Below are 1,153,433 nucleotides of genomic sequence, written 5' to 3'. Positions count from 1 at the left end.
TATTCGCCAGAGAGGTAAGGGCTGATGCCAACTCAGAACTCTCACTCTTCACTGTGATCGAGGACTAATTAGGCATTTCAAATCGAACCACTCCTTCCCCTCGCTCCTCAGAAACGATAGAACCCTGTGTTAGAAGTCTCCGGCCCCAGCTACAGGAAACTTGACTTATGATTCGGCCCGCTCCACGACACTCTCCTCCTCCCTAAAAGTATGGACAGCCCACGGCCCCCCATCACCTGTGACGCTGATAGCAGCAGGCAGTTCCACTGTCGTTACATTAGCGCTCGTCTGCAGTAAAACGAGGTCTGTGCCCATCATTTTATCAAACCTCTTCCCCGTAATCGTAATTTTGCTGACAACTTTAACAGTACTTAACAGGCGCATTAACAATTCATCCGGAGTACGAATATCTATCCCACTCAACACGCACGCGTTAGTTACCGGTAACCCCGTGTATGCACACCCCCACTCCACCCTGGCAGCATCCACACTAGCACAGACATAGACACACAACCCACTGGCCAATGCTCAGGGCAATCACACAGCATCCAACTAAATCAATCCCAGAATGATACCCACACAATTGTAACCCTCAGGTTCGGCTGACAGCATTAGTCTAGGGAAGACAGTCTCTGGCCCCGCCAAACGTGCGAAATTTTGTTTGTGTGGAGGTTGCGTGATGCGTTACCCTGTTACAAATCATTACCACGACATATCAGACAGTACACCATATGCAATTAAGCGATTGAGCTTTATAATTCTTAATTTGACTATAGGGTTAGCAAAGAAAACAAAAAGAAAAAGGGCCCATTTCAATGAAACAATCTGATGTGCACATTGGAGCTCACGGTTTTTCATCCATTAGTCCTCCATCGATTTCCTCCGAGCGTCAATGACTCCCAGACCCTCATTTCAAGTCCACTTCTTCCTGCGGTCTATGAGCTCTCTCTTCCCGCATCTTTTCTCTTCCTCTCTCGCTGACAAAAGACTGTTAGTACCTCCTCTTAGGCACACAAGAAAGCAAAAGACTCTCCTCATTGGACGGTGCATACTCCAAAGCCCCCGTTATCTCTAGTCGTAACCCAAACACTGTTGCTGCAGGAAAACCATTACATTAGCAGTGAAACCTTTTCCAGGGCATTACAGTAGCAATGAGAAGAGGTTGTGTACTGGGTGATGTGGGTCCTTCTTCCCTGGATACCGCCCTTTTGAGGCAATGCCTTTTGAAGATATCCTCACTGTTGGGGAAGCCAGTGCCCATGATGAAGCTGGCTGAGTATACAACTTTCTGTAGCTTTTTCAGATCTTTCCTCCATATTAGACAGTATTATGCTCTACACAGTATACCTGTAGAAATTTCTGAGTGTCTTTGGTGACATACCGAGTCTCCGCAAACACGTAATGATATATAAACACGGTCATGTCTTCTTTGTAATTGGATCAATATGTTTAACCCAGGATAGATCTTTGAGACACTGACACCCAGGAACTTGAAACTGCTCACAGTTTCCACTGCTGATTCCTCAATGAGGATTGGTGTGTTGTCCCTCAACTTCCCCTCCCTGAAGTCCACAATCAGTTCCTTGACCTCACTGAGACTGAGTGCAAGACGGGTGTTGCGATACCACTCACTTTTGTACGCCTTCCCATCATCATTTGAAATTCTGCCAACAATAGTTTTGTTATCAGCAGATTTATAGATGGTGCTTGACCTGTGCCTAGACACACAGTGATGAGTGTAGAGAGAGTAGATCCGTGGGCTAGGCATGCATCCCTGAGGTGAGCAGTGTTGATGGTCAGTGAGGAGATCCTATTTTCGATCTGCACTGACTGTAGTCTCCCAATGAGGAAATCCAAGGTCCAGTTGCAGAGGGAGCTACAGAGGCACAGGTTTTGGAATTTGTTGATTAAAACTAATGGTATGATAGTGTTGAACACCGGGTTACAATCAATAAGTAGCAGGCTGACATAGGTATTGTTGTTGTCCAGGTGATCTAAGATCAAGTGGACAGCCAGTTCAATTTCACCCATTGTAGACCTATTGTGGCAATAGGCAAATTGCAGCAGACCAGGTCTTTCCTTAGGTAGGAGTTGATTCTGGCCTTGACTAACCTCTAAAAGCACTTATCACAGTAGATGTGAGTACCACAATGAGGCAGCTCATCCTGCTCTTCATGTGCTCTGGTATGATTGTCACCCTTTTAAAGCAGGTAGGAACCTCCAACTGCAGCAGTGAGATATTGAAGATGGCCTTGAACACACCCACCAGTTGCTTGGCACATGTTTCCAGTGCCCTAGGTACACCATCAGGACCTGACACCTTGCAAGGGTTCACATTTAGCACCTCTAGCAAAACGTGCATTTCCATGCCAAAGTTGTGGTATAAATAAATCTTTATTACGTAAAACTAGCATTATATGAAAATAGTGGGGGTGCAGAGGGAACAGACAGAAGGTGCTTTGCAACAAAGACCAAGCTGAAATTACCTTCCTTTCCACTGAGATCCTGCAACAACATGATGATTTGGCAGGAGAGGAGGATGAATTTTTTTAATTGAAGGAATGAGAGGAAAACCATTGCCTGCAAGACTGGGGTGTGGAAAGTTATGGTTCTATAAAAGACTATGGAAATAAACATGGATTTATCATTGCCAGCAGATGCTATTGTGTGAAATCTAGCCCAATATTCAACAGGCCAAAGAGGAAAAGGAACAAGTGAAAAGTTCTTACACAGGCTGGGAACGGCAATGCAGAACAATGACCTAGACCTCCCATTCCTGCCACTTCCTCACTATAATGATCTCAACATCCATCCAATGATATATTTTCACAGAGCCCAATATCATGAAATATAGTTTGAAACAACTCATTCTTCTTAAAGGGAAAGTGCAGGACGGCTGCAGCTGGTAATCAAAATTATTGAGGCGATGATTAGTATTTGTCAAGTAACTCAGGGCCCAGCATGCGTGAGAAAGCTTCTGTCATTTTCCAGTGGGGTACAATAGGCTTTGGTGGAGGAGGTGGAAAGAAAGAGAGATTCTCTAAATCTGGAACAAGCCAGGAACATCTCTAGACACAATGAATGCATGAAAATAGGAGCAGGATCAGGTCACCTGGCCTCTCAAGCCTGCCCCACTCTTCGGTATGATCATGTTTGATACTCACTGGCTTCAATACATAATGAGAAGGAAAAGAGAAGATACAGTAATGGGGGTCAATGCTCAGCATCAAGATCCAAGGACCTCAGTGTCCTGTTGCAAATAATTAAATGGACATCTCACTGCCAAAGTTAATAAGTGAATTTTCAAATGCTATATCCCACCAGCTCCACTATTAGTTTAAGAATCATAGAGTCATAATGTAATACAGCATAGAAACAGGCCCTTCGGCCCATCAGGCAGGTCCCATTTGCCCATGTTTGGACAGTATCCCTCTAAACCTCTTCTGTCCATGTATTAATCCAAACATCTTTTAAGTGTTGTATTGAAAACACACATTATCTCAGACACTGCTCAATGAACAAACACTTCCCCACTGCTCACCTGTCATCAATATTTATTAACCAGGACTTGTACCTAAAAGTCATATGCTTTGCACACCATCACATTGCTGGAGCAAGCTGAGACTAACGAGGAGGCAGGCATGGCTCCACTTTAACTCAAGGGAAGAAATGGTGATTACCATGACTAGAGAATCCCTTCAGAGCTCATGGCATCAGCAAGGCTGGGTACTTAATGGATTCTCTAGTTATGGTAATCACCATCAGTGGGCCATGAAGTAAGATGACTACCAGCTCCGTGGGCAGCTTGGTTGGCAAGCAGCAGTAACAACTCAGAGAGCATGGCAATGAATGTATCACAAAAGCTGTCTCCTATGTGTCACGTGTCCAGCAACAATAGATATGAAATTGAGTCAGGTTTTATAAACAAACAACGATATTTATTAACCTCTACACAAAAACATAGAAAAGTAAACAAACTAGCTTAACCGGAAGTTAACCGTTATGCGGCTATATCAAACAAATAGTCGAACTTCGAAATAGGTCTTAAAGTAGTAAATTCGAACACAGTCTTAACGTGGTAAATTCAAAAGTCCAAGAGATTTTTACAGTCTTTAAGGAGAGACTTTACTGCAGCAACGATTCCTCCAAAGAAAATGACGAATTTATCGATCACAGTCGAGAGATGATTTGTTGAAACAATCACGAAGAAATAAAGGAACTGACCTTTTGGATGGATGGTGGACTTGCAGGGGTTTAACTCAAATGTACATACCACAATTTCCCGGATGATTCCGATTCCAAACAGTTGATCACTACCAAAACACCGAATGTCGTTAACTTTACCCAATCCTTTGGGTTCCCATACATTGGTAAGGTCTTCACTCTCCAATACTAGACTGTAAAAGTAAAACAAATGTGCAACAAACAAAAACTGGCAACGATTGGCAAAACTGCTGGCAACAACGTGTTTGCACCTTAAAATAGAAAGTAAAAACTGCGTCACACTTTGGCGGGCTTCCTTAAATACCGTAGGGAACATGCTATCACGTGACGTAACATCACCTCACAGTCATGAGACAATTACATCATCTCATTGTCCCATGATCAAACTGTGGGCATGTAACATATGCAAGAGCCCAGTAATCAGCGACTGGACCTCATCAGCAACTTTTTTTCCCCCACAGCTCAGCAGGCTGCTGGACAACAAAGACATCATTAATATGGACATGATGACCTGCCTTGACCTGGAAAATAGGGAAGTGGAGTGACTTCTAGTCGTGGAAGACCCTGAAGTCAATAGGAGATGTTCAGCATACAGTGAGAATGCAGCTCATGACTCCACACTCTGCAAATGCGGCAGATCTCATTCACCTGATGCTCTCCTTCTCCATCTTCCTGTAGTTTGTCCTGCTCCTCTTGCCCTTGTAGTAAATCTAAAACTGATGTGAACATAATTGTCTTTTTAAGTCCTCCACTTCTTTAAGAACTTCAGTCTTTAAAGATGATGACATGTGAGTAACAGCTCCCTGGGTGGCAACTTGTGTTGTAAATTCCAGAGGCACAGTACAAACCTTAAAATTCTCTTTGAGGTCCTCATGTTTCAAACGTATAAAACTGTACACACTGCAATAAACTTCAGTGCACTCTATTTTATATGGGCAATAAGGATCGTCAAGAATATCAATTATCCAAAGCGACAAAGTTATTGAGGATATTGAAACATTATTGCTTTGAAAGACAATACAAAAGGCAGTCCATTCTGGTTACATTAGACAACTCAATACTTAAAACAATCCATCACAACCTTTCCATCCAAATATGGAACAGGCAGAAATCTGAAAAACATCATTAAAGTAGATAGAGTGAGCACAAAATTGCTTAGAATGTTGCTATACATCAAAACAAGAAGTCAATCCTGTTGGTAGGTAGTACCGTACAAAGCCAGATAATTTTGGCAAACTTATATATTGATGTCCCATTTAACAAATTAATTAAAAAAATTAGCTACAAAACCAATGCACCCCAGTACTGCCAGTAATTGTAAAGAATCTATAATCGGAGATCTGAAAAGATAATTACTCATTACATATTTTCTCTAAAAGAATCTGTCATGGGAATGAAAGTTCTGCACATTCCTGGATCTTGCGCCATGGAGTGGTTTGTGTTTGAATAAACAGCCTGAAACGTCGTTTGTTTATTCCTTTCCACAGATGCTGCCTGACCTGTTGAGGTCCTCCGCCACTGTGTATGTGTTACTACGGATTTCCAGCATCTGCAGAATCTCTTGTGTTTATGAGGAAAGATAAGAAGTTTCGGACTGATGCCAGGTAGGGGGTAGACAGGATTATGAGAGGGCTAGATATCAAAGGCCTTAGCAGGGTCTGTTGGTCGGCTGTGGTGCCAGCCTGTGGGAGATTTGCACCTTGTTGCAGGGGATGGGAAGTGGAAATCAGGATATTGCTCTGATGACAGGAAAGTCGGAAGGTTGTAGGACTGGAGAAAGTGGGAAATCGGTGAATTAGGAGAAATAGAAAGTCGGAGTCAAGAAATCAGCGAGGCTGCAGTTTGGGGTGAACGATTAGTTAAAGCAATCTGGGAATCAAGGAGTCAGAATAATTGATGTGAGGCATTTTCCAAGGCAAATTTGATTGCATGCTACAATTTAATTGTCGCTCACCTCTCTTCCACTAGCAGAGTTAACATCAAGGGCAGAGGTCCCTGGGAATACTTCACTTGATCCATTATAAATGGATTTGATGAAAACACAAATGAGATTTGTAGTAGGGATTTTGCCAATGGCATTTACAAAGTTCCAGGTAGGATTTATTTCTGGTAATAAATATATAAATCTGACCATGAATTTAAAATAAACATACCACAAATACACTGAGTCATTAAAAAAAATGATTACTTGACTTTTACTGTTAGTTTTCCAGCACCAACGGACATATATACTACAATAACAATTAAAGATTGCTTTTAACAAATTAGATTAATAGTTGAGGGAAGGCAATTCTCAATGCTAAGCTTGAATCCAATGGTGTCACGTTCAATTAACTCCTTTGAAAATTAAGTGGAGAGACATCTAATCGCAAAAGAAAGGGACATTTATTAGAACTGATATAGGGATAGATATTTAAAGTTCCTTCAAAGTGCTGAGGCCTCGAATAATGGGTGGGATGTTAATATAAAAGGCTGATTGCATTTGTCTGAAAGTCATTTCTCAACAATTGGAGCAGAGGCATTAACACAATTATCTTAAAAATGTCAGCACCTTCATGAATATAGCAGAAAGAAGCATTTCAGAGAGAAGAGTTAGACTGATGGGATTGCAGGCCAATGATATGTGAATATAACTTAATGAGAATCTGTGACCAAAGGAGATCATGATTCATAATTTAAATAAAAATATCCACTGTAGTTACATTTGGATATTAGAATGAACATTTTCCTTGGAGTCTATATTTGTCCTTACTTGCTCTTAACTACTGTCCCCAGGACAATATAAAAAATATTTTAAAAAACTGCAGATGCGGGAAATCTGAAATAAAACAGAAGTGTTGGAATTAGTAAACTGATCAGACTGCATCTGTAGAATGAGAAAGACACAGATAACCACTTAAATCTGAGATCTTTCATCAAAACCAAGCTGCTGAGTATTTCCAGCATTTTCTGTTTCTTTTTATTTTCTGACAATGTCTTCATTCACAGCTCATTTGAATAAACAGAAAGAATAGATAAGATGTCTTCCCAGAAGAAAGCTACATCTAAAAAAAATCTTTCATCTATTCTTAAAATATTAACCCCCGGTTTGACTATAATGTCACTTATGCTGCAAGATGTCTTTATCCATGTATGACCTTAGATTGTTCTTGGAACTTAGTGTTGTAAAAATTTCTCATGTCTTTAACAAATGTCCACAGGAGAGTGAACTGAATAATAAAATAATAATGAAGATTAGAAGCACCATTGTCATATTATCGTCTATAGCTTTATAAACTGAATTCTCTACAGCCTGATGAGATTATCCCTTTCAGCCTTGGATCTTTCTAAGCTGGTGTCTGTTGCTTATATATATAGACCTATATATTTTCCATTCTAATGAGTTTCAACACTGTTGGTTGTCTGCAGTTACCTTTAACAGTAAGCAGGACTTCAGCAAGGCCTCACAATGATTCACAAAGAGGTAGTAAGGCTGCCTGTCTCAAGCAGCATAAGCCCTGTTCTAAATTGAATCATCCAATTACAAAGGAGATCTGATGGTAACAACCCAGACATGCACAGTGCAATCCAACAGGTTTTTGGTTTAGAGGTTCTCACTTATCACTGAGTAATGTGCAAATAAAGGTCACTCCAGGTTATGAATTTTTTTTTTATTAAGTGCAATCATAAACAATAGCCAGATCAGAAATGCTGATCAAGTCAACTGGCTCCCAAAGAGAACTCTAATAGGCCAATCTGATGGTTCACTGCTGCTCAGTACATAGAACAGGCACAAGGGTCGCTCGCCCCTGTGCCCCAGAAACACACCTGAGCAGTGCGGCAGAGGTATGTGCTACGCATGACCTGATCTGAAAGCATCATGTTGACTCACAACAGATCGTGTTTACGGTGGAACAGTTTAGTCAAGGATGGGGTGATCAGCACAGATGGACAAATTATACCTCCACACATATACCTTCACACACATTCATAAATCAGAGGTGTTACCATATCAGAAGATTTGTCCTGTGACCAGCCCGTAAGTGCCATCACAAGGAAGGCATGACAGCATCTCTACTTTCTTAGAACTTTGTGCAGACTCGACATGCCATCTAAAACTTCGACAAGCTCCAAGAGATACACAGTGGAGAGTATCCTGACTGGTTACTTCACAGCCTGGCATGGAAACACCAATGCCCAAGAACAGAATGGTCTACAAAAAGTGGTGGATAGAGTCTGGTCGATCACAGGCAAAGCCTTTCCTATCTTTGAGCACATCTACATGGAGCGCTGCCGCTAGAAAGCAGTACCTGTCATCAAGGACTTCCACCATAAGGCGATTCTTCTCACTGCTGCCATGGGCAAGGTGCTACAGGAGACTTAGGTCCCACGCATCCAGGTTTAGGAACAGTTATTACCCTTCAACCATCAAGCTCCTGAACCTCTGTAACTAACCTCAACTCTGAACTGATTCTACAATCTATGCACTCACTTTCAAGGATGCCATAATTCATGTTCTTAATATTATTTATTTACTAATTTATTATGATTTTTATTATTATTAGACTTTTTTGCATTTGCACAGTTTGTTCTCTTTGGCATATTTGTTGTTTGTCAGCCTTTGTGTGGAATTTTGCATTGAATACATTGTATATTTTTGTTCTACTGTGAATACCTGCAAGAAAATGAACTTCATTGTAGTACATGATGACATATACCTACTTTGATAATAAATTTACCTTGAAAATTGAACTTTGAACTTTGAACTGTCTGAAAATATGTCCATACATACAGAAAATTACCTGTTATGGTAATCTTATCTCCTTTGCACAGTACTGAGGGAAAACCAAATGGTTCTAGGGACACTGCTGAGATGGAGGCAATTGGTTCTGATTTACTCTCAAACTTTTTTAAAGATATAACAAGTGAAGATTGAATGTTGTTTTTCTCTTTTCTTCTGAAAGGTCTTTGTGGCATTGAAAAACCTCATTGTCATTGTAATGTATGGACCTATTTCTTTTAGAGCAATGCCCCCCCGCCCTAGCACTACATATTGATCTGTTGTCTACACATGTGCATTTTTCTTTCTCTCTCTCATTGCAATGTGCATACACCAGTTAAAGCCATCTCCTGCGAGCGTCCTTTTATTTAATCGATATGTAGTTGTGCACAGACACAATAAATTGGTGGCAAGTATGAAACTGAATGTCAGAGAATATCACCAACTACACCGTCAGTTACGGGACAAAACAGCGAGAGTTAAACAGCATGAAAAGGCCATTACAGACGCTAACAAAGGAATGCGTGAGTAACAGTGAAAGACGCGCTGAATTTAAAATGAAAATAACGTTGTGATGGCTTCGGTCAGGAAAGCTGACAAATTTGATAGCGCTAATGAATGTTGGGAGTCATATATCAAAAGGGTTGACATTTATTGTAACACAAGCAATGTGGAGGAGCAAAAGAAAGCCCCTACACTTCTTAGCTTAATGGGTCCAAGAACGTACAGTCTCTTATGCAACTTAGTAAACCCTGCAAATCCAGCAAGCAAGACATTTGATGAAATTGTTATAATTTTACGAAATCACATGAACCCTAAACCGCTAGCAATAGCTGAGAGATTTAGATTTTACGAAAGGAACCAGTCAAAAGGTGAAAGCATTTCTGAATACTTTAGAGATGGTCTTTCTGAAGCATTAAACAACAGGCATGCATTAAGTGGCATGCATAGTCAAAGCACTCAAAGAAGGCTACTATCCGAAAGAGACCTAACCTTAGAATGAGCATGGACCATTGCAATATTGTTAGAGACCACAGCAAAGGATACAGCAGAACTACAAAAAAGAAGGTTAGAACGTGAAATACGCAATATGTCCCTGAATGATGCAAAAAGCCAAAGATGTTATTGATGTGGCAAATCCTCCCGTGAAGCAAATGACCATGGGTTCAATGAAGATATCTGCAGAAAGTGTCACAGACAAGATCACATAGAGAGAATGTGCAAGACAAACAAAAATAGCAACTGTAAAAAATATCAAACACAACACTAAGCAAATGCATAAAGTTACCAAATAAAACAGAATCAAACAACATAGAGTCTGACAAAGCTGAACTGCCATGCCTAAACTACATAGTATAACTGGATCACAACAGACGTGTCTGGTGTAAAACTGAAAATGGAGCTGGATACAGGGTCAGCTTTGGCTATATTCTCGAGGCTGGCTACAACAGACTGTTTTCTAAGATACCATAAGAAAAGACCTCAGTGATGCTCAGTGAAAGGTGAAGAAGCATTTCCCAAAGGCAAACTGGAGGTAAATGTGATGTATGGAGCCCAAACACAGCAGTTAGAGCTTTACGTATTGAAAAGTGGAGGGCCAGCACTATTGGAACATAAATGGCTGAGAAAAATCAACTAGACTAGCACTCAATCAAAGTTCTCAGTGTGACATCAACAGGCAACAACAGCCCAAATGGCAGCACTAACCAGAGACTGACACAGCTGCTTAATGCTAAGCAATGCTAATGGGAAGGTGCTTGAGAAAGGTACTGGTAAACTCAAAGTCATGAAGGCCAGAATTGAATCGAATGAAGCAACAACACCAAGATACCATGAAGTGCATCCAGTGCCTTAAGCATTATGTCCTAAAGTGGATGCTGAACTTCAGAACTGGAGGCGTCTGGAATTTTCTCCATGATTGAGTGGAATTATTTGGCCGTACTCATTGACCTGGTGATCAAGAAAGGAAAGGCCTGAGCAGTTTGCATATGTGGGCATTTCAAAGTGAGCATCAACCCAGTACTGTGTACAGTGCGGTATGCCCTGTCATGAATAGACAATATTTTTGCATCTTTGACAGGCAGGGAGAGGTTTTCAAAGATTGACTTGTCACAAGCATATCTGCAAATGAAGACTGAGGAATCAAGCAAGAAGCTCCTCACAACCCACACTCACAAGGGTCTGTTCCTGTATAATTGTCTTGTCTTTGGCATTCGATCAGCTCCAGTAATTTGGCAAAGAGCAGTGGACCAAGTGCTCCAAGGTATCCCAGGAACACAATGTTACCCTGATGACATCATCGTGACTGGCAAGAATGAAGAAGAGCACCTCCAGATCCTTGGTAAAGTGCTTCTCAAGCTGAGTGAGCATGGTCAGCACGCAAAGAGAGAGTAATGTGAGTTTTTCAAGAATGAAATCTCATATTGTGGACATGTGAAGATCATGGCTTACACAAGTCACAAGAGAAGACTGAAGCAGTGCTATAGGCACCTAAACTGGAAAATGTGTCATAACTCAGGTGATACTTGCCTTGTAAACTACTACCACCGGCTTCTCCCAAATTTTGTTGCAGTGCTGCATCCATTGAACGCACTGTTGCAGACAGGAGCAAAGTGGGAATGGTCAGAAAGATTTGAAAAAGCATTCAAGGAAACAGAGTAATAACATCCAATGAACTGCTCACCTATTATGACCCGACCCTTCCCTGCCCATCAGACTGGGGTGCAATGCATCCCCTTATGGCATTGGAGACATTTTGTTACACAGTATGAAAGATAGATCTGAATGCTTGATTGTGTTTGCTTCATGATCACTGACAAGCACAGAACACAACTACTAGTATGGGAAATAATGAGGTTCCACCACTTCCTCTGCAGTCAAAATTTTATGCAAGTAACAGTTCACCAGCCCCTGGTGTCCATTTCCAACCCCAGGAAGGGAACTCCAGTGATGATAGCTACCTGATTACAATGTTGGGCTCTATTACTTGGAGCCCACTTTTATGACATAGAGTTCGAAGATACCAAACAACACTGCAATTCTGATGGCTTGTCACATCTTCCACTATTGGCAACTGAAGAAGAAAAGTCTTCATACTGTGACCCAACAGAAGTGTTCCACACCACATTGGTGGACCAGTTGCTGGTAACCAATTCCAAAATACAAAAGGAAACAAGGAAGAACCTGACTGTCAAAAGTCTATGAAATCACAATGCAAGGATGGCCGGCTCAAGGTAACCCTTTGTTTCAGAGTTCTCAGTGAGATGAGACCAACTGCTGGTATGTCAAAAACATTGATCTGTGGATCTTTTTAAATTGCAACACCAGAGTGTTAGAAAATCTGCATGAAGGACACCTTGTACAGCAAAGGTGAAGAGTCTTGCCTGGAGCTATGCGTGGTGGCCAGGAGTAGATAAACAGGCTGAAAACTTGACTAAGATCTGTTTGGGATGCCAAAAAATTCAAAATACATCCCCACAGGAACCATTACACATATGGGAGTGGCTGTCTTCACCATGGCAAAGAGTACATATTGATTTTACAGGGCCATGTTTCTGAATGCTGTGGATGCTCATTCGAAGTAGCCAGAGTTTATACCAATGAAGTCAACCACGTCAGCAAAGACTGTCGCTATTCTGTGGACTATCTTCACTAGAAACGGCTTACCAGAACAAATTGTGAGTGACAATGGACCACAATACATGTCAGAAGAATTCCAACTGTTCATGAATAAAAATGGCATCAGACATTTCAAGTCAGCTCCTCACTATCCAGCAATGAATAGGTTAGCTGAAAGGTTTATCCAAACCTTCAAGAAGGCCACTGAAGTGATGGACAAGGAGGATATTTCTCGACAGACTGGTGGGCAACTTCCTTTTTGCATATCGGAACTTTGTTCATGCCATAGCAAATCAAATACTTGCAATGCTCTTCATGAACAGGAACCTAAGATCTCACATAGACCTCCTGAAACCAGATATATGGAGGGAAGTGTAGAATAACCAGTTCAGCCAGTTGCCAAGTGAAGCAGCAAGGAGCTTTGAGATTGGACAGGAAATCCTAGTGCATGATTACTAAGAAGACACCTGGTAAGATAGCTACAAATACTGATGTAGCTGATGGACACAGTGGATGTTGGAGATCAGACATGGAGGCATCATGGACCAGATTCTGGATGCTCAACCAAAGAACACACCTGAGTCAACTATATCCAACAAAATGGACACATTACAGCCACCGGACTTACCTCTCAGTGATGATCATGTCACTGACAGCAACGTAACACCAGCAACTGAGAATGTTGGCTTTGACAAGACACCTGCCAAACCTGATGCCACTCTGCTGGTCAAGAGTCATTATCCTGAAAGAAACACAGCACCACTCAAAAGACTGAATCTTTAGAACTGTAATGTTTGTTGTGGACTGTTATTGTGAAAGCATGTTTATTTGGAATATGGGTTTATGAAAGGGAAATTGAATGTTTCATACATATACAGTTTTATGTTGCATTAATCTAAAGGGGGGAGGAAGTGTAATGTACAGATCTATTTCTTTTAGAGCAATGACACCCCCCCACCACCACCACTATGTATTGATCTGTTGTCTGCGCATGCATTGTTGTCTATGCATGCACAATTATCTTCCCGTCTGTCTCATTGCAATGTGAATACACCGGTTAAAGCCATCTCCTGCATACGTGCTTTTTTCATTAATACGGAGTTGTGAACACCAACACAATATTCATCAACACAGGCTTGGTGTATCTTGTTAATCTGCCAAATCACCAGCAGTTTATAACATCTCAGTTATCAAACCACTGCTTTGTAATGTTGGCGGCCTGCATTGGGACCCTTTGTGTGTTCAAGGCTGGTCGCTACATTCTTTTTGCTGGTAATGACTATTAAAAACTGAAACTTAACATTTTGCCAATTTTTAATGTTGCTTCTCCCTTGTCTGATCAATTAATTATATCCATTTCAACGTCCATTGTGATGATTTTCAATTCCATAGATGTAGTACCATCAAATGCATTTAGGGGGGTATGGTAATGATAAAGATACTTTAAGGAATTATACAGCGCAGCATTTGTATGGAATCACAAACACTGCTCTCCAGTCTAAAGATGACTGGTGTTCCTGTGAGGCTTGAATTGTATTCTCATTGCCTGATGATTAAAGGAAGCTAGTTCTGCTGCTCATAGGAGCAAATCATGTACACATACCAGTCTAAAAAAGTTCTACAAGCTCATTTCAATGTACAAGGTTCCTTAAATCGGACATTAATAACTTGAGGATGACCGGCAGCTAAAAAAAATGCAAGGAAGGAAAAGACAAAAGCTTGTGTGTGCATCTTTCTTTTTTATTTTACATGCTTCAGTTATTGTTATCGTTGGATGCATAACAGAATATTATTAATTGCACTATTTTGACGTAATTACATTAAACTACTGTCCCACATAATGAATAAGTAGCACTTCATGGCATACACCACATTTTATCAGCCAGGGCACTGCTCAAATTAAATTGCTTAGTCATTAAACAGGAAAAGGCATACAATTTAATACCTCTGTCTGTCGTCTGAAGGACAGAAGTTTCAGGGCACACAGCTCTATTTCATCTGTTTGTTGGAAGCTCCATTCGCAAGCTCAGCATTTATTGTCCATCCCTAATTGCCCTTGAGAAGATAACAGTAACCTGCTTTGTTGAACTGCTTCAGGCTTAATGCTGAAGGTACTCCATAGAAGTGAACTGCCAAATTTAAATCAGCAAATTGGACCAAAGGTGATTCAATTTCAGTTTTGAAAGGAACTTAACATATACCAGTTAACTTTCTTCATCTAATTAGGGGAGCCAGTGAGTTTGGAAGTTTCTATCAAAGAAGACTTTGTGACTTGCACTGGTGCATCTTGTGCATGATACCTTGCAGTTGTGTTGTCCTAGTGGAGGGTGAAATGATTCTTTCACTGCAGTTTTGGCTAATGGCAATAGCAGATGTGATAATCCATCTTCTTCTGGGTTCTGCCTGCCTGGAGAATGGAAGCATTATCTGAATCTCCTGCATCCACTGGCTGTTTAATATATATCTCACTATTCACTCCTGGTTGCGGGAGACTGCAGTGTATAGGTCTAATCCATTGATTAAAATTCCCAGCCTATAGTGTTAGTTCCTTTCATGTTTTTTTCAAGAGTTTTTTAACATGGAGAAGAATGAATCGACAGTGAGGGAGGGTGAAGGATGATAATCAGAAGGAGGCGATCTTGCCTGTACATGAAATTTAATTCAACATGCAGTCATGTTAAAAAGACCCAGGACAGATTTCTTCTGATTACACGTCATGGTGTATGACTGCTGCGAGGTTTCTTCTATCATGAGGATTCTCCAATGTATCTGTAGGCCACTCTTCCCAATTTAAGTTCAATTGCCCAAATGTTCAGAGAGAATAATTTTGTACTATCTGGATCTAGTGCCCTATTCCATAATGGGTATTCCATCTACTTATATGGTAAAAAGGTTTGGATGTAGTATTTTGGTGCAGCAATTTCATACAACTAGCATATCAACTATATCATATTGAGTCTGGAGTTACATATGGGACAAACCAAGTAAGAACGGTGGATGAGATTTTTTACAAAATATATTTTCTCAGTTACTACAATAAAACAAAGGTGTTATTGCAGTTATTTAAAATTCTTGAAGTCCCAACAAGTATGATTGGATCTGATGATGCTACTCTGGATACTTTTCACATGGAGCACATTGGAGCCATGTAATCCTTAGCCTAATAATTTAACTAGCACATCACCATGCCCTTAAAAAAGTATTATCTCAGAATGTATTTTCTGACTGCCACACTACTTTTAACTTGCTTCTAAGGAGAACTCGCTGAAGAGACTGGGGAAGAGGAGGTTGGCTCACAAATAGAGAAAGCTTGTAGACAGTGCGAGAGGGAGGATAGGCAGGTGATAGAGAAGGGACACGCTCAGACTGAAGGTTTGAGATGTGTCTATTTTAACGCAAGGAGTGTTGTGAACAAAACGGATGAGCTTAGAGCATGGATCAGTACTTGGAGATATGATGTTGTGGCCATTACAAAGACTTGGATTGCTCAGGGACAGGAATGGTTACTTCAAGTGCCGGGTTTTAGATGTTTCAGAAAGGATAAGGAGGGAGGCAAAAGAGGTGGGGCCTGGTATTCCTCATCAAACAGTGTCACGGCTGCAGAAAAGGTAGCTGCCATGGAGGGATTGTCTACAGAGTCTCTGTGGGTGGAAGTTAGGAACAGGAAGGGGTCAATAACTTAACTGGGTGTTTTTTATAGGCCGCCCAATAGTAATAGGGATATCGAGGAGCAGGTAGGGAAACAGATCCTGGAAAGGTGTAATAATAACAGAGTTGTCATGATGGGAGTTTTTAATTTCCTAAATATCAATTGGCATCTCCCTAGAGCAAGGGGTTTAGATGGGGTAGGTTTTGTTAGGTCTGTTCAGGAAGGTTTCTTTACACAATATGCACGTTTGTAGATAAGCTACAAGAGGAGAGGCTGTACTTGATTTGGTGTTGGGAAATGAACCTGATCAGGTGTCAGATCTCTCAGTGGGAGAGCATTTTGGAGGTAGTTATCATAATTCTTTCTCCTTTACAATAGCATTGGAGAGAGGTAGGAACAGACAAGTTAAAAAAAGCATTTAATTGGAGTAAGGGGAATTATGAGGCTATCAGGCAGGAAATTGGAGGCTTAAATTGGAAACAGATGTTCTCAGGGAAAAGTATGGAAGAAGTGTGGCAAATATTCAGGGGATATTTGTGTGGAGTTCTGTATAGGTATGTTCCAATGAGACAGGGAAGTTATGGTAAGGTACAGGAACCGTGGTGTACAAAGGCTGTAATAAATCTAGTCAAGAAGAAAAAAGAAGCTTACAAAAGGTTCAGAGAGCTAAGTAATGTTAGAGATCTAGAAGATTATAAGGCTAATAGAAAGGAGCTTAAGAAGGAAATTAGGAGAGGCAGAAGGGTCCATGAGAAGACCTTGATGGGCAGGATTAAGGAAAACCCCAAGGCATTCTACAAGTATTTGAAGAGCAAGAGGATAAGATGTGAAAGAATAGAACCTATCAAGTGTGACAGTGGGAAAGTGTGTATGGAACTGGAGGAAATAGCAAAGGTACTTAATGAATACTTCAGTATTCACTATGGAAAAGGATCTTGGTGATTGTAGTGATGACTTACAGCAGACTGAAAAGCTTGAGCATGTAGATATTAAGAAAGAGGATGTGCTGGAGCTTTTGGAAAGCATCAAGTTGGATAAGTCCCCGGGACCGGATGAGGTGTACCCCAGGCTACTGCGGGAGGCGAGGGAGGAGATTGCTGAGACTCTGGCATCATCAATGGTGACGGGAGAAGTTCTGGAGGATTGGAAGGTTGTGAATGTTGTTCCTTTATTCAAAAAAGGGAGAGAGATAGCCCAGGAAATTATAGACCAGTGAGTCTTACCTCAGTGGTTGGTAAGTTGATGGAGAAGATCCTGAAAGGCAGGATTTATAAATATTTGGAGAGGTATAATATGATTAGGAGTAGTCAGCATGGCTTTGTCAAGGGCAGGTCATGCCTTAAGAGCCTGATTGAAATTTTTGAGGATGTGACTAAACAAATCGATGAAGGAAGAGCAGTAGATGTAGTGTATATGGATTTCAGCAAGGCATTTGATAAGGTACCCCATGCAAGGCTTATTGAGAAAGTAAGAAGGCATGGGATTCAAGGGGACATTGCTTTGTGGATCCAAAACTGGCTTGCCCACAGAAGGCAAAGAGTGGTTGTAGATGGGTCATAATCTGCATGGAGGTCGGTGACCAGTGGTGTGCCTCAAGGATCTGTTCTGGATCCTTTCTCTTCATGATTTTTATAAATGACCTGGATGAGGAAGTGAAGGGATGGGTTAGTAAGTTTGCTGATGACACAAAGGTTGGAGGTGTTGTGGATAGTGTGGAGTGCTGTCAGAGGTTACAGCGAGACATTGATAGGATGCAAACCTGGGCTGAGAAGTGGCAGATGGAGTCAGATAAGTGTGAAGTGGTTCATTTTGGTAGGTCAAATATGATGGCAGAATATAGTATTAATGGTAAGACTCTTGGCAGTGTGGAGGATAAGAGGGATCTTGGGGTCCGAGTCCATAGGACACTCAAAGCAGCTGCTCAAGTTGACTCTGTGGTTAAGAAGGCATATAGTGTATTGGCCTTCATCAATCGTGGAATTGAACTTAGGAGCCGAGAGGTAATGTTGCAGCTATATAGGACCCTGGTTAGACCCCACTTGGAGAACTGTGTTCAGTTCTGGTCGCCACACTACAAGAAGGATGTGGAAACCATAGAAAGGGTGCAGAGGAGATTTACAAGGATGTTGCCTGGATTGGGGAGCATGCCTTATGATAATAGGTTGAGTGAACTCAACCTTTTCTCCTTGGAGCAACGGAGGATGAGAGGTGACCTGATAGAGCTCAATAAGATGATGAAAGGCATTGATCATGTGGATAGTCAGAAGCTTTTTCCAAAGGCTGAAATGGTTGCCACAAGAGGACACAGGTTTAAGGTGCTGGGGAGTAGATACAGAGGAGATGTCAGGGGTAAGTTTTTTACTCAGAGAGTGGTGAGTGCGTGGAATAGGCTGTCGTCAACGGTGGTGGAGGTAGATACGATAGAGTCTTCTAAGAGACTTTCAGATATGTTCATGGAGCTTAGTAAAATAGAGGGCTATAGGTAAGCCTAGTAATTTCTAAGGTAAGGACATGTTCGGCACAACTTTGTGGGCTGAAGGGCCTGTATTGTGCTGTAGGTTTTCAATGTTTCTATGTTTCTATGAGAACCTGCACATTGTTCCTTTTATCCAGTTTTTAAAGCACCCGATCCCAATTTAAGACCCGTTGAGGCTTTCAGGACATTAAAAAGAAACTGAGTTTGACATTGAACTTCCATCAATATAAGAATGCCAGAAACACTCTGCAGGCCAGGGAGCATCATTCCACAGATGTCACGTCACCTATGTGTCAAGTGTTTGCAGCATTGTCTATTTTTATTTCAGATTTCCAGTGTCTGCAGGTCTTATTAAGGTTAACATATGAGGAACGTTTGTCTGCTCTTGGACTGTATTCCTTGGAGTTTAGAAGAATGAGGGGAGACCTCATAGAAACATTTCAAATGTTGAAAGGCATGGACAGAGTGGATGTGGCAAAGTTGTTTCCCATGATGGCAGAGTCTAGTACGAGAGGGCATGACTTAAGGATTGAAGGGTGCCCATTCAGAACAGAAATGCGAAGAAATTTTTTTAGTCAGAGGGTGGTGAATCTATGGAATTTGTTGCCACGGGCAGCAGTGGAGGCCAAGTCATTGGGTGTATTTAAGGCAGAGATTGATAGGTATCTGAGTAGCCAGGGCATCAAAGGTTATGGTGAGAAGGCGGGGGAGTGGGACTAAATGGGAGAATGGATCAGCTCATGATAAAATGGCAGAGCAGACTCGATGGGCTGAATGGCCGACTTCTGCTCCTTTGTCTTATGGTCTTATGGTCTTATTTTTATTTATCTTCTGAATGTTTTTAAACTGTTTAAAGATTTACAATAATGAATAACTGACATTCAGATTACATGGCAGAATTTCTCTTGTTACTTCAGGCAATGCATTATGTAAGTTTTAAACCTGCTGCTTAAAGAACCTGTTAACTGGAAATTTACACAGGAAGTTAATTTTAACATCATCTGAGTAATTTATCTTTCCCTGCATCACTAGAATTTCTATTCACATATAAGAAGCATTTTTAAAACATAACATTCTCATTCAGGCAGGGTCTTGACCTAAAACATCACTTACTGTCAGGCATACATGTGCAGATTCCTCCCAGTCTCTATCCAGCTAATAGGGGCCAACGTTCTAACTCATTACCTGCAGCCCATTTAAACCCATTTCTCATCCAAAGTCCTTGTTCACCCATCGAACCAGATACTCTTTGCCTTCAGTTATCTTGTTGCCTGATGTGTTAAGTTTCTGTTCTTTCTTGTCTTGTGGCCCCAATGGCTTATTGCAGTCTATTATTAAAGTTATTGTTCATCGCTGAATCATCTCTGCTGCTTCGTTTTTGGGTCAAGCCTCGTCTACATTTCCTGACACTTACTCCTCTCCAAGGACGCTGCCTGTCCCAATAAGACAGTAATGCTGTCTTCCAGCATTTTTTTTTTTGGTTTCGTATCCCCATTTTCTGCCCCCTTTTCCCTGCCAAAATTATTAAATACTACATTACCTGTAGGTGTTCATCTTAAGTTCTCAGGAATAAAGTTCTAACATATCAAACATTTTCCTATAACCAATGTCCTCATGCCCCAGAAATATCTTTGTAAATTTTCTGTTCACTCTTTCTATTTGTTTACATCATTCCTGTGGATAGGTGACCAAAACTGCACACAATACTCCAAATTAGGCATCACCAGTATCTTATACAATTTCAACATAACATCCCATCACTTGTACTCAAAACATTGATTTATGAAGGTCAATGTGCCAAAAGCTTTCTTGATGACCCTATGTACCTATGACATCACCTTCAAGGAATTATGGATCAGTATTCCCAGATGTCTCTGTTCTACCACACTCCTCAGTGCCCTATCACTCACAGTGTAAGACCTACACTGGTTGGTCCACCCAAATTGGAACACCTCACACTTGTCTGCATTAAATTCCATCTGATACTTTTCAGCCCATTTTTCTGGCTGGTCCAGATCTCGCTGAGCTTTGATAGTCTTCCTCACTATCTACTACATCCCAATTTTGGTGTCACCTGCAAATTTGCTGATATAGTTTACCACATTATTATTCAGGTTGTTGATATAGATGACAAACAACAATAGACCCTGCACCGATTCAGTGCAACACACTATTAATCACAGGCCTCCAGTCAGAAAGGCAATCATTTACAACCATTGTCTAGCTCTTTCCACAAAACCAATACTTAATCCAATTTACTAACTCATCTCAGCATTAAAAAGGGCTAAGAGAGTTGTAAAAGAGTGCCTGAAGGCTTTATGTGTCAATGCAAGGAGCATTCGTAATAAGGTGGATGAATTGAAAGTGCAGATTGTTATTAATGATTATGATATAGTTGGGATCACAGAGACATGGCTCCAGGGTGACCAGGGATGGGAGCTCAACGTTCAGGGATATTCAATATTCAGGAGGGATAGACACGAAGGAAGGGGAGGTGGGGTGGCGTTGCTGGTTAAAAAAGAGATTAACGCAATAGAAAGGAAGGACATAAGCCGGGAAGATGTGGAATCGATATGGGTAGAGCTGCGTAACACTAAGGGGCAGAAGACGCTGGTGGGAGTTGTGTACAGGCCACCTAACAGTAGTAGTGAGGTCGGAGATGGTATTAAACAGGAAATTAGAAATGTGTGCAATAAAGGAACAGCAGTTATAATGGGTGACTTCAATCTACATGTAGACTGGGTGAACCAAATTGGTAAAGGTGCTGAGGAAGAGGATTTCTTGGAATGTATGCGGGATGGTTTTTTGAACCAACATGTCGAGGAACCGACTAGAGAGCAGGCTATTCTGGACTGGGTTTTGAGCAATGAGGAAGGGTTAATTAGCGATCTTGTCGTGAGAGGCCCCTTGGGTAAGAGTGACCATAATATGGTGGAATTCTTCATTAACATGGAGAGTGACGTAGTTAATTCAGAAACAAAGGTTCTGAACTTAAAGAGGGGTAACTTTGAAGGTATGAGACATGAATTAGCTAAGATAGACTGGCAAATGACACTTCAAGGATTGACGGTGGATATGCAATGGCAGGCATTTAAAGGTTGCATGGATGAACTACAACAATTGTTCATCCCAGTTTGGCAAAAGAATAAATCAAGGAAGGTAGTGCACCCGTGGCTGACAAGAGAAATTAGGGATAGTATCAATTCCAAAGAAGTAGCATACAAATTAGCCAGAGAAAGTGGCTCACCTGAGGACTGGGAGAAATTCAGAGTTCAGCAGAGGAGGACAAAGGGCTTAATTAGGAAGGGGAAAAAAGATTATGAGAGAAAACTGGCAGAGAACATAAAAACGGACTGTAAAAGCTTTTATAGATATGTAAAAAGGAAAAGACTGATAAAGACAAATGTAGGTCCCCTGCAAACAGAAACAGGTGAATTGATTATGGGGAGCAAGGACATGGCAGACCAATTGAATAATTACTTTGGTTCTGTCTTCACTAAGGAGGACATAAATAATCTTCCAGAAATAGTAAGGGACAGAGGGTCCAGTGAGATGGAGGAACTGAGCGAAATACATGTTAGTAGGGAAGTGGTGTTAGGTAAATTGAAGGGATTGAAGGCAGATAAATCCCCAGGGCCAGATGGTCTGCATCCCAGAGTGCTTAAGGAAGTGGCCCAAGAAATAGTGGATGCATTAGTGATAATTTTTCAAAACTCGTTAGATTCTGGACTAGTTCCTGAGGATTGGAGGGTGGCTAATGTAACCCCACTTTTTAAAAAAGGAGGGAGAGAGAAACCGGGGAATTATAGGCCGGTTAGCCTAACGTCGGTGGTGGGGAAACTGCTGGAGTCAGTTATCAAGGATGTGATAACAGCACATTTGGAAAGCGGTGAAATCATCGGACAAAGTCAGCATGGATTTGTGAAAGGAAAATCATGTCTGACGAATCTCATAGAATTTTTTGAGGATGTAACTAGTAGAGTGGATAGGGGAGAACCAGTGGATGTGGTATATTTGGATTTTCAAAAGGCTTTTGACAAGGTCCCACATAGGAGATTAGTGTGCAAACTTAAAGCACACGGTATTGGGGGTAAGGTATTGGTGTGGGTGGAGAATTGGTTAGCAGACAGGAAGCAAAGAGTGGGAATAAACGGGACCTTTTCAGAATGGCAGGCGGTGACTAGTGGGGTACCGCAAGGCTCAGTGCTGGGACCCCAGTTGTTTACAATATATATTAATGACTTGGATGAGGGAATTAAATGCAGCATCTCCAAGTTTGCGGATGACACGAAGCTGGGTGGCAGTGTTAGCAGTGAGGAGGATGCTAAGAGGATGCAGGGTGACTTGGATAGGTTGGGTGAGTGGGCAAACTCATGGCAGATGCAATTTAATGTGGATAAATGTGAAGTTATCCACTTTGGTGGCAAAAATAGGAAAACAGATTATTATCTGAATGGTGGCCGATTAGGAAAAGGGGAGGTGCAATGGGACCTGGGTGTCATTATACACCAGTCATTGAAAGTGGGCATGCAGGTACAGCAGGCGGTGAAAAAGGCGAACGGTATGCTGGCATTTATAGCGAGAGGATTCGAGTACAGGAGCAGGGAGGTACTACTGCAGTTGTACAAGGCCTTGGTGAGACCACACCTGGAGTATTGTGTGCAGTTTTGGTCCCCTAATCTGAGGAAAGACATCTTTGCCATAGAGGGAGTACAAAGAAGGTTCACCAGATTGATTCCTGGGATGGCAGGTCTTTCATATGAAGAAAGACTGGATGAACTGGGCTTGTACTCGTTGGAATTTAGAAGATTGAGGGGGGATCTGATTGAAACGTATAAGATCCTAAAGGGATTGGACAGGCTAGATGCAGGAAGATTGTTCCCGATGTTGGGGAGGTCTAGAACGAGGGGTCACAGTTTGAGGATAGAGGGGAAGCCTTTTAGGACCGAGGTTAGGAAAAACTTCTTCACACAGAGAGTGGTGAATCTGTAGAATTCTCTGCCACAGCAAACTGTTGAGGCCAGTTCATTAGCTATGTTTAAAAGGAAGTTAGATATGGCCCTTGTGGCTACAGGGGTCAGGGGGTATGGAGGGAAGGCTGGGTTCTGAGTTGGATGATCAGCCATGATCATAATAAATGGCGGTGCAGGCTCGAAGGGCCGAATGGCCTACTCCTGCACCTATTTTCTATGTTTCTATGTTTCTATCTTGAATGCCAAGTGGCTGAACATTCTTAATCAACCTTCCATGTGAGAGCTTGTCAAATGCCCTGCTAAAGTCCATGCAGACAATATCCACTGCCTTGCCTTCATCAATTTCCTCAGAAACTTCCTTGAAAAACTCTATAAGATTGATTAGACACAAATTACCATACACAAAGTCAAGTTGACTATCCCTAATCAGTCCCTGCCTATCCAAATACTTAAACAGTCAGACCCCGCTTAATGCTGATGATGGAGCTCTATGTAAAACAGCACTATGTGGGGTCATTATAACATTGCGTAAATGCACATGTGTGGCTGATGAAAAAGAATCAAACCTAAGATATATGATATATTATTTCATGTACACACAATAATTTGTGGAGTAACTAACGCACAAATAGGGCTAACCTGTACATCAGTGGATCAGTAACACATCGCAGCAGCAATGGAGGAAAGCGGGTGGTGGTTACATTTTAGAGGAGGAACTAGGCTGAATCCTCCTCTAACTTTGGCTGCTTCTTCAAGTAGGCATCGAGATTAGATTGCCTTTTCTTAAGTTTCCTCTCATGAAGCATTTCTCAGTAGCAGGAAATCATGTCAAGAACACCTCTCTTTGCCATATTGCTTTGCTCCCTGTCAGGGTCATTATTGATGAACTGTTTCATGATTTGTGTGATTGTGGTGATATTAATACTGAGGAATTTTGTGGTGAGGTTTCTTGTTGGTGTTTCCTCTTCTCCATCCATGTCTTCAGATTCACCCAGGATGTGTTGCCCTGCCAATTCTCAAGGTTCTTCATTATTAAGGCTCTCACCATGAGAATACAGTAACGCTTCAACATTACCATCATTAACATCATCTAATCCCGCTTCATTAGCCAGTTCAATGATGTTTTGGGTGACTGGTTCTGCCTGAAATACTAGGTTGTCATTCCATGCTTCTGGCCATAGCTTCTTCCACACTGTTTATGAAGGTTGAGGTTATTTAATCCCAGGCTGCTCTGATATTGTCTACAGCTTTCATGACGTTGCAGGTTTTCCAAAATTGCTTGATGGTTTGTTTGTCTTGACCTTTTGCTTCCTCTACAAGTTGCTTGAATGTATGACAAAGGTAGTGAACTTTAAGATTCGATATTACTCCTTGGTCCATTGGTTGGAGTAATGAAGTGGTGTTGGGTGGAAGGTAAACCAGTTCTACACAAATGCAGGTCCAAAGCATGTCAGGATTATCAGGGTGACCTGGGGCATTATCAAGTACCAACAATACTTTAGGTTCTAGGTCATGCTCCTCACAATACAGCTTCACTGCTGGACAAAAAGGTGGGAAACAAAACAATTTTGGAAAACATCGTCACCCAGGGTTTTTTGATTGATTTCCAAATCACTGGTAGACTTGACTTTGAAATGCCTTTCATTGTTCGTGGTGTTTCAGAATGATAAATAATCATAGGCTTTAACTTAAAGCCACCTTTAGCATTACCTCCTAGCAGAGGAGTTAATTGGTCCTTTGTAGCCTTGAACCTAGATGCATGTTTCTCTTCCTAGGAGATGAAAATTCTTTTCCAAAATAGGCCTGTTTCATCCACATTGAAGACAAGTTTGGGAAGATAATCGTCCGTCAGTGTTGCAAAAACATCCTGGGCTGCCTTGCTGCTGCTCTAGCCACTTCACCAGAGATGCTATAGAGGCTACTGTGCTGTTTAAATCTATCAAACCAACCTCCGCTGGCTGTGAATATCACCAACATATCTTCTTCTTCTTCTTGAAAATGATTGACGATGCTTCTTGCCTTTTCCATTATTATCAACTGGCTGAGGGGCATGTTTCACTCTGTTTGGTCATTCCCCCATATATTTAGTCTATTTTCCATTGTTTCAAGAAAATGGCTCCTTGAACGAGTCACCTTCATTGATGATAACTTTGAGGTCATTACTGGAAAAGCTTCTATCTTGTCTGTAATATTCATACTTGCTCTGATTGTCAAAGTAGCCAATTTCAAAGAGGAGCCAACATCTACCTGACGCTTCCAAATGCCATATCACTTGCAGTCTCACACCTATGCTAATGCTTTTCCTAGACATCTTAAATACGAGGGGTGATTGATAGGTTCGTGGCCTAAGATAGAAGCAAATGAGTTATTAACTTCAAACTTTCTGCATTATCACTCAAAGGGTTGACCTGCATGTGCACTTAACAAGAGCTGTATAACTCATCTACTTCTACTTTAGGCCATGAACTTATCCATCACCCATCTGCGGACACTTTCTGGAGGTCCAATATCCGTATGCTAAGCAACAGCTGGACTAATTGTGTAAATGTAGGAGGGGACTATGTTGAAAAATAAATGTGCTAGGTTTTCTAAAATTGACTCCTTCTACCTTAGGCCACGAACATATCAATCACCCCTTGTATACTACTCTCACTAGAAATCTCAGGATGTTTACCAGACAATATGGCTGAAAAAAATGGCATAAATTGGCAAAGAGCAAGAGCATTTATACACGCGGGGGAGGTAGAGCATGAACTAATATGTGATTGTCTGCGAGTGGCTCAGAGCGTCCTTGGTTGATTGAATGGCCGTTCTTGAGAAGTTTTATGTAATGTTTATAATGAATTTTTGTAATTTGTAAACGTTTCCATAAAGAATTGAATAACCATGTTGGAATGAATCAGCGCTATGCAGGGTCTGAGTGTATATCTGGTCCCTTAGAATACCTTCCAATAACTTTCCCACTACTGATGTCAGGCTCACCCGCCTATAATTTCCTGGTTTATTCTTAGAGTCTTTCTTAAACAACTGAACAACATCAGCTATCTTTCAACCCTTCACATCCTTCTATCTTTCCACCTTACCCATGGCTAAGGCTGTTTTAAACATCTCTGCCAAGCCCCCTGCAATTTCTGTACTAACCTCCCAAGGGGTCCGAGGGAACATATTGTCAGGTCCTGAGCATTTATCCACTCTAATTTGCCTCAAGGTAGCAAAATTCTCCTACTCTGTAATCTTTTAAGGTCCATGACCTCGCTGCTGCATTTCCTCTTATCTACAGAGTTTGTGTTTTTTCCCAAGAAAATAGATATGCAAAAAAAATCAATTTTAAATCTCCCCTGTCTCTTTCAGCTCTATTCATAGATTACCAACCTGATCTTCCAGAGGACCAATTTTGTCCCTCGCTATCTTTTTGCTCTTAATATATCTGTGGATCTCCTTCAATTTCTCAGAGCCATCTCATTTCTTCTTTTAGCCCTCCTGATTTCCTTTTTAAGTGTTCTGTTTTATTTCTTATACTCCTCAAGTACCTCATTTGTTCCTGTCCGCATATACCTCCTAAGAACCTCCTTCAATATCTCTCAAAAACTAAGATACCATAAACTTGTTATCCTTGCCTTTTATTCTGACAGGATCTCTATACTCTCAAAATTTCACTTTTGAAGTCTTCCACTTACTAAGTATACCTTTGCCAGAAAACAACCTATCCCAGTCCACACTTGCCATATCCTTTCTAATAACATCAAAATTGGCCTTTCTCCGATTTAGAATCTCAACCCAAGGACCAGAACTATCCTTTTCTATGAATATTTTGAAACTAATGGTATTATGATCACTAGATGCAGTGTTCCCCTATGCAAATTTCTGCCACCTGCCCTGTCTCATTCCCTAATAGGAGATCTAGTATCACACTCTCTTTATTTGTGACTTCTATGTACTGATTAAGAAAACTTCCCTGAACACAGTTGACAAAGTCTTTCCCATCCAGCCATTTTAAAGTATGGGAGTCCTAGTGAATATGTGGAAAGTTAAAATCACTTACTTTAACAACCTTGTGTTTCTTGCAACAGTGTGCAATTTCTCTACAGATTTGTTCCTCTAAATCCCATTGACTGTTGAGTGGTCAATAATACAATCCCATTAATGTGCTCAAACCTTTATTATTCCTCAGTGCAGTTCCACCCACAAATAATCACTAAACGAACTCCAGTCTGTCCTGACTGAGCACTGCCATTACATCTTCCCTGGCTAATAATGCCACCCCTCCCCCTTTAATCTCTCCCATTCTATCACAGACTGCTGGAGCATTGAGCTGCCAGTCCTGTCCCTCCTGCAACCAAGTCTCGCTAATGGCTACAATGTCATAATTCCACCTGCTGTTCCATGCCCTAAGCTCAGCCAGCTTTCCCACAATACTCCTTGCATTGATACATACACAACTCAGAAGATTAGTCCCACCACACTCGACCTTTTGATTCCTGGGTTTATATGAAGGATCTTGTTCCTATCCCCCTGCCCTGCAACTCTAACTTAAACCTCACTTGTGCAGCACTAGCAAACCTTCCCACTAGGACACTAGTCCTCCTTCAGTTCAGATGCAAACCGTCACTTCTATACTGATCAAAACTTCTCTGAAAGAGAGTCCAGTAATCCTAAAATCTGAAGCCCTTCCTCTTGCATCAACTCCTTAGCAACGTGTTAAACTGAATGATCTTCCCATTTCTGGGTTCACTAGCCCGTGGCATGGGTATCAATCCTGAAATCACAACCCTGGAGGTCCTGTCCTTTACTTGCAGGACATTGTTACCCATCCTACCCACGTCATTGGTGCCGATGTGGACCACAACCTCTGGCTGCTCACTCTCCCACTTAAGAATGCTGTGGACTTGATCCGAGATGTCCCTCACCCTGGCACCTGGAAGGCAAAAAAGTATCCAGGAACCTTGTTGCTGTCCACAAAATCTCCTTAGTAAATAACTAATCCTCTATCACTAGAGCTCGCCTCTTCTTCCCCCTTCCCTTCTGAGCCACAGAGCCAGACTCAGTGCCAGAGACCTGATCACTGTGGTTTCCTCTGCTAGGTCATTCCCCCCAGCACTATCCAAAGCAGTATCCCTTTTGTTGAGGGGAACAGCCACAAGAGTGCTCTACACTAGCTGCCCATCCCCTTTCTCCCTCCTGAATGTCACCCAGTTACTTGTGTCCTGCACCTTGGGTGTAACTGCGACCCTGTATGTCCTGTCTATCAACTCCTCAGCCCCTGGAAAGTTTTGGAGCTCATCCATTTCCAGCTCCAACTCACTAACACGGTCTGTTAGAAGTTGCAGCAGGAGGAACTTCTTGCAGGTATAGTCACCAGGGACACTGGAGGTCTAAGTGCTAAGTGCCTAATTATGTGCAATCCAGTGTCTCCTTGAGAACTGTGACACAAAAAATAGTATCAACTGCCCCAGTTCGCTTCTTTTAAACTCTCCTACGCAATTCAGTATCTCCTCGGGACTGTAGTGCACAAAATGTCAAAACATCAGTTTATTTTCAGCATAATTCATCCAAAACCAGTCAAACCAGCACAAAAGATCAGGGAATGTTGAGCTTAAGTTGCAAAAAAGCAAAAAAAAACATTTCCACGATCTTTTGTGATCACTTAGCAAGTATTGTGCAAAACTCTATCTCTTCTCATCATTTGGCCACTCTCTGAAACTGCCAATGTGCCCACTGGCACTTTGACTAGGGCCAAAAATTTATGCAATAGTACATTTAATAAAAAGGTTTCAAGTATCAAAAAATATTATCTACAAGAAATAAATGATAACACTTCACCCTTTAAGTAGATGTAAGTAGATTTTCTTCAAATTACTTTCACTTTTTGACATAAAAATGTTTAACTTCTAGAAATGATTACTTTCTCTGATTAACTCAGTTTGAGTTTATTAAATTGCACCATCAGTCAATTAATGCAAATGAAAGAAAATGCCATCTAAAACTCTGCCCATTTATGTTGGTTCATGCATGATTTTACATTTGCAATTATTCAAAAAGGTTTGAGCATTATCTTGAACCATAAAATCAATTTTGAATACAATTTGTGTCTGAATTGCTAATTGTGTCCAAGGCAGCAACACCATCCCTAACATTCTTTCTTAGAGAATCATAGTACTGCTTCTGCAAATATGGCACAGCTGGTAGGTGCATAAAATCGCAGTCACAAAAGGAAATAAAGTAACTTTGGAATATATTGTTTACTAAAGTTCAATTTCATAAGAAATTGACATAACACAAACGGCAGATTTAATTGGTATGTAGGCAACAAGAATATGGTACTCAAAATCCTTTATGGCTATGAGGTCAACAAGGCACATTAACATTTAGGGTAAAGATTATTTAAAAGGATAAATACAAGGGGAAAGTTCATCCTTGTCTGTCAAGTAAATCTAACATCAGCAGACATACAACATGGTCTTGCAAATATTGACCACTAGAAACAGAGGACAGATTTTCAATAGTGAGCAGTGCCACTGACTGACAGTCTCAGGAATATCAAGGGTACTGGCTGTGTGGAATTTGCGTGCTCTTTCTGTGACGGAATATGCTTTCCCCACTTGCCCAAGTTTTCACCTGCATCCTGAAGACATGTGGCTGAGTAGATTCATTGGCCTCTGTAAATTACACCAGTCTGTGGCTGAGTGGTTGAGTCTGGCTGGAATTTAATAGGATGTGGGGTGAATAAACAAATAGGATTAGTGTTAGATTGATAAAGTTAGTATTTCTGTGTTCTATGACTATGAAAATGAAAGGTTTTCCAAGAATCAAAAAAGATCTGTTATTAACCCTCAATATTGTAAATCTTGTAATCAATATTAGGACCAAAGTTCACATCAACTGGTCAACAAGGTTATAGTGGACAGTATATTTTGATTATTTTGTGCCATCTGTTGTAAGGACACCAGCAGCAAGTCCATGTCTAAAATGGCATCTAATGCTTGACAAGTTCTATTCTCATTCTATTCTTTTACTCTTCACTTGTTTTCAGAAGTTTGCTCACATCAGCAGAATGAATCTGTATTTTTCAAAAAAGTTATTCATCAATAAGATGCTGCTAGTGCTGGCAGGACACTTACCGTCATGCCTAATTGCCCTTGAGAAGGTAGTGGTGATGCATCTCCTTGAAATGCTGCAGTCGTCCACATGAGAGCGCTTCCACATTTGATACTGGAGAGTTCCAAGATTCAGTGCAATGGTGGATTTCTCACATAGTTAGAATGATGTGTGATTTGAAGGGAAACTTTCAAGTGGTGCTACCTGCTGTGCATGTCTTTCTTAGGTTAAATGTTATAGGTTTGGATGGTGCTGAAACAGTAACAGAGGCAGAGTGCTGCAATTAATGTTACTGATTGTATACTTTACAGTCATGATGCATAGTAGATTAAAATATTCTTCGCAATAGGTCAGGTGCCAGAGGTTTGGAGGATAGCTAATGTTGTTTAAGAAAGGCTCTAATAATAAGTCAGGAATTGATAGGCTGTTGAACTTGACATCTGTAGTGGGTAAGTTATTCGAAGCTCTTCTAAGGAACCAGATATATAAGTATTTGGATAGACAGAGACTGGTTAGGGATAGTCAACATGGTAGGTTGTGTCTAACCAATCTTATAGAGTTTTTTTGAGGATGTTAGCAGGAAAGTTGTTGAAAGCAAGGCAATGGATGCTGACAAGGACGTTTGACAAGGTCCCGCATTGGAAGTTGGTCAAAAAAGTTTTGTTGGCTGGCATTCAGGATGAGGTAGTAAATTGGCTTTGTGAAGAAGTGAAAGAATGGTAGTAGATGGCTTCCTCTCTGACTGGAGACCTGTGACTAGTGGGTCACAGAGATCAGTACTCAGTCCGTTGTTGTTTATCACCTAAAACAGTTTGTGTGATAATGTAGTAAACTGGAACAGCAACTTTGCAGATGACGCCAAGGTCATGGGTGTAGTGAACAGCAAGGAAGGGTATTAAATCTTGCAGCGGGATATGGACCAGCTGGAAAAATGGTCTGAAAAATAGCGTATGGAATTTAATGCAGGTAAGTGTGAGATGTTGCAATTTGGGAGGGCCAACCAGGGTAGGTCTTACACAGTGATAGTAGGGCACTGACGAGTGTTGTAGAACAAAGGGGTCTGGGAATACAGATCCATTATTCCTTGAAAGTGGCAGCACAGAGAGATAGGGTCGTAAAGAAATCTTTCGGCATGTTAGCCTTCATAAAACAAAGTATTGAGTACAGGGGATGGGTTGTTACATTGCAGTTGTAGAAGACTTTGGTAAGGCCTAGTTTGGAGTATTGTGTGCGGTTTTGGTCACCTACCCACAGGAAAGATGTAGGGTGCCCTGGTAACATAGTGGTTAGCACAACACTATTACGGCTCAGGGCGTCGGAGTTCAGGGTGCAGCTCTGGTGCTGTCTGTAAGGAGTTTCTGTATGTCTCACCTGTGAAATGTGTTGGTTTTCCCCAGATACTCTGATTTCATCACACAGTCCAAAGACGCACTGTGTTGATTAATCAGTCATAGTAAATTGTTCTGTGAATAGGTTAAGGTTAATTGGGCTGTCGGGGGTTGCTGGGGAGGTGTGGCTCAATGAGCCGGAGGGGCCTATTCTATGCTGGATTGATAAATAGATAAATTAAATTGAAAGCGCAGAGAAAATTTGTTCTGAGGACTTGAGGACCTGAGTTATCGGGAAAGGTTGAATAAATTCAGACTTTATTCCCTCGAGTGTTGGAGAACATGGAGAGATTTGATACAACAGTATAAGGGGTATACATAGGACATAGGGCAAATGTGAGAGGGCTTTTTCCACTGCTGTTGGGTGAGACTAAAACTAGAGGTCATGGGTTTGAGTGATAGCTTGAAAGTTTAAGAGACACATGAGGGGAAACTTCCTTCCCTCAAAGGGTGGTGAGAGTATGAAATAAACTGCTGGCTTAAGAGTGGATGTGGGATTTATTTCAACTTTTAAGAGAAATTTGGATAGTACATGGATGGAAAGGCTTTAGAGGGCTATGGTCCAGGTGCAAGTTGATAGGATTAGGCAGATTAATAGTTCGATGGGGTCTGCCTCTGAGCTCTAGTGTTCTGTGATTCTATGACTGTAAGATGAAGTGAGTCAATGTTTAGTGCAATAGCTGGGTTCCAATCAGACCTGTTACTTTGCCTTGATTGATGTCGTGATGCACTCATCCAAGCACAGAGTTTGTAGTCCTTTGAAAAGAGAAAAACTGCCAGGGATCTGAAATAAAAACAGAAAGTGCTGGAAACACCCAGAAGGTCAGGCCATCGCTACTGTGAGAGACATAGAGATAATGTTTTTGGATAACAACCTTCCCTGGGGCTAGGAGAAGTTAGAAATCAAACATGTTTTAAGCTGCAGAAAAGAGGAAATATCAGTGCTTGGCCCTAATGAGCTGCTATCTATGTAGATGATTTGATAAAGAGATATTAATGTTACATTTCCAAGTTTGCTGATGACCTGCAGGATTGTGGGCAATGAAGAGGTTGTGAACAGGCATTCAAGTATATGCTCTGAGTGAGAATATGGCAAATGAAAAATAATGTTATGTAACTTGGGTGCACAAAATAGAAGAGCAGGGTGATTTTTAATGGTGACATATTTGGCAAAGTTGATGTTCAACAATTCCTCATCGTCCTTCTACATAAGGAACCGAAAGTGTGCAGGTAGAGGGCAAGAAATATTTTGTCATCTTTTGTGAGAGGATTTGACATGAGGAATGAAAATATTTTCCTGCAACATGCAGGGGCTGGCTAAAATTATTCAAGAATATTGTGTAATTTTTTAAAAGTTTATTGCAGATTAATCTCAAAGTGTCAGCACTGAAGGGCCATTCAGCCCATTGAATCCATGCAGGCTCTCAGAGCAATTCCATCAATCTCATTCCCCCACATTTAAGAAAGAAATTGATATTTGAGAGGAGAGGGCATTTTTGATTGCCCAGGATGTGGACAAGTTGAGTTCACCTCACAATGTACATTGTTATTTGTTCTGGAGTTTGGTTTGCTACCTTATAAATTGTAGACCTTTTTCTATTTTGTTTTGAAATGAGGAAAAATTATTTTTCTGGAATACAGACAATCCCTGGGTTACTTAAATGTTCAATTCCCAGGAACTGTCCATAATTCGATTCCCAAGTCAGAAGTATCTATTTCTATAACTACCCATATCATATCACTGTAATTCTACATGCACTTGCTATAATTCTTTTATTGCATTAAATAATGACACATAATTCACTTAATGGAATATACTGTATGCAGTCATTAATGAATAGGATAAAATGTTGAAAAATGGTTAAACATATGTGGGTGAATTTGTGTAAAGTTGGACTTACATGTCAGGTCATTTGTAACCCGGGGGGGGGGGCTGTAATTAGAAATACCTATAGTAGGGAAATTAGTAACAATAGATCTGAACATTTTTTCCTTCTTTTTCTATCTTTCATGATAAGATTCTCAAATATCTGTAATTTTCGATTTACTTTTGGAAGCTATCATTGATATTTCTCTGGTAATTAACACATATCCCATAGGGAACAATTTGTTAGTGTATTGTAGATCTGAGTGGGAATTATTTCCCATTCTTAATATGGAAATCTTAATATATCAGAACATACCTTGGGATTTGCAGTATGTTTTGAAAAGTTTTCCACTCTTCATAAGTGGCAAATATACAGTTCTATACATTCCTAAAAGGAACTTCTTGTAGGGAGAATGCACAAATACGCTTTCAAATTTTTAAATTAGGGAATTGTTGGCTGTCTTTTTCAGTTCGAATAACAAGTTAATTTTCTCCTTTAGCAAATGCATTGGAAACCTCAAGAACTTTTATATTCAGCAGAGAGCCACAAATGACAAAGGATCCCAGCTTTATAGCTACCTACAGCTCAAATTATTTGCCACAATGAATTTTAATAACCACATTAGGTACTAATTCATGAATTTGATTTTGGAACTACTAGGTTTCCAGCAATAAAAAACACAATCAAGATTCAGCAGGGAAAAAGAGATAATTTACATAAAATGTAACATTATGTACATAAAATATGGATGATGTGTTTTACATTTGTTGAGCAGATCTTTCTTTGCCCATCGTCCTCAGACTACATTGTTCCTTTCTGTGTGGTGTAGGTTTTCATAAGTAAAATGGCAGAGGTGAATTTCGTTCAACAGAAACTGTAACGACTCACTTTACTGTCAACCAAACACAGAACAAAGCGCGGTAACAGCTTCACATCATTAAATCATCACGTCAGACCAGCCTCTTAAAGTGAACCCCAGCTCAATGTTGGTGGTTGTGAATTATGCCTATATTTCCACCCCTTACATTACCCCACAGAATTCAACAAAACCGGCAGTGGGAGCCTGCCTGGAGCTCTGATAAGCTGCCTGGCTCAGATCTTGTGTTCCAAGCGTGGAGGAACAGCAGGTGCCTCTGGCTTGTCCAGAGGTGTGTTGTCACACTCATGGTCACGTCGCAGTGCCAGGGGCATGTTAGCGTAATTCTCCAACTTTTGGTGGCCGGTTTAAGGCAATCTACTGAAAAACATTCAGGTCTACCCCTCCGATCTATGATAAAAGTCTTTTCTCTCTGTTCCAAAATGCAGAACGTGCTATCATAAGGGGACCTAAGGGGACGTTGATGTGCATCATGGTGGACAAAAATGAACAAGGCAGAATGTAGGCCAACAGGAACCCAAGAGTGTTGTATGCCATGATGAGAAGTAGAATAGGCAAAGGAATTGAATTTACTGAGGAGGGTGGAATGCTGGTGAGTACCAGGAATAAAATCACCTGACACTTATAACAGCTGCCCATATACCAATTCAGCTGCAGACAAATGCAGATTCTCCTTTGGAACTATTCTGAGCCCCAGCAGGACCCATGGGAGATGATCATAGGTCAGGGAAGACCTCAGAGCAGCCTTTAAGGAGCAGGGATACTACTCGCACAGGCCAACGGACTGTGGGTGATATGCTGTGATGTGACGTAGCCTAACACTGAAGTTCTGGACCATCACAACCCAGAGATCTGATTTGAATTGGGGACCGCGGTCAGAGGAAATATTAGACGAGGTGACAAACCGAGCAACTCAGGTGCTGATGAATGCCTAAGCCATGTCAACAGCCATTGCCGATGCTAGAGGGACGACCTCTGGCCACCTGGTGGTACAGTCCACCATGGTAAGGAGGTGCATGAAACTGCGGGAAGGGGAAGAGGAACAACTCGGTCCACAGTGACATGGTGGGATCTCAAAAAGTGCCAGTGGCACTTGAACATGATGGTTAATTTTTGCCCGCTGGCACTCAGCACAGACTGCACTCCAATCACGCAAGTCCTTTCTGAGGCCACCTCACACAAATTTTATTGCAACCTGACAGCCTTCCAATCCGGATGCAAGAAGCCTTGAATGGAGTTAAAAACAGTACGTCTCCAGTTTGAGGGCACGATGGGGCGAGAGTGACCAGTTGAGACATCACACAAGAGAGATAACGCAGCTTCCCCGAACTTAATGTCCACCAACCACAGGCACATGACTGCTGTTCCATAAGCCTGGACCTCTGGGTCAGTAGCTTGATTGGCTGTCATACCAGTATAGTCAACCACTATGTGTATGGCCTCAACACCTGGCAACGAGAGGCAATCAGCCACGGCATTATATTTCCCCTTGAAATGTTGCACACTAGTTGTGAACTCGGATATGTAGGCCAACAGGCACTACTGCCGTACAGACCAAGGGTCTGATATTTTGGCCGTCACATGCAGAAGGGGTTTGTGGTCAACGAATGCTGTGAAATGGCAACTCTCTGGTGGAAAATGAAAATGGAAGACAGTCAGATAGAGACCGAGAAGCTCATGGTCAAATGTGCTGTATTTCCTTTCGAGGGAATGAAGCTGATGTCTGAGGAAGGTGAGCAGCTTCTGCACTCCTCTGGCTAACTGTTTGTGCACAGTACCCACAGCACAGTCTAAAGTGTCAGTAGTAATGGCTATAGGTCTGCCAGGGAGCTGGTGCACCAGTGGGGTGGCGTTGGAAAGAGCTCATTTAGTGTCATCAAATTCTCTGATCATATTTGCTGACCAGTCAAACATGCGATTAGGGGCATTGCTTTTAAGGGCACTATACAAGGGGAGCATAAGCTCAGTGGAGATAGAAATTCACCAAACCTAAAAACTCTTGTCATTTTTCAATAGTGCAAGACGATGGGAAATCCATCATAGTGGTGACTTCTAATATGGAGGTGGGGTTTGCACCTTATGTGGAGATGCAGTGTCTGAGGAAGTCAAAGGTTGACAACCCAAGCTTGCATTTAGCAAGATTAATAATAAACCCATGTTGGTTTAAGAGCTCGAAAAGTATGCAGAGACATGATACACATTCAGATTTAGGTGCACTGGTGATAAGTATGTCATCCAGGTAAACAAAAAGAAAATCTAAGTCTTTTAATCCAGAATCCATCAGCCATTAGAAAGTCTGTTCTGCATCTTTCAGCCCACACTGCATGCGCAGAATCTCAGAAGTTAAATGGGGTTATCACAGTAATTTTGGGAATGTCCCCCAAGCACACAGGCACCTGATGGTAGCCCCTAACTAAGTCAGCCTGAGAAAAAATTGTTACTGGTTAAATGTGCTAAAATGTCTTGGATGTGTGGGACTGGGTAATGATTGGGACTGGTGACCTTGTTAAAACGTGGGTAACTGCCACTTGGACGGTAAGCACCATTGTGCTTAACGACCATGTGGAAGTGTAAAGCCCAGGGACTATTCGACCTGCATGCAATGCCAAGTCTTTCCATGTTGGCAAACTCAGCCTTTGTGGTGCCAGCTTTTCTGGATCCAATCTACATGAGTGGGCATGGACCAGCAGGCCAGTTGGGGAAATGTGGTGCTCCAGCCCATGTTTTGTGGCTGTAGTGGAGAACGTGGGCTTGGTGATATTTGAAGATTCACCAAGCAGTCGAGTGAACTCACATGTGGCGGTGTATGCGCTTCACAGAGTCGTTGTGGGGAACTTACTGGATGAGCAAGGTAATGACCACAATCCGTGACATCTACAAGCCGACAGTATTTAACATCAATCAACAGTCCTTGGACACAACAGGAAATCTGCGCCGAGCAAAGTTCTAGCACGTTAGCCAGGAAAAAGCCACATGTGTAATGTTGCCCACTGAAGCAGAGCGTCCTCTGTTATGTCCCATAAGTCTGGATCCAGCTGCTGTAGGTGGCCTCCAGTGAAGTTTTGTCACTCTTTGCCTTCTGATCAATAGGCGGTCAGCACTTCCTAGCATTCATACCAAAGTGAGATGTGGGAAGAGCACAGACCTGGCATTATCTGTTTCGGAGTAGCGGGCATGCATGTGTTGGAGACCCTGCTAACTGGGCTCATTGAGGCACGGAAAAGAGGAGGAGGTGTTATGCACCTCTACCTGGCTGAGTGTAGACTATAAGCCATTTTAGCAAGATCCCTATAGTCCTACACAGGTGATTTAGCAAGGGCTATGCATACTTGTTCAGGCATTTGCTACATAAAGAATTCTTTAAAAATAAAACAAGGATGATGATCTCTCAGGAGAGGCAGCATGTGGTCCATTAGCTCTGAAGGCCTAGCATCCCCCAGGCCAGGCAAAGAGATCAACTGTTCAGCTTGGCCAGACTCTGATAGTCCAAAAGTGTGAAATAAGTGAGTTTTCAGTGTGCCATATTTATCATGTTCAAGCAGACTCACCACTCTCACTGCTGTGGAACTACTGAGCAATACTATTAATGTCATCCGCGGAGATATGTCACAGCATGAATTGGGCCTTGGCTTGTACAAACCAAGTGACGGCATTTTGATCCTGAAGCTTTGGCAGTTTCAAAGCAACTGCATTGGCCAACATGTTGAATAACTCTGGAATTCTCCTGGAGCATCGGGGTCACCAGTGTAGGTTTTTGTAAATAAAACAGCAGAGGCATTTTAAATTTAGGGGAAACCGTAACAACTCTTTTATTGTCCACTAAACACAGAATATAAAGCATGGTAAAACCTTCACATCATTACGTCACCATTACAGACTAGCCTCTTAAAGTGAACCCCAACTCAATTCAAGTTTAATTGTCATTTAACAATGTATGAATACTGATGATCGCATTACTACAGGGTCAAGGTGCAAGGACACATTACCAATAGTCACAAACAGTAAGCACACACATGATCATAATCGCATATTAAGAGTCCTGAGGCCCAGCTCCCCCCTCCCTCCCCACAACGCCATAGCTTGATGCATACAAGTCAACAAACCCATCTTGAACATCAGTAAAATACAATGCGGAAATCCAGACCTCTCCAGCCCACCAATGTTATCTGTCGACTGGCCCCCGACTCTCACCAGGTGCTTTAAGGCCCAATCCTCCTCACCTGGAAGCCTGACTCCCGCAAAGTGAACCTGTTGTTTTGTGGCTCAGTCCTCGCATTTACAAGCACATACAGAATATTAGTAAAAGCACAAACAGACAAATATATATGTATATAGTCCAGCCCCTCAGTCCATTTGCAATCTTCCGTTGCCACAACTGCACTACACCGCCCGTGGTAGAGCATAATGGCTCAGACGCCTCTCCCGGCGGTTGAAAAGCAAGCAACCCCACAGCTTGAGGCCTGAGTCCATTGAATGCAGCTAGCCACAAAAGAGCTTGTCTTCTGTAGAGCGAAACCCTGGGAGGGCAGCTCTGACCCGGTTCTGGACGCCATGCCGCATCGCCCCGGTGAAGCTCAGCTCCAGGTGGCTGCACACGGGCAACACCATGGCATCAGGCCTAGTCCTAAACTATGACTAAGGACTAGGCCCCTTCCATCCGCCCCTGCTTGCATCCAATAAATCAGCAAATCGAACCTAAGGCATACCAGATTAACAATGTCCAAAGGTGTCTTGCGATCATAAGAAAAGTGACCATGATGACCGCTCGCTATTTGACTGCAGGCCTCCATTGACTCAAGCAGCAGCATATTGCACAGCTCCTTCATTATCTCCGGCAGCAAGCAACTCACTGACGGCGTGGTCCTGCAGTCCTTTGAGTTCTTAATGTAAAACAGGATCTTGCAATCATTAGACGTACCTTTAAGTAGAACGGTAGCACCTTTTGTTGACCCCGTAAAAGCTGCTGTGACCAGTTACACTGGCGTTTTGCTGGATTATCCCAGTGGTTGTGAATTATACATATGTTTCCACCCCTTACATTACTGGGGTATGGTCATGGACAATGAAGTCAACTCTCAACTAGTCACGGAAGTTCTGTGTGCTGCGGTGCAGGGCTTCTCTCGAAAGCCTTTGAGTGTCAGCCAGTATGTCCCTGTCTCCAGACCAACCAGCCAAACGAATGTCAAAAACATCAGTGAACCTTAGAGCATAAAAATAAAATTTAGAAATTAATTTTTGGATGATACAACATAGCATATACAATTAAAACAATTAAACATATTAAACTAATTACTTTAAATCAAATAAATGTGTCTGCTACCTATTCTTCCAGCAGATATTTCTCCCTTTCACATCAATGGAATTGTTGCTTCTGCACCTAGTTTCACGTGGTACAGGCTAAGCAAGCAGATTTTCTACTGTGCTGACAGGGTAGTCTGTGGACATTTGTACAGTCCCTCAGGACTCTATGAGATGTCCACCAGCATAGCACGGCACAGCCAGGCAAAAGGTACCAACACTGGTGTAAATCCGCACCAGCTCAAGGCCTCACGACTCCCATAGGGAATCATGGCCAAATCCCAACAGAAGGGCAAGCAAAGAATGAAAAAAATTTCCCCCATATGTCCTTCGGTACCTGTATCTCAGTCATACCCAATAATATATAAATACTGGAGTCAACAGGACCAGTCTTATTGCAACATAAACAAACTATTGTTTGGTGCTTGTTGAGGATAGTATACCTGCTCTAGTTCATTATTTGTGTATTGTAAACGTGAATAAAATACTATGACAGAATCACAATAGCTGTATCAGACTTTGGCTTTACTGATTATTGTGATTTTGCATAGTGCCTCAGTCACTGATTAATGATATGAAACATAATGTTGCATATGGACAATATATAGCAGTGTTTAAGGAGCTCTTGAAACACAAAACTAGTTGTTTATTTAAAATGCAACACTGACGGATGGTGTCAACAAGTGCTCCTGAATATGATGGATATTGTTACCATGGCAACAGTCTGTTACCCGTGTAGCATTTAGGTACTTCAACACATCAATAGCCCTGCAGTTATTTATTAGTATGGATCACTGGCTGCAGCTAAACATCCCAGAGAAATTATTGCTGTGGGAATTTGTTCTGAGTTGTTGGCCAGCATTATTTCCATGTTTTATTATAACAATTGTTATAATTACAAGAATTGTAAGGTGAAATTACACTGGCAGCATACGTAAAAAGCAGTTTATATTCTAAGCCCTGAATTTAGGGTGGTTGATAAAGTCAGCAGTTTCATTGTGCACACTTCATCAGACTAAAGATTTTCACATGCATTTATTAAATGGCCATTAAACTTAAACCACTCTGTGACAATGGATTATCTGAGAAGGGAAGCAGACAACCATTCGGGATTATATACGAACTATGCTACGCTAATGGAGAGATTAGTGCAAAGATCGAGGATGAGCTACAGGGATTAGTAGCGGATATTGTAATAATTACCGGATAGTTAAACTAAATGATCTGAAGTTTTGATGACATCTAATGATTGAAATCCTGATGAGGGCTTGTTGTCTAGGCAGAAGCTTTGTCATAACCATACGCAAGCTTAACAGGACTTCACCCTCCACTTTTTTGCCATAAATACTATCATGCTCAGTGAGTGCCAAGCTTAATCTAGTCGAATTTAACCAATGAAACTACAGCAGTTGTGAAAAGGAGGTCACAAAGAAATTTGGGTAGAAATTATTATAATAATTTAGGTATTGGGCAGATCGGGAAAGGAATGGCTTGAAGATCGAGAATACTAGACGCGTGCTGAGTAAGTAACAGTGGAATGGCTGAGCCATTCCATTTGTTTCTGAGCTGTAACCTCTATATACTTTGACTTATGCTTTACTTTTCTATTTTTGTGGCACATTTCCCGATTGCTGAATCGAAAGGTGACAACAGCTATGATTGAATAGCGGAACACACTTGCTGAGCCGATCAGCCCAATTCTGTTTTAATGGGCTTATGGTCAATAGGGTTGCAGTAAACAGTCTAATAGAGTAGAATACGGTCTAATACAATCAAGGATTCCTTCTGGACTTAATCAATGTATGATTCAGAGATGCTTCAGTTAGCTATCCTATACAATTAATTGGAATAATTTCTGAGAATCGTTTTATAGAGGGCTAGTAATCAATAGGCACCATGAAAGTATAGTCCAGATATTTTATAAGTAGATAATATCCCTTCAAACACTCAGACCAAGTTTTCGTGAGGATGTGGGAAGCTTTTGATGTAAAGGACTCATTTTAGATTATTTGGTAATGTTGGCTTATTTTTATATAAACAATAAAAGATCAATGGAATATTACTGATGGATTGCAAAATCAATTCCTTATATCAATACCTTGCAGTGGAGCTAGGCTCAATTTTGAGATGTCTACACCTACATGCACCCTGTGCTTATAGATGCAAGCTAATGCAATTATGTTTATTTTACCCACTTATTGCTTGGTGCTTATACACTTTATTGGGTACTGCCCGTAGTTATAAAATGGCTACTGAGTGCATGTTTGTGGTCTTCTACTGCTACCGTGGCCCATCCAGTTCAAGATTTGATGTGCTGTGCATTCAGAGATGCTCTTCTGCACACCGCTGTTGTAACACATGATTGTTTGAGTTACTGTCACCTTCCTGTCAGCATGAACCGGTCTGGCTACTCTCCTCAGACCCCTTTCTGTCACTCACTGAATTTTTTTTTCTCTTGCACCATTCTTTGTAAACCCTAGAGACTGATGTGCATGAAAAACCCAGGAGATCAGCAGTTTCTGTGATACTCTAAACACTAATAATAATTCCTTGGTCAAAGTCACAGTGGATACCATTTCACTGGCTCTTCGTTCAATGCTGGAACAACTGGACAGCAAAGATGCATACATCAGGATGCCCCTTATCAGCTACAGCTTGGCATTCAATACTATCATCCCCTCAAAACTAATTAAAAAGCTTCAACATCTTGGCCCCAATACCTCCTTGTGCAATTACATCCTTGATTTCCTCATTTACAGACACCAGTCAGTTCAAATTGGCAACAACATCTCCTCCACAATAGACATCAGCACAGGTGCACTACAAAGCTGTGTGCTTAGAACCCTGCTATACTTACTTATAATTATGACTGTGACGCAAAGCACAAGCCCAATGTTTTACCTAAGTTTGCTGACGACACCACTGTCATTGGCTGAATTAAAGGCAGTTGCAAATCAGCATACAGGAGGGAGAGTGAAAATGTGGTTGACCAGTGCCACAATAACAACCTCTCACTCAATGTTAGCAAACCTAAAGGATTTGATTATTAATTTCGGGATGAGGAAACGAGAGGTTAATGAGCCATTCCTCATTAGAGGATTAGAGTTAGAGAGGGTCAGCAACTTTAAATTCCTGGGTGTTATCATTTCAGAAGATCTGTCCTGGGCCCAGTACGCACTGTAAGTGCCAGCATGGGGAAAGCACAGTAGCAGTTCTATTTTCTTAAAAGTTTGAGAAGAAAACTTCTATAGATATGTGGTGGAGATAATATTGATTGGTTGCATCTCGGCCAGGAATGGAAACACCAATACCCTTGAACAGAAAAGCCTCGAAAAAGTAGTGGATATGACCCTGTCCATCCCAGGTAAAGCCCTCCCAACCACTAAGCCCATCCATACGAGGCTATATCACAGGAAAGTGTCATCCATCATCAAGGACTTCACCCCCCCCCCCACCCTACCATCACTCAGGACAGTCTCTTTTCCCATTGCTGTCATCAGGAAGAAGGTACGAGCATCAGCAGCCATACCACCGGGTTCAGCAACAGTTAATACTCTTCAACCATCAGGCTCTAGCACCAGAGGGAATAACTTCACTCACTCCCATCACTGATCAGTTCCTCAACCTATGGACTCACTTTATTTCAGGTTCTCAATATTTATTGTTTATTTATTTATTAATTTTTCCCATTATAGTTGCACAGTTTATTGCCTTTCACATTGGTTGTTTGTCTGTCCTGTTGAGTACAGTGTTTCATTGATTCTATTGTGTTTCTTGGATTTACAGTGTAGGCTCATGAGAAAAAGAATCTTAGGATTGTATATAGTGAATATATGTACTTTGATAATAAATATACTTCTGAACTTTTTTTAAGTCTCTTAGATCACAGTTTTCCCCAATCTGATGTTTGGTCCGAACAACAACTGAACCTCTTGACCATGTATGCATGATAATTAGATACTTGCATTAATGAGCAGGTCTACAGTTGTACCTACACTGAGTGTAAATGAGAATCAAATTTCCATTTTTGACTTGAAAATTTTTAAATATTAAAACCTGGCTGTGCAGTCTTCATTGGTCAAGACCAAGAAACTTGCCCGTTTTGAATGAGCAATCATCATGAGCAAAATATAAATTTAGTTCAAGCTTAAGATGGATCAGGCTTCACACGGGAGCTTCTGGGTCAGCCATCTGTCTGTTCTCAATCAGGAGTTAAAATTCGTTCTCAAAAATTTTGTAGAGGTAACTTACTTCCCTAAAATTAATGTGGCTGAGTTATAACTACTATTTGAAATGAATGACTCCAGAATCTGTTTGCCTGAACTTTTGAAACACAAGTCTAGAAAGGTCAGGTGAAAGTGCATATTCACACATCTTTGCACCACAATGTATGTAATCATGCTTTCACCGGTTAAATCTAAAATTGCAGAAACTACTTAAAAGGCACTTCAGACAACAGTAATCATCCGTTTCAAGACATCCGCTCTCTGAGTGCTTGTTGATTGCAGGTTTATTATTGAAAAATGCATAATGAGGAAATACAGTGTGCTTGATTTTGGAATTATACTTGCTTGTTCATGTTCAGGTATAGCGTTATTTTCTAACAGGATACAGCATGTATTTATGTGCAGTGTAACTTCAGTAACCTTGTTAAATGAGTCACAGTTTTTTTTTAAAAAATGTGTAAGTTAAAGCTACAAACAATATCGAACTGAGATGCTGAAAGCCCAGGATAATGAGGAGAGAGAGGACCAGATATCCTCCCCTCAGTCTTTTGGCTGAGCACGTGAAATGATGTCCTTGGAACAACTTGGCCTCCAGTGAGACTTGAACTCCATTTGGATTTGGCATTTCGTTCAAGCTGGGAGCAAGAGGTTAGACACTGCTTTCACAGTTTAAAGCTTCTTGCTCTCCAAAAATATTGGAAATCTAATCTAATGTCGGTTAACACTCAGTACACCTTTTCCTAACAGACCTCTGTATCAGGAAGCTGGAAAGGTAAAAACCACTTTCCACGTGTAGGAATCCTGCTGCTCCTTTGAAGACCTTTGATCTGATGGTGCAGCTTCACATCACTTGTGGTTGTATTAGCGGCTGTGATCTGCTAGATAGATTTCCTTTAAAAAATTGTGTGTGAGTTCATACTGTGCCTCTTCTATGCTGCTCTGTGGGATTGAGAGTTCTCATGCCCATTTCTCCAGCTCAGGAAACGCGTGTAAATGAAGTGCTATGCTCCAGAAATTAGTGCATCTGGGACATTTGGCAGAATGAGCTCAGTTCGGCTTACAGCCTTTGTCTCAGAACTAGTGGGGGAGAAAAATGATAAATATAAATCACAAGATCAGTTATCACTGAACTCAGATGGAAAGTTTTTGATGTTAAATATCAATTCTGTTTCTCTCTGTACAGGTGCTGTCCGTTCTGCTGAGGATTTCTGCTGCTTTCGGCTTCCTGCAGTATTTTGAGTGACTGCAGATGCCGGAATCTGGAGAAACAAAAAAAAAATCTGCTAGGTTGAGCAGCATCCGTGAGGAGAAAGGGGCTGTTGACAATTCAATCAAAACCCTGTATCATGACTGAGAATGGAGAGCGAAGGTATAAAGTGGAGAGGGGAAATTGTCTGACAGAGTCCAGAAGTGATTGGTGGGCAGAAGAGGTGTGTCTGCTGAAGGATTTCCAGCAGATCGAGCCATGTATGAGGGGAAAGGTGAGGTGAGGTGGAGATGGGAGATATGATAGCTTGAGGCAGACAATTTAAAAGAATGAAGATGGAGCCAGGAGCGGGAGGGTGAAGGCTGAGCTATCTGCTGCAGATGAGAAGTGGGAACACAAAGACTAACAATGTACTAAGGCACCAGGGTTGCCAAAGGCTACAAGTGAACATCAGGTACCCTGTGCAGATCTTGGATTCCTTCACCAGAAGTAGGTTGGAAAAGTAGTCACGAAGAAATCTGCAGATGCTGGAATTTCAAGCAACACACACAAAAACTGCTGGTGAACGCAGCAGGCCAGGCAGCATCTCTAGGAAGAGGTACAGTCGACGTTTCGGGCCGAGACCCTTCGACAGGACTAACTGAAATAAGAGCTAGTAAGAGATTTGAAAGTGGGAGGGGGAGGGGGAGATCCAAAATGATAGGAGAAGTACAGGAGGGGGAGGGATGGAGCCAAGAGCTGGAAAGTTGATTGGCAAGAGGGATATGAGAGGATCATGGGATGGGAGGCCTAGGGAGAAAGAAAGGGGGAGGGGGAAGCCCAGAGGATGGGCAAGGGGTATAGTGAGAGGGACAGAGGGAGAAAAAGGAGAGAGAGAGAGAAAAAAATTAATAATAATTAATAAATAAATAAATAAATAAATAACAATTGGGGTACGAAGGGGAGGTGGGGCATTAACGGAAGTTAGAGAAGTCGGTGGAGGCTACTCAGACAGAATATAAGGTGTTGTTCCTCCAACCTGAGTGTGGCTTCATCTTGGCAGTAGAAGAGGCCATGGATAGACATATCAGAATGGGAATGGGATGTGGAATTAAAATGTGTGGCCACTGGGAGATCCTGCTTTCTCTGGCAGACAGAGCATAGGTGTTCAGTGAAACGGTCTCCCACCCCGCGTCGGGTCTCACCAATATATAGAAGGCTTCATCGGGAGCACCGGATGCAGTATATCACCCCAGCCGACTCACAGGTGAAGTGTCGCCTCACCTGGAAGGACTGTCTGGGGCCTTGAATTGTGGTGAGGGAGGAAGTGTAAGGGCATGTGTAGCGCTTGTTCCGCTTACAAGGATAAGTGTCGGGAGGGAGATTGGTGGGAAGGGATGGGGGGACGAATGGACAAGGGAATCACATAGGGAGCAATCCCTGCGGAAAGCAGAGAAGGGGGGAAGGGAAAGATGTGCTTGGTGGTAGGATCCTGTTGGAGGTGGCGGAAGTTACGGAGAATTATATGTTGGACCCGGAGGCTGGTGGGGTGGTAGGTGAGGACAAGGGGAACCCTATTCCTAGTGGGGTGGCAGGAGGATGGGGTGAGAGCAGATGTGCGTGAAATGGGAGAGATGCATTTGAGAGCAGAGTTGATGGTGGAGGAAGGGATGCCCCCTTCTTTAAAAAAGGACGACATCTCCTTCGTCCTGGAATGAAAAGCCTCATCCTGAGAGCAGATGCGGCGGAGACGGAAGAATTGCGAGAAGGGGATGGCATATTTGCAAGAGACAGGGTGGGAAGAGGAATAGTCCAGGTAGCTGTGAGAGTCAGTAGGCTTATAGTAGACATCAGTAGATAAGCTGTCTCCAGAGATAGAGACAGAAAGATCAAGAAAGGGGAGGGAGGTGTCAGAAATGGACCAGGTAAACTTGAGGGCAGGGTGAAAGTTGGAGGCAAAGTTAATGAAGTCAACAAGCTCACCTTTAGTTTGGAGGAAGTAGGAGGAGCCAAAGGAAAATTATTAAGAGTAAGGATTAATTCCACTAGACGGAGCAGAGTGGTGGTAGAGGGGAACTGATTAGGTCTGGAATCCAAAAAGAAGTGGAGAGCTTTGAGACCTTCCTGGTGGGGAATGGAGGTATATAAGGACTGGACATCCATGGTGAAAATAAAGCGGTGGGGGCCAGGGAACTTAAAATCATTGAAAAAATTCAGAGCATGAGAAGTGTCACGAACATAGGTAGGAAGGGATTGAACAAGGGGGGATAAAACAGTGTCGAGGTATGCAGAAATGAGTTTGGTGAGGCAGGAGCAAGCTGAGACAATGAGTCTACCTGGACAGGGAGGTTTGTGGATCTTGGATAGGAGGTAGAAATGGGAAGTGCGGGGTGTGGGATCTATAAGGTTGGTAGCAGTGGATGGGAGATCCCCTGAGCTGATAAAGTCGGTGATGGTGTGGGAGACAATGGCCTGGTGCTCCTTAGTGGGGTCATGATCGAGGGGTAAATAAGAGGAGGTATCCTCGAGTTGTTGCTGTGGCTCGGCAAGGTAGAGGTCAGTACACCAGACTATGGCAGCACCCCCCCCCCCCCATCGGCGGGTTTTATAGTAAGGTTAGGATTAGTGCGGAGGGAGTGGAGAGCAGAGCATTTGGAAGGAGTGAGGTTGGAATGGGAACAAGGTTTGGTGAAGTTGAGACAGTTGATGTCCCATCGGCAATTAGCGATAAAGAGATCCAGAGCAGGCAGAAGACAAGAGCGGGGTGTCCATGAAGAAGAGGAGGGTTGAAGATGGGAGAAGGGGTCATCGGTGGGGAAGGAAGAGTCCTTGCCTACTTCTTCCTATAGATGCTGCCTGGCCTGCTGCGTTCACCAGCAATTTTTGTGCGTGTGGTTGGAAAAGTAGTCTTGGCTTCCAGCCTGACATGCAGCAATGGCACTGTTGTCCTAGAAGCACATCTCATCCAACTGTTAGAAACCCTGGTCTGATTAGTATGTGGTAGATTTAGATTACCAGAAGAATCCACATTCACTCAATAGCCACTTTATTAGGTGCCCCTGTACATCTACTCGTTAATGTAAGTATCTAATCAGCCAATCATATGACAGCAGCTCAATGCACAGAAGCATGCAGAAGTCAAGAGGATCAGTTGTTATTCAGACCAAACATCAGAATACAGAGGAAAGGTGACCTAAGTGACTTTGACTGAGGAATGATTGTTGGTGCCAGACAGGACAGTTGTAGTATCTCACTAAGTACTGATCTCCTGGGATTTTCTGCACAGCAGTCTCTAGAGTTTACAGAGAATTGTGCAAATAACAAAATACATCTAATAAGTGGCAGGTCTGTGGGAGAAAACGCTTTGTTAATGAGGGAGGTCAGAGGAGAATGGCAAGACGGGTTGAAGCTGACAGGAAAGAACAGTATCTCACATAACCACGCATTACAGTAGTAGTGTGCAGAAGAGTATCTCTGAATGACACATCGAACCTTGAAATGAATGGGCTACAAAAACAAAAAGCCACAAACATACATATAGTGACTACTTTATTACATACAGGAAGTACCTGATAAAGTGACCACTGGTATATGTAGTAATGAGTCACAGTACAAAAATGCTTGGAAACACATGGTGTAATGTATTTGCTTCAGGAGAATCACTATAAATCACAATAAATCACTATAAAACCAATGGCTATATCTTTTGCTGTAAAGGTCAAGACTATTATATTTCCTCCCTCAAGCGCCTAGGTATGTGTGCTTTATTTTAAGTTCTAAATAATTACGACTGGTTGAATGTTTCAGACATGCAAGTATGAATTCCTTGACAAAAAACAATACAGTATGTAGCACAATTTCTCGAGATTTAAGAGTCATTTAGTAGTCTAGTAGCAGGCACTGTAGTCGTATTTGTGGTCTCTGTGATTCTTGATTGATAACAATGGATTTTGTAAGAGAAGTAACTATTTCTTTTCATTCCTTAAAAGTTCTAAAACCTAAACAAGGCAAGAATAAGAAACAAACTTCTATTTCCTCCTGAAACTATAATTTGTGAATATTTCACATAATTGAAAAATAGAGAGAAATGTTTGCTTTCCATGTGATGATTGGATCAGAGAGTATAAATAATGAAGAAAGGCAAAAATCTTTTTTTTTACTCAAAGCAAATCATTTCAATGATCATATAATGAATAAAATATTCTAAACCTAGGGTGAAAATAAGCTATTGAAATTCTGGCACCAGACAGATGTAAAGTGAAACACCTATAAACTATGTCACTCTTGCCTGTCCTGCTAATACCAATAACTCTATTTCCAGATAGAGGATTCCTCTCATCTTTCCACTTCCAATGTCTCATCTAAAGGTCTACCATTGTTTTCACCTCTGCTGCAAAAAAGCCAACCTCCCGCTGTCCTGGTAGATATGTTGGAACCAATATAAACACTGAGTTGTGAAATCAATATTTTCGCTGTGGTCTGAAACAGCCACCCCAGGCAATGTCATTTCTAATGTGCTACAGTTCAGTTATTCAGGGAATAGGAAGCAGACATCCATGTAAATCATCTATCAGCAATGAATACATCCACAGTGGATCATAGACCAGACAGTATTTCTGTAACTTACAAATATGACCAACATAGTATCTGGCAACAATCCAGAGGATCGATTTGGATGTATGGGCATTTCTAATTCTCACCCAAAGCAAATATTCAGAAGAAAAGGATAGGACAGGTGACGGTAGAGGGTGCATGGTGTAGCAACAAAGATTATGGGAGGGGCAGCTGTTAGCAGGAAGACTCCTGATGCTCCAAGCTCCAGATTCAAGTAGATTTTCACTTTTCACTTCATTCACAAAGGTACCTAGATTTATGTATTCTGGCATTATTGTCACAGTCTGCCAGGCTAACCCAAATGGCCGAGAGAGTATTAAAAATGTTGGAACTCTTACTTCGTGTATGCCAAAGACCTAACACCTATTTCAGGTATGAAATCTACACATTGATATTTTGACTTTCATTAATATGGTGGCTGAATGCACTCCAGATGTGAAACCATGAGCACCCGAACCAGCTGCCAGACGGGGTGGGGGGGAGGTGGTGACAGGAAGTTTAACGTCCACATAACGTGTTCTAAAGGGCTTAATTTCTGTACCACTATATTTTTCATTCTATGGCTCTTGAATAACACATTAAGGACCAACCAAATTAACAATTTAAATTAATGAGATAGAACCACATTAAATCTGCTAAAGAAGTCTCAGTTAATTAACTTACAGGCATCAATAACATTTAAATATGCATTGAAATAATTGTGAAGAATTCCAGAATTAGAATTTTGTCAATGGTGTAGCTAAATATCATAGCAGATTAAAATTGTTCAGCATAAAATGTATAAAGTAGCCTGTCTGTAAAAATTTCAATTTCCATACACAATAGCTGGATTTATATGGAAAACAGAGAAATGCAGGAAATCCCTCAGGATGCCAGGGAGTATCTGTGGAACGGATGGAGGAATTAGGATTTCCATTTTGCTCATTTCTCACAAGAATTCCTTACTCTTGGTGCTTAACCATGCAGGTTATGGTATTTCAGGCATTGAGCCCCAAACTTCTAGGAGGGACATTGTTTCTACAGATTCCATATAATTGTTTTACTGAATAACTTATATTAATGCCTCCCGAAATCTCTATCGGAAGGGAAAAAGAACTTTCCTTTTCATCGTCTCTCAACTTCTCATAATTTTTATACATCTCAAGGTATGAATGATAGGAAATCTACAATTTTGGAAACATTATTAATAATTTGCACACTTTTTAAAATTTATTCATTTTTGGGGAAAGGACATTGATAGCAAGGCTAGAATTTATTACCCATCCTTGGGTTTGGTTGAGGTAAAGATGGTGAATCACTTCATTGAACAACCATCGCCCTTCTAGTGAAAGCACTCCAGCTGTGCCACAGGAAAGAGAATCCCAGTGTTCAGAGCTAGCAACAATGAAGGATTCCTAAGCCAAGGTGGCTTGTGACTTGGAGTGAAACATCAAATTGTAATGGATTAAAATCACCTTCCTTTTCAGTCCTGATGAAGGGGTCTCAACTCAAAGCAACTGTTTAGTCCCCTCCACAGATGCTGCCTGTCTTGCTGGGTTGCAAGTGCTACTCGGGATTTCTAGCATATGCAGCATCTCTTGTGTTTATGCTCATGGAAAAAAGAAGTATTTAAAAATGTAGGTCATATGTAGCATTAGCCAGACACAGTGAACAATAAAATATATGGCATGAGGCAAGTTATGTAGAAAGCTATTTCTTGTAAAAATTGCTATTTTGAAGATAAGGATGATTTGTAATTGGAAAAGTGGTTTTTTACAGAAGATTTCAAATGACATAATATAAACTGCAAACACTCAAGGCAACTGGAGTCAGCATTAGTAGATTAAATTGATGATGTTCTTGTCTCGGTATGTAAGAGGATCCATGAGAGGTTGTTCACATCATGACCTGGTATTCATAAAAGAGCGAATAATAAACAAGAAAGGGAAGCTGCAGCAGCTCAGGAAAATAGAACATGTTGAAATTATTTGATCCAGAACCCAATTACACCGAATACTAGGAACCATATTCACTATTTTAATAAGTCTGAGTAAATAAAAGATGAGAGCAAACTTGAGACAAAGGGATTAGAAAGTGATGTTTATCTATTTTTCAGTCATACATTTAAAATTAATGCTTGCCCATGTGATCAACTACACATCCAAGCTCAACAAGCGAACGTTTGCCTTGAATTCTGGATAAATGTATTGTTTATAATGTCCTGACAGACTCATAAGTTATTGATATAATGCTATTTTTTAATTTAGAGATAGAGCATGTAACAGGCCCTTCCAGCCCACCTAGCCCACACTAGCCATTGACACCCATGTGACCAACTAACCTATTAACCTGTACATCTTCGGAATGTGGGAGGATACCAGAGCACCTGGAGGAAACCCAAGGAGTCATGGGGTGAAGGTATTACAATCTCCTTCCAGACAGTGGTAAAATTTTACCTAAGTTGCAGGCACTGTAATAGCATTACGCTAACCACTATGCTACCACATTGCTCATGTTTGGAAAAGTTAAGGCCTGAGTTGATACCAGTCATAAGAACAAACGTAATTCTAAATTTCTACCATAGATAGTCTACACAGTGCACTTTCCACGTAAAGGACAGTCAAGTTTTGTGCTTCATCAGGTACCAATGAACATCTGCAGGATCTACTTAATTACAGTAATTTGCTAAGCCTTGTGAATTCAAAATTATGAATCCAATGAAGTAGTGGTTTTTGAAAGTATTTTTAAATGAAACATTTTATTATGCAATTATCAATTGATGGCAGTATTAAATGTTTCTTACACTATGAATCAAATATATAATGCTTTGCATCTCTGTAAAGGAAATTGTTCCTTCTGCTACAAACTTTGCTTTATATTAACCACTGAGAGAATGAAATCTTTAATGAGAGCCCTGTAAAGTGATTATACCTTCCCACGGTGAACATTTTTGTCCATTCATTAAAGGTACAAGTCAATCCTATCTCAATGAATAATAGGCACATTCTAACTAGAATCTAAATTCTCATTTATAATTTGACCTTCTATAACTACAGACCCTATATGTTGATTAAAATTATATAGTTTAGTACTATCTCAATAATCCAGCTAGCAATTTTAAACATCCAATTACCTAGATATCAATCGTAAGTAGATCAAGAACAGACAATGCTATCTGAATTGAGAATCTTATTAAAATAAACCTAAGATTAAAAAAAATCCAAGTAGAAGATAAATCTCAAAATATATTATTAAGGGAAAAGGGGATTATGGAGGAGCAAGGCAGGCAGACAAGTGAATTCCATTGTTAGAAACAGAAAGATTTTTAGCAGAAAGCAATAGAAATGCCAGATAGACAAAGATTATGATGCATCAGCAATAATCAACTGTTACAGACACGTGGCAAGATAAAGCAGCTGCAGGTGCTTTGGTCGAGAAAATTAAGTACAAGGATAATGAGTGGGAAAGTAAAAAACACTGGTATGTTTGGCCTCCACCTGCAATAAAGCTTCCCTGAGCTTTGGATTCTTTCTTTTCTGCTGCTGCAGTTCATAGCATGCGAGCACAGAGAGTGGCTTGGATTTTGGTCTGTGGAAAAGTCATGACTGTGAATGAGCTTTCCAAAAGATGATCCAAATGGTACTGGTCAAGCAGGTACGGCAACTATAAGCAGATGAAGGTTCATTGCCGTGGCCAGAAGTGAGGCAGGAGGGGAGGGCTTCAAGCCAGGCTGAAACTCCGTGAGATGAGGCCCCTTCTACCCAGCATCTTGTTAGCAAATACGAGGAATTCTGCGGAGGCTGGAAATTCAAGCAACACACATCAAAGTTGCTGGTGAACACAGCAGGCCAGGCAGCATCTCTAGGAAGAGGTACAGTCGACGTTTCGGGCTGAGACCCTTCGTCAGGACTAACTGAAAGAAGAGCTAGTAAGAGATTTGAAAGTGGGAGGGGGAGGGGGAGATCCAAAATGATAGGAGAAGACAGGAGGGGGAGGGATGGAGCCAATAGCTGGACAGTTGATTGGCAAAAGGGATACGAGAGGATCATGGGACTGGAAGCTTTGGGAGAAAGAAAGGGGGAGAGGAGAAGCCCAGAGGATGGGCAAGGAGTATAGTGAGAGGGACAGAGGGAGAAAAAGGAGAGAGAGAAAAAGAATATATATATACAAACCCCATTTCCAGAAAAGTTGGGATATTTTCCAAAATGCAATAAAAACAAAACTCTGTGATGTTAATTCACATGGCCACACAATTTAATTTCACATCCCATTCCCATTCTGATATGTCTATCCACGGCCTCCTCTACTATAAAGATGAAGCCATACTCAGGTTGGAGGAACAACATCTTATATTCCGTTTGGGTAGCCTCCAACCTGATGGCATGAACATTGACTTCCCTAACTTCCGCTAATGCCCCTCCTCCTCCTCGTACCCCATCCGTTATTTATATGCACACATTCTTTCCCTTACTCTCCTTTTACTCCCTCTGTCCCTCTGACTATACCCCTTGCTTATCCTTTGGGTCCCCCCCACCCTCTTTTCCTTCTCCCTGGGCCTCCTGTCCCATGATCCTCTCATACCCCTTTTGCAAATCACCTGTCCAGCTCTTGGCTACATCCTTCCGCCTCCTGTCTTCTCCTATCATTTTGGATCTCCCCCTCCCCCTCCCACTTTCAAATCTCTTACTAGCTCTTCTTTCAGTTAGTCCTGACGAAGGGCCCAAAACGTCAACTGTACCTCTTCCTAGAGATGCTGCCTGGCCTGTTGCGTTCACCAGCAACTTTGATCTTGTCAGCAAATGTGCAGTTGCTGGACAACAAAACTGAGGACCTAGGGGAAAGATTACTGAATCGCAAGGAAATGAGGAATTGTTGCGATCTATGTGTTATGTACCCCTAGGGGTCATATATTTATGGATGTATCTTTAAAAAGAGAGAGAGAGGTGTACAACATAAACATCTTGTTATTAAGAGAGAGAGGTGAAGACTGCTTTGAGATGGTGTTACGGTTTCTCTGCAGCATGTTTACACTTTTGCAAGGACACTGCCAGCTTTCGTGTTCTGACAGAGAGAGAAGGGAGGAGCTACTTGATGGACAGTTGGTGTTCAGCATGGTGAGATAAATAGAAGGTCACCTGATAGACTCAGGGACACATGGTTCTGGACACTGGATGAGCTTTGTTGTGCCCACAGAACGGTGGGTTTTGGAGGATCAATCAGGAGAATTGATCAGTGGCTCTCGCAGTGTGGAAAAGGTGTGACTACTTGGGAGTTACTCGTGTGTCCAATCTTCACCTGGGTTGATTATTCCAACACAGAAGAATGGTCCCCTTTGTTATGGTCACATTCTGTGACTTCTAAAGGGTTTTGCAGGACAATGGGAAGATCGACGGCATCAGTTCACCTGAAGAACTAAACACCTTCCTCTCTCTCCACCACTACTCAACTCAAAACCACAAACTGAACTGAACTTTACTCATCACCGTAAGACTGTATCTATTTACCCCTAGGCTTGAAGAAGCTTGGTTTCTATATTACCACGCTTATATACATATAGTATCTGCTAACCTGTTTAATTTATCTGATTTTATATTACTGTATTGCGTAGTTAGTAATAAATAGTACTAGTGAATAGCAATACCAGACTCCAAAGTGTTTTCTATTTCTGCTAGTTCTTTAACCCGTCACGGGGTATGTGACATGTGTTTTACTGAGAAGTGGCTTATTCTGAGTATGCCAGTCACAGCAATCAAACCTCAATACACAGGATAGACCAAACTGCTGATTCAGAAAAGGCAAAAGGTGGGGGTGTGTGTTTCATGATAAACTCTCTGTGATGCTCTGTTGTGGCAATTTTGTCATAGTTATGTTCTCCTGACCTTGAACGCCTAACAATCTAATACCAAGCATTCTATTTACCAAGAGAATTCTCCTCTGTGATCCTGACCACAGTTTACATACCACCAGTGGTCGATTGTAATCAAGCATTTGAGATACCACATGATGACATCACCAAACAAGAAACAAAGCTATTTCAATTAGACTTGTTTGAAGAAATCCCTGCCCAATTACCATCAGCACATAACCTGTAGCACCAGAGGTCCCAATACGAGACCACTACTATACTAAGATAAGGAATGCCTACTATTCCATGGCCAGACCACATTTTGGGAAATCTGATCACTTGGTTGTCCTCCTCCTACCTGAATATAGGCAGAGACTAAACAGCAAGGTACTAAAGATTAGGACAACAGAGAGATGGTCACGTGAGGCAGAGGAGCATTTGCAGGATTGCTTTGAGTTGGTGGACTGGGCCGTATTTAAGGACTCCTCTGGGAATCTGAATTAATACACCAGAGTTTCCATGGACTTCATAATCATAGATGAGTGTGTCCTCACAAAATCATTCAGAGCATTCCTCCAACCAGACACCTTGGATGAAACATGAGATCCGCAACCTGCTGAGGGCCAGATCGAAGGCATCCAAGTCTTGATGATCAAAAAAAATTATAAGATGTTCAGGTATGATCTCCGGAAAGCCCTCTCATAGACAAAACTTGAATCAATGAAAGATGCTCGACTGTTGTGACAGAGCTTGAACGTTATCACCTCTGAAAAGTGAAATCAAGCAATAACAGGGCTTCACTTCCAGATGAACTCAATACCTTCTATGCTCACCTTGACCGGCAAAAGATGGAAGAACCATCACATACTCCCATAGCCCCCAGAGACACTGTGATTTCAGTTTGAGGCTGATGTGAGAGCATCTTTCAGGAGTGTGAAGCCATGGTGAGTATCCAGCCTAGATGGGTACCTGGCCAAGTACTAAAGACTTGTGCTGATCAACTGGATGAGTGTTCACTGAGATCTTTAACCTCTCATTTCGGCAGTCAGAGGTATTCCTGTGCTTCAAGTAGACTTCAATTTTACCAGTGCCTGGCAAGAAAGTGGTAACCTGCTTCAATGATTGTCATCCATTAGCACTTACATCCACAATGATGAAGTGCTTTGAGAGTTTAGTGGTGAAACATATCAATTCCTGTCTGAAAAGTGAGTTGGATCACCTGAAATTTGCCTACTGGCACAATAGGTCAACAGCAGATGCTATTTCATTGGTTTTCACTCAACCCTGTAACATCTGGACAGCAAAAATGCATACATCAGGATGTTCTTTATCGACTACAGCTCAGCATTCAATACTTTCATCCCTTCAGATCTAATCAATAAGCTTGAAGACTCTGGCCTCAATACCTTCTTGTGCAATTGGATCCCTGAGTTCCTCACTTGCACTCCCCAGTCAGTTTAGATTGGGAACAACATCTACTCCACAATCTCCATCAGCACAGCTGCAATGCTATATCTGCTGACACCAGTGTCGTTAGCCTAGTCAAAGGTGATGATGAATCAGCAAAAAGGAGGAAGGTTGAAAATGTGCCACAACAACAACACTTTTCTCAATGGCAGCAAGACCAAGGAGCTGATTATCGACTTCAGGAAGAGGAAACCAGAGGTCCATGAGCCAATCCTTATCGCATGATCCGAGGTGGAGAGGGTCAGCAACTCCTCATTCCAGAGGACCTGTCCAGCGTTCAGCACACAAGTGAAATTACAGAGAAAGCAAGGCAGTGCCTCTGACACCTAGAACTTTGGCAAACCTCTACAGATGTGTGGTGGAGAGTATAGTGATTGGTTGCATCACAGCTTGGTATAGAAATACCTATAACCTTGAATCGAAAATGCTATGAAAAGTAGTGGATACAGCCTTGTCCATCATGGGTAAAGCCCTCCCTATTTTGAGCAATTTACAGAGGAAAGCAGCATCCATCATCAGGGACCCCCACCAGACAGGTTATGCTCTCTTCTTGCTGTTGCCATAGGAAGAAGGTACAGGAACCTTAGGGCTCATACCACCAGGTTCAGGAACACTTATTACCCATCAATCATGAGGGTCTTGAAGCAGAGGGGATAACTTCACTCAACCGCACTTGCCCCACCACCAAACTGTTCCCACAACCTATGGATTCACTTTCAAGGACTCTTTATCTCATATTTTCAAAATTTATTATTCCAAACACTGGCACCTCCTGGACTACATCTTGGTGCGCCAAAAGGATGTGTCAGATCTTCAACACACCAGGGTCATGCCAAGTGCAGACTGTAATACGGATCACAGACTGGTCAGACTGGCTATCAAGCCAGCAATAAGACTCCAGGTGGATAAGCTCTTTGGCCTCCAAGATGTGTTCCAGATCAAACTAAGGGAGATACTAGACTACAAAGGTACCCCAAGGGCAGACTCTGACACAGGAAAGAAATGGGAGCACCTGAAGGCTGCCAACCAAGATGTGGCTGTCGAGGTAGTCAGGAACTCCTCAAGAAGAAATGAGGACTGGATTGATGAAAATGACATTGACATCCAGAAGGAATACTACTCCCATCAAGTGGTGCTGTCTAGACTCGACAACCAAGCAGCTGCCTCCAAGACAAACTGAGACAGATGCAAAATGATTGGTGGACCACCCAGCAGAATGAACACTGCACCATGCAGACAATGGCAACACTTGAACCTTCTACGAATTGCTGCTGTTTGAAGTGCAGGTTCAAGCCGTTCTACACTCATCCATCGGCTCCAGCCTGCTGACAGACAAGGAAGCCATCATGAGGTGATGGACAGAGCACTAAGAGAGCCTTTTCGGGGATAAGTACAAGAAGCATCCATTGAAATGATCCCCCAGCATGAGGTCAGGCTTAAGCTTGATGGCTCGTCAACTCTGGACAAGGTCAAAGTCGCAATTTCCAAACTGAAATGTCATAAAGCCCCTGGCATTGATGGGATCCCAGTGGAAGCGTACAAAATGGGCAGTGACATTCTCCTGAGCAAACTCACAAACCCGTTCACACTCTGTTGGAAGAAAGGTTCAATCCCAAATGACCCATGCGAAACTGTAATCATCTCCGTGTAAAAGAAGATAGGGGAGGGATCGGATTGCTCAGACTATGAGGAGTTACCCTGCTGTCCACTACTGGCAAGATCCTCACCAGAATTCTCATGAACAGAACCATCCCTACCATTGCGAAAGGTAACCTTGTAGAGAGTCATTGTGGATTCGGAGTGAACAGAGGCACATCATAAATGGTACATGATCTTTGTCATACACCAGATACAGGAGAAGTGTCATGAACAGAACATGGGACAGTACATGGCATTCATTGACCTGAACAAGGCCTTTGACACAGTCAGCTGCCAAGGTCTCTGGAAGATTCTGTTGAAGCTCTGCTGTCCCCCAAAATTCCACACCATCCTGCAGCAGCTCCACGAAGGCCAAAGCTGTCAGTTTAAACATAATGGTGACCTGTCTGATGCAGTTCCCATCAGTACCGGCGTGAAACAAGGCTATGTTTTGACATCAATGCTTTTTGCCATCTTTTTCAGCATGATGTTATGGGAAGCAAAAGAGACCACCCTTGGCAAAAGAGACTACATTTGCTTCCATACTTATCTTCAACCTCCACCATATTCTCGCCTGAACAAAAACCATGCAAGAGCCCATTCTCGAGATACTATATGTGGATGACTGTGGTCTTCTCAGGTAAATAGAGGATGCGCTACTGGCTGCAGTCACTCAGTTCGCCAAGGCTGCGATCAGTCTGAAGAAAACAGTGACCTTCCATCAGAAGCCCCCTCGTGGCATTTACAACTCACCTCGGATCACCATTTATGACCACCCTCTCACCACGGTTAAGCAGTTCACCTACCTGGGCAGCATCATCTCCAACGATACTACGGTAGTAAGGGACTTTGACAATCGACTCACCAGAGCTAGCAGTACCTTCGGGTGCCTCCAGAAACGTGTGTGGATGAACCACCAGCAGTATCTCTCCACAAAAATCCAAATGTACAGGACTGCCGTTGTCACAACACTGCTATACGGCTCCAAAGCCTGGGTCTTGTACCACAAGCAAATCCAGTTGCTCAAGTGCTTCCATCAGCGCTGCCTCTGCTCCATCATGGGTATCAGCTGACAGGATCATGTCTCCAATGATGAAGTCCTGGAGAAGGCTCAACTTCCAAGCACTGAAGCCACTTTGCTGCTCAAGCAGCTCTACTGGCCAGGCCACATGTCTCACATGGTCAACTCCAGGTTACCTGAAGCAGTACTCTACGGAGAACTCTCTCAGGGCAAGAGACATCATGGTGCCCACACAAGAGGTACAAAGATCAACATACGCAGCAGCTCTCTCAGACAAATATCGAGGTCAATGGGTGGCAGCAGCTGGGGAACGCTGATCCACAGAGTAGCCAAGAAGTTTGATGTATCCAGAAGACAGACTGGTGAAAAGAAGAGGGGATGCAGGAAGGATCCAACTACCCAAGGACCCACATCCCAGTTGTTCCCATGTCCCTACTGCTCCAGAGTCTGCAGATCCAGAAATGGCATCAACAGTCACCAACGATCGTGGCATCTCTCCTAAGAACTCTTCTTCCCTCCTGATTTTCGCAAGCAAAGAACCAGCTATATCATCATCACCTATTATTATTATTATTATTTATGTTCTTTCTTTTTGTATTTGCAGTTTGTTGTCGTTTGCATGGCGGCTGTCTGCCCTGTTGGGTGTGATGATTCTCTTATGGTTACTGGATTTACTGACTGTGCCCATAAGAAAACGAACCTCATGTTCGCAGATTTACTTTGAACTTTGCACACTGGGCATCAGTGCTGCTCACAATAGGAAGCAGTGACAGCAAACTCTTTCCTGAGTTCTTTGGAGGAAGAGGGTGGAGTGGGTGTAGAATAGATAATATCAGGCAAAAGGGTGTGGATAGATAATAGCCAGCAAAATTGTAGGTTTTATTGCCTCACTTACAACAGGAGGTGAAATCCTCAGGCGGGAGTAAACAGAATTTCCTGACTACCTAAATGAAAAATTCTGAGAATCTGGTAATTTTATAAAAATCCTTCCAGCAGATGGATGCTTCAGCACTCATTTCCTATCCTTTGCTGAGCTGAGGAAATAATGAAAGGCGTCAATCATCAGCCACATGGGCAGTGAATAGCCCATCAGGCCACTTCAGAGGAAAGAGTCGACCGTGGTGGTGTCACACGTGTTTATCAAAGGGAACAGCAATGTGACAGACGAGTTGCTGCATGGAAGGAGGTAATTTGACCTATCAAGTTCTATGTAAATGCCATCCATTCAGCTGGTCCCACCTCCTACCTGCAGCTCATAGCCCTACAAATCCTTATCTCGTTCCATTTTAGACACCACTACTGAAGCTGCTTCACTGCTACTACTGCCGATACATTCCACACTCTAGCTGCTCTTACCCACTGACCTTATCTCCTCAAACCTTGATTTTATCCCATCTTCCCTTGTCCATCTATATCTGCGATACCTCGCATACAGATGAAGACAGACATGAGAAGCAGAGGAACATCTGGAGAAATTTCTGAAATGCCTGGTGGTTTTGCTGCCGTTGTTACTGTGCGATCGAGAATCTCTGGAGGGGAGGCCCCAAAATCCCCGGCTTTGCCTGCTGCTGGCGACCGAGGCTGAGGGCAAAGCGTTCAGATAGAGATGGTCCTCGGTACTCGGTGTCGGAGGGCTGATCAGATCTCGAAGTTTTCGGATGACTCAGAGCCAGACTGTGGTCGGGCATGGCAGGGAGAGTTTTCTTCCTTCTCCCGTCTGAGTGAGATGTGGGATTTTCGAGAGACTTTAAACTTTTTTACTGTGCCATGGACTGTTCTTCATCAAGTTATGATATTGTTGCACTGTTGTAACTATATGTTATAATTATGTGGTTTTGTTAGTTTTTTCAGTCTTGGTCTGTCCTGTGTTTCTGTGATATTACACTGGAGCGATATTGTATCATTTCTTAATGCATGCATTACTAAATAACAATGAAATAGGACTGTGTGTCCTCATAATCTAACCTAATCTAATCTAATACCCTTCTCCAGTTTCACTACTTCCGACTCCCTGATCCTCAGTGCCCTGTCTTCCCTATGGATGTTCAGTTTTTATATGCCTCCACTCCTCATCAAGAAAGTCTTAAAGTGCTCTTGCTTCTTTCTGCAAGAAAGATCCAACCAGTCCCACACACCAATACTCTCAACTGCCTTGCTGGACTTGCTGAACGTAGCAGTGGATCTGTCCTGGATCCAGCAGGTAAGTTTCATCAAAAATATGTCACTACACCACTTTATTTTCTTCGAGAAAGCAGCATCCATCGTCAAAGACCCCCACCACACAGGCCATGGACAGGTAGTACAGCAGCCTTATGTCCCACAGCACCAGGTTCAGGAACAGTTATTAACCAACAACCATTAGACTCCTGAACTGGCGTGGATTACTTCAATCATCACTGTTCTGAACTGATTATAGAACTGACAGACTTGTTTTTCAACAACTCCCTACAACTCATGTTTCCAGTATTTTTTTTATTTTCACAGTTTGTCTTCTTTTGTCATTGGTGTTTGTCATTCTTTCTATGTTTATATATAAACAGTTTTTCATAAATCCTGTTATATTTCTTTTTTCCTTGTAAATGTCTGCAAGAAAATGAATCTCAATGTCAATATGTATTCTCGTAATAAATTTACTTAGAACTTTGAACTTTCTAACCATAAAATCTTCTACTTTGACTCCTCTCACTTCCGACAACTCAAATGTGTAGCCATGGATACCTACATAGAACTCAGCCACAACTGTCTTTCTGAAGGCTGCATGGAAAAATCCTTGTTCCAACCCTTCTCTGGTACCACTCCTCAACTCATTCTCTGTTACATCAGTGAATGCATTGGTGCTACTTGTCATCTTTTATTCCTACTAAATTCCATTCTGCTCTCAAATAGACATGGACTATTTCTGATGCCTCTCTCCTCTTTCTATATCTCTGTCTTCTCCATCTCAGGAGAAAAACCTATCTACCAATATTTACTATAAACCAATTAACTGCCATAGCTTCCTAGACTACACTTCCTCGCACCCTGTCTCTTGCAGAAGTGCCATCCTTTTCTTCCAGTCTCTCCATTTCCCCTGCAGCTGCTCTCATGATGAGGCCTTCCACTTCAGAACTGAAATGCCTTCCCTTCTCCTGTGGTTGATGGAGCTGTCTCTCACATTTCCCCTATTTCTAAACTTGAGTCCATTTCACTACAAAGAGAAAAGAGCAAAAGTAACCCTTTGTCATTACTATTCACCCTACGAGCCTTCGCATCCAGAATATCATCCTTCATCATTTCTGCCAGCCGCAATGAGATCCCAGCACCAGCCGCATCTTCTCCTTCCCACCCCTTTCTGATTTCCGCAAGGACCACTTTCTCTGTGGCTCACTGGTCCATTCATCCGTCCAAACCATCCTTCCCTGACCCTTGTTACTTCCCTCTGTCCTCGCAATAGATGTAGTATGTTCTTACACCTCCTCTCTCTCTACTCTCGAGAGATCCAGGCATCCTTTACAGGTGAGGCAAAGAGTACATGCACCTCCTCTAACCGTATCTAATGCAATCAGTAATCCTAATGTGGTTTTATCTTTAAATGACACCAAGCACAGGCAAGCCGACCTTGTTTTGCGAGTGTCCCAAGTTCCCACTTGCATGCCATTTTAACTCCCCTTTCCACTCCACCCTGGGCCTTCTGCTCAACACATTTCGCTGGGGTGTGCAACCCAATGGTTCTTCTTATCGTGTCCACCGACTGAACTGGACATATTTTTGTGCCTTGTTGTTGAATTCAGCAAGATCTGCAACAGTACAGGGTTCCGCTAGTGATGGGCATTGCAGGAGATGTTGCATAGTTTGTGGCTCAGTTCCACATTCACAAATTGTCCCGCTGGTTGTATATCCCCATTTGCTTCTTGACACCTTTGAACGACCTACACCAGTCCTAAGTCTGTGAAGGCACTTCTAGGTTGCCCAGTTGCAATTAGCTCCTGGGGGAAGGCTTTCACCTGGTAGAATTTCCATCGTTGGGGGTTGTTTGAGACTGGCGAGCTAGTCTTTCCACAAGGCGATGCGGGCTTCAGACGAGGTTGATTGTAATGGAACAACACTGTTCATGATGCTTTTCCTTGACTTTAGGCGGCTGGGTGTAGGTATATGACCATGTAGAAGGTGCCTCTCATCTGATGTTTGACGGAGTCATTCTTTCTTGCTGGCTACCGTTCTTCTTATATCAGGGGGAGTGATACCCACCAGGATATGTAGGCTGTTGGTGTTGGTTGATTTTAAACAACCTGTGATAAGTCGGCAGCTTGCATTCAGAATGGCATCCATCTTCCTAGCAGGAGTAGATCTTTCCCATGCAGGGCAGGCGTATTCAGCAGTGGAATAGCAAAGAGCAAGTGCACTGGGTTGCAATGTTTTCGAGCTTGTTCCCCATTTTGTGCTAGTGAGCTTATTCAGGATGTTGTTTCGTGCACTCACTTTTGCCTTTGTCTTATTGATGTGGTTCTTGAAAGTGAGGCATCTGTCAAGGGTGACTCCTAAGTAGATAGGGTGCTCGCAATGCCTCAGTGTTGCTCCACACCAAGTTACTTTAAGCTGTCGTTTGGCTTCACGGTTCCTGAGGTGGAATGCACCTGTTACCATCCTCAATGGTATGAACATTGAATATTTCACTTTTAAGTAACCTATTCCTCTGGTGTTTATCCTTGCCACCATCCATTTCCCACCCACAACCCACCTCTAGTCATCTCATTTGAGTCCCATTTCCTATGCTCCATCACCCATTTTCATTGCCCTCCCCCATCTGGTTTCATCTTATTCTGTCCCTTAATGGCTTCTATTATCAACGTCCTTACTTACCCATTTCCATTTCTGATAGTCTTTATGTTCCTACTTACCCTCCTCCTTGTTGTCTCCATCTTCTCCTCTCCTCTCCTCCCTCCACCTTTCTACTTTTGAAGCTTTTTTGACCGCTACATACCATCCATAGTCTCCCAATTCCACCCCTCTTTCCTCCCCCCCTCCCCACCATTCATTTGGTTCCAGCTGGGTCTATCAATCACCTACTGGCCACTGTTTCACCACTCCTCTCTTCCTCTTCCCTCTCTGCTCACAATCCTGGTACACAGTTTCGACCCAAAGTGTTGACATTTCCTTTCACCCTTGACCCTGCTTGACCCCTGAGTTCTTCTGTCAGATTGCCTACTATTCCACACCCTAACCAGTTCCTGGGTAAAAAGATTCTGCTTCATTTGACAACTGTCTTCATTCTGTGTACTTTGATTCTTCATCATTTTGCCAAAAGAGGGATAATTTCATTCTTTCATAATTTTAAATACCTCATTTAAACCCCTGTTCCAGTCATTTATGATCTCAGTAATTTTCAATGTAAGCTTTGGAGACTGAATGTCCCTGTTCTAGTCCAAATTTGTATGTCTATAAGTAACTCCAACTTCTCTGATCCTTGGAAGCACCAAACCAGACACACTAGCTCAGTTACAGGTGGACAACTGACTAGTTTAAACCAAATTTGGTACAGCTGGAAACTTTCCTTTCTTGGCCACTGGTGACCAGTTGGGCTTCCAACAAAAGTGGAACAGCTTCATTACCTGATTTACTGGATTACTGGTTAAATTAAAGTTAACTGTTGAAAGTGCCTTGGCAGTACTGGAAGTTATGTTCTTTGGACTCTTATTATAGGCAACCGAGTGAATTCCACTTCAGTAAAATAACCCACTGGAAACAAGCCAGCAATCCACGTCAAGTCAAGTCAAGTCACTTTTTATTGTCATTTTGACCATAACTGCTGGTACAGTACACAGTAAAAATGAGACAACGTTTTCCAGGACCATGGTGCTACATGAAACAATACAAAAACTACACTGAACTACGTAAAACAACACACAAACTACGCTAGACTACAGACCTACTCAGGACTACATAAAGTGCACAAAACAGTGCAGGCATTACAATAAATAATAAACAAGACAATATACACAGTAGAGGGCAGTAGGTTGGTGTCAGTCCAGTCTCTGGGTATTGAGGAGTCCGATGGCTTGGGGGAAGAAACTGTTACATAGTCTGGCCGTGAGAGCCCGAATACTTTGGTGCCTTTTGTCAGATGGCAGGAGAGAGAAAAGTTTGTATGAGGTGTGCGTGGGGTCCTTCATAATGCTGTTTGCTTTACAGATGCAACGTGTGGTGTAAATGTCTGTAATGGTGAGAAGAGAGACCCCAGTGATCTTCTCAGCTGACCTCACTATCCGCTGCAGGGTCTTGCGATCCAAGATGGTGCAATTTCCGAACCAGGCAGTGATGCAACTGCTCAGGATGCTCTCCATACAACCTCTGTAGAATGTGGTGAGGATGGGGGGTGGGAGATGGACTTTTCTCAACCTTCACAGAAAGTAGAGATGCTGCTGGGCTTTCTTTGCTATGGAGCTGGTGTGGAGGGACCAGGTGAGACTCTCTGCCAGGCGAACACCAAGAAATTTGGTGTTCTTAACGATCCCTACAGAGGAGTCATTGATGTTCAGCGGAGAGTGGTCGCTCCGTGTCCTCCTGAAGTCAACAACCATCTCTTTTGTTTTATTCACACAGAGACAATCCCCAGGCAATATATGTATATATATATATATATATATATTCTTTTTCCCTCTCTCCTTTTTCTCCCTCTGTCCCTCTCACTATACTCCTTGCCCATCCTCTGGGCTTCCCCCCTCCCCCTTTCTTTCTCCCTAGACCTCCTGTCCCATGATCCTCTCATATCCCCTTTGCCAATCACCTGTCCAGCTCTTGGCTCCATCCCTCCCCCTCCTGTCTTCTCCTATCATTTTGGATCTCCCCCTTCCCCTCCCACTTTCAAATCTCTTACTAGCTCTTCTTTCAGTTAGTCCTGGCGAAGGGTCTCGGCCCGAAATGTCGACTGTACCTCTTCCTAGAGATGCTGCCTGGCCTGCTGCATTCACCAGCAACTTTTATGTGTGTTCCTCAAAATCTTTTCCTTCTGCTGGTATTTTGTAAAAAAACCACCAGAGGGCACCCTGATGGGAGCAAACATTATGCGATTTTCATAATTCCAAAATATATCATTCTGTAATGGGTTGAGTTATCCAAAAAAACCCTATTGAATAAACTGCCATCCATTATGCTGCCTGGGCAATGGAATATTTAATTGGTAAAGAATGTGTGAATTTGAAGAATACAGTGGGAGATCCACTTCACCTGTCAGATCCAGTGTCAAATACATTGACTAATTCCACAATATACTTCATTGATTTCATACCGAAAATGCATATGCAAAACAAATCAAAATCATCAAAGGATTGTCAGTTCACGGAGTGTAGGAGACATATTGAGTGGCATTTCTTTGTGTCAGCAGCAGTAAGTTTAGACTGTTGTTTGTACAGAGGCAAAGGCAGCAAAAACAGATCTGTATAAACTGGCCTGATTACTATGTAAATATATGCAGACCCTAGTTCTAAAATATACCACAGAGGTGCTTATGTCTGTCAGTTATTGATCAGCAACTTCTTTTATGTCGTATTTCTGAGGCTTAAAATTTAAATTTTTTTCTGAAATAAATATGAGGGATGCATGGGAGCAGGACACTGCTTAGATATTGCTTAAACGTGTATGAAGAAAGAGCATTTTAAAAGATTATTGAGGGAAAGCCTACTGGGCTTTTCATGGATTCACTTGTTTACTTTCATACCAGAGTAGAAGCCTCTTTTCAGAAGTATCCAAGCAAGGAAAATATTCCTTAACTCTAAGATCTTTGTTCAGACAAAGAAGGAAATGACAACTAGAATTCAAAATGTTTGAGCAGGATTCTTTCTTCCAAGGTAATCAATTAGGTTTCCTTCACTATCATACAAATGAAAGGTAATGATCAACAGTGCAGCAATCACAATTGACAATCTCACAAATCATGTCCAAAAAATCCAGCTTTACAATGGACTTACCCAGCAGCAACAAAAGGTGTAATCATTATACCACTACATTTTCTTCTACCAGCAATGACGAACAATAACTTGTATCAACATCTCGGGAAAGTAAATTTGGCCTTACTGAATCCACCAAAAGAAAGAAATGCAGGCTAATGAGGAAGAAAGCATAAATGATTGGCAATTGGATCGAAGTACGAGAGAAAGAAGAACTAAGATAAGAAAGGGAAAGCTTAGTGGCCACATTGTTAGGTACACCTGCTCGTTAATCCAAATATCAAATCAGCCAATCATGTGGCAGCAACTCAATGCATGAAAGCAAGCAGACATGGTCAAGAGGTTCAGTTTGTCCCGACATAGTTATTGAGATTCTCTTAGTGTTGTTTAGAGTAGGGAAGATGGGTTGTGCAGTTAGATTTTCATGGATACCTGAGCATGCTGGGGTGGAGGGAAATGAAATTATGGATGGCATTGCAAAGTCTTCCTTACAGAGCAGGCAAGTAGAAATTAGGGTTCCCCAAGGCAGAGCAGAATTGAGAAGTAGGATTTAAAAAGGTATAGAGAAGAAGTGGCAGGAGGATTGGAAAAATGAATTAAGGGGCAGGCATTATTTTTCTAGTCACCCTCTAGTTAAAAAAGTTTCACACTGTTACCTTTTAAGTCGTAGAGATATGGTGAAATTTACAAGACTTAGGTTGGGGCATTATGGGCTAAACTACTATTTAAAGATAATGGGAAAACATCCTACTGGATTATGTGACTGTGGTAGTCCAGAGACAGTCCAGCATGTTTTGCTGAGCTGTAATCGATACAAAATTGAAAGAAGCATGTTGTTCAAGAGACTATCTGGCTTAAATTTATTTTGGTTTTCTATTAAATCTCTGTTTGGCTATCAAGAGAACCAACATCTGATTGAAGAGTCTATTATTCAGTTTATAGGTGAGACTAGGTTGTATTTGATCATTTGAGTTCCTTGAAGTTCTATAATTAATTATACATCCTGCAGAGGGCTGTAATACGCCTAGATGCGTCTAAACAGCCGTAAATAGAAGAAGAAGAAGAAGAAGAAGAAGAAAAAGAAGAGGTTCAGTTGTTGTTCAGAATGGGGAAGAAATGTGATCTAAGTAACTGACTGGGAAACAATTGCTGGTTTGAGTATCTCAGAATCTACTGATCTCCTGGGATTTTCACGCACAGCTGTTTCTGAAGTTTATGGAGAATGGTGTGAAAAACACAAGAAGAACATCTAGTGAGTAACAGTTCAATGAGTGAAAATGCCTTGTTAATGAAAGAAGTCAGAGGAGAATGGCCAGACTGGTTTATGTTAAGAGGAAGGTGACAGTAACTTAAATAACAATGTGGTACAACAATGGTGTGCAGAAGAATATCTCTGAACACACAACACCGAACTTTGTAGTGGATAGACTATAGCACCACAAACATACACTTAGTGGCCACTTTATTAGGTGCAGGAGGTACCTAATTAAGTAGCCAGTGAGTGTATATGGGGTATATCATGTTTTATGCAAAACATTTTGAAGTGCTTTATATTCAGTATTTAAGTTACAATAAAGAAATACCATCTAACTTGACAAAGCTAATTGTATTTACTATTTTTTAACTAATTTGAGATTTTGTATTCAAAATATAGTGACTTTACCAAAGTTATTTATGTCAGTTGTTTTAATTTCATTTATATTCCACTTTTGAAAGTAATAAACCCAAATGCAGTTTATTGATTGTCTATGTTCAGGAAGGTGCTTCTGAACCTTACATACACTGTAACGAAATAGAGAGACAGTACTATGTGACATATGTGACCTTGATGACTGTTAGAAACTCGGGGAGAAATTGTGAAGACCAAGTTCTTCTCAAGCTGTTTTACGTTTGTCAGTGGTCCAAAGCAAATAGGCTATCAGGCATCATTTGGACAAATAATATCGTGGCTGTCAAATGGGCACCATAGCAACAAATTGACCCACGCTAAATTCTGGATCATTTCAGGGCCAAACTGACTGCTGGTTGGGCGAGGTAAAGCCAAAAGAATAAAGCCCACATCGGAATAAATTATATCACTGAAGTGTAATGGGAAGTGCCCGGCATCTTTTGTAAGGCAGCCTCCAGGACACCTAGTCTGCTCTGGATCCAGTCAGATAAAGCTTTGGACAGACGTACCTCAACTAGACAACTGCTTGATGTGGGCAGTAGTTCCCAACTCCCAGCTGGAATTTTTCACACTTTATTCCATGACCTCAACATTCCTTTGAGTTCTTGGGACTTATAGGCTTTGATAGATTAGTTACGAGTTTTTCAAATGATTCAGGTTTGACTGGCAGCTCTGGATTTTGTGAGGAGGAGAATATAATTCAGACTTTTCTCTGAGCTGCAAAAGGAATGAAGAGAAAAAACTATTGGTCAAAGAAATTGCTAACAGTGGGAAATGAAAAGAAATATAAGAACTCATCCAGGTCTGAACAAAGCAAAAACAAAATATGAGACAGACTTTGATCATTGAGAATACAATGGTACTTTGCAGGAGCAAGCCCTTCAGTCAACAATGTCTGTGCCAACCACACATCTGTTTGAACTGCACATCTGCCCGCACATTGTCTATATCCCTCAATTCTCTGCCTGCTTGTGTGCCATCTAAATACCTTTTAAATATTGTATCTGCTTTTACCACCTCCCCTGGCAGTGAGGTCCTGGCATTTACCAATCGCTATATATAAAAAATGTGCCTTGCTACCAGTAAATTGGCAACAGCCAAACATTGAGACAATGGGTTGTGTTAAATGGCTTGCATCAAGCCAGGCAACATGGCTAAGTCATTTGCACCATGGTGTAAATAACTTTGCCATTTAGCCTGGCATGTGCAAAACAATTAACACAGCCAATTGTCTTAATGTTAGGCTGTTGCATATGCAATGTCTTAGTCTGTGGGCCAATTTAACTTCAATTTGCTGCTTGCAATTTACAATAAGAATCGAAGGCTAATTGCAAACTGCCTGAATGTATTTACATTTACAATAAGAACTGAAGCTGCTTCTTATTTGAATTAATATCTTCTATCTTCACATAATTCCAGAATCCTTCCTAACACAGGTCTGATGTTCCAGAGAAGATGATCCAAGTTTGACGAGCCTTTCCTTGCAGCTCATAATCTCAACCTAGGCAACATCATGGTGAACTTCTCCTGCACCCTCCCCAAAGTCTCCAACATTTTTCCTGTAACGTAGTTACCAGAACTGCACACATTATATGTTTGAACATATAAGCAGAAGGAGTTAATGAATAATCCTTTTGTGTTTGGAAAAGGGAACTGAGTATTGGAGAGGTAAGGATTAGTAGTCTTTGGAAGCTCTTGTGTTTTTGTAGGACTGTTTTCAGAATAAGTGAAATATGCACTCCAGATTGGACCCCCAAAGTCATAAAGAAATTAATACTGAGATAAATTAACCAAATCCTTCAGTACCACCTCTCCAAAAAACACATCCCCAATATTGAACCTATTTTCCACAAATCCCCTCTAGTTCTTAAAAAGTTGCAGTAATTAGGCACTAATTTTGGTGGGAAACAAACTGGAAAGATTGGGTATAACTTCTCCCTTTCCTTCCCAGTCCTGAAGAAGACTCTCAGCTCAAAATGTTCACTGTTTACTCTTTTCCATAGATGTTGCCAGGCCCGCTGCATTCCTCCAGCATCTTGTGTTTGCTGCTCTGGATTTCCAACATCTGCAGATTTTCTCATGTTTGTATTGCCTCTTGATCTAATTTGCATTGGACTTTAATGTATATTGCCAATTTTATTTGCAAGAGAAATACAAAGGCATACTGTTATGGAAGGAGCTGCTGCTTGGATTGCTAATTGCTCCAAATCTAAGCAAATCTGGTATGATTCAGAGGAACATCTGGGCTGTTATTCACACAGTGCCAGTACCACATGTAAATACAAATATCCCCAAGTTTTCAACACTACTTATCCTCATTAATCTTCCAATTCTGTCTTAACTGGATGCTCATCCACATCAGTTAATCAATATTAGGTATTAACTTCTTTTGATGTTATTCTATTGCACACATATTGTTCTTCAGAGAGAAAAAGAAACATCTTATCTCCACTCTTGCTTAAGGCATGTTAATTTTGGAGAATTTATACATATGTCCTCTAAGTCTGAGATCAAGGTAAGCTGAATAACTTCCTTTCATCTACACTATCCATGTCTGTCAAAATGTTTAAAAACCTAGCATGTCCTACTTTCAATGTCATTTTCATCAGAGGGAATAAATTTAGTGTTTCAGTATTTTATGCAGAGAGTGCATAAGACATAAGTGCAGAATTACACTAGTCGGCCCATCGAGTCTGCTCTGCCATTCATCATGGTTGATTTATTATCCCTCTCAGCCCCATTCTCCTGCCTTTTTCCCGTAACCTTTGCTGCCCTGACTAATTAAGAATCTATCATCCTCTACTTTAAATCCGCCCAATGACTTTCCCTTTACATCCACCTGTGGCAATGAACTCCACATATTTACTACCCTCTGGCTCAAGAAATTCCTCTTCATCTCTGTTCTAAATGAACATCCCATTATTCTAAGGATGTGCTTTAGCCATAAACTCCACCATTATAGGAAACATCCACTCTACATTCACTCTATCTAGGCCCTTCAATGGTCAATAGGTTTCAATGAGGTCTCCACTCCTTACCCCCACCCCATTCTTTTAAACTCCAGTGAATTTAGGCCCAGAGGATTCAAACACTCCTCAAAAGTTAACCCTTTCGTTCCTGGGATCATTCTCATGAATCTCCTCCAGACCCACTCCGATGCCAGCACGTATTTTCTTAGATAAGATGCCCAAAACTGCTCTCAATACTCCAAGTGCAGTCTGATCAATGCCTTATAAAGCCTGAGTATTACCCATCCTTGCTTTTGTATTCAAGTCCTCTTGAAATGAATGCGAATATTGCATTTCCCTTCTGACTCAACCTGCAAGTTAATCTTTAGGAAATCCAACACGAAGACTCCTATATTCCCTTTTACTCTCTTTTTTGAATTTGGAAAATAGTGTACACCGTTATTTCTTCTACCAAAATGCATGATCATACACTTCCCTACACTTCCATCTTCCACTTCTTTGCTAATTCTCCCAATTTGACATAGTCAGGCTGCAGATTCCCTATTTCCTCAACACTACCTGTCCCTCCACCTATCTTTGTATCATATGCAACTTGACCATAAAGCAATCAAATCCATCATCCAAATCATTGACATATAACATAACAAGAAGCAGTCCCAACACCGACCCCTGTGGAACATCACTAGTTACCAGCAGCCAATCAGAAAAGGCCACCCTTTATTCCCTCCCTTTGCTGTGTGCCAATCAGTGAATCTTCTATTTGCCTTAGTATCTTTCCTTTTCAATGAGCTTTTATCTTGTTAAGCAGTCTCATGTGCAGTACCTTGTCAAAGGCCTTCTGAAAATCCAAGTAGACAACATCCACTGACTCTCTTTTGTCTATCCCATTTGTTATTTCCTCAAAGAATTCCAACAGATTTGTCAGCCAAGATCTCCCCTTATGGAAACCATGCTGACTTTGGCCTATTTTATCATGTGAATCCAAGACCCTGAAACATCATTCTTAATAATGGTTTTGAACATGTTCCCAGCAACTCAGGCTGACTAGCCAATAAATTCCTTTCTTCTGCATCTCTCCCTTCTTAAATAGTGGAGTGAAATTTGCAATTTTCCATTCCTTCGGTTACATGCCAGAATCGAATGATTCTTGAAAGATCAATACTAGTGCCTCCATAATCTCTTCAGCCACCTCTTTCAGAACCCTGGGGTGTACACCATCTGGTCCAGGTGACTTATCTACCTTCAGTTCCTTCAACTTCCCAAGCACCTTCTCCTTTGTAATAGCAACTACACTCACTTCTGTCCCCTGATAGTCCCGAACTTCTAGCATGCTACTAGTGTCTTCCACAGTGAAGACTGATGCAAAATACACAAAGTTCATCCGCCATTTCTTTGTTTCCCCCATTACTACCTGTTCACCATCATTTTTCAGTGGTCCGCTATTCACCCTCGCCTCTCTTTTATTCTTCATATATCTGTAAAAGAACACCTGGTACCCTTTTTATATTATTGTCTAGCTGGCCTTCATATTTCATCTTTTCTCTCTTTATAGCTTCTGTTAGTTTTTAAATGCTTCCCAATCCTCTAACTTCTCATGAATTTTTGCTTTATTTTATGCCCTCCCTTTTGCTTTTATGCTGTCTTTGAATTCACTTGCCAGCCTCAGTTGCCTCCCGTTAGAATACTGCTTCATCTCTGGATGTATCTTGGCTGCGCCTTCCAAATTGCTCCTAGGAAATCCAGCACTGCTGTTCTGCTGTAACCCCTGCTAGTGCCCCCTTCCAATCAACTTTGGCCAGCTCCTCTCTTTTGCCTCTGTAGTTCCCTTCACTGTAATACTGATACATCTGACTTTATCTTCTCCCTTTCAATTGCAGAGTGAATTCTAGCAGATTGTAAGCGCTGTCTCCAAAAGGTTCCTTTAGCTTAAGCTCCATAATCAAATCAGGTTCACTACACAACACCCAATACAGAATTACCTTCTCCCTAGTGGATTCTATCACAAAGTGCTCTAAAAATCCATCTCATAGGTATTCTACAAATTTCCTCTCTTGGTATCCAGCACCAACTGGATTTTCTTAATCTACCTGCATATTGAAACACCCCATGACTATCATAACATTGCTTTTTTTAATATGCCTTTTCTCTCTACCCCACATCCTGGCCACTATTCGGATGCCTGTATATAACTCCCATCAGGGTCTTTTTTTATCTTTGCAATTATTAACTTCAGTAAACACTTCCTGAAAGGATGAAAAAGGCACTTTCAATGACAACATTTGAAAGAGAATTGGATAAGTACATGTATTTCTTCAGGGTAACATAGAAAGCCCAGAAGAATGGGATGAATTAGATAGCTCTTTCAAGCCCAGGTGTTCACAAGATGGATAGAATATTTTTCCTCTTTGAGAACCTTATCTCCAACTCAGGAATTCCTGATTTTTTATATGTTGATCTATATTCATTTTCTGAAGTTCCCTCAGTTTCTGGTGCCCTTCTAAGATAGCTAACCTAAAAGTGTACCCAAAGTGGCACGTTTTCGTCTATTTATAAATTCCAATGTGGAGAGCTTTAAAGAAAGAGCCAAAGGAGGAGTGAATTGAGATTGAGCAGACAATGTTATTACTTCACCAACCCTTACCCATAAATCTGCTGGTAAAATTGAACACAGGGCTGACCAATGCAAACCTGTGCTGATCAACTGACTGGAGTGTTTACTGAGATCTTTAATCTCTCGCTTTGGCAGTCTGAAGTACCCACCTGCTTCAAGCAGGTTCAATTATACAGGTACTTAAGAAGAATGTCATAACCTGCCGAATGACTATTGGCCAGTAGCACTTACGTCACAGTGATTAAGTGTTTTGAAACATTTCAACTCCTGCCTGAGAAGAGATTTGGATCCACTCCGATTTGCCTACTGGAGCAAATGTCATCTCACTGGCTCTTCACTCAACCCTGAACATCTGGACAGCGAAGATGGATACATCAGGGTGCTCTTTATCAGCTACAGCTCAGCATTCAATACCATTAACCTCTCAAAGCTAATCATAAGCTCCAAGGTCTTGGCTTCAATATCTCCTTGTGCAATTGGATCCCTAATTTCCGCACTTGTGGACCCCAGTCAATTCGTATTAGCAACAGCATCTCCTCCATGACTTCCATCAGCACAGGTGCACCACAAGGCTGTGTGCTTAGTCCCCCGTTCTACTCACTTTATACTCAAGAATGTGCGGCTATGCACAGCTCCAATGCTATATTCAGGTTTGCCGATGACACCACTGTTGTAGACAGTGATGATCAGCATCTAGGAGGGAGATTGAAAATCTAGCTGAATGGTACCATTATAATATCATCTTACTCAATGTCAACAAGGCCAAGAAGCTGATTATTAATTTCAGGAGAAGGAAACCAGAGGTCCATGAGCCAGTCCTCATCGGAGGATCAGAGGAGGAGAGGGTCAGCAACTTTAAATTCCGCAGTGTTATTATTTTAGAGAACCTGTCCTGGGCCTAGCACATAAGTGTATTTACAAAGAAAGCACGATAACGCCTCTACTTCCTTCGGAATTTGGGAAGATTTGTCATAACGTCTAAAACTTTGACAAACTTCTATAGATGTGTAGTGGAGAAGATCACAGCCTGGTATGGAAGCACCAACATCCTTGAACGGAAAATCCTGCAAAATGTAGTGGATATATCAGGAGTTTAATCCTCTCTATCACTGAGCACATCTACATGAATAGCTGTTGTCAGAAAGCCACATCCATCATCAGGGACCCCCCACTGCCCAGGACATGCTCTCTTCTCGCTGCTGTCTTCAGGAAGAAGGTACTGGAGCCCCAGGACTCAGACCACCAGATTCAGGAACAGATATTACCCCTCAGCCATCTCAGGCTCTTGAATCAAAGGGGATAACTTCACTGAACTTCACTCATCCCATCACTAAACTGCTTCCACAACCAATGAGCTCACTTTCAAGGACTTCTTATCTCATGTTCTCAATAATTAATGCTTATTTAATTCATTTATTTTTGTATATGCACAGTTTGTTGTCTTTTGCAAATTGGTTGAATACCTAAGTTGCTGCGGTCTTTCATTGATTCTATTATGGTTATAATTCTATTATAGATTTACTGAGTATGCCTGCAAAAAAATAAATTCTCAGTGTTGTATATGGTGACATATATGTACTTTGATAATAAATATACTTTGAACTTTTGAACTTTGAACACAGAAGAGATAGAGGGGTGATTTGTAGGGAATATGCACATTATTATTTATGTAGTTGACTGATCTCACCTGGACAGACAAAGTTATAGACGGGGTGCTTCACCTCTTTATCCTTCTGTGGCCTGAAAACGAGTTCACAGATTCATTCTGTAATAACAGCTGCACAAGTAGCTCTTCACACTGCTCCAGTTAAGAAAACATTCACTGAGAACCTTCTTTACTGCTATCTCTCTCCTTAAGATCAGTTAAATACATGTGCAACTCCATAAACTGTCTTCTAATTTATTACTAGAATAACCTTTATGCCAGCTTTCCATGACACTTGCCACATATTAAAACAGAAGTGGAAAATGCTGAAAATACTCAGCAGGTCAGGCCACATCTGTAGGAAGAGAAACAAAATCAATATTTCAGGTTGGAGTCCCTACGGTAGAACTGATAAAGAAACAACAAAAGCTTGTTTTTTTTTGTTTTACTTTTTTTCTTCCTTCCTTTATTCACTCTCTCTAGGATTGGAGGACATGCCCAGGCTGAGCTCTTGGGCTTGTCCCCTGCCCTGCATTTTGCAAGTCCCACATTCTCACTTGCTAGCAGGTCGCACTTACTCATTCACCAGAAAATCTTGTTTATAGTTTCTCCCTGCGACCACCCTGTTTCTACTCAATCAGAGCCAGCTCCTCTCCTCCACCACAGCACCCACCAGCACTTCTGCAGCTTCACAAACGTCTGTCTCCTTTTCAATTCAGATGAATGGTGTCTGACTTGAAACTGTGACTCCTTTTTCTCCTTTCAAAAGCTGCCTGACCCGCTGAATCTCTCCAACATTTTCTGATTTTGCTTTAGATTTCTCACAATATGCAGTTTTTGATTTTCATATTTGGTGCATAGCATTTTAACTATTAAGGTAATTACAAGGATTTTCCTGTTCTCCGTCAAAGGTACTATATTTACAGCCCTCTAAAAAGTATAACATGTTTACTTAGTGAGATCCATAAAAATTTTGCGGTGTACTTCAACTGCAAGTGCTTTTTGGACATGTCAGAGTAGTTCAGATTTCTAGAAACATCAAACTGAATGTTTTTACACCTATTCCATTGGTCCAGGTGCTGTAAAAATGTATCATGACACTAATAAACACCTGCCATGTAGACGTCCTTGTGTCCTTCCACTATCTGCCCCTTCCATCAACACTGTCAGTTTCAGATGACTAAATATTTAACTCACAATTAATTACAGAACTTGCTCTGCAGCCCTCAATAATACATGTCACTATAAGCATGGCCATTGCAACTTACTATGTGTGAGGAGCTTTGAAGCATTTTGAGAGCAATTATAAAATGTTACGCAAATAAAACTCATTACCTGTTCACACCTTCAACCTGATTCCCACACTGGTTTAAATTCACTATAATACTCCTGTGGTAATTAAATTAATTCATAGCAAGAAAAATACAAGGTGAGCTAATGGCTTCCTGCCAGATAAACAACATATTAATACGGTACAGACAGAATTGAGTCAGCTATGAAAGCTAACTAGGTTTGTAGCTTGTCTAGTTAGCTGTGATGTTCTGGAAGGTGCTAAATGTAGTCACTAACAAATATAGAAACAGAGAATCGTTAGACAGATAAAGGAGGCTAATCAGCCCACGGAGACTGGCTGCTCACAGTACTCCTATCAGTCGTATACCCCTGCTCGTTCTCCGGAGCCTTGCAAATTATTCTCTCTTGAGTCCCTAACCAATTCTTCTTTGAAGACAATGGCGAATTTTGTTTTCACCATCTCTGCAGGGTAGTGAGATGCTGATTAGAATTGCCCTGAGTGAAAAAAAAGATGTTTACCTCCACTTGCTCCTTTTTTCCCAAAATGTGTCTCTGGTAACTGAAGATTCTCTGAATGAGAATATTTATCTCAATTGAACCAGTCGTAAGATCTCAAACACCCTCCAGAGATAACCTGGAGCCCATGTTGGCCAGCAGAAACACAATGGGCTGAATGGCCTCCTTCTAAGCTATACCAAATCTAAATAATAATTGCACCATAATTATGGAGTAAGAACCAGATAAGTTCTTTCGTATGGAACGAGCAGAAACCTCTCAAAGAAATGAAGACAGAGTGGTTAACTCCAATAATCTGGACCAGACGATATTTTATGCTTTGCAAAATTAATACCACCAATGGGCCTTCCACGTTATTGAGAACAGCCATTACTAACATCTAGAGCTTTTATAACAAATGGATGAGCCACATTGGTCAGAATTGTCTGTTCAAATTCCAACTTTCATTTTGGGTTAGAATGAAATTATGTAACCTGCTTCACTTAAATTTCTAAGAAGCAATTCCAAACATTCTCATTTGTCACTGGAACTAAAACCAAAGGGAGGTCAGGATGGCAAGGATTAGCAATTAGCTGCAGGAAAGGAACCAATGCATGCTGAATAGACAAATGATGTTGGGTGGGTTACTGCTGACAAGGGTCTCCAGAGACCAAACTGGTCTCTAATCTGCAGTAATAGTTTAGATTCAGAATCCCAATGCACTGTCAAATTTACAGATAGGGTTAAAATGGGAGAAGGAAGGAAATCAGACAGGATAATTGGAACAGAATTAAAGTCTGCAAACGGATTTTGGATTTAATACATTGCAAATTGTCTTTTTAGTGCAGTTAAATGATATTATATGTAGATTAAAATAAAAATGGATGTGATAAGCATAAATGATTATGTAGAACAATTAAAGCGAAGGCAAAAAGAAATCAGAGAGTGACAATTGATTTGGCACTCAGCAGCACATACTGTAAATAGAAAGCTGAGATATCAGATGAATTTAATACAGGTTAGTATGAAACCATTCAATTCCTTTGGTGAAAGGTAGCAGATTCTGCTTTGTTTAGCAAAAAATGTTTGAACAACTCAGGGCTGTGTAAAGTGAGTGTAAGAAATTTATCATGAAAACATGCACCAAAATTAGCTACTTTTTCCAGTTTGCACCAGTGCTGTGCGTGCAGGGTCTCATTGTGTGCACCTCACCCAAAGGGTCTTGCAATAATCAGAATGATTTTCCCATCTGAATCAATAAAAGTGAGTAATTTCAGAAGTCCTGTGCGGGAGCTGAAACCATGCCCTATTGACTGATGCCCTGATGGGGAGATGAGAACTGATTCCAACTACTGCAAGTTCACTGTACAGCTTAGATAATCCTGTACAGGAAGATGGAGCCACAGATAGGCAGCAGGCAGAATCACTATTCCAATCAGGTTTATTACCACTGGCATATGTCACTAAATGTGTTGCTTTGCGGCAGCAATACAGTACTATACATAAAATGTACTACAGTTTACGATAAATAAATATATATAAAAAATCTGGGATTACCTGGAAGGACAGAAGCAAGAGAGACTGCCAAAATCTGCAGAGGAACCGTGGCAAGTTTTCCAAGTTATTTGGAACAGCCAACCAGCCATTTTTCTTATAAAACTGCAAGAAAGAGAATTGATTCAGTTTTAAAGGCAAGAGGGAGGTTACACCAAATATTGATTTGATTTAGTTTTTTTTTACTGTTTACTGCTCTTTATAGTAATTCTATTGATATTTAGAGACCTTTTCATTACTTTTGATAGCATCTTTGCTTTACAGAGTATTTTTACACGTGCATAAGACTTTTGCACAGTACTGTATCTACACATGTATATACATACATATTTGGCATAACTGATGCATTACCTGATAGATGATGATGAACATCATCATACTCTGTTTCTCTATTTACAGCTACTTCCACTGAGGTAGCTACACAGCAGTAGTACTTTTGTAGCTGCTGGACCCTCGTTATTGTCCCACACTCTGTAAAGAAAATAATGTAATAACGGAGCCTATCATTTCCAAGATGATGTTCTGAAATTTTCAGCTGGTTAAATTCACTATCATAAGATGTTTGTTCATTTATGATAAGGCTCTGATAGGTAGTCTTTTTTGTCCTTCTGATATTTGCCAATATTCACAAATCCAGTTTTGAAGCAAGGAATTCCTACAGCAGTGTGAAAACAATTCATTTCAACAAATGTCATTTCAGGGCAAATCTGTCTACAGAGACCAGTTTGGATTTAAGAGTGACTTAATTCGAAATTGCCAGATACAATTTCTGAACCAGGAAGTGATTATTTCTCAAAGGAAAAAGAATGTTTAATCAAATAACAACGTCCCCATTGAACTTTCAGGCAGTTACTACACAAAGAAATCCTCTTTGCTAAAGATAGGGCAAAGATAGAGCAAAAATTAGTGGGAAGTTAGAGGATTTGGAAGCTTTTAATAAGCAATGGAAGGCAACTAAAAAAATCATTACGCAGGAAAGGATGGAATGTAAAAGTAACCTAGCTTATAATATTTAAAAGGATACTAAAGTTTCATCGGGTATATAAAGTGTTAAAGAGAGGCTACAGTGGATATCGGACCACAAGAAAATAATGCTGGAGGGGTAGTAATGGAGGACAATGAAATGGTGGATGTACTGAATAAGTATTTTGCATCAGTCTTCACTGTGGAAGACACTAGCAGTATACCAGAAGTTCAAGGGTGTCGAACAGGCAGAAGTGTGTGAAGTTGCCATTACTAGAGAAAGGTTTTTGGGAAACTGAAAGGTCTGAAGGTAGATAAGTCACCTGGACCAGATGGTATCAACCCAGGGTTCTGAAAGAGATGGCTGAAGAGATTTGGAGGCATTAGTACTGATCCTTCAAGAATCTATTGATTCTAGCATGGTTCTGAAGGAATGGAAAATTGCAAATGTCACTCTGCCCTTCAAGAAGGAGGAGAGGTAGAAGAAAGGATATTATAGGCCAGTTAGTCTGCCCTCAGAGATTGGTAAGATGTTGGGGTCGATTTAAGGATGTAGTTTCAGGGTACTTGGAGGCACATGATAAAATAGGCCATAGTCAGCATGGCTTCCTCAAAGGAAGATCTTGCCCGATGAATCTGTTGGAATTCTTAGAAGAAATAACAAGCAGGATATACAGGGGGGAATCGGTGGCTGTTGTGTACTTGGATTTGCGGAAGGCTTTTGACAATGTGCCACACATGAGGCTGCTTAACAAGTTAATAGTCCATGGTATTACAGGAAAGATACTAGCATGGATGGAACACTGGCAGATTGGCAGGAAGCAGAGTGGGAATAAAGGGAGCCTTTTCAGGTTGGCAGCCGGTTTCACAGAGGTCTGTGTTGGTCTGTGTTATGTTTTATTTCATTGACTTGGATGGCGGTATTGATGGCCTTGTTGTAAAATTTGCAGATGATACGAAAATAGGTGAAGGGGCAGGTAGCTTTTGAGGAAGTAGAAAGGCTACAGAAAGACTTAGACGGATTAATGGAATGGGCAAAGAAGTGGCAGATGGAATACAGTGATTGAAAAATATGGTCATGCACTTTGATAGAAGAAATAAAAGTATGGCCTAGTTTCTAAATGGAGAGATAATTCAACAATCTGAGGTGCAAAGGGACTTGGGAGTCCTTGTGCAGGTTAATTAATCTAAAGGTTAATTTTCAGGTTGAACCAGTGGTAAGGAAGGCATTCATTTCAAGAGGAATAGAATATAAAAGCAAGGATGTAATGTTGAGGCTTTGTAAAGCACTGGTGAGGCTTCACTTGGAGTATTGTGAGTAGTTTTGGGCCCCTAATATAAAAGATGTGCTGACATTGGAGAACACTCAAAGGAGGTTCACAAAAATAATTCTATAATTGAACAGTTTGTCATACAAAGAGCATTTGATGGCTCTGGGCCTCTACTGAATGGAATTCAGAAGAATGAGGGGCGACCTCATTGAAACCTATGTAAATGTTGAAGTGCTCCCTACGGTGGGACAGCCTAGGACAAGAGGGCACAGCCTCAGGATAGAGGGGCGTCCATTCAAAACAGAGATGTAGAGAAATTTCTTTAGGCAGAGGGTGGTGAATTTGTGGAATTTGTTGCCGTGTACAGCTATGGAAGCCAGGTCGTTGTGTGTATTTAAGGCAGAGATTGATAGGTTCTTGGTTGGACATGGCATCAAAGATTACGGGGAGAAGGTGGGAAATGGAGTTGAGGAGGAGAAAAAAAAGGACCAGCCATGATTGAATGGCGGAGCAGACTCGATGGGCCAAATGGCCTGATTCTTCTACTGCATCTTATGGTCTTATGGTCTCTACACAAGGAAGTTTCCCAGGGAAGACTCACCCAGAAAGTCATGAGGCATGGGATCCATGGAAACTTGGCAGCATGAGGCAGACGGTGGTAGTAGATAGAGTGTATTAGGCCTGCAGGTTGGTGACCAGTGTTGTTCTGCCAAAACCTGTTCTGGGACACATGCTGTTTTGTGATTTTTATAAATGACTGGGCTTGAAGAAGGAGAAGTGTGTGTTCGTAAGTCTGCAGATGACGCAGAGGTTGGTGATATTCCAAATAACATAGAAAGTTGTTGTACATTACAATGGGACAGAAGGCCGAGCTAGGCTGAGAAATGGCAGACAGAGTTCAATCCAGTAAAGTGTGAAGTGATGGATACACCTGAGAAAATTGAGATTCAAGACAGAACATCAAGTTAATAGCAGCAGTCTTGGCAGTATGGAGGAACAGAGGGATCTTAAAGTTCAAGTCCATAGATCCTTCAAATTTGCTGTGTAGATTGATAGGGTGGTTAAGAAGGTATATAGTGTGTTGGCTTCATTAGTCTGGGAATTGAGTTCTATAAAACTCTGGTTAGACCAGACTGACAGTATTGTGTTCAGTTCTTGTCAAAGGATGTGGAAGTTTCAGAGACCATGCAGTGAAAATTTACCAGGATGCTACCTGGATTAACAAACCTGGCTTAAGGGGAAAAGTTGACTGAGTTAGGACTTCTCACTATGGAGCAAAGGAGGATGAAAGTTACAGTAACTTGACAGAGGTGTACAAGGTGAAACGAGGTATAGAATTTGTAGAGAGCTAGAGACTTTTTCCCAACATGGCAATGAACATCCTTTTAAGGTATGTGGAGGAATGTGGAGGATGTCAGGGACGGATATTTTTTAACACAGAGAGTGGTAACTGCCTGGAATTCACCACAGAGGGTAATAGTTAAGGCCAATACATTAGGAATAACTAAGAAATTCTTAGAGAGGTATATGGATGAATAAAAAATGGAGAGGTTAGCGGTTATGTAGGAAGGATGGGTTATATTGATCATAGAATAGGTTTAGAAAAGCTGGCACAACGTCATGTACTGAAGTGTCCATATTGTGATTTACAGTTCCGCATTCTATGTTTAAAGGGAAATAAACTCTATTGCTTCAATCTGGCATTATTCAACACTGAACCCCCTATACTCACTTATACTCACAAATGCAAAATTATACCTGGGTTAATGATACAGGATCAGTCCTAACATAGTTCACCTCCCATCAGGGGCTAATGTTATGGACAGTGTGCTAGCCAAATTAAGGTTTCTTAGAAAATTGCACACACATATAAGTTAAAAGGTAAATTGTTTTATAACCCGAGGTATCTTGGTATTCTCTCAAATATTAAATTAGTATATGGAAAAGTTAGTAATTAAAAATTAAAAATTAGTAATTGGAGGCCATAATATAAATAACATCAGATATGCTGATGACATCGTACTAATAGCTGACTCAGAAACAAAACTTCAAGAACTACTCACTATAGTGGCAGCAGAAAGTAATCGCAGAGGCCACTCAATCAACACCAAGAAGATAGAAAGCATGGTCACCTCCAGAAGGACAAACATCCCACAATGTGTGATCAAGATCGGAAATACAAACATCAAACAAGTCAACAAATTCAAATATCTTGGCAGCCTAATAACAAGTAATGGCAGGTGTGACACGGATATCAAATACAGAATAGCAATGGCGAAAGAAGCTTTCCAAAAAATGAAGACCATATTAACAGACAGAAAGATGAGCACGTACACTAAAAACAGAATACTGCAGTGCTACATTTATTCTATCCTGACTTATGGAAGTGAATGCTGGGCCATTTCTCCAGCAATGGAAAAGACACTAGAAGCAGCTGAATTATGGTTGTACAGGAGTATGTTAAAAATATCATTGTCCACACACACATCAGATGAAGAAGTTCTCAGAAGAGCCCAAGCAGTTCGATCACTCATACCAACAATAAGAGAAAGACAACTCAGATTCCTAGGTCACATCATGCAGAAAGATGAACTAGAAAAACTCTTACTCTCTGGAAAGATTGTAAACCTAGAGGAAGACCTCGGCTTATGTGTACATCAAAAGCATAACCAGGTGGCTACACATCGAGGAAATGGAAGTCATCCATAAAACGACGGATGGATCTATATGGAAAACCATGGTCCCCAAAGTCTGCATCGGATATGGTACCTAGACAGACAGACATATGGAAAAGAAGTTTCACTCCACCTCAAAGATTGATGTATAGAATGCAGAACTCCTCAGACTATATTCTCATTACGTACCCTGAGTTTGGCATATTCACAGGAATATAAATGCTTCTTGAAACTTGTGCTATGCCTTTGACACTTTGATTTTTAAAACCGATAGTCCAGCAATAATTCTTTAATCTGATTTGCTGGGGTTAGAAAATCAAGTTCATGGCCCTGATAAAAGGTGACAGCAAGCATGGTCAAAATATGTGCATAATAAAGGCCTGCATTTTAAAGCATTTTTTTTGCTATTTAAGTCAGTAACAATTTATTTCTGGTTATTTTCTTCTTGAGTGAATTCGCACCAGTTGCAGAGTATATACTCTTCTTTTCCTTAATCTAATTTCCTGTTGCCTGTAACTGCAATAAATTTATTCACAATGAAATTTTCCATCAGTAAACAATATGCCCGACTCTAGCAGGTCCATATTAATACAGCTCAAGGCAATAGCTGCAATAGGAACTAGATGTTCTTATTTTTGCTCTTTATTTGAATGACGGAGGGACATTGATAATGGGCACCATGGCCGCATAGCAGTCAATGTGAGTGTGATGCTACTACAGCTGGGTCTTCCTGGAGTTCAGAGTTCAATTCCAGCACCATCTGTAAGGAGTCTCTGTATGTCCTCCCTGTGGAATGTGTGTGTTTTTCCTGGGTGCTCCAGTTTCCTCCTACAGTCCAACGATGTACAGGGTAGATTAATTGGTCATTGTAAATCGTCCTGTCATTAGGTTAGGGTGAATCCGGTCTGTCAAGGGTTGCTGGGACGACATGAGCCAAAGGGCCAGAAGGGCCTAATCCGCAATGCATTGTGAAATAAATAAATAAGTAAACAATCATTTAGAGGGTTTTATGTCACTTACAGAAATAAGGAACCAACATAATTATGGAGTTCCGGAGGTAGAGACTGAAAGTAGAGTCTATGTATCCAGTCAATTGTAAAAGGAGTACTGGAAGTTCCTGAGAATCTAATAGCCTGCAGCTGTTCCTATTTCTTATTTAAAACTCCCTAGCGTTTTTTTGAAAATCTCAACAATTCTTATATGTAGGGGAAGAAACAAATTTGTAAGTTGTTCTTCATTATGTTTGCATCATTTCCAAATGCTGGTAGTGAAAAGCACGTTTGTAGGGTAATGTAATTGGTGGAAATGTACTGTACCTAATTCACAACCACTAACTCTGATTTGGGGTTTCACTTTAAGAGGCTGGTCTGATGTGAAGACGTAATCATGTGAAGGATTTTAAGGACGCTTTTATGTTCAGATATCGGAGTTCAATAAAATGTGTTATGGTTCTCCTTAAACGTAAAATGCCTGACTTCATATTATGAAAACCTACACTGGTGACCCCGATGCTCTAGGATGCCCCAGAGTTATTGAACACGTCGACCAGTGCAGTTACCTTGAAACAGCTGGAGTTTTGGGAACAAAATGCCTTTGTTTAGTTTGTACGAGCCAAGACCTAATTTGCGCTGAGAAATTTCCACCAACAACACCAAATATTTTTAAATGGTAGCCTTGCTCGGAAACTCCACAACCATGACAGTGGTGAGTCTACTAGAACACCTGTCTGAGTGTGATCAATACCAAACACTGAAGACTCACCTTTTACAGTCTTTTGGACTATCAGAGCCTGAGCGCGCCAGACAGTTGCTCTCCTTTCCTAGCCTCGGTGATACTAGGTCATCGGAGCTAATAGACAACATGCTGTCTCTCCTGGGAAATCACCATCCTTGCTTTATTTTTAAAGAACTCTTCATGCAGTAAATGCGTGATCAAGTTCAGATAGCCCTCGCAAAAGTACACTTGAAGGACTATAGTGAGCTTGCTAAAATGGCTGATAGTCTACACTCTGCTAGGCAACGATGCGGAATTCCTCCTCCTTTCTCTACCTCAATAAGCCTGGTCAGTAAGGCCCCCAACACAAGGATGCCTGCTGCTGTGAAACTGATAAGGCTGGGCCTGTGTTTTTGCCACGCTTGCATTGGTATGAACACAAGGAAGTGTCGACCGCCTTGCTTCGATGGTGCCAGCGCATCAGGACATCAGAGGTCTGTGAACACCATAGGTTCCAGATGCCAGGGTCATCTACTGTTCATTACCAACACCCTTTCAGGGAGACACTTCTTGTGTGACGCAGGAGCTCAACTGATATGCTGCCAACATTGCCTATTCATGAGAAGGCAAACAGCAATGAAATCTCGCTGGAGACTGCCAAAGGCAGTAGGATCTAGATGTATGGGACATGACAGGTGATGCTCTTGCGCAGGTTTCCTGTGTGCCCAAGGACTGTTAGTTGATCTTTTGAACTGCCAGCTTGTGGATATCAAGGACTTGTGGTCATTACCCTGTTCCCCCAGTAAGTTCCCTACAACAATTCTGTCAAGCACATGCAGCATCGTGAATTTCCAAACCTCACCAAGCTTACCTTCTCCGTGACAGTCACAAAACATGGAATCGAGCACCATATTTCTACAACTGGCCTGCCAGTTCATCCCAAAGATAGATTGGACCCAGAAAAGTTGGCAACTGCAAAGGCCGAGTTTGCCAACAAGGAAAGACTTGGCATTGCACACTGGTTGAATAGCCCCGGTCTTCACCCCTCCATATGGTCCCTATTTCCAATGATGGTTGCTGCCCATGTGGCAACTACCAATGCCTTAATGAGGCCAACACCAGCGAGTGTTACCCAGTCCCACACATCCAGGACTTTTCGACACATTCAACCAAAAAGTTCATTTTTTCCAAAGTTGATCTTGTTAGGGGCTACCATCAGAGGCCTGAGTGCTCAGAGACATTCCCAAAACGGCTGTGTTAACCCCATTTGGCCTCTTTGAGTTTCTGCACATGTCATTTGGGCTGAAAATGCAGCACCAACTTTCCAATAGTTGATGGACTCTGTATTAAAAGAGTTAGATTGGATTACCTGGATGACATACTTGTCACCAGTACATCCAAATCCAAACACATATCTCATCTCTGCACACTTTCGAGTGCTTAGGCAAACATGGGTTGATTAGTAATCTTGCTAAGTGCTACCTTGGGTTGTCAACCATTGACATTCTTGGCCATTTCATCTCCGCAGAAGGTGCAAAACCCCTCCCATCACAAGTAGCCGCCATTATGAATTTCCATCACTCCACACTACTAAAAAACGACAGGAGTTTTTAGGCATTGTGAATTTCTAACACTACTTCATTTTGTGAGCTGCTGAATCTGTGCTTCCCCTGTTACTGACTTTAAAGTCAATACCCCCTTATCGTGTGCTTGACTGGTCAGCAAGATAACCAGGCCATGGGATGATACCAAACAAGCTCTTTTCAATGTGATCCTACTGGCACACCAGCTCCCCAGCGTACCCATAGCCATTACTACTGACGCTTCAGACGATGTTGTGGGCGTCGTGCATGAACAGCTGGTCAGAGTGCATGGCAGCCACCTGCTGCCTTCAGCCGGAAGCTCCATCCACCTGAAAGGAAATACAGCACGTTTGACTGAGCTTCTCAGTCTCCATCTGGCCATCTGCCATTTTACTTTTCTTTGAGAGGGTTACCACTTCACAGTGTTTGTTGACCACAAACCCCTTGTGCACACAATGGCCAAAATATTAGACCCTTGGTCTGCACAGCAGCAACGCCAACTGGCCTACATATCAGAGCTCACTACTGATATACAACAAACAAAAGGGGAAAATAGTGCCGTGTCTGACTGCCTCTTATGGCCAGCCATTGAGGCCATCCATTTAGTGGTTGACTATGCTGGCATGGCAGCTGACCAAGCTATAGACACAGTGGTCCAGGCTTACCATACAGTAATCATGGGCTTGCGGTTGGCTGACATTAAGTTCAAGAAAGCTGGAGGTTCTCTCCTGTGCGATGTCTCAACCGGTTGCCCTTGCCTCATAGTGTCCGCAAATTGGAGGTGTACTGTTTTTAACTCCATCCATAGCTTCTTACATCCAGGCTAGAAGGCCTCACAGAAAATGGATACACTAAAGTATGTGCGGCACATCCTTAGTAAAGATATGCATGATCAGGCTGCAGTTTGTGTAAAGTGCCAGCAGGCAAAAATTAACCATCATGCCCAGGCACCATTGGCACCTTTTCAGGTCCCTGAGTGACGATTTAACCATATTAATGTTCCCCCCTCCCCTTGTTTCATGACCTCCTTACCACAGTGGATCGTACCACCAGGTGGCCAGAGGTTGTCCCTTTAGCTTCGATGATGGCCGCAGACGTGGCTCGGGCATTCATCAGCACCTGGGTTGCCCGGTTTGTCATCCCATCTGATATTTCCTACCTGACCGTGGTCCCCAATTCATTTCAGACCATTAGGCTGCGATGGCCCAGAATCCCGGCATTAGGCTACATCGCACCACGGTGTATCACCTGCACTCTAATGGCCTGTGCGAATGGTTTCACCGCTCTTTAAAGGCTGCTCTGAGGGTTCCTCTGAAATATGAGTGTTGGTGTGAATGTCTCCCGTGGGTCCTGCTGGGGCTCAGGACAGCTCCAAAGTAGGAGTTGCAGTTGTCCGTGACTGAGTTGGTATACGGTCAGCCATTACAGGTGCCAGGTGATTTCACTCCTGATGCCATGATGCCAGGTTGGCCTCTCAACAGTACTCCACCCTCCTCAGTAAACCCAATTCCTTTCACCTATTTCTACCTTCCATCATCGCGTACAGCATGCTTGGGCTCCTGTTGACCTAGATACCGCCTCATTTGTTTCATCTGCCATGATGCACACCAACATCCCCTTAGGGCCAACACACCTCTGGTTGAGCCAGAGGCAGCTATGTTTCCTCCACTCATGGAACATAGAACCCAACCCAGATGGCCCATCCAATCTCCAGGCAGACTCACAAAACCGGTTTTAGTGAATTCTGGGGGTGAGGGGCCTGTGTAGGCTAACGTAATTGATGGAAATGTACCTAGTTCATAACCAATAATGATGAGTTGGGGTTTCACTTTATGAGGCTGGTCTGAAGTGATGATGTAATTATGTAAGTGGCTTTTAACACACTTTTATGTTCAGGTTTTGGAGTTCAATAACGGTTTTCCTTGAATGTAAAATGCCTCACTTCATTTTAAGCAACATACATCAAAGTTGCTGGTGAACGCAGCAGGCCAAGCAGCATCTGTAGGAAGAGGTGCAGTCGACGTTTCAGGCCGAGACCCTTCATCAGGACTAACTGAAGGAAGAGTGAGTAAGGGATTTGAAAGTTGGAGGGGGAGAGGGAGATCCAAAATGATAGGAGAAGACAGGAGGGGGAGGGATGGAGCCAAGAGCTGGACAGGTGATAGGCAAAAGGGATATGAGACGATCATGGGACAGGAGGTCCGGGAAGAAAGACAAGGAGGGGAGGGGTGACCCAGAGGATGGGCAAGAGGTATATTCAGAGGGACAGAGGGAGAAAAAGGAGAGTGAGAGAAAGAATGTGTGCATAAAAATGAGTAACAGATGGGGTACGAGGGGGAGGTGGGGCATTAGCGGAAGTTAGAGAAGTCGATGTTCATGCCATCAGGTTGGAGGCTACCCAGATGGAATATAAGGTGTTGTTCCTCCAACCTGAGTGTGGCTTCATCTTTACAGTAGAGGAGGCCGTGGATAGACATGTCAGAATGGGAATGGGATGTGGAATTAAAATGTGTGGTCACTGGGAGATCCTGCTTTCTCTGGCGGACAGAGCGTAGATGTTCAGCAAAGCGGTCTCCCAGTCTGCGTCGGGTCTCGCCAATATATAAAAGGCCACATCGGGAGCACCGGACGCAGTATATCACCCCAGTCGACTCACAGGTGAAGTGATGCCTCACCTGGAAGGACTGTTTGGGGCCCTGAATGATGGTAAGGGAGGAAGTGTAAGGGCATGTGTAGCACTTGTTCCACTTACACGGATAAGTGCCAGGAGGGAGATCAGTGGGGAGGGATGCGGGGGACGAATGGACAAGGGAGTTGTGTAGGGAGCGATCCCTGCGGAATGCAGAGAGAGGGGGGAGGGAAAGATGTGCTTAGTGGTGGGATCCCGTTGGAGGTGGCGGAAGTTACGGAGAATAATATGTTGGACCCGGAGGCTGGTGGGGTGGTAGGTGAGGACCAGGGGAACCCTATTCCTAGTGGGGTGGCGGGAGGATGGAGTGAGAGCAGATGTACGTGAAATGGGGGAGATGCGTTTAAGAGCAGAGTTGATAGTGGAGGAAGGGAAGCCCCTTTCTTTAAAAAAGGAAGACATCTCCCTCGTCCTAGAATGAAAAGCCTCATCCTGAGAGCAGATGCGGCGGAGACTGAGGAATTGCGAGAAGGGGATGGCATTTTTGCAAGAGACAGGGTGAGAAGAGGAAAAGTCCAGATAGCTGTGAGAGTCAGTAGGCTTATAGTAGACATCAGTGGATAAGCTGTCTCCAGAGACAGAGACAGAAAGATCTAGAAAGGGGAGGGAGGTGTCGGAAATGGACCAGGTAAACTTGAGGGCAGGGTGAAAGTTCGAGGCAAAGTTAATAAAGTCAACGAGTTCTGCATGCGTGCAGGAAGCAGCGCCAATGCAGTCATCGATGTAGCAAAGGAAAAGTGGGGGACAGATACTAGAATAGGCACGGAACATAGATTGTTCCACAAACCCAACAAAAAGGCAGGCATAGCTAGGACCCATACGGGTGCCCATAGCTACACCTTTAGTTTGGAGGAAGTGGGAGGAGCCAAAGGAGAAATTATTAAGAGTAAGGACTAATTCCGCTAGACGGAGCAGAGTGGTGGTAGAGGGGAACTGATTAGGTCTGGAATCCAAAAGGAAGCGTAGAGCTTTGAGACCTTCCTGATGGGGGATGGAAGTATATAAGGACTGGACATCCATGGTGAAAATAAAGCGGTGGGGGCCAGGGAACTTAAAATCATCGAAAAGTTTAAGAGCGTGAGAAGTGTCACGAACATAGGTAGGAAGGGATTGAACAAGGGATGATAAAACAGTGTCGAGGTATGCAGAAATGAGTTCGGTGGGGCAGGAGCAAGCTGAGACAATAGGTTGGCCATGACAGGCAGGTTTGTGGACCTTGGGTAGGAGGTAGAAACGGGAAGTGCGGGGTGTGGGAACTATAAGGTTGGTAGCAGTGGATGGGAGATCTCCTGAGCAGATAAAGTCGGTGATGGTGTGGGAGACAATGGCCTGGTGCTCCTTAGTGGGGTGACGATCGAGGGGTAAATAAGAGGAGGTATCCGCTAGTTGTCGCTGTGCCTCGGCAAGGTAGAGGTCAGTACGCCAGACTACAACAGCACCCCCCTTATCGGCGGGTTTAATAATAAGGTTAGGATTAGTGCGGAGGGAGTGGAGAGCAGAGCGTTCAGAAGGAGTGTGGTTGGAATGGGGACAAGGTGCGGTGAAGTCGAGACGGTTGATGTCCCGTCGGCAGTTAGCAATAAAGAGATCCAGAGCAGGCAGAAGACCAGAGCGGGGTGTCCATGAAGAAGAGGAGGGTTGAAGACGGGAGAAGGGGTCATCGGGGGGGGGGGTGGAAGAGTCCTTGCCGAAGAAGTAGGCTCGGAGACGGAGACAGCGGAAGAAAAGTTCTGCATCGTGGCGAGCACAGAACTCGCTGAGGTGTGGGCGAAAGGGAACAAACGTGAGGTCCTTACTGAGTACAGAGCGTTCTGCCTCCGACAGTTGAAGGTCGGAGGGGATGGTAAAGACCCGGCACGGATGAGAGCTGGGATCAGAGGGGGGAGGGGGGAGGCTGGGGGTGTCAATGGAGAGGGGAGGGTTGGGGTGAGAGGAAGATGGAGCCTCTGAGGGCCCAGGAGTTGACGGTGGGATCTGAGGAAGACGGGGCTGCGGAGTGGTGGTGGGGGAAGGGAAGACGGGAGTCACTTCATTTTATTTATGGAAACTTACACTTTAATTATTTAGGGCTTTGCAGTATTAGTTTCTGTTTTCTTGGAGAGTAAGACTAATTCATGAAGCATTAGGGCAAAATAAACCACCTAGTTTGTAAGAATTTGCTGAGAATATTTTCTATAAATTTTTATCAACTTTCTGATGTAGCCAAGTCATTTTGTCAACATCGCAATGAGGGATATCCTTCTGACACAAACTGACCAGATATCTGTCCTGAACTCAGGACAGATAAGAAAACATTGATTCTGCCTGAAGAAATAATAAATTCTCTCTGTCACAGCCTTTTCTATGATTAGTAAGATATCTTTAGAAGCCATCAGGAAAGCTCACGAATGCCTCTGCTTTCTGAGGAGGCTGAAGACGACTAGAGTATGCACATGTACAATCTTGTCATTCCACAGATGCACAGTAGAGAGCATCCAAACAAGCTGCATCACTGCATGGTACAGAAACCAGACTACGGAGGATAGGAACGCCCTACAACAGGTAATCAGAACTGCCCAACGCATCACTGGCAACAGCAAGGACATATCTACCAAAACGTGTTGGAACAGGGCCAATAATGTTACGTACTTCCACCCACTAACCCAAACCACCACCACTACTTTATCATTTGCTGTCAGTCACATTATCTACAGTGCCTATAAAAGGTATTCACCCCCACTTGAGAGTTTTCATGTTTTATTGTTTTACAACGTTGAATCACAATGGATTTAATTTGACTTTCTTGACATTGAGCAACAGAAAAAGACTTTACCATCTAAAAATAAAATCAGATCTCTACAAAGTGATATAAATTAATTACAAGAATAAAACACAAAATAATTGATCGCATAAGTATTCACCCTCCTTTAAGATGACACATCAAATCATCACCGGTGCAGCCAGTTGGTTTTAGAAGTCACATAATCAGTTAAATGGAAATCTATTTTTGGAGACCTGTGTTCAGTCAAAGTGTTTCAATTGACAGGAGTAAAAATGTATCTGGAAGGTTTAATGGCTGGTGAGTCAGTATCCTGGCAAAAACTACACCATGAAGATAAAAATACACTCCAAGCAACTATGCAAAAGAAGTTATTGAAAAGCACAAGTCAGGAGATTGATACAAGAAAATTTCCAAGTCACTGAATATCCCTTGGAGTACAGTTAAATCGATCATCAAGAAATGGAAGGAATATGGCACAGCTGTAAACCTGCCTAGAGCAGGCCGTCCTCAAAAACTGAGTGACTGTACAAGAAGGGGACTAGTGAGGGTGGTCACCAAGAAACCTATGACAGCTCTGTGGGAGTTACAAGCTTCAGTGGCTGAGATGGGAGAGACTGTACATACAACAACTGTTGCCCAGGTGTTTCACCAGTCGCAGCTTTATGGGAGAGTGGCAAAGAGAAAGCCACTGTTGGAAAAAATTCACATGATATCTTGGCAAGGGTTTGCCAGAAGGCATGCGGGAGACTCTGAAATCAGCTGGAAGAAGGTTCTGTGGTCTGATGAAACCAAAATTGAGCTTTTTGGCCATTAAACTAAATGCTACATTTGGTGTAAGCCAAACCTCACACATCATCAAAAACACACTATCTTTACTGACATGGTAGCAGCTGCATGGGAATGTTTCACTGCAGCAGGCCCTGGAAGGCTCGTGAAGGTAGAGGGTAAAATGAATGCAGCAAAATACAGGGAAACCCTGATGCAGTCTGCAAGAGAACTACAACTTAGGAGAAGATTTGTTTTCCAGCAAGACAACGACCCCAAGCATAAAGCCAAGGCTACACAGGAATGGCTTAAAGACAACAAAGTTAATGTCCTGGGGTGGCCAGGTCAGAGTCCAGACCTCAATCCATTTGAGAATTTGTGGCTGGATGTGAAAAGGGTTGTTCATTCACGATCCCTTTGCAGTCTGACAGAGCTTGAGCAGATTTGTAAAGAAGAATGGGGAAAAATGGCCATGCCCAGACGTGCAAAGCTGATAGAGACCTATCTACACAGACTCAAGGCTGTAATTGCTGTCCAAGGTGCATCTACTAAATACTGACTTGAAGAGGATGAATACTTCTGCAATCCATTATTTTGTGTTTTATATTTGTAATTAATTTAGTTCACTTTGTAAAGATCTGTTTTCACTTTGACTCAAGAGTCTTTTTCTATTCATCAGTCTCAAAGAAAGCCAAATTAAATCCACTTTGATTCAATGTTGTAAAACAATAAGACATGCAAACTTCCAAGGAGGGGAATACTTTTTATAAGAACTGTACGGACACTTCTGTGCCTTTGTCACTCTATGGACGTACAATCCATCTATGTATACAAGCTGAATTATGTCATAGAGTCATAGAAGAGTACAGCACAGAAACAGGTCATTCTTCCCATCTAGTCCATGCTGAACCATTTGAACTGCCTACTCCCATCGACATGAACTGCGACCATAGCACTCCACATCACTACCATCCGTGTACCTGTCCTAACTTCCCTTAAATGTTGAAATCAAGCTTGCATGCACCACTTGTGCTACCAGCTTGTTCCACTTTCTCATGACCTTCTGAAAAAAAAAGTTTCCCATAATGTTCCTATTAAACTTTACACCTTTCACCCTTAACCATGACCTCTGGTTGTAGTCCCATCCAGCCTCAGTGGAAAAAGCCTGCTTGCATTTACCTTTTCTATACCCCTCATAATTTTGTATACTTCTATCAAATCTCCTCTCAAACTTCTATGTTCCAAACAATAAAGTCCAATCTATTCAAGCTTTCTTTATTACCCAGGTCCTCCAGACCTGGCCACATCCTTGTACATTTTCTTAGTACTCTTTCAACCTTATTTCCATCTTTCCTATAGGTAGGTGACCAAAACTGCACACAATACTCCAAGTTAGTCTTCTCCAATGTCTTATACGGCTTCAGCATAACAATACCATCTTCTATACGCAATAATTTGTTTTATCAAGGCCAATGTGCTAAAAGCATTCTTGATGACCTTATCTAACTGTGATGCCACTTTCAATAAATTATGGACCTGCATTCCCAGAACCATTTGTTCTCCTACACTACTCAGTGGCCTACCATTCACTGTGTAAGACCTGTCATTGTTGGTTCTAACAAAGTGCAACACCTCATACTTGTCTGCAATAGTTTCTATCTGCCATTTTTCAGACAAGTTTTTCAGCTGGTTCAGATCCCAGTGCAAGCCGTGATAGCCTTCCTCGCTGTCCACTACACCCCCAATCTCGGCGTCATCCGCAAATTTGTTGATCCAGTTAACTACATTATCATCTAGATCATTGATATAGATGACAAATAACAAAGGACACAGCACTAGTCACAGGCTTCCAGTCAGAGAAGTTACCATCTACTACCACCTTCTAGCTTCTCCGGCAAAACCAATGTCTCATCCAATTTAATACCTCAACTTGAATGGTGAGTGATTGAGCCTTCTTGACCAACCTCCACTGCGGAACCTTGTCAAATGCCTTGCAAAACCCATGTAGAGATTATCCACTGCCTTGCCTCCATCCCCTTTCTGGAAAAACTGTATAAGATTTGTTAGACATGACCTACCATGTACAAAGCCAAGCTGACTACAATGTCATAATTGCAGGTGTTGATCCAGGCCCTGAGCTCATCTGCCTTTTCTGCAATACTTCTTGCATTGAAATATACGCAGCTCAGAATATTCATCACACCATGCTCAATCTTTTGAATCCTGACTTTGTCTGAGGTTTTATTAACATCTGTCTCAACAAACTTTTCTGTCACTCTGGTTCCCACCCCACTGTACCTCTAGTTTATATTTATATTAAGGTGTTTTAAAATTTTTCTTATTGTACCTTTTTTTGGCTGCATCAGAACCGGAGTAACAATGATTTTGTTCACCTTTACACTTATACTGGAAATGATATTAAACAATCTTGAATGTTGAATTTGAATTCTTGAATTACTGTGCACAAATATATTTGTAATTGCTGCACAGTCGAGAATCTGCTGATGGCTATGACTCACACCAAAATATTGTTTGAAATTCACCACATCATCACAGCCTTCTTCATGATTTGAGAGACCAGACAACATATACAAGTAAAAGGTGGCTATGGGAGCTCAGTCACGTCCTCCTCTTTTACTTCAGTTTGACGTTCTGTAGCATGGGTTACTGGTTAACAAAGAAAAACAGGCTCTGCCTGGCTTAGCAACTTTTACCAGAGCAGACTCAATGGGCTGAATAGCCTAATTCTGCTCCAATGTCTGATGTTCTAATTACTGCCCAAAATACAGTGCAGAAGTTATGCATTATTGCTTATGGTACCAGTTTAATGAGAGTACAAGAGATTATCACCATTTTGTTCTGAGCAAACGAGCACAGATGCTGCAAAAGAAATTCAAAAAGGTTTTGCAACAGAACAGGTCAGGCAGTATCTAGAGGGAGAGAAAGAGTAAATGTTATAAGCACTGAACTCTCATCAGAACTGAGGAAAGTAGGAGTTAAAATTTTATTTCTAACTTTTTCTGGCCCGTTGAAGGATCATTAAAACATTATCTCAGACTTTATCTCCACAGATATTGCCTGACCAGTCAAGTATTACTAAAAACTTCTAGTCTTTTTCATTTATTGTGTGTTCTCTTTCTGTGTAAATTTCTACTTCTTACTTACCATGTTTTGCAAAACTATTTATGGATGGTATGCAAGATGATATCAGTACTTTGTGTGTGTTAATATGACTGACCGCATATAACCATGGAAAGGCAAGTTTTCAAGGGTAAAGGATTGTATTTATGTCAAGCAGAGTATTGGAAAAGGTAAGAGAGCCTCTGTATTTATATACAGCATAAGAACAACTGTATTACAAGTGGTTTTCAGTTCACTCAAGATGTACAGCATTGACCAGAAAGATTAATTAATGTTTCCTGATGACATAGTGGCACCTTAGTGATTACTTTTTCATCAGATGCAAAACCCTGTGAAGAGAAAGATTTGCCATTATGTGCTTATTACTCTAAGTCTTGTATCATTTGAAGTGAAACTATTATTAGACTTATTAATAAGTAACTTCCCCTTTAAGCGAGGCCTGTAAAGCTTTAAACTATAACTTACCTGTCCTCGTGTAAATATCTACTTGTAAATGTGACCAATAACACAAAATAATCTGCAGATGCTGGGGTCAAAGCAACACTCACAACACGCTGGAGGAGCTCAGCAGGTTGGGCAGCATCCGTGGAAACGATCAGTCAACTTTTCGAGCCGGAACCCTTCGTCAGGACTGAAGAGGGAAGGGGCAGAGGCCCTATAAAGAAGTTGGGGGGAGGGTGGGAAGGAGAAGGCTGGTAGGTTCCAGGTGAAAAACCAGTAAGGGGAAGGTGGTGGAGGGGAAGCAGGGAGGTGATAGGCAGGAAAGGTGAAGAAGGAATAGGGGAAAACACAATGGGTAGTAGAAGGAGGCGGAATCATGAGGGCAGTGATAGGCAGCTGGGGGAGGGGGCAGAGTGAAATAGAGATAGGGGAAGGGAGGGGGAAGGAATTACCTGAAGTTGGAGAATTCTATGTTCATACCAAGGGGCTGCAGACTACCTAGACGGTATATGAGGTATTGCTCCTCCATCCTGAGTTTAGCCTCATCATGGCAGTAGAGGAGGCCATATACGGACATATCCGAATGGGAATGGGAAGCAGAGTTGAAGTGGGTGGCTACTGGGAGATCCTGTCTGTTGTGGTGGACGGAGCGGAGGTGCTCGACGAAGCGGTCCCCCAATCTGCATCGGGTTTCAGCGATGTAGAGGAGGCCGCACCGTGAGCACCAGATGCAATAGATGACCCCAACAGACTCACAAGTGAAGTGTTGCCTCATCTGGAAGGACTGTTTGGGGCCCTGAATGGAGGCAAGAGAGGAGGTGTAGAGACAGGTGTAGCACTTACGCTTACAGGGGTAAGTGCCAGGTGGGAAATCCGTGGGGAGGGACATGTGGATCAAGGAGTCGCGGAGGGACCTATCCCTGCGGAAAGTGGAGAGCGGTGGAGAGGGAAAGATGTGCTTAGTGGTGGGGTCCTGCTGAAGGTGGCGGAAGTTGCGGAGGATAATGTGTTGGATCCGGAGGCTGGTGGGGAGCTAGGTGAGGACAAGGGGAATTCTGTCCCTGTTGTGGTGGCGGGAGGATGGGGTGAGGGCCGAAGTGCGGGAAATGGAGGAGATGCAGGTGAAACCATTATGGATGATGGCAGAAGGGAAACCAAGATCCTTAAAGAAAGAGGACATTTGAGATGTCCTGGAACGGAAAGCCTCATCCTGGGAGCAGATGCGGCGGAGACGGAGGAACTGGGAATAGGGAATGGCATTTCTGCATGTGGCGGGGTGGGAAGAGGTAAAGTCAAGGTAGTTATGAGAGTCAGTGGGCTTGTAGAAGATGTCAGTGGACAGTCTGTCTCCAGAGATGGAGACCGAGACATTGAGAAAGGAGAGAGAAGTGTTCGAGATAGACCAAGTGAATTTGAGAGCTGGGTGGAAGTTTGAAGTAAAGTCGATGAAATTGACGAGCTCAGCATGGGTGCAGGAAGCAGCACCAATGTACCGAAGTCAATGTACCAAAGGAAAAGTTGGGGAGCAGTACCAGAATAGGTTTGGAGCACAGACTGTTCCATATAACCAACGAAGAGGCAGGCATAGCTGGGGCCCATGCGAGTTCCCATAGCTACACCCTTAGTCTGAAGAAAGTGGGAAGAGCCAAAAGAGAAGTTATTAAGTGTGACTACCAGTTCCGCCAACCAGAGGAGGGTAGTGGTGGTGGGGAACTGGTGAGGTCTATTGTCCAGAAAGTAGCGGAGGGCTTTGAGGCCTTCTTGATGGGGAATGGAGGTGTATAAGAATTGGACATCCATAGTGAAAATGAAGCGGTTGGGACCAGGGAACTGGAAGTTATTGAAGAGGTGGAGGGCATGGGATGTATCCCGGATGTAGGTGGGGAGGGACTGAACTATGGGTGACAAAATGGAGTCCAGGTAGGCAGATGCAAGTTCGGTGGGACAGGAGCAGGCAGAAACTATGGGTCTACTGGGACAGTCAGGCTTATGGATCTTAGGGAGGAGGTAAAACCGAGCGGTACGGGGTGTGGGAACTATGAGTTTAGCGGCTGAGGATGGAAGGCCTCCGGAGTTGATAAGAGCGGTGATGGTATGGGAGACAATGGTTTGATGTATTTTGGTGGGGTTCTGTTCCAGGGTTAAGTAAGAGGAGGTGTCAGAGAGCTGCCGTTTGGCCTCAGAGGTAGAGGTCCGTCCGCCAGACTACTATGGCACCACCTTTGTCAGCGGGTTTGATGGTGAGGTTGGGATTAGTGTGGAGAGAGTGGGGGGCAGTGTGTTCAGAGGGAGTGAGGTTGGAACAGGACAGAGGAGTGGTGAAGTTGAGACGGTTGATGTCTCGGCGACAGTTGGAGATGAAAAGATGAAAAGATCAAGTGCAGGTCTAAGGCCTGGGCGGGGTGTCCAGGAAGAGGAGGAGGAGGAGGGTTGAAGACAGGAGAAGAAAAATGTGACCAATAACAAGCAGGATATTTCATTTGGATGAATGAAAGGCAATGAACTGATAAATTAGAAAAAAAAATAGAAGCTGATTTTTTTTAACAAGTCAGACAAATGTATCTATTTCTAACGCATTTCAGCTTGTCATAAAGATTCTGCATAAAATCCACCAGGTAATAGTGAACATTACGTTTTCTAGGGTCAACCTTGTTAGGGACATTAACACTGAAAGTAAATATTATTATTACATTTCAGAGTATAACAGTGATTTTACTAAAATATTAACCCAATAAATACTGAGTTGTGACAAAGGTGTTGAAAAAAAAGTACATCTGTTTTTGAGCGGGTATCCTGGTGACAGTCATTAATAAGGGACACTATTGCTTTTCTCTGAATGCTCCAGCTTCCTCTCACACCAACATTTTTTTTTTGTGTGATAGGTCATGTCTAACCAATCTTATAGAGATCTTCAAGGAAGTTACCAGGAAAGTTGCTGAGGGCAAGGCAGTGGATGTTGCTTACATGGACTTTACCAAAGCCTTTCACAAGGTCCTGCATGGGACTTGGCCACAAAGGCTTAATCATTTGGCATTCAAGATGAGGTGGTAAATTGGATTAGATATTGGCTTCATGAAAGAAACCAGAGAGCATTAGTACAACATTGGCTCTCTGACCTGAAGCATGTGGCTAGTGGTGTGCCACAAGGATTGGTGTTGGGCCCGTTTTCATTTATCATCTACTCCATATCAACGATTTGGATGATAACGTGGTGAAATAGATCACTAAATTTGTGGATGACACCAAGACTGGGGATGTAGTAGATAGTGAAGAAGACAATCAAAGCTTGCAGCGATATCTGGACCAGCTGGAATAATGGGCTGAAAAATAGCAGATGCAATTTAATGCAGACAAGTGTGAGGTGTTGGATTTTGGGAGGACAAACCAGCGCAGGACTTACACAGTGAGCAGTAGGGCACTGAGGAGTGCAGTAGAACAGAGGGATCTGGGAATACCAATCCTTAGATCCTTGAAAGTTGTGTCACAGGTAGATAGGATCGTAAAGAAAGCTTTTGGCACATTAGCCTTCATAAATCAAAGTATTGAGTACACCTGTTGGGATGTTATGTTGAAGTTACAGATGATATTGCTGGGGCCTAATTTGGAGTATTGTGTGCAGTTTTGGTCACCTACCTAGAGGAAAGATTTCAATAAGATTGAAAGTGTGCAGAGAAAACTTACAAGAATGTTGCCAGAACTTGAGGAATGAATTATAGGAAAAGATTAAATAGGCTGGGATTTTATTCCCTAGATCATAGGAGAAAGAGTAGAGATTTGATAAAAGTATAAAAAATTATGAGGGGTAGAGATAGGGTAACTGCAAGCAGGCTTTTTCCACTAAGATTGGATGAACTTATCAATAACATGAGAGGGCACAGTTTTAAAGGGCTTGGAAGTAGGTACAGAGAAGATGACAGGGGTAAGTTTTTTACACAGAGAATGGCGAGTGCGTGGAATGGGCTGCCGGCGACAGTGGTGGAGGCGGATACGATAGGATCTTTTAAGAGACTCCTGGAGAGGTACATGGAGCTTAGAAAAATAGAGGGGTATGAGTAATCCTAGGTAATTTCTAAGGTAAGGACATGTTCGGCACAGCATTGTGGGCTGAAGGGCCTGTATTGTGCTGTAGGTTTTCTATATTCTATGTTCTATGAACTAGAATTAGAGGTTATGGGTTAAGGGTGATGGGTGAAGGGTGAAATGTTTAAGGGGAACATGAGAGAGAACTTCTTCACTCTGAGGGTGGTGGATGGGAGGGATATGGAGGGCTATGATCTGAGTGCAGCTCAATGGCACTAGGGAGATTAATAGTTCAGCATGTACATGAGCCAAAAGGCCTGTTTCTGGGCTGTGGTGTTCTATGACTCCATCCCAAAATATGAGTGGGTTGGAATTTGAATGGCCACTGAAGGTTGCCCCTCATGTTGGTGGCTGGCAGAATCTGGGAAGAGGATGGGTTTCTGTGTTTGTTGATTGGTAAGGGGGGCATGGAGTTAATAGAAACAGATTACAAGGAAAATTAGCTGGCTGTATAGCCTTCTTCTCAAAATATGGAAATATTATAACTGAGACATTCATGTGTCCTGTTCAAACTGTGGATTTCCAAAATGATCAGAACTATAGGCAATTATGAAAGAAATGCATACATTATTTATTGCCTGTGAACCTGTCATGGGCAAAGAACCAAATACAGATTTATCTTAATTAAAGTATGAGTTAATACGACAGCAAAAATAGGCTTAAGAATGGATTGATTGCATTTATGTAACATTAGGCAATAGGGTCAGTTGTTACACTCAGTAAAATTGAAGCTTACAGAAGGAACACTCAAACTTTTGCAAATGAATGAAGTCCAATATTAGAACGCACACACAACAACAGTTAAGAGAGAAGTGAGTATGAGAGAGATTTGCTTTTGTCAGCTTTAATTGATTTTAATACTCTATAAATGTTTATATTCAGTTAACTGGCTAATTTTGATGCATATGGTTTCAGGGTCTTTTAACTTTTGTACTAAATGTGTCTTTTAACTTTTCTATGAAGTGTGAATATCTCACATGATTTATATACCTGTTCCCCAAATCTTTTACTAAGTTCATTAAAAGTTATAGTTTTTATTTAAAAATGTTGATTTTGACTAATTCCATTGGTAAGGAATTTATTTCAACTTTAACATATTCATCAGGTATTTACTTATAATTAAGAAATAGAACTGGTCTCTTTAGAAGTTACATTTTGTGATGCTTATGGATCTTCAGATGTTTATTCAAAATTTGTTTCTTTGAGCATTCATAACCTTGTGTGCCTAGTTCCAGCTCAATGATCAACTCTGCCTCAGTAAATTATGCTAGATTTTTTTGAAGTAACTGCCCTTTATAAACATGCTTTGTTCTAGTCGATTCTGATGAAGGAGTCTTCTATCTGAAACATTGCATCTGTTTTCTCTTCTCACAGATACAGTCAGTTCAGCTCAGAATTTCTAGCGTGTTTTGTTTTTTTTAATTATTGTTATTTTATTATAATCTGTAACTTTGTTTCTGTGGAAAATATTTATGGCTATGAAGCAAAGTAGGTGGACAAGGATGCCCAGAAGAACTGCAGCATACATACAAGAATGGAACTCCAAAGATCAATAAGCTGCCCCAGATGCAACCTCTGGACAGGTGGCTGGTATCAACAGCGCCTGCTCAGAGCAGGGTCTCGTCTGTCTGTCCATGGAACTCCACAATGGCTTCATCTGACCTGGAGAAGATGGTGGTGTGGTGGATAGGGGGTGGGGGAGAATTTGGGGAGGCTGAATGTTAGGAGGATTGGGAGATGCTTGAAATTCAAGATCAAGGAGCCATGAGTACAGGAGTGCTTGGGGAAGGTAGAGATCAGGAGGTTTGAGGGAGGAAGGAGTTTAGTTGGGCTTGCGGGGGGCAGTGGTTAGAGATTGGGAGTAGCGGGAGTGAGTGGAGTTCAGAAAGGGGAAGTAGACATTGATTTGCAAGGGTAGGGGAGCTGGAGTTCCCATAAACCTTGACTCGCTTATTATTCAAAAGCACCTCTCTGAATACTGTATGTTCACTGCTGCTCCACATTGGACAGGAAGGCAACACTGCAGCACGATATAAACGTGTGCCAATTTTAGAAATGTAACATATTGTGGCACTCCGGAAGTGATGCCAACAGTTCGCCTCAGCATTCCGAGCATCCAACATGACTTATTGTTCTTGTTTTTTAAAATGCGTTCAAGGTGCATATGTTCAGTAGAATTATGGTGAGATGTTCAAGTTCATTTCTTGTTAATTTTTTTCCTGGGTTATACATTTATTCAGATATGTGTTTGTGTGCCACCTTGAATGTAACTGAGATGTGTAATAATCACCTCCTCCATCTGTATGTGACTCAGTTAGTTCTCACCAAACCATTGCGCTCTGTCTGTTATTGTGCTTGTCACAATAAAAATGGCCATTGAGATAAACGAGTTTTTCTATCTATCATCATGGATCAAATGCTTGCTACAATATTTAAGACTCTACAAAAATGAATTCAACAAAAATGTCCATTTGAAAGTTACTTGTCTTAAATACTTCTCAAGCCATTAAATATTTGCATTGAAAAGAAATTATTTTTCCTCAGCTATTACATTAATAGAGTACAAATTATGACTATGGCTTTTAATTGAAAGTCTAAGTGTTTTTCATGCACACCAGAAACTCATTGCAATGAATATATACATAGGAACATTTGAGTAGTCTGACCTTCTGCAGCAAGAGCTACCACCCAACAAACTCCACTATTACCATGCCGCAGAGAAAAATCCATTACCACTACTGTTATCAGGATTTTCCTGTTAGAATTTGCATGTGTTTTCAAATGCTAAAATAAATCTTTGGATAAAATCATACCAGATATATTTCTACTTTAACCAATACACAATATATTGTTCCATAGGTTGTTCCATATTTAGGTTACAGAATATGTTTATAGTATACTCAAAAAATGATTATAGTTCCAGCTCTGTTCATGTCCAGTGACATAATGGAAGGTTCTCTGGTCCGTTGATGATAATTACATCCTATTTGCATTAATCTTCTTCTGATCTTATTTCAAGTGTTGGCAATGATTAATTTTAATAAGCGATATATATTGTAGTCTTGATTAAATATACCGGTAGCATCTCTAGAATTCACAGGAGAGCAAGTTCATTAATGTAGCTAAGCTTAATTTGAAATATGCAGAATTTGTTGGTCGCTAGTATATAGTGCTAGGAATTAAGTGGTCTCATCTTCCGACCCGTGGATATTGTCACTAATATTGTTCCAATTTACCTTCAATGAAAAAGAGTTGCTGATTTATTTTGCACTTTCAAACTATCTATGGATAAAATAATGTTGATATGGAAGGACATTTAGGAAATGATTTCACCTTTAATGAAGGTGCAAAACAAGCAGTGGCACTTAGCCCGCCAGTTATATATAGTACTTGGCCTTATTTTTCTACTGTTTTGCCACTCCCAGTTTTGTTTCATCCCATGCACAGACAGAATTACAATCCTTCAAGAGCCATATAAATAAAAATAAATTATTTACAATTCCATAATCCCTGTTACTAAATTTGCAACTGGTTTCACGTAAAATTCTAGGAAAATGCCCCTGGAACTTTACTCATAATACAGAAAGGCCTGAATCCCAGAGGAAGAGTATAATAAGCAAATGCTGATTTTCACCATACTTTAATTCCTGGGCAGAATGACAGTCAGGTAAATGATAATTGCTACTATTGCTTTTTGAACAGTGTCTAAGGCAGATCAGTAATATCTGTTGGCTGATAAATGTCCCTCTATATGGCGCTATCCACAAACATGATGGGTAAAATGCAGATTGCTTTTCCCTCCAACTAAAACATTGTTTACTTTGTTGCACTAGCAAGCTAGTAAACTTTGCCCTGACCAGCAGTAATATCAACGCCATCCAATAATGAACTCGTCTGCATTGACAGGTTTTCCTTTTGAAATATTGTTTACCCATGCTGATGCTTTGCACTGGAAGCTTGCCTGAGAGAAGGGGATAAGAAACCATGTGTCAGCAGCTCACTTGGAAAATTCAACAAATGCAGGAACATAAAAATGAATGGATAGACAATTATTTTATGCTTAGGAAGAGGTACTAAAAGGGAACTGCGCAGGGCTCACTTCCAGGTCCACAGAAGGATGTTTTTCATGTGAGCACTATATCTTAATGTAGAGCCTTTCAGCACATGTTCATGCAATGTCCAGTAAAGCAGCAGTTCTCAATCTGCTACAGCCTGATACATGGAAATAGTGATATTGCCACAGGAATAGGCATCATACTTCTCTAATGTACAATCCAATGTTGTGATGGAGATGTATAACCAGAAGCCATGATTAGTACAGTTGGCCTTCGTCATCAAAAGGACTGCCCCACATGCAAAGTAAGTAGATATATGACAGGCTGTGACTCATGGGTACTGCAGGGATCAGTGCTTAGGTCCCAGCTTTTGACAATATATATCAGGCATTTGGATGAAGGAACTAAATACCTTTTAATCATGCTCAGTACTGAGGGCAAGATATTTAATAGTTAATTTACTGGACTATTGTATGGAAGCCTGGACCACGATCCAGAATCAACCATTTAGACATCATCATAGCAGCAAGGAACGTTAAATTCAGGTTATTAAATAAATTCTTTTTTTTAACAAAAAGAAGAAACATAATAGTGGTGAAAGAAATAGCAGACTGTGTTTTTGTTTTTATGATGTCCTTCAGGAATGGGCATCTGATTTGCCTTTCTGATCTGGCTCACAGATAAATCTGGACCCATCAATGAAGTTGAATGTTAACTTCCCACTGAAGTGGCTTACAGAGGCAATTAGGGACAAGCAATCAATGATATTCATAGCAGGAAGCACTTATATCCCAACAAACAGCTCTGCATGATTTCACTTCTAGACTCTGGAGCCAAGTACCAGATTCTTCAAAGTGGTAACTACTTCCAATTAATATTTTGGCCTTGGCAGTTACAAAATGGGAAGAAATGGCTGGTAAAATATAATGGAGAATGTGGAGGATGCAGACACTGGGTGCGAACAAATGATAGAGTGCCAAGCAAAGCCCCATTTGGTAGCTGATGGTGCCTGAAGTGGGTGCAAGGAAAGCTCACATATTTCTAGAAGGCAGCAATGCTGCATGCCAGATGGAAGAAAAATATAGGAGCTGGCAAACATAATCAGCATTGGCATGTGCTGCTTCCATGTTTCAGCTTGGTTGCAAGGATCCATACAGCAGATGGTGAAGATCCATAAATAGTTGTGTGCTTCAGTATTACTCTGCTAGCAATCTGGGTAGCTTACACTCAGTTCTCATCCCTATTATCAATGTCATCCTTCAAGTCAATGTAGTTTCCAAATGATTGTTTACCTCATCACAGAAAGCAAAAAGTGTGAATAAACAGATCCTTCTCATATTGGTAGCCTGTGACTAGCGGGACATGCCGGGACCCCAGTAGTCACAGCTTCACAACCTAAGAATGACCAGGGGTGTGCCTTCACACAAGCCGACACGTAGGCACAACAGATGATTAGAAAGGTTAATGGTAGTTTGAATACAGGAGTAAGGAAGCCTTCTGGCAATTATATCGGGCATTGGTGAGGTTACCCCTGGAATACCGTGCACAGTTTTGGCGTCTTTATATAAGGATGTAATTGACATAGATGAGTTGCAGCAAGTGTTCACTAGATTGGTTTCTAGGATGGTAGGTTTTCAATATGCAGAAAGATTGAATAAACTGGGACTGTATTCTTGAGACAAAATCTGCAGATTATTTGTCATTGTATACTTGAGGTTTTAGAAGAATGAGACATCTCATCAAAACTAACAAAATTCTGAACGGCCTTGACATGCTTCATACAGGAGCGATCTTTCTCCTGGCTGAGCAGTCTAGAACTGGGGGCATAATTTCAGAATTACATTGGTAGAACGGGTGCTGTTTAGTTCTGAGACGAGGAGGAATTTCTTCGCTCAGCGTAGAGGGAACCTTTGGAATCTCTACACCAAAGGGCAGGAAAAGTTAATTAGTAGAGATTGGTAGATTCTGGAATCAAAGGCTATAGGGATAGTTCTGAAAGATAGCACTGAGGTTGATCAACTATGGTCTTAGAGAATGGCGGAACAGGTTTGAAGGGTTGGATGACCCGTTCTTGTTCCTATTTCTTCTGCGCTTATGAAAGTAAGAGTGCATACAAATCCAGGGTACTATTTGCACTTGGCTTCTGTTCAGTATAAAGCGGGGAAAACTAGAAATTGAAAGTTTACCTCGGATAGCTAACAAAATGAGCAGTACTGTACTGGCAGTATTTTTTATGCTCAGACTGACTTGCCTCCTGAGATCAAAACAAATTTTACAAGGAAAATCGCTCCAACTTACATTAAGTCAGCATTTTGGATCACTCTAATATTGCTTGCAAAAGTCAGATAAAAATCAATATCTCCAACAACGAGGCTCACAGAATGGTGTTATCTAGATTCTTAGTGTAGTATCACACTATGGCCATTTCAAAGTGGTGTTTTCTATTGATGTGTTACAGATTCTGTCCAGTACTAGCCTTTAGCCTTCAGGATTGAACTTGGCAGCCAGCTTTCACATAGATTTCCTTTAGCAGAAGCAGCACACATCCAGCTGCTGTTTTTTTTTTGCAATGAATGACTGGACGTTACAATGAAACAAGGTGCTTGGAGTTCTTCAAAGTGAGCCAGAGGCTTCTGGATATTCTGGTAAAAAGCAGTTTGTGTTCCTTGTGCAAAGGAGATATGAAGACCATTCAGGACTGTAACCAAGTGCTCCCAGTAGAAAATTGCTAGGGAGATCCCTCTAAGAACATGTGTGGTTAATCAATGCCTAAACATTATGGATGTCCGCAGGCTAAGTGCTGTGTCTGTGGGGGTTGAAAGACTAAATGTAGTCTCCCATCACTGAGTATGGAGTATTTGTGATTTCTCTATTTTCACAGCAAGAAGCAAAGTGGGATGTAGGAGGGATCAGCAGCAACAGCCTGGAATGATAATGAGATGAGAATGAATGTGACCCGGACCTTTAGAAGCAATGCAATCATGGCACAAATGTGGGGTTGTATTTCAGATCTAACATTTCTTGGGACTTTTAAATGGCATGGTCTTAGGAAAAAACAGGGTTAGAAATATCTGGCTATTCTGTGAGTAATTTAAAACTGATCTGTTCTCTATACTGTAATTGAGATTGCTCTACCGTTCAGTGTGATTTCAATTGGACAAATTGTGCCAGCAAAAGTACGTCACGGCCAATGTCAGGCATTACATGAAGGTGTCCAACACCTCCAGAAATGTGTGCAACATTTTTCAGCTCAATCTTCAGCCACAGTCCACCATTGTTTTGGACTTGTGAGGAAGAACTTCTGGAACCATAAATGATAAATCTGTGTCATTTCTGTGACAGCTCCAGATCACTGAGACAAATGAGCTTAAACACTCTGAGGTTTCTGAACACATTAATATTGTTTTCACTGGAATATCTAGAAACATTAATCTATCTTTGGAAATATTTGGTTTACTTTGGATTTCCAGAGCAAGTTGATTCAAGCCGTTTTATAATGATTCATATGCATATTATCCAGTAGTTGAAAACATTACCTTTCAATCCCACAACATGTAAGTGACCGTTTGCCCCACCAGAAAACACAATATGGACAGTAACATATATGGGTTGAGAAATGCATTGGGAAACAAATCTTGAAAATCAGAAAAAGCCACCAAAAAAAGAAATATGAAATAAAAACAGAAAAGGCTGGAAACACTCAGTAGGTTAGGCAGCATCTGAGGAAAGAGAAAAGAAGTTATTGATTTAGTTTGAGGACTTTTTGTAAATACTGGAGACCAAATCTTTTTGAATTGAGCAGGGTCATTAACAGAGACAGTAAGAGGCAAAAGAGACCGTTAAGATAATATCTAGCCAATCTATCAAGAGCTTAAGTTCACAAAACTTCAAGTATGAAGTATTGGATGAAATTCTCTGTAGGAATTATAAGTGATGGTAGGGCTCAGAAAGGGAGGTTTTAAGCAGCTGCCTTTGAGCAAGTTTGGTCTATTGGCAGAATCTGCCTAATAGCAATTACATTTTCTGGAAAAAAATTAATTAAAAATGGCACTTTCAATTTATTTCTGCCCTGACATTTTGCAAGAGGAATTGTATTTAATCCTTGAGTATGCATCCTGAAATTTAGTACAGATATCCTGAACATAACCCTGAAACAAAAGCTATTCAAACATGAAGAAATAAAGGTGTTATGAGCAAACAATACCTTTTGCTAAGCATGGATACGGCTTGTCTAATGCATTTGATGTTAAATATAAATTTTATTGTAACCAGAAGAGGCAGAAGTAAAATATAAATAGGAAAAACACCTCACTTGAGAAACAAGGTTTATTGACCATGTTCCTTCCTCAGGTTCCGTTTACAATATCCAATAATGATTTAATTTGGTAAAAATAATCTTTTAAAATGCATCCTAATTTTCAGAATTATTCAGTGAACATTTCAAAATACCCATTATTGTAAATAATATGAAAGTATGGAAATTTATGGCCGAAATGAGGACCATTCAGCCCAATATATCCTAGACTGCCAAAAAAAAGTTCAGCGTAGGTCCATTTTACTTCCCAGCTCATAGTCCATTTACATACCTTCAACTGTTCATCCTGTTACACTTTAGATAGCAAACTATCAATGTTAATGAGAAGTAGCAATTCCTCCGGCATGGGTCCGACCCAACAGTTCCTCCCAGTTTAAAGAGTATTACACAGTGTCCTGAGAGCACAAGTGTACTATGACATGGCCATGCTCATTTTTAGTGTGAATAGCAAGAAGGAATTGAAATAATGCACTATACCGAGTTTAGTTTTGAGCTGATTCTTTCTATAGCTGTTGTTACAATTCTATAAACATTTAATTCTTTCTATAGTTTATAATACAAGAGTCCACAGGGAGTGTTGTGTCAGATGCTGAATGTATCTTAGCTGACTTCAAATTTTCTGCACAAACCAGCTCCTTCAGGGATGATTACACTAAAAGGGGTTCCCTAGCAATAAAGCACCAATGGGAGCATGAGTAGAGAACTGGCAGAGGAGGAAAATCTATGGGAATTTCATGGAGGATTGGGGAAAAATATCGTGAGGGGGAATGCCAAGTCTACCAGGGGGCATCAGAGAACAGATTTCAGTAGGGTCAAGATGTGACATGTTTGTCTTTCCTCACTGAACTCGGCTAACTGTGGCAGCAGCACCAACCCTGTTAGAGCAGGACTAAGGCCGCATTGGTAGTGGTTTGCTAGATCAGACCAGTAACTAACTTCTGTGCATCGTCTCACTTCAGACTGGAGTTGCAGAAGTTTTGATACCTCACAATTTGATGTTCATCACAATGTAAGGGAGGTTACTGAATCAGAAACACAAGGATGTCTACAGATGCTGGAAATCCAAGCAACACACATGAAATGCTGGAGGAACTCAGCAGGCAAGGCAGCATCAATGGAAAAAAGTGAACAGTTGATGTTTTGGGCCCAGCCCCTTCATCAGGACGGAAAAAAAAGATGAGAAGTCAGAGCAAGAAGGTGGGGGAGAGGCGAGGAAGAAGTTCAAGGTGGGAGGTAATAGGTGAAACCGGGAGACAGGGAAGGGTGAAGTAAAGTTAATTGGTGAAAGAGATAAAAGGCTGAAGAAGGGGGAATCTGATAGGAGAGGGTAGAAGATCATGGAAGAAAAGGAAGGTGGAGGAGTACCAGAGAGAGGTGATGGGCGGGTAAGAAGATAAAGTAAGAGGGAAGTGGGAATGGGGAATGGTGAAGGAGAGGGGTGTGTTCAGTAACCATAAGTTCGAGAAGTCAATATTCATGCTATCAGGTTGGAGGCTACCCAGGTGGAATATAAGGTGCTGTTCCTCCATCTTGAGTGGGGTCTCATCGTAGCAGTAGAGGAGGTTACTGAATGATTGTTTTAAATGGAGCTAACCATTTTTCATTCTTCTTTCCCAGAAATCAGCAACGAAGAGTACGTATAAGGACTGGGGCTCTCAAAGATGCAGGCTGAGACTAACAATATACAGAGGGCATTGTGGACAGTACTTGTTAACTTTGCCATCAACTTTCAACTTAAAGGAACTCCATACTTTAACCTCCAGTTAATCTGTGATCTTGGGCAGCACATCATGCAGGCCAATGTCTTCATGCTGCTGCAGGTGTCTGGGCCAGTTGGTAAAAGCAATGCTTAGGTTTGTGACTCAGCATGCAATATGTGCATATCACATTCCAATTTATTTCATAGCTCATACCACAGTAGGTAAAAGGAAATGAACATGAAAATAGGTTTTATGTCAGCATAGTTTTGATGGGCCAAGTGGCCACTCTGTGTATCATCAGGAAATATAAGAAACACATCCTGCCTTCTGAGGGTATTTATCTGTCTTCATGCTCCTCCACAGCATTATCCATTATCATAGTGGATGCTGGAGGAAGGATTCAGGGTTTTATTGGAGCAGAAGCAGTTGATTATGAAGGATAATCAGGCGGTTCTGAGTATGATAGTCTGTTTGCGGATTGTACAATCTGACAGGCAACACAAAGTTTTGGCAAAGTGGATGGACAGGAGATCAGACGTACTTTCCCTAAGGGGTCAGTATTTGTGATCCACAAAGCCACGGTCACTCTCTGCGAGAATGCATTTGTAATACTCAAAATCTATTGGAGGACAGATTGCTAGACATCTGTGGCAACTGACAAGTCCCATTTGCACAAAGTAATCAACAGCAATGATGCCAACAAGCTGACAGCAGAGTGGGCTTCCATGATGGCACTCAGGCTATTTACTGCTCATCTTGTATTGGAAACTGCACTGTTTGACATCAGCGGCACGAGGAAAATGTGTGAACTGAGTTGTCCACCACTTTCAGACTGAAAGGAAATTCAAGCATAAATCAAAGCAATTCTCCTTGAATCTTCATGAGTTTTCTCTGGCAGGCTAGCTAATCCACCAAGCATTCCTTTGTTCTCATCTGAGTTCTCAGGGGCCCTCAATTAGTGTAATGTCAATGCATCCTCTCCCTTCTGGGAATAGGCACACTTGCTCCTTGCGCTGCCTTTTGCCACTTATGTCCAGTGACACATCGAGTTCAAGTGTTTTCTCTAAGTTGCAATCCAAGTTATACACATTTCTAGCATCTGAACTGATGGTTGTGAGTGTCAGATTGAGTGAGAGAATGCCTTCTGCTTCCTTGTTGTTCATCAGCTGGAGCCAAGCCAAGTGGAGAATTGTGCTTCGTAGTCCCAGTGCACATTTTCCAATTATGCCACACAGAACACTGCTGGCAATGACTGAAACAATAGCAAAACGGGGATGAAAATTCCACGGAATTTACATAAAAATTACAGTCAATATAAAATTAAAAAGCTGCAAAGTATCTACTACTAAGATGAGTAATAATTTACTGCAGAACAATCCCTTGCATGTTTAGCATGGAGGTTTCAAGCATCTTCCAACAATTACAAAAAATATGAGCCAGCACCATTAATACAGTAATTGTTTTCAGCATGGACAGCATCCCCTAAAACTAAACCAACAACTTTCAGTACTTCAATTTATATCTTCCAGAAATGAACCACAGTAAGAGTGTATGATAATCACCTGTTTAACTATATAAGTATTGTTTGCTCAATTCAGGTAGCTGTCACGGAAATAATTAAATCTGCACTGGGGAGAGTTAAGAAGGCAGTCAATTTCCCAAAGCAGCATCAATTCAGAATTATTCTACCTTCTATCTTAAATCTTTGAACATCTAGTAAATCCTCTTAGTATATTGCTTGGCCAAACAAGCCAGTTCCCGCACTGCTTAAGTGGAAAAATAACCTTCCACTCAATCACATTCTTCATCACTTAACAGATCAGATGAAAAAAAAACTTGTCATATAATCAATTATAACTATATGAAATGTCCATCTACCAATTTGACCAATGACATCATGACATGGCATTGTAGAATTCAGATAAATAATAAAACTCGGCATCTCTAATTTTAAAAGTATACCTAAATAGAGTCCCTGGTGCGCATTGAGTGGATTATATAGAGATATGAAAATATTATTAAGTAACTAAACATGGCTCTAACTAAAGACACCTGAGATATTTCCCAGAATTACTGTAAGCAATACCCATATTATAATTTATCTGATTACACAATGAATAATGATCAATATATCATGGAAAGCAATTGTGCATTTTGTTAAACCAGTAGTGAGGACAAGTTATTGCTGATCAGATAACATGATCATTTATAGCATTATCAGATAAAGCCATTTTAATATATGTGGGGTCTGACTGGAAAACTTATGTATTAAACACAATGAAGAAATTCAGCAAATGAAGAATAGAAAGGCAGGGAAAGGGTTATGGAGCCAGCAGAGTTAATTTTTGCAAAGAAATGCAATTGAAATGGTACTGTTACTCGAATGAATCTTTGTCGATGTGAACTTGACCTTAGCTGTCTTCAATTTTAATTCAGTTATCATTAAAATTTTACTGCAATGATTCATCGGCAGGCTCAGTCAAAATAAAATTTTATAAAGAAACTCCCAATTGATAGAGTAACAGACCCACTCCACAGAGGTCAAAGTCTGTTGATGAGGTTTCCTTGAAAGTATCCCCCAGGTGTCATTAGAGCAGTTGCCCAGATATTCAGGGTCTACAGTATAATTGTACTGTCATGATAGAAACTTCAAGAATATACCTAATTATCTCTTCAGTTGGAGCTGCTATATATGCCAACTGCTGGGAGTCTGCACACTGGGAGCAGGATTGCCCGCATTGTCAGTTTGCAGCATTCGCTTCAAATGTAATGAAAAAACTTAGAAGTGAAGAACTTAAAGTGAAGCTTCAGAACATTTGCCACATATAAAATTGATCTGAAAAGCAGCTTAGTTAATTGGTAGCACTTCCTTTTTCTGCCAGCAGCCTCTCAGTCATGGACAATGCAGTGTTGCAGCTAATAGAGCTGCTTCCACACAATGAACTACAACTGGTTCAATCCCATCGTCAGGCCCTGTCTGTATGAAGTTGGCACATTCTCCCTGTGATTGTCGGTGGGTCCTCCAGGTGCTGTTTCCTCTCAAAAGTCAAAGACATGGAGGTTGGTACATTAATCGGTCACTGTAAATTGCCCCTGGTGTGTAATGCAGGTGTGTGGTAGGATCCAGCAGAAGTTAGAGAAAATGTGGATAATTTAAAACTGGCATGAACGTTGTGTAAATGGGTGGCTAATGGTCAGTGTAGATTTAATGGACTGTTTCCATGTTGGATCTCTCTTTGGCTCTATGACTATGGCCCTCCGTTCCAGAGAGCTGTATGGCAGGCCTAGTAAGAAATGGAAATAAAAGTAACTAGCATTTATAGAACAGAGAACATAAAAAGGTGCAGCACAAAAACAGGCTGTTTGGCTCTCAAAGTTGTGCAAAACCAATTAAATTATTCATCAAATGGCAAACTAGACTAATCTCTTCGACTTACACAATGTCCATATCCTTCTATTTTCCTCACTTTTATGTGCCTATCTAAATGTTTATTTAAAGTCTCTAATGCTTCTGCCTCTACCATCACCCAGGCAGCACATTCCTGTCTGCAAACAACCAGTCAGTAAACAACTTCCACTCTGTGTAAAAAGCTTGCCCCTCACATCTCCTTTGAAATTACTCCCTCTCAACTGAAGTGAACGCTCTCTGGTATTATAAAAAGTTATTGTCCATCTACTCTATCTGTGCCTCTCAAAATCTTATAAACCTGGATTAGATCTCCCCTCAGCCTCCATCGCTCCAGAGAAAACAACCCAAGTTTAACCAACCTCTCATTATCGCACATGCCCTTGTATCAATGGAACATCCTGGTAAACTTCTTCTGTACCCTATCTAAAGCCTTGACATCCTTCTGATAATGGGGTGACCAGGAATGGATGCAATACTCCAGACGTGGCCTAACCAGAGTTTTATAAAGCTGCAGGATAATTTCCTGACTTCTGAACTCAATGCCTTGACTAATGAAGGCAAGCATACCATATGCCTTTTTAACCACCCTAGCAACCTGAGTAGCCACTTACAGGGAGCAATGAACTAGGACACCAAGATCCCTCTGCTCATCAACATTGCTAAGGATCTTACCCTTAACAATGTACTGTCTACTTGCACTTGATCTATCAAGGTGCAACACTTCACACTTGGCCAGGTTAAACTCCATCTGTCATTTCTCAGCCCATGTCCCCAATTGATCTATATCCTGTTGTATTATTTTCCAGTTCCTCTGACACTCATTCATCTGTATTATGATCATATTCCTGACCTGACTATCATGTGGCAATGAAAGTAATCCAGAGATTACTAACTTGGAGGTTCTGCTCTTCACCCTCTTTCCTAACTCCCTAGATTCACTGTCCAGGACCTCTTCCCCCTTTCTATCATGTCATTAGTGTCAATGTGCACCATGACCTCTAGCTGCTCACCCCCTCCTTCAGAACATCCTGCAGCCTCTCTGAGACATCCTTGAACTGTGCACCTGGGAGGTAACACACCATCCTGGCATTTCTTTTGTGGCCACAGTATCTCCTGTCCATCTCTCTAACTAATAAGTCTCCTATCACTGTCCCTCTATCTGAACTTACCATTCCCTGCTGAAGTTCCACTATCTTGGCTGCTACTGCTGTGCCCTGATAGGTTGTTACCCTACCACCCCTCCCCCCACCACTAGCAGTATCCAAAGGGGTACACTTGTTGCTGAGGGGAAAGGCCACAGTGGAACCCTGCAATGACTGCTTACTCCCCTTACTTCTCCTGGTGGTCACCCATATACTATCTGAAACCCACACTCTGAGTGTGACACCACAATAAAAGTCTCAGCTATGAGGTTTTCAGCCTCCTGGATGGTCCTGAATCACATGTTGAGGTGCAAGATAGATACTTGGGTATCATTCAAAATAATTCCAAAATTTCAACACTACTTCTTTACCTGCAGGACAAATTAGCACAAACAAAAGAAGGAAAATCTCTAGGAATAAGATTCAAGTATTCATAGTTCTGATTCTATACAAAAGGATGACACTAAATTACAGCAACACACATCAAAGTTGCTGGTGAACACAGCAGGCCAGGCAGCATCTCTAGGAAGAGGTACAGTCGACATTTCAGGCTGAGACCCTTCGTCAGGACTCGGCCTGAAACATCGACTGTACCTCTTCCTAGAGATGCTGCCTGGCCTGTTGCATTCACCAGCAACTTTGATGTGTGTTGCTTGAATTTCCAGCATTTGCAGAATTCCTGTTGTAAATTATAGATTCAGAGAGCAGATCGATGTATTAGAGGCCCAAATAAAATCCTTCTCCTTTGATCCACAGCAGGACACCTGACAGCATCTTCAATTGTTTTCTTTCAACCATGGGTGGACTGCCGGACAAGTAATCAGATCACACTGTGAGGAGGACCAGAGGCTACCTGGGAAATCAGTGACTGATTCGACCAACAGTCTACCTCATTAACCAATGAGATTTAAGGAATAAAAATGACACAAAAAGTTATGAACTGAACACAAATCAGAGTCAATTCAGAGGAGAAATAATAAAAGGGGAAGGAAAGTTGATTTAAGAAACCGAAAGGAATGAGTTTAATTTTTTCCCATTCTGCGTTGGATAGATTTACTAGAAATGTATGAATCTAAAGCAAGCCAATTAAAACAGACTTCACTTGTTAAGTAGTAACCCGAACTTTTAATAGAAAACTTAATTTCTATTAATGTGTGTGTGGTTCGTCCATCATTGTTGATGAAGACCTTGACACCATTAGTCACTTTGAGACTGGATGCGGTGTGTCCGAAGATGACTGGTCAGGCCAATTCGGGCACGGAATGTCCTGGCACATGTTGGGCAGACATGTGTAGGCACTGCAGTTGTTGTGCTGGTGGGTCTGGACTTGCGCAGCTCGCGCTTATGTTGTGCTTCAGCAATGCGCCTTGCTTCGTAAGCTTGACAGCCCTTATGGATGAGGCCGCGCCAGGTAGGGCGGTTTTGTGCCAGCATTTCCCAGGAGGTCGTGTCTATGTCAAATGACTTCAGGGAGACCTTTAATGTGTCTTTGTAATGTCTCTTCTGCCCTCCATGTGAGCGTCTTCCAGCAGAGAGTTCCCCAGAAAGGAGCTGCTTCGGGATGTGCTCGTCTGGCAGGCGGATGACATGACCTGCCCACCGGATCTGTGCTCTCATCAGCAGTGTGTGGACTGATGGTAGACTTGCTCTAGAGAGAACTTCAGTGTCTGGTACTTTATCTTGCCATCTGATGCCTAATATTCTGCGAAGACAGTCACGTGGAAATGGTTGAGCTGTCTTGCATGCCTTCAGTACACAGTCCATGTTTCACAGGCACACAGGAGGGTAGTGAGTACCACGGCTCTGTAGACCTTCAGTTTTGTTGCTGGGCTGATTCCTCGACATTCCCATACAGTGGAGCACAGTCTACCGAAAGCAGAACTTGCCTTCGCTATCCTGCAGTTAACTTCTGTATCAATAGTCGCTGCTCGGGAGAGGGTACTGCCAAGGTCAGTAAACTGGTCCACTGCCTGTAGTTTCTGTCCTTTGACTGTGATTTTGGGTCCTGTGTACGGTCATGAGGAGCAGGCTGGTGCATGACTTCGGTCTTTTTGATATTGATGGTGAGTCCAAAGTTGTCACAAGCTGTGGAGAATTTGTCCATATTGACTTGCATCTCTGGCTTCGAGCCAGCATACAGGGCGCAGTCATCGGCAAAGAGGAGGTCTCTCAGAACAGTCTCCTTCACTTTGGTAATAGCTTGAAGTCTCCTCAGGTTGAAGAGCTTCCCATCCACTCTGTACTTGAGGCTGATTCCAGCATCACTGTCCTGGAAGGCATCATTCAGCATGGCAGAAAACATCATGCTGAACAGTGTGGGTGTGAGCACACAGCCCTGTTTGACACCATTGGTGACTGGGAACGCCTCAGAGGATTCTCCGCTGTCCAGCACTCTGGCCATCATGCCATCATGCCATCATGGAACTGGCGAACCATCTGAATGAATTTGGTGGGGCAGCCGAACTTTGACATGATCCTCCACAGGCCAGTGTAGAAGGCTTTCGTGAGGTCAACAAAAGTTGTATAGAGTCCGCGATTCTGCTCCTGACACTTCTCCTGAAGTTAACGTGCAGCAAAAATCATGTCAACACACCATCATCATCTATTAATGTACATTTAACATGAAAACAACAATGAAGCTAATGGCAATTAAGGCTAGAGAGTGCCAAATGACAATAAACACAGATTTCACTGCTTTGCTCCACCTCTGGGACAACTCACAAATCATGAACTGCATTTAACATTAAACTCTCTGTACCAATAAATTCATCTCTGTCAGTTGATCTAATCTATCTCCAAAATGGATCTCAGTGAATCCAAAGCAATAAAGTTTGGGGGCGGTGCACAATGTGCTTACCTTACTAAATGGCGTATTTAGAGGCATTAACCAAGGATATATTTGTGGCTAGAGTTATGCAACAAACTATGGGCCTGCATCTCTCCCATAAACAATATCTTAATCTTTCTTAACATTATTATAATTAAACACATCAGCATGATATAACACATTGCACTGGCATTCAAGCTGCTGATGTGTACAGACACAGTTACCAGCTTAAAATGAACTAGTAATCTAATTATAAAATGTCATATCAGACTTGAGACTAGAAATCAGCTGTAAAGAAGGCAGCATCTAATAACACCTTCCATTTTTCACCCAACTTGCTGCAGTGTCAGCAGAGAAACATCTACCTCAGGAGATTTAGGTAGTGAGTTTGAAGAGGGCACAGGCACCCAATGAATCACAGCATTAGAAAGAATAAGGAAGTGGTGGTGATACTGGAACAGCAGGAATCTGCTGACTGGAAGGCATTGATACAGGCCTCAAAGGACCAAATCAAATGCTTAAAAAAGACTCTGGCCTAGAAATTCTATCATGTAGCCTAATGATTTTTTTTTTAGATTTAGCATAGAATTTTACCTAAAATCCAGTAAGATAAATGTAATCAAATACTAGTGTACTTTCAGATTTTTCTTCTTTACCCTGTGGGCCTTTGACATATGAACAAGCAACTTTGGGTGTGAGCAGTGGCATAAAGCAATGCACAGGTGTGTTTTGATGTCACCTGCATAAAGTTTTGCATACCAGTCACACAGATGGGAGTGGACTTTAATAGGAGCTCCATTTAGCAATGGTTAATGAAGATTGACCTTACCCTGGTCCCTGTCTGAAGAGCCAGATGTTCCCATTATCTTCCATGTGGACTCGTAATGCATTTAATACTTCAATAATCTTTGAGTAATGATTGTAAATATATTGTTTGATAAAGCATGTTTTGTTTGTTTACATAATTCATTATGGGTTAAAGGTATGAAGTATGTAAATGGCATGCATCATTACACCACTTCGTCAATGTAAATGTCTCAGTAAAAAAAGGAGAAAAAAATAAGTAGACAAGTATCCTGGCCATTGTGTTTTTACTTTGATTAGCTTCTGGAGTTACAAAAAATAATAGTGGTGACGAGGAAGTTTTAAAAGAAACCCAAGATGACAACCTACCTGTTGAAGCACGGCATATTTTTCTCCAGATAGGGAGAGGGACATTTGAGTTTTTTTTTAAAAAAGGCAGAAAATGCATGAAATTAACAAGCAATGAATATGGCCACAGGTTCATATGCAGTGAGTAGCAGGTGATAATAATAATTTTTAAAAAGCAGAAATGGTTCACTACATCAGAAAAGTAGAAGTGTTCGATTGCACAACAGCTAACTAGATGATGTATACTGAATGAATTGAGCAGTATTTTGAAACAAATGAAAGAGCTGGTCAAAAACAAGTGCCAAATTTGCTGAGTGCAATGGATGGAAAAGCACACAATTTGCTTAGAAATTTATCTGCTCCAACCAAACCAGCCAAAATGAGCTTTGCTGATATAATGAATATAATGCAGGAACTTTTAGAACCAAATCCATGATAGCAAAATGTTTTAGGTTTCATAGACAGAATCAAAAGGAAGGGGAATCCATTTCAGTTAACATGGCTAAATAGAAGAAATTGTCCAAGCATTGCCAGTTCGGTGATGGGTTTAATGAAGCACTGAGAGATCATTTAGTTTGTGGAATATTACAAGAGAACATTAAAAAATGACTCCAAACTGAAGCACAACTCACATTTAAAAGAGCAGTTGAAATCACAGTGTCAATGGAAACAGCAGCCAGATACGCAATTGAGTTGCAGTTAGGAATGAAAGTAAGCATGAACAAAATTGCAATGTCTAAACAGAAATCTGCCTAGCCAAATAAATTGTATTACTGTTGTGGCAGGGTCTCAGCAACCAATGCAGGTTTAAAGCTGAAGCTTGCAGAAAATACAACAAAGTAGGGCACATACAAAGAGCATATCTGGCAGAAAAAATAAGTGGATTGCGAAAGGAAGAGAAAAAGTTAAAACTTCAAGTTGTAGTTTCAAAAAGAACACTAATCTGCATGCTGTTGATGAAAATTCTGATAATAATGAGTGACAGAGAATGGAATAGCCTTGGATTTACAGCATAAAAACTAACAAGAGACAAACAATTCGGCTTACACCAGAAGTGAATGGCAACATATTTAAAATGGAATTGGACTCTGGCTCAGCTGTTCCAGTCATTCCACAAAATTAGTTTGAACGGATTTTCAAAGGTACTGAACTGAAGCCTGCAGATATCCAACTAAGAACTTATACTGGAGAAAAGATAACTTTTGTGGTAATGACATTCTTAACAACGATGTACGACAACCAACAAGCCTTAGTGGGTGTGTGTATGGTAAAAATAGGAGGGCCAACATTGTGGGTCCATAATTAGCTGAGACAATGACAACTTGACTGGAAATCCATCCATCATCTACATTCCAAATCCCCTGCAATAGAGTCAACTGAAAGCGAAGTAAGAAGGATACCGAGTGATGCCACAGCAGTGTTCAAGGATGGCATTGGAAAACTCAAACATATCAATGGTAAACTAGTGTTAAATGAAAATACCACACCCAAGTTTTTTAAAGCCCAGCTGGTTCCTTATACCATCCGTGATAAAATAGCTAGTGAACTAGTTCGCATGGAGGCTGACCCAATACCAGTGGTTCCAGTAACCAAGAAGGATGGGTCTGTCAGGATCTGTGGCACCAATACAGAAATGGTCTCTGTTTCTTGGAGGATACAATTACAGGACCAAATTCAAGAGGACAACTAATTATGGAAATGCTGATGGATTGTCGTGTTTACCATTGGAAAAGGGAAAAAACTGAAACCTTTACAAAAGAGGACACTGCTATTTACATATTATGTTCTTCCTAATGTAAAATTGAATGTGTCCCAATTATGGCAAGTATAATCCAAAGGAAAACCCAAAAATGACCTCACATTGTCTCCTTTCTCAGGTCTAGATGGCAACCCAAGACTAAAGGAATGTAGAGCTGAAATTTCATTTCCCCCATTTTTAATAGTGTCGGGATGAACTTGCCCTTGACAGAGGTTGCTTTGTGTGGGGTTTGAAATATTATGTACAATCCAAGCTGAGAGTTAAAGTATTGGAAGAGCTACATATCTAGGTGTGGTCAAAATGAAAGCATTGGCTCGAAGCTCTGTCTGGTGGACTGGGATAGATCAGCAGATCAAGCAGCTTGCCATGAACTGTTTGGGATGCTAACACATCCGGAAGGTGGCAAGGGCAGCACCTCTCCAACCCTGGAAATAGCTGACATTACATAGCAGAGGATGCATATGGATTTTGCTGGACCATTCATGGGCATAAATTTCTTGGTAGCTGTGGATACAGTAACAAAGTGGCCAGAAGTGTTCCCAATAGCTTCCACTACAGCCTTGCATGCTGTTGATGTGCTGAGAAGGACTGGTATTCCAGAACACTTAGTCAGTGACAATGGACAACAATTTGTTGTGGAACAGTTTCAGTCATTCCTGAAAATGAATGGAATAAAACATATTGCATCTGCACTATACCACCCATCTACAAATGGCTTGGTGGAAGGGTTTGTCCAGAGTCTAGAAGCTCACCAATTTTCTACTTGCAATTTGTAATGCAGCACACTCCACAACCAACAGCTCACCAGGTATGCTATTCCTGGGTAATCCCTTGCACTCACCCTTAGATCTCCTCAAACCCAAAATCAGAAGGAGTATGCAGTACAAACAGCTGAGACAAATTGGGGGTTTCTCAAACAAGGAGGTTTGATGTTTCACTCCTGGACAAACAGCTCTGGCAAGGAACTACAGAGATGATCAAAAGTAGGTACCTGGAAAGATTAAGGACAGAACTGAACCACTCTCCCAAACACTGGAGATTGTGTCTGATGTCATCTGAAGATGACACATCGATCAACTGAGGGGAGTAAAGTCATTTGTTAGATAAGAAAGGTGTCCAGACTATCTGAACCACTTCCTGCAGTACCAGAGTCAATTCCCACAACTACAATGGAGGAAGCCACAGAACCTGAGATTGTTTTGCAGCCACAAGTCTAACCTGTCAAGCAGAAGACTCCCCTCCCCCAGTTCCATTAGGAAAGATGTAATCCCACAAGAGTAAGAATCCTCCACAATGATTAAATCTTTCAATCTGAATGGGACAATTTAAAATTTACCATGCTGTGGATGACTATATAGTAGTGATTTATATATAAATATATATAAAATGACTAGAGAGCAACATATTATATATTTGAGTTGAGACGCATTCTATATTGAATTGTATATAGCTAAGCAAGGAAGAGTGTAGTGTATTTAATATTTCTGTAAAATTTGAGTAATATTGTAAATATATTGTTGATTAAGCATTCTTTGTTTGTTTACAGAATTCATTATGGGTTATGTGTGGGAAGTACATGAAAAGTATACATCATTATGTCACATGCAACCACCTCACTAAACCAAAGGAGAAAAAAAAAATCTAAGTAGACAAGTATCCTGGTTCCCACGTTTTTCTTTCGATTAGTTTCTAGAGTTACAAGGCATAACAGACCATCTTTTAAATTATTTCGGTTATGATTGCTTCCATACTTTGAGGGTATATTTCCCAGATTACCACACCCATCCTAGCCCAAGACAAACATCGGTCTTCTCTCCCAGACACCCAAACTCTCCCAATTGATTTCCAGTGGCATCCACAGCTTGGATCAGCCACCATGCCCTGATTATATCTCTACTCTCAAACAATCTTCTTTAATCAACCTATGCCACAATGATCAAAAGGTTACTTTATTTTTTTTGAACTAAAGATCTGATGTTGATTTGGAGCCTGTTAAACAACGATATGAATACTGAAGTTAAAATACAGACTAGTCACGATTTCACTAGATCCTATAGAAAAGAGCAAGGTCAAGGTTAAGCAAGGCATAAGAGTAGGAGGAGAAGGAAAGGACAAGGCTGATAGGAACAGATGAAAATGTCTAAAATGCTATTACAACATGAAGGGTGTGTACTGGTGGGTACTGGTTGCATCCACTTTCAAAATTCATTTCCCTTGATTTCAAGGACTAAAATTAAGGTGACATAGTCTCATTTCTCTTAATACTACGGTTATGAAGTTGTTCACAATTTTGCAGAATCTTTTCAAAATTAATTATTTAAATACTTTTAAACTGTTTAAAAACATGTCTGATTATCAGGGGCATTATATACAGTAAGCCATTGAGAATGAAGGGCAGTCTGGGGAGGACATGCAGATTTGTCACCTGAAACATTGATAGCATTTGCAGGTCACTAGACTTCACCCAATAGCTGTCTTAGCATGCCCTTGACGACCACTGGACCCACAAAATATAGGTACAGCTTCAAGAATAGTGCACAAGGCCAATGCAAGCAACAGTCTAGATTGAACATAATCGGACTCATAACTATCTTGAAGAACATGTCAGTCTGAATAGTCTGCAATACATACTCAAACTTCAGATTTCAAAAACATTTATGCTTTCATCAAGGCATGTCAAGGGCATGATGGAATATTCTCCCCTTGTGTGGATGAGTGCAGCAGTAATAACACCGAGAATATCCTCTCAGTTGCCTGGATAAGTGCGCATCAATAACATTGAAACATTTAGCATCATTCAAAATAAGACAACCCACATAATTAACTCCCTTATCAGCCGCAGTGAACATTTACCCTATGCACCTAGGCACACTATGGCTGCAGCGTGAAGCAGTTGAGATCCAAGAGTCATGCAAATCAATCACATATGAGCCAAAAACAAAATCTGCTGAAGGCAGCATCTTTGGGGGCAAAGGAATTGTCAATGTTTCGGGTCAAAACCCTGCAACATAAACCTGCATGATATATCTAATTCAGATGAAAACCAAGTAAACCAAAGTCAGCCCGTGTGCATACCTTTAGTTCTCACCTTCCAGCTGCGTTTTTCTGCCTAATATTTTCAGGCAAGTACTTCTCAAGTGCCTGCACCCAGTCTGGTAGAAGTTTGTACTCTTGCACATGATAAGGTTGCTCACGAGTGACTTTGCTAGCTCCTAGATAAATAAAAAGGATCACCTACAGAGTTAATTGCCTTGTGTTACAATGATAAACATGGCAAGCTTAAATAAGTGCAATCATGAAGCTACACAGGAGGTTTAAAAGATTCAGCTTTCAGTCAAATTTTTTGATGCATTGATTATCTTCATACATTCTGTTGGCTTGTATTATATTGGTAATGGGACACATAAATATCAACAACTTTTAATTGTTTTGCTGACACAAGAATATTGGTATATTATGAATATAACTAAGGTTTTTTTTTAATGTCAAACAGGATCAGAACCTGTAAGCACTTCAGAATAAAATGATTGAGTGAGTAAAGATAAAAATATTTGCTCAAGAAACAATATCAAAGTACATCCCTCTGTAAGAATTATATCAATGTGAATTTAGACCACTAATCAGTGTTAAGATGATAGCAATTGATCAAGCCTGTTTCTGAAATACAGCAATATGAGCCCCAGGCTGTTAAACCATTAGCAACAAAATGAAAATTTAAATAGTACCCTATCATTGAGAAAAGTTTTGTTCACACATTTAAAGACTGCTTAGCTCCCTTATTTCCTTTCCCAAGCATAATAATAATAATGAATGCTCAGCAGGGAAAATCTCAATAAATCATTAAGATGCCAATGGAAAGAATATAGAAAAACAAATAAAAGTAAAATAAAGAGTAGGAAGAGAGATTAAAAGGTTATTAACAGCCATGATGGGGAACATCTCAAGGTTCATTCAAGTAAAATGTCCACTAGGGGAAGAAACCATTTTTTTCTGCATGCAATGAGACATACTGTTGTAGCCAAAAGTGTATCTAAAAATTACACAGAAAAATCTGAAAATACCAGAGCATCAGAAGGATTCCCACGTTAACGCTGATTTACCACCTCACTCTATCTTAAGAAGATTCAAAAGGAAGTACGGTTAGCTAATACAGTTAGCACTAGTCACCTTTTGTAAACCTGCCTTAATTTTCATTCTCTTTACCGTTGAATAAAGAACTCTTGTAAAAAAAACTGTAATAAATATAGTTTGCTGCTGAAATTTTGTAAGCTAAATAAAATAAAATATATGGACAAGTTCTTTATAACAAATTTAGAAATAACGAATTGCTTGCTTTCTCTTCAGTAAGCTATGACCAGCTATAAAATGCAACCACAGGTATAGTTACATACAGATCTTCCAAGGGGATTCCTAACATTTCATTCAAAATCTATCCAACCATCTTTCCTGTTTGATTGTCTCAGCATAATCAAAATGATACCACCAAAATGTACAAATGGTGCTTTGTAATATAAATAATTGTAATGTAATGCCTTCATAAAATCACAAAGAGCATGTTAGACGTGATAACATGTCAGTTGTTCTTGCAATTATTATTTGGCATATTCTGTGTAATAATGATATAATAATCTAATTTATACTGAAGGAAATGCTGATACAACAACATAAATTTAACACCTTAAAATACCACTGAGGGGCATCATCAGACCTATTTTCTGTCCCGTAATGACTCTATTCCATAAGTACATAGGAAAAAGTGAATGTGTGCTTCCGCCAATGACATTAGAACAGGGATTTAGAATAGCTTCTTAGGGTCAAAGATTAAGGATTGGTGATGATATTATGAATATACAGGGACATCTTATTTTTTTCATAATGCACTCAATATTCCTTTATCATTGACCCACTGAGATTTTTCCACTTTCTATTACAAAATTAATTGGCTGTACCAGGCTCATTAAGTCGTGAAGAAAATAGGCAAGAGCCCAAGTTAACAGTTCCATTTGTCACAATTAACTTACAAGAACTCAGAGTAGGAGAACACTGAAAAAAAAACATAATTTTCTACCTTGAGTAAGAGTCTTTGGGATTCAATTCATGGCTGAAAAAATATATTGTGGAAGCAAGTGTTTCAATTTATCTAATCTCCATCTGGGAAATAAAGACATTCCATTTTATTTCATTTATTTACCACATGTACATCAAAACATACAGTGAAATGCGTCCTTTGCGCTAATAACCTACACACCCTAAGGATGTGCTAGGGGCAGCCTGCAAGTGTTGCCATTGTAGCATGCCCACCATGCTTACAGAACAACACAAGCAACAACAACGGAATAACTGGAACAAAACAACAACAGCAAAACCAGCCCTTTCCTTCCCTCCCACACACTCGCACACACAGTCCTCTAACCCCAGCACAGGCTGCCTCCTGGCCTCCAGTGGATTTGTAGACTCGCAGACAGGATGTTGGAATGAATAAACTGCTGCAAAATGAACTCAATGCTGAGGAAAGTGGCGTGCTAAATTTTGTAAGGAAGAATAGATTGGACATCTCACAAAGAGGCCAAAGTTCTAAAATGGGTATGTGAACATGAAATCTTTGATTTGATGTGCATAGTTCATTAAATCTGACAGAGCAAATTGAGCCAGTGGTTGGAAAAACCAGCAGTACCCTGGACTTTACACAATCAGAGTACAGCACCAAGAGAAAGGAAGTAATGACCTTTATTTATGAAACACTGTACACCCACAAATGTAATGTTGTACCCAGTTTTAGACAGCATGTACAGTATTTAAGAATTGTAAATGGGGAAGGTGGATACTGTTGCTATTGGTCAAGCATAAGGTGAAGAAAGTGACTGGCAAAAGAACTAATAGTGACATGAATTTAAAATGTTTTTATGTAAAGACTGGTTAAGAAATGGATTACACTGCTGATGTAGTAATAGAAGCAAACCCAATCTCATATTTAACAGGGAGCTGAATAGATATCTGAATGGAAGGAATTTTCAGGGCAGTGATATGCAAATGGCTGGGTTGTTCTTTCACCCAGGCAGTTTGGACATGCTGGCCACATAGCTCCTTCCACAGTCAAGTGATTTTGTGATTCAGTGATTACATGTAAAGACTCTTTTATATAAAAAAAGAACTTGTAATGGGCTGTGTTGTGCTGGATGTGCCCAGCACATCCATTTACAAAGGCAGGACATTTACAAAGACAAGTGTGTAAAAAGGGACCAAAGGATCACTGGGAAGCTAAGTCACCCCAACCACAAATTGTTCCAGCTGCTACCATCTGGGAAACAGTACCGCAGCATAAAAGCCAAGACCAACAGGTTCCGGGACAGCTTCTTCCACCAGGCCATCAGACTGATTAATTCATGCTGATACAATTGTATATCTATGTTATATTGACTGTCCTGTTGTACATACTATTTATTATAAATTACTATAAATTCCACATTGCACATTTAGACAGAGACATAACGTAAAGATTTTTACACCTCATGTATATGAAGAATGTAAGTAATAGAGTCAATTCAATTCTCTTCAGTGCAGTCTGTGATGCTTGGAACTGGACTTCCCCACCATTGTCTCAGACTCATCACCCAAGAGCCAGATTTCCTGCTCAGGCACATTCCAGCCTATTAAACATGAAATAAGTTTATTTCATTACAATACTTATGTTTTATGTGCTTTAATAATTTTTAAATGATAATTTAATAAATAATAACCATTTATTTACCTCCATGATGAGTATTTAAGTGAATTATTACTAACAGCTACCCTGTATGAGAGAGTACCACTGGTGGGAATGGCCAGTTAATATTGCAGGAAATACAGTTTGCTTACTATTTGTTTCTTCATGTACAGTAAATATGATGATGCAACATTACTAATAGTTATCTCATTTGGCCTAGTCAGTGTGGGCTTATATAACGGCGTAAGGAGAACTTAAAGATTGTAAACATTGCATGTCCCGGGGCATTTGGGCATAAGGAATATCGAGGCAAATAGAAATAAAGCATTGCCTTCTGAAGGACAAGACACTGAGACAGAGGGATCGTCTCTAAATCAGTAGATTAGATATAGGTACAGTCTGACTGCAATTTCATTGAGCACTTGGAAAACACATGCAGAGATAGCTTATGCAGCAAAATAAAATGGAAATAAATTTAATGCAGCTTGTGATATGTCCTTGTTCAATTACCCTTTGAATGGCATACCTCTCGTGTCCTCTGCACTCTCAGGTCATAATTTTCATGCTCTTGTTGCCTTAGCAGTTGCTACTAAATCTCCATATTATTCAGCTTTAACATTATCTTGTTGATGCCTTCAAATTATGCCATGCCTTTGTTTGTAAATGCTGTATTCTATTATCACATACATTCAAGAAACTGAGAAAAATATTATTGTCTTGCTTTGAGATCTTATCGGACCATTTTTCGACACACAATAGATTTGGAGGGGTGGGGAAGAAGAGAATAATTTTTAATGTTGAATTTCTTAAATCATAGATCTTGAAATCCCTCAGTAATCTGTGACATACATGTAGTGACCATTTTATTAGGGGTACCTCTTCAACCTCATGAAGAGGCCACTGAGTGTAGGTTTGTGGTCTTCTGCCGCTGCAGCCCAACCAGTTCAAGGTTGGACATGTTATGCACTCAGAGATGCTGTTCTGCACACCTCTGTTGTAACATGTAGTTAATTGAGTTACTGTTGCCTCCCTGTCAGCTTGAACCAGTTTGGCCATTCTCCTCTGACCTCTCTTATTAACAAGACATGTTTTCCCACAGAACTGCGGCTCACCTGATTTGCTTTTTGGCTTTTGCGTCATTCTCTGTAAACGCTAGAGACTGTTGTGTGTGAAAATCCCAGGCAATCAGCAGTTTCTGAGATACTCAAACCAATAACCATTGCACATTTCTTCCCCATTCTGATGTCTGGTCTTAACAACAACTGAACCTCCTGACCATGTCTGCATGCATTTATGCATTGACATGCTGCCACATGATTGGCTGATTAGATATTTGGATTAATGAGCAGGTGTACCTAATAAAGTGGCCACTGAGTGTAGAACAGTACAGGCCCTTCATTCCATCATGTCTGCGTCAACCATGCTGCCAATCTAGACTAGTCTGTCTTTCTGGACACAGCCCATATTCCCTGCCTGTTCAGGTGTCTGTCAAAATGCCTCTTACCACTGTGGTCATATATATTTCCCATCTTTCCCCTGGCAGCTACTACTCCCTGTGTTTAAAAAAAAAACACTTGCCCTGCAAATCTCCTTCAGATTTACACTATCTCAATTTAAACCCATGTTCACTAATACTTGAAAGAATCTGGGCAAAAGATTCTGATTATCTACCTATCTATACCACTTATTATTCCATATGCTTTTATCAGATCAACCTCTCATCCTCCAGGGTTCCAAAGAAAACAATCGAAATTTGTCTAAACTCTCCTTGCAGTTAATGCGCTCCAAAAGCTTGGAGGAATTTATGAGCCAAGACATTCCATGCACAAGGCCATGCTGACTATCCTATTAAGTCATAAACATGAAAAATTCTGCAGATACTGGAAATCGAAAGCAGCACACACAAAATGCTGGGAGAATTCAGCGGGTCAGACAGCATCTATGGGAATGAATTATCAGTTGACATTTTGGCCAAAGACTCAACTTCAAGATTGGTAAGGAAGGGTGAATACACCATTATAAAGAGGTGGGGAGAGGGGAAGGAGGAAGTTAGAAGGTGATAAATGAAGCCGAGTGGGTAGGAAAGGTAAAGGGGTAGAGAGGACGAAATGTGAGGAGAGTGGACCATAGAAGAAAGTGAAGGAAGAAGGAACCCGAAGGAGGTGATAAGCAAGTGAGAAGAGGTAAGGGGCCAGAGTGGGGAATAGAAGAAGAGGAGGAGGGTTTTTGTTTACCAGAAGGGGAGATCAATATTTATGCCATCAGGTTGGAGGCTACCCAGACGGAATATAAGATGTTGCTCCACCACCCTGAAGGTTTCATTTCCAAATGCAAGTAAATCTTGTCCCTAAGAATCTTCTTCAATGATTTCCCTATCACTGATGTAAGGCTCATTAATAAATCATATTTTGGTTATAGGATGAATACTGATTTAGAGGTGTTTAGTCATATTCCCATGGATCGGAGCTTCACACCATTGTCTCCAATTAAAGAAATGAATAATATCCAATGAATTCTGCTAAGGCCACAGCAATCTCCTCTCTTGCCTCCCTTAGTACCCTGGCATAGTTCCCATCAAGCCTTGGCGACATATTCACCTTACTATTTTTAAAGACACCCAACATCTCCTCCCTCTTAGCATCAGCATGTGCCCTTCCCTAATCTCTCCATTGCCCATGTCATTTTCCTTATTAAAAATCGATACAAAGTAATCACGAAGAACTTCACCCACTTTCAAGCTCCTTGAATTGTATTCATCTAAGCTCCTTGCCAGTGAGACGTTTACAATGATTTGTTGATAGGAATCTTAATTTGCCACTACCAAAGTTATCAAATATAAACTTAACAATTGCTTGAAATGAATTTGCCCTTTAACCAAAAGCACTTGCACGTATTCAGCCAGACAGCTGTGGGTATGATAGACTGCATTAAACTTTCCTTTACTGAATCTTCCTTTTGCATTCAACCCCTTTTATTAACTTATTCTTTTATCCTTTAGCATCCTCAAATATTATCTCAAAACACAGCATCTTTAAATATTCATTATTATATTCAAGCATGTTTAAAATTGTAGTCATGGGGTTTCTTACACACATGACTTTAATACATTTTGCTTCAATTCAACGAAAAAAAAATCCTTGCTCCATGATCTCACTTGCTCCATTAATTTGTCAGCCACCAGTTAAATCGATAACAATGATACCAGACCCGTGGTGTTGGAATGTGAAATAAGTTGAAGGAAAGCCGACACTTAATAGATATGACATTTAATAAGTCTAATAAAGAATATCAAAAGAGCTTATAGAAAGCTCAGCTTTAGGCAAAACAACAGAATTTAGCTCAGAGAATGCTGTCCGAGTCAAACTATATCCGTCGCATGAAAAGAGAATTGGAAGAACTCTGAAAGCAGAGAAGAACAACCAGTAGAGTCATTGATTTGACCAGCCCAAGAATGGGGTTTTTGGTCTCAAATGAAAATATCTCAAGCAGTGTGTTAACGGAAAAAAATCCATTACTTTGAAGTTGTTCAATACAGTAAGGGATGTCAGTAATTTCTTTTTTCATATAAAGTGTAATCAATATGTGAAATAACTTCCAGTTAGAATGATGGAGAAAATCATTTAAGAGACAATTAACTGCTACAATGTGGGGAATTGAGGATTTATCTGCCGAGATGAACTGTGATCAGCCCTATTACCTCATTATTTTTGCATTTGCACACAAGAACAAAGAACACGATCTTTGTGTGGAATGGCAAGAATAATGTGTTAAAAGGAAATACTTTATCTATCTGGCTGTTATTTTGTGGACTTTATGAATCTTGTAATCTTTCTGTGAAATGCATGAACAATGCATTAATAAGCATTGCTTAAGCTTTCTGATTGTTAATTTCTAGAAGTCAATGATGTGTCATTTTTAATTAGTACCACTAGGAATGATTTCTCTGACACAAAAATGTACAATATGTTCTGTATTGATCTACAGCTTGTGTAACAATCAGACATCAAATTAGTTAATTCTGAACTTGCCTAATTGATCTATGAATATAGAAATGAGGTTCAACACTTCCTAATTAATGTATTTTTTCCTCAGACCTTTGAAAACTACAAGCACTTGAGACTACTTTTGTGCTATGAAATAGCTATGTATTATTCAAATTTATTATTTTGGAAATCAAACATTCAAAGACAAGCAAACTGCATCACAAAGTCACATTTATAGTATTTTGTTTGATGGAATGTGACCAAAAACACAATGAAATATGCTTCAATGTAAGTTGATACTTTAACATACCCATGTGTGGAAACACTCAAGTCCAACTGCTTAATCTAACCTGACAAAGACCAGGCAGTTATCAAATCTGCAATACCTACTGAGAATTCATCAAAGAATATTATCTGCAAAGCATTGCCTTCATTTTACTATATTGCGAAGACTTCTATCTTTGTTACCACATTTTGTTTGTGACCTTTCTAATATAAAATAACAAATACTAAACTATTTACTCTCTCTGGGTGTTGTAATGGAATCAAAATGAACAAAGGGAGTTGTGCCTTAATGTACATCACGTTAACATACTTTACATACCCATCAGAACATTAAGGGTAAAGAATTACATCTTTAAAGGTACAAATGCACTTAAGTTAGCATGTAAGTTAAAAGAATATTGTTCCCTCCACAACCATAAAAAATATAGAGACAATAAAAGTGCAAACACGAGGAAGTCTGCAGATGCTGGAATTTCAAGCAACACACATCTAAGTTGCTGGTGAACGCAACAGGCCAGGCAGCATCGCTAGGAAGAAGTACAGTCGACGTTTCGGGCCAAGACCCTTCGTCAGGACTAACTGAAAGAACAGCTAGTAAGAGATTTGAAAGTGGGAGGGAGAGGGGGAGATCTGAAATGATAGGAGAAGACAGGTGGGGGAGGGATGCAGCCAAGAGCTGGACAGTGGATTGGCCCACCTCTCCCTCGTACCCCATCCGTTATTTATTTACATACACACATTCTTTTTCTCTCTCTCCTTTTTCTCCCTCTGTCCCTCTCTCTATACCCCTTGCCCATCCTCTGGGCTTTCCCCCCCTCCCCTTTTCTTTCTCCCTAGGCCTCCTGTCCCATGATCCTCTCATATCCCTTTTGTCAATCAACTGTCCAACTCTTGGCTCCATCCCTCCCCCTCCTGTCTTCTCCCTTAATTTGGCTCTCCCCCTCCTCCTCCCACTTTCAAATCTCTTACTAGCTCTTCTTTAAGTTAGTCCTGAGGAAGGGTCTCGGCCCAAAATGTCGACTGTACCTCTTCCTAGAGATGCTGCCTGGCCTGCTGCGTTCACCAGCAACTTTTATGTGTGTTGTGTGAGACAATAAAAGTGTTCTTTTTTTTTGGCATGGAACTTCTTGAGAGATCACAGCATCAGTACGTGGAAGAGTTGCTATTTCCTTCCACAACTGCTGGGAAGCTCAGCACTGCTGTGCTAGTGGTCTGAACATGAAACACTTGTACATCTTCACATCCATTCCAAATGTGCTGACGTTCAAATGCCAACTTTCTGCAGTTCCCCAGCAATCAGACTGGGAAAATCTGCCTGACAATCAACACTGGGTAACGTTGGCCAAGGATTCAGTAATTCCAATCATTTCACAAACAAAAGAAAATCTTCAGATGCTGGAAATCAAAGTAATGCACTCAAAATGCTGGAGGAACTCAGAAGGCCAGGCAGCATCTGTGAAAAAGAGTAAACAGTCAACACTTTGGGCTGAGACACTTCATCAGGGCTGGAAAAAAAGATGAGAAGTCAGATTGAGAAGGTGGGTTTTTCACTTAATGGATGGTTTTGAGAGAAAGGAGTTAATTTGTTTTTCTCACAAACAATGGCACCAATGAAAGTTTTAAGAGCAATATCAAAGAAGCTTAACCTCTGTAACAAGGGTAATCTTTGGAGCCTTAGAAATGCTCTGCAATTTATGGAAGATGACATATTAGCAAAATTAACTCCAATTTTATCCTGAATAACTGCTTAACATGGAAAAGCCTGTGGGCAAAGCTTCTTCAAGGATGGCATTAGCTGACCGAGAAACCTGAAGGGACTTTCAGACTGACTGCCTTTGAAACTCTCCACTAACCATTTCAAGAGTCGATCAGCCCACAACTCACTGGTGAAATATTCTCACTTTCTTAACACCATTCTTTGACAGAACTATATGATACATTTTTCAAGCTACTACTTACCCTAAAATATTGCTAGTTCTATTCGCTTCCCCAGGGAAAACTCAAAATAGCATGTAGGCTAAGCATTTCCCCATGGAGCAGGGGTGGGGGGAGGGATGGAGTGGTTCCAGAAAATAATATTTTAAACAAGCTGAAATCAAGTTGGTGATATCAAACTCACAGTCAAGGGTGGTGCTGTTGCAAAACATCAGCTGTCCATTTCCCTTCAATTATGCCATCTGACACATTGAGTTTCTTTACCTGTTCTTATTTTTCCCCTAATTCTGGCATCAGCAGCCTCTTGTGTCTCTCTGGCTTATGTTCTGTCAGATTATGTTTTATTTCAGGTGACATGATAAAGGACAGTCTGTTGAAACATCACATCAGACTTTTTTATCCCATATCAAGTAGATGAGGATAACTTATTTGTCACTTATTTGTACAGATCAAGACCAAATGTAGTCTTTCCTGTACCTCAATATTCTCAGGAAGTAGCCTGATTTAGTTCCTTAAGGAGCGGTTTGTGGGGATAAGCTTCCACTACCTATTAATTGCTCCCAATGGTGTGTGCCTCAAATAGCCTCTGTCAACCAAATCCAGCTCCGGACTTGCACCTGTGGCTTAGTTACTAAGCCCAGTGGGGCCATTTCTAGTGACAGGCCAAGAAGCAAAGGCAGGTTACTGGTGCCTTAAAACCAGACACTCCGAGCAGATGGGGCTTATCAGCTGTGGTTGGGAGCTCATCCAGTATAAGGAAAACTCAGATCTGAAGCCTCCACTGGCTTGTGGAGCTGTTGTGTTGAACGTTGACCGGCAATCCCTGCAGTGCCAGTGGTGCAATGGTCTCAACTGCATGGAGAGGGAGATCCTGCTACATGGAACCAGCTTGCTCTCCATGTCGTACTGCCCTGGCTTGCATACTGGAGTGTGTATCAATAACGTAGACAACTAGGCAGCAACATCCATTGTTGACCCTGACTACCGGAGTGTTTCAGCCATGATATATAGTATATAAATGCTATTTACTATATATCATATACCGTTTGTAGTATATAGTATATAAATGCTATTTATATACATATACTATAAATATACTACATAACATTACAAACCATTCATTGTTTTTTAAGATAAGGAAAGTTTAGACAAACTTCCCTTGGATCTCTGTATATCTTTTCTTTCTCTCTTAATGTCCCAAAATGAATAAAATCTCGATGTTATAGAAATCTATTCACTGCAGAGATTTTGAACAATTCATTTTACCCTAAGTCAATATACACCTATCATATGCAACTGGCATTGATTAGTGTTAATTGACTGCTCTCTACTGATAACGATTTGGATAATGAACAGTTAAAGAACATGATAAAATATTAACAAATGACACTACATGTATAATTCTGAATTGATTTTATAGTGTGTCTAAACTACAAGACAATGCTTGTATTGTTAATTCCAACAGCCGATGGCAAGGTATACAGAACACTGCTCATATCAACAACAGACACTCACAGGAATTCACATACCCTTGTTTTCTGCTTCAAACATGTGCAAAAGAGGTGGAGCAAGATGAGAAGGGAAAGGAATCCCATTTGGAAATGTCTCTAAAGGCACAGTTTTGAAACCCCTTGCCTCAGATAGAACTGAACCAGGTATCAAAATCAGAATCCGAATAAGGTTTAATATCACCAGCATATGTTGTGAAATTAGTTGTTTTTTGGGAGCAGTACAGTGCAATACATAGTAAATGTAAAAATAAAACTATACACTATACATTACAATCAGAAATATATATTAAATTTATCAGCCTTCTTGAAACTTTGGTATTTTGGCTTAATATTTGAGTCACAAATAGTGAATAAATGACCTCAAAATGGTTATTTGCAGGAAAGTATTAGTCAAATCCTGAAAATAACTGTAGATTACCTGTTCAGACATTTTCCTAAAAAAGCCAATAATTTCCCTTAAATTTCATAAACTTCAGCTAGATAACAGACTTTTAATATAGGGTTTATCAATTCCCTCTGGTCCATATGAACAAAACCATTATTATTCCTCCGGGTGATATTTATATCTCTTTTTTTAAAAACTGCACTACATCATCAAGCGTGGTCTACCCTATGCAGGTGTTCTTAGTTAATGTGAACATTTTCATGATGTTTAGTCACTTTAAACTGAATTATAGCCTCCACTAGTTTTCCTGACAGGTGTTAAGCTAACTGCTTTACACCTCCCTTATCACATCTTTCTTAAATGCAACTACAAGAACAAGCTAAAGGAAAAAAATCGCAATTACTTCCTGTTATGTGCAAAGACATCGGCACTGATCCTCTATGTTCTTGGTTTTATCACTTGTATTTCATGGGGTATTTTATACACCAAGCAGATCAAAACACATGGAAATCAACAACCACTTGCACAAACTGCAGCTGGATTTAAGAGTTAGTAAATGACCATTGATCATCAAGCTAGATTCTTATACAATGATATGTTTGAAATGGAATAAAATGCCATGATGTAAGCTGTAGATTGACAGAGAATAAACTCAAACATCATAGAAATGGGATCTCTGCCCCCCCACCCCTTGGCCACGCCACAATGTCTATCTATTCTAATCCAATTTGCCTTCATCAATTTTACTTAGTTATTTCCTCAAAAACTCAATCAGATTTGTGAGACATAACCTCCTGTACAAAACCAATGTGGACTCCTTCTAACCAGTGCCTGCCTTTCCAAATGAAGACAACTCTTGTCCCTCAGGATCTTCTCCAACTACTTCCCTGCCACTGATATAAAGCTCATCAGCTTGTCATTTTAGGTTCTTGCCCACTGCCCTTTTGGAGTAGGTGACAACATTAGCTATCCTTCACTTTGTAAGTAATTTATCTGGGGCTAACAGAGATGCAAAACCCTCTGTCAGAGCCTCACCAATTTCTGCCCTTGGTTCTCTTCGCATCCTCGGATAGATCTCATCAGCCCCCGAGGATTTATCCACCATAATGTTTGCCAATGTTTCTAACACTTCTGCACTCCAGAATATCAGCCTAATTCCCCCCCCCCTTAATTCTTCAGCCTCTATATCCTTCTCCCCAGAGAATACCAATCAGAGCTGCTACGCAGGTTAACTCTGTGGTTAAGAAGGCATACGGTGCATTGGTCTTCATCAATTGTGGGATTGAGTTTAAGAGCCAAGAGGTAATGTTGCAGCTATATAGGACCCTGGTCAGACCCTACTTGGAGTACTGTGTTCAGTTCTGGTAGCCTCACTATAGGAAGGACGTGAAAATCATAGAAAGGGTGCAGAGGAGATTTACAAGGATGTTGCCTGGATTGGGGAGCATGCCTTATGAGAATAGGTTGAGTGAACTCGGCCTTTTCTCCTTGGAACGACGGAGGATGAGAGGTGACTTGACAGAGGTGTACAAGATAATGAGAGGCATTGATCGTGTGGATAGTCAGAAGCTTTTCCCCAGGGCTGAATTGACTAACACAAAAGGACATAGCTTTAAGGTGCTTGGAAGTAGGTACAGAGGAGGTGTCAGGCATAAGTTTGTTATGCAGAGAGTGGTGAGTGCGTGGAATGGGCTGCTGGCAGCGGTGGTGGAGGCGGAAATGGTAGGATCTTTTAAAAAACTCCTAGATGGCTACATGGAGCTTAGAAAAATAGAGGGCTATGGGTAAAGCCTAGGTAGTTCTAAGGTAGGGACATGTTCGGCACAGCTTTGTGGGCCGAAGGGCCTGTATTGTGCTGTATGTTTCTAAGTATTAATTTAGTACTTCACTCCTAATCCCCTGGCTCCACACATAGATTATCACTCTGGATTCTGGAGGGAGTTACTCTTTCCTAAACTTCCTCCTTGCTCCTAATGCACTTTTAAAAGATTTTAGGATTCTTGTTAATCCTATTTGCTAGAGTCATTTCATGGCCCCTTTCAGCTCTTCTTACTATTTTTACTTTAGTTCTCTCTAACATCCCCATGTAAACATCAAAGGCCTCATTCAATATCAATTTCCTATACTTGGTATATGATTCCTTCTCTTCCTTGTTCAATATCCTTTGTTAACTGAAGTTCTCTAAATACAGTATCTCATCTTTGCTTTCACCCTTACAGGGACAGGCTATGTTTTATCTCTCACTATCTTGCATCCATTCATTGGATGTTGTTTTCACTTCTGGCAACTGCTCCCAATCATCTTCCACCCGGTTCTGTCTTACACTACTGAAATTTGCCTTCCTCTTATTTAGGGCCCGATCTTGAGCACCAACAGCCTGTTTTTCCATGCCAACCTTAACGTTTACCAGACTATGGCAACTGTTCCTGAAGGATTCCTACACATACACTTCCACCCTCGTTCTGACAAATAAAATTTAGTTAGCTCCCTGCCCACTTCAAAAAAACTCTCCTATTTTATGAATTCCACCCATCAAAGCCTCTTGCACTAGTATTGGAAAACTTAAAATTCCCTATTGCTACAAATTGTATTTGTTTTACACCATTCTGCCATCTGTCAACATTTCTCTTCTTCCAATTCCCACTGACGATTGAAGCCCATAGTACAACCTCAAAGAAGCAATGCCCCTTTCTTATTCCTGAATTCTATCCCTTTAACTTCACTGGCAATCTGCCTAAGTACTACCATAATGCTCTCTCTGAACAGCAGGCCAACAACCCCACACCCTACATGGTCACACCTGAATCTGCTATATCCAGAATACTGTGCTGCCAGCCCCAACCTTTTCTGAACCATGTGTCTGCAACAATATCATAATCACAGGTGCTGAAAATGTTTTCAGTTCATCATCTTACCTGTGAGGCTTCTAACATTAAATTAAATGTAATTAAGCTTAGCAGCCTTCTTGTGGTTCTTCTCCTGCCTCTGCCTACCCTTTCCATTTGTCCTGACTCTTCGACTTTCTGCATGTTAGTCTACATGCTGAACTGTCATTCTAGGTCGCACAACGCTGCCTCACGGGCTTAAACCCCCTCAAGTTGCACAAATAAACTTCCTTGCAAGGATAATGGTCTCCCCCAGTTCAGGTGCAACCCCTCCTTCTTGCCCAGATCATCTCTCCCCTGAGGAGATCCCAAAGATTCGAACATCTGATGCCTTCCCTCTGCACAAGCTCTTCAGCCACACTAATGGTATTGTATCTAGCTGTACAAGAGTTTAACATCTACTCAGCCACCCACTCCTTTGGTGACCTTCAGCTCGCAGGTTTGCAACAGCAAGAAACGTTCTCTTTGTGGAGGTTTTTCAATTTTTACCCTGCTGTTCTACATCCGGCCTTTCTCAGTGTGATGTGCAAAAGAGAGTAAGCCCCAAAGGTTCACATGGCACAAATTGAGCATTGGTAGCTGAGAAGACACTTGGATCAGAAAAGCCTGGTTTTTGAGAAGCAAACATTTGAGCTATTCATTCAACAAGAATGCAAGGCTGGAATGCACAGCCAGCACTGTTTCTGTATGGCCCTATGTAATACCTAGTGTGTGCCATTTAAGAAATAGGAATTACTCTATAAGAATCTATAATTCCATGTTTAATTAAAGTAAGTTCAATTATTTCTCAACATAAGATCAATAATTATTATTATTTCAATGAAGAAATTGATTGCTAAAGACACTTCAGCCAACAAATTGTAGTGTATCCAAAAATAATCAGCGCAGTAACACATAGCATATAAAAGTACATGTGACTGAGATTAGGTCTAAGGGGATGAAAGGGACCAGAAGGGCGATTGTGGTCTGAGCAAGGTCAGAAATCCAGTAAGTTCTGGGGTACGGGTGGTGATCACAAAAGGGAATCAACAAGCAAGTTAAAGGCTAGTTTGGGGGAGATCAAAGCCTTGGCCAATTTGAGAGGGATTATTACCTTAGCTTCTGACAATGAGAATAGTTGCTTGGGAGCCAAATAGCAAAGGTTTGTAGACACAAGAGACCAGGATGTTGGAATCTGCAGCAACAAACAATCTGCTGGAGGCATTCAGTGGGCTGAGTAGCATCTGTGGGAGGAAGGAAATTGTTGATGCTTTGGATTGAAACCCTGCAATGGGAAATGATGCCGAATTGATGCCGAATTGATGCCACTTTCCCTCCCACAGACACTTCTCGACCCACTGAGTTCTTTCAGCAGATTGTTTGTAGCTATCAAAGGAGTGTCAATGATATTACCATAGTAGGGTTATAATCCATTGTTGTACTGTGAAGGCTTAATGTAATGCAATTATCATCCAAGCTATCTTGCACTTTATGAAGAAATTGAAAGTGGATTGTGTCTGCAGAGATGCAAAATGCAGACGACAAAGGTAAGGCAGAACACGTACTCAACATGACTATAATCCAAATAACTACCTTCATGTGTAGTTTAATCAACATGTGAGTAGATTATAAATATACAAGCACCTGGTGTCTGTCACCTGGTGCTGTGGTTCTATCAATCCTATTTTCCATTGCACTGGGGGGGTGGTAAGGCCAAATGCAGCAGCAATGTACAGCCAAATCAGTGTTAAATTTTCCTGCGGCAGAACACTGACCATTTAGTGAGTCTTTGCTGATGCTATTCAGCTTTTTCACCATCAGCTCTGTTGGGCTTGTTTCCTCGGGACCATTATGTTAGAAATCAGACAAGGATGAAGCAAGGTGTTTCAAGCTAAAATAATTTCTGCTGGTGACATTAATCAATTAATTTTTAATGCACTTGGATGACATTGATTTGTTAGCTGTCGTAGTGATGATGTTAATTCATTTAATATATAAGTGCTACATCTGTATTAATGAGGGATGGTGAAATGGGTACACAATGATTAAAAATGTGTTCATAATTTGGCAAAGAATTGAAATACACAACTAGAGTAGCAAAGAGTGACATGAAATTAAATTATCAAGGAATATTAAAGAATACAATTTTACAGGCATGTACATAACAAGAAAAATGAGGTTCACAGTGAAGTCACTTGATCACCTCATAGGTAATAAAAGTAAAGTACCCCTATTTAAGAAAGTAGAGAAGCAGGTGTATAAATCTAGATAGAGAGTGTGAGAGTGAGAGTGAAAGGAAGAGTGAGAGCGAGTGAGAGAGAGAGAGAGAAAGAGAGGGAGCAAGAGAAAGAGAGAGAGAGAGAGAGAGAGAGAGAGAGAGAGAGAGAGAGAGAGAGAGAGAGAGAGAGAGAAGAAAATAGCATTGATTTGATTGATTAGGAGCAGGCAGCCTGTTGTAACAACGTAGAAGAGCCAAATATTGAAACCTGTTTACCCAGCAGCAGATATTTAGTTTGCATGTGTTAATGATTTATGTTCCAAACTGGATCATAATATTGTTGAGGTATTTTGTATTTGAAGTTCATGTAAATATGGCTGTTTATTTGTATTAAGTACCAGTCCAAAGAAGGTCAGAAAGGCCATCATTTACTTACAGAGATCAATAAAAATGAGATGACAAGTTTTGTTGGCTTATTCTAAATTGGGTTTGATACCAAGGACAAAACTAGTTCACAATTTTCAATAATAGCTAAGAATATCCAAGTGTATGAATTTAATAAAAGAAAAGTGTTTTTAATTTAATAGGAGAATATTTCACTATATCAGCTTCAAAGGTATATGAAAGTTTAGAAAAAATCTTTTAAAGTTTAGAACATGAAGGGCATAAAGTTTAAACATTAAAACTGCCCATTTTAACTTTATGTTAAAATGTTAGCACTGTTATTTAAAACCATGCAATTTCTCTTATTCAGTGATATCAGGTTAGTACAATGTAATAACTTATGTAAGTGATTTATTGCAAGATTAACTACAATTGATATTTCTAGTGGCAGCTCACAAATTTCAATGTAGATCTTACACAGCAACGTCATTTCAAAATAAGATATGAATGTAAAGGAACAAATGCAAATTATAAGTTTGAATCGAGAATAATGTTGAGAAAAAGCACACTCAATGATAAGTGTTTGCAATGATCAACAGAGCATAATTTTTGGTTAATCAAAGGCTGGGTAGATGAGATGCTGGAAAAAGAATATATCGGCGTTAGAGGTCGACTTCTTTTATCTGATGGTTAATTGAAATTAAAATACCAAATTGAACACCAGGGAGGTGCGGATAGTTAAACTACATTAAGAACTGCTAAACTGCATATTTCAAATTATGACATTGTGTACTCTGCTATTTTTGAATCCAGAAAGTCCATTTGAGAAACAACGCTAGTAAGAAGTTTTCTTTTGGAGGATAACAATCACAGCAAAGGCTGCTGACAGAATCTTATCAAAGGAAGAAATAGAGTCACACACATGTAAAATAAGAATAAATAACCTTCATTCAACACAGAAGTCCATATAATCCCGTGCGCTATTTAGACCTACCAGAGGACTAGAATATCCATTGGCGCAGGTGCTAATCAATGACTTCAATTACTTTGCTTACGGCTGTAACTATGACAGCAGCATTAGTTTGGTGGCTTTGGGGTATTCCAATCACAAGAGGTTGATTTCTCTGGCTTTCGACAAGGTACTCTATCCACCTGCATTCGAGAAGTGACAGATGCACTGTTTCATAAGGCTGGCAGGCTCATCCATTTCCACAAAATCCAAAGAAATAGTTGTGGAGACAGTAAACATAATCCAGTCAGAGCCTCTGGTGATCCCTTTAAATTGGTTTCCAGCATTGAATGTACCTTTGATAAAACCTCCCAAGAGACCTCAAACCATCGACTGCTGCTCTGATAGGTTGTAAAAGATCTATAGATTAGCTCCATCTCATGTTCCTCAAGCTCTTTGTGAAACCGGTCCTCCTCAGGTGCAAATGTGGTCAGTGTTTCATACAGTAAATAAAAGGGAAAATAATCCAGTTACTTGAAAAATAAGTAATTTTTAACCTTGATTCAAAAACAGACAAGTGAATGTCAGCAGCTAAGTAGAATATCTGCAAATTAATTTACATTAAACTTTCTTATTGCACATTAAGGAACTGACAATGGAAATGGCAGGACCTGAAGTGAGATTGGTAAATTGGCATTCAGGATGGAAATAAAGTGTTTTGCTAATTCAGGAATTCAATACACAAAGACATTTAAGATGAAAATATTTTTAATTGAATATTCTTCCAAAGTTAGGCTCCATGGATATCAATGTACCAATTAGGGCCAAAATATGTAACTGTGGAAATAGAATTTAATGGCATGTAGGCTGTGCCTTCTGTGTGTGGCTCCTAAAACTCTGCTTCACTCCCCACTTATCCCAATAAATATCCAAGCCTGATTCTCTCTTATTTTCAGAAGCTGAAATTTTATTAAGGAGAATAATGGCACAGTATGAAAGTATTGCACATTAAGTCCTATGCTGTAGAACTGCAAAAAGTCAGGGTTATAAACTACTTAGCAGTGAAGATTGAGACATAGAAACATAGAAACATAGAAACATAGAAAATAGGTGCAGGAGTAGGCCATTCGGCCCTTCGAGCCTGCACCGCCATTTATTATGATCATGGCTGATCATCCAACTCAGAACCCAGCCTTCCCTCCATACCCCCTGACCCCTGTAGCCACAAGGGCCATATCTAACTCCCTCTTAAACATAGCCAATGTACTGGCCTCAACAGTTTGCTGTGGCAGAGAATTCCACAGATTCACCACTCTCTGTGTGAAGAAGTTTTTCCTAATCTCAGACTATTTTATGATTGCCAGTACATGTTGCCAGAAACCGCAAGACTTTTCCCGAGTAAATCAATGCACTAATCTCTAATAAATTTGTAGATTACAACGAGACATTAGTAGGATACAGAACTGGCCAGAGAAATGCCAGATGGAGTTCAATCCAGATGAGTATGAAGTGATTCACTTTGGAAGATTGAATTTGAAGGCAGAATACAGAGTTAATAGCAGGATTTTTAGCAGTGTTGGGGAACAGAAGAAACTTAGGGTCCATGTCTGTGTATCCCTCAAAGTTTCCATGTAAATTGATGGTTATGTTAAGAATCCGTATGGTGTGCTAGCCTTCATTAATCGGGCAATTGAGAGCAGTGGGGTAATGTTGCAGTTCCATCAAATTCTCGTGAGACCATACTTGGTGTATTGTGCGCAGTTCTGGTCACCTCATTATAGGAAGGTTGTAGAAGCTTTAGAGGGGGTACAGAGGACATTTACCACAATGTTGCCTGGATTAGAGAGCAAGGTTTGTGAGGAAACCTTGAGTGAGCTAGGGCTTTTCTCTTTGGAGCAAAGGAGAATGAAAGATGACTTGATAGAGGCATGGATTGAGTCATTTATTGGATTTGTTTATTTGGTTTAACCTATTTACTAATTTATTTGGTTTCGCACAACGTTGTGGGCCAAAAGGCCAGTTCCTGTGATGTAGTGTTTTATGCTCTATGAGTGGACAGCCAGTGTCTTTTTCTGAATTCCCAGGGCAGAAATGGGTAGTATGAGACAGCATAATTTTTAAGATGATTGGGAGAAATATGGGGGGAATTTCAGAAGTAGGTTCTAACAAGGAAGTGGTGGATGCATAGAGCACGCTACCATGAGTGGTGATAGAAGTAGATACATTAGGAACATTTAAGAAAATTTCAGTAGGGGCATGGTTTAAGGTAAAATGGGGGGCTATATGGAAGGGATGCATTGGATTGATCTTGTACATTAAGAGGTTAGCATAACATTGTGGGCCAAATGGCCTATACAGTGTTGTACTGTTCTTTGTTCCAATTTCATCATTTTGTAGAAACTGAAAGCCCTATAATTTGTAGTACTTCTGTCGAATGTGCAACATAAATGTTTGAATTCAGAAGTATTGCTAACAGCAAAATCTCAGGATCCCTTTACTTTTCAGATTACAGGACAATGTTAGGATCAGTCAGGATCCTAACTTGTGTTGATAAAGAGATTAATGTGATTTATTTTAATGTATTTATTTGGTTAAAAGAAGTGAATATCTGTGGTTAGAGCAAATTTTATTAGCCTTCAGATTATACCTGGAGTGTTGTGCGCAGTTTTGATTTTCCTCACAGAAGGAAGAAGATATTTGCCTTGGAAATAACGTAAATAGATTTCCTAGTCAGATTCTGAGAAACAGGAGAGATTGAGTTATGTGGACTTATACTCACTGGATTTAAAAGAATAATAGGCAATCATTTTAATACAAATTTTTGAGAGGTTATTACAAATTAGATGCAAAGAGGTTGTTTCCTCAGGCAAAACAGCCTAGGAAGATGAATAAACTGAGAAGGGGAGAAAGTCTTTCCTCTGAGGCTTATAAATGCTGAAATTCTTTAATTCTGAGGATTACAAATGCTTCATAGTTATGCATTTACAAATCTGAGATTGAAAGACAGTAAGGAAATCAATATGTGTGAAGACAGGGGAGGATTATCCACAATAATATTGAATGGAACATTAGATCCTCCGGCAAGATGGCGCAAGAGTAACAGCAACATCTTGCGGACAGCTTACAAAATGAGTGGATAGTCTTCTTTTTCTAAATATATTCCTTCTTCTTCAGAACTCCAATTGATTGCAGCCAGTAATTTCCCTTTTAGGAATGTACTTTTTGGGCCGAGTGAATGATCTGGCACTTCTAAGTTCTCCTGGGGGATTCAGTGTGGACGAGATTCTGTGTTGATTCCTAATGGTGGAATACGAACCTGAGTTTGGCTCCATTACTCCATGCTGACTAAAGCGTCAAGCAACATTAAAATTATTGAGGACGAGAAAGGGAAACGTAAAGGCGCTCAGCATCATCTGCCTGTGCTTGACCAGTCTCTCTTGCCACTGTCAGTGGTTAGAAGGTGCCAGACTCTTGGGTCCCAAGCTGCTGGATCCAGGAGCGGCTGTTGCCTGAAACCATTGGGTTTCTGGATGGGCTCGCCTCAGCATTGAACACGCTCTGCTGTTTTGGATTTACTTCGGGGTCTCTGCAGCTCATGTTCCTTATGTTTTTTGTTCATTTCTTTTGACTATTTGTGTTACTTGGTTGGGGCACTTTAGTGCTGAACTACCTCTGCAGCTGAGGGCTGCGGCCATCGGCACAGCGCTGAGGACTCACTTTGGGAGACACTGCAGCTAACGTTATTTGTTTATGTTTTACTGTTTGCTTGATTTGTCTTTTTTGGTTTGATGGTCTTGTTGTGCTGGGTTTCCTTTGAATGGGTTTTATGGTGTTTCTTTGCTTTCTGGCTGCCTGCAAGAAGGTGAATCTCAAGGTTGTATACTGTATACATACTTTGATAATAAATTGCACTTTGAACTTTGTGACCAAAGTTCTGCTTCACATTTGCTTCCTTATTTCCCATTCCAAGATGCAGTTCCAAGGAATGAATCAAGCCTCCTTCTTGAACTGCACTATATCAGGCAGGGAGACAATTCTGAAATTGTTGTTGGGTGGAGTGCTCTTGAATATCTCATGAATCTCAATTCAGAATGGTGTGTGACTTGACAAGTGGGAGAATTCCATACATTCATATAACTTGTCCTTTGGAGTAATTGCAGGTTTGAGAGGTAGCACTGAAGATGACTAGACATATTTTAATTTATAGCTGGCATATATTGCAGCAATGGTAAGCCAGTGGGGAGGAAATGTTTGGGATGGAGACTTAATTTGCAATTAAGTAAACAGCTATGCTTTGTATGTTGTTGTGCTTCTTGTATATTGGAGTTGAACTGATTCCATGTGCCGCACAGAGGCTACAGGGAGTCAGGAAGTGAGCCAAATGTAATACTACCATTTAAGGAAAGAGATAAAGCAAAAAAAAACTATCAACCAGTTTGCCTTTGGATATATGCTGCAATCCATTATGAAGGAGAAAATTCCAAGATATTTAGAAAATCATAAGACAATTTAGGTTTAATTAATGGTAAATCGTGTTTGACAAATATGTTTGAGTTATTTCAGGATATAATAAATATGGTGGATAAGAGTATGTTTAGATTTGCATAAGGTTACTGCAGAAATTAAGAGCTATGAGGTTGGAAGTAATATTCTGTCATGGATAGGGAATTAAGTGAACACAAAGAAAACCATCAGAATTGGTAATCAGCAACTAATGGGGTGGCAATAGCAAGAGTGCTGGGTCCACAAATAGTTGTAATCTATAGCATATTAATGACTTGGATAAGGAACAAGTGCAGGATTGCTGATGAGATACAGGATGCAAGGATACGTGTGTGAATATGTGAAGTAAGTGGTTGAGAAACTGGCAAAAAGAATAATGTAGGAAATAAGAGTTTATTCACTCTAAAAGGAAGACTGAGAAAACAAGTTATTGTTTAAGCTGAGTAAGATTACAGTAGTATTGCCATACATGGTGACCTAATTGTTAAGGTAGGTGACACACAACATGTTGGTTTGCAGGTACAGAAGTAATTAGGAAGACTTATGAAAAGTTGATCTTAATTTCAAGGGGTATGGAGCATCAAGGAGATCTGACACAACTTTAAGTAGCACTCTTGGCAGCTGCACTGAAGTATCACATACAGCCTTTATTTCAGTATTTAAGAAAGAGTGTCGTTGCACAGTAGGGAGTGTCGAGAAGGTTCGCTAGGTTGATACTTGGGAAGAGAAGCATGATGTACGAGCAAAATATTGAATATGTGGGATCCATACGCATTGGAGTATAGAAGAATGTGAGGTAATTTCACTGAAACTAGAAGACTCTTTACCAGTTTTTCCATCATCAGTCCTTCAAGATCACTGGGTCTAAATTTTTGAATGCACTGCCTGGCAATTTGGTGGTATACTACATCAATAGAACTACAGCTACTCAAGCCAATGGCTCACCACCACCTTCTTAAGTCAGTCAGGATTTGAGCAATAAACACTGGCATTGGCAATGCTGACCAGATCCCGAAAGTGAATAGCTAAGGGTAGTTGGGCTCGAGAAGCCTTGGTAAAGACTGACCATCAACAAGCTGACCATTGTTCTCTGTGCCAGATACAATATGTATGACATCTGCCAGTGAAAGCTTCAACCTTTAATTCCTACTCACTTCCATTTTAGAAGGACTCCTGAATGCAGATCTGCAGCAGTTCAGGAGTAAACACTACACCAGTTTTGTTTTGTATCCATGTTGTCAGGCAATTCTTGTCACAACGTTAAATTAACTGTTGATTTTACGATTGTGATGATCTCAAAAGGGGCAGGATGGATCATACTTGAAAGATGATTGTGAATGCTTCCAGCCCCTTCAAAGCCCATTAGAATCCACATGATATAATAGCCCAAGATCAAACTTTAACGTGTTATTGCTGCTGAATGAAATGCATTATTTCCTTTAGTCAATTTTGCAAGTGTGCAGTTGAAATGCATATCTACCGTACATTTCCACAGGATTCAAAAAAGGACAATGACTAGTCTTTGTACAGCACCTCAAAATATCTCAGGGCTTTTTTCAGGATTATTACAAAATGAAGTTTGACAAAGTGCTACATAAGCTGAATTTAAGAGAGATGACAAAATATTAATCAAATGAATAAGGGTTCAGGACTATCTTGCAGCAGCAAGAAAAGCAGAGATAATGAGGGAGTGAATTTCAGAAATTTGATCACTTAATCACTGGTGAACATATATGGTTGTTTTCTGATCATTTATAAAAACCATGTCACATTAGTGTATTCTTTGCAGCTGTTTTCTTTACTGCAATGACATACGTTATAAGCATTAGTGCTTGGAGATACATTAACGTCCGGCTCTGTCATAACTGTTTTTAGTCTGGGCAATGACAGCTTAAAGAAAGCACCGACATGATTCAAAGAATCTTAAGTTTTTAAATTAACGTTTGCTTAACAATGACCATATGGAATCACCACCTGACTACTTGCTTCCAAGTAAACTAAGTGATGTTGTACGGACAATGAGGGGGAAAAAGGAGAGCTCAGAGAACAACTAGAGGCACAGAAAACTATCACTTTTAGAAGGACAAAATTGCTAAGCTATACCAACCCAATTTTCAGGCACTTTTATATCAACTTCTCATTGGCAGGGTTGCATCCATTTTATGATGCTAACTACAACTCCTCAAACACTTGAATAGACAACACAGGGGATACAGAGTTTTTATGACTTTTTGTGGACTGTAGAACTCGTCAAGGGATCATATCTTGCAGAACTTGATTATAAATAGAAAGTTTAGTTATTTGGTTCCAAATTGCCATTCCATTCCATTCAGAGAATTAATCAACACACATCAAAGTTGCTGGTGAACGCAGCAGGCCAGGCAGCATCTCTAGGAAGAGGTACAGTCGACATTTCAGGCCGAGACCCTTCGTCAGGACTAACTGAAGGAAGAGTGAGTAAGGGATATTTGAAAGTTGGAGGGGGAGGGGAGATCCAAAATGATAGGAGAAGACAGGAGGGGGAGGGATGGAGCCAAGAGCTGGACAAGTGATAGGCAAAAGGGATACGAGAGGATCATGGGACAGGAGGTCCGGGAAGAAAGACAAGGAGGGGTGGCGGGGGGGACCCAGAGGATGGGCAAGGGGTATATTCAGAGGGACAGAGGGAGAAAAAGGAGAGTGAGAGAAAGAATGTGTGTATAAAAATAAGTAACAGATGGGGTACGAGGGGGAGGTGGGGCATTAGCGGAAGTTAGAGAAGTCGATGTTCATGCCATCAGGTTGGAAGCTACCCAGACGGAATATAAGGTGTTGTTCCTCCAAACTGAGTGTGGCTTCATCTTTACAGTAGAGGAGGCCGTGGATAGACATGTCAGAATGGGAATGGGATGTGGAATTAAAATGTGTGGCCACTGGGAGATCCTGCTTTCTCTGGCGGACAGAGCGTAGGTGTTCAGCAAAGCGGTCTCCCAGTCTGCGTCGGGTCTCACCAATATATAAAAGGCCACATCGGGAGCACCGGACGCAGTATATCACCCCAGCCGACTCACAGGTGAAGTGTTGCCTCACCTGGAAGGACTGTTTGGGGCCCTGAATGGTGGTAAGGGAGGAAGTGTAAGGGCATGTGTAGCACTTGTTCCGCTTACACGGATAAGTGCCAGGAGGGAGATCAGTGGGGAGGGATTGGGGGGACGAATGGACAAGGGAGTCGCGTAGGGAGCAATCCCTGCGGAAAGCAGAGAGTGGGGGGAGGGAAAGATGTGCTTAGTGGTGGGATCCCGTTGGAGGTGGCAGACGTTACGGAGAGTAATATGTTGGACCCGGAGGCTGGTGGGGTGGTAGAATTAATCAGCCTTGATTTTCTGATCCTCCAGCATTACAAACATTCTCATAAACAGGTGTGCCTCACAGAGGCCTTTGTAGGTCATTATAAATTTAACAAATAGATATAATGATGATGGCTAGAAATGAGGGATGGCAATAGATCATGGGATAGCAGTTTGGGAAAAGGGGTTATAAAGGGAGAGTATGAGGTAGGCAGGAGGGTATGCAGAAAGTGTAGGCCAAGAAGCCACGTCAATATATCAAGCCTTTTTATAACAGAGTCAAGGAATGACTATGGGTGATCTAATGGACTGTTAATCCTAGGATTTCAGCACAAAAATCAATGACAAACTGCTTAGCTATTTACCAAGTAAGTTAATAATAGTTCACTGTTTCAGGTTAAGTGTAGTTTATGTTAAATAGGAGGTTGGGCAGTTTAAGTTAAATCCTTTCGAAGCATTTCACATTTCAACCTTCTTCCTTTTTAACAGGCAAGATAGCTAATGAATTTATACAACCATCCAAATATTCTAAACAGGTGTCAATGTAGTGAGGTAACACAACTCTCCTGCAATTAGCAAGTAAGATAGGTGTAAAGGTTGCCTTTCTGCAGCCTGGAAGCAGAGACTCCACCGTGGGAAAAAAAATCTATGTAGACTCTTCCATTTCCAAATTTGCTTTCCCAGCTGCTGGATCTGTTGCATAAATTACAGGACAACTGAAAATACTGGCACCTAATGGCACCAAGGAGTTTAAAGGTCTGAAGCCTCATATTTAAGTCAGTGTGTTTATTTCACATTCACTGTGCTATCTGCCCAACAGAAACCCATTCAGTATTAAAATTGAGCAATGCCCCACAATTACTTATTAACCTTCTATTTTCAGGTATAGCTCAATGAATCAGATTCTTGGCTGTTAATTATAAATTTAACAAAATGACTCCATTGAAAATTGGTGAAAGGAACATTACCTATCAAATCATAGACTGTGGGAGCTCTTTTAATGTGGGCTTGAATCAAGGAGAAGACACATATATAATTATTCCCTTTGTGGGGTTTTTTGAGTTCAATAATGAAATCGCTGAAATGAGGCTTTAAGAGGCTGATAGAAAATTATACCTAAATTGTTTCCAATGCATAAAAGAAAGAGATTTAGATTGATTTAGACTTATCTCAACTGAAGAAACATCTCTTGAAATTACTGTAGATTTGCAATAAGCTTATGTGACAGATACATTTTGTCTCATAGAATTAATGCACAAGTAATCCCAGATATAAATCACAATTATGCCATTCCGCCAGCCACACCAATAATATAATACAAATTTTAAAAGATGCATTGAACTTTTTAAGCAGTAAACTTATCTGTATTTCCAGTTCCATAATCTGTCTCCTTAGGTTCAGCAAGGATTTCATCAAGTAGGCTAAATTTCAAACATTGAAATAATGCCCCTATTTAATCAATAGTAGCAGAAATTACTTCATTTTTTTCTTAATTAGATCATTGTTTGGTGCAATGTATTAGGGAAGAGCTTTAGCTAATCTTTTGAATTCTGCAGAAGCATGACAAAATGGCGATGATCCTTTGGTTGTGAAAGTCCCTAACTTTTCCAGCAAACTCCTGATGTGTATGGAAGTATCATAAGTTAAGCCTACAACTGGATGCTTTGAGCCTTGAATATCCTTTCTTGTGAGCTTCCTGCCAATTCTTGTTGTACTTATAGGTGCTATTCAGCTCCATCTGGACCACAGAGACACAGAATTGGATGGTTGAAATGGGAAATCAGAGACCCATGTGTGGTTGGTGGCTTGCAGGTACATAGAAAGCTGCTACTTGTTTTAGACGATTTATATGGAAACAACATAGTTTCCCCCAAGAAATGCACTTCCCAGGCAGGCAAATTAATCGGAAAAGAGGCTTGATTTGGGTGTTTCTATATGTAATGCATAAGTTAAAGAACCAAATAATAATTTTCATACCATTTTACTAAACCTGTTATTCTGGGTACACGGATGCTTCAGTGAGTGTTTGTTTAAGTAAAATAGAGACGGTGGATACTAGTGAAGAACAAAAGCTGAACTTGGATCATAGCTCTTTATATTGCTGGAGTCAGTTATCAAGGATAACTGCTGGAGTCAGTTATCAAGGATGTGATAACAGCACATTTGGAAAACGGTGAAATGATCGGACAAAGTCAGCATGGATTTGTGAAAGGAAAATCATGTCTGACGAATCTCATAGAATTTTTTGAGGATGTAACTAGTAGAGTGGATAGGGGAGAACCAGTGGATGTGGTATATTTGGATTTTCAAAAGGTTTTTGACAAGGTCCCACACAGGAGATTAGTGTGCAAACTTAAAGCACACGGTATTGGGGGTAAGGTATTGGTGTGGGTGGAGAATTGGTTAGCAGACAGGAAGCAAAGAGTGGGAATAAACGGGACCTTTTCAGAATGGCAGGCGGTGACTAGTGGGGTACCGCAAGGCTCAGTGCTGGGACCCCAGTTGTTTACAATATATATTAATGACTTGGATGAGGGAATTAAATGCAGCATCTCCAAGTTTGCGGATGACACGAAGCTGGGTGGCAGTGTTAGCAGTGAGGAGGATGCTAAGAGGATGCAGGGTGACTTGGATAGGTTGGGTGAGTGGGCAAACTCATGGCAGATGCAATTTAATGTGGATAAATGTGAAGTTATCCACTTTGGTGGCAAAAATAGGAAAACAGATTATTATCTGAATGGTGGCCGATTAGGAAAAGGGGAGGTGCAATGGGACCTGGGTGTCATTATACACCAGTCATTGAAAGTGGGCATGCAGGTACAGCAGGCGGTGAAAAAGGCGAACGGTATGCTGGCATTTATAGCGAGAGGATTCGAGTACAGGAGCAGGGAGGTACTACTGCAGTTGTACAAGGCCTTGGTGAGACCACACCTGGAGTATTGTGTGCAGTTTTGGTCCCCTAATCTGAGGAAAGACATCTTTGCCATAGAGGGAGTACAAAGAAGGTTCACCAGATTGATTCCTGGGATGGCAGGTCTTTCATATGAAGAAAGACTGGATGAACTGGGCTTGTACTCGTTGGAATTTAGAAGATTGAGGGGGGATCTGATTGAAACGTATAAGATCCTAAAGGGATTGGACAGGCTAGATGCGGGAAGATTGTTCCCGATGTTGGGGAGGTCCAGAACGAGGGGTCACAGTTTGAGGATAGAGGGGAAGCCTTTTAGGACCGAGATTAGGAAAAACTTCTTCACACAGAGGGTGGTGAATCTGTGGAATTCTCTGCCACAGCAAACTGTTGAGGCCAGTTCATTGGCTATGTTTAAGAGGGAGTTAGATATGGCCCTTGTGGCTACAAGGGTCAGGGGGTATGGAGGGAAGGCTGGGTTCTGAGTTGGATGATCAGCCATGATCATAATAAATGGCGGTGCAGGCTCGAAGGGCCAAATGGTCTACTCCTGCACCTATTTTCTATGTTTCTATGTTTCTATGTATTGTATTGAATTGCTGCTGCTAAGTTAACAAATTTCACATCACACGCCGGTGATAATAAACCTGATTCTGGTTCTTTATTCTTCTTTTCTTACTTGTTCTTCAAAGTCTTTGCTTGTAATATGAGGACTGGCTTCTGAATGCAGGATTGCTACTCCTCCTGTATCAACCTCTCTCTCCTCTTTGACGTTTTATCCTGTACAGGCAAGTATTGCATTGTTGAATTTGAAGTTCTAATGTGTACTGTAAATGTGTTAAAATAGTATCCCTAGACATGAAGGCAGAGAAATGCTGAACATGAAATGAATTCTAAGGAACGATGACTGGCAAATTGTGTCCTTTATATTAACATCCATGACTCGTGGCTGAGAACTGGAGTAATGCTATATTCTAAAACATATGAACCAGATTCCCACCACACTTCCTGCTGTCTTCTAAAGCAGCAGTGTTCTGAGATGACATATTTAATTCAGTTCAGTTGCTGATCACCTCTCCAGCCCATTGGCAATCATGTTGGCAATTGGTCAGTCAGGAAAATTAAACAAAATACAAATTGTAATGAGATCCTTACTTTAAATTTGGCAAGACTTCTAGATTTTTGGTTTTGTTAATTTGTTTCTAGTCTGTAAAGTGCCATGCATTCCTTATCCCCTCTCCCAATGTCATCCCCCACCCCCCCCCCAAAATAACCTGTGTATCACCAGTCACAGAATGGTATAAAGCAAAACATCATTTTCATTTTATTGCTGGGAAACTGCAATGAGCCATGGTTTACCATTGTTGCAGCATGACAACCAAACAGAACATCTACAAATAAGTGCGATATGCATAAAGAAGAATCAAAATAATATTATATCCAGCTGAAAATACTTCACAAAAAATTCTGAGTTACCCGTTTCCTTGAGATGTTTTCATTCTGTCCTGCTGGTAAGATCAATATGTGAGGCAAAAGGAAAGCTTATTTGTTCTTCCATTGTAGTATGAGTTAAGTCAGGGAGGCCTACCAATTGAATGTTATACAGTGCTGGCACACTCTAGCAGTTCTAATTACAACTTTGTTTTGAGGAATAAGTTGTTGGAAAACACTCACAGTCTACCACATCCACTGTTGTTGGCAGAATCTCAGATGGTGACGAGGAACCATTCAGTAGTGAGTTAAATCAGATGGCTTAGCAGTGATGCAACAACTGCCTTTACTTATTAATCGTGGATTTCTGGAAGAGTAAGTCAAGAGAACATGCACCAATCCTCATTGAGGATTCTATTGTGGACCAACGCATTGATGCCATCATGATGAAGGCAGACCATCGGCTATACTTCATTGAGAGTTTGAGAAGATTTGGATTCTAGCATGGAGAGCATTTTGACTGGTTCCAGGTATGGCGGATGCAATGAACTGGATCAGAAGAAGCTGCAGATCTATGTAGACTCAGCTAGTTTCTCATGGGTGCAATCCTCTTTCCTCCCCCCACCCCCTGCCATCGAGGATATCTTTAAAAGGTGGTGCCTCAGGAAGGCATCAATTATTAAAGACCCTCACCATCAATGACATGCACTCTTCTCATTACTATCTCAGGGAAGAGGTACAGGAGCCTGAAGACTCAACATCCTAGAAACAGCTTCTTCCCCTCTCTCATCAGATTTCTAAATGGACCATGAAACAATGAGCACTACATTGCTATTTGTCTTTTGCACTTTTTTATGGTAAGAAATAGAAATTTTTGTTAGCATTTTGCACTGTACTGCTGCTTTAAACAACAAACTTCATGACATGTGCCAGTGATAATAAATTTGCTTCTGATTCTGCAAATAATTGAAAGCTTATTTTGCACGAATCTTAACCAATCCACAAAGGATTACAAAATAAAATTCACAGTGTAAATAAATAACAAAGTTTGAGAGAAGCAAAAAATCACCTAAATCTTAAGCAATTATTGGACTGAGATGGGCAGACTGAGTTGCAAATACATGAGTCAGTGATGTGATATGCTGTTTCGGTATTTTCCCTGTGTCACAGTGATATGCCCTCCTTCTCCACTTTGTGCAGATATGGGCCAGAGGTGGGAAGAAAGCTTGAAAGATGTACATGATTTATTTTTCCTTCTGACCACCTGGCAATGCCTTTTTATGACTGAACCCTGAAAAGAGTGGATGTGAATAATGTGCTCTGCTCACTACTGCTGAATATGTGCAACTGGGTTGCCCTGAGAGAAATTGCTGAGTGGGTCTGCCAACCCTTCCAGTGAATCTGAAGTATTTTGCCGAGGCAGCATTAGTTATATATTTTTTTCAGTTTCTTGCTGCAGGTGGTGCTGGAGTTGGAACCACATAGGAGGCTAGTGATCACTACTGCCCAGTGGACCATATATTTTGTGCCCAGTCCGAGGAATAAATTTTCAAGTACCTTTTCCTCATTCAACCAAAAGACAGTACTTGTGCATTGTAGATGATGGTGAATTTCATTATCAATGTCTGCTTGACTGAACAGAAGCAGTATAACAGCTTACTCAAAAAGGACATTAAATTTTTCCAGTATGAAAATGCTACTCAGCATTGCTCTTGTTCATGAAGCTATGATACACGTTCTTAATTTAAAATTATTTATTTATTGAGGAAGAACCCATGTGCTAAATTAGTTTGGCAAAACTTATTAAAACCGGGCCCACCCATGTTCTAAATTAGATTGGTCAAACATATTAAAACAGTTCCCAGCCAGTTACAAGGATCTGTGAATGTTATTGTGGTAACTTCTACTTTGAAAAAGGACCACTCGACAACTTCATGCCCAAAAGAAACAACGTTATCTGGGATGGCAAAATATTTACATACAGAGGCTTTCACTGAAATGTACTGCAAGGCAAGGAAGCTATGCACACTGGACAAGAAAACGGAAGTAAACCTTCCCCCCACCCCAAACCCCGGAACCAGCCTCTCTTTATAAACAGCTTCCCCAAGCGGGAGTATTGCTATATCACCATTATCCTAATTAGTATTAACTTATTTTTATAATGCTCACATTACAACACTTCTCCCCCTTTAAATTCAAACATTCCCCAAATGTAAAAGAACTGGGAAACAAAAACAGTGGTGTCATTAGCTTGCGTACCCCTGAAACTTATACTAGTGTCTCAGCAACAGTTTACCAATACAAAACACCTGAAAAACGTGGCAGATTCAACATTCAGGCTAAGACAAAAAAAAACTGTCCAGTCAAACATTCATTCTGTCAGGAGGTTTGCAAGTGCGCTATGATCTGTGCACTACCCCCGGTGACCCAGCAGGCACCGCTGGTGAGGGTGTTTTGGGTGGAACGAGTGTTGGGGGCATGAGAGGGGTCTGTGTGTCTGTGGGAGAATGTCCATCCTCTTCAGTGGATCCTGACCCCTCTGCCAGTGTCTCTCTCTCTCTCTCTGGCAAAGTCACTGGTGGACATGCTACCACAGTAGTCTGTCTCACCATTGGAAACTCTATGGAACTGTCTGCCTCTGAGCCTGTATCATGACACAAGCACACATGGTCCTGATGTCTGCAGAAAACATGTCAGTCAGTCAGTTTAACAACATAGGACCACTCTGCTTAAGAATAACCCCAGGTAGGCATTGCTGATTGTTGTTACTGCTGAAGTTTCTCACATAGACATTGTCATCTGGTTTTAACTGTCTCTCTCGCACAAGTCCCTCCTTTTGATCCTCCTGCTTTCTCTCCACTTTTGCCTTCATGTCCGGGCACAACAGCTCCAATCTTGACTTGGGCCTACGCTCCATCAGCATCTCTGCTGGAGTGCGTGCAGTTGTAGTCTGTGGTATGAGGTGGTACTTAAACAGGAAACGTGAAAGCCGAGCGCTAAGAAAGTCCTGTCATCCACTTCAGGCCTTCCTTCACTGTCTGAGCAGCCGGCTCAGTCAAGCCATCTGAGGCTGGGTAGAAAGGGGCCGTCCGAATGTGATGAATGCCATTCTGCTGCATGAACTCACTGAACAGCTCACTGGTGAACGTCGGGCCATTATCAGTGACCAGAGTGTCAGGCAACCCGTGGACTACAAACACTTGCCTGAGTTTGTCTATGGTTGAGGGGGCTGTGATTTTGCTCATGATATGAGCTTCGATCCACTTGGAGTGCGCATCCACTATTACAGGAAACATCTGCCCCATAAAGGGGCCAGCAAAGTCCAAATATAACCTAGACCAGGGGTGGTCTGGCCACTCCCATGGGTGCAAAGGAGCTGGTGGTGGCATACTCTGATTAGTCTGACATTGCGTGCAAGATTTCACCTTGTTCTCCAGGCCCTGATCCATTCTTGGCCACCAGACATAGGATCTTGCAAGTCTTTTCATCCGAGACACCCCTGGATGAGTCTCATGAGTTTCCTGCACAAGCTGTGAACGGCCAGGGTTTCTCTCCTTCCACGACACTGGGCCAACCTTGTAAAAGAAAAATCTTGACTTGGGACAGGACTGGGTCCCTCTCTGTCCACTGCTTGATTTGGCTCGTCTTTACAGGTGTCTCTGACAGCCTCTCCACTGAAAACACAGTCTCTGGAGGCACATATGTAGTAGCAGGTGTCTCAGGTAAAGGTAGTCGACTCAGCACATTGGCGTTTGCATTATCCCTACCCGCTCTGTACACTATAGTGTACTGGTAGGCTGACAATGTGAGAGCCCAATGCTGTATCCTGGCTGAGGCTAGCAGTGGGATGCATCTCGTCTCACTGAACAGGCTCATCAGTGGTTTATGGTCCATATAAATTGTGATTGCACATCCATAGAGGTACTGATGAAAGCGTTTGACCACAAAAACAATGGCCAGACCTTCTTTGTCTAGCTGTGAATATCCCTTCTCAGCAGCTGTCAGGGTACGCAAAGCAAAACCAGTAGGCTTCTCTGAACGACCCCCATTACATGTGAGAGAACTGCCCCGACTCCATAGGGCGAGGCATCGCATGCTAGGGTGATCTCCTTGTCTGGGTCACAGTGAACAAACAGCTTCGCCGAGTGGAGGAGTTCTTTCACTTCCTTGAAAACTTTCTCCTGCTCTTCACCCCACTGTCACTTCGTGTCACTGTGAAGCAGCTTATACAGTGGGGTCAAAACTTTTGAGAGGTCGGGAAGAAACTTGCCATAATAATTCACCTGAACCTGAATAATTCACCTGAGCATCACTGAACCTGAGTTCAGTGACACTCTTGGGGCTTGGGGCCTCTTTGATAGCTCTCACTTTGTCCTCCAATGAATAGAGCCCCTCAACTGTGATCTGGTCTCCCAGGTAGGTCACACTTGGTGCCAGGAACACATATTTGCTGTTTTCAATCACAGCCCTGCGTCTGAGAGCCTCTTCAGCACCCGTTCTAGATTAGCCAGATGCTCCACCTCCGTGGCCCCTATGATCAAAATATCATCAAGGTACACTGCTACGTGTGGAATCCCCTGCAGCAAAGTGTCCATTGTCCTTTGGAAAATGGCAGGGCTGGACGCCACTCCAAACACCAGGTGATTGTATTTGAATAATCCCTTGTGCATATTAATTGTGACACTCCTTTGAATCCTCGGTGAGCAGCAGTTGTTGGTAGGCGTGGCTCATGTCCAGCTTTGTGAACAGCTTACCCCCTGACAGGGTCGCAAACAGGTCATCCACCCGTAGCAACGGGTACTCCTCCAGCCTAGAGACCTGATTCACCGTAAGTTTATAATCCCCACATATCCTCACCATTTTGTCTGCCTTCAAAACTGGAAAGGTGGAGCCACCCACCTTGAAAACTGGACGGGCTCAATGATGCCCAGCCTCTGTAAACGTTCCAGCTCCTCCTCGACTTTGCCTTTCATGGCATAGGGCACCGACCTGGGCTTAAAAAAACGTGGTGTAGCCTCAGGGTCAACATGGAATTTCACTGTCACGCCCTTCAGTTCCTAGCTCGACCCTGAAAACGTCACTGCACCGCTGCAGAATGTCCTCCGTCGTGTGTGCATACTTAGTTTCATGCCAGTTTAGCCGGATTTTGCGAAGCCAATCACAACTCAAAAGACTGGGCCCCCTGCCCTTAGCTATCACCAGCCTGGCTTCAGCCTTCTGACCCCTGGCTGAAATGTCCACATATAACACCCCTAAATGAGGTATGGGCTGTCCCGTTGAGGTCCTGAGTTTGAGCTTTGACGGTCTAATGGGAGGCAGGTTGGACCCCCATGTCCTCCTGTAGGTCTCCTCACTAATGACCGATGCAGTAGCCCCTGAATCAATCTCAAACTTAATGTCCTTGACCCTGGCAGTGAATGTGGTATAATATGGTTCAGGTGGTTCCTCATCTGTTTCCACTCCAAACATGTTGTAGGCACACGCTGCCTCTTCATCTGCATCTTCTAGATGGTGTGTGGCTGCCTGATCCTGTGGTGCTTTCCCCTGCCCAGGCTTAATCTTACCCTTTGAACTCCTGCACTTTTTAGCTAAGCATCCCTTTTTGCTCCAAGCATGGCGGACAGTATCTTTGAATTTGCAATCATTTGCATAGTGTGTCTCTCCACACCGGAAACATTCGACCCGCTTTGCCTGTTTACCAGTCTCCCTCCTGACTTGTTGCACTGCCGCCGACTGCGACCCCCCCCATGTCTTTTCTGGATATCCTTGACATTACTAGCAGCTATCTTCATGCCTTGGGAAATCTCTAGGGCTTACTTGAAAGTCAACAGTGGGGCTTCCCCCAGCAGGCGGTGTTGTATGGCGTTATTATTAATGTCGCATACCAATCTGTCACAGAGCATGTCATCCAACACCGCTCCAAAATCACAATGCTCCAACACCTGCCGAAGCTCGGCCATGAAATTTGTCACAGACTGACCTGGCTTCCTGAAACGGTTGTGAAACTTAAACCGCTGGACTATCACAGAAAGTTTCGGATTGTGGTGGTTCCCCATGAGTTTGACCAGTTCATCATATGGAATTTCCCCTGATTTCCGCGGTGTGGCTAAGTTCCTTATCGGCTTGTAAGTCTTTGCCCCACACACACTCAGGAGAATAGAGCGTTTCTTAGCCTCCTCAGTAATTCCATTAGCACAGAAAAAGTGTCCCAACCTTTCCTCATACTCCGGCCAGTGCTCATTTCCCTCCACAAATTCACTGATAGTCCCAAACATAGCTATCTGAACGCGAGGTTCCTCGTTCTCCACACCCCCCCCCCACAGCTCCTGTTCAGACACTGGCGCCCTTTGCCTCTCGTCCCTTTGGCACTGCTACTCTAACGTAGCCGCCTAACTCGCTAGCACACTGTAGTTTAGCTAAAGCTAACAACAAAAATGAAACGGGATGACACGTGCAAAAAACCAGTTCATCTCATCGCCAAAAATATGTGGCATCTTCTTCTTTGAAAAAGGACCACTCGACAACTTCATGCCCAAAGGAAACAACTTTAACTGCAATGGCAAAACCGATATCTACATACAGAGGCTTTCACTGACCCATACTGCATGACAGAGAAACTATACACATGCACACTGGACAAGAAAACGGAAGGGAAAGACCCCTCTCCCCCATTGCTATATCACCACTATCCTAATTAGTACATATTAACTTATTTTTATAATGCTCACATTACAACAGTTATATTGGTTAAAGCAGTTTTCTGTAGTACCAGCACTTTAATGCAAGACTATCTTTGCCCAGTGGTACTTGAACTAATTCAAAGGAAGGAAAACAACCTTTCACAATATGTTATCTCTAAGGTAATATGTAAGCAAAAAGTTAATGATGGACTTCAATTCAACTTCAGGTAGATCTATAAACTAATTTGCTTGAACAATGGTGATAATCCAGTGACATGAATGCATGATACATAGAAATTAATTCAGAATATATCACAACAACAAAGGAACTTGCATTTCAATACTACAGAAGACATCAAAACAAATCTGAAAAAAAAGCATTGATTTTAGTCATGCTGTCTGTGAAACTGTTAGACTGTGTAAGTGCATAAACTCCATTGGTTCAGGGAAGGAAATCTGCTGTCCTTACCTAATCTGCCCTTCATGTTGACTATTAACTGTACCCTGTCACTAATTACCACCCAGTCCTGCCAAATTCTTGGAGTTTACTGGTTTTGAGGGGATGATGATTCAATGCTGAGCTGTAATCGATAAAAAGCATCATGATGTATGCATCTTTGCTGTCGAGATATTCCAGGGTTGAGTGAAGAGCCAATGAGATGGCATCTACTGAAGATCTATTGCTTTGGTAGGATAATTGGAGCAAGATCCAAGTTGCCACTCAGACAGGAACTGGTTCTTCAACACCAGCCTCTCAAAACATTCCATCTAAGTGCGTCTGGGCTATAGTCATTTAGACAGGTTACCTAACCCTTCTCGGATTCTGGTACAATTGAAGCCTGCTTGAAGCAAGGGGGTAACACACACAACTGGGGTGAAATGTTGAAGATATCTGTGAATACACCAGCCAGTTGGTCGGGTCAGGTCTTCAGTATTTGGCCAGGTGCTCTGTCTGGACCAGATGCTTTTCTTGGATTCACTCTTTTGAAGGCAGCCCGCATGTCACCGTCAGATACTGAGACCAAAGGGACATCAGGAGACATGGAGATGTGCAATGGTTCCTCCCTGTTCTGGTGATCAAAGTGAGCATAGAAGGCATTGAGCTCAACTGGAAGTGATGCTCTCCTGTCCCCTATATCAAAAGATTTAACTTTGTAGGAGGTTACGACATTCAAACCCTGCCACATCTGTCAAGCTCCCCTCGTTGATTCTAGTCTTGTCCGGAAACACCACTTCACCTGAGAGGTGGATTTCCGGAGATCATAACTGCACCTCTTTTAGCATTCTTGATTTCCAGAATTGAATGTCTCGGATCTTGCTCTCTATAGATTCCGGATTTCATTGTTCATCCAGGGGTCTAACTGGGGAAAACCCTGAATGATTTCACAGGGACACACTCAGTCACAGCTGTTTAATAAAGTCTGTAATGACCCTGGTGTGGTCATTCAGGTCCTCAGATGAGTCCTTGAATATGGCCCACCCCGCTAACTAAGGCAAGCCTGTAACTGTTCCTCTGCCTCCTGTGACCACATCTTTGTTGTCTTGATCTCTGGAGTCTTGCTCTTAGGCTCTATCTGTATGCAGGTAGTAGGAGTACAGCCAAATGATCCGACTTGCCAAAATGCAGTCTTGGTATCCCTTATCATAGTGTAGCAGTGGTCTACCAGACCACTGGCTGATTACACTTTATCACACTCGATCCTGACTTACAGACTTGTTTCCCTACACCAGCCTTTTCCTCCCCTTCTCACTCCCAACCCCATCTGGTTGTTCCCTGGTCACACTGTCTGCTCTTTCATTAGATGTATCAACTGTGAGCAGGCAAATTGCTACGGTCCATTTACACCCACACTAAAATTTAATTGTCCCTTCAAGATACTCAAACTGGCATTGATATTGATCATAAGTATTCATTAAATCATTAAATGACTTTTTTTAGACATTAAAAAGGTCCTTAATGATTCATTTTGAATGATTGTAACCTGAACTCTGAATGCTTATACATAAAGATAGAGCTGAGCGATTTCAGGCAGCATCTTCCTTTACTCTTCAGCAGTCCCTTGGGACTGAGAATAACCAGCTGTCAGCCTGGTTCTGTGCATTTTGCAGTGACTGATGAGGACAGGAAGATAGGAGTGCATAATAGAGTGAGTAGGCAGGAGGGGATATGCTTCTTCCGCCATTTACACTGCACCTTCAAGCACTTCTGATGAATGGAAGAGAGGTTTTCAGTACCATCCTGAATGCCCCCCCTTCATTCTGAGCAGTCAATCGTCGAGGGTTCTCTGAAATCAGAAAAAAAAAATGCATCCTTTAAAAGAAGTTTTCAGAATATCTTTTCCTGTGACAGAGCTTTGAATAGAGTGCCCATCTCGGGAATTTTCTGTTGGGCATGTGGCTCATCCAACAGAGCTAATTGAATGTGATTAAAGGATTTTTTGGACAGGAAGAGGATGTTGATATTGGTTTATTTATCCTTCCTGTGGATTTGGAGAATTTGAGTCACAGTTGGAGACCTCTCTCCAGAGCCTTAAGGCTGAGGGTAATCCATGGATCAGAGAGGTTTGGGAGAATAGGGATTACTACTGCTCAGTAGGCCATGTTATTATCATGATTGAGCTCTTGTTCTTCAACCATCCTTTTACTGAAATGCCCAAAGCCTGTGCCAACATATCAGAATCAGATATATTCTTACTGACATATGATGTGTTTGCAGGAGCAGTTCAATGAAAAATCATAAACATCTATAAGTTACAAAAACAAATACATGGTAGGAAAAAAAATGAATAGAGAGTCAGTGTGCGTGGGCCATTCAGAAATCTGATGGTGTAAGGTAGGAAGTTGTCCCTAAATTATTGAGCATGGATTTTCCGGTACGTTCCTGCATCTCCTCTCTGATAACAGTAATGAGATGAGTACATTTTTCTACATGGTGAGGGTCCTTAATGATGAGTGACACCTTCTTGAAGAGGTCATCAAAGGTGGGGATGGTTGTGCCTCTGATAGAACTGCCTGAGTCTATAACCCTCTGCAGCCCCTTGTGATCCTATGCACTGGAGGCTCCATACCAGGCTATGACGTAATCATGAACACAAGAGATTCCACAGATGCTGGAAATACAGAGCAACACACATAAAATGCTGTCAGGCAGCATCTATAGAAATTAATAAACAGTCAACATTTTGGCCCAAGACCCTTTATCAGGACTGGAAAGGAAGGGGGAAGAAGCCAGAATAAGAAGGTGTGGGTGGGGGGGGGGGAAGGAGTACAAGCTAGAAGGAGGTAGACAGATACATTATTGATCCCAAAGGAAATTACGGTGTCACCGAGGCATTACAAGTGATCAGATATAAATATTAGAAATAGAAAGAATAAAAAATAAGTGACCTCAAACAGTCTAACAGGAAGGTCATCACTTCCCTGGCTGTAGGCTGACTCACTTTAGAGCCGAGGGTAAGAATGTCCTCCTATAGCGCTCTTTGGAGCAGCGCAGTTGTCTTAGTCTATTACTAAAAGTGCTCCTCCGTCAGCCAAGGTGGCAGGCAGAGGGTGAGAAACATTCTCCAGAATTGCCAGGATTTTCCATAGGGTCCTTTGTTCCACCACAGCCTCCGGTGTGTCCAGTTTGACTCGTATAACAGAGCCACTCTTTCTCACCAGCTTACTGAGCCTGTTGGGATCAACTATGTTGACGCCATTGCCCCAGCATAGCACCACATAGAAGATTGTACTGGTGACAACAGACTGGTAGATCATGTGAAGGAGAGGCTTACATACCCCCAAGGACCTCAGTCTCCTCAAGAAATAGAGGTGACTCTGGCCTCTGGACTCCAGATAGGTAAAGACAAGTGGGTGAGGAAGGAAGTATGAAGCAGGGAGGTGATGTGTGGAAGAGATAAAGGGCTGAAGAAGGAATCTGATAGGAGAGTTCCATGAGAGGAAGTGAAGGAGAAGGGGGGCTAGGGGGAGGTGTGATAGGTAGCTGAGGAGAAGATGAGAGATGAAGGAAAAAGAAGAGAGAGCTAGATCCTCTAAGATGCCGGTGTCCAGGAACTTGAACTGCTCATCCCATTCGTGGTTGACCCCTCAACGAAGACTGGTATGTGTTCTCCTGATTTCACCTTCCTGAAGTCCACAACCAATTCCTTGGGCTTATTGACATTGAGTGCGAGGTTGCTGAGATTGAATCTGATCATAAGTTTCATCATTAACAACTGTCTTTGCTGAAAGGTGGCTCCTAACATATGAGAAATGGGGAGGGTCCATATTTTTCAGGATCTCACTGTGAAACCTTATTGTCAAAGAGAGAGCATTGTATAGCAGGGGTAGGTTGGTACAGGGCCTTTGTTTGGTGTATGTTGAATGCAAGGACTGTTCTCATGAATATAAGTAGACAATAAGTTGGAGTTCAGCATGCAAGTACATGCAATATATGCATACTACTTACTACAAACCAACCACTGAGATTCAGGTGACCTTGGTCCTGGAGTGGAAACCACATAGGCTGACCAATATCTCAATCTTGTGTCAGTTCAGTCCAGCAAGGAGTTTGTTGGATGTGAAATGCATCATTACACAGAGAGGGATATTGAGAAATTGTTGGGGTGATGAAGCTGTTTAATATGAGGTTCAGCCTATTGGGTATCTGTCACTTAGAGGAGTCTAACTTCCATGTCATCATATAGCAATGGTAAAATAGATTCAATCTCTCTGGTTAACCAGAAAAAAGACTGCTCTGCAGTACTTCCTGACTGACAGAGTCAATGCCTTTACTGACATCAAAGAAAGGCATTTTGAACTGGTTGCAGGTATTCCTTGTCATTTTCTTTAGAACTGGTGCACAATAATGATCATGTTGATTGTGTATCTGAATGGCTGAAATCAGCACCACAATTTATGAAGCAGTTTTTCAGCTCCCGAGCAGAGCTATTGGTGATGATCCTTGTGTTGACTTTCCCTGTGGCAGATAGCAGGGGGCCCCTTCAATAGTATTGCTACCCCTTTGTAATAGATTATGGAGCCAGTGACATACAACTTTGGTGATCACCAGAAACAAGAAGCTTTATAAGTAACCAACAGTAACATTAGATCAAAGCTACTGAAAAACATTAACCCCCATAAAATAAGAACACGGAAATAAAAGCAGGACAAGACAATTCAAATCCTTGTACCTGGCATTCAATAAAGTCACACTTGACTAACTCCTGCCTTATCCTACTAAATACTTAATTGTGTATTTTAAATGCAGAAATGCTAAATACCACTAAAGCAGAAATGAACATTCAATTTGATATATTGTGCTGGGCATAAATAGCATAATAATTACAAGAGCTTTGGAAAACATGGTTCACTCTTTTGTTGTGTGCATCTATGCTCTGTGCTTCCCTTTTGAAAACCTATTTTATATGGCTTCCTTTTTGTTAGATCTTAATTTTCTTCTTTTGAAAATGACTTGACAGCGTAGATTATTGAAGATTTTTGCAAAAGTGACTATATTCTCAAACATAATATGTTTCTCTTACACTTGCAATAACAATGTGTTAACAATAAGTTTCTCTTGCAATAAGCAAGGATAACAAAGATTAGTTCTCAAGTTCCAGGGTGTCAAGATCTCTGAGGTTTTAACCAGGACCCAATCTATTGATGCAGTGGCTATATTTCATTAGGAGTTTGAAGAGGCTTGGTTTGTCAACTTAAACACTCAAAAACTTCTATAGATGTACTGCAGAGAGCATTCTAATAGGCTGCATCACCCTCTGGTATGGTGGGGTGGCGGGGGGGAGGAGGGAAGCGCTACTGCACAGGACCGTTAGAAGCTACAGAAAGTTGTAAAATTAGTCAGCTCCATCTTGGGTACTAGCCTCCGTGGTATCCAAGACATCTTCAAGGAGCAATGCCTCAGAAAAACAACGTCCATTATTAAGGACCCCCATCACTCACGGTATGCCCTCTTTTCATTGTTACCATAAGGAAGGAGAACCAGAAGCCTAAAGGCACACATTCAACGACTCAGGAACAACTTCTTCCCCTTTGCCATATGATTCCTGAATGGACATTGAACCCATGAACACTCGCTCACTTCTTAAAAAACATATATTACTTCTGTTCTTGCACAATTTTTAATCTAATATATATATATATATATTTACTGTATTTCATTTACTTATTTTTTCTTTCTATATTTTTCATGTATTGCATTGTACTGCTACAGCTAAGTTAACAAATTTCACAATACATGCCAATGATAGCAAACTTGATTCTGATACAATTCACTATGAAACTGTAAGTGTCCTTAGTTCATGAAATGGCGCCAGTGAGCAGATGCACGGTCAATTGTATTCACACCCTCTTGGGACAAACCTGATTGGCTGTGAATTGAAAACCCAATACAAGTGTCCATAGAAAGCGGAGCAACACTCACAACATGCTGGAGGAACTCAGCAGGTCAGGCAGCATCAGTAGAAAAGATCGGTCGACGTTTCGGGCCGGAATCCTTTTATTTTGTGTCATAGAAAGCGGAACAAGCCCTAAACCAGTGAGCAATTTTGATCAGATGCCAGGGTTTCTAATATGGGAACTCTAACCTCTAGCTGATCACCCTGCTGAACCACACATGGCTACATAGGTGTAAAGCATCAGGAAGGTAGCCTCAGTGCTATTATTAATACAATTCTACAATTACATGATATTCTCTAAAGTTCTTTCAAACTAGGCAAGCAACAAGAGGTGTAGAAGCATATTTTGCTGATTTCAAGGGTTCTGTGCATACCATGACTAGTTGTCCCTGCTACATATGTAACATGACTGAGGAAGTGAGCAGGTGATACCCATGAAATGGACAAAATCCTAGAAGCGAGGTTTGGAAATGTACTTTGATCAGAAGACATATCTGTTCTGGGTGCACGTAACAATTACCTGTGAAACTCAGTGAGAAATAATAGGCAAGATACTGTATGTATCCTTCAGTAAGGGTACATTCATTGCCACTACAATGGCAACATTTGAGGATCACCTTCTGAGTGGCTGTGACTATAGCAACATATGTTGATATGTTTTGTTCCTTCCTGAAGATAATATGAATATCTTCCTGTTTGCGGACAATTGAGTGATTTATTTTGTGGCAATAATTTCGGATCCTTGCTGCTTCAGTTTAAACATTGATTTTTATCTTGTCTTGCAAAGGGGGAGAGGAACATATCCTTAAATCATTGTTCTCCAAAACAGTTTAAGTTAATGGACCTGCATATATATGGTAGTTCTGTATTGTTAAAACCATGCATAGTCCTCCAAACATCGGCAAATTTAAATTCTTATACATGTCCCAGGGGCCATCTGCTATCTGTTCCACTGTTCTCTGAATATGCATCTGATTGCATCTAATACCAATTGATGCAGAGCTAATAAGCTTAATTTCTTAAAACTAATTACTTTGCATCCTTTGGTCAAATATTAAAAAAGAATTATTTAGCTGATTGTTTTAGCTATTGAAAATAACACTTAATTCTAATTAGGTGCAAGAGGTTAATATGTTTTTAATTGCTTCTGATCAATATTAAATTTAAACTAAAGGTTGATAGACTCCGTTTTCTAGAGGCATGAACTGGTCACTCATTAGGGCTCCCTGTGCTTGGAGTAGGTTCCAAGGCAAATATATACCTGTGAAGCACAGTGGTAACTGGGCTCAAAAGCCATTAATTCAAATTAGCAGAAGAATGCATGGATCCTGCACTCTGTGACTTTCTGAAAAAAAATGCTGAAGTGATGATTGCAGAAGAATCCACATTTCAGATTTATCCAGCATGAAAACAACCAGCAACCAGCAACATGTATGTACTTAGCTTCACAACTGTAGACTTTGACTCTGTGTAAATCCGTGGACAACAATGTAGACGACAGTTTTACACTTCTCTCTCTTTTATTCTCATTGCCATCTCTGGAAATAAAAAAATGGGTAAGATCGAATACAGGCTGTTAATTTGCTTTCATCAGTTATACACTACTCCGGTGAGTGAGGTTTACAGTTCTCATCAGCAAATGCTTCCTGAGCGAAGGAGTGAAAACCAATTCATCAATCATAAACAACAGGAATTCTGCAGATGCTGGAAATTCAAGCAACACACATCAAAGTTGCTGGTGAATGCAGCAGGCCAGGCAGCATCTGTAGGAAGAGGTACAGTCGACGTTTCAGGCCGAGACCCTTCGTCAGGACTAACTGAAGGAAGAGTGAGTAAGGGATTTGAAAGTTGGAGGGGGAGGGGGAGATCCAAAATGATAGGAGAAGACAGGAGGGGGACGGATGGAGCCAAGAGCTGGACAGGTGATTGGCAAAAGGGGATACGAGAGGATCATGGGACAGGAGGTCCGGGAAAAAAGACAAAGGGGGGGGACCCAGAGGATGGGCATGAGGTATATTCAGAGGGACAGAGGGAGAAAAAGGAGAGTGAGAGAAAGAATGTGTGTATAAAAATAAGTAACAGATGGGGTACGAGGGGGAGGTGGGGCCTTAGCGGAAGTTCGAGAAGTCGATGTTCATGCCATCAGGTTGGAGGCTACCCAGACGGAATATAAGGTGTTGTTCCTCCAACCTGAGTGTGGCTTCATCTTTACAGTAGAGGAGGCCGTGGGTAGACATGTCAGAATGGGAATGGGATGTGGAATTAAAATGTGTGGCCACTGGGAGATCCTGCTTTTTCTGGCGGACAGAGCGTAGATGTTCAGCAAAGCAGTCTCCCAGTCTGCGTCGGGTCTCGCCAATATATAAAAGGCCATATCGGGAGCACCGGACGCAGTATATCACCCCAGTCGACTCACAGGTGAAGTGTTGCCTCACCTGGAAGGACTGTTTGGGGCCCTGAATGGTGGTGAGGGAGGAAGTGTAAGGGCATGTGTAGCACTTGTTCTGCTTACATGGATGAGTGCCAGGAGGGAGATCAGTGGGTCAGTGGGGAGGGATGGGGGGGACGAATGGACAAGGGAGTCGCGTAGGGAGCGATCCCTGCGGAATGCAGAGGGGGGGATGGAAAGATGTGCTTAATGGTGGGATCCCGTTGGAGGTGGCGGAAGTTACGGAGAGTAATATGTTGGACCCGGAGGCTGGTGGGGTGGTAGGTGAGGACCAGGGGAACCCTATTCCTAGTGGGGTGGCGGGAGGATGGAGTGAGCAATCATAAGCTGGATAGTCCTGGATACACCATTTTTCATCATACCTAAGCCATTCCCAGAATATAGATTTTGCTTGGTCAAAATTAATAGATTTACTAGCTTGATACAATGTTCTTTTGGTAGCTATAAAGTAATTTTATAACTAACTGTTTATTAGTTTCCTTTAAGTAAAAGGTGTGCATATACTGTATAACATACTGCACACCTATGAATGGGTAATAAGACTGTATCACCATGAAGGAGATCAAGTTACATTGTAGGCAATTTTGGTAAACCATGTATATATGTTGTAACTCGGTTACCTGTCTGGACACACACCTCTGCTGACTGCCCCTGTGGCTCCTCCCACAGAGTCCTGTATAAAGATGTTCGCCTTGCCCCTCCCCCTCAGTCCGGGGGCAGACACTCACTGTGGAGGTCGTATTGTACAGCGAATAAAAGCCTTTCAGTATTTTACCAAACCTCAGCCTTTTGGAGTAATTGAAGGTGCTTCAATTTTATTCGCTGTACCCTAAGTTCGGCGATCGAGCTGGCTGATACGTTGGAGGCCGCTCTGCATAACTCCGAGGCTCTCCAGGCACGCGATCCCCCGATGGCCTCATGGGCGCCGCAGACCCCGCAACCCACCGGCGAATCGACCTTGGCTGCAGTCAGTCGTGAGTCCGCGAAGTGCTACTTCTGCGGACTGGAGAAGCACCCCCGGAAACGCTGCCCGGCCCGACAAGCTACCTGTTCCAGCTGCGGAAAGAAGGGCCACTTCGCCAAGGTCTGTAAGTCAAAACCGCGAGCGGGATCGAGCAGCGCCACGTGCGAGACGTGGGGGTCGCCATCTTCCCTGCACGCCGCCACTACGTGTGAGACATGGGGGCGGCCATCTTGATCGGCGCCACCTCCCACCGCCTACGACCAACGGGTGCTCACGGGCCACCCCACCGCGCCGAACCAGGACAGCGACCCCACCCTGGCTTCCGTGACCCTCGACCAAAGCGCTCCGCCCCAGCTCGCAAGGTCAATGATGGACATCCTGGTGGAGGGGCACAGGACAAGCTGCCTGTTTGACACAGGCAGCACGGAGAGTTTTATCCACCCGGCTACGGTGCAGCATTGTGGACTCATGATACGGCCGGTAAGTCAGAGGGTCATCATGGCCTCCGGGTCGCATACAACAGACATCCGGGGGGGGGTTGTACAGTGACGCTAGTAGTGCAGGGCACAGAACATCGGGACTTTAAGTTACTGGTCTTGCCTCAACTGTGTGCCCCTGTGCTGTTGGGGTTGGACTTCCAGAGCCACCTGAAAAGCGTGACAATGAAGTATGATGGGCCCCTCCCGCCAATTACTGTCATAAATCCCCTGTTTTGTGGAGATATGTCACGTACCTCGCTACTGACCACACACACACACCGACCCACGCATCCCACCCAACATCATGCCAACTGCCACACTACCGACACCACTTGCGGCCTCTCCACCCTCAGGATCCCTCCCCCACCGCTGTTCGCCAACCTGACCCCCGACTGTAAACCTGTGGCAACTAAAAGCAGGAGGTACAGCGCGGGGGACAGAGCTTTCATTAAGTCGGAGGTACAGCGGCTGCTCAGGGAGGGGGTCATTGAGGCAAGCACAAGTCCTTGGAGGGGCAAGTGGTTGTTGTTCAGAACGGGGAGAAGAATAGGTTGGTCATGGACTATAGCCAGACCATCAATAGGTTCACGCAGCTCGACACATACCCTCTACCCCGCATCGCGGATATGGTCAATCAGATAGCACAGTACAAGGTGTACTCGACCATAGACCTAAAATCCGCTTACCATCAGCTCCCCATCCGCCAGGAGGATCGCCCTTACACTGCCTTCGAGGCGGACGGCAGGCTTTATCAATTCCTGCGCGTCCCCTTTGGTGTCACGAATGGTGTATCTGTCTTCCAGAGGGCAATGGACCAGATGGTGGACCAGTGCCAACTGAAGGCCACGTTCCCATATCTGGATAACATCACCAGCTGCGGTCACGACCAGCAGGATCACGACAACAACCTCCAAAAATTTCTCCAAGCGGCCAAATCTTTCAACCTCACTTATAACAAGGACAAGTGTGTATTTGGGACCACCCGATTTGCTATCCTTGGGTGTGTCGTGAAGAATGAAGTCATTGGCCCTGACCCCGACCATATGCGCCCCCTGTTGGAACTCCCTCTTCCCAATACCCTCAGAGCCCTCAAAAGGTGCCTGGGCTTCTTTTCATATTACGCCCAATGGGTCTGTAACTATGCAGACAAGGCCCACCCCCTGGTCAAGTCCACCACATTCCCCCTCTCTGCCGAGGCCCACGCGGCCTTCAACCACATAAAAAGGGACATTGCCAAAGCAGCAATGCATGCGGTGGATGAGGCCATTCCCTTCCAAGTAGAGAGTGACGCCTCCGACTTTGCGCTGGCTGCTACCCGCAACCAGGCGGGAAGGCCAGTGGCGTTCTTCTCCCGTACCCTTCAAGGCCCTGAAATTCGGCACTCTGCGGTAGCGAAAGAGGCCCAGGCCATAGTGGAAACTATAAGGCACTGGAGGCACTATCTTGACAGCAAAAGGTTCACCCTGCTAACTGACCAGCGCTCAGTCGCATTCATGTTTAATAATCAGCAGTGGAGCAAAATCAAAAATGATAAAATTCTGAGGTGGAGAATCGAACTCTCCACCTACAACTATGACATCATGTACAGGCCTGGGAAGCTCAACGAGCCCTCCGATGCCCCATCCCGGGGAACATGTGCCAGCACGCAGATCGACCGGCTATACGCCCTACATGTAGACCTTTGTCACCCGGGAGTCACCCGGCTTTTCCACTTCGTGAAAGCCCGGAACCTGCCTCACTCCCTTGAGGAGATCAGAATGATGACCAGGGACTGCCAAGTCTGCGCAGAGTGCAAACCGCACTTCTACCAACCCAAAAAGGCACCACTCATCAAGGCCACCCGTCCCTTTGAGCGACTGAGTGTTGACTTTAAGGGCCCCCTTCCCTCCACCGACCGCAATGTGTACTTTCTTAACGTAATTGACGAGTACTCGCGGTTCCCCTTCACCATCCCCTGCCCCAATACCACCACCATGTCAGTCATAAAAGCCCTGTGCAAGCTCTTCACTCTGTTCGGATACCCATGCTATATCCACAGTGACAGAGGGTCCTCGTTTATGAGTGACGAGCTGTGCCAATACCTACTGGCTAGGGGAATTGCGACCAGTAGGACCACGAGCTATAATCCCCGGGGGAATGGACAGGTAGAGAAGGAGAATGGCACAGTGTGGAAAGCCACACTCTTAGCCCTCAGGTCAAAGGGACTGCCGGTCTCCCGCTGGCAGGAGGTCCTTCCCGAGGCACTCCACTCCATCCGCTCCCTGTTATGCACAGCCACCAATGCCACCCCTCAAAAGCGGCTCTTTTCTTGTCCCAGAAAATCGACCACTGGAACCACCCTACCATCTTGGCTGACGTCCCCGGGGCCAGTGCTGCTCCGGAAACATGCGAGGAGCAATAAATACTCCCCGATAGTCGAGAGGGTTCACTTACTTCATGCGAACCCCCAGTATGCCTACGTGGTTTTACCTGATGGGCGGGAGGACACGGTCTCCATCCGCGACCTGGCGCCCACAGGAGCTCCGCGCCCCTACCCTGAACACTCCGTGGTGACTATTGACCCCGTACCCACCAATGTATGTACCTACAAGACACCGTGCACCCCAAACCCTATACAGACACCACACGACACTCCCATACCGGGCGTGACGCACACGCACGAGGGATTACCGACGCCTAACGTGCTGGCCCCTGAAGTCAGGCCGGAGCCAGCACAACCGCCATCGCCGGTGCTACGTAGATCACAGCGACGGACTCGACCGCCTGATAGACTTAACCTGTAAATATACTTCTTGTAAATATTGTCAGTCACTTCACCCCGCGGGACTCTTTTTAAAAAAAGGAGGGGTGAATGTGGTAAACCATGTATATATGTTGTAACTCGGTTACCTGTCTGGACACACACCTCTGCTGACTGCCCCTGTGGCTCCTCCCACAGAATCCTGTATAAAGGTGTTCACCTTGCCCCTCCCCCTCAGTCCGGGGGCAGACACTCACTGTGGAGGTTGTATTGTACAGCGAATAAAAGCCTTTCAGTATTTTACCAAACCTCAGTCTTTTGGAGTAATTGAAGGTGCTTCAGCAATAACACCAAAACAGCTGGAATTTAATAACCCCTGTGTCTCATCACTAACCTGATCAGGTACCAGTACAGTGAATAAGTTTCATCTGAAAGTGTTACTCAAATACAAATCTTCTTACAGAAGTAATTGGAAAGAAGGAACAAGAATAATGATTTCAGTGAAAATGTTTAAAGTATGATTTAAAAATATGGCGAGCTTATAATATAATCCTTGTGCCAGAGTCTAAGTAATATTAATGCAATAGGAAAAGAAAGTTTAAGCTGAAAATTAATGTTAAGTGTGTAGTCCAAAACTGTGGGAGGAAGATTCCTGGAACAGAGATGATATTTTTGATGACCTCCCTTTCAAAACAATTATTAGATTTAGGAAAGTGTGGCCTTTAGGGAAACAGACCAGTCTTGGATCGGCAAGAAAAGACCAATATTCAATTTTCAGACCAAACACATTTTACTGAGCGCACAAGATGCATCAATGACTATGCCCATCATTCCATTCTTTCTCATGATAGAGAGATTATGACAGATGCTGATGTACTTCCAACAGACCAGTGTAGATATATTGACACCAGGCCAGGAAACAACATTGTGAATCCAAAGATAATTTCTGGTCATTCCAGCATAGCTGTATTGAAGGTAGTTTTTAATCATTCCTGCATTGAAAGATACTTGCTATAAACTGTAATACATTTCATTGTCAGTAATTTGGTCTCAAATCATTCTACAGTGTAAAATCTTGCTGAGAGCAAAATGTACACTGTGGCCCTTTGACATAGATACTAAAGAGGGATTACTTCAGTTTGATGGTGTATTCTCACAAAATTGCCGGCTTCAATGCACATGTAGCAGTTTATAAATTTTGTATTAGGATAGTTAGTTCAAATGGCAGCTGCTTATTTTGTCGACCAATTGTTCACATTCAATTCAGTGCTATGGTACATTGGCTTTTTTGCTCTAGTATGTCCATTGGGAGTAACATTTGTTTTATGCCTGAAGGACAGCTGTAATTATTTTTCCTGATTCAAAAGGAGTGAAATATATGAGTGTTTCCAATCATGATGACTGGAATTTATTCATGTAGCCGTGTGATATTGTGATCATAGGAGCCATTTTTTTCTTTGCCAATCTGACACAAGTGTGTTCATTTTATCAATGCACCAAATGTTTGCTTAAAAATATTTTAAATTATAAACATGAGAAAGTCTGCAGATGCTGGAAAGCTAAAGCAACACACACAAAATTCTGGAGGAACTCAGTAGGTCAGGTAGTATCAATGGAAATGGAGAGATGATGGACATTTCAGGTAGACATCCTCCAGTGTTTTTTACACTACTGCTATGATTGCTTCTGATCAGAAAGTTACAGTATATGAAAACTGGACTTACTTTATGAATACATTGTCATTGCTTTAGTACAATCTTGAATTATATTGCAATTTTACATCCTATACTAATTAAATGTCATGGGATTTCTCACTTCCAGATTTGTGATGGTGTACTGCAGAAGAAAGATATTTTACAGAACTTTCTATAAAAGATTTAAGCCTTCAATAGGTAGATCAAGCTCAGTAATGCCAACAACGCTTGCTGCAAATGTTTTCAATAAAATATTCAGTGGTTGAATTTCAAAAGTATTTTAACTTCTTTAAGAAATGCAATCACATGGCAAAAACACATAGCTTAGTAAGTGCAGGATTAAGTGATATTTGGTACTAAAGTGCGGAAGAGGTTAACACTATAGCCTTAAATGTAAGAAAAAAAACAATAAACGGTCAACATGAATTTAGTCATCCATTCAATGAAACACCACAGTCAAATATTCATCATTGTTATTTGTCTGTTCCCCTTTTTCAATTTGAGAATCTTAATATTATTTATTACCTGTAGTCACTAATCCTCTGTCAGCTTCTCCAAGTGAAGCTACAGTATGGTTACACAAGCTAATAAAATGAAGGACCTGAAGATTAAATGTAATCATTACAATTGTCCACACAGGATTTATTTTAGTCATTGTCAAGTCAGAATCAGAATCAAATATATTATTTCTGACTTATAGGTCTGGAAATGTGTTGCTTTTTAGGCAGTTGTATAGTAGGAAGACATAAACATTACTATAAATTACTAAGTAAGTAGTGCAACAAAAATGAAATAACCAAATAGAATTCAAAACACCTATGTCAGGATGCTGTTCATTGATTATAGCTCAGCATTTAATACCATCGTTCCCACAATCCTGATTGGTAAGTTACAGGACCTGGGCCTCTGTACCTCCCTCTGCAATTGGATCCTCAGCTTCCTAAATGGAAAACCACAATCTGTGTGGTTTGGTGATAACATTTCCTCCTCGCTGATGATCAACACTGGCGCACCTCAGCGGTGTGTACTTAGCCCACTGCTCTGCTCTCTCTATACTCATCACTGAGTGGCTAGGCATAGCTCAAATACCATCTATAAGTTTGCTGATGATACAACCATTGTTGGTTGAATCTCAGATGGAGACAAGAGGACGCACAGGAGTGAGATATGCCAATTAGTGGAGTGGTGTCACAGCAACAACCTGGCACTCAACATCAGTAAGACGAAAGAGCTGATTGTGGACTTCAGGAAGGGTAAGACGAAGGAACACATACCAATCCTCACAGAGGGATCAGAAATACAGTGAGTGAGCAGTTTCAAGTTCCTGGGTGTCAAGATCTCTGAGGACCTAACCTGGTCCCAACATATCTATGTAGTCATAAAGAAGGCAAGACAGCGGCTATACTTTATTAGGAATTTGAAGAGATCTTGTATTTCAACAAATATACTCAAAAACTTCCATAGATATACTGTGTAGAGCATTCTGACAGGCCGCATCACTGTCTGGTATGGGGTGGGGGCTACTGCACAGGACCGAAAGAAGCTGCAGAGGGTTTTAAATCTAGTCAGCTCCATCTTGGGTACAAGCCTACAAAGTACCCAGGACATCTTCAAGCAGTGGTGTCTCAGAAGGCCAGCGTCCATTATTAAGAACCTTCAGCACCCAGGGCATGCCCTTTTCTCACTGTTACCATCACATAGGAGGTACAGAAGCCTGAAGGCACACACTCAGTGATTTAGGAACAGCTTCTTCCCCTCTTCAGTATTTTACCTCAGTGAATGGAGTCAAAAGCTTTGCGAAAATCGATGTAAGTAAGCACGACTAGTAGTTGTTCTTCTTGACTTCCTTGATGATTCTATGGAGAGCAAGTATTTGCATTACTGTTGTGCACTTGATTTCATTCACCAAGGTAAAACGTTGAAGATCCTGAAAGCTTACGGAGTGCCAGACTGTCTACTGAGAGCAAAAGAGTCCAGCTATACCAAAACCATGGCGAAAGTTGTATCACCAGATGTTGAAACAGCAGTGTTCAAGCTCCTAGCTGGTGTGCTGCAAGGAGACACTCTGGCACCCTACATCTGTACAATCGTCCTTGATTGTGCTCTGCGTCAAGCTACCAAAGATCATGACATGCTTGGTTTTACCATAAAACCAGGGCGAACCAACAGGATCAGACCAGTTACGCTCACAGATCTCGATTTTGCAGATGACGTAGTCCTGCTCTCTGACCAGATGGAGGAAGCACAGCAGCTACTGATAAAAGTGGAAACGGAGTGCATTAAAGTTGGACTTCATCTAAACGCTAAAAAGACAGAGTACATGGCATTTAACTGCGACGAAGGTACTCTCAAGACCGTAAAGAATGATACCATTAAGAAAGTCTTTGACTACAAGTACCTCGGGTCAAGAATGATGAGTTCGGTGAAGGACATAAAGATACGGAAGGCGCTGGCGTGGATGGCAATGAACGACATGACGGAAATCTGGAAGTCTAACCTGACCAGAGGGCTTAAAAAGAGGATCTTCATAGCAGTCATAAAGTCCATTCTCACGTACGGATGCGAGAGGTGTAGACATTCACCAAGACTATGCGAAAGTCTCTAGATGGTTGCTATACACGAATGCTTTGGATGGCTCTTGATGTGAGTTGGCAACAGCACAAGACGAATGTTGAGCTCTATAACCACCTACCGATGCTCACCTCTAAAATCAAGGTGAAAAGACTGCAACTAGCGGGGCACTGTTTATGCCACCCCGAGCTACCTGCCAGCCTAGTCATCATATGGGACCCCAAGCACGGGAGGATGAACCCTGGGCGCCCTCCCAAGACTATGGTCAACACGTTCCTAGAAGGAAGCGGCACAGCTAATGTAGATGAACTGAACACACTGGTGAGGGAGAGGGAGAAGTGGAGAGTCCATCATCGTGCCCGACACCGGCCCCCTAGTCCTGAGTTGACGTAGTAGTAGTTCTTCCCCTCTGCCATCTGATTCCTAAATGGACTTTGAACCCTTTAACGCTACCTCATATTTTTAATATATATTATTTCTGTTTTTTTCACGATTTATTTATTGCATTGAACTGTTGCTGCTAAGTTACCAAATTTCATGACACATGCCAGTGATAATCAACCTGATTCTGATGTGGGGAAAAAGTAGTTCCTAAGTTGTTAAGTGTGGATCTTCAGTCTCCTGTACCTGCTCCTCAATGGCAGTCACATGAACAGAGGAGACATAGAGGACACATGCTCATTGCAGAACCTGTGTGAGTTCTGCTTTATAGCTTCAGCTACCTCGCTTGGTAAATTTTACCAATATATACTTGTGCACAGATCTTGTTTAGGGGCTAAGTGTCATTGACAGAACTAAATGAAAATTATTATGTTCAACAGCGCTGCTTCATAATGTATGTTTCTAAATTAAGATAGAACCACTTCATAAAAGATTTATCTAATAAATGTTTTGAATGTTAATTTCTGTAAAAGCTATCTTTGCAAAATCTTCCCAACGTTTAATGGCGAAAAACTCCAACAGCCATCACAGAATTTCACCAACATTATATTTCATAATAGTCCCTCACGACTGGAAGTTACCATCAGCCCTGGATATTGATCTAATTGTTTCCTACTGATCCCTATGATTGAAAGTGTGGGGAGTGGCTCAAGCAGGGTTTCAGCTGAACCAACACCAGGTTAACTACACTCATTAGACTTACATCAGACATACAGCCACTGGGGGAAGAGGAGCTAATAGAACATTGCCAATGATATTCCATAAAAAGTGCAAGACTGCTGAACTGAAATTGAATTTCTATTAAATGGAACTAACATGGAGTCTATAGAATTATTCTACACAGAACCAGACTCGTTAATCCAGGATGACCATGCTGACTATTGTACTTATCTCTACTAGTCCCATTTACCCACATGCAATCCCTGTGGCTTCTGTGCCGACTTTTACACCAACAACTAATTAGTAATCACTATTTGGTTCTTGGCTTCCTTGAATCCAGAATTTACACTGGGGTAGTAAAGAGAAAATAGAATGCAGAATAAAGTGCTGCAGTTACAGCAAAAATGCAACACAGGTAGACAAATAGAGTGTAAGGGCAATGGTGAGGTCAATTGGGAGATCAAGAGTTCATCGTTTAGCTTATGACAGCTTCATTCAAGAGCATGATAACAGTGGAATAGAAGCTGTCTTTGAGTCTGGTGGTCCATGCTGTCAAAGTTTTGAAATGTGAGGGGTCCTTGATTACATTGGCTGCTTTCCTGAGGCAATGGGAATGTAGATAGCGTCAATTGAAGGAAGGCTGCTTTGAGTGATGGACGGGTCTAAGTTCACAATTGTCTGCAATTACTTGCAGCCTTGGGAGGAGCAGTTGCCCTACCAAGCTCTGATGCATACATATAGATTGATCCATCTGTAATAAGTGGCAGAGGGCCATCAGGGACATGCCAAATTTCCTTAGCGTTCTGCAGAATTAGAGGTGTGCTTTCTTAGCTGGATTAGGTCAAATTGTTGATGATATTTACACCAAGGAATGTCCTTGGCACTTGGTGCTCAGTGGCTGCCCTCCAGTGTTCACTCGGTGCTGCCCTCCGGTGTTCGCTCAGTGGAAGAACAGGTGGATCGAGACAACTTCCATAGTTCTACAGTCATGCCACTCAACAACTTAGGAAATATTATATTTTTTCTTTGTGTCTGTATGTTTTTCTGAAAATGTAGCCATGTGTGCCAAATTTGCTATTTGTGCTAAGTGCTATGTGGAATGTTTTGCACCTTGGCCTGGGAGGAATGCTGTTTCCTTTGGCTATATTCATGTATAGTTGAATGATAATTAAACATAAACTTGAAACTCTCAATCTGCTCCACCTCAGCACCAATGATAAAGTCGGGAGAATGTACTCCACCCACACCCTCCTGAAACACAACAGAATCAAAGATCACACCCAGCAAGATGGACAAACAACTAATATGCAAATGACAGACTGTGTAGATATAAAATAAAACAAAATAATAAATAAGCAATAAGTATTGTGAACATGAGATGAAGAGTCCTTGAAACTGAGTCCATAGGTTGTGGAACAGTTCAGTGATGGGGGAGAGGGAAGTAGAGTGAAGTTATCCTCTCTAGTTCAAGAGCCTGATATTTGAGTGGTAATAACTGTTTCTGAACCTGCTGGTGTGGGTTCTGAGGCTCCTGTACCTTCTTCCTGATGGCAGCAGCAAGAAAAAGAGCATGGCTTGGATGGTGAACCTCCTTTATGATGGATGCTGTTTTCCTGAAACAGTGCTCCTTGTAGATGTGCTCAATGGTGGGGTAAGGTCTACCCGTGATGGACTGGGCCATATCCATTAATTTTGTAGGAATTTTGGCATTCATGGGCATTGGTGTTTCCGTACCAGGCGGTGATGCAGCCAGTCAATATACTCTCCACCACACATCAGTAGAAGTTTGTCAAAGTTTCAGATAACATATCGAATCTTCACAAACTTCTAAGAAAGTAGGGGCACTGCCATGCTTTATTCACAATGGTACTTACTTGCTGGATGCTGGACAGACCCTGTGAAATGATAACACCAAGGAAAGGAATTTAAAGCTGCTGACCGTCTCCACCTCTGATTCTCCCAATGAGGACTGGCTAAGGTCTTCTGATTTCCTCCTCCTGTAGTCAATAATCAGCTCCTTGGTCTTGCTAACATTGAGTTAGAGGTCATTGTTGTGGCAGCACTCAGCTAGATTTTTAATTTCGTTCCTATATGTTGATACGACACCACCTTGGATTCGGCCAATGATAGCGGTGTCATCAGCAAACTTAAATATGGCATTGAAGCTGTGCTTAGTTTCACAGTCATAAGCATCAAGCAAGCAGAGCAGGGGGCTCAGCACACAGACCTGTGCTGCATCTGTGCTAATGGAGATTGTGGAGGAGATTTTGTTGCAATCCGAGCTAACAGGGGTCTGCAAGTGAGGAAATCCAGGATCCAATTGCACTAGGAGGCATTGAGGCCTTGAGGCTTATTGATTAGTTTTTAAGAGGATGAAAGTATTGAATGCTGGGCTGTAGTCAATAAAGAGCATCCTAGTGTGTGCAGCTTTGCTGTCCAGATGTTCCAAAACTGAGTGAAGAGACAATAAAATGGCATCTGCTTGGAGTGGATCCAAGTCCTTTTGAGGCAGGAGTTGAAACGTTTCATCAGCAACCTCTCAAAGCACTTCATCACAGTGGATGTAAGTGCTACTGGAAGACAGTCATTGAGGCAGGTTACTATGTTCTTCATAGGTATCTGTGTCATTGAACCCTGCTTGAAACAGGTTGGCACCACAGACTACTGAAGTAAGGGGTTATAGATGTTGAACAAGACCTCAGGGTTGTGGATAGTGCAGTATAGTGCAAGCTCCACATCTGCCTGGAGTGGAAATGTAGACTACTGTTAAGATAGCCAAAGTGACTTCCTGCACTAGGCTGTATTATATTTGATTCATAAAATCTCTCCAGGATAAAATTTGCTCTTTTTAAAGTGTGGAATTATTTTCATCAACTCTGCTTGAATCTGCGATTCATACGTGCAATTTTGAATCTCAAGTCTATATTTCAAAGTTATTATTTCAGTTAAAGATATTCTGAGCTTTAAAATTTGTATTTCAGAGTCCAAAGATGAGTTAAAATACCACAAAAAAAACCTGTGGTTCACCAGGAACTTCAAAATCCCTCTGTTCTTTGACATGTATGTGGCTTTGAATTGTGCTGATTATACACTTCATAAAGACAAAATGAAGGGAATAAATCATATGCAGACACTCCTTATTATATTGCACTTTCAGTTTCAATATAGATTATGGCATGGAGTAGTAATAGAATATTAGACCAAGAACACAACGTATTATTAATTCCAGAGATGATAACACATCGGTTATAAAAACAGAGTAGTTGACAGCATTTGGTTTAGTGTATGACATACAAATCATGCTGTTTAGTGAAAAGAACAAAAGAATTTTCTTAAGGCTTGAAATTAAAAGCCATTAAAAACAGTAATTGTCAAATATGCCAGCAATATTAAAAGCATCCAAATTTTCTATGCTGTGATAATTATTCTTAAATTGAGTGCATTTAAAGATATGAAGCCCAATGTATTTTTAGTCTATTAAATTTCAGTTTAATAAATTGACAATAGAATATTACAGTTGTGCAATTAAAATGGAAACTTCTGCAAAAGTAATACTATTCATGAAGGAGTTTAGATCATCAATGCTTAATGCTTAATACTTTCCTCTCTACAATTGCGACCTAACCTGCAAAGTATATCTAATGTTTTCAGTTGATATTTGCTTAGCACTTCTTAGCCACCAAAATGAATTTAATGCTTTCTTCTGACTTCACTGTATTAAATGACACTTAAAAATAGAAAGACAGCAAAATAAAAGTTGGTCAGTTCAGTATTCATACATATGTTACTGCCGTTGTGATAGATACAGATAGTTCTAGATAATTCAAGTTTGAAATTTTTGATGAATGCAGGCCATTGCAGAAGTATTGCATTAATTCTTAAAACGGAGGAAATAGCGGATTTGCATCTATGGTTGTTACAGCTTTGAACTGAAGTAACTTCTTAGCAACACCATTATTGCTGTTAAGTTCACAATCAGATTCATTAGTCATACAGCACAATACCACAAATGAAAATAAATGTCAGGATTCTGTAAAGTACAAAGAGCTGAAATAGCTCTGTCTGATTCTACACACAAATTTTATAACAATGGAAACAGGAAGATTTGAAAAATGGCAGATGCAACTTCAGTAAGGTCCCATCTTAATATGTAAAAGAAATAACCCTTGTCTCATCCATCTTTATGGTGACAAAAACTAAATGGTGACCACAAGCATTCCTACTGGAGTGTGATTGTGAAGAGTATTAACATGGCAACATCACCAGGATCATGGAAATATGGAATAAGAGAAAGCAATATAATTTATAAGCATTCAGGTGTCATCTCCACTAAAATAGTATGTTCATATGGTAAATTTCCTGAATAGAAACATAGAAACATAGAAACATAGGAAATAGGTGCAGGAGTAGGCCATTCGGCCCTTCGAGCCTGCACCGCCATTTATTATGATCATGGCTGATCATCCAACTCAGAACCCAGCCTTCCCTCAAAATGGAATGGAATAATAACAAGGACAAATATACCAATAATTAACCATTTTGAACACATTCCTGAACTAAAAGCAAAACCCTATTGAAATTTCAAACAAATAAAGTAAAATTCTTAGTAATATTTTTACCATTAATTTTATTCCAGAATATCTAACATGTCAAGGTAAAATTGAGTCTGGGCCACTTTCTACACCCACTTAGGATAGTACATGTATACTATGCAATTAGATAAAGAAATTCAGGAGAAATTGGTGCTAGTAAGTCATTTACTTTCCTTTGATGATATATTGGTACTGTGTAGATTTCTACAAGCACTTACTTTCATAAAGAAGATCCATTAAGTGACCAGTAATTTTGCTCGATCTGAATCCACTAGAATAAAATGTAAATTGTAGCGTGTTGATACGGACTACATGAGTATTATGAACAAACCCTGTATCCAAATGTCTCAATAACAGAGGGTAGGGGACATGTAAAATAATATGCATAATGAAATAAACAGAGAGAAAAAATAAACTCATTCAAATGTGTTATACTAGGAAAGACAAATAACTTCCCTCTTTCAGAAGTCATAAGGTAGAAATTGGTCTTCTGTACATACTTTTTTTGGTGCAGGAAACTAATGGAAAACAGCAACAATTTCACAAGGCTATGGCTAGGGTCCCATCCCAATTGCACCAGGCTACCTTCTAGGTATCTGTTTGCTTGCATTGTTGAAGGTATGCCGATAAATAGCTAAAACCATCAGAATGGATGGAGGCACACTTGCAGAGAGCACTGATCTCTCCTTATAAAGTAGGCTATTTACATGCCACGGTTTGCACATCCACGAAAAGTATCCACAGCTCTAGCTGCTCTTGGAAAATATCATCCATGGAAATGGATTACCAACTTCCACTTACCCCCTCTGTACAAAGTATCGTTACCTTTCAATCATATCTCCCAATACCTACAGTAGCTCTGTGCTGCTAGGCAGTGCTGTTTGCTAAGCCTAATTTGTCAGCACATGTGAAAGAATAGCTCAGTCCTAGGCTTCAATTGTTTTAGAATTCTGACCTCATAACATTTTCATCATAAAGACAACCTACTTCCATCGTAAAAATTCATATGGACCAACAATTTGCCCAGCACTTGTCAGCTTCAGCTGTATCATTGCTGAGGTTTGCCTGTTCCAATATTTTCTGGATTATGTTGCTATTGTCTACCCCAACTAATGCAAAAGATGGCAGAAATTCCTATCAGTTGATGCACATCAGAATGTGTTATGAAAATATTATCTACTGAAACCTCGTGGAAGGAATATACATGACTCAAACTCAGAATTTACACCTTAATTAATTGCCAGTTACTATTATAAAGCTTAAGAGAATGACATTACTTAAGCATTATTCAAAGGAACACAGATGAAATAGATAAAATTAGAAAACCACTATGTGCACCCAGTCCATGGACAATATGCGAATGTGAAATACAGAAAGCAAAGTTTCACAAATTCTTCTATGAAAGATGTGCACTCTATAAAGAGCCACAAAATTAACAACCTGAAAATTGAAATTGTATGATTTAATATCGCCATCCATGTTATTTTCCTGAGTTAGAGCTGGATTTGTGCCAGCTGTATTTCTTATCCTCATTAATTGTGCTGTATTGCTAAGTTTCAACTTTCTTCTGTAAATGCTGCTTTGGATTTGTGCATTTGTTGGTTAGGTGCTCGATCTAAGTAGCATTGAATTGGTTGAGGGAATGTTACATGTTGTTAATGTTTTAGCACAGTATTATCTGCCTTGGGTACTAAGGGTGATCTCCTTAGCTTGGTTCTTTTCTTTGATAAAAACAGGGATACACATATTAAATACTCATATGTGTGGCATCACATATGTCAAAGCCAGGGAATTATTTATGGAAAGAAAGAAACATGCATCAACAGAAAGCAAAAGGTTGCAACTGAGGGAGATAAAACTGGGCCCATGAAGTTTCACTTAATGGACAGTTTTTTAAAGCTGAGTGAATACTGTAGGATCACGGGAGAAGCACGGCTGTGACATATAACTCTGTAGTTCTAATTGCATTGCTTCTCTTGGTGTGGAGATGAATATTTTTCCAGCACTAATTCATCGACACATTTTCCTTAGCACCGACATAATTGTCAATTTTCTTTGAACTTCGAACTTTGATTATTCTAGCAAGTGTGCCAACTGTCTTCTGCAGTCCCAAGGTTACATTGGTGAACAAAAATTTTTCAAGCATCAGTTCAAAATTGCATGCTCTGCTTTTGAGCTGACTCAGTTTGTTCATTCTTTTGATGTCTGTTTTTCTCCCCCAAGTTTTCAACCAGAATTTCAGGGTTCCCATTTCAGTCATCACAGGCCTCTTGGACTTGGCACACAGGAGTGGATGACCCCCTCTACTGCATAGACAACCTTGAGTTTAAAGTTACAGTCCAACACACATGTAAAATGCAATAATGCTAATGGTAAACTGCCTTTGTGGCACAATGAAAACTGGCTCATTTCTGCAATATACAGAGCTACTGATGTATATCCCACAGATTGCTAATGGTAAATAAAGGCATTTTAAAAAACAAAACACTGTAAAAGGCTGAAAGTGGCTTCAGTTATCAAATTATCATTTACTAAAATAACTGTAATGGGCTCGTAAGCAGCCAGAAAAGAAAAGGAGGATGCTTTAGTCACACAAAGAAGGCACAGGAGAAATGTAAAATGATGCATTTACGTATTAGCATAAAATTAGGCATGATTATTTTGATGGCCAAAACCTTTCTTCTGCTTCATCAATGGCTTAGACTTCATGCCTTATAATAACAATTGTAAAGCAGGGACAGTGTAATATGCAAAGATTATCCAGTCACCAGCTGCTTTAGAATAATTAATGGAAAAGATGTCTTCTCAGTCTTTGCTTAGTAAGATTAAATTATTCCCACAGTGTGCATTCATTCCCTCTGGAACTATATGGGATAATTAAAAGAAATCATAAAACCTCTGAGATATAAAGCTGCCCATTGAGTGCATACCCAACAATTTAAGAAAACACAATGCAGTGTTAGTCAGCACAGGGTCAAAATTCCAATGGGTATAAATAACGCACATGGAAACCCACAAATATTCATGAAAATGAACAGAGAAAAATTGGTAGGGATTGACAAGCAAGCATCCTCATTAAGGATGCATCAGAAGCCTTGTTCCATTTGTCTACCGGAAGGCAAAGAGACAATCCTTCATCGAGGTAATAGCCAGGTCATAGGCACAGCTGCAGTGATGAATTCCAGCTTCAGCACGTTCACCAATTCTGCAAATTAAAATCTTATTGATCCCCTCTAGCTCTTGAAAATCAAGAATCATTTGATTCTTTAATACAAAGTTCTGGCTATATATTATTTTCATGTCCAGTATTCAGCATAATTTGGGACTTCAAAAGGGAAATAAGGTATACTTGCATGCATGCATCAAGTGCCATAGGTCAGTGTTGTTATTCTTGTCCCGTGTGAACATAAGAGTCATTGCAGTAACCCATACAGCATAACTCAGGAAAATATTTCTGTTGCCTTTGAGTCTAGAGAAGAACCTAGCACTATACCAGACTGCCAGCTGTTTAACTAAGAAATTCAACTTATTTTGATTATGGAAAATAAATACTAAGCATAAGAATTGATCCTTAAGCATATTTAAGACAAAATGTTTTAACTGAAAATGAAAGAATATTAATTCTACATTAATGAACACAAAGAGAATTATTGGGAAAAAAAATAATAACTTATGTATTCCAACCAAAGATTATGGATTAGGTTTTACATGGTTGAAGTCTAGAAGAGAAAAATAGGAAAAAATAGAACTTGCCTTGACACATGAAATGAAGTGTTTCCCACAATGTGGATTTACTTTTTCTCTAAGCTCACCAAGCACACCACAACCAGCAAAATTCTTGGACTGGAATTTTGTTGGTGGCTCAGATGGAAATTGAAATAAACCTCTGACATCGATGCAAGGAAATCCAGAGCTTAATGATAGATTTGGAAGATTGAATCTACCAGTTCAGTCCACTGCAAACTTCAAATTAAGTCTAATAATAGGGCCTGATCTTTCAGCAATAATGAGCATTATGCGAGGTCCAGGATGCAGACCCCCACTGCTTTCAATGGGATTGTAGCTGCAGGCAGGGGTGGGTCAAATGTATTGATTCTGCCCAAGAGACAGGGCTAGCAATGATTTGGACCAATCTGGGATCAGTAGCACTTGAAGAATTAGATGCTAACCATAAAATTGTATTTCCCTTTTCCGTCAAAGTTTTGATGTCCATCTCATCCACCATAACATAACAGTAGAAGATTTTTAATTGCAGCAGTAGTAGAAAACTGGCAGCAATTGATTGTCTATCTTCCATGCACTCTGTTCATTTTCTGTCACTGCCAAAACACAAAAACTTACTCCAGACTGTCCTTTGGAACAAACACATCTGTTAGTTTGTGTAGCAGATGCACTATCTCAGAATCTTGAGTCCTGTGACCTCTTTTCCTTGTTAACTTTTTAAATATATACTTTTAGGTATTTATCTCCTTAGCAGCCCTTTCAAATTCTTAATGGAAGCTTCATCTTAGTTTTACATACTTTTCCAAAATTAAAGGGAATACTTATTACACATCTCTGGTATTCCCTCAGATGGGTCCTTTCACTCTAAGTTGTCTCATCCCTTCTAAGACAACATTTTCCATTTTATTATGCTCATAGCATCTCTTGCCATTTCACTCATATTTTTGTCATTTCCTATTTTTACTTCCATGAAAATAAGTCTCTTCCTAATTAAGATTTGGAGTAAGTTCAGGATAATACATTTAGCAACTGTATAGGAAGCATACATGTTCCTTTACTAATTATTTTCTATCAAAAGCAATGTATATTGCAACTGCTTTTAAAAAGTTCTGTAATCTATGCAATACTCATTTTGTTTCCAGTGTGGTAAAAGGCCTAAATGGTCTTTTGGAGTAACCTATATGTTGTCCAATGTCAGCATTTTAAAATATATTTGGCCTTCACGTATTAAAAAGTCACTGATTAAATGATTCCTTTTCAATTTCCTATTTAATCGTTTGAAGTTGTTCCCAAGTCTTAAAAGCAGACCTTATTTTCAAAGAAATGATTGGTAAAGCATCTTTGGACAAGCAGTTCAAAATGGTAATGATATCTTAAATAACATAGAGAAAAGTCATTCCCTAATGACTGTGTAAAAGACCACTCCAAAATGCAAAATTTCAAACAATCATGCAGAATAATACATCTTCTTGCCATAAATCACATTTAAGCGTTTTAACCACTGTTGACAATGGAAGTTGCCAGGGACAGCAACAGAAACAACAAGATATGTCAGATGTTACTCATTGGCATTTGAAGTCTTGGACTTCATTTATGAAATCCTTGTATTGAGGAGTCATACAGATTCCTGATTATTTTAAAATGTGTAGCCAACTCCAAAGTCTATTTTCCAGTGTATATAAAAAGAAAAACAAAAACCAAAAAGCATTTCTAACTTGCTACTTTTGCCATGATATTCACATGGACAGATTTTAAAAAAGCCCATTGGTAATCACAGTGTGAAATGAATCTCATTTTCAATAACTAATAACTGAATATGAACACAGAAAACTTTCAGTGCAGTAACGTGGTATTTAATTTTATTTGGAAGTTATAATACAAATGCTGTATACTTAAATCTAACCTCCTTCCCCTTTTCACTGTCTAAAGAAGATTGGAGATCTGAAATGAAAATGGGTTTCAAGTGTTAAAGAATGGCCCATTTAAAACTAAAAAACACCTCACTCCTTGTCCCATAATAATTATTTAATGTGGTCTCATTAGCAAAATTAGTAATCAACCATCATACCTTTGTAACTCCTACTTCATCTATTTAAAAATAGAAAGACTCAAATACAAAAAAAATCAAAAATACTGCTATCGCCAGAAATCAGTAAAACAAAAGTTAAGTACTGTGAACACTCAATGTCCATAAAGATGACTGATCAGTTAATATTACGGGCATTTCAGCAATATTTATTTTTGATTTGTAGATTCTCCTTTATTATAGCAAACCAAATGAAAGTGTGCTAGTTCAAAGCAAATAACATGGAACAAAATTCCTAAAAGTCCATGAACCAGAGTACACTCTGACTCAATTTTATGAACAAAGATATACAACACAAGTACTTGATTGACATTTAAGAAATGATGACAAAATGAAACAATAGTTGAAAAGAAATAAATCAATGTAGCCAAACCAGAATAAATAAGATCTCAATTTGAAATTTTGTTGGTAAAAGAAAATGATGCTGAGTGATGACATGACTAATTGGATAGCAGCATCGAGAGCAACATAAGTGCCTTCCTTTAAACCCGGCCAAGAAATGGTTCAAAGTGTAAAGTCTGCAAGAAAGCAAATGAAAGTGTGATGGAAGCGTTAAAAAACAGGATGCTTGATTACTTTGCAAATCAAGTGAAATAAAAGTAGTAATGCATCATCAGAAAGGCATGAATGTGTGAACTTTGAGTGGCTTTAGAGCTATTCTGGAATGCAAATTGATGTGCATAACATAATAATTCATTGCATTTTCATTTTATATTTCATGGTATTAAATTATCAAACAAGTGTTTGGAATTTTCATCAGTGAATATTAAATACATTATTTACATTACGGAACACAGATTGATTAATTAAATAGTGAAGGAAGAAATGCCTAGAAATCGGCATCAAAATCTAGAATAACACATACAAAATGTTAGACAAACTCAGCAGGTCAGGCAGCATCTATGGAAATGAATAGACAGTCAACATTTTGGGCCGGGAGCCTCCATCAGGACTCGAAAGAGAAGTGAGCTGCAAATTGGTAAAAGCTGTAATCAGCTGAGCATGGTCCTGTCAGAACCTATTCAAGTCTCCGTCTAGCACATCTTTTATGGTTGTGAACTCTCTTAACACAATTACAAACTTTTTTTTAGCCTATTTCACTGTTAGGGTGACCAGTTAGACATTAGTAAAGCAAAGCCCTGGTATAGCACACTAGAAACAGGGGGAAGGTATCAGGCTCCTCAAGTCTATCCTACCATTCAATGTGATCATGACTGATCTTAGCTGCCCACAACTCCTCTTTCATACCAGTCTCCATAATTCCACAACTATCTATATTCTACAAATAACCATATTCTTTCAATTATCTGTCCATCTGCAGCTTACCTATATCTAATAATATGACCTCCACTACAATACATGGCACAGAATTCCAGAAAATAATGACTGCCCTCTGAGAAATGAGGTCAATGTTAAATTCTTGTTTTGTATCCATTTCCCCTTGTTTTTGACTCTCCCATTAGTGACAGTATCTCAATATCCATGTTGTCAAGCCCCTGAGGCACAGCTGTTTTAAATGTACACAATATATGCAAAGCATTTCATGCATCAGAGATTGTTGCAAGCAATGTAAACAACTAATTTTGCACCAATTCCAATTACAGAAGCTGTTGTTTACTTGAGGCAACAAATTATACAAATCAATGCAAACTGCTATTCATCAATTTTGAATTTGAAACACGCCATCAAAGTTTCATTTTTATTCATAAAGTGATCCCCAGTTAATTTGAATGTAATTTAAATTTGAAGCTGATTGGATCAGGTTCACCATAGCAGTTGTGTAAATATTCAGAGTATCTTCCATTTTGAAGCTGAAGTCTTCACCACCAAACACAGCACTCAAGTGCCAAGTTCAAAAGAGAAAATGCTGAAGATAGCAAGTCTCAGAAAGTATTTGCAGAAGGAGGAAGAATTCATGTATCAGGTCAATAATCTTTCATTCAGAACTTGAAGATTGAGAAAACGGAGTTGGAAAGGGGTGGGGCTGAGGGGGTATCAAGGAGAGGTCTGAAATAGGGTAATGACCAACATGATAAAGGTGACATAACTGTGCTGATGCTATCAGATATTGTGAAGAATTTGTGTTAATCATAGCTGATCTTTAGGAGTGCAGAGGAAGAGGAAAAAAACAAGAAATTTAGAAGTACAAATTTTTGAACACAATAGTTGCTAAAAACCTGAAATGAAAGATATGCTGGAAATACTCACCCAATCAGGCATCTGTGTCAAGAGAGAAACCAAGCTGATTGGGCTGTGTTAAATGCCAATAATTTATTGCTCTTAGATTGCTTTCCAGTAAATGGCACTTTTAAGCAGTCACGAGAAATGTTGAAGGATTCATTAGGCATTCATACATGAAATTTGCAGAATATAATTTTGGGTTATGTGTCCAGATAAAAGCATGATTAACCAATGATTAAATCTGGCAAAGTGATTTAGTATATTGGTAAATTGCAAGGCTGCATCATATTGATATTGGATCCGTTCTCCCACTCAATTAGTTCCAGTTCTGGACATATAATTCAGTTTGCATCTAGCAAAAACAAGTAAGAGAGAGTGGCTTTATTTGGCAACAATTTCTGGACTGCAATGTCACTGAGTGCATTTATTGGCTGATCAAAGCAGCAGTTGGGGACTGGTGCATGTGAAGGTAAAACCAAAACAATTGCATCAATAAAAAATCCCTCAGGCCAGTTTTACTTTTTAGCAGACATATATGAGCTGCTTAGAATGGTGACTGAAACTCTTCCATCAATATTCCGTCTGTCTTCCACGTCTTTCTCCTACGTACATACACCTTCTATGCTTGCTTTGACTGTCAAAGCATGAAAGAACCTTCACAAACACTGATGACCCTGTGATTTCATTTTCTGAGGCCAATGTGCAAGCAGCCTTCAGGAGGGTAAACCCACAGAAAGCATCTGGCCCACACGGGGTAACTGGCCAAGTACTAAAGACCTGTGCTGATCAACTGGTCAAAGTGTTCACTGACATTTTTAACCTCTCACTTCAGGAGTCTGAGGTACCCATGTGCTTCAAGCAGGCTTCAGTTATATCAGTGCCTAAGAAGAACATAATAACTTGCTTCTATGATCATCATCCAGTAGCACTTACAGCCATTGTGATGAAGTGCTTTGAGAGGTTGGTGACAAAACAACTCCTGCTTCAGAAACAACTTGGATCTGCTCCAGTTTACTTTCTGACACACCAGGTCTACAACGGATGCTATTTCTTTGGCTTCTCACTTCAACCTTGGACAGCAAAGATACAAACGTCAGATTGATCTTCAATGCCCACAGCTCAGCATTCACGACAATCATCCCCCTCAAAACTAATCAATAAATTTGAAGACCTTGGCCTCAATACCTCCTTCTGCAATTGGATTTCCTCACTTGCTCCCAGTCGGTACAGATTGGCAACAACATTTCCTACACAATTCCCATCAGCACAGGCGCACCACAAGGTTGTGTGCTCAGACCCCTGCTCTACTCACTTTATACTTACAACTGTGAGGCTAGGCACATCTCCAATACAAATATTTAAGTTTGCAGACAACATCACTGCCATTGGCTGACCCAAAGGAGGTGACAAATCAGCATACAGGAGGGAGATTGAAAATCTGGCTGAGTGGTGCCATAACAACAACCTCTCAGTTAATGCTAGCAAGACCAAGGAGCTGATTATTGACTTCAGTAAGAGAAAACAGAAGATCCACGAGCCAGTCCTTAGCGGGGTTTCAGATGTGGGGATGTCAGCAACATCAAATTATTCGGTGTTATCATTTCAGAGGATCCAGCACATAAGTGCCATGAAGAAGAAACAACAGCAGCACCTCTACTTCCCTAGAAGTTTGTAAAGATATGACTCAACATCTAAAACTTTAACAAATTTCCGTGTCATACGTCTAAACTTGCATACACGTATGCTGAAGAGTATATTGACTGGTTGCATATTTCAATAGTTCCATTTAATATCAGAGAATGTATACAATATACAACCTGAAATTTCTGTTCTTTACAGACATCCATGAAGTCAGAAGAGTGCCCCAATAAATGAGGGACAGTAAAAACATTAGAATCCCAAAGCCTCCTCACTCCACCGCCCCTCCAGCACAAGCAGCAGCGAAGCAACAACCCTGCTACTCCCCCACTTACTTCAGCGAAAAAAAAGCATGAGAACCCTCCACTCCTCAAGCAAGAAATAGCAAAGCACCCCCCCCAGAAAAAACCATCATCTGCAATACAACAAAGGCTAATCGTTCACCTGACAATTAAACTTATCACAGCCTCTTCTGTCCCTGATAAAGGGTCAGAGAGGTGTCACTCTTTCACTGCAACAAAAACAAACAGCTCGCTGATTTACAGTGAGCTGCGTCACTTTTTCTCCAGAGTTCTCTGACTCGAAAATCAGTAACAAACTCTCCCCCACAAATGTGAGAGAAAGAGAGAGAGGAGAGAGATGAGACAGACAAGAGAGACAAGAGAGATGAAAAGAGAAGAGAGAAAAGAGAAGAGAGAGAATAAAAGAGAGAGAAGAGAAGACAGAGGAGAGAAGAGAGAGGAGAGAAGAGAGAAGGGAGAAGAGAGCGAAGAGAGAGAATTCAAAGTACAGAGGCCCCGACAGTTGATCCGCTGTTCCAGATGTTCCGTTTTCACCTGCGACGCTTCCTTCGGCGAGTCCAGCATGGAATCGGCTCATCCCCAGGGTTGTAAAGCCTCAGAACCCCAAAGGCGCGCTCATCTTCCAGGCCATGTTCTTGGGATATCAAAAAACGGCTGGTCAGTGAGGCCCAGGAGTGCATCCCATCACCACAAAGAATCGGAGTTTGAGTGTAGCTCTAGGTCAGGGTATTCAACAGAACCTCAGCCTCCGTGAAAAGGAATAAGAGAGACATTAAAGGTAGAAATTAAGTTGTTTCCACAGATGAGCTCGAAGAAGTCGTTGTTGAGTGCCATGATAGATCCGCCCACTGCACCATGGCCTGGTATGTATGTTTACATAAACAGCAAAGCCTTTGAACGGAGAATCCTACAAAAAGTAGTGAATATGGCCCAGTCCATCATGGGTAAAGCCTTCCCCACCACAGAGCAAATCTGCACCGAGCGCTGTCGCAGGAAAGCAGAATCCATCATCAAGAACCCCCACCATCCAGGCCATGCTCTCTCCTCACTACTACCATCAGGAAGAAGGTACAGGAGCCTTAGGACTCACACCACCAGGTTTAGGAGCAGTTATTACCCCTCAACCATCAGGTTCTTGAACCAGATTTGATAACTTCACTCACCCCCAACACAGAAATGTTCCCTCAACTTATGGACTCGCTTTCAAGGATTTGTTAGTGCTATTCATTGCTTATTTATTTTTACAATTATTTACTCTTTTGTATTTGCACATTTTCTTAGATTTACTGTGTATGCCCACAAGAAAATGAATCTCAGGGTTTTATAAGGTGACATCTATGTACTTCAATAATAAATTTACTCTGAACTTTTTAAAAGAGTACCCTTTCATTTTGAATTGCAGTATTTTAGAAAGTCCTGGTAAATATGAATGGCTTGATAAAGAATAGTCCATTATCTTAAGCAACATATACAAAATGCTGGAGAAACTCAGCAGATGAGGCAGCATCTAAGTAAATGAATAGATAGTTGATGTTTCAGGCCAAGATCTTTCTTCAGGACTGAGAAGGAAGGGGGAAGATGCCAGAATAACAAGGCTGGAGAAGACGGAATATGATAGGACACGAGAGTGGATCATAGGAGAAAGGGAAGGAGGTGGGGCCCAGGAAGAAGTAATAGATAGGTGTGGAGAGGAAAAAGGTCAGAGAGAGGAATAGAGGAAGTGGTGGGGGGGTGGAATTTGTTCACTGAAAGGAGAAATTGATATTCATACCGTCAGGTAGGTGGCTTCCCAGTTGGAATATAAGGTGTTGCTCCTCCACCTCAGGGTCGCCTCATCTTGGCACAAGAAAAGGCCATGAGGCGACATGCCGGAACAGAAATGGGAATCAGAATTAACACAGTAGTGCTTTATCTTTCTCAAACAATGGATTCAATGGACCTGAATACTGATCAAAGAAGATAATATGAAAACTGATTCTGCTGGATTTACTATGCGCTCAAGCAGCTTCATATAAAACAGCAGGTGTCTCGATATCTTCTGTTTCTGGCTAGTATACTGCATGATATCTGATCATTTACATTTAAGAAAAGCTTTACTGGCCAAAAGACCCTGGAGAGAGGCATTTAGAAAGATTGGTTCCAGCAAGCTCCCTACCAACTAGGTACCAACAATGTTGCATAATGAAATTCTTAAAATGTCTTAAGTAAATATTAAACACAAGAGATTCTGCAGATTCTGGAAATTTAGAGCAACACACACAAAATACTGAAGGAGCTCAGCAGGCCAGGCAGCATCTATGGAAAAAGAATGTAGTCGATATTTTGGGCCAAGACCCTTCCCAAAAGGCAGAAGGGTCTCAGCCTGAAACATCGACTGTGGAAGGGTCTTGGAACTAAACATCGACTGTACCCTTTTCCAGAGATGCTCCCTGGCCTGCTGAGTTCCTCCAGCATTTTGTGTGTGTTGCTTGGATTTCCAGTATCTGCAGATTTTCTCTTCTTTGCTGGAGGAACTCAGCAGGTTAGGCAGCATTTATGAGAATTAATAAAGAATCGAAGTTTTGGGCTGAGACCCTTCATCAAGATTAGAAAGGAAGGGTAAGGCACCAGAATAAAAGGTGGGGAATGGGAAGGAGGACGTGAGGGAAAAAAAAGTGAACCATGGGAGAAAGGGAAAAAAGGGAAGGAGGAGGTGCATCCAGGACGGGATAATAGGCAGATGAAGAGGCCAGAGTGGGGAGGAGAAGAGGAGGGAAGGACGAGGGGAAAAGAAAAAAATGGAAAAAAAATTACCAGAAAGAGAAATCAATATTCATACCATTAGGTTGGAAGCCACCTATATGTCCTAGGATACACATTATATCGAAAGGATGGACAGGAAGGCAGAGGGGGTGGCATTGCTCTTTTGGTAAAAACATGAAATCAAATCAATAGAAAGAGGTGACATATGGTTGGAAGGTGTTGCATTATTGTGAATCATTGTGCAGCTAAGGAACTGCAAGGTAAAAAAATGACCCTGATGGGAGTTATATACAGACTCCCAAATAGTAGTAAGGATGTGGTCTACAAGTTACAACAGGAGGTAGAAAATACATGCAAAAGGGCCCTGTTACAATAGTCATGAGGGCTTTCAATATGCAGGTTAAATAGGTAAAATCAGGCTGACGCTGGATTCCAAGAGGGAGAATTTCTAGAATGCATATGAGATGGCTTTTTAGAGCAGCTTGTGTTTCAACCCACTGGGGGATCAGCTATTCTGGATTAGGTGGTGTGCAATTAACCAGAATTGAATAGAGAGCTTAAGGTAAAAGAACTCTTAGGGCAAGTGATCATTATATGACTGAATTCACCCTGAATTTTGAGGGGAAACTAAAGTCAGATGTATCAGTATTACAGTGGAGTAAAGGGAATTACAGACAGAGAAGAGTTGGCCGGAATTGTTTGGAAAAGAACACTGGCAGGGATGACAGCAGAGCAGCAATGGCTGGAATTTCTGGAAGCAATTCAGAAGGAATAGGATAAATCCTTCCCAAAGAGGAAGAAGTATTCTAAAGGCAAGATGACATAACAAGAGAAGTCAAAGCCAACATAAAAGCCAAAGAGAGGGCATATAATAGATCAAAAATTAGTGGGAAGTCAGAGGTTTGGGAAGCTTTGAAATACCACAGAAGGAAACTAAAAAAGTCATTAAGAAGGTAAAGATGGAATACAAAAGTAAGCTAGACAATAATATTAAAGAGGATACCAAAAGTTTCTTCAGATACATAAATTGCAAAAGAGAGGGGAGTGTTGACATTGGACTGCTGGAAAACAATGCTGGAGAGGTAGTGATGGGGAAAAAGGAAATGGTGGATGAACTGAATAAGTATATTGCACTAGTCTTCACTGTGGAAGACACTGGCATTGTGGTGAAAATTTCAGGTGTCGGGGTCATGAAATGTGTAAAGTTACCATTAATAGGGAGAAGGTTCTTGGGAAACTGAAAGGGCTGAAGTTACAGTGTTGCAAGAAAGTTTGTGAATCCTGTAGAATTGTCTTTATTTATGCATAAATATGACCTAAAATGTGATCAGATCTTCATCCAAGTCCTAAAACTAGATGAAGAGAACATTATACTTGTTAATTTATTTATTGTGAAAAATGATCCAATATTACATGTATTTGTTAGAAAAAGCATGTGAGCTTCTGGGGTAATGCCTTCTATGAAAGCTATTTGGAGTCAGCTGTTCCAATCAATGAGAGGAGATTGGAGATGTGGGTTATAGAGGTGCCCAGCCCTATAAGGAAGACACACAAAGTCATGTCACTGACAGCCCCGGCTCTTCCCAAGAAAGATCTGTTTATGTGCACCATGCCTTGATCAAAACAATTTTTGGAGGACCTTAGAAGAATTGTAGAGATGCATGAAGCTGGAAAAGGCTACATAAGCATTTCTAAAGACCTGGGTGTTCATCAGTCCACAGTAAGAGAAAGTGTCTACAAATGTTGGAAAGTCAGTACTGTTGCTACTCTCTCTTGGAGTGGGCATCCTGCAAAGATCTCGCCAAGAGCACCAGGTGCAATGCTGAAGGAGGTGAAAAAGAACTCAAGGATAACAGCAAAAGACCTGCAGCAACATCTAAAACTTGCTAAAGTCTCTGTGCATTTGTCCACTATAATAACACACTAAACAAGAATGGTATTCGTGGAAGGACACCACAGAGAAAACCACTACTCCCCCCAAAAAAATTGCTGCACATCTCAAGTTTGCAAAAGTTTGGATGCTCTACAATGCTTCTGGGATAACGTTCTGTGGACAGATCAGAAATGCACCTTGCTATGTTTGGAGAAAAAAAGGGCACTGCGCACCAACACTAAAACCACATCCCAACTGTAAAGCATGGTGGAAGGAACATTATGATTTGGGGCTGCTTTGCCTCCTCAGAGCCTGGACAACTTGCAATCATCAAGGGAACAATGAATTCAAAATTTTATCAAGACATTTTACAGGAGAATGTCAGGGTAGCAGTCCATCACCTGAAGCTTAATAGAAGTTGGATGATGCAACAAGACAAAAATCCAAAAGTCAAGAGTAAACAAACAACAGAATGGTTTAAAAAGAAGAAAATTTGTGTTTTGGAATGGCCAAGTCTAAGTCCTGAACTTAATCCTATATAAATTTTGCGGAAGGGCCTAAAGCAAGCAGCTCATGCAAGGAACCCCACCAACATCCCTGAGTTGAAGCAGTTTTGTAAGGAGGAATGGCCTAAAATTCCTCCAAGCCGATGTGCTGGACTGATCAACAGTTAGCGAAAATGTTTGGTTGAAGTTATTGCTGTACAAGGGAGGTTACACCAGTTACTGAAAGCAAAGGTTCACATACTTTTTCCAGCAAGTACATGTTATATTCGATCATTTTTCTCAATAAATAAAAGAAGAAGTATATTTGATTGCGAAGATCTGTCACATTTTAGGTCATATTTATGCAGAAATAGAGAAAATTCTACAGGATTCATAAACTTTCTAGCACTACTGTAGATAAGTCACCTGGACCAGATGGTGTACACCCCAGGGTTCTGAAAGAGGTGGTTGAAGAGATTGTGGAGGTATTAGTAATGATCATTCAAGAATAATTCAATTCTGAAATGGTTCCGGAAGACTGGAAAATTGCAAATGTCACACCACTCTTCAAGAAGGGAGAGAGGCAGAAGAAAGGAAATTATAGGCCAGTTAGTCTGACCTCAGTGGTTAGGAAGATGTTGCAGTCGATTGATAAGGATGTGGTTTTAGGATACTTGGAGGCACATGATAAAATTGAATTGAATTGACTTTATATCTTACATCTCATATACACGAGGAGTAAAAATCTTTATATTACATCTGAGCTGTAGTCAGCTTTGTTTCCTCAAGGGAAAACTTTGCCTGGCAGATCTGTTGGAATTCTTTGAATAAATAACAAGCAGGATAGACAAAGGAGAATACGTTGATGTTGTGTACTTGGATTTTCAGAAGGCCTTTGACAGGGTGCCACAGATGGGGCTGCTTAACAAGCTACGAGTCCATGGTTTTACAGGGAAGATTCTAGTCGGAATAAAGCAGTGGCGATTGGCAGGAGGCAAAGAGTGGAAATAAAGGGAGTCCTTCCTGATTAGTTACCAGTGACTAGTGGTGTTCCACAGGGGTCTGTGTTGGGACCGATTCTTTTTAAGCTATATGTTAATGATTTGGACAATGGAATTTATGGCTTTTTTGCAAAGTTTGCAGATGATACAAAGATAGGTGGGGGGCAGGTGGTTTTAAAGAAATAGAGAAGCTACAGAAGAACTTAAACATGAAAATGGGCAAAAAAAATGACAGATAGAATGCAGTGTCAAGAAGTATATGGTCATGGTCTTTGGTAGAACAAGGGTTGACTATTTTCTAAATGAACAGAAGATACAAAATTTGAGGTGTAAAGGGACCTGGGAGTGCTTGTGCAGGATTCCCTAAAGGTGAATTTGCAGGTTGAGTCTGGTGCGAAGGGCAAGTGCATACTAGCATTTATTTTGAGAGGACTCGACTATATAAAAGCAAGGATATAATGTTGAAACTTTATAAAGCACTGTTGAAGGCTCATTGGGGAGTATTGTGAGAAGTTTTGGGCCCCTTGTCTTAGAAAGGATGTGCTGAAATTGGAGAGGTTCACAAAAATGATTCCAGGATTGAACGGCTTGTCATATTAGATTAGATTAGATTAGATTATGAGGACATGCAGTCCTCTTTTATTGTCATTTAGTAATGCATGCATTAAGAAATGATACAATGTTCTTCCAGAATGATATCACAAAAACAAGTGACAAACCAAGACTGAAAAACTGACAAAACCACATAATTATAACATATAGTTACAACAGTGCAATGCAATACCGTAATTTGATAAGAACAGACCATGGGCATGGTAAAGTCTCAAAGTCTCTCGAAAGTCACATCATCTCATGCAGACGGTGAACCTCCAGCACCACAGACTTGCCGATGCAGCATCCCGGAAGCATCCGACCACAGTCTGACTCCAAGTCGGTCCTAAAACTCCGAGCCTCTGACCCCTTCTCCGACGCTGAGCACCGAGCACCATCTCTGCCGAGCGCTTCGACCCCAGCCCCAGCAACAGGCAATAGGCAAGGCCGAGGATTTGGGGCCTTCCCCTCCGGAGATTCTCAATCGCACAGTAGCAGCAGCAGCGAAGCAGGCATTTTAGAAGTTTCTCCAGATGTTCCTCCGTGCTTCTTCATGTCTGTCTCCATCAAATCAGGATTGTGCACGGCATCCTACTTCACAGATATGATATCATTCGGAACGGCCGCGCACACTGCGTTGCGCCACCATCTTCTCCTCCCTCCTTCTATGAAGAGCATTTGATGGCTCTGGGCCTGTATTCACTGGAATTTAGAAGAATGGTGGGGGGGGGTGGAATCTCATCGAAATGTATCGAATGTCGAAAGGCTGAGATAGAGTGGATGTGGACAGGATGTTTCCTATGGTGGCAGAGTCGAAGTGTAGAGGACCCAGCCTCAGAATAGAGGAGCATCCTTTTAGAACAGACTGGGGAGGTATTTCTTTAGCCAGAGTGTGATGAGTCTGTGAAATTCATTGCCACAGGCAGCTGTGGCCAAGACTTTACGTGTTGATAGGTTCTTGTTTAGTCAGGCCATGAAGGGATATAAGGAAAAGGCAGGAGATTGGGTCTGAGAGGAAAGATGGATTAGCTGTGATGAAATGGTGGTGCAGACTCGATGGAACAAATGGCCTAATTCTGCTCCTATATCTTATGGTCTTATCGAATATGAAGTGTTACTCCTTCACCTTAGGAGTGGTTTATTGTAGCAAAAGAGGTGTGACATGCCGAACAGGAATGGGGATAACAATTATAATGATTGTTGGCCTCTAGAAAATTATGCTTTGGGCAGATGGAGCAGATGTGCTTGATAAAGCAGTCCCTCAATTTAAATCAGGACTCAGCAAAGCAGAGGAGGCTGTATCGGGAACACCCGGGCAAGAGCAGGCAGAGACAATGGGCCTACCTGGACAGTCAGGAATGCAAATATTATATACCTTCTTTTAAATGATGAAATAAAATGAAAATGTCACATCCAAATCAGGACATACCAGGGTCATATCCAAAAAGTCACATCCAACCCAATCAGCGCAGAACCTTGCAGATAGGCAACCTCCATACAGAAGGAACTTTGTTTTCGACCACTCATGTTGCTGCCTGTAATACTTGCAAAATTCTAGGCTGAACATATTCTGCCTTTTGTCTTGCATTTCCCTATATATGGGATATTTTCTGCCATCCAACATGTCTAGCCTGACTTTGCATAGCATTGTAGCGGTGCATGTTCATCTTCATTTCAAATTTGTTCATTCATGAGCAAGTTCTTCAGTAACTACCTGCATTTCCATTAAGGAGATAATAGAGCAAATGCTGGAAATCTAAAATAGAAGTGGAAAATACTGGAAATGCTCAGCCAGTCAGGCAGCATCTGTAGAAACAGGAGAGTTAATGACCAGAAACAACAGCTGACGAAGGGTCTCGGCCCGAAACGTCGACTGTACCTCTTCCTGGAGACGCTGCTTGGCCTGCTGCGTTCACCAGCAACTTTGATGTGTGTTGCATGAATTTCCAGCATCTGCAGATTTCCTTGTGAAACATCAGCTCTTTCTCTGTTCATTGATGCTTTCTGACCTGATGACTGCTTCCAGCATTATCTCTTTTTTTATGCTTCATTTCTAATTTCAAGATTCAAAGTACATTTATTATCAAAGAATGTATAAATTATACAACTTTGAGATTTGTCTGCTTCTTTGCAGCAAAGCGAGAAACCCAAAAGAAGCCTATTAAAAAACTAAAGAAACCCCCAATGTGCAGAGAAAGAGAAAAAAAACCAAATCATGCGAACAATAGAAGCAAGCAACAACAACAGTATTCCGAACCAAACTGAGTCCTTACATCCAGATCTCCAGAGCAGCCAGAGTAGGCATAAAGCCTCGGTCTCAGTTCATCATATTAACACGACAAATCCCAGTGGATCGTGCCTCATGTTAGACCCCGGCCCCACCACAGCAAAACACTCCAGGCCTAGGCCACACCAGCCAGCCCAAAGCCATTCTTAACCTCTCCAAATTGGCTCGGCACTTACACCAATCCAACGTCATGATGCATTCTCTTGGCTCTCATTTGGGGGTTTGATGGAAAGTCACAATTCTCTCTCCTTGGGCAACTGTGATACAATCATGTCTATTCTTCTGTTCTGGTTTATCTGCTACAGCCAGTTCATTATGAAATGTGAACACTTTCCTCCATTGTCTTCACTTTTCAGGTGATCCGCCTGGAAATTCAGCCTGGCTATCTTTACTTTTTCCATGCGTACTAGCTCTATTGATTCACACGGTTCACTACTTGTCAGCACATGTCCAAGTGCTGTTTCAGTTGGGAAGGATGATGCCCAAAGTTCCATATTCACATTTTGGCACAGAATCTATATTTCATAGTTCAAGCCAGTGTTTCGAACACTGTGCTTCTGCCTTTCCTCACCTTCACACTGAAGTACTGGAGAAAACCCAGCAATTTAAACTAAATAAAATAAAAAATAAACAGCATTTCCTTTATGTGCCTAGTTGGCATTCTGGCAAGTTCTAAAATAACAGTATAAAAACAAGTCAGAGATCTGTTGGTCACATGCTTCAACTCTTAAAGATACCTACCAATATTATATGTTCACAGTATAGGCCACATACAGGAAATCCTTAACTCTCACATTTTTAAACTTCTGCGTTTATGTTATAAAGTTTCATTTGAAACCACCAGTAGCTGCCCTGGTGAGACTGTTGTGTAGCTATAGCATAACAAATGAACTACTGCAAGCAGCGTCCAACTTTATTCAACATCAACTGCCACCCACTCCCAGAATCTTTGCAGCCCCTGACATGGCCCCTATAACAGAGTGCATCTCAGGTGGCATCTTCATTACAGCTGATCCATGTGAAAGTTTCAGACAATGGCAATTTAAGTTTTGTGTAATAATTAGCTCATTATTTTGTATTTCAATGTTTTATATCATGCCTGATATCACTTTCCAATTACATCAAAGAAACAAATAAAACTTCAATAGTGCGTAAACCCACCCAACGTTTCACAAACTCCATCTATAAGGTTGGGTTATTCCCCAGTCTTCTTTTGTCACCTCATCATATTTTACCTCATCCTATTTATAATGTTTTTTTTAAAAAATGCAGTTGATATTTTCCATTCCAAGGAAGTTGTTAGATATTTCAAATGCTTACAGGGGTTTTCTCAGCAGATCGTGTCTAATTCACTGATCTCAAAAATAATATCAGTTGTTGTTCTGAAGGTGGTGAGTAAGGATGCTATTTTTAAGGCTCCATCATCCTCAACAGCATGCTTGGGTTGCTCTCTCATTACAGAACTGCAGATCAAGAAAAAGAGATTGAGAAGAAATCAGCGTGAAGAATATTGTTCAAAGTGTTCTTGCGGACAACAGACACTGAGCCATCAATTCACCTTTGGATACTTCTGTAGTGGGAGACTGTCAATGAAATGACTTTCAGATGAACTATCAGACTCAGGTTCAGTCTGCCTTGATAACACTATTTTTAAGACATAGGGAGTTACTCTCAATGTTGAGGAGTTTATCTCACTATTTCACAAATACAGATATCCTGGTTAAAATCACTTGCATTTCAGAGTTTGCTATACTGCAGCTGACAACCATATTTCCTATATTTTCCATTGACTCAACCTGCAAATGAACCTTTAGGAAAACCTGCAGGAAGACTCCCAAGTCTCTTTATACCTCGGATTTTTGAATTTTCACTCCACTTAGAAAACCATATCTGTTTTTATTCCTTCTATCAAAGTGCATGACCATACACTTCCTGACACTGTATTCCATTTGCCACTCCGTTGTCCATTCTCCTAATCTGTCTAAGTCCTGCTGCAGACTCCCTGCTTCCTCAGCACTACTTGCCCCTCTATCTATTTATGTATCGTCCGCCAGCTTGGTCACAAAGCTATCAATTCTGTCATCCAAACAATTGACATACAACGTAAAAAGAAGCAGTCCCAACACTGACCACTGTGGAACACCATTAGTCACCAGCAGCCAATCAGAAAAGGCTTCCCACTCTTTGCCTGCTGCAATCTGTCAATGCTTTATCCATGCTCGTATGTTTTCTGTAATACCATGAGATCTTAACTCATTAGGCAGCCTCATGTACGGCATTTTCTGAAAATCCAAGTACACAACATCCATTGATTCTCCCTTGTCTATCCTGCTTGTAATTTCCTCAAAGAATTCTAATTGATTTGTCAGACAAGATTTTCCCTTAAGGAAACCATGTTGACTTTGGCCTATTTTATCATGAGCCTCCAAGTATCCCAAAATCACATCTTTAACAATCTACTGCAACAACTTCCCAAGCACGGAGGTCAGGACAACTATCTTATAAAGTCCTTTCTTCTGCCTCCCTCTCGTCTTGAAGAGTTGAGTGGCATTTGCAATTTTCAAGTGTGCTGGAACCATGCCAGAATCCATTGATTCTTGAGAGGTCACTACTAGTGCCTCCACAATTTTGTCAGCTACCCTTTTAGAACCATGGGCCTCCCAAGTACTTTCTCTTTAGTAATAGCAACTGTACTCACTTCTACCCACTGACACTTTCAGACTTCCAGCTGGTGTCTTCTTCAGTGATGCAAAATACTTATTCAGTTCATCCGCAATTTATATGTCCTCCATTACAAACTCTTTAGTTTCATTTTTCAGTGGTCCAATATCTACTCTTACCTCTCTTTTATTCCTCAAACGGTATATCGGAAAATAAACTTTTACTATCCTCTTTGATATCGCTGGATGGAATTCTACTTCTTTTTTGGGATGTACTTATCCTGCGCCTTCCAAATTCCTCCAAGAAACTCCAGCCATTACTGCTACATCTTCTGATCCTATGTCAATTCTCTAAGGATTTGATTTCTTTTTTTTAACCAACAGCCACTCCATCCTCTCTGTCTACCTGCCTGTCCCTGTCCTGTATATCCTTGGATGTTAAGCTCCCATTCTTTTAACCACAACTCAGTGATGCCCACAAAGCCATACCTGCCAATCAAATATAGCACCTTGTATTTGTCACCCTTTTTGATTTTGTTCCATTTTACACTGCAGCTCATCCCACTGAATTCAGTTTTTCCCTATCACCTCACTACACATGCCTCTTTTTGTAAACCAACTACCCCATCCTCAGCTCTGTCACTCAGTTTCCTATTCCCCTGCCAAATTAGATTAAACCCTCCCCAACAGCTTTAAGACCTTAAGATCATAAGATATAGGAGCAGAAGTAGGCCATTCTGCTCCACCATTCAATCATGGGCTGATCCAATTCTTCCAGTCATCCCCACTCCCCTGCTTTCAGCCCATACCCCTTGATGCCCTAGCTAATCAAGGTCCTATCTATCGCTGCCTTAAATACACCCAATGACTTGGCCTCTACAGTCACACGTGGCAACACATTCCACAGATTTAACACCTTCTGACTAAAGTAATTTCTCTGCATCTCAGTTCTAAAAGGATGTCTTTCAATCCTGAAGTTATGTCCTCTTATCCTAGAATCCCCTACCATGAGAAATAACTTTGCCATATCTAATCTGTTCAGACCTTTTAACATTCGGAAGTTTCTATGAGATCCCCCCTCATTCTCCTGAACTCCAGAGAATACAGCCCAAGAACTGCCAGACATTCCTCATACAGTAACCCTTTCATTCCTGGAATCATTCTCGTGAATCTTCTCTGAACCATCTCCGATGTCAGTATATCCTTTCTAAAATAAGTAGCCCAAAACTGCACACAGTACTCCAAGTTTTGGTTAGCAAACCTGCCTGCAAGGATATTGGTCCCATTCGGGTTAAGGTGTAACCCATCCCTTTTGTACAGGTGATGCCCTACCCAGAAGAGATCCCAATGATCCAGAAATCTGAAACCTTGCCCCCTGCACCAGTTTCTCAGCCATGCATTCACCAACCAAACCATCCTATTCTTACCTTCACTGACGCATGGCACAGGCAGCAATGCAGAGTCTACTGCCCTAGAGATCCTGTTTTTCAGCTATCTAGCTAGCTCCCTAAATTCTCATCAGGACTTTTCCTACCGATGTCATTGGTACCAATATGTACAAACACATCTGGCTGCCCACCCTCCTCTTTTAGAATGTCATAGACACAACTCAACATGTCCCTGATCCTGACATCTCGGAAGCTACATACCATCCAGATGTCTCCATCACATCCACAGAATCTTGTGTCTACACCTCTAACTATGAAATCCTCTATCATGAATGCAGTCCTCCTCTTGCCCTTGCTGAGGTCTCTCTTGGAGTACTGTGAGCAGTTCTGGGCCCCTTATTTAATAAAAAGCATGTGCTGACATTGGAGAGGGTTATGAGGAGGTTCACGAGAAGGATTCCGGGAATGGAAAGCTTTTCATATGAGGAGCAATTGATGTCTCTGGGCCTTTAATTTAGAAGAATGGGGTGGGGGGGGGAGCTCATTGCAACTTATCAAATGTTGTAAGGGCTAGATAGAGTGGATGTGGAGAGGATATTTCCAAAGGTGGGGGAGTCTAGGACTAGAGGACACAGCCTCAGAATAGAGGGATGTCCATTTAGAATAGAGATGAGGAGGAATTTCTTTAGCTAAAGGGGGGTGAATCTGTGGAATTCGTTGCCACAGGCAGCTGTGGAAGTCAGATAATTGGTGTACTTAAGGCAGGGGTTGATAGGTTCTTGATTAGTTAGGGTGTGAAAGGTTAGGGGTGGAAGGTAGGAGAATGGGGTTGAGGGAGAAATGGATCAGCCAAGATGAAATGGCATGGCAAAGCAGACTCGATAGGCCAAATGGCCCAATTCTGCTCCTACGTCTTATGGTCTTGTATTATAACAGTGTACATCTTTTCAAGAAGATCTTTGATTAAACATACAGAATTTAGGAATGTCTAGAAATATTAATCCAAATCTTTCTTTTTACACTTCAAATTCCTCTACAATTATCTGATTAGGCCAACAAATGGCATTTTGGACTGAGACTCTTTATCAGGACTCCTGATAATTCTTATAAAGGACTTGGTCTGAAACATCAGCCGTGTATTTCCCTCCATGGATGCTGCCTGACCTGTTGAGTTCCTTCAGGATTGCGTATATTGTTCAAAACTTCCAGCAGCTGCAGAATCTCTTACAAGTCATCACGCATTTTCAGACTAACCTTGAGAATGAACAGTAAGATGATGTTTTTGATTATGTTTATTTTCATACTGAGACTACAGATTCACACCTCCAAGGCTACAGTCAACTTCCCTCTACTAACTATCTGTGCACATACCTTCCCAGTTCTCAGACATCCTCATATTCTGTGAATCACTTCATGCTATTGGTTGATGTACATTACTGAACCAAGAAATTGTTCTACATTGGGCTTTTTGTTATCTAACAGTATTCTAGGTCACCCAAATGCTGCTTGTGGAAGATAAATATCTAACAAGATGTTCAGCTGCAAAGCTCAAAGGCAGTGCCATTACATTGTCCTGTATGACATCTACTGTATCCGACATTATCTCATTCAACCAGAGACTTTTCCAGTTACAGGGGAGCATTCCCTCAATGGCTGTACACTACAACAAGGGGTTGAGACGGGAGGGTACTTTGAAGAAGTCAGACAACCTTAAGCCGGCTTGGAACAGTGTCTGCAATTCTCTTTTATGTTTTGGGCCAGGTACTTCTAGAGAAGTCCCAGTAGGGCCGAGAGTACAGTACGCTCTCTGGGATATTTGTACATAGGAAGAGCAGACATACTACCAATTCCCATCAGCAGAAAAGGTAGATGAAGTTTTCTCTGCTAGAATATAGAATTTGGTTGCTTTCTCTACTGCAGTTGTGAGCAGCAAATAATAAAATGCAGCAAAAATCGAACAGCATCAACCTGGAAAGTCCAGGGACGAGGATGCCAAGAGTGACAGTGGCCTGAATTCCACAGGCAAGGCTGTCAAAGTACTCCTGTGAGATGAATTCATGTCACAGGATGGCATGGATTCCAGTGAGGTCAAGAACTGCTTGAGTGGTCGCTGCTTAAACCACAGATTCATAAAGTCTAGTTAATAGCTGAGTAAGAAATGACTGTTTTAGACAGATAAAGATATCAGTCTCACTGCAAACAAATTTTGATTATTTCACGGCCGTTGCCATTACTTGGGAGAGTTTTACAAGAGGAAGTAAATGTTAGGGAGGAGGAAAATCCCACTAAAATATGGGACTTTCCAAAACTTTCTGTTAACTTGCTTTACCCTAGGCTAAATTGATTTTCAGCAGCACGATGCTGTTTTGTTTCAAGCTGTGTTCAAAAATTTCTAGCTCTACTTGCAACCAATCCTCCAGTTAGACAATGAAGCTCTGTGCAGGAGTGAGAAAACAAGGCAATATTATAGTGATCGTGCCAGTGCAACTGGAAATTCAGAGACTTCTGTATGACCTTCTCTTCAGTATTCTGCTGCTCATCATCATCATCATCTACCATTCACGTCAGAGCTGCAAGATCCTTGGCCAAATTAACGTTTTGGACAAAATTAGAAAATGAAGCAGCAGAACAAATGTAATTTTTAAATACAAGGGTATGGAGTTTCCACAGAGGCACAATTGGAAAAAAAATATGCTGGATGTTACCAGTTTCAGTCAAGGTGGTTTTGCACTGGTGGTCACACAAATTCAATAGAATGAACACAAAACGCAAAACCTCCATGAATTCAGCACTTACGCTGCATAATCAATTGTAATTGATTTGACACTAATATAGGGCATTCACCAGTATCACACAGATGAATGCAATTGCCAAGAAATGAGCCATTCTTCAACTGCCTGAGATAATACCTTTGGCCTTACTTTTTAATTGCCTTCAATTGACTGCCTTGGTCTGCCCTTGCACATAAGATCGGTGACTAGCAGTCAATTGAAGCCACACGTGTGTACTCCTCTGCTGCAACTGATTGAATTGAGTTTAATTTAAATTGAATGTAAAGTAATTTAAAGCAATTGTAGCAGCAGGAGGAGAAAGAGACCTGGTTCAAGCTTTGATTCACTGCTAGTCATTGAAGGTACAGGTGATTAACGTTGGCTTCACATGACTACAAATGCCTGCACAGCAAGGCAAGTACAGCCATGTGGTACACCTCATTCATAAGGAAGACATCACCAGTAATGTTATTGTCAGAGAAGGTCATTCAGCATTAAATGTGCTGAGGCTGAAGTCTATATGAAGAGAATTTCAAGGTAATTTTCTCTTGTATCATCTTCCTACAGAATCATATAGATCTTCCGCTCACAGAGCTCAGCACTCATTGGCTGCATTACAGTTCTATTTCTGAGATAATACTAATCCTTACCATTGCATTATAACTAAGTTTCCTCTTTTCAAATAATAACTCCAACATCTACCCCACTTCAGACTATTTTCTTAAAACCCCTACCTTCATCACCTTTAAATTCAATTGTCTAATCTTTCTTGGTTAAACACTTCTTCTTCACCCACTTTATATATTAGCATATTCCAAACCTCTGTCTATAACTCACTTTGCATTAAGTAACTTTTATCCAGTATTTAGTTTTTGCTGTACTGTGATGATTCCAATTTCATTGCAGCCTCAAACTCAAATTCACTTACAAACTAAATCCTTGGCTTTCTTTACTGATACAAAATCCTCCAGCCTTAGAAGGTATGTTGCAAACTATCTTTTCCTTTGTGTCCTTTGCTCATTCTCCATTTCCTAAGCACAGCACTGCTGCTTTGGAGTCTTTTTTTTACTGCTTGATATGGCCTATGCCTCTCCTTAATTCTAAGGCTTTTGTTTTAAGTCAAAGTTCATCACTCAAGTATTCATTTTTACATAAAAATGCAATGGACTTTTGCCAGAAAGTCAGAATGCCAGAATCAGGGCCATTCATTTCAGGATTTCACATTTGAATACTGAAATCCTGAATATGCTGGTGTTTCCTCTGCTGTGGTATATACTTGGAGAACCTGTAAGTTAGACCTAGAAAAAGACCAACAAATCCATTCTTTTGAATGAAGAGGAATAACTCTGAAGGACATAAGTATCAGATAAATCACATATCCTTAAAATATTTACTTTAATGTCTTTAATTAGAACATAGAACAATACAGCAGAAGAATAGCCTCTTTGGCCCACAAAATTGTGCTGAACCAATTACTAATCAGATGGCCAACTAATTTATTTTGCCTACACAATGTCTATATCTTTGCATTTTCCACACATTCATGTGTCTATCTAAACATCTCTTTAAAGAACCTTATGTTTCTCCCTTTACCACTACCCCAGGCAGTGCATTCCAGGCATCCATCATTCACTGTGTTTATATTTTTAAAAAAAAACAAACTTGCCCTCTCACATCTCCCTTGAAATTACCCCCTCTTACCTCAATCCATTCCCTCAGGTATTAGATATTTTAATCCTTGGAGAAAAGTATTGTATGTCTATTCTATCTATGCCTCCCAATCTTATAAACATCCCCTGATGAGATCAGATCTCCCCTGAGCCCCAGCTGTTCCAGAGAAAACAACTAAAGTTTATACAACCTCTTGTTATAGCACATGTACCCTAATACAAGCAACATCCTTGTTGACCTAGTCTGCACCCTCTGCAAAGTTTTGACATCTATCCATTAGGATAACCAGGACTGCATGCAATTCCCAGATGCAGCCTAACTAGAATTTTATAAAGCTGCAACATAACTTCCTGACTTTTGAACTAAATGCCTTGATTAATAAAGGCAAGCATGCCATATGCCTTCTTAACCATTTTTTGACTTGTGTAACCACTTACAGGGAGCAATGAACTAGGACCCCAAGATTCCTCTGCTCATCAACACTTAAGGATTTTGCCCTTAGTGTACATTTTCTGTACATTTGGCCTACCAAGGTGCCATACTTCACAGTAGGCTGGGTTAAACTTCATCTGCCATTCCTCTGCTCATCTCTGCAACTGATCACTTCCTTAACTGCTCACCCACTGAGAGGTCTGTCATCTGGCCAAGCTCATTATCCAACACCAGGTCCTGAAGAGCTCCTCCTCTTTTTGGACCGTCTACATATTGATTTAAGAAACCCTCCTGCTGTGTCTAACAAACTCAGCCCATCTAAATCTCTTGTGCTCAGTTGTATATTAGGGAAGTTGAAGCCCCCCCCCCATGACAACAATCATTTTGTTTTTGCACCTTTCCTTAGTCTGCCTACATATCTGTTCCTCAATGCACAGTGACTGTTATGGAGTCTGTAAAACAATTCCATTAAATTGATTGCACCCTTCCTATTTTTTTCAGTTTCACCCATACAGACTCAGTAGACAAACCCTCCATTATGTCCCCTCTGACAGCGGCTGTGATATTGTCTCTGATTAGTCATGCAACTTCCCTATTCAAACTTGTATCGTATATGCACCATTATTTGTTAATTTATTTGAGGTAATATTACTTTGTGTTACGTGTGTGAGTTATATGTAGTGTGTTGTGCACCTTAGTCTGGTGGAACATTGATATGTTTCTGATATACATGTGTACAGGTGAATGGCAATAAACTGACCTTGAACACTGACTACTCCACTTCCCGACTTGGTTCCCATACACCTGCCAAACTAGTTTAAGTCCTCCCAAATAGCACTAGAAACCATCCTGGCCAGGATATTGGTTCCCCTCCAGTTCAGCTGCAACCCGTCCTTCTTGCACAGGTCATCTCTGCCCCAGAAAATATTCCAATGCTCCAAGGAACTGAAACCCTGCCCCGTGTGCCAGTTCCTCAGCCACTCATTCATCTGTACTATCACTGGTAGTAATCCAGCGATTACTCCCTTGGAGGTCCTGTTCTTCAGCCAATTTCCTAAATCCCACTACTCTCCGTGAAAGATCTCTTCCTCCTTTCTACCTAGTCATTGTTGCCAATGGCACCATGACCTCTGGCTGTTCAACCTCCCCCTTGAGAATATTCTGTAGTCACTTTGATACATCCTTGTCTCAAGCACCTGGGAGGCAACTTACCATCGTGGCTTCTCTTTCATGGCCATAGAATTTCCTGTCTGTCTCCCCAGTTATCAAGCCTCCTATCACTATTGTTCTGCCTGACTAATCTGCCACTAGTCTAGCTGCTGCTGCTGTGACCTGATGGGTCATCCCCCCTCCCCTCCCCTCCCCTCCCAGCAAAATCCAAAGGAGTAAACTAGCTGAGGGGAATGGCTATGGGGTGGGGGTGGACCCTGCACTGACTGCTTGCTCCCCTTTCTTCCGCAGGTGGTCACCCATGTACGATACGAAGCCTGCATTCTGGGTGTGACCAACTCAATAAAAGTTTCATCAATGAGATTTTCAGTCTCCTGGCTGGTCCTGAGTACGGTCAGCTCCAGTTTTTTTTTGACCTTGTCATTCAGGAACTGATGTTGGATGCACTTCCTGCAGATGCAATCATCAGGGATACTGTTAGGTACCTGAATTCCCACATCTCACAGGAGGAGCATTCCACCAACTTAACCACCATTCTCTCTACCCTTGTTATACTTTTGTCTCTAAATACTTAATTTTAAGTTATACAATCAATTAAATACTTCCAAAAAAGAATCAGCACCTCAGCCTGTGCCTGTTTTTGCCAAAGCCTGTTGAGCCAAAGTCTGCCCACTCACACAATGGCTGCTCAACTTACACCTTGCTTCTTTTTATTGGCTCAAATAATACTCACTCCTGTCAAGACACATTTTTTTCCAAATGGCTCCTTCTTTTCTAAGATGTTGCTCTCTCACTCGCTCCTTCAAATTATAACTCACTCCCGACAAGACTCATTCTTTTCAAATAGCGCCTGCCTTACAACAATGTTGCTCTCACTAGCTCCTTCCTTAAAGTTGTTTAAAAATGCAAATTTGTCTTTTCTATCTTTTTTAAATAATCTTTTATAAAACCTAAAATCCTTTAATTCTCTCATTGACTGCTTGTTGCTTTTGAATATTTCTGACATTTACAGTTGGACAAGCCTATGGAAGTTGTTCAGCTGCTGTCCACACATTTCTTTCTTGTTTTTCTTGGGCTAAGTTTATTCTGGCTTGCCTACCGAAGGCTGTGTGGCCACCAAGGGCTAGAAAATTTTGGACTGAGATAACATCAGGAGCTTCTCAACTTAAGTGGATCCAGTAAAGATGAAATCAGTAATTGCCTTGGGTTACAAGTGAGTACAGTCAGCCAGTTCTTGCTATTTATTTTTGTATTCTACTGTCTTCACAACATTTGTATAATGTGGACAACTTCTTACTGGGTTAAAATAGTTTCATTATTTTCAACTATTTCTTTGGGTTCAGAAAATGTTTAGGTCTTATGATAACCTTTGTTCATAGCAATAATATGTAATACAGTTTTACTCACAAAATAAAATCTGAAGGAGAATTTCAATTAACAACTGATTACCACAATTTAATATTGGTAACCATTTGAGACATCTATTGGAATGCCTAGCCTTCATGACTGGGTAGGATGTATCCCCACACAATTGTACAAACTGACAGCTAACAGCTCAAAAATAGGATCATAATTTCATGAGGAATAGTTCAATTCACCACGATGCACACAGACTCAAAGCCAAGCTTCAGAGCATGCAGCAGCACTACAATAGCTAAATCCCTTCAGTTATTCTAATCTTCTAATTCCAGATGAAACAACTGAATCTCCCTTACCAGGCTTCTTACCAAAATAGATTTTTCTATTTATATTCATTGGCAATGCAGCAAAAGGAGTAAAAACATTTGATAAATGACTCAAAATGTAATGTTGTAGAATAGTGCATATTGGGTTAAACGTCTAGATAAACGTATAAAATTCTCCATTGTCATACTTCATCCATGTCAACCATCACTATGCTAATCCCATCTAACATTCTCTGGCCTGTAGCCTACTATGCCATGGTGATTCAACTACTTGCCCAGAAGTTTCTTAAATATTGTGAGAATCCCTGCCTCAATTACTTTCTCAGTCAGTGAGTTCTGCACCACCCTTGGGGTGAAAAAAAAATCTCAGACCCACTCTGAGCCTATTACTTTAAACCTATGACCTCTGCTGTAGGTTAAAGTTTCTTACTATCTACCCTATCAATGCCTTTTATAATTTTGCATAGCTCTATCATATTTTGCCTCTGCTCCATAAAAAACAAACCTACCTTATCCTGTCTCTCTTTATACCCCATCTATTCCAATAAAAAGACTCAAGTTATATATAAACATTTTGCCAGTAACATTCCATCTAAACTCTGAGCAATGTTTTGATAAAAACTCTGGTTTTATCCATTGGCATCTGATGATAAAAGGTTACATGATCGTAATATAATTAGGTGATAAAGTATTATGGAAATGAAGATATCAAAAATGTTAAAATGCAGACTGAACGCAAGACAACAATAGTGATTTCAGAGGAATCTAGCACAGCTGGGCAATAAGTAGAGATTAGTCAATAAAACTGCACAACTCTGGTGCGCTGGCTGAAAATGATTGTACAAAATGACTGGGGCAAAAATGCAGGGAGAATCATTGTAAATGGAACAGGGGAATGCAAAGAACGTTTGAGAAAAATAGGAACCCTAAATTCTCAAAGAACACAGAAAATGAAGTAAAAAAAGAGACTGATTTGGGAAAAAATAGAAATTCTCTGCTTGACGTAGACAACACGACTGTGGTACTGAATGAGTACCATCTTCATAAAATGGAATGGAGTGAATATCACAGTAGAGTATGCATTCTTGGTCAAGATTTGAAAAGACAGGAGGTGTTCACTAGGTTGGTTATTCAAAATTAACAGGTTGTTTGCTCCAAACGGGACACAAGAAGTAGAAGAAGAAAAAAACATACAATCTGACCACCAGTTTTAAATCCTCACTGAGCTTGGGAGTAGTGGCAGAGATCTGGAGAGCTACACAAGTTACATCCTTATTCACAAAGGGATATGATCAGCCTGCCAAATGAAGCTCAGTCAATCTAAACTCAATGTTGGGCAAACCCCTGGAGGCCAATGGCAATCATAACATGACAAATGTGAATTAGCATTAGAGGAGGCTGGTCCATGGAGTGTGGCAATACAAACATGGATTGACAAAGGGAATCTGACAAAGTACTACATCCAGACACATTCATAAAACAGAACCACGTGGGTAACATGGGTCCACATTTGACAATAGTAATAACAGAATATAATGCTGCAAACAAGAGAAAATCTGCAGATGCTGGAAATCAGAGCAACACACACAAAATGCTGGAGGAAGTCGGCAGATCAGGCAACATCTATGGAAAAAAGTACTGTCGATGTTTTGGGCTGAAACCTTTCGCCAGTCCTGCTGAAGAGTTTTGCCCCAAAACATCACTGTACAGCACTTCTTTCTCCATAGATGCTGCCTGGCCAGCTGAATTCCTCCAGCATCTTGAGAATGTTATACTGCATGGCAATGAGTAAGGGTTGACATCACCTAGATATCCATTATGACCAGAAAATATCTGGATTGGAGTTAGGAGTAATATTTTACAATACAAAATATGGGAAGTTCATCCTTCAAGGTCTCTTAATCAGATTGATGGGTCAAAGAGCCTCTTTCAGTATCATCAGATTTGATTTCCAATGCACCTTGACCAAACTATACTAAAACATAACTTGGTGCATTTTTATCTGTAGTACATGTACTTTCTGAATACACACAATTAATCATTATATTTTCATACACTGTGTAATGCTGTTATTTCAATATGACTAATCTCTTCGTTCACTGGTTGTGGCAAAAAAAATCAAAAATTGTTCTGTCTGTACAATGTATTTAGATGTCTGGTGTCACATACAGCTTCTTTCCGTTCCTTGAACGGAGAACAGTAGGAAACTACAGTGAATAAATAGATAACTTGCACTTCCACATATCATTAATAGTTAGCCAACTCAGTGAATAAAAAAAACTTACATTTTTATACTAATTTTCATGATCCAAGATCATTGAAAAACACTTCACCTGGACTTCAGTTGGACAACAGGATTATACCAGCTAAATGGCATAAATAGTGCAATTGGATAAACTATAAGGTGATGCATATTTTGTGATGCTTGTGGAGATAAAGGTTGCTCAAAACACAAGGGAAATGCCATTGTTTCTTATTAACTAATTCTATGAGATCTTTTATTCCATCCAATAGCTTCCTATTAATACTGTAGCCCAAATACAGCAGTTTGAGCACGGCAACACACATCTGTTACTTATTTTTATACAGACATTCTTTCTCTCACTCTCCTTTTTCTCCCTCTGTCCCTCTGAATATACCCTTTACCCATCCTCTAGGTCACCCCCCCCCCCGTCTTTCTTCCCGGACCTCCTGTCCCATGATCCTCTTGTATCCCTTCTGCCAATCACCTGTCCAGCTCTTGCCTCCACCCCTGCCCCTCCTGTCTTCTCCTATCATTTTGGATCTCCCCCTCCCCCTCCAACTTTCAAATCTCTTAGTCACTCTTCCTTCAGTTAGTCCTGACGAAGGGTCTCGGCCTGAAACGTCGACTGCACCTCTTCCTAGAGATGCTGCCTGGCCTGCTGCGGTCACCAGCAACTTTGATGGGTGTTGCTTGAATTTCCAGCATCTGCAGAATTCCTGTTGTTTGAGTTTGAGCACGGCAGTGTTCCATCTGTTCTACATGAGACTAAATCCAGATTAGATACTGTAGTTTCTGAAGAGGGCTTTAATCAAGAGGCAAGAATGCTTCCAATGAGCCAATAAGCATTAAGTGCATGTCAGTTTCTGGATAGCTACCTTAGGTAGTTGGAATCACATATCTGCATTTACATTCCTCATGTATATGCGTCTCCTTTAAAATATTACAGGAGAATAACAAACCTGCAGTTACACAGCATAGCTCTGAGACTGGCATAACCTAATGTTGTAACGTTACGCACTGAATCAACACAAGGGCATTTTGTCCAAGTATATTCCTTCCAGAACCCAGTGATACTCTCCTCACTTCTACCTTCAGCTGAGTAACCAGAGAGAAGGGGCAATTTTCACTATGAGCCAGAGCACCCACACGTCCAACATTAGGCAAACACGGTGAATATACTGAGTGCAAATGCACCACACAGAGTCTGTAAGCTATGGTTCAAATATAATTTTGTATGTAAATTTAATTCAGCATTGTGCTTGTGTACCAAAGTAATTAATGCAAGAAATTTCAATCAAGTTCCTCTGAAGAATATAGTAGGTATCAGGTACAGGAAATAACCACAGCTGACAATCAGGAAGTTCATGTTAACTGAACTCCTTAAAAAATATTACAGCAAAGAAATCCACTTAACATTGCCTTTTGAGGAATCCAACCAGATGTTCAAGGAGCCCAGCTCCCTCTTGCTTAAACGTATTTTCCATTGAACAAAGAAATTAATTGATTTTCACAGGCAAGTATAATATCTGAAGCTATCATGATGCAATTAGTGTATGCACTGCAAAGGAAGAATAGGGTTGTTGTTTAGTTAGACAGTAAAAGCAGTTCTTACCTAAACAGCCACTGTGCATATCCATGAACTGGAATTTATTTCCAAGGCCTGATTGAAGAGGCCTGTATACATCTGCGTATAGTGGCCTACGTTATTGATTTCCTGACCCTGAATGGCTCTTTTCATCTATCAGTCTGCCCAAAATATTACAGTTTCCATGTGTTCTCATAAATGTAAAAGAAATTAAAATAATATTATATAAATGTATGCACAAAAGAATTTAAAATCAACCTGGAAGGCTGTTTCAGTTTCATGTGGTCAATAAAGCTTAAGTTTAAGTAGTCTCCTTGATATGATTTAATTGATTTCTGAGAGTTTCAATTGCTGCTTGGTTTGTGGAATAGCTTCATAACATGAATGAATAGTACTAGGATAACAATAAGCTTGTTTACCAGTGTGTTGAGTCTAAATCTATATCTGTTCTACAGGAATTCATTATATTACACAGCTGATTTTAGATGTATTAGCCAAATAAAAGCATATCTGCACTTCTAAAACTTTTAATTGCAAATATATAGTAAAATATTTTGATTACTCACAATAAGGAATAAAGATTACTTACATTGGGCATCAGAATGGCACCATCTCATTTCAAGCATTATTATCCTAAATTCTAAACTGAATGCAACATATGAGATCCAAGGAAAGGTACCAAAACCCAATTCCAAAAGCACATAGCAACAAAATCATGATAAAGTGTTATATTCTAATAAAGATATTATACATCTTGCAGTTAAGGGTTATTTTTCAATAGCACTGTTATTTTATCAGAACTACTTATAAGACCAATGTCTATTGACAGATTTGTTCAATGACACATAGCATACTTAAAAATTCAATTGTTTACTTTTAACAGCAGTGTGACCCTTCTTTAAACAAACAGGTTATCCTCTAATTATGGAGAACAGAAGAAATACCCTAATATTGTCAGAGGCAGTTTCTAAAGTTGAAAAAACTACGATGGCTAACCAGAAATAAAACAAGTGATAAAATTAGGAGGAGAATAATGTCCAGAAGTACAACTATGATGAGGTCAGTGAACTTGACTTCCCGATGGATTATTTCCTTACAGCAAGCAGCCAATATGAAGGCAGCTCATTTGGCACAGTGAAGGCCCAAGTCACTCAGATTGAGACATTAATGTAGCTGTAGAGAGCAGTTTTGGCAGACAAACTGCACCAGTAAAACAAACCTCACAGACCACATAAGGTTACCGCTGAGTTGATGAAGTAAACTACTACCAAAATTTCCTGAAATGTTCTTCATCTTCTTCTCAAGCCCATCACCCCTAATGGAGCATAGGCCACCGGCAGCAGCTCACCAAAGTCCTTTATCCTGGGCCAGTGTTTCAAGTAGCCCCAGTTTTCGCCCATCTTCAAAAATCCTTCCTCTCCCAGGGACGAGGTATTAGGAGCTTCTGTTGGCATTTCTGTAGCTCTAGGATTTCACAGAATGGGGTTGCTAGACCCCTGCCCAACCTCCTCTTTTTGCAGCTGGGCTTGGGACCATCCACGGCAGAGTTCCCTGAAATTTTAGATGGAGGAATTTATTAACCTAGGTACATACTTTTATGAAAATCACTAAAGCAAGTAATGGGGAGGCAAACAATATCTTGTTCTATATTAGGTACTAAAGATGTTGACAGATTAGTTTTATTGGAAAGAAAGATGAGCATTATTTGTCAATTGAAACATCAAAACATACAGTGAAATGGCCCATTTGCCTAAACAACAGTTCAATGGCATGCTGGGGGCAGCCCACAACTGGTGCCATGCTTTAGTTGCTAAGATAGCAGCATGCCCTGAACTCACTAACCCAACCAACTTTGGATTATGGGAGGAAACTGACGCTGTCACAGGGAGACCGTACAAACTCGGAAGAGAAAAGGAGTGCAGTTGTGATAGGATATTCCATAGTTAGATGAGCAGACAGGAGGTTTTGTTGACATGAATGAGACACCTGGTTGACACATTGCCTCTCAGGTACCAGAGTCAGGGATGTCTCGGACTGGGTCCATAGCATTCGAAAGGGGAGAGTGAGCAGTTGAAAGTTGTGTTACGTACTAGTACATACTAGTTATGGCTCACCAGACCTGGAATATCTCTCAGTTAAGTGCCATCCATTTTACCTACCACAGAAGATTTCTGTGATAATTTTGGTAGTGGTATACATTCCATCTCAGGCCAGTATCAATCAGGCTTTAGACGATCTGAGCAATGGGATCAACATGCACGAAACAACACACCCTAAAAGCTTCACCATTGTTTTGGGGGATTTTAACTAGGCCAGTCTGGAAAAAAAAATCACTAAGCAGTTACCATCAACAGATCACTTGCAATATCAGAGGAAACAACACATTGGACCATTGTTACACATCCATCAAGAATGCCTACCGTGCTGTTCCACACCCTCACTTCAGGAATTCTGATCACCTGGCTGTACTTCTACTCCCTGAGTATAGGCAGAGACTGAAGACTGCAGCACCATAGTGAGGACCAAGAAGGTATGGACAAGGGACGCACAGGAGCACCTACAGGACTGCTTTGAATCGGTGGACTGGACTGTATTTAGGGATTCATCTTTGAACCTGGATGAGTATGCTGCAGTTGTTACCGACTTCATTAAAACCTGCGTGGATGAGTGTGTGCCTACAAAGAGTTGCTGTACATTCCCAAACCAAAAGCCATGGATGAATCAGGAGGTACATCGTCTGTTGAAGGCTAAATCTGTGGCATTCAAGGCTGGCATCCCAGGGCTGTACCAGAAAACCAGGTATGATTTGATGAAGAGACAATTTCAAATGAGGTTGGAGGTGACATCGGATGTATGACAACTTCGGCAGGGTTTGTAAGACAATACTTCCAACAAAGCGAAACCCAATAGTCTGAATGGCAGCAATGCTTCACTACCAGATGAACTCAAAGTATAAAGTATACCCGCTTTGAAAGAGAGAATATAACTACATCTGCAAAGATTCCTTCTGCACCCAGTGATTTCTGTCTCGAAGGCCGATGTTAGATTGTCTTTAAAGAAGATGAACCCTCGCAAGGCAGAAGGCCCCGATGGGTACCTGGTAAGCCACTGAAAATTTGTGCTAACCAACTGGCAGGATTATTCAAGGACATTTTCAACCTTTCACTGCTATGAGCGGAAGTTCCTACTTGCTTTAAAGAGGCAACAATTATACCACTGCCCAAGAAGAATAATGTGGGCTGCCTTACTAACTATTGCAGAGTAGCAATCACATATACAGTGATGAAATGCTTTGAGAGGTTGATCATGACTAGACTGAACTCCTACCTCAGCAAGAACCTGAGTCTATTGCAATTTGCCTATCGCCACAAGAGGTCAACGGCAGACACAATCTGAATGGTTCTTCACACGGCCTTAGATCACCTGGACAATACAAACACCTATGTCAGAATGATGTTCATCTATTATAGCTCAGCATTTAACACCATCATTCCCACAATCCTGATTGAGAAGTTACAGAACCTGGGCCTCTGTACCTCCCTCTGCAATTGGATGTTCATCTTCCAAACCGGAAGATCACAATCTGTGCGGATTGGTGATAACATCTCCTCCTCACTCCTGATCAATACTGGTGTACCTCAGGGGTGTATGCTTAGCCCACTGCTCTACTCTCTCTATACCCATGACTGTGTGACTAGTGATAGCTCAAATACTATCTATGAATTTGCTGATGCTATAACCATTGTTGGTAGAATTTCAGATGGAGACAAGAGGGCACACAGGAGTGAGATATACCAACTAATGGAGTGGTACTGCAGCAACAATCTTGAACTCAAGGCCAGTAAGACAAAAGAGCTAATTGTGGACTTCAGGGAGGGTAAAATGAGGGAACACACGCCAATCCTCATAGAGGGATCAGAAGTGGAAAGAGTGAGCAGTTTCAAGTTACTGGGTGTCAAGATCTCCGAGGACCTAACCTGGTCCCAACAATTCAATGCAGTTATAAAGAAGGCAAGACAGTGATTATACTTCATTAGGAGTTTGAAGAGATTTGGTATGTCAACAAAAACACTCAAAACCTTTTGTAGATGTACTGTGGGGAGCATTCTGACAGGCTGCATCACTGTCTGGTATGGGGGGTGGGGGCTACTGCACAGGACCAAAAGAAGCTGCGGAGGGTCATAAATTTAGTCGGCTTTACCTTGGGTACTAACCTAGAAAGTACAAGTAAATCTTCAAGGTGCGGTGTCTCAGAAAGGCAGCATCCAGTATTAAGGACCTCCAGCACCCACAGCATGCCCTTTTTCTCACTGTTACCATCAGGTATGAGGTACAGAAGCCTGAAGGCACACACTCAGCGATTCAGTAACAGCTTCTTCCCCTCTGCTATCTGATTCCTAAATGGACATTGAACCCGTGAACACTAGCTCACTTTTTTAATATATATTATTTCTGTTTTAGCATGATTTTTTGATCTTTCAACATACGTATACTGTAAATTTATTTATTATTATTATATTTCCTCTTCTATATTATGTATTGCATTGAACTGCTGCTGCCAAGTTAACAAATTTCATGACATATGTCGGTGATAATAAATCTGATTCTGATTCCAGTACCAACAACAGCGGTAGGAAAATGGAGGAGGGCCTGAAGAGAGAATATAGGAAGTTTGGTAGAAAGCTGTAATCTCTGGTTTGCTTCCTTTGCCATGTGCCAGTGAGGGCAAGAATAGGATGATTTGGCAGATGAATGCATGACTGAGGAACTGGTGCGGGGGGCAGGGTTTCATATTTCTGGATAATTGGGATCTCTTCTGGGGAAGATATGACCTTTAAAAAATGAATGGGTTACACCTGAACCTGAGGGACCAATATCTTTCTAAGCAGGTTTGCTAAAGCCGTTGGGGAGGATTTGAACTAATTTGGCAAGGGGAAGGAACCAAAGTGGAGGGCTGAGGATGAGGCAGTTGGTAAACAACTAAATGCAGTGTGTAGTGAGACTGTGAGGAAGGACAGGCAGATGATAGGGCTAAAATCGAAAACGGTGATGAATCCAGGTATTACATTTGAATGCATGCAGTATAAGGAAAAAGGTAGATGATCTTGAAGTGCACTTAGAAATTGGTAGGTATGACATCGTAGACATCTCTGGGTCACAGCTGAAAGAAGATCATAGTTGGGAGCTTAACATCCAAGGTTACACATTGTGTCAAAAGGATAGTAGGTAGGCAGAGGGGCTGGAGCGATTCTTGAAATCAAATCCTTAGAAAGAGGCGACACAAGATCAGAAGATGTAGAATCCTTGTGAGTACAGTTAAGAAAACGCATAGGTAAAAAGATCCAGATGGAAGTTATATACAAGCCTCGAAACAGTAGCCAGTATGTCGAGTACAAATTACAACGGGAGAAAGAAATAGGATGTAAAACAAAAGGCAATGTTATAGTCATTGGGAATTTCAATATGTAGGTAGATTAGGAAAATCATGTGGGTGCTGGATCCCAAGAGAAGGAATTTGTAGAATGCCTACGAGATGGCTTTTTAGAGCAGCCTGTAGTTGAGCCCACTAGGGGAAAGAGGGAAAAACTAAGTTAGATATATCAGTATTGCATTCAGCTATATCAGTACTGCAGTCGAGTAAAGTGAATTATAGAGGTGTAAGAGAGGAACTGGCCAAAGTTGATTGGAAGGGGACACTAGCAGGGATAATGGCAGAACAGCAACAGCTGAACTATCTGGGAGCAATTCAGAAGGCACATCTTATATACATCCCAAAGATCAAATAGTATTCTAAGGGATGAGGCAACCGTGGCTGACAAGAAAAGTTAAAGACGGCATTAAACTAAAAGAAGGTGCATATAAAATAGCAAAAATTAGAGGGTACTTAGAGGGTTGGAAAACTTTTAAATATCAACATAAGGCAACTAAAAAAGCCATAAGGAGAGAAAAGATTAAATATGACGGTAAGCTAGACAAAAATATAAAAGAGGATACCATTTTTTCTAGATACAAAAAAGTAAAAGAGAAGTGAGAGTGGACATCAGACCACGGGAAAATGATGCTGGAGAGTTAGTAAGGGAGGACAAAGAAACAGTGGACGAACATGTGTTTTGTGGTCACCGTGGACAACACTAGCAGTATGTCAGAAATTCAAGAGTGTCAGGGGAAGGTTTCTATTACTAAAAAGGTACTTGGGAAGGAAAAGGAAATTTAGCTACTACCCCATCAGCCTTCACATTCAACGCAGCATCCTCCAAAGGGATCCTATCTCTGAACAGATCTTTACCTCCACACCCCACCCACAGCTTTCTGCAGGGATTGCTCCCTCCGTGATTCCCTTGTCTTTTCATTTCGTCCCTCCCAGCAATTATCTCTGCAAACAGCCTAAATGCTACACCTGCCCATGCAGATCTTTCCTCACCTCTATTCAGAGCCCCAGGCAGTCCTTTCAGGTGAGGCAGCAGTTTACCTATGAATCTGCTGGGATCATCTACTATGTTTGGTGCTCCTGATGCAGCCTCCTCTACATTGGTGAGACCCATCATAAATTGGGGGGGGGGGGTGTTTAGTTGAGCACCTACACACCATGTGCCACAAGTGAGACTTACTAGTGCCCAAACATTTAAATTCCCATTCCAATTCCAGTTCTGACATGTTGCTCCATTGCCTCCTCTTGTACCAAGATGAGGCCACCCTCAGGGTAGAGGAGCCACACCTTATATTCCGTCCGGGTAGCCTCCAACCTGATGGCATGAATATCAATTTCTCCTTTGGTAAATAATCCCCTCTCCCCAACTCTATTCCCCTCTCTGACTTTTCACCTCCTCTCACCTACCTATTACTTCCCCCAGGTCGCCTCCTTCCCTTTCTTGATATTGTCTACTCTCCTCTATCAGATTTCTTCTTCTCCAGCCTTTGACATTTCCCACCCAACTGGCTACACCTATCACCTTCCAGCCAGCCTCCTTCCTCCCTACCTTTATATTTTGCCGTCTTCCACCTTCATTCTCAATCCTGAAGAACAGTCTTGGCCCAAAACATCGCTATCTGTTCATTTCCATAGATTCTGCCTGACCTGCTGAGTTCCTCCAACGTTTTGTGTGTGTTTGGCTTGAAAGGTCTGAAGGTAGATAAGTCACCTGGATCAGATGGACTATACCCAATTATTCTGAAAGAGGTGGCTGAATAGATTGTGGAGGCATTAGCAATGATCTTTCTGGTATGGTTCCAGAGGACTGGAAAATTGCAATTGTCACTCCACTCTTTAAGAAGGGTGGGAGATAGAAGAAAGGAAATAATAGGCCAGTTATACTGAGTAGTTGGGAAGATGTTGGAATCCATTATTAAAGCTGAAACTCCGGGACACTTAGAGGCAAATGATAAAATAGGCCAAAGCCAACATTGTTTCCTAAAAGGGAAATATTGCTTGACAAATCTGTTGGAATTCTTTGAGGAAATAACAAGCAGGATAGAGAAAGAAGAGTCAATGGATGTTGTTTACTTGGATTTGCTGAAGGCCTTTGACAAAGTGCTGCACAGGAGGCTGCTTAATAAGAGCACATTATATTACAGGAAAGATACTAGCATGGATAGAAGATTGGCTGACTGGCAGGAGGCAAAGCAAGGAAATAAAGGGGCTTTTCTAGTTGGCTGCTGGTGACTAGTGGTGATCTGCACGAGTCAGTGTTGGGGCTGTTTCTTTTCACATTATATGTAAACACTTTTGATGATGGAATTGATGACTTTGTGGCCAGTTTTGCAGGCAATATAAATATAGGTGGAGGGGCATGTATTGTTGGGGAATCGGGGAGTCTCAAAATCAGAATTAGTTTTAATATCACGAACATACAGTAAGTCTTGAAATTTGTTGTTCTGTGGCAGCAGTACATTGCAATACATAATATAAGAAATATATAAAAATTATGTAAGTAGTACAAAAAAAAACAAAAACAGTGAGATAATGTTTCATAAGTTCATCGTCCATTCGGAAACCTAATGGTGGAGGAGAAGTAGTTCAAAGTTCAAAAGTAAATTTATTCTCAAAGTACATATACTGTATGTCAACATATACAACTATGAGATGCATTTTGTTGCAGGCATACACAGAAAATCCAAGAGACATAATAGAATAAATGAAAGACCATACCCAATGGGACAGACACCCAGGGTGCAAAAGACAACAAACTGTGCAAAGAAAAAGAAATTATCATAATAAATTAATAAGCAATAGATATCAGGGACATGAGACGAAGAGTCCTTGAAAGTGAGTCCAAAGGTGGTGGAAACAGTTCAGTGATTGGACAAGTGAAGTTGTATTATCTCCACTGGTACAAGAGCCGAATAGTTGAGGGAGAATAACTGTTCATGAATGTGGTGGTGTGGTCCTGAGGCTCCTGTACCTTTTTCCTGATGGCAACAGTGAGGTGAGTGCATGGCCAAGGTGCTGGGGTTCCTTGATGATGGACGCTGCTTTCCCGTGATAGTGCTTCATCTGTATGTGCTCAATGCTGGGCAGAACTTACCTGTTATGAACTGGGCCATATCCAATACTTTTTGTAGGATTTTCCTGTTGAAGGGCATTGGTATTTCCAAGTCAGGCGTGATGCAACCAGTCAATATACTCTTCACCACACATCTACAGAAGTTTAGGTATCGTGCAGAATCTTTGCAAACTTTTAAGAAGTTTCAAAGTGCTGCTGTGCTTTCTTTGTAAAGGCACTTACTGGACGTGCTGGGCCCAGGACAGCTCCTCTGAAATGATAGCACCAAGGAATTTAAAGTTGCGGACCCTCTTCCACCTCTGAACCCCCGATGTGGACTGGCTCATGGACCCCTTGTTTCCTCCTCCGGAAGTCAATTATCAGCTCCTTGGTCTCACTGACAGTGATTAAGAGGTTGCTGTTGTGGCACCACTCAACCAGATTTTCAATCTCCCTCCTACATGCTGAATCATCACCATGTTTGATTCTGCCAGTGACAGTGGTGTCATCAGCAAACTTAAATATGGAATTGGAGCTGTGCTTGGCCTCACTGTCATAATTATAAAGTGAGTACTTACGGGGGCAGAAGTGACTGCCACTGCTATGACTAGAGAGGAGGAGATTGGGGAGCTGAAAGGTCTGTATGTAGGTAAGTCAACTCAACCAGATGGCCTACACCTCAGGGTTCTGAAAGAGGTGCTGAAGTGATTATGGAGGCATTGGTAATGATCTTTCAAGAATTATTAGTTTCTTGCTTGGTTCCAGAGGACTGGAAAATTGAAAATGGCTCTTCACTCTTCAAGGAGGGAGAGAGGCAAAAGGAAAGGTACTCATAGGCTAGTGGTTGGGAAGATGGTGAAATCAATTGTTAAGGATATGGTTTTGGGATACCTGGAGACAAATGATAAAACAGGCCAAACTGAGCATGATTTCCTTAAGGGAAAATCTAGGCTGGCTTTCTGTTGGAATTTTTTGAGGAAATAACAAGCAGGATCGACAAACGAGTCAGTGGATGTTATGTACTTGGATTTTCAAAAGGCCTTTGACAATGTGCCTTACATGAGGCTGCTTAGCAAAATAAGAGCCAATGGTATTACAGGAAAGATACTAGCATGGGATAGAGCATTGGCTGATTGACAGGAGGCAAAATGTGGGATTAAAGGGAGATTAGCTGCTGGTGACTAGTGGCATTCCATAGAGATCGGTGTCAGGACTGCTCTTTTAATGTTGTATATCAATGATTTGGATGATGGAATTGATGGTTTTGTGGCCAAGTTTGCAGATGATATGAAGATAGATGGAGGAACAGATAGTGTTGAGGAAGCAGAGAGGCTGCAAAAGGACTTGGATTAGGAGAATGGGCAAAGAAATGGCAGATGGAATACAGTGTCAGGATGTGTATGGTCATGCACTTTGGTAGAAGGAATAAAACAAAGACTATTTTCTCAATGTGGAGAAAATTCAAATATCTGAGGTGCAAAGGGACTAGGGAGTTCTCATGCAGGATTTCCTAAAGGTTAACTTGCAGGTTGAGTCAGTGGTGGGAAAGGCAAATGGAATTTTGAGAGGACTAGAAAATAAAAACATGGATGTAATGCTGAAGTTTTAAAGGGCACTGGTGAGGCCTCACTTGGAGCATTGTGAACAGTTTTCGGCACCTTATCCAAGAAAGGATGTGCTGGCATTGGAGAGGGTTCAAAGGAGGTTCACAAAAATGATTCTTGGATTGTAAGGCTTATCATACGAGGAACGTTTGATGGCTCTGGGACTGTATTCACTGGAATTTAGAAGAATGAGGGGGGGCATCTCATTGAAATGTATCGAATGTTGAAAGGCCGAGATAGAGTGGATGTGGAGACAATGTTTCCTATAGTGGGTGAGTCTAGGACCACAAGACATAGCCTCAGATTAGAGGAATGTCCTTTTAGAAAGATGAGGAGGTATTTCTTTAGCCAGAGCATGGTGAATCTGTGGAATTCTTTGCCACAGATGGCTGTGGAGTTCAGGTCATTGAGTGTAGTTTGAGGAAGGTTGATAGATTCTTGATAAGTCAGGGCATGAAAGGTTACTGGGTGAAGGCAGGAGAATGGAATTGAGAGGGAAGAGGATAACCATGATAAAATGGCAGAGCAGACACAATGGGCCAAATGGCCAAATTCTGCTCCCATGTCTTATTGCCTTATGGAGTAGAGCAGGAGGCTAAACACACCCCTTTGTGGTGCACTTGTGCTTATGGAGGTTGTGGAGGAGATGTTGTTGCCAATCCGAACAGAGCAGAGCCTGCAAGTAAGGAAATTGAGGATCTAATTGCACAAGAGTGTATAGAGACCAAAGTCTTGAAACTTATTTATGAGTTTGTGAAAGGGTGATGATTTTGAGTACCAAACTGTAGTTGATAAAGTGTATCCCAATATATGTATGCATCTTTGCTCTCCAGGTATTCCAGGGCTGTTTCCTATAACTTTGAGTATGTCTTTAGGTTTTCTCTACCAGGTAATTTTATATAATATCTATTTTGTATTGTAATTTATAGTTTTTATATAATGCAATGTACTGCTGCTACAAAATAATAAATTTCATGAAATATGTCAGTGATAATGAACCTGATACTGATATGTCCTTGAATGCTTCAGCTAGCTGACCAACACCTCAAAAGAATCTAACCCAAAAGTCCAAATTCCTAAACCAATGGTCCATTATATTGAATCAAAGGCTACACCATTATTGCAAGTATTCTTCCAGATATGTTCTTGAGATGGCTGCAGGTCTCAATTTCATTCTTCAGCAAATATGCACTTCTACACTAATTTACGATAAATAATTGGATGCTTGAGTATCAAAATTAAGCAGACTGAAAAATCCGAGGCTCAGACCCCAACCCTAACATTATGGGTACACCCTTCTTTACAGCTCTAAACTTGTGCTGCATTAACAGTCAAACCTTTTATGAAAAGTTGTGAAAGTCATCATTGGCAAGATGGTTTGGATTAAGAACAGTGCAGTCAGTGTTAATAATGTAGGATTTGAACAATTAAATATAAATACTGTACATAAGAAGTGAAACAAAAATGGCATTATTAAAGATAAGTGTAATTTTTAAACAAAAATAAAACACTAGAAACACAAAGCAGGCCATATAGCACACACTAAATGCTGAAGGATCTCAGCAGGTCAGGCAGCACCTATGGAAAAAGAGTGCAGTCAACATTTCAGGCCATGCAGCATTGCTTAAGTTCTGAATTGACCTTCATGTTAATGTCCTTGTTTGGGCTGAAACTAACATTTCTGGTTAATATCCTTGTTTAGAGCTAGGAAGGATCGTTGATCAGAAACATCAACATGGTTTCCCTTTGCACAGATGCTGCCTGACATGCTGTTTCCCGCATCATCTGTTTTTATTTCAGATTTCCAACATGTGCAGTTAAGTTTTCATTATTTGTTGTTTGCATTATTTTTTTTCAGTTATGCTTCTGAAGACACACACCATTCAGATCAGTTCTTGTTTAGGAGCAAATCACATCTTACAATGAGAATTGACAGTGGTGTGAAGCTGCTGGCTTTGTTGCAAATGGAGTTCCACACTGGTGTCACGACTGAGGTACACACTGAAGTAGCATGTCAGCAGCTAAAAGCTGACAGAGTTCCTTGTTAGTTTAAGTATATGCTATCATCTTGGGAGTTGTTTGAACAGTCTTTAGAGACTGTTAGGTCTCCTAATGTCAGCTATATCCCCTTAGGGAGACACAAATGCAGCAAGGTAATTCAATGTACACTTAGTTATGCTGTGAATGTGCAATGTTTATTGAAGTTTATTACTAAAATCTCCAATTTAGGATGCCAGTGGAGGAGTTGCTGTTTGGGATTTGTAATATTGGTAGATGCACTATCAATGATGGGAAAATATCAGCTCAGCTTAACTTAATTGCATATGGGCCAATTTCCCAAGCAGAGTTTCCTCCAGAATAATTATGATCCATATAGTTTAATTATCACTGTGTGATTTTCACAAAAGTTCATTGCTAATGCTAATGGATGGAATTTCTTGATATCCCTCGTTTTCAGAGCAGAACACCAGATGCAACAAGTGATATTGCTTCTGGTGAAGTCCTCTGCATTTTCAATTCTGAGCAACGATCTGATTAACAGAGCATGGAATCCTTGCAAGCGTGGGTAACAGCATCCCTGGATAATACTAGCTCTGCTGCAGGCTTTCTTGTGCATTAAGATAGAAAGCTTCTTTATCTGGCAGCTGGCAAAGTATTCCCCCAATACATTTCCAGGAATGACCATTCCCTAACGATGTGCAAGATCCAATGAATTTTTGCAGATGTAATGTAACATTTTCAACTCTATGACAGCAGAATTCCATGCTTCAGTACTACACAACCAGAATGTACTGACTTCATCAGAGACTCAGAAATTATGTAATGCACGATAATTGGTCCCATGACAATGTTTTGGATTTGTTCAGCAACAAGGATTCTGATTGCAGGGCACATGTGTAAAACAGGTGCAGAGAGACCTCCAAGCTTTGAACCAGAACATCATGACTTAAAGCAAGATTACTATATTTGTAAGCGTTGCACGTTGATTGCCATTTCTCATTTGATTGACTGAAGTTTGTTCCTTGCCAAGGTGCTACTTTTCCCCCCACCTAGTTCTTAATATCATGCATTTCTGCACACTTTTGGTTCACATCCGCACCAGCGATACTCTTGGTCAGTCAAATACGCCATCTTTCTGTTAATGATGAAAGAACTCAAGATGATGCAGCATTACTCCAAGGTGGTAGGATTCCCGAATGTGCTGGCATTTATAACTGCACGTATAGCAGCATCCAGCAGTCTTACAAAGTTACAGAGCTATACAATCCATTAGCACTGCTTGCCTATGTCAACCAAATTGCCTACTGCCTGTGTTTGGTCTATGTCTCCCTAAAATGCCTCTCCATCTCACCGTCCAAACATTTTAATATATTTTGGATCTGCTGGTCTAGAAGGAACCTAATCAATTAAGATTGAAACCATTCAATTACTGGAATAACAAGGGAGATAAGTAGTATCCATAATATTTTAACCTTTTGACAATGCACACTGTCAACATGAATGAACAATCATAATACAAATGAACCAGATGATCTGAGAGTCCTCCAGTGTCCTTCATCTAATTTGCCATTACCTTCTGATATCTGTATATATACTGTACATCTCCCCTTTTGTAGTAAGTCTTGAAAATTAGCTGGACAATGTATCATGTACAATTTCACCATTTATTGTGAATTGCAGCTTTAATGACAGTAAAAGAAGTTTGTAACCCAGTGAAAAAGAACAAAATCAGAAGTGCACATTAGAAAGGTGAAAGAACATTGCTTATTTGCAGCATACGGGCCGTAGCTCTGAAAGGTAACATCCACATCTCTTTTTAGCCATGCTTAGTTGTTGGCTTTCTCTTGCAGATTACAGGGATATGTAGAAACAGGTCATTATTCACCTTGAGTGGTCAGGCTTCAGCGAGAACAGGCGGAGGTTCTAAGTAAGTTCCTAGTTTTTCTTTGCCCATGAGTACATAGCTAGTGTGGTGAGAATGGGTCTATGGTTAGTGGTATGTCCTTTGTGTGAGATGTGGGAACTCTGGGAGATCTCCAGTCCCTCTGATAACTACATCCACATGAATTGCACAAGCTGCAGCTCCTCAGAGACAATGTGAGGGAACTGGAGCTGCAGCACATACAGAAAACGAGGAGGTAGCCACCCCCAAGTTGCGGGAGGCAGGTACCTGGGTGACTGTCAGGAAGGTGAAAGAGAATAGGCAGGCATTACCCATTAGCCATTTCTCTCAATATTAAGTATACTGCCTTGGATACTGTTGGGGGAGAATGTCCTATGAATGAGACTGAGGCACTGAGGCTCAGAAGGGAAGGAGTACAGTAATGATATGGGATTCCACAGTTAGGAAAGCCACAGAATCTCCTGTCTGATGTGAAAGAAACACCCAGATGGTAAGTCGCCTTCCAGGTGCCAGGGTCACAGTTGTCTCACATCAGGTCCACAGCATTCTAAAGTGGGAGGGTGAGCAGCCAGAAGACATGGTACGTATTGGTACCATGACATAGGAAAAAGGATGAGTTCCTGAAGAGAGAATATGGGGAGTTAAAGAAAAGCTGAAAAGCAGGATCTCCGGTGTTGTAATCTCTGTTTTGCTGTCTGTGTCACATGTCATTGAGGGTAAGAATAGGTTTATTTGACAGATGACTGTGTGGCTGAGGATCTGGTGCAGGGGACAGGCCTTCATATTTCTGCATCATTGGGATCTTTTTCGGGGAAGGTATGACCTGTACATAAAGGACAGGTTACATCTGAACCCAAGGGAGACAAATAACCTTGCAGGCAGGTTTTCTAGAGCTGTTGGGGAGGATTCAAAATAATTTGGTGGGGGATGAGAACCAGAGTGATAGGGCTGAAGATTGGGCCATTCGTATACAAGTAGATGCAGTGTCTATTGAGACTGTGAGAAAGAACAGGCAGATGATAGGGCAAAATTGCAGGTAATGGGATGAGTTGCAGTGTGACATGGAACAAAATCGAAGAGGGAGATGAATACAGGACTGAAGGTGTTATACAGAATAGGTAGATGATCTTGTAGCGCATTTAGTGAATGGCAGGTATGATGTTATGGGCATCACCAAGTCATGGCTGAAAGAAGATCATTGCTAGAAGCTCAACATCCAAGGATATGAATTGTACTGAAAGGACAGGTAGGTAGGCAAAGGAACTGGGATAGCTCTGTTGGCAAAAAATGAAATCAAATCCTTAGAAACAGGTGATAAAAGAATTGGAAGATCCTTGTGGGTAGTGTTGAAAAACTGCAAGGTTAAAAAGCCCCTGATGGGAAGCCACTTAACAGTAGCCAGGATGTGGGCTATAATTTACAGTGGGAGGTAGAAAAAGCATGTGAACAGGGTAATGTTACCATAGTCATGTGGATTTCAATAGGCAGGTAGGTTGGGAAAATAGGGCTTTTGCTGGATCCCAACAGAGAGAATTTGTAGAATGCTTACGAGATGCCTTTTTAGAGCAACTTGTGATTGGCCCACTAGGGGAAAGGCAATTCTGGATCAGGTCTTGTGTAATGAACCAGATTTGATTAGAGAGCTTAAGGTAAAGGAATCCTTATGAGACAGTGATCATAATATGATAGAATTCACCTTGCAGTTTGAGAGTGAGAAGCCAAAATCATATGTACCAGTACTACAGTGGAGTTAAGGGAATTACAGAGGCATGAGAGAGGAGATGGCCAAAGTTGATTGGAAGGGGATACTAGCAGGGATGATGGCAGAACAGCAATGGCTGGAGTTTCTGAAAGCAATTCAGATGGCGCAGGATAGAAACATCACTAAGATGAAGTAGTGTTCGAAAGGGAGGATGAGGCTAACAAGAGAAGTCACAGGCAGCATAAAAGCAAAAGAAAGGGCATATAATATAGCAAAAATTAATGGTAAATTGGAGGATTGGGAAGCTTTTAAAAACCAACAGAAGGCAATTGAAAAGTCATAAGGAGAGAACAGATGAAATATGAAGTTAAGCTGGCAAATAATATCAAAGACAATACTTCATAGATATAAAGATTAGGTGAGGATATTGGATCACTGGAAAATAACGCAGTAAAGATAGTAATGGGGGACAAAAAAAAAAGCAGACAAACTTAATAAATAGTTTGCATCAGTCATCACCATGGAAGACATTGGTAGTATGCCAGAAAATGAAGAGTGTCAGTGGGGCAGAAGTGAGCGTGGTTGTTACTATTAAGGATAAAGTGATTTGGAAGCTGAAAGCTCTGAAGATGGATAGGTCTCCTGGACCAGACAGACCACAACCCAGGGTCCTTAAAATGGTAGCTGAATAAATTGTGGAGGCATTAGTAATGATCTTTCAAGAATCACTAGATTCTGGAATGGTTCCAGAGGACTGGAAAATTGCAAATGTCACTGCGCTCTTTAAGAAAAGAGGGAGGTAGAAGAAAATAAATTATATGCCAGTTTTCTTGAAATCAGTGGTTGAAAAAATGTTGGTGTCCATTATGAAGGATGAGGCTTCAGGGTTTCTGGAGGCACATGATAAAATAGGCCAAAGTCAGCATGGGCTCCTTAAGGGAAAACCTTGCCTGACAAATCTGTTGGAATTCTTTGAGAAAATAACAAGCAAGATAGACAAAGGAGAGTCAGTGGGCAGTGCTTACTTGGATTTTCAGAAGGCTTTTGACAAGGTGCCACAAATGAGACTGCTTAACAAGACATGGTGGTTTATGAGAAAGATACTAGCTTGTATAGAAGATTAGCTGACTGGCTGGAGGCTAATGGTAGGAATAAAGGGGGCTTTTATGGTTGGCTGCCTGTGACTAGTGGTGTTCCACAGGGATTGGTGTTGGGTCCACTTGTTTTTACATAAAATGTCAATAACTTGGATGACAGAATTGATGGTTTGTTGGTCAAGTTTGTTGACAATATCAATGTAACACTCAGCTATATCGGCTTGTATTTATCTAGGGGAAACCCCATCCACTGCCCAACCGTGTCTCCAGGTTGCATCTGTTGCTGTGCAATGCCACCTGGTTCGACCTCAAACATCAAACATCAGACTGCACACAGTGTACACTTTACAGATTACATTTTATAAATCTTACTGGAACTATGAGATTAATAGAGATACAACATAAAAGAAAAAGGCACCAGACTTATCAAAGTTCAATTTCTTCGTGCACACCGTTGGAGCTCAAATACCTGGGGTCTTCTCTCTTCACCCTGCGATCCACTCCAACCCCCTTGACTCGCAGCTCGGGACCACCCTAGGTGATCGACCAGAGGGCTTCCAGCACGTCCGTCTTACTCCCGGACTCTCCTCCCAAAAGCCCGCCAAAAACAGTTTCCCAGCCACATGAGACAGAATATCACCCCAAAAAAGAATAACATGGACACCCATTGGTTCATTCGTTCTCTTATCAATAATATAACCCAAAGAAGCCGCTAGTGAGAGAACTTTCTCAGCATTTAACAAAGAAGGCATTTTGTTTAACATACGCAGTAACATAAAAGAGGAAACTCCTTACATCAATATAGGTGGAGGGGCAGGTATTGTTGAGGAAGCAAGGAGCCTGCAGATGGACTTAGACCAATTAGGAGAATGGGCAAAGAACTGACAGAAGGAATATAGTGTAGGGAAGTGTATGGTCACGCACTTTGGGAGAAGGAATAAAGTCATAGACTATTTTCTCAATGGAGAGAAAAACCAGAGTTGCAAAGGGGCTTGGGAGTCCTCATGCAGGACTACCTAAATGTTAACTTGTAGGGTGAGTCTTGGGTGAGGAAGGCAAATGCAATGTTGGCATTGATTTTGAGAACTAGATTATAAAACCAAGAATGTAATGTTGAGTCTTAATAAGGCATTGATTATTACAAAGTATTGTGAGCAGTTTTGAGCTCCAGAGGAGGTTCACGAGAATGATTCAGGAAATGAATGGTTTAACGTATGAAGAGTGTTTGAAAGCTCTGGACCTGGTAGTCACTGGAGTTTAAAACAATGCCGGGGGGGGGGGAGGGGGGGAATACACTGAAACTTAGCAAATTTTGAATGGCAAAATAGAGTGGATGTGGAGAGGATGTTTCCAAGAGTGAAGAAGACTGCTACCAGATAGACATCCACTTAGAATAGAGGGGAGAAGGAATTTCTTTATTCAGAGGGTATTGAATCTGTGGAATTCATTGCCACAGGTGGCAGTGGAGACCAGGTCATTGGGTATATTTAAAGTATAGGTTGAGAGGTTCTTGATTAGTAGGGTGTCAAGGGTTACAGGGACAAGGCAGGAGAATGAGTTTGAGAGAGATAATAAATGGACTATGATAGAAGGGTGCAGCAGACTTGATAGACTGAATGGTCTAATTCTGTTCCTATATCTTTTGGTCTTAGGAATGTGAAATCATTTAGGTGCTACCAGGCCAAATCCCCCAGCATCTATAAAATAATCCTTGTGTAGTTAAGCCCGAAGTTTTCTGCAGCAGCACATTAAATACTGGTTCTCAAATGTGTCCTCAAAATGGTCTAGCAGGGAACTTCAGAAATGACACCTGCTCCATGGATACTCCACGGGTTCCAATGTTCACTCATCTACCAATCAGCATAATTGTTCTCATTCTACTTTTCAGGCATTATGTTCTGAAAAAGCTCATACCGTTGACTGAGGAACTCCTGCAGGAGAGCATGTGCAGTTTTGGACTCAACTGCTGTTTGATACAAGCCTACCAGTCCCACAGCAGCCTCAGCCCCAGACCTCTGACTTCCTGTTCTGTACTAAACTCCCTCTGGATGTCAATCACTGCCTCTATCTGTATTTGATGCACTGTATGTTTCTCAACAGTTTCAGCTATTTGACCCCCCATTTCAAATGCATCTGCTTTGATCTGATAGGGGCTTAGCTGGGTTCAAGCTCAGCTGAACTCCTGTCCAGATGAGTAGATGAGTTAGTAAAAGGTAGGGGCCTGAAATTGGATAATGAAATTTGGCACAGTGATGATGATGGGTCATTAATCTGTATTAAGGAAATTGATGGTTATAAGGCACTGGTACAGAAAAGGCCACAGGCTGCCCATGAGGCCCGAGGCTGTCAACCATAATCATATTAAATTATACAGCAGGTTTGAGGGGTTGAGTAGTCTATTTCTGCTTCAATTATTCATTGCATTTCAACTTCAATGCATTTAATTTAATCTGTGCAACCAGCTAAGAGTTGCCAAGGTGCCCATTTGTTGCTTGCATCAGCTCAGGCCCAATATCGTAAGTAACACACAATGCCAGGCTACATTACTTGAAGCTTTCCTGCACTCTTTAAAAGGAGTTGCATTAGGCTTTGTACAGGTGCTGAGGTTATTAACTGATATTCAGAGGAACAAATCAACCATAGCTGATTGTGAGAGAGCAGAGGTGCCAATATTTCTGATGCTGTACTTTTGCTCTTCACTGAAGAAATGGGTCCTCAGAATGTCTGGTATCTCTTCCTGACATGTACAAACAAACCAGTTGCAAGAAATAATGCATTGAGGTCATAAATCTGAAATGATGCAGAAACAAACAGGAGCAGGAGGAGGTATTTAGCACTTTGAGCCTACTCCACTAATACGATCATGAATGATTCTCAGTCATAGAATCTTACTGTGCAGGTCCTTTGTTGCTCCAACATATCTGCATATAAACTACCCATCTACACTTATTTTCTCCAATTGGAATGCAGATAAGATGCCAATGTCATTTCTGCACGTGCGTTAATACACTTAGTGTACACAATAGAATTCTAAGCTGCATCTTTCTTGCAGAGAATGGAGCACAGCCTTTAAACAAGCAAGATGTATTTTGTGCAGACGTGTAACCCTGGTGAAAGCAGCACATGTGCCTCTTATGAAAAGACCAGTATGCTGGCTGCCAGCATGGCTGAAGCCAAAGACACAAGTACGGTCTATCCTAATCCTCCTCCTCCTGTCCCACTTATTCCCTCTTCCTAAGTCTTCTGACTGAGAAGGTTCCAAAAATGAGTATGCACTTCTTAAGCCATCTTTTTCTCCTCTTACCCTCTTATATAAAAGGCAGCAGAGAGAGAGCAAGGAGGCAGCAAAGATGGAGCTAGAGATTTGATCCTATTCCACACGGGTTCATAATATAGAGAATAGTTCATAGGTGATAGTAGGAACATTCAAATAGTCCCGATGAAGGGGCTCACCCCAAAACATCAACTGTTTATTTCCCTCCACAGATGCTGCCTTACCTGCTGATTTCCCCTGGCATTTTGTGTGTGTTTCTCACGATTTACAGCATCTGCAAAATCTCTTGCGTGCATGTGTGAGGTTTGCATGTAGTGAGGAATCAGGCATAAGTGTTCTGGTGAGAGAGTGAGATGGAAGGATAGTCCATAACAGCCAGTGGAAATTGGATCTCTAGCAGCATTGTGGCAGCAATCATATTGGAAAACATCACAGTTTATACAACAGTTCAAATGTCACCCTTCCAATCCATGGGTGCTGTCACTTAAAGTCATGTAATTTTCACTTCCACAGCTCTACAAATCACTGTTTATCATTACTTTCAAATTCAGTTGAACCACCAGCAGCTTTGCATTTACAGTACCTGCATGTAGACTACAATGGTGCTGTCTCTAACGAAGGACTTGAATGCACTGAGCTACTTCAGACTACCAACCAAGGCCACTGACAGCCTTTCCATAGAATCCTTCCACCAGCCATACTGTAGACATTGAGGAATAGTCCAGTGGGTACATTCAGATAGGCCTAGGCTAATGGGAGAGGGACCAAGATACCAAGGAAAGCACAAGAACAATTTTGTTAGTTTTGCCTGCACTTTGGCATAACTTCATTTACAAGTTTAAACAGGGTCCTTTTTTTTTGTTGTTGACTTTGTTATTCTGTACTGTTCAAAAAAAACTGGAGATGAAATGGGGAATTGGGATTAAGATCACTGGTACGCCTCATTAACTGTTGACAAGGTGCTCCGCCAGACCCAGGCTGCTTATGTTACAGAATTCTTTTCCCAAAAGCTGAGAATTCCCCTGGGCTCAACAGCCCATCCTCTAGAGATGAAAAAGAAGTGGCAGCAGGCTTTCAGCTGCATTGATCTTTTGGAATCCTTTAGTTCCTAAATCCGTGTACATGTGTCGCAAAGAAGCAAAATGTAATTTCTGTGTTCAAAAAAAAAGCAAGGAGTCCACTGCAGTCTCAGATGTTCACAATCCATATCAACGATTAGATCAGGAGATCACAAGTGATACATTCAACTTAACAGAGGATCCAAAGCTGGGTGGGAATAGAAACAGTCAATACACAGAATGGTTGCAAAGGGACAGGAAGCAGTTAAGTAGTTGGATACAATGGATGAGAATGCAGCAAGTAACAAAATTATTTTCCTTGGTAGAAATTGCAAGATTAATAAGTACCAGTATTCAGGAAGTTTATGTCCCTCCTACAGATCTCACCAATTTAAAATCAAAGGAAGCAACTATTGTTTATAAAGGACTTTATAAAGGAGTTAGAATGAGGACACTACTACTGCAGAGTTTTGCTGAGATCAGATTTGAAGTACTGTTTATATTTATAGAGTGCTTACCCAATGGTGGTCATCTATGTCCAGAGAAGATGCAATGAATATTCATTTGTTTGATTCCTTGGATTAGAGGACTACAAAACAAAGTAGTCAATCTATATTCCCTGGTTTTCAAAAAGTGAGAGGCAATTTCATTGAAATACATAATTTTATTACAGGGCTTGAAAGAATAAATATTTCTTCTGTTTGTGGTGAGCAGTACACAAAAGTACCAGGATGAGCAGTCAAGCAATTAAGACCAATGTCTTCCCTCAGGGTTGCAAATCTTTACATTTCTCTGCTCACCAAGCTGTGGAGATTGAATTAATGAGTATACTTAAGACTGAAATTGATCTTTGAAAAGAAAAGGAATGAAAGGTTATGGACATAGGCTAGGAAAATGGAATTGACTTCTGCAAGTTCAAAGAACTTTAAGGCAGAAGAGGTTCTCCTTATGCTGTCATTCCAATCTAAGGAGACCCCTAGTCAAAGAGCAAGAGAATACATGCTAATATTGTATATACAACCCACAGCTCTGCACACACCAGCATATTTAATAGGTGCAGAGCTGCCATGGGCCAGATGCAGTTTATTACTGAACAAACAAGAGAAATCTGTAAGTTTCACTCTTTTGGGCGAAGCCAAAATATCAAGTTCTCAACCAATAATGTTCCAAGCTGACTATGCTGCAAGCAATTTGGGTTTATTTCTGGTAGACTTGCTTCATCCTTTGAAGAATTGAAAGTGTCCTTTTAATACCAAAAAGCAATATGAAAGTCTCTCCAATAAACAGGCTACAGTTCTTCTAATATGGTTGAAAATTTAAGGAAGCATGCATCAAACAGACGAGAAAACTGAGTGGTGCAAGTTAAAGAAACAGTTGAAATGAAATTTTATAAAGTTTGAATAACAGATAATACCAGTACTTTACAGGTTGCATTCTAATACAGTAGGTAATTTAGTCCAAGTAGGTAATCCATTCACACTACAACTCCTCCTGGTTTAAGTGTGCCTATTAGACTTTTTCTCACTTGTCAATCTTCTCAATCCACAGCATTTTTTCTTCAACTGCTAAACTATCTGCTCATCATCTTAGCAAGTTATTACAGTTACGAAGCTTTGCAGAAACCTGAAATGTAATGAGATTCCTAAAATGGTTCTTTATTTTTTAATTTCTGAAATCCATGGATTCTAAAGGATTTAAATGAGCATATCAGCAATTGATTCCTGCATCTTTGGAAAATTGCTATAAGCAAATCTTACTCATATCTGTTGCTGAAGGTCATTGCAAAATTGTATGTAGCAGACTACATATGGTCTTAACAAAGCCGTGATGACAGAAGGCAAACCCAAACCAAGGAACAGTTCAATGTGATCTAATTACATACACGGAAGGCTGAAATTTCCACAAAATAGACGGAAAAATGAAGGCCATGGAGATGGCCATATTCCAAGACATATCTGCACTCACTATAGTTTCCTCTTCTAGCTTCGGTCCACTAGATGGCACAACCATCTCCTTGTATTATACAGTGTACACTGGTTTTAAGGTAGATCCTGTTAGTAGCTCCCAAGGTGGTGGATATGATTCTATGAGCATTTAGTGCACAGTCAACAATCCCTACAGTTCTCTGCCATCAGTACCTATGGACCAAAAAATATTGCTGATGCAGCTCATCTTGTAAAGTGCATTTTTGGCAGTATTGTTTAATTATCTTCAAATAATATTGAAGTTATTTAGAAGAGACAGGTGGAAAGAAATGCTGATAGAAGTAAAAGTGCAAAAAAAGTCTAATTAGTCGCACTAACAAGAAAAACAATATAAAATGCTCTATCTTCCATTGAGCGTTGGAATGCAGACCTCATATCTGGTGGTAATTATCACTAATTCAAATGCCTGCTCCTTACATTGCTTATTGCAATGTCGTTTAATATATAAACTATTAACCATCTATGGCTGCTTGGCATTTGTACTTAGTAATATTGATAATGGGCACTATTGTTGGGCTTGCAATCTGAATATTCATCTTTCATAGTATATGAGTATATGCTCACCTTAGTTTACATTATTAGCAAAATGGTATGGTATTAATTCAGGGATAAACTGTCATTATTTTTAGATTATATGAACTACATTTATCTGCTAAAATTAATCACGATGTATCAACAAGCCATAATATCAGAATAACAGAAGTAATATGGATTAAGAGGGGAACAGACAATGTGAACAGTTCAATCTACACGAATGTGCACTTAAGGAGAACAAAGTTAAGCAAGCTCATCCAATAACGGCCAGTGTAGTCTATCTTGTCATAGCAAAGGACAGGGAGATGGAAAAGAGGTCAGTGTTGAAATTTTATTTCCTTGGTTGATTTATTCTCAATAAAGTTAATAGAACTGAATTTTGGAAGGGCATGTGCAGACAGTTGGTACTATAATACTGTTTCAGCCAAGCAACCAGACAAATCACCAAAACCAGCAAATATAATAAAGAGTAATCAGCACAGTATTCAGGAGAAGTTTAGTTTTCCTCAAATTCAATGAAGTTGTTCATGCAATAGGAAAAATAAAAAGAGTTGATAAAGGTAATGAAACATATCAACTCCAGCCTGAGAAGTGACTTGGATACGCCCAATGGAGCAATAGGTCCACAGCAGATACCATTTCATTGGCTCTTCACTCCACTCTGGAACATCTAGATAGCAAAGATACATACATACGGATGCTCTTTATCGACTACAGCTCAGCATTCAACACCATCATCCCCTCAAAATTAATTAATAAGCTCCAAGACCTTGGCCTCCTTGTGCAATTGGATCCTCAATTTCCTTACTAGCAGACTGGAGTCAGTTCCGATTGACAACATCTCCATCAGCACAGGTGCACCATAAGGTTGTGTGCTTAGTCCCCTGCTCTACTCACTTTATACTTATGATGGTGTAGCTAAGCGCAGATCCAATCTCATACTCAAGTTTGCTGACGACATCACTGTTGTTGGCTGAATCAAAGGTGGGGATATATGAGGGAGATTGAAAATCTGGCTGAGTGGTGCCATAACAACAACCTCTCTCTCAATGTCAGCAAGACCAAGAAGATAATTATAGATTTTGGGAGAAGAAACCAGAGGTCCATGAGCCAGTCCTAATCAGAGGGGGAAAGGGTCAGCAACTTCCTTGGTGTTATTACTTTGGAGGACCTGCCCTGGGCCCAGCATGTAATTGCAATTATGCAGAAAGTACGGCAGTGCCTCTGCTTCCTTTGGAGCTTGTGAAGGTTCAGCAAGACAGCTAACACTTTGACAAACTTCTATAGATGTTTAGTGGAGAGTATATTGACTGGCTGTATCACTGCCTGCTATGGAAACACCAATGCCCTTGAATGGAAAATCCTACAAAAAGTGGTGGATCTGGTCCAGTCCATCACATGTAAATCCCTCTCCACAACTGAGCACATCTACACAAAATGCTGTTGCAGAAAAGCAGCATCTGTTATCAGGGAGCCCCGCCATGCAGGACACACGCTCTTCTCACTGCTGCCAGCAGGAAGGTGGGACAGGAGCCTCAGAACTCACACCACCACGTTCAGAAACATTTATTACCTCTCAACCATCAGGCTCTTGAAGCAAAAGAGATATCTTCACTCAACTTCACTTGCCCCATCATTGAAATGTTCCCACAACCTGCAGATTCACTTTCAAGGATTCTTTATCTCATGTTCTCAACAATTATTCCTTATTTATTATATTTATATCTCTTTTTTTGTACTTGCACAGTTCATTAACGTTTGCACACCAGTTGAATGCCCAAGTTGGTGCAATGTTTCAGTGATTCTGTTATGGTTATTATTCTGTTATGTATTTATTGAGTATGCCCACAAGAAAATAAATCTCAGGGTTGTATATAGTGACATATATGTACTTTGATAATAAATTTATTTTGGACTTTAACGTAGCAACTGTAATATCTGGATTTCCAAGAAGATTTTGTAAAGGCACTGCTTTGTGGACAATTGACTAAGAACAAAATATACTGATCAGCATGGTAGCATAGGAGCTTCATCATGCTTTACAGTCCCAACGGTAGGGGTTCAGTTCTCGCTGTTGTCTCTGTCACTGATATAGTTTGTCTTTGGCGTGACTATGTTTGCTTGCTCTGCTGAATGTGCTGTGTAAGTTTCACACCTTGGCCCTGGACAAGCTCTGTTTCACTCAGCTGTATTCATGTATGGTTAAATGATAATTAAACTTGATCTTGAAGGAGTTTGCACATTCTCCTCGTGACCACGAGGATTCTCCTATTTTATCTCACATTCCAAAAACCTAAGGGTTAGTAACTTGTTGGCATGCTATGTTGACACCAGAAACACGATGACACTTGCAGGTTGGCCCAAGAACACCCTTGGAATGTGTTGGTCATTGATGCAAACAACACATTTCACTGAATACTTCAAATTACTTGTGACAAATAAAGCTGATCTTTAGTAGTGGGATGGCCAAGAGGCAGCCCTGTATAATAAAATGTCAAAAATAGTATGCTTGAATTTTAGATTCAGAGTGAGGGGGAGAAGAATGGCTCCAAGACAATATTTTAAACTTAAATAGGGGGAATAATAAAGGTATAAAAATACTTGCTAAAATGAACTATCAAATTAGGGGTCAGTCAGACATATACAGTGGCAGATACTGAAGGAAATCTTAGAACTCAGAGGATAGATAGAAACCAACATTGAAAAAATCCAGGAGCAGGGCCACCATCTTTGGTGAACTAAAACAGGCAAATATATTACCAAGCCCAGTAAAAAATAGACAATAGACAATAGTTGCAGGAGTAGGCCATTCAGCCCTTCGAGCCAGCACCACAATTCACTGTGATCATGGCTGATCATCTACAATCCTTTTCCTGCCTTCTCCCCATATCCCTTCACTGCGCTATCTTTAAGAGCTCTACCTAACTCTTTCTTGAAAGAATCCAGAGAATTGGCCTCCACTGCCTTCTGAGGCAGAGCATTCCACAGAACCACAACCCTCTGTGTGAAAAAGTTTTTCCTCAACTCCGTTCTAAATTGTCTATCCTTTATTCTTAAACTGTGGCCTCTGGTTCTGGACTCCCCCAACATCGGGAACATGTTTCCTGCCTCTAGCGTGTCCAATCCCTTAATAATCTTATATGTTTCAATCAGATCCCCTCTTATCCTTCTAAATTCCAGTGTATACAACCCCAGTCGCTCCAATCTTTCAACATATGACAGTCCTGCCACCCCGGGAATTAACCTCGTGAACCTACGCTGCACTCCCTCAATAGCTAGAATGTCCTTCCTCAAATTTGGAGACCAAAACTATACACAATATTCCAGGTGTGGTCTCACCAGGGCCCTGTACAACTGCAGAAGGACCTCTTTGCTCCTATACTCAATTCCGCTTGTTATGAAGGCCAGCATGCCATTAGCTTTTTTCACTGCCTGCTGTACCTGCATGCTTACTTTCAGTGACTGATGAACAAGGACACCTAGATCTCATTGTATTTCCCCTTTTCCTAACTTAACACCATTCAGATAGTAATCTGCCTTCCTGTTCTTGCCACCAAAGTGGATAACCTCACATTTATCCACATTAAACTGCATCTGCCATGGATCTGCCCACTCACCCAACCTGTCCAAGTCACCCTGCATTCTCATAACATCCTCCTCACATTTCACACTGCTACCCAGCTTTATGTCATCTGCAAATTTGCTAATGTTACATTTAATCCCTTCAGCTGAATCATTAATGTATATTATAAATAGCTGCGGTCCCAGCACCGAGCCTTGCAGTACCCCACTAGTTACTGCCTGCCATTCTGAAAAAGACCCATTAATCCCTGCTCTTTGTTTCCTGTCTGCCAACCAATTTTCTATCCATGTCAGAAAATAGGAGATGAGTTATACAGCTCTCGTTACATGCACATGCAGTTCAACTCTTTGAGTGATTATGCAGGAAGTTTGAAGTTAATAACATCTCCTTCTACCTTAGGCCACAAACTTATCAATCACCCCTGCTGTGAACACTTTCTGGAGCTCCAAGATCCGTATGCTTCACGCCCGCTGGACTAAGTGTGTAAATGTATGAGGAGACTATGTTGAAAAATAAATGTGCTAGGCTTTCTAAAATGGACTGCTTCTACCTTAGGCCACGAACTTATCAACCACTCCTTGTATGTTTAGTCCATATTCTGCCAGCCTTTCTTATCTATGTATCTACCCTTATGTCTTTTAATTGTTGTATTTGTACCAGTTTCTGTCACTCTCTGTAAATCAGAAATCGGAAAGGCAGGAGAAATTTTGGAATATTAGTCACCGGGGAAGAGGCCCTGAGCAAATTGTTGGAACTGCATGCTGGAAGGTCTCTGATCCTGATGGACCTCATCCTAGCGTCTTAAAAGGAAGAATTGGTGAAAAAGTGGATTCATTAAATTCAATTTGCCATGCAAGCTTTCATTACATTGCAAAAGAACAAACACAATATTGTAAATGATATAGAGAAAAGGAGACAGAAAACAATAAAACTACAGACCATGTAGCATACCTTTCATCAGAGGGAAAATATTGAAAACTATTACTAATGACATTATAGCAAAAAATTTAGAAAAAATTAAGGCCATCAGACAATGTTGGCATAACTTTGAGAATAAAAAAAAACACATTTGACCAAGTTCTTTCAAGTAACAGTTACATTTGTTAAGGTGCTGCTGCAGAAAATAAATCTCAAGATATAAAAGGCAGCATGTTAGTGTGGATTGAAGAATGGCTGGCCTACAGGAAACAGACAGGAGGCATAAATGGGTCTCTTTTGATTGGTGAGATGTACAAACGGTGTGCAGAGATCATTATTGGGGTCTCAACTGGTTACAATTCATATAAATGACTCAGATATATGGTAAATAAGTTTGCTGAAGGCACAAAGGTAGTAAGGAAAGCAAGTTGTGAAATTATAAGGAGGTCAGAAAGGAATACGGATAGGTTAAGTGAGTGGGCAAGGATCTGCTAATGGCATATAATTTGGAAAAAAGAGAAACTGTCCATTTTGACAGAAAAATAGAGTGAAAAGTGCATTATCCAAATGGTTAGATATTGCAGAGTCCTCATGTATAGAGGGAGAAAGCTGTCTTAGTACATGTTTTGTAGAAGATTGATATGAAAATACATTATGCAATTAGCAAAGTTAACAGAAAGTCACATTACACATATCTGGTGAGACCATATTTGAAATGCTATGTACAATAATGATCCTCTAATTTAAGGAAAGATGTTAATATCTTGCGGAGGCTTAAAAAACTAACTCCCAAAATGGATCAGTTATCTTATGAGGAAAAAGTTGTATCTACTAACGGGGAAAATAATTGTTTCTGTTGCAGGAGAATTTGGGATCATCATCTAAAAAATAAATGAACACTCAGGACAAAGGTGATTTATTTTTTTCTCATTGAGTTGTGAGCTTTTGCTAGTCTTTTCCTCATAGGGCAGTTGAAGTAGAATCATTAAATATGTTTAGGTAGAAATGCTTCGAGATGTGTGAGGAGGGAATGGGCAGGGAATGCTGGGGATGAGAATGTCAAGTTTTTGAGGGGACTATTGTTCCATTATTGTATCCTATGTAAGGCCAAAGATACATTGTGTGGTGACCAGCAACACCGCACAAAGGTTTTTCATATACAATCTACGAAGGGTGGATAGAATCTATTTGAATCTAGGAGAGAACTGGTTGGAGGAGGGAATTGGAATGCAACAATGAGAATATAATTATTAGGGATGGGAGTAGTGGCAATAAAGTCTTATAGATGAATTAGCTTTAGTGCCCGATTAATACTTAATAGTCCCCTCGGTAAGCATGGGCACTTTGGCCAAAAAGACATCAGCAACCATGTTACAGCAAAACCATCATCCCCAAATTTTCTTGTATTTCCTTTCCCAACACTCTCACCCATATTTTGTCTTTTCTGGCATTGGGAAGATCTCAGAGGAAAACAAAGTAATTCTACAGAAAACTCTGTGGGGAAGTAAAGCCTTTGCTATTAAAACCTTAGAGATAAAGCCTACTCTCTAATAAAGATTAAAATTTATTAGTCACAAAAGGAACAAGTTTATTAATGAATCAAGTTCCCAGTAAGTTCAGCATTTTAGAAGTGAATTTAGGTTTCACGATTTATGAGGACACTGGTTCACAAAATCAATGATAGATTTAGCATTATAACAGTGTTACACCTCAATGCATACCCTCAATATAATCTTAGAACTCTGTGATGAGCACTATTGATTGGAAGAAACACAGAAAATAAGATGATTCATACATAGTTATTTAAAGCCTAATTACTCATAATGTTGTGGGTTAAAAATTAGATAAAATACAAGGTTCATTCACAGTCAAAATAATTTTCAAATTGTTTCTCCCCCTCCCCCAACAGAAAGCACAAACATTTTTAATGTTTAGAATATTCATTTGAAATTTTTTTTTCCCTTTCTCCCCAACAGGAATATACTTTTCTTAAAAAAATTGGATGCTAGATTATTTAGAAACCAAGCAAAAAAAAACTCCCAGAAAGTGAACTGAAAAAAATTCAAATACACTTCACAATGAATTGTTTTATTTAAATAGGTTAATACATCCTGTCAAATAATGGACAGATTTATTTCATAATATTTTGATTACTAATGTCACTCACTACAATTTATACCAGTATGAGCTGTCTGTCCAAAACATATTGCACATTGATTCCTTACTGTAACATTGAACTTTCATTTAGATTGCACCCTCTATGTTCAAATCTACCTCAAAGAAACAGAAACATCAATAAAAAAAAATTACTGTGCTGAAGAAAGAGATGATATGGGGAGAAAATAAAAGCAATAACATTAATGGTAACAAAAAAAATTGCATACAAATTACAACCAGTAATACAATCCATGAGTAGAGATGACATCGTAAAAATGAAACTGAACTTGTTGCCAATTTAACATCTGGATGCATTGGTAGAACTATTGTATATAATTTCATTTTTATTAAATATAAGCATGCCCGTGGTTATCCTATAATGGTGGCATTTGCTAAGAAATAGGAGCAATGCCATGCTGATATGACCCCATAATTATCGGGAAGTTCTGAATTCCTACACAAGGGCAGAAGTTATGAACTTGCAGACTGAGCCCACTACAAATTTCCCGGAGGCGCTCCCCGTAGAGTCCAGCAGTGGTGCAGAAATCTGTACAGCAATCTTTTCATTCAATCTGTCAGGTTAGGAACATTGAGCTATGGAGAGGAATGGCTGTGAGCAACAATGCAAGTATCATCTAATTCACATTTTGTTTAATCGAGATTGCTTTTATGATTTTTTTCCTTCAAAGAAAAGTTTGGCTGCACTGAAGTGATTTTCTTTTTCAACTCTATAGTAAATAGATTTTATGATTTAGTTTTAAATTGCTTTTAAATGTCTGTTGGTAAGACCCGAGGGCTTCTCGATACACCGGCTACACTGGACTGCTGATTCAGAGAAGGTAAAAGGTGCGGGTGTCCGTGACTCATGGTAAACTCATTGTGTTGCTCTGACACAGTGGTCTTGTCCCATTTGTTACCCCAACCTGAAACATCTACTGACTAAATGCCAATCATTCCACTTAGCAAGAGAGTTCACCTCCGAGATCCAGACCACAGTTTACATACGGTCAATGACCAATGCTAAGCAGGCACTGAAGGTATTGAGTGCTGCAATCAGCAAACAAGGAACAGTCTATCCGGAAATCTTTCCAATCATTGTTGGGGAATTCAATCAGAATTGTTTGAAGAAATCTCTGCCTAATTATCATCAACACATCACCTGTTGCACCAGGGCTCCCAACATCATAAGACAAAGGAGCAGAATTAGGCTATTTGGCCCATCGAGTCTGCTCCGCCATTCCATAGAACCATAGAACACTACAGCACAGAAAACAAGCAATTCGGCCCTTCTAGTCTGTGCCGAAACTTTATTCCGCTCGTCCCATTGACCTGCATCCAGTCCATAACCCTCCAGACCTCTCCCATCCATGTACCTATCCAATTTATTCTTAAAACTTAAGAGTGAGTCCGCATTTACCACGTCAGATGGCAGCTCATTCCACACTCCCGCTACTCTCTGGGTGAAGTTCCCCCTAATGTTCCATCTTTCACCCTAAAGCCATGTCCTCTCATATTTATCTCTCCTAATCTAAGTGAAAAGAGCCTATTCACATTTACTCTATCTATACCCCTTATAATTTTGTAAACCTCTATCAAATCTCCTCTCATTCTTCTACGCTCCAAGGAATAAAGTCCTAAACTGTTCAATCTTTCCCTGTAACTCAACTCCTGAAGACCCGGCAACATCCTAGTAAATCTTTTCTGCACTCTTCCATTCTTACTGATATCCTTTCTATAGTTAGGTGACCAGAACTGTACACAATACTCCAAATTTGGCCTCACCAATGTCTTATACAACTTCCCCATAACATCCCAACTCCTATACTCAATACTTTGATTAAATGAATGCCAGGATGCCAAATGCCTTCTTTATAACCCTGTCTACCTGTGACGCCACTTTCAGGGAATTATGTATCTGAACTCCCAGATCTCTTTGTTCCTCCGCACTCCTCGGTGCCCTACCATTTACTGTGTACGTCCTGCCTTGATTTGTCCTTCCAAAATGCAACACCTCACACTTGTCTGCATTAAATTCCATCTGCCATTTTCTGGCCCATTTTTCCAGTTGGTCCAGACCCCTCTGCAAGCTTTGAAAGGTCAACGCTTGACCATTGTCACACTACGATTAGGACTGTCAACCGTTCCATGCTTAGACCATATTTGGGAAATCTGATTACTTGACAGACCTCCTCCTATCTGCATACAGGCAAGAGTCTAAAGAGCAAGGCGACAGAGATGAGGATAACAAAGAGGTGGTCACGGGAGGCAGAGAAGCAGCTATCGGATTGCTTTGAGTCAGTGGACTGGACCGTATTCGAGGATTCAGAGAATACATCACAGTTTCACAAACGTTATAAGAACAGTTGTTGATGGGCGTGTTCCCACAAAATCATTCAGTCTTCCTCAGCCATGAACCATGATCTCCGCAAAATGCTGAGGGCCAGATCAGCGGCATTCAGGTCTGGCGACAATGTTAAATTAAATACAAGAGCTCTAGGTACAATCTCAGGAAAGTCATCACACTTGCAAAGTGGCAATTCCAAACTTGATTCAATGAAGAATGCCCAACAGCTGTGGTAGGGCTTGAATGCTATCACATCCTACAAAGTGAACCTAAGTGACATAGGTGACAACAAGACTTTGGTCTCAGATGTACTCAATGCTGTTTAAGAGTGTGAAGCCATGGAAAGCATCTAGCCCAGAAAGGATAACTGACCTGTACTGCTCTATCGGTGGATATCGGGAGAGTGTTCACTGATATGCTTAACCTCTCACTTTGGCAGTCTGAGGTACCTAACTTCTTCAAGCAGGCTTCAATTATACAAGTACCTCAGAAAGGCCTTAAAGCTTTCTACCTCTTTTTTGACAACAGACCCAACCAGTTCCCCTTCACCTCACCATCCTCCATCCAGCAGAACTGGTCCTCACCCTCAGCAATTTCTCCTTTGGCTCCTCCCACTTTTTCCAGGCTCGCGGGGTAGCCATGGGCTCCAGCTATGCCTACCTTTTCATTGGCTATGTAGAAAAGGGCATGTTCCAAACTTTCCACTCTAATGCTTCCCAACCCTTCCTCTGCTACATTGGCACTAGCACTGGCACTATTTTGTGCACCCATGCTCAGCTTGTCAATTTCATCAACTTTGCCTCCAACTTCCACCCTGCCCTTAAATTCAGTTGACCCATTTCTCAGTCCAGAGGATTCAAAGTGGTATACTTCCCCATCACCTCCATTTAGGGTGCCAAACAATGCTTCCAGGAGAGGCAACAATATACCTCTGAATCCTCTGGAGTCCCCTATTGTGTCTGGTGCAACCGATGTGGGCTCCTCTGCATTGGTGAGACCCATTTTAAATTGGGAGATCGCTTTGTCGAGCACCTCAGCTCCATCTTCCAAAGCAGCATTTCCCGGTGAGGAAACATTTTAATTACGATTGCCCTTCCTCTTCTGACATGTCAGTCCACGGCCTCCTCCCATGCCATGATGAGCCTGCCTCAGGATGGAGCAGCCACACCTTATATTCCAGTACAAAAATGTTTTCCTTCCGCCGCCCCTTTTCATCTGTTCCTCACTCTGGCCTCTTACCTCTTTTCACCTGCCTATTACCTCCCTCTAGTGCCTGCTCTATGTCTTTCATTATCTTATAAACCTCTATCAAATTTCCCCTTATCCTCCACCTCTAGAGAGAACACACCCCAATTTTTTCCAACCTCTCCTGATGGCACATGCCTTATAATCAAAGCTGCAACCTGATAAACCTCTTTTGTTCCCTCTCCAGAGCCTTGACACGCAACCCCGACAATTCTTCATACAAGGTCGAAATAGAGTTTTATAAAACTGCAACATATCTTCTCAACTCTATAACTCATTTCTTCAGTTGATGAAGGCAATCATGTTATATGCTGTCTTTACCACCCTAACGACCTATGTGGCCAATTTCAGGGATCTATGGCCTTGGACCCCCAAATTTTTCTGCACATTAGCAATGTACTGTCCCTTCTTCTTTCAGCTCACAAAATGGAGCATTTCACATCTGACCGGCGAAATTCCATCTACCACTTATCCCCATATCTGCAACTAATCTATATCCTTCTGCATCCTTTACTGATCTTCCATCCACAACACCACCAATCCCCATATCATCTGTAAACTTATTAAAGTGCATGCATTATAAAGAGCAGACATCCCAGGATGTACCCCTATAGAATCCAGCCACAACAAGTCTCATCGACCACAACCCTCTGTCCTCCATGGACAAGCCAATTTTGAATCCAAGTGACCATCACACTATGGGTCCCATGCATCTTAATTTTCTCAATGAGCCTCCTGTGAGGGACCTTGTAAGTTACTTATAAAAATCCAATGAATTTATTGTAAGAGCTTTCCACTATCTGCAGTCAGACTACTCACAGTAGGAACGTGGTAATATTTTTTGGATGCCAATAATTTCAGCTATAGGAATTTCACTGAGTAACATCTAGAGTCAAGTATCTTTATCAATGTTTTTTCCTCCATCACAAGGTCAGAGCTGACAATTTTTGTAAATGGTTGTGAGATTTTCAGTTTCATTTAGAATCCCTGAGGTCTTAGAAACAATCCAGGTCTACACGTAGCAGGGATGAGGCAACAATCAGACTTGGACTATTGAAGCAAATCTTTAGGACTACGGTTAAAGAGTGGTCAGGGCTACTATCTGGACAGTTCTATGGTGAGATGACCTGGTACACTAAAAGGCATCTTTTGTGATATAACAACTCTATAGTAATTATGCCATATGCACTAGATAATGTTAATCTCCAAGAGAAGTGTAGCCCAATCACTTAACTTTAACAACCATTTCATCACAATTGTCAGACACCCAACCCTAGCCCCCTTGTTAAACATAGAAGATTACAGCATAGTACAGGTCCTTCAGCCCACAATGTTGCACCACCCTTTTTACCTGGTCTATGATCAATCTAACCCTTCCCCCTACATAGCCCTCCATTTTTCTATCTCCTGTGTGTCTATCTAAGAGTTCCTTAAATGCTCCTATTGTATCTGAGTTTATCATTACTCAGGGCAGGGTGCGCCATGCACCCACCACTCTGTATAAAGAACTTGTCTTTGACATCCACCCCCTACACTTTGCTCCAATCACATTAAAATTATGCCCCCTCAAATGAGCCTGGGAAAATGTCTCTGACTCAATCGATGACTCTTATCATCTTGTACACCTCTATGAAATCACCTTTCATCTTCCTTCACTGCAAAGAAAAAAGCCCTAACTCAATCAACCTATTCTCTTAAGACACGCTCTCTAATCCAGGCAGCATCATGATAAATCTCCTGAGTAATGTAACTGGGTCAACTGCATAAACACTAGCACCACAAAAGGAGATACACGAGAGAATATACATGGTAGAAATTTGAAGCAACACACTAAAATGCTCCAGGAATTCAGCAGGTCAGGCAGAATTTATGAACTGAAATGAACAGTTAACGTTTTGGGCCAAGACCGTTTGTCAGGGCTGGAAAGAAAGAGGTAGAAGCAAGAGAAGGTTTGTCATTGCATTTCCAGCAGTGAGTGACTCACTGCCTGAAACCCCAAAGGTCCTTCCACCATATATAATGCACACATTCAGAATGTGATGGAATAATCCCTACGCCCTAGAGGTGCTATCCAGATAACTCCCATGAAGCTTAATCACAACTAGGCCTAAGCAGCCTGTGTACATGTGGCACCTCATCTACCATCCCAAACATCCATTTCCATTTGATCACAAGTCCCAAGGGCAGAGTTCGGCCATTCAGCCACTGAGTCTGCTCTGTCATTCGATCATGGTTGATTTATTTTGCCCCTCAACCCCATTCTCCTGTTTCTTCACACCCTTACCGATCAAGAATCTATCAATCTCCGCTTTAAATGTCTCAATGACTTAGCGTCCACAGCAGTCTGTTGCAATTAATTCCAAAGATTCACCACCTTGTGGCTAAGGAAACTCTGGCTAAGGCTCTGTTCTGTTGTATTCTGAGGCTGTGTCCTCCGGTCTTAGACTCTTTACTATTAGAAACATCCTCCCTACGTTCACTTGTCTAGGCTTTCAATATTTGGTAGGTTTCAATGAGATTCCCCCTTCATTCTTCTGTAGGCCCAGTGCCATCAAATACTCCTCATATGTTAACCCTTTCATTCCTGGAATCATTCTTGTAAACCTCCTGCAGACCCTCTCCAATCCCAACACATCTTTTCTTAGATAAAGAGTCCAAAAGCCTCACATGCTCCAAATGTGGTCTGACCATTGCTTTATATAGCCTCAGCATTACATCCTTGCTTTTATATTCTAGTCCTCTTGAAACAAATGCATTTGCTCTCCTTAGAATGAATCAATCTACGTGTTAACCATTGGCTCTTAACTGAATTGGCAGCCTCATGTGCAGCACCTTGTCAAAGTCCTTTTGAAAATCCAAGTAAACAATGTTCACTGACTCTCCTTTGTCTATCCTACCTGTTATTTCCCCAAAGAATTCCAACAGCTTTGTCAGGCAAAATTTCCCCTTCAAGAAACCATGCTGACTTTAGCCTATTTTATCATGTGCCTCCAAGTACCCCAAAACCTCATTCTTAATAATCTTGTCATCCAATGAAGTCAGGCTAACTGACCAATAATTTCCTGTATGTTGTCTCCCTCCCTTTCTAAAGAGTGGAGTAACATTTGTGAATTTCCAGTCCACCAGGTCCATTCAAGAATCCAGTGATTCTTGAAAGATCACAACTAATGGCTCCACAATCTCTTCAGCTACCTCTTTAAGAATCCTGGGGCATAGTCCACCTGGTCCAGTTGACTTTGCAGCTTCCCAAGTACCCAAGGATATCCTCAGACACTGGAATACAAAATAAACAACATTAAAGCATGTTGGGGTTGGAGTGTGCAAGTAACATGCATGTAAGCACCGTTACTTAACTACATAAGAGTAGCTTCAAAGGCACCCATGGAGCTCAATAGCATCCTGGAAAAAACGGGCTATTAACCTTGGTATCCAGTTCCTTCACCACTTTTACACCCAAACACACAATCCCTCTCACTAGGAGGTCTATGATAACAGGTGGTTGTGAATGACACTACTTGAACATTCTCCTCTACCATCCAAAAGAAAGCACATCACCACTGCCACATCATCAGTGTGTTTATATTCTTGCTCTCTACCTGACAGCACTTGTGGAGTATCTTCACCAGAAACTCCTATATTTAAGGAAGCTCAATTGGACCTTCGAGAGTAATTATGCATGAGCTTTCAAAATTGTTTTGCCAGCAACACCTACGTTAATAACTAAATAAAATTATTGTAATGATTTATCAACAAAGACCCTCTGGTCACTTTGCACTTCAACTGTAATCACCTTTTTGCCATATAGACTTTTTGATTCTAACCTTTTCTTAAAGTTGGATGTAAATCACATAGCATGTAGTTCAATGATGTGATTTATATCCAATTCTTCTCTGGCTCATTGTCCATGAATTTTCATTTGAGGGATGCATGTAAGTGTTACTGCATTCTGAAATAAAATGAATTACAAATCTGGTTTTTTCTGAGATTCACATGTACACATTTCCATGAGGATTGCCTGATACCAGTTGCTGCACCCTATTGCCCCAATTAAAATCCACAACTTTTGAGTGCACTGGCAAACAAGTTGCATTCATTAAGACTGTCAATCAATATCTATTTTTCTGCATGCTTCATTTACTCAATGAATAAATTTACTTGCAATCACTGGAGAAACCTGAATAAAGTGTAACCAGTTTAGCGCTTCAATGTGAAGAGTATAATATGAAACAATATCTTTACTAAGAGGTAATATATAATTTCTTTAGGATGTCCTTTTACAACACTATGAGGAGAATAATTCTATTACACTGAAACTCCAATAAATTCTATCTGATTATTCAGAAATTCAAGACATTCAGCATCTGGTAAAGCAGGCTCTGAGTCCCCTCCTCTCTCTAATACACTGGGTTCCAAGTTCTCAAAATTATTTTAAACTCACCTGGCTCCATTTCTGCTGCTCTGTTCAAAGTTACTTGTTTAAATGGAAAGTTTATTCTACCACTATTATACTACATCAAAAAAGTAAATTCGATCTATTAGTTAGGAATAATATCAAAAATCTGGGTAATCTGTCAATCTAGCACCAAATTTCCAAGCATGCTGAATTAAGAAATATATTATATTGATAACAAGATGCCTACAAAGCTACTTACATTGGAACAATTCTAAAAGTTTTACAAAGATTGTGCCAAGATCATTGAGTTTTGGATGAGTGGAAAGACTGGCTGAGGTCAGTGTTTGTTTTGTAACACCAGAGACAGGAAATATCAGAACCAGATTTTAATATCACTGGCATATGTCGTAAAATATTAAATAGAGTTATTAATTAGAGTTGAATAAAATTATGAAACAAATGGACAATGAACAGAATAGGTCCATTTCCCTTGGCACAGAAATCAAAAAGGAGACCAGGCTAGACTATAGATAGATGAGAGAGGGAAAAAAATGTTTTTGACTAAAAGAGCAGCGAGTGTCAGGAACTCTGCTTGTAAAGGCAGTGGAGATGATAAAACTCATCACATTTAAAAGGTACCTGGGTGAGCATAATCAGCAAGGCTATGGACCAAGTGTTGAAGCGTGCAAGCAGCCTAAATAACTTGTTCTGTTTGTTCACTCCGGCTACAATAGGTCCAATGAACACAAGGGATTAGGAGTTAACCATTCAGTTCCTAGTGCCAGTTCAACATTTAGTAAGATCTTCTATCTCTGTATCACATTCCTGTACTAATTTCATATTCCTTGATTATCTATTAATTAAACACTATTAACCTCTGCCTTCAACACACTTGGTAACTGAGCCTTCTAATGCCTTTTGCTTTCTCTACCCTCCAGATGAATCTCGAACATGAATGACTGAGGCTCTTACTTAGAGATGAATCAATGGTTCCGGACACATCAAGCAGAGGAAGCACTCTTCTAAACTCAAGAGGGCATCAGCTCAGACTTCTTAATCTCTCCTTACATGGCCAAGTTGCCAACCCAAGAATCGATTTTGTGAACCTCCGCTTCACTTCTGTCACAAACAAATTCGTCTAATGACAGGGAGACCGGCCATGTACATAATATTCCAGATGCAATCTCACTGGGACTCCATACATCTGAAGGAAAACATCTGTCTCTTATGACAAGGGGTTTTCATTTTAAAGGGCTAACATGCCATTTTCCTTTAGAGTGGCTTGCTGTGCTTGTGTTAAATTACAGTAGCATTTATACAAAAATGCCCAGGTTCCTACATCATTTAAAGAAATACTCTACTTTGCAATCTTTTCAACCAAAAGAACAACATATTATTTCCATTTAATATTCCATGCCCTTGCCCATTTTCCTCTTCTGTCAATATTTCCCAGCAGACTTTTTGCTTTGCACTAGTCCATCACCAAATAAGCAAGCTCGAATAAATTATACTTGACCCCTTCATCCAGTCACTGATTGAGATTGTGAAGAGTGGGAAGCCAGCATTAGTCCCCGCAGCACCAAGGAATAATTTATTACTACTCTATTTCTGTTCTTTTATTTACAATTTACCCTCAGTATTATCCTCAGCATATTACCTTCAGGACCACACTCTCCAGAGTTGTTCAATATTCTCTCATGGAACACCTTTCCAAAGGCTTTCAGGAAGTCTAAATACAACAAAATAACTAGCTTCTTATCTATTCTGCAAGTTACCACCCTGAGAATAAATGCTGACATTTTTCAAACATTATTTGTTTTTCATGAATCTATACTGTCAATTCCTGAATAAAATTTTCCAGCATTTTTCCTACTTTTGTTTTCAGGCTAAATGGAGATGGAATAATAATGATAAACTTATTTTTGCTATAAATAGTAAGAATCTTTTTTAAGTTCAAATAACAAGTTAAAGGACCAGATTTACAGTACAAAGAGAATACTGTAGTTAAATATCAAAATAGTCACTAATAAGAATGTAATTTCTCTTATTTTACTTGTTAATAACAAATGGTTCTTGAGTCTGAATGATACCAAATAGATTTTAGTCATGATAACAGTTACCATTTTGTATGATAGATTTTGAAAGGGTGGAAAATGCAATCACTTGGTTCTAGATACTTTGAGAAACTACATTTGCTATTATTCACATAGCCCATTATATCTTGGGAACCATTCAACTGAATTACTATTATGGAACTCCCTGACAAACATCTATTTTACTACCTTGTACTTAACTACCACTAAGCATCGGTGACTGACATAAGCTCATTTAGGCAGTAAGTGAGCTTTTGCCATTCATGAATTAAGGGAGGGGTAATACAATTACATGGCAATTATAATGAAATGATTTCTTTTGTAACGTTCAGCAAGCTCAGCAGACTGGTAACAATTAGTTGATTTTAGTGGGTAGTACCAGAGGAGAGATTTGACTCATTGCTATGCTAATAGTAGTGAAGCAGGCTTCAGAATTTAGATGATGTGATATAAGACAGGTGTCAGGAGGAATACAGTTCAGCTTAATGAGTTCTTAAGGATAGAATCACATTCTCTCCACATTCATACCTGTAATAAAAAGAAAGAAAAAAAGGACAGAAGAAAATACTTGAGTTTCCAAACACAAGTGGTCCATTTGGTAGCTCTTCATTGAAAACAATTACACCTTTTGTCACTATTGCAGTTTCTCATGACTGTTGACTTGTGGGATGATTGACATCTCTTGCACAGACACCTGAATGAAATAACCCATGACATTTACTTATCTTTCACTGTCCTGGTTATGATTTCTCCCCCATGAGATATCAAAGGTTAAGTTTATAATAACGATGCAAACTTGAACTTCCACTGGCAGCCTGTTACAGAATCTTCAGTTCCTGGCAAAGGCAAAAAGTCTTAAGGACTTAGGAACATCAAAAACAAGGCAACCATTAAATTTCTCAAAATTTCCAGGTCAAACTCCAGTCTATCCAGCTTGACATCTTGTTTTTTTGATTGATAGCTACATTGTTCTGCAAAACATTTGAGTTGCATCATCAGCTATGTGAGTTGCAAGTGTAAACAATATCAAAGTGACTCCAAAAAAGTATTACCACAGTAATATTGATCCAATGAAAACACCCTCAGATATTCTACTTATTAACCTAGCTGCCCAGCATACTGGTAATGTCCTGCAGACAGCATCCAAAACAGCCTAACTCACACTCTTTTTACTGAAAACAACAAACTCCAATTTTCATATCCTTAACAGATGAAAAATTGTAAAATCCAAGTTAAAGAAATTAGCTGTTGCTTGATGGAAGTTGTGTTAATGAGATTTAAGGAAGAAAGGGGAAGAGGGAGGGGAGGGAGAGACCTTGACATCATACAGTAGAAGGTGACGAACAAATTACAAACAGAAAGTGAACAACAAGCGACTTGGGTGAGACGTAAGGAGGTCAGGGGAAATTGGAGCTCTGACAAATGTTTGAGAGATAAGATGGAGATTTTAAAAAATCCAGATATTTAAACACAGAGATGAGAACTTGACATCCAACTTGTTGAGTGACTATTCAGAGATGACAAAGAAAATTAAGTTTGTATTGAAGATATGTAATAAGTCCATAGATCTCACTAACTTTTCCCTACAAAATGGTAACGAGTCACGGCAGCACAAAGAAAAATATCATCACATTGAAAAGTGGAAGAGAGGCAAAGTTAAATATCACAAAGATACCAATCCACAACAGTGATAAAAATCAATCCAAACTACCATAACAATCTCTTAAGTTGTTATATACCACTGACAAACGTAATCTATTTCACAGGCAAATTATATTGAACTAAACACACTACGTATGATATAGACAATGAAGTTTGTAACAAAGTTTTTCACATTTGAAAATTAGAAATAATATAACTTCCCATTATATTTTGTTCAAATAAGTAGATTTTCTTTACTGAGGAAGTTTGTGATCAACACTCTTACACAAAAATGTCTTAAATCTAAAAGTCAGAAAACACTGAAAGAACTTATTACTTTAGGTCAATGACCTGTCATCAGATATTCTTCAGCTTCTGTCTGCTTTGTGGTTTCTCAAATCTCAATGAAATCATAAAAAGAAAAATATTTTTAAGAATTTTGATTCACTGGCAACTATTTTCTCACTGTTTTCCTTCAAATTAATTATGATTAGATTAATAATTTCTTTCTCATTTACAAATGTAAGTGACTGATAGTCATTATTATCCTTCCTTGTTAAAAATACGATTTCATGCATTAAGTCACCAATTCCTCCTTGTTAAAAATATGACTTCATCAACTTATTCAATGCATTAAGTTGATAATTCCTCCACCTAATGAGTTTATACTTAATTTTATGTCTGATTGCTTGGTTTTGAATTTTACAATCTGTATCCCTACATTGACACAATCTGTTGCACCCCATTACAAGTTAGAATCTCATCCTCAATATCACATAGAGATAAAGCTACTCTCAATACCACCAATAAAATGTTAGTTCTTTCCAAAATTCATTATTGTCTTTAATCAATATTGGTCCATATTCCTCATATAGTTAATGAATTCTGCTGAAGGTTAAGAAAGAGATGGAAACGAGGAATCTGAAAACGTCCTTCAGAATTTCCAGTAATTGTTTCCAAGTGGGAGTTCATCACGAATTCGCCCAATTGGCAACAACTAGCAACAATTCACCTTACGTACGGCAATCAAACAATCAATAACGATGAAATGGGCGTGGTTTTTGGGAGGTTCTCGTAACCCGCACACTTACCTATACAGTAATACCCCATCATCGGCTTTGATTATCCAATATCACAATAATGACGACGCTGCGATTGTGATATTAATCTTTGAGATAGCTTTTTCTGTTTAGTATTTTTAATTCCAATTTTATTAATGATTTAGTGTTGATGTCTATAATGTTTCTAAAAAATCTGATATTTCTAAGCGTAATATATTTAATACAGGGAATGCTATAACTTGTTAAATGATCCAGCAAAATTTTTTTTTATCTTAAGCATTATTAACACGCCATAAATAGAGAGCGTGTCCGCTCTCCAATAGGGGCGTACGTCGTCACATAAAACTGTTAAAGAAATAAAAGTGGAACATGAACTTTGACGAATGGGTGAACGTGACAATGAAGTGAACAAATATTTTATGATGCGTGTAACAACAGGGCTGAGAAATGCAGTGTTTAAAAAGGCAGACAGCCTTATATCTGAACGTGCCGTCGACCAAACGTTAAAATCAGTTAAAACAGTTTATTTAGGTTCTCTCAGAATTCGTTCTGGCAATTTCTTCAACAAATGTCTACCTTGCCCGTTTAAAAACTCTCACAATCCATTCACCTACTTACATGATACCGTGTTAACTGCTCTTAAGGAGGTGAAATGTTTGCCGATCGTAAATGAAAGACTGCGCGATATAATCATGAGAGTACTGTCCCCTAACGGCAGCTGCCTTCAGAGTTTTTCACGGGCTCGCGCTTCCTTCGGCTTTTTACATGCCAGCAGAGTACCAGCGTCTCTACACATCAAGTATAAATCATACACTGGTTTATTCGCAAGATAAAGAGGCAAAGGAGAGTACAGTTAACGATAAATAGACGCATCCTTAAAACAATTACACCAACCACGAACTGGAGGTATCATATACATCCACGTTATGTTAAATCAAAGATCAAAAGGAATGATTAGCAAGAGCCTCATGGCTGATAGGTCAAGTGACTGAGTTGTTCTCTAAGACACTCATTGTAATTTCCACGGATCCTAGACAGAAAGTATTGCAGTCAAATGATTTAGTGTATTTACAACCGAAAATATAGATTTACAGTACTTAAAGTTATGAATTACAAATACGCAGAATTAATTTCGTCTATTAATAGAATAGGTGTGTGATCTTGTGTTACACCTCTGAAGCATTTTAAGATGTACATACATTTTCATGGCTTGTTCCACCTGCATGTGACTATAGTAATACTCCATCATTGTTTAACGTAATTTACACATTAAGAAATATGGTTGTAATTTTTATTTGGCTCCTAGTTAAGGAAAGCCTTGAATTTAAATATCTTTACCGTCTCACCTTATACAATCTCTGCGATCTCCGGCCCTTGGCTCAAATATCCCCAATGTAAATTATTCTATAATTGGAGGCACGACTTCTCTGACGAAGGCTTGGAGACGCTTTTTTAATGTTCTTTTTCTATGGATGCTGCTCGACGTGCGAGTTTTTCCGGCATTTTCTGCCTTTTTTCTCTGCTTCCCCCGCATTTAAGAAACATCCGAAGACTTGGTAAACTGTGATGTCCAAGCCTTTGGCTTCCCACCCAATTGCTCACTGTGTCACTTGGGACCGCAGAAGGCGTTGGGACATAATGAATATTGTTGCAATGTAGAATATTATTGACTGCTATTTGTCAGATATTCAGAACAGTTAATCTAATGAAATTGAAAGAGATAAAGTGAGCAAAACGATTATTAATTGTGCTATGACACCACTCAATACAGATCATATGGTGTAATTTCAAGCAAGGGTGAATGAAGAAGCTTATCATGAAAGGGTTTCCCTTCTCTTTCCATTTATTGTAAACTACACAATTGCACACAAATGAAATTTAGTTGATGAAACGGCATGTTTGAACAATGAGAATGAAGCTAGTTTAAGAATGGTGTTTGATCTCATACTAGTCACCTTAATCCAATTTGTAATTACTCTATCCTTTATAAATTGCCACAGGCCTAGAGGATGGTTAATATTTACCAATCAGAACCAAAATTGTGAACCCCGACTGCAAAATTCCCTTTGCGATTAATTTCAATTTAAATATTCCCTTTCCTCTACCCGGCATTATTTAGTTAGACAATTGGTAGTATTTTTTTTCTGGGGCCGGGGGAGCTGCCTGCGGTATTTTGTGCGAGATTGCACTTTCCTGTGCAACTGAACACCCAAAGAGCCGCTCGGGTGACCTCAGACCTGTGAAATAGTTTCCCCGCCCTACTTGGGTTTCCCAGTACGTTTGACCAATTGCGTGGACAAAGTCATCCGTGGTTACTGATTTAAAGCTGCCCGAGAGCCCTGCCAAAATACTCTCACTCGACCTTGTAAGAGTTGGGAACAAGCTGTATGTTTTGTTATTTAAGACCGGGAAGTGGCGTTGAGTGAAGCTGTTGTTGACACCCTCTGGTGCTCAACGTCAGCTTACTTGACCTGCCGGTGGCTCAGAGGCGCCCGTCCAGCTTTCCCGCGCATCCGCCTGGACACGCATTCGCCAGGGGCGTTTTATAAAGGCGCATCTCTGACTATCCTCCAAGGGGCAAGAATGCCAGCACCCGTCTTTCTGGTTTCTATCGCGATGCTGTATAAAAAATAGCAAGTTTTATCCAGTGTGAGCGGACTGGGCGAGCAAGCTGCCGAAAGTTGGCAATTTGTGGTGCGTTCGCATTTACTAGAAACAATCCCCGCCAAAGCCGGCTTCTTGTACCCTCCTTTGTCTGATTATTTTAAATATAATACTTTTCAAACCGGCGAGAGATAATTGGCGTTCGTAGTTATATTATGCAGCTACAAGCCGTCACTATAGAGGGAGGAGAATAATTAGTCCTGAGATTCACGAGGCCAGGCGGGGGTCTCTCCCACTCCCCCTTCCCAACGAATGGGGATTTTCGTGACCACTGTTGAAAGGAAGGGGGGTCTGACTGTGAAGTGACTGACTACCTGTCCGTCAGCTTAGAGACCAGAAGGATGCTGCTGTGTGCTTGGTGACTGCAATTCCCAGACGATGGCTCCCTCAGTTTGGACGTGAGCGGACGACCGGAGGAGGGCAGCCGCACTAACTCGCTTCTCCGGCTATTCCGCTCCTATTATTTTATTATTTTTTTTTCAAAATTTTGACAGTCGGAGGGCCTACCTGGTGCCTTCCTGTCTCAGCCACAGTGAGTTGAGCCGCTTCTCTTGGAGCCGGGACTGAGAAGGGTGTGTTTGAAGGATGATTTTGAGCGTGGGCTTCAGCGTCTTCCTGCTTCTCTCTCATCGGGTCCTCGGCGCCGAGAGTCACATTCCCACCGAAGGTAAGAGAGAGCGCCCCGGGGAAAGTGACAGCCACTCAACACCACCTTTAACTTTGGCAACCCCGCCAGTAGCCGCTTCGGCCCGGGGAGTGCCACTCTTGTTGCTGTCATCTGAAGTGGGCACAGAATTTAATGTTTACAAAATGGCAATGACAGCGGCGTTTAAAAATAAAATGCTTTTTTATTTTCCCCGATATCTCAGTAACCCAGCGCAGGAATGGACCCCGCGATGTTGTATCTGAAATAACACCTTCCATAAGTTGGAGCTAAACTGATGCAAAATGGTAATGAGTTACACTCGGGTTTAATAATGTTTGTGGAAAATCGTGGGCGCTTAGCTTATAACCATGAAAATCGCTATGGTCAAATATATTTGTGTTTTAACTTAAACGGTTGGTTGCTGGGGCCAGGTGTTGTTTTAAATATTGCAAAATTCATTTTGTAGCTATTTCCTTTAAAATTAACACATTGATGTGTTGTTATTCCAGTTTATTTTACAAAACATTCTATAATGTACAACATTGTCCTAGTTTATCATATTGCATTGTTCGTGGATCATATAACGTTGAAAGGGAAGCAGCTTTCCTTTTAAATATCTTTTCTAAACGGTTTTAAACTATTCTGGAATAATTTCACTTCCACTGCAATAACTTGCCAGTTTGATGGGAGATAATGAAATAGAAGATAGGAGTAACAGCAAATTTGAACTATGGTTGCCGGCCTTGGTTCCAAAGGCCCAGCCGAAGTACAGTACTTTCCGATTCAGTCTTCATCTGATTGAGCCATGATCCCTTTCCCGTAAATATTTAGAGACCAAGATCGACATCCATTGAGATTTTCAGGAGAGATAACCGACGGCGGTATCAAGCAGCTTTTCGTATAAGCCATACTGGGAACATGTCATGCCTGTACTAAGGACAATCGGGCTCTTTTTAAAGTTTATTATTTGGAAAGGACCGCTGCAAGGTTAAAGCAGTGACTGCAGCTGCTTTCGGGAAATAGGTGTACGTCATCATTCGGGTGCTTTCTGCTGGGACAATTGTAATAAAGTTGAGATTGGACTCTGCTAAAATTATCCATAATGTTGATGTCTAATGGGACAGTATGTGAACTAGAAGCAAGGTTTGCTACATGTTTATATGCAGTGTTGCAGAGATACGTTTGCAAAGAGGATAACTATTCCTCTTTTCATTTATGAGATAAGCCAATGCATTATTTAATGTCATTAGGGTGCTGCAACATATCAATGTTCTAAAGAAGATTGGGATTTTATGACTGCTTTAATATTTGAATCAAAGGATGTACCCAAGGTGCATAGAGCAATGCAACCGAAGGAAACATAATACTAACTGCGCAAACTATCTGGAGTTTTTAAGTATTCTGGTGGTGGTAGTTGCTTTCTGTTTCATCATTTGTTCACATGTTCAATGTGTAACTCCTTGCTAAATTTATAATTGAGTTATTTAACTCTGCCCATTAAATGTCTTTGGGTATCATTTCCCTTAACAGTTAAAATGAGTACTTTTTGAACTATAGTGTCAATTTATAGGGTTGTCAAAATCCTTTAAATTAAAAAATGTTGCTATTGCAATTTTAGTGGTCTGCTGATTTTGTTTTGGAAATTAATCCTTGGAACTAAAACTTCAGTCTGGTTGATTAAACATTTGCAACCATTTTTAATGCTTCATCCTGGGAGGCTTCAGTCTCTCTTCCACCCATCAGAAATATTTATCAAGAGCGCTGCGTACGCAGGGCCCTAAGCATTGTCAATAATTCCTCCCATCCATCCAACAATCTCTTTGACCCCCTATCATCAGGCAGGAGGTATCGCAGCATTAGGATAAGGACTATTAGAATGAAAACAAGCTTCTTCCCCCAGGCCGTAAAATTAATGAACCCCCGGCCACCACCCAGGTATCATGCATGATGTGCCACTAGCATTATACTGCTTACTTTTTAACTTGTGACATAAATGTGCCTTATTATTGGTTAATTTACTTGTAATATTCATATGTTGTGCACCTTGGTCCGGAGGAACATTGTTTCCTTTGGCGGTATACACATGTAGGGTTGAATGACAGTGAATTGAACTTGAACTTGGGAACATTTTGAATTTGTTTTCTCTTTCAACAAAAAGTTAACTTTATAGAGTCAACAAAGGTTCAGGAGGTGTAAAATATGTTTTAACCTAAACTTTCTGTATTCAGACCCTAATGTAAAATAAGTGATTTTATGGTTTAAAGCAAACATTTTATTATTGCATGGATCATCATTTGATTGCAATAAAACAGTACATCCTAAAGATTGGACAAGTGTGATGTATATAATAATCCGAATAGGATGAGAAGATATTGCTTGTTGAGCTTGTGGTAAAAGCATTGTTTGTTTTTCATAAGTTGCTTTAACAGTTCTATTACACAATCCCAGGATTTACGCAGGAATAGTATAACATATTAAGTCAGCAAATTCATAAGAATAAAATGTGTAATTATAACCAAATTATATGTAGTATTTGTGGACTTAATTTACATAGTTTTGTTTATTATATCCTATTACAGTTCTCTGTTAAAATAATGGTGAGGCTGGCAGTGCTTGCAGTTTCATATGTGAAGGTGGCAAAATAACTTCACATGGGGCACTCGCATGATTAAATTTAAAAGCCGGAGCTACTCTATTCTGTTAAATATTGCAATATCGACTTGCAAACTATTGCATATTAAAATAGTGCATAGTTGCCATATTTGTGTTCTAAAGGTGGAAAGACCAGTTGGTTCACGGCGTACCCATTTCAATCCAGCTACCAAGCCCAGTTAATTTACAGTCCTCCAAGAGGACCACAATCTTGTCATGGTTTGGAAGCTTGAGTTCCTCAATGACCTGGAGCACTCCATATGCTGGTAGGAGTCAGGGCCTTGTACTTTGGCTTTTGGTAGGGTCACCCATACCAAATAGGTCAAAGAATAGAGGCCAGACTAAGTTGTCCACTGGTCTTGCAGCTTTGGGGGTTCAGCTCAAGGCTAACAACCCTGACTGGTCAAACTAAACTGTTACGGAAACAGAAAGAAGAGAAAAAAAATCCTTCATTTCTGCCCTAAACGCCAGTGGTGTAATGCGCAGAGAGTAAGTATTAATTTTCAGTGCTAATTAACAAATAAAATAGTGGTGGCTTGTCTTTCATGATTTGAATTGTTGGAGGTAGCCTTTTCCTCAATGAAAATATTCTTTCTCTTTATTTTCTCTGAATCTGATTTAGCAATAATTTCATGCACTTCTGTTTACTTTTCATTTCCAAACCTTGATGTTAATTTCTTAGTCTTTTGTTGGATAAGGAAATCTATAGTTAGTTTTTCGATTCTGTCAGGCTCCAAAAGCCCCTTTTTTTTGTCCCGGCAGTGCTGTTGCTAGCTCATATTTTCAGCAACATGGAATACAAACACTGTATAGTTTCTATGCAAGGTCACGTATTAAATAGCCAGCCGCAACAAATAGTGGCTCAAGCTGTTAGAAATAAAATTAGTACATTTTCACATGCGGATGCAGAATATATAGAGTAATTGATATACTGCAGTCTTAAGGAACACTTTCGTACTTTATTCACAAGTCTTAGAGAAGATGCAGTTTTCATATGGGGTATTCTGCAAACTGGCTTATTCTTATGAATCACTTTGAATTTTGTCTGTGTTTAATATTTGTGATTAGTTGACTGGCTTAGAATAATGGCACAATGTCAGTCACCTCTTAGAGACTGGGGGAATATCTTAATCAGTTAAAAATTTAACAAAGTCAAGCTTGGAATTAGAATAGATTCAAATTGATCACTGAAATATGACATCCAATATTCTCCCACCGTATCTGAAAGAAAAATCACCATTCGGCTTTGCTGACTTAATTTTATAAAGGCAACTTTACTTGGGATAGAAGTAAAAACTTATTATATACAAAAATTCACTGGTTATGGTAGTTTTACATGTGGGTTTATAGAAGCTGGAAAAATTATTCTAAGGATTTATTTTGGTTGATTTAAGGGTGATATCTTTAATTTATTGTGTGGGTACAATGTAAATTTAGAATGCCAATGAAAATTCCCAAGCAAAATGCCCATAGCAGAGGAGATTCATCCAGATAAGTAAAGATGATTTTCCTAAATGTTTTTTATTGTCTCTGCTGCAGCGATCAGTTTTTGTTGGGTTTTCAATTAGGGCTCAAATGACTATAACTTGCAGGGAATTTGTATAGTTTTAAAACTTTGAGCCTATTAAACTGCTTCACCTAGTGTTTTTAATAATGTAGAAAGAATTAATTCAGTTCCTTGGAACAAAAGTTTTCAAAGCATTTTACATGAAAATTTGTTGATTTTGTTGAGTGTATTTGATTAAGGAAAACAGTTTATGTTCACTTATCAGCTTTTGTGCTCGGTGAAACTGGTATCTAAATTTAATCCTAGTTGAAGTAGAAGAGTCAAGTTCATCTTTGAATATTTGTTTGCTTTTTGTGCAGTATGTGCATGGAAGTAATCTATTTACTGAATTCAAAGAAAATCCTTGCGTAGCCATTGAACTTTACAATATCCTTTTTAATGCCTGTAAACTACTTTTTTTTGTATTCTGTTTGGCTTTTTGCTTACAGTTGTGTTGTCAATGCTTCTAAGCCAGGCAGCACCGGGAGCCAGGTATGAGTCCTTTTAATTATTGTTCGATCCTCTGCTGTGCAATTCTGAAAATTCCTAGAGACTTCATACTGTCCGGCAGAAGGGAGCTTATTTGCTCTGCATCATGAAACCTGTTACCCAAAATACTTGCAATTGCAATGTCCGATTACTATATTTTAACTTCATGGTTCTGTAACAGAATGCATTATTAAATGCCTGTATTCTTCTACTTGTTTCCGTCATGCAATTTTGAAAGTGGAAATTGTAGCTAATTAGCTTATGGTAGGCTCCCTATCAGGAGTTTCCCAGCCTTTTCTATGCCGTGGACTAATACTATTAAGCAAGCCGTCTGTGGACTCCAGGTTGGGAACCCCTCACCTAGTTCATCTTTGAGCCAAGTCACTTGTGAGAAATGAGCTAAAGTGGGAAAGGTGTATAGATAAATGCGTTTGTTAGCATTGGATTTAAAACATAAACAAATATCTACACTATGCAATTCTCTCTGCTTTGGATTTGTCTGGTCAGCAACTGTCAGCAGGCTGGATGGAGAGCAAGGTGTCTCCCAGTGGAGGTTGGTTGTAGGGGATTTGCAGCCTGTTCCCTAGTTAGAGCCTTCAGCAATTTGGGCATCGAGGGAGAGAGGAAGAGGAGAGCCATCCGCAGTACCACCGATGTGGCAGAGAGGGCCTCAAGATGGCTGTGGTTAAAAAGAGGGGAGACATTGAGTCTTAAGTAGCTAGCCATCTGGACACAAGCTGGGGTCTGATCAGCCCCGGCTGGGTCACCTGGAGGAGGCTGTATGATGTTGAAAGACCTGAAACACCCGATGATTCCAGGAACATCACTGAAGATGTGTCCAGAAGCATCAATAGATGTCTGTACACAGTCAAATGTACTTTATTTAATATTTAGCTGTAAACAAGTGTAACAGTTCAAAATGGCACATTCTTTAAATTCATCGATGAATGATTCAACTCTTATGATGCAAATTGTTAAGTATTTATTTTATTTAATTAAAATGTGAAATCAAATGGCGTAGCTGGTAGTTAAAAAGCAGGACATTCCAAACAAAATGGAAAATGGTAGAACTCCTAAGTACATTAGGCAGCATCTGTTCAGAGAACATTTAAGTCAATACTTCGTATTGACTTTCTACAACTTGCAATGTTGATTGAATTTATTTCTCTGCTTTTGTTTCCGATATTGGTGATAATATAGGTCAACGTTGGCCATCTTGAACTCTATCGGTGCAGAAATGATAGTGAAAGGGTTAACGTTGACGTGACAGTACTGCAGAACTCAACATTATAGCACACACTGAAGTGATAAGTGTGGTCACACTGAGCACATTGTTCATTATAGGTTGTACCCTACAAAGTAATAATGTGACAAAGATCTGTGTGCATTTCAGATTTATATTCAGTATCATTTCATAATGTATTTTAGAGACATTTTATTTTCTAGTTTAAAATGGACTAAGCTACTATTGGAAAATTAAACACTAAAATGTAAGGGAAGTAGAAAGGTTCATAAAGGTATTTCATTTTCAGTTGTATTGGTGCAGTTTTGCCTCAAATACAGATTTGTTTGGTTAGATATGTACAGGAACACTACAACAGGCAGACTTTTGGAGATGATAATATGGAATAAATTGAACAGAAACTTTCATTTTAAAGAAAACACAGCCAATATGGATTTATTAGACATGTTATGTCTGACAAATTTAGCAAGTGTTTAGTTGGAGGAAAAGCAGTGGGTGTTTAGTAGATGGACTTTCAAATGTTTGAAGTGGAGCATTAGAGGCACTCAGGATGAAAGTAGTTATAAAAGGAAATGCAGCGGCAAGGAAATGAAGTTGAATGGTAAGAGCTGATAAATGTAATTCTGGCTATGTATCTATACATTATATAGAATCATTCAATGTTGGATTTCTGTATTCTCAGGTACAAAGTGGTGTGCAAAAGTCCAATCCCAAAATTTGTTCAGAATAGTTCATGTAAAATGACTTAAGGACAAAGTTAACTTAATTATCTTTCAAATACACAGTGTAGTCACAAGAAAAAAAAATGTATCCTATGTTGTAAAATTCTTTTAAAGATATGCTATAAGGTCTCTTGCTCTATGGGTGAAATCTTATCCATTTGTGTTAATCATTCTTTATCATCTCAAACGTTCAGAACCCTCAGTTGAAATCAAGACTGCTGGCACTTTGAAAACATTCAAAAGTCAGGATGAAGCAAAAGCAAAGTAATGTTAAAGTGAATAAAATCTTTCATCATTGTTATCATCTCAGTGAAACTTCTACTGTGCATCTTCTATAATATCTTTACATAAAGTTCAAAGTAAATTTATTATCAAAGTACACATATGCCATCCTTTACTACCCTGAGATTTATTTCCTTGTGGGCATACTCAATAAATCGATGATAAAATGATTGCCATAACAGGATCAAAGAAAGACTGCACCAACATGGGTGTTCAATCAGTTTGAAAAGAGCAACGAGCTTTGCAAATACAAAAAGAAATAAATAGTAAAAAAACAAATGAGCAATAAATATTGAGAACGTGAAATGAAAAGTCCTTGAAAATGAGTCGATAGGTTGTGGGGCAAGTGAAGTTGGGTGAAGTTATCTCCTTTGGTTCAAGAGCCTGATGTTTAGAGGTAATAATAATTCCTCAACCTGGTGGTGTGAGTTCTGAGGCTCCTGTACCTTCATCCTGATACCAGCAACGAGAAGAGAGCTTGTCTAGGGTGGAAGGGGGTCCCTGATGATAGATGCTGCTTTTCTGTGACAGTGTTTTGTGCAGATGTGCTCAATGGTTTGCTATCAATCCAAACTAATTATCATATTCAATTCACTGAAATAAATCAATATATTTTCTCAAAATCTTTGATTACTTTAATTTACTGCTCTATAATGTTCATAGTTTAAAATCCTAGTTTATTACATAATGAAGCCAGGGTATCAAAGGGTATGGGGAGAAGGCAGGGGAGTGGGGATGACTGGAAAAATTGGATCAGCTCATGATTAAATGGCAGAGCAGACTCGATGGGCTGAATGGCCTGCTTCTGCTCCAATGTCTTATGGTCTAATTTAAATCAGATTTCAACTATTTTCTTTGAGAAAATTTAGAATAGAAATGGGTTAGTATGACATCTATTCAACATGTTAGTGTTTAACATTCTAGCATTTGATAGTAAGTGGAGAAATTGCTTCCATTGGAAAGAGACACTATAATTCACAATATGAGGAAAGAATTTACTGTGCATTACCTGTGAATTCTGGAAGCAGCATAACTTCCATAAGTAGGTGGGTATATAATTAAATTAGAATCTTGCGCTAGCTCCATGCCCCAGCTTTGAAATTGTATCTCTGCAAATTGGGTTTTTTTCTTGTATATATAATTATCTTTTGAATGTTCCAATAGAAACTGCTGCCATCAAATTTCAAATGTAACATTTCATGCAATGATAATTGAATGATGAGATTTTCCCTTATTTCTCCTCTAATTCTTCCACCAGTTAACATAAATTAGAAATTTCTTACCATTTAACTTGCCTGAAGAAACAGTTTCCCCTATTTGCTCTCTTAAAAACCTCAGTTTTGAGGACTCAAGTAGATTTCTATTTGGCCTTAACCATTCCTCCATCCCAAGTGGAAAAATAAAATTCTACTTTATTAGCCTCCAAAACCAATCCAGTTACTCAACCTAAGTATCATCTCAGTAATATACTCATATCCTTTCTAAATCCTTCCCAAGAGTGTTATGTTTAGAATTGTACAGAATAACCTAAGGTATGTAATGTTTAGAATGCTGCTTTTGCTTTTGTATTCAATATCTTATTTCTTATTAAAGCCAGGTAACTCTCAATTTCTTAACCAGGTGTATTGCCACTTCCAGAGTGTTGTGAATGTTCACCCCCTGGTGGTTCTATTCTTGCACTTCCTTCAAAACAGTCCCTTGTACAGAACTATCATGTTTTTTTTAAATCATGTAAGGGTATCTTCTGCAAAACTTTGGAAATCAGCTGTATTATTATTTATCTTTGAAATCTGATTAGAAATAACAATGAATGATATAAAAGTTTGCAAAAGTTATTTTTTTCTCTCTAAAAATGAAATCCTAAGAAAGTTCCTAAAAAATCTCTATTACAGAAAGCAGTTGACGGTGTTAACATTAGGTCACTAGACATGGCATCCTGTAATCAAAGATATTTTTGGATTATTAGAAATGCTTAAAAGGAGGTAAACATTGCATGGATCTTAGGGCCAGAGTTCTTTGTTTACTGAAATTAAACTGGTATCATGATTTTGGATGTTCATTATAATCCCCTCCTAGTATTCTGTTCCATTGTCCTTAAGTCTTTAGGAGGGGAAGCCAACAGATGACTTGTACTGTAGTGACCTTTTATTTCTAATGATTAAAAATTAATTTCAGTTACACAAAGGTTGTTCCACTTGACCTTTCAAAGATATTTTAGTCACAAAATCGAGTAGCCATTAGCAAATAATTGGAAAATGTGTTCATCTTGTTGCATGGCTCAGTGTGGAGTGACTGCTTTGACTGTAAAAGCTTCAAATTAAAGTGACCATGGTTCCAACTTTATGTAAAAGAAATCATTTACAGGTTAGTCATAACTGACGATTGCAGTCCGTGGCCTTGAGAAAGTACGGCAAGCTGCAGAGGTTCTGATGGAGTTGCTCAGTCAGTTCTAGGATTTGGATCAAACCATAGTGAAAGACTGGTGATCTGATAGAGTTCCCATGCACTAACAGCATGGGAATTGATCCTCCTTGGTATTAATGTTACCATGCTTCATGGGTATTTTGGGGATGGCCTACATTACTTATGAAGTACCTCTGTGGATAGGAGTGGATGTTCACCATGGTAGATAGCATACTAAATTCAGTTTTGCTCAAGGTGGTACCAAACCTCCTGAGTTGCTGGAGCTGTACTCACATAAATGATGGAAAAGCCCTGGGGAGATGAATAATGATATCCAGCTTCTAGCCTGTTTTTGTGGCCATAGTCATTATTTGTCCAATCCAGTTTTACCTCAAAAGTGATCAGAATTGCTAATGTTCAGTGGGATTATTATTGCCAAAATAGAGTCTGGAAGCCCAAAAAAACTTGTACTTCACAAATATTACAGCACAAGCCCAACGTGAAGATTGCAAGAAATCACACAGTTAATGATCTCCATTTGTCCGTGCAGGGTTATCTTTATATAATGGTTCAAAGTCAACAGACGTTGAAATGTAAAGTAGTATTCCTTTTTCCCTACGTAAACACTAATACTGTCTGAGACTCTAGTCAGTTAGTATGCAGATCATCCACAACAAAATCTAATCTTTCTACTTATTTAATTGTTTAACTAACTTAGATGTACACCATATGCTTATCCCAGTATAAAGATTAAAGGCTGACAATACATTTCAAACTCACTATTTTTAATTATTTATTTTCAATTTAACTTTGCAAGATTACTGTGGCATTATTATTTTAACACACGAAAAATACTCTATTTAACTTTTCATTATGTGTTCTATAGAATCTATTTAGGGAAGCATTGCTGCTTGCACTTGGCCTTGCCAGAATTGCTGAAAGCAATCCTATTGATGAGGCTAGTCCTATCTACCGGGTTTATACATGGCTCAGAGGTGACTGGAGTAGTGTATCTTCAAATGAGCACCGTAACTGGCTTTTCCCCTGGCCCTTCAATTTGTGTAATGTTTTACAATGCAGAATGCTAGTTATTTAATTTGATCATAGTACTAAAGGACATCTGGTTCATCTTGAACACCAAGTCCAAGAGATTATCAATTTTACCAATGGAATACAAAGGTACAGAAATAGAACTAATGCAAAATAGATAAATTAGACTGTTTTTGGATAAAGGCTCAAACAGGAAAATAGTTTAAAGATGAGAGTGTATTTCTTAAAAATTAAATATAGGGCAATTTCAAATATTCCATTTCCAGAGCACAGTAATAGAGACTTGTGGTAGAACTATAAATCACATCATTAATAGAAACCACAAGACATAAAACATGAAACCTAAATGGCTGTAAAGAGATGCACTTGCATTTGTGGCATAAATCCAATAATTTCTGACACTTATGAGAAGTTAACTGCTTTTGCACTTGTACGGCAGAGTAGAAGAACAAAACATACAACGACCATTTCTAACTATTCATACCTCTTGGCACATCTCTTGCTACAGTTTTATTTTATTACATATTAATTATGATTAATGCTGAGAACCCACTGTTATCTTCCCTGCATCAGCTCAGCCAGTGGTGCATTTTTCATGCCTTCTCTTTGAAAATCAAATTGTTAGCAGTTTTTAGCCCCACAGAATTAACAAAAGAAACTTAAATGGAGGATCTGATCTTGTACTGTATCAAGTTGCTAGAGTAAAGGTGCTGGTTTCCAATTCATGCAGCTAACCTTAAATTTGAAATGCAAGGCACAAAAGAAATTGACTGATAAGAAGCAAAATGGGGGTCATTGGATTTTGCATTAAAGTCTCTTGAATTGAGTTTCAGTCCATATGTAATGAATATTTATACACATTCAAAAGCACAAATGCTGGAAGTTGCCATCAAATGGTATACGATTTGCTTAGAAAATACTATATATGTTTAAATATTCTAGTGCAAATAATATGTATTTAAATTTATCCCACTGGAGGAGAAACCTGTTGTTTGCCATGCAGACAGCAGTGTTGTTCATGATAAACTTAGCAGCTGAAAAATCATCAATTATTATTTTCAGTGTAAAATGAACTTTTTCTCCTGGGACTTGAACAGAGCCTTGTCATTGTTGTAACCTCCTTGAAGGTCAGTGGTTTCAAGGGAATAAACACTGGGGCATTTGGTTTGCTAAAATCCTATTGTAGGTTGAAACCATGTTACTTATTCCCAACCCCTTTTACAAAAAGTTCTGAGAGGCAGCATTAGGAGCACCGTAGAGTTTTTAGATTATTAGACGAAAGATGTAAAGCTCGACCTTGATGGATCTCCATTTCACTTCACTGAACACTTATATTCAGGCATTTTCTGCAATTTTTGCTGAATGGATAAACTTGTAATGAAACTCCCGGGGCCATACAACCAATATTTGTATCTCAACCGATGGAATATATGGATTGAGGATTAAAAGGATGCAATGATGGAAATCAGTGGAATTTTAAATCAAACTGGGTATATAGAGTGTATGGTGAGGGAAAAAAAAATCAGAATTTTGAAAATGAATCTTACTGTGCCTCAGTCTGAGTTCTTTTCATTTTCAAAACAAATTGGAATTTGAATATCTTAAGACTAAAAATTGACACTTTAATTTACATGCAAGAAGTAGATGTGCTTTAACATGGAGCCTGTCACACCCCTTGTATGGTGTCCCAAAGTTCTTCACAACCTCTGTAGTACTTTACAAATACAGTTGCCACTGTAATGTGTGAAATGATCTGTTAGGTTTTTGAGAAGCAGTGTGATAATGGCCATGTGATCTGTTTCATTAATGTTGATTGAAAGATGAATTTTGGCTCCCTCACCTTGGACAACTTCCCTGCTCCTCGTCAAAATGTTTTCCTGAGATCTCAGATGGGGTCTTCAGTTAGCCTAAACATTTGTGTTCATGTCTGTAGAGAGATATTTGAAATCCCAGCCTTCTGACTTGGATGGGATTGACCACTTTAATCACAGCTGACAGGACTGGTGAAAACTACCAGTGCATTTTGTGACCGGAAACATTAAATAGCTTTGCATCTGCAGGAGTACTTGCGTTAATCCTATTTGATGTGGTTAAGCACCGTCTTCAGAAATTAAGCTTGCGTAGAATCAATTTCACTAGCCATTATTGTTAGATTGTGGATAGTTTTGTTTAGTGGACCGAGGGAGTGGATGGAAGCTGACAAAACTTGTTCATGATCATTTAGTGTGAGTGAGAAATCCTGGCAGGCAACTGAACACAGCCTCTGATCGGGATTGAATTCTCCTTTGATTGGGACTGGATTCACCTTTGAGGCACAGAATTAGAGCTGTGATGCAGCAATTAAATTGATTCAGATCAAATAAGGGAACAAACTCATTACTTTTTTATAATATAACTTAAATTACTCCAGTAGTTACAAAATGCTTTGGACATCATCCTAAGAGAGACATGTAATGCTCTAAATTCAGTAAAAACTTTGTGCTGAACATGGGGTTATTTGTTTTGGTTATTTATACATTGGATACAAGCATTTATGTTGATGCCCACATTCATTACCTGACCCCGATTGCTCACAGAATGGTGGCAAGGCATTACCTAAACTGCTATAATCTGTGGCTGTATTTCATAGTGAGGTAGAGTGCTTCAGATTTTACGGGATAAGGGAGAAGATGTACTTCTAAATCAAGATGGTGTATGACTTTGAGGCACTTCTGCTGGTTGTAGTCTACAAATACAGCAGATACTTTCAAAAAAAAAAGTCATGGTAAGTTCCTCGTGCAGAGATGATTTCTAGTGGCTATATGAGCTGCAAACCAATCATTCTGTTTTGTCTGTGTAATATTAAAGTTGCTAGTTGAAACATAATCTTTAATATTGAAAATGCATGAGCCAGTTTGGATAAAGCAAGCTCTCAGGAATTCCAATTGCCAAATAATAAGCTTTTTTGCAAAGTTAACTTGGAAAAATATCACACGGATCAACTATCCTGAAGAATGTCCACTCATGCAGCAGAATGGACAATATTTCACCTTGCTCCTGATATGCCGTGTGGAGAGGGGAATTGCTTAGCCGTCATGGATCAAGTCATTTGCTGCAGAATACCAGACTCAATTAACTTTCTAGCAAAATGAGCTCTCGGAGGTTGATGCTAGGGGATTTAGTGACGATACTTTTCAACACAATTGTGTGGGGGATGGACGTAATAAATGGTGATTGCTGTATGGTACTTTTTGTGAAGGAAAGGATACTTGGTATTTATCACCAATTTGTGAATGTTTATCAGTTGTTACTGGAAATGTGCATAGTTTGTTTTATTATCAGAGGCTTTACAAATAGAACAGAATATTCCATTCATAGAAAGAAAAAACCTCATCCCTCTCCATGTGGAGATAAGATCATTGCTGTAGCAGCAGGGTTGGCCTTGGGAAGCCAGGGTGTGAAGTGCTTAATCATTGGATACTTTGTTGTGAATCAGAGGTTGGATATTGGCCAGAGCAAGTACAAGTGTCATATTTCCTTCCTTAAAGAACATTAGTTTCCAAATATGATTTTCAACAATTCATTAGTTTCATTGTCGCCATTAGTAAACTTGCTTTATATTCCAGTTTTACATTAAATTCTGCAGCTGCTGCACTGCAAATTGAAACTCTTGTTTCCAGATCATTAGACCAGGTCCCTGGTTTACTAGTTCACTAATGTAACTGTTAAATCCCACTTCTTGCAAGTGACAAAGCATCAGTAATAACATTCGGTCATCTTTAAGGTCAGCTCAGCAATATATTTTGTGATTTTATTCTTGCTTGATCATCATGAAATCATATCAACAAAATACTACATAAAAGTTGTGATTTTTGTTTTGTATAATAAAATTGCATAATAAGTTTGTGATAGATGAAATCAGTGCTATTATAATGAAAAAAATGTTTATAATCTGATAAATTCCATTTAGTGTCATTGTTTGAGACCTAATTCGCAATACATGAGAGTTTAAATATAAATGAACTGAAAGGATGTTTGGTGAATTGATTTCTACATAGAGGACATAGGTGATTTATTGTTAATAAAACTAGGAAAATGTATTTTTAATACTATGATCTGTCATTGGTCTAAGTTTGCTGCACATGGGTTTGTCTAAAGTTGTATTACATCAAAAACTAATCTTTCTAGGAAAATCAGTGGCTAAGGAACCAGTTAAGTTTTTGTTCACTGAAAACCAACAACATATGAATTCTAAAATGCCTGGGTACTTGTATAGATATATATTATAGATTGTTGGTAAAGTATTGTAGAGAGCAGAGTTTCTGTAATGACCATCACTGCACATAAGATTAAGCTATTTGTCCACTGCCTGTGAGAAATATGGTTAGCTAATTTGTCACCTGATCCCGTTATGCTGATAAATCCAACAGGAGCATACCGATACTATACTTTCTGGAGTTTATTTGTCACTGACAATAATGGATTCTTTGAGACCTTAATAAAAAATTTCACAGGCACTGAAATCCACAAACAGCATTCATTGTAAAGGAAGTACATACAGTCTGGAAGGTTTAGTCCCTTTGAGATGGTCTCTATTGTCATTTTCCTGACTTGCCTTGAATGCTCCTTTGTCTTCATTTTGGTTTGGTCTGTTGAAAATCTACCATACTGTTGGACCTTACAGAGAGAGGGGGTACTTATTCAGGTGATCCTCCAATTTCCTACATCAACAAATTGGGTGAGTTGGTAACATAATGTACAATATTGCACCTGAGGAAAATCAGTGTTGTAATTAAAAAAAGAATGAGTAGTTTCTCAGCCTCCACTTTTAAAAAAATTTTTAGTTAATTGTTGACAGATTTTGACATTTTTCTTTTGATTTGACATGATGCACATTGTTTTGTAGATGAGCGATAAAAATTCTACTTCAATATATTTCAAATTTAGAAAATGAGACAGTAAAATGTGAAAATAGGTGTGTGCTGAATACTTTTTCAAGGTACTGTAAATTAGATTAGATTAGATTCAACTTTATTGTCATTGTGCTGAGTACAGATACAAAGCCAACGAAATGCATTTAGCATGAAATGCAAAGAATGGTGTTATTTACAAAATAACTGCGAATAAAAACAGTGCTACAGCACACAAATATAAAAGTACTGAGACAGTACAATATGGGTGCAATACTGCTTAGTGCTGTGATGAGAGGTTCAGCAGTGTCACAGCCTCAGGGAAGAAGCTCTTCCTGTGCCTGCTGGTGCGGGAGCGGAGGCTCCTGTAGCGCCTACCGGATGGGGGGGAAGAGTAAAAAGTCCATGGTTAGGGTGAGATGCATCCCTGATAATGCTTTTCGCCCTGCCCAGGCAGCGCTTATGGTAGATGTTCTCAATGGTGGGCAATTGGGTGCTGATAATCGGCTGGGCAGTTTTCACCACACGTTGGAGTGCTTTGCAGTCCGATATGGGACAATTGCCATACCACACCGAGATGAAGTTGGTGAGTATGCTCTCAACAGTACAGTGGTAAAAGTCTGTCAGTCTCCTGGGACAGAGGTGAGCTTTCTTCATGCTCCACAGGAAACAAAGGCACTGTTGCGCCTTTTTGATCAGGATGGAGGAGTTCGGGGACCAGGTGAGATCCTCGGAAATGTGGACACCAAGGAATTTGGACATTGATACACACTCCACTACAGTTCCGTTGATGTAGGTGGGGACATGAGTGTGACTCCTGGCATGCCTGAAGTCCACAATGATCTCCTTGGTCTTCTGGGTGTTAAGGGCCAGATTGTTGTCGGCACACCATGCAGTCAGGTGCTGGACCTCATCCCTGTAGGCCGTCTCGTCATTCCCTCTGATCAGACCAACCACCCTAGTGTCGTCTGCGAATTTGATTATGGAGTTAGAACCATGTATAGGAACGCAGTCATAGGTGAAAAGGGAGTACAGAAGAGGGCTCAGCACACAGCCTTGAGGCATGCCGGTGTTCAGGGTGAGAGTGGAGGAGGAGAGGTTGTGTAACTTAACTGATTGGGGTCTGTTAGTCAAAGTCCAAGGTTCAATTGCAGAGGGATACGCTGATACCAAGCTGGTGACGTTTGGTGATCAGCTTGGAGGAGATCACAGTATTGAATGCCGAACTAAAGTCAATGAACAGCATTCTGACGTAAGAGTTGGGGCTGTCCAGGTGGGTCAGGGCAGAGTGAAGTGCCATGGAGATGGCATCCTCTGTTGACCTGTTGGTGTGATAGGCAAATTAATGGGGGTCCAGGGTAGAGGGCAGGCAGGATTTCAGATGTGATAGAACCAGTCTGTCAAAGCACTTTGCAATGATGGGGATGGGTGCAACTGTACAGAAGTCATTCAGGCCCGTGGCAGTGGAATGCTTCAGCACTGGCACGATGGTAGCGATCTTGAAGCTTTGTGGGGACAACTGCCTGGGCTAGGGACAGATTATAAATGTCTGTGAAGACCCTGGCCAGCTGCCCTGCACAGACTCTGAGCACATGGCCAGGTATTCCATCCAGACCAGCTGCCTTCCGTACATTCACCCTGCTGAGGGAGGCGTAAATATCGGAGGTGGAAAGTGAGAGAGGCAGTTCACCAGGTGGGAGATCTGCTTTGAGGGTGACCTCCATGTTCCATAAGTCAAAGCGAGTATAGAAGTAATTGAGCTCATCAGGGAGGGAAGCAGAGCTGGAAGGGGGCACAGTACTAGATGGTTTGAAGTCTGTAATGACCTGTATGCCATGCCACATGCGCCGGGGCTCTGAGGAGTTGAAATGCTCCTCGATTCTCTGTTTGTATATGTGTTTAGCCTGAGAGATTCCCCTCCTCAGGTTGGCCCGGGCTGAGCTGTAAGCCTCCCGGTCTCCAGACCTGAAGGCTGAATCTCTGGCTTTGAGCAGGAGGTGAACTTCTCTGTTGACTTCATTAACTTTGCCTCCAACTTTCACCCTGCCCTCAAGTTTACCTGGTCCATTTCCGACACCTCCCTCCCCTTTCTAGATCTTTCTGTTTCTATCTCTGGAGACAGCTTATCTACTGATGTCTACCATAAGCCTACTGACTCTCACAGCTACCTGGACTATTCCTCTTCTCACCCTGTCTCTTGCAAAAATGCCATCCCCTTCTCGCAATTCCTCCGTCTCCGCCGCATCTACTCTCAGGATGAGGCTTTTCATTTCAGGACAAGGGAGGTGTCCTTTTTTTAAAGAAAGGGGCTCCCCTTCCTCCACCATCAACTCTGCTCTCAAACGCATCTCCCCCATTTCACGCACATCTGCTCTCACTCCATCCTTCCGTCACCCCACCAGCCTCCAGGTCCAATATATTATTCTCCGTAACTTCTGCCACCTACAAAGGGATCCCACCACTAAGCACATCTTTCCCTCCCCCCCCCCCACCGCTTTCCGCAGGGATCGCTCCCTACGCGACTCCCTTGTCCATTTGTCCCTTCCATCCCTCCCCACGGATCTCCCTCCTGGCACTTTTCCTTGTAAGCGGAACAAGTGCTACACATGCCCTTACACTTCCTCCCTTAACACCATTCAAGGCCCCAGACAGTCCTTCCAGGTGAGGCGACACTTCACCTGTGAGTCGACTGGGGTGATATACTGTATCCGGTGCTCCTGATGTGGCCTTCTGTATATTGGTGAGACCCGATGCAGACTGGGAGATCATTTTGCTGAACACCTGTGCTCTGTCCCCCAGAGAAAGCAGGATCTCCCAGTGGCCACACATTTTAATTCCACATCCCATTCACATTCTGATATGTCTATCCACGACCTCCTCTACTGTAAAGATGAAGCCACACTCAGGTTGGAGGAACACCACCTTATATTCCGTCTGGGTAGCCTCCAACCTGATGGCATGAACATTGACTTTTCTAACTTCTGCTAATGCCCCACCTCCCCCTCGTACCCCATCCGTTATTTATTTTTATACAACATTCTTTCTCTCACTCTTTTTCTCCCTCTGTCCCTCTGACTATACCCCTTGCCCATCCTCTGGGTTTCTCCCCCCTCCCCCTTTTCCTTCTCCCTAAGCCTCCTATCCCATGATCCTCTCGCATCCCTTTTGCCAATCAACTGTCCAGCTCTTGGCTCCATCCCTCCTCCTCCTGTCTTCTCCTGCTGCGTTCACCAGCAACTTTGTGTGCTGTTCTCTGTTCATCCATGGTTTTTGATTGGGGAAAACTTTGTTTTTGTGATGTCACTCTATCTACACACTTGTTGATGTGCTCAAGGACAGAGTTGGTATATAAATCAATGATGATCTGAGAGTCTGTGGTGGCGAGGGCAGCAAACGCGCTCCAGTCTTTGTGCTGGAATTGGTGCTGAAGAGCAGAGTCAGCACCCTCCAGCCAGATCTTAATAGTCTTCATTGTGGGTTTCGCACCTTTAATGACCAGGCTATACTTGGGAAGCAGAAACAATGAAAGATGGTGGGACTGTCTCAGGTGGGGGAGGGTAGTGGCTTTGTAAGCGTCAGCCACATTTGTGTAGACATGATCTAAGGTTTTATTACCCCTGGTGGTGCATAATACATTTTGGTAGAAGAACAGAATGGGGAATGCCACGGATAAATATAGTTTCTGGCTGTTGAGTGAACAATATTGTTGCTTTTTGGGAAATTAATGCCTTTTCTAACAGCTAAACATAATCAATCAGTACTATCAAGGTGATTGAAGCCTCTCAGGAGGAGGGCAGGGCATTTGAAACACTGTCAGGATGGCAGTGAAGGATCTTGATGAAGGGGAAATCCTTCAGTGGGGTTCTCTTTATTATGGAAGTCCTGACTGAGTGGTAAAGAGTATATCTTGCCTCCGGGATTCCCAGGTAACAGGCACTTTGTTGCTTTCAAGTACACAGTTGGACGGCAGAAGATACTACAGGACTTGCAGAAGAAGGGGAGTGAGGTTCTTTTCTCACTGCTGAAGTTACAACCACACTTCACCCTTTTATAAAAGAAGGAGGATGTGGTAATGGTGCACACATTCAACTTGCATGTGCCCTTTACATTGGGAGAGTAAGAGGCTGTGGAAATATCAAGGTCCTGTTTACAATCTGGGCCACAGAGCACCAGGTGAAAGTTAAGCTAAGAGTGGATGCTAATGGAGCCATCATTCACCCTCTGTGTTTGCTGTCGAAGGGTACTATGGGCACATGGTATATACAACAAATCTGGACATGTGACAGCCCAGAGTAGTGCAGTCATCTGCAAGAATTGAATGGAGGATGGACTGCAGAGGAAGAAAAAGTTGCAATCAGTGCAGAGAGGCAGACTATCTCTACAAATCTTGCCCAAAATGTGCCTATAATCTGTGCTCAGGCAATGAGAGGGGAAACTGACTCCAATACCTTTTAGGGGAATGCTGATATATCCCTTACTAGTACAGAAGCTTCAGAATAGACTGAGACCAGAACTGAGCAGGATGAGATGTGGTCATTTTTCTTCTTTTAAAAAGTTCACACTGCAAGTTCTGTGATCCACAGCCTTAAAGAGGAGGATGGCCAAGTAATGTCTTCACCGACAAACATATGGAGGATCTGCAGAACCTATACTGGTCTGTATGACAACTCCACAGACAGCACATACAACCTGTGTTCTATCACAGAGGCGCTTATCGATATCAAGGAGGAAAGTGTGAACCAACCTCTGAACCTGGGGAGCTTTCTAGCAGAAATAAAACTCCCAGAAGCAAGTTTGCCAGTTGAGTTCCACTCAGCTTGGTGGGATTTGATGGGCCCAAACCCGCTGGAAGTGTACAACACTGCGCTTCTGTCTGGCAGTCAGTTTGTAGACTGATCAGCATCTGTGGCCATACTCCATGAAGGGCATCATTACTTTCATCAGTGAGGAGAGGAGTAGAAGGTCACCAGAAATTGGAGTCCCACCTCACTGTATGTGTGGACTAAGATCCTGTCCAAGGCCATTGCCACAGATCAAGTTTGCTTTGGGATTGATGAGACACTCAGATCAATCCTGTGCTGAACCTGGCAGGAAAATCTCTAGCCTTGTGGTACCTGGGGATACCATCGCCTTAAGAGGACAGCAGTGTGGATGCCTGCCTGATCACCTTAGAACAAGAGTAGGCCTTCAGTATGATATCACACATGTACATTCCATGATGGATGTGCTCTCCAAAATGGGAATTTTGGAGGGAATTAGAAATAAGGTCCATCTGCTGTACACAGACATCCTTTGTGTGGACCAAATCAGTGGATGGGAGACCAACAGCTTCCCCATCAAATCTGGAGTCAGGCAGAGTTGCCCACTCTCCCCTGTCTTATGTGTGTTGTATAGAACCATTTGCTGAATCCATTAGGAAGGACAAGAACATGAGAGGGGTGACATTGCCAGGCAGTGGAGGCATGCAAGTTAAACCTCCCTGTATGTGGGCAATGTTGCCTTATTCTGCTTGGATCTACAGTCAGTTTGTAGATTGATCAGCATCTGTGACCAGTTTGTTCTGGACGGGACCCAAATCAATCACAAAGAATCAGGCCACGCTCTTTGGTAACTGGCACAACCAATCCGATGACCTGAAGGTGCTAAGTATCTGGTTTGCAGGGTCTGAGCTGTTTAACAAGAGCTAGCTGGTGCATATTGAGAATATAAACCAAAAATAGTTTGCAAATAGCTGGGAAGAATTTGGTTATCAAGTGTAATTTATGCTCTCAGGCCTCTGTGCTTGGTGCAGGTGTAGCTTGTTCCTTGAACCTCTGCCTTGGACATTTTCTAGTTTACCTGGGGGTCCACAATGGAGTAAGTCTGTCAAGTCATGTTGCACAAGTCACTACAGAATGGGGGCAAAAGCGTAACTAATGTTTCATCTCTGCCTGGTGACTGCCTTTATGTCTGTGGTGTGTGGACCAAAAGCACATGGGCATTGAGTGTCACCATGTGCTAAGGTTCTCTTGGTGTTGTGGAAGAAAGGTCTTGTGCAGTATCCCAGTCAGTTGGATGCATTCACAGGATCTGTCCTTTGCAGAAGAGTTTTCCCAAGTAAATACCTTTGACCACAAGTTCATCAGGTGGTGGTCTATTGAATGTACTACAGACACTGCAGGATAGGGACACTATGGACTCAGGGTTTATTCCTGAGCAAAGGTCCAAGTCATTGGCCAGAGTGCCTCATCACCAGATCTGACCAAGCAGTACCAAGATCTTCTCATGCATACACCCTCCCCTACCCCGCTCATGCACACTGTTCTCAAGATGGCTGAAGTGAGGAAGAGATGGTCACCTACCTCTTTGAACTCTGCAATTGCTAAGAGAGTGCAGTGAAGCATCATGTCCAGCAGCTGTGTATCAAAGGACTCTGCTCTACAGACTATTCCCTGCAACATACATCAGGGCAGATATCAAGTGCAGAGAAGGGATGAAGGGGCCAGTGGAATAAGCATAAATGAATTGGTGGGAGAGGGAGGCAAGAGGGGATTGCTTAACAGAAGTTAAAGGAAATTGATATTGATGCCATTAGGTTGGGGACTACCAGAATGGAATATGATATGCTGTTCCTCTAATCCACATCTTGTCCCGGCAGTAGAGGAGGCAGTGGAAAGACGTGCCATTGTGGGAATGGGAAGTGGAATTAAAAATGGTTGGCCAGGTGATCTAGACTGTTATGGCAGAGGGAGTAAAGGTGCTCAACAGAGCGACTCCCTCCCCCCCCCGAGTGTGGGATCTAACTGTGACTCTCAATTCAGCTAGCAGCTTAATCTAGGAGAAGACAGCGCTTGGCCCAGCCAAACTTAAGAAATCTTGTTTGGGTGGATGCTGCGCCATGTGTCTCCTGTTACAACTCAGTACCACGAAATAACAAAAAGTGATTAAATGATTAGACCATATATTTCGGGTATATACCTCAAGAATGGTTGAAAAGAGATAAATATTTAATGAATGTACTGCTGGCGGCTGGTAAAAAGACACTTACCAGGAAATGGTTATCACAGGAGAGCCTAACTTTAAATGTATGGATGGAAATTACAATGGACATTTACAAAATGGAGAAGATAACGGCATCTGTTAATCATAAGTTGGAACAATTTTATTCATACTGGAAAAAATGGTTTTAGCTACATAACACCTCATAGGCCTGATTTTATTCTCACAATCAATGAATATGTTGTTTAAAAAAAATCACTCCCTACTCTGTACATAGTTTTGTTCTTTCCCTTGTTCTCTCTTTCCTCTGCTTTCTATAAGCGTATACCGCTGATAAATATTATGTGGAGATTTGTGACAAATGATATGTACAGTATCTAAAATACATCTTATGGAAATGTTTGTTTGATGAAATTCAATAAAAAATAAATTACAAAATAAAAGGGGTCCATTCTCATGAGACAGTCTAATGCGCAATGTTGGAGCTCACAGTTCCATTCATTTGTTTCCCTGTTGACTTCCTCCGAGCGTAGCTGACCCTCGGACCCTCACACATCCTGCACTCCATCTGGCGGTCTGCCTACTCTCTTCATTCATGTTTACTTTCCTCCTCTCTCCCTGGCAAAAGACTGTGAAATCCCTGCTCCCAGTCCCACGAGAAAGAACAACATCCCGCTCATTGGCTAGTATACATTCCAAAGCCCCCATTATCTCTTGTCATAACCCAAACATTGCTGCTACAGAGAAACCATTACCTTAGCAGTGAAACATTACAGAGAGGCCATTACATTAGCAGTGAAACCTTACAATGCGTTACATAACCAATGCAGAGGAGTTTGTAACTGATTCAATAAATGATAGCACATGTGAAGTGCTGCTTCCTTAGATGCAATAAATGCTAGTTGCAATAACTGATAGCACATGGGATGTGCTTCTTCACCTGCATGGACTGCTTGGGGCCTTGAATTGTGAGGGAGGAGGTGTAGGGGCAGGAATAGCATTTAGCAATAGTTCCTGTAGGTGATTGGTAGAGAGATATGAGTGGACACGGGAGTTGTGGAGAGAACAGTTCCTGTAGAAATAAGAGGGAGGAGGGGAGGATGCCCCTGTTGGTTGTATCTCATTGGGGATGGTGGAAATTAGAGAGAATGATCTGTTGAATGCAAAGCCTCATGGGGTGGTAAGTGAGGACAAGGGGAACCCTCTCTTATTTATGACAGCTGGAATGAAATGGGGTGAGAGAGGAGATGCAGGTAAGGGCTGCATTGTTAGCAGTGGAGTGGAAACCCCATTCTCTGAAAAAAGAGTGGACCTCCCGTCTGTCATCGAATGAAAAGTTACGTCAAGTGCCCCTTGCACATATTTGATGATAAAGATTAGTGAATTTAATATACAGCTAAACTACTAATGTTCATTACAGCAATGGGCAATGCTGATAGGATTCAGAGTACAGACTCAACAAGAAAATGAGAAGACCAAGACCCCAGGGTTAGGTCCCAGTCACCCTAGATCAAAAATCTTGGGATTTTCTCCATAATACCATTATTAGAGTTATGTCACAAGATTCTGAGTTCCCTAAGATTTTTGAAAAATGCTATTTAGACATTTGCAATGGAAGCTGTCCAAGTTAAAAAGTTGCTGTATAATTGTGATCTCTTGTTGAAATTAATGATGTTTATAGCCAATCAAGGTCACTTCCTTAATAAAACCAAAAGCGAGCTGCAAGGCAGTTTAAGTAGCCTTCTGTCACCCAAGTTCTCTGCCAATATAAAGAAACAATCCAAGATTTATCATGTCTTGGGTTCCTTTAGGCAAATAGGCTTTTCAAATATATTATCCATGAAAATATATTAAGTGCAGCTGGCAATGGCTCCTAAATCAGACCTAGATTTGAGCCTTAAATCTCTTGATTAATGTATGACAAATAAGTAAGAATTATTCATTAAAGGGCATTGAACAAATCTTTCCTTATCTCAATACTTCTGCATTAGTGAATTGATTTCTGCCAATAAATTATTCACATGTGAAGTTTTATGATGTGAAAGGAACTCTCCTTTTAGATTGCATCTAATAACAATAACACAATGCATTATCTTACAGTAAGGTAATACAATGCAACACATTAGCTATGGATGAAGAACAAGACTGATACATCAACTCAACTAAAATGATAGCTGTATTTTCATGATAAAATGCATATTATTTATGGCCTTGAATTATTCTAAGGTGTATGTTGGTAGAAATACAGGAAATGCAGCAAATAATGTGCAAGAATTGGGATTCTATTTAAACTAATGTAGCAAGTTATTGATGGAGGATAAAATCAACATTGTTACAGGAATCACCCCTTATAATAATGATCAGGAAGGCACAGAGAGAATCTGTAATTACCGATTACCTTTATTGTCTCAATGGAAGAACACAGGAACTTACACAACCAAGTACCTGTGTGCACACCTTCTAAGTTTTCCCTGATCTTCTATGAACAGTCAAGGAATAGAAAATATAATACCAGTTTAAAAGGAGTTTCTGCTGCTGGCCAAGCGTTCCTTGTAGTCCCATTTTGAATCTCCACGTATCCATGGGGCACCTCACATCCACGATATTTGATCCCCTACAGAGTTACCACTGCCAGCACACTTAAAGTGTCTGCTTTTACTTTCATTCCTTACCAATTCAGATGTCACATTCTGATATCATTGGTTATAGGTCATGTCATGTACCTGACCTTTGAAACCTTTTTATTGGCTCTGCTCCAGGCCAGCAAGTGACAATTGTTAATTTATGGCTCTTTGTTCTCAATCAGATAACTTCTTATTTGGAAATGATCTTTAGTTCAGCAAAATACCTGAGGCATCATTCTATCAACTTTGAACACCAATCAAGCCAAGTGACTTCAACTCACAAAATGTCTTTTTCTAAAATGGCAGCCTCCATCTCTCTTTCGTGGCAAGAACAAAGGTAGTTGGTCTGTCTGTGTCCACTGTCCTTGATTCATTGGAATTCTCAGATTTGTAGACTGTAGTTCTTTCTGGCCAGTAGCTTCCCCCCACTCCCAATCCAAAAGATATTTTTCTTAGGATAACTGTCTTGCTCTATCCTATTGACTACTTGGTCTGCCATGAACCCCCAGCAGGTGTGTTACATTTGCATTATACAAAGATAAAGGTGCCACTTACTTACTGAATTCATACACTGTGTATACAGATAATCATCTCTATTATAAAAGCATCATCCTCTTCCTTTTGCACAAATTCACTGTTCCACCTTCTAGGGTGACACACATTGAACAATACCAGTGTCAGCGTATGTAGAATTGATACCACAGCATATAATACTATTCTCACGCATGGATGTATTTGAACATTTGATCCCCAATTCCAAAACGTATCCCAAGAGTCTTGAGTCATGCAATGTGTTATTTGCTTTATTAGCACATCTGAATAATTTTTGTATATTTAGTCCATTGATGGATTTCTTCTTTGCCTCCTCCACAACTCGTGTCCGGTCTGCATTCAAATAACGAATTGGCAGCAACTCAGTAACAACATAGTCCTACAAGTATCCTAATCATCACTTTCTCCTGGACTTAATTCTATGGGACTGAATTTTGAGTCAAAGTAGTTTTTATTCTGTTGCCTCGTCTTTTGTAATTGGTAGGCTGCCATAAAATTCGCCGCTTTCACTATCTTTACCCATAATTGTAAACGAGGAATTCTGCAGATGCTGGAAATTCAAGCAACACACATCAAAGTTGTTGGTGAACACAGCAGGCCAGGCAGCATCTCTAGGAAGAGGTACAGTCGACGTTTCAGGCTGAGACCCTTCGTCAGGATATAATTGTATCCACTTTTCTGACACAATCTCATCTAATTCGGGTTCTCTCAAGTCTAATCCCAACAACTCCTCCAACCCTCTCATGTCTCTTCTGGTCATGTTTATCAGAGGTGTAACCCATTGATTATGTAACTCTTTTCCTCAGTATCATCAATACACAAGGCAAAACTGTCTACCCTGTCGTTCCATGTTGTTGCACTATTTTGGCCATCTTTTGTTTAAACGTTCGGTTTGTCCTTTTCACAATTCCACTGGATTATTTTCTATAGGGTATATGAAATCTTTGCTTGATCCCTAAAAGCACCAAGATATCTTGTGTTATCTGGACTGTAAAATGTGTGCCTTGATCCGATTCTATACTATGAGTTAATCCCCAGTGAGTGAAGACCCTTTCCAATAAGATTTTTGCAGTGGCTTAGCCATGTTTGCCTTAATCGGAAAAGCTTCCATTCACTTGAAGTATCTACTACAACAAAATACTTTACCCTGCTGGTGTGGAAGGCAAACGTCCAATGTAGTATGTCCAAATTAGTCCAAGGCCCTTCCACTGGTCTGGAATATCAGAGGTCTTCTTTCTTTACATTTCTATCAGGATTGTATTGTGTACAAATCAAGCAATTCTTAATATAGTGCTCCATGTTGTGCTTAATCCTAAACCACCAACACCTCCTTTATCTTTTCCAGGGTGCTGTTCGCTCCCTAGTGTCCCCATAGATCATGGTACAAGTGGATCATTTGATTCTTCTGGGACAATAAGCTTCCCTTCATACAGGGCTACTCCATCCTTAACATATACACCCTAGTGCTCTTTGTACATTTCAGACTCTGCTCCTTTTATTAATTTTTTATAATTCCATTTCTTTATTCTGCTCCTTAATTAAATCCATAGCCTTAACCTGTTGCTCCTTCTGCCTTCCTATCTCCCCGATCTGCAGCTGCCATTCCTACCCATTTAAAGCACCTTGCTTCACTAACTCATCAGCCTTTTATCCCCCTCAGGGGATCATTTAGACTGGGGTTTCACCTTATAACTCCATATACTTTCCCTTTTGCTTCTTCAGGTATATACTCCAACAGAGTTGTAGATGGGAGGGGCTTTCTGTCAGCTGAAACAAACCCTTGTACTTCCCAAAGAGGCAAATGTTCTGTAAGCCTATTGCAAGTGTACATACAATAATGTATGACTGTAATTTATTTATTATTTTTTGTATATTATGTATTGCATTGAGCTGCTGCTGCTAAGTGAACAAATTTCACAACCTATGCTGGTGATAATAACCCTGATTCTGATCTGGGTAGGACACATTCTTGGTGGCTAATCACATACCACGGCTGCCATTTTTGCTACCTGTGCACTCATGGTGTTGGATAACTTTAAAGCTATACTTTACCTTTCCTGGCCATCTTCATCTTCTACATATATACTGCTTTCAGTTCTCCTCTCACCCATCTGTACTGATAAGGAACCACTACAAACATTTAAAATAGGTTTTTTTCCTTTGTGTTTTCCATTTGTTTGTGTCTTTGTTCTCTGGTATTTCTTTCTAATCTCCTTCCACCTCACCCCTTATTATTTTGATACAAGAGGTCCCTTGCATCATTTGCTATCATATGCTGAGGCCCATGAGATTCTCCAGTACAATGAAGATTGTTGTAGATTATTGTAGATCTGCAAGGAAGGTAGACTCTTTGATGCCCTTTACAGCTACATCTCAACCTTGCGGTGCTAAGGCTGACTGACCAAGATATTTTAATCTGAACATCCAGTAGTAGCTACTGATACATGCTGAAATGTTGTTTGGATCAGTCCAATGTTTAAATTGAACTTCCATTTGCACTTTGCACAACTAAACACTGGTAACTTCAAAACTATTTGTCTAAGGGATCTCAAACTCAAAATCAATATGTCAAAAGTCCTGAGCAACGTCTTTTATATTCTGTAAAAGGAAACAATTTTATTAGTAAAGGCAACTTTTAGGATTGCCCCCCAAAGTTCCAATCTTCCAAAAATGTTAAATTCAAATTCAAAATGTAACTGTCCACCAAGGCACTATTTCTCTGAGTGCCCATTTCCATCAGAAAGTCTGTTAAATTCTGCTCTGAGCCTTGTGGCCTATCAGGCCAGTGCTTATGCCGGTTTCTGTGGTGTGAAGTGACTGAGAGTACAAGACTCCCCCCCCCCCCCCCTCCCCGATAGGTGGCCAGTCTATTGCGAGGTTAACCCCCAGCATTTGCAGGCACCCATTTTCAGCTGGGTGGACTGGAGCAGTGTGTGGTTAAGTGCCTTGCTCAAAGAGCACAACACACTGCCTTGGCCGAGACTCGAACCCACGACCTTCAGATCGTGAACCCAATGTCCTAACGACTTGGCCACGTGCTACACTCATATCAGGAATAGAGATGCACAAATTTCATTCCCAACCCGGATTACACCTGGGCAATATGGCATCTGAGTTTCTCTAAATTCAAATCTGTATAAAACACAAGCAAAACTAAAGAAACACAAACCAAAAACATAGAGAGGACAAATAAAAATCCATGCTTGCACTATATTTCCTTTAGAAATTTCTCCAAGTAGCTGCAGAACTTCAAATAAAAGCTAATTAACTCCATGAAACTTGCACACATTTTTCAATGAACCAAGGAAGAGTGAAAAATTGGTGGTTGGGGGCCTCCCCAACGCAATAACATGGTTTATGCAACCTCTTAAAGGTCCTCTCTCCTACCCCTCTCCATGTATTTTCTTGGAGGAAAGACACTTTAGCTGCCTCTGGAGTATTTCTAAAGTTAAAATCTAGCACATACACTTCCTTCTCTCGTGCTCTAATCATTTTCCTCAGTCGGGTCACTGAGATAAGCAGTTCAACATTTTTTTTAGATTTGTTGGTGCTATGAGACCTTAATGTTCAAAACCTGCATGTTATATCCAACCAAAGAACAGCTCACAAGTAACCTCTTCTTTGGAAATTATCCCCAGACCAGCAGATTATCTGAGGCATCATTATGTCGACTTTAAATCACTGATAAAGCCAAGCCAAGTAACTCACAAAATAAGGAACACAGTCTCTTCATAAAATGGCAGCCACCACTCCTCCGTCATGGCAAGAACAAAGAAAGTTGGTCTATCTGCTTCCACTGTCCTTGATTCATTCAAATTCATTGACTTGTAGACTGTAGTTCTTTCTGGCCAACAGCATGGATGATAATTTATAGAGAAAAGATTACATTTCTGACAATGCACTACTAGGGAGATGGTTGTAATACTGCATTGATTGCTAGCATTCTCATTAGCAGGGCTAATTGCTGCAGTGTATTCTATGTACTGTAAATTGCATTTTGCAGTCACAGCACACCTGTGTAAAGGGGTGCTCTGAGTTCACTGTCTTTTGAGTGGACACGTGCTCCCAAACAGATCTACATCCAGTTGTGCTCCATGATCATAATGGGATCTGATAGGTTGAAGTCTGTAGTTCTTTGAGCAGCTGTTGCTGTAGCCTCCCAGCTGCAGGAACACAGGCTTGATTGTGACCTCCCATGCTGTTGGGATATTGCATGTTTTCCCTTTGCCAGTGCATTTCCCCATACATTACAAAGACCCACTGGTTGGTTACTTGACTGTAAATTACCTTTCAGTGTGGGTAACTGCCAAAAGTATGATAGAAATGGGAGTTTGTGGACAGAAAGAAATTAAGTTGCAGGCCACAGGAAAAATTAGGACTGGAGGAAATGGACTGATGGGATTTCTCTGCTGTCACAGGCCGAATGGTTCCCTATATGTCATAATAAATAGGAAAAGATTGTCTGTATAAATAAGCTTTCACATGCTAGCTCTGCTGACTGTGCTCCCTGGGGTTGGGCCTAGAAAAGAATTTGATTAATGAATGGGAAATCTACTGGAATATAAGAAATATTAATGAAAAGATATTGAACAAATCTTCTTCCTATTCTTCAATTTTCAATGTTAGAGAATTGAACTGGGGATTTATTATTCATGAGGTTTTAAGATGTGAAAGTATGTGATTGTCTTCCATTAGCTAGTCCAAAATACAATAAGTTAACTATATTCAATATCTGTCTCTTATCTTCGAAATTCAGGGTAAGAAAAAAGCTGGGTGTAACCTACAACCCCCTCCCCCCCATTATCCTGCTCTTACCCAAGTGAAGTCTGGAAGTTAAATTTGCAGATCATGTTCATTCTAAGTTTCAAGGCTGTGCGTAGCCCCAATTCTCCTGCAACTCCTAGAATGTTACTGAGCATGGCGGGGCATGACAGAGCAACCATCATCATCCAAAAAACGGAATACAAAAACCACACCCCTCAGGGTCAATTTGTTAAATAAAGAAACTTAATATCATACTGTGGCGACCCACTTTCTGGCACCCATGAACCGGCTCACAACAGCGCGCGCAGGCAGAGAGCCGGCCCCAAAAAGGGCACCAGGTCATCGTCACCAGAAGGGGGAAAATCCCGCGCGTGGAAAGGGTCTGGGAATATGCATTCCCCACAGCAATCCCGCCCAGGGAGGGCGGGAACGGGAAAGCTTTAAAGCGGGCTGCAAAGTTTGAATAAACCTCTTTCATCGCAACTCCAACTCACCGACTCCGTGTGGTTATTCTAGTGCTGTGTGTAGCACACCACTACATTTGGTGACCCCGACGGCCCAAACGATATTTGGGCCAGAGATGACCGACGCCGCATCTGTTCACGCAGTTTCGTTACAACTGCCAGGCTTTTGGCCGCTGAGACCCCGTCTGTGGTTGGAACAGGCAGAAGCACAATTCCACATTCGGCAGATAACCTCGGAGTCCACTTGCTACTACTACGTGCTGAGCTCCCTCGACCAAGAGACTGCTGCACAAGTTGAGGAGTTTATACAGTCGCCCCTGGAGAACGGCAAATACACAGCATTCAAAGCCCTGCTCATAAGGACTTTTGGACTCTCACGGCGCGAACGAGCTGCCCGGTTAATACACCTGGATGGTTTGGGAGACAGGCCGCCGTCAGCAGTAATGAACGAAATGCTGGCCCTGGCTGAAGGACACAAACCCTGCCTCATGTTTGAGCAGGCGTTCCTAGAGCAACTGCCCGAGGACATATGCCTGCTGCTGTCCGACGCAGATTTCAGTGACCCCCCCCGGAGGTGGCGGCCCGAGCAGATGTGTTGTGGAATGCCAAGAAGGAGAGAGGGGCATCCGTCGCACAGATCACCAAGCCGCATACCCAATGACAGACCAGACCAGGCCCGGCAGCAGAGCCCAACGAACAATGGTGCTTCTACCACCAGCGGTGGGGCACAGAGGCCCGCCGCTGTAGACCACCCTGCAAATTCCCGGGAAACGCCAAGGCCCAGCCGCCGCTGATGGCTACGGCGGCTGGCCATCAGGACAGCCTCCTGTACGTCTGGGACAAGCAGTCGGGACGCCGATTTTTGGTCGACACCGGAGCGGAGATCGGTGTTTTACCTCCAACGAGTTACGACACCCACAACAGAGAACCAGGACCCACGCTGAGGGCCGCAAATAGCAGCACAATACGAACCTACGGCACCCACACGGTGCGGCTACAGTTCAGCTCCAGCCGGTTCACGTGGGACTTCACACTAGCCGCTGTGGCCCAACCAGCTGAATTTCTCTAGTGCTTTGTTGATACTTGTTCTGCTGTCTCACTTACTTCGTACTATAATCTGTACAAAGCATTGAATCATTTGTTGAAACCATGATGTAAGAATAAGTAAATACACAAGTTACTGAGTCACATTTCAGAAAATCCTAACTGAATGGATGGAAAAATAAGTAAAACTTAGACATTCTTCTGTCACTCAGAGGTATGGATTTAGTTGATGTGAAATCTTGCCTGAGTGTCTGAATGGCAGACAATACCATTTACTATACTCAAAATATATTCTCCACAAAACAAAGCCATAAGGAGATAACTGAATGAGCAAGTGGAAATGAACAGTGTAGTAGCCATGTTAAGTCATTGCCTGAATTGTGGAGAGGGCATGCAAAGCATGCACAAGACCAGTTTATAGAAATATGGAGCCAAGACCATGCATCATTGTACATGAGATAGTCACTGACTGAGGACATACACAGGACAGGAAATGCAGCACCAGAGGATGTGAGTGTAACCTCTACAGCAATAGAAACAACTAGGACAGCATCTGTAAAACAGTAAAATCAATTCTTTACAGTTAAGAATGACTACAGTCAAGACGGCAAGATGACAGATATAATAGTTATATGCCTAAACAATACTTGGAACAGAAATTTCTGCAACAAGAACAATATATCACCCAAGTCAAACTGATGTTAATAGAATCCAAACAGCTGCAGGGATGTGGACTACAAATTACAACAGGAAATAGAAAAGGTTTGTCAGAAGGTCAGTGCTTTGATAATTGTGGGGGATTTTAACATGCTAGTGGTATGGGAAAATCAGGTCGGCACAGGATCTCAAGAGAGAGAATTTGTAGAATGCCTGCGAGATGGCTTTTTAGAACAGCTTGTTGTTGAGCCCACTAGGGGATCGGCTGTACTGGATTGGGTATTGTGTAATGAACTGGAGGTGATTAGAGAGATTGAAGTGAAGGAACCCTTAGGAGGCAGTGATCATAACATGATTGAGTTCACTGCGAGAGAAGCCAAAATCCGATGTGTCGGTATTTCAGTGGAGTAAAGGAAATTATAGTGGCATGAGAGAGGAGCTGGCCAAAGTTGACTGGAAAGGGACACTGGCAGGAAGGACAGCAGAGCAGCAGTGGCTGGAGTTTATGCGAGGAGTGAGGAAGGTGCAAGACAGGTATATTCCAAAAAAGAAGAAATTTTTGAATGGATAAAGGATGCAACCGTGGCTGACAAGAGAAGTCAAAGCCAAAGTTAAAGCAAAGGAGAGGGCATACAAGGAAGCAAAAATTAGTGGGAAGACAGAGGATTGGGAAGTTTATAAAAGCTTACAAAAGGAGACTAAGAAGGTCATTAAGAGTGAAAAGATTAACTACGAAAAGAAGCTAGCAAATAATATCAGAGGATATTAAAAGCTTTTTCAAGTATATAAAGAGTAAAAGACAGGTGAAAGTAGATATAGGACCGATAGAAAATGATGCTGGAGAAATTGTAATGGGAGATAAGGATATGGCGGAGGAACTGAATGAGTATTTTGCATCAGTCTTCACTGAGGAAGACATCAGCAGCATACCAGACACTCCAAGGTGGCAGGGAAGAGAAGTGTGCGCAGTAACAATTACAACAGAGAAAGTACTCAGGAAGCTGAATAGTCTAAAGGTACATAAATCTCCCGGACCAGATGGAATGCATCCTCGTGTTCTGAAGGAAGTAGCTGTGGAGATTGCGGAGGCATTAGGGATGATCTTTGAAAAGTTGATAGATTCTGGCATGGTTCTGGAGGAATGGAAGATGCAAATGTTACTCCGCTATTTAAGAAGGGGGCAAGGAAGCAAAAAGGAAATTATAGACCTGTTAGCTTGACATCGGTGGTTGGGAAGATGTTGGAGTCGATTGTTAAGGATGAGGTTATGGAGTACCTGGAGGCATATGACAAGATAGGCAGAACTCAGCATGGTTTCCTTCAAGAAAAATCCTGCCTGACAAACCTGTTGCAATTTTTTGAGGAAATTACCAGTAGGCTAGACGAGGGAGATGCAGTGGATGGTGTATATTTGGATTTTCAGAAGGCCTTTGACAAGGTGCCACACATGAGGCTGCTTAACAAGATAAGAGCCCATGGAATTACGGGAAAGTTACATACGTGGATAGAGCGTTGGCTGATTGGCAGGAAACAGTGGGAATAAAGGGATCCTATTCTGGTTGGCTGCCGGTTACCAGTGGTGTTCCACAGGGGTTTGTGTTGGGGCCGTTTCTTTTGACGTTGTACGTCAACGATTTGGATTATGGAATAGATGGCTTTGTGGCTAAGTTTGCTGACGATACGAAGATAGGTGGAGGGGCCGGTAGTGCTGAGGAAACGGAGAGTCTGCAGAGAGACTTGGAAGAATGGGCAAAGAAGTGGCAAATGAAATACAATGTTGGAAAGTGCATGGTTATGCACTTTGGCAGAAGAAATAAGCGGGCAGACTATTATTTAAATCGGGAGAGAATTCAAAGTTCTGAGATGCAACGGGACTTGGGAGTCCTCGTGCAGGATACCGTTAAGGTTAACCTTCAGGTTGAGTCGGTGGGGAAGAATGCGAATGCAATGTTAGCTTTCATTTCTAGAGGAATAGAGTATAGGAGCAGGGATATGATGTTGACGCTCTATAAGACGCTGGTAAGACCTCACTTGGAGTACTGTGGGCAGTTTTGGTCTCCTTATTTAAGAAAGGATGTGCTGACGTTGGAGAGGGTACAGAGAAGATTCACCAGAATGATTCCGGGAATGAGAGGGTTAACATATGAGGAACGTTTGTCCGCTCTTGGACTGTATTCCTTTGAGTTTAGAAGAATGAGGGGGGACCTCATAGAAACATTTCAAATGTTGAAAGGCATGGACAGAGTGGATGTGGCAAAGTTGTTTCCCGTGATGGGGGAGTCTAGTATGAGAGGGCATGACTTAAGGGTCGAAGGGCACCCATTCAGAACAGAGATGCAAAGAAATTTTTTTAGCCAGAGGGTGATGAATCTCTGGAATTTGTTGCCACGGGCGGCAGTGGAAGCCAAATCATTGGGTGTATTTAAGGCAGAGATTGATAGGTATCTGAGTAGCCAGGGCATCAAAGGTTTTGGTGAGAAGGCAGGGGAGTGGGACTAAATGGGAGAATGGATCAGCTCATGATAAAATGGCGGAGCAGACTCGACGGGCGGAATGGCCGACTTCTGCTCCTTTGTCTTATAGTCTAATAAATAGAGAATGGTACTGTTCATTGTTGGCAGACAACTAGTATTTCCTCAGTCACTAGTGCACCACATTTTTAATAAAGTGAATATATTGTATCATTTGCGAAGCACATGATATGAGTTTGGAAGAATGAATAAGTTTTTATAATCGTGGTCTGCAAATCTAATTAACAAACTATGATCTTGAAAGCAAGCAAAATATAATAGAAACATCTATCCTTTCTTCATTGCACCTATAAAATCCCTACTGAGATATAAGGCTTATAGATCCTGATCTAGGATCCATAAGGAGTAGTATTTACCCTGCTAAGCTCCGTCAGTAACTCCCTCTAAAGTACCCGTTCTGTACCTTTGCACTGTCTTTAGTAGCAGCTTATTCACCTTTACCTTGATTTCTAGAACTAACATTACTGCAACTCTTTCTGTGTCTTGTGCTGCATTTCTGGTAGCAGAAGACATTTTGATGCCATCCAAAGGACCAGTGTGAATGGCTTTTGGAATACCTTCTTTCCAAAACATCTTCATGAACCTCCTTTGAATCCTCTCCAATGCCAGCACATCCTCTCTTAGATAAGGGGCCTAAAAACTGGTCAGAATACTCCAAGTGAGGCTTTGCCAATGCCTTGTAAGGCCTCAGTATTACATCTTTGGTTTTTATATTCTAGTCCTCTTGAAATGAATGCTAACATTGTATTTACCTTCTTCACCACCGACTCATTCTGTAAGGTAACTTTTAGGGAATCCTGCATGAGGACTCCCAAGTCCCACTGCACCCCAGATTTTTGAATCTTCTCCCCATTTAGAACATTGTCTATGCTTTTATTTCTTCTACCAAAATGCATGACCAAACATTTCTTGACACTGTATACCATCTGCCACTTCTTTGGCCAATCTCCTACTCTGTTTGAGTCCTTCTGCAGCCTCCCTGCTTCCTTAACACTACCTGCCCCTCCAACTATCATCATTTCATCTGCAACCTTAGCCACAAAGACACCAATTCTATCATCCTAATCACTGAAATACAATGTAAAAGAAGTGGTCCTAAAGAACACCACTCATCACTGGCATTCTATCAGTAAAGGCTACATTTATTCGCACTCTTTGCCTCCTGCCAGCCAGCCAATGCTCTATCCATACTAGTGTCTTTCCTGTAATATCATGGGCTCTTATCTTGCTAAGTCTCATGTGAGCACCCTGTCAAAGGCCTTTTGAAAATCCAAGTACAAAATATCCACCGATTCTCCTTTGTCTGTCCTGCTTGTCATGCCCTCAAAGAATTCCAATAGATTTGTCAGGCAAGAGTTACCTTTAAAAACCATGCTGACTTTGGCCCATTTTATCAGGTACCTCCAAGGATCCTGAAACCACATCCTTAACAAGCGATTCCAACTTCTTCCCAACCACTGAGGTAAGGATAACTGGCCCATAATTTCTTTATTCTTCCTCTCTCCCTTCTTGAAGAGTGGAGTGACATTTTAATTTTTCACTCCTCTGGACCCATGCCAGAATCCAGTGATCCTTGAAGGATCAAAACTGAAGCATCCACAATTCCTTCACCGACCTCTTTCAGAACCCTGGGGTGCAGTCCATCTGATCCAGGTAACTTATCTAGCTCAGACCTTTCAGCTTCCTTCTTTCTAGTTTTAGCAGTGACTTCTGCCCCAGCCTCCTCAAATTTCCGGTGTACTGCAAGTGTCTTCCACAGTGAGGACAGATGCAAAATGCTTATTCAGTTTATGTCCCATTTCCTTGTTCCTCCATAACTACCTCTGCAGCATAATTTTTCTGCAGTCCAGGATCTACTCTCAACTCTCTTTTACTCTTTATATATCTTAAAAAAAAAGACTTCTGGTATCCTCTTTGATATCATTGGCTAGCTTACCTTCACATTTCATCCTTTCACTCCTTATGGCATTTTTAGTTCTCTCCTATTGATTTTTAATATAGCTTCCCAGTCCTCTAACTTCCCACTAATTAAGATTTCCCTTTTGCTTTTCTGTTGGCTTTGACTTCCCTTGTTGGACATGGTGGGGTCACCCGACCTTCGTCTTTGGGATGTTAAATATCCTGCACCCTCCAAATTGCTCCCAGAAACTCTAGCCATTGCTGTTCTGCTGCCATCCCTACTGTTGCTCCTTCAGGCAACTTCGGCCAGCTCCTCTCTCATGCCTCTGTATTTTTTCCCCGTTAAGTCCACTGTAATACTGGTACATATGACCTTAGCTTCTCCATCTTAAATTGCAGGGTGAATTTTAACACTTTATGATTACTGCCTCAAAAGGCTCCTTTACCTTAAGCTCCCTAATCAAATCTTTCCCATCACATAACACCCATTTCACAATACCTGATCACCAAGTCTGCTCAACCACAAGTTGCTCTAAAAAGCTAACACATAGCTTTTCTACAAATTTTCTGTCTTGGGATCTAAAGTCAGCACCAACCTGAATTTCCCACTCTACCTGCATATTGAAATCCCCCATAACATTGCCCTTTTGGCATGCATTTTCTGTGTCCTATTGTTATTTGTAGCCCACAGCCTGGCTACTGTTTGGAGGCCTGTATATATCTCCCATCAGGGTCTTTTTAACCTTGCAGTTTCTTGACCCTACCCACAACAACTCTACATCTCCAATCCAATGTCACTTCCCTCTAAGGCTTTGATATAATTTTTTACCAACAGAGCTACACCACCCCTCTGCCTACCTGCCTGTCCATTTGATATAATGTGTTCCTTAGGCATTAAGCCTCCCCTCTGCCATCCAATTCCTAAATGAACATTGAACCCTTGGACACCACCTCACTTTTATTAATATACAGTATTTCTGGTTTTTGCACATTTAAAAAAAATCTATTCAATACACATATACAGTAATTGATTTATTTATTTTTTCTCTTCTATATTTATGTATTGCATTGAACTGCTGCTGCTAAATTAACAAATTTCACATCACATGCCGGTGATAATAAACCTGATTCTGATTTTGATTGCAGGCAACAGATGAGTTGATAGCAGAATTGAACATGGGCCTTTGTCCCATATATGGAACATGGGTTGAGACATAAAAGATGTTCTTAGATGGGATATGAACATACATTGAATGGAGGGATATGGACAATGTGCAGACAGAGGAGATCAAAGGGCATGAGCTTAATTACTTTCGTAAAACATTGTGAGCCTGTGGGCCTGTTTCTGTGCTGTACTGCTCTATGATCTAAAAAAATATTGTTACAAGTAATTGAGTCACAGACAGATGAAATGTTGGTGAGTCTATTCAGGCCATGATCTACTGTTGAGTGTACAAGGGCATGGTAAAGTCCTTGAAGGGATCTTGCAGTCTAACATCAGAACGTGTCAGGAGAATTTTGGTAAAACAGTTTAATGCCAGGAACCTAAAGGGTGGCAGAGCATGTGGGCATGCCTACAGAATGGAGATGGCACTTCAGAATGCGGCCAGTTTCTCTAGAGCTTACGTAAGTAAGAAGATGGGGGCAGGTATTGCAGAACAGCCATGACGAGCGTAAATCCTCAAACGTGTCCTCAAACATGATAACGTACACAACACTGCAAATCCTTAGAAGAGAGTAAAGAGTGTTAGATATAGTAGTCTGCTCACGATACAGAAGAAGGAAGGCAATGCCACAGAATGGACCTGCTGGGGTACCAAACATAAGGCAGAGTCTGAGACAATCATAAGAAGATTGATTTTGTGCTGTGTGCGAGATGTGGGTATTCTGAGAAACCTCCAGTGTCCCAGATAAACACATCTGCACCAGGTGCACCGAGCTACAACTCCTGAGAGAACGTATTAAGGAAATGGAGCTGCAGCTCGATGACCTTTGGCTCATATGGGAGAATGAGGAGGTTTATGGAAAGGAGCTATGGGGGGTAGTCACCCTTAGGTTGCAGGAGACATTTAACTGTTAGGACTGTCAGGAGAAGGAAGGAAAATACACAGCCAGTGCAGAGTTATCCTGTGGCCATTACGCTCAATATTAAGTATACCACTTTAGATACTGTTGAGGGGAGACGATCTACCAGAGGGGAACCACAGTGAATGGGTCTCTGGCACAGAGTCTGGTGCTGTGGCTCAGAAGAGCAGAGGATTGAAATTCCGTAGTCAAAGGAACAGAGACGAGATTCTGTGGGCACAATAGAGACCCCTGGCTGGTATGTTGCTTCCCAGGTGTCAGGGTAAGGGATGTCTTGGATTTGGTCCATGGCATTCTCAAAGGGAGAACCAAAATTAGAGCCAATGACATAGATAGATGAGGTGAGGAGATCCTGAAGAGAGATTTAAGGGAGCTAGGTGGAAAGCTGAAAAATAGAACTTCCAGGGTAGTAATCACTGGATCACTGCCTATGCCCTGCACCAGTATGGGTAAGAACAGAATGATTTGGCAGGTGAATGCATGGCTGAGGAATTGGTGCAGAGGCAGGGGTTCAGATTTCTGGATTATTAGGATCTCTGATGGGGAAGGTACAATCTGTACAAACGGGTTACATCTGAACCTGAGGGGGTCCAATATCCTTGCAGGCAGGTTTGCTAAAGTTGTTTGGAAGGGTTTAAACTAATTTGACGGGGATGGGACCCAGCGTGCTAATGCTGAAGATTAAATAGTGGTTTACAATCAAAGGCAATGTGTAGTGAGTGTCCTAGCAAAGAGAGGCTGCTGTCAATAGGATGAGTTGCAATGTAAAAGGCAGACATAATCGAAAGGGGTGACAAATGCAGCATTAAAGGTGTTATATTTGAATGCATGCAGTTTATGGAATAGGGTAGAATGACTTGTAACACAGTTACATTTTGGCATGTATGATGTTGTAGGCATCACTGAATCATGGCTGAAAGAAGATTATAGCTGGGAGCTTAACATCCAAAGATACACAGTGTATCAAAAGGACAGGCAGGAAGGCAGAGGTGGTGGCATGGCTCTGTTGGTTAAAAAAAAAGAATTCACATCATTAGAAAGAGGTGGCATAGGGTAAGAGGGTGTTGAATCATTGTGGTTAGAGCTAAGGAACTGCAACGGTAAAAAGACTATGATGGGAATTATATACAGACCCCCAAACAGGTCTACAAACTACAATAGGAGTTAGAGAAAGCATGCCCAAAATGCAATGTTATAATAGTCATGGGTGATTTCAATATGCAAGTAAATTTGGAAAATTAGGTTGGGACTAGATCCCAAGATAGGGAATTTCTAGAAAGCCCATGAAATGGCTTTTTAGAGCACTTTGTGGTTGAGCCCATGAAGGGGCTAGCATTTCTGGTTTGGGAATTGTCCAATGAACTGAAATTAATTAGAGAGCTTAAGATAAAAGAACCCTGTGGGAAAAGTGATCATAATATGATCGAATTCACCCTGAAATTTGAGAAGGAGAAGCGACATATGTGGATTCAGCGTTGGCTGATTGGCACGAAACAGAGAGTGGGAATAAAGGGATCTCATTCTGGTTGGCTGGCAGTTACCAGTGGTTTTCCACAGGGGTCTGTGTTGGGGCTGCTTCTTTTTATGTTGTACATCAAAGATTTTGATTATGGAATAGATGGCTTTGTGGCTAAGTTTGCTGACGATACGAAGATAGGTGGAGGGGCCGGTAGTGCTGAGGAAACAGAGAGTCTGCAGAGAGACTTGGATAGATTGGGAGAATGGGCAAAGAAGTGGCAAATGAAATACAATGTTGGAAAGTGTATGGTTATGCACTTTGGTAGAAGAAATAAATGGGCAGACTATTATTTAAATAGGGAGAGAATTCAAAGTTCTGAGATGCAACGGGACTTGGGAATCCTTGTGCAGGATACCCTTAAAGTTAACCTCCAGGTTGAGTTGGTGGTGAAAAAGGCGAATGCAATGTTGGCATTCATTTCTAGAGGAATAGAGTATAGGAGCAGGGATGTGACGTTGAAGCTCTATAAGGCACTGGTAAGACCTCACGGAGTACTGTGTGCCGTTTTGGGCTCTTTATTTAAGAAAGGATGTGCTGACGTTGGAGAGGGTTCAGTGAAGATTCACTAGAATGATTCTGGGAATGAGAGGGTTAACATATAAGGAACGTTTCACCACTCTTGGACTGTACACCTTGGAGTTTAGAAGAATGAGGGGGGACCTCATAGAAACATTTCAAATGTTGAAAAGCATGGACGGAGTGGATGTGGCAAAGTTGTTTCCCATGGTGGGGGAGTCTAGTACGAAAGGGCATGACTTAAGGATTGAAGGGCGCCCATTCAGAGCAGAGATGCGAAGAAATTTTTTTAGCCAGAGAGTGGTGAATCTGTGGAATTTGTTGCCACGGGCGGCATTGGAGGTCAAGTCATTGGGTGTATTTAAGGCAGAGATTGATAGGTATCTGAGTATCCAGGGCATCAAAGGTTATGGTGAGAAGGCAGGGGAGTGGGACTAAATGGGAGAATGGATCAGCTCATGATAAAATGGCAGAGCAGACTCGATGGGCTGAATGGCTGACTTCTGCTCCTTTGTCTTATGGTCTTATGGTCTAAAGTCAGATGGAGTAAAGGGGGTTATAGAGGCACGAGAGAGGAGTTGGCCAGAATTGTTTGGAAAAGAACACTGGCAGGGATGACGGCAGAGCAGCAACGGATGGAATTTCTGGAAGCAGTTTGGAAGGTATAGGATATACGTATACATCCCTAAAAGCAAGATGTATTCTAAACAACATACTCATATTCTAAAGGCAGGATGATAACTATAGCTAACAAGGAGAGTCAAAGCCAACATAAAAACCAAAGAGAGAGAATATAATAGTGCAAAAATTACTGGGAACTTAGAACATTGGGAAGCTTTTAAAAAGCAACAGAATGCAACAAAAAATCATTAAGAAGGATATGGTGGAATACAAAAGTAAGATAGCCAATAACTTTAAAAAGAATACTAAATGTTTCTTCAGATACACAAAGTGTAAAAGAGAGGCAAGAGTGGATATCAGACCACTGGAAGATGTTGTTGGACAAGTAGTAATAGGGGACAAGGAAATGGCGGATGAACTGAATAAGTATTTTGCCTCAGTCTTCACTGTGAAAGATACAAGCAGTATGCTGGAAGTTCGGGATCATCAGGGGTCAGAAGTGTGTGAAATTGCCATTACAAGAGAGAAGCTGGAAGATCTGAAGGTAGATCAGTCACCTGGACAAGATGGTATACACCCTAGGGACCAAAAAAGGTGGCTGAAGAGATTCTGGAGGCATTAGTAATGATCTGTCAAGAATTGATTGCTAAGGATGTGGTTTTAGAGTCCTTGGAGGCACGTGATAAAATAGGCCATGGTCAGTATAGTTTCCTCAAGGGAAAATCTTGCCTGACAAATTCTGTTGGAATTTTTTGAAGAAATAACAAGCAAGATAGACATAGGAGAATTGGTGGATGCTGTGTACTGTACTTGGATTTTCAGAAAACCTTTAACAAGATGCCATACATAAGGCTTCTTAATAAGTTAGGAGTGAATGCTGTTGCAGGGAAGATACTAGTGTGGGTGAAACAGTGGCTGATTTGAAGGAGGCAAAGAGTGGGAATAAAAGGAACTTTTTGTGGTTGGCTGCTGGTGACTAGTGGTGTTCCACAGGGGTTTGTGTTGGGATCACTTCTTTTTGCGCCATATGTCAATGATTTGGATGATGGAATTGATGGCTTTGTTGCAAAGTTTGTGGACAATACAAAGATCGGCAGAGAGGCAGGTAGTTTTGAGGAAGTAGAGTGACTAAAGAAGAATGTAAACAGATTACAAAAATGGACAGATTAGGAGAATGGGCTAAGATCAGCCCATTAGGAGAATAGCTTGTTATAAGAAGAGTGTTTGATGGCTCTGGGTCTGTACTCACTGGAATTTAGAAGAATGAGAAGGAAACCTATCAAATATTGAAACACAGCGACATAGTGGATGTAGAGAGGATGATTTCTATAGCGGGGGAGTCTAATACCAGAGAGCACAACCTCAGAATAGAGGGATGTCCATTTAGAATGGAGATGAGGAGGAATTTCTTCAGCCTGATGGTAGTGAATCTCTGGATTTCATTGCCACAGATGGCTGTGGAGGCCAAGTCGTTGAGTCTATTTAAAGGGAGGTTGATAGATTTTTGATAAGTCAGGGTGTGAAAGGTTACAGGGAGAATAGAGGAGAATGGGCTTGAGAGAGAAATGGATCAGCTCATGGTCAAAAGGTGGAGCAGACTGAATAGGCCAAATAGCTTCGTTCTGCTCCAATATCTTATGGTGGTAGGAGGTCAAAGAGATTGTGGGACAGATGGGAGGGGTCCGTAACAAAGCTGAGGGCTCTGCGAATGCAGTGGTTCTGTTATTTATCTTTGATGGGGTGGGGTGGATAGAGAGACCCTGATGCTCACAATCTATTGCAGGGTATTGCAGTCTGATGTCGTTCAGTTCCCATAGCAGACATTGATGCAGCTGGTCCAGATACTCTCAATGGTGCTCCAGTAGAATGGGGTGTGGAATCTCACTCACGTCCATCTCCTCAGGAAGTGAAGGTGCTGCTGTGCTTTCTTGACTAAGGGAGTGGTGTTGAGGGTCCAGGTGAGATCATATGTGATATACAGTCCAAGAAACTTAGTATTCCTGATCTCCTTGGAGGAGCCGTTCACATGCAGTAAAGAGTGGTCAGCCTGCACACACTCTCATCTCTTCAGTCTTGTACATGTTAAGATTCAAGTTGTCTTTGCACCACTCCACAAGCCACTCTATCTCCCCTCTGATTTGAATCCTATCACCTCCTAAAAGTAATTCCTGAAAGTACCATTTGCATTTGCATGGCACATCTGTGCATATATCCGCACAAGATGGCAAACCGGGAAAGAGCCCTGGCAATTAGACTAGATACGTGCAAAAGATTTTGAAGTTGGAACAATACCAGTATATAAAGGTTTAAACTATGAGGGCTGACTGCGTAAACTTGTCTAGTGCTCCCTAGAGTGCAGTAGATCTGTGGTGATTTCATTCAAGACAAAATAAAAATTCTTCAATACAGTAGGTACTGAGGAGCTATTTCATCTGGCAGAGATCTTTGGAACTGCAGACAAAAGACTATCCTCTAATTCTCTTCCAAGAGTCATATACCCACATTCAACTATATGAATGTGCGAACTTGGTCATTTAGAAGTGAAAACTGTAAGCACAAAGCATAGTGGAAATTCAGATTTCTCTCACTCCCCAAAAGGCTGTGTAGGTGTTAGATCAATTGAATTTTTTTGCACTAAGGTTAATAGGGACATTAAAAGATCTAAAGCAACAATGGATTACTACAAATAAGTCATAGTACTTTGAAATTTAGAATGTAAATGTGTTGAAGCAATGGGATGGTGCTAACTTTGAGAAATAAACTTCTTGAGAAATATTTCAGTACAGTTACTTTTCCAGTACTGAACCTTTTAGTTTTGGATATGAAGGTTTAAAAGCAAATTTATATGCAGCTAATTTACAGTATGTGCTGATAGCTATGAAGAAGCAACACCCCAATAGTTTCCCTAAAATAAAACTGAGAAATTATGGCCATTGTTTTTTGAGTTCTCAACAAATTTTGCTCAATCTTTTTTATACTACAATTCTTATCAGATATGAAAACTTGGAAATAGTCCAGACTTTTGATCTAGCCATCATCGAATTATTGATTTTAAATTTAAAATATTCACTCATTAAATCGAACTTTGATTATTGAAACAAAACAAATTCAGTAGGTGCTTTCTGAGAATTAGTCTGATGCAATATTTCTGGTACACAGTTTTGTGAAGATTGTGTTTAATTTGTAACTAGACATATCACTGCTTCAGGATTTTTATCAGTGTTCTCACTGTGCTGGTTTAGATTTACTTGAGGTTCAGTAGTGAAAAGGCAGAAGGAGGACTAAAGATAATAAAGATAACTAAACTTTGTGCCTTTCTGCCAGAGTTTTGGAGACTTGACTGAGTCATGAGCATTGAAGAAATTGAGCAAATTTTTTTCTCAGTATTCAGTGCAAAGTGAGGTAGAACTTAGTGAAAATGGCATGACAGATTACTTGGCGTAATGGTAAAAAGAACAATTTAGGTTGCTAGACAGATTGTGTCTGTGAAAGCGGAACATAAGCTTTGCTCTTTGGCGAGCAACGTGCAACATTGCATTATTCTGTTCCATACTTGCACCTGCTCTTGATCAATTGCCAGTGAACAGACTCTCATAAGGATAATCGGGAGTCATAGAGTCAAGCTGAATGGAAACAGTATTTAGCCCAAATGTACATCCTGCTCACAGACAAAGGGAGCGAGAAGTTAAAGTGTATCCATGAACGGGAGAAACAGTAGGGTTAATAAGGTCATCTTTCAAAGACAAATCATATGGATTGATTCATAGAGGGATATTGAAAAGACGGCTGTAATTCCAAACTTGCACCAAATATGGACAAGACAACTTGAAAACTCCAGGGGCTGTGTTGTGTTTTTTTGTGTGAGATGTGGGAATTCTAGGAGACCTCCAGCCTCTCAGATAACCACATATGCACGCGATGCACTGACTGCAGCTCCTCAGAGAACATGTTAAGGAACTGGAGCTGCAGCTCGATGACCTTCAGCTCATATGGGAAACTGAGGAGATGATAGTTAGGAGCTACAGGAAGGTTGTCACCCCTAAGTTGCAGGAGCAGGTACAGGATGACTGTCAGGAGAGGAAAAGGACATGGGCAGCCAGGGTAGAGTACCCCTGTGGCCGTTCCCCTCATAATAAGGGTAGAGTACCTCTGTGGCCGTTCCCCTCATAATAAGGGTAGAGTACCCCTGTGGCCGTTCCCCTCATAATAAGGGTAGAGTACCCCTGTGGCCGTTCCCCTCATAATAAGTAGACACAGGAATGTTTGGACCGATGGAGGCACCCAGATGGTATGTTGCCTCCCAGATGCCAGGGTCAGGGACATTTTGGATCAGCTCCACAGCATTCTAAAGGGGAAGGGTGAGCAGCCAGAAGCCTTGGTATGTATTGGCAACAGCACACATACAACATAGGTAGGAAAAGGGAGGAGATCCTGAACAGAGAATTTAGGGAGCGAGGTAGAATGATGAATAGCAGGCTCTCCCGGGTAGTAATCTCTGGATTGCTGCCTGTGTCACATGCCAGTGAGGGTAAAAATAGAATGATTTGGCAGATGAGTGTGTGGCTGACATACTGGTGCAGAAGGGTCTCGGCCTGAAACGTCGACTGCGCCTCTTCCTATAGATGCTGCTTGGCCTGCTGCGTTCACCAGCAACTTTGATGTATGTCACTGGTGCAGGAGACTGGGTTTCTGATTTCTGGCTCATTGGGATCTCTTCTGGGGAAGATATGACCTGTACTAAAGGGATGGGTTACATCTGAACCTGCAGGGAACAAATATCCTTGGGGATAGGTTCGCGAGAACTTTTGGGGAGATTTTAAATTAATTTGGCAGGAGATTGTGGAACTGAGTGATAGGGCTAAGGTTGGGGCAGTTGGTATACATACAGAAGCAGTGTGTAATGTGACTGTCAAGAAGAACAGGCAGATGATGGAGCAAAATTGCAGGCAGTAGAGTGAGTGTCAAATACAGGACTGAAGCTGTTGTTATATTTGAATGCATACAGTGTATAAAATAAGGTCAATAATCCTTTAGCACAGTTAGAAATTGGCAAGAATGACAATGTGCCCATCTCTGAGTTGTGACTGAAAGGAGATTATAGTTGGGAGCTTAACATCCAAGGATACATGTTGTATCAAAAGGGCAGGCATGTAGGCAGGGTGGGTGACGTGGCTTTGTAGATAAAAAATGAAATCAAGTCCTTAGGAGGAGGTGACATAGGATCGGAAGATGTAGAATCATTGTGGGTAGATTTACGGAACTGCAAGGGCTAAAAGACCCTGATGGGAAATATATACAGGCCTCCGAACAGTAGCCAGGATGTGGGCTACAGGTTACAACAAGGGATAGAAAATGCATGTCAAAAGGGCAAACTTACGATTGTCATGGGGGATTTAAATACGTAGGTAGATTGGGAAAATCTGCTTGGTGCTGATTTTGGATGTCAAGAGAGAGGATTTGTAGAATGCCTACAAGATGGCTTTTTAGAGCAGGTTGTGGTTGAGACCACCAGGGGATCAGGTAATCAGTATTAGGTGTTGTGTAATGAACCAGATTTGATTGGGGGTTTAAGGTAAATAAACACTTAGGAGTAATGATGATAATATGATAGAATTCACCTTTCAATTTGAGAGGGAGAATCTAAAAGCAGATGTATCAATATTGAGGTGGAGGTATGAGAGAGTAGTTGGCCAATGTTGATCGGAAGAGGACACTAGCAGGGATGGTGGCAGTGCAGCAATAGCTAGAGTAGTTGGAACTATTCAGAAGCCACAGGATAAATATATTCCAAAGAAGAATAAAGATAGGACGGCACAACCATGGCTGTCAAGGGAAGTCAAAGCTAACATAAAATCAAAAAGGGAGAGCATATAATAGAGCAAACATTAGTGGGAAATTAGAGGATTGGGAAGCTTTTAAAAACCAACAGAAGGCCATAAAGAGTGAAAAGATTAAACATGAATGTAAGCTAGCCAATAATATCAAAGAAGATTAACAAGAGTTTTTTTCAGATATATGAAGAAAAAAAATGAGAGGCAAGAGTAGATATTGGACCACGGGAAAATAATGCTGGAGCGATAGCAATGGTGAGTTTGGGGGGCGGGGTGGAGAAATGGCTGACAATAAGTATTTTGCATCAGTCTTCACTGTGGAAGACACTAGCAGTATGCTGGAAGTTGGAGCATATCGGGGGGCAGAAATGAGTGTAGTTGTTATTTCTAGGGAGAAGGTGCTTGGGAAACTGAAAGGTCTGAATGTAGATAAGTCACCCGGACCAAATGAACTGCTCTCGATGGTTCTGACAAAGGTGGTTGAAAAGGGTGTGGAGGCATTAGTGATGATCCTTCAAGAATCATTAGATTCTGGCATGATTCCGGAAGACTGGAAAATTGCTAATGTCACTCTACTATTCAAGACAGGAGGGAGACAGAAGGAAGGAAATTAGAAACCAGATAGCCCAAATTCGGTGCCTGGGAAGATGTTGGAATCAATTGTTAAGGGTATGGTTTGGGGTACTTGGAGGTGCATGATAAAATGGGCCAAAGTCACCATGATTTCCTTAAGGAAAAATTTTGCCTGACAAATCTGTGGAAATTCTTTGGGAAAATAACAAGCAGGATAGATAAAGGAGAATTGGTGGATGTTGTGTACTTGGATTTTCAAAAGGCCTTTGACAAGGTGCCACATATGAGACTGCTTAGCAAGATAAGGGCCCATGGTATTACAGGAAAGACACTAGTGTGGACGGAGCATTGACTGATTGCCAAGGGGCAAAGAGTGGCAATAAAGGGAGCTTTTTCTGATTGGCTGCTGGTGAATAGTCGTGTTCCGCAGGGGTTGGTGTTGAGATTGCTTCTTTTTACATTGTATATCAATAATGTAGATGACAGAATTGTTGGCTTTGTGGGCAAGTTTGTGGATGATATGAAGATAGGTGGTGGGGCAGGTGATGTTGAGAAAGCAGGGAGGCTGCAGAAGGACTTAAACAGGTTAGGAGAATGGATAAAGAAATGGAAGATGGAATGCAGTATAGGAGAAAATCTGCAGATGCTAGAAATCTGAGCAACACACACACCACGCTGGAGGAACTCAGCAGGCCAGACGGTATCTATGGAAAAAAAGTACAGTTGGTGTTTCGGGCAGAATAGAATGCAGTGTTGGAAAGTGTATGCATATGCTTTTTGATAGAAGGAATAAAAGCAGATACTATTTTCTAAACGGGGGAAAATTTAAAAATCCGAGGTGTAAAGGGACCTCATGAAGGACTCCCTAAAAGTTCATTTGCAGATTGAGTCAGTGGTGAGGAAGGCAGATGTGATGTTAGCATTCATTTCAAGAGGTCTAATATATAAAAACAAGGATATAATGCTGAGGCTTTATAAGACACTGGTGAGGCCTTACTTGGACTATTGTGAGCAGTTTTGGGTCCCTGATCTAAGAAAGATTGTGCTGACATTGAAGAGGATTCAACGGAGGTTCATGAAAATGATTCCGGGAATGAAAGGGTTATTATATGAGAAGCGTTTGATGGCCTCTGGGCCTGTACTCACTGGTATTTAAAAGAGTGACAAGGGGAGGGATCTCATTGAAACCTTTTGAATGTTGAAAGGCCTAGACAGAGTGGGTGTGGAAAGGATGCTTGCTATAGTGAAGGAGTCTAGGACTAGAGGGCCAACCACAGAATAAAGGAAGATGAGGAGGAATTTCTCTAGCTGGAGGGTGAGAGTCTATGGAATTCATTGCCACAGGCATTGTGGAGGCCAGGTCATTGAGTGTATTTAAAGTGTCTTCAAACTATAAGATAAAAGAGATGTAAAATAACTAGAGAACATACATAAAATAAATCATGAATGACACTGGAATATAACATTAAATGTATAAATGACTAAACAGGACAGGTTACCTCCTTTTCTGAAACAAGAATGTGGAAGTCAGATATTTTTAAATAAAAGAATTAAAATTCATCTTCCATTACATGATGTAAGTCTGATGTTGTTGTTTATGCCCATAATCCGCTTCTGAAAATCAATTCCATTGCTGAAATTAGAATCAAATTTTGGAAGCTATATCTGGGTACTACCATGTGGGATATTTAATACGCGCAACCAAGGATGAATTTCTATCTCAATGCTTCCGCATGAGGGCGAACAAAACCCGAGATCATCAATATGAGATAGTCCTCAAGAAATCTAGCAGCGGATTCAAAATAAATTTCTAAGTGTTAAGAATATAGAACATAACCCAGGGAGAGATTTTAAGCCAAATTTCTTGGTAAGTCTCTCTTTTGTATATTGTATTGCATTGTATTAAAATGACGATGCATTCGTGAGGGAAGTGGGGAGTTGAGGGCTCTTCTAATGGAGTTAGGTGAAGAACCTCAGGTGGTACTCAGGAATGACCGAGTGTAGTTCTTTATCTGTTGCACATTTTAGGCCAGACAGAATTGTGGTGCAGAACAGCTTGAGATAACAGAACGCAGAGCAATCTCAAGCAAATGAATAGCTGATGCCATTTTCTTTGTGAGTGTTGATGACGTAGCTGTGGCTATTAATAGTAATTGTCAGATTGTCTCAAGTATTGAATTGAGACCTGATGCTTGCAAACTTTCAGACAGGGCAACACTCAAAACACGCTGGTGGAACTCAGCAGGCCAGGCAGCATCAGTGGAAAAGATCGGTCGACGTTTCGGGCCGGAACCTGTTGCTTTGACCCCAGCATCTGCAGATTATTTTGTCTTTCAGACAGGGCTTTGGTGGAGCCTTCCTACAATTAATCTTTCATGTATTTTGGAAATCGTACGCTCTACCCAGTGCAAAATGACCCATATTAGATAGGTAAGTAATTGTTATAAATTCCATTGTGGAAGGTAATGTTTCAGAAAGCTACTGCAAAATTGAAAACATGCCTCTCCTCAAGCTTTCTCCTCTTATCCAGCTGTCTCCTTGTTCAAAATCAACTCTACTGGCTCAAAATTCTCTCCAGCACCTTTGCTTGACATGAGCTGTTGGGTCCGAGATAAAGCCAAATGTTATTGAATGCCAACACGAGAAAATCTGCAGATGCTGGAGATTCAGGCAACACACACAAAATGCTGGTGGAACGCAGCAGAACAGGCAGGATCTATAGGAAGATGAACACCTACGCTCTGTCCGCCAGAGAAAGCAGGATCTCCCAGTAGCCACACATTTTAATTCCACATCCCATTCCCATTCTAATATGTCAATCCATGGCCTCCTCTACTGTCGTGATGAAGCCACTCTCAGGCTGGAGGAACAATACCTTATATTCCGTCTGGGTAGCTTCCAACCTGATGGCATGAACATTGATATCTCTAACTTCTGCTAATGCCCCTCCTCCCCTTCATACCTCATCCTTCCTTCCTTCCTTCCTTTATTTATTTATTTATTTATTTATTTATTCATTCATTCATTCATTCATTCATTCTCTCTGTCTGTCTCTCTCTCTTTTTCCCTCTCACAATAACTCCTTGCCTGTTCTCCATCTTCCTTTGGTGTTCCCCTCCCCTTTTCTTTCTTCCAACTACCATGATACTCCCCCTTCTCCAGCCTTGTATCCCTTTTGCCAATCAACTTTCCAGCTCTTGGCTTCATCCCTCTCCTATCATTTCGAGTCTCCCCCTCCCACTTTCAAATCTCTTACTATCTCTTTTTTTCTGTTAGTCCTGACGAAGGGTCTCGACTCGAGATGTCGACTGTACTTCTTCCTACAGATGCTGCTTGGCTTGCTGTGTTCCACCAGCATTTTGTGTGTGTTGCTTGTTATTGAATGCCAGCCCAGTGGTAGATGCATCATATGTTGACACCCAAAGATTGCAATTTGCATTCTCTGTGGCAATGATTCCAGTTAAACAACAATCTAGAAAATGAATCATTCATAAACACTCCTGCACTGATGAGTGGGGCTTGTTAACATCCTGTTCCATTAGCCTGCATTTTGATGAAACCTGAATTAATATCGCTACCAATAAGTTTCACTGCACAATTTTAATGCCCTGCAGTGAATTGGCTTTGGAAATAATGATTATAATTTTTCAATTTAAATCTCCAGATCTTGATTTTTTAAAAAACAATTTCTAGCTTTTACTTCCAATTTCTGATTGCAATCGTAGCAGCCTTCACCTTCTCTTGATTCACTTAAGTGGCTTGTGGAATTATTTTAGTTAATATGAATTCTCTTATAGGGGTCTGCTGAATCCATCTCATACAGGCATGTAATTTTCTTGTTTTATGAACATAATTGCTAGGTGTTAGCTTTTTAAAATGCTGTCCCATTTTTATTCTGCAGTTTTGCAGAAATCTGATCTTAGTATGAATTCTATCTCAATTAAAGCAATATTTCTCCGATATGATCACTTAACTGATACAATCGTTCTGCATACGTTACATTGCTAAGCAGCAGCGCAAAGACAAAAAAACATACAGAAAATTATTAAACCATTTGTCCAAACAAGTTTATCTACCCAAACTGCTCTCTTTAAGGATGCTTATATTTGTACACCAAGTTGATTCTGTGATTTCCTTTACATCACCCCATCTCTATTTTAATTTACCTTTAATTATTTAAATACTTACAAATAAGACTTAAGGGGCTGTCATTAATTTTGTCTCTTGTTTACTTTAATTTGTATTTGGCCTGTTGTTTTCAACATGCATGTACTAATGCAATTGCATGCAGGATTTCCTTGGTGGGAGTTTTGAAAGTTTTTACATCAAAGACTCAGAAGATTCTAGAATTCAAAGTGCATTTGTTATCAAAGTAAATATACAGTATACAGCCCTGAGATTCATCTTCCACAGGCAGCCACGAAACAAAGAAACACCATGGAACAACAATTTCAACGCTCCGTTCTCAAGCTTGCCAACTTTCCCAGAGACAGCAAATGCACCAGACTGCCCAGTCAGCCCAAAACACACCATCAAAATGTAAACTATAGGCTCCCTTTGCACACAGTTCAGTGGAAGAAGCACAGCATGTTTAAAAGGAGTAGTTGTTTAGTGAACTGTCTGTTGGATGTCACTGTTGGTCATTGCCACCATCAGCTAGATCCACTGACGTGCAAAAGCTTTGGTTGTGGCATTTAGTCCAACAATATGCAAAGCTGTCCCAGTTTCTGAATCACGCTTGTAAATGCTCCTTATTCTTGTAATATAAATCTTCTCACCATAATCCATAACCTTACAACAGAATTTCGCCACACAGATAACTCTGCTCTATCCCAAAAGAAATTACATTGTATTTTACATTAATAATTAACCCAATTTTTATTCCAGGAACATACTGGATTCAAATATGTTCTTAATTCTGTACTCTGCCTATTTTATTGTATAGATGTTCTACTCGCTGTCCAATTCATTTGGGAGAAGGATGTAAGCTGGAATCCCATGCCCACTGGGTGGAAGGGCCATAAGGTGATGTGGAAAGGATGTCTTCTCTTATGGCAGTGGTTCCCAAACTGTTTTGGATTACTGTTCCCTTGGCTCCTAGACCACATCCTCAGCAACTCCTCCTCTCCTTTCCGGCCATTACATAAAAACTATGAAGAATTTTGATTTACAATGCACAGTAATAGAAAGTAGGATCTGCAAATTCAAAGCAGTGAGAAATAATTGCAAAAATTATTGAAATCTAGTTAGTTACAAATAAAATTATGTCTTTATTTAATTACAGTAAAAACAATTTTCAGCAAAGATCTTTGAGTATACGTTAGTCTAACTATTCACTATTTCATTGCTTTTCACCTTTCAATGGGATGGATGGGCTTGGTGCAGTGATATCAGCTCAACATCAAGTTTATTGTTATTTAACTATATACATGTGTATAATGTATATAACCATAAAATGCATATAGAAACAAGATGTTTCTTTGAACCAGGGTGTAAAGCATAATACACATAGCACATGATAACTTATGGAGGTAAGGATAAAATCTACAGATGAATCACTCATAAATAACAAACTAAAGTACATTAATATTAAATATTGTAAGGTACGAAACAGATTAACCAGTGGCACTTCGAATATGATGTGGTAGGGAGTTCAGAAGCCTAATGGCTTGAGGGAAGAATCTTCCAATTCTGACTGTTCTTGTTTTTAGAAAGTCATAGAGGATGCTGGATAGACGAGTGGGATCCTTATTAATATTAAAGTCCCTCCATACGATACACTCCTGATAAATGTCCCTGACGGATGGTAGGGAGAGACTATGATCCTCTCAGCTGTTCTCATGGTCCATTGTAGGGATTTCTGGTCCGATGCTCAGCTGCTCCCATATCAGATGGAGATGCAAATTCTCAGGACGCTCTCCATGGTGCTGCTGTAAAATGCAGTTAAGATGGAGGAGGGGGAGCCATTGCTTTCCTCCATCTTCTTAGGAAGTGGAGGCACAGCTGTGCCTTCCTGTTCAGGGAGGTGATATCAAGGGACTGGGCGAGGTCATCCGTGATGTGAACTCTCAGGAATTTGGTGCACTTAACTCTCTCTACGGAGGAGCCATGTGTTCGTAGAGGAGGATGGATCATCTGCACCTTCCTGAAGTCCATGCTGATTTCCTTTATCTTCTCCGTGTTCAGGCTTAGGTTGTTACTCTTACATGAATCCACCAGCTGCTCTACATCCTCTGTATACTCCATCTCATCATCACTCTTGATAAGATCAATCACTGTTGTGTCATCTACAAACTTGATGACACGGTTTGAGCTGGATCCTGCGATACAGTCAGGCCTCAGCAATGTGAACAGCAGCAGGCTGAACACACAGCCCTGGGGGGTGCCAGTGCTTAGTTTAATGGGGCAAGAGATGTTGCTGCCCACAAAAACTGACTGTGGCCTTACTACTAAAAAGTCCAGTATCCAATGCAGAGGGAGGTGTTGAGACCCAGCAAGGACAATTTCTCCACCATTTTCTGGGCTAGGATTGTGTTGAACGCTGAACTGAAGTCTATAAACAACAGTCTGGCATATGAGACCCCATTTTCCAGCTGGGACAGGACAGAGTGGAGGGCAGAGGCTGTTGCATTGTCAGTGGATCAATTTAAGAGATTAACGAATTGGAAAGGGTCCAATGTAGTTGGGAGAAAGGCTTTAATGCACTCCATGACCAGTCGCTCAAAGCATTTCATAATGGTTGGTGTTAATGCATGAGACGATAGTCACTTAGACAGATTACTGTCGCCTTCTTTGATGATGGTTGACGGTTGCCGCCTTGAAAACCAAGGGGACAATGAATTGTTCCAGAGAGATGTTGAATATAGCTGTCAGCTGGGCTGCACAGTCCCTCAGAACCCAACCTGGTCTATTATCAGGCCTTTGCGTGGGTTAATTCTGGCCAACGTCTTCCTCACCTCAGTTTCAGCCAGATGGAGTGTCTGCTCCCCTGGGTGGAAGGGTGCCACCTTCACCAGTACTTAGTTTTGTGCATCACACTGGGCTTAGAAGACATTCAGCCTGTTAGGGAATGAAGCATCCTGATCAATGATGTACAGGGTAGACTTGTAGTCTGTAATCCTCTGAATTCCCTGCCACAATCGCCTCATGTCTGTGCTATTACAGAAGTGGCTGTAAATTCTCTGAGAATGCTCCCATTTTGCCGTCCTGATGGAACGGGAAGGCACAGTTCTTGCTCCCCTTTGAGCTGTTGCATCATCTGATCTAAAGGCCTCATCACGATCACTCAGCCTGGCACAGAACTCTGCAGTAAGCCATGGCTTCTGATTTGCCCTCACCTGGATGTGTCTCGTGACGCTAACATCTTCAGTACACTTCTTTAGGTAGATGGTCACAGAATCCACTTATTCCTCAATGTTAACATGGTTGCCATAGGTAACAGCCTCCAGTTCGTATTATCAAAGCAGTCCTGCAGTGCAGAGGTTGCACCCTCAGGTTTTCTCATCTTTAGAACTGGTTTGACCCATTTGATCACTGGTTTGTATGCTGGAATTAACATTACAGATAAACGAGCTGAGACTCCAAAGTGAGGTCAAGGAACTGCTTTATAGGCATCTGGTATGTAAACCAGGTCGAGTGTATCTTCGCCTCTGGTAGCAAAATCAACATGCTGGTGGAATTTAGGCTGGTCTGTCTTTAGGTTTACATGGTTAAAATTGCCTGTGGTAATGAAGAGACCATTGGGGTGTTTGGTCTGAAAGTCACTGATGGCACTGTAGAGCTCACACAGTGCCTTGCTGGCATTAGTGGGGGCGGGGGCGGGATATATACATCTAACAACACAATTAGAGTGAACTCCGTCATTATATAAAATGGTCTGTACTTCAAAAAAATGAACTCAATCATTGGAGAACAGTGGTGCTTATTTTTGTAAATACAGATACTGCCACATCGGGTCTTGCCTAGAATGACTTTTTGAATCTTGGCTTCAGGTCAAAGTTATTTTGTAGCAAGATCAGTTCTTGCTCTAGCCTTCCTGTAAATTCACCGTTGCAAGTGTTCAAGAATGAATTTATTCCCCAATCTGGAAATTGGATCGAGAAAAGATCCTGAAATCTCTCTGACATATCTTTATGCAGCTCATCCATGTGGGCACAGTATACTTAGAGATCATCATCTGGTATTTTGTCTTTCTCTTCCAACTCAGGGAGGAAATTGGAGAAGGTCACGACAGCCAATATTGCACTTAAATAGGGTTAACTTGGACAGAAATATAGAAGTGATTGATTTGACTATGATAAAATTCATTTCATTTCCTTGCAATTGAAGATTGATTTAATTAAACTTTGCAAATAATTCTGACAAATAAGCAAAGTCATGCCTAATGTTTACGAGTTCATTTCTGAATAAAGCATTTGTCTTCAAAGAATTTTATCAGAGTTTTAAAAAGTGTAATAAAGTTTCTCGGGCACTTTTCTTTTGAGAGCCATCTGACATCTGTGTGCAACAGCAAGTAATCAAACTGTTCATCATTCTCAATACAAAGCTCTCAAAATAATCAAGAATTGAGAGCATAGCGTTTGATTTTACTTACTGCTGTGATAACAGCATTTAATGATGTGTGCAGCTGATCACAGGTTTTTTTTGCAACAAGATGTTGTCTGTGAATTACACAGTGAACAGTAAATATGTTAGGTACAGCTTTTTTTAAAGAAAGTTATATAAGTTATATCACCCGCCCCCGCCCCCCCCGGCCACTGGTGGCATCCTGTCATTGATGGTGCCCCATCTGTTGCACAAGCAAGAATGTTGATGAGCGGAATGTCCTTCTCTTTGAAAAATTGCTCAACCACCTGAAATATTAACTCTCCCTTCATATGTCTCCTAGCCCCCTTGCAAATAACAACCATGCTTTGATCTTTTATGAAGTGAACATTACCAAGAAGCAAAGATTTGTTGCCTGGCAAGGTTGACTTACCCAATTGCAGAGCTATTTTTCTAGCCCTAAGTATGTTGCACAAAGTGTCTTCCACATTCTCAGACTTTTTATCTGTTTGATTTTGAGTAGAATTGTTGCTGAGCAGAATCGCTTTAATTATTTGGTCTGATGATTTATGCAAAACTGTACTCAGAACGTCCCTTACTGCTGGCAGAATCAGTTTTTCTCCAGTTGTATGGGGCTTTTCAGATTTAGCAATGAGCAATACAATGTTAGTAGGGGTTCTTTTTTCCAAAAAATAATAGTTTTTTTTACATTTTGTTTTTTCTTATTATTATTGGTATACTGTTTAGCTTGGTTAATCAGTTATTTAATAGGTTAACTCTTATTGTATATATTGATATGTTGGTTTGACTATAATGTATTTTGTTTGTTGATTTTCAATAATAATTAATAAAAAGATTTAAAATGAGCAATACAATGTTGTACGAAGCACAGAAACCATTACTGTTTTGTTGTGATGTTCTGGCAGACGTGTTTTGAAGTATTTTCCATTTCTGAAAGTTTTCATGAAGTGACTGAACTAAGCCAAGTTCTTATCCAGGCAGCCATCTCAAGCGCGGCAATCAATAAAGGGGAAAGTCATAATAGCTCAGGCAAAACCTGACTCTAATTGAAGGTACAGTACATAAAATAGGGCAGTGATATCTCAGTTGGTCCGTGGGCTAGAGAAATGCAGTTAAGACCAATCAAAAGGACAGATTCTGAACTTTACCCCATTGAATGCCATACCCTAATTCACAGGAAACACGTTACTTTGGGATTAGAGTATGGGAATCATATTAGCTAACTCTGTACTACAGTAATGAATGGCAATAATGTGCAGGCTTGACCCTGAAATAACACAAATTCTTTATTCCAGATTTCTCATGCTATGGCAAATATAGAAATATCACATTGCTTTCAACAACTATAACACGCTTTGAGCAAAGTCTAAGAGAATGGTGGGTTAGCAAGTGATAACGTGATTACATGATCATTGTAATCAATTTTCTGAGACACTGAAGATCAAATACTTTTAATAAGTAATTAATTTCTTAAATTAAGCCAGTAATCTCTCAGCTGCCCCCTTACTAATGAATGCCATCCCCATTGCCCCCTTTATCTTTATCCCTCCCGTAGAAAGTCCCTCCACTCCCAGTGGCATGATATTGCCCACTATTGGAACCACTGTCTTAGAGCATAGAAAATAGAACATTGGAAGTAAAGCACAGGAACAAGAGGTTTAGCTCACAATGTTATGCTGAACTAATTGAACTAGTAATTAAATACCTAACTGAATTAATCCTTTCTGCCTACGCAATGAACATACTTTATACTCTATGCTTTATACTTTATTGTCGCCAAACAATTGTTACTAGAACGTACAATCATCACAGCGATATTTGATTCTGCGCTTCCCGCTCCCTGGAATACAAATCAATAGTAAATATTAAAAATTTAAATTATAAATCATAAATAGAAAATGGAAAGTAAGGTAGTGCAAAACAAAAACCCCTCCATTCTCTATCTAAGAGCTTCTTAAATGACTCTATTGTATCTGCCTCCACTACCGCCCCAGGCATCCACCACTCTGTATGTAAAAAAAGAGCAACTTGCTCTGTGCATCTCCTTTGAACTTACTCCCTCTCACCTTAAATGCATGCACTGTCTTGTTAAAATACTTCAACCCTGGGGGAAAAAATATCCAGACTGCTCACTCTATGTATGCCTTTTATACCCTTATAAACTTCTATCAGGTCACCTTTCACCTTCTATGTATGCGCATGCGCCAGTCGTGCATGCAGGCGGTTACAGTTGCTCGGAATTTCTTACTTTTAAACTTTTTAACTTAGTTATTTGTTGTTTTTTTTCTTACGGTAACACGTTGAAGCTGCACCCTCTCTAACATGCTGGTGGAGAGAGTTTTATTTGTTTTTTAACCAATTTCCCCCGGGATCAATGAAGAATGACTATGACTGTTCCAAAGAAAAACAATTCAAGTTCGTCCAACCTTTCATTCTGGCACAATCCCTTTTATCCAGGCAGCATCATCTCCGAAACCTCCGCATTCTTCCAATAATGGGGTGACCAGAAATGAATGCAATCATCCAGATGTGGTTGAACTAGATCTTAATAAAGCTGCTAGATTGCTTCCTGACTTGAACTCAAGGACTGTAATAATAAATGCAAGCATCCCAGATGCCTTCTTAACCATCTAATTAACCTGTTCAACCACTTACAGGGAGCTATGGACTTTGACTGCAAGATCTCTTTGTACATCAACACTATCAAGCACTCTGCCATTAACTTTGTACCGTTCCTTTTGATTTCCCAAAGTGCAACACCTCACACTTGGCCAGAATAAACTCCATCTACCATTTTTTTCATCCACATCTGCAGATGATCTTTATCTCACTCTATTCTTTGTCAACCTTCTCCACTATAAACAGAACACAACCATTCATGAACCTCCAATCAGAATAAGACCATTCCCCTCCACTACTACTTTCTAAGGACAAGCCAATTCTATGTCTAATCAACCAAGTCACACATCTGGATGAAACTACTATGAGCAACTTTGTCAAACACTTTAATAAAATCCATGTAGGCAACAAGTCAACCATCATTGATCACCTTTGCTACCTCTTCAAAACTCTCTTTCAAGTTAGTAAGAAAATACATGCCCTTTAGAAAGCCATAGTGATTGTCCCTAATTAGGCTGTATTATTCCAAATATTCATAAATCCTCATCCGAAGGATCCTCTCCAGTTACCTCCTTACCACTGATATAAGGCTCACCAATCTATATTTGCTAAGATGATTCTCATTTCTATTCTTCAATAACTGATTGATTTGTGGGAGAGTTTCTGCTGAAATTTGAAAATTAGAGGCCACCCACTTAGGACAAACTTGAGGTAGAGTTTTGTTTTCATTTGAGGGCCAAATATTTTTGGAACTATGTTTCTCAGGACAGTGGAGGGAGAGTCTTTGAATATTTTTAAGGCAAAGGCAGATAGACTTTTAAAAGTAAGGTCATCCTGAGTATTTGGGAATACAAAGTTACTGAACATGTTATGATGCTACTAACTGACGGAGCAGTCACATCGACCAATAGTAGGCTGCTATTTGTATGTGACGATATTGTTTTTTAGAGTTAGAGACATGTCATGTCAGGAGATTGCTCCACACCTGGTAATTATAGAGTCGCTGCCTGCAGCAGTCATTTGATTGGAGTGGCCAGATGTCAAGGATGAGAATGCTGGTTAAAAACAAGCCATTTCTGTTGTAGCTCTACTTTGAGATAATCCCTCAACCTACATCAGGATCTGTGTCAGATTAGCTCACTGGCACTGGTGAGATATCTAAAGTCTTGTTATCAAGTTCCCTGCTGAAGTAGACCATTAGAATGCTGCTGACAGTCCAGGGCCAAAGTCAAAGCCTTTGTGATGCACGATACGCTTGAGTTTGGAACTATGCTGGAAGGGACTCTATAGTGGAAAATGGTCTCTGCAGCTACTAAAGTTTGCAGGTACAGCAATTAATCATTAAGTATCACAATGCCTGGCTCATTTCTAACTGCCTACTGCACTCCACACCCAAATTCTCCCTTCTGCAAGCCACCATTTCACCACCTTGTGGCTGAATGGACATGCAAGAAACTATAGAATCTGGAATCTGGAGCAAAAAAGAAACACTGGAGGAACACAGCAAGTTAGGCAAAACTTATAGAGGGAAATAGACAATCAATATTCTAGGTTGACACCTACTCTTCATTTTACTTGCTTTATGAGCCTGGATGTCACTGCTGTGCTTGCACGAATGGATGATGCCAGGTTCTCTGAGAGGCATTTTGTGCTTAACCACTTACTCTCAGGCATTTAGCCTGGCAAAAGAACAATTGAAAAAAGCTGGTGATTCCCTTTACGTAACTTATACGACAAAGTGTTCTTGAGTCCAATAGCATTTTATTTGTTTGTACATGCGCAAGGAAATCTTCAGATGAATAAAAATAATGAAGCAAGCAATGACATTGTGCTAGCCTACTTTTTCTTGCACACTATCAGCAATTTCCTTTTCAATTTGAAATGGATTCGTGTATAAATTTCATTAAAGCAAAAATTGCAGCTATGCAGTTGTAGCGTGGATGAAATCACCGGAGAGACAGTGTCACTGGTAGATACAAAGCAGCTTCTTTATTCGACACAACGAGGTACAGCAGGCATCTTAACGGATGGAGACACTTTCCGTAGAAAGGTCTGCTAGTCCAATGTGGGCTCGATATTTATATGCTAAACACAAAGGCAATCGCTACTTAAAAAGTTATAGACAATGCTTCCTATTGAAGCTACATACAAAATATCACACCACCCTTTCCTTCCGATGCCAACATGTCTGGGTTGGTATTCACAGCCTTTAGGAATGTAAGTTAAGTCTACGATACATTTATTTGGCATTTCCTGTGCTAACATAGAAGACGATTAATATTTATAAAGTATAGATAATACTGTCCTCGAAACTACAGCATCTGGTCAAACTACAGCGCCAGAAGCATCTAGTATTCACACCTTTTTAAGAAGCACATGGTTGTGGACTGGACTCAATCCATAGTATTTTGTCAAATAGAAGTCTGGTGGCCAAAGTCATTTAAGTGTAAACAAATCATCTACCCAAAAAATTCAGTCTAACTGTTCCTCCTCTTGGCCCTCCTGGACAAAATTAAATTTGTATCAGGAAAGACCAATCTAGGAGGATCTGCTCAAATAGGGTAGCAAAAATGCCCTGTCTTGAAATTCCCCCCCAATTTTATGTACCTCTATCTATCCTAGCATTGCCTAATCGCTACCTACCAAATGTTAAGCAGAGAGGCTGTTCCAAGTCTTTAGGAATGCAGCTCTTTTCATGTGCCTGCAGGCTGACTGCATCTTAATCACATTGCTTTGTCTTCAGTCCTTTATCCTCTGGTCACCGAAACTCTCCTTCCAGGAGCACCCACAGGCTCTCTCATCGATGTACAGGAAGGGGTTGGGGTTGTCTCTATGTAAATGTCTGCACGGACCTCTCCCCGGTGGCACCCCCTTCCGAACTGTCCGGTCGATCACTGGCCCAACTGCTGAATAAGGCCCAGCTCCTCAGACTCGGGGTGACTGCTTTCAGATGCCGTGTGCAGTCTGAAATGCCATCGAAGTGGTGGAACTTGCCGTCTCTGCTTTAACTCAAAAATCCCTCCCTGTCTATTTCCCAATAAATTTCTATAGTATGCTATAAAATTAATCATCTACCTTCAGCAACCAGCATTCTTTACAAAGTACCATCATCATCACACTTTAGCAGGCTATTCATGGTTTTCTAACATGTTCTTAGTGTCTTCTGCCACGCTCTCGGTGTTTTCTGCCCTTGCATTTTCTCCGGATATGTTTTCATCAGCTGTGGCCAGGTCTGGCATGGCCGGCTGGTGTTCCTCTCTGAAGTTATCTGTAATTACATGGTTACTGGGTACACTTGGTTCCCCACTCTGTGGGAGCAACAAGAGGGTGAGTTGTATGCTTTAACCTGAGTCCAGTGTTTCCACTGGCTGCCTCGCCGAGTCTGTACACAGACACACGTATCTTTCGTTAAGAGTACCGTCTGTGGTCCTGTCCACCTGGGGGCAAACCCTGGCCTTTCTGGCAGCACCCTCACCATAACTTGGTCGCCGGGCTGTGAAAGAACTATCCCCTTTCCCTCTGGCTATTTCTGATCAGCGATTCGCTGCTGTTGTTTCGCTCGGTCCTTTAATACTTTAAGTTGGTTACAAAGGTCTTTCACATTTTGGGTCATTGTATCCCTGTAAGCCCCAGGCTCCCCGCAACCCATAATTACCCCGTAAGGGAGTCGCATTGCTCGCCCCATCAATAATTCGTAGAGGCTGAGACCCAAAGTGCGGTTCAGGGTTGCGCGCAATCTCATCAAGATTCCTGGTAATACACCAACCCATGTCTTTCCTATCTCAGCTATAGCTTTGGCTAACACATTCTTGATTGTTCGGTTCATCCCTTCTACCATCCCTGAACTCTGGGGGTGGTAGGGTACGTGGAACCATTGTCGAATCCCTAGCAGTCGGTACATTTCCTTCACTTTCCCGTGAAATGTGCTCCCTGATCTGAATCCACCTGAAATGGGGTTCCCCACCTTGGGAGGATTTCCTGAACTATGATCCATGCAGCGGTGCGGGTGGTGCAGTCCCTTGTTGGGAAAGCCTCTACCTGCCGAGTGAAGTGATCCATAATTACTAGACAGTAGCTTTTCCACTGCTTTTTGGCAGGGGCCCTGTGAAGTCTATCTGGATGTTTTCCCAGGGTCCCCTCGGCCGAGGCTGATTTGCCAGCTGTAGCTTTCTGCCCTTACCACGGTTATGCTGGGCACAAATGATACAACGGCGGCAGAATTTCTCAACATCCCTGCCCATCCCTGGCCACCACTCTGCCTTCCCTGATGCATCGCACCATGATATAACTTTAGTAGTATCTGTCTAATACCAGGTGGGGCACCCCGACTCTTTCATCCCTGTGTATCCAGCACCCACCTGGTCCCTCCTTTGCTCCTTTTCTCCTCCATTTTTCCTTCTCTTCTGTCTCTACCTCTTCATATAATTTTACTGAGCTGGCATCTGTCGTTTCCTCCTGCACACTTGCAATTTCAGTTGCCTCTTGTTCCTCTGCTGCCTTCTTCACAGTAATTTCTGCCCTCGGAGGAACTGGGAAAACTTTACGTTCTGGAGTGGCCGCAGTCTCTCTGAGTATCCCCTGGTGTTTTTGTTCCTTCGCTATACCCTGAACAGCGGTCAGTGTGTCAGTTTGTATAGGGTCCTGCTTAGGGGGTTTATACAGACCCTGCTCTATTTTAACTTGGGTCTATCTTTACTCGACCACAACCTTACTTGTGTATTCTGTTGGTTGTATGCGTTCGCTGCCTCTGACTCGTCCATATTATTTCTCCCTTTCCAGAATCTATAACAGCTCCTGCTTCCCTTAGGATGTCTATTCCAAGGATTGTGCCCTCATTATTTGGACATATCCAGAAATACACTGGAAGCTGCACTCCCCCGATTTCTAGTATTTGCTTCTCGCTTCTTTCTGCTTTTACTGTTCTCCCTCCTACACCCCTGATATAACTGGCCTGTCCGGTTGTTGGTAAGGGTAAGTCTGTTATCGATACCGATGCCCCTGTGTCTACTAACATATTGCATTGCTGTCCCCCTAACAGTGCCGTTGTGTACATCCGTGAGTCATCAGAGCTGGCAGTGGAGCCCGCTGCTGCATCTTTTTCTGCCTTCAGAGGCGCTGTCACTAACTCTTTGATCTGATCGAGAGTCAGACTGGTTGCTGATGGGGTGAATGACTGGGTGTCTGCCGTGACCTTCGCCTGGGATTTCCCCTTCCCTTTCGGACATTGTCTCCAGCCATGTCCCGATAGGCCACAGCTGTAGCATGTCAACTCCTTCACTGCCTTATACCTGGTCCGACAGTACTTTGCTAAGTGCCCCAGCTGCTGGCAAGCAAAACAAACTCTCTGGGACATCACAGCAGCTGCATCCACTACACACGCTTTACGATTTCTCTTGCCTTTTCTTTGGTCTATCTCACTGGCCTATGAAACTACCTCAGAATAGTTGGACCCTACCATTATGCCTAAATCTAAAACTTCTTGGTGGGCTGAGCTCAGGCCTTTCTTCAGCATTTTTAGGAAGACTGGGTCGTCCCTCCCTGGATTATCCAACCCTGAATACTCCTCATACACTCAATATTTACGTTTTGCATAATCCATGGCTGTCTCATCAGCTTTTTGAATAACTGCCATTATCATTCCCCAGCTACTCTCGCCTCCCCCCAGCTGCTGCCTCACTTCTCCTTTAAAAGAGCAATATCTTTCTTCATTGCTGGCGCTCCTGGTAGTTGCCCATGTACCATCCCGCACTCCCTGGGCCATACTGTCCCACATATTCCTCGGGCACTTGGCTCTTACTAACAGATGTATATCTTTAGGGTGCATCTGGTGAATTTCAACCATTTCCTCAAGCTTACGCCAGAATTCTGAATTCCCACAGGCGACTTTAAGTGAGGGCAACTCGGACAAAATGCTCTGTTTCTCCCTAGGGGTGAAGAGCTTATGAATAGCCGTAATCAAGGTAAAGGGCTGGCTCGGATCATCAGGGTTCTTAACCTGATGTTACCTGACCTCAATAGGTGCCATTCTGGTAGATCTACCTGGGTAAAACCTCTCCCTGACATATCTCCATACTAATTCTCACACTATGCAAAATATCATAGACGGGTAGCAGTTAAAACCACAGAGTATGTATTCCACAATTTGCCACTTTTGAGTCCCTGAACTCATGATGCCCACGTATTTCCTTGCATCACACTTGCAAACACATACACTAAAATGCAGCTTCCTGAACGAGTATACATGCTCCTACTCTGTCGTCTCAACCCGTACCGTTGGTTACCACCTTTCGCAACTGGTGGTCCAAGTCTCACCAAGTTAACATGCAAAGATTCCTCACATACATAAACACCCATGCACACACATACACTACTTTTATATCTACCAGCTCTTCTGTCCACGTTCGTGTACCTCGTGGCCCGTTCACCACCGACCGAACAGATCCAAGTGTGAGTGTATTTTAGAAAAATACTCACCAACTTAGACTGCTAGTAACGGTGGCCACATGACAGGTCATGAAGTATCCCACTTCTGACACCAAATGTTGTAGCGTGGTTGAAATCACCGGAGAGACAGTGTCACTGGTAGATACAAAGCAGCTTCTTTATTCGACACAACGAGGTACAGCAGGCATCTTAATGGATGGAGACGCTTTCCGTAGAAAGGTCTGCTAGTCCAATGTGGGCTTGATATTTATATGCTAAACACAAAGGCAATCTCTACTTAAAAAGTTATAGACAATGCATAGACAATGCTTCCTATTGAAGCTACATACAAAATATCACACCATCCTTTCCTTCCGACGCCAACATGTCTGGGTTAGTATTCACAGCCTTTAGGAATGTAAATTAAATCTACGATACATTTATTTGGCATTTCCTATGCCAACATAGAAGACAATTAATATTTATAATGTATAGATAATACTGTCTTTGAAACTACAGCATCAGGTCAAACTACGGCACCAGAAACATCTGGTATTCACACCTTTGTAGGAAGCGCATTGTTGTGGACTCTACTCAATCCACAGTACTTTGTCAAATAGAAGTCTGCTGACCAAAGTCACTTAACAAATCATCTGCCCAAAAAAATTCATTCTTTCAATATACGAGAAAATTCAAATTTTAGTCACTGGAATATACTGGCTCATGGGGAGAATCGCTGCAGCCAAACCTCTCTGAGTGTGAAAGTCATAAATTATGGCCCCTCCCATTGCATGTGCTATTTTTAATTATTCCTGGGTTTCTTCCACAGGGAAAATAAAGCTTGAACAGGAATTTGGGATTAGTGCCATCCAATTGACCATACCAACACCTATTTGACTTGGCAGTGTTTGATTTTTTTTTTGTTGCTTGCATATTAACAGGTCATAGGGCAAACAGATTGCCTTATTGCAATACACAGTGGCCTGGGAAGCAATAAATGTATATGTTGATTAGAAAAATTTCTATGCACACCACCAAGGAGCAGCATGCTTCTACTTTATTGTCTGGAAGTTCCAAGTATGTGGTGAATAGAGCAGAACAGGAGTAAAAGCAACTTGAGATGGATTTTTATCTGTAAAATGAAATGCAACTTGGACCAACTCCAATTTATTATCTTTTCGCACTCAACTTGGATTGCTCACAGACGATTTGACAAATTGAACTTCCTTCTGCAAAGCTTCTAGCAGATTAGGAAGTCAATGTTCCTGTAACAATTTTTCTGTGCAGGCAATTGTTTCATTGTACTTCTTGACACTGAAGAATCTGTTTTCAATAAACAAGCATTTGATTGAATTCTACTTTTTAATAGGGGACTGTGAATGTCTTTGCCATCAGGATATTGCTGTCTCATCTGTGCTTAGATAATCCACTGACGTCTGCAGTGAAGAAAGATCCACAGAAAAAACTGTAGTTAGAACTAAAAAGTACGGTGAATTAACTACTTAGGATAATCAACCACTCTTTCCATTTGATATTGTCAGCATTTGCTTCCCTTGGATAAGGGTTATCTCTTGTTTATGAAAATCTGCATTTGAGACTAATCTCTTAAAATGAATCTAAAAATAATTAGGTAGATAGATACTTTATTGATCCCAAAGGAAATTAGTGTTGCAGTAGCATTACAAGTACACAGATGTAAATATTAGAAGAGAAATAGAAAGAATAAAAAATAAGTTACTACTAAAAGTCTAATAGGAGGGGGCCATTACTTCCTCGGCTATAGGTTGACTCAGTATAGAGCCTAATGGCCAAGGGTAAGAATGACCTCATATAGCGCAGTTGTCTTAGTCTTTTACTAAAAGTGCTCCTCTGTTCAGCCAAGGTGGCATGCAGAGTGTGAGAAACATTCTCCAGAATTGCCAGGATTTTCCGTAGGGTCCTATGTTGTACCACAGCCTCTAGTGTGTCCAGTTTGACTCTTATAACAGAGCAAGCCTTTCTAGTCAGTTTATTGAACCTGTTGGCATCACCCCTGTTGATGCCATTGTCCCAGCATACCACCGCATTGAAATTGTACTGGCGGTGACAGACTGGTAGAATATGTAAAGGAGAGTTCTGCATACTCCAAAGGACTTCATTCTCCTCAGGAAGTAGAGGTGGCTCTGGCCCTTCTTGTACATAGCCTCTGTTTTGGTGCTACACTCAAGTCTGTCATTCAAGTACACCCCCAGGTACTTGTAGGTCCTCACCACATCCAGGTTCTCACCATCAATAGTAACAAGGAGCAATGTATGCTTAGTCTTCCTAAAGTCTATCACCATCTCCTTTGTCATACTAATGTTGAGCTGCAGATGATTCAGTTTGCAGCTTTTGATGACAAAATCCTCAACCAGCGCCATGTATTTATCCTCCTGTCTTCCAGTCATACACCCAATTATTGCTGAGCCATCAGAGAATTTCTGCAGATGACATGACTCAAACTGTTGTATCTAAAGTCCAAGTTATACAGGGTAAACAGGACGGGAGCCAATACAGTCCCCTGTGGGGCCACAGTGCTGCTTATAACCACGTCTGACAGGCAACTCTGCTGCCCTACATACTGTGGTCTGCCAGTCAGGTAGTCCATTACCCAGGATACAATGGAAAGGCCAGCCTGATTTTCCCTCAGCAATGAGGGCTGTATGGCCCTCTGCATTTGAAACTAATCTGTGAAAATGAATCTAAAAATCATTATTGATTACAGTATTTTTGTCAAGGATAATAGTAATCCTGTGTATTTTTAACAGAAAATTGCAATACTAAATGATAGAACTGATGAATAAATCATAAAGCGTCAACATGAAACCCAAATAGCCCTATCAGCTGAAGCAGTGATTCACTGGTGCTTCTTCCACTCCAGTCCATTGCATTTAGTGGTCACAATGTGATCTTCAGAAAATGCAGGTTGCCTAATCACTGTCCAGCATACCTATTCAATCCACAAGGGTAACTTGCAGTTTCTAGTCTCCATCCTGCTTCCACTCAAACCTTTTTGTGTACAGTCTTCTATGTTATTCCAAACATGCATTAGAATGAGCGAGAAGAACTGTACCTTGTATTCTAATTAGGCATATGACAGTTTTAAGAACTTAATATTGAGTTTATCCATATCCAGAAAGCCTTATTATTCTATCCAGAGGTGTGACTGCACCAACCTACTTAAACTTTAGAATTGTTTTTGCAGTATTTTGCTCTCACTTCTATTTATTATTTAAAGTAATTGTTACTCTGACAACTTTGGTATACATTATTTCACAGAAATTCCCTCTGCTCTTTCCATCTTTCTCTTTCTGCAACTTAAAGTGCATTTGCCTTACTTTTCCAATTCTGCTGAAGGGTCCTTGACCCAAAACATGAACTTTCTTCCCTTGGATGTAACTTGACTATTAATCTCTTTTAGCACTGTTTTGGATTTCCAGTATCTCCAGTTCTTTGCACCAAGTAAATTTTAACATGTCTTTAAACATACATCTGATATTACGTAATGTATTGATTTAATGCTGTCCATTCTCAGTGAACTTAGGCATCTATTTGTTAAATTCTACTTGGTCAGAATGTTATTATTGAAATGGCAAAAACTCCTTATTGATATTTTCAGTGAGGGCATTGCAAAGCTATCTTACAATAGTTATCTTTTGTGTGATAAATTTCCAGCATTTGAAATGGTCAAACGACATTGCCAAGTTTAAATAAGATTTCTTAAGATTCTAATACTGATTGACTGTAACAATAATAAATATTTTTAATATCTTTTAAATGATTTTCAGATCAAATTTATTTGTTTTTGCTTAACTTGATAATGCTTCTGCTCTGTCTGACCCAGAGATGTCCAGAGAAAAAAGTATTTTCTATTAAAATTGGAAGAATTTTATTATATTCAAAATTTGTCATATATACCCGTCAGATTATTGCTGCACATACTATAAAAGTTGTTACTGTATTTTATTTAGAGATACAACACAGTAACAAGCCTACTAACCTATAGGTCTTTGGGATAGGGGAGGAAACCAGAACACCTAGAGGAAACGCATGTTCAAAAATTCAAAGTTCAAAGTTGATTAATTATCAATATACATATTTGTCACCATATACTACCCTGAGATTCATTTTCCTGTGGGCATACTCAATAAATCCAAAATAGAATAATGACCATAATAGAATCAATGAAAGATTGAACTAACTTGGGCCTTCAATCAGTGTGCAAAAGACAACAAAACTATGCAAATACAATGTTGTAATATGAGCGTAATTAAAAGTAAGTTAATACTAATTAGGATATCATGGGGGGGGGGTCTACTTCCGTTTGTTGTTCTTCCGGTGGCCCTCGTGTACATAGTGTTCCTGCCACGCCGTACGGTTTGTGAAACCCTCTGTATATACGTAACGTTTTGAAGCTCGAGATAAAGTTGTTTCTTTGGCATGAAGTTGTCGACTGTGACTTTTTCAAAGTAGAAGTTACCACATACAAAAAGAAAGAAATAATTATAATAATAAAATTGCATTTATGTGCTGGGCCCAGGACAGGTCCTCCAAAATAATAATATTGAGGAATTTAAAGTTGTTGACCCCCTTCATCTCCGATCGTCTGATGAGGACTGGCTCGTGGATATTTGGTTTCTTCCTCCTGAAGTCAATAATTGACTCCTTGGTCTTGCTGACATTGAGTAAGAGGTTGCTGTTAAGGCACCACTCAGGCAGATATTCAACCACGTGGTCACAGGAAAACTGTACGAACTCTTTACAGACGGCAACAGGAATTCAACCCAGGTTGCTTGTACTGTAATAGCGTTATGCTAACCACTACGTAGCTATGCCTCCGTGGAGCAGACTTGATGGACCAAATGGACTAATTCTGCTCTTAAGTCTTATGGTCTTTTGGTTGTCTTGAGAGACAAACATCTTTTTAAAAAGTTAAGCAGTGTCTTTATTATAAAATCTAGTAGGATGCCTCATATTACATATTGGAAAGGACGTATCTTGCATCAAACTAATGAGAAACTGCATCAGAAATTAAAAACTGTGCAGACATTGCAGAATCTAGCTTTCCAACTGCAGTGACTGGTGAAGGTCTCCTTATGCCTATGCCTGGTCTAGGCCAGAGGCAGAAGGCCAGTCTCTGTATCCTTTGCACTGAGGCAACATGAGTCAGACAGTGAGAAGGCTCCAGACAATGTGGTGCAGAGGTTCTATTCCAAGAATACACTATACTACATAAACCAAGGACACACCTCATATTTTGTCAAAATTACTGAGTAATAACAGTTTTTAAAGAAGTGATATAACTTAAGGTAATTTGTTAAATGAGTTACATTGAAATACTTGAAGTTAATTAAAGCAGAAAAATATTTTGTTTTAATTGGACATATAAAAGAAACCCCTTTGTCTTGTAATTTGCAGGATTATAATCCACAATGAAGTCCTTGAAATTTCAGAGCCAGTGCCAGATCTGACTGGTGTAATACTGGGGAATCCCAATGAGACCAGGCTCCATGTAGAATCCAGTGGCAGATGCTGTTGCATCTGCCACTCAGTACATATCACATTCTAAGCATGTTACATAAATCCCGCACTTACGTTCAGATGGCTGCATTTGAAGTTAGCTGCTGGCCACAGACAACAACTTGACCTTTTGTTTATTATTATTTAGAGACACTGTGTTCGTTTAAAATGCATTGGGAGTTTGAGTTCTATAGTAATTTTAACCTCCTTCCTTTTGACTAATTGAAGGCATATAGATCTGCCGATCAGCATCTGGCCTCCCTCAGCACCTCCGGCACTCATTCCATGAAATAGCTACTCTGCCTGAAAAATTTACCCCTCAGATCTCTCTTCTGTTCTCTCACTTTAACCTATGCCTTCAAGTTCTAGACAATGGCTGCTTATCTGCTTTATCTGTGTCACTCATAATTTTATAGACCTCTATCATTTAAATTCACTTCTCATTCTCCTACACTCCAGGGAAATCAGTTCCAGCCTATTCAATCTCCACTGATTACTCAACCTCCAATCCAGGCAGTATCCTTGAAAATCTTTTCTGCACTTAATCACATACTTCCTGTAGTATGGTGACAAGAACTGTACATAATACTCCAAGTGTGGCCTAACCAACATTTTGGACAATTGTAACATAACAACGCAATTCTTATACTCACTACCTTGGCTGATGAAAGCAAGCATACTGTACATCTTCCTCAGTACATTATTTTCAGTAAACTATTTATCTGTACCCCAGTGTCTCTATTCAATAACATCCCCCAAAGTCCTACCATCTACTGTGTATGTCTTGCCCTGGTTTAACTTTCCAAAATGCATCATGCTGTACTTTCCTACTTTCCTGATTAATCCTCTTGGTCATTATCATCATCATCATTATGGGCCATGTCATGTGATGTGGGTGCTCATGACCTATGACCATGATTGTTCTTGGCAAATTCTACAGAAGTGGCTTGCCATTTCTTCCTTCTGGACAGTGTCCTTACATGAGGGGCGACTCCAGCCAGTATCTATACTCTTTAGAGATTGTCTGCCTAAGGTCAGTGGTCGCTTAACCAGGATTTGTGATATGCACTGGCTGCTCATACGGCCATCCGCCACTTGCCCTCATGGCTTCGTATGATCCTGATTGTGGGCTAAGCAGGTGCTAGACCCTGCCCAAGGGTGACCTGCAAGCTCGCAGAAGGAAGGAGCAGCTTACCCCTTCTTTGGAAGAGACGGATCTCTACCCCGCCACCCTCAGTCAAATTCATGATATGTGATATCCCAGGCACAAAGCGATGCTGACTGTTGGTAGTCAGTCCTTGCCTTTCCAAATACAAATAAATCCTGTCCCTCAGAATCCCTTCCAATAAGTTTGCCACTGCTCTGTAGTTTCCTTTTTTTCCCTGCTGCCTTTCTTAAAAGAAAAGCACAACATTAGTTATCTTCCAGTCTACCCGTATCTTGCCTGTGGCTCTGCCAAGGCCCAAGCAATCTCCTTGTTGCTTCCCATAACATCTAGGGACACACTCAGTCAGGCCCAGGGGAATTTATCTATTTTATGCATTTAAAGACTTCCAACACCTCCTGCTTTGTAATATTGAAATCCTCCAGGATATCACTGTTCCCTTGCCTGAACTCACAAGATACTGTGTCCTTCCCCCATGTCCTTAGTCCCTACCATATTCTTTATTTGATCTCTGCAATACATCCGGGAAGGATTGATGCTAACTCAATAAAATAAAAGTGATAAATGGTCCTTTGCTGTGCATTGATGCATTCAACCTTGATGAGCAAAAATATTCACACTGGGAGGAAATGCTTTTTTTTCCCTTGCAGTTTCACTATAGTTCAGAACAAAACTCAGTCACATAAATAATGATATCGAGTTTTCTTTTTTTTTCACGTGTACCTTGGGTCTCATTACACGAACAGGGAAAATGTTCTGTTTAAATTCAATTCTGCTGAGATCCTTACAGCAGGTATCTGCAAGGTAGGATAAAAATAGAGAAATAGAGCCATTTTGTCCACATAGCGTTTTATATCATTGATGCATTCCATCAGAAGAGCAACTTGGCATTAACCTAATAAGCTGCCAAGAAACATATTAAGCCACATTTGTAAATAACTGAGATGAATATTGTGATAACTACATTCAAGGAATCAAATATACAGTTGGAATGTTTCAAGATTATTATTTTCTTTTTGCAGTATTTTTGATTATGTACTGTAGCAGTGGAGATGATATTCGAGAGTTTATATTTTCACCAGCTGTATTTACCCTATGGTTAGAATTTTGTGCAGCATTTTAAATAAATGAGGATATATGTTGTTAAATTAGACATTGGGGAATTCAATAAAAATGTGGTACGCTATCACGTATCTCGGCAAGTTTATTGGAAATCTGGATAAATGAATGGGTATTACAATTAGCTCCCAGTAATTCACTTGTGTGAGCTTCATTTGGGGAAAATTGCAGTTTGTTTTACAATACATTTTGGTTGCACACCTGCTGTTTGGTGCCTTGCCCAGGAGTGTTTCAATAAATAATGAGTTGCTGCCTGCATGCACGCATTGCAACTAAGTTCAAGAATCTGATTTTACAGCATATAAAGGTGACCCATTTGGTTGTTGTGCTATTTAGCAAGTGTGCTGCTGTTCAACAAAAAGGTGACGATCGTGCATAAAACTGTCATGTTTAATTTATGAAGGTCATAATTTTTTTTCAGTGGATAAATTATTAAATACTGTGTCACACTGTGCACACAGCAACTCTTTAATAGATACAAAGCACTGAGAAGGAACAGTGTGCTTCCATAAGCATTTGAACTACTGAAGACACCTACGTATATGCTAGGCATCCAACTATGGAAATATAGTAATATGTGCATTTTTGAATCAAAGATCTGAGCTTTAAGTCCAAAAGGATAAGTGGGTCTCCAAGCATCTATTAACAATGTGCTGTGTCAGTTCCTCAGTAACCATTCTCATTCATAATAGAGAGAGACTTGGCCAGATTTATTCATTGTGCATCATTTTTGATCATTCCTGACTGATGTTTTTGCAGAGGGATTGTGTACAGATTAAATGCTGCATTGTTTATTGTACAATATTAATGTTTCAAAAGTAGTTCATTGGCATTTAAGTGCTTTGGGATATTCTGAGCATTCTAAAGGTCCAAATCTTAATTTTAGGATCTCTAGGTTGGGGACAGCATGTGGATAGAATGGATGACTGACCCACACGTTTTCCCCACACTTGCTCAGCCAGCTTCACCTGTGAGTGTACCCCATGATGATCTTTGGCAGGGAAGGCTCATACCAACTTTTCAGTTGGAAAGTAATGTAGTATTAGGCATTCAATGAAGTGACAATAAATGAGCAAATCATGCTAATTCTGTTATTTTACTTGTTTCCAGTTGTGCTGCTGGACACAACAGCTGCACTCGGAGAACCTGGATGGAAGGCATACCCAGTAAATGGGGTGAGTTGCAAATGTTATTCATTTACTTTGTGCTTAGAACTGGCGGGTCATAAATGGCAGCTTAACTAACAAAGAAATCAGACCTTCACATTTGTAACTCTGGTCATTGTCATGGCTTGTTTTGCTTTTACAGAGTTTTTATTATGTATGGAATAAACCTATAACATAATTGCTCAAGAGTGAGTATGGTGAATATTCTAAAGTCATTAATGATAGAACCTTGGATAAAACCACATTAAGATGTCACAGTGGAAAAGATGATATCAATGTGATCTTTTTAAACTGATTATTTATCCTTTTGCTAATTAAATTATTGGAGTGCTAAGAAGTGTATGGCTGATGCTGTTGTTACCATCACATTTACCTACTTCATTGCTACTGTGGTTGATGTTACGTGAAGTGCCAATGAAGCCACAAATTCCACTTTGTTGCATTTCTGATATATTCCCACTGAGATCACTCCAGAAAATGGTCTGATGCAGTATTGTCACGTAATGGTCTGACAAATCCACGTAGAGCTCTGTTCTAAGCGCAGATTTTATTTTCCTCCTGGAAGCTTCAGTACGACAGCATGTGAATACAGTTTTTAACAGCAATAAATTTGTGAAAAAATGCAGTAAGCACTGTGTAAAAGATTAAACATATTGCAGCAAGGTCTGTACATTGTATAATACCTGACACTTCTTGCCCACTCACAATCTATCTGTTCCCCTCGGCAGACTCTGTGTCTTCCTTCTCCACTCAGCTCTGTGATATCGGTAAATTTCTATACATTATGCACTGCCCTTTTATTTAAGCCATTAAGTCATTTCAACCAGGTGGTGCCTCTGCCTAGATTTGATGCTGAGCTTGGATGCTGTAAGTGTGGAGTTTGTGCAATGTTCCTGTGACTATGTGTGTTTCTCCTGGAGATTCCATTTCCCTCCTATATTCCAAACATGTGTAGATGGTAGGCTAATTCGCCACTGTAAAGGGTCCATGAAGAATCAGAGAGGAGTTGATAGGCATGAAAGGGAAAATAGATTATTGAGAAATAAGTGAATAGGATTAAGTTGATCACCCTGAGAACTGGCAGGGACTCAATGGCTGAATAGTCTGCCTTGTCATAAGAAAATATTAAAGTATTAAGATAAATTGTACATAGGTGAAGGCCCAGCACTAATCACTTTGCCCTTAACTGGTTATAGACACATTTAACCTTTTTAAATTTTTTAATCAATCTTATCTCCATGCTAATTTATTGTCATCAATCCCACAAACATCTACTTTACATAACAAACATGTCTGAAGCTTGACCAAAATGCCTTATAATCATCCAGATATAAGACATCCACTGGGAGCTATCATCTCCTTGGCTATTTTCATTTTCATAAAAAACTATTAATTTTTTTAAACATGATTTAAATTTATTGAAACTATTTTGAATATACACTCCTCACCAAGTTTAGGATTCCTGGGTAGAAGACCTGAGCTCTGCTGTTTCCTCTTCCTTGGGGTTTTGCCGCCCGCACTTCAATCAGGGTTTTTTAAAATCTCTTAAAACAGGGATCTGCCAACTGAATCTGTACAGAGTTCAGCTGACTTTTGAAGCCGAACACCATTCAGTTCGATGCTAATGAAATGTATTAGAGACAGAAGTACGTATTATTAGGCAGAGATAGTTTTTATTTCTGAAATAATTTAGTGAACTCAGTTGTAAGTTAAAATAGTAAATTGATATTATCTTTAGAATTGGCAAAACCACTTAAAAAAAAGATTCTGAACATCAAGACAGTCCCAAACCAGTGGCTTGACAGCCAGGTAAATCTGTGGATCTGATATAGTTGGCTGAAAGTGTTTCTAAGCTGTTAGGTGGACAAGTTTGTAGTCACCAACTTGTGTTGATATTGTCATGCCACCAAGCAGGGTTTTGCCGTTCATGAGCAGCAAGATGAGCGTTCGGAGGGTGCAAAGAAGGGTGCTTGACCACAAGTACCAGTTCCTTATGATGTCCAAGTGCCCATTAGCATTAACTTAATAATGGATTTAAGCAATGTCCTGGTAACTAGCATTAAACTAACCCTATTTTTTGAAAGCAGTATTGCACATGATAACTTCAAATCTATTGTGAGCAATCCAGATACTAAGGAATTTTGGAAGATCATTCATGCATTTATTTCCTCTATAGGCAGCTTTTTCACAGTCTTGTAATGTAGGTCATCTGATCCAAGAGACTTCATCATTTTAATTTCTCCAGGGCATTCACTTTATTAATTCTGATTACTCTAAATTCCTCAGTCTCATCACATTATTTCCCCAACATTTCTGGTAAGTTCATTAGTTCCTATTGTAACAGCAACTGAAAAATATTAGTTTAATATCTGAGCTCTCCTTATTCGACATTATAATTTCTCCTTCCTCTGCCTCAAAGATCATATTTACTTTTTCTTTTCATTTACATATTTATGAAAGCTCAAAGTATTTTATATCTCTTGCTAATTGATTTATTTTTATTATCATATTTATCTATTGTTGGCCACCTTTTGCAGCCTTCTAAAACTACTAGTACTCTCAGCAACAGTGTAAACCATTTTAATCAAATCTTACCCCTAATCTCTTTAATTAGTCACAGATGGGTTTCTCTTCCAATAGAGATTTTATTTTTCAACAGATTGTTTACCTGCTCAGAGAAAAGAAATTAGAGATGGGCAATAACTGAGGTGGTTATACCTCAGAAAAGAAAATGATGAAATATTTTAAATAGTTGTCAGATTGTTTCCACTGTAAAATATTTTAATTCAATGTCCTGATCAATTATAATAAATTCTTTCCTCATAACTATATAATACTATTTGATATCCTAGTGTATATATCCTAGTCCTGACGAAGGGTCCCAGCCCGAAACGTCGACTGTACCTCTTCCTATAGATGCCGCCTGGCCTGCTGCGCTCACTAGCAATTTTTATGTGTGTTGCTTAATACTATTTGAATTAAGTTTGTCACTCATAAAGTCTGTAAAATTATATCATTTTGCTGTCACACTTCCCTAAATTATCGCTTATCAAGATTAACCATATTAAAACCATATTTACCTTATTAAAATGGCATAACATTAAAAAGCCTGTTTTCTAGTTGTTAAATGACCTTTGATCCTGAGGCATATTTGAACATTTTGTATGTACTCACTCCCCAGGCTACTTTTGTTAGTTGATTTGTCAAGTCTATATACTTGACTTTTATTTGGTGTTTCACTTATTTTTTAATTATCAGTGCCCTCTCCAAGAGTGTGGTTATTAATATCATACCTCTAATAGCATTATTGCCTATGCTACCCTTTATGGCATTTGCTTACTGATTGTATTTCCTATTCGGAGCCAAGATTATTGCTTGCTGTTGCGGCCATGTAATATAGATTGGAGAGTTGACTGCCAGTGGGATCGATGTCTCTTGAAAAGTTCAGATTCTAGTCATCTTGCAGCAGGCAGCTCAGTTCTGCTTTATTGCCGAGTGTTACTGCTGCTGTGCAAGCATTTACTGACGAGTGTTCTTGACTCTCTGAATGCAATTGATAACAAACGCAAATATTAATGTCCAGAATACTGCACTGATGTACTGTATTTGACTATATTCATTCAATAGCATGAAATCCTGATATGTAGAACCTTTAATCATGTTCCTTGTACTTTGAAATGGCAAACACATTTGGGAACATGTGGAGAAGTTAGGGGAAAGAACGGAACTGTTCTTCATACCTTTGTCCCACAAGTTAGCAAGTTCCATGCTGCATGACTTTATGACTCTAAGTTCTTCCAATGTTGTGTGCAAGAGTACGGATGGCAAACGATACCTTCACCAACATAAGTATAGGCACTGTGTTTTCTGTAGTGTGTAAATTTATAAGTACCCAGCAGTTCAATGTCTGACGAGCTGACCAAACAGTTACCTCTCTCTCCTAAACTGGGCAGCAGCACTAGTTTATAAGCAGGAAATAAATTTCTTTACAGCAATGTTTTCTCCCAACATTGAATAGGAAGCTCTTGTTTTAAAGTACAGCTAATTGAAATTAATATTAAATTTGCACCTGGAGCCCTATTGAAAACATTTGAAGTGTCGCTCCACTGTTACAGCAGCAATGTAACAATTGCAACTCAAAGATTACTGTGTTAGTTAAAGCATGTATTGCTGTGATATGTAATCCTGCTCAAAGAAACTAAATACACAGATCTGATTAGAAACTAAAATTAAAGATAAAGTGTCGTATTAAATAAGAATCTGTACAGCTGTATATATCTGTACATGATTGTTTGTTTAGTACATTTGAGGAATGGAGAGATTTAAATCTAAAGGTAAGTGAATTGTTTAACTCATACAATTAAAGACAAATCAGTAATGACAATGCAAATTAAATCTTTTGTTCTACAGAGACCCTCAGTGAAACCTCTCAAGACTGCTAAATGCAACATCTGTGTTTTCATAAGAGATTTTGTGCATAAACATTCAGCACATCACTGATATTACTTCTAAATCCCATCAGAACATGTGTATCAGACTGTAGTGTGCTAGTAGTGGAGCGAGTGACAGTCTTCACTGCAACATCAGGCTTTCTTGATTTGCTGAAGCAAACTATAAAGAAATTTATAATGAAGCTGAATCATTGCATGAAGATTCTTCTTGATGACTGTTGAAAATAATGTCTGAAAATTGGCAACCCTTTTGTGCTTTCTTTTAGTCACTCGTGCAAAGATTGTTATTTCATAAATATGTTGTCAGAAAATTGATCTTTGTTACAGGTTTTCTTATCGTCATATCTCATCAGGTTGTTAATTCACTGCCAACATAAACCATGTGACATTTAGTTAAGTGCTGTCAGCCTGCACTTGCTCAAATACACTTTATGCAAGACTATTATAGTCAACAGGGAAAGGATACAGTATTTCATCTTATTACCTTGGACTAAATTTAATCCTTGGTTCCAGCTAATTTCAGCTAGAATGTCACAGAAGTGCCACAGTTAGTGCAGCTGTCTTGCAATTACAGGAACCCAGTTTCAATCCTGACCTCAGGCACTGTCAGTGGGAAATGTGCGTGTTTCTCCAGGATAATGTGGAATTCCTCTGGGACTTGAATTTCCTTCCACATCCCAAAAAAATGTTGGTTGGCCATTGAACTACTATAACTTGTCCTTTGGTGTTAGTCCTTGGCAAAAAGAACCTAAGGGGAATTGGTGGGCGTGTGTGAGAGAAAATACATCAATCAGGATTACAGGGAAATAAGAAGAGAGGCAATGGGACTGATGGAATTGCTCTTTCGGGAGCCAGTGTGCACATGATTGGGCAAATGGCATCCTGTTTTGTTAGGAGTATAAACATAATTTATCACGTTACTTGTTAAGGAGACAATGATATATCGAAGAGGTAACCCAGTATTTATTAAGTTTAATACACCTTCATGTGAATGATGGTCTTTAAATTTGGGAACTATGTCCAAGGTCTTGAATGGATAGAGAAATCTATTTAATTTTAAAGCATATCTCTTTATATTCGTCAGTCTAGTTGGGATTTGCCTAGTTAATCTAAATTTATGACCATGAGCTCTGTATTGAATTGTTAACTGCATGCTTCTAGTGATGTACGTAATATCTGATGTGCAAAATGTCACTTAAAAAAAAACAACTTGAAAGATAGCGGGGATAGAATTACTTAATAATGGGCAGAAAAATTAATTTTTGTACCACAGTGAATATCATAATTTGATTTGTTTTTCAACCTTTCCTTTTAGTATGCATAAAACTTAGGACAAAGAACAGCACGGCACAGTACAGGTCCTTCATCTCATGATGTATGCCAACCTTTTAACGGACTCCAAAATCAATTTAACTGTTTCTTCCATATAGCCTTCCTTTTTTTTTCCATCCACCTGCCTATCTAAGAGTCTCTTAAATATCCCTAATATATTTGCTTCTACCACTATTCCTGGTAGTGCATTCCATGCACCTACAGCTCTGAGCGAAAAAACTATCTCTGGCATTCCACCCCCCCCCCGCCCCCGGATACTGTCCTCCGAACATATTATAGTTATACACCCTCATAATAGTAATTTCTGCTCTGGGAAAAGGGTGCTGGCTGTCTACTGTTACCCTCTCATCATCTTAGCCCCCTAACTATGCCTCTTATCATCTTGTACACCACTATCAAGTCACCTCACATCCTCCTACTCTCCAAAGACCAAAGTCCTAACCAAGTCAACCTATCTTCATAGGATATGCAATGTACAAGATTTTCTAGTCAGTGGTGAGTCACCCAGACTTACTGATGATCTACTTACTAAGAATGCAGTTCTCTAAGTTGCAGCGCAGACATGCTGGATAGTCTCCTAGATCTTTAATGGTGAAGTATTAAACTTCACAATATAAATGAAACATCACAGCATTGCCTTGGACGAGGTCTCAAATGTGAACCAGATGTTTTTTGGGGGAAGCAAAAATTGATAGCAGGCTAAGAAATATCCTGGGGATTCACAACAGAATCCCAAATTTGATACTTTAGCATGTCAAATTTGTTATTTTAACTTTACCCTTTCCAATATCCAGGTAAAACAACAATTCATTTGCAATACTTCCAATTTTCTATATTGTTCACCATGCAATTCATCTAATTTCAACAAAACAAAGTCAGTTTGTATGATTGCTTTGCAGAATTTATCAGTTCTGTCTACAAGAGCAACCTTGAGCTACCAGAAATATGTTCCTTAGTTTCTGTAACCTATTCTCTCCCATCGCTATCTATAAGGAGTTTGTATGTTCGCCCCATGACCGTGTGAATTTCCTCTGGGTGATAGTTTTCTCCCATATTCCAAAGATGTACTAGCTATGGTTAGTGAGCTGAATGCAGTGTATAGGCATCGGAAGAGTGATACTTGGGGTCTGCTCCCAGCGTAATCCCTGGACTGTGTTGGTTGTTGTGCAAAATGACACATTTCACTGTATGTTTCAATGCACATGTGACAAATATTCTGTTCAAAAATGTTTCTTCTTCAAACTCAGCTTGCTGCAGCCCTTGGAACACTTTTTTCTTCTCACAGATGTTACTGGATATTTCAGTTTGAATTTGTTCCTTTTTTATTCATTCTTCTGATTGTCAGCCTTTATTTAAATGCTGCTTTGTTGACAACAGTTGGCAGCTTATCACAGGTAATTCATCTTTTTTTTGTCTCGGCCATTCCTTAAGACATAGGAGAAGAATTAGGCCATTTGAACCATTCAATAATGGCTGCTTTATTTTCCCTCTCAACTGCCTTCTCTTGCTGTCTCTCCATAACATTTGATGGCTTTAGTAACTGAGAACCTATCAAATCCCACTTTAAATATTTGCAATGACTTGACTTCCACTGCCAAATATGACAATGAATTCCACAGATTCACCACCCTTTGGCTAAAATTCCTCCACACAGTGGGGAGGGTTGAATGGACAAGTGAGTCTCTGAGAGCAGGTGGAAAGCAGAGAGTGGGGAGTAGGTAAAGATGTCTTTTATGGTAGGATCCCGTTGAAGATGACGGGAGTTGCGGAGAATGATGTGCTTGACTCAGAGGCTCGTGGGGCAACAAGTAAAGACGAGGAAATCTATTCCTGATAAGCTAATGCAAAGATGGGGTGAGGGCAGCTATCTGGGAAATGGAGGAGATATGGGTGAGGGAATCATCAGTGGTGGAGGAACATCAATGTATGTTTTACTCAGATTTCTAGCATTTGCTGAATGTCTTGTGTTACTGTATTTGATCTGCCACTTCTTTGCTAATTCTCCTAATCTGTCCAAGTCCTTCTGCAGACTCCCTACTTCCTCAGCTCTACTTCCCCATCCACTCTTGTTTACCAGCCTCATGTGAGGCACTTTGCCAAGGTACTTCTGAGAATTCAAGTAAACATCCACTGACCCTCCTTTGTCTATCTTGCCTGTTATTTGCTCAATGAATTCTAACAGATTTTTTAGGCAAGATTTCCCTTTTAAAAAAAAGTGTTGACCTAATTTTCCCAATCTACCTGCATATTGAAATCCCTCATGATCATTGCAAATTATCCTTTTTACATGCCTTTTCTATATTGTGCTGTAATTTGTACCCTGCATCCTGGCTACTGTTCAGAGACCTGAATATAATTCCCATCAGGGTCTTAGTACCCTTGCAGTTTCTTAACTCCCTCCACAAGGATTCCATCAAATGATCCTATGTCACTTCTTTGAAAGCTTTCAATTTAATTTTTTTAACCAGCAAGGCCTCAGTTCAATGTGTAGCCTTGGATGTTAAGCTCCCTCCTGTGATCTTCTATCATCCACATCTTAATGGATGCCCAAAGTGTCATACCTGCCAATTTCTAACTGCGTGACAAGATCATTTACCTAATTTCATATACAGCGTGCATATAACATCTTCAGTCCTGTTTTCACCATCCTTATATTTATTTTTGCCTCCATGTTGCCTGAAGTTACATTTTTTCTGAACTTTTGTCATATTGTTTATTCTGGAGACTTCAGTAAACTTGCCTGCACTCTGTCAAACCTCCACCCACCACGCTATTTAGTTTAAAACCCTATCTACCCTGTTACGTGGTACTCACCTCTGCCTCCTTGCTGAAGCCTCAGTCTTCAGTCTCCAGTCTCCTACACTGGCCCACTCACGCAATGGCCAATCTAAAATGGGGTCTAGGTCAATGGCTTTTCTGTACATCAAATTAACACTCTTGTTCTCACTTTTCCGATCTCTGACCTGAATCATTGGACTGCTCTGTGCGTGCAACATTTTCAATTTGTTTTGGACTCCAGCATCTGAAGTTTTTGGCTCCAATTACACCATCAGATGTGCGTGTGTGATCCCAGCACACATGAAGAATGACAGAGAAGTCTGCCTGGAGTCCAAGCTAACATCTGATTGTCAAACAAGTAAACAATCAATAATTATAAACAAAGTAGGAAAAAGTCATAAAACTTTTAGCTGCCTTTTTGCGAAAATGCTTTATCAAAAGACTCCACTTAAAGTGGATGTAATTGCAGTAAACGCATTAGCTTGAAAATGGTAAAAGTTCCACATACATTTGCTAACTTTTATCTATTTATACAGTTTAGCAGAGAGTAGAGGTGGAGGGTTAGTTAAAATATTCAATAGTACATTTTATGAAAAACAATGGTGCAGGATGATAAATGTAGTTTTAATTAAAAGTAACATGTTTAAGAAATGTTACGGGCCAATTCCTTGAAGTGCTAAATTTCTCTGAATGTGGCTTTAATAGCTGAGATAGGTACAGTAGCTGGGATCAGGAAAGGAAGGGGTGCTTTACAAATAGATATTTCAACAAGATGCCTCAGAAAGTTGGTGTCCATTATTAAGGACCCCATCACCCTGGACATGCCCTCTTCTTATTGTTACCATCAGGATCTCTCACAGGATGTTAGGGATAAATTTGTATCTCTTGCAGGATGCTAGGGATGTTAGGGATAAATTTGTCCCAGTGAGGAAGATAAAGAATGGTAGGGTGAAGGAACCAAGGGTGACAAGTGAGGTGGAAAATCTAGTCAGGTGGAAGAAGGCAGCATTCATGAGGTTTAGGAAGCAAGGATCAGATGGGTCTATTGAGGAATATAGGGTAGCAAGAAAGCAGCTTAAGAAGGGGCTGAGGAGAGCAAGGAGGAGGCATGAAAAGGCCTTGATGAGTAGGGTAAAGGAAAACCCCAAGGCATTCTTCCATTATGTGAAGAACAAAAGGATGACAGGTGTGAATGTAAGACCGATTAGAGATAAAGGTGAGAAGATGTGCTTGGAGGCTGTGGAAGTGAGTGAGGTCCTCAATGAATACTTCTCTTCGGTATTCACCAATGAGAGGGAACTTGATGATAGTGAGGACAATATGAGTAAGGTTGATGTTCTGGAGCATGTTGATATTAAGGGAGAGGAGGCGTTGGAGTTGTTAAAATACATAAGGATGGATAAGTCCCCGGGGCCTGACGGAATATTCCCCAGGCTGCTCCACGAGGCGAGGGAAGAGATTGCTGAGCCTCTGGCTAGGATCTTTATGTCCTCGTTGTCCACGGGAATGGTACCGGAGGATTGGAGGGAGGTGAATGTTGTTCCCTTGTTCAAAAAAGGTGATAGGGATAGTCCGGGTAATTATAGACCTGTGAGCCTTACACCTGTGGTGGGAAAGCTGTTGGAAAGGATTCTTAGAGATAGGATCTATGGGCATTTAGAGAATCATGGTCTGATCAGGGACAGTCAGCATGGCTTTGTGAAGGGCAGATCGTGTCTAACAAGCCTGATAGAGTTCTTTGAGGAGGTGACTAGGCATATAGATGAGGGTAGTGCAGTGGATGTGATCTACGTGGATTTTATTAAGGCATTTGACAAGGTTCCACACGGTAGGCTTATTCAGAAAGTTAGAAGGCATGGGATCCAGGGAAGTTTGGCCAGGTGGATACAGAATTGGCTTGCTTGCAGAATGCAGAGGGCCGTGGTGGAGGGAGTACATTCAGATTGGAGGGTTGTGACTAGTGGTGTCCCACAAGGATCGGTTCTGGGACCTTTACTTTGTGATTTTTATTAACAATCTGGATGTGGGGGTAGAAGGGTGGGTTGGCAAGTTTACAGACGACATAAAGGTTGGTGGTGTTGTAGATAGTGTAGAGGACTGTCGAAGATTGCAGAGAGACATTGATAGGATGCAGAAGTGGGCTGAGAGGTGGCAGATGGAGTTCAACCTGGAGAAGTGTGAGGTGGTACACTTTGGAAGGACAAACTCCAAGGCAGAGTACAAAGTAAATGGCAGGATAATTGGTAGTCTGGAGGAGCAGAAGGATCTGGGGGTACATGTCCCCAGATCCCTGAAAGTTGCCTCACAGGTAGATAGAGTAGTTAAGAAAGTTTATGGGGTGTTAGCTTTCATAAATCGAGGGACAGAGTTTAAGAGTTGCGAGGTAATGATGCAGCTCTATAAAACCCTGGTTAGGCCACACTTGGAGTACTGTGTCCAGTTCTGGTCGCCTCACTATAGGAAGGATGTGGAAGCATTGGAAAGGGTACAGAGGAGATTTATCAGGATGCTGCTTGGTTTAGGGAGTATGGATTATGATCAGAGATTAAGGGAGCTAGGGCTTTACTCTGTGGAGAGAAGGAGGATGAGAGGAGACATGATAGAGGTGCACAAGATAATAAGAGGAATAGATAGAGTGGATAGCCAGCACCTCTTCCCCAGGGCACCACTGCTCAATACAAGAGGACATGGGTTTAAGGTAAGGGGTGGGAAGTTCAAGGGGGATATTAGAGGAAGGTTTTTTTTACTCAGAGTGTGGTTGGTTTGTGGAATGCACTGCCTGAGTCAGTGGTGGGGGCAGGTACACTAGTGAAATTTAAGAGACTACTAGACAGGTATATGGAGGAATTTAAGGTGGGGGGGGGGTTTATATGGGAGGCAGGGTTTGAGGGTCAGCACAACATTGTGGGCCGAAGGGCCTGTACTGTGCTGTATTATTCTATGAAGGAGGTACAGAAGCCTGAAGGCACACACTCAGCGATTCAGGAACAGCTTCTGCCCCTCTGCCATCCGCTTTCTAAATGGACATTGATCCCATGAACACTACCTCACTTTATTTTATTATTTGTTTTACAGTATTTTGAATTAACTATTTAATATACCTATGTTTACTTATTGTAATTGATTTTCTTATTTTATATATCATATATTGCATTGTACTACTGCTAAGTTAACAAATTTCACGACATATGCTGGTGATTCTAAACCTGATTCTTAAAAAGGTTGAAGGGAAAGGTTATATTTTAATAACAAAGGTTTTCTCCAAACATAACTGAATAATCACAATATATTTCTACCTATTCCCACATTCAGCTCCTGCCTTTAATTTCAATTGTTCCTTTCAATGACTTAATCCCAATATTATCTGCACAGTAACGTAGCAGTTAGCTTTACAGTAACAGAGATCTGCGTTCAATTCCCACCCCTGTCCATAAGGAGTTTGCATGTTCTCCCTATGAACCCATGGGTTTCCTCTGGGTGCTCCGATTTCCTCCCACAGTTCAAAGGTGTACTGGTTGGTACGTTAATTGGTCATTGTAAGTTGTACTATGATGAGGCAAGGGTTAAATTAGGGCAAAGCTGGGCCTATTCCACACTATATCTCAATAAATAAATGAATAAATAACTAAATAGATAAAAGGGCAGACTCAGTTCCATATTCCAGACTCCCAATACTTCGGACCTGGGGCTCAATGAGATAGAGAATTAGGTTTATCAATTGAAACTTCACAAAGATAAGAGTTCAAAAAAATCTTTCTAACCGGAAAGAAAAGTTTACTCTTCTCCAAAAATTTACAACATAAGCAAAATGGATCAGTTAGCAGGAAGACCTCTAGCAAATAAATCTACAGAGGTTTCAATTTCTTTACTAGTGTGAGGAGATAGAAGGCAGGCAGCAGGCTTTGCAGGCTTTGGCATGTAGGAGAGAGTAGACCTGTTAGATTACTTCATGATCCAGTTACTGGCCTTGAGCACATTTTTTGTGACAGAAGTTAATCCTTGGGAATGTGATTCTATATTTGCCTACCCATCTCTGGTAATTTAACATCAACAAGGTTTGATATCATGACAGTAATCTGATGGAGTCATGGAGTAACACAGCATGGAAACAAGCACTTCAGACTAATTTGTCCAGGACAATTAAGATGCCTATCTGAGACCCATTAGCTCATATCCCTCTGAACTTTTCCTGTCCAAATGTTTTTAAAATGTTGTTATTATACTCCCTCAGGCAGCTTGTTCTATGTTTTCATGACCACCTGTGTGAAGTTAATGGCTCAGGTCCCTTTTAAAACTTTCCCCTCTCACCTTCAACTTGTGCTTTCTAGGTTGTGATTCCTTTTTCCTGGGAAAACATATTGTGTGTTCAACCTATTTATGCCCTTCACCATTTCATATGGTCATGGAACAGTTTCAGCCACAAAACTGAAAAGTTTTATTTTTTGAAGCAAACATTGGTTTCACGTTTCTAATTTATGAAATATGTATAGATATCTATATGTATTATATTAGATTCAATATAATTATGGAGAAGGATAGGACTGGACCCAGGGTTGAGATTTTTGATTGGAGAAAGGCCAACTTTGAGGAGATGTGAAAGGATTTAGAAGGAGTGGATTGGGACAATTTGTTTTATGGGAAGGATGTAAGAAAGAAATGGAGGTCATTTAAAGGTGAAATTTTGAGGGTACAGGATCTTTATGTTCCTGTTAGGTTGAAAGGAAAGGTTAAATGTTTGAGAGAGCCATGGTTTTCAATGGATATTGGAAACTTGGTTCAGAAAAAAAGAGAGATATCTACAATAAATATAGGCAGCTTGGAGTAAATGAGGTTGCTCGAGGAATATAAAGAATGTAAAAAAAATCTTAAGAAAGAAATTAGAAAAACTAAAAGAAGATACGAGGCTGCTTTGACAAGTAAGCTGAAAATAAATCCAAAGGGTTTCTACAGTTATATTAATAGCAAAAGGATAGTGAGGGAAAAAATTGGTCCCTGAGAGAATCAGAGTGGACACTATGTGCGGAGCCAAAAGAGATGGGGGAGATTTTGAACAATTTCTTTTCTTCGGTATTCACTAAGGAGAAGGATACTGAATTATGTAAGGTAAGGGAAACAAGTAGGGTAGCTATGGAAACTATGATGATTAAAGAAGAGGAAGTACTGGCACTTTTAAGGAATATAAAAGTGGATAAGTCTCTGGGTCCTGACAGGATATTCCCTAGGACCTTGAGGGAAGTTAGTGTAGAAATAGCAGGGGCTCTGACAGAAATATTTCAAATGTCATTAGAAACAGGGATGGTGCCGGACGATTGGCATACTGCTCATTTAGTTTCATTGTTTAAAAAGGGTTCTAAGAGTAAACCTAGCAATTATCAGCCTGTAAGTTTGATGTCAGTGGTGGGTAAATTGATGGAAAGTATTCTTAGAGATGATATATATAATTATCTGGATAGACAGGGTCTGCTTAGGAACAGTCAACACGGATTTGTGCGTGGAAGGTCATGTTTGACAAATCTTATTGAACTTTTTGAAGAAGTTACTTGGAAAATTGACGAGGGTAAATTGATGGATGTTGTCTATGTGGACTTCAGTAAGGCCTTTGACAAGATTCCACACGGAAGGTTGGTTAGGAAGGTTCAATCGTTAGGTATTAATATTGAAGTAGTAAAATGGATTCAACTGTGGCTGGATGGGAGATGCCAGAGAGTAGTGGTGCATAACTGGTTTTCAGGTTGGAGGCCGGTGATTAGTGGTGTGCCTCAGGGATCTGTACTGGGTCCAATGTTGTTTGTCATATACATTAATGATCTGGATGATGGGGTGGTAAATTGGATTAGTAAGTATGCAGATGATACCAAGATAGGTACCGTTGTGGATAATGAGGTAGGTTTTCAAAGCTTGCAGAGAGATTTAGGGCAGTTAGAAGAGTTAGAAAGATGGCAGATGGAGTTTAATGTTGATAAGTGTGAGGTGCTACATTTTGGTAGGACTGATCAAAATAGGACATACATGGTAAATGGTAGGGCATTGAAGAATGCAGTAGAACAGAGGGATCCAGGAATAATGGTGCATAGTTCCCTGAAGATGGAATTTCATGTGGATAGGGTGGGGGTGGCCTTTATAAATCAGAGCATTGAGTATAGGAGTTGGGTTGTAATGTTAAAATTGTACAAAGCATTGGTGAGGCCAAATTTGGAGTATTGTGTACAGTTCTGGTCATCGAATTATAGGAAAGATGTCAACAAAATAGAAAGAGTACAGAGGAGATTTACTAGAATGCTGCCTGGGTTTCATCTCCTAAGTTACAGAGAAAGGTTGAACAAGTTAGGTCTTTATTCTTTGGAGCGTAGAAGGTTGAGGGGGGACTTGATAGAAGTTTTTAAAATTATGAGGGGGATAGATAAAGTTGACGTGGATAGGCTTTTTCCATTGAGAGTGGGGGAGATTCAAATGAGGACATGAGCGAGAGTTAAGGGGCAAAAGTTTAGGGGTAACACGAGGGGGAACTTCTTTACTCAAAGAGTGGTAGCTGTGTGGAACGATCTTCCAGTAGAAGTGGTAGAGGCAGGTTCAATTATGTCATTTAAAAAAAAAATTGGATAGGTATATGGACAGGAAAGGAATGGAGGGTTATGGGCTGAGTGCAGGTAGATGGGACTAGGTGAGAGTAAGCATTCGGCACAGACTAGAACGGCCAAGATAGCCTGTTTCCATGCTGTAATTGTTATATGGTTATATCTAATCTCTGAGGTTGTCTATGGTTAGTATATGTGTTGAGTGTGATTAGAGTGTGTAATTAGTTAATACAAGCTTCAAGACCATCACACTTTCTGGTACTTCTGCTACCTTCTTCCTGCTTAACTGTACTGAAATGTGATGATGGCAGGTGATTTCCAAGAACTTTTATTTTTGTGAAATGTCTAATATGAAGAATGAAACACCAAAGTGATTTTGTGATGAGACTGGCTTTTCTTATAGAGGTACAATTTCCTGCTTGTGAGCCCTGCTTTACTTGTCAAGATTGAAATGGGAGACACTTGATATTTGATTCAGAGGGCTGTGCATTCAAGGCCTGCTGTGGGACTTGAGCACTTAATCTAGGCTGACACTTTGACAAGACAGAACTCCTTTGGAGACATTAAACTGAAGCTGTCTGCTGTAAATCAGCAAAAATAATTCTGTTGTATTTTTCCCAAAATTTGGATCTCCCATCAATCTCGGAAAATAATCATTCTTCAACATCACTAAAATGTATTAATATCATAATTAAAAATAAAGAAAACAAAAACTACTTGAAATATTCAGTAGTGCTTGCATGAAAAGGATAGTTGTTAATGTTCAGGAGAAAAGACAAGCCAGATAATTCAGTAATATTGTGCGGTCTTCTATGCAAAAAAAAAACTATCTTCACCTACAAAGCAATTAATGCTTCAATTTCTCAGCAGAGCCTCTGTTTATTTCCTCCCTTGCTTTTCTCAATAGCATGAGATGTATTTTATCTGATCTGATCTTCTTTCAAAGATACCAATTCCCTTAAATTTCCCCTCAGTAATTTATCATTCCTGTAATGTCACAGTCTTGCTGCTTAACCACACAATTTAGAGCATCCCTTTCTTCTACGAAGATAACCATTCAGCATTCATTTACACCAGCCCATATCACTTACCACATGTTAACTTTTTAATCTCCAGTAGACACATTCATTTACCTTTCTGCCCTTTAAAAATATTTTGGCTGTCCTTGATTTTCTTTTTGATATTATTCCTTGGATTATCTTTACCACCTGAATTCCATCCTGGCACTTTCTATACTCCTTTCAGCATTCTATAGTATTGAGCTGTTGTTATCTTACATAAGCTCCTTTTTATGCCTTATCCCTAGCTTATATGCTGCTTGACATTGCTACATTTGGTAGTCCAATGTCTTATCTTGGTAGTAACACATTTGCTCTGAAAACTTGTCATTTCTGTAGTTGCCTCCAACCTTTCTAAATCACCTTCAGATATTTTCAGTCCACTCTTGTTGTAGCTCATCCTAGTAAACTTGGCCTTGCCTGTAATGTGCCAAGACCAGAGTGGCATTTTGTACTTATAGTTTACTCAAATTATAGGCACCACTCAAAGATTAATGCTTAATTCAGGATGAGGGTGCCTTTGTGGTTAAATAATAAATCTCAATGAGTCAGACTAGTCGACAGTATACCAAAATCACATCAACTGATGGAGGCTCACCCACACCATCACTTGGCAGAGGGTTCTGTGGTCACTAAGGACTTCGGATTCTTTTGTGGTTATGGTTCAATGATGGTTCCATGTGTATCTGTCTATTTATGTATTATGTTTTGAAAATTGTTCAATTCTCATGTTAGTTATTTCCACTAATTCTTCCGGTTGCACAATTGTATGAGGATATTCATACAAATCATGATCTTTTAAGTTCATGCTCCAGCCTTGAAGTTTCTATGAACAAAATTTCACTAACTCTTTCTGGACAATTAGTCTGGAATGAAGCCTTCATGAATCCTTTGATGCCCTGACCAATCAAGAACATATCAACCTCGTTTTAAGTACGCTCAATGACTTGGGCCTCCATAGCTGTCCATGGTAAACAATTCCACAGATTCAATGCCCTCTGGCTAAAGAAATTCTTCACCTCTGTTCTAAGTGAATGTTCCTTGATTCTGAAGCTGTGTCCTCTGGTCCTGGAATCCCCCACTATAGGAAACATTATCTCCACATCCACTCTATCTAGGCCTTTCATTATATGATGTTTCAATGAGATCCCCCCCTCCCCAACTCATTCTTCTATATTCCAAGGAGTACAGGCCTAGAATCATCACATTAACCCTTTCATTCCCAGAATCATTCTCGTGAATCTCCTCTGGGTCCTCTTTTAGATAAGGGCCCAAACCTGCTCACAATGGTCCAGATGAGGTTGTGATTATGATACATGGGAGGGGCTCTTAAACTGCAAAAGTATTGTAATCTCCACTTTGCTTTGTATGCCAATGAGCTAAACTCTTCTTGTTCTGTGTTTAATAAATCCAACATAGTTTGAGGAAACGTGATCAAATCAGAGGAATTAAAGGGCTCATAATAAACTTAGCTATTTCTTGCACTATACTGCTGTACTTTTAGTTCTGGCTTCCTACCAGTTTCTGCTTGGAAACCAACTTGATAATCACCAGCACCCCATTTAGACAGGCAGACAAATACAAAGCAACATGGATGCAGACCAGTTTCAAGCAATGGCGCTTAATTGACCACGTCATTGGTCACAGATGAGACACTCATGATTTCAAGATCACTAGAGCCATGTATAAAACGAAGTGCTGGACTGATCATCACCCGAATAGATCAATCCTCTCACTGCACATTGTCCAACTGCACCAAAAGAAACCAAAAGTATTCCAACAACGTCTTGATAGAGACAAGTTGCAGCACCCTAAACATCAGGGGCGATGGGCAGACAGTCTCGATGCACCGGCGTCCCATAGGCTCCTGAATGGGTGTAGCACAGAAGTAGGATGAACGCAGGACACCAGTGATGAAATCAGCAAAGTCAGCCCTCGAACCAATAAAGAGCTCATCAGGATTGGTTTGAAGAAAATGAAAATATCAGCAGGATACTGGAAGAGAAGGCGACATTTCTTGCTTGGCAGAATGATCTTTCTTCTATCTCAAAAAGCAAACACTTCAAACATCTTCAGAGGCAAGCACAGACTGCGAACTGAATGGGGGGAGAGAAAGCCAGAGAAAATCTACACTGACACCAAAAAACTTTAAGATGCTCTTCAATACCATCAAAGCAATCTATGGACCACACAAGCTACACACCACACCCCTTCTGTCAGCAGTAGGCACAGTGCTGCTCAGAGGTAAAGAGCATTAACAACAGGTGGAGAGAGCACTTCAGCAACTTGTTCAACAGGCCCCCTACTACAGACCAGGCTGCAAGTAACCAGATCTTCCAGAAACCATTGCCGACAGCCTCGATCTCCTTTCTGCAATTGTTGAGGTTAATCAACCATTGCTTACTTAAAATCTGGAAAAGCCTCTGGGAAGGGCAGAATACTTGCCAACGTCTTCACATCAGTGGGTCCAGTTGCACTAAGAGACTTCCATGACATTCTGATGAGCATCTGGGAAGCTGAGGACATGCCCAATGAATTCGATCGTACCTCTTCTCAAGAACGGAGGCAGCAAAACTGACTGCGGTAACTACCGCAGCATCTCCTTGCTGTCAATTGCCAGGAAGATCATGGCCCAATACATTCTCAACCACCCGATTACCACAATTTCAGAGAAGAACCTGCCTGAGACACTGTGCGATTTCTGCCCTGGAAGAAACACCATTGATTTGCTGTCCCTCAGGTTCAAGAAAAATGTATTGAACAGAACCTGGATCTGTACATTGTCTTTAAAGGTTTAACTAAAGCCTTTGACACGGTTAAGAGAGAAGAGCTCTGGACAAGCTGGTCAGAGTTGTGATGCCCACGCAAGTTCATCAGTTTTACTCACCTTTTCCACGATATGACTGGCATTATCCTCTCAACTCGGGAAGCCTCAGAGCCATTCAATGTTCCAAATGGTGTAAAGCATGGTGAAATATATGCAGCCCAGAACATTTGCTCTGCCATGCTCAAACAATTGATTCCTGAATTCATCTGAGGTCTTAACAACATTCATCTCCACAATCTCTCCACTGTCTGTTCTGGCGCTCTGGTCCCCATCCCCCTGCAACTCTATTTTAAGCTACTCTGTGTAGTACGAGTAAACATTCCTGCTCAGGTAATAATCCCCTTTCAATTTAGGTGCAAACTGCCTCTTCTGTACAGGTCCCACCTTCCCTAGAAGAGAGCCCAATGATCCTAAGTTCTGAAGCCCTCCCTCCTGTAGCAACTCCTTAGCTACATATTAGGTTCTATGAACTTCCTATTTCTAGCCTCACAAGCATGTGGCAAGGGTAGCCTGAGATCACAACCCTGGAGGTCCCGTCCTTTAAATTTAGCACCTAACTCCCTGAACCAACTTTGTAGAGCCTCATCCCTCTTCCTACCTCTGTCATTGGTAACTACATGGACCACACCCTCTGGCTGCTCACCCTCCCACTTAAGAATGCTAAGGACTTGATTGAAGATGTCCCAGACCTCATCAACCGAGAGGAATTTTTGTTCTCAGCCACAGAAACTCCATTCTGTTCCCCTAACTAACAAATCTCCTGTCGCCACAGCTCAACTCTTCTCCCCACTTCCCTTCTGGGCCACAGAGCCAGAGTCATTGCCAGAGACATGACTTCTGTGATTTTCCTCTTCTAGGTCACCCCCACCCCAATAGTAACCAAAGTATACCTGCTGTTGAGGGGGAATGGCCACAGGGGTAGTCTGCACTAAATGTTTAACCCCTTTCACTCTCTTGACTGTTACCCAGTTTCCTGTCTCCTGCACCTTGTGTGTAACTACCTCTCTATCTGTCCTGTCTATCACCCCCTCATCCTCCCAAATGATCTGGAGTTCATCCAGTTCCAGATCCAGCTCCTTAATGTGGAGTGTTAGAAGCTACAGTTGGATGCACTTCTTGGAGGTGAACTCATCAGGGACACTGGAGGTCTTGCTGCCTTCCCACATCCTGCAAGAGGAGCATTCAGCTATCCTGCCTGGCATCACTACTGCTCTAACTATGCAATTAAAAGAAAGAAACAATAAATAAACTGGAAAAAAATCCACCTGCAGCTTTTCCCCTTCTCCCACTCAAGCCTTTCTTCACTAAAGCCTCAAATCTAAATCAAAACAAAGGCATCTCTGCTTGCCCCTGCCTTATTTTTATTTGCCCTGGCTAATGAATCCAGATTTCTAATTGGCCGGTATTCAAATGCTGGAACTCCCATGAAGTGCTGCTTTTTAATGCACACTTACTGACCTATGGCACATCTTGGTCTCTGATTGGCCACTGTTCAAATGGCTATTGAAGCCTTGATCCTGAACCCACAACAATGTTAGACTGAACATGTTATACGCATGGAGGATTGTAGGCTCCCTAAGCAGTTGCTCTCTGGCCAATTGCCACGGGGAAGCAGAAACCGTGGTAGACCTCAAAAGAGGTAAAAAGACTGTGTGAAAACCAGCATTGCTTCTAACTTGCGCTAATGCCCCACCTCCCCCTCGTACCCCATCTGTTACTTATTTTTATACACACATTCATTCTCTCACTCTCCTTTTTCTCCCTCTGTCCCTCTGAATATACCCCTTGCCCATCCTCTGGGTTCCCGCCCCCTTGTCTTTCTTCCCGGACCTCCTGTCCCATGATCCTCTCGTATCCCTTTTGCCTATCACCTGTCCAGCTCTCGGCTCCATCCCTCCCCCTCCTGTCTTCTCCTATCATTTTGGATCCCCCCCCCCACCAACTTTCAAGTCTCTTACTCACTCTTCCTTCAGTTAGTCCTGACGAAGGGTCTTGGCCTGAAACGTCGACTGCACCTCTTCCTACAGATGCTGCCTGGCCTGCTGCGTTCACCAGCAACTTTTATGTGTGTTGCATGAAATGGGCTTTACTCCCTGGCTTCTGGAACAAAGGACATGAGACAGAACTAGTTGTCGTGCCTTGACTAAACTTGTTCACTGCAACTGAGAAGATAAGCATTATGCACACCTGGACATTGCTTGACAGAAAAGGAAAATAGCAGCAACAGCCTTGCCTAGGGAATTAGGAGAACTCCCTTGTCCCCCTGTGAACGTCTATGCCGTTGAAGAAATTAGTTCCACAGTCACCTGCAAACACTCATCAGATGAGCTGCACAAACGCAATCATGAAATCAATGGATAGCCAACGTGCATAGAGTAGCACTAGTATGTCCTGCAACTGGGTATGCTATGTGTAGGAAGGCACCAGTGCATTCTACAGCATCACAGGCAAAATGCCAGAAGCAACATCCATGGAAGGGAATAAACAGTCAACATTTCAGGCCAAGACGCTTCATCAGAACTGGAAAGGAAGGAGACAGAATAAGAAGGTGGGGCCAGGGGAAGGCGTACAAGTTAGCAGGTGATGGGGGAGACCAGGTGAGGGGGAAGGTGGATGCGTGAGTATTTCCGCTGGGTGTAGCTTGCAAAAACTGCTCTGGGGAAATTTTGTGGCTATGTTATGTTGGGATATAGTAGGCATGAACTGGTGCTGATGCTCTCTGGATTAATTTCTCATTAAGAGAATTTGTTCATGAACCCCGAATAATTAGACAAAGCTGACAACTTTCTTTGTGACTTCTGCAGGTCCCACACGTTCACTTCTAGAATTCAGTCTTTACTACAAATAAACTCTTCTCAGACTTCCAGCTCGGTTCAGGTATTGACTTTAACCAACATTTCAATGATAAACTCTGCCATCTTTATCAGGGATGATGCTTGGGCATGTCTAGTCTAGTGGTATTTATAGCCCGTTTTCTGTCCCTCCTGATCGGTTGGTCTTCATCCAATCTGGTTTCCACTGAACCACCTTATTTACAATAGAATTCCAGTTCTTAATTAGAGTGAGACCTTTGTCTTTGTTTTATTTCAATGGCTTTCTTCATGAGGTAGTCTCAAAAGCTATCGGCACAGCACAGTAGTTTGATGGCTTCAAAGTTCTATGGCCATTGCAAATGCAAAGGTCTGCAAATTTGATTGTCCTTCAAAATAGGCTGCCAAAGAACTTTTTATTGAGACCTAGTATGGACCTGCAGAAATGACTTGTACTGATGGTCTGACTGGTGCAAGCACATACATTTAGAGAGTGTGTTTAGAGATGGGAAAAGGAAGAACCTTGCTGTTACTTGCTGCAGCTGCACCCACTGTGGAGATCACAAGTGACTTTTAACACAAACTACTCTTTCTCAGTAACACATGCTGGAATAGGGTTAGTTTGAAGATATGATCATGAGAGCGGAAAGAGGTAGAATGAGCAGAAATTATATTCAATTTATGGCGCCTACTTTTTTTTCTGCATAAACACTTCAAATGTACTTTAAAGCACAACTTCAGTTTGGAATGATTTGTAAAGAGCTTCAGCTAAGCAAAGCCAAAATACATTACTGTCAAATAATAATTAAAAATGTTTCTGTACCACTTACTAATCACTGACACAATGAAAGTTCTGGCAAATGTCAGTTAATTCTGCAAGTATTTTAGTAATTGGTCTGTCAAAATTGCATCTTATTGTCTTTTTAAGCTGAAGGCAGCTAAAAACTCTTATTTCACGGCCTAGTTTTTAATGGTAAAAATATGAAAGGCAGCAGATGCACTGAGAACTAATCAAGTAGCTGATCCCCTTGCCTATTCTTGGTATCAGTTACAATTTTTTTTTGTTAGTGTGTGTCCACAGGTAATAGGCTGTGTTGATCAGACCCAGACAATCCAAGTGTCCAGGAGATGTACGAATAAGTGTTCAAGCACAACAAAGTAACTTAAGCCTAATTTATTGTCATGAAGTAGAGAGCACAAATAAACCACACAAAATACTACATGGCAAGACACAATTACTTTCACAAAGGTTTCAGGGCTCACATTTCTTAGCCACACTTGATTGTTGCTGTTGTCAGGGGAGGTCTGAACTCTGAATTCCGACTCTCACATGTTTTGTAGCCTGGGGAAAAGTACACACTCAGGACAACAAATACTTTTTCGGGTTTTAATTCCTTTATCTGTTTTAGATGCTTTAGTGCCGGAAGAGGGTCTCAAAACAAAACAAACGAATTTACAACCAGTTCCTGCCATTACAATCTCAGTTTAACTTTCGATCCACACTGTTGTGTAGTATTGACGAATTAAAAATACATAAAGCAAACTGCACAAAACTAATATGGTAGTGGCAATTCTGAAGGAACACAATACAAGCAACATTAGAATCCCACCAACCCTGTACTTTATACATAGCAATGAAAATGTAAGCGAATACATCTTACCTAAGACGTCTACTCCCTTTTAGTACACACGTGCTAAGCTTCCAAACAGAGACTAAACATTCACGTTACGCTGTTACATTCACTATCAGTCATGATACAATAAAGTTAGACAAAAGGTACTACACTTCGGCACAACCTTTACAAGATATTGCCTGGTAGTTTAATTACAGGAAGGCTGACCTACTTGGCCAGTAAGGAACTTTGCACAAGCCACGCTATCCAGCGCCGATGCCTTCACTCGTGAAAATCTAAAGCATCCACATGGAAAACATGTCAAATTAACAATATTCTCGATTCGCCAACAAGCATAAATGAATTCACATGGATATCATCAGTTAATACTCACCTTTCCTCACCATGCCCAGTATTTCTGGGAGGAACTTAATCCCAAAGCCCCACCAGCTTCTTCTGCAGAAAACAAAAATGGTCTCCCACTATCCCACGCGTGAGTAATGACACCATCGTCTCCACTTAAAGGCACAGATGACTACTCTAGCATTACCCGGATGGATGCCTACATACACTTTTAACGATAATGAATAAGATTCGACGGTCACCCGGTTACATTCTCCCCTGCATTCAAGTAATAGTCCTCGATTACTCGCTCACTACAAGGGTACTTTTAACCTCCTTAACTGCTTCTCTAAAGAGAACTGAACTAATACTAGCCAGTGTATCAGACATTGCTGTCGGACTTACGGAAGCCTCATCAAGGACTGACCTTGGTTCGCGATGTGGGTTGGAGTGTTGTCCAGCATTTACTCATTTACTCCTGTGGGGTGCTGCTACAAGAGGGCTACCGACCTCCACCCCTGCATTAGCCGTCGTCGGCTCCCCCGTCTCAGTTCCAGAAGGTGTCATATTTTCGGAAGATATGCTGTCTAGGCTAGGATCAAGACTCTGTACCCCCTGTTCTGACACATCTTCTACCACTATCACACCATTCCCTGAATCCTCAGAATCTGATTCATGCCCCAGGGGTGAGCTGGCCTGAGTTACTGGAGTTTGCAGTCTCCTTTGGGTGGCTGGAGTAGGATGTTTCTCGCAGGGCCTGATGGCTACCCTGTTCACCCTCTTGCTAGGCCCACCCTCCCATGGTTCGACCGTGCAGGTGTTGCCCAGTACCTGTACTACCCCGTAGACAGTTGAGTTCCAAGCATCCTGGATCTTATTGCAGCCTAATGGTCTGTTCCTCAGGTAAATCAGCACATCCACATCAACTTTGGGACAGTAAACTTTGTCCTCCTGCCAGGCAATGCGTTCTGCCGCCTTCTGTTCAGAGTATTCTTTTGCTCTGGCATGCGCATCCCTCAGTCAGCTCTGGTGTACAGCTAGCCAGTCATGTTTCTGGTCCACCGTCTGTTCTTGCCCCAGCAGAGCATCCATGGGCAAGTGGGGATCCACCTAAACAACAGATAGTAAGGTGAATCCTCGGTGGTTGCATGAGGTGTCGCATTATATGCATCCACCAACTCGGGTAGATGTTCTGGCCATCTGCACTTCTTTTCTGGAGGCAACGTACGCAACAATCATGCATCGTCCTGTTGAAACACTGGCACTGTGCGTTGCCAGTAGGATGATGAGGTGTAGTACGGCTCTTCTTTACCCTGTATAGTTTGCAAAGCTCAGCTATGACCTCACTTTCAAAGTTACAGCCCTGGTGAGAATGCAAACTCTCAGGGACACCGAGCTTCATGAACCATTCCCTCAAGAGCACCCTTGCTGTGGTATCTGCCTTTTGATCCCGAGTCGGAAATGCTTGAGTGAATTTAGTGAAAACGTCCGTGACCACTAAGACATTCACACGCCCGTCAGTTGCCGGCTCCAACACAGTGAAATCTACAGCTACAACTTCAAGCGGCCTAGAAGCCAGAAATGACTTCATGGGGGAACGGATCCTAGGTTGCAGCAACTTAGTTAGCACACAACATGGACAATTTTTGATCCACCGTGCCACATCCTCGTGTATGCCCACCCAAAAACATCAGCTTCTCAACAACTGCACAGTATGTTCTATGCCTTGATGGCCCATAGAGTCATGTACATACTTTAACACTTTGCTCCTCAAGCTGTTAACTATCAGAACCTGGTAACACTCCCCAAGCTTCTCATCCTTAACTAGCCTCTACAGTAACCCTTTACGCTCCCTGATACTGTCCCAGTGCTTTAACAGAGACAAAACAGGTTTAGGCAGAGTTTTACGCTCCTGGCCACTCAGCATTCTTTTCTGATCCCATAAGTCTCTTAGGACACTTAACACAGGGTCCTGCTGCTGAAAAGTACGCAAGTCCCTATTAGAATAATCTGGGATGTTTGGAGTGTTCCCTTGCATCGGACCACTTACATCAGTAGTACCAGCTTCCCAGGCTTGAATTTACTTAACCCTATAGTTGTTAAGACCAGCGGTAACCAGTGCCCGGTCAAGAGCAGTGCCGCGATTGATCAAACTACAGATCGCCACAGACACATCAAACTCTGCATCCTCTGAGACAGGCTCAGACTCCCCTGCAAATGGCTGCCTAGAGAGTGCATCAGCCATGGCATTGACTGCAGAAAATGACACTTCTCCAATTTTACCTTCAGACCAGTCTCCTGGAGGTGCTTAAGCACAGTGTTGAGCCCCTCCAAGTGTTCCTGGAAAGTCTGTGAATACACCACAATATCATCCAAGTACACAAGCATGATTTGGAGGGCTAAGTCATTCATGGTTGCCTGCATGAGCCTTTGAAAAGTCGTTGGTCCATTGCAGACCCCAACCAGCATGTGAAGATATTCATACAGACCAAACGGGGTTGAAAAAGCAGTCTTATGCCTATCACGCTCCTCTACCGCCACTTGGTGGTAACCACTCGCGAGGTCTATTGTTGAGAAAAATTGCGCTCCCCGCAGGGCATCAAAATTCTCATTCCTCAATATGCGGGAGCAGGAACGCGTCCTTTCTGGTCTTAAGATTCAGTCTCCGATAATCTACACACAGTCTTATACTACTATCAGCCTTCCAGAACAACACCACAGGTCAGGTAACGCACTATTGCTCTCCTGAATCATACCCTTCTTCAACAACTTTGAGATGTGCTCTTTCACTTGATTGTACTGATTCGGCGGAACGTGACGGTATGGCTGTGAAACATCAATTAACTGAATTTCATGCTTGACCTTGTCAGTGTACCCAAGGTCTTCCTCTTCAACTGCAAAGATATCCAGGTACGTAACCAGTAAAGCTCTTAGCTGAGCTTGTTGTCCTTCACGACCCCCAATGCCGAGCTTGTATAGAATTGACTTTAACTTGTGATTACTACACTCCTCCTTTAAACCCACTGTCACGTGATCAATGCCAGCTGAGATCCGCTGAAATCTTACTGCCTATTGTTAATCACTATCCACACACTCCACCTTTGACAGGATACCCAGCTGGGTCCTAGGTGCGAGCCATACATCCTCTCGAGAGAGGTTTAAAATCTGTACTGGCACTATACGATTACCAGAGTCAATGAGCGTAGGAATGACTACGATACCTCCTGGTAAAGGGGTGTTAAATGGCTCAAGTAACATTTTATGGTCACTACCAGCATCGCCAGTGGCCTTGCTAGCGGCAATGGTGACTACAGATCCAGCAGGTATGTGCTCAGTATCTTTTCCCAAAACTCGGACTACTGCTTTCTTTTCAGTAGTGTGCATCTGCACTTTCTGGAAAACATCTCTCCAATCAGAATCCAACTTCCCCTCTAGGGTTGTGGCAAACTCTGCGTAGACAAGTTGCCTACACTGGCTGATAATGTTCATGCCTACAATACATGGGATAGGTGGTTCAGTGCTAACAGGATCCCTAACTACTAGAAAGCCACAATTTCATATCTTCATGTCCATTGCTTGAACCTCTACCTCTAGATACCCAAAGTAAGGAATAACAAAACCATTTGCAGCTGTTAGCCTAAGCCAGCCAGCAGTGGACAACATATCCTTGTCCTTTCCATTCAAGTGTTCTCGAACAAACTGCTTGGTCAGGGTGCTTACCTGACTACCTGTGTCCAACAGGCAACGGACAGTGACGCCTGATATTTCAAGCTCCACAACTGGACATGTCCCTATGGCGCATTGCAGCAACTGGTCACGGGATAGCTGTACATTATCTGTATCTATGAGGTTCCACCGAATTGCCCGACTTCCAACCTCTTGAGGGCAGGAGGATGCAGGCTCCACTTCCCTTGCACCCCGCTTCCGTGGGCAATTCCTGGCCAAATGCCCTCCCACCTGACACTTGAAACATATTGGTTGCCCATCTTCTGTGAACCTAGGCTGTAACTTATGTCTACTGCTAGTAGCACGTGTAAAATCCCTCTGTACAGTGAGATCTTTCACTGCTTGAGTCAATTCACAAAGGGCTTTGCCCTGCTCTGTGACTACTTTAAGGACGTCATCTAGTGTGACAGATTCAGATTCCTGAGCTTGAAGAATTGAGCACTGTGCCTGGCTACTGCTACACTTCGACTTTCCAGACTTTGTATTTCCCAGGGGCTCTTCTACGAGCCACAGACAAGCCTCCTCTCTCACTTCTATCATTGAGTTCTCAGGGTGGTCCCACACGAACCCCTCTATAAATTGATCTCTTAGCACCACCTTCTCATTGGTCATGGCATTAGGGGGGTGCTTCAGTATCAAGTTAAGAGCTTGGGCTGGGGCATGTGAAATCTCTCTTACGTCTTCACCCTCACGCTGTTTGCGACTGTAGAAGCTATGCAACAGCTGGGGTGCACTACGCTTGTCTCTAAAAGCTTCCCTGAGATAGGTGAACAAGTCATCAGCCCGGTCTTCCCCAGCATCACTGCGTATACATGCTTCCTCTAAGGCTGCACCCTTGAGCAGGGACATAACAAAGTCATACTGATCCTGGTCAGACTGATTTCTAGTATGAAGTGCACGTTGTATTTCTTCAATAAAGTCATCAACAGACCTCCCATCTTTCTCAACATCCCCCGTAAATGGAACAATGTGTCTTTCCCTTGGGACATGTACATTGGACCTTTTGCATAATTTATCTATGGTTGCCATGGCTTCATCATATCTACTTTGCAATTCCCTAATTTGTTCATTCAATCGTTCAAACGCTGTGTCCTCTGAGTGTAACATAGTAAAAGCTCAAGTCTTTAAAGTTTTCACAACAAGCCTGCAAAAGGAGTTGCTGCCGTCCTTTGCTGCAAACGTGATGGCTTCATGGCCCGCAGTTCCCTGGCTCCGCATCTCCATTCTGTGTCCTGATGTCAATCGCTGACATCCCGGCCCATTCCCAAGGCTCTACTGTGCTCTCCACGCGGCAACAGGCGCTCTCTTCTTCTGCCCGACGGGAACAGCGGTCCTGGTTTTCACCAGTACCGTATAAGGTATATTATACTGCATACAACAATCAGAGACCCTCTAAACTGGCTTGGAATTAACCCCACTTCTGGTACCAAATTTTGTAGCCTGGGAAAAGTACACACTCAGGACAACAAATACTTTTTCGGGTTTTAATTCCTTTATCTGTTTTAGATGTTTTAGTACTGGAAGAGGGTCTCAAAACAAAACGAATGAATTTACAACCAGTTCCTGCCATTACAATCTCAGTTCCTGCCATTACAATCCACATCCTTGTGTATCGACAAATTGCTTATGCAGTATAAAAATACATAAAGCAAACTGCACAAAACTAATACAAAACTAATATGGTAGTGGCAATTCTGAAGGAACACAACACAAACAACATTAGAATCCCACCAACCCTGTACTTTATACATAACAATGAAAATGTAAGTGAATACATCTCACCTAAGATGTCTACTCCCTTCTAGTACACACGTGCTAAGCTTCCAAACAGAGTCACGTTACGCTGTTACATTCACTATCAGTCATGATACAATGATACAATAAAGTTAGACAAAACGTATACTTTGGCACAACTTTTACAAGATATTGCCTGGTAGTTTAATTACAGGAAGACTGACCTACTTGGCCAGTAAGGAACTTTGTACAAGCCACGCTATCCAGCACTGATGCCTTCACTCGTGAAAATCTAAAGCATCCACATGGAAAACATGTCAAATTACCGATGTTCTCGATTTGCCAACAAGCATAAATGAATTCACATGGATATCGTCAATTAACACTCATCTTTCCTCACCATGCCCAGTATCTCTGGGAGGAACTTAATCCCAAAGCCCCACCAGCTTCTTCTGCAGAAAACAAAAATGGTCTCCCCACTATCCCGCGCATGCATAATGACATCACCGTCTCCACTTAGAGGCACAGACAACTATTCCAGCATTACCCGGATGGATTCCTACGTACACTTTTAACGATAATGAATAAGATTCGACAGTCACCTGGTTACACATGAAACCACCTCTGAGTCCTAGTCACTGATCACGTTCTTGGTTGAAGTCCAACAAAACTGGGAAAGGCACCCCAATAAGTATGAGTTTCACAAGTGCAGAGCAACCATGAGACAGACAAACACCTTGACCTTACATTAACTCAGCCTGGTTTCCATTCAAACAACAGATGTTTTCATTAATACAGTGTTCAGCATATCTTCATCAATCAATGAGACATTTTAGTAGTCACTCTGCCGTAGCTTGTAGCACATAATATTCCTTTGGACTTACAAAAGGGCATTAAGATTTACACGCATGAACAATTAGCTTGAATGTAGACATTAAGAAAGAGTCTGTCAGCCTAGCTGTCAAAGTGGCCAACTGCCATTAACAGACCCACAGTGTCCACTCACTAACAAACATACAGACCCCACGTGCTAAGAGTTCAGAAAGAGTTAAAATATCATTTCACCCTTTGACATTCATCCAGTATTTTACAAAATTATTATGACATGTTCCTGCCCTTGGATGTCTGGTAGGTTAAAGACACATGGAACTTTTCCTTCTGCTTAAATTAAATAAACCTTTAGATGATTAAAACTGATATTATCATGATTATTAAAATGTGAAAAATTGTACAGATCCAATGATAAACCTCAATATTTACATTAATATATATAAGTTAAAAGCTTATGTCAAAAAGCCAAAGAAGAATGGTTAAACCAGAAATGTGAGAAAATAGAAAAAATCCCTATTACTGATCCAAAAAGATTACATCAACAAATCAAGAATATCACTGGTAAATAGCTCCTCTATTCTTCAGGTGGATGTTTGAAAGCAAAGGACGGTACCATCGTCATGGAAAAAGGTGAGATTATGAACAGATGGACTGAGTATATTCAGGAAATTGTTTGAAGACAATTGAAGCGAAAAACCAGAAATTACGAAAAACATTGAAGGTCCAAGTATTTTAAAATCTGAAGTTCGTAATGCAATAAATAAGATGAAGAAAGGAAAGACAGCAGGTGCTGTTGAATTAGTAATAGAACAAATTATTGCCCTTGAAGATTGTGGAATTGAAAAACTTACTGATTTAATCAATGACATTTATGAGACTGGAATAATACCAGAGGAGTTGAAAAAATCAGTATTTATCACTCTTCCTAAGAAACCTGGAGCAATAGAATGTGGATTACATAGGACCATAAGTTTAATGAGTCATATCACCAAGATACTTCTGAGAATTTTGATGACAAGAGCTAAAAGTAAGATACAAGCTGAAATAGGTAAAGAATAATGTGGTTTTGTGAAAGACAAAGGTACAAGAAACGCGTTAAGGATACTATCAGAACGAGCTATTCAAGTGCAAAAAGATTTATTTATTTGTTTTATCGACTACACAAAAGCATTTGATAAAGTGAAGCACAATAAGTGATTTGAAATATTACAGTAAACTCTAGATCTAGATTCGAAAGACCTCTGCCTAATCTGAAATCTGTACTGGGAACAATCTGCCGCTGTAAGAATAGATAGAGAAGTGAGTCAGTTTATGAAAATCAAGAGATGTGTAAGACAAGGGTGTGTTTTCTCCCCTGATTTATTTAATGTGTACAGTGAAACAATATTTCAAAAAAAAGAGACATTTTAGGAATCAAAGTTGGCAGTGAAAACATCAATAATTTCAGATATGCAGATGACACTGTGTTAATTGCAAGTACGGAGGAAGAACTACAAAACTTAATGGATATAATTGTTGAAGAAAGTGCAAAAATGGGACTATCTATCAATTGCAAAAAGACAGAATGTATGGTGATATCCAAAAAGAAAGAGACTCCTATCTGCAGGCTGAGAATAAATGGGGAAGACATAAAACAAGTACAGAACTTGTGCTACTTAGGAAGCTGGGTGACATCAGATGGCAGGTGCAACATGGACATCAAAAGAAGAATAGGGATGGCAAAATACACCTTTATGAGAATGAATCTCGAGGAGACTCTGATTGGTATAAAGAAGAATAAAAATCACAAAAGGTTTGATTAATCCCCACATGATCCAATATCAATCGATCATTTTGGTTATAAATCTGATTGATTTGAGATTTAACATAATTAGATTTCAATTGATTAGCCAGCAGCTTGCCAATTTTATCACTGTGAACATAAAAATCACTTCTTGTTTTCTTTAATTGGTTTACAATCGAGGACGAGAGTAGTAAACTGTGTTCCATTTGAAGTTCAGTTCTTTGTTTGTATAGCTCCTCAGAAGGAGCCATAACATATTTCTTATCAATTTCTTTAATCTTGTCCACAATTACCATCTCCTCCTGCTTCTGTTTCTTCCTCAAAGCAACGGAATACGAAATAATCTGACCCCGAATATAGGCTTTAAAAGTGTCCCAAAGAGTGTTAACCGAAATATCTTCTGTATGGTTAATTGTAAAAAAAAGCTCAATCTGTTCATTCATAAAATTAACAAAGTCCGAGTCCTGAAGCAACAGCGAATTAAAACGCCATTGTCTATTGTTTGGTATATTGGCCATAATTTTAATAGAAAGCTTAAGTGGAGCATGATCCGAAATGGTTATAGAATCATAATCACATTTAATCACTGAAGGAATGAGACGAGAATCAATGAAAAAATAATCAATTCTTGAATAGGAATGATGAACATGTGAAAAGAAGGAAAAATCTTTTTCCTGAGGATGCAGAAAACGCCAAATGTCCGTCGACCCAGAATCAGAAAGGAAAAAATTAATCAAATTTGCAGATTTATTAGGTAAAGTCCGTAAAGGAGCCGAACGGTCCAAAGCTGGAGATAAACAGGTATTAAGATCTCCGCCCCAAATCAATGAAAACTCGTTCAAATTCGGAAACTGATCAAACAATGATTTATAAAATTCCGGACAATCCATATTAGGAGCATAAACATTAACCAAAACTACTTTTTTATTAAATAATAAACCACTAACCAATAAAAATCTACCATTCGGATCAGAGATAATATCCTGTTGTATAAAACCTTTATGAGAATGAAGAGTGTACTGACCAATACCAAACTAGGCATGACAACCCGTCTCAGAGTACTGAAATGTTACATTTATCCAGTTATGTTATATGGCTCAGAATATTGGACAATATCTAGTAACATGAGGAAATGAATTGTAGCAGCAGAGAAGTGGATTTTGAGGAGGATGCAATGAATATCATGGATGAAACGAATATCTAACGAGGATGTCATGAACAGAGCAAACACAAAACGAGTAATTATGAGATCATGAAAAGGCAACGTAACTTCATTGCACATGTGATTAGGAAAGAGGAGTTAGAATGCAGTGTAATTATGGGAAAGATTGAAGGGAAGAAAGCAAGAGGAAGACAAAGACAAATGATGATGGAGACAGCAGCCAGAGAACTGGAAATGAATACCAATGAATTGATCCATTGGTAACAACACCTTGTTGACAATTTGAACAGAATGGGTAAGATGTATAAACACTATGTTGTGATCAAGGATGTAAGAGTGAAATTACAATCACTTGTGCACTGGTTTCACAGAAAAAAGTCATATGCGGTCAGTTACGCTAGGTTTATAACATTCCCTCACACTTATGGGCCCCCACTTACCACATATCACATATTGTACCTATTTTCCCAAAACAATGTTTTCACAAATCGCAAGGTTATCAGTGGCTTGTCGGGTCTCAATAGAAATCCAGAATCCAACAAAACACAAGGCAAGCATTAAAACAGAACAAAGCAACACTCAGGCAGGAATCTTTAAAAACAAAAGTGGAGAGATCATAGAAATGTTTCATTCCCTCTTAGTCAGTTTACTCCTATCCAAACATACAGGATGGGTCTGTCCTCATGCCATCACCCAGTATGTATTTCCTTGTCCGTCAGCTATAATCTCACCCTCCACTGGAGAGGAAGACGGGTTTGTCACAAACACTTTACCCCCCCGCTTGCAGAACTGAATTGGCTCTTTATCAGCACAAACAGTTGTGGCATCAAGAACAAAAAGGAATAGATTGTCCTGTCATTAATAAAAAGGGAGTATCTCCTTTTAAAGGGCGGTTGTTTGAATTATACAAAGCACTGTGAAGAACAGGTTACCTTATAGATAAGGTGTGGGCTGGAGTAAGTCAAATAATTTGATGCTTTAATGGCCATTCATTTGTTCAATCAGCAACTGGCCTGAGGATAATATGAGACATGGAAGACCCATTAGAGACAGCCCACTCTTGTACCCTGGACCCCAAAAAGTGCAACTTATTATTGGATTGAATTTTAAGAGGATCACCATATTCAGAAGCAAGATGGTACTCTTCAGATTTTAGAACATCTTGATTAGGTTTAACAATAGAAATTGCCTCAAAACACCAGATTAAGTGTCCCCCATAGTGAAGAGACACTGAAATCACTTCTGTAAAGGAAAGGATCCAGCATAATCTATTTGCCAAATCTGAGCTGGGGCACGCCCATGGTGAATGGCAGCTAAGGGTCGTTTTTAAAGCTATCAATCCTTAATTTCTAAATGTAGCCCACAATTCCCTACCGCTATGAGCTAGATGGGTGTGAGGGAATAATCCCTGATGCTTCTTCCAGTCCATGGTACCCTGTATCCCCAAATAACAGAAGCCTCATGGGCCCAACAGTAAGAGACAATAACACTATTTGAGGCTGGGAACTAGATGTCACTGTGTCAACAGAAGCAAGTTAGTTCGCAATGTTGCAATGTTGCTAAATCTTGTCATTGGTGAATCATCTTTCAAATGGGTGTCAACTTGGGAACTATAATGATAACATGCGATGATTGGTTTTAAATGTCTTTCAATAGCTCAACTCCCCATAAGGGACACCCTATAATAGTATAAGTCTGGTGGTTTCACCGAGGCAACCAGAGAGCAAGTCTATTAGCAACAGACCAAGAATTGGTATAAATATGGCTTCTTAGATTTCATGCATAATAACTGTGTGTACTGCCACAAGCTCTATAATTGAGATGCTCTGCATCAGAGCCTTGCTTCTTCAGAACTTGTTTGGTGAGAGTATTAATAAGGCAGCAGCTTCCAACAGCAATGACTATTCTTCCATATCGCAGAACCATCGGTGAACCAGTTGTGCTGCTGTTGAGCAGGAGGAAGAAGATCAAAGGGAATGCCCCACACAACAGGCAAGACTTCAGGCATGGGTGACAAAGCCTGTCGGGATTCAGCAACCAGTTCATGTATTTTATTGCATAGGGTCGCTTTGATGCTCATTTAGAAAGATACCACTTCCATTTGATAATGGAATTCTGTTGTGCACACCGTACCGTATGGGTGAGAGTGTCAGAGAGTACCCATCCCATAGTGGGAAGGACAGGCCAGAGAGAGATACGAGAATCTCCCATCTCTATTTCAGTCTCTATCAAAGCCCAGTAACAGGAAAGTAGTTGTTTCTCAAACACAATGTGTCTGGTGGCAACATCAGGAAGCCTTTGGGACCTGAAACCCAGAGGCATATTCTTTCCACCATACTTCTGTCAGAGACTCTGGACAGCCACGTCATCTTTAACAGAAACCTACAGCTCAAAGGGGTGGCGTTCTCAACAACAAGAAGAGGGCAAGGCCACAGCAATGGCCTCCTTTGTAGCCTCAAAAGCTTGATTTTGTATGGAGCCCCATACAAAACTAAATTTCTATCTGGTCACAGTGTACAAGGGTCGAAGGAGTATAGTCAAATGGGGTACATGGCGTTTCCATTTTTGTTGCAGGGGATGCTACATCTAGGATCTTACTTCTGACCTTATCGGGAGTTATCCTGAAACCCTTCATCCACTGTATTCCTAGAGAATGAACAGTCATAGCTGGGCCCTGTACCTTTTCAGGGTTAATTTCCCATCCCCTCAATCGCATGTGATCGATCAAAGCTTCAGAGACCTCCTCTTCAGAGGATCCCCACAATAGCATCATCAGCTGTATAGTGAGCTACTTTAATGTTGGGGGATAGGACATGTTTGTACAAATCCTGTGCCACCACACTATGGCAAATAGCAGGACTATGGACATATCTCTGTGGAAGCCTGTAAAGGTGTACTGAAGGCCATTCCATGTGAAAACAAACTGATCTGGGAACTGCTCAGCAACACGGATAGAGAAGAAAGTATTAACCAAATCAATAAAAGCATAATAATTGTCAGTCCCTCTAGAAAGGTCCTCAATCAGGGTCACAACGTCTGGAACAGTTGTGACCAGCGCAAGGGGCAGACCAATTTAACCAATGATCGTCAGTGGTCATAAGCCATGAACCATCAGGTTTCCAAACTGACCACACAGGACTATTGTAAGGAGATGAGACAGGACAGAGAACCACCAGGTTTAAAGGGGACTCGACTGTCTCATTGATTTCCTTATGCCCTTCTGGATCCAATGTTGGTTGATAACTACTATTTGTGATGGCAAGGATATAAAGACAGGTTCCCATTTTGCCTTTCCAACCAGAATAGACCCCTTCCTAATACGAAAAGCAAATAAGCCAAAGGGTGTTGTGAAGGAATTTCCTGCTAACAAATCAGTTCCCAAAATTTTTCAACTACCTGGGAGATGAGCACAGGGACAGACTGAGAAGGTCTCTTGCCAATAGCGAGACAGACATTTTTTAGAACGGCATTGATAACTAATCCCCTATATCCCTGAATACACACTTGCTCCCTTGTATATTGATCCAGATTCCCATGTTATAGGGAACCTCAGCTTCCGTGTCCACCAGTGCCGCTTATTACGTGTGACCACCAAAGGTAATAGATACGTATGGCCTCTGGGATGCTGGAAATATAAGTTGCCATAGCAACAGTGGCGGTCCTGGAGCCGTAGCCATATCCCTAGGTGATGGGTCAAGAAACCAGCTATCCAGGGTCCAATTCATCGAAATCTGGTTCTATCAGGGGAACGTCCTGCTTTTTTGGATTAATGTTACGTTCTGGTGTAAAGGCCCAGTCCCTTTGTCTGGGCTATTGAATACAACCCACCTGGGTCACAATGCTCAGGGTATAACGCATAAAGAACAGCAGAAGATACACCGTCATTTTCTTCCTTATCCAGCCCTGCCTTCAGCAGGAACAGAAACATTTCACTTCTGCTAAGAGGTGCTCTTTGTGACCGACTGCTAAGGCACGCTTGTTGGCTGATTTGGGGCATTCCTAGTTCCATTCATCGTGCACTCAGATTGCCCCTGCTGCAGCCTTCACCTGCACTCCTCCCCAATTTACATCTGACCTTTCAAGTTGGCCCCATGAACTGCTAGACTCTGCAACAGTCCAACCCTCAGCTGGTCCTAACTGAGCCAGCAAGGCACCTCTGCACCTCGAGGGTCCCCATTCCATCATTCGGGTGCTTACACCAAGGGAAAAGAGGACAGCCTCAGGGCCATTAAAAACATTATTACTATAAATGGAAAATTGTGTGGCCATGTCACAGGCGTGTGAAATAGCCTCCAAGTGTGATTTCTAGGGACAAGGAGATGCATCCCAATTCAAAGGGGCATGGAATGAACATGAACACCTTGTATAACCACTGCCTGCAGGAGCATTCAGTTCTGTCAGACTGACCAGCCCACAATTCAATGAACAATAGACAATAGGTGCAGGAATAGGCCATTCAGCCCTTTGAGCCAGCACCACCATTCACTGTGATCATGGCTGATCATCCACAATCAGTACCCTTTTCCTGCCTTCTCCACATATCCCTTCACTCCACTATCTTTAAGAGCTCTATCTAACTCTTTTTTGAAAGAATCCAGAGAAGTGGCCTCCACTGCCTCCTGAGGCAGAGCACTCCACAGATCCACAAACATCTGTGTGAAAAAGTTTTTCCTCAACTCCGTTCTAAATTGTCTACCACTTATTCTTAAACTGTGGCCTCTGGTTCTGGACTCCTCTAACATCGGGAACATGTTTCCTGCCTCTAGCGTGTCCAATCCCTTAATAATCTTATATGTTTCAATCAGATCTCCTCTCATCCTTCTAAATTCCAGTGTACACAACCCCAGTCACTCCAATCTTTCAACATATGACAGTCCCACCATCCCGGGAATTAACCTGGTGAACCTACGCTGCACTCCCTCAATAGCTAGAATGTCCTTCCTCAAATTTGGAGACCAAAACTCTACACAATATTCCAGGTGTGGTCTCACCAGGGCCCTGTACAACTGTAGAAGGACCTCTTTGCTCCTATACTCAATTCCCCTTGTTATGAAGGCCAGCATGCCATTAGCTTTCTTCACTGCCTGCTGTACCTGTATGCTTACTTTCAGTGACTGATGAACAAGGACACCTAGATCTCGTTGTACTTCCCCTTTTCCTAACTTGACACCAGTCAGATAGTAATCTGCCTTCCTGTTCTTGCCACCAAAGTGGATAACCTCACATTTATCCACATTAAACTGTACCTGCCATGCATCTGCCCACTCACCCAACCTGTCCAAGTCACCCTGCATTCTCATAACATCTCCTCACCTTTCACACTGCCACCCAGCTTTGTGTCATCTCCAAATTTGCTAATGTTACTTTTAATCCCTTCATCTAAATCATTAATGTATATTGTAAATAGCTGTGGTCCCAGCACCGAGCCTTGTGGTACCCCACTAGTCACTGCCTGCCATTCTGAAAAGGACCCATTAATCCCTACTCTTTGTTTCCAAATTAGCCAAGACCAATTGGTCCATCGTTAATGACCCTAAGTGAATCAATTCATGCAAGTTACAAATAAGTTGAGAGGTTCCTAAATCCTCTAGGTGGGTGAGCCACCTGGGCAAGGATTCCCCAGCCGCCAATGCAGCCTTTGGGCTAAGTTCTGTAACTTGGTGTTAGTGTAGTCACGAATGGTGATCTCAGGAGAGGTTGGGACGGCTGCTGCAGCTTGATTTTGTTCATCAGCCTTCTGGCATTCCTTTTTAACTTTTCCATGTCTGAGGATTGCTTCTCGATTATATTGTTCTCATCCCCATCGGAATCAACATTATTCCACATATCCCCATCAGCCATGGTAGTCTATTAAGGCTCGGAGCGTTTGGAATGTTACTGCCCTGCCTGTGGCATGTCACATAAAACAGTTTTCTGAGAATTCAAAGAGTCCAACTTGCACTGCATTCACTTGATTTCCTCAGAGAGTTCAACTGTTTCGATACTCAAATGCCACAATACGGTCATAAGAATCCACCTTACCTGTGGCAGAGAATCCCTCAGAGAGGGAAAAGCAATATGCTCGAGGCATTGTAATACTACACGTGGAAACATAACATCAGACAATTCAGCAAATTTCATCTTCCAACATCTGGGAGGACCCCATTTACTCAGAATATTAGCCAGCAATCCAAAACCCTCTGAGTTATCCATCCATCCAGGAACCTGAGAAATCTTGGATATGGTATCTCTCAACTTGCTTGTCTACCTCCACATTTTCTGGATCCCATTTGCAGTGCCAAAGTGTAATGGGCTGGCTTGATCAGACCTAAACTATTTTAGTGTTTAGAAAATGTGGTAATAGGTGTACAAGCACAAAAGTAACTCAAGCCTAATTTATTATCATAAAATTGATAGCACAAATAAACCGCATGAAATACTACATAGCAAGTCACAAATATTTCAGGGCTCATGATTTTTAGTCACCACTTGATTGTTGCTGTTGTTGAATTCTGACTCTCTCTTGAAACCACCCCGGATCCAAGGCACTGATTGTCATTTCTAGTTGTTGGTTGAAGTCCAACAAAATGGGGAAAGGCACTCCAATAAATACAAGTTTCACAAATGCAGAGCAACCATGAGACAGACAAACACCTTGATCTTACATTAACTCAGCCTGGTTTCTTTCAATTAAAAAGTACATATTCATTAACACAGTGTTCAGTATAATCCTCATAAATTAATTAGACACTTTAATGGTCACTCCCTATTATCTTGTAGCACACTAAATTCCTTTGCACTTATGAAAGGGCATTAAAGTATACATACATAAACAATAAGCTCGATTGCAGACACTGAGAAAGAATCCATCAACCCAGCTCTCAGAGTGACCAATTGTCATTAACAGTCCTACAGTGTTCACTCATTAACAAACATACAGACCCCATGTGCTAAGAGTTCAGAAAGAGTTAAGTTGTCATTTCACCCTCCAGACATTCAGTCAATGTTTTAAAAAATTTAATATGACACACCACACATTAGATGTTTCAATGTCCAAAAATAATATTGCTTTTGAAACAGACAAAGCCTCCACACAGCAATTAGGGAGGTAAGTGGAATGTTGGCCTTTATTGAAAATGTTGCTCCTCTACTCTATCAAAAGTCACTATAGCTATAGAGCAACTCTTTTCTTGTCTTAAAAAAAGGATCTTTTGTTATGGAAGCAATGCAACAGAATTTCACAAGATTAATTCTGAGGATGATGAGAGATTAAGTAGGGCCCAACTCAAGAGTTTGGAAGAATAAAAGATGCTCACATTGAAATGTACAAAGATGTTTTGGGTCGCCTGTCCTTGTCCATCTTCAGTCACCCACAAAACACACACACTCACACTCACATACTCTTTTCTAGATAGCGTGATTCTGAAGCCTGCACAAGATCAAGAATCACAGCCCAGTATACCATAAGCTTTGAGCCTGGCTTGATATGGCTAAACACAATTTCCTCAGCTTGTCAAAGACTGGACTGATGTATTGAAGGTGATGATAAAACTCACCCTCTATTATCCTTTTTTTTGAAGGATATCACTTGACAATGAATGATCAAAAGAAATTGCATCCTTTTCTCTTTATTGCTTTATTGCTGCTTACCAGTGCCTATTGAATCACTCCACACACCCACCACATATGGATGAGTCAGTTTATCAATGCAAATTGCTGCACCAATGCAAAAGTGACCCGGACACTACTGGATAACAACTCAACATGCGTATATAAACGATCTGGAGCATATATTTGGATCCAGATTTTGTATTTATATATAGGGGAAGAAACTGTACTAGAGGGGCAAGACATACATAAATCAATGTGATTGAGGGGTATCCTGTTCTATTTGCATATAGAATAAGAGTTACCTTAAATATAGAAGACTCAAATGTCACACTTGTTATTTCTGAGCAGGTTTAGCCTTAGTGCTCTCCAGAGTAACTGTTGTCAAGCCTGGAAGAAACTTGACATCGTAAAGATAGATATGTAATGTTTCAGGTCTATGACCCTTCATCAGAACAAATGAAAGGTCTTCAACCTGAAATTGTAACTCTTGATTCTTATTCCATAGATGCTATCTCATCTGCTGAATGTTTCCAGCACTCTCTGTATTTCCGACACAAGCCGTTGCAAGATTTGTCTTTCTTTTAACCATGGAAAGGCCACAGCTTTTATTTAGTATTATGAAATGAAACTTTTTAGTCCCATTAGTATTTCCAGTTCATTAATTTATCAATCTGTAGATTTGCATATTTGGCCCACCATAAACTTGCAGAACCTTTCGGTGAAAAATAAAGATGCTGGAAATACTTAGCAGATGAAAAAGCACCTGTGGAGAGACAAGGAGAATTAACATTTCATCAGAACCATTATTATGCCCCTTTATACATTCTTGGTTTTACATCTTGGTTTTAAACACTTTTATTAAGATGAATGTTAAAAAAAACTAACATTGCTTTGGTATTTGGCCTTTCGTCTACAATGTGGCATTCTTGAGTGAAATCTTTCAAGTGTCACAGCTGTTATTTTAAGTGCATGTGTACTTCTGGTACATTTATCAGAACTATTTATAAAGTGAATTTAGTCTAAAAGTAAATAGAGTTGTCTTAAGCCTTTACTTTTAATGGTCAGATTATAAATCAATCCCTGTATTTCTTGTTGACCTATTCAATTATATATACACTTAGTGGCTACCTCTTGTACTTAATTAAGTGACAACTGAATGTATGCTTGTGGTCTTCTGCTGCTGTAGCCAATCTACTTTAAGGTTGATGAGATGCTCTTCTGCACATCATTGTTGTAACACATGGTTATTCGAGTTACTGTCACCTTCCTGTCAGCTTCAACCAGTCTGGCTATTTTCTGCTGACCTCTTTCATTAACAATTCATTCTTCATCCACATAACTGCCGCTCACTGGACATTTTTTTTTGCTTTCCACTCCATTCTCTGTAAATTCTAGAAACTATTGTATATGAAAATCCTGGGAGATCAGCCATTTTGTTCAAACCTCACTGTCTAGCATCAATAATCATTCCACAGTCAAAGTCATTTAGATCACATTTCTTCCCCATTCTGATGTTTGCTCTGAACAACGACTGAGCTTTTTGACCATGCTTCCATGCTTTTATGCATTGAGTTGCTACCACATGCTTGGGTGATTAAATATTTGCATTAACAAGCAGGTGTACCTAATAAAGTGGTCACTGACATTATATGTTGAATCACTATCTAATGGACTATTGGATATTCTGTGGCAAATGAGTCACGTTTTGTTTTATTACTGTCACGTGTGTTGAGGTACAGTGGCAAAATATTCCTCTGCATAATGTTTATACAGATCAATTCATTATGGCAGTGCATTGAGGTACTACAAGGTAAAACAAACACAGAGGGTAGAATAAAATGTTGCAGCTACAGAGAAAGTGCAGTGCAGAGAGGCAATAAGGTGCAAGGCCATAACAAGCTAGACTGTGAGGCAAGAGCCTATCTCAGCATACTAGGTAATCAATTGATAGTCTTATCATTGTGGGATAGAAGCTGTCCTCAAGCCTGTTTGTACATGCTTTTCAGCTTTGATATTATCTACTTGATGGGAGGGGGAAGAGCAGAGAATGCCTGGGGTGAGGGTGGCGTTTGATTATGCTTGCCATTTTACAGAGACAGGGAGAAGCACAGAATCCATAAAGGACAGGCTGTTTTTTGTGATGTGCTGTGTCCACAGCTCTCTGTAGTTACTTGCAGTCATGGGAAGAGTAGTTCTATATGAAGTTCCATATCAGGATAGGATGCTTTCTGTGGTGCATCAATAAAATGGGTAAGGGTCAAAATGGACATTTCAAATTTCTTCAGCCTCCTGAGAAATTAGAGATGCTATTCAGTTTTCTTGGCCAAGGCATCAATATGGTTGGACTAAGTCAGGCTAAGAACTTGAAGTTCTCAGCTCTCTTAACCTTGTTGATGTGAACAGAAGTAGGTGCAGCATTACCCCACCCAATGACCAACACTTTTGAACACAAAATAATCTGCAGATGCTGGGGTCAAAGCAACACTCACAACACGCTGGAGGAACTCAGCAGGTCGGGCAGCATCCGTGGAAAAGATCGGTCGACATTTCAGGCCAGAACCCTTCGTCAGGACTGTAGAGGGAAGGGGCAGAGGCCCTATAAAGAAGGTGGGGGGAGGGTGGGAAGGAGAAGGCTGGTAGGTTCCAGGTGAAAAACCAGTAAGGGGAAAGATAAAGGGGTGGGGGAGGGGAGGCAGGGAGGTGATAGGCAGGATTGGTGAAGAAAGAATAGGGGAAAACACAATAGGTAGTAGAAGGAGGCAGAACCATGAGAGAGGTGGTAGGCAGCTGGGGGAGGGGGCAGAGTGACATAGGGATAGGGGAAGGGAGGGGAAGGGAATTACTGGAAGTTGGAGAATTTTATGTTCATATCAAGGGGCTGGAGACTACCTAGACAGTATATGAGGTGTTGCTCCTCCAAGCTGAGTTTAGCCTCATCACGGCAGTAGAGGAGGCCATGTATGGACATATCTGAATGGGAGTGGGAAGCAGAGTTGAAGTGGGTGGCTACTGGGAGATCCTGTCTCCTTTGGTGGACGGAGTGGAGGTGCTCGACGAAGCGGTCCCCCAGTCTGCATCGGGTTTCACCAATGTAGAGGAGGCTGCACCAGGAGCACCGGATGCAATAGATGACCCCAACAGACTCACAAGTGAAGTGTTGCCTCACTTGGAAAGACTGTTTGGGGCCCTGAATGGTGGCAAGAGAGGAGGTGTAGGGACAGGTGTAGCACTTGCGCTTACAGGGATAAGTGCCAGGTGGGAGATCCGTGGGGAGGGACATGTGGACCAGGGAGTCGCGGAGGGACCGATCTCTGCGGAAGGCGGAGAGGGGTGGAGACGGAAAGATGTGCTTAGTGGTGGGGTCCTGTTGAAGGTGGTGGAAGTTGCAGAGGATAATGTGCTGGATCCGGAGGCTGATGGGGTGGTAGCTGAAGACAAGGGGAGCTCTTTCCTGTTGTGGTGGCGGGAGGATGGGGTGAGAGCCGAAGTGCGGGAAATGGAGGAGATGCGGGTGAGGGCATCATTGATGACAGCAGAAGGGAAACCATGATCCTTAAAGAACGAGGACATTTGAGTTGTCCTAGAACAGAAAACCTCATCCTCGGAGCAGATGCAGTGGAGACGGAGGAACTGGGAATAGGGAATGGCATTTTTGCATGTGGCGGGGTGGGAAGAGGTATAGTCGAGGTAGTTATGAGAGTCAGTGGGCTTGTAGAAGATGTCAGTGGACAGTCTGTCTCCAGAGATGGAGACAGAGATCGAGGAAGGGGAGAGAAGTGTCCGAGATAGACCAAGTGAATTTGAGAGCTGGGTGGAAGTTAGAAGTAAAGTCAATGAAATTGATGAGCTCAGCATGGGTGCAGGAAGCAGCACCAATGTAGTCATCAATGTACCGAAGGAAAAGTTGGGGAGCAATACCAGACTAGGTTTGGAGCACAGACTGTTCCACATAACCAACAAAGAGGCAGGCGTAGCTAGGGCCCATGCGAGTGCCCATAGCTACATCCTTAGTCTGAAGAAAGTGGGAAGAGCCAAAAGAGAAGTTATTGAGTGTGAGAACCAGTTCCGCCAACCGGGGGAGGGTAGTGGTGGTGGGGAACTGGTGAGGTCTATTATCCAGAAAGTAACGGAGGGCTTTCTCAGGTCCCCACGTCCCTCCCCACAGATCTCCCACTTGGCACTTATCCCTGTAAGTGCAAGTGCTACACCTGTCCCTACACCTCTCTTGCCACCATTCAGGGCCCCAAACAGTCCTTCCAAGTGAGGCAACACTTCACTTGTGAGTCTGTTGGGGTCATCCATTGCGTCTGGTGCTCCCGGTGCAGCCTCCTCTACATCGGTGAAACCCAACGCAGATTGGGGGACCGCTTCGTCGAGCACCTCCACTCCATCCGCCATAATAGACATGATCTCCCGGTAGCCACCCACTTCAACTCTGCTTCCCATTCCCATTCAGATATGTCCACACATGGCCTCCTCTACTGCCATGATGAGGCTAAACTCAGGTTGGAAGAGCAACACCTTATATACTGTCTAGGTAGTCTCCAGCCCCTTGGTATGAACATAAAATTCTCCAACTTCCAGTAATTCCCTCCCCCTCCCTTCCCCTATCCCTATGTCACTCTGCCCGCTCCCCCAGCTGCCTATCACCTCCCTCATGGTTCTGCCTCCTTCTACTACCTATTGTGTTTTCCCCTATTCTTTCTTCATCTTTCCTGCCTATCACCTCCCTGCCTCCCCTCCTCCACCCCTTTATCTTTCCCTTACTGGTTTTTCTCCTGGAACCCACCAGCCTCTCCCCACCTTCTTTATAGGGCCTCTGCCCCTTCCCTCTACAGTCCTGACGAAGGGTTCCGGCCCGAAACGTCAACTGATCTTTTCCATGGATGCTGCCCGACCTGCTGAGTTCCTCCAGCGTGTTGTGAGACCAACACTTTTGTTTTGCTGACATTAAGGAAGGATTGTTGTCACCTTACCATGTCTCTATCTCCTTCCTATACTCTGATTCATCATTATTTGATGTATAGCCCACTACAGTATCAACTGCGATGGAGCTGGAGCAGAATCTTGCCATGCAGTTGTGGTGAGCATATAGGGAGTAGAGTAGGGGACTGTGGATGCAGCCTTGCAAGCCACTAGTGTTAAGGAAAATTGCGGTGGAGACAGTGCTACCTTACTAAGGAGGTATTCCCAGAAAGATCACCTCGCAATTTAAGTCCGGGCAGTCACGGGAATAGAAACTATTGGAAGTTCAGGACTCCTAGCAGGGAGAGCCCAAACCTCTGTGTAGTTATTGGCTGCTATAATGTACTGTTGGGAGTGCAGTGATGAAATGCAAACATCCAAAACTGTTCATTAGGGAGGTTGGGAGTCCTGTCTGCTGCTCTCTGTCCAATGGGACATTGGGATTAATGAAGAAGATTGGCTGGAGAGATATGGGTGACAGCAAGCTAAATTTTCTCTTTGATTTGATTTGCTTGATTTAAATGGTGCTTTCTGGTGATTTGAATATTTATTACTTTTATAAATATTAAAACTTTAAATTTTCATAGTGTTTTTGGAGGTAAGCGGATATTAGAGTAATGAATTTTTGATCAATTTATCAGCCTATAAACCTGAAGACAGGATATATTTTGGCCTCAAAGCAATTCGGGGGGGGGGGGGCTTCCCTGTATTGATCACAATGGGCCTTGACAATTAGCTCGGAGATGGCTTCCTGGAGGAAGATTTTCTTGGGGTGCTGCAACGGATATTGAGGCCAGATGACAACTGAACTTTGATATTTTTCTGGTCTGTAGAAGATTCAAATTATTCTTTTCTCAGTAACCAGAGCTCCCAAGTCATCCAACACCTATGCTGAGTACAGGAAATAATTGATTATTATGTTTACCTGTGCCAATGTAAAAATGAGTAAAATGGGTTAAACTGAACATTTCCAGTTGTGAAATACCGAAGCACAGAGATGACAAATCCACAACTGATGTGGAAACAGAAACTCTGAATGGGTAAACATATGGACTACAGTCCTTTTACAAATTCACTATCATATCTTTTCAGTTGCATGGCTTTCCATTATAAATTATATTTTAGTTTTATTTATATCTCACTTTCATCCAGACAGTTTCAAAACTTTGTTAAAATTCTAATTGTGTACAGGTCACTCCTGTATTATGGCCTTTGAGGTAAAAGAAATTCAATCTGGTGGAATTAACAAATCACTGTCCAAAAAAAATTAGGTTAGAGAGTAAAATTCATTCGTGTGGAATCTTGTGGGTAAAAAGTAAATACTTTTTTCCCCCCAGTTCTCATTTCTTGATCCATGCGTAGATGACTCAGCTCCACCTTTTCCCATAATACCTGGGTTGCCATCATTTGCTTTCCCTCACCTCCCACTCTCACCCTGTTTGTGATGCCCCAGAAGGCTGCGTTATCGGTGAGATCCAAACAACTGACACTAATCGAACCGCATCTCTGCTGGCAATTTTCAGCAGCTCAGGCAGGAACCGCGGAGAGACAAACAGCTAATGTTTTAGAAGATTGATTTTCTTTTCATAATTGCCTTTTAAATATTTTGAGCAACAAGTTGTGGCCATCAAAACGCCTGAGACAGCAGAGTCATCTGCAGGATTTGGGCCCTGTAAAAGTAGGAAATGTAATGCCATAATTTTCAACCAATAAAACTCAATAAAAAGTTGATCCAATAAAAAGTGCACTGGATTCAAATTCAAAATCAGAATGAATGAAAAGTAAACATCTTAATTGCGTGATAAGGCTTAATTATACCTGGATGCTGAAAAATGAAGCTCATTTAAATGGACAAATGCTTTTAAAAGGACTCTCTGTAAAGGATGGCTATGATAAATTCTCACCTATTTCTATAGTCCTTATATAAACAAGTTACTAACGAAGCACTATTTGTGAAAAAATAGGACAAATTGGAAGGCAACACACAAAATGCTGGAGGAACTCAGCAGGTCAGGCAGCATTAATGGAAAGGAGTAAACAGTTGCTGTTTTGGGCTGAGACACTTTAGGACTAAAATTAGAAAGCACTGTTGGATTTCATTGCTTTATTGTGGATTTTTTAAAGCACCACTTCAGCCCCAGCTGGATTGGAGAATTCTGTGCAATTTTGGTCATAGCTGATTAGGATGGCTTTTGGAAGATGACAAAGCTGTTTCCTTGGAATTGTTCTGTTGCTTAGGGAATTAGTTTTACATGGATAGGCTGGGAAAACTGGGAGCGTTCTTGTATTGGAGAAGATGAAAAGGGAATACTGATGGGTCAATTAAAAATTCAGATATTGTAAAAGAGGCCAAGAGCCCAATAACATAGTGAGATAAGATGAATGACAAAGGAACTAGAGATGCTGTGATGATCTTTTTTTTTACAGTGCAGCATTTGGAAAGCATCGCATAAGAATCATTATATCAATTCAGTAGTAGCAGGAGTCCGTGGTAGCTAGCAAAATAGAATTGAGTGTATAAGAACAAAAAAATAAATACTGCTAAGCTTTTAGTGGAAAACCAAAAAATCAACTTCATAAATTTAGTTCAGAGAACTTCTCGCAAGAACCATGTTTTTCTGAAAGGGTTTTGCATTTGGTTCTTCATGTAAAAGAGATTTTCTTTGAGAAAAACAAAGAATATTTTTATCACCAATATCTCCAAAATCCTGTTAATTGTGTGCTCGCACATGTGCTTTGTAAAGCATATAATTTGATCAAAATTGTATCATCAGAATAATATTGTGCAGTAGAAGATTAATTAATTTATTGAAATATGAAGGAAATGTTTCACAAATCCCCATTTAGTTTAGAGGCTTTAGCTGTGGCTCTTAAATGTTCCTCAAGAGAAACGCTAAATTTACACAATGGTGTTGTTTTTGGTAAACATTTTTATTTGATCAGTGTTTAAATGGACCGTGTGAGGCATCCAAGAAGTCTTGTGAGGAGCTGTGGGGAAAAATTAGCATGATTTTTATTTTCAGAACATACCAGCTATCAAGCAAAGAAACAACATTTAAAGACTTTCAAGAGACTCATGTGGATCTAAGTGAAATACTCAAATCACCAGTGCCTTAAATTCCAACAATCTATGAAGGTTCTTTCCATGCCCTGCAGAGGTGTTGTCTTAGTGTTACAGACAGATACAGTAACTGGAAGGTGGTGAATTGATCTGGATTAATTTAGATGACGGTTATTCGAATTTGTATGAAACCAAGTATGCAGTGTATTGCTGAACCCTGCACACACATCTGATACTGGAACAGATATGGCCGTGTGCAATGCAGAAAAATGCAGGGGTATAAATAATCCTATGATAGCAAAGATTTAGAAATGGTTCAGTTTAGATGGTGAGGCAGTCCTTTTGATTCAATAATTTAGACGTCAGACTGGATATCTGCTGAGAGGTTGAGAGAGATGCTTCTCGATTTCGTACATTTTAATTTACTGTTTCCTTTACTGAAGAGCCGTTTGTAGGAATTCAAACAAAAATTCTTTTGTGCCCTGGTGGGTCATGTTAAAAGTTTAGTTTTGCCCACAGCTGAGTGGCATTTGCACATTCTTGTCAAAGTAAATGTGTTGCCCGGGTCAGAGCTGGCTGAGAATGCGGGCATTTCTGAGCTCAGTCAAGGCCTGTAGTCAGGTTTGAGTTCAGATAAGGTGTCAAATGGGGGGAAATGGACTACGTACTGTGAACAGGTCTGCCGCTAGTGAGCAGAGAGTGGTGATCAATAGTGAGGTAAATAGCTGCTGAGAGAGGTAGAGAAATTAATGAATGAAGGGTGTTTTGTTTGACCAGGGATTGTGTGGTGAGAAGTGGACACAGTGTTTTGGATTTAGGGCCTTTCGTGAGCAGATTTGAGGGCAGTGTGTGATAAGCAGCATTGAATATGACCTGCATAGTAGAAAGTGAGTATGGATATGCAAGCTGGATTGCAGTTCATTGTGTTCTATAAAGACATCTTTGGTTTAGGGGTGCCCAATAATAGTTGGACTAAGGAGAACATAAAGTTTCTTCTGCTTTTCTAGGAAGTGCTGGGTTATATTTCAGGGTTGATGCAAAAAGGCCCAGGGAAATGATCATTATTGCATGTTTCTCTGAGGTAAACAAGTTTTCAATCCATACCTCCAAATTAAACAGCTTTACACAATCTGATTTCTACGTAAAGTTGTTTATTGACTAGTTAATGCTTTGAGACTCAGAATGTCTTGAGGATTCATGAACTTTGTAGTTGTAGTAATACGCAGGAGGCTAACAAAGTCATTATAGCTTCTATATAAACTCAGCAGTGAATTACTGTAAAATTATTCCTTGAGTTTGAAGAGACTTGTGGCAGGTTCATCTTATAGCTGTGCCACTAGAAGCAGCCAATATTAAGAGGAGGAAAACTAAACCAGAAATTCAGTGTTTACAGAAAGAGAAAACATTTATTTTTCAGGACAATAACCTTTCAGTAGCACTGGGAAAAGCTAGAGAAAATAAATTTTAAATTGCAGAGAAAAGGACTCCTGTTTAAGGCGCGAGAAGGACAAAGAGGAGGGGATAGGGTGAAGGTAAGAAAAGAGTCTGATGGTTTGCAGGCTGAAAAAGGATCATTAAGGCAAATAAGTGAAAAAAAAGTATTGCATTCATGAATAAAATTATGAACTAGGGGAAAGAGAATTGAAGACTGGAAATGGAGTCGACTTGAAATGATGACCCTAACTTTCCAGTTGCCTGTCACTGAGCACGCCACACTGATCACTGTCCTTTGCCACAGAGGCACAATGACATTTTTTTTTGGATTAAATAAGTAATTTGGATTTAATGTTTGCAGATAATCATCCAGTTTGACCTTCTGTCTGGAATTTCCAGCTTTGTCTTTCTTCTTCTCTCCTCTTTAGGTGCTTTTGTATTTAATATGATTTCTCCTACTGACACTGCCTGCAGACATCTCTTCTATTATCCTCTTTCAGCCAGCACCACCAGCCCTTGTGTCATGATATCTCTCCGCATCTCCAGCCTATAACTATCTTTTCATTTTGTATTCTCTGCCACTTCTCAATTTTCACTGCATCTTGAAGTTTATTTTACCTCTAACTGTTCCCAGTTATGATAAAAAAAATTGAGTCTGCTTATTTTTCCAAAGATGCTGCCTGTACATTAGCACAATTGTTATCTCTTTTTGATTTTTTAATTCATTTTAACACATATTCCAAGAATTAAGGAAATATTGCTCATAAGTTATGTTGCTGGATAATTGAAGTGGTCAATATATTTGTAAGGAACTTATCATGGAAAATCTAAAGCTGAGAATACAATTTTACCTTCTGAAAATATCTTTAATGGATTTGGGGTAACGTAATATAGTAGGAAAAATCTTCTCACTAATATAAATGTTGTGTTCTAATAAAAATAAATATTCCTGAAAACAGATCAAAAATATTAATTGCAGCTAAGTTTAAAATGCCTTTTAGTGAGATGTGACTACCAGGCTTATCAACGAAACGTCAAAGAAGGAGGGTGCCCACTTGATGACCCCGATGATGTACCTACCCTCCCTCCTTGTCATCACTCCAAGCACACTGCCGACATCGAGAGTGCCGCCTTACCATAGCGATTGAAACATCAAGTCCTAGTAGCTCTACTACTATATAGAAAATGAATTATCTGGAATCTAATTGTTATGCAATTATCTTTACATGCAATTTTATAGAAAAAACACAATAGGTTTTTACAGGAAAATATAAAAGTTTAACCTAACAACAATTATGCTGTGCCCGCATATAATTCTGTTAGTTGTATGTAGTATAAGTTATGTTAATTGATTAAGTATTCAAAGTCGAGGCTTATTTACCTCAATATCAATGTTCTTGGGTATAAAGGAATTGAGCAGATAATAGTTTGTCGAAAACTGCTACAAAAATATTCCTGTCATTTATGTGCTTAACAATTGCTTAATATCAAATTTAATGTGAAATATGATAAACTGATACCGTAAAACCTTACTCAAGCATTTAGCTTTAGAAGGGCTAATTTGCAGGCAATTTCAGATGTTTAGAATCAATTAAGATGTGGATTAAATACGGGGAGAGTTCATTTCAGACTAAAAGAAATATTTTAGGGCAAATATTCAGCATGTAGAAAAGTAAAAAACAAGCAGGAAAACAAAGTCTGTCCCAAGTGGAATTGGGTAGAGTGAAGAGTGAAACAAAGGAATTGCCACTCTCATATCAACCACATCTCATCAAAAGTTGTCAAAGAGTACCGAAGGAACTTGAAATAAGAATAGATGCAGCAAGTAATTTTTTTTTGTTTGCAGAGGTGTAACTGAGTTATGAAAGTGTTAAGCAGCATTATTAAAGGCTCTTAGGTGTGCATATTATACTAAGTGCAAGTAAACGAAATATTAAATTATTACTTCCAGGAAGCATTTAGGAGAACCAAACTACCAATATATACTTGTCATATGAGTTTGTACTGCAGGAAGAGGAGTTCTTCAGACCCAAATGCATTACAACTGTTGGACATCTTAGATGTTGGATTATGCTATGCATTATGGGTGGTTGATCGCCATCTCCTTTGCAGATAAATTGCAAATGTAAAGTAAATTTGAAACTGTTTTCCTTCTGAGTTTAAGAAACATTAGCAAGTCAAATTATCAAGCTGAATACCAAACTGAAAGATAAACTTAAGTAGAGGAGGCCACAGGCTTTGTGCTGGGTGGTCATGAGGGCTGCAGTCTTTGTTCTACATTTCTCTCATTGTATCAGGGCAGGTAAGACAATGAGGGAAGTATAGCCTACTCTGGCAGAAAGATAAAATCTTATCTGTCGGAATTTTAAAGAAATGTTCAAAAAACTTAGATTGTAGCTTTTTTTTAGGTAACAGTACATCCAGGAGTCTTATTAAAGTACTCAAAGAAGATCCACAAACATATCAATAAAGTATTCAGAGTGCTGGAAACTCTAAATAGAGAATGGGAGAAAATAGTTGAGGCAATAATGTTATTGATCTGAGGGCTGAGGTCCTGGCAATTTCAGATGGATGCTACTTTGTTCACTTTGTGGTTCCAGGGCACCATATTTGGCTTGGTCTTGGATGCAGAATGAAAAATAGCTACTGCACTGCAAGCATAATTCATAAGTTTCATATTTACAAAAACATGTCTTTGTAACTGATTTTATAATCTAAACTCTGTATAGCTAATGCTGCTACCTCACTACTCTGTCTTCCTTTTGGATTGCGATTCTCTCTGTGTTTGCATGGGTTTCCCTCCAGTGCTCCGACTACCCCCCACATCATGAAGCCATCTACCTAGATAGGTTAAAAGTTCAAAGTACATTTATTATCAAAGTATGTATATTACTTTGTTAATAAACATACAACCTTAGTCTCCTTACAGCAGCCACAAAACAAAAAGAACTTGTTAAAGAAGAAGACTGTCAAACACGCGATGTGCAGAGGAAAACTTAGAGCAAACAATAAAAGTAAGCAAATAACATTCAGAACAAAAGTTCACAAAAGTGAGTTCACATCCACAAAACTCATCACAGCCGATCCAGGAGCCCGCTAGTTGCAAGCCACACCCTCAGTTCAGTGCAGAGACGTGGAGCAGCGAGCTCAAATCTGGCCCGTTCCTCACCTCCAACCCCAGCACGCTGACTATTTCAATCTAGTCTGCTGCTTAAATTGGCCAAACACCACTTTCAGACCTGAGCCTTGCTGCTTTGATACCTCTCAGTTCCGGTTTGGTGCTTAAATCAGTCAAGCATTAGCTGGTTCCTCACTCTCAGGCCTGGGTCCCACCTCGGCTCCGTCACTTCGAATCGCCTCTGAGTAGGCTTCAACAGCCAACATTAACTCGTTCCTCACTCTCGGACCCGGGCCCCATTGCCTCCATTCACCCATACACACCACATTGCAACCATCCTGCACCTTCGAGACTTCAGTTCACAAGGCAAAAATGTCAGGTCATACAGGTGGTTCAAAAGCTCATCTTCGAAAGGGAAGTTACAGGCTATTGATTGCAGTGGTTTACCAGAAAAAGTGTGGGTAATAGACAATAGACAGTAGGTGCAGGAGTAGGCCATTCGGCCCTTCAAGCCAGCACCGCCATTCACTGTGATCTTGGCTGATCATCCACTATCAGTATCCAGTTCCTGCCTTATCCCCATAACCTTTGATTCCACTATCTTTAAGAGCTCTATCCAATTCTTTTTTGAAAGCATCCAGAGACTTGGCCTCCACAGCCTTCTGGGGCAGAGCATTCCATATATCCACCACTCTCTGGGTGAAAAAGTTTTTCCTCAACTCGGTTCTAAATGGCCTACCCCTAATTCTTAAACTGTGGCCTCTGGTTCTGGGCTCACCCATCAGCAGGAACATGCTTCCTGTCTGCAGCGTATCCAATCCCTTAATAATCTTATATGTTTCAATAAGATCCCCTCTCAGCCTTCTAAATTCCAGAGTATACAAGCCCAGTCACTCCAATCTTTCGACATATGACAATGAAGTAGATAATAGTTGTGTTTGCTGTCAGCAAGTCATCACTATGCTTCACCAGCACCATCTTAAACTGTATTAAAAGGCTGCTATATATTATTTCTTGTATTATAGATAATGAAAGAATCAAAAGCATGACAACAGGCATGTAGCTTGCAGGAAAATAAAAGATGGAATGGGACTGATAGGATGTCTTTGCTGAGAGCTAGCGCAGATACAATGGGCTGAATGGCCTTCTTCTGTATCATAAGTATTCTGGATGTAACTCATTGAAGAAATTTAACACCTAAAGAAAGATGGAGGAAGTCTGTGTGACTTACTAAATGTAGTTCGCAGTAATATCTCTAATTCTGTGCATGCTTTAATTTGCAATTTGTATTTATAGAAATCAATAAAAGTAATGGGTTACTGTATCATTTTATCATAATATATCAATTTACAAATTATCAAATAAGTTTACACTGCACATAAGATTGAATTGAAGTTTCTACATAATTGTCAATCAGATTAGCTTTTGATTAGAAGAACACAATCAATTTGAACAGAAAGTGGAATTTGAGCCATTAAGTTGCGTCTAAAATTATTTCACAATCGAGTAACAGCACTGTTTTACTTTGGTTAAATAAGCTTTGCATTCAAAGCAGTCCCTACCTACGAAATGGTCCAGGAGTGTCTGCTTTCTGCTTATACATTTATTCAAGGGAATTCATCATCACAATGAGCCCAGATCCTCAGGCACACACACACTTGTGATGACATGAATTCAACATTAATTACCTGACCAGTCAGTTGAAGCCACCAACCAGATTTGCCCTATTCCTGCAGTAATTAGTTAAAAAGCAAGTCTCGAGGGTACTAAATCAGCCAACTATTCAAGCGATTCACATTGAATTACAGGATAAAAAATTTAATTTTAATCCTCACCAAGATAAGTTTGTTTCTTTCCTTGTGGTTTCCAGCCTTGCTCAAGCAGATTTTGTTTCTCTTGCCTTCAACGCTCTCTGAGGCCTGTACCTTAAAATCCCTTTGGCTTTATTCCAAACAGGATTCAGTTACATCAGATTGTACAAGCTTCTTTGCAGACCAGCCAATTTGGTCTCGTTTTCCGAAAGTGTGGTAGGTCAAACGTGTTTGGGAAAATTCAGTTGTCACCAGTTAATTATCTCAAAATGTCAAGCCATTTTGACATATTGATTTTTTAGAATTGAAATAGTGAATCTAGGTAATTGACTGAAAGTGCTGCACTGAGGGAGGTAAGTATGGCCATCTGAAATGTCCAAGCATTTCAAATCCGATTTCTGACAACCCAGGAATGATAATACATAACGGAAGGAAGGAATAAAAAGGAACGTTATTTCAGTAAGATTTCTTCTTGCTTGAAGCTGCCAGTCCCATTAAACCCAGCCAAATAAAACCAAACCAAGTAATTATTTCATTTATGCATGTAAGCTATCAAACATGATGTGTGACATTTGCACATTCTCCATGCAATGACTGTGTAGCTTTCCCCTGGTGCTCTGGTTACCTCCTCCATGCCCGCCATGTGCTGGTAATTTAATTGGTCACTGTGAGTTGCTCCTCGTGTAGGTAAGTGGCAAAAGAATGGAAGATGAGTGGATGTGCATGTATGTTACAGGAAATAGGGCAGCGCATGCTCTTTGGGCCGGAAGGGACTTTTGTTGCATTATATCTGTAACTAAATAAAACGTAGGAGGGAGGGGGAATTGGAGTGATAGGATTGCAATTCTGGAAGCCGGCATTGGTCTCAGTATTCAGTGTTTCACTGAGTCTGAAATCTTAAACTGTTAAGCCAGAAAAACTTTATACTTTATACAACACAATAATCAAAATATCAAGAGTATGTTTTTAAATGTACACAAAACTAATCCAAATTCTCTTCAAGTTCAAGTTTAATTGTCAATACCCATGAATACAGCCAGACAAAACAGTGTTACTCTGGGGCCTAGGTACGAAACACGGTAGCAACAGTCACAAACAGCACATTTATTTTATAGCAAGCACGTGTAAGATGTCAGTAAAAAAGTGGTCCAAGATCCTGAATCCATGCCTGCTGTCGAACAGAATACAGCTTGTCTTCTGCCAAGCGAACATTGGGGCACAGCACCAACTGCAGCTTGGATGCCACACCACTCCAACTTTGACACCTCTCTTCTGGGCAGCAGTCAACAGGCAACACCGCGGCTTGAGGCCTAGTCCTCATTTTAACTGAGGCCACACAGCTCCCCCACCCCTGTCTGCCAATAAATCAGTGAATCAGACTTGCAGCATTCCACATTATCAATGCCCCACAGAGTCTAGCAATCTCAAGAAAAGCAACTGAAAAACGATCAAGTTTTCTTTGAAAATAATTATAAATGAATAACTTTTTATTGTCAAGGAACCACTTGCATTCACCTGAGATGTATCGCATCTTCAAAATGTCCTAAAATGTTTCACAAATAACAAATGGTCAAGAGCTTCTTGGGGAAATCATGAGCAGCTCTGCAAAACTTCAGCCTTACTATGCATAATTGGCACCAAGTTCAGAATTCCCACAGCACTGTGCATGTCCCAAGCTTGCTGGTTGCTCTTGGACGGCCTCTGGCTGTACTCCAATGTTAGATTGCAGGAGAGAAGGAACTTTCGGCAATGATCTGGAAAGAATTAGGCACTTACTTGTTTACTTCTGTTTTCTGGTAGTTTCAAGTATTTTTTGTTTGAATTTAAAACCTGCTTTCGTCCCCCATTGCCAATCTTATTCAGGACATGGATGGGAACTGCAGATCAATGTTCGATCTGATCCGGTACTATTTGAGCAAAGCTCATTCTAACTTGTTATGGGATCAGCAGATAGATTTCCCTTCATAATTCCCTTCATAATGAGGAAATTATAAGGTGTTAGTGCTCAGTTTATAAATTGTATTGGAGCGCCAAATATGTGACACATATACAGGAATTCTGAACTGACAGTGATATGAGAAATGCTGACAAATGCACACAATTACTGGCATTTCTCAGAAACAACATTCCATAAACAACAGCTATGTTAACCGCTAGGCCCCACCTCCCCCTCGTACCCCATCTGTTACTTATTTTTATGCACACATTCTTTCTCTCACTCTCCTTTTTCTCCCTCTGTCCCTCTGAATATACCTCTTGCCCCCCCCCTTGTCTTTCTTCCCAGACCTCCTGTCCCATGATCCTCTCGTATCCCCTTTTGCCTATCACCTGTCCAGCTCTTGGCTCCATCCCTCCCCCTCCTGTTTTCTCCTATCATTTTGGATCTCCCCCTCCCCCTCCAACTTTCAAATCCCTTACTCACTCTTCCTTCAGTTAGTCCTGACGAAGGGTCTCGGCCTGAAACGTCGACTGCATCTCTTCCTAGAGATGCTGCCTGGCCTGCTGCGTTCACCAGCAACTTTGATGTGTGTTGGATGTTAACTTGCTATGTGTTTTTTTTTATTATGGTGATTTGGGGGAAATATTTGCCAGAATGATGGGAGAAAGTATTAATTTTCTGCAAATAATGTAATTCTTACTGAAACTGTCCCACCTGAATGTATCAGCAAAATGGAAGGTTTTGAAGGTTCTGAAACAGGATAGTTGGTATGAAATATGAGCCCCTATTTGCCTTTAAGTGTTATTTAATCAGGACATTCAAAAACACAAAACAAACCCCAAGACTACTGCCAGATGTATTAGTTGTGACTTTGATAGCCAACAGGGTGCTTCACTAAAGTGTGACTACCGACTGCTGCTAGAACCATGCCATTTTGGAAGTAGGCTTTGGCAAGTTTGCATTGCTGAAGTTGTGTATTCTGCTGTTGGCAAATACTGTTTTAATAGTTTTGCTTCCAATGTGGCTTTCAGGGTTGAATGTGACTCATGAGGCCAATGTGGGAACAGCAGACTCCTATGCGGATGGGCAGAAGTGGCTTATAGAGTGGGTAGTTTGTGAAGTTGTCCACTCCTGCTGCCTGTACAGGGCTTCTGTATGCTCCTGATGTATGGCTTCGCAATTTGTAATGACATTCTGAATGTTCCTTCCCTCCTCTGAGTAGTTATATCCCAGCATTTCCCAAGAGTCAGCAGGAATGGTGAACCTCTTCAAGGACGCTTCAATCATATACTTCCTGAAAATGTCCTCCCAAAAAAGAGCTCAGAAAAGACTTTCTGTTTCAGGGTTCTGGGGTTTGGTGGGTGAACAATATGATCAGTACAGTGTAAATTAATGCATGGCCTCAGTTTTGCAGACATTGGCCTGGGAGAGAATGCTCACGTTGGCTCATTTGTCCTTCCAGTAAATTTAGAGAATTTTGAAGAGAGAGCATCAGTGATATTTTTTTCAGTGTTCTGAGGTGCCTATTGTTGATTGACCAGGCATTATGAAAACCTCTGCAGGGCTGAAACATAGAAACTAAACCAGTGTAAAGAACGTCTCTTATAGCTAGTATTACAGAATATAACACATCAAATAATGGTTTTACAATAAAAACATTGAATTAACAATTAATGTAAATAATAAAACTGAATAACCTCTAATTATACCTCTCAGTTGTTTTAAGAGGCCAAAGGAAAATTCAGTCTATTCAAAGTCGGTATGTTCTGCCTGTCCTATTACTAAATTTGCAACAGGATAACAAGAAACATTTTTTCTGATCCACTTTTTTATTTTATGTCTCCTGATTAATTATTCATAGCAGTGAACAAGACTTGCCTGTAAATTACTTGGGAAGTCTACTGGGTACTTAAATCTTTATTCAGGCATCTCCTCTCTGTTAGACGAATATGTTAAAATTATTTTAATTTGAGAAAGCTCAACCTGATTAAAAATATTACCCTGGAAAAGAAAACATTTTGACACATTCTGGAGCAAGGGATGTGGGATCATGGGATCAATATTTTGGAAGGAGAAAAGAATAAGCATCTTCTTCAACTTGAAGTGCCCTGCAGCCTTTGGAAAACAAGTTTTATTACTTGTATTTCCGCTGAAACAACAGTAAACTAAATATCAAAAGCTTAAAGCTCACGGTTCTAAATGCTGAAACCTCAGCTTTATTTCTTTGCTGTTATTCCAACCAATGAGTGAACGCTTAATCTCTCAACTTGCAATGGCAGGGAGAGGTGAAGTGGTCCTATGTCACAGTGGTCTGAAGGGAACTTTGTACAGTATCTAATATTTTTGATCAAGGTCACTTGTTAAAAGAACCCAGAAATGATGGGGAAAAGGGAACAAGGACCAAGCACTTTGAGCAGGTTAGCAGCACTAGAGGTGAGTGTGATTGAGAGGTACTGGCCAGCAAAAAAAAGAGACAAATTAGAGTTAAACTGAAGATGTGCATATTGCATTAGATACAAACAGGTTTTGTTTTTCCGCAATAAAATATCAACAGTAAGGTAGAGAACTTCATCAGATAATGCTTTTAATTACAGTGGATTCCAGTTAGTTAGGACACATTGGGACCCAATTATGTGGCAGTACTATTAGCTAAAGTTTCATGGAAATTGTTAAAATGTTATAAAAAAGACAAGCTACCATTTACTTAGTAACAAATTATGCACTTAATACAGAACAAACTAGAACACTATCAATATGACTACAGTATTATAAAACTTGTGTATTAGTTCCTAATATTCATCAATAGAGGAACTCATCCGGTGTACGGTGCCCTGTTCTTTTGATTGACTGCAAATAAACAAAATCAGCACAGGTACCTAATGGACTGCCTTGATGATTGCATCCTCCAAATCTTCATTTACATTGTAACATTTAAGATGATTGTCAATATCTTCAAATTCTTCATAATTCCAAACTTGTTGAAGAAGTGAAATAATTTCATTGTTACTAAGTGTTGCATTTCCAAGCCGGACTGGTTGAAACCACAGTGAGTGAGCAAAGAAATTCCGAATTGTCTTAATGCTTATTTCTTGCCAACTACCAGTGAGAAAAATCACTGCTCTTTGAACACAAACACACAGCAAACGACAATATTTAAAAACTGTTAACTCTTAGCAAGGTGTAGTGTCTAACAAAACAGAAAATCACAGAACTGACGCTATTTAGCAACTGTTCGGCAACAGTCTCCGGTCCCAATTAAATAAAAGGAATAGTGTCCCAAATAAATAAAAGGAATAGTTTCTTGATCAGTTTTTGTTCTTTAAGAGACGTCCCAAATAAGAAGGGGCTTGCTCGGTTACTGATATCCCATTTAACTGGAATCCACTGTGCTTTATCACAAAGAAGCATCTCTGGTATATTACTTCTATGCATGATATTTACCATTTCTATTTAATGCCTTGAAAATATGTTTGTTATGATATAATCTATGTTTGAAATGTTTTTGAATAAGTGCACTAACACGTTGACAGCTTTGCCAAGGTATTAAGGCTACAAAACAAACTTGTGTTTGTTTGAGAATAAAAGACTTGAATTTGTACAGGGATGTACTTTCATATCCAAAGTGTTTAATTATTTTTGATGTTTAGTCAAAGTTATAACATGGGAAATACAACAACCAATTGTGCACTGCAAGATCGCACAAATGAATCAGAAAGGCCATCAGATAATGAGAAACTTCAGTAAGGCCTTTGACAAGGTCCCGCATGGGAGGTTAGTTAGGAAAATTCAGTCGCTAGGTATACATGGAGAGGTGGTAAATTGGATCAGACATTGGCTCAATGGAAGAAGCCAAAGAGTGGTAGCAGAGAATTGCTTCTCCGAGTGGAGGCCTGTGACCAGTGGTGTGCCACAGGGATCAGTGCTGGGTCCATTGTTATTTGTCATCTATATCAATGATCTGGATGATAATGTGGTAAATTGGATCAGCAAATTTGCTGATAATACAAAGATTGGAGGTGTAGTAGACAGCGAGCAAGGTTTTCAGAGCCTGCAGAGGGACTTGGACCAGCTGGAAAAATGGGCTGAAAAATGGCAGATGGAGTTTAATGCAGACAAGTGTGAGGTATTGCACGTTGGAAGGACAACCCAAGGTAGAACATACAGGGTTAATGGTAAGGCACTGAGGAGTGCAGTGGAACAGAGGGATCTGGGAATACAGATACAAAATTCCCTAAAAGTGGCGTCACAGGTAGATAGGGTCATAAAGAGAGCTTTTGGTACATTGGCCTTTATTAATCGAAGTATTGAGTATAAGAGCTGGAATGTTATGATGAGGTTGTATAAGGCATTGGTGAGGCCAAATCTGGAGTATTGTGTTCAGTTTTGGTCACCAAATTACAGGAAGGATATAAATAGGGTTGAAAGAGTGCGGAGAAGGTTTACAAGGTTGTTGCCGGGACTTGAGAAACTCAGTTACAGAGAAAGGTTGAATAGGTTAGGACTTTATTCCCTGGAGCGTAGAAGAATGAGGGGAGATTTGATAGAGGTATATAAAATTATGATGGGTATAGATAGAGTGAATGCAAGCAGGCTTTTTCCACTGAGGCAAGGGGAGAAAAAAACCAGAGGACAAGGGTTAAGGGTGAGGGGGGGAAAGTTTAAAGGGAACATTAGGGGGGGCTTCTTCACCCAGAGAGTAGTGGGAGTTTGGAATGAGCTGCCAGACGAGGTGGTAAATGCGGGTTATTTTTTAACATTTAAGAATAAATTGGACAGATACATGGATGGGAGGTGTATGGAGGGATATGGTCCGTGTGCAGGTCAGTGGGACTAGGCAGAAAATGGTTCGGCACAGCCAAGAAGGGCCAAAAGGCCTGTTTCTGTGCTGTAGTTTCTATGGTTCTATGGTTCTAATTAGGATCAGGTTTGTTATTTTTGCCTCATATGATTGAAATGTGTTGCTTCACAGCAGCAGTATGTTATAGAGACATAAAATTACTATAAATTACAAAAAAATACAGACCAACAGAGGAATAACAAGGTAGTGCTCGTAGGTCATGGACCATTCAGAAATCAGATAGCAGAGAGGAAATTTTACGTTTTTTGAAAATTAATTGAAAGGAAATCACAGGGAGACTGGAAGAACATGTATACTTTGTTTTTACTTTCAATGAGGTGCACACTTGTGGTGTGGTTGTGTAGTGACATATGCCATTCACGCACTTTATCATATAACCCATAATAAATTATATAAACAACAAAGAATGCTTAATCAAACAGTATATCTATAATATTGCTCAAATATTACTGAAATATTAAATACTTAACGCTCCTCTCTGCTTAGCTATAAACTCCAACTCAATATAGAATGCATCTTCACTATGTACACGGGATACTATTCAATACAACTACTATGCATACATATCCACAGCATAATAAATTTTAAATTGTCCCATTTTGGCCTAAAGATTTAATCGCTGTGGAGGATTTCTTACTCTTGTGGGATGAAGTCTTTTCTGACAAGGGGGATCACTCTGTTTGGCATGTGAGACTTGTGGCTGTGAAACAATCTCAGGTTCTGGGCCCTACTTCATGGTGGTTGTAGGAGTTAACTCTAGGACTGCAGGATGTGCTTCTGACAGCTCTGGACACACTTCTTCCGGATGTGTTGGAATTTTGAAGAGTGCATGGCAAGCTGCTCGACCTGCTGATCTGTCCCATCATGTAGCTCCTCCAACACATTAGCTCACAGCTTGAATGGTACGACTCTCAATCCTCACAAAAGACAGCCTCCGACAAAGACAAGTTCATCCCAGCACTAGTAAAAGTGGAGGAACTGGAGTTTTGCTGCATCTTCCAACCATTTTCGGTTGCCACGTAGACCTGAGGCAGTGGTTTCTGGCCTTTTCTGGTTTTGCTTTAGATCATTTCTGCTATAATAGAGAATCTTTCAATTTGCATTTTGGAGAATATGTAGAGAGGAGTGTACTCTTTCATAAATTTTTCAGGCACTTCCTTTTCCATGGGTATATGAGACAATCTTAAGATCTCAAGATGTGAGTCTGGGAGCCTTTAATATTGGATGCGGCCTTTTTTGAGTTATCGCTTTTATAAGGTGCCCTCAACACTGGGGAGTCTAGTGCCCATGATGGAACTGGCTGATCTTACAACTCTTTGCAGCTTTTCCGATCCTGTGCAGTGACCCCTCCATACTAGTTCATGATGCAACTAACTCGAGTGCTTTCCACTGCACATCTGTAGAAATTTGCAAGTGTCTTTGGTGACATACCAAGTCTACTCAAACTCTTAATGAGTTTGTAATCGCATCAATACGTTGGGCCCAGGACAGATCTTCATCGATGTTGACACCCAGGAACTTGAAACTGCTCACCCTTTCTGCCTCTGATCCCTCGATGAGGACTGGTGTGTTCCCTCGGCTTCCACTTCCCAAAGTCCACAATCAATTCCTTGGTCTTACTGACATTGGTTACAAGGTTGTTGTTGCAACACCACTCTACCAGCTGATTTATCTCGCCCCTGTGCACCTCTTCATCACCATCTGACACTCTGCCGATAATAGTTGCATTGCTGGCAAATTCATAGACGGCATTTGAGATGTGCCTAGCTACACAGTCATTGCTTTAGTCAGAGTAGAACAGTTGGTTAAGCACGCATCTGTGAGGCGCATCAGTGCTGATTGTCAGCAAGGAAAAGATGTTATTTCTGATCTGCACAGACTGTGGTCTCGTGGTGAGGAAATTAAAATAGAATGGAAAATAAAAGGGTTGATTGTTGACATCAGGAAGGGGAAGGAGGACTAACACAGGCCAGTCTACACTGGGGCACATCAGTGATGAAGAGAGTTCACAGCTTTAACATATTGGATAACATGCCCAGCAGATAGATCCAATCACAAGGGACACACAGCAACTTTGCGAAGAGACTATGGTTATTCAGCTTGTCACTGAATTCTCTGACAAATCTACACAGATGCACCATTGATAGCATCCTAACTGGTTGCATCGTGGTCTGGTATGGCAATTTGAATGTGCAGAACATAAGAAGCTGCAGAGTAGTGAACTCTGCCTAAAACATTATGAGCACATTCCTCCCTGCCATCAGTAGTACCTATAGGAGGTGATGCCTCAAGAAGGCAACATCTGTGATCAAAAGATTCTCACAATCCAGGCTGTGCTACATTCTCACAGGTACCTTCAGATAGGGGACACAGAAGCCTAACTCCCGTACCAAGATCCCATTTCTCATACCAAGGTTCAAGAACAATGCTGACTTCTCCTGCTGACCTTCTCACTGATGAAATGTTGTATTTACTCGAGTCTTAACAAGCATTTAAAGAAACGTCCAGTGGATCTTGGGAACTTGCAACAAATTCGACCATTAAGTAACAACCTACTGTAAATTCTAATTCCCCTTCCAGTGACTTTGTAAAAGTAACTGCTTCTCACAGGCAAGGAATGGACAAATCTATAGAGCCAGTTTTAGATCTCAGAATAACTGATAATTTCTAAGCAGTTCATGCTAAAGCAAATGTCAATACATGTACATGGCATGCAGTTTAAATATATAGGATTTATAGATATAAACGTCATGCTGTGTGTTGAATGCAAATGATTCTAACTTAATTTGTTATTCAAATGTAATTACTTCTGTAATCTTTTTAAACTACAAGGTGATTTTTTTAATTAATGTGCAATGCAAGGCATTCTTATTTAGTGTATAACAAAAATATTGTATGTGTTGTAAAGGATCATTACACTAATATAAAAATTCTACCTTTAGTATTAGAGAACTGTATTAAATTTTGCAGAACAAAAACTTTATAGCTTCACTATTTATAGCTTTTAATTTGTTAAATGTCCACCGAAAGTAGATTATAAAATTAACAATTTCAATTGTCTGAAATACAACCAAACTATTTTTTTCAATTAAAAACAACTATGGAAAAGTCTGAACCATAATTTTTCAGCCAAATATACCACTACTATAGAGCAAAATAATAGCTTGTTTTATTACAGCAAACATGGCATTTTATTAACTCTTGCTTTATACGAGGGGTGATCGATAAGTTCATGGCCTGGGGTGGAAAGAGTCAATTTTAGAAAACCTAGCACATTTATTTTTCAAAATAGTTCCTCCTACATTTACACACTTAGTTCAGCGGTCGTGGAGCATATGGATCTTGGACCTCCAGAAAGTGCCCATAGCAAAGGTGATTGATAAATTCGTGGCCTAAGGTAGAAGGAGATAAGTTATACAACTCTCGTTACATGCACATGCAGTTCAACTCTTTGAGTGATTATGCAGAAAGTTTGAAGTTAATAATTCATCAGGGGTGACTGATAAGTTTGTGGCCTAAGGTAGAAGGAGATGAGTTATTAACATCAAACTTTCTGCATAATCACTCAAAGAGTTGAACTGCATGTGCATGAAACGAGAGCTGTATAACTGATCTCCTACCTTAGGCCACGAGCTTATCAATCACCCCTGCTGTGAACCGCCTCTAGAGGTCCAAGAAGCCGACTTCTACAAAGAAGGGATCCGTATGCTCCACGACCGCTGGACTAAGTGTGTACATGTAGGAGGGGACAATGTTGAAAAGTAAATGTGCTAGGTTTTCTAAAATTGACTCCTTCTACCTTAGGCCATGAACTTATCAATCACCCCTTGTATATTATTTAAAGAGTCATGGAGAAACTTAGTCTTTATAAAATACAAAACAATTCCCAAGGTCATTTCATTTGTTTAGGTGAGTTTTAGTTGAAATTATCTTTGTAGGATTGTTTGGTGTTTAGTTCATTTCATGTCAACAATGGGCAAAAATAAGATTTGTGATCAATTTGGGCCCATGGGATTGGTTTAGCGGTTATCTGTATGGGCTAAAATAACTGTCCAGGTGCCTGCCCCTGCCACATAGCTCAATTATCTTGGGATGCAGATGTTACTGGTACCAATGCATACATACATACATCTCCACATGAAGAGACAATAGTGTTTTGTGATATAATCTGCTCAGGAGTATGTCAATGCCAAGGTTAGGTTTTTGTTCCCTTTCTCCATGGAGATTGATCTGTCCTCCACTTATGCTGCTTTGATGTTACTTTTCAGATTAGTCACTTTTACTATGTGGAATAACTGGTATTCAAGTTGATTTTGACATTATATTGAAATATTGTACTGGGTCTCTACATTATCTCTTGAAAGCATTAGCTTAGACTCTCCATGATGTATTTCATTGATTGGACCTTCACCTTTCCACTTCCCTACTATTTCATTGATTGATAGTTCCATCTTTGCAGCCTATATAGAAATGCAGACATCACACCGCTGACTGTACATGTATATTAATTTGAAATAATGAATTTAGTGCCCTTTAAGTTAAAATATTACAGTAATGAAAGATGTTATTCTGACTTTCATCTTGACTCCATCATCATCTGTTTGGTTAGGTCGGTTACTGAAATGGAGGCCATTGTTAATTGTACCTCAAAAAACCCCGATAAACTTTAAAATATGCACAAGTGAACCAATAAAACAAATTCTCTTTAGTGAGAATAGATTCTCGCTAATTTTCATCAGTGAGAACTTTTTTAATAATCAGTACCATTTCTCATTACACAAACCACACCCTAAAGTTACTAAATTGGCTCAAGTAAGCCAGGGCAGATTGGTAATGTGAAAGAACTGCATGCAGTCAAGTGTGCGTGAGAACCATGTTGTACCCATATTGTAGCTATGCATGAATGCATTTTCCACACTTGCCTCTTAAAAGCTAGGAACATTCTATGGAGTCCAGCAATAGTAAAGTTCAAAATATATTTTATTATCAACGTACATATTTGTCCCATATACAACCCTGAGATTGTGGGCATACTCAATAAATCTATAAAACAATAACTATGACAGAATCAATGAAAGATTGCCCAAGTAGGGCATTCAGCCATTGTGTAGAAGAAACAAAAAGAAGAAATCATTAATAATAAATAAATAAGTGATAAATATTGAGAACGTGAGATAAAGAGCCCTTAAAACTATGTCCATTGGTTGTGGGAACATTTCAAAAATAGGGCAAGTGAAGTTATCCCCTTTGTTTCAAGAGCCTAATGGTTGAGGTTAGTAACTGTTCATGAATCTGCTGGTGTGAGTCCTGAGGCTATTGTACCTTCTTCCTGATGGCAGCAGCATGAAGAGAGCATGACCTGGATGGTTGGGGTTCCTGATGATTGGTTCCTGCAACATACATTTCATATAGATGTGCTCAATAGTTGGGAAAGCTTTTACTTGTACTGGACTGGGCCATATCCACTACTTTTTGTAGGATTTTCCATTCAAGGGGATTGGTGTTTGCCTACCAGGCTGTGATGCAGCCAGTCAATATACTCTCCACTACACATCTATAGAAGTTCGTCATAGTTTTAGATATCATGTCAGATCTCCGCAAACCCCGAAGAAAGTAGAGGCATTGTCGTGCTTTCTCTGTAATTGCACTTACATGCTGGGGCTAGGACAGGTCCTCTGAAATAATAACACCTAGGAATTTAAAGTTGCCAACTCTCTCCACCTCTTATTCTCTCATGAGAACTGGCTCGTGGACCTCTGGTTTCCTTCTCCTGAAGTCTATAATCAACTCCTTGGTCTTGCTGACATTGAGTATGGGTTGTTGTTATGACACAGATTTTCAATCTCTCTCCAATATTCTGATTCATCACTCCCTTTGATATAGCCAACAACAGTGGTGTCATCAGCAAACTTGAACATGGTATTGGTGCTGTGCTTAGCCACACAGAATATGTGCAAATGAATATGAGCAGGGAACTAAGCTCACAGCCTTGTAATGTACCTGTGCTGATGGAGATTGTGGAGGAGATGTTGGTCCAATCCAGACTGACCGGGGTCTGTAAGTAAAGAAATCCATGATCCAATTGCACAAGCAGGTATTGAAGCCAAGGTCTAAGAGCTTATTGATTAATTTTGAGGGGACGATGGTATTGAATGCTGAGCTGTAGACGATAAAGAGCATCCTGATATATGCAGTTTTGCTGTCCAGATGTTCCAGGGTTGAGTGGAGAACCAATGAGAGGGCATCTGCTCTGGATCTGTTGCTCCAGTAGGAGTTGATATGTTTCGTCAGTAAACTCTCAAAACACTTCATCACTGTGGATGTAGCTGCATCCATTTGGACAGAAAAAGCTAAAATAATCCATTTATCTTTTGCGAGTACTTTAATATCAGAACTATCTAGTTTTGTTTGCAGTTGAAAGAGGAGTGTGTATGTCTAAATCAGTTATTTCACCCAAATATCTACTCACTTTGTTGAAAGTCTGCTTTAATAGTAGTGCTGTGTGTGTATGTGCTATTTAGTGCTATGGTACAAAGGTTTGTTGATTGATAATTAGGAATCCAGTTGGATGTTTGCCATGGTGTGGCAGCTACCTTTATGGAAAATCAATTACAGGCTGGAGCCTGATCATTGCTAACACATTTTATAATTATAGCTGGAGCTTCTATAGAGCAAATGTAAGTAGGAGTATACCATTAGGTTAATGTAACAATATTAGCATAGTTGTGGCTTCATTGCCATTGTGTGTTAGCTGAAATGTGAAACCATAAATCCATTTTAATGCACATATTGTTTTTACTTCCATATTATTTTAATGATCTGGTTAGATTGTTACCCTGAGTTACTTTCTTTCCTATTTTCCAGATACTTAATTACCATAAGACCATAAGATCATGAGACATAGGAGAAGAATTAGGCGTTGAGCCCATTGAGTCTGATCTGCCATTCCGTCATCCCTCTCAACCCCATTTTCCTGCCTTTTCCCCATAACCTTTGATGCCCTTGCTAATCAAGAACCTATCAACCTTCACTATAAATATACCCATTGGCTTGGCCTCCACAGCCATATGTGGCAACAAATTCCACAGATTCACCACTCTCTGGCCTAAGAAATTCCTCCTCATCTCTGTTCGAAAGGGCCATTATTCTTTTCTGAGGCTATGCCCTCTGATTCTAGACTCTTCCACTAAAGAATAGATCGTCTCCATGTCCACTCTATCTAGGCCTTTCAATATTCAATAGGTTTCAATAACATCCCCTCTCATTCTTCTACACTGCTGCAAGCGTAGGACTATATCCAATAAATGCACCACATATGTTAACACTTTCAATCCCAGGATCATTCACATGTACCTCCTCTGAACCCTCTCCAATGCTAGCACATTCTTTTTCAGATAAGCAGCACAAAATTGGTCAGAATACTCCAAGTCTGGTCCTACCAATGCCTTATAAAGCCTCTGCACTTTGGTTAAAGTACCCCGTAAATTTACGAAACATGAGAAAATCTGCAGATGCTGGGAATCCAAACACAGGCCTGATGAAGGTTTTCGGTCCAAAACAGTGACAGTTTACTCTTTTCCATAGATGCTGCCTGGCCTGCTAAGTCCCTCCAGCATTTTTTGTGTGTTGTGTAAATTTACCAGCTGTTTTCTTTCTACTCTCCACCTGCAGAAAATAAACTGCCTTAAACTTGCCCAACGCAAAACACTATGTGGAAACAACACAAACACGAGGAAATCTGCAGATGCTGGAAATTCAAGCAAGACATATCAAAATTGCTGGTGAATGCAGCAGGCCAGGCAGCATCTCTAGGAAGAGGTGCAGTTGACGTTTTGGGCTGAAACAATAAGCTCTTTTAAAGGACATTTAACACATGAAAGATATTTGTGATCATAACTCTTAATCATTTGAAGAAGTGTCAATAATTCCATTAGTTTCAAGATAAACATGGAGAAGGATAGGTCTAGTCTTTGGGTTGAGATTCTGAATTGGAGAAAGGTCGATTTTGATGATATCAGAAAGGATCTGGCAAGTGTGGATTGTGACAGGTGATTTTCTGGCAAAGGAGTGCTTGCTAAGTGAGAAGCCTTCTGAAGTGAAATTTTGAGAGTTTGTATGTTCCTGTCAGAATGAAAGGCAAGACTGACAGGTTCAGGGAACCTTGACTTTCGAGAGATAGTGAGACCCTGGTTAAAAAGCACAAAAGTGCATAGTAGGCATAAATGGAAGGAACAAATGAGGTATTTGATATTCACCACCATCCTAAGCAAATGATGTACTTGAGGAAAATAAGCAACAGAACACTTAGAGGAAAGAATTACAGGATGTGTATTGTCTACATTTCTCTGTCATTAGATGTACCTATTGAAACCTATTGAAATTAGGAGAGCTAAAAGAAGGCATGAGGTTGCTCTAGTAGACAAGTTGAAGGAGAATTCGAAGGGGTTCTATTGACATATTAAGAGCAAAACAATGGCAAGGGACAAAATTTGGTTTAAAGATTAGAGTGATCATCTTGGCATGGAACCGAAAAAGATGGGAGAGATCAAATAGATATTTGACATCTGTCTTTACTAGGGAGATGGACAGATGGACACCGAGTTTATAGAAATGAGGCAAAACAGTAAGAGAAGTCATGGATTGTATATGGATTACAGAGGAGGAGGTGCCTGCTGTCTTGAGGCAAATCAGAGTGGATAAATCCCAGGGTCTGATGAGGTGTTCCCTCGGACCTTGTGGGAGGCAAATGTAGAGGTCCTAGCAGAGGTTCTTAAAATGTTCTTAACCACAGGTGAACTGCCAGTGCACTGCTAATGCAGTTCAGTTGTTTAAGAAAAGTTCTAAGAATAACTGGGTCTTCAGTAGTGGGTTGTTATTAGAAGATTGTTATTAAAGAATTAGCTATGTATTTAGATAGATAGGAACTGATTAGGGATAGTCAACATGACTTTGTGCATGGTAAGTTGTGTCTAACCATTCTTAAGAGTTTTTCAAGGAGGTTACCAGGAAAACTTCTGATGGAAAGGCAGTTGATGTTATCTACATGGAGTTCAGGAAGGTTTTTGACAACATCCTATATGGGAGGTTGGTCTGGAAGGTTCAGTTGGTGGCATTGATAATACTGTAAATTGGATTCAATATTTGCTTTGTGGGAGAAGCCAGAGTGTGGTAGTAGATGGTTGCCTCTGTGACTGGAGACCTGTGACTAGTGGTGTGCCACAGGGATCTTTGCTGTGTTTATTGTTGATTGGCATCTATATCAATGATCTGGGTGATAATATGGTAAACTGTATCAGCAATTTTTCCGGATGTCACCAAGACTGGGGGCAGAGTGGACAGAGAGGAAGGGATCAATGCTTGCAGCTGGATCTAGACCAGCTGCAAAAATGGGCTGAAAATTAGCCGAGGGAATTTAATGCAGACAAGTATGAAATATTGTACTTTGCGAGGTAAAATCACAGTAGAGCTTGTACAGTGAGCAGTAGGGCACTGAGGAGTGCTGTTAAGCAGAGGAATCAGGGAATTCAGATCCATAATTTCTTGAAAGTCACATCACAGGTAAATAGGGCCATAAAGAGAGCTTTCTGGCACATTGGCCTTGATAAATTAAAGTATTGAGCACAGGAGTTGGGATGTTATGTTGAAGTTAAATAAAACATCAGTAAGGTCTAATTCAGACTGTTATATGCTATTCTGGTCATGTACCTGCAGGAAAGATATCAATAAGATTGAAAAACTGCAGAGAAAGTCTACAAGGATTTTGCCAGGATTTGAGGACTCGAGTTGTAGGGAAAGGTTGAATAGGTGAGGACTTTATTCCCGGGAGTGTAGGAGAATGAGGGGAAATTTGATGGAGGTATGTAAAATCATGAGAAGTATAGATAGGCTAAATGCAAGCAGGCTTTTCCCACTGAGGAGGGGTGAAGCTACAACTAGAGATCATGGGTTAATGGTGAAAGGAGGAATGTTTAAGGGGGACATGAAGGGGAACTTCTTCTCTCAGAGAGTGGTGCGTGTGTGGAATGAACTGCCAGAGGAAGTGGTGGATGCGAGTTTGATTTCAGCACTTAAGAGAGGTTTGGATAAGTACATGTATGAGAGGGTTATGGTGAGTTAAGGTCCAGGTGTGGGTTGATTGGACAAAGCAGAGTAGCAGTTTCACATGGACTAGATGTACCAAAGAGCCTGTTTCAATGACTCTTTGACACTGTGATTATATTGAATCCACTGTCCACAAAGTTCTAAATTGAAATAGAGACCTTAAGTCCTGTCCAATATAAATATCCATGACTACTGTCACCTGTCACTATAGGAATATTATACTGTAACCACCCAATCATTAAAATCTAGTTTACTTCGCTGTTTGTTTTCCATAGTATGTTTAGCTACTAATACCCACTGTTCAAGTGGAGGGTCCCCTCTCCCTACCAAGGAGTGTCGTGGTTTCACAACTGACAAGGAAGCGCCGAAGATTCTTCAAGAAATGTTTAAACTTTAATTTGCAAAGTAAAGCTGAGACAGACAGTGGACCAGGCTGTGTAAGTCTGTCACTGACTGCCCATTTGTCGTTTTCACACAGCACTCTTTATAGCCCTTCTGGGTTAGCATACCTCTGTAAGTTTTTTACTCTAACTAATAAATCAATTACTCTTATCTCTCTCACTTGGCTACATTTGTTTTTCTCGAGGGGTTAAAAGTACACAGGTTTTATTCAATGGTTACATCCCAAATACCACAGTAATCCCACGCAGTCAGTAACAGACACTTAATGCATAGTAAAGGCATGGTCAACATCTGAATAAACACCTAATACGCAATAAAAGCACACTTAAATAAGCACTTAGAAAACAGAGTTAAAATGTTTTCCAATAGGAGAAGATACTTCCAGCTAACAAAGTAGTTTTAAACATAGTTCATTTATTTATAGTGATAAACATTTAAATCCAAACAACACTCTTAAAACACATTTAAAACTCACAGAGGATTTCTATCATAAATATTTCCAAATTACAAACCATTTCTAAAACACAAATCATTTCTTTAAACATAAGGCATTTCTCAAACACAAAGGATAAAAGCACAAAGTATAAAGCATTTCTTAAACCTAAAAGACAAATAATTTCCAAAATACAGGTAGAATTCCTATAACCAGAAAAAAATATACCAAGAAGTTGCTGACAAACAGGAAACTGAAGCTGGAGGAATGGATTCTCATTCATCCCATGTTTCTTTCACGTTCCTTGATGTTCCTTAGCCCATTCCTAATAAGTCTGACATGCTCCCTACATTTATACCTCTTTTCTCCACTTGGATGATCTCACACGCATATGAAATTTCCTCAGATAGCCTTTCAAGTCTAAAAGCATCTTTTGGAGACATGGACCTCAGCTTAAAGTTCACACTTTACAATTAATGCTGTAAAGCTATCTTCTTTGAGTACATAACACCTTTCAACTACGTGCACGTCAGTTATTGATACACTAAATGATATTATCCATCTGTTCTGCAAGCTTCTTTAAATAAGCAACTTGAGCGTCAGCTTGTCTGTTTGAAACAACCCAAATTAAACAACTCATTTTCTTAAATGATACCTTGAGCAACAATAAAGCAGGTGTAGTGAGCTAGCATCTGTTTTCACAGAACGATCACCTTCAACGCTATTCCACAGGGAGTATTATTTTTAACTTCAAGCTGATTACTGCTTTCAATTTACATTTTTTTAATGGTCTGACTCCCATTTATGACCAGAAGCTAAACAAATTTAGTTACAAATTTACTTGCAACTGTTTGTGATCTTTCAAATGTAGCTTGCATCATTTAGAGAGCAACTTAGAAAGTGCAAAAAAGAAAAAAATATCCAAAATATCCATTAGAGACACCAGATGCTGATCCTGTGGACTATCCTGACATATGGCCTTCCCTAAAAAAAAACTGGTCTCTCTCTCACTTCAACATTCACTTCTGACATAGCTTTACTTAAATGCAGCAGATTGATACCTTCCTGAGCAGTTCTTTCTATTGATGGTAGAAGTTCAGTATTTCTAATAGAACATTTTTCACATCATTGCAATTTGCGAGAGTTTGTGTTTTCTTCATAGAAAGGTAAGGATGGTCTAACCTATGACATATTATTGCAATGTTATCTACAATATAGACCCAGAAATTGTCAGTGTTAAGCTGCCCTCATTTACGATTGACTTACATAGAAGGATCTTATCCTGTGGATATTTTCCAAAGCTAGCATGCTGACTTGAGGACCGTTTAGACTTCAGTGTTAAAGCCAGGCATTGTACTGTCACTGTGTGTGCATGTGCGTGTGTGTGTGTGTGTGTGTGTGTGTGTGTGTGTGTGTGTGTGTGCGTGCGTGTGTGTGTGGTGATCGGGGGTTTGGATTATGGTATAGACAAAAGGTGTCCATCAGAATACTGAACAATCACCCTAACTTAGTGGGCTGTGCAAACAGTCAAAATACCAGGAGCATTTTTCATACTTAGAAGCTATTTTTTAAAAAATCATTCTTATGAAAGCTATAAAATTTGTAAAAACTTAAACAATTATATAAAAAGAAACAACAAGCACATTTAAATCCCAAATGCATTTAAATAAATTAATGTAATTTGAAAATAAATTGTAATTAAGCCAAAACTTAGTTCCTCAAATGATTGGTGACATATTTCCTGGACCAGCACAAATATGCCATAAGTTTTTTGAATGATTAACTCTCTTCCAGTGAGCTCTTTGTGGAGCTCCTTACAAAGTCCAGCATTGGACTGGAGCTGGGAAACTATTTGTAAACAGCTCCAAGAAAATTGTGGACCTCTGTGTTTGCATATATACTTATGGGAACTGCAAATTTGTTGAAGCTTACATAACAGCTCCATTTAGAACTAACAATAATTCCCCACAAAATAGAAGCCATGTAATATTGTGCTATATGACATCTGCCCTTTCAATCCTTGGAATTATTTGGCACATCACAGTATTATTTAGGTACAGATGGTTTGTGAAATAAAGATTTTGAGTATTGAATATGTGAAGTCATCGCAAACCTTGGGTGAATGTAAGGTCTTGCATGTCTAATTTATAGTTATTATAAAAATGTGGCACCAAGGTTAGCTGATAACAGAATCAGAATCGGTTTTATTATCACTGCCATATGTCATGAAATTTGTTGTTTTTTTGGCAACAGTACAGTGCAATGCATAAAAATTTGCTATAAGTTACAATAAGAAATAGATTTTAAAATCTTAGCTCTCAACAGTTTGTTTGCTGTTTATGCCTCTTTTGTAGCATAAGTGATCACTGCACAGTAATAGATCAATGGAAGTTTAGACACCTGTAGACATGCAGGAGACATATTAAGTCTAAATGAAATAGAGGAAAAATATGGAGAATGGGAACAGAAATTTGTGAGAGAGTTCACAGAGAAAAGATATAAATAGGGATATTCCATGTTCACTCCAGGCTACTCAAATATTTAACATAGTTCTTATATTAAATTAATAAATAGAATTGTAAAATCAAAGAGTGTAAATTCTTAATAAGACTAATCTGGCAGGAATGCCTCTCCATCTTTAAGTTCTGATTTTCTCTGGCAGTCACTGTAAGACAATCGACATGCTTATGGCTATCATTGATAGCTGAACTATACTTACTGCTTAAGTGCCATGGAGTTCTGATGCAAATGGAAAAGACTTGAACTTGTTGACAGGTGTTTACTAGGATTTTGTAGATGATGTTTTCTTCCCAACCATTCATGAGTGGGAGAGCATGAATATTCTACAAGAATATTCCCATTCTGTTCAATGCCTGCTCCTTCTCTAAATGACCTGCCAGCAGATTTGTAACTGAAAAATCTAGATAAATTTAGTGGAATGAAAGCCTTAAGTTTGGTGCAAGTAATAACACTGACTAATCTGAGAAGGCAAGTATCTTAGAAATGGCTTAGAGGATTCTAATTCTGATTAATCTAATTCTGATTGTGATGGAGAGCCACTACAAACAAAACTGAGAGGAGAGCTAACTGATTAGTTGAGTATAATGCCACACCACTGGTTACCAGATCAAGTGAGTTTAGTGAGTGGAATGGCTATTCAGAACCTAATTTATGATTAGATAACCTGCAATCTTTTTTAAATTAATTCAGTTTCCATGCTTTTTTAATGTTTAAGTATTTTAATTCAATATTTTGATTATTTTACCAATTGTTTTTATTTTTTTGCATTTCCTGTATGGCAGAGACTTTCAGAAGCATTCAGTAATTTTGACAGCTTTTGCAAATATACTGGGCAAGAATCTGTTTTCCAGTTCTTCTGCATTTGCTTCTTCTATTCCCACTGTATAATTAGATTCATATCTAGAATAATCCACCTCGCAGACTTGTTACTGAGAATTGGGATAAATCTATTCGAGATAACTGAAGGTATGGGGCAGGTGAATGAAAAGTTGAGGCAAGTTCAGATGATCTGCCATGGTCAAGAAATTCTGGTCAAATTATGGCCTTTTGGTAGTTAATCATGCCTGGATGTGAATAATCTCATAACCATCAATTACATGTAGTGAGTATGCAAGTGGGACTTCTGAAGTTAGTTAAAACTGAGCGGTTTACTAAATTATTTGCAACTTTGTTATTTTCAAGCCAAAGAATGTTGGCATTGTTTCAAACATCATTGCACTGATCAAACCCAAATCAAAATAATCCACACCCAGCTGCTTAGTAGTAATACTTATCTGTGCAGTAATTGTGTGTCTTACCCAAAGCTTTTTTTATATACCTCCCTGTTCATAGTCCTGACTAAGCACTGCAAGTGTGGTCATGTGTTCTGGGCTGTTGATCCAAAGAAGTCTTCAAACTGAACCATGGCAGCTGGAAAATGGAAGTGTAAGAATTTTAATGAGGAGTTAATCGTAATAACGTCCTCATGAAGTTACCTCATCACTGAAATGATCTCCTGCATAGAATGGTTGCACCAGAGAAGGAGGGTATTTGGGTCTCTGTAGCCACTCTAGGTATCCAGAAGAACAGCTCTATGGTTCCACACTCTGGCTCTTGCAATTTATTTCTTCATATATTTATCCATTTCCCTCTTGAAGGACACAGTGAAACCTACATTCATCAAATTCACAGGCAGTGCTTTCAAGATTCCAGCTACATGCTGTGAAAAAAATATTTCTTTCTGCCACTCTAAATTATTGTTATTTATTTTATAATTGTGACCTCTTATCTTTTTTCCCTTCACCAAAAGGAACAATCTTCTACTATCAAGTGGCCAGACCTCCATTTTCTAAAATAAAGCTAACAGACCCAGCGTCTCTAACTATTCTTGTAACTAGTTCTGCTGATCATAGGATCTGCCTGGAAAATCTATTCTGAACCCTCTCTAAATCCTTCACATTCTTATAATTGGCAACCAAAATTCAACACAATACTTCTGAAGCCCAAATTGCATTTTACAAAGGTTCAGCACAATTTCCTCACTTTATATTCTGTGCCACTTTTGACAGATCTCAGAATTATGTGTGCCTTATAAACTGCCTTCTCCACTTACCATGCTGTGTTTGATGACTTGCACATCCAAATCCCAGGTCCTTCAGTTCATACTCCATTTTTAGGACCTTTATTCTGTATTGCCACTCCGCATTCTCACAACCTCACATGCATTTCTCAAAATGCTTCATCTCACAGTTCATCTGCTGTGTGCCCACCCATTCTGCCAACTGCTTATATCCTGCTGTAATCTGTCACTTTCCTCTTTGCAAACATGATACTGATTTCATCGGCAAACTTAGAAACTGTGGCTTCCACCCTCAAACCTAGTTCATTCGTATACTGTAGATTGAAACAATCAATTACCCTGAAATCAGTCTTTGGGAAATGACATCATTCACCTTCCATCAATCCAAAAAAAAACAATCACCATGCTGTCTGCTTAGTTATGAACATTTCATGTCACATGCTTCAACTTTGCTGATAAGCCCCATCACAAAAAGTTACTGGAATTCATATACATCATAACAATTTCAATGGCCTCATCAATTCTGTCTGTTACCTCATCAAAAACCTCTAAGTTGGCTAAAGATAGTTTGCTCTTAATAAATCCACACTGCCTGTCTTAAATAATCTATTTTTCTCCAGGTGATTACTAATCCTGCCCCAGATCAATTCTAAAAGCTTTCCTATTACCAAAGGTATAATATTGGCTTCATGATGCTAGTTTTATTCTTACTCCCTTTTTTTGTAACAGAAACAAGGGAAAGTTTGCAGATGCTGGAAATCCAAGCAACACACACAAAATGCTGAAGAAACTCAGCAAGCCAGGCAGCATCTGTGGAAAAGAGTAAATACTTGACATTTTGGGTTGAGACCCTTCATCAGGACTGAAAAAAAAGATGAGATGTCAGAGTATAAATGTGAGGAGAGGGGGGATCTCATCTCTGAGAGGATTCTGGGAGACAGAGGCAGTGTGTATGAACCTAGTGGCAAAAAGACTGCAGGACGGGGCATGAGCCAATGTTCAATTCCATTGTGCTGACTAAGGCTTCCATTGTTCACTGATTGAAGCAATGAGTGAGATTGAAACATTGAGGTGAATGCAGAAGGTGAGCAATGACTGCCTGCCTTTTGATCGCTGGTGGGAAAGATGTGCTTGGTGGTGGGATCCCATTGGAGGTGGTAGAAGTTGTGGAGAATTATTTGCTGGACACGGAGGCTGGTGGGCTGGTAGGTGAGGACATGAGGAACTCAGTCGCTGTTGGGGTGGCAGGAGGATGGGGTGAGAACAGATGTGTGCAAAATGGAAGAAATGAGGGTGAAGGCTGCATTGATGGTGGAGGAAGGAAAGCCCCTTTCATTGAAGAAGGATGGCATCTCATTAGTTCCTGAATGAAAATCCATATCCGGAGAGCAGACTCGGTGGAGACGGAGGAACTGAGAGAAGGGGGTGGCATTTTTACAAGTGGCAGGGTGGGAAGAGTTATAGACCAGGTAGCTGTGAGAATTAGTGGGTTTATAAAAGATATCAGTAGATAAGCTGTCTCCAGAGATAGACACAGAGAGATCGAGAAAGGGGAGGGAAGTGTTGGAAATGGACCAGGTAAATTTGAGGGCAGGATGAAGTTGGAGGCAAAGCTGATGAAGTCGATGAGCTCAGCATGGGTGCAGGAAGCAACCCCAATACAGTCTTCAATGTAACTTCGGAAGAGTAGGGGAGTGATACGGGTGTAGGCTTGAAACATAGACTGTTCCATGTAGCTGACAAAAGGGCAGGAATGTGAATGCCCACGGCTACACCTTTTGTTTGAAGGAAGTTGGAAGAGCCAATGGAGATGTTTTTGAGAATGAGGACTAGACCCATCAGACTGAGAAAAATGGCGGTGGAGGGGATCTGGTTGGGTCTGCTGTTCAGAAAGATGCTGAGAGCTTTGAGGCTTTCCTGATGGGGGATGGAGGTGTATAGGGACTGGACATGCATAGTGAAAATGAGACGATTGGGGCCAGGGAACTTGAGATCATTGAAAGATCATGTGAAGTGTCACGAATAGGTAGGAAGGGACTGAATGGGAGGGATAAAACAGTCAAGATATGAAAACAGGGGAGATTGCTAATCTCCCATCTTCCGATGCCATCCCTAAATACAAAGACCATTAAGGTCAGTTGCCCACAATTACATTTCATAATTCTCTCATAATCCAAGGATGAATCCCATCCTATCTAGGCAACTTTTCCAGTACTTATATGCTATCATTTTTTTAACACATCTGGCATCTTAATTATTTCATCCTTCAATATTGCTTCATCAGAATTGCAAGCACTACCAGAAAAAAACACGTAATCAAGGAAATTTATGGACTGCCAATTGAGAAGGGATTTAAGACCAACAAAACTTATTTTGCATAAATGAGATCCTTCTCAGAAAATCTAAGATGTTTTTGTTTCCCTAGTCTGCAATACCCTGCTGCACCTAAAAATAAATGTGCTTCACTGTTCTATGTCAAAGGCCATTGTCACACAGCTTGTTAAGTAAAGGTGCAATATTGAAAACTTATCCACTTGTATAATGGGCAACTCCAAATACAATGTCCTGGATAGAAGTATTTAATGGCCCAGATCTGTTACCTAAAAGATAGTAGTTCTGGTTGGACATGCCAGTTGTTACTCCTGTAGGTGTGCAGAAGTTTGGGGTTTACAGGTGAAGGAAGCTGCTAATCCTCACTTTGTGGATTATTGTGTCCTTCCATTCGAGCTCCACCACTGAGTATCATCTCCTGTAAATTTCCCAGTGCTTAGAATGCAAAATCTGCCTGCCGGACCCACGCCGAGTAAACTTGGTACAGGTTCACTGAACCTACTCTTCTGAACAGAATGAAAAGGTTGTGGAGAAAAGAGCAAATAGAAGTTATTTTTTTTTCATTTAATGGTAATGATTTAAATGTCTTAAGTGTCAATTGTTTTCTTCTGTTTTAATCATGTGCTGGTTTAATAGGATCACTAATAATTTCCTAATGATAATGAATATTAAAAAACTCCCACAGGAACCTGGAAATAGAGTTTAACCCACTGCCAAAGTGAATCTAGTGATAGGAGTTGCCACATATATATTCAGAGAGGGGCCCCAGAAGACTGTGGCCCCGAGGACCTACTCCAGCTAAGAGCAGATTTTGAGGGCAAGTGAACAATGGGGCTCACTGGTCAGTAGAAGAGCTGGGTTATTGATATTCTAGCATATTGCTATCTTCTGTGTTCCCTGGGAGTTATCATCAATAGTTCAAAAGTTCCATTTAATATCAGAGAAATGTGTGCAATATACATCCTGAAATTCTTGTTCTTCGCAAACTTCCACGCAAGAGTTCCGCAAAGAATGTGACAGTAAAAATGTTAGAACTCCAAAGCTCCCCTACTCCCCCCCCATGTACAAGCAGCTGCAAAGCAATGGCCCTCTCATATCCACCCACTTCTGCAAAAAAGCATCAGCACCCTCCACCCAGAAGGCAAGCAATAGCAAAGCCCGCAAGAAAGACCATGATCTGCAATACAACAAAAATTAATCATTCACCCAACAATTCAACGTACCATAGGCTGGCTGGCTGTCTGTCTGTCTCTCATAAAGGGAAAAAGAGGTGTCCCCTTTCACAGTGAGAGGGGAGAGATAATGGTGTTATGGTGATTCACAGTGTTAAAAGTCTTTCAGGTTGCTTTATTTCCCACTTTCTCCGACAGGAGAATCGGCAACAAACTCTCCTCTACCAACGAGAGGGAGCAAGTACAGAGTCTCTGACGGCTGATCTGCTGTACCCAATATTCCATTTTCTCCTGCGGTGCTTCAGTCAGTGGCACCAACTTAGAATCAGTTCGTCCACAGGGCCACGAAACCTCAGAAGGCGCGTTTGTGTTCTAGGCCACGTCTGAGGATTTCAAAAAGTGGCCGGTCGTGAACCCCTGGATTCATATTTCTGCGTTCCCTGTGTATTCTTGTGTCTATCTAAAAGCCTCTTAAAACACCCCTAATATGTCGGCTTCCACCACTGCTCCAGCAGCCTGATCCAGGCACCTACCACCCTGTGTGAAAAGCAAAATAGCTCACACAGATCCTTTAGACTATGTTCATCTCGCCATATTTTCATGTCCTCTTGTATTTGACGTTTCTAACCTGGGAAAGAAATTTTGATGTGTCTACCCTATCTATGCGGCTCATAATTTTCTAATGTTATTAATACCATCGTTGTCATTGTAGAGGACATACAATCACCAGCTTGATGTGCAATTGAATGATATACCCTCTATTTGTGCGGAAAAATAATGAAGATAATAAGTCTTGTGGATTAAAGTGATTTTGCCCTCTGTATAATATTATAATAATTAAAATATTTTTTCCTGGTTTCATGTCATGTTGCCATAGTCACAGCTTATTGATGTCACTATTGTTTGTCATTACGGATGCCCTACAGAAAGCACTAACTTGCAGACAGGGTCAAAAGCAAATCGACACAACGGATCCACTGAATCCCTCTGTGTCAGTTTCATCAAGGTCTCTGGTGAATGTCACTCTTTTCCCATCGAAAATAAACTCTGAGCCTATACGTTAATGTTCCTTGGGCTGCCTAATTGAAGCTTCTAATTGTCTGTGATTGATGTATTGTTAGTATTAAATATGTTACTGAACTGTAAAATATTTTTGCTGTGGGAAGATTTTCGCAAATTGATCTATTATAAATGATATTTAATATTACAAAATAAATGTTATTTTTTTCAAGAACCACTAGCTCTACAATATTAGCAGCTGGAAGGTGTCATAGCCCACCTCATATCTTGGCCAAGCTGCCTTAGCCATCAATTCCGATGCACCCAAAGCTTTCCTACTTATATAGAAGTGCAGATTGATGTGAAGCTCCAGACATAATCAGCAAGATCTTCTTTCCTTAGTCATTCTGGGAGGTTGACTAATATTGGCCTTTGCTGGGTACAATATAAGTTTCTCCAGCTAAATGTTAGTTGCCAACATCATGTTTGTTAATGTGTTTATAATTACCTTTATTTATGATAGGCATATTTTTCAAGACTTCATCGATGACCTGTACTAGAAGGACAAAAGTAGGAAAGTTTGCTGATGATTGCATGAAGTCGAATTTCATCAGCAGCACCTCCACAGATGAAGCAAAATCTAGACAACAATCAGCCATGGGCTGGCGTTAATCACGAGAACTGCTAGACAATGTCCATCTCCAATAAAAGAGCTTCTAACCAACTCTGCTTGACTTTCAGTATTATTACCTCATCAATAAGACCCCAGTCATAAGCATTCTTGGGGATCTCTATTGCCCAGAAATTTAACTGGATCAGCCACACAACACCATGACTACCAGAACAGATTAGGATTTGAGTATTCTGCAGTGAGTCACACGGGTGTGATTTACCACTTGTCAGGTCTTGCCTGACTGCTCTCCAGTTTTTGCCTTATCTGCAGAGGTACTGCTAATGCAGTTGAACTTTATGCAATCATCAGCAAACTTCCCCACTTAAGATTTCCTAATGCATGGAAGGCCATTGTTAAAGTCTTAAAATATATGCTTATAATAAACAAAGATAATGACAAACACATAACCAATCAGGTGTTGACACCTGACACCTCATCCTTTCCATTATCCACGTGGTATTTTGGTTTGTGCGCCATAATTCTTTCCACTACCCTGGATGAGTCCAGTTCCAGCGACTCTTAGTAATTTGGACACCATCCAGAACAAAGCAGCATCTTTGGCACCCTGATTCATCATACTCTGTGTCCACTCCCTCTATACATTGGCTGCAGTGTGAACCACATATAAAATGCACAGCAGTTATTCACTAAGACTATACTACAATTGCCTTCCAACCCCATGACCAAGAGGAGGAGAGCAGTAGGTGCAAAGGGAGCATCATTACCTTAAAACTTTGCTGTACGCCACCTCCCCACTCCCCACCATCACCACTACCATCCACCATCAATGATTAAATATACTATACCTTAGGTGTACCGTCTGCAAAAGCTTTCAACCTTTTCATATTTTTAATATTCCTAGCATTCAGGTAACTAAAAATTACAATGATGACAATTTCAAATAAAATAATGTTTCAAGTCATTAAATTGATATTAATTTTAAAATCTGCACAATTTGTCAGCTTTCTGCAAGTAACAAGGGCTTGAAATTTATCTTTGCAACTAAAACCTTGAATAAAGCTAAGAACTGGAAATTTCAACTTTTGTCCATATTGTGTGTATAATATCTCTCATGAGCAAAAATGTAAGCAGGAATAAGATGGGCTGAAAGGTCAATTTTTGTACCGTATAGTTCTATGACTCTCTAAGTGTGAATCCAATAGGGCGCCACATATTGTAGCATACAATGAAGATTTGAAGAAGTTCCCTGGCAAACATAACATACCCAAAATTCATGATTATCCAATCATAGATTTGGGTAGCACAAAACCCAGTATAAGGGTTGGGTACTTCAGCAAGTTCATGTTGCCGCAGCAGGCACAAACAGTGGAACACTACTATAAAATTGTCAGCAAAGGTGGGCTACCAAGTTTGGAACTAATGCATTCGCACCAGATGCCAGAATGGGCTGGCAGTTCTTAGGGTAATTGCTGAAAATTTTGTTGCAAATTCGAATGTATACCATCGGATATTTCACTTGTATTCATATTATTTTGTTATTGTGTATTTTCAAGATAGATGCTTATTTGCTTCAAACATTAACGTAGAGCTTAAAACACCAACTTAAAGAAATTCTCTGAAATAGTTAAGGTGCTATTGATCACATTTGAAAGTTTCAGTGTTTGGCTAATAGTTAGAAATAGGTTACTAAGAAATGTCAGGTTTATTTCTTATTTTCACCCTTCTATTTAAAGTTTAAAATTCATCATTTCCTTTTTAAACTCTTGGAAAGAGATTTTTTTAAAGTGTAATTTCAAAATAACTAGTTTTAGCAAATAGTAATGGTTTATTATTTTGGTAGATTATTTCAGAAGAAATCTCCTTCCTATCTCCTTCCTATAAGGTAACTTGTGGTTGAGGCTTCGGGAAATAATTTATATGGGTGTATGATATTGATTTATTTTTGCAATTTAGGTAGTGGGTAATAGACACAAAATGTGGGAGGAACTGAGCAGGTCAGGCAACATTTCTGGAGGATAATTGACAGTCGACATTTTGGGCCGATATCCATCATCAGGACTGGAAAGGAAGGGTGAAGAAGTCAGAATAAGGTGGTGTGTGGGAGAAGTAGTACAACCTGGCAGGTGACACATGAAGCTGGAAGGTAGGTGGTTGGGGGAGGGAAGGATGAAGTGAAAAACTGGAAGGTGATAGGTGAAAAAGGTAAAGGGATGAAGAAGAAGAAATCTGATAAGAGAGGACGGTGGACCATGGGAGAAAGGGAAGGAAGAGGGGTACCAGAGAGAGGTGATGTGCAGGTGCAGAGAAGAGATTAGGTAAGAGGAGAGTCAGGATAGGGAATGGAAAAAGAAAGAGATGGGTGAGCAATTACCAGAAGTTAGAGAAATTGATGTTTATTATGCCAGGTTGGAGGCTACCCAGATGGAATATTAGGTATTGCTCCTCCAAGCTGACAGTGGCTTAATCGCAGCAGTAGAGGAAGCCATGGACCACTGTGTTAGAATGGGAATGGGAAGTAGAATAAAAATTGGTGGCTACTAGGAAATCCTGCCTGTTGTTGTGGACGGAACAAAGGTGGAGGGTGTCTTAGTGTCGGATGGCAGAGTCAGGTGGGTGGAACTATTGTTCTCTTGGCATTTGAGAATAATAATGCAGGCAGTGTGTGATTGTGCATTATTTATAAGAATTGCCATTGCAATGAGCATATGGAAATAATTTTCTAATGAGATGAACAGGATAAACTTAATGAGGAAGAGCTGAAATAAATTATAAAGCAGAAACAAGTCCTTCAGCCCACCAAATCTGAACCAGTCACAAAGCACTCACCCACAACAATACCATCTTAATCCAGTTTTATTCTTCCCACATTGCCATCAACTCTTCTCAGATTCTACCACACATCTACAGTCCAGGCAGGTGCAGGTGCAGGTTAATGGGACCAATCAACCTACCAGCCCACACATTTTTGAGATGTGCGAAGTAACTGGAGTACCAGGATGAAATCCACATAATTACAGGGAGAATGTGCAAACTCCACATAAACAGCACTGGATGACAGATATCAAACCCTGATCACTGGAGCAGTGAGACACTAACTCTGCCAGTTGCACCACGATGCTAAGCAACATCTTATGTTTAGTTTGAAGAAGTTTGTTACAGGTTAAGTACCCCTTTTCTGAAATGCTTGGGGCCGGAAGTGTTTTGAATTTTGGAATATATAATGACATAGCTTGGGATCTCCATCATGTCAGATGGAATTTATGTGCTACCAGTGAGCAGTTTTTGTCCTGCATTTGTTCATCATTGTGGACTTCAGGAAGGTGCAGATAAACCATCCCCCTCTGCGAATACATGGCTCCTCCCTAGAGAGAGTTAAGGGCACCAAGTTCCTGGGAATTCACATCACAGATTACCTCACCTGGTCCCTTGATATCACCTCTCTGAACAAGAAGACACAGTAGCATATCCATTTCCTGAAGAGATTGAGGAAAACAAGGCTCCCCTCCCCCATTTTAACTGTATTTTACAGCAGTACCTTTGAGAGTGTCCTGACAAGTTGCATCTCCATCTGGTATGGGAACTGCTGAGCACCGGACCAGAAATCCCCACAATGGACCATGAGAACAGCTGAGAGGATCGTAGTATCTCCCTACCATCCATCAGGGACATTTATTAAGAGCTCATCATATGAAGGGACCTTAGTATTATTAAGGATCCCATCCATCCATCCATCATCCTCTGACTTTCTACCATCAGGCAGGAGACTCCACTGCAGAAAGTCTGAAGTTAATAACTCATCAATTAATAGCGCATCAGGGGTGATTGATAAGTTTGTGGCCTAAGGTAGAAGGAGAAGAGTTGTTAACTTCAAACTTTCTGCATAATCACTCAAAGAGTTGACCTGCGTGTGCATGTAACAAGAGCTGTATAACTCATCTCCTTCTACGTTAGGCCACGGACCTATCAATCACCTCTCGTATTTGTATGTTACTCTCTTTTAGGTTTTATGTAAGATATGAAAAAAACAATCAGCATTGTAGACTTGCTCTGGTGCTAGACGTTCATGATCAGCTGACACTTCAAAAATTTAATGCAATGCCTTTTCTTAAATTTCTGCAGCCAGCCTGCTGAATATTCACCATTACCGTCAATTTTCAGTTCATCGTGACAGATCGTTGCTTGCTTCATGATCAGCATACTGTTAAGCAGCATATGTTCACTTCGACACTGTCGAATCATGATCAGGATTTACATTTTTCACTTTATGCAGTGTTTTTCTATTTTTCGTTAACTTCTGTTCATTACACATGTGAAGTCACTTCTCAGAACTCGATGTGGTCTGCAGAGAACTGCGCATCACCTGGGATCCTTTCCAGCATCCCGTGGAATTTTCCATTTGTGATGTCATATTGGCACTAAAAAAATTATATTTCGGAGGATTTCAGATTTTGGAAGTTCGGATAAGGGGTACTCAACCTATACTGTTTTTGAATGGAATTTTTTTGCCCAAGATCAGAAACGAGTAATATACAGTGCCAATAAAAAGTATTCACCCCCCCCAGAAGTTTTCATGTTTTATTGTTTTACAATATTGAATCTCAATGGATTTAATTTGTTTATTTTTGACACTGATCAACAGAAAAAAGACTCTTTCATGTAAAAGTGAAAGCAAATCTCTACAAAGTGATCTAAATTATTAAACAAACATAAAACACAAAATAACTGATTGCATAAGTATTCTCCCCCTTTAATATGACACACCAAATCATCACAGGTGCAGCCAATTGGTTTCAGAGGTCACATAATTGGTTAAACGGAGATCACTGTGTAGTCAACGTATTTCGACTGTATCTGGAAGGTCCAATGACTGGTGAGTCAGTGTCCTAGCAAAAACTACACCATGAAAACAAAAGAACACTCCAAGCAACTCTGCAGAAAGATTATTGAAAAGCACAAGTCAGGAGATGGATACAAGAAAATTCTGAAGTCACTGAATATCCGTTGGAGTGAAGTTTGGTAAAGGAAAGAGTATAACACAGCTGTAAGTTTGCCTAGAGCAGGCGGTCCTCAAAAACTGAGTGACCATGCAAGAAGGGGACTAGTGAGGGAGGCCACCAAGAGACCTATGATAACTCTGGAGAAGTTACAAGCTTCAGTGGCTGAGATGGGAGAGACTGCGCATACAACAACTGTAGCCCGGGTGCTTCACCAGTCTCAGCTTTATGGGAGAATGATAAAGAGAAAGCCACTGTTCAAAAAAAAACTCAATGAAATCTTGGCGAGAGTTTGCCAGAAGGCATGTGGGAATCTCCAAAGTCAGCTGGAAGAAGGTTCTACAGTCTGATGAAGCCAAAATTGAGATTTTTGGCCATCAGGCTAAACGCTATGTTTGGCATCAGCCAAACACAGCACATCATCAAAATTGTTCCATCCCTACCGTGAAGCATGGTGGTGGTTGCATCATACTGTGGGGATGCTTCACTAAAACACGCCCTGAAAGGCTTGTGAAGGTAGAGGGTAGAATAAACTGCAGCAAAATACAGGGAAATCCTGGAGGAAAACCTGATGTAGTCTGCAAGCGATCTACGACTTGGGAGAAGATTTGTTTTCCAACAAGACTATAACCACAAGCATCAAACCAAAGTTACACAAGAATCGCTTAAAAGTTAATGTCTTGGAGTGGCCAAGTCAGAGTTCAACTCTCAATCCAATTGAGAATTTCTGACTAGACTTGAAAAAGGCTGTTCACTCACAATCCCTATGAACTCTAACAGAGCTTTGTAAAGAAGAATGGGGAAAAACTTCAATGTCCAAATGTGCAAAGCTGATAGAGACCTATCCACACAGAGTCAAGGCTGTAATTGCTACCAAAGGTGTGTCTACTAAATACTGGCTTGAGGGGGGTGAGTAATTATGCAATCAATTACACAAAAGAGTCTTTTCTGTTGATCAGTGTCAAAAAAGCCAAATTACTTCCATTGTGATTTAATGTCGTAAAACAATAAAACATGAAACCTTCTGACGAGGGTGAATACTTTTATAGGCTCTGTAAATGTGTATTTGTATGTTTACTCCATTAATGCATATGTTTCTGTTAGATGAATGAAAGAACAATTAAGGCAAATGTAGCATTAATGAAAAGCAGATAACTGGTCAGGGCATAAACATATTCTGTTTTCAGCTATTTTATAATAGTCTAGTTAACTTGAATTTTCATTGTGACTTAAAATGTTAGGAATTCTATTCAGGAAAAAATGTAAGGTTTTATAATTGAGAACTGACTTTGGATTAGAACAGGCTTTTAACCTCAATTTTCCAAGTGATAATCATTTAATGTTGATAGGTATTGGTCTTAAAACTTTGACCCCCATAAATTTGAACCACAGTAAAAATATCTTAAAAAGTATATCCATATTGAACCCAATGTAAGTTATAAATGAGAACAAATAAAGCATTTGTGATTTTGTTCTGAACTTGTAACGTATTGCAAATTTGATTTAAGTTAAGCAATTTAGTAAAACAATGACCTCAAAGCAGCAGTAGATGATTGTGTTAGTAGAAATATAAAAAGATTTTAAGAACAAGAAGTGAAAAATATTTAAATCTTAAAATACATGCAGTTATATGCCGAAGTCAATATGCAGTCAATTTCAATTATATTAGTCTATATATTAAAGTACAGCAAGCCATCATATGTGGTTGGTATTTCTAAATCACCTTTTTCCTTTTGTAATGAGAGCCTTTGAAATCACATCAATCTTTTAACTGCTTGATTTGCTTTTAAAATACTGATATTTCTCCTTGTTGCTATATTGACTTCAGGCAATGCCTGTCTTTCACAGAGTGTGGACGGGCATGAAATGAAAATAGCAATACCTATTTTTAAATAAATGAAAGAATTATAGGACAGAGGTATGAAAGTAAACACCACATGGATCACATTTTGTCTATTTTCATCTCATAAGTTATTCTGAACAGAACTGTACTTCAAAAGTATCAAATCTGCTGTATGTCAGTGTATCTCACTTTTGAATGGAGTCTATAAGTGATGATGAGGGTAGAAAATTTTCCATTTTGTGTCATTAGTCTATGAAATTGATGATAACTTTGATATTTGTGCACATGTGTAAGTCATTGCAGAAGTCCTGAAGTTTATCTCAGCGATCCATTGCTATTTGTAGCTTTTTCCCGGGCTTTCAAAACTGCGAAATATCCTGAAAATCCTGCTTTCTTTGCATGATTAGGTTTTACTGACATACTAAGTCACAGGCAGTCAATGCTTGAAAAGTTGTCTTTCCAAAAGAAATAGTTATTTGCAGGTGCATTTTATCTCGATGTGAATGATCTAAATTTGTAGTGTAGTGCAATAGGCAAATTCATTAGCTGTTGCATGACCCATCAATGATCCTCAGGTTTTGGACCTCTCGCTTCAAATTTCAGGTCAAAAGCTGGTCATCTGCAGCTAGTATAATATTATTTTTTCAATTTAGCAGTGGGGCTTTGTCACTCATTTATTTTTAAGAAATCACCAGAGAACTAGAGAAAGATTGGCAATCAAGACTTAAATGAGCTGAAATTTGTATTAACTGAGAATAGAAATCTATGTTAAAAAAGATTTACAATACCGTCCTTAAAGTAGAGTGCTAACTAATTTCAGCAAAAATAGTTATAACTATGCAAACACGAGGAAATCTGCAGATGCTGGAATTTCAAGCAACACATATAAAAGTTGCTGGTGAACGCAGCAGGCCAGGCAGCATCTCTAGGAAGAGGTACAGTCAACGTTTCGGGCCAAGACCCTTCGTCAGGACTAACTGAAAGAAGAGCTAGTAAGAGATTTGAAAGTGGGAGGGGAAGGGGAAGATCCAAAATGATAGGAGAAGACAGGAGGGGGAGGGATGGAGCCAAGAGCTGGACAGGTGATTGGCAAAAGGGATATGAGAGGATCATGGGACAGGAGGCCTAGGGAGAAAGAAAAGGGGGAGGAGGGAAGCCCAGAGGATGGGCAAGGGGTATAGTGAGAGGGACAGAGGGAGAAAAAGGAGAAAGAGAAAAAGAATGTGTGTATATAAATAAATAAATAACGGATGGGGTACGAGGGGGAGGTGGGGCATTAGCGGAAGTTTGAGAAGTCAGTGTTCATGCCATTAGGTTGGAGGCTACCCAGACGGAATATAAGGTGTTGTTCCTCCAACCTGAGTGTGGCTTCATCTTTACAGTAGAGGAGGCCGTGGATAGACATATAAGAATGGGAATGGGACGTGGAATTAAAATGTGTGGCCACTGGGAGATCCTGCTTTCTCTGGCGGACAGAGCGTAGGTGTTCAGCGAAACGATTGCCCAGTCTGCGTCGGGTCTTGCCAATATATAAAAGGCCACATCGGGAGCACCGGACGCAGTATATCACCCCGGCCGACTCACAGGTGAAGTGTCGCCTCACCTGGAAGGACTGTCTAGGGCCCTGAATGGTAGTGAGGGAGGAAGTGTAAGGGCATGTGTAGCACTTGTTCCGCTTTCTGAGAACAGATGTGGCAGAGACGGAGGAATTGCGAGAAGGGGATGGCATTTTTGCAAGAGACAGGGTGAGAAGAGGAATAGTCCAGATAGCTGTGAGAGCTCGGCACAGCTTATCTACTGTCGTCTACCAGAAGCCTACTGACTCTCACAGCAATCTGGACTATTCCTCTTCTCACCCTGTCTCTGCCTCCCCCATTTCACGCACATCTGCTCTCACTCCATCCTCCCGCCACCCCACTAGGAATAGGGTTCCCCTTGTCCTCACCTGCCACTCCACCAGCCTCCAGGTCCAACATATAATTCTCCGTAACTTCCGCCACCTCCAGTGAGATCCCACCACTAAGCACATCTTTCCCTCCCCTCTTCTCTGCTTTCCGCAGGGATCGCTCCCTACGCGACTCCCTTGTCCATTCTTCCCTCCGATCCCTCTCCACCAATCTCCCTCCTGGCACTTATCCTTGTAAGTGGAACAAGTGCTACACATGCCCTTACACTTCCTCCCTCACTACCATTCAGGGCCTCAGACAGTCCTTCCAGGTGAGGCGACACTTCACCTGTGAGTTGGCTGGGGTGACATACTGCGTCTGGTGCTCCCGATGTGGCCTTCTATATATTGGCGAGACTCGACGCAGACTGGGAGATCGTTTCGCTGAACACCTACACTCTGTCCACCAGAGAAAGCAGGGTCCACACATGGCCACACATTTTAATTCCACGTCCCATTCTCATTCTGATATGTCTATCCACGGCCTCCTCTACTGTTAAGATGAAGCCACACTCAGGTTGGAGGAACAACACCTTATGTTCCGTCTGGGTAGCCTCTAACCTGATGGCATGAACATTGACTTCTCTAACTTCTGTTAATGCCCCACCTCCCCCTTGTACCCCATCCGTTATTTATTTCTTTATATGCACACATTCTTTTCCTCTCTTTCCTTTTTCTCCCTCTGTCCCTCTCACTATACCCCTTGCCCATCCTCTGGGTTTTCCCCCCTCCTCCTTTTCTTTCTCCCTAGGCCTCCTGTCCCATGATCCTCTCATATCCCTTTGCCAATCACCTGTCCAGCTCTTGGCTCCATCCCTCCCCCTCCTGTCTTCTCCTATCATTTTGGATCTCCCCCTCCCCCTCCCACTTTCAAATCTCTCACTAGCTCTTCCTTCAGTTAGTCCTGAGGAAGGGTCTCGGCCCGAAACGTCGATTGTACCTCTTCTTAGAGATGCTGTCTGGCCTGCTGCGTTCACCAGCAACTTTTATGTGTGTTGCTAGTTATAACTATGCTTTTTTTGGCAATGATAATTTGTTGATGTCAATCTTACATAGCCTTGAAATATTGACATTTACTAAAAAGTGTATTTGCTTTATTGTATATTCATTAATGCAGATTTTGTTTTATAACTGGCCTTATTGCTTGCTCTACCATTAAATGTATTGGCACATCATTCAGTGCACAAGAAACATAAGCAGTTTGCAACTTTCGGATACATTTAATAAATAGTTGAAATGTTACCCACATTTCCTCTCCAGGGTTTCAGATGTGTAATGAAGGTTTGGTTATCTTGGAGTGAGATGAGCAGTAATATCTTTAGTTAGAGGGTTGTGCTGAATTCAATACAAAGTCTGTAGATCTTTGGATACTAATGAAGCTATAGATGGATTGGGCAATAATGACATGGTTTTCTGAATGGTCTAACATCAAGATGGCACACTTTTGCTTTTCTTTGTGTTCTTGCTCCATGAAATTGCTAATTCTAAAAATAATGGAAATAACAGAGCAGTAGCAAGCAAAATAATGGGAGAATGGATCAGCTCTTGATAAAATGGCGGAGCAGACTCGATGGGCCGAATGGCCGACTTCTGCTCCTTTATCTTATGGTCTTATGGTCTAAAATACATTTCTGATATCTGTCCCTTTATAACTTTGCCAAAATTAAATTTGGCTAACATCTGTCTTTTATGTCAATATGTGGAAATAGTTTTTCTGCAATTTGTTGAAGTTGTTACCTGAAACTAGGAGCTCCAACTTCTATTGCAATTGGTTTACAAATACCCCTTACACAATGGTTGACATTGTTAAATATGAGTCTGACATGAGGAAAAGGTCGGATTTGAGGTTTTAAATGCTAAGTTTATCTCCACAACTGACACAGTTTTAACCAGAACTGATTGCCTTTGGATTGGGTTGCTCTGGAAAAATTGCATAACATTATCCAAGTTATAGGCATAAATGTCCTGCACACATCAAAGCATTAAGTAACCATATAACATATAGCAATTACAGCACGGAAACAGGCCATCTCGGCCCTTCTAGTCCGTGCTGAACTCTTACTCTCACCTAGTCCCACTGACCTGCACTCAGCCCATAACCCTCCATTCCTTTCCTGTCCATATATCTATCCATTTTAACATTAAATGACAACATCGAACCTGCATCAACCAATTCTGCTGGAAGCTCATTCCACACATCTACCGCTCTCTAAGTAAAGAAGCTCCCCCTCATGTTACCCCTAAACTTTTTCCCTTTAACTCTCAACTCATGTCCTCTTGTTTGAATCTCCCCCACTCTCAATGGAAAAAGCCTATCCATGTCAACTCTATCTATCCCCCTCATAATTTTAAATACCTCTATCAAGTCCCCCCTCAACCTTCTATTCTCCAAAGAATAAAGACCCAACTTGTTCAACCTTTCTCTGTAACTTAGGAGATGAAACCCAGGCAACATTCTCGTAAATCTCCTCTGTACTCTCTCAATTTTATTGACATCTTTCCTATAATTTGGAGACCAGACCTGTACACAATACTCCAAATTTGGCCTTACCAATGCCCTATACAATTTCAACATTACATCCCAACTCCTATACTCAATCCTCTGATTAATAAAAGCCAGCATACCAAAAGTTTTCTTCACCAGCCTATCCACATGAGATTCCACCTTCAGGGAACTATGCACCATTATTCCTAGATCCCTCTGTTCTACTGCATTCTTCAATGCCCTACCACTTACCATGTATATCCTATTTTGATTAGTCCTACCAAAATGTAGCACCTCACATTTATCAGCATTAAACTCTATCTGCCATCTTTCAGCCCACTCTTCTAATTGGCCTAAATTGCTCTGCAAGCTCTGAAAACCTACTTCATTATCCACAACTCCACCTATCTTAGTATCATCTGCATACTTACTAATCCAATTTACCACCCCATCCAGATAATTAATATATATGACAAATGACGTTGGACCCAGTACGGATCCCTGAGGCACACCACTAGACACCGTTGTTCAATCTGACACACAGTTATCCACCATTACTCTCTGCTCTCTCCCATCCAGCCACTGCTAAATCCATTTCACTGCTTCGATATTAATACCTAACGATTGAACCTTCCTAACTAATCTTCTGTGTGGAACCTTGTCAAAGGCCTTACTGAAGTCCATATAGACAATATCCACCGCTTTACCCTCATCAACTTTCCTAGTAACCTCATCAAAAAATTCAGTGAGATTTGTCAAACATGACCTTCCACGCACAAATCCATGCTGACTGTTCCTAATCAGACCTTGTCTATCCAGATAATTATACATACCATCTCTAAGAATACTTTCCATCAATTTACCCACCACTGACGTCAATCTCACAGGCTGATAATTGCTAGATTTACTCTTAGAACCCTTTTTAAACAGTGGAACAACATGAGCAATATGCCAATACTCCGGCACCATCCCCGTTTCTAATGACATTTGAAATATTTCTGTCAGAGCCCCTGTTATTTCCACACTAACTTCCCTCAAGGTCCTAGGGAATATCTTGTCTGGACCCGGAGACTTATCCACTTTTATATTCCTTAAAAGCGTCAGTAATTCCTCTTCTTTAATCATCATACTTTCCATAACTACTCTTCTTGTTTCCCTTACCTTACACAATTCAATATCCTTCTCCCTAGTGAATACCGAAGAAAAGAAATTGTTCAAAATCTCCCCCATCTCTTTTGGCTCCGCACATAGCCGTCCAGTCTGATTCTCTAAGGGACCAATTTTATCCCTCACTGTCCTATTGCTATTAATATAACTGTAGAAACCCTTTGGATTCATTTTCACCTTACTTGCCAAAGCAGCCTCATAGCTTCTTTTAGCTTTTCTAATTTCTTTCTTAAGATTCTTTTTACATTCTTAATATCCCTCGAGCACCTCATTTACTCCAGGCTGCCTGTATTTATTGTAGATCCCTCTCTTTTTCCGAACCAAGTTTCCAATATCCCTTGAAAACCATGGCTCTCTCAAACTTTTAACCTTTCCTTTCAACCTAACAGGAACATAAAGATCCTGTACCCTCAAAATTTCGCCTTTAAATGACCTCCATTTCTTTCTTACATCCTTCCCATAAAACAAATTGTCCCAATCCACTCCTTCTAAATCCTTCTAATTAAACCAGTCCTTTTACACTGTACTACATTTTAATTTATTTGCTATTTTTGAGTGCATTGTTACACTATTTGTCAACAAATGTAATCCAGATTATGCACCAAGTGAACCTGGTAGTAGAAGTAGTTTTGGAATTTGTTGGTATTTCATAAATGAGAATTAACTGCAAATGTATCTGATATGGACAGAATACAGTTCTAAATTTGGTTCCAATAAAATGTGCCTGATGAAATGGTAAGGTTTTCTATTATGCAAATACTGACATTTCCATGCACCTACCACTCTCTGTGTATAAAAAAGATATACCTTTAATATCCCTCCCCCCCACCACATTTTCTTCCCAACACCTTAAAGTTATGCCCCTTTGTATTTGTCATTTCCACTCTGTTAAAAAGTCTTTGGCTATCCGCTCAATCTATGCTTCTTATCATCTTGTACACCTCTATCAAGTCACCTTTCATCTTCCTTCTCTCCAAAGAGAAAAGCCCTAGCTTTCTAATCCAGACATAATCCGGGTAAATCTCCTCTGCACCCTTGCTAAAGCTTCCACATCCATTTTTTATAATGAGGCAGCCAAAACTGAACATTGATTGCTATCTTTTTAGAAAAATGGGTCTAGAAAAATTTTCATTACTGAGTGAGTTTCAAAGTGAAACCCAATCTACTTCCCCTCCTTCCCCCCAGGATATCTCTCAGTCCTGAGGCCTCACAATCCACACTCACTCAAGATGCCAGCCTTGGTGCTTTGATTTCACCATCCCAGTAATGATGTCAATAAGTAAATAGGATCCAATCCAGTGTTCTTAGTGACAAGTTTTCTTTACCTTACTTTGATATACTTGCTTGAAGTATTAAATTATATCACTAGGATAAAAAAAAGACTGGACACCAAATTATATATCTGGAAATTTCTGTCTGCCTGCTTACAACTGCAATACGTGACTACAAATTACTTGGTTTCTTTTCCAGGAATAACAGGAACTTCTGGGGGAGAAAAGGAAATTTCAAAGGAGAGTAGTCTGAAAGTATACAGAATGTGGGTTTTTAGAACTTTTTGCAAAAGAACAGAAATACAGCAGATGGCAATTGGTTTCCTGTACAGCTTTCCTGAGAGAAGTATGGTGCTAAATGCTTTTGGAAGAAAACAAAATGAAGACAAGACAATAGAATTAATAAAGTGATTGGAATGTGTGAAATTAACATGCGGCTGAATAAAGTATTCAAAGCTGTGTTTAATGAGGACGTGGATAGATTGAAAGAGGAACATAAAGATATTTTTGAAATAAATGAGCTAATGTTCCAGGAGTCAGTGAAGGATGGTTTCAGTGTATGAGAGTGAGAAAGCATTTAGACTGCAAAGTTCTAGAGCAAGTGACATGCATGAGTAATTCAGAAGGGAAAGCAACCAAGGTCAAAGTATGCAAAATCAATTGACAGCGGTTACAAGATTTGGTTCAAGATTCTGATGGCTGAGGAGTAAAGAGAAAAATCTGAAAGATTCAGGTATAAGATGAAGATGGAGAAAACATAGTTGCTGTGACAAGCTAGATGTCGAGTCTCCTCAATAGCAGCTTCAATCTGAGCACACCAATTAATAGAATGAAATGTCAGAGGCTGAAATGGATAGCTGTAGTTTCATTGAAATTCTTAAGCTAGAGTGTAAAATGTCAGATAATTATTCTTATAATATATTTTCCAAGTCTAGCATATGGATCATGTAAAATTTTATGCTCTTCCACCTTGACCTCACTGACACATTACTAAATTGCATTGTTAAAATTAAGGAGAAATTTCTCCTTCGAAGATCACTTTTCTTCCAGTGGCATGGAAATCAAAATATCTATAAAATCTGAAGCAAAACTTAGTTTCATATTTCCACTATCAGCAGAAATAGAAAATCCCAGAAATGTTCATTGGTTCAGGCAGGAACTGTGGGGATAAAGACTAAGTCACCCCTTTGAAAAATTGAAAAAATTTTCTTCCCGCAGATGCGGGCGAACTTGATTGTTTCCAGGATGTTCTAATTTTTCAAAATACATGATATACCGTTAACAGTTTCCAATATTAGGTGAACAGATTGCACTGCTCCAAGATAAATATCTGTGGCTCATTAAGTGTGCTGTCAGAATTCTGAAACATTGGATTGCAATGAATATTAGAAAATCATTTGCCATTTTGGTCAAATAATCTGCTGTGAATGTGTGGTATTGATAGGGGTAGAATCTATGCCAAATGTAGCCTCAGATTTTCCTGTGGAGCCTGCAGATTCACTCCTTATGTCACTAATACCTACCATGTATTTGCCCAGACTTTGAGTGAATGTCCTTTGTTTCATTTTCAGTTCAGAAAATTAAAGTCAATTGGGTTGTTTTAGTGCAGGTAAAGTAACTTTGCTAATTAAATGTGTAGCAGAGTCTGTTAAAATCAGACTATAGTTTTAATTAGGTCTGTCAAAAAATCCTTGGGAATCTGTAAAAAAGCCTCTTTTGCTTCTGCACCTGTGGTCTGCTTTATTTGCCTGTGGCTCTAGCAGATATGAGTGTCCAGTGTATCAAGGATTTAATTACCAGAAAGGTACTTAGTAGTATTGGCATATAAGGACTGGTTTGGCACCAGTATCTGTTCCAGTATTTAGGGGCTTCAGGTTACACTGTATAATCTCCAGGCAAGCAAAGAAAAATATTGCAACAATGTGAAAGTAAATTCAAATAAAATATTAACAATTTGTTCTCTGGTAACACAAAATATATGTTGAAAATGTTATTGTTGAGAGTAATACTGCATCATCTTTGTTGTTGAAATTAAAGTGGACTGTGTGATAACACAAACTGTGTAGCAAAACTGCTCAGTTAAGAACAGCCAATGTGACTGAAAGTATGCACAAGATAACTATTTTTAATCTGCTCAACTTCATTTCCTGCTGTATATCTCAAAATTTCCCCAAATTTTAAAAGCAAAATCGAACCTTGCTAAAGAAGCTCAAATAATTGACTAACCACACGCAAGAGGGCTGTATTGTCCCAATAGTTACTGTATATATCTACAGTATCTATTCTGAAGTTCTCTGATTTGTAAATTCATACTCTCCTGCCAACCTATTCAAATAACTTATTATTCCCCGTAATGTTTTCCACGTCACAAAATAACTGCTTGGCCATATTTGCCATCCTCTTTACCCCTTCTCACCATCCCATATTCTCTCCCTTCCCCTTCTCTCTGCCTCTCCTCTGCCCCCAAACTGCAGTTTGACAAGGCTTATCACATGGATCTGTTTGCCAGGCATGACTTTCTCTGGTTCATTTAATGTGAATGATGTGCACATATTACAGTATTCAACATAAGAAAGGTATTTATCATTAGGTAGTTAGCAGTGACTTTGCATTTACTTTGGTGTCCAAGTTGTGATTCATAAAGGTCGATTATGCAGGATCATTGTTTTCAAATCAAGGTCAAATACATTCCACTTAGTGGTATTACTTTGGTCCCAGATTGGGATTTGTTAGTTGTCCACTCTTACGGAGTTATTAGTTCCTTTCCATCAAAGCAGTTAAGAGACTGTAGTTCTATGTTATTATAGTTTAGGGAATCAGTATTAAATATTTATTCTCCTGTTACGAAGTTAGTATGTGTACTTTTCTACTTTTTGAATAATATCACGTATTTTGCAGACATAGCTGAAAAGTAGAGCTGATCATTTTCTACATATGTTTCTCCTTTCTGTGTTACAGTGGGATGCTATCCCAGAAATGGACGAACACAACAGACCCATCCACACGTACCAGGTCTGCAATGTAATGGAACCAAATCAAAATAACTGGCTGCGAACGAACTGGATATCTCGTGAGGCAGCACAGAAAGTCTATGTGGAATTGAAATTCACCCTGAGGGACTGTAACAGCATTCCCTGGGTTCTCGGAACCTGCAAGGAAACATTCAACTTGTATTACATGGAGTCAAATGAATCTCATGGAATTAAATTCAGACAAAGCCAATATACTAAAATTGATACAATTGCAGCTGATGAGAGCTTTACACAGATGGATCTGGGAGATCGTATACTTAAACTAAACACTGAGATCCGTGAGGTTGGACCAATAACCAAAAAGGGATTTTACTTGGCCTTCCAAGATATTGGAGCTTGTATTGCTCTTGTTTCTGTGCGGGTGTACTATAAAAAATGCCCATTTACATTTCGCAACTTGGCAATGTTTCCTGATACAATCCCCAGAGTTGATTCTTCATCCCTTGTGGAAGTTCGAGGTTCCTGTGTGAAGAATGCAGAGGAGAAAGATACACCAAAACTCTATTGTGGTGCCGATGGAGACTGGTTGGTTCCTTTGGGAAGGTGTGTCTGCAGTGTTGGCTATGAGGAAGTTGATGAAGCTTGCCATGGTAAGTGAATGAAATGAGTACTTAAGTATTTGAGACGTTCAGCAAATGTTTCTTGAGAGAATTTTTTATATAGACAATGGGGAAAATAGAGAAAATGAAAAATAGGCATCCCATCACGTGAAGCCTCAAAAACACACCGTCAAGTTGGGTCATTTGGTCTGACATTGATTTTATAGAAATAAAACAGTACCAGTCAGTTTCTGTATTGTTGTGTTATTCAAAACTAAACTTTCATGGGACAGTTCTGGAGGGAAAACATAGCAGAGATGAAGAACAGACAATGGCTTGTAATTTGCAAAAAAAAAGAAAAGCTATTATAAGTTTTGATATAAGTTGTTTCAAAAGCTACAGTCAAATTTCCAGTCTGAATGATATGAATGTTTTGTTTGAAATGAGTATGAATAAACTGTCTAACTATTTAGCTATGGAATATCACACAATGTCATAGTCCTTATCTGTTCTCTGTCCGCCAGAGAAAGCAGGATCTCCCAGTGGCCACACATTTTAATTTCACATCCCATTCCCATTCTGACATGTCTATCCACGGCCTCCTCTACTGTGAAGATGAAGCCACACTCAGGTTGGAGGAACAACACCTTATATTGCATCTGAGTAGCCTCCAACCTCATCGCATGAACATTGTCTTCTCAAACTTCCACTAATGCCCCACCTCCCCCTCGTACCCATCCATTATTTATATACACAAATTCTTTTTCTCTCTCTCCTTTTTCTCCCTCTGTCCCTCTGACTATACCCCTTGCCCATCCTCTGGGTTTTTTGCCCCTCTCCCCCTTTTCCTTCTCCCTGGGCCTCCTGTCCTATGATCCTCTCATATCCCTTTTGCCAATCAACTGTCCAGCTCTTGGCTCCATCCCTCCCCCTCCTGTCTTCTCCTATCATTTTGGATCTCCCCCTCCCCCTCCCACTTTCAAATCTCTTACTAACTCTTCTTTCAGTTAGTCCTGACGAAGGGTCTCGGCCCGAAACATCGACTGTACCTCTTCCTAGAGATGCTGCCTGGCCTGCTGCGTTCACCAGCAACTTTGATGTGTGTTGATTTTATCCATTAGTTTCTGTTTCGTTAACTTAGAAATGAAGTGATTATGAGTACATTATAGAAGACAAAGATAAATGTTTTGTCATATTTATTTGCTTATTAAGCAATATCCTGTTTAGTTTTGGATTCTTGGCTTGTTAATCAAGACTGGCTGGAACCAAATTTTCAATAAAAATCCCTGCCACAGTGTGATCCATGAAATTCAAGATTGGGATGTACAATCACACGTGAGCCCCCTTTCTGATCCAGTGGGAACTAACACAGGGATGTAATAATTTGCTGTATTTATTAGACGGACCAGTTTTCAAAGGGGCTCTGTCAAAGATCTGGGAACAGTCCACTTGTATAGCCCGAGGCAATCAGAAAGGTTGAAGGAAAAATTCTAACGATGAAAAAGAAAGCATTGTACAAACAATTGGAGTTGGAAAATAAAGCACCTACACACCCTGCATTTTGATATTTCCAACTTGATACCACTGAATATTTTAAAAGACTTCAGCACTGCTCATCAACTCCCCATGAAGAACTTGATTCCAATGGGTATAGATGGAAGTTTAAGGAGAAGCTGTATCAGAGAAACATTGATTTTTGATCTTGTTTTTTTTAATTTTAATACAAATTCAATTCAAAACTGCTGTTCCCATTGACAGCCAAATTTATCCAGAGATTTCAAGGTACTTAAAAAACAGTAAATATTCAACTGAGGGAGAAAAACATGTACACTATATCTGCAGTAAGGCCAACAATATTCATTTACATTTTTCCCAGAACCAATATAAAAATTAATTGCTTCACCACCACTAAGGAGTTCTTTTAGATTCTTTGTGGAATGGTCCTCTCATGTACTTCCGCACCCCAGCATTTCTAAGCAGCAGCATAATCTTTGGCTTGTAGTCAATAGAACGCAAACTCTGCTGAAGTTGGGAAAGGCTGAAGCCAAATTTTGTAAGTTAGCATTTGTGCTGCTGCATTCATATTTTAAACCTGCATAGTTAAATATGCTCAAGTGGGCCAGGAGGAGAGACAGCATTTTAATGTCAGCTAGAGTGATCACCTACTGGCTGTATGCTCCACAGGGTCCCACTTTGATGTTTGCTTGTTTACCTTTGTGTCACGAAATTCTTGCTGAAATTCCTATCTGACTGGAATCAAGCAGTTATAAACAAGCGTTGTCCTTTCTAAATGTAAATCATTTGGGCAATCTAATGATTTTAATGGTTGCAACAAAATTGCCAAGTGAATTATTTTGATAATAAAATGTAAAATCATACAATTTTAATTAATGATGGTCATCACTTGGCAGGACACCTGCAGGACAGAGGACAATGCATATACAGTACATCCTTGCATATATTATCACTGTGTTTTTCTGTTGAGTCAGCCTAATTAATTAGGTCTCAGATGGAAAATATGCATACCCTTAAGGTTGTTGTCCTGATCATGACATGCTTGAATTTTTAGCAAACTGCTTTTTGTGATTTTTTTTTTCAGTTCTGTAAGAACCAATTGCAGCTTATTCTGTAAACAATATCTACACCTGAACTGTAAGACATAAATAAGAATCAGACTAGCTAAATATTTGAGCATACAAGATCATTTAGAAGTAAATCGGAGACACGAGATTCTACAGATGACGGAAATCTTGACCAACACACTCAACAAAATGCTGGAGAAACTCAGCAGGTCAGGCAGCATCTATGGAGGGAAATAAACAGTCAAGGTTTCAGGCTGAGATCCTTCATTAGGACTCAGGAAATAAATCACTTTGTCAAGAATTCTTCAATTTATTTTTATAAAAGTTTAAAGCATTGATTTGGACTTGATATTGCCGCAATTCTTCTTGGATCCAGCTGTTACTCAGTTAATGTTTCTAAACCCAGTGCAATATTTCTCAGCCGCTGAAAAGCACCATAGGTGCATTGCAGTCAAGCTATCACTCTCAGTCTACAGTTTGGCTCCCAGCAGGCAGGATGCTATTTACATTGCTCTGCTTCTGCTTTGCCGTAGCAGTAACTGTGCTCTTTTGGAGAGCCAAACATTCATCTATCTCGGAAGAAAACCTGAGCAAAGCATGTCCTTTCGTACACTCAGAGCAATTGGATTATAATTCAATAAACTGCAAACAATTGATAAATCAGAATTGACACCATACTGGACCTGCAGCAACACACTACGCAATGTTAAACCAAAGTGATGAGAGGTTATTACCTCTGGGTGAATGACTCCTTTCACCCAGAGTCAGACCAGAGCATGGTGAATTTTATGTTGGAGCTATAGCTGCTGCAAGTGTTTTGTGTATTTTTCTTTAATGCACACCAAAAGAAAAGCAAACATAAGTTTGCGAATAAAAAGGTGTGCTTTAGAACAGATAAAAGTGAAGTTAGTGCTGATAAATGCAGGGAAAAAGCTATGATATTTCAATGATGTTATCAAATGTCAATAGATTTCTGCCATAATCTAATTAAAAGACAAGAATGGAAATGTTTCAGGGAAGAAACTTGAAGCATTGGGAGTGCTCCCGCAGTAACAAAGGAAAGACAGGAATTTTGAAAATACCATTTTGAGAGAATTTGGTGAAAAATTATTTCTGTCAATGAGGGATGAAGGATTTGGTGACAGTATTAAAATAGAACATTTGATTCCTCGGCAGCATAAAGACATTGATAGGAGGATATTTCAAATGGAACAGTTGGAGCATATTTAGGAAGAATTGGATAAATATCTGAAAGAAGAAGGTACAATATTATGACTATGATACTAAAATTATTTATGCTGACATTTTGTTTGCTCAAGACTAATATTATCATAATGTAATGCTTGTGTCCAGGTATATAAAGTAATGCATATTTCCTAATGATCTCCTCTTAATAGATCAACACTGAAATTTATTTAAAGCTATCTTCATCCTGGCGCTGTGACACTGCTTATTTTCACTCCACAACATCTCACTGAGTTCACCATACTCTTCAGACAGACAGATCTAAAAATACCTTCACAGTTATTCATCCAGCATCTCCCACTCCGTGTATACTTATTCATTTGTGATTGCCTTATTGATGACCAAACACGGACTGCAGTACATAACAGCAAGCTCTGGTACTCTCGCCTCAGCTGCAGAGTCCATGATTGTAGTGTTCGGAAATTTTTTAAGACTTGCTACATCTTCTACTCTTCTCGAATCTGTAGCTTATTCTTTTCCTTGGTGATAGAGAATATGGTTTAGATAAGTATAGCTAGGCATCTGAAAATATAAATGTAGAACTTGTATTATGAATATATTCAATGTAAAACAAATTAGATGTCATGCAATAGGGAATACCATGTCAACTTTTGTGCTAGATCTAGGCCAAATATTTTCAAACATGTATTTAAAATTTTTTTGTAATTTAGAAGAAAACATTGTGTCAGCATTAGTTCAGTTTGACTTAGATTAATTCTGTTTGACTTGTAGTGTGTAAAGGACATTGAAATGATTCAAGAACATGTAAAGCATTGGGTTTTTAATCTTCATTTACACAAACCATTCTTCAGGCTCTCAATATCTTCTAGTGATGGAGTTTTGTGGAAGTCATTTTAAAAGTGATGTGGATCAAAAAGAACACAAGAACGTCGTATAAAAGAATAGTTTTGGTCACTTAGGGAAAAGTGATTTGCTCAGCAATTCAAGATTCATGATATTTCACAACTTCACAATTTTTTAAATTGTTTTCTGTTAACATTAGAGGTTATTGAGTGTGAAAATCCCAGGAGATCAGCAGTTTCTGATATACTTAGACCATCCCATACGGCACCAAAAATCATCCCATGTCCAAAGTAACTCACGTATATTTCCTCCCCATTCTGATGTTTGGTCTGAACAACAACTGTTCAGCTGCCGATTGGCGGGTGGGTGATCTGTTAACTTTTTGTGTTTGGTGCGGGGTGGGGTGGGTTGGGGGTTTTGTTGCTATTGTTGCTGTTGACTTCTGTGAGTGAGGGGGTCAGGGATTGCTATCGTCACTGTTTTTTCTGTTGGAAGAGGGTGGGGATTTGTTGCTTTTGCTGGTTTTTTCCACAGAGAAGGGGTTGGGGATTTGTTACTATTGTTGCTGTTCTTTTCTGTGGGAAGGGCTGGGGGATTTTGGAGTTTGCGAGTTTTGTTTCATTTTTTTCATGCCAGGGGAGGAGGGTGGAAGTTGATATATTTCCTTTCAACAGCTCCCATGATCTTTCTGTATTTCATGGCTATCCAGAGAAGACGAGTATCAGAATTGTATTACACATGCATACTTAGACAATAAGATGAATCTTTTGAACCTTTGAACTGAACCTTTTGACTATGTCTGTATGCTTTTATGCAATGAATTGCTCCCACATCATAGGCTGATTAGATAATTGCATTAATGAGCAGGTGTACAGGTGTGCCTAATAGAGTGGCCACTGAGTGTATATTAAAATGTATAAAGTGTCCTTTCTTGAGGCAAACCTCTCTAGCATTGTTTCATTATTATTTATTAAATCCTTATTAAATAATAGATTAAACAAAAAAAAATGAGGTTGTTCTGCAAACCACCAAGGCTATGCTATTTTTGCCTTAACCTAGAAACTGTGTTTTCCTTTTAATTTTGAAAGTAAGCCAATTGTGATCATTGTACTAAGGAGGCATGATCATAAACCCTAGGTTGATTTGGTTTTGAAGAATTTGAATCAATTGAACTGGAAAGAAACATGTTGAAAGCATATGCATTTGGGAGGATGTTTAAATAAACTGGTTTCAAATAGATTTTAAATCTTTTCCTGCTGTATTTGTCACTACTGCAGGTCTATTAAGCCAGCAAGTGATGTTAGTGTGCTTTGTGTAAAGTTATACGTAGTACTACACTCCAGCTATATTATTCTTCTGTGCTACATAAATGTGAAAACCCAGAAATTATGCTTTGATATAAATAAGGTTCTAGCTTTTATGTAATATGACTTTATCCATGTGACTTTGACCTCTACAGTTTAGTTTTATGCAAGATTGATAGATGCCATGATAAATACCAGGATTGCGCCTTGAGACAAATTTGCTCCTTTGTGTAATACCATCTGTGAATACTAAACACAATTTGAATGGTAATTGCTTGCACTATTTTTAGTTTTAAATTTATTTTTTGTGTAGGCACTAAGTGCCCAGTGTTTGCTATTTTCCTTGCATTTTGGAGCTCCCCGGCCGAGTCTTAACAAACATATATAAATTGTCCGTGTTGTCAGGGAGTGTACTCTGCGCATTTGACATCTGAATCTAAGTTGTTGAACTGGGACAAATTTGATCTTTGTTTCCATTCTACCTAAAGTACTTCGCAGAATTCTAGGCAGACTGCAACCTCAACAGATTGAAATGAACACAGCGTTCACATACCTCGAGTTCAGGTAGAGGTCAGCCATGATCAAATAGAATGACAGAAAAGGCTCAAGGGACTGCAAGGCCTACTGCCAATCTAAAGTTCAAAGCAAATTTATTATCAAAGTACATATATGTCACCATATACAACCCCGAGATTCATTTTCTTGCAGGCATGCACAGTAAGTACAAGAAACACAACAGAATCAAACAAAGACTGCATCCAACAGGACGGAGAAAAAAAAACAATGTACAAAGGACAACAAACAGTGCAAATATGAAAGAGGAAAATAATAAATAAATAAATAAATAATAAAGATCAAGAACATGAGATGAAGAGTCCTTGAAAGTGAGTCCATAGGTTATGGGATCAGTTCAGTGATGGGGCAAATGAAACTGAGTGACGTTTTCCCCTCTGGTTCCAGAGCCTGATGTTTTAAGGGTCATAACTGTTCCTTAATAGTGAAGTTGTGGCTCCTGAGGCTCCTGTACCTTCTTCCTGATGGTGGCAGTGGGGCAAGAGCATGGCCTAGGTGCAGGGCATCTGTGATGATTGATGCTGCCTTCCTGCAACAGTGCTCCATGTAGATGTACTCCATGGTGGGGAGGGTTTTACCTGTGTTGGACTGGGCTGTATCCACCACATTTTGTAGGATTTTTGGTTCAAGGGCATTGGTGTTTCCATACCAGGCCATGATGCAACCAGTCGATAAACTCTCCACTACACATTTATAAAAGTTGGTCAAAGTTGTAGATGTCATACCTAATCTTCAGCAACTCCTAAAGAAGTAGAGGCACTGCCATGCTTTCTTTGTAATTGTACTTATCCCAGTGACATAAGATGTCATGCATAGTAATAACATGCCATTATGGTCTCTGAAACTGTGGGAATTTATCTCAACAAATAAAGCACATTACAGTGTGTAGTGGATCATATGAGAATTATTGGTCCACAGGTATCTCAAGAATTGCAAATTTACTTACAAAATGGTTTGGAGAAAATGACATTGGCAAAAATGAATTGTTTACACTTTAACTTCCTCCACACTGATTTTAAAAATGTTTGAAAACCAGTAAGGAAGGGTGCACTCAGTGGCCACTTTATTAGATACCTCCTGTACCTTACGAAGTGGCCACTGTAGTCTTCTGCTGCAGTAGCCCTTCCACTTCAAGGTTTGACATGTTGCCCTGCACACTACTGTTGTAATGCCTAGTTATTTGACATACTGTTGCCTTCCTGTCAGCTTTTACTAGTTTGGCCATTATCTTCTGACTATTCATTTGTTCGTTAATTCATCCATTGTGCAATGATGAGAGCCACTCTCGTCATCCATGATTTGTAGGGGCTGGACTGATCTGTGGGTATGCAGAAGGCTGGAGAGGCCAAACCACACTTGAAAGGTTCTTTGGCCATGTGGGCAAGAGATGGCTGCCCACATGGCCAAAGAATGGGCAAAAGATGGGTTGGGGGTTGCTGGCTCGAGCTTACATCTCTCTGCTGCAGTTGTGCATTTTCTCTCACTGCTTCCTCATGGAGGGTAAGTGCCAATCAACCTGATGGTGGGCTGATGCCAAAGGCTGTTAGTGAAGGTTTCAAGCTGTCTTTTCTGTGGCTGCCATAGGAGTACTTTATTTTCTGTAGTTCACTGTAGAGCAGTCTCTTAGGCAGCTGATGGTCTGGCATATGAGCTATGTGGCCTGCCCAGTGTAATTGGGACTGCATCAGGATGGTGCAGATACTGGGCAGGTCCGACTTGGTAATTACCTCAGTGTCAGGAATTCTCTCCTGTTACTTAATGTTGAGGAGCTTTCAGCGGCAGACTGTGTGGAAATGGTTCAGTTTCTTGGCATGCCGTTGATACACTGTCCACGTTCCGCATGCATAAAACAGAAGGGGAAGTAGTATGGCTCTTTCTACCGTTCACTCTATCTGCAGACTTGTGCATCTTCTATTCCATGCATTACTATAAAGTCTGTCGAAGGCTACATTTGCTTTGGCGATCTCAGTGACGATATTCTGGGACAAGGTGTTGCCAAAATGTGAGAAACTGTTCACTGGGTTGAGTCTTTGACTGTAAATTGTGACGTATGATTTTCCTAGATCTGGGTGATACATTTCTTCAGTCTTGATGTTGATGTAAAGTCCAAAGTTGGCACACACACCAGAAAACTTGTCAACACAGCACTGCTTATCATCTTTTGAACCAGTACTGAGGGCACAGTCATCAGCAAAATGGAAGTCTCTGATGATGCCTGTCATAACCTTAATTTCTGCTTGGAGCCTCCTGAACCATTGGACCATTTCCCATCAGTAGGAATCTGATGCCATCTTTGAAGGCGTCAATCAATTCTGACCTTCCACATTAACAAAGCATCTTTGCCCACAGAACTACCACTCACTAGATGTTTTTTTATTTGTTTTTTTTTATCATTCTCTGTAAACTCCAGTGGGTGTTGTGTATGAAAATCCCAGGAGGTCAGCAGTTTCTGCAATACTCAAACCACTCCAGCTGGCATTAACAATCGTTCCATGTTCAAAGACACTTTTCTTTCTCATCCTGTTGTTTGGTCTGAACAACAACAGTTTTGACCAGTCTGAAATTTTGTGCACTGGGTTGATATCACATAATTGAATGATTAGCTATTTGCATTAAGGAGCAAATGTACAGGTATACATAATAAAGCTGTCACTGAGAATACATTAATCAGATTGACAAAATCAGTTACCAGTCCTCTGAAACTAACAAACCCCCAACTTGTGTACAGCAGATGAGCATTTGGGAGACCAACAGAATTCATTTGCCTCAAACCAAGATTCCCCATAGCAAGGCTGCAGGTATCTTCTGCTCTGTGGGAACATGGTTTGAGATCCCATTTCCCACTTGCAAACTTTTTGCATTATAAATAGTTTACACGAATGGAACCCTGTTGTAACCTAGGGAAGACCTGTACAGAACTCTTTGAGGAATCAAAATGACCTTAATGTGCTAATATTTTAATCATCTCATTGTTAGCATTGGTGTGTTTTATAGGATACTGCCTGCTTCGGGACATTACGTTTCCTACAATTAGCATTGGACTCTCATTTACCGAGTTAAGATTTCTTGCTCCTATTTTTAATGTGTGGAGTGATCAAGCATTTAGAGAGATAAATGAAAACTACATTGGGTTTGCTTTTGCAATCAAGGGAAGATGGTGTATTTGATAGCCTATGGCACTGTCCTCCCTCCCACCCTGCTCTTCCCTCTCCTCTCTTCTCCTGTCGAGCCCCACCCTTTGCAAGTGCTAATATCTCTTCAGTCAAAAGGAAAGAATGGCTAACTACTGAGTATTTCAGGTGAGCTTTCTCATGGTATCTATGCTTGCTCTAATCCCAGATGTTCAACAATGAAGTGTTTTAGACCAGGGATTTAAAAAACAAAGTATTTATTCTTGTTAATTGAAGAGGTATGTAAAAAAAGTATAAAAGACAAAGAAAATCTTTTTAAGACAATCTAAGACCAAGAGATCTCTTTCTGCCATTTCATTTTGTGAAATGTCCATAGCATTTGTATCTACTACCGTTATAGTGGTTTCAGAAATTGCCCTGTTTGCAGTTCTTTTTGAATAGACCCACACTGCATCATATAAAGGACATAGCTAAGAACAAAGACGCTTTTCCTCTCCTGGGACTAAGGATGAGCTTTGTGACAGATGCAAAGCAATGGCAAAAAAAAAAGAGGTAAACGACACTGTGTAAAGCAGGGGAAAAAAAACCAAAAAGGATCTTAAAAGAAATATGATGATAAAATAAATTTTATTAGACTATGTGCAGTTTGCAAGTGGGTATTATCATTACATTTATTGAAAGGTATAACATTATGAGGAAATATTGCACCTTCATGGGAATACTGATTATTGAAGGAGGGTTTATGTAGTTTGAGGCTAGGAAATTCTAATCAAACACTCCTTGCTGGTTTCGTATTTTCTGCCCTTAAAAAAAAATTTATAACTGGTTTTGCTCCACTCTGTAAAGTTTTACTGAAAAATATCATTGATATTTTGAATGTTATAGTGTATTTATTAATACTATAAAATATTTGATTAAATCTGGCTATTATTGGAGCTACTGAAATGTGATCTGGATTTTCCCTGGATTAATGACAGTCCCACTGACAAGTGGATTGAAAGTGTATTCAGAAAACATTGCCTCAATAAAAAAAATCTGAACATCCAGTGAACCAAACAGTATCTATTCAGGCATATGATTTACCTCATATTAAAAGGATATCAAAACTCTACCCAACTATCAGCAGATAAATAACTCTGTATTTGGCTCCCATTCTATTAAGTCATCATGTTAGGACAGGTACTTTATTATGCATGTCAAAGCAATATTATATGCACAATATCTACAGTCAACTGCTCCATATTCAAGATCCATGACAAAGCAGATTGATTATTAACAGGTTGTTCTCTCTATTAATAATTACTGAACCGACATTGCAGGATATTTGCAATGAAAGGAGATTAGCAGGTGTTTTAAGGCCTATGGAATTGTGGGGAGTTGCGTAATGCATTCTCAGCTTGTAATTCTGCTGCCCACATAAATAAGGTGGAGCTTTATTATAGAGCTGACTTGGAATTCTTCATCACTTCTTCCCAATTAACTCTGCATACTATTATGAGAGGAAGAGCTGTTTTTTAGAGCATGCTTGATGAGGAGGGACTGAAAAGTTCTCCCTTGCCAAAGATAAGACCATAAGTGATGGGACCATTCAGCCCGTCGAGTCTGCTCTATCATTTCATCATGACCGATCCATTTTGCCTCTCAACCGCATTCTCCTACTTTCTCCCTGTAACCTTTCACGCCCTGACTAATCAAGAACCTATCAACCTCTGCCTTAAAGACACCCAATAAACTGGCCTCCACAGCCACATGTGGGAATGAATTTCACAGATTCAGAACCCTCTGGCTAAAGAAGTTCCCCGTCATGTCCGTTCTAAATGGGTGTAGGTCTATTCTGTGCCCTCTGGTCCTAGAGTCCCCCCCCCCCCCATAGGAAACATCCTCTCCACATTCACCTTCTCTAGGCCTTTGAACATTAAATAAGTTCTAATGAGATTTCCAACCCCCACCATTCTTCTAAATTCCAATGAGTACAGGCCCAACACAATCAAATGTTTCTCATATGATAACCCTTTCATTACCAGAATCATTCTCATGAACCTCTTCTGAACTTCCTCGAATGTCAGCATATCCTTTCTTTGATAAGGGAGCCAAAACTGCACACAATTGTAATGAACCCTTCGGGCCTGTGTGGGGACCAGAGTGTGTTGGGCTGCTAGGCTTTTAGAGCACTTGAATTGGTTAATTGTTGTTTAATGACTGTCATTAATTGTTTAGATTTCCTTATTAAGTTTATTTTGATAGGCTTGGGGATCTTTGGGTAACTTGTATTATTTAAGTGGACACTCGATTAGCGCTATCACAGGTCCTAGTTTTGGGAAATTTTTATCTCGTGATACCCCTTGGCTGAGCCTCTGATGTTCTGTTGGAATTCTCATTTATTAACAATGATCACTGTCTCTACATTGGAATCTGTCTTTCCTCCGGACTTGGGTTCCATCATTTTCCATCTACATTGTGCCAGAAGGACCCCGCGATCTAATGAACCTAGCAGCATTTTGGCATTTGTCGGTGTGAGTTGAGGATGCCATCAATTCTCAAGTCTTCATTCTGAGCTTCTTTAGTCTACATTCTAGGCTGCTTCCAAGGTTTATTCTATGTTCCTGAGGTTTACTCTGTCTCGAGTCCCTCAGGCCTGTCTCTCCCTCCCCAGGGCTGTCTCGAGTCATACCTAGATCTCGAGTTCTGCAGGTCTCCCTGGGCCAGATGGTGCCAGACATGTGGGCTGGGAGGATACTGTAACAAGCTCTTCAGTCCTGTGCAGGGAGTCAGAATGTTGGATTCCTAGTTTTTTAGAGCACCTGAAATGGTTAATTGTTGTTTAATGACAGTTGCTAATCATTTAGACCGTCTTACTAAGTTTATTTTGATAGGCTCGGGAGATTTGGATTTCTGTGTTACTTGCATTATTTGAGTGGATGCTTGATTAGCACTTATTGGGAGTCCTTGTTTTGAGATTGGTTCATCTCGCAATGTCGCTCGGCCGAGCCACTGATGTTCTCTTGGGATTCTTATTTATTATCTTTGGTCGCCGTCTCTGCATTGGGAGTCTATCTTTCCTTTGCATTTGGGTCCCATCATTCTCCGTGCACATCGTGACAACAATGCTCCAAGTGAGACCTCACCAGTGTCTTATAAAGCCTTAGTATTACATCCTTGCTTATATATTCCAGCCCACTTGAGATGAATCCTTACATTGCGTTTACATTCCTCACCACTGACTCAGCCTGCAAGTTAACCTGTACAAGGATTCCCAAGTCACTTTGCACCTCAGAATTCTGAATTTTCTGCCTTTTTAGAAAATATTCTGTGCTTTTGTCCCTGCTACCATACACTTCACAACAATGTATTCCATCTGCCACTTCTTTACCCCTTCTCCTTATTTAAGTCCTGCTGCAGCCTTCCTGTTTCTTCAGCACTACCTGTCCCTCCACTTATCTTCATATTGTCCACAAAATTCACCACAAAGCCATCAAATCAGTCATCCAAATCACTGAAATATAACATGAAAAGAAGCAGTCCTAATACCAGCCCCTGTGGAACACCACTGGTCACCAGGAGCTAACCAAAAAAGTCTTCCTTATTCCCACACTTTGTGTCCTGTCAATCAGCCAATCCTCTATCCATGCTAGTATCTTTCCTGTAATACCATGGGTCTTATCTTGTTAAGCCACCTCATGTGTGACACCTTGTCAAATGCTTTCTGAAAATCCAAGTACACAACATCTACTGATTCTCCTTTGTCTATTCTGCCTGTTATTTCCTCAAGGAATTCCAAAAGATTTGTCAGGCATGATTTTCCCAGAAGGAAATCTTGCTGATTTTAGCCTATTTATCATGTGCCTTCAAGATCTCGTCCATAACAATCGACTCCAACCACTAACTGCTCTATAATTTCCTTTCTTCTGCCTCCCTCCCTTCTCGAAAAGTGAAATGATATTTTCAATTTTCCATTCCTTCAGAACCAAACCAGAATCTAGTGATTCTTGTAAGATCATTACTAATACCTCCAGAACCTCTCAGCTACCTTTTTCAGAACCCTAGGGTGTAGTCCATCTGGTCCAGGTCACTTATCTACCTTCAGACCTTTCAGCTTCCCAAGCATCTTCTCTCTAGTAACAGCAATTGCACTCACTTCTGACTCCTGACAGTCTCAAAATTCCAGCATACTGCTAATATCTTCCCCAATGAAGTTGGATACAAAACATTTATTTAGTTTAGCAGCTATTTCCTTGTCCCCAATTACTACCTGTCCAGTGATAATTTCCCAGAAGTCAGATATCTACTGTTAACTTTCTTTTACTTTTTATGTATCTGAATAAACTTTTCCTATTATTAGCTAGCTTGTTTTTCATCTTTTCCCTCCTTATGGCTTTTTAATTGCCTTCTGTTGTCTTTTAAAAGCTTCCCAATCCTCTAACTTCCCACTATTTTTGCTCTCGTTTGCATTTATGACCAGTTGCGTCATTCTGCCATTAGAATATTTCTTCTTCTGTCCTGCACCTTCTGAATTTCTCCCAAAAATTTCAGTAATTACTGTCCTACCATCATCCCAGCTGGTGTCCCCTTCCAATCTACTTTGGCTAGCTCTCCTCTCATGCCTCTATAATTCCCCTTAGAACATAGAACATAGAACAGTACAGCACAGTACAGGCCCTTCGGCCCACAATGTTGTGCCGACCCTCAAACCCTGCCTTCCATATAACCCCCCACCTTAAATTCCTCCATATACCTGTCTAGTAGTCTCTTAAATTTCACTAGTGCATCTGCCTCCACCACTGACTCAGGCAGTGCATTCCACGCACCAACCACTCTCTGAGTAAAAAACCTTCCTCTAATATCCCCCTTGAACTTCCCACCCCTTACCTTAAAGCCATGTCCTCTTGTATTGAGTAGTGGTGCCCTGGGGAAGAGGCGCTGGCTGTCCACTCTATCTATTCCTCTTAATATCTTCTATACCTCTATCATGTTTCCTCTCATCCTCCTTCTCTCCAGAGAGTAAAGTCCTAGCTCCCTTAATCTATGATCATAATACGTACTCTCTAAACCAGGCAGCATCCTGGTAAATCTCCTCTGTACCCTTTCCAATGCTTCCATATCCTTCCTATAGTGAGGCGACCAGAACTGGACACAGTACTCCAAGTGTGGCCTAACCAGAGTTTTATAGAGCTGCATCATTACCCTGCGACTCTTAAACTCTGTCCCTCGACTTATGAAAGCTAACACTCCATAAGCTTTCTTAACTACCCTATCTACCTGTGAGGCAACCTTCAGGGATCTGTGGACATGTACCCCCAGATCCCTCTGCTCCCCCACACTTCCAAGTATCCTGCCATTTACTTTGTACTCTGCCTTGGAGTTTGTCCTTCCAAAGTGTACCACCTCATATTTCTCTGGGTTAAACTCCATCTGCCAGTTCTCAGCCCACTTCTGCATCTTATCAATGTCACTCTGCAATCTTCGACAATCCTCTACACTATCCACAACACCACCAACTGTAATACTGATACATCTGACTTTAGCTTCTCATTCTCAAATTGCAGGGTGAAGTCTATCATATTATGATCACTGCTTCCTAGGAGTTCCTTTACCTTAATCAAATGTTGTTCATTATGCAACACCCAATCCAGAATAGCCTTTCCCTTAATGGTCTCATCCACAAACTGCTCTAAAAAGCCATTTCATAGGCATTCTACAAACTATCTCTCTTAGGATCCACCATGAACCTGATTTCCCAATCTACCTGCATATTGAAATCTGCCCACCTCTGCCCATCTGCCTACCTTCTCAATAAAATGTGTATCCTTGGATGTTATGATCCATCAATGATCTTCTTTCAGCTATTGTAATGCCTACAATGTCATAGCTACCAATCTCTTAACTATGTTACAAGATTATCTACCTTATTCCATATACTGTGTGCATTCAAATATGACACCTTCGGTCCTTATTCATCACCCTTTTTGGTGTTCTCATGTTACACTACAAATTATCCCACTTACTGCAATTTTCCTTATCATCTGCCTGTCCTTCTTGACAGTCTTACTGCACACGACATCTACTTGAACACCAACTGCCCTATCCTTGGTTCCCACTCCCCTGCCAAATTAGTTTAAATGCTCCCCAACAGCTCTAGCAAACCTGCCTGCAAGGTTATTGGTCCGCTTCAGGTTCAAGTGTAACCCATCCCCTTTGTACAGGTCATTGGTCTCCAGAAGGTATCCCAATGATCCAGAAATCTGAATCCCTGCCACATCCACCAGTTCCTCAGCCATGCATTCATCTTCCAAATCAATCTGTTCTTACTCTCACTGGAGTATGGCTTAGGCAGTAATCTAGAGTTTACTACTTTGGATGTCCTGCTTTTCAGCTTTCTATCTAGCTCTACAAATTCTCTGTTCATGACTTCCTCCCTTTTCCTACCAATGCCGTTTTTGCCGATATGTACCAAGACATCAGGCTGCTCAACCTCCCTCTGATCGAGACATCCCTAACCCTGGCACCTGGGAGGCAGCATACCATCCAGGTGTCTCCTTCACTTACACAGAATCTTGTGTACTTCTCCAGTTATGGAATTCCCTATCACTACTGCAGTCTTCTTCTCCTCCCTTCCCTTCTGAGCCACAACCCCAGACTCAGTGCCAGAGACTGGGTCACTGCAGCTCCTACCCAGGTGAACATCTATAGAGGTACTCTGCACTGGCTACAAATTTCTTTCCCTCTCCTGACAGTCACCCAGGTATCTGCCTCCTTCCATTTCAGAGTGGCTACCTCTCTGTAGCTCCTATCTATCACTTCCTCAGTGTCCTATATGAGATGATGCTCATTGAGCTACAATTCCACCTCATTAACACATTCTCTGAGGAGTTATAACTTGGTTCCCCTGGTGCAAATGTAGTTATCTAGGAGGCTTGAGGTCCCCCAGCATTTCCATATCTCACACAAAGCACGCAACACACCCCATGGAGCCTTTCTCGCTGCACTACCTACGCACTAACAGACAAAGAATGAAGTAAAAACATAACTTGCTCAACCCTGTTGAGCTAAAGCCTCCTCACTCTAACACTGGTCCACTCCAACAATCGTCGTTCCACTTGTCCATACCTTATTTTTATTTGCCCTTGCGAATGTATCACAATTTGATTGGGCCACTGGATTGAGCAAAAATGGAGAAAAGACTGGACAGATGTTAAGAAACAGCAGGTATTTTCAGTAAAGTACAACGAATAACCCAATGCTATCCATAAATAAGAGTTAACTCACCAGTAAGCTGTCGTCCAACTTCAGTAGCACCATCTTAAATCGGATCCATTAAAATATTGTTGATTAGATCAAAGACTTCTGTAAAATCCTTCACGTCAGAAATCTGAACCTCCCTTGCTATTAATGTAAGCAGTAAAATTATAACACATACATAGAAATAAATTCACAACAATATATGCACAAACTTGGTTGGCTGCAGAACAAAGTTTCAACCTAAAATAATCTGCTTTCTTTTACATGACGGCTTTAGAGTGCAATAAATTTAATTAGCTTTGCATGAAATTAGCTGTTATTTTCAAAAGCTGTCTGTCCCTCCTCATCAGGAAAGCTGAGAGACAAGTAGTAGCCTTCAAGCTTAGGTTTGTTATCCATAATAAAACAGAAAAGGTCCATGCTCTAACATGTACTGAATTATTTTTGCTGCAAGTGCTTTATCCAAATAATATTCAATTAGAAAACTGCTGCTGCTGCAGCTGAGGAAGGACAGTAATAATAATCGACAGGCATTTTCCTTGTTTATGTTCTAGATCACAGCATTCAATGTTGATAATTCATAAAACCAAACCCTTCTAACACTGCACCACTGTGCTTCCAGCATCGATGATTTTGCACGGGATACGTCCTATTGAGAGAAGTGAAGAAGGTGGAAAGTCCTTTAGTCCGACCACTTTGAGTTAAAAAAGTACAATTTTAATGTAACGACGAAAAGAGATTTATGCTCTTGAATCAGAAGCTCTTGGAATTCATTCCCATTCCGGAAATAAAATAATATCATGTATTGTGTGTGTTATGTTGCTTAAGCAAGCACATGAGATATTAAACCAAAGTTCCCTATGCCTTTTCTGTTGGAAAGCTAGCACTGTTCAAGAAGAGCAAATTATATTTGCCCAATATCTTGGTCAGCATTTATTTCCTGACAGGATACCAGCTATCAGTATTAGATTAATATCCCACAAAGACTACTTAAAAACTGTTTTACCTCACAATCTTCCTTGATATCACACAATAGATTCTCACAAAGTATTCAATGAGCCCTAAGATGTTTACATGGCCATGAAAGTAATATCATTCCATTGTCTCTATGTAATGTATTACAAGAACATAACATGGGTTTATTTGTCTCTCATACCATGTAGTTTTGTAATAAAACCTATCAAATATAGGATTTCATTCAGGAACATGTCACAATCATCGATGTAGCAGAATTAGTGTAGGCATTTTTTACCAAGGTCAACTCCTAGAACTACAAACATGTCTTTGCTGGTTATAGTGTTTCATTCTTGTTTTGGGAAAATAGTACTATATTATCTAATAAATTATTACTTACATATTTATTATACTTTTTATCAAATGGTTGTGCCTAATTAGACCGTTTAACTGGTTAGTGTCTTGAGCTTCATATCCTGTCCGTACATTTGCATTTTATTGCAAATTTGGATTTAACAGGGCAAAACAGAGATCAGGAGTACTGTGCATTCCTTAAGTTGTCATCACATAAATATGAGCTCCATATGATGGACAACAGTACCGGCATATCAAGTTCCATGGTTTAAAATATCATAAGCCAAATAAAATTGTCTAAACACAAATTATAACCTGGGTCTGATTAGACCATTTTAACTGATATGATGTCTGATAGATGCAGATTTAAGTTAGTATGGTATCTGAATGCTACTGGGGTCGCAGAAGCTCAACATTGCCATGTGAAATCCAAAGCAGTTTTCCTGCTTTTCCCTGAAGCTGGTCCTACAAAGCACCGTGTTTCCCTGGTGAACCGGGAAATGAATACATAACTATGTTTATATAGTCCTGATGAATAGTCTCGGCCTGAGACATCTGCGTATTCATTTCCACAGATGCTGCCAGACCCGCTGAGTTCCTCCAGTATTTTGCATATGTTGCTTTGGATTTCCAGCATCTGCAGAATTTTTTATGTTTATGTTTCTATAGTATGTTAGAAAAGGTTCACTGAGGTCATTAGATCTTGACTTCTGCATTTCATTAAGGGCCCTATAAATACGTTATTAGAGAATACCTGTAAAACATGCATGCTACAAAGGTGAATATACAGTAGGTCTAATTAGATGGGAAATTGCTCCTGCTTAACCCTTGGTTGTCTGATGCAAAAGGAGGTTCAATTCAAATCTTTACTGTAGTTATATTTTGTATGTGTTAAAATAAACGTTATTTTGCCTCACTGCAAAATGCCATAATTTATTGAAAGTAAATTTCAAATGATACAAGCAGGATTCTTAAAATTATTAAAGTTAATGCCAGACAACTAATTAAAATATTAATATTGGCGATCATCAAGAAACAATCGAGGAGTGATTAGGTTTAATGCTAAACTCAGCAGCAGGAGCTTTGTCTGTCTGATAAAATGAAGTACTGTGCTGTTATTGCATGAATCATGCTTCATCTTACTGAAGCAAGATAAGTCACCTGGTTGAGTGGTGTGGCACAAACAACCTCTCGCTCAATGTCAGCAAAACTAATAAGCTGACTGTTGACTTCAGTCAGGGGAAAGAGGGCAAACGTGCACCGGTCTCCACTGGCAGATTGGCAGCAGCTTTAAATTCCTGGCCATGAACATATTGGATGAAATGTTGTGAGCCCAGCAATAGATGCAAATATAAGGAAAACAAGCCAGCGTCTTTACTTTCTTAGGAGCTTGAGAGGGTTGGCTTCTCCTCCAACCACTCTAACAAACTTCTAGAGATGTACTGTTGAAAGTATTGTGACTGAATACATCATGGTTTGCTACAGCAATTCAAATGCAGAGGGGAGGAGAAGATGGCAGCCGCTCTGAAATGATATCGTATTTGTGAAGTAGGATGCTGTGCACTATCCTGATTTGATGGAGACAGCCGTGAGAAACACAGAGGAACATCTGGAGAAACTTCTGAAATGCCCGCTTCGCTGCCGCTGCTACTGTGCGATCAAGAATCTCCGGAGGGGAAGGCCCCAAGTCCTTGGCTTTGCCTGTTGCAGGGGCCGAGGTCGAAGCGCTCGGCAGAGGTGGTGCTCGGTGCTTGGTGTCGGAGGGCTGGTCGGAGGCTCAAAGTTTTCGGACGGACTCAAGGGTTGGCTGTGGTCGGGTGCTTCCAGGATGCAGCACTGGCACGTTTGCGGCACTGGAAGCTCATGGCAGGGAGAGGGTTTTTTTTCTTCCTTCTACCATCTGCGTGAGATGATGGAACTTTCGAGAGACTTTGAGACTTTTTCTTACCGTGCCCCTGGTCTGTTCTTTATCAAATTACGGTATTGCTTTGCACTGTTGTAGCTATGCGTTATAATTATGTGGTTTTTGTCAGTTTTTTTAGTCTTGGTTTGTCTTGTGTTTCTGTGATATCATACTGGAGAAACATTGTATCATTTCTTAATGCATGCATTACTAAATGATAATAAAAGAGGACTGTGTGTCCTCATAATCTAATCTAATCTAATCTAATGTAAGAAGTTGCAGGTGGTAGTAGAGTCTGCCTGATTCAGCAGGATTTCCTCAAGAAGGTAACATCTATCATCAAAGATTCCCACTATCCAGGCCATTCATCTTTTCACAACCACCATTTGGCAGAAGGTGCAGAAGGTACAAAAGCTTGAAGTCCCATGCTAACAGTTTCCATCGCCCATTCAGTTCTTGAAGCAACCAGCAAAACCCTAATTACTACAATTTGGCAACATTACAATGACTTTGGCCTTCTTACACTAAAATTGGCTTTGCTTTTTTTTTGTTCTAAATATGTTTCTTGTAAAAACTCTCTATAATTTATGAATAATTAAAATTTTTCTTGTGAATGCTGCTTATTTGATGCTATGTTGTTGTGACGCTACTGCATTAGAGTTTCATTGCACTTGTGCATATGACAATCAGTTCAAGTTCAATTATCATTCAACCATTCACATAAATACATCCAAACAAAACAATGTTCCTCCGGGGCCAAGATGCAAAGCACATTACCAACAGCACACAACACATATAGTTACAATTTCAGAAAATCAGTTTAGAGAAAAGAAGTATATAGTCCAAGTCCCTGAATGCATGATTGCAGAATGATGCTAAGTTGTCCTGGTGCAGCAAACACCAAAGGGCAGCTCCAAACGGCAGTGGAGTCAGCTCCAGAGTGGATTCTACATGTTTACAGGGGCTTCTGCTCTTTCCCACACACCCTCCACTGTCTCCTCCCCTGCAAGACTGCAGCAGGTGATCTTGCAATGAGGGCCTAGTCCTGGCCATAAGCGAGGCTACACAGCTCCCCTGCCATCAGTCTCGCCAATGAAACAGTGAACTGGACTTGTAGTATTCTACATTACCAATGCACAACAGGGTCTTTCTATCACAATAAAAATTTCCAAGGTAATCACTCCCACCACATGCCATCTCAACACAACGATGGTGCGCAACAAGCCAAGGCAACAATACAACAGTGTGCAATAACTTCAGTTCCATTGCTATTAAGCAACTCTGATGGGATAGTCCTGCAGTACTTGATGTACTTAGTAACCATCAGTGACTTGTGATCATAAAAAAGATGTTCAAGACGAACAAATACACCTTTGCTTGGACTGTTGAGTCTGAATGTGTCGCCTTCTTTCCAGACTTTAACCTTGTCAACTTTGTAAGTTTGCCTTTATTGCAAGGGGTACGGAGCAAGAAAATTAGTAAGCATTGTTGCAGTTTTATAGACACGATTATTGTATTTAAGTAATGATAGAATTGCATGGGAGGAAGTGCAGTGAAAGTTCACAGAGCTGATTCCTAGGATGAAAAGATAGATATATGAAGAAAGGTTTGACAGGTTGGGCCTATATGCACTGGAGTTTTGAAGAAAATGAGGAGATTTTATTGAAATTTGTACCAAAAGGAAGTTTAGCACAATGGGTTATCTAGAACTATGTGGCATAGTTTCAGTTGCCCAATTTGAACAGAGATATAGAGGAATTCCTTTTCTGAAGGTGCTGAGTTTTTGGAATTCTCCACCCCAGGGAGTTGTGGAGGCTTAGTCATTGAATGTGAAATTGGCAGACATTTGAACCAAGCGAGCTGAGGTGTCGGGGGAGAGAATGCAGAAAGTGATGTAATGCTAACGTCAGATCAACCCAATCTGGTTGAATGGTAGAATAGGCTTGAGATACCTATTCCTGCTCCTGTTTCTTAAGCAGGTGTTTTTTTTTTATATTTCAAAATATACTTTATTCAAAAATAAAATTATATACAATAAACCATTCAATAACTTTCCATCCTTTACATACGTTTCCATCATAGTCTGTACATATCGATACGTATGGCCACCCACGTGGCACTCCAGTTGTTCACCTTACCTCATCGTTGTTGAGGGGTATACTTCCCACCACCCGATCCCTCCCACTCCCGCGGGTGAAGAAACTGATACCATGGTCCTTCCCCACCGGGCCCTTGCGGTGGCTGCACGGAGTTTCAGTGTGTCCCTCAGCACGTACTCCTGCAGCCAAGAATGTGCCAGTCGGCAGCATTCTCCCACGGTCACCTCCATGTGCTGGTAGATCACCAAGTTTCGGGCCGACCAAAGAGCGTCTTTAAAGGTAATTGGCATAATGTCTGCTTCTCTGATTTGAAAAAAATTCACCTGTTATCAAGTTTGCACTTTTACAAATACAAAATTGGGACACTTTTTCGATGGCTGTATTAGAAATCCCAGTATACACCTTGATAAATAGTAAAACAGCACTCCAAGAAATAGAACTCCCTTTATGTCTTCAATGGAGAAATGGGTTCTCTGATAGAAATAGACAATTTTGAAAAGAGACCGTCTATCCAGGACTTGGGAAAGTTACAGATAAATTGATACTATTGTAGTTTGTTATTCATTCACCTAGATACTTCTTAAATATAATGAGAATTCCTGTCTCCACCACCTTATCAAGTACCCTCTGGATGAACAAAAGAATCCTTAGATATATTCTAGGTCTCTAATTCATTATTTAAACCTCCACCCTGATGATTCTGCAAATTAGGAAATGCAGAAAAGCTGAGTGCCAGACGATTTTAACAGGTGCAGCATTGTTGCTGGTGAAATTCTTGCCTCTTAAAGAGATGGAAAGACTTGCTACATTGTGTAATTTACCAGTGACTCTGTAGCATGGGCTACATTATTCAAGAATGCCAACACACAAGAAGGCTTAATCTACATTAAAGGTATTGGCTCTTATAACACTTGATTTAGTGTTTTGTTTTGCTGCTCCCATAATAAAAATAAAATAGTTTTCAGAATGGGCTGCAGCAGATTATTCTAAGTAATGTGCCTTTAATCAAATCAAGCATTGCACAAATTCTACTTTTCCCTTTCTGTGCTTCTGGCACTTAAGTAAGGTTAGTCAAAGAAAAGCTGAGCTTTCTATTTGAAGTTACCACCAAAGATAACTGTTTAAAATGTTGATTATGGCTAGCACTGGAAATTAAAAAGAAAATAGTTATAGGGTGAACGATTCTCCGTCTTTCTATAACCATTAATCACAGTAAAGATGAATGTTCAAACAAGTTCCTTTCCATAGCTTGAGGTGGAAATTTGCAGTAGTCCAGGCAGTGTGAAGAAGTAAACTGCAGAAGTAAATTGTATCAGGCAAATGAACCAGATTTTGTTGGCCAGGTCCCAACTCCCAAAGTCAGCTCCACGGCAGTATGTACGTTATCTGGAAGTGGATGGCCAAGCTTTACCCTCCATTTCCCTATTGTCCAGCTGTGTACTTCAATGACTAGTCTAGAACTGGTGCAGTAAGGAAGCCCCATCAAGAGTGCAAGGGAGTAATCGAGTTATACGTAATGAAAACAGGCTATTCAGCTCAACCAAGGACCATGACGGGACTTGTTCCATTTGCCTGGATTTGGATTTATCCCTCTAAACCTTTCCTATCAATTAACCTGTACATCTGTCTTTTGTGTTATAATTGTACCACCGTGCCTAGTAGCTTGGTCCATATGAACAGCACCCTCTGTAAACTTCCCTCTCAAGTCCCCCTTAAATCTTTCCCCTTCACTTTAAATTATGCCCTCTGATGTTGGACTCCCCTATCCTGGAACCATGCACCTTATCTCTGCCCCTCATGATTTCATAAACCTCGAAAACATCGCACCTCAGCCTTCTTCATTCCAGGGAAAATGTACCAGACAATCCAGTCTCTCCTCATAACTCAAGCCTTCCATTCCTGACAAAATTCATATGAATCTTTTCTGGACCCTGTCTGACTTACTCACATATAGAATGGTAACCAGAACTGCACACAATATTCCAAGTATTGCCTCCCCAGCAATGAAAGGTTTGATAGTGCATGCATGGATTCACTGCAGTTTATAGACCTAAACACTGACAACCAGAACTACAATGTCTACCCCATTAACTCTGTCTCTCCAACAGATGAATATTTTCAGCATAATGTGACTGATAACTGTTGTTAATGGGTCACTGGTTATTTTGCATATTAGTTTCAGAGATATGAGCTACTTTTAAATGAATGCTGACTAAACCCTTTGTTAATGGGTTTAATCAGATTGGTTCAGATCAATCTCTAATTATATATTCATAGAATCATAGAACACCACAGCATAGAAACTGGCCGTTCAGCCCATCTAGTCTGTGGCAAACCATTAATCTGCTAGTCCTGACGAAGGGTCTCGGTCTGAAACGTTGACTGCACCTCTTCCTAGAGATGCTGCCTGGCCTGCTGCGTTCACCAGCAACTTTTATGTGTGTTGCTTGAATTTCCAGCATCTGCAGAATTCCTGTTATTTGCAGTCAATTTCAGAGTGGGTTCAATGAAGACTGCAACTAGTAAATGACTTATATTGATATTCAAGATTCAAGTTTATTTATCACATGTACAGCAAAACATATAGTGAAAATATGTTTGTGCTGACAATCAACACACCCAAGGGTCTCCTGGGGACAGCTAGTAAGTGCATTTCATGTTCTGGCACCAACACCGCATATCCACAATGCTAGGCAGAACAACACAGAATACAACAAAACAGAGCACAACAAACAACAAAACAATAACAGCAGCAAAACAAGTCCAGTTCCTCCCTCCCATTTGTGCACACCCACAGCCCACTAACTCCAAGACAGAAAGTATTCTTTGGCCTCCAGGGGACTCTGATTTGGACTCGGACATACAGACCCTGAGCCTTCAACTACCCCAGTGTCAGGCATCCCACCTCTCCCGGAAGTTCCGGGAGTCTCCCGCATATTGATAGTGGCTCCTTGATGCCCACAAATTATATACAATATCCCGGAAATTGATTTTTTTGAGAGCGAGCGCACGAGAGAGAGAGCGCAAGCGTGTGTGTGTATGAGAGAGAGAGTGAGAGAGCGCGTGCGCGCGCGCCATGGCAGAGTGTTCCAAAAAAAGAAAATATAAAACGTACATCACCCCAGACTACATTAAAGTGTACCCCTGCCTAATAGGGGTCAAAAATAATGACAGTGTTGCTCGCTGCACTGTTTGCAACGGTGACTTTTCTATTGCCCATGGTGGGTTAAGACTGTAAAAGACGTGTTGAGGTGAGTTTAACAGGTATCATTTGTTCATTAGCATAGCTAATGTTATTTAAACTAGCTGGTTAGCTGCTAAGGAGCTTCTCTATTGCAAACGTCCCACCTCTCCTGGAAGTTCCGGGAGTCTCCCGCAAATTGATGGTGCTACCTCCCTGAAATGAGTTTTTGCAGGGTGGGATGTCTGCAGTGTATTCACAGAGATTTACACACTTGGAGCTCTGGCCAATGGGCCTTGACTTCTAGATTTCCGATTTGACTCTTGGGCCTCAATCCCTGGCAATCACCACAGGACTCAACAATTCAAATTTGCTGGTGAACACAGCAGGCCAGGCAGCATCTCTAGGAAGAGGTACAGTCGATGTTTCGGGCTGAGACCCTTCGTCAGGACTAACTGAAGGAAGAGTTAGTAAGAGATTTGAAAGTGGGTGGGGGAGGGGGAGATCCAAAATGATAGGAGAAGACAGGAGGGGGAGGGATGGAGCCAAGAGCTGGACAGTTGATTGGCAAAAGGGATATGAGAGGATCATGGGAAAGGAGGCCCAGGGAGAAGGAAAAGGGGGGGAGAGGGGGAAAAAAACCCAGAGGATGGGCAAGGGGTATAGTCAGAGGGACAGAGGGAGAAAAAGGAGAGAGAGAGAGAAAAAATGTGTGTATATAAATAAATAACGGATGGGGTACGAGGGGGAGGTGAGGTATTAGCGGAAGTTAGAGAAGTCAATGTTCATGCCATCAGGTTGGAGGCTACCCAGACAGAATATAAGGTGTTGTTCCTCCTCTGGGTAACACTCAGGTTGGAGGAACAACACCTTATATTCCATCTGGGTAACACTCAGGTTGGAGGAACAACACCTTATATTCCGCCTGGGTAACACTCAGGTTGGAGGAACAACACCTTATATTCCGCCTGGGTAGCCTCCAACCTGATGGCATGAACATTGAATTCTCTAACTTCCGCTAATACCCCACCTCCCCCTTGTACCCCATCCGTTATTTATTTATATACACACATTCTTTCTCTCTCTCTCCTTTTTCTCCCTCTGTCCCTCTGACTATGCCCCTTGCCCATCCTCTGGGTTTTCCCCCCCACCCCCTTTCCCTTCTCCCTGGGCCTCCTGTCCCATGATCCTCTCATATCCCTTTTGTCAATCACCTGTCCAGCTCTTGGCTCCATCTCTCCTCTCCTGTCTTCTCCTATCATTTTGGATCTCCCCCTCCCCCTCCCACTTTCAGATCTCTTACTAGCTCTTCCTTCAGTTAGTCCTGACGAAGGTTCTCGGCCCGAAACCTTGACTGTACCTCTTCCTAGAGATGCTGTCTGGCCTGCTGCGTTCACCAGCAACTTTGATGTGTGTTGCTTGAATTTCCAGCATCTGTAGAATTCCTCGTGCGTAGGACCCAACAATTACTGAGTACCAGACCACAAGCTGCAGACTCGCCATTGATGGGACTCTGAACGGTTGACCTTGAATTCCAGTTGCAGTGACTTGTGAACCCAAAGGGTCCTCGGACCACGTCCCTCCTGCCCACACGAAGCTCCAATTTCCGAACCCACCGACAACGCGATCCCAGGTGAGCCAACAGCCTTCAGCCATGCTGGTCTGACAACCGGACATCTTTTAATACAGTCTTTTTAATGGAAAAAAGAGGACTTGGTAGGTCAGTGGAGAAGTCAAAGGAGCAACCATTGATTGGCAGAGGAGAATCCATTTGCTAACTATATGAGAAATTGGTGTTATCCTCAAAGAAGGAAGCATTAGACTGACTTCCATTTCTGCCCACTGGATAAAATGTATACAAACATAATATTCCTACCTCTAAGCCCTCTGTCACCTGAAGAACATTTTCTGTGTTTGACACTCTCAGATCTCCTGGTCATATAATATTGAAAGAAAAACGATTACCACACCTCTAAATCAGCTAAGTTTAGCCATATATTTAAGATGACATGAAAATTGTAAGTCTTTCTAAGTGCGTGGTGCTTCTTATCACTGCTATTGCATGACGGATGGACCCTGAATTTTAATTTAGCCCTGTTCCGAGGTGCAGCCTGAGCTGCATGAGTTATCAAGCTGTTGTGTGTCAAAGTGAGTCTTCCAGGGTTGAGGTGGATCAGCTCACACCCTGGTATGCACCCTGGGAGACATGACCCTGCCTCATTTCAGACAGAATGGGCAGGACTCATGCTGGCTTTCAAGAAACAGCATTATCATTTGGGCTGCAGCCTGCCAGGGCACAGTAAAGGGCACAGGCTCTGTGTGGTCACTAAACCACAGCGAATGATTGGAGTTAGATATGAAATCAGCATTCATTCTCATTCAGATGCAGGTCTGCTGCATCTCATTGTGCAAGTCAACATTCTAGGCATCAGTCAGAGAAAGTTCAAGTACTACTTATAGCTGTTGGGCAGAAACTTAAAATGAGTTCCACCAGATAAATCAGTGGCACTTGCAAGCAGTGGTGAAGGCGATTAACACCGAATAGTGATAGATGCTTGTTAAATCAATATATACATTAAATATTTTTTTAATGTTTATTAGACGTTTTTTATATGAGGCTAATGTAATTAGCTAGTGATTTCCTTTGGACAGAGAGACAGTACACTTTCAGCAGGAATTATGATTTGACAGAAAATCAGTGTAATATTACCCTCCTTGTCAGAGCTGTATTTGGAAAATGAGAAATTAAAGAATGAAGATGTTTTGAAGTGATATATCCAAAAGTTAACCACATGGAATTTAAATGACAAAATTAGACCACTGAACCTACTTTATGAGAGATAATGTGGTTGATTAGAGTAAAACTCCGGCTGACAAAGACACAACAAATGCCTTTGCTGCATCATTAACGTTATCCATGGAACATGCCAGTAAGCAAAGCAGAAGAAAAGCTGCACTCACAAGCTGAAGCAAGTATTAGCCTGTTGCTCAGTACACAAACAATTTACTTAATGAGCAAAATAATGAGACAGTAAATAAATATTATAATCAAATAATAAAACTTGAGTATCAAAAGGATATTCTAAGCTGCTTATGCTGTTTACTTATTGTGATAGCTCAACTCATTTCAAAGTCTTGACCTATTCAGGACCAGACATCTGTCAATCTCCTAACAACTTTATTTCATTCTTTTGACTCTAAATATCAGAAATGATATTTTTCATTGCCCAGAAAGAAAATAGACCATTGCCAAGAGTATCGACCATATCTGAATTTCCATTACCAGTGAACAAAAATCAACATATTTTACAGGCAACAGACATTTTGAGAATCAGAAACAGGTTTAATATCACTGGCATACATCACAAAATTTATTTTGTGGCAACAGCGCATTGCAATGCATATTAATAAAAAACTATAAATTACCTTTAGAAGCATATATTAAAAAATAAATTGAGTAAGTAGTGCAAAAAGAGAGGAAAGCAAAATAAGTGAAGTAGTTTTCATGGGTTCATTGTCCATTCAGAAATCAGATGGTGGAGTGGAAGAAGCTGTTCCTGAAACAGAGTGTGTGTTTTCCAGCTCCTGTACCTCCTCCTTTATGGTAGCAATGAGAAGAGGGCAGGTTCTGGGTGATGGGGGTCTTCAATGATGGATGTCACCTTTTGGGGGCATCACCTTTTGCTGGTGTCCTGGATGCTGGGGAGGCTAACGCCCATGCAGGAGCTGGCTGAGTTCACATCTTCCTGCAGCATTTTCCCGATCCTGTGCATTGGATAATTCACACTAGATGGTGATGCACTGATGCCTCTTTGACGCAGGCCGCAGCATGATCTGAATCAAATCCAGCTCTTTCAGTTTTCCGCCAACAAATGGCTTGCTGACAGGGTGGGCCTGCTGTAGCTTAAGTTGTTGATATCCAGCAGGTTTTTGTGATCATAACAAATACACTTAAAAAAGACAATAACACCTTTGGTTACGTTGCGATTGAATGCACCACCATCTTACCTAAAGCAGTCCCGTAAGCATGCTTCCCTTGACTATACCTTCTTGGGCCTCACCGCTGATGCTACAGTCTTTAATATCTGCCTATATGTTGGGGGTAGAAGTACAGACTAGTGGTCAGACGTTCCAAAGTGTGGGCATGGGATGGCACAGGAAGATTTCTTAATGGTGGTATAGCAGTGGTCGAGTGTTTTGGTTCCTCTGGTTCCACAGTGATACGTTGGTGGTCGTTGTTCAGAGTCCTCTTCTAGCTGGTCCGGTTGAAATCCCTTGCAGTAATAGGGAATGCATCAGGGTCCGCTGTTCTATGCCTGCTGATTATGGTGCTCAGTTCCTTCAATGCCTGCCAGACTTTGGCCTAAGGTGAAATGTACACCACGACCAGGGTAATGATGGAAAATTCTGTCGACAGATAAAATGGATGACATTTGACCATTAGGTGCTCCATTTCGGGTGAGCAGGACTGAGACAGAAGCACCATGTCTATATACCATGATGAGTTAATCATAAAGCATACTCCACCTCCTCTACTTTTAAAAGACTACGCTGTCCTCTCTTTGTGGAGAATGGGGAAGCCATCTGGCCACATCACTGTGTCCAAAATGGCAGGGGATAGCCATTTTTCTATTAAGCAAAGAATACAGCAGTCCCTGATGTTCCTCTGGTACTGCAATCTTGCTCTGTGGTCTTCAATTTTATTTTCTAGAGACTGAATATTTGTCAGCAGCAGAGTCAGGAGTGGGGGTGTAAGGCATTTCAATCCTACCTGTAGACCAGCATGCCTTCCCCCTTCCACATTTTCTAAAAGGGGAACTGCACCCACGACCCAAGTCTGCAGTCTGGGATCCATCGATTTTATTTTGAGTATCAGTTGAATTTTTAAATGTCTTAAAACTTACCGAAGTACCAATGGCTGTGACTGTGGATTTCAGTTGTAGTAATCCTAAAAGAGAATATTTGATTATTCCTCTTGGAGCTGAACACCAAGAGTCCCTACATATCTGTGCTAAATTCTAATTCTTTTGGCCTGTTCCACCAGTAGACAGCATGCGAAATAACATTTTTAAAAATGTCAGTAATACTCACCAACGCAGACAGCAACTGTGATTAAAGAAACAGAGTTAATCTTTCAGGTCCATAACCTTTCATCAGAACTGATAAATTCCAGGGAGCTGCCGTCTCAGCCTCTGGCCTACTGTTGTGAGAGTAGCATTCATGTGGCTATTACTGTTGTGCTTCCAGTCCCTAGGTGGGGAGTTAGCAAAGGCAATACCATTGAGAATCGGCATTAGGTGGTTGAATAGTCTTTTGTTGGTCACTGGCAAGCACTTTTGTGGTGCTAATGTCACCTTTCAGCCCATGTCTAAAGACTGCCAAATCATTGCATGCATCTCTGGACTGCTTCACCCGCTGAGGAGTTGTCATTGGAGCATCCCCACTTTGACCTTTGACAGTAGGAAGAGTTATAGATGAAGCATTTGAAGATGTTTGGGCCAAGAGCACAGTGTTGTGGAAATCCTGCAATGGACTCCTATACCTAAGATGACAGACCTCCAACAACCATCTCCCTTTGTGTGGGGAATACGCCAACTATTGGAGTATTTTTGCATTGATGCACGTAGATTTCAGATTTAGCAGGGCTCCTTGTAGTCAAGGACAGTCCTTCACATCTCATGCATAGAATATGAATCCTTGCTCGGTTTGATAACGTGGTTAATGACAACTCCCATTATTTTTCAGATGACCAGCAGAAATGGTAGAGTCAGTCAGTCTGGTAGAGTAATAGAGAACGAGATATTACTGGGCTATTTTCCACATTGTTCAGTGGTGCAACTGAGATGGAACAGCCTGTTAGTTCTACTGCACTAATCTTCAATACTACAACTGGGATATTGTCCTGCACTTTTTGCTGTATCCAGTGTTACATAGAAACACTGCAGCACAATACAGGCCCTTCGACCCACAAAGCTGTGCCGAACATGTCCTTACCTTAGAAATTACCTAGGCTTACTCATAGCCCTCTATTTTTTTGAGCTCCATGTACCTGTCCAGGAGTTTCTTAAGAGACCCTATTGTATCCGCCTCCACCACCTTCACTGGCAGCCCATTCCACACACTCACCACTCTCTGCATAAAAAACTTACCCCTAACATCTCCACTGTACCTACTTCCAAGCACCTTAAAACTGTGCCCTCTCATGCTAGCTATTTCAGCCCTGTGAAAAAGCCTCTGGCTATCCACATGATCAATGCCTCTCATCATCTTGTACACCTCTATCCGGTCACTTCTCATCCTCCAAGAAGAAAAGGCCAAATTCAATCAATCTATTCTCATAAGGCATTCTCGCCTGTTCTCTGCTATTTCAAGTCAAGGTTATTGTCATAAGCACAAGCACAGTGAGGTAAGGTACAATGAAAAACTTGTTTGTAGCAGCATCACCGGCACATCGGTTCAGACCGCACATAGAACATAAATATACTGTCTATATAAACTATACATAATATATGCCAGACAGTGAAGAAAAGACTGTGCAGAACAAGACATCAATGGAAAATGAAAGAGACAAGCCCACAGTAATGGAAGAGCTGGCACTGGTGTTCCTTTGCTAGGGTGGGATTAGGTTCACATTATTCTTGATATTACTTGAGTGGATTGAAATGACTGGAGGCTAACTTCTATGAGGGAGGGTACCTCAGGAGGAAGCCAAGCTGAATAATTTACTCCACACTTTTCTGGCTGATCATATTGCTATTGCTTCTTATTTTATTTTACCATTTGCACACAGAGTCTCACCTTTGGTGTGGATGGAGCCTCTTCCCATTAGCTGTTTAATTGTCCATTGTCAATCATCAGTCGATGAGAGAAGGGTCTTAACCTTTGTTTTTGTAAGATCACTTGTGTTACTTTGTGTTATTTAGCTTGCAGATAGAATGTGACAGGACCTCAAAGTTTTAGGAAGTTTTGATGCTGTCTCAGCATACCTTTCTGTACTGCTCCTTGAAGTAAGGTTATTCCCCAGTTTGAAAATCACAGTAGGTATTCCCCAGTATTCCCCTTCCTCACATAGAGTGAGGGGATATGCCATGCCATAAAGTTATAGCTTTTTATGATCTACATTGCTGCTGGCCCTCAGCACCTCTTTGGTGTGAAATTCTGAGCTGATACTTCTGCCAAGCTCACTATCCCTTTTAGTACCATTGTAGTGTGCCACAGAACATAATGAGTGCTGTCCTCCAATGGAAAGTCTCCATAAGGACATTTAAGTGGTCATTCCTTCCAGTGCTCACATGGGCAGGGGTTTCTGCCACAGGCAGAGCTGCGTGGACAAGGTCAGGCCAGCTTACCCCTCATGGTGGTCAGTCACTAACCCCTTCCATCCCAATCTTAGTTCAGTTTGTGGTAGTACAATCAAGTGACTAGCAATGATGGACAAACATTCTGTGCTTCTTTCAAGTGCTGTTCAACATGAAGAATGAAGAAGAATGGTGAGTGGTAATGAGATGTACATTTCTGTGTCCATAGTTGAACAAATGCCACAAAACATCATAGCAACAAGTATATTATACTCCAAGTATCAATAAAAGCACCCTGACATGGTTCCTAAGTATGTGTTTCTGGAAATGAGGCTGACCTTGATGTTGAGAGTGGTGCTGGTACTTGTAGAAGTTTGGACTTGAAGATTTCTGAAGTTGCAAGAATGAGTGTGATCTTAAGCAACACACACAAAATGCTGGAGGAACTCAACAGATCACGCAATATCTATGGAAATGAATAAACAGTCAATGTTTTGGGCCAAGACCCTTCTACAGGATGGAAAAAAAGGGAGAAGATGCCAGAATAAAAAGGTGGGAGAAGGGAAGGAGGATAGCTAGAAGGTGATAGTGAAGCCAGGTGGGTTGGAAAGGTAAAGGGCTGAAGAGGAAGGAATCAGATAGGAGAGGAGAATGGAGTAAGGAAAAGAGGAGGGGACCCCAGGGAGGTGATAGGCAGGTGAAAAGAGGTAAGAGGCCAGAGTGGGGAATAGAAGAAGAGAGAAGAGGGAGGGAAAATTTTTACCAGAAGGAGAAATCAATATTCATGCCATCAGGTTGGAGGCTAGCTAATCAGAATATAAGGTGTTGCTCCTACACCCTGAGGGTGGCCTCATCATGGCACAAGAGAAGGCCATGGACCAGCTTGCCTGAATAGGAATTAAAATGTTTGGCTACCGGGAAGTTCCTCTTTTGGCGGATGAAGCAGAGATGATCAAAAAAGCAGATCTTAAATTTACGACGGGTCTCACCAATGTAGAGGAGGCCACATTGAGATCACTGGACAGAATAGACTATCCCAGCAAATTTGCAGGTGAAGTGCTGCCTCGCCTGCAATGATTGTTTAGGGCCCTGAATGGAGGTGAGGGAGGAGGTGTATGGGCAGGTGTACACCATAGCGGCTTGCAGAGATGGTGGTCATGAGGGAGAACAAGGGAATCATGGAGGGAGCGATTCCTACAGAAAGCGGAGTGAGCGGAGAAATAAAGGTATGTTTGCTGGTTGGGTCCCTTTGCAGATGGCAGAAGTTGCGGAGATTGATGTGTTGGTTGTGGACAGTCATAAGGTGGAAGTTAAGGATAAGAGGAGCCCAATCACTGTTAAAGCAGCAGGAAGATGAGGTGAGCATGGATGTTTGGAAAATGAAGGAGATGTGGATGAGGGCAGCAATAATGGTGTGAACTATCTTATGGAAGTGTAGCCTACTTAGACATTACTTCTGCAGGAAAATTACGAAAGAGGGTAGAGAAAGTGTCCCTTAGTCCTCTGTTAAATTTGGAATTTCTATTCAATTTGCAAGTCTTTATCAGGAATTTCTGGTTGCTGAATTTTAAACATACTGAAACTATCTGGTGTGACCATTGGGTCCCTGCATGGGTCCACTTATGTTATGCTTGTTTTACAGACTGTTGTCCAATACTCTGCCTTTGAATAAGCCATGTAGTCATCTACTGTGTGAAAAAAAATCAGTTGTTACTTTCACCTATGTAGTTGGATGTCTCACTAACAATTCATTTTTGGCATATCATGTTATTTGGATAAGATCTTCATACCAAGCACCAGGTTACATCAACATCTTGCACCAAGTAGAACACGGGATGTTAATAACTGGCAGTGAGTCTCTGAGAAATGTATAGAATTGTTCAAAGCCACAATAACAGAACTTTTACCCATGCATTTTTTTTGTTTTTTCAGTGTCAGGCAGGTGAATTTCCAGCTATATTATGTTATTATTACAGAGATTGTTTCGTAAATGATTTTATTTCACTTATTCTTTTTATTTTCAAGTGTTGTGGGAAGAATTTCTCCTGGAGGAATTATCTGAACTGTATCCTTTACTAGCTGTAACCTATAGATCCTAGCTGTCTATTGCATCTTATCTCAGAGCAGCGCTTCAGATTTGCCTTTGTTGCTGGAACTTTGAGTATATACTATAATGAACTGACCCATTAACCAACTCTATTGAAGTCTAAAGGGTTCACTTTTTATAGTCACTTCATATTTCAGTGTTTGACACTTAGGAAGTTGCTTGCATCTTTCCACTGCCCTTTAATTTCTGGTCGAAATGAATCTAGTGCTACAAGATCGTGAGATCTTGCTCCCATTCTCCTGGCAATACGTGATTCACTTTCGTACTCCTGTCTTCACATGTATCATATGTGGCAGTGTGCGTTAATCTAGAAATGAACTTCTCCCTCGTCGGTGATTCTGCAACCATTGACAGTCAGGCAGCATCTTGTTAGGATATTTCATCGTTCTGGGCTTGATCGTTTCCATCAAAGTTCAAGATTTATTTATTATCAGAAAATGTATAATTTATACAATCTTGAGCTTTGCTTGCTCACAAAGCAAGAAACCTAAAAGAACCCGATTAAAGAAAAAAGGAATGAAAATAAAAATAAAAGATCAACCCTCGATGTGCAAGAGATAGAGAAAAATAAAAATCATGCTAACAATTGAAACGAGTAATAGCATTCTGAACCAAAATTGAGTCCTCAGATCCAAATCCTGGAACAGCCCGGAGTAGGCCTCAAGCCTCGCTTATCAGTTCCTCGCATTAGTGGGCTGCTAACGAATCATAAGTAGTGTGTTATGAGTGTGTTTCTAATGCAAACCAACCACTAAAGGTCGGGCCCGTTCAGTAAAGAATCCAATAGATGTTCATTGCCAATATAATTCTACTTTGAGTGAATTAGATAAATTACTCGAACTGATTTTAATTTATTTTACAAAACCATGAATAATTACTGCTGCTTTGTGTGGAACTATAATAAAGATGGTACTTTAATATAAAATGCATCTATTTTTATGAAATGCAGTATCAGTAATCACATTGCTCTCTCACATTATATACTTACATAACAGACAATAGCTTATCCTGAATACCTGTGGTGATATTGCAGGTTTTCAGTGACAGCAATGTAGTGTGCAATGTTCCCCAAATTTCATAATTTTGTCTTCTTGAAATATGTTGTTAGAAAGTGATGATAACAATGGATTAATGTGTCAGATGTAGGCGACACTTAAGTAAATCCATAATTTGCACATCAGTGCATAACGCTTCAAATAAGAGATATATAACATTTACTATTTTAATATATTTATCTGTATGTCTTCCATATTAAGTATTAAGTGATTTTTAAAAATAAAATTATGATACTGCGTGACTTTTTAAATGAGCTTCAGGGTGTTATTTTATCAGGTCACTGCTTAATTTACCGATTTTAATCAGATCCTATCTCCCATACCAGATTTTGTAATTATTACATTGGGATGTTCATTGTTCAGCAATGTATATTTGACAGCTTTCCCAGTTACTGTAATGGATTATGATAAGTTGAATGAAAATTGTAATAAGTGGCAATGCATCTAAGACAGTCGCAGACCGCTCTCGAAGTGTGTATTCTTTGAGGAATTCTTACTTCAAAGACGTGTCGATCAAAGCTGAATGAAATTCCCATATGATACAGTGAAAGAGCTGTTTCAAAAAAAAACCTCTTGAAGATAATAATGTTAAGTGCTCAGCATTTTGGAAACAGTTTAAAATAGCATAGAAAAAAATGTATGATGGCAAAAGTTTGTAATCAAATTCAGTCTATTGTAAATAATTACTTTATTATGCACATTTAAGATTCTAGACTAGCATTTCAAAAGGTATGTTCCTCTTGAACTTAACTATTCGTCCAAATTAAGTGTGCACAAAGAGAACCCAGAATGTAGGATTTTCAAATTAGCTTCTTAACATAGTTGTGCTTTATATTTTGCTGTGGCCCACAATAGTCTATTTTAGCTAAACATTTACTTTTTAGTATTGTAAGAAATGGTGAAGGGACTTCCCCAATGGATTACTTTTTTTTAGACCAAGCTCCCATGTGAAAATATCTGATCATATCAGAATCCTCAGTAATTCTTATTATAACTTTTTAGAACATAGAACATAGAATATAGAATAGTACCGACCCTCAAACCCTGCCTCCCATATAAGCCCCCACCTTAGATTCCTCCATGTACCTGTCTAATAGTCTCTTAACCTTCACTAGTGTATCTGCCTCCACCACTGGCTCAGGCAGTGCATTCCATGCACCAACCACTCTCTGAGTAAAAAACCTTCCTCTAATATCCCCCTTAAACTTCCCACCCCCTACCTTAAAGCCATCTCCTCTTGTATTGAGCAGTGGTGCCCTGGGGAAGAGGCGCTGGCTATCCACTGTATCTATTCCTCTTATTATCTTGTACACCTCTATCATGTCTCCTCTCATCCTCCTCCTCTCCAAAGAGTAAAGCCCGAGCTCCCTTAATCTCTGATCATAATGCATACTTTCTAAACCAGGCAGCATCCTGGTAAATCTCCTCTGTACCCTTTCCAATGCTTCCATATCCTTCCTATAGTGAGGTGACCAGAACCGGACACAGTACTCCAAGTGTGGCCTAACCAGAATTTTATAGAGCTGCATCATTACATCGCGACTCTTAAGCTCTATCCCTCAACTTATGAAAGCTAACACCCCACAAACTTTCTTAACTACCCTATCCACCTGTGTGGCAACTTTCAGGAATCTGTGGACATGTACCCTGAGATCCCTCCGCTCCTCCACACTACCAAGTATCCTGCCATTTACTTTGTACTCTGCCTTGGAATTTGTCCTTCCGAAGTGTACCACCTCACACTTCTCTGGGTTGAACTCCATCTGCCACTTCTCAGTCCACTCATGCATCCTATCAATGTCTCTCTGCAATCGTCGACAATCCTCTACACTATCTACAACACCACCAACCTTTGTGTCATCTGTAAACTTGCCAACCCACTCTTCTACCCCCACATCCAGGTCGTTAATAAAAATCACGAAAAGTAGAGGTCCCCGGACAGATCCTTGTGGGACACCACTAGTCACAATCCTCCAATCTGAATGTACTCCCTCCACCACCACCCTCTGCCTTCTGCAGGCAAGCCAATTCTGAATCCACCTGGCCAAACTTCCCTGGATCCCATGCCTTCTAACTTTCTGAATAAGCTTACTGTGTGGAACCTTGTCAAATGCCTTACTAAAATCCATGTAGATCACATCCACTGCACTACCCTCATCTATATGCCTGGTCACCTCCTCAAAGAACTCTATCAGGCTTGTTAAACATGATCTGCCCTTCACAAAGCCATGCTGACTGTCCCTGATCAGACCATGATTCTCTAAATGCCTATAGATCCTATCACTAAGAATCTTTTCCAACAGCTTTCCCACCACAGACATAAGGCTCACTGGTCTATAATTACTCGGACTATCTCTACTACCTTTTTTGAACAAGGGGACAACATTCGCCTCCCTCCAATCCTCCGGTACCATTCCCGTGGACAACGAGGACATAAAGATCCTAGCCAGAGGCTCAGCAATCTCTTCTCTCGCCTCGTGGAGCAGCCTGGGGAATATTCCATCAGGCCCCGGGGACTTATCTGTCCTAATGTATTTTAACAACTGCAACTCCTCCTCTCCCTTAATATCAACATGCTCCAGAACATCAACCTCATTCATATTGTCCTCACCATCATCAAGTTCCCTCTCATTGGTGAATACCGAAGAGAAGTATTCATTGAGGACCTCGCTCACTTCCACAGCCTCCAGGCACATCTTCCCACCTTTATCTCTAATCGGTCCTACCTTCACTCCTGTCATCCTTTTTTTCTTCACATAATTGAAGAATGCCTTGGGGTTTTCCTTTACCCTACTCGCCAAGGCCTTCTCATGCCCCCTTCTTGCTCTTCTCAGCCCCTTCTTAAGCTCCTTTCTTGCTTCCCTATATTCCTCAATAGACCCATCTGATCCTTGCTTCCTAAACCTCATGTATGCTGCCTTCTTCCACCTGACTAGATTTTCCACCTCACTTGTCACCCATGGTTCCTTCACCCGACCATTCTTTATCTTCCTTACCGGGACAAATTTATCCCTAACATCCTGCAAGAGAAACCTAAACATCGACCACATGTCCATAGTACATTTCCCTGCAAAAACATCATCCCAATTCACACCCACAAGTTCTAGCCTTATAGCCTCATAATTTGCCTTTCCCCAATTAAAAATTTTCCTGTCCTCTCTGATTCTATCCTTTTCCATGATAATGTCAAAGGCCAGGGAGCGGTGGTCACTGTCCCCCAGATGCTCACCCACTGAGAGATCTGTGACCTGACCCGGTTCATTATCTAGTACTAGATCTAGTATGGCATTCCCCCTGGTCAGCCTGTCCACATACCGTGACAGGAATCCGTCCTGAACACACTTAACAATCTCTGCCCCATCTAAACCCTTGGAACTAATCAGGTGCTAATCAATATTAGGGAAGTTAAAGTCACCCATGATAACAACCCTGTTATTTTTGCACCTTTCCAAAACCTGCCTCCCAATCTGCTCCTCTGTATCTCTGCTGCTACCAGGGGGCCTATAGAATACCCCCAATAGAGTAACTGCTCCCTTCCTGTTCCTGACTTCCACCCATATTGACTCAAAAGAGGATCCTGCTACATTACCCACCCTTTCTGTAGCTGTAATCGTATCCCTGACCAGTAATGCCACCCTTCCTCCCCTTTTTCCACCCTCCTCTATCCCTTTTAAAGCACTGAAATCCAGGAATATTGAGAATCCATTCCTGCCCTGGTGCCAGCCAATTCTCTGTAATGACCACTACATCATAATTCCATGTATGTATCCAAGCTCTCAGTTCATCACCTGTGACCCTGATGCTTCTTGCATTGAGATACACACATTTCAGCCCTTCTACCTTACTGTCTTTACACCGTTTATTCTGCTTCTCTTTCCTCAAAGCCTCTCTGTATGTTAGATCTGGCTTTACTCCATGCACTTCTTTCACTGCTCTATCGCTCTGGGTCCCATCCCCCTCGCAAATTAGTTTAAACCCTCCCAAACCATGTTAGCAAACCTACCTGCAAGGATATTGCTCCCCCTCGAGTTCAGGTGCAACCCATCCAATCTGTACAGGTCCCACCTTCCCCAGAAGAGATCCCAATGATCTAAAAATCTAAAACCCTGCTCCCTGCACCAACTCCTCAGCCACGCATTCAACTGCCATCTCCTCCAATTCTTACCATGACTGTCACGTAGCACTGGCAGAAATCCTGAGAACGTCACCCTTGAGGTTCTGTTCTTCAGCCTTCTGCCTAGTTCCTGAAACTCACACTTCAGAACCTCATCCCTCTTCTTGCCTATGTCATTGGTCCCAACATGTATCACGACTTCTGGTTGCTTTCCCTCTCGTACCAGGATGTCGTGCACTCGGTCAGAGACATCCCGGACCCTGGCACCCGGGAGGCAACAAACCATGCAGGTGTCCTCTCACGTCCACAAAGTCTCCTGTCTGCTCCCCTGACTATAGAGTCTCCAATGATGACAGCTCTCCTCTTCTCCGTCCCACCCTTCTGCACCACAGGGTCAGACTCAGTGCCGGAGGCCCTGCCACCGTGGCTCACACCTGGTTGGGCATCCCCGCCAACAGTATCCAGGATGGTAAACTTATTATTCAGGGGAATGGCTACAGGGGTGCTCTGCACTACCTGTCTGCTCACCTTCGCTTCCCCCCTCTGACTGTCACCCAGCGACCTTCTTCCGACAGCCTAGGTGTGACTACCTCCCTGTAGCTCTCATCTATGACTGCCTCATTCTCCCTTATGAGTCGAAGGTCATCCAGCTGCTGCTCCAGATTCCTTACACGGTCTTCCAGATCGCCCAGCCATATGCACTTTTGGCAGATGTGACTCTGCGGGAGAGGCAAGTTCCCCCAAGACTGCCACATCTCACATGAGAGGCACATCACCGTCTCAGGAGACATTGTAAAAACTAACTGCGAGCTAGCGTCCTCCATCTCTTCTCGTCGAAGCCTCTCGAGTCAAAGCCTCAAAGCTCCACTCCTTCACTGGCCCACTCACTCACTGGCCCCCACTCACTGACTTTTATTAAAACTCTTGCTCAGTAGAAAATATATTATTTGTCATTTATTATGAAATAAAAGCCTAAGAAAATAAAATTATTGCTTAAATTTTTACTTTATTATGGAGAAATATGCATTTTTGTCTAATTTATTGATCTTTACCGTAAATTAAGGAAATTAAGAGTAAAATAATTTTCTATTCGACGTTCCTAAGTAACTTACTTTCAGAATACCAGTTCCCTTACAGATAAAATTTTGACTATAGGCTCACCTTTGGTGAATTAGTTAATATACTACACCAAACCAACTTGGTTTGAGGATGCGTCGATGTTGACTCCTTACTGAAATAACTTCTATTCTAATAATATAGAGAGGGAAATTGAACCGTGTGCTGTTCATCTGGTTGCAGCTATCTTTTGAACTTTCCCTGACTCATTCTGCTGATAAGCCACACCAATGCAACACAATGTAGAACTGAAGCCTTCCATCGGTCGGTGTCTACCATGGATATTGCACCCTAGCTGTCAAATGCAAGCCAGAGCAGTACGATGTGGAGAACAAGCTTTTGCTCACGTAGCAAGCTATGCAGCTGATGAATCCAAAGGAATGGCAGAGACGATACAGTTTGGCACCAGCAGTGTCGCAGGAACTCAACATGGGACTTTCTTAGGGACTCCAGCTCCACATTTTTCCTTGGGGTTTACTTCTGAAGCCTTCCCCATGAGTGGGTAGAGCCACAAGGCAGTGGAGGTTTGAGATCAGAATTTTCTATCTCCTAGGTAAGCTGCCAACCATGGCTGATGAGCCCCATCTGACCGAAGTGAATGGTTTTAAGGCATCAGTAACCCACCTTTGCCCCTTCTTCTGTCAGTAGAAATGGTTCTGCCATGTTTAGTAGCTAACATGTGATGGCTAGAAGTTGGACTTCGTTGTCAGAGGCTATTTGAGATGCACACCATTGAAAGTATTTAATAGTGTTATATAAAGTATGTGGGTTATAACCAAAGGAAAAATGGCTAGAGTTGCTTAACACTTTAGTGCACTTTAGCACTTCAGTGTTTATTAGGTACGTCAAAAATCAAACTTACAAAAATTAATGAAAATAGCAAAAATAAAAATGTCAATATTTACAAAAAGATATCCACCAGAAAACTCAATAATAGCTCAATACTACTTTTGTCCACTGTGAACTCTTGGCAGCCCTGATCTTTCTCTCTTACTGAGAATGATGAGCCCAGGACATTCCATCTTTAATTACCCACAACCTTAACTTAAGACTACAGATAAATTAGAATATGATGCACCCCACAATATGGTTATTATCATATTACAAAATACACAGAAGTATAGAATATACAAACAACAATACACATTGAAACATCTGCATTAGTAATGAAATGGAATATTCTACCATGTAGGGTGGGAAAGGCACCATAAAACCAACCTCAGTGCAGCAGCTCGGTTTAGGATCCACTATGAGAATACACCAGGGGAAGATACTGAAGTGCGTATGCTTAGAGCAATGACAGCAGAATGACAAGGCGATGTTTGTGTGTGTGTGTGTGTAAAAGAGTGCGTTTACTGAGTGGTCTCCATCACAATAGGGAGTGGAAGTTTATCGCTATTACCTCCCCTGGCTATGGGAGCCTTAAGGAACAATGTAGACAAATACAATCAGTTGCTCAACTCAGTATGCTACATTTCCAGATCATTTTCATTGCAATTGCACTAGCTGCCAGACCAGCAGCAGGAACTTTAATCCTTGGGGTCTACCTTCCCTGTTATCAGCATCCCATATCCTTCTTCATCTGTGACATTTAAATTCCTTTGTCATCAACTTTATTCCCTTTGTGTCTGCCTTATCACTGTTCTCTCCTTGACTTCACCCATTTCCCCGTACACTGAGTAGCAATAAATTATTTTAAATATGACTGAAGTTCATTGTCCAATTTAGTAAAAAATTGTTAAATAGTGCCTAATGGTGGAAGCAAACATTGCACAGTAAATAATATGGTGTGAATTTTGATTCTGTTTTCAGCAATGAACAGAGTTTTCAAAAAGGCATGTTCTACCATTTTACCTTACAGATTTGTGGATGAAAATGACTAATGTCTGGTTCGATTTTAAAGTTTGCAGCAAACTAAATGTAAAGCTATTTTGAAATCACTTCATAGTTCATGAACTGTTTTCCTTTCTTTCTCTTGAGGGTGAGATGTCAGCAAGTAGTGGTCAGTTTATTTATAAACCGCCTGCAATGCAGATTTGCATATCAAAGGTTTGAAATGATGAAGCAAACCTTCCTGGTTCCATCTGTTTTGCCTCTCATGAGGCCAGGAAAAGGAAATGAAACAGAGTTCTGGAGATTGCCACAAAGCTACAGTACACTTAACTCCTACCCACTGCATCAAAGAAATTTAGATTTTCAATTTTGATGTAACACTCAATGTGCACATACAAATTGAAATGCAACTTGGGCCTGAGCACTTTAGGAGCAGCTTCTTCCCCTCTGCTGTCAGCTTTCTGAGTGGACAATGAATCCATGTACACTACCTCACTATTTTTTGCTCTTTTTGCACTATTTAATTTGATTTTTTATATCTCTTATTGAAATTTATAGTTTTGTACTGCTGCCACAAAATGACAAATTTCCTATTAAATGCCAGTGATATGTCCTGATTCTGGTTCTGAATAGGATAGATAGCAGCACTGGAGAAATAAAACCACCATTTGCCAGCTGTTAAGGAAAAAATACATGAAAATTCTGTAAGGAAAAACATGATATTTTGTTTCAGCCAAATAATTGGATCGGCTTGTTTAATATATCTGCAGTGGTCTGTGTAGAAATAATGGACCAAAACTTGCAGTTACCAATATTCAGCACTGACCAATATGGTAAGTGCAAACTTGCCTTTCTTATGTCAGTGCTGCCTAAAGTCATCCTGTGTCAACATTGGCAGTCCCTGCTTGGTGGCAGAACATTGTGGGACATAATGGTGTCAAATAGGCAGATATAAAAAAGTTATACCATAAAAAAGCAAAAAAAAAGCTTGTCAAGCCATGCTTATGATTATCCAGAACTTTGGATGTTTCCCAATGTTCAAGAAAATTTGGAATGTCCATAGTCAATGAAACAGGTAAAATATGTTGAATGATTTTGCATTTCTAAAACACATCTAAACAATTGAATCAATTACAAAAACAAAATTAATTAGAATACTCTATGTTATTGTATAATTATTTTTGTTCCTGGCAATAGTTTTATCTTTAATTGTTTTTTTTAATATATCATTGGCAAAACCAGTGTTTATTGCCCGGTTCTAACTGGACTGGTCCGGATGCTGAGTCCTTCAGGTGAGGACAATATCTCAAGGCATTTGTTAAGGAAGTCCAGGATTTAGAAACAGCCAAGACAAAGGAATGGAAATGTATTTCCATGTCAGGAGTATGCATGACTTGTACAGAATCCTGTTGTGTTGTGTTTCATATCATGTTTTCTTCCCTGTCTTCCTTGATGGTGGAGGTAGCAGGTTTGGGAGGTGTTTTGGTGAAGCAGCCTGAGTGAATAATTGCAGTGCATCTTAGACATGACACACTGCAAGCAATGTGCAACAAGGGAGGTAATGAATGTTTAGGGTGCTGGATAATATATCAATCAAGTGAGCCATTTTATTTCCCACTGAGGCAAATCCCTGACCATTAAAATGAATGGACTCTCAGTTTCTGTGTGGCCTTAGTGGACTCCCCTGAGTAGCTGCTGTCGAACTGCAACAAATTCGTCTTCCATCATTGGAAACCATGAGGAGTTCAGTGTCAAAGTTCAGGACCTCCACACTTCGAAACTTAATGGGAGAATTGCCAACAATTTCAGTGCAATCTATTTCACAGCAAGTAAATCTAAGTCCTGATAACACAAAGGTATCATTAACTAATGCTTTATAAAAATATGCTTGATGCTAAATTTTAATGTTGGTGTCAGCTTGGTAGTTTCCCCTCAACCAACAACCTTTATTCATATGGAGACACAAGAGACTACAGATGTTGAAATCTGGAGCAACAAACAATCTGCTGGAGCATCTCAGTGAGTTGAGCAGTTTCTATGGTGGGAAAGGAATTGATGTTTCAGCTCATATCTCTGCATCAGGACAGCTACCAGAACCAAGTTTTTGACCCAAAACTTCAATATTGCCTGACCTATTGAATTCCTCCAGCGAAATTTATTTTGGACCTTTATTCACCTTTAGCCCCTTTTCTGTCAGCAGTTCGTTCACCATTATTTTGTTCGAAAGATTCAATTCCTGGGAAATCATAAGACCATAAGACCATAAGACAAACCAGCAGAAGTAGGCCATTTGGCCCATCAAGTCTGCTCCGCCATTTTCTCATGAGCTGATCCATTTTATCCTATTTAGTCCCACTGCCCCGCCTTCTCACCATAACCTTTGATGCCCTGGCTACTCAGATACCTATCAATCTCTGCCTTAAAGACACCCAATGACTTAACCTCCACTGCTGCCCGTGGCAACAAATTCCATAGATTCACCATCCTCTGACTAAAAATTTTTTTTCGCATTTCTGTTCTGAAAGGGCGCCCTTCAATCCTGAAATCATGCCTTCTCGTACTAGACTCCCCCATCATGGGAAACAACTTTGCCACATCCACTCTGTCCATGCCTTTTAACATTCGAATGTTTCTATGAGGTCTCCCATCATTCTTCTAAACTCCAAGGAATACAGTCCAAGAGCGGACAAACGTTCCTCATTGTAAACCAAAAATAAAATTTGAAAGACAAAATGATAATTGATTAAGATACCAACTGCAAAATAAAAAAGGTGGGGTAACTCACAACCACTGTAAAATTTGAAAGACAAAATGATAATTGATTAAGAATACCAACTGCAAAATAAAAAGATGGGGTAACTCACAACCACTGTATGTGATCAGTCCTATTCTTACTAGCACCTCTCAGATTTAGCTTTTAGTAATTTTCATTTCTCTTTTCAATTTATTTTGCTTGGTATGTGGTAAAGTTCAGCTAAAATGCTAAAGAGTTGTATGAAAAAGTAAACTAGGATTTCTGCTGCTTGGAGTTGCCAACCAAACAGTATGTATGAAAGGTAGCATAAGTTGAAAGTCAAAAAAATATAAGTAAGAATAAGCTGTAGAACAGGCAAAATAAAAGTGAAAACAGGCAGATTAGTCAGCATGTGGGGAAAACACAAACATTAATGGCTCAGATTTGATGCTGCTATAGCAAAAACAACATCCTTTGCTATGGTTACAGTTGGTGTCAGTTCCACGATCTGCATGTGTGTGAACAGGCACACAGATATACAAATGGAGCTCGTGATTCTCTGCTCCTCCACAGTGTGTGCGTTGTCACAGACTTTGCAGATGAAGTCAGCTCAAAATAATGAAGTGACAACACCTTCAACAATTGACAACTTTTTGAACTATTTACAGCTGGTTGATCAGCTACAACTGAGTTTCAATGGAATACTAGGGCATAATTGTTTCTCAAAGTCATCTTTTGCACTGGAAACATTTTACTTGTGAATTATAATTTGTTCAATATTTCAAAATTGCCTTTAAAATATTTTTTTTATTATTTCAGCCACTAATCTCTGCATAAGTTCTATTATTTTTATTTTGCTCTCTGTAAAATCAAGTTAAGTACAAAAACTGTTTACATCCAGATATGTTGTGTGGTGAGATTTCTTTAAAGTGATTCCTCAGCATCTTCCTTAATGAGTTCAATATCGCTTGACATTGAAGATTCATGACAACTGATTTGGTGATCAACGTTGACAGTGAAAATCTAAGTCATATCTTTAGATATGGGCTCTTGCACCTGCTCAGCTGAGGTCTTAAGTAATCTATCTTGTCCGTAGATGCAGGTAGACAGTAAGGTCAAAGATGGTTTTTTTTGCTCATTGATTGCTGGTGTTTTTCTTCAAATCACCATTCTGTTGTTATCCAATGATTTGTGCTGACATTTAGCTCCAAAAATATCGAAATATGCTGGTGACTCACTGATGTGGGAATCCCATACCTACAAGTGCAGGCAGTGGTATGGCCAGCCTGTATAAGTCCATAATATATAGGAACAGAATTGGGTCATTTGGCCCATTGAGTCTGCTCCACCATTCCATCGTGATTGATTTGTTCACCCTCTCGACCCCATTCTCCTGCCTTCTCCCCATAACCATTGATGCACGTACTAATCAACAACCTATCCGCTTTAAATATACCTAACGACTTGTCTTCCATAGCCATCTGTGGAAAAGAATTCCACAGATTCACCTTTCTCTGGCTAAAGAAAGAAAAAGAGAATGGAAAGAGAGAAAGTTGAGAGAGAAAGAATGAGGTGGGGGAGAGAGATAGAGAGAAAGAGAGACAGAGAAAAAGATAGAGAGGAAGAGGGGAACAGAGAAAGAAACTGTGAGTCCAGACCAGTGCTTCCACAGAACCTTAGTGTTCCATGAGAGATTCTGATTAAAAAAAACATCGTTTTTTGAACTTCATGTGATGCACGATAATAGGGCTCGCAATGATGGGCAGAGGCCAAGCAGACCTATGAGCAATCTCATTAGAGGTCTCTCAACCAATTATGGCAGCGCGCAGTCAGACCATGTTGAGTCCATCCTCAGTTTTTGATGCGAGATGGGGAGGCTGTTGATAGTGAGCGCTGTATTACATGGAGGGGAGGATGGTAGGCTGATGAGAGACGTGTTTTCCAAGCATTGAATAGACTCGCCCATTTTTATGTTTTATTATCCCTTCGTTTTACAGACATGTCTGATGGTCCAATGTGATAATTTTTGAATTACAATCTTCTGAGTCATTTCACTGCACTCATGCAACAATGGACACAAAAAGGTCCATCTTTACAATGAAAGCTACTTATCAATTTTTTTTACATGGACTGGTGATCCAATGTCCTATTCCATTGTGCCTAGTCTGTGGCAAGGAACTTGCAAATCCAGCAATGGCTCTGCAAAATTGAAAAGACATTTAACTACATATCAAAGCCATATGACACATGAAAATGCTGATTATTTTAAACAGCTATTGGAATCTCAAAACAAACAGTAAAGCTTTTGGTGACAAAGACAGTCAGTAGAATGACCCAGGAAGCAAGTTATTTAGTAGCAGAACTTATTACCCAGAAAAAAAAAGTCATACAGTTGGTGAGAACCTAACAATGGCAGCATGTAAAATTATAGTGGGTAAAATGCTAGGACAAGACGCAGAAAAGAAATTGAAAAGGTTTCACACTCGATGATGATGGCTGGTTCTTTGCTTGCAAAGATCAGGAGGGAAGAAGAGTCCTGAGGAGCGACGGTACGATCATTGCCAACTGTTAAGGCCAATTCTAGATCTGTAGACTCTGGAGCAGTAGGGAGAGGGGGACAGCTGAGATATGGGTGCCTGGGTGGTTGGATCCTTCCTGCATCTCCTCTTCACTTCAACAGCCTCTCTTCTGGATTCCTCAAAATTCATGATTGTGCCATGGATCAGCGTTCTCCATCTGCTGCTAGTCTTGGACCTCAATATTTGCCTGAGACAGCTGCTGCTTAAGTTGGTCTTTGCATCTCTTGTGTAGGGCACCACAATCCCTCTTGCCCTGAGAGAATTCTTCATAGAGTAGTGCTTTCGGTAACCTGGAGTTGTCCACGTGAAACACATTGTCTGGCCAGTGGAGTTGTCTGAACAGCAAAGTGGCTTCAACGCTTGGAAGTTGAGCCTTCTCCAGGACCTCGTTGTTGGAGGCACGCTGATAGAAGCAATCGAGCAACCATATTTGCTTGTGGTAGAAGACCCAGGCTTCGGAGCCATATAACAATGTTGTGACAATTGTAGACCTGTACACCTGGATTTTTGTGGACAGATGCAGCTGGTGGTTCTTCCACACACATTTCTGGAGGTGCCCGAAGGCACTGCTAGCTCTAGAAAGTTGATTGTCAACATCCCTTACAACTGTAGTGTTGTTGGAGATGATGCTGCCCAGGTAGGTGAACTGTTTAACCGTGGTGAGAGGATGGTCATCAATGGTGATCCGAGGTGAATTGTAAACGCCATGAGGGAGCTTCTGAAGGAGGATCATTGTTTTTTTCATACTGCCCTTTAACCCAAAAGCCCTTTCAGCCTTGGTGAACTGAGTGATTGCAGCCTGTAGCACGATCTCTGTTTGCGTGACAAGAGCACGGTCATCCACATATAGCACTCCAAGAATGGGATCTTGAATGAGTTTTTGTTCGGGCGAGAAAGTGGCCACTCTCAAATAGTACGATAAGATGACGTATTGATTACATGTCAGATAATGCTGAAGAGGTTTTGTGTGAAAAACTGAAAAACAACAGCTTCTCTATCCAGGTTGATGAGTCAACAGATTTCACCAATAAATGTCATGTTGTAGCATTTGTAAGATTTGTAAAGTATGGTGAAATTCAGGAAAATGTTTTCTGTTGCAAAGAGCTGTCCAAAAAGAGCAAAGGCCAAGATTCATTTAATGTTTTGTCTTCATATGTTGGAGAAAAGGTACGTCTTGGAGGAACTCTGTTGGCATCTGTACTGATAGTGTCCCATCAATGGTTAGCTCTATTAGAGGTTTTGTATCTCTTGCTAAAAAAGAAAATCCCGACGTCACAACACATTGCTTTCTTCACAGAGAAATGCTGTTGTCAAAGACTCTTAGAGATAAAATGAAAAAAGTTCCGGATGATGCTACAAAAATGGTTAACTTTATTAAATAAAGGCCAGTTCACTCAAAAATGTTTGAAAAACTGTGTGAAAACCTACACAAAGAGCACACCAATATCCTTTCACATACAGAATTCCGGTAGCTTAGCAAAGGAAGATTTCCCAACAGGGTCTTCAAGCTGAAAGGTGAATTGCAGGAGTGCTTTCAAGAAAATAGTCAGCCAGATTTTGCTGAGTGCTTTGAAGATGAAGAATGACTGCAGAAACTAGCCTACTTAGCAGACATTTTTCATCATATAAACCAGTTGAACAAGTCTCTGCAAGGCCCTGGACAAAATGTTTTGGCCGTAACAAAATTCTTGGATTTCAAAAGAAACTGAATCTTTGGAAAAATCTGTTGCAAAAGGAAATCTTGAAATGTTTCCACTGCTGCTTGGGCTTAAGAGTGAGGAAGGATCAGAAAGTCTTGGGTCTTATTGAAAACCACCTGAAGATATGCAGAACAAAATTGAACATGCTTCTCCCTTTCAACACAAGTGTATGGCTGGTTGAGGGACCCTTTCTCCTGCTCAGCTTGAGGACATGACTTTGAGAGAAGAGGAAGAACTTTGTGAGATGTGGTCTGATTCTGCACTCAAGATGAGATTTACTGACTGGCCCCTGGACAAGATCTGAGTTTCTGAGGAAGAAGAGTATCCTGCCTTTCATTGGAAAGCAAAGAGTATGTTGCTGCAATTTTCAACTTCTTGCAGGTGTGAGCAAACTTTTTCTTGTTTAACAGACATAAAGAGCAAGGATAGAAATCACCTTATGTCAGTTGAAGGTGAAATCTGTGTGCTTATCTCTCTTTCGACCTGGGATTGAGTATTTGTGCAAAAAATAAGCACAGGTTTTACATGCTAGGCTTATATTTGAGCTTGATCATGTCATTTAATAAGAAAATGTTTTTTCAAAGTCTTGTATAAAATTGTGTCAGGCTATATTTTCATTCAGCTTGTTTTGGCTTATGGTTTTTAGTAACTTTACTATTTAACGTTGTTAATAAATTTCTATGTTTTAAATAGGACTAATTAAAATCAATTTACAACCTTTATTTAAAATTAAATCCACCAAGCCTACCTTTAGAAAAATTAAATCCCATTTTGGTTTAAGCCAGTTATTTAACAGAAATTTATTGTATGCCTTATGAGTATATTCTAAACTTACGAAAGGGAAAGAAAGAGATTCATTTCAAGAAAAGTAAGCTAAGCTTAACTACCTGTTTTTTTTAAGAAAGGTTGGCTAAAAATTTATTCTCTGCTCAAGAGACTATTGACAATTATTTTTGGATTATTATATCTACAACATACTGATCACACTAACATACCGTGAACTCTAGATATAATTATTTTTATGCAAGGATTTGCTGAGACCTGAAAATTAGTTTAAGGGTGTCTCCAGGGCAAAGAGTTTGAGAAAGGCTGGTCTAGACACCAGAATAGTTAATTATTGTTTGAGAGTCTGGACACTGATATGGCTCTGTTGCATCGGTAAGTGTAGATATTAGCAACACTGACCTGTGTCTGTGGGCTAGATACAGGTGTGGCTGTCCTATGTCTTCAAGTCTAGACAGCGATGTAGCGAGAGTCAGAATGCCAATGTAACTGTGGTATGTCTGCAAGGCTAGATGCCAGCGTGGCTATTCTGTTACTGAGGGTCTAGACTTCAGGATGGCCATTCTGCATTTGACAATCCTGTGCCTGCAAGTCTAGGTAATGCATTTGAGCAAGTTCAGATGGATATTGGATGCAGCTTGGATGAAGGAGGTGCCCTCTTCATCTGTCTATGCAATACCTGTCAACTATTTCAGACTGCTCTACTACACATTTTTAAGTCAATAATATACTTAGATTTGATTAGATTATGAGGACACACAGTCCTCTTTTATTGTCATTTAATAATGCATGCATTAAGAAATGATACCATGTTTCTCCAGAATGATATCACGAAAACACATGACAAACCGACTGAAAAACTGACAAAAACCACATAATTATAACTTATAGTTACAACAGTGCAAAGCAATACCGTAATTTGATAAAGAACAGACCATGGGCACAGTAAAAAAATTCAAAGTCTCTCAAAAGTCCCATCATCTCACGCAGACGGTGAACCTCCAGCGCCGCAAACTTGCCAATGCAGCATCCTGGAAGCATCCGACCACAGTCCGACTCCGAGTCCGTCCGTAAACTCCAAGCCTCCGACCAGCTCTCCAACACCGAGCACCATCTCTGCCGAGCGCTCCGACCCCAGCCCCAGCAACAGGCAATAGGCAAAGCCGAGGATTTGGGGCCTTCCCCTCCGGAGATTCTCGATCGCACAGTAGCAGCGGCAGCGAAGTGGGCATTTCAGAAATTTGTCCAGGTGTTCCTCCATGCTTTTCATGGCTGTCTTCATCAAATCAGGATTGTGCACAGCCCCTAGTTAACAAATACGATATCATTCGGAACGGCTGCGTGCACTGTCGCGCCGCCATCTTCTCCTCCCTTAAAGATTTTATATATTAGCATAACCTTTATGAATATATAAAATAAAAGCAAATATTTCTCTGTGCTTCTGTAGTCATTGTTCATAGGAGCTAAACCATGTAGCCAGAAAAGTTTGTGAATTGAAAACTTGCTTTAATACTAAATCACCTAATCTCTATCAGGGTGCTGGTGATGACAACGTAATTACTTTAATGCCTCTGCATCAGTGAGGAAGACTAACAGCCGGAGTATCATTTGGGATCACTATCCAGCCATCCCCGTTGGCAGTATGCATGTGTAAACATTAGATCAGGGCAGAATCAAGCTAAGTTAATTTGTCATACCATTCCCTCCCGAAACAGTTGAAATGCCTGTAGCATCACACTGTGAATGGCTAGTAGGAAACAAAGGAAGGGAAAAAGAGTGACAAGAAAAATGAGCTATTCCCAACTTTGAAGTATTGGATCTGTAACAGACCGAGAGGTTTCAATATCTAGATGGTTAATTGAAATCTTTAGACAGAAGAATTGTCATCAAACAAATAGAATAGCGTGTACTTGCTGGTCCATGAAGATTGAATGCACTGACTCCTTGGACTGCAACGTGTCCAGTGTGCATATAAAAGCCTCAACAGTGGCTTTAGGCAAAAATTTGAACATCATCAAATTCTCCTTGAAAAGCACAATTGGCTCCTCACATCTTGAAAATGTTTCCAATTCCACCAACCCCTTTGGTTTCTAAAGACCAGAACAGGTTGGAACCTCCAAAATCCCTGCCATTTTACCCAAAATCATAGGTTTAAATAGATATGTGCCCTATTGCTGGACCAAAGCATTTTGTAGCAATGTCAGTGGTGCATTCTATGTGATTGCAACAACTAAAATCCCTCCCTATCCAAATCAACATGTCCAGGATCTGGATACGTTTGTACAGACTGTTATCTTTTAATACCCCCTCACTGTTGTCCATCTGGCTCTGACAAATCATGGCGACAATATCTCACCATCCTCCATGGCCAGTGAATCTCCTATAATAGCTTCCATGCCCACAGCATTGCCAAAGAGTTTCCCCTGACGTCTGGTTCCAAGATATATTGTTACATTCCACTGGATGTTGACAAGACCAACCACTCCTGGAAGGAAGAAGACAAAGAAAAGTCAAAGAAATACGAAGAAAAAAGTGGTCATCTTTTACTAGTTATCAGTAGACAGATAAGGAAATTTCATTGATAAAACAGCCAGTGAAGTAGTTTGATTTATGGCTACAAAGAAAAATGCTACAAAAATACAGAACCATCTACAAATACTACAAATTACTAAGAATCCACTGAACATTTATAGACAATAGGTTATTATACAAACATATAAGCAGCCATAAAGAAAGTTGAACTACAAGAAAATGACTAATACAACAATACTTTTTGACTTGGTCAAACAACAGCTGCATCGCATCCTATTTCTCAAAGCATTTTGAATAAGGAATGAAAATGTTTGTGGTGGGATTGGACTCCACTGGTTAAGTTTCCAGCAACTGAAAGTGTAGCCAATGAGGGGGAAGTGATTAAGTATGGAGATCGATAACAAGCCATTTGGACGCGAGCCGATGTACTGAATGGTTTTTATCTTGAAGTGAGTTCCATTTATAGGGAGGGCAATGCCACAGAGGGATTTACTGACAAGAGTGAACATTTCACAATGTGGATGTTGCTTTATCCTGTAAATCAGTAGTAGAGAGTAATGAATGAGCAGTATTTGGTGCAGTTGGCATATGGGCAGTTGAGTTTCAGAGCAAAGGAGACTAGGAGTAGTTGAGTACATAGTTCAAAAGAATTTAAAATACAAATAAATAAATTTATTATCTAAGTATGTATGTGTTGCCACATAATACCTTCAGATTCATTTTCTTACAGTCATTCACAGTGGAACAAAAAACTAAAATAGAATCAGTGAAAAACTACACACAAAGACCGATAAACAACCAATGTGCAAAAGGAAACAAATGGTGGAAATAAAAAAAAGTAGATAAATAATACTGAAAGCATGAGTTTTAGAGTCCTTGAATATTAGTCCATAGTTTGTGGAATCAGTTTGAAATTCAGGTGATTGAAGTTATCCACGCTGGCTCAAGAGCCTGTTGGTGGGAGGGTAATAACAGTTTCTGAGCCTTGTGATATGTGACCAAAGGCACCTGTAACCTCCTTCCAAACGGCAGCAGCGAGAAGAGAGCATGGCCTGGACGGTAAGGGTTCTTGATGATGGATACTGCTTTCCTGTGACAGCACTCCTTGTAGGTGTACTTAATGGTGGGGACCACGTTGCCTGTGATGGACTAGGCTGTAACCACCAGCTTTTGTAGGTTTTTCCATTCCTGGTGTTTCCATAGCAAGCTGCGATGCAAATGAAATGCGATGAAACTCTCTACAGTTTATCTATGGATGGGAACAGAGTTTTAACTGAAATAGATAGGAATTGAGGTTGCCATGCATGGTTTTACTAGTAATGCGGATATATATTCATACAATCTAATATGATATCAATGACAGGAATGATAGGAGAGAGGGGAATGAAATGCAGATCCTGTTTTTGATAGATGGCGCAGCAAACTGAATAGAATTCTGGGGACTTGTGACATAGCTGAGGACAAACTTAAGACTTCAGCTTCGTACGTGATCATTAAAAAGAGGTTGAAATCTGTAAATCAATACTGTTGGGAGCACAATGTGACTCCACATTACACATTGATGTTGGAAAATACTGCGTCACTGAATCTAGTTTCCCAAGTGTATTAAGTTTCTACTCTATGCATACAGAAACCAGTATTTAGGTCAGGTTCCAAATAAAGATCCTTGTAACTTGGAATACGCTATCATCCGTGGAAGATTTTTATTTTCGCTGAAAAGTAATTTAATGAAGTTAGTTCATTAGCTGAAGACAAAGGATTCAGAGGTGAATGGGGATTGCATTAACCTATTGTACCTCTCATGTACACATTGCCTTGTTTCTTCAACCTCATACCCTCTAAAATGCCATTGCATTTCATATTATCACATTCAAAGATTCAAAGTTCAAAGTACATTTATTATCAAAGTATGTATGCAGTATATAATCCTGGGATTCACCCCATAGACAGCCATGAAACAAATAAAACCTTGGAGCCTGTTGAAAGAATAAATATCAACACTGCCTCTACTCCCCACCCCCAACCGTGCGCAAAAAAGATAAATTGTGCTAATGGCAACAGAAAAAGATCAAGAAACACAAAATGTAAAGTGTCCAGCCATACTCTGTTCAGTCCAGTGTTCATTATCTGCAGGCCACCCCGATTCAAAATCTCCCAAAATAGCAACAAAAGAAAGGAGCAACTTGAAACATGAAACACATCATAACGTGAACTACAGAGTCCAATCCACTAATCGTGTCAATTAAACCTTGCCCAAGACCCAGGACTCAGGCACCATCTTCTGACAGCATCAAGGGAGAGAGAAAGATCATTCAAATGTAGGGACCTTCCTTTGGAAGCAGCGAACGAGAGGCGAGGGAGAGAGAGAGAGAGACCATCACATGCAGACGCCTTCCTCCAGCATCAGCGAGTGAGACACAGGTAGATGCCGCTGAACACCTGCTCACGTTCTGCATTCATTCTGATGATCTCAATCTTCTTCAGCGCTCGTAATCAGCGAGGTTGGCAAGAAATGGAGTTGATAATGGGCTCACACGAGGAATTCTGCAGATGCTGGAAATTCAAGCAACACACATCAAAGTTGCTGGTGAATGCAGCAGGCTAGACAGCATCTCTAGGAAGAGGTACAGTCGATGTTTCGGGCCGAGACCCTTCCTCAGGACTAACTGAAAGAAGAGCTAGTAAGAGATTTGAAAGTGGGAGGGGGAGGAAGAGATCCAAAATGATAGAAGAAGACAGGAGGAGGAGGGATGGAGCCAAGAGCTGGACAGTTGATTGGCAAAAGGGATATGAGAGGATCATGGGACAGGAGGCCCAGGGAGAAAGAAAAGGGGGAGGGGGAAACCCAGAGGATGGGCAAGGGGTATAGTGAGAGGGACAGTATATATCCACGGCCTCCTCTACTGTAAAGATGAAGCCACACTCAGGTTGGAGGAACAACATCTTATATTCCATCTGGGTAGCCTCCAACCTGGCGGCATGAACATTGACTTCTCAAACTTCCGCTAATGCCCCACCTCCCCCTCGTACCCCATCCGTTATTTATTTACATACACACATTCTTTCTCTCTCTCTCCTTTTTCTCCCTCTGTCCCTCTCACTATACCCCTTGCCCATCCTCTGGGCTTCCCCCTCCCCTTTTCTTTCTCCCTGGGCCTCCTGTCCCATGATCCTCTCATATCCCTTTTGCCTATCACCTGTCCAGCTCTTGGCTCCATCCCTCCTCCTCCTGTCTTCTCCTATCATTTTGGATCTCCCCCTCCCCCTCCCACTTTCAAATCTCTTACTAGCTCTTCTTTCAGTTAGTCCTGACGAAGGGTTTTGGCCCGAAACGTCGACTGAACCTCTTCCCAGAGATGCTGCCTGGCCTGCTGCATTCACCAGCAACTTTGATGTGTGTTGCTTGATAATGGGCTCACTCCCTTTCTCCAGGATTCCTGGCCTTGAGGCCACACACTTTGCTGGAAACACCCTGCGCACCCTAGTAAAAAAATCTGTAGCTTGCAAAATGTTGTAGTTTTCCTATATTACAACTCAGATAATAAAAAGTTGAAGCTCCTCCAGCATAAAATGCCTAAAGTAAAGAAAGCTGAAATTCCGCATCACTTGACTTGGGAATCAGCCTCACCATATTCAGTGCTTGCTGGCTGCTACTTGTTTGGTACTTAGAAATAGATTCTATTTTCAGGGCTGGTCTACATAAACACCCATATTTAATCATTTTACCATCTAACTGACATTCCAGTACTGTCATTTACGTTGCAAACATCTTAGACATTTTGTGGATTGCATTTGATGGTATGCTTGATGCAAGTTTACCAAAGCTCTCGTGGCTTCTTCCTCACGTCTTATAATATTTTGACAGAAAACCTGTATTAATTTTTTCTCTTCCCACGTATGCCTACATGTGGCACGTGGCCAAATTGTTAGGGCATTGGGTTCACGATCTGAAGGTAGTGGGTTCGAGTCTTGGCCAAGGCAGCGTGTTGTGCCTTTGAGCAAGGCACTTAACCATACACTGCTCCAGTCCACCCAGCCGAAAAGGGGTACCAGCAAATGCTGGGGGTGAACCTCACAATAGACTGGCGTCATATCCGGGGGGGGGGGGGTGGGTCTCGTACTCTCAGTCGCTTCACGCCACAGAAACCGGCATAAGCACCGGCCTGATGGGCCACAAGGCTTGGGACAGACTTTTTAAAAAATGTACGCCTGCAGTATATTTACTCTGCCATTGTTCTGTTGAATTATTAATCTTCCAATAATAATTATTATAATTAGTTATTGTCTGCAGATTGATCAATTTCTGAATCCAGGTTTATGTTAATTAGAAAGAAAGGAATTCTCAGCCTCAGCCCTGAGGTGTCAAGTGAATGAGCTGTCATTGACTGGGAATTCCCTCTCAGATGTTCCCTCTGCTACCATAACTTTCTGGGGAATGCTGTGAAAACATTTAACATCTGAAAATTCTCCTTCTCCTCTCACACATCTGGTGAAGTGATATATGAGCATTTGAAAAACTCTGCACATCTGCACAACTGCACCGACCAGCTCCTAAACATTCCCACAATGAGTAATCACAACAATTAGTTAAGTATCAGCTTTACCTGTGGTACTCAATTTTTTCTTTGAAATTCATTATGCTCCATGTGGTAGAATTTATGACAGCTCACATGGACTGTTATTTCTTCAAAGGTGTTTTTCAGCAGACAAAAAAATTCTCTTTCATTGAATCTTACGAATTTATAGCACAGGAGAGGGCCTTTTCTGATAACGATACCTGCTACTAATTACATTATCACATACAGAAGACACATTTGCTCTCAGTAATTACATCATTAATTTACTTATAAATGTGAGTAAGTCTTGTGACTATTTCATTAACTGTCAGATTTGCAACCTTTTCAAAAGTGTGTCCCTGTTTTATACCTGCTTCATGATAATATGCAAGCTGTGCTCTCAACCAGTGAGAGTATAACAGACCCAATCTCAGTGCAAGTCTCGATCAGCATTCTTCTCAGTTTGTTCACCTCAGCGTGTTTAAATGGAGCTAATCTACAGGAGCAGAGAGCAAAAGGTGCTCAGCCTATGTCACCTCCACTGCAGGACCAAGATCACCTGAGCTTCAGTCATTGTTCTTTCCTCTGCATACGTTCAGAGGCCATACGGGGGGCTTCAAGACCATTTGCTTGGACCATACAGAAGCCCAACATAAATAGCAGGCAGAGAACTCCCAAACTACCCACCTACCAGTGCCATGAAGCACCTCTTGCTCCCACCAGAGGCAGGGTCTACAAGTCCTAGACTGAACTCATTAATAACCTTGTAACCTACAGAACTGGAGAGGATATAAGCTATTCACAATCCCAAGGCTCTTCCCTAGATAGATAGAGATAGAGAGAGAGAGAGAGAGAGAGAGAGAGAATACATCACATCGAGGACACAAGACACAAGAAACTGCAGACGCTAGATTCTAGAGCAGAATAACAAATTGCTGAAGGAACTCAGCGGGTCTGGCAGCATCAGTGGAGTCAAAGGAGTGGCTTATGTTTCAGAAGAAGACCCTGCATCAGGATTCAATGTGTGAAAGAAAAATAGACAATATAAGGAGGTGAGAGGGAGGACAAAGACACAGGCAGGTAGGTGATAGGTAGAATCTGGTGAGGTGGAGATGATGGGCAAATGGAACCAGATGGGGATGGGGAGAGGGAAGGAAAGGCAGTAGACAGAGAGAAGCTAGTGGGTGGTGGGTGGTGAGTGGTAAGTGAAGCCAGATAAAGGATCAATGGTCAGCAGATGGTGCCAAGCAGGGAAGAGAATATATGAGCATGTTATTGATTAGTCCAAGTAATTGATAGCTTTACAAGGGGAAGGAAAGCAAATGTGGAGGTTGCCAATATTACAGGATTATACCGGGTGAATTACTATTCATATATGGATGGCCCTACTATACTTTTATCATGGGTAAATACAGAAAAGCATATGCTGTCAGACCATTGAATTCACAGTAAAACCATCAAGGAAATCAAAAGTGAGAAATAAATGTACAAAAGAATATTAATACTCAGCCAAAACAGAAAACAGTGACAAACTTTAAACTGCCACTGCATCCAGAATTTGAGTCCTTTAAGTGGAGACTTAATGAGTCAGTGCAGACTGTCTGTATCCATAGTATCACCTCTTGCTGCCTTGATGTGGAAGATGAAAGGTTAAAATAAGTGAACTGGACATCATGGATTACTATCCATATACACCCATCACATCTTTGAAGTGCCAAAGCAGTTTCTTTGAAGAGGCCTCTGCTTATTTTTCAATAGGCTAGTATTTATATGAATTATTTTTGACACTTTAAGAGATTGAGATGTGGACAACCAGTCCATTGCTGACTAGAAAAAAAACCCTTTGATTTTTTTTTCAGTATATGCCTTTAATAATTGTGAGTATTGACTCGGGTAAACTTGCCTGTGGTGTCACTTAATAAATGTACTAAGCCACTTTGACTTCAGAAAGTTTTGTTTAAACCCGGTTACTTAATCAAAGATGCTCCCAAACCTGGCCTAGGTGCTATTCTCTAGGCAATGCTATATACTACTTTGCCATCAAAGTGCAACTCTAAAAGATTATTTAAAAAATATCGCTTAGCAAACATTCCACTGAAATTATACAGAAGTGGAATATTTAGGGGTATGAACCAACAAATTAGGCTCCATTGGAATTTCGTTGCACCTCTTGTGTAATTATCAGATATTTTGAAATGATTGAAGATTGATTTTAAAAAAACTATTGCAAAGTCCTCTTGTTCCTCTTAGCCCCCATTATAAAGCAAATCAACATTGCATTGTTTTGATTATATTTAGGGTTAGCTACTCCAAATGCTTTTTATCAGATGTTCGTTCAGGCTGATCATATTATCTAACCATTTTGCCAAGAATTTAGTGTACAACCTTAATAATTTTGATCCAATGGCAATAGTCTCGAATTATCAATATTTTTTATTTAAATTTAATTGGATCATTAACATTGAAGTGTGGACCATATGGACGTTGTTAATATTAGATTCAATTCTATTGCATTTAACCCTAGATAAATACATTTTTACTAAAACATTGACATCCATTTTAACAACCTCACATGCAAATACACTAACTAAATTGTCAGCAGGCTTATTTTCTTTAAACTTCCAAAGGTATTAAAATCTCAGTTGATTAAACCTTTTAAAAGGATTTCATTGTTAGTCCAGGCTAGGCTTGGGCTAAACTTAATAATATCAGACTTATTATTAAAAATCATAAAATACCATTTAAAATGAGTTTCTAAAACATCCTGCCTGCATTCTACAACCCAACGTTTGGAGAAAACAAAGGTGATTCATGTCAAGATTGGCTGTTTCATTCTGTAAGCTAACTTGTTATATCAGAATCAGAATCAGGTTTATTATCACCGGCATGTGTCATGGAATTTGTTAACTAAGCAGCAGCGGTTCAATGTAAAAGATAATATGGAAGAAAAAACAAAATAAAATAATAATAAATAAATAAATAAGTCAATTGCAGTATACGTATATTGAATAGTTTAAAAATTGTGCAAAAATCAGAAATACTGTATATTAAAAAAAGTGAGGTAGTGTCCAAGAGTTCAATGTTAATTTAGGAATCAGATGGCAGAGGGGAAGAAGCTGTTCCTGAATCGCTGAGTGTGTGCCTTCAAGCTTCTGTACCTCCTACCTGATGGTAACAGTGAGAAAAGGGCATGCCCTGGGTGCTGGAGGTCCTTAATAATGGATGCTGCCTTGCTGAGACATCACTCCCTGAAGATGTCCTGGGTACTTTGTAGGCTAGTACCCAAGATGGAAACAACTAAACTTACAACCCCTTTGCAGCTTCTTTCGGTCCTGTGCAGTAGCACCACCCCCATACCTGAGAGTGATTTAGCCTATCAAAATACTCTCCACGATACATCTGAAGAAGTTTTTGAGTGTATTTGTCGACATACCAAATCTCTTCAAACTCCTAATAGTCATAGTCATAGTCATACTTTATTGATCCCGGGGGAAATTGGTTTTCGTTACAGTTGCACCATAAATAATTAAATAGTAATAAAATCATAAATAGTTAAATAGTAATATGTAAATTATGCCAGGAAATAAGTCCAGGACCAGCCTATTGGCTCAGGGTGTCTGACCCTCCAAGGGAGTAGTTGTAAAATTTGATGGCCACAGGCAGGAATGACTTCCTATGACGCTCTGTGTTGCATCTCGGTGGAATGAGTCTCTGGCTGAATGTACTCCTGTGCCCAACCAGTACATTATGTAGTGGATGGGAGACATTGACCAAGATGGCATGCAACTTGGACAGCATCCTCTTTTCAGACACCACCGTGAGAGAGTCCAGTTCCATCCCCACAACATCACTGGCCTTACGAATGATTTTGTTGATTCTGTTGGTGTCTGCTACCCTCAGCCTGCTGCCCCAGTACACAACAGCAAACATGATAGCACTGGTCACCACAGACTCGTAGAACAACCTCAGCATCATCCGACAGATGTTAAAGGAAGATGTTAATGAAGTACAGTCACTGTCTTGCCTTCTTTATAACTACATCGATATGTTGGGACCAGGTTAGATCCTCAGAGATCTTGACACCCAGGAACTTGAAACTGTTCACTCTCTCCACTCTGTGAGGATTGGTATGTGTTCCTTAGTCTTATCCTTCCTGAAGTCCACAATCAGCTCTTTTGTCTTACTAATGCTGAGTGCCAGGTTGCTGCTGCAACACCTGTCCATTAGTTGGAATATCTCGCTCCCGTACGCCCTCTCGTCTCCATCTGAGATTCTACCAACAATAGTTGTATCATCAGTGAATTTATAGATGGTATTTGAGCTATGCCTAACCACATAGTCGTGGGTATATAGAGAGTAGAGCAGTGGGCTAAGCACACACCCTTGAGGTGCGCCAGTGTTAATCATCAGTGAGGAGGAGATGTTATCACCAATCCACACAGACTGTGGTCTTCTGGTTAGGAAGTCAAGGATCCAATTGCAGAGGGAACTACAGAGGCCTAGGTTCTGCAACTTCTCAATCCGGATTGTGGGAATGATGGTATTAAATGCTGAGCTATAGTCTTCATTGACAGCATCCTGACATTGGTGTTTGTGTTGTCCAGATGGTCCAAAGCCGTGCGGGGAGCCATTGAGATTGCATCTGCCATTGACCTATTGTGGTGATAGGCAAATTGCAATGGGTCCAGGTCCTTGCTGAGGCAGGAGTTCAGTCTAGTCATGACCAACCTTTCAAAGCATTTCATCACTGTAGATGTGAGTGCTACTGGACAATAGTCATTAAGGCAGCTCACGTTATTCTTCTTAGGCACTGGTATAATTGTTACCTTTTGAAGCAAGTGGAAACATCCACCAGTAGCAGTGAGAGGTTGAAAATATCCTTGAGTACTTCTGCCAGTTGGTTGGCACAGTTTTTCAGAGCCTTACCATGTACTCCATCAGGACACCTGGAGTACTCCATTTGAAACTCTCTAAAGGTTGAGGACTCCCTCAAAGTCACATAATTAAAATAAAACTACAGGCACTGAAAATCTGAAAACAAACCTCAGCAAGTATACAGCATCTGGAGGTGTGGGAAGAAATAGAGTTGACACTTCAAAGATGACGTTGCATCGAAACAAGGAAATGCTGGAAAGAAAGCATGTTTTAAGTTGCACAAGAAGTGAGAGATGGCTAAAAAAGGGAATGTCAGTAATAGAGTGGAGGCCAAGAGAGACTCAGTGACACAAGGAATGCTGGAGCCAGGTGAGAGAGAGGAAAGAAGGTTTGTTAATCACAGCTGATCTGCCCAGACAAGATGTAAATAGGAGGAAATGAATGGGAAAAGAAGAAGAAATGGAAAATTGCCAGAACAGTGAAATACAAAGCTCAGTAGTTGCTGGAAACCTGAGATGAAAGTATGTTGATAAGATTCTATAGGTCAAGCAATATTTACGGAGGGAAAGATTTTTTTGTTTGAGATTGTTGGTGGGCAGTGGGGGGATATGGGAAACTGAAATAGAAGAGGAGTCGAGGCCTGGGGCAGATGAACTATGACCATATTAAAGGCAAAGCAGGCCTGAATTTCAGTTGCTGGGCTTCTATTTTATTGTATTCTTTCTTCAGAACTATATCTGAAACACCTGGAATGACTATATCAGAATTAGCTCACAGTTGTAGTGTTGCTTCTAAAAGCCCCAACCCCTCATTCTCATTCTTCTCCCTCTGTTTCCATTTCCTCCCTCCATTGCAGTCCCTCTACTACCATCACCTGTAGTTTTAGACACACACACACACACACACACACACACACACACACACACATATACATATACAGTGTGTGTGTGTGTGTGTGTGTGTATATGATTATGACACGCAATCCCCTTTTATTGTCATTTAGTAATGCTTGCATTAAGAAATGATAAAAATGTTTTTCCAGAATGATATCACGAAAACACATGATAAACCGACTGAAAAACTAACAAAAACCACATAATTATAACATATAGTTACAACAGTGCAAAGCAATACCGTAATTTGATAAGAACAGACCATGGCACAGTAAAAATCTCAGAGTCTCTCAAAAGTCCCATCATCTCACGCAAACGGTAAACCTCCAGTGCCGCCAACTTGCCGATGCAGCATCCCGGAAGCATCCGACCACAGTCCGACTCTGAGTCCGTCCGAAAAACTCCGAGCCTCCGACCACCTATTCAACACCGAGCACCGAGCACCGAGCACCATCTCTGCCAAGCGTTTCGACCCCGGCCCCGGCAACAGGCGATATGCAAAGCCAAGGATTTGGGGCCTTCATCTCCGGAGATTCTCGATCACACAGTAGCAGCGGCAGTGAAGCAGGCATTTCAGAAGTTTCTCCAGGTGTTCCTCTGCACTTCATGGCTGTCCCCATCAAATCCGGATTGTGCATGGCACCCCTAGTTACACATATCGATATTCATTCGGAACGGCCGCGAGCGCTGCGTCGCGCCGCCATCTTCTCTTCCCTCTTTTCATATATATATATATATGTATCCAGGGTGCGTAGGACTTTTGCACAGTTCTGTACTTGTCAATATGGAGCAGAGAGCGAGTTTGTAAATTTGGCAGGAGCAAAGAATGTTTGGAATAGTGAGGTTGGAGTGACACGGGAGGGGTGTGGGACAGGTGGTCAAGAAAGAGTGCCAGGGGAGCAGGGGATGGTGTGAGTGCAGATACATACCCAGCTCTCAGCCATTAGACGAGGTCATTTGATTCCAAATGATTGGTTTATTGATCATTACAGAAAGTCTCTCACATGTTTTCCGCTCCCTTCCCTCCCTCTTCTCCAAACCATGATTCCTCTCTCTTTGCCCCCACCCCACTCTCAGACCACAATAGAGACCCATATTAGAACTGCATTTATCATCATTCATATATGTCATGAATTTCTTTAGAGTGCAATGCATAAAATTATCACTGTACTGTGCAAAAGTCTTAGGCACACTAGCTATATATATATATGTCTCAGACTTCTGCACAGTATGGTGTGTCATGCACTCTTGGTCTCCCACCTTTTGCTTTTCTCCACCCCTTCTTGACATCTTAAAAGATGCTTGATGTCATCCTTTGCCTTGCTATGATGTAAGGTCACAAACCTGAAACAAGAAGTGTCTGTGTGTCCTTGGTTTCTAACTGATTTGTTGATTATTTCCTGCATATTCTGTTCTTTGGCCCAAAGTTACACCAGCTTTCCACACCAACTCTGTTATTAATTGCATCAATGACTTTTTTCCAGATAAAGCAAATCTCATGCAACTAATTTACCCATTAAGATCTGGGACTTTATTTTTATAACAAATATGAATTTTATTCTTATATTTTCACATTTGCTATTTCTTCAAAACTAACTTACTTGGGTCATTTTCAATTGTGGAGATGTTTGCCTATATTGTTAAGTCTGGATTGGTAGTTTTTTACTCTAACCTGCATGACCAAGTCCCCGAGGAAAGTCCTGTGCAGCATTATCTGACTGAGCAGAATATCCTTAGAAATGTATCATTCCTATAAAATATGATTTAAAAAATATTTGTGCAATAAAAATATGGAAATACATTTCTAAAGACCATAAAAGTTTTTATAAATAGAATATACAATTCAGATGCATCAAATGGAGCAGAACAATAAAAAATGGAATCAATATCAAAGGGAATATTCATAGAAACCCAGACTAAACTAAATTACCTTATGAATAACTGCATATCTTTCAGATTGACCTGATGGAAATAAGGTCAGTCTTCCATGAATTCAAGTTTCAAATAACAAGCCAGTATAGATAAATGAAAGTGTGTGATTATGATCAGAATGATTTTGGATCTTCAGAAATCTGTTAGCTAGACTTTGAAGCATTTTCATTTTTCTCTCCCTTTTTCTTTAAAGCCATTTACACTTTGCTGAGATACCGGTCCCTAGGCGCTGAACTATCCTTTCTCCCCTTTCATCACACCTAAGTGTGCTCTTCACTGAGAACCATTAGTGAGGCAGCAGGCTCTCCTCGCCTTCATTTACCACTCAATAGCTAAACGCACTGGACTATGGAGCAAGTCATTTTTGTCTGTTTCTAAATCACTCTTTGAAGTGCTTAATAATACAAACCAAGATAAATATAAAGAAAATTGATACTAACATCTTGAAAGCTCAGTTGTGAGTTCTTATGAAAATATGTAAACTTGATGTTCAATAAAATGTCGACTTCAGCAGCACCTTATATTACAAGGGCAATGTGATATATATTTTCATTTCTTGTGCACTATCCACAAATGCTGAGTCAAATATGTTTTTGCATTCTCATAAATCTAAGTTTAATGCGAAGGAGTATATGGAATATGCATCCATCTGCTTAGCTCTTGTTTCTATCAATGAACAAAAGAATTAATCCCTAAAGTAAACTTGCACACAGATTTATTTAAATCAGTAGTGTCTGTTCCTTTCATTTAAGGCATTACCTATTTAACTTCGGAAGCCACAATGGTACATTCACACAAGACTTACTCCACCCATGGCACTGACTTCCAGCCTAAGATTCACGGTGCTGATCATTCACAGCAACCTCCTCAGAACCCTGAAAGTCTCACCCTATATTTCCTTCTGCTGCTTCTTTCATCTTCAGTTTCTCTGGTTAGCAGTTGCATTTCCCTGTCTGTTCTTCCTGGCACCTCTCAATAGCTGTGCATAGTCTTTTTTTGGCTTAAGCAGTGGCTGCCTACATCCCACTTAGCACTTAAAGATGCCAATTAACTCTTACAATACTTAAGAATATTCTAATTTTGTAGCCTGGAAAATGGCTTTAATATTTTCAAATTACTGTACATTCCACTTTTACCATAACTATATAGTTAGAGTAAGTTTATAACCAGTTCCCAGTCACAATGGTCAAACAATAATAGTCTTTCTCAGTTTAAGGAAGCATGGGTGAGTAGCAGGTAAGAACTAAGTTTGTTTTTAGTAACAGTCAACTAAAAAAGACACCAAATTAAAACTAATTAAATAGGGATGTAGGATCTGGTGAAATTTAGCTGCACAATGTGGGAGCTGGTGTACCCCATCGTCGTTCTTGATGACCACATCTGCAGCAAATATTGGTTGCTCGAGGAAATCAGGCTCAAAGTACATAACTGGAATCTGAGCTTCAGACACTGTTGTCAGGAAATGTAGAGGGGGCTTGACCCAAAGGCAGAGCAGCTGAGACAATTTAGCAGTGAGCAATTACTTTAAAAATAAATTGCAATATAACAAGCCACACAGGGCCACAAAACAAGAGAAAATGGATGCTTAACACAGCAAGGTAACTGAAGGCTAGGAGCAACTGGTTGAGGCTGGCTGTACAAGGACTGTGCACGAGAGCTGGGTTTAAATGGGCTGCTGGTGATGAGTTAGAAGTGAGTGGCAGATGACTCCTCCAAACTGGATGGAGACTGGGAAGATCCTACATGTGCAAGCCAGAAATGTGATGCATCAGGGAGGGAGAGAGTTATCTGAGCTCTGTGTTTCAGGAGGCACTCAACCCATTAGATTAACTACTTGAAATGTGGTCTGTGCCCAGGGAGAAGAGGGTGTGACTGTGAGTGAGACAGGTAGGGTATCCAAGAGGTAGTGCTGGAGGAGCCTCAGCCTCTAAGCTTACCCGGCAAGTCTGAGATTATTGCTCTCTGCGAGGATGAGATTGAGGGCTGTAGGAAGGATGAGCAACCGAACCATGGCACTGTGGTTCAGGGAGCCTCTCAAGAGGGGGAGAGAAGAGAAATGTAGTCGTAATTGTGGATGGTATAATCAGGTGAATGGACACCATTTTATGTCGCAAGGATCAAGATTCCCAAAGGCTGTGTTGCCTGTCTAGTGCCTAGGTTTGGGACATCTCTTCTGATCTGCAGAGGAATTTGAAGTGGGAGGGGGAAGATCCAATTTTCATGGTCCATGTTGGTACTAACAACATAGGACCAACAAGGAAGGTGTTCTGCTGAGGGAATTTTGTAGCTATGGACGAAATTAAAGCACAGAACCAAAAATGTACTTACTAATCTCTGGATTGTTACCTTATTAAATTGTACATGTTTAACAAGATAGGAAATTTAATGTGTGGCCTAAGGATTGATGTGGGAGAACTATAGGCACCAGTATTAGGGAAGGAGAGCTGTTCCAGTGGGACACGTTCCATCTGCGCCATGTAAAGGGCAATGTTATGGAGGAAGTCCATATGCATGTAAATTGGGAAAATTAAGTTAGTGTTTGATCTCAAGAGAATGAACTTGTAAAATGCCAACAAGATGGGTTTTTAGAATAGCTTGTGGTTGAGCCCATGAGGTAAAAGTTAAATCTGGATTTGGTCTTGTCAAATGAATAAGATTAGATTAGGGAGTTTAAAATAAAGGAACCCTCAGGAGACAGGGATCATAATAGAATAGAATACATTCTGCAGTTTGAGAGGGGGTAAGTTAAAATCAGATGGATCGGTATTACATTTGTGTAGAGGTAACTACAGAGGTATGAGAGGGGAACTGGCCAAGGTTGGTTGGAAAGGAACACTAGCAGGTATGATCTCAAAGCAGCAATGGCCTGGAGTTTCTGTGAATAATTCAAAAGATAATGCAGAATTGGTTTATCCCAAAGAGGAAGCATTCTAAAGGGAGGGCGAAGCAACAGTGTCTGAGAAGAGAAGTCAAAGACAGCATAAAAGCAAAAGCGAGAGTATACAATACAGCAAAAATTATTGGGAAGCTAGTGGATCAGGAAGCTTTTAAAAACCAACAGAAGGCAACTAAAGCAGCAATGAGGAAAGAAAAGATGAAATATAAAGGTAAGCCTGCCAATAACATAAAAGAGGAAACCAGAAGTTTTTTTTCAGATATAAAAAGGGTAAAATAGAGGCAAGATTAATCATTAGACCACAGAAAAATGACACTGCACATATATGGGGGCAAAGGAGTGGCGGTCAAACTGAATAAGTACAGTTTGTAAATTGTGTCAGTCTTCACTGTGGAAGAAACCAGAACATTCTAAAAATTTGAGAGTCAGGGGGCAGATGTGAGTGTACTTGCTAAGGATAAGGTGCTTGGGAAGCTGAAAGATTTGAAAGCAGATAGGTCAATTGGACCAGAATCTACACATCAGTGTTCTGCTGGAAGTAACTGAAGAGATTGTGGAAGCATTAGTAATGATCAAGAGTCGGTAAATTCTGGAAGTGTTCTGGAGGACTGGAAAATTGCAAGTATCGCTCAACAATTTAAGGACAGAAGGAAGCAAAAGACTGGAATTTATGGGCCTGTTAGCCTGAATTTAGTGGTTGGGAAGATGTTGGAGTAAATTATTCAGCATAAGATTTGGGGGTACTTGGAGACACACAAGAAAATAGAATTAAGGTATCACTTTTTCTTTTATGGGAAATATTGCCTGACAAATCTTTTGGAACACTTTAAGGAAATAAAAGGCAGCAGAGACAAAGGAGAGTCAATGGATATTGTTTACTTGGATTTTCAGAAAACTGTTGACAACATGCCATACATGAGGCTACTAAACAAGATGAGAGCCCATCATATTACAGGAAATACATTAGCATAGACAGGTGATTGGCTGACTGGAAGAAGGTAAAGAGTGGGAATAAAAAGGACCTTCTCTAATTGGCTGCTGGTGACTAGTGGTGTTCTGCAGGAAATGGGTCCACTACATTTCATATTATATGTTAATGATTTGAATGATAGAATTGATGGCTTTGTGGCTTAGTTTGTGAATGTTAGAAAGACAGATCAAGGGGCAAGTAGTGTTGAGGAAACAGGGAATTTGCAGAAGGACTCGGATAGATGAGAAACTTAGGCAAAACAGATGAATACAGTAATAAAGGTGTATGGTCATGGACTTCGCTAGAAAGAATAAAGGCATATTTTTAAAATGGGGTGATAATTCAGAAATTGGTGGTGCAAAAGGACGTGAGAATTTGAGTGCAGGATAACTTGTAGGTTGAGTCGGTGGTAAGGAGGGAAAATGGAATGTTAGCATTCATTTTGAGAGGACTAGAGCATAAACACAATGATATAATGCTGAGGCTTTACAAAGCATTGGTTAGATGTCCTCTGTAGTATTGTGAGCAGTTTTGGGCCCCATATCTAAGAAAGGATGTGCTGGCATTGGAGAGGGTCCAGAGGAGGTTTATGAGAATGTCCTCGGATATGAAAGAGTTAGATGATGAGGAGCATTTGATGGCTCTGGACTGTACTCACTGGAGTTCAGAAGAATGAGGAGGAATTCCATTGAAGCCTACTGAACATTGAGAGATCTAGATAGAGTGAATATGGAGAGGATGTTTCTAATAATGAGAGAGTCTAGGAACACAGTGCATTGTCTCTGAATAGGACATCCCTTTAGAACAGAATTGAGGACGAGTTTCTCTAGCCAGAGGGTGGTGAGTCTGTGAAATTCATTGGCATAAAGGATTGGGATACCAAGTTGTAGGATGTACTTAAAGTAAAAGTTGATAGGTTCTTGATTAGTAAGGGTATCAAAGGTTATGGAAAGAAGGTAGGAGAATGGGGTTGAGATGCTTTCAGTCAAGAGTCACAATGTTCTATCTTCTATCATCTGCTACTACAATGCCATGAAATAAGTTTATTTTTAATAAAACTGCTGTTCAACAATTCTGCCTCCAAATCTTGCTGCACCATTTTTAAATGGAGGCAACTAGACTCGTGCTTTAGATCTTTCAATTCTTACCTCAGTAAGGTAAATATATATACAAAGGTATATTAAGGAGCTCATGGATATCAAGATTTGTTTGTTACTTCACTAAATTGGTTCTCTGTGACTTTCCTTTGAATGAATATTTGTTGAAGTTATCATCAGATAACGAAGTAATGGGAATTCCTTGCACAGTGATGAATTGTGAAGAGAGGATGGTAGCTGAAATTGTAGAATTTAGGTGAGGAGTCCATTGTTTTCTACGTGCTTATATCCACTTACTAGAGTTTAGAGGTGGTCTTAACTTGACCTTGATGTAATGAAGAATTGCACCAGCTGAAGAAAGAAAAGTCCCCTGCCCATTTGGTTTTGATCTACACTCAGTGGCCACTTCATTACGTACACCTATACCCCTGCGTGCTTATGCAAATATTTAATCAGCTAATCATGTGACAGTAACTCCTAACATAAAAGGTTCTGTTGTTGTTCAGTTCAAGCATTAGAATGGGGAAGAAATGTAATCTCAGTGACCTTAACTGCGGACTGATTGTTGGTGGCAGACGGGGTGATTTGAGTATCTCAGCAACGGCTTTCACACCCAACAGTCTCTAGAGCTTACAGAGAATGGTGTGAAAAACAAAAAAAAAGACATGCTGTGAGTGGCAGTTCTGTAGGTGAAAGTGCCTTGTTAATGAGAGAGGTCAGAGGAGGATGGCCAAACTAGTTCAAGTCAAGTCAAGTCAAGTCAATTTTTATTGTCATTTCGACCATAACTGCTCGTACAGTACACAGCAAAAACGAGACAATGTTTTTCAGGACCATAGTACTACATGAAGCAATACAAAAACTACACTGAACTACGTAAAACAACACAAAAACTACACTAGACTACAGACCTATCCAGGACTGCATAAAGTGCACAAAACAGTGCAGGCATTACCATAAATAATAAACAAGACAATAGGCACAGTAGAGGGCAGTAGGTTGGTGTCAGTCCAGGCTCTGGGTATTGAGGAGTCTGATGGCTTGGGGGAAGAAACTGTTACATAGTCTGGTCGTGAGAGCCCGAATACTTCAGTGCCTTTTGCCAGATGGCAGGAGGGAGAAGAGTTTGTATGAGGTGTGCGTGGGGTCCTTCACAATGCTGTTTGCTTTGCGGATACAGCGTGTAGTGTAAATGTTTGTAATGACGGGAAGAGAGACTCCGATGATCTTCTCAGCTGACCTCACTATCCGCTGCAGGGTCTTGCGATCCAAGATGGTGCAATTTCTGAACCTGGCAGTGATGCAGCTGCTCAGGATGCTCTCGATACAACCTCTGTAGAATGTGGTGAGGATGGGGGGTAGGAGATGGACTTTCCTCAGCCTTCGCAGAAAGTAGATTGCTGCTGGGCTTTCTTTGCTGTGGAGCTGGTGTTGAGGGACCAGGTGAGATTCCCTGCCAGGTGAACACCAAGAAATTTGATGCTAACAATCTCTACGGAGGAGCCGTCGATGTTCAGCGGAGAGTGGTTGCTCTGTGTCCTCCTGAAGTCAACAACCATCTCTTTTGTTTTGTTCACATTCAGAGACAGGTTGTTGGCTCTGCAGCAGTCCGTTAGCCGCAGCACCTCCTCTCTGTATGCTGACTCATCGTTCTTGCTGATGAGACCCACCATGGTCGTGTCATTGGCCTAACTTGATGATGTGGTTCGAGCTGTGTGTTGCAGCACAGTCGTGGGTCAGCAGAGTGAACAGCAGTGGACTGAGCACACAGCCCTGGGGGGCCCCCGTGCTCAGTGTGATGGTGTTGGAGATGCTGCTTCCAATTCGGACTGACTGAGGTCTCCCAGTCAGGAAGACAAGCTGACAGGAAGGCGACAGTGACTCAAATAACCACACATTATAGCAGTGGTGTGCAAAAGAGCATCTCTGAACACACAACATATCAATCTTGAAGTGAATGGAATAGAGCAGCAGAAGACCATAAGAAAATACTCAGTGGTCACTTTATTAGATACCAGGGGGTACCAACTGAAGTGGCCGCTGAGTGTTTACTGTCAATTTTACTTCCTGAAATAAAATGCATCAATAGTTGTAAAAAGTTTAAGTGACTGTTATCTTGAGCACTTTTTATTCTTTGGGTTTTATTTTCCAGGCTACGTTGAGAAATGATATCACGTCTGCTTGACAGCAGTTCGCAATAAACGATCAGCTTTGGTTTGAAGGCAGCACTTTTGTGTCTGAGTCAGGAGATCATGGATGGAGGTAAAATGCAGTTTGAGCAGAAAATGAAGCTAGTAAATCTGTGCAGTGCTGAAAGCAGGCAACATTAGTAATTGTGCCCTTTTACAGCGAGGTCTTAAACAAAGGTCGAAGCTTTCTTTTTAGAAAAGCACTGGTGGGACAGCTCGTTCCTCCTTGCAAATCCAGGATCAATTTCATTCACCATATACATTTATATATATTTGGAATTTGCTGTGGTGTGTTGGCCAAAATACAGTATCCAACAAAAGATAACATTCAACAATTATAAAGTGTAATGAAATATAAAGACAATTAAGTTAGAAGTTAATGTATGGATATGAAATAAAATATACTTACAATGTAAGCAACTTTTAAAAAAAAGTAGTTTAAGATGTTTACAGTAAAGTGCACTGAAGGGGGTAATACAGTGGTCCCCAACCTCTGTGCCACAGACTGATACAGGGCCGCGAAGAATGCAACGGTAGCCGGAACGCACCCAGCACGTCTTTAAGAAAAAAGCCGAAATAAACAAGCTAATTAATTAGGTGCCGCCCGGCACATAAATGTCAGCCCAGATCAGAGGCGACACGCTGGGCGGCACCTAATAAATTAGCTTGTTTATTTTGGCTGCTTTCTTAAGGATGTGCTGGGTGTGTTCCGGCTACTGCTGCATCGCTGCATTCTTCGCTGCAATATATCAGTCCGCGGCCTGGAGGTTGGGAACCACTGGGGTAACAGAGGAGGTGTAGGGGAATTAAGAGGAACGGTTGACCAGATTACCTGCCGCACTTTCAAGATAGCGTGAAATTTATGTTTTAATAGCCCTGTAGCACTTTCCTGAGGGAGCTTTTAGAAAAGGCAGTTTGCAGGATGGAAAGTGATCACAATGATTTTTTTTTTGCCCGCTTCTTTGTCCTAGACAAATTCAAGTCTTGCAGTAATGATATAGACTGCAGCTAGTGGCCTTTCTGCAGGCGTGACAGTTCACAAAGTTTTCATATAATTTGAGAGGATTCTGCACCAAACCAGACAGTAATGGGTGATATGAGGATGCTTGCTCCCTGTGATGGCAGTCTCAAATTACACCAATATATTCTGGGAAAGATGGAATTTTACCAAGTGCCACAAGGAGTACATCCTCTGCTGAGTTGTTTTGTTAATGAAGGACATACGGTTCTCTCACATGAGGTCCTGCAAGATAATTGTGCCCAGGAACAGGAATGTTAAAATATTGCCAACTGTAGAGTTGTTGATATTGAGTGGATGCAGAGCAGATGCATTTTTTTCCTGAAGTCAACATGATCTCCATGGTTTTGTGGGCAGTGTGTTCAGATGTGCGGGGATCCACCAGTTTTAAACTTAGAGACCCTGGTAGGTTAATGGGCTTAGGGCAGGAGGTGTACCTGCCCCCGGCAAGCTCCATGTATTGTAAATTGCAATATTTAAAGACCAGCTGTGGCATTAGTCTACATTTCAGCTAATATACTTCAATTAATCAGTCTACGTAATTAAAAGCTCATGTGTATTGACAGTATGCAAACAGTCATGCTCTTTAACACACAATGACGGCTCATGCTCTTTAACACACAATGACGGCTGATGCCAGAAATTCAAGAATATCAGGGGGCAGAAGTCAATGTAGTTCCTATTACTAAGGAGAAGTTGCTTGGGAAGCTGAAAGGTCTGAAGGTGAATAAGTCACCTGGACCAGATGGACCAAGCCTCGGGTACTTAAGGAGGTAGCTGAAGAGACTGTGAAGGCAGTAGTAGTGAACTTTCAAGAATCACGAGATTCTGGAGTGCTTTCCATAGGACTGAAAAGTTGCAAATATCTTTCCACTCTTTAAGAAGGGAGGGAGGCAAAAGACAGGAAATTGTAGACCAGTTCATTTGATTCCAGTGGTTGAGAAGATGTTGGAATCCATTATTGAGGAGGAAGTTTTGGGTTATTTGGAGGTACACAATAAAATAGACTGAAGTTAGCACTTTTTCTTTCATGGGAAATCTTGCCAGACAAATCTGTCGGAATTCTTTGAGGAAATAACAGGCAGGATAGACAAAGGAGAATCAGTGGATGTTGTCTACTTGGATTTTTAGAAGGCCATTGACAAGATACTGCACGTGAGGCTGCTTAGCAAGATAAGAGCTCATGGTATTACAGGAAAGATGCTAGCATGGATAGAAGAGTGGCTGACTGGCAGGAAGCAAGGAGTGGGAATGAAAGGGGTCTTGTATGATTGTCTGCTGGTAACTAGTGATGTTCCACTGGGGTCGATGTTGGGACTGCTTCTTTTCACATTATATGCCAATGATTCAGATAACAGATTTGATAACTTTGTGGATGGTACAAAGATAGGTGGAGGGGCAGGTGGCGTTGAGGAAGTAGGAAGTCTGCAGAAGGAATTAGATAGATTAGGAGAATGGGTAATGAAGTGGCAGATGAAACACAGTGTTGGGAAGTGAGTGGTCATACACTTTGGTAGAAAGAATAAAGGTGTAGACTGTTTTCTAAATGGGTAGCAAATTCGAAAATCAGAGTTGCAAAGGGACTTGGAAGACACTGTGCAGAATTCCCTAAACGTTAACTTGTAGGCTGAGACAGTGGTAAGGAATTCAAATGCAATGTTAGTATTCACTTCAAGAGGACTGGAATATAAAATCAAGGATGTAATGTTGAGACTTTAAAGGCAATGGTCACACCACATTTGGAGTTTTGTGAACAGTTTTGGGCACCTTATCTAAGAAAGGATGTGTGGGCCTTGTTGGGGGGGGTGGGTCCAGAGGAAGTTCATGCGAATGATCCTGGGAATGAAAGAATTAACATATATGGGGTGTTTGCTTGTCCTGGGCCTGTATTCACTGGAGTTTAGAAGTATGAGGAAAACTCTTACTGAAACTTATCAAATTTTGAAAATCCTAGGTGGGCCAAGTGGCCTAATTCTGCTCCTCTGTCTGATTGTCTTCACAGCAAGTGCATGTCCACCAGTTCAGTCAGTCCTTCAGTCTAAACCATGATGTGATTGAATTGGAGATTAGGGATCCCCCTTGTATCCACGGTTCCTGATATCAGTATGGCAGACACCGATGGAATAAGTTTAATGAGGTCTCATAGGACTACTGGAAGTGTGAAAGAGCAAACGATAGTCTTCTCAGATTTGATTCAACTGCCTAAATAAATCTTGTGGATTCTTGTAGTAAAAAACAGTAATTTCAGTACAGCCAATTCTTTCACAACAAAGTTCTGCAGAAATGGATGAAATTCTCCAAATCTGCACAACAAAGCTGAAGATGGAGAAGATCATATTAGAGGAACCTAGACAGGTAGAGGAGAAGATTAAACAGAGAAGTGAGACACATCCGGGTGCCTTCAGTAAATCACGGCATGCCACCTTTCTCCTCTCACCTAGAAAGCACATATCTCAGATATTCCTGTACTTTGTTTCCAGAATACAATTCTTCAGATTAGATATTAAATCCAGCCCCTGAAGTGAATGTAAAATAGGCCACCACCCCACTGAAAGAAGAGCAGGGTGTATCTGTCAGTGTCCTGGTCAATTATCTTTTCTTCAGCTTCAGCATAAACAAAGCTTCTGGACAGTTATCATATTTATAAGACATTGCTTTGTGAAATCATTCACATCACAAACTCATCAACTTGCAAAAATAGGCAAACCAATGATGATCTGTGATTTTTATTAGTCTTTTATTGAAAGTCATTAATAGACCCTAATAATTCCTTAAATTCTAAATGCAAAAATTCCAAATCTTTCCCCCCTTTGAACCATATTGATTCAGCTGCCCATCATAGATCTCTTCCAACTTTGCTGACTTCAGTGGAAATGAAAATCAGCAGAGATGCAGCTGGATCAATAGTGTCTGTTTCACACTATCATTCAAAGTCAAAATTATCTCCGTTGTGTCACCTGAAAACTTCTGGATCAAAGTCAACATTTCACATTTGGCTCGAGATCCTGTCTTCAGCATGAAGTCTGTGAAGTTTTCTCCTGTTGACTAACTACACAGAGCTTATTAATGGTGATAATCGTTCTTATATAATTATAATCACATTCATTCTTGGTCATTGAATGTGTTATCACTTTTATGCAACTAATTCATGGCAAAAGTTGCTTTGAGTAATCTCATTCAGGATCGTTTATGAACTCGATGCTCACATTTTATTAAGTCATTTCACACAGGGTTTCCCCTTTCCTCTTGCCATATTTAGTAAAGATATCTGCTAGCCATTAATCCAGAGGTAACACTATGTAGAGGAAAGAACTGTGCTCCCTTGAGTTTCACTGTTCTATATGTTCTATATGAATTTTCTTACATGCTACAGGAGTATCAGACAAAAAATAAAGTGATTGTGCAGTTCCCCTGGAGCAGTGGTTCCCAAACTTGTTTGGGTTACTGCTCCCTTGACTCCAAGAACGCGTCCCCAGTGCCCTCCTCTCCCTTTCTGGTTATTATGTAGAAGCTATAAGGAATTCTGATTTACAATGAATTTTGATTTACAATGCACAGTGAAAGAAAATAGGAACTGTAAATTCAAAGCAGTGACAAATAGCTGCAAAAAAAATTCAGATTTTTCAAAAATTCAAATAAAGCTACAAATAAAATTATTTTCTTTATTTATTTACATTAAAAACAATTTTCATCAATAATTTTAGAGCATACATGAGCGGTCCAACTATTCACTACTTTGTTGCTTTTTCACCTTTCAGTGGGCTTGGTGCACAGATTTTCTCAGCATCAAGCTGAATGTCACTCAGACAGAGTCTCACATCCCCACGTTTACTAAACTGCAGTCTGTTTCATTTCTTTGAAAGAGGCTGGGCAACTGCGCTCCACTAAATATAATATTGGAAAGGCAATAAGCCATACCTTCAATAGTGGAGAATAGTTTTCAGAGATTTCTTTCTTCAACCACAAGTCTTGATATGACTTTTTAAACCTTGGCTTCAGCTCAAAGTTATTGTGTAGCAAGATCAGTTCTCCCTCCATCCTTCCTGTTAATTTCTCATTACAAGTGTTCAGGAATGGATTTATTACGCAATTTGGAATTTGGATCGAGAGAAGATCCTGAAATTTCTGGCATGTCTTTATGCGGCTCACCCACATGGGCACAGTATACTTGAAGATCATCATTTGGTATTCTCAGCAACACACACAAAATGCTGGAGCAACTCAGCAGGTCAGGCAGTATCTATTGAATTGTATAAACAGTTGAGGGTTTGGGCTGAGACCTTTCTTCAGGATCATTACTTTCTTTCTTTTCAGAATGGCAGGCAGTGACTAGTGGGGTACCGCAAGGCTCAGTGCTGGGACCCCAGTTGTTTACAATATATATTAATGACTTGGATGAGGGAATTAAATGCAGCATCTCCAAGTTTGCGGATGACACAAAGCTGGGTGGCAGTGTTAGCCGTGAGGAGGATGCTAAGAGGATGCAGGGTGACTTGGATAGGTTGGGTGAGTGGGCAAATTCATGGCAGATGCAATTTAATGTGGATAAATGTGAAGTTATCCACTTTGGTGGCAAAACAGGAAAACAGATTATTATCTGAATGGTGGCCGATTAGGAAAAGGGGAGGTGCAACGAGACCTGCGTGTCATTATACACCAGTCATTGAAAGTGGACATGCAGGTACAGCAGGCGGTGAAAAAGGCGAATGGTATGCTGGCATTTATAGCGAGAGGATTCGAGTACAGGAGCAGGGAGGTACTACTGCATTTGTACAAGGCCGTGGTGAGACCACACCTGGAGTATTGTGTGCAGTTTTGGTCCCCTAATCTGAGGAAAGACATCCTTGCCATAGAGGGAGTACAAAGAAGGTTCACCAGATTGATTCCTGGGATGGCAGGACTTTCATATGAAGAAAGACTGGATGAACTGGGCTTGTACTCGTTGGAATTTAGAAGATTGAGGGGGGATCTGATTGAAACGTATAAAATCCTAAAGGGATTGGACAGGCTAGATGCAGGAAGATTGTTCCTGATGTTGGGGAAGTCCAGAACGAGGGGCCACAGTATGAGGATAAAGGGGAAGCCTTTTAGAACTGAGATTAGGAAAAACTTCTTCACACAGAGAGTGGTGAATCTGTGGAATTCTCTGCCACAGGAAACAGTTGAGGCCAGTTCATTGGCTATATTTAAGAGGGAGTTAGATATGGCCCTTGTGGCTACGGGGATCAGGGGGTATGGAGGGAAGGCTGGTGCAGGGTTCTGAGTTGGATGATCAGCCATGATCATAATAAATGGCGGTGCAGGCTCGAAGGGCTGATTGGCCTACTCCTGCACCTATTTTCTATGTTTCTATGTTTCTATGTTTCTTTCCCAAATCAGAGAGGCTCGGAAAATGGAAAAGATTGAAATGGCCAATGTTGCACTTAAATAGGGTTAACTTAGACAGAAATGTAAAGATGACTGGTTTGACTTTGATAAGATTCACATCATTCCCTTGCAATTGAAGATCGATTTCATTAAACTTTGTGAATAATTCTGTCAAATAAGCAATGACATGCCTAATATTCCTGAGCTGATTACCAAATAAAGCATTTGAGTTTACAAAAAATTTTATCACAGTTTCAAAAAGCACATAAAAGCATCCCAGGCATTTTCATTTTGAGAGCTATCTGACTTCTGTGTGCAACAGCAATGCAAGCTCTCAAAATCATCGAAAATTGAGAGCATGGGACTTGATCTTATTTATCGCTGTGATAACAGTATTTAGTGTAGCCCATCACTTAGGTTTTTTGCAACAAGGTTGTTGTCTGTGAATTACACAGTGAGTAGTAAGTATGTCAGGTACAGTTATTTTCAAGAAAGTAATAGCCTCACAGTGGTTATTACAGAGGCTGCATCACTGTCTGGTTTGGGGGGGCTACCGCACAGGACCGAAAGAAGCTGCAGAAGGTTGTAAATCTAGTCAGCTCCATCTTGGGCACTAGCCTATAAAGTACCCAGGACATCTTCCAGGAGCGGTGTCTCAAAAAGGCAGCGTCCATTATTAAGGACCTCCAGCACCCAGGGCATGCCCTTTTCTCACTGTTACCATCGGATAGGAGATACAGAAGCCTGAAGGCAGACACTCGGTGATTCAGGAACAGCTTCTTCTCCTCTGCCATGTTAGCAAACATGTTTTCAAGTGCTTTTTGTTTCTGAAAGCTTTCACAAAGTGACTGGAAATAAGCTAAGTTCTTGCTTGCTTTATTAGAGTGTATTCTCTTCAAATGTTCAAGGAACCTGGGCAGTTTCAATGCTGCATTAAAAAAAACTTTTTCATATGATAGACACATTGGCTGCTGCTGGTTACTTGGTACTGGTATAAATTCATATTTCAGATACTCCAAACTTTACTGTATACTATCTGCACTTCTTTTTCATTTGGTTTGCCTGTGCAATTTTCGTTATGGATCAATGACCACAGTTATCACCTTTTACCCAACCTCAAGCCTGTGAATAATAAAGGGGAATATTATGACATCATCACAGCTCAGGCAAAACCTGACTCTGACTGAGGATACATAAAGCAGGGCTGTGATACCTCAGTTGGGCTGTAGGCTAGAGAAGTACACTCAAGACCTTTCAAAAGTGCAGATTCTGAACTTTACACCATTGAACACTATACCCTAATTCACAGGAATTGCATCATTAGAGTATGGGAATCATACTAGCTAACACTATACTACAGTAGTGAATGGCAATAATGTGTGGACCGGGTCCTGAACTAGCACAATTTGTCAGTCTAGATTTCTCATGATATTGCAAATATAGAAGTTTCATGTTGTTTTTGAACAACTATAATGCATTTCGAGCAAAGTCTGAGGAGATGGTGGGTTAACAAGAGATGAGGTGATTACTGGATCATTGTATGCAGTTTTATGCAATTTTATGCGGCACTGAGGATCAAATGAGGATAAGCAATTAACTTAAATTAAGCCTGTAACCCCTCAGCTGTCCCCCTTGCTACTGAGTGCCACCCCACCAGCTCCTTTATCTTTATCATCCCCTTAGAAACTCCCACCACCCCCAGGGGATTGCTATCACCCACTTTGAGAAACATTGCCCTAGAGGAACGAGCTCCTGTTGGTTAAATGTTTATTGGCTAACTATTTGATTGCACGGCACCTATTTCGCGTGTATTACTTGATTCAATTTCACTGAAAAATTAAATAGAATAGAAAATTGGGGACTCACTGCAATTTAACTTTCGGGTCCTCCGTACATCTTTTGTTCTTACGCACGGCAAAGATTGAAGAAGTTGAGTAACATTCATTAGCAAGACAACATTTGTTTGCCTACATCAGCATATAATTAAGGAGGACTTGTATCAGCAGATCCAGTCCAGTCCTGGGAATGCACTTTTGATATATTTCTTTTAAGAAATCCACCTATTTAGCTATCTCTCTTATTTGCTCTCTTCATCCTCCAGTCATATTCTTTCTTCTGTTCTCCTTCCCACATAGAAGCCACCTACCAACTTCATCCAGTCTTTTTCCCGCAACCAATCAGATGACCCTACATACACTGAGATTGCCCATCCCTCCCCCGCCCCCCACCAATTCCCCAACCTCATTCCCCCCATCCCTCTCTGAAACCATCTCTGACCACTAAAGGGCTTCGGCCCAATACAACCACTCATACGCCTACCCACCCAGTTTTTTTACTGATGCCATCATCGTCCCCACCCATGTGGCCCTTAACATAACAAGTTTCCTACGAGTGCAAAGCAAACGGCTTTGATTTTAGATGGCCTATTCAATAGCGCGTGATGTATTGGGTTTGTGTTCTATTAATTTTCTCAGCTGCAGGCTGTCAGTGAAATCATTTGGTGGCCTGCTGCCTTTCAATTTTTAGGCATGTGTGGTTTCTGTTCGAAAGCCCCAGATGACTTTCCAGGGTTATATCTTTTGCCTCTAATCCCTCGTTTTCATAGTTATGCAATTTACACTTCAGGAGCTTGATTCCATGTGTGAGTTTGTCACAATTTATGAAAATCAACACAGTTTATAAAAGACATTTAGTATTGTACTTAAATAATTGATAAATCCATGAGCTGGTAATGGTTTTTTATTGTCCATTGTTTGTATTTTGGTCTCTGAGTCTCTGAGTGCATCACGTTCTGTAAACATACAACCAACCTGCTCTCTAATATACATTTAGGTTTTAAATCTAGGTCATCAAACTCGTCCTTGTGCTGTGCAATAAATATTTGTATGTGACTACACAAAGACAGCAGAATGTGGTGTAAATCATTCATTGGATCAATTAGATCTTTAATTGCTAAATTGGATTTACAACTGAGACAACTCTGCTTTTATGATTTCTAGATATTTAAAGAGATATCTTGGCTTTACTTGTCACGTGTATGTCATAAGTCAAAACATACGGTGAAATGCACCATTTACGTCAGCGACCAGCATTGTCAGAGAAGGTGCTGGAGGTGGCCACAGGTGTCACCATGTTTCTGGTGCCAACATAGCATGTCCACAATTTATTAACCCAAACTCTAACTATACGATTTTGGAATGTCAGAGAAAACCTATGCTGTCACAGGAGATCATGCTAACTTCTTACAGACAGAGGCAGAAACTGAACTCTGATTTAACACAGTATAGCATTGCATTATCAGCTACGCTACTGTAGCACTCTGAGATACTGAAAACTTCTGCTTTTTGATCTGATGGTATCCTAATTCCAAAACATTAACTTCATTTCTTTCTCTGTGACCTGCCGCACACTTCCAACATTTTACCACACGCACATTTCCTGACATATGCAACTATTACTCAAATACGTGACTACATTACTATGATTGTTGAGACGTGCATTGAGTGCTCTGTGATTATTTATGTATCAGTTTAGGGATTTCTGATAGATCAGAGTATACTTAATGAGGGTTATTTGCTGTATCAGTATGACAGGTCAAATATGACTCTACTGGAGGCTGCTGATTGATCAATTTTAATCTGTACACTGGAGATGGAAGTTTACAACTCTTCCATGAACCCCCTACCATAATTCAAGGGAGATAGTGATGGGAAGGCTGCAAATTAAGATGAAGCCTGTTTTTTAAAAAAAAAATTATTTTGCACAGCATAACACAGCTTTAAATTTACAGATGCAATTACATTTACATTTCTTCCCCTCACAGATATCAGCTATCATAACACTTCCATCAAAATATAGACATCACCACAACATCCTATACAAAAGCCCTTATTAGTATAGCAGACAGGTTTACATCTACATACTGCAGAAAAGGTTGCCATGTTTTATGAAAACTACTTGTTTTTGAGTGTACCATACATGTCAAAAAGTCCAAAGGAATGTATTCCATGATTAATTTACACCAACCAAAAAGTCCAGGGGCCTTATCGGATATCCAACAAAGTGAAATGTTCTTCCTCGCACAAAAAGTCAGATGTTAAAAAGTTTTTTTCTGATGTACATTTATAATATCAGGAGGAGGAGAAAATGGCGGTGCGACGGCAGTGCACGCGGCCTCTCCAGTGAATGATATCTGTAATCTGTCAAGTAGGGGACCATGCACAATTCTGATTTGATGGAGGGGACGTGAGAGTGTGGAGGAACATCTGGAGAAACTTCTGAAATGCCTGCTTCACTGCCGCTGCTACTGTGTGGTAACCGGAATCTCCAGAGCAGAAGGCCCGAATGCTTTGCACTGCTGTAACTATATGTTATAATTATGTGGTTCTGTCAGTGTTAGTCTTTGGTTTGTCCTGTTTTCTGTGATATCACTCTGGAGAAACATTGTATCATTTCTTAATGTATGTATGTATTTCTAAATGACAATAAAAGAGGACCGAGTGTTCTCATAATCTAAAAAGAAATCTAATACGACTGCTGGGTAAACCTAAGAGAAAAGACATTGGGTCCAGTTCAAGCTCCATCTTCAGAATCTTTTCCATTTCACCCAAAGTATCACTCCAGTTTGCCTGAAGCTTGGGACAAGTTCAAAAACAGTGGGTGAAAGTTCCAGTATTTACTTTACATTTAGAACACATTGGAGAAACCCCCATTTTAAACTTTGAGAGACGATCTGGAGTCAGATGGGCTCTATGCAGAATTTTGAGTTGCAGTGCTTTAGTTCTATTACAAACTGGAATTTTCTTTGCATTATCACAGATTCTTCCCATGTTTCAGCTGTAATTTCTACTCCCAGCTCTTCCTCCCAGACCCTTCCCAGCGGCTCAGCCTCTCCACAAGAACAGTCCCTCAGGATGCTGTAAAAAGTACTGATGGAGACTTCACCCTTAGAACAAAATATCCTCTTTTCTATGTCAGAACTATAGAAATCAGTTAACAGTGATGTTTTTTTCTGTATATAATCTCTCATCTGAAAGAAACAAAAAAGGTCCTTGTTAGGTATGTTAAATTTCTGTACTATTTGACTAAAAGACATCATCACTCTTTCATCAAACAAATCTCCTAGATGGAAAATACCCTTAGAAATCCAAAGTTTAAATCGAGAATCCATTATGCCAAGTTGAAAATCTGGACTGCCGGTTATTGGAGTGAAGGGTTATATTTTCGCTGTGTTGCCCTCAACTTGTCGCACCGCCCTCCAAGCCCTCACTGTATTAATTGTTATTGGATGCGACAATGTTCCTTAACTAGTTTCATCTTATTGAGAAAAAGCAAATTAATAAGAGGGCATTTTGCTAGTGAAACTTCAATGTCTAGCCAAATTGAAGAGGGGTCCCTGCAAACCCAGTCAACCACATAAGATAAAAAGGAACTTAATTGATGTTTTTTGATGTCTGGAAAATCCAGACCTCCTAGACTACTGGGAAGCTGTAAATTAGACATTTAATGCCTTTTTAAATCTTTGTAGGAGATTACAGCACTTCATAAATCAATAACAGAGGGAGTAGCGGGCTATGGGAAAGAATTCCTCATTGCTGAAGGTCAAGTATATTTATTTTTCTTTATTGAGAGATACAGCACGGTAATGGGCATGTCCGACCCAACAAGCCCATGCCCAGTTAAACCCATATGAACAATTCACCTATTAACCCAAAAATCTTTGGAATGTGGGAGGAAACCGGAGTGGCCAGAGGAAACCCACATGTTCTGCAGAGACAGCAGCGAAATGGAGTCTGGACTATAGTCACTGTAATAGTGTCACACTAACCGCTGTGCCATATGTTCTAACCATAGACACTTGGTTTCCCCCTGCATCCATTACATCCAATGAATGCTAGCATCATTGAATGAAAACAGGTTCATTTATTTTTTTTTAAATGTCCGTACACCCCGTAATGCTGCCACTGCTCCACCTAACACCACAAGTTTGGGATTACAGAAGAGAGCCCTAAATTTGCTGACTGCACCTCATCAGCTAAATATCAACAATGAACTCTTCTTATAATATTTGAATTAAATGTCTGTAAGTATTTTAGGAGATTTAATTTTCTTATGTTTGACTTATTATTGTTTGATCTTAAAAAGTGTGTAAATGTTTTTGATTATTTCTGATTTATCAGATTTGACAGGAAGTTAAGCAGCTAACCTGATGGTGCTGGGTACTGGGGGTGGTGGGTAAAGTGTGTTTCAGGTATTCTGGGCAGTGGGACGGTGGGTATTCTTGTTCTGGGCACTGGGAACTGTGGCAGCTGGATAGTGGGTACAGTGTGCCTCAAGTACTGTGCACGATGGGTACTGCGGGGCAGTGGGAACTGAAGGTGGTGGAAACTATGGATGGCGGTATAGTAGGTAGTGGGTACTGTGGACAATGGGTATCGTGGACTGTCACCCACCCAGTCAGTTTTTTCAATTGTGCCACCTGCAGGGCTATTTCTGCCACCACAAGAGGGCAGAGCAGAATAGCCCTGTAGATGGTGCCATTGAATAAAGGGCATTATGTGTGCAGCAAATTCTAACCCTAGAGCAGCTTCACTTACTAAAAGGACCCAGGACAGTGCAGCAGTGCTATTATATGCAACATTACAAGTGCTTCCCTGAATGCACTTGCAGTTGTATAGCTTCCCACTGTTTAGTTATCATATGAGCACCTCTCCTCCCAATCCTATCAGTAACTGTGGGAAAGGTTCGGGCGGGTGCTTAACGGCACCATGTCACATCCATCCAGCCAGAGAAACTTGATGCCCCTTTTATCTATTCTACTTTGACTTGTCTAGAGATTGATTGTGTATCACTCTATTGTGTGGTAATGGCACCAATAACAGAAATGTTAGTGTATTCCAAATATTCTATCATTATTCTTACAGCTAAACTGCTCTTTATGACCTATAGGCAAAGTCTTTCTGCTGAATTCTAACAGTTCATTGCCAGTATTTCACTCCTGTCACAAATCCATCAGAATTGATGGCTGCTAGGCAGCCTGACAGAGAATTTGCTCCTCCTGGAGGCAGTGAGGAGGCCCCGCCAAGAGAGGTGAGGTGGAATGGGATTTGAGCAACAAGTAGATTAATAGTGTTATTTCTTGAGACTCTGCCTTACTAGTTCTGAGGGGTTGTTATTGAGAGGCCCTTTAAAACTATTCAAATCATGTAATTTTAAAAAAGGGAACATTTGAAATTATCTATAACTAATTAAAAAGTCCTGTAATAAATTAAAATAACTTAAGCATTTGCCATTTTCCTAGAACCATGAATCTCTTTCAAGTGAATGGGATCTTTGTCCACACGTAAGAGCTCTTCCTTTGGCTTCAATAGTGTGTCCAGTGGTAACAAATATATTCAGATGTGCTGGTGCCTGACCCACAGAATCCTCTCTTTCACCTCACATATTAACATAAGAACATAAGAAATAGGAGCAGGAGTAGGCCATCTGGCCCATTGAGCCTGCTCCACCATTCAATAAGATCATGGTGGATCTGGCCATCTCCACCTACCTGCCTAACTCTTAATTTCCCTACTATGCAGAAGTCTGAGATAGCTGGCGGTTTCCCTTATGCCAACAGATGGACACAGAATGAAGGAAGTAGTTGGTAGGGTTGTTACCACACTGACATTGTACTGCAAGTTACAACATAAATGAGAGAACTGGAAAAGCATTTAAAAGAGCAATTCCGATAATGTTTGTGGAAAGTGCAGAGAATGGACTTCAAACAGATGGTTAAAATAGTAACGGCATTGAGGATACAATTGGCAAGTCATCTCCGTTGGACGGTACTTTGACTAGGGCACTGTAGAGTGCATTTTGTGTTTTTCTTACAGCTGATTTTCAAGCATTGGAATCTCATTTCACTTTTCATCCAATGGCATTATTAAGAGCCCTATTTTCATTTCCACTTGTATGTCTGAGATGAAACTAAATTTGTAGCTTTTGTTTCTGTCACCTTAGCAGCTCAGTTTGATAAGTGTGTATGTGCAATCCAGGCGTGCCATGCTGCCAGTCAGTCACAGTCATGGGGAGCATGGTTAAAGCGAGTTAGGGACATTGAACAGACGACAGCTGCCCTCTTTAAATTTAAATATGATAAAATTGCATTGATTTGCACAATTAAGGAGTCTAATGAAGCTAAAATTGGGACACAAGAGAATTAACTAGACCAATAGTGCTGACTTTATTTTAAATGGGCAAAGCATTAATAGGACAATGATCCTTTTCATTTCAGGTTATTGTTCCACCAGTGATCAACATTTCCTTCTTGGCACTAAGAAGCTCAAATTCACTGCAGCCACCATCCACTTTTTAAATAATTTTCAAAAAAAATCTTCATTGATATTAAGCACATTGCATTAGTGAATTAGATTAGATCACCCTGCTGAATTCAACCCTGTTCTGGGAATTTGCAAGACGAAGTATTCCAGCACTGGGGATCAGTTGCATTGCCAAGCGTAACCTGAATACAGATTGTGGAAAAGCGTATTTGAGCAATCTGAAACAAAATTGAAAATGAGATATCAGTAAGTCACATTGAAATGGTCCCACAACAAACAGATCAAATCATATACACAAGAGACACTGCAGATGCTGGAAATCCAGAGCAACATGCACAAAATGCTGGAGGATCTCAGCAGGTCAGGCAGCATCTATGGAAATGAATAAACAGCTGAGGTTTCAGGCTGAGACCTTTCTTCAGGACCGGAAGGGAAGTGAGAAAATGCCAGAATAAAAAGTTGGGGGAGGAGAGGGAGACAAGCTAGAGGCGATAGGTGAAGCCAGGTGGGTGGGAAAGGTTGGAGTGGAAGGAATCTGATAAGTTAGGAGAGTGGATCGGGGAGAAAGGGAAGAAGGAGGAGCACCTGGGGAGGTGAGAGGCAGATAAGGAGAAGAGGTAAGAGGTCAGTGTGGGGAATAGAAGTAGAGGAAAATGGGAGGGAAAAATACTGGAAGGAGAAATCAATGTTCATGCCATCATAAATTCTGAAGAAAAAAGGTTCAAAGCCTTCTGCATTTGGTACTAATCCTTAAGTTCTGCTCACAATGCTAATCATATTTTCCTATTTGGACAGAGACCATTTGAAATATTCCTTTGGTTTACTCTTTGAGTGCAAGACATTACAGATCTCATTCTCTTTCTTGGCATCATTGCCATCGTAGGCACAGGTGCCCCAAGTGGTCTGTTCCTATGCTGTACAGTGAGCAGTCTGCCCCTCACTTACACCCACTATTTTACTGGATTAGTCATACATTGTCATACTTTTTATGCAGTATTCTGGGAAGCAATCCAACAATGATTTAAACAAATTGTGTTTTAATGAATAAAAGTTACTCAGTTTTCTTCTGGAACAAATCTATTCAATACAATTTTTTTTGTGAGTACTCATGTTTATATTTTATAACAATATAGACTGAAGCAACTCTAAACTCAAACAATAATGATTTTTTTAAACCTAGCAAAATATTGAAAGGTGTATTTTTCTTATATGTAAGGAAATCAAGATATTATTAATTTTTTGTTTATTGAGATACAGCTCAGAATAGGCCCTTCCAGCCCTTCGAGCCATATCACTTGAAAACCCCAATTTAACCCTAGCCTATTCCCAGGACAGTTTACATTGACCAATTAACCTACCAACCGGTAAATCTTTGGACTATGGGAGCAAACCAGAGCACGTGGAGGAAACCATGCAGACATGGGGGAGAACAAGCAAACTCCTTAAAAACAGTGAAGGGATTTGAACCCCGGTCATTAGCACTGTAAAGCGTTGTGCTAACCATTATACTACCGTGGATGAAATTCACCTTCTACCAGTTCATACATTATGTCTTTCCCTTCAATCTAAGAATAATCCTGTCAAAGCTTTTCGGGCAGGTTTTCCACCAAATGCCATTGTATTTATTGTTGGGGATAGCAAATTGCTTTGTTAGCTTTTTATTGATTTGCACTTTACTAAAAATGATTGTAATTTTGTAGAGTTAGAAGCTGTAGCCATATGGGCATGAAACTTACCAAATATAAATCTGAAATGTTTTATCTGTATAGAAGGAATTTACCCCAGGGTTAATTCAGGGAAAATTACAGAATGGATCCAGGATGTGAAGTTACAAAAGGCCAACAACATTATGAAACTGAATATAATAAAGAGAGAGGACTAGATTGAGTCAGATTTGTTTGCCTGATTATGGTATCCAAGGTAGGCATTGAAGGGAGGCTGCATCTATTACGGTATTGATTTAGTCAGGGACCGAAGGAAAGGGGATCAAGAATTTCTCATTTAGCAGAGTGGTTTGTTTGGCCACAGAAGACAGATAATGCAATCCGATCCTCAGTAGTGCAGACTTAGTTTATAGCATAGTCAAACTTTCATCAGAGCGCAGGCAAATAGGATTAAAACTTTGTTTTAGCTGTTTAAAAATACACAATACATGTGGCAAAATAAAGTGCCACGAGCACTGCTAGATTTCCTGTCAAGCATAGAGAAAATCTTTATCTCCTGTTCTGCTCATTAACGAACCTTTGAAATTGATTTACAATGAACAAAATTTGTATCAAGAAAAGGCATTCTTAAAATATGTGAGAGCCAATTTGTGTCTGTGCCAAGGGAACACTTATCTCCTTGGCACAAAGCAAATGAAAAATAGACAAGGTTGAGATGTGTGCCTTCATGCAGTTTATGTTGCTTAGATACTGCTAACAAATGTTGAAATGAGCAAATGCTGGGAGAGTGATATAGCAAAAAGGCAAAGGGTGCAGAACCACCATGCCCTGTCTCATTGACTTGGACTTTTGTTGAAAGTTATACAGGGAGCATAGTGATGATTATGCTTTCTATGCAGCTGACAGAGTCTACCAATGTTTGTCCCTTTACAAAGTATGTTTCTTCCTATTTCCTATACAAGTGGAAAGGTCAGAAGATCCTAAAGCTAACAACTATTTCCATTTCTGGAAGTAAACTTCTTCACCTGCCAGTTCATGCTCCTGCAACTGTGGTAAATCAGGTTTATGGTAATACTGACCTAGGTAAATAGATGAGTGCAAATGAAAGAAAGTGTACTTTGGAAATACACTGGCTGACAACAATCCAAATGCAACTATTGACCGGAAAGTGAACTGAAGTAGGCCATGTACACGATGTGGCTTCAAGAGCAGGTCAGAGGTTACGAATCCTGTGGTGAGTAACTCACTGATTGAAGGCATCACTTGTTTGGCTGCCAGTGAAAAGATCTCTCCCAGTCCCTTTCATAAAATTTCCTAGATGCTCAGAATATCACTCCCACTGTGTGCTGTCCCCAAGAGTACCGTAGTGAGGATGAGATGATCACACACCTCTTTGCAGTTTGTGAATTTGTAAAGAGAGTGTGGCGAAAGATGCAAGGGCTGGTGTCATGGCTCATCCCGAGCATCTGCGTGGCAGAGGACTCTCTGATCTGCGGGCTCTTTCCCAGGACACACAGAGAGTCAAACGTTGCTGAAGGATTATCAACCTGGTGAAAGGCGGACGCCCTTTGATCTGCCCAAAATTTGCTGGCCTGCCAGCACATCGTGGTGCTTGAAGATGAATGCTGTCGACAGACACATTCCAGGCGGCAGGAGTACATGCTGAAGGATGCACTGAAGCTTGGTGCTGCCACCGCAAGAACTGGGTGAGAAAGGAGCACAGTGTAGCGTTTTCCACTACTGGACAGCGAGGAGCTCGGTTGGGTGAGAAGGCGCCTCAGTTTTTGTAGCACTCCGAGGTGTCACCTGAGTGACAATGGTGCCATTGTTCATAAAATGTAATTTGACTGTACTCTATGCGTTGTCTATAAATGTAGGAATGAAAAGGCATTACACGGTTTATCCTTGTAAAATTTTAAAATTATGAATAAACTTTATCTTGAATAAAAAATACTCCCTATCTACCATCTACCTAACTCAAATCAGGAGTGCAATTGAAAACTTTTCCCTTGCCTGAATGTGCACCACTTCAACAACGCACTGGAAGCTCAACACCACACAGGACGTAGTAGTGCCCAATGACTGTGGATTCAGTGCAAGGCAATCCATAACCATTCCCTCCACCACTGGAACACGGCAGCAGCAGCTTGTACAGTCTATGAAATGCACTGCAGTAACTGACCAGCAACTTCCATACCGATGACCACCACCGGCAAGAAGGACAGGGGCAGTAGAAGCGTCGGATCTTCACCATTGGAGGATGCCCTCCAAGCCACACACCATCTTGACTGGGAAATACTTTGCCATTTCCTCACCACTCTGGTTCTGCCTCTCTAATAGCTTGTACACTGCCTTATGGGCTGCAACCGCTCACCAAGGCAGGTAGGGATGGGGAATTAAATGCTGGCTCAGCCTGCAAAGCCCACATCTCTGGAATGAATAAATAATGAAAGTAGGCTTCACGATCTTGTTACCATTGACCTAACAGCAAAAACATAAGTACCTTGAAATCCACCCTCCATCAGTTGAGTCAAGCAAATAGGCATACGTTGTATTCTGCTTCTGAAATTCAATTCCTGTAAGACTTCACTGCTAATCAGTTGCAGTAAAATAATGCTATTGATTGAATGAAAAATAAATGAAAATCATCATGGTTTTAGTAGTTTTCTTTCATTATTTATGTGAACTGGAGCAGCAGTCTTTGATTACCTAACATGTAGAAAGTGACTTTTTTGAGAATAAATATATTTTTTTTCAATTTTGAGTAAATAGTTGGATGGATCTGTTTTCAGTGGCATCCTGATTATTTATTTTTATTCTTTTTTTTTCAAATTTATAGATATAGCCCGGAATAGGCCCTTACAGACCTTTGACCGTGCTACCCAGAAACCACCAATTTAACCCTAGCATAATCATGGCACAATCTATAATGACCAACTAACCTACTAAAACGTGTATCTTTGGATTGTGCAAAGAAGCCAGAGCACCTGGAGAAAACACACACATCCCACGGAGAGGCCGTAGACTCCTTACAGAGGATACTGCAATTGAACTCTGGCTCCATGAGCTGTAATAGCATCATGCTAACCACTACGTTACCGTGACAATTTTTGCTGCTGTTCTAAGTTTTCTCTATTTCACAAAACTGCCTTGCTTCAAACTGCCATTTTGCAACCAAAGTAGTCAGGAGTTGTATCATAGCATCTGAACTTAAAGACATTGCAGCAGTTCTTGTGGACATTGAAAAGATGCACATGACTCAGTCTTCCAATGTGCATGATGCCATTTTTAGTTTGTGACTTGCATCTTTTGAGTCAGACTTTCAAAGGGATTACTGTGTGTTTGCACAATTATTTGGAGCTAATTTATAAACAACTTGTACCATTTGAACTTTTTGCCATTCAGACTGCTACCGGTGACATATTTTGACTCTTTGCAAATTCATCAAGATAGCAAGAATCTAGTTTGCAAGGGGCTTAATGAATAAGGATTATTCATCCCGAGTAGATGTAAGGACAAATATGATTCTCCTTTTCATGCAGGTCCCAGATCCAATGTACAGGGTACCAAGCAGTGTCACAAACTCCATAAATTTGAAATCCCAAGGAAATGTTTACAAGATGTTAAAGGACAGCACTATATAAAATAAATACCATCCACCATACCATCACCTTGGCACAAACTCCAACCCAGATACTATCAAAAGTTCATTCAAAGAATCTTATCTTTATCATATCTCTTATCCAAAACAGGTGATCTTTGCATTTTCCATTAAGTGTGGTGAAAATATAATGGCTGAGAGAACCAACTGACAATCTTTTAGTTTTTTTAAGTAGCTGTTAAGGGTTGTGTAGAAATCAATAAGATTAATTCAAATTGAAACAATTGTAACTTGATGCTTACCAATTTGATACTAACGTTTCAACAATAAAGTCAGACCTAATATTCTTGATCTTGAAAACTATTCATTTCTCTCCCTAAATTTCACCCCACATCAATGAAATATATGACCACCGATCAATTCTATTTGATTTTACCAGTCTGTGGCATTCAGTCATAGCATTTTCCCTTTGCAGCTGACATCTGGTTTATAATGATTCAATTCTAGCAGGGAACAGAAAATCTAGTAGTGACATTAATGTGGAGACAGACAACAGTTCTAAATTTAGATGTATATTTGCTGCAGACTATAGAAAAGTGATTGGAATTTGTCACTAGCAAAGAAAGTAAAACAGAATTGATTTGATATTTCTTCTGTAGCTGGATCTAGAGCTCATCTTTGCTCTTAAAACATTAACTCAATATATAAAAAGTTAGATTGATTTCTTGTGTCAAAATTCTTCAGTGCCATTTGATGTCCAAATATCCTTCTCGCTTTCCCAGACAGAATAAATGATTTACAGAAACAGGAACAGAATGCATTAAACAGGCATTGTCTTAGAATAGAGAGTTAGATAAAATGTATTCCATTTAATACACAGAAATAGAGTGACTTTTTTTTCCAAGTACTAGAGTACAAGAGTGCAATTTACAAAGATCAAGGACAGACATATAACCCTCGAGTGTCCAGATGCAAAGGCCTGGCAAAGTAATAGATTTGTTTAACCAGCAGTGTGCATGTTTCCATTGTTCCATAATGTGAACCTTCAATGTTCAGATAGCTTAAGAAGCAACCAACGAATTCTACACTGGAAAACAGAAAATATAAAAATTGTTTAAATATATAATCCTGGAAATTAAATTTTATAATATGTTTTAATTCCATGTGTTCACAAAACCAATTATGATTTGCGACCAGTAGTTTAAACCCTGCATCACACTATTTTAAAGATTCCATTATTCAGTCCAGCACACAGATAGTGACATCAATCACTGAACTACACAAATGTTGCACCTTCCTGCCAAATTGGTTCATGCACACGCAATTACCAAACAATGTGGTCCATGAGCAGGATATCTCATCTGAATTACCGAAAGCAGGACCATTCCAGTGCTACTCAAAGGCATCTTTGTCTACTTTGATAACTAGTTGGGGATTGATTTATTTAAAGCAGATCTCATTGGTGCAGATGAGCCACATTTTAAGTGCTCTATCAGTTGAGCGGATGAATTGAAGCCTTTTACTAGATGTTCGACTGGAACTCCGATATGGGCAGAAAAAAGAAGGGACGAAAGACAAAGCTTGTAAGGAGAAAGGGCAGGAGGAGGGGGGGAAGGTGTTCAGGAGGGCAGACTGCCTCAGAAGTCTCCCGAGAGCCACACTGACACCACCTGTTCATAGGCCAAAGTGCTTGAATTCATCACCCCTAGTGAACGGAGTTCCATTAACTCACTTCTGCATGGAAGTCAAGATCACAGTTACCATGAATTTCATGGTATCCAATTGTTTGCAGTCAATATTAGCCAGGTGACCCTGTTTGCAGTTATTTGCTGCATTCATAATGTCTCCAGACCAAAAGCAGGAAATTATACCTTTCTCTATCAAGCAATGCAGTGGCATGAGTGTGCCCATATAGTGGATTTCCTGTTGATTGGCTGCACACCAATAATACAAGAAATTATATTTAAACTTGGAGCTATCGTTCCAGCCATGTAAGTAGTGCCTGTGACCACTGTCAAAATATTAATGAAAGCCCTGTGCAAAAGAGTCTGGAGAATGAAACTACAACAAAAGGGCACGATGTGAAGACTGCATCATACTTTACAAAGTGAAAGTCAATTGATTGGACAGTTGAGCAGGTAGCCCCAGAGGATTCTACAGTAGCAATCTGCTTCTTCATTCTCCCCTATAGCAATGACACAGGTCTTGCTACAGGGGAAGTGTAATGGCACAGAGGAGGAGTAGGAAGAACAACACAGCAACCAGTGATAGAAAGAAGTTCTCCTTTGGACTTGCAATTGAGCTATATCTAATTTCAATAAATTTCAGATGATAATCCACTCTAAATTATCTATAAAATTATAGAAATAGAAAGCACAGCCCTCCAGGTTCAGGGGTTCAGCTCAGGGCTAACATTGTGGCATAACAGGCAAAAGAGAGAAAGCACAGAAACAGGCCCTTTTGGCACACCTTGCACATGATGAACGTAATACCTTTTTATGATCATCCCATTTGCCTACATCATCTCTTAAATCTTTTTTTATCTGTACAAATGACTGTTAAACATCGTAATAGTATTGCTATATTGTATGCCTTATGTTTTCCTTTTATGTAGTCCTTGACTTACCTTGTCAGTCACAATTGCTTAATCCTTCATTTAGAGTTCTTCTTTCTGGGATGTATCTATCCTGCAGACGCAAATTGCTCTCAGAAATTCCAGCCACTGCCACTCTGTTCTCATTCCTGATCGTGTCCCCTTCCAATCAACTTTAGCCAGTTACTCTCACATGCCTCTGCAGTTCCCTTTACTCCATTGTAATAATGACACGTCTGATTTTAGCTTCTCCCCCTCAAACTGCAGGGCAAATCCTATCATATTATAATCAGTCTCCTAAGGGTTCCTTTACCTTAAGGTCCATAATCAAATCTGGTTCATTACTCAACACCCAATCAAGAATTGACTTTTCTCTAGTGGGCTCAGCCACAAGCTGCTCTAGAAAACGACCTTGTAGGCATTCTACAAATTCCTACTCTTGGGATTCAGCAACAAATTCATTTTTCAATCTACCTGCAAGTTGAAACCCCCAATGACTATTGTCATAGAAAAGGCATTTTACAAGCCTTTTCTATGTCCTGTTCCAATTCATGACCCACGTCCTGATTACTGTTGAGAGGCCTGTACATAACTCCCCCAGGATCACTTCACCCTTATGGTTCCTTAACTCTACTCACAAAGATTCTACGTCTTTCAATGCTCTGTCACCTCTTTCTAAGGATTTATTTTTTTTTTACAGAGCGACTCCAACCCCACCAGCTACCTGCCTGTCCTTTTGATACAATGTGTATCCTTGGATGCTAAGCTTCCAACTATGATCTTCTTTCGGCCATGACTCAGTCAAGCCCACGACATTGTACCTGACAATCTCTAATTGCACTACAAGATCATCTACTTATTCCATATACTGCATGCATTCAAATATAACAACTTCGGTGCTGTATTCATCACCCTTTTCATTTTTGCACCAATTGATCAGTACATTAATTTTTATCCCTTTCTAAACTACACACTGCATCTATTTGTATATCAACTTCCCCCTCCTCTGCTTTATCACTCTGTTTCCCATCCCTCTGCCAAATTAGTTTAGCCCTCCCCCCAACAGCTCTAGCAAACCTGCCAGCAAGGATATTGATCACCCTCAAGTTCAGGTCACAGAAGAGATCACAGTGATCTAGAAATCTGAAATCTGAAATCCTCTTCTCTCTCAGCCACAGAATCAGACTCAGTGCCAGAGACCCAGTTATTGTAGCTTTCCCCTAGCTGGTCATACCCTTCCCCCAACATATGCAACGCAGTATACACATATTGAGGGGGACAGACAGCCACAGGGGTAATCTGCACTGTCCACCTATTCCCTTTCACTCTCTGACAGTCACCTAGCTACCTTCCCCCTGCAACTCAGAGATGAATACCTCCCAATAGCTCTTATCTGTCACCCCCTCATTCTCCTGTATGAGCCAAAGATCATCAGATACAGCCTCCGTTCCCTAACACTGTTGGTAAGGAGCTCCAGCTGAATGCACCTTGTGCAGATGTAGTTATCAGGGAGACTGGAGGTTTCCCAGAGTCCCCATACCTCACACAAAGAACATATTGGACCCTGACGCTGGGCCCATTCTCACTGCACTAACTATGTACTAATAGTAGACAAAGAAAGATTAAAAACTTACTAGAAATTTACCTAGAGCACTTGCCTCTTCTCGTGTAAGCCTCTTGAGCTAAAGCCTGACCATTCCAACACTGTCCACTCCAACAATGACCACTCCGCTTAAATCTAACTTTTTTTAAATTTGCCTTTGCCAAGTGCCTAATGGATCACATGATTGAAGCCCGGTGAAAAGTCCCAAAAGGCTCCAAGCTCTATTTAGATTTCACGTGACTGCTCATGATGGTTAAGCCTGCTGAGTAGGAAGAGGAATGATGAAGTTCTTGAAGCCTTCATAAACCCTGGTGTCAGAGAGGAGAAAGCTGTTCCTACAACACTGAGTGTGTGTCTTGCGGCTCCTCACTGATGGTAGTTTTGTAAATAGGGCATGTCGTGGATTGAGAGGATCTTCAATAATGGATGCTGCCTTCTTGAGTCACTGCCTTTTGAAGATGTCCTTGATGGAAAGGAGGTTTGTGCCTGTGATAGTTATGTCTTCAATTTTCTGCAGCCTTTATTAAGGCAGCATGATCACATAGTAGTTAGCACAATTGCCAAGCAGCACCATTGCTCACTGATCAGTGTTCAATTCCCACTGTTGCCTGTAGGGAGTTAGTACATTCTCCCCATGAATGCATGGGTTTTCTACAGATGCTCTGGTTTCCTCCCACATTCCAAAGACATGTGGTTAAGGTTAGTAAGTTGTGGGCATGCTCTGTTGGCACCAGAATTGTGGCAACACTTGCGGGCTTCCCCAGCACAATCCTCACTGAACTCATTTGACGCAAACAACGCATAAGCTATAAGTTAAGGATTAACTATAATTAAGCATTAAGGACCCCCATCACACACGTCGTGCCTTCTTCTCATTGCTACCATTGAGGAGGCACTGGAGCCCAGAGACACAAAATCAACGTTTCTGGAACAGCTTGTTCCGTTCCACCATAAGATTTCTGAATGGACATTGAACCCATAAACACTAGTGATATTTAACCTGATTTGGATCCTGATTCATTTCACTGTATGTTTTGATGTACATGTGTAAGGGGTTTCTTTTTTTTATGTCACTGCGTAGTTTGGCTTCTTTGTTATGTTAACTGCTGAGAAAGTCCTTCCTGCTAGCAGTTGTTTGAATGACATTACTGATAAGATGTTATGAACCAATTGCGATAGTTGTTATGTTTTTGATGTATCTGTAAGATATTGTATGTGCGGGGTTTTGGGAGAGAAGGCGGGAGAGAGAGAGACAGAGGATGGGCCAGGTGCAGTGAGTCTGCTAACGGGGTCGGACCCCAAGCGGGGCGTTCGACGAGGAGAGGAGACAGAGACGGACTCGTGTGGAGAGTCTGGTCGACCACCGTTGATGGTCCCAGGCGGCCGGTCGAGGTGATCCGAGGGGTCGCAGGGTGAAGAAGAAGGGTCCTGAGCTCCAACTGTTTGTGCACGAAGAGATTTAACTTTGATTAGTGTGGTGCCTTTTATTTTCCTTTTATATTTTATTCTCTATTAATTATATAGTTCCAGTAATATCTATAAAACTGTAAATCATTTAATCGTATCTGGTGTATTGTCTGTTATTTGGGCGGGGTGGGGTACATCGCACAGCATCCACACAAACTAATTACCCAGTTTGGCGGGGCCGAGGGCTGTTTCCTTAGATGACAGCGAGCCGAGCGACCCTCAGTCTGGCCGGGGGGGCTACATTGTGGGGGCTCATCCAGGATTGGATCTACTGGTATGCTGTGTGGTGGCCCTGTTTAAATCAGTAATGTGTGTCTCTGTGGGTTATTTGCTGGTTATTGCTGCATGCGTGGTGAGTAAGGTCTTTGTTCGAGTTCAGACTAGCATTGACGAGTTGGAGGTGGAACTCGGGGCTGTCCATGCTGTTGGGAGAGAGAGGAAAGAGTGGTCTGATTTGGAGGTAGGGTCTGCGAATAAATGTTCTAGCTCTGGCAGGCTCCGCCTGGCGTTTGGGATAGTGTCCACCCCAAGAGGGGTGGAGGCATGCGAGACGTGGGCGGAGCGGATCTCTCAGTTGTTAGATGAGTGGCAGTGCTCAGTTGAGGGAGAGCGACAGGGATTGGTTGAAAGTTTGATTAGGCGGGCTGGTGACGGTGTTAGAGCTGTCAGGTTCACTTACACTGCAGTGACAGCTGTCAGTTATTTAAAAGACGGGGGAAAGTTTTCAGTGTGTCTTCTCTGGCTAGGAGGGTGGCTAAATTGCTTGCAGTGCCAGGGGGATCATTTCAGGGGATCAGCCCATCCTTCAGTTGTTCAGCTGATTAGAGAGGTGTCGGGAAACTTAGTGGAGGCCCAGTGGGGGAACGGCTTGGGGTCTCTGGGGAAGCATGTTCCCAGCAATGTACCAATGAACTTCCGAAAGGAAAACACCCTATTCCTGAAGGTTTAGGGGGGCCACACCCCAGGGTGTTGCTATGGATAGAGGGAAGCGATGCTAAAGCTATCCTCGACCCCGGGGCGCAGGTCAAGTTGTTGTATAGTTCATTTTACAACCGGTGTCTGAAGCATTTACCCTTGACAACCGCAAAGGCACTGGAGATTTTGGGTACCAGTGCCAGTAGTTATCCAGAAGACGATGATTGTTTAATGACCCTGGCGTTCATGGGGGCATTGTCTGGGCACCCAGCATGTCGAGTTGCTTCTGAGGATGTGTGTAGCAGCCTTGAGCCGGTACCGAATTTAAACGAGACCCAGCTGTGGTACGGCCTGGGGAAAGTAGCTGAGGGTGAGACCCTCTTAGTAGACGCTCCGAACTACCACAAGAGAGGGGAGTTGACCGCTGAAGACACCTCAGTGAGAGAGAGGTTGCGGCAACTGGACCCTGGCACCGTGGAAGATGGAGGCAGCGTGTGTGGATTATGTGAGGTGTTTTAATGTGCTGGATCTGAGGAGTGGATGTTGCCAGATTCCGAGGAGTGCGGCTGTCGAGCCGAAGGTGGCCGTTATTAGTTCCCTAGGATTTTTCCGATCCGAAAAGATGCCCAAGGGCATATCTGGAGCCCCTGCATCCTTCCCGCGGGGCATGAGGAAGACAAACATGCGACAAACAAAGCTAATCCTAATTTTATTTTATCTTATAAATCTTTCAATCCTGTGCATTGAGGCCTCCAGACAAGATGGTGATGCAACCAGTTAGGATGCTTTCCATGATACGTGAGTCGAAATTTGCTCGTATTTGGTGACAGCAAATCTCAATATCTTAATGAAGTACAGCCACTGGTGTACCTTCTTCATGACTGCATCAATATGTTGGCTCCAAGGTGGATATTCTGAGATGTTGATGCCCAGGGAACTGAAGCTGCTCACCCTTTCCACTGCCATGCTCAATGAGGACTAGTGTTTGTTCGTCCGACTTCTTCCTGAATTCCACAATCAATTCCTTGGTCTTGCTAAAGTTAATGCAAATTTGTTTTTGTGACTCCACTCAATCAGCCAATCTGTCCAACTCCCGTACACCGCTTGTAATCAAGTGAAAGGATAGCCGGACTGGAGCTCACAAAGTCACAGGCAACTTAGCCACCAGGGGCATCAAAATGTCCAGTTCTAGAATATTTACTTCTGAGTATATGCTTGGGATTAAATAATAACACACAATTCCAACACTGCTTGAAATGGTTGACCAGGATTTACCTGTAGTTTTCCACAATGTTGTGACGTATTGCGTCACTGTGACAAATTATCTTGCTAGGACAGCAGGCAGCTTGATCTCGGTTATACTGTGGACAACATGGGACTCCACATTCAAGCAAGATATAGAATATTTAAAGAAAACACAATTCATTTATTTGGATGCTCTCTGATCAATGTAAAAGAAGCTGCTTGAAGAATAGCCAGGCTTTACGACCCAATTCACAGCTGAAACTGTGCTGTTTAAGGAGCTAACATTCAGTCTGCAATCCTTGATTTCACTAAGATCAGTGACCTCTCATGATTGCTAATTCAATACCACATAAGTTTCTGCTACGTTTCCACTGAAGGTTAGTCCCAGCTTACTGAACTTGGCTCTAAGCTGTGGCTGCTGCTGATTTCTGTCTCATTCTGTCTATCCACTATTACTGTAGGGCTTTCACTAAAATTCCATGGTCCAGGAGCAAAGGCTTCATCTACTTTTCCTTCAGGTCACAGGAGCAGGTAAAGTGTCTTGTTTGCAGACTTCCCCAAAAAGTCGTCATTGATTCACTGCATTCATATCCTCATGGTCCTCTGATGCCTCCCTGGTAACTTCCTACAAGCAGTGTTGGACTATAAGCCTGGAGGAACTTCGTGGCCCCTTTCCTCAAAGAACATCTGTTTTAGAGGTACATTTTTTCAGAAGACTCTAGAAATTTTTCCAGTCCACTCAGAACATTCTCCCAATCCTTTGGTGGCAACATTCTCCTGTAAATACTTGTGATATACCTGCACAGGGTTGCAAAGATGGCAACTGTTGCACCAAGTGGTGACATTGTCAGTTTTGATGCGAGCATTACCCAGGAAAAGCCCATATTATGAAACTGCTTTGTGTATCTCCAAGCTGTGTACAGAAAGCTGTCTTTGGAAATGATCCTGCTTTGTACAGAGAAAGTGCAACAGAAGATCAGAAACACTAGGAGTACCTGCACTGCACAATTACAACAACTCAGGGCGGTAAATCATTCCTCGTGTCTCCATGACAATTTGAGATGGACATTGAGCACCAATCTTTCCAGCAATGTCTATATTCCAAAACAAATAAATTAAAAAGAAACATATTATCTAAACATATTTAAAACTGATGAATGATTAGTACAAGACTCTCAAGCAAATTCACATAAGGTATTGAACTCTTCTGTGCTTTTCTTAACGGTGAAGTTACTTCAGTAATACTTCCACTTTATTTCAGTATTTCTACTGACATACTCGTGATAACATTTCAGCATGTTAGTAGTAGGATTTTAGGATTATTTCCCTATGGTTAGTTTTATTTCTTCAGGAAAGCTGTATTTTATCTTAACATACCTGGCTCTGCAGTAAGCACCTCTCCAGCATTATTTTCTTTTGCAACTAGAATACCGTACATCATTATGAATGGCGATATCATTTTAGTAATTTGAACCATGTATCTTGAAAATTTGAGTTCCATTTGAAGTATCATAATAATTTACTAACTAAACTGAATTCCTAATGTTATCCATTATAATTGAGGTAAATGAACGGCTCAATTTTTCCACCTGATTATTTAACATTTTTCTTATTTATTAAGTTACTATTTTTATATTGCTGATGTTTGTGCTTTAATTAGGCATCAACTTCAAAGGAAATAGTATATGAAGTAATTATATTGGAGCATTTATCAAAAGTTTCTTTGCTCCACTATGAGTTTTGCATAACTGATATATTGCTGTCTACCTTACCGTTGTAAAACATTGAATATCAGGAAGTTTCTGTACACAGAAAATACTGTGTATGCTGGAAATTGAAAATCAAATAAAAATATTCAATAGGTCATGCAACATCTGTGAAGAAAGAAATAGAGTCAATAATTATTAGTATAAAATATTTAGTGTCCATTCATATAATGTGTATATTCTATTTAAAATGATAGAAGATGCCAAAACATCCAGCTTGCCCCTAACTAACATCTGACATGCATGGTGTTCAGTAAAGTCATGACAAAAATCAGAAGGCATTTGCAAGATGCCTCATAAAACGCTTCTGCATATGAGTGTATTGTATTGGGAAAGTATATTGAAGATTGGTTATTACAGTCGGAAAGGAAGAATGAAGCACCATGAAACAAAGTGGGAGGGCATGTTGGCTTGAGGTTATGTGGACTCTACCATAGGATATGGATGGGTTGGGTGACAGAGTAAGTACTTGGCAGATGCAGCTCAATGTGGAAACTGAATCTATGAACTTCAGTAAGAGGAATCTAAGGGCAGACAGTTATCTAAATGGAGAAATATTGCAGATGATTGAAGTACAAAGGAACCTAAGTGTTGCACGTCAATTAGGAAAAGCTAGCAAGCAGGCGCAACAAGTGGTTGCAAATGCAGGAGCCATATTAGCATTATTGTAAAGGGGCTGCAGTTCAAAAAAGAAGGAACCTTTGTTATAATTGTACAGGGGAAACTGGGAGGTCACAGCTGAAGTACTGGATACTGTTTTAGTTCTTCCTTTAGAAAGGGTATACCAGCATCGGAGAGAGTCTGAAAACAATTCACTCCGCTAATTTTTAGGATGAAAAGGTTGTTTCATTACAAGAAGCCACTGAAATTAGAATTATATTACTTGGAGTTTAGAAGAGTTCAAGGTGATTTTATTAAAACTATATTATCTGATGGGGCCTCAACAAGTTACGTTTTGAGATGCTTCAGCTAAAAAATAACCACCTTTTTTATGCCATGGAACCTTACCATTAACCAAGAGGTCCATGGACCCAGATTGGGAACCCGTGTGCTAGAGGGAGAATCTCAAGTGAAAAGATGTGGTTACAGAATTAGGGGTAGTCATTTAAAACTAAGTTGTTCTTCTCAAAGAGGGTGGAAAATCCCTGGAATTTTCTATATTAGAGGGTTGCAAAGCCTAGATCAATGGTGATATTTAAAGAGAAAAAAGTTAGATTTTTTGCAAGATTATGGAACTTAAGCTATAGGGACCTGGCGCTGAAGAGGAGATGAGGCCTTGAGCAGATGATCCACAATCATATTGAATGGTAGCAAACCCTGGGCTCTGCTGGTCCGACCATCATGCTTTTAATATAATTTTTATTAAGTTTTCAAAGTGAATACATGGAAAGATAATATCTACCCTCCCCCCTCCCCTTAACCCTCCCCCCCCCATAAATTCTCCTACCTAAAAAAGAAAAGAAAGAAAGAAAAAGAAGAAGAACCACCTGGATATTGGAATGTTTCCACATGCTCCATGGGATTCAAAATAAATTTAGTATATTTATTCAACACACATCAAAGTTGCTGGTGAACGCAGCAGGCCAAGCAGCATCTATAGGAAGAGGTGCAGTCGACGTTTCAGGCCGAGACCCTTCGTCAGGACCTCTTCCTATAGATGCTGCTTGGCCTGCTGCGTTCCTCTTCCTATAGATGCTGCTTGGCCTGCTGCGTTCACCAGCAACTTTGATGTGTGTTGCTTGAATTTCCAGCATCTGCAGAATTCCTGTTGTTTTAGTATATTTATTCGTTACTTTCCCCAAGGGACCAAGATCTTTATCATCGGAGCAACGAAATATGCCATCCTATCTTTTGTAAATAAGGGCGCCAAATATTCAAAAAATGTATCATATTTATCTCTTAAATTATAAGTAATTTTTTCGAGTGGAATAGAACTAGCCATTTCATTGTTCCAATGATTCATACTTAAATACGAATCAGATTTCCAAGTAACTGCTATAGTCTTCTTAGCTACTGCCAATGCGATTTTTATAAATTCTTTCTGATATTTATTCAATTTAAGTTTCGGCTTTATCCCTTCAATATCACCTAATAGAAATAATACAGGGTTATGTGGAAGTTGAGTTCCAATAATTTGTTCCAATAAGACTCTTAAATTTATCCAAAACAGTTGAATTTTAAAACAAGACCAAGTAGAATGTAAGAAAGTACCAATTTCCTGATTACACCGAAAGCATTTATCGGGTAGATTTGAATTTAATCTATTTATTTTTTGTGGTGTAATATATAATTGGTGTAAAAAATTATATTGTACTAATCTAAGTCGAACATTTATTGTATTTGTCACACTGTCAAGACACAGTCTTGACCAATTTGTTTCATCAATATTAATATTCAAATCCGTTTCCCATTTTTGTTTTGACTTATGGATTCCTTGTTTAATTGTCTGTTTTTGAATCAAATTATACATACAAGAAATAATTTTTTTAATTTTCCCTTTTTGAATTAAAATTTCAATTTCATTAGGTTTTGGCAAAAACATTGTTTGACCCAGCTTGCCTTTTAAGTAAGCCTTTAATTGAAGGTAACAAAAGAAAGTGTTATTTGATATTTTATATTTATCCTTTAGTTGTTCAAATGACATCAATATACCTCATTCATAACAGTCTCCTATAAATCTCCCCTTTTTGGTACCAATTATATAAAAGTTGATTGTCCATTGACCATCACGCTTTTGAAGCAGTGCTAATATCAACACTGCTTCAAAAAAAACCCTGCTTTTTCAATTTCATTGTAAACTTCTGACACCTCAAATCAAGCTTTTCTTTAAACATATGGGAAACAGAGAACAGAAAGAAGCATCTTATTTGCCGCACATTAGGAGGTTGCTGCCACTTGAGAAATAATCCACCACCTGGTGATTGGCATACAGGAGGAAGTAAAATTGAAAAAAAAAGAATAACATCTATAGGATTTTTATCTTAGACTACACATAACTGCATAACCAGATCTGACTGAAGCAGTGAACAGTGCAAGCCTAATACTTAACTGTACGCTGTACCTTAACAAACATGAAGTTGCTTTTTTACTTCAGTTATAATTCAGCTGAGTAAGTTTATTGAAACACATGAAAACAACAAATAATAAACCGCCAATTTGCGCATAAACATCATGAAACAATACGAAGATTTTAGTCCAAATTTCAACCTTAAATGGTTTTATCGTATCTGCCCATTGTGACAATTCTAATGACTATTGAAATGTAAGCTTCCGTGCCTGTACAAAATTCTATCAAATGTAATAATCCTCTTCAAGATCAAATTCTACAAGAATATGGGAAATTAAATATTTACGCTGACTGTGCATGCATGGATACATATTTTTTTAAATTCTCAGAAGTTATAGACAGCATGGCAAAGATGATTAAGATTTGGCAAGGCTGTGGGGAAGGATTCTTATTGAACTGGGAATTCAGTGGAGTACACTTAAGTGGAGTCCAGTTAATTGAGACACATCAGGATATATAATTAGACCCAATGAAGTGGCTGTCCCAATTAGTCGAAGTTTTGTGGAAATAGTAAAAAAGATAAATCACTGCTTAGCTGAGTAACAAATTATGTATTTAAGTGAAATACAGAACAAATTAGAATACTACCAATGCTACTACAGTACTATGAAAATGTGTATTAGTTCTTTTGATTGACTGTAGATGAACAAAATCGGCACAGACAACTGGTGCAGATAATGGATTGTCTTCATTGCCTTCCTGCATGAAGTAGTGTATCCTGTGTAGTCACAAACTTAAGTTCAGATGTGTCATCTTCATCACTTTCCTCATCTTCATTTTTCCTATCTTGGAGTTTTGATACAATGCTTTCAATGACTGCATCCTCCAAATCTTCATTGTAATGTTCAAGATGATCGTCAATACCTTCAAGTTTGTCATAGTGCCTAACTTGATGAAGTAGTGTAATCTTTTCATTTTCATTCCCAGTCATTTCTGGCATCACCAATCCTGAATGTTTGAAACCACAGTGAGCTGAACAGTTCTGAATTGTCTGTTTATTTCTTGCCAACTATCAGTGATAAACTGTACTGCCTGTAAAAGGTTAACCATTGCACTCACTTCCTTGGCTGATGAAAAAAATGTTAGTATATTTTCTACAATTGCTTCGAGAATGTGGTTTGCCAACTTCCTGTGGTACAACGTCCCTAAATTTTTTATGATTCTCATATCCATTGGCTGCACAAGGATGTTATATTGACTAGCAGAAACTCCTGCTGGATGTTTCTCAAATATTCTAAATAAGCATGTACTACACAACTATCGACAAACTTCTGCGTTTCTTGATTTCCACTGTGGCTCCATATCCTAACACATCAGCCATTTCTTACAAGATTGGAAATCATCCATGTACTCGATTGGTAAACTATCCATGCTTAGCCTCTTAAAGCATCGAGGTTTAACGCTTTTCCCAAACACCATTAATTTCTTTTTATCAGTTCCTGACATATTTAAACAACACAACACTGTTATGCAATCCATTGTTTTCTTTGAACCTGATAGTGCTCCAGGTTTGTAGCAAAGGGTAGTCCAGTGTGGCATGATATAAACAAGGCCTGTTTCATGAGTAGTTATCATCTGCAAAAGATTCTTGAAGCAAGTCAGGAAGCTTTGTCGATTTCGATGTTTCTGCACTTACCATATCAACGCTATTTTTCTGGCCATGTGCTTTCTTGAATTTAATGTGGGTCCTACATTTCCATTGAGACAACCAACTATCCGTTGTTTTAAAATCTTCATGATCCAGCTTCTTAGCTAGCTCTTCTGACTTGTTTTTTAACATCGGTCGACTGACATGTACACCTCGTCCAGTTACAATGGAAAGCCATTAATTGAGGACCGCTTCAACAGCTGGATCCTTACCTTCATGCTTTCGTTTTTGGGATGTTCCTAGTTGACCCTCACGTAATGCCCATCCTTCTCACAGCTTATCTTGCTGATGTATCAATCTACAGTTGAATGCTTCCAGCACTCCAGTTATCTGACTGCTGAAGATGAGTGGTGTTTGGTGGATGGTTTTAATTTGGTCCAGTAGGGTAATTTTTTCAGCCAGTGTCAACTCTTTTCGTGGCATCTTGGCAAAAGTCTTTTAAAGTCAAAATAAAAGAACAAAATTATCAAAAATCACTGCTTTTTGAATCAGCCTCCATTAGCCCAAATAGTTAACATATACACACACACACACACACACACACGTACGTCACTATTTAAAAACTATTCAGTCTAACGTGGTGTGGTGTCAATAGTCACAAGTGCACGTGACTGACACTGGTTAGAAACTGTTTGGCAATAATCTCCCGTCCCAATTAAGCAGTATAATGTCTCAATTAAATGAGGGGGATCCTGGCTATTTTCTCATTTAGCTTTTGTTCTTTCAGTGTTGTCCCAAATAAGCAGCTGCCCTGATTAACTGATGGTCCCATTAACTGGAATCTATTTCAATAGGCCTCTGCAACTCTAATAGTAGTTAATATGTCCCTGATAATGCAGCATCATCATATTAGAGGCTGGTCACACTGGTACAAAAGCAGGCTAGTTTATTGAAGGGTAATGATTTAGCCACTGAGTGCCAGCTCTACTAAATAAAATATAATATTTCTGTGACAAAATAAAAGCAGAAGATGCAGACGGCATCCATAAATACAGAACTGAACACATTGATGTCATCAAACTGAACAACTTAACTACAGAATCCAAACACCTATTTGGATAGGTCCCACACAGCAAAGACTGGTGCAATGCTGGCAGTGATATTTTAGAAGTTATTTATTATTTTCACACAAAGGGAATTAAGGAAAAACAAGAAATAACAGGTCCCATTTTCTATTGGAGAATCCTTTACACCAGTGACTGAATGCTACTATGCAACTATGAATGTTCAGTGTCTCCTCTTGTACACAGATTCACGGTGCCTCCAGTTAACCTGCACAATTTTAAAAACATTATCTCTAAAATAAGTTATGAATGTGTCAGTATTGATAAACTTGGTAAATAAGTTTTGTCACTTGAATTCAAATCCCAATTACTCTTGTTGATACTCTTAGGACAAATAGGCATATAAAATTATAATCAATGCTATACATTTTGGATAACCTCTTATTTCTTCCTTGGATTATACCTGAGTGGTTGATTTCCAAATAGAGTAAATCACCTTTTTCTCTGAGGGCATATGAATTGCAAAATTAATACAGCTTCAATCTGTACACATGGCTTCAGACAAGTTTGAAGTATAGAATGCAAGTGTAAAATAGCATAGCAACAAGTTGAATAGCAGTGATTTTTTTGCTTTTTGAATGCCATTCAGAGAAAATGTGGATTTTGTCGTTGGTGTAATAAAAACAGAAAATGCTGGGAGTACTGTTGGTCATGTAGTGTTGCGGGGACAGAAACAAAGAGTGGCCAACCTGAAATGTTAAATGTTTGTCCCGCCACAGAAGCATTCTCTGTTTGGTTTTAGAATGCTGGCATTACCAGCATCTTTTTTTTTACACTTAAGCTATATCTGTTCATCTTTAGTCATATGTACGTCTGATTCATGAAAGTCAGTGGTTATTTAAATTGCTGAAGAGGAGTACCAAAATTAACTTCATTCAAGTAGTTCTTCTGGCTATTTGTATCAAATACAAATAAACTATAAATAAATGGCTCATCTTGCAAAAGATAACTCAGCACCAAAACAATTACATTTTAGAAATGTTGCACACTCGTGGAAAGACCAAGTCAAGCCATGTAGTCTCAGAGGTGCACTCTAATGCTGTGAGATCATGTTTTTAGGTACTGCTTGCATTTATGGTGTAGTCATCTGGCTCAAAAGTCACCTGATTCCATTGTTAATTGCTTTTGCATATCACTTTCAACTGTGTATTTTTATATGGAATTTATTGTACTAAAAGCCTGTTGGTCGAGTTCAGAGATAGACTTGGTTGGGATGCCCTGCTAGCATATATGCTTGGCAAGTCCTCTGTAGAAATATTCTTTCTGGAGCATAAATATGTCGCATATGAAGAAGAATAGTAAATAGCCTGGATGGATTTAGCGGTGGGGGTGTGGGGTGGGGAATGATATTACACCGGGAAGGAGCAGAAAAGACATTTGTCACTTTTCAAAAGATTACCAAAGGAAATATGCTCACACTTCAGGTTGTAATGTTGTTAAACAACACCTCTAACACTGGGCTGTAAGCCAAGTGGGAAGTGAGAATGGAGGTTTACTCTTGGGGAAGTAAAATGTGGTTTCACATTAGTGGGAATGTATGTTTTCTGGTGCTGGACAAGTGGTTGGGGGAAGGTAGATGTACCAAAGGTAGAAGTGAAGAATGGAAGAACAAATTGAAAGTTAGAGGAACATAGGAGCTAGTGAAATGCATTTGGGAGTTTGTATGTATAGTTGTAACTAAATTAAAGGAGTTTTATCAGATTTTGTTCCTTTATTTTATAGCTCCTTTTCTATTCCCTGTTATCTTTATATTTTTAAAAATCTTAAGGTTAATGAATACAAACCAATCAATCTAAAAGATACAAAAAAAAGCAGTATTAACTTACAAGTTCTTTTGGTGCCTGCTTCAAGGTAATGAGAATTCCCTGCTGCAGAAGATCATAGTGCACTAATTAGGTTCTTCTGTTCGCAGCTGGGCAAATAAAATGGTAGCTAATCATCAAGTTCTTTAATGAGATTTATAAAGTACTAATATCTAATTTCAAAATTAATGAAAATCAGGAAAATGTGACCATCACATTTGTCATGCTCCTCCTTTCTCTTTCTTGAACAGCAAAATATTATTATTAACACAAAATGTGTTCGTCCATCGTCAACGTCGATGAGGACCTCGACACCATTATGATGGTGTTGAGACTAGCATGTGATTTGGATTTAAGAGGGAGAGGTGCGCAGCGTCAGCCTCACTCTCTCTTCCCAATTCCCATCTGGATCCAGTGGCAAGGCAAGACAAGAGTCGAGACAGCTGGAGATGGGACTAGGCGCAATGGATGCCCAGGAAATCTTCTGTGTCTTGTCGTGCTCTACGCGTTCCATGACGCTTGCAGAGACCGCCTTCTTGACCGTTGGACCTTCCATTGGTCTCGTCTGCTCAATTCACCAGGGTCTGTCTTCACATGCTGGGATAGACAACTCCCTATCTCACCCAGGGTTTGAGACCCGTCAGCTACCCTCACCTGGTTTAGCCAGCTTGTCGAAGCTGTTGCCCGGGGTGTGGCCGCTGTCACATGCAAACAACTACGGGGAGCCACATGTGAGAGTTGAGTGCTAGATGGGGACCGAAGGTGGACTAACTGCCTTGAAAAGGACGCGACATTCCCCCACCAGAGGTGCTACCCCTCCCTGACAATCCATACACAAAAACCATGATGGGAAGCAGCAGGTGGACAAGAGATAAGTAATGTGAATAAAATTCACAATGATTGTGAATAACATTCAAAACAATAGATCCATTCCACTCTATGGAAAGATAAAATTAACCATCTTCAACTGCCCCAAACTAGGTATGAAGAGAGCAATAGTCCTTGGAAATGCAAAGTGGGTAACAGGAGACATCTGGAGAAAATGCCTACCCCAGAAGTGTGTACATGAAACTCAGTGAAAAGCACGAACAGTTGAAAAAGTGATGATTCCTAAAAGGGGCCTTTCATGGTAATATGCGAACCACCATTTTGTTTTTGCTGCTTTACTCTGACTTTGATCATAGCTACAACTTGGAGGCACACCTGCCTGTATGAAAACTTGATGTAAATGCACATATCCCAAACGTAATTAAAAATCTATTTTGAGGAGAATTGCTGTAAGTTATCAGACATTGGTCTGCTTTGGAAACAGGCCAGATTATCAAGTCAGGAATAATCAGAAGCAAATGACTGCATTTTTAACATACGTTTGTTATAATGTGATCTTGAAGTGGCATATGTACTAGATGAAGGACTTGAATTGAATGCTTTCCTGAACAATGCAAGTTATTTTGAAATGATTAGTGGGATACATGACAAAATATATGCCACAACTTTTCATCAAAGAGATTTGCAAGGCACTAACGATGGTTACATATACTAAAAAAAATTAATTAGTTACCTTAAACAACAAGTTATCCGAAGATAAATGAATATTTAAGGACCCAGTAATCATATAGTTTGATATGATAATCTTGACCTTAGCAATAACATAAGAAGGGAAAAATAAATAACAAATTGACTTCAACACATTTAACTGGAAATTTAAGTTTAAAATGTTAATAATAACTGCAGTATAAACACATAAACATTAATTTCATTTTTAATGAAGGTAGGTGATCCCATTCAAATGACTGTGTACGATATATTAACTAAAGCTGAGATGATACCAGTGTCAGGCATGCAGATGACTGCAGGGGCATATCTACAGAAAATAGTGCCTATGGCAAGCACTGAAATTGCACCCCTGACCAAACATCTGACACCCATCTTTTAGATAACTTTACCATAATATCAGCCCAAAAATACAAGTCAAGCTCGTTAATATTTTAATTAACAAATTATGGCACTACATGAAAATTATAACTGCACCTTTCTTACTTTCACTGATGCAAATTGGTCTATGATGTGATCAAAGTCAGTTTTTTCAGTTTCTTCTCTTTCTACACTCAGCAGAGCAAGATCACAGAGTCTGCTTGACCCATGGAGGCTCTCAAATACGAAAGTATTAGTTTTAACTTGCTGAATGATCTCTCACAGCTGGCAATGGAAACTGCGATGGTTAGCATTATCTGAATAGCAATGCGAAGATTGGGGAAGACGCTCTCATCTCCATACCGAACAATAAATTCAAGGAGCTCTTCAGGTCTTGATATTTTCATGTTCACCCGCCTTGATAGCAACATTCTGCAATCCAAAATTTCTTCATATAGCTGCTGTCCATCAACATCAGAGCTGTACAATTCACCCAAATTTTCACACTTCTTTAGGTCATTACTGTCAGCGCCGTAACACAGTTCCTCGACATCGAGAAGGGACCCAAACTTAGTGTCAGTGTCATGCTAACGGGCGAACCTTTCATCCATGTCTCTGTGAAGACTGTCGAGTGTTCCCTTCATGACTCTTTCCATTTCCTCCTTAGCTGTTAACCCAGCGTCTCTCAAGTCCTCATCAGCCATTCGTTTCTTTCGTCTCTGACGTCTTTCAACTTCAATATTCCATTCTTAACAGAGACCAACTCCTTCTTCCATTGACTCACTGACCAACACTTCTCTTTCATCATAAAAATGATCTCGGAGGGCTTTCATATCCAGGGCAGCATCGTGGAAGTTCATGCTAGGATCCTGCAGCCTCTTTTGAATATGGTCAATGCGAATGAGTACTTTGTTCCAAAATCCTAGCAAAATCAGAAAATCGTAACTCGACATGCTGATGTATAGCTGCCTTTCATCACTTCTTGTTTCACTGGTCTCGTTTTCATTGTCTATCATGTCCTGAAGAACTTGAAGTATCTCCTCAAGGTACTTGTTGATGGGCTTCTCTGCTTCTGTACTTGCACTTCACCTGGTTTCAGACTCCGACTTAACAACCACAGGCACGGCGTTTTTGAGTTTTTCCCAGCGCTGTGTTGAACAAGAGAAAAACACGTGGAGAGCTTCGATGGTTCCAAAAAATGTGACCGTCATTGTATCCTGCTTGGCTGCATGTACACCCACCAAGTTGAGTGAGTGATTGTTGCAATTCACAAACTCTGCCAGGTTGTTTTTCTCACTTATTCTTTGATGAACACCACTTCTGTGTCCAGCCATCACAGCAGAGTTGTCATAGCACTCTGACCGACAATCTTGTAGCTCCATTTCATCCTTCTCTAGCTGTTTCAAGATGTTTTCAACCAAGCTCTCAGCATCCTCCTGGCTTATCTGGATGAAACCAAGGAAGGACTCTCTAACATGGACTGTTTTCCTCTCAAAATCAACTTCCGCATACCTCACTACTTCTGACGTCTGCTCATGGTGTGCCTGATCAGGAGTCGAGTTGAACATGAGACCATAGTACTTGGCTTTACAAATGCTTCTTAGTAAACTCTGGTGAACAGTGGATGCCAACATGTGAATGAATTCGCTCTGAACACCCAGTGAAAGATAAGACGTGGATCCAGGATGACTTTCCAAATGAGTGAGGTGTTCTTTTATGACAGAGTCTAAGATGGCCAGTAGTTTCAGTAAGCCAAGGAAATTTCCCACATTGGAATCATTGTCTAGCTGAAGTGACTCCCTGTGTCCTCGCAAAGCCAGGTTCTGAGTCGCAAGGAATTTTATGCAGTGAATGATTCTTGTCAAGATATCACACCATTTCTGCTTTTCTTTTTCAATCTGTGACTGAAATACTGCATCAATAACTCCTCTGTTTCCAGCTAAATTTCTTTCCATTCCTTTGCACTGTGTGAAGCATTCCCGATGATCCTTGGCATTTTCATGAACACTAATCCTTTCAGGTGCTTTCCACTGGTTGAATCCACTTTCCTGTTCCAATGAAGATTGATGGTCTGACCGGGAATAGAGAAGACAACAGATACAAAATGCAGACATTTTAGAAGGGGAATAGACCAGCCATGAGCGAGTCACTTCTTCACCACGACCATTTCCCAATTTTTCCTCTTGAACCAAGTTTTGTTCATTGAGCGGTTATTTGTTGGTAGGAAAGGCCCCTCACTGTTCTGGAAATACTTCAAACCCAGCTGTATTATTTCTGTTCTCAACGTGTCAGGCAGAATTGCTTTTCCAGTATCCTTGTTGAACTTCAGAAGTCCAATGTCATGCTGTTCAATTACTTCTGATATGACAGTTCGAGGCTCTTTGACACCATCCAGTTCACTAGGTTCAGTGTCGTCAGGTAAAATCTCGTCAATAAACTCAACATCACCACCACCACCATCATCTTCCCCTCCTGTCATGTCCACGTTCTCTGTGGCAGCCTCACTCTTAATCTCGTCATACTCGGATTTATCTGACTTGACTTCTTCCTCGGCTTGTGACACATTTGTACTTGATCCACCTTCGGATTCTAACAAACTTGTAGCAGGTGCAGGCGACTCCATGGAACGTGTCGAACTACTTGTTCCGGGCTTTTCAAAGAAAGGTATGAAGAACTTGCTCGACTTCTTGGCTTTCTCCACCTCCAACTTGCGTCTCTTCCATCCTTCAGCTCCACTTTCCTTCTTCTTCATGAAGAAACGTTTCATGGTCTTCCTACCCAATGCTCTGAAATAAGGCCATCCTAGTGCTTCTCACCCATGATAATTAAAGACAGATCATACATCTGAAGAAAGTTCTTTTTTCACTATCCGAGGATGGCTTGTCTGACTTTAATAGAAACTGCTCAGTGGCAACCCCTCCCCCCCCCAACTTTCAAGTGGTGCCCAAGGCACGTACCATACCTGCCATACCTTAGATACACCACTGGATGACAGGCCCTGCCCAACGCTAGCCTTTATGCTGGGGATGTTGGCCTAGAAAAGGACACTATCATTGGTCTGCTTATCCTTCTAATAGATTTTGAAAAGTCCTTTTGCACACTATGTCACAGATAGCAATTACCAGATGGACAGAGGAATAAATTTCAAGGATGCTCTCAAAATCTCCTTGAAAAATACAGTATCACCACTCATTCATCGGTCATGATCACCCAAAATGAAGAAGGAACATGGTGCTGAGAAACTCAAGACCATGTGCAAATAGTTTCTGATGGTACCAAGTCATCCTTCATGTAAAAGCCCTGAGGTTCAGTAAGTTGCAGAATCTCTTTAGTGATATGTCTAGAGATGCTTCATCAGGTCTGATATGCCTGCATCTACATTTCACGTTTTCACACTGCAGGGCACTAGCACCAAAGCCCAGAACATGAAAATAAGTGTACTGTTGGAGCCAGTAGTTAGCTGTCAGTAGGATATGTCCCAACAAATAAATCACAATGGCTCAGTAAAGATGTGAAGAATAAAGTTAGCTAAAACGAATTATTTAAATGAATGTTGTACAAAAGCGGCTTTATAAATGTGTGAAGCACAAGCAAAGAAATGAAAAATGATGATTGATGGCTGCATCGCACACAGAATGCTGGATTTCCAGCATCTGTAGATTTTATCTTGTTTGTTATTGATGGCTGCAAAATTAATTGCCAGCGGATGTGGTAGATGGAGGCTCAATTGCAACATTTAAATGAAACTTGAATAAGTACAGGGACAGGAGGGGTGTGGACGGCTATGGGCAAGATGTGGACCAATGTTTTAGGCAGAGTAACAGTTCAGCACAGTCTAGATGTGCCAAAAGGCCACTTACTGTTCTAGTGCTTTATGACTTAATGACTCTATAATATCTTTCATTATATTAAAAGCAGACAGAACATTAAATAGCAGCTATATTCTTGTATGGCATACACTGGATGGAAAGATTGTGGAGGATAAGCAAATGGATGATGCCCTCAGATAAGCCAGTGAAACTGATGGTGGAATCTGTAATACATAAGGTAATGGGAAATCCCACCTGCACCTGGTGAAATACACCAGGGTAATTCTCAGTACAATGCACAGGAAATAGCAGTATAATTTTCAACAGTGTCATGGAACAAGTTTTGTCCCTTACACTGGAGAAACACCGATGCAGGGTTGCTATAAAGCAAATTCCACTGAAAGATTTGCAATTCCTTGGTTAACATCTTACACCATTAGTACATAGAACACCAAGGTTATTTAATAGGTCATTTTCAAAGTTCAAAGTAAATTTATTATCGAAGTGCATATATGTCCCTATATACTACCCAGAGGGGATTTTCTTGTAGGCATTCACAGTAAATACAAAAATATATCAATGAGAAACCATACACAACATAAACACACAAACAACCAATGAGCAAAAGACAACAGTGTGCAGATCATCAAGTTTATTTTCATTTAACTACGTACATGTATACTGCAAACAAGACAATGTTTCTGCAGACGAGGGTGTAAAGCACAGAAGTTTAGTACACATAACACACAATAACTTAGGAAAGTAAGAATAAAATCTACAGATGAATTTTGCATAAATAAATGATGTGCATAAATTAAATATTATAGGGTACAGAACAAATTAACCAGTTAAATTTAAAATGCAATGCATAAGGGAGTTCAGAAGCCTCATGGCCCGAGGGAAAAAGTTGTTTCCCATCCTGACCTTGTTGCAAGGACATGGCTGGGGATGAACCCAAGTGCAGGACACAGGCGCTGAGGCAGAGTCATTAGGTATTAGCACCACCACGAACGGGGAACCGGTATCCAGGAGAGTCTTTACACAGGGACAAGGTTCACTGTAGAATATCCAGGAAACAATGCGGAACTTAGAACTAACAGTTCACAGGAAACCAGGTTTACTCACACTAGAGCCAACCAATGAACTGGCAGCTCTTTTTATCCTGCATTTACTGATGGAAGGCAGGTGTGTGTAATTAGCAGAACTGGGAATGATTGGAAATTAGATGAGGGGAATGAGGCCCAATTACTGAGGTAAGAGCAAGGTGGGGAATTGCCAGATGGGACTTTAGAAAGGGAAGGAATTCTGTAGACTCAGTGATTATGTTAGAGACTGAAATAAGGAAGGCCCAGGCAAATAGAGAGTCAGTAGTGGCAGTGTTCTTTGACATTGAAAAAGCCTATGATATGATGTGGAAGGAAGGATTATTAATTAAACTGCACAAGATGGGGGTTGATGGGAGAGTTTTTAATTGGATTAAAGATTTTTTGTTTGGTAGAAAAATTCAAGTTCGGATTGGATCAGAATTATCAAAACAGTACAGAGTGGAAAATGGCACACCTCAAGGTAGTGTGATTAGCCCGTTACTTTTCATCATTATAATCAATGATGTCTTCACAAAGGTACCAGTGGATATAGGTAGGTCACTGTTTGCGGATGATGGGGCCTTGTGGAAAAGAGGCAGGAACATGGACCATATAATCAGGAAGCTACAAGAAGCAATTGATGAAGTGGTGGAGTGGGGTTATGATTGGGGATGTAGATTTTCAGTAGACAAAACTCAAACTGTATTTTTTACCAGGAAAAGGGTTGAGGTAGGGAAGAAGTTAAGGATGTATGGGGTTGAATTAGAAAGGGTTGCATCATTTAAATTTCTGGGAGTTATATTTGATTCACGATTAACATGGACAGACCATATCAGGAAAGTTGAGGAGAAATGTAAAAAAGTAATAAATGTGATGAGATGTTTGACTGGTAGGGAATGGGGAGCAAGTTGTTCAGCTTTGAAGAGAATGTATGTGGCTTTAGTAAGATCTGTACCGGATTATGGAAATATAGTATATGGATCAGCAGCTAGATCTCTTATAAGGAAACTGGATGTGATTCAGGCTCAGGCCTTGAGAGTGTGCAGTGGGGCTTTTAAAACGTCACCAGTGTCAGCCCTACAGGTAGAAATGGGAATAATGCCTTTGGAACTAAGAAGGATGCAACTGATGGCAAACTACTGGGCTAACTTGCAGGGGCACAATGATTCTCACCCTACTAAAGGAGTGTTGCAGGAGTGCTGGGAAAATGGGAGGTTTCAGAGGGATACCTTTAGTCGGGTAGGGAATGATATCGCGAAAGAATGTGGAGTATTTGATCTGAGGATAAGTCCTTCAATAGTTTATCCGGTTGTAGCTCCATGGAAGCTTGTATGGCCTGAATAGACTGGCATTTGTTAGAGGTAAAAAGGAAAGAAAGATATAAAACAGATTTGGTAAATGCATTTAACTGTCATGTGATGGAAAAGTATAGTGATTATACTCACATTTATACGGATGGTGCGAAGGAACCTGAAACAGGAGTGACAGGGTTTGGGGTGGTAATACCAGCAAAAGAAATTGGAATTAGCAGAAGAACATCTAATAAGTTATGGGTGTTTACAGTGGAGATGCTGGCAGTGTTGGTTGCGTTGCAATGGGTGCAGAAAGCCAGACAAGCCAAAGCATTGATATGTTCAGATTCATCCTCAGTTCTAGCAAGTTTAAGGTCTTTTCACACAAACAGTCAGCAAGATGTACCTTATGAAGTCCTTCAGTTAGTTACAAGAATTGCAAATCAGGGAGGTCAGGTAAAATTTCTATGGGTTCCAGCACATGTAGGGGTGAAGGGGAATGAGAGGGTGGATGAGTTGGCAAAGAGGGCGTTAAAGAAAGAAAACGTAGAAATGCACATTAGTATCAGTAAAGCAGAGGTTAAGTGTATAATCTGGGAAAAAGTCAACCGAATGTGGCAAGAAAGATGGGACAGGGAGGGGAAAGGGAGGCATTTATATCAAATACAAAAGAGTGTTGCAGTTACTAGGGTAGGTAATGGAAACAGAAGAGAGGAAATTGTGTGGACTAGGTTAAGGCTGGGGCATTGTGCATTAAACAAAACATTGAAAATGATAGGGAAACACCAGACAGGATTGTGTGAGGAATGTCAGGAAGAGGAGTCAGTAGAACATGTAGTTTTGTGTTGCAGGAAGTATGGGATACAGAGAGAGATGATGAGAAATAAATTAAGGGAGTTGGGGATGCAGGAATTCACATTAAAAGGGTTGCTGGGCATGGGTGAGAGAGCACGTCCGGGTATTTTTAGCGTTTTTAAGGGGTACAGGGGTTTTTTATAGAATATGACGAATAAACAGGAATGGGATACTAGGATGGTCAAAGATGGGAGGGTGAAGTGTAGGTTTATATATATATACACGTATATATATATATGTATATATGTGTGTGTATATATGTATATATGTGTGTGTATATATGTGTATATATGTGTGTGTATATGTGTGTGTGTGTGTGTGAGTGTGCGATTGGGTGAAGGGATTTAGAATGTATGTCTAGTGCACATTCTGGAGCAGAGGGTGGCGGTAATGCACCATTAAGCTGGATGCCAACCGCCGTAAAACAAGATACAGACAGACAGACAGGCCAGATGGGACCATGACAGACCCATCTTGTTTTTATGCATCAGAGTCTCCTACATAGAAAGTCAAAGAGGATGTTAGATAGATGGGTGGGATCCTTGATAATACTAAGGGCCCTGCATATGCAGAGTTTTTGATAAATGTCCCCACTGGATGGTAGGGAGACTATGATGATCCTCTCAGCCAATTTCACAATCCTTTGTAGAGACTTCCAGTCTGATGCTCTGCTTTTCCCATACCAAATGGAGATGACGCTTGACAGGACGCTATCAATGGTGCTCCTATAACATTCAGTTAAAATGTGGGAAGTAGAGGTGCTTCTTATTCAAAGAGGTGATATTGAGGAAACACAAAAAGAGAAAGAAAGAACATGACCATAAGATATAGATAGAGGAGCAGAATTAGGCCATTTGGCCCATCAAGTCTGCTCCAAATAATAATAATATAAATAATAATAAATAAATAAGCAATAAACATCAAGAACATAGGTTATAGTGTTCCTTGAAAGTGAGCCCATCAGTTATGGAATCAGTTTGGTGCAGGGGTGGGAGAAGTTTTCCCCTCTGGTTCAAAAGCCTGATGGCTGAAGGGAAATAACTGTTCCTGAACCTGGTGGTGCAGATCCTGAGGTTCTTGTACCTCCTTCCAGATGGCAGCAGCGAGAAGAGAGCATGACCTGGGTAGCAAGGGTCCTTGATGATGGATGCTGCTTTCCTGTGACAGTGCTCTTTGTAGATGTGCTCAGTGGTGGGGATGGCTTTACCCATAATAGACTGAGCTAGATCCTTGACTTTTTGTATGCTTTTCCATTCAAGGGCATTGGTGTTTCCATATATTGTCAGAATACTCTCCACCAAAATCTATAGAAGTTTGTCAAAGTTTTTGATGACCTCCTGAATCTTCATAAACTTCTATGAAAATGAAGGCACTGCTGTGCCTTCTTTGTAATGGCAATTACAGCATGTGCTAGACCCAGGACAGATCCTTTGAAATGATAATGCTGAGGAATTTAAGATTGCTGACCCTTGCTGAAAGAGGGAGGAGAAGATGGCGGCGCAACGCAGTGCGCGCAGCCATTCCGAATGATATCATATCTGTGAAGTAGGGGCCGTGCACAATCCTGATTTGATGGTGACAGACGCGAAGAAGCACGGAGGAACATCTGGAGAAACTTCTGAAATGCCTGCTTTGCTGCCGCTGCTACTGTGCGATGGAGAATCTCCGGAGGGAAGGCCCCAAATCCTCGGCCTTGCCTATTGTCTGTTGCCGGGGCCGGGGTCAAAGCGCTCAGCAGAGATGGCGCTCGGTGCATTGGTGTCAGAGAGCTGGTCGGAGGCTCGGAGTTTTCGGACGGACTCGGAGTCGGACTGTGGTCGGATGCTTCCAGGATGCTGCATTGGTAAGTTTGCGGCGCTGGAGGTTTACCGTCTGCGTGAGATGATGGGACTTTCAAGAGGCTTTGAGACTTTACCATTCCCATAATCTGTTCTTATCAAATTACGGTATTGCTTTGCACTGTTGTAACTATATGTTATAATTATGTGGTTTTTGTCAGTTTTTCAGTCGGTTTGTCATGTGTTTCTGTGATATCATTCTGGAAAAACATTGTATCATTTCTTAATGCATGCATTACTAAATGACAATAAAAGAGGACTGCGTGTCCTCATAATCTAATCTAATCTCCACCTCTGATTCCCTGATGAGGACTGGCTCATATAATCAGTAATCATCTCCTTGTTTTGCTGATATTAAGTGACAGGTTGTTATTGTGGCACTATTTATTGAGAGCTTCAATCTCCCGCCTATATGCTGACTAGTCATCACCTTTGATTCAGCCAAAAACATTGGTGGTGTCAGCAAACTTAAATAAGGCATTGGAGCTCTGCTTAGCCTCACAGTCATAAGTATAAACTGAGTAGAGCAGGGCTCTAATCATGTTAAATGTGTAAGAGACATTAATCTCAATAGACTTTCACAAGTACCATTTCATGATTTAAACATCTTCAGTTCTGAATGGTACAGAATCAGTGGTCTTCACAAGAAAGTATATTTGATCGATTTTTTTTTCAAATAGTATTTAAATAAAAATAGTTTCAAAGTTTTAAAAATAACTAGCTCAGCTGAAAATCGTTCAAACAATAAAAAAATACCCAAAGAAGGTGATAAGTGGGGAGGGAGAACAGGGAAGGGGTTTCCACAAAGGTTTATTGTGAATAAAAAGCAAGTTACATTTCAAGAATATTAAGTATCAAAAGGCTGATAGCTAATGTGCTGTATAGCCACTGCATAATGGATTGAAAGAGTTCAGACAAACTGAGCTGATTTAGTTGAATAACATTGCTCCTTTTAATAACATATCCTAAATTTGGAATTAGAGGCTATGGAAGCCATGCCCAGACTACCTTTAGAGTCATGGAAGGGAACATTTTGACTGTCATTAAAATCAATGACAACTTTGAAGAAGGCAAAGTTTTGTCTCCTTTCAAGGGCATTTCAGGGCCAGGCTTCCCCGCTGGCTAACTAAGGACCATCTGGGCCTTTGCATCCAGATCTGGTAAATACATGTATGTAGTTAACTCGAGAGGCATATCATATCAGTGAGCCCAGTCCAGCACAATCTCGTCCATAGACAAAAACATTCCAAAATGTTCAAATAACTCAAAACAATTCTTAAGATTTATAAAAATTGCAACTCTTTAAAGCTGTTCTCATGCACTTAAATTAGTAAAGGAAATCTCAGATCCATGCTCTGTATAACTAAGAGTGGGCTTAGGTGGCTTCCCTACTGCCAATCTTCAGCCTGCTCTTTTACTCTGATATCTGAGTGCTAGATTACAATTTTGAGTTGACAGCCTCCAATGTTTGCGACTTAAGCATTTATGGAAATCCCTAATTTACTGCTTTTTTCCTTGACTAAATCAACCCTCATTAACACTGCAAAATAAATCATGGGTCCAACTGTTTTTTGTAGGTTTTTTATTGAAACCGATTCCATTACCTTTTCAGATTGCATGTTCAAAAGCTCAAATGTATAAACACATTTCACCTTATCTCCCCTTTGGTTGTTTTGCAAATTGTTTTACTTCTCCGAACATCAATGCATTGCCAGTAAAACTAGATTCTTTCTATCAAAAGATCAGATAATTCTGAAGATCATTATATACATCCCTTCACCTTTATCTTGCTAAGAAGGTCAATCTCAGTTTCCAAATTTCTCACAGTAAGTCCTGGGAGTTATTTCACTCCGAGGAAAACAACTGCAACACTATGCTTGGTGCAACGTCACTCCTAGGACAATTGTGCAACTGCTACTCCTAAATGCAGCACATTAGCTAGATTAATTGCTGCAAAATGCTCTCTGATGTCCTGAGGTCATGAAAGTTCCCATATTAGCACCAATTGTGTCAGGATCGTTGTTGTTTGAGTCGGATAGTAAATGTACACTGTCTGCATGTTATTCTGGTTCTTGTAAATATTAAAGATCCTACAGCAATGTTTGAAGAAGAGCTGAAAGTTCACCCCGAGCAACTGATGAATGATTCACCAAAAGAGAATTAACTGGCCATTAATCTTTTTGCTGACTGTGTGTGCAGAATGGCTTTCATGCCTGTTTTTATTGTAGGGAAGAGGCTACACAACATCCATGCTAGGACCACCAGACTCAAAAACAATTACTTTCCCCCAAGCCATCAGACACAAACAAGAGAAAATCTCCAGATGCTGGAAATCCAACCAACACATACAAAATGCTGGAGGAGCTCAGCAGGTCAGGCAGCATCCATGAGAAAGAGTAAACAGTTGACGTTTTAGGCTGAGACCCTTCATCACTCTGGAGCTCATTCTTCTAAACCCCAAGCAAGTACAGGCCCAGAACCATCAAATGTTCCTCATAGATGCTGCCTAACCCGCTGAGTTCCTCCAGTATTTTGTTTGTGAGGCTGATCAACATCTCCATCCATTAACCCATCCCACCACACTCCCTACAACCACTTCTTGATCATTTCCTATCAGAGTCACCCTTCATTACAAATACTTCTGCACCTGGTGGCTTTTTACATACATACAATCAGTCTATGTACATAAGCTAATCTGAAGTTTTTTTTAAATTGTGCTCTTTCTGCTTATTGTGTTTTTTTTATGTTGCATCATATCCAGAGTAGCAATGACCTTTTTCTCCTTCACACATATGTACTGATAAAATGACACCAAACAGTCATGAATTTTGAATAGAGATACTGTACTTCAATTCTTCCTGTGTTGTGAGTGACTGAGGTCCTGATAGTGGCTCAACAAGAGCCATTATGATTTGATAGTCACAGCATGTTTAGGCTGATAGTTGTTTAACCCCAAAAAATCCTCATTTTTGATGTGATTTAATTGATGTATTTAAATGAAGCAGGGATTTGAAGTATTTGGACAGGCTACTCGTGTTGGATAGTTTTGGAAAAATGAGATCCATTGCTTGTTTGATGTCAAGAGCACTTTTTCAGTCGGCGGGTTTTTGTTGTTTAGAACAAGTTTCTCAGGCCATGTGCAAAGTTGGACAGGCAGGAAATGACTCCCAAATATATAAACCATGAGATTATAGCTGCTGCACACTTGCATAATCCCCATGTTTAGATAACAGGTGCCTGGCCCCATAGAAATGGGCAAACTGAAATTCCTGCACACACCCCTGAATCTGGTTTCGTGTACAGTACTTCCAAGCTTGCTGCAGTATTGCAGCATTATTGTGTAAAGGAATAAATGAACTCTTTTTCACTGTGACTTCCCGAACTTGCCCCAAGTACTTTAAGGGATTAGTAAGGACTTTACAAGACTACTTTTCTTTGAGTTGGACCACAGAATTAAAAAAAAATATGATCAGTTTCTGTTCTGTCCCTGGAGACTATATGGCACTGCTCAGAGGAAACGCCGATGGTCTTGATGGCAGGTTGTGTCGTAACTGTTTGATCAGGCTCAAAGGCACAATCAGCCTTTTCCTGTCCATCAAATCTTCCATTCATAAGCTCAAAATAATTAATGGAAACATTGCTGAGAAATGCAGTTCCTTATTATTTATGACTAACAGAGTTGACAATTATTTATGACTAACAGAGTTGACAATTATTCATGGCTAACAGAGTTGACAATAATTTATCAGTTTGAGTGTCATTCCACAGCCATGCCTAATTTCTCAAAAGACCGATTTAAGCAAATGACTTTTTCCTTGAGAATAGGCATCTGGAAGTTGAATGACAATGAAGTTAGCATTTATCCTGCAAGATATGCTGTACCTTTAAGGATGCTTTTTCTACATAATGACTTTACTTCAGCTCTTTACCAGAGTTTTATATGATAATTCAACCTTTACAGTCCTTCACCCATGCTCAGAAAAATGAAGGATGACCATATTGGACAGGATGAAGTTTTCTGTTCTGCTCCAAGTAATGAGTATTGGTTGATAAGATGTAGCACTAGTTTTATGCAAAGAACAGCTCCACTTAAATTACCTCAACAATGCAGCTCAACCTAATCGTAGATGAGTTCCTCCACAACACCAGTCTGACATTTCCATTTCACAAGGTCTGTCTTTGCAGCTTCTCCAGAGAAGATTGCTCAATTAGTGCCATATTTGAAGCAGTTTGGAGTTGTAGATTTATTGCTTGCCTCCTGGGAATGATGAGATTGACACTGCCAGCACTTAACGCATTTTCAGAGGAGGAAGCATTTTTTTGTAGTTGGCAGACTTGATTTGAACTCCATTTTACAGCAGTTGAGTAAGTTTCCACTTACCCACTATGTAAATATAGTGGTACAAAAAGCTATAGTGCCTGTGTCAGACAAATCATTTTTTTAGTGGAAGGGTTTTTGATATAAGCTATGTAGTATATTAAGTGATTATTGCGGTAAGATAGCTCCTGGAATAGCAGCTCCTTAGTGATCTCCCCTACATAAATCTATCCATTATCCTCCTTCCCAATCTCCTTTCTATTTAACCATAACACAAAGAAGCAGACCATTTGGCCCATCACATCTGCTCCACTATACAATCATGGTCGATTTATTTTCCCTTTCAACCCCATTGTCCCTTTGATGCCCTTAATATTAACTTCCGTTTTAAAAATCACTTAGACTTCATATCTGTCTGTGGCAATGACTTTCAAAGATTCACCACCATCTGGCTAAAGAAATTCCTCCTCCTCCCTATCCTAGAGGGGCAGTATTTTATTCTGAGGCTGTTCACTCTGGTCCTAAGCCTTTCCACTGTTGGAGACATCCTGTCCACGTCCACTCTATCTAGGTATTTCAATATTCAGTAGGCTTGAATGAGTTCCCCCCTCATTCTTTTAAACCCTAAGTAAGTACAGGCCCAGAAGTAGCAAATGTTCCTCATACATTAACCCTTTATTCCCAGGATTAATCTCATAAACTTACTCTGGACCTTCTTCAATGCCAGCTATTTCTCAAGACCCTATTCTCCTATTCACCCCATATTTGAAATTCAACGAGCAATTTACACTATCAGTGCATAGTACATTATCTTTTCCTGAAATATCCTTATTTAGTGTAATTTTCCCCTTTCATTCTGGATTCCCTTTGTTATCAGGACTGGATCACACTATGGGTCTAGTCTAAGATCTGACAGTCATGCCTTTGCTCTGTTCCTTAAAATTTGAAACTTTACAGTAATTGTTTACCTACTGACCCTTAGGATCCTATTAGACACAGGACAGAAATCCATGTTCAATGAGTCACAGAGAGATTTAGCACAAAAAACAGGCCCTTCAGCCCACTGAGTCTATGTTGACCATTAACCACTCATTTATAATGATCCTGTTTTTCATTATTACCCCTCCCCCATTTTATACTACTCACACTCATACTAGAGACAATTTACAGAGAGTCATTAACCCAGCAAAATACAGTGTGATTTTCTATTCTTTGAACTCTTCTCATCCTCACAACTATTTTCCAAACTGGGATATGGATTCACCATATCTTCTACAGAGCACATAACACAGACTTTAATTCTGCAATCTCGTCTTCCTTAGTGTCATCCAGGAGCTGATCATTTGTTCTGATCTTAAAACAAGAGTGAAGTCATTGAGTAACAAGATTAAGAAGCAATTTGAAACAAGGTTGACTAGAACTTTGAACCATTTCCCATTACCCCAAAAAAGAGTAGATGTGAAGATAGTTGTTGTTTTCATGAATAATGGAGAGGTTATTGGTTAAAAGAATTAATTGAAACATTTGGAATCCAGGAAAATCTTGCTGAGGTGCAGATCAACCATGATTTAATTAAATAGTACAATAGTCCTAAGTGCCTGTTTTGATTTTTGCAGCTGGGCCAAGGTGTTTGAAAGGCCTATTTTCACCTGGTTGCTTGACCCCATCATCATCATTTGCACCTTCTATCATACATGACTTCCTTCTGGTGCTTTCAATGTGCATCTCCATTGAAATTCCTTGAGCTTTCTTACTTCTTTTTTACAGTTGCAGTGCTTGTCTCTATATAATTTATGAAAGTATTGTTTTCCTCATTGCTTTTGCTTCATAATATTCCTTTTCTCCACCATGTACATTCAGCTATCTCAGTTCAAAGGCTCCACAATTGCCTCCCTTCTTCTCATCAAAACTCATTGACCAGGCATTTATCACCTTTCCAAATCTCACCTTTTACCTTGAATTCAGTTTTTATCTGACTTTGTAACATTTCAAGTCAATGACCATTCATTGAAACATCAGTCCTGGTCCTGAACTGCTATTTCAACCACTACCAGATGCTTGCTAAGAGTTGAGCATTTTCAGTATTTCCTACTTTATTTCAGATTTTCAGGATGCACGGAATTTGGGAATACTATTTGATGACTTGGAAATCCCCTGTCAGTTCTGTATTCAATAAAAACCTTTAAATATGTTGCCTACTCAATGCAATCATCCACTCTGTTCCAAGTATGTTGTTTCTCTGTAGATGGAGAACTTGGAGGTGAAGCAAAGAACCACACAATACAAATTAGAATACAAATGAATTTACTAATCTCCTAAATCAGACAGAATGAGAGATTGAGAAACTGTCTGAGAAAGCAAAATTCTGAGCATTAAACCAGTGGGCAGCTTCTATTCTGCTTGAATTTTAATTAAAAGGTTAATTACTTCTTAACCAATAGATCTGCAATTAAGATAATTTATTGCAGTTGACATATTATCTCTGATATCAATTATTATGTGAAGTTTGTTGTAACCCTGGTTATAATTAATCCAAAAAGTGATTTATTTTAGGATTATTTTGATCACTAATCAATTAAGCATTAATAATTTTGATTATTTAAAAGTCTAACTTGTTTTAACATACCGTTGTTTCCCAGTTGAACTTTTTAATAGTGACATGCTGCATGAAACTGAAATGAGAGAGGAGGTTTAATATGGTATGGTGGAAATCTACCATTTGCATTCCAAACAGGAAGAGTTGGCCAGTATAGCTTCTCTTTTGTTTCAGTTGAGCAATGCAGAAAGTAATCCCTGGACACCCATCGTGCTTAGTTGCTTGTAACAGGCTAATCTGACAGTGATGTACTGTAAAATTAGGGTTCTGATTGGTTACATGCATATAAATGTGCCAGCAGGTTTCACAAAAAAGTAAACCCTGTCAATTTATGCTTTTCTCTTTACACTGTTGGATTCTAACTGAAATCAAAGCAGATTCCTACAGAAAGCTATTAAACTGTCTGAATACTCTCTGTAACATACATCAAAGTTGCTGGTGAACGCAGCAGGCCAAGCAGCATCTGTAGGAAGAGGTGCAGTCGACGTTTCAGGCCGAGACCCTTCGTCCTGACGAAGGGTCTCGGCCTGAAACGTCGACTGCACCTCTTCCTAGAGATGCTGCTTGGCCTGCTGCGTTCACCAGCAACTTTGATGTATGTTGCTTGAATTTCCAGCATCTGCAGAATTCCTGTTGTTTGAATACTCTCTGTATTGGATTTTAGGGCATTGCTGTACTTCTAGATTATCTGCTCTTACAGTTCAAAGACTTATGCCCTTAATAAATTTGATTTCAATGTGTCAGGGGAGAATCTTTTTCCCTATATATCCTCCCCACTCCTGCCCCACTTTTCTCACTGATGTCCAGAGGAGTTTGTGGTGAAGTGAGTACAGCAGTACTTCATTGCCTAATAAAGAAACTAGGGGCATCTTGAGGTTAATGAAAGGCAAGAGATATATGCATTTTTCCTATATTTACTGCACAATGACAGTGCAATAGAATATTCCCTGCCAACACAACCTCCAGTAAGTTCCCTTTGCGATAATGGATTATGCAGATATTTTTAATTTTTTTTATTTTGCAATTCATAAATTATACAAGCAATGTAAAGAGAAAAAATCCAGTGTTCAGTGAACTTGAACTGCTGATATTATATATGATCATTTTGCTGTAAAGGTCTCAGAAATAACATGATTGCTGTTGTAAGATTACTGGAGTATAGAGCCTGACATTTTTGTATTGCATCTTCAGCACTGTTGACATCTTTATACAGAGGTGCCTTCTCTAATCTACAAAATGTTTGGTGCGCAGGGACTGGGGAATAGCAATGAAATGGATCTGTATCCATTCATTTAATGATGGAGCAGTTGTAACACAGAGAAGAATTCTGAGCAACAAAGAGTAGGTCTTATAACAGAACAGATTTTTGTTTAATTTGAGGTTGTAGGAAATAATTAAAGTTGGTAATGACATGTTGTTATCATAATTCTTTAGAGCAATGTTATTGACTTGTAAACGTTTGAACCTCATATAGTATTTACATAAAGGTCAGATCCTGAAATTTCCTTAAGTAGTGGTTGGGAATCCAATTCAACATAACGCATAGAGAGGAAAGCTGGACTGCATCCAATGTAACTTCCTCAAATGAAGTGCTAGCTTCCTCAAATGACGTGCTAGCTTCCTCTGAAGGACTAAAGTGCGAAAGCTTGGAACTTCAGGATTCTTTAACCTCAGTCCTTCCTGATGGAGTGTGCATTATTGTGTGAAATTCTGGTGATCCCATTTCAGGAAGCATGTGGAGGCTTTGGATAGGGTGTGGAAGAGGTTTATAGCCGAGGGAATAAGAGTGTATGAGCTGGAAGAACAGATTGGACGAACTTCGATGTTTGCTCTGGAGCATCAAAGATTGATGTTTATAAGTTTATGAGAAGTATTGATAGGGTAGAAATGCAGAGTCTTTTTCCCAGGATAGGAATGTCAGCTACTGGAAGGTGAGAGGTGGAAAGTTTAAAGGAGATATGTAGGGCGATTTTTTTTTTACTCAGAGTGGTGGATGCCTGGGACAAGCTGCCTGGTATAGAGGTGGAACAAATACGATAATGGTGTGATAAGATTGTTAAATAGACACATTTATATAGGAAATGGAGGGATGTGAATTAAGTACAGGCAAAAGACAAATAATGTTCGGTGCACACATCATAGGCCAAGGGACCTTTTCCTGTGTCGTACAACTGTTGTACGACATTCTATGACAGCTGTCTATATGGAAATAAATGGCAGTTTTATTCCAATGCTGTCATTCTTTAAAATTTGCTGCAAAGCATACTGGACCTTCAATTAATTCCAAGCAAGTTTTTAATCAAAATTATTTGAGTATTCAATGTCTTATATCAGCACAGTCCAGTTAATTGGTTTAATTAATTACAGGCTTGTTTGTCCCATTAGAAATAATATTGTACTCCATTTAGACATACACAATGTCTTTATGTTTGACTTAGACTTGGAGCATTTGTTTCTAAACAGGATAACCCCACATCAAAATAAAACACAGATTCTGTGGGAAATCCAAACTAAAACCAGGAAATGCTGGAAATAGTCAGCAGTTCAGACGTTAACATGTGGAAAGAGAAACTCAATTAATATCTTGCGTATCAGATGATCTCACAAGTATTGATGTTGGAGCATTAGCAATGTAAAGTTTGAAGTCTGAAGTGGGAATTAATTTGAAAAATAGCATGAGGGAAAAATACTGCATAGTTCAGATATTTGTGCAAAACTTTGCAAAAGCACAGAACAGACTAGATTCAAAACCTATTCTCAGGGGCAATTAGCCTATTATTAACCTCCCATTTTATTCTCTAATAATAATTACTTTTAATGATTATCGATTACTCTGCTTTATATTTCTAATTATGTTTGCATATAGCTATTAGTTGCATCTCTAAATCTCTAATCCACACAGTAATCTCTGCCATTTAGCAGAGGATTCAGTGGAATAGCAGAAGCCTATTATAAAACCCTGGGACAAAATGCTGTTGGCAAAACTATTGATTGCTGTGATGCACAATAAGAAAATGGTTTATTTTCATTGGGAACAGATGGTTTCAATGAAAACAGAACAGACCTTTGAAAAAGAAGGCAATTTAAATAAAATAAATCTGATACAATTAAATTCTGTGGATGTTTGCCACATTTTGAATGTTGACAAAAAGATTACAAAATATCAGTAGTGCCTGAATATAGTTTGCAATATTCTCCATGTTGTAGACTCATACATAAGAAGAGGTCATTCTATCAAATGTCTCTTTGAAAGAGAACATCAAACATAGGAGCAGAATTAGGCCATTCAGACTATCAAGATTGATCCACCATTCCATCATGGCTGATTTATTATCCCTCTCAACCCCATTCTCCTGTTTTCTCCCTGTAACCTTTGACACCCTTACTGATCAGGAACCTATCAACCTCCACTTTAAATATACCTAATGACTTGGTAATGAATTCCACAGATTCATCACCCTCTGGCTGAAGAAATTCCTCCTCATCTCTGTTTGAAAGGAATGTCATTGTATTCTGAGGCTGTGCCCTCTGACCCTAGACTCCACTTCAATAGGAAACATCTTCACTATGCCCACTCAATTTAGGTGTTTCAATATTCAATACATTTCACTGAGAAGCCCCTCTATCCTTCTAAACTCCAGTGAATACAGGCCCAGATCCATCAAAACACTCCTGGTACATTAACCCTTTCCTTCTCAGGATCACTCTCATGAACTTCCTCTGGACCCTCTCCAATCTTAAATAAGTGGTCCAAAACTGCTCACAATACTCTGAATGCAGTCTGACCAATGCCTTATAAAGATTCAGTATTATATCCTTGCTTTTATATTCTAGTCCTTTTGAAGTAAATGATGCTAACATTGCACTTGCTTTCCTTACCACCGACTCAACCTGCATGTTAACCTTTAGGGAACCCTGCATGAGGACTCTCAAATCCCCTTGCACCTCTGATTTCTGAATTAAGCTTCTGCTGTCCTGTAGAATATACTTTTCAATTATTAAATCAATTGCCAAATGAGCATTAAAGTTGAATCTGTTCACGTTATTATTTCTTGGAATGTATCTAGATAATCTGACTGCACAATTTAATACAGGTTGATCATCGAGTTTCCAGCACCCTCGATTCTTCTGCCTTGCTAGATTAAAATTTTTGCAGGAGTAAAAAAGGTCACACAATATTAATGGCAAAACTGGACTGTTGAAGCCTAAAAAGGATTAATAATTAAATAAAAATTAAATGTAATTTTATTAATTACTGTTCTTACAAAGAACGTTGCTTCTCAGTTATATTTTTAAACATTTCATCCAGGCAAATTTGTTTCATGTGTTTTGATCCTTCCCTGTGTAATTTTTCTTGCATCAAATAAATATTCATTAGCTCTTGTTCAGTCACTAAGGTACGTTTCTCTAACCAACCCTTTGATTAAATCACCCAACAACTCAATTAACTCATTAATAATAAATCTTCAGTTTCATCCATTTTGTCATCATCGCTGCCATCTTCATCACTTGCAGTGTTTTTATCAGCATTCGGAACACAGTCTATCATTTCTGAGTCCATAAGGTGATGCACAACAGACGTTGACAATCATTCACTCATGTAGATTTTCATCATTAAGGTTACTTGCTGTATCTTTGAAAGAAAGTTCTGTAACACACAAGCAAATCATGAACAACTACTTTGTCCTTTGGTACGCAAAATCCTGTAAAATCATCATCAAGCTTTTCTTCAGGCAAATTATCAGACATCAAGGCAGGCCACGACTTATGCCAGCCATTCTTTAGTGGTGAAAGTTCCACCTTCTCTCACCTTCGAGCAATGAACCAAGGACGTCCTTCATGTTAAATTCATTAATGAATGTCTGTACAGAATTGCCAGCATTTACCTCATCTAACAGACTTTTCATGAAAAGTGAGTGATGTTTGGCCTCGTAATTTCATCCAAATTAAAATAGGTGCCAAACCATTGGTTTCTGGAAAATCGGTGGTCAACCTGTAAAGCAATTTTTGTTTAGGTCATGTGAAATCTCTACTCTGAGCGATCAAAACCTTTTCAAATTTTGATCATCTCTACCAAAACTTTCCTTAATATTCACCAGTGTAAATGAAAACAATTTCCATTTTGGTCATCTTTCCCTGTATTTAAAATCCCAGACATCTTTGGGGTGGCGTTGCTGGTTAAAGAAAAGATTAACGCAATAGAAAGGAAAGATATAAGCTGGGAAGATGTGGAATCGATATGGGTAGAGCTGCGTAACACTAAGGGGCAGAAGACGCTGGTGGGAGTTGTGTACAGGCCACCTAACAGTAGTAGTGAGGTCGAAGATGGTATTAAACAGGAAATTAGAAATGTGTGCAATAAAGGAACAGCAGTTATAATGGGTGACTTCAATCTACATGTAGACTGGGTGAACCAAATTGGTAAAGGTGCTGAGGAAGAGGATTTCTTGGAATGTATGCGGGATGGTTTTTTGAACCAACATGTCAAGGAACCAACTAGCGAGCAGGCTATTCTGGACTGGGTTTTGAGCAATGAGGAAGGGTTAATTAGCAATCTTGTCGTGAGAGGCCCCTTGGGTAAGAGTGACCATAATATGGTGGAATTCTTCATCAAGATGGAGAGTGACATAGTTAATTCAGAAACAAAGGTTCTGAACTTAAAGAGGGGTAACTTTGAAGGTATAAGACGTGAATTAGCTAAGATAGACTGGCAAATGACACTTAAAGGATTGACGGTGGATATGCAATGGCAAGCATTTAAAGGTTGCATGGATGAACTACAACAATTGTTCATCCCAGTTTGTCAAAAGAATAAATCAAGGAAGGTAGTGCACCCGTGGCTGACAAGAGAAATTAGGGATAGTATCAATTCCAAAGAAGAAGCATACAAATTAGCCAGAGAAAGTGGCTCACCTGAGGACTGGGAGAAATTCAGAGTTCAGCAGAGGAGGACAAAGGGCTTAATTAGGAAGGGGAAAAAAGATTATGAGAGAAAACTGGCAGGGAACATAAAAACGGACTGTAAAAGCTTTTATAGATATGTAAAAAGGAAAAGACTGGTAAAGACAAATGTAGGTCCCCTGCAGACAGAAACAGGTGAATTGATTATGGGGAGCAAGGACATGGCAGACCAATTGAATAATTACTTTGGTTCTGTCTTCACTAAGGAGGACATAAATAATCTTCCAGAAATAGTAAGGGACAGAGGGTCCAGTGAGATGGAGGAACTGAGCGAAATACATGTTAGTAGGGAAGTGGTGTTAGGTAAATTGAAGGGATTGAAGGCAGATAAATCCCCAGGGCCAGATGGTCTGCATTCTAGAGTGCTTAAGGAAGTAGCCCAAGAAATAGTGGATCCATTAGTGATAATTTTTCAAAACTCGTTAGATTCTGGACTAGTTCCTGAGGATTGGAGGGTGGCTAATGTAACCCCACTTTTTAAAAAAGGAGGGAGAGAGAAACCGGGGAATTATAGACCAGTTAGCCTAATGTCGGTGGTGGGGAAACTGCTGGAGTCAGTTATCAAGGATATGATAACAGCACATTTGGAAAGCGGTGAAATGATCGGACAAAGTCAGCATGGATTTGTGAAAGGAAAATCATGTCTGACGAATCTCATAGAATTTTTTGAGGATGTAACTAGTAGAGTGGATAGGGGAGAACCAGTGGATGTGGTATATTTGGATTTTCAAAAGGCTTTTGACAAGGTCCCACACAGGAGATTAGTGTGCAAACTTAAAGCACACGGTATTGGGGGTAAGGTATTGGTGTGGGTGGAGAATTGGTTAGCAGACAGGAAGCAAAGTGTGGGAATAAACGGGACCTTTTCAGAATGGCAGGCGGTGACTAGTGGGGTACCGCAAGGCTCAGTGCTGGGACCCCAGTTGTTTACAATATATATTAATGACTTGGATGAGGGAATTAAATGCAGCATCTCCAAGTTTGCGGATGACACGAAGCTGGGTGGCAGTGTTAGCAGTGAGGAGGATGCTAAGAGGATGCAGGGTGACTTGGATAGGTTGGGTGAGTGGGCAAATTCATGGCAGATGCAATTTAATGTGGATAAATGTGAAGTTATCCACTTTGGTGGCAAAAATAGGAAAGCAGATTATTATCTGAATGGTGGCCGATTAGGAAAAGGGGAGGTGCAACGAGACCTGGGTGTCATTATACACCAGTCATTGAAAGTGGGCATGCAGGTACAGCAGGCGGTGAAAAAGGCGAATGGTATGCTGGCATTTATAGCGAGAGGATTCGAGTACAGGAGCAGGGAGGTACTACTGCAGTTGTACAAGGCCTTGGTGAGACCACACCTGGAGTATTGTGTGCAGTTTTGGTCCCCTAATCTGAGGAAAGACATCTTTGCCATTGAGGGAGTACAAAGAAGGTTCACCAGATTGATTCCTGGGATGGCAGGACTTTCATATGAAGAAAGACTGGATGAACTGGGCTTGTACTCGTTGGAATTTAGAAGATTGAGGGGGGATCTGATTGAAACGTATAAGATCCTAAAGGGATTGGACAGGCTAGATGCAGGAAGATTGTTCCCGATGTTGGGGAAGTCCAGAACGAGGGGTCACAGTTTGAGGATAGAGGGGAAGACTTTTAGGATTGAGATTAGGAAAAACTTCTTCACACAGAGAGTGGTGAATCCTAGGAATTCTCTGCTGCAGGAAACTGTTGAGGCCAGTTCATTGGCTATATTTAAGAGGGAGTTAGATATGGCCCTTGTGGCTACGGGGGTCAGGGGGTATGGAGGGAAGGCTGGGGTGGGGTTCTGAGTTGGATGATCAGCCATGATCATAATAAATCGCGGTGCAGGCTCGAAGGGCCGAATGGCCTACTCCTGCACCTATTTTCTATGTTTCTATGTTTCTATGTAATACCTTTACAGTAAATTTTCTGGGTCTTCTTATGAGACCAGTGTGCGCTTGTAGCCGAATACTCAGCTTGGATTGTTATTTTCAAAGGTCACAGTAAATAGTCTTTATGCTGACACTCTTTCTGCGCTTCCTATAAAAATTTACCATTCCGTTTACCATGCCTCTATGTACAAATATATCACTTCATACTTATAACAGATTTCAAGTGGGCATCTACTGGATTACATGTTATTTAATAATAAAAATGATCTTACATCCAGTGTAATCTGTTGATCTTGGTTTATTTGTCTATTTATTTCCCATATCTGTTGCTTCAGATTTGATTTGTGATCTCTGCTTGATCAGTCTTGACAGGTAAAGTGGAATTTGATCAACACAAAGAGGAACAATTTAACCTCCTTTTAAAGTCATATGTTTTGACCTTGAGTAATTCTTATGTGTGATTTGTTTACAATGTCAAAACAATGGTATGTAGAAAAAGAGGAGAGTAGAATTGACCGAAGGAGACATTCAATCATTTTTAAGACATAGGAGTAATATTAGGCCATTTAGCCTATTGAGCTTGCTCAGATTGTGGCTGATTTATTTTTCTCTCAACCCCATTCATGTGCCTTCTCACCATCATCTTAGATGGTCTTACGAATCTACAATCTATCAACCTCCACTTTCAATATACCCATTGGCTTGGCCTCTACAGCAATCTGTGGCAATGAATTCACAGATTCACCAAACTCTAGCTGAAGGAATTCCTCCTCATCTCTGTTCTAAAGGAACTTCTTTCTATTCTGAAGACATGCCCTCAGGTACTAGACTCTCTGACTACTGGAAACATCCTCTCTGCATCCACTCTATTTAGGCCTTCCAATATTCAGTAGGTTTTAATGAGATCCCCCGATTCTTCTAAACTCTAGCCAGTAGAGGCCCAGGGCCAGGAAACACTCCTTATAGGTTAATCTTCATATTTTATCTTTTCACTCTTCATTGTATTTTTAGTGACCTTTTTTTTAAAGCTCCCCAATCCATTACCTTTCTGCTCATTTGTGCTATACTTTCTTTTGTTTTTATGCTATCTTTGACTACCCTTGTCAATAACGGTTGCTTCATCCTCTCTTTAGAATAATTCTTCTTTGGGATGAACCAATCTTCTGAGTTATTCCAAAAGACTCCAGCCATTGCTGCTCAGGTGTCATCCCCGCTGGTGTCTCCGTCCAATCAACTTCGGCTAGCTCCTCCCTCGTGCCACTGTAATTATCTTTACACATCTGTAAAATATATTAAAGATCAATGTTTTTATCACGTCTATTGATACTTCAAAATATGCAGTGAAATGCGTCATTTGTGTCAACGACCAATACAATTCAAGTTTGTTCTGGGGCAGCCCGCAACTGTTGCCATGCTTTCGCGCCAACATAGTATGCCCATAATTTACTAGCCTATATGTCTTTTGGAATGTGAAAGGAAACCAGAGCACCTGGAGGAAACCCACACCATCACTGGGTGAATGTATGAATCTCTTAGACAGTTGAGGTAAATGAACCCAGTTCACTGGCACCGTGAAGTGTCTTGCTAACTGCTATGATACTGTACCAATACATCAGATTTTAGCTTTTCCCTCTCAAGTTGGAGGCTGAATTCCATCATATTATGATCACTGCCTCCTGAGGGTTCCTTTGCTTTAAGCTCCGTAATCAAACCTGGTTCATTGCATAACACCCAATCCAGAATTGCCTTTTCCCTAGTGGTCTTGACCACAAACTGCTTTGAAAATCCCTCTCATACGCATTCTACCAATTCCTTCCCTTGGGATCCAGCACCAACCCAAGCTCACCAATCTACTTGCATATTGAAATCCCCCATGACTATTGTTACATTGCCCATTTTACATACCTTTTCTGTCTCCCATTGTAATTTACACCCTACAACCTGGCTAATGTAGAGGCCTGTATATGACTCTCATTAGGGCCTTTATACCCAAGCAGTTTCTTAACTCTACACACGAGGTTTCTACATCTGATCCTATGTCACTTCTTTCTAAGGATTTGATTTCATATTTTTTTTACCATCAAAGCCACCCCACCCCTCTGCTCACTTGCCTGTCCTTTCAATACCATGCCTATCCTTGGATGTTAAATTCCCAGTTCTGATCCTCTTTCAACATGATTCTTTGATGCTCACAATGCCATTCCTGCCAGTTTCTAACTCTGCTGCCAGATCATCTACCTTATTCTGTAATGTGCGAGCATTCAAATCTGACATCTTCAACCCTGAATTCACCATTCTTGTTTTCAATTTTCTCACAATGTTGTCTGAAGTTAAAACCTTATTCCCTTCCAAACTTCATGTCTTGTTCTTTATTCTGGAGACTTCAGTAACCTCTCCTGCACTCCCCTTCCTTTTCACTTTATCCATACTTTTCCATGCTGTAGAACCCCTTCTCTATTTAGTTAAGTGTCCTATCTATAGCTCAGTTATGTGATTCCCCAGGAGCATGGTCACAGCACGGTTCAGTCAGAGCATGTCCCACCAGAACGTCTCTCTCCTTTGCCAATAGTCATTCCAATGTCCCACTTCTCCCACACCAATCATTCACCTATGATCTTATTCACCAGTGCCAATTTACACATGGCTCAGGTAACAATCAGAAGATTATTACCTTTTTGGTTCTCCATTTTGAATATAGTCTCTAATTGCTCAAATTCCCTCAGAAGAAACTATTTCCTTGTCCTTCCTTCATCATCAGTATCTTTGTGCAGTGAGAGGGCTGATCGAGCCTGTAGTCTCTTAACACTGCTGCCAAATCCAACTGACCTCAGCGATATTTATATGCTAGACCTGTTCAATGAGCTATGCTCTTTATGAGCAAGTTGTTTATTCTGAATACACTTCAAAAGTAGCTCATTGGCTGTAAAGAATGTTTAAATGTTCCAAACTTGTCAAAATTGCAACACAAATAAAACTTTCTCACGTCGTTTCCAATCCCTGAATGCCTATCTCTAAAACTGCCTAAAATCAGTATGTGGAGATCTTTAGTATGAATATAATAGTTTTATACTCTCTAATGTTGCCTATCTTGAACAATTTGTTGATGATTGTAACGAGACTAATAAGATGATTATCTACTTGGGGAAGTACACAAGATCATAGCGAGCAGGTTACCTGGCCCTCAGAAATGCCCTACTACTCACAATGATTGCGTCTGCTCTAATCCAGGTTTCATCTCTGTTTCCCATAGAGTTCAATTATTGACTTTTTTTCCAAAATGACTTTTTTTTCCTCTTCTACTACCACTCAGGATCCAGCCTCCTCAAACCTCTGGTGTGAAATATTGCTTTGGTGCAAGCTGCCAAGGTAGAACTGAGAAACAACATCATCAGTGGTTGGCAGCAACAATACTAAAGCTGTGGATTTTAATTATGGATGTGGTTGTTTTGCATTTATCTAATTGGCACTTCCTCATTCCGCTTCCCAATACATCGACAAATTGCTTTACTCAGTGGTAGGGAGCTGCAGTACAGAAACCGACTCCTTGGCCCATCTAGTACATTCTGAACTGTTATTTTGCCAAGTCCCATTGATCTGCACCCAAACCATGCCCCTTCCATCCATGTATTTATCCAAACTTCTTGCAACTGAGGAGGAGAAGATGGCGGCGCGACACAGTGCGTGCGGCCGCTCCAAAATGATATTGTATTTGTAAGTAGGATGCCGTGCACAATCCTGATTTGATGGAGACAGATGTGAGAAGCACGGAGGAACATCTGGAGAAAATTCTGAAATGCCTGCTTTGCTGCTGTTGCTACAGTGCGATCGAGAATCTCCAGAGGGGAAGGCCCCAAATCCTCGGCTTTGCCTACTGCCTGTTGCGGGGGTCAGGGTCGAAGTGCTCGGCAGAGATGGTGCTTGGTGCTCGGTGTCGGAGGCTTGAAGTTTTCGGACGGACTCGAGTCGGCTGTGGTTGGGTGTTTCTTGGGTGCTGCATCGGCAAGTTTGCGGCGCTGGAAGATCATGCAGGGAGAGTTTTCCTTCCTTCTACTGTCTGCGTGAGATGATGGGGCTTTCGAGAGACTTTGAGACTTTTTATTTTACCGTGCCCATGGTCTGTTCTTTAACAAATGACAGTATTGCTTTGCACTGTTGTAACTATATGTTATAATTATGTGGTTTCTGTCAGTTTTTTTAGTCTTGGTTTGTCTTGTGTTTCTGTGATATCATTCTGGAGGAACATTGTATCATTTCTTAATGCATGCATTACTAAATGACAATAAAAGAGGACTGAGTGTCCTCATAATCTAAATGTTACAATCAAACCCACATCTACCACATCTGCTGGCAGCTCATTTTACACTCCACCCTCATATTACTCCTGAGTCTTGTTTTGTACATTCTTTAGTTCAAATTTATCAATCTTAAGTATGATCTTTACAAGATAAAATTCAATCCATCTATTTGAGTTCATTTTATTTTTTCCTAGTTGTTGAAAGTGAACTGTACTCACTCAAGTTCGTTATCAAAAGGAAGAAATTTACTCCAACATAAGGCTTACATCTATTATTTTCCTTTACATCTGAAATTAAGGACATGTACTGTAAATGAGTTTAAATTTTTTGGCCTTTCAAATACGAGTGGTGCTTCCATTCAGTCGTAAGGCAAATGTTCATGTATCTGCTTTAGCTACAGGTTAATGCATCATTTTAGATAAATGTTCATAAGGAAGAGGCCATAGCCTCTCCTCATCAGTCTCTGCCATCCTCCACCCACTCCAACTAAAAATACCTGGAACTTGTGTGTGCTTCCCTAATACTTGGTGCAGCTATAAATCCATTGTTATCCTTGGGTCTACTGTCTTTGCTCACTTTTAAGAAACTCTCTGCTGTCCTCTTTTATAGAAATAGCTTTCATTTCCCTGACTTTGTTTGCTCCTCGTTCAGTCCAGCATTCTCATGGGCACTTGTATAATCTCTAAGAAGTTTTGTTGTATGAAACATGCCCTTTAATCTTGCAAGACAAGGTTAAAGTAATATACATCTAAAGCTTTGATCATACTGTCAATATTCTATAAATATGAAAGCTAAAGGGTTGTAAGAGGAGCCATAGCTGATCGAAGAGGAAATTTAGTCAGGAAGGAAATACATGGCTACAAAACAAAATGAGTACTTTATATCAATCTTTACCAAGGGAAAAATGCTGATGGAATCTCAAAAAAAAGATACATTTCTGATTCCAGATGGACTAAGAATTGCTAAAGAGGAGGTACTAGAAAGGCTAGCCACACAAATAGAATAAATAATTGGTGTAGATGAATTGATCATAGGATGCTGAGTAAAGTAAAGGAGGAAGTAACAGGGGCCTGCCATAATGTTTCAGACATAGGTTCAGGTGTGGTACCTGAGGACTGGGAAATTCCAAATGTTACTTCATTATTTCAGGAATAGTTCCAGTAAATGCGGGCCAATCAATCTAATCCAAATGATGGAGAAGATTTGATAAACAATGGCCAGGAATAGAATTTGCTTGGAAAAATGTGGATTGATTTGAAAATGTTAATATGGCAAAGTAAATTAATGTTGTAAAGGATTACATTTTGGTTTGAAGAATGAAAAGATATAAACTAGAAGACAGTATTCTAGTCGGGTATAAAATCACAGTGATTACCCACCTTTTTAATGTGATGGACCCATACTGTGCCAGCTGGTGGCATAGTGGCATCAGTGCTGGACTTTGGGGCCAGAGGTCCCAAGTTCGAATCTGGCCGGCTCCCTTTTACGCTCTCCATCCGTGCCTGGGTTGAGTGTCAAGCTAACAACTCGACCATGTAAAAGAAAAAAACCTGGAGAGAGATGGGCTCCGCCAGGTTTCAGATGCCCAAGACACCCATACGATGAGCATACCAAAAAAAGCTTGTCATGACGGCACCCTGACAACTCCACCATTAGAAACTAATTCACACACCAGTCCCATTGAGGGGTCAACGGTGGAAAGGGTGAGCAGCTTTACTTCCTGGATATCAACATCTTTGAGGATGTACCCTGGGCCCAACATATCAATGCAATCATGAATAGGATAAGCCAAAAGCTCAACTTCATTAGGAGTTTGAAGAGATTTGTTATTACACTAATGACTTGCAAAATTCTACAGATACTCTGTAGAGCATATTCTGACTAGTTGCAGCACAGCCTGGTATGGAGTCTCCGATGGGATCTTGGTTTGGGATCACAGAGTTGTACACTCTGCATCATGGACAGAATACTCCCCACCATCAAGGATGTTTCCAAGAAGCAGTGCCCCAAGAAGGCAGATGCCTAATTAGAGACCCTCACCATCCAAGACATACAGTACACTTTTCACACTATTACCATTAGCGAAGAGGTACCGACACTTGAAAACCAACACTCAACAATTTAAAAACAACTATCAGATTCTTGATTCCCAGTATCAGATTTTTTGAAGTCAACAGGTGAATGCCATCTCTGTATTCCTTTATTTTGCGGTATTTACAGTATTCATTTTGAAATGTATGCTTTTGCATTGTATTGCTGCCTCAAATCAAACAAATTTCCTGTCATACAAGACAGTGACAATGAACCTAATTCGGATATGTGAAACATGAACCCTTTTGCAGGATTACATTCCTGGTATTTAAATTGACAAAATAAACGATTAGGTAGGGCCAGTCAGACACCTGAATCATCTTTTTGCATACGATGTTTCAAAGTTTGAAGTAAATTTATTATCAAAGTACATATACAGTATGTCACCCTGAGATTTGTTTTCTTGCAGGCATTCACTATAAATCGAGTAACTGTAATAGAGTGAACGAAAAACCACACTCAAAAGGGCGGAATACCAGTGTACGAAGAAAAACAAACTCTGCAAATACAAAATATTTTTTAAAATAATGAATAAATACACATTAAATATCGAGAACATGAGATGAAGAGTCCTTAAAAGTGAGCCTCTAGGTTGCAGGAACTGTTCAGCACTGGAGTAAGTGAAGCTGAGTGAAATTATCCCCTCTGGTTCAAGAGCCTCAAGGCTGAGGGGTAATAACTGTTCCTGAACCTGGTGGTGTGGAACCTGAGGTTCCTGTAACTTGGTGGTGAGATGCGAGCATGACCCTGGGTGGTGGAGGTCCCTGATGATGAATGCTGCTTTCCTGTGACAACGCTTCATGTAGATGTGCTGCAAGTACATTCCTGCATTTTGCCTTTTCAACAACCCAGAAATTTCCTGTGGCATCTTTTGTTTGAGTTGCTTCTAATGGGAATACAACAATAGATCAGTGAAACTGCGAAAGCCATATGCCTTCGACCAGGCATTCCAAACCTTGTTTATGCCAAAGACCCCTACCATTAACCGAGTGGTCCATAGACCACAGATTGAGCCCCCGCCTTGGACAGAACCATATCATCATCCTACAATCAGATCAGATCAAAGCTTTAAAATTCTGCCAAATCCAATTGTGAATAGTGCCCAGTGTCCTACCATAAGGTTCCATTTCTCAGTTTACCTTCATAGTGTGCAAACTCCAGTATCATAGATGATGAGTGTGAGTCAGAATGTACCATGCCTTCTTTCATCTCTTGGTGCTCACTCTCGATCTGGTCAGCTGGGTGTGCTTGGAGATCTTTAAGAAGAAAGGTAAAGGTAATGTTATGTTGAAGGTTTGGGTGTCAAATACGAAGTGCATGAAACTTCAGAAGAAAAAGCCCTGGATGAAGACACTGGGGTGTGAGGAGGAGGATGAAAGATGAAATGGATATGCAAATATATTGCATGTAGCAACAGACGAGGTTTGTAGTTCAGTTTATTGGGAGATAGGCTTTGATATTTAGACTAACTTTAACCTCATGGATGAGATTAAATCTCATAATGCTGGAGATTAACTCTGTACAATAACCTTGTTTGCTATCCCCTCCCACAATTTACTGCCAACAAAGGGGACTTCTGGACCCTCTTTAGGAAGAGTAGCTCTCTTTTACTTACTGCCTCCAGATCCATATGCTGATACCCAGCTACACACTCTAACGTGTGATAAGCCATGTTTTCATCATGGTTCAGAAAAGAGTAAAATGTACTCTATAGCCAGAGGCAGCCGCAAAACTCCTGCGCTTAAAGTAGTACAGGCATGGGTTTAACATCTGCCGGCTAGTGTAAGCAGTCATTAGCCACTCACATAATTAGTCCATCATGTGTTTGCAAAAATATCATTGGTGGTGGCTGGGCACTGGGATGATATAAAGAAGGCCACAGTCAAACTTTGTGTCTGGGCTACATGGGTTTGAACTGGAATAAACAAATCACCCATTTTGATCACTGCACACTTTTATTTTCTGACAGTCTCAAAAGCTTGGCATATATTTTTAATTCTAACTTTATATTTAATGATTAATTTATCATGGTCCAATCTTAGGATTGGTATCTATAACTATTACAGGATTTACCCATTGGGAAGGCGCTGGTATTTCTGGGTGATATAATATACTTATTCTGCAAATCCACTCCTCTAATCACATGAGCTAACAGTTCAGCAATATAAGCTATGGTTGTTTATCCTGAAGGACAATGCAGGTAGAATATACATTGCTGAGCCTTAGTTCGGCTTTGTTGGTTTGTCCGTGAATTTATCACTCTGAAGTTCTTTTTTAATGTTTAATTGCATGTGCTATCATGAAACCGTAAATGACTCTTTATTGGATGCACACATATTGCCTATTAATTAAACATAGTGCTATAAATGAAACAACTCTTACCTACTGATTATGGCATCTTCTTTATGAACAATTTCCAGAGTTAAAATTTTCCCCAAGTCTGTAATTGTAAAGTTACCACATACAAGTGTTAATTCTGTATTCCTGGAATATTTATTGTACACAAGCACGGACAAACTATATGTCATATGGAAGGAAAATGGACACAATTTATGGTCCAATTATATTTGTGCTGGCCTAGTGCCAGCTCCATTTGTGTAGCCATTGAAATGGAAACTGCTGAGATATTCTACCCACACTCATTGTTATGGTTGCTGTGGCCAAGCACTGCATGTGTGCACTAAATTGCATTCACAGAGTTTGCTTTTTCAGCATTGTGGATCGCAATTGTACTTATTAAAGGTATCTTGTAGGCTAGTTATCGCTCTTCATTCAGAACAAAATCAAATCACAGGATAAGGACCAATTTTTTTTCCAAATCAAATAAATGTAACGGAACTGTAGTAGTTACATTTGGTGCAAAGAGGTGTTTAGAATGAAGATCTGACCAGTATCGTCTGACCTTCAGATTGTGAAGTAGTCATGGCACACTTTTAGATAGTGTAAGAGAAATAATAGTATGGGATTACTATTCAGTCAGCTAAATATTGACTCTTTGATGTATAACACACAATATGCCAACCGCAAAGCATCTGTGATGGTTTTCCCTGCAAGGTAATGTTGTTCATGTCAAGGGGCTAAACTGATTAATATGATATTTGAAACAGCTCAGAACAACCAAACTCTGACACAGATGCTAAACACTAAGTTAATGTTATCAAGGCCTCTGGGAGGCAAAACAAACCAGATCTGAGTTGGATGATCAGCCATGATCATAATAAATGGCGGTGCAGGCTCGAAGGGCCGAATGGCCTACTCCTGCACCTATTTTCTATGTTTCTATGTTTCTATGTTTCATTGGGTTCTACTCAAATTGTAATGGTGGTTAGTAGTTATCAACTCACTACCATCCCAAAAGGAGCTTAAATGACTTAATACATCTCAGTCAGCTCACTACCTTAACTGTTCAGTGAATGACATTCTGCAACTATTACCTGGTCCAGCAGCACATGCAAGGTTTTATTGCAGTGCAGTCCTAACGTGGAGAAGAACCATCAAGAGAACATCATATTTGCAAATATGCCCAAAAAATGCAGATGGCATTGAATCTTAATCAAATTATTCACCAATATTTGCAACCTTTAACGTACAAGTAATATGAGGAAAAGAATCGCATTTTATTATTCGAAACACTAATGTCCTGGAAAAGAAAATTCTACAAAAAAGTAGTGGATATAACCTAGGCCATCACCGATAAAGCCCTCCCCACATCTACACAGAGCACAGGAAGGCAGCATTCATCATCAAGGACCCCCACTACACAGGCTACTCTCTCCTCTCATTGCTGACATCAGGAAGAAGGTACAGGGGCCTCACACCACCTGGTTCAGGAACAGGCTCTCAAACCAGAGGAGATAACTTCACTCAACTTCACTTGCTCTAACACTGAAATGTTCCCACAACCTATGGACTCACTTTCAAGGACTCTTCATCTCATGTTCTCAATATTTATTGTTTATTTATTATTATTATTATTATTATTTGTATTTAATATTTGCATATTTTGTTGTCCTTTGCACATTGGTTGCTTGTCCTTCCTGTTGGGTGTGGTCTTCCATTGATTCTTCTGTGTTTCTTGTTTTACTGTGTATGCCTGCAAGAAAAGAGGCCTCAGGGTTGCATATAGTGACATTTTTGTACTTTGATAATAAATTAACTTTGGAACTTTGAAATTGCACCATGCAACTATGGCAGACAAGGGAAGTCAAAGACAGCATAAAAGCAAAAAGAGGGTATACGATATAGCAAAAATTAGTGGGAAGTCAGAGGATTGAGAAGCTTTTAAAAATCAATAGAAGGCCCAAAAAAAACCATAAGGAGACAAAGATGAAATATGGAGGTAAGCTAGTCAATAATATAAAAGAGGATTCCAAAAGTTTTCTCAGATAGATAAAGATTAAAAGAGAGCCGAGAGTGGATAACAGACTACTTACTGGAAAATGACTCTGGAGAAGTAATAATGTGGGACAAAGAAAGGATGCACAAATGTATTAAGTATTTTGCTTCACTATGGAAGGCTCTAGCAGTATGCCAGAAATTCAAGAGTGTTGGAGGTAGATGTGAGTGTCGCTGCTATTACTAAGGAGAAGGTGCTTGGGAAGCAGAAAGGTCTGAAATTAGATAAGTCACCTGGACCAGATGGACTATACACCAGTGTTCTGAATGAGGTACTGTAACTGAAGAGATTGTGGAGATAATTGTCATGACCTTTCTATAATCACTAGATTCTGGAATAGTTCTGACGGATTGGAAAATTGTAAATGCCACTTCACTCTTTTAGGAGGAAGGCAGGCAGAAAAAAGGAAATTTTAGGCTAGATAGCCTGACTTCAGTGATTGGAAAAATGTTGGAGTCCATTATTAAGTATGAAGTTTCAGGGTACTTAGAGGCACATGATAAAATAGGCCAAAGTCAGCATGGTTCTCTTAAGAGGAAATGTTGCCTGACAAATCCTGTTGGAATTCTTTGAGGAAATAACAAGCAGGATGGATAAAAGAGAGAAGGTGGAATTTGTTTACTTGGATTTTCAGAAGGACTTTGACAAGGAGCTGCACAAGAGGCTGCTTAACAAGATAGGAGACCATGGTATCACAGTAAAAATACTAGCATGGGTAGAAGATTAGTTGACTAGAGGGAGGCAAAGAGTTAGAATAAATCAGGATTTTTCTGGTTAGTTGCTGGTGACTAATAGTGTTCCACAGGTGTTGGTATAGGAACCACTTCTTCTCACATTATCTGTTAATGATTTGGATGATGGAATTGATAACTTTATGGCCAACTTTTGAAGGCAACACAAAGGTAGCTAGAGGGGCAGGTGGTATTGAGGAAGTAGGGAGTCTGCAGAAGGACTTAGACTGAGAGAGTTGGCAAATAAGTGGCATATAGAATATAGCGTAAGGAAGTGTATGGTCATACACTTTGATAGAAGGAATAAAGTTGTAGATTATTTTCTAAATGGAGAGAAAATTTAAAAATCAGAGGTGCAAAGGGACTTGGGAGTCCTCGTACCAGATTCCCTAGAGGTTAACTTGCAGGTCATGTCAGTGGTGAGGAGGGCAAATGCAATGTTACCATTTATTTCAGAATATAAAAGCAAGGATATAATGCTGAGGCTTTATAAGGCATTGGTCAAACTGCACTTGGAGAATTATGAGTAGTTTTGGGTTCTTTATCTAAGTAAAGATGTGCTGACATTGCAGAGTGTCCAGAAAAGGTTCATGAGAATGATTTTGGGAATAAAAGATTTAATGTTAAGTATGAGGAGCATCTGATGGCACTGAGCCTGTACTCATTGGAGCTTAGATGAGTTGGGGGGTGGGGTGAAATCACATTGGAATGCCTAGATAGAGTGGATGTATAGAGGATGTTTCCTATAGTGAGGCAGTCTAGAACCAGAGGGCACAGCCTCAGAATAGAGGGATGTCCATTTAGAACAGGAATGAGGAGGAATTTCTTTAGCCAGAGAGTGGTCAATCTATGGAATTCACTGCCCCAGATAGCATGGAGGCCAATAGGTTCAATAGGTTTATGATTAGTCAGGGCATCAACGAATTATGGAGAGAAGGCAGAAGATTGGGATTAAGAAGGATAGTAAATAAGGCATGATAGAATGGTGGTGGAAATTCCGTTGGTTGAATAGCCAAATTCTGCTCGTCAGTTTTATGGCCTAAAAAATTCAGAATTCTAATACTGTATAAAAGAAAATCAACTTTATAGTACTAAATTTTAAAACTCTTTGCATCTGGAGTACTTGAATATTTTGCAACCACCTGAGTGGAAATCATCTTTAAAAGCAGCGCACCAAGAAACTCTGTCTGATACAGATTTTTTAAATATATATGCATGATTAGTTTTATGAAGATGCTTTCTTGCATTTTGTATTTTTAGATGGACTTTCAATTATATTTCACTGCATTTTTACATTAAGTTCAGCCCTTTATAAAAGATAATAGCTGGGTGATTCATTCCAGGTTTTGCTTTACCATTTGTTTTGGGAAGTAAATTGAAATGTTACAGGTGTGACTTAGGTAGTTTCTGTTTCCTTCATTGCATCATGTTATCTAGTAACAGTTGTCTTATATACCACCAGTAAACTTTTGATAGAGAACTTGTGAATTCATACCTTATTCAGCACATGATCATAACACACTTCAGCACAGTACAGGCCCTTTGGCCCACAATATTTTGCCTACCTTTTAACTACACTAATCCTTCCCTCCAAAACAGCCCTCTGTTTTTCTTTCATCCATGTGCCTATCTAAGAGTTTCTTAATTGCCCCTAATTTAGCTGCCTCTACCACCACCCTAGGGCATTCAAAGCACTCACCATTCTTTGCATAAAAAAATTAGCTCTGACGTGCCCCCTATAATTTCCTCCAATAATCTTAAAATTATGCCCTCTGATATTAACCATTTCTGTTCTGGGAAAAAGTCTCTGGCTATCTACTCGATCTATGCTTCTATCATCTTGTACACCTCTATCAAGTCACTTCTCACCCTTTTTTTGCTCCAAGAAGAGAAACCCTAGCTCACTTAACCTTTTTTCATAAGGCAGGTTCTTTATTCCAGGTAGCATCCTGGTAAGTCTCTCTACACCTCTCTACAGATTCTACAACCTTCCTGTAATTAGGCAACCAGAACTGAGCACAATATTCCAAGCAATGCTCTCAACATGCTGGAGGAACTCAGCAGGTCAGGCAGCATCCATTGGCAAAGTCCAAACAGTTGACCTTTCCGGCCAAGACCCTTCATCAGGACTGAAGGGTGTTGGCCCAAAACATCAACTGTTTACCCTTTTGACCTCCCAATGTGAATCACTTCACAATTTTCTGAGTTAACTAGATCTGCCACTTCTTAGCACAGCTCCGCATCCCATCAATGTCCCATTATAACCTACTACACTATCCACAGTTCCACCGACCTTTGAGTCATCTGCAAACTTACTAACCCACCCTACTACTTCCCCATCCAGGTCATTTATGAAAATCATAAAGAGCAGGGGTCCCCAAACAGATCCCTACAGAGCCCCACTGGTTACCCACCTCCATCTACTACCATTTTGTGCCTTCAATGGATAAGCTGACTCTGAATCTGCATAGCTAAATTTCCCTGGACCCATTCCTCCTGACTTTATGAATGAGACTACCACCAGGAACCTTATCAAATGCCTTACTAAAATACACATACACTCAGTGGCCACATTACTAGATACACCTGTACACCCGCTCTTTATTGCCAATATCTAATCAGCCAATCGTGTGGCAACAACTCAATGCATAAAAGCATGCAGACATAGTCAAGGGGTTTAATTATTGCCTAGACCAAACATCAGAATGGGGCAGAAATGTGATCTAAGTGACTTTGACCATGGAATGACTGGTGGTGCCAGACTGGGTAGTTTGAGTAACTCAGAGACTGCTGATCTCCTGGGATTTTCACTTAACAGTCTCCAGACTTTAAGGAGAAGGGTGCAAAAAAAAACAGAAAACACCAAGTGAGCTGCAGTTCTATGGGCCTTCTTGATGACAAAGGTCAGAGGAGAATGGCCAGACTGGTTCAAGCTGACAGGAAGGCCACAGTAACTCAAATAATCAAAGAAGCTTTAAGCAGAGCAGTGTGTGCTGCCTCAACGACTATCATCCAGTACGGGGATGAAATGCTTTGATGCTTTGAGAGGTTGGTCGTGGCTAGAATCAACAGCTGACTCAGCACCTGGGCTCCAGCAGCAGAAGACCACGAACTTGCACTCACTGGCGGCTTTATTAGGTACAGGAATTGCCTCATAAAGTGGCCACTGAGTGTAAAGCACATCCAGCCTTCTCCCTGAATGAGTGGTATTGCAATTATCATCAGTAAGATTAAGGAATTGATTGTGGACTTCAGGAAAGGGGAAGTGGAGGGAGCAAGCACCAGTCCTCATCGAGGGCTGAGCAATTTCAAGTTCTTGGGGGTCAACATCTCTGAATATCTATCCTGGGCACAACATATTGATGCAATTACAAAGAAGGCATGACAGCAGTTATATTTCATCAGGAATTTGAGGAGATTTGGTATGACACCAAAGTTTCTAGCGAATTTCTACAGGTGTACTGTCAAGAGCATTCTAACTAGTTACATCACTGTCTGGTATGGAGGGGCAACTGCACAGGATTGGAAAAAGCTGCAGAAAGTTATGAACTCAGCCAGCTCCATCGCGCACACTAGGCTCCCCTGCACTGAGGACATCTTTAAAAGGCGGAAGGAGAAGATGGCGGCACGATGCAGCTTTCAGTGGCCACTCCGGTGGTGATGTCTGTTATCTGTCAAGTAGGGTGCCGTGCACAATCCTGATTTGACGGAAACAGACGTGAGAGCAGGGAGGAACATCTGTGAAACTTCTGAAATGCCTGTTTCGCTGCCACTGCTACTGTGTGATCCAGAATCTCCGGCGGGGAAGGCTCCGAGTCCTCGACTTTGTGTTGCTTGGCGGCCGGGGTGGGGTCGAAGTGCTCGGCAGAGCTGGTGCTCGGTGCTCGGTGTCAGAGGGCTGGTCGGAGGCTCGAAGTTTTCGGACGGACTCAGAGTTGGCTGCGGTCGGGTGCTTCCAATGTATTGGCAAGTTTGCGGTACTTGGAGTTCATGGCAGGGAGAGTTTCTCCCTTCTACCGTCTGCATGAGATGATGGGGCTATCGGGACTTGAGACTTTTTTTTTACCGTGCCCATGGTCTGCTCTTTGTCAAATTACGGTATTGCTTTGCACTGTTGTAACTATATGTTATAATTATGTGGTTTTGTCAGTTTTAGTCTTGGTTTGTCCTGTGTTTCTGTGATATCATTTTGGAGGAATATTGTATCACTTTTTAATGCATGCATTTCTAAATGACAATAAACGAGGACTGAGTGTCCTCATAATCTAATAATCTAATCCAAAAGGCGATGCCTCAAAAAGGTGGCATCTATTATTAATGAGACCCTTCACATTAGTGCCTTCTTCTCATTAATACCATCCAGGAGGAGGTATAGGAGCCTGAAGACACACACTCAACACATTAGGACAGCTTTCACAGCACCCCCCCCAACACCACCATCAGATTTCTGAATGGACAATGAACCCATGTGCACTACCTCAATTCTCTTTTTGCACTACTTAATTTAAATTTTAAAATTAAATATATTTCTTACTGTAATGTATAGCTTATTTCATTACGATATATTGCATTGTACTGCTGATGCAAAACAACAAATTTCACGGCATATGCCTGTGATATCAACCCTGATTCTGATACCTTCAGAAATAAGCTTTGTCAATCCCTCAAAGAATTCAGTCAGGCCTCTCTAAAAGCTATGCCAAGTATCAGTAATCAGAATATGCTGCTCGAGATAGTCATAAATCCTGTCTCAAATAATCTTCTCCAATAATTTGCCCACCCCTGAAGTAAGACATACTGGTCTGTAATTCCCAGGGGTATTCCTAATCCCTTTCTATAACAAAGAAATACTGTTTTCCACCCTCCAATCCACTGGTACTGCTCCAGTGTCCAGAGAGAATGCAAACATCATCACCAAAAGGGCAGCAATCTCTTCTCTCACTTCCCATCATAACCTGGTCTATATTCTGTCTGACCCTGGAGACTTATCTATCTTAATGTTTTTTTAAAATATAGTTTATTGTTTACTTCTATTAAGGTATTTTTAAACAAGTATTTTCTTTGCTCCCTGTTCGCAAGTGCCTGGCAGGACAATAATAGAGGAGCCATTTAAAATGGCCATTTACAGGCTGTCTGTCAAATGCTCTGTTCAATTTATGTGACCTCAATTCGTGCATGCCGCACTACCAAGTTCAGAAAACTCAGTGTGAGATGAATTGTGAAACAACTGACCACTCCGAAGAAGTGTTAGTTTTAAAGTGCTATTTTACCAGCTGTGATCCAACAGTCTAGTTAATAATTAATATTTAAATCAGCAAATTATAATAAATATTTATGAAACTGACAATCTCAATTAAGGTACTTATTTGTTTTCACAGTGCTATTCATTATTAATTAGTTTTGAAGAAGAACGCAATGTTTTAATTTCTATATTTAAACATGTTAATCTGAAGACAAGGCTCTGCTCCATTTTCCTGTTGCTTAATTTTATCCACGTTTTACTTTACACCCTCTACCTTCCTTTTGGACATTTGTTAATCATTATTCAGGCATTTTATCATTCCAATTGAATGCTGTACTATTTTGGGATTGTCTACTTCTCTGTGGACTAACATCAGTCAAGTGTGGCTTGTGAAAACACATTACTTTCCACTATATATGCCTCCATATTTGGTACAATAGAAACTTGGCCCACTAAACAATGATTAAATATGTTTGGTTAATATTATAGATGTAATAAATTTAAGAATTTTCAAATGAAATTTTTTGTATTTTCCAGTACCTATTGACTTCTTAACTCACAGTTCTATTTCACTTTTCCCAATTATAAGATCACAGTTACAAATGAAAATGCAGAGATAAACTCCCCCACCGAATAAATAATCTAATTTGCCCACACTAAGTGATGTCTTTTGGGGATCAAGCAATTCTTTTGCCACATCATGCACCCTTTTACCTTCACTGCTATCCCTGGAACAGCTGTGTATCATCCCATTGACCTGCCTGCAGAATCGGTTTTATATCCCATGCTGAGATTCATTTTATTTAATTTACACTGAATCTAAAATGTGTGAAATTGATTTTGAAGCCTGATAAAACCAAAAAATATCTTCATCCCTCCATCCATACGCTTACCTTTTAAGTACACACATCCCTTTAATCTGGATTTGATAGCTGGGATCTTGTACTAGCTGCTCACACAAGGGAAAAGCTAGCAGCTATGCATAATTATTCATAGAACTGGAACACAAGTTTTGGAGCAGGCAATGTGCATATACATAAGGGAAAAGAGTAAAGGAAATTATTGCAGTAGTCCAGGTGACAAACTGCATCTTGGGAAATTGGTTCACTGCACATGCTCAGAATGTACAGCCCACAGCTAACACAGTGAATAAACCAGAGATTTTTGGAAAGACTAACAAATGAGACATTAACAGGGAATACAATAAAATATCATTTTAATTGCCTTACCTTGAAATATGTGGTTAGTTGATTGCTTTTAAGTCCAATTTTGGGCTGTAGCAATTGTTCAATAATATAGAGATTAATAAATATTCCAGTTTTAGTAATAAGAAGAAAATGATAATTGTATTACCTAATGATGTGAAAGGTATGGCTGCAGGTCTGCATTATTTTCCCTTTAGAGTTCTTGTTAGTGTGTCAGAGATACGGGTTCAAGGTAAATCATAACATTGCAACATTAGGATCCCCAAGGGAATTTTGGAAGGGTTGCAGTAGGCTGCATGTCCTAGAGGAGACTTCCATCAAGACATTGATTAAAAACAATTATTAATTCCTGAAACATTTTTGTAATGTATTTAGTTTGAGTAGTTTAGATTAATGAAAGGAATGCAGAAAAAAAACACAACAACAAGTTCTTTTTATTCTTATGTTTGTACCATGATATCAAAAAATTGACTAAAACTTTATTTTCTTTAAAATAGAAATACTAGGATGTGGCAACTTTCCAATGTAAAAAAAAGACACTCTGGCAATCCTTCTTATCTGACAAGAGAAAAGAGCAAATTAGTGGTCGTTGTCTCTCAGCCGCTTGAGTGCTGTGCAACTGCATGATGATGTATGAATGTCAGAACAATTTATCAGCAAAGTAGCTTTCAAACCAAATACAGACGGGATCAGTTCCGATGACTGCATATATGCTGCCAACTTAAGCTATTTAGCTTGGCCTTCAGCTGATAGAAAACATCAAAATTCTTTTACAAAATTGGTTGTGTATCATTCTGTTCAATTGCCACCAACAATGTGGTAATAAGAGGTCGCTCAAATGCCAGAAACCACAATTACTTTTCAAGTGAGTCGAAGCACTTGTGAAACCATTTCCTTGTGCTATAAAATAGAGTTGCCTTGCAATAGAAACACACCTGGAAATCAGTTGAGTACCTCTTATTAAACAAAATAGAGAAAGCAGAAGGTATTTGTTGGTGAAAAATGAACAGAAGGATTATATTCAGAAAATGCAATGCTTTATCTCGAGAACCACATCTTGGCCATTGATCATTTTATAAAAAAGCAATTGTCTTCTGCAGGTATTTATTTTTGAATCAAAATGAGCAAACACATGATTTAAGATATTCTTAGATATTGAAGAGGGTGGATGATGATAATGCAATTCATGCTCAGACCCTAAACGTTGGGATCACAAACTCCTTTAAACTTGTCTCCTTCTGCACCCCTCTTTCTGACACACTCTCTCAAATCCACCATTTTGCCCAGTATCCGCCCCCTCCCCTGACTGGTTTCATCTACTGTGTCCAGTTTGTATTCTTCCGCTCCACCCAGCTTCTTATTCTGGCTTCTGTCCCCTTCCTTTCCAATGCTGATGAAGGGTCTTGGACCATAACATCAACTGTTTATTCATTTCCATAGATGCTGCCTGACTTGCTGAGTTCCTCCAGCATTCTGTGTGTGTTGATCTTTGACCAGGATTTGGCTTAGTATCAAATCTTCTTTAATAATGGCTCCACTGGGGATACATGAAATGTTCACTGTTGTAAATACTGGCCATCATTTTAAATACAAATGTTGTCTTCATTCCTTCAGCTTTATTAGCATTGGCTCAGAAAAATAACGAGTTGCAACTTAGTGTAGAAAGACAAATTGATACTCTCACTCTCATGGATAGACTAGGCATATTAGAGTAGTAATCCAAGATGTAAGCATTTATCTGAAATATTCCTTCTAGTTCCTGGGTGTACCAAGTCCATTTCAGTAGGACAGTACTGAATTAGGAAATTATTCCAACTTCAGTAAAGAAATAGTTAGTCACAGGGATCTGACTGTTTGATGTTCTCATGCCTGAAGTAATGGGAAAATAGTTTAGATTAACTTTCTTCAAGGGTATAATGAGAATAAATTAAGTTCTATTTTACATTGATTATATTTTGGTGGACTGTTAAACATTGGGATGTAAACATGAAGTTTACATAGGTGTTCATTGCTTATTTCCCCTTAAGGAGATGAAGGGTATGTTTTTTCTGGAATTGAAAATGGTTTATTATTGTCACATATACAGAGATTGTCTTCTATACTGTTCAAACAGATGGAATCAATACACAGTGTATTGTGGTAGTACAAGGTAAACCAATAACAGAATATAGAATAAAGTGGAACAAAAAGGATCTAGTGCTTTCTCAGCATATACAGTACCTATGAAAGTAATAACCACTGCCCCCCCCCCCCACCGTGGAGTTTTTGTGTTATATTGTTTGACAACATTGAATCACAGTGAATTTAATTTGGCTTTTTTTTTGATGCTGATCAACAGAAAAAGACTCTTTCACGTCAAAGTGAAAAGAGATCGCTACAAAGCCATCTAAATTAATTACATATATAACAGGCAAAATAATTGTATACAGTAAGTATTCACACCCTTTAATATAACACACCAAATCATCACTGTTGCAGCCAATTAGTTTTTGAAGTCACATAATTAGTTAAATGGAGATCATCTGTGTGCAATCAAGGTGTTTCAATTGATTGTCATAAAACTGGAAGGTCCAACTGCTGGTGAGTCAGTATCCAAGCAAAAACTACACCATGAAGACAAAAAAACACTCTAAGCAACTTTGCAAAAAGTTATTGAAAAATGCAAGTCAGGAAATCGATAGAAGAAAATTTCCAAGTCACTGAATATCCCTTGGAGTACTGTTAAGTCAATCATCAAGAAATGGAAAGTATACGGTGCAGCTGTAAATCTGGCTGGAGCAGGTTGTCCTCAAAAACTGAGCGACCATACAAGAGGGAGACTAGTGAGGGAGGCCACTGAGAGACCCATGACAACTCTGGAGGAGTTACAAGCTTCAGAGGCTGAGATGGGAGAGATACATACAACAACAGCGCATACAACAACTGTTACCTGGGTGCTTCATCAGTCGCAACTTTATGGGAGAGTGGCAAAGAGAAACCAACTGTTGGGAATAAAAAAATCTCATGAAATCCTGGCTAGAGTTTGCCAGAAGGTATGTGGGAGAATGTGAAGTGAGATGGAAGAAGATTCTATGATCTGATGAAACCAAATTTGAGCTTTTTGGCTATCAGACTAAATGTTGTGTTTGCTGTAAGCCAGACACTACACATCATCAAAAACACACCATCACAAGCGCAACACAAGCAAAGTGGTGGCTGCATCATGTTCTGGCAATGTTTCACTGCAGCAGGTCCTGGAAGGCTTGTGAAGGTAGGGGATAAAATGAATGCAGCAAAATACAGGGAAATCCTGGAGGAAGTCCTGATGCAGTCTTCAAGAGAACTACAACTTAGGAGAAAATCAGCAAAAAGCCAAATCTACACAGTAATGGCTTAAAAACAACAAAGTTAATGTCTTGGAGTGGTCCAATCAGAGTCCAGCCCTCAATCCCATTGAGAATTTGTAAAGGGCTGTTCACTCATGATCCCCATGCAAACTGACAGAGCTTGTGCAGTTTTGTAAAGAAGAATGAGGAAGAATTGCAGTGGCTAAATGTGCAAAGCTATAGAGACCTATCCACCCACTCCAGGCTGTAATTGCTGCCAAAGGTGCATCTGCTAAATACTGACTTGAAGGGCGTGAATAATTATACAATCAATTATTTTGTGTTTTATATTTGTAATTAATTTAGACCAATTTGTAGAAATTTGTTTTCATTTTGACATGAAAAAGGCTTTTCTGTTGATCGATGTCAAATATGCCAAATTAAATCCACAGTGATTCAATGTTGTAAAACAAAAAAAACATGAACACTTCCAAAGCAGAGGGGTATGAAATTAATACTTCTTATGGGCACTGTATGCTCTTCTCTGTCTTTGGGTACAGGTTTCGATTACATCCAATGCTTCGAGGACAAACTCTGCCATCTTCATCAGGGATGATACATAGGCGTGTCTAGTCTGGTGGTATTTATACCCTTGTAGTCCAACCCTTCTGATTGGTTAGTGCTCATCCAGTCATTCCTACAGAAAGACTACAAGGTGTCAATTCGGCCCTTAAAGAGGCCGACAGAAAAACCAGGAAACCTAACTACGAGAATGAACCTGTTGCTACCGCCATTCTTCCCTATAGTTCCACGGTTTTTGGAAGGATCGTCAGGATCCTGAAGAAATACCAGATTAATACCATGCACAAACCCATAAGGAAACTCAAATCACCGCTTATGCAGGTCAAAGATAATCTGGGACTCAGGTCGGCTGGCACTTACAGGATTCCCTGTGAATGCGGTGTAGTGTATATTGGCCAGACGGGGCATACAATGGAAACCTGCATCAAGGAGCATGGGGGGGTGGGGGGTGGGGGGTGGGGGGGGTGTCCTTTTGGGTTACTCAGAGAAATCAGTAAAAACAAGACACTGACACCAGCAGATTCGCAGGTGAAGTGTTGCCTCATCTGGAAGGACTGTTTGGGGCCCTGAATGGAAGTGAGGGAGGAGGTGAATGGGAAGGTAGAGCGCTTTAGGAGATTAGTGGGGAGGGGTGAATGGACAAGGGAATCACGGAGGGAATGATTCCTGCGGAAAGTGGAGGGGGGAGGTAAAGATATGTTTGATGGTGTGATCTCTTTGGAGATGGCAGAAGTCGCGGAGAATGACATGTTGGATGTGGAGGCTCATGGGGTGGTAGGTAAGGACAAGAGGAACTTTATCACTGTTAAGGAGGTGGGTAGATACGGTGAGTGCGGATGTTTGGAAAATGGAGGAAACGCAGGTGAGGGCAGGATCAATGATGGAGCAAGGGAAACCCCGTTCTTTGAAGAAGGAAGGCATCTCTGATGTACCTTCTGTCCGATGGGAGAAGAGGGAATATCAAGGGTGAGAGGAGTCTTTGATTATGCTGGCTGTTTTACTGAGAGGTAGTGAGAAGTATAGGCATAGTGCCTGGAGAGGAGGCTGGTTTGCTTGATGTACTGAGCTTTGTCCACAAATCTCTGCAGTTGGACATAGGCAGAACAGTTGATATATTGATGCAGCTGGACAAGATGGCTTCTTTGACGCAATGATAAAAATCGGTAAGGGTCGATAGGGAAATGCCAAATTTCTTTAGTCTCTTGAGGAAGGAGAAGCATTGGTGATCTTTTGTTTGAGGTTATATATTGGTTAAACAGACTCAGGAGCCTTCCCTGTGCAGCTCCAGAATATTTATGATTTTAAAGGAACCAACTGATTTGCATGCATTCCATCCATGCTGAGTTGAGCGTCAAGCTAGCAACTCAGCCTTGTTCTTTTTTAAAAAAATGTCAGAATGCTAAGGAAACAACAACAAATGCTGTCCGATTTGTCTCAAGGCGTGAAAGGGAACAACAACAACAAGTGATTTTAAAGGAACAGATTATGTGTTTCCAAATCAAAATGGTCTCTGACTCGTATGAGGAAGTTAGAACACTTGGATTTATCCTGCATTGTGTGGACAGTGTATACACCAGCAACTGGGATGATGTTAATGTTACAGCCACACTGGAACAGGAATGTGAGTTGGCTTCTGGATCACTTGGTTCCTAGGCTCAATGGTGATGATGAAGTGCTAGGCCATGAAGTAAATTGTGATGGATTACAATTTTCCTACTTGATGACCCGGCATATCTCGTGAATTCCACTTCAGAGCTATTGGATCGGTTGAAAATCTGTCCATTGTCATGGCAGTGGTATTACACCATTCTCTACATAAGGAGCATGGTTTGCTGCCAGACCTCCATTTGATAAATCCTTTGGTTACTTTTTATACTCCTGAGATTGAATGAGTTAAAAATTTGTGTGAAGGATCCTTCTTCCAGAGATCAGTGTCTCCATCACCAACACTCCTATCGAAACTCATCTATGAGGCATTGTAATAATAGTAGAATCTGTTAACTTCCTGGTTTATGTTCTGCCCTGCTGCTCTCGGGGAGACAGATGGTGTATGACAGATCATAACACTTCCACAGTAAATTAAAGAGTGAATGAAGAGTGCATTAAAGTGATTTGAAGAAAAATAGAAGAAGTGGTACACACAACTTGCTGGAGGAGCCCAGCAGGTCAGGTAGCATCTGTGGATGGGAATAAACAGGCAACGTTTTGGGCCAAGACCTTTCATCAAAATCCTGATGAATGGTCTCAGCTTGAAATATCAGCTGTTTATTCCCATCATAGATGCTACCTGATCTGCTGAACTCCCCCTCACATAGTGTGTATTGCTGTAGATTTCTAGCATCTGCCATACCTCTTGTGTCTAGAATAAGTGGTTCTGTAATTTATTACATAAATAAGTGGTAATGTAACTGATTCATGAATCCTGATGAAAGCTCACAGCCTGAAACATTGACTGTTTATTTTCCTCCATGGGTACTGCCCGACATGCTGAGTTTCTCCAGCATTTTGTGTGTATTACTCAAGCAACATCTGCAGAATCTGTTGGGTCTTTTATATCTGAATTTGCCAATACTTCATCAAAACTATAAGCTATGAAATAAGTTAATTATTCACGTGTTACTGCATTGATATCCATGTGAGAAAATCTCACATCATAATCTAATATCATATCAATGATTAATTTACTAATTGCTTTGATGTTTGAAAAATATGCCATTAATGATGTATAAGTGAAATTGCAGTTTTGTAGCTGAATACAAGTTTCTAATATCCATATTGACAAAACACCAGAAATGCTTTCAACAAGATATTCAAAGTAACAATAGATGCCTCAGACTTCCCTTAAAATTTTAGCATGAATTGTTCCAGTTCTGCACTCCAAGGAAAAAGAAACACATCCTGTGTTCTACTGTGGTTGACGAAAGTTTCATGTTATTTGAATGATATCTGCACCTGTTCAGATTTCCTTCAGACTTAACACTTGTGGATGATAGCTGTGAACAAGCAATTATTCAGTAGTTTCTTCAGCTGAAAGTTATAGATGAGTGATCGACAGACTTTAATCATGCTTCTTCAGCATTTTAGCATATAACAGTGAAGTCATAGATCTGTTAATTCTCTGATAACATTAATTTCACTTGCCACCTTTGCTCACAAAGTCACAGTCTAATTAATATACTGCATTGTCTGCAGCATTTCATCACTTTCCCAGGTCATATGAATCTTTTCAAGTCTCGAATATTCTTTACCATTAGTAAACTGCATACGACCCTTAATTAGACTTTCTTTTTACTCGGAACAAATATACCTGGTTCTGCTTCATTGAGAATCTAACCAATTCAAGTTCTATTGGTGCTTCTAAGAACATGAGTGTATTTATTCTAATGAGAACCATATCCATTACTTCTACACGCAGTTTGTTCCACACTGTCACCAGCTTCTGTAAAGAAGCTCCTCCCATTACACATTTCAGCCTTAACTCATGACCTTTGACCTTTAACCCTTAACCCTTAGTCTAATCCAACCTCAGTGAGGGGGAAAAAAACCTGCTTGCATTTACCCTATCTATGCCTCTCATTACGTGTTCCTAAGTGTTTTCTTATCTGTGAAATACTTGTACTAGAAATTTATGGCTATTTTAAATACAAACATAATTTATATAAAGGGAGGATGTTACCATTTTAGCAGATGGTTCAAGGGTCAAGGGCAAAGGTTTAAAATTTGGGGTGCAGGTTACAATAGAAGTGCAAGATAAAGCATTTTTTACACATAGAGTAGTTATGCTATGGAACATGTTATCTCTAAGGATGGTATAAATGGAAATGTAAATACAACTTTATTTATCCCAAAGGAAATTATTGTTGCAAGGTTGTTCAGTCAGAAATATATACTTTAAAATAAAAATGTAAATGTTGAGGTACGAAAAAAAATACAAAATGTGCAGTGAAAGTAATAGTGTGAAATACAGGTATACAATGAAACCATATACTTGCTTACTTAAGGAGGAGGAGCTGTAGAGCCTTATAGCCACAGGGAGAAAGGATCTCCTGTGACATTCAATGGTACACCTTGGTGGAATCAGTATTTTACTAAAAGTGTTCCTCTGTTTGTCCAGTATGTCATGGAGGGGGTGCGAGGGATTGTCCATAATGCTCCGTCGCTTCTGCAGCTTCCTCCTCTCAGACACAACCACCAGCGTCTCCAGTTCCACCCCCAGAACAGAACCAGCCTCTTTGACTTTGGCTAGATACAAAAGGAAAATCAATGCAGAGCATGGGCTGAGACTGGCCAGTTTGCTGCACCAAGAGCAGTGTACTTTAGAAGGGCCAAATAGACTAATATCACTTCGTTCAAATACCACACAATAGTCACTACTTCAGAAGCTAACTGCTAATGGCTCAGACTTTGCAGTCAGCAGCACATTGAAAGATGTGCTGCTAAATGCAGCTAAAAGAAAGATGACCATCTAGGGATCTCAGTGTATCTGTGCAAGTCAATGTCAGTAACCATTCATGGTGATTCCTGGTGTACAGCAATTTTGATGCCATTAAGCCTGTTGAGTTATAAGCATCTTGAACAGTTGTCAGATAACAAATCAGAAACAGAAGTTCACAACTTGGAAAAAAAAAGTATTTTAAACATTTTCCAAAAGAAATTAGAGCGCATACACATTAATGTAGAATGAGAAATTGAATACACTTTAAAATAATAAAGAAGCATTTTAGATTGCAATCTATACTTATTGTAGGGCAAAGATAAGGCATGTGTTAGTTGTGGCTTTGGATCTTGTTAAAAACTTCCTAATCCCTCTTGTAACAAGTTGTAATATTGTTGAGGCACTGTGTGGTGGAACAGCTCCTCAAAACCTGAAGTTCACATCATTGCACTGAATTCTCAAGATGCTAGCAAAGATTGTAAAACAGCACCTCCTGTGGAAGAGCAGGGAATCATTAAAAACAATGATGAGAAAAATATCAGGCAATTTATGCATGTAATTCAGAAGTTGCTTTGTTTTCAGGATGGTGACTGCTGACAGTTTTGCCATCATTATAATTGCAAAATCTGGAACATCATATAGCACGATGCATTTTAATCGGCATGATCTAATTTTCCAGCCCAACATAATGTGGAACATTTATTACAATCCCAGTGGAACAATGGTTTGAAGTCATGATGTCAGGAGTGCAAAAAATCCATTAAAATGGAAGTGAAAAATAGGACCAAAATTATTAGCAGCAGCAGTACCATATTGGGAGTGTGAATATTTAAATGCATACATCAAAAGTCTAGCATTAAATTGCTGTAATATTTTATACTGCCTATATATACCTTGTCTTTTAAAAAAAGTATGTGGCCCGTACTTCGTGTTTCTTCCGATGAAGCAAAGGCTATAATATGAATAGCGATGGGAGTATTAAAAGAAAGCTATACTCTCTTGGTCACCGATTAAGAATATACCTGACATTGTGGCTCCTTGGGGGCTTCTTTCACCCAGAGCTGTTCCTTTAGACTTTGCGTAGACCAACAACTTTCATGTCCATAATGTTATGTTCATTTCAGTTCTGTTTATCTGATGGTGAAACCTTTTACCATGATCCAAATACTTTGAGACTCCACTCCTTCACTCTGCCCCTGGAAAGTATCTACTCACCCCTCAGTAACCTTTATCCAATCATATGCCAGGTATCGCTGACCTTTTCCTTTGACTCATTTTTCTTCCAAAGCCTCCAGATTAATATACTTACTCCTCATATTTCATCCCCTTATGTCTCATCTTTTCCTAATGCTGCTGCCTTCAGGATTGTAACTCCACCAATCTCTTTGCGTGTTTGCCACTAGATGTTGGTTTAAGACCCCAGTCCTTTGCCTTGTCTTACTCCTAATGGTGGAAACCTAGACCTCAGTGCACCAGTGGAGGATTATTTCATGGAGTCACACAGTACAGAAACAGGCCCCTTGGTCCACTATGTTCACAGAGATTTCCAGAGAAGCTACATTAAGAGAAAGCTACTTTTTCTAAGAGGGACGTGCAGATGTTGCCAATCACCAGACTGCAGTAATAGAAAAGCAAAAGTCCTTCTGATGCTGGAACACTTAAATAAAAGCAGAAAAGCTGGAGAGACTCAGCAGATCAGGCTGCATCTAAGGGCAGAGAGAGAGAAAGAGAAAGTTAATGGTTCAACTTGATAACATTTTATCGTATCCAGATGAAAGACCATAGACCTCAAGTATTAATTTTGTAGTTACTTAAGTAGCCAGACCTCCTGAGTTGTTCTATCAACATGTTTTACTTGAGATATCAGTAGTTTCTGTGTTTCTGCCATTGCTACAGACCAATATACAGTACATAGGTTCTTTTGCATTGTGATTCAAGGTGTTAACTTTTGTAACATAATAGGTGCAACTTTAAGGTAACTACAACCTTAAGGGAAATATAAGGCAACCATTGGTCTGCTATAAATCTTAGTGACATGGAAAAATTAACTACCCACTGAAAACCGATATGTACAAACACTTTTACACAATTTAGAGCATTGGCAGGCGGCAAAGAATGGGAACGAAAGGGTTTTTTTCTGATAGGCTGCTGGGACTAGTGGTGTTCTACAGGGCACCACTACAGTTGGCATTGGGACTGCTTTTTTTTACTTTGTATGTTAATGATTTGCATGACAAAATTGATGGTTTTGTAGCCACGTTTGCCTATAATGTGAAGATGGGTGGATGGGCAGGTTGTGTTGAGGCAACGGAATAGCTGCAGAAGTACTTGGAGAATGGGCAATGAACTGGCAAATTGAATACAGCGTCTGGAAGTGTATGGTTGTGCACTTTGATAGAAGGAAAAAAAGCACAGAATATTTTATAAACGAGGAGAAAATTCAAAAATCAGAGGTGCAAAGTGACTTGGGAGACCTTGTGCAAGATTCCTTAAAGGTTAATTTGTGGATTGAGTCGATGGTGAGGAAGGTAAGTGTGATGTTAGCATTCATTTTGAGACGACTAAAATATAAAATCAAGGATGTAATGCTGAGGCTTTATAAGGCACTGGTGAGGCCTCACTTGGAGTATTGTGAGCAGTTTTGGGCCCCTTATTTAAGAAAGGATGTGCTGACATTGGAGAGGGTTCAAAGGAAGTTCACGAGAATGATTCTGGAAATGAAAGACATATTGTATAAGGAGCAATTAATGGCTCTGGGCCCTTATTCAATGGATCTTGGAAGAATGAAAAGTGATTTCATTGAAACCTATCGAATGTTGAAAGGCCAGATAGAGTGTATGTAGAGAGGATGTTTCCTATGGTAGGGAGTCAAGGACCACAACCTCAGTATAGAGGCACATCTATTTAGAACAAAGATGAGGAGGATTTTTTTTAGCCAGAGGGTGGTGAATCTGTGGAATTCATTGCTATAGACAGCTGTGGAGGGTAGGTCATTGGGTGTATTTAAACTGAGTTTGGTAAGTTCCTGATTAGGCAGGGTGTCTAATGTTACAGGGAGAAAGCAAGAGAATGGGGTTGAGAGGGAAATGGATGAACCATGAGGAAATGGTACAGCACACTCAATGGGCTGAACTAATTCTGCTCCTGTGTCTAAAAAAAAAATTGGCATGTCTTGAGTTATGTTTAAGTTTAAAATAATCTGGTGTTCGAGTCAGGTGTTTGCCAAATCGGGTACCGGCTTAATAATTCTTTCATTTTGTACTTTAGTAAATTTTCCCTGTATAGACTGGGTAATGTACTAGCTCTGTAACTACTGCACAAAATTACACATTTCAGTGTGGATCCTTACTGGTATGTTGGAAAATGGTCCATTAATATGAATAGTGTTAAAACCTCACTGGTAGCCTGCATGGTAAGGCTTGAAATTTATCTTGGGGTATAATTTAATGTTTAGGAAAAAATATTTTTTTCTCTAACAAATGAGTTATGTTCCCACAAAGTAAGAGCCTTTTTATTTAAAGTGCACTTTAATTGAATATTCTAAGGATTTTACTATGATTTCTGCACTATTTGAATTTAATGAATTTCTGATAGGTAAAGCACGATTATTGTGGGTGAGAAAGGTGCTTATTCTGAAAACTGGAAGGTAATTTCAGTGCATGAGCACAATGAGAAATCAAGTAGGTCTGTGAAAGGTATGCAGCACAGATAAAATCTTCCCTTTCTCTGAAGGTGTACATAGAATATCTTGTGTGACATTCTTCTCTGTTCAGCAAATCAGATAATGTCTTCTTTAGCTCTTGTATCTCAAGAGTGCTTGAAGTATGTTTTTACTCTGAATAAACTATGTACAAAATAGGCTAGTGTACCGTAATAAACAACAAGGTTAGTGCTAAAGCCTGAGTAATATGTCCCCTGCTACTGTTTTGCTGTTACCTCACATTCTGTCTGTATCTCTTTATAATTAGCAGTTATTTATCTGGGGATTTACGATGAGCACATTTTGCCCCTGAATCAGCACTTATTGTTAAAAAGAAACAGATGTAATGTACCAGTTTTAATTTAATATCAACTATTAAAGCCCTTGAGTTTGTAAACCAGCTTCATGGAATATTGCACAGAAATCTGCTTTCTGCAGCTACTGAGGTGTCAGATTTCCCTGTTCAGAACAGCCTGAGCCTGTGCCTGTGCCTTCATACATATCCCACCTTCAAATTCGTAAAATGAGTTTCTAAATTTATTGTATTTTGTATCAGCCCACCTGGCATCTCTAGTATATTTTTGCATTAATAAAGTTTATGTCACTCTTAAAAGTGCACATATTCTGTTGAATATATTAAAGAACAATTTTTATACGGGAATACAATGATACAGAGATTGGGGGTCGGAATGTTCACTGATGATCACACAATATTCCACGCGATTTGTGACTCTTCTAATAATGAAGTAGGTCTCATCCAAATGCAGCTAGATCTAGGCTTATAAGTGGCAAGTAATCCAACTCTTACCCCCTGACGCTCAATGGCATTACGTCACTAAGTCCCCCAGTATCAATATCCTGGGGTTATGTTTAGCCAAAAATTAAACAGGAGCAATATACGCAAGGTGGTTACAAGAGTACGTCAGAGGCTGGAATTCTGGGGTGAGTAACTCCTAAAAGCGTGACCATCATCTGCGAGGTTCAAGTCGAGAGTGTGACGAAGCTCTGTCCATGAGTGCAGCTTCAGCAACTCTCGGGAAGCTTGACACCATACAAAACGTAGCAATCCACCTAATAGGCACCCTCTCCACAACCATTCACTCACTTCACAACCGACGCACAACTTGTACTATCTACAGGATGCACGGCAGAGACACACCAAACCTCGACCCGCAAGAAGGTCAAGAGGAGTAAAAACATGGGAACACCATCCACCTGGAAGTTGCCATCTAAGTCACGCATCGTCCTGACTATTTCCCTGCTCCTTCACGATCACCGCGTCAAAATCTATGAGTTCTCTTCCTAAAAGCATCATGGGTATACCTTAGTGATGGTAATGCCATTGAATGTTGGGGGTAATAGCTGGATTTTCTCTTGTTGGATTTTCAAGGACTGCTGTGGTTCAAGAGGCAGCTCACCATCACCTTCTTGAGGGATGGACAATTAAATGCTGGCTCTGCCTGCAATGCATACGTCCCCTATGTGTATTTTTTTTAAAAAATGTTTCCATCTCATCCTAAACTTACTCACAAATTTTTGTTTTCCTGCTTCAAATACCCATATCATTCATCTGAACAACACTTCCAAATTAGTATGGCATATTTTTAATATTCTCTCTCGAACCCAGGACCAAATTTATTAGTGCAACATACATCAAAGTTGCTGGTGAACGCAGCAGGCCAAGCGGCATCTATAGGAAGAGGTGCAGTCAACATTTCAGGCCGAGACCCTTTGTCAGGACTTTATTTATTAGTGATGACTTTCAGCCCCTAGTTTTGGCAACAGCTCCAATCCCACTGTCACTATAGTATAATCACCTATTCTAAATTTACCTTATCAGATTATGCAAACAATTATCAATTTATCTTTCACTCTTCTCTTTTCTAGAGACAGAAAAAAAATGTACAGAATTTCCTGCTGGTTTTATCCTTTCAGTTTAATTAGTGCTGGGACCCCAGTTGTTTACAATATATGTTAATGACTTAGATGAGGGAATTAAATGCAGCATTTCCAAGTTTGCAGATGACACGAAGCTGGGCGGCAGTATTAGCTGTGAGGAGGATGCTAAGAGGATGCAGGGTGACTTGGATAGGTTAGGTGAGTGGGCAAATTCATGGCAGATGCAATTTAATGTGGATAAATGTGAGGTTACCCACTTTGGTGGCAAAACAGGAAAACAGATTATTATCTGAATGGTGGCCGATTAGGAAAAGGGGAGGTGCAACGAGACCTGGGTGTCATTATACACCAGTCATTGAAAGTGGGCATGCAGGTACAGCAGGCTGTGAAAAAGGCAAATGGTATGCTGGCATTCATAGCAAGAGGATTCGAGTACAGGAGCAGGGAGGTACTACTGCAGTTGTACAAGGCCTTGGTGAAACCACACCTGGAGTATTGTGTGCAGTTTTGGTCCCCTAATCTGAGGAAAGACATTCTTGCCATAGAGGGAGTACAAAGAAGGTTCACCAGGTTGATTCCTGGGATGGCAGGACTTTCATATGATGAAAGCCTGGATCGACTAGGCTTATACACTCTGGAATTTAGAAGATTGATGGGTGGATCTTATTGAAACGTATAAAATCCTAAAGGGATTGGACAGGCTAGATGCAGGAAGATTGTTCCCGATGTTGGGGAAGTCCAGGACGAGGGGTCACAGTTTGAGGATAAGGGGGAAGCCTTTTAGAACCGAGATTAGGAAAAACTTCTTCACACAGAGAGTGGTGAATCTGTGGAATTCTCTGCCACAGGAAACAGCTGAGGCCAATTCATTGGCTATATTTAAGAGGGAGTTAGATATGGCCCTTGTGGCTAAAGGGATCAGGGGGTATGGAGGGAAGGCTGGTACAGGGTTCTGAGTTGGATGATCAGCCATGATCATACTGAATGGTGGTGCAGGCTCAAAGAGCCGAATGGCCTACTCCTGCAACTATTTTCTATTTTTCTATGTTTCAATATTATCATACTTGCATAAGAACATAAGAATAAGAAGCAGGAGTAGGCCATCTGGCCGGTTGAGTCTGCTCCGCCATTCAATAAGATCATGGCTGATCTGGCCATGGACTTATCTCCACCTACCTGCCTTTTCCCCATAAACATTACTTCCCCTTATGATATTTTATGTACTTTTTACAATACTGCAGAGACTAAACTGAGCCTCGTGTGGCCCAAGAGTCTCTCTGGGCAGGAGAGGAGGTGAGGAGAAGGAATGAGAGGGGAATCAGGATGAAGAAAGGAAAAAGGGGCAAATGGAAGAAATTACCCCTGATCCCTCTCCTCCTTCCCATTTTTCCATGGTCCACTATCCACTTCTATTAAATTGTTTCTTCAGCCTTTTCCTCTTCCACCTATCACCACCAGGCTTCTTATTTCATCTTCCCTCCGCCACACCTGGTCTCAACTACCACCTACCTACGTGTACTCCTCTCCTTCCCTCCCCACACTTTGTTAATCTGGCTTCTGCCCCCTTACTTTCCAGTTCTTGAGATGAAGTGTCTCAGCCTGAAACCTGGACTGCTTATTCCCTTCCATTGATGCTGCCTGGCTTTCTGAGTTCCTCCAACCCTTTTTTGTTTGAGTGTTGCTCAATATTTCCAGCATCTGCAGAATCTCTTGTCTTCATTCATTTCCCCCACTTGTCAAATTCACACTCGCCCATGGTACTTGTGCAGCAATTGTGATCACAAAGCAACTGCAAACAAGTTGACAAGATTGTACACAATACAGAGGCCACCACTGGGATTGCCATCACATTGACTTATTTCAGTTGGATTATCCACATCTCAAGCACTAACAACCTGTTATAAAACTTTGAAGGTTAACATTTACAAAGTTTCAATAACATATAAAAATATGATAGCATTAAACAAATATCTTTAAAATGAAAATTCTTTAAAATTAAGCCATTTAAAAATACAAGCAAACATTTTCAAACAATTAAATAAATTCAAGCAAAAATTGTGAATTATCTGGTTTGAACCTAATTCTCACTGCCATTCTGGTCCATTTGACATGATTGCTGCCTTTGATCTTACCCGTGATTGAGCAAGCGGAATTGCCCATGCAACTGCTGAGAAACTGCAGGAAACTGGTGCTCTGTCAGTGGACTCTGCCAGGAATCCACTGTTGGACCGTAGTCAGGAATTGTCAGTGAGGAGCTTCAGGATTTCTGCATTCACTCACACTTGGATATGAATGTAAAGCATCTTGAAGGTTATCGTGTTAACCTCGGGTCAAATTGTCAGCAATTTTCCATCTCTGAAATTAAAGGTCAGTCAGTCAAGGAACTTCGAGTGCAACTTAAGACCACATGTCTAATTTTTGAGACTTATTCTGCTTAATTATGTTTCTTTTGAATTGATAGAGGTTGTAATATATTTACCAATATAAAGTTGTTGTTAGGAAGTACGCAGAATCTTGAAATTATTTTTCTTCTGTCAGTCTACAATACCGGCTCATGTCGGCATAAATATTTTACAAGTAAATCTTTACACTATTCAAATTAAGTTTTACAATGAAGTATAAGACAGAAATATAATTCTCTTTAAGGGTTAAACTTCCACTTTATTGCCTTTGTTTTAGGTATCTGCCCTTTTAAGGATGTAAGATACAAATAATAAATAAGCTGAGTTAATCCAAAGACTCTGTATTTCAGTTGGATACCAGTTCAATAGTTTGTTTACAGTTAATAGCAAAGCTCAAGACTATTATTGCTTCTCCCATTTTGTTATTTCTTAGTGTTTACTTTCCAAACGTCAAAGCTGTTCATTTATATTCCTTTTGAAGTATAACTAAAATTAGTAACTATTAATTTGACAATTCATGATATAATGGAAACTGCTTATTAAAGTTAAAGCATGTAACTATTAAAAAAATCATGAACTGTAGATAGATTACTTTAGAAAGGACCGTTCTCATACTAGAGAATTTTTTATGAAAGTTACAGGAGTCAAAAGTTGTTTTGTGTGATTGCAAAAAAAAATGTAACTTGGATTCTGGGTAACAATTGAAAATATCAGAACAATTTAAAATAAATTACAGATCAGAGAATCCAAGCAATATGTTGTATAAACGGGTGCATATGTAATAGTTAACTTTGCAGTAGAATCTGAGTATTCTCCAGAGCACACAGGAATTTTATGAAGATAATCAAATATGTATGACTTGGCAATATTGTTTGTTGGCATGTTCACGTCAGAGTGATGTTTCCAGTCAATTGAGGGTGCAAGTCAACATGCAGATCCATTAATATTCAAACAGAATCTGCAGATTGTTTTCACTGTAGGGATTTTTGTCTATTTATAGAAAGCTCTGTACTCCTTTTTCAGATTTTAGTCTAGTCACATATTTTGAGAAATTTTGCAAAAGGAATCTTTGTTTCATATATGAGTCCCAAAGAAAATGCATCAAGTATTTTTAAATGCTAATCCATGTTTTGATGAAACCTGCTGTTTAAGACGCCTTGAAACTTTTATTCTCTGAGAGCAGACCAATTCTGACAAACGCTGGTTCAAATTAGAATTTTTTTATGTGATGGGTACGAATGAAGGTTCTGAAAGATGAAGGTGATATTTCCAGAGTGTTGAACAGTAATGCATAACACAATATTTTGGAACTGAGCATTGCAGAAACAACTATTAATTACATTTCATTATTTTCCCAAATCACCTAATAAATTATTATATTATTATAAGGAAACACTGTTCACTGCAAAATGTTATTCTTTAACGACACCATCAGTCCTCCTCTTGATGTCTCCCAGAACGTGTGAGATCTCTGTGATTGTATTGTGTTTTGAGTGATGATGTCATTACTTTGCCATTCGAGGAATACACTTGAGATTCTGTCTTGGATTTGAACTATGAGGACATAATAAAAGGAATAATAACATAAATACTGGATGCTGTTTGTTGGGCTCAGTGTTATTTTAGGATTCTGATGTTTAAGCAGAAACCAAGAGCTTACATTTTATCATGTTTTAACATCATTTAGCTTTTCTCATCACTTCCTATCAATGTGTTGATAGTTGCCTTTGTGAAAGGAAATCGAGAAGCCAGTTCATGCACAGTCACTTTCACAAACTGCAAGTGAACATTTAATCTGCTGTGGCAGACTGGGTTGAGAAGTAAGTGCCAGAAAGGCACTGGGAAAACTATTTGTTTTCACATTGTAATACACACAAAATGCTGGACAAAATCAGCAGGTCAAGTAGTATCTATGGAGAGAAATAAACAGTCGACATTGTGAGCAGAGACCTTCACTAGCTATAGAAAGTTCTCAGCCCAAATTAGCTGCTTTCAAATCCTGATGAACATCATGGCCTGAAAAGGCAACTGTTTAGTTTCCCTACATAAATGCTGAGTTATTTCACCATTTTTTGCATGTAACTCAAGTTTTTTGGCATCTGTGGAATCTCTTGTGTCTCTTTTCACATTGTACCCTTGGAGACCTTCCATCTGAACAGGCATTGGGACCCTAACAGATTGAAATTTCAGCTGAATGACCAAAAGTGACGAGTCTCAGGAATTCTCTACCCTAAAGAGAAACTTGTGAAGTTTAGGGCACTGGCATATTTAAAGACAAAGTAGATAAGTTTTAAAAGGTCAAGAAATTGTGTGTAATGGAGAACTGGCACAGAAGAAGAGTTGAAACTTGGGAAAAGATCATTTATAATCAAACAGAATGGCAGAGCAGGCCTGAGGGATCAGGTTGCGGATTTACTATTTTCTCATATTCTGATGAAAAAGTTCACTGAAGTGTCAATATGTCACCTTGTGCCAGTGCAGCCTTTAGACTTCGCTGAGCATATGCACATGCACGAAAGGGAAGTTCTGTAATCAAGTTAAAGTTCAGTTTATTGTCATTCAACCATTCACATGTATACCCCAAATGAAACAATGCTCCTCCAGAGCAAGGTGCTCAACACAGTAAATATAACTCACACACATAACATATAAAGTAACATTATCACAAATTAACTATCAAATAATAAGATGCATATATGATACAAGTTTAAAAGTAAGCAGTATAATGTTACCTGCACTTCATAGTAGTAATGAGGTTGGGGATGGCATTAAACAGGAAATTAGAAATGTGTGCAATAAAGGAACAGCAGTTATAATGGGTGACTTCAATCTACATATAGATTGGGTGAACCAAATTGGTAAGGGTGCTGAGGAAGAGGATTTCTTCGAATGTATGCGGGATGGTTTTTTGAACCAACATGTCGAGGAACCAACTAGAGAGCAGGTTATTCTAGACTGGGTATTGAGCAATGAGGAAGGGTTAATTAGCAATCTTGTCGTGAGAGGCCCCTTGGGTAAGAGTGACCATAATATGGTGGAATTCTTCATTAAGATGGAGAGTGACATAGTTAATTCAAAAACAAAGGTTCGGAACTTAAAGAAGGGTAACTTTGAAGGTATGAGACGTGAATTAGCTAAGATAGACTGGCAAATGATACTTAAAGGGTTGACGGTGGATATGCAATGGCAAGCATTTAAAGATCGCATGGATGAACTACAACAATTGTTCATCCCAGTTTGGCAAAAGAATAAAACAGGGAAGGTAGTGCACCCATGGCTGACAAGGGAAATTAGGGATAGTATCAATTCCAAAGAAGAAGCATACAAATTAGCCAGAAAAAGCAGCTCACCTGAGGACTGGGAGAAATTCAGAGTCCAGCAGAGGAGGACAAAGGGCTTAATTAGGAAAGGGAAAAAAAGATTATGAGAGAAAACTGGCAGGGAACATAAAAACTGACTGTAAAAGCTTTTATAGATATGTGAAAAGAAAAAGATTGGTTAAGACAAATGTAGGTCCCCTACAGACAGAAACAGATGAATTGATTATGGGGAACAAGGACATGGCAGACCAATTGAATAACTACTTTGGTTCTGTCTTCACTAAGGAGGACATAAATAATATTCCGGAAATAGTAGGGGACAGAGGCTCTAATGAGATGGAGGAAATGAGGGAAATACATGTTAGTAGGGAAGTGGTGTTAGGTAAATTGAAGGGATTAAAGGCAGATAAATCCCCAGGGCCAGATGGTTTGCATCCCAGAGTGCTTAAAGAAGTAGCCCATAGTGATAATTTTTCGAAACTCTTTAGATTCTGGACTAGTTCCTGAGGATTGGAGGGTGGCTAATGTAACCCCGCTTTTTAAAAAAGGAGGGAGAGAGAAACCGGGGATTTATAGACCGGTTAGCCTAACATCAGTGGTGGGGAAAATGCTAGAGTCAGTTATCAAAGATGTGATAACAGCACATTTGGAAAGCGGTGAAATCATTGGACAAAGTCAGCATGGATTTGTGAAAGGATAATCATGTCTGACGAATCTCACAGAATTTTTTGAGGATGTAACTAGTAGAGTGGATAGGGGAGAACCAGTGGATGTGGTATATTTGGATTTTCAAAAGGCTTTTGACAAGGTCCCACACAGGAGATTAGTGTGCAAACTTAAAGCACACAGTATTGGGGGTAAGGTATTGATGTGGATAGAGAATTGGTTGGCAGACAGGAAGCAAAGAGTGGGAATAAACGGGACCTTTTCAGAATGGCAGGCAGTGATTAGTGGGGTACCGCAAGGCTCAGTGTTGGGACCCCAGTTGTTTACAATATATATTAATGACTTAGATGAGAGAATTAAATGCAGCATCTCCAAGTTTGCAGATGACATGAAGCTGGGCGGCATTGTTAGCTGTGAGGAGGATGCTAAGAGGATGCTGGGTGACTTGGATAGGTTAGGTGAGTGGGCAAATTCATGGCAGATGCAATTTAATGTGGATAAATGTGAGGTTATCCACTTTGGTGGCAAAACAGGAAAACAGATTATTATCTGAATGGTGGCCGATTAGGAAAAGGGGAGGTGCAACAAGACCTGGGTGTCATTATACACCAGTCATTGAAAGTAGGCATGCAGGTACAGCAGGCTGTGAAAAAGGCGAATGGTATGCTGGCATTCATAGCAAGAGGATTCGAGTACAGGAGCAGGGAGGTACTACTGCAGTTGTACAAGGCCTTGGTGAGACCACACCTGGAGTATTGTGTGCAGTTTTGGTCCCCTAATCTGAGGAAAGACATTCTTGCCATAGAGGGAGTACAAAGAAGGTTCACCAGATTGATGGGATGGCAGGACTTTCATATGATGAAAGACTGGATCGACTAGGCTTATACTCTCCGGAATTTAGAAGATTGAGGGGAGATCTTATTGAAACGTATAAAATCCTAAAGGGATTGGACAGGCTAGATGCAGGAAGATTGTTCCCGATGTTGGGGAAGTCCAGAACGAGGGGTCACAGTTTGAGGATAAAGGGGAAGCCTTTTAGGACCGAGATTAGGAAAACCTTCTTCACACAGAGAGTGGTGAATCTGTGGAATTCTCTGCCACAGGAAACAGCTGAGGTCAGTTCATTGACTATATTTAAGAGGGAGTTAGATATGGTCCTTGTGACTAAAGGGATCAGGGGTATGGAGGGAAGGCTGGTACAGGGTTCTGAGCTGGATGATCAGCCATGATAATACTGAATGGCAGTGCAGGCTCGAGGGGCCGAATGGCCTACTGCACCTATTTTCTATGTTTCTATATGTGTTGAAAGGTAGGTCGTGGTGGGGAGTTCACCCAGGTCCTGGGGAGAAAGCTGATTCTTGTGCTAATGCTGTACAACCTCCTACTTTATGGTAGGCAGAGATTGTTGAAAGGATGGGAGGGGTCATGCATCAGTAAATGATTTCACTTAATCAGTAAAATAAAAGTTAATGGCTTTACAATATTTCCATTGTTCACTTCATCTACCTTGATCTTGAAAGCACCAATTGCTTGTTGGGCATAAATTAATTATTTAGTTGTAAAAACTTTTGAAAATGTAACACACTGTCAAACTCAAGCGAGGCAGTTTGATGCCATTATTTGATGATAATGGCAAACTGAAACAAATTACAAAATTGAAAAAGAAATATTTTCTTTATTCATGGTTCTGTTATTTTAAACCTTCTTGCTAATTCTTCCTCTACTTGCTTTAAGAGTGCATTTATTCAATCATATTTGGACTTCCCTTACAATTCTCATGCTACTAATTCACTGCAATAGCAACTTGCATTACTGCGAAAACTTGGTGAAGGAGGTAGATATCAGGGACATCTTGCAAAATGAAGTGTCATCGGGGAGAGAATTTCTGAGGCTAGGTCTTATGTGTTTAACATTGCAGTAATATTTGAGTAATCTTGGTAAACATATTGTTTGATTAAGCATTCTTTGTTTTTTATATAATTCATTACAGGTTATAGGTATAAATATGTGAATTACATACGTCATGACATTACCACATGATAAATGGTGCACTTCACTTAGAGAATAAAGTTAGACACACATTTCGGGCTCCCATGTCTTCCTTTTAATTTAATGTTTTGAGGTTACAAAGCATAACACTGGACACTTGGAAATTCAAAATATGATGGAAAAAATAATCTGGAGATGGACAAAGGCCTAGTTTGGAGGAGCCTCTTCAACACAGTTGATTAAAGAGATGCCCATTTTCTTGTTGCGCTTTGCCGTGACATTTTCAATTTGCAATAGATCCTTAAAAAAAACTTAGTCATACCTGAACAATGCCAACCAAAGTCTAATGTTGTTAGAAACCGTGGCCCAGCAAGTTTCCTCACATTATTTGTTTCGTCACAGCCAGTTTCAATTCAAATATGGACGAAAACAAGGTGTGGAAAATCAAATAATAATAGCTGAACCTGAGCCAAAACCAGAAGAAATCAAGATAACATTTGCGTTATAACTAAGTCAATCAAGGTATTTTTTTAATGGCCAGTTTCTCCGCAACACAATGGCATTTTCACAGCAGTTCAATATTTATTTTTGGCTCATACATTTATGTTGTGAGATGACTGCACAAAACTCAATGAGTGTCTGATTAGAACCCCAAATGGTGCTCTATGATGTAAAATTAATTGCTTCAGTCCCTGCTGAAGCAGATTCCACAGTTCATTTTAAATCTGTTCTGCTGCCACCTGCTCCCTGCTGTTCCATCAAGCACCCGCTGCACACCCTGGGAATGCTGATGAAGGCAAAGGTCAGCCAGTCCACATCGATTTACACAGCCCTTAAATACTTCAGACAGACTGTAACTGGAATCCTTTTACTTGTTAATGTGTGGCACTGGCAAGGATAGGAATTAAAAATTGAAATTCAGACAAACATATATGAGAGAAAGCATTAACAAAGAGAACATGTAGCCAGGAAACTCTACCAGCTTGCATTCCATCACCTTTGAGTGAATTAACACACGGGTTTCTTATTATTTTCTTCAGCCTTCAGCAGAATAAGTAATTGTATTTGATGTTGGCCTTCACAGATAGACATTTGGGAGGCAATCCACATTTGGGAGGGAAGAACAAGAATTCCATGTGTTAATTCACTCAAAGGTGATTAAAGGTAAGTTGGTAGAGTTTCTTGGCTATGTGTCCTCTGCATTAATGTTCTCTCTCACGTATTTGAGTCTGAATTTCAATTTTTAATTCCTATCCTTTCCTATCCTACTTAGAGAAAGAAGTAGGACCGACAATGGCTCCTGAGCAAAAAGCTATGATGGAAAATTACCTGCTTAACTGGAGGAGAAGATATATAATTGCATTTTCTGTTTGGTTTAGTATTTTCTTCCCCCAATGGGAACCCCAAAGCACCTATTCTACAATCTAAACACACTGTTCAGTCATCCAGAGAAAACCTCATGGTTCAGACTGCTAAAATATACAGGTGTGTAGCAGTGCCAATAATGAAGGTAGCAAAATATAGTCATTATAGAACATTTCTCCCTGTAAACATTATTTTTATAAATATATAAAAGTAAGCTGTAAAAAATTTTGTTTTAGCTTGCAGGCAATTAGAGTTCTCCATCAATCAAAACATGTTTCCTCTTCAGCTGCGGTAATTCCACATCTATGGTCTTTATGTTACATAAAAGACCACATTAAGAATACAAAAATGAACAAATTAATAAAAATCAGCAATAAAGTAAGAGCACACAGTGGCCACTTTATTAGGTACACCTGACACCTGCTTGTTAATGAAATATCTAATCAGCCAATCGCGGTGGCAGCAACTCAATGCATAAAAATATGCAGACATGGTAAAGAGGTTCAATTGTTGTTCAGATCAAACTTAAGAATGGGAAGAAATATGATCTAAGTGACTTTAACTGTAGACTGATCGTTGGTGCCAGATGAAGTGGTTTGAGTATCTCAGAAAGTGTCTAGAGTTAACAGAGAACAGTACAAATAAAGTAACAAAGAAAAAACATCCAGTGAGTGACAGTTTTATGTTGTAACCACATGCTACAACAGTAGTGTACAGAAGAGCATCTCTGAATGTACAACACGTTGAACCTTAAAGAGGATGGTCTACAGCAGCAAAAAACCATGAACATACACTCATTAGGTACCTAATTTATTGGCCACTAAGGGTATATTTTCAAGTGTGAAACAAACACACAAACACACACACACTTCTCTTTTCCGAATGCAGGTATTCAACTATTTTGATTGACTATGGTCTTATGATAACAAAGTAAGTACCTCGCCATATACGGTATTATGATAGGCTGGGGATTAATTTCTCGAAATTACTTTCAACTAAATTCTGAAGAAGTAATTTCTACCTAACAAGGAGTGATGTGCTGATTAAAAGAGTAACAACCATTTCCTAATTCAGGCTTTAAAAATGATTAATATTTAATCAGTTCACTACCTTTGGCATTTTTCTAGTGCTCATTAAAGGTGCTTTTACCTTTGATTAATGTTTAATCTGTACAATATTCAGATATACTTGTTTTGTGTACCAGAAAATTATTTCCATTTCAATTATTTTTAGTGCAAAGAAGTGTAGCAGTAGAAATATTCATGGCATAAAACCCAAATAATGTTCTTCATGTAAATTATGGAATAAATGATTGGTAGATTACATGGTTAATTTTTGTAGTTGAATTGATGGATAGACGTTGAAAAGAGAAACATTTGGAAACATGGCTGTGTGATTTGGTGGAATGGATGGATCATGATATAAAACAATCAGACAATAAAACAAAATCACAGCTATTACTCTTACTCACAGAATGTAATTTCATTGTTCCCGTGAAAATGGTTTTCTTGGACCTCTTCATTCTTTTTTTTATTAATAAAACAACGTGACTTCTAGGAATGAAAATATTCAAATAATATAAGCAGAGTATGATTTATTATAGCCCAATACTGCATTTGGTTCCTGTGGCGAGCAGTTTTACTTTTCTAGAGCAGAGAGGCTTGAAGAATCCTCAGCATAATCATCATCATCTGACTCTTGTCTATCAATTCAGAGACACACAGTTAAGTACGGGAATAGGAGGTCTATTAGAATGAGCTGCAGTGCCCAGTTTTATTTTGATCATCAAAAAATAAGATCATTAGGTATTGGAGCAGAATTAGGCCATTTAGCCATCGAGGCTGCTTCACCATTTCATTATGGCTAATCCAATTTTCCTCTTGGCCCCAATCTCCTGCCTTCTCACTGTATATCTTCATACCTTGACCAATCAAGAGTCTATAAAACTCTGCCTTAAATATATATTGAGACTTGGCCTCCACAGCTGTCTGTGGCAAGAAAAAAAATCCCCAGGAGCTTTTACTTTTGAAAAATGTTTAATCTGTACAATATTCAGATATACTTGTTTCGTGTACCAGAAAATTATTTCCATTTCAATTATTTTTAATGCAAAGAAATGTGGCTGTAGAAATATTCATGGTATAAAATCCATTTAATGCTCCATGTAAATTATGGAATAAATGATTGGTAGATTATATGATTGATTTTTGAATAACACTTGTGCCCCACACACAAAATAAAATCTTAAGGCTTCATGCTTTCCTCTGCTCAATCAATGCAGTGAAAGACAGTGGAGTTACTTTAATTGGGCTTGCATCGAATTAGACAACAATGGCTAATTTATTTAGTTCAAGGAAGCTTGCAAACCAGACGGATACTATCACTTAGCACATCAAATAGCTGATCTATCAGTAGTTGGGAGATTTGCATACTCAGATTCAGCCCTCACAGCATTAATTTTGGGTGTCTCTAGAAGCTTTTGGACCACCTGTGCAAAGTCAGCAAGTAGTTAAAAAAAACTGTATAAATGTTAAAGAGGCTTGTTAGGAATGGTCAAGGAATGACAAGAAGAATGACAGAAAGATTGGATGACTAGAATCCATTCCTCGGCCTTCGGTTTATGCAATGGACGATCCATTCACCTCAACATGTTGGTACGTCTTTTTAGCTCATGGAAATTGTAGCTGTGTTTTGGAAATCCTTTGTATTTTAGAAGTGGTTTGTAATTTTGAGATCTTTTGTGAGATAGAAACTCTCTGTGAGTTTTAAATGTGTTTTAAGAATTTATCTGATTTTAAACGTGTATTGCTTGAAATAAATTGAGTGTTTGTTACTTGAAGGTATCTCTTCCTTGATAGGGAGAGGGGATACAATGCTCAAATAGTGGATATTGGCAGCTAAACTTGCCACAGAAGATAAACAGGAAAGTGATCTAGCCTTTGAAGAGTAGGTAACTACAGTATAACCTCCCTTTAGTGAGGATGCTGTCAGCTTAATATATTGGATAGGGCTTAAGATCTTTGAGTTCAGTACTTCACGGACAGCAAACCCAATACCATCACATTGTCACACAGTTTTTATATCCATAAAATAAGCACAATAAAGTTATGCACAAGTGTTTCCTCATTGGTTGGTGAAGAAATAGTCTTGCCCCCTTCATTTCTAGTCTTGATGAAGGGAATTGCATAGAGTAAAATTCTCTTACCAACCAGACATGTCACAGCTAATATGTTCTAATTGATTATCATCCGTTTTATGCAAAAGGATACCTAATTCTGGAAGTCAAATAAGAGAGCCTTGTGTTTAGATTGCAGCAACAAAATCAGCAAGAAGCACTTGAATTTATAGACCACCATTAACATGATAAAATGTTCTGAAGTGCTTTACAAGAACATCATCAAACAACTTGACAGTGAACCACTGCGGGAGATATTAGGGCAAGTGATTCAAAGCTCAATCAATGTGGTAAATTTCAAGAAGTGTCTTAAAAGAAGAAAGAGATCTGAGAGATTAAGAGAATTAGGAAGAGGGACTTCACTGCATAGGAACTCTGTGGATAAAGCTAAGGCTACTGAAGCATTGTGATTAAAACCTACCATATGCAGGTGACAGTAATGTGGGGAGAACAGTTATGTCAGGAGGAAATAGTGCTGAGGCATTTGACAGAAACAAAGGAAACTTTAAAAAGAATAAAAATAAGGCACTCTCAAGTAGTGGCTATTGTAATGTGGTAGGAAGGAGATAGTTGAGAGATTCTGTTCCAAAGGACTTGGTATACAGTTCATGAAATTTAGAAAGCAAAAATACAATTGTGGGAAGCAATTGTAAATGGCAGGTTTGCTGTACAGAACCAGTGAGGGACGGAGGGAAAGTTCATTAAGTTATGAGATTACACTGCAGTGAACAACCTGAATGTGTAAAATAACCCAAAGGCATTAGACAACTGCTTCAAATGTTGAAATCTGAATGAATTTGACTACAGTAGGGAAGAATATAAGGTGAATAATGCTTTTGAAGCTTAGGTGATGCCACAGGGAATGTAAGAGCATTGTGGTATTAGTAAAATAAAGAAGTCTACAACAGAGAAAGTGACCTCAGAACGCTGAGGACCTAGTTCCAGTAGTTCACCCGAGTGTGAGGATTTTATGATTCTAATTTGCCGGCTCAGCACTGAATTGATGATCCTGAGGTAAATTTGGATCAAGACACACAGAAAACTTTCCATTCACTTTCATAAACTGGGAGAAACTTCAGGAACAAGTTCATGGACAAAATTTCCATCTACCTTTTATATCATCCCTAAGCTCCTGGGAACATGTATCTTCCAAAACCAGCCGTAAGCTCTATTAATTTCAGAGCTCTATATTTCACCAGCTAATGTGAATCAATGACAGTGTTGATATTCGAGAAAATGTTAAAAATTCCTATCTCCAACTCTTAAAAGCCCAAGGCGTCCGAATTTAAAACAGTGATTTTACCCCCTGATTAATGCAGGATAACTCCTCCGTTGGTTCTCCAGATTGTTAAAATGACAATGATCACAGGATCTGAAATGTGATCAGTATTCTTTCTTGAAGTAACACTGACAGGATTAAAGCAGAGTTTTGAGCAAACTTTTCTTTTCCCCCAACAAACAAGGTACTTAATAGAACTGTGGTTTGATCTTTGAAGAAATGTTAAAAATCCTTGCCACTCTGTGTAATGACTTCCTGAAAGCCTAAGCAAAAGCAAGTGGGTAAGCTTCCAAATATTATGTCTGTACATGCTCCTGACACTTCTGGACATAGGAAGCAAACAATGTCTCTGTCATCCAAATAGAATCTCCCCAAGATCAAGTTCTCTGGTAAGGTGCTAAATCTGAATCCTGCACCAAGATACTGACATTGAGTTACCACAATTGCCAGAAATTACACAAAACTTGCTTCAAACTTCCCAACAAGTAGCAATGGTCCTTGTGGAGGGAACTCCCCTTCTGATAGTCAAATATCTGACAAACATAAGCATTAAAGAAAATTAAAGATTAAAATAATGCTTGACTTGAAAAAGGCAAAATTCCAAAAATCTTTATGTTTGACAAAAAAAGAACAAGTTTCTTCTTGAAATCATAGTACAACTAAGAACATAAGCAATAGAAACCACATGGGACCATATTGTACCTTGATGCTGCTCTGTCAATCAGTAGCTGATCAACATTCACTTACCTGGCAGATCCCGTGATTTTTTTATTCCCATTACACCCTAAAGACCAATAATAATCTCAGCCATGAACTTATGCAGTGACTAGGATCTACATACAGTATATGGCCTTCATAATAATCAGAATCAGGTTTATTATCACCAGCATGTGTCGTGAAATTTGTTAACTTAGCAGCAGCAATTCAAGGAAATACATAATATAGAAGAGAAGAAGTAAAAATAAGTAAGTAAATCAATTACATTATATGTATATTGAATAGATTAAAATCATGTAAAAACAGAAATCATATATATTATACTTTATACTTTATTGTTGCCAAACAATTGGTACTAGAACATACAATCATCACAGCGATATTTGATTCTGTGCTTCACACTCCCTGGATTACAAATATTAAATATTAAAGATATTGAAAATAATTACAATTAGTAAATATTAAAAATTTAAATTATAACATAAATAGAAAATAGAAAAATGGGAAGTAAGGTAGTGCATAAAAACCGAGAGGCAGGTCGGGATATTTGGAGGGTACAGCCCAGATCTGGGTCAGGATCTGTTCAGCAGTCTTATCACAGTTGGAAAGAAACTGTTCCCAAATCTGGCTGTATGAGTCTCCAAGCTCCTGAACCTTCCCCCGGAGGGAAGAGGGATAAAAAGTCTGTTGGCTGGGTGGGTCGTGTCCTTGATTATCCTGGCAGCACTGCTCCCACAGCGTGCGGTGTAAAGTGAGTCCACAGACAGAAGATTGGTTTGTGTGATGTGCTGCGCCGTGTTCACGATCTTCTGCAGCTTCTTTCGGTCTTGGACAGGACAACTTCCATACCAGGTTGTGATGCACCCTAGAAGAATGCTTTCTACAGTGCATCTATAAAAATTAGTGAGGGTTTTAGGGGACAGGCCAAATTTCTTTAGTTTTCTCAGGAAGTAAAGGCACTGGTGGGCCTTCTTGGCAGTGAACTCTGCTTGGTTGGATCAAGTCAGGTCATTTGTGATATTCACCCGAGGAACTTAAAGCTTTTGACCTGTTCCACTTGCACACCACGATGTAAATTGGGTCGTGCGGTCCGCTACTCCTTCTGAAGTCAACAAGCAGTTCCTTCTTCTTGCTGACATTGAGGGATAGGTTACTGTCTTTGCACCATGCCACCAGGTTCTTAATTTCCTCTCTGTACTCAAACTCATCATTACCCGAGATATGGCCTACAATTGTTGTGTCACCAGCAAACTTACATATTGAGTTTGATGGAAACTTGGCTACACAATCATGGGTGTACAGTGAGTACAGCAGGGGGCTGAGTACACAGCCTTGTGGGGCACCGGTGCTCAGGGTGTTTGTAGAGGAGAGCTTGTCTCCTATTTTTACAGCTTGGGTCCTGTCTGTGAGGAAGTTGAATATCCAGCTGCAGATCTGAGTGCTAAGGCCCAGAGCTTAGAAATCAGTTTATTTGGAATGATGGTATTAAAGGCAGAGCTGTAGTCAATGAAAAGTAGCCTTACGTATGCGTCTTTATTCTCCAGGTGTTCTAAGGAGGAATGTAGGGCCAGCGAGATGGCATCTGCTGTTGACCTGTTGCTCCCGTAGGCGAATTGCAAAGCGTCGAGGTTGACTGGTAGGCTGTGGTTGATGTGTGCCATAACCAATCTCTCGAAGCATTTCATAGCAATTGATGTCAGAGCCACAGGTCAATAGTCATTCAGGCATGCCACCTTGCTCTTCTTCGGCACTGGGATTATCGTTGCCTTCCTAAAACACCAGGGGATCTTAGACTGAAGCAAGGAGCAGTTGAAGATGTCAACAAACACTCCAGCTAGCTCGCTTACACAGGCCCGGAGAACCCATCCTGGGACGCCACCTGAGCCCGTCGCCTTCCTTGGATTTATCTTCAGGAAGGCCCTTCAGCCGGAGGGAGCGGGACACTCCTCTTCTGTTTGAATCTTGAGTAGAATACGTTAAGTTCATCAGGAAGAGAAGCGCCACAGTTATTGATATTCCTATCCTTTTCTTTGCGCCCAGTGATCTCATTTAGACCCTGCCATAGTCTACTGGCATCCCTTTGGTTAGCCTGGGCTTCCAACTTGGCTCGATATTGCCTCTTGGCGCCCTTAATTGCTTTCTGGAGTTCACACCTGGATTCCGTGTAACAACTGGTATCCCCGGACCTAAAAGCCACAGCTCTAGCCTTTAAAAGGAACTTGACCTCATAATTCATCCAAGGTTTCTGGTTAGGGAATACCTGGATCGTCTTGTGAGACACACAGTCCTCCGTGCATTTCCAAATGAAGTCCGTGACAGCTGAGGCATACTCATCAAGGTTAGCTGCCGAGTCCTTGAATACTAACCAGTCCACTGATTCTAAGCAATCATGGAGGACCTCATCCATTTCCTCCGTCCAACGCGACACTACTCTTGACACCGTGACCTCCCGCTTCAGTTTCTGTTTGTAAGCCGGGAGGAGGAGTACGGCCTGATGGTCCGATTTTCCGAAGTGAGGTCGTGGCACGGAATAGTAGGCATCCCTGACTGCTGTGTAGCAGTGGTCAAGTGTATTCGGGCCTCTAGTGGGGCAGGAGACATGATGGTATAACTTTGGCAGCGCCTTTCTGAGGTTGGCCTGGTTAAAGTCCCCGGCTGTAATGAGCAAAGCCTCCGGATACCTGGTCTCAAGTTCACTGATGTTGGCATACAGTATGTTCAGAGCACACTCCACGTCCGCCTGGGGGGGAATGTAGACCGCTGTCATTATGACCGAGGTGAAATCCCATGGCAGATAGTAGGGACGACACTTCACCGACAGGTGTTCCAGTTCCAGGCTTCCGGGGCTTGTCAGTGCCACTGTATCCGAGCACCACCCAGTGTTGATCAGTAGGCAGACACCACCTCCCCTCGTCTTGCTCGAAGATGCCGTGTGGTCCATCCGATGGATCGAAAATCTCTCCGTTCGGATGGCACAGTCGGGGGTGGCAGGGGAGAGCCAGGTCTCGGTGAAACAGAATACACAGCAGTTCTGCATCTCCCTGCAGTAGGTGAGTCTCCCTTTAAGATCATCCACCTTGTTCTCTATGGCTTGCACATTAGCTAGTAGGATGGTGGGCATAGGGACCCTGAAGACCCTCAGCTTCAATCTGACCAGCAGCCCAGCTCTTTTCCCATGCTTCCTCGGTAAATAGTGCATCTTTCCAGGTCTCCATCAATGCAGTGTGTTGTTGTCAGCTCTATGATATTGGCGGGTCGCGTCGTCGTGCACTCCGGGTCGGGCCGAGTAACGGGGGAGACCACTTCCAGCTGCCGGGGGCAGTGGAAAAAAGTGAGGCAGTGTTCATGGGTTCATTGTCCATTTAGGAATCGGATGGCAGAGGGGAAGAAGCTGTTCCTGAATCATTGAGTGTGTGCCTTCAGGTTTCTGTATCTCCTACCTGATGGTAACAGTGAGAAAAGGGCATGCCCTGGGTGCTGGAGGTCCTTAATAATGGACGCTGCCTTTCTGAGACACCGCTCCTTGAAGACGTCTTGGGTACTTTGTAGGCTAGTACCCAAGACGGAGCCAACTAAATTTACAACTCTCTGCAGCTTCTTTTGGTTCTGTGCATTATTTCCCCCCCACTTCCCGTACCAGACAGTGATGCAGCCTGTCAGAATGCTCTCCACAATACATCTATAAAAATATTTGAGTGTTTTTGTTGACATACCAAATCTCTTCAAACTCCTAATGAAGTTCATGCACTGTCTTGCCTTCTTTATAGCTGCATCGACATGTTGGGACCAGGTTAAACGGTCCTCAGAGATCTTGACACCCAGGAACTTGAAACTGCTCACTCTCTCCACTTCTGATCCCTCTGTGAGGATTGGTATGTGTTCCTTTGTCTTACCCTTCCTGAAGCCCACAATCAGCTCTTTCATCTTACTGACACTGAGTGCCAGGTTGTTGCTGTGACACCACTCCAATAGTTGGTATATCTCGCTCCGGAATGCCCTCTCATCTCTCTCTGAGATTCTAGCAACAATGGTTGTATCATCAGCAAATTCATAGATGGTATTTGCCCTGTGCCTAGCCACACAGTCATGTGTATACAGAGAGTAGAGCAGTGGGCTAAGCACACACCGCTAAGATGCACCAGTGTTGATCGTCAGCAAGGAGCAGATGTTATCACCAATCCACACAGATTGTGGTCTTCCAGTTAGGAAGTCGACGATCCCAATTGCTGAGGGAGATACAGAGGCCCAGCCTCTGTAACTTATCCATTAGGATTGTGGGAATGATGGTGTTTAATGCTGAGTTATAGTCGATGAACAGCATCCTGACATAGGTGTTTGTATTGTCCGGGTAGTCTAAGGCTGTGTGAAGAGCCATTGAGATTGCGTCTACTGTTGACCTATTGTGGCATAGTCAAACTGCAGTGGGTCCAGGTCCTTGCCAAGACAGGAGGACAGGAACTAAAGCCTCTCAGTAGAGAATTCCAAAGACTGTTAACTCTAAAGAATTATCTCCTCATATGAGTACAAGAGAAAAGATATCTTACTGTAATTATATTTAGTGCCTTAGTGAGACGGCACATAGAGAATTGTTTAAGGTTTGGTTTCCTTACTTAGAAACCGATATAGTTGCCAAAGGAGGAGTACAACAAAGACACAGTATTCTTTGATAAGGATACATGGAGTCTACAAAGAATGTATTGCGAATTGGTTATCAGTCAGTGGCAGAGTGAGAATAAATGGGTCTTTGCATTTTAGCAGGTTGTGATTAGTGAAAATAATTGGATCTCAGGTATTCACAATTTATATCTGAGAGGAGCAAGTGTCAAATTTACAAGCCAGCTGATAATTTAAAAGCTGGGACAGCAAGTATCCTGCACAAAGCCTAATCTTTTCATGCAGCTACTTATGTGACTCATTTCATGAAGACTAGAATATAAAAGCAAAGATGTAAGGCATTTTATCAGACTGCATTTGGAGTATTGTGAGATGTTTTGAGTCCCAAATCTAAGAATGGATGAACTGGCATTGGAGAAAGTCCAGTGTAGTTTCATGATCATGATACTGGGAATGAAAGTGTTCGCATATGAGCAGTGCTTGATGGCTCTTGACCTGTACTCACTGGAAGTTAGAAGAATGAGTGGGGCATCTCACTGATACCAACCAAATATTAAAATGGCCTAGGTAGAGTGAACAAGCAGAGGATGTTGCCAATAGAGGGGTACTCTAGGACCAGAGGGTACAACCTCAGAACAGAAGACTGTCCCTTTAGAACCAAGATGAGGAGCAATTTACTTAGCCAGAGGGTGGCGAATCTGTGAAGTTCATTACCACAGAAAGCTGTGGAGCCAATTCATTGGGTATATTTAAAGCAGAGGTTGATAGGTTCTTGATTCGTAAGGTTATGTGAAGAAGGCAGGATAATGGGATTGAAGGGGATAATAAGTCACTCATGATGGAATGGTGGAGGAGACTCAATGAGCTAAATTACCCAATTTTGCTCCTAGGTCTTATAGCCTAATTGCTTTCTGGACTTGCTTATTAGATTTGATGATGTACAAGAGTGCCTAACAGCCTTTGAACATCAACGCTTCCCAAACTACCAGTATTTAAGCAAAGTACTCAATGTTCCTGTTTTGCGTACTGAAGTCAAATAGCTTATGTTTCTCCACATACATGTTTTCACTCACTCACATCATGTGTATACAAATCTACTTACATCCTTCTCTCCACTGACAATGGTCAGCAAACTTGGAAATATGGTATTTTATTCCTTTAGTCAAATGGTTCATGTAGATTGTGAATACCTGGAATCCAAGCCACGATCCGTGTGGTATCCCACTCATCACAGCCTGCTTAACTGCAAATACCTGTTCAAATCCAACGCTGTTTCTAGCTATTAACCATTCCTCAAGCTATTCTTTATAGAATCCATACTTCCTTATTAAGCCTTCTTCCCAGCTCACTTTCCTGCCTTACTTTATATGATTAGCAGTCTTGGAAATTTTATGTCCTGGCTATTCATCTGTCATGAACTTGTGAATGGGTGAAAGTCCAGTATTGACATCGCTGCAGTGTCCTTTAGGAACAGCACGCCAAGCTGAAAAAGAGCAGTTTATTCTTTGTCTTCTGTTCTTTAAATATTCCTCCAGCCATATAGGCATGTTACTTCAATCTCATGAACTTTTAGTTTACTTTTTATGTCGTACCTTATTAAATGCCTTCTAAAAATCCATGTCCACAGCTTCCATCTCCTACCCTGCTAAGTATTTCCCAAAAGAATCATACCAGATTTCTTAAAAAAGATTTTCCTTTCATAAAACAAAATGAGCTCTTCCTGCTTTTCTGAATACTCTGTAACAAAATCCTCAATAATGGATTCCTGTATTTTCCTGACAACTGAAAATGGTTTTAAGGCTGTCTTGGGTGTTTTAAATAAATATGAGAAGCACCATAGCACATCTGAAGGCATTGAACTTTCCTCCATCATGTAATCTAACCTTCAGAGAGTTGATTTAAATCAAGATTTATAGAGAATGAATTTCACTTACACATCTGCTAATTATGCACCCTGCTTGATTTTAGTTAAATTTTGTAAACAACAAAAGGTGCTTGATCATATTCACCACTGATTTTTGTTTTTCTTGTGTACAATGATTTTCACTCTCACTTTGCGAGGGAACTCTAGATTGTGTTTCCTGTGTATGTGTGATTTAACGGATGATACTATATCAAAGAAAAGGGTTCAGGTTACTGAGTAATGGACGCAGTTGTAATGGAAAGAGAGGAAGACCACAATGAACAAGCAGATCATACAGAAGGTGAGTTGTTAAGAAGGTACAATAAATATACAAAGAATGGATTGAGAATTGGTTATTGGTCAGTGGTAGAAATGGGTCTTTACATTTTAGCAGGTTGTGGATGGTTGAGCTCATCAGATCACAACTATTCACAAGTTATATCTAAGAGGTCAAATTTATCAAGTTTACCGTTGATTCAAAACTTGGTGTGATTGTGAGTAGGGAGAAAGGTGCAATGAGACTTCTGAGGAATAGAGAAAATCTGAGTGAATGGGTGAGAGCATGCTTGATGGAATGTAATGTGGGAAAATATGATGTATTTAACTTCAGTACACAAATGGAATGGCAGCATTAGTACAGAGAGAAGTTTAATAAGAATCTAAATAGTATTCAATATAGTCGTTACAACTTCTTTAGAAAAACTGGACTCCATATATTTTCAAATTCAAGATATTTATAAATGACTCAGTAAATTACTCAAAACTTTTCAAAACAGTTTTTGTAGCACCCACTGGAGGATCAGGCACAACCAGCTTCAGACTACATCTTATGGGCTACAACAGAACTTTAGTGGCACCGGATAATTTCTGGGTTTCAATCAACTCTAGAAGGGTCAGATGATACTCACAGTCAGTCATAATCTATCCTCTAATGTGAAATAAAGTAAAAAGCCCCCAAAGTTGACATTTGGGTAATTGGAAAAATTAATGCTACTATATTCATTTATATTGGTCCAGATAGTTTTCCCTCAAAATATACCAAATGCTCCTTTCATTTTCAGTATAATTAATGGATGTTCATTCTGAAGAGATCAGTCTGAAAGCAAAGCTGAGGTCAAGGACTGATTAGAAATTTGAATGCAGGGCATGTCATCTTTGAAGAGCAAGGTTAATTTGTTCCCAGGATAGGATTGTTACAACCAGATGCTTAGATTAATGATGTTTTAATTTCTGTACTATGATGTTATGATTGATGTATGGTGTCCTGAAGCTGCGAGTGCACCATGGAAAATATATTTCTGTAAAAACAGGTAACATAGCAGTTAGCATAACGCTATTACAGCTCGGGGCACCAGAGTTTTGAGTTCAATTCCAACGTTCTCTGTATGTCCTCCCTGTGGAATGCACGGTGCTCCCCTGGCTCCTCCTGTTTCCTCCCACAGTTCAAAGCCATACCAGATAGGTTAATTGGTAATTGGAAATTGTCCCGTGATCCCGTTAGGGTTAAATCGGGATTGTAAGGCTCTTTGCGGTGGCTTGGCTCAAACGGCTGGAAGGGTCACACTGTATCTCTAAATAAAAATAAAATTGTTAAAGCGTTAGACCCATGGCGCTTCTCTTAGAACACATAACAGAAAAGGTTTGGGTATTTATAGTGTGTTAGGTTACTTTGTAATACTGAGTAAATTTTTATCACGAAAAGTTTTGAAAGACGAAGTCCTAAAACTATAATTTACTGCTATCAAAGCAACTATGTCTCAAATCAAAATAAAGGAATGCTGGTGATAGTAGATTACATAACTTTTCAAATAAAGTGGACTTGATAAGTGTCCTAATCTGAGTCATGAATCATGAAGCTCTTTATTGTGAGCTGAACATGCACTGGCACAGTGGCAGGTCAGCCTGAGAACAGAATTTTGCAGCCAATTCAATTTTCATTGCATTTTGATTCAGTGTTTTCACAACTGATTATGCATTTTAAAGGTGTTTAGTTGGGAGATAGAAAGAACATTTAATTCACGTCAAGTGCGGTTCACAGTGAGATGCAGCTGATTGTCATTTTCACCCACAAATGAGATTTTACCCATAGTCTTACTGCCAAATGATCTTAACAATTTATCATATTTATAATATAACCACAAATTTTACACAAATATATTTGGAAACTCTTAAATATATAGTTTCTAAAGTATTATAAATTATTATTCTGAAATTCTGAATTATCATCAAATATTGGAATTTGTTTATTAATAGTGAATCTTATTCAATATATACAGAAATGTGTGTAAGTTATCGTACATGTAATTCCCTCAAAGTCATTCCCATCAAATCTATCAGGGCATATATTGCAGAACACTGAAGCATATATTAATTAATAAATACTATGCACAAGTCAAGTTATACTATTGTAGTGCCTGTATTGTTGCAAAATATCCAAAGCTATATATCATTTATTATCAAATAAATTTGATTGCAGATCCAGAGATGAGGTGAGACAAAGGTGGAACTGAGAAAGAGTATGTATCAGCAGTGGATGATGCACCTTTTTCAGAAAGGTTGGACTTCAAAGGTTGAATACCTTTCACCTTTGAACAGAGCCTAAGGCCAGCCTTTTTATTTATTTCAAAGTTCAAAGGAAATTTTATTATCAAAGTACATATATGTCACCATATACAACCCTGAGATTCATTTTCTTGCAGGCATACTCAATAAATCCATAATAGAATAACACCCATAACAGAATCAATGAAAGACTGCCCAACTTGGGCATTCAACCTGAGTGCAGAAGGCAACAAATTGTGCAAATACCAAAAGATGCAACAATAATAATAAATAAATAAGCAATAAAAATCGAGAACATAAGATGAAAAGTCCTTGGAAGTGAGTCCATGGGCTGAGGGAACATTTCAATGATGAGGCAAGTGCAGTTGAATGAAGTTATCTTGTTTGGCTCAAAAGCCCTTTCCTGTCCTAGTGGTGCAAGTCCTGAAGTTCTAGTATCTTCTTTCTGATGGCAGCAGCAAGAAGAAAGCATGTCCTTCGGTGGGTGGGGTGTGGTGGTGGTCCCTAACCATGGATGCTGCTTTCCAGTGACAGTGTTTCATGTGGACATAATGGTCGAGAAGGCTTTACCCATGATGGACCAGGCCATATCCACTACCCTTCATATTTTCCCTTCAAGGGCATTGGTGTTTCCATACCAGGCTGTGATGCAGCCAGTCAATTATAGGCATCTGTTAGTCTCGTGAGACCATGGATTTGTGCCTTGGAGGGTTTCCAGGGTGCAGGCCTGGGCAAGGTTGTATGGAAGACCAGCAGTTGTCCATGCTGCAAGTCTCCCTTCTCCATGCCACCGATGTTGTCCAAGGGAAGGGCATTAGGACCCATATAGCTTGGCACCGGTGTCGTCGCAGAGCAATGTGTGGTTAAGTGCCTTGCTCAAGCGTACACATGCTGCCTCAGCCAAGGCTCGAACTAGCGACCTTCAAGTCACTAGACGAACACCTTAACCACTTGGCCACGCGCCATGCAGCCAGTTAATATACTCTCCACTACTCATCTATTGAAGCTTGACTATGTTTTATATGCCATGCAGTATCTCCGCAACTTCTAAGGAAGTAGAGGCGCTGCTGAGCTTTCTTCATAATTGCACTTATGTACTGGATCCAGGACAGGTTCTCCAAAATAATAACACCTAGAAATTTAAAGTTACCAATCCTCTCCACCTCTAATCTGCCAATGAGACCTCTGGACCTCTGGTTTCCCTCTCCTGAAGTCCATAATCAACTCCTTGGTCTTGCTGAACTTGAGTGAGTGGTTTTTGTTATGACACAGCTGTAGGGTTTTTGGCATTGAGTCTGCCTCTGTGACTCAGCGGGAAGAGGGGAGAAGAGGCGCACTGTAATGATAAGGGATTTGTTAGTTGGTGGAACATACTTCTTCAGTTTGCCGGCCATTTCATTATCCTGTTTGACTACTTCTCCAGCATCATCTTACAGCAGTCCAATATCCACTTTGGCACCTCTTTTACAAGTGATGTATCTGAAGGAACTTTGGTATCCTCTTTAATGTTCTTTACTTTCATATTCCATCTCTTCCTTCTTAATGGCTTTTTAGTTGCCTTCTGTTGCTATTTGAAAGCTTCCCAATCCTCTAACTTCCCACTAATCTTTGCTCTGTTATATGCCCTCTCTTTTGCTTTTATGTTGGCTTTGACTTCTCTTGTTAGCCATGGTTGTGTCATCTTTCCTTTAGAATACTTCTTCCTTCTTGGGATTTACAAGTATATATCCTGTGCCTTCTGAATTGTTTCCAGAAATTCCAACCATTTCTGCTCTGCTGTCATCTCTGCCAGTGTTTTTTTTTCCATTCAATTCTGGCCAACTCCTCTCTCGTGCCTCTGTAATTCCATTTTCTCCACTGTACATCTGATACATCAGACAGGGCAAGTGACAGAAGTTTGTGTAGAGGAACACTTTGCATCCAGTGAAAACAAAGCCATTGGCAAAAGCACTATATAAAAAGGTTAGTCTGATCCGTGGGTTGAGATTCTAAATTGGAGAAAGGCCATTTTTGATGATATCAGAAATGATTTGTGAAGAGTGGATTGGGAAAGGCTGTTTTCTGGCAAAGGTATACTTGGTAAGTGGGAGGCCTCAAAAGCAAAATTTTGAGAGCACAAAGCTTGTATCTGTCTGTCAAAATAAAAGGTGAAGATGGCAAGTGTAGGGAACCTTTGTTTTCAAGAGATATTGAGAAAAAGGTTAAGAAAAAGAAGTAGGTGCATAGCAGGTATAGGCAGGTAGGAACAAATGAGAGACTTATGGAGTATCAGTGATGCGAGAGAACACTTAAAAAAAAACAGGAGGGCTAAAAGATGTCATGAGGTTGCTCTAGCATACAAGATGAAGGAGAATCCTCAGGGATTCTACAGATACCTGTACTTAAGATATGCAAAAGGATTGCAAGGGACAAAATTGGTCCTCTGGAAGATCAGAATGGTGATCAATGACTGGAGCCAAAACAGATGGGGGAGATCTTAAATAAATTTCTTGCATTTGTATTTACTCAGGAGAGGGACAGAGTCCATAGAATTGAGATAACGTGGCATCAACTTCATGGACCTTGTACAGATTACAGAGGAGGAGGTGTTTGCTATCCTGATGCAAATCAGGGTGGATGAATCCTCAGGCCATGACAAGGTTTCCCCTTGAACCTTACGGGAGGGCAGTGCAGAACTTTCTAGGGCCCCAGCAGAGATGTTAAATCAATCAGCAACAGGAGCGGTACCCAGGGATTGGCGGATAGTCAATGTTGTTCCACTTTTAAAAAAAACTCTAAAGATAAACCAGGAAATTATCGGCCAGTGATTCAGACATCAGTTATGGGAAAGTTTTTGGAAGTTATTCTAAAGAACATATATGTACTTGGATAGACATGGACTGAATAAGATTAGTCAGTATTGCTTCGTGCATAGTAGGTCATGTCTAACCAACCTTTTAGAGTTTTTTGAGAAAGTTACCAGGAAAGTGGATGAATGCAAGGTAATGGTCTACATGGACTTTAGCAAGGCATGGGAGGTTAATCAAGAAGGTTCAGTCGCTCGACGTTCAAGTTGAGGTAGTAAATTGGATTAGATATTAGCTTTGTGGGAGAAACCAGAGAGTGGTATTAGAGTGGTGTGCCACAGGTATCAGTGCTGGGTCCTTGGTTGTTTGTCATCTTTATCAATGATCTGGATGATACTGTGATTAACTGGATCAGTAAATTTGCATAAGATTGAGGGTGTAGTGGACAGTAAGGAAGGCTATCATGCCTTGCAGAGGGATCTGCAGCAGCTGGAAAAATAGGCTAAAAAATGGCAGATGGAATTTAATGCAGACAAGTGTGCAGTTTTGCACTTTGGTAGGATCAACCAGGGTGTCTTTCACAGTGTATAGTAGAGCACTGAAGAGTGTGGTCGGAAAAGGGGATCCGGGAATACTGGTCCATAATTTGTTGAAAGTGGCGCTACGGGTAGATAGGGTCGTAAAGAAAGTTTTCGGTTCATTGGCCTTCATAAGTCAATGTGTTGAGTACAAGAGATGGAATGTAATGTTGAAGTTGTATAAGACGTTGCTGAAGTCTAATTTGGAGTATTGTGTGCAGTTTTGGTCATCTACCTACAGGAAAGGTGTAAACAAGCTTGAAGGGGTACATTCAAAATTTACAAGGATGTTGTCGAGTCTGGAGAACCTGAGTTATAAGGAAAGATTGAATAGGTTAGGACTGTATTCCTTAGAATGTAAAAGATTGAGAGGAGATTTGATAGAGATATACAAAATTATAAGGGGTATAGATAGGGGAAATGTAAGCACTTTTCCACTGAGGTTGGGTGAGACTACAACCAGAGGATAAAAGGTGAATAGTTTAAGGGGAACATGATGAGAAACTTTTTTTCACTCAGAGGGTCGTGAGTGTGTGGTATCAGCTACATTTAAGGGAAGTTTGAATAAGTACATGGATGGTGGAGGTATGGAGGGCTATGGTCCTAGTGCAGGTTGATGAGAGAAGGCAGTTTAAATTGTTTTATCATGGGCTAGATGGGCTGAAGGGCCTGATTATGTCCTGAAATTTTCTATGATTCTGTGACGCCACTCAGCCAGATTTTCAATCTCCCCCCTATATGCTGATCATTATCACCTTTGATTTGGACTACAGTAATGGTGAATATAGTGTTGGTGCTGTGCTTAGCCACACAGTCATAAGTGTAAAGCAAATAGAGCAGGGTACTAAGCACACAGCCTTGCAGTGCACCTGTGCTGATGGTGATCCTGGAGGAGATGTTGTTAATCCGATTGGACTGGGGAAATCGAAGATCCAATTACACAAGGAGGTATTGAGGCCGAGGTCTTGGACTTTATTGATTAGCTTTGAGGGTATTAAATGCTGAGCTGTAATTGATACAGTGCATCCTCATGGATACACCTTTCCTGTCCAGATGTTCCAGAGCTGAGTGAAGAGCCAATCAGATGGCATCTGCTGTGGACCTGTTACTCTGGTAGGTAAACTGAAGTGGATCGAAGTCACTTCTCAGGCAGGAGTTGATATGTTTCATAACAACCACCATACCCATTGTTTCTTGGTGTGGCAGGGGTCTGTTAAGTATTTGGTTCTAGACCTGCAAAGTTGAATAGGATTAAAGCAATGGATGGGAATCTGACCCTTACCGTTTTCCACCAACAAGCTCATCCCAGTGGAAAACTCAGATCAGAGTATTTTTAATAGTTGAATCCAGTTAAATAAATAACTTTACGTACTACTGTACAATGGTTATATTCATGTTGAATAAAATTTTGGAATTGTTTCTTTGCTCCTTCCTAACAGAAAAAAGATTGTTGTTGCCATTTTGTTTTATATTAACTTTTATTTAAGTAAAACCTTTAATAGCCTTCTTTGGTTCATTAAATTATAGAAAGAATAATTTGTTGTTTTGCCTATTGTCTGTGAATAGGGAAAATAATTAGTCAATTATTTTAATTAGTTTCATTTCTTTTAATTGTCATTTGTTCAATTTATGCTGCAAAGAAAAAAAGGTCCTCTCATATTTTTTTGTAGTTTCCTGTTAACATTTTTATTGATCTCCTGACATGCTATTAATTGTTTTGATCTTCAAAAACAGTGCTTTTGACATGTTCTTCACAAGTAATGGTTCAATATGATTGCTATTTTCATTTTACATATTTCTAGACCAAGTTGTATGTTACAATTTTCCTACATTTTTTTCTGTGATATTAAATGACTTGTTACTTATTTCCAAGATACATCAATTTATTTTTTTCAAGACGGCTGACCAAACGCAGGCCTTGAAAACTTGTATTGCTCAATGCAATATTATGCAGATAAAAAATTGAGTTTTTTGTATAACTGTTAGACTTCCAAAATCCTTTTGTTTGTCTAATTTCTCCATATCCTCACCAAATGTAACCTGCTCCCATGTCAATCTTCTCAGCATCAAAAATTTAATTGGTATTTTATTGGCCACTGTGCCTTTAGCTGTTGGAGCCCTGAGCTCTGAAATTTCTTTCCTTAATCACATTGCTTTTTACTGCTTTTAAATGGTTATTTAAAGTGCACGTTTTGACTAAACTTTAGGTCATCTGCATTTTATCTCCTGCTGTAGTTTTCCTTCGTTTGACAATTCTCTGCTAAGGAACTCTAGGGGCATTTTTCATGTTAAAAGTAAAACCTAACCCTTGCTACCCACTCCAAAATCCGACAGATTAACATTTGTTCCATCTTGTTGGTAGAACACACTGCACATTGCTCTTTTCCCACAGGTCCCAGAAACCCTGCAGAGGGCACTGCAGGCAAATCGCTTTCTAATGACAGCCAATTGCAGGGCAATTTCCCACAGAAAGATAACGAGTAAGTGTAGTAAATGTCTATGGCTTCTCCTTCATTGTTAATCACTTTATAGAGGTCAAGTCATAGTATTTAATGTAGATTTAAAAGCTTAAACCATGGTGTGGATGATTTGCACTGCCCTGATGTGGGAAATATAAAATAATTAAGATGTTTCTATTCGGTTTCATTCTAGTAATGTGAAAAAGATAAAATTTTAAACTAAAGACACGATGAAGACTGCAAGTAAAGGTTTTTAACTATTAGGTTATATTTTGTCTTAAATATTCTTTACATGTGGATGCCAGTGGCAATATTAGCACTTGTCAATCACAGGTTCCCCTTGGAAAAATGGTGGTGGACCGACTATACAAGAAATCTCCAAATGGAAATGCTCCATAACATAGAACATAGAACATAGAATAGTACAGCACATTACAGGCTCTTCGGCCCACATTGTTGTGCTGACCCTCAAACCCTGCCCCCCATATAACCCCCCACCTTAAATTCCTCCATATACCTTTCTAGTAGTCTCACTAGTCTTCTAGTAGTCTTCACTAGTGTATCTGCCTCCACCACTGACTCAGGCAGTGCATTTCATGCACCAACCACTGTCTGAGTAAAAAAACCTTCCTCTAATATCCCCTTGAACTTCCCACCCCTTACCTTAAAGCCATGTCCTCTTGTATTGAGCAGTGTTTAGAAGTAACCGAGAAGTAACTGGAGGAATTATTAGTAAACAACAATTTAACATTACGAACGAGAAAATTTGCAGATGCTGGATATCCGAGCAACGCAACACAAAATGCAGGAGGAACTCAGCAGGCCAGGCAGCATCAACGGAAAAGAGTACAGGCGATGTTTTGGGCCGAAATGTTGACTGTACTCTTTTCCATAGATGCTGCCTATCCTGCTGAGTTCCTCCTGCATTTTGTGTGTGTTGCAACAACTTAATATTATGTCTGCAAGGTTAAGGGAGGTATTTATTTCAACTTTGTCAGTGCTTCCAATAGAAGAGAATTAAATGATATGCCTTTGGGAAGGCCCTATAGCTTGATCTTAAGTTATTGCTTCTAGGCTAAAAGTTATTTCCCTCTGAACCGGCAGTTTTAAATTTCTTAGTTTGTTACTTTGCTCAATGGAAATGGCATCACATCAAGAGAAAGAACGAGTATGTTTATTATACTCAATCTTAGCAGGGGGTATAGTTTTATTCCGCTGGTGTTCACAACATATATTTGAACACTTTTAATTCTTGCTGAGAGTGATAATAGAGTGAGGACCTCTGATATTCTCTGGAAAGTGTGCAATTGAATGATCATGGGACATATTTTCATAATCATATTTTGAAATGATAATAGGCACTCAGAGGAGGGTATTCTCATGGAACGTTGATAGGCTGAATGCTCCAATGAGTAGTGTTTGCATTTTACTTCAATGTAATAACTTCAAAATAGCCACTGCCAAGCATGAGTGAAGACTGTTCTGGGTCTGCCCAACAAGTTAAAGAGGAACAAGCAAGGAAAACTGTAAATTTCAACATGTGATTTTAAAAATTTAGAAGTGACATTTAAAAAAAACAGCAGCTAATATTATGAATTTCCAATGAGTTTCAGTAGTTAACTATGGTGAAAGGATTGTCCACATCTTAAATCAAGCCACTTCCTTTAAATTTTGCCATCTAACAGAAAGAAGTAAGGATTCATTATCTAGTCATGTTTCTGGACTGATCCATGCATGAACAACATCCCAAGGAGATAGGTGTTTTAATGTTATTATGTGTTATAAAATATAAAAATAGATTCAAGGCTTCTGGCAAAAAATAAAAAAATAATTAATTGGTTATCAATTATTCTAAAAATATTAATTCTTGATTATTATAGATGGTAAAGATAAAATTACATTTACTTAGAGTCTTATCCTTCCAAATACCACTTTATCCTTCTGAAAAGTGAGATTTACCCCTTCTGGTAAAGTGTTCTGCAGAACATGTGATTTTATGTTAAAGGAAATGTATTCTCATTGTTTGAAATATATTTTACATAAAAGCTATTTTCTTAATGTTAGAACAAAATGGTTCTTTAGGTTTTCCTTGACCAGCCAAATTCAGGTTTCCTGAAATTAATGTCATCAATCACAAATTCCTGACCTTATATATAACGTCTACCTCTACTTCCAGCTCTCCCCCCCCCCCGCCCCTCCATGCACCTATGATGCAATAGGACTAAATTTGTTCCTTCGCTGTATGCACTATCTATGCAGCTCAGTGGAGTCCATATTTGAGTAGCAGAGTTCAGTGCAACAGGTTACAATGTTTAACATTTACCACACATAACAACAAATGGACTTTTGCTGTATGGTCTCAGCTGATTATCAATTGCTGTGAAACTTACCCCTGGCCAGTAAAGCAAATTGATGGCTGCACCAGTGCATTACATTCCATCTTCATTACAGCGGATTGAACACTGCTGAGAGGATAATGCATTTACACTACAACCAGGATTAATTTCTTGGCAAAAAGATAGGGCAGGGATTGGCACCATCATTTTTCACCCTCTGATGTGCAAACATATCTCCTGTACCTAATAAAGTAGCCACTGACTGTTTGTTCGTGGTCTTCTGCTGCTGTAGCCCATCCTCTTCAAGGTTTGTTAATTTGATTCTAATGTCACCTAATACTTAAACAGATGCAAGTCCAACAAGACTTCTGGATGTTAACCTGGTCTAATAATACTGAGGGGGTTCCCTTTGTTAACCTAATGTCGCTGAATGGTTGTATTTGATTTTGGGGATCCACTATCTTTCGTCCAAGGAATGATCATCCTTCATCTCTGTGATTTATTTGTTGTGAGTTTCTTCATTGAAACGCTGGACGATTGCTGTGTGGTATGTTAATTGTCTTCACAAAAACTTTTCTCTTCAGCATTTATGAGGAAAGATGAAATTTATGGTAAAAATGGATTTTAAATGGAATATCTTCTAGAGAGGATATGTGCTTTGAGAATGCTGTTTTAAAATTGACAGCTTACATGGACTTCAATTCATTGCACTTTTATCCCAAGTGAGACTGTAGATGGATTCCATATAGATGTATTTATAATAAAGCAATCTGAGGAAACCTTTCTTCCAGGATTTTTCACAGCTAAACAGGTAGTATGGGTACTCAAGGAAGTCTTCATTTGAGCATACCAAAAGAGAATTTTTTTAAGATAGACTTCATTTTTTTAAATATCAGAGTTATTTCCTTAAGTAATACGTGAATAGGATTTGTTTGTTCTGTTATCTCAGCAACTAAGTGTGTAAAGGTCCAATTTGCAAATTCAGAAAATGAACCTACATTATTAGCAAATTAACAAAGAAAGAGAGACTATGAGTACTGTATTCACAAGCCTCTGGAATATGACTACTTTGGTGTAAAATTGTTCAAGGTCAACCTTGATTGTGAAAAGGTTTTTTTCAAATTCTGTTGAGAGTCATATTTATGTGGAAAATAACTTGCATTGTATACAATTAGTTTGATTGGATCATGCATGAATTTAAGCATTATCAAGTTTGTGCAATTTTAGAATCTATTAATGCTGGTTAAACTAATCACATATTATTCATTAAACTATGTAAATTACAGAGCCTAATTTCGCACAAAAAGATGTTGTCCTGAGTTAGTGGTTTTATTTGATCAATATAATGAATGATATCCTTAGTCAAGCTTAAAATATGTCTCTGGTATACTTATGGTTGTTTGGATTGGATTCAAAGGGGCAACTTACTAGGAAAATAAAGGCAAGTAATTTCCTTTAAAATTCTAATTGTCTAAGCATTCCTTCACATCCAACCAAATGACAAACTATCATGTGGTCTCCTTCAATCTTCAAAATAAAACAGTTATCTGAATCTCTGTTAAAATAAAAATTCTCACACATTCAATTCAGGAAGTTATAAAGGAAAGAGCAATGTAATGGAAAAGTCAGTGGCACTTATCACCTGAACCGTTATAGCAAGAAGAAAAGCTTCGAATCTAATTTGTTTCAACTGTAGGTCATAATTTCTCATTACTTGGAGTACTTTGTAATGAGGCTCTGAATAAATTCAACAAAACCATAAATAGATAAAAATAAACACCAGGAAGAAAATCAAGTAATTTTACACTCTCATCCATCCAAACTACATGTTTTTAGGAGAATAGAGTTCCTATAAATGTGATGGTCCCTGATTTGTTATCATTCTGGTGTCACCAATTACCTGGCCAAATGGCCGCAAGGTTAATTCTGTAAATTTTACTGAGAATGATACGATGCAATTGATAACTGCTAGTTCAAAGGTATATATTAAGCCTTGAGTACATTTCTTGTCCTCTGTAACTGGCTTTTAATAAGTATCTAGGGAAAAACCTGAGAGCTTTGCCAAATGACAACTTCCTTTTCCTCCTCTGTCCCATTGAGAACAGGACATCTGCTGCCACGTTTCATCCCCAGCACCGATCGGATAGGATTGAGAAGCCACAAAAAGGCTATGGGTGTTAGTCAGTGTGCTTCCTAACACAGATTTCATTAAGCTGCACTGCTATTCCCAAAGTGTTAAGATATAAAATTAATTTTAAATTTGTTGCTAAGTAGATCATACCCGCCAATAATAACTGATTGACCAAGATGTCTACATAGTTGACATTAATGAGCATTTGTCAGATTGTCTTTGAGAACAAGCCATTTTATTTAGGTCAGTGGTTATTGCAACTCACTTTGGATTAAGTTGATGGATGACTTTTTCCCCTTGCTCTCCAATCATCTTTACAATCTTACAAAATGCAGTAACTTTTATGTTCTCCAAGTAGAAGTTAAAGAAATTTGAAAGGTACAAAAAATTGGTAATGTATTGGCTTAGACAGGTTGTTACATTACACATAGCCCTCCTTATAACAGGAATATTATGTATGACCTACAAAACTGGTGAGGAGATTGAAAGATGGAGGAATCCAAAGAGATTTTGTTTTTATTCATTATTCTTACTGAAGTACAGCATAGGATAGGCTCTTACTGCCCTTCAAGTTGCACCTCCCAGCAACCCCCTATTTCACCCTAGCCTAATCACGGGACAAGTTACATAGATCTACTAACCAGTATGTCTGGATTGTGAGGGAAACTAGAACACCCAGAAAAAAAAATAAGTTCTGTGGGGAGGACGTACAGACTCCTTACAGATGACATCAGAATTGTACTCTGAACTTAGATGCCCTGAGGTGTGATAGTGTTGTGCTAACCACTACCCTGTTTCACATGGCAAGTGAAGTTAATTTTGTAAAATCAAATGGAATTGTTCCTTCATTTTTTTGAGTATTCAAGCCACTTATGCTTCTACAATGGTTATGTTTTCTATTCTGTAGCATAAATATAGGCAGTTAACTATGTGCATTTTCTAGAAAACAATGGAAAGTGATGTTGAGGTAAGTATACTGAATGGCAGATGCAGTAGGAGATGGGCTTGCTTAGAAAGTAAAGCAAGAAAGTACAGTAGAATAATGGGACATTATTACCATGTGTGACATTTCACCATGTTTATGCAGAAAGACCATGTAAACCATAATTTATTATAATGGGGGCAATTTTCTTATATTGTTTGTCCCACTGTTACTGGCAAATTGAGTAGCTAACCATTGCATTTTTATTCATTTAATGTTGAAAAGGACATTTTGGTTACCCTATGTTTAGCCAATGGGATTTTCAATCAAGCCTGAAATAGCCAGCTTGCTTTTCTCCCAAAACAGATTTGAGGCCACTTATTAGTGCCAATCAGAGTCCCACATGTGTATTTTCCAATGCTAATTAGCACACCATGTGCCATTCATTGGTGAAATAGAGTAATGTGGCATTGCAAAAGGGATTTTTGTATAAAATGGCTCTCAGTATATTCTACATATTAGTGTAGATACTGCAAGTAGAAGTTTGAGCATAATTATTAGCTTTAAAAGAGGCTGGTGTTACACTTTCAATCAAAACGTGTTAGAATAAGTTGCCAAATTTAAGACACAGTTGAATTGAAATTAAAGGAATGTTTGAGTAGATCAAGAGATGGGTGTGTATGCACGAAATAGAAATGTTCTGCCGGAAAGAGAAAAGAATTAATGTTTCGGGGTGACTCCTTTTATCAGAGTTTAACTTTTATTCTTGACGTGTGCAAGAGAGAAGTGATATAAAAAGGCAGATTATATTAAAAGTGCAGTGAGATTTTGAAGAGATTGAGAGTAGAGGGAAATGTACTTCGGAAATTAATGACTAATGATATGCTCTAGAAATCTGAGCAGGGACCTCTTGACTTGTCAATCTATATAAATGTTTTGTACGTAGAATCAGGAAAACTTTTGCAATCTGAGATAGCAGTAAACAGGCATGGCAAATAGTGAGGATGAATGAAGACAGAGTCAGGAAGGCACACTGGGTGACAGATATATTTCAATCCAAAAGATTTTTGAGTTGCTTTTACAAAAGCTGTGAAAGAATTTAAAGCCTAAATGCCATGGAGGCATGAAGCTCCACAACAGAAAGCTGCAGGTCTACATGTGCAGATCTGTGAAAGTGGGGCAAAAATGCAATTTAAAAAGAAGCAGTTATGAATCTATTTTTTCTACCTCAGGACATGGCATTTGAACCAGATATTATTTGTATGATAATTAGAAACTAAAATGAAAGTCTGAGCAAGCCACTGTCAGAGGAACATGATGAAATAAAATACAAAAAAAGGTTCTCTGAATAATGCAAGAAATGAAGGATACAAAGCAGAAGGTTAGAGATATGTTGCACTGGAGAGTTAGTTTCAAGTTGGAGCATATACTGCCGCAGCAAAGTTGTTGGCTGCACTTCTCACATTGCTGCGAGAAGACTACTGAACCTGATCAGAAATGTCAGATGCCTTACAATGCCACTCAATATTACTTACGTGTGAGCACTGTAAATGCACTGAAGTCTGGGTTGAGGTCTTCCTTGCTGTTAGTTGGAGGAGTCAATCCCACCCAGACTCCTTCTGGAGACTCTGTCTTCTCAGGAAGGTGTCACCTTCAACTTTACACTATTGTTGATTGCTGTCATCAGCTGCAAAAGCCCTTCTAACGTACAAGAGGACTAATAAAACAAAAAAAAGTTGAATAAATCAGGAAGGTCCAGGGTCCGAGGTAAACAAGCACATATTCAACAGGAACTTTTTTCTAAAGGCCTGCCCTGCTGGTCATGTTAATCTCAATGATAGGGTACCAAATGAACGCTCTTGCCACCCCGTTGCCAGCACTACTAATGTTCTGGTGTCCCAAGTACTTTTCCTCAAGTGTGAAAGGTTAGGAGGCAAACTAATTGACATTAGCTGTGTAGGTGAAAATTGTAGATGCTGGTATTCTACAGTTGAAAACAGAAATTGCTGGAAAAGACCTAGGTACCTTGTTGTACGGTTTTAGAAGCTAGAAGGTAAAACCTTACAGCACAGTGCAAGCCCTTCAGATCACCATGTTGCACTGACCTTTTAAGCTAACCTAAGGTCATCTTAACATTTTTCCGCCAACATAGCTCTCTCAATTTTTCTATCATCATGTGTCTATCTAAGTATTTCTTAAATGTTCATAATATATATGCTTCTACCTCCACCAAAGGCAGGGTGTTCCATGCACACACCACTCTCCATGTAAAAAATAATTACTTCTGATATCCCCGCTATACTTCCCTTTAATCATCTTGAAATTACGTGCCATTTCTGCTCTGGAAAAAGGTCTCTAACCATCCACACAATCTATACCTCTTATCGTCTTGTATACCTGTATCAAGACACTTCTCATCCTCCTTCACTCCAATCTGAAAAGCTCTAACTCACTTCAATGGTTTTGGGAGGATTAGCAATGAAAGAATGTTTTCTGTGTTTAGGAAACTGGTAACAATTTTACTGTGCTGATAAAAGTTCTGTTTTTATCCTCCCCTTTTATTCAAAAGAACTGTTACTCCAGGTAGCACTTGAAACAGAAGCTATAACCTTCCAGAAGCACTAGATAAGCATTTTCAGAACCAAAACATGACAGTGGCCGAGTGTTGATAAAAAAAGAAAAAGGCAAAAGATCACAGTCTAACACCAAGTGTATTATGCTTTGAATGCAGATGAAAGCCTTATTCTTGGCTAGTAATGTGCAATATCTCCCCTGCTCTGAAGGAACCTGCCTGTTGAATTAATATAAGAATAAATTGATTTTCTCTATATTTCTGTGTTTGAGCTGTGGGTGAAAGTACACCAGTTTTGATGTCAAATTATTTTGTGATATAGACTTGTACGCAGCAGGAGCTGAGTGAAGACTAACCAAATTGATTTTATTCAGCATGTTTCAAAGGTTTAGAGAAAGGAGACTTTCAAGCCATTAGAAAAGATTCACTCAAACCTCTCAAGCCTTTCACCTTTGGTTCAATACTCTTTTGTGTTTTTTTAATGCCTTCTTTCTCATTTCTAAAAATATTAAAAATCAACTCTGTTGGAACTTCTGCTTGTTAAGAGTTTGTACTGGGACATCATAAGCATGGTCAATGTGATTTAGTATCAGTTCATCTTAAAACTGATGGGAAGGAAGTAATGGAGACATTATGTATGAACTGTTGAAGCAAGTTCCCAGAGGGTGAAACCCTCATGGTGGATACAAATTCCTACATTCAGCCCTTACAAGTAAATCTTGTTCCATTTAGTCAAACAACTCATCCTGATGTTTCCTTGAATTTTCTAGTTCTGTTCAAAGACAACTCTGGGACTGAAGCAATTTCACACAATGTCCCAGTTATCCTCATTGGGGATTTCTTTAATATTTTTCATATGAAATTGTTTAATAATCTAGGTAAAATATAAATAAAATAATTAACCATGGCAATGGTGTTGCATATTGAGATAACTGTATTATTGTATCACTTATATGCAAATATTATCGGGAAATTAAAGTCTTCAGTACACTTGGGATCACCTTATTTCAACTGCATTTGTGAGTTTTTGCTTTCAAACTGTTCTTCATGCATATAAACGGAATGACACTGGTGTGTATAGGCATCAAGCACACTTGTTACTTTACTAATCAATGGACTATTCACTTGGAAAATGAGAAATCATTTAAAGTAGCATGTTTTGACAATGTGCTGATAGAAATTTCGGCATTTCCACGTTCAATTAACATTTCATTCTGAAATCAGTAGGTGCTTATAGGCATGACTGTGGAAATATTATTACACATAACAAGTAATATTTCTCTGAATGCGATGTTTTACACTGTTATAGTATGATAATAAGTTGAAGAATATGGCCATTCCTTTCCTGTTTCTCACTGTCTCTTTGCCTTTGCTTTATCTCTTTCTTCACCTTCACCTTTGATTCTGCTATATTCGAAATCTGTTTATTATTTAACTGTCTTCCTTCTTTACTTTCTCACTGTGAATGTGAAGTAATGGATAGAGAACTTGCTAAGACCAAAAAAGAAATCAATAATACCAATTATAGTCAAGCAATGAAGTTTCAATTTTGAAGAAATAGGGGAAAAATGTTTCCAGAGCATTATCTCAAAAGACTTTTATCAGTAAGGGGCTATTGTTACAGTTACTACTCATAATCAAAATAATGAGATTTAAACAAAGAGAATAGCGGAGAATACTTGTTGCCCATTGAATCCTCCTCCAGAAATGGTCAGCCAACTGGAAAAGTCGAGAAACAGAGTTAATATTTCAGGTTGATGATAAATGGAAAGTCATTGATCTGAAACATTAATGGCTTCTTTAACTGGCGGCAAACAAAACAAAGAATACAACTAAGTACTTTATTAGTAACACATTTTCTTGTAAAGTTCATGGTAAACAATCATGGTAAGCCAAAGTGAGGCTGAGTCGAGGGTCAAAGTGTGCAGGTGTGAGGAGAGATCGAGGCATGTTTAACCAAAGGTCAGAGCGAGGTCAAGACATATTTGAGGTGGAATCAGAGCAAACAGAAGAGAGGCAGATTTGAGGACCATCCACCTAAAGCGACAGCAAGGCTTGATGAATCTAAGTGCCAGAAAGGTTTGAAAAGGTCAGGTGCATGCCGAAACGTGGCAGTGGGATCCAGGCCTGGGGCATATCGAAGCAACAGGGCCCAGGTCCTAGTGTGAGGAATGACCCAATGTTTAGACGACTTTAATGCCTGGACAGACGGTTTGAAAAGACAATGTGTCGGATCAAGAGGGTCGGGGTGGTTCTGCTGACTGCTCTGCCATGTTAACTCGGCTCTGTGCTGAACTGAGGCTGAGGCTGAGGCTGTGGCCTACTTCGGCTGCTCTGTGCTTCATGTCGATGGACTCAGTTTGTTCTGAATGCTATTTGCTTACTTTTATTGTCGGCATAATTTGTTTTTTTTCTCTCTCTGCACATCGGGTGTTTGGTCCTTTTTTTAAATGGGTTCTTTTGGGTTTCTTTGTTTTGTGGCTGCTTGTAAGAAGACAAATCTGAAGGTTATGTAATTTGTACATACTTTGATAATAAATATACGTTAAACTTGGAACTTCGTTTTCCACCAATATGCCTGATCTATTGAGTATTTCCTGCATTCTCTATTTTATTTCTGATTTTCAGCATCTGCAGCTATTTGCTTTTCAATAAAAATGAATACATACTTTCACTTTCAAAGTCAAGCTACCTTTTAGAATTAAGCATTTTTAATTGACAGCTTGATTCCAGTCAAGTTGCTTCATTAAAACATATGACATGGTTACTTGAAAGTTAATGACTAAAGAAATTATACTTATATGTTTATGTATTGGACATACTAGGTTATATACTTTCTTGTTCAGAGTTAATATGCATGATATGAGCATTTATAAGGAGTGCACTAGTCAAGAACTGATGCAGCATATAATATTTGAATGAAGTTCCTATGAGGTGCTAATCGCTAAATTAAAATCTTTGAAACAGATGCAGTTTAACATGGAAAGTTTGTTAGGAAATCAGTGCAATTATACTGTATATAAGTGCGTATTTAACTCCCTGAAAAAAATTCGTCTTTTGATAGTATTTGATTTAGTGGGGATACTTCCTGTTTCTTTGCTCCACACTCCAACTCAGTAGGTGGCAGTAATACGCCCTAAGTTGGTCCGCCAACCATCATTAAACTTTACAAGAAGAAGAAGTAGTAAATGACTCAAGCATCTTTATCATCATATATTGACATTTAGATATCAGTAAGTTGTTGTAAATACATCACTCCTTTCACCATAATACAGGGTTTGACACCACAATTTAGGCAACACTAGGACAGCGGTATTAGAGCTAATTGAATCAGAATCAGGTTTAATATCACCAGTATGTGCAAAAATATGTTGCTTTTGTAGTAGCAGCTCATTGCAATACATAATAAAAACTGCAAATTACATTAAATGTATATTATAGTTAAATTAAGTAAGTAGTGCAAAAAAGAAGTGATGTGGTGTTCATGGGTTCATTGTCCATTCAGAAATCTGATGGCAGAGGGGAAGAGGCAGTTCCTGAACCATTGAGTGTGTGCCTTCAGGCTCCTGTACCTCCTTCATGATGATAGCAATGAGAAGAGGGCACATCCTGGGTGATGGGGGTCCTTAACGGCAGATATCACCTTTTTGAGATACTGCTCCTTGAGGATTAGCTGGATGCTAAGGAAGCTAGTCTCCATAATGGAGCTGACTGAGTTCACTACTTTCTGCAGTTTCTTTCAATTCTGTGCGGTAGCCACCCCATACCAGATAGTGATCCAGACCACCAGAGGAACTGTCAAAGCCTATGGAATTGGTTTGGTAGGTAGCTCAAAGAATTGATTAAGGAAGTTGTCCAATGGAGGGTAGATTTCCCATAATGGTACCAGGGATGATTGGATATCACTCACGTAAAGGGACTGGAGAAGCTATGTTTTTTTTCTAAGAGGAGTTGAAGTTAAGAAGAGATTTAATAGAAGTTCAGATTTTTCTAAGGTTTGAATTTGACTTGGAGAAACCATGGCAGGAGGGTTGGAATCCAAAGGATGCAGCAAAACAACCAGAAGTAAAATGTGGAGGCTTCTTTCACTGCAGCAATTGTTAAAGGTAAACTTCCTCCTCTCACCACTGATGAGGTCCGAAAGAGGAATTCAATGTCAATTTTCAAAATTAAATTAATTTTAAGAGCTTTTTTGCAAAACTTGAGGGCATGATCAAATCTTTTTATGCAAATATACATGTGATGGATACAAGGTCTGATGCTATGGTTTGTCATTGTACAGCACAGAACTTGTAGGGAAATGCCAGAAATTCAAAATGAAGAAGTTGGCATGTCCCCTTAAATGCTAGAAATTTCTGGACTTCTGCAAAAAAGTTGAAGTTACTGGCAGCAATTTTCTGGCTGTATTTCTAAGTGATTTTTTAAATGTTTAATTGTTTCATTATTTATGTTGGCATTCCTGAATATTTCTGAATGTCAGGGACATTCAAAAATTTAGCACCTTTGACAGGAGGCAGAGCTGTGCACATGGTTTACACATTCTCATCACTCTGAGTATTGAGACTTGTTTTAAATTTCCCATTCAACATCTTAGTGACTATCTTAAGATGAAGTCCTTTTGTTTTGGACTTCCACAAAGGAATGTTTAAATAATTAAACCATTCATACTTTCACAGACATTTCAGTTCACTCATCAGCTTTCCTTTGCCAAGATAAAAAAAGACTCATTCTTTTTTAATGGGTATAACCTCCCACTTCCGCTGCCCTTGTCAGTACCTTTATTACCTTATTATAATATACTGACCAGAACTGCACACTGAAGTTCAATCGCACTTGAAAATTCAATAAGAGTTCAGTATAACTTCTCTATTTTTCAGTTTTATCCCTTTGGAAATAATCCAGAAACTCGTTCTTTTGTACCAAGGCCTCATTGACCTGTGTCTCACCTTGTCCATTTGTACTCCCAAATCCATTTTGTCTCCATCCTGTTTAGACTCGTATTTTTAAAGTAATGTATGACCTCATTTTCTTCTTGCCAAAGTGTAATAGATTACATGTAACAATTTGAAATTAATTTGGCAGCAATGTTGGGTTCTGGCAAATTTATTGCTATCTTCTTCAAGTTTCTTGCAGACCAGTACATTGTTAACTATACCTACAAATTTGCAGGTATAAGTAAAAGTTAAGTATTCCGCTGCTACTTGCTTGGACTGCTTCCTGTGGTAGTGGTAGCAATTTACACATTCCAGGGTATTGATTCCACTGTTCGAATTGTTAATTAAGATTATAAACGTCAGTGGTTCCAGCACATTTATTTGTAACCCACTTGCCTCCTCTTGCCACTCTGAAATGGTATCCTTACCCCCCATGTTGCTTTTTTCTAGAAGGCAGTGGCCATTCATTCTGCTACCTGTCCTGACTACATTAATCTACTGGCGCTTCAGTCAAGCCAGAAGAGGCAGCTAAACATTGTTACCTTCCCCACACTCTCCGCCTTCTGCAGGGATTGCTCCCTTTGTGATTCCCTTCACCATCTGTCCCTCGCTACTAATCTCCCTCATGGCACTCATCCCTGGAGGTGGCAGAAGTGCTACACCTGCCCATTCACCTCCTTCCCTCACCTCTATTCAGAGCCCCAAACAGTTCCTCCAGGTGAGGCAACACTTCTGCTGCAAATCTGTTGGGGTCGCTTACTGTACTCAGTGCTGTCGGTTTGGTCCCCTCTATATTAGTGAGACCTGATGCGGATTGTGGGACTGCTATGTCGAGCACCTCAGCTCCATCCACAAAAAGTGGAATATCCTGGTTGCCAACCATTTCAGTTCCTATCCCCATTCCCGTTCGGACATGTCAGTCCATGGTCTCCTCTTTGCCCATGATGAGGCCACTCTTAGGTTGGAGGAGCAACACCTCATATTCTGTCTAGATAGACTCCAACCTGATGGCATGGACATCAACGTCTTCAACTTCCAGTATGTTTCCCCTCCCTGTTCCCTCTTCTTCATTTCCCCACTCTGGCCTCTTATCCTTTTTCTTCAACTGCCTGTCACCTCCACCTAGTGCCCCTCCTCCTTTCCTTTCTCCCAATATCTACGCTCCTCTCCTGTCAGTTTCCTCCTTCTTCTGCCCAGCACCTCCTTCAGGTGCTCCTCTCCCTTTTCTTTCTTCCATCGCCCTCTGTCCTCTCCTATGAGATTCCCCCTTCTCCAGCCCTGTATCTCTTTCACCAATCAACTTCCCAACTCTTTACTTCACCCCTCCCCTCCTCCAGATTTCACCTATCACCGTGTGTTTCTTCTTCCCCTTTCCCCCCTTCTTACTCTGACTCCTCATCTTTATTTTTCTCCAATCCTGATGAAGGGTGTCGGCCCGAAACATCGACTATACTCCTTTCCTTCGATACCGGCTAGCCTTCTGAGTTCCTCCAGCATTTTGTGCATGATGCTATTTCTCTGCCTCACTACTTGCTCCAGCTGCCTGATAATCTTTTTGTGATTCATGCACTTAGATCCCAATGTACTATACTCATTTATAATTGCCCTGTATTTGGGTGATAGCCTACATTTTGATTCCTCCTACTGAAGTGCATAGCCCCAAATTTTCCCACACTAAACTCCATTGGTAAGTTTTCACCATTCATTCATACTACCTAGACCCTGCTGCAAAGAACAAATATCCTCATCACAACATGCACTCCAAACTATTTTCATAGAAGTAGCAAACTTGTATACTTTACATTCGGTTTCCTCATCCAGATCATTAATCTAAATGGAAAATCTCTGACCTCCTTTGTTTCCCTTTCACATTGAAACAGTCTTTTTAATTGGGATAAATTACTGCTGAGCATTATGAAATAACTGTTTAATTATCTGTTCCTACTCATCTTCTGACCTTTTCTTTAGCCTATTTTCTGAGATAATTTCAGCAGCTTTCCTTCATACTTCTCTAATTGACCTTATTTAATTGTGGACATCTTCTTTGGACAGCAGGTTGCGGTCACTGCTCTTTAGGGTATCCTAAATTACAGGATCTCTTTTTAATCTTCCCTATTTATAATGACAAACTCTAAAATCACCTGTTCTTAGGATATAATATATTGCGCTAAGATGAAATTCCTGATGAAGTCTACAAATTCCACAATACTCTTGTCAGATTGATTATTCCAATCAATATGCAGATTAAAATCACCCATAATTGCGGTTCCCTTTGTGAGTACCTTTGATATTGTGCTATGGCTATTTTCTAACTAATAAAAAGGAGTGAACTAAATAATGAAACAAATATAAAAAAAAAATGGTAAAAATTTCAGTCTTGTAAAGAGAATAACGAAAATTATAGACCAAGATAATGACTGAAATGATGTGCCAAAACTGGAAAGGTCATAACAAGGAAGAATTTAAAAAGACAAGAAATGAAGTCAATAAGAAATTGGAAGGTTAAAGAAGAAATTTAAATTCAATTTTCAAATAGCATGAAATGATATCTTGAAACATATTGAGGGATACCCAAGATAAAGTCACAGGAAGCAATATCCAAATGGTAAAACCTAAACAATTTTATTGCTATCATATTTCCCAGGAAGATGGATCAACTGGATTTGATGAAACTACAATGATAATAAACAGAAGACAACATTAAATAATTTAATCACTATGTATAAAGCCAGTTGAATTTGTGCATGTTAAATTTTAAAAAGTGAAACTGGGGCGACAATATATTTGCAAAGGATCAGATTTAGAGAGCATGAGTTAGTGAGATATGCCTGGAGAAATAAAATGATTATGAATTAAATATCGCAGTGTATGACAAATACAGAAAATGTAGAATTGCAAAACAGAGAGTTAGAGCAACATGAATTTATTAAATGACAAATTGATTTAGCAGGGAAAGGTAAAGGAGCCATCATTAAGAAGAAACTAAGCTTATAAGCTAGGGGAAATATATATCCTCAATTGTAACACAGAATGGATATGGAGAAAGAGACACGTAAGCAAATTAGGAAAGTTACCATCATGTATAATTTCAATATTCTGTCCTTAATTTAAATTGTTTACTAGCCACTTTCAGTGGCTGGTTAAGAGTTAGCCATGCTGCTGCCAATTGAATCTCAGGGTGGTTCAGTCAGTATATTAGCTTACACCCCCTGAGCAATTGAATTTCCACAGGTCATGCCAATTAAATTATTACTATTTTTATATTGTTTAATCATTAATATTGTGATGAACAAAAGTCAGTTCAGCATGTGTCATGCCACTACCTGTGGTAAAATTACCTAATTGCTTCAAGCAGTACTTTCTGTAATGACAGAAGAGAAGATTTTAAACCAATCAATGCCTCTAGAAGAGCTGATTTTATTTTGTTAGATACCTGAATGTAAGAGCTCCCTAATTACACTAAGAAAGAAAAAGCAGCACAACATCATGCCCTTATTTTACTGGTTCAAACTAAATTTACGTAACTTTGCAACTCATTAGTGGTACTGTCAGATTTACTAGCAGGTGCATATCTGCATCTATTTAGGTTTGCTCCTATTTATGCTGGGAACTTTATGTTATAGACCATCGGTTATAGAAATGCTCATAGATCAGTGTACAGATAGCAAACACCTCTTGTTGTCAGTGTTTCTATAGAATTGTTAAATATTTTTAAAATGCCCTGTATTCTGTGCACTACAAATTAAGATTCACGTTTTATTTCTGTTACTAATGCCATTCATTATAAGGGGCAGCAGGGTAGCATAGTGGTTAGCACAAAGCTTTACAGTACAGACAACCTGGGTTCAATTTCTGTGGCTGCCTGGAAGGAGATTGTCTGGTCTCCCTGTGAGCAAGTGGGTTTCCTCTGGGTGCTCCTGTTTTCTCTCACCCTCCAAAAACGTACTTGTTGGTAGGTTAGTTGCTCATTGTAAATTGTCCCATGGTTAGGCTGGCATTAAATTGGGGGAATGCTGGGCAGTGTGAGTGGAAGGAATGAAGGGGCCTATTCCACCCTGTATGTCAATAAATAAATAAATATTAGAACAGTGACAATGCTATTGACAAATTCTAGTTTAACTACCCACTTAATCCCTTATTTGTGCTAATTTACAACATGTTACTGACCTTTTATTTAAGAAAACATTAACAGATAAGAAGCACTGGGTCTAGATTTGTCAAAGGAATGCTTACAGTTCTGACTCATTCACATAATATATCGAATAGTCTTGACAGAATCTTGGTAGTTTTTGTATATGTGTTTTTTTATGTTTCCAAATGTCAGATATTCAGAAAAGTCGAAGGTATTGACAGTTTTAGCAGTCTGCTAGGTTAAGAGAAGGCTTGACCTCATACAATCCCCCAGATCCTCCTGATACAATGTGCTATTCAGGACCTTATTGGCAAGAATTAGGATGGCTTCTCCAAAGAGGGCCTCACCAAGAGAAGCACACAATCTAAAGCTCGACCTAGTGGGTAGGCTTGCAGCATGCAATCATGACTTGCTACTACCAGGAAATTCTGGACCATGAAGATGCAAACAACAAAGAAATGTTTCCAATCCACTTAGACTTACCCATACAACCTCAGCCCCTCAATGCCATGTCACCTGTTGGGAAAGATGATGAATAGATGCATTGGCTGATCTAGAGGGGAAATAATCGGATAAGTTACAGAGAACTTGCTCCTACAGTATACATTGATAAATACACAATGTGTAGAAGCTGTTCAAATCCAACTACAGTTCTAAAAGTTAGGATGAAGTTCATAATACAAACCATTGTAGGAGGTGTCCTGACTGATATCAACATCTGGTAACACTTCTGTTCAGTTGACATTCAATGAAATATGTGCATTTCTAATTGAGCCTAATGTTGCAGATCACAAAGTGAATTATTTATTATTCCATCAATTTAGAAATTTTACACTGAAAACATACCTTGAAGGAAAATGCCATGCTTGGAGAAACAACAGATTAATGCTAGTATCTGAAATTGCTGTCAAAGCAATTACTGACAGTAATAAATAATTTAGTAGGAAAATCTCTGCTTTGTGTTGGCCATAATCAGTTTATCTTTCTAGAGCAATGTAATCTCTTCATGTAACCTCTACAATTCCATTAAATTCGTAGCACTAAACAAATCTTTACCTCCCTCCCCCCCCTTTGCACAGGGATCACTTCCTCTGTGATTCCCTTGTCCATTCTTCCCTCCTCACCAATCTCCCTCAAGGCACTTAACCCTTCAAGTGGTCTACGTGCTATACCTGCCCAGTCACCTCCTGCCTTATCTCCATTCGGGTGCCCTAACAGTTTTTCCAGGTGAGGCAAACCGGCAAATCTGCTGGAGTCATATATTGTGTCTGGTGTTCCCATTGAGGCCCCCTCTACATTGCTGAGACCTGTTGTAAATTGGGAGACCACTTCATAGAACACCTCTGTTTCATCCAGCAAAATCGGAAATTCCCAGTGGCAGAACATTTTAATTCTGACTTCCATTCCCATTCCTACATGACGGTCCATGGCCTCCTCTTGTGCCATGATGGGGCAACCCTCTTGATGGAAGTGCAACACTTTATATTCTGTCTGGGTAGCCTCCAACCTAATAGCATGAATATTGATTTCTCCTTACAGTAAAAAAAAACACACTTTTACCTTTTACCTCCTCACATGCCTATTCCTTCCTCCTGGGCCCCCCTCCTTCCCCTTCTCTGTGGTCCACTCTCTTCTCCTATCAGATTCATTCTTCTCCAGCCCTTGACCATTCCCACACACCTAGCTTCACGTATCACCTTCCAGCCAGCCTCCTTCCCCTCTCCCCACCTTTTTATTCAGGCATCTTCCCCTTTCCTTCTCAGTCCTGAAGAAGGGTCTCGGCCCAAAACATCGACTGGTTATTCATCTCCATAGATGCTGCCGGACCTGCTGAGTTCCTCCAGCATGTTGTATGAGTTGCTTGAATTTCCACCATCTGCAGGCTTTATTGACCAGGACATGATAACAAATTGTAATCTCCCCTGGAGCTATCCATTTTGGTTGTTGGGGAGTTTCCACAGATATTCTGAGTTCAAGGAGATTTAACAAGCCAAAGTGCTGGCAGTCTCCCAAGTGACTTCCCTTTGATAATCTGATTATTATTTGGCATTTATGCTAACATGTTCCTATCCACTGCCAATGGATGTCAAATCCACTGTATCCACTCGAAACAGCATTGCAGCAGAGTGGTTAGCACAATGCTTTACAATGCTGACGACCGGTGTTCAGGGTTCAACTCCCATCACTGTCTGTAAGGCCGTTGTATCTTCTCCCCAAGACTGCATGGGTTTCCTCTGAGTGTTCCAGTTTCCCCTCGCATTCCAAAAGCGTACAGGTTAGGGTAAGATTTAGTAAGTTGTGGGTGTACTTTTTGGCACCAGAAGCACAGTGTCACTTGCAGCCTGCATCCAGCACACCCTCAGATTGTGTTGGTCAGTAATAAACTTCTTTATCTTTACAATCTTTGGTTCTGGTGGAAACCTGCTTCCTTTCAGACCTGCATCATGTCTTGTCCTCATCTAGGTTTGTTTCCCTTTTTGAAAAAACACGGCTACAGAATCCCAAACCACAGTATGTGCACATACATTCTCCATGGATTTTGTTTTCAGAATTGGATCTTCCAATTAATTTAAAATCATCCTCTTCAGCTGAAAGGCTTGTGTTTGAATTCACTTAGATGAATTGATTAGGATATCCTCACTGATACTGACAATATTTTGAGCAAATATTATTCCAGTTAACCTGCTGTAACAGCACAGGATAGGAAAAATTTCAACCTTACAAAGTGTAAAAAATGTGCAGTAAAGGGTTATAATCTGAAGATATATTTTGAGGTGAATTTCAAAGCTGTCTGAGGGAGATTTGCATTGCATTTAGGCTGTCAAACTTAATAGCGCTGAATGCTGTCACTGAGTGCAAAGTGGAAAATAGTCCACTCTGAAGCCCTGTTATTACTCCTTGACAGGTACTCATAGAGAAAAATAATTTCATTGTCATGCAGAAAATTACTTTAAACATAATAAATATGTTCTAAAAATACTGTTGAAGTAAATTAGAGCTGAAACAATTCTAATCAAAAGTAAAAACAGAGAAGCTTCAGCTTTGTTGCAATTAATTACTCCACCAGGAGACAGGAAAGATTGCTGACGTTAATTGTGGTAAAACAATTATGTATAAAATATGATCCCATTTTGTACTCATCCCATTCTTCTCTAAAACATTGCCACAGATAACAATTTTACCTTCCTTCCCCCATCTCCACCCCAGGGAGACATTTAATTCCAGATACAATGTTTGAATAATTTTGGCAATGAAAATATTGGGTAAAGTGATTCCAAGAATATTTGATTAAATCTCAATTATGCAATCTATGAATACTTTTGAGTAAGTTTGATGTTAATACTGTAATATAGAAGTATTTGATCATAATATGTTTAGTCAAATTTCTCCAAAAATATTCATATTAACTATTAATTTTTCCACCTTTGGTTTTAAATCAAACATTACCCAGCATTCAGATCCACCCACAGCATTGTGTGACGTATTTTCTGCCTTAGCCAAAGCTGTAGGTAAACAATTCAGGACAGTGAAATCAACCAAGCTTGTCATCTTGCCTTTTAAAAACCTTTTCTGTGATTGGCTAAGTGATTTCACTACAGAATACAAAAAAAATGCTTGGGCAATATCTACCTTGTGGCGTAAAGATCTGAAGTATTATGATGGTAAAACATTGGATATTTTAAAGTACTTTAAATAATATGTGAAATAAAAACAGTGATATTTGTTATTCGGAATGTGTTTTATTCATTTGCAGAAAAAAAGGGCAGTGCTAGCAATGTCAGCAGTTATTGCCTACCTCGTGCTTTCCTACTTTCACAGCGCTGTGTGCTTGGGAATTCCAAAATTTAGATCCAGTCTTGATTAAGGAATAGGAATTTACCTCCAAGTCAGGACGGTGTGTGACTTAGAGTGCTAAATGCAGATGGTGGTGTTGTCATTGTGCTTGGTGCTCTGATAGAGGTCGTGGGTTTACAAGTACCTAGACGAGTAAGTGTTCAGTACTTGGTAAATGATGCCCAATGTAGCCATCATGTGCTAGCGGTGGAGGGAATGAGGGCTTAGCCTGGTGGATAGGATGCCTTCCTTGTGACTTAAAGCTCAAGCAGGACCTTATTCACTTCCAGAGTTGTATCGATATTGTAGTGCTTGCGGTAGATCCTGCTCCCACTCCTACACCTTGGAACTGAGCCCTATACAAATGGAAACAAGGAAAATCCTGCCAAACATATGAAAGGTGCAAGAGAATTTTATTGAGAACACTTAAAAGCAGGAACTGGATGATGATGGAGAATGGGTATAACAGGACTGCCTGGTAGTTCAAAGGGGGCAGGTGTGGTTGTGATGTCATTTTCCTTGGTTTTGTTCTTTAGAAATCAAGGAAAATGGTTGACCAACTGATAGTGCTATTCCTCAAGAACACATTCAAGGCTACAAGCAATGCACCAAAGTAATAGTTCAGACCATCATGTCTATGTTCCCCTTTACAGCCTCCTAAGACCTAGTGCCCCTATAGCGGCATTCCCTCATCCTAGACTTCCCAAGAGGAAGTCAGATCGTTAGTTGAGTTTAACATGAAGATAGATATACATTTAAAAGATTGAGGAGAATTATGAGGAACTGGCACAGAAGAGGAGAGAAGACTAGCATAGATCTGCAATGATCATATTAAATGGAGCAGCACAGGTGGCCTTATACTTCCCCTGTTTTCTTGGTTTCAGAGTTCCAGATTCGAGATCCTTCTCCTTTCCCAACTATCTGACTCAGGAGTCTGCTTAGTACTCCCACCTCAAAGTCCTGAAATTCAATCCCAGAATGTCCAGATGTTAGGCTTTATTCCAGGCTCTAGATCCAAAAAACTACTGTGGCTCGAGGAAGTGTTAAACCTACTGAGAATAAATTACACAGACTGCAAAGTCAGTGTCTTAAAGCCAGAGAGAGTATGTGCCATTGTCTCTAAAATATGCATTAACTGAATGGTAATTATTAATCTTCTATCTACATTCATGTATTTGTAACTCTTTTCAGCTTGCGGACATGGATTCTACAAAGCCTTTGCTGGAAACATCAAGTGCTCCAAATGTCCTCCACATAGCTCCTCCCATGAAGAGGCATCAGAAGTATGTGTATGTGACAAAAATTACTTCAGGGCTGAAAAAGACCCACCCACCATGGCTTGTACAAGTAAGTAAAGGCATCATCTGTTTCAGGTTCGAGTTTTTTAAATGGCTAAAGAATGAATTTTGCTGCAGCCACATATCCTGATCACCACATTACGGGCAGAGTTTCAGTAAACAGAATAGGAGTGTTGAAAAAAGTCTTTGTCTCATATGACACAGAAACAAGCTCTTCGGCGTAACCTTCAAATTCCCGTCTATCCTGGTCCGAATTAGCAATGCCTTGGTCTTCTACTGTATCTGTTAATGATTCAAGTGTACATATACTGTAGATACTTCTAAAGTGTTGTGAGAGCATCTACCTCCATCACCATCTTGTGCAGTACATTTCAGATTCCATTCATCTCCTGGTAAAGAAGTTCACTTTCAGATCCCCTCTAAATCTTATTCCTCGCTTTCAGTCTTTGCCCTCTTGTTTTAGTTACCTCTGTTATGGTGAAAGATTTCCTCCTATATATCCTATCTAGGCCTCTCATAATTTTGTATACCTCTATCAGATGCTCTTCAGTCACATGCAGTCCAAAGAAAACAAACTGACCCTATCCACTTTCTCCTCATGAGTGAAACACTCCATCTCATGAAACATCCTGGTGAATCTCTTCTGCACTATCTTCAGTGCAACCATGTGTGTTGTCCAGAACTGTGTCAGCAGGACAATGGAAATTTGGATTTCACTGCCTGAAAGGGAGGCAGTAAGCCTTCTCACACTTGTTTTGAACCAGCAGCTGAGATCCTGGATTAGGTTGAAATGCACCAGAAAATGCAGGTACAGCAGGCAGTGGAGAAAGCTAATGGCATGTTGGACTTCATAACAAGAGGAGTTGAGTATAGGAGCAAAGAGGTCCTTCTGCAGTTGTACAAGGCCCTGGTGAGACCACACCTGGAGTATTATGTGCAGTTTTGGTCTCCAAATTTGAGAAAGGACATTCTTCCTATTGAGGGAGTGCAGCATAGGTTCACGAGGTTAATTCCCGGGATGGTGGGACTGTCATATGTTGAAAGATTGGAGCAACTGGGCTTGTATACACTGGAATTTAAAAGAATGAGAGGGGATCTGATTGAAACATGTAAGATTATTAAGGATTGGACACGCTAGAGGCAGGAAACATGTTCCCGATGTTGGGGGAAATCCAGAACCAAAGGCCACAGTTTAAGAATAAGGGGTAGGCCGTTTAGAACGGAGTTGAGGAAAAACTTTTTCACCCAGAGAGTTGTGGTTCTGTCGAATGCTCTGCCTCAGAAGGCAGTGGAGACCAATTCTCTGGATGCTTTCAAGAAAGAGTAAGATAGAGCTCTTAAAGATAGTGGGATATGGGGAGAAGGCAGGAACGGGGTACTGATTGTGGATGATCAGCCATGATCACAGTGAATGGCAGTGCTGACTCGAGGGGCTGAATGGCCTACTCCTGCACCTATTGTCTATTGTCTAAAAGGTACAGAGCCAATATATTAAGATATTTAATGGCAGAATTATGCTCAATCAAGACCATGTTTCAGTTTAGAGTCATAGAATCATTGAACACCAGAGCAACAAAACAGACCCTTCAGCCCATCTAGTCCCTTCGACTTTCATCCAGACCATAGCTCTCATTACCACTCTTATTCCATCCAAATTTCTCTCAAATTTTGAAATCAACCCCTCGTCCAACACTTGCACTGCTAGTTTGTTCCACACTAACACCACCTTCTGAATGAAGAAGTTCCCCTTCATGCACCCCTTAAACATTTCACCTTTCACCCTTAACCCATGACCTCTAGTTGTAGTCTCACCAAACCTCAGTGGAAAAAGCCTGCTTGCATTTATCCTATCTATACCCCTCATAATTTTGTATACCTCTATCAAATCTTCCCTCAATCTTCTATGTCCTAGGGAATAAAATTCTAACCTGTTTAACCTTTCCCTATAACTCAGGTGTTAAGTCCCAGCAATGACCCTATAGATTTTCACTGCCTCTTTCAAGTTTATTTACATCTTTCCTGCAGGTAGGTGGCCAAAATTGCACACAAGACTCCAAATTAGGCCTCACCAATGTCTTATATAATTTCAACATAACATCCCAATTCCTGTATTCAATGCATTTGTTTATGAAAGCCAAAAGTTTTCCTTATGACCTTATCTACCTGTGATGCCACTTTTGAGGAATTAGTTATTTCTAAATCCCTCTGTTCTACCACACTCCTCGGTGCCACACCGCTCACCGTGTAGGACCTACCCTGATTGGTACCCCCTTCCACCCCCAAAGTGCTACACCTCACACTTGTCTTCATGAAATTCCATCTGCTATTTTTCAACCCATTTTTCCAGCTGGTCCAGATCCTGCTGCAAGCTTTGGTGGTCTTCCCCTATACCCCAATCTTGGTAATATTGCTAATTTGCTGATCCAGTTTACTACAGATCATTGATATAGATGACAAACAGCAATGGACCCAGACTCAATCCCTGTGGCACACCACTAGCCACAGCTCTCCAGTCAGAGAGGCAACCATCTACTACCACTCTATGGCTTCTTCCATGAAACCAATGCCTAATCCAATCTAACACAACGCACACAAAATGGTAGAGGAACTAAGCAGGTCAGCCAGCATCTATGGACAGGAATAAACAGTCGACGTTTCAGTCCGAGACCCTTCGTTTTTAATGCCAACCGAATGAACTGTCCTGACTAACCTCCCATGCAGGACCTTGTCAAAGGCCTTGCTAAAGTCCATGTAGATACCCCACTGCCTTGCCTTCATCAACTTTCCTGGTAACTTCCTTGAAAAGCTCTATAAGATTGTTTAGACATGACTTGGCATACACAAAGCCATGTTGACTATACCAGTCTCTGTCTCTCCAAATATATATCCAGTTCCTTCGAATACCTTCCAATAATTTCCCCACTACTGATGTCAGGCTCACTGGCCTGTAATTTCATGGCTTACTTTGAGAGTCTTTCTTAAACAACAGAACAACATTAGCTATCAACCAATCCTGCACCTCACCCATAGCTAAGAATATTTTAAATATCTCTGCTAGGGCCCCTGCAATTTCTGCACTGGCTTCCCACAGAGTCCAAGGGAGCACCTTGTCAGGGTCTGGGGATTTATCCACCCTAATTTGCCTCAAATGGCAAACACCTCCTCCATGATAGTGCCACTGCATTTTGTCACATCTATAGACTCTGTGTCTGTGTTCCTGAATAAATTCAGATGTAAACAATCCATTTAAGATCTCCCCCATCTCTGTAGGCTCCTGGCATTGATGCCCACTCTGATCGTCCAGAGGACCAATTTTGTCCCTTACTAATTTGCTCTTAATATATCTGTAGAAGTCCTGAGGATTCTCCCGTATCTTATCTGATAGAGCAATCTCATGTCTTCTTTTAGCTTTGCTGACTTCTTTCTTCAGTGCTTGCTTGATTTTCCTATACTCCTCAAGTACCTCATTTGTTCATGCCTGCCTATATCTGTTATGCACCTCCTCTTTTTCTTAAGCAGAGTCTCAATATCTCTCAAAAACCAACATTCCATAAGCCTGTTATCCTTGCCTTTTATTCTGACAGGAACATACAATCTCTGTACTGTCAAAATTTTACTTCTGAAGACCTCCCACTTACCAAGTACACCTTTACCAGAAAACAACATGTCCCAATGCACACTTGCCAGTTCCTTTCTGATACCATCGAAACTAGTCTTCCTTCAATTTAGAATCTCAACCTGAGGACCAGACTTAATCTTTTCCATAATTACCTTGAAACTAGTGGCATTATCACGAGATGCAAAGTGTCCCCCGACACAAACTTCTGTCACCTGTCTTATCTCATTTCCTAATAGGAGATCTAGTATCACACTCTCTCTAGTTGGGAGTTCTATGTACTAGTTAAGAAAACTTTCCTGAACACATTTGATAACTGCTTTCTCATCCAGCGCTTTTACATTATGGGAAACCCAGTCAATATGTGGAAAGTTAAAACCACTTGTTATCACAACCTACATCAAAGTTGCTGGTGAACGCAGCAGGCCAAGCAGCATCTATAGGAAGAGGCGCAGTCGACGTTTCAGGCCGAGACCCTTCGTCAGGACTAACTGAAGGAAGAGTGAGTAAGGGATTTGAAAGCTGGAGGGGGAGGGGGAGATGCAAAATGATAGGAGAAGACAGGAGGGGGAGGGATAGAACCGAGAGCTGGACAGGTGATAGGCAAAAGGGGATACGAGAGGATCATGGGACAGGAGGTCCGGGAAGAAAGACAAGGGGGGGGGGGACCCAGAGGATGGGCAAGAGGTATATTCAGAGGGACAGAGGGAGGAAAAGGAGAGTGAGAGAAAGAATGTGTGCATAAAAATGAGTAACAGATGGGGTACGAGGGGGAGGTGGGGCCTAGCGGAAGTTAGAGAAGTCAATGTTCATGCCATCAGGCTGGAGGCTACCCAGACGGAATATAAGGTGTTGTTCCTCCAACCTGAGTGTGGCTTCATCTTTACAGTAGAGGAGGCCGTGGATAGACATGTCAGAATGGGAATGGGATGTGGAATTAAAATGTGTGGCCACTGGGAGATCCTGCTTTCTCTGGCGGACAGAGCGTAGATGTAGAACATCTCCCAGTGGCCACACATTTTAATTCCACATCCCATTCCCATTCTGACATGTCTATCCACGGCCTCCTCTACTGTAAAGATGAAGCCACACTCAGGCTGGAGGAACAACAACTTATATTCCGTCTGGGTAGCCTCCAACCTGATGGCATGAACACTGACTTCTCTAACTTCCGCTAGGCCCCACCTCCCCCTCGTACCCCATCTGTTACTCATTTTTATGCACACATTCTTTCTCTCACTCTCCTTTTCCTCCCTCTGTCCCTCTGAATATACCTCTTGCCCATCCTCTGGGTCACCCCCCCCTTGTCTTTCTTCCTGGACCTCCTGTCCCATGATCCTCTCGTATCCCCTTTTGCCTATCACCTGTCCAGCTCTCGGCTCTATCCCTCCCCCTCCTGTCTTCTCCTATCATTTTGCATCTCCCCCCCCCCTCCAGCTTTCAAATCCCTTACTCACTCTTCCTTCAGTTAGTCCTGACGAAGGGTCTCGGCCTGAAACGTCGACTGCGCCTCTTCCTATAGATGCTGCTTGGCCTGCTGCATTCACCAGCAACTTTGATGTATGTTGCTTGAATTTCCAGCATCTGCAGAATTCCTGTTGTTATCACAACCTTCTGTTTCTTGTGACAGTCTGCACTCTCTATAAATTTGCTCCCCTAAATCCCATGGACTATTGGGTGGTTTATAATAGAATCCCATTCATATGATCATATCTTTCTTGTTCCTCTGTCCTACCCATAAAATCTCATTAGACGAGCTCTTGGTCTGTCCTGACTGAGCACTACTGTGACATTTTCCTTAATTAGGAATCCCTCCCATTTTATCACTTCTAAAACAATGGAACCATGGAACGTTGAGCTGCCAGTCCTGCCTCTCCTGCAACCAAGTCTCACTAATGGCTGAAATGTCATAATTCCAGGTTCTGATCCATGCCCTAAGCTCATCCACCTTCCCTATAACACAATAGTCCTTGCATTGAAATATATGCAGCTCAGAATGTTAGTCCCAACATGCTTAACCTTTTGATTCTTGACCTTGTATGTAGGCTTAACAACATCTTTCTCCTCAACCACTCCACTACCTGTTCTGGCACTCTGATTTCCAGCCTCCTGCAACTCCAGTTTAACACCGCCCCACCCCGCTCCTGTGCAGCACTAGCAAGCCTGCCTGCTAGGATAGTAAGCCCCTTCCAGCTCCAGTTCAGGTAAAACCATCACTTCTGTAGATGTCCAAACTTCCCTTGAAGGGAGCCCAATGATGCAAAAATCTGAAGCCCTTCCTTCTGCACCAACTCTATGGCCATGTATTAAACTGTATAATCTTCCTGTTTCTTGCCTCACAAGCACATGGCACAGGTCGCAATCCTGAGATCACAACCGTAGAGGTCTTTTTCTTTAACTTAGCACCTAACTCCCTCAATTCATTTTGCAGGACATTGTCACTTATCCTACCTATGTCATTGGTACCAACGTGGATCATGACCTCTGGCTGCTCACCCTCCCATTTAACAATGCTGTGGACTCATTCCAAGATGTCCCTGATCCTGGCAGCTGGGAGGCATCAAACCATCTGAGTATCTCGTTCTTGTCCACGGAACCTCCTTTCTATTATCCTAATCAATGAATCTCCCACTTGCCTCTATGCCCCACATTCCTGGAGACCTGCTCGCTATGGCTTCTCTCAGTTAGGTTGTTCCTAAACAACAGTATCCAAAACTGTATACTTATTACTGAAGGGAATGGTCACATAGGTACTCTGCACTGGCTGTTCTATTCCCTTTCCCTCTCCTAACAGTCACCCAAGTAGCTGTTTCCTGCAACCTAGGAGTGACTACCTCCCTGCAGCTCCGATCTATCACATCCTCATTCTCCCTATGAGCTGAAAATCATTGAGCTGCAGCTCCAGTTCCTTAAGAAGGTCTCTGAGGAGCTGCAGCTTGGTGCATTTCATGCAGAGGTGGTTATCAGGAAGAATAGAGGTCTCCCAAAGTTTCCACATCTCATACAAGGAACTTATCACTAGCTTTTTGTTTTGTTTTGTAAATCTAAAACATAAAAATAAATCAAAATGAAAACAAGGAAGCCCAGAATAATGTATCTCGCTTTGTGCTTACTTTAAGTGAGGTGTGCACGTATCACGTGGTGGCGTTATGATGTATGCATTTCAATTATTTTTACATATAACTGATAATGAATTATTTAAATGAACAAGAATGCTTAATCAAACAATATATTTATAATATTACTTAAATGCTATAGAAATATTAAATACACAACATTCCTCCCTGCTTAGCTATAAACTCCAACTCAATATAGAATGCATCTCTCTGGATCTTCTTCAATCCCTGCTTCTCTCATGATCCCTTTCACGGTCTCGTTCACGGTCCCAATCCTGTTCTTTTTCTTTCTCACCTTCCTTTTCTCTTTCACGCCTTTCTATTTCTTTTCCTTTTCATTCTTTCTAGGATGTGCAATTAGAACTTGGGAAGGTGCATTTCATTCACTGCAGTATTAAGTTATTAATCCTTCCATTGCTCCCTTTACAATCTGATCTGTCCTCTTGGTTTCCTCATCCACCACGTCAGCTGTCAAATCCTCTGGTTTTGTATCTCTATCGACTCCTTTCTTTTTGGCCTTCCATTCATCCAGCTAGGCTTTCATCCTTGAATCTACTTTTACAAGCACCTTTTTGTCTCCCACTTGAAGTTCATGTAATAACCTTAATGCACACAGAGTAGATTCTGGTTCTTTATACTCACAAACGTGGAATGCTATTTGCTTTCCTGAAGCACCTTGAACTCTCTTCAGCTTCAAACCAAGCCACATTTCACAAATAACTGGCTGATTAACATATCAGAAGCTTTCTCAGGTATGTTGCTTATGAAAACTGTTGTAGTCGGACCACTGCTCTCGACACTTTCTCGATCCCTCTGAGCTGCATGATCTTCCTTGGTCCAATGTTCTTTCCAACCAGAGGCAGCAACACCTGTTTACCCTCTGTTGGGTAATGATTCATGGTATATAGCATGGATACAGTTACGTCATCCAGTACCTTTCTTAATTCACATTCAGTTGACTCTATTACAATGGATGTGGCACACGAATCATGGATGGATCTCCAGTCAAGTTGTAGCTGTCTCAGACACTCACAACCCAACCATACTGGCCCTCCTTTATTTACCTCTTACAAGCCCAGTGTGGCTTGTTGGTTGTTCTATTTCACTGCTGCCAGTATAAGTTCTTAGTTGGATATCTGCGGCTTCAGTTTGATATGTTTGAAATGCCGTTTAAACTCATTTTGTGGAATATTTGAAACAGCCAAACCAGTGTCCAAATACTTTTTATTAATTTGCCGTTCACTTCTGGGGTAACCATATTGCTTGTCTCTTGTTAGTTTTCACATTGTAAATTGTAAGGTGAGTCAGTCCTGTGTCACTCTCATCATTCTCAGATTTTTCATCAGTAGCATGCAGATTGGTGCTCTTTTTGAAACAGCAACTTCACTTTTTATTTTTTTCTTTTCTCTGTGCAGTCTATTTATTCTTGTCTGCCCAACATGCTTTTTGTATATGACCCGCTTTGTTGCATTTTCTGCAAGTTTCTCCTTTAAGTCTGCATTGGTTGCTGAATGTGAGCCCCTGCCACAATGGTAACACTATTTGTTCAACTGGGCCAGTTTCTGTTTAGGTGCTGCAATTTTGTTCACACTCACTTTCATTCCTGACAACAACTCAATTTCATCTCTGCTGTTTCTATTGATACAGCTATTTTAACTGCTCTTGTAAATGTAAGTTGTGTTTAAATTAGGATCCATTTATGAATGTTTTCTTATATGATTCCACAAACTATATGATTTCTCACTGCACCATTAAGCCCATTACCAAACTAACAATGCTCAGACAATCTCTTCAATTCAGCCACATATGCTGAAATGGACTCCCCTTCCTTTTGATTTTGCTTATGAGACTTAAATGCACTCAACAATGGGTTCAGTTCTAAATGTTTCTGCATTACTTTTACGATATCAGCAAAGCACATTGTTTCCACTGAGGTTGGGTGGGACTACAACCAAAGTTTATGAGTTAAGGGTAAAAAGTGAAAAGTTTAAGGAGAACATGAGGGGAAACTTCATCACTCAGAGGGTCATGAGAGTGTGGAATTAGCAGCCAGAACAAGTGGTGCATGTAAGCTCAATTTCAACATTTAAGAGGAGTTTGGGTAGGTACGTGGGTGGTAGAGATATGGAGGGCTATCGTCCCAGTGCACGTCAGTGGAAGTATGCAGTTCAAATGGTTTCAGCATGGGCTAAATGGACTGAAGGACCTGTTTCCGTGCTGAACTTCTCTATCGCTCAATGACTTATTTTGGCTGGTTTAGCTGGAGCAGTCAAACTCCCAAGAAATACTGCTGAAATATTAAATTCACAACACTATGGTTCTATTTTCTGTGCGCTAGCTATATACCAACAGAGAAAACAAAACGTTCTGGAAACTTACTCAGAACCTCTGTCAGTGCTTACCCAAGCCTGTGGAGTCAAAGCCAGACCACGCTAACACTGGCCTATTCACACAATATCTGATCCACTTACAACTTCTTTCCCTTTGTTAGCTCAAATAAAACTCACTCCCAACAAGACTTGCAGTTTTCAATTGGCTCCCACCCTGCAAGATATCGCTCTCTCACTCACTACTTCAAAACAATGACTCACACCCAGGAGATTTGCAATTTTCAAATGGCTCCTGCCCTGCAAGATGTCGCTCTCTCACTTGTTTCATGGCCTTCAATATCCTCAAAGTCTGGTAGCCACAGCTGTTATGCAAAGCACAGAGGACCTGCAGCAGAGACCACAGGCAGTTCCATTCAAGGCCCCTTCCCAAACTGCCCTGATAGACTGACTGCTGACAGCTATGTTCAGAAACATTAAAATATATTTAAGGATGCTTGAAAATTTACAAAATGGTCACAAATTCACATGACAAATATTACATTTATTTAAAACCACAAGCAGCTTAATTTATATTACTATTTTAATTGTTAGGTAAAATAAAGTAAAAATAACAAACAACTTATTTTCTGAGTGACAGGTGGCAGCCCTATTCATGGCAATGCAACCAAGTTCGGTGCAAATTGGAAGGCCAAGTATACAGTATACCTGACTTCCTAGGGTTTAATGCCATAGCTGACCTCAGTACATTTTAGTACCTTCATGTGGCAGCCCATAGTTATGGAAGCAGATCACATTGGCACATGCATTGGAATTGACTGGAATTTCTATACACAATTGTACTAGCCATTGGTGCAATAGGGTCATATTATTCACATTTCGGGATGAGTGCACTGCTGACAAGGGAGTTTTAACTACCTATTCCTAATGCCCCTGGTAAACTGGTGAAGAGCTACTGCTGCAGTCCTTTTGGTGAGAGTATACATACCATACTATTGGGTGGAGAGCTGCAGGATTTGGACCTGGTCATGATGAATGATTGGTGATACGTTTCTACCCAGCAGAATGGGATGTAACATGAGGAATCTGCACTCGGTAATGTTAAAACTGAACTCATGCAGGCTAGTGGAGAATATTCCATCATGCCCTTGCCTTGTGCGAGAAATGTTTTGGGAAACCATGAGGTATGTCACTTGTCATTGTATACCCAGTATTATCCCTGCATAACTGTTTCGCCAATTAGAGAGGAGTAGGAAGATAAATATCTTGAGTTCTCATAGTGTAGTGGTTGCAGAAATGGTCATCACACTTAAGTCAGCCAGATGAGCACTTGATTTGCTGTACCTTGCAGGACCATAGGCCAACTGCTGAGATTTAGCATTGGTTTGAAAGTAATTTTTGCCATCTATAGACTACGTAAACAAAAGTATTTTTCTTTCATCCATTTCTGCCTATCTAAGGGTCTCTTAAATATCCATTATGTAAACTCCTCCACCATCAGCCCTGGCAGTGTAGTACAAGCAATTGCCTCTCTGTGTAAAAATAAAAACCTACCTCTGTGACAATACCACTATATTTTCCTCTAATTACATTGAAATTATTCCTTTCACGTTAGCCATTTCCAACTTGAGAAAAAGATGCTGGCTATCTACTCTGTCTATGCCTCTTATTATCTTATACACGTCTCCTCTCTTCCTCCTTCACTCCAAGAGAAAAGTCCAAGCTTGCGCAACCTCTCCTCATTATACATGCTCTCTAATTCAGGCAGCACCCTGAATAATTGTTTACCGTCCTGGATACTGTTGGCGGGGACGACCGACCAGGTGTGAGCCACGGTGGCAGGGCCTCCGGCACTGAGTCTGACCCTGTGGTGCGGAAGGATGGGACGGAGAAGAGGAGAGCTGTCGTCATTGGAGACTCTATAGTCAGGGGAGCAGACAGGAGATTTTGTGGACGTGAGAAGGACACCCACATGGTTTGTTGCCTCCCGGGTGCCAGGGTCCGGGATGTCTCTGACCGGGTGCACGACATCCTGGTACGAGAGGGAAAGCAACCAGAAGTCGTGATACATGTTGGGACCAACGACATAGGCAAGAAGAGGGATGAGGTCCCGAAGTGTGAGTTTCGGGAATTAGGCAGAAGGCTGAAGAACAGGACCTCAAGGGTGACATTCTCAGGATTGCTGCCAGTGCTACGTGACAGTGATGGTAAGAATTGGAGGATATGGCAGTTGAATGCGTGGCTGAGGAGTTGGTGCAGGGAGCAGGGTTTTAGATTTCTAGATCATTGGGATCTCTTCTGGGGAAGGTGGGACCTGTACAGATTGGATGGGTTGCACCTGAACTCGAGGGGGAGCAATATCCTTGCAGGTAGGTTCGCTAACATGGTTCGGGAGGGTTTAAACTAATTTGCGAGGGGGATGGGACCCAGAGCGATAGAGCAGTGAAAGAAGTGCATGGAGTAAAGCCAGATCTAAAATACCGAGAGGCTTTGAGGAAAGAGAAGCAGAATAAACAGTGTAAAGACAGTAAGGTAGAAGGGCTGAAATGTGTGTACCTCAATGAAAGAAGCCTCAGGAACAAAGGTGATGAACTGAGAGCTTGGATACATACATGGAATTATGATGTAGTGGCCATTACAGAGACTTGACTGGCACCAGAGCAGGAATGGATTATCAATATTCCTGGATTTCAGTGCTTTAAAAGGGATAGAGAGGGCGGAAAAAGGGGAGGAGGGGTGGCATTACTGGTCAGGGATAATATCACAGCTACAGAAAGGATGGGTAATATAGCAGGATCCTATTTTGAGTCAATATGGGTGGAAGTCAGGAACAGGAAGGGAGCAGTTACTCTACTGGGGGTATTCTCTAGGCCCCCTGGTAGCAGCAGAGATACAGAGGAGCAGATTGGGAGGCAGATTTTGGAAAGGTGCAAAAATAACAGGGTTGTTATCATGGGTGACTTTAACTTCCCGAATATTGATTGGCACCTGATTAGTTCCAAGGGTTTAGATGGGGCAGAGTTTGTTAAGTGTGTACAGGATGGATTCCTGTCACAGTATGTGGACAGGCCAACCAGGTGGAATGCGATACTAGATCTAGTACTAGGTAATGAACCGGGTCAGGTCACAGATCTCTCAGTGGGTGAGCATCTGGGGGACAATGACCACCGCTCCCTGGCCTTTATAATTATCATGGAAAAGGATAGAATCAAAGAGGACAGGAAAATTTTTAATTGGGGAAAGGCAAATTATGAGGCTATAAGGCTAGAATTTGCGGGTGTGAATTGGGATGATGTTTTTGCAGGGAAATGTATTATGGACATGTGGTCGATGTTTAGAGATCTCTTGCGGGATGTAAGGGATAAATTTGTCCCGGTGAGGAAGATAAAGAATGGTAGGGTGAAGGAACCATGGGTGACAAGTGAGGTGGAAAATCTAGTCAGGTGGAAGAAGGCAGCGTACATGAGGTTTAGGAAGCAAGGATCAGCTGGGTCTATTGAGGAATATAGGGAAGCAAGAAAGGAGCTTAAGAAGGGGCTGAGAAGAGCAAGAAAGGGGCATGAGAAGGCCTTGGCGAGTAGGGTAAAGGAAAACCCCAAGGCATTCTTCAATTATGTGAAGAAAAAAAGGATGATAGGAATGAAGGTAGGACCGATTAGAGATAAAGGTGGGAAGATGTGCCTGGAGGCTGTGGAAGTGAGCGAGGTCCTCAATGAATACTTCTCTTCGGTATTCACCAATGAGAGGGAACTTGATGATGGTGAGGACAATATGAGTGAGGTTGATGTTCTGGAGCATGTTGATATTAAGGGAGAGGATGTGTTGGAGTTGTTAAAATACATTAGGACAGATAAATCCCCGGGGCCTGACGGAATATTCCCCAGTCTGCTCCACGAGGCGAGAGAAGAGATTGCTGAGCCTCTGGCTAGGATATTTAAGTCCTCATTGTCCACGGGAATGGTACCGGAGGATTGGAGGGAGGCAAATGTTGTTCCCTTGTTCAAAAAAGGTAGTAGGGATAGTCCGGGTAATTATAGACCAGTGAGTCTTACGTCTGTGGTGGGAAAGCTGTTGGAAAAGATTCTTAGAGATAGGATCTATAGGCATTTAGAGAATCATGGTCTGATCAGGGACAGTCAGCATGGCTTTGTGGAGGGCGGATCGAGTCTAACAAGCCTGATAGAGTTCTTTGAGGAGGTGACCAGGCACATAGATGAAGGTAGTGCAGTGGATATGATCTATATAGATTTTAGTAAGGCATTTGACAAGGTTCCACACGGTAGGCTTATTCAGAAAGTTAGAAGGCATCGGATCCAGGGAAGTTTGGCCAGGTGGATTCAGAATTGGATTGACTGCAGAAGGCAGAGGGTAGTGGTGGAGGGAGTACATTCAGATTGGAGGATTGTGACTAGTGGTGTCCCACAAGGATCTGTTCTGGGATCTCTACTTTTCGTGATTTTTATTAACGACCTGGATGTGGGGGTGGAAGGGTGGGTTGGCAAGTTTGCAGACGACACAAAGGTTGGTGGTGTTGTAGATAGTGTAGAGGATTGTCAACGATTGCAGAGAGACATTGATAGGATGCATGAGTGGACTGAGAAGTGGCAGATAGAGTTCAACCCAGAGAAGTGTGAGGTGGTACACTTCAGAAGGACAAACTCCAAGGCAGAGTACAAAGTAAATGGCAGGATACTTGGTAGTGTGGAGGACCAGAGGGATCTCGGGGTACATGTCCACAGATCCCTGAAAGTTGTCTCACAGATGGATAGGGTAGTTAAGAAATCTTATGGGGTGTTAGCTTTCATAAGTCGAGGGATAGAGTTTAATAGTCACGATGTAATGATGCAGCTCTATAAAACTCTGGTTAGGCCCCACTTGGAGTACTGTGTCCAGTTCTGGTCACCTCACTATAGGAAGGATGTGGAAGCATTGGAAAGGGTACAGAGGAGATTTACCAGGATGCTGCCTGGTTTAGAAAGTATGCATTATGATCAGAGATTAAGGGAGCTAGGGCTTTACTCTTTGGAGAGAAGAAGGATGAGAGGAGACATGATAGAGGTGTACAAGATAATAAGAGGAATAGATAGAGTGGATAGCCAGCACCTCTTCCCCAGGGCAACACTGCTCAATACAAGAGGACATGGCTTTAAGGTAAGGGGTGGGAAGTTCAATGGGGATATTAGAGGAAGGTTTTTTACTCAGAAAGTGGTTGGTGCGTGGAATGCTCTGCCTGAGTCAGTGGTGGAGGCAGATACACTAGTGAAGTTTAAGAGACTACTAGACGGGTATATGGAGGAATCTAAGGTGGGGGCTTATATGGGAGGCAGGGTTTGAGGATCGGCACAACATTGTGGGCCGAAGGGCCTGTACTGTACTGTACTATTCTATGAAAAGCTCCTCTGCACCCTCTCTAAAACTTCCTGATCCTTATATTGAGGTAACCAGCACTGAACACAATACTGCAACTGCAGTCTAACGTACTGCACTTGACTAAATGTTTTACTTCCTTTATTAACCATGGCTACTTCACTTTATCGTCCTTTCCCTGCCTCAGACGGTCAAGCCTAAACAACTTTCACATTTCTGTTGTACATTTCCCTAAATCTGTTCCCAATTTATACGTGAAGTCTCCTACCTAATAGCATCACTATTCACCCTCATGCCATCTGCTCCTATTCCCATCCAAGGATGTGAACGTCAGCAAGTTGTGATTACTCTCTTGGAAATGTTCACCCTTCAAGAGATAGGGCACTTGACTATGTTCATTGCCCAGTACTATATCTAATATGGCCTTTCCTTTAGTCACCTTGACCACATATTATGTTAAGAATCCCTCCTGGGCACACCTGTCAAACTGTGCCCATCTGCACCTATTTGCACTAAGGAGGTGCCAATCAATATTAGGCAAATTGAAATTGAAGATACCTCTGACAACAGCCATATTAATTTTGCACATTTCCATAATCTGCTTCTCAGTGTCTCTTTTGCTATTGGGGTGTTTATAGAGTGCTTGTTCCCTTCCTGTTTCAGACTTCCACTCACACTGCCTCAGTGTGACGATATCTCCATAATGTCCTCCCTTTCTGCAACTGTGATACTATTTCTGATCTGCATTGCCATTCCCCACCTCTTTTACCTCTACCTTTCCCTTTTGAAATATCTAAACCCCAGAACATCCTGCAGCCATTTCTGTTCTTGTGACAGCTAAGTCTCTGTAATGACCCCAACATTGTAGTTCCATGTACTGATCCACTCTAAGTTCATTAGCCTTGTTCCTGATGCTTCTTGCATTAAAGCAGGCACATTTCAACCCATCTAACTGACTGCCTTTATGTTCTATCCACTGCCGTCCTTCCTCACAGCCCCTCTACACATTGTATCCTCCTTTACACCAACTTCGCCATCCTCTGACCTGTGATTCTGCCTCCCATACCCCTGCCAAATTAATTTAATCCCTCCCCAACAGCTCTAGAAAACCTGTCTGCAGGGTTTTATATTCATGACTTGAACAGCCCCTGTCAGAGTGCAACCCCAAGAACAGTGTATACCTGAATCTGAGATAGGGGTGGGAGTCAGCAGTGTGGGGGAGTGTGGTTGTAGGAGATTTATTGCTGGACATTTAAAATCATGTTATCCTGCAAGCTAGCAGGGAGGAGGTAAAAGAAAACTACAATTTGGCCTTTAATTCCCAGTGTCTAATCTTCATCTCGTCTGTGCTTTGTAAATAGAACACAGCACTGGTTGCAATCATTTTAAATGAGGAATTAATTATAACAGGTAGCAAAGCTAAAGTAATTCTTGCTATGTTTCCCATTGTAGGAGCACATTTGAATTTCAATAACCCATTGAAAATCAGTCAACCAACAGGCACATCAGGTGTACCTCCTTTGTTTCAGAGAACACTCAAGTAGTCTAATAAATGAATGTTAAATATGTTTTAAGGATTGAAGAATGAAAGAAATGCCATGTGTAGTTAATGCAATAGCACTTTCAGGATCATGTTTGACCTGATCCACTCCTTGCAGTTTTCCCTGCTTTGGCCTCAGAGCTGCTATAACCTCTTGTGGCCAAACGGTTCCTCAGGTGCTACCTACATCACTGCCTCAGTTGACGTGAGAGCAGTGGCTGAGGCACAGGCAATGGAAAACAAAGCCCTTTCCTCAGACCCACCCACCCCCCTTTAGTAATCCTGCACAGTTTGAGCTATCTGAATGCCTCTTCACTATATCCAGATGCCTTTCATAAACAGAAATATGAAAATTTAAATAATTCTGTCATGACATGTGAGAGTGAAACAGCACAGGAACAGTCTTACCACTTACCAACGCTATGCTGACCATCTAACATCCATTTACAGTAATTGTTTTCTCCCAACAATTTTTATCAGCTCCCCCTCCCCCAATCCTATCACTTACACATTGACAGCAAATGTCCAATTGGCCTAACAACCTACAGATCTTTGGGAGGTGGATGGAAAATGGAGCACCTGGAGGACACACAGTAGTCAGGTAGAGAACGTGTAAGCTCCACACAGTAAGTACTGGAGTCAGGATTGAACCCAGGTTACAGGAATTGTGAGACAGTAGCTCCACTAGCTGGATCACAGTGCTGCCATAACTTACAATATTTTTTAAAATTTAAATTTAAACAGCTGGTTGTTAATTTAACACATGGGTATCACGAATCAGCAAAAAAAAAACCAAAAACACTTAAAATTACCTTTAAGTTGAAAATTAACAAAGTCATTCAAATGACTGTAATTTCACTGATCCACCAGCGATTTTTGGATATGGAGCTAGGAATTGGCCAGTATTTCCAGCTCCTAATAGTTGCCAGACTCGAAAGAGAATTAGGTATGAACCGAAGATCCAGCCGCATGCACCGTTCACTTACTGTACATTCCCAACACGTGCACTTTAACGCAGAATCCCAGAAACCAAAATCTGCAATTAATGAGCAGCTCTCTGGAGACCTTCCAACCTGCTGTCATCGAATCTCAGTCCAATGATTGAAGCAGTCTGTCTACACACTTACATGGGATTAGCAGTTGTGGGGGATGAGTGTGTTAGAACCTTCCTGAGTAATACTTGGTTCTACCTCTCCTACTTGTATGCAAATGTTTGTTTCAATGACCAGGGCCCAACATGGGTCACAGCAACATCAACTACCACCCAGTTCCTGATCATTTCTATCTCTATTTTCACAATCTCTGATAGAAACTGAAGACCATAAAATATGGTCCTATGGTGAAATGAGAATAATGAGTGCATGCTTCAATAAATAAAAACAAGATGAAACAAACACTTCGACATTAAGGAGACATGTGCTTCATGTGCTCCCATCATATAAAATGATTTAAACTCTACTCTCCAGCTTCAGTATTTCCACGCGAGTATTCCAAAAAAGCAGCAACTTGAAAATAGTTCCACTTTCTTAACAAATGTACCAATCTGTAAGGAAGTCATCAACTTTATATCTGTAATTCCTAGGATGCTAATGATTGAATATTTACAATATTTGAACAATCTATAGTGTATCATCAGAATTCTCTCAGGTTACAACTGAAATTTGCATCCTTTTCAAAACAAGCTGGGAGTATATTTATGCAAAGCTCCAGTTAAGTGCCATATTTAAATTATTAGTAAATAATTTTTTTGTTAAGTACAGTATTTATTGATTGCACATTAATAACTTGGTCAAATAATGTTTCTTTCATTATTCTGACAAACAATGAAATTGAATTATCTGCTGATACAGGAAGTGATAATATTAGATTGAAATAAGTCAATATGTTAAAATGTCATTCTTGTTTAGGGAATTTTCAGATGACCACTTGCTCTGAGAATATGGCCACAGCATAAATGCACACAGAATCTGCTTCAGCATAATGTATAAGTATGGGAAAAAACTGAAGTTTTTAGAACTGTTCTGAAATTGTGAACACATCATTGGGTAGAATATAAAAGATATTGTGCATTGCCTAATTATTTCAATCATTTCAAACTTATTTAGATGTTTTGAATGCAGAGTATGTTCAAATGTTGGTAATGCTGATTCTTGCACAACAAAATACACTGCCTTAATCAATATCTCTGCCCACCTATTAACTCTACAAGTACTAATACAGAGCCAAGGAGAAGCTATTGAATTTAGCATCAACTCTTTAGCTTGTCCCAACAGTCACGTGGGATCAAGCCAGAAGACATTGTGTAAACACCTGCTGTAAGATCCTCAGAGTTGCACTTGCTTTTTATTTTAACTGGAGAATTCCAATATCCTCAGGATGCCATTGACATGAAGTAGGATAGCTTCCGAACAACGACCATTCTACAGCTGGTGCTGTCCATCAGCCCGAGCTGTCAGATGCCTTTCAATTGTCAATGGACATTTGGAAGTAAAAAAAGACAAATTGATATAGTATTTATTAATTAAAATTCCTTTAATAAGTAAATTAATCAAAGATCTGAATATTAATAAATAATAAACTGTGTGAAAAATAAGCACTCTACCTAGCTAATCTTTTCCACGCATGTCAGTGACCCCATTCAAATAACAGACAGTGCTAGATTGGCTGACACAGAGTGAAAGAGCCAAATACAAAGCGTAATACGAAGTGTATTCGGTCAGTTCAGTTTAGCACCTGATGGCTAACTGCTCCGAGCCTAGTTATGCTGGCTAGTTACCGTACTGTGGGCAGTTGTAGGAAACACATATTCACAGAGCTAGCGGGTACTTCTGTACAGAACTGTTAGCTTGCCATCACTGTTTTCCTAACCATCCTCTTCTTACTGACTGGAATTTTGTTGCTTTAACAGGCATCAGAACTTAATGAATTAATTAAGATATAGAATAGAATTTTTGAATTTTCTATAATTTCCATAAGGTCAAGGAACTGCTGCTTATTTAACTTCAAGAATAGTCTTGCGTCATAGTTGTCCTGTTGTCCTCTATTAATGTTGACTGTAAGTGATAAGGTTCGTTCTATGATCTTAAATCTATTTGTAATTTCATGCTTAGATTCCTATTTATTAATGGTACCTTACAGTTACCTGCATATCACCTTCTTTTCCTATGTCAAGCAATCCAATTCCACTGTGGCTACGTCCACACTAGACTGGATAATTTTGAAAACGTCAGTTTCACGTAAAAACGATAGGCGTCCACACCAAGCATTTTTGAAAATACCTCCGTCCACATTAAAATGGGTATTTGGGTGAATCTCCTCCTATTGCACATGCGCAGGACATATCTACAGGAAACAAGCGACATGTTTGGTGTTGAATCTCGCAGTTAAAGTGCGCATTTGTGCAGTTACGGACTAGAAAAACTTAAAAGGAAATTGCCAACTGACGGACAGCTGTTGGCTCTCGTGCAGGATGACTTAAAACTAAAAAAGAACAGATACTGGAGCGTATGGAGGCAACTGACAGGGAGATCACGGACAGTGTGACCTGGCTGATGACGAACATTGAAAAACTGACTAACCCTGTTGCATTAATAAAGCACCTTGTTAAATGTGTAAAACATGTCTGCATCAGTGTTATCTTGTATTTCCATGAAATGTTACATTAGGCTGTTACACACCTATTGTCAGAGAAGTACTTGCATAAATAGGTAAACCATCTTCATTCATGGCATTCATAGCAAGAGGATTCGAGAACAGGAGCAGGGAGGTTTTACTGCAGTTGTATAAGGCCTTGGTGAGACCACACCTGGAGTGTTGTGTGCAGTTTTTGTCCCCTATTCTGAGGAAAGACATTCTTGCCATAGAGGGAGTACAAAGAAGGTTCACCAGATTGATTCCTGAGATGGCAGGACTTTCATATGATGAAAGACTGGATCGACTAGGCTTATACTCACTGGAATTTAGAAGATTGAGGGGGGATCTTATTGAAAGGTATAAAATTCTAAAGGGATTGGACAGGCTAGATGCAGGAAGATTGTTTCCGATGTTGGGGAAGTCCAGAAGGAGGGGTCACAGTTTGAGGATAAAGGGGAAGCCTTTTAGGACCGAGATGAGGAAAAACTTCTTCACACAGAGAGTGGTGAATCTGTGGAATTCTCTGCCACAGGAAACAGTTGAGGCCAGTTCATCAGCTATATTTAAGAGGGAGTTCGATATGGCCCTTGTGGCTACAGGGATCAGGGGGTATGGAGGGAAGGCAGGTACAGGGTTCTGAGTTGGATGATCAGCCATGATCATACTGAATGGCAGTACAGGCTCGAAGGGCCAAATGGCCTACTCCTGCACCTATTTTCTATGTTTCTATGTTCCATACGAGCAAGGACAGAAAACGGCAAAGTGAGTATACTTATTTATTCAGTAAGTTATGGGTCAAAGTATTTGGTGAGTATATTTCTAACTCTTCTGGCTTCAGTCTTGTTGCCGTTTGTTCTCAAATTGTTAGGTTGTGTGGGGGGTTGCGTTCAAGAAAACAATGAAATGCCGTGCTGCCGCCACTATCTGTTCCAGCATGTCATGACAGCGTTTTTAGAAATCTCTGGTTACCCCGTCCACACTACTCTGCCCAATCAGCGTTTTCAAATTTACACACTCAGGAGGGTGTTTTAGAAAAGCTCCGTTTTCGGGGGAGGAAAACACCGTTTCAGTGTGGACAGAGGGTCAAAACAAAGAGAAAAAGCTTCAGTTACAGATTTATCCAGTCTAGTGTGGACGTAGCCTGCATAAGCTAGAACAGTGCAATCAGGATATATTCATAAATGGCCACTAGTTCGCATAATTCTCGACTCTTACACAATTAGAATTAATCGGCTCACATTGTTCCAAATTCTAAATCTTGGTAAATGATTCACTGCATGCCATTACAGCTTAAAATTTGCATGAAATCACAGTTTAGCTGGAATAATTTAACAGCAATTAAAAAGCTATTTAATCATTCATCATGCAAGTCAGCATGAGGTACCCCCAGAGTGAAATATGCATGAAGTTCAGCAAAGTGAAGATATAGAAAAAAGGATGCAGTGAGACCCTTGTCCAGAATTCCCCACCCTCACTCATTGTTCTGAATAACAAAAGGAAAGAATCATATAGCATGATACAAGCACAGAAAACAGAGAAGGAAATTTTTCAACCAAGATTCCATCTCTTAAAAAACATATTGGAACCCACAAATAAATTAAACAATACTCTCAAGATGTCGGTTTGGTCATTCAATTTTAATACATACGAAAATACCTCATCAGTTTGAATTTTTAACTAATCTAATTTAAAGTAGGTTTGTTATTTTCAAGGTACAGACAGAAATAATGTTTTATTTATTTCTTTTGGTTTATAATTGATTTCACTACACAGTAATTACATTCAATGTACTTTAGATCTCAGGTACTGCTATCTGTTAACTGTGTCACATGTGTCAATTAACACTTCGAATTTCCCCAAGTGTAGTATAACCTGCAAGCAGTAAAACTGGCGGCCTCTTTCATAGAGAAAATTAAATTATTAGATTTCCTGTAACCACACGAAAAAAAAGCTTTACTTATTATTCAGCCATGTGTTGCAACGAATTATATAAATGTGGTTGGGTATTCCTTCTCACATACACCCAAGCATACTAACGAGGATGCAGTGCACTGTGAGATCAATTACCATTGCTAATTTTTCCCCTTTAAAACAATTAATTTACTGTATATATGTAACTTGTTTCCCTGAAATTAGTTTATTTAAAAGGAAGGTGGCCCGTTCTCACCAGTTAATATCCATGGTTCTGAGTGGAACTGCTGGCTTTTAGTCATTTAAATATTAGTAACTCCAGGACTTCCGAGCATGGACCATAGAATGGGCAATTTTGAACTTACTCCCAGATTCGGAACTGTGAGTTTGCCTTATTGGTGAGCTTCCCATGGATTGCAGATCCAGAGCCCAGTCCCTCACAGATTCCTCAACTATACTGACAAATCACTCCTAGGCACACGTGCCCTCTCTAGAGTTGATGAAGGGCAAGAGACCCCATTGGTTTCAATGGGGATTGTAAAGCAGTGGAACAGGAAGCCAAAGGGAATATAAGTCTCTTTTTTTTAATTTCTTTTAATAGTTACGATTTATTTATATGTATGTATGTGTGTTCTTATCTGTTTTCTTGTATGTTTACTTTAATTTCAAAAGTTTTAAATTATCAGAATATTTGAAATCTAAAATATACTGAATTGCCCCAACAATAGGCAACACAGGGGATAGTGGTTTACTCATGGTCAACACTTGTAGAAAGTATATTGGAGTTGGAAAATTCCTCGCTATAGTACCAAAGAACTTCTATCACTCAGGCTTTGCTGCTGGAGTCTGGAACAATGCCACATACAACAGATAAGTTAGAAAACTAATTGAGTTGTTTCCTTAAGCATTATGGTTAACTTCAGTTTCAGTTCCAGTCAGTATATCTACATATTCAAATTCAAAATCAAAAATTATATATATATACAGCTCACTTCCTTTCATTACAATTCTCCAATATCACAGCTTTTAAACAAAGTAAATCCCATTCAGTAACTTAAATTCTTCGCAAAAATAATCAGTTCCAGAAAATCAAATTCAGATCCTTTTGAATAAAAATAACCTTATACATCCAACCATATAAAAATCCTTTATGTCTTGAAACATTTCATTCCCGCACTGGTTCTTTGATCTTGGGTGGCTCGCCATCTTGTTTCTTGGTTCGTTGGGCAAAATAGTTAATCATCCACAGAAAGCCGATTCACAAACTTATAGAGAAAAAAATCCTAACTAAATCCCTTGGTATGATTTAACACAACTAATTCCGGGTTACACGGTGGAGATTTTGGACACTTGTCTCTGTTGATATTGATAGCTGCTGCTTGTTATAGCCATAGCTGCAATGGATGAATTAATGCTTCGTCCCTCCCCCACAGGTTTCACCCTGAGGTTTTCAAGTAAGTAGAGTAGAGGTACTCACTACTAATTCCACTTTTAACAGTTCATATCTTTGCTTTCCAATAGTTTGCTATGTTCCTCTCACTTGCTGTGCCTGCGTCAGCCCCACCTCGTTGTCACTTAGCTTTTTATCCCCTCACCAAGTTCTCTTTCTTTATAAAATTTGGTAAACCTTGTGAAAATCCCTCCACAGGTGGCGCCTTCTAACATTGCATCTTTGGCTTTAATTAACCTGGGTTACAAACACTTGCAGCAAGGAGATCTTTGTGTAAGTTTTGTGCTCATTTGGACAAGAAAGTGATAAGCTTCCACATCCCCTAATGGATCTGCAGTGTTCCTTCTAAAGAAACTGATAACCTTACCAATTTTCCCTTGCCAGTCTGCATATTGCTGAAGGAAGATCCCTGGAGTTTGTATTTTTTTGGAAAAATAAACTGATAGATGAGAGCTTTCTACTGAACAGAAATTATGCAGATTTGCTGTGGATCAGAGAAACATAGAAAACCTACAGCACAATACAGGCCCTTCGGCCCACAAAGCTGTGCAGAACATGTCCTTACCTTAGAAATTACCTAGGATTACCCATAGCCATAGTTCCCTCTAAGCTGTGCACATGTACGCACGCGCACATGTTTTTCAACCAGTGCACAAAGGAAATTAATATGTACACAAAAGTTTAGTTACCTAAAATAATGTAGTAATTAATAATTATACTTTTTGAAAATAATCTTTTATCTAACTGTTTCTGTTAACTAGTTAGTCGGTTTTTCAAATACCACAATGCACGTCACTAATTTACGTCACCTCACCTTTCCTGTTCCAGTTTGTACAGCTGCATCACGGTGGCAGCCATCTTTGACGGACAGTGTTCATATCGTAAAGTTTACAAAGATCTGTTTCAAATCCTATAGATAGCTTACTAAGTTTTTATTGGAAAAAATATTGATTCACTATGTTGAATTCAAAAGAAGCGAAGGGTGTGAAGCGCAAAAGAACTGCAAATTTGTTTAAAGTTGAATGGCTTAACAAAATAGTAGAAACTGTTACACGGAAAGCTCATGAGGCCATGAATGTTCAGCTACGAAAAATATTTATGTATGATTTGGAAACTGGAGTTATCTGTTTGTATTGTCGTGATGCGAAAGTTGCTGGAGAATTTGCTAGTGGAAAGAAGTGGGATGATATTTAGAAACTTGACTTTTTGAAGCGTCATTTGGCAAGTAAATCGCATTTGGATGGTGTACAAAAGCTCAGGCAACAGAACCCATCATTACCCGTTACAGGAGTGCTACGCATGTTACGGTTGAGTGCAGATGAGCGACAGCGAAAACTATCAAACCCAGAGGAGATCAAAGTTGAGGGACAAGAATTGCTTTTGATTTCTCCATAATTGCAAATTATGACTTCACATTTGGCGATGAACAAGTTAATGCCTAATGTCCGAAAGATCGTGATTTTCTAACTGAAGATATTGTAATAGACAGTTCAATGATTTCAAATTTTCCGTGCAAGAAAAAATTAAATCCAAACCGATTTCAAACTTTGCTCAAATGGTGGCATTTGTACTTCAAAATGAACAGTTTTGCAACCTTGCACAGTTGATGGATATTGGGGGAACCTTTCTTGCGTCTAGTGTGGACTGTGTGCGAGGTTTTAGCCTCATGAATCAACTCAAATACAAGCTGAGAAACCATTTAGGTCAATGGTCCCCAACCTCTGGGCCACGGACTAATACATTGCCGCGAAGAATGCAGTGGTGCAATGGTGGTCAGAACACACCCAGCATATCTTTAAGAAAAAAAACAAAATAAATAAGCTAATTAATTAGATGCCGCCTGACACGTAAATGTCGGGTTCTTCATGGCAATGTATTGGTCCGTGGCCCGGAGGTTGAGGACCACTGTTTAGGTGAATGTCATTTCGATATGTTAATGAGAATCAAAAGCTATCAATTGGATGGAAGTTCTATTAGTTTAGATAGAGTTTACAAAGAATGGGTAAATGCCAAAGACAGGAGAGAGAAAAAATAACTGAGTGACTTAAATATGTATGTTATTTTGTTGTTATTCTGTGCAGTTTTATGTCAAATATTTTGTAAACCTACATCAACTGTGCCATGTGTGCATTCAGAGCACACATACTTTTGTCACAGGAAAAATATTTGCACAACATAATATTTTTGCGCTCACTGACTACTAAAACTTAGAGGGAACATTGCCCATAGCTCTCTGTTTTTCTGAGCTCCATGTACTTGTCCAGGAGTCTCTTAAAAGACCCTGTCATATCCGCCTCCACCACCGTCACTGGCAGCCCATTCCACACACTTACCACTCTCTGTGTAAAAAACTTACCCCGACATCTCCTCTGTACCTACTTCCAAGCACCTTAAAACTGTGCCCTCTCGTACTAGCAATTCTAGCCCTGGGAAAAAGCCTCTGACTATCCACACGATCAATGCTTCTCATTATCGTGTACACCTCTTTCAGGTCACTTCTCACCCTCCGTCGCTCCAAGGAAAAAAGGCCAAGTTCACTCAACCTATTCTCAGTAGGCATGCTCCCCAATCAAGGCAACATCCTTGTAAATCTCCTCTGCACCCTTTCTGTAGTTTCTACATCCTTCCAATAGTGAGGTGACCAGAACTGAGCACAGTACTCCAAGTGGGGTCTGACCAGGGCCCCATATAGCTGCAACATTACCTCTAGGCTCCTAAACGCAATCCCACGATTGATGAAGGCCAATGCACTGTATGCCTTCTTAACCACAGAGTCACCCTGGGCAGCAGCTTTGAGTGTCTTATGGACTCAGACCCCAAGATCCCTCTGATCCGCGACACTTCCAAGAGTCTTACCATTGATACTATATTCTGTGATCATATTTGACCTACCAAAATTAACCACCTCACACTTATCTAGGTTGAACTCCTTTTGCCACTTTTCAGCCCAGTTTTGCAACCTATCAAAGTCCCGCTTAAACCTCTGACAGCCCTCCACACTATCCACAACACCCCCAACCTTTGTGTCATCAGCAAGTTTACTAACCCATCCCTCCACTTCTCCATCCAAGTCATTTGTAAAAATCACGAAGAGTAGGCGTCCCAGAACAGATCCCTGAGGCACACCACTGGTGACCAACCTCCATGCAGAATATGACCCATCTACAACAGTCTTTGCCTTCTGTGGGCAAGGCAGTTCTGGATCCACAAAGCAATGTCCCCTTGGATCCCATGCCTCCTTACTTTCTCAATAAGCCTTGCATGGGGTACTTTGTCATATGCCTTGCTAAAATCCGTATACACTACATCCACTGCTCTACCTTCATCAATGTGTTTAGTCACATCCTCAAAAAATTCAATCAGGCTCGTAAGGCATGACCTGCCTTTGACAAAGCCATGCTGACTATTCCTAATCATATTATACCTCTCCAAATGTTCATAAATCCTGCCTCTCAGGATCTTCTCCACCAACTCACCAACAACTGAAGTAAGACTCAATTGTCTATAATTTCCTGGGCTATCTCTACTCTGTTTCTTGAATAATGGAACAACATCTGCAACACTCCAATCCTCCAGAACCTCTCCCATCCCCATTGATGATGCAAAGATCATTGCCAGAGGCTCAGCAATCTCCTCCCTCACCTCCCACAGTAGCCTGGGATACATCTTGTCTGGTCACGGTGACTTATCCAACTTGATGCTTTCCATAAGCTCCAGCACATTCTCTTCCTTAATATCTACATGCTCAAGGTTTTCAATCCACTTCAAGTCATGTCTACAATTGCCAAGATCCTTTTCTGTAGTGAATACTGAAGCAAAGTACTCATTAAGTACCTCTGCAGTCTCCTCCGGTTCCATACACACTTCTCCACTGTCACGCTTGGTTGGTCCTGTTCTCTCACGTCTTATCCTCTTGCTCTTCACATACTTGTAGGATGCCTTGGGGTTTTCCTTAATCCTGTCCGTCAAGGCCTTCTCATGACCCCTTCTGGCTCTCCTAATTTCTTTCTTAAGCTCCTTCCTGCTAGCCTTATAATCTTCTAGATCTCTATCATTACCTAGTTTTTTGAACCTTTCATAAGCTTTTCTTTTCTTCTCGACTAGATTTACAACAGCCTTTGTACACCACGTTTCCTGTACCCTACCATCCTTTCCCTGTCTCATTGGAACGTACCTATACAGAACTCCACGCAAATATCCCCTGAACATTTGCCACATTTTCTCTGTACATTTCCCTGAGAACATCTGTTTCCAATTTATGCTTCCAAGTTCTTGACTGATAGCCTCATATTTCATATTTCCCTTTACTCCAATTAAATGCTTTCCTAACTTGTCTGTTCCTATTCCTCTGCAACGATCTGGTAAAGGAGATAGAAATATGATCACTATCTCCAAAATGCTCTCCCACTGAGAGATCTAACACCTGACCAGGTTCATTTCCCAATAGTAGATCAAGTACAGCCTCTCGTCTTCTCGGCTTATCTACATATTGTGTTAAGAAACCTTCTTGAACACACCTAACAAACTCCACCCCATCTAAACCCCTTGCTCTAAAGACATGCCAATCAATACTTGGGAAATTAATCTCAAACCACAACAACCCTGTTATTATTACTCCTTTCCAGAATCTATCTCCCTATCTGCTCCTTGATATCCCTGTTACAATTGGGTGGTCTATAAAACACTTCCACCCACAGAGATTCTTTGACAAAATTCAGTCCACATGATTTTAAAAAAATTAAGATTGACACAAGTATGTGGTTATGGTCCGTACTATGAGTACCTCATGAGGGGAGGACACTGAAGCAGATGAACAGTTCACTCACTTTTAATAAGAAGTGTGCTAGGAAAAAGGAAAAAAAAACAATAAATGCCCATTAACTAAAACTCTCAAACTGAAAGCTAACGCCAACACTGTGTCCAGGAAGCAGTGCTTACGACTAAATGAATACCACTCCGTAACAGCGTCAATTGCAACAGTCTTCTTTCCCGGAACAGGACGAAGGTAAGCAGGAAGCATAGACATTGCTATGGTTTTGACTAAGTCCCAACAAATCTGGAATAAGAGAAAGCAGGTTAAATACCACCACATTGAAACACTAATTGGCTGGAATATACACACTCATGAGCAGATTACTAAATCCATTTCACAGCCCGCCTGCGGGGACATGCAGACCCCATGGCAGAGTCTGTGGTTGTGATAGGCTGTGTCTCCCACAGGGGAACAGAAGGCCTTCCAAAAAAGGGACGAGAACTGTGGTCCTCACTCAGACATTCTGCCTTGAGGGAAGCCATACAGCCTGAACACGTGCTGAACCATGATGGAGGCAGTCCCACAAGCCAACACGAGCTTAGGGAGCACAATGAAGTGGGCAGCCTTGGAAAGTTGGTCCACAACTACCAGAATGGTAGTGTTTCCCTCAGGTAGAGGCAGACCAGTGATGACATCCATCGAGTGGTGGGATCAGGGGCAGTGAGGCATAGGCATAGCAGACCTATAGGACACCGGCATGACGTCTTGTTCTGGGCACAAGTGGGACAGGCACTGACAATGTCGTGGATGCCTTGGGACATAGGTGGCCACCAAAATTGTCTTTTGATAAATTCCAGGGTCCGTTGAATTCCTAGATGGGCAACCAGATGGGAAGAGTGAACCCATTCAAAACTGGGGTACACCGTAGCAGGAGCAAACAGCTGATTGGGAGGTCTGTCAGCTGGACCTGGATCTACCTGTTGGGAGGCTGTCAGCTCCACCTCTGTCCCCCGAGTTACCAGAGTAGCAATGCATGAGTGATGAATGAATGGCTCTGCATTGGCATCATCCTCGGAAGAAGTATCGGCCTTGGTATACTTACTGCCAGGATGGTAGGTGAAGATTAAATTAAGCCAGGTGAAGAAGAGAGCACAACGGGCTAGGCAGCAATTGAGTCTCTTAACGTCCGAAATGTAGGAGAGGTTCTTGTGATCTGTCCGTACCAAAAATGGATACTTTTCCCCCTCCAGCTAGTGGTTGGTTACCAGTATCATAGTTACACCTACCCAGAGTCAAGTGACAGGGAAGAAAGGCACGGGGCTGCAGCCAGGTATCCAGAGAAGAGTCAAGTGACAGGGAAGAAAGGCACGGGGCTGCAGCCAGGTATCCAGAGAAGAGTCAAGTGACAGGGAAGAAAGGCACGGGGCTGCAGCCAGGTATCCAGAGAAGAGTCAAGTGACAGGGAAGAAAGGCACGGGGCTGCAGCCAGGTATCCAGAGAAGAGTCAAGTGACAGGGAAGAAAGGCACGGGGCTGCAGCCAGGTATCCAGAGAAGAGTCAAGTGACAGGGAAGAAAGGCACGGGGCTGCAGCCAGGTATCCAGAGAAGAGTCAAGTGACAGGGAAGAAAGGCACGGGGCTGCAGCCAGGTATCCAGAGAAGAGTCAAGTGACAGGGAAGAAAGGCACGGGGCTGCAGCCAGGTATCCAGAGAAGAGTCAAGTGACAGGGAAGAAAGGCACGGGGCTGCAGCCAGGTATCCAGAGAAGAGTCAAGTGACAGGGAAGAAAGGCACGGGGCTGCAGCCAGGTATCCAGAGAAGAGTCAAGTGACAGGGAAGAAAGGCACGGGGCTGCAGCCAGGTATCCAGAGAAGAGTCAAGTGACAGGGAAGAAAGGCACGGGGCTGCAGCCAGGTATCCAGAGAAGAGTCAAGTGACAGGGAAGAAAGGCACGGGGCTGCAGCCAGGTATCCAGAGAAGAGTCAAGTGACAGGGAAGAAAGGCACGGGGCTGCAGCCAGGTATCCAGAGAAGAGTCAAGTGACAGGGAAGAAAGGCACGGGGCTGCAGCCAGGTATCCAGAGAAGAGTCAAGTGACAGGGAAGAAAGGCACGGGGCTGCAGCCAGGTATCCAGAGAAGAGTCAAGTGACAGGGAAGAAAGGCACGGGGCTGCAGCCAGGTATCCAGAGAAGAACGCTGGGCAAGTGCAGCTCCAATGCCAACATCTGATGCATCCACCTTGATGATGAATGGCCGGGATAGGTCCCGGTGTTGCAGTACTGGGGCAGTGGTAAAGCCTCACTTCATTTCCGAGAATGCTCGGTCTGCTTCACTTGTCTACTGGAATCCTGCAAAGCCCATGGGGCCATGATGGAACTGAACTTTCTAATGAAGTGGTGATAAAAGTTTATAAACCCCATGAAGCACCACACTTGTTTGACCCAAGATAGTCTGGGCCATTCTGTGACTGTCTGAGTTTTACATGGGTGCATTTGAACTCTGGAACGGGTGAGTATATAGCCTAAAAATGTCACTCGCTCTTTATAGAATTCACACTTCTCTAGCTTGGCGTATAAGTTACTCTTGAGGAGCCACAGGAGAACCCTCCAGACATGCTGGCCGTGTTCCTGGTGAGAGCGGGAATTAATCAGAACGTTATCCAAAAACACAAAAGCAAACTGTTTCAATGTGTCCCAGAGATCGTTGATCAGGGCCTGAAAAACAGCAGTGGTGTTGACCACACCAAGTATCAGCACGAGGTGCTCATAGTGGCCAGTGGAGGTGTTGAATGCTGACTTCCTCTCGTCTCCTTCTCGGATACGAACCAGGTGGTAGGCACTATGCAGATCTATCCTGGAGAATGTGGTTACTGCTTGTAGATGTTCAAACACAAAGGCAAGCAAGGGAAGAGGGTCGTGGTTCTTAACTATGATGTTGTTGAGGGGCTGATAATCAATGCAGGGAGAGAGCTTACCATTTTTCTTGCTCACAAAAAAAGAATCCCGCCCCTGCTGGCGAGGTTGTTAGAAATGATAAATCCTAATGCCTTCTTGATGTATTCTTCCATAGCCAGCATTTCTGAACAGGAGAGGGAAAAGAGGACTAGTACTGGGTAGGAGGTCAATGATGCAGTCATGTGGCCGGTGAGAAGGCAGGGAGGTGGCTTTCTTCTTACTGAAGACCACAAGAAAGTCAGCATACACCAAACAGGTCCACTTTAGCTGTTGGCAAAGGAGTGGTTACACTGACAATGGTTTGAGCTGGACCCTGATAGGTCGACAAAACAAGTAAAGAAAGACAGCTGTTCCCTACCATTGCCTTTTGTAACAACTTGGAGTTCTTTGGAAAGGTGAATCCTGCCAGTGCCCAGAGACCAACCATCCGGAGGATTGATATCGATATCCCCCCTCAATTGCTGAGTCAGAACTCACCATCTCTGAGCCAAAGAGATATCCATGAGGTTCCCGGCTGCCACGGAGTCAAAAAATGCCTGAAGCTAATGGGTCTGGGGCCCTCACAACAAGGAAGCTGGGAGCATTACGCAATTAGGGGACAATGCTTGCAGGGAGAATCGGCCTGTCAGAATTCCACCTCCTGCTGACAGGTACCCTCTTTTACTGGGCACTTGGGACATGATGTCTGGAAGTGTCCTGGATCGCCACAGTAAAAGCAGGAGCCTTCTGGGATCGGCACTGTTGTAATGTGAGCATTATTAAAAGTAAGTTAATACTAATTAGGATAATGGGGGTTTTTTTACTTCCATTCTTTTTACTTCCAGTGCTTTGTATATAGTGTTCCTGCCATGCCGTACGGGTTGTAAAAGCCTTTGTTTACACATATTGGTTTTGACATTCGAGATAAAGTTGTTTCTTTGGGCATGAAGTTGTTGAGTGTGCCTTTTCCAAAGTAGAAGTTGCAACAGGCACATGAGCTCTAACTGCATAGGCTTCTCCTTTGACTGGGTACTGAGTGATGAGGAATGGGTGAATCAGTGATCCAAAGAGTAGCAAGCTTTGGGCACTCTTTCTCTGCTCCACTCAGTTGCTGGATTGTCAGTTTGAACGTCTGGATTTACCATGTCATCCAGACTGTCCAACCCATTGTAATCTCGTGCCAACTCCATGCATGAAAGCACTGATGAGGGATCCGTTGGTACAAGCTGTCTCAATCGCAAGTGTGTGGAACTTTATTCGAACAGTCCCTCACTGTCCTCGTCGCTTGGCATAGGTTCAGGAGTTGGTGTGCTTTCTCCTGATCCCTTAATGGAAGATCAAACACTCTCTTGAACTCAACCATGAACTGTTGGAAGGACTGGGCTGTTGGGGGGGGGGGGATCTAGTTCTCATAAGACGATGAAGAGGCTGAGTTGGGGTCCATCTAAGAGATTCACCATGTAAGCCAATTTACGCGCATCACCACCGAACCAAACTGGCGAGGCTTAGAAGGTCAGCTCATCTTGGGTAATAAAGTTCCTGCAGGCGTCAGGGTCACGAGAGTATCTGCCTGGTGAAGGAATACTCACTTCTGATCTGGAAACTGCGAAGGGAATCACGGCATTCGTGGCTGAGATTGTAACAGGAGAAGATGTAGGAGATCCTGGGAGTGGGACTGCCCTGGCTGAAGCTGCTGCTGCTGAACCGTGGTTGTGAGAACAGTAATGGCTGCCACCTGATTCTGTCTGTCAGTAGTGAGTCGCTGAACCGCAGTAGTGAGAGCAGTAATGGCTGCCACCTCATTCTGTCTGTCAGTAGTGAGTTGCTGAACCGTGGTTGTGAGAACAGTAATGGCTGCCACCTGATTCTGTCTGTCAGTAGTGAGTCGCTGAACCGCAGTAGTGAGAGCAGTAATGGCTGCCACCTCATTCTGTCTGTCAGTAGTGAGTTGCTGAACTGTGGTTGTGAGAACAGTAATGGCTGCCACATGATTCTGTCTGTCAGTAGTGAGTTGCTGAACCATCACTGTGAGTGTTGTGAGGGCTGGCTGCACAGCATTAGCCATTACAGCCAACCCAAACTCCACTGACGGTAACTTCTTCTCCGCCTGACCAACGAGCTTTGGTTTGGACAGGGTTTGCCGTTCTATGTGTAGCTGTTGTACTGTACGAGCCACATCAGCCAAACCAGGCTCTTCTGACATCAGACCCTCTCCTTCTGCCCAACGAAATTCAGGGCTGAGCTCAACTGTTCTCTCTCCATTAGGTCCATTTTAGTTGGTCAAGACTTGCTAACAAAAGTGTGCGGTTATATCTTAATTGCAGAGGAAGTGACACTGAAGCGGATGAACTGTTCACAGACTTTTAATAAGATCTGTGCAGGAAAAAGGAAGAACAGTTAACACTAGCCCAACAGGGCCATTCACTAAAACTCTCAAGCTGAAAGCTAACACCAACTCTGTAGCTGGGAAGCAGTAATTCATCACAGCATCAGTCAAAACAATAGTCTACTTTCCTAGATCAAGAACGAAGGTAAGAAGGGAGTGTAAAGGTTGCTGTGCTTCTGGTCAAGTCTGGACAAGACTGGAACGAGAGGAAGGGAGTAAAAAACTACCACAATGAAACACTAATCAGCTGGAAAGTGCAAACTCTCAAAGTGTGATTTCCAACCCTGTTCCACAACCCTCCTGCGAGGGCACGCAGACCCCATGACAGAATCCGTGGTTGTGACAAAGATGTCTAGAGTTGACAGCAATTCATCTATTTTGATTGATAACTCTTCTGCTAACAAATGCAAATGCTTACACCTTGCTCTGGTGAGGTAATGATTCATTCAAGTTTACAAGGATTTAGGTTAACTTTTTACATAACTTGTAGAATATGATGGAGGCTTTTTACTAAATACATGATGATGGTTATGAAAGAAAGATGAATAATTTTCTGGTTAATGTAAGGGAAACTTATCAAAGCAATCGGCACTACAGAGGTGAATAGCAGTTAATTATAATTGGGGTAAATATAAATGAATATACATCATTGAATAAAAACATACTCACATTTTAGTGATGCCTATAATTAATAATCACTAAGATTTTGCATAGGAATTTTAATTAAAAACTGTAGCCAGTAAAATTGAGCAAATTGTACCTAAATTATTTGATTGTAAGAGTTCTATTTCATCCCAATATAACACTGTAAGTAACTTCGTGAATGCTTTGGGCTTTTATTTTACAAAAATATATTTTGCTATGGTTCCTCATAAAATCTGAGAAAGAAATTAAGGTTTGGGATTTACTGAAATTACTTTTACTACAGAAAGAATGATTGACAAGAAGCAAGGTCAATGTCTTTGCAGAAGTATGGAATTGAAGGTTTAAAGTAAACAGTTTAAGTTAATTCAATGGGAGGTAAGATTACAATACAGAAAATGTTAAATTTATATCTATTTGACAAAATAACTCAATGAATATTTGTATCAGTTTTGATATATCAATTCTACAAAATTCAGTGAATGTGTTGGTTTCTCACTAAGTACCTGTCCAAAAACAAAAATTAATAAAAGCACCCATGCTACGTCTAGCTACCTGATCTTAAAATGAATGTAGAGTCAAAATAAATGCAAATATAATAATTTAGAGCTATTCATGAATAGAGTGTAGGTGAAATAAAAACTTTTATAGTGCAATCTTTGTTTCTTGAAGGAAAGTTGTGAGAATTGAGGAGACTGTGAAGGATAAAAGGTTACACAAGTTAAATGTGGATACACCCTCACAAATAGACACAGAACTCGCAACCTATGATTAATCTATGCCCACTGGCTGCAAGGCCACAGGATAACAGATTTATGCTGCCTGCTCATTTCAGAGATTGTTGTATGTAGCCAGGTAGCCCCACACAATTCAATGGCTTCACACATCGCCGGGGTCAAATATCATACAGTAACATAGCGGTAAGCACAACGTATTACAGTGCCAGCTATCTCTGATCAGGATTCAATTCCTGCTGATGTCTGTAAGGAGTTTGCATGCTCTTTCCATGACTGCAGGGTACCCCAGATGCTCCCGTTTCTTCCAACATTCCAAAGACATAGGCGTATAGTTAGGTTTGGGTTAGTGAGACGAGGGCATACTATTTTGGTGTTGGAAGTGTGGCAACACTTGCATACAGCCCTTAGTTCAATCCTCGGACTGTGTTGGTCATTGACACAAAATGCCGCGTTTCACTGTATCTTACAGTGTTTTGAAGTACATGTGACAAACAAAGCTGATTTTTTAAACTTTATATCCAAGCTCTACTTAGGACCTTAAAGGGGAACGGGTCTAGGGTGGCTGCCAATGCCAAGGCTCTCTGAACATAGTGCAGTGGATGACTCTCAAAAGCTGACCAAGAAAGATAGATCCATGAGCCTGCATGGTGGAAGAATGGGAAGAAGGAGAAATATACTGAATATTCAGGAGATGTTCCAGAATTGTGCTGATAAGGTGGAGGGAAAAGGGGTCATTGCAAGGACAGTAACACTGAGCAGTTGAAAGCAGAACAAGAAGATGTGAAATAATCACACCATAATTGTCAAGATTAGAAATGTGCGCATCAGAGTTGGTTGAGCATGTGAAAGTCTCAGTGCTGGGACTTTGGTTTGCCAGAGGACTCTAACAGTGGTTGCTCTGTCCTGCCAATGGATTTAGAGGACTTTGCAGATTTTGAGTTAGTGGGTCTTCCAGATCTTAAGACTCCAGTTTCCAGACTGGAAATACTCAATAAATCAAGATGCATCTGTGGGAAGAGAAACAAAGTTAATGTGTCAGGCTGAAGTCAGAACTGGGAAGGAGAGAAAAGAAACTTGTTGAACTTCAGGATGGGTGGGGGAGGTGGTACAGGTGTGAAAGGGTGACCATGGAGATAAATTGTAAATTCATCTGCTCAGTCAGCGAAGGGGAGCAGTTGTAAGGTGAAGATATAGACCTAGGATTGGATGTATTGCTGGATACGTGTATATGAATGAATGACAATAAACTTGAACTTGGAGGCTGAAACATGTGTGGGTGGAAGGTGAGGTGCTGGATAGTGAAAGGGAAGAGATGAAAGGGCAAGTGTTGACCAACCTGTAAAAGGTAAAGTAACATAAAGATTCTGGTAATTGGTGGGAACAGAGGTATGGACCGGGTGCCTTGAGGGGAACAGTCCTTGCAAAATACTAAAAGGAGAGGAGAGAAGAAAATGTGTCTGGTCTAGAACTTCTTTGAAGGTGGCAAAAATTGTGAAGAATTATCTGTTGACTGCAGAGCCTGGTGGGATGGATAGTGAGGACCAGGGGAACTATATCCTTGTTTGGTTGTAGAGGAAATAGGGTGACAGCAGAGGCAAGGAAAATTGATGAGATCTGGTCAAGTGCTTCATTAACAATGGCAGTGGGGAAGAATGAGGTCATTTCAAGCCTGCTTTTCCATTCAATAAGGTCATGGCTGATCTGGCCATGGACTCCTCTCCACCTACCTGCTCTTTCCCCTACTATGCAAAAATCTATCTAACCTTCTCTTAAATAGATTTACTGAGATAGCCTCCACTGCTTCATTGAGCAGAGAATTCCACAGATTCACCAATCTCTGGGAAAAGCAGTTCCTCCTCATCTCCATCCTAAATCTACTCCCCTGAATCTTGAGGCTATGTCCCCTAGATCTAGTCTCATCTACCAGTGGAAACAACTTTCCTGCCTCTATCCATTTCATAAATTAATATATGTTTCTATATGATAAGGACCTTACTTGAGATAAGGTACAGCATGGTAGCATAATGGTTAGTGTAACACTTTAGAGCACCAGCCAACTGGAAAATTGAGGTTCTATTCCCACCAGTACCTGTAAGGATTTCGTACATTCTCCCATTGACGGCGCGGATTTCCTCCAGGTGATCTGGTTTCCTCCCATATTCCAAAAGATGTACGGGTTAGGGTTAGTAAGTTGTGGGCATGCTATATTGGCACCGTAAGCATAGCGACATTTGTGGACTGGTCCCAGCACATCTTGGGGCTGTGTTGATCGTTGATGCAATTTGATGCATTTCACTATATGTATCAGTGTTTTAATGCACATGCGACAAATAAAGCTAATCTTTTAAAGTGGGATTAAGAATGGTGAAGCCAGCTGTGGGAGTCAGTCTACTTGTAATGGATGTTAGTTTTTATCTGAGATTTCAGCTGTACAGTTGCTTTCATCATCCTCCTGCTTTTGACTCCCGTTTAAACTAGAATGAAGGGGGTAGGCCCTGGTCAATAGAGTGGCTGAGGACAAATCAGCAGATAATATTGTAGCCAATGAGGGCAAATTAAATCAGCAGGCTAGACAGGTCTAGAATAAAAGGAGAGGAAAGACTAATGGTTTAATCTCTATTTATCAATTCAATTACTTGATAGGTCAAATGGATGAACTCAGAGCATGGATTAACTCTGGAGACTGGGATATCATGGCCATAGTAGAAACGTAGCTGAGGAAGGACAGAGCTGACTGCTGAATATTCCTGGATACTGATGCTAAAGGCATGACAGACGTGCAGGAAGAGTTGCCTACTTGATGAAAGAAGATGTAACAATGGTCCTCAGAGAGAATATTCTTGAGCAATCATCCAGTGACGACACATGGGTGGAACTTAGAAAAGGGTATAGTCACTCTGAATGAATTTTATTATAGGCCCCCTAATAGTCCTTGGGAATTGGAGAAGCAAATATATAGAGAGAATACAACTAGTTATAAACATAATATGATAGTGTTAGTGGGAGATTTTAAGTTTCCTAATAACAACTGGGTGAACCATAGTGTGAAAGCCTTGGATGCAGTGGAATATGTGAAATATATCCAAGAAAGTTTCCTCTATTAATAAATAGAAGAATCTATCAGAAAGGATACAACACCTGACCTCCTACCTGTAAATGGCACAGGGCAAGTGGCAGAAGTGTCTGCTGGCGAGCACTTTGGGTTCAGTGATCATGACTCTATTAGTTTTAAAACAGTTATGGAGAAGAATACAGCCAGTTCACAGGTTAAGTTCCTGAACTGGGGCAGAGCAAATTTTGGAGCCATTAGACAGAATCAGGATCACAATCAGAATCAGTGTGTGATACGTACCAGAATTGATTGTGATTTGGTGCCAAGCATAAAACACAGGACACTACCATAACAGACGACACAATATTAGCCAACAGTTTAGAAGACAATAGTGCAAACAGCCATGAGCAATTAGCAGAACATTCACATGCATAAACATCAATAATCAAATTTAAATAAATGTGAACATATGAACAGACTCAATAATTATCAACTGAAGAAGGGGAACAGGAAAGAAAGCCTCCCTTGCAAATTAATGATCAGACTGTGTCTGTGGCTGAGTCACACAAATTCTATTTAATGTATGTTGTGCAGGGACAGTAAGGGTATTACACCTGAGTGAGTTTTGTTGAGAAGCTGCATAGCAACAGGAAAGAACCTCAGAGATGACATGTAGTCCAGGTGGTGATGGACTTGTAGCATCTCCCTGTTGGCAATTTGGTGAATAGGTGACTGCTGGGGTGGGTGGAATCAGTTGTAATTTTTTCAGCTCTTTTCTTCATTCTGGTGATGAACAGGCCTGTTAACAACAGTAGCTCACAGTCAGTGATCTTCTCCCCTGACTGGACCACTCACTACAACCTGGACTTGGAGAAGGAGGAGATGGTGAGAAACTAAATGGTGAGAGAGGTCGTCATAACACTCTCAATGATGGCTGACTAAAAATTCATCAGGATATGCTCTGAGATGTTAAGTTTCCTAAGATGGAGTAGGAAGAACAATCTCTGCTGGGTTTTCCTAGCGAAAAGCATAATGTGTTTGTCTCACTTCAATGGTAGTCCCCAGAAATTTGAGTGACACGGCCACAGACACAGCCTGAGCATTAATTTCCAAGGGGGGCAAGTGGGGATTGTCGGCAGAAGTCAATCGTCATTTCCACTGTCTTGATGGCATTAAGTTCGGGGACTGATACAGGGCTGTGGGGAAAGCATGGGGCAATGGGACTAGTTTGGGGATAATTTGATAGTATTAAGTTGATTCGAGCACACCACACTGCGAGACGATCTATCTCTTTGATAGCAGGTCATATCATTATTAGAGATGAGACCAACTGCAGTCATGTCCTCTGCTAACTTAGGAATTTAATGGATTTCACTGCTGAGGTACAGTCATTTGTATAAAGGGGGAATAGGAAGGGTGAAAGATCACAACTCTGGGGAAAGTCTGTGCTTATAGACACTGGATTGGACAAGTAGGAACCCAGCCTTGTATACTGCTTCCTTCCTGTTAGGAAGTTTGTAATCCACTGACAGATACTGTAGGGTACATCTAACTGGGTTAACATGCTATGGAGCAAATCCAGAACAATGGTGTTGAAAGCAGACCTAAAATCCTTAAACAAGGTCCTCTCATGGGTGTTGGGGGAGTCGAAATGTTGAAGAATGTAATGAAGGTACAAGTAAACTGCATCCTCAACTGAGTGATTTGCTCCATTAGCAAACTGTAGTAGGTCAAGAAGAGGATCAGTAGGCCAACGTCAGAAGTTCAAAGGTTTTCATAATCACTGAAGTCAGAGCAACTGACGTATAGTCCTTAAGTCCAGTGATCTTGTCTTTCTTGGGAACTGGAACAATTGTAGCAACTTTAAAGCAGTTTGGAAGCCTGCAGGAAGGTGTTAAATATCTCAGTGAAGACATGTGCTCCACACAGTGAAGCAGATCTGCACAGTACCTTAGAGTTCCAGGTGAGAAACCATTAGGGACTGCAGCTTTCCTAATGTTCTGCTTTCTAAAGAGTTTGAGAATGTCTTCTTGCTTTACAGAAAGTGTTGGGTGGGATGGAGGGAGGAGGAAAGAGGGGGAGGAGACTGAAGAAGGTGAATGGAGCTGGGATGAAGGGGAAATGGGTGACATAGGAGTGGTTGTGAAAGGGAGGGGCAGGAGCTCAGCATATCAGGATCAACGGAAGTGAAAACAGATAAATGTTGATTGTCCTTATCAAACTGGCAATAAGGCTTATTTAGCTGATTGGCCAAGGTGGGGGAGGGGAGGGGGAGGCTTGGGAACTCTTCTGTTTAAAGTTCTAATACTTTGCAGGGAGCTCCAGGTGGCCCAGATATTGTTGTTGAAGGATCTTGCTGAGGTTGACGTGGTTGATTGGGTGAGATTGTTTGCAGGGAAAGGAGTGTCTTCCATGTGGGAGGCCTTCCAAGTATGATGTCCAGAGCACAGGGTCTGCATATTCTTGTTAGGGTGAAAGGCGAGGCTGGCAGGTTTAGGAATCCTTGGTTGACAAAAGATATTGAGAGTTTGGTTAATCAAAATAAAGATGTATACACTGTGCATGAACAATTGAGAACTAATGAATTTCTTGATGAGAAGTGTCGGAGTGCGCTTGAGAGAGGTTAGGAGGGCAAACAGATGACATGAGAAGGACTGGCAAATCCCAAGATTCTACAGGAGTAGGGAAAGAATTGGTACCCTTAAAGATCAGTGTGGTTGTCTGCATATAGAACTAAAGGAAATACTGTCATGCAATTTTTAATAAATGTTTCTCATCATTTTTGTTACTGTGAAGAATATAGTGGATGTCAAGGAAAGGGAAGGGGGGAAATGAGTGGTGTTGTATTCAACAACAATCAGATTAGCAGGGAGAAGGTTTTGGAGGATTTAAAGTGCATTAAGATGGATTAAGCTTGCTTGTGGGAAGCTAGAGAAGAAATCGTGGAGGCTCTGAGAGAGATTTTTGCTTCATCATTTGTCTCAGGTGAGATTGTAATGGACTGGAGAGTGGCTAATGTGGTACCACTGTTTAGAAAGGGCTGCAAATGCAAGCCAAGAAACTCCATACCAATGAGGCTGACACTGTGCTGGGTAAATTGCTGGGAGGGATAGGATCTAGCAACATTTGAAGACACAGGATTTGATTTGGGACAGTTAACATGGTTTGTGCATGGGATGTTCTGTTTGACAAACTTCCTGTAGTTCTGTAAGGAGGTAACCAAGAGGGTAGATGGAGGGGAGGGCAGCTTATGTTCTCAATATTAACATCAAAAAGACCTTTGACGTGTTCCCTCATGGCAGACTAGTCTAGAAGATTAATTCATATGGGATCTAGGGGGAAAGAACAAATTGGATTCAAAATTTGCTCAGTAGAAGAAGAGGGTAATAATTGAGGGTTGTTTCTCAGACTAGAGGCCTATGTTTCATGGCTCAGCAGCTGGTGCTAGGATTTTTGTTGTTTGTTATTTAGTTAATTTGGTTGTGAATGTACAAGGTATGCATAGTAAATTTGTGAATGATACTAAAATGGGTGTTGATGTGGGTTATGAAAACTTACAGGAGGATCTTGATCACCTGGGTATGTGGGCTGAGGAGTGGTAAATGTCTGCCTTTTCTGTAAGTGACTCCATGGATACAGAATGTGACCCATGTTTTCCTGTACTTTGTCCTGGATCTCGATTTTCAGAGATATACATTGTGTGGTGACAGCAGCTTAGTAGAGGATATTTGTCTTTTGAATGTTTAGCGTAAAGCCCATTCCTTTGCATGCTTCACTGAAGGCATCAATGATAACATGGAAATCAAAACAAAACCACAGGAAACCTGAATTGAATACAGAAAAAGCTGGTAACATTTAGCAGGTTAGGCCACAGCAATAGAAAATGAATCTGTGGAAGCTTCCAGTGAAGAGTCTTTGTTTCCCTTAACAATCTCTTGGAGTGTAGCTACCAAATGGTTTCTATGTGTGCAGGTCAGTGGGACTAGGCAGAAAATGGTTCAGCACAGCCAAGAAGGGCCAAAAGGCCTGTTTCTGTGCTGTGGTTTTTCTATGTGTACCATCCTTTTAGGTCAGGCAGGAGGTCCAGGAGCCTGTAGTCCCGCAAGAGCAACTAATTCCCTTAAACCACTCATTTCTTCTTGAACCAACTGGCAAAACTCTAATCACTATGGCCATTTTGACCACCTTGCTCTAAAATGGACTTTGTTTTTATTTCTTTTAATTGTAAAAATTGTGTATGATAAATGATTAATTTATGATTTCTTTCCTGTGGAAGCTGTTTATACAATGTTATGCACCTGTGATGCTGCTGCAAGTAAGTTTTTCCTCGTAGCTGTGCACACACGTACTTGTGCATACGACAATGAACTCGGCTTTGACTTTGACACACACAGCGCGACAAAACCATGACAGATGGCAACATTGATTGCACAACACTTTCTTTTACAGGTGTGGAAGGTGCACATCAGGAGGCAATGGGTTGTATTAACAGATAGAAAGGTTTATCTGCATGTTTAACTCCCATGGAGACGGTAGTGCTGGGCACTGGGAGAAGAGACAAGACTGATAATCCTTTCTCCAGCTGCCTCTCCTTCTTCCTCTTTCATATTTAACACCATGAAGAAGCTCTACAAGCCCGCTTTTGTCTTGAGGCAATACGTTTGTGTACAAATCTTTACCAGACTAATCCACTATATGCCAGACAACAGTCTTTACAATTGGAACTCTAACCAAGTACAGATAAATGTCAACAGTTATGAGGAATAATCCAGCAGCTAACTGCATTTACTTAAATGATGCTTTTGTGGAGTTCTTTTTTCCCATTTAATATAATGCTTAATTGTCAAGGCTGCAGTTAGGAAGCTGGAAGTGACATTGTTGGAGTCAAATAAGTGTTGAACCCTTCTAGAATTATGATATGCCTGCTCACTGGTATAAGGTGTAGGCTACGTTAATCACTTTATAGAGATTATGTCTAATCCATCTCTCATTGGGAGCGTGAAATTACATTATAGAAGCCATTTTTGTAGCGTAACAGGCCACATTCTACACAAACAATGACAGCCAAGTTAATACACAGCAAGACCATGCTTTCAGCAACGAAATAGTTTGCCAGTGAGTCCATTTTTGCTAATGTTGAAGAATGTGAATTTGCATTGAATTGAATATTTATAAGTGCTAGGTTAGACACATTGGATTTAGGAAGCTGTAATACATTTGGGGATTTTGGAAAGGAAAGAAATGTGAAAGACAAATTGACTCTTTACAAAAATGGAAAGGATATTTTGTGGCCGATTACGTGTTTCAATTGAATCATTATAGAGCCTAATGCTGTCCTTTCTATTCAAATAGACGTAATCTGTTAAATGCAATAGGATTGCTTTATCTTATTGGATATATATTTATGCAGCCAACATGAAGGTCTTCACAAAACTTTCACTTTCCAATCAACTGGCATATTTCAGGACAGATTTTTCAGGATTTTAATTCATCTCTGTGGCTGCTAACATAATATGTAGGATAGAAAATAAGTTCAAAGTAAATTTATTATCAAAGTACACATATATCACAATATACAGACCTGAGATTCATTATCTTGCAGGCATTCACACTAAATACAAAAAAAAAACAAAAAGACACATGCAAAATAATAATAATAAATAAATAAGCAATAAATATCAAGAACATGAGATGAAGAGTCATTGAAAGTGAGTCCATTCCTAATGTAAATAGTCAGTGTCAAAACTGAGATAGCTACATTGACACATGTTTTGGTCGTGTTCTGTATTGAAACAATTTTGGAAATCTATTTTTTCTACAATTTCTAAAGCTTTAAAAATCAATTTACAACCTAATAAATTGAAAGTTTTGTTTGGTATAATTCCTCAATATATTCACGGTATTTCTATATCAGACCAATACGTAACTGCATTTGTCACATTATTGGCTAGAAGGGCTATTTTATTAAAATGGAAAGATGCCTCTGCTCCCACTTTGATACAATGGTTCTCTCAGGTGATGTTATGTCTTAGTTTGGAAAAAATTAGAAGTCGAACTTTTGATCCTAGATTTGACTTCGAGAAAAGGTGGGTTTCTTTTGCCCGTTATTATCATTTGATTTGAGTTAATAAAGATGGTCCTTTTCTGATGCTTGGGTATATGGATTTGGTTGGCGGATTGATGTCTTTTTTTTATGGAAGCTTGTATGGCGTATAGCTTTGGGTTTGTGCTCCAAGTGGGTTTTTTTCCCGTTTTTTTTTGTTATTAGGGTTTTTTTTTTGTTTTAGTTAGTAGGGGTTCTTTTTCCTTTCTTTCTTTTTTCCATAAAAAAAAGCTTTAACATTTTGGTTTTTTTATTATTATTGATGTACTGTTCAATTTGGTTGATAGTTTAACTCTTATTCTACATATGGATATGTTGTCTTGATTATTTTGATGTATTTTTCTCTGTTGTTGATTTTCAATAATAATTAATAAAAAAGATTTAAAAATGAAAAAAAAAATTTAAAAGAAAGTGAGTCCATAGGTTGTGAGAACAGTTCATTGTTGGGGTGAGTGAAGTTGAGTGGTTATCCCTCTGGTTGAGGGATTCCAATTGTTTTTGAATTGGGTCATGTGGGTTCTGGGGCTCCTGTACCTCCTTCCTGATGGCAGCAGTGAGACGACAGCATGGCTTGAATGCTGGGAGGTCCTTGATGGCGGATGCTGCTTTCTTCCAACAGCTCTCCTTGCGGAAGTGTGCAATGGTGGGGAGGGCTTTACCCGTGATGGGCTGGGTTGTATTCACTACTTTTTGTAGGCTTTTCCATTCAAGGGCATTGGTGTTTCCATACTAGCTGTGATGCAACCAGTTAATATACTCACCACTGCACATCTGTAGAAGTTTGTCAAAGTTTTGGAAGACATGCCGAATCTTCGCAAACTTCTAAGAAAGTAGAGGTGCCTGCCATGCTTTCTTTGTAATGGCATTTACTTGCTGGACCCAGGAAAGGTCCTCTGAAATGATAACACTAAGAAAATTGAAGTTGCTGTCCTCTCTACCTCTAATTCCCTAAGGAAAACTGCCTCATGGAGCTCTGGTTTCCTCCGCACAAGTTCCAACTGTTCGGTTTAGAGTTACTTATAGAGCATACCTTGATACTAATAACCAAAACAAACTTGATCAGTAACATTTAAAAATAAGTGCAACATTGATACCTTTTTAGTTATAAATATATTCTTCAGATTTTCAATACAACCATGACCATAGATCTAAAAATCAAAAAAAATTCAGCTGCTTGAAGTCTATAGAAAAAGCAAAAAAAATTGGAAACACTCAACAAGTCAGACAGCATCAGATCAATGCAAATGGCACCCTTCACATTTACTGTATGTTCATATTCTCCATTGTTTCTTCAGGACCCGTTCTCATAACATTATGAGATCTATGCTTTATGCTCTGCCAATGACCGCTCTCCACAAAATTATTACGAATCTGTCTAATTATAGTGTCATCTGATAGGTAATATTTTAATAAGTCAATTTAAGGTAAAAGTTTTTGGATTGACAGAAATCCTAATGGGAGTTCTTTGTGTTATTTTAGTTTTTGATATTAAAGATTGCTATCTCAGTCTAAGTATTAAGTTATGGCTTTTAATAATCTCTTATGATGTTTTATTACAGTAGCTAATTTGACACTATTACATATTAAAGCATTGAATGATGACAACCAGATCCAGATTGTAATTCTCTAACAAGGCAAAACAACGCACTGCTTATTTATTAAACCCAGACATCATAGGTTAAGGCCGAAAGGTGTAATATTTAATGGGAACCTGAGAGAAGGCTTCTTCGCTCAGAGGATATGCGAGTGTGGAACGAACTGCCTGTGGAAGTAGTGGGTGTGGTTTGATTTCAATATTTAGGAGAAATTTGGGAGGAGTAAGGAGGGCTATGGTCCAGATGCGGGTTGATGGGACGAGGCAAAGTAACAGTTTGGCATGGACTAGAAGGGCTGAAGGGCCAGTTTCTGTACTGTTGTGCTCTATGATTCAATGCTTACATCCATGGATGATGTCAACCTTGGCACCCTTGTATTCATGCGTAGCGGCACTTCAGTGCAACTTTGAAGCTGTATTGCCAGTCATTTGGACAGTAAGCTCTGGCTGTGCTCATTTTATTCCCTGGTTATTGAGTAGTAATGATGCAAGGCCTCTTAAAATAATTTGTTCCCATATAGACACTGGTCTTCTGGGGTGTTAGACAGAGAAATCTTTTGCATTTTCCTCCATGAATGAGTGTCAGCACTTTCAAGATTCTCACAGTCAGACTCACAAACATACAAGAGTCACTTTTTACCGTTGTTTTTTTGACCCCACTCTGGCTAGGAAAGTTGTGGTAATTCTTCAACACTAATGCCAGGCAGTCACTCAAAGCATGCTAGGAGAAGCTTATCAGGAGAGAGTAATGGAAAAAGCATGACAGAAGAAAAATCGAAAAGGGAGGTGAATGTAGGTTAGTGCCAGTGGAGCATATCGTAAAGAAATGCTCTCAATAGCAATGTACTCAATCAGCAATGTTAACAATATCACAATACTAGTAAGACATTTAAGTTCCTTTCACCTGAAGGAAGATAGGGTAATTTATGAAAAAGCAGTACAACTGCAATAAGCAATCTATTTTGTATAATAGAGCTTTAAATACACAAAGTGTGTGTGGTGGCCATATACATTGCGCTCCATATTTTACACAGGTCATTAGGATCTGTAATGTTCATTGAGTACAACAGCACAGTGGTCAAGTTATTGGTCTGGTGTTCTGAGCCCTGAATTACTGATCTTGAGCCATGAATTTGAATCCTATAATAACATCTGAAGAATTACGTTCAAGGAGTGAGTATTCCTGGATTAGAAAGCTAACATCAGTAACAATGACCTTTCTCATATGTCTACATTGAGAACAAGCAGCTTGCCGCAGGCTGCAAGATCCAGGCTGCTATCTCATTACAATGTTGTATGGATGAAGGCTCAAAGTAATCTTTGCTATTGATATTGATTTATTATTGTCACATGTACCAAGATACAGTGAAAAGCTTGTCTTACGTACTATTCATACAGATTGAATCATTACACAGTGCATTGAAGCAGAACAAGATAAAGCAATAACAATACAGGAAAAAGTGTAACAGCTACAGAGAAAGTGTAGTGCAGGTAAACAATAAAGTGTAGGGTCATAACGAGGTAGATTGTGAAGGTAACAGTCCATTTTATCATACAAAAAGTCCATTCAAGTGTCTGATAACAGCAGGTAGAAGCATTATTGAGCCTGGTGGTATGTACTTTCAGGCTTTTTATCTTCGGCCTGATGGAAAAGGGGAGAAGAAAGATTGCCCCAGGTGGGTGGGGTCTGTATTGATGCTGGCTGCTTTATTGAGGTGGTGAGAAATAGAGACAGAATAGGGAAGACTGTCATGTCCTGAACTGTGTCAACAATTCTGCAGTTTTTTCTCATCAGATGTTGAGCTATTATGCACTCAGATTTAATGCTTCCTATGGTGAAATTTCTTTGGGTGAAATGGGTTTATATATTTATTGAGATACAACATGGAATAGGCCCTTCCTACCCTTTGAGCCATGTCACCCAGCAACCCCCGATTAATCCTAATCTAATCATGGATGTGAGCCTAATCATCAATTTACAATAACTAATTAACCTACTAACCGGTAGGTCTTTGGACTGTGGGAGGAAAACAGAGAAATCGGAGAAACTCACATGTTCCATGCGGAGGACGTACAGACTCCTTACAGATGACGTCAGAACTGAACTCAGAATCCTGACACCCTGAGATGTGATAGCATTGCTCTACCTGCTACGCTACCTCAGCACCCAAGAAGCATTAGAAAGTGGCAGTAATTGGTTAAGTTTACATCACTGTCCCAGTTTAAAACTCACTTTCCTTGTTATTACATTGTACTTTGATGATGTGATTTCATTTATTTTTAGATAAAATTAATTGCAATTTAGAAGTAGTGTTCAGTCTGATAAAACATTAAGGGTTTCCTACAATGTAGCTGAGAGCTGCAAAACTGGGAACAGTATTATGCTGTCACTGGTGGGAGAGTCTGGCAAATTTACACAGACAATTTCCATTATAAATTAATGATGTGGAAGATTGACAACAGGAAGAAAGATTTTATTGACAGGAAATCCTCACACATGTGATTATTAGTATGTTATGAGCTGATATCATTGGAGTCAGAGATGAAAATGAGTTTGGCAGATGAAGTGCTGTTAAAGTGTAGGGATATATGGATTCATTTACAAATATTGTTCATATTTCAATTCCTACATTTTGTGCAGTTTGAGCAGATGTTTCAGAAGATAAGATGGTGGTCTGTGGGACAAAACAGTGCCACGCACTTTGTAGTGGGAGACCCTGAGAGGAATGCTGTAAAGGAATAATCTTAGGACAAGGCCAAGTACTCACTTGGGAATTGCTGGCTAAGGCTAAGTAGTTCAAATGGCTGCTAATTTACCCAGCAGGTCAGGCTGTGTCTGTGGGAGGAGAAACAGATCTTATGTTTCAGGTATGAGAAAGGGTCTTCGATCTGAAATGTTAGCTCTGGTTCTCTTCCCACAGATGTGGTCTGGCCTGCTGAGCATTTTTTATTTTTACTAACGGACTTTAAACATCTGCTGCTTTTTCTTTAAATTTCACTTACAGGTAGTTGATTTGTTGAATTCTGCATCATTATAAATGCTGAAAGGGAAAGCCAGATGGATGGGGGATTTGATCAACAAGGGTCAGACACTAATCCATCAAGTAATTGCCCAGCTGGAGTAAAATGACGAACCAATGGTGGCAGAGACTGGGCCAAATCTAATTAGTCTAGACAGAATATTAATCAATATGGACATGCCCATTCTAATACATCTCGCTAAGCCATCAATAGTTTGGGAATCTATTGCTAGAGTTCACATTATAAAATTATTTGGAATTAGAATTATTTTCCTCCGTATTTTCTTCTCAAAGTTTAATAAATAATAAATAATAACTAAAAATATCAAATGAGCATAGATTAAGGAGTCAAAAATTCTGAATTCTGAAAACTTTTGCATTAATAAAGCAAAGTATGAAAATTTTGAGCAATATAAATATCTAAATTTAAATGAAATATACAAAGAAACAGAAAAGGAGGAATTTGGTTTGTGATCTGAATGGAGGCAAGTTGGCAGAATAAATGTCGTAGATGTTGATCTAACCAATCTGAGATTCACCTCAAATCAAGCTTTGGATCTTATCAGAACTGAAAGCAGTAAGTGGCAGGCACAAATCTGCTATTTTGATGCATCTCGCTGTTGGGGTTTGAGTAGTTACAAAATGATAACTGTGAATTTAATTTCTCCCCTATGGTGTTAATTTTTTTACTGAGCATATTGATCTGTACCTATGGAAATTAACCTGAAGCAGGCCACAGTTGTCCAGACAGTGTCTGGGCAGGCAAAGATGGTGCAGAAAGGCACAGCAAAACCACTTCTGATTGTACAATCAGCAAGGAACATCTGCTCAGGTGCTTGTCGTTAGAAAAGTGGAAATAGGACTCCATGGTCCTAGAAACTGGATTTGTCACTCTTCTGGTGAGATGAACAAGCACTGTATACAAAGTTAATGCCCACTCCTACTCCTTAGGAAATTTTGCAAAATTAGTTAAAACTATTTGAAAACTGCTGCTAGCTGGCACTTAGCTGATGGATTCATTCACTAAAGTCAAACCCCAGGAGTTCCCTGTCAGAACTTAAGTGCACAGCCCGATTTTCTGTCCTGTCAGTGGCACCAAGCCCTAGCGAGTTGTGGGCTGATCGACCTTGGTCACAACATGCAGGAAACAAATGATAGTTTAAAAAATCAGACAGTGATCAGTGAAGGGAGCTCAAGTGGAGTCATGTTACCCACTGATAAGTGAGGCTGGGCAGTGCAGCGGGCAGTAGATAAATCGGAGAGTATATACCCATTTATTGCCATCTCATTCTCAAACCTTATGCAAAGTGTTCAATATTTGTGTGAATCATTAATGAAGGACGTAGGATTCCTCCCTATGATTTCAATTTCTGCCATCACTGGAGGAATTGTGGCTGCATGACCTATGATGCAATTTGCTTTATGTATTAAGTTGGGCAGATCTCTGCTGTGGCAAGATAAGTGGTGCCCTGAAGTGACCAAGGCAATATTCTGTTGGTTATAACATAATCTGAATATGATTTCTAAAGAAATCTGCACATGGTGAAACCTTCTGCTAAAATATCTTTATGTATCAGTCATTCTGTGCTTCAGCTACCCTCTCATGAATGCAATAGTTTTTTAATAAGTTGAAATATACAGCATGAGATACTGGGTGGAAATGGCTAATCAGGGCAGAACTGGCTGATACAAGGTGCATAATATTAAGATGGTGTTAAGGAAAGTACAGGGGGGATGTCAGAGATAAGTTTTTTTTTAACACTGAGCATGGTGGGTGTGTGGAGCGTCCTGTCAGGGGTGGTGGTAGACTAAGGGCATGTGGATGATAGCAAGATGGAGGATTATGTAGGAGGGTTAGATTTTTCTTGGAGTAGATTAAAACGTCGGCACAACATCGTGGGCTGATGTACCTATACTGTGCTGTAACGGTCTATGTTCTATATATACCTAATGTGCAAATATTGACATAAGCACAAAAATCCTGTTTTATGTTAATATTTGAGAAAATGTTGAAACAACAAATGTATTACAGCAGGAAAGAAGTGTGCACAGATTAAGTATTTCTATCACCAATTACTGATGTGTATGTTGTTGTACACACCAAGTTTTGTTAATTTATTAGAAGAAAAATTAATGATTTTTAATAAATCTGTACTATTTTCAATCTAATATTCTCTGTTCTACTTTCACGGTTAATTTAGTGGAAAATAAAACAAGTGATCCTAATATTCATGCTCTTTGTAGAATAATGACCAACAGAAAATTAATATTTATATCTATAAACATGAACATAATTTCATTTCACTGAGCATAGTGTTTCAACTTTGTTACTTAAAGCCTTCATAAGAGGAACACTAAAGGACTGTATGATGAGCATTAAATTACTGTACAGAGTATTTTAGCAAAAGCTTTCATAATTTTTCAGATTACTGGTTTATAAATAATTGTATAATTATAAATATTATTAATCAAATAATGATACGATAATACACTATACTCTCCTTAATTGAACTGGGAGTGAACGAACAGCAGCTATACTTGTAACAGGTGGTATGTTCTAAAAAGCCTGCTTTAGGTGAAAGCAATGATATGGTTAGCTCTACTTCAGATTCTTCTTCTCCCTCAACCTGAACGGAAGAATTTGACACTGATACCAAAGTCCCAGGAAAGCATCTATTAAAGCAGTTTGCTACAATGTGTTTATGTGAGCATGAGTAAATGCACTAAAAGTTAATTAATGTGTTTATAAATTCATCCATAAATTATTAAAGCATTTCAGGAACAAGACAAAATAATCTCAGTTAATTAATACATTCAGAAATTCATCCATAAATTAAGTGCTTAATTTGTTTATTAATTAATACATGTTTACATAAATTTTAAAAGCTTTCCTTAATTTTGAGGTATAATTATGAATTTGTAAATCAAATCAAAAATGAATTATAATACATTTCCAATGTTAAATTAAAATATATTCATGAATAACATTAAAGTGACAAGCTCCAGAGGGAGGTAATGTGGTGCAATAGTAACTTACCTGCAGTGTGCGCACTGCCATTATTTATCACTGGCAGTTTTCTCAACCAGATTTTGAAAGGTTCATTTATAGGTATGGTTCATTCTGTGCTAGTCCAGTAACTCATCTAAATGGCATTTGTTTCAGTTTGTATGTTGTAAGACTAATGAGTGTCCGTCTGAATAGCCTCTGGTCTGATGGCATGAATATCAATTTCTCTAACTTCCGGTAATTTCCCACTCACCCTTCCCCAAACTGGCCCCTGTCTAAACTCCTCATTACCTCACCTGCCTACCACCTCCCCCTTCCTTTTCCCCCATGGTCCATTTTCCTCTCCTACCAAATTCATTTTTCTCTGGCCCTTTGCCTTTTATACCTCTTACCTCCAGCTTCTTACTTCATCATCCCTCCCCTACCCACCTGGCTTCAAATGTAATTTTTAGCCTGTACTCCCTCCCCTCCCTCACCTTCTTATTCTGGCTTCTTTCCCTTCCTTTCCAGTGCTGATGAAAGGTCCTGACCTGAAACTTCGATTACTAATTCATTTCCATAGATGCTGCCTGATTCTGCAGAATCTCTTGTGTTTATAAATGTAAAATAATCTGTCCTGCATAAGTATGACTGACCTGTATATTCAGGTCCTTCGTGTTTAGCAGGATTTTGGTTTTGCCCAAACCTATTTCCAGCATACAGCTCCCACAAATGATGTCAACCCAAGTACAAAATTTAATGGCTGTTGTATTTTCAACCTCTAAGTTCTGGAAAAACAGTCATGCATTTTATTCACAAACAATCAGATTTTACTGACTATATTTTCCTGAAGTCTTCTTATTTAAAGGACCAACACTCAATCTTTATGGTCCCTACCCACAAAGAGCAAGCCACCAGAGGGATTGCTCTTCACAAACATGCCAAGATCTCTTTGACTTCTTGAAAGCACTATCCCAGACCCTACCATCATTATAGCACCCATTTATTTAGGAGAGACTCTTCCTCAAACTAGAAAATTATACTTTGAATATGTCAGTTGAAGTGCTGCTTTTAAATTTCACATAGTCTGGGTCGCCCATCCATGTTCACCCCATCTTCCAACCATCCATGCTTACCCCATCTTCCAACCATCCATGCTCACCCCATCTTCCAACCATCCATGCTCACCCCATCTTCCAACCATCCATGCTCACCCCATCTTCCAACCATCCATGCTCACCCCATCTTCCAACCATCCATGCTCACCACATCTTTCCACTGGCATAACAGGGATAGAGTTCCTCTTGTTCTCACAAACCATCCCATGAGCCTCCACATTCAACACGTCATTCTCCATAATTTCCACCATCTTCAAAGGGATCCTACACCAAACACATATTTACATTCCATCTTCTCTCTATTTTCCGCTTAGGTCGTTCCCTCCATAATCCCTTTGTCCATTTATCCCTCCCCACAAATCTTCCTCCTGATACATATCCCTGCAAATGACAGAAATACTACACTGCCCATTCACTTTCTCCCTTACTTCCATTCAGGGCCCCAAATAGTCCTTCCAGGTGAGCCAACACCTCACCTGCGAATCTGTTGGGGTTGACCATATATGTGGTGCTCCCAATGCGGCCTCATCTACATTGGTGAGACCCAATGTAAAGCGGAAAACCACTGTTAGCATCTCCACTCCATCCATCAAAAGCTGAATTTCCCAGTGGCCAACCATTTTAATTCTAATCCCTATTCCCATTCCAACATGTTAGTCCATAGTCTCCTCTACTGCCACGACGAGGTCGCTCTTAAGATGGAAGAGCAGCACCTTATATTCAATCTAGGTAGTCTCCAACCTAATGGCACGAACATCAATTTCTCCTTTTGGTAATTTTCTTTCCTTTTTTACTTTTTCCATCTCCATTCCTCCTTCTTTTATTTCTCACTCTGTCCTTTTACTTCTCCTCATCTGCCATCACCTCTTCCTGGGTCCCCTCCTACTTCCCTTTCTCCCAAGATCCACTGTCCTTTCCTATCAGATTCCTTCTTCTCCAGCTCTTTACCTTTCCCACCCACCTGCCTTCACCTATCACCTTCTAGCTTGTCTTACTTTCCCTCCCCACACTTCCTTCTTCTGCCTGACCTGTTGAGTTCCTCCAGCATTTTATGTGTGTTGCTCTGGATTTTCAGCATCTGTAAAGAGAATCTCTTGTGTTTATAGGTTAAAGTGCACCAGGAATGGTTCACATTGCTCCTCTTGGCATAGTATATCAAAGAAGCACAATTTGTTTTATAATCCATTTATTTTCAATTACCATTGCAATTATTATCAGATTAAAACTGATCTCCTGTGCCTTTGCTCATTATCAAGTTATGTACACAATTCTGGATTACAATTTTGCAACTTATCCACAGTCACGTCTTCACGTGCATCAGCATGTAAAATCTAATGTATCAGCCAACAATGGAAAATGAACTATTCATTTTCTTCTCAAAGTTCTCCTTTCACTGTTCATAATAATTAAAATAAGACCTACTTCTTTTGTTCTGAGTTTGGGAGCAGCTGTGGGTGTCCACTCTGAATCCATTCATAGCAGTCTATTAATTTTCTACTCAAATAAACAGATGGTGGCTTCCTGCAGAATCATAACACTTTGTGTTGGCTGGAAAAGTACCCCAGTTTGAAGTGCACCATGTAGAGATGATAGAAGAACACAACAGCTTTGCAGGTTATTTTTGTAGTCCTCCAACTGAATGCTCTCCTTTCAATATCTGAAAACCTAGGAGGTTTCTCAGGTGGCCGAGTGGTGTTTCTTGTAATGCATGAATTCAGTATTAATTAGGTATTCAAGCTACTTTGCACAATCAGTTTTAAAACAAGTACATTGGAGAGGACTAGCTGCTCGATCAAGCCCCTGTTTCCATTCTCTCAAACATGAGGTACCCCATCCGTTATTTATTTATTTATTTCTCTCCCTCTCCCCTTTTTCTCCCTCTGTCCCTCTCACTATACTCCTTGCCCATCCTCTGGGCTCCCCCCTCCTCCTTTCTGCCTCCGGTCCCACGATCCTCTCATATCCTTTCTGCCAATCACCTGTCCAGCTCTTGGCTCCATCCCTCCCCCTCCTGTCTTCTCCTATCATTTTGGATCTCCCCCTCCCCCTCCCACTTTCAAATCTCTTATTATCTCTTCTTTCATTTAGTCCTGACGAAGGGTCTCGGCCCGAAACGTCGACTGTACCTCTTCCTATAGATGCTGCCTGGCCTGCTGTGTTCACCAGCAACTTTTGTGTGTGTTGCTTCCATTCTCGCGCTGATTTGTAATGCCACCCTCCCACACTGGTCCCCAGACTCCAGGCCTACCCCAACTACAGGTGGTCATGAAATTGACTGGTCAATGCAAAGGAAGTATTTCAGATACATTAGAAAAAAATGTAGCTTTTGACTTTGTTTGGCTATCAAATGAATATCCAGGAGCCTTCAGTTTGAAAATCAGAAGTGTGCTGAGACTGAAAATCTGAAAGAAGAACGGAAAATGCCCAAAACGTTCAGCAGACCAGGCAGCATCTGTCGAAAGAGAAACACTGTTAATATGTCAGGCCTGAGATGCTTTGGGCAGAACCAGGAGGTCGCCAGGTCACAGCAGTCAGCATGTAATCTTAGCCTAAACCAGGAGCTCATCTGGCTCATTTTTGAAGGGATGCAATCCATTAGCACTCTCTGCACGATCTACCAACTTATTCCCCGGGCTTATTATCATCTGGGAAAAAGACATACCTTCCGCCCTTGTGAAATTCATATACTGTATATAAGTTCTGATCCTTCATGTATGAATGGTTGTTCAATTTACATATTGCATTTTGCTGATTCTGATGGATGAAAGCCTCAGAGATATATAACATTGCAGTGCTATTTATCCATCCTCTCCTAAAACTTGCTAAAGATAAACTTGCTTTCACTTTTAAAGCAAACAACAGGAATTCTGCAGATGCTGGAAATTCAAGCAACACACATCAAAGTTGCTGGTGAACGCAGCAGGCCAGGCAGCATCTGTAGGAAGAGGTGCAGTCGACGTACGAAGGGTCTCGGCCTGAAACGTCGACTGCACCTCTTCCTACAGATGTTACCTGGCCTGCTGCGTTCACCAGCAACTTTGATGTGTGTTGCTTCACTTTTAAAGGTTTTGTTCTGCTCACTTTTTCAATGACACTTTGAAATGAACTTGCAGCCAGCTTCAGTGAATGGTTGCAGTCTTCTTCTCAGGATAGAGAAGTCTAAAACTAAAGGCTGTTGGCTTCAGGTGAGAAGAGAAAGACTTAAAGGGAACCAGAGAGGCAAGTTTTTCACACAGAGGGTCCTGGGGCTATGGATCAAGCAGCCAGGAGATGCAGCAGAGGATGTTAACATTGCTATGTTTAAATGACATTTAGTCAGGTACACGAATATGAAGTGCTTGGAGGGATATAGGAGAAATACAGGCTAAAGGGAGTAGCTTTGGTTGGAATGGGTGAGATGGGCCCAAAGGCCTGTTTCTGTGGGACCTAACTATACAACTCAGTCTTGTTATTTAACCTGGCTTCTAATACTTTCAGGAAAGTAAAGTTGTCTGTCTTGTTTGCTAATTGTTTGGCTGCAGGAGTTCTATCCTGGCTGTGAAAACATTTGTCTCTGTAATGTTTGAAGTCTAACCCTCGATATTTTAGATCCCTTGTAGAACTGCAGGATATGTGTAATTTTGTATTTATTCATTAGGTGCTTCAAAAGTGATATTTATAATGCAAATCAAAGTGTTAGAAAATCCAAAAACCCATGCGTGAGAGCAGTAGCTATTGAAGCAAGCTGTTGAGCAAGAGAAGTAACTGTCCCACTAGATATTCACCTACAAGATGGACACTTGTCAGGGTGTGATTAGCAGATTAATTCATGCAGTATTTAGTGTAAGCTTTTGCTTCATAAAAGTTTGCTTTCATTGTAGCTCCTTAACTGAGTGCTAGCTGGAATAAAATCAACTGCAACAGCTTGCTTCAATGTATTATCTTCTTACAGATTGAGACCACTCAACCAGGCAGTCCTGGGCCAGCTAAGGGAATATCCCATTCCACTCCACTTTCCCAGTTTTCCTTCAAAACCTCTCATGAATAGATTTTGCCATCTATTTTGACATATTGCTGCAGGATTTGGGATTAGGCAAAGGCGAAGTCATCCCCTTAAACATTCACAGACTGGAATTGAGAGTCAGGTGGGAAGGTCAGAGAATGGTCAAGGTGGATTGACACCAGGGTGATCAGGATAGTGGGAAGTAATGGGGGAGATCAACTGTCGGTACCTATCCTTTCAGGTGATGGCACCCAGAGGTCACGGTCAAGTTCAGTGGGCTGGGATTGCTGCCGTGTTGTGAGAATGGAGTACAAAAGAACTGAAGTAAGACACTGATTTCGGAAGGTCCCAATCCGACGCTGCACAATGATGGCATAATTGTCTCAGCAGTACCTGTCATTTGTCACTCCCAGGCTAACCTGATCTAATTTCCTCAAAGTACTCCAAATGGAGACACCCAGGGAAATGGCATTATTCCACGAGGAACTGACATAGAAATCACATCAAGCATGCAAACTGCCTGGTTAGATATGCAGAATAATGTAAAACCAGCTATCAGTGGTCATCTCACTCTGGCTGAAGTAAATTTTCAATCACAAAAAAAAACTTACTAAGGAGGTGTAATGTAATTACATTTCTAGCCTAATAATTTTAATTCTGTTGGAAGCCCAAGTATACTTTGGAACCTTGAATTCTCTCAGTATGTTGTTTTCTTGACTGCTGGAGAAAACAGCTGCTTACAGCAGGCAACATTTGCCATCTTTATTGAACAACCTATAATGGTCTTAGTGTTCATAACGATTAAAGACAGGCAAACATGAAGAGAACATTGAAAAATTAGAAGAAAGTAATTTCAAAAACCAGGAGGGAGGAGGGAAGAAAATCAATAAAAATTTCTGAACGAGGAACATAAGGGGCAAATAAAAGGCTTTGGAGAAGGACATCAGATGCAGGAATGTCATGGTAAGGATATAACCGGTAGAAGATAAAGATGTTAAAATACACGCTCACTTCCAAACAGATTATGGAAACATAGATTTTATCAAAAACCTGTGTTTTATTTATAAAGGTAAACATTAGAGATTAAATTCATTACCAGAGTGAAGGCTGTTAAAGTTTTGAAGGTACAGACAATTGCATAAGGAGGGGTGATCTCTATTAATCAATGAGGCACCAATGGGAATTCTCAGTTTTAATAGTCACATAGAAAATTAATCTTTGTATTTTTAATTCAAGTTCCATCTACAGACTGATAAATCAAAGTAGGAAACAACTCAAGTACATTAGAAATTAAATAATCGTATACACTTAATGATATATCTTTCTCAGAATTTCAAATTTTTTTAATAAATGAGAAGCAAAAATGACAAGACTACATCCACAGATGCATTTATTCTTTCTATGTAGTATTTGTCTAGCTGCTTTGAAGAGGGAAATGCTAGTGTGTTTTCACAAATGCTAATCATTATTTTTCATTTTACAGGTACAGAGGTGTTTACTTTCTAATACACTTTGAACAAACGCGAAGGAGATGAGATGGCATAATATATACAAACACCAAAAATCGGGACTAGTTAGCTTAACTAAAAACACAAAGCACTGGAAATACCCATCCAGTCAGACAGCCTATATGTACAGAGGGAGATAATTATATTTGAGTTTGATGGCCTTTCATCAGAACTGCAGGATTGTCAAAGTGAGGAAGTAACTAATGAGAGGTCATTAACTTGAAACATTAACCCTTTTTCACTTTACATATATGCTACCATACCTGTTGGGTACTTTCAGCATTTTCTGTTACAATTCCAGATTTCCAACATCTGCAGTTCATTTGCTTTACTTTGTATTTGCATTCTTATTCACTGCCTCTTCTCTACAAGTTATGTCCACTCTGAAGAGGCATTTCCAGTATTTTCTGCTTCAATTTTCATATAATTTAAAACAATGCATTATAGAATGTACCTCCTAGTAACATTTAAGAAAAGATACTTATGACTACTGACCATGTTTTGCATCCCTAGATTATCCACCGACATATACTACAAATCTACAGTATCCTTACAATGTATCCAAATCCACAATGATATCCTTACAAGTGACTTCCACAGCTGTCATTTGTAAGCATATTATCCCTTTGTCTCAGTTTCTCTATCTCTGCTGCATCTGTTCTTTAGAAGAGACCATCCAAGATGTCCTCTCTTTTAGGAAAACAGTGTTCTCCACCCTCCACTGTTACTGAAGAAGCCCTCACCTGCAACCCCTTTGTTTCCCACATTTCCCCTGCCACGCAGAACTGGATTAGAGCTCTCCTAGTCCTCGCCTATCACTCTATTAGCCTATGCATCCAGCGTATCATTCTTTACAACTTCAATCAGCTACAACGGGATTCCACCACCAACGACATTTTTAGTTCCCCTCCACTTTCCACAGAGAGAGTCTCCTTGTGACTCTCTGGTCTGTGTATCAATCCTTTCCCATCCCTTTCCTTCCCCAGCCACTCCCCCGTGTAATGATAAGGGAGAGATTATAGTAACTGACCCTACACCTCCTCCTCTCAATATCATCCAGGGCCCTACAGTCCTTCCAGTTGAGACAAACTTTCACATAGAAATCCCTAGCATTGCTCAGTATCTCCAGTGCTCCTCTGCATCAGTGAGACTGAAATCAAATTGAGCAACTGCTTTGTTGACCTTCTAGACTTGGGCAGAGCAATAATGTGGAGGTGGACATGGATCATCTTGGGCTCAAATGTGTCACCAAGTTTGCAACCAATCTGAATGTAGAAAAGTGCTGCATGGATACCCAAATAATGCATTCTGAAGGACAAAGTTGCTGATACTTTTCTACCCTGAGTGAAAGGATTATTTTTTCGCGCGTGTTATTTCAAGCAAAGTCAAGCATGAATTTACTTCTTCTTTTGAACTGCATTCTTGTCTTGTCATTTTGTAGTCGGTGGGATTTGTGATCCTGTTACTTATTGAATGGATATTTTGTCATATCTTCATGTGATGTTCTACGTTCTACAGCATAGTTTGCATACAGAGATCATAGGCTTACACTGCATATTAAACGATTCGATCAAAGTAAATAGCAACAGAACAGCATGACATTGAATTGGTACCAAGAAGCAGTGTTCCTGAACTTTGACATTTATATCAAGGTAGCTAAAAATAAAGTTATTTTTAGCCTCAATTAGTCCTAATTGAAGGAATGTTGTGGTCCCTTGATAAAGATCCACAAGGAATTGAACTCCCACAACTCAAGCTCCTTCCATTTTAGGTTCATTAGCATAACAAGAAAAAACTCTTCATTCTTGTCTGGATTTGAATGATCTCCATAGTATAAAAGAAGACAAATGCTTTTGTTAAAAGTTCTGTCTGCCTCATTTAAATTTCTCTAAAGGCAGTAGCTTAATATATTCTGTTTATCTTTTGCTTGTTCTTACTTCACCTTGACAGTTATGTATTCCCGTCATATTTCTACCTAACTTCTATCACCTTGCCCTCTATAACCTTTCAGAGGTTTATTTTGCAGGCATGGAAGAAAATAATATATTAAAATTGCTTCAATATTAGTGGGTTATTTTATCCAAAAATATAGGAATGGTTGTCTAGCAAAACAATCAATGAAATAACATAGAGCCAAAGGTCTTGACTTTTCAATATAATGTTTTGAGTTAATTACAGGTTTATGATGACAAGGTACTCCACAGCTTTTATTGGCTATTATTATAGAATTGGAGTTCTATACTATCCTGACCCCATGGACCTCTTGGGTTTTGATTTAAGCTTTATGAAGATGTCCTGAAACTGAAGGGGTGAAGTAGCTTTAATATTCTGCTTTACTTTTTGTCAGGACCTCCTTCTACCCCTCGTAACGTCATTTTCAACATTAATGACTCATCACTGATCCTGGAGTGGAGTCCACCAGTCGACACAGGGGGACGAAAGGACCTCACCTACAACGTCATCTGTAAGATGTGTGGCTTAGGCCCTAAGAAATGCTCACTCTGTGGAGGAGGGATGCGTTTCCTGCCTCGAAACACCGGTCTAACAAATACATCTGTGACCGTCGTTGACTTTCTTGCTCACATGAACTACACATTTGAGATCGAGTCAGTGAATGGTGTCTCCAGTGAGAGTATGGTTCCCAGGCAATTTGCTATTCTCACCATCGTCACTAATCAGGCAGGTAAGTGCTCTCCTGTTATCCCTTCATAGATTTGGTTCCAGTGCTGGTGAGTTTATATTGCTATTGTTGCAGAATTTTATCTCGGAGAAAACACTAACTAACTAAACTTTCATTAGAACTTGAATGCTTCTCACATCCAATCATCTATTCCTTAAGGAAGGAAATTGAGACCATATGCCAACCCCTGAGTTGTTTTCCAGCTGCATAGCCCATGAATAATTGAGTTGCAAATTAAGATTGAAATTGGTTATCGAGACGTATCCACCTCACATGTTTGACATGGTGAAGCTTTAATCCATTGAAAGCAGGGCAGCCAGATCTAATTTTAAATTCTAAATATTTGGACTCGTCTGTTTACATCATTAAGGGTAGTTAAAATTCAAAACTTAGATTATTTCTAGGCAGTGAATCCTGACTTCTATTTCCAGAAGCAATTAGATTGTAAATAAAGGAAGAGACCTTTGCAAATAGTTAACTCATCCTTTTATTCATCATGCTAGTCGATTTCTCCATGATGTCAAATTCCATATTATTTTCCCATGGTGATTTCATTTGTTTTCATCATTCTCTCACTTTCAGCTTCACTTGGTAAGTAGCCTGCTCTCGTCTGAGTTTGTAAGTTGTGGGTTCATACCTCACGGCAGTCATCAATGCACTTGTGTTTTGGTGTAGACTTGGGAAAGACAGCATATAGTGGGTTATTTCATTTAGATCATACATTAAGCTATAGCTGACTGCAGTATTTGATTGCAGCAACATTCAGATTTCTGCACATGCACAGAGGATTCAGAACCATAGAAACATAGAAAATAGGTGCAGGAGTAGGCCATTCGGCCCTTCGAGCCTGCACCGCCATTCAGTATGATCATAGCTGATCATCCAACTCAGAACCCCGCCCCAGCCTTCCCTCCATACCCCCTGATCCCCGTAGCCACAAAGGCCATATCTAACTCCCTCTTAAATATAGCCAATGAACTGGCCTCAACTGTTTCCTGTGGCATCCTAGAAACTTCTATCAGCAGTTTATCATTGAGCAGCAAAATGCACTTGTCTTCCAACTGGGAACGGGAAATTAGAGAGATTTCCCCGCTGCTTACTGTGGAGAATCTCCACAATATGAGGTGAAGAATTTAGGCTCAAGTTGGGTGCTGTATAAATGTAGGTCTGTGTTTCTTTTTGACAGCCTCTTCTTTCCAGGATAATGAAAATTTAGAATCCCAAGAATAAGTAGAAAAATTAGATCATTGGAAGTGAGTAACAAGTTTATATGATAAATGAAGTACCCTCGTCTTATAATAAATCAGAATAATGAACTCAACAATTTCTATCGACAATACAGTACTTTTGTCCAAACTCTGCTATCTCTTTTCTTTTTCTATTATTTTTTCTGAGATCTTCCTGTTTTGATTTTAGCGCTCTGAACAATCATGTGCATAAAGTTCAGTAGTTAACATTGCAATATGATCTAATATTCATGACTATTTACCTGTATTATTACTCCTGGAATTGTCAGATTTAACATTTTGAGAAATTGGCCTACATGAAGTTTATTTTATCACATATGTGCTAAATTCAGGTTGAACCCTTACTTGGAACTTACCTTACAAGTTGTTGACATGATCAAAGCTAGCACCAATTAAGATACGCCAGATTTTTATGCGAATACTGAATGTGCATTTTGCTGGCAAGGCCAACATTTAAGGGTCATCTTCAATCACCCTTGAGGTGATAGTGGTGAGCTCTTCCCTTGAACCTTGCACCATCATACACTAATTACTCCACAGTGCTATTAAGTAGTGAGTTCAGTGTTTGACTGGATAACTGTGAAGGAATAACGCTGTAATTGGAAATCAGGATGTTTTGTGATCTTGAGGAGAATTTATGTACTAGCTATCCTTATCCTTCTGGATGGTAGAGACTGTAGCTCTGGCCTATGTTACAGAAGAAACAAGGTGACATTGCAGTTTGCTCTGCTGCCGTAGTTCCAGCAGCCTGGGTTTGATCCTGAGCTCCAGTGCTGTTGATGAATTTGATCATATGGGTTTACTGTCACTTCCCTAAGATGTTCTGGTTGGCAGTCCTAGTTCTCGCTTAGATAGGAGAGTAGTAGGTGAACCAGAGGCAGTTGAAGACCATGGAAAATAAGTTGGGGGGGGATAAAAGACTGATGAGATTACTCCTTGAGCCACATAGACTCAATGGGCTGAATGGTGTCATTCTGTGTCTTCAAACTGAAACAAGCCATGCAGCATTGCTACAGTGCTGCTCTGTTATTTCCTTCAGGCTGGAAGAAGAAACAAATGTTTAAGAATCAGAATCAGGTTTAATATCACTGGCATATATTGTGAAATTTGTTGTCTTTGCAGCAGCAGTATGATGCAATGCACGATAATAGAAAAAATGTGAATTACAGCTAGTGCCCATGCTGGAGCTGACTAAGTTTAGAACTCTCTGTAACTTATTTCAATTCTGTGCAGTAGCCCCCCGCCCCCATATCGAACAGTGATGCAGACAGAAGGCTCTCCGTGACACATCTGTAGGAATTTGTGAATGTTTTTGGCGATATACCAAATCTCCTCTAACTCCTAGTAAAATACAACCGCTGCCATGCCTTCTTTGTAGTTGCAATAATATTTTGGATCCAGGACAGATCTTCAGACATATTGACACCCTGGAACTGGAAATGTTCCTGCGAGGCTATTGGATGAAATCTGAGCAGGTAGTTATAGTGGCTCAAATGATGTTAAACATCTTAAGAACTGAGAAGGAAACAAGCTGGAAAGCCAGGATGGCAAATTTCTACAAAGTCGTGACATTGGTCACTTAGCGCAGATTGCCCAGCATTTGATCGTTTCTTTTAAGCAATGTATTATGTGCCTGTTCTGTTAAATTTCTGGTTACTGGTGATCCCTGGGATGTGTTTCTTGGGGATTCTGAAATGGTAATTCTATTAAATGTCAGGAGGAGTTGGTTAGACTCTTGTCTTGTAGAAATAATTTTAGGGCTGTGGAAAACGAGCAAGGTAATGGAATTTTTGGATTTGTTCTACCAGGAGCTGGCATGGACTAGAAGGGCTGTAAGGCATGCTTCTGTGCCATAACATTTCGACGACTCCAAGCTGTACTGAGCAATTTATCTCAATTACCTAAGGTAATCAGGCAAAAATGTCCATGATTTTAACCTAGCAGTGAAATTTATATTATTTATCCTTGATCAGTATTATACAGATGACATTTCCATGGTCCCTGTAGCATATTATGTTTCTGGAGTATTTAATCATGTTCACCTCCACAAGTGTCCTTTTTACTATTAGACCTGATTTTCAACCATTTCCTTAATATTAGCTCAGTAACCTTATCCTGTGTCTGCCATAGAACAGAACAGGAAATCTATCAGCATCTAAAGTGGATTGTTTCATGTGCTATCAGTCTCTTTTTGTACTGTGATAGTAGTTAACACTAATTTGTGTATTTCTAAACTAATACAAACTAATCTGAACTATTGTGTATTGAATAAATAACGTTTTAACAAAAGAAAATTGGGTCCACGGTAGGTGATTTCTCTAAGTTGCTCCAAACACTAAAAGGCACATATGAAGCTTCTTTCAATTCACGTTGATATTGAAATTACATATGAACATTGAACAATCTTTCCTTGAATATTTACATATATCTCCACTAAAAGCTTTAATATTTTTGTGCACTGTGGCCAATTGCTATGTATCCAAATGTTGATTTTTACAATAGGAATTGGTGGAACCTCCATAGAATAACTGTCTTTAGTAATGTTTAAAAATGTCCTTTTTTCCCTTAATCAAAACAGAATTCCAGATTGTGACTCAGATACGAGGGGTGATTGATAAGTTTGTGGCCTAAGGTAGAAAGAGTCAATTTTAGAAAACCTAGCACATATATTTTTCAACTTAGTCCCCTCCTCCATGTACACACTTAGTCCAGCGGTCGTGGAGTATACAGATCCCTTCTTTGTAGAAGTGGTCCGCAGCAGGGGTGATTGATAAGTTCGTGGCCTAGGGTAGAAGGAGATGAGTTGTACAGATCTTGTTACATGCACGTGCAGTTCAACTCTTTGAGTGAAAATGCAGAAAGTTTGAAGTTTCTCCTCATCTCCTTCTACCTTAGGCCACAAACTTATCAATCATCCCTGCTGTGGACCACTTTCTGGAGGTCGAAGACGCCGACTTCTACAAAGAAGGTATCTGTATCCTCCACAACCGCTGGACTAAGTATGTACTATAAATGTAGGAAAAATAAATGTGCTAGGTTTTCTGAAATTGACGCCTACCTTAGGCCACGAACTTATCAATCACCCCTCGTACATCACGTTTTTATATATTTCCCAACTTACTTATTCAATGAATGAAAATAACTCTTGCTGAAATTGTGATGGGTATTGCTAAGACTACAAATGGTAAGTTGTGGCTAAAGAAGAATATGCCTACTTTGGAATGCAGTGCATATTCGTCAGTTTGATTCCTGAGATGAAGGACGGTATACAATGTGATAATCTTGTATTCAATGGAGTTACTGGAGAATGGGAAATGATTTCACTGATACCATGTTAGTCATTTTCAGAAATGTGTGTAAAGGCTGGGAGGCTGTTCCCTCTGCTGTGAGAGTGTAGAACATCATAGTCAAAGGACAAAATCTAATCTACTTGGAACGGAAATGAAAAACCATTTCTTTAGTTAGAAGTTTGTGTATCTTTGGAGTTCTCCACAGTGATATGTGGATGCTCAGTTATTGTGTGTACTTAACAGTGAAATTATTAAATTGAGAGAATGGGTGATTTGGGAAATGTGGAGAAAAATGAATGATATGTTGTATCACTGTGTTGTTATGAATGGAAAAGTAGTCTCAGTGGGATTTGGAGTGGTGCTTTAAGCATTCAATGAGGTATTTTCTTTTGAAGAAAAGCCAGAGCTTTGAATGCTAAACTAGTCTGGAAGGCAAGGAAAGCAGGCCCAAATAAAAACAGTTTTGGGACAAATGTTAAATTTGAAATATAATAGAAAATCAAACAAAAAACAGAGTTAGGAAACAGTTAGGGAGAAGTTAGGAAAACCTAAGGGGGATTAAAAGAAAAGGTTAAACTGTATAATAGTTTTTAAAAAAGGGATCACAATGGGCTGTATTTTGGACTCATGACACTTTTTTGTTGTCATGCATCTGAAAATTGATTTCTTTTTCTAGAGACAAATTTGACCTGGACCACTACTCTGCTGAATTGCATCTGTACAGGCAATTCCAGTGGAGATTTTTGCCCTTCTGTGACCACCAGGTTTTAATGACAACCATTTTAAAGGTCCATTGCTTACTTGCTCATCTCTCTGTGACTATACCCAGTCCAAGCCTCAACCCAATGGGATTTGTAGCAGAAAGGAAATGAGGAGAAATCCTATCTGATTTCCTAAAACATTTTCTCCAAGTACTAAAGCAGCAGAAAAGTTCATTGGGTTGTTAGACAGGAGAAAAAATAGTCAGAAAGAAAGCTTGACATCATAGAAAAATGGCACGCTACCTGATTCTCATAGAATTCTTCCTATCCAGACAAAGAGATCAAGACTGGACACTATACCAGCTGTGCATTTTCTCAGTCTTTCTTGCAGATAAATGTGATCTGGAGGATTGCACATCATGCTCTATGTGAGAAGTTTGTCAAGGACAGTTTTAATTCTCATTTGGAGAAGTATGGGCTGGACAATATTTGTAGTAGCAAAGTGACTCCCAAAACAATTTGTGGCTCACCAACCTAGTTGAGATCTTTGATGTAACGAAGAGAGTAGGGCTATAGATCTTGTCAAAATGGATAAAGAAGAAAGTGAGGGTGGTAGTTTTTGTCTTTACAACAGAGAAAGCTGAAAGATAATTTGATAAGGGTGTTTAAAATCTAAAAGTAAATAAAGGAAATTTGTTTTCAAAGGTTGAAATGTTGGTTCAAGAGGGCCCGTGTTTTAGTCAACATGGAGGAGTGGGTGTGAATGGGACTATTTGGATTGTCCAGAAGAGTCACTACAGATTCAACCCCATTAAAAAATCAATATATGTTGTTTTCCAGACATTTGAAAATACTTTCTTCTAGTATATTCATTAACCTTCCATTAATAATTCCCTTTAATAATAGTTTCTACATATTAAATAGGCATCCATTGATAATTTTCTTTACTCTCCAGAGAGCCAATTGAATTGAGAATGATTAAAGTTCTCCAGGTTTAACATTTCTGTGTTTAGTCTGTGACTCAAGTAGTAATTCACCACAATGAACAATTTGTTGGGTTATTAAGTTTGGAAACTGAAAATAAAAGGCTATTAAGAAATTAATTTTAATTTACACAAATACCATTTGAAAGGGAATGATAAGAATTTTCAAGGATTCAGATCAATGAAGGAGAAGGAACACTCCTAAGTTGCTGCAGGGTATTTTATTAGAGTATAATAAGTGACAAGGTAAAAGAAACAAAAATATATAAAACACTATGACTAAAACAACATGTAAAATAATTGATAAAGAACATGACCTATGTGTTTCTAGTAAGTGATGCAAAGGATTAACAAAACAATCTAAAACAGAACGAAATACTTAATACAGTACAACTTTCATGCCCCTCTGCTCATCTGCTTTTTATACAAGCATATTTTTATGTCAGTCCAATTTACGACGACTGACTTGGAGACTGTTACTGTAGATGTCCTTGGCATTAATCGGAATCCAAGGACAAGAAGTATGATGAGCTTGCTCACTGTTCACACTTATATTATCAAGAAAACCTGCACTTCTTTTCTAATCTATGCATAACAGTCAGTTACAATTCTAAAATTAATTATTTCTTAATGATAGATGTATAAGGAGGATTCTACGTACCCACTGAACTCGTCTTGCTTGTTTCCAAAAGTCTTATTAGTCAAGACTTTACATTGCCAACTGAAATGATCATCCTTGAAAAAGAAATCAAATTATCACATATCTGTAATGGCTTACATCTTTTCTACAAGGTCTCATGGAGCTGATGAATCAAGAGCTTATGCTGTACTTATCTATCTAACTATCATGCTTGTTCATTATGAATACCGTGAACAGACAACTCCACTCCAAGTAAGGAGATCTGTTCTTAACCTTCTCCTTACGTGCCAACTCTTTTGTTGTCACTTCACTGGATTTGCAGAAAAATATGAAATTGAGCAATATGGTAGCAGGATTTCAAAGGGGAGGAGATTATTCTGGAGTTCTAATTTACACATTTAGCCAGAAGGATAGCATGTAGTTATACCATTAAAGATGTTCAATTAAACCCCCCATTACAGTTTCCATTCGCCACAGAAAAGTATAAGTCCAAGTCCATTCTCTGGGCTGCATGTCCTTTCTGCATTGATCTCTTTTTCGCATATATGATAAAACCTCTTGTTTCAACAAGCTTGTAAAAATGGAACTGTTAAGAATATGCCGATTAGCCATGTCAACAAATATGCTCAAAAACTTCTATAGTTGTACCGTGGAGAGCATTCTGACAGACTGCATCACGGTTTGGTATGGGGGGGGGGCTACTGCACAGGACCAAAAGAAGCTGCAGAAGGTTGTAAATCTAGTCAGCTCCATCTTGGGCATTAGCCTACAAATTATCCAGGACATCTTTAGGAAGCGGTGCCTCAGAAAGGCAGCGTCCATTATTAAAGACCTCCAGCACCCAGGGCATGTCCTTTTCTCATTGTTACCATCAAGTAGGAGATACAGAAGCCTGAAGGCACACACTGAGCGATTCAGGAACAGCTTCTTCCCCTCTGCCTTCTGATTCCTAGATGGACTTTGAAGCTTTGGACACTACCTCACTTTTTTTAATATACAGAATTTCTATTTTTGCACATTTTTTAAATAATCTATTCAATATTCATAATTAATTTACTTGTCTATTTATTATGTTTTATTTTATTTATTATTATATTTTTCCCTCTCTCTGCTGGATTATGTATTGCATTGAACTGCTGCTGCTAAGTTAACAAATTTCACGTCACATGCCAGTGTTAATAAACTTGATTCTGATTCTGATTACAAACACATGTCACAGTTTGAGACCTATGGTTTATCTATACAACAAATAACATCTGCTCTTATTTTCAGCAAGATATCTTATTACTGCTATGTACATTTTCCTGAATATAGTCAAATTGGCACTGACTGTTCGTGTATCAAACCCAAAATGTGTTACTCTGCCAAGCAGCATGAATTTCAGCCACTTGCAGAAGGTTGCTCAAAAACTCAGATCACTGGACAAACTAAGTACTAAATTCAAAGATTACACAATCCAAAAGGAGGATTAATAATATCTGTTGTAATGTGAACAAAGTCACCAGAGAGACACAGCTGGTAGGTATGAAGTTGTCTTTTATTCAACGAAAGGAAATTTAGTAGGCATCATATTAGATTAGATTAGATTATGAGAACAGTCAGTCCTCTTTTATTGTCATTTAGAAATGCATACATCCATTAAGAAATGATACAATGTTTCTCCAGAGTGATATCACAGAAAACAAGACAGACCAAAGACGAACACTGACATATAGTTACATATAACATATAGTTACAGCAGTGCAAAGCAATACCATAATTTGATAAAGAACAGACCGTAGGCACAGTAAAAAAAAGTCTCAAAGTCCCGAGTCGATCGACTCCTGAGTCCCCGATAGCAGGCGGCAAAAGGGAGAAACTCCCCGCCATAAACCTCCGGGCACTATCAACTTGCCGATACCTTGGAAGCAGCTGACCACAGCCAACCCCGAGTCCATCCGTCCGAAAACTCTGAGCTTCCGAGCAGCCTCTCCGATACAGCCTCTCCGATACAGCCTCCCGAGCGCCATCCTCTGCCGAGCGCCTTCGACCTCGCCCCGGCCGCTGAAACACACGAAGCCGAGGATTTTGGGGCATTCAGCTCCAGAGATTCCGGTTACCACACAGTAACAGCGGCAGCAAAGCAGTCTCATATTGAGACACTTTCAGAAGAAACAGCCTGTTTGACCCAATATTAAATGACATTTTATATGCTAAATATCAAAAGACTGTTCTATATTTACAATGTATCTACAGTGCTTCCTTTAAATTATATATGGCTTTCACATCTCCTTCTTCACACCATATACCCAACACCCAAAATGAATGTTAATTACCACTGATGAAGGGCCTCAGCCTGAAACATCGAGAGTTTACTCTTTTCCATAGATGCTGCTTGGCCTGCTGTATTCCTCCCGCATTTTGTGTCTGTTGCTTGCATTTCCAGCATCTGTAGATGTTCTCTTGTTTGATAATCACCATTGTCCATATTTATAATTAACTGTTGTTCACAGCTCAAGGAACCTATTGTCCAGAGCTGCACTTTAACTTTAATCTACAGTCCACGTTCAGGTCCAAAGACTGGTTACTGAAGTTAATGCAAAATTTAGTATTTTGCTATACACTCTAAGTCCAGAATATGCTCTAACACCAAGATTAGGTGAAACTATATTCTTCTGAAAATGTAAATTTATTTACATTTGGACATGTTTACAATTGGATACACATACTTTTTAAATAAGGATAAGTGAAACAATATTATGGCAAAGCAAATGGCAATCAATTGAAAAGACCATAAGACCATAAGGTATAGGAGTAGAATTAGGCCATTTGGCCTAACAAGTCAGCTCCGCCATTGCATCATGGCTGATCCAATTTTCCTCTCAGCCCCAGTCTCCTACCTTCTATCTTCATGCCCTGATCAATCAAGAATCTATTAACTTCTGACTTAATTATGCATAAAGGCTTAGTCTCTACAGCTGCCTGTGGCAAAGAATTCCACAGATTCACCACTCTCTGGCTAAGGAAATTCCTCCTCATCTCCATTCTAAAAGAATGCTGCTCTATTCTGAGGCTGTGTCCTCTGGTCTTAGACTCTCCCATCATAGGAAACATCATCTCCATATCCACTCTATCAAGTCGTTTTATGATTCAATAAGGTCACCCCTCATTCATCTGAGTTCTAGTGAATACGGGCCCAGAGCCACCAAACTCTCTTCATATGACACCACTCAATACAAGAATCATTTTCGTGAACCTCCTTTGAACCCTCTCCAATTTCAGCACATCCTTTCTATGATAAGGGGCCCAACACTGCTCACAATACTCCAAGTGAGGCCTCACCAATGCTTTATAAAGTCTTAACGTTATACTTTTGCTATTATATTCGAGTCCTCTTAAAATGAATGCTATCATGGCATTTACCTTCCTCACCACACACTCAACCTGCAAGTTCACCTTTAGGGAGTCCTGTACAAGGACGCCCAAGTCTCTTTGCACCTCAGTTTTTTTTGTATTTTCTCTCCATTTAGAAAATAGTATATGCTTTTATTTCTTCAACCAAAGTGCATGACCATACACTTCCTGACCAAAAAACACTCCATTTATTTCCACTCTTTGCCTCGCTACTTCCTTAAAACTACCTGCCCCTCCAACTATCTTCATATCATCTGTAAACTTTGCAAAATCATTTCCATCATCCAAATCATTGACATATAACATAAAAAGCATCAGTCCCAACACAGACTGCTGTAGAATACCATTAGTCACCAGCAGCCAACCAGAAAAGGCTCCCTTTATTCCCACTCTTTGCCTCCTATTAATCAGCCACTGCATTGTCCATGCTAGAATCTGAAATACCATGGGTTCTTAGTTTGTTAAGCAGCCTCATGTGTAGCACCTTGCCTTCTGAAAATTCAAGTTCACAACATCAACTGATTCTCCTTTGTCTAGCCTGCTTGTCATTTCTTCAAATAGTTCCACAGATTTGTCAGGTAAGATTTTCCCTTGAGGAAACCCTGCTGACTATGGTCTATTTTATCATGACCCTCCAAGTTTCCTGAGACCTCATCCTTAAAAATCGACTCCAACATCTTTTCAACCACTGAGGTCAGACTAACTAGCCTGTAGCTTCCTTTCTTCTGCCTCTTTCCCCTTTTTGAAGAGTGGAGTGTCATTTGCAAGTTTCCACTTTTCCGGAACCATTCCAGAATCTGGTGATTCTTGAAAGAACTTTACTAATGCAATCTCTTCAATCATCTCTATCAGAACCCTGGGGTGTACACCATCTGGTCCAGGTGACTTATCTACCTTCAGACCTTTCAGTTTCCCAAGAACCTTCTCTCTTGTAATGGTAACTTCACATACTTCATGGCCCCCGACACCTAAAGCTTCCACTGTAGTGCCACTGTCTTCCATAGTGAAGACTGATGCAAAATACTTGCTCAGTTCTACCACCATTTCCTTGCCCCCCCCCCCCCCAACTACTCCAGCATCATTTTCCAATGGTGCAATATCCACTCTCGCCTCTCTTTTACATTATGTACCTGAAGCAATGTTTGGAATTTTTTTTTAATATTACTGGCTAGATTACTGTTGTATTCCATCTTTAACTTATTAATGACTTCTGTTGGTTTTTGAAAGCTTCCCTCTACTTTAACTTCCCACTAATTTTTGCTGTATTATATACCGTCTTTTTGGTTTTTCTGTTGGCTTTGACTTCTCTTGTTAGGCATGGTTGTGTCATCTTGCCTTAAGGATATTTCTTTCTATTTAGGATGTATATATCTTGTGTCTTACAAATTGCTTCCAGAATTTCCAGCCGTTGCTGCTCTGCCATCATCCCTATCAGTGTTCTTGTGTTCTTTTCCAATCTTCTCTTATGCCTCTGTAATTCCTTTTACTCCACTGTAATACTGGTACATCTGACTTTAACTTCTTCTCAAACTTCAGGGTAAATTTGATCATATGATGACCACTTGCCCCATAGGGTTCTTCTACCTTGAACTCTCTAATCAATTCTAGTTCATTGCACAACACCCAATCCAGAATAGCTTATCTCCTAGTGGGCCCAACCATGAGCTGCTCTAAAAAGCCATCTCGAAGGTACTCTAGAAATCCCCCACCCCCCTGCAATCCATCACCAACCTGATTTTCCCAATATACCTCCTTATTGAAATCCCCCATGACTGTTGTAACATTGCCCTTTTGGCATGCATTTTCAATCTCCCATTGTAATTTGTAGACCACATCATTACTACTGTTTGGGGGTCTGTATACAACTCCCATCAGGGTCTTTTTGACTTTACAGTTCCTTAGCTCTATCCACAAAGATTCAACACCTTCCAACCTTGTGTCACCTCTTTCTAATGATTCAATTTCATTTTTTACCAACAAAGCAATGCCGTCCTCTGCCTTCCTGCCTGTCCTTTCGATGCAATGTGCATCCTTGCGCATTAAGCTCCCAGCTATATCCGTCTATCAGCCATGATTCAGTGATGCCTTCGACATCCTACCTGCCAATCTGCAACTGTGCTACAAGTTCATCTACCTTATTCTGTATACTGCATGCATTCAAATATTGCACCTTCAGTCCTGTATTCACCCTTTCCAATTTTGTCTGCTTTTTACATTACAACTGATCCTGTTTTGGCTGCAAATTTTCCATGTCAACCGCCTCTCCTCACCTACACATTGCCTCTGTTTATAAACCAGCTACCTCATCTTCGGCACTATCATCCACCTTTTCTGCGATACATCTTGCTTTGAAATATACACAGCTCAGGACACTAGTCGCACCATGTTCAACCTTTTGATTCCTGACTTTGTCTGAGGTCTTACCAACATCTGTCTCCATAACCTCTCCACTAACTGTTCTGACACTCTGGTTCCCATCCCCCTGCAACTCTAATATAAACCCCGCCGTGCAGCATTAACAAACCTTCTTCTAGGATATTAGTTGCCCTCCAGTTCAGGTGCAAACCGTCCCGTCAGTACAGAGCCCACCTTCCCTGGAGCCCAATGATCCAAAAATATTATGCCCTCCCTTCTACTTGTCCATGTAATAAACTGTATATTCTTCCTAGTTTGGCTTCACGAGCATGTGGCATGGGTAGCAATCCGGAGACCATAATCCTAGGGATTCTACCCTTGAAATTAAGCACCTAAATCCATGAACACCAAATGCAGGACCTTGTCACTCGTCCTACCCATATGTACTTACGTGGACAACGACTTCTGGCTGTTCACCGTCCCACATAAGAATGCCGAGGACTTGCTCCGAGACATCCTGGACCCTGCCACTTGGGAGGCATCTGGGAATCTTATTCTCGCCCACAGAAAAGAATGAGTTCCTTTGATTGAATAGATGGAAGTGATGAATTACTTGGTTTAAATTTATTAATTTTGCTAATGATCATTTTGAATGACATCCTAAAGCTGTGTATCCATTTTCCATGGTTATCATCATTATCATTAGCATATATGTCTTTGTGCCTTTTAATGCTCTGACTGTCTCCACCACAAAATGCTGATTGATCCTTCAGTTTCTTTGCAGCATCAGATTTGTTAATTAACAGAAGTTCTGAACCAATCCCTGATATTAATCTACCCCAATTCAAATCATTTTGGGTTAAAGTAAATGTACATTTGATCTGATTCAATGGACTTGAGTCCAGAATTACTCTCCATAGTTGGAACTAGGAGTGGTACAGTAGCTATTAAAATGCCTGCAACCTAAGTTCAATTCCCACTGCAGTCTGTAAGGAGTTTGTATGCTCTTCACACAATTTCCTGTGCTCTGGTTTCATCCCACATTCCAAAGACAAGTAGGTTGATTGGACACATGGGTGTATTGGGCAGGGCAGGGCAGTTTCATTGGGTGGGAGGGCCTGTTACCTTGCTGTATCTCTAAATAAAAAAACTGATATGCAAATTTGGCTGGCCCAAGAGACGTGTTTTATTTTTTATTCTGAAATTTATCTGATATCCTGCATGTCTGTTTCTGTCACTTAAGTAGGTTTTAAAACAATAGTTAAGAGGCACATTGAGTTATAAATTTCACCAAAGCACATTGATCATACTTTTAGTGAAATTCTGTGATCTACTGAATGACTACTGATGAGGGGTTTTATGATCAATTTATCCAGCTACACTCTGTTTGCTATCTATAAAACAAATGCAGCTGGCACGTACACAGTAACAGATGCTTACTTACTTCAGTATCTATAACACTTTGATGTCTGCTATCCAATAAAACAGAATTATGTCTGTCGATAGCAATGGAGATTAGGATGTCCATGTTACAATTATCCAATGCTATGCATCCATTCCTCCTCAGGTATCACAATGGACTGTGTGTTTATGATTCTATTGTCTAGTTTGGAAAGGAAAGCTATTTTGGACATGGTGGAAATGGCCAAAATACACTAAACTGGATCTCAGACGTTCATCATGACAATGTTTATGGAAACAAGGAAAGGTTGTTACTCGGAAATTCTGAAACGTAAAACGTACAGCACAAGAACAGACTCACCATATCGGCACTCACCGTGATGTCAATCTAACTAATCCCAGCTGCTTCCACATGGTCAGTATTCCTTTCTTTCCTGCCTTTCATGTGTCTATTTCGATAAAGGCATCTGAAGGATTCCCTTCTCGCTGTCAGGCAGAAAGCCACACTGGTGGTCGCTAAATTCTGTCTGACAACAGCTGTAAAAGTACTCCTGATCTCCGCAGGCCTTTCAGTTCTAGAATATCATATCACTCTATCTTCCTCTCACTCTCTCATACGCTGTCACTCTTTAAAAGAATTAGAAAAGCAGGGATTTCTGAAAGACCCCACCACCAGTTGCCCCGGGAGATATAGTCCCCATGTCTGCTTTGGCTATTTAACATCTCCCTCCTTTGGAATGGAGTTTGGATAACCTCTCTTATGCAGCAATTCTTGCACTTTATGCATTATCCATGAACAATATTGGAATTACCAAAAAATGAATTTTAACATAAAAAAAACATCGAGCAATTTGCTTATTTTCACATTAGTATTTTTGGAATACAGGTGTCCCCCGCTTTTCGAACGTTCACTTTACGAAACCTCACTGTTACGAAAGACCTACATTAATTCCCTGTTTTCACTAACAAAAGGTGTTTTCACTCTTACGAAAAAAATCAACGCACGATAAAAAATCAGCATGCGCCCCGAGCAGCTGCTCTCCCCCGGATTCGGAACTGCATTCTTGCCGGCATTGCTTAAACACATGCCTGTGAGAAGTCGTTTGCAAGATGAGTTCTCAGGTGTCGGAAAAGCCTGAAAGAGCTCGTAAGGGTGTTACACTTAGCATAAACCTAGACATACTTAAGTGGTTCGATTGTGGTGAACGAAGTAAGGAGAATGTGAGTTTGGCTTGTGGAAGCTGACGAAGATGATGTTGAAGAGGTTTTGGCTTCTCTTGACCAAGAACTGATAGATGAAGAGCTGATGCAATTGGAAGAGGAAAGGATAACAATTGAAAACGAATGCAGCAGCGAATTGAACATGAAGCAACTATGTGAGATTTTCGCTGCAATGATAAAGTACGACTTTAATTTTGAAAGGGTACGTAGGTTTAGGGGATATTTGCAGGATGGTTTGAGTGCTTACAAAGAAGTGTATGATAGAAAAATGCGCGAGGCTCAGCAGTCAAGCAAGCCTTCCACATCAGCCGCAGGAGACGACGAACCTCGGCCTTCGACATCGAGGCGGGCAGTCATAGAAGAAGATGAGCTGCCTGCCCTAATGGAAACAGACGACGATAAGATGACACCCCAGTGTCCCACCACCCCAACCCCCAGGCCGCGGACAGATACTGATTCGCGGAGAATGCAGCGGTAGCCAGGAGGCTCCCAGCACATCTTTAAGAAAAAAGCCAAAATACACATGCTAATTAATTAGGTGCCGCCCGACACGCAATTGTTGGCCCAGATCGGAGGCGATGCAATTGGCAATCGCCTCTGATCTGGGCCGACATTTACGTGTCGGGCAGCACCTAATTAATAAGCTTGTTTATGGCACAATGGTGGGGCATTGGGAGCAAGGGTGGACCCAAATGCAAGACACATCTTGTGAGGTTAAGTAAATTGAGTTTATTGTTCGATACCAGGAGAGCAAGACAGGAGCAGGAATAGCAAACTGGACAAGGACTCAGGACTACGACTAGGCTGGGACTAGGGGTCTGGGCTTGGACTCGGAATTGGATCCCAGAACTAGAGGCGACATGAAGAGTCTACGGTATGGACTTCGAGCCAGAGACTGGGCAAGGACCCAGTACCTGGGTCTTGCCTCGGGCTCGGACCCCAGAACCAGGCAAGGACATGACATGGGCTAGGGAGAGGAGGAACATGGCAAAACAGAGCCTCGGTCTCAGGAGAGCAGGTACATGGAACCATGGAAACATACACAGAACACAGAGTCGGTTCGCCTCCTTGGGTACAGGACATAGGGCCGGGACTCACACACAGAACAGACAGCCAGGACCCCTCCTTGGGTACAGGACATAGGGCCGGGACTCACACACAGAACAGAGAGCCGGGACCCCTCCTTGGGTACAGGAAATAGGGCCGGGACTCATGACCCACCGTGGGGCAACGGCAAGACAGCCTGACTTACCCCACGGAGGCGAGGACAACACAAGACCAACACGAAAGAACACCAGACAGTACCTATCTAGCTCCGGCGATAGAACTAGACCGAGGTGCAGGCAAGGGCTACAGACGAGGGCCAGAGGTGAGAGGGGCAGAGAAGGGATTCAGACAGTGGGGTAGGACAGGAAACACAGACCGCCAGGGCCAGGACTTGACTCGAAACTTGGATGCCGCCAGGGCCAGGACTTGACTCGGTACTTGGATGCCCCCTGAGCCAGGACTTGACTTGGAGCCTCTGGGTAGTGGCGAGCTCTCGACTCAGCCCAGGAACAGTGGACAGCGGTTCTTGATTCCATCCGGCGGGTTAACTGACGGACCCACCTCAGTGAGGAAACTTTGCAGGCTCGCTTAGGCGAGGTAACTTAACGGGGTTGCTCCGGTGAGGAAAGACAAATTACTGACACTCGCTTTGGGCCGAGACTAGGCTTGCTCCGGCCAGATGACATTGGCACACCGTACCTTGGTGACTTTGCAAACGCTTTTGTGCCAAACGGCTGAAAGCTGGAGACTATAAACTACCGGTTCAGCCGGGAGTAAATTGCCTTCAATCACCAAGGCTGAGGGACACGGGAAAACAGGGAACCAAAAGGAAACAGGGAGTCAACAGTCCGGATCGTAACATAAACAAAGTAAATTTAAAGGGACCCCGATCCGGACCATGACAGTTTATTTCGGCTTTTTCCTTAAAGATGTGCTGTGTGCCTTCCGGCTACCACTGTACCCCTGCATGCTTCGCAGATTGGTATCGGGTCGCTGCCTGGAGGGTGGGGGCCACTGCACCACCCAAACTCCGATGACTCATTCTAACACACCATCATCAGTGTGCTCAGCAAGCTGTCTTCCTGATTCCCGTAAGTGATACTACACTGTACATATATTATTTCTACTTTAAATAGGTTGTATATTTTTACGTGTTACTTGGTATGATTTGGCAGCTTTTATAACTTAAAAGTTACTGGAGAGAGTGTTTTTGCCAACAGCGCTTGCGTGAGATTTTCAGCACGTGCACTGCGTTTTTGCTGATGGCGCTTGCATGAGATTTTCGCTACGGACAACAGTGCAGGCAATGATTATGGAAAAGTATTTCTACTTTATATAGGCTGTGTATTTATCATATCATTCCTGCTTTTACTATATGTTACTGTTATTTTAGATTTTATGTGTTATTTGGCATGATTTGATAGGTTATTTTTGGGTCTGCGAACGCCCACAAAATTTTCCCATATAAATAAATTGTAATTGCTTCTTCGCTTTACGACATTCCAGCTTACGAACCGTTTCATAGGAACGCTGTACCTTCAGATGGTGGGGGAAACCTCTATTGTTTTTCATAAGTTGCCTGCAGTTTTCTCTCTTATGGTAATGAATGTGCCTTAAAAGTTTCATTGACCCCCTTTAATATGAGATCACTAGTGCAGCCAGTTGGCTTTAGAAGTCACATAATTAGTTAAACGGAGATCTGATTTTGGTGACCTGTGTGCAATCAAGGTGTTTCAATTGATTGTAGAAAAAATACGCCTGTATCTGGAAGATCCAACTGCTGGCGACTCAGTATTCTGGCAAAAACTACATGAAGATAAGAGAACGCTCCAGGCAACTCTGTGAAAAGGTTATTGTAAAGCACAAGTCAGGAGATGGATACAAGAAAATTTCCAAGTTACTGAATATCCCTTGGAGTACTGTTAAGTCAATCATCAAGTAATGGAAAGAATATGGCACAGCTGTAAATCTGCCTAGAGCAGGTTGTCCTCAAAAACTGAGTGACTGTGCAAGAAGGGGACTAGTGAGGGAGGCCACCAAGAGACCTTCGACATCTCTGAAGCAGTTACAAGCTTCAGTGGCTGAGATGGGAGAGACTGTACATACAACAACTGTTGCCTGGGTGCTTCACCAGTCACAGCTTTATGGGAGAGTGGCAAAGAGAAAGCCACTGTTAAAAAAAACACACATGATATCTCAGCTAGAGTTTGCCAGAAGGCATGTAGGGGACTCTGAAGTCACCTGGGAGAAGGTTCTGTCGTCTGATGAAACTGAAAATGAGATTTCTGGTGATCAGACCAAACACTACGTATTTCATAAGCCAAACACTGCACATCATCAAAAGCGCACCATCCCTACTGTGAAGCATGGCGATGGCTGCATCATGCTGTGGGAATGCTTCACTGCAGCAGGTCCTAGAAGGCTTGTTAAGGTAGAAGGCAAAATAAATTGCAACAAAATACAGGGAAATCCTGGAAGAAAACCTGATGCAGTCTGCCAGAGAAATGTGACTTGGGAGAATATTTGTCTTCCAGCAAGATAATGACACCAGGCATAAAGCCAAATCTACACAGGGATAGCTTAATAACAACAAAGTTAAAATCTTGGAGTGGCCAAGTCAGAGTCCAGACCTCAATCCAACTGAGAAATTACGGCTGAACTTGAAAATAGCTGTTCTCTCACAATCCCCATGCCATCTGATGGAGCTTGAGTAGTTTTGTAAAGAAGAATGGGGAAAAATTTCAGTGTCCAAATGTACAAAGCTGATAGATACCTATCCACACAGACTCAAGGCTGTAATTCTGCCAAAGGTGCAACTACTAAATACTGACTTGAAGGGGCTGAAAACTTATGCAATCAATTATATTGTGTTTTATATCTGTAATTAATTTAGATCACTTTGTAGAGATCTGTTTTCACCTTGACTTGAAAGAGTCGTTTTCTTTTGAGTGTGTCCAAAACAAAGCCAAATTAAATCAATTGTGATTCAGTGTTGAAAATAATTAAACATGAAAACTTCCGGGGTGGGGGGGGTGGTTTGAATACTTTCTATAGGCACTGTATATACACTTAATGTAATTGATTTACTCTTTTTTTCTTTCTATATTATCATGTATTGCATTGTACTGCTGATGCTAAACTAATAAATTTCATGACATATGAGTGATAATAAACCTGATTCTGATTCTCATCTTGTTAAATCATTATCATAAACTATTATCTAGGGAGAAGTGTTGCGACTAGTTATAGTTATATAATTATGACTGTGTGGTAATGTGCTGCTGATGTCTGTTTGTTTGAAGCAGCTTGTCTACCTTCCACAACAGCTTAGTAGAAGAATGCGGGGGATCTCATTGAAACCTACTGAATGTTGAAAGGACTAGATAGGGTAGATGTGGAGAGGGTACTTCCTATGGTGGGGGTATCCAGAACCAGAGGGCAGCCTCAAAACTGAAGGGCAACCTTTTAGAATAGAGGTAAGGAGGAATATTTTTTGCCGTAGAGTAGTGAATCTGTGGAATGCTCTGCCACACACTGCAGTGGAGGCCAAGTCTGTGGGTATATTTAAGGCGGAAATTAATCATTTCCTGATCGTTCAGGGAATCAAAAGATATAGCGAGAGGCCGGTTTATGGGGTTGAGTGGGATCCAGGATCAGTATGATGGAATGGTGGAGCAGTCTTGATGGGCTGAATGGCCTAATTCTGCTCCTATGTTTTATGCTCTTTTAGTCTTATGGTAGTTAGTTATTTTGGCAGCCACACCCACAAGTATTATTCTGAAATTGAGACAAAAACAACCGATTAGCATTACTTTTGTTTATGTGTGAAAGCACATTTTGAATTAATCTGAATCCTCACCTCATTGCTGCAGATCACTTTGGTTCTGTGATCCAATTCGTGCAGGTTATTCATTTTTTGAAATTTTTAAAGCCAAAAAGACATGTTGATACTGCCTAGTTGAAACTGATAGCTAAATAAATAAAGCATTCTGGAAAATGACGATGAAAGTGACCGCGATACTGACACCTGTTCTTTTTATATGAAGATTTTTTTAAACTTCTGTTTCAGATTACACCTAAATCCAACATCTCATTGGTAATGTAGTTCTTCACTGTAATTGTCTCTACCAACTAGTGTGATTTATTTTTTCTTCTTTGCTGATGACATCTGAATTGCTAATCAGCAAATTTCATGACATACTGTATGTCAGTGTTAATAAACCTGATTCTGATTGTTTGAGGAAAATATTGTGCATATGGCCTTCATTTCTCTCAGTGCTGCATGAATCTATCAGCCCTTCATTGTAATTTTTATTTACAATCGATATGAGATGAGCAGTCATAATAAATAAAATTAAGAAAAGATATCCCATCCTTGAGAATCAGGAAACCTGTCAGCTATGTTAGACTGCAGGCTTTGTTTCTGAATTCCTTACTTGGTCACCTGGCTTAGTAGTATTGATGGAAGAATGAAGAATGCTCTAAGCCACGAAGTTGTGGTACATACAGTGCCTATAACAAGTATTCACCCCCCTGGAAGTTTTCATGTTTTATTGTTTCATAACATTAAATCACAATGGATTTAATTTTGCTTTTTTTTGACACTGATCAACAGAGAAAGACAGCCATGTCAAAATGAAAACAGATCTCTACAGAGTGATCTAAATTAATTACAAATATAAAACACAAAACAATTGATTGCATAAGCATTCACCCCCCTTTAAAATGACAAACCAAATCATCACTGGTGCAGCCAATTAGTTTTAGAAGTCACATAATTAGTTAAATTGAGATCACCTGTGTGCAGTCAAGGTGTTTCAATTGATAGTAGTAAAAATACACCTGTATCCAGAAGGTCTGATTGCTGGTGAGTCAGTATCCGGGCAAAAACTACACCATGAAGACAAAAGAACACTCCAAGCAACTCTGTGAAAAGGTTATTGAAAAGCACAAGACAGGAGAAGGATACAAGAAAATTTCCAAGTCACTGAATATCCCTTACAGTACAGTTCAGTCAATCATCAAGAAATAGAAAGAATATGGCACAGCTGTAAATCTGCCTAGAGCTAGCTGTCCTCAAAAACTGAGTGATTGTGCAAGAAGGGGGTTAGTGAGGGAGGCCACCAAGAGACCTTCGACAACTCTGAAGCAGTTACAAGCTTCAGTGGCTGAGATGGGAGAGACTGTACATACAACAACTGTAGCCCAGGTGCTTCACCAGTCACAGGTTTATGGGAGAGTGGCAAAGAGAAAGCCACTGTTGAAAAAAACACACATGAAACCTCAGCTAGAGTTTGCCAGAAGGCATGTGGGGGACTCTGAAGTCACCTGGAAGAAGGTTCTATGGCCTGATGAAACCAAAATTGAGCTTTTTGACCATTAGACCAAATGCTATGTTTAGCATAAGTCAAGCACAGAACATTTTCAAAAACACACCATCCCTACCATGAAACATAGTGGTGGCTGCAACATGCTGTGAAGATGCATCACTGCAGCAGGCTCTGGAAGGCTTGTGAAGGTAGAGGGTAAATGAATGCAGCAAAATACAGGGAAATCCTGGAGGAAAACCTCATGCAGTCTGCAAGAGAACTGCGACTTATGAGAAGATTTGTTTCCCAGCAAGACAACGACCCCAAGCATAAAGCCAAAGCTACACAGGGATGGCTTAAAAACAACAAAGTTAATGCCCTGAAGTGGACAAGTCAGACTTCAGACCTCAATCCAATTGAGAATTTGTGGCTGGACTTGAAAACAAATGTTCACTCATGATCTCCATGTAATCTGGCAGAGCTTAAGTAGTTTTGTAAAGAGGAATGGGGAAAAATTGCAGTGTCCGGATGTGCAAAGCTGATAAAGACATATCCACTCATTCTCAAGGCTGTAATTGCTGTCAAAGGTGCATCTGCTATTTACTTAAAGGGGATGAACGCTTATGCAATCAATTATTTTGTGTTTTATATTTGTAATTAATTTAGATTCCTTTGTTTTCACTTTGGCACAAAATTGCCTTTTCTTGTTGATCAGTGTCAAAAAAGCCAAATTAAATCCACTGTGATTCAATGTTGTAAAATAATAAAACATGAAAACTTCCAAAGGGGGTGAATACTTTTTAATGGCACTGTACATAATCTTTTTTTTTCTTTTTTGAAAATTTATGAGGCTCAGTGATGATTTTACTTCCACTTAGATCTGAATTCTGAGGTGACTAATGAGGTTGGTTGGGAACCCTAGGCACATACATAGTCAGGGCAAGTGGGTGGCTAGTTTGTGAGATGGTGCCACTTTTGAAGGAAGTCTGTGTGCCTGTGAGATCCTAATGCCTGGCCTTGAGTTTCTCAGTACCATTTCAAACACACTTTCTCCACTTTGGTCTAGGGACAGAGTGGGTGGGGTTATTACATTTTTTCAAGCAGGTACTCAGCATATATCTGAATCTGATCCTCTGTCAACTGCAGTTCTCTTTTCAGGACAGTCATCAGAATGTATATTTGGGGAGTCTGGTACCAGGCACGTGGTTAGCGTGATGCACACTGTGTAGTTAATTGAGTCGTAGAGTTAGGCAGCACAGAAACAGAGAGTATTACTCAAGCCTCAGAACTGGAAATGTTGACCTAGGAGAGGACACCAACGTTGATCCAAATATCCTTCCAATGAATTTGGCAATGTTAGTGGTACTTCTTCAGTGTCCTGAAATACACACTTCATATCATCCAAGTCTTGGAAGCCGATAAAAGTTTAGGATTACCCAGGTAGACCTTAAAATCTTGATACCTTCAAATAGCATTCTCCTCAATTAATCATAGGCTATGCTTATTAATGAAGTGAATTACAGTACTGATAGCTGCTTTCACTGAGAGTAACTCTGAAGAAATGGGAAGTGGTCCATGTTTTCCAAGGTCTTGCCATGAATCTTTTTTCGTGGAACAATAGCGTGGTGCAGTGCAGGCAAGCTTTATGGATATTCATTATGAAACCAATTCTCTCATATGATTTGTTAAAGCATTGACATAGGCTTGGAGCTCAGCCGCCAGATATATGCAAATACATGTGCCAACTGCATACTACAGATTCTTTTCTGAGATATTGGTGGCCTTTGTTCTAGAGTACAGTTCCCTATTAGTTCAGAAGCTTAACTGCTGTCTGACAGGAATTTTGTAGGAATCAAGAAGCAACATTGTGGAAAAATAACAACTGATAAGAGTGTTGAAATTAAAGTTAATTTTCATCTCATGCTTCCTCCATGGCAGCTTGCAAGTTATGATATTAACCAAGGTGTGCACCCGCCCTCTATGACTACTTTTCTGATATTTTCTTTTTCCCCCACAAATGCTAAGATTTCTAACATGCTTACATTAGAAAAATTAAATATCTATCAAGTTCAATTTTTTAAAAAATATGAAACAAAGCATGCTCTGGTAAAGGTTGATGCCTACTCCTCACCTGTGCAAAATCAATTATTTATTCTTTTCCATGCTTTTTGTCATTAATATGGAGCTCTGGATAGGTTTGTCCCAAAGAGGCAAGGGAAGGATGGTAGGGTGAAGGAACCATGGTTGTGCAAGAGATGTGGACCGTATGGTCAAGAGGAAGAAAGAAGCATCCTTAAGGTTTGGGAAGCAAGGATCAAACACAGCCCAAGAGAAGTACAAGGTAGCCAGGACGGAGCTTAAGTATGGACTTAGCAGAGGTAGAAGAGAACATGAGAAAGTCTTGGTGAGTAAGATTTAGAAAAGCCCCGAGGCATTCTACACATACATGAAGAACAGGAAGATGAGTAGAGTGAGGGTAGCACCGATCAGGGATATAAGAGGAAACATGTGCCTGAAGTTGGAGGAGGTCCGAGACCTAAGCCTTATTACCTCCTTGTGCATAAGCTCCAAACTATGCTGTAATACCTCCTTGTGCAACTTGATCCTCAATTTCCTCACTTGCACACCCCAGTCAGTTTGGATTGGCAAGAACATCTCCACTATCATCATTTTTTAGTGCACCACTAGGCTGTGCGCTTAGCCCCCTGCTCTACTTGCTTTACGTTTATGACTGTGTGGCTAAGCACAGCTCCAATGCCATATTTCAGTGTGCAGATGACAGCACTGTCATTAGTCAAATCAAAGGTGGTGATGAAACAGCATACAGGAGGGAGATTGAAAATCTGGCTGAGTGGTGCAACAGTAACAACCATCTCACTCAATATCAACAAAACCAAAGAGCTGATTATTGACTACAGGAAGAGGAAACTGGAAGTCCATGAGCCAGTCCTCCTCAGGGGATCAGAGGTGGAGAGAGTCAGCAACTTTAAAGTCCTCTGTTATAATTTCAGAGGACCTGTCCTGGGTCCAGCACATAAGTGCCATAACGAAAAAAGCACGGCAGCACCTCCACTTTCTTAGAAGTTTGCAAAGATTCGGCATATCCTCTAAAGCATTGGCAAACTTCTATAGGTGTGCAGTGGAGAGTCCATTGACAATTTGAATGATTGCCTATGATGGAAACACCAATATTCTTAAAATGGAAAATCCTACAAAAAGTAGTGGATATGGCCCGGTCCATCACGGGTAAAGTCCTCCCCACCACCGAGCACATCTAAAGGGGCAGTGTTGGAGGAAAGCAGTGTCCGTCATCAGGGACCCCCACTATCCTGGCCATGCTCTCTTCTCACTGCTGTCATCAGGAAAGGGGTACAGGAGGCTCAGGATCCACACCACCAGGTTCACGGATAGTTAACACCCTTCAACCATCAGTCTCCTAAACCAGAGGGGATAACTTCACTTAGCTTCGCTCACCCCATCACTGAACTGTTCCCATATCTTATGTTCTTAATATTTAATGCTTATTTATTTATTATTATTACTTCGTTGGTTTTTTAAAATTTCTTTGTATTTCCCACAAGAAAATTAATCTCATGGTTGTATATGGTGCCATTTATGAACTTGGGTAATAAATTGACCTTTACTTTGAGGTAAGGGAGATCAATCTGAATATTTTTTCTTCTGTATTCACCAGTGAGAGAGGCCTTGGCAAATGTGAAGACAGCATAGAAAAGATTAATACACTGAAACGCATTGACAATGCGAAAGGAGATCTGCTGGAACAGTTGAAAAAATTAGGGTAGATAAGTCCCTGGAGCTAGACAGGACATACCCTAGGTTACTACGGATGTGAGGGAAGAGCTTGTTGCTCCTTTAACAATGATCCTTGTGTTCTTACTGGTCATAGGAGTAGGACTGGAAGATTGGAAGGTTGAAAATATTACTCCTTTGTTCAAGAACAATAATGGGGGTAATTCTGGGAGTTATAGACCAATGCATTTTACATCTGTGGTGGGTAAAATATTGGAGAGAATTCTTATAGAGAGCATTTGCAAGTGTAGCCCCCGCGCTCCCCCCAACCAGACTCGTATGCAAACTTGGCTCGTTAGCCAGCTCTTCTAACAGCCATGTGATCCAGCGGTGAGAAGGCCACCTTTCACAAATAATAAACATCGAGGGTCGATATGATTTGGGGTTCAACCAAACAGGAACACTGTGATGTTCCGATTAAACATCGATATGAGTGAATGCTGTGTAAATACTGCTCATGCACTATTACTGGTCGTCAAGAAATAACAGATCATACACTGAATAGAACTATAAAGAAGTAGGAAAGAGAAAAGAAAAAATAGAAAGGCCCATTACAGTTAAACCAGCCCAATGTGCATATAAAGTTGGAGCTCATCCTGGAGTCGTCTTTACTCACGCACTGGACACAAGGTTTGCGAGAAAGCACACACCACATTCCGAACTTCACTCAAAATCCATCTCGAGCAAACAGGCTCTCTCTCAGGAATATTGGCCTTTCCTCCTTGGAGCTATTGATCTGCACAAAGCACTTTGTGTAACGGGGTCTCTCCTTCCGGTGGCATTCTCAGGCATCTTCCCTCCTGTCCTTCTCCTCAGCTCCCACCAAAAAGACCCTGAACTACTGTCCAACATATATACTCTCTGCCCTGCTCTCTCTGGAAATTTCTCTCGATTCCACTATCCTGATCGGCTGACGCAACAATCCTAAGTTGAACAGCAAGGTTTCTTATCTCTAGCTGAAACCAGAACATTCTCCCAGCAGGTCACAGTGCTATTGCAGAAACTGCTAAAATGAAGTACCTACAGCATAGCAGTGGAAATCTTAACCAGGGCATTACAGGGCCATTTGGAAAAGCCTAGTATAATTAGGGATAGCCAACATGGTCTTGTGCTTCATAAGCCTGATTGAATTTTTGAGGAAGTGACAATCCAAATTGATGAAGGTAGAGCAGTGGATGTGGTGTATATGGAGTTTCGTAAGGCATTTGACAAGCTTTCCCAATGTAGGCTCATTCTTAATGTCAGGAGGCATTGGATCCAGGGAAACTTGACTGCCTGGATTCAGAAATGGCTTGCCCGCAGAAAACAAAGGTTGGTAGTAGATGAGTGTATTTGACTTGGAGGCTGGTGACTAGTTTTGTTCCACAGGCATCTGTTCTGGGGCCCCTTCTCTTTGTGATTTTTATAAATGACTTGGATGAGGAAGTGGAAGAGTGGGTTAGTAAGTTTGCAGATGACACGAAGTTTGGTGGTGTTGTTGATAATGTAGCCGGTTGTTGTAGGTACCAATAGGACATTGATCCAGAGCTGGGCTGACAAGTGGTAGATGGTGTTCAATCCAGAAAAGTGTGAAGTGATTCACTACAGAAGGTCAAACTTGAAAGCAGAATACAGGGTTATTGGCAGGATTCTTAGCAGTGTGGATGAAAACAAGAATGTTGTGGCTCGTGTCCATAGATCCCTTAAAGTTACCATGCAAGTTGATAGGGTTATTATGAAGTCATATGGTACGTTGGTGTTCATTAGACAGGGGACTAAGTTCAAGTGCCGCGAGGTAATGTTTTGGCTCTATGCAGTTCTTGTTAGGTCACACTTAGGGTATTCTATTCAGTTCTCATCACCTCATTATAGAAAGATGTGCAAGCTTTAGTACAGACAGAATTTACCAGAATGCTGCCTGGATTAGAGAGTATGTCTTAGAAGGATAGGTTGAGTGAGCTAGGGCTTTTCTCTTTGGAGTGGAAGAGGATGAAAGGTGACTTGATAGAGATGTGCAAGATGATAAGAGTCACAGATGAGGTGGACAACCAGAGACTGTTTTCCAGGGCAAAAAGAATTGCTAATATGAAGAGGTATAATTTTCTGGTGATTGGAGGAAACCAGGGGGATGTCAGAGGTAATTTCTACACAGAGTGGTGGGGGGATAAACACACTGCCAGGGGTGCTTTTAGAGGCAGGTACATTTGGTACATCTAAAAGCTACTTAGATATGCACATTGGTGAAAGAAAAAATGGAGGGCTATGTGGGAGGGGAGTGTTAGATTGATTTAGAATAGGTTAAAAGCTTGGCACAAAATTGTGGGCTGAAGGACCTGTATTGTGCCATACTCTTCTGTGTTCTATGTGCTAATATGGTTCTCTGAGAATCTAGGATCTGCTTAGTTTCATAGAATGATTCCAATCCTAACTAGAACCCTGAACATTAAAGATGTAGTCCTGAGCAGAATACAATCGACTTCATTGTTTTTTTTTTCTTTTACCTTTTATTATATTAATTTATTCATTTTATTTTTATTAATCTATATCTGTGCATTTATAAAGTTTCATTTTATACATTCCGATTTTCTCAATAAAAGTTAATTAAAGTATTTTCAGGTATTCATTAGATAAATCTAGAATACTGAAGATGTTGTGTCAATTGGCCTATCCATAAAATAGCATTGCATGACTTGTCAGTCACCAGTTAATTGTGATACTTAGTGCTGTTTGACATTCATTACAAACTAAGTACTATGTCAACTGACTTACTTACCTCATAATCAATTCATCAATAAATGTAAATAGAAGTATTTGCCCTAATTTAATCAGTGCAGTGGGAAAATAATTAAAGAGTTTCAAGTCTAAAAAGATTCCTAGCAACATAAGTGACACAGGAACACAAGATAAATACTGATTAAGACAAACACTTCCCCATCCTTGCAGAATGATACTGCATTAATATTCACAAATGGAACTATTTGGTTCCGGCTTTGAACTTGTCTCACCACTCAGGCTCGGAATTTGTGTTTTAAAATAATATTCTGAATTTACCAGTCTTGGATCTATTCAGGGGCAGGATCTTAAAGGCAATAACCCAGCATAATGCTGGAAAATTCTGATAGGTCTGAACCCAGCTGCTGGACCCCATGTGAAGTCCAACGATGGCACAGTGGCACATGATCTTGAAGGTGCACGTGCAGATGGGAGAGATTTACAGTCAGTTGAAATCACCAACAAAGCTCAGTGAGATATAGTGCACTGACATCAGCATTGAGGAAAGACCTTCTTGCCATAGAGGGAGTACAAAGAAGGTTCACCAGATTGATTCCTGGGATGGCAGGGCTTTCATATGATGAAAGACTGGATTGGCTGGGCTTATGCTCTCTGGAATTTGGAAGATTGAGGGGGGATCTTATTGAAATGTATAAAATTCTAAAGGGATTGCACAGGCTAGATGTAGGAAGATTGTTCCCGATGTTGGGGAAGTCCAGAAGGAGGGGTCACAGTTTGAGGATAAAGGGGAAGCCTTTTGGGGCCGAGATGAGGAAAAACTTCTTCACATAGAGAGTGGGGAATCTGTGGAATTCTCTGCCACAGGAAACAGTTGAGGCCAGTTCATTGGCTATATTTAAGAGGGAGTTAAATATGGCCCTTGTGGCCAAAGGGATCAGGGGGTATGGAGAGAAGGCAGGTACAGGGTTCTGAGTTGGATGATCAGCCATGATCGTACTGAATGGCGGTGCAGGCTCGAAGGGCCAAATGGCCTACTCTTGCACCTATTTTCTGTTTCTATGTTTCTATTGGTACTTTTACCTGCAGGTACTGTGGTAATTTGCTCAAATTCAATCTCTAAAACTTCTACCTTCTTTAGCAAGCTCCTTAATCCTTCCAGCCAGTGTTAAATCTCTTGCAGCTGATGCCAGACATTTAGACTGAGCAAAGAAAATGAGTGAATTAACAATAGCATTTCCTGGCCTCACAAGGCTTAAATGACCTCAACAGAGAGAAATTCTCCTGCTCTCACACTTGCTGCTGTTAGGCACTGGGTTAAGGGATGACATTCAGTCATGGATAATCCCTTCTGGAGGATAACTGGTGAGTTTTGGCCATTTAGGCCTTTCTCACCTAGCTGGTGATCTTACATTATTAGTCAATGTCCCCCTCAGTAAGGGTTCTAATGTATAAACTGTAGAGCATAGAGTCTTGTGTTGTCAAGTTGTTGGGGATGAACTACGACAGATATCCCTTGCACTTTTCTCCAGCAGGAAGTGTATAATTGTCCCTGCCCTGCTGCAGCCTTGATGGTAGCACATGGTGTTGCTGAACTTCCGAAAGAGGGACGAGCCTCACATCTTCATTATAGAATAGCTGTTCTTGGCCTATCATACTCCACTTTCATATTTTACACAGAACTTCTGTGATACTTTTAGTCAAGTTTTTACATGCAGTTTTAAACAAATGTTTGCCAGGAACTTTTGAAGAAATTAATTTCAGTTGGGCATATGCAGTGGTGAGTACAACAATCTAAGAAAGACAAGACCATAAGATACAGGAGCAGAGTTAGGCCATGTGGCTCACCAAGTCCGCTCTGCCATTGCATCATAGCTGATTTATTATCCCTCTCAACCCCATTCTCTCTCTTTCTCCCTGTAGCATTTGACATAGTGACTAAGCAAGAACCTATCAACGTCCACTTTAAATTTACACAGTGACTTAGTTTCCACACCCATCTGTGGCAAAGAATTCCACAGATTGATTACTATCTGGCTAAAAACAAAATCCTCTTCATCTCCGTTCTAAAAGAGTCATTATATTCTAAAGTGTGCCCTCTGGTCCTCAACTTACTTACTCTAGGAAACAACCTTCCCTTATCCATCTATCTAAGCCTTTCAATATTTGATAGGTTTTAGTGAGAGCCTCCTCATTCTATTAAATTACAGCAACTACAGGCCCAGAGCTCCTGATACATTAACCCTTTCATTCCCAGAATAATTCTCGTGAACAACTTCTGGACCATCTCCAGTGCCAGCCCATTTTTTCCGAGATAAGGGCTCAGAACTGCTCACAATACTCCAAGTGTGGTCTGACCGATGCCTTGTAGAGTGTCAGCATTACATCAAATGGCTGCCTTTGCTCCTACTCTTTCCCTCCTGCCTGTCAGCCAATCTTTTATCCATGCTAGTATCTTTCTTGTAACACCATGGGCACTTACCTTGTTCAGCAGCCGCATGTGGGGCACCTTGTTAAAGGCCTGCTAAAAATCCAAGTAAACAATATCCATTACTCTCCTTTGTCTATCCTGTTTATTATTTCCTCAAAGAATTTCAATAGATTTGTCAGGCAAGATTTTCCCTCAAGGAAACCATGCTGATTTCGCCCTAATTAATTGCATGCTTCCAAGTACCCCAAAACTTGTTTTTGATAACGGAAACAACATCGTCCCAAACACTGAAGTCAGGCCAAATAGCCTGTAATTTTCTTCCTTCTGCTACCCTTCCTTCTTAAAGAGTGGAGTGACATCTGCAAACTTACAGTCCTCTGGAACCATTCTAGAACCTAGGGATTCTTGAAAGGTCATTACTAATGCATCCACAAGCTCTTCACCTACCTCTGTCAGAACACTGGGGTGTAGTCCATCTATACCAGGCGGTTTATCTTTACTATATAATATACCATTTCTATTTCTTTTATGCTGTCTTTGACTTCCCTTGTCAGCCACATTTGTCTCATCCTCTCTTTAGACCCCAATTGGAGTACTGTGCTCAGTTCTGGTCCCCTCACTACAGGAAGGATGTGGAAACCATAGAAAGGGTGCGGAGGAGATTTACAAGGATGTTGCCTGGATTGGGGAGCATGCCTTATGAGAACAGGTTGAGTGAACGGCCTTTTCTTCTTGGAGCGACGGAGAATGAGAGGTGACCTGATTGAGGTGTGCAAGATAATGAGAGGTATTGATCATGTGGATAGTCAGAGGCTTTTTCCCAGGGCTGAAATGGCTAGCATGAGGGGTCACAGTTTTAAGGTGCTTGGAAGTAGGTACAGAGGAGATGTCAGGGGTAAGTTTTTTCCACAGTGAGTGGTGAGTGTGTGGAATGCACTGCCGGTGACAGTGATGGAGATGGATACAATAGGGTCTTTTAAGAGACTCCTGGATAGGTAGATGGAGCTTAGAAAAATTGAGGGCTATGGGTAACCCTATAGCCAAAGGGCCAAAGTACTTGTATTGTGCTGTGGGGTTTCTATGTTTCTATGTTTAAAACTTCCTCATCTTTAGGATTTATCCATCCTGCATCTTCCATTTGCCTCAGAAAGTCCAGCCATTGCTGTTCTTCTGTCATCCCTACTAGTGCCTTATCCCAATCAACTTTTAGGCAGCTCCTTTCATGCCTCTGTAATTCCCTTTACTCCACTGTAATACCGATAGCTTCTCCCTCTCAAACTGCAGAGTGAATTCTATCATATAAAGATTACTGACTCCTAAGGGTTCCTTCATCTTAACCTTGCTAATCAAATCGGCTTCATTTCACAACACCAACAGAGCCACCTCACACCTTCTGCCTACTTGCCTGTCCTTTCCATACAATTATGTGCTCTTGGACGTTAAGCTCCTTCACATAATTTTCTTTCAGCCACAACTCAATGATGCCCATGTCATACCTGCCAATCTTTAAATGCATTACAAGGTCATCTAACTTATTCCATATACTGTACGTATTCACATGTAACATCTTCAGTCTGTCACCATTTCAGTATTCATCATTCTTTTTTGATTTTGCCCCCGCTGTTACACTTCAACACATCAAATTGCACTGACTGTAATTTTGCCTATCATCTTCCTGTCTTTCCACACAATTTTATTACGCACAGCAACTACTTGTATAACAACTGGCCCATCCTCAACCCTATCATTCCAATTCCCATCATCCTGCCAAATTAGTTTACTGTAAACCATACCCAAGAGCTCTAGCAAAGAATGTTTAGAAACAAATACCATATCCATTGTTTTAGTGCAATAAATTAGTCAGTACTTTTGTTTAATTTTCACTTGGCATAATCTTCATTACCCCAGCAGTCGTAAAAAGTATCTGGTCTTTGCCATAGACAGAAAACTTAAATAATAGACTTTCACTGATATAATACATGGGCAAAAAATGTTTTCAGTGAGGGAGAAGGAAAGAGGAAAAACATAAACAACAATTCTTCAGTGACTTAGTTCATAGAGATACTACAGGTTAAAGCAGCACCTTACATATTTAAGAATATCTTGGGTTTGATCAGACGGAGTTGAGTCCACTAACCATAACCAAGACAGATGATGTGAATGTCCTTGGCCTGTGGCCAAGGAAGTATCTTTCTGATATTGTCGACCTCATGGACCATATGTAGATTTTGACACACAGTGAGAACAAATGTAGATTTGACCTCAGTGAAACAACCTTTTAGTGTTTTATGTTCAGATTCACATCTGAAAGCACAGGGGCCATTTATACAATGTATTAAAGCAATAAGTGCCATAAAATTTGATGGTAAAGTTTAAAAGAATTGTGAGATTAATATTCACTTTTTATTTTAAATGTAAAAGAACTTTGCAAACAGAATTGACTGCAACCGGTGAAAATTTTGACAAAAGTATGCTGTCTATATTAATTGATTAAATGAGAAAGTTTAATATTTTAAGACACGTACCTTAGGCATTTAATGACACAACCTCAGTAAGTTTGCTCTTTGAGTGCATTAAGTTTGATTTTGTCCAGATGATTACTTCCACTGACCTTCCAGAATTGCAATGACAGGGAATGATGTTTATAACTATTTTACCACCTGGGCTGTTAATATCACCTTCTCCTTCACCTTTCTGGTAACCAATCTCACTAAGTACTAAAGTAATTTTCAGAATTAATAAGCAAACAGTTGTAGCTGTGCTGTTTTAATTAGATAGCATCTATTCTGTAAATAAAATGAAAATTAGATGAGGCTCCCATCAGGAAGCTCTACTAAAATCAGTTTTACAGTTCTAAGTGCAATACATTTGTCAATAAACTGCCTTAATATTGAAGACCTGCTGCTGCTAACTTTCATAGTCCAGCAGTAGGGAATTGTTTTTAATCATAAATTCCAGCAAATTATGAAAACCTCCTTTCAGTTCTCCTCAGGGTTTGCATTATCAGAATGCTACATGAAGAATACAAATCTCTCAGCTCTTACCTTGATGCCTGAAGCAATTGAAGGTTGTGTGCATTTTGAAGCAAGATTATGATAGGTCTTCTTTGGGGAGAAATGAAACTAAAAGTGATCACAAGTGGCTATGTGTGCTTTAGAGAAAATGATATGTAATGGTGTTATTCTGAGTATTAATTTACATTCATATTATGAAAGTTTTAATTGTTATAGTTATTAATTCTCTTTCATTGAGGATCTATAATGAATTAAATCAATAATTTAAAAGATAACAAAAATGTTCATATTTCAGTACAATGATAAATAAGGCAACAAAAGTCAGATATTTTATAGAATTACTTAAAAGCACTTCTAGAATACGAATATGGTGCTTTTGTGTTAATTTTGAATAACAATACGACAACTTGTAATCATGCTATTTGCAAACTACATATTAAAGTTACAATTTAAATTGGAGCTACAATGGCTTCCCTGCTAAGGCCACACTTATAATTACAGCTGGGTTTTGGAGCTGTCATTAGGTGTCAATGTGCACATTAAATGACAGATCCTACTGGTCTCAAAAGGATGATCTTGCCATCACCTCAGGAGAGCAGACTAAAACTGAAAATGCAGTGATCCATGAAGATGTAACTGGTTAATTTACTTGTCCATTTATTTCAACTGAATTTAAGTTTCCATGTATTCAAGTTAGGCTTCAAATTACTTTATTTAATACTTGAAAATAACCTTTTTTTACATTTTCATACAATAATTTGAATTAGAACTAAAACCCTGATTGTTTAAAATAAAGTAAAAGCAGAAAATCTAAAAATAATAGTACAGTATTAATCTGTACCCAAGAGAAGGGCAAAAACTTCACCAAACTAATTCAAAAGATACTGAGTGTTTTGAATTTGTCTCTAATTTGTTATTCTAATTTTACAATAATTGATAGAGGCTACATTTATTTCCTTGTCTCTAGTCTATCAGAGGAGATGTATCGTGTCTTCTCTTTGAAATGTTCTAGTTTTTGGGGAAGATCTTACTGTCATTGTAATAGTAATTAGGGAATTCCATACTGCTAATTCAACTCATTGTGACAGAGAATTTGGAAAGGCTCCTGTTCTTCTTACATCTATGCTTTTTTATCTTGATAATAGAGTTATAAGAAATAAAGTTGCCATTTGAAGTAATTTAATTAGCATCATATGTATGGGTCTTATATAATGCAGCTAGGGTGACGAGATGGTATAAAAACTATTGAACACAGTGGCTTGATTGTTAATCAGTCAATCTGCATCTTCCTATATGGTGTTCAGTTCAGATATTCTTACTTCTCCGTTATTTACATAAATAGTGTGCATTCCATCACCATTTTAACTTGAGCTTTATCATGTTTTTAGAGGAGTGATGTGAAGATTGGGCACAGAGAAGCTGAGTTCTTCCTGGTCTTTGTAGTCACAGTGTTAGCGTCAATGGTCCAGTATTCTTTCTAGTCAATATTAACCATCAGTTAAAACTACTTACAAAAAATATACAATTTGCAAAAAGATTATATTTTTTTCAGTTTTATTTTGTAAATGACAGCTTCTGAAGTATACCTCTATGCAGCAAATTATTTGCCAATAGGGCATATTTCATAAGTAGATCAATATGTGCTTTGATAGGAAAAAAGAACAACTGCGTAAAATATTTTTGGAATGATACTTTTTCTCCAAAGCTTGTTTCATATTCAAAATTTTGGAATATTGGAGAGAGCTCCAGCATTCTTCCCCTTTTCAGTTTTCAATTTCTGATTATGATCCCCCGGTCAAAGTGAATTCAGGAAGACATTAATCATAAGTCGATCAGCAACAAATTAAGTTTGTGAAAAATCATAATTCTCCTGTAAGCCATTAATGACAATGTATGAGAAGAAGGATACAGTACACGCCCCAACTCTGCTGATTTTTTGCCACAGAATTTCTGTTATAATTATTCCTGCAAAATACATTGTGGCAGAATAAATGAGAAGGAACAATGTCTGGAAACGCTAGTACATCTATTGAAATAGCAACATGGCACCAGCCTCATGGTAAAAAAAACTTCAATTACACACTTGGAACACCATTTGGAGAGTGGTTTCAGGTCGCCCAGCAAGCCAAGTGGGCTTGTTCAGCAGCTAGGGCAAATTGTGGTACTATTAAGGATGTGTTTGAATGGAGGAGGTGGGAGGATTAATCTTGCTCTGGCACTAGGCAAAGAGAAGAAAATACAATATTAAAACATTAAAATAAGGCCAAGGAAGTGACTCCATTAGCAATGTCTTTCTTTTCAAGAGCCAGTTGTGCAGTCTTACCTCGAGGAGTTTATGCTAGTATTGTAAAATTTTCTGGGCACGAGGAATACTAGCGTACTTGATCTTTGAATATTGTGGACAGATTCAGTAGGGCTGGGAGCACACTGTACCAACGTGTTGCTTTAATTACTCTTTAAAGGGATGTACTGGAGACATTGAGATACCTGCAGCTTCAGTGCCTATTGCAGGCTGTTCAGACTGCTCCCAACATTCACCGAGTCTGCTCCATTTAATGGTGAACATTTTGTCCAGTGTTTATCTGCTGAGATACTCCTTCAGTGTGTGGCAGGTCCATAACTGGAGGCATCATTATGGACAAGGCTGACCATTCAGGGCAAATTGTAAACACCAGGGTGGGAAACAATGATACATCCACCAACACAGAGCTCACTCCCTCAGAGGCATCACATCCGATCCAGAGCTCATCAAGACTGCCATCATTGATAGGTGTGGTATTTACTGGGAGGACCTCTTGCGCCAGACTGCGCTCTCTGTGATCCTTAGTTGCTTCCCAAAGGGTATGAAGGATAGGCTCAAGACCAAGGGGAGCAGGACATCAGGGAAAGCTACTGGGGCAAGTCCCACTTGAGCATCAACAGCCTCATCTCCCAGAAGAGTGGAGGAAGGAAATATTACCTGCATGTAAAATAGGGGTCCCAGTCTCTCAGAGAGAGTATTTTCAGCAGTGGCCTACTAAATCTTTAACTCCATGGTTACCATGATGGTACAGTAGTTAAGTGATCAGAGCTGAACTAATGTTCCAAACACCTGAGTTTACAGAAGCAATGGTATTTAAATTCAGTTAATAACCCATAATTCAAGAAGTTTTTAATTAGTTTTAACAGTAATGATAACAAAACTATGGATCATCACAAGGACCTTGCTGATTTATGATGTCCTACAGGCATGAAGTCTGCCTTCCTTCTGACCAGATGAAAGTCTGAATCCAAAAGGTAAACTGTCCATTTCTTTCCAAAGATGCTGCTTATCTCTTCCAGATTTAAGCACCTGCAATCTCTGGTGTCTCCAATCTGCCGCCGTTACCCAGCCTGGCTGCTCTGTGACTCCACACCAATAGAAATGTGTTGACTCTGCCTCCAACAAGCGTTTCTGTTCAGGCATCATGGGAGATGGACAATAACTTCTGACCTTGTCAGCAATGAAAAATAAGCACTTTTTTAACAAAATGAAAAGCTTATCAATCTCTTCACACAGATAATTAGCATGAACATAGCACATCAGTGCCCAGCCAGCTAAGTCTAGACAATGTACAAAGTATCTCACAGCTCACTATGCATAAACAAAGGCATTGAATATAACAAGTCAATGAATGGGTCCCTTATCCTGTGGTCTGCGTAGCTTGCTACAGTAATTTCTGAGAGTTATTTTGAAAAATCTGACCTCTGCACAGAATATACTTCTCACATTAGCTGCATTCTACTTTGTTTGAAATATTGACCACATTTGGTGGCTGCTCAGTACTGGTGGCTTGCCTGCTGTCAGTAACACTTGTCATAAGCATATTCATCAGATCACCATCCTAATGGGCGGAAGATGCACCGAGGAGCTAACATTTCAAACCAATGAAGTCCACAATCAATCTGATCAGAATCAGGCTTATTTTTACTGATATATGTAGGTGAATTTGTTTTTATTTTTGGATTACCACTACAGTTCAAAAACATAAAAGTTACAACAAGTTACAAAAGTGAATAAATAGTGCAAAAAGGGAATAATGAAATAATGTTCATGAGCTCAGCTATCTGATGGCAGAGAGGAAGAAGATGTTCCTAAAACATTGAGTGCGGGTGTTCAAGATCCTCTCCCTCCTCCCTCATGGTAGTAATGTGAAGAGGGTATGTCCCGATGGTGAGGATCTTTAATAATGTATGCCACTTCCTTGAGGTGCCGCCTCTGGAAATCCTCGATAGTGGAGAAAGATGCTTCTGTGATGTAACTGGCTGATACTACAACCCTCTGCAGCTGCCTGCAATCCTGTGCATTAGAGCCTCTGTACCAGGCTGAATGCTCTCCACCATTTACCTGTAGAAATTTGTGAGAGCCTTTGATGACATATCAAATCTCCTCAAGCTCCTAATGAAATAGAGGTACGAGCATGCTTCCTTCATGAATGCATCAATGTGTTGGCCACTGCTTTGCTTAACCCACTGCACTGTTCTACTCTCTCTTCAATGACAGGTGCCTCATGAGATTTCATTTGAGGTTTGTTTTAAGCTATTGCACCAATTGACTATTTCAAAGTATGCAATGGTGACAACTGATGCACTGTCAGTGGTCTAAATAAGGCATTTCACTTAGGTCTCAATAACTGAATCAATTGTCATGCTTTCCTACACAAGCACTTTCACTAACACTCTAAAACCACAAAAAGCAATTCATTACGTTTCTCTTTCTATAGCTGCATTTCAATCTGCTGAGTGTCTCCAGCTTAATCAGTTTTAGAAATAAATGCTTGCCAAGACTCTGCAAGAAGTTGTGAAATATCTTGATATTTTGGTGGTATGTTTTTCAGAACAAACATTGTTGCTCAGTAATTTGTTTTTTTTCATTCCCAAGTTGCCTGCAAATGCATTATCTATAAAATACTGAATGATAAAACTCAGTTGCTTGTATTTAATTCATGGGAACAAGATTAGTAACTATATTTAGAGATCTATGGCATTTTCACTTTCCAGGAGTCTCTAAACTATAGGGGTCTAATGCCTCTCCTCATAACATAAAGAAGACCCTTAAACTGAATTTTCCTATGGCACTAAATGAGAACATGATATGGTTTTATGCCATATAAGCATTTTGTTGCATTCAAATATTTATAATTAATTTAGAGGTATCAGTATTCAGTCAAGATGAACAAGTTCAAAGTAAATATATTATCAAAGTACATATATCTCACCATTTCTTGTACAACCCTGACATTCATGTCAAAAGGCATGAAAAGATATAAAATAACATTTTATATTTATATTCCAGGAATCAATACACAGGGGTTTTCAGTAGCAATAAGGAAAGTTACACAATTAATTTTCATATTTCAGAGTAAGTCATTATCAAAATATGTCAACATATACAACTTTGAAACTCCACAGTAGGTACAAGAAACGCAGTACAATCAATGAAAGTCCACACACAACAGGGTGGACCACTGCAATTTTATTTTTTCAATTAAGTAAAATAATGAAGTCTCAATTATATGAACATCTAAGTGTTATACAAAGAAGCACTTATAATATTTTATATTTAACTTAAAATCAATCAAGAGTTGCCTTTTTAATGACTTGTATTCCAATTTGGTAAGTCTTATTTTAATTTAGATTTTTTTCACTTTTTCGGTGAAGACTGTTAATCTTTGGGCTTATTTCCAAAAGTGCAAACCTAGTAATTTAGATGAAGTTTTAAATGATAACATCTTCTTCTGTGTTAGTTAGACTTACATATGCAAACATTATCCAGCAAATCCTTTGAAGTTCATTCAGCCTGGTTTTAACTGGATTACAAGCAAAAGGAGGATTTCAAGCTCTCATGAAATTTTCAGTAGTTGAAGTTCGTCAAAATAGTTTGCCAAAGTTTTTCTTAACAAACAAAATTAGAAAAATTCTTAAAGATCTATGCAAATTTCTGCAAGCTTATTTCTACTAAAACAAGGCATAGCATAGCACAAACAGTTGCAATGTGTGCATATTTAATCATTTGCCATTTCCAATCCATAGTTTATGTCATAACTTAGAGTGAAATTCAGTTGTCATGGTATTTACTCCAGAAAATACTGAGTGTTCTCTAATGATTATATCTTAATAACATTGAAGTAACAAAATAGATGAAACTTTTGTATTGTCGGTTCAAAAGGTTTACTTTAGTTACTTAGTAATGACCTGAACTTCACAATAATTGGTTTAAATAAACGGCGATCTTAGCTAACCTCAGAAAAGCAGGCCACAAAGCTTTTCAGTGGATTATAACATGCATGCTTCCTTTTTTTAGACATCATTTTGAATTTGCTTCCTTCCGTGTACCTGTAATACCCAGCAAAGAGCGAAGCTGAAACATGTCCCATTGCTCACAGCAAACCACTCAGGGAGTAAATCTATGGAATATAAATTCTATTTAAATCATTTAATTGAAACGCAAGAGTCATGCAGGATTCTAGAAGAAGGTTAAATATAGAATGAAATGTACTTTATTAAAAATACATACTTTTAAAAGTCGCACAGAGAGACATTAACCCCGTCTCCATTCAATGCTATATATTGCTGAATATGTCCACCATTTTATTCTTACATTTCTAATTTCCAGCATCTGCGCAATATTTTGCTTCCAGGAGAATGGGTTCTTGGCATAGCAAACATCAGGTTCATGATTACTGATGAGTAATAATCCTAAATTAGTCAATGATCTGACAGTAATGAACATGGAGTTAGTGGGAATTATAGGATGATATCATTAAAATTGAGTTGGAGAGGGAGAATGGTGAGTCACAAATCAAGTTTTAACTTTGTGTAAGGCAAACTCTGAGGAATCAGGCAGTATTTGACCCAAAATATAGTGGGAAGAATAAACCCAATTATGAATCAGGTAATTAGTAAAAGAAATATTTTCCAGAATTCAAGATCTGCACATACACCTAAAGGGCAAGATTCATTTAATTGAATGAACTTGGTTGACAAACTGAATGAAAGATCGCATAGGGTGAAAGTTGTAGTTTGCGCAAGACTAAAGAGAAGTCTCACAGATTGAGAGATCTCAAGAAAGGCAAAGAGTTCTAATCAGGAAGTACATGACATGGATTGTAACAAACATCAAAGATGGTAATTTTCTTAAATATGTTAAGAGAAAGCGAGTGGACAAGTATAAAATGAGGCAGGTAGTGATAATCATTAGAAATCAAGAAATGCAGAATTATTAAAAATCCACAGTGGATGTAATTACCACCATATTAAAAGAAACCTTCCTACCCTTCTACTTCCAGATGAAGCAGTGACTTTTAATTTAGTATATATTATTCACATTCACAATGTGATCCTCTCAGCACTGGGAAAACAAAATGCATTGTAGAACACAGGTGTTTAATTAGCAAATAAATGCAAGCAAGCATTATCTGGTCACCTGTCTCTTTAATACTTAATCCTACTTCCTCTCTGTCTTTGCCCACCAACAGTATTCTAAAGAAGCTCAGAGTTTGCTTGAGGAACAGCAGCTCATCTCATTGTGCAAATTAGTCTTCTTGAACACAGAATGATTTCAGATAATACACACCTCCAAAATTCTTCTGAAAATGAGTTTCCTTGAAGTTAAGGGAACATGATTTCAAACATCAAGTAGAACATGTATGCCTACCATACACTGTATTGAACAATACTACTCAACAGTGAATTTGTAGGCCATAGAAAAGGAGACAAGCTTGCAGCTTGGTTTGGGAACTGGATGGAACGTAGAGTCAGAGATCAGGGTAAAGGCAGCAACAAATCTGATAGGACTACACCAATGATGACTCCGTGGAAGATGTAGTTGTAGCTGAAGATGTGAAAACACCCATTTTTAAGTTTGCTGATGTGATTACGTTTGTAGATAAAATTTCTGTTGTAAACGGGAATGGAACATTGAAAGAGTGGGAGTGGGCAAATCTGTGGCAGAATGATTTTAATGGAGGAAAAGATGATGTCCTCATTAAATCCAGGCAGTATACATTAGTACATTTTCTGAACAGTGAACAGATAGAATATGCTAATGAGCAGAGAGGATATGCGTAGAGTGGTAGTGGAAAATTTTTAAAAAAGCAAATGGAATGCTGCCCTTTACCTTGTATGGACTGATGTACAAAGGGTTAACACAGTCAGACAGCTACCTGGAACAGCTGCCTCAAAGCTCCAGCAAAATGGGCTCATTCTTGATCTCTGGTGCTGTCTGTGTAGAGTTTTTGCGCATCATCCCTCAGGCCACATGGCTTTCCTCTGGATGCTCTAATTTTCTTCTATGTCCCAAAACCACACGGGTTTACAGAATAATTGGCCAGTGTAAGTTGTCCTTTGTGTGTAGGGAAGCAGTAGAGCCCAGGAGAAGCTGGTGGAAATAGGGTTAGTGTTAGTGTAAATAAGTACTTAATCGTTGGCATCAAGTCAGTAGTCTGAAGGACCAAACAGTGATCTAACTCTCTATGAGCCTGTGATTCAAAATACTGGCTGCTTTATATAGAACTTTGATAAATTCCCATCTAAAGTACAATTCCATTCTGGATTCAACAGTTGAGAAACAATCTATTCATCTTTTAGAAGGTGCAAGTTCACTGACATGATACTGGAGTTTAAGGAGTTAAGCAATGAAATCAGATTGCATAGAGTCTCCAGGTAAATCCTTGAATATGGAAGATTAAAGGGTGGTCTGACTGAGTTGCTTAAAATAATTTAAAAAGTTACAGCAGTTAAGGGTAAATTATTATTTTCTGGAGATTGCCCAAAATAGTGTTAGTCCATAAGCCAGGACCCCAAATTTGGGCCACCTGTTCCATTGTGGAGAATAATTCTTAGAGTGATTTTTGACAAGGTATACACCCCAGTGCCAGAAAATATGTGATAACATTGCAGCGGTGGTAGCTTTCTGTGTGTAATCACTCGATTTATAACCCCATGCAAAACACACTTTTCAAAACTATACATAGCACAGAATAAAGCATTCTACTTCAAACTGATGGTTCTCTCTGAATTGCATAATCTAAAGCTCGAGTCACATACTACCGGGTGATAGAGAAAAACACACAACAAGCAAGTAGAAATCTGAAACGTGCTTCCTAAAATCCACATGTCCATTTGAAAACTTCAAAAACGAGACTACTGATTTGTTTTTGACAAAGGTACTTAAAGTGTCATAGAGCTGCAAGCAAATGCATTTCAACCCGATGAATCATTGATCAGACCCAGGCCTTATCCTGTCCCCATGCATTTTGTGGAGCAAATGCTTGGTTCAAGAGAATAGTGAAAAAGATTTCATTTGGGCAATTGGGAAAATACTTTGATCAGTAACTGATAAGGATACTCTGCTGATGCTCTTCTTAAATCAGCTTCACTGACATCAACCACTTAGCCAATCTTCATCAGAAATGAACTAATGTGTCCTTTTTTTTTGAGTTTGTGGCCATTATGTTTAATCTGCTCAAAGTTTTATAACCTAATTTGGCTATTTAGTTTAACTCTGAAGAGAAAATAGCTGACGGTGGCAGATGGAGCTTCCCTGGTGAGGCATAATGGAATCAGGCCAACTGTTAATGAATTGAAGTCAAAGTCTTTCTAAGAGAAACAACGCATTAACAAAAGACAAGGAAAATTGGAAACATCCTGCTCATTTGTTCTGTTATATCTCACAACTCTGTGTGTACTGATATTATCACAGTCTACACAAGGATATACAGGTAGATCTCCATGGTGTTATAAGTTTGTAATTATGGATATTAAATAGAGATACACAGCCAAGCTTAGACTGGAGGTAAGCCACAATGACCATTTTCAAAGGAGAGTAAAGAGAGAGTTTATTTTATTTGGGGACTATTCTATTAGTAGAAATAAATGTGTAGACTATTTTCTAAATGGGAAGAAAATCCAAAAAATCTGAGATGCAAAGGGACTTGGGAGTCCTTATGCAGAACACCCTAGATGTGACGCTGAGGTATTGTGAACAGTTTTGGGCTCCTTGTCTAAGAAAAAATGTACTGGCATTGGAGAGGGTCCAGTGGCCGTTCATAAGATGATTCCAAAAATGAAAGAGTTATCATTGGAGGAACATTTGATGGCCCTGGGTCTGTATTTGCTGGAATTTAGAAAGATGAGGGGGGATCTCTTTGAAACCTTTCGAACGTTGAAAGGCCTAGACAGAGTAGATGTGGAAAAGATGTTTCCCATGGTGGGGGAGTCTAGGGCAAGTAGGTACAGCCTCAGGATAGAGGGGTGTCCATTTAAAACAGAGATACAGAGAAAGCCAGGGGGTGGTGAACTTAAGGAATTCTTTACCACAGGCAGCTGTGGAGGCCAGCTCATTGGGTGTACTTAAGGCAGAGATTTTTGAATGGATACAGCATCAAGGGTTACAGGGAGAAGGCCATGGAACGGGTTTGAGGAGGGGAAGAAAGGATCAGCCATGATTGAATGGTGGAGCTAACTTGATGGGCTAAATGCCCTAATTCGGCTCCTATATCTTATGGTTGTGGTCTTAAACACTTTCACACCTTTTCAGGACACTTCCAAAGTGCTTTGCAGACACTCAGTTACTAACAGAGTGAGGTGGCCATTGTAATAGAGAGAAATGGTTGGCTCATACAACGAGGTCCCACAAAGAAGAAGACAGTGGTTCCAAGATAATCAGATGATTTTAATGATGTTGATTATAGGATGCACTGTATATTGCCCACTGATGAGAGTGAAAATGATGTAAGAAGCTGGGAGGTGATAATGAGTGAAAGTCCTGTATCTACTGTATACACTTATAAATGTTTGATTTTTATTTCTCAGTTAATATTATACATTGCCTCCCCCCCAAGGCAGGATACGGAAGTTACCAGGGAAACCTGAGCTGAATATATAATTCACTGATTTCAAGATAGTGGCAGGAAAGACAAATTTAAACAAAAAAAAACTTGTGTGTGCGTATAACATTATGTATATGGTAAAGCAGATAGCAAAAGAAACTTCAAAAGAAAATGTGCAGCTAAGAGCTTTGGAACACCAATTATATATGGTATTACTTTATGTATATAGTAAATCAGATAACAAAAGGACTTTCTAAAGTGAATCTAGTTTATTTACTGTTATGAGCTTTGGAACACTAAATATGACTTAATGTTTATTGGTGCCTCTTTTTTAAACTTAAGGCAGACGTGGTGCTTGTCACTGTATCTCGTACTTACCGTTTCATATCCATAAATCTTCTGGGTCTACACATTGTTCCAAGGACAGAGTCAATTATGGAGCTGATTATGCTGATCCAAGCGAGCTCATTCTTAATGCTACTTTTACTTTCACATTTGTTGTCCAATCTAAAAATGCCAGTCACATTATGAGGCCTCAATCTTTGACAAGGGAATTTTAATCAAAGATGACAAATTAGGACTGCCAGCGGCTACTACCTCTGTCCGCCACAGCTGCCAGCATTGCACACCTCACCATCAACACAGGTCTGTCCTGGTAGAATTTAAATTAAGTGTGACAAATTAAGCAGGAAGTTAATTACTAGCTCGGGAAAATTAAAATGACACTGATTGGAAAAGGCATTCAACAGCTAATTTCTTCTTTCAAAGGAGAAGTAGAAAGCCTCTGACATCATGTAAAAAGGACAGCGCCAGCATAAACTGGGCAGCTGAAGTAGTGCCCCTGACTGTGTGAAGGTGACTTTCCTCTGAGTTTATTTGCCGACTGAAAATGCCAAATTGGAATAAGCATTAGGGTACTTGTTACCAGACTGAGGGTTATTGCAGGTAATATATATATCTCTGTGACACTAACTACATATTTAAGTCTTTGTCATTTTCTCTTTGAGCCATATCTCTTGGATGAACAATGGTATTTTAAGTGAATGTGACCTTAAATACCAAGAGAAGCCATAAATCACATGTTCGTCTAATAAGTTCCTCATTTCTTTCCTGTTGAGTCCATCATATATAAATGCACACATAGTTTTCATAAATTTATTGTCCAAAATATGATCCTCTTTTTGATCCCTCACTTACTGATTTAAAGTTTACCATAACATTTTCAGAAATACTTCAGACATAAGTTAGACCTTTTTTTTTCAATTCAAGAAGAATTGTGCAGCATTCTTGCTGTGTTGATGTCCCCCAGTGATTACAGAGAGATAAATTATTTACCATTTTCACAGAGGGATTATGTACTTGAGTTTTAGGTTGTAGTAATAAATCATTATTATGTACGGGAGTACACCATAGAGATAAACGGAGCACACATTGACTACAAGCTCTGCCCATAACAATACAACTAAGTACAGTCGATTCCTGTTAATTGGACCATCAATAAATCAGGGCTGCCACTTATTTGGGACGACTTTTAAAGAATAAAAACTAATCAAGAAAGTAGCCAGGATTCCATTCATTTATTGAGGACACTTAATTGGGACAGGAGACTGATGCCTAAGTTTCTAACTACCTTCAGTTATGTACTGTTAAATACTATACCATGCTTACATTAAACAATTTTTATATAGTGGCAGTTGCGCAAGATTACGTTAAAAAAAAGACTTTAGTTACTCTTAGTTGATGAGAAATAAGCAGTAAGATAATTCAGAACTCTTTTGCACACTGCAGTTTCAAGCATTCAGGCTTGAATATGCCTGAAACGGCCAGGAGTGAAAATGAAGCAATTTCACTATTTCGAAAAGTTAGGAACTACAAAGAATTTGAAGGTACCCACAATCATCTTGAATGTTACAATGAAAATGAAGATTTGGAGGGTGCAATCATCAAGGCAATCTATTATATGCACTAGGTGTCTGCGCTGATTTTGTTCATTTACAGTCGATCAAAAGAACATAGCAGTGTACACCAGATGAATTCCTCCATCGATAACTATTAGGAACTGCAGTTTTATGTTACTGTGGTAGTATTGTTAGTGTTCTAATTTGTTATGTACATCATTTAAGTACATAATTCATTACTCAGTTGAACAGTTTAATTTTTTTAATAAGTTTTTAACTATTTCCATGAACCTTTGGCTAATTTGGGCAGCCGCTTAATTCGGCCAAAATGTACTGTTCCTGATATGTCCCAATTAATTGAAATCCACTGTAATAATTTTAGTATTGCCATATATAATAGTGTTTTTAATCATTATTGGTGCCTTTCAAATTAGCCTTTGATTTATTTTATGTTTCTCAGGATTTTCTTCACGATTAGAACACCAGTGCATCATGTACCTTTTGAAAAATATTTTTGTTATGACCTTTTTTGTGTTTCAATAAATATGATTGTTTTTGAAACTTTGTTAATTTTAGTGGAAGTTGGCTGTGACCAGTGGTTTTGAAGAGCTCTTGCATTTGTAACTCTCAACCCTTGAAGGGCCACTCCAGAGTCTATGTCATGCTGATGGAGACTGCACTCTTGGCACTCTGTCATGTCACCGGGCTCCTATCCACTGAAGTCTAACTGCAGAGTCTGCTTTCCCAAGCTAAAGTGGCCACTGAGTGTACATTGATGGACTTCTGCTGCCGTAGTCCATCCACTTCAAGATTCAACCTGTCCTGCATTCAGAGATGCTCATCTCCACACGACTGTTGGAATGCATGGTTATTTGAGTTACTGTTGCCTTCATGTCAGTTTGAACCAGTCTGGCCATTCTCCTCTGACCTCTAACATTCACAAGGCATTTTCACCCACAGAACTAGATGCTTTTTTGTTTTTCACACTATTCTCTGTAAATTCTAGAGACTGTTGTGCACGAAAATCCCAGGAGATCAGCATTTCTTAGATACTCAAACCACCCTGTCTGGTACCAACAATCATTCCACAGTCAAAATCACTTTGATCACATTTCATCCCCATCCTGATGTTTGGTATGACCATGTTTGTATGGTTCTATGTATTGAGTTGCTGCCATATGATTTGCTGATTAAATATTTGCATTAGCGAGCAGGTGTACGTGTGTACTCATTGACTACAGCTCTGCCTTTAATACCATCATTCCAAATAAACTGATTCCTAAGCTCCGGAACCTGGGCCTTAGCACTCAGATCTGCAGCTGGATCTTCAACTTCCTTACAGACAGGACCCAGGCTGTAAAAATAGGGGACAAGCTCTCCTCTACAATCACTCTGAGCACCGGCGCCCCACAAGGCTGTGTACTCAGCCCCCTGCTGTACTCACTGTACACCCATGATTGTGTAGCCAAGTTTCCATCAAACTCAATATATAAGTTTGCTGATGACACAACAATTGTAGGCCATATCTCGGGTAATGATGAGTTTGAGTACAGAGAAGAAATTAAGAACCTGCTGGCATGGTGCGAAGACAATAACTTATCCCTCAACATCAGCAAGACGAAGGAATTGGTTGTTGACTTCAGAAGGAGTAGCGGACCGCACGACCCCATTTACATCGGTGGTGAGCAAGTGGAGCAGGTCAAAAGCTTTAAGTTCCTCGGGGTCAATATCACAAATGACCTGACTTGGTCCAACCAAGCAGAGTTCACTGCCAAGAAGGCCCAACAGCGCCTTTACTTCCTGAGAGAACTAAAGAAGTTTGGCCTGTCCATTAAAACCCTTACTAATTTTTATAGATGCACCGTAGAAAGCATTCTTCTAGGGTGCATCACAACCAGGTATGGAAGTTGTCCTGTCCAAGACCGAAAGAAGCTGCAGAAGATCGTGAACATGGCGCGGCACGTCACACAAACCAATCTTCCGTCCGTGGACTCACTTTACACCGCACACTGTCGGAGCAGTGCTGCCAGGATAATCAAGGATACGACCCACCCAGCCAACACACTTTTCGTCCCTCTTCCCTCCGGGAGAAGGTTCAGGAGCTTGAAGACTCGTACAGCCAGATTTGGGAACAGCTTCTTTCCAACTGTGATAAGACTGCTGAACGGATCCTGACCCGGATCTGGGCCGTACCCTCCAAATATCCAGACCTGCCTCTCGGTTTTTTTGAACTACCTTACTTTCCATTTTCTCTATTTTCTATTTATGATCTATAACTTAAAATTTTAATATTTACTAATTTTTACTATTTTTAATATTTAGTATTTGTAATCCAGGGAGTAGGAAGCGCAGAATCAAATATCGCTGTGATGATTGTACATTCCAGTACCAATTGTTTGGCGACAAAGTATAAAGTAAGTAAGTGATAAAGTGGCCACTGACTGTATAAATGAGTTCCAGGCTAATTAATGTTGGTCCGTATACAGAATAGGTAATATCCAGGCATTGATACAGCAGAACAGTAGGTAGAAGGGCAGCATGGGTGAAGTTACCCATCCCTTTACCCTTTACTTTGCACACTTCCATCAGCAGTGGTCCCTTGGAATCAAAGGAGATTTCCATTAGACTAGGTGGATCTCAGGTAACTGACGGTACTCTAAAGGCAGGTGCTCAGGAGCAGCTACTGAAGGATCCACCACTCACCACCCTTCTCCCCACCAAATCCTGAGTACAGGTACCCAGATTTTATCACACGTCAGCTGCTTGTATGCAGACCATCGGCCGGGGGGCCCTAGATATCATGGCCCCATGCCCAGTACCAAGCACCAATTCCTCGTTATCGCAGGGCTTCTGGATCTGATGTAAGCCCTCCCATGTCATGTTTAGTGTGGGAACTCCAGCAAGCATTCAGTTCCACACAATCTTGGCGGCTGGTGGAACTGAATGCACACCAGAGCCATTTCCTCTTTGCAGACTTCTTCCATCTTGCAACCATTGATGCCCTAACCCTTCTCCAGCTGCTCCACTGTTTAGACTGTTCTCCATCAGGAATCTGTCCCTTCACCTTTCCTCCCTCTCCCAAGGGTGGCCCTACCAGGAACATAAGCTCCTGAAGGAATCACTATTGGGGATATTAGAACATGGTAGCCTCTCAACCACATGAAAGCAACATTCTTCCACCAAGATAATTGTGGCTGCTTCCAAATACCTCTGCACCATGCATTTGAGTAGTGAGGCATCCTGCAAAAAGGTGCTGAATTTGGTATATATCACAGCTCAAGTGGAAGTGGGAACATATACTTCTTTATGAAAAGTACACCTAATCAGATCCTGACTACTTATCCTGTAGGTGTTTGCTCTGGTACTCCTGGGCAAGCTCAGATTGGGGGTGGCACGGTAGTGTAGTGGTTAGAATAATGTTTTACAGTACCAGCAGCCCAGGTTCAAATCCTGACACTGTCTGTAAGGAGTTTGTACGTTCTCACCGTGAACGCGTGGGTTTCTTCTGGGGGCTTTGGTTTCCTCCCACAGTCCAAAGACGTACCGGTTGGTGGGTGAACTGGTTGTTGTAAGTTGTCCTATAATTCGTGTAGGATTAAATCAGCGGGTTGCTGTGTGGCATGGCTCAAAGGGCCAGAAGGGCCTACTCCACACTGTATACCTATCAATCAGTCGATCAATGATTGCTGTGATTGGCAATTAGGATCAATATTACTTATTAATAGCACTTTCAGATAGCACAATTAGTGACTATTTTCACTCTATTAGCAAGAACTGCCCAATCCCCTGCTCCCCCCAACTTCCCATCCCATCAAGCTACCCAACCCCACCGTCAAGTTCCTCTGATGGTTACAGTTGCAGTTAGGCAATTGTAAATAAGATATACATGGTTTGGGTGAGCACCTTCTTGACACAATAACGTTTATTCTGCCAAGTTCGTCGAACAAAATGTCGGAGCACCACTACAATTTCCAGATGGACCTCAGAGGCAAAATAATGGGGTGAGAGTGTCCATTTTAAGAGGACATTAGAAGATTAAAAGGATGCAATGTATAAGTACAGTCTAAGTACTTATAAGTACTTACCGTATAAGTATGTAGCAATGTACAAAAAGGGCATCTTACCATGTGAACATATGATCAATGGCTGTGTAATTAGATGGAAGTCTAAAATAAAAAAAAATACTGAAACTCTCAGCAGGTCAAACTGTATGTGCGGAACGAGAAACAAAGTTAATGATTCAGGTCAAAAACCCTTCATTAGAACTGATTCAAGAAAGACCTGAGGTACTCAATTGGGAATTAATTTATTGCTTTTTGAAGCCACATAGGATGGAAACTGGATGAGCTGGTTCATCATGTACTTACATTTTAAATGTCATTCTAAATATTTTTATACATGGTAGTACACATTGTCCCAGTTATGGTTAAATTTACATCACCAGTGTCTGCAATGTCTGGTGATCAGGGAGAATAATTTGTGATTGATGAAATAACTAAGTAAAAGTCAATTGAAGGACTGGGGGGCAAAGTAAATAGGAACCATAATTTTGGGGTGAATCTTTAAGTTCCGGTGGAATGACATTGACCAGTGTCTGATAATTGTCAGGGATTGTATGAAATTAGGCCAGGTAAATTAGTACAATAAAACTCCAATAATCTAGTGACATCGGGACCTTGGTTGTAGTGCAACAGATGTTTTGGCAATTGACCACAAGGCAATAAGATGTTGGAGCAGAATTAGGCCATTTGGCCCATCAAATCTTCTCTGCCATTTCATCATAGCTGATGCATTTTCCAGTCAACCCCATTCCCCTCCCTTTACCTCATAACCTTTCACACCCTGGTTAATCAAGAAATCTATCAACCTCTGCCTTAAATACACCAAGTGACCTTGCCTCCACAGCCATCTTTGGCAACAAACTCCACAGATTTACCACCCTCTGACTAAAGAAATTCCTCCTCATCTCCGTTCTAAATGGACATCCCTCTATTCTGAGGCCATGCCCTCTGGTCCAGGACTCCCGCATCATAGGAAACATCTGTTCCACATTCAGTTTATCTAGGCCTTTCAATATTCAAGGAGTTTCAAAGAAATCACCCCATTCTGCTAAATGTCAGCCAGTAAAGGACCAGAGCAATCCATTGCTCCTCAGGCGATAAGCCTTTCATTCCCAGAATCATTCTTGTGAACCTCCTCTGAACTCTCTCCAATGTCAGCATATCCTTTCTTAAATAAGGGCCCGCAAACTGCTCATAATACTCCAAGTGTAGCCTCCCCCAGTGCCTGATTAAGCCTCACCATTACATCCTTGCTTTTATATTCTAATCCTTTCAAAATATATACTAACATTGCATTTGCCCACTACACCACCGACTCAATCTACAAATAAAATTTCAGGAAATCATGCACAAGGATTCCCAAGTCTCTCTCATTTCATATTTTTGAAGTTTCTCCCTGTTTAGAAAATAGTATACACTTTTATTCCTTCTACCTACCAAAGAGCATTCCCATACACTTCCCAACACTGTATTCCATTTGCCACTTCTTTGTCCATTCTCCTTAATGAACTAAATCCTTCTGCAGTCGGTCTGCTTCTTCAACACATCCTGTCCCTCCAGCTATCTTCGTATCATCTGCAAACATAGTCACAAAGCCATCAATTCTGTAATCCAAATCATTGACATGTAATGTAAAAAGAAATGGTGTCATCACCGACCCCTGTGGAACACCTCTAGCACTGGCAACCATTCAGAAAAGGCTCCTGTTATTTCCCACTCTCTACCTCCTGCCAAGCAGCCAATGCTCTATCCATGCTAGTATCCTTCCTGTCATACCATGGGCTCTTAACTTGTCAAGCAGCCTCATGTGCAGCACCTTGTCAAAGGCCTTCTGAAAATCCAAGTACACAGCTTGTTACTTCTTCAAAGAATTCCAACAGATCTGTCATGCAAGATTTTTCCTTAAGGTAACCACGCTGACTATGGCCTATTTTATTGTCTGCCTCCAAGAATCCGAAAACCACATCCTTAACAATTGACTCCAACATCTTCCTGACCACTGAGATCAGGCTAACTGGCCTATAGTTTCCTTTCTTCTGCCCCTTTCCCTTCTTGAAGAATGGAGTGACATTTGCAATTTTCCAATCCTTTGGAACCATTCCAGAATCTAGTGATTCGTGAAGGATCATCACTAATGCCTTCACAATCTCTTTAGCTACCCTAGGGTGTGGTTCATCTGGTCCAGGTGTCTTACCTGCCTTCAGACTTTTCAGTTTCCCAAATACCTTCTGCCTAGTAATAGCAACTGCCCTCACTTCTATCCCCTGACACTCACAAACTCTGACATACTGCTCTTGTCTTCCACAGTGAAGACTGATCCAAAATACTTCTTCATTTCATCCACTATTTCCTTGTCCCCCATTAGTACCTCTCCAGCGTATTTTCCAGTGGTCCAGTATCCATCACCTCTCTTATATATATATATATGAAAAAATGTCTGATACCCTCTTTGATATTGTTGGTTAACTTACCTTCATAGCTCATCTTTTCCCTGTTTAGGCATTTTTAGTTGCCTTCTGTTGGTTTTTAAAGCTTCCCAATTCTCAAACTTCCCACTAATATTTCATATATTATTCGCCCTCTGTTTTGCTTTCATGTTGGCTTTGACTTCCCTTGTCAGCCACAGTTGTGTCATCCCACCTTTAGAATACTTCTTTTTTGGGATGTATCTCTCCTGTGCCTTCCGACCTGGTCTGCCATCATCACTGCTGGTATCCCCTTTCAATCAACTTTGGCCAGCTCCTCTCTCATGTCATTATAATTCCCTTTACTCCACAGTAATACTGATACATCTGACTTTAGCTTCTCCTCCTCAAATTGCAGGATGAATTATGTCATATTATGATCACTGACTCCTAAGAGTTCTTTTATCATAAGCTCCCCAATCAAATGTGGTTCATTACACAACACTTGATCCAGAATAGCTGATTCCCTAATGAGCTCCACCACAAGCTGTCTAAAAAGTCATCTTGTAGGCATTTGACAAATTCTCTCTCTTGGGATTCTGCAGCAACCTGATTTTCCCAATCTACCTGCAAATCACCCATGACTATTGTAACATATCCCTTTTGGCATGCAGTTTCTGTCTCCCATTGTAATTTGTAGCCTACATCCTGGCTACTGTTCGGAGGCCTGTATATTACTCACATCAGGGCCTTTTTTCCCTTGCAGTTTCTTAACTCTACCCACAAGGATTCTATATCTCAGATCATATGTCACCTCTTTCTAAGATTTGATTTCATTTTTTACCAACAGAGCCATGCCACCCCCGCTGTGTACCTGCCTGTCATTTCAATACAATGTGTATCGTTGGATATTAAGCTCTCAGCTATGATCTTCTTTCACCCACTACTCAGTGCTGCCCACGACATCATACCTGCCAGTCTCTAACTGCACGAAAAGATCAAATACCTTATAACATATACTAGGTGCATTCAGATATAACACCTTCAGTCCTGTATCTATCACCTTTTTCAAATTTGTCCCCCTTTTACACTGCAACACACCCATTGACAGCAATTTTTCCCCACCATCTGTCTGGTCTTCCTGACTGTCTCGCTACACACTGCCTCTGCTTGTAAACCAAAAGCTCTATCACTCTGTTTCCCAACTCCCTGACAAATTAATTTAAACTCTCCCTAACGGCTCTAGCAAACCTGCCTGCAAAGATATTAGACCGTTATGGGTTTAGGTGTAATTTCTCCATAAAACCATAAAACATAGGAGCAGAATTAGGCCATTCAGCCCATCGAGTCTGCTCCGCCATTCCATCATAGTTGATCCCAGATCCCACTCAACCCATACACCTGCTTTCTCACCATATCCTTTGATGCCCTGACCGATCAGGAAACAATCAACTTCCACCTTAAATATACCTATGGAATTGGCCTCCATCACAGTCTGTGACAGAGCATTCCACAGATTCACTACTCTATGGCTAAAAATATTCCTTCTTACCTCTGTTCTAAAGATTCGGCCCTCAATTTTGAGTCTGTGCCCTTTAGTTCTGGATACCCCCACCATAGGAAACAGCCGCTCTACATTCACCCTGTCTAGTCCTTTCAACGTTCGGTAGGTTTCAATGAGATCCCCCCGCATTCTTCTAAATTCCAGTAAGTACAGGCCCAAAGCTGCCAAACGCTGCTCATATGTTAACTCCTTCATTCCCAGAATCTCCTCGTGAAACTCTTCTGTATTCTCTCCAATGACAACACATCCTTTCTGAGATATGGTGCCCAAAAATATTGACAATACTCCAAGTCAGCCTGACTAGTATCTTATAAAGGCTCAGCATTATCTCCTTGTTTGTATATTCTACTCCCCTTGAAATAAATGCCAACATTACATTTGCCTTCTTTACCACAGTCCCAACCTGTAAATTAACCTTCTGAGAGTCTTGCACGAGGACTCCCAAGTCCATTTGCACCTCTGATATATGAACCTTCTCCCCATTTAGAGAATAGTCTGCACTATTGTTCCTTTTACCAAAATGCATTATCATACATTTCCCAACACTTTATTCCATCTGCCTCTCTTTTGCCCATTCTTCCAATTTGTCTAAGTCCTGCTGCAATTGCATTGCTTCCTCAGCACTACCTACCCCTCCACCTATATTTGTATCATCTGCAAACTTTGCCATAAAGCCATCAATTCCATTATCCAAATCATTGACAAACAATGTGGAAGGTAGTGGTCCCAGTACTGACCCCTGAGGAACACCACTGGCCGCTGGCAGCCAACTCGAAAAGGCCTCGTTTATTCTCAGGACAGAGGGGTGCACTTTTAAAACAGAGATGCGGAGAAATTTCTTTAGCCAAAGGGTGATGAATTTGTGGAATTTGTTGCCACATGTGCCTGTGGAGGCCAGGTCGCTGGGTGTATTTAAGGCAGAGATTGTTAGGTTCTTGATTGGACATGGCTTCAAAGGTTACGAGGAGAAAGCCGGGAACTGGGGTTAAGGAGGGAAAAAAAAGGATCAGCCATGATTGAATGGTGGAGCAGACTCGATGGGCCAGTTGGCCTAGTTCTGCTCCTATGCCTTATGAACTTATGTACTTTATTTCACTTTTTTTTAACATGGTATATGTTTTGATATATACATGATATATACTTTATTTCACTTCTTTTTAACATGATATTTCACTTTTTTTAACATAATATAATAAATTTACCAGTGAGATTGAAGGGAGAAGAAAACATCACTCCAGACCCCAGTTTCAGCCACAAACACTTCCGACCCTCATGCTGCACATCCAGGCCACACTCCAGACCCCTGGATCTGATTGCACTCGTACTGTGGATCTGCAGCTCACATTCTCAGCTAATGAGAGAGTCAGGTGCAAAACTAGCAGGATATCTGAACAATTGGGTGCCAGACCATCAGAGTTTTACTCTACCTGATGAACATTTGTCAATATTATTATATATTTAATAATATAGTACAGCTCCTTTGTTTACATGTGTAAAATTACATAGATGTAGCAATATAACAAAACTGAAAATTCACTGGTGCAGGATATATTTGTAATGATTTTTCTCAGAACAAAAACATTCAAAAACTTCTATGGATGTACCGTGGAGAGCATTCTGACAGGCTGCATCACAGTCTGGTATGGAGAGGCTACTGCACGGGATGGAAAGAAGCTGCAGAAGGTTGTAAATCTTGTTAGCTCCATCTTGGGTACTAGCCTGCAAAATACCTGGGCCATCTTCAGGGAGTGGTGTCTCAGAAAGGCAGCACCCAGGGCATGCCCTTTTCTCACTGTTACCATCAGGTAGGAGATACAGAAGCCTGAAGTCACACACTCAGCGATTCAGGAACAGATTCTGTTTTTGGAGCATTTCTGTTTTTGCACATTTTTTAAAATCTATTCAATATATGTAATTGATTTACTTGTTTATTTTTAAATTTTTTTTTTCTCTCTCTCTGCTAGGTTATGTATTGCATTGAACTGCTGCTGCTGAGTTAACAAATTTCACGTCACATGCCAGTGATATTAAACCTGATTCTGATTCTGGAAAGGCAAGGGGGTTCTGGAACAAAATTGTAGTAAAGAACCTATGATGAAATATTTGGCTTGTACTGTTTGTATTTGGGAGAATTTGTTGCTGACTTAAGATGCTAAGCCAGGAAAATTTATCATCAGTCTTTGTAAGAATATTACTTGCCTAAGTAGCGCAAAAATCATCCAAAATAGCTGAATATAAGAGAGAAAAAGCTTTTTTTGACAAGAGTTTTGGTGACTGTACAATAATATAGCATGGGTGGGGGGGGGGGTTCTGCCATTCTCAGACTGAGTCAAGCTGATGATTATCATTGAAATATGAGACAATGAACAGATAGCATTTTCTTTGATGCCTGTATGTGAAATTGAGATCACTTCAATCTGATTCATATTTGTCAGGAGATACTAATTTAAGTTTAAGGCTTGGCAAAAGACAAGCACATAAAAAAGAATTGTATCTTTGTCTACTTTCCACTTTACAGACTTTTGATAGTATGAAATAATTCAGACTAGTGGCTTTATCCTTGAACATAACCTTAGAATAACAGATTAGTTTTTTGAATATTGTAAATTAGAAAATCACGTTAGTGAAAATGTATTGTTAATAGAATAACTACACATTTGTGTGCCGTGCTACAAATTTTCCTCTGCACTGAAGAAGCATTAAAACACTGAGTTAAGTCTTGTGTCAATAATATATTTGAAATCTTGATTCCTTTCTCTTGACAAATAATTACCCCACTTCTAGATTGTAGAAGTTTCTATTCACAGAGCAGCAGATTATTTACAGATTACAGTTTACAGATTATTTATGTAGCTATATGTGATTTTTAATGCAGGATTTCTCTGTTTATTCCAACTGAACTACAAAAAAAGCATTAATTCTTTTCGGAACCATCAGCAGTCCTTTCACTAGCTGAATGAGTAAATCTTAAAATTGCTGATTGTTTTCTTCCAAGGATGTTTACTTGGTGTGTAAATGGATCTTTGCTGTATTTATAGTCTTTTCAACTCCTTCCCAGCCAATTGTGTTATACTCTAATTGCTAATAAATGAGTAATTAAGCACTTCAAGACAATAACAGTATTTTCTGCAGGGAATTATAAATATTTTTAGATATACATCAGAGAAATTGGTAGCCATTTTAAGAACCTTTTTTTGATGAAAGCAAGAACAATGTATGTGCAAATATTTTTTTCAGGTCAATCAATTATTTGATTTATACTGCAGACTTTTAATTGGTGTAGCTAATTCTCACAAATTGGCATCCTTTTCTCAACTGTCAATTTTATTTGCTAAGATTTTATTGTCAGCCACATAACTGTCTGCGAAGATCTAGAATCAACATGGTTTGGAGAAAATTGGTTGTTGTTAGACATCTGTTCAGTATAGGCTTCTTTGACCTCACTGCATTTTAGAGGATGGTGAACACCATCCTCTTAATCAGCTACCCAGATAAATTTATCCTCATCTTACACCTCTCCATGATAGTGTACAAGCCATGATATCAACCAGCAGGCCTAGAACAGAACCAATCTCAGTGAGGAATGTTATCAAACAAAGCTGCATCATTGTCCCAATACTCATCTCAAACATTTTCAATGCGACATTGCAGTTCGCCTCCTACAAACCTTCTGTGGGAACTCCTTCACAACTAAGAGGAAACTCTTGAGCTTACTGTGACAACAGTCCAGAACTATGGCTATCTGAATCTCAGTAGATGGTCTGCAGTGTGCTTGTGTTTTGGGCAGGTTTGGACACCCAGCTCCAAGATGTCACATTGCTTCACCAATGCTTATGAGAACATAGACCCTACATTAGACCAAGACCCCCTTCCAAAATGTACTCACTCCACCATGCTCTCCTCTGACAATAAAAGTTTACAGTGCAACATGGAAAATGTGGAACAACTCCCCTATCTCAGGAGCCACTACCTTCAATGTGTCAGCTCAGCCTTTTGTTAGTTAAGAAAAAGGCTACTTGAAGGTCAAGTTATTAGACCAGGCATAAAACTCATGGCCACCTGGCAGCAATGATTCCTGCCCTCCTATATGCTACTGAGACTTGGAATCCTGCAGCAGACATTGCAAGGCACAGAAAAAATATCACCACAAAAACCTCCAAGTTCACTTGGAGGAAAAAGTTAAAAGGTCAAAGGAAATTGATTATTAAAGTACATATATCTCAACATATATAACACTGAATTACAGTACATGCAAGAAACAGTAGAATCAATCAAAGACCACACTCAATGGGACAACCAATGTGCAAAAAAAAGTGCAAATACAAAGAGAAAGAGAAGAAAAAATATATATATAAATAAATAAGTAAGTATTTGGAAGATGAGATGAAGAGTCCTGGAAAGTGAATCCATAGATTGTGGGAACATGGGGCAAGTGAAGTTGAGTGAAGTTATCCCTTTTGGTTCAAGAGCCTGATGATTGAGTAACTTTTCCTGAACCTGGTGGTGTGGGTCTTGAAGCTTTTGTACCTTCTTCTGCATAGCAGCAGTAAGAAGAGAGAATGGTCTGGATGGTGGAGGTGCTTGATGAAAAAATGCTGCTTTCCTGCAACAGCACTCCATGCCAATGTGCTCTATTCAAGGGCATTGGAGCTTCCATACCAGGTTGTGATGCAACCAGACATCTATAGAAAGTTTTGCAAAGTTTTAAATGACATGCTGAATTTTCCCAAACTTCTAAGAAAGTAGAGGTGCTGCTGTGCTTCTGTTGTAATAGCACTTACATGTTGGATCCAGGATAGATTCTCTGAAATGATAACACCAAGGAATTTAAAGTTGTTGATCCTCTCCACCTTTGATCCCCTGGTGAGGATTGGCTCATGGACCTCAATATCCTCCTCCTATAGTCAATAATCTCCTTAGTCTTTCTGACATTGAGTGAGATTTTGTTTTTTGTGGTATCGCTCAGTAAGATTTTCAGTCTCCTTCCTATATGCTGATTCATCACCACCTTTGATTCAGTCAACAGCAGTGGTATCATCAGCAAATTTAAATATGACATTGGAGCTGTGCTTAGCTTCACAACCATAAGTATAAAGTGAGTAGGTCAGGGGACTAAGCACACAGCCTTTGCTGAGGGAGATCGTAGAGGAGATGCTGCTGCCAATCTGAACTGACTGGGGTATGCAAGTTAGGAAATTGGAGATCAAAAGTTGCACAAGGAGGTATTGATGTCTTGAATTGAACTTGAATCTTATTGATTATTTTTGAGGGGATGATTGTATTGAATGCTGAGCTAATTTCAATGGAGAGCATCCTGTTGTATACTCCTTTGCTGACCAAGTGTTATGGGATTGAGTGAAAAGGCAATGAAATGGCATCTGCTGTGGACCTGTTGTGGCAGTAGGCAAATTGGAGTGGATTGAAGTCACTCCTCAGGCAGGAAGTGATATGTTTCATCACCAACTTCTCAAAGCACTTCATCACAATGGATGATAGTCATTGAGGCAGGCTATCATGTTCTTCTGAGCCACCAGTACGATTGATGCCTGCTTGAAGACGGTGGATAATTCAGACGATCAAAGCAAGAGGTTAAAGGTATCAGTGGACACTCCAGCCAGTTGATCAGCACAGTCCTTTAATACTTGGCCAGGTTCCCAGTCTGGGTCAGATTCTTTCCTTGGGTTCATCTTCCTGAAGGCTGTTCTCATGTTTAAAAGTTCAAAGTCAATTTATTATCAAAGTGCATATACTTATCCGTTATTACGTACCCCGTAACTGGGTTGCCAAACCAGCAGAAATGGACCACTTAGTTGGAGTCTGGTTTACTGGAACTAAGAAAGTTTTATTAAAGAAATAAGTAACACAGTACTCTAATCGTAAGGATATAAATGCAACAGGTTAGCAATGATAAAACACACATATACACAGAACTAGGATAATAGGAATCAATCAAGCTCTATCGCAGTCTAGGGGTAAAATGACCAGTCTCAAGTGACACAGAGTTCAGTTCAGCTTAGTACAGTTTGCAGTAATCGCTGTTGTGCCGTTGGAGAGAGAGAGAGAGAAAGATATGCAAATCTGATTCAGCAGACCTTGATGTTCTTCGCAGTTAGCTTTCGGGCGAACCCTTTTATGTCTTCCGTGGTCACCGACTGTGACCCCTCCATTCCGGATACGATCATTCTTCCGCGGTGAACCCGGCACCCAGGCAAGGGCGGACACACACACCAGGTTCCTGCCGATTGTACCTTTTCACCCTGTGTGTCTATGGTCGGTTCCCGTGATCAGACCTCCAAACTTTCACCAACTTGTGGGGGCACACCGCTTCTCCAGGGTCTCGTTATCTCGTGATCTCGTGGTGTCGTGCCTTAGTGAACCTGTCCCTTTTATCCTCCTGCTGGGGTATCGCCTGTCCATCAAACTTGAAACAGTTCAGGTTCAAAGCAACCGGTCTGTCAATACTCGGAACTGTGTTTCTTTTCGTTAATCTCTCTCCTCTCTCATTAACATTTTGAATGCTTCTCCGTTGTCTCCCTTATCTCTCTCATCAGTATCAATCTTCTGATAACTTGGTTCGTCGTCACACCGTATACAATTCTGAGATTCATTTTCTTCTGAGCATACTCAGTAAATTCTATATTGAATAATAAACATAATAGAACCGAGGATAGACCGCCCAGTTTGGGTGTTCAACCAGCGTGCAAAAAACAACAAACTGCAAATACAAAAAGAAAGAAATAATAATAATAATAAATAAGTAAGCAATAAATATTGAAAACATGAGATGAAGAGTTTGAAAGTGAGTCCATCGGTTCTGGGAGCATTTCAATGATGGAGCAAGTGAAGTTATTCCCTTTGGTTCAAGAACCTAATGGTTGAATGGTAGTAACCATTCCTGAACCTGATGTTGTGAATCGTGAAGTGCCTGTACCTTTTCCCAATAGCAGTAGTGAGAAGAGAGATGGGGTTCCCTGATGATGGATGCTGCTTTTATTAAAAAAAAATACAATATCAGCAATCTCTCTTAAGTCAACACCCCAGTGCTGAGGACATTGTTAGAATTAGTTGTCTACACTGTGCAAACCACTTTGTTTGTATAACCATCATAAGGCTCCCTAAACAGGAGCACTATTTCAGGTGATGTTGTGACAGCTGGTTACCAAGCAGTGAAAAAGATTCAAGGATGTGCTCAAACGCTCTTTGAAGAATCGCAACATTCCAGCTAACTCCTGGGAACATTTGGCCCATGGCTATCCAAGCAGAGAGGGAGCATTTGGGATAGTGATGAAAACCTTGAAAGCTCACAGTGTAAAATGTGGTGGTAGTGCACTATCTCCCAAAGCATCCACTTCGTTATCCACAAGTGATGTTCCCTAAAACCCAGTTACTGTGCTGTCCTTGCCTGAAGTAGTTATCTGAGGAAATTCAAGCCATAACTAACAGTAGTTTAACAATTTGATGTTTGGATCAGAGAATTTGATGGAAGGTAATAATGAAGCGATTCACTTTAAAAAGCACTCATACTTTATGCAAGAAGACTCAACATTATAAGAATATTTGTAAATATTTTAAATTCTTATCAATTCAACTGGTTTTCCAAGATTCCACTGGGGATCGGTAACTAAGGAGGGTAGATAACTGGCAACATTTAGGAGCCTTTGCATTAAATTGCACATGATTGTCCTGCCATTCTCACAACTGAAAACTGGAATCAATGAATACATATCATTTTAAATAAATAATGGAAAAATAGGTTGGCATTCCAGATCCCTGTGGACCAGATCATATGTTGATTTTTGAGTGCTGAAGGGACCATGTCTGGTCGTCTCCATCACACTAATCGTTGAATTCTGAGGTTAACAGATGTTGTATAGATTTGATCATTACCTCATTGCTCATTGCACATAATGTTTTCCTTGTCTTTCAGTGAGCATTCAACAGAGATCGCAGGTTGCACCCAGAATATCCAGTTTGTATCAGTAATGGAGGAAGCATGCAATGTGAAATCACTAGATGCCTAAATGATGCCAGGAAATCATTAGCCAATTCTCAGCTGAATGATGTGCCGTTGTATCTGGGCTAGGTTCCTGATGGGCATTCTTTCACCTGGAAATGATTGCCAGTGCAATCTGACCCAGATAAAGTTCTTTTAATGCACAGCTTGCATGTGAGAAATGTGTGCAGGTTATCGAAATTTGCGGATGTTTCCAAGGCTTTTCTCTTGGACTTGCATTACTGCTTTGTGACGGGTGATGCTTCTCATGTGACTTCTGAAAGAACTTTGCGAGCAATTTTTTTTTTCATCTCAGCAATCCCTTTTAGTTAGTTAGATATACAGCACAGTAACAGGCCCCTTCAGCCCAATGAGTCAGCATCTCCCATTTAGACCCACCTGACCGATTTACCTGTGAGCCCGTACATCTTTGGAATGTGGCAGGGAAGTGGAGCACTCAGAGGAAATCCACGCGATCAAGGGTAGAACATGAAAACTCCTTATAGACAGGGGTGGGGCAGGAGGGATATCGCATCCAGGTTACTGGTGCTGTAATACGCTAATGGCTAAGTACCGTGCTGTGTTCTCTGTTTCTCCTGTCTGAATGAAATTGATTCTTCTTTGGAGCCCATAGGTCCATAGAGGAACTGAGAGTAGTCAGAGGAGCACTGGGGCCAAAGTGGCTATCTGCTTAGTTGAATTAGGAAGTTTGGCTCAGATACTAAATGCAGACTTTGCATCAGTGTTTACTAAAAAACGAGAACTTTGCCAAATCAGCAGTAAACAAGTAGACTGTCGATTCAGTTAATGAGAATAAGAATAGGTAGAGGTGAGGCAGAAAAGATGTTAGTGATTGGAGTAGGTAAATCAAAACCTGAAAGAAACTAGGCTGCTGAAAGAAATAACAACATGAACTGTAGAAGTGCTGGTAACTATTTATTATTCCTGTACTGGCAGCTCAATATTAGTAGTGGGGAAACTGTTAAAAACAGCAATTCACAAAAAAACCTTATAGACACTGGAACAGGTAAGCCAACATGAAATTATTAATGGAGAGTTATGAGAAGATATTGGTACATTATTATGGATGCCCTGCCCTGACTGTCATGGTGACTTTCTGGCACCTTGCATTGTCAATGACCTCTGTAACTCTCCAGATGTTTCCAATGATTTAGTACAATTGAAATATTCTTCACTGATTTAAAAAAATTAACTTAGTTATAGACAGTTGACTCAGCCTAATTAGGTCACATGGGGAACAGTACATTTTGGTCCAATTAAGCAGCTGCCCCTTAACTGAGTAATAAATTATGTATTTAATTGAAATACAGAACAAATTAGAACACTACCAATACCATTACAGTATAATAAAACTTTGAATTAGTTCCTAATAGTTATCAGCGGAGGAATTCATCCAGTGGACGCTGCCATGTTCCCTTTGATTGATTGTGAATGAACATAGCCAGTGCAGACACCTAGTGCAGATAATGGACTGTCTTCAAACAATACTTTCAATGATTCCATCATCCAAATCTTCATTTTCATTGTAACATTCAAGATGATTGTCAATACCTTCAAATTCTTTGTAGGTCCTGACTTGCTGAAGTAGTGAAATTGTTTTATTTTCACTCCCAGCCATATCTGGCATCTCCAATTCTGAATGCCTCAAACCTCAGTGAGCAAAACAGTTCCAAATTGTCTTACTGATTATTTCTATTATCAGTGACAAGAACCACAACTTTTTTAACACAAGCATACACAACTGACACTATTTAAAGATTGTACTCTCTAAGCACAGTGTATTGTCTAACAGCCAGACAAGTCCATGCAATTGATGCTAGTTGGAAACTGTTTGGCAGCAGCCTCCTGTCCCAATTAAGCAGTATGTTGTCCCAAATAAACAAAGGGAGTCCTGGCTATTTTCTCAATTGATTTTTGTTCTTTTAGAGTTGTACCAAATAAGCTGCTGCCCAATTAACTAGAATCCACTATATTTAAATCAGTGAAATTAAATAAATTCTGTTTAAAATAAATTAAGCTGCTCTGAATTAGCTCAAAACATAACGTGTAATTAAGAAAAAGAAAGAAGAAAGTTCACTTTCGCTTAAGGCTTTGGTGAAGATTGGTGACCTCACCCTGAGGGATCAGATAAGATATCTATGCAGCCATTCAGTTCAGGTATATCTGGAATTGCCTCTGGATTCAAGGGGCCATTCTAGATTCTCTTCATTTCTGGAACCTCTGCCTTATGCCAACATCCTTCACCAAGAAAACTTACTACTTTGTTTCTTTTTCTTCTTTTCACTGCATGTTCTTAGCTGTCCCACCACAAACAACACCTATGGTCTTATAACAGTGCAATAGAAGCTCTCCTGGAGCCTGGTGGTGCATGATCTCAGTCTTTTGTATCTTCCGCTTGATGAGGGGGGAGAGGAAAGAGAGAATATCCAGGGTGGAAGGGGTCTCTGATTATGTTGATTATTTTGCCAAAGCAGCAAGAAGTGTAGACAGAGTCCATGGAGGGAGCCTAGTTTGCATGATGTCCCGATGAAGGGTCTCGGCCCGAAATGTCATCTGTTTACTCTTTTCCACTGATGCTGCCTGGCCTGCTGAGTCCTTCAGTGTTTTGTGTGTGTTGCATATTCCTAGTTGTCTCAGCTTGGAGTGAGAGGTCAGATATATCCGTTTGACCTCCAGTGTGGTTAATATTTATGCACTGTGTGCACAGATTCTTAAATGCTTTGACCCACAGGAAAGATGTTATGTAAATTGGTACATAGGTTTATTTTTGTAAAATATTCCAAAGTACAGTAGAAAAACTTGTCTTGCAAACTGTTCATCACAAACACAAAATGCTGAAGGAACTCAGCAGGTCAGGCAGCATCTGTGGAGAGGAATAAATAGTCGACATTTCAGACTGAGCAATAGTCAAGTGGAATAGGTTAGCATTTGGCTGATGCAGTCTAATTGGGTGGTGGACACATATCATTGAGAGCCTTCAGATGGCTATTAAAAAAATGAAGAAAATAATCACAGCAAGGTGGCCTCCTGTAGATGCTGCCTGACCTGCTGAGTTCCTCCAGCATTTTTTGTGTGTTGCTCTGGATTTCCAGCATCTGCAGAATGGCTGGTGTATATGATTTGCATACTGTTCATACAGATCAATTCTTTACAACAGTGTATTTAGGTAATACAAAGTAAAACAATAACAGAGCACAGAATAACGTATTACAATTGCCGACAACTTGCAAAGAACAGGTAGAAAATAAAGTGCAAGGGCACACCAAGGTAGATTGTGAAGAGTCTTTCTTTTTAAATCTTTTTATTAAGTTTCAAAATTAATAAACATAACAATAATAGTAATGATACAAAGAGATTGGGATTACGTTAATAACAGTTAACATGTACAAGCACAGATTCCAAGTAACAAACATAGTTTAGCCTCCCAATCTCATAGTAACTAACCATGAAAAAGATATTTTATAAAGAGAAAAAAAACTCTGAACTAAAAAAACTAAACTAAAAAAAAACAAAGATTAGGCTGTCATATTACATCGGCTAAAATTATTATTTGTCGTTAACTCTGCACCTCTATACATGAACAAAAAATTATTACAAAGGACATCATATGAAAATATTGAATAAATAGCCTCCAAGTCTCTTCAAATATAACCAAAGGATCCAAAGTACCGCTCCTAATTTTTTCCAAGTTTAGGCATGCTATCGTTTGGAAAAACCATTGAAATGTTGTAGGGGAATTGGAATCTTTCCATTTAAGTAAAATGGATCTTCTGGTTATTAATATAACAAATGCAATTAGACGACAAGCTGACGAGGATACCTGACTAGAGTCTATCACTGGTAGTCCAAAAATTGCAGTAATAGGATGAGGTTGTAAATCAATACACAGAACTACTGAAATAGTATCAAAAATATCTTTCTAATATTTTTCTAGAAGAGGACAAGACCAGAACGTATGTGTCAAGGAAGCTACCTCGGAATTACATCTATCACAAAGAGGATTTATATGGCAGTAAAAACAAGCTAACTTATCCTTGGACTAGAGCCCTATGAACCTCCTTAAATTGTATCAAAGCGTGTCTGGCACACATTGAAGAAGTATTAACTAGTTGAAGAATTTACTCCCATTTGTGAAGAGTCTTATTGTGCTATGGGGATGTTCTATGGTCTTATAACAATGGAATAGAAGCTCTCTTCGAGCCTGGTGGTGCATGATTTCAGGCTTTTGTATCTTCTGCCTGATGAGGGGGGAGAGGAAAGAGAGAATATCCAATGTGGAAGGGGTCTTTGATTATGTTGGTCATTTTACCAAGGCAGTAAGAAGTGTGGACAGTGTCCGTGGAGGGGAAGCTAGTTTCTGTGATGTCCTGAACTGTGGCTCTCTGCAGTTTCTGGTGCACCCAGACAAAGCAGTTTGAATACCAAACTGTGATATAGTAAATTTACTTTGCACTTGGATGTAATTGGATAGGATTGGGAATTGTTGGCCATAATTCAGCACTATCCAGCCCAACAGAACAAAAAAATAACAATTAAATTTACATCAGTTGCATAAAAGCACAATTGCCTTATGTTCTTGATTTTTATTTAATTTGAATACCACTTAGCTTTTAGACTAGAGATCATTTACTTTATTTGCAAGTATAGAAAATAGGCAAAGGGCTAAAGGGCAATAAATATAGGATTGACTTGAATGTATTTGTTTGGACTTCTTTGCAACTGGAGGGTCATATCTGGACTACTGCTGATTTAGGTTTGATTTCATGACTTTGGAATACCAAGCACAAATATGAGAAAAGTGATAAAGGACTTCAACAGCAATAAATAGATGGAATAGGTTAACATGTGCCCGATGCATTCAGATGTGGTGATGGAGAGAGATCAATGACTGCCTTCAGAAGGCTATTAGAGATAATGAAGAGGAATATAATGATAGCAAGATGGTGAAAGGCTCAATACTGGGACTATCAGAATTATTCCTTGGATGAGTCAGTTTAGATTGGCAGAATATTGTACTTCTGAACAATGTAACTGCAGATTGGCAGGTGTGCTGATCAGTGGTTTGTAAAGCAAAGCACAGAGTTATATATGTACTCGTAACCTAGAAATAATTGTACATAACTTACCATGACAACCTTTTGCTTGACATGAAAAAGCTGATGAAATCTGAATCCAAGTTAAGTGTCTAAGAGTAAAATAGGACTAAGTTATCGTTGGACAGGGTAAAAGGAAGAAAGTTTATTCAGTATGTAGATGATAATTGAGATTTAAAAGGGTAAATAATTCTTCTCCTATCATATTTGTTGTGAATAGATATCATTTAGGCTGAAGGACTGTCTGTTGTACTGCTAAGGAAGTCATCCACTGAGTGGTACAAATTAAATTAATGGACTTGGAGTGAAAAAAAATGATTATAATGTAATGAATTGCTAGGGCGAACACTCTGGCATAATCCCATAGGATTCATAAATAATGTAAAATGAACCATGTCATCAAGTGTGCACAGTCGAGTCTGTTATGTACAATATTTTGGTTGGAGGTTAAAACATCTTGTGTGACTAGGCCCCACGGTGACACAATGTCATTCCCTTGGGAGGAATATAAAGTTATATTGCAAAGTCATATCTTTTATAGTCAACAGCAGATTAGAATATAAATTAAAGCATACAGAGATTATGAAGTATTTTCGCACCATGATAAAACCTGTCCTTGGAGGTTTCCATTGACAAGGCCATTTAAAATATTAATCTCATTTGTTAAGTCTCAGCTAAACCAATAGAATATGAGATTGAATTTCTTTTCTAAGCAAAATTCAATCTCTTGGAGGATTACATCAACATTATGATAAAATATGGAGAAATACGTAATAAATGTAAGCACTATTCTCATATTGATTATTGATTTGTATACAGTGCATTGCTAGAGTTTGATGCAAGGCTTTGATTCAATGTATCTTGTATATTTTACCACAGGTTTTTAATACATCTTCTGCAGCCAGGCATTTGATTCCCCTGCACCAAAATATTGAGAAATCTTCATATACTCTTGACCTTTCTTCCACTTAAGGGTTGTTGCATTGGAAAGTGTTCATTTCCACTAAAATGAAGCATGACTTTGTGCCAAGCATAATTGGGAGCAGCAGCCCCTTGGAGAACACTAAAACTATTTATTTTTCTAGATATTAAATAACTATTAAACAGAAATTATCTAGGTGACTTACATTCTAGACAGTTTAATAATGTGCTATGTTATAACCGGAAACACACAATAATCATTCACAAAGTCAACCAGCAATAATCACTTGCTGCTATCAAGCCAAGTGACAGAGCAACTTTCAACCTATTCATGAAGTTAATCTAGAAACAAGTCAAAACAATTCCTTTCATTAGTTTTCTTTTTATATTTTCGTGAAAAAATACACCACTGCCTATCTAACAGGAAATTGCCACCTAATTCTTTGCATTATCTTACCTAGCAATATGGTAAACCTGTGGAACCACACATTCCTCTGCCTTTGTTGCAACAAACTCAAACCGTACTTCATCAAAAGTTTTAAATCTGTTTTCCGAAAGAACTTTAGAAGTAGACTGATTTTGAGAAGCCTCCATGGAAGAGGGATACTTTGGACCATAAGACCATGAGATATACGAGCAAAATTAGGCCATTTGGCCCATCAAGTCTGTTCTGTCATTTCATCATGGCTGATCCAATTTTCTGTCTCAGCCCCAATCTTATGCCTTCTCCCCATATCCTTTCATGCCCTGACTAATCAAGAACCTATCAACCTCTGCCTTAAATATACCAAATCATTTGTCCTCTGCAGCTGCCAGTGACAACAAATTCCACAAATTCACCACTCACTGGCTAAAGAGTTCCTCCTCATCTTCGTTCTAAAAGGGCACTCCTCAATTTTGAGGCTGTACCATCTGGTCTTTGACCGTCCCACCATAGGAAACACCCTCTCTACATCCATTCTATCGAGGCCTTTCAACATTCAACAGCTTTCAATAAGATCACCCCTCATTCTTCCAAATTCCACTGAGTAGAGGCCCATAGCCATCAAACGCTCCTTATCTTACAAGCCTTTCAGTCCCGGAATAATATTTGTGAGCCTCCTTTGAATTCTCTCCAATGTTAGCACATCCTTTCTTAGATAAGGGGCCCAAAACTGCTCACAATACTCCAAGTGAGGCCTCATCGGTGCTTTATAAAGCCTCAACATTAAATCCTTGCTTTTATATTCTAATCCTCCTGAAATGAATGCTAACATTGCATTTCTCTTCCTCACCACCGACTCAACCCTCAATTTAACCTATAGAGAATCCTGCATGACAACCCCCAAGTCCCTCTGCACCTCAGATCTTTTTAACTTTCTTTCCATTTAGAAAATAATCTACCCCTTTTTTTCTACCAAAGTGCATGATCACACACTTCCCAACAGTGTATTCCATCTGCCTCTTCTTTGCCCATTCTCCTAATCTGTCCATGTCCTTCTGTATCCTCTCTCTGCTTTCTCAAAACTACCTGACCCCCCCCGCCACTGATCTTCATATCACCTGCAAATTTGCCCACAAAGCTATCAATTCCATCGTCCAACTCATTGTCTTAGAACATAAAAAGAAGTGGTCGCAATACATACCCTTGTGGAATACCACTAGTCACCGGCAGCCAACCAGAAAAGTTTCCCTTTTTTCCTACTCTTTGCCTCCTGCCAATCAGCCAATGTTCCATCCATGCTAGTATCTTTTCTGTAATACCACGGGCTCTTAACTTGTTCAACAGCCTCATGCATGGCACCTTGTCAAAGGCCTTTAGAAACTGCCAGTACACAACGTCCACTGATTCTCCTTTGTCTCTCCTGCTTTTTCAAAAAATTCCAACAAATTTATCAGGCAAGATTTTCCCTTGGGGTAACCATGCTGACTACAGCCTTCTTTATCATGTGCCTCCAAGTATCCCAAATTCATGTCCTCAAAATTCAACTTCAACATCTTCCCGACCACTGAAGTCAGACTAAGTGGCCTATAATTTCCACTCTCTTCCTTCTTAAAGAGTGGAGTGACATTTGCAGTTTTCCATTCCTCTGGAACAATATCAGAATCAATTGACTCTTAAAAGATCATTGTTAATGCCTCCACAATCCCTTCAGCCACCTCTTTCAGAACCATGGGGTGTATACCATCTGGTCTGGGTATCTATCTTCAGACCTTTCAGTTTCTGAAGAACCGTCTACCCAGTAATGGCAATTTCACACAGTTCTTTCCCTGATGCACTCGAACTTCTGGCATACTGCTAGTGTCTTCCACAGTGAGGACTGATGCAAAATACTTATTCAGTTCATCTGCCAATTCCTTTTCCCCATTATTACCTCTCCAGCATCATTTTCCAGCAGTCTGATATGTACTCTCACTTGCCTTTTACATTTTATGTATCTGAAGAAACTTTTGGTATCCTCTTTAATATTATTATTGGATAGCTTACCTTTGTATTCCATCTTTCCTATTTTTCTGTTGCCTTCTGTTGGTCTTTGAAAGCTTCCCTATCCTCTAACTTCCCACTATTTTTTGTTCTATTATGTGCTGTCTCTTTGGCTTTTAAGTTGACTTTGACTTCTCTTGTCTGCCATGGTTATGTCATCCTGCCTTTCTCCTCTTTGGGATGTATATATCCTGCTCCGAATTGCTCTCAGAAATTCCAGCTATTGTTGCTCTGCCATCATCTGTGTTAGTGTCCTTTTCCAATCAATTTTGGCCAGCTCTGGTCTCATGCCTTTGTAATCCCCTTTACACCACTGTAGTACTGATACATCTAACTTTAGCTTCTCCTTCTCAAATTTAAGGGTGAATGCTAACATATTATGATCACTAAGCCCTGAGGCTATCTTAAGCTTTCTAATCAATTCCGGTTCATTGCACAACACCCAATTCAGAATAGCTGATCCCCTAGTGGGCTCAAACACAAACTGCTCCGGAAAAGCTATCTCACAGGCTTTCTAGAAATTTCCCCTCTTGGGATCCAGCACCAACCTAATTATCCCAATCTACTTGCATATAGAAGTCCCCTATGACTATCCTAACATTGCCCTTTGGCATGCATTTTGTATCTTCAGTTGCAATTTGTGGACCACATTTTTACTACTGTTTGGGGATCTGTATGTATATAACTCCCATCAGGGTCTTATCACCTTTGCAGTTCCTTATTTCTACCCACAACAATTCAATACCTTTTCCTCTTTCTAATGAATTGATTATATTTTTTACCAACAGAGTCACTCCATTCCTCTGCCTACCTGCCTGTCCTTTTGATACAACGAGTATCTTTGGATGTTAACCTCCCAGCTATAATCTTCTTTCAGCCACAATTCAGTGATGCCCACATCATACATGCCAATCTGTAACGGTGCTACACGTTCATCTACCTTATTAACTATACTGCATGCATTCAAATATAACACCTTCATTCCTGTATTCACCCTTTCACTTTTGTCCACCCTTTACATTGCAACTCATCCGGTAGACTGCAATTTTGCCTCACCTTGCTAGCAGTCTTACTGCACACTGCCTCTGTTTGCAAACCAACTACCTCATCCTCAGCACTATCATTCTGGTTTCCATCCCCCTGCCAAGTTAGTTTGAACCCTCCTGAACAGCTCTGGCAAGCCTGCCCACAAGGACAGCAACAGACAGCATGTTTTATGAATATCTTTGGGCAGTTGTGCAAAACTGATTACTTTCTCCATTGCATTAACCTGCTGGATTATTTTTAGATACCTATATTAGCTAGTAGTCAATTGTTTTTGTGAGTACTCACACGGGATGAAAGAACAGAAATCTCCCTTCTGAATATGTATATCTCAGGGATGTCATTCTGAGGATACTATACTGTCTTTTGTAACTGCTAGTTTTTTGATACAAATTACAGTATGTGGAGGAAACCGAAAATACATCAAAATATCTGTCTCTGAATCACAGCATAAAATGTAAGATCGCATGTGGAGTTTTGTGAGCAGTTTTCAGCCCCTTATTTAAGAAAAGACATGCTAACATTGCAGAGGATCCAGAGGAGGTTCACAAGAATTGAAAGGGTTAACATATGAGGAGCATTTGATGGCTCAGAGCCTGTGCTCATTAGAGTTTAGAAGAATGAAAATCTTTCACTTCATTGACACCTATTGAACTTTGAAGACCTGGATGTTCCCTGTCACGGACCAGAGGTCACAGCCTCAGAATAGAAGTACATCCCTTTAGAAAAGAGATAAGGAGGAATTTCTTTATCCAGACGATGGTGAATCTGTGGAATTCATTGCCACCATTCATTGGCTGTCAGGGCCACGTCATCATGTATAGTTAAAGCAGAGGTTGATAGCTTCTTGATTGGTAATGCATCAAAGGTTATTTAGAGAAGGCAGGAGAAAAGGGTTCAGACATATAGTATGTCAGCCATGATAGAATGGTGAAGCAGTCTCAATGGGCCAAATGGCCTTATTCTGCTCCTATGATTTATGGTCTCATTGCCTTCTGTATAAATGTCTTATTTTTTCCCCATTTTCTTACTGGGATAAAGGAAAAGTAAACCAAAAGTTTGGGGCCATGTAACCTATACTGTATCCTTTGCTATATCTGAAATGCGATGGGAGCTGTGTAGTTGAAGCATGGAATTTGGTTTTGTCCAATCATTACTCTTCATAATCCTTCACCTATTCATTCACAAGAGAACAACCCACAAGTTTTACCACCATTGTGTCTGTGAAGAGTCCACAAAGGTTGAAGAAGAAAATAGGGCCGGGAAAGAAGGATTATAGTGCTAGGGAGCCAACATATTGATGTCTGTTTCTGAGATTTTAACTGTATATATGCTTTGTCACATCTTTCTACATTTATCCACTGAGCAAGTTGTGAAGGTTCAGCATGTGTTTACTGAGTATGCCCACAAGAAAATGAACCTCGGGGTTGTATATGGTGACATATATGTACTTTGATACTAAATTTACTTTGAACTTGGAACTTTGTTACTCTTGCACCTTTGCATTCCTCCCCTAGAAGCAGTGTGAAACAGTGAAAGGCTTTGCAGACTAATTTGTGTTTGTTTACCTTTAATTAGAAGACAAATACAGCCTGCAAAGTGACTGTATTTGTGTTTTTATTGAAGTTAACATGCATTCGCTTCTATCTGATGGATGGGTTCTGTGATCTTACTCATCCATTGAAGTGAGAGGGCCCTTACACACTTGGTAAGAGTATCCCATTTGGTATCTACTCAGAGTTCAAATTTAGAGCTAAAGTCTCCATCATCTGAAAAATAGAAGGAAGTATTTGCTATTCACCGAGTTTTTTTCAGTGTAATTGCAAAACAAATTAGTTTCTAGGTTTTTGATCCTGGTGTTTTTATTGTGGACCAAGGAAAATACCTCAACCTTGGCTGTCCTTCTAAAGTCTGTACACTTGTCATGTTAATGAAGCCACCTTCATTCAGTTCCAGTCTTGCTCATCCAAACTTTAAAAAAGTTCTCTCCGGCCACTGCTTGGTGTAGCAACTGCTCTGCCTTAGACCACAAGAATCTGCAGTGAGTTGTGGAAACAGCTAATCACATCACTGAATCCAGCCTCCCCTCTATTGACTCTGTGTATTCTTCAGTAAAGTAGCCAGCATAATAATAGACCCCACCCACCCCGGACATTTTCTCTTCAACACTGTCCCATCAAGCAGAAATTACAAAAGCCTAAATGCACGTACCACCAGGCTCAAGGACAACTTCCATCCCATTGTTATTAAACTATTGATTAGTTCCCTCTTAGATACTTAACTTTACAATTACCTCGTTATGACCTTGTGCCTTAATGTCTAGTTGCACAGCACTTTCTCTGTAACTGTAACACTCTATTCTGCACTCTGTTATTGCTTTAACTTGTATTTCCTAAATGCACTATTGTATTGATTTGATCCATTTGAACAGTATGCACGGCAATTTTTTCACTATACCTTCGTACATGTGGCAAGAATAAACCAATTTAACAATTTACCAATTCTCTTCCTGCAGTCTACTTTTACCTATGCAGTCAAATCACCTCTGGTGGTCTACAGAACCATAATTTTCCTCGTTCACAAAAATAGCATATTCATCCATCCGTGTGAATTTGATGACATTCATACCAACTACTCCATAAGCTCTACTCTGTCCTTAACCCTGTGCGAGCTATGTATATGTTGATTTCTAGTTGTGAACAAGCCATAATTATCTCTAAAGGAAAACTCTAACTGTAGCTTTCAGTTCCTTTAGTACCTTAACCACCAACTACATTCACAAACTGGCCACAGGCTTATCTATACTATCTTAGACTACCTAGACTATCATATCTTAGATAGGCTTACAAACTTATATTCTACTATGTGTCTATACCTCCTATATTATATCACATTCTCCATTCCGACACACCTTCCACTGAAACCCTCAACAGTGCCGTATTTTAATGATCTCCCACCTGCCTTAAACACTTGCTAACTTCAACTTGAGAAGCTTATTCAGAACGTTGTTGGTCATGTTCTTTATCAGACAGCATTCCATTCATATTTTACTCTAATCTTCCTGAATTTTATTTGGTCCCCATTTTGCCCTACACTTCCAACACAAAATTCTTACCCAGAAACTTAAATTCCTTCATGAACTCATTGTTCCTAAGGTTTGTATATTTTAGTCTAATTATTCAGAAGAACAAACAGTCTCTGTAATCCTCCCTTCATCTCTCCTCCCTTAACCGAGAACTGGATGATAATGCTTTTAGCCACTGAAAGAAACATATCTATCTATCTCTCTCTACTCTCTCTCTATATCTCATATTTCTCTCTCTCTCTCTCTCACTCACTCTCTCTCTCTCACTCACTCACTCACTCCCACTCACTCTCTCATCACTTTTAAAATCCACATCCCTGATCGGTTTTGGTTGCTCCTGCTAATATATTTTACTGTGCCTTGAAACGCTTTTCTAAATATAACCATAATATAAACGCAAACAACAGGAATTCTGCAGATGCTGGAAATTCAAGCAACACACATCAAAGTTGCTGGTGAACGCAGCAGGCCAGGCAGCATCTCTAGGAAGAGGTGCAGTCAACGTTTCAGGCCGAGACCCTTCGTCCAAAGACAATATAAATGCAAATAGTTGTCACAAGATTATTTTGAGATACCTTAGGAAAAATTCAATTAATTACTTCAAAATTTGTGAACATTGTACATTCAGATGCCCCCTGCTAAACTCTAATATCCAAGAATAACTATTTAATAAAATTAAGATAATTCCACTATTGTGGTTTCACTCTGGTAGATTCAGACAAATGTTACATTGTTTTCCATTGCTAAATTTACTTAATTGCAAAGGATTAAAGTATCGATTTGGTACCTATCACATCTGTGACAGGCAGGAATCCATATTATTTTGTTACATTGTTTTACTTACTGGCATTTCACTTTATTTTCAAAGCATGGCTGTGTTTTTTTTAATCAATTGGTAATTGAATTTCTTAGGCAGATTTTGCACTGGTATTGATAAACCTGCCAGTCACTAGAAGCAGTAATACAATCAGGGCTCTCTTGATCTCAATAGAAAGAAAATTATGTGGTGCATAAGATTTTTATAGTATGTCTTAATGTTTATTCTGTGTAACCGTCAAATCAAAATTTATCAACTGAGTGGCATAGAAATAAAATATAACCTCAATGAAATTGTTTTTTGATTCTGTGCATTGCTAATATCACTGTTCAACATTTAATCAATGATACCTCAACTTTGTCTCCATAAAGGCATGTGGCCATGTGGGTCACTGCTGCAGAGAATCAGACAGTATGCTCATTAGAATTTTTTTTAAATATCAGTGTTACTGTATTAGTAATTTCATTTCAAAGACTATACATTTTAACTAAATACCAATATCTCATGACAACATGTCAATAAATTATGAATTAAATAGTTTGACATATTTCAGTGACATTTATTATTAGCAGTGGAGGATAACATACATAATACCTCCCATGGTCGGAAACTCTTGTTTAAGGTTTTCGCTGATTTTGCTGGGATCCCAGATGTCAAAGACTGATCTGCAATGCCCTGCCTGCTCGCCATTATAATTGGACAGGAATACAATGCCATGAGCATGATGTGTGTTTGCAAGCTCAGAAAGCACATCATTCGAGCTGACCACCTGTCTTCTGGTAGCAGTAATGATCAGGATATAAGCCAGCAACTCACAATAAGGAAGGTCCCTTTCTATGTGGCTCATGATTCCTTTCTGCACCCACCATAAATGTCATTGACTAGGTCAGACACCTGTCAAAATAACCCATTGTCTATCCAGGCCATTTTGGACAGCTCTGGAGTACACCACTGAATGAGTTTCCAGGTTTCTCACTGCATGCTGTACGCTATATTATTTTGAAGCTTTGAGGAATGAACCTGTACGACCAGCAACGGTGGAGGAGACCAAAAGCAGCACTAATTTCCACTGTGAGGTGCTGGATCTCCAGGAACACTTCACCTGAGCCAAACCCTCCAATAAACCCAGCATCCCACAGTTCGTAGTACCATCACCTTCAGTACCAACCTGAAATGGCCTTCCCTCATTAATCCTAGCCTCACCTGAGTGTAAGTGTGAATGTCAGCAACAGATCCCAGAGAATTTGATGCCAAAAAATAGACAACACAGGTGTTTCAAAAGAAGTTCTGTTTAACAATAATAAATTTAATTATAAAGCCAATTTGTTTCAAAGTCAAAGCTCTGAACCAAAAAGCAATGGTAGAGAACATCTCAGCTTAAATGAATTAGGATCTGATTATTTTAAGTAGTAGGTGTCTTGTAATTGTATCTTTATATGATTTTCTAAAAATAATTTATGGAAGAATTTCCAGTAATGGTGATAGACTTCTTTCCTTTCTTCACACTGTGCCTCGTCATACCACTTAAAAAAAAGTCTATCAAACTTAAGTATCCCCTTTGAATAGCTAACGTTACACAGATCAGTAGGATGGGCCTTCATTTGTTCAGTCTGGTTTAGTTCCATTAAAAAAATGTGCAGTTACCAAAATGTTCCTGCGAACACTGGCCTCTGCTGCAAATTAAGACATTGATTTTAGATTTTGACATTTATAATGCCCCCATTGCTCAAATATCACACTTGTTTTTCAGTGACATTAAGTTAAAGGTGTCAGTGGATACTCCAGTTTTGATATTTGTCAGCCTCAGGTTCTGGCACTTTGTACTGGTACTGATTTCTGGCTGACCTAGTTAACGGGACAATCCTAAATCCTACCTGGCTAACAAAATAGCCTAATTTTGTGTATTTTCCTGAATTGAAGTCCCATTGTCATTCAGTAATAATAATAATAATTAGTTTCTTTTCGGGACATAGAAACACAGGTGCACCCCTTGAGACTGATGCACTGTTCAGCACACCATGACTGATCCGTGTCTGTCCTCCACTTGTTACCTTTGCGCTGTAACTCTCCATGCCTAAAAAAAACTATAATTCTCCACATCGACGTTTTCAACTTACCAACACTCATAGTCATTTGCTTCACATTTCTATTTGTATGGAAAAATATTTGCTGATATTGCTCATCAGTCATTATTCTGCAATTCTGCCTTGACAAAGAAAGCCCACCTGAACAAATGGTTTATCTGGCTGTACCCGGTTGAATCATCCTATAATTTTAAATACCTCATTCAAAATACCCATTTATTTCCTAAAATCTGAGAAAGTTATTTCCTAAAATCCAAGAAATCTTTATATTGCAATTCCTTCTAAATTAACCCTTTGATTAATATTGGTGTTTTTGTGCCACACCATCTTCAAGGTTGACACATACTTCTTCAGATTTAGAGACAAACCTGAACACAGTTTTCCCGACTAACAGAGAAATCAAAACCAAATTTTGTGTTCTAGCCTCACTGAATAAGAAAACAATGATTCATTTGATTTTGGATTATAATTATTTTATACCTGTGTACTTAATTTTAAAAAATCATGTAAGTGAACATCCAAATCCTCTTGCTGTTTCAGAGTCTAGATTTTAACGTTAGAGGAATTATGCTCTTAATCATTCTTGAATCAAACATGCATAATCTAACACTATTCCAAAATGAATAACTATTTTATCTACTTATCTAGTCTGCCCATATCTCTTTATAACTTTCTGTTCCCATCTGTGACCTCTAATTTAGATCCAGCTACCATGCGCAGTTATACAATTTCCTGTGCATTTTCAGAATTAATTTATGGGAGTATTGCTGAAGGTTAAACAAAGAAATGTTGCAAAAATAAAATGAAAGCAGTTTTGTCCACATTTGACCAGGGATCTTGTTCAATATTGATGCAGGCTCAACATGGGTAAAAGCATTTATCTCTCAGATCACCCACTTTAATAAAAGTGATCATTTAAAAAAACTAAAATTCAATATAATAATATACCCCTGCTCAGTATCAAGGCCTACCAAAATTTTAATTAGATGCTTGATTTTTAGTAGAGTCAGCAGGTCATATTCCAAGCTATTTAAGGTTTGGTTGAGAGAGAGAGAGAGGTAAAGCTTTTTCATCAAAGGGGAAGATCGCCATTTTAAAATGTATTCACCATTCTTTCTCAAGTCAAGTGGTTTATTGTCATTTAACCACATGCATGTAAATGACATATATAACAATATAACAGGAATTCTGCAGATGCTGGAAATTCAAGCAACACACATCAAAGTTGCTGGTGAACGCAGCAGGCCAGGCAGCATCTCTGGGAAGAGGTACAGTCGACGTTTCAGGCCGAGACCCTTCGTCACTGTACCTCTTCCTAGAGATGCTGCCTGGCCTGCTGCATTCACCAGCAACTTTGATGTGTGTTGCTTATATAACAATATAATGTGTATAGAAATGAAACGGCATTTTTTTCGAACCAGGGTGTAAGGCACATTAGTACACATAAAACACATATTACGCACATTAAATTATGAAGGTAAGTATAAAATCTACAGGTGGGTCACACAAAAATAACAAACTAAGGTGCATTAATATTAAATATTGTAAGATAAAGAAAAGATAAGACAGTGACACTTTGAATACGATGCGGCAGGGAGTTCAGAAGCCTTCGTCCTTGTTTAAAAAACAATGAAGCAAGCTCGCTGGCTCAACTCTTTTGAATTACTGCAATGTTGAAGAGTGATTTTAAGCTTTATTTTTGCTACAGTAAGCCAACCACTTTGGTTGCTCTACTATTTCCAAATAGTACAATAAATAAGATGATGCTTATGAAGCACTGGCTAACCTCATCTTCCATTAATCTTATTGTACGAGTTTGACTAAAGTCAGCAATGTGAAAATTTAACCACCACAGAGCACGGGGTTTTTTTTCCCTCTAGTCTCCTTGCCACTTTAGATACCATAATGAGGAAAATTATAGCTTATTATTTTACTTTATTTCTTCCTCTCCACATGCTTTTTGCTGTCTCCCAACAGAGTCAACCTAACTGGAAGTCAACTTGCTCCCAGATTGTTGCTGATTCTCATTTTTAATCAACTGCCAAGAGATTACGCTGGAGTTTCTGAATTTAATTTGTTATTTATTTTCGTAATTGTCATTTGGGAAGTGTCTCATCTCTAGTCTGTGTTTCTACTGATAGGACAATTCACTTCAAGAATTTACAATAGGCACGGGTTTCTGTACAGTTGTTGATCCATTTAAAAACAAATAGCTTAACAACTGTGTTAAAGTAGCACATAAATCAATTGTATTAAAACTATTTAATGAGGGATGAAAGCTAAGTATAGAGACTGCTGTCATAACCTATCATGGACTTGGGTTCTGTACTGCTTCTCAGTCCCAAAACAATCCGGTGATTGGTTTTTAATCCACCAGAGTTTGGTGGTGCAATGCAAATAAAAGTGATTAACCCATGCATAATTGCTGTAGTTTATTATACCCCAGTAACTATCAAAGCAAATCATTGCTAAGCACATTAAAACATATAATTTAACAAAAGTATTATGGGACTCAAATTTGCTGCCGAGCAGTTAGCGCATCTCCAGTTGTTGCCTCCTTTTCCATCTCCGCTCCCTCCGCTACAGAATCTCCAATAATCAATTGTTTGTTCCTAAATACTCTGATTGCATTCAGCGCTAATTCTCCAACCATTCACTCCATTCCACAATAATTTCAACCATCAAACCAGCTATCCTTATATTAAACTGTTTGTCATTGTCATTGTCAAGTTTATTGTCATAGGCATACATACTCATTTTATGAATACCATGAAAATTAGCTTTTTTCAGCAGCACAGTACATTATATAAGCATGACAAACATGTTAACATAAACTTAAATTAACATAAATTAACATATGTTATGCATAATTACATAACTAAATGAATGCGATGACATTAATGCAAATTGAGAGAGAGATAAAAGAGAAATCTAGTCTGGGATAGTGGGACTATGCCAGTTGATTACAAGGAAGATCATTTTTAGGTCCCACTGTAAACATTGCTCATTTTGGCTATGATATTGTTGCTTCCTGCTCATGCTGGCATAAAATAAATCCTGCTTGGATGCTCTTATACATGAGCCACCTGTCACTAAAGCAGCTGTCTTCAGATTCGTCTGGGGATCCAAGATGGAGCGGGTGATACGGACCGTCATGCACAAGTCCCTGGACAACGGGGGCAAGAACGTCCCCAATGTCGCCCTCACCCTGATGGCCAGCTTCGTATGTGGCTGTATCAGGTTGTGTGTAGAACCCAGGTATGTGGGCATCAAGTACCACTATGTGCCCAGGTTCTACCTGTCGCCCTGGCTACGAAGGATGGGTCTGGCCCCACTCCCGCGCAATGCCCCAGTCAGCTGGTCATTGCCGGCATACCTGTCCTACATAGAAAAGTTCTTCCAAGAGAACGCCTTTGACCACAGGGCCATCAGGCAGTGGTCAGCACGTAATGTCCTGCAGGCACTGCAGGAGAAGGACGTGATGGACATAGTGGGATGGTTCCCTGAGCAGACCATCCAGTTCATCTGGCAAAATGCCTCATCACCAGATCTCACCAACAGGCACCAAGACCTCGCCTGGCTGGCGGTGAGAGGGACCCTCCCAGTCAGAGCCCTCTTGTACGCCCGGAACGTCGTCTCCGCACCCCACTGCCCACGGGAGGACTGCAATGAGGAAGAGTCTGTGACCCACCTCTTTGCACACTGTCAGTTCGCAAAGAGGGTGTGGAGGAGGATGGACGGGCTAGTGTCACGTTTCATCCCCAGCAGCTGCGTAACAGAGGACTCTCTGATCTACGGGCTGTTCCCGGGGACGCACACGGAGACCAACATCCGGTGCTGCTGGCAGATCATCAACTCGGTGAAAGACGCTCTTTGGTTGGCCCGAAACTTGATGATCTACCAGCACATGGAGATGTCGGTGGGAGAATGCTGCCGACTGGCACATTCTCGGCTGCAGGAGTGCGTGCTGAAGGACGCACTGAAACTCGGTGCAGCCACCACAAGGGCCCGGTGGGGAAGGACCACGGTATAGGTTTCTCCACCCGCGGGAGTGGGAGGGGTCGGTGGCGGGGAGTATGCCCCTCAACAAGGATGTGGTAAGGTGAACAACTGGAGTGCCACGTGGGTGGCCATAAGTACGGATATGTACAGACTATGATGGAAACGTATGTAAAGGATGGAAAGTTATTGAATGGTTTATTGTATATAATTTTATTTTTGAATAAAGTATATTTTGAAATTAAAAAAACTATTTCAGTTTCCACAACACCCAGACTGAGACTGAAGCCACTGACCATTCTTATAGTTCACTTGAAAATTTTCCCAATATCTCTTTGCAAGCCTTTCACTCCCCACCCTGCAGAATCTCCAGCCTGTCCAAATCAGTCCATGTCCTGCCTTTTACCAGAACATGTTGTTCATCCCTCCCATGTTTCAGAACCTATATCTGCTCTTTATTTCACAGAGCATTACATTTAAAATATTTATTATTGTACTCAAATACCCAGTTGACTTCATCCTTCATTAGCTTATGCACACCCATGTCATATTTTGTGTACATTGCACGTTGAAGTATCAGCCAACTTCTCAAATCTCTGATCAGCAAAAATTACAGAAGTTATGATAATTGTTTTTGTTTGATGTGCACTGCTGTTTTTTCCTAAAAATGAAATATTGCAATGCTGGTCACAGGAGGAATGCCTTCAGAAAACCGCTGGAAGTGGATGCTGTGTCAGCTGAAAGAGAAGATACTAGAAACTGGAACACCAAAGTTGTTAAAATTAACAATGGAGCATAGGGATTATTGAATTAAAAAATAATAATATTTCTCTTAAATTTGACTCATGCTGCAAAATTAATGAATTATTTGACTAATTCTGGCAAACAATCACTATTAACTAATCCAAGTGGATCTTACATGAGGCAGGAAAGGCCAACAGTGGTAGAAAAGCTGAGGAAGCAACTCCAGTTTCTCTTAAATCTGTAATCTTACCACTTCGTGACTTGAATCACTCATTCTGATTGCTTGTGAAATAAATTTATCTAATTTCCATTTGTATTGTATTTCCCCACCAGGAAGCCAGTGCTCCTGAATATATTCTACTCATAACTCTGAAATCTGTATTCATAACACCAGTTCCAATATCTGGTCATAAAATGTTTTGGACTGTGCACTATACACTGTAGTTTAATCTCCTGTACCTACATCTCTCTTTCAAACTTGGTCTCTTTCTCGTTCTTTTTATACTTTACATAAAATAGTGTTTGGAATATGATTGTTTAGCCCTAGGTGCCACCCAGTGGCAGGAATCAAAGCAGGGCTTGAAGTCCAAGTTCAAGTTTATTGTCATTCAACTGTATACATGTATATCACCCAAACGAAACAACATTCCTCTAGACTAAGGTGCAAAACACAGTACATATAACTCACACACATAACACAAAGTAATATTAACATTAGTAAATTAACAAATAATAAAATAGATTCACAACACAAGCTAAAAAGTAAACAGTATAATGTTACTTGCACTTCATGCGGGATGAGGCTGGGTTGTGGCAGGGAGTTCAGTAGTCTTACAGCCTGGGGGGAAGAAGCTGTTTCCATCCTAACAGTTCTTGTCCTAGTCTATGGTACCTCCTTCCTTGAAAGACTTGTTCCCCTTTGTATCAGTAAGAATCTCTTGACATTGGGTTGAGCCTGACTTCATTGTTCGCTTGCACAGTGCACAGGCTATATGAGTCCTTGGGCTGTATGCTTCCTGGTATAACAGTCTGAATAGGAGGGCTTGTGCAATAACTTTGGGATGTACTAGTCACCTGAAAGCCACCCATATTATTTGTGTCTATTTCATAAAATGCCCAGTAAGACCAGTTAATCTTTGTCAATCAGCTTCTGGTACTAATTTCAAACCTCTTGAAAGCAGTTCTGGCAGGGCATAATGTCTCAGCCTAATATCATCAACTAGCTTCCAAGGAGGAGTCTTCCTTTACTCAGATTTTGTTTCTGCTATTATGGATAATCTATTTCCAAAATATTATTAGATAACAATGACTTGAATATCAAGAAAGTATGGCTCACCTCAAATAAAAGAAAGTTAGTTGTGTAATCAGATCATTGACTGAAATCGTCTTTCATTAATACTACTTATCCAGTTTTCCTTTTAATCCTGCAACAATTCAAGTTCACAAAAATGTTTTCAGTTTATGATGGATTCTGAGGGATTTCCAACATAGACAAAATGGATAACCTGCATCTCCTGCTGTGCCATAAGTTACTAAGATCTCTTCCAATAATAATTTCCCATGTTGAGCCTACTGTTGCTGGGTACAAGATATTCCATCTTAACTGTTAATATCGCTTCGTTTGATTAAATATGAATGCAAATATGAAAGTAGCTCCTTGGAATCTTATGTTTTACTGGAAAATGTATTCAAAGGAGAAACAATTATTCCAATAAGTCTGCCTTTTAGATATATAAAACAGGATATTTGGTGTCTAATTGACAAACAGGTGCATGCACAGTTAATCCTTTAGGCTAATAAGTAAAAAAAACAAACAATGCCAATGTTTAATACCAATGGCTATTTTGCATGAATAGAAACAATTGCAATGTTGCTTTTGAGGAAAATCAGCTTTTGGAAACTGTGTTTGTGTTCCATATTGATCTTTGTTGAAATCACCATACTCTTACGACTGTCACTGTGCATGGAAACAAATCAGTCAGGATAAAATTGAACCTGGTGTAATCCCCTAATTCTAATTCCTTGAAATGAGATGATCTTAAGCAAGGGATATCATTTTTCTGCTGCTGATTGCCTTTACACAAAAATATAATAAAACACAATATTTTCCTATATATTTTACTGTATTTTGGAAGCATATATCAAATTCCTGGCTTTTACCAAGTCAGCTTTTGGTTTCCAGTGTCACAGATTTAAAACATTATCCTTCATAGCCCCACCTTTTACAATTTTAGTGTTCCAATCCTGGAACACAACCCACAAACTTCAGTGTCTACCTTTTCTATTTTCAGCTTAGAATCTATCCAAGAAACCTGGATACAGAGCCTTGCCTTTGTTCCTCTCAGTCATGTACAAGAGGAGGAAAAATAACACTGGTATATTTCCTCAGCATCAAATATGTCCTGATGTTTGTCCAGCATATCGTCAGAATGACCAGGGGCTGAATGGAGTGAATTGTTAAACTTGGATCACACTGCATATGTACTAACATTAAAGAAATAAAATACCTCAGTTTGTTAAGATCTCATTGCAATGCAAAATGACCACTGTTTATAGAAAATTACTTATAGAAAAGTCATGCTTCTGTGCATGACTTATATGTTAGCATGAAGCATTTGCAAGATAGTGTTTCTGAATCAGCTGCTTCTATCTCAATCCATCCAACAACTGAGTAGCAGTATTCTTCATTGTATGCTAGTCCAGTTCTCCACTCTGTGTCAGCATTTTAGACTGATATTCAAGCTGATTTCATATAATAGTTGCTAATTAAAAGTTTAATTGTTTCTCAGTTGTATGAGTTCAGTAATCTTCCTTTAAAGGTAAAAGGCCACATATCTCAAGCAAATGCATAGTCTTTGGATGTTTTTAGAATTGATTTTACCACCTTCCCTTGCCTGCTTTTGGTACACTCAACAGGAAGCTGGCACAGATTGCACTAAGAATATAATTTATGGTTAATCAGTACAATTGACTCCATGATTATATTGTACACAATTCTTAAGAATGTTTATTTAATAAATTCCATGGCTTTATCCTCTTAACTTTGCAAATGGCAGGTACCAGCTTTCAAGTAATTGGAAACCCTGCCCTCTTCCAAATTAGTGTAATTTTCATATTAAATTAGTCCAAATTAGCATAAACCATTAATATGTTATTCCTAAAGGAGTGCCAATTATTATGTTCTTTAAATTTCATAGAGAATTGTATGTGAGCTGATAATGAACATATTTAATAGATTATGTCAATAATGACATGAATACATGAAGATTATTCTTCTGTGAATTATCCTGTTAACTGTGGAACTGTGTGTTAATTTTATCATTAGCAAGTGTCAATTGAGTGCAAAACTCTCAAAAATAAGAAAAACACCTATTTGTAACACAAAAAGTTATAACAGCAACCACAAACCTATAGGCTAGAAACTGAAGTTGTTCTTGGCAGGTGGGTGCACAAAGTGGGGGCAAAAAGAGATGTGCCCCATCTCCAATAAAATGAAGTACTCAAGCTTAACTGCATCATCTCAGTTCCTAGATGCATGCACACATTCACTGAATATCTTTGACGATATACAAAATTTTATAGTTATGATCCTAACCTCAACACATTACTGCCTTCCCTTGGTGACCCTTCATTGTCTTGCTTATCAAGAATCCAGCTCCATCTCCCTTAAAGTACTCACAGGCTGCTTCCACAGCACTTTGAGGAAGAGTTTAAAAGGCTGACCACACTCGGAAAAATAAAAACACCTCATCACTGTCTTAAATGTATGACCACTTTTAATATAATGACCCCTATTTCTAAATCCTCTGATGATAAAACATCTTCTCCACTTTCAAGTTCCTTCACTTTCACTTTCAGTACCCCTCAGGATATTTATCGTCTGTTTCAATCAAGTCCCCTCTCACTCTTCGGAATTCCAGTTGCTTCACGCCTCACCTGTCCAAACGTACCTCACAAGACTACCTGCTCATTCATGTTCCTTAAAAGTAAGGTCAGCGTCCTCAATGCACAAACCTAAACTGTTCAGCTACACATGAAGGAAAGTCAACATTTTGGGCTGACACCGAAGGGTATAAATGTCAACCGTTTATTCCCTTACATAGATTGCTGCCTGACTTGCTGAATTCCTCCAGCGTTTTGTGTGTGTTTCTCAATATTTCTAGTATCTGCAGAATCTCTTGTGTCTATAAATTGTTCAGTTGTGTTCATTCATCTTTTTGAATCAAAAGAGTTAAGTTCAGTGTGCAGGAACAGAATCTTGGCTGGCATTACATTGCTGGGCTGCAAGATGGCTGGATTTTCAGAGGTGCTAGATCAGTGGTTATATCTGAAGTGGAGGAGACAATCATCTCATACTGATCAACTTTCTCCTTTCAGCTATCTTTTCCAGCAATATCATCTACTCTGTCAGTGATTTGTGTTCATGGACAGTTTACTGGGAATAAATTGCCTATTATAGTTGCTCATTCAATGACACTGATTGCACTTTAAAAGTCATCCATTGATTGGGAAGCACTTTGCAGCAACTTTGTTATATTAATTAGATTTTTTTTACTGTGGTGAGAAACAGCTTGTTATTCAACCTCAACAGAGACTGATCCAAACCTGTCCTCATCTTATTTTCACATGCACTTATTTACTGTGTGGTCAAATGATAACATTCATGAGAACAAATGTAGCTATTTTTAATAATTAGACTTTCCAATATCAACCCATGTAAAGAAAGGGGCTTGAGTCTGGAACAGAATGATAATCAGATGAGTTATGTTCTGAGCCTTTTGTCCCAGGCTTAGACACTTGCCACAGAGCTGCAGGGAAATGGGCTCAAATGGAGCACTGGACTAAACAATGTGGTGCCATGAAATTCATACAAAGCTCCAGCATCCACCAGTTTTCTTGAATCAACACACATAAAAGTTGCAGGGCCAGGCAGCATCTCTAGGAAGAGGTGCAGTCGACGTTTCAGGCCGAGACCCTTCGTCAGGAAGATGCTTCCTAGAGATGCTGCCTGGCCTGCTGCGTTCACCAGCAACTTTTATGTGTGTTGCTTGAATTTCCAGCATCTGCAGAATTCCTGTTGTTTGAGTTTTCTTGAATCATCCTTTTCCAACTACAAGAGTTTAATAGCCAAGTAATTCAGCTTGAAATGAAGTACTTTTGAATGTCACATTCCGAAGAAAAGTGTTACAGAGAAGTTCAAGTTCACATTTACTGCCATTTCACCTGTATAGTCATAGTCATAGTCATACCTTATTGATCCCGGGGGAAATTGGTTTTCATTACAGTTGCACCATAAATAATAAATAGTAATAGAACCATAAATAATTAAATAGTAATATGTAAATTGTGCCAGGAAATAAGTCCAGGACCAGTCTGTTGGCTCAGGGTGTCTGACCCTCCAAAAGAAGAGTTGTAAAGTTTGATGGCCACAGGCAGGAATGTCTTCCTATAACGCTCTGTGTTACATCTCGGTGGAATGAGTCTCTGGCTGAATGTACTCCTGTGCCCACCCAGTACATTATGTAGTGGATGGGAGACATTGTCCAAGAAGGCATGCAACTTAGACAGCATCCTCTTTTCAGACACCACCGTCAGAAAGTCCAGTTCCATCCCCACAACATCACTGGCCTTACGAATGAGTTTGTTGATTCTGTTGGTGTTCGCTACCCGCAGCCTGCTGCCCCAGCACACAACAGCAAACATGATAGCACTGGCCACCACAGACTCGTAGAACATCCTCAGCATCGTCCGGCAGATGTTAAAGGACCTCAGTCTCCTCAGGAAATAGAGACGGCTCTGATCCTTCTTATAGACAGCCTCAGTGTTCTTTGACCAGTCCAGTTTATTGTCAATTCGTATCCCCAGGTATTTGTAATCCTCCACCATGTCCACACTGACCCCCTGGATGGAAACAGGGGTCACCAGTACCTTAGCTCTCCTCAGGTCTACCACCAGCTCCTTAGTCTTTTTCACATTAAGCTGCAGATAATTCTGCTCACACCATGTGACATGTATACCACCAAATGAAACATCATTCCTGCAGATCAAGGTACACAGCACAGTACATATAACTCACATGTAGCACATTAAGTCATATTACCACAAATAAATTAAAAAACAATGATGTGCATTTACGACCTAAGTTAGAAAGTAAACAGTATAACGCTACTGGCTGTTCATATATGCTGAGACCTGGGAGGTGGCTGGGAGCTCAGCAGTCTCACAGCCTAGAACCATAGAACCATAGAAACTACAGCACAGAAACAGGCCCCTTGGCCCTTCTTGGCTGTGCCGAACCATTTTCTGCCTAGTCCCACTGACCTGCACACGGACCATATCCCTCCATACACCTCCCATCCATGTATCTGTCCAATTTATTCTTAAATGTTAAAAAAGAACTCGTATTTACCACCTCGTCTGGCAGCTCATTCCACACTCCCACCACTCTCTGTGTGAAGAAGCCCCCCCAATGTTCCCTTTAAACTTTTCCCCCCTCACCCTTAACCCATGTCCTCTGGTTTTTTTCTCCCCTTGCCTCAGTGGAAAAAGCCTGCTTGCATTCACTCTATCTATACCCATCATAATTTTATATACCTCTATCAAATCTCCCCTCATTCTTCTACGCTCCAGGGAATAAAGTCCTAACCTATTCAACCTTTCTCTGTAACTGAGTTTCTCAAGTCCCGGCAACATCCTCGTAAACCTTCTCTGCACTCTTTCAACCTTATTTATATCCTTCCTGTAATTTGGTGACCAAAACTGAACACAATACTCCAGATTCGGCCTCACCAATGCCTTATACAACCTCGTCATAACATTCCAGCTCTTGTACTCAATACTTCGATTAATAAAGGCCAATGTACCAAAAGCTCTCTTTACGACCCTATCTACCTGTGACGACACTTTTAGGGAATTTTGTATCTGTATTCCCAGATCCCTCTGTTCCACTGCACTCCTCAGTGCCTTACCATTAACCCTATATGTTCTACGTTGGTTTGTCCTTCCAATGTGCAATACCTCACACTTGTCAGTATTAAACTCCATCTGCCATTTTTCAGCCCATTTTTCCAGCTGGTCCAAGTCCCTCTGCAGGCTCTGAAAACCTTCCTCACTGTCTACTACACCTCCAATCTTTTTATCATCAGCAAACTCGCTGATCCAATTTACCACATTATCATCCAGATCATTGATATAGATGACAAATAACAATGGACCCAGCACTGATCCCTGTGGCACACCACTAATCACAGGCCTCCACTCAGAGAAGCAATTCTCTACCACCACTCTCTGGCTTCTTCCATCGAGCCAATGTCTGATCCAATTTACCACCTCTCCATGAATACCTAGCGACTGAATTTTCCTAACTAACCTCCCATGAGGGACCTTGTCAAAGGCCTTACTGAAGTCCATGTAGACAATATCCACTGCCTTCCCTTCATCCACTTTCCTGGTAACCTCCTCGAAAAACTCCAACAGATTGGTCAAACATGACCGACCACGCACAAAGCCATGGTGACTCTCCCTAATAAGCCCCTGTCTATCCAAATGCTTGTAGATTCTGTCTCTTAGTACTCCCTCCAATAACTTACCTACTACTGACGTTAAACTCACCGGCCTATAATTTCCCGGATTACTTTTCGATCCTTTTTTAAACAACGGAACAACATGAGCCACTCTCCAATCCTCCGGCACTTCACCCGTAGACAGCGACATTTTAAATATTTCTGCCAGGGCCCCTGCAATTTCAACACTAGTCTCCTTCAAGGTCCAAGGGAACACTCTGTCAGGTCCCAGGGATTTATCCACTTTAATTTTCCTCAAGACAGCAAGCACCTCCTCCTTTTCAATCTGTACAGATTCCATGGTCTCACTACTTGATTCCCTCAATTCCACAGATTTCATGCCAGCTTCCTTAGTAAATACAGAGGCAAAAAACCTATTTAAGATCTCCCCCATTTCCTTTGGTTCCGCACAAAGCCGACCACTCTAATCTTCAAGAGGACCAATTTTATCCCTTACAATCCTTTTGCTCTTAATATACTTGTAAAAGCTCTTTGGATTATCCTTCACTTTGACTGCCAAGGCAACCTCATGTCTTCTTTTAGCCCTCCTGATTTCTTTCTTAGGTATTTTCTTGCACTTCTTATACTCCTCAAGCACCTGATTTACCCCCTGTTTCCTATACATTTCATACAACTCCCTCTTCTTCTTTATCAGAGTTGCAATATCCCTTGAGAACCAAGGTTCCTTATTCCTATTCAATTTGCCTTTAATCCTGACAGGAACATACAAACTCTGCACTCTCAAAATTTCTCCTTTGAAGGCTTCCCACCTACCAATGACATCTTTGCCAGAGAACAACCTGTCCCAATCCACGCTTTTTAGATCCTTTCTCATTTCTTCAAATTTGGCCTTCTTCCAGTTCAGAACCTCAACCCTAGGACCAGATCTATCCTTGTCCATGATCAAATTGAAACTAATGGTGTTATGATCACTGGAACCAAAGTGCTCCCGTACACAGACTTCTGTCACTTGCCCTAATTCGTTTCCTAACAGGAGATCCAATATTGCATCCCCTCTAGTTGGTCCCTCTATATATTGATTTAGAAAACTTTCCTGAACACATTTTACAAACTCTAAACCATCTAGACCCCTAACAGTATGGGAGTCCCAATCAATGTATGGAAAATTAAAATCCCCCACCACCACAACTTCATGTTTCCTGCAGTTGCCTGCTATCTCTCTGCAGATTTTCTCTTCCAAGTCTCATTGACTATTGGGTGGTCTGTAATACAATCCCACAAATGTGGCCATACCTTTCCTGTTTCTCAGCTCCACCCATAAGGACTCAGTAGACAAGCCCTCCAATCTGTCCTGCCTGAGCACTGCTGTAATATTTTCCCTAACAAGCAATGCCACTCCCCCACCTTTCATTCCTCTGCCTCGATCACATCTGAAACATCGGAACCCTGGAATATTAAGCTGCCAGTCCTGCCCCTCCTGTAGCCAAGTTTCACTAATTGCTACAACATCATAATTCCACGTGTCAATCTACGCCCTCAACTCATCCGCCTTCCCCGCAATACTCCTAGCATTGAAATATATACACCTCAGAAGGTTTTTACCACCACTCACAACCTTTCTATCAGCGGATTTGCTTAAACTTTCAACATCATTTATTTTCACCCCAGCCACACTGTCAGCTCTGGCACTCTGGTTCCCATCCCCCTGCAAATCTAGTTTAAAGCCTCCCCAATAGCACTAACAAACCTCCCTGAAAGGATATTGGTCCCCCTGTGGTTCAAGTGTAACCCGTCTCTCTTGTACAGGTCTCACCTGCCCCAGAAGAGGTCCCAATGATCCTGAAATCTGAAACCCTGCCCCCTACACCAGTTCTTCAGCCACTTGTTCCTCCTCCAGAGCATCCTATTCCTACCGTCACTGGCACCTAGCACAGGTAGCAATCCTGAGATTACCACCCTTGAGGTCCTGCTTTTCAACTTCCTACCAAGCTCTCTATACTCACTCTCCAGGACCTCTTCACTCTTCCTTGCTGTGTCATTGGTACCGATGTGCACCACGACATCTGGGTGGTCACCCTCCCACTTCAGAATGTCATGCAATCGATCAGAGACATCCTTGACCCTGGCACCTGGGAGGCAACAAACCATCCTGGATTCTCTGTCACGACCACAGAACCTTCTATCTGCACCTCTAACTATCGAGTCCCCTATCACTACCGCGCTCCTCTTTTTCCCCCCTCCCTTCTGCACTGCAGAACCAGACTCAGTGCCAGAGATCCGGCTACTGCAGCTAGTTCCAGGTAAGTCATCCCCCCCAACAGTATCCAATGTGGTATACTTGTTGAGGGGAATGGCCACAGGGGAACCCCGCTCTGCCTGCCCTTTCCTCTTCCCTCGCCTGACAGTGACCCAATATCCTGTCCTCTGCTCCTTTGGCGTAACTACCTCCCTGTAGCTACGATCTATAATCTCCTCATTCTCCTAGGGGAAGAAACTGTTAAATTGTTGACCTAATATTGAGAGCCAGGAAATGATGATTTGGAAGCTTCAGTTCAAAATCCACCAAGACAGGTAGAGGATTTAAGTAATCTGGAATAAAGAGTTTATATCAGTAATAGTGTCAGTGAAGGCAATAGATCATTGTGAAAAAAACCTTCTGGAGGAATTCAGCTGGTCAGACAGCCCAAAGTAAATTATATCAGATTTGCTAATTTCCTTTAAAAGAAGAAATCTATTGTCCATAACATTGGGCAGTATGTAGCTCTAGACCAGAAGTAAAATGATTGATTATAACTTATCCTCAAAATGGCTGAACAAAGCATGAAGTTATCCCACAAGACTATATTTATATAAAACAGAATAAAACCAGATGACCTGACTGGCTTCAAACTAGGTGCCAGGTTTAGGTACAAAGATTTCATGAACATCTGGAGAAATTCCTCAAAAAGGAGAGATTGGTGAACAGTCTGATATTCAACCTCACACCACCCTTCCAGCTTCCTTCCTTCCCCCACCATGATCACCAGTGTGGCCGTACAGTGGTGTATGAAATGGTCTTGGGGCTTCTCCCTCTGGGTTCCATGAATTAATATGGCATTAGATAAAGGCAGAAATGAAACCTGTGATCACCACAGCATCCCTTCTCAAAAATTGCAGAACCCAGTCCGTAAGCGAAGAAGTACCAAATGATGGCTATTTTAACTCATTCTGAGATCCCCACCCTTGTGGAACCTAGTCTTTGGCTAAACAGTTTATGTGACGACTGTGTGCTGTATCCTGGATACAGCAAATCAGCATCCCAGCTGCAGTGTTGAAAATTCACACTCTGGAATGAGCCCCTTTTCCTCACAAAGTCTAAAGGTAGCTCCTGAGCACCACCTTAAGGCAATTAGGATGATCATTACCTCCTGCCTTTGCCACCATTGCCATTATTCTCTCCGTGAGTTAAAAAGAAAAATCTGCAGTTTTATGAATAGCAATTTCCTTTTTTTATTGTTGTTGCAAAAGCAAGGAATCCAGTCTTTGCCATAGCGCGGAGGGAGACAAAAGCCAACAAAGAGAAGAAGGAGGGAGAATCAGATCGGCACAAGGTTATCCTTACAGATGTTGCTAAATGTGCAGAGTGCTACACTGCATGCAAGGATAGCTCAAATTTCTTCAGCTAACAGTTCTGTGGGCTGGAGCAGAACTAGTACAAAGAGTAAAGTGAATTCATTATCAAAGTAAATCTATGTCACCATATACAACACTGAGATTGATTTTTTTGCAGGCATGCTCAGTAAAGCCAAGAGCCATAATAGAACCAATGTAAGACCACGCCCAGCAGGACAATCAAGCAACCAACGTGCAAAAAGCAAACTATGCAAATACAAAAGAAAAAAATAATAAAAAATAAATAAGCAATAAATATCAAGAGTATGAGATGAAGTGTCCTTGAAAGTAAATCTGTAGGTGGTGGGAACAGTTCAGTGAAGTTGAGTGAAGTTATCCCACTGGTTCAACAGCCTGATGGTTGAGGGGTAATTGTTCCTGAGCTGGTGGTGTGAGTCCTGAGGCTTATGTACCTTCTTCCTGATGGCAGCAGCAAGAATCAGAATCAGAATGAAAATCAGACTTAATATGACCAGTGTATGTTGTGAAATTTGTTAACTTAGCAGCTGCAGGGCAATGCAATTCCTGATAACATAGAAAAAATAAATAAGTAAATCAATTATGGTAAGTGTGTGTGTATATATATATATATAATATGAATATTAAATAGATAAATTAAAAATAGTGCAAAAAATAATAAAAATGTGAGGTAGTGTTCATGGGTTCAATGTCCATTTAGGAATCGGATGGCAGAGGGGAAGAGGCTGTTCCTAAATCATTGAGTGTGTGCCTTCAGGCTTCTCTACCTCCTTCCTGATAGTAACAATGAGAAGAGGGCATGTCCTGGGTGCTGGGGGTCCTTTGTAATGGACGCCGCCTTTCTGAGACACTGCTCCTTTCGATGCTGTACAGCAGCACCTCCCCCACCCCATCGCCCATACCAGACAGTGATGCAGCCAGTCAGAATGCTGTCCATGGTACATCTGTAGAAGTTTTCAAGTGTTTTAGGTGACAAACCAAACCTCCTCAAACTCCGAATAAAATAGAGAGCATGACCTGGCTCGTGGGAATCCCTGATGATAGATGTTGCTTTCACGCAACAGCATTCAATGTTGGTGTGCTGAATGGTGGGAAGGGTTTTACCCATGACAGACTGGGCTGTATCCGCTATTTTTGGTAGGATTTTCCATCCAAGAGCATTGGTGTTTCCATACCAGGTGGTGATGCAACCAGTCAATATACTCTCCGCCACACATCCATAGAAGTTTGTCAGAAAGGGTGGAGGGTCCAAGATGGGTGAAGGGATTTGTAGTGTGAAGCCTTCAGAAACAAAGAGAGATTTGAAAACATGGTTGAGAATTTCATTAACAATTTATTCCCTTAGCAATGCTGACTTATGGCAGTTTGTTTGATCTTGGCCTTATGTATTGTCTGTGTAGAATTTGGAATTTTTTCTTTGGACCTGGAGTGCTCCAGTGTTTTTCCATATCACTAACTGCTGTCCCTAGCTGACACACTGGAGTGGGAGAGGTGTAAAAAGAGACCAGCTGGCAAAGAGGCAAACAGGGCAGTCATTTTCGTCAAGGAGAGGGCCACACCAGTTATATCAACGAGGCCTAAGTCCAATCTGCTGCTAACTACCAAATCATAGGAGATGAGGGTTGATGTGGGGAGGAAGCTGCAGTTCCCGGAGGGGGTGCAAACCACACTTCGACCAGATATCGCACTGTGGTCTACCCAAGACAAGAAAATCATCTTGGTGGAGTTCACAGTACCATGGGAAGAAGGATGTGAGGAGGCTCATGAGAGGAAGGCCCTGAAATACCAGTCCTTTGTCCTGGAGTGCAGGGTCAAAGGATGGCAGACGTGGCTATTCCCCATGCAGATTTACTGTAGAGGGTTCCCGCCAAGTGCAGCATGGAGGTTGTTGTCTCCTCCTGGCCTTGATGAAAAGAGTAAGAATGAAGCAGCTCACAGGATGGGGGAGGAAGCAGAACGAGCCTGTTGCTGGGTACGGAGCAGGTGAGAGGAGCTGAGCTGGAAGTCAGGAACAGATGGGCAGTGACCTGGCCACCACTGCTGACCGGCCAGCTGGAGAGTGTACTGGTTAAGGGTTGAAATACTCTCTGAATGTTGGGCACCTCCTGACGACACCTGCTCCTGGCCAAAGGCTACGATTATCTCATCAGGTAACTGAAGAGAGCTCCCCGGTGTATGATGCAAGTTTAGGTTAATTGGCTTCCAGAAATCTTTACCGGGGGTAGGTAAAAATAACAAAAGAAGGAAAATGCATATATAAGTGTTATAGGAACAGGGAAATAGAGAGAGAGAGGAAATAGGACAGATGGGGTTGCTTTCCTGGGATCCAGCATTGACCCCAAAGGCCCGAATTGCCTGTTCTGTTGTAAATAAGGCTGCCAGTTTTTCCTGCATTTTTTTTAACTTTAAAATTCTTACCCTTGTTTTAAAGGCAGCACAGTGGTGATGGAAATGGTGTAACTGTCTCAGAGTTCCACCAGCTCAGCCTTAATTCCATCTTCCACTGCTGTCTGTATGGAGTTTTCATGACCTCCCTGTTACCCTGGAAGGTCCAGATTCCTCCCACATCCCTAATTAATTAGCTATTATAAATTAACCCCTCGCATTGGCAGCTGGTGTGAGGGTCAAGGGGTTATTGATTAACTCATGTGAGACAATGCAGTATATGACGGAGAAATAAGTGGAGGAATGGGATTGATGCAATTTTTCTGAAAGTTACCATTACTTGATGGGCTGAATAGCTCACTTCCATGTTATGATTTGAGGAATAAGTTTTTTGCTTGTTTTTATTTTAAACATGTTTGGCATTGCTCATGACCCCAGGGAATACTTAGAGATGTCGGATTTGTCCCCCTGGAAGAGATAAGTGTGGCCTAAATATGTCTAGTGCATCGCTATCAAGCGGGTTTTTAAATTCAACAGCTTTGTATATGTTCTCTTCAACAGAATTCGCCACTATTTTCTATGAATTTAAAATTCCTATCATTTAGACACATTGTTCAGGTAAAATCATCTATGTTTGGTTAGACTTCATTGTCATTTTACTTCAGGAAAATATTAATATTCAGCAGCAATTCCAGCAGATGTATATGCATATTTTTGGAGATATATAGATCATTGAATAAATACTTTGAAGTATGAATTTTTCTGATAAGCAAACTTTGATTGACTTTAATGCCCTTTGCTAGTAGTATTCTTTTTCCTTTCTGGGCACTTTTTGCATGAGCCGTGTATTCTGATAATATCAGGGGAACTAATTTGGAAGAATTCCTGAGCTTGACAGTATGAGGAAGCTGGACCTGCCGTCAGTAATAATTCATTAATTAGTCCAGGGTGCTTTTATCCTTCTTTTATCTGATCTCTTACCTGTTACGACTTACTGTTGGTTTCAGTAACACTTTTGATTGGTTTCTATTTATATCACTGTAATCACTATTGAACAATGATTTGTCTATCATTGTCAAGTTTGACAGCATATATTTCATCTCTAATGTGGGCAATGGCTCTCCATAGAACTGTGAAATATTATCTTTCCTAGGACCATTATTCCACACACGGGATATTTGAAGGCCAAGTGGCCTAGGGGCTGACCTTTGCTTCGAATATTTTTGGCCCCATTGGATACATCTTTCTATAACAGACCTGCCATTGAAAATCAGTTTTTGCCTCTTTGATGGTTGATTGGCACATTTGCAAATTGTGCTTTAGACTAACAATGGTGCAGTTTTCCTAAGTCTTGCCCAGATCCACAGCAAATAAACCCACAGCTGCCCTATTCCTGAACGTGGCTCAATGCAGCCTTCCACTCATCAGATGTCTGATCCAGGGATAGCTGAACACTGCCACTCTGGGGTTGCAAAATCTGCCTGCTGAGCCCATGTAGATTAAACCTGGTACCTGTACAGGATGCCATTAAAATGAATGGAGACATCGGCTGCTGGGTGAAGGGTAGAAGAAGTGTTTTATTTAATTCTGTTATTATTTAAATGTAACTGTGTATCTGTTAGTCTTTCACTGATCTTTAAGTTTATTTTTTTTATATTTTGAATGTTGGTGTATAGGTAACATGGCAGTGTAACAGCACATTGCTTTACAGTGCCAGCTTTCACCGTTTGCAGTTCAATTCCTGCCACTGGCTGTATGGAGTTTGTACATGCTCCCGATAATTGTGTGGGTTTCCTCCCGGTGCTCCGGTTTCCTTCCACATTCCAAAGATTTACAGTTATAGTTAGTGAGTTGTAAACATGAGGTACTGATGCTGGAAGCATCGTGGCCCTTGTGGGCTGCCCAGCACAATCGTCACTGATTTGATTTGACACATTTCACTCTATGTTTTGATGGCTGGGTGTACATGTGACAATAAAGTGAATTTTATCTTACTTTTGATGACAATGATCAGTTCACATCTAATGAGCCTGGGGGCAGGGCCCCACTGTCGGCCAACGCTATTGTATTAGCACAGCCAGTGGCTACATAGGAAGAGGTCCTCCACTTCATTGCATTGTGCTGAGCCATGCCACCTGGAAGGAACATTAGGTGCCAGGTGCAGGTGGCCCTTGAACATTGGGCAATGGAAGATCAGACCCAGTGTTTGAATTGACCACCATGAGAGCACCAAGTCTTCCAAGAAGATGCCCAAGCTAACTTTTACGTCTGCATTGCAGATGGTCACCAGCAAGTAAGACTTCCAAATCTCTTCCTTTGGAGGATTATCTTTCAGACTCCAGATGACTAACGTTGTACCATTTGCCATAATAAAGAGATTAATAGTCTTAACAGTCAGGGGCAATGAGGATTGCTTAGCAAAACAGCAGCAGGAGCTAAATTTTGATTCGACGTTTCATTTCCACGCTAAACTGAGAAATCCTTAAAACATTGGCTTCACGGCTCCAGATTTCAGCCTTATGAGAAAATGCTACAGAGCCACTGAAGCTCACTTTGGCTGTGGTCCACTGGTGGTTCATCGTGCTATCATAGATCTCAGATCTCTCAATTTCCACAGCTTTTTCACCATCTCTTTCTCTATGTAGTTTGCAATATTGTGTCAAGCTTATTGCTATAAGCATCTGAGTTTGATGTTAACTCCAAGTTGTTCACCTCTGCATGAGATGGGTATTTTTCTAATGGGATGTTAGTGACCAGTCATCAACACTATATTGAGGGATTTCTTTAACCAAAGGAAGAAAATTGGGCACCAAGTTGAATCAGTGCTTGTTTTAAAAGTCTGAAATTAGCATGCAACTAAGCAGTGAGAGCTGGGTCAATTTATTTGTTCTCAGTGTTAGTCTCCTGCCATCTAGCAAAAGATTAGCAGCAAGAAAATTTCAAGGGGCATGATGGTCAGGGACTAAGAGACCTGACCATTGAAATATATCACATGCTGCCAAATATTTCTTGTCTCCTTGAAAATGGACTAAATATGCACTTTTACTAAAGACTTAAGCTCTAAGCCACGCAAGGACTCTGTTCTTGCCTTGTGAGACCAGCTGCTGTTAAAAATCTGGCTCAGTCATTTCCCTTTGCTGGCCTAAAGCGATTTCAGGCAGCTGGTGCTTGACTGTCACAGGACACCAAATTTAACTTATGTTACAGCAGGCATTAATTTGACAGTGAAAGGAAAATCTACTCAATGAATAACCCTTCCCCTTCTCAAAAGTCTTGGGTTTGAGGGCAGCCTGTGTCAATACATCACAGGATCTGTGCTGTAACTATACTAAGAACACCATCTTCAGTGATCAACATTATGATAGAACAGTCATTCATCAACATTTGGTGAATTATGCTTTTGACAATCATAAAAGTGATGAATGTGGTGGCTGTTGGTCACTTGAATAATTCATACTGAACAACTGATTGTAATTGTCCCATAAGCTCCCACTGTTCGGCAGCTTTTCTCCACTGCCATGTCTGCACTAAACTGACAGATTTTTGGTTGAAAAAAATTAGTTGTGCAAGCTTGTATACAAATCACTTACGCTGTTGCTTCTAGCAATATAAAATATGAATAAAATTTGAACAGATGCAGTGACAATTAGATTGGAGGATATCCATAAAATATATATTAAATTGAAGTAATAATTACTTTTTTTTGAAGAGGAGTCTCCTCTTGCTTATATTACTTATCTTTCATTTATATTATGAGGATGGACCACGTCACTACCCTCTATGTTTGATACACCAAAACCAAAGTGCACCCCCTTGATAGTTTTGAAATTTTTCTTTGCAATTTTGGACTATAAATTGGACTTTTAATGTATCTTGACTATTTGATGAGATAATGTTTAATCTTAAAATCATCTGTTATTATTTTAACATTCTTTCCAATTGTTACTTGTATTACCTGTCATGTCTAATTTTTCTGAGAGTGACATTGAGCAGTAAATTCACTGAACTGAACATTAGTTGGGTTCCTGCTCAATAACCTTTTAATTTAGTTCTTTAAAATGATCCTTGTTGATAGACAGAATGTATTTGAATAGAAATTGTCAAAAATCTGTATGTTGTCAGTTTATAACATGCTTGGACCACTTAGGGAGTTGTTAGAAGTTAAGTTCTCTGACTTTAAATAGTCATTTCCTTCATCCCTTTCCATGCTGGTGGAATTCAAGTGAACTGCTTCCATCGTGACACGACTTGATGTTTTTCATTGAGCTCAGGTAGAAACAAAAACTATAAAATATTTTTGACCTCTAATAGTACTGCCTGAGATTTCTTTGGGAGATCTCTAGTGGAGGAAATGCCATGTTTTGATAAAAGCAGCAGGCAATGTGGAACCCAGCATGGAAATTCAGCACACTCATTTATATCATACAGATGGTTGGCAATGAAATGTAGTGTGTGGGGTATGCTACCCTCTCAGAAGATCAATCTTTTGGATGAGTTGTTAAATCAAGGCCCAATTAGTCATAATTGGGACATAAACAATCCTGTGCAATACTTCAAAGGACCCCTAAGAGAGTTATAAATCAGGTAGCGGTTCATAGTCAGATAGTGGTTTGAAACTGAGTCGGATAGGCCAAGAGTGTCACTTTCTGGAACCTCTGCAGTCATCTTCACTGTAACTCAGCACAGTTTAGGGTGCCAATGTGCGAGTCTACTAGCAAAGACATGCAAGAGACAAACAATGCTATCAGTGAGAATAGATGGCTAATGCTTATAGACATAGAAAGCCATAGAAGTTCCCAGAAACACTGGAATCAAGCTGAACTTGCACCTTGTGTGGCGAAAAGGAATTCTTCTACTAAACACCATTTCTGAAGGAGGTTTGCTCTCATGGGAGAACCCAGAACTTGCATACTTCAGTTCAGAAATGTAGTCTGCCCATTTAACATGAAGATGAGGAAGAACTTCTGCTGTCAGGTGGTCCCAGAGAACTATGGAAGCTATCAGGTGGACTTTGGACGACAGCAGATCAAGAGCTATGGGAGTTGATAAGAGGAGGTGAAAATCAGATCAGCCATGATCTTATTGTCGAGTGGGAGATCACAAAGAGAGTTGGAGACAGTTCCTTGTGGAATTTTTGTGGCAGCTTTAAAAAGCAGGTAGAGGGTCTAAACTAATTTGGCCAGAGTGATGTGGCAGTTGGTATAAAAGTAGATGCCGTGTGTCGTGAGACTGGGAGGAATAACAAGCAGATGATAGGGCAAAATTGCAGAGAAACATAGAAACATAGAAAACCCACAGCACAATACAGGCCCTTCGGCCCACAAGGCTGTGCCGAACATGTCCCTATTTTAGAACTACCTAGGCTTTACACATAGCCCTCTATTTTTCTAAGCTGCATGTAGCCATCTAGGAGTCTCTTAAAAGACCCTACCGTTCCGCCTCCACCACCGCCGCCGGCAGCCCATTCCACACACTCACCACTCTCTGCGTAAAAAAATTACCCCTGACATCTCCTCTGTACTTACTTCTTAGCACCTTAAAACAATGCCCTCTCGTGCTAGCCATTTCAGCCCTGGGGAAAAGTCGCTGACCATCCACATGATCAATGCCTCTCATTATCTTGTACACCTCTATCAGGTCACCTTTCATCCTCCGAAGCTCCAAGGAGAAAAGGCCGAGTTCACTCAACCTATTCTCATAAGACATGCTCCCCAATCCAGGCAACATCCTTGTAAATCTCCTCTGCACCCTTTCTATGGTTTCCACGTCCTTCCTGTAGTGAGACGACCAGAATTGAGCACAGTACTCCAAGTGGGGTCTGACCAGGGTCCTATATAGCTGCAACATTACTTCTCGGCTCTTAAACTCAATCCCACGACTGATGAAGGCCAATGCACCCTAAGTCTTCTTAACCACAGAGTCAACCTGCGTAGCAGCTTTGAGTGTCCTATGGACTCGGACCCCAAGATCCCTCTGATCCTCCACACTGCCAAGAGTCTTACCATTAATACTATATTCTGCCATAATATTTGACCTACCAAAATGAACTACCTCACACTTATCTGGGTTGAACTCCATCTGCCACTTCTCAGCCCAGTTTTGCATCCTATCAATGTCCCGCTGTAACCTCTGACATCCCTCCACACTATCCACAACACCCCCAACCTTGGTGTCATCGGCAAAACTTACTAACCCATCCCTCCACTTCCTCATCCAGGTCATTTATGAAAATCACAAAGAGTAGGGGTCCTTGAACAGATCTCTGAGGCACACCACTGGTCACCAGCCTCCATGCAGAATATGACCCATCTACAACCACTCTTTGCCTTCTGTGGGCAAGCCAGTGCTGGATCCACAAAGCAATGTCCTTTGATCCCATGCCTCCTTGCTTTCTCAATAAGCCTTGCATGGGGTACCTTATCAAATGCCTTGCTAAAATCCATATACACTATATCTATGGCTCTACCTTCATCAATGTGTTTAGTCACATCCTCAAAAAATTCAATCAGGCTTGTAAGGCACAACCTGCCTTTGTCAAAGCCATGCTGACTATTCTTAATTGTATTATGCCTCTCCAAATGTTCATAAATCCTGCCTCTTAGGATCTTCTCCATCAACTTACCAACCACTGAAGTAAGACTCACTGGCCTATAATTTCCTGGGCTATCCCTACTCCCTTTCTTGAATAAGGGAACAACAACTGCAAACCTACAATCCCCTAGAACCTCTCCCGTCCTCATTGATGATGCAAAGATCATTGCCAGAGGCTCAGCAATCTCTTCCCTCGCTTCCCACAGGAGCTTGGGGCACATCCTATCCTGTCCTGGTGACTTACCTAACTTGATACTTTCCAAAAGCTCCAGCACATCCTTTTCCTTAATATCCACATGCTGAAGCTTTTCAGTCCACTGCAAGTCATGCCTACAATCACCACGATCCTTTTCCATAGTGAATACTGAAGAAAAGTATTCATTAAGTACCTCCGCTATTTCCTCCGGTTCTATACACACTTTTCCATTGTCACACTTGATTGGTCCTAGTCTCTCATATGTTATCCTCTTTCTCTTCACATACTTGTAAAATGCCTTGGAGTTTTTCTTAATCCTGTCCACCAAGGCCTTCTCATTGCCCCTTCTGGCTCTCCTAATTTCATTCTTAAGCTCCTTCCTGCTAGCTTTATAATCTTCTAGATTCCTATCATTACTTAGTTTTTTGAATATTTTGTAAGCTCTTCTTTTCTTCTTGACTAGATTTACAACAGCCTTTGTACACCATGGTTCCTGTACCCTACCATCCTTTCCATGTCTCATTGGAACGTATCTACTCAAAACCCCATGCAAATATCCCCTGAACATTTGCCACATTTCTTCCGTACATTTCCCTGAGAACATCTGTTTCCAATTTATGCTTCTAAGTTCCTGCCTGATAGCCTCATATTTCCCCTTACTCCAATTAAATGTTTCCCTAACTTGTCTGTTCCTTTCCCTCTCCAATGCTATGGTAAAGAAGATAGAATTGTGATCACTATCTCCAAAATTCTCTGCCACTGAGAGACCTGACACCTGACAAGGGTCACTTCCCAATACCAGATCAAGTACAGTCTCTCCTCTTGTAGGCTTATCTACATATTGTGTCAAGAAACCTTCCTGAACACACCTTACAGACTCTACCGCATCTAAACCCTTCAGTCTAGGGAGATGCCAATCAATATTTGGGAAATTAAAATCTCCCACCACAACCCTGTTATTATTACACCTTTTCAGAATCTGTCTCCCTATCTGCTCCTCGATGTCCCTATTACTATTGGATGGTCTATAAAAAACACACAGTAGAGTTACTGACCCCTTCCTATTCCTAACTTCCACCCACAGAAACTCCGTAGACAACCCTTCATGACTTCCTCCTTTTCTGCAGCTGTGACACTATCTCTGATCAACAGTGCCACGCCTCCACCTCTTTTGCCTCCCTCCCTGTCCTTTCTGAAACATCTAAGGCCAGGCACTTGAAGTAGCCATTCCTGCCCCTGCACCATCCAAGTCTTTGTAATGGCCACCACATCATAGCTCCAAGTGCTGATCCTCGTTCTAAGCTCATCCACTTTATTCATAATACTCCTCGCATTAAAATAGACACATCTCAAACCATCGGTCTGAGTGCGTCCCTTCTCTATCATCTGCCTGTCCTTCCTTTCACACTGTCTCCAAGCTTTCTCTATTTGTGAGCTAACCTCCCTTTCCTCCATCACTTCAGTTCAGTTCCCACCGCCCAACTATTCTAGTTTAAACTCTCCCCAGTAGCTTTAGCAAACCTCCCTGCCAGGACATTGGTCCCCCTGGGATTCAAGTGCAACCCGTCATTTTTGTACAGGTCACACCTGCCCCAGAAGAGCTCCCAATGATCCAGAAATCCGAATCCCTGCCCCCTGCTCCAATCCCTCAGCCACGCATTTACCCTCCACCTCATTCTATTCCTATACTCACTGTCACGTGTCACAGGCAGTAATTCTGAGATTACTAACTTTGAGGTCCTGCTTCTCAACTTCCTTCCGAACTCCCTGTAGTCTGTTTTCAGGACCTCCTCCCTTTTCCAACCTATGTCGTTGGTACCAATATGTACCACGGCCTCTGGCTGTTCTCCTTCCCACTTCAAGATACCGTGGACACATTCAGAAACATCCCGGACCCTGGCACCTGGGAGGCAAACTACCATCCGCGTTTCTTTCCTGCATCCTCAGAAGCGCGTATCTGACCCCCTAACTATAGAGTCCCCTGTCACTGCTGCCATCCTCTTCCTTTCCATACCCTTCTGAGCCACAGGACCAGACTCTGTACCAGGGCCGTGACCACTATTGCTTCCCCCAGGTAGGCCATCCCCCCCAACAGTACTCAAGCAGGAATACTATTGTTAAGGGGGACAGCCACTAGGGTACTCTCTAGCACCTGCTTCTTGCCCTTCCCTCTCCTGACTGTTACCCACTTCTCTCACTCCTGTGTTCCTGGGGTGACTACCTGCCTATAGCTCCTCTCTATCACCTCCTCACTCTCCCTGACCAGATGAAAGTCATTGAGCTGCAGCTCCAGTTCCCTAACACGGTCCCTAAGGAGCTGCAGCTCAACACATCTGGTGCAGATGTGGTCTTCCGGGAGGCCGGGAGTCTCCAGGAACTCCCACATCTGACACTGAGCACAGAAAACCAGCCTCACACAGGTACTTTCTGTCTTTATTTTAAACAGATAATCTACCTGGACTCGACCCCTTATTGCCTAAGCCCTGGAAAGCCAAAGCCTTCCTACTCTGTCTCCCACTACTCTGTAGCCCACTCTGTAAATCTGTCTTCTTTTTAAACTCTTCCTGCTGTTCTCACTGGCCGACCTCCACGCGCTTGTGCAGTCGTGCCCTGTTCAAACTGCTGAAGAAGTAACCGTCACCTTTTAAACTCCGCTCGCTTTTAAGCTCTTCCCGCTGTTCTCACTAGCCGACCTCCACGCGCTTGCGCAGTCATGCCCCGTTCAAGCCGCTGAAGAGAGAGATAAGATGAAGTTTAATATTGAGGCAGAATCAAAAATGTTAATGAAAACTGGACTGAAGGTGATATATTTGAATGCACACAGTGCACAGAACAGGATAGGTGAACGTGTGGCGCTGTTAGGTATTGGCAGGTATGTCATTGTGGCCATCACTGATCATGGCTAAAAGAAGGTTATAGTTGGGAGCTTAACATCCAAGGATATACATTGTATCAAAATGACAGCCAGGCAGGCCAAGGAAGTGGGTAACACTTAGTAAAAAATGAAATCAATTCATAGAAAGTGATGACGTAGGATTGGTAGATGTCCTTGTGGATAAAAAGACCTTGATAGGAATTATATACAAGCCTCCAATCAGGAGCAAAGATGTGGGGGTACAAATTACAATGTGAGTAGAAAAGGCATGTAAAAAGGGCAATGTTATAATAGTCTTGGGGGTTTTCAATATGCAGGTATATTGGAAAAATCAGATTGTTGCTCGATCCCAAGAAATGGACTTTGTAGAATGCCTATGAGATGGCTTTTTAGAGCAGTTTGTGGTTGAGCCCACTAGGGAAAAGGCACTTCTAGATTGGGCATTCTGTAATGAACCAGATTTGATTAGGGAGCCTAAGGTAAAGGACTCCTTAGGAGGCAGTGATCATAATATGATCAAATTTACCCTGCAGTTTGAGAGAGAGAGAGAAGATAAAGTCAGATGTGTCAGTATTACAGTGAAGTAAAGGGAATTACAGAGGCATGAGAGAGGAGCCGTGCAAAGTTGATTAGACAGGGACATTATCAGGGATAATGGCAAAACAAAAATGGCTGGAGTTTCTGGGGCAATTTGGAAGGCACAGGATAGATACATGCCAAAGAAGAAGTATTCTAAAGGAAGGATGAGGCAACCATGGCAGGCAAAGGAAGTCAAAGACAGCAGAAGAGTAAAAAAGAGGGCATATAATATAAGAAGTATTAGATATTTTCAACTACACTGTATAAGGTGTAAAAGAGAGTTGGGAGTGAACGTTGGACTGCTGGAAAATAACACAGGAGAGGTAGCAATAGGAGACAAAGAAGTGGCAGGCAAACTTAAATATTTTGTGGCAGTCTTCACTAGCAGTATGCCAGAAATTTGAGTGTCAGGAGGCAGAAGTGAGGGTAGCTACTTTACTAAGGAGAAGGTGCTTGGTATGCTGAAAGGTCTGAAGGTAGATTGCCTGGGCCAGATGGACAACAACCAGGGTTCTGAAAGAGGTAGCTGAAGAGATTGTGAATATATTAGTAGCAATCTTTCAAGAATCAATAGGTCCTGGAATGGCTCCAGAGGAATGAAAATTGCAAATGTTATTCCATTCTTTAAGAGGGAGGGAGGCAGAAGAAAGGAAATTATAGGCTAGTTAGCCTGACTTCAGAAGTTGGAAAGATGTTGGAGTCCATTATTAAGTATGAGATTTCAGGATACTTGGAGTCACATGGTAAAATAGGCCAAAGTAAGGGGGAATCTTAGCTGACAAATCTGTTGGAATAATAGGCAGGATAGACGAATGAGAATCAGTAGATGATGTTTACTTGAATTTTCAGAAAGCCTTTGACAATATACCACACTTCTTAAAAAGATAAGAGATCATGGTGTTATAAAAAAAAAGGCACCAGCATGGACAGAAGATTGGCTAACTGGCAGGTGGCAAAGAGAGGAAATAAAGGGAGCCTTTTCTGACTGGCTGCCAGAGACTAGTGATGTTCCACTGGAGTCGGTGTTGGGAACAGTTCTTTTCAGGTTTTACGTCAATCATTTGGATGATGGAATTGACGGCTTTGTGGCCAAGTTTGTGAGTGATAGGAAGATTGGTGGAGGGCAGGTAGTTTTGAGGTAGCAGGAATCTGCAAGTGAACTTAGACTGATTGGAAGAATAGGCAAAAAAGTGGCAAGTGTAATATAGCGTAGAGAACTACATGGTCATGCAATTTGGTGGAAAGAATAAAGGCATAGATGATTTTCTAAATGGGAAGATAATTTTAAAAAATCAAAGGTGCAAAGGGACTTGGGAATACTTGTGCAGATTCCCTAAAGGTTAACATGCAGTCAGGGGTAAAGGTTTCCTAAAGGTTAACAGTCAGTGGTAAAGAAAGCAAATACAATGTTAGAATTCATTTCAAGAGGACTGGATTAGAAAAGCCAGGATGTAATGTTGAGGCTTTATAAGGCATTTGTCAGACCGTATGCAGAGTATTGTGAGTAGTTTTGGGTCCCTTATCTAAGAGAGGATGTGCTGACATTGAAGAGGGTCTAGAGGAATTCATAAGATTAATTCTGGAAATAAAAGCTTAACAGGAGCTTTACTGACTACAGTTTAGAAGAATGAGGGGGGATTACATTGAAAGTTATCAAATATTGAAAGGCCTAGATCAATGGTTCCCAAAGTTGTTCAATTACCACCCTCCCTGGGTCTCTGACCACATTCCAAGCATCCCACTCTCCCTTTCAGACTGATACATAAAAACTATAAAGGATTTTGATTTACAACGTACAGTGAAAGAAAATAGGATCTGCAGATTCAAAGCAGTGACAAATAATTGCAGAATTTATTCAAATCTATTTATAGCTATTTCTGTATTTAATTACAGTAAAAACAATTTTCATCAACAATTTTAAGGCATATATTAGTAGTCCAACTTCACTACTTCATTGCTTTTTCACCTATCAAGGAAACAGATGAGCCTGACGCAATGATATCAACTTTGCCGCATCAGACTGATTCTCACTCAGAAGGAGTCAGAGATCCCCGGTATTTTGCAGTCTGTTTCATTACTTTGAAAGAAGTTAGTTGACTGTACTGAAACTGTGCTCCGCTAACTATGATGTTAGAAAGGCAATAAAGAATACCTTGATCCTTTTTCCACAGTGCAAGATAGCATTCAGAGATTTTTTTTCAGCAACCAAAAGTCTTTGTATCTTGAACTTCATCTTCAGCTTAAAGTCATTTTATAACAGGATCAGTTCTTCCTTCATCCTTCTTGTTAATTCCCCTTTACGAATGATCAGAAATGGACTTATTACCCAATCTGGAACTTGGATCAAGAGAAGATCTGGAAGTCTGTCTGACATACCTTAGGCAGCTCACCCAGAGCACAATAAAATTGAAGATCTGATATTCATTCTTTCTCTTCCAACTCAGAGAAACTTGGAAACTGGCCAATGTTGCACTCACATAGAGTTAACTTGGATAAAAATCTGGAGACAACTGATAAGACTTTGATAAGATTCACATCATTTCCTTACAATTGAAGATTAATTTCATTAAACTTTGTGAATAATTCTGACAAATACACAGTGTCATATCTAATATTCTTGAGTCGATTATTCAATGAAGCATTCAAGTCTTCAAAGAATTTTAGCACAGTTTCAAAAAGCACATAAAAGCATCTCAAGAAGTTTCCTTTTGAGAGCCATCTGACTTCTGTATGCAACAGCAAGTGTTCAAACTGTATCATTTTCAATGCAAAGCTTTTGAAATAGCTGAGAATTAAGAGCATGGGACTTGATTTCATTTACTGCTGTGATAACAATATTTAATGATGTGTACAGCTGATCACTTTGTTTTTTTGTGACAAGATGTTGTCTGTGAATTACACAGTGAATGGTAAATATGTTAGGCACAGATTTTTCATGAAAATAATAACCCCAAGCTGGCATCCTATTATTGATGGTGCCTGATCTGTTGCACAAACAAGAATATTGGTCAGCGGAATGTCTTTCTCTTTGAAAAATTGCTCAACAACCCGAAATATTGACTCCCCCTTCATATCTGTGACTAGTCCCCTTGCAAATAAGAAATCCTGAACCTTGCTTTCATCTTTTATAAAGTGAACAAAACCAAGAAGCAAAGATTCGTTGCCTGTATTTACTAATTTGTGCAGCCGATAACATATGTTTTTTTGTGACAAGATGTTGTTTGTGAATTACACAGTGAACGGTAAATATGTTAGGTATAGCTTTTTTCAAGAAAGTAATAACCACACAGTGATGTCTTGTCCCTTTTTCACACAACAGACATATTGGCTGCTGTTGGTTGATTTGTGCTGGTATAAATCTATAATTTCAGATACTCCACACTATACTGCCTACACTTCCTTTTTACTTGGTCCTCTTCTGCCACTTTTGTTACGGATTAACGGGCATTGTCAATTGCTTATTGTTTAAGTCCAACCTCAAATGCTTCTTTCAATAAAGGGGGAAGTTATGATATCATGATAGCTCTCTGCCTAAAAGTACACAAAGTGGGGCAGTGATATCCTGGTTGGGATGTGATCTAGAGAAATATAATGGTATGCAAAAGTTTGGGCACCCCTGCTCAAAATTTCTGTTACTGTGAATAGCTAAGCGAGTAAAATATGACCTGATTTCCAAAAAGCATGTTAAAGGTGACACATTTCTTTAATATTTTAAGCAAGATTACTTTTTTATTTCCATCTTTTACAGTTTCAAAATAACAAAAAAAGGAAAAGGGCCCGAAGCAAAAGTTTGGGCACCCTGCATGGTCAGTACTTAGTAACACCTCCTTTGGCAAGTATCACAGCTTGTAAACGCTTTCTGTAGCCAGAAAAGAGTCTTTCAATTCTTGTTTGGGAGATTTTTGCCCATTCTTCCTTGCAAAAGGCTTCTAGTTCTATGAGATTCTCAGGCCATCTTGCACGCACTGCTCTTTTGAGGTCTCTCCACAGATTTTCGATGATGTTTAGGTCAGGGGACGGTGAGGACCATGGCAAAATCTTCAGCTTGCGCCTCTTGAGGTCGTCCATTGTAGATTTTGAGGTGTGTTTAGGATCATTATAGAAACATAGAAACATAGAAAATAGGTGCAGGAGTAGGCCATTCGGCCCTTCGGGCCTGCACCGCCATTTATTATGATCATGGCTGATCATCCAACTCAGAACCCAGCCTTCCCTCCATACCCCCTGACCCCTGTAGCCACAAGGGCCATATCTAACTTCCTTTTAAACATAGCTAATGAACTGGCCTCAACAGTTTGCTGTGGCAGAGAATTCCACAGATTCACCACTCTCTGTGTGAAGAAGTTTTTCCTAATCTCGGTCCTAAAAGGCTTCCCCTCTATCCTCAAACTGTGACCCCTCGTTCTGGACCTCCCCAACATCGGGAACAATCTTCCCGCATCTAGCCTGTCCAATCCCTTTAGGATCTTATACGTTTCAATCAGATCCCCCCTCAATCTTCTAAATTCCAACGAGTACAAGCCCAGTTCATCCAGTCTTTCTTCATATGAAAGACCTGCCATCCCAGGAATCAATCTGGTGAATCTTCTTTGTACTCCCTCTATGGCAAAGATGTCTTTCCTCAGATTAGGGGACCAAAACTGCACACAATACTCCAGGTGTGGTCTCACCAAGGCCTTGTACAACTGCAGTAGTACCTCCCTGCTCCTGCACTCGAATCCTCTCGCTATAAATGCCAGCATACCGTTCGCCTTTTTCACCGCCTGCTGTACCTGCATGCCCACTTTCAATGACTGGTGTATAATGACACCCAGGTCTCGTTGCACCTCCCCTTTTCCTAATCGGCCACCATTCAGATAATAATCTGTTTTCCTATTTTTGCCACCAAAGTGGATAACTTCACATTTATCCACATTAAATTGCATCTGCCATGAGTTTGCCCACTCACCCAACCTATCCAAGTCACCCTGCATCCTCTTAGCATCCTCCTCACTGCTAACACTGCCACCCAGCTTCGTGTCATCCGCAAACTTGGAGATGCTGCATTTAATTCCCTCATCCAAGTCATTAATATATATTGTAAACAACTGGGGTCCCAGCACTGAGCCTTGCGGTACCCCACTAGTCACCGCCTGCCATTCTGAAAAGGTCCCGTTTATTCCCACTCTTTGCTTCCTGTCTGCTAACCAATTCTCCACCCACACCAATACCTTACCCCCAATACCGTGTGCTTTAAGTTTGCACACTAATCTCCTGTGTGGGACCTTGTCAAAAGCCTTTTGAAAATCCAAATATACCACATCCACTGGTTCTCCCCTATCCACTCTACTAGTTACATCCTCAAAAAATTCTATCAGATTCGTCAGACATGATTTTCCTTTCACAAATCCATGCTGACTTTGTCCGATCATTTCACCGCTTTCCAAATGTGCTGTTATCACATCCTTGATAACTGACTCCAGCAGTTTCCCCACCACCGACGTTAGGCTAACCGGCCTATAATTCCCCGGTTTCTCTCTCCCTCCTTTTTTAAAAAGTGGGGTTACATTAGCCACCCTCCAATCCTCAGGAACTAGTCCAGAATCTAACGAGTTTTGAAAAATTATCACTAATGCATCCACTATTTCTTGGGCTACTTCCTTAAGCACTCTGGGATGCAGACCATCTGGCCCTGGGGATTTATCTGCCTTCAATCCCTTCAATTTACCTAACACCACTTCCCTACTAACATGTATTTCGCTCAGTTCCTCCATCTCACTGGACCCTCTGTCCCTTACTATTTCTGGAAGATTATTTATTATCCTGTTGTAGAAGCTATCCTCTTTTCACCTTCAGCTTTTTTACAGACAGTGTGATGTTTGCTTCCAGAATTTGCTCGTATTTAATTGAATACATTCTTCACTCTACCAGTGAAATGTTCCCCGTGCTACTGGCTGCAACACAAGCCCAAAGCATGATCGATCCACCCCCACGCTTAACAGTTGGGGAGGTGTTCTTTTCATGAAATTCTGCACCCTTTTTTTTCAAAACATACCTTTGCTCATTGCAGCCAAAAAGTTCTATTTTAACTTCATCAGTCCACAGGACTTGTTTCCAAAATGCATCAGGCTTGCTGAGATGTTCCTTTGCAAACTACTGACACTGAACTTTGTGGTGAGGATTCTTCTGATGACTCTTCCATGAAGGTCATATTTGTGCAGGTGTCGCTGCACAGTAGAACAGTGAACCACCACTCCAGAGTCTGCTAAATCTTCCTGAAGGTCTTTTACAGTCAAACGGAGGTTTCAATTTGCCTTTCTAGCAATCCTATGAGCAGTTCTCTCAGAAAGTCTTCCTGGTCTTCCAGACCACAACTTGACCTCCACTGTTCCTGTTAACTGCCATTTCTTAATTACATTACCAACTGAGGAAACGGCTACCTGAAAACACTTTGCTATCTTCTTATAGCCTTCTCCTGCTTTGTGGGCATCATTTATTTTAATTTTCAGAGTGCTAGGCAGCTGCTTAGAGGAGCCCATGGCTGCTGATTGTTGGGACAAGGTTTGAGGAGTCAGGGTATTTATAAAGCTTTGAAATTTGCATCACCTTGCCTTTCCTAACAATGACTGTGAACAAGCCATATCCCTAACAAGTTAATTAAGTTATCTGAGAGCTCAAATCTCTTGGGGTGTCCAAACTTTTGCATAGTGCTCTTTTCCTTTTTTTTTCACTCTAAAATTGTACAAAACAAAAATAATACACTAATCTTGCTTAAAGTGTTGAAAAGAATGTTTCATTTTTAACTTTATGACTTTTGGAGATCAGTTCATCTTTTACTCACTTAACTATTCACGCGAACAGAAATTTTGACCAGGGGTGCCCAAACTTTTGCATGCCACTGTATGTGTCATTTGAAAGGGCAAATTCTGAAATTTACCCATTGAATTCTATACACTAATTTACAGGAATTGCATTATGGCATAACTAGAGTATGGGAATCATACTAGCTAACTCTGTACTGCAATACAGAATGGCAAAAATGCGCAGGCCGGGCCCAGAAATAACATAATTTCATCAGTGCAGATTTCTCATGATATGTCAAGTACAGAAGTGTCACATTGCTTTTTAACAACTATAACACCCTTTGAGCGAAGTCTAATAGAATGGTGGGTTAGCAAGAGATGAGATGATTACATGATTGTTGTAATCAATTATGAAGCACTGAGTCTCAAATGCTTATAATAAGTAATTAATTTCTTAAATTAAACCTACAATCCCTCAGCTGTCTCCTTGCTATTGAGAAGCCCCCTCCCACCATCCCCTTGATCTTTATCGCCCCCTTAGAAATTCCCACCATCCTCAGAGGAGTGATATCGCCCACTTAGGGTACTATTGGCTTTGGTAGAGTGAATGTTTCCTATACTGGGGGAGTCTAAAGCCAGAAGGAACAGTCTCAGAGTAGAGGAACATCCATTTAGAACCAAGATGAACAGCAACTTCTTTAGCCAGAGGTCTATGGAGGCCACGTCATCAGCAATATTTAAGATGGAGCTTGGTAGTTTCTTGATTAGTCAAGGTGTCAAAAGCTACGGAGAGAAGGCAGGAGAATGAGGATGAGAGGAATAATGAATCAACCATGATGGAATAGGGGCAGACTCAATGGGCTGAATGGTCTAATTTGCCCCTTAATGACTGGAACTGTAACTTTGAGGGGCTGTGTGCACATATTTATTATATTAAAATCAACATATAAACAATCAACATGACAGAGAAGGATTTCTTGATTAACGTTTTGTGATTCCATTTATTAAAAAAGAATTAATCTGATCATTTAAAAGACTGCACTGGAAATAATTAATACAGTGTATCTCACCAACCTCTCCTCCAATGTAATGGCAGTTCAGATAATGGAAATTTGCTCTCACAAAGTTCACAAATCATTATCAAAACTTTGATTATACTGAATAACATTTTATCCTACAGAATTTATGTGAGAAAAAAATAGCAAATAAATACCAAATGCAAATAGAACAAGAGATTTTGTCAATTTTTAATAGTGCTTTGCATTATAAAAAAATGCAATATAGGTGGTTTTCTTTGGAACACAACCCCTTTGGAGGTGTACTTTATATGTGGTTTATTCCTAGTATATATTTATGTGGCTTGGAAAGCGTTAGAAGGTTTGCATGATGGTCAAGCGTCATGTTCGATAATGACACTCATTCTTGTGCAGTTTATCTGTTACGGACCCGAAGGTAACTGTGGAGTTCAAGGCTTGAACAACAAGCATGTTCACAGTGAGTGCAGGGGAACTGTCCTGAGTCATCTGCAGTATTGGCTGCTGCATCTTTCTGTCGCTCTCAGGCAGCCAACAGGTCACACAACACCTCTCCTCAAAGTTGTCATGGTGATTCTTACCATGCCTGGTCTTGTGCGCACTGTTCCAGCTGCTTTGGAGTAAGTCCTGCCTCTGCGATTTTAGATTTCACACAACCTTTGAACCTCTTGTGAGGCCTAGCTTGGTTTTTCTAACCCAGAGATAGCATGCCATACAATAGCTGTATGGGGATTCTGGAGTCATCCATGTGTATGACATGTCCTGTCCATCGAAGCTGAGATTTCACGATCATAGCCTCAGTGCTTCTGGTCTCCGCTCTGTTGAGAACTTCCATGTTTGTAACTCAGTCCTGCCAATGGATGCCTACAATCGACCTCAGGCTGTGAATGTGGACGTGCTCTAGCTGTTTAAGCTATCTTCTGTAAACAGTCCATATTTCACAGCCATAAAAGAGACTGCTCATGACGACAGCATTGTACGCCTTGAGCTTTGTGAATGGTCGAATGTTGTGCTGGTTCAATATACGTGAATGCCGGCAGCCAAGGTTCTGTCTGGCTTTGCAAATATTAGTATTGATTTCCTTGTCCAGGGAGCCATCACTCCAGATGATGGTGCTGAGGTACCTGACCAGATTTACCATGTTCAATTTTGTTCCCTTGTTGGTGATGGAAGGAAGGCAATAGCAGATCCAGGAGCAGAATGAAATAGGACTTCCATCTTTATCTGGCTGATGGTGAGGCCAAAGAGACGAGAAGTTTCTGCAAAGCAGTTGACAATGAGTTGGAAATCAGACTCTGTGTGGACCATCAGGGCACGGTCATCAGCATAGAGCACTTCAAGGACAAATTTCTCATCTTCGACTTGTCATTCAGATGATGCAGGCCAGGGAGTGATCCATCAAGCATGTATTTCAGATACACTCCATGTTCAAGGTCTCTGTTGGCATGGTTTAGCATGCATGTGAAGAATAGGTTAAAAAGCACATGAACCAACACGCACCCTCGTTTCACAACTTTAAAAATGCTGAATGGCTCTAAAACTTCTCTGTTTGACAGGACGAGATCAGGCAAATTGTCATGAAAGAGGCGAATGAGCTTGACGAATCTACAAGAGCACCCCAGTTTAAACCATACCATCCACAGCGCTTCTCTGCTGACCACGATGAACACTTTGGTTAGACCTATGAAAATGGCACACAAGTTCAATTTTTGTTCTATGCACTTTTACTGAACCTGACAAACAGCTAAAGCCGTGTCAGTGGTGCTGCGACCCAAGCAGAAATTACACTGTGGCTTAGAGAGATTCGCTTCTCACATGTTTGTTATTAGGTGGTTGAGAATTATATGGGCTAGAACCTTCTCAGCAAAGGACAAGAGGGAGATGCCTTGGTAGTTACCACAGTCAGCTTTGCTTCACTTGTTCTTGAAGAGCAGGATGATTTTGGCATCCTTGAAGTCTTTAGGCATGCCTTCTTCTTCCCAGATGTTCATAAGATTGCAGTGGAAGGTTTTGATTACAAATGGATCTGCTCACTTGAAGATCTCAGTTGTTATTCTATCCTTCCCAGGGGATTTTTCAGAGCTGGTTTGAGCAATGGCTTTCTTGACCTCATCCAACATAGGAGGAAGTTTGAGAGTGTCAACAAAAGTCTTCTACGGGATCTGGTCGACTGAAAGGGGCCTGTTGAGCAGGTTGTCGAAGTATTCCTTCCACCTGGCATTGATGCTGTTCTTCTCCCTGAGCTATCTGACAGAAGTGGAAGGGTGTGCTTGGTGTATGCAGTCCACAGATTGCCTTACTAGCACTGAAGTACAAGTTGGGGTTCTTGGTGTCTTCTGCTTTCTTCTCCTACCACTAATCCTGCATTCTATGTCAGACAGCCTGTGCCCTGCTCTGGAGTATTTGAAGTGATCTCGTTTTAATTTGGAGCATTTGTCATTCTGCCATGCTTCTCTGCCAGTATCTTGGCAACGTTCTAATTTTCATTGAACCAGCCTTGGTGAAGCCTCTTTTTCGATCCAAGAACGGATATTGCTGATTCCATCACCACAGTTTTAAATGAGTCTCATTTTAGGTTGTGCTTCCAGTGAGGGGCCCATGGGACAACAGCTTGTCATCAAGGTTGCCTTTGAATTGCTCACGATTTTCAAATTGCTTCAGCTTCCCGATGTTAAGAGACTGTCTGATGACTTTTTGGCTTCTTGTGACACAGTGAACAATATTTAGTGTGAAGATGGATCTGACCAGTCAATGATTGGTCCAGCACTGCGCACCGTGCATCACCCTAGTGATCTTGAAATCACGAATGTCCTGCCTGCGACAGATGATAATGTGCCACTGTTTTGACCTGAGGTGCATCCCTGTTCTTTTGTATTTGTTGGCTTTCATGAGGAGTGTATTCGTGATGGACAGGCCATTGTCAGCACGAAAGTTTAGCAGTAGCAGTCCAATGCCATGATGTCCTAGTACCCTGTTCAAATCTCTGAATTAGTTTCCGACTGTGATGTTAAACTCACCCATCAGGAGAAGTTCGTCATCAGGAGGTATTGCTTTCACAATGGGGTAAAGATCGGTGCAGAAGTTTTCTTTGGGTTTGACTCTGCTGGGCATTGTAGGCAGGTAAGCATTGATGACAATGACATGGTGAGGGGAAACTGAAACTTCATTAGTTTGTATAGTCTATGTGTAATTGTATTGGACATTCATTTTACTGACAGTTTCTATTCTACCCTTAGAATGAATATCTGCTCTGTTTTGTGTTATGGAAACAAAAGCCATAAAGGGCAGGGCAGTGGATTTGATTATTGATACAGGTAACAACAGAAGTTCTGAGTGAAAAGATTAGGGAGAACTTTTAATTCTGTTCTCCAGGGATTTCTTGTCTGTAGCATGGAAATACATTCAATTCAATTTGGGAGAGTTGTTCAGGGAGATAATGAGAACAGACTGCTTGGCTAATGACAGCTCGACACTGAATCAATTTGGGACTCTTTTCTGAGGTTTAGTATGAACCAGGAGTGCACAGTACTGTCAACGAGGTGAGAATGAGCAAATGATTGTTTCAAATGACATTGGTATCGTTATACTAAGTGCATGCCTTGAAAATGATCATTTTTGTTTCATTCTGCTCTCACAGACTGCGTTCTCTGGATATACTAATGTATCTGTTATTCATCAAATTCCTTTATTTATATGTAAATTTAAAATCTCCTTCAGAAATATAATAATTTTTCTAAGAAATAGATATAGAAATGAGTTTTTTTTGAATTGTAAAATAGTATGCTGAGAAAGATTTTCATTAGTGAGATGAAGATATTTACTGCCAGGGAGTTAACATGATATGAAGCAACGTTAGACAATAAAACAACTGTAAATTGTATGAGTTCAACCTAGCTCTGGATTCCACTGTCAAGTGAGACTTAAAGCATGTCAGCATTCCAGCAATCCATCCTCCAGGAGATTGCTCAGCGAACGGATGCCCAGTCCTAAGGGAGCAGCAGTGGCAACTTGAAGTATAAATTGCTTGTCCTTGTCAGTTTGACAGGACTTGTGCTCCCACCACTGTCACTCCAACAGTGGCCCTATGGATGCCAACTTCAACTCGTGCTAACATTGCACAATCTGAAGTTGAGCCAGTTTGATTCAGGGTTGCTGCTGACTGCTTTTAGAACAATACAGTATTGGCCCTTTGGCCTATTATGTTGTGCCATACTTTTTAAAGTAGGGATGAAGCAAGGAGCTAGGATATCTCTAAATATCTCTAAAATATATTTACCTCTAACACTATCCATGGCAGGATGTTCCATGCACCCATCACTGTGTAAAAAAAATTACCTCTTTCATCTCCCCTTAAACTTTCCTGCAATCACCTTGAAATTATTCCCTCTTGAACTAGCTATTGCCACCCTGGGAAAAAAGTGTTGGTTGTCCACTCTATCTATGCCTATTATTATCTTATACAGCTCTATCAAGTCACCTCTCATTCTCCTTTACTCTAAAGAGAAAAGCTCTAGCTCATTCAACCTTTCTTCATAAGACATGCTCCCTAATCCAGGCAGCATCCTGGTATAGGTAAATCTCCTATGCGCTCTCTCTAAAGCTTCCTCATCCTTCCTATTATAAGGTGACTGGAACTGAACAAAATACTTCAAATGCGGTATAGCCCAAGTTTTATAGAGCTTCAACATTACCTTGTGGCTCCTCAACTCAATCCCTTGACGTATGAAGGCTGGCCCACAACATGCCTTCGTATCCATCCTATCAACTTGCTTCGTCGCTTTGTGGGGTCTATGGACTTGAACCTACACTGCAAATAATCCTGACATTAACCCAGTATTCAGCCTTCAAGTTTGACTTTCCAAAGTGAATCACATCATACTTTTCCAGGTTGAACTCCACCTGCCACTTCATAGCCCAGATCTGCATGCTGTCAATGTTCTGTTGGAACTTGTGCCACCCTCCAATTTTCTGGTGCTACTCCGGTGGCCAATGAGGATGCAAAGATCATTGCTAATTGTGCAGCAATCACTTCCCTTGCTTTGTTTAGTAACCTTGGATATAGCATATTTGGTCCTCAGGACTTAACTGTCCTAATGATTTTCAAGAGTTCCAGCACATCCTATTTCGGAGCATCGACACATTCCAGTATATTAGCCTGTTCTGCACTGATCTCATATTTGTCAGGGTACCTCTCACTGGTGAATACTGAAGTAGAGTCTTGATTAGAGACCCCCTCTACCTCCTCTGATACCAGGCACAAGTTTCCTCTTTTATCCCTGTCTAGTCCTACCCTCACTCTAACCATTCCTCTGTTCTTCACATTCGTGTAGAATGCCTTGGAGTTTTCCTTAATCTTACTCACCAAGGCCTTCTCATGTCCTCTTCAAGCTCTTCTATGTTTTTTCTTAAGCTTCTTCCTGGCTACCTTATAACATTATAGGGCCCTGTCTGTGTCTTGCTTCCTAAACCTCAAGTATGCATCTATCTTCTTAAAGCTCAAGTATGCTTCTATCCTAAACTTCAAGTATGTTTCTGTCTTTCTCTTGACTAGATATTCCACATCTCTTATCAAGCACAGTTCCTTCACCTTTATAGGTGTATAAGATGATGAGGGGCTTTGATCGTGTGGATAGCCAGAGGCTTTATCCCAGGGCTAACAGGCGGGGGCATAATTTTAAGGTGGTTGGAAATAGGTACTGAGAGGATGTCAGGGGTAAATTTTTCACACAGAATGGTGGGTGCGTGGAATGCACTGCCGGCAGTGGTGGTGGAAGTGAATACAGTAGGGTCTTTTAAGAGTCTCTTAGATAGGTACATTGGACATAAAAAAATAGAGGGCTATGTGCTAGGGAATTTCTAGGCAGTTTCTAGAGTAGGTTACATGGTCGGTACAACATTGTGGGACGAAGGGCCTGTAATGTGCTGTAAATTTCTATGTTTTTTGTTCTACCATCCTTATCTAGCCTCAGTGGAACAAATCTATCCAGAACCCCATGCGTGATGCCTAAACAAGCACCAAATTTCCATTGTGCATTTCTCTGAATACATTGTTTCCCAATTTACACTCCCAAGTTCCTGCCTAATCATAATTTGCCCTCACCCCTCTAAATACTTCCTCATACTGTCTGCTCCAGTCCCTGCCTAAGGTCAGTGAGTCTCCAAGATGCTCACCCACCAAGAGATCTGTCATCTAAACAGATTTATTGCCGAGTACTCAATCCATAATGATCTCTCCTCTCTTCAGCCTGTCCACGTATTGTGTTAGGAATCCTTCCCGGATACGCCTGACAAGTTCTGCCCCATTTAAACTTCTTGCACTAAAGAGGTGCCAATCAATATTAGGGAATTGGAATTCACCCTTGGCAGCAACTCTATTATTTTTGCTCCTTTCCAAAATCTGCTTTCTCAGTTACTCTATTGCTATCGGGGATAGGGGACTATATAATACTCACAATAGAGTATTTTCAAGTTCCTGCTGAAGCCCCTGATAGGAAGATGGAAACATACCAAAAGGATGCACAAGGAGACATCAGAGTCAGTAGATTCTGGAATCGGTAGCACGAAACTGCAGGGTATGTTGTTGACCCCATAGGTGCTGCTCAACTCACTAAATTTCTCCAACCATTGGGGCAAAAGAATAAACAAGTTTCTTTGGTCAAACATTTCATCTTTGGACTGTTTAATGCATTAATTTGTTAGCTTCTGTCTTTCATGATTTGTGTAGAAGTTACCATGATGATCAGTAATATATGGATGACTCCATATAAACTGTCTCTCCATTGGGATTTGGGCCTGTTACTCATTGGTGGTAGTCATTTTTGGGAGACTGATGAGGAGGTCACTTACAAACCTGCAGCCATGCCGATGGTGAGGGAACTGCAGCCTTATTGTCATGAGGCAAGGAAGTAAGTAGTAAGGCACAACAAAAAGGAAGATAAATTTTCAAACTGCAGCTTCTATATCAAGGTTAACAAAAGTCCCAGCAGACAAACTTCAGCCTTGTTTCATGCAAAATTTCCATAACCCAACCCCACCCCCTCACCCCCAACAAAATGGCAAACTATTGACAATCCCTTCTTCTGTATCTATGTTCATAGCGTAAGTAATGAGGACAGCGTTCTTAATATATTTTATTGGAGGTAAACAACACTCAGTGATCAACAGAGGCTGATGCATTGCATGTCAAAAATTAGATGGCTTAGTACATATCATCCTGAAATATGTACTAATTTAATACATGTTATGTTGCATTCCTAAAAAAGTGAAAAAATCCATATTAGCAGTAAAATATTAAGAACATAAGAAATAGGAGCAGGAGTCGGCCATCTGGTCCATCAAGCCTGCTCCGCCATTCAATAAGATCATGGCTGATCTGACCACAGACTCATCTCAACCTACCTGCCTTTTCCCCATGACCCTTAATTCCCCTACTATGCAAAAATTTATCCAAACTTGTCTTAAATGTATTTACTGAGATAGCCTCCTCTGCTTCATTGGGCAGAGAATTCCACAAATTCACCACTCATTGGGAAAAGCATTTCCTCCTCATCACCATCCTAAATTTACTCATGAAATCTTGAGGTTATGTCCCCTTGTTCTAGTCTCGCCTACCAGTGGAAACAACTTTCCTGACTCTATCTTATCTATCCCTTTCATAATTTTATATGTTTCTATCAGATCTCCTCTCATCCTTCTGAATTCCAGTGAGTACAGTCCCAGACGACTCAATCTTTCCTCATAGTCTAACCTCCAAATCTCTGAAATCAACCTGGTGAACCTTCTTTGCACGGCCTCCAAAGCCAGTACATCCTTCCTCAAGTAAGGAGACCAGAACTGCACGCAGTACTCCAGACGTGGCCTCACCAGTACCCTGTACAGTTGCAGCATATATTACATCATATCATCAATATATTCTGATGAATAATGAAGTACAGTGATATAACTAGTAGAGTTGCTGCCTCTAACTCCACCAAGCTGGGTCCACTGCTGACCTCTGCTAAAGTCAGTTTGAACTTTGCACATTCTCTGTGTAACACTGTGCCCCACTTTCCTCCAACATGGCAAAAAATGAAGTGCTGGTAGTTAATTGGCCACTATAAATTGAGTCTAGTGTAGGTGATAAAATCCAGGGGAGAATAAAACAAGTTAGGATAGGACAGGTGTAATACTAAGTGCTCGATGACTGGTGCAGACTCGGTGGGCTGAAGGCCCTGTGGCTCTGAGAACTCTAATCAGTAAGGCCCTGCTCAGTCTAGTTTCGCAGAATTTGTGGATTTTATGTTTGGCCAGCCATCAAGTGCTCAGCTCACTCTCTCACACACTTCAGCACACCCGCCCCCAGCAAACCCACACTCCCATCTCTGTTTCTGTCATCCACACTAATTCTCTCGGTTCTGGATACCAGAGGCAGAAAGGCAGAGGTATAGAGAAACAGTGGAGAGGCACCAGTGCAGAGTCAGGAGAGAATTGCAAGAAGACTGAAGAAGTTTGGTGTTTGTGGCCAAGGTCAGTGACTATCCCTGAGCTGGAGGAATGGAGAGTGAGACTGATTGACCACAGAGGTTTCAAGGCATCAGTCCCCATGTCGGCAACAAGTCATTGCGACCAGCTCCCAGGACGAAATTCGGCCAATGTTGGAGCTACGCCTGTGGCAGCCCATGTGGGAGTGATTAAAGTGGATCCATGCTTTGGTCTGTCTGTGTTGAATGGCTCCTGGCTCCCTCCCAGCTACGTGATGATCTCACATTGAACAACTGCTCGTATGTGATGTGACCCAGCAGTGAGTACTCCCACGCTAAGCAAAGGACAAGCATTCATTACATCAGTGACCTCGACCTCCCATGTCACCAGCATATATCTACTAACATGTAGATAGCATGAATTCCTCTCACAGTCTTGACACCTCTGGCTGTTATGCTCCCTTCCATCTTTCGGGAGCTCATGATTCAAGGATATTTCGTTGAGTGACCTGTACCCACGTGATCCATCACTATGGGCAATAAATGAGTCACTACCTTCAGCACTCTCTTTTGCATGGAAAACACCTGTATTCACGGATCAGACCCTACAGAATGTTGCCTCATAATTTTGAATGCCAATGTTGTGATGGAGGTCATTGTGTAAACCTCCTCGAATGATAAACCCTCCATGTTGAACCATCCGTTCTTATGTTCTCATAATTCAATCTACACACTAACGGTCTCCCACAGAATTCAATCTCAAAATATTTTAAAGTTGCATCCCTTTAATAAAACCTTTAGGCTGATCATCATAACTTTCATGCAGACTCTGATGAAACAGTCAAATGTTCAGGTGAAATGTTACTTCAAGGTTTTTACTGTCAGCTGCTCAGGCACCTTGTTGGTTATGTTGCTCACAAATTTGCTGCCATGGTGCTTGCTACTTCTTGAAGCAGCAATATCTCAAACTCACCACGATGTTACGCATGTAATTATTTATTTATTGCTGTTCAAATAACAAGGAAAGAGATGCTAAAACATATTGTGACTGAAGGTGAATTATATCTAACAAACAACAAGTCATAGGCTTAAAGGCATATCCACATTCAATTTATACTAAACATTCATATATTCCAATGCCCTTGCTGTTCAGATATGCATTCCTATATATATTAATTGATTTGCATGAATAAATTTCACAAGGAGGGGTCGACTGTGCACTGACATTACCCTAGAAGGTTTCTGTAATGAATAAAAAAGATGAGCATTCAATTTCAAAGTATCAAACACCAGTGACTTTAGGAATTACTTTTGAATTGGAACAAAAAGATTTAATTTTTATAGATCCTATCTATTGTTATCATTAAATAATATAATGATAAATATGAATATTCTATAATTGTTTCACTAAAGTGCTCTCACTAAACTGTTTAGCATATCTGTTTCATTGTAAAGATAAAAGATTTAAGTACTGAGGTAGATAAGCATGTCACATCCAGTGATGCAGCATTTCTATCAACTTCAAATAAAACTGCTGGTATTGCCGTCAATTTGGATTCCAAATATTTGGCATGAAGACATATTAATTAATAGTGTGTATTATTTGCAAATGTCAAAATCACAATATGAACTAAAATCATATTCTCTCGTTGAATTTCTCGAACCATAAGTGTCAGGTGACACCGATGGTATAATATTGTTTGAAACTGGAATCTGCTCGAAGTGTAGGTGGGAAATTATGCAGCTCTCTGTGCTCTCTGTAAAACACTTTTGGCTTCAGATCAAAATGAAGTTATTCCAACTCACCTGCCAAACTGCCATCAGCCTGTTCATGCCAGGTGTGAAATCTCTCTTTTGGAGGAGCCACCTCCAGAAAAGCCTTGAACAATATCAGCTCTACACCACTAACGTAAGTGTGAAACAAAATTTAATAATTCTGCCTGCAATGCAAGCTCATTAAATGTCAATTACTTTAACTAAAAAGGACTGATGAAAAATATTAGAACAGTCTTTGTTGTTAAAATTTAACAAGTCAAGTTCTGGGCATTGGTGTTTGTGTGTAGGATCAAACCTGATCCCTTGTCTTAACGCCAGTTTATTTTTGTTTTACAGTCATTATGGAGACTGCCGTGTTGATTCTCCAATGACCCAAAAATGTGAAACAGAAGTTTTAAATACATTGTTTGCAACTTATTAAAATTTAGTTTAGCCTTGAGCCAAATGTGCTGTGCCCAGCACACAAGTTGCATTCAGCTCTCGTAGAATGGTTCCATTTATCTTCTGTGGTCACACAGCTCCCATTATCCCTCCAGCTCTGCTATGCTGGTCCATCCCCAAGCTGAATCCACCCACATGCTGCATCTTGGCATCGACAGAGGAAGTTAAGGTCTTGCTTACTGACCACCCTGACAGCGTCCCCACATTTTATATTGATAAAAGATTTTGACACTGTTTCTAAATGATCAGGAACAAGTCAGAACAGATTAAATCAAACCGTACAGCACAGGAATAGGCCCTTCTGCTCACGATATTGGGCGAATCCATCAAACCAGTAACTACATCAAAGTTGCTGGTGAACGCAGCAGGCCAAGCAGCATCTATAGGAAGAGGCGCAGTCGACGTTTCAGGCCGAGACCCTTCGTCAGGACTAACTGAAGGAAGAGTGAGTAAGGGATTTGAAAGCTGGAGGGGGAGGGGGAGATGCAAAATGGTAGGAGAAGACAGGAGGGGGAGGGATAGAGCCGAGAGCTGGACAGGTGATAGGCAAAAGGGGATACGAGAGGATCATGGGACAGGAGGTCCGGGAAGAAAGACGGGGGGGGGTGACCCAGAGGATGGGCAAGAGGTATATTCAGAGGGACAGAGGGAGAAAAAGGAGAGTGAGAGAAAGAATGTGTGCATAAAAATGAGTAACAGATGGGTACGAGGGGGAGGTGGGGCCTTAGCGGAAGTTAGAGAAGTCGATGTTCATGCCATCAGGTTGGAGGCTATCCAGACGGAATATAAGGTGTTGTTCCTCCAACCTGAGTGTGGCTTCATCTTTACAGTAGAGGAGGCCATGGATAGACATGTCAGAATGGGAATGGGATGTGGAATTAAAATGTGTGGCCACTGGGAGATCCTGCTTTCTCTGGCGGACAGAGCGTAGATGTTCAGCAAAGCGGTCTCCCAGTCTGCGTCGGGTCTCACCAATATATAAAAGGCCACATCGGGAGCACCGGACGCAGTATATCACCCCAGTCGACTCACAGGTGAAGTGATGCCTCACCTGGAAGGACTGTTTGGGGCCCTGAATGGTGGTAAGGGAGGAAGTGTAAGGGCATGTGTAGCACTTGTTCCGCTTACACGGATAAGTGCCAGGAGAGAGATCAGTGGGGAGGGATGGGGGGGACGAATGGACAAGGGAGTTGTGTAGGGAGCGATCCCTGCGGAATGCAGAGAGGGGGGGGAGGGAAAGATGTGCTTAGTGGTGGGATCCCGTTGGAGGTGGCGGAAGGTACGGAGAATAATATGTTGGACCCGGAGGCTGGTGGGGTGGTAGGTGAGGACCAGGGGAACCCTATTCCTAGTGGGGTGGTGGGAGGATGGAGTGAGAGCAGATGTACGTGAAATGGGGGAGATGCGTTTAAGAGCAGAGTTGATAGTGGAGGAAGGGAAGCCCCTTTCTTTAAAAAATGAAGACATCTTCCTCGTCCTAGAATGAAAAGCCTCATCCTGAGAGCAGATGCGGCGGAGACGGAGGAATTGCGAGAAGGGGATGGCGTTTTTGCAAGAGACAGGGTGAGAAGAGGAATAGTCCAGATAGCTGTGAGAGTCAGTAGGCTTATAGTAGACATCAGTGGATAAGCTGTCTCCAGAGACAGAGACAGAAAGATCTAGAAAGGGGAGGGAGGTGTCAGAAATGGACCAGGTAAACTTGAGGGCAGGGTGAAAGTTGGAGGCAAAGTTAATAAAGTCAACGAGTTCTGCATGCGTGCAGGAAGCAGCGCCAATGCAGTCGTCGATGTAGCGAAGGAAAAGTGGGGGACAGATACCAGAATAGGCACGGAACATAGATTGTTCCACAAACCCAACAAAAAGGCAGGCATAGCTAGGACCCATACGGGTGCCCATAGCTACACCTTTAGTTTGGAGGAAATGGGAGGAGCAAAAGGAGAAATTATTAAGAGTAAGGACTAATTCCGCTAGACGGAACAGAGTGGTGGTAGAGGGGAACTGATTAGGTCTGGAATCCAAAAAGAAGCGTAGAGCTTTGAGACCTTCCTGATGGGGGATGGAAGTATATAAGGACTGGACATCCATGGTGAAAATAAAGCGGTGGGGGCCAGGAAACTTAAAATCATCGAAAAGTTTAAGAGCGTGAGAAGTGTCACGAACATAGGTCGGAAGGGATTGAACAAGGGGTGATAAAACAGTGTCGAGGTATGCAGAAACGAGTTCGGTGGGGCAGGAGCAAGCTGAGACAATAGGTCGGCCAGGACAGGCAGGTTTGTGGATCTTGGGTAGGAGGTAGAAGCGGGAAGTGCGGGGTGTGGGAACTATAAGGTTGGTAGCAGTGGATGGGAGATCCCCTGAGCGGATAAAGTCGGTGATGGTGTGGGAGACAATGGCCTGGTGCTCCTTAGTGGGGTCACGATCGAGGAGTAAATAAGAGGAAGTATCCACGAGTTGTCGCTGCGCCTCGGCAAGGTAGAGGTCAGTACGCCAGACTACAACAGCACCCCCTTTATCAGCGGGTTTAATAATAAGGTTAGGATTAGTGCGGAGGGAGTGGGGAGCAGAGCGTTCCGAAGGAGTGAGGTTGGAATGGGGACAAAACCAGTAACTAAATGCCTAACTAATCCCTTCTGACACAATCTCCTTATCCCTCCATTCTCTGCATCATTATATGTCCACCTAATGAACCTGTTAATGCTACTATTATAGTTGCCTCCACTACCACCCCTGGCAGTGTATTCCAAGCACTCATCTCTCTCTGTGTGAAGGAACTTGTCCCACATATCCCCTTCCCTTTACACCTCTCACCTCAAGTGCCTTCCCACTTAGAAATACATTAAGCTACTTTTTTCAGAATTAAGTATGAATGCATTGAAAATCACATTCACATCACACACATTGATTAAAACATTAACCAAAATGAATTACCAAGCAAAAACTCTAGACTTCAGTCATCTCTGGTTTGTGCAGAGTATATCTGCCAGCCCCTCTCCCCAGTCAGCTTTATAATGCAACAAGACGCAACAGGACTTAGTGCTATCTAGGAGCAGAGCAGGTCAAATGTGTTGGTATCCGACCTCCAGTGTGTTTCGTACATCTAGGCTGCAGTGCGGAAAGCACACGCACACCTGATAAGAGTTGGCTGTCTCTAGAGATGAATGTACACTGCTTGCCTCAGTGACTTGGTGACCATGCTGAAATTACACTGCACAATTTAGAAAAATGTGAAGTTGAAGTCACTTTATATAAATGGAAACAATGGAGCACAGTAGTACTGTACAATTTATTTTATTCAATGACCTCCATCACTTCTATATTAAGGATCTATGGTAAAACTGCAGAATCCAACACACTGGGGACTTTGACAATACCAGACGAGCATATTTTCCAGACTATTGGATACCTATTAATACCCCAACATACCTTAAATTCATGTTTTTTTAGACATTATTCAGTAGTATGGGACATTTTCCAGTGAACCAGGAGAATTTAAAAAGAGAACAGGAAATAGAACTTAGTTTAAAGGGAGTATGGGGACTGGAATGTGAGAAATGGGATTGTGGTGATTTAAAAGGGAAATGCAGCCCTGGTGATGAACAGCGGCAAGGGAGAAAAGCAAGTTTTAACTAATTTTTTAAATCAAATTAGTCAAGTCGAAGGCATTTAGACTTTTAAGGGATTTAACTATATTTTTACTATATTAATGCCTTCTCAAAAAAGTTATTCGTATATTTATTTTTTACAATGTTTTTGAATGCTAGAGATATTTATAAGGATTCAAACCCTTTTACAGCAGGTTCAGCCTTGTGTTGTGGCTTAATCAGCTGGCAAAAGATTGTTGTAAGACATATTATCAGAAGACACTGCACTATCCAGAGCCTTGCAGTTTCAAGTTTGGTTCCAGTTTCTTTGAGAAGGTTCTCATCAAGAAACTTTCTCAAGCTAAGATCATGTTGCTGTGTTTAGTGGATGCCAAGCATAGGTGGCAAGCTGCTCCAAGGAAATTCCATGGCTTCAACTTTACTGTCTATCAGTTCTGAATTCATGCTAACTGCATTGCAATGTCTAAGAAGTCAACTCATCCACACAATTCGGTATGGAAAGTTTAAGCTTGAAAGAATTATGTAATTGTTTGTAACCACTTTCAAACATTAAATTATGATATATTATGAAAACAACGAAGATAACAGGAGTTAAAGAACAGAAAACATGAGAAATGCAGAGCAGCTCAGGTGACATCTATGAAGAACAAAATAAAGTTTATGTTTCATTTTGTTGAGCTTCCTGGCTTGGTTTTCTGATATTTGAAGTTTCCAAAAGTATTATATTTTTCATTAGCATGAAGAAATCTGTCTCCAAATATCTGCCAATACTGATTAATGCTTTCAAACTATGTAACATAGTATTTAAGTATATAAGTATATAGAGTACATTATGAAGTATCTACTATACTGACAATTTTTCAACGAAGTGTTACTGAATGGCAAATTACTAGAATTTATTAATTTGCAAGTTTCATCAATCAATAACATACAATACTGGAACATTGTGCAAAGAGACTTATTTAGCAAGGAAGCACACTTCCTTAATCTTTTACCCCTGGTCCATTAATAGGGACCTGCAAGGACTATTCTTTGCTGCATTCTACATTTTTGTATCTATGAGAGATTGCAATATGTGGTGGCAACATACTTTCACACCTTAAACTTGTTAAAAGTACTGAGGATTCTGAGCACATTAAGTAATCCAGTAGGGCAGTGTGCAAATCTTAAAAAAAAACATCTCAAATAATTCATTTGGATTCAAACTACCAAGTTTATTAATTGTGTGTTTATTTGCCAAGCTGCTTTTTCTTTGCCCTTTTATAATTACACTGTCATGAAGCTCCAAAGTTCTTTTCTGTAAACGTGAGCCAAATGCACCTTACTTGTGCATTGTTCAAATTCCTATCATTCTAGAATGTTAATAACTCCCTAGAGGACTGCTTTCAGTACCCTTTGTCCTGATTTAATTTGCAACTAAAATCTAAATATGCTTCTGAAAGAGGATTGTGGAGGTTACATCGTGATATATATTAATGAGGAAAGTAGATCACAGAAGCGAAGTTGAGACCAACATAGATCAACTATTATCATAATAATAGGAAGACAGACTTAAGCAGCCAATTAGCCTACCTCTACTCCAATTGTCTTGTGTTCCATACAATTTATCCTAAATCATTTTCCAGCCAATGAAGTATGTGTTAAAATATAGTCACTGTGGAGCTCAGCGAATGCGGTGATCAATTTGCCCCATATAAAGCATTGTGACATTAACAAGACAATCTTACTGCCATTGACTGAAGGATAAATATTGGCCAGAATCCCAGGAATAATTCCCCGATCCCTCGCCAAGAAGGTACTAAGAGATCCTTCTCATCTAGTTAAAAGAGAAGTCAGGTTCAGTATAAAATCACCAACAATAGAAAATCTGCTGATACTGGAAACCCGAGCAGCACACACAAAATGCTGGAGGAACTTAGCAGGCCAGGCAGCATCTGATCATTTTTCTCCAGTCTTGCTGAAGGGTCTTGGCCCGAAACGTTGATTGTACTCTTTTCCATTGATGCTGCCTGGCCTGCTGAGCTTCTCCAGCATTTTGTGTGTGTTGCTTTAGTATAAAATCCTTGGCTAAGGATGGAATGGATCATCCCTTTATACTGCACCGGAATGTCACTTTAATTGTTGTTCCTGAGGTTGGGATTGAACCTGCAATCCTCTGATTCTGAGGTAAAAATTATTATATGTTATGTACAGTTGATGCTGAATGGGCAAATAATCAACTAACAGCTAGTTTTACCACACACAGGAAGGTAATTTCCATTGAGGTCAGTTGAAAAGAAAATCAGTCTGACCTGTGCCATGTGTGATTCTCTACAGCTTCACACTTCTATGCAAATATTTTTGTCTTCAAACACATCACATTTTGGCTCATGATTCTTTCCTCAATCTTTGATTAGTTAGCTACTACAATGCAATAAAGAAAAGGAAAAAAATACTGATAGACAGTAGGTTTGGATAGAGTACAAACTGATGTGAGCAGCCTACAAAGGAGACCTATTATTTTTTAAATGGTAATGGTGAAACCCACTATAACAAAAAGCTAGCAATTGACATCAATACAGTCTGCAGATGCTATCATTAGTGCAATCACTAAAATTGAAAAGAAAAGTCATATGAATAAAATTATTGCACAACTTATGAAGATTATGGAAGTATCCTGAATTCTTTAGCATACAGGTTAACATGTTGATATTTTGTATTTTATTTCTATTGCAGCATTTGGAATGCTTACCAAAGTTGTTGATATTTTATCATAGAGAAATAGAAAGTAAGTAGACCCTTTGACCCTCCTTCTTCCTTCCCCATTAATTTTGATTGTGGTGAACCTTCCATCTCAATGCTGTATCTCACTCTCTTTTCAAAACTTCTTGCATCCAGAATTTTTTTTCCTTCCATGGTAGTGAACTTCACAGGTTCACCGTTCTCTGAGGGAAGAAATTTCTCCTCAGCTCAGTCCTACAATCCTTTAGACACAACCCTCTTGTTTTAGATGTCCCCAGTAGTGAAACGTCGTCCCCACATCTTGCCTTTCTCAATCTGTCGGAGTTTCAGTGAGACCCCTCATATTCTTCTAATTTAAAAAGAGAAAGGGCTCTAAGTGTGCGCTTGTGCTTTGCTCCAATGCTGAAAAAGTTATGGGAAAAATATCACTGAATTGAGCCATCTTTGCACTGAGATATTGCTGTTATGATTTTCTCCCACTTAAATGCATAAGAAGCCTACATGAGCAACCACAAACAGCAGTCACTTCCCAACTTCACTCTTAAAGACTCTCTCCATGCCAGCCCCAAAGGTTGTCATTCTGTTACTGGAAGTGGGTGGATGGAAAACCAAGATGAAGGAGAAAAATCAAGAAGAGGAAGGATAAATGTCTGTGCATGAGAGTGCAAGTAAGTGAGAAATTGAAGGGGTCTGGGGAAATTAATGTGAAAGAGCACTGAAATAGGATACTGAAACCTCCCACAGCAAGAAGGCTTAACTCTGTGATTTGGTCACACCAATTTGATCATTTGGGCGACTGATCATATCTAGTGCATAAATGTTGCTGACTTTGTTGGTGCTGCTTCATTGCTAAGGAGTTCCACTTGAAAATTAATGTTGAGGCATCAGTGAAAATAAACACTATATCACAGGAGAACCTTCAGTTTATGTATGCTTCTTGATTTATGCATGATGTAATCAACACTTTTACTTTAAGAAATGGAAATGATCGTTGGTGGCAAACGTTAATCTAGTTTCCATCAGTTAATCAAATGTGCACATCACACCTTGTGATTGTATCGTTGTGTGTGCAGTACGTAACAAAGAAATTCCATCCATGTCAGGGTTAACTGTGACAGAAGTTCTTGGCTCTAATCGTCCAATAGGTGGGTTTTCCACTAAAAACAGTTTCAACCACTTCAAAGGATGAAGTTCTGATACACAACTAGCATATAAGAAATGCTGCAATTACAGTCGTTAGGCTGGAATTTAAAAAGGGAGGAATTTTTATGTGTCTCCATTGTACAGAACAAAATGTCAGCTCTCCCATCACCACCACGATTAATATAATCTCTTTGGATGCACTTAAAGAGCACTTCCCTGACACCACTTTCCTCATTTTTTTATGAGAATGATACTGCAAATAGAGCCAATCGAACCAACATTACAGTGTCTGTTCTTTGAAAGTTCTATTCAAATAAACCCACTCTCAAGATCTTTCCCAATATCCCAGCACTTACTCTCTCCTTATTTTTGGCATGACTTTTCTGACTCCTCCATCACCCTCTGGGTCCCAGGATCATTACGGTTTTCACTCTGCACTTTATTTCTTCCCCTCCCCCATGCCATTTCTAGTTCTTTTGTCTGCTATCATGTATTTCTGCCCTCAGAACTAAGACTCTTGCCTATTGGAAACAATTCTTCAATGATTATTTTATAGAAAGCCATTCATGATCTTGATCATGTCAAAGTTCTCCTTAACCTTTACTGTTACAAGGGGAACGTTTCTAGCCTTTCCAATCCCCTGACATAACTAGGGTCCCCCCATTCTCAGTTCCATTCTTGTAAATCGCTTTGAAACATTGACTTTTTTGTAGTGTGGTGCCAAGGTTAAAAACCATTTACTAGTTCATACATTCTTTTGTTTAATAAAGTTTAGCATAACTTCAATGGCAAAATGTCACAGGTGCTGAATTCTGAAAGATTTTGAAAATGCCTGAAGCACTCTATAGATCAGACAGCATCGACGGAAAGAGAAACAACTCAGATTTCAGATGGATGACCTTTCAGGAGAGTTCTCCCAATTACTATTCAATCTCTGCAGCTCAAAAGGTCACTGCTTTGTCAAAATCAATTAATAGCAGGGATTAGGTGGAGATTTGTTTTCCTCCATGGTCTAATATACTGTTAATGCTCATTGTCCAGGAATGGTAGACTATTTGACAAAACTGTTAACTGGGTGGCAGGGTGGAGATACGTCTCTACCAGAGGAGGTGAAAAGCACTCCTTCTCTCCGCTAGCCTGCAGGTCACCCTTGGGCAAAGTGTAGCACCTGCCAGCTTTCTGGTCAGGGTGACGTGAAGCCATGGAAACAAGCAGTCGATGCTCGTATGAGCAGCTGGTGCATATCACAAGCCCTGGTTATGCAACCACTGACGCAAGGCTCTGAAGAGTGTAGATAATGGCTGGGGTCATCCATCTTTTAAAGACACTGCCCAGAATATGGCAAACCACCTCTGTAGAAACATTTGCCAAGAACAATCATGGTCTTGGAAAGACAATGATCTCCCACATCATACAACATGGCACATAACAAACAAATGTTAATTGAAAAGTTGGGATTGCTTTTTGAAGCAGAGAAGATCAAAGGGTAGAGATTTTCAAAGTAATAGATTTTGATGGAGAAAAAAGAGAAACAAACTGGATGTTGAATGCACCACATCAAAAGTGATGGAAGTTGGTCACATATATATTTAAAAGGGATACGGGATGTGGGTTTAGGCACAACTGCTCTTGCAAGATGCCTGTACAGGGATATCAGGCCAAGGCATGCATCATGCTGGAAAAGCTCAGATCAGGCAGCATCTATGCAGAGGAATAAACAGTCAACTTTTCAGACCGAGATCTTTCATCAGGACCCAAGTAGTTGTTTTCTATGCCGAATAGATAAATAATCCTAAAATCGTTTGGCACTTTCAGGACAGAAGGAAGCAGGAGGAAATAAATTATGTGCAGAATATTATGGAGTATTCACTGTATAAAATTTAACACTAATCATTGTTCAGTTTGGGTATTTGCCAGTACAGAACCAAAGTACGGAAAACCTGAAACAGGGATAAGTAGAAATGAAACTTTGGTACATTCACCGCCCAGTTATCATGTCCTAGTCAATCTCTTGTCCTAGTCAGACAAGCACAGCAATAAGGACCTGTACAGTAATACCTCTCAGCAGTCACATAAACATGAACACAATAAGTATGATTCTTTATGTAGCCATAATTCCTGTTCCATTCAAGCACACCAATACATAAACAATAAATCATTTTGGATACCCAGAAATATCAGCATGATTTTTAAAAATAATAGTACTTCAATTAGGTTAAGAGTAACAGTCGCAATACTCCAGATGTGTTAACTGTCTCTGTGCTTTGGGAATTCTGTTGCTGTTTCAAGAAAATTATTTTAATCATATGACAATTAACATTATCTAAAATGTGGGTTAGAGTCTACCATTGAGCCTCCATGTCAATAAGGTATAAACTTCCGCAGAGTAGTTTTTATTTTTAATAGAACAATAAATTGTAAAATCTGAAGTTACCAGCTTTTATGTGCAATGATATTAGATATGAATCATAGCATTAATGCTCATAGTGTGTTGAAGGTTAATGCACTTTCTTGAAACAATGCAAAACTACCCAATGTATTCTGACTGAATTTTATTTATGTAATGATTTCTGCATTTGTATTGAGTGTGTATTTTATACTATTCATTTTCAGCAAATAGTAAATTGTATTTGGACAGAAGATAATTTAAGAATAATGGAAGCATTTCAGTCCATTATATTGTGTTATCTGGGTATGTTGTTGTAAAATAGGAGATGGCTTACTTTTAAATGTATTATAACTCAACAAAATATCAATCTTACAATTTATAGCAATACACAGTATTTTAAACAGTTGCATCCTCAATTATTATATTAAAATACATCTCCTGTTCCAACATTTCCAATACTAGGTATCCATTGCATCTTTGTATTTTAACATGTAAATATGAATTTGTAATCTCCTTTCAGTTGTATGAAAATATATTCTCTTCACAAAGAAAACAAAATTGCCCTCACACTTAATTCTCACTGAAACAGTTTAATGTTTCTCCTTCTCAACATTGTGAACACTAATGATTTGTTCATCTAAATGTTTGTTTTTGCACTTCATCATTCAAAGTGCAGTATATAGTCCAGTCTACAGCAAATCTTTACATTGGCATGCTTCCCAATTCTGATTTTTGTTCTTCTGACTAGACAGGCATTTTTCATCTTCACCTTCATGATCCCTGGTCTTATTTCATTTTCATTTCTAGTTTCATTCTTTTTGAATTGGCAGAACCATCACAAAAGTTGCAGTGGTACATGAGTTTCGGGAGAAGGTAGGTTATTATAGAGGGATGGTGTCACTGGAAGGGAGAGTCCTGGTAGAATTAAAGGCACTAGTGGAAGTAGAATGACAAATGATATCTGAGGTACCAGTACAGTGATACAAGATAGTATAAGGTGCAAATGCTGGAAATTTGAAATAAAACCAGAAAGTGATGGAAGTACTCCACAAGTCAGACTGATAGTGTTTGTTTCCATCCTGTTCAGGGCCTTTCCAAAATTGTGATGATTATCTCCTGCTCTCCTGCACAACTTGAAAGTTTCATCACTATTCCTGCCAATTTCTCCTCAAGGGTCACTTTACCAAGGTCAATTTCTGACTCTATCCTTCCCTTTTTGCCTTTTCTATCTCCAACTTAAGGAATACATCAGTGATCATGATCCATCACAGCCTCATGGACTCCCACAGCAATCTTCACTATACCAGCTCGCATCTTGCTTCCTGAGGAGGATGGCATTCCATTCCAGTACTTGTTCCTTTTCTTTTTCAATCTTTTTATTAATTTCAAAATATAGAAACAAAACATAGCAATAATACAAATAGTAGGAGATATATTGTTACACTTAAGAAAAGTAATTGTAAAATCAAATAGTGTAAATTAACAAAGCTCCCAATCATGTAGAACTAACAACGGATAATACAAAGCAAAAAAAAACTGGAAAAAAAAATCATGAAAAAGAAAAAAAAACAAAACAAAAAAAATGCAAACCCCATCCCCAAAGAAAAACAAAATTAATCAACTAAACTAAAAGACTTGGGCAAAACTAATGACTTAAACATGGAAAAGAAGAAAACCTTAGTGTCGACGACTCCATTCCCCTCCAACAACAGTACAGAGAGATAAAACAAGTTTGGAAATGATCAAATTACATCAAATGAAAATGCTGAATGAACGGCCTCCAAGTTTTTTCAAACTTAATGGAAGGGTCATAAACTGCACTTCTAATTTTCTCGAAATTCAAACACACCATAGTTTGTGAAAACCAATGAAATCCAGTAGGAGGGTTAATCTCTTTCCAATTCAACAAAATGGACCTTCTAGCCATTAAAGTAAGAAATGCAATCATCCTTCGTGATGAAGAGGTTAAATTATTTAAGTCTTGTACTTAAATTATTTAAGTACTTGTTCCAGCTTCTTCGGATCTGGTCCAATGGCACCATTTTCCACAACAGTGATTCCCAATCTGGTCCTCTTTCTAAACCATCCCAATTTAGCACAAGGCCTTCAACTGCCTTCTCCATTTCTGGCGTTTCTGTAGTCACCTCACTCTCTTCCAACCAGAAAAAAGGTAATGTTCTCTTTCATCTCACCAGCCTTCCCATTCAATAGATCCCATCAATTACACCACTTTCAACTTGCTGTTTTTGCTGGATTTTTTCTCTCCTCCCCTCTCAGCTTACTGAATGAACTGTTTCCTGCTTAACTCTCTGGACCACTGGTGTTGTGGATAACAAAGAAGGTTGGCGAAAGCTAAAGAAGGATGTCAATCAGTTGGAAAGTTGAAAGGGTATTGGCAGATGGAATTTAATCCTGATAAATTTGAGGTGATTCATTTGGAAAGTTAGATAGGGGTAAATCTTGTACAGTAATGGCAGTGTATTAAGGAAAGTCAATGTACAGAAGGACGTTGGGTTTGAGCCCATAGTTCACTGAAAGAGTCAATACAGGTCAATAGAATGGTGAGCAAAGTATTAGGCAAGCTTGCTTCACAAGTCAGGGCATAGAATATAAAAGTTAAGAATTCTGTTTCAATTTTAAAGGACACCAGTTTGGCTGGTCTTCGAATATTGTGTGCAGTTTTGGTCATTATACTATAAGAAGGGTGTTGTGCTGGAGACAGTGCAGAGGAGATTCACCAAGGTGTTGACTGGATTAGAGGATTTTAGCTATGGCAAGGGATTGGATAGGCTAAGAGGCTGAGGGATGACTTCAGAAAGGTATATAAAATCACACGAGGCAAAGACAGTGCTGTATTGTTCTGTGTTCTACATACTCTTCCACCTTCTTCAACACTCATTCTCCTTTACATTGTACCATTCTTTCCAACTACAGGAAACTTAATACAGTGGTGCTAGAACGTTTGTGAACCCTATAGAATTTTCTCTATTCCTGCATAATTATGACCTAAAATGTGATCAGATCTCCATGTAAGTCCTAAAAGGAGATAAAGAGAACCCAATTAAATAAATAACACAAAAAAACTTTATACTTGTTCATTTTGAGAAAAATGATCCAATATTACATGTATTTGCTGGGAAAAGTATGTGAACCCCTAGGGTAATGCCTTCTACAAAAGTTATTTGGAGTCAGGTGTTCCAAACAATGATATCAGATTGGATGTGTGTGATTTAGAGGTGCCCTGCCCTGTAAAAAAGACACACAAAGTCAGGTTACTGCCAGAGCCTGCTCTTCTCCAAGAAAGATCTGTTGTTTATGTGCACCAGCTTTGATCAAAACAACTTTCAGAGATCCTTAGAAGAAGAATTGTAGAGATGCATGAAGTTGGAAAAGGCTACAAAGGCATTTCTAAAGACTTGAGTGTTCATCAGTCCACAGTAAGAGAAATGCTCTACAAATAGAAGAAAATCAGTACTGTTGCTACTTTCCCTTGGAGTGGGCCTCCTGCAAAGATCACACCAAGAGCACAATGTGCAATGCTGAAGAGATGAAAAAGAACCCAACGATAACAGCAAAAGACCTGCAGAAATATCTAGGACTTGCTAAAGTCTCTGTTTACATGTCCACTATAAGAAAAACACTGAACAAGAATGGTGTTCAAGGAAGGACACAAAGGAGGAAACCACTGCTCTCCAGAAAAAAAAAACATTGCTACACATCTCACGTTTGCAAAAGACCACCTGGATGTCATACAATGCTTTTGGGACTATGTTCTGTGGACAGATAAGACAAAAGTTGAATTTTTTGGCAGAAATGCACATTGCTTTGTTTGGAGGTAAAAGAACACTGCACACCAACACCAAAACCTCATCCCAACTGTGAAGCATGTGGAAGGAACATCATGGTTTTAGGGCTGTTTTGCTGCCTCGGGGTCTGGGCAGCTTGCACCCGTCGAGGGAACAATGAATTCAAAATTGTATCAAGACATTTTACAGGGGAATATCAGGGTAACGGTCTGTCACCTGAAGCTTAATAGAAGTTGAGCAATGCAACAAGACAATGATCTGAAAGACAAGAGTAAATCAATAACAGAATAGTTTAAAAAGAAGAAAATTTGTGGTTTGGAAAGGCCAAGTCAAAGTCCTGAACTTAACCCTATAGAAATATTGTGGAAGGACCTGAAGCAAGCAGTTCATGCCGGGAAGCCCACCAACATCCCAGAGTTGAAGCAGTTTTGTAAGGAATGATGGCCTAAAATTCCTCCAAGCTGATGTGCAGGACTGATCAACAGTTACCGGAAATGTTAGGTTGAAGTTATTGCTCTCAGTAACTGGATGTCACACCAGTTACTGAAAGCAAGGGTTCACATAACATTTCCAACAGATACATGTAATATTGGATAATTTTTCTCAATAAATAAATGAACAAGTATAATGTTTTTGTATTATTTATTTAATTGGGTTCTCTTTCTCTAGTTTTAGGATTTACGTGAAGATCTGATCGCATATTAGGTCATATTTATGAAGAAATAGAGAAAATTCTACAGGGTTTACAAACTTTCTAGCACCACTGTACACTTGCGGCCATTACTTCATGTGCTCAAAATGATGCCATGTAAGAAATCATCTGCTAATTTGTTGATTTTTGCTGCAGTCATGAGCATTTCCTGGGTTGTGTAGATGAATATCCTCAAAAAAGACAGCTTTAGTTTGGTAATGTGATGCATCAGTTTCCTGAGCTCCTGCAGATAAGGCAAGAGTGCAGCAAAGGACTGGGGCTGAAGTCATGTTAAGTTGACCTCACACGTGCTGGCTGATATCGGCAGTCAGTATGTGACAATCAAAGCCACTATAGATAAAGCTGGAGCATTCATTGACTATGATGTCATCCCCTCCATCGGCCTGCAGCCGCTCTTCTGCTGCTGGAAGGTGCGCCAACACCTCTTGCAGGATTCTTGGACGGCTGCCATGATGCTTCCGTCTTTATCTCCAGTCCATCCTGCCTGATCCCCTCACATCTCCAGGCAGACACAACAGCTGGCTGTTTGGAAACAATTATTAAAACAAGACAATTATAAAGCTCATGAGGAATTCAACAAACGAGTCCCAGGAGCTGTAACCAAAGCAATCTGATGTCTCAAAGTCTCACTCGTCTTGTCATAACCGTTTAAAGATGCACCTCAGGTTTCTCAATGGATCTGAAGTTGCGTTCACTGTGCTCCCCCTACGGTTATGGCATGGTGTTGGTGTGTCATAAAGGATTTACTGGAAACACAAGCAAGAGAGGGTAGTGTCTTTCTTAACAAGGACTGGCAGTTATGATAGTGATGCAAGTGCAAGAAAAGTGATTGTACTTTGCTGCCTCATTCTTACGAAGAACGTTTGGGCATTTCCTTCAGCTCCCAATTCAACCAATGCAAACCAGTCCTGCAAAGGTCATCAACACAAGGAATTCTGTAGATGCTGGAAATTCAGAGTAACACACACAAAATGCTGGAAAAACTCAGCAGGTCAGGCGGCACCTATGGAGAGGAATAAACAGTCAACATTTTGGGGCTGATGAAGGGTCTCAGCCCAAAACATCGACTGTTTATTACTCTCCATAGATGTTGCCAGACCGACTAAATTCCTCCAACATTTTGTGTGTATTACTTTGCAAAGATCATGTGCTTGCCCTGCTAAACCCTAGATACTCAATACTAATTTATATCCCACTGCTTCATACACTGAAAGAGCACTAACTAAAAGTAATCAAGAATATTGTTTATGCAGGTGCAGATGATTTAAACAATGTTCTTAACGTTGTCTGGAGCTCTGATGTGCATTCCCTGGTGGACGCTTCCTCTTCGTAGAAATCCTATGTGATGTGGCCACTGTGGTTTCAGCAGATGCAGAGACAGATGGCTCAGATCCCTGCTGCTGTGGTTAACATGCTGTTTGCCAGTGCTCTCTGAGCTTTGATAGCTGTGAGAGTTCAGCATCATATTTTTCATCTGCAACGGTAAAGGCTCAGGGATCAGCTGCTGAGGGACAAGAGCAAATGGCAGGGACTGACTGAGATGGCTGTGGGGAGAGGTGAAGGGAAGAAGAGTCATTGAATGGCTTGAATTAAAGATCCCACTTCCTTGTCCCCTTCCACCACCCAGACTCCCGGGGTCTTCCTGCACTTTGAAAAAGCTGCTCTGTACTTTATTGCAGACAGTGTATTGCTGATAGATTGTGTGGTAATGTGCATCCTTTTCAAAGCCCTTTGTAAGCTCTGACAAGCACTGATGTCATTATTATGTTTGACAATTCTCATGGCTGGCTACTCTTTCTATGGGAGCAGATATCAAGCAAGCGGTCACTGCATCATTCCACTTGTACTTGAGGTGACTGTCTTTTGTCTTTCTGCAACTACACACTATGGCTTTGGGATGTGAGCTAACTCATTGCACCATGAGTGCCCTTTTCATTGACAACCTACAAGACACAGACTGTGTGCTTAACCAAGCAAACCTTGGGAAGTAGAGTCATAGAACACTACAGCCCAGAAACAGGCCCTGTGGCCCATCTAGTCCATGCTGTACTCCTTACATCTCCCCTCATTCTCCTATGCTCCAGGGAATAAAGTCTTAACCTGTTCAGCCTTTCCCTAGAACTCAGGTCCTCAAGTCCTGGCAACATCCTTATAAATTTTCTCTGCACTCTTTCAATCTTATTGACATCTTTCCTATAGATAGATGACAAAACTGCATACAATACTCCAAATTAGGTCTCACCAATGTCTTACAAAACTCCCCAACTTCTGTTCTCATTACTTATATTTATGAAGGCCAAAAGCTTTCTTTATGATTCTACCTAACTGTGACTGTGAACTTTCAAGAAATTATGGGGTCTGTATTCCCAGATCCCTCTTTCCTACTGCATTCTTCAGTGCCCTACTGCTCACCACGTAATTCCTACCCTGGTTTGTCCTCCCAAAGTTCAACACCTCAGACTTGTCTGCATTAAATTCCATCTGCCATTTTTAGCCCAATTTTCCAGCTGGTCCAGATCCCACTGCAAGCTTTAATAGCATTTCTTGCTATCCAGAATGACCCCAAACATCTGCAAATTTGCTGATCCAGTTTACTATATTATCATCCAGATCATTGATATAGATGACAAACGACAATAGACCGATCCCCGATCCCCATAGTATACCACTAGTTACAGGCCTCCAGTTAAAGTCATAACCATCTACTATCACTCTCCCGCAAAGCCAATGCCTAATCCAATTTGCTACCTCATTTTGAATGCCAAGCAACTGAAACTTCTTGCCCAACTTCCCATGTGGGACATTGTCAAAGGCCTTGGTAGAGTCTGTATAGATAACATCTCCTGCCTTATCTTTGTCAATTTTCCTGGTAACTTCCGCAAAACACTCTATAAGATTGATTAGACACAACCTACCGCACACAAAGCTATGTTGACTATCCCTAATCAGTCCCTGTTTATCCAAATATTTAAATATCTGGTCCCTTAGAATACCTTCCAATAACTTGCCCACCACTATGCAGGCTCACTGGACTATAATTTCCTGTTATATTCTTAGAGCCTTTCTTAAACCATGGAACAACATTGACAATCATCCAGGGCCTCACCTGTGGGTAAGGCCATTTTAAATATCTCTGCTAGGCCCCTGCAATTTCTGCACTAGCCTCCCACAGGGTCTGAGGGAACACCTTGTCAGATCCTGGGGATTTGGGAAGTACTGAACCCTCCTCCAACATCTTCCACCACTGTACTTGACTTCTCAGATCACTCTTGCTCATCTGAGGTGAGACACTGACTTAAAAACCCCAACTATCTTTCCTGGCAGACCCAATAACGTCTGAGTAACTGAGCTGGCTAATGGGAGGCATAAGGCCGATGACACTAGACCTCAGAGTGCTCTATTGTCATCATTGTCATGAATGAGCTGGAGTTCTGTCACCGTGTATCTGTGAAATTCCTTGCCTGGAGGTCATGGATTCGATCATGCCCGTTACCTCAAGGGTTACCTGCTATGCAGATGTGAGGTGGCTGGAAGGTACCCTCCCTCATTCTGCATTCTCTTCCGCAAGAAGAGAGAGAATGTGAGAGAATAATGCTGAATGCTAGGGAGCATCCTTTGGCGCCTGCGAAGAGGGCGGACTTTGTAGAAGGAGGAGGCTGTGTGTCAGTGATGGTTGGACAGTGTATTGGTCCACAGACAAAAAAGCAAAAGTGATCTTAGGAACACTCACAATGCGCTGGAGGAACTCAGCAGGTCAGTCAGCATCAGTTGAAAAGATTAGTCAACGTTTCGGGCCGAAACCCTTCACCAGGTCTGAAGAAGAACTTTGGGGAGGGTTTGAAGAATGCTGGTAGTTGAAAAAAACAGTAATTTGAAAGACAAAGGGGTGGGGCGGGGAAGCAGGGAGGTGATTGGCAGGAGAACAATGCGCAGTAGTAGAAGGAGGCGGAGCTATGAGGGAGGTGATGTAAAATAAGGATAGAGGAAGCGAGAGGGAGGGAATTACCGGAAGTTGGAGAATTCTATGTTCATACCAAGGGGCTGGAGACTACCTAGACGGTATGTGAGGTGTTGCTCCTCCACCCTGAGTTTAGCCTCATCATGGCAGTAGAGGAGGCCATGTATGGACATAGCTGAATGGGAATGGGAAGCAGAGTTGAAGTGGGTGGCTACTGGGAGATCCTCTCTGTTGTGGCGGATGGAGTGGAGGTGCTCGACGAAGCGGTCCCCCAGTCTGCGTCGGGTTTCACCGATGTAGAGGAGGCCGCACCGGGAACACCGGATGCAACAGATGACCCCAACAGACTCACAAGTGAAGTGTTGCCTCACCTGGAAGTACTGTTTGGGGCCCTGAATGGTGGCAAGAGAGGAGGTGTAGGGACAGATGTAGCACTTAGGCTTACAGGGATAAGTGCCGGGTGGGAGATCCATGAGGATGGACGTGCGGATAAGTGAGTCGCGGAGGGATCGATCCCTGCGGAAAGCGGAGAGGGGTGGAGAGGGAAAGATGTGCTTAGTGGTGGGGTCCTGTTGAAGGTGGCGGTAGTTGCGGAGGATAATGTGCTGGATCCGGAGGCTAGTGGGGTGATAGGTGAGGACAAGGGGAACTCTGGCCTTGTTGTGGTGGCGGGAAGATGGGGTGAGGGCCGAAGTGTGGGAAATAGAGGAGATGCGGGTGAGGGCATCATTGATCACCATAGAAGGGAAACCACAATCCTTAAAGAAAGAGGACATTTGAGATGTCCTGAAAAGGAAAGCCTCATCTTGGGAGCAGATGCGGCGGAGACAGAGGGACTGGGAATAGGGAATGGCATTTTTGCATGTGGCAGGGTGGGAAGAGGTATAGTCGAGGTAGTTATGAGAGTCAGTGGGCTTGTAGAAGATGTCAGTGGACAGTCTGTCTCCAGAGATGGAGACCGAGACATCGAGAAAGGGGAGAGAAGTGCCAGAGTTAGACCAAGTGAATTTGAGGTCTGGGTGGAAGTTCGAAGTAAAGTCGATGAAATTGACGAGCTCAGCATGGGTGCAGGAAGCAACACCAATGTAGTCGTCAATGTATCGAAGGAAAAGTTGGGGAGCAGTACCAGAATAGGTTTGGAGCACAGACTGTTCGACATAACCAACGAAGAGGCAGGCGTAGCTGGGTCCCATGCGAGTTCCCATTGCTACACCCTTGGTCTGAAGAAAGTGGGAAGAGCCAAAAGAGAAGTTATTAAATGTGAGAACCAGTTCCGCCATCCAGAGGAGGATAGTGGTGATGGGGAACTGGTGAGGTCTATTATCCAGGAAGTACCGGAGGGCTTTGAGGCCTTCTTGATGGGGAATGGAGGTGTATAAGGATTGGACATCCATAGTGAAAATGAAGCCGTTGGGACCAGGGAACTGGAAGTTATTGAAGAGGTGGAGGGCATGGGATGTATCGCGAATGTAGGTGGGGAGGGACTGAACTATGGGTGACAAAATGGAGTCCAGGTAGGCAGATACAAGTTCGGTTGGACAGGAGCAGGCAGAAACTATGGGTCTATCGGGACAGTCAGCCTTGTGTATCTTTGGGAGGAGGTAAAACCGAGCGGTACGGGGCGTGGGAATAATGAGTTTAGCAGCTGAGGATGGAAGGTCTCCGGAGTTGATAAGGGCGGTGATTGTGCGGGAGACAATGGTTTGATGTTTTTTGGTGGGGTCCTGTTCCAGGGGAAAGTAAGAGGAAGTAATCTTGATATATGAAAGGAGACAAGAAGACAGATTAAGGGGATGAGAAGATGGATTCAGGGGGCTCGGTGTAATTTCTATCATAATATAAGAGAATATGTTGCTGGGGCCATGAAACTGTAGTGCTGAACCGAGGAACAGGAAGCCACATTGCTGGTTTCCATTTTGTGGTCATCTCCAGCTGTCCCTCTTTGAGAGTAGGCACAGGTCTCTTCTCCCATCAGATTATAAGGTATTATGTATACCGCTACATTCCTAGCATAAGTTTACTAAGGAGTCACTGATCTTCAGGTTAGCACACCTGCAGACTTCTTTCTGACTGACATTTATGGTGCAGCTAATTTAATGTTTTGAATGTTCCTTTAAAAGCTGAAGCAAAGTTGAATTGTGAATGCAATCACCACTGTTCCGTCTAAATTGCACGGGTGCATGGCCACGCAGTAACTGAAATGCTCCCCCTCACATACCCTTTGCTGCCATTTTCAGGAATTTTCTTTTATATAATATATTAATATAATTTTGAAATTATGCTAATATAATTTTGAAATCTATATTAATATAATAGTGAAATACCCTCTGTTTAATGATGTGTTAATAAAATAATCCATAAATTTTCTAAATAATAATAGCACAACCTTTACTTTGAAATATTTTAGAGCTTCAACATATTTACATTGTCACTGTTTCAAGCCACAAAACTGTTACAAATTGTAACAATAAACGTGGAATGGAAGTTGGTAGTTCATTGTCAATAAAGCACCAGCTCACTGAACGCTGACACCATCAAGTCAAAACATTTTATTTTTGCCATTGTGCCTGCCAGTGGTTTTGACTGCCTGACCTTGGTTACTTGTGGCTTGTATTTGTTTGATGTGTATATTATATAAAAAATACTTAAAGTGCCACGCAGTTTTCAGATCATATAAAAATTTCCAGCTCAGAGCTATGGTTGGCCCATGCAGCTGTGTAAAAAAGAATTATAGGGGACATTAGTCATCATCCTGATTACTCAGCTTACTTGGAAAGAAATATGTTAATATTGTGGCCCTACTAAATGTGCTTCACCATAAGTGATGCACAAAATCATAACTATCCAGTGGTAACACCTTGACTACATTTTATTAGGAAGTTAATGTTTACATCGTCAAGTCAAGTTTGTTGTCGTCTAACTACATACATGTATGTAATGTATATGATCATATAATCTATATAGAAATGTGACAACGGTTCTTCAAACCATGGTGTAAAGCACAGTAGTACACATAACGCACAATAACTTATGAAGGTAAGGATAAAATCTACAGATGAATCACACATAAATAACAAGCTAAAATGCATCTATATTAAATATTGTAAGGTCCAGAACAGATTAACCGGTGACATTTCAAATACAATGCAGCAGGGAGTTCAGGACCCTCATGACCTTGGGGAAGAAACTGTTTCTCATCCTGACCATTCTTGTTTTTATGAATCGCAGTCTCCTCTCCGATGGTAGAAAGTGAAAGAGGATGCTGAATGGTTGGGTGGAATCCATAATAATACTCCTGATAAATGTCCCTGATGGATGCTTCTCTCAGCTGATCTCACAGTCCTTTGTGGTCTGTGTCTTTCTGGCCCGATGCGCAACTGCTCCCATACCAGATGGAGATGCAACTTGTCAGGACGCTCTCAATGGTGCTCCTGTAAAACACAGTTAAGTTGGGGAGAGGTAGCTATGCTTACCTCAATCTTCTTAGTAAGTGGAGGCACTGCTGTGCCTTCTTGGTCAGAGAGGTGATATTAAAGGACCAGGTGAGGTCATCCGTGATGTGAATTCCCAACACAGACTGACTGTGGCCTTACTGTTAAGAGGTCCAGTATCCAATTGCAGAGGGAGGTGTTGAGACCCAGGGAGGAGAGTTTCCCCACCAGTTTCTGAGGTATGATAATGTTGAACGCTGAACTGAAGTCCATAAACAGCAGTCTGGCATAAGCAACCCCATTTTCCAGGTAGGACAGGACAGAGTGAAGGGCAGAGGCTATTGCATTGTCAGTGGATCGATTTATCCAGAAACTGCTCCAGAAATAGCGAAAGACAGAGGCCTTTGTATCTTCCAGCATTTGGATTGGCAGGTTCCATCGGATTAGAAAGTGTCATCCTGGCATTGTGTGTGGGATGTCATGTTTGAGAGATCTTTTAGAACTCTTTGAAGAGGTAACCAAAAGAGCTGATTAGGGCAGGCAGTAGATGTTGTCTGTTTGAACTTTAGCAGGGTCATTGACAAGGTCCTGCATAGTAGCTTGCTCTGAGGGTTAGGTCACAGAGAATCATGGGAGAACTGGTTAAGTGGATTCAAAATTCGCCGGAGATAGGAAGCTGAGGGTGGTGGTTGAAGATTGTCTCTCAGAATGGAGACCAATGATTAGTGCTGTGCCACAGGTGTCCATTTTAGGACCCTTGTTATTCATTTTTTACATAAATGGTTTAGATGTGAATGCACAAGGTTTGATCAGCAAGTTTGCAGATGACACAAAATTAGAAAGTATTGTTGAAAGTGAAGAAGCTTATCGTAGATTAGAAGAGGATCTTGATCAGTTAAACCATCTTCGAAAGTCAAACCAGAGCAGGACTTATGCTATGATTGGTAGGGCACAAGGGTGTAATGGAACACAGGGGACTAAGAGTGTAAATACACAGTTCATTGAAAGCAGCACTGCAGGTAGACAGGGTCGTGAAAATGGTGTTTAGCGCCCTGGCCTTCATTGGTCAGGGCACTGAGTATTGGAGCTGGGACATTGTGTTGCAGTGGTCTAAATCATGCTTGGAGTACTGTGTACAGTACTAGTCACCCTCTTGTAGGAAAGATGTGGTTAAACTGGAAAGAGAGAAGAAAAGATTAACAAGGTCCTGAGTTACAGGGAGATGTTGGCCAGGCTAAGTCTTTACTAGTTGGAACATAAGGGAATGAAGAGCAACCTTATAGAAATGTCTAAAATTATGAGGCATATTTAGGATGGACAGTAACAGTCTTCTCCAGGGTAAGGGAAGCCAATTCTAGGGGGTATAGGGTGTGAGGGGAAAGATTTAACATAGACCTTAGAGACAACTTTATTACACAGAATATGGTGGATATTTGAAATGAGCTGCCAGAGGAAGTAATTGAGTCAGATAGAGTAATATCATTTAACAACTTGAATATGTGGAGAAGAGGGGCCTGGAGGGATGGGCCGAACATGGGAAATTGGAACTAGCATGTGCTTGTTGGGCTGAAGGGCTTCTTTCCATGTTGCTCTATGACTGCAAGAGTAACAAAAGAAAGCAGGAGAGGAAAATACTGATAGAACAAATCACAAAGAAACAATTGGAGAGAAGCAGATGCAAGTCCAAATATACTATTGCAGTGAAACAGAAAAAGACATAATGTGTCAACCATTATAAATGTGAGTGTAATTGAGAGAGATGGAAAGTAACAGGTTAGGGTGCCAACAGATGTATTAACGGTGAATCTTTCAACTGATGCTTGCAGATGGATTTAAAAGAACTCAAGGCACTGTTTTAAGAAGAGCATTGTCTAAAATGTATCCCTTAAGCAACAAAACATAAAACAATTAACCAATCAACTCTTTCTCCACATTTCAGAGACATGCTGACCGCTATTAAACCCTGAAATAAAATTATTCATTGACACAACAACATTTGTACAAGAGAGTTGAAAGTATTCCGTGTTCTGTGTTTGCAGAGGTGATTCCCATCTTCATGTCTGAAGAATTTATTTCTAAATCTCCACCCAGTGGAGGCTATTTTTATCTAGCCCATCTGTTTCCTTAACAATCTGAAAAGAATCAAATCAACCCCCTTAAATTCCCAGAAATACAGTTCAAATTGCATAGCTGCTCTTAATAACCTTTGGACTTCAGATTTCACTCTGGTAAATCGGTAATGTCTAAAATCTAATATATGTTTCATAAAACAGGATGCTGGGATATGCTTTCAGTCTAACTGGAGCTCCACATAACTTTAAACTTTTATATTCATGCAGATTAAATGTAAGGCCAGCATTCCAATACACCATTCAGCATCCTTCACAAACTATGAACATGGACATCTATACTCTTTGGGCTTCTCTTGCTTCTAGTCTTTACTTCGTGATCATTTAGAAAGTATTGTTTGCAAGTTTATTTAATTCCAAAGCAGATTATGTCACATTTGAACAACTTGCAAGTGTTTGGCTTATTTCCATAATGTATTACTATCTATGTAAATTTAACACTGCTTATGGTGCCACATACATCTGCGATATCAATGCACTCAAGTACATGACTTTAAATCTTATCAGTTTAGTTTTTTTACAAGCATATTCCCTGACACACTTCCCTGTGAAAAGGATCAGAATGTGTGAGGTCACAAAGCCTGCAATTTCCAACCTAGCTTAAATTGCATTACGAATCAGATCACTTGGGAGGAGGGCTGCATATCAACCACTTAGGGCTTCACCTTTTGGGGAATTACCCCAAATTCAAACCAATGTCATATAAATTTTCACAATATTCTTAATCTGATTATTTTTGATGAATACAAATGGTTGAATTGGTCCATGGAATATTAATGGTAAAATCTTGATCATTGATTAAGGTTGAATTTTCAAGCTGATGAATAACTTAAGGCAGACGTTTGATTTTATTATCCCTGGCCAGGACTCATATTCTCTGATTTTTGAAATCTATGAGAATTCAACAATATATTGTTTTACCCAGACCAGAAATTCCCTTCCAATGAATAAGTGGAATCCTGTTGGTTAATTACAAGTATTATTGTCTTACGTACTTACAAAGCAGCCTAATTTGCCAAATGCATTTTGAGAGCTAGCGTTCACCAGTCAAACATTGGTCAATGGATTTGGAAATTACCAAATGTGTTATTCACTGTGATTGATCATCAGTTTCTATTCTAATAACACATGGGAATTAGACTAAGTCTACGTCCACACTAGACCGGATAAATCCATAACCAAAGCTTTTTCTCTTCGTTTTGACCCTTCGTCCATACTGAAATGGTGTTTTCCTCCCCCGAAAACAGAGATTTTCTAAAACGCCCTCCAGAGTGTGTAAATTTGAAAACACCGATTATGCAGAGCAGTGTGGACAGGGTAAACGGATATTTTTTAAAAACGCTGTCATGACATGCCAGAACTGATGGCGGCAGCGCGACATTTCATTGTTTTCTTGAATGCAACCCCACACATAACCCAACAATTTCAGAACAGACGGCAACAAGACTGAAGCCAGAAGAGTTAGAAATGTACTCAGCAATTACTTTGACCCATAGCTTACTGAATAAATAAGTATACTCACTTTGCCCTGTTTTCTGTCCTTGCTTGAATGAAGGTGGTTTACCAATTTATGCAAGTACTTCTCTGACAACAGATGTGTAACAGCCTAATGTAACATTGTATGGAAATACAAAATAACACTGATGCAGACATGTTTTATACATTTAACAAGGTGCTTTATTAATGCAACAAAGTTAGTCAGTTTTTCAATGTTCATCGTCAGTCCAGTCATACTGTCCGTGAACTCCCTGTCGGTTGCCTCCACACGCTCCAGTATTGTTTTTTTTTTAGTTTTAAGTCCTCCTGCACGAGAGCCAACAGCAATTCCTTTTAAATTTTTCTAGTCTGTAACTGGACAAACACACACCAAGTATACTGTTTCCTCTTCGCTTGTTTTCTGTGTGTCCTGCACATGCCCAGTAGGAGGAGATTCGCTCAAATATCTGTTTTAATGTGGACAGAGATATTTTCAAAAACACCTGGTGTGGACGCCTGTTGTTTTTACGCGAAACCGACATTTTCAGAACTATCCGGTCTAGTGTGGACATAGCCTAAGTCTTTGTGTGCTTGCTTTCCAAAGGGAAAGTAAAGGATATTAGGGTCTCCTACTACACTCATACAGCTTCAGAAACATGTTTAGTGGCATCATTTTATCATATCCATCTGCAGGATGTGGGTTTTGCAGCAAAAACATGATTTATCATTTGTCCTTAACCATGCATGAACTGACCAGCTTAATAAGAAGCCATTTCAAAAGGCAGATAAAAGTTGACCATATTGCTTTAAGTCTGGAATCATTAATATTGGCCAAACTGAATAAGGGTGTCAGGTTTCTTCGTTTGAAGGACAATGGTGAACCAGATAGTTTTGAGTTAAAGCCATGCAAATTCAGGCCCAACATTACTGGCTGAAGTTATTTTCCTAGATTCATTTTAACTGATTAGTTAAATTTAAATTCTCCAAGTGTCAAGGTACAATTTGAACGAAATCTTCTTCAGGCCTATGTGTCTTTCACCTAATACCTCACCTCAGATCATCCACACTCACCCCTGCCCTCAAATCTGGACTTGCTTATCACCTGCCAGCTCATGCTCCTCCTCCCCCTCCCCCACCCTTTTATTCTGTTTTCTGCCCTCTTTCTTTCCAGACCTGATGGAGTTTCTCAACTCAAATCATCGACTGTTCATTTCCCTCCATAGAAGCTGCCTACCCTGCTGAATCCCTCCAGCATTTTGTGTGTACCAGACAACTGCTTATTGGTTAAGCTGCAGTTGAGATTGCCTGGCAACAGCCTACAGCAAGTATTAGAACTTCCATGAATAGACTACAGGTGTCCCCCGCTTTTCGAACGTTCGCTTTACGAAACCTCACTGTTACGAAAGACCTACATTAGTACCCTGTTTTCGCTTTCAGAAGGTGTTTTCACTGTTACGAAAAAAAAGCAGCGCATGATAAAAAATTCAGCACGCGAAAAAAATCAGCGCGCAATAAAAGGCAGCGCGTGCCCCAAGCAGCCGCTCTCCCTGGATTCGGAACTGCATTGCTTTAACACGTGCCTGTGAGCAGGCGTTTGCAAGATGAGTTCTATGGTGTCGGAAAAGCCTAAAAGAGCTCGTAAGGGTGTTACACTTAGCATAAAACTAGACATAATTAAGCGTTTCGATCGTGGTGAACGAAGTAAGGACTAAATGAGTTTGGCTTGTGGAAGCTAACGAAGATGATGTTGAAGAGGTTTTGGCATCCCATGTCCAAGAACTGATAGACGAAGAGCTGATGCAATTGGAAGAGGAAAGGATAACAATCGAAACCGAATGCAGTAGTGAACGGACTGAAAGTGAAGTCATCCAGGAACTGAACGTGTAGCAACTGTGTGAGATTTTCACTGCAATGATAAAGTACAACTTTAATTTTGAAAGGGTACGTAGGTTTAGGGGATATTTGCAAGACAGTTTGAGTCCTTACAAAGAACTGTATGACGGAAAAATGCTCGAGGCTCAGCAGTCAAGCAAGCCTTCCACATCAGCCACAGCAGACGATGAACCTCGACCTTCGACATCGAGGCGGGCAGTCGTAGGAGAAGACAAGCTGCCTGCTCTATTGGAAACAGACAACGAGATGACACCCCAGTGTCCCACCACCCCAACACCCAGGCCGCGGACAGATACTTACCGATTCACGGAGAATGCAGCAGTAGCCGGGAGGCACACAGCACAGCTTTAAGAAAAAAGCCGAAATAACCATGCTAATTAATTAGGTGCCGCCTAGCACGTAATTGTCGGCCCAGATCAGAGGCGATACAATCGGCAATCGGCACTGATCTGGGCCGACAATTATGTGTCGGGCAGCACCTAATTAATTAGCATGTTTATTTCGGCTTTTTTCTTAAAGATGTGCTGTGTGCCTCCCGGCTACCGCTGGATCCCTGCATGCTTCGCGGCAATGTATTGCTCGGCGGCCTGGAGGGTGGGGGCCACTGCACCACCCCTGCCTGCGAGGACTCAGTCTAACACACCATCATCAGTGTGCTCGGCACTGTCCCGATTCCGGTAAGTGATCCTACACTGTACATACATTATTTCTACTTTATATAGGCTGTGTATTTTTACGTGTTATTTGGTATGATTTGGCAGCTTCATAGCTTAAAGGTTACAGGAGAGCGCTTGCGTGTGTTTCTGCCGAGAGCGCTTGCGTGAGATTTTCTGCCGACGGCGCTTGTGTGACATTTTTGCTACGGAGAACAGTGCAGTAATGATTGTGGAAAAGTATTTCTACGTTATATAGGCTGTGTATTTATCATATCATTCCTGCTTTTACTATATGTTACAGTTACTTTAGGTTTTATGTGTTATTTGGCATGATTTGGTAGGTTATTTTTGGGTCTGCAAACGCTCACAAAATGTTCCTTTATAAATAAATGGTAATTGTTTCTTCGCTTTACGACATTTCGGCTTACAAATCGTTTCATAGGAACACTGTACCTTCAGATGGCGGGGAAAACCTGTACTTCAAAACATTCAGAGCCCAGACTAGAAATTGTCCTCTTCCCAATTGTCCTGCTTCAGTGGGAATCAACTGACTTAGCTGACAAGGTCTAACGGGTCTGATGGAGGCTGTCGTTATTAAGTAAATTATTTAATGAAGCCGCCTGATTGGTTTGCCATTGTCCTGGCACTGGCTTTGTGTAGGATGCATACAGCACTCTAGATCATACCCTAATTCACACAACAGCCGGTCTCTACGCATGTAAAAAAGAACAGATAAATTCATTTATCTGTTATTTTACACTGTTGTGGGGGACTGAATAAGGACAGATTTAAACAGTTTACATAATTCTATCTAGTTTATTGTGCCTCTTTCTAAAGAATTTCAGAAAATGTTATATTTTTTAAAGTAAGCTTCACAACTTGTGATTTTTGACGATACTTGGATGGATGCTTGGAGAGGCCCTTTTTGGCATCCTTCTCTTCATTGGAACAGCAAGAAGGAAAGAAGTGAATTTGAATTTGAATACATTTTGTGGGCTTGTTTTGGCTATAGAACTGCTAAACAATTAAGTCTAGCAAAATTCCAAGGGCAGCCTCCTGATAAATCTTCTCTCAGGCCATGTTAATGTTAAATCTTGCAAACTCATTTAGCTATCTTTAAAGCTTTCAAGTCCATTGGCTGGGATCCACAGATCAAGAATTTTTGCAGATATTCCTGAAAATTGTAAATCATTACTGTATTGTGGGACTGCTCAGAATGGAAAAGAAACATTCAGGAAGTCAGTCAAAACCTTAAAAGTATGCAAAGGTCCAGCGAAAACAGTGTTAGGGCTGCATGATGCAAGATTCAAGATTCAAAGATTCAAAAAACTTTATTGTCATTCTAACCGTACATCAGCTCTGCAGGGCAGAATGAGACAGCGTTTCCCAGGAGCAGCGCAATCATAACATAACAAACGCAACACTAAATAATAAACATAACAATAAATAGTAAAACACAACAGCCACATGTTAGTTAAAATCAAGTTATAAGTGTCCAGTGTGAGTTAATAGTGTCCAAAAGCAGAGTCAGGTAGAGCAGCTATTTAGCAATCTGACCACCTGTGGGAGGAAGCTGTTTAGTAGCCTTGTGGTTTTAGTTTTGATGCTCCTGTAACACTTGCCTGATGGCAGAAGAACAAACAGTTCATGGAGAGGGTGTGAGGGGTCTTTAATGATGTACCGTGTCTTCTGGAGGCATCGACTCTGAAAGAGGTCTTGGACAGAAGGTAGGGAGACCCCAATAACCTTCTCTGCTCCCCTAACCACCCTCTGCAAGGCTTTTTTGTCAACAGCACTGCAACTGGAGTACCAGGTTGATCTCCAGTAGAACCCATCGACTCACCCATCACCCTGGGTATGAATTGCCCAGTTATGTCAGTCAACAGATCCCACATTGGCCTCATTAGCCTCATAAGCCTCATAGAATCCAGAGAAATTGGACAGAAGCAAGTCATCTTTACGCTGTGAAATCACCAAGATGAAGCAAATATTATACACACAAAAAATGCTGGTGAATGCAGCAGGCCAGGCAGCATCTATAGGAGGAGGTAAAGTCGATGTTTCAGGCCGAGACCCTTCATCAGGACTAACTGAAAGAAGAGATAGTAAGAGATTTGAAAGTGGGAGGGGGAGGGGGAGATCCGAAATGATAGGAGAAGACAGGAGGGGGAGGGATGGAGCTAAGAGCTGGAAAGTTGATTGGCAAAAGGGATACGAGGCTGGAGAAGGGAGAGGATCATGGGACGGGAGGCCTAGAGAGAAAGAAGGGGGGGTAACCCACAGGATGGGCAAGGAGTTATAGTGAGAGGGATAGAGGGAGAAAAAAGAGAGGGAAAAAGTGGGAAAGAAAAAAATAATAAATAAATAAATAAAGAGATGGGGTACGAAGGGGAGGTGTGGCATTAATGGAAGTTAGAGAAGTCAATGTTCATGCCATCAGGTTGGAGGCTACCCAGACGGAATATAAGGTGTTGTTCCTCCAACCTGAATGTGGCTTCATCTTGATAGTAGAGGAGGCCGTGGATAGACATATCAGAATGGGAATGGGACATGGAATTAAAATGTGTGGCCACTGAGAGATCCAGCTTTCTCTGGCGGACAGAACGTAGGTCTTCAGCGAAACGGTCTCCCAGCCTGCATTGGGTCTCGCCAATATATAGAAGGCCACATCAGGATGGAGGAACAACACTTTATATTCCGTCTGGTTAGCCTCCAACCTGACAGCATGAACGTTGACTTCTCTAACTTCCGTTAATGCCCCACCTCTCCTTCATACCCGATTCCTTATTTATGTACTTATTTATTTATCTATCTATCTATCTTTCCCCTTTTTTTGCCTCTTTTTTCTCCCTCTGTCCCTCTCACTATAACTCCTTGCCCATCGTCTGGGTTCCCCCGCCACCTTTCTTTCTGTCTAGGCCTCCGTCCCATGATCCTCTCCCTTCTCCAGCCTCGTATCCCTTTTGCCAATCAATTTTCCAGCTCTTAGCTCCATCCCATCCCTCCCCCTCCTGTCTTCTCCTATCATTTCGGATCTCCCCCTCTCCCCCACTTTTAAATCTCTTATTATCTCTTCTTTTAGTTAGTCCTGACGAAGGGTCTCAGCCCAAAACGTCAGCTGTACCTCTTCCTATAGATGCTGCCTGGCCTGCTGCGTTCACCAGCATTTTTTGTGTGTGTTGCTTGAATTTCCAGCATCCGCAGTGTTTGTGCAAATATCACACAGTGCTCTTTGAAGGCTTCCAACGATGCCTAATTATAAACTCTAACTTTGCAAAGTTCAGAGTTTAGTAAATGTTATTAATTATTTGTTATTTTAGTGAGCTGACACCCTTCTGTCTTCTGTTGATCAAAAAATATCAATCTAGATAGGAGGTTGCAGTCTTTATTTCTCAAAGTTAATTAAAATATCAGTGCAAGAAAGGGACATAAAGTCACACACATTGAATTTTCAAGAGTGTCCACTGTAAACAGCATCATATCTGATCACAACATTTCTGAACAGATGAAGGCCAAAAATAAGTATTTTTCCAGAAAACACTCTGGAAATGATCCACACTAGAATGGTATAGGTTAATACTCACTCCCAGAGCCAGATGGCGAATATTACCCTTTAAGTATGTTGACTCTGTGCTATCATCCAAATCAAGATCAATTTACTCGGCAAATACCATGAAACCTGCCAATGACTTCATCAAAACTTCCAGAGGAACTCTATTTTCAAACTAAAATGCTAAAGTCTATGAAGAAATAATGTACAATAAATAGATTTCTGTATTTGGAACAATGCATGTGAACCAGGTGATTTTACACAAAATATTGTCATAAAATCAGTTTTTGAATCGTCTTGCAAGCTGAACTGTGATTTTGAGAATTTCATTCTTTTCAATGATGTTTCAAAGTGCTTAATGTTAGAGATGCAAAAGTTGACAGTTTCAATTAAGTAACTAGCACATTGTAAATTAAGTCATTTGAGACCATCTGCACATTATTATCTTGAAAAATTATTCATTGATTTCCTTTAGCAAAATAACAAAAAGCTTTCTGCATGTAATAAGGTTTCACTTGCGTTCAATTAACAGTTAGCAGATGGTCTGCACAGCAAATTACAATTTGAATTCAACACTGCATTTTTCACTCCACATTTTCAGTGCAGTATTAAAAAAACAGTGTTTCAGATTTTCTAAACTTAACATTTACGTTTAGTAACATCACTCAAAGGGTGGTGCGAGTATGGAATGAGCTACCAGCAGAAGTTCAATTCCAACATTGAAGAAAAATTTGGATAGGTACATAGATAGGAGGGGTTTGGAGCGATATGCTCTGGGTGCAGGTAGATGGGACTAGGCAAAAGGTCTTGTCAGCATGAATTAATTGGGCTAAAGGACCTGCTTCTGTGCTGTAGTACTCTACAACTCAATGACTTTGACAAACTTATCAAAAGTTAAGGATCAGCACAGCGTAATAGATGGCTAAAGGACAGAATGTAGAGATTAAGTGAAAACAGAGTTCTCTGCTTGGCAACACTTTGCTTGCAGTCTTTCTGGATCTTGTTATGAGATCACCTTTACGATATAAAGAGCAAAACTTAAGTTGTATTTTGTGGTTGATACCAATAGCAACTGCAAAAACGGAACATAGAACTTTCTTTGGTGAACGTTGATGGTTCAGAAGAGTTGGTGAAGATCTCCTGAATGGAAGCCTACGGAAAACTGTGAAGTGGAGCTTTTTAGGAAGAACAGTGAATAGAAAAATATGTAGAAAAATTTTTCATTGGAATGGAAAAATTGGGAAATCTTCCATCACAGTTGTACTGATCCTCAAAAACAAAACATTGGTTACACTCTAAATATAAAGAATATACTATATGTCACCCTTCATAATTATGTAAAATTTCCATAAACCTACTGGAAAACTTATTAATTTTCTCCATGTTATGGAGTCATGGAGTCATAGAAAAGTACAGCACAGAAACAGGCCATTCAGTTAATCTAGTCTGTGTCGAGCCACTTAACCTGTCTACTCCCAACAACCTGCACCAGGACTATAGCCCTCCATAGCCGGACCATCCATGTATCTATCCAAATTTCTCTTAAACATTGAAATCGAGCTCACATGCTTCACTTGCACTGGAAGCTCATAAATACTCTCACAACACTCTGAATGAAAACCCTCATGGTCCCCTTAAACTTTTCATCTTTCACCCTTAACCCATGACCTCTGGTTGTATTCCCACCCAACCTCAGTGGAAAAAGCCTGTTTGCATCTACCCTATCTATACCCCTCATAATTTTGTATACCACTATCAAATTTCCTCTCAATCTTCTAAATTCCAAGGAATAAATCCCTAACCTATTCAATCTTTCCTTTTAACTCGGGTCCTCCAGACCCAGCAACATCCTTGTAAATTTTGCCCGTACTCTTTCAACCTTGTTTACATCAGAGGTGACCTGAACAGCACACAATACTCCAAATTTGGTCTCACCAATGTCTTATACAACTTCAACATAACATCCCATCTCCTGTACTCAATACTTTGATTTATGAAGGCCAATTTGCCAAAAGCTTTCTTTATGACCCTATCTACCTGTGACACCACTTTCAGTGAATTATGGACCTGTATTCCCAGATCACTTTGTTTTACCACACTCCTCAGTGCCCTCCTGTTCACCGTCCTTCATGGTCCACATCCTTCAATTCACTGCAAGTATTCTTTGTTGTAAAAGTATTCCCCTTAGCAGCTTAACTGACATTGACCCAAACTAAAATCTGGATGCATGGTTGAAAGTACCTTTATAGATTATGAAGACATTACATGACATTACAAATCCATGTTTTTAATAATGCACTATGTAGCCTGGTTTTTAGTTATTCTGGTATCATTGTGCTCCTCCATATCTAAAATGGTTCAATAGAGTCAGCAGCAGGATAATATTTCCAAGTAAGATAAGCTCCGTCAATGGGAACACAGGGCTCTGGAGGAATATTATCAGTGGTCTTCTGGGATAGAATCCCTGCCAGTGAGTCGTAAGGTTGTGAGTAAAAGTCCCACAGTGGAAGCTTGAACAGAAAATCTATATTGACCCTCCACTGCAGAACTTAGGGAAGATGTTAATTTTGTAGATGAAACATCGAATAGCGCATTGTTTTATCAACTGAATTTTAAAGATCCCAGGGTAATTTTTGAACAGCATCATAATAGATTTGGAGATAGGGTGAGGTGTGTGACAGTGGAGATTATCTCTGGTGTCCTACGCATCAGGGTTAGGGTTACTTTCTATTAGTGTTAGTTTCCACTCAAGCAACAGAATTTGCCTTGAAATCAGATCATGTTTTTGCAATGTAATCTAATTTCAATGAACAATTAAGAACAATAATTGAAAATCAGGCATTACATGTGAGTCACACATGCAAATTGCTGGAGGAACTCAGCAGGCCAGGCAGCATCTATGGAAGTGAATGAACAGTCAATGTTTCAGGCCAAGACCCTTCTTCAGGATTGGAAAGGATGAGGGAAGAAACCAGAATAAGAAGTTGGGAGGAGAGGAGGGAGTACAACAGAGGTGATAGGTGAAACCAGGTTGGTGAGTGAGAAGGGGTTGTGAAGTAAGATGCTGGGAGATGATAGGTAAAAAACATAAAGGGCTGGAGAAGGGAGAATCTGATAGGAAACGAGAGTGGACCATGGGATAAAGAAGAGGAGGAGAGCACCAAGAGGAGGTGATAGCAGGTGAGGAGAAGAGAAATGTTAAGAGGGGAGCCAGGGTAGGGGATTGAAGAAGAGTTAAGGGGGAGGGAGAAATCGATGTTCATGCCATCAGATTGAAGGCTACCCAGAAGGAATCAGATGTACTCCTTTTTCAAATAAGGGGCTTTCCCTTCATGCACCTCACCCTGATCTCATTTCCTGGACATCTACCTTCACTCCATCCTCCCGCCAGCTTAAAAGGGATAGAGTTCCTTTCATCCTCACTTACCACCCATGAGCCTCCAAATTCAGCATGTTATTCCCTGCAACTTGCACCATCAGTAATGGTACCCTACCACCAAAAACATCTTTACCTCTCTCTCCCCCACCTCTCCGCTTTCTGCCGGGATCACTCCTTCTGTGATCCCCTTGTTCATTTGTCCCTCCCCACTGGCTCCCCTCCTGGCAATTATCCCTGTAAGCGGAAGAAATGCTATTCGCCTCCTCGCTCACCTCCATTCGGGACCACAAACAGTCCTTTCAAGTGAGGCAACACTTCACCTGTGAATTTGTTGGGGTCATCTACTATGTCCGGTGATTCGATGCGGCCTTCGGTACATTGGTAAGACCCCACAACTGGGGGGGGCCGCCTCATCAAGCACCTTCACTCCGTACGCTAAGAACAAAATTTCTTGGTAGCCAACTGTTTCAATTCCAATTCCCATTCTGACATGTTGGTGCATAGCCTCCTCCACTGTCATGATGAGGCCACTCTCAGGTTGGAGGATCAAAATCCATCTGGGTAGCTTCCTACCTGATGACATGTACATCAATTTTTCTGGCTTCTGGTAATTTTCCCCTCACTTTCTTCCCTCTTCTTTCATTCCCCACTCTGGCTCCCCTCTTATCACTTCTCTTCTCCTCACCTGCCTATCACTTCCACTTTCTTATTCTGGCTTCTTCCCCTTTCCTTTCCAGTCCTGATGAAGGATCTTGGCCCAAAACGTCGACTTCGCTCCATTCCTCCCCCTCCTGTCTTCTATCATTTCGGATCTCCCCCTCTCCCTCCCACTTTCAAATCTCTTACTATCTCTTCTTTCAGTTAGTCCTGACGAAGGGTCTCGGCCCAAAATGTCAACTGTACCTCTTCCTATACATGCTGCCTGGCCTGCTGCGTTCACCAGCATTTTTTGTGTGTGTTGACTGTTTATTTCGTCATTTTCATAGATCCTGCTGAGCTCATCCAGAATTTTTGTGTCCATTATTTTCTGTTTGGGGTCTTCTGAGCTCTGAAGTACAAATGAGCAGAAACCTGGGTGTACATGGTAATGCCAACAACTAGATATCACCTAGAATTTTCCTTTGCACATGCATGACTTGTGTTACTGCTGGACTGCATCGACTTTCAAGAGCCCATGAAGCCTTAGCAGTTTCCAGGCGAGCATGGAGAACTTCACTCAGGGGCTGTGGCTCCTCTTCCAGAAAAATACCAACCAGATCTAAGTGTTTCAGTAAAATGCTTTGAGCTAATTGCAAGTCCACCCAATTCAAAATAAGTGATATTATATCCCACTTTCAAAGTGGCAAGTTCAATAGTTGTCAAATAAGCATAACAACTTCGAGTGACTTGCACTCTGATTTTTAGTTTCAATGGGTAAATTTAACATCAGAGGAATTTATACAATATACAACCTGAAATTCTTTTCATCGCAAACATCCACAAAAACAGAGATGTCCCCAGAAGAATAAATGACAGTTAAACATCAGAACCCCAAAGCCCCCCCCCCAGTTTCCCCCTCCCACGCACAAGCAGCAGCAAGGCAATGACCCCCACCCCCTACCCACCAGCAAAAAAGCATCTGCACCCTCCACTGAGCACTCAAGTGTGCAGCAAAGCGTCAATAAATACACAGACTTGCAGTACCCCAAAGACTGCTCGTTCACCCGGTAATTCGATATACCACAGGCTTTCTCTCACTCTCTCTCTCTTTAATAAGGGAAGAAGAGGTTTCCCTATTTCACAGTGAGAGGAGAGACATAACAAACAACTCGCCGATTTATGATGTTAAAAGTCTGTCGCGTCGTTCTTTCCGAACCCTGCGCCCGGAGAATTGGCCCCGGAAAGACTCAGGTCTCTGGGCGCCCAGCCAGCAGCTAGCCCACTGCTCCCGATGTTCCGTGTTCTCCTGCGACGCCTCAGTCAGGGCACTGGCCTTGAATCAGCCCATTCTCCAGTGCCACGAAAATCCAACACACTGAAGGCACACTAGTCTTTCAGGCCATGTCCTTGGCATATCAAAAAGCAGCCGGTCATGAGGCCCTGGGAGCGGATCCCTTTCCCGCAAATAAGCAAAGTCAGAGTGTAACTCCAGGTCAGGGTCTTCAAAAGAACCTTGAAAAGAATAAAAAAGAGATATCAAAGATAGACATGCAAGAAAAGGAGTCGCCGATTAGCACATTTTAACTTTGCTCTGCCCTCTTACATGTTGTTTTAAACGTTGTTCTATGTGCATCAGATTGTGAGGATGTGAAAAGTATCTTCAGCACACACACCATCATAGTATCAAATTTTTAGGCAGCTTCTAATGAAAATTGGAATCTGTTACATAGCTCTCTTAGTCCTTTACATCCAGACAAGCAAAGGTCTCTCGAATAAAGAGCTTGATGCACCTCAGTTTAGGCATTTTACACATTCAATGCCATTAACTAGAAGTAAACAATTGGCCAGAAGCTCTAATTTGGAATGATTGACTTCTTCCACTTATAATTATGTCTGATTTTCAATACTTTGTGTTAATGTTATCAGTAAGCAACAGAAGAAACACATATCTGGTCTGAGCCTTATCCAAATAAAGGCCTGGTGAAGTGCTGACTCTTCATCACACCTTCTTTTGAGGCCTTGTTTTGAAATAAATTACTTAAAAAAATTATAGCTTCCATTCAACCTCTATCAGGCATCTGCAGCTTTATTCTTCAGCACCAGATAAGTCCTGACTATGGTTGAATATATTATTAATTATAGTTACTATATAGTAATAGAAAATAGTTCCACAAATAAAATATGTAACAGTTTCAGCCTCGAAAAAAATGGTTTGATAGGTCCTTAGAATGTGCTGCAACAGCTCCTTCTTGCAGATTGTGAAAATGATGTGCAATGCATTTGAAGGGTAAGTACCAATTACTAATTAGCATCATTCTTGCTGCATATTTAACTTTATCAACACACTTAAAAGGATGGAGTGTCTCACATATTTTTATTGTACTTCAGTGAGCAACTTACAAATTTCAAACCAATGAGTTTATTTTGATGCAGTGAGTTTATATTTTCTACCTGTGTTGAACTATTGTGATAAACTTTTGTAGATGAAAACATAAAATTCTGGAAATACTCAGAAGGTCAGGCAGCAAGTGGAAAGAGAAACAGTTAATATTTCACACCGGAAATTTCACCGGAGCAGGATCAGTCCTCCAGATGATTCTTGGTGACAAAAGTTTTCAAATGAAGAATAGTCTTTACTTGTTTCGGAAGGCTAAAGGATGCAAATATCCAGCTAGTCAGCCACGGGAGACAGACAAGTGGGTCACAGTCAGGAGGGGGAAGGGGAAGAGTCAGGTACTAGAGAGTACCCCTGTGGCTGTACCCCTTGACTATAAGTACTCCTGTTTGAGTATTGTTGGGGGGGGGACAGCCTACCTGGGGGGAAGCGACAGTGGCCGTGCCTCTGGCACAGAGTCTGGCCCTGTGGCTCAGAAGGGTAGGGAAAGGAAGAGGAAGGCAGCAGTGATAGGGGACTCTATAGTTAGGGGGTCAGACAGGCGATTCTGTGGACACAGGAAAGAAACTTGGAAGGTAATTTGCCTCCCAGGTGCCAGGGTCCGGGATGTTTCAGATCGCGTCCAAGATACCCTGCGGTGGGAGGGAGAACAGCCAGAGGTCGTGGTACATATTGGTACCAATGACATAGGTAGGAAAAGAGAAGAGGTCCTGAAAAAAGAATACAGGGAGTTGGGAAGGAAGTTGAGAAGCAGGACCACAAAGGTAGTAATCTCGGGATTACTGCCTGTGCCACGCGACAGTGAGAATAGGAATAGAGTGAGGTGGAGGATAAATGAGTGGCTGAGGGATTGGAGCAGGGAGCAGGAATTCAGATTTCTGGATCATTGGGACCTCTTTTGGGGCAGGTGGGACCTGTACAAAAATGACGGGTTGCACTTGAATCCCAGGAGGACCAATATCCTGGCGGGGAGGTTTGATAAAGCTACTGTAGAGAGTTTAAACGAGAATTGTTGGGGATGGGAACCGAACTGAAGAGACTGGGGAAGAGGAGGTTGGCTCACAAAGAGAGGAAGTTTGTAGACAGTGCGAGAGGGAGCATAGGCAGATGATAGAGAAGGGACGTGCTCAGACCGAAGGTTTGAGATGTGTCCATTTTAACGCAAGGAGTGTTGTAAACAAAGCGGATAAGCTTAGAGCGTGGATCAGTACTTGGAGATATGATGTGGTGGCCATTACAGAGACTTGGATTGCTCAGGGACAGGAATGGTTACTTCAAGTGCCGGGTTTCAGATGTTTCAGAAAGGACAGGGAGGGAGGCAAAAGAGGTGGGGGCGTGGCACTGTTGATGAGAGATAGTGTCACGGCTGCAGAAAAGGTGGACGTCATGGAGGGATTGTCTACGAAGTCTCTGTGGGTGGAGGTTAGGAACAGGAAGGGGTCAATAACTTTACTGGGTGTTTTTTTATAGGCCGCCCAAGAGTAACAGGGATATCGAGGAGCAGATAGGGAAACAGAGCCTGGAAAGGTGTAATAATAACAAGAGTTGTCGTGATGGGAGATTTTAATTTCGCAAATATCGAATGGCATTTCCCTAGAGCAAGGGGTTAAGATAGGGTGAAGTTTGTTAGATGTGTTCAGGAAGGTTTCTTGACACAATATGTAGATAAGCCTACAAGAGAAGAGGCTGTACTTGATTTGGTATTGGGAAATGAAGCTGGTCAGGTGTCAGATCTCTCAGTGGGAGAGCATTTTGGAGATAGTGATCATAATTCTATTTCCTTTACAATAGCATTGGAGAGAGATAGGAACAGACAGGTTAGGGAAGCATTTAATTGGAGTAAGGGGAATTATGAGGCTATCAGGCAGGAAATTGGAAGCTTAGATTGGAAACATGTTCTCAGGGAAAAGTACGGAAGGAATGTGGGAAATGTTCAGGGGATATTTTTGTGGAGTTCTGCATAGGTACGTTCCAATGAGACAGGGAAGTTGTGGTAGGGTACGGGAACCATAGTGTACAAAGGCTGTAATAAATCTAGTCAAGAAGAAAAGAAAAGCTTACAAAAGGTTCAGAGAGCTAGGTAATGTTAGAGATAAGGCTAACAGGAAGGAGCTTAAGAAGGAAATTAGGAAAGCCAGAAGGGGCAATGAGAAGGCCTTGGCAGGCAGGATTGAGGAAAACCCCAAGGCATTCTACAAGTATGTGAAGGGCAAGAGGATAAGACGTGAAAGAATAGAACCTATCAAGTGTGATACCAGGAAAGTGTGTATAGAACCGGAGGAAATAGCAGAGGTACTTAATGAATACTTTACTTCAGTATTCACCGTGGAAAAAGATCTTGGTGATTGTAGTGATGACTTGCAGCAGACTGAAAAGGTTGAGCTTGTAGATATTAAGAAAGTGGATGTGTTGGAGCTTTTGGAAAGCATCAAGTTGGATAAGTCACCAGGACTGGATGAGATGTACCACAGGCTACTGTGGGAGGTGAGGGAGGAGATTGCTGAGCCTCTGGCGATGATCTTTGCATCAACAATAGGGATGGGAGAGGTTCCAGAGGATTGGAGGGTTGCTGATGTTGTTCCTTTATTCAAGAAAGGGAGTAGAGATAGCCCAGGAAATTATAGACCAGTGAGTCTTACTTCAGTGGTCGGTAAGTTGATGGAGAGGATCCTGAGAGGTAGGATTTATGAACATTTGGAGAGATATAATATGATTAGGAATAGTCAGCATGGCTTTGTCAAGTGCAGGTCGTGCCTTACGAGCCTGATTGAATTTTTTGAGGATGTGACTAAACACATTGATGAAGGACGAGCAGTAGATGAAGTGTATATGGATTTCAGCAAGGCATTTCATAAGATACCCCATGCAAGGCTTATTGAGAAAGTGAGGAGGCATGGGATCCAAGGGGACATTGCTTTGTGGATCCAGAACTGGCGTGCCCACAGAAGGCAAAGAGTGTTTGTAGACGGGTCATATTTTGCATGGAGGTCGGTCACCAGTGGAGTGCCTCAGGGATCTGTTCTGGGACTCTTACTCTTCGTGATTTTTATAAATGATCTGGATGAGGAAGTGGAGGGATATGTTAGTAAGTTTGCTGATGACACAAAGGTTCTAGGTGTTGTGGATAGTGTGGAGGGCTGTCAGAGGTTACAACGGGACATTGATAGGACGTAAAACTGGGCTGAGAAGTGGCAGATGGAGTTCAACCCAGCTACGTGTGAGGTAGTTCATTTTGGTAGGTCAAATATGATGGCAGAATATAGTATAAATGGTAAGACTCTTGGCAGTGTGGAGGATCAGAAGGATCTTGGGGTCCGAGTCCATAAGAGCTGAGAGGTAATGTTGCAGCTATATAGGACCTTGGTCAGACCCCACTTGGAGTACTGTGCTCAGTTCTGGTCACCTCACTACAGGAAGGATGTGGAAGCCATAGAAAGGGTGCAGAGGAGACTTACAAGGATGTTGCCTGGATTGGGGAGCATGCCTTATGAGAATAGGTTGAGTGAACTTGGCCTTTTCTCCTTGGAGCGACGGAGGATGAGAGGTGACCTGATAGAGGTGTACAAGATAATGAGAGGCATTGATCGTGTGGATAGTCAGAAGCTTTTTCCCAGGGCTGAAATGGTTGCCACAAGAGGGCACAGGTTTAAGGTGCTGGGGGAGTAGGTACAGAGGAGATGTCAGGGGTAAGTTTTTCACTCAGAGAGTGGTGAGTGCATGGAATGGACTGCCGGCAATGGTGGTGGAGGCGGATATGAGAGGGTCTTTTAAGAGACTTTTGGATAGGTACATGGAGCTTAGAAAAATAGAGGGTTATAAGTAAACCTAGTAATTTCTAAGGTAGGGACGTGTTCAGCACAAATTTGTGGGCCGAAGGGCCTGTATTGTACTGTAGATTTTCTATATGGAGTTTTGTATATTTTGAACTTGTTGTTTAGCACAACAGTTGTGCTTCTGATGAAGTATTTTTATCTTTACTCTAATTACCATCACTGGTAAAGTGTTATATTTTCCTGCAAGTGATTTACATGTTCTGATGTCATAGACAGAATATGGGAAGACAGGAAGGAAGGAGATATGCTTTAAAAACCTGCTGCCCTGCATCCTCCTCTGATCTGCTCCCATTTTTAGGTGATAAATAAGTAGATTTTAAACGCCCTCAAATCTGCCAAAAATAAATCTGAAACTTGAATCATCTTCCTCAGTTACAAAGATTTCCAAGAGACCTGCTTGTGCATTCCATCAGTTTCAACATAATGAATTTTAATGGCAGACGGCCGCAGACTGGTTCAGCAGGTTGAGCTGCCGTCCCAGAGCTCCAGTGACCTGAGGCCAAGTCAGATCTTTGGTGTACCTTCTCCCTGTGACTGTCGGGATTCCTCCAGGTACTCTAGTTTCCTCACACGTCCCAAAGATGAGCTGGTCTATAGGTTAGATGATCACCATAAATTAGCACTGGTGTAGCTGGGCAGAAGAATCAGGGTAGAGTTAATGGGCATGTGAAGTGAGTAGTTTGGAGGGAAATAAGTGGGGAAAGGGGATTACTCTGAGAGCTAGTAAATTTGACAGGCTAAACAGCCTCCTCTATTACGAGAAAGACAGGGAAATATAATCAGTAATTGGTTTACTATCTTAGGTACAAGCCTCCGTAGTATCCAAGACATCTTCAAAGGGCGGTGCAACATCCATTATTAAGGACCCCCGTCACCCAGGACATGCCCTCTTCTCATCGTTACCGTTAGGTAGGAGGTACAGAAGCCTGAAGGCACATACTCAGTGATTCAGGAACAACTTCTTCCCCTCTGCCATACATTTCCTAAATGGGCATTGAACCCGTGAGCATTAGCTCACTTCTTAAAAATATATATTCCTTCTGTTGTTGCACATTTTAAAAATCTATTTAATATACATACAGTATATATATACTTACTTTGTCATAAACAAGAGAAAATCTGCAGATGCTGGAAATCTGAGCAATGTGCCCATAATGCTGGAGGAACTCAGCAGGCCACGCAGCATCTCTGGAAAAAAAATACACTCAGCGTTTTGGACGGGAGGGTGAAGAGTCAGAGGTCATGGTCCATGTAGATACTAATGACATGGGTAGGACAATTGATGCGGTTCTGCATAGAGTGTTCGGGGAGTTAGGTGCTAAGTTAAACGACAGAACCTCCAGAGTTGTGATCTCAGGATTGCTACCCATGCCACGTGCTAGTGAGACCAGAAATAGGAAGATTATGCAGTTCAATGCATGGCTAAGGAGTTGGTGTAAGAGGGAGGGCATAAGATTTTTGAATCATTTGGCTCTCTTCCTTGGAAGGTGGGACCAGTATAGAAGGGAAGTTTTGCACCTGAACTGGAGGGGGACTGATATCTTAGCAGGAAGGTTTGCTAATGCTGTACAGTGGGGTTTAAACTACAGTTGTAGGGGGATGGGAACCAGAGTGCAGTTAGAACAGTTAGTGGAGAGGTTGTGGAGACAGATGTTGGTAAGACCTCAGACAAAGTCAGGAATCAAAAGATTAAGCATGGTGTGACTTATATCTGAGCTGTGTATATTTCAATGCAAGAAGTATCATAGGAAATGCAGATGAGCTCAGGGCATGGATCAACACCTGGAATTTCAACATTGTAGCCATTAGTGAGACTTGGTTGCAGGAGGGACAGGACTGGCAGCTTAATGTTCCAGGGCTCTTTTGTTTTAGATGTGACAGAGCGGAATGCATTGAAGGACATGGGTGGTATTACTAGTCATGGAAAATGTCATGGCAGTGTTCCATCAGGACAGACTGGAGAAACATTATGGGTGGAACTGAGAAATAAGAAAGGTATGACCATGTTAATGGGGCTATATTACAAACCACCCAACAGTCGTAGGGATTTAGAGAAACAAATTTGCAAAGAGATTGCAGACTGTTATAGTAGGTGATTTTAACTTTCCACATATTGACTGGGAATCCCATACTGTAAAAGGACTAGTTGGGATAGAGTTTGTCATATGTGTTCAGGAAAGTTCCCTTTATCAGTATGTGGAAGTCCCAACAAGAAAGCATGCAATACAAGGTTTGCTATTAGGGAATGAGACAGGGCAGGTGACAAAGGTATGTGTAGGGGAACACTTTATATCCAGTGACCACAACGGCCATTAGTTTCAAAGTAATTATGTAAAGCAATAGTTCTGATCCGTGGGTTGAGATTCTAAATTGGAGAAAGGCCAAGGTATCAGAAATTACCTGGCAAGTGTGGATTGGGACATGCTGTTTTCTGGCAAAGGTACACTTGGAAGTAGGACGCCTTCTAAAATGAAATTTTGGGAGAACAAATCTTGTATTTGCCTGTCAGAATAAAAGGTTAAGATAACAAGTGTAGGGAACCCTGGGTGAAGACTTAGTTAAGAGAAAAGCCGAGGTGCATAGCAGATACGGGCAGGCAGGAACAAATGAGGAGCTTATGGAGTACAAGAAATGCAAGAGAACACTTAAGAAAGAAATCAGGAAGGCTAAAAGAGGCATGATATTGCTCTAACAGACAAGGTGAAGAAGAATGCTGAGGATTTCTACGGATATGTTAAGAGCAAAAGGATTGCAAGGGATAAAACTGGTCCCCTGGAAGGCCAGAATGGTAATCCATGTGTGGAGCCAAAACAGATGGGGGAGACCTTAAGTGCATTCTTTGCATCTGTACTTACTCAGGAGATGCATACAGAGTCTATAGAAGTGAGGCAAAGCAGCATCAACTTCATGGACCCTGTACAGATTACAGAGGAGAATGTGTTTGCTACCTTGCAACAAATCAGGGTGGATAAATCCCCAGAGCCTGATGTGTTCCCTCAGACCCTATGGGAGGCAAGTGCAGAAATTGCCGGGACCCTAGCAGAGATATCTAACACATCCTTAGTGACAGGAGAGGTACCAGAGGACTGGAGGATGCTGTTCTGCTGTTTAAAAAAAGGCTCTAAACATAAATCAGGAAATTATAGGCCAGTAAGCCTGACATCAGTTGTTGCAAAGTTATTGGAAGGTATCCTAAGGGACTGGATATGTAAGTATTTGTAGAAACATGGACAGATTAAGGATAGTCAGCATGGTTTCATGTGTGGGAGATCAATCTTGCAGAGTTTTTCGAAGAAATCACCAGGAAAGTGGATGAAGGCAAGGCAGTATTTGTTGTCTACATGGACTTTAGTAAGGCATGGGACTTTGGCTTTGTGGAAGAAGTCAGAGAGTGATAGTAGACGGTTGTTTCTTTGATTGGAGGCCTGTGACTAGTGCTGTGCCACAGGGATCAGAGCTGGGTCCTTTGTTGTTTAGTCATCTATATCAATGATCTGGATGATAATGTGGTTAACTGGATCAGCAAATTTGTGTATAACACCAAGACTGGGGGGTGTAGTGGACAGCGAGAAGTGCTATCATGGCTTGCAGAAGGATCTGCATAAGCTGAAAAAGCAGGCTGAAAAATGGCAGATGGAATTTAATGCAGACAACTGTGAGGTTTTGCACTTTGGTAGGACCAATACAGTGTGTCTTACATGGTGAACAGCAGGGCACTGAGGAGTGTGGTAAAACAAAGGGATCTGGGAATACAGGTATATAATTTGTTGAAAGGGTAGTGGGCTGCTGGATGAAGTGGGCAAGGCAGGTATATTTGCAACATTTAAGAAGCATTTGACTTGGTACAGAGAGGGGAGGGGCTTGGGGGTGGGGTTACGGTCTGAATGCATGCAACTGCAAATAGCAGGGAGGGTGCTGTGCTTGGCTTGGTCCGGTTGGGTCGTAGGGCCTGTTGTTATGCTCTTTTCCTTGATGACTCCATGGCATCAAACTGATGACAAAAAATGGACTTCATTGTGCATAATTATGTTCAATTATGAAAGCAAAGATGAATTTCCACCATCTCCTATTCCTCATTGCACCAATTTCCATAAAGCCCTCTGCATTAATTCCTTTACGTTACCCTTTTTGGCCCAACTCCTACCAATAAAAGCTTCACCATAAACCTGTGTCCATATTATTAATTCTGCAGTATTCAGGATACAAGTAGTTTGCAGCCTCCGGAATATTTTAAAGTGCTGGCAGGTATTCAGCAAAGTAAAATAATTTAAGTTCACCAAAGTTTCTGTCATGACACTATCCTGAAGACATAGTTTCACAGCTCCGTCTAATTCAGCTGCTGGAGAGAATGAAAGACTACAAATGCCTGACACAGCCATGTGTGGCCTGAGGAGCTTAGCTGAGAGATATTATTAGACTTGTCTCAGCACATTGCAGCAAGCTTAACTCCCATGCTGATGTTTGTCAGACACATCTGACAGGGAGAGGTAAGCTCAAAACACTTCAAGTTCTGGATTAGTAAGTACAGAAATGTGCTCTCTAGGTAATGTCGTTGTTACCGCCAGTTTTACAGCCATTATCTTCAATTGCTTTTTGCGACATTCAGACACATTCAGTTTTACATGCTGTTGAACATTTTTGCAAAAGTGGATTTTACTGGTAAATGCTGATGTACTCAATGCACCTTGGAAATTTTGATTGTTACATTTATGTCATTGCTTGCAATATTTGGATATTGTCTATGGTCAGGTAGATCTACGCTAAATCATGCCATGATTCTTTTCCTGATAATATAAAATTCTGATTGAAACCAAATGACCCATCGTGCTTATGCCAGTACTTTAACTAGCTAATTAATTCTAGCCTTTCACGCTTTTGACATAGCCCCACTTTTCCTTCCAAGAACTTATTTTATTTCCTTTTAAATTAGTATTGACTTGCTTTTAGCGCCTATTCAAATTATACCTTGTGCAAATCATGCCCCCTCTTATCACTTTTATTGCTTTAGCCAGTCAAGTTAGATCTGTTACTTCATAGCACCCATCACCCCATTACCAGTTCTTCTGCCATTGGAAAGAGTTTCCAATGAGTTATGCTAATAGAACTATTCATGGTATTTAATATTGTGGAGAGCATTCGGTGCATAATGACAGGCAAGGATGCCCATTGAACTCAACAACCATTTTATTGTGATAAACACAAAACAGACCGGGCACCATGACCCGGAGAGTGCACCCAACTAGTCTCACTCAGACAGGGGAGGTGACCATCACCCACCCTGGTTACAGTTAGGGTGACCCACAAATACATAAGCGAATAACTGCACAACCCAAGCTAAAATGTAACAACAAATGAACTGGAACTTCTCGCCATAACCCCGCAAAAGCATTTTAACACAAGAACAATAAACAGTCCTAGACATTAGAAATGCAGGGGCAGGCTGTCAACCCCCAGAGTGTCACAATATCTTTGTAAACTCATCTCTAAATTATGTTCCAAGAAGAATAACTCCAACCTCTCTGATCTCTCCACATAACTAAAGACCATTTAGACCATTTCTTTGATACTACCTGTCAAATCTCTTTGACAGATCTGTGCGATATTAAGGACCCAAAAGCCAGACATAGAAATTGATCTACAGTTAATTTTGTCTGGCATAGACACGATGGGCCAAATCACCTCCTGTGCTTTAAATTTCCGTTATTGAAAACTATTTTGATGTTCCAAAACAAAAAACTGTGGTCTAAGCCACATGCAACGTAAATGCTGAGGCTAGCCGCTGTGATGTAGGAGACACATTGTTCAAATCTCTGTGCACCATTACCAATTCACCACGTCTTAACGTCATGGACTATACCTAGTTTTGTCTAAGAGTGACTGAGAAAGCCTTCACTCGTGTTCTGAAATGATAAATTAAATTTCAAAGGCTTCTTACTTTTATTTGATATGTCAGTACATTTTCAAAAGTTGTTTTCAGCTCTTTTTGGTGAAGAACATATTAAATTAAAAACTGTTGTTAGTGCGTAGAGTGCAACAACCCTTAAAGTGAAGGTTTAAAGGTATGTTTAAGTACTTGCTTTTTCTGTCTATAATAATCACAGATTATGCTGTTATCTATCATTCATAATGTGAATAGCTCACCCCTAGAAGTGATGGAGTGGGAAACAAGTTGTTTTGATTAATCACTCGAATTTCTACTTTTGTGCAGAACGGCTTTAAATATCTCTGTACCCTAGTGAGTAGAATCTTGCAATTAGTAAAACATATTAATCTTACCTGGTAACTAATACTGGAGCATCCGATTTCCAATCAGAAGCCTAGAATCTGATTTTTTTTTAAAGACTGTCACTAGAATCTGATTTCCCTTGATGACTGAGTTTCTCTAGTTGGTATTTCAATAGCATGTGTATTTGCTGTCTGGTGGAGAAGGATGTTTAGAACATCTGTCAGAAACAATCGTATCACATCACCTTAGACCTGCTTATTGTAGCATGGGAATGGGCCATAAAATGCTGACCTTCCCAGCATCATACTCATCCTAAATATATACAGTGGATTCTGGTTAACTGGGGCATATTGGGACCAGTACATCTGCCCCAAGTAGCCTAAACCTAGGTTTCATTGAAATATTGAAGAGGTATTAAAAAAAAAGATAAAATTCCATTTAACTGAGTAACAGATTATGTATGTAAATGAAATAAATTAGAACACTACCAAACTACTACAGTACTATAAAACTGTGCTTTTGTTCCTAATGGCTATTGACAGAGGAATTCACTCAGTGTATGCTGCTGTGTTCTTTCAATTGACTGTAAATGAACAAAATCATGCAGACACCTAATGTAGATAGTGGACTGCCTTCAAACAGTGCTTTCGAAGGTTGTATCATCCAAACCTTCATTTTAATTGCAACATTCAAGATTATTGTTGATACCTTCAAATTCTTCGTCGTTCCGAACTTGCTAAAATAGTGAAATTCTCTCGTTTTCACTCCCAGGCGTTTCTGGCATCTTCAAGCCCGAATACTTGAAACCACAGTGAGCAAAACAGTTCTGAGCTGTCTTACTGTTTATTACTCACTGATTATTAGTGACAAAAATCACTGCTTTTTGAACACAAACATGCAAATTACACGATTTAAAAATGGCTTGCTCTAAGCTCGGTGAAGTGTCTAGAGACCACACGACGTGCACACGACTCACACTAGTTAGAAAATGTTCAGCAACAGTCTCCAGCCGCAATTAAGCAGCATGGTGTCCCAAATAAACAAAAGGAATCCTGGCTATTTTTTTTTATGTATTTTGTTCTTTAAGAGCTGTCCCAAATAAGTGGCTGCCGCAATTAACCAGAAGCTACTGTATATAATATGTACGTATAACATATATAACTTCTAAAATATATATGTATAAGAGAATAGGTAGCATAAATGTTCACCAGGTTTTATTAGAGAGCTTTGTTGTATACTAGGATAATATATCTGTTAATATATTTCTGACTGTCGCAAATTAACAAAAAGAAGCAGTCTTTCCTATGCTTTCTATAAAGCACTAAAATATAAAATAGAGCAGCACTAGATTCTTGGTACTATTCGTGACCCACTTGTCAAGTGGCCACTTAGATCCATCTATTAAGGAAGATGCAGTGTCAGGGTTATTGATAAAGCATAGTGGGTGATGGAGTTAACAACAGTGGTAACAAGACACTGAGGGCATCCACCTGTGAAATTGGAATAACCACAATAGCATGTTGCATTATAGCACAGTGAGGAGTGCTGCTCTACTGATCCAAAAGCCAGAGTTTCACTTGAGTTGGTTTTCCCTATGAATATTTTTACAGAAACCTTTTGTCCTTCCAGCTCCCTCTCTGATTGGGTTTCTGAGGAAAGACTGGGCATCCCAGAACAGTATTGGTCTGTCATGGCAGGAACCTGAGCATCCAAATGGAATCATTCTGGACTACGAGATAAAGTACTATGAAAAAGTAAGGAAAAGTATTGGAAATATCACTGTAAAGAATTTTTTGCTCCTGAGATTTTTCACGGCTTAAGAGTGATATGTTCACATTGAAATTTATAACATTTGAAGAGCAGTGTAATAACTTCTGGCACTGTTTTTAAATGAATTAAAGTATTGCCTTCACAATTTACACTTTGTCTTGATTTCTATGAAACAGAAAAAATTGTTCTGTTGATAATCGGCTGATGTAAATTTTCAAACATTAATCATTATTATTAATAAACTCAGTATTAAATCACAGCTCAAATATGGACCAGGCTTAAATATCTGCACACTAGAGTGTGTCTGGAACTCTCAGCAACGCAGATGCACAATTGTAGGAATCTGATGATATGTAGAAATACTACAGCCCTAATCACACATTCAATATTTTACATTCCTCAATGAGCATTGAGATTACAGCACTGATATCCATTCCCTTGTAAATGGTATTTTTAACTTACAGTCAAATTTGATTTGAGTTGATGGCGGCTCATTTAGTGAGCTACATGTCACAGATGTATAAAGGCAATCCCCTTCATAATGTTAACAATTAGGATGTCAATATACGTGCATAGAAAAGTTTGAGGTGTATCCAGCACACAGGATACAGGTTCATTTGTCATTCCTGGCAAGAACATAAAAAGCTACAAAAAAATCTCTCAGTGTGAAAATAAAGCACCTTCTCATTGACTTAAGTATCATTTAAAAATCTTATATTAAGAGCAAGGATATGGGAGTCGAGTGATCAGAGTCATGATTGGGAATGATCGGGGTGTCAAGCTGGAGATGATTGAGAATCAGGACTGGAGACGATCAGTGATTGTGGGCTGAGTCACGAGAAAGAGAGTTATCAAGGAGTGAAGCCTGGAATTGATCGAGGGACTGAAGCAGGGAGTAATCAGGGACATGACATTGTTTTGCTTGGTGGAGAGGTGGTTCCATAGCTTAAGGCCTGATTCATTGGGGAGACATGGTTGAGATTAATGGGTGGAAGAGGCCAGTATAAAGCAGGATGGGTAGGTAACTGGGCCCAGAGTAGTGTGATTAAACCTCACTGGTATAGGAGCAGTCAGTTCCCAACCCTCCCTTGACAACATGGCTTAAATCACCTGACAGAGCCCTAGAGGAAATATTCCAAGTTGACTGGTGTCACTTGATCTGTGTCAGGATGAAAATGACAATTCATGCTGGGAAGTGTTCAGTCAAATTTCTGGAGAATGTGAAATAACATAGAAATAATGGCTATTCTATTTCATCCTGGGAAGAGTCCATTTTCAATCACTGAACACTGAAAGTGAGCAGCAACATCCAATGAGATTTCATCCTGTACCTTCTAACTTAGCACAAATAACACCACCAGTAATAAATTAACCTAACAGACAAAGAATGCCACTTTTCACTGTTATATCACCGAATGATTCAATAGAAACAGAATTCATTATCAGGTTTATTGTTCTGGCTCACTCATATTGCTATTCACAGCTCTTTCATTCCATGACGAATATCAACCCAGAAATGAAAATCTAATGATTCGAATCCAAGTTGTGCAGAATTAAAATGGGGATTGCTTCTCAAGATTAGATGTAAAACAAATGACATGTACATAGAGCCGTCTAGATCAGCAATTGCTGGCAGCTCAGAAATGTAGAACCCACAACGGCAGATCATATTATGACCCTTCCCTGTATGCTGTGGAAATAGCTGCATTAGTGATATAAGCATCAATCGCCACGGAAATAAAACAAGACCAGCATTAAAAGAAACTGAAAAAGTACCTGTCACACTGTGCCATTTGCTTATATCCAGCACCAAATGTAAAGAAGCGAAATGTGGCATCTGCACTTTGTGGTAAGTATAGACAGATGAACACTGTCCAACAATCCCATTTTATAGATGTAATTTTCCATAAATCATCATTTCTGACAAGAAATTCTAACTTTAGCTGTTGCAGTCAGGCTACATTATCCCAAATGAATGAATGACAGTAGCTGCAGCAGAGTGAAGTCGATGTTGTAGTGTAGTCCTAGTTCTCAAATCATGTCTAAGAGATATAGTTGGCTCACTTGCTCTGTTATTTACCTCATAATGAAGAAGGAAAGGAGTTGTCAGAGAACAACTGAAAAGTAAAAACTTTCATCATTGCAAACTATTCTGATGTAAAAACAATTAAGCACTAATTTTCTAATGCACACTTTTTTCAACTTTCTTTAAATTAACAAACAAAAAATGTGTTCTTTTGGCAAGCACAATGTTAACACACATAAGTATAGCTATTCATTTTCTAAGGATCAATAATACTTTCTTTTCTGAAACCATTAAAACAATGACATTGATTGATGTGGACAAGTGGATTATGGATTAGTTGTGATCGGGATTACTTCATTTCTGATTTAGAGGTGAATCTAGCACACGTTGCTTTCTTCTTCCCCTGTTAGACATATGGGTTTAAATTTTAAAATCTCCAACAAAGTGAGCTCGAGGATGATGCTCATCTAAGGTACATTGGTAAAGTTTGTTTCAGTAGATAAATACAGAAAAAGAAGAAAAGTTTCTTTTGTAATTTTGCCACACTTTGATACGCACTTTTCCCTAAGTTCTTTACATCGACTCTGTGCGTGGAAGTGATGGTCGTCGAAAATGGAAAATAGTTCAGTTCTTCCCCTTATTAAACTTGGTGAACAAGAATTGCAACCAAATAGAAGTTACTCATGCAATGCAAAAATATTCATATTTATATTGGTTGGGTGGAGGAAGTGTCAAACTCTTGACCTTTATAATCAGCAGTAGGTGTTGTTTTGACCTTCTTGTAATTTATCCTTACTCTTATGCAGGAACATGAACAGCTCAGCTACTCCTCCACAAGGTCCAAATCTCCCAGTGTAGTCATTAATGGACTGAAGCAGGCTACGAAATATGTATTTCAGATCCGTGCCCGAACTGCAGCTGGATATGGCAGATACAGTCAGAAGTTTGAGTTTGAGACCGGAGACGAATGTAGGTTTATCTGTATTGTTGAACATAAATATTTAGTTTAATGTTTAATCACATTGTGACTTATTTGCTTTGATCTATTTAGCAGAGCAAATGCATTTTTTTAAATAATCTGCAATGGCGCATACCTAAAAACTAAGAATCTTTATTATTTCTTCTTCAGGCTATTAATTTTTATTGAGCACATTTTTCCCACGATATATAATGAATATATGCCATTTGTTACCCATGTTAAGTACTGAATTTGAATACTATTTTCCTGATTGTTGTAATGTGAACAAAGTCACTGGACAGACAGTAGGCAGATATGAAGTAGTCTTTTATTCAAGACAAGGAGACACAGCAGGCATCATATTGAGACCCTTTTGGAGGAAGAGGTCTGCTAGCCCCAACATTACATAACATTTTATACGCTAAAGATCAAAAGATAGTTCTACATTTACTATGTACCTAGAGAGCTTCCTTTGAATTACATGTAACTTCCACTCCTCCTTCTTCACACCCTCGTTCCAGACAACCAAAATGAGCATGAATCCACATTGTCTGGTTTTTCAATTAACTGCTCTAGAAACCTATTGATACTCTAACAGCGATCATTTCAAAACCTATCATTTATCAGCAGATTATTGTCTTTAATTCTGTATCCAAATAAGAAGAAACAAAATGTCATTTTTTTTATGCTCTGGTTCCTAGCTAATATTTTATGGCTAGTTCAATTATTGGTACATAACTTCTAACTGAATTCAGATCAGTTGAAAATGATAAACCCACATATATCAGAATACAAGAATAACGTACTTCAAGTGACACAGATTGCATGAAAGAGCAATAAAATGGCTTACAATTGCTATACACCATAAGATCATTAATAATTTTATCAGTCCTTTTATTGATTGGTTGACAAGAACAAAGATACTGCAAACCTGAAATCTGAAATAAAATTAGAAAATGCTGGAATACTCAACTGTTCAAGCCATATTAGAACTAAATTTTGATGAAAGATCGTCAACATGTGGGATTATTCCAACATTTTCTATTCATGTTTCTTATTCTGACTGGTTTTGCTTTTTTTAAATTCGTTGCTTGGTACCTGAGAAGAGGCTTTCTTTGTTTGTTGATGTTAGCAATGGCACTTGGCCTTCAGAAAACTAAAGGGAGAGATTTTTGCTGCTTATCCAGTTATCTACAATTACCACTCTAGAAGCTGAGCCAAAATGGATCAGTTGAAAAGAAAAAAAACCCCCTATGATTGCATTTTCTGTTGTAGCTAAGTGCATCGAGATATGAAAGTTCAACAAAATGCAGAATATTTTATGTGCTACATGTTAGTGCTCTTAAGTTAGCTAAAAATTGTTTGCTAAAACAATTGATGACTCCATGTATGGGGTAGCATGCTTTGGGGAAATTGTAGTCCAGGAGCTATTGGGCGGGTCAAGCCAAGTGGGTGGGGGGAGGGATGATGAAGTAAGAAAATGGAAAGCGATAGGTGGAAAAGGCTAGAGAAGAGGGAATCCAATAGGAGAGGAGAGTGGACCATGTGAGAAAGAGGCAGATGAGGAGAAGAGGTAAGAAGACAGAGTGAGAAATTGAAGAAGAGGGAAGGGGCAGAGGATAGAAAATTACTGGAAGTTGGAGGAATCGATGTTCATTCCATCAGGTTGGAAGCTACCTAGACAGAATTTACAGTATTGCCTCTCTAACCTGAGAGTGGGCTCTTAGTGGTAGAAGAGGAGGCCTTGGACCAACATGTCAGACTGAGAATGGAGATAGGAATTAAAATGGTTGGCTACTGGGAAATCCTGCCTTTAGCCGATGGAGCGAAGGCACTTGACAAAACGGTCCCCCAATTGTTGGGTCATTCTAATGTAGAAGAGGCCACATTGGAATTACTGGATATGATAGAAGACACTAACAGCTTCACAGGTGAAGAGTTGCCTATCCTGGAAGGACAGCTGAGGCTCTGAATGGAGGTGAGGGAGGAGTGAATGGTCAGGTGGAGCAGTTGCAGGGATGATTGCTCGGAGGCAGATTCGTGGAGAGTGATGAAAGTACAAGGAAATCATGGAGAAGGTAATTCCTGTGGAATGCAGGGAGTGCAGGGGAAATAAAGATATGTTTGGTGGTAGGATCCAGGTGAAGATGATGGAAATTGTGGAGAATGATTTGTTGGATACAGAGGCTAATGTGTGGTTGGTGAGGACAAGAGGAACTTATTCTTGTTAAGACAGTGTCTTAACAAGGATGGGGTGATGAGAATGTCCAGGAAATGGAGGAGATGTGGGTGAGGGCAACATCAATAGTGGAGGAAGGGAAACCCTATTCTTTGAAGAAGGAGGACATGTCTGATGTCTAGGAAAGGAAAGCCTCATCCTGGGAACAGATGCAACAGAGATGAAGGAACTGAGAAAAGGGAACAATATTTTCACAGGAGACAGGGTGGGAAGAGCTATAGTCAAGATAGCTGTGGGATTCAATAGGTTTATAAAGAATATCAGTGGACAGTTGGTCTCCAGAGATGGAGGCAGAGAGATCGAGAAAGTGGAGAGAGGTATCAGAAATGGATCAAGTGACTTTAAGGGCAGAGTGGAAGCTGGAGGCAGCTGAGAGAATTTTGAACATTTCATTGTTTGTATATTTTCAGTAATAAATATAAAAACTATTTAACATTTCAAAAGGGTTATCTTAATTAAAACAATAATATAATTTCTTTATGAACCATATTTTATGGAGAATTCTAAAGTATTTCTAAATTGTCTGTAAATATTATAGTTGACCAGCAGTATTGACCTTGGAGACTGCCAAAGTGTTACTGCTTTTCAGGTAGGGTGTTAATAACAGACCAGACATCCAAAAGAAATTGTCACATAACCAAAATCCTATACATTCTGCTTACTACATTACTTAAACAATTGAGCAGGAGATATACTTTATTTCATTTTTGCCTTAAAATATCCTTTCCTACATAATATGCTTTCTTGATTATTTATAAAACATCCTCTGAAAGCACCCACTGTGACAGCTTATTATCGAAAAACTTGAAAATGCTGAAATGTGACTTGCATTGCTCTATATTCTCCACTACCTGTTACATGTGGATATAATTTTAAATCACTGCTGTAATGATATGCTGTGGAAAAGAAAGGAAGGAAATAAATGAAAGCAAAGCAGGAGGACAGTACACTGGCAATATCTTACAGCTGGCTGAGAGGAACTCAGCAGGTTGAGCAGCACGTGGGAGGAGAGAATTTGTCAATATTTCAGGCCAAAACCCTGCATCGGGACCAGGAGTGGAGAGGGAAGATGGCCAACTGGATTCAGATAAGTAAAGGTCGTGAGAATGAAAAGCACTAGAGGAGAGGAGAGGCATGAATGACAGTTGGAAGCAGATGGGTGTGGGGTCGGATGGACGGCACCAGGAAGGGAAAAGGACAGTGATGGATGAAGGGTGGTGGGGGTGCAAAAGGGGGTGCTGGGGAGACTGGGGTGGAACAAAAATGGGAAGACTGAAGGATCAGGGAAGGGTTGGAGAAAAAAGGAATGAAAATGGAAGAAGGGTTTATACTGGTAGTATTATTGTTTGTAGACCTTTAGTAGCATAATTATTAGTATATAATATGGATCCAGCAATGTAACACTATGTATTTCTCGCATGTCTGCTCTCAGCCCTTCTTACATCACGGGAATAGGGTTCCCCTTTCCTCATTGCCCGCCCATGAGCTTCCATATCCAGCGCGTTATTCTCTGCAACTTTTGCCATCTCCAACAGAATCCTACCCCCAGGCATATCATTCCCTCCCCCAACCTTTGCTTGTCCCTTGTTCATTCGTCCCTCCCCACAGATCTCCCTCCTGGCACTTATCCCTGTAGCCGTGTTAGACCTACTCCCACACCTCCTCCCTCAGCACCACTCAGGGCCCTAAACAGTACTTCCAGTTGAGGCAACACTTCACCTGTCGAGTTGCCCGGAGACATTTATTATATCCAGTGCACCCAGTGCGGCCTCCTCTAGATCGGAGAGACCCAATGCAGATTATGGAACCACTTCGTTGAACTCGTTCGTTCTGTCTGCTGCAACAGGCAGGGTCTCCCAGTGGCTACCCATCTCAATTTGACTTCCCATTCCCCACCCTTATGTCTTTCTGTGGCCTTAATGAGGCCAACCACAGGCTGGAAGAGTATCACATCATATTTCATCTTGGTAGTCTCCAACCTGATAGCATGAACACTGATGGCCATTTTGTACTCCTTCCCATCCCCTCAGTTTCTTATTCTGACTTCTTCCTCCTTCCTTTCCAGTCCTGATAAAGGGTCTTGACCCAAAATGTCAACTGTTGATCCCTCTTCGTAGATGCAGCCTGACCAGCTGCATTTTGTGTTTGTTGCTGTAGATTGAAGATCGATTTCCTTAACTTCCAGTAACCAATTCTTGCTGTTTTCACCATCCCCACACCTTTTTTGTTTTCCTCCATTCTAGTGGTTCTCTATCCTTTCTCTTCTCCTCCCAATGTTTGTGGCCTGTCCTTCACTTCCTTTGGTTTCCCCACTTCCTTCCTTTTATTCCAAGATCCTCTGTCCTTTCTTATCAGATTCCTTCTTCTTCAGCCCTTTATCTCTTCCACCCATCCCCTCCCAGCTCACCTCATTCCCCCTCCCTCATCCATCTACCTCCCCGCTCCCCTGGTTTCACCTATGACCTGCCAGCTTTTACTTCCACTGCCTTCTTATTCTGGCTTCTGACTCCTTTCTTTCCAGTCTGGATGAAGGCTCATGTCCCAAAACATGGACTATCCATTCCCCTCCACAGATGATGTCTGACCTGTTATTTTGTGTGTGTGTGTTGTAGCGGAGTTTAATTGTTTAATAAGGAAATTTTGCTGATTGGAAATCATCTGTGTTTGTTTTTGGCTCCAGATAAATTCAAACATTCTTAGTATCTATAACAATAGATATTAACATCTGCTATAATGTTTTACTTCGTGATGTGTGCCATTTTGTGAATCAACACTGACTCTGGAATGAAAGAAATGTTGTAAGATATGAATTTTGCAAAAGATTAGAAATCAAGTGATCTTTGTAGAAGAACAAGCCAAGCGTGACGTGAATCTTTTCAGATATGAATTAACCAAATTAACACATTGATAAAAGGACAATTGATCTATTGAGCCCTTTTTCCATGCACCAAGAGAAAGTAGTCTGAAATATCCATGTCTAATCTGTCCAGATAAAGTTCTTTACAAAGGAATTTACTAATTCTCAAGTGGCACCAGAGCTGTCCCTTCCAGATCACAACTTCCAGCTGCTTTGCTTGTTGCTTGGTCTATTGTTTGTTTTTATATTTGGCGAACACAAATAAAGCTCCAATGACCTGGTGTTCTCATATTTCATAGTTTCCTGAATGTTGACCTGCATTATCACAGTAACAATATTATCAACTTGGCACCTATGGTAAGAACCATGCCAAGGAAAAATCAGAAATGCAAGTGTGGCACCAATAAGGTATATGTAAATTTTTTCAAAACTCTGGCTTAAACTTGCTACCTCAAATACTTTTTTTCAGTACATATTGTCAATAAATTCCAACCATCAGCCTGTGCACCATTTTCTGTTTGGCCGCCTATTTGCACTGTGGTTGGATTCCAGAACATGCACAGAGCATGAGATTGCACCCACATGGCCTAACCTGGACCCTTGTTCAAAGTGACCTACAGGAAAGGATCTACTATCTCACGGTGTTGCTTGTTTACATCCAGCAAGTAAAGTCTTACTTTCTGGGAGTCGTCACTTATAAATCAGGGCAACGCACTAGCTTTGACCTAGAAATACAAGTCTCTGGATGGTTTCTGAGAAAGTTAGACTATCCTCTACTGGTAACATAGATAACCAGCATCCAGTATAAGTTTCCCAGGGAACATGTTGACCTTAATAGAGAATAATAACTGTGAATGCCATTGGCATTCTGAATGTATACTTCAGGTCCCTTGATCAGTCTGAAAGCATTCTGTAATATAGTCTTTCTGGTATCTTGAGGACAGCATGCTGTACAACTTGACCTCACAAAGAAGATACCACACAGTGCAGCTTCTTCTAAAGTGCTCAAGGGAACAACAAAGCTGAATGAAAAAGACAAATTAAGTCAGGACATTCAAATGATTGAAAGACCTTCAAATTTCACCTGATTGACTTGGAAAAATCTTACTGAGATTGAATATTACAGCTGCTCCATCTGAAGCGAAATTCAATTCCGTCACAGTCTCACTTCCCCTCTCTTAAGTGGTTTATTTAGAAATACGTATTGCTACTTTTACACAATTGGAAAGGAAAAATTTGAATAGTTTGAAGATGTATATTACTCTATTTTATTAATGATTAGAATCACTGTGGATCCTTTCATAATATTTCACTCCAGATGTTTTCCGCTTCATATTTATTTATTTAAATTTCTGATAACCCTCCTATCCATTATGTACAACTTGAGTCAACTGAATTGAGACTGTGAAAGTGAGAAGCACTGCAGCAAAACATGATTTCAAACTGCAACTGCAAAACCTCTCTCCTCACTACTGCATAAAAATGCAATGTCATAACAAAAAAATACAACAATTTCGGAAGGCTACTAGAATCTTAACAAGGATTGCTCAGCTCATCTACGAATCACTTGGTTAACTTTCCCAGGACAGCCCAACACACCTAATACATCAAGGCTGAATGCCTCCCACCTGGTGGTACACAACTTCAGTTTTGACCTCACAAGCATGGTTACACAAAAACCTCTTTGTAATTTTCCTTGCTAGATGTCTTTTGACACACTTGTAAATAATGCCTACTCTGCTCAGAGATGATGTAAGAAGCTGCAGTTACTGGAATCTGGAGTAGCAGAAAGCACTGGAGAAATTCAGCAGGTTTGGCAGCATCTATGGAGGGCAATGGGCATCAAGGCCTTCATTAGTCTAGATGAAGGGTCTCAGCTAGACATGTTGACTGTCCATTTCCCTCGATAGATGTTGCTTGACTTACAGTGTTCTTCCAGCCCTTTTCATGTTGCTTAACTCTGTGCAGTCTGAAGATGCCCTATAATAATTTACTTTCTGGTCTTCTATATGAAGAACTGAGACCATGGATCTCACATGTTTTGATATAGGTCATGAATCAGTCTTGTTTTGATATAGCTCTAAATACCGTAGTATCTATCTCTAACACCCAATTTCAGTCTCAGGCCAATGATCTCTTACTACTTGCCAATGTGCTATTTCAATTGAAATACACAGCTGTCCCAATTACCACACAGGCCCTTCTCCTCCCTTGTAGTCCCTACCACCCACTTCCAGAACTTACCAATTATCAACTCACAGAGAAGTACAACACAGAAACAGGCCCTTTGCCCCATCTAGTCCATCCAGAAAGCATTGGGACTGCCTACCCTGGTTGGTCCTACCAAAGTGCAAAACCTCACACTTGTCTGCATTAAATTCCATCTGCCACTTTTCAACCCATTTTTCCACCTGATGCAAATCCTTCTGCAAGCTATGATAGCCTTCCTCACTGTCCACTACACCCTCAGTCTTGATATCATATACAACTTTGCTGAACCAGTTAACCATATTATCATTAAGAGCATTGATATAGATAACAAACAACAAAGGGCCTAGCACTAATCCCTGCGGCACACCACTAGTCACGGGCCTCCAGTCAAAGAGGCAAACCTCTACTACCACTCTCTGGCTTCTCCCACAAAGTCAGTATCTAACCCAATCTACCTCATCCTGAATGCCGAGCAACTGAACGTTCTTGACCAGCCTCCCATGTGGGACTATGCCCAATGCTTTACTAAAGTCGATGTAAACAACATCCACTGCCTTGCCTTCATCAACTTTCTTGGTAACTTCCACGAAAAACACTGTAAGATTGGTTAGACATGACCTGCCATGCACAAAGCTATGCTGACTATCTTTAATCAGTCCATGTCTATCCATATACTTATATATCTAATCCCTTAGAATACCTGCCAATAACCTTCCCATAACTGAAATCAGGCTTACTGGCCTATAATTTCCTGATTTATGTTTAGAGCCTTGTTTAAACAGTGGAACAATATTTGCTATCCTCCAATTCTCTGGTACCTCCTTTGTTGCTGAGGATGATTTAAATATATCTGCTAGAGCCCCAGCAATTTCTGCACTTGCCTCCCATAGGGTCCAAGGGAACACCTTGTCAGGCCCTGAGGATTTATCAACCCTGATTTTCCTCAGGGTAGCAAACACCTCCTCCTCTGTAATCTGTACAGGATCCATGAAGTTGATGCCACTTTGCCTCACTTCTATAAACTGTATAAATAGAGGTGCAAAGAATTCATTTAAAATCTCCCCCCCATCTGTTTTGGCTCTACACGTAGATTACCATTCTGGTCTTCCAGAGGACCAGTTTTGTCCCTTGCAATCCTCTTGCTCTTAACAGATCCATAGAATCCCTTAGGATTCTCCTTCGTGCCTTCTCTGAGCATTAATGATTTCTTTCTTAAGTGTTCTCTTGCATTTCTTATATTCCATAAACACCTTGTTTTTCCAGCTAACCTCCTTTTCTCTCTTAACCAGAGCCTCGATATCTCTAGAAAACCAAGCTTCTCTACACTTGTTATCCTTACCTTTTATTCTGGCAGGCACATCTAAGCTTGGTATTCTCAAAATATCTTTTTTGAAGGCCTCCACTTTCCAAGTGTACCTTTGCCAGAAAACAGCCTGTCCCAGTCCACACTTGCCAAACATTTCTGGTACCATCAAAATGGGCCTTGCTACAATATAGAATCTCAACCCATGGACCAGACCTATCATTTTGCATACTTACTTTGAAACTAATGGTATTGTGGTCACTAGATGCAAAGTGTTCCCCTGCACAAACCTCTGCTGCTTGCCCAGACTCATTCCCTAATAGCAGATCTAGTATCGCGTGCTCTCTCCTCAGAATTTCTATGACCTGATGAAGGAAACTTTCCTTAACATATATGACAAACTCTACCTCATCTAGTCCTTTTACAGTATTGGGGTCCCAGTCAATTTGGGGAAAGGTAAAATCACCTGCCATAATAATCTTACATTTCTTGCAACAGTTTGCAACCTCTTTGCAGATTTGTTTCTCTAAATCCCTAGGAGTGTTGGGTGGTCTACAATATAGCCCCATTAACAAGGTCATACCTTTCTTATTTCTCAGTTCCACCCATAATGTTTCACTGGTTGAGTGCTCCAGTCAGTCCTGATGGAGCACTGCCATGACATTTTCCCTGACTAGTAACACCACCCCTCCTCCTTTAATCCCTCCCACTCTGTCCTGTCTAAAACAATGGAACCCCAAAGTATTGAGCTGCCAGTCCTGCCCCTCCTGCAAACAAGTCTCACTAGTGGCTGCAACATCATAATTCTCAGTGTTGACCCATGCCCTGAGCTCCTCCACCTTTCATACAATACTTCTTGCATTGAAATATATACAGCTCACAACACCAGTCGCACCATGCGTAACTTTCTGATTTCTGACTTTACTTACGGTCTCAGCATCACCCCCTAACTAACAAATCCCCTATCCCTTAACAAATCTTCTCACACTATTTTGATAGTTTTACATCCTGTTCTCTTCCTCAGCATCAGCAGTCCTACCTGTCCCAGGTTCTGCACCTTCTATTCCAAATGACCCTGCCATTATCTCAGCAACTAGCTTTCCTGTCTGCTTGATACTCTAACATTCCTTGCAGCAATTAAGGAAGGGTACTACAGTAATAGCCTTCTTGTATGAGTCCCAGCACCCATCCTCTGTATGCTACTCCCACTCATCTGAAAGCTAACATTCTTCGATTACAAAAATCCTAGGCAAATAATGATGGAAGTTGATATGGCAGTGCTGTTGAGGCTGGTCATAATATGTATGCTCTAGACCAGGGGTGGCCAACCTTCTACATTCCATGCATCAATTTTTTCACGTACGAGTTTAGATGTGATTTTTTCATGCATGAGTTCTATATTAACATATTTTTACAAGAATTCTGGGGATACAAGAGTTGTATGGTGCATCTGAACTCGTGAGTGAAAAAATTGACGCATGGAATGTAAAAGGTTGGCCACCCCTGCTCTAGACTATAGTTTGAAGTGTTTCTGAAGGAAGTTGTAGTCTTATCCTGAACCATTAGCTTTCTTACTCATCCTAATTTTAGAAGTGGAGTGTAATGTTGAAGGAGGGAGTGATGATGTTCTTTGCTAAGGTCTATCAGAGACATCATTCAAAGGATTTTACAGAAAATTTGAGAAAATCCACATTTTCCAACTGAAATTAAAATTGTTCTTCTTCATTTCTAGTGTCTTCATACTTACCATACACTTTGCTGAGAATTGTGCAGAGTCATGGCACAGAACTGACCTTCAGCCCACCCTGTCTATGGTAATCATCAAGTACCTGCCTACATAAATCTCATTGACCAAACTTGATTCATATCCATCTGTGCCTCAAAAAAGTGTTCATCTCGGTACAGTACTATTTAAATATTCTGAGAGTGTCTGCCTCCACCACCCGCTCTGAGAATGCTTTCCAAACTCCAATCACACTCCAGTTGAAAAAAATTCTTGCATCTCCTCTTACCTTAAACCTATGCCTTCTATCCATTGGCATTTTTGCAATGAAAGAAAAGTTTGCTACTATCACTCCTACCTACAGTAAGCCCCTTCATAGATTTTAACACCTCTGCCAGGTCAATACCACAGCTTTCTTTCCCCTAAGGAAAGCAAACCCAGCCTATGTAGTCTCTACTCAATCAGGGAGGCTCTCCATCGCAGGCAACATCTGATGAATCTCCTCCTTTGGTATGTTTCCATTTGCCCCAAGAGGACAGTTGAGCTTCTGTATATCATTTTGAACAGGGCACACCCACATAGCTGACTGAATTAGTTTTATACTACTAAACACCAAGTGTCTGCATTTTTGTAGGGTTCACTGAATTTAATTTGATAATTACCTTCTCTAGTAGTTGGGGAAGGTAAGTGAAAGTTGTTGCTGATTTGTAGAGCAAACAGCATGTCTCAGCACTCTATAATAAACAAAGAGGCAGCTGGTCACCATGACCTCACAGTTGGTGCTGTATCTGAATATACCATCCTTACACTATGGAGTAGGTGTTTGCTTTCCCCAAAGTGGCAAATATTTTTTTCCCCAAAACCAGAGGACCATCTTATTTACCTTACAGTCCATCTGCTAGAAAAGAACCAACATCAATTACAGCTTCTTGATATTAAAACTTGGTTTAAAGAATCTTAGACTAAGGTCAAGTTGTGAAGATAATTTGAGATTCTATTTGAAAGTGAATTAACCTTGTAACTTTAGCACTAGGCCAGATCTTTGCCACACAGATTTCTCAATGTATGGAACTAGAACAAGATCCAACATTAATTTTTTCCTGATGGAGCTAATTGAATACATATTGCTACAGTGCGTTTGGGAGCATCACATTTTAATTATGGATGAACTGAAACAAAAAAGACAGTATTTGAATCCTCCGCTCTCGAGAGTTTTCTCATCATAATAACTGACTTCTGGTTTATCAGCCATTTTTCTACATTTAGATACTCTTCTTCATTCTACATTAGTACTCCCACTGCCTTGCTTTAGATTATTAAATTATGGTAAATCCGTTACTCAAGCTGCTCTCTGTGGGTTTCAAGGCAGAGCAAAAAGAGAGAATTTCTGCCCTCTAGTCATCAGGAGTTCCAAAGTGAGATGAATTCAATTGTTTCACTGACTTTGTTGGCTGCAAGCCCTCAGCATGGAGCTGAACTTTAAAATTAAGAAGAAATTCTTACTGAGGGACCATAAGAAAAGTTGATATGGAAATCTCTGGTTACTGTGGCCAAGCTATTCTAAAGTTGCTCTATAGCCAAATTGCTGTTGAGAGTTCCTTCACAGCAACAGAGGCAACAGGTTGTTATTGCCACATAGTTCCCCGTACCCCAGAGACTTTGCTGCTGCTGCTTTCCCACAGTTCGTAAGAGACAATTCAGCCTCAGGTACACAGACTGAAGCCACATCCCCTTAAAATTCTGACAGTCTTTGAAAGCCTATGCTGTTAGAAGGCTGTGTTCTTGTTTCTATTTCCCTTTGATGATCAAATACATTTAGATATAGCTGAAAACAATTTGAATAATTAGGAAGATGAGACCATGAGAAATGAGAGCCAGAGAAAACTATTTCGTTTGATATGTTTGCTCTAACATTTAATGAACTGATCATTCACTTTAGTGATGTTTTCCTTGATTTCCCCCAGTAACCAAAAATCTATGCTTCCCTACCTTGAAAGATGCAGCACAATGAGATGCAGTAGTGTCTATAGGGTCAACCAAAGGTGCTATTGTCTTTTCTTAAACTTTATTTTCTATGGTTGCAAGACCCTACCAGACATTAAGAACAGGTCTACCCCATCAACCAGTTGTTCCTTGGCAGAGAAACTGAAGGAGCTGGACTTGGCGTGCAGTCTACCGCAAGTGATCGTATTAATCACTTCTCTTGTAATCGCAGGATCCTTTTGGACAATGGTGGTGTGGACTGCTGCAAGTCCAGTTCATTAGTTTATTGGCTAATGGCGGGGCAGCTGTGTGGTCTTGGCTGTAGCAAGGACTCGGCCACAACCACCTTGTTGCCTGTCCGCCGCTGTTCGGGCGGCCCGTCAGTCGGTCGCTGGTTCTGATTGCTTGTATGCATTATGGTATGTTTTCCAATGATAAAAACATTCATGCTTAGGGGTTCCTTTGCTGTGTATGAAGTTCCTTAGCAACTTATTGTTGTTGTTAACTGTCATCAACCTGTCTGTTTTGTGGCAGGATTTGATAGTGATGGACAGCTGACCAACTGAAGTAGAGGAAACCACTGAGTGAGCTTATACATTGAATATTTAATAAATTCCTCAGCAATTTCATCATTTGGTGTTAAATTGTGACTAAAATACTATGTTTCTTAATTTAGTTCATTTTTTGCCAGACCAAGCTGTCACTGTTATTTTAGACAACTACTTTGTCTGGCTCATCCTATATTGACGTATGTTATAGAGCTAGGACACAAAAGGTGGAAACGGTGGCTTGGTTGAGCATCTTTGTTCTGTCCGCCACAAAAGGCAGGAACACCCGGTGGCCACACATTTCATTTTGACCTCTCGTTCCCATTCCAACATAAGACATAGCAGAATAATTAAGTCATTCAGCACATTGATTCTACTCCAGCTTGTCGGTCCATGATCTCTTCTATGGTCATGAGGAGGGAACTCTCGGGTTAGAGGTGCAACACTTCATATTCCATCTGGGTAAACTCCAAGCTGATGGCGTGAACATCGATTTCTCTAATTTCTGGTCATTCCTCCCTCTTCCCCTTTCTCGCTTTTTCCATTCTCCATTTTGGCTGCCTTCTTACTACTTCTCTTCTCTACACCTGCCTGTCAACACCCTTTGGTGCCCCTCCTCATTCCACTTCTCCCATGGTCCAATTTCTTCTCCAATCAGATTCCTTGTTCTTCAGGTCCTTACCTTTTCAACCTATCACCTCCCAGGTCCTCACTTCATCTCCATACTCACACATCTCCTTCCCGCTTACCTGGTTTTAGCTACCAACCTGCCAGCTTGTCCTTCCCCTCCCCCACCTTCTTATTCTAGGCTTCTTCCCTTTTCCTTTCCAGTGACGATAAAGGGTCTCGGCCTGAAATTTTGACTGTTTATTTCTCTCCAAAGATGATACCTGCCCACTGAATTCCTCCACAATTTGGTGTGTGTTGTTAAAAGAGATAGTTTCCTCCCATAAGCTAGGACTCATTATAGGAGTGAGAACAATTGATGCTGCACATAATAGGACATCACCTACATTGTTGCCTTGAGGGGTGTTTTGTTGATTAATATGTATTCATGAGATCACGTGCTGTTAAGTATAACAACTACATATGTAGATGTCTTTCAGTCACTAATTATTAGGTGACCTTGGCACTTGCTGAAATTCTAACACTATTGTTCTCCTCTGGGTTGCATTTGAGCTTAGCTAAAACTTCATATAGTATTCAGATCAACCAGGATTAGAGTACAGAGGTTACTTAAATTCAATCAAGAATAGGGAGAGGAGAGGAGGGAGATAAAGGGATAAAATTGGAGAGATGAGGATTTGGAGAAAGCATAATCGGCAGAGTAAATCATAGACACTAAAATTCTGCAGATGCTGAAAATCTAAAGAAACACAAAATGCTGGAGGAACTGAGCAGGTCAGGCAGCATCTATGGAAATGAATAGACAGTCGATATCCAGAAAGTCATCCCTGGGGCAAAGTGAAGATTCTGGACTAGACTGGAAACAATGAGGGATGCTCGACAGCTCTGGCAGGGCTTGAATGCCATCACCTCTTACAAAGGTAAATCTTGTGACATAGGGGACAGCAGAGCTTCACTTCCAGATGAGCTCAATGCCTTCTATGCTCACTTTGACCACCAGAACAGGGAGGAACCCGTGCACCCCCATGTTTCCCGATGATCCTTTGGTCTTCGTATCTGAAGATGACATGTGGGCTGGCTGCCTTCAAAAGAGAGAATCCAAGGAAAGCATCCAGTCCGGTCAGAGTACCTGGCCAAGTACTGAAGACCTGGGCCGACCAGTTGGCTGATGTATTCACGGATATCTTCAACCTCTAGCTCCAGCAGTACCCACCTGCTTCAAGCAGGCTTCAATTGTACCAGTATCCAAGAACACTGTGGGAACTTGTCTCAATTATTATAGCCCAGCAGCACTTATGTAATGCCCTGGTTCACATCTTTACTGTTATGCTGTAGGTATTTCATTTAGCAGCTCTGTAAGAGCTGCTGTTCTGCTTCTAGCCTGTTTGAGTTATCGTTGAAGATAAGGGATGATGTGGAATGTGTGCCATCCAATTAGCAGGAGGTTTTCTTGGTGAGGGACAAAAGGCTGGATTTGGTTTTTTTTTGTTTGAGAGGAGATGAAGAGGGAAGACACTGGGGAGAACCAGTCGTAGCACATGATCCGCTGGGAGACCTGTTTGTTCGAGGTGGATTGCGAGCAACATTCAGAAGGTGGTGTGATCTTTCACGTTGAACGAGGGCCCGGCACATGAGTGCCAGAGAAGTTCAAGATGGGCTCCAACTTGCGCACATTTGTCTGTTTAATTAGAATGGGCCTTTTCTTTTTGTTATTCTTTACTGACCCTTCAGTTAAGATCCATAAACATAATTCCTTTAATCGTATGCAGTGTACTATCTGTTATTTTTTGGCAATAATTTGTAACAGAGTAGCAAATTACATAGCATCCACACAAACCAGGATTTGGGGTGGAATCAAGTGTGTCTCAATCTTACGAGTTCGTCAGGGCCAGAGGCTGCTTCCCTGGATTTACGCAGCCAAGGAACTGGCGTGTTTCACTTCTATCCACAGTGATGAAGTGTTTTGAGAGGCTGGTGTTGAAGCATATCAGCTCCTATCCGAATGGCGCCTTGGATCCTCTCCGATTTGCCTACAGAAGCAAAAAGTCTATAGCAGATGCTATCTTGTTGGCTCTTCATACACGATTCAAGATTCAAAGACTCAAGATTCAAAAAATTTATTGTCATTCTAACCATACATCAGCTCTGCAGGGCAGAATGAGACAGGATTTCTCAGGAGCAGTGCAATCATAACATAACAAACACAACACTAAATAATAAACATAACAATAAATAGTAAAACACAACAGCCACATGTCAGTTAAAATCAGTTATAAGTGTCCAGAGCAGAGTCAGGTAGAGCAGCTATTTAGCAGTCTGACTGCCTGTGGGAGGAAGCTGTTTAGTAGCCTTGTGGTTTTAGTTTTCATGCTCCTGTAACGTCTGCCTGATGGCAGAAGAACAAACAGTTCATGGAGAGGGTGTGAGGGGTCTTTAATGATGCACCGTGTCTTCTGGAGGCATCGACTCTGAAAGAGGTCTTGGACAGAAGGTAGGGAGACCCCAATAACCTTCTCTACTCCCCTAACCACCCTGTGCAAGGCTTTTTTGTTGACAGCACTGCAGCTGGAGTACCAGGTTGTGATGCAAAAGGTCAGCAACCCTGCATATATCAGGATGCTCTTTATCAATTACAGCTCAGCATTTAACACCATCTTCCCCTCAAAACTAATCAGTAAACTCCAAGACCTGAGCCTCAAATCTACCTGGTGCAATTGGATGCTGGATCTCCTCCCTTGTAGACCCTAGTCAGTTCAGATTGGCAAAAACATCTACTCCACAATCTCATCAGCACACGAGCACCACGGGGATGTGTACTCAGCCCCCTGCTCTACTCACTTTACACCTGTGACTGTGTGGCTAAGTACAGCACCAACACCATATACAAGTTTGCTGATGACACCACTACTGTAGGCTCTGCCAAAGGGGGTGATGAATCAGCATACAGTAGGGAGATGGAAAACTTAGCTGAGTGGTGTAATAACAACAACAACCTCTCACTCAATGTCAATAAGACCAAGGAACTGGTAGTAGAATTCAGGAGAGGGAAACCAGAGGTCCATGAGCCAGTAATCATCAGAGGTGGAGAGAGTCAGTAACTTTAAATTCCTGGGTGTCACTATCTCAGGTGACCTGTCCTGGACCCAACATATAAATATTATTGTGAAGAAACTATGACAGCACCTCTATTTCTTCAAGAGTCTGTGGAGGTTTGGCATGTCATCGAAAACCTTGGCAAACTTCTATAGATGTGTGGTGGACAGTGTGCTGACTGGCTGCATTATGGGCTGGTATGGGAACACTAATGCCTTTGAGTGGAAAACCCTACAAAAGGTAGTGGATTCAGCCCAGTACATCACTGGTAAAACCCTCCCAACCGTTGAGCATATCTACTTGAAACATTGCCATAGAAAAGCAGCAATCATCATAAAAGACCCTCACCACCCATGCTCTTTCTCGCTGCTGCAATCAGGTAGAAGGTACAGGTGCCTCAGGACTTGCACCACCAGGTTCAAGAACAGTTACTACACTTCAACCATCAGGCTCCTGAACAAAAAGGGTATAGCTTCACTCTTTTAAGGACTCTGTTACTGATGCTCCTTCAATTACTCTGAAAGACTGGAAGTAGGGTAAGTACTGAAAGGCTTTTATTCGCAGTAAGACGTGACGTCCATGTTGAGTGTCTGCCCCTGGACTGAGGAGGAGGAGCAGGGCGAAATCGCCTTTATTCAGGGTTCTGTGGGAGAAGCCACAGGGGCAGTCAGCAGAGGGGCGCGCCCAGACAGGTAACCCAGTTACAACATATATATATATATGGTTTACCACAGTTATATTGTTATTTCATGCTCAGTATTTATAACTATTTATTTATATCTGCATGTGCACAGTTTGCTTACAGTTTACAGTTCCTGATGTTTATAGTTTACATTTACTGTTCTATAGATTTGCTCAGTATTCCTGCAGAAAACTAATCTCAGGGTCATGTGGTGACATGTATGTACTCTGATAATAAATCTTACTTTGAACTTTGAACATTTTGGGCTGAGACCCTCTTTCAGAACTGGAAAGGAAGGGGGAAGACGCTTTGTCGCGCACCTCCATTCCATCCCCCAGAAGTGGAATTTTCCAGTGGCAAACCATTTTAATTCCTCTTCCTATTCTCATGTCGGTACATGGCCATCTCTTGTGCCATGATGAAGCTTCTCTCAGGGTAGAGGAACAACACCTTATATTCCATCTGGGTCGCCTCCAACCTGATGGCACGAACATCGATTTCTCCTTCCTGTAACTTTTTTTCCCTCACCCTTTCCCTTTCCTCTACTCCCCACTCTGGCCTCTTACCTCTTCCCTACCTGCCTATCACCTCCCCCTGGTGCCCCTCCTCCTTCCTTTTCTCCTATGGTCCACTCTCCAGTCCTAACAACTTCCTTCTTCTCCAGCCGATTATCTTTCCCACCCACCCGGTTTCACTTAGCACCTTCTAGCTCTCATCCTTCCATCACCCTTGCTTTTTATTCTGATGTCCTCCCCCTTCCTTCTCAGTCCTGAAGAAGGGTCTCAGCCTGAAACGTTGACTGCTTCTTCATGTCCATGGATGCTGCCTGGCCTGCTGGTATGTTACAACATTTTGTGTCTGTTGATAAGCAGAGGAGGTTGTAGGGAGAAAGGGAGAGAGAAAAAAATGAGGAAGATGGAAGAAAGAACACAAAGTCAAAAAGATTTTTATATTTAGGAACATAACAAGTGTTATATCTTGTTCGTAAAGCTTAATTGCACTTTAAGATTCAAGTTTGTAGTTTATAATATGGTTATTTTCAGGCTAACAAACATATGGGTTAAAAATTACAATATCTGTTTCCTGCACTTAACACCAACGGTATATAACACAATAATACAGATTGTAATTCATTCTTGAAACTGTAATGTTATATTGAACATACACTGTAAAATGTGGACACTCAAATACACTATAATTATATTCATTACATTGAAACTAAATTTGAAATTAAGATAATGTCACGTGTACTGAGATGTTGTGGCTTCTGAGAGAGTAAGCATGTCAGGAAATGAGAATGGGAAAAAAGGTGAAATATGACCTCCAACCCAAGGTTGTTGCCAATTTTGCCAGGCCATATAAGTACCCATCTTAAAAAGGTGGGAAACCTTAAAATATCTAACTTATGTTCCAAGAGGCCACTTGATTCCAACTTAATGACTGGCAAGTCGGTTTTGCCATGCTCAGGAAACTCAGCAGTGAGATGGAAATAGTAGCAAGTGATTGCAGGAGCAATTCTTCCTACAATTATGTTCTCCCTTCCCTGTCTCTGCTCTTTCCTGATTCCCTGTCCCTGATTGACTCCCTCAATTACCTTCAAGCCCTAATTATGCCCAATGCCATAGACCACTTGTAACAGCACACAGTCACAGACTTCAAAAGGTCTGGACACCATAAAATTGATGAAAAAACTCATAATTTTGCCAGAACCATTATGTTCCTTCAAAACACAGCCACAATTATCCTTCCTCTGTCCCACGGAAAATTGGTACAATTATGATTAGTCACTCATGTGACCGAGTTCTTAGAATTTGCAACAGTCTTAAATATTAAGAAAATTGTTTTTAATCAGGAGTTTCCGGTAAGCTGGTGGCACATTCGAATGCAGCGGACTCTCAGAGGCCAACCAAAAGTGCATTTTTCAATTTTTTTTACGATAGTAAGACTATACTGGACTCCAAGAACAACAGAGTCACCAGCTGGGGTATTGAAGGAGCCAGCGCATGAGTCAGAGAAGGAGAAGCTGGCAGACAGGCCGGAGAAGGAGAAGGGGGTGGTGGGTCAGAGAAGGTTCGGAGGAGATAACCTGGGTGGAGACCATGCTGTTGCCACCTACTCAAAGGCATCAGAGTTGGTGCACAAAAGCAGCATGCAGTGTAACCACGAGTGACTGTCTTGGACATTTCTCTTGCAATTGCAACACCCTCTTGGATATTGATGAGTTGCAGCAAGGACTATGCCTCAGGCGGGCTTGCCTGCTGCTGCAGTACAGGTGAGACAATGCCAGAGATGCTATAGCATGGAGTCCCTGCTCAGCTGGGAGCAGGCCTCTCCCATCAGTGCTGCCCTCCAGTGTTTGACCAGTGGAATGGCAGGCTTGATCACTGGGAGCTGTGCAATCAATTTGCATGTTGCTCAGGGACTTGAACTTGGATTTGTTTTCTTGCCTAATGTGTGTGTGTGTGTATTTTTCACTCTCTTGCTATTTTGCATATATATTATACACCTTGGCCCTGGAGGAATGTTGTCTCTTTTGACTGTATCCATGTATGGTCTGAATGATAATTAAATTTGATTAGATTTTATTTGAAGTAGTTGGGAAGTGCAACCAATTTCCTTAAGGATGATGGAGACAGAATCAGTGCCTTTGAAAGGAAATTAGACTGGAAATAATTTGCATGGTTTTGAGAAGGAGTTGGGGAATGAACTGGCAGGATTGCAGTGCAAGGAAACAGCACAGACTTGATGTGTTAAATGGCCTCTCTGCTGCAGCGATTCTAGGTCTGAGTTCTTTAATGAGGTTTGAAAAGTTACATTCTGCGATGGTTCAAATTCTTTATTCAGTAAGAGCTGAATGTGTCAAATTAGGTAAACCCCAGGATCTGCGATCAGACATTGGAGATTTACCCAATCTAAGCCTACCACAACTGGCCTCAGTGAGCCTTGATTATGGAAAGGAAAACTAATGAACATTCTCGGCTGACTGAGAGCGCTCTGCAGTTAAATAGTCTGGTACCACTGCTGAATCTCATTAAAGAAAATGACACTTTGTTGAGTTACTGAAAGGTAGCTGTGGAACTGAACCATGTTAAAGAGTCAAAGTGATCAAAAAAAAAGTGGAATACTGGAAAGTGAAAGAAGTCAAGTATTTGTCCCTTGATTTGTTCAAAGCATGCTGCAATATTGATTAACACCATGTATACCAGAACAACAAGTTGGTGTCAAATGTCAAATGATTTGTTTAACATTTTCTTATATATGATGCTGTACATTACCACCTGATTTGCTGAATTTCATCCCATGGATGAAAGAACAATGATGCCCTCACTACCACAACATGATTCTTCATAACTGAATTCATGTTTCAGAGAAATCAAATTACAACCTAACTGCTCACAGATTAGTGACTCACTGGCATTCTTGTTTAGATAGGATAGCAGTTGTATTTTGTTTTATCTCTGCACTAAGTTTGTTAAGCTTTCCCTAAAAGCATTGAAATTATTTCATTGTTTTCACCCTTACTGTGGCATTTGAAACAAACTACATCCTTTTTTTTACCCTAAACTATTACGTTAATCAAAACTAAAGCAATATTAATCATGCAGTTCGCGATGGAGAGAGACAATATATTGCAACATCTTTTTTGCAAAGCATCATTTATTTAAATGACAAGATACGTCTGTCACTGCAAATGCTATGCAGCTGTTTGTTAGGGTATTTTTGCTCAAATTATGAGGTGGTTGGAAGTATTTTGCAGAGCTCCAGATAAATGTTGTGCATTTGTCGAGTAGGAAAAAAATCATCAAATATAAAGGTGAATAAAACATCTTGTCTGTTCTGCAGAGGTATGCAGTTACTCCAGTGAAGGAATCTCAGAAAAGCCTTTAGTAAGTTTTCTCATCCACGTCAACTTTCAATTTCTACAGAATGACCTTCACTAGAGTGATTGCACATCATCCTGAGTGGTACTGTAACTCTTTCTGGAACATTCAGTGAGATGCAAAGTTCTTTGATCCTGGAGTCCTGGGGAAATTATACATTCATACTGAGAGTCGCACGTTATTAAGTATGGAAAGCACAATGATGTTTTTCATATAAATATTACACCTTAACCTATTCAGTATGTATATCTCAATGAATCATTATAAATGACTACAAAGAACATTGTTGTACACATTGCAGTGTTTAACACAAGTTCACCAATTCAATAAGTGTGTGTGTGATGCTAACTCAGTAGTCTATGAACTGATTAAACATGATAATGAAATTTATCAGACTAACTAGCATTAAAGCCTAATCAAATATGACTACAAAATTTTGGGAAGTCTGCAATTATAATTCAGGAATTGCTGATTAGATAAAATTAATTGAATTTATCCCCAAGTAATTGGTTTTGTTCCTGTTGTTTAAGTGCTGGCTTAAAATTTTAACAAACCTTTTACATACATTTAGAAAACTGCATACTGATGTTTTTAACTCCCTGCAGGTTATACTTTGACACCAAGTCAGCCATCATGTTATTTGACGAGCTTAAAAATAATCCCAATTCAATCATTTACACATTTTATGATTATCAAATGGAGGTCCGCGGCTATTTGGACTTTTTGTATGATTTATGGGATCTTGTTAAACCTCTGAAAACTGTCAAAATCTGTCATATGCATACGGAGTTTACAGTGGGGCTACGTATGTTGAAGTTATAGTAGCCAAGCAACTGACCTCCGAGGAAATTTCTGGTCCATATTGGTTCTGAAAGGGCTGCAGAAGGAAGGGAAAAAGCTTGTACATCTTTTACAACATAAGAATTTCAAGCATTTGACCGGAATGCACTCTTGTAAAGCATGAAGTATAGCAGACAAAATGTATCCAGCACAGTGATTGTAGTGTAAGATTTGTTTTAGTTAAGCAATGACCAGTGCCAGCTGTTAGTTAAACTAGCCCCACCAATTTAAATTTGACAATAACATCTACGCAAAGTGGCTGGACATTGGGAAAGAAATGACATGTTTTCTTCTTCAGACTAAGTAACTGTCTCCTTACACAAACAGGCTGATGGGTTGTAACTGTAATGCAAAGATTGAGAAGGAAGCATTAACTAGAATATTGAATTCAATACCAAACTAAACAAAGGAAGAGAAATAAATAAAGGAAAAGAAAGATTAGATGATGAGCAATGAAAAGACAAAGAAAAAATGTGAAGGAGATTTTAACTTGAAACTCTATTTTTAAAATCTCCAACAGCATTTAAAACCTGAATGAATGAGACTCCATGTTTGTAATAGTTAATTTTCAGAGCATTAAGATTAACGTGTAACAATTAACACTAATAATTTTGTTAAGTGTGTTTGGAAATAACTTGATTTAACTTTTGGTAGGAAATATATTTCGTGAATGAACAAAAAGGCACAGAGGTGTTTACACATCACCAATTGTAGAGCACCACCTAGCCTGGCAGCAAGTTTTAGACTTCATAGATCAATTCTAATCTGAATTTGATATTTCATTTACATCATTATTTTGACAGTTGTTGGCTGTTGGTCAGGAGATCTGGGAATATACAGTATTTGTATTTTTTCTCAAGCAAATGTACTCCTGTTTCACTGAAGAATCCTGAGCAGATCTGCTCATTAGCAACACATTTACATTTGTAAAGGTGCTGACACTGGTGGTTAAAGACTGCCAGGAAAGCCTGGAAAATTATCATCATCAATCTGAAGGCAACAGTAACGCAGAAAGGACACATTCACCCCACAACTGCTCACTTATCTTCACATTTCCTGCTCTGAAAAAGGTCATTAAGTCTGCCATATTTCAACCCTTTCTTTTTAACAATTCTAATTTTCATTGTTTTTTTTTCCTTTTTTTATTTATAAAATTAAATCAGCAGCCCACTTTAATATATACAGAATTTCCTTGTCAGGGTCCAATTAAATGTGAACAGTTAAAGCCAATTTCAAGAGTTGCTGTCATTACAGACATTCTCACTGTGTTATATCATTTGTATAAACCAGATTGTCTGCCACTGGATTCAATGTTCTGTGTTAACCTATGACTAATAAATGGGTTTTCAGAATCAAAGAAATATAAACTATGTAACATTATTGAATCTGGAACAAATTAGCAGTTCAAAATGCAGTTAATTAATATTATAATTTACAATTATAATTAATATACACTATTATTTCCTGACATGGTTCATCATTTGAACTAATTGAAGTAATTACATCATAATTAGTATAGATAAATTCATGTAGCAGGTACCTTGAACATAGCTATAACCCCTGGCACCAAAAAAGGATTGTAGACATGAAAAACCATGTTTATTTGTATTACACACATATTAAAAACTCATCTGATGAAAAGACCACTGTGAGTACTAAAAATGTTTGCTCTCTCAATTTTTAAGTTTGCCACCTCCAATGGGATCCCACCACTAAGCACATCCTTCCCCCGCCCTTTGCTTTCTGCAGGGATCGCTCCCTACGTGACTCCCTTGTCCATTCGTCCCCCCCATCCCTTCCCACCAATCTCCCTCTCGGCACTTATCCTTGTAAGTGGAACAAGCGCTACACATGCCCTTACACTTCCTCCCTCACCACCATTCAGGGCCCCAGACAGTCCTTCCAGGTGAAGCAACACTTCACCTGTGAGTCGGCTGGGGTGATATACTGCATCTGGTGCTCCCGATGCGGCCTTCTATATATTGGTGAGACCCAACGCAGACTGGGATATCGTTTCACTGAACACCTACGCTCTGTCTGCCAGAGAAAGCAGGATCTCCCAGTGGCCACACATTTTAATTCCATGTCCCATTCCCATTCTGATATGTCTATCCATGGCCTCCTCTACTGTCAAGATGAAGCCACACTCAGGTTGGAAGAACAACACCTTATATTCCATCTGGGTAGCCTCCAATGTGATGGCATGAACATTGACTTCTCTAACTTCCGTTAATGGCCCACCTCCCCTTCATACCCCATCCATTATTTATTTATTTATTTATTTATTTTCTCTCTCTCTCTCTCTCTCTCTCTCTCTCTCTCCTTTTTCTCCCTCTGTCCCTCTCAATACACTCCTTGCCCATCCTCCGTGCTTCCCCCTTCCCCCTTTCTTTCTCCCTAGGCCTCCCGTCCCATGATCCTCTCATATCCCTTTTGCCAATCAACTTTCCAGCTCTTGGCTCCATCCCTCCCCCTCCTGTCTTCTCCTATCATTTCGGATCTCCCCCTCCCCCTCCCACTTTCAAATCTCTTACTATCTCTTCTTTCAGTTAGTCCTGACGAAGGGTCTTGGCCTGAAACGTTGACTGTACCTCTTCCTATAGATGCTGCCTGACCTGCTGCGTTCACCAGCAATTTTTATGCGTGTTGTTTTAAGATTAGTCATGTTTTTGTCCTTTGCATTCATGATCCTTTGCTCGTACAGTTTATCGACTCAGTACTTTATTTGCTTGTACTTTACAATGGTAATGATAGTGAAATTTCCAGTATTCTTTGTCATTGCTCCAAAATCCAGAGAAATTTTGTGAATTTCAAGCATGCATTGTACTGCATTACTGCTTTCAGTGATATGGCCCTCTGCTTAAAAACCTTGTGCTAAGTTTTTTGAAGACAAAGTGAGTTTTCTATGGCTAATTAAACCACAGTTATTGCACACTGAACCAGCTGGATGTAAAATAACTAACTCCCTAGTTATTCCCTAGTACAGTAATTCCATGAGATAAATATTTCAAATTAATAGTATTTTTTAAATAAATGTAAACTGGTGTTTATGTGGTTCTAGCTTTCATGTGTACTAAAACAAGTGAAAATGCTAATTTAGCATTTTGTATGATGTTAAAATATTACTGAAGCTATGTATCCTGGTATGTATTTTGTGAGACTTTAATGTGACTGGCTGCCAGACAATTAATAACTTGCAGCCCTTTCTACATACTATATTTTTATTAGAGTGTGATGCCGCTGTTTTCAGTGCTGTATTTCTCCCATTTCTTTTCTAGCATCTGATATAGCCACAGAACAGGGGCAAGTTTTGGTCATAGCAACCGCTGCAGTTGGAGGATTCACTCTCCTCATTATCCTAACCCTCTTCTTCCTAATCACTGGCAGGTAATGCATATATTCTGCATCCTTCTTAATAAGGATGTGAGCCTTCTTTAATGTCATATCTAGCCAGTACAATCATACTTGGTAGATTTTTCTTTTGTGTGCTGGTGTAAAATACATTGGTAACCTTTTTTTAAATTTCTCAATATTGATTAGTTACTGATACCATTGGAAATTGAGAAGTGATATTAAACAATGAGTCATGTCAATAATTTACACAACCACACAATCAAAATCTACTCCATTTTTAAGAAGTGCCTTGTCTATTTTGATATTACTTCTAATGTTTTTCATTTTTTATATATTAAGAATGTATATTCTTAAGAGGTGAAATATATAGTTGAGACTGTTGCTACTTTGATGATATTTTAAGAAATCATGAGTACTAATTTGCTGAGTTTATTTTGAAAATAAGACTTCATCAATAAGAACAAGGCTATGCTGTCCCAGTTTACACTCAGTGGCCATTTTATTAGATAGAGAAGGTACCTAATAAAGTGGCCACTGAGTGTATAGCTGTGGTCCTCTGCTGCCGTAGCCCATCCACCTCAGGGTTCAACGTGATGTGCATTCAGAGATACTCTTTTGCACCCCACTGTTGTAACACATGGTTGTCTGAGTTACTGACACCTTCCTGACAGCTTAAACCAGTTTGGCCATTCTCATCTGACCTCTCTCATTAACAAGACATTTTCACTCACAGAACTGCCACTCACTGTTTTTTTTGTGTGTGTTTTGCACCATTCTCTGTAAACTTTACAGGCTGTTGTGAAAATCCTAGGAGATCTGCAGTTTCTGAAATAAACCATCTTTTCTGGCACCAATAAGCATTCCACAATCAATTTCTTCCCCATTCTGATGTTTGGTCTGAACAACAAATGAACCTCTTGACTATGTCTGGATGCATTGAGCTGCTGCCGCTGGTTGGCTGATTAGATTTTTGCATTAATGAGCAGATATACAGGTATACCTAAAAAAAGAGGCCACTGAGAATAGGTGCCCCAAGGTTATGTCCAACTTTCTATCCAATCCATATCCTGCTTTAGACAATCTTCCTCACCATCCACGTTGCCACCAGTTATCATGCCATCTGCAAACTTACCAATCATTCCTAACATGCCGGAGGAACTCAGCAGGTCGGGCAGCATCTGTGGAAACGATCAGTCAACGTTTCGGGCCAGAACCTGACGAAGGGTTCCGGCCCGAAACATTGACTGATTGTTTCCACGGATGCTGCCCAACCTGCTGAGTTCCTCCAGCATGTTGTGAGTGTTGCTTTGACCCCAGCATCTGCAGAGTATTTTATGTTTACCAATCGTTCCTCATGCTTTCACGTTCAAGTTGTTAACATATATCACAAATAACTGGAGTCCCAACACAGATCCCTGTACTATACCACTGGTCATAGATTTTCAGTCACTAAAACAACTCTCCACCATTCCCACCCTCTGTCTCCTATCCCCCAAGCCACTTTGGATACAACTTGGGATCTATTGTCCAACTTGGAATTATTTAGCTATTCCTGTCACTTATCAATTTGTATTCTATTTTAATATTAAAAAAACAATATTCCTTCGCCTTTATGATTATCTTGTATCTGACCAAGATATTTTCATAATCTTCACACTGATCTTCACATATTTTTAACTTAAGAGCTTCTATTTTTCTAACCAGTTTTAGGACTATTGTGAATGACTTTGTGCTTGGCTAGGATTTTACTAATCTATTTAAAATGTATCTTATCTACTTGCTATGCTACCTGTTTTCGTGTCTTCTGTCAATTCGGACGGAGGGATCCTTGTCCCATTCATTTAAATACTGTGATTTTTGTGGGACACTGTAATTTGTACAATATGAGTAATAATACTTCCTCAGAATCCCAGTTCTCCACCTCATTCTCTGCGACTTTCTAACTGTGTCAATAAATTGCCTTCAATGCCATCTGAGGCAAAATTCTTTTATGAAAGACTTCAACATATTCTCTGACCACTATATTAGATGTCTCTTCAAAAATTTCAGCCTATTCCATCAGACGTAAAATCTCTTTATAAGTCCATGTTGGTTCTCTCTAAACTGTGTTTGTGACCATTTTCAAGACGTTCATTCACTGTACCCTAACTGCAGACTATGGTAATTTCCTAACAACAGACATAGGGCTCTCATCCTTTAGAAAACCTGGAGTGATGTGTACTTTTCCAAGTGAAAGAAACATTTCCCAAACTGAACGAATTTTGAAAGATTAATCATTTCTGAACTATGTTAATATTTAATGATCATAGATTGTATTTCTTATGGTTCATATTTTAATTTTACATTTGTGGGAATGAGATGCCAGCATGCTTGGAAACTATCCGTTTGAGTTGTGATATTTTTATATGAAAATAAACAGCCAATGTGTAATATTTATAACTGCTTGATTGAATCTGTCACATGCATATGATTTAAAAGTACTCAAAGTGATTGTTTTCACCATTGACTAATAGGGCATAGGTTTGTAGTTATAATGCCCTATCCAGTCTATTTCTGATCTGAGTGACTACACAAGAGAAAGGTGACTAGTGAACATTCCACTTGGAGGTTAAAGATAAGAACGTTAATTTCCAAGAGTGGTCTGGTTGTTGATTAGGCTATTCTGATAGCACCTCTCGAACCCATGACCTTAACCGCCAAGACTTGCAAGGGAGGAGCAGAAAGAAGAGACACCAGTTCCTGCAGGTTCCATTCTAAGTTACATAGACCTTGGAGATATACTGTATCACCATTCCTTCATTGTGTAAATCCAGGAACTCCTTCCTAAACAACACTGTGGAAGCACCTTCACCAGAAGAACTAGAGTGGTCCAAAATGGTGCCCCATCAGACTTTGTTTTATTGGCCTGTCAGAAATGCTCTCATCCCATACAGTAAAAGAAAAGCTGCTTCAAAAGCACCTCTGCAGGTATTTTTTATATGTTGTTTTTTAGGAAAAAGTCAGGCAGATATAAAAGTGAATTAAATGAGAAATAGCTCAATGGGAAACTGGATAGCCTGTGTTGTAGTGAACTTTGCAAATCTGAAAGATTCTGGCTGCATTCCATTGCCTGAGCAGAGCAAGGCAATCTCGTGTGGGACAGGGGCAGAGCTTTTATTCTTGGGCTCCGTTCCCCTTGCCTTTATGTAAGTATGATCCCATGGTCCCAGACTAATGGCTCCTCTGATAAATTCCAATACGTCTGGCTTGCCTGTGACCTCCACCTTCCAGGCTATTAGGCTCATGGAATGGCCTTGTTGATCGGGCTTTGAGGTTTCTACATCCAAGCATAACTTCAAAAGAAATAGGACAAGAATTTCCAATAAGATGGAGGCATGCTCGGTCACAGTGGCCTCTCTGGATCCAAACAAAGATGTAATTGTTCGTAATTGTTGACACTGCTGGACATTAAGAACATCAAGTACTGCAGGTTTATGCCATCAGCAAGTTGCTCAGTAGCAGTGGAGGTGGACTTATAGTGTACTGTATTGCTGCCTGCTGCAGCCACCCAGAGAGAAGGTATCAGAGGCAGTGCATGGAGGCAGTATACAGTCCAACAAATGGGGCAAATGATTGTCCTGGACATTTGTCCCGTGATCACAAGACCCTGCTGGACATTGATAATGGAGAATACTGCAAGTCCAGTTCACTAGTTCACTGGTGAGACCAACGGCAAGGAAGCTGCATGGCCTCAGTTGCTGCATTGACCAGGCCCTCACACCGGGGGATCGCCTGCTGTGGCCGCCCAGGAGAGTTAGATGCCGGAGGCGATGTGGTGCAGTGGTCAGCCGTGCTGGGTTCAGGGCTGGCCCCCTCCCATCGGCGCTCACTCTGTGGAAGACAAGCTGAATTGCACTGGAGCATGATGGGGAATGGCTGCGTGCTAGTTCTTGGAGAAATGTGGTTCCAGGATAACATCCATGCTCCACCAATTCACAGGCCATGACGCTCAGGGACTTTGGTTATATTATTATTCTGTAATGGTACTTTTTCTGCTATTGTAATCATGTGTGGTTTATGTGCATTGTGGTGTGTGCTACTATTGGTACTGTGTTTTGCCCCTTGGCCCCAGAGGAATGCTGTTTTGTTTGATTTTATTCATGTGTATGGTCAAATGACAATTAAACTTGAATCTGAACTTGAAAAAAACAGAAGTTTCCCTGATATAAAAACAAATTAACCAAGGTTGCCTCAATGAGAAACAAAATACCTGAGGAACATGTCTCATGATAGCAAGACTAGGTTAATGTTAAAAGCCCTATTTTTCAAAAAATTGTTTTCATTTAATTTGTTTTGTTCAGCTATCTCCTGACATGATATAATTTTAATTTTAATTGGCAAAAGTACAACCTTGCATTTCCTTCCTCTATCCTTTTCTCCTTTTCACGCTTCTGGAAAATGCACAATTTGTTTCCAGTCCCCTGCTGGTGCTCATTTGTAGTCAGGCAATAGATGGTGTGTTATAAAAGGAATTGAAGGAAGTTGTCTGTTTTTTTTCCTTTCTGTGGGGAACTAACTAGCTGTCTTTGGCAGTCCCTGAAGATTCTGAAGTTCAACATTAATGGCAAAAGTGTTAAAGAAATTCTTAGACTACCTTCTTCTGTTGCCTTTGACATTGGCATTTATAATCAATGTTATTCAAAGAGGAAAACATGGGAATAACATTAGGAAAACATAACATGCTCCAAGTTCAGAAGGTACCATGCTACTACTCCAGCCTACAAGTGGCCAGTTGCATGACAGTTTATTCACCAAAAAACATGAACAAATTGGGCTCACTATGTTCTAAATTTGCGGTAGGTGGGGATTTCTGTGGCGGTGTCCTCATTGTAGAGTGGATATCTTATACATTGTACCTTGCTTAGGATGAGGAAGATTTGCTTCCTGAACTCCCTGTGTAATTCTGATGTTCACTCTTCCCCTCTGATTCCACTATTTCAGCAGCCTGTCTTGCACAGTATGCCTTCTGTTTACACTATCAGGCTTGTACTCCAAGGAGAATGCTTCTTAATATGTACCTGCCTTTGCATCAATGCAGAATCTTCAAAATCATCAGAAAGTCTGACAACTCATTGCCTGCAATTTAGGACCTAGAAAAACATGCCTAAGTTTATCAACAACTAAAAGAAATTAACCCAACGGGTAATGAAACTATCCTTTAAACACATGGGTGGAAAATCCTTTCTGCTGCTAAATGAACATTCAACAACAGAGGGTTGAACAACTCCTAAATGAGTGTACTGATGCAAAATCAAGGATCCGTGTGGATTAGGATGAAGGTATGGTTGCACTGATTAGGAAGGACATTTGCTGTTTCTAATCTTAGTAATGTCTTATTAACCTCAACCTCTGGTCCAGTGATTCACATATTCTACTCAATTTAGATATAATAGTTAATTTTGTTCAGAGAACCCATACATGAGCTGGTGTGGAAAATGGAAAATTACAGTTCTGATGCAACATGGGTTATCCTTTGTTTGGAGCCCTGTCTGAGCAGCGAGATGGGGGGGGGGGGCGCTTTTCCTCCGCATCTAATTGTTTTTTATCTAACTGCAAATAATCTTGAAAGCCTAATGCTGACACTAAGTTCTTTAAAGATTACTTAGAGGTACCCAATTCCTTCTGTGTTCTGTGTGTGGGTGGGTGTGTGTGTGTGTGTGGGGGGTGGGGAGCGTGAGAGAGAGAGACACACACACACGAGAGAGAGAGAGAGAAAGAGACACAAGAGACAGAGAAAGAGAGAATCTTTGTGATGCCTTGTACTGTGGACCTATGTAAGAATTTGTTATTTGGTTTTACAGTGAATTTTATTCAAAAGAAATGGGATCATTATAACTTGTGTCATGGTTGCAATTTACAAATAAATCACAATTCTAACAACACATATAAGTTTATTTACAAATGGACTCCACATTTCTATGTAGAATATGAATCTATATGAAGACATTCACATAATTAATTGTTTCTAACAGCTTAGAGAGTAATTTGTATTTTAAATATTAGCCCATGCCTGTTAATGTTAACGTACCACAGTAAGTATTTGATAGGAATTTTTCAAAATCTTAGCCAGTGGATTACAATCTGTTATTTGGGAGATTATTGGCATCGTACAAGAAACTGACAATGATGCAAATTGTGACAGCACATAATAACATCTGGATTCAGGCTGACAATAAAACAAACATTTATGCTACATAGGTGCCAGGCATGAACCATCTCCAGCAAGAGAAAGGCTAACTACTTTGGCTTGATTCTGTGATATTGTAGAATCCCCACCTTCAACATTCTCTAGGTCATCCTTGGCCAGAAAACAATCTGTTCTGGTCACTAAATCTTATGGCTACTGGATCAAATATTCAGTAGCAACAGACTTGCTTTAACTACTCAAAGATCTACTTGGTATGCCAAGAGTGTGAGTGAAAATTCTGCCCTTGCTCGGATGAACATGGCGATCGTCCATCGCGTCCAACGATGACAGGAAACATGAGTATGAGAATTTTTAAAGCGGAAAATCTGTTGCAATGGGGCAGTTCCACTCGCTCAATGTCAGAAGTCTGGGTCCAGTGGTACGAACAAATGTTACAAACTGCGGTCCTCCCTGGTTGCAGTGGATGACTGTGACTTCTTCTGTGCCTTGTCGTGCCCTTAGCTCTCCACAGAGCATTATGGTACTGCCCTCCTGGCCACTGGATCTCATCCGTCTTGTCCACCGTAGCTGACTTTGCACGCTAGGTCTGGTATGACACGATCTCACCAGGATATGGGCTGCCCTCGCCTAGTGTAGCCCGTACATAGAAGCAGTGTACCAGAGTATGGCTACTGTCGCATGCAAGCAGCTACTTGGAGCCACAGGTGAGAGCTGAGTGTCTGGTGGGGACCAGAGGTAGATGTACTGCCCCAGAATGGACTCGACAAGTCCCTTCACCAAAGGTGCTACCCGTCTCTAGATACTCTATGCACCCCTGGATGAATACAGTCCCAAAAGTTCCCCAGAAGCTCAGATATCATCCAGAGGTTCACTCACTTTGTCTCTAGCACAGTGCGTACTCTCGTACGGTTTGCCACAGCTACTCACCAGCCCTTCTTTGTGAAGATCACTTGAACTTACAGCCTTAAGAATGGGTTACAGGCACCACCAGCTTCAAGCTCCTCTGTCACACCCAAGATGTTTGCAATGTCACTTTGAACCTCATCTTGGAACTCCCTACTCTACAAGAGCACCTCCTTTAAATGTAATGCAAAAGCTAAGACTGGGGCTCACCACCTTCTCCGGGTAGTTAGGTGTTGGCAATAAATATGCCATCAAAGCCCATAGCCCTTATCTGAATAAATAGAGAACGTGTCAGAAAGTAGAATGCTGTACATTGGTTTCAGTACAGCATTTGCAGAGATTTTGCATTGGTTTACTGGGCTCCAACTAAAGTCCTCCTTGTCTGTTCAGTTGGGGCATGTAAGGAACTTGTTTGATGCTTGCTACATTTCTGCAATAAATAAATTATTATTGTGGAACATGTGTAATTATTGTGTGAAATGCATTGAGATATTTTTGACTCGCTAAAGACACTAGAGAACAAGTATTTTGACTTATAATTGCTCATTTTGATTACCTTCTCTCTCTTCAAAACAATAGCATTGCATTGGTTTCAGTTCTCTGTTTGTACTTAATAACCAACCACCAGAAACTTCAGTGAGCATAAATTTATTGTTTCTATTCTCCAATGATCCATTGGTTATACTTTACTTTTCTGTAGATCCCATAATAGAATATGGGAGAAACAGAAATAGCAGAATGCCTCTGGCTTGTAATGGACCCAAAAGTACAGAGAAAGATATTTTAAGCTCTCCATAAAACCACATTACTCATTAATGTTTAGATGTCAAAGTACTGATTAATTGGTAATTACATTACCATTATCTAGAATGATGCTTCACAACTGGGTGATTGTAACTCACATGCACAATAAACAAAGGCCTGCTTGTCGAGATAATGTCCTCTGCTGAGAGTAATCTATATTGTGCATTAGTGCCTCTTGTGTAGCATGCTAGACATTATTAAACAACATCAGTCATTGGTGTTAGATTTTATATGCTTTGGAGCATTTCTATTGAACAAGCCTCTTGCAAAGAAAGCAATCCATCCCTTATTCTTCCCACAGATCTAACTGCAAGTCTGTTGTCCGACAGACACTTCTAACATGTTGCCTAATTTAATACCTGAGTTGCGTTGATAAATACATTGAGGTTGATATGTATTATTTGAAGTTCAAAGGCAGTTTGGTACATATTTCATTGTTTTCCTTTTCTTATGTTTGTTAAGGTGTCGCTGGTATATTAAGGCAAAAATGAAATCTGATGAAAAGAGGAGAACACATTTTCAAAATGGTCACAGTAAGTTGAATCTAGCTAAGCACTGGGACAAAATGAAATTGCGGTCTGAGTTTTGACACGTTTTCTGATTCATTTTAACATTCATAATCTCCAAATCTATTTAAAATCCCTATCTTCCATGTGATTACACAGGATGCAACACAAGACTGCCCAAACCTAACAGCTCACACCATGCTCCATTCAGTCCACTCCCCAACTATTCTCACCACAATTTACATACAAGAATGTATTGGTTCTATTGTCCAGGGCATCGCAGACCCATAGTTAACAGACAAGGAATAGCAAGGCATCAACAACAACTAGGCCATGGTCCTGCCAGCACACCTCTGAAGACCTAACCCTCAGAGCCCCCAACTGGGATCTCAATTCCTGCCCACGTGAAGCTTTATAACAACATTTTTGAAAGTCAACAACACTTAAAGACAGTTATATAATTAAGAACATTTAAAAATTTAAACATAAGTAAACTATATTAGAAATATTGTAGAATATTAACACTACGTAGGATATTAACAGAAACTGAATCTAATCTTTATTCTAATGTCCAGATTGAGAATTCAGCGCAGTGAAGACTCCAACCCATGGCAGGCTGGGGTGGGAGTCACAGCATATTCTGGGAATCACAGAGTTTAGCAACAGGCCTGGGTGGCAGATACACCAGTAAATATTACTCTGCCTGGCCTGTATTTATGGTGGAACCAGTAAACAGAAGACGTGCTTGCGGTGACCAAGCAACTAACATTATTCTCAAAATAAATGATTGCAGATCTCCCAGTATCTCACATTATAATGTTGGTGAAGGTGACCTTTGTTTAATATTTCCAGTGAAGCCATAAACATGTTCTCATAGAATCTGAAACAAAGCCATCAAATGCTAAATAAATGAAAGTGTCCCAGAGTTTATCATTCAGAGCCAGAGGAAGTATATTCTTCCTAAATTTGAAGTACTTACTTTCCTAATTTTGTATTTAGTTGCATTTTATAAAAGTGCTGAAGCTTCATTTAGATACAAAATGGTAAGTGACTAACATAGGATGATAGCTGGAGGACTTTTCTCCTATTTCTTGATATAAATGGGCTGTTTGTCCCATCAAGTCTATGTCAACTCTTAGACTATTCCCAATAATCCCATTCTCTCCAATAACCTGTCCTCACCCACATATCCATCAAGCCCTCCAGCTCTATTCTCATAGCAGCTATCTACACTCATAACAATTCACAGTAGCCAAGTGGGATTTGGGAAGAAACCAAGGCACCCGGGAGAAACCTACTGGGTCACAAAGGGAACATGCAAACACCTCTTCAATGCCACTATGCTGTATTACAGGTCCATGTGAAGCCATGTGTTTGTAAGAGGGGAGGTATGGGTGAATATAGACGTATGTTTTCCAAAACCTTTTATGACCGGGATTTTCATCATGTCATAGTCATAGTCATAGTCATAGTCATACTTTATTGATCCCGGGGGAAATTGGTTTTCATTACAGTTGCACCATAAATAATAAATAGTAATAGAAGTAGTAATAGTAATATTACTATTAGTAAATAGTCATGGAAATAATAAATAGTAATAGAATAGTAATAGAAAAATAGTAATAAATAGTTAAATAGTAATATGTAAATTACGCCAGTAAATTATGAAATAAGTCCAGGACCAGCCTATCGGCTCAGGGTGTCTGACCCTCCAAGGGAGGAGTTGTAAAGTTTGATGGCCACAGGCAGGAATGACTTCCTATGGCGCTCTGTCATATTTAGGCCTGTATTTATTTATAGAAAATGATTGAATAATTAGTTACCATGATGATGATGATGACGATGATGACGACGATGATTTAGCATGGAATATTTTCCCATTCACTTTTAGATGTCTCCACTCATTCCCTGTGTCTGGCGTAGTCCCTGAGAAAAATTGATATTAAAATCAGGACCAGAAGTACATTAGGCATAATTGCACTTATTGAAATTAAATTTGAAATGTGGTGAATTGGTGGAAAATCAAATTTAGGGAAAAGTTATGTTGACGCTCCATATTAATCAGTTAGTTTGGTGATGAAAAGACAAGTGGAGGATATGATAGTGAGTGTGTACATAGGGTTATTGTTTTTGCAGGAGCATTGACTACTCGGCTGATTGAATGGACTGACTGTTGGTGTACTGTACTTTCAGGTGACTTCTATGGATACCTGTTGACTCCCTATTAGTTTATCAGCAATTGCAGGAACAGCCTGATGACTGTTACATCAGTATAATGGCTTAAGAAAGTTCAGTTTCAATTGCTATTGATATGTTGTTCTTCACAAATAATTAACATGGAGCAATTGAAAATCCACTCTATGTAATCAAGGCTGTGCCTGGATTAATATGTCATCGAAACAAATCTTTGCACTGGGAACATAATTCCCTGAATTTACATGTTATGTTCACAGAATTTAGTGCTAATGATTCAGTTCTTCAAATTAATTTCCTGAGTGAATGAACTGGAAACAGAGAAAGTCAACTGTAATTAAAAATATTTCAGCCTCTCAATGCTAGAGATTTCAGGAGGGTTCTGAATCAAATACGAATCTGATAGAGATATCTCTGCCGCTTGTAATATATGTGTTTTATAGTTTTCAAAGAGGATATTGCCAAATTCCAGCAAGATATAAATTCTCTCGGTATTGATTAAATACTGGTAATGGTCCAGTTCTGAAACAAATCACAAAATATGGTTTATTAAACTTAAAATTAAAATATTTTGTGCATAACAGAAGTTACCATTGATAGAAATAAAAACAGAGAGAAAGAATACCAATAATATATTAACAGGTTTATTTTTTATATATACAAAGGTATTTGTCTTTTGAAAAATCCATATTCATCCAAATGAATCCAGATCTATTCTTCAAAATTGGCAACAATTCCATATTTGAACAAATACCACTTTTGGCAGCAGCATTTTGGCAATTCTATTATTTTAGGTTGAAATCAGAAATTCTTGGAGATGTTCAGCAAGTTGGAGAGCACAGTGTAGGGAGTCATAAGCCTGACCATAAAAACACCCAACCTGCTTCTCTCTCCAACCTAAAGTTAACATAAAGTTTGCATCTTTCATTCTAGCTTTGCCTGCGTAAACATTGAGATACACCATTGTCTCGGATCAGGTTAATCCTTTGGAAAATATTGAATTTTAATATTAAATAAAAGCCCTTTTTCATGCTTATGCAGATGACATGCAAAAAACCATTAGATCAAATAAAACAAACCTAAACCTTAGCATCCTCTTTTCTTTATCAGATCCAAGAAATTTTAACTCAATCTTAGACTGTTCACTAAAAAAAATCAATGATCAAATCACTTTATTAATGCCATATAGAATAATGTTCTAAAGAATACCAGAACCTGCAAAAGTTTTGTGATATTAATGAATTATTTACTATTCTAAATTATACTTTCATAAATCCGTACTGTAATTACAGAGTAGGCTTTACAATTTTGTTTTCTGTTTCTTAGAAGTTTGACATATTGCAAGGTGATAAAAAATGGATTATTATTCTTTATTATTACCAACAGACCTCATTATGTTCAGGCATTCAGTTGGCTAATTCTATAAACAGTTCAATGAGGTTCTTGCTGGTGACAATGGTAAACAGCAATTTTGCCACTTCTGCACTAAGAAAACACATTAACTGCTTTTTGATTGCCTATCTCTTACTGATATCATACAGAGTTCTCAGGATTTTGCCTTATTTTGAATAAGTTGAGTTATATTGAAAGAAGTTTTTTTTTTATTTTGTCCAAAAGGCAATTTTTTTTCAATCTAAAAGAATGCCACTAAATTTAGGTAGACATAATGTTCTCAACTACTCAATTTAAAATCCTGTGATGGAAGCTATCTGATCCTGTGCAGTTGATACTTTTTAAGTGCTGTTTTTTTCCCTACTAAAGTTAATTTTTTTTTGATGAGTATTTGTCCCTAATTCAGTGGTACAGAACTTGCAGTCAGTGCTTCAAGGAAGATCAGAACTTAGTTTATGAATTCCATTGGTACAACCTTCAGAAGGAAGCTGGCACCAACAATTTCAGTGAGGGCACGGGGTAGTGAGGGAAGTAGCAGAACTAATGCCATCTACAAAGCAGCTGAGAAAACCTTGACACCTGGTAAGGCCCCACATGGGAGGCTGGTCCAGAAAGTTCAGTCGCTTGGCATTTAGGATGAGATAGTAAACTGGATTCAACCTTGGCTTCGCGGAAGAAGCCAGAAAGTGGTAGTAGATGGTTGCATCTCTGACCTGTGACTAGTGGTGTGCCTCAGGGATTGGTGCCAGATCCATTGTTGTTTGAAATCTACATTAATGACTTGGATGACAATGTGGTAAAATGGATCAGCAAATTTGCAGTGGACAGTGAGGAAGGCTATTTTCTTTACTCAGAGGTGGTGAGAGTGTGGGACGAGCTACCAGCAGAAGTAGTGGATGCAAGTTTGATTACAACATTTAAGAGAAGTTTGGATAAGTGCATTGATGGTAGGAACATGGAAAGCTATGGTCCAGGTATGGGTTGACGGGACGAGGCAGAATAACAGCTTAGTGTGGACTAGATGGGTCAAAGGCTTGTTTCAGTGCTGTAGTACTCTGTCTCATTTACTCTAAAAGCATGTAGCCTAAAGAAGGTCAAGTACAAGATTTGAACAAGATTATTTTTCAGTTACTACAAATAATTAGTAGAGAGTTAATAAAATGTTATTGTTTATAACAGAAAGCTATGCTTCAGTGTTGACGACCTGCTCCTTATTGAAGGGGGATATCAATACTTTATAAACAGCTCAGAGATGTTTATCTGAAATAGTTGGGTTGTTTAATGATGAAAGATTGGAAAGGCTAGACTTGCATTCACAAGAGTGTAGAAGGGCAAAAAAGGAATTGATAGAAGCATAAGGTCCTGAGGAGCCCTGACAGGATGATACAGAGTCGATGATTCCTCTTGTGGACATCTAGATCTAAAGATCACCATTTAAAAAATGGTCCCAATCCATAATGGATCAAACATTGATCCTCAACTGAGCTGACCCTTATATCTGTCAATTTTTTCAATCCCTAAAGATCCTGATCTTTAATCCTTGATAGTCTGAACCTTCTGATCCCCAGTGGTCTCAGATCTCTGTATGTCCTGATCCCACACGGTCCTAATCCTCCTGGCTTTAATTCTCCCTATTCTCTAATAAGTGATATACACAACCACAGGTTCTCAGATATTCCCCAGCATCCAATTCCAATTAGTCCCAATAATTCAATCATTAATGGTTCCCAATCCCTCTAACCCCTGACGGTTCCAATTCCCAATCATACCAATCTCCAAGTCGTCAATTGTCCTTGCTCAGTGATCCTTCAGTTATTGCCATCCAAACCTTCTCCTCCCCCCAAGGACCTGATTTACATCTACTTATATTACCAATTCCCCCAAAGGCTGACACCCACCACTTCACTGTCTGTCCAACCTGATTCCTTGAACCCATTCTTATCATTTTGTTTCCTTTGTTCCCTGAGTCTCAGGCAATCCAAAACCTACAGCAGCAAGCAGGCCATGACTGAAATCTCACTAATGTACTCCACAGTGTAACATATTTTCAGCACATTACAATTTATGGACAACCTACTATCAATATTTAGCAATGTTACCTTTGTTGTGTCTCCCACCACATTTATCATGAGAGTCACCATTGACCAGAAACTCAGCTGGACCAGCCACACAAATACCTTAGATACAAGAGCAGGTCAAACACTGGGTATCCAACTAACCTAATTTCTGACAGCCTAAAGCCTTCTCATCATCACACTCAGGTTGCTAAATGTATCCCAACACTCAAACCTGTGATCTCAGCCAGCAAGGCAGGCAAAAGCAGCAGCATATATGAACACTCCACGCTACACATTTTCCTGCCTTTGAAATATATCATCAATGCTTCATAGGCACTGGCAGAATCCCAGAGCTCACTACCTGGGACACTGAGGGAGTACCCTTCACCAGAAGAACCACAGCATATCATGAAAGTGGCTTATCACCACCACGTAAGTACCTGTCAGTAACTTTGGGGCTTTTGCATTTTTGCAGAAATGCAGGTGTATGTTGTCCATTGTAGTAGGAATTATTAACCTTTTTCCAAAAATTCTGGGCCAGTATTGTAATACTGATGAAAACTAATTACTAAACATGCAAGATGTTTCTGTGTATTTGCTGGTAAGATCATCTTTACAAGGGTCCCATATTTCTTCTAATCATCCTCATTTTCCAAGCAAACGTCCAGAAATGCTTTTTGTCAATTTTCATTTTGCATGCAGGTTTTTGTACTCTTCTTCGGTCTCCTGCCATTTGTCACCTTTTGGCACCTTTCATTTACATCCAGTTACAGTTAGCTGTGCAGATTTGGTCTTCTTGTTTTCCCTTATTTTCATGTCGTCAATTACCTCATCACCCATGGCTGCTCTCTTTGCTAACACAGATTCTTTATCCACTTATGGGTAAAATCCAGTTCTGAATCACACTAAATTACTCTTGAAACTTCTACCACTGATATTTTGTCATTTTATCATTAACACGCATGTTGAGTTCCTGCTCCATCAAAATCTTGAATTATTACAGTTGGCATTTCCTTTCAAATTCTGACAAACACAGAACACACTCTTCGGAGAACTCTTTGGGAAATATTTGTTCCATACCAGCATTTATGCACCATCTGTGATAGGAAGTTTGGAATTCCTGCACGAATGAGGAAGACGCAAAGGTTATGCAAAGGCCAAGAGACCACCATGTCTTTTCTTCTCTGTTCCATTTGTGGGCTTCATCTAGAGACCAGGGTTTTTACTTACTACAGTCTTCAAGTAGCTGTGTTAGGAAGTCTGCCAACTGAACTTAAGCCATTTTAGAGCTAGTGCAGAAACAAGAAACAGATTCTATGAATGAGAGGAAAGTCTGCTAGAAAGAAAACCAAGTGTAATGTAATATACATTTTTGAATAAACTGAGTTTTTTTCTTTGTAATTAGTTTCTCAATAATTGAATAATAGATAGATTTATATTGTGAGCCTACTTTATGGAATTTCTACTATGTTATCTCAACTTCGTGAGGAACCAGAGTTGAAAGAGGTTTGATACCAAGCGCTAGCCGGAGCAGATTTCTCGTCCAGCATGTAAGCTGCATTATATTATTTTTTTGTGATAGAATTTAATGCAAAATAGGACATTTAACATTTGTGACATTTTTAGTGCAACTTTGAAGAACAGAATTCTTGCTGTAAAATAATAGTTGTCTGCTTGAGTCTTTTTTAATAATATAAATCCCAACTAAGTGGAAGTTTCATTTATGGGTTTCTCCTCTTTTTGTGGGATTCAGCTGATATGCCCTCTGAACAAGATAAATAGTCATGTCTGTCTCTGCTATTACTCCAGACAATCGACTGATATTTCAATAAACAACCTAGAGAACTCCCATGGAAATTACAAAGGGATATAGATCACTCAATGTTCTGAAAACATATAAAGGTCTAACACTAAAGTGCTGTGGTTGTTATTTCATATTCTTGACATGAATATATTATTCTCCATCATAGTAGCCAGAATTATGAACACAATAGAAGAATAATGTAAAGAGAAGAAGCTGTCTTGTTCATTACTCCACTGTGCATCATTCATTGCCTGTGTATTTATATTCACCAAACAGCTGTTTCCATGATAATTCAGAAGTTGCTGAGCCTTTCATCTCCACATGGAGAAGCAAGAAGCTTTTCACAAATTCTCATTATGTACATGATTTAACAGCATAAATTTCAAGTAACTTCCAAAATATTTGAATGTGCTGATAAAATATTTAGTGAAAAGCCGATACATTGTGACCAAAATCAACCAGTACATCAAAGGAGGATTTCTTTGTCATGCCGTGTTTACTTTATTCTCACCAATGTAAAATTGTGTTTTAATTCTTTACAGTCAGAGTCCCAGGGATAAGAACATACATTGATCCTGATACTTACGAAGACCCATCTCAAGCAGTGCATGAATTTGCAAAAGAAATTGACCCCTCCAGAATTCGCATAGAGAGAGTGATTGGAGCAGGTAAAAAATTAGAAAATTCATTTGAATCATTCCTCTTGCAGATAAAAGAATGTTTTGGTCTCGTGTATTCACTTAGAAGATTGAGCTGTCCAAGGAACTTGATCTGCAAGTCACTCCTATAAGCCATGTTCAGAAATATTAGCTTAATAAAACAGGGTCTGAATGAGCACTGGGAAATAAGTTTAAACTATTAAAATGCTCATCAGAAATTACTACCTCTGCTGTATTGATGAATGCATTAGCGTACAGTATTTGCAATGTGGTTAGCATTTCTGTTAGTATAGGAGAGAATTTCAGAGAAGCACTTCAGCATATCTGACTATGATTTCACAGCATTTGATTATCTAATTTTTGTTAATTGAGAAATTCTGATCAAGAGCCATCCCTAAACAGCCCTATTAATAAAATGTACCAAGCAACGAGAACATAAAACTTTATGAACATAACAAAACTTCTCTTTTACTCTATCTGTTGTCCAATCCTGTCCTTCAATTTCTTCTCTGAATCTCAAGAAACAATTCAATGGTCTTCTTAGCTAACTGATTTGCAGAATTCCTTGATGTTGGAATGAAAAGTCCACTCCTTTGCTTATAATTTACATATCTTTAATTTGGCATGTTAATTCTTGATTCTACGTTTCAACAATGTAATTATTTTTTACTTCTCAATTTCCAGACACCGTCTTAAAGATCTTGGCTTTTCTATTTGGATTTGGATTGGACTTGGGTTTTGCTTTTTATTTAAAAGTCAAGCTGCAATCTAATTGATCTACTTAAATGTACATAACACTATTACATGGACTAGATAGTTTACATGTTTTTTACCCATTGCTCTAAAAAGGCAAAATATGACAAAATCCTCAATTCTTGCAGCACATCAGGAGACATACAGTCCATCCTACTTGTGGCAACTCATTTGAAAAGCATTCAGCCTATAAACCATCATCCCTCCCCTACAAGCCACAACAATGCTCTTCTATATTATTTCCCTTTAATATTCTTCCATCGCCTTGTGATAGTGGATCTGCTCCCACAAGATCTCAAAAATAAATTTCAAAAAGATCACTATGTGCTGTATATAAACAATTAAGTAAAATATTGAGTGACCTCCATGCTTCAAATCAATCAAAGCATTTTTCAGTTGTTTAGAAATTGCATGAGGTTTGCTGATTGATTTACGACATTATTGGATTGTATCAAGTCACCTTAAGAATATTCTCCACAAGATATATCACCAGCAAATATATTGTGGATAGCAAGAGATTTTGCTATCTGTCAATGATAAATGAATGGATAACTTCAAGATTTTAGAAAACCGATACTATTACTTTATTTTAATCCATTTATATTTCCCCAAATAGTTCAATAATTTTGTTCTCCAATTTACTCACTTGCACTTCAACATTTTTTTGTCTTGCCAGTGTTTATCCACATATAATCTCTCCCAGCTACAATCCATGATCATATGGTACAAGAATCTTTTTTTTCTCAGAGCCATCCATGAATGAATACAATTTTAAGAAATGGAATCCAAATTTGGCATTTTGATTCTTAATATTATTTTGTATGCATCTGTGAAAATATTCTTCAAGTCTAAAAGTATAAAACTTTCACTGCTGATTTTCATAACTCTTTGCCATCTGTAAATGTGTTGAGAAATCCACTCCTTTTGCTGTGGAGATAGATAAAAATCCTAAGAGGTTCTCACTCATGAATGGATATTACCTTTATTTTCTGAGTGATCAATTGGGATGTACTGCAATGATCAGTACAGAACATAATGCATTCTTCTGCAAATGATGCAAAAGTCTGAATGAAATATCTGTAACAGTGTGTTTCTGGAACTATTTTAATTATACAAAATCAGAATCAGATTTATTATCACTGCCATATAGTGAAATGACTTAATTTGTGGTAGCAATACAATGCAAAGACATAACATTACTATAAATTACAAAATAAATAAATAAATCAAAAATAAAGGAATACTGAGGTAGTGTTCATTAGCTCATAAACCATTCAGAAATCTGAAGGTGAAGGGGAAAAAGCTGTTTCTGAATCAATGAGTGTGGACCTTCAGGTTCCTGTGCCTCCTACCTGATGTAGGAGTGAGAAGAGGGCATGGAAGGTGAAGGTCCATGCTGATGGATGCCACCTTCTTAATGCACTGTCTCTTAAAGATGTCCACTGTAATTGGGAATGTTGTGCCCAGAATAGATCTGGCGAAGTCTACAACCCTCTGCAGCCTTATACAAACTTGCAGTGCGCAAAGCACAAATTATACAAAATCTCGTCGAGACCAGAAAGCAATGAAACCAGAACCCCCGATATGTTTCACTGAAAAACAGGATTTCCAATAGTGGATATGAAAATGAACTGCGATCTTCATAACTTGTCAATAGTAACCATAGATATTGCATTCTAATTAGTAGTATTTGAATTTGCTATATTAATGTTAATTACAAACATTTTTACAAAATCATTTAATATCTGGAATAATGCCAAATAACAATACAGTTAACCAGCCAAACAAATTCATGTTAGCTGTTGTCTCAAACGTGTAGAATCACAAAGGATATCTCTTGTAGCAAAATGTCTAATCATTTATTCTGTGTAAAACCATTTAAGATTAATACTTTCAGTCTGATGCACTTTCCTTTAGATCTGCCTAAATAATGAATTGAAGCCTGACAACTTAGAGCCTTAAAAACTAGGAAAGGCATGTCCTGGAGTAGGACCCTGGCCAGTCTCACTGTCTGCCCCCACCCCCCCACAATTTGTCAGGCTATGGAAGACTGAAAGACTTGACCCAAAACCTCAGCAATAACCTGGTGGGATAGAGTGGGCTTAAAGGGAGAACAGGCACAGGCATCATGTGCTGAGATCCTGCCTCCAGAATGCTTCTGCAGCTGCTTTTGATTAAAAGATTTTTTGACAATTTTTTGAATGCTTCTAGTCGTGATTTTAATTATTGAAATGTATTTAACTAATTCAAGGAGTTTTTTTTTAAATTGATATTCAACCTTAAGCAAATAATGCAAAACATTCCAGGTAAGTAAAATGAAGTAAGTGAAGCACTTACTTTGTTTTATTATCAGGAAAAGCACTTACTTCACTTCCCTCTTTCTGCGGGTTCAGTGATGTCTGCCCTGACAAATACTGAGGCTGCATCTACATCTGAGCCCCTCACTGGTCCCAATCTAACTTAGGGTTAATGCTTTTGTCCACTACACCCACCACGTCTACAAAATGGTGCCCGCTGATCAGAGACTCGCTGTTCATGCACTGGTCTCTGTAAGGGATACACTAGTTAAATGCATCACCTCTAACATTCAGAACATTCCAGATTTCCGTAAGTGGCCATTTATGTACTGAAATCCATGATTTTATGAGACCCTAGCAATGAATTCATAATTTTTCCTGTAAGCTATTTTTGCAGAGAGCTCTGTGGCACCCTTATTTTCCAGTTTAGCTGCAGAAACTGGCGAGTGTGAGGTACTAGTGGTGATGGGGGTGGGGGGGTGCGGCTGCTGCAGTCATTTCACAGGATTAGGCAGACCTCCACTCTTTTCACTCTCTTCTTGCTTGTCCTGATGTTAATCTACTTCCTGAGATGAAGAGAAAGCAACGTGTAGGAAAGAAGCAAGGCCCTTTGTACCACAGTGTAATGGTGTTGGCAGGGGTGCAGTAGAAAAGATACAACTGGAATGTGTAATATTTAATATCAAGTTCCCTTAAAAGTACCAAATATGCCATGCGGAGCTTTCCTTTTAAGCCTTGGGCCAACCTTGCTGTATTCTCTCTGAACACCCCCTACCAGTCTCCCTCTAATCAATGTTGAATCTTTTACGTTTCCTAACAACTGCCATAGACCATTCATTAACATTGATCCCAGCAAAGAACTATTCCTGCTTGACTGGCAATAGACTTGAGGAAAAAGGATCATTGAACCCAGGGAATTCCAGTAAAATGTCCTGTTGAAGTCCAGCCATTAAGATTCACTGGTCATCTGACCCGCTCCCTGATCTCTACCTCATTTAAGGCTAATGTGAATCATGTCTGCAACCCCCACACCCACCATTCCATCAAAAACAATATAAATCAATCTGCTTATTCGAAAACTAGTTGAGATTGGTTTTGAAAATAGGCCAGACAGGTTAAGCTGCCTATACTTCAAAACAGTGATTACCCAAACTAAATCCAGAATGTAAACTCTTTAGTTATATTTGGGCTTAGTATTTAAAGCTGCTCCTCTGTGTAAAGATTTTTGTGTCTGTTTGTTGGCTGATTAACACTGTCAAGTCAATGGAGTTGAGCTTGTTTCCCAACACATTGGGTTCAGTAATGGTGGATTCCTCAGGCAGATTAGCAATATGAAATGCCATTACTTCAAAAACAGTAGACATTTAGGAGGTTTGTCATAAATGCCATTAGAAGAAAGTTGAGATTTATCAATGTAACAACATTCGCATTTTAACTCTAATGGGAATTAAATTATGCATTAAGGTCAGAAGGAAACACTTAATGTATTTTTAAGGAGTGTGGGATGGGAAGAATTAATCTAGTTCATGTGTTGCAAATAAGCAGGAATGCAGAATGATAGGGTTCCTTTCTGGGAGCATACTAAGGAGGTAGGATGCTGCTTGCTAATTTGACAATATCACTGTGGCACCTGTTCTATCCTCATGAATGGACGCAATTTTGTGATCAACGTGTACTTACTAGAGGCTACTTGCTGATCAGTAAATGAAAACGCCATTAGAACACAAGCTGTTACTAAAGGCTGGAGGCAGTCAGCTAAATTTGACTTTTATCTTGCTGAGCAGTGACGGTGAATTGCCCAGCGACAAACTAAATGACTAAATGATAGAATTGCCACACAAGTGGGTGATAACCAGCAAAGGAGCAAGTCTCATTTCTTGTGGCAGTGAGTGTAGTTCAAGAGGTCTCCTTCATCATTATTGTCAGAGGGTGAATAGAAGAACAAAAGAAGATAAGAGCAGGAGGTAGACCACCAGGCTCCTTAAATCACCCCCTGCCACTCAAAGTAATCATGGCTAATATCTCAACCCTCCCCATAACAGTCAATTCTATCTTATAAATGTTCTTCTATTCCCATTTAAAATATATCTAAAACTAGCCTGCACTGCCTTCTGGGGGAGCGAATTCCAGAGATACACCACGCTCTGAGAAAAGAAATTTCTACACACCTAAATTTTAAATGATCAGCTTCTTACGTCCACTTGTAGGTAAAACAACAAAAATATGTACAGAATTCCAGGAATTGTCTCTCCAACACCCTGTATTACTGTGACAAACATTCCCTGTTGTTGAACTCTAACTCCCCTGCAATAAAGGTCAAAATGCTGATTGCTTTCTTAACCTCTTGTTGGTCCTGTCTGCTAACATTTTGTGATTCATGCACAGCCTCTAATCTTCACTCATTTGCAGTCCCTGTCCAGTAAGATAATAATCCACCTTTTGATTCCTCTTACTGAAGAGCATGAGCTTACACTTCTCCATTTTAAGCTCCATTTGCAAGTTTTTCCTCAGTCACTGTATCTATCTGTATGTCATTGCAGAATCACAAATCCTCATTGCAACCTGCCCTCCTGATTTTGTTGCATCTGCACACTTGGAGACCTTATAGGTTGTTCCCTCCTCCAGATCATCAATATAAATGATAAGCAACTGTGGACCACGGAGTGACCCCAGAGCATTCTACTAATTACTGCACCCCCTTCAGCTCAGAAAGAACCCATTTATTCCAACACTTTGTTTCCTGTGTGACAGCCAGCTTTCATAACCTACACCAATACTTCCTCAAATATGTTGTGCTCTTACTTTATACACCAGCCTCTTATGTGACAACTTGACAAATGGCTTTTAGAAATCTAAATAGACTGTCTACATGGCCCCCGATATCAACCCTCCCTCTACTGAGCAAATTTGTCAAGCATGATTTACCTTTCATAAAACCACGTTGATTTGGTCTACCTATATTCAGCTTTTCTACATGATTATTTATTTCCGCTGATCATCAACTCCAGAATCTTGTAACCTGTAGTTCCCCTCCTTCTGTCTTCATCCCTTTATAATGAAGGGAGTCACGTTAGCTGTTTTCCAATCTTCTTCTAACTTTCTGGAAATTTGCAAGTTTTGAAAATGTTTAACCAATGGCCCTCTTTCTTTGCAGCAACTACATTTTGAAACTTCAGGTGCAAACCATCAGCTCGCATCACCAAGCGGCAATTTGTCCTCTTTTAGACTCATGACTTTCTCTTACGCTTTATCCCGTGTGCCTAGATTTTTACAAATTCCTCCATGTTATTTGTAATTAGCCCATCTGGTAGTTTAAGGATACTTGCACACACAAGAGTGGACATTCGAATAAAGACCACTTTGGCTCCATTTCTACCTCTCTTTGTCTGACAATTTAATCATTGTTTCCCTTAGAATGCAATCCATTTGGGATCTCCAAATGATAGAAGTGCTGCTGGGAAGCATTTTGTCAGATATCAGACAGCACTTAACGCTGTATTATCACACCCTAACATATTAAATTATCATATCAGCGTTTATAAAACTCTCTAAAATGTTGATCTTTTTTTGAAATCAGTGACTGCAGTTTTCACCATATCTCAATCCTAAGTGGCCTTTCCTTAATGCAACCAAGCAAAGCAGTAAAGAAAGGCGCCACTCTCATATTCATTTAAATCTACTTACAATGTTATCTGTTAAAGCAGCCAATTAGTGAAATCATAAACAATTATTGAAAGTAAAGGTTCCTGGCAACTGATGCCCAGTCAATACTGTTAAGCAATTTAGCTGGATCAACATGTTCTACTCTGCTTTCTAAATGTGTTCTTTTGAAATCAGAGTACGCTGCTAACAAGTGATTATGAAGCATGCCTAATGCTACAGTCTTGCTAGGGATTTCTAGGTGAGTTTTTTCCTCAACATTTTACATATATTGTAAGAAAGCAAATGACAAATGTCAATTCTAAAATTATCAGCACCTCTTTTGCTAGTTCATTCATAACTAGTTATTCTTTTGTTAAAAGTTATAGATTAAAAAAAAAGTCTATTAAGACAATCAGTGGGGATTCCTTGTGCTACTACTAATAATGAGCCATGTAGAGTGATTGGTTTCAAGTATACAACATCCATTCCAACTCTGAAAACCTCTTCTGGAAAGAAAATCACTTGGGTAATAGTGTTAGCACTCAGATTACTTATCTGATCCCCAGAGCTTAATGTTCCTTAGTTCTAGGGCTTATTATGGTTTGTACACTATCGTTTAAAAATAAAACCTGTGAATCTTGCAGAGTCTAAACAGCCACCGTGTCATTTATCCAGATCTAGTGTTTGCTGATAGAATAACTTACTATTACTTACCCCTGACATCTCCTCTGTACCTACTTCCAAGCACCCGAAAATTGTGCTCTCTCATGTTAGCCATTTCAGCCTTGGGAAAAAGCCTTTGACTATCCACACGATCAATGCCTCTCATTATCTTGTACACCTCTAACAGGTCACCTCTCATCCTCCGTCGCTCCAAGGAGAAAAGGCCGAGTTCACTCAACCTATTCTCATAAGGCATGCTTCCCAATCCAGGCAACATCCTTGTAAATCTCCCCTGCACCCTTTCTATGGTTTTCACATCCTTACTTTAAAGTATCCTTATTTTTAAAAATCACCTCCTGTCAGTGATGCTAAATGCAATTTACAATAGTGGCCATGAGTTCTGCTCTATTTCCAAAATGCCATTCCATTGAAGCCAATGAAAATAAATTTCAGAAAAAGAACAAAGTGCTATATTACATAGACATTTCATGATGAAGGATGGATTTCTGAGCAATATCTTTTTTGGATAATGAAACTAGTGGTAGTCAACTATTTATTTGCATTTGTCGAACTCTCACTTTTTATGAGCCGACCATTGTCTTTGTGAAGTTAACTTCAAAGTGTGAAGTAATATCAACTTTCATGTAAAATTCTAGGTGATTTTAAATGTTCTGTGGGGAAGCTACACCGTTTGCTTTCTGCAAGTTTAGTGCATTGGTTTTGATGTAAACCTTATTTCAATCTCTAAAAGTTTAGATAACATTTCAACGTGAAAGTAATCATAATTGAACATTGAATTAATTGCACAAAATAATTTAATCTTTTCCATATATCCATCAAAAAATGCTTGATAATGTACAAAGATTTCCCACTGCCTAGAAAAAATAGAATATATAGAGCAGACATTGCAAGTCATTAATAATTTTTCATGAGCAAAAAAATTAGCTGCAAATTACACATGCTACAAGTACAAATGAGACTTAACATAGTTGGGCTCTCATAGTGAGATAACACATACATTGATTTATGGAGAAATGTAACCCTGAAGCAAACTGTGCTCAGGCCATCCTATTATGCACTTGAATCCTATCTATTTGCAGATTATAGCAAGAATATTACATCAACGTACTAAAGCTGTTAACTACTTTACACAGCGTATTTTAGACATGCTAATTAAAATGACCTTATTAACTCACGTACACTTGATGATTTTGCAAATTTATTTACCAAGCGTCCTGAGTCACTTATCCTAATGATGTGCATTTTTAGGGGAGTTTGGAGAAGTCTGCAGTGGTCGACTAAAGACACCAGGGAAAAGGGAGATTCCCGTGGCTATTAAGACCTTAAAAGGAGGTTACATGGACAGACAGCGAAAGGATTTTCTCAGAGAAGCAAGCATCATGGGCCAGTTTGACCACCCAAACATCATTCGTTTGGAGGGAGTCGTTACAAAAAGTATTTCACTTTTCATACATTTATGAGCATTTCTCTGTACTTTAGCGGGTTGAGATGTGACAGTATTTACAATATGTATCCACAAAAGGTTATGAGGGCTGAGCAAATTATTCGGCCATCTTGAAAGGGTTGTTATGGTGTGTTGGCCTTCCTTAGTCAGGGGATTGAGTCCAAGAACTTCATGAACACAATATTCCAAGTGTGGGTCTAAGCAGGGTTCAACAGGCTGTGAGGTAATGTAGCATTATAACTGTCATTATAGGAAGGATGTAGAGGTTTCAGAGAAGGTGCAGAGGAGATTTACTAGGATGCTGGCTGGATTCGGAGGATAGTTTGAGTAGGTTAGGCGTTTTCTCTTTAGAATGAGGGGAAATGAGAAGCAACTGGATAGAGGTGTACATGATGATGAAATATAGATCAGGTACTTTTTCCCAGGGCAGAAATGTCTAAAATCAGATGGTATCATTTTAAAATGATTGGAGGAAAGTATGCCGGGGGGGGCGGGGGTGAAGATGTCAGAGGTAAGATTTTACATAAAGAGTGCTGGCTGCCAGGGGTGTTGTAGAGGAAAACACATTAGGAACACTTAAGAGACTCTTAGAAAGAGACATGGATGATAGAAAACTGGAGGGCTGTGTATGAGGGAAGGGTTAGATTGATCTTAGAGTAGGTTACAAGGTGGGCACAGCATCATGGGCCTTAGAGCCTCGACTGTGCATCATTTTAACCCAAATACTGGCAGTAGGAAAGAGCTTTGGAAATTGCTGTGTGGGGGAAGAAGGGTGATAAACTGGTAGTTAGCTGCAGTAAGATGATTTTGGGAAGAGAGATTGTATGATCGGCTTGTTAGACCATTAATTTGGAATTGGGTAGGTGAGAAGCAAGTTTGACATTCTAATTCTTATTTAAACCAATGGATTGAGGTTAAAATAACTCTCAGATAAAAATGTTTTTCATGTTTGGAATAATGATCAGAAGTTGAGTTCTCAATATGTCTGGTTTGAGATTATTCAGAAAATGGTAAATTTTAATTTGACTTAATGTGTATGTTATATCTTCATTAATCAGAAAATGTTTTCATAAGATGAATTATCTTCTATTGAAGAGTTTATAACTAATCATTTACCCCTTTAAAGTGTCATATTTCATATGGTTTTCTTTGCATGTGTGTCTGCATTAGGAGCACAACAGCTTTCAACAATGTGAAACTGTTTTTTCATTCACATTGGAGTTGAATGAGTTGAACTTGTCCCATGAAAACCCAGTGGAAATTGGTTTGCATTGTGCCATTTTTATTGTGTCAAACAGTGATGCCAATGACCAATTTTATCTGTGATGCCGTCTCCACACCATCTGCCCAGATGTTCAAGTTCAAGTTTATTGCCATTGAACCATACACATATATATCAGCAAATGAACAACGTTCCTCTGGACCAAGGTGCACAACACAGTGCATATAACTCACACACAACACGGTACATATAACTCACACAATGTATAAAGTAAATTACCACTAATAAATCAACAAATAATAATGTTCCAGAAGATTGACAATTAGCTTAAGGAGTATTTAAAATACAATACAGGTTAAAAAGTAAACAGCATACACTACTGGCACTTCATAAGTGATGAGACCTGGGTGGTGGCAGGGAGTTCAATAGTCCCATGGCCTGGGGGAAGAAGCTGTTTCTCATCCTAACAGATTTTGTCTTAATGCTACGGTACCTTCTGTCTAATGGTAGGTGGTCAAATAGATTATGGCATGGATGGGAGGGATCATTGAGAATGCTAAGGGCTCTGTGTAGGCGGCGCTCCTGATAAAAATCTCAGATGGGTGGAAGAGAGACCCCAGTGATCCTCTCAGCAGTTCTTGCAATCCTTTGTAGGGTCTTGAGGTTAGACACTTTGCAATTCCTGTAGCATTTGGTGATGCACCTGGCCCAGATACTCCCCGTGGCCAGAATTGTTAGGGGGGATGGGAAGGGGAGCTAAGGGAGAAGCCTTGTTCGCCTCAGTGTCTTCTTGAAGTGGAGATGCAGCTGCGCATTCCTGACTAACGAGGTAGTGCTGAAGGACCAGGTGAGATCCTCCGTTATGTGCACTTACAGAGACTTGGTGCTCCTAAATCTCTCCATGGAGGATCTGCTTATGTGCAGCGAGGATTAGTCAGCCTGCACCTTCCTTCCAGCCTAGACAATCATCGCTTTGGTCTTGTCCATTTTGAAACTCGTGTTCTTGTGCTCGCACCATTCTACAAGCTGCTCTGCCTCCTCTCTGTATGCCATCTTGTCGTCTTTGTTGATGAGGCCATCAGTGAACTCGATGGTTGGGTTTGAGCTGAATTTAGCAGTCGAGTCATGCATCAGCAGTGCAAACAGCAGCAGGCTGAGTACACAGCCAGTGCTCAGCGTGGTGGAGATAGAGATTTTGTTGCCATCACGGACTGACCAGGGTCTTTCTGTCAAGAACTCCAAGATCCAGTTACAGAGAGATGTGTTGAGACTCAATGAGGACAGTTTACCCACCAGCTTCTGAGGGATGATTGTATTAAATGCCAAGCTGAAGTCAATAAACTGCATTCATTTTCCAGGTGGGTCAGGTTGGAGTGGAGGGCATCGTCAGTGGACCGATTTTAGTGATAAGTGAACTGGAAAGGGTCTAATGTAGCAGGAAGATGGGATTTAATGCAATCCATAACTAGCTGCTTAAAGCATTTCATTATTGCTGAGGTCAGTGCCAATGGACAGTAGTCAGTAAGGTAGTCAATGGGCACTGCGATAATGGTGGCTGCCTTAAGGCCTACAGGGACAATGGACCGTTCCACAGAGGTACTAAATATGGCTATCAGAACTTTTCTTTACTGGGCTGCACAGTCCCTCAGCATCCGACCAGATATGTTATCAGGCCCCACAGCTTTATGTGGGTTACGTGGCTTTAAATTCAATCTGTTCTTAAGTTAGTCTCTCATTTTTGGATGTCTGTGTTGCTTGCAACTATTAATTAGGATTCTGACTGCTGCTGAAACAGCTTTTAAAGGAACTTGTTTCTACTGAAGAGGAAAGGCATCAGACCTGTTCGACTCCGGAATCAATGGTAGCCTATAACTAAAACATTTCTTTTCTCTCACTGTAAATATCTTCCAATGGAGGAAGGTCACCGGGACCAACACTATGAATCATACTCTTCACGGTCATGAAATGCATTGACAACTGCGGGGCCTGTGGCCTATTGTCAGGCCAGCATTGTGGAGCATGAAAACTGGTCCCTTAGGGCACTGAATCCATATATATGTCTGCTATATTTTCTTACATTACTTTTTACCTTTTATTCGCTGTTTTCAATTTATCAACAATTAGGGGCCTAAAAGTTGTAATGGAAAGAAGACTTGCAGCAGAGCTCTGGAGGGAGGAAGGGTCCTAGATTTCAGTTTCACACTGTGTACAAGACTCTACGAGAGTGGTGTACAGTAGAGTAAATGTTTAAGGTGCAGACATACACTGGCACCTCCAACTGTTGCAAAGATAGGAGAAAGACATTTGAAGTTTTGTTGGATATTCAAGTGGGCCAGGCAAGATTATTGACCAGCAAGAACGAATTGTAGTGGGAAGAGAATCCAAGGGTGACATGATTGAGCAGATAACCAAGAGAACAAGAAAAGATCAGTGGGGCCGTGGAGTGATCACCAACCTGAAAACCTGAGAGGGTTCCCAATGGAGGAAGGTGAAGGGCTTCAGTTCACCACCAGGAGCCCATGAAAGGTCAAGCCCTTTAATGATGAAACAGGCCTCAGTCATTTCTCAAGGTCACCTTCATTCTTCAAGGTCTACACTGTTCCTGCACCTTGTATGTGTTGTAGTGAATCATCCAAGCATTTTATATTACTTGACTTTACCGAGTTTGCTCGGCAGTCTTTGTGTGCTTTTGCATCATCTTAAGAATCCTGACTGTGCACATCAGGCAATGGGGTTTTACTAACAATTTCAACACATTGCATATTAAGTACATTGTACTCTATGATTACATTTCAAGGCAAAAACTTATTGTCCTCTAGTGCTGTTTCACCTCCACATTTCTCCTTTGTGCCTCCTCATTTTCTCACCTTAACTTTGGCCATTGCTTGCTCTTCCCTGACTCTTCTAATGAACTTCTGAGATGGTTTATGCCTTTCCCCACTACCCTTGTTAGACCACCTTCCCTGCTGTTTGACACAATAAAATGGCTGTGCCCTGGAGACCTTGAACAACAGATATCATAATTCATTGACAAAATAGTGCCAGCATTTTGCCACTCAAATATTGAGCATATTTAAAGTAGTGAAACAGCCTTAAAGGTATCTTAATATTCCAATGTTCTCATTAATTGAAAATATTACTTCAGCCTGGTTCTCTCAAGATTCACTAAACTAATTCCTGGGATAAGGTCCAATGAGAGCACAATAATTCAGTGCTTAGAAAAATGAGCAATGGTTTCGTTGAAGTGCACGATATTCTGCAGGGGATGTGTAGGGTTGATGCCAAGAGTCTAAATCCCATGGCAGTAAAATCTCAAATTAGGGGCACACACTTAGCACCGAGCAGAGGAGGGTCTCTGCCCCAGAGGATTGTGGATGCTCGGTTTTGGAGTGTGTTCCAAACTGAGATGAATAGATGTTAGAACTCCACTGATTAACGGATATGAGGATTGGCAAAAGTATATCTGGGGTTGAGAATCAGTCACAGCAATGAAGAATGGAGCAAGTTCGAGAGGCCTTAAGGCCAATTTCCTGTTTCCCATGTTCTGGTCGATATATGTTTTTTTGCTTTCTAATTTGTAGCAAGTTATTGCTGTTTTTAGAATACAATTAAGTGAAATTAAGATTGACTGGTATAGACTCTGGGTCTGAATTTGATCGTGCCAATGTACTGAAATTTGTGGTTCAAAAATGTGTTTCTTTTTATATTCAAATCATGAGCAAAACAAGGGAATAGCATGTTCTCTTGGATAATAAAGGATCTTTTAGGAATGTGCCAATCTGAACTGGAAGCCAGCATGAGCATTAAGATTTTCTAAGATTCATTGATATATTGGGTGCATCAGTCATACATATGCATTAATCTTTGTGTATCTTCCTTTATAATTCTGGCACCAAATGAAGTGATTTCATCCAGAATTATGACAAACCAAACTATTAAACCAAACACCCCCTACTTATTAATTCATATCATAGTGGGGCTAATTAACACTACATGTCCTTTTGTTAAAAGAATAAATTAAACATATTAACAGATTATTGAAATGCTTTTCAAAATCATTAATCTAGGATTCAATGCCAATTGGGTGTTTGCCGGTGTTTTCACAGTTCTTTCATAGCTTGCTTTGTTGCTGCTGTGAAAAAATACTGTCATTTTATGATAACTCTGGGCAGATTGCCTCTACTATGTGCTTAGGTTTGGCTAGACACAAGGCAGAGAAAGGAAAAAAACGATTTAGAGACCTCTCTATTGTTCAGGGATTTAGCTGTCATTGGGACCTGCACAGATGAGTTTTTGCCATATTGAAAGCACCCTAACAAATTTTCACCAATTTCCAATAGGTCAGTTGATTGGTTCCTAACACTGGACACACGATTAGCTTCAATATATGGCCAGGCATCTTTCTGAACACACTTAAGAGCTGGCGTGAATTTTAAAATATCAACTTATATTTGTGTCTTTAAAAAAACATGAAAATAGAATTCAGTTGCAGCATTTTCACATCTGTCTGTTCAGTATTACATATTTTTACATTCTTAGTTGTGGATTAAATATAAATTGCCAGAGGAGCATTTAGCATGAGTGCAGTCGTGTTTTTCTCTATCACTCTCACCCTTCAGATTTTTGTAAATCACATTAAGTAAGGATAATTACATTTGTTGCATCCATTGAATGCAAATTACTTGCTGCATGCACTTTGTCTCATTATCCCTAAACCTTATGCATGCATGATTGAAATGAGAACCAATTGTGCATTCATGTGAGATGAGACCAATGTTATGATATGGCCTATGAGTCCCACAAAGTCCATGAAAACGCAGTGTCGCACTAGAAACATTGCTAAGTGAGAGTGATTCGCCGGCACCAGATTTTCCAGTATATTTTCCATGGGATAGAAACTTCCAGCTATGAGTTTTTCTCATAGTACTCAGTCAAGACAGAGTACATGTAGAGGTCAACACACTCTCTGGGTTGAACTTTAGCAGTCTTCAGAAAGACAGAGGAAGAATTCACAAAAGCAGTCTAAAGCAGACAAATTAATGTTTAAATATTTGTTCAGAGATTACAGAGTGAATGGTAGTGCTTTTTAAGTTTGTGGAAGGTTTAGTTTGTGCCCGCAGTGGATTTAATATATTCTCCTGCTCTCATTACATCTGTTATTAATGCTCAAATGTATGACTGTTTATCACTTTCTAATCATCAAAATAGATACCTGTGCAAGTAAATTTACAATTGCAATAAACTCTCAGTCCTGCACTGGAGCCAAGATGTATGCACTTTGTTTAATGTATTGATTGTTCCTTTTGCTTCACCCACAGGTCGGCCAGTAATGATAGTTGTTGAATATATGGAAAATGGATCCCTGGATTCATTTCTGAGGGTGAGGTAGCCAACAGATTAAAGTACAATATAATTTTAATGTATAAACTATTTCTGAATAAATCTGAAATTATTTGTTGCAAGCAGATTTTGATTTGGAATTAGATGCGGTGTCAAGTGCAGAATATTTTGCATTCCCCAAGATATTCTTCCATTTATTTTTATTATTGATGTCATATCAAAAGCAGATCTGATTTTCAGATAAGGTAGTTGTGAGTCTTCATGGCTATTAATGTTAATGGACTACTGTATAGCGAAGTGGTATTTGAATTAACTTATTAATTTAATATATCCACATGCTTATGAGTGTATAGGCCCAACATAGTGATGCTGTTACAAAGAAGGCACAACAACAGCTATATTCCATTAGGAGTATGAGGAGAATTGTTATGTCACCAAAGATACTCACAAATTTCTACAGATGTACCAGGGAGAGCATCCTAACAGGTTGCATCACCGTCTGGTTTGGAGGGGCCACTACACAGGACTGGAAAAAGCTGCAGAGTGTTGAACACATCATAGGCACTATCCACCCTTCCATCCAGGACATCTTCACAAGGTGATGCTTCAGAAAGGTGGCATTCATCATTAAGGACCCCCTCATGCCCAGGGACATGCCCTCTTCTCATTGCTATCATCAAGGAAGCAGTACAGGAGCCTGAAGACACACACTTAATATTTCAGGAATAGCTTCTTCCCCTCTGTCATCAGATTTCTGAATGGGCAATGAATCCATGAACATTTCCTCAGCAATTTTCCCTCACTTTTTGCACTACTTATTTACTTTTTTAATATATACTTTTTACTGTAATTTATAATTTTCATTACTATGTATTGCAATGTACTGCTGCCTCAAAACAACAAATTTCATGACACATGCTGGTGATATTAAATCTGATTCTGATTCTGAATACAGCCACAGGTGAAATGAAGGTCTGGTGCCTGCTGTGTTATGAATGATACCACAAGTCTTTACTACCAGCTGGGAACCTAACTATTAATTCCCCTGTCTTGTAAGACTAGCCTACGTTCCTCACAAGGCAATTCATTTTCTTGGTGATCTGGGGAATGTTTCTGATTATGGTTGTTCTGATTCTACTTTCAGTAAAATGTAAGAACAAAATCACAAAAATTTCATCCAACCTGTTGCCCTGCTGCAGATTCATTGGTACTCAACAGCCCACTGAATGCCTCATTCAACAAGGCTCATCTCCTGGTGCACACTGCTCCCAATTTGCTGATCATTCATATCATTGTCAGAAATATTGAGCATGGCATGCCGGAGTTTTCTCTAGGCACTGCCAATGACAAGGCTCCCTCTTTGAACAGCAAAGTGAACACATTGTACAGTCTGACAGAGAGTGCACTGGCTGTGGCTTTGCAAGGATCTGAGCCCAGATGAAAACTCCCATCACAATAATAATGTGCCCTTGCAGCCTTCCAAACTGGGCAAAGTGAAAGGAGAAATTATACAAATCATGGGTAGAAAGGATCTGGAAAGTAGGTTTGGGAGGGGAGAAATATAAAGGAGGAAGAGAGTAAACATGGAGCAGAGGGTGGGCTGGAAATTATTTTAGCTAGATGAATTGTGAGAAAAAAAATGCAATGGATTCAAAAACTACAAACCTCTGATTTGGGATCATTGACAGATATTAGATTTTACAAATCTGAACCCTGACACTAAAACTTTTAATTTTTCATATTCTTTGTTTATTTATTTTTTTATTTAGAGATAGTGTGCAGAACAGGCCCTTCCGGCCCTTTGAGCCGCGTCACCTAGCAACCCACCAATTTAACCCTCGCCTAATCATCGGACAATTTACAATGACCAATTAACCTACTAAACCATGCACACATGGGAAGGGACATACAGACTTGCTTGCAGAGGACACTGGAATTGAACTCTGAACTTTGATGCCCTGGGCTGTAATAGCATTGCGCTACCATGGTGCCCCAAGAACTTCTCTTAGGACATTAGAAAAGCCCATTTGGCTCATAAAGTTTCTGACAGCCCTAACCATTCTTATCATCCCCATTTTACCACTTGTTTCCATGAAGCCTCTCTCACATGCCCTTCAACTATCGCCTAACCCACCCCAGTTCTCCTACCACCTGTCCGCACTTGGGGCAATTTATATTTATCAAATTAACCTACCAGAGATACGTTGGTAAGCTTTCAGAATGTGTGGCCTATTTCATATTTTGATACAACTGTTGACTCCAAATTTAGCTACATGGGCAGTATATCCCAATGATGGAAAATGTGGCAGCTTGTGAGAGGGCAAGAACAATTTAGGGGAGAAGTTCTACAGCACTACTTTTGGACAAAGTGGACAATTGTACTTCTCCCAGACCTATCCCCACTTAATCTATGGCCCACCCATTCAGAAATCCTCGCACATACCCCCTTTGACCACACATAAAAATATACTCAGTGTCTCATCCTTCTTTTCCAATTCAGCTTGCTGTGGAGCCACCTGGGAAACAAGCCTGTCAGCCAGACTGACTTCAACCTGGGAACCTGTCACTAACAAACGATGCTAGCAAAGGATACCTCACTTACACTGTGAAAAGCATTTGAGGGGACACTCCCACCACCACCACCACCACCCCTACAACGAAACTAGTCTGTGTTTATAAGGAATTGCAATTAGCTATATCTTTTCCATAGCTTGTTCCACCATTATATTAGATCTAGGCTAGTCTTCCCTCAGTCCTTTTACTCAGCTTTATCTGACTAAAATATAACAGTTTTAAATAATTTGATATTTAGATATGTTTAATTGTATTGTTGCATAAATATTTAAATAGTATTAAACATTTAGAATATTATGAAAGATTTTTGTCAATTCCAAATCTTTTAAACAACATTGATTTAAACAAACTAATTGAAGAGGAAGTTTATAAAATAGCTTAAAGATATTGTGAAAAATGTAACATTAAGATATAGATCAATAGGTATCAAGATACTTTGGCAAATAAATGTAAAAATTCCATGGCACAGCATTTACAGGGTTAACAGCAAAAAATGGTTTAGGCTGATTTAATGGTGGAAACAAAATGCATCGAAGTTGTTATGAAACTTAAGCATTACATTGTTTATAGAACCATTATACTTTAAAAAATATATATTGTACAATACATGAAATACTGGAGCAAAATTATTTCACATTCACTCATGGTGAGAGCTGTCACCTAGTAGCATAAATTTTTTCTGTATTTAATGCAGCTTTCTAAACTCTTGCACTCTTAGAAACATGATGGACATTTCACAGTCATCCAACTGGTGGGCATGCTTCGTGGAATAGCATCTGGCATGAAATACCTGTCTGACATGGGATATGTACACCGAGACTTGGCAGCTCGCAATATACTTGTCAATGGGAACCTTGTCTGCAAAGTGTCAGACTTTGGTCTTTCAAGAGTGCTGGAAGATGACCCTGAAGCTGCATACACAACAACTGTAAGTCAAACATCATCAGTAAGCAATGATAATCATTTCATTGGGGTTTGAATGAGAACCGCCTAAGTGCTTATTTATTATAATATGCATTCGACCAAGAGGCTTTATGGAATATGACTTAATGTCACTGAATTCTACACCCATCCAGATGCTTTCATCTATCCTTGTGCTGATAGCTCATATTATTTTTCCTATATTAAGTAGAAATCTCCAGACAGATCTTTCAAATAAGATGTTACACATGTATTCATCAGCAGCAATCAGAAGTACATCAGTCTTCAACTCAGTTCATTTTTGGAGTACATCCAATTCAATAGATATGCCACCTACTCCGGATGCACATGGTTGTACTGTTGTGTGTGCGTGATGCAATATCTGCACATTTGCTTCATGCTCTGCCATTCATAGTAATTGTGATGAATAGTGCTGCTCTGATATTTACTGATAGACTGGAACACCAGACAGAGACTGATCAGCAGCATCAGTGCACACTACAGGGCCATTTACAATTGCATCGCTGTGCCACGTTCTATCAGATAATGTAACTGCAGGCACTTCTATCTCAGGACAAGTGCTGGCATTTTACAGGATGAAAGTTCTAGTGACTGGAATCAAATACACTTTAAGAGATATACAAAATACTTGCTAAATATCCACACGAAGGATTGACTGCTGCAACTTATCCACATTTTGATGATGGGTGTAATAACTCTGTGGGAGTAAATGTGCATGCCTTGTACAGGGATTTGGGATTTTCCAGGGAGGTCAGTAAAATGAGGTGGGATTATGAACCTTTATATCTTCTGTGAAGGAAATAACTATTGGGATATGATACAACACAACTTGCAATCTTGTCCCCTTCTCAACTCCAATGTATATGATAGTAGTAGGTCAAGATGGCTATAGATAGTAGTGGATCAGTAGTGTTGTGTGTACAGAATCATTGCTTCAGTTTACTTTTTCTGATGTTCTCTGCATCCCCAAGCCTTCATAATTGACTAGAGAAACTGGACTATGTTATATCACCTGAAGAAGTAAAGTTTACATTTACACTTAACACTGGGCAATTGATTTCTTCTTAAGCGTGAAAACCAATTCACATGTGCAGGCGTATATGTGTAACTTTGTAATTATAACTTTTAAATGAAAATTATTCCTGGAATATGACATTAACAGCAAAGCCAGAACCTTTTGACATCCCTGCATACTGCAAAGTGCACGGCGAGCCAACTTCTTGAGATCTGGCAGCTCCTTTAGTTAGTCTGTGTAAAGGAAGTGTACTTGTTATACTTGATGGGACGTATGTAAAATAACCTCAGTTCAGGGGTAAATGAAACATCTAGTGGCTGTGCTTATGATTTGACCGGCTCATTGCATCTATCATCTAGCATGAATCTTCCAATTTACTGTTCAAGTCCACTGTAAAAGGTCAATTTTGATGTATACTGTGATACCATAATCTCTAAACACATATTGGACTCTAAGATTGTATCAGTTCAGGCAGTTACATCTTAAGCTTAAACTCCTTTGAGAAATCTTAAAGGAGAAAATTCAGCTAAATCAAAGTGAGATTTGGCAGCCCCATGCTCTGATTTTTTTCCTGAACTTGTTTTTAATCTGGTGAATTAATTACTGCAATGAAAAGAATTGCATGTTCTCAGAACTCAGACACAAAGAAGACATAAGATTTTTCTCTGGGACTTGATCATGCCAGGAAATATACACTTTTTTAGACTACTTTCCTCATGTAAGATGCTCAGCATATCTTTAATATTAATAAAAAACACAGGTAACACATTAGGACCTTTTTCTACCCTTGGTGCATTGTCTTAAAATGCAGTAGACTACAGTTGTACATTCACACTCATGTGCTCCACGTCAACATTTACTAAGTTAGAAATTCTACAGGGGCAAATGTAACATGTTCAATAGTATGACAGTCACTGTAGGTGAATCAGGAAGAACAGAAGGTCCATACACTTGAGTGATTTACTTCAACACAACATCTATACTCCATTTATCATAATCAAAAATAGTGAAAATTTTACTATACCAGGATTTTAATTTTGCTCAAGTGCTGATTAGGCAAAACGACATTAATTTTTAATTCCAATGGTCATCTGAGCAATAATGTTGCAACTTGAGAAGAAACATTCATAAATTCTACAGTGAATGTGATGGTAAGGAAATCTCACTTCTTTCTACTCATAGAAGACATCGCAACAGAACTACTCTATTGCAACACTAAATTTTATGATAAATCAATTAAAATTACTTCATATTTATTAGGCCCTAGGTTAATAAATCTGAGTCAACAGCTATCATTTTTCTCAAAAATGTTTCTCAGATATTTATTTCTTTGAGAAACCCATCTCCTTGATAGGAGATTTACAAAGGACATTGCCTGGATTGGAGAGCATACCTTATGAGAATAGGTTGAGTGAACTTGGCCTTTTCTCCTTGGAGCGACAGAGGATGAGAGGTGCAACAGGGCATAGTTTTAAGGTGCTTGAAAGTAGGTACAAGGGGGATGTCAGAGGTGAGTTTTTCACACAGAGAGTGGTGGGTGCATGGAACTCACTGCCAGTGATGGTGGTAGAGGTGGATACAATAGAGCTTTTAAAGAGACTCTTAGATAGGTACATGGAGCTTAGAAAAATAGAGGGTATGGGATAGGGAAATTCTACGCAGTTTCTACAGTAGGTTACATGGTCGGCACAACATCGTGGGCCGAAGGGCCTGTAACGTCCTGTAGATTTCTATGTTCTATGTTCCCAGAAATGGTTCTTAGCCTTTCTTTATAAGGGATATATGTCTAAAATAGTCTCTGAAAACATGCATTGGAGATGTGGTGTTGGAAGAATCCATGCCACAGCTGCAAGATGGCTGGCTGTTTAGTTAGTAGATTGCAGCATGCAGTGCTGGCAATGCCGTTGAGTGGCTCCTTGTCTCATCAAGAACCTTAGTTCTCTGAATAATAGATGCTGAGCCATGTAGACCCTGCTCATCTTGACATGTTATGTTGTGCTGCAGCAAGTAGCAGGTTTCAATGAGCATGGCCTTTCTTAAGCATAAACATCTTTGTTCAGGGAGGAAAGTCTCACTTTCTGAGCATCCTTCATAGATATCTTCAAAGTTCAAAGTAAATTTACTCTCACATATACATTACCATGCCATTTCCTTGCGGGCATTTACAAGAACAAATAAATACAATTGAATTTATAAATAACTGCACATAAACAAAGGCTGACAAACAACTAATGTGCAAAAGGAAAAATACTGAGAACGTGAGTTGTGAAGGGTTCTTGAACGTCAGTCTATAGGTCGTAAAATCAGTTCAGAGTATTGGCCATTAAAGTTATCCATGTGGATTCAGAAGCCGGATGGTCGTAGGGTACTAACTCTTCCTGAACCTGGTGGTGTTGGATCTGAGGCTTCTATACCTATTGCATCATGGCAGTAGCAAGATGAGCACATTGCCTGGGTGGTGGGGGCTAATATGATAGATGCTGCTTTCTTGTGGCAGTGCTTCATGTAGGTGTTCTTGATGTACTCACGTCCTGCTGTGAGACCTTCTTCCTCTCGCTCCTTCTTTGTCCATCTTCCTTTTCCAGTAACTGGTCCTGCTCTCAATGCTGCCAGTACCACTGGCAAAGTTGACCTGTTAAAAATTAACTAGGAACCAAGCAATGGTAGCTTAGCAGGGATGGTCTGGTAGTGTAGTGGTTAGCACAATACGTTACAGTACCAGCGATCAGTAATCAGGGCTCAGTTCCCACCACTGTCTGTAAGAAGTCTGTATGTTCTCCCCATGACATATGTGTTTCTTCTCGGTGCTCCAATTTCCCCCCACTTTCCAAAGCTGTATGGGTTAAAGTTAGTAAGTTTTTGGTATACTATGTTGGCACCAGATGCGTGGTAAACTCGTGGACTGACCCAGTACATCTTAGTATGTTTCGATGTTTTGGTGTACATGTCCCAAATAAAGCTAATCTTTAATCTGGTATCATTTAAGGAATGTCAGTCAGCTAGGGTTGAGGAGATTTTCGGAGAAACAACAGCCCTGCTGCTGGGAACTCCACTGGGATTCTCCGCACAGAATGCAGTAATGGTGAATAGGTTATTTTTAAGCTACACTTTCCCCTTCATGCCTCTGTAAGGGAAATGCCCATGAACGTATCCATAAATGGAAGCAATTACCATGCAGAGAAGCTTGAACATCAGAACAATTAGTAATTGGCACATTACTCCCTCCAGAGATTAGTAACTTTAAAGAACTCTTAAAAAAATCAAACCCTTATTGAATTACAGCAGAGCCAGTATATATTAATCTGTGAACTTGCAGCTAGCAGTTGATGATCGATGATGGGATTTCCTTTCTCCTTCTGTGCCTTTGGTCAGCATTGATCAGACCACATTTGGAATATTGTGAGCAATTTTGAGCCCTTTATCTAAAGAAAGGTATGCTGGGCCTGGTGAGGGTCCAGAGGAGGTTCACACGAATGATTCCAGAAATGAAAGGTTTAACCTCTGGATGTCTCTAGGCCTGTACTCAATGGAATTCAGGAGGATGAAGGGACATCTCACAAAATCCTACCAACTACAGAGTGGCCCAGAAACAATGGACATAGAGAGAATGTTTAAATTAGTAGGAGAGTCTAGAATCCAAAGGCACAGCATCAGAATAAAGGAATGCCCCTTTAAAACTGAGATGAGGAGGAATTTCTTTCGCTAGGTGGCAGTGGATCTGTAAAATTTGTTGCTGTGGAGGCCAAGTCCCAAGGTGCATTTAAAGCAGAGATATAAGTTCTTAAATGGTAAGAGGATAAGGGTTGTGGGGAGAAGGCTAGAGAATATAGGGTTGAAACAAAAATCAGAAATGATTAAATGGCAGAGCAGACTTGATGGACCAAATAGCTTAATTCTGCCCCTATAGTTTGAGGTCTTAAAACCTTTGTTCAGCCATACATGTTGAAGGAAAGATATTAGCTGAAGCCGAACTGAATAATACTATAATCTGCCCGCTCTGCATTGTTCCACTATTGTCCTTGCCAGTTTAGTACATCGTGTGACTAATTGTCAGAGCCTTGCAGTTTGGATATTATGTTTGAGCTTTTTAGTGCCCAAGGTAATGTCCAGTACAACCAAATTTTCCATCAGTAGTTTTTGTACTAGTAAATTGTAAATTAGAACAATTACAAGTTCTATGAAGAACTTTTTATGAAAAACTGGTGTAGAATTAAATATCAGTATATGTATAAAAACAAAATTGCATTCTTTCATTTCATTTCACATTTCCGTTTGCATGATTTTTGTTGTCTGTTTACTTCAGATTTTCTATAAAATTGTATTAAATGCATTATGAAAAACAAATCGCTAAATGCTGAAGTTATTTATAAGTGTTAGCCACTCATTGTTCCTTAGTCTGCACCAAATTTCTCCTATCAAGTGCTGAACATCTTGCTAGGCTTTGTAACAGATGGAAGAAGCAGCAAGTTTACCCTATAGAATACTAGAATATAAAAGTTCACAAGCTTGACAGATCTTAGTGACAGAACTGTCTGTTCTTTAGAAACTAAGGCAAAGACATGGACCTCATATTTGTCTGTTATTGGGCAGGCCTCCTTCCCAGCAATGCTCATGGGATTGCAGATCTATTACTCGTGTCTTGCTGTGAAAATCATACATTCATATCTACCACTGGTTGAGTTCAAAGTTCTACGTCTTGATGTGTGAACTCTAATAAGCCTTGTTGGAATCACAGCCAAAATCGAGAATGTTCTCGGGATTATTAGATTTTTGTTCATAGCCAGCTGGTATTGAATTTTGACTTATCACAATGAAGACCACGTGCTCGCCCACTGAGCCACCTGATTTCAGGCATTTGCTATTTGAAGGGGTAGATTAGTATATTCGTTAAACAGCAGGAAATTGAATTTTTTCATAAATTTGTTTAACACCACATTGTTGAGGAAGTTATATTCGGGGGATAAGAATGGTATGTTCTTAGCCTGAATGTAATAGGGGAAGACAAAAGAGCCTGCCTGATATGGATCTAGGATGAGTTGTGACCTCAAGTAATATTAAGTAAATAATTTTAAAACATTAAAATAATATGTGATTTTTAAAAATCCTCATTATCATTAGGCCAGGTCTAATAGTCGTAGGATGAGACTGGCCCCCAGTAAAAAAGGCTCTATTAGGAACAGAGCAGGGTTATAGAGAGTTGTTAGCTCATTGCATACCAGAATTGGATCCTCGAACATCCTGGACTTACTTACTTGGGAGTGGATATAAATTCCAGACAGTGCAATTCATCCCAGTAATTAATTTGGTGGTTATGAGCCTTCATAGTTAGTTAACTCGCCCACTGCACCTACGGTGCAAAACCTATACAGGCCCATGACTGGCATAGATCTTACTTCCAAATACACTGGCTGTCCATCAGCACCAGTTCATGACAGCACCGTGACAACTGCAAACCGGGCTGGGAATTGCCTTCATAATGATCATCCTCTTAATGAAGGCATTGCATTTCATTTATCTACAATCCACCTGATAGGTCCCAGGGATCAAAGCTAATATCAGATGTCTGGGTAGAAATGGTTGCATATTTAAAACTACAACATCATGCTAATCAGAGGACAGATATTGGGTTTCTCTGCCTGAGCCAAGTTAGCATTCTCCTTACTGATGTGTAACTTCATTTCCACTTATTAACAATTGACTGTTAGGGGTCCAGTCAAAGATCGGATGGGGTTAACACAAAGCAACCCAGATCATTGTCCTGTACTTTCGATTTCTGCTAGAGCTTACTTGTTCACTCTTTGAAATATGGGAAATAAGCAGTAAACATACACAAACTAAACACTATTTCAAGCATTTTCTCAAAATGCTTCTTGCATTACTGTTCCAAAATTTGGATGCTTGATCTATAATTGAAGGAGTTCAGTATGTTGGCAATAGTCAAGTTGGTGGCTGTGGGTGAATGTTAGGTCAGCAAGTACTGAGACGAAGATCAGTGATCCCCATGGTTAATGAGTGAGGTCAGCAGAACTGTGCGTGAAGCCTAGTGTTTCCCACGCCCAGTCAGCGAGTTTCTCAGGTCAGTAAGACCTGAGGTCAGAAGACAATGCAGGTAGGAGGTGCAAGGGCTGGTGACTCCCAGGTTGGTGAGGTCTGGGTTTGGAGGTCCATGCAAGTCCAGAGTTCAAGGCCCAGATTTCAAAGTCCCATGACTGATGAATCCTAAGGTCAATACCAAAGGTAGAAGCCTGAACACTACAGCATAGAAACAGGCCCGTTGGCCCATCTAGTTCTTGCTGAACTGTTATTCTGCCTAGTCCCATCAACCTGCACCTGGACCATAGCCTTTCACATCCCTCCCATCCATGCACCTATCCAAATTTCTCTCAAGTGTTGAAAGCAAACCCCCATCCACCACTTCTGCTAACAGCTCGTTCCAACTCTCACCACCCTCTAAGTGAAGAAATTCCTCCTCATGTTCCCCTTAAACATTTCACTTTTCACCCTTAAACCTTAACCCTCAAATCCTAGTCTCGCCCAAACTCAGTGGAAAAAGCCTGCTTGCATTTACAAAAGCCTGTTTGTATTTCACTGTATATTTCAAGGTAAATGTGATAAATAAATGAATCTGAATCTGTATCATTTCAAAAATAATTATGTCTTGAGACATTAACCGAACTAGGCCACAGTATTGCTTCTGCCCCTAATTATACCAAAATATTATTTTGTACTCATGGTGGCAAAAGGGATTTCATTTCTGCCACTCTGTCGCTGTGTTCATTCAGATTGATGAATTGTTTTAATTAGTCCAGCCTGTCCCTGATTAGATCCCAAAAATCATTCCAGATGCAGATTGCAATATTGAGAATTTTGAAACAATACTGTTTCATTGCACAGCATGCAACTTTTATAGTATCCCTTAAACATATGAAAGAATAGCACTGCACTATTTATATTCATGTCATGGTTGTCCATGAATGAAATTTATGTAAATATAATAACTAAATAAACAAATCTATTTCTTTTATGTATAAAGTATAAATACCCTGAGGTATTCACAATAGTATTTTAGTTGCAGAATAACCCGGATATATATGCTTATGCAGCATGACCACACTTAAGCTCAAAATAATCCTTTTACTCAACCAAGCATCATTCGTCAGAGTAAGAAACTAGTTAGAGCTATAGCAATGAAAACCTGCATGAGAGAGCTCTGGTTCTGGTGTGATATTTATAACTCCTTTGGTATCACACTTCGCTTTGCTTCGGGCCTGTTTTATGTAATGGATGACAAAATGCTATAATGAGCTGAGGGACTGTTTTGATATTTAAGAATTCTTTTTAGGTTTTGTTATATATAACCAAACCCAAGGGAGGTGACACAGCAAAGATTTTTTTTTTACTTTTTTTATCTCTTCCCCCAGCATTAGAAGAAATACTCGTCATTATCTGATATGCTAAAAGCAATTTTGTCAAATCTCTGCTTAAATAAAGAATACGATAGATACGCTCATTTAAAAAAAAACTGTTTGCCAGTTCAAATCCAATCACTGAGTAATTCTAAACAGAGACAGTTTTATTGAACTTATACAAAATAATCAATACCAACCGTAATTAACTCTGTGTACTATAGTATGTCAAAAATAGCCAGAAGCTTTAAGATGATGACAAAATAGTTCTGAGCCTACTTGCTTTGGATCTTGATTTTGAGAATTCATGCAGTGAAACTATCTGTCCTTTCACTTCGACAACTGATTTCAAATCAGTCATGCAGAGAAGATAAAGATCGCCTCTTGCTCAAGAATGTTAAAGGTTAGGATTGAGTTGAGTTTAAGCACTCTCAATTCATCTTTTATTGGGCAGAAATCAACAGGACAAAGCTACTCTAAATTCAGCTCAATGAATGAAATCGTGTGGGTGTCAGACACAGGGATTTTTGAAGAACATTTGATAAAGCATAGCATAAGAGAGTTCTAACATGGAATTAGGAAAGATGTAGCCACATGGATGGAGAGATGATCAGTGGACAGTCACAGCATATGCTTCTTACATTGGAAATAGGTTATTTCATTGAATACATGCTGGGGGCACTAATATTAATACTGTTATTAATATTATCCCTAAATAAAACAGATTGAGAAACTTTATTATAGTGCATTGATTACATTAAATTTTGATCAGGAATATGAAGGATTACGTACAGGAAGAGGTGATCTGCCTTTTTTATTCTTTAATAAATTTTATTGTGAAGAAAGATGAGGGGATAATAAACAGAAGAAAACGTGAATTTAGAAATTCATTGCATTTTTTTTTGCTGAATGTACGTGCTTATTTTGTAGTTGTGTGTTTTAATGTATGTCTGAAATTCCATTGAATGCAACATTGGTTCCATCATGTTGCTGTGTTTTAGTGATGTGTTTTCAATTTTTTCTTTCTGTGCTACAAGTGATTGCATTTTAAAAGTGCTTCACAAGCTTTGAATTGCTGTCAGACATCCAAAGTTAATGAAAGGTGCATATAAATGCAAGTCTTGCTTTTACTTAGTCTTTAAAAATATATATATATATGTTGAGAAACTTACATTTAGAAGCTGCTGTTTGCATGGCAAGATTAAATGTAAATTAGTGCAGGAAGCAATGAAATGCTGCATGATTGATGAGGATTGGGACTGGGAATCCATAAATAAGAAGCAGCCTGACAATGGAGAGCAAAGGATATACAGCTTTGATCTATGCCGAGGATTTCTAAAATATTGTGTGTGTATTCCAGTCATTTGCAGGCAGAGGATTGATTCTTATGTTAGCATTGCTGATACAGTTGAAGGCTTTTCCAATCATCACGCTCCTATTCTGTTCTTTACTCCCCCTTTCCCATCTCAATTTTCTTAATAAATAGACTAAATTGAGGTTCTTTCCTATTAGTGGGGCCAATGGCAAATAAGAATGCTTTTGGAAAAATTTGAATTTAAAGCCTGCATTGCCTTCAGCTTCTCATGAGGATGTTGCTATTGACCTTCTGAAAATCCAGTTTCATATAATATTATATCACAAAATAATTAGCCACATATAGTCATCCCTGGATAATTTTGATACTGGGAATATGGTAGTCATTGTTAACACATGTGCCTTCGGAACTGTTGCACTTTAAAAATATTTGGAAGCTACTGGTTAAGAGAAAAAATATACACTTAATGGCCACCTTTTTAGGTGCATCGGTACACCTGCTTGTTAATGCAGATTCATAATTAGCCAATTATGTGGCTAAAGCAAGTCAATGCATAAAACATGCAAATATGATCCTGAAGTCCACTAGTTGTTCAGCCAAAACATCAGAATGGGGAAAGAATGTGACCTAAGTGACTTTGACCATGGAATGATTGTTGGTGCCAGATGGGATGGTTTGAGATCTAAGAAACCATTGATCTCCTAGGATTTTGATGCACAACAGTATCTAGAACTAACAGAGAATGGTGCTATAAACAAAAAAAAAAATCCAGTGAGTGCAAGTTTAGTGGACAAAAAAAACCATCTTGTTAATGAGAGAGGTCAGAGAAAAATGGCCAGACTGGTTCAATCTGACAGGAGGGCAACAGTAACTCAAATAACCACGCATTACAACAGTGGTGTGCAGAAGAGCATCTCTATATGCACAACACATTGAGGTTTGAAATGGATGAGCTACAGCAGCAGAAGACCACAGACACACTCTAAGTGGCCACTTTATTATGTACAAGAGGTACCGAATAAAGTGGCCACTGAGTGTAAATATCATCTGTTGTCAGGTGGAGTCCTGTTCAATTGTGCTGCAGTTAAATTTGTGAAAGTAGATTGGGAAAATAGATCAGAATGAATGAAAGAGAAGGAAAATAAACAATAAATGGGAATTGAAGCAGAAGGGAAATCGATGACAATGATGAGTAGGGATTAGGGTTTTATATCCATACCTTCTGTGAGCTAGAATTTCTTTGGGTAACAAATAACAAGGTGGTACATGAAGTCAGTGAATTTCTTTCTGGTTGTGAGCTTCCAATGATTCTGATACAAGAGTACCAAAACCTTCTGAACACCAGCACCTTACATTCTCTAACTGTTAATTCTCCTCTTCAATAAAATTTGGAGAACTTGTTTTCAGATCCCTCTCAGATATGTGCCAGAACACACACAAAATGCTGGAGGAACTCATCAGGCCAGGCAGCGTCTATAGAAAAAAGTACATTTGATGTTCCTGGCCGAAACCCTTTGGCTTGTTTTCTCTAGTTTGTGTTTACAGCATCTGCAGATTTTCTCTTGTTTGAGTGCTAGAGGGTTTCAGTCCAAAAAGTTGACTGTACTTTTTTCCATTGATGCTGTCTGGCTTGCTGAGTTCCTCAAGCATTATGTGTGTGTTGCTCGGATTTCCAGCATCTGCAGGATTTTCTCTGGTTTCATATATGCACCACATTTTTTTCAGTATTTGGCTTTTCTTAGCCTTTTGTCTGCTTGTGTTATTCCCTTGCTGCACAAATTGGATGGACGTTCACACAGCATTCTTTACAATGTTCACTCAAGGATTTAGGTGCTTAAAGCTATGTCTCCTTTTCTGAAACTATTGGTCAACCTTTGCTAGAACTTCAGGTGAATGCATTTGATTTTGATGCATCCAGTTATTGAAAGTGAAATGAGTAACTTAAGTATTATCAAGTCTTGGAAATATAGCTAGCATGTTCCAAAGCAGTTGTCAGACTCCCACATTCACAAGTAGCAATGATGTAAAGGGCAATTAATCTGGGGATGGTTAAGAGTTGGATGTTTACATGCTGAAAAACATAACTTGAGTAAGTGGTTGGGACCACACTTTAAGGGAACATATAAAATAAGGCACTTCTAACAGTTATTGTCCCTTGTTACACTGAAGTGTCACTCATTAGAATAGAACTTGACACATAGTTATAACAAGAGCAGAGACAAAACTGTTACTGTTAAGTTCAATGTACAGTTTCATTCTGTGCACTTTTGTGGTGTCAGATCTTCCATCATTTCCAAACCCAAGAGAACATTATTATCTAATCAGTGCCCTTAACCATTATATAGGGAAAGTCCTATTCATAGAAACATAGAAACATAGAAAACCTACAGCACAATACAGGCCCTTCGACCCACAAGGCTGTGCCAAACATGTACTTTCCTTAGAAATTACCCAGGGTTACCCATAGCCCTCTATTTTTCTAAGTCCGCCTCCACCACCATTACCGGCAGCCCATTCCACACACTCACTACTCTCTGTGTAAAAAACTTACCCCTGACTTCTCCTCTGTACCTACTTCCTAGCACCTTAAAACTGTGCTCTCTCGTGTTAGCCTTTTTAGCCCTGGGAAAAAGCCTCTGACTATCCACATGATCAATGCCTCTCATCATCTTATTTCACTCAACCTATTCTCATAAAGCACGTTCCCCAATCCAGGCAATATCCTTGTAAATCTCCTCTGCACCCTTTCTATGCTTTCCACATCCTTCCTGTAGAGAGGTGACCAGAGCTGAGCACAGTACTCCAAGTGGGGTCTGACTAGGGTCCTATATAGCTGCAACATTACCTCTCAGATCTTAAACCTAATCCCACGGTTGATGAAGGCCAATGCACCGAATGCCTTCTTAATCACAGAGTCAACCTGCACAGCAGCTTTGAGTGTCCTTATAGATTCAGACCCCAAGATCCCTCTGATGCTCCACACTGCCAAGAGCCTTACCATTAGTACTATATTCTGCCATCATATTTGATCTACCAAAATGAACCACCTCACACTCATCAGGGTTGAACTCCATCTGCCACTTCTCAGCCCAGTTTTGCATCCTATCAATGTCCCGCTGTAACCTCTGACAGCCCTCCACATTATCCACAACACTCCCAACCTTTGTGTCATCAGCAAATTTACTAACCCATCCCTCCACTTCCTTATCCAGGTCATTTATAAAAATCACGAAGAGAAAGGATCTCAGAACAGATCCCTGAGGCACACCACTGGAGAATATGACCCATCTACAACCACTCTTTGCCTTCTATGAGCAAGCCAGTTCTGGATCCACAAATAATGCCCCCTTGGATCCCATGCCTCCCTACTTTCTCAATAAGCCTTGCATGGGGTACCTTACCAAATGCCTTGTTGAAATCCATATACACTACGTCTACTGCTCTACCTTCATCAATGTGTTTAGTCACATCCTCAAAAAATTCAACCAGGCTCGTAAGGCACGACCTGCCTTTGACAAAGCCATGCTGACTATTCCTAATCATATTATGCCTCTCTGAATGTTCATAATTCCTGCCTCTCAGGATCTTTTCCATCAACTTACCAACCATTGTAGTAAGACTCTCTGGTCTATAATTTCCTGGGCTATCTCTACTCCTTTTCTTGAATAAGGGAACAACATTTGCAACCCTCCAAATCTCTGAAACCTCTTCCGCCCCCATTGATGATGCAAAGATCATTGCAAGAGGCTCTGCAATCTCTTCCCTTGCCTCCCACAGTAGCCTGCAGTACATCTCGTCTGTTTCCGGCGACTTATCCAACTTGATGCTTTCCAAAAGCTCCAGCATATTCTCTTTCTTAATGTCAAGTTTTTCAATCTGCTGTAAGTCATCCCTACAATCACCAAGATCCTTTTGCATAGTAAATACTGAAGCAAAGTATTCATTAAGTACCTCTGCTATCTCCTCCGGTTCCATACACACTTTTCCACTGTCACACTTGATTGGTCCTATTCTCTCACATCTTATCCTCTTGATCTTCACATACTTGTAGAATGCCTTGGGGGTTTCCTTAATCCTGCTCGCCAAGGCCTTCTCATGGCCTCTTCTGCCTCACCTAATTTCATTCTTAAGCTCCTTCCTGCTAGCCTTATAATCGTCTAGATCTCTATCATTACCTAATTTTTTGAAGCTTTTGTAAGCTTTTCTTCTTGACTAGATTTTCTACAGCCTTTGTACACCACGGTTCCTGTACCCCACCATCCTTTCCCTGTCTCATCGAAAAGTATCTATGCAGAATGCCACGCAAATATCCCCTGAACGTTTGCCACATTTCTGCCATACATTTCCCTGAGAACATCTGTTCCCAATTTATGCTTCCAAGTTCTTACCTGATAGCTTCGTATTTCCCCTTCCTCCAATTTAATGCTTTCCTAAATGGCCTGTTCCTATCCCTCTCCAATGCTCTGGTAAAAGAGTTAGAGTTGTGATCACCTATTCATGCACACCTAACCTTTTAATGAGGGAGGAAGCAAACTCACTTGCTTATGGACTAACTTTCTTTCTTGGACATCCGACTCAAACCTTCATTTTATGTTGATATGCTCATTCATTGCACCTTATACAAACTTTGGAAAGCTGAGAAGTAATATAGAACATTTCATTTAAAAAATGTGCCTTTATAACTGCTTAATTTTCAACATCTATGCCTCTTCAATCTTTGCCAGTGACCTGCATGCACCTCACCATACCACCATCATCTGCCTTTCCAAGTACGTGCAGGAAATCGATTCTATAGATTTACATATCCTGGCAGTATTAGCTTAATTTCAAAATTTACATAGAGTTTACTGTTTTCCTGGAGTCTTAGTCCTACTAGCTGTGAGAAGACCTCAAGCCTGCCTATCAGCCAGTTTCATTACCATCCCCAAGGTTGCCAGCAAACCATGGTCAGTCCTGTCTAAACTTTGCTAAGTATCAGACTTTTACAAGACTTTAGATATTGCAAGACCAAGATTTCCCAGAAACTTAATAATTATGAAAGAAGAATGTGAATTTGTTAGATTAATATCAATGTAGACAAAATTATAAGCAGAATAAGAAAGTATTGTGTCGTATGTTTCCTGTTTGAAAATAAAGGAATGCCATCATGAAAGAGATGAGGCAAGACTTTTTCTCCCAGAAAGTTACTTGGAACTCTTTACCACAAAGGACAGTGGAAGTGAATAAATAAAGAAATAAATAGTTTTCAGGTTAATTTAGATATATAACTGATAATCGAAGGGTGGAAGATTGCATGGGATCAATAAGAATGCAGAATTTATCATATTAAATAGTGGAGATGGCCAGATGGTTGGAGTAGGCTATTCCTTTCATAATTCATATGTTCATAAGATTATATGCTTGTATCTTACTGTACAGCTAACTCACATGTGGTTGTTTCTTGACACAGGGTGGAAAAATTCCTATTCGATGGACTGCTCCTGAAGCAATAGCCTACAGGAAGTTCTCTTCAGCAAGTGACGTATGGAGTTATGGGATTGTAATGTGGGAAGTCATGTCATATGGCGAAAGACCCTACTGGGAGATGTCCAACCAAGATGTATGTTATTTATATAGTTAATTTTGTTACAAATTGCTTTTAATTTTTAGATTTTAAACTGCATGATATCCATAAGTTGTTTTAAGGTAGAAAATTCTTCTGGACCCATACTTTCGCTATGAAACCTTTACAAAACAGGTCAGGAACAGCAGGAGAGGTGCTTGATTAAATCAGGAGAGCATAGAGAGATATGGAATTAATGCAAGCAAGTGTGATTGCTATTGGCAGGCAAGATCCTAGGCACAGATAACGTGGAATAAAAACCCTGTTACTGCGTTGCATGACCCTATGACCCTCTGTAATTATGAAAATTAATTTAGGCAGAAACTTAAACTATAATATCACTTTGAAAACTTCCTGTGTTAATTGCAGAAGTCTTCAGTAGCTTCAGTGAACATGAGAATTAGTCGTAATGTTGTTCATTCTGTGATGATCCACCCCAGTCATGTTATCAGTCAGGGAATATGAACTGTATAAAGAAGAGTGGTGAACTGTGATGAGAATGGTAGTAGCGTCTGAGGATATAGATTGGGAGATGGAATGGGCAGGCTACTGGCGGACTGAATATAATGTAAAGTGATTAGTAGTGGGAAAGTAGAAAGGAGAAAATTAAAAGGAGATAGAAATAGAGGGATCTGAAGATAGAGGTAAACAAATCAGTTGAAGTGACAGTGCAAGTGAAGAAATTGGCTAGAAATATGCGTACTTTATAAGTAAAGGAATACAGTACAAGAATACAAACACGAGGAGATCTGCAGATGCTGGAATTTCCAGCAACACACATAAAAATTGCTGGTGAATGCAGCAGGCCAGGCAGCACCTATAGGAAGAGGTACAGTCGATGTTTCGGGCCGAGACCCTTCGTCGGGACTAAATGAAAGAAGAGATAGTAAGAGATTTGAAAGTGGGAGGGGGAGGGGGAGATCCGAAATGATAGGAGAAGACGGGGGGGGCGGGGGGGATGGAGCTAAGAGCTGGACAGGTGATAGGCAAAAGGGATATGAGAGGATCATGGGACAGGAGGCCTAGAGAGAAAGAAAAGGGGATGGGGGGAAGCCCAGAGGATGGGCAAGGAGTATAGTGAGAGGGACAGAGGTAGAAATAAATGAATGGATGAATAAATAAACAAATAAATATTAATGAGCGAACGAACGAAGAAACGTCTGGGGTACGATCCCTGGCCCTCACCGCTTTATTTTCACCTTGGATGTCCAGTCCCTATATATTTCCATCCCCCACCAGGAAGGTCTCAAAGCTCTACACTTCTTTTTGAATTCCAGACCTAACCAGTTCCCCTCTACCACCTCTTTGCTCCGTCTAGCAGAATTAGTCCTTACTCTTAATAATTTCTCCTTTGGCTCCGCCCACTTCCTCCAAACTAAAGGTGTAGCCATGGGCACTCGTATGGGTCCTAGCTATGCCTGCCTTTTTGTTGGGTTTGTGGAACAATCTATGTTCCAAGCCTATATTAGTATCTGTCCCCCACTTTTCCTTTGCTACATCGACAACTGCATTGGTGCTACTTCCTGCACACATGCTGAGCTGGTTGACTTCATTAACTTTGCCTCCAACTTTCACCCTGCCCTCAAGTTTACCTGGTCCATTTCCGACACCTCCCTCCCCTTTCTTGATCTTTCTGTCTCTATCTCTGGAGACAGCTTATCTACTGATGTCTACTATAAGCCTACTGACTCTCACAGCTACCTGGACTATTCCTCTTCTCACCCTGTCTCTTGCAAAAATGCCATCCCCTTCTTGCAATTCCTCCGTCTCCGCCGCATCTGCTCTCAGGATGAGGCTTTTCATTCCAGGACGAAGGAGATGTCCTCCTTTTTTAAAGAAAGGGGCTTCCCTTCCTCCACCATCAACTCTGCTCTCAAACACATCTCTCCCATTTCACGCACATTTGCTCTCACCCCATCCTCCCGCCACCCCACTAGGAATAGCGTTTCCCTTGTCCTCACCTACCACCCCACCAGCCTCCGGGTTCAACATATAATTCCCTGTAACTTTCGCCACCTCCAACGGGATCCTACCACTAAGCACATTTTTCCCTCCCCCCATCTCTCTGCTTTCCACAGGGATCGTTCCCTACGTGGCTCCCTTGTCCATTCGTCCCCCCCACCCCTTCCCACTGATATCCCTCCCGGCACTTATCCTTGTAAGCGGAACAAGTGCTACACATGCCCTTACACTTCCTCCCTCACCACCATTCAGGGCCCCAGACAGTCCTTCCAGGTGAGGCAACACTTCACCTGTGAATCAGCTGGGGTGATATACTGTGTCCAGTGCTCCCAATGCGGCCTTCTATATATTGGCGAGACCCGACACAGGCTGGGAGACCATTTCGCTGAACACCTACGCTCTGTCTGCCAGAGAAAGCAGGATCTCCCAGTGGCCACATATTTTAATTCCACATCCCATTCCCATTCTGATATGTCTATCCACAGCCTCCTCTACTATAAAGATGAAGCCACACTCAGGTTGGAGGAATAACACCTTATATTCCGTCTGGGTAGACTCCAACCTGATAGCATGAACATTGACTTCTCTAACTTCCGTTAATGCTCCACCTCCCTTTCATACCCCATCCGTTATTTATTTATTTCTGTTTTTTCTCTCTCTTTTTCTCCCTCTGTCCCTCTCACTATACCCCTTGCCCATCCTCTGGGCTTCCCCCCTCCCCCTTTTTTTCTCCCTAGGCCTCCCATCCCATGATCCTCTCGTATCCCTTTTGCCAATCAACTTTCCAGCTCTTAGCTTCATCCCTCCCCCTCCTGTCTTCTCCTATCGTTTTGGATCTCCCCCTCCTCCTCCCACTTTCAAATCTCTTACTAGTCAGTTAGTCCTGACGAAGGGTCTCAGCCCGAAATGTCGACTGTACCTCTTCCTAGAGATGCTGCCTGGCCTGCTGCATTCACCAGCAACTTTTATGTGTGTTGCATGACATGAGGAATAACTTTTTAATGCCATCTGTGGTTATAATCTGGAACACACTGCAGGGAAGTAATGAAGGCAGGTTTATTTTCTATCTTCAAAGGAAACTAGGACAGATATTTGAATGGGAAAGCACATTGCAGAGATATGCGGTTCTGTGTTACTACGAAAATAATGTTTGTTGCTCTTACAGCTTGTTTTAAAACATGTAAATTAAATTGCATTTCTGAAGAAACAAAAATTCTAGTGTTCTTATTTCCTTGTAGGTTATTTTATCGATAGAAGAAGGCTATCGTCTTCCTTCCCCTATGGGCTGCCCAGCCACCCTCCATCAGCTCATGCTTCATTGTTGGCAAAAGGAACGTAATCACAGGCCAAAGTTCACCGAAATCGTCAGCTTCTTAGACAAGGTGATTCGTAATCCCAGCAGCCTTCAGACCTTAGTGGAAGAAGTACATGGGTGGGTACACTGAAAAGTTTCAAGTATTTCTCAACAACTTTCAGTAACAGCAATGGTGTAAGTTTGGAATGGTGCAATGTTTCCAGGTCTCTGTATTTGTCACATCAGTTTGTAAATTTACTCTAAAATATTTGCAAATTTAGTACGCCAGAGTCAAGACTGTTTTGAAACTCTCCACATAAAATTGTTGCTCGATAATTTGAATTATTGATAGAATTAAACAGCGCAGAAACAGGCCCTTTGGCCCATCATGGCTATGATGGCTATCCATATTGATCCCATTTGCCTGAATTGGACCTGCATCCCTCTATGCCTTTCGTACCCAAGTACCTATCCAAATGCCTTTTAAGCAATGTAGTTTTATCTTCCTCCACCACCTCACCTGGCAGTTTGCTCCAGATAGCCACATTCCTCTTTATATAAAACTTACCTTCAGATCACCTTTAAATTTCCCCCTTTCCCTCTAATTCTAGAATCCCTTGCCCTGTCTGGCTATGCTGTCCTTGCCCCTCATAACTTTGTAAACCTCTAGAAGGTCACTCCCTCAGACCCCAACTTCCCATGAGGATAAACTCAGCATAGCCATTCTCACCTGAAAACCGGAACCCACCATTCCAGGTAAGATCCTGATGAAATTCTTCTGCATTCTCTCTACTGCTACTGCTTTCTCTGTAGAGCAAACTGAACTGCACACTATACTCCAATTAATTGGCTGATAACAGAGCAAAATTCCCCTGTGCACCATTTATGCCAGACATGCTTTGAATGGACAGAAAATATTCCAAGAAAGAGATATCTATAATTTGCATTTTCAATTAAATTATTCAGTTTCACAGAATCTCTTCTTGCAGAAAGATCAATGTTTTTGCTTTTAATTGACAAACCACAAATTGTTTCCTTGCACCTGTGTTTACAAATTAATTCTGTGTGATAAATGAGAAAAATATTACCCCTTAGATTTTCTGTTGGTATAGTGGCAGGGATGCTGTATTTTATAACATGCCTTACTTCGGCTGTTAATTTACCTGTACCTACCCACAGTATTGAGTGAGGTGATTTGGACAAATAACCTCAGTCAATACAATACTCCACAGATTCTGCAGTGGCACAATTCCAAAATGACCTTGTTATTTTCCCTCTTCCTACAGATCCATTACTTAATCTGCTTCAAATGCTATTTTCACTTAAAGGATGTAATTTTTCTGCCTCAATTATTCCCTGGGGCAAAGCTTTCTGTGCGCTAACAACCCAGAGTCCAACTTTCCAAAATAATAATAATCCAGACTGTTGTCCGCATTTCATTCACCCTGGGAGATAAAAATAATTAATATTGATTATCAGACAGCTGAAAAAGGATTTGGTATTTCCACTGAAATAATTGCCTATGGCGAAAGCTCCATTTTCGAGGGAAGGTTAAACAGCCGCTTTACCCTGTTTTCCTCACCATGTGTTAGTGTCACTGCTTTACTTTCACTGAAGTGAGGGGGAGGGGATGGGAGGGAGCTGATGGAGACAGAAAACATGTTTCGTGTAGAATCACTCAGTGTAGGGAATTGGTGCAGGTATGTATGAATTCCAATGAAGTAGTTACATTAGTTTAAAGAAAAAATGTTTAAAAGGTCACGCTGTGTTGTATGGCTTTTTCTTTGCTCCTTTAATAGGGGCACCATGGCAACAAAGATAATAAGAAAGAAATTTGTGCTTAGCAACAGGTACTAAAAGTGCAATGTAAAAATTATGCACCTTGTACTACACTTACAATCTCGACTTAATTTCTAACCAAGTATTTTACACTAAGTTACCATAAGTCTTCTGCAACCACATTCCTAACACCAATAAAATACATTGCAAGAATATTTTAGATAAAAATTAAAACATCCCGATTTAATCAAAGCACTGCATTTCCTTCAGTTCTTCTCTACAATATGCTCTTTTGCAAAAATCCTTTGAATGAATGGTTAAAGCATGAAATATTGGGACCATCATTCGTGCAAGTGCCTGGGTGCCCTGTTCATTTGGCCAGGGGTTCATACCTCCTGGAATTAACCGAGTTAAATCCATTATCAGCTCACACTTTTGGCGGAAGCAACACACTCCATTTGCCAGAGATCTGAAATAAAACCAGAAAATGCTGAAAGTATTCAGCTGGTGAGTCAACATCTGTGGGCAAGTCATTGCTTAGAAAGATTCCTGTGAAGAGTTTGGGACCATAAAAGTAAATAATGCTTCTTCTCCCACAGATGCTACCAGAGTTTGTAAGTATTTCTAGCATGCTCTATTCTTATTTTGGCTCCTCTTCGGCAATCAAGTAGCACTTCTAGTGATTTGCAAGGCAAAATAATTACTATTGAAGGCTGAGGAAATAAGTGCAATGCCTGTCACATGTGATAAGATACAAAAACAGGCAATTGGAGGAACAGTGGGTTATGCAGCATCTATGGATGGGTACATGGCCAAGTGGTTAAGGCATTGGACTAGCTACCTGAAGGTCATGAGTTCGAGCCCCAGCCAAGGGAACGTGTTGTGTCCTTGAGCAAGGCACTTAATCAAACATTACTTTGCGACAACACTGGTGCCAAGCTGTATGGGTCCTAATGCCCTTCCCTTAGATAACATTGGTGTCGTGGAGAGGGGAGACTTGCAGCATGGGCAACTACTGGTCTTCCATACAACCTTGCCTAGGCCTGTGCCCTGGAGAGTGAAGACTTTCCAGGCGCAGATCCATGGTCTTGCAAAGCTATCGATGCCTTAATAATTGATGGAAATGGATGGTCATCAATTTGGGTCAAGATTCTTCATCGAAACAGGTTTATTCTTGTCACATGTACCAAGGTACAGTGAAAAACTTCATTTTGCATATTATCCATATGGATCATTTCATTACAACAGTGCATTGAGTTAGTGCAAGGGAAAGCAATAATAGAACGCAGCATAAAGTGTTACAGTCATAGAAAAAGTACAATGCAGGCAACCTATAGGCTGCATGGCCAAAGTGAGGTAGATTGTAAGGTCAAGAGTTCATTTTATCGTGACGGTAGGATAGAAACTGTCCTTGAACCTGGTGGTGTGTGCTTTCAGGCATCTTTTTAAATTTCTGCCCAATAGGAGGGGCAAATCTGGAAGGCTTTTAAAGTTTAATAAGCTGAGAAGTTTCACACATAACATGCTGGAAGGACTCAGCAGGTCAGGCAGCATCTATGGAAATGAATAAACAGTTACCATTTCGGGCCAAGACCCCTCATCAGGACTGGAAAGGAAGAGGGAAGATGCCACAATAAGAAGGGAGGGGGAGGGGAAAGAGTAGACGGCTGGGCTATCTATTTCCTTCCTGTACTCTGATAGGTGAAGCTAGGTGGGTGGGGGAGAGGGAATGAAGTAAGGAGTTGGGTGGTGCTAAGTGGAGAAAGTAGAGGGCCGGAGAAGAAGGCATCTGATAGGAAAGGAGAGTGCATCATAGGATAAAGGTCAGCAGGAGGGGCACCAATGCGAGGTGATAAGCAGGTGAGGAGAAAAGGTAAGAGAGGGGCCAGAGTGTGGAAATGAAGAAGGGCAAAGGAGGAGGTAGAAAAAAATACTGGAAGTTGGAGAAATTGATCTTCATGCCATCAGATTTGAGGCTACCTAGACGGAATATCAGATGTTGCTCCTCCAACCTGAGAGTAGCCTCATCATGGCAGAAGAGAAGGCCATGGTCATGCCATCAGGTTGGAGGTTACCTATCCCCTCCCAGCTTCTTACTCATCCCCCCTCCCCACCCAACCTGAGAGTAGACTCATCGTGGCAGAAGAGAAGGCCATGGTCATGCCATCAGGTTGGAGGCTACCCATCACCTCACAGCTTCTTACTCATCCCCCCTTCCCACCCACCTGGCTTCACCTATCTCCTTCGAGCTTGTAATCCTTATTCTTATTTTCTTCTTCTTCTTCTGGATTCTTTCTTAACTACCCTATCTACCTGTGAGGCAACATTCAGGGATCTGTGGACATGTACCCCGAGATCCTTCTGCTCCTCCACACTTCCAAGTATCCTGCCATTTACTTTGTACTCTGCCTTGGAGTTTGTCCTTCCAAAGTGTACCACCTCACACTTCTCCGGGTTGAACTCCATCTGCCACTTCTCAGCCCACTTCTGCATCCTATCAATGTCTCTCTGCAATCTTCAACAATCCTCTACACTATCTACAACACCACCAACCTTTGTGTCGTCTGCAAACTTGTCAACCCACCCTTCCACCCCCACATCCAGGTCTTTAATAAAAATCACGAAAAGTAGAAGTCCCAGAACCGATCCTTGTGGGACACTATTAGTCACAACCCTCCAATCCGAATGTACTCCCTCCACCACGACCCTCTGCCTTTTGCAGGCAAGTCAATTCTGAATCCACCTGGCCATACTTCCCTGGATCCCATGCCTTCTGACTTTCTGAATAAGCCTACTGTGTGGAACCTTGTCAAATGCCTTACTAAAATCCATATAGATCACATTCCCTGCACTACCCTCATCTATATGACTGCTCGCCTCCTCAAAGAGCTCTATCAGGCTTGTTAGACACGATCTGCCCTTCACAAAGCCACGCTGACTGTCCTTGATCAGACCATGATTCTCTAAATGCCCATAGATTCTATCTCTAAGAATCTTTTCCAACAGATTTCCCACCACAGACGTAAGGCTTACTGGTCTATAATTACCCGGACTATCTCTACTACCTTTTTTGAACAAGGGGACAACATTCGTTTCCCTCCAATCCTCCGGTACCGTTCCCGTAGACAACGAGGACATAAAGATCCTAGCCAGAGGCTCAGCAACCTCTTCCCTCGCATCGTGGAGCAGCTGGGGGAATATTCCGTCAGGCCCCGGGGACTTATCTGTCCTAATGTATTTTAATAACTCCAATTCCTCCTCTGCCTTAGTATTCTTACTTTCTTCTTCTTACTTTTCAATTTATGTTATTTTTTGTATTTTTTTTCTCACGGTAACATGTCGAAGCTGCACCCTCTCTAACATGCTGGTAGAGAGAGTTTTATTTGGGTTTTCTTTAGCGCTGGAAGTGGTTACATCCCGACACGTGGGACAGAAGCAAGGTCACATTGTGTATTCCACGGACCAGCAAAGACCGGCCAGCTTAGCGAACAGAGCTGTGGACACCCCTGCTGAAATCCAGAGGAAAACACACAGAGGGGGATCACAAAGTCGAGGAAAGAGGACCGGGTCGAGACAACAGAGACTTTTGGAGAAGAGGAGTTCGGTGGGTAATACCGTTCCGGCTGACCGGAAGTGCACTGAGAGCGGTAAGCGTAAAGGAGTTGAGTGCTTACTGTTCTGGCTAACAACAGATGGTGCAATCCGGGGTATATTACAATCGAGGAACGTGTTTGCAGACTGGATATTGAACTTTTTACTGTTGGACTTCGACCACGTTCCACCGAGATACAACACTTGGCGGCACGGGAGGTCATTCCTGCCTGTGGCCATCGAATGTGCAGCTCCTCCCATGGAGGGTCAGACACCCTGAGCCAATAGACTGGTCCTGGACTTTTTTCCATCTGGCATAGTTTGCACTTTGGTGTTTGATTATTGGGGTTTTTTGTATTGCTATACTTACGCTCTATTCTTGGTGCGGCTGTAACGAAACCAAATTTCCCTCAGGATTAATAAAGTATATCTATCTATCTATAAACATGCTCCAGAACATCAACCTCACTCATATTGTCCTCACCGTCATCAAGTTCCCTCTCACTGATGAATACCGAAGAGAAGTATTCATTGAGGACCTCGCTCACTTCCACAGCCTCCAGGCACATCTTCCCACCTTTATCTCTAATCAGTCCTACCTTCACTCCTGTTCTCCTTTTGTTCTTCACATAATTGAAGAATGCCTTGGGGTTTTCCTTTACCCTACTCGCCAAGGCCTTCTCATGCCCCCTTCCTGCTCCCCTCAGCCCCTTCTTAAGCTCCCTTCTTGCTACCCTATGTTCCTCAATAGACCCATCTGATCCTTGCTTCCTAAACCTCATGTATGCTGCCTTCTTCCACCTGACTATTTTCCACCTCACTTGTCACCCATGGTTCCTTCACCCTACCATTCTTTATCTTCCTTACCGGGACAAATTCATCCCTAACATCCTGCAAGAGAAACCTAAACATCGACCACATTTCCATAGTACACTTCCTTGCAAAAACATCATCCCAATTCACACCCGCAAGTTCTAGCCTTATAGCCTCATAATTTGCCCTTCCCCAATTAAAATTTTTCCTGTCCTCTCTAATTCTATCCTTTTCCATGATAATGCTGAAGGCCAGGGAGTGGTGGTCACTATCCCCCAGATGCTCACCCACTGAGAGATCTGTGAGCTGAGCTGGTTCGTTACCTAATTCTAGATCTAGTATGGCATTCGCCCTAGTCGGCCTGTCAACATACTGTGACAGGAATCTGTCCTGGACACACTTAACAAACTCTGCCCTGTCCAAACCCTTGGAACTAATCAGGTGCCAATCAATATTACGGAAGTTAAAGTCACCCCTGATACCAACCCTGTTATTTTTGCACCTTTCCAAAATCTGCCTCCCGATCTGCTCCTCGGTATCTCTGCTGCTACCAGGGGGCCTATAGAATACTCCCAATAGAGTAACTGCTCCCTTCCTGTTCCTGACTTCCACCCATACTGACTCAAAAGAGGATCCTGCTACATTACCCACCCTTTCTGTAACTGTAATGGTATCCCTGACCAGTAATGCCACCCCTCCTCCCCTTCCGCTCCCCCCATCCCAGTTTCAAGTTCCTAGATATCGAGATCTCTCAGGACCTAACCTGGTCCCAACATACTGAAGCAGCTATGAAGAAGGCAGTACAGTGACTGTACTTCATTAGGAGTTTGAAGAGGTTTGGTATGTCAACAAATACACTCAAAAACTTCTATAGATGTACCATGGAGAGCATTCTGACAGGCTGCATCACTGTCTAGTGTGGGGGGCGGGGCTACTGCACAGGACCAAAGGAAGCTGCAGTGGGTCATAAATTTCGTCGGCCCCATCTTAGGTACTAGCCTACGAAGTACCCAGAACATCTTTAAGGAGCAGTGACTCAGAAAGGCACCGTCCATTACTAAGGGCCCACAGCACCGAAGGCATGCCCTTTTCTCACTATATTCCTCTTCTATATTATGTATTGCATTGAACTGCTGCGGAAAAGTTAACAAATTTCACGACACCTGCCAGTGATAATAAACTTGATTCTGATTCTGATTCATCTACATCTGGATAAAATGCACATGATAAAAATTAGTGAGGGTCAAATGGGACATGCCAAATTTCTTTAGCATCCTGAGGAAGCAGAGGCTGGGAGGTGTTTCTTGGCTACATGATTGGACCAAGACAGACTGTTGGTGACGTTCACTCTTCAGAACTTGAAGCTTTCAAACTTCAGACCCACTGATGCAAATAGGTGTGTGTACTGCACCCCTTTCCAATGTCAATGGCCAGCTCTTTTCTACTGATGACATTGAAGGGAATATTGTTGTCGTGGCATGCCACTAGGTTATCTATCTCCTTCCTGTACTCTGATTCTTTGTTATTTGAGATACAGACTGCTACAGTGGAATCATCTGCAAACTTGTAGATGGAGTTAAAGCTGAATAGCGCCCTGCAGCTGTGAATATATAGTGAGTAGAGTAGGGGAGAGGCTGCAATCTGGTGGGGCACCGGTGTTGAGAATAATTGAGGCTGAGGTTTTGGTGCCTGTCCTGACTGATTGTGGTCTGTTGGTCAGAATGTCAAGGATCCAATTGCAAAGGGAAATGTAGAGTCCCAGGTCTAGGAGTTTGGAGATGAGTTTGCTTGGAATTATGGTATTAAAGACAAGAGCTGTAGTCAACAAGCAATAACTTGGCGTGGAGGAGCCTAGTAGTTTGGAAAGGGTTAATTTGTAGCTTATGGCTGCAAAAGGGAGGGGGGGGTGGTTGAGATTGAAGGAGGAGGGCGGGAGACTGTGGAATACTCCAGAAGTAAGGATAGCCAAAAAAGGGGAGCATCAAGTGAAAGACCTGAAGTAATGGGGGACAACAAATCGAGGAAAATGGGTGAATTGAAGGAATTTATAGTTCTGTATAAAATTAAAGGTCGGAAGGAAGGGGGAGGAGGATTTAGAGTCCTTGATCCTTTGAGAGTGGCAGCAGCATTAGAGAACCAAATAGGTAAAGGATTCCAGGCCAAGATTTTGTCTAATGGATTGCTGAAAATTTGTTGCAAAGATATTGACCAATATAACAGTGCTAAAATGGTGGGAAAATTGGTTATGAACGTGGAGTGTATTACTCCGAAAGAAAGGAAGGGAGTTAAGGGGGTAGTGTATGGTATTTGGTCTGACATGACTGAAAAGGAAATTTTGGACAATATTAAAGGTGATCGAGTGATTGAAGCCGAACGATTATTATCAAGAGAAGGTGGTAATTGGGATTTTCCTGTTCTACTGGTTTTTGCAGGTGATATTCTTCCAACTAGAGTCTATCTTGGGTGCATGTCTTATCAAGTTAGAGAATATATTAGGTTTCCCTTACACTGTTATAATTGCCAGAGATTTGGACATGTTGCTGGTTCATGTGGAGGTAAAAGAAGATGTATGAAATATGGAGAGGAACGTGATATTAAAGCATGTAAGGCAGCGGTGCCTAAACACAGTAACTGTGGAGGGGACCATATAGCGGCGTTCAGAGGATGTGAGTATTTTAGTAAGGCAAAGCAGATTCAGGACGTTAGTATCCAACAAAAAATATCATATGCTGAAGCAGTAAAGAAAGTTGATAGAGAGCAAAGGATAAGTAAAGAAAAGATTGGAATGATGGGGAGTCAGTTCATTCCGAGTTCTCCAACTATGGTTCCTTCAGGCATGTTGTTGATGACTAAAGAGTGTTTTGTGGCGTTTGTTATTGATGTACTGGTCGGGGCTAAAACTACAGCCAAGAGGTCGGATATGATAAAAGTAGCTGTTGGAGCTGCAGAGAGATTCTTTGATATAAAATAGATTTCGCCATAAAAATTACATGAGTATATGACAGACAAACAATCACTGAATACTTCCCAGTTGTCGGGATCAGAGAGTACGGAGGAGCTTTATGTGAATGAAGAGGCCAATAATTAGTATTTGGATGTTTTTAATATTATAATGGAATGCAAGAAGTTTATCTGCAAATAGTCAAGAATTAAAAAGATTTGTTGGAATCTTCAAAGACAAGCCTGATTTGATCTGTATACAGGAGGCATGGTTAAAGCCTCATTTAGATTTTGTAATCCCTGGATATGATAGTTTGAGAGCTGACAGAACAGGTAAATCTGGTGGAGGCTGTGCAACTTTCATAAAAACAGGACTCCAGTTTAGAAGACTTGATTTTAAATCTAACCTTGAATTTGTGGCTGTGGAGGTTTGGAGCTCTCGTGGTCAAATAACTGATTAACTTTTATAATCCAGGTAATATGATGTTACCAGATTTGGATGAAATTATGAATAAGGTAAAATCCCCAGTAATCTGGGTGGAGATTTCAAAGCCCATAATCCTATGTGGGGGAGTGAAAGTAAAGATAGTAATGGAACGGTAATAGAGGAGTTTCTAGCTAAATACAACATGGTACTGCTAAATAACGGAAGGCCAACAAGATTTAATATTGTAAAGAATACTTGTACTCACTTAGACTCATCTATCACTTCCTCAAACTTAGCTAGGGTTGGGGAATGGGATGTTATGGACAGGTACACACGAGGAAGTGATCACTACCCTATATTATGTAGGGTATATTATGTAGATTTGGTAGAAATTTGATAGTAGAAGTTGAGGAGAGGTCTGCTAGGTATAATTTTTCTTTGGCCCATTGGGATGAGTACCAGGAGAAAGCTGATAATATAATAGAAGAGATTAATAGCGAGGGGTCCATAGACGATAGGAATGAATCCCTCTGTTCTATAATTCATGAAGTTGCTCAGTTGACTATTCTGCTACAGAATGTACTTAAGGTTCGAGCACTAGTTTTGTGGTGGAATAAAAATTGTGATATAGCAGTAAGAAACAGAACTAGAGCTTACAGGAAATTAAGAAAGTACCCAGTATTAGATAATGTTATGGAGTATAAAAAGGAAAAAGCAGTAGCAAAGAGAGTAATTAAAAATGCAAAGAGGGATAGTTGGAGAAGATTTTGTGGAACTCTGAGCCCTAAGACACCTATAAAGCAGCTATGGACGATCATTCACAGAATGTCAGGGATATATAGGAAACCATCTGTCCTAGCTTTGCTGGAAGGAGATATTGAAGCTGTAACCAATAAGGAAAAGGCTGATATGTTTGTAGAGGTGTTCCAAGGATTACACAGTTCTGGAGAGTTAGGTGATTTGAGAAAGGAAATTATGTTAAAGGAAAGTTGGAAATTGGACGGGAGTTTGGATGATAATAGCTCCATAAATTTGTTTTTCTCCCTTTTGGAATTGCAGGAAGCTGTCCAATCAGGTTCAAACACTTCTGGTAGGGATGGACTGTGTTATGAATTGCTTAAGCATTTAGATGACTCTGTATTAATAGAAATTCTAGCATTGTTTAATTCAGTGTGGAAAGAAGGAAAATTACCAGTAGAATGGAAGCATGCGGTGGTAGTTCCAGTTTTAAAGCCAGGTAAGGACGCGTCTAGTCCTGGTTCGTATTGGCCTATAGCTTTAACGTCAGTGCTTTGTAAAATTATGGAATGAATGGTCACCAACAGACTTGTTTATTTCTTGGAAAATAAGGGACATTTTGCTGCCTCTCAAGATGGTTTTAGAACTGGACGATCAACAATGGAATCTGTTGCTCCTTTAGATCATGATATTAAAAAGCATTTCAAAATAGAGAAGTAATGGTAAATGTATTTCTAGATATTGAAAGAGCATATGACTCACTATGGAAGGATAGCTTATTAATTAAACTCTATGATGCGGGAATTAGAGGTAGAATGTTTAATTGCATCAAAGATTTCCTTAAGGAGAGGACAATTCAAGTAAGAATAGGCGGAACAAGCTCCAAGTCAGTTAAAATAGGTAATGGTACCCCTCGAGGAAGTGTCATTAGTCCAGTGCTTTTTAATGTCATGATGAATGATATCTTTGATCAGGTAGGGACAGGATTTCGCAAATCATTGTTTGCAGACGATGGTGCAATCTGGAAAAGAGGAAGAAACACCAAGTATATATTAAGGCAGGTACAAAAGGCTTTAAGATCAGTTGAAAACTGGACTAATAAATAGAGTTCCAGGATTTCTGCTTCTAAGTCCAAATATATGATTTTTGGCTTGAGAAGAAAGATTCCTGATTGTGAATTAAGTCTATATGATTGTCCAGTAGAAAAAATCAAGGTATTCAAGTTTTTAGGTGTCTGGTTTGATGAAAGACTTACTTGGAGGGTTCATATAGATAAAACAATTGGAAAGTGTGAGAAAGTTTTAAATGTTATGAGAAGTATTACTGGATGCGACTGGGGAGAAGGGTGGGAAACTATGTACTTAGTATATCTAGCTATGATTAAATCAGTTATAGATTATGGTTGTATTGCTTATGGTTACTCTGCTACGGCAGTGCTTGGAAAACTAGACACTGTGCAGTCCAAAGCACTTAGACTCTATTGTGGAGCTTTTAGAACAACATCAGTCCCGGCATTATGTGTGGAGATGGGAGAAGTGCCTCTACATTTAAGACGAATTCAGTTGGGCCTGCAGTATTGGGTAAAACTAAATGGATTCAATCTCAGTTGTCCACAGTGTCTTTTGCAAGGGAAGTCGGAGCGCCAAAGTAAAATTAAAAGATACCCATTTTTAGATTTGGTTAATAACTGGGCTGTGAAATTGAAACTGACTGAGGAAGACATAGTTGACCAAATTTGCTTGCCACCCATCCCTCTTTGACTGATGCAAAATACTCGTTCAGTTCCTCTGCCATCTCTTTATCTCCCATTAGAATTTCTCCAGCATCATTTTCTATCGGTCCTATATCTACTGTCACCTGTCTTTTACTCTTTATATACTTGAAAAAGCTTTTAGTATCCTCTTTGATATTATTTATTAGCTTCCTTTCATAGTTAATCTTTTCCCTCTTAATGACCTTCTTGGTTTCCTTTTGTAAGGTTTTAAAAACTTCCCAATCCTCTGTCTTCCCACTAATTTTTGCTTCATAGTATGCCCTCTCCTTTGCTTTAACTTTGGCTTTGACTTCTCTTGTCAACCACGGTTGCATCCTTTTTCCACTCGAAAATTTCTTCTTTTTGGAATATACCTGTCTTGCACCTTCCTCACTTCTCGCATAAACTCCAGCCACTGCTGCTCTGCTGTCATTCCCGTCAGTGTCCCTTTCCAGTCAACTTTGGCCAGTTCCTCTCTCATGCCACTGTAATTTCCTTTACTCCATCTTATTTGAAGATTTTTACTGATGACTCAGTGGACCCAGAGAGCAGTAGGGCAGGATTTGGGATGTATGTGTCTCAACTTGGAGTTAAGATTGGTCACCGGGTTTCAGATGGTGTTTCTGTCTTTGCAACAGAATTCTTAGCAATTCTCTGGGCCTTATGGTGGATAGAAGACTCTCGACCACGTAGGGTTATCATCTGTTCAGATTCTGCTGCTGCCTTCGAGTCTATAAAAGGGAATGAATCAAAAGCTCGTCCTGACGTAGTTATTGAGATCTTTTTGGTGCTGTTTAGAATAGGGAAGATGGGTTGTGCAGTTAGATTTTCATGGATACCTGAGCATGCTGGGGTGGAGAGAAATGAAATTGTGGATGGCATTGCAAAGTCTTCCTTACAGAGTAGGCAAGTAGAAATTAGAGTTCTCCTAGGCAGAGCAGAATTGAGAAGTAGGATTAAAAAAGGTATAGAGAAGAAGTGGCAGGAGGATTGGAAAAATGAATTAAGGAGCAGGCATTATTTTTCTAGTCACCCACTAGTTAAAAAGGTCTCAGACTGTTACCTTTTAAGTCGTAGAGGTATGGTGAAATTTACAAGACTTAGGTTGGGGCATTGTGGGTTAAACTATTATTTAAAGATAATGGGAAAACATCCTACTGGATTATGTGACTGTGGTAGTCCAGAGACAGTCCGGCATGTTTTGCTGAGCTGTAATCGATACAAAATTGAAAGAAGCATGTTGTTCAAGAGGCTATCTGGCTTAAATTTATTTTGGTTTTCTATTAAATCTCTGTTTGGCCATCAAAAGAATCAAAATCTGATTGAAGAATCTATTATTCAGTTTATACGTGAGACTAGGTTGTATTTGAGAATTTGAGTTCCTTGAAGTTCTATAATTAATTATACATCCTGTGGAGGGCTGTAATATGCCTAGATGCGTCTAAACAGCCGGAAATAGAAGAAGAAGAAGAACAGTAACTTAGCATAGGTAACTCAATTATCTAGATTCTCCAGAGATGAATATAGATGGCATCAGCTGTTTTGGTGGCAGGCAAATTGCAGTGGATCAATTTTGTTAGGAAGGCTGGAGTTGATGTATGCCATTCACCAGACTCTCAAAGCACTTCATGACTGTGAATGTCCAAGCTACCAGGCAGTAATCATTAAGGCACATTACCTTATTTGTAAGCACAAGGAAGTCTGTAGATGCTGGAAATCCAAAGCAACACACACAAAATGCTGGAGGAACTAACTCTGCAGGTCAGGCAGCGTCTATGATAATGGATAAACAGTCGACGTTTTGAGCCAAGACATCTCTTCAGGACTGAAAAGGAAAGGGAAGATGCCAGAATAAAAAGTTGCTGATGGGGAGGGGAAGGAGGATAGCTAGAAGGTGATAACTGAAGCCAGGAGGGTGGGAAAGGTAAAGGGCTGGAGAGGAGGAATCTAATAGGAGAGAAGAGTTGACTGTAGAAGAAAGTGAAGGAGGAGGGAACCCGGGGAAGTGATGGGCAGGTAAGAAAAGGTAAAAGGCCAGAGTGGGGCAAGGAAGAAGGAGGGGGGCAGAATTTTTTTTTAACTGGAAGGAGAAATTGATATTCATGCCATCAAGTTGGAGGCTACCTAAATGGAATATAAACTGTTGCTCCACCACCTTGAGATGGCCTCATCTTGGTAAAAGAGACGGCAATGGACCGACATGTCAGAATGGGAATGGGAATGGGAATTAAAATGTTTGGACACCGGGAAGTTCCGCATTTGGCAGATGGAGTGGAGATGCTCGACAAAGCAGTACCCCAATTTATGACGAGTCTCACCAATGTAGAGGAGGCTGCATCAGGAGCACCAGACACAATAGACGACCCCAGCAGATTCACAGGTCAGGTGTTGTCTCACCTGAAAGGACTGTGTGGGGCCCTGAAGGGAGGTGAATGGGCAGTGTAGCATTTAGGGCACTTGCTGGGATAAGTGCCAGGAGGAAGATTAATGGGGAGGGACGATTGGACAAGGGAATCACTGAGGGAGTCACTGAGCGGAGGGGAAGGGAGGTGAAGATATGTTTAGTGGTCGGATTCCTTTGGAGGTGGTGGAAGTCGCAAAGGATTTTTTTTGTCCTAGGTACAGGACAATAGTGGTCTTTTTAAAGCAAATGAGAACCTGAGATTGAAGTAGGAAGAGAACAAAAATGTATGCAAGTACCCTTGCCAGCTGATCTGTGGAGGACCTAAACTATCCATTTTCTCCCGCAGATGAAGGGTCACGACCTGAGATGACAGATGCTGCCTGATCTGCTGAGTTCTCCAGCAGCTCATTTTTTGCTCCAGATTTGAGTATCTGCAGTGTTTTTCATCTGCGTGCTATAAGAAGCCTCACCACAGTAAACGGCGGATCATTGTATAATTTCGTCTGAAATACTCAATTTATGAAAATGAAATTGTGCTGCCGAAATGGAAACAATGGATGGGAGTGATGTCTACAATTGCATCAGATATATCAAACTCTAGAGTTTTGTCTTCTCAGTTCTATTTTGATAATGCTTTTTGTCTAAAAATACCCCATTTTGTATTAATCATGCTAATCCTTAAAACCTGTCAAGCTGTTGTTTTGCCTAACCCCTGTCTCTTCCACTAGCCCTATATTCTCCCTGTCACCACTGGTCAGTCACTAGATTTTGGTATATTCATCTCTCCTCACCAGAAATTAGCGACAGAACTTGCAGCCTCTTGAATCCTATGGTCTAGAATCTTATTTATGTCAAATGGTATTTCGGTACTTTTTTTTGCTTTTAAGCTCAGTGGAAGTATCTTTACTAATGTATAATAAAACTTCGTGTAGTAAATAAATTTTAACGTGCAAGGCAACTTTTTACCACTGCTGGGGAAAAGTCTCTGCAAAAATAAAATTTTTTTCAATTACTCTCTATTTTCTTGGGAGCCCTATGTGCTTATTAATTGTAATGAAATTATATTTTGGACCAACTGTTACTAATCACCTGCTAAATTTATATCAGTAATCTTATATAAAATAAAGCACGAAGTTGAATCATATCACAAATCTCATAAATTTAAAATACATAAACAAAATCAACAATGAGGCATTCATTGAAAATTACTTAGAAAGATATTGAGAATTTGCATAACCATTTGCTTTATTTGCACATCATTAGTGCTGCTAGATAAAGAAAGATTTGTTTCAGATATGTATTCCTTCCTAGGGTGAGAAGACTGGCATATGCAGCAGATTAGCAAGCATTCCATTTCCAAAGTTCAGAATGTCTCACTGAATACCTTTTCTATTGCCAATTTTTGTTGTTTTATTCCTGGAAAGAATATTCATGTGAATCAAGGTCTTCAATTAGAAACAGCAGCAACTGCTCCTCACTGTCTGTCAATTTTACAGTGTAATTGTTAGATTGTGGACCACCTGACAGATTTTTATGCTTTGGATACTGCGCCTATCAACCACTCAAATGCTGTTAAAGCTGATTCCAAATGGACCTTGTTAAAGTGACCTCTCTCGTCTTCTTGAATTGTTTCCATTCTCACCTCCTTACTTATCTGAATCCAGCTCTGGTAGCACTTTGTGTTCCTGCTTATCTCCCTCCAGCAGCTGACTCCCATCATCAGACTCTCCTCTGACACTTCGTTCCATCTGTCATTTTTTTCTTTTTTCTCTCTCTCTTTCTCTGCCTCTGTCTGTCATTCATCTGCCGCAGTCTTCCAACAACACCCCCATCCACCTCTCCTACCCGGCACAACCTGTCTGTCATCTTACATCCCTCCTCAGTCCGTCACTCACCTAGGAATCCTTTCTTGCCTGTCTCCTTCTCACCTCTATTTTGGCCATTTCATCTTTCCTCTCTCAGACCTGACGCCAGGTTTTAACCTAAAACATTAAAAATTTCCTTCCTCCCACGGATGCTGCTCAACCATCTGATTTCCTTCAGCCGACTGTTTCTTGCTGATCAGAGACATTTTCTGTCCAGTTTTTGTATCCCAAACATTTCAGTGTGTTTATTCTTTTTGGGCAGAACATCATCACATGGTTTGCATTGGAAGTCAGAAGGCTAAGAGCATTCTTCAAAGTTTTGTCTTGGAACTAAGCTCCATCGCCATTTATTAAGGAGTCAATTTAATTATTTTCTGGAAATTAAATGAAGAAAGAAAATATCAAAAACATAGAACAAGTAGAGTAAGCAGACGGTAATGCCTAAAATATGACAAGCATGGCAGTATTAAACTCCGATACTCTTGTTTCCTTTATAGAGTCATAGAACACTACAGCACAGAAACAAGCCCTTTGACCCACCGAATCCATGCCAAACTATCAATCTGTCTAGTCCCATCGACCTGCACCTGGACCATAGCCCTCCATACCCCTCTTATACATGTACCTATCCAAATACCTCTTTAAGTGTTGAAATCAAACCCAAATCCACCATTTCCACTGGTAGCTCATTCCACATTCTTGCCACCCTCTTGGTGAAGAAGTTCTCCCTTATGTTACCCTTAAACAGTTTGCCTTTCACCCTTAACTCATGACCTCTAATTCCAGTCTCACCCAACCTCAGTGGAAAAAGCCTGTTTGCATTTACCCTACCTATACTCTTCATAATTTTGTATGCCTCTATCAAATCTCCCCTAATTCTCTGACACTCTAGAGAATTAAATGCTAACCTGTTTAACCTTTCCCTATAACACAGGCAACAATCTTGTAAATTTTCTCTGCACTCTTTAAGTGTTATTGATATTATTCCTGTAGGAGGTGACCAGAACTGCGCACAATCTCCAAATTCGGCTTCGCCAACACCTTATACAACTTCAACATAACATCCCAACTCCTGTACTCAATACTTTGATGAGTTTCCTAAAAGCTGTGTTTTAAGTGTACACTTAATTATAACTTTGATAGGAAAATAATTCTGTGAACCAAGTGTCTTGGCCTGAAACTTCAACTGCTAGCTTGCCCTCCATAGATGCTAGCTGACTTGCTGAGTTCGTCTAGCATTTTGTGTGTATTACTTTTAATAAACCAGTTCACTATTGGTTACAAGAACGTAGGAACTGTAGGCGAGCAGAGAAATTTAGATGTCCAAATACTGAAAGCACTATGAGGTAGTGAGCAAGTTTTTAAAAAATTACAAAACACTGATTTACTTTTGGATTTTATATAATATCTTGAATATGAAGGGGCTAAGATTTTCTGCACAGCTGTGTGCAAATACAGTTAAGTCTCATCTGGAGAAATACATTCATCTCTGGGCACTGTAGCCCAGAAAGAATACGTAAACCCTGTGGGAAGCTCAGGACAGATTTGCCCAAGCTAAACTGTTTAAATATTGAAGAGCATTGCATAATTTGGGTTTATTCACAAATATTACCGCTAAGCATTAACTAATGGCAGACCTAAGAAAATAAAATCCTTTTTTTGTTCAGGTGATGAACTGAGGCAGTGAAACAAATGCATATTACAGATACTCAAATCTATTTTGTTGATGCTTCCCTGTGTTAGACTCAATTGAATTCTTGTCAAATGAAACAAAATGCAATATCTTTGGAGATGACAAAATAATACCAGTGCATTTGTTGGGAAAAAAAGAATAGAGATGAGGTCTTCTGTTTGCTTTCAATGCAGGTTACCAGAATCACCGGGTGAACTCCAAGAATTCTCTTTCTTTGTCTCAGTGAATGATTGGCTGGACTCAATCAAGATGGATCAATACAAGAACAATTTTATGGCTGCAGGCATCACCACTTTGGATTCTGTCACAAGGATGAGTATTGAGTAAGTGAAATATTAAGCTATTCACTTTTATTGTGTGACAAATCTCAACCTAATAAGTACTAGCCATTACATCGTTAACCCCTCAGATGGTAGGTACAGATCTATAATCTTCCAATTCATTTTTGTCATTTGCCAGATATAACATCTGGGAGTCTGTTTTGAATTCATATTTATTAACATATCAATATTTGACATTGTGGAAACCTTAAAATGAATAACTAGAAATCAAAGATTCACCTGGGTTTCTTCTCCACTGTTCCCAAAAACTTAGGTAAAAAATCTTGAAGGAATACTTATGGAAATGAAGAATCATCAGTGAATCTGTTTTTTCTTAAAGTAGCTCATAAACTAATATGGGACATTATGTCTGATTTTTCCATGCTCCATACAGAAGAATGTACAATAATTCCCTTATTATTTACCGTTACAACTTCACATCCATACTTTTCCCCTTCCACGAGTACTTATAATTTTCATTTGTTCAAATGCCAAAACATCTTTAAATACTTGTACTTATTCTTAATAGAGGATTAGATTAAAATGCCAGGCAAATTTCACGACATGTGCTGGTGATAATAAACCTGATTCTGATTCTGAACTCTAAAGCAGACTTAAGTTTGGACAGATTAGAGCATTCTCAAAATGCAATTTTTTTCAATGTTCAGAGTAAATTTACTATCAAAGTACATATACAGTGCCTGTAAGTATTCACCCCCCCCCGGAAGTTTTCATGTTTTATTGTTTTACAGCATTGAATCACAATGGATTTAATTTGGCTTTTTGACACTGATCAACAGGAAAGACTCTTTTGTGTCAAAGTGAAAACAGATCTGTACAAAGTGATCTAAGTGAATTACAAATATAAAATACAAGGTAATTGATTGCATAATTATTCACACCCATTTAATAGGACACACCATATCATCACTGGAGCAGCAAATTGGTTTTAGAAGTCACATAATTAGTTAAATGGAGAACTGTTTTTGGATACCTGTGCGCAGTCAAGGTGTTTTAACTGATTGTAGTGAAAATACACCTGTATTTGGAAGGTTCAACAGCTGGTGAGTCAGTACCCTGGCAAAAACTACATTATGAAGTCAAAGGAAGACTCCAAGCAACTCTGTGAAAAGGTTATTGAAAAGCAAAAGTCAGGAGATGGATACAAGAAAATTTCCAAGTCACTGGATATCACAGAGCACAGTTAAGTCAATCATCAAGAAATGGAAGGAATATGGCACAGCTGTAAATCTGCCTAGAGCAGGCCATCCTCAAAAACTGAGTGACCGTACAAGAAGGGGACTAGTGTGGGAGGCCACCAAGAGACCTATGACAACTCTGGAGGAGTTACAAGCTTCAGTGGCCGAGATGGGAGAGACTGCGCATACGACAATGGTTGATAAAAAACCACATGAATTCTCAGCTGAAGTTTTCCAGAAGGCATATGGGAGACTCTGAAGTCAGCTGGAAGAAGGTTCTATGGTCTGATGAAACCAAAATTGAGCTTTTAGGCTGTCAGTCTAAACACTATGTTTGGCATAAGCCAAACACTGCACATAATCAAAATCCAATTGAGAATTTGTGGCTGGACTTGAAAAAGGCTATTCACTCATGATCCCCATGCAATCTGGCAGAGCTTGAGCAGTTTTGTAAAGAAGAATAATGGGGAAAAATTGCAGTGTCCAGATGTGCAAAGCTGATAGAGACCTATCTACACAGACTCAAGGCTGTAATTGCTGTCAAAGGTGCATCTACTAAATACTGACTTGAAGGAAGTGAATACTTATGCAATCAATTATTTTGTGTTATATATTTGTAATTAATTTAGATCACTTTGTATAGATCTGTTTTCACCTACATGAGAAAGTCTTTTTTTGTTGATTCGTGCCAGAAGAGCCATATTAAATCCACTGTGATTCAATGTTGTAAAACAATAAAACATGAAAACTTCTGGGGAAGGGGGTGAATACTTTTTCTAGGCACTGTATGTCACTATTTAGAACCCTGAGATCTGTTTTCTTGTGGACATAGTAAATCCAAGAAACATAATAGAATCAATGAAAGACCACACCCAACAGGACAAATAGCCAGTGTGCAAAAGACAGCAAACTGTGCAAATACAAAAGAAAATAATAACAATAATAATAAATGAACAATAATTATTGAGAACATGAGATGAAGAGTCCTTGAAAGTGAGTCCACAGGTTGTGGAAACAGTTCAGTGATGGGGTGAGTGAAGTTGAGTGAAGTTATCCCCTTTAGTTCAAGAGCCTGATGGTTGAGGACTAATTCCTGAACCTAGTCATGTGCGTCCTGATGCTCCTGTACCTTCTTCCTGATGGCAGCAGTGGTAAGAGAGCTTGGCCTGGATGGTAGAGGTCCTTGATAATAGATGGTGCTTTCCTGCAACAGTGTTCCGTGTAGGTGTGCTTAATGGTGGGGAGGGCTTTACCCATGATAGACTGGACCGTATCTACTACTTATTGTGGATTTTTCATTCGAGGGCATTAGTGCTTCCATACCTAGCCATGATGCAACCAGTCAATATACCTTCTACCATGCATCTATAGAAGTTTGTCTAAGTTTTAGATGCCATGCCAAATCTCCACAAAATTCTAAGTAAAGGCTTTCTTTGTAATGGCATCAACATGTTGGACCCAGGACAGATCCTCTGAAATAATGAACCAATCATCAATTTTTAACATGGACGCAACTAAATGTTAACCTTGTGTGCTGTAACCTTTGTTGATAGTACATGTTGGATCAAAGAAAGGTAATAATTACAGTGTCACTCTTGTTTTTTTAATCTCTATTACATGCTGCCTTTATTCCAGGCTGTCGTGTATGAAAAACGTTTACGCTCATTTCCATTTTCCTCAGCTGTCAGTTGTTTCCTTCTCAGACCAGAAGGTTGAATTGTCTGCTTTCCTGGACCTGGTTGGCAATAAGCTATTGTACTGTAAATTTCCAATCTCTAGCATATCGGCAGATCTCAGCAGCTTTACTCTGTTTTATTCCAGTGACGTGAGAAGAATTGGTGTCACATTAATAGGACATCAGAGGCGAATAGTGAGCAGTATACAGACTTTAAGACAGCACATGTTCCACATACAGGAGAAAGGATTTCATGTGTGAATGCTCTTTGAACACCATTGAGTAATGTCTCAGCAATTTCAGTGGGAGAACATTTTATAACTACAATGCCTAGCTTTGTCTATTTCAATATGTTGACAGTTAGCATATTCTTCATTTGGAGAAGTTTTCAATATGAATCTTAATCCTCTAAAAGTTTCCATCCTTTAGCTAAAACTTTACAAACCAATTACCCATATAGCTTACAAATATTGCTAATAAAGTGGAGTCTGAGACACACTTATTGCCAGTTTTCTCATTGTTATTTAAAGAAGACTTCATGTGTAGATGAATACCCCCTAAAGTAATATTCTAATAGCCATGTGGCTGCAACAGTATTGATACATTTAGAATTATAGTTTGAGAAGCAATCAGTTTTCCATGTTTGTGACTGTTTAGCTGCTGCTATCAAATGTGCAATCAAAAGTTTGACTTTAATATGTTGCTCTTTTTGTAATTTATCAGTACAGATTTTAAAGGTTCGTTTTATCTTTTTATTTTTGAAATTAACTCTTGGTATGCTAGTATATGGTCAAACTAGGGATCAACTAAACTTGAAGGTATCCAATTTAAAACTTGCTTGCACACTGAAAGAGTGAAATGGAATGGATGGTGAGGCTGCACATTCAATTCATTTTTTGTTGGTCTTCATTCTAAGCACCATTTTTATGTTGTATGGTTGTATGTTTGTACTGAAAGCAATTAGCATATAATCACCTGTTTAACATTATCACCACTCTCTTGTCTTGCAATAAAAGTAAGGATTCATCAGTCCTTAATCCCTGATCATTTTGTTGATCAGCCTGTATGCCTTTGAGATGATATCTAGATATTCAACCATTCAGCTTTCATTTTGTAACACCAGGTGAAAATTAGACTGGTAAAATTGTTTTTCATTGCGGGAATTCACCAAAAAAGTTCTGAGGTATGATTTTAAGACTTAACTTGCTGGCAGAAGGCTGTTAGTTACGATCAGATAAGTGGTTCACCCACCTGCTTTGCACGGTGTTGAAATTTAATTTGTTCTTTCAAGAAGGCAGGAAGGTTACGAGCTAATCAATTTTTAGTATACGTAGGTTGTTCCAACAAGTGACTGAGCAAGGAAATCTGACCACTAGAGGCCCAAGCTGATAGGCTTTCCTTGACTGAGAAAGGTCCAGCTGAATTCTCCCCTCAAACCTAGTGGAGAGTTTTAGTCATCCTTATACTTTTATCAGGCTGTGGATTTTCTCAAAATCTACTCACCACTCCAATTTATTTGCCAATGAGCATTTCTGAAGTGCAGCTGTTGACCTCTTGCAGCCTGAACCTCTGCATCAGCAAAGAGACCATGCCGGGAGTTGAAATGACACTCCCAAAATAGGAGAGGGGAGATTTGGCTATCACTCTACCCACCTCTCCCCACCACAGCCACCGAAAATCCCACATAAATATCGGAGGGTATTGTCCCCCACAGAAATTGCAGTGGTTTTTGTGAGGCAACCTTGCTTGTCTAATCATTGGCTTCAACCAGTAGCAGAGGGCAGCTACATTCAAAGCAAATACCTCAAGCCTTGATTGTAACATCTCTTATCTTGATGTATTCAAAAACATCATGGAAGACTATTTCATATTACATGGAACCCCCAGGACTTCCAATCAATCCCTCAAGTGTTGTTACAAAAAGGCTCTAAAATTGATTTCAACTTTAGAGAAAATATGCAACTAATAGACATATAATATGGTAATTTGATAATTATGTATTCCAACTTTACGATGCCACATGCACAATTTAGTCAAATACATCAATACTGACGTGATTTAAATTACAAAACAAATTCCACCAATGAGGGTCTTCTGAGGGACTGAACAAAAGAATAGCTCAATGATAAATGACACTTATCATCTTAACTTCCCTGCATCTTGATGAATTCTGTCAACGTATAGTTATCCCATTGATGTAGAAGTAAGCAAAATCAATATGAAAATAAATCCAATCTTCTGGAGAAACTTAGCATTTGACAGGAATGAAAGTTATCAGGTGAGGATAAATCTGAACCCTTAAAGGCTACTGGTGAAGATTTTAAACTGGACGAAAGAACATCCACCTTAAGAACTTCACCAGTAGACTAACAAAGAGTATAATTTCTGCTAACAAATCTATTAGTCAATAGTGATTAGTCTCATGGAGCTTTTGTAGAACTAATAGCTTAAGTGGAAAACATAATATTTTGGTTTACTGGAAAGGAAAGGCTGAGCATGCAGAAAATGACAGAAATACACAGCACCTTAATCAACATTGATCGAGAAAAAATTTGGCCCTTCATCCGGGTGTCCTTGTTTGCAGGCCCACCTGTCGTTTCTTGTTAAAGATGCTCCGCAGTAACCACTGACAGATTTTGTTTTGAACATTAATAGATCCTAGTTAAACACAAACTAAACACAGTAACTGCAAAATAAAAAGGTTTGCGCTGAAACAAAATTATAAAGTTGTGCTTGATAAGTTGATATGTGATTTTGACAATAGAGAGAGGAACTGTCCCTTGCTCCATGTAACTGTAACTTTGGAGCTAACACAGGGTAGAGCTTATTTTTATATGGTGAGTTATGACATTTTTCTATTTCAGACAGCTAGTACCATTATTTAATAGATTTTTGAACAGATGCTGTCCAAGGCATTCAACTTTTAACACCCAGTTCTCAGCTGGATATAAACCCACCCAATTAAATGTAGCCATTGAACATTTGGTATTTTCAGGAAGTGATATTAAATGCCAAGTGTAGATTTCCCATGTAATAAATGAAAGAGTTGGGAAATACCAGATTCCAGTTTAAGCACTAACAACTAATGTTGCTCCTGCTGCTGCCACCCTTTGGAGAGCAATGGTATAACAAATATCAAAATTGATGCACGTGTAGATTTCTTCTAGAAAGTACGATCAGTGAACTTCTGACAGGAATTCTTCAGAATTATGTAAGTTGGAATATTGCAACCTTTGGAATCAGCAATCTTTTTGTTCAAAACTTCTCCCTGGCCTTATTGTTTCTTAGCCGTTTTTTAATAATTCTAAATTATTAATTTGTTTTTTGAGTAATGCATTTACCTCATTTCTTTTTTAACTATTTCAGGGTTCAGCAGTGAATATTAATATAAAAATATTATATTATTTAATTAATTTTGAAATCTAGTCACTAAATTCCTACTTTCTCATATTAATGCTGTCTGTGGACACTTGGGAGTTGAGAAGCTTTTAATGTGGTTTGCGAGGGCACAGTGGCCTCAGGGCTCTGACATCCAATGCTATCAATATTGAGCGTGAAGGTTCTCCCTGGGTCCATGTATCTTCCCCCCCCCCAACAAGTACTTCAGTTTCTTCTTGCATCCCAGAAACTTGTTAACAGTTTAACACTGCAAGTTTCCGTAGTGTGAGAGAAAAATTGATGGTGTGAGGGGGCCGTTATTGCAGGAGCGAGAGTAGAACAAGTAGAGGCTTTACAATGCCCTGTGCAAATACCAGAAGACTTTCCTGCTATGGTATTCCAATCCTTTACTATATAGAGAATGTACATTTGCCTTCTTAATTGTTTAGAGTTGCTGGATTCCAGCTTCCTGTGATGCTAGATTATGATGATAAATATTAATAGTTAATAACTTAAAAGACTTTACAGGATTTTCTGTTTTTCCTATTAACCAAAGAAACTCAATTGCCCCTATTATTCTCCACCCATGTCATCTGCCTATGTTCTTCTATATCTTTGCATAGTTTCCCACCCAGCTTTGCATGGTCACCAAGTTCTACTTTTTAAATGTCTTTACTTTAACCTATCTAAAATCCATCTTAATAAATCCCCATCCAATACAACAGCCTTCGACATAGAACATTAACTTTTGAGAATCTGAATATGTTGTTTGTGCTTTATCTTCCCTCTTAATATGTAAGCAATAATCTCCTGATAAATCTGCCAAGTAGAATCTTCATTTGATTCTTCTTTGTCAGGTAATATATTTCTAAGATAGCATTATCATTTCAATAATAATAAACGCCACTGATTTCTGATTACTGATGCCGGGTTTCTTTCCTTCTTTCTTTCTTTCTCGCTCTCTCTCTCTCTCTCTCTCTCTCTCTCTCCCCCTCCCTCTCTCTCTCCCCTCCCTCTCTCTCTCTCTCCCTCCCTCTCTCTTTCTCTCCCCCTCTCTCTCTCCCCCCCTCTCTCTCCCCCTCCCTCTCCCTCTCCCTCTCCCTCTCCCTCTCTCTCCATATGAATGGCAATGTTACATTTGCTATTTTGTAACCCAGCAGGACATTCGTGGAGTGTTGGGAATTTGAAGAAATCACAATCAAAGTAGTCACCCTATTTCTGCAACCTCCATTTTTAGGATATAGGCCATGAAGTCCAGAGAACTGGTAGTTTTCAGACCCATTGATGGCTCCATTACCTCTTATTTACTAATTTACTTTACGTTATTCATGTTTATTTGTCCCTTGATTCTCTTTTCTATCTGGAATGTTTTTTATGTTCTCTACTGTGAAGACACAAAATACTTATTTAATACCTCTTTTCATTTTCTCCCCCCACCACAGCTTTTCCTGACCCAGCCACTGGGAGAAATATTCTTATCATCATTCCTCTTCTATTTAATTTGCTTATTGAAGTTCTGTAATCCATTTATGTATGTCCTGCTGGTGCAGTTTCTCAAGAGATCATTGGCATGGAAACAGGCTTTTTAGCCCATCAAATCCAGGCCAACCATCAGATAATTATTTGTACTCTTTCTGCACCTGCCCCATCTTATTCTCCCTGTATACCTACTAATTCTTCTCCTGCCCCTAGATTCTACCACTTAGCAGCCAACCCACATAAAGCTGGGATTAGGAGCACTTGGAGGACACAGTGAGAATGTGAACATTTCACACTGACAGAGCCAGAGATGGGCATCACACCCGAGTCATTGTGGACCTCTGGAACTGTGAGACTGCAGCTCTACAAGCTGCATGACTGCATCACTTTTTTCCCCCTTTTATTTAGGAGTTTGATCATCCTTTGCTGCTTGTTTCAGAAAGCCTCAAAATGCTTAGACTTGCTGCTCTCCTTTGCGCTATTAGACAGGATCGTATTAAAGGCCATTGATTCCAACACCCATCACCCGTTCACTTCCACCCCTCTCCCCTGGCCCTATCTTCGGTGGGGTAGATTTCACCACTGACTCTTTATAAAAACACTGGCTCTGTGTGAGCACAATCTGCCTATTATATCTGAGGTAAACCATATATATGTTGTAACTGGGTTAACTGTCAGTGCCTCGGGAAGGACCTCTTGCCAGCGGGAGACCGGCAGTCCCTTTGACCTGAGGGCTAAGAGTGTGACTTTCCACACTGTGCCATTCTCCTTCTCCACCTGTCCATTCCCCCGGGGATTATAGCTCGTGGTCCTACTAGTTGCAATTCCCCTAGCCAGTAGGTATTGGCGCAGCTCGTCACTCATAAAGGAGGACCCTCTGTCACTGTGGATATAGCATGGGTATCCGAACAGAGTGAAGAGCTTGCACAGGGCTTTTATAACTGACGTGGTCGTGGTATCGGGGCAGAGGATGGCGAAGGGGAACTGCGAGTACTCGTCGATAACGTTAAGAAAGTACACATTGCAGTCGGTGGAGGGAAGGGGGCCCTTAAAGTCAACACTCAGTCACTCAAAGGGGCGGGTGGCCTTGATGAGTTGTGCCTTTTCGGGTCGGTAGAAGTGCGGTTTGCACTCTGTGCAGACTTGGCAGTGTCTGGTCATCGTCCTGATCTCCTCAAGGGAGTAAGGCAGGTTCCGGGCTTTCACGAAGTAGAAAAACCAGGTGACTCCCAGGTGGCAAAGATCTACATGTAGGGCGTATAGCCGGTCGATCTGCGCGTTGGCGCACGTTCCCCGGGATAGGGTGTCGGAGGGCTCATTGAGCTTCCCAGGCCTGTACATGATGTCATAGTTGTAGATGGAGAGTTCGATTCTCCACCTCAGAATTTTATCATCTTTGATTTTGCCCCGCTGTTGGTTATTAAACATGAATGCGACTGAGCGCTGGTCAGTTAGCAGGGTGAACCTTTTGCTGGCGAGATAGTGCCTCCAGTGCCTAATAGCTTCCACTATGGCCTGGGCCTCTTTCTCTACCGCAGAGTGCCGAATTTCAGGGCCTTGAAGGGTACGGGAGAAGAACGCCACTGGTCTTCCTGCCTGGTTGAGGGTAGCAGCCAGCGCAAAGTCGGAGGCGTCACTCTCTACTTGGAAGGGAATGGCCTCATCCACCGCATGCATTGCTGCTTTGGCAATGTCCCCTTTTATGCAGCTGAAGGCCGCGTGGGCCTCGGCTGAGGGGGGGAATGTGATGAACTTGACCGGGGGCGGGCCTTGTCTGCATAGTTAGGGACCCATTGGGCGTAATATGAAAAGAAGCCCAGGCACCTTTTGAGGGCTCTGAGGGTATTGGGAAGAGGGAGTTCCAACAGGGGGCGCATACAGTCAGGGTCAGAGCCAATGACTCCATTCTCCATGACACACCCAAGGATAGCAAGTTGGGTGGTCCCGAATACACACCTGTCCTTGTTATAGGTGAAATTGAAAGCTTTGGCCACTTGGAGAGATTTTCGAAGGTTGTTGTCGTGATCCTGCCAGTCGTGACCGCAGATGGTGATGTTATCCAGATATGGGAACGTGGCCTTCAGTTGGCACTGGTCCACCATCCGGTCCAACGCCCTCTGGAAGACAGATACACCATTCGTGACACCGAAGGGGACGCGCAGGAATTAATAAAGCCTGCCGTCCGCCTCGAAGGCAGTGTAAGGGCGGTCCTCCCGGCCGATGGGGAGCTGATGGTAAGCGGATTTTAGGTCTAACTTGTCAGGTCCCAGAGCATGTTCCATGCTTTAACATTTACAGTGAATAAAATTGAAGCACCTTCAATAACTCCAAAAGACTGAAGTTGGGTAAAATACTGAAAGGCTTTTATTCGCTGTACAATACGACCTCCATGGTGAGTGTCTGCCCCCGGACTGAGGGGAAGGGCAAGGCAGAATCACCTTTATTCATGAATCTGTGGGAGGAGCCACAGGGGCAGTCAGCAGAGGGGTGTATTGTACAGCGAATAAAAGCCTTTCAGTATTTTACCCAACTTCAGTGTTTTGGAGTTATTGAAGGTGCTTCAATATCCCAATCTCTATTATTTTAAACTAATCATATCCACAGACTTACCTAGCCATTGGTGGGAGACATTTTCCACCAATGGAATCTTCTTTTTGTTAGACCCCATCAGACTGCAAAACTGAGTATGCCTTGCTCTTCTCTGAATCCTTTACATACTTTCCTGTTGCTTGACACTTTCTCTTTAATTAAGTGAATTAAAATAAAATGTAACCATAAAGCCACTGAAAGGAAACCGAAGAAAGTGTAGTTATTACATGAATTAGAAAGAGGAGGCGAAATACTTTTGATATGAAGGATCTGGTAGAAGTAAAGCAAATGATAAGAAGTTTCCAATCCCTTTTTTCTGTTATCCTAACAGTTTTTTTATAATCTTTTAATTCATTTTAGAAACTGGGTGCCAACTGCAAGGCAGCGTTTATTGCCTGGTCCTATTTGTCCTTGTGAAGTTAGTGTTGAACCAATTTCTTCATTCACCAAATTCTTTCTGACAAAGATCCTCCCACAATGCTGTTGGCTGTGGAGCTCCAGGATTTAGACTCAGTAACAATGAAGGATAGGACTTCTATATTACAATGTAATACTCTTTCTGACACACTTTAGTCCATAGTGATTGTCTGAAGTGATTCTTACTTTTCTTCCTCCAAAGTAGTTGAGGAGCAATTCGCCTTAATCCTGTCGACTGAGTTCCAGTTTAATTTGTGTGAGTAACTGGAGGTAATCCTTAGTGGGAGAAATGGGAGATCACATGCTGAATGAATACAGATAACATTTATGTGCCTGGAGCACTCACCTTCATAGTAGCTTGAAATGAACTGGCTGCCCATATCTCAACAGTAAACAATTTGTGAATGTCAAAGGCCTGCATAGCAGCAAGGAAATAATTGTTCTTAATTATGTGCACATTTATGTATACTTTACATTACAATTAATTAATTAATTAAGAAAGCAATAGTAATTTGTCAATAATGTAAGGCAGCATGGTAGCATAGAGGTTATCAAAATGCTTTACAGCGCTAGCAATCAGAAGATGAGGGTTCAGTTCCCACTGCTGTCTTAAGGAGTTTGTACGGTACATTCTTCCGTGGGATACGTGGGATTCTTCCAGGTACTCTGGATTCCTCCCACGTTCCAAAGACGTACAGGTTAGCGTTAGTAAGTTGTAGGCATGCTATGTTAGCGCCAGAAGCACGATGATACGTGTAGACTGCCCCAGCACAGTCGGTCTGTGTTGGTCATCGACTCAAATGTCTCATTTCACTGAATATTTTGATCTTTCAATGTACATGTGACAAATAAAGCTAATCTTAAATTTTTATGTGAAGTAAGACAGTATGCTCTAAGGACAACCATGCTCATCAAAAGGATTGATATTTCCCTTTTATTCTTCAAGTTAGCAATGTCCAGTGACACAATAATCTTTGATCGATATTTTCAGGCTTTTCTGTGCTGGCTACAGAAGTGATCCCAAGTGTCCGATCTTATGACATTTTATTACCTTCTCAGTCACTTCTACAATTTTTAGAGCAGCAATTTACAGCTTCCCGTCAGTGGCAGCCAACCACTAATGTAAATGTTGCACAAATATTTGTCAGACTTCTGTGATTTCTAAAATTGTAGCTTGATCTCTAGTCAACACAGAAATCTTTTCCAAATGTTAACCAAAACAATGCACTCTATGGACCATCTGCATTTATTCATTAAAAAATTATCAATTAATGTAAATTTTGCACAATGTACCAGCATGCCAAGAGTTAATAATAATTAGAGTTTCAGCTCTCTAAAGCTGGGAGTGGACAGATAGAATTGTGTTGTCTGAATCTAAATAATTTATTCACACAGAATATGCTGTATGGCAAATATCTGCTGAACAACGATGTAAAGAGATTTTGTACAAAGTACAAGTTACTTATTGCTGTATTTTATTTTTCTATTATTTCTTATTGAAGCATTGAAAGTGTTACAGATTAAAATAGCTCATTTATTAAACTATTTATTAGCAAATTTAAAAAACTGTCCTCTTGTCATTTGGATATCTTGTGTAATAATTATTGCTAATAAAAATGGTTTACCTATATCATCGGCTTTATTAGCAAAGAAAACTCTTTAATAATGTTTCTTGTACTTAAAAAATGATATCCATGGATATAGTTTATTGAAGTTTATATTCAATAAACATCAATCAATAATGTGACACCCTACTGCAAGCCTTGTGGAAATCTAAATAAATTCCATCGTTAACCCTCACTCTTTCCATGAGCTCTTCAAATAATTCAATCAGTTTGATCAAGCTAGATTTTTATTTTTGAAATCCATTCTGACAATCTATTGTCATGTTCTATGCTTTGCAGATGTATTTCATATTTTTCCTTTTGATAAAGTTACTGAAGCCTTTGTATTTATATTCTCCTAGACCAAACATACCTGTTGGAAAATCATTACTCTTTGAGCTAGAGCACAGAACATAAAACAGTACAACACAGGAACATGCCCAATCTCAAACAAGAGAATCTGCAGATGTTGGAAATCCAAGCAACACACACAAAATGCTGGAGGAACTCAGCAGGCCAGGCAGCATCTATGGAAAAGAATGAACAGTCAATGTTTCAGGCCGAGACCCTTTATCAGGACTTCCTCGTCCTAGTGAAGGGTCTAGGCCTGAAATGTCGACTGCTTCCTATTTTCTGTAGGAACATGGTCTTCAGCCCACATCGTTGTGCTGAACCAATTAAATTAGTAATCAAATAGCCAACTAAACTAATCCCTTCTGCCTACACAATATCCATATCCTCACATTCATCTGCCTATCTATACATCTCTTTAAAATCCCTAATATATCTGCCTCTGCCTCTACCAGCACCACGGGCATGGCATTCCAGGCACCCACCACTCTCTGTGTAAAATACCTGCCCCTCACATCTCCTTTGAACACCCAACACTCACAACACGCTTGAGGAACTCAGCAGATCGGGCAGCATCTGTGGAAATGATCTGTCAACATTTCAGGCCGGAACCCTTCGTCAGGACCTGGTCCAAAACGGTGACTGATCATTTTCACGGATGCTGCCTGACCTGTTGACCTGTTGAGTTCCTCCAGCATGTCGTGAATGTTGCTTTGACCTCAGCATCTGCAGAGCATTTTTTCCTTTGAACACCCCCTCTCACCTTAAATGCATGCCCTTTAATATTAGCCATTTCAAACCTGGGAAAAAGATACTGTCTGTCTACTCTCTCAATGCCCTTGTAACTTCATAAATCTCTTTCAGATCCCCCGTCTTCCTCTGTCGCTCCAGATAAAACAACCCAAGTTTTACTGGATTAGAAGGCACATGCTTGCCAAAGCCTCAACATCCTTCTTATAATGGGGTGACCACAACTGTATAAAGCAGAGAGCAGCTGGCAGCAGAGGGTTAGTTACGCTTTCAGGTGGCCTCTTTCTCAGGATTTACGCTAGATGGTAGGTATAGGAAATAGGTCACGTCAAACACCTAGTCAAAGGAGAAATGTGGTGCAAAAAATAGTACAAAGATAGTAAGAATGTTACATTTTTACTGAGGGCCAGAGCTCACTGGGACTGCATACGCACATTTGGCTCAGAAGCATTGAGTCATAGAGCAAACAGTAGGAATACAGGCCCTTCCTTTAGCCAAATGAGTTCACACCAAACATGTCCACTGAAATAGTCCTAATCACCTTTATCTGGCCCATAGCCCTCCACGTACTTGTCCAAGTGCCTCTTAAGTGATACAGTTGTACCTGCCTCAAACACTTCTTCTGGCAGCTCATTCCATATCTTCACCACCCTCCACCCCTCAGCTGTTGCCCCCAGCTTTCTTTTAAATCTTTTCCCTCTCACTCTAAATCTATCCCCCTCCTAGTTTTGCACTCCTCTACCATGGACTGTTACCATCTACCTCTGGGTTTGCTGAATCTTATTGATGAGTGGTCTAATACTATATTTGGCTGCCTTAATGATTTTTTTTCAGAACTGACTTGATCACACCAAGAGCCTTATCTGTTCCATATGACGGACAACAGAGATACCAAAAGGTGAATATTCAGAAAAGCTGTTGTCTCACATAGACTTACTTGAAACATTGTCAACAATGGCTGTACCTTTTGACCATCCACTTCATCAATATCTCTCATAACTTCAAACACTTCTATAAGATTGCTTCTCATTCTCCTACAATCCAAGGAATAAAAACCTAGTCTGGCCATCCTCTTCCTACAACTGTAGATTCGGCAACATCACCTAAATTTTTTCTGCACTCTTTCTCGTTTCGGTTGGATGAAGAGAACCATGCTTCCATATTTCTTTGCAATGTAAAAGTCCATTCAGCACATTCAGAAAGAAAAAAAATTAAAAACACATAGACATAATTAAAAAGACTAAGCTAAAACCTAGAAAGCAAACAAGCTTATCTTCTCTTTTGCCAATTAATCTATAGCACTAAAATCTCAATTGGGGTCTCAAATACTATGCTAGATCCAAATTTGTGTAGGCAGTTCTGTAGATAATTCTTGAGATTTTCCATTAACATTGGCCTTTTTCACTAGATTCCACTTGGAGTACAATGGTGAAGTGTAGAAATAGACACACTGCTATCTATCACTCAGTAAATGCCAGATTCACAGTCTGGGTAAGTGCAAGACCTACTTCCTTTCGAATTGTTGAATACTCACAGTTTGGAAGGCAACAACCAGCAAGGTTTGACCGAATAGTACCTTTCACAATGTCTGGATGTGGTTTGTTACCAACTTTAGAATATGTTCACTACTGTAATGCTGAAGAAACAGACAAACTGCGTGCAGAAATAATAATAAAAAGCCTGCTTCACTGATACATGAGGAACAAGCGTTAGTTAGGACACTAAAGAACACTACCTTTCATTTTCAAGTATTGCACTTGGATTTTAAATGTTGACAAGACAGTGTCCGGATTTAACCATTCATCCAAAAGATGTATCATTCACTCAGTACTGATATCCCAGATGAGGTCATGCTTCAGGTCTTCAATATGGGTGTTGAATTCACAGCCATCTGACTGCAAGGTGAGAACCAATTGATAGTTTGTCATTGTAAACCAGCCATCTTACGACACTGTGAATAGTGGTTTCCTGAAAGTGAACAGGCTCCTGTCACATTTTGTTATGACTTATGGGATGTGGTAAGTGGAGTTTGGGAAAAGAACAGATTGACTGGCTGACCAAATCTGCTCCATGGCTCTATAATTACACTGTCAGACTAGGTGATGTTTGCCATTTTCCCATTTATCTTTTGAAAATGTCTTGAAACATGAAGTTTTGGGGCAGTTGTCACTTTTACAACAAGTGCAGCAAATGTCATTGAAAATCTTGGAAGTTATTCAGACTGACTTTGATTTGCTAAAAACCTTCAATGGGAGAAATTGTATCAACAGCTCTTTAATTGCCAAGCTGATTTTATAACAGTTTTACTAGTTCATTTATTTTCTTCTTCTTAATGTTTACAAAATTCAAGTGGGCAAATCTGTCACAATTTTGAAATCTAGAGTTCCATCCCCAATCTGAGATTCTTTAGAGAAGTGAACTGTTCAAGGTTACACGTTATGCCTAAATATTCCAATTAAAAATTTGCATAATATTATTTGTTTTCTACCAACGTAGAAGTGAGAATAAAATTATTCTCTGCATTTTAATGCACAGTGCTTAATCTCTACATTAGAATGACAGAGAATAGAATTTAATATCAGAGACTTAAACATTTGTTTAAAAGTATTACAAGTAATTTTATACTCTTATGATCCGTTGCTGTTTATAGCACCATTGAATTTGTTCATTGCACACAATCCTGTTCAAATCCCAAAGAAGGAATTAGGAAAATTATTTTTGTTATTTGCATTCCTAGTAAAATAAATTTTGATGCTACGACCCAGGCCCAACACTTTTTTTTATGGTTGAGTAAGCATACTAAAATGATCCAAGCAAGCTGTATCTTATTAAAATACTATTTTGTGCCAGTGCATCAGTCTACCTCCAATGCAAACACAAATGTATTCACACACAAGTAAAGAGCTTAAAATGGCTTGGGTGATTTGGACTCTGGTGCAGCCATGCATCAAATTAATATTAAATTGACTATAAGTGCATATGGTGCAAGCTAACACCATCTGTGTTACATTTGGTTCCACCAGGAAAGATCAAAATAGCACTCAGTGCTATTCCATGGGATGCCTTTTGTTCAGTCCATGACTCTACCACGGATTGATTGTGCATCTGGGTTCTTAAATGGTTAGTGTTCTTTTTGCATAATTCACAACTGCAGGATTAGAGAAAAAAACTTCGGGTTTTTCTCAAATGGAAGGAAGGAGTTCAGAAAAGTAATATAGCATGTTCTATTGAGGAATTTCCATATTTTAACAGAGGGTAAAGCAGGCTTCCAAGTTATTTATCATTAGTATTTTATGTTTGCTCTTCCTGGCATGTAAAGTCTTAATGATGCATCTCAGCTGTGATTGTTTGGAGTGAATGGTAGATATGTGATTTTTCCCATCCCACACAAGAACAGAGTCAAAAAATATCTCCATCAGCTTCAGTTTGTATCAGCTGGGAGATGCATATCATCTGTTCACATACTGATGATTGATGAGTGGTGTGGAGTTCACCAGAGGCCCAGGTTACCCACCTCAGTCAAGGGTTCAACATGCCAGTTGGTAGTGAGCCCACATTGCATATTGTACTTCAGAACAGTCTATGGGTCACAATGGGTCAATCCAGTCCACATACACACTGAGGGCAAAAGAAGTTCAGCCCTCTCCTACAAAACAGTTGATGGTGAGCCAATTGTTGATTTTAAATCTGAGGCAGATAGATCTCTATTAAACAACGTTAAGTAGTCAGGTAAATCCCATTTGATACAGGATCAAGCCATTGTTGTTCTCAGGTTTCCCCACTCCAGTCCATGTCAAATGTTCCTTATAACTTAGCCTTTTGCCTTCATGATCTCCTTTCACAGAGTGGATTAAGTTATCCAGAATCTACTAATTTTTCTAATTTCTATTTACTAAATGTAAAACATTTCTCAGTGCCAAAAGTAAATAGGGAATAAACTTCTCTTTATCCAGTCAAAAGGTGATTGGACTTAAAAATTGGCTGTCAGGAAAAAAATGTACAAATGATTCAGCCACGCATAGACAAAAGGCTCTGTCCAAGGATGCACTTGGGGGAGTGATTCTTAAGAATAGCTTGGTGTTTGGATGTCTGATTTTGAGTCTTCATAATTTAGTCAGTTGGAAAATTTTGTGTCACTTTGAATAATGATACAAAGTAAACCTTAATAACTCAAAAAATGCTAAATCTATTAAGAGATGTTATCTTGCACCAGCATCTTGTAAATGGTTGTTGTGTGCTAACATTCAGTATCATGTGATACTGAGGCTTGAGGCTTGCTAAGTGCTTAATACATAGAGTGCTTGATAAATCAGTCAACAAGCATCTGTAGCTCTGACAGCCTGTGCACCTAGCTCACACCAGGCTCATTAGGGCACTATATTTTATTCAGATTAGAGAATTGCACCCATAATTCATGTGGTGCATTGGAGCAGCTGGCCAAACGCAGAGTGTCCTGAAGAAGAAAGCACGCTGAGGAAGCTTTGCTCAGAGTATCATGGCCTTTATGTTTCAAGGCAGTGGCTTGCTACTAAGAACTATCTGTTTTACTTGCAGCAGTTTCTGTGATTCTTTAGTGTTCTGTTGTCATGTGAATAGATTTATCTGTTTGCATGCTATATGACAATTCAGCTTACAGAGAGCCTCAAGCTGGACTCCATCTGGCTCTGCACCTTTCCAAGTATTTCAGTATTTTCATGCTTTTCTCCTTTGTCATGAGGAATTGCTCTTTGCAACTCCACAACACTATGAGTTTAATTACCTTGCTAAAGCTGCACACAATATCCAGTGCGGTGCCACCTTGGTCACATTATTTCTCCATTTAATCTCATTCCAGGACCACAGGGAAGAACCTACACTCAGTGAGATCTGTCTTTTCATGAAAGAACCCAAAGGATTAGTGGGCACTTAAACATTCCAAAATGTTCCATTGCACACTTCCAAGAGGAAATGAAGATCCTTTTGGATAACTTTTCCTCCTTGCCTCAACCTTCCAATTGGATCTGAGACAGGAAATTTCCTTCTTTTCCTTACTTATTATAAAAAGGAACTGGGCAGACTCCCTACTGATGTCAAATATTTACTTCCCTCACATTCTCATTTCCTTTCTCTTCTCCATCCATTTCATTTTAAGTTCATGTTTTAATTAGTTATCCTACTTACTTTCTCATTTACACTATATATCTCTTCCTTACTTTCTTCCTTCCATCCATGTATTAGTTTTAACTTTCAATTCATTCATTCTCATGATTACTTTCTCTGAGAATAATGAGGTAGCTTCCTATTTATCCACACAATGACTTAACCCTGTACGAGTTATCACAATATCCTTATTCTCGGAGGTTGTTCAGTTTATAACAGCTAATTAATCTCATGTTATTACTAATATTCTTGCTGCTTTCAGATTGAATTCATATCTTCCTCTGTAGAAAACAAAAGCGATGAGAATGTCTGTATACCTTAACTAAGAGACCAGTTCAATTACACCATAAAAGTCATTTACGGAAAAAGTACAATCACTGAACTATTTCATTTTAAATGGTATTCAGGTGCTTGAAGGATATGGGCAATATAAATCTAAAGGTCTTAACTTTCTGAACCTTCTGATTAAATGTCTTTTTATAATCCCTAATCTGTGCGATCTTCTCAGTCGTACACCAAGCTCCATCATATATGTTGTTTCTTTTCCTAGTGTGGTAACTAATGCAATATTCCAGGTACCGTATATATTTATAAAGCACCTGAGATGCTCCGAGTCTAACAGGCAGCACACTTATCACATTGCTTCAATTGTTAAGCTGCTGTACACCTTTCAGCCTGATATACATTCAATCAACTGGCAGCAGTGAAAGCAAACAACCATTCATTATCTTTGATCTAGTTGTTGGGATTCTATCTGCACTTTTGTTCAATTTCAATCAACACGCAAGCTCTCGAAAAGCAATTTTTGAGATTCACATTAGAGCGTATTCAGGGATTACTGACAGAGCATCTCTGCAATCCTGTTACAGGGTAATGAATCAGAGAATCATTTTTATTTCAAAACTAGTCAGTGCCTTGCCTCATTCAGCTGGACAAAGGATTTCACTTTAATATAGCTGAATGTGATTTGAAGCTCTAAAGTCACAAAAACAATTGTTCTTATTGAGATAGATTCAGGAGAGGTGGGGCCAGATTGCTGGGTGGGGTAGACAGTGTTCCATCAATATCTGAACTTGCCCAGTGTGTAATTATGCTTGCAGCAGCACCATGGGGATGCTTAATACTACAAGAGGCTTGTAATGATTCTGCCTGTAATGATGTTGCTCTATTGCATTGATATAAATAGATGAGAACATTACATCCTGGAGCCATTATAATTACCCTGAAGGCAAGGTTTAAATTAAGCTACACTGAACTATCCTAACCAATACTTTCTCTCACATCTTGATGACTGCCTTGCACACAGAAAGATGTGATATGTTCAGGGAGAATTTTATTCTGCTTAGTCATAAGGGCATCAATATATCCTTGCTAGATTTTTTAAGAATAAGCATTCAAACCCTTGATCCTTATTGTGCCCCAATTTCCAAAGAGGTGGAGAGGTCAGGAATTCGGGTCATAGCACCTTGGAATTTTAACTCAAGAGCAAAAATGCTTTTGGTATTGATTGATTTGCTACCAGGGAGTCAGCCTAATCATTAGGTGAGCACAGTGTGAGATGGGTAGCCTTCCCACTTTCTGCACTGGAATTCATGAAGTGATTGTGCACAGTGTGAATAGAAGGTTCCAATACTGAACATGAGATCGTGGTGAGCATAGGTGAGTTAGTGATTCCAAGAAGGTCAGTGATTACAAAGAAAATCAGAATAAAGGAGGGGTTCTGGCTGCAGACCAGCTTGAAATCTGACAGAAAATGATTCTTCTCATTGCCAACATGGTGTTAAGAAAGTACTAATAAACACAAGAGATTCTGTCAATGTTGGAAATCAGGAGTAACACATAAAAAACACCGGAGGAATTCAGCCATGCAGGTATCGACTATGGATGAAGGGTCTCAGCCCGAAATCTTGTCTGTGTGTTCCTCTCCACTGATGCTTCCTGAACTGCTGAGTTCTTCCAGCATTTTGTGCGAGTGTTGTTGACAAAGCGTTTACTTTTCTCATGCAGCAGCTCTTGTTGATTTTCAGCTACTGTGGAAAATTGGGAGAGTGAGAGAGAATAGCTGGGGTCTGCAACCTCATTTGAATATTTAATTGAACAACCTATTTCTTGGAAATGAGCCTGTGATCCCCACAAATTCCATTTCCATTTAAAATGAAAGTAGCAGTTTGAGGGAGTTAGGTTAGGTTTGGGACTGTTGAAATTTAACATTCCTTCCAACCTACAACTGCTAGATTTTCCCAGGACAAGTTTAGAATAATTGATAATCTAAAATTTCCAATGGGCCAAAACACTAAAGATTAAATTTCCAAAATGTTTTCTCAGCTGTAAAGTATTTCAAAAACTAGCATTTTTTACCTCACTAAATCTCTTGAACACACAATTTCAAAATTAGACCCATTGTGCCTGATGTTTATGATAAACTGAGGGCACTTCCATTGATCGAAGTCTCTGAAGGATAAAATCATTACTTCAGAAGAAATTAAAGCAACTAATTCATCCATAAAGCTAAAGCTGAACATGTTATGGAAACATTGCTAATTACAAACATTTAATCTAATCAATGCTCTGGCTATCCATAATGCAGATAATCTGTTATTTATCTAAATAATGTAATTCTAAATTAATTTTACCACTTTATATCAATTCAGTCACTGATCGCTGTTAATGTATCATTAGCAATCCAGTTAATGATAAATTACTATGATATTACTGAATCACGATAACCGCTATTACTTATTTTAGTCATGGAGTCAGAGCTATGCACAGAAGCACGATCTTTGGCCCCATCCTTGCCAATCAAGATGCCTTCCTGATCTGGTCCCATTTGCCTGCATTTGGCCCATATCCCTCTAAATCTTTCCTAGCTATGAATTTGTCCAAACATCTTTTAACTGTTAAGATTATACCCATCTCTCTCCTGTTCTCTGCCCAATTACTCATTTGAACTTTATATGCTTATAGAATTTCTTCAAGTTCAAGTATGCATGCAGTCCAACTTGTCATTCCACTGATCAAACACTGGATGCAGCACCAGTTGGAGGGTCAGTCCCAACCAGCATGGATGCTCTGCTACATCGATTCTGGCATCTCCTCTCCTAGGCTGCTGCAACAGGAAAGCCCACAGTCTGAGGCCTTGCTACAGCAGCTCCCCACCAGCTGTCTCATCAATAGACAAGGGAAACGAACTTGCAGCATTTTACATGACCAATCTTCATCAGGGTCTTGCAATCGCAAAAGAAACGTCCAAGACAGCACTCGCTTTTAGACTGCATACCACCCTCATGCACTGACCCTGAGGCCTTCCTGTGGCAGGCAGTAACATGGTCCACACCAAGTCAGTTCCTGCAGCTCCTCTGACAATGAGCAGCTCAACGAGGCAGTAGACCTGCAGTACTTGAGGTTTTTAATGTCCAGCGTTGTCTTCCAATCATAAAAAAAAGACATTTAAAAAAGACAAAAACACATTCTGTTGGCCCCAAAGAGGTCACTGCATCCAAATGCGCTGCCATTTTACCAGAAATCTTAGGGTTCTCATTTACTTTATCTTCCAAGGATATTTTATGCCCCTTCTGGTCTTTCAGATTTTTTAAAAGTATACTCCTAGATCCCTTCTGTTATTCAAGGGAGTTGCTTGATGCCAGGTGCAGAATCATACTTCTTTTGTTTCTAAACAGTGCCTCAATATCTCTCATCACACAAGGTTCCCTAATCCAGTCACTCTTACTCTTCACTCTAACAGGAACATGTTGACCCTAAACTGTCCCTCCTCACTTTTAAAAACTTCACACTTGCCAGACATCTATTAACAGCTTCTCCTAAACCAGGGGTCCCCAACCGTTTTTTGCAACGCAGACCGGTTTATTATTGACAATATTCTCAATATTCTTGCGGACCGGCCGACCCGGGGGGGGGGGCGGGGTGGGGGGGGGTTGCCAACGGACAAGAGCAGCAGCCAAATACGTTGTGTTTACCCCGAGAAAGACTACAATGACCATGAAGCCTTGTGCGGGCACCAGTACGCATGCATGTACATGCCAATTTTTTTCTACAAATCGTTTTTGGCGATTCTGTTCAGGGGGACGGGTGTTAATCACGACCGGAATATAGGTGATAAGTGGCTAATATAATCAATTTCATTTGTAGAAAGGTTTATCTAACGAATTTAATATTAAATACACAGCGCATATTTTCCTCGCATGAATATAATGATAAGTCAATTATCAGGGGAGGACAGGGGAGCTTGAAGTAAGTATTGAACGAACTTCTAGTAGAAGAGGTAGAGGCAGGTTCAATATTATCATTTAAAGTTAAATTGGATAGGTACATGGACAGGAAAGGAATGGAGGGTTATGGGCTGAGTGCAGGTCGGTAGGACAAGAGTAGCGTTCGGCACGGACTAGAAGGGCCGAGATGGCCTGTTTCCATGCTGTAATTGTTATATGGTTATATAAGTCACTTATAAGTCAATAGCATCATAACGTTTTAAATAACGTTTGGATATTAAACACACAGCACATATTTTCCCCGTATGAACATATAAAATCATTGCAACTTACCAATATCGCTGAATCAGTGGGAGCCCTGGGCTTGTTTCCCTGCAACAAGTCGGTGCCACCGAAGGGTGATGGGAGACAGTGATACTCGAAGGGGTTCCTTATGTCCAGTCTATTCCGCAATTTAGTTTTCATTGCATTCATTGCAGAGATATGTTGGAAATGGAAGCAACATTTTCGGTGCTTTCGTGGCTATCTCAGGATATTCAGCTTTGACTTTGATCCAGAATGCCAGCAGAGATGTTATGTCAAACATACTTTTCAGCCCGCCGTCATTTGCAAGCTCGAGGAGCTGATCTCCTTCCCACGCTGACATGGATGACGCGCGGGTAATGACCTCACGTGCGTTCAAGCTCAACAGTGGGTGTGACAGGGAATGAGGAAAGGTGCAGCTGACTCATATCGCCAAATCATATCGTTTCCTCGTGGCCCGGTAGCACATGCTTTGCAGCCCAGTACCGGTCCGCAGCCCGGTGGTTGGGGACCGCCGTCCTAAACAACAGTTCCTGTCCAATGGCATCAAAATTAATTGAGAACCATCCTGCATTTTGCAATAGCTATTTTAAAATGCGATCATGATCACAAGTTCCAATATGCTTCTTCACTGACACTTCCATGCACAACATAATTTCCCAGGAAAAAATCAAATGCTACTGCTCTCTAGTAGAATCATTTAGATACTGCTTGGGGAAACTTTTCTGGACACATTTCACAAATTCTGCCCCATCTAATTCATTAGTACTATAACAGCCCTTGTCAATATCAGGAAATTCAAATCACCTTCTAATACAACCCTACTTACCCTCACATATTTGTTCTTATATTTCTATCTGACTATTGGGTGAGCAAAAGTACAAACCTATCAAAGTGGTTACTCTTACATTTGACCCACATTACTTCAGGAATATCCTCTCTAAATATTACCATGCTCTTCTCCTAATCAGAACCACAACTCACCTTCCCTCTTAGCTCCTCTATTATGACAGAGGCATATGCGATTCACAACATTCAGCTGCCAGTCTGGCCCATTCTTCAACCATATTTCTGTCATAACATAGAAAGAAATTCGGCCTGTCCCCTAAAACCCTCACTAATTTTTATAGATGCACCGTAGAAAGCATTCTTCTAGGGTGCATCACAACCTGTTATGGAAGTTGTCCTGTCCAAGACTGGAAGAAGCTGCAGAAGATCGTGAACACAGTCCAGCACATCACACAAACCAATCTTCCGTCCTTGGACTCACTTTATATCGCACGCTCTCGGAGCAGTGCTGCCAGGAATCAAGGACACGACCCACCCAGCCAACACACTTTTCGTCCCTATTCCCTCCGGGAGAAGGTTCAGGAGCTTGAAGACTCCTATGGCCAGATTTGGGAACAGTTCCTTTCCAACTGTGATAAGACTGCTGAACGGATCCTGATCCGGATCTGGGCCGTACCCTCCAAATATCCGGACCTGCCTCTTGGTTTTTTGCACTACCTTACTTTCCCTTTTCTATTTTCTATTTATGATTTATAATACAAATTTTTACTATTTACTATCGATTTGTACTCCAGAGAGTGCAAAGCGCAGAATCAGATATCACTGTGATGATTGTACACTCTAGTATCAATTGTTTGGTGACAATAAAGTGAAGTTAAGTAAATATCAAAATCCCATGTGCCTATCCATGCCCTGAGCTCACCTGCCTTACGTGTCAGGCTTATTGCATTAACATTAATGCAATCACAAGGAAGGCATGCCAGCAGCTCTACTTCATTAAGAGTTTGAGGAGATTCAATATGTCACCAGGCACTCTTACAAATGCCTATAGAGAACAATCTGACTGGTTGCATCACAGCCTACTACAGAGGTTCCATGCATAGGATTGCTAGAGGCTGCAGAAAGTTGTAGACTTATCCATCTCCATCCTCCCCGCCATTTAGGACATCTTCAGGAGACAGTGCCTCAGGAACATGGCACCACCATTAGGGATCCTCACCATCCAGGACATGTTCTCGTCTCATCGCTACCATTGGGAAGGAGATACAGGAGCCTGAAGACCCACATTCAATGACTCAGAGACAGTTTCTTCCCTTCTGCCATCAGATTTCTGAATGGTCTCTCACTCCATGAACTTTACTTCATTTTCCTTTTACGTTATTTATTTATTTTGCAATTTAAAGTAATTTTATGTCTTGCACTACACTGCAGCCGGAAAACATCATAAATCACAAAGATATATCTTAATTAATTAATCTATTTATTTATTTTTTTTTAGAGATACAGCACGAAATAGGCCCTTCTGGACCTTCAAGCCTCACCACCCAGCAACCCCTGACAACCTCGATTTAATCTTAATGTAATCACAGGACAATTTACAATCACCAATTAACCTACACAGTACATCTCTGACTGTGGGAGAAAGCGGGACGACCTGGAGAAAACCCACCATTCCATGGAGAGGACGTACAGAGACTCTTTACAGAGGATGCCAATATTGAACTCTGAATTTCGACGCCCCGAGCTATAATAGTGTCATGCTACCATGCCACCTTGCCGTGGATAATGGAAGGTTGGAAGTATAAAAGTTAACATAAGCTTACTAATACAAAGCAGATTGGGCGGATAAATTTAGACATTAACTAGGCATTTAAATATAAGGAGGATGACAAATTCCAATAATGTCTGATTGAACTATTAAAATATAGTTAAGATTTCATCTAAAGCCATAAAGGATCCTCTTCCCCAAGAGATCAAAAATTATATTCAATATTTCCTTTTAGTAAAACTAAGCATGTTTCAGTGCATATCTTCATTGAAGTTAAAGCTAAAGGATTTCTTATGGACACATGTGGGGCTGAAATCTTTCAACAGGGAATTACCAAAAAGTGTTCTGTGTGCGTCAGTGTGTTCTTGACATCCATGGCTACCCATTGCAGTGCAAGCCAGTGAGCTGAGGGACAGGCACATATCACACCTCCCATTCTACTTCAGCACTGAACACAGGGACAGATCACACCAACTAGGGAGAGATAGCTGGCTATACTTTATGTCAAATCTTTCAGCGTAACATTAGGCTTTTGAATGGGGTTGTTAAACGAGCATGTAGAGATAGCCATTTTTGTAATTAATTTTAAAATTTTTAATTAACACAATGATAGGTGGATAACAGCAACCACTTTCTTCAATTAGTTATCCTTTTTGAAATATTTCTAATGACTCTGATCATGAAGGACTTACGCTTCCCAGTTTTTACACTGCAGTGTAAAGGTGTGAAGGTCACAAATATACAACCCACATAGAGCTCTTCATTGGATATCCTCTATCAAGTAATTGGCACAGATATGTTCGGCCCCACGTATCTATTGAAACTGCTTGCTCTTCACTTCAATCTAGTTATTTATTTAAATATGTTGTTTGAAGTATTTAGTTTATCCAAAAGGAAACATCTGGTATAAGAACATGATTTTGATGTCTTAGCAAAAAAAATATTTCTCAATGGCATCAGATAAATCCTTCACATTTATATTTTACCACATCAATCAGAAACCAATTGGAGTTTGGTACACACATCAAAGTTGCTGGTGAATGCAGCAGGCCAGGCAGCATCTCTAAGAAGAGGTACAGTCGATGTTTCGGGCCAAGACCCTTCATCAGGACTAACTGAAGGAAGAGTTAGTAAGAGATTTGAAAGTGGGAGGGGGAGGGGGAGATCCAAAATGATAGGAGAAGACAGGAGGGGGAGGGATGGAGCCAAGAGCTGGACAGGTGATTGGCAAAAGGGATATGAGAGGATCATGGGACAGGAGGCCCAGGGAGAAAGAAAAGTGGGGGGGCAACCCAGAGAATGGGCAAGGGGTATAGTGAGAGGGTCAGAGGGAGAAAAAGGAGAGAGAGAAAAAGAATGTGTGGATATAAATAAATAACGGATGGGGTACCAGGGGGAGGTGGGGCATTAGCGGAAGTTAGAGAAGTCAATGTTCATGCCATCAGGTTGGAGGCTACCCAGACAGAATATAAGGTGTTGTTCCTCCATCCTGAGTGTGGCTTCATCTTTACAGTAGAAGAGGCCATGGATAGACATATCAGAATGGGAATAGGACATGGAATTAAAATGTGTGGCCAGTGGGAGATCCTGCTTTCTCTGGCGGACAGAGTGTAGGTGTTCAGCGAAACAATCTCCCAGTCTGCATCAGGTCTCGCCAATATATAGAAGGCCACATCAGGAGCACCAGATGCAGTATATCACCCCAGCCGACTCACAGGTGAAGTGTCGCCTCACCTGGAAGGACTGTCTGGGGCCCTGAATGGTGGTAAGGGAGGAAGTGTAAGGGCATGTGTAACATTTGTTCCGCTTACAAGGATAAGTGCCAGGAGGGAGATCAATGGGGAGGGATGGGGGGGACAAATGGACGAGGGAGTCGCGTAGGGAGGGCAACTTGTTTATGTCTAAATGCTATCTAATGAATAAATTTATCTCACCAATTAGATTTGTGTTAGGCGGCTTAGATTACATCAGATAATGGTACTCATTACTAATAACTACAAACCTACCCCCAATATGGATGGTTTCCTTTCATGTTCAAGTGCAAGTTTATTGTCACCTGACTGTACGTATCTGCAACCAAATGAAACAATGTTCTTCGGGACCACGGTGCACCCACAAATCATTAATCGCATACAACAAAAAAAAGCAAAATATTACCATAAATAAATAAAATATAATTCAAAATGCATGTAGTGCGCAGAGCAAGTAAACAGTAAACAGACTGCTGTCCTAGTGATAAGACCTCAATGGTGGCAGGGTATTCATTAGTCTCACAGCCTGAAGGAAGAAGCTGTTACACATTCTGGCAGTCCTAGTCCTGATGCTCTGTACCTCATGTGATGTACTCTAATGTGCCCTGCAAAGGGTGTAAAATGCACTAAACAATCTCTTCAATACACAGGATTGTTTCACGAGAGATGCAGGTGTAAGGGAGTACTGATCTGTGTTACTAGACAGCTCCACTCACATATCTAGGGTAACTGATGTGTCCTTAAGCCAGTTTTTCCTTTAAAACCTCTTGCTGCTGCTTATGGAAATTTCTCTGAACCTAAGTGAAAGAGACCAAAAAGAACACTCAATAATAAGCCACAGATAAGTAGACATAATGATTTAATTCTGACCTATAAAAGGTCAGAGGAAGGGTCATTTACCTAACTATTTTTCTCTCCATACATATCCCCTCACCTGCAGTGTGTTACCTGCATTGTATCCAGTGCAAGCCAATGTTTGCCTCTTCCGTTGTCACCTTAGCACACAGGTCTCCTAAGTGCTGTACTGACATGTTATGGTTGCCAAAACATATTTCTTATCCACCAGAAGACAGTATCCTAACTTTGTCAATCCTGGTCAAACTGTTCATTTCTTTTATGACATTGTTCAGTGGTGTGCGAAATGGAATTCCTGCTTAGACACTGGAAACAACTTGTGAAAAGATTTTTCACTAGGAAAACTTGTCTCACCAAAAGCTTACTCTGATGACATTTTTCCTTGGCTGTTAAAAGAATGTGAAAGGCTTGAATAAAAGGAATCAATGACATTACAATGACCACTTCTGTCATGAGTTTTTTGCAAAATAAATCTGTGATACCCAGGCTACAGGAGCTTTGTACACTCATGTGTCCTCCACAAAGTTCAAAGTTCAAAATAAATTTATCATCAAGATAGGTATATGTCACCATAGACAACCCTGTGATTCTTTTTTTGCGGGCATACTCAATAAATCCATAATAGAATAATAATTATAACAGAATCAATGAAAGACCAATCAACCAGTGCATACTGGACCAGAGGCTGGGGTCGAAGCGCTCAGCAGAGATGGTGCTCAGTGCTCGGTGTTGGAGGGCTGGTCGGAGGCTCGAAGTGGTCGGGTGCTTCCAGGATGCTGCATCGGCATGTTTGCGATGCTGGAAGCTCATGGCAGGGAGAGTTTCTCCCTTCAACCATCTGCGTGAGATGATGGGACTTTCGAGAGACTGTTCATCACCAAATTACAGTATTGTTTTGCACTGTTGTAACTATATGCTATAATTATGTGGTTTTTGTCAGTTTTTTTTTAGTCGTGGTTTGTCTTGTGTTTCTGTGATATCATTCTGGAGGTACAAATTGTATCATTTCTTAATGCATGCATTACTAAATGACAATAAAAGAGGACTGCGTGTCCTCATAATCTAAAAAAAATCTAATCTAAAAGACAACAAACAGTGCAAATACATAAAGAAAGAAATAATAATAGTAAATAGAGGAGGGGAACGTCGACTCAGACCATGAGAGGCCTGCGTCAGGCATTTTCATGCCTTACAAGCTGCAGATTGGAAGTCTGTGTGGGGCGCCACTCCTCACACAGACACTAGAGCAATGTGTGGTTAAGTGCCTTGCTCAATGACACAAACACGTTGCCACAGCTGAGGTTCAAACTAGCGACCTTCAGATCACTAGACGAACGCCTTAACCATTTGGCCACGTGCCCAACATGAATAGTAAATAAATAAGCAATAAATATTGAAAACATGAGATGAAGAGTCCTTGAAAGTGAGAGTATAGGTTATGGGAGCTTTTCAATGATGGGACAAGTGAAATTGGGTGAAGTTATCACCTTTGATTCAAAGGCCTGATGGTTGATGGGAAATAACTGTTCCTGAACTTGGTGTTGTGAGTCCTGAGGCTTCTGTATTTTCTTCCTGATGGCAGCAGGGAGAAGAGAACATGACCTGGGTGGTGGGAATCTCTGATGATGGATGCTCTTTTCCTGTGATAATGCTTCATGCTGATGTGCTCAATGGTGGGGAGGGCTTTACCCATGATGAACTGGGCTGTATTCATGACTTCTTGTAGGTTTTACAGTTCAAGGGCATCAGTGTTTCCATACCAGGCTGTGATGCAGCCAGTCAATATACTGTCCACCACACATCTATAGAGGTTTGTCAAAACTTTAGATGTCATGTTGAATCTTTGCAAACTCCTAAGAAAGTACGTGCTGCCGTGCTTTTTTCATAATCGCACATAGGTGCTGGGCCCAGGACAGGTCCTCTGAAATAATAATACCAAAGAATTTAAAGTTGCTGACCCTCTCCACCCTAATCCTCAGGTGAGGATGGCTCATGGACCTCTGGTTTCCTTCTGAAGTCATCGATAATCAGCTCTTTGGTCTTGCTGACATTTGAATGAATGAATGAATGAAATTTATTTCGGTCAGTACAAACATAACAAAAAGCATAATTTTCAACAATGATTTCACAGGACAAAATTACAACAAAAAACATAGATATTCTTTAAAACAGACCGAAAGGGTGTAGACTACAGTTTATTACGCCTACCCCTCTTACTTATACAACAACATATTTGGTGTCAATCATCACATCAAAACAAAAGCTTTCATAATTTTTTAACACAAAATCCAATTCCAAGTATCATTTATTTACATTACTCCCACTTATATTAAATCATGAATTTTATATTTGTTCATAAATTATTTTTAAATAATTTTTTAAACTTGTTAAGTGTGGTGCACGTTTTTAAATTCTCACTAAAACTGTTCCATACATTTACTCCTCCGACTGAAATACAATCATTTTTTACATTTGTTCTTATCCTTTGTTTTTGAAATATACATGTTCCTCTCAAATCATGTTGACTTTATCTCATTTTAAACAACCTTTGGATACTTTGTGGTAGCTGTCCATTTTTTACTTTATACATAATTTGTATTATTTTAAAATCTACGAAATCTCTGAGTTTTAAAGTTGAGTGAGAGGTTGTTGTTATGGCACTCCTCAGCCAGATTTTCAATCTTCCTTCTATATGCTGATTCTGCACTACCTTTGTTTCAGTCTATGACAGTGGTATCGTCAGCAAACTTGAATTTGGCATTGGAGTTGTGCTTAGCCACACAGTTGTAAGTATAAAGTGAGAAGAGCAGGAGGCCAAGCCCATGGCTCTGTGATACACCTGTGCTGCGGGGATGTTGTTGCCAATCCAAACTGACTGGGATCTGTAAGTGAGGAAATTAAGGTTTCAATTGCACAGGAGGCATTGGGGCCAAGGCCTTGACCTTATTGATTAGTTTTGAGGGGATAATGGTACTGAATGCCGTGCTGTAGTTGATAAAGAATATCCAGATGTATGCACCTTTTCTGTCCAGATGTTTCAGGGTTGAGTGAAGAGCCAGTGAGATGGCATTTGCTGTGGACCTGTTGCTCCAGTAGGCAAATGGGAGTGGATCCAAGTCACTTCTTGGGCACAATATGATGTGTTTCATCACCAACCACTCAAAGCATTTCATCACTCTAGATGTTAGTGCTACTGGTCACTGGGACAGGTTACCACATTCTTCTGAGGCACCAGTATAATTAAAGTCTGCTTGATTCCTTCAGGTTGTTATAGCCCGGAGTGGTAGTGGGGACAAGCTCCCACTACCTTTTAAATGCTTCCAATGGCAAGCAACTCAAATAGCCTCTGACAACCAAGTCTAGCTCCTGGCCTTCACATGTAGCTTAGCTACTAAGCCCAGCACAACCATTTCTACAGACAGGAGAAGGAGCAAAGGTAGGTTACTGGTGCCTTAAAACCAGTTACTTCAGGAAGCTGGGGCTCGTCAGCCATGGTTCGCTTCTCATCTAGGAGAAGGAAAATTCTGATCTCAAACCTCCGCTGCCTTGTGGCTATACCCACTCATGGGGAAGTAGTAAACTCTCAGGGAAAAATCCCGAGTTGGCATCCCTGAAGCAGTCTTACATTGAGTTCAACGCTGACTGGAAACTCCTATGACAATGCTGGTACCAAACTGTATCGATCTTTGCCATTTCTTTGGGTTCATCAGTTGCATGGAGAGGGGGAGCTTGCCACATGGGCAACAGCTTGCTCTCCATATTATACTGCACTGGCTTGCACATCTAGACAGCTAGGACTCAACATCCACAGTCAACCCTGACTAACGGAGGCCTCAATGAAGCAGGAGAGTACCTCAGACTGCCAAAGTGAGAGGTTAAAGATCTCAGTGGACACTCCAGCCAGATGATCAGCACAGGTCTTTAGTACTTGGCTAGGTACCCCATCTGGGCTGAAAGCTTTTCATGGGTTCACCCTCACGAAGGCTGCTCACATGTCGGTCTCAGAGACTGAAATCACAGGATCATCTGGGGTTGTGGGAGTTTGTGATAATTCCTCTATGTTTTGACAGACTATGTGAGCATAGAAGGCATTGAGTTCATTTGGAAGTGAAGCCCTGTTGTCAACTATGTTGCTTGATCTAACTTTATAAGGGGTGATAGTACTCAAGCCTTGCCACCACTGTCAAGCATCTTTCGTTGATTCAAGCTTAGTCCGGAATTGCCACTTCACCCATGAGATTGCTTTCCAGAGTTTGTTCCTGGACCACTTGTGACTTTCTGGATCATCAGACTTAATTGCCTTTGATCTGGCCCTCAGCAGACTGTGGATCTTATGGTTCATCCAGAGCTTGTCATTGGGGAAGCTCTGAATGATTTTGTGAGGACACAACCATCTACAACTATTTTAATAAAGTCTATGATAGCCATGGTGTAGTCATTCAAATCCACAGATGAGTCCTTGAACACAGCCCAGTCCACTGACTCAAAGTAATCCTCTAGCCACTCCTCTGCCTCCCACGACCATCTCTTTATTATCCTAATCTTTGGAGCTTTGCTCTTTAGCCTCTGCCTGTATGCTGGTATAGTCAAATGATCAGATTTACAAAATGTGGTTTGGCCATAGAATGGTAGGCATTTCTTATCTTAGTATAACAGTGGTCTATTGTTTTGTGAACTCTGGTGCTACAGGTTATATGCTGGTGGTAATTAGACAGAGTTTTCTTTCAAACAAATCTGGTTGAGGGCCCCAATTATGATTTGAAATGCCTTGGGATGGCCTGTTCCTTGTTTGGAGATGGCATCACACAGTATCTCGAGTGCTTGATGATAGTTGGCTGCTGGTGGCATGTAAGCTGTGGTCTGGATTATGGAGGAGCACTCCTAGGTAGATAGAACAGACTGCACGGTCATGAGAACACAAGTTCAACCAAACCACCACTTCGGAGCACCACGAAGAGTTTATCATGAAACATACACCTCCACCTTTTTCCTTCTCCAAATCAGCAGTTTGGTCCTTTCTGTGAATCAAAAAGCCTTCAGATCTGATCACTGTATCTGGCATGCTGGGATCAAGCCACATCTTCTTCAAACATAAAATACAACAATCCCTCATTTCCCCTCGATGCAGCAATCTTGCCCTCTTCTCCTCAATTTTGTTCTCCAGCGACTGTACATTTTCTAACAAGATGGTGGGCAGAGGGTGCCTCATCCCAATGTGTTTCAGCCTGATTTGGAGTCTTGCCCCTTTAGCCTCACTTCGAGTCATGGTAAAGAACCTTCATCTGCATAAGGCTGCTTGGTCTGGAAAATATTTCAGGCGATCGTGAAATCTGTAGATCATTAAGTTGATTTAAAAGTTCAATACTTAAAGTGAAACTATTTAGAGTTATTGTACATAGCCCACAGAATGTCACTGAGGTTCACCAGTGTCATCTTGGTTTCAGTTGTAGGGTGCAGTTGTGAGTTGAAGAAAAGATTCCCAGCAACTTGCATCCCAATCAGAACCTGGAAAGAAGAGTATTCGGAGAAGAGAGCCAGAGGAGGAGGGGTGGTTGAACAGCAGAGCTCACTGAAGTTAGTGCCAGGAGATTTAGTGGAAGAAGCAGTGAGGGGAAGTACTTGCCTGGAGATCACATCTTGGTGGAGAGATTTAGAAAAGTGTCTTGGGGCCTGCTTATGGGCTATTGTCATACCAAAGCCTGGTGAATTTCAAACACAAGGAAATTTGCAGATGCTGGAAATCCAAGGCAACACACAAAAAATGCTGGAGCAACTCAGCAGGTCAAGCAGCATCTACGGAAAGGAATAAACAGTCGATGTTTAGGGCTGAGACCCTTCATCAGGACTGGAAAAAAAGGTGAGAAGTCAAAGTAAGAAGGTGGGGTAGGGGAGAAAGAAGAACAAGTTGGTAAATGATAGATGAAACTGGAAGAGGGGGAGGGATGAAGTAAAGAGCTGGGAAGCTGATTGGTGAATGAGATTACAGACTGGAGGAGGGGGAACCTGATAGGAGAGGGTAGAAGACCACTGAAGAAAGGGAAGAAAGAGGAGCGCTGGGGGGGGAGGGAATGATGTGCAGGTGGGGAAAAAAGTGAGAGGGAAACAGGAATGCGGAATGCTGAGGAGGGGGCAACTACCTGAAGTTCAAAAAAATCAATGTTCATGCTATCAGGTTGGAGACTACCTAGGTGAATATAAGGTGTTGCTCCTCCAACTTGAGTGGGCCTCATCGCAGCAGTGAAGAAGGCCATGGGCTGACAGAATGGGAATGGGAAACAGAATTGAAATGGATGGCTGCCAGGAGATCCCACTTTTTCTGGCATAGGTTTTCAGTGAAGCAGTCTCCCAATCTAGGATCACCCAGAAATCCGGGCCTGGATTCAGAAAGTGGAACATTGATGGGAGAGATGTTCATTGAGGTAATGGCCATTTGAGTTCTGAGCAGGTTTCAAAATGTTATAAGAGAGGATAGGAAGTTGGCATAATTAAAGCCAAGGAAAATGAGTTATTTTTTTTATTAAGTGGTCAAAATTTATACAGTATTGGAATTCCAATGCTAGACTGACAATTGTTTCAGGAGACCTTCTTATGTAAATACGATTGTTCTGACAGATACCAAAAATGGTTGCACATTGTAACAATGTGAAATACTTTCTCAGACAGGGCTCTAAACGTTATGAAAGAAAAATGTGTTTGTATAGCCACCTCCAAATCCTCAATTAGAGTGGATGGCTTTCTTCTGAATCAATAAGTAATCTGCTGGAGGAAACCAGAAAATTGAGCAGCATCTGTGGAGGAAAGGAATTGTCGATGTTTGGAAAATCTGCAATGTAGGAAATGCAGCAGATCATTTGTGCACAAACAACAAAATTATAGAAAGCAAATAATCCCTCATTTAGCAATACACCAAGCAGCCAGTAGATTTAACTGACTGGTTTTATTTGCTTTGCTAATTGTACAAAGTTTGCAGGATTTTCTTTGCTTTTTATTCACATTCTGTTGATGTCTTCCCTGATTTGGATCTGGTTCAAATTTTACTTTTGCCTAATTATCTTATCCATCTAATTAAGCAGCTCTAATGGAAATTTATCTCCCCTTCTGATCATTAAATCTTAAAGAGGAGGGAAAGACCAAATGATTATTTTCCATTCAAAGTATTACATTTCTTAAGAAAGCTTTCTCTGAAATGTTTGAAAAACTGTAGAACTGGCAATACTACAGCTCAATAGGGAAGAATAGACTTTTTTTTCATTCTACGAGTATCAGTGGCATAGGATAGTTGATCAGAATATTATCATAATTATGAACAGCCACCCAGCTTGATGCAATTGATAGGTTTATTGAAGTTTGCTTATCATTCTTCTTCCTGTGGGGAGAAAATTCAAATTTCAGCTATTGATTCTTTACTGAAAAATTGTTGAAAATCAAGCTGGATTTGTATAGTTAGGGGGCAGAAATGGGCTGGTAAATTGGCTTTTATTGGACTATAATAAACACACATTTCAAGTGTTTCATCTATTTGTACCAGGCATTGATTTTTAAAGGCAAGTCTTCATGTAAGGTTGAGAATTTCATCATTAAACTCCATGTAAAGACCAGCACATATAGTTGTAACCTGCAAATCTTCCTAATTTTCTCTGAACACAAGCAATTATTTCACATCCAAATAGGTGAATCAGTTTAAAGCGACATATTACACACCTAACAGACAACTCATTTTTAGCTCCCTTCTCAGGATTTCATTCCTTGGTTTTGGAGCTTCTCTTTCATGCATCACCAAACCTGTCATCTCTAGTTCATTTTGGAGCCTCATTGTTTGCTTTAGAAGTAACCATTTCATTTCTTGTACTTTATTTGTTTCTTGCCCAGCTCAATTTGAGGTTCATACCATGCATCACACCACCAGAGTATTTTGGTTTGTTGTTATAGCTTGGTGTTTACATCCCTCCGGCTATGCTATTTTCTTTCCTCATATTTTGATATCATTCTGACTGATGCTTTGTATTGTATTTCAGTAATAGTTCTGTAAAATGTACTCTAACTCTTTCCCTGAGGTATACATTGTGTATTGGTTTGATACTGGTTTCCACTTTCTCTTCACCTCCTCATGCTTTCTTGAGCTGCTGAAGGAGGAATCTGCAGGATTGCTCCTTTATACTTCAATACAATTTAGATAATTTGAGAGAATGTCCTCTTAGAGGATAACTGCAGGTAACCACATATACTTGGCCTTTACTGTACTATCCTCATCCAGGATTTAAATTATTTTCATTCTGTAATATTCCCAGGAAAGGCTATTATTGCAGGTAGCATGATAAAGCAGTGTCGTGTGAACAGTTTTAGCCTAAATATACTGTAGATGTGTCCACCTCAGAGTAAATTCAATATTTAATGTGGATGGTGGTATGCGTGACTGGAAGGAAAGGAGATCTAAAATAAAATTCAGTTGGCATTTTTGGAAGTATCTGATTCAGCTGCTGTTTATGATGTAACAATTCAAACCAAGGATTCAAGAGCAAGACACACAAAAAAAAAACATGCAATTGACATCTGATTGCACTACATTAATACATCAAGTTATAAGACAAATATTTCAGGCTATATTTTCCACTTTACATCACTTTGTCTTAAAGACGCATGGAAAGATTGAGATGAGCAAGCCTAAGAGGGAAATATCAATAGGCAAGTTAAAACAGACTTCCATCACATTCTCAGCCTGAAAACTGTACATAACAAATTTGTTGCATGAATGAATGAAGAGCAAATGAACCTAAAGATGAAGGTAAGATAACATGTCAAAATTCAAGTGAATTTCTACTTCAGTCCCACAGCTACCACTTTATAATGTTCTAAATGTGTTGCAATCTCACAGCTGCCCAAATCTAATAAAATATATTTCAGATTTTTTTCACATATGTTGAGATTTGCCATGAAATAAGTTCTAAGAAAGTTCACATATTAACCTACAAATTATGCAATATTAATTTCATGATATAATGGTAACCTGTAGCAGTTTATTCAGTTTCAACAAAGACACATTTGATTAATTTTAGCATCCATCAATTTGCACTCATGGTTTAGGGACTGTGAGATAAAGCTAAGCAGGTTAATTTATTTCATAGTTAACTTATTGAAAGGTAGGATAATGGTTTGAAAGTAACAGTAGGTGAACCAACTACTTGGGTAGCAGAAGAACAAAATATTGTCTCTCATTCAACAATGAGAATAATAAGAGCCTCTAAATATTTATTGCATTATGCTCTAATCCAGTTCAGGAAATCTATGTCATGAGAACAAAGGTTTGAACTTCAACCTGGCTTCAGAGCTGGTGGTAGGGACGAAAATTGTTAGTAATGACAGTTCATCAAGATACTAGCTCCAGGTTACTGACTTTCTTATTTGGACTGCATGCAACTGATGGTCTCAGGACAGATGAGTTGCCACATAGATACACTGACACTTTAATGATTTGGAACTTCTGTTTAAATTGGATCTATGGATTTCCAGACACACATCTGTGAAAGCAAGGTCAGATCTTAACAACAATTAAGGGAACTGAAGTCAATTGGAAATGGCATGTTCATAATCCTTCTGGTGACAAATTATACGCATAGTGAATTCAGAGGTGCAAACTACAGTCTCAAGCTCGAGAATGTCAAATAACCATGTGCACCACTTACCTTAAATTAGACGTCAGATGAAGGCAGTGACCTGCAAGAGCAGCAGCTGTATTGGAGAGAAGAGAGTAGCAGAGGAGCACATGCGGCCATATTGTGGGTAGAATTAAGAAACTGAAAAGATAAAAAGACCCTGTTGGAGTTACATATAGGCCTACAAACAGAAGCCAGGATGTGAGCTGCAAATTACAATGGGAGATAGAAGAGGCGTATAAAAAGGGCAATGCCACAATGGTCATGGGGTATTTCACTATGCAGGTAGATTGAGATATCTGGTTGGTGCTGGACCCCAAGAGAAGAAATTTGTAGAACGCCAATGTGATGACCTTTTAAAGCAGCTTGTGAAAAAAGCAATTCGGGATTGGGTGTTGTGTAATGAATCAAATATGATTTGGAGGCATTGATCATAATATGATAGAATTCACACTTGCATTTCAGAGGGAGAAGCTAAAATATTGTATCATATTTACAACAGAGTAAACATAACTACAGAGGCATGAGAGATGAGCTGGCCAAAGATGATTGGAAGGAGACACCAGCAGGAACGACAGTAGAGTAGCAATGACTGGAGTTTCTGGGAGTAATTTGGAAGATGCAGGATTGATTCATCCCAAGGAAGCTGAAACATTCTAAATTGTGGATGAAGTAACAATGACTGACAAGGGAGGTCAAAGACAGCATAAAAGTAAAACAAAAATTAGTGCAATGTTAGAGGATTGGGAAGGTTTTAAAAACCAACAGAAGGCAACTAAAAAATCAATAAGGAGAGGAAAGAGGAAATATGAAGGTAAGCTAGCTAATAATACAAGTGACTATGACAAAATGTTTTTCATATATACAGTGGCATGCAAAGGTTTGGGCACCCCTGCTCAAAATTTCTGTTACTGTGAATAGCTAAGCGAGTAAAAGATGAACTGATTTCCAAAAGGCATAAAGTTAAAGATGACACATTTTAATATTTTAAGCAAGAAGTTCCATTCAAAAGGTTCAAAGGAAGATCTAAACAAGTCTCTTGCATTTTGGAAATGTGTCCTGTGGACTGATGAAGTTAAAATAGAACTTTTTGGCCGCAGTGAGCAAAGTTATGTTTGGAGAAAAAAGGGTGCAAAATTTCATAAAAAGAAGCCCTCTCCAACTGTTAAGCACGGGGGTGGATCGATCATGCTTTGGGCTTGTGTTGCAGCCAGTGGCACGGGGAACATTTACTGATAGAGGGAAGAATGAGTTCAATTAAATACCAGCAAATTCTGGAAACAAACAGCACACCGTCTGTAAAAAAGCCGAAGATGAAAAGAGGATGGCTTCTACAGCAGGATAATGAACCTAAACACACCTCAAAATCCACAATAAACGACCTCAAGAGGCACAAGCTGAAAGTTTTGCCATGGCCCTCACAGTCCCCTGACCTAAATATCATCGAAAATCTGTGGATAGACCTCAAAAGAGCAGTGCATGCAAGACGGCCCAAGAATCTCACAGCACTAGAAGCCTTTTGCAAGGAAGAATGGGCAAAAATCCCCCAAACAAGAATTGAAATACCCTTAGCTGGCTACAAAAAGCGTTTACAAGCTGTGATACTTGCCAGAGGGGGTGTTACTAAGTATGGTTCGTCCAACGTCATCGATGAAGACCTCGACACCATTAGTACTTTTTACGAGGTCAAGTTCCTAGCTCGACACTCAACCGGGCACGGATGGAAAGCGTGCCTAGGAGCGGCTCGACTGGATTCGAACTCAGGCACCTCCACTCCTGGAGTCTGACGCCGATGTCACTGCGCAACCAGCCAGCTTTATGATGGTGTCGAGACTAGCACTTGATTTGGATTTAAGTGAGGGAGAGTTGCGCAGCGTCAGCTTCACTCTCTCTTCTCAATTCCCATCTGGATCCAGTGGCAAGACAGAGTCTAGACGGCTGGAGATGGGACTAGGCGCAGTGGATGACCAGGACATCTTCTATGTCTTGTCCTGCTCTACGCGTTCCACGACGCTTGCAGAGACCGCCTTCTTGACCGTTGGACCTACCATTGGTCTCGTCCGCTCAATCAGCCGGAATCTGTCTTCACATGCTGGGATAGACAACTGCCTACCTCACCGAGGGTTTGAGACCCATCGGCTACCCTCACCTGGTTTAGCCGGCTCGTCAAAGCCGTTGCCCGGGGTGTGGCCGCTGTCGCATGCAAACAGCTACGGGGAGCCACAGGTGAGAGCTGAGTGCAAGGTGGGGACCAGAGGTCGATAAACCGCCTTGAAAAGGATGCGACATGTTCCCCCACCAGAGGTGCTACCCCTCCCTGATGCTCCATACACCCCATTACTAAGTACTGCCATGCAGGATGCCAAACCTTTGCTTCGGGCCCTTTTCCTTTTTTGTTATTTTGAAACTGTAAAAGATGGAAATAAAAATTGCTTAAATATTAAAGAAATGTGTCATCTTTAACTTTATGTCTTTTGAAAATCAGTTCATCTTTTACTCACTTAGCTATCCACAGTAACAGAAATTTTGACCAGGGGTGCCCAAACTTTTGCATGCCACTGTATAAAGAGTAAAAGAAAGGCAAGACCACTGGAAAATGATGCTGCACAAACTGAATAGGTAATCTGTGTCAGTCTTTTCTGTGGAAGACACCAACAGCATGCCAGAAATTCAAAAATATCAGGAAGCAGAAATGTGTGTAGTCACTATCGCTGAGGAGAAGGTGCTTGGGAAGCTGAAGGACTGAAGTCAGGTTCACCAAAGGTCTGATGTCACCTGGACCAGATAGATTATACATGGGGGTTCAGAAAAAGGTAGCTGTGGAGATTGTGGAGGCATGAGTAGTAACCTTTCAAGAATCACTAGATTCTAGATTGGTTCCAGAGGACTGGAAAATAGCAGCTGTCACTCCACTTTTTTAAAAGGGGGAGAGGCAAAAGGCAGGAAATTATAGGCTAAGTAGCATGACTTTAGTGGTAGACAAGATATTAAGGATCCACTATTAAGGATGCAGTTTCAGGGTACTTGGAGGCACCCGATAAAATAGGCCAAACTCAGCATGGTTTCCTCAAGAAGAAATATTAGAAGATTGGCTGACTGGCAGAATGCAAGGATTGGAAATAAAGGGGACCTTTTCAGGTTGGCTGCTGGTGACGAGTGGTGTCCTACAAAAGTCAGTGTTGGATCCACCATTTTACACATTATATCTTAATGATCTGGATTTGTGGGATATACAAGGAGGTGGAAGGACAGGTAGTGTTGAGGAGGCAGAGTGTCTGCAGAAGGATTGGACAGATTAGGAGAATAGGCAAAGAAGTTACAGATGGAATTCAGCAAAGGATAGTACATGGTCATCTCTAGTAGAAGGAATAAAGGTGTAAACTATTTTGTAAACAAGGTGAAAATTCAGAAATGCAAAGTGACTTGGCAATCATAGTGCAAGATTCCCTAAAGGTTAACTTGAAGGTTGAGTCGATAGTAAGGCAGGTAAATGCAAAGTTAGCATTCATTTCAAGAGCACTAGAATATAAAGGAAAGGATGTAATGCTGAGTCTTTATAAAGCATTAGTTAGACCACATGTGAAGTAATATGAGCAATTTTGTGTCCTATATCAAAGAAAGGATGTGTTGGTATTGGAAAGGGTCCAAAGGGGGTTGATGAGAATGATCCTGGAAATGACAAGGATTATATCTGAGGAACGTTTGTTGCCTCTGGGCCTATACTTGCTGGAGTTAGAAGAATGAGGGGCAATTTCATTGAAATCTGCCAAATATTGAAAGAGTGGACATGAAGAGGGTACCTGCAATAGTGGGAGAGTCTAGGACCAAAGGGTAGAGCTTCAGAAAAGGACGTCCATATAGAACAGAGATGAGGAGGAATTTCTTTAGCCAGAAAGTAATGAATCTGTGGAATCATTGCAACAGACAGCTGTGGAGGTCAAGTCATTGGGCATATTTAAATTGGTGGTTGATAGTGTTGTGTATTTAATACATTTTTTTAGATTTTAGATTATGAGAACACTCAGTCCTCTTTTATTGTCATTTAGAAATATATGCATTAAGAAATGATACAATGTTCCTTCAGAGTGATATCACAGAAAAACAGGACAAACCAAAGACTAACACTGACAGAACCACATAATTATAACATATAGTTACAGCAGTGCAAAGCAATACCATAATTTGATAAAGAACAGACCATGGCCACGGTAAAAAAAAAGTCTTAAGTCCTGATCGACTCCTGAGTCCCCGATAGCAGACAGCAAAAAGGGAGAAACTCCCTGCTATAAACCTCCAGGCACCGACAACTTGCCAATGCCTTGGAAGCAGCCGACCACGGCCGACACTGAGTCCGTCCATCCGAAAACTTCGAGCCTCTGACCAGCCCCTCTGATACAGCCTCCCGAGCACCATCCTCTGCTGAGCACCTTCGACCTCACTCCAGCTGCTGTAACAAGCAAAACCGAGGATTCAGGGCCTTCTGCTCTGGAGACTGCGGTTACCACACTGTAGCAGCAGCAGTGAAGCGGGCATTTCAGAAGTTTCTCCAGATGTTCCTCCATATTCTCAAGTCTGTCTCCATTAAATCAGAATTGTGCACGGTACCCTACTTGACAGATTACAGATATCATTCACCGGAGAGGCCACGCACGCTGCACCGCGCCATCTTCTCTTCCTCCTTCTATTACAGATATTTCAGTAATATCTGAGAAATATTGTAAATATATTGCTTGATTGAGCACTCTTTGATACTTACGTAATCTATTATGGGTTGTATGTATGAAGTACATGAATGTCATACATCATTACACCACCATGCCATGTGTGCATACTTTGCTAAAAAATAAAAACAAGGTTTATATCCATCTCTCAGCCTCCCTTATTTTTCCTTTGATAAGTTTTATGTTTTGGAGTTACAAAACATAACAGCAGCAACAAGTAAGTTTTAAAAGTCAAACCAGAGACGACCACTTACCTGTTGAAATGCAGCACGTTCTTTCTTCGCAAGAGGCAGAAAGAGATGTTCAAATAATAAAAAATGCAGGGAGACATTAGTGTCAAAAACACAGCATGTGGTTTCTTCAGAAAAGAAAAAAAGATCGAGTTTAATGGCAGGCAGAAAATGGACAAATTCACAGGTTCATAAACAGTGAGAACCGGCTGATAATAATCATAAATAAAAAAAGTAAAAAATGGCTGGCTACATTGGAAAGATAGATGTATTCAATTACATAAGAGATAAATGGATATTGCATAGTGAGCGAACTGAGCTATATTTTAAAGCAAATGAAATAGCCAATGAGAAGCGAATGCCAATTTTGCTGAGTGCTACTGGTGTGAGAGCAAACAGTTTGCTTAGAAGTTAAACTGCTCCAACCAAACCAGTCGAAATGAGCTTTGCTGAACCCGTGAAAGTAATGAAGAAACATTTAGAACCCAAAGCATTGTTGATTTCATAAGCAGAATCAAAATGAAGGGGAATCCATTTCAGCATATGTGGATGAACTGAAGAGGTTGTCTGAGCATTCTGTTATTAACTTAATGATGCAGTGAGAGATTGTTTAGTTTGTGGAATCCTGCAAGAAAGCATCCAAAAAAGGCTCCTAACTGAAGCACAACTCACATTTAAAATAACAGTTGAAATCACTGTATCAACGGAAATAGCAGACAGGGACGCAATTGAGTTGCAGTCAGGAATAAAAGTGGGTGTGAACAAAATTCTAACACCTAAACAGAAACCTGCCTGGCTGAACAGATTGTGTTACAGTTGGTATGCAGTTTAAAGGAGAAACTTGCAGAAAATACAACAAAGTAGGATACATGCAAAGAGAATTTCAGGCAGACAAAAGTAAATGGACTGCACAGGGAAGAGAAAGAGATTAAAAAGTCAAGTTGCAGCTTTAAAGAGAACACTAATCTGCATGCTGTCAATGAAAAATCTGACAGTAATGAGAGTAACACAGGGTTGGTAGCCTTCAAGGACAAGCAATATGGCTTACACCAGAAGTGAATGGCAAATTAACTAAAACAGAATGGACTCTGGACTCTGGCTCGGCTGTTTCAGTCATTCTATAAAGTGTTTGAAGGGCATTTCAAAGATACTGAACTGAAGCCTGCAATATCCACTTAACAACTTATTCTGGAAAAAAGATAGATAACTCCTGTGGGAATGATGTTGGTAAAAGTGAAATACAACAAACAACAAGCCACATTCAACTTATATGTGGTAAAAACAGGAGGGCCAACATTGTGGTGACGTAATTGACTGAGACCACTACAACTTGATTGGAGATCCATCCACTATTTGCATGCCACATCCTCTGCAATAAAGTCAACTCAAAATGAATTAAGAAAGGTACTGGATGATGCCAAAGTAGTATTCAAGGATGGCAAAATAGTGTTAAATGAAAATGTCATGCCAAAATTTTACAAAGCCTGTATGGTTCCTTATACCATACATAATAAAGTAGCAAGTAAGCTAGCTAGCATGGAGGTTAAATAAATTCTTTCCAAGGTTTAATGGAGTCCAAAGACAATGCCAGTTATCCCAGTAGCCAAGAAGAATGGGTCTGTCAGGATCTGTGGTGATTTTAAGGTCACCATCATCCCAGTACTGAAAGTAGGTCAATACCCTCTGCCCAGGATAGGGGATATCTTTGCAAACTTTTTTGGAGTGATACACTTCAGCAAAGTGGGCTTAGCTGAGGCCTACCTACAGATGGAGATGGAAGAAGAGTCCAAAGTGTTTCTCACCATAAGTACTCACAAAAGGCTTTATTGCTACAATTGGCTTATTTTTGGAGTAGCATCTACAGCTGCACTCTGGCAGAAAGTTATGGACCAAGTTCTGCAAGGTTATCCGGGCACTCAGTGTAACATGGATGACATAATTGTTACTGGTAAGGGTGACATCATTGTTACCAGTAAGGATGACAAAGAACATCTCCAAAATCTCAAGAAAGTGTGAAAAAGATAAGAAGGTTATGGGCTCAGAGCATTATGTAACAAGTGTGAATTCTATAAATCACTCAGCCCTTGCTGTGGCCACACACGAGGATTACACAAGTGTGCCGAGAAAATTCAAGCAGTGGTGAATGCCCCAAGACCAAAGGATGTGTCACAGTTGTGGTCCTTTTTAGGATGTGTCAATTACTATGGTAGATTCCTGCCAAACAGAGGTACTGTGCTTCAGCTGAAGAAATGGTAATGGACAAAGCAGTGTGAGGTGGCTTTCAAAAAGGTACAAGAAATTGTGACATCAGACACTGTACTCAGACATTCTGACCCACATCATCCAGTGAAGCTTGCCTGTGATGCCCTGCCTTATTGTATAGGTGCAGTCATGCCACATATTATGAGTGATGGAAGTGAACACCCTTTAAACTTTGCATTACATTTCCTTACTGATGCAGAGGAATTTTATTTATTTATTTACAAGTAAATAAATAAATAAGTGTGCAGAATGATAGATGTACAGTGTTCTCCCTAACGCAAATCAGAAGACTCCCTTTTACAGCAGATGATCCAAAGGGAAACCAGATAAGACTCCACGCTATCTCAGGTCTACATTTTGTTTCTACTACCCAACATGGTTGCAGCAGAAATTTCAATTTCCTCATTTATACCAACTCAGGGATGAACATGCCCTTAACCGAGGTAGCCTTTTTTTGGGGATTGAGGGTTGTTGTGCTACCTAAGCTGGGAGCCAAATGGGCCACTCAATGGGCCAAAATGCTCCTATATCTTATGATCATATTCAGCACACAATATTTAAAAGCTAAGTATAAACTTGCCCATGCATTCGTCCGTCAGGGGCTTGAGAGGCTCAAATTGTCACATCAAATGATGATAAGAACAATATTTTCTGCCTGATAGCTCCCACTTCCAGAGGCTGTCAAAGTACCTGCCATTCCAATTCCTGTGCTTGTTCATACTTCCAGGGCATTTTCAAGATAACACATTCAGAGAAAAGAATATAAGATGGATGACTGAAAACTTATGTCAACTGGCTTATGACATCAGTCATAATGAGCAGTGTAATGGTTTCAGTAAGTTTACCACAGATGTAAGAAAGGTTAATTGAACAAATAAAACTAAAACTGCTATGGTAAGGATAGCAAGTAGTGTGAAATGGGGACCCATATTCCATCGTCGATACTAGAATGCATGGAGTGTGAACAAATCAAACAAGTCATTGGCATACTAAACATCCATTTTGTTGTCATGATATATGAGTAAATTCTTTTCAGTTCGTGATAAACAGGGTCTTCAGAATGGCTGTGGGTGACATAGCTTGCACGTTATTTCAATAACACTAAGTTTTGACCCACAGGAAGAATGAGCTGGAGAGCATTGACGAACTTTGGTGGATTTTGGGGAAGATGGAAACAAAAAGGACAGAAGACGTTGCTTGCATTGCATATCACAGCTCATACTGCTCAGGCTGTCTCTGTTTTTTTGAGGTTCCATTATTTCACCCATTCAACAAGCATACAGGTGTCCCCTGCTTTTTGAACGTTCTCTTTAAGAAACCTCACTGTTACAAAAGACCTACATTAGATACCTGTTTTTGCTAACAGAAGGTGTTTTCAATGTTACGAAAAAAGGCAGCGTGCGAAAAAAGCAGCGCGCGCCCCGAGCAGCTGCTCTCCCTTGGATTCGGAACAGCATTCTAGCCAACATTGTTTAAACATGTGCCTGTGAGCAGCCGTTAGCAAGATGAGTTCTAAGGTATCAGAAAAGCCTAGAAGAGCTTGTAAGGATGTTACACTTAAGCATAAAACTGGACATAATTAAGCATTTTGATCGTGGTGAACGAAGCAAGGACAAAGTGAGTTTGGCTTGTGGAAGTTGACGAAGATGATGATGAAGAGGTTTTGGCATCTCATGACCAAGAACTGATATATGAAGAGATGATGCAATTGGAAGAGGAAAGGATAACAATTGAAACCAAATGCGGTAGCGAACGGACCGAAAGTGAAGTCACCCAGGAACTGAACGTGAAGCAACTGCATGAGATTTTCACTGCAATGATAAAGTATGACTTTAATTTTGAAAAGATACGTCGGTTTAGGGCATATTTGCAAGATGGTTTGAGTGCTTACAAAGAACTGTATGATCTAAAACTGCGCGAAGCTAAGCAGTCAAGCAAATCTTCCACATCAGCCACAGCAGACAACGAACCTCGACCTTCGACATCGAGGCAGGCAGACATAGAAGAAGATGACCTGCCTGCCCTGATCGACAATGAGATGACAGATACCGATCCACGAAGAATGCAGCGGTGGCTGGAACACACCCAGCACATCTTTACGAAAAAAGCCAAAATAAACAAGCTAATTAATCAGGTACCGCCCAGCACATAAATGTCGGCCCAGATCAGAGCCGATTGCTGATTGTGTCGCGTCTGATCTGGGCCGACATTTACGTGCCGGGCGGCACCTAACCAACCTCCGACAACTCAGCCTAGCACACCATCATCAGTGTGTTTGATGCCTTCCCAATTCCAGTAATTGATACTACACTGTACATATATTATTTCTACTTTATATCGGCAGTGTATTTTTACATGTTATTTGGTATGATTTCGCAGCTTCATAGCTTAAAGGTTACTGGAGAGCACTTGCGCCGTGTTTTTGCTGACGGCACTTGTGCCTTCTCTCTGCCGAGAGCACTTGCATGAGATTTTCGCTACAGAGAACAGTGCGGTAATGATTGTGGAAAAGTATTTCTACTTTATATAGGCTGTGTATTCATCATATCATTCCTGCTTTCACTATATGTTACTGTTATTTTAGGTTTTATGTGTTATTTGGCATGATTTGGTAGGTTATTTTTGAGTCTGCGAATGCTCACAAATTTTTCCCATATAAATAAATGGTAATTGCTTCTTCACTTTACGACATTCCGGCTTATGAACCATTTCATAGGAACGCTCTACCTTTGGATGGCGGGGGAAACCTGTACTCAAAAGCTATTTTTGCATACTCAAATGCCAATTTCTCCCCACTCCCCACCAACACTTTCCCCCCTGTAATGCCTCTAACCAAGCCCCACTTTCACACCCAATTCAGTTCCTCCACCATCAAGGGCTTCTTCCCATCCACCAAACTAAGATGTATACGATAAGAAAGAAATACAGTAACTTACCCTGTTCAAAATAGATATCAAAAATTTAACATTTGTAAAACCACGTTCACAATCTTGTGCACTGACAAATGTTTACCTTTCTTTAAATGGTCCAACCTCTTTAGTTTCTATGGAGTTAGAAGAAGCTACTCAGATACTGTTGGCTGTCATTCTTTGAGTTTTGTGCCCACAAAGCTGCTGCCAAAGACACATCTGAAGCAACAAAATTGTTTCTGACATATTAGAGAAATCTTTGCTGCAGATCAATGGAGCAATGAGAGGCCAAAGTACAGAATCTTTCATCCTATTTAACCTGGCATTCAGAGTTTGCAAGCTATTGTTCAAGACCAGTATCCACTATAACTGCTACACTTGATACACCATGCAGATGGCAGCATTTTCCAAGCAAATGCTCCCAGCATTCTGCCACATGCTGGAGGTGGACTCCTCAAAAAATAAGTTTTTAAAACTTTATTTAGGGGGAAATGGAATATAGGAGAAGATCAAGGTAAAACTACTAGAATATTTCTGATTAATTGTGCCTCACACAGGAACGACTGGGGTAAATGGATTCCTTCTAAACATTTCATGTTTATGCATTTTTATGCTTCCAGAAACAGGAATGATGATTTGCTTTGATTATAATTAGAACCACATTTCACACCTGTAAATGTCTATTTAAAATGATAGATACAGCACTAAGAATTACCAAGATTTAACAAAAAACTTTATTACACGAATAAAATTCTATTTAATATAGTTTAGTATAGCAGTTGGAAATTGTGTTTTCTTATTGAAATGATGGCAAAGTTCATTAGCAAAATAATGGAATTTATTTATTTCAATTTCTTATATCTAAATGTATAATCAATATTCACAAGGAAAGAATAAATTGAGTCTGAATTAGGTTTCTGATTTTTTGATATCTGTACATGAACTGTTACAGAAACTAGACTTCTAACTTATCTCTATTTACTTACTTTCTGTCATTCTCCAAATTTATATGTCATAACTAAAGCCATCTGCCACTGCAATTCTAAAATTTCCTGTCATCTGGTAGCTGCCAATTGTAACACAAGCTTTGAATGTAAAAATGTTTAAGAGTACTGACAGCATCAATAAAATACACAAGGAATTGTAAGAGATAAAAAGTCAAATGTTTAATGTGAGGTTTATGTGCAAGGGTGTAACTTGAAAAGTATGACAGGACTATCGCCTTATGCATTTGTTCTGTGGAAAGTGTGCATGGCTATTTATTATGAATTTGGTCAAGTAAACTCGAGTGTAGTTTGTCATTAATTCCTTTGAAATACTGAATTTAAAAAACAACTTTTGAACCATGTATTGATTTTTGCAGATGACAATTGAGTATAGATGGTAAATTAATATGATTGAAATTCTTTCCTTATGGCACCACTTCTATGAAATGTAACACACTATTGATACAGAAAACTCTGGAAATAACTTTAAATTTCATAATGCCATTTGCATAATGTGAGGAGGAAGTCAGGGACTGGCAAAGAATGAACTGATTGCACTTGGGCATAAATGGATGAAAATGTATGAAAGCAAGGAATTGGTGTTTATTATTTATAAAACACCAGTTAGGTGACAAATGGAGCATTGCTTGCACTTCATGTCATTTTTTTGAAAAGATGTAATGATCCTACAGAGGGCACATGAAAGATTTACTAGAATGGTTCCAGTGAAGACATATTTAAGGTATAAGGTTAGACTGTTGAAGCTGGAGTTGTTCTTAAAACAAAATGGCAAGAGGAGATTTCTGTTCTCTGTTCAGAGATAATTTGATGGAGGTGAGGATAAGTGGGCAGGAGTTTGAATGCATTGCTTATAAGGATGGTGGAACAGTCATTCGGGATTTTCAAAGGGTAATTTAATGTGTATTTGAGAAAAAATAATTATTTACAGGACTGGAGGGGAAGCATTATGGGAATAGGACTGTTTGGATTGTTTTACAAACTTCTGATCTGGAATCAATGCACTAAGCAGCCTCCTTCTGTGCCTTTGACAATTAAGAGAGTTAAACAAAACAGTTAAGTAAATCAAAATGACAAATATTTTAGGAGACTTTAAAATGTGAATGAGGTTTTGGGAGGGTTTCAGATTGTAGGATATTAGTAAGCAATTGTAATGACAACGATAGACCAAGAATAAGGAAACAGTGAATGAAACTTGGGCTTTGAAGTTTGAGAAGTCACCTTTGTAGATAATTGGGCAGAATTAGAAGTTAATTTAAAAGTGATATGTATGGGGATTGTTGGTAAGAATAGGAGTACTATACTCGTAGAATAGGCTTTGAGGGAGATTTCTATACTGTATATGTTAGAAATGAAAAAACATAAAGAAACCACTGATATAGGCTGACAATTCATTCATATTTATGTAATTTATTTGTGTAATTTATTCATAAGACTATTTTACTCTGATAAAATGGGATACTGAGTAACATCAGAGTTTTTGGAAAGCAAGTCCTATAGAAGAGGAACATTTATTTATCAAGGCCAGGAGAGATTCTATTTAAATGTTTGGCTTTGAAGTGGAAACATGCATGAATGAAAGGTGAAGATTTCAGCTTCCATTCCAGCAGACAATCAGGGCAGCTCTGAGAGAATTCTGCAAGGTCAATGTACCATTTTACAAATAACTTCCAACTCCACTACTAATAGATAGGTGCAATGTCCCCTCTAATTTTCTTTACAGCAGCGCAGAACAACCATTGATTTGAGCAGGAAATTTTTAGAGGCCTGAAAATTGTGCAGCACTTTAAATTTTTTTTTGTAATATGCATACATGAATGTTTATAATGAAATTTGAAAAATCACTTACTTCTGATTTTATTCATTAAATGAAGGGTGTAAAGAAATATTGTACAAAAAAGAAAATCTTTCACATTTTCTTGTCTCTTTAATATAAATCCATTGTCCATAACACTGCTCAGTTTAATTTCACACCCAGATGGAAGATATATCTTAATCCTTATTAGATCATCCAGATGTTCCACTTCTAGTCTGTTTCTTCATTTATATTTGATTGAATTCATAAGACTGAATCCATATTTACAGTCAGCACAAGAAGCTGGAAATGTTCCAATGATGTCAACAACAACTGACAATTCTTCAAATTCTTCGTTTCTAAGCACATAGTTCAACATATCAGGGAATGTCTTAATTAAATTAGTCTTAACTTTCCCAGAAACAACACGTTTGAAATCATAGTAATATTCAGATATTTTTGAGCCAACGCTTTCATTATATATGCAAGAAAATTCCAGCTCTGTGGAATGTTACGTAACCAGCAACAATGAATATCAATTGAGACAGGTTATATAAAAACAACTAAACATTTATTAAACACAGATAAACAATAAAAAACAAACAAAAACCTTAACCGGATGTTAACCGCTATGCGGCCGTTCAACAAATCGTCACTCGGCACTGGTTTTTAAAGTATTAAATGCGAAAACAGTTCTTAAAGCAGTAAAGTCAAATACAGTTCTTAAAATGCTAAATTCAAAAGTCCAACAGATTTATACATTCAATTGGGAGAGATTTCTCTGGAGAAGGATTTCTTCATAGACACGACTTTCCTGCTGGTTCTGTCCAAAGGATTCGCGATAAAGGAAATAAACGGCTTAAAACAACTGACCTTAGTTTCTAGAGAGCAAATCCCGCATGAACTTCCTTTCTCTTTTGGCAAGAGTTATCTCGATGCAGATTGCTACTTCTTCAACGAAGACTCAATAAGGTTGATCCTTTATTAAACTGCCGAACACTCCCGACTTACTTTAATCCTTCATATCTTGTACTTGGATGAAGTTTTCACTCTCCAATACTGCTGGAAAAAGGTACATCAACACATCTAGCAAAAATTGCCAGTCCAGCACTATTGTATCTTGCAACAGAATGTAACACTCCGTTTTAAAAATGAAACTGAGTCATAAAATAAATACACAACAGAAATGGAGATACACTAACGTTTAGCTGGAAAACTAAAAACTAAAAACTAACTGCGTCATCTGAGGTCTTCCCTTATATACTTATGGTGAACGTGTCCTCACATGACCTCACATCGGCGGGAAAACTACATCAGGTGACCTCCAAAAGACCATTACATCATTCTCACAAAAAAAAGTCACAGATCTCCTTGAGGTATGTAACAGGCAACAAAGGCTATGTGAGCAGTAGCATTTCAGTTACTGGACAGCTTAGAGGGAACAGTGGATAGGTGTAGAAGATCATCTAGGATTAACAATTTTAAAAAATGGGCTTATCTGGTGTTCTGACTAATGTCATCCTTCAATCAAGAATACCAAAATAGATCAACCAGTCTTTTATTCTATTGCTTATTGTCAGATACTGCAATTAAAAATAACACATTATAAGTATCTTTTCAATTGCAAAGCAATTGCTGATGATGTATGAAGCAGTAAATAAGTAAAAGTTCTTATTTTCTTCTCTTTTCTATTTTCACATAAAATGATAAAACATGGGAAATATTACATTTTATTTTATTAAACATCATCTATTCTATATTCATGTTTATTTGCATCTTCAGTGTGCAATTATATTACTGATGTAGAACTAGATGGAACTTTTAAGATCGATAATTGCACTATATATAGTGGTAAACCAAATACAGAACTTCCCATTGAAAAAAAAGACAGAAATCTACAGATTACAAACAAGAGAAAATCTGCAGATGATGGAAATCCAAGCAACACAAACAAAATGCTGGAGGAGCTCAGCAAGCCATACAGCATCTATGGAAATGAGTAAACATCCAACTTTTTCAGCAAGTAGCTGAAGAAGTGTGCGGAAGAATTTCGGGTCGAAAAAGTCGTTTTTTTTTAAAGAACTGCTCGGGGAGAAGGGTCTGCACTGCACAGGCGCGTGACGTAGCGCGCCAAGGTTTAAAAAGCAGACCACCATATACAGCGGCCATCGTTGGAGTGGACTGAGTCAGAGTGGGACGGCTTTGGCTCAAACAGGCTTCGGCGAGAACAGGCAGAGGCCAGGGTAGGTTCCAGTAAGTTTTTTGTTCAGATTGTCTAGCGTAGAGAGAATGCCAGGCAGGATGTTGGAATGCTCCTCTTGCAGGATGTGGGAAGTCAGGGAGCCCTCCGGTGTCCCTGACAACGACACCTGCAAGAGGTGCATCCAGCTGCAGCTCCTGACAAACTGCGTTAGGGAACTGGAGCAAGAGCTGGATGACCTGCGGATCATTCGGGAGAATGAGGAGATTATAGATCATAGCTACAGGGAGGTAGTTACGCTAAAGGAGCAGAGGACAGGAAATTGGGTCACTGTCAGGCGAGGGAAGAGGAAAGGGCAGGTAGAGCAGGGTTCCCCTGTGGCCATTCCCCTCAACAACAAGTATACCACATTGGATACTGTTGGGGGGGATGACTTACCTGGAACTAGCTGCAGTAGCCGGTTCTCTGGCACTGAGTCTGGCTCTGCAGTGCAGAAAGGAGGGGGGGAAAGAGGAGCGCGGTAGTGATAGGGCACTCGATAGTTAGAGGTGCAGATAGGAGGTTCTGTGGTCGTGACGGAGAATCCAGGATGGTTTGTTGCCTCCCAGGTGCCAGGGTCAAGGATGTCTCTGATCGATTGCATGACATTCTGAAGTGGGAGGGTGACCAGCCAGATGTCGTGGTGCACATAGGCACCAATGACATAGCAAGGAAGAGTGAAGAGGTCCTGGACAGTGAGTATAGAGAGCTTGGTAGGAAGTTGAAAAGCAGGACCTCAAGGGTGGTAATCTCAGGATTGCTATCTGTGCTAGGTGCCAGTGAGGGTAGGAATAGGATGCTCTGGAGGAGGAACAAGTGGCTGAGGAACTGGTGTAGGGGGCAGGGTTTCAGATTTCAGGATCATTGGGACCTCTTCTGGGGCAGGTGGGACCTGTACAAGAGAGACGGGTTACACTTGAAGCACAGGGGGACCAATATCCTTTCAGGGAGGTTTGTTCGTGCTATTGGGGAGGCTTTAAACTAGATTTGCAGGGGGATGGGAACCAGAGTGCCAGAGCTGACAGTGTGGCTGGGGTGAAAATAAATGATATTGAAAGTTTAAGCAAATCCGCTGATAGAAAGGTTGTGAGTGGTGGTAAAAATCTTCTGAGGTGTATATATTTCAATGCTAGGAGTATTGCGGGGAAGGCGGATGAGTTGAGGGCGTGGATTGACACGTGGAATTATGATGTTGTAGCAATTAGTGAAACTTGGCTACAGGAGGGGCAGGACTGGCAGCTTAATATTCCAGGGTTCCGATGTTTCAGATGTGATCGAGGCAGAGGAATGAAAGGTGGGGGAGGAGCATTGCTTGTTAGGGAAAATATTACAGCAGTGCTCAGGCAGGACAGATTAGAGGGCTTGTCTACTGAGTCCTTATGGGTGGAGCTGAGAAACAGGAAAGGTATGGCCACATTAGTGGGATTGTATTACAGACCACCCAATAGTCAACGAGACTTGGAAGAGAAAATCTGCAGAGAGATAGCAGAAACTGCAGGAAACATAAAGTTGTGGTGGTAGGGGATTTTAATTTTCCATACATTGATTGGGACTCCCATACTGTTAGGGGACAAGATGGTTTAGAGTTTGTAAAATGTGTTCAGGAAAGTTTTCTAAATCAGTATATAGAGGGACCAACTAGAGAGGATGCAATATTGGATCTCCTGTTAGGAAACAAATTAGGGCAAGTGACGGAAGTCTGTGTAGGGGAGCACTTTGGTTCCAGTAATCATAACGCCATTAGTTTCAATTTGATCATGGACAAGGATAGATCTGGTCCTAGGGTTGAGGTTCTGAACTGGAAGAAGGCCAAATTTGAAGAAATGAGAAAGGATCTAAAAAGCGTGGATTGGGACAGGTTGTTCTCTGGCAAAGATGTCATTGGTAGGTGGGAAGCCTTCAAAGGGGAAATTTTGAGAGTGCAGAGTTTGTATGTTCCTGTCAGGATTAAAGGCAAATTGAATAGGAATAAGGAACCTTGGTTCTCAAGGGATATTGCAACTCTGATAAAGAAGAAGAGGGAGTTGTATGAAATGTATAGGAAACAAGGGGTAAATCAGGTGCTTGAGGAGTATAAGAAGTGCAAGAAAATACTTAAGAAAGAAATCAGGAGGGCAAAAAGAAGACATGAGGTTGCCTTGGCAGTCAAAGTGAAGGATAATCCAAAGAGTTTTTACAAGTATATTAAGAGCAAAAGGATTGTAAGGGATAAAATTGGTCCTCTTGAAGATCAGAGTGGTCGGCTTTGTGCAGAACCAAAGGAAATGGGGGAGATCTTAAACAGGTTTTTTGCGTCTGTATTTACTAAGGAAGCTGGCATGAAATCTATGGAATTGAGGGAATCAAGTAGTGAGACCATGGAAACTGTACAGATTGAAAAGGAGGAGGTGCTTGCTGTCTTGAGGAAAATTAAAGTGGATAAATCCCCGGGACCTGACAGGGTGTTCCCTCGGACCTTGAAGGAGACTAGTGTTGAAATTGCAGGGGCCCTGGCAGAAATATTTAAAATGTCGCTGTCTACGGTTGAAGTGCCGGAGGATTGGAGAGTGGCTAATGTTGTTCCGTTGTTTAAAAAAGGATCGAAAAGTAATCCGGGAAATTATAGGCCGGTGAGTTTAACGTCAGTAGTAGGTAAGTTATTGGAGGGAGTACTAAGAGACAGAATCTACAAGCATTTGGATAGACAGGGGCTTATTAGGGAGAGTCAACATGGCTTTGTGCGTGGTAGGTCATGTTTGACCAATCTGTTGGAGTTTTTCGAGGAGGTTACCAGGAAGGTGGATGAAGGGAAGGCAGTGGATATTGTCTACATGGACTTCAGTAAGGCCTTTGACAAGGTCCCGCATGGGAGGTTAGTTAGGAAAATTCAGTCGCTAGGTATACATGGAGAGGTGGTAAATTGGATTGGGCATTGGCTCGATGGAAGAAGCCAGAGAGTGGTGGTAGAAAATTGCTTCTCTGAGTGGAGGCCTGTGACTAGTGGTGTGCCACAGGGATCAGTGCTGGGTCCATTGTTATTTGTCATCTATATCAATGATCTGGATGATAATGTGGTAAATTGGATCAGCAAGTTTGCTGATGATACAAAGATTGGAGGTGTAGTAGACAGTGAGGAAGGTTTTCAGAGCCTGCAGAGGGACTTGGACCAGCTGGAAAAATGGGCTGAAAAATGGCAGATGGAACTTGATACTGACAAGTGTGAGGTATTGCATGTTGAAAGGACAAACCAACGTAGAACATACAGGGTTAATGGTAAGGCACTGAGGAGTGCAGTGGAACAGAGGGATCTGGGAATACAGATACAAAATTCCCTAAAAGTGTCGTCACAGGTAGATAGGGTCGTAAAGAGAGCTTTTGGTACATTGGCCTTTATTAATCGTAGTATTGAGTATTAGAGCTGGAATATTATAATGAGATTGTATAAGGCATTGGTGAGGCCGAATCTGGAGTATTGTGTTCAGTTTTGGTCACCAAATTACAGGAAGGATATAAATAAGGTTGAAAGAGTGCAGAGAAGGTTTACAAGGATGTTGCCGGGACTTGAGAAACTCAGTTACAGAGAAAGGTTGAATAGGTTAGGACTTTTTTCCCTGGAGCGTAGAAGAATGAGGGGAGATTTGATAGAGGTATATAAAATTATGATGGGTATAGATAGAGTGAATGCAAGCAGGCTTTTTCCACTGAAGCAAGGGGAGAAAAAAACCAGAGGACATGGGTTAAGGGTGAAGGGGGAAAAGTTTAAAGGGAACATTAGGGGGGGCTTCTTCACACAGAGAGTGGTGGGAGTATGGAATGAGCTGCCAGACGAGGTGGTAAATGCGGGTTCTTTTTTAACATTTAAGAATAAATTGGACAGATACATGGATGGGAGGTGTATGGAGGGATATGGTCCGTGTGCAGGTCAGTGGGACTAGGCAGAAAATGGTTCGGCACAGCCAAGATGGGCCAAAGGGCCTGTTTCTGTGCTGTAGTTTCTATGGTTCTATGGTTCTATGGTTTTCGGACTGAGACCTCTCAGCCCGAAACGTCAACTGTTTACTCTTTTCCGTAGATGCTGCCCGGCCTGCTGAGTTCCTGCAGCATTTCGTGTGTGTTGCTCAGAAACCTGCTGATGGTCAAAATCTGACAGAAAAAAATTTAAATACTGGTATACTGTAAGTCAGCAGGTCACAATTCAAATTTCACATTGAAAACCTTTATCAAGACTGGGAAAGACAGATACAAGTTAATTTTAAGTTGCAAAAAAGTATAGAGGAATGGATAAAACAAATGGAAAATAACTAAAAGGGTTAGGCCAGAATTTTCTGGTGAATAGATTAATGAAAACAGCAAGAGAGAGTCAAGTATTCCAAATTAACCTATTTTGATTTTCTTGGTTGATGGATGACGTTAGTCAGAAAATGATAGGAGCTCATTTCTGAAAAGTGTTGCTCCTTTCGTTATTTCCTTTTCTGTGGATGACAGAGGGGAAGAAGCTGTTCTTAAAAAGTTGAGTGTACTCCTTCAGGCTCCTGTACCTCTTCCTTGATGGTAGTAATGAGAAGACGGCATGTCCAGGATTTATAGATAGTATTTGAGCTATGCCAAGCCACACAGGTGTTGTGTTCTTTTTATTAATATGTACCGTGGGTTTCTAATAAAGAACCATATTCTGGAAGAATAGAACTTTTATTTAACAGCAACAACCACACGTCTTACAGCGCCATGCTTCTGGATCTTTCTATCATTTCTGAGCATGCTCAGAACTCTCTCCAATCACGTTCTTACATGTGATATCACCACAACAGGTACGAGTGGAGAAAGAGTGTAAGAGCAGTAAACTAAGCACGCATCCTTGAGGCGCACCCGTGGTGATTTGTCAGTGAGGAGGAGATGCTATTTCTGATTTGCATTGACTATGGTCTCCTAATGAGGTCAAAAATCCAGTTTCAGAAGGTGGTACAGAATCCCAGATTTTGAACTTTGCCAGCTATAACAAACCAATTTTGTAAAATACTATTAAAAATATGATATATTGTTCCGTAAGCATTAAAAAATCATGATTGCATAAGGTGACATGAATTTACAGGTACAGTATACTTATACATATTCTATGCTGATGTAATAAACCAAATAATACCCAAATTTCAGAGAGTTTTATGGAGCGTTGAGGATGCAACAAACATTGGGTTCACATTTGAAATAACCCTCACAATCATCCTGCAACCATCCCATCCTTCTCCAGTCTCCATAACGTTCCTCTTAACTATTTAGTGTTTGCACATGTGTAGTATTATTCCTCATTTTTATCTCTGTTCTCAATTCCTCAGCTTGTCTCATGCATCAACTACTTGAATAGGGGAATTTGCAGCACGGAAAGTCAAGCTGTTAATAAAATTGTAACAGCTACTGAAGTTGACAAATGTCATTTTTTTTCTTTATTTGTCAACTTCCAAATTCAGGTGAAGATTTTAAATTAACTTAGGACCTCTGTTTAAAATTACATGCAATGACTAATTTTGAAGTACAATTTAGTCAAGGTCTTGGCAGCAGGCCTTTTGCACACAAAATCCCAAAAACACCAAAGATGAAGGACAACCCCATGTCTTTCCATGATCATAACGGCCACACCACAGGGAAATATTCAAAAGGTCCTACAAGATTTTTACATCCGCTTGAACTATATGAACAGATTGGCTTCGCAGTCTCATAAATAGAGGGCATCTTGGACATGACAGTATTCCTTCTACATTGCAGTGGAATGTTAGATGTCAATTATACGTAATCATACTAAATCTAAAACAACATTTGTAATTTTTCTCTTGCCATTAATGATTTAATACTATTTTGAAATTGATTATTACATTTTTGCTTACTGAAATAGCTGTAGATGTGAATTATTACTTAATTAGGCATAAATCTGTGAAATGTAATGTTAACTGCTGGATATATTAAAATTTCAAAGTTCAAAGGCCTTGTATGGCTGAAGAAATCACAATATGGTTTATTAACTAGATGATTAACAAAGGGAAGGGAAGAAATATATTATTACAGTTTGAGCCCCCTTATACGAAAAGCTTGGGGTTGGAATTGTTTCAGGTTTTGGATTTTTTTAGACTTTGGAATATTTGCATGCATACAGTGCCTATAAAATGTATTCTCTCCCCCCCTCCACCCACCCCCTTGGATGTTTTCATGTTTATTGTTTTACAACATTGAATCACAATGGATTTAATTTGGCTTTTTTGACAATAATCAACAAAAAAGACTCTTTCGTGTCAAAGTGAAAGCAGATCTCCACAAAGTGATCTAAATTAATTACAAGTATAAACACAAAATAATTGATGCCTTAAGTATTCACTCCTCCTTTAATATGACACACCATATCATCACTGGTGCAGCCATTTGATTTTAGAAGTCACATAATTAGTTAAATGAAGATCTATTTTTCGAGACTTTTGTGAAGTCAAGGTGTTTCAATTGATTGTAGTAAAAATACACCTGAATCTGGAAGGTTCAACTGCTGGTGAGTCAGTATCCTGGCAAATACTGCACCATGAAGACTAAAGAACACTCCAAGCAAATCCGTGAAAAGGTTACTGAAAAGCAAAAGTCAGGACATGGATACGAGAAAATTTCCAAGTCACTGAATATCCCTTGGAGTACAGTGAAGTCAATCATCAAGAAATGAAAAGAATATGGCACAGCTGTAAATCTGCCTAGAGCAAGCCATCCTCAAAAACTGAATGGCTGTAAAAGAAGGGGACTAGTGAGGAAGGCCACCAGGAGACATATGACCACTGTTGCCCAGGTGCTTCACCAGTCACAGCTTTATGGGAGAGTGGCAAAGAGAAAACCACTATTGGAAAAAAGATGTGAAATCTTGGCTAGAGTTTGCCAGAAGGCATGTGGGAGTCTCTGAAGTCAGCTGGAAGGTTCAATGGTCTGGTGAATCCAAATTTGAGCTTTTTGGCCATCAGACTAAATGCTATGTTTAGTGTAAGCCAAACACCACACATCATGAAAAACACACGATCCCTACTGTGAAGCAAGGTGGTGGCTGCATCATGCTGTGGGATGCTTCACTGCAGTAGGCTCTGGAAGGCTTGTGAAGGTAGAAGGGAAAATGAATGCAGCAAAATACAGGGAAATCCTGGAGGAAAATCTGATGAAGTCTGCAAGAGAACTGCAACTTGGGAGATTTGTTCCTCAGCAAGACAATGACCCCAAGCACAAAGCCAAAGCTACACAAGAATGGCTTAATAACAAGAATGTTAATGTCCTGGGGTGGCCAAATCAGAGTCCAGACCTAAATCCAATTGAGAATTTGTGGCTGGACTTGAAAAGAGCTGTTCACTCATAATCGCTATGCAACCTAACAGAGCTTAAGCAGTTTTGTAAAGAAGAATGGGGAAAAATTACGGTGTCCAGATGTGCAAAGCTGATAGAGAGACCTACCCACACAGACTCAGGGCTGTAATTGTTGCCAGTGGTGCATCTACTAAATACTGACTTGAAAGGGGTTAATACCTATGCAATCAGTTATTTTGTGTTTTATATTTTATAATTTAGATCACTTTGTAGAGATATGTTTTCACTTTGACACTAAAGACTTTTTCTGTTGACCAGTGTCAAAAAAGCCAAATTAAATCTCCTGTGATTTGATTTTGTAAAACAATAGAACATGAAAACTTCCAAGGAGGAGTGAATATATTTTATAGGCACTATATAATGAGATAGCTTGCAGATGGGACCCAAGTCCAAACACAAAATCCATTTAAATTACATATACAGCTTATACATATAGCCTGTAGGTAGCTTTATATAATACGTTTACACAATATCTGCACAGCACAGAGGAGGGAATAAGCACAAAGCAAATGGTAATCACTGTGGGTAATGACCGAAGGTATGGCTATAATGACTGCTGTAGTGCACAAAGATCTGTGCATCACCTGGGAACCCTCCCAATGCCTTGTGAAATTTTCCATTTGTGGTGTCATGTCAGCACTGCAAAATTTTCAAATTTTGGAGGTTTTCAGATTTGGGATTTTCCTATAAAGGGTGTTCAATCTGTAACAGATAGATATCTTGTGTGCCTTTAGTGAAATGGTATAAAACTGCCAAAGACAAACAAGATTTAATCAGGTATCACTTTCCTGTCAGCTTGAACTAGTCTGGCCAATCTCCTCTGACCTCGCTTATTAACAAGGCATTTTCGCCCACAAACAGTGGCTCATTGGATGTTTTTGGTTTTTCACACCTTTCTCTGAAACCCTAGAGACTGTTGTGTGTGAAAATCCCAGAACAGCAGTTACTGAGATACTCAAACCACACCATCCGGCACCAACAATTACTTCACAAGTGATTTAGATTATATTTATTCCCCATTCTGATGTTTAGTCTGAATAACAACTAAACCTCTTGACCATGTCTGCCATGAGGTGCTGCCACATGATTGGCTGATTAGATATTTGCATTAACGAGCAGGAGTACAGGTGTACTTAATAACATGGTCACTGAGTGTACATTCTTTGAATATACACTGTGCTGCTAAGTCTATTAAATCAGATGAGATGAGAAGCTAATAATACTTCATCACAAGAAACATTTTTTTGTAATATAGGTCCCATTGAAGCAGAATGTTTTTGAGTATGTAGTATTTTCCTCAAAACATTTGAAAATGTTAATCTAGAACCACTGTTATTGGAATAAAAAGCAAAATAAATTTGGAAGGTGTGTCATTCAGCTGATATTCAGAGTTGCATGACTTGTTGCAAGTATTTTGTCAGTCAAGTATCCTAGGCTAAAGTATTTTGACATCTTCCATCAATGCTTGCTCTTAAATAGCTTTATAGAAAATCAGGTACAAGAGATAAACATGCCGCAAAATTCAGCTTCAATTCTTTGAGTAATCAAAATTCAGATCCATGTACTTTAGACAGTAACCCATTTGACAATTGATAGAAGCAGTCGAACGTCGACTGCGCCTCTTCCTATAGATGCTGCTTGGCCTGCTGCGTTCACCAGCAACTTTGATGTATGTTGCTTGAATTTCCAGCATCTGCAGAATTCCTGTTGTTGACAATTGATAGATCTATTTTAATTGATGTGAACAGGTCAGATGAGTTTTGATTTCAACTCATTAGCACTATCAGCTTAATAGTCACTTTTGTTTCAAACTAAAGAGATTCATCAAATAACGTATAAAATCTGCCTGTTAATGTAACACCTGCTGTGTCATTTACCTTGTAAAATGAAATAAATCTAAAGTTCTTGATGTTTACTAACTGGAGTAGATATGGTGGCATGCAAAAGTTTGGGCACCCCTGGTCAAAATTTCTGTTACTGTAAATAGTTAAGTGAGTAGAAGATGAACTGATCTCCAAAAGTCATAAAGTTAAAGATGAAACATTCTTTCCAACATTTTGCAAGATTAGTGTATTATTTTTGTTTTGTACAACTTTAGAGTGAAAACAAGGAAAGGAGTACCATGTAAAAGTTTGGGCACCCTGAGAGATTTGAGCTCTCAGATAACTTTTACCAAGATCTCACACCTTAATTAGCTTGTTAGGGCAATGGCTTGTTCACAGTCATCATTAGGAAAGGCCAGGTGATGCAAATTTCAAAACTTTATAAATACCCTGACTCCTCAAACATTGTCCCAACAATCACCAGCCATGGGCTCCTCTAAGCAGCTGCCTAGCACTATGAAAATTAAAATAAATGATGCCCACAAGGCAGGAGAAGGCTATAAGAAGATAGCAAAGCATTTTCAGGTAGCCGTTTCCTTAGTTTGTAATGTAATTAAGAAATGGCAGTTAACAGGAATGGTGGAGGACAAGTTGAGATCTGGAAAACCAAGAAAACTTTCCGAGAGAACTGCTCGTAGGATTGCTAGAAAGGCAAATCAAAACCCCCTTTTGACTGCAAAAGACCTTCGGGAAGATTTAGTAGACTCTGGAGTGGTGGTACACTGTTCTACTGTGCAGCGACACCTGCACAAATATGACCTTCATGGAAGGGTCATCAGAAGAAAACCTTTCCTGCGTCCTCACCACAAAATTCAGCGTCAGAAGTTTGCAAAGGGACATCTAAAGCCTGATGTATTTTGGAAACAAGTCCTGTGAACTGATGAAGTTAAAATAAAACATTTTGGCCGCAATGAGCAAAGGTATGTTTGGAGAAAAAAGGGTGCAGAATTTCATGAAAAGAACACTTCTCCAACTGGTAAGCACGGGGGTGGATCAATCATGTTTTGGGCTTGTGCTGCAGCCAGTGGCACGGGGAACATTTCAGTGGTAGAGGGCAGAATGAATTCAATTAAATACCAGCAAATTCTGGAACCAACCATCATACCGCCTGTAAAAAAGCTGAAGATGGAAAGAAGATGGCTTCTACAACAGGATGATGATCCTAAACACTCCTCAAAATTCACAATGGACTACCTCAAGAGGCGCAAGCTGAAGGTTTTGCCATGGCCCTCACAGTCCTCCGACCTAAACATCATCAAAAATCTGTGGATAGACCTCAAAAGAGCAGTGCATACAAGACGGCCCAAGAATCTCACAGAACTAGAAGCCTTTTACAAGGAAGAGTGGGCGAAAATCCCCCAAACAAGAATTGAAAGACTCTTAGCTGGCTACAGAAAACTTTTGCTTCGAGCCCTTTTCCTTTTTTGTTATTTTGAAACTGTAAAAGATGGAAATAAAAAAAGTAATCTTGCTTAAAATATTAAAGACATGTGTCATCTTTAACCTTATGCCTTTTGGAAATCAGTTCATCTTTTACTCGCTTAGCTATTCACAGTAACAGAAATTTTGACCACGGGTGCCCAAACTTCTGCATGCCACTGGTATTCCAAGTTTCCAAATTAGTCTACAGTAAGGAAATTTCAGAGCTCATCTTCAGTGCAGTTAACAATATTCTTTCAGTGCCCACTTTTCAGTGACTGTTTTCTGTCACTATTTTAATTTATCAATATTTTCTTGAAGCCGCAATAGTGCTTGGATTGAGTGGTATGAACTTCAATCAGCCAGTTCCTTTTGTCCTTTACTATCAATGAAGTTTTAACTCATCTGACTATTTAGAAAGCAGGGAACAATGGAAAGTAAGGTCAGGGATGTGTACAGGTGACAGGAGAGGTCAAAGACCATAAAACTAGAAGTAGGATGGGAAAAATATTCTTGGCTTCAGAAAGATTGCTAAAGCACTTGTTAACCTCTTTCTGAATCTTTTAAAGTGCCATTCTACATTAAAGTTTAAATGCATTTCATTCTAAGCCTGTTCTCACTTTACCGAACAGCAATGCACAGCATTCTGGTTATTGCTCAAATTTTTTTCACATTAAGCCAATATTAATAACTTTTGTCAAATTGTCATAAAGCTTCCTGCAATAAAAAGTTAATTTCCTGTGGAATGCAACCTGTAAGAAAAATGTTTGGATCATTTTCTGATATTGGCTTGAATTTCTGATTAGCAGTAAAGTGACAGTGTGTATCACTAACCTTGAAGAATGCAGCCTGAAAAGATTTAGTTGGTTTGATAATGTGAATGGCTCTCCCTTTGAACATGACTTGCAACATACTGCCATCTATAGGTGATCAGCACTATCCTGCAGCACTGACACCTTCAAATAAACTGAGTAGGCAATGGACTTCAAGCAAGTTTGCAAAATATTTTTATGTTTATACATTTAACAGAAACTAATTAAGGTTGGGAAATATAGATAATATAGCAAAAGTGAAACATCAAACTGTAAAATATTATTTTTATTACTTTGAGTATGGCATTTTCAATCAGAATCAGGATACCCTAACAGTCAGGAGATAGGTAGGTGGGTGATTGTCAGGAGAGGGAAAGGGAATAGACAGAATGAGCAGAGCACCCCTGTGGCCGTTCCCACCAATAATAAGTACATCGTTTTGGATACTGTTGATGGGGACGACCTACCAGGAACGAGTTGCAGTGGTTGCGTCTCTGGCACTGAGACGGGACCCTCAGCTCAGAAGGGAAGGAGGGAAAAGAGGAGAGCAGTAGTGATAGGGGATTCGATAGTAAAGGGGACAGATAAGAGGTTCTGTGGAAAAGATCGAGAATCCCGGATGGTATGTTGCCTCTCTGGTGCCAAGGTCCGCGATATCTCAGATCAGGTTCTCAGTATTCTCAAGAGGGAGGGTGAACAGCCGGATGTCGTGGTCCATTGAGGGACCAATGATGTGGGTACAAAGAGTGAGGAGGTCCTGAAAGGTGAATTTAGGGAGTTATGCGCCAAGTTAAAGGACAGGACCTCCAGGATAGCAATCTCAGGATTTCTACCAGTGCCAAGTGCAGGCGGGTTTAGAAATAGTAAGATAGCGCATATCAACATGTGGCTGAAGACATGGTGCAGGAGGGAGGGTTTCAGATTTATAGATAACTGGGCAGATTTCCAGGGAAGGTGGGACGGTTTACATCTGAACTGGAGAGGGACAAATATTCTTGGAGGTAGGTTTGCTATAGAGGCTCCAGTGGATTTAAACTAGATACAAGGGGGGAGGGGAGCCAAAGTGTAGGAACAGATGTAGGGGAGAAGGAAGAAAAAGAAAATAGTAAAGTTGTTTGCACCGTTAGTGATAAACAGAGAGTAAGAGGTGGAAAATTTCTTAAATGCATTTATTTTAATGCGAGGAACATTATAAGAAAGGTGGATGAGCTTAAAGCAGCATGGGTTGATACCTGGAAGTATGATGTTGTAGCTATTAGTGAAACATGGTTGCAGGATGGGTGTGATTGGCAACTAAATATTCCTGGATTTTTTTGCTTCAGGTGTGATAGAATCAGAAGGACAAGAGGGGGAGGTGTTGCATTGCTTGTCAGAGAAAATATTACGGCAGTGCTCTGGCAGGATAGATTAGAGGGCTCATCTAGGGAGGCTATTTGGGTGGAATTGAGAAATGGGAAAGGTGTAGTAACACTTATAGGGGTGTATTATAGACCACCTAATGGGGAGCAAAAAGTGGAGGAGCAAATTTGTAAGGAGATAGCAGATATTTGTAGTAAGCACAAGGTTGTGATTGTGGGAGATTTTAATTTTCCACACATAGACTGGGAAGCCCATACTATAAAAGGGCTGGATGGTTTGAGGTTTGTAAAATGTGTGCAGGATAGTTTTTGGCAGCAATACACAGAGGTACCAACTGGAGAAGGGGCACTGTTGGATCTCCTGTTAGGGAATGAGATAGGTCAGGTGATGGAGGTATGTGTTGGGGAGCACTTTGGGTCCAGTGATCACAATGCCATTAGTTTCAATACAATTATGGAGAAGGATAGGTCTGGACCCAGGTTTGAGATTTTTGATTGGAGAAAGGCTAACTTTGAGGAGATGCGAAAGGATTTAGAAGGAGTGGATTGGGACAAGTTGTTTTATGGGAAGGATGTAATAGAGAAATGGAGGTCATTTAAAGGTGAAATTTTGAGGGTACAGAATATTTATGTTCCTGTTAGGTTGAAAGGCAAGGTTAAAAGTTTGAGAGAGCCATGGTTTTCAAGGGATACTGGAAACTTGGTTCAGAAAAAGAGAGAGATCTACAATAAATATAGGCAGCATGGAGTAGATGAAGTGCTCGAGGAATATAAAGAATGTAAAAAGAATTTTAAGAAAGAAATTACAAAAGCTAAAAGATACGAGGTTGCTTTGGCAAGTAAGGTGAAAATAAATCCAAAGGGTTTCTACAGTTATATTAATAGCAAAAGGATAGTGAGGGATAAAATTGGTCCCTTAGAGAATCAGAGTGGACAGCTATATGTGGAACCAAAAGAGATGGGGGAGATTTTGAACGATTTTTTTTCTTCAGTATTCACAAAGGAGAAGGATATTGAATTGTGTAAGGTAAGGGAAACAGGTAGGGAAGTTATGGAAACTATGATGATTAAAGAAGAGGAAATACTGGCACTTTTAAGGAATATAAAAGTGGATAAGTCTCCGGGTCCTGACAGGATATTCCCTAGGACCTTGAGGGAAATTAGTGTAGAAATAGCAGGGGCTCTGACAGAAATATTTCAAATGTCATTAGAAACGGGGATGGTGCCGGAGGATTGGCGTATTGCTCATGTGGTTCCATTGTTTAAAAAGAGTTCTAAGAGTAAACCTAGCAATTATCAGCCTGTGAGTTTGACATCAATGGTGGGTAAATTGATGGAAAGTATTCTTAGAGATGGTATATATAATCATCTGGATAGACAGGGTCTGATTAGATTAGATTAGATTATGAGGACACTCAGTCCTCGTTTATTGTCATTTAGAAATGCATGCATTAAGAAATGATACAATGTTCCTACAGTATGATATCACAGAAACATAGGACAGACCAAGACTAAAACTGACAAAAAACACATAATTATAACATATAGTTACAACAGTGCAAAGCAATACCATAATTTGATAAAGTGCAGACCATGGGCACGGTAAAAAAATGTCTCAAAATCCCAACAGACCATCATCTCACGCAGACGGTAGAAGAGAGAAACTCTCCCTGCCATGAACCTCCAGCGCCGCAAACTTGCCAATACAGCACCCTGAAAGCACCCGACCACAGCCGACTGAGTCTGTCCAAAAACTTCGAGCCTCCAACCAGCCCTCCGAGCACTATCTCTGTCGAGAGTTTTGACCCCGCCCTAGCCGCCGAGCAACAAGAGAAGCCAAGGACTTGGGGCCTTCCCCTCCAGAGATTCTGGATCACACAGCAGCAGCGGCAGCAAAACAGGCATTTCAGAAGTTTCACCAGATGTTCCTCCGTGCTCTCACGTCTGCCTCCATCAAATCAGGATTGTGCATGGCACCCTACTTGACAGATAACAGATATTCATCACCGCAGTGGCCACTGTGAGCTGCATTGCGCCGCTATCTTCTCCTCTCCTCTCCTGATTAGGAACAGTCAACATGGATTTGTGCATGGAAGGTCATGTTTGACAAATCTTATTGAATTTTTTGAAGAGGTTACTAGGAAAGTTGATAAGGGTAAAGTGGTGGATTTTGTCCATATGGACTCCAGTAAGGCCTTTGACAAGGTTCCACATGGGAGGTTAGTTAGGAAGGTTCAATCATTAGGTATTAATATTGAGGTAGTAAAATGGATTCAGCAGTGGCAGGATGGGAGACACCAGACAGTGATGGTGGATAACTGTTTGTCAGATTGGAGGCCGATGACTAGTGGTGTGCCTCAGGGATCTGTGCTGGGTCCAATGTTGTTTGTCATATACATTAATGATCTGGATGATGGGGTGGTAAATCGGATTAGTAAGTATGCAGATGATACTAAGATAGGTGGCATTGTGGATAATGAAGTAGGTTTTCAAAGCTTGCAGAGAGATTTAGGCCAGTTGGAAGAGTGGGCTGAAAGATGGCAGATGGAGTTTAAAGCTGTTAAATGTGAGGTGCTACATTTTGGTAGGACTAATCAAAATAGGACATACATGGTAAACAGTAGGGCATTGAAGAATGCATCTTATCACATTACAAAATCACATAAGAGTCCATCTTATCACATTACAAAACTGTTCAATAGTCTCAGAACAGCAGGATAAATCTTTTCTTGAGCCTGGGGTACATGCTTTTATGATTTTGTATCTTTGATTATGCTGGCTCCCTCACTGAGGCAGTGAGAAGTGTAGAGAGAATCCATGAGTGGAGGCTAGCTTCCCTGATGTGCTGAGAGTGTCCACAACTCTCTGCAGTTATGGACAGAGCAGTTGTCATACCAAGCTGCGATGCATCTGGATAGGATGCTTTCTATGGAGCATCTATAAAAATTGGTGGTGGTCAAAGGGGACGTGCCAAATTTCTTTAGCCTCTTGAGGAAGTAGAGGCAACCAACATGTCGAGAAACCAACTAGAGAGCAGGCCATTCTAGACTGGGTATTGAGCAATGAGGAAGGGTTAATTAGCAATCTTGTCATGAGAGGCCCCTTGGGTAAGAGTGACCACAATATGGTGGAATTCTTCATTAAGATGGAGAGTGACATAGTTAATTCAGAAACAAGGGTTCTGAACTTAAAGAAGGGAAACTTTGAAGGTATGAGACGTGAATTAGCTAAGATAGACTGGCAAATGATACTTAACGGGTTGACGGTGGATATGCAATGGCAAGCATTTAAAGATCGCATGGATGAACTACAACAATTGTTCATCCCAGTTTGGCAAAAGAATAAACCAGGGAAGGTAGTGCACCTGTGGCTGACAAGGGAAATTAGGGATAGTATCAATTCCAAAGAAGAAACATACAAATTAGCCAGAAAAAGCGGCTCACCTGAGGACTGGGAGAAATTCAGAGTCTAGCGGAGGAGGTCAAAGGGCTTAATTAGGAAAGGGAAAAAAGATTGAGAGAGAAAACTTGCAGGGAACATAAAAACTGACTGTAAAAGCTTTTATAGATACGTGCAAAGAAAAATATTGGTTAAGACAAATGTAGGTCCCTTACAGTCAGAAACAGGTGAATTGACCATGGGGAACAAGGACATGGCAGACCAACTGAAATTTCACTAAAGAGGACATAATTAATCTTCCGGAAATAGTAGGGGACCGAGGGTCTAGTGAGATGGAGGAACTGAGGGAAATACATGTTAGTAGGGAAGTGGTGTTAGGTAAATTGAAGGGATTAAAGGCAGATAAATCCCTAGGGCCAGATAGTCTGCATCCCAGAGTGCTTAAGGAAGTAGCCCAAGAAATAGTGGATGCATTAGTGATAATTTTTCAAAATTCTTTAAATTCTGGACTGGTTCCTGAGGATTGGAGGGTGGCTAAAGTAACCCCGCTTTTTAAAAAAGGAGGGAGAGAGGAACCGGGGAATTATAGACCGGTTAGCCTAACATCGGTGGTGGGGGAAATGCTAGAGTCAGTTATCAAAGATGTGATAACAGCACATTTGGAAAGCGGTGAAATCATCAGACAAAGTCAGCATGGATTTGTGAAAGGAAAATCATGTCTGACGAATCTCATAGAATTTTTTGAGGATGTAACTAGTAGAGTGGATGGGGAGAACCAGTAGATGTGGTATATTTAGATTTTCAAAAGGCTTTTGACAAGGTCCCACACAGGAGATTAGTGTGCAAACTTAAAGCGCATGGTATTGGGGGTATGGTATTGATGTGGATAGAGAATTGGTTGGCAGACAGGAAGCAAAGAGTGGGAATAAACGGGACCTTTTCAGAATGGCAGGCAGTGACTAGTGGGGTCAGTGCTGGGGCCCCAGTTGTTTACAATATATATTAATGACTTAGACGAGGGAATTAAATGCATCTCCAAGTTTGCGGATGACATGAAGCTGGGCGGCAGTGTTAGCTGTGAGGAGGCTGCTAAGAGCATGCAGGGTGACTTGGATAGGTTAGGTGAGTGGGCAAATTCATGGCAGATGCAATTTAATGTGGATAAATGTGAGGTTATCCACTTTGATGGCAAAAACAGGAAAACAGATTATTATCTGAATGGTGGCCGATTAGGAAAAGGGGAGGTTGCAATGAGACCTGGGTGTCATTATACACCACTCATTGAAAGTGGGCATGCAGGTACAGCAGGTGGTGAAAAAGACGAATGGTATGCTGGCATTCATAGCAAGAGGATTCGAGTACAGGAGCAGGGAGGTACTACTGCAGTTGTACAAGGCCTTGGTGAGACCACACCTGGAGTATTGTGTGCAGTTTTGGTCCCCTAATCTGAGGAAAGACATTCTTGCCATAGAGGGAGTACAAAGAAGGTTCACCAGATTAATTCCTGGGATGGCAGGACTTTCATATGATGAAAGACTGGATCCACTAGGCTTATACTCACTGGAATTTAGGAGATTGAGGGGGAATCTTATTGAAACGTATAAAATCCTAAAGGGATTGGACAGGCTAGATGCAGGAAGATCGTTCCCAATGTTGGGGAAGTCCAGAAAAGGGGTTACAGTTTAAGGATAAAGGGGAAGCCTTTTAGGACCGAGATGAGGAAAAACTTCTTCACACAGAGAGTAGTGAATCTGTGGAATTCTCTGCCACAGGAAACAAGTTGAGGCCAGTTCATTGGCTATATTTAAGAGGAAGTTCAATATGGCCCTTGTGGCTAAAGGGATCGGGGGTATGGAGAGAAGGCAGGTACAGGGTTCTGAGTTGGATGATCAGCCATGATCATAATGAATGGCGGCGCAGGCTCGAAGGGCTGAATGGCCTACTCCTGCACCTATTTCCTATGTTTCTATGTTTCCTCCTCCTGAAGTCATTAATCAGCTCCTGGATCTTGCTGACATTGAGTAAAAGGCTGCTGTTGTGGCACCACTCAGCCAGATTTCCAATCTCACTCCTAATTGCTGATTCGTCATCATCTTTGAATCAGCCTATGACGTTGGTGTCGTCAGCAAGCTTAAATATGACATTGGAGCTGTGCTTAAACTCAGGGTCATACATGTAAAGCGAGTAGAGCAGGAGGCTAAGCACACAGTCTTCTGGTGCACCTGTGTGATGGAGGTTGTGGAGGAGATATCGTTGCCAATCTGAACTGACTGGGGTCCGCAAGTGGGGAAATCGAGGATCTAATTGCACAAGGAGGCATTGAGGCCAAGGTTTTGAAGTTTATTGATTAGTTTTTAGGGGAGGATATAAATGTAATTCCAAGGAAAGCATGACAGCACCTCTACTTCCACAGGAGCCTACGGAGATTCGGCATGTCATCGAAATCTTGACAAAATTCTATACAGTAGATGTATGCCGGGAAGTGTACTGACTGCACTATGGCCTGGTATGGGAACACCAATGCCTTTGAGCAGAAAATCCTACAAAAGGAAGTGGATTTGGCCCAGTACATCATGGGTAAAATCCTCCCAATCATTGAGCATATCCACATGAAATGTTACTGTAGAAAAGCAGCAGCCATCGTTAAGGATCCTCAACAGCTAGGCCATGCTCTTTTTTTGCTGCTGCCATCAGGTAGAAGGTACAGGTTCCTCAGGACTCACACCACCAGGTTCAAGAACAGTTACTACCACTTAACCATCAGGCTGTTGAACAAAAGGGGATAACTACACAGAACCTATTTCTGGTGTTCCCACAAACAATGGTCTCATGTTAAGGATTCTTTATCTTGTTATTTCATGCTCTCGTTATTTATTGCTATTTATTTATATTTGCATTTGCACAGTTTGCTGTTCATTGATCCCATTTGCAGTCACTGTTCTGCAGGTTTGCTAAGTATTTTAGATTAGATTAGATTAGATTCAACTTTGGACATACCGGTTAAATTTGAAGAAACTTGGAGGCCATTTATTCAATATCTTCATATGATGTAAGTTGACTCTTTCTGAATCCTTTGTAGTAATTTTTTTGTTCATGTATAGAGGAGCAGAGTTAACAAAAAATAATAATTTTAGCCGATGCAATATGACAGCCCAATCTTTGTTTTTTTTAGTTTAGTTGTTTTTTTTTAGTTGAGTTTTTTTTCTTTATAAAATATCTTTTTCATGGTTAGTTACTATGAGATTGGGAGGCTAAACTATATTTGTTACTTGGAATCTGTGCTTGTACATATTAACCGTTATTAATGTAATCCCCATCTCTTTGTATCATTACTATTATTGTTATGTTTATTAATTTTGAAACTTAATAAAATGATTGAAAAAAAGATTAGATTCAACTTTATTGTCATTGTGCCAAGTAGATACAAAGCCAATGAAATGCAATTGGCATCTGACCAGAAGTGCAAAAGAATAGTACCTGTATTATTTACAAAATAACTGCGAATAAAAAGTAAGTGCTACAGCATACAAATATAAAAGGACTGAGACAGTCCAATATGGGTGCAATACTGCTTAGCGCTGTGATTTGAGGTTCAGCAGGGTCACAGCCTAGGGAAGAATCTCTTACTGAGCCTGCTGGTATGGGAGCAGAGGCTCCTGCAGTGCGTACCGGATGGGAGGAGAGTAAAAAGTCCATGGTTAGGGTGAGATGCATCCTTGATAATGCTCTTCGCCCTGCCCAGGCAGCGTTTATGGTAGATGTTCTCAATGGTGGGCAATTAGGTGCCGATAATCCACTGGGTAGTTTTCACCACCCACTGAAGTGCTTTGCGGTCCGATACGGGACAATTGCCATACCACACTGAGAAGTAGTTGGTGAGTATGCTCTCAATGGTACAGCGGTAAAAGTCTGTCAGTATCCTGTGACAGATGTGAGCTTTCTTGATGCTCCGCAGGAAATAAAGGCGCTGTTGCGTCTTTTTGATCAGGATGGAGGAGTTCAGGGACCAGGTGAGATCATTGGAAATGTGGACGCCAAGGAATTTGAAGCTTGATACACGCTCCATTACAGTTCAGTTGATGTACAAATGTAGATGGGGACACCAGTGGGGCTCCTAGCATGCCTGAAGTCCACAATAATCTCCTTGGTCTTCTGGGTGTTGAGGGGCAGGTTGTTATCAGCACACCACACAGCCAGGTGCTGGACCTCATCCCTGTAGGCTGTAGGAAAAAGAATCTCAGGGTTGTATGTGGTAATATGATAATGAATAAATTTTACTCTGATAATAAATTTTACTTTCAACTTTGATTGCCAAGCTGTAGCCGATAAAGAGCATCCTGATGTATGCTTCGTTACTGTCTAGATGTTCTAGGGTTGAGTGTAGAGTGGATGAAATTGCATCTGCTGTGGACTTGTTGTGCCACTCTCCTTGTTTAAAACTTGCCCCACACACTTCCATTGAATTTAGCCTTCTAATCTTAAATGCATGTGCTCTGGTGTTAGACATTTCAACCCTGGGTAAAAGATACTGGCTATATACTCTGTGCCTCTCATAATCTTACAAACTGCTATCTGATCTCCCCTCAGCCTCTGTCACTCCAGAGAAGATATCATAAGTTTGTGCAATGTCTACTTATAGCACATGCCCTCTAATCCAATCAGTATCCTAGTAAAACCCTATTCTGCACCCTTTCCAAAGACTCAACATCCTTCCTATATTGGAGCAACTAGAAATGATGCAATCCACATGCAGTCTATCTGGAGTTTTAAAAAGCTGAAACATAACTACCCACTCTTGAACTTTAATTCATTGACTAATAAAGACAAACACTCTATATGGCTTCTTTACCACTCTATCAACATGTGTAGACACTTTCAGGGAATTATAAAGTTTGACCCCAAGATCCTGCTGCTAATCAACACTGTTAAGGATTCTTGCCATTAACAATGCACTGTTCTTTTACATTTGATCTCCTAAACTGCAGCAGTTCTGGTCTCCATACTTGAGGAAGGATATTCTGGCTTTGGAGGCAGTGCAGAGGAGGTTCACCAGGTTGATTCCAGGGATGAAGGGGTTAACCTATGAGGAGAGATTGAGTCGCCTGGGACTATACTCTCTGGAGTTCAGAAGAATGAGAGGGGATCTTCTAGAAACACAAAATTTTGAAAGGGATAGATAAGATAGAAGTAGGAAAGTTGATTCCATTGGTAGGTGAGACTTGAACTATAGCTCATTGCCTCAAGATTCAGGGGAGAAGATTTAGGATGGAGATGAGGAGAAACTGTTTTTTCCAGAGAGTGGTGAATCTGTGAAATTCTCTGCCCAGGGAAGCAGTTGAGGCTTCTTCACTAAATATATTTAAGAAACAGTTAGATAGGTTTTACATAGTAAGGGAATTAAGGGTTATGGGGAAAAGGCAGGTAGATGGAGCTGAGTTTATGAACAGATCAGCCATGATCTTATTGAATGGCGGGGCAGGCTCAATGGGCTGGATGGCCTACTCCTGCTCCTATTTCTTATGTTCTTATTTGGCCATGCTAAAAGCCATCTGCCATTTCTCCACCCGTATCTATAACTGATCTGTATCCCACTATATCCTTTGCCAGTCTTCTACGCTATCCATAAAACAAGCAAGCTCAGGATCATCTGCAAACTCACTAACCCATCCATCTGTGTTTTCACACAGGTCACTTATATTAAACAGCAGAAGTCCCATGGTGACATCCAGGAACTTAAAGCTATTCGCCCTTTCCACTGCTGATCCTTCGATAAGGACTGATCTATTTTCTCCCAACTTCCTCTTTCTTGAGGTGAGCTTGAACTGATTGTCAGTAAGGAGATGTTATTACCAATCTGCATTGACTGTAGTCCCCCAATAAGGAAGCAAAGGATCCAGTTACAGAGGGAGACATGCAGGTCCGAGTTCTGAAACTTTTTGAGGTGGTGTTGAATGTCATCATTATTATTTTGCAGAATTTATGGCAGACATTATGACCAGTAATTGAGTAGGTCTGGCCTGACTATTTATCTGTAATTGGTGCAATTAGAATATCAGTTACACTGCCGTTAACCTGGCTTATACACTTACAATGTTTATATTTTGTGAGAATATTAGATGAAATACTGAAATTCACATCAAATCACTTATTATCTGTAAAACCAGCAACAGATACTGTACTGGGGAAAGTTATTTCTCACAGCTATCCTCTAGATTTTGCACTTCCCAACAATCTCTCTGCATTATTTTCTCACATTGATTACCTGCAGAATACACCCGTCAGGGTGATAATTCCTCCTCTATTCCTTGGCTCTAACCAAACATGGTCTTTGTTCACTCTGCACCATCCTTTCTCTCCTGCACTGTAACATTCCACTGAATCAAAACTCTCAAATGTTTCTTCTTCCCTATCCCTCCTAAACAATGTGTGTGTAGAAATGTTAATTATCAGTCCCACCTCTGTTTGAGCCAAGTGTCTGTTATAATCATCACACCTAATTTGGACATGATTTACTAAGGCACCCTTATGCTTGTACCCCTTGCCTCAAGCCAGTCGTTGTATTTTCCTTTCTGAATAACTCCTTCCTTGCCTTCAGTTCCCAGCTTAGATTTTCAGCCTACTGATTTTTTTCCTCAGGCTCCCAACCTCCTGCCAAACTAGCTTACCACCAAAATCCAACTTCAATCTCACCAAGACACCTAACTGACTGGCATCTGCTCTACTGCTTTTGCACCCACGGATCAGGTGGGAAATCTACTGGCTAAACATAGTAAAAGGCAACATGCAGTTAAACACTGCAAGATGAATGGAAAACCCATACTTTTGCAAATCTTCCTGCCCATCTCTTCTTGGTTCAAAAATATATGGGCCACTGTCCTTGAAGCAACACACACAAAATGCTGAGGAAGTCAGCAGGCTGGGCAGCACTGTCTTTGAAGCTCTTTTTTTAAACAATTCTGATTAAGCATAGATAATTTAAATACTTATCATGAAGGCTTAATATCATTGCTGGCTTTCTAATATATCCTCTGTGCCAGTTAAACACAGTGAAAGCAGCAAAGAATAGGCAATTATTTCTGCAAATTGAAACTGGAATATTTTCTTGGCTCCAAACTGGAGTAAAGGTTTTACAGAATTACTTTGGTAAGCTGAAGCCTAAATGAAACCAGGCTGCAGCATCACCTGTTCAATGAGTTTTGTCTTCCATAAATTCTACCTGAAAATTCCAGTCATTTTTTTGTTATTGCCATTGAAGTAAAATAATAGTTTTAAAAAACAGCAGCACAGTAAATACAATGAGCAATGCAATCAGTGTTTTAATTTAGTGCATAGAGATTGAGACGGTGGGAATGACATAAATCTCACTGAGCTACCACTTCAGGAGCAGTTATAAGGCAATACAGTTATCATGGGATTTCCAGATTTATGATTATCTGTTGAGTGTTACCGTCATTTATTGTTTTATTACAGCGTTCTACCTTGTTTAGCTCTTGTCTCTAACTGTGACTCTGTGACTCTGAGCATCACTGACTGATGCAAGATCACTGATCTGAACGGTTTCCCTCTGCAGAGACTGTCTCAGCTGCATTTTTCAAGTAGCTTTTTTTTTATTTCTGTGTCCTTTTACCCAGAAAAATTTGTATTTGTTTCGTAATTTCTAGGATGTGCTGGATTATCACCAAACCACACAGTAATACATCAGGGACTCTGATTTGTCTCTTAACCTTAAGATGTTTTAGAACAAGTACTTATAAATAAAGGAAATGGTTTCTTGATTCACCAAAATGTGACCAAGACAATCCTCAAATATCCATTCCTGCAAGTGCATTTGGGAAGAGAATTAATACAAAAGAGAGCCTGATCTCAAAATTGACAGTACCTTAAATGGGGAAAACAATATATATTGCACATGCATGAGTTGATTATGTCAGGGGTCCTACCAATGCTGTAGTACTTTAGCCAAGAACACCCCAGAAGGTGGTTTAATTGCAAAAGCTATTTGCAATCAAATGTTGCAGGTTGGCATATTCTAAGGAGCATTACATGCTAATGAATACACTGAAGCTTGGTAAAGCTATTATAAAAGTTATGTAGGAAAAGGCTACAGTTTAGGGTCTCCTTCAACTAGACTTTGGATTATGTGTCAAAGCTCTCAAAACTTTGAAGGTGCATTGGTGGAATATTGATGCCATGTTAACATAATTTAATTATCTCAATCAAAAATAATTAAGTGATTGGTGGTAACACTGCAATATGTAGGCAACACTTGAGTTTGTGCATACTCAGAACTATTGTTAATTCCTCACTGAAGAATGACAAGACAAAGGTCCCCTACCAACCTGTCCCACTATACAAAATTACCCTCCAACAATATAGGTTCACAGCGGGATACTGGGAAGCCATTTCTCATGTCCTGGGCTGCACTAGTCAATAAAAACAGAGATTATTGGGGAAACTGGGAAGCCTTCAATGCACAAGCATTGAGAAAATGGATATTTGATTATCAGTCTGTCAATTCAACAGAAAACTTATTGTATACCTGGCAGCAGTGATACTTGCTTTCCCATATACTTCTGAAACCTGGGCTACTTACAGATGGTACCTCAAGGCAGTGAAAGCTAATAAAGTCGTCACCACAAAATTCTTTCAACCGACTGGAAATAACAAAGGCAATAACCTTAGCACTGAGATCCTAATTACACTCAGAGGGAAGTGCCCCACCAGGTGGATCACTTCCAAGATATAACACGGTTAGATTATAAGGACAGAGAAAAATATTCAAGGATGTGTTCAAACCCTGTTTGAAAAGTTGCACCATCCTGGACTGACTCCTGGTTATTGCCACTCCGTACCGCATAAAATGCAGAAAAAGCATTCAGATGGTATGAGGTATTCAAGGCAGTGGTTCAAAAGCACATAGAAACCTCATGTAAATGGCAAAAGGAGAGTATCTCCTCACAACTATCTGGTCTCCCACCTCATCAGGCACATCCTGCCCCATTTGTGGAAGTGCCTTGATTGGGTTCATCAGAGACCACAAAATGGTGCAGAAGCAACTTATGTTTACCTAAAAAGATGACAAATGGTGCAGAATATTACAGCAGATTAATATATTATATAATTGCAAATTTCACAAATAAAGTTCATTTCACATACATTCACCTTGAATAGAAGACCAAGAACTATTCCAAATCTCAACCATGCCCAGAAGTGCTAATGATTTTAAACATAAAGAATGAAAAAAGGATGTCTTTTCATTATTGATGCACCTTTCCTGTGGGGAGAGGCATTTTTTCTGAATTTCTCTAACTGTTCTATCATCATAAACTTATGCCCTCCCAGTAATGAGTCTAAAGCATTTTTTTTTTACAGAGTTAAATGTGTAATTTAATTGGCAGCATGGTAGTGCAGTGGTTAGCACAATGCTTTACAATACCTGTGTGTTTAATTCCCACTGTCTGTAAGGAGATTGAACGTTTTCCCCATGACTGTGTGGGCTTCCACCCTCTGTCCAAAGATGTACCAGTTTGTAGGTTAATTGGTCATTGTAAATTGTCCTGTGATTAAGCTAGGGGTAAATTGGGGGTTGGTGAGCAGTGGTGTTCAAAGGGCCAGAAGGGCCTATTCTGCACCGTATCTCAATAATTTAGCTCTCAGCTTCCTGTTCCTTCAAAACTTACCAAATCTATCCTCATAACTGAGCATCTCCCTCCATAACATCTTCAAACCTCAACTCACTCTCATGAAACTATATCGTTTTATGCAGTGACTAGAATTATGCACACCACTCTATACCCTTGACCTAACTAATGTTTTGCATAATCCAAGCACAATAACCATATCCTTGTATTCTTTCCTCCAGTTTGCCATTATAAGTGGTACAATTGTGTTTGTCAGGAAAATTACTTCATTTACTATAGATATGTGACAAATAATTTTTGGACATTCTGTGTGCTTACAATTAGCAGGGATTCATAGTAGAAATATATCACATCACTTTCAGAATTAAGGAACTAGTATATTTTCATCCCACATAGTTGTATTTCCCATCATTGCTGCTAAAAATCTGTAAGTTCTTAATTGATAGCTGTACTTAACAGAATTGTGAATAAATAGCTGCATTTAGAAATATTAAAAGTCAAGGAATTATGTTTATCTTTATAATGTATGTGTGTTTTAAGCAAGGATAGGCACAGATTATTTCAAGAGTAAATGAAAATCAAGGAAGTTATTGATGCTGAAAATCTGAAATAAAACAACCAGCAAGTCTCAGAGAATCAGTGGAAACAGAAACAGAGCTAACATTTTAAGTCGGAGTACCTTTATCTGATGGTTCCAATAACTGGTCTCCAACTATTTTTCTTTCTCCTGACCTGCTGAGTGTTACCAGCATTCCTTTATGTATTTATAGTTAGCACAGCTTTGTGCAGGGAAGATGATGCCTTACAAACCTCAAAGAGGTTTTGAGGTGGTAACTAAGAAGATTAATGAAAGGAGAACAGTAGGTGCAGGTTATATGGATTTTAGTAAAGCATATGACAAGGTTCTGCATGATAGGATGTCCAGTATAAGTATCCAAGGTAAACTTCCTCATGGGATCCAAAATTGATCGTGCATTCAGATGCAGATGGTAGTGGTTGAAGGATGCTTTCTCATTGTAAGTCTGTGATTGGTGATGTATTACAGGGATCAGTGCTATGACCAGGATTGTTTCTGATATATATTAATGATTTGGTTGCATGATAGTAAATTTGCAGATGACACAAAAGTCAGTTTGTGGATAGCTATCAAGGTTGTCTAAGGCTTCAGTTGGGCAGAGTGATGGATTATGGAATCTAATTCTGAGAAGTATATAGTGATGCATTTTGAAAAATTAAAGAGGTAAGACAATGGTAAGGTGCTCAAGAATTCTGATGAACAGTGGGACCTTAAAGGTCAGGAGTTCAATTCCACAGTTCCTCGAAAGTGGGGAACGGGACATTTAGTATGCTTGTTTTCATGAGTCAGAACACTTTAAAGTTACAAACACTGGTGAAACCACACATCAAGTTTGTGCAGTTTTTGTCACTCACTATAGCGATTATGTGATTCCACTGGAGAGTTCTGAGGAGATTTACCAAGTTGCTCCCTGGAAAGAAGTACTTTGGTTATAAGACCATAAAACCATAAGACAAAGGAGCAGAAGTTGGCCATTCGGCCCATCGAGTCTGCTCCGCCATTTTATCATGAGCTGATCCATTCTCCGATTTAGTCCCACTCCCCCGCCTTCTCACCATAACCTTTGATGCCCTGGCTACTCAGATACCTATCAATCTCTGCCTTAAATACACCCAATGACTTGGCTTCCACTGCTGCCCGTGGCAAAAAATTCCATAGATTCGCCACCCTCTGACTAAAAAAATTTCTTCGCATTTCTGTTCTGAATGGGTGCCTTTCAATCCTTAAGTCATGCCCTCTCGTACCAGACTCCCCCACCATGGGAAACAACTTTGCCACATCCACTCTGTCCATGCCTTTCAACATTCAAAATGTTTCTATGAGGTCTCCCCTCATTCTTCTAAACTCCAAGGAATACAGTCCAAGAGTGGACAAACGTTCCTCATATATTAACCCTCTCATTCCCAGAATCATTCTAGTGAATCTTCTCTGTACCCTCTCCAACGTCAGCACATCCTTTCTTAAATAAGAAGACCAAAACTGCCCACAGTACTCCAAGTGAGGTCCCACCAGTGCCTTATAGAGCCTCAACATCACATCCCTGCTCCTATACTCTATTCCTCTAGAAATGAATGCCAACATTGCATTCGCCTTCTTCACTACCGACTCAACCTGGAAGTTAACCTTAAGGGTATCCTGTACGAGGACTCCCAAGTCCCGTTTGCATCTCAGATCTTTGAATTCTTTCCCCATTTAAATAACAGTCTGCCCATTTACTTCTTCTGCCAAAGTGCATAACCATACACTTTCCAACACTGTATTTTATTTGCCACTTCTTTGCCCATTCTTCCAATCTATCCAAGTCTCTCTGCAGACTCTCCATTTCCTCAGCACCACTGGCCCCTCCACCTATCTTCATATCGTCAGCAAACTTAGCCACAAAACCATCTATTCCATAACCCAAATCGTTGATGTACAATGTAAAAAGAAGCGGCCCCAACACGGAACCCCGTGGAACACCACTGGTAACCGGCCGCCAACCAGAATAGGATCCCTTTATTCCCACTCTCTGTTTCCTGCCAATCAGCCAACGTTCTATCCACATATGTAACTTTCCCGTAATTCCATGGGCTCTTATCTTGTTAAGTAGCCTCATGCTTGGCACCTTGTTAAAGGCCACCTGAAAATCCAAATATACAACATCCACTGCATCTCCCTTGTCTAGCCTACTGGTAATTTCCTCAAAAAATTGTAATAGGTTTGTCAGGCAGGATTTTCCTTTAAGGAATCCCTGCTGAGTTCTACCTATCTTGTCATATGCCTCCAGGTAATCTGTAACCTCATCCTCGGCAATCGACTCCAACAACTTCCCAACCACCGATGTCAAGCTAACAGGTCTATAATTTATTTTTTGCTTCCTTGCCCCCTTCTTAAATAGCGGAGTGACATTTGCAACCTTCCAGTCCTCAAGAACCATGCCAGGATCTACCAACTTTTGAAAGATCATCGCTAATGCCTCCGCAATCTCCACAGCTACTTCCTTCAGAACACGAAGGTGCATTCCATCTGGTCCAGGAGATTTATCTACCTTTAGACTATTCAGCTTCCTGAGTACTTTCTCTGTCGTAATTGTGACTGTGCACACTTCTCTTCCCTGCCACCCTTGAGTGTCTGGTTTACTGCTGATGTCTTCCTCAGTGAAGACTGATGCAAAATACTCATTCAGTTCCTCCACCATCTCCTTATCTCCCATTACATTTTCTCCAGCATCATTTTCTATCGGTCCTATATCTGCTCTCACCTGTCTTTTACTCTTTACATACTTGAAAAAGCTTTTAGTATCCTCTTTGATATTATTTGCTAGCTTTCTTTCATAGTTAATCTTTTCTCTCTTGACCTTCTTAGTTTCCTTTGGCAAGGTTTTAAAAACTTCCCAATCCTCTGTCTTTCCACTAATTTTTGCTTTCTTGTATGCCCTCTCCTTTGCTTTAACTTTGGCCTTGACTTCTCTTGTCAACCATGGATGCATCCTTTTTCCATTTGAAAATTTCTTCTTTTCTGGAATATACCTGTCTTGCACCTTCCTCACTTCTCGCATAAACTCCAGCCACTGCTGCTCTGCCGTCTTTCCCGCCAGTGCCCCTTTCCAGTCAACTTTGGCCAGTTCCTCTCTCATGCCACTGTAATTTCCTTTACTCTACTGAAATACCGACACATCAGATTTCGGCTTCTCTTTTTCAAATTTCATAGTGAACTCAATCATGTTAGATCACTGTCTCCTAAGGGTTCCTTCACCTCAATCTCTCTAATCACCTCCGGTTTATTACACCAGGGGTCCCCAACCTTTTTTGCACTGTGGACCGGTTTAATATTGACAATATTCTTGCGGACCAGCCGACCGGGGGGGGGGGGGGGTAGTAGGGTTGCCAATGGACAAGAGTAGCAGTCATATTCGTTGGGTTTACCTCGAGAAAGACAACAATGGCCATGAAGCCTTGCGCAGGCACCAGTGCGCGTGCGTGTACCTGCCAATTTTTCTCTACAAATTGTTTTTGGCGATTCTGTTCGGGGGGGGGAGGGTTAATCACGACTGGAATATAGGTGATAAGTGGCTAATACACTCAATTTCATTTCTAAAAGGGTTTATCTAACGAATTTAATATTAAACACACTGCACATATTTTCCTCGATTGAATATAGTGATGTCAATTATCAGGGGAGGACAGGGGAGCTTGAAGTAAGTGTTGAACGAACTTCCAGCAAAAGTGGGAGAGGCAGGTTCGATATTAACATTTAAAGAAAAATTCGACAGGTATATGGACAGGAAAGGAATGTAGGGTTATGGGCTGAGTGCAGGTCAGTGGGACTAGGTGAGAGTAAGAGTTCGGCACGGACTAGAAGGGCAGAGATTGCCTGTTTTCGTGCTGTAATTGTTATATGGTTATATAAATAACTTATAAGCCAACGGCATCATAACATTTTAAATAACATTTGGATATTAAACACACAGCACATATTTTCCCCGTATGAACACATAAAATTATTGCAACACACCAATATCGCTGAGTCAGTGGGAGCCCTGGGCTTGTTTTCCTGCAACAAGATGGTCCTATCGAGGGGTGACGGGAGACAGTGATACTCCAAGGGGGTTCTTTATGTCCAGTCTATTCCACAATTTAGTTTTCGTTGCATTCATTGCAGAAAACTCTGCTTGACAGCGATATGATGTTGGAAATGGAAGCAACGTTTTCAGTGCTTTCCTGACTATCTCAGGATATTTAGCCTTGACTTTGATCCAGAATGCCGGCAGAGATGTTATGTCAAACATACTTTTCAGCCCGCCATAATTTGCAAGCTTGAGGAGTTGATCTCCTTCCCGTGCTGACATGGATGACGCGCGGGTAATAACCTCGCGTGCGTTCAAGCTCAACAGTGGGTGTGACAGGGAACGAGGAAAGGTGCAGCTAACTCCTATCGCCAAATCATATCGTTTCCTCGCGACCCGGTAGCGCATGCTTTGCGGCCCGGTGGTTGGGGACCGCTGCATTACACGACACCCAGTCCAGTACAGCCGATCCCCTAGTGGGCTCAACAACAAGCTGTTCTAAAAAGCCATCTCGCAGACATTCTATAAATTCTCTCTCTTGAGATCCAGTGCCGACCTGATTTTCCCAATCCATTCACATGTTAAAATTCCCCAGAATTATCATAACACTGCCCTTCTGACAAGCCTTTTCTATTTCCTGTTGTAATTTGTAGTCCACATCACTGCAGCTGTTTGGAGGCCAATAAATAACTACCATCAGGGTCCTTTTACCCCTGCGATTTCTTAGCTCAACCCATAAAGATTCTGCACCTTCCGATCCTATATCACTTCTTTCTAATGATTTAATATCATTTCTTACCAATAAAGCCACGCCTCCCCCTCTGCCTACCTTCCTATCCTTCCAATACACCGTGTATCCTTGGACGTTCAGCTCCCAGAGATATGTATCCTTTAGCCACATCTCAGTGATGGCCACAATATCATACCTGCCAATCTGTAGCTGTACGACAAGATCATCCACCTTATTCCTTATGCTGCGTACATTTAAGTATAACACCTTAAGGCCAGTATTTGGTACTTTTCACTTTGATTTCACTGCAACTTTATTGCACTGCAACTCATCCCAATGGCTACACATTTACCCCATCACCTGCCTGTCTTTCCTGACATCTTTACTGCTCACTATCTTAGATTTATTTCTGTTTTCCCCTTCCTCTGCTCTGTCATTCCAGGTCCCATCCCCCTGCAATGTTAGTTTAAACCCTCCCTAACAGCTCTATTAAACTTTCCCGCCAGGATATTGGTCCCCTTCAGGTTCAAGTGTAACCTGTCCTTTTTGAACAGGTCATACTTCCCCCAGAAGAGATCCCAATTATCCAAGAATCTGAAGCCCTGCCCCCTGCACCAGTCTCTCAGCCACGCATTCATCTGCCTGATCCTACTATTCTTGCCCTCGCTAGCACGTGGCACAGGTAGCAATCCCGAGATTACTACCCCGGAGGTCCTGCTTCTCAGCTTCCTTCGTAACTCCTGGAAATCTCTCTACAGGACCTCCTCCCTTGTCCTATCTATGTCATTGGTACCAACATGTACCAATACAACTGGCTGCTCACCCTCCCCCTTCAGAATATTCAGGACCCGATCCGAGACATCCCGTACCCTGGCACCTGGGAGGCAACACACCATGCTGGTATCTCTATCAGGCTCACCGAATCTCCTGTCTGTTCCCCTGACTATGGAATCCCCTATGACTACCGCATTCCTCTTCTCCCTCCTTCTCTCCTGCACAACAGCGCCAGAGACCCAGTCACCGTGGGCATTCCCTATCTGGTCATCCCCCTCAACAGCATCCAGAACAAGATATGTTATGGATGAAAGCTGGGCTTTGCTTTCCCCAGATTTTGATATACATTCCCATGGTAAGTATACCAAAATCAAGAGGACATAGATTTCAAATCAGAACGTTTGAGCGGTTTTTGTTTACAGTGATTGATAACTGGAACTTAATATCAGAGGAGATGGTGGAATCAGATACCATTATTATAGTTAAGAGACATTTAGAACGCTTGAGTATAGAATTATATGGCCTTAATTTAGGCAAATGGTGTGGTTATGGATTCGAAGGGCCCCTTTTGGTGCTGCCAACTCTAAGACTCTATTGTTTTAACCCAGGCAGGAGTTTGGCGGTGGAAATTCTGGTTAAGAAACTGTACAGGATGCAGCTGAAACGACTGGCCGTGGACAGAGCTGTAGGCGCACACTGATGTAGCTGAGCTGAAACAAATTCCAACGGGTTGGGGACCGGAGGCCGTCCGAACAGATACCACAAAGGGACTCCGGTCTCGTCCTCTACAAAGCCACTTGCACGACCGCCTTCTTACTTATTTCTCTCAGACTCCCGACCTGTAACCTTAATGCATCTTCTCTTTCCACAAATGCTGCATAACATACCAACCACTTTCTGTTTTTAACACACCTTACTTCGAATTACGGTGCCTGCAGAAAGAACGATAGTCCAGCCCGCCCCTCTGACGTCGCGTTCACTTCCGACAACCACCGGAAGCTTGGCCTGGCTCTCCCTCAGGTGGTAAGAGGTTGCTCCTTAGCAACGCGATTTCGGGCTGTAAATAGACGTTGGGTAGAGGCGGCTTACGCTAAGCTGAGCGAGGATGTGCGTACTCGTAAACTGGATTCTTTGACTTGCATGCTACTGGTTGCTATTTTATTTTTCACGTCTTTGGAACACGCTACTACTTTCAGTAATGCCAGGATTCCAGCAGATTTAGTGCTCCGGTTCAGGGTGATCAGGGAGGTTGGGCGGTGAAGGGGACTGCAGTTGCTTTGAGGGGAGAGTTGAGCAGAAAAGGACCAGTTGCCTACAGACAATCCATTGAAAGAACAGATCTGGTAAGTATTTTATATGCGAATTTAATGATGGAAATGGACAGACCAGTGGAGCACCTTCAACCCTCTGGAGTGAACTATAAAGCAATAACATTAATTGAAATCATGGCTACCTATTTCATTATTAACAACCAGCTTTTACAACCGCTGTCATTGACGTGAATGATATTTCAATAACATTGTTACAACTTGTTTTTATATAATTTTCATGAAGTAACATATCCCAAGATAACAGAAATGTTTTTGAGAAAATGTTGGCAGCCCAAAGGACTGATAACCGGGATAGGTATGTTTAGGATGCATTTTAAAAGAGAAGCTTTGATCATGAATTCCATTTGTTATATGGCTGAAGTCATTGGAGCTTGTGAGTCGATCAGAGAAAAACTGCAAATGGGTAAGAGGAGCACAGACATCCCAGGAAGAACTAAATGAGAAAGTGAGACATAAATGAATTTGAAATCTTGGAGAGGATTTTTAAAACCAAAGTCTTCGTAAACTAAAACTGAAAGGTTGGAGATTCCTCACATTGGCACTGGAGTGGTCATCACAAAATTATGAATATGTATTTAAGTGATTCATTAGTAAATAAACTGGTGAAAGGATGGAATTGGTGAAGTTACAAAGGAGGATCATGTGACATTGGAAATGGAGGGAATATTGGGATCCTCAAAGAAGTTTTGATATAGAAACATAGAAAATAGGTGCAGGAGTAGGCTATTCGGCCCTTCGGCCCTTCGAGCCTGCACCGCCATTCAGTATGATCATGGCTGATCATCCAACTCAGAACCCTGTACCAGCCTTCCCTCCATACCCCCTGATCCCTTTAGCCACAAGGGCCTTTGTCAATATGTCATTGAATGATAGGCAAAATAGAGAGACAAAGGCAATGGTTTGGGAATAAGTTGGGAATAGGCACATTGCAGGAGCTAAAGATGATAACCTTAGTGTTCTCAATGTTTAATTAAAATAAATCATTTCTCATCCAGAGATGAATGTCAGATAAACATGGGAGAATGTTCAATTATAGAGTTGAATGTGACAAGTGTTGACATGGATCCTGCCAAGTTGCACAATGGAGGTTTTGGGAGACTTGGTGTAAAGAAATGGCAGTTTTTTTGGCTCTTTAAAAATGCCAGATGTAGTTTGTGTAGCATCCCATTCCATAGATTCATATACAGAAATCCAGGTTTGCACTCCAGTGTAGATACTCACTGTGCATCATTGATGGCCATTTGGCCAGAGCTCTTGGAAATAAAAGCCTATTTGAAGGAAGACTAGAATTTTTCCAGTAAATACAGTGCCTGTCCCTACTGCTTGGAAAACACTTTTTTTTGTTAATAATGTCATGTGAGAAATCTTACTTCTTTCCAAAACCAATCCTTCCAATTCATTTGTATATTGTACCAAGTTCTTAGGATCCTGTTTACTAATAGAAAATTGTTAATGTGATTAAATTTTTTTTGGTAACAGAAATATTTAGATTAACTAAATTAAATATGCTAATTTTGGATTTGGTTGAGGAAAGTGCTCAAAATGGATGAAAGTGAGACATATTGGACAGGGGGAAACAACATAAAATTAAACAGAAAAGATTAAAGCAGAAAGTGGGAGAATTGCAGATTGAAGCCAGTACTGTGTCAATACTTAAAAACAACTAGGGCAAATAGTTAATGCAAAGAAAAATAACAGTAAGAACAGTGTGTAATCCCTATTTTTGACTCAGCTGGTTTTTGTAGATAGAGTGGTATAATGGGCTGTGCTGATCAAACCCATACAATTTGAGTGTCCAGGGATTGTGTACAAGTACAATAAAGTAACTTAAGCCTAATTTATTATCATAAAATAGAAAATAACAAATAAACCACACAAAATACTATGTAGTAAGTCATAATGATTTCAGGGCTCATGATTCTTAGTCACCACTTGATTGTCGCTGTTGTTGAGGGAACTCACTAGTGAAATCACCCCAAGTTCTATGCACCGATTGTGATCTCCAGCCCAGGTGAACTCCAAAGAACCCAGGGAAAGGTACTCCAATAAGTACGAGTTCCACGAGCATAGAGAAACACAGAGACCGACAAACCCTTTGATCTTTTTTTCTCATGTCATTAGCTCAGCTTGGTTTGTTTCATTCAAACAATACATGTGTTCATTAAGACCATGTTCAACGGTGTTCAGTGGTAGACACTTCAATGGTCACTTCTTGTCCACCAATGTTTTGGACTTACAGAAGGGCATTAATTTTGCATATAAGCAATAAACCTGTGTCCATCAAGCCAATTTGACAGACGCTCAGGCTACGTCCACACTAGACCGGATAATTTTGAAAACGCCGGTCTCGAATAAAAACAACAGGCGTCCACACTAGGCGTTTTTCAAAATATGTCTGTCCACATTAAAACGGATATTTGGGCAAATCTACTCCTACTGGGCATGCGCAGACACATCTACAGAAAACAAGTGAAGAGGAAACGGTATAATATTTACATTTCCATGGCGGCGTTGTGCTATTTCCTTTGGTCAAAAACTAGAGTACCAACAGCAACAGCGAAAGAAAGTTTTCAACAATGTCTTCAAGGAATACAAAGAAAACCACTGCTGGAAAAAGCAGACCAGACTTCTTCGTTGAGACAGACAATGAAGTTGAGCCGTTTTTGCGAGTTACAAACAAGTACGAAGTCAGCAAAGCAGTGGAGAACGTGGAGATGATTAACTCCAAACAAGCTATTAAAGTAGACAGTAAAGTAAACAACACATGCATGAAGCCATCCTCTACCCAAGATCAGCAAGAGAGTGGAATCTTCTGCTGCCAGACCTGCGCAGTATTTCTGACATTAATATTTTTAAAGATAGACTTAATCAAATCAATTTAGGGGATCTGGTCAAAAAAGCTCACTTTACAATTTAACTCTCACACCGTTCACACCGACTGCGTGTTATAACAGCCGTCCGGAAGTGCTTGCACAGTACCAAGCAGAAGCAGAAAAAGCATTGTTGTTGTGGTGTTGTCATAATAGCGTTTTTAAGTATTTCTGTTTACCCCGTCCACACTACAATGCGCAACAATCGTTTTCAAGTTTACACTCTCTGGAGAGTGTTTTAGAAAAGCTCCGTTTTCAGGAGATGAAAACGCCATTTCAATGTGGATGGAGGGTCAAAGCGAAGAGAAAAAGCTTCGTTTTCAAGATTATCCGGCGTAGTGTCGATGTAGCCTAAGAAAGAATCCATCAGCCTAGCTTTCAAAGTGACCAACGGGCACTTAGTCATTAACAGACATTCTCATGTTAATGGTGCCTAAGACTAAGAAATAATCCATCTGCTATCAACAAACATTAGAGATTAACAAATCTACAGTGTTTACCTTATATAGTGAGCTCACAAAGAGTTAAATTGTTGGAACTGTTCAGGCATTCATTCAATGGTTTACGAAATTTGACATAACACAATTGGTGATTTGTTTATTTTGCATGCTGGTTGAAAATTTCCACAGGAAAATCTGTATTTATTTGGTAGCCCAAGAATTTTGATCAAATTCTAATTCGAAACCAAAAAGGAAGAGATAAAGTTCAAAATAAGAGGTCACTTATAACTTGTAGTAGAAATTCATAATTATTGTTGTCATCGAGGTGCTGTCAGTTATAAATCTTTTCAGCTGTTGTGCTTTCTGTTAAGTACCTCAAGAGTATCACTGGTAGGCATCTGGGTGAAGGCTCATCTCCTTCTAGCATATGTGGGAGGGAAGGGTTAGATCAATCTTAGAGTAGGTTAAAGGTCGGCACAACATTGTGGGTTGAAGGGCCTGTACTGTGCTGTACTGCTCTATGTTCTGTGTTATGTGCTGCAAGGTCTATAATGTGGAGAATAAATCCAGCTTCAAATCTCATTTAAAAATAAAGTACTCCAATGGACTAAGGCTCAGGGCCATGATGAAAAGCATGTTATTATCCATCATATATGTGTGGCGTATGGCCAAGTGGTTAAGGTGTCGGTCTAGTGATCTGAAGGTCACTAGTTTGAGCCTCAGCTGAGGCAGCGTGTTGTGTCCTTGAGCAAGGCACTTAACCACACATTGCTCTGCGACGACACTGGTGCCAAGCTGTATAGGTCCTAATGCCCTTCCCTTGGACAACATCGGTGGCGTGGAGAGGGGAGACTTGCAGCGTGGGTAACTGCCGGTCTTCTATACAACCTTGCCCAGGCCTGCACCCTGGAAACATTCCAAGGCGCAAATCCATGGTTTCACGAGACTAATGGATGCCTATTTTTATCCATTATATGCATCAAAACCGAATTTCTATTTTTACTAACCATTGTGGCAAATTTTGAAATAGTGGCATTGAAAACTGATCATAGAACTTGCATAAGATTTTTTTAGTTTACTCAAAAGTTCAAAGTAAATTTATTATCGAAATATGTATATGTCTCCATATACTCCCTTGTGTGGGCATGTGGCCAAGTGGTTAAGGCATTCAACTAGCGACCTGAAGGTCATGAGTTCGAGCCCCAGCCGAGGCAGAGTGTTGTGTCCTTGAGCAAGGCACTTAATCACACAGTGCTCTGCAGCAACGACACTGGTGCCAAGCTGTATCGGCCCTTGCCCTTCCCTTGGACAATGTTGGTGTCGTGGAGAGGGGAGACTTGCAGCATGGGCAACTGCCGGTCTTCCACACAACCTTGTCCAGGCCTGCACCCTGGAGAGTGAAGACTTTCCAGGCGCAGATCCATGGTCTCGTAAGACTAACGATGTCTTTATACTACCTTGAGATTCATTTTCTTGCAGGCATTTACAGTAGAACAAAAATACAATAGAATTACTGAAAAATTTCACACAAAGGCCGACAAGCAACTAATATACAAAAGAAGGCAAACTGTACAAATACAAAAAATAAATAATACTCAAAACATGAGTTGTAGAGACCTTGAAAGCAAGTCCATAGGTTTTGGAATCAGTTCAGAGTTGAGATTATTCATGTTGGTTCAGGAACCTGATGGCTGAAGGATAAAAGCTGTTACTGAATCTGGTGGTATAGGACACAAGATCCCTGTACGTCATTCCTGATGGCAGCAGTGAGAAGACAGCATGGCCTGGTGGTGGGTTTCCTTGCTGATGGATCTGCTTGGCAGCGTTCCTTGTAGATGGGCTCAGTGGTAGAGAGGGCTTTGCCTGTGATGGACTGGGCTGTATCCACCACTTTTTATAGGCTTTTCCATTCCTGAACATTAGTGCTTCTATACCAGGCCATTGTGCAAGAAGTCAGGATACTCTCCACTATCCATGTATAGAAGTTTGTCAAAGTTAGGTGACATGCTGATTCTGCACAAACTTGTAAGGTAGTAGAGGTGCTGTTGTGCCTTTTTTGTAATGGCACTTGTGTGCAGGTCCCAAGACAGTTCATCTTGTATGATAACACTAGGAAATGTAAGATTATTGATCCTCTCCACCTCTGATTCTCCAGTGAGAACTCTGTCGTGGACCTCCAGTTTCCCCTTGTTGTAGTCAATAATCAGCGCTTTGGTTTTGCTGATGTTGAGTGAGAGGTTGTTATTGTGATATAATTCAACCAGATTATCATTCTCTCTCTTATATGCCAATTCACTTCCTTCAGTTAGTCCTGACGAAGGGTCTCGGCCTGAAACGTCGACTGTCCCTCTTCCTAGAGATGCTGCCTGGCCTGCTGCGATCACCAGCAACTTTGATGTGTGTTGCTTGAATTTCCAGCATCTGCAGAATTCCTCGTGTTTGCGTAATTAAGAAAGCTTATGGGGTGTTAGCTTTCATAAGTCGAGGGATAGAGTTTAAGGGTCGCGATGTAATGATGCAGCTCTATGAAACTCTGGTTAGGCCATACTTGGAGTACTGTGTCCAGTTCTGGTCGCCTCACTATAGGAAGGATGTGGAAGCATTGGAAAGGGTACAAAGGAGATTTACCAGGATGCTGCCTGGTTTAGAGAGTATGCATTATGATCAGAGATTCTCTCTTTGGAGAGAAGGAGGATGAGAGGAGATGTGATAGAGGTATACAAGATATTACGAGGAATAGATAGAGTGGATAGCCAGTGCCTCTTCCCCAGGGCACCACTGCTCAGTACAAGAGGACATGGCTTTAAGGTAAGAGGTGGGAAGTTCAAGGGGGATATTAGAGGAAGGTTTTTTACTCAGAGAGTGGTTGGTGCGTGGAATGCACTGCCTGAGTCAGTGGCGGAGGCAGATACACTAGTGAAATTTAAGAGACTACTAGACAGGTATATGGAGGAATTTAAGGTGGGGGGTTATATACGGGAGGCAGGGTTTGAGGGTCGGCACATCATTGTGGGCCGAAGGGCCTGTAATGTGTTGTACTATTCTATGTTCTATATTCTAATTCATCACCACCTTTGATTTGGCCAACAACAGTGGTGTCATCAACAAACTTAAATATGACATTGAAACTGTATTAAGTCGTAGGTATAAAACAACAGAGCAAGGGGCTAGCACACAGCCTTGTGGTGCCCCTGTGCTGATGACAATTGTGGAAGAGATGTTGTTGCAAATCCATACTAACTGGGGTCTGCAAATGAGAAAGTCAAGGGTCCGGTTGCACAAGGGGGTATTGAGACCTAGGTCTTACAGCTTAGTGATTTGTTTTGAGGGAATTATACTGTTGAATGTTGATCTGTATTCAATGAGGAACATCCTGATATATTAACTGTCCAAATGTTTCTTCACATATCTTGCTTGGTTTTGCTTTGTAGGTGGTGATAGTTTTCAAGCTCCACCACAACTGTCAAGCATCCTCCTGTGATTTGAATTTGGTTCGGAATTGCCAGTTCACATGTGGGTTGGCTTTCCCGAGGTCATACCTGGACCTCTTATAGCTTCCTAAGTTGCCAGTCCTGAATGCCACTGATCTATCCCTCAGCAAATTGCGGATCCCTTTGTTCATTCAGGGCTTCTGATGGGAAATACGCTGAATAGATTTGAAGGGACACGTTCATCTGTGAGTATCTTTATGAAGTCTGTGACAATGATGGCATATTCAAGATTGTTTAATGTCATTTCCAGTACACAATTGTAAAGGATGAAATAATTATTACACCGGCTCTGACGCAGCACAAAAAAACACAATAAGATGAAGAACACAATAATAAAAAACACAGAAAATATAAATACATAAGATTTCTTATATGTGAAGATTGATTTTATGTCCATAAAGTGATGCTAGGCACAGCAATGTCTGTTCATAAGGTGACTGACAGGAAATGATAAAGTAGTGGTGGTTGGGGGTGTAGGGGGGTGGATTAGTGGGTGGAGGTGTTGATCAACCTTATTGCTTGGGGAAAGTTACTTTTTTGTCTGGTGGTCCTTGTGTGGATGCAACATAGCCTCCTCCCTGAGCTGGGTGGATGGGATCTCCCATGATATTGCTGGCCGTTTTCCAGCAGCTTTCTGAATATGCGTCCTTGTTGGCAGGGAGGCTGGTGCTTGTGAAGCATTGGGCAGTTTTGACTACCCATTGTAGAACCTTCCTGTCCTCTGTAGTGCAGTTTTCATACCATGCAGTGATGCATCTTGTTAGGTTGCTCTCTACCGCACATCTCTAGAATGATGTGAGTATAGATGTGCACAGATGAATATGTATTCATTCAGGTCCTCTAATGAGACCTTGAACATGGCCCAGTCCACCACTCGAAGCAATTCCATAGCCAGTTCTCTGTCTCCCATGATCATCTCTTTGTTGTTCTTACCTCTGGTGCCTTGCTCTTTCCTCTCTGCCTGTATGCAGATAGGAGATTATCAGATTTCCAGAAATGCAGTCTATGAATGGAGCAGTAGGCATCCCTAATGGTAGTGTAGCAGTGGTCGAGGGTTTTATGCCTCCTGGTGCTGCAGGTGATATGCTGATGGTAATTGGGCAGTGATTTCTTCAAGCAAACCTGATTGAAGTCCTCTGCAAGGATAAGAAAGGCATCAGACATTCTCAGCTAAAATAGTTATCACTCAAGTTACTGTCATTGCAAGTGGACACAGACAAACTTCCTGGATAGGTATGATTTTTAATGGTTTAAATATATTTTAAATCCAAAAAGCTGTAGACATTGGAAAGTTGAATTTGAAAATAATCTTATGGCCGGGAAGTTCAGCATCTATGGAAAGAAAAAGAGAGTTACAAAAATTAAAAGTTATGGGAGAAAAGCAGGAAAGTTGACTTGAAACAGCCATAATTCCATGATTGGTGGAACATGTTAAAAAGCTGCATGACGTACTGCTGTTTCTATTTATGATTTTCACATTTAGAGTCAAAAACACTTCATCAGATGTGGAGAAGTGAAGGAAATTAGATTTAAGTTGCTGAGAAGTTGGGGTGGAATGGTTGAGCAAAGGGAATACAATGGATTATGATTAATTGGGGCAGCTGTTTATTTGGGACTACTCTTCAAGAACAAAAACTAAATCAAGAAAATAGCTGGGATTTCCTTTTTTTATTTGGGAGACTATGCTGCTTAAGTGGGACAGGAGACTGTTTCTACCTTGCATCAGTCGTGTGCAGTTGCATGGCTGTTGGACACTACTTCGTGCTGAAAGCAATCAGTTTTTAAATAGAGTCAGTTTGTGTTCAAAAGGCAATGATTTTTGTCATGAGAATAAGGAGCAAGACAATTCGGAACCGTTTCGCTCACCACGGTTTCAGCATTACGGCTTTGAGATGCCTGAAATAGCCAGGATTGAAAGTGAAATGATTTCACTACTTCAACACGTTAGGAACTACAAAGGTATCGGCAATCATCTTGAACTTTACAGTGACAATGAAGGTTTGGAGGATGCAATCATCTAAAACGTTGTGTGAAGGCAGTTCATTATCTTGACTAGGTGCCTGCTGATTTTTTTCATTTACAGTCAATCTAAAGAATACGGCAGGTGAATACCTCTGTCAATAACTGTTAGGAACTAATACACAATTTTATAATACAGTTAATGTATTGATAGTGTTATAACTTGTTCTGTATTTCATTTAAATGCATAAATTGCTCCTCAGCTCCTCCTCAGCAGTAGCTTGTCTTTTTTTTTCTTTTAACTATTTCCATGAAACTTCGGTTAATTGGGGCAGCTGCTTAATTGGGCCAAAATGTACTGGTCCCAATGTGTCCCAATTAACTGGAATCCGCTGTATCTCAGGTAATACTAAGCCAGAATTACCAAGGTTATTCTATTGTTTGTGGAGCTATCTGGTTGAGAAACTGAAGAGAAGTGGGAGAGAAAGCAAACGAAAGTATGTATTAAAACCATGAAATGCAGGTCTGATCAGAGCTATTGTTCAAATCTAAGACCAAAAGGAGAATATGTAGCAGATTAGACAATGTCTCTGGAGAGAGAGGGGAGAAAATTAAGTTAATATCTATCAATATATCATTGTCTGACTCTCGCTGTTGTCAATGTCATTGCCCACCATATTCATATTTTCTTACAGCTTATCTTGTTACAAAAGTGTAGTCATCCAGCAGGTTATGAACCTGTGGCATATCACCTTACCTTGGGAAAATAATTGTCACCCATTCAATGAATGTGACCAATCCACTCTAAATGTTGTTAGTATATAACTGAATGAATCTTGATGGGCTTAACTCACTCCTGGACCTCTATATTGGTAACCTTCCACCACAAGAAGATATATAAGCTGTGCTTACGCAACAAATGGAAACTGTTATGCATTTTCATATACTTTGCATTTGTTGTCTGAGTCTTGCTGCTAAACTTGGTAGACTCTAATTTGGTATTCACTGTCAGAGTGCTCAACTTGGACATAGCACTTAGAATTTGCAATGTGCAATTTTGGTATCAAATGACCAATAGCTGGCACTTGATGAGCCCATGTATGTGAAGTTCTCAACAGCTTCCAGGAATGTATTTAAGTTCTTTAGCAACAAGCATTACGAAATCAGTTTCAAGAAAACTGAATGCAGAATTTATGTTTCTTAACCCAAGGTATTCTTCACTGGTTAATAAGTGAAAACCTCTAGAAAAGATATTAAGCTGCCTACCAACTTTCGTTCTGTATTCTTATCAATAATCACATTTGCCAACTCAGCTCCAGTGACCTGGGATCAATATTATATTGGGTGGCATTTAGGTGTCCTCCTTTCTCCTAATTTTCTGGTTTCCTCCTACATTCCAAAATATGCTGGTAAGATAATTGACTACTTACTTTTTTTTTATTTTAAATGTGATTAAATCTTTTTTATTAATTATTATTGAAAATCAACAAAAAATACCTTAAAGTAATCAAGTCAACATATCAATATGTACAATAAGCGTTAAACTATCAAATAACTGATTAACCAAGCTAAACAGTATATCAATAATAATAAGAAAAAACAAAATGTTAAAACTATTCTTTTTGGAAAAGAAGAAGGAAAAAAGTACCCCTACTAACTAGACAAAAAAGTCCCTACTAACAAAAAAAAACCGGAAAAAGACCTGTTGGGAGCACAACCCTGGAGCTATAACGCCATACGAGCTTCTGACTACTTATTGTAAATTGTTGCTGGTGTAGGTCGGTGGCAGTAGAAATAGTTGGGGGGTGGGGGAAGGGTTGCTGTTGGATTCGTAAGTAATAAGTTGGAAGGAAATGTGAGGTAAGATAATGGGACTGGTGGTGAATACTTTTAGCGCGGGTTGAGGTGTTTGATGCGGTATTCGCATGCTTGGCAATTAGCTTGCAGAGGTCGAAGTGACATTCACAGTGCACAGTTGTCGGTGTTTCTCTCTGGGAGGGCTTGCATTTATATAGGCCCCCCTTTTGCTTGCCTCAGTCCTGATTGGCTACCTATTCAGACCTTTGAATTCTATTGGCAACATACATCAAAGTTGCTGGTGAACGCAGCAGGCCAAGCAGCATCTATAGGAAGAGATGCAGTCGACGTTTCAGGCCGAGACCCTTCGTCAGGACTAACTGAAGGAAGTTAGTCCTTCAGTTAGTCCTGACGAAGGGTCTCGGCCTGAAATGTCGACTGCACCTCTTCCTATAGATGCTGCTTGGCCTGCTGCGTTCACCAGCAACTTTGATGTATGTTGCTTGAATTTCCAGCATCTGCAGAATTCCTGTTGTTTGAATTCTATTGGCTCAGGTTTCTTTGGCTCTTACCAGTTCATAGACGTCATCTATTTCGATATGTTTGTTGATGAAGTTATCAGAAGAGAGCCATGCTTCTAAAAATTCTCATGCCTACTTCATGTTGGCCTGCGCCAGAACCTCTGAGGTATCCCAGTTAGTGGTGTTCTTCTCAGTCTTCATGTACCAAGATCAGTGACAGTGGATCATGTCTCCGTCCCACCAGTTTGTGTTCCTGTAAACAGGTTGAGAGTTTGCGTCCTGTCTGGTCAACATAGTTATTGTTGCAGTTTCCACAGGTGATCCTGTACACCTTATCGCTTTTGTTGATTGTCTTTACTGGTACCTTGCTTCTTGAGACAAGCTGCTTTAAAGTTGCCATTGGTTTGTGAGCAATTGTGATGCCGTGAGGTTTGAGCAGTCACGCTGTCATTTCTGATATATTCGTGAGCATCACCAAACTTCGGGACTGGGAAGGGAAGCACTTATTAAAAATACTCCAGAACAACAGAATTTCACCCTCGGAATTTCATCAGGAGATGCTTACTAAGGAGAGAAATTCAGACTTTACTCAAAGTGCATTGAAACGCACAACCTTGTCCTATATCAATAATATCTCAGAAACTGCAGGGTGAATTCTATCATATTGTGATTGCTGTCTCCTAATGGTTCCTTTACCTTAAGCTCCATAATCAAATCTGGTTCATTACACAACACCCATTCCAGAATAGCTGATCCCCTAGTAGGCTCAACCACAAGCTGATCTGTCAAGCCATATTGTAGGCATTCTACAAATTCCATCTCTTGTAATCCAGCACCAACCTGATTATCCCAATCTACCTGCGTATTGAAATCCCACATGATTATTATAACATTGTCCTTTTTACATGCCTTTTTTTAATCTCCCATTGTAATTTGTACCCCAAATTTTAACTACTGTTCAGAGGCCTATATATAACTGCCATCAGGGTCTTTTAAACCTTAAAATGTCTTAACTCTACCCTCAAGGATTATACATGTTCCAATTACATCTTCCAATCCTCTGTCACCTCTTTCTGAGAGAGGTGCTTTATTGTACCTCTGGGGTATTTAAATACTGTATTCAGCTTTTCCCATAATCTGGTGCTGAGTGTGTGACAAGTTTTCTGTTAAGTTCCTTGAAAGTACATATGTTTTATACAGATTTAAAATTGAAAATCACAAGATCTATCACAAACAAGAGAAAGTCTGCAGATACTGGAAGTCAAAGTAATAGCCCTGATGAAGGATCTCGGCCTGAAACATTGACTGTTTACTCTTTTCCATAGATGCTGCCGGGCCTGCAGAGTTCCTCTAGCATTTGTGTGTATCACAAGATATATACTGTATTTCATTAAAGTATATCTGATTCAATTCGAATTTATTAATGTTTTAAAAATGTCATCACAGGGCATTTGATGCATTTGAGCATTTTATCAGCGATGAAGTGTTTTGAGAGTTTAGTGACGAAACATATCAACTCCTGCCTGAGAAACAACTTGGATCTGCTCCAGTTTGCCTACTGGCACAACAGATCCACAGCAGATGCCATTTAATTGACTCTTTACTCAACCCTGGAACATCTGGACAGTGAAGATGCATACATCAGGATGCTCTACAAGAACTACAGGTCAGCATTCAGTACTATCATCCCCTTCAAACTAAACAAGACTTTGTCTTCTGTCTCCTTGTTCAATTGGATTCTCGATTTCCTCACTTGCAGACCCCAGTCAATTTGGATTGGCAACAACATCTCCACGATCTTCAGCAGCTCTGCTGCATCACAAGGCTGTGTGCTTAGTCCCCTGCTCTATTTGCTTTACACTTATGACTGTGTAGCTAAGCAAAGCTTCAATGCCATATTTAAGTCCTGACGAAGGGTCTCAGCCTGAAACGTCGACTGTACCTCTTCCTAGAGATGCTGCCTGGCCTGCTGCGTTCGCCAGCAACTTTGATGTGTGATGCCATATTTAAGTTTGTTGATGACAGCACTCTCGTAGGCAGAGTCAAAGGTGGTTACGAAACAGCATATAGAAGGAAAATTAATTGAAAATATGGCTGAGTGGTGCCATAACAAAAATCTCTTGCTCAATGTCAGCAAGACCTAGGAGCTGATAATTGATTTCAGGAGGAGGAAACTGGAGGTCCATGAGCCAGTCCTTATCAGAGGAAAGGGTGAGCAATTTTAAATTCCTTGGTGTTATTGTTTCAGAGGACCTGTCCTGAGCCCAGCACATAAGTGCAATTATGAAGTAAGCAGGGCAGTGCCTCTACTTCCTTAGGAGTTTGCGAAGATTTGGCATGACATCCAAAACTTTGACTAACTTCTATAGATGTGTGGTGGAGAGTATATTGCCTGGCTGCATCACAGTTTGGTATGGAAACACCAATGCCCTTGAATGGAAAATCCTACAAAAAGTAGTGGATACGGCCCAGTTCATCACGGTTAAAGTCCATTAAGCACATCTACATGGAGTGTTGTCACAGGAAAGCTGCATCCATTATCTGCACTATGCTCACCTCTCACCGCTGCCATCAGGAACAAGGTACATGAGCCTCAAGACTCGCACTACCAGGTTCAGGAACAGTTATTACCCCTCAACCGTCAGGTTTCTGAACCGGAGGGGATAATTTTACTGAATTTCACTTGCCCCATCACTGAACTGTTCCTACAACCTATGGGTTCACTTTCAAGGATTCTTCAACTCGTGTTCTCAATATTTATGCTTATTTATTATTAATTTTTCTTTTTGTGTTTGCCTTGTTTGTTGTCTTTGCACACTGGTTGGCTGCCCTGTTGGTGCAGTCTTTAATTGCTTTTATCATGGTTATTGGATTTATTGACTAAGCCTGCAAGAAAATGAATCTCAGGGTTGTATATGGTGACATACATAATTTGGTAATTTACTTTGAACTTGAACTTTGAGCATTTCAAATGCAAAGACAAATCTCAAGGGTGGTATTATTTAAAGCACTTGCATGGTAATCCGTGACTGTAGTCTGCTCATACTATTTACCCAATTAAACCAGCTTCCATTGCAATGTCAGGTTATTCCTCAGTAATCCATTAAACCATTGTTATAGGACTACAAGCCTTCATGTGATTTTTATTTATTTGCGTTTATGACTAGGAGCTTATTAGTGAAGAGAATTATTTTAAAAATATTATACACTTAAAGAAGTTGCTTAATTCTGAAATCTGTACATTACATTTTAAAATTTAACTCTTCATATTTTTAATTAGGTCATCTGGAGTCAAGATCATGGGTCTTTTTGACAAACTAGCTGGCTGGCTTGGTTTAAAGAAGAAGGAGGTTCATGTGTTGTGTCTAGGGCTGGATAATAGTGGAAAAACAACTATTATTAATTACTTGAAGCCTTCAAATGTAAGTTCTCTGTGCTTTCTTGTATGGATTATACAAAAAAATGAAACTAAGTTCACATAAATCTGTATGTAACTTTTCTCTCTAAATTATACACATTTTAACCACTTTCTCTTCTGTCTGACAAAGTCTTATTTCTTTACTTGCTTTTTCTGTACACATTATTCATCTAGATTTCTTATCAGTCTGTCAGTTTTTTGTTTCTTATTTGATTTTATGTTCCTATCTTACATTGATTTCTTTCATTCATTTATTTGAGTAATTTGTAGATCAGTAGTCACATTTCCATTCCACTTCTGAGACACAAGTTTGTGGATAATAATCCCACTTAAAGGACAATTGCATTATCGAATTGTGGGTTAATGTGCTCTGGACATTTTGCTTAGAGCAGCGGTCCCCAACCACCGGGCCGCAAGGAAACGATATGAGTCGGTTGCACCTTTCCTCATTCCCTGTCAAGCACTGTTGAACTTGAACATAGAGTTGCCAACTGTCCCGTATTTGCCGGAACATCCTGTATATTAGGCTAAATTGGTTTGTCCCATATGGCAGCAGTCCCCAACCACTGGGCTGTGGACCGGTACCGGGCCGCAAGGCATGCGCTACCGGGCCACGAGGAAACGATATGATTTGGCGATAGGAGTCAGCTGCACCTTTCCTCATTCCCTGTCACACCCACTGTTGAGCTTGAACGCACGCGAGGTCATTACCCGCGCGTCATCCATGTCAGCACGGGAAGGAGATCAACTCCTCGAATTTGCAAATGATGACGGACTGAAAAGTATGTTTGACATAACATCTCTGCCGACATTCTGGATCAAAGTCAAGGCTAACTATCCTGAGATAGTCAGGAAAGCACTGAAAACGTTGCTTCCATTTCCAACATCATATCGCTGTCAAGCAGAGTTTTCTGCAATGAATGCAACGAAAACTAAATTGTGGAATAGACTGGACATAAGGAACCCCCTTCGAGTATCACTGTATCCCATCACCCCTCAATAGGACCATCTTGTTGCAGGAAAACAAGCCCAGGGCTCCCACTGATTCAGCGATATTGATGCGTTGCAATGATTTTAAATATTCATACGAGGAAAATATGCGCTGTGTGTTTAATATCCAAACGCTACTTAAAATGTTATGATGCTATTATAAGTGACTTATATAACCATATAACAATTACAGCACGGAAACAGGCCATCTCTGCCCTTCTAGTCCATGCCGAACGCTACTCTCACCTCGTCCCACCGACCTGCACTCAACCCATAACCCTCCATTCCTTTCCTGTCCATATACCTATCCACTTTAACTTTAAATGATAATATTGAACCTGCCTCTACCACCTCTACTGGAAGTTCATTCAACACTTACTTCAAGCTCCCCTGTCCTTCCTGATAATTGTCTTATCGCTATATTCATGCGAGGAAAATATGCGCTGTGTGTTTAATATTAAATTTGTTAGATAAACCCTTTTAGAAACGAAATTGAGTGTATTAGCCACTTATCACTTATATTCCGGTCGTGATTAACACCCCCCCCCCCCAACAGAATCAGCAAAAACGATTTTTAAAGAATTGGCACGTACACGCATGCGCAAGTTACGCATTTGCACTGGTGCCTGCGCAAGGCTTCATGGTCATTGTAGTCTTTCTCGGGGTAAACACAATGTATTCGACTGCTACTCTTGTACTTTGGCAACCCTACCCCCTGATCTGTTGAAAAATATTGGCACGTACGCTCATGTGCACATCACGCATGCGTACAGAGGTGCCCGTGCAAGGCTTCATGGTCATGGTAGTTTACCATGTGGGACACATGGTAAACACAAGTGTCCCAGGATTTGACTGCTAATTTTGTCCCTTATTTGGGAGTTAGAAAGTTGGCAACCCTAACTGTAAAAGACATGTTGAGGTGAGTTTAACCCTATTTGAACACCCCCCCCCCCCCCAAGTCGGCCAGTCCACAAGAATATTGTCAATTTTAAACCGGTTTGCAGTGCAAAAACGTTGGGGATCCCTGGCTTAGAAGATTAATATAAGTTAGAAAATGTTAACCATGATACTTTTAATATTATTTCTTCTTCATGTATGTTAAATTAATATACAAAGAGGGTGATGAATCTGAGACATTCATTAATTTTCCTAGATATAATTTAGTTTTTTTCAATTTCTGAAGTGCTGATTCTCATTTAATTGCCAGCAGCCGTTTGGTATCAAAGTCTCTTTGCTGTGTCATCCAAGTGGCCAGCCTTTTGTTTGAGCCCAGACAGTAATTCCTTTGGGCAGTTCCTTTGTGTGTGCCATCATTGATTAAACTAAACATGACATTACCTCCAAGGTGAAATATTCTCTCTTTGGCAGAGCAGTAGTCACCCTTTGACTAGGAGTTCTGGGGGCTTTTTCGCATTCTAGTTGTCAAGACCAGTAATTAAATGTAGAATATTTTATAATAAACCATGAAATTTAAACCTGAAGAATGCTCATTGATTTTAACCTTGGGGAAAAAAATCATTTTCGCATATTTAAAAAAAATTCAGCAAAGCACACACAATGGAATCAAGTGATTCTCTATTTAAGTATGTCAAATGAATGTAAAATCTTTTGTTTTTATTTTAATTTTAAATGTTATATTGTCAGAGAAACGGTGTTTTTACCATTTGGGTAGTGTCTTTCCAATTGATAGTGTGTGATAAATATTTCTTTACACCCACTAGAAAATTTCTTTTGATTTACTAATATGGAACATATTCTGTGGTATGGCAAATGTGTGAAGAGAAAGACATTGGATGCGGAAAGGATGTTTCCTGTGGTGGGAGAGTCTTAAGACCAGAGGACAATTAGAACATAGAAAACCTACAGCACAATACAGGTCCTTTGGCCCACAAAACTGTGCTGAACATGGCCTTGCCTTCGAACTGCCTAGGCTTACACATAGCCCTCTATTTGTCTAAGCTCCAGGATTACCTTAAAAGGAGTCTCTTAAAAGACCCTATTGTTTCTGCCTCCACCACCGGCCTGCAGTCCATTCCACACACTCACCACTCTCTGTGTAAAAAAACAAACAAACACCTAACCCTGGCATCTCCTCTGTACCTACTTCCAAGCATCTAAAAACTATGCCCTCTTGTGCTAGCCATTTCAGCCCTGGGAAAAAGCCTCTGACTATCCACATGATTAATGCCTCTCATTATCTTGTACACCTCTTTCAGGTTACCTCTCATCCTCCGTTGCTCCAAGGAGAAAAGGCCGAGTTCACTCAACCTGTTCTCATAAGGCATGCTCCCCAATCCAGGCAAAATCCTTGTAAATCTGCTCCGCACCCTTTCTATGTTTTCCACATCCTTCCTCTAGTGAGGCGACCAGAATTGAGCACAGTATTCCAAGTGGGGTCCGACCAGGATCCTATAAAGCTGCAACATTACCTCTCGGCTCTTAAACTCAATATAATTCCTCAAACTACTGGGAGATGAGTAATTCCTTCAGCCAGAGTGTGGTAAATTTGTCGAATTCATTGCCACAGGTAGCTGTGGAGGCCAAGTTATTGGGTATATTTAAGTTAGAAGTTGATAGATTCTTGATTACTCAAGACATGGGGGTTACGGGAAGAAGGGAGGAGATTGGGGCTGAGAGGGAAAATGGATCAGCCATGATGAAATGGCAGAGCAGACTCAATCACCAAATGGCCTAATTTTGCTCTTGTATTTTCTGGTCTTGATCTTGTAAGGTGACTGACTGTGTGTGCATATTTAATCCTTGTTAAGGGATAGGCTAATGCTGGTGATGCATTGGGCAGTTTTGACTACCCTTTGTAGAGCCTTCATGTCTGCCTCAGTGCCATTTGTCAGGTGCTCTCTGTAGAAAGACATAGCTATGGATGTGCAAAGTCCAGCTCTCTTCAGCCTTCTCAGAAGGCAGAGGCATTGATAAGTTTTCTTGACTGTGTAGGATGAGTTCTAGTACCATGAGAGGTTGTGTGTGATGTGCACTCCCAGCGGTTTGAAACTGCTTGCAGTTTCCACTGCTGTGCCACCGATGTAAAGGGGTGTGTGAGGGTGAGAGTTCTTCTGAAGTCAGTGACCATCTCCTTTATCTTGTTGACATTAAGAAAGAGGTTTTTTACCTAGCACCAAGCCTTTAGCTTTTCCACCTCCTCCTTGTAAGCCGTTTCATCGTTGTTGGTGATGAACCCCACCACTGTCATGTCATTGGTGATCTTGACAATGTGATTACTCTGGTGCTTGACCATGCAGTCATGTCTGAGCAGAGTGTAGAGCAATGGGCTCAGCACCAGCTCTGGGGAGCACCCATGTTCAGGATGATGAGGAAGGAGGAGTGGTTGTACATCCTGATTATCTGAGGCCAGTTCATTAGGAAGTCCAACCCAGTTGCACAGTGGTGCATTTAGACCAAGGAGTAGGAGTTTGATCACCAAGGTCTTCCATTTCCTTATATTTCCTACATATTCACGTGCCTCTCTAAGAGCTTCTTGAACACCTCTATTGTGTTTGCTTCCGCCATCAGCCTTCCACATACCCACCACTCTGTGTATATTTAAAAAAAATCTTACTCCACCCATCTCCCCCTCTCACCTTAAGTACAGGCCCTGTAATTTTAAAAAAAAAGATACTGGCTGTCCACTCCATCTATGTATACACTCTGTGTATATTAAAGAAAAATCTTGCCCCACATATTGCCCCCTCTTGCCTTAAATACAACCCTTCTAGTGTTGGACATTTCAACCTTGGGGGTGACCATAAGACAAAGGAGCAGAAGTAGGCCATTCGGCCCATCGAGTCTGCTCTGCCATTTTATCATGATCTGATCCATTTTATCCTATTTAGTCCCACTGCCCCGCCTTCTCACCATAACCTTTGATGCCCTGGCTACTCAGATACCTACCAATCTCTGCCTTAAATACACCCAATGACTTGGCCTCCACTGCTACCCGTGGCAACAAATTCCATAGATTCACCACCCTCTGACTAAAAAAATTTCTTCGCATTTCTGTTCTGAAAGGGCGCCCTTCAATCCTGAAGTCATGCCCTCTCGTACTAGACTCCCCCATCATGGGAAACAACTTTGCCAAATCCACTCTGTCCATGCCTTTCAACATTCGAAATGTTTCTATGAGGTCTCCCCTCATTCTTCTAAACTCCAAGGAAATCAGTCCAAGAGCGGACAAACGTTCCTCATATGTTAACCCTCTCATTCCCGGAATCATTCTCGTGAATCTTCTCTGTACCCTCTCCAACGTCAGCACATCCTTTCTTAAATAAGGAGACCAAAACTGCCCACAGTACTCCAAGTGAGGTCTCACCAGCGCCTTTTAGAGCCTCAACATCACATCCCTGCTCCTATAGTCTATTCCTCTAGAAATGAATGCTAACATTTAATTTCTAGTTCCTCACTACTGACTCAACCTGGAGGTTAACTTTAAGGGTATCCTGTACGAGGACTCCCAAGTCCCATTGCATCTCAGAACTTTGAAATCTTTCCCCATTTAAATAATAGTCTGCCCGTTTATTTTTTCTGCCAAAGTGCATAATCATACACTTTCCAACATTGTACTTCATTTGCCACTTCTCTGCCCATTCTTCCAATCTATCCAAGTCTCTCTGCAGACTCTCTGTTTCCTCAGCACTACCGGCCCCTCCACCTATCTTCGTATCGTCAGCAAACTTAGCCACAAAACCATCTATTCCATAATCTAAATCGTTGATGTACAATGTAAAAAGAAGCGGCCCCAACACTGATCCCTGTAAAACACCACTGATAACCAGCACACAACCAGAATAGGGTCCCTTTATTCCCACTCTCTGTTTCCTGCCAATCAGCCAACGCTCTATCCACGTATGGAACTTTCCTGTAATTCCATGGGCTCTTATCTTGTTAAGTAGCCTCATGTGTGGCACCTTGTCAAAGGCCTTCTGAAAATCCAAATATACAACATCCGCTGCATCTCCCTTGTCTAGCCTACTGGTAATTTTCTCAAAAAATTGTAATAGGTTTGTCAGGCAGGATTTTCCTTTAAGGAATCCATGCTGAGTTCTGCCTATCTTGTCATATGCCTCCAGGTACACTGTAACCTCATCTCTGACAATCGACTCCAACAACTTCCCAACCACCGACGTCAAGCTAACAGGTCTATAATTTCCTTTTTGCTTCCTTGCCCTCTTCTTAAATAGTGTAGTGACATTTGCAATCTTACAGTCTTCCGGAACCATGCCAGAATCTATCGACTTTTGAAAGATCATCGCTAATGCCTCCGCAATCTCCACAGCTACTTCCTTCAGAACACGAGGGTGCATTCCATCTGGTCCAGGAGATTTATCGACCTTTAGTCTATTCAGCTTCCTGAGTACTTTCGCTGTCGTAATTGTGACTGCGCAAACTTCTCTTCCCTGCCACCCTTGAGTGTCCGGTATCCTGCTGTCTTCCTTAGTGAAGACTGATGCAAAATACTTGTTCAGTTCCTCTACCATCTCCTCATCTCCCATTACAATTTCTCCAGTATCATTTTCTATCGGTCCTATATCTACTTTCACCTGTCTTTTACTCTTTATATACTTGAAAAAGCTTTTAGTATCCTCTTTGATATTATTTGCTAGTTTCCTTTCATAGTTAATCTTTTCTCTTTTACTGACCTTCTTGGTTTCCTTTTGTAAGGTTTTAAAAACTTCCCAATCCTCTGTCTTCCCACTAATTTTTGCTTCCTTGTATGCCCTCTCCTTTGCTTTAACTTTGGCTTTGACTTCTCTTGTCAACCACGGTTGCATCCTTTTTCCACTCGTAAATTTCTTCTTTTTTGGAACATACCTGTCTTGCACATTCCTCATTTCTCGCATAAACTCCAGCCACTGCTGCTCTGCCGTCTTTCCCGCCAGTGTCCCTTTCCAGTCAACTTTGGCCAGTTCCTCTCTCATGCCACTGTAATTTCCTTTACTCCACTGAAACACCGACACATCAGATTTCGGCTTCTCTTTTTCTAATTTCACAGTGAACACAATCATGTTATGATCACTGCCTCCTAAGGGTTCCTTCACCTCAAACTCTCCAATCACCTCCGGTTCATTACACAATACCCAATCCAGTACAGCCGATCCCCTAGTGGGCTCAACAACAAGCTGTTCTAAAAAGCCATCTCGCAGACATTCTACAAATTCTCTCTCTTGAGATCCAGTGCCGACCTGACTTTTCCAATCCACTCGCATGTTAAAATCCCCCACAATTATCATAACACTGCCCTTCTGACAAGTCTTTTCTATTTCCAGTTGTAATTTGTAGTCCACATCCCTGCAGCTGTTTGGAGGCCTATAAATAACTGCCATCAGGGTCCTTTTACCCCTGCTATTCCTTAGCTCAACCCATAAAGATTCTGCACCTTCTGATCCTATATCACCTCTTTCTAATGATTTAATATCATTTCTTACCAATAAAGCCACGCCTCCCCCTCTGCCTACCTTCCTATCCTTCCGATACACTGTGTATCCTTGGACGTTCAGCTAACAGAGACATGCATCCTTTAGCCAGGTCTCAGTGATGGCCACAATATCATACCTGCCAATCTGTAGCTGTACAACAAGATCATCCACCTTATTCCTTATGCTGCGTGCATTTAAGTACAACATCTTAAGACCAGTATTTGATACTTTTTGCTTTGATTTCACTCAACTTTATTGCACTGCAACTCATCCCAATGGCTACACATTTACCCCATCACCTGCCTGTCTTTCCTAACATCTTTACTGCTCACTATCTTAGATTTATTTCTGTTTTCCCCTTCCTCCGCTCTATCATTCCGGTTCCCATCCCCCTGCCAAATTAGTTTAAACCTTCCCTAACAGCTCTATTAAACTTTCCCGCCAGGGTATTGGTCCCCTTCGGGTTCAGGTGTAACCTGTCCTTTTTGAACAGGTCATACTTTCCCCAGAAGAGATCCCAATTATCCAAGAATCTGAAGCCCTGCCCCCTACACCAGTCTCTCAGCCAGGCATTCATCTGCCTGATCCGACTACTCTTGCCCTCGCTAGCACGTGGCACAGGTAGCAATCCCGAGATTACTACCCTGGAGGTCCTGCTTCTCAGCTTCCTTCGTAACTCCTGGAAATCTCTCTTCAGGACCTCCTCCTTTGTCCTATTTATGTCATTGGTACCAACAAGTACCAAGACAACTGGCTGCTCACCCTCCCCCTTTAGAATATTCAGGACCCGATCCGAGACATCCCGTACCCTGGCACCTGGGACGCAACACACCATGCGGGTATCTCTGTCAGGCTCACAGAATCTCCTGTCTGTTCCCCTGACTATGGAATCCCCCACGACTACCGCATTTCTCTTCTCCCTCCTTCTCTCCTGCACAACAGCGCCAGGCTCAGTGCCAGAGACCCGGTCACTGTGGGTGTCCCCTGTCAGGTCATCCCCCTCAACAGCATCCAGAACAAGATATTTGTTGCTGAGGGGGACAGCCACAGGAGTGCTCTCCACTATCCGGGCATTTCCCTTCCCTCTCTTGACAGTGACCCAGTGTTCTGACTCCTGTAGCCTAGGGATGACTACTGACTCCTGTAGCCTAGGGATGACTACCTCCCTGTAGCTCCTGTCTATCACCTCTTCACTTTCCCTGATAAGCAGTAGGTCATCAAGCTGCAGCTGCAGATCCCTAACATGGTCTCTGAGGGGCTGCATCTCGGTGCACCTGGCGTAGATGTGGCCATCAGGGAGGCTGGAAGTCTCCCAGGATTCCCACATCTGACACCCTGAACAGAGCACTAACCCTGCAGGCATGCTATCTAATTCTACACGAATGAAACAGGAAAAATAAGTCTACTCACCCACTTACCTCGCCAAACAGACAAACTTTTTAAACTGGTAGCTGTGAGAGCCCTGCTGTTCCTGTCTGTCGGGGCCGATTCGCGAAAGGGGTGGGGGGGGGAGAGAAAAAAGAGTTGGCGCTTCGCTCTCGCCTCTTCCTGTTTATCGCCGAAGCCCGTTGAAGCCAAAGCCCTACACTCTGCTACCGCTCACTCCGCTGCCCGCTCCAACATCTGCCCGCTGTATAGGGTGGTCGCCTTTTTAAACTCTCCGCGCGGTCCTGCTGACGTCACGCGCCTGCGCAGTCTCGCCCTTCTTGCACTCGAAGAAATTTTTTTTAGAAACTGCCTCCCTTCACAATTCAGCTCCCACGACGCTCTGTAGTCCCGATCCAAAGGAGAGGGGGAATTCTGGCTGTTCACTCCATCTATGTCTTTCATGATTTTATTAACTTCCCTCAGCCTCAGCTGTCCAGAGAAAACAGACCACATTTTTTCAACTTGTAGCATATACCCTCTAATTCAGCTAACATCTTAGTAAATCTCTTTCGCACCCTTTGTAAAGTCTCAGCATTCTTTTTGTATTATTAATTGACAAGATTCTAGTATTAAGTCCATTATTTTATTACCTTTCCCTGATTGCTCTTAATGTAAATTGTCTGCTAGGCCTTTGCAGAGGGCAGTTATGAGTCAATCCCACCTCTCCCGGAACTCCCGGAGTCTCCCGCATATTAATAGCAGCTCCCTGACACCCGTAAATTATATACAATATCCCGGAAATGAGAGCGGTAGCGAGCATCCTGATTGGTCTCTCTTTCTGATAAGTAGACCTATCAGTTATCTCTGTGGGCGGGCTTTACAGTCAACTTCTGTCTCTCCATCAGTTCAGTTTAGTGTCCTGCACCGCCATGGCAGAGTGTTTCAAAAAAAAGAAAATATAAAACGCACTTCACCCCAGACTACACTGAAGTGTACCCCTGCCTAATAGGGGTCAGAAATAATGACAGTGTTGCTCGCTGCACTGTTCGCAACAGTGACTTTTCTATTGCCCATGGTGGGTTAGGACTGTAAAAGACATGTTGAGGTGAGTTTAACACATGTCATTCGTTCATTAGCATAGCTACTCTATTGATGTCCTACGTGATGAGGCCAAACCCCCTGTAGATGTGCTTACAGTTGTAATAGAATTAAAACCAACTCCATGAAAATGTATAAGTACATATTTTAAAGTCACATTTTCTGTATATACCGAGTTTACAGATTACAGATTGGTTTACAGATTAGACAAAATCACTAAACAAAGTATTACATAAGACAATATAATAAGGATACACCTTATGCTTTTATTTCTTTTAGGGACCACAACATATTAGGGAGGCTAATTGCAGGGGAGGCTGCTCAAGTATTTCACAGTTCTTTTCAGCAGAGCCACATCACAGTACGAGTACTCAACGAGAAATATATATATATGTGTGTGTGTGTGTAAATAGTTTCAATATGTGTCAAATAAATTGTTGTGTTCTTTCATAATCAAATGTCCCATATACGTGCACCCTTAGAGGTCAACCGGGGGGGGCGCGGTATATGGGGCTGTGGGGGGGGAGGGGCGGGTGTGCTAACTCCCTGAAATGCTGGTGCTGTCTCCATAAAATGAGTTTTTGCAAGGTGGGATGTCTGATAATATAAATGATCACTTAAACATTCAGTAAGTGCACCACGTTTCATTACCGAAAGGAGATTAGTGAAAATCTGTAGTTTACAACAATCTATTTATATTGGTTTTAGTTAATTCACAAAAATGAATTTAAAATCCTGCAGATATCAGATGCTCATGGCCATGGATACAGTATTAGAAACATAGAAAACCTACAGCACAATACAGGCTCCTCGGCCCACAAAGTTGTGCCGAACATGTCCTTACCTTAGAAATTACGAGGCTTACCTATAGCCCTCTATTTTTCTAAGCTCCATGTACCTATCTAAAAGTTTCTATCGTATCTACCTCCACCACCGTTACCAGCAGCCCATTCCATGCGCTCACCACTTTCTGAGTAAAAATACTTACCCCTGATGCCTCCTCTGTACCTACTCCCCAGCACCTTAAACCTGTGTCCTCTTGTGCAACCATTTCAGCCTTTGGAAAAAGCCTCTGACTATCCACACGATCAATGCCTCTCGTCATCTTATACACCTCTATCAGGTCACCTCTCATCCTCCGTCGCTCCAAGAAGGAAAGGTCGAGTTCACTCAATCTATTCTCATAAGGCATGCTCCCCAATCTAGGCAACATCCTTGTAAATCTCCTCTGCACCCTTTCTATGGCTTCCATATCCTTCCTGTAGTGAAGTGTCAAGAACTGAGCACAGTACTCCAAGTGGGGTCTGACCAGGGTCCTATATAGCTACAACATTACCTCTTGGCTCCTAAATTCAATTCCACGATTGATGAAGGTCAATGCACCATATGCCTTCTTAACCATAGAGTCAACTGGACTCGGACCCCAAAATCCCTCTGATCCTTCACACTGCCAAGAGTCTTACCATTAATACTATATTCTGCCATCATATTTGACCTACCAAAATGAACCACTTCACACTTAACTGGGTTGAACTCCATCTGCCACTTCTCAGCCCAGTTTTGCATCCTATCAGTGTCCCACTATAACCTCTGACAGCCCTCCACACTATCCACAACACCTCCAGCCTTTGTATCATCAGCAAACTTACTAACTCGTCCCTCCACTTCCTCATCCAGTTCATTTATAAAAATCACGAAGAGTAAGGGTCCCAGAATAAATCCCTGAGGCACTCCACTGGTGACCGACCTCCATGCAGAATTTGACCCGTCTACAACTGCTCTTTGCCTTCTGTGGGCAAGCCAGTTCTGGATCCACAAATAATGCCCCCTTGGATCCCATGCCACTTTACTTTCTCAATAAGCCTTGCATGGGGTACCTTATCAAATGCCTTGCTGAAATCCATATACACAACATCTACTGCTCTTCCTTCATCAATGTGTTTTGTCATATCCTCAAAAAATTCAATCAGGCTCGTAAGGTACGACCTACCCTTGACAAAGACAAGCTGACTATTCTTAATCATATTATACCTCTCCAAATTTTCATAAATCCTGCCTCTCAGGATCTTTTCCATCAACTTACCAACCACTAAAGTAAGACTCACTGGTCTATAATTTCCTGGGCTACCTCTACTCCCTTGCTTGAATAAAGGAACAACATCTGCAACCCTCCAATCCTCCGGAACCTCTCCCATCCCCATTGATGATGCAAAGATCATTGCCAGAGGCTCAGCAATCTCCTCCCTCGCCTCCCACAGTAACCTGGGATACATCTCATCCAGTCCCGGCGACTTATCCAACTTGATGCTTTCCAAAAGCTCCAGCACATCCTCTTTCTTAATATCTACATGCTCAAGCTTTTCAGTCTGCTGCAAGCCATCACTACAATCACCAAGATCCTTTTCCATAGTGAATACTGAAGTAAAGTATTCATTAAGTACCTCTGCTATTTCCCCCGGTTCCATACATAACTTTCCCACTGTCACACTTGATAGGTCCTATTCTTTTATGTTTTATCCTCTTGCTCTTCACATACTTGTAGAATGCCTTGGGGTTTTCCTTAATCCTGCCCACCAAGGCCTTCTCATGGCCCCATCTGGCTCTCCTAATTGCCTTATAATCTTTTAGATCCCTAACATTGCCCAGCTCTCTGAACCTTTTGTAAGCTTTTCTTTTCTTCTTGACTTGATTTATTACAGCCTTTGTACACCACGGTTCCTGTACCCTACCATAACTTCCCTGTCTCATTGGAACATACCTATGCAGAACTCCACACAAATATCCCCTGAACATTTCCCACATTTCTTCTGTACTTTTCCCTGAGAACATCCGTTTCCAATTTAAGCTTCCAATTTCCTTCCTGATAGCTTCATAAATCCCCTTACTCTAATTAAACGCGTTTCTAACTTGTCTGTTCCTATCTCTCTCCAATGCTATTGTAAAGGAAATAGAATTATGATCGGTATCTCCAAAATGCTCTCCCACTGAGAGATCTGACACCTGACCAGTTTCATTTCCCAATACCAAATCAAGTACAGCCTCTCCTCTTGTAGGCTTATCTACATACTGTGTCAAGAAACCTTCCTGAACACACCTAACAAACTCCACCCCTTCTAAACCCCTTGCTCTAGGGAGATGCCAATCAATATTTGGGAAATTAAATTCTCCCATCATGACAACTCTGTTATTATTACACCTTTCCAGGATCTGTTTCCCTATCTGCTCCTCAATATCCCTGTTACTATTTGGCGGCCTATAAAAAACACCCAGTAAAGCTATTGACCTCCACCTACAGAGACTCCGTAGACAATCCCTCTATGGCGTCCATCTTTTCTGCAGCCGTTACACTATCTCTGATCAACAGTGCCACGCCCCCAACTCTTTTTGCCTCCTTCCCTTTCCTTTCTAAAACATCTAAAACCTGGCAACTGAAGTAACCATTCCTGTCCCTGAGCCATCCAAGTCTCTGTAAAGGCCACCGCATCATATCTCCAAGTACTGATCCACACTCAAAGCTCATCCGCTTTGTTCACAACACTCCTTGCGTTAAAATAGACGCATCTCAAACCTTCGGTCTGAATGCATCCCTTCTCTATCAACTGCCTATCCTCCCTCTTGCACTGTCTACAAGCTTCCTCTATTTGTGAGCCAACCTCCTCTTCCCCAGTCTCCTCAGTCCGGTTCCCACCTCCCAACAATTCTAGTTTAAACTGTTCCCAGTAGCCTTAGCAAACCTCCCCGCCAGGATATTGGTCCCCCTGGGATTCAAGTGCAACCCGTCCTTTTTGTACAGGTCACACCTGCCCCAAAAGGGGTCCAATGATGCAGAAATCTGAATCCCTGCCCCCTGGTCCAATTCCTCAGCCACTCATTTATCCTCCACCTCACTCTATTCCTATTCTCACTGTCACGTGGCACAGGCAGTAATCCTGAGATCACTACCTTTGTGGTCCTGCTTCTCAACTTCCTTCCCAACTCCCTATAGTCTTTTTTTCAGGACCTCTTCCCTTTTCCTACCTATGTCATTGGTACCAATATGTATCACAACCTCTGGCTGTTCTCCCTCCCACTGCAGGATATCGTGGACGCAATCTGAAACATCCTGGACCATGGCACCTGGGAGACAAACTAGCTTCCGAGTTTCTTTCCTGTGTCCACAGAATCGCCTGTCTGACCCCCTAACTATAGAGTCCCCTATCACTACTGCCTTCCTCTTCCTTTCCCTACCCTTCTGAGCCACAGGGCCAGGCTCTGTGCCAGAGGCACAGCCACTGTCACTTCCCCCAGGTAGGCTGTTTCCCCCCCCCCCCACAACAGTACTCAAACAGGAGTACTTATTGTCAAGGGGTACAGCCACAGGGGTACTTTCTAGTACCTGACTCTTCCCCTTCCCCCTCCTGACTGTGACCCACTTGTCTGTCTCCCGTGGCCCCAGTGTGACCACCTGCCTATAACTCCTTTCTGTAACCTCCTCGCTCTCCCTGACCAGGCAAAGGTCGTCAAGCTGCATCTGCAGTTCCCTAACTCGGTCCCTTAGGAGCTGCAGCTCGATACACCTGGTGCAGATATGGCTGTCCGGGAGGCTGGGAGACTCCAGGACCTCCCACATCTGACACCGAGCACAGAAAATTGGCCTCACACACATGCTGCCTCCTTTCTGCAAATAACACCGGTAAACCTACCTCACCTTGTTCCGTTACCGCCTAAGCCCATTGAACCAAAGCCCTATCACTCTGCTACCCTGTCACTCCGCTGCCCGCTGGATATGGCGGTATTTTTAAACCTTTCGCGCTCTACTGGCTGACGTCACGTGCCTGCGCAGTCTTGCCTCTTTTTTTACCCCGAGTGGTAACAACTGCCTGGGCTCCAAAAATCAGCCGTTCACTCGCAGCCTTCTTGCTTTTTGTTCACATTCACCTTGAAGAGTGAGCAGAAATTATGTAGATTAGGACAAGTTGTTGGAGAAGATGAAGATCCACCTAAAATACTAAAAAGTTTGCATTCCTTTCTGAATATTAGTAAGGAATTATATGTGAGGTATGAACAGTTAAATACTAGCACACTCTCAAAACTGATCAATAAACTTCAAGACATGGGCCCTGATATCTTCTTGTGCAACTGGATCCTCAATTTCCTCACTTGCAGAGTCCCTTCAGTACAGATTGGCAACATCATCTCCTGCACAATCACAATGAGTGCAGGTGCTTAGCCCCCTGCTATACTCACCTTGAGTACTGTGAGGCTAAGCACAGCTCCAATGCCATATTTAAGTTTGCTGACGTCACCACTGTTGTTGGCCAAATCAAAGATGGTGATGAATCGGTATATAGGAGGGAGATTGACAATTTGGTTGAGTGGTGACACAACAACTTCTCAATCAATGTCAGCAAAACCAAAAGAGTTGATTTTTGATTCAAGGATGAAGAAACTGGGGATGTGTGAGCCAGCCCTCATTAGGGGATCAAAGGCGAAAGGATTCGTAACTTTAAATTTCTTGGAGTTATCGTATCAGAGGATCTTTCCTGGGACCAGCACATAAGTGCCATTACAAAAAATGCACAGCAGCACCTCTACCTTCTTAGAAGTTTGTGTTGATTCAGCATGTCATCGAAATCTTTAGATGCGTGGTGGAGGGTATCCTGACTGGTTGCATGAAGGCCTGGTATGGAAACACCAATGCCCAAGAGTAGAAATGCTCACGAAAGGTTTTGGATAGAGCCCAGTCCATCACAGGAAAAGCCCTTCCCACCACTGAGCACATCTACAAGGAGTGCTGCTACAAGAATGCAACATCCATCATCAAGGATCTTCCCCCCCACCTCCCTGCTATCCAGGCCATGCTCTCTTCTCACTGCTGCCATTGAGAAGAAGGTACAGAAGCCTTGGGTCCCACACCACCAGGTTCAGGAACAGATATTCCTGAACCTGGTGGCGCAACCAGTTAGAGCATTCTAACTGGATGCATCACTGTCTGGTATGGAAAAGCCACTGGACAGGATTGTAAAAAGTTGCAGAAAGTAGTAAACTCAGTGCGCTCCATCATTGGCACTATCCTCCCCAGCATCCAGGGCACCTTCAAAAGGCGATGCCTCAGAAAGGTGGCAGACCCCCATTACAGACCCCTATGCCCAGGGCATGTCTCCTTCTCTTCACTACCATCAAGGAAGAGGTACAGGAGTCTGAAGGCACATACTCAGTGTTTCGGGAACAACTTCTTCCCCCTTGCTATCAGATTTCTGAATGGACTATGAACCAATGAACACTACCTTTCTATTGGGTTTTTTTGGCTCTCTTTTTGCACTACTTTTTATACATGTGTCGGTAAGCATGCCTAACAAGGGTACCAGTTGGATAAAAAACCAGATGGTAAGCCACAACAGCACACCAGTGAGAAGGGGTTTTATTTAGTACCAGGTGGGGGGGAAGAAGCTGCCCAAAAATTGTGAAGAAAATAGGTGTTTACAAATGGACAAATGAAAACAAATATGTATAAAAAATTTACAAATATACAGAGGCTTTCTCCACTTTGTCGTTTACCTTCCAATATAACTATTCATCCATCGTCAAATCCTACCTCCACACCCCTCAGCAAAGCTAAACTGAGGGTTTTAACTCTGCGTAAGATGTAGTGCGCTTGCTCCCAGTAACCCAGGCATTATTTTAGGATGCCCCAAACTGTCCCTTGGGTCCTTTGGGGCTATTCTGCTGCCTACAAACCTATGTAACAGTGTGAATGAAAATAAATGAAACTGTTTTGAATGCCTGTGTCTAGAATCCTTATTTTTATGAGTTATAAATCAGTAGAGTATGTTAACTGAAGGGATTGCTTTGATTAGCCAAGCTAGTGATTGTTTTACTGTTGGAGTATGTAAATAGTGAACTCCCAAGATCTGCAGAGTGGGAGGGCAAATTTTGTGAACTACTGAGGAAGCTAGACCAGGGACAGAACAAGGAGGAATGACTAACTGGGCAAAGGGGCAAGGTTGGTGGGAGAATTTGCATTGCCAACCTATTCTGTCACAACATACTTACTGTGGTTATAGTATTTTATATTATTATTATGTTTTGCAATATGCCGACACTGTGAAACAACAAATTTCACAGCATATGCCAATGGTATTAAATCTGATTCTAATTGTTACCGTTCAACCATCAGTATGGATAACTTCACTCACTTCAAGACTGAACTGATTCCACATCCTATGGACTCAGTTTCAAGGACTCTACCACTCATGTTCTCAATATTAAGTATTTATTCATTTATTATTTGTACAATTTGTCGTCTTTTACATATTGGTTGTTTGTCAGTCTTTATTTGTATGTAGTTTTTCATTGATTCTATTGTATTTATTTGTTCTACTGTGAATGCCTGCAAGAAAATGAATCTCAGGTGACATATATATACTCTGATAATTAATTTACTTTGAATAAGAATCTCCAATGTGGAATCAGTCTACTGTAGTGAAAATAACTGGCAGAGCAAGAACTCTGTTGCCAGTGATGATCAAGGGGACCCTGACAATGATTTTTTTTTTTATTCTGGTTCCTTCCAGTTGGTCAATCAAGTAGACTTGATTGGTATCACATTCACCATTTTAAATATTCACTCCCTGCTCACTAGACTACTGTGACAGTGGTATGGGCCACCTTGCCAAGGTGTATTCTACTCTAACTCCTGAATGCCTCGATCTGCACCAAAATGGAAAAAAGGCAACAACTGCTGTGGAATACCTGCAATTGTAGCTTTTTTAATGCTATTCTGACTTGAAAATTAATTACTATTACTTCTTCATTGCTGGACCAATATCTTGGAATTCCATATGTAGAAAATGTTAACCTAAATTAAATGCCTTTAAATGCAGATCTAATGTACTGTCACCAGTGATTGCCATTTTACCTTTTCTCTGCCACTGACCACCATCTTGGCCGCAATGCAAAATTAAAAGCCACCATAAACTCACTTTATTAACTGGAGCATGCTGAATTACATACTGCAATCAAGTTATGGTCTTTATTCATTGCCTTGTGGTTCCCCTCAATATTCCTTTGCCACTCTTCTTGCTCCTACCTAGGAAGATTGAGTGATGGCAGATAGCTGGGAAGTTGCAATTGGGAGAGTTTAAGCAAAACTGGGATGACACCAGCACTAACATTGCTTGAAAAGAAGAATTTGGTCTTTAGCAGGAGTATTGGATAGTATAAAAGAAGAAAACAATGCAGAATTATGTCAGAGAAAACAAGGAGACTGCAAGGAGTAAAGAGATGGGTTTAGAATGCATGAATGCGTCTGAGGGAAATGTGGTGAATATAGTGAATTACAGGAGTAAAAAACTTAAGTGAAGAGTGGGTTGAAAAACAGATTAGCACTGAATATTTCCCATTTATAAGATGTTTGGAAAAGAGAGAAGGAAGAAAGGTGATAGATTCTCAATGTTGATTGAGAAAGAAATTGCTATGCTGGAGATAGGGTATGTCCTTGAGATGATAGATACAAGTATACATTTGATTTTGAGGAGCAAGAGAGAATTTTTGTGCTACTTTGAGTATTTTGCAGGCCATCAGATTGGGAGAAATTACAAATGTGCAGGATATATAGAGATGTGATTTTGGGAGCTTTCATTTATCCCAAATTGATTGGAATAATAAGGGCAAAAGAGGTAGAATTACTGAAATGTTTTCAAAATTTGCTTAATCGATATATTGTTGGCCCAATAAGGAGTGGGGAAGGCCTTGTTAGGTCCATTTGCAGGGAATGAGGTGGACAAAGTTAAGCAGAAAAGTTTAATTGTTAGCTATTCACAATTCACTAAAGCCTTAATTCTATAGTAGGGAAATTAATGGATAAAATTCCAAAGGACTGAATTTGTGTTCACTTAGATAGGCAGGGATTGATTAGGGATCTCTTTGTATGGAGGGAGAGGAGCACAGCCTGATTGCCCACACTTTGGCAAGTCAGATATAGAAGGGCTGGGATAAGGGTTGCTCAGTAGACATCTTTGATGGTTGTGTCGCAATGGTCAAGGGTATTTGGGCAGCTAGTGTGATAGGAAACATGCTGGTAATATTTTGGTAATGTACTCTTGAAGACCGTCTGTTTGAAGTCATTGGCAATGATGAAGAGGGCATCGGAGTATCCCATTTCATAGCTGTTCTCCATGGAATATAGTTTATTGAATGTTGGTTTCATGTCTGCCTGAGCTGGGATGTAACCTGCCATCAGGATAGCTGAAGTGATCTCCTGTGGCACACAGTATGAGTAACTCTGTACTATATAAAAAAAATTCCAATTTGAGTGAGCAACTTGCTAGGACTGTAACATCTGAGCACCATGAGATATTCATTAAGAAGTATATCCTTAACTTTGCCCAAAGATGCTGAATAGTCCATCTAGTGAATTGAAAATTCTTCAGGTTGTATGGAGCAGTCAGGTGAAGCAAGTGTAAGCCACATTTCAGTGAGATATAGCACACAGAGATCTTTCCGTTCTCCTTGGTTGCCCAGCCTTGCTCTTGGTTCGTCAACATTGTTCTTAATAACCATGGTGTTAGCTAGTAGTATACTTGGGGGGGGGGGGTTGAACTTGACCCCACACTGTTTCGGCCTCACCTGCAGTCCAGCCCTCTTACCACGCTTCTGGGGTAATAGACTTCATCTGATCTTTGTTAATAAACAGTTAAAAGTAAATTTATTATAAGACCATAAGATATAGGAGCAGAATTAGGCCATTTAGCCCATCAAGTCTGCTCCGCCATTTCATCATGACTGATCCAGTAGATTCATCACTCTCTGGCTAAAAAAATCCCTTCTTGCCTCCATTCTAAAAGGATGCCCCTCTATTCTGAGGCTGTGTCCTCTGGTCTTAGACTCTCCCACCATAGGAAATATCCTCTCTACATCTACTCTATCAAGGCTTTTCACAATTCAGTAAGTTTCAATGAGGTCACGCTCATTCTTCTGAATTCCAATGAATACAGGGAAGCGAATTCCTCCCCCCCCCCCCCCACCCCACCAATTCTAACCAATTCATACAGGAAGACCATAGAGAGTGTCCTGGCCAGCTGCATCACTTTTTGTTACAGGAATTGCAAGACATCTGACTGAAAGTCCCTACAAAGTATTGTGAGAACTGTTGAAAGGATCATCAGGGTCTCTGTTTCACCTATCAGAGATGTCTGCCAAGTACGGAGGGCTCTTAGCATCATCAATGATCCCTCCCATTCATCCAAGAACAATCACTTTTACCCCCTACTATCAGGCAGGCATAGCATTAAGCTATGAACTATTGGGATAGGAAACAACTTCTTACAGGTCGTATGACTACTGAACGACTGCCACCACCCAGTTCTCATCACATATGAAGTGCCAGTAGTGTTATACTGTTTACTTTATAACTTGTGACATCAATGCGCTTTATTATTTGCTAATTTATTTGTGGTAATATTACTTTGTGTTGTGTAGTGTGAATTACATGTACTGTGTTGTGCACCTTGGTCTGGAGGAGCATTGTTTCATTTGGAGGTATACATGTATACGATTGAATGACAATAACTTGAACTTGAAGTATAAAGTGAGTAGAGTATCTGAGTAGAATTTGCTATCTGTGGAGCCCTGAGTGCACCTGTGCTGTTGGTGAGTGTGGAAGAGCTGTTGCTGCCAATCCATACTAACTGGAGCCTGCCAGTGAGGAAATCGAGAATCCATTTGCACAGGAAAGTACCAAGGCCCATATCTTGAAGCTTATTGATGCATTTTGAGGGAATGTTACTATTGAATGCTGATGTATGCATCTTCATTGTCCAGGTGTTCCAGGGACTGGGGGTCCAAGTCTATAGTTCCTTGGAAGTGTGAACATGAGTCAATAGGGTGGTGAAAAAGGCATGGCATAATTGTTGTCAGTGTTCTTATTTTCTTTTGAGGTGAGTTTGAGCATATCTTTGAACCTTTTCTGTCCACCTGGTAATCTTTTCCCATTACAATATAAGAAAGGGGATCTGCGGCCTGAGTCTGATGTTGGGTTTGCAAGTGATCAAACTAGAAGAAATATACTGCATGTAACCAGACTTAATTTTGGGGGTGTTTGCCCGGGAGGAAAAACTCGTGTTAGATAGCTTACCTTTCCATTGGTTTTGTATGAGCAGCTTTCTGGGTTTTTTTCCCAGTGCCATGAAGTGCCAACTGTAGATGATCAAAGTCTTCTTGAAGGATGGTGATTATGCTTGCACAGTAGACCATGAGCTTTATATCATGTTTGAGGTCTTAATATTCAAGCAATCTTTTCCTCAACTAATGAAAAGTTGTGCCAGTGTGTTGAAGATGAAGATCAATTTGATCATTGTCTGCTGATATTTGAGAAGTGGTCCACGTACTTCAGGGTCTTCTCCTGATGCTTCAGACAACAATATTTTGCTGTGAGGTCAGGTTTAAAGAGGGTCTTGATCTTGCATATTTTAAGATGGATCCATTTTTTCATTTGTTTAAGACCATAAGATATAGGGGCAGGAGTAGGCCATTCGGCCCACGGGGTCTGCTCTGCAATTCACTCATGGGCTGACCCTGCTTTCACCCCATACTTTTTGATGCCCTGGCTAATCAAGAACCTATCTATCTCTGCCTTAAATACACCCAGTGACTTGGCCTCCACAGCCACTCGTGCCAAAAAATTCCACAGATTTACCACCCTCTGACTAAAGTAATTTCTCCACATCTCAGTTCTAAAAGGATGTCCTTCAATCTTGAAGTCGTGCCCTCTTGTCCTAGAATACCTTACCATGGGAAATGACTTTGCCATATCTAATCTGTTCAGGCCTTTTAACATTCGAAATGTTTCTATGAGATTCCCCCCTCATTCTCCTGAACTCCAAGGAACACAGCCCAAGAGCTGCCAGACATTCCTCATAGGATAACCCTTTTATTCCTGGAATCATTCTCGTGAATTTTCTCTGAACCCTCTCCAATGTCATTATATCCTTTCTAAAATAAGAAGCCCAAAACTGCTCACAATACTCCAAGTGTGGTCTCACAAGTGCCTTATGGAGCCTCAACTTCACATCCCTACTCTTATATTCTATACCTCTAGAAATGAATGCCAACATTGCATTTGCCTTCTTCACAACCGACTCAACCTGGAGGTTAACCTTTAGGGTATCTTGCACAAGGACTCCCAAGTCCCTTTGCATCTCTGTATTTTGAATTCTCTCCCCATCCAAATAATAGTCTGCCCATTTATTTCTTCCACCAAGTGCATGACCATACATTTTCCCACATTGTATTTCATTTGCCACTTCTTTGCCCATTCCCTAAACTATCTAAGTCTCTCTGTGGCCTCTGTTTCCTCAACACTACTTCTCCTTCACCTATCTTTGTATCATCAGCAAATTTTGCCACAAATCCATTAATAACATAGTCCAAATCATTGACATACATAGTAAAAAGCAGTGGTCCCAACACCGACCCCTGTGGAACTCCACTGGTAACCGGCAGCCAGCCAGAATAGGATCCCTTTATTCCCACTCTCTGTTTTCTGCCAACCAGCTAATGCTCTACCCACGCTAGTAACCTTCCTGTAATTCGATGGGCTGTTATCTTGCTAAGCAGCCTCATGTGCGGCACCTTGTCAAAGGCCTTCTGAAAATCCAAATATACAACATCCACTGCATCTCCCTTGTCTAGCCTACTGGTAATTTCCTCAAAGAATTGCAGTAGATTTGTCAGGCAGGATTTTCCTTTCAGGAAACCATGCTGGCTTTGGCCTATCTTGTCACGTACCTCCAGGTACTCCGTAATCTCATCCCTAACAATCAATTCCAACAACTTTCCAACCAAACAAATGAGACAACAATGGTTCAGCTTTCAAATGTGCTTAAATGCTGATATTGTCTACCTACTGCTATTCAACTACAGTGAGTTAGGTGATCTTACTTCTGGAGTACAGTTGCTGTAGATTCATCAATCTCCCATTAGTTCTGAAGATTAAGTTTATTCAAGGCAAGAAAGATTGAAAATGGACAGAGGCAATGTCACAGATTGGCTTGATATAGATCTTCATGTTATAACAGTGCTGTTATAGAGTAGTTGATTCAGAATGTGTCTTGCATTCCATTATGAAGCAAAGCATAAGATTAAGCTGAATTTCCCTGGAAAGAGAAATTGCAGGATTATGCTCAGACCCCAAAGGTTTCAAAAGGCCATTTATGATAACCGATACTGCTCCTACGCTTTTCTTGGAGTTCTGCACAATAAAGATCAGATCACCTGTGCCTCTAGGTAGAAATTATCTACACTACAATTTGAAGAGCAAAAATTAAATGATTAGGTGATTGGATACCATGCTCTGTACCATGGATTTTGCTGCTTCTCTCTCTTTCCTCCTTTTCTCCCTCTTGATGCACTCACCCAGCCCCTAGCTTTGCCGCATGTCTGGTCTCATTCTGAGGCCCGGTTGTACATCTGCTCCAGGTTTCCAACCTGGGGTGGCAGTGATCTTCATATTGTAATCATGATATATTCTGAGGAGAAAAAATGAAGGTTGAGGGGTAGTAACTGTTCCTGAACCAGGTGATGTGAGTCTTGAGGCTCTTGTACCTTCTTCCTGATGGCAGTAGTCCTGGGTGGTGGGGGTCCCTGATATGATGGATGCTGCTTTCCCACAATAACTCACCATGTATATGTGCTCAATGGTTGGGAGGACTTTACCCATGATGGACTATGCTGTACCCATTACTTTTTGTAGGATTTTCTATTCAGGAGCATTGGTGTTTCCTTACCAGCCTATGATGCAGACAGTATACTCTCCACTACACATCTATAGAAGATTGTCAAAGTTTTAGATGTCATACTGAATCTCTGCAAACTCCTAAGGAAGTAGAAACACTGCCGTGCTTTCTTTGTAATTGCACTTGCATGCTAGGCCCAGGACAGGTCCTTTGAAATAATACCACCGAGGAGTTTAATGTTGCTGGCCCTCTCTACCTCTGCTGCTACGATGAGGATTGGCTCATCGAGCTCTGGTTTTCTTCTCCTGAAGTCAGTAATCAGCTCCTTGGTCTTGCTGACATTGAGTGAGTAAGAGGTTGTTGTTATGGTACCACACAGCCACATTTTCAATCTCCCTCCTGTTGGCAGCAAACTTAAATATGGCATTGGAGCTTTGCTTAGCCACACAGTCATAAGTGTAAAGCAAGTAGCGCAGGGAACTAAGCACACAGCCTTGTATAAATTGATGCAAGATTCACCACTTTACAGTTCCTTTCAAATGCATTCAACTGTCAGGAGTTAGGAAACCCTTAATCGTGGCCCAGGTTTGGAAAGAGTGAATCTGCACCTAACTTCTCATTATAAGCATATTATAGATCAGCTTACTTTTCATAGGTTTGAATCAATGTCAGGCATTGACTATTTTCTGTATTCCTCACAGCTAACGAGTGTGGAGTATATATGTGTCTACTAATCAGTACCTTTTACATTGAAATACATACAATCTCATTAGTAATATCCGCAGCCTAGGATGCCGAATAATGTTATATTGTTTTCACATTTAAATGGAACATAGAAGAATGCTATTCATCCCATCAGGTTCAACAATCATCAATCCAATTGCCCCTCACATTTCACTACAACCTATTCTCTGTCTCGTACATCCATACTACCCCTCTCCTCGATTTTCTTACTAATCACTTACACTATTCCAGTCAAGGTGGCGCTGAGCTGCAATGTCCATCAAGGTCATTGCTCAGACTTGGTAGTTTTTTAGGTTTGTGGGGGATGATTTAGGGGACGGCATGGGGTGTTTAGGAGGTCATGTTAAGGTTCAGGGTCAAGGATGAAGGAGAATGAAGAGTTGGGGGCAGGAGCCAGTGTTAAGTCCATGTTGGAGTGATCCTGGGAGTTGGGTCAGTAGACTCTGAAAACAGCAATCCCCAGGTTGAAGGGCCATACAGGTGGGAATCATTTGAACCAGTGACTCATAGAAACATAGAAAACCTACAGCACAATACAGGCCCTTCGGCTCACAATGCTGTGCCAAACATGTACTTGCTTAGTAATTACCTAATGTTACCCATAGCCGTCAATTTTTCTAAGCTCCAGGTACCTATCCAGGAGCCTCTTAAAAGACCCTATCATATCCGCCTCCCCCACCGTCACTGGCAGCCCATTCCATGCACTCACTACTCTCTGCATAAAAAAAAAACAACTTACCCCTGACATCACCTCTGTACCTACTTCCAAGCACCTTAAAACTGTGCCCCCTCGTGTTAGACTCAACCCAGATTACCAAGGTTAAGGGTCCATGTAAATCAAGGCCCAAAGTGCTCTGTGGTCAAAGGTCAGTGATCATTGAAGTCAAGTCGGCAGGTGCCACGGAGACGAAATGATCCCCAGATTGTCAAGTCCAGGAATGGAGGTACTTACGGGCAGGAATCATAAGAACCAGTGATACCGCTCCAGATTACTGAGGTCGAAGGTCCATGCTGGTCGAGAAGTTGAGGCCCGAAGGTCCAACCCATAATTGGTGAAACCTGTGGTCATGGGTCTGACGGTAAAACCCATGATCAATGAGTCCTGGGGTTAGTACCAAGAGGTTGGCAAAGTCCAGAGGGCAAAGCTGAAGGTTCAAAGGTCAAAGACCGAAGTCACCAAGCCAGGTGGTAGATGCCCAAAGGTTGAGTTTGTAAATTTGAGCCTGGGACTGAAGGGTACAGTTGAAATTTGCCAGAATGATTCCAGAGATATATTTTAGGCTTGTGGTTATTCTGGAGATGCTGTTTAGAATCATGGCATTGTAGACAATGTAAGAGAGAAACTGTTTCCATTGTAGAAAAGTGAAAAGTTATCTGGTAGAATAAACGGTTTGTATTGCAAATACTGGGAGAAGCTCTGTTTATCATTGCACATTCCATTATTCCACTTATAATATGACATCTACTTTTGTTTTATCAAGGACTGAAGTTAGAAGTGAAGTAGAATGACATTTCAAAATTGTCAGGTGCTTCAAGAATAAAAGAGTGCTTTTCTTTGAAGAATGCAGTATCATTACAGTGTCTACCATAATTTGGTTGGAACTGTCTATCTCTTTATCTGGTTAGTTTTTAGTTAAGGGACAACAGTAATATAGAAACTACTGCTATTCAATTGAAGAAAACAGAGGAGAGATTGGGTGTTAAATACATATGTTTTAAGAAAGTCCAGAAATATGCCTAATCGGTTAATTAATTAATTTTAGTGGCCTTGGTGCCACTATTGCTAAGAATGCTTTTATGGCAAGATATAACCTTGTACTTTGTAGAGGCGTGGTGGCACATTAATTTTTTTTTTAATTTCCAACTCTAAAGGATGAGTTGCTAGTTAAGTCACTGAGATAAAACCTAGGCCCTAAATTGTTCTGACACAACTGTTATTTTAGCATTGATATTAAACTATTTTTTTTAAACCAGTTAATGTCTCCGCAACATTCATCCACAAATATCCCCATATAATATTGAGTCTGATGATGATTAAATCCATTTAGTTTTTTGAACTGTACATGCTTCTGGCAGATTCATCATCTATCTCAATTTTTTTCTTTCAGAAATGGTGATGGGCTTTTTCATAAGGATTTCCAGACTTTAGACCCATAACAATGAAAGAATAGTTGTATATTTCTAAATCAGGAAGTTGTGTGATGTGAAAGAGAACAAATGTTGCCTGCCCTTTACCCTTGGCGGTGGAAGTGGCAGGATTGGAAGGTGCTGTTTTATTTACTAGCTTATTGCTCCAAATTTATTTTCTTTTGGAGGCATGCAATGTTCGAGACTGAAGTGGAAATGTTAGAAGCCAAATTTGCAACTAGCTTCAGTTATATGCTAAATATTGGTATGAAGTAATTATTTTTTGAAACCACATTCTATCTGGCCAGCAGTCAGTTATGCAGAATCTCTGCCATACTGAGAAGGACAGTTGAATAACACTTTTCACATGCTTCAGTTGTTCCGGGGTGCTTTACAGCAAATGAGTATTTTTGAAGTATGTTCACTTGCATTGAAGGGAATCTATTGGTGTGAATGGATTGTAATAAATGTGGCTGGAGAAATGACATTAAAGAAGTATTGTAATATTACCCTTTCATGAGGTTCTTTTTTCTAGACTGACGTACTTAAGTTACTTGAAGTATAGCAGACAAAATATTGCAAAATGATGTGGAATTTTAATCTAACCTGTAACAATTCAGGTTGAATATTATTTTCCATTGATCGTGTCTTTATTTTACAGGCTCAAGTACAAGACATTGTTCCAACCATTGGATTCAGCATAGAGAATTTCAAGACCTCAGGGTACTTTCTGTTGCATGCTTCACTGTTTGGTTTGGTCAGGTATATGGGGAGCAATTAGAACTATATTTTTATTAGACAAATCATGTCAAAACCTACATTTGGAATTCTTTCTTTCTTAAGATTTCAATCATATTCTGGACAATAGGTCCTGTACCATACCTCTCCAGAATAGTCTTGATACGATTGTTCCATATTAGTTCTTTCTTGCAAACAACTTTGTTTGAATGCATATGATGATTAAGATAGGACTCAGCACATCAATATTGCAGGTGGGATTGTCTAATGCCGATTATCTGTACTTATTCATGAACCCATTTTGATGTAAGGTTACCGAAACTTTCATCCCAACCCAATGGCAGTTTTTTTCCTCCAATTTTAAAGTTTTCTTTATCCAGCTTTGAATGCCATAATCTGCTGCTGCCAGCATTCTAGGAATAAACCTATTGCCATTGGCTTTTAGGGACCCTCTCCCAGTCAATAGCCCAACACAGAGGTTTGGCATGTGATTTCCCTCATCAGAGCTTTTCACAATATAGTGTTGGTGGTGTGTTATTCCATTGAGTGGAAATTAATTCTGAATAACCATGTTTGGTTGGATTAGAAAGTTTTAACACTACTTTTGGGGTTCATTGAGTACATTTATGGACATGATTTCACCATAAATATCAGGGGTATTAGCTAAAGTGCAAAAAATCTATGTTTATCTGTATGTTTAAGCATTATTTCTGCAAATCCCTGAATACAATGGATATATTTTAAATAAATTCTTTTTCAGTCAATGTTGATATTCTTAGTAAATGAACACAGTCAATTCAGTGTAGTTTGGAAGTTAAATTCATGAGGATTAATTATGCTTTTAGAGCTTAATATGGCACATGGCTAAAGTTTTAAAGTTCCTATATTTATGCTTTAATGTTACTGGTGGTCAAGAGGAAAGAACAGCAAATCTTAAAATGCATTTCAAACTCAGCTGGAAGTTTGTAATATTATTCATGCTATCAGGTTGGAATCTACCATCTGGGTGGCCTCCAACCTGATGGCACAAAGATCGACTTCACTAACTTCTGGTAATTTATTCCCTGTCTCTCACCCCCTCTCCCTTACTCTTCTTCCATTCCCCACGCTGGCACCCCTTTTACCTCTTCTCCTTACCAGCCTATCAGCTCTCCCTGGTAACCCTCCTCCTTCCCATTCTCCCATGGTCCACTCTGCTCCCCTGTCAGATTCCTCTTCTCCAGACCTTTACCTTTTCTACCTATCATCGCTTAACTTACTTCATCCCCTCTCCCCCACTGTACTCCTTCTCCTCCCCCCCACCACCACCTTTATATTCTGGCTTCTTCCCCCTTCCTTTCCAGTTCTAATGAAGGGCCTCAGTTCAAAATATTAACTGTTTATTCTTTTCCATTGATGCTGCCTGACTTGCTGAGTTCCTCCAGCATTTTGTGTGTGCTCTGGATTTCCTCTAGTGTTTAAAATGCTATACTCAGGATACTTGTATGTCTGAAATTATGTAAATTGGAAGTGCATTTGTTGAGTTGTGTGAAATGATTAGCTAGCTTAGAGCTTTAAAATAATGTATAGCTTGATAGTAGTTCAAGTTTATTGTCATCTGACTATGCCCGTAAAAAGTATTCACCCCCTTGGAAGTTTTTTTCATGTTTTATTGTTTTACAACTTTGAATCACAGTGGACTTAATTTGGCATATGTTGACACTGATCAACAGAAAATGACTTTTTCATGTCAAAGTGAAAACAGATCTCTACAAAGTCATGTAAATCAGTTAAAAAAATAAAACACAGAATAATTGGTTGCCTAAGTATTCACTCCCTTTCGTATGAAACACCAAGTTATCACTGGCACAGCCAATTGGTTTTAGAAGTCACATAATTAATTAAATGAAGATCTCCTGTGTGCTGTCACGGTGTTTCAATTGATTCCTGTATCTGGAGGGTCCAACTGCTGGTGAATTGGTATCCTGGCAAAAACTGCACCATGAAGACAAAAGAACACTCCAAGCAACTCTGCGAAAAGGTTATTGAAAAGCACAAGTCAGGAAATAGATACAAGAAAATTTCCAAGTCACTGAATATCCCTTGGAGTACAGTTAAGTCAGTTATCAAGTAATGGAAAGAGTATGGCACAATTATAAATCTGCCTAGAACAAGCCATCCTCAAAAACTGAGTGACCATACAAGAAGGGGACTAGTGAGGGAGGCCACCAGGAGACCTATGATAACTCTGGACGAGTTACAAGCTTCAGTGACTGAGATGGGAAGTATTGTGTGCATACAACAACTGTTGCCCGGGTGTTTTGCCACTCGCAGCTTTATGGGAGAGTGGCAAAGAGAAAGCCTCTATTGAAAAGAAACCTCACCTGAAATCCCGTCTAGAGTTTGCCAGAATGCATGTGAGAGACTCTGAAGTCACCTAGAAGAAGGTTCTATAGTTTGATTAAGCCAAAATTGATCTTTGGTTAAGATAAGCCAAACACGGTTAATTATCAAAACATACCATCCCTACTGTAAAGCATGGTGGTGGCTGCATCATGCTGTGGGGATGCTTCACTGCAGTCGGCCCTGGAAGGCTTGTGAAGGTAGAGGGTAAGATAAATGCAGCAAAATACAAGGAAATCCAGGAGGTAAACCTGATGTAGTCTGCAAGAGAACTGCAACTTAGGAGAAGATTTGTTTTCCAGCAAGACAATGACCTCTAGCAGAAAGCCAGAGCTACACAGGAATGGCTTAATAACAACAAAGTTAATGTCCTGGAGTGGCCAAAGTCAGTGTCCAGACCACAATTCAAGTGAGAATTTGTGGCTGGACTTGAAAGGGGCTGTTTGCTTATGCTCCCCAAGCAATCTGACAGAGCTTGAGCAGTTTTGTAAAGAAGAATGGGGAAAAATTGTAGTGTCCAAATGTGCAAAGCTGATAGTGACCTATCCACACAGACTCAAGGCTATAATTGCTGCCAAAGTTGCATCCACTAAATACTGACTTGACGGGGGTGAATAATCATGCAGTTAATTATTTTGTGTTTACTAATTGTAATAAATTTAAATCAATTTGAAAAAAAGTATTTTCATTGTGGCAGGAAAGAGTCTTTTCTGTAGATCAGTGTCAAAAAAGCCAAATTAAATCCACTGTGATTCAATGTGGTAAAATGATAAAACATGAAAACTTCCAAGGGAGGTAAATACTCTTTATAGGCACTGTATATACAAGCAAACGAAGCAATGTTCCTCTGGACCACAGTGCACTCACAAAACGTATATCACACACAGCACATAAAGCAGAATATTACCACAAATAAGTTAATAAAATAGAATTCAAAATGCACGTTGTGCACAGAACATATAAACAGTAAACAACTCGCTGTCTTGTTGACGAGAACTCAGTGATGGCAGGGTATTTGTCAGTCTCACAGCCTGAGGGAAGAGGCTGTACCCAGTCTAGCAGACCTAGTCCTGATGCTCTTGTGCTTGCTTCCTGACAGTAGTGGATCATAGAAATTGTGGAATGAGTGGTAGAGATCCTCAACAATACTTTGGGCCCTTTGTATGCAATGCTCCCAGTAAATGTCACAAATTGGTGGAAGGGAAACCCCAGTAATCCTCTCGGCAATTTTTACTATCTTCTCTAGCGTCTTGCAGTCCAACGCTTTGCTACTTCTTCTGTACCAGCCAGATAGGACCCTCTCAAAGGTTGTTAGAATGGAGGCAGGTAGCCTAGCATGCCTCAATTTCCTTAGAAAGTGTAGACATTTTTGTGCCTTCTTAACTAATGAGGAAGTTTTGATGGACCAGGCTAGATCTATTTTAATCTAACAATTCACGTGAAGATATCCTAGCTCTTAAGCAAAGTAATAATTGAGTTAAAATCGGCCTCTGAAGCACTTATCCATTAATTTTGTCAATATTGATATCTAGATTTTATATTAGAAAAACAAACTGTCCATTTGTGGAATTTCTGGGTGAATCCGTTTTTGAGATTGTTCCATGATGTTGAGTTTGCAGGTATTGTAGCCATGTCTTGATACTTTTGTCTTTTATTTTCCCCTTCCCTAGCCTATCTTTTACAGTGTTTGATATGTCTGGCCAGGGAAGATACCGGAACTTATGGGAACACTATTATAAGTAAGTGCTGCATACAATAAATCACAATAATATTTGCAAAATTCCTAACAAACGTTTGAAGCCATTGACCTAACACATCCTTCTGTAATAAATCCACTGTCTTAGAGTCTTAATTAATTTAATTTTTGTTGGGAACAAACATACAGTCTAAAACAGAACCATTATTTGAGATTGTGTGTGTGTGTGTGTGTGTGTGTGTGTGCGCGCGCACACGCGCGCGCAATCCATTTTAAACCTGGTATAAATAGTTTTCCTGTCTAAACTGTGATTCATTTTATTCAATTTTGAACTGCTAACTACTCTTTTACACAGAACTTAAGGAAATATAGTTTAGTGCTCTTAAAAAGAAACATAATGCAAGAAGTTAGTTTATTAATCACATTTATTGGGAAAAAGATAATACTTCGTAATATCTTCAAGCACATGCAGTGTTAGGAAGAGACAATTGATTTTGCAGGAATTGCTAACAGTTCAGTCACTAAGTCAATAAATGGATCCCGTACAACATGAAGCTACTAAAAAAGTTGATCTGTTTCAGTTGATATTGGCATCAATCCACCACTGAGTGCAAGGAAATAGTTTCTATTTATCAAAGGGGCTCTATGGTTTTCGCAATTTTTTCAGAAGACCAATGGTGTTGTTGCATACATTGTATGTATGATTACACAGCATTGTTTTCATGGTATTATTTGATTTGGTCTATTGCAATATGGTAGACATTGAGTAAATTAAGTAAAACATAAAAATTAATTAAAATTGTGGCTGCACTGTGGTTCAACAGAACTGGAAAAAAGTTGGCAAGAGAACTAATTTTAGTGTTGATATAAATATTACTGGCTATTATATAATGTGTTTGTTGAGGCATTAGATTGGGCTTGTATACCACGGTCCAGTTTTTTTAAATTCCCTCCCCTACCCTCTTTTATTCCCAATTCTGGGCTCTTGCCTCTTCTCACCTGCCTATCACCTACCCCAGGTACCCTCCTTCTTCCCTTTCTCCCATGATCCACTCTCTTCTATCAGATTCCTTCTTCCCCCAGTCCTTTACCTTTCCCACCCACCTGGCTTCACATATCACCTACTCAGCTTACCAAATATTAAAGTCCTTTTTAAATCTGCCCAAACAAACTGAAAACCTTTTCACTTCAAAAGTAAAAATATCATTAAGTCAAATCTAGAATTTAAGCTAGGGGAAAAGCAGTTCTTCTTTAAATTTAACTTGGACAAAAATTGATCTTGATTATTTTGAATATCATGACTCTTAAAATGTGTTTAAAGAAGTTAAATAAACTTTGGTTTAAAATTCTGTAATGGTGAAGCATACAATGCATTGACTAATGCACACAAAACATTTATGGAGCATGATTAAAGTGAAACGGTATAATCGCTCTTTGTTGTCTCTTCAGGGAAGGCCAGGCCATCATTTTTGTTATTGATAGCAGTGACAAGTTAAGGATGGTGGTTGCGAAAGAAGAACTTGACACACTTCTAAATCATCCAGGTAAGATCATTTGACTTTACTTCCATTCTCAACTTAATTCTAAGAAATATTAATCCCTTTATTCCTGACAGTTGTAAAAAAAAGACAAAACTAAATCTGCTGAACGACTAATGATATTGTGCTTTTCAATCATAGTAGCCAATATTATTTAAGGAAGAGTGTAAATTTAATATTGTTGATCATTTCAATGGTAGAGCACTGAAGCTTCCCAAATATATCCATGGGTTAAAGATCATCCTGACAACTATTAATGGTTGCTACTTTAACAATTATCTTTATTAGCCTTAATAATTTTACTTTTACTATAATTATTAGATTTAGCATTAATTAGATTTCGTGGTAAAGATTGTAGATGCATTTGAATATGACTGATAGAACAAAAGGCCATGGATTTAATTTTGATGTAAAAAGGATTTCAAAGAGACTTGTTAATCTGATCAAAATTCATGTTTGATTTCTCATTCCTGTTGTTTCTATTTCATATTAAAATATTCCTTAGTAAGAATTATGTTCATTCAAATACTTCAGAAAGGTTTCCTAAAGAAGACTTTTAGAAGAAGCATTAACATGCAAAATAAAATTTTGTTTTGTATGAAAATGTGGTAAAGGAACTTGAATTTGTATTATTGACAGGACATTACTGTAAATCTCCAGTAATTTTACTGATGGACCATATTTAAGTTTTTTTTCTTTTTTTACTAGAGGCTAATAGTCTCCTGCAGTAAATTTGGGAGTACAACAATTCATAAGCTACTTGTCTTATTTTTGATCTGTAGCCTTACTAACTCAGCCAAAGTCTCCATTCTAATGTAAAACATACCAGAACATTTATTATAAAAATGTTAATCTTTAGGAATAGAAACATTTGGGACACCACATTATGTTTAGACTTGAAACATTGGTACATTAAAATTTAAATTCATACAGTGATATCGAAATTCAAGAGCAAGCACTGATAATCACACGTGACAAACCATATATTATTATCCTGTCCTTGAGCATAATTCTGTTATGATTTTTCATTACTTAGTATACTGACTTGTATATTGGATAGTTTTTGATTGCTTAGAATGTAATTGTTGAAAATAGATGCTGTGTTGGGTAATAAAATTATGACTCTTGCCTTCTGATTTTACATGGTTATGATTACCTGTTCATGCATTTGTAGCCAGCATGAAATATTTGCACTCCAATTGTAAAAGTATTCTTTTCATATATACTTGTACCCTTAATCACCTCACATATTGTCTGATAATCAGCCGAGTCAGTCCACATATTCATTGTATGTGCTGGAACAAAATAAATTGTAACTTTACTCATTTTTAATATGCTGTTTTTCCCTTCTTTCAGACATTAAACACAGACGAATACCAATTTTGTTTTTTGCAAATAAGATGGACCTCAGAGATGCTTTGTCATCTGTTAAGGTTTCTCAGATGTTGCGTTTAGAAAATATCAAAGATAAGGCATGGCATATTTGGTAAGTAGAATTACAGTGTGTATGTTTATTATGTTTGATTCTCAATAGAGTGCTACTTCAAACATTCTGTGAAAAATAATTTTTAAAGAATTGTATTTCAGTTGCATACCCTCCAGTCTATAATTTAAAAAGGCACTTGGTGTTAGATCAAATCATGTGCTCAAGTGCCCCTAAGGATATTTGACATTTAAAGTAAATACCACAATTAAGGGTCAGACATATTTTTTAAATTGAATCTGTCAGTGTAACACAGAATCAATGCTTCGCCACCAGATGTCAGTGCAGGATGTAAATCCTGTGCCTCTTAAAATGTATAATAAAATTTCCAGGGCTAGAACATGAATTACTTCACCCATTTGCTCGTATAGATTCCTGTAAATTACACATGAAAGTTCAAATGGGCTATAGTTTGTTCTGACAGCCATTTAATAGTGAATGAATAGTATTTTTGAAAAAACTGTAGATTCTGTTTTGTTCTAAAAATATGAATGAAAATATAATAACCTTTACAGTATTGTTTTAAAAACCTTTTATCTATTGCTAATTTTTTTAAAGGAAGTTTCCAAATCAAACAATTTTTATATACATGCTGTTTGAAAGCCAAATTTTAAATAAATTGTGTTCTATTAGAGATTGATCTTTTGTCCCATATTCTCAAATATACTTTTCATATGAAACTTAGATAATTCTGAGGGAAAAACTCACTGCAAAGAAATTGCTATCTCAGTAGATACTTTATTTTTCGCTCGCATCTTTATACCAGGGACTAGATCTTAAGATGCTCATTCTTTATTATATCAGCCAAGAAGAGCTCCTCTATACTAATATAGCCAATCTGTTTCAGTGCAGTTTACTAATCTAGTATAATGACAAATTACACACAAACTAAAAACACAGCTCACTTTATTAGACTTGAGACAGATTGGCTGGTAAAGTAACTTTCTCCTCGCAGTTTGACAAAGGTGCCGAACCTTGAAAATTTCCCACACTTTCTCAGATCATTAAACGAATTATGAGGGCTCCTCTTGCTATGTCACGATGGTTATACTCATTAAAGCCCAAGTGTTATTATATCTATTAAATGAACTTTGAGCTACAACTGCAAATTCAGACTCCTTATGCTCTTTGTTCCCAAAACTGCATTGTCACTGTTATTTCCAGCACCTTTAAAAAGTAGTGATGCACAGAGGGGTTACATTATGTTGCACTGAACTTAGAATGTTGAATGTTGCCACCTCCTGATGATTTGTGCCCATCATTTGAAAAAAATCCAGCACACTCGGACCTCCAAGGATGAGTTCCTTAGAGGTGGAGTGCTATGTAAATCAGCACTATGCGGGGTCATTATAACCTTGCGTAAATGGACATGTGTGCCTGATTTTTAAAAAATCAAACCTGAAATAGATCGTATTTTATGTGCACACAGTAATTCGTGAAGTAACAAACACGTAACTAGGGATAATCTGTACATCGCAGCAGCAATGGAGGGAAGCGGGTGGTGGTTACATTTTAGAGGAGGAACTAGGCTGAGTCCTCCTCTAACTTTGGCTGGTTCTTCAAGTAGGCATCGAGATTTGACTGCCTTTTCTTAAGTTTCTTCTCATGAAGTATTTCTTGGTAGCAGGAAATCATGTCAAGAACACCTCTATCGATTGCTTTGCTTCTACTCAGGGTCATTATCGATGAACTGTTTCATGATTTGCGTGATTGTGGTGATGTTAATACTGAGGAATTTTGTGGTGAGGTTTCTTGTTGGTGTTTCCTCTTCTCCATCCGTGTCTTCAGATTCACCCAGGATGTGTTGTCCTGCCAATTCTCAAGGTTCTTCATTATTAAGGCTCTTGCCATGAGAATACAGTAACACTTCAACATTACCATCATTAACCTCCTCTAATCCCACTTCGTTGGCGAATTCAATGATGTTTTGGGTGACTGGTTTTGCCTGAAATACTAGGATGTCATTCCATGCTTCTGGCCATAGCTTCTTCCACACTGTTCATGGAGTTTGAGGTTACTTAATCCCAGACTGCTCTGATATTGCCTACAGCTTTCATGACATTTTAGGTTTTCCAAAATTGCTTGAGGGTTTGTTTGTCTTGACCTTTTGTTTCCTTTACAAATTGCTTGAATGTGTAACAAAGGTAGTAGACTTTAAAATTCGATATTACTCCTTGGTCCATTGGTTGGAGTAATAAAGTGGTGTTGGGTGGAAGGTAAACCAGTTCTACAGGAATGCAGGTCCAAAGTGTGTCAGGATTATCAGGATGACCTGGGGCATTATCAAGTACCAACAATACTTTAGGTTCAAGGTCATGCTCCTCACAATACTACTTCACTGCCAAGTTTGGAAATTTCTGATTTGATTTCCAAATCACTGGTAGATTTGACTTTAAAATACCTTTCATTGCTTGTGGTGTTTCAGAGTGATACACAATCATAGACTTTAACTTAAGGTCACCTTTAGCATTGCCTCCTAGCAAGAGAGATCTGGGTTCTTTACAGCCTTGAACCCAGATGCATGTTTCTCTTCTCGAGAGATGAAAGTACTAGAAGGCATTCTTTTTCAAAATGGACCCATTTCATCCACATTGAAGACAAGCTTGGGCAAATAATTGTCCTTCAGTGTTGCAGGAGAATCCTGGGCTGCCTTGCTGCCTGCATTAGCTGTTTCACCAGAGATACGTATGCTGTGGAGGTTACTGCGCTGTTTAAATCTATCAAACCAATCTCTACTGGTTGTGAATGTTACCAATGCATCTTCTTGAATATGTTTGAAGATGCTTCTTGCCTTTTCCATTATTACCAGCTGGCTTAGGGGCATGTTTCGTTATGTGTGGTCATTCACTCATATATTTAGTCTATCTTCCATTTCTTTTCAAGCAAGTGGCTCCTTGAACAAGTCACCTTCGTTGATGATAACTTTGAGGTTATCGTTACAGAAGCTTTTATCTTGTCTGTATTTTTTATAGTTCTTCTGATCGTCGATGTCACCAAGTTCAAAGAGGCACCAACGTCAGCCTGACGCTCACCAGTTTCCAATGCCCTATCACTTGCAGTTTCACATCCATGCCAATCCTTTTCCTAGATATCTTAGATATACTACCCTCATTGGAAGTTGCAGGCTGTTTTCCAGACACTAAGAGTGAAAAAAAACAGAATTAATTGACAAGGGAGTCAGATCGTTTACACATGTGGGGGAGGCAGAGCATGAACTAATACGTGATTGGCTGTGAGTGGCTCACAGTATAGTGCTCTCATTGGCTGAATGAATGTGTACTGTAATGGTGGCCGCTCTTGAGAAGTTTTATGTGTTGTTTAGAATGAAATTTTGCCATTTTTAAAGGTTTCAATAAAGAATTGAATAACTGCTTGGTAACATGTGAGCACTACGCGAGGACTAAGTGTAACTGAACAAAGCAAAATCAAAGAAAAACATGAATTTCCTTCAACATGTATGTTGCTTGAATTTCTAGCATCTGCAGAATTCCTGTTGTTTGTGTTTATGAATTTCCTTCATAGGTTTCATCAGTAAAGAAGTAAAATTATGATTTGGGATCTATTTATTCTTTATGTACTTCATTTGCCACAAAATCTGTATTGATAAAAGATAGTATCTTTGTTTTATGAGGCATATATCTGCTCTTCTGAAAGAAGGATTAGTAAGTATGCACGTCAGGAAACTGCAGTTGTGTTCTTGATTATTTTCTGACTAATTCAATGTTTTCATGATGTTTGCTCTAGCAATCCAATGAAAAGCTTCCTGGAATACTTTCATAATGCATATGCTGAAACTTGCCTTGAACAACTGTACGTTAGGTGATGTCAGTACTAAATATTGTGTAGTTTGTTTGACTAGCCAGGTTGGCATAGAGCTAATATACTTCTCATCTGATGGTGGTTTTGATTCCTTTTCAGTGCTAGTGATGCGTTAAAAGGAGAAGGACTACAGGAAGGTGTTGATTGGCTCCAAGGTATAAGTTGTAGCTTTACAAGTTTGCTTTTTAACTTTTTTCATGTAAAAGCATTATTAAATATCTTGCATTGTAAAAATTCATATATTTACTTCTGTATCTTCCTTTTGGTTTTAGTGGGTTTTTTTGTGTTCTTTGTTTTCTTCATCAGATCAGTTCACGCAGTAAGTAATGTATTAAGATTTTGGCTGTCCATATAGCTCTTGTCAATAATTCTGTTATGGAGGTCCCTGACAGTATGCACACCAACAATAGAAGCCAAAAGAAACATTAATTTAAACCAAAACAACCAAAGTTATGATACAGTTAAAAAATAAGTGTTGATCTTCAGGGGCAGTTATTTTTAACATCTTTTACAGGATGTGAGTAAACCAGGTGGTTCCAATGGGGCTTCCTATACATTGGTGAGACGCATCGTTAATGGGGAGACTGCTTCGTTGAGTACTTTCACACCATCCGTGACAAGCGGGACTTCCTGGTGGCCAAACATTTTAATTCCAATTCCCATTCCCGTTCCAACATGTTGAAGATGAGGCCGCCCTCTGGGTGGAGGAGCAACACCTTGTATCCCATCTGGGACCCTCCAACCTGATGACATGAATATTAATTTCTCCTTATGGTGAACATTATTCCCCCTCCCCGTCCCATTCCCCACTCTGACCTTTCACTTCCTGCCTGCTTATTACTTCCTCTGGGTCCCCTCTTCCTTCCCTTTCTCCTATCATGCACTCTCCAACCAACTTCCTTCTTCTCCAGCCGTTGACCTTTTCCATCCACTTGGCTTCACATATCTCCTTTCAGCTAACCTCTTTCCCCTCCCCCTCACATTTTTATTCAAGCATCTTTCCCCCTTCCTCCTCAGTCCTGAGGAAGAATTTCAGCCTGAAACATCAAATGTTTACTTTTTTCCATTGATGCTGCCTGATCTTGAGTTCCTCCAGCATTTTGTGTCTGTTGTTCTGGGTTTCTAGCATCTTCAGACTTTCTCATGTTTGTGAGTTATTGACCATGTTTTATTTTCCTCAAGAAGGAGGTTATTCTTGGCAACCTTGAATGTTTTAAATGAAAATGGTTCCACAATATTATTAAGTGAGTTTTTACAGGATTTTGACAAGTGATAATATGCAGTATTTATAGGTCAAGAAGTTGAGTGACTTGTAGAACAACCTGCAAGTGAAGATATTCCCAAGTGCCTCTATTATAGTTCCTGGTAATACACATTTGTGAGTTTAAGAAGTGAGTTGGAGCAACCTCCTGGCAGATGGTTTCCCACCAAGGCTATTACGTAATAGTGGTGGAAGGAGCGAATGCTTAGTGTGGTGTATGAGCTGCAAATCAAGATGCTGGATGATATTAAGTTTCTTTAATGTTCTGAGTGTTCTATCACATTCCTAACTTACTTTGTAAATTATGGAAAGTCTTTGAAAGCATTTACTGCAGATAAACTGATCTAATATTGTAGTTCACAGTATTTATGTGGCTAGTCATTGGTAGTCTCCTGCAAATTGTGAATGCCTTTGAATGTCAAGAGTAGGGGGCTGAAGATGTTTGATATAGCCTTGAGGTCATTAATATTACATGAATATTACTTGTCACTTGTCAGCATGTGTCAGAATACTACTTAAGCCATCCATGCAGGCATGGACTGCATCATTTCCCAAAGAATTGCAAATGCAATGATCACCAAACTCCTCAATTTTTAACCTTCCAATACAAGGAAGATCACTGATGAATCAGTTGAAAATAACTGGGCTCTGTACATTGGCCTAGAGATCTGCAGAAACAGCTGGAGCTGGGATGATTGACTTCTACCATCACAGCTTCTATCTTTTGTGTGAGGTATGACTCCAGCCATTGGAGTGCTTTCCCCCTTGATGCATTGGCTTCATATTTATCAGAGCTGTTTAATACGACAAAACAGAAAATACTTGCTGTTTTCACTTTTGCTAATCTAGTGAAGGGCCCTTGATATAAAACATTGACTGTTTCTCTCCATAGAGATTTTTTTTGTTGTTTTGGATTTCTGTCATGTGCAGTTTTCTTCTTGCACTAATGTTACATGATGTTTGATGCTACCCTGATATCATGGAAAGCACTCCTCACCTCCAGAATTCAGCTCTAGTCTATAGATGCACCAAAGTTTGATGAGCTTGGGAGCCAAGTGCTGATGGATGAAGCCCAAAGTGCTAATCATGAGCAGGTTATTAGGAAACAAAGTCTATTGAGAGCATAGGTGTCCATGCCTTCAATCTGTTTACCTGAATTTGTCCTGCTCTTGTGGACATGGCTAATATCAGATATTTTCCACATAACTGGGTGAATGCCAAGTTATGAATATACTAGTTTAGTTTGGTTAGAGATCTTATTAGTTCTGGAATGCATCTATTTCAATCTACGGTGATGAGAAAATCTACAGATGCTGGAAACCCAAGCAACACACACAAAATGCTGGAGGAACTCAGCAGACCAGGCAGCATCTATGGAAAAGAGCAAATAGTTGATGTTTCAGGCTGAGACCGTTCATCAGGACCAGGGGAAAAAAGATGAGAAGTTAGAGCAGAAGATGGGGGGAGGAGAAGAGAAGTACAAGGAGGTAGATGATAGGTGAAACTCAGAGAGGGGAGGGGTAAAGTAAAGAACTGTGAAGTTGACAGGTGAAAAAATAAAGGGCTGGAGAAAGGAAAATCTGATAGAACACTACAGAAGAAAAGGGAAGGAGAGGAGTACCAGAAGGAAGTGATAGGCAGCATTCACAACACACTGGAGGAACTCAGCAGGTCGGGCAGCATCAGTGGAAAAGATCGGTCGACGTTTCGGGCCGGAACACTTCATCAGGACTGTAGGGGGAAGGGGCAGAGGCCCTATAAAGAAGGTGGGGGGAGGGTGGGAAGGAGAAGGCTGGTAGGTTCCAGGTGAAAAACCAGTAAGGGAAAGATAAAGGGGTGGGGGAGGGGAGGCAGGGTGGTGATAGGCAGGAAAGGTGAAGAAAGAATACGGGAAAACACAATGGATAGTAGAAGGAGGCGGAACCAAGAGGGAGGAGGTAGGCAGCTGGGGGAGGGGGCAGAGTGACATAGGGATAGGGATAGGGGAAGAGAGGGGGAGGGACTTACCGGAAGTTGGAGAATTCTATGTTCATACCAAGGGGCTGGAAACTACCTAGACGGTATATGAGGTGTTGCTCCTCCAACCTGAGTTTAGCCTCATCATGGCAGTAGAGGAGGCCATGTATGGACATATCTGAATGGGAGTGGGAAGCAGAGTTGAAGTGAATGGCTACTGGGAGATCCTGTCTGTTTTGGCGGACGGAGCGGAGGTGCTCGACAAAGCGGTCCCCCAATCTGCATCGGGTTTCACCGATGTAGAGGAGGCCGCACCGGGAGCACCTGATGCAATAGATGACCCCAACAGACTCACAAGTGAAGTGTTGCCTCACTTGGAAGTACTGTTTGGGGCCCTGAATGGTGGCAAGAGAGGAGGTGTAGGGACAGGTATAGCACTTGCGCTTACAGGGATAAGTGCCAGGTGGGATATCCGTGGGGAGGGATGTGTGGACCAGGGAGTCGCAGAGGAACTGATTCCTGCGGAAGGCGGAGAGGGGTGGAGAGGGAAAGATATGCTTAGTGGTGGGGTCCTGTTGAAGATGGCGGAAGTTGTGGAGGGTAATGTGTTGGATCTGGAGGCTAGTGGGGTGGTAGGTGAGGACAAGGGGGACTCTGTCCCTGTTGTGGTGGCGGGAGGATGGGGTGAGAGCCGAAGTGCGGGAAATGGAGGAGATGCGGGTGAGGGCATCATTGATGACAGCAGAAGGGAAACCACGATCCTTAAAGAAAGAGGACATTTGAGATGTCGTGGAATGGAAAACCTCATCCTCGGAGCAGATGCGGCGGAGGTGGAGGAACTGGGAATAGGGAATGGCATTTTTGCATGTGGCGGTGTGGGAATAGATATAGTTGAGGTAGTTATGAGAGTCAGTGAGCTTGTAGAAGATGTCAGTGGACAGTCTGTCTCCAGAGATGGAGACCGAGAGATCGAGAAAGGGGAGAGAAGTGTCCAAGATAGACCAAGTGAATTTGAGGGCTGGGTGGAAGTTAGAAGTAAAGTCGATGAAATTGACGAGCTCAGCATGGGTGCAGAAAGCAGCACCAATGTAGTCGTCAATGTACTGAAGGGAAAGTTGGGGAGCAGTACCAGAATAGGTTTGGAGCACAGACTGTTCCACATAACCAACGAAGAGGCAGGCATAGCTAGGGCCCATGCGAGTTCCCATAGCTACACCCTTGGTCTGAAGAAAGTGGGAAGAACCAAAAGAGAAGTTATTGAGTGTGAGAACAAGTTCCGCCAACCGGAGGAGGGTAGTAGCGGTGGGAAACTGATGAGGTCTATTATCCAGAAAGTAGCGGAGGTCTTTGAGGCCTTCTTCATGGGGAATGGAGGTGTATAGGGATTGGACATTCAATAGGTGATAGGCAGGTAAGGAGATTAGGAGAGAGAGGGGAATGGGAAGGATGAATGGGAAGGAGGCAGTTACTGGAAGTTTGAGAAATTAATGATAATGCCATCAGGTTGGAGGCTACCCAGACAGAATATAAGGTGTTGCTCCTCCAACCTGAGTGTCTCCTCATTATGGCGGTAGAGGAGACCATGGTTTGACATGTCGGAATGGGAATGGGAAGTAGAATTGAAATGGGTGGCCAAAGGGAGATCCCGCATTTTCTGGTGGAGCGGTCTTCCAATCTACATTGGGTCTCACCGATATACAGGAAGCCCCACTGAGAACACCGGATACAATAGATGACTCCAACAGACTCACAGGTGAAGTGTCATCTCAACTGGAAGGACTGTATGGGAGTGAGGGAGGAGCTTAAGGGCAGGCATGATACTTGTTCTGCTTGCAAGGATAAGTACTGGGGGGGGGGAGATCAGTGGGGAGGGCTGAATGGTCAAGGGAAATGCATTGGGAGTGATACCTGCAGAAAGTGGAGGGAGGGAATGATGTGTTTGGTGATGGGATCCTATTGGAGATTTTCCAAAACGAATCATAGATGTCAGCCTAAAACATTGTAATTAACTTTCTAGTTATTAATACCTAACATTTTCAACATTACAGTATTTCTTCACTATTATAGTCAGATGTCTATATGATTTATACAGTGTCGTGGGTAATTTTAACATGAATTTTAAAAACTCAAAATAGAATGAAAAGCAATTCCAGTAAATTGCCGCAACAGATTTATTTTAATATACATGAATTCTGAACTTCATGATGATAATAGTTTCAGCTACGCGTTTAGAATGGAGATACTAGGGTTGTTTTCCTTAAATATAAGAAGAATGAAGGTAGAATTGCAAAAGAAATACTGTAAAAGACTATATGGGTTTTCATTTGGTAGATCAGGAGAAACTGTTACATTGTATTCAAGGGCCATGAGACAAATCCAAAAGAATGGACCAACAGGACATAAAATAAAACTATTTTTATGTGGAGATGATATCTGAGACCCATTGCCTGTGTCAGTGATAGAAACAGCCAATCAGGGCTTTCAAGGGAGAAATGGATAGACACGTATTGAAAGATACTGGAAGACTGTGCATAAAAATGGATATGACACAGATTGTATTATTCTCTGGAAAATTAGCATGATTCAATAGGCAAAATGTTCCTTTTCTATGGTAAGTAATTCTGTAATTTAATAATATATTTAAATCTTACTTTTGGAAATTTGGATATTAGTATTCAGATTTTTTTTCATAGGGTAAGCAACGAGTGCAGTTTATCTGAAAGATAACGTAACAGGGAGATTAATGTTCATGTGATATTTTTTGTTTCAGTGTAATGTATTGTTGTTAATACCATTATGTTATTTTTTAAGTAGCAGTAAGAATAATCAAGAATACATTTATATTTGTATGTTCAGTGAAATGCATCTATTGTATAAGCTACAGTGGATTTGAAAACATCCTTGGAACATAGTGCCTTTACAGAATCCGGCTTCTAAATCAAATGACCTTTCTAAGATAGAAAAGCAGTGAGAGAAATACCTGAAATCAGTTTTTAAGGCGAAATAAAAATGTTTTAAACAAAAAGTACAGAATTTTTCCTGCAACTTTTAAGAAACAAGGGGAAGTATTTTTGCATATCTATAACTCACACAAATTGCTTTTCACTGAAAGATATTCCTGCATTATTCAACAGTAAAATCAGAGTACTGAATTTTAGAAACCATACTTGGGTTAACTGAAAACATGCATGAAAATTCTTTCCATATATTACTTGAGAATACTGATATTAAACCTCATTATCTTCATCATGTGCTGAAATGCCACATACCGCAAATAGTATCAAGGCATAGCAACCTTATTTTAAAACTAGGATTTGGGCATATTTTAATACAGGTACTATAGTTTCATATGGTTAAACCAAACTTTTCCTGATTTTGTTCTGCTGGATATTCATTTCATGTTTAGTTTCTTTTCTCTCACCCCCAAATGTCTGTTGCAATAGAATCAGAAGTGATTTTATTGCTTTTAAAGAATGCCTTAAGTTATTTGTTTTGACTTTTTCAAGGGGTAGTGGAATTGGATTAAAAAAAAACATTTTTAGAAGGATAAATACATTGACAAATTTGGAGGATGTGTAAAGATGGGAGAGTGGAATAGATTGGAAGTGGCACTAATGATAGATCGGTAAACTGCCTCATAAATAGAATTGTTCTTTACATTAAGGCAAATAATAAAACAAATTATTGTATTTGGCATATCAGTTGTTAATTTTCCTCACTTTTGTTTTAGATATAGTTCTGCACACATCATTCATTTAGAGCCATATGAATAGCATTTTAAACAAAAAAAAGTGTTATTTGACTCCTGCCAAGAGAGATGTAATGGATAAAAATTGTGTGTGGCAATTTTTACAGTTGAACCCCTTTTCAAGCAATCAAGACAATCTTAGAGAAAAGAAAGTTAAATTTGCCAAGTTTATCAGCAATTGGAAATCAAGTGGAGCTAAATAAAACCTAAGATGTCAGCAGTCGCAAATTCAGACAACTGATGCTGGCTGAGTTACTGAAGGGCAAATATACAAATATGATTTATTATCAGAAGAGGGGGGTCAGCATGTTGGAAAGGGAGAGGAAAGCAAATGGAAAGACAAAGGTATAATAATATTGGATTTAATGAACAGACTGAGAGCCTAATTTTAAAACTGTACTTCCCTCTACCATCATTCCTTCAACTCCTCACCCCAACTCATCTTTGCAAAGATGTACCTTTGTAGATCTTATCTGTGCATAAAAACATGGAAACATAGAAAACTTACAGCATAATACAGGCCTTTCGGCCCACAAAGCTGTGCCAATCATATCCTTGCCTTAGAAATTGCCTAGGATTACCCATAGCCCTCTATTTTTCTAAGCTCCATGTACCTATCCAGGAGTCTCTTAAGAGACCCTATTGTATCTGCCTCTACCACCATTGCCAGAAGCCCATTCCATGCACTCATCACTCTCTGTATATAAAAAAAAACTTACCCCTGACATCCCCTCTGTACCTTCTTCCAGGCACCTTAAAACTGTGCCCTCTCATGCTACCCATTTGAGCCCTGGGAAAAAGCCTCTGACTATCCACACAATCAATGCCTCTCATCATCTTGTACACGTCTATCAGGTCACCTTTCATCCTCCGTCACTCCAAGGAAAAAAGGTAGATTTCACACAACCTATTCTCATAAGGCATGCTCCCCAATCCAGGCAACATTCTTGTAAGTCTCCTCTGCACCCTTTCTATGGTTTCCACATCCTTTCTGTAGTGAGGTGGCCAGAGCTTAGCACAGTACTCCTAGTGGGGTCTAACCAGGGTCCTATATAGCTGCAACATTACCTCTCAGCTCTTAAACTCAATCCTATGATTGATGAAGGCCAATGCACCATATGCCGCCTTAACCACAGAGTCAACCTGCACAGCAGCTGTGAGTGTCTGATGGACTCGGACCCCAAGGTCCCTCTGATCCTCCACATTGCCAAGAGTCTTACCATTAATACTATATTCTGCCATTATATTTCACCTACCAAAATGAACCGCCTCACACTTATCTGGATTGAACTCCATCTGCCACTTCTCAGCCCAGTTTTGCATCCTATCAATGTCCTGCTGTAACCTCTGACATCCCTCCACACTATCCACAACACCCCCAACCTCCCAACCTTTGTGTCATCAGCAAATTTACAAACCCATTCCTGCACTTCTTTATCCAGGTCATTTATAAAACTCACAAAGAGTAGGGGTCCCAGAACAGGTCCCTGAGGCACACCACTGGTCACCTACCTCCATGCAGAATATGACCCGTCTACAACCACTCTTTGCCTTCTGTGGGCAAGCCAGTTCTGAATCCACATAGCAATGTCCCCTTGGATCCCATGCCTCTTTACTTTCTAAATAACGCAAACAACAGGAATTCTGCAGGTGCTGGAAATTCAAGCAACACACATCTAAGTTGCTGGTGAACACAGCAGGCCAGGCAGCATCTCTAGGAAGAGGTGCAGTCGACGTTTCAGGCCGAGACCCTTCGTCAGGACTCACTGAAGGAAGAGTGAGTAAGAGCTTTGCATTGCGAGAAGGGGATCACCCTTCTCACCCTGTCTCTTGCAAAAACGCCTCTTCTCACCTTGTCTCTTGCAAAAACGCCACCCCCTTCTCGCAATTCCTCCGTCTCCGCCGCATCTGCTCTCAGGATGAGGCTTTTCATTCTAGGACAAGGGAGATGTCCTTCTTTTTTAAAGAAAGGGGCTTCCCTTCCTCCACTATCAACTCTGCTCTTAAACGCATCTCCCCCATTTCACGTACATCTCCTCTCACTCCATTCTCTCGCCACCCCACTAGGAACAGGGTTCCCCTGGTCCTCACCTACCACCCCACCAGCCTCCGGGTCCAACATATTATTCTCCATAACTTCCGCCACCTCCAACGGGATCCCACCACTAAGCACATCTTTCCCTCCCCCCCCCTGCTTTCTGCAGGGATCGCTCCCTACGCGACTCCCTTGTCCATTTGTCCCCCCCATCCCTCCCCACTGATCTCCCTCCTGGCACTTATCCGTGTAAGCGGAACAAGTGCTACACATGCCCTTATACTTCCTCCCTTACCACCATTCAGGGCCCCAAACAGACCTTCCAGGTGAGGCAACACTTCACCTGTGAGTCGGCTGGGGTGATACACTGCGTCTGGTGCTCCCGATGTGGCCTTTTATATATTGGCGAGACCCGACGCAGACTGGGAGACCGCTTTGCTGAACACCTACGCTCTGTCCGCCAGAGAAAGCAGGATCTCCCAGTGGCCACACATTTTAATTCCACATCCCATTCCCATTCTGACATGTCTATCCACAGCCTCCTCTACTGTAGAGATGAAGCCACACTCAGGTTGGAGGAATAACACCTTATATTCCGTCTGGGTAGCCTCCAACCTGATGGCATGAACATCGACTTCTCTAACTTCCACTAATGCCCCACCTCCCCCTCGTACCCCATCTGTTACTTATTTTTATACACACATTCTTTCTCTCACTCTCCTTTTTCTCCTTCTGTCCCTCTGAATATACCCCTCGCCCATCCTCTGGGTTCCCCCCCCCACTTGTCTTTCTTCCCAGACCTCCTGTCCCATGATCCTCTCGTATCCCTTTTGCCAATCACCTGTCCAGCTCTTGGCTCCATCCCTCCCCCTCCTGTCTTCTCCTATCATTTTGGATCTCCCCCTCCTCCTCCAACTTTCAAATCTCTTACTCACTCTTCCTTCAGTTAGTCCTGACGCAGGGTCTCGGCCTGAAACGTCAACTGCACCTCTTCCTAGAGATGCTGCCTGGCCTGCTGCGTTCACCAGCAACTTTGATGTGTGTTACTTTCTAAATAAGCCTTGCATGGGGTAACTTATCAAATGCCTTGCTGAAATCCATATACACTACATCTACTGCTCTACCTTCATTGCAACACTCACAACATGCTGGAGGAACTCAGCAGGTCGGGCAGCATCCGTGGAAAAGATCAGTCGACGTTTCGGGTCGGAACCCTTCTTTGCTCTACCTTCATCAATGTGTTAGTCACATCCTCAAAAAATTCAATCAGCGCTTATAAGCTTATGATTGCAATTACTCAAACCTGTTTTATTGGTCAAAATTATTCATTTGTTTAGTGAATGCTGTTTGTGATTTTTTTTTTGCTGTTCAGTCACGGTTTTCTAATCATATATTGTGGCTGCCTGCTGCACCATAGTAGAGTAAAACCTCTACTTCTAAGTAAAGTAACCTTGATCTTGGAGAGCACAAGGATAGAAAATGAGGAACTCTGCCTTTTTTGTGCCATTTCAGTAATTTAGGTACCAAGCAAGGACTAGGATGTTACAGCCATTACGGGAACATGGCTAAGGGGGCAATAGGACTGGCAACTTAAATATTCTGGGACAAAAGTGCTTTAGGTGTGATGAAAGTGGAGAAATGCAAGGTGGAGGAGTTATATTTTTGATGCTTTGAATGTCACAACAGTAGTCTGAGATGATAGTACTGAAAGACCATCCAGTGAAGCATTGTGTGTGGTGCTGAGAAATAAGTGGAGGTGGGGAATCACATTATTGGGGTTATACTATAGGCCCCTAAATAGCCAATAGAAATGAGAAGAGAAAATATGTGGGTCGTTTGTGGAGAGTTGTAAAAATAATAGGATTGTTAGAGAAGAGAATTTAAACTTTCCTAATATAGAGTGGAAGCCGACTGGTGGCGCAGTGGCATCAGCGCCAGACTTCAGAGCAAAGGCTCCCGAGTTCAAATCTGGCCGACTCCCTTGCACATTTCCCATCTGTGCTGGGTTGAGCATTGAGCTAGCAACTCAACCTCGTAAAAATAAGAAAGCCTGCTAAAAAAAAAAAGTCATGACGGCATCCCAGTGACTCCACTCGGAGTTAAGGGCTTTCTTCTCTTCTTCTCTAATACAGACTGGAACTGCCAAACTGCCATTCCTTGGTTTATTATCACTGTGTGACATGAAATTTGTTGTTTTGCAGCAGCCGTACTCTGCAAAAGACATAAAATTTCTATAAATTACAAAATAAATACAGTGTAAAATAAAAGACTATTCAGAAATCTGATGGCAGAGGGAAGGCAGTTGTTTCTGAATCTTTGGGTAAATGGGTTTTCAGGCTCCTGTATGACCTTTCTGATGCTTAGAAGGGATGGAGTTTGTTAAGTGTATTCAGTAAAGTTTAATTAGGCAAGATACAGAGGGCCTTACTAGGTAGAGAGCAAAGCTTGACCTACTCCTGGGTAATAAGGCAGGGCAGGTGACTGAGATGCCAGCGTGAGAATTTTTGGAACAGTGGCCATAGTTCTATTAGTTTCAAAATGGTTATGGAAAGAGACAGAACTAGTCCACAGGTTGAAGTCCTAAATTAGGGCAATGTGAATTTTGGTGGTATGAGACAGGAGATTGCAAAGGTTAATTGCAATAGGTTGTTTGCACTAGTCCCAAAAGCAAATGGGGAGCTTTTAAAGGTGAGGTGGTAAGAGGAGTAATTAGAGAGAGGATAGGGACCCTCGAAGACCAAAGAGTACATCATTGTCTGGTGCTGCAGTAAATGAGCAAGGTGTTTAATGACTGCTTCTCCTTTGTTTTTACCATAAAGAAAGATGTGAAGATTCTGAAGTAGGAAAAGTAAATGTGGAGGTATTGAGGATAGGCTGCATTTAGTTGGGAAGGTGTTGGATGTCTCTATAGATATAAAGGTAGACATATCTCCAAGTCCTGACCATGTGCGTCTGAGAACAACGGTGGGAGGCAAGAGAAGAAATTGCGGGAACCTTGGCTGAAATATTTGCATCAGTAAAATCTGTAAATGCTTGGCAGTCCAAGCAGCATCTGTGGAAATAGAAACAGCAGCAACACTTCAAGCCAAAAAAACCCTCACATTGTTTGGAGAAAATTCCTTCTACTTGCATCCAACACCTTGCTCGTCCACAGATTTATTTTTAATTATCATTCCTGTTCTTTATAGTTTCTATTAAAACATGTTCTCAATCTAATCATTTTTAATAAGCTTAAATGATTCAAATTTAATTTTCTCTAGATGTGTTTAGGTGTTGAAAGTTGAACCATAGTTCTAACAATATTCTGATCAGATGTGCTCCAAATTACATTCAGTGATATTTTTCCCCCTTTTAGCTTCTGTTTAAGAAAACAGAGTCATTGTGAATTAACACCAAAATGTTTTGTCCATTAATTCTTAACAGTTGTGTCCCATGCTCTTGCCTTATTCATTTTCTTCTTAAGTATGTCTGGCATCCAGTCCCTTCTAGATATTCTCTCCTAAAGAATTGTTCTAGTTTCAATATTTGTTTTCTGTGTGTGTTTTGGTTACTCTGATAATGCAAGATGATTATTTCCATAATTATACGCCGATAGGTTGATCCAGAATTTCTACAATAATTGATGTGTAAAGATGTGGTTGGCATAGTGGCACAGCTGGAAGAGCAGCTAGAGAACTGGGCTCAGTCCTGACCTCAGGCACTGTTTCTGAGGAGTTTCCACTTTCTCCCTGTGATACAGTGGGTTTCCTATGGATGCACTGATTTTTTTGATTTTTTTTTCCTGCGTCCCAAAGAATTTCAGGCTGGGAGGTTAATTTATATAAAAAAGAAGAAAAGATGCCACGGTAGCGTAGTGGAAAACACAAATTATTACACCTCAGGGCATCAGGGTTAAATTCTGGCACCCTCTGTAAGGAGTCTCTATGTCCTCCCCATAGAATGTGTGGTTTTCTTTGGGCACTCCGGTTTCCTTCCACAGTCCAAAGATGTATTGGTTAGGTTAACAGGTCGTTGTAAATTGTCCTGTGATTATGTTGGGGTTTATTGAGGTTGTTGGAGGTTGAGTCGTTGCTAGTTAGCCCGACTCAAGGGGCCAGAACAGAAGGGCCTCCTCCATGCTGTATTGTTAAAATTAATAAATTAGGTAAAGATAGGACCCATTCTTAGATACTACATTATTGGTCATAATGGATGATTGCTAATTATAATTGAGAAATAAAGCACTGCTGTCCAGTTTGCATCAAGATTGTTGACTTTTTGTTATTAATTTGCCAGATCAAATCAAAGCAATGAAGACGTGAAAAATCAATCTTACACAAAGACTTCTGGTACGACATGAAGCAGAATGTGACTCGACATAACTCAAGAATTGAATTTGTCCTGGATGCATCTTAGCATGTTGTGGATTAAACTTTACTCTGTCTTTAAAATGTATTCTTAAGAGAGAAAGAATAATGTACATAGTCAAAGTAATAATGTGTACTATTTTTACATATTGTAGATTTTGCTAAGGACTATACTAAGAAATTAAACAATAGGTCTGAAAAGAGTACTTTTTGCTCAAGCACTAACAAATGAAAACCCTCTGAGAAATTTACTTTTAATATTTCTGGATTAATCAGAAGTGCCATGTATAAAGTGTATTTATTAGCTTGCTCTAACCCAGTCACTAAGATGGAGTAGCCTCATGCAATCACAAGCTGCTTTCTGCCAAACAATAAGGATCATATCATCAGACCTATCTGTGTTTTGCCTGCATCCTTGGCAACCACTTTACAGCCCACTCTCAGGTTAGTCTGGAACTTGTTTACCAGTGAGCTAATGAGCTTTGAAAAGGCGAACAAAAAGTGTGATTAATCTAGGACTGGTGTGACTGAGTAGTCGATGGTCAGCATAGACTTGGTGAGCATGTGGGGCCTGGTGTTTGTTACTTTCTTGTCCCTTTGAGAAGGGAATCAATTTAAAGCTCTTTTTGCAGTTAATTTATCCAAAACATCAAAATACTAGAATAAAAATTCTATTGGATTTGCCATGACCTTTGACTAGAAATGTTCTGTAAGATATTTATACTCCACGCCTGATCTTTTCTCTGAATGTATAGTTCCATAGAGGATGGTGGAGACAATAGGAATATTGCTGATCTCTTGAGTCTATTTTTTTAGGTCACTCAAACTAAACGCACCTTTGTGATTCACATTGCAACTCCACGAATCTTTAAAGAGTTTATTAAATATATTTAGGGAAATAGGAAATCAGATCTAGTGAAGAGCTATGCTTCTAGTTGACCTGAGCCAATCCTGCAAACAAAAAATAAACTAAAGCAAGTTGCGTGGTGGTAATTAAACTTTGTTTTAATCATCAGATGTGACTTTTGAAAGAGTGAAGTGTATGGCACTGTATATGGCCCATTTATAAATGGGGGTGGTTAAGAAAGCTGTTTTGATCATTGATTCAATAGTTAGAGGTGCAAGCAAGGGATTTTGCAGCCATGGATGTGTTTCCAGGATTGTTTGTTACTTTATTAGTACCAGATTTTAGATATCAGGCGTACTGTAGAATATACTGAACAGCAAAGATAAAATGACGGAAATGCAACTGGTTACATGAGCTGAAACAGAGATGAAGTCCTGCAGGCAGATTATCAGGAGCCAGCAAAAAACCAAAATCCTCAAGTGCATGTGTGTGTGTTTCTATGATTGGAACAGGCTACGTCATAACTAGTGCCAGTACAGGGAAGTTTGTGTGTGTCATTGGGCAAGATTTTAGCTACTTTATTTTGTAGCTGTAAATAAAGCATAACTGTAAAGCCCTCTTGGCAGTTTCACAATTCTGGTTAGGGTTTTTCAAATGGATAGAGTGGTTAATGAAACACTAAGCTGTGAAGACTGGAAAAAGCTTATCTAACAAACAGGACTCATTGTACTGGGTGTGAACTGTAGATATCCAAACAGTTAAAATAAAGTTAATTCCTGATTCAACCTTGATTATTTGCCAGTTTGCAGCTTAAACAGTGGAGTTTTTAAAGGTTTCTGGTGTCCACTGAAAAAGCTTGTAGGTTCATCCACCGTTCCATTGATGAAGACCTCAACACCGTTTATGGTGTCAAGACTAGCGTTTGATTTGGATTTAAGTGAGAGAGAGTTGCGCAGCATCAGCCTCACTCTCTCTTCCCAGTTCCCATCTGGATCCAGTGGCAAGACAAGAGTCGGGACAGCTGGAGATGAGACTAGGCGCAGTGGATGACCAGAACGTCTTCTGTGTCTTGTCGTGCTCTACACGTTCCACGACGCTTGCGGAGACTGTCTTCTTGATCGTTGGACCTTCCATTGGGCTTGTCCGCTCAATCCGCCGGAGCCTATCTTCGCATGCAGGATAAACATCTCCCGATCTCAACGAGGGTTTGAGACCCGTCGGCTACCCTCATCTGGTTTAGCCGGCTTGTCGAAGCCGTTGCCCGGGGTGTGGCCGCTGTCACATGCAAACATCTACGAGGAGCCACAGGTGAGAGCTGAGTGCCAGGAGGGGACCAAAAGTGGACTAACCGCCTTGAAAAGGACGCAACGTGTTCCCCTACCAGAGGTGCTACCCCTCCCTGACTCCCCATACACCCCAAAAGAAGCTTGTATTAACTGCTTAAAGATCCATGATTTCAGATTTGTAAAGCCGGTGCTTCCAGGGAGCCTCCATGTTTAGTACGTTACATATGTTAGAGTACAGTAAAGCCAATAAATCTTTGACACAGTATTTACACAGTAGGACTACATCCTAGAGGTAATCTATAATGCAGATTATTAATATTTGACTAGTAGAAAGGAACTTGCAATGCTAGAAAAGGGGTAGAAGTATGGAAATGACTCTCAAAGAATATGGAATACACCACCGTGTGCTGATCATTAAATTCATTAGTGAAGGTGATGGGTTCCTTTGACATTAAAGCTAGTTAGAATTAGTGTGCAATCAGCTGTGTGTTTTTTTCCAACAGTTAGGTATGGTGCAATAGAGATTATGAGCACATCATTCACAAAGTGCCTTCATATCAGCCATGAGTATTCATTAATCAAATTATTTCACTCCCTTAATGTTAGCTTCACTGTACCCAACTTTAATGCGGGCATGTGCAGGATTCCAGGAATAAAGCACAACTCATTCATTCTTTATCAGTCTACCCATGATCAACTCTCACCTCCAAGCTAATAGACTCTTCCTTAAACAGAGAGTACCTAATTAAAACAGTCAGTTCTATTGAGGAAACAAACTAATGAGGCTCAGGAGTAGTTTAACCAAAAACACCCATCCAATGGGAAGGTACTGGCATCTAGAAGATATGCATTGACCAATATGGTAGTAGCAAGGCAGAAATTATATCAGATAGTCCAGAGCAGCAGCCCACATTCATGCACGAGATGCCCTAATTGCTGTGAAGCTATCTGAAAACGTTTTGGCCATATAACAAGAAAGTAACTCTTCTTTCCTTGACAGTTTCATGAATAACCCTATGTGCCTTATTATTCTCCATTGTCCACCGTTAATCTATTACCTCATCATTCCCAAGCAAACTAAATGACTAATTGCCACCCAAAAAACACGTTTTGGACCATGCCAACAAATAATTCTTGTGAGTACACATTGAATATTTTGAGCTGTAATATACCAATGAGCATAGCTTTGTGCAACTTTAGAAATCTTTCTAGAAAGTTGATATGGTGTCCTACCCATTACGTGGGGTGATTGATAAGTTTTGTGCCTTAGGTAGAAGGAGTCCATTTTAGAAAACCTAGCACATTTATTTTTCAACATAGTCTCCTCCTACATGTGCACACTTAGTCCCCCGGTTGTGGAGCATATGCATCCCGTCTTTGTAGAAGTGGTTCACAGCAGGGGTAATTGATAAGTTCATGGCCCAAGGTAGAAGGAGATCAGTTATTAACTTCAAACTTTCTGCATTATCACTGAAAGAGTTGAACTGCTCGTGCAGGTAAGGAGAGCGTTTTGGACCTCCAGGTGGTCCACAGCAGGGGTGATTGATAAGTTTGTGGCCTAAGGTAGAAGGACATGAGTTATACAGCTCTCGTTACATGCACGTGCAGATCAACTCTGAGTGAAAATGCAGGAAGTTTGAAGTTCCTCCTCATTATCTTCTACCTTAGACAACGAACTGATCAATCACCCCATGCTATGGACCACTTCTGGAGGTCCAAGATGCTAACTTCTGCAAAGAAGGGATCCGTGTGCTCCACAACTGCTGGACTAAGTGTGTAAATGTAGGAAAAATAAATGTGCTAGGTTTTCTAAAATTGACTTCTTCTACCTTAGGCCACGAACTTATCAATCACCGCTCGTATATCTATTGACCATCTGATGTAGATAGCAGATAAATGCCTAGCTAGAAAGCACCCTATTGATCAATATCACTATTAACAAAGAATGCAGATAGGAATACTAAAACATGAAGAGCCTTTGAGAGACGAGAAATAACCGAGACTGAAGATGTATCAATTTAAATGCTAAGTATGTAAGTAAAGAATAATATATACTTATTGCCATAAAAAATGTAACCATGTCTTTCTAAGCTGCCTCAGAAGATCAAAAAGAATAAGATGCAAGGGCGAAGTTCCAGATTCAGAAATGCTCTAACACAGATCGATTCAACATGCTATGACAAAACAAGAATCATTGGAACACTTTGTCTTAATGTGAAGTGATCACCTTCCAAGTTGCCAACAAGTATAAGTTTTATACTTATCACAAAAAATTTTTTTTCTAACTTTCCATGTATTACATAAGAACATAAGAAATAGGAGCAGGAGTAGGGCAACTGGCCTGCTGAACCTGTTTCTTAAGATCATTCCTTAAGATTATGGCTGAATTGGCCGTGGACTTGTCCACTCACCTGCCATTTTCCCATAATCTTTAATTCCCCTACGATGCAAAAATCTATGTGTCTTAAATATATTTAACAAGGTAACTTCTATTGCTTCCCTGCAGAGAATTCCACAGATTCACCAATATCTGGGAAAAGCAGATCCTCCTCATAGAATCATGGAGCACTACAGCGTAGAATTAGGCCGTTTGGTCTATGTATTTCATGCCGGTCTGATCTTCTGCTTAGTCACATCTACCTACAGCCAGACCATAGCCCTCCAAACCCGTCTTATCCATATACCTATCCAAATCTCTCTTAAATGTTACATCTGAACCCACACCTACCACTACTGCTAGCAATGCATTTCAAATTCGCACCACCACTTAAGTAAAGAAATTCCCTTTAAATAATTTACCTTTCGTCCTAAACCTAGAGTTTCTATTTCTATTCTTACCCAAGCTGAGGGGAAAATACATTCACCCTGCATATACCCTGCATAATTTTGAATACCTCTATAAATCTTGTCTCATTCTCCTGTGCTCCAGGAAATAAAGTCCTATGATATTGATGAGGCCAAATAGGTTAGGACTCCTAACCTACTCAATTTTTCCCTATAGCTCAGGTCCCAGCAGCATTTTTGTATTTTTTATGCACTCCTTCAAGCTTGTTGATAAATCTGTCT

The 1,153,433-nt window shown here is 40.6% G+C and overlaps 2 protein-coding genes across 7 annotated transcripts; both read left to right on the top strand.

The window, feature by feature from the left end:
* The first annotated feature begins 266,536 nt into the window (after positions 1–266,536).
* Positions 266,537–1,021,404, top strand: epha6 (eph receptor A6). The gene is made up of 17 exons (XM_063050836.1): positions 266,537–266,770; positions 341,223–341,287; positions 440,391–441,054; positions 660,090–660,245; positions 720,317–720,652; positions 895,082–895,206; positions 898,055–898,217; positions 923,472–923,580; positions 931,904–931,974; positions 939,936–940,061; positions 948,677–948,862; positions 955,413–955,474; positions 958,727–958,936; positions 974,136–974,285; positions 977,489–977,682; positions 995,721–995,870; positions 1,021,265–1,021,404. Exons 1-17 carry the CDS (start codon positions 266,689–266,691, stop codon positions 1,021,347–1,021,349), a joined length of 2,934 nt encoding a protein of 977 aa, XP_062906906.1. The 5' UTR covers positions 266,537–266,688; the 3' UTR covers positions 1,021,350–1,021,404.
* Positions 1,021,405–1,081,930: 60,526 nt separating this feature from the next.
* arl6 (ADP-ribosylation factor-like 6) lies at positions 1,081,931–1,149,856 on the top strand. Of its 6 annotated transcripts, XM_063049889.1 has the most exons (10): positions 1,081,975–1,082,281; positions 1,089,011–1,089,255; positions 1,094,794–1,095,013; positions 1,096,628–1,096,769; positions 1,123,894–1,123,955; positions 1,128,023–1,128,091; positions 1,129,498–1,129,592; positions 1,130,943–1,131,072; positions 1,134,988–1,135,043; positions 1,148,164–1,149,856. In XM_063049889.1, the coding sequence occupies exons 3-10, from the start codon at positions 1,094,994–1,094,996 to the stop codon at positions 1,148,187–1,148,189; spliced, it is 600 nt and encodes a 199-aa protein (XP_062905959.1). In that variant the 5' UTR covers positions 1,081,975–1,082,281; positions 1,089,011–1,089,255; positions 1,094,794–1,094,993; the 3' UTR covers positions 1,148,190–1,149,856. The 6 variants fall into 6 exon arrangements, with proteins under 6 accessions (XP_062905964.1, XP_062905963.1, XP_062905960.1 ...); XM_063049892.1 differs by lacking the exon at positions 1,094,794–1,095,013; XM_063049894.1 differs by lacking the exons at positions 1,081,975–1,082,281; positions 1,089,011–1,089,255; positions 1,094,794–1,095,013 and adding an exon at positions 1,081,931–1,081,958.
* The last annotated feature ends 3,577 nt before the right edge of the window (positions 1,149,857–1,153,433 follow it).

Source organism: Mobula hypostoma, chromosome 6, assembly GCF_963921235.1.
Source record: "Mobula hypostoma chromosome 6, sMobHyp1.1, whole genome shotgun sequence".
In the NCBI taxonomy this organism is placed as follows: domain Eukaryota; kingdom Metazoa; phylum Chordata; class Chondrichthyes; order Myliobatiformes; family Myliobatidae; genus Mobula; species Mobula hypostoma.
This window is presented reverse-complemented; position numbering and strand designations above follow the sequence as displayed.

Excerpts from the sequence above, each read along its gene's own strand:
- epha6 (XM_063050836.1), top strand. The coding sequence starts at position 266,689 with ATGATTTTGAGCGTGGGCTTCAGCGTCTTCCTGCTTCTCTCTCATCGG. Across the intron at positions 955,475-958,726 it reads CCCTGGATTCATTTCTGAGG|AAACATGATGGACATTTCAC; the intron begins GTGAGGTAGCCA and ends TTGCACTCTTAG. Across the intron at positions 977,683-995,720 it reads TTAGTGGAAGAAGTACATGG|GTTACCAGAATCACCGGGTG; the intron begins GTGGGTACACTG and ends CTTTCAATGCAG.
- arl6 (XM_063049889.1), top strand. The coding sequence starts at position 1,094,994 with ATGCTCTACAAGAACTACAG. Across the intron at positions 1,123,956-1,128,022 it reads GAGAATTTCAAGACCTCAGG|CCTATCTTTTACAGTGTTTG; the intron begins GTACTTTCTGTT and ends CCCCTTCCCTAG. Across the intron at positions 1,135,044-1,148,163 it reads AGGTGTTGATTGGCTCCAAG|ATCAAATCAAAGCAATGAAG; the intron begins GTATAAGTTGTA and ends TTAATTTGCCAG.